Below are 982044 nucleotides of genomic sequence, written 5' to 3' on the forward strand. Positions count from 1 at the left end.
AGCGAACGCTTCGTGCTGCCTCTTGTTCCACCACGAGACAACCCCTTACGGCCAAATCAGGGCAGGAAGTCTCCACAGTACTGGGAGCGTCAATTGCGCTTTTGAGGTTCCCAGCATCACAGACCAACTAGACCGAATCAGTGCCTTGATCAAGTCTTCAGGACTACTGCAGACGTGTAGAGGTAGGGAAATTTGCCGGCCGGAATTGAGTAGACCCTGTGTTTTACACATACCGGTGAGGAGTGCCCTGAAAAACAATGTGGCCCAGGCTCCGCGTATTTTGAAAAGTGAGTGGGGGGAGAGTGCAAATGGCCTATTTTGCCCCCCAGTTCTCAGAGTGCCCCACCTCCAGTAGATACACCTGTGTTGCCTGCCAACGCTGGCTAGGGAATTATCTACTGTCCTTCGCTCCACCATATATACTGGGCAATCACATAATATTGTCACGTTGTGGTGACGTTGAAGAACACAGTACCAATACTGCGAAAGACAAAGCTAACTTTTATTGGGCGAACCTGTGCCCAGAAAAAAAGGCTACACTAATGGCACAACGACAGCGGCGAACATGGTCGGCGATCGTCGAAAATCTGATCAGCGGGTCAAGCGAGTCGGCTTTTATACTTCAATCGTCGAACGTTCCAGACTAATCACTGGGACCCGCGTGTCTTCCACAAAATTCTACACTATTCCCGTCGCGCATACATGCAATCAGATCACACAGGCAGCGGATGGCACTATCGATAACACTCCAGAAACTTCCTATACATGCAGGCGCGTCCCGCGTTGCGTGATAACAATTGTTAAGCGGTGAAATGTGGTCACCCAAGAAAGATAAACATGTACACGTGTCAATATGTATACTGCAGCAAGAATACGCGTTTCTGCATAAGTGGCCATCTGTCTTTTATGAAACAGCATTGCTCGTAGGCCTTTTTTGAGTGCACTTGCTTTTAAACTTTGGTAATCTTGTTTTCATCCCACAATAACAGCAAATTTGGCCGATGTAGGTATTTGTACCAATGAAAAATAAGTAACACCAATACCCTACTGTCTGCTTTCAGCCATATACGAGAGAGTTTTTTCGTGTTTTTTGCCGTAGAATGTATTTTGATCGGGCCACGGGAATATCTACCACTAGTTTTGATTGGCTAGCGTGTGCATCGTAGCTTTTCCGGAATAATTGGGCTAGTATTCGTTTTGTTCCTCAAGTGTCACAAAGAGAAATCACAGCCAGGCACTCCTCCCTTTTTATTTTAAAACGGGATAACATTGCAGCTTTAAAATGGACTTCGCTCGTTCTGTTCATTCTGAAATAATCAGATGCGCAGCTACAGCGTTGCCTAACACAGTCTTTTCTAAAGCTTTACGATGTGCGCACTGTTCAAGCTGGGTGTGTGCCTGGGTGACATGCGTCAAATGATGCTCTCGTTTCACGTGTACCAGCTGCCGGGTCGCTGGATTTGACGCTCGCGCCGAATTGAGCCGCCAGTCCAGCATGAAAAGCCGCAAAGGGAGAAAGCGGATCAGCGACAAAGAGCGGAAAAAAGTTGAACAACCTTCTGCGCAGCTGCGTCGTAAATTCCTTCTCATCCGTCGTGCCGGTACGAGTTCCCCACGGCGACGTGTTCCCCTTCAGTCTGCCCGGAGCAACGCGACTCGACGCAATGGTTCAGGTAACTCTTTGGTGGTGATGATTTGAAAAAAAAATGTGCTTCATTCAATGGAGGCGGATTTGTTGTAGCATATCCCGAGAGAGAGAGAGAGAGAAAATTTATTTATCATGAGTTTGGGCGACTTCCTCGCAGGGTGGAGCCCTTAGTTCAGGGCCCCATTGGCTCGCGCCACTCCGCGTGCCCGTCGGATCAGCCGTCGCTGCTCTTGCGGGTCTCAGCTGGTCAGCGCAGTCTCTCAGGAGAAAGGGGAAGGCGAAGGAATAGGGGAGTAGCCCGGAGGGTGTGGGCACTCCCAGGTGCAATGATATACTGTGGGCTTTGCTCCACAATAGGCACAGTATGAGGGATATTGTGTGGGGTGGAAGAGGTGAAAATAAAAGAGGCGGGGAAATGAGTTAGTTTGAAGCTGTCGCCACGCGACGGCATCTTCACGATTAAGGGAATTATGTGGTGGAGGGAAGTGTCTCCTGGTATCTCTGTAATATTGTAGAGTTTCAGTGTAGTTCAGTGGTTCTGTCGGTGCGTCGTCTGGGTTGGACAGCTCTTCCAATGGCGCCCGGTTAGCGAGCTCTCGGGCTACCGCATTAGCGCGTTCATTACCATGGAGAGAGGCGTGCCCAGGTGTCCAGACGATACGCACCCTGTGTAACGCTGTGGGGTGTAATGATGTAATTATGCGGTGTGTGTAGGGTGTCACCCTCCCTTGTGCCAAAGTCCTGCAGGCGGTCTGAGAATCAGTGACCACTGTGATAGGTCCATCCGGCGCCGGCATGGTTGAAGCGTGTACGATGGCTAGGGCAATAGCAGCCTCTTCCGCCGTGCCACTGTCCACAGTGTTGAGCGTGGCCGAAGCTCTCAGTATATCTGCACTATCTAGTACGACTACACATAGGGCACGTTTTTGTGGGTAGCGGGCCACGTCGGTGTACAGGACTGCAGTGTTTGATTTGTCATCGCCAAATAGGCGAGCTAGGGCTTGTACTCTTGCCTTTCGTCGACCTTTATAACGGTCAGAGTGCATATTCCGGGGAATTGGGGCCACACGAATTTTGTTGCGAACGCTAAGCGGAAGAAGTTTGCGGTTTTCCTGTTGTGGTTTTCTTGGCATTTGGTGTCCTAGCCGGGATAGAATGTGGCACCCTTGCATTGTTCGTTGCAGACGTTGCAATTGGCTGTTAAAATGGCCTTCAACTAGTTAGCGGATGGTGTTGTGTACCCCCAGGCGTAGCAGGAGCTGCGTAGACGCATGTTGGGTAGTCCCAGCGCTGCCTTTAGTGCCGTACGGAGGAGGGTGTCCATCTGGTGCATCTCAGTCTGAGTCAGATTGTGATAGGGGAGGTGGTAGGTTAATCGGCTAATTATGAGGGCTTGCACGATTCGGAGTACGTCTTTTTCTTTCAGTCCTTGTCGGCGGTTTGTAATGCGCTTTATCATGTGCGTTATTTGGGTAACTTGTTGGCGGAGCACGTGTAGGGTATGTGTGGCGTTCCCGTTGTGTTGTATGTGAAGTCCTACTACACGTAGTCTGTCTACCCTTGGAATAACGTTGCCATTGAGATGTAATGTGATAGCTGGTGGAATATCGGCCTTGTTCCGTTTTTTTAATACAAGCAGGAGCTCCGACTTCTCAGCTGCGCATGTGACTCCTCCTGCTGTCGCATACTCTTGAACTATATTTACGGCGTCCTGTAGTGCGTCTTGAATGGCGCCGTCTGACCCTGTGGCCACACAGATTGTAATATCATCGGCGTACAGGGCGTGCTGCACGTTCGGAAGTTTGTCGAGGAGCGGTGGTAGCTTTGCCATCACCACGTTGAACAGGGTGGGTGAGAGAACCGAACACTGGGAAATGGAACCCTGGAAATGGAACCCTGGAAACTCGGGAAATGTGGTGCATCTATCGCTCTGACATTGAGCATTGTTTAATGACTAAAGAAATAGTGATGCAACCTATTGGCTCATTTCGTTTTTAAGCTGGCTGTCGTGTCTTGATAATTCTGTCAATAATAAACATTGAGCCCCTAAGTCCTGAGGGTTTCCATAAACAACCCATTACCAAAGGCATTCCAAAAGCGAATCTTTCTTCGCTTCTTCCTTCGTCTTTCCCGCTGCTGGCGTTGGATGCTCTCTTGCTGGTAGTTCATAATGAAAGAAATGGCGTCGGTGTCGTCATGCCATTGTCAGCCCCCCTTACCGCTTGCTACAGTTTTGCATGGCATGGAGGTAACCCCCGTGGTGGCGGGTGATTGCCCGACATGAGCTCCAGCACCAACGTCTCGCCGTCCTCGTCCGTCGGAGGGTGACGAAATGTTTCTCGATTTGGCCGACTACTGACAGACTTGAACCGTGATGCTGGTGGAACGCGACGTGAAAAAAAGTTGTGTATTTATTTAGTCATTTCTTTATAGATATTGCCATCCCAAGAACGAATGTCAGCAGGATGGCATATTACAGCCAGAAGTAGTACAAGCTACTGGCAGGAAAAAAATATGCAGCAGATCCAACGAGTTGGTATCTATATACAGCGGAACTTAGTGTGAGTACATGAAGATTCGAAGTACGACTATACGCCACACACACACACACACACACACACACACACACACACACACACACACACACACACACACACACACACACACACACACACACACACACACACACACACACACACACACACACACACACACACACACACACACACACACACACACACACACACACACACACACACACACACACACACACACACACACACACACACACACACACACACACACACACACACACACACACACACACACACACACACACACACACACACACACACACACACACACACACACACACACACACACACACACACACACACACACACACACACACACACACACACACACACACACACACACACACACACACACACACACACACACACACACACACACACACACACACACACACACACACACACACACACACACACACACACACACACACACACACACACACACACACACACACACACACACACACACACACACACACACACACACACACACACACACACACACACACACACACACACACACACACACACACACACACACACACACACACACACACACACACACACACACACACACACACACACACACACACACACACACACACACACACACACACACACACACACACACACACACACACACACACACACACACACACACACACACACACACACACACACACACACACACACACACACACACACACACACGCACGCACGCACGCACGCACGCACGCACGCACGCACGCACGCACGCACGCACGCACGCACGCACGCACGCACGCACGCACGCACGCACGCACGCACGCACGCACGCACGCACGCACGCACGCACGCACGCACGCACGCACGCACGCACGCACGCACGCACGCACGCACGCACGCACGCACGCACGCACGCACAAACACGCACATATACAGCGCGCGTGCACCCAAAATATACCGAGCCTTTTGTAAAGCAGAGTTGCTTAGTATTAGCGAGTACAACGGACGCCTTGAACGCACCACCGTTTCAGAAGCAGCATGCCCATGCGCAAGTGGCGCAATTCGAATCCATGATATCTGGAAGAAGCATTTACTTCCTCATTACCGTGCAGCTGCAGACGCGAAGCCGAGCTTTACAGCTCTTGTTTATGCTTACCCCCGCACGTGTGTGCGAAGCGAATTCTCTTAAAGAGAAATGGAACAGATAAGTGCCGTAACTGTCTCTCACAGGAGGACACCTCAACTGCATTTCAAGGGGAAAGGGGTATGGGCAGAAAAAGACCGGAAGTAAAAAGCAGAGAGATACCGGAATAGTAAAAAAAAAGACATAATGTAGCTAGGCCGGCGCAGTCGCTGCTGCGGATGTGCGGATGGGTGGATGGGTGCACTTTGAAAGGGGGCGGTGGTTTGCGCCACAAAGCTCTTGGTATTATTTTGCTTGATGTCCTACCTGTATTTAAAAGAAAAACCCACAGAATTTGCAGCATAACATTTTCTGAACCACCATTGGGAACATTGTTTTTGCCGGCCTCCGTTGTATGTGATCTCCCTACTTTTCTTCCCCCTAACTTCCAATCGCCTCTCACTAATCCATATTACGGACATGTTTACACTGCCTCTGCAATCGTTTATCCCAAGGGCTTCAATGAGGCGGCCAGAAGCGCCTGAACCGACCAATGGAGAGATAACATCACCTTCTAATAAAATATGTTCCATCGTTTCGCTAGCTTTACCGGAGCAAGCACATGCTTCTTTGCCTTGCTATATCTCGCTTTATAAGTGCGTGTTCTAAGACATCCTGATCTCGCTTCAAGAAGCAAAGAGCTTCCCTTTGAATTCTGATAAAATGTTTCCACATTTTTTTCCTCTTAGGTAGTAACGGAAGCATTCATATCTTTTGTAATCTTGCTTACCTGATTCTTACTTTATTGCGATTAATTTATTTTGAAGCATTCGTATAGCTGTTGTGCTTCTTCAACAACTCTGTGCACCTCTTTTGTAAACCATGACTTGCTTTTGCTGTGGTTTTTCGTCATCACCCAAGAAGAAATAGAGAAAGAATTATGAATGTACCAACAAAGAAAACCGAAGGTACTGATTCACAGAAACGCTAAACAGGAACAAATAGAGAAAGAATTGCAAATGTACCAATAAAGAAAAGTGGAGGAACAGATTGGCAGAAACGCCAATCCAGGAATTCCAGGAGGAATTCCATCGTTTTGCTAGCTTTACCGCAGTAAGCACATGCTCCTTCTTCCTTGCCGCATCTCTTTATAAGTGCGTCTTCTAAGACATCCTCATCTCGCTTCGAAAAATCAAGAACTTCCCTTTGAATTATGATAAAGTGCTTCTTCCCAGATTTTTTTCTTTTAGGGAGTTAATCATAGCAGGTTTATTTTCCATTGCCACCACCCAGGAGTCTCAGCTTCCCTGACTTGGCGTTTGACGTTATTTGTTGCCATGCCACTTAGCCAACCGATGGCATACTTGCTGGTAAGCTTCCTAGTTCTTTTACTCCACTGTGATATAATGTTCTTCTTGTAGAAATATCTGAACAATCTCCCAGCCCATTTACTTTATTCCATATTATCTGAACACTCTTCCAGCCCATTTATTTTATTCCATATTCCTCCCTCAATCTTCATACTCAATTTTACTGCGAGCTTCCCTCACTTCCCATCTTTCCCAGACAATATCACCCGGCACAGCTTCATTTGTAGTCTTCCCGTGAGCACCCGATGCGAGATGTCCCAGTGACCTTTGGTTCCCATCGATTCCTGGTTGCACCCCTGATTTCCATATAGCCCGGAGCACCTCGTACCTATTGCATCCCCATACCGCTCTGTGTTTCATTATGCCCGCATTTCTCTTCCCCTTTAATGTTATTTTTTCAGGTGTTTCCATATATCTATTGCGTTCGTTTATCCATATACTCAAGTATTTATATTCTTTCACGCGAGGCATTTCCTGGCCACGTATTTACATCGCCTGATCACACTTTTCATTGAACACCATAAAGACAGATTTTTTCAAGGCTAAATTTCAATCCTAAATTCTTACCTTCGTCTACACAGATATTAGCCAGACGTTGCATATCTCTTCGACAGTGACCTCTGACATGTTGACACCGATGGGTCGGTCATGCACTGCAATTTAGCAGCTGCAGTATTTGTCCCAGCAATGTCGACAGTGATAAAATTCAGGATATCGCACTTGTCATCAACGATGGCTGTCCAACTTGCAGCTCTGCATGCAGCAATTCAATCGATTGATCAGGAAACACCAAAGAAATGTTCTCTTTTCTGTGATTACAACGCTGCTCTTTAGAGCTTGCTCTTTGCGTAACGCCGTGGACCCCACAAACGACTTGTCACGTGCATACGTTAAGTTTACCATTGGCCAGTTGAGAAAGGACGTGACATCGTGTTCCAACGGTTGCCATGTGATTGTGGTGTCCTTGAAAAGGAGCAAGCCGCCGCAGCCGCTCGATCTTCCCGTACGTGCCCGTACCCGTACCTGCCCGTACCCGATCTCCCCGTACCTGCCCTTACCTCATCCCCTTGTGCAAAGTAGCCAACCGGACACCTTGTTTTCCTTCCTTTCTTCCTTGCTTGTTATAGCAACACATTATCAGCCACATAAAACAAATCTGGGAGCTTCTGCTCTACCATTCTGCCCGCCTGTTTGTGTGAAAGATTAAACCCGACATTGGCTTCCGACAGGCCGCCATTGGAATCTGAACCTGGCAACGTTCAACGCTAGAACGTTATCTAGTGAGGCGAGTCTAGCAGTGCTATTGGAGGAATTAGATGGCAGTAAATGGGATATAATAGGGCTCAGTGAAGTTAGGAGGACAAATGAAGCGTATACAGTGCTAAAAAGCGGGCACGTCCTGTGCTACCGGGGCTTAGCGGAGAAACGAGAACTAGGAGTCGGATTCCTGATTAATAAGAATGTAGCTAGTAACATAGAGGAATTATATAGCATTACCGAGAGGGTGGCAGGTCTTGTTGTGAAACTTAATAAGAGGCACAAATTGAAGGTCGTACAGGTCTACGCCCCTACAGCCAGTCATGATGACCAGGAAGTCGAAAGCTTCTGTGAGGACGTGGAATCGGCAATGGGTAAAGTCAACACAAAATACATTATACAGACGAATGACTTCAATGCCAAGGTAGCCAAGAAGCAGGCTGGAGACAAGTCAATGGGGGAATATGGCATAGGCACTAGGAATTGCAGGGGAGAGTTATTAGTAGACTTTGCAGAACAGAATAATATGCGGATAATGAATGCCTTCTTCCGCCAGCGGGATAGCCGAAAGTGGACGTGGAGGAGCCGCGATGGCGAGACTAGAAATGAAATAGACTTTATACTCTGCGTTAACCCTGGCATTATACAAGATCTGGAAGTGCTCGGCAAAGTACGCTGCAGTGATTATAGGATGGTAAGGACTCGAATTAGGCTAGACTTGAGGAGGGAACGGAAGAAACTCGTACATAAGAAGGCGATCAATGAGTTAGCGGTAAGAGGGAAAATATAGGAATTCCGGATCAAGCTACCGAACAGGTATTCGGCTTTAACTCAGGAAGAGGACCTTAGTGTTGAAACAATGAACGACAATTTTATAGGTATCATTAAGGAGTGTGCAATAAAAATCGGTATTGACTCTGTTAGACAGGATACCAGTAAGCTATCGCAGGAGACGAAAGATCTCATCAAGAAACGCTAACTTATGAAAGCCTCTAGCCCTACAGCTAGAATAGAACTGGCAGAACTTTCGAAGTTAATCAACAAGCGTAAGACAGCTGACATAACGAAGTATAATATGGTTAGAGTTGAACGTAATCTCAGGAACGGAGGAAGCCTAAAAGCAGTGAAGAAGAAACTAGGAATTGGAAAAAATCCAGATGTGTGCGTTAAGAGACAAAGCCGGGAATATCATTACAAATATCCGTGAGATAGGTCAAGTGGTTGAGGAGTTCTATGGATATTTACACAGTACCAGTGGCACCCACGACGATAATGGAAGAGAGAATAGTCTAGAGGAATTTGAAATCCCACAAGTAACGGCGGAAGTAACGCCGGAAGAAGTAAAGAAAGCCTTGGGACCTATCAAAAGGGGGAGGCGGCTAAGGAGGATTTCATTTCATTTCATTTATTTGCTGTCAAGGCCCTACAGGCATTACAGAGAGGAGTGGCAATAGAAAAAGACAAAAAATAGCTAATGAGGCAGCACATGGTCACAGATAGCCGACTTGAACACATCATGGTCTGTGATAGTGTCGATGAATGCTGGAAGGTGATTCCAGTCTTGACTTGTTTTGGGGATGAAGGCTTCGAGGTATACATTGCTTTTACGTTGAGGCAACCCAACCTTCATTCGATGATCAATACGGGATGACAAATGGCTCGGTGGCGAAAAAAGTGTCATCTTTGGCTCATTATTAGTGTAGTATATTTTGTGGAACAGGCATAAGCGGGAAATTCGACGTCTAGTAGAAAGGAGAGGTAGTTCAAGTATTTGCTTCATGCGACAAACGCTGCTAAGGGATAGTAGTTAGAGAGGATAAAGCTAACTGAGCGGTTCTGACCCGATTCCATGGACTGTGTTAACGAGCTAGTGTATGGGTCCCATATCGATGAAGCGTACTCGAGTTTAGAACGCACGAGTGTTTTATATAGTAGAAGGTTCAGCGGAACGGGAGCGAGGCGGAAATTCCGCCTAAGAAAACCAAGGGAACTGTTAGCTTTGTTAATAAAATGGTGGATATGAGCCTGCCATGACAGATTATTAGTAATATGGACGCCTAGATACTTGTAGCTGTCGACGAACTGAAGAGGGCAACCGTTAAGATCATAGCCCTGAGAAATGGACTGGTTAATCTTTCGAGACACCCTCATTGCTTTATATTTGTTCATGTTTAGTTTCATAAGCCATGCATCACACCAAGAAGAAATTTTATTTAAGTCAGATTGAAGAACGGAGAAGTAAGACTCATTAGAATTTACGCGGTACAGAACGAAGTCGTCTGCAAAGAGCCTTATGTTAGAAGTAACAGAACCAGGCAGGTCATTAATATAAATTAGGAAAAGGAGAGGTCCTAGGACTGACCTCTGAGGAACACCGGATGTTACATTGCATGATTTAGAGTCATGAACATTAACAGAAACGTGCTGTATTCCATTCTGCAAGAAACATTCAATCCACTTAAGCAAGTTACAATCAAGATGGAGTGTGCTAAGTTTCAGTAATAGTAGTCGATGTGAGACGGTAGTGAAAGCTTTCGCGAAGTCAAGGAAGATGCAGTCAATAACTGAAGCTCGATCTAATGCGGAAGACAAATCATTAGTAACGGTTAATTGAGTCTCACAAGAATAATTTTTGCGAAAACCATGCTGCTGTGACGCAAAAAAATTATTAGACTCGAGAAAGCTAATCAGGTTGCAGTAGATTATGTGCTCTAATAATTCTCATCGAATAGAAGTTAAGGAGATCGGCCGGTAGTTTAAGGGGTTATGTGTATCACTGGATTTGTGGACTGGAATCACCTTCGCCGTCCTCCAGTCGACCGGAAGTGTTGAACTCTGTAAAGACTGCGTAAAAATATATGACAAGAAAGCAGATGAATACGCTACAGTACTCTTAAGGAATTTCTAATTTATGGTATCAACACCTGCCGATAAAGAAAGTTTAGCTTTCTTAATCAAATTGTATATGCCATCTAAATTGATCGAAATCGGCTCCATCTCAGGGTACGTAAAGGCACGTGCGGACGGTGAAGTATCTATTAGAGGGTCAGAAAAAGATTGCGCGAATGTGTTGTTAAAAACCGTTGAGCAAAGCTCACGGGGGACAGGAAAACCATCGTTAGTTTTCAGAACGATTTCTGTGGGTTTGCGTACGTTAATAATGTTCCAAAACTTCTTAGGATTAGTTGTGAGCAGATGAGGTAGTGTTTCAGAAAAAAAGTTATTCTTGGCTGAGCGAATGGCCATCTTATATTCAGATGCGATAGCTACGTAGGCAGCTGTTGCTTTGGTTTCCCCAGATAGCTTGAAGCGTCGAAAAAGGCGTTTTTTCTTGTTAAGAATTTCTTTTAAACTAAAGTTAAACCAAGGAGCCCGATTGCATGATGATAATAGGCGAGTCGGAACATATTTTTCAGTTAGCGTTTGAACCTTGTTCTTGAAAAGGAGCCAGTTTTCTGCAATAGTTCTTTCCCAGAACTGAAGAAAAAAGAAATCGGCAAAACATTGTAATTCATTATTGATCGAGGAAAAATCTGCTCGAATGTAGTCACTAAATTTTTTACGGTGTTTTAGATGCTGTGGCAAGCGTAAGGGGATTGCAAAATGAATCGCGCAATGATCGCTTCAACCAGGTATAATTGATAATGATGAAATTGAATTAGGGGATGTGGTGAAGACGAGGTCAATGATGTTGGCAGAAACTGCAGTGACACGGGTAGGCTCTTTAACAAACTGGGTGAGGCCAAATGTCGAACATATATCAAGAAAGGTTGAACATTGGGATGAGGATAAAGTCACTGATGCGAAGTCACCAGCCCAGTCAATGCCAGGGAAATTGACATCACCGAGCAAGAATATTGGTGCTGCTGGATATTTAACAACGATTTGGTTAAGACAGTCCAATAGCTCATTGCAAAATGTGGATGTACTATCGGGTGGCCGATAGCAAGCGGCAAATATCACGTCTTTGTTATTTATGTGAATAAAACCACACAAGAACTCAATTTGCGAAGGCACGTGTAGATCAAAAGAGGTGAAATAAGATGAAACAGCGATCAAGGTCCCAACGCCACATCGTCCCATTCTGTCATTTCTATAAATATTGTAAGCCTTACTGCACGCGAAAAGCTCCGAATTTTCAATTTTATCTGAACGCCAGGTCTCGACTAAAACAACAATATCTGCATTGCAGATGTCGATCAGCGCAGACAGAGCATCGCACTTATTCAGAATGGAGCGGATGTTAGTGAACAGCACAGAGTAATCGTTGACATGCTTATTCTGAGTATGCTTATTCTGAGTATATATGAGCAGGTTCTTGCTTAGTTTCAAGTGCAGTGACTTTCTGCTCTACGTATGCTAATCTGGCATTCATGCCTGTAATACGCTCCTCGAGTAATTCTTGGTTGGCTTTCACGTCATTAAGAGTTGAGATTAGCTCAGCGTGATGCGCATCCATTTTAGTAGCAAGAGAGTTGATGGCCTCGAGAACCAGGTTAGTGCTACAACTGGGATTAGGCCCAAGGTTACGCTCAATGTCTCCGGGCATCACAAGCAACTTCGTAACATGTACACAGTCGGCAAATAAACACCACAAAATGTCCGGGCATGGGACGAGCAGCAAAGTGCGATTGCTACAGCGCTTACAGTAAAGGGAAGTCGAGTTACCAACCTGGATGTAAAAGAAGAACGGTCTCAGCAAAGACTGCGCCATTGCTGCTATCCCATGCCCACTGACGAGGGTCGCCATCGTAGGCCTATTTATACGCGCACCACAGGGTGACGCATGCGTTGATGCCATTGGTTTGGTGAAAAGATCCGGTGCGATGATTCCACTGACGTTTCCGGCAGGCGCAGACGAAGAGAACAGCAAATCGCCGCATGATGCAAAGGCCGAGTTTTCAGCAAGGAAGGGCGTAGTATAGGCTCCATCGAAGGGGTTCCAGGCACGGACAGGAAACAGTCCGATTAGTGGAAGAATCTGGATGTAAAAGAAGAACGGTCTCAGCAAAGACTGCGCCATTGCTGCTATCCCATGCCCACTCAGGATTAGGTAACAGTAGATTTGCTGAAGGATGGTAAGCAGATTGTTCTAGAAAAACTGGCCACCCTGTATACGCAATGCCTCATCACCTCGAGCCTACTGGAATCTTGGAAGAACGCTAACATACTCCTAATCCATAAGAAAGGGGACGCCAAAGACTTGAAAAATTATAGAGCGATCAGCTTACTGTCCGTTGCCTACAAAGTATTTACTAAGGTAATCGCACATAAAATCAGGGATACCTTAGACTTCTGTCAACCAAAGAACCAGGCAGGATTCCGTAAAGGATACTCAACAATAGACCATATTCACACTATCAATCAGGTGATAGAGAAATGTGTGGAATATAACCAACCCTTATATATAGCTTTCATTGATTACGAGAAAGCGTTTTATTCAGTCGAAACGTCAGCAGTCATGGAGACATTACGGAATCAGGATGTAGACGAGCCGTATCTAAAAATGCTGAAAGATATTTAGAGGCTCCACAGCCGCCGTAGTCCTCCATAAAGAAAGCAACAAAATCTCAATAAAGAAAGGCGCCAGGCAGGGAGATGCGATCTCTCCAATGCTATTCACAGCGCGTTTACAGGAGGTATTCAGAGACCTGGATTGGGAAGAATTGGGGATAAGAGCTAATGGAGAATACCTTAGTAACTTGCGATTCGCTGATGATATTGCCTTGCTTAGTAACTCAGGGGACCAATTGCAATGCATGCTCACTGACATCGAGAGGCAAAGCCGAAGGGTGGGTCTAAAAATTAATCTGCAGAAAACTAAAGTAATGTTAAACAGTCTCGGAAGAGAACAGCAATTCGCAATAGGTAGCGAGGCACTGGAAGTGGTAAGGAAATACATCTACTTAGGGTAGGTAGTGACCGCAGATCCGGATCATGGGACTAATATAATCAGAAGAATAAGAATGGGCTGGGGTGTGTTTGGCAGGCATTATCAGATCGTGAACAGCGGGTTGCCATTCAGACAGCGAGTGCGATCGGCGATTTTTTTTTTTGTAATTTGTGAGCAAATCATGACGTCGATGTCTCGCTTTCCTGGTTGTAAGCAGTTCATGTTTCATGCGACTGTAGGACGCAAAAGGCTCTTGATTTACATTCAGCATGAGCTGACCCACATCCGCCGAGATCTCCCTTCACCCTTTGCCTATGAATACCTATGTGTGGCTGCTAATCTCAGGTGCCATAATTTTTCGGCAATCGGCGGCAATATTCCGCCAGCAGTAATACTTTAGACTCCTTATATACGGGGAATTTTGAATTGAGGTGCTGAATTTGACATCGTAGTCGGTAATTTCAATGCATGGGGTGGCTCTTTGGGGTGGCACCAGGGAAAATAACAGAAGTTGCCTGGTGGACTTTATTCACTACAACACTCTCACAATTCCATATGATGACTCACCAGCTTTTCTTCGGAGTGCGACGTATAGCTGTTGCCTTCCGTTATCTTTTGTTTTGAGGCAAATATCATCTGGTTCTTGGTGCACAGGTACAGAATCATGCGGAATCATACCACATCTCAACATACGGCCAACTGAGGTATTTTTTTGGTGTCCCTCACGCTCAAGTTTAGTGCAGGAATCGAAAAGCATTCGAGATGTTGGAAGGCTCCGGCACACAATTGCCTTAACCGACACATCTAGAGGATATTGTTACGTGTAGCTTATGTACGAGTCTATTTACAATATATTTACACGTAGACCAACGGTGGCAAAGATGGCGACGCTATCTCAATGGGGGCCACGTCGTCTTCTTTCTCCTCAGTGCAGCCACACTGTGGCGGCTGTCCCGTAGCAATATGTTGGGGAGCATTACCGGAAGCAGCGTGAAATAGTTCGAAAAATACCCTAAGCCTTCCATCGGTGCGTTGTACGAAGGTCTACGAGCAATGAAACACCATGTGGAATTGAAGTATCGAAGGATTGACTCTCCCTCCGACCGAGTCAATGCACTCAGTCGGATGCTTGCGCTCGTTTTTGTGCAAGCTTCACGGCGTGTGCAGAAACGAGTGCAATGACATTTAGAAAAGCTCGTTAGGCAGCCCTAGAGATCCTTCTCCAAGAACTGAGGCCCAAGAAAGTTCTTTGCTGGAAAGCCGTTCATGCTCTGCTTTCACAACAACAGCAGCGGTACCCGTTCCGTGTATTAGATGTATACACCGTAAGGACGTCGAAGTATCCGAAGACTTCTGCCTAAACTTCGCATCATGGGCGCCGCCGGCTACAGCGTGATTACACCGATATTTACCACCAACAGCAGATGATGACCTTCGCGTGCCATCCACCATTCATGAACATAATGCAACGATCTTTACATCCATGCGTGCAAGATTACGGGAACCTCATCGCGTCACTCCCTCGACTCGTACTCATCTCAGATCGAGAGCAAAACTAACGTCCGTTGCTTTGTGCAATTTATTCTGGGTGCCTGCAACTGTTCGCACACAGTAAAAAAGTTGTTGCATTGTGGCTTTGCTCAAACCTGGCAAGTCACCTTATGCTGTCCTGTCTTACAGCCCAGTCACACTAGCGAGCTGCGTAGATAAAGTCATGGAACGAACGATACTCTTCAGCCAGGAGTTGTTTTCAGAGATATAGAACGTGCTACGGGCGAAAAATGAGATGTTTTCGCAAGGGGCGCTTGTAAATAGATAGCATCTTTAAACTTTTTTCCGCCACATAACGTGAAATAACAATGGCACAGGGTAACAGCTGCTGCGTTTGTAGACATCAAAGGAACATTTGATAATGTCTGACTTAAAGCTATTCTCGATGTCGCGTGATAGCTACGGCATTGGAGGTCAGCTATGCTGTTGGGTAGCCACCTACCTGAAAGACTGGCCAATTTTTGAGCACTCCCGACGGAGATACAGCAGGCCGTTACGTGTCCCGCGGTGTACCACAAGAAAGTGTCCTTAGTCCAACACTATTCGATCTCGCCATTTTAGGCATCACTATTGAGTTACTGCACTTCGTTTCAATATCCATGTACGTCGACGACATGTGCATCTGGGAATCAGGTGTGACGCGCCAGGAGATAAAGGCTAGGCTTTAGCATGCAGTCACTTCCATATCTACGTTTTTGGTTGTCTAGTTGGTCTAGTTGGTTGTCTAGTTGTCTAGTTTAGGATATCTAGTTGTCCACAGAAAAGAGTGAACTCCTAGCATTCACGCGCAACCCGATTATTTGGCCTTCCTTTACAATCTATGCCAGCAAACCGGTTGTCGTCCACCACAAGTTCCTTGGCGTAACTATAGACCGAGATTTGTCCTTGACCAGGCGTATCAGAATACATTACAGCACAATCCCCGCAATGACATCTGCGTAACCAGGTGTTTGGTGAGTTGCGACGCCATGTACCCGCGCACATGGGGTTTGGACCCTCCTGCGCTTCACCGCGAGTAGCTTAGCTGTGTCCAGGAAAAAGCGGCTCCTGGTCGTTGAGGCAACGCTAGATGTTTGGACCTGCATGGCCCCTCAGTGGAGGCGTCACACCTATTTGGCCTCCGTTTCACGTAGAGGGCACTTACGGACTGAACCACTCGCGAAGAATCGGTAGTTGCCTTTTCCTATCCTCCTCTCCTATCTTCGCCTTTCTCCCTCACAGTTATTCTTTCTTGTCCTTTCTTTATTTCCTTTTACTTCTGGCTTCCGGGGCAGCAAGGGCTAACTTTGTGTGGGTAGCCAACCGTGGTTACGCCATATTTGGTAATAGTAGCTATGTACAGCAGGCGTGCGCAATTTCTTTGGGTGTCAAAGCGTCCCCTCGAGCCACGAGGCTTGGGGTTGGGCGGCTGGCATAGTTGGATGCCAAAATTGATTCATGGCTTTAAGCACTTCGCCACCACTGTCCGTTCACCCTCTTTCTAAAAGAGGGCGCACCGAATGAATTCTACATTTTTTTGTACAACATAAGGAATCCTTCCCGCGCAACCACGTTATACATATTCGACGCCAGAAAAGACAGTTAGACACCTTTCTCTTTTCATCGTTGCGAAAGGTCTCATCGACGCGTTGGGCCCTTGATAGAGTCACTAAAATTGCTAGCGGCGATCTGTTGCTTCTGGTACTCCACAAGCTCCAACATGAAAATACTTTATACCTCCTGGTTTTTGGTGATGTTCCAATCACAGTAACTCCACATCGCTCAATAAAGCCATCCAAAGATGTGATATCCGATGATGACCTCTTCAATATGAGCGAAGCGGAACTACTCAGTGGACGGAAGGAGCAGGATGTTGTAAAAGTGCAAAGAATAACGATCAAACGCGACCATTCCCACAAGACATGTCATTTTCATCTTCTTCTATGACTGTGCTGCCAGAATGTCTTGAAACAGTGCACACAAAGACACGAGTAAGACCATACATACCAGATCCACGCAAATGTTTCAAATGTCAAAGATTTGTCCACGGCTCGCACAGATGCCGAGGCGGGCTCACTTGTAATAAATGTGAAGAGAAAGAACATGCTTCCGACAACTGCACTGGCATGCTCCATTGTGCGACCTGCGACGGTGGTCATGCCGCATAATCCCGATCATGTCCTGCGTGGAAAAAGTGGAAGCTATCATTACACAGAAGGTCAAAGAGATAATCTCGTTCCAAGAAGCGCGGAAACATGTTCATTGATGCGGCGCCTAAGGGTGCTTGCTACCCGCACACCACACTCCGGCACCTGCCCGGCCGACAAAGAGCGTGGTCGCGGCAGTGGCGCCAGAAAGCAGCTAGCGCTGCTTTACAGTCCATCAAGGAGGCAAACACGCAGCTCCCAAGAGCGGGTGTCCAGCGTCTGGCGAAAGGGAATGGGTCTAGCCTGACGCAGCGCCGAATGACCACCTTGAGTATCGGGCCCACGGCATGAAAGGCAAACCCCGCATTACGGGGCCCCAAAAATACCTTGCATGTTAAGCCACGTCAACCTAAGCACACATCCTGATCGCCTTTCCTAGTATGGAGACACAGGTACGGCAGTGTAACATCTGGGGACTTCTTCACAATCTTCACGGTGTTAAACAACTCCGTAAATTCGGTCCAAAGGTGCTATGTCTCCAAAGGACACCTAAAGTCAACACAGACTAACTTTCTAAGACTATCTACCACTTACCGCGAAGACGGCGACAATGCTGTCGCCTCGTCGGATGGTATTGTCATAATAGTTATAAAAGGTATTGCTTGCCAGCAATTAAAACTGCGAACGTCCTAGATGCAGTTGCTAACCGAGCACTGCTGTTTGATAAGCTATAGTCACCGTCGTTATACATTCGTTCTAGTTATTAACTTTACAAAACCACCAAATTTCAGAGCTTCATCAATGAACTTTTTGATACATACATACTAGTTGATGTGAACGCTCATAGCCCTCTATAGGGTGATCTCGTTGCGATATGGGAGGGTGCCTAACAGAAAATTTTCAGTTTGCTTTAGGCGCATGTTCACTTAGTAAGAATGAACCAACGTATTATAGTGTTACATAATATACATACTCCTCGGTAGACCTCAGTAGGTGTCGAGTACGCCTATGCCGTGCCTAGTGTGGAGCGTCATTAGGAATCCTGACGAAAGAAAGCACTTCTCGATAGTTCTGAATCTAACAAAACGAAATGTTAACGCCTAGCATTTTCCCAGATGGAAAGCCGACCTCGCCAATTGGGAACTATGTGGAAAGATTACATACTAAAGCCGAGAATACATTACTGATATTAGTATGGACGATGCTGCGAAATTTTTAACGAGTTTTATTATTGACGCACGTACAAAGTTTATTAAACAAGCTAATGGAGTAGCTAATAAACGTCATTACGTAATAAACGTAATTACGTAATAAACGTAATCTTGTTAAATGGTCAACTGAGGTCACAATCCAACCGTGACCGGAGGGTGTCAACGGCAAGGGACCATACAAATCAATACCAACAAATTCAAAAGATGCGTTCGGGCAAGGGAGAGGTTGTAATAAACCGGCAGGAGGGGATGTTGAGCGTTTGCGGTGCTGACATGACGCACAAGAGGCAATGTATTTGGCCACCGTTGTGGATAGGCCAGGCCAGAAGCAGCGGGTCTTGATGCGGTCTTGTGGAAGACTAAGTGGCCAGCCTATACGTCGACGTGAAGTGCCTCTAATACTCGCAGGCGAAGGCAGCGAGGCAGAACTGGGAACCACCAGTGACCTGTTAGGTGGTAAACGTAGTGGTGTAGCACGCCATCTTGAAGGTGGAATTGTCGAAGTTGGCATCGCAAGCGGCTGTTGGGTGGTTCGGCGAACCCACTAAGGCGATCCATGAGAACTCGACAGGAGTCGGCCCACTGATGCGACCCGAAATCAGACCACGATGAAAGCGTAACTTGGTCCAGGGGCGTTATCGAGAGCTGGTGTGAGGCAGGCGTAGCATCGAAACGTCGTGGTGCAGAAGACGACGGCACGTTACCGAGACAGAACGACAGTGGGCAGCTAGACAATGCGTCTGCATCATGATGACTTTTCCAGGCTCGTACGTTATTGTAAAGTCATATTCCAGCAAGCGGAGTATCCAGCGTCCTAAGCGTCCTGACATGATTTTTATTGATGACAGCCAACACAGAGCGTGATGGTCGGTGACGATGGTGAAGTGGCGGCCGTAAAGATATGGGTGAAATTTATGAATCGACCAAACGATAGCAAGGCACTCTTGCTCTGTAATGGTGTAGTTCCGCTCAGCTGGAGAAAGTGTTCGGCTGGCATATGCTATAACTTGCTCTTTAAAGGCTGCCTTACGCTGCAGAAGTACTGCGCCAATACCTTGTGCGCTTGCGTCAGTATGGAGTATGGTGGGGGCACGATTATCGAAGTGGCGAAGCACTGGTCCGGAAGTAAGATGCCGCTTAAGAGCTTGAGAAGCCGACTCGCAATCGGTAGTCCATGTGAAAGAGGCATCGGTAACCAGTAGTTTGTATAGAGGAGCTGCTATTGCAGCGAAGTTGCGTATAAATCGAGGAAAATATGACGCCAAGCCGAGGAAACTGCTTAGATCTCTCTGTTGCTGGGGGCGAGGAAACTGAAGAACAGCACTAATCTTTTCGGGGTCTGGCTGGATGCCATCTTTTGAGACGACGTGGCCCAATACAGTTATGCTCTTGCTTGCGAATTTGCATTTTCTTGTATTTATCTGGAGACCAGCATTTGCAAGGCACTTGAGAACTTCGTCTAATCGATGAAGATGTTAGCTGAAGTCAGACAAAAAGATAATAATATCATCCAGATAACAAAGGCAGGTCTTACATTTTAGACCACCAAGTACGTTGTCTATCATGCGCTCAAATGTGGCAGGAGCGTTACAAAGGCCAAAAGGCACCACGTTCAATTCATAAAGTCCTTCTGGTGTAGCGAATGCGGTCTTTTCTTTGTCAGTCTCGTTCATCGAAATTTGCCAATATCCTGATCGAAGATCAATGCTGGAGAAATACTCCGCCCCTTGTATTGTGTCCAAAGCGTCGTCAATTCGAGGTATTGGATATACGTCCTTGCGTGTGATCTTATTGAGCGCTCGATAATCGACGCAAAAGCGAACGGAGTCATCTTTTTTCTTTAGCAGAACCACGGGAGAAGTCAATGGGCTATATGAAGGTCGTATTATCATCTTGCGCGCAAGCATGTCAGCAACCTGTTCAATTATTTTGCGTTCGGACTGCGATACACGATAGGGGCGTCGTCGTATTATAGCGGAACCATCTATTTCAGTGCGGTGTGTAACCGCAGAAGTTTGGCTCAACACAGGGGAACAGCTATCGAAGCAGGCTTTGTGTTTTGCCAAGACCACCATTAAGGCTTCGGTCTGCGCGGCTGTTAGGTCAGAACCACGAACGGCTGGAGGAGGGAAAGAAGAATCCAAACTTGAGGCTGGTGCTGGCGATGAGAAAGGTCAAAGCGTAGCTACATAGATAGGTTGAGTGTCAGTGAGGGTTGCCACAGTCATCCCTTTGGGCAGCATCACTGGATCTGGGGTCGTGTTGCAAGCATACAGAAGGGCGCGGCCACGTGAAAAACGGACGAGACCGGTGGCAATGAGAATTCCGCGAGAAGTACAGCGGGAAGAAGGGGCCACTAGCGCGTCTCCGTCGGCGATCTGACTGGATGTTACGGCTACAACGTCTTCGTGACCACGACGCACGTCTGCAGCGATGGCCAAGTTCACGCATGAAAGTGAAGACTCCGTAACAGGTGCAAGCGCTGTATCCGTGATATGGACAACTTGCTCTCTACATGAAATGACGGCTGAAGCAGAATGTAGGAAGTCCCAACCCAGTATAAGTTCATGGATACATGTTGGAAGGATGAGAAACTCAATATGTGGGCGTATGCCATCGATGAGAATACGAGCAGTACACTGTCCGTCGGGGTGAATGAATGCATTATTAGCACCGCGCAAAATAGGTCCAAGATGAGGCGTTTTCAAAAAAAAAACATGTGCTTGGCGCATTATAGTCTGCACGGCTGCTGCGCCATAAAAATCCCAAATCATCATCAAGGCGTTTTGACTTTCCGGAGTCGGGAACACAGATCACTACAAAGAACAGAAACGGCGGCACCGGTATCGATGAGAGCTGACGCGGGAACACCTTTGACAGTTACAGAAAGCATGTTAGCCGGGCGAACAGGAGGAATTTGTGGAGACCGATAAGAAGTAGTTTCCCCTCCAAGAACTGCAACAGTTAGTTTTGCGAGTGCTGGTCGACAAGATGGGAAGTGGGGCGAAGCGGTGATGTAGAGCGCCAGTAAGGCCATGGAGAACGACGTCTGGTTGAACGGGAAAGATTGGGAGCAGCTGGGGGAGACTAGTGCGTCTCCCCCAGCTGGTGGAGTTGAGGGAACGGTGTTGAGGGAACGGCGGTGTTGAGGGAACGAGTACGGTGCGGGATAGCAGGCGTCTGGTTGGCGAGTGCGGTCTCTCTCGTGCACAGCATAGCCTCGTCTTTCATCCTGCTGGCGACGGCGGCAGAAGCGAGATATATGGCCGCGTATACCGCAGTAAAAACCAACAGGACGAGGTGGACGCCACTGAGGGTAGGATGGCGGAGCAAGTGCTCTGGTTCCCATCGAAGCCAAATGGTCATAGGCACGCACGTCAGTAGGCACGGAGGTCACGGTAGGTGTGGGTAGCGAAGCAACATCCACGTAGGTAGGTGTGGGGCGCGCTACCGGAGCAAGATGCGTCGTGGGTGTAGTCATTGCTGTCAACTCTTGCTTTACGACCTCGCGCAAATCGAAGGTGGGGGTTGGGGCGCAGGCAGCAGCTGGACGCTTTAGGTCTTGTAGTTGAAGCTCTTCGCGGATGATGGTGCGGATAAGAGCACGTAGATCTGGAGAATGAGGAACCTGAGGATCGCTGCTGTCATGTGGAAGACGAATAGACTGCAGCTCGTCTAGGCGTTGACACATGGAAGTGATGTCTTGGGCAGAAGTCGGATTTTGCACGATTAAAGCGTTGAACGCGACAGACCCATTGTCTTTTAAGATGTGGCGAACGCGTTCGGCTTCCGTCATGCTAGGATTCGCACAGGGGCATAGAGCCAAGACATCCTCTATGTATGAGGTGTAAGACTCTTGTGGAAGTTGGAGACGCGTTTCCAGCTCCTGTTTGGTGACTTCTGCATGGCCAGACGAGGAAGCGAAGATTTGCCGCAGCTTGGACGTAAACGTGGACCAATCCGCGATGTCGGATTCGTGGTTGAAATACCACGTCTTGGCAACACCGGTCAAGTAGAATGCGACCTGCCTCAATTTGCGGGTGTCGTTCCACTTGTTGCAAGAACTCACGCGGTCGTAGTGGTCGATCCAATCGTCGACGTCATCACCGCGGAGTCCCGCAAAGACGGCGCTGAGGGCTCGTCACAGTCCAAGAGGGCGCCGCAGGCGGGGTCGTCTGTGTGGTAGGGTTAGAAGCACCGAAAGGGCCGGGGTTGGAAGTGTCCATTGTTGTAGGGGTAGCTGGGCGCAGGCGGCGACCGGAACGGAGCTCCAGGGAGGACGGGAACGGGAGATGACGTCGGGGTCTTGACGTACCTCCACCGCTTTGTAATACCGAGACCGATCAATTTGACCAGCGCTGTTTATTCCAAGAAAGGCAACGCCCCAGCTCATGCGCGAAGAAGTCAAAGAGGGAAGATGATGATGGCTATGCACAAATGAAAACGACGAAGTACGTCAATAGCGCTTACAATATATATATATATATATATATATATATATATATATATATATATATATATATATATATATATATATATATCACCGCACGAAAGGCAGGGAGAAAGAATGCACAAACAAATCAACACAGGAAGCTCAACTGACACAGGCGGCTATCGCGAGAAAAACATTTCTTTCTCCGATAAGGGGACTCAAGGGCTAACACAGTTCCCGTTCCTAAACTCCTGTTCGTCTAATCTTCTAATTCCTCTTCCTAATCTTGTTGGCAAGGACAGCTTAGCTTATGCGTTTTTTCTAAGAACAAGGCTTCTGACGAGCTTGACGCGGCCTTATCAGCCCTTTTCTGAAATAGCTGCTTGAAATAGTCGTGTCACAACGTGGCAACTTGAAAAAAGCAAATATCATGGCTCTTTCTCTGTCTCTCTATTCAGCATTTGGCCAACTAGATATAATGTAAGCTGTTTTGCGGGTGTTGTGTGATACTTATGGAATTTGCTGTAACATGAATTTTTGTTTCCAATGTAGCGTATTCTTATTATTTCCTTTAACTTGAAGTGTACTCACCGCCTCGCATAGAAAAAGAAACGGTGCTGACTTGTCAGCCGCGGAAGTTCGCACAGCGGCAGTGGTACAACTCTTCGTAAGCAAACCGTTGGCGCCCAGCGGAGCAGTGTGGAGTCGAGTGTCCCCCAGCCAGCGAGCTTATGATGATGACCCTATTCTCGCAAAAGTTGGTGCGCAAAGCTTAGCCACTGTGCCGTCACGTGGCATACAGCTATGTTCAATGCCACTAAGAGAAGATTTCCGAGTTTGACCCAGTGAACGAGGACACGGTGTTCGACCAAGCGACGAAATATAATAAGAGATACGGTGAAAAAAGAATCGACAGTTACTTACGTATCCTTACAGGATCTGAATTCGAAAGCATTTTGATTTCTCTAAATAATTGGCTACGTGCACGATACGGGATGTCACACAACCCTACCTTAATCCACCTTAATCTACCTTGCTCTAATTTGCACCAGCAGTAATCCACCTTTAGTATCACTTCAATCCAGCATAATACACCTTGCTCTAATTTGTACTAACTTTACTCAACTTTAATCCACCTTAAGCCGTTTCAATTCACCATGTTACACTTTTATCCATATTATTCCACTTTAATTTACATTCACTCATTTTCTTCCCCTCTAATTCACTTTTATCCACATTGAGTCTCGCGCCCATCGTCGACCATCGTTTCGGTAAAAATAATTTCGAACCATGCATACCCAACCACGCTTTTAGCATCAAAGTTGCTCATACCTTAAGCCACCTTACTCTAATTTGTTCTAACTTGAATTCTGTATTGCTACGGACGTCATACAAGGCGCTGATCACGCCACTGATGACGATGATTTTTATTACCATTCGTTTCGGGGAATGCCGGCTTTTCTGCCTCATGGAAGAAAAAGACCACAGTGCCAACACTGGCTCGCGTCGGGCTCCGTAGTTTCGTGAGGTTTTGATGGTGTTTTCAACAGAAAACGCCCCGAAACGCTTTCACCAGCTTCCTAACGTTATAAGGACCACATCGACACCACCCCCGTGAAAATCCGACCACCGAGGGCCTCGGGAGGATTCCTGAAAGTTTCGTCACCACGGGTGAGCCGCTAACCCTAACAGGCGGCGGCAGCCGCTCGCTTCGCCGACGGGCATTCCCGCGACGGCACTCGGCTTAACCATGGTGAACGAAGCGACTACGATCGTTGACCCCCTCCAAACAACTTCCGATGGACTCGCAGAAGAACGCATGGACCAGACTACCGAACCGGTGAGCCAAGAAACTCTGTACCATAACACCGTGAGAGAAGATCTCAACTGGCAATCAGTACGAACACAAAAGCAACGCAAGCAAGAAGCCTTGGAGAGGCGACGCGGTAGTGCGAAGCCTTAAGACCCCGCAACAACCACTAAGACATCAACAATGCGGAGAGTCGCTAGACCTCCACCGCTTCCAAAAAATGACTACAAAATAATAATTTGTCCAAATCAAGGGCTACCATTAAGAAACGTGCTCACTCATACACTTGCACGAGCGATCATCGACGCGTGCCGCAACGAGTTCACGGATGACAAATTCATTCTGAGAATCAACCCGGGATCCATAGTCATCCTATCGACCCAGTATGAAGAGGTCGCCGAAAAAGCAAGACACATCCACACCTTAACACTTAGCGGCAGAAGTCACGCAGTGCGCGCATACACCGCCCAAGGAGAAGGCACCCTCAGAGGAGTGGTACATGGAATACCGTTGCACACAACTACTGAAACTCTCATGGCTCACCTCAGAGTGAGAACACAAGGCGTGGAAATCCTTACAGCCAGGATGATCGGTGCCACTCAAAGTGCAGCGCTAACCTTTCTTGGTCCCCATCTACCACGATTTGTGCACTACTACGGAGGGGAGCTCCGTTGCTATCCATTTAGACCGACGCTCCAAGTCTGCAAGATCTGCAGGGAAAATGGTCACCGTACCGACGTGTGCCCGAACCCAGACAGACCCATCTGTAGAGTGTGCGGACTGCTTAATCCAACCGACGGATACAAATGCGAGATAAACTGCGCCTCGTGCGGGGAGGCCCACCCAACCGGTGACCACTCGTGCAAACAGCGACTCAACCCCGTTTGACCCCGACCCACAACATCGTCAGCACCGATGAAGTCGAAAGCCCCACGATGGTTCGCCTCGGAAGACGAAGAAGAGACCTACAGGGCGGACACTCGCGGCCGGCCGGTCAATACCGAGCAACGCCCCTACTCCCAATTCCGCTCCCGCTCCCGGTCAGCGAGCCGCGAGCATCAGGCACCACGGACACCCAAAAGGAACCCGTCGCCTCCGGCAAGGAAGCAGAAGCCTTCACACGAGTTAATCTGGGCGGATGTCGTCTCTCCCAAGCCACGAAGCACATCCATACCGATCACACAAAATCCAGAATACCAGAGAGTCACTGAGGAAAATAGACAGCAAAAACAGCGTCTAACCGACTAAGAGCACAAAACCGAAACTTTAATGAAAAGAGTGGCCATGCTTGAATCGGCACATGCTGCGACCTGTGAGCGATCGCCACATTCTCAATTACCACAGCGAAGCACTCTCACCGGACATCCGCCACTAGAATCACAACTACAACCCCCCCCCCCCACCCCCCCCCCCCAAACACCACAGCCAAAGCAGCCTCAGGCGCACTCACCGTCTGAGAGCAGCCTGGTAACCCAGGACCAAATGCAACAAGCACTGCAACAATCACAACAACAAATAATACAACAAATACAGCAACAATTTCAACAGTTTCTTGCAGAATTCCAAGAATTCAAGAAATACGTTAACGAATCCCTAACCAAGGAACCCAAGCGTAAACGAAAATGTAGTAAAATGCACTCTCAGACAGATGACGGTAGCATGCTAACTTCTGACACAGACAGCACAATACCTTCTAAGTCCCATCATGGCCCGTAAACCTCAAATGGAAAGCGAAAGCATCACGATCTGGTCTTGGAACTGCAGGTACATTAAAAGCAAGCATGCATCCCTCTCGCTATATGTGCAGGCGGCGCTAGTACCCCCGGATATTATCTGCCTGCAAGAGGCGGGAGAGCAACCGAAACCAATTATGGGGTATAAAATACAGTACGACCCCAACTACCGTAGGGTGGCCACGCTCGTCCGCAAAGATTTGGCAACAACCGTGACAGTGCTCCCCGGTGAGGAAATCCCACAGCTCATCACCACGATATGGCCTGTCAAGAAGGGGAGACCTAAACAAGTCGTATGCAACGTATACAGTCCCCCCGCGACAGAAAGGCTGACTTCGCGTCATTGTTCAGGCACCTACGGGGAATGCTGGAGCACCGCGATCGCCTAATTTTAACCGGAGATTTCAATGCAAAGCACAACACGTGGGGCTACTCGAAAGCAGACACCAAGGGCGCGAAGTTAGGAAACAGTGCCAGCGGGGACACGACTCCTGATCTCACCATCACCATCGATACCGTGGGAACAAGCTGGAGGGTCCTAGATGACTCGCTGGGTAGTGATCACTACATTATCGAAATCACCAGCGCCTCGGCCAAACTACGCCGACTTCTAGGGAAGGCCAAAATTACAAAATGGCCTAAGTTTAGGGAGAGGCAACAGCTCGATTTAGATACAAGTCTGCCCTACCCGGAACATCAAGGCCGCTTAACCACGATCAAGGAGTGGGCCCAACGCATCAAAGAACTATATGACGCCAACACCAAAGTGTACCAAACCGATACCGACACGCCAGCAATCGACAACCATCTCATACACTTATGGGAAGCATGCAGAGGCCTCACAAGAAGATGGCGCAAACAGAAGCTAAATCGCAAACTTAGATTTAGGATTTCAAACGTCACTAAACAGGCCAGCGATTATGCCCTGAAGGTTCACAGGGACAATTGGCGCACGTTCTGCGATTTGCTTGAAGGCACGCTAAGCACCAAAAAGACATGGAATATACTCCGCAGCATCATCGATCCTTCAAATACCAAAACAGAAACAAACACAACCCTACAAAAACTCGTTGGCGAATATCCAGGAACCGAGGATGAACTCATACAGGAACTCCAGCAAACGTACACGGGAATCCGGACCGGGCATCCGAAACCATACCCTCAATATCCGGGAGCTCCGAACGAGATACTTGATGCACCCATCACGTATGCGGAGGTATACGCGGCAGCACAGAGCTTAAGAAAAACACGGCACCGGGTCCCGACGGGATCACCAACGCCATCTTGAGAAACCTAAGCGATGAAACCCTGCGAGCCTTTACAAAGCAGCTGAACGAAGAAATATGGGCACCGGGCGGAACATTACCCGAGGAATGGACTACAGCTCACATAGTCCTTATACCCAAACCAGGAAAACCACGCAGGCTCGATCAATTACGACCGATCTCGCTTACGTCTTGCCTAGGCAAGCTTCTTGAACGAATTGTACTCACTCGAATAGAACAACACATGGAAGAACATGGACTACACCCCGATTGCATGTACGGATTTCGGAAAGGCATGTCAGCACAGGACGTCTTCCTCCTCCTCAAGGAAGAGGTCCTCAACCCACAACCGGGCAGCAACAACAACATGCTCCTAGCCCTCGACGTAGAAAAAGCATTTGATAATATAGAACACGAAACCATCCTAGATGGCCTCGCCGCCATAGAATGCGGAGAGCGAGTATACCATTATGTCGTGGCTTTTCTCAGGCACCACAAAGCTCGCATCGGCATAGCAGGCGTACAATCGGACATACATGATCTACCGCAGAAGGGTACTCTGCAAGGATCAATATTATCTCCTTTCCTCTTCAACATCGGACTTAGAAAACTTGCTTTACAACTGGAAAACATCCCAAAACTCGGATGTGCCTTCTATGCCGACGATATCACTCTATGGGCAACCAAGGGTTCATACGGCGACAGAGGAAACACGTTACTCACAGCTATCGGATACATCGAATCATACCTAACCACAGCAGGAATGAGGCGTGCCCCACACAAGTCGGAGTACCTTCAAGTCCGGCCTAAGCAAACTAAGGAACATCGAGCCCCGCCAATACATCTCGAGATTGCCGGGCAACCTATAAAGCGCGTCCCGACCGCACGCATACTAGGTATGCACATCCAGGAGAACAACGGCATAAAGCTAGCCTCAGAGAAATTAAATCGCGTTATAAGAAGCACCGCATCACTCATCGCCAGAGTAGCGCGCAGCAAAGATGGTTTCACAGAGGACGAAACCTTATGACTAGTACAAGCCCTCGTCATCAGCCGTGTCACGTGCGCGCTACCGTATCAAGTCAAGCGCAAAAGCGAGACAGAACGCATGCACACTCTTATAAGAACGGCGTACAAAACGGCCTTACAGCTACCGTCAAGCACAAGCAGAAAGAAATTACTAGCGCTAGGCGTATACAACACCTTTGAAGAGCTAGCAAGTGCCACGCTCATAGCGCAGAGGGAGCGCCTCAACAAGACTCAACAGGGAAGACACCTTCTTCAACGGCTAGAGTACCCGCTGACACCTCAGTACTGCAAAGAAGAAACACAACTCTTGCCTAACCACATTAGAGAGAACATTGTAGTAGACCCTATCCCCAAGAACATGCACCCCACCCACAATCAGGAGAGAAGAGCAGCGCGTGCCCGCATGTTGCACAAACGTTGTTTCAGAGACCCGGATACGTACTACACGGACGCTAGCCCGTATCCCTCGTCGCCATGTTGCGGGCTCAAATACACACTCGCCGTTGTCAATCAGGGGAACCTGGTAGCCTCAGCCTCCATCCGCGCCACATGCAGCGCAGCAGCAGAAGCAGCAGCAATCGCTCTCGCACTTCGCGATGCTGAGAACAAGGGAAGGTCCGCCCGTGTGCTTACTGACTCACAAGCGGCTTGTCGTTTATACCTGAATGGAACACTCCCTATACAAGCCATTCGAATCCTGGGTCGCACACTAGAATGGACCCACGGTATCGTCTGGTGCCCCGGGCACGAAGGCCTGCGGGGCAACGAAGAGGCGGACTGCGCAGCTCGAGGTCTCACTAGCCGAGCGGCAGACCACACCGTTCTTCAGCCCCCGACAGACCGACGAGCGACCCACGAGTTATGAACGACAGGTCAACAAATACTACAGGACCAACGGCTCGGAAGAACGCAATACGCTCCCCCACACAAAGCTCTCAATAAGCTCCAGGCAAGGGACTGGGGCCGCCTGCAAACTAACACATACCCACACTTGTCTCGTCTACACGCAATCTACCCAGACAGTTATGCGTCCCGAACGTGTCCCTGGTGTAGCAACCACACAGCGACACTCGCGCACATAACACACGAATGCACCGACCATCCGGGCGACGCAATTTCGCCACGAGTCACAACAAACACACTCACTACGTGGTCTCGGGAGGCGAAACTCTCTGAACCGGACCTGGGAAGCCAACTGGCGACCCTCGACCACGCCCGGCGAGCCGCGATCGCCAGTGGAGCCCTGTCAGAGGGAACCACCCAGGAATAAACCGCGCAACGGTTTCTGCAATAATAAAGTTCCTCCTCGTCCTCCTCCTCATGAGTCGTGTTATTATATCGCACTAATAATCTTGTGCTGTGAGCAAACTTAATATGACTTTCCTGCGCGGCAGCTGCCGGCCCGAATCCGCTCGGGCAAATTGTCGGATGGTGGTTTATTGATGTGCACAGACATTACATTCTCCTTCTGAACCTCGACATGATGAAGTTGGGTAATTTTGCGAAGCTGTGGCTTTGAACGATAATCATGGGGATCCCACACACTGTGGCAGTCGATGTGAGCGAAGCTTTCCCTACTGTTTGCTTTGAATAAAGATAATTAGCCATGATGCTGACTGCGATTATTCAGTTTCTTCAGCGTTTAGCCCATTACGAGTGCTGGGTTCATGTTAAACCTTACCTTGCGTGAACCCCTGTCGTTTGTTTGCGTAGTACACAGAACACACATCGAGACGTGTTTGCTTGAGGCTTTGTTGTGCGCCATTGTTCATAACCTCCGAGTAGGTTAGCATTGCATTGCCTCGCAAGGCACATCGCATCGTGCCAGAAGTGTTAAACTTTAATTTCGTTATGGGGCTGAACGAGCCGAAACCAGAATCGGATTATGAAGCACGCCGTAGTGGTGAACTCCAGATGAATTTTGACGAGACTTCAACTAGCACATCAATATAATCATACGATCGTTCTTGTATTTCGCCCCCGCCGAAGTGCCGCGCTCGAGGTCGAACGCGCGACGTCGAAGAGCGCCGTAGACGCCACGCGGCGGGCCGAGAAGTGTCGACGACGTGCGGCCGCTTCCGTAGCGTCGTCTACGCACTACGCTTCTTCAATGCAGCTTCGCGTCTTCCTTCAGTTGTCTGATGGACAAACTGGCGCGGTGTTTCTTTTTTCCAGAAACAGCCGGAACCGTACCTTGAAATTTATTAAATTTGTCGTAGCAGTAGTCCTGTCTGAAGTAGTAGCGTTCTTTTTCCTTTTTACATCGCCTTTTCAATTTCCCCCCTTCCCTTCATATATGCGAGCTACGAGTGAAGAGGGGCAATTAACTTTTTTCGCGAATGTGTGCCATAGTCACTGCGTCGGTTCTACACAATTATCTGCCTCCTCTCCTTACCGTCCCTCTACCATTCCATGTACATGGCTGTTGCACGTTAGTAGAAATGTAAGCGCTGGAATTTTTGCAATACTTTTGAGGGTGGTCACGGATGATCACAGAAGTCAAAGGGTCACGCCCAGGGAACTGCAGAGGCATTTTAGCAACGCGATCGGAAGGCCCGACCGGGCTTTTAGCGGCGTTTTTCCTCTCTGCCTGTCACGCATGCGCACGCCCTGAACCACCTCCCCCTGCGGCGTGCAAGACAGCAGCAGCAGCAGTGGAAAAATACAAGCGAGAGGCAAGGAAAGCTTCGCTATAAAGAAATGTTGTGACACTCGCTGACGTTTCTCAACATTGAAGCAGCTAAAACTCTAGAGCACGTACATGCTGCTATTGAAAACTTGCCTGCAGGCTTTGAAAAGTTTTTGAGGTATCGTGTGGCGAACAATTTCGGCATGAAATGACAGCAGCGTTGGCTTAAAGGGGCCTCAAAGAAGAATATTAAGATGACCTCGATCGTGAGATTATTTTTTCTAAGTCTCTCATCGTTTTCTCCTTACCAATATACTACTTTATTGAGCAGAAAATTTTCGCGGAAGGTCCCACTGCTGCTATTCAATTTGAACCACTCACACCGAAATTGACGAGTTGACGTTAACACCACGTGATCTCCTTGAATGGTGCTCTGCGAATCAGCCAGTGTTGATGTCACATAGGAGGTGCCATAGATAACAACAGATGGCACAACTCTGCCGTTTCGTATTCGTCATTTTCTCGCTTAAAAATTTTCTGCGCTCGCAAGGAATGAAGAATTCTTTATTGCAGAAACGTAATTTTTTAATCCTGCTCTACCTAATATTGGTCTTTAGTGTCCCTTTAAATGTGCTCCCCCCTAAATGATCCCTGTAAATATACCATTGGCATTTTCCCGCTAATATTTTTATATTAGTGCGCATAGAAGGCTGGCTGTACACACAAAAAATGTCCACCTTTTGAGTACGCCCCACGGATTATATTCTTTGCGCATATAAGTCAACTTCCATTCCAAGATAATCAGTGAATCAGTGAATCAAGACACCAGGCAGATGGCCCGCACTGCCCGGCTATAGAAGAAAACCGCCCGATGGAGGCAACAGGTATCGTGGCGCCATCTCTCAAGGCGACAAAAAAACCGGGGCCGCAGAACTCCTGGGCCACTGGCGTTCAAAAGTGCAAAGGCAGCATTGTCTCAGCGCAAAGATTTGAGAGTGAAGTGTATGGTGCACTGTATCTGCATTTTGAACGTCGCTATTAGAAGTGAGAAATAAAACTTCAGCTTCTATACAGCTTGAGTGATAGTGTGAAGAAACATTAGGAAGAACTCGGACGCAATATTTTTTGTAACTTGTTTGGGCAGTAACTAGCGTAAGTAATGCGGTACGTTAAAAAGGGTTGGGAGCCAGAGACCGCATTCTTAAGTCTTGACTGGTTGCCCGGATGATCTCATTTTGTTCTCGCAATTTGCCCGGATGTACTCGTTTGAGTGCCCAGATGACGGCTCTGGAGTTTGGCTCATGGTGATTGTGAGGTCGCCGACAACGGGACCTAAAATCATTTCATGCTTAAAAAGCAAATTTTGGGTGCACAGGAAAACTGTGGAGAATTTGCTGAGGACGTGGTTATTGAAGACCGAGTTGTGAAGTCAACCGTTGAGGACCTGCAGATTCCGGATGTCGACTTTGCCACTTTCCTGAGGGACACTTGGAAGAAAGAGCCAGACGCAGTCGCAATTGTAAGTTCGAAATAGTCGTCATTCTTCTGCATTATGAATGCTACGCTCTTGACGTGCTGCTATACCATAGATTTTATTCCTCTCTGTGAAGTGAGCCTCGCCCAACAAAGCTGCCTGACACAGTCGGTGACTGCACTTGGCTGCTCCTTCGTAGGCGCATACTAGTGCAGTTTAGTTGCGGCTTTCGTATGTATACTCGAGCGCCCATATTGATTGTCAATGTTGGCTGTAGTTATGAGCGAAGCTGCCTCTGTTGCTGTACATTGCTTAACGCTCATAACATTAGGCGGAAATCTGGCGATAGTAGCTGCGTGTATTATTAGTGCGACAGCCAAGCAATACAAAAATATTTTTTTTTCATAGCGGGAGTCATTTTTCTCGCTCTAAGTACTGTAAAACGCAATGCGGAAAAAGCGGCACATGGGATATGAAGCGAACACGAGGCGATACATGGTTGCGCTCCCATGTGTCACCTTGTGTTCACTTCATATTTAATGTTTCGTTTGGTCCCCATTGTGTCTTACAGTAATTAGTGCAAGAAAAATGAATACACACCATCGAACCCAATTCACAGCACCTTGTAGCGGAAGTCATGAGGCGAATTCCTCAGGGGACACTCCGTATATAAGCCTCAGTTACCCACTCATGCATAGCGCAATCCTGCTTTCTGGACATTCCAGAAGAAAAGATTAGTTTTAGTTCCTGCGGGGAATCTCACGGCCTAATGATCAACTACATATACTGACATGCCTGGTGGAAGTGTAGAAACTTATTCGTGCACTCGAAACTCCGTAATGATATCATCAGCAAACAGGAAAGAGCAGAAACGGCAAAAAAAAAGAAACAGCTGGAAGTTTATTCTGCCTTTCTTAGCGAGTCCCGCCGAAAGAGATCTATGGGTACAGGTTTCGCTTAACCCTGCACCGGAATGACTGAAACCTTGTTTCGATTTCCCACACCCGCCCTGGTTGCTCAGTGGCTATGGTGTTAGGCTGCTGAGCACGTGGTCGCGGGATCGAATCCCGGCCACGGCGGCCGCATTTCGATGGGGGCGAAATGTGAAAACACCCGTGTACTTAGATTTAGGTGCACCTTAAGGAACCCCGGGCGGTCGAAATTTCCGAAGTCCTCCACTGCGGCGTGCGTCATATAGTGGTTTTGGCACGTAAAATCCCATAATTTATTTTCCTTTCGATTTCCCACCTTCTCTGCACGAATAATAAAGGAAAGGTGCGGGATTAGGAAACATTTGTCGATCTTTCTCGCTATAAGAAAGCGCTTCCATGTCGTAGTAGAATGTATGTCACGACTCCCGTGCTGGCTAAGGGGTTACAGTGACAGATTTACCCCCAATAACGTTAGGCCTTGCTGTGCAAAGGCAGCGCTCTGCTGCCACGGTCGCTGTTGGACCTGGTGGAAGGTGGCGATTAGCACATTACTATAACGCAGCAACAAGCGTAAAAAAGCCTGTGGCTGCAAATGAAGTGTGTTCATTTTACTGTAAAGTGAATGGCGCCAATACAGCAACCCTGGCTCATGTGATGGGGCATAACTCGCCAGATTGCACAGATATTTCAATCTCATATGCGCACTGAACGCCTAGCCAGTGCCACTCCAGTAACATCTTGCCTTTTGTGCGCTTATCAAATTCATTTTCTTCTTCGATCACGGCGTGTTGTACTTGGCACTCATCATAAAAAATTGCCTGCTCGTTGTTTTCAACTCACATTCGCACAATTAGTTCATTCACGCAGTCAGTTGCCCTTTTAATGATAAGTACTATTTGGTTAATTCCAGGCCCACTGCAGTAGGTAGACAGGTTGGCAGGCTCGCATCGTTCGAGGCATCTTGAAAAACAATAACGAAGAAGGCCGGTCGTAGCCGGCTGTTCGCTGAAGGGAAGGAAAATCAGTCGGCGCGCCGCCGTCACTTCCGTCACAGTGGATTGCACGATTGTCTCGCGACGCTCGGCACAACCCGCAAGCTCGCAGCAAAGTGCTTCACATTTGTTCCATCTCCACAGTGCATGGGATCTGCACAATTGTTCTACTGTGGTATTTACTTCTGCCTCACTTATAAGTGAGAAAAACTGATTCAATTGAAGAGTGAATAACCGCGGGACCCCCGATTTCTATTCCGTTCTTCTTTTTCACTCTTCCGCGCAGATCGATGCGGCTTCGGGGAACCGGTACACTTGCGCCGAGCTCGAAGACATCTGCGAGCGCATCGCGGCCGGCTTCCAAGAGCTCGGCCTGCGGCGCGGCGACACCGTGGCATTCGTGTCGTCCAACAGTGTGGACCTGGTGGCAGCCTTCATCGCGGCTGCCTTCGCCGGCGCTGTCATCGTCTGCGTCAAAACCACCTACAATGAGAGTGAGCAGCACTTACAGGCATGCCCTAATCAGGACCGGCAGCATCCTTGAAAGAAAAAGCCTAGTCGTTGCATTCTGCCCTGTACGAGACATAACTTGGCGCATAGGCACCATAAGTTGGAAATACGATAAAGAAGGTGTTGGTTCTTTAATCGAGTAGAAAACGGCATATAATATGTTGCTATAAGGTGAAAACGTAAAAACATACAATATACCAGTTTTATAAGCGGAGCAGTTGATAGTTGACTGAAAACCTGGCAAATTGCTAATCAAGAAACTGGTCACTTCGAAATGAAGAGATTTTACCAGATAAGGTGACCCTGATTGCTGCTGAAACCTCCATCAGCTGGGTTATCAGTGTTGGTTCTTCCTTGGCGGGAACACGCCCTTGACCCCGTAATACTTCGCATGTGCTTACTGCGGCAATCAACAGTTTCGTCGTCAATGATACACAGCTGCATAAAATTCTCTCTGTTGTAAACAATTTGGCAGCTGGCAAGGTACAGCAGGGAGAGACGATTTGCCTGCAGTGAAGAACATGAATGCTTCCGGATATCTCTTGTGCAATGTATTCATCCGCTGTTTAAGTTCCGGTGTATATCAGTCAATAATAGAAATAGCTACAGTGACCGCTGCTGTGAAGAAAGGACTCAGGTCTTGCTACTGCCCAATTCGTGAAATCAGTGTGAATAATATAAAGAAAGATGCTGTAATATCTTATTTATTAATTTTTCAGAGAAATTCAGGTGCGATGTATGCATAAACATGCATTCCTACCAGTGAATCCTATAAACAGGGAAGATTTCGCCCTCAGTGTGATTTAAATACTGCCCTGCAAGTAATAAATTAGCCGCTGTGGTATTTCCTACAACAGTCAGCGGCGTTGGGCTAGTTGGCACTGCATGTCTTGCAAATGGCAAACAGGGTTTGTCGTCTGGACGCCTTGTTTCCCACTTCAAAGGTATGATAATTTCAAACCTAAAGAAATATAACTGTTGATATGGTAGACCACATTTTACTTAATACGCAAGTGTGGCTTCCACAACAATATATGGGATTTGGTCCGGGAATACGTTATGAATACTCAGCAAGTGGTCATACGAAACCACTTCAGTCTATGCAAATAGGTGTACTAGGAGGTCCCGCGTGTAGCAAACCTACGACTGGTACTGCTTATTGCTGAATTACTCGTACATAGAAAAAAAGGAAGGAGTAACAAATACTCAGTTAACCTTCGTTTTTTTATTGAGGTGAAAATAAACAGATAACGTTATTTATTTATGTATAATTCATTCAATTACATTCAAGGCCCTAGGGCATTAGAGAGAGGAGTGGGCCCAATGGTAATAAATCCTGTACAGTTACAGCAAGAACAAAATCAATACAATACAATTGTCAACCGTGATTGGTATGACGCACTAGTTATGTAGTTATTGACAAAGCAGGTTCGTAGCAGCCTTTCTAAAAGCAATAATATCTTTAGTGGCGACAACATTGTGTAGAAGGTGATTCCAACAGGCACATGCACTAGGAATAAATGGGTCATGGTAACATTTATTGTTTGAAAATAGAATACTGACTTAACGATGGTGACCAATGCATGTGAAACTTGTGGGGTCTTAGGGTCTCACAGGAGTACCGACCACCACGGATTCGAGCTTAGCGAGCCACAGGGCCGCGTCAGCCGTCAGCGCCGTTGCGTGTGAGCCAAGACCACAAGGGGCTACCGAGCGACGCACGCAAGAATACGTTATTGTCTCGAGTTAACAGATGCCGTTTATTGTATCCGATGACACCCGACACTGCACAAGCACCCGGTCCCGGTGCGGCGGAGATCCAAAGGGGTCCCGCACCAAGGGCGGAAAATATAATAAGGAGCGCCTGTAGCACGTCGCTGCGAGAGCAAAGGCTCAAGCTGGGTAAAGTGGAAAGTTGGGCTAGTTGGTGAGTGATCATCATACCTTGCTGGTGAAGCAGCGCACTGACACGGACACAGTGACGACAAACAGGAAAAGACGATAGATAGTTGATGAAAAGACGAAAAAAAAAGATAGTTGCGAGTGCAGCGAGTGTCGTCTTTTCCTGTTTGTCTTCACTGTGTCCGTGTCAGTGCGCTGCTTCACCAGCAAGGTATGATGCTCAAGCTGGGACACACCGGTAGGAAAAGTCCCGGCGGCTATGCTACCTGCTCTCACGATAACCAACGGGGTTACTCGCGAAAGCTCGGCCGATCTCCTTCGGCATTAAGGAGGTGCGGTGCCTTTGCCCGCATGGCCAAATGCACCGTGCGTGAGCTCAGTCCTAGTCAGAAAGGTGTCGGCGGACGAGAGGAAGCATGTACGTACCCGGTGCAGTCCCAAGGGAGAAGGGACACGCTAGCGCAGCAAGAGACGCCACCAGCGGCACCCTTCTGACGTCTTAGCCCTTAGTCCTCAGTAAGAGCGATTGGAAGATTGGTGGGTGAAAAGTAGGGAAACGACAAAAAAATAAATAAAAAAGAGACGTACAAAAGAAAAGTTGGCAATAGGAGGTCAGTAAATTTGGTTGTGGGAGTTCACAGTGTATTGTTTTCTTTTTTAACCTAGTTAGAACATTAGCCAGTATAATAGCAAGAGCTTGGTGGTGCAATCCACCACCCCGTTCCATAGGGGATGCTGGTAACATCCATACATCCAGCCCCGCCCTCAACGCGAACAATCGCGAGTGGAGCGCTACCGCTGACAACTGGTTCGGAGCGAGCAGGCAGTGAGGCGTAGCGACGGCAGAACAGGTGAATGCGCCCGCGTAATGGTGCGTCGCATTCCCCAAATCGCCACGAACTGTAGGATGTAGTTAGTAGCATATCCTTAGTAAATAATTTGTTATGATAAATCATACGAAATAAAATCTGAAGACACCTAAGCGATTATGAATCCAGATTACTAAAGCATTAATGTACAATTGAGCATCAATGAGCGGTCCTTTGAGTCATTTACTACTTGCGGTAAAGGGAGCGCGCTCAGACGCTTAGCCAACGCCTCCTAGCGAGATAGCAGAAGGCCGGTGCACTTGGATCCGTGACGTCATGGTATCTTAGCCGACTGCCATAAAATCTCATGGGGACGCTGCTGAGTTAGCCGCGGTGGTTTCGACGCCACCACTTTCGTCATGCCGGGCTTGGCAATGAAACTTTCTAAGTAGCGTGATGTCATAAAGCAATGTGCTCAGGCCTGGGGCGCTATAACGTAAAACTATTCCAAACTTTTCTATTCCAATTCTGCTATCAACCCTCCACGATTGGTCAAAAACTTTTTTCGACCACCCCCACTTCACCTGTCTGTCACACGACGTCACGAAAACCGCGATAGCTCCCCATCTGATATGATGTGTACACACTGATTATGCATGATTTGACAGAAAAAAGAAATACTGTTATTTCTAATTCGACCCCTTTTCGCCATTAGCCCTCGGCTATTGGTAAAAAGTTTTCGGGCTGCGCCCACTTCACCTGCCTGTCACGTGACGTCACAAAACCGCAAGAACTCTCCGCGGCAAAGTGACGTGTACCCGATAAAGATGCATTAATGTGCCGAACAAAACTGAATTTTCGTCGGAATAGCCACAGGCTGCCCCGTTCCGAAAGGAATAGAAGATGGCTGCCGCCGATCACTCAGACGCTGGCTACTCGCACCTGCCGGAGAGCATGGGCGTATTTGCGTGTAATAAAACTTCTTGCGTGGCCGTGTAACGTTTTCGAGCACTTTCAGCATGTTTACGACCTCATTCTGCCAACTCTTCTTTGCTAAAGGTCCGTTTTAGCGTCATTCTTGAGCTTCCGTTTCATGCCGCCGCGATTTTTGACCAGCCACCGCAAGCTAAGTAAGGGAAAGCCGACCAATCGTAGACGCCGGTACCACCCTCTTCATCCGGTTATCGACTTTCAGTGCAGTCGCTCGGCCCCATCGAATTCCTCTGCACTTGAGCGTTCTCCTCGCCTCTTGTCAGCCAATTAGATACGACAAGCCGCTCACTGTAGGCAATGTTATACGTTTTTCAAGCCAACAGAAGTGACCTCCTATGAACGAGGAGAGCGTTTGATTGGTCTGTTCAGACAACACTGTGGGTGACCGCCCGGTGATTGCGTTGGTGGTTACGTAAATTTGACGTTAGGAGATTGGAATAGAAACATATTGGAATAGTTTTACGTTATAGGGCCCCTGGTCCCTGCTCGGCGCTGGTTTATCCCAGTGGGCAAGACACTCGGCTGGTGAGCGTGGGGTCGTAGCTTCTAAACTCAGTGCCACCAATGTTTCAGCCTCAGAATTTATTCTGTCGTTTTACACATTAATTTCATCGAAGCGCTTGCCGAGGGGAAGGCAGGCGAGAGCGGAAAAGGATGGGACCACCGAGAGCGAGGCCGTCGCGGACACGCACTTCACGCAGCAACGGGCGCGTCGTTGTGGCCGCCCCACTCTGCGCAGTCGAGGCGCGTATGCGCGTCGCAGCCAACGGGAATATTTCACGTGCGCCGGCGTTTTCGCCCAAGAGGCCATTTGATGTTTTCGCATCAAAACGAAGGCGGAAAACTTTTCTACGATGAGAGAGGCGGTGCAAGAAAAAGGACCCATTGCTGTAACACCAGCACTGCAGTGATAGTCAGACAGATTGAAATGTGATGCATGGTTCTGTACCACCTCTAAGTCAGCTGTGAGCGATTCGAGGCCAGGATCCCCTATATCTGCTGCATATTCTTGTTTAGTTCGAACCAATGTTTTGTACAGCTGCAACTCTCAAGATACAAGGGGCTGGGAAATATTTCTGCGGAGGTAGCCTAACATACGACTGGCATGGTTAGTCATGTAATAAATGTGATTTTTGAGATATAAGTCAGGCGAAATGAGTACGCCAATTGGGGTTATTGTATGAGTATACAGTTTCCAAATCAATGTTGTTAATGTGATAGATTGGGTGAATAATATGTTCCCGACAAACACGCATTCGTTTGCATTTGCTAGTGTTTGATTTCATGTTTCATCACTGGCAGCACTAATAAACCCAGCGAATGTGACACTGCCGGATGACTGAGTCGAAGACACTGTTAATTTGTCTATAAATGACGCAGTCTTCAGCGAAAAGACTGATGGAAGACGTTATGTTCATGGTGTTGCACTTCAGAGGGCGATCCCACCGCTAGCAACCTGTTTGTTGCGTTTGTAGGCGATCCCACCGTTAGCAACCAGTTTCTTGCGTACTCCAGGGTAGCGTACCGTACTGCTGCCGAGAAGTAGCGGCGCCTGCCTTTCGAAGCTCGACCGACATTACTTATTGGGCAGCGTAGCGTTGTCGGCGGGCTGCAGGCATCCGGTAGACCATGGCGACAGAGCAAGGGCGAGACGATGATTTGCTAGTGCGAAACTTGCACTGTTTATTCAAAGGTAGTTGAAAGAAAATAAGAAGAGAATGAAGTATCAAGTATGAAATATGTCAGAAGTACATTTCGGAACCCCTTAAATAGGCTCTCTACAAGTGTGGGCGGGCTCTTGCTTCCGTCGAAGACACGTGACAGGCACAGAGAGAGGGCCCCTCCTCCTGCATTACCAAGCACGGGAAGGAGAAGTCGATCCTCTTTTCGACGAATCCTGGGAGAAGGAAGGCCCTTTGTGCGCAAGCTGACTGACGTTGCCCCTCGCAGGAGAAGTGAATCCTCTTTTCGACTAATCCTGGGAGAAGGTCGGGTGAATGACCTCTTCGGCGCCGTGGGGTCCGACCGAGTAGAGGGTAGGGGGATGACGTATCGCCCGAGTAGAGGGTAGGGGGATGACGTATCGCCCGGGTAGAGGGTAGGGGGATGACGTATCGCCCGATTAGAGGGTAGGGGGATGACGTATGGCCCTTGGCGTCCGACCATACCTAACAGTGGGCAAGTTATTATAGAAAATTCGGAAGAGCAGAGGACCTATTACGGAGCTCTGAGGTAACTGGAGAATTAGAGGAGTCCACGTTGTTAGCTACGATCTGGGAACGATTTGCAAGCATGAAAGAACTCTGCTATCCAGATTAAGACTGCAATTTAACAAAGAGAAATTCATGTGTTACGATATCAAAGCCTTTGAGAAATTTAAAGCTACGCACTCCATGAGGGTATCCTGGTCAACAATGTAGTGTAAGTCGTGAGTGATAACCAAAGGTTGCGTTTTATACGAAAATATTTTGTGGACTGCGTGTTAAACAGTGGTGCAAAATTACCTTCAAGAAACGTTGCAGTACCACAGGAAATTGTATGTTCCTCTATCGTGTATGGTATGGGTATGCTGTTTATTGATACGGGTCGGTAATAATTAGCGGAGTGCTTGTTCCGGGACTTGAAAAAGGTAATAAATTTTTCCATTTTCCGATCAGCAGAAATAGAGCCAGTTTCAAGCAGTTGTTGAAATGGTTTTGAATAGATAATGGAGCTGCATGCTTTAGTATTGACGAGGAACTTGGGATTATGTTGTCCACTTCTGCTTACGAGGATATTCTAAGTTTTCAGTTATTTTAACGTCAAGTAGGATAGTCGTGACTACCCATTCTGTAATCACCAGAGAATGCTCATGAAACCATAGCATTTGAGACGCTCGCACATTCATCACTGAGGTTAAATTTCCTAACCAGTGGTTTAAGAGTTATATCGCGAGTATGGCTGTTCCTTGCGATCTTCCAAAACTGTCTCGGGTTGTTACTAAACATGAGAGGACGTATGTTAGTTAGAAATGTGTCCTTTGCCGATTTTAGTGTTATTTATACTCCCCATCTTACTCCATGATAGATATCAAAGCGACACAGTGAATTCAGTTTCACCCGAAAGGCGAAGTTTCGATTGCGGTAGCAAATTAGTACACAGCTATAAAAAGTAACACATAGAAGGGACACGATACGAGAAGACGACACCACAAGCGCTTCGAACAAGCCACTTGAGCTGCTTGTTGAAAAGCCAGCTAGCCCGAGCTGCTGTTCTATACGAAGTATAGTGGACTAATTGGCCTTAAAAACTTGGAAACATTAGCTTAGTAATTGAATTAATAAGCATGGTATCAGCGCACACAAGCCAACATGAACCCATCACACCCGATGAGCGCGGACACCCGCTGCAAAATACTGGGCGCTGGCGTGAGTGAGCACGGCAGCAGCAGCTAGCGTCGTGAGCTTCGTGACGTGTATCGCTTCAACGCAAGAGCGGCGAGAACACAGCGCACGCAAAGGTACGAGACGTCGGCAGATCCCTGCCAAGATAAGGACGCGCAAAGTTTACACTCGTTGGCGGAGTCGACCAGCCCTACCCTTCCTCCCGCGCTGCCTCCTCACTTGCCTCCACATGCGGCGTGCAAGACAGAACCGCGTCAGTTCTCGAGTGAACATGCGGGACGAACGAATGGGGCGGCGCATGCTTTGCAGTGAGGCACGCGACGATGAAATATACGGTGGCGGCACTGCGATCGAAGTGGATTTCAAGGTCGCGCCGTTCGAAACTGCTGGCGATACTTCTCGCTCGTGCTACTTCGCGCGGTGGTATATGCCTTCAGACCATTCAACCGGTCAGTTGCATAGAACGTGTATTTATGCCTTAGGAACAGATGCCTTTCTTTCTCTTCTCCATTTTTTATACGACGCTCGGCGATTGCCCGTGCACTGCGGCCGCACTGTCGGTCACTGTACAGTTCCCTTTGGAGAAAGAATATTTGTTCTCCAAGCAGCGTGTATGTCTTGTGTGTATTTTTGCGCATATAGTTTTCCATCAGTAGGTCTTACGAAATGCAGACGGAAAAAAATGTATGCACGCTTCCTGCTTGCCGTTTCAAAGAAATAATTTTTATTCATTCTTTTATTTTTTATTGTTTGTTTCACGGATTCTCTCCATGCAGGGGGCAGAGGTAAAGGCAAAATGCCTGGCAGAGCCTCTGCACCCCTGCAGTTCAAGGCAGCATGACATATTATTCACATACATATTTGCCAAACATAACTTTTACACACAACGCACAGCAACGAAAAATTCAAATTTTCATAATATATGTCTCCAAAGCATTACGTTTGCTTCAACGTGATAGATTTCGAAAAAGCAGAAGATACATGAGCAAAAAGTATTATCTAACAATAAAATTGGCTTACATCAGAAGTCAACAAAGAAAAAAAACCATAGAATTCCTGGCCTGAAAATAAATAGCATATACAGTAAATAGATCAGTACATAGAAACATTTCATAAAAGAACGAAGGCTTAGACTGATGCACAATGCAAATGCAGAAACAATGGCAAGTATAATTTACAAGCGCTGAGAAAATCTAACATAACTGAGGCTACATGTGTCATAAGATAAAGTATATCTGCCCCATGCAACGTCCTGTACTAGAAATTACGGGATGCATTCTTATAGAAAAAAGGCTGCAGGGAAACATTCCATTCAAGTTTCCGTCTTCCTTGCGTAAAAAAATGCTGAGTATTTGGTAAGGGTTGTCTTATGGCATTGATACCTCGGGTGCCAAAAGCAGTTTTAGATAGCCATTATAAATTGTTGCGTAGTAGTCAGCGTAAAGAACACAGCAGCAATGCTGTGAACGACGAAACTAACGTTTATTGGGCGAACCTGTGCCCACAAAAACACGCTACACTTAAAGCACAACAATAGCGGCGATCGTCGAAATCCGATCAGCGGGTCAAGCGCGTCGGTTTTTATACATGAGCTATCGAATGTTCTAGAGTAATCACTGGTGCCCACGTGTCTTCTAAAGATATGCAGCTAGCAAGAGTTGTAGCCATCTACAAGAACGGCGACAGGAATATCTTTAGTTTCTATAGGCCTATATCGATCCTTCCGTATTTCTCAAAGGGACTGCAACATATAATTTGCTACCATCTGCATGGCTTTTTTTCTCGAGAACTCTGTAATTACTGACCGTCAGTATGGTTTCACTCGGAATAGTAGATGGAACACACACTACTTGATCAAAAAGGACATATAAGTTTTATTCCAAACCACTCACGTTACGCATATTTGTAGATTTCAGCAAGGCGTTCGACACGCTCAACCACAACAGTCTTTTCGCAAAACTATAAAACTATGGTGTACGGGGGCACGGCCATATTATATTTAAATCACACTTAAGCTCACGTTTCCAATATTTAGCAATTGTAAACTATTCGTCTGAAGTCTTGCAATCCAAAAGTGGTGTCCCGCAAGGTAGTTTATTGGGACCTCTGCTCTTTTATATTTATATCAATGACATTATTAATACCACTAAAGAGGCAAAATTCGTTATGTATTCAGGTTATACATCCCTGCTTTTTTCGTCCGATAACATTCTGAAAAGAACTGACACTGCCAATCGGGTTTTCCCATTATTGGCGAAATGGTCATCGTACAATTCACTAGAAATTAACGAAGGTAAAACAAAGGCAATGGTATTTCACCCGAAGAAGAAGTACATATCTAATCCACCGCATCTATCCACCGCATCTAGTCCTAAATGATAGTAATATTGATTAAGTTGATGAATTTGCTTCTCATGGTGTAGTCTTTACTACTACTATGACATGGGATGCTCACATAAATAAAACTTGTATTGCTCTTTGCAGATTTATCGGAAGTTTTTCTCACAACAGACGTAGTTTAACCGTCAAGAGTAAGCTTAGTTTGTACTGCGCTTTCTTTCACTCATACCTAAATTACTGCTTTCTTGTGTGAGGTAACAACACTTTTTCGAATGTTAAAAAATTATTTGTTCTGCAGAAAAAAATGCTCCGGATAATTTCTGATACCTCATATGGTGCCCCAACGCTTCCCCTGCGCCTAAAATATAAAATAATAAGTTGTTTTAATACAGGTTTGCCTGTTTTTATTAAAAAAAGATAGCAAAAAATGATCTTTTGCTCAATCACACAGTAAAACTCATCCCGCATATTATGCCGTATGAAACTAGAAAACGACATACATTACCTCCATGTAGAAATATTCATAGTTTCACAATGTTGATGTACATATTGCCTAAATGTTTAAACACTGAATTCTATGATAATTTATGCTATACGTCATTTTCCGCTATTCGAGACTCATTCGTGACTTAGCTCTTCTTGACCTTATATTCTAGAGCATCTGACTCTTCTTTTATCATTATAATTTTACACTGTTTCACGCTAGTCCGAATATTTTTCGTGCTATGTATTTAATAAGTAAGTATTCACTACGCGGTACATTCGCATTAGAAATTCCATATATTGTTGCGTAAAAATCTACGTAACTCTTGTACTCACAACGTCCGAGGTATTTCATTGCACTACAGGTATTGTACTTTAATATAGCTGAACTTTTTCCTTTTTTTTTTCTCCTGTCGCCACTGTCAATGTTGTTAAATGGTTTCCAGAGCTTTGTCAAGTGGTCGTACAAACTGCTTTTTCTCTATTACATCCAGTTTGTACTGCACACTCTACCGCAAAGTGAAATAAAGCTTTGATTGATTGATTGAATCACGTCGCACATACATGCACTCAGATTACACAAGGTTCGGTGACAACAGACAGCGGGTAGAACCATCTACAGTGAACTCTCACTTGAGTGAACTTCAAGGGACCGAAGGAAACAGTTCACTTAACTGAAAGTTCACTAAACTGAATATTTACTAGACCAACATAAGACATGGCATGCAGAGTCGAAAGTTTGAAGTGCAATTCATGGAGCAAAAAACCATAGTGTTAGAAATGTGTGAAATGGAATTTGTACACATCAACAAGTACAAGCTTCATAACAGTTATAATGCTGCCTTTCTCACTTAGAAAAGAAAACTATAATCTTCTTCTGCACTTGTACTTTTAAAGCACAAGAAGTAACAAAACTGTCCTAAGAGTCAATGTTGTTGTACACTTCTGGCACAGCTTGCTGTTGAGACACAGAGTCTCTCAACTTTCCAATGTACCCTACAACCTCAGCTAGATTTATAGGACTTGAAACTGGCCCAGCAGTTGTCTCTTTTTCGTCTCTTCTTCTTCTTCGCTTCTTCTTCGAAAGAAAGAGACGACGACCATGCCACGACCAGCTGGTCGGAAAAAAACACACACCACGTGGTTTGTGGTGTGACAGATTGCCGCTTTTGTCTGGCGGCGTTGTAAGCGCCAGCGATGTTACTTTGTTCATGGCCTCCGAGATTACATGCTTGCTCGTTTTGTGCGGGTGATCTCGGAGGCCATGCCTCATTTCCTTTCATTTTCCGCGCCACCAGTTTGCCCCAGGGGCGCTGTAGCTCCAGAGACGTTAAATTGCCACTGGAGCGGCGGTTTGATGAGGGCGGGCATCGGTTCTGATCGCAAAAATAAGCCTTGGTCCTCTGAGCGAGTTCGTTAAACTAAAATACTGACTGCTCCGAAATTCGTTTAAGCGAGACATTTTTGCGTAGAATCTATAAGAAAACTGCTGGGGATTTTTAAAAAGTTCGTTATTCTGAAATATTCGTAAATATTTCTGAAATATAGGTTTGTACAACTGTATACTTTACTTTCTTTACTGTTAAGTTTCTTTACTGTATAACAATAAAGAAACTTCCGACACATGCAGGCGCGTCCTGCGCTGGGCGATAACATTTGTTAGACTTTGAAAAGCGCTGAAATACCCGTTGAAATGCTCCCCCCCCCCCCCCCCCTCTCAGAAAGCATCGTCCCGATGCTACAAACACAACAAACAGGAGAGCGAAACATAAAAGCACAGTTATCAAAGAAAGAAAGTCCAAAGTAATGCAGTCAAAAAACAAAGATAATCCAAAGTTCATTAGCGCTGGTAGAACGGCTTAAGTCGCACAATGTGGACTATTTTAGTTCGTGAGTAGCGCCACTGTGATAGCGAAAAGCTGTCTGGTACGAATCATAGTCGAGTGCGCCAATGCGTCGGATGATCTTGTAGGGTCCAAAACAGCGTCCTAAAAGCTTCTCGATAAGTCTTCGGCGTATCGGTGTCGAACCCCAAGCACGGTGGCCGGGCCGGTACTCGACGTAGCGTCGTCGAAGGTTGTAGTTTCAGCTTTCGATCCTGGCTAGTTCTTGATGCGCAGGCGGGCGAGCTCTCGGGCTTCTTCGGCGCACTGGAGGTAGGTGGCGACGTCACGATTCTCTTCGTCGGAGTCGTCGGGTTCCTGCCGCAAACCAGCTTGAACGACGTGATCTGTGTTGTTTCTTGCTCCGCCATGTTGCAAGCGAACGTTACGTACGGCAGGACGGCATTCCAAGTCTTGTGTTCAACGTCGACTTCGAAGTACATTGCTAGTATATCGGCGAGGGTCTTATTGAGGCACTCCGTAAGACCATTCGTCTGCGGGTGGTAGGCAGTTTCCTCCAGTGGCTTGTCGAACTGTTTTGCAAAATGACTTGCGTGAGCTCCGCTGTAAACGCCGTTCCTCAGTCGGTGATGAGGACTTTTCGGGCGCCATGTCATAGCCGCATGTTCTCGACAAAGAATTTTGCCACTTCGGCTGCGCTGCCTTTCGGCAGAGGTTTAGTTTCAGCGAAACGGGTGAGGTAGTCCGACGCCACGACGATCCACTTATTTCCCGATGTTGACGTGAGAAAGGGTCCCAACGAATCCATCCCGATCTGCTGGAATGGTCGGCAAGGAGGCTCGATTGGCTGTAGTAACCCCACTGGCCTTGTGAGTGGTGTCTTGCGCCGCTGACAGTCTCGGCATGTCTTGAAGTAACGGGCGACGTCGGCGGTCGGACGCGGCCAGTAATACCTTTCCTGTATCCTCGATAGCATCCTGTAGAATACGACGTGCCCAGCGGTCGGATCGTCATGTAAGGCATGCAGTACTTGTGGACGCAGCTCTCAGGGAACAACAAGGTGGTAGTTGGCGCAGACTGGTCAGAAGTTGTTCTTCACGAGAATTTGTTTTGTAGCGAGAATGAAGGGAATTCTAGCTTAAATGCCCTAGGCACAACATCGGCGTTCCCTTACGGATACTCGACGAGGCTTTTTAGCTCCGGGTCTCCTCGTTGCTATTCGGCGAAGTCTTCCGCGCTTATTATTCCAAGGAAGGCGTCGTCGTCCTCGTCACCTTGCGGCGGTGGGTCAATGAGGGCGCATGATAGGCAATCAGCATCAGAGTACTTTCGTCCGGACTTGTATATGACAGTGATATCATATTCTTGCAATCTCAGGCTCCACCGGGCCAGGCATCCTGAAAGGCCCTTTATATTCGCTTCGCTAGCCAACAGAACGCGTGATGGTTCCTCACGACTTTGAATGGCCCCCCATGTAGGTAAGGGCGGAATTTTGCTGTGACACAAATGATGGCGAGGCATTCTTTTTCGTTCGTAGAATAATTGCCTTCCGCTTCTGACAGCGATCGGCTAGCGTAAGCTATCACCCGCTCGTGTCCGTTTTTCTGCTGGACTAAAACGCACTGAGGGCTGGGCTACTGGCATCAGTGTGGATTTCGGTGTCGGCGTCCTCGTCGAAGTGCGCAAGTACCGGCGGCGACGGCATCCGTCTTTTGAGTTCTTGAAATGCTTCGGCCTGCGGCGTTTCCCACTTGAACTCGACATCCCATTTAGTTAGACGTGTCAGCAGCTCAGCGATGCGTGTAAAGTCCTTGACAAAGCGCCTGTAGTAGGCACACATGCCAAGGAATCTACCCACTGCCTTTTTGCCGATGGGCTGCTGGAACTTTGCGATGGCAGCTGTCTTCTAATGGTCGGGGTGGACTCCAGATTTTCTGATGATGTGGCCCAGGAACAGAAGCTCATCGTAAGCGAAGCCGCACTTTTCCGGCTTCAGAGTGAGCCCTGATTACTTGATGGCACCTATACTGGTCGAATGTCACCTAAGGTGATCGCCGATGTTTCTGACGAAGACGATTACGTCATCCAAGTAAACTAGGCAGGTGCATCACTGTAATCCTGCTAATACCATGCCTATCACGCACTGGAACGTTGCAAGCGCCGAGCACAGTCCGAATGACATGACCTTGAACTTGTAGAGGCCGTCTGGCGTGATGAAGGTGGTCTTTTTGTGATCTGTCTCGTCGATTTTTATTTGCCAGTAGCCAGACTTGCGATCCATCGACGAGAAGTATTTGGCATTACAGAGCCGGTCTAATGCGTCGTATATCCGTGGGAGGGGGCATACGTCCTACTTAGTGATCTCGTTCAGTCGACGATAATCGACGCGGAAGCGTAAGGTTCCGTCCTTTTCTTCACCAAGTCTAAGGAGATGTCCACGGACCTTTCGGCGGCTGGAGAATGCCATCGCGCAGCATTTCGTCGACTTGTTTCCTAATAGCTTCACGTTCTCGCGTTGAAACTCGGTAAGGGCTCTGGCAGAGTGGCCGAGCGCACTCTTCGGTTTTTATGCGATACTTTGCTACTGGTGTTAGTCGAATCCTCGACGACGTCGAAAAGCAGTCTATCGTCGAGAAGACTTCTGAGCTGTTGCTGCTTACTCATAGGGAGATTTGGATGTGGTGAAGTTTTGGTCCATATAATGACACACACAACGAAACTAGTAGGATGACGCATTCATTTCCTCGCTGATTTTTGCAGTAATTGAGTGAACCAAGGCATGTACTTATGGGATGATACGAGCCTTACTGGTACGCACGCTTTTGTGAGGGACGCAACTTATTCTCTATATAACATTCCCTTCATGTTAACATACCGCTCAGAGAAGTTCTGCAAGATTTCACCCATTAATACACATAACTCGCGATGAATAGCGTCAAAGTCGGCAGCTCTATTATCTCGGATATGTTGAGGTTGATATTATGATGCTTATCTGGTATTTCACCGTGGAATGAAGGCCATGGGCACTCAGATACGGCAGATAGTAAAGAGAACTACATATATGAGGTGCCATAGTAAGCACAAGATTTAATACACTCGAAGTAGATGACGTTATCAGGGTTGATTGGGTAGCAATTTTTTCGAAGTTGAAATCATAACACAGGCTCAAAAAGTTTCTGCCCTCTGTAGAAAGCAAATTTAGGTGGGGAAAAGCAGCTGACCAAACAATACATGGGTAATTAAAATCACTAGAAAGTACTATAGGAACATTTTGATAACGTGCTGTCATTTAACTAATAGCGTCATGAAGGTTCTCAACATAATTATTGCTGTTTGACGGAGAACGATAAGAAACACTCAAGAACACTTTTCTAAACGATATATAAAGTTTGACGCATACCAGTTCTGAGCGACGAACAGTGCTAATGCAAGAAGAAACAAGGTTATCTGTAACAGCAATCAAAACACCACCACCTGTTTTTGAAGTCTGTCTGGTCGATAAACATTAAAATGCTGCACACAATTGAAATCTCATTGCTATCTCCTTTTGAATAAAGTCAGGTTTCAGTCAGCAATAGTACATTCGCATCACTCCCGTCAATCACGGCGTTCACATTGTCGCGTTTCGACAGCACATTTGTTAGGTTGGTAGGCAAAAATGAAAGCGATCTCTTTGGGCACCGCTCTCAGGCGCCCGTTCCTGCGTTGAGCGTCGGCGTGCCGTGGCGTCGTCGAAGCAGCCGTGCGAACGAGCAGAGCGAAGGACGAAAGAGCGAACGCGGCGCTCAGCGGGAATGAAAGACGGCGATAGCGAAGAGAGTGTGTGGAGGAAACTGGTGGAGTAGGGTACGGTGAAAGCATGATGCGAAAGTCTAGGAGGAGGGTATAGCGAAAGCGAGAGAAGAAAAGCCAAGTGCTGCGCTGCGGCGACAAAGGCTACGAGATGACGCTAGAGTAGCGCGCGTCGACTGTTCCCCGATGGCCTGCTGCAGTCACGTCCAACGATACTATATGTGAAAGCAAAGCGCTGGATTAGCGGAGGCCTGTTTGGGGCGGCTACTGGGAATCGTGCCCCCGCATCATCCACGCACTGCCTCTCGCGATCTCCCGATTAGCGTGGCAGTCGCGCTGCACTTCGCTCCATTTGCAATGTGCCGTATCAGATAGATTGTCCGCTCCAGACAAGACATCGCGAAATGATAACATGTATACAGCTGCGCTCCATTTTCGCGTTAGGGAGTATCTTTATCGGCGGTTAATTTTTTTGTTCCCGATTTTCATCCATCTCCCCTGTCGCACCGCCATTTGGCAACATGCCTGCGCAATAACGCTGAGGAGTTATCCCGGCGAACATCGACACCTGTAGGGGAAAGCTGCTCAGCAGAAGTACCATCATGTTCATAAACAGAGTTATGGGCGATAATGCAACCGTACGCTTTGTTATTAACTTAGAGGTTCTTGTACTTCAGTTTCCATGCTTTTTTGAGATTTTGCGAATTCCACCAGTTTCTTTCTATCATGCCGTATTCGTGGTGAAAGATCCTTGCCTACTGTAATGCCATTGCCGTTTAATTATCCACTGGAGTACAGAACTTGCTGTTTCATATTGAAGGAAGAAAATTTCACAAGAGGCCGGCAATCGTTAGCCATGTACAGACCTAACGAGGTGCCTTTGCAATCGATTGTTTGTAAATGCAAAAATCTAGAGCGTCAAAGGCTACATAAGTAGCTTCTCTTCGGCCTTATACCATGATATTCGTGGAAAACATGGGGTAGGCGGAAGATGGAAATTTAAGACGATGAGCAAAACGAGAAGAAGGTAAAAGGGAGCCAACGTTCCGACAAGTGGACTTGCCTTTCTCAAAGCGGCATATGCTATCCTCGGCACAGCGTGTGTAGGTAGGGTTCTTCTAAAGGGGAGAGGGGGTAAGATGGGTGGGCACGGAAGCGACCGAAGGTGTGTTAGCGGGGAATGTGTTGAATTTGATAATAAAGGGGCGCTATGCGCAAGGCCGGTGACACGGCCGGGTGTCAGCCGGAGTCTCAATGGCCTCGTGCAAAGCACCCCTCCATTATCTGCTTCGCTAGAAGTTGTGGTCTATTGTCTCTCTGAAAGAAATAATTAAAGTAGCGGCAAAAAACAGTGCTTGTAAAAAAGAATTACTGAACTGGCATAATTATATAAATAAAAGAAAAAAAAGGAACGAAGGGAGGAAAAAAAACACTAAGCAACCAAATGCAAATAACTAAGTGTTGTTGCCTATAGCTTGAAATTTAGCGTAGCGAATAGATTCTAAAGCTCCGTTTGAATTGTTTGGCTTTCATTTATACGGTCTCTTGCTTTTGATGCACTCCGCGCGGTCACAGTCAGACTGTCACTTCGGTCGACCATTTAACAAGGAATGCCGAGACTGCACCTCTTCAAACCGGTATACCGCTTCTGAGGTTGCCAACTTTTTCTTGCGCTCAATTGTCTTGCGCCACGGGGCTTCTCGCGTTCATCTGAGTGACCTTGGCAAGACGTTTATTTCTCGAATTCTCGCGGAAGTTCTTTTGCGGCAGCAAGGATGTTACACATCCGCCGCGAAGCTTTGTGAGTGGTGGCGCTGGCTAACACTTCCAAAGTTGTTTCTAGTAGCAACACATAAATCCCCGATAAAGAGGGCGCCGCGGTAGCTCAACTGGTAGAGCATCGCACACGTAATGCGAAGGACGCGGGATTATTCCCCACCTGCGGCAACTTGTTCTTTCATCCACTTTCAATTCGATCAATTTATAAATTCTTTATTTCAATTAGTCAGTACAAGTAATTTTACCTGTGTTGTCCTTGGCGTCTTTGTTTGTTGGCTTCTTATAATATTAACAAAAATGGGGCCCCTCGGTTAACCCCCTTTCTTCTGAATGTGCTACATATGTCACGACCGTTTATTCGCGCCCACCACCGGATAACTTGTAATGGATCCTTTGTTGTCCTTGATGAGTGGCACACACTTAGTGGCACACACCTGATCACGCCAGTTGGCTTGAAAGTGGCTCATTGAAGAGCCGCTCATAAGCACAGCCACACACGCAGTCACCCAAGTTAGCGTAACAGAGGTTAGATACATATAAACACAGCGCGAAGTGGAACACGTTCCCCAAAAATGCTAATCTCATGAAACATTGCAAGAAAGAAGAGACACCATTGCAAGCCACTTCGCCATCGCGTAGCTTGGACCCAGTTCGTGGCCTTGCCGAAGCTTGGTGCTGCCGCTTCATTTCTTTCCGCCACTCGAGAGATCTGAATGAACTCCGTTAACAAAACAAATAATTATTAGTACATTGTGGCTCCCCGCTTGATAGCCCTCTTCACTTTAAAATTTTCACTATTCGTTAAGATGTATATCACAGATCCGCAATACCCCGTAGCTATTCATTAACATAGGAGTGCGCGCCTGTGTACTGAACGTAACGATTTAGCATTACATACATAACTGGTGGCGCTTCCACGTAACACTATCTTGTAATGAGTAAATGATATGCGTGAATGTTGATGCGCATTTGATTATTATCGCACATAAGAACAACTTAACGAGGAAACTGGCAGCTCAAGGTCACTCATTCACATTCTGGTTTTCTTTCGGCGCAATATTCTCGCCTCGTGCTACTATTTTTCAAAGATTTCAATGTTTCAAACATTGTGAATACATGCACAGCATGTTTGTACTGCGTTGCACCGAGAAAGGTCTCGACGCAAGCACACCAAAACGTCGGGCAATGTACAGAGAATCGTGCAGTCTGGAGCCGATGTTGGGATACAGGTGTATACCGTTTAGTTTAGCTGAAAACATGTCAGGTTCATGTCAGGACAGCGAACCCAGTCGAAATGTTTTTTTCTTTCTGATTACCGCTGACGCAAAACAGTGTGCAAAATGAAATACGACTAGTGCTAAACATCCGCTGAACTATATGATGTGAACAGCCAGCAGATCATACCGGTGCGCTCAATTCGACACTGTTGAGCAGCTGTTTATGTTTCAGTGGGGCAGCGCAGTGCTTTCAAACAGCTGTCGCAGTAAAATTTATAGCTGTTTTTCTGACCGTTCTTATTTTGCGGCATTAAGGAAGTGCAGACATTCGGCGTTTGTGCCGCAGTGCGAGATAAGGTCAATACCCTTCTTTCATTTATGGTGGAAACCAAGGATATATTAAATTGGTGACCGTTCTGTTCTAGTTCTGCAAGCTTCTTGCGATAATAGTTGCTTGTAGAAGTGGATGGTTATGCATATCAAAGAATGTGTTGTTGCCAGGCTCTATGACGACCGCGATTTTGCTGCGGTTAGCGCCAGGGGCGCAGTCAGGGGGGGACTTATGAGACCAAGCCCCCCCACCCCGAAATTTTTTTGTGCTGTCATGCACCGGAGACAAAAACAATCCCCGGCTCCGGAAATCATTCTGGATTTTGTCTAGAATGTCTATTTCTTTCTTTCTTTCTTTCTTTATTCATTTATTTAAGACATTCCTTACAGAAATGCCTTGGGGGACGCGACAAAAGGCACTGAACGTGCCTGACTGGGCCTCGCCACCCTTGGCAGCAGCAGTCACACAAGAACAATAATAACAAAAGTATTCACTACAATACGCTCAATTTGGAACACGGTAGAACTTCAACATCAATAAGTGTTCCTCATCAATAACATAAATCAGTAACATAATAACATAAATACACATACACATCAATAACATAAATACACATATAATTAGATACATTGTACAGGTGTGTCGCAACTATCGTCCTAGTACAGAAAATATATCGGACTTTAACAATAAAAAGCCAAGACACAGAGTAAGAGGAAACCAACTGGGATCAGACCTGCAGGATTTTTAGTCTGTGTTAAGGAAAAAATTTTTGAGCATTTTTCTGAAAATGTGCACTGAGGTAGCTGTAACGAGCGCTTCAGCAATTCCAAAAGACATTTCAGCGCGAACATTGCGAACTCGGGCCGGATTTTGCTGCAACGCCCCTGCACCGGGAGTCACATGACGCAAGGAGCCCCATCAGAGCACAAAGTTTCAAGGACCTTTTGATGGCGCGCGAGCTCGTCGCAGCATTTCACGGAGGCCGCGGAATCTACGGAGCGCATTAATTTCAATTCAGCAACATTATGGGTATAATGTTCGCATAATCTTTTCATGCGAAATGTGAACAAATATTTTGAAAGTCGTGCTTTACATTTCGAACTCCGTAACATTGTGGGTTTAATGTTGTTATAAACATTTGGCGCGAAAGGTGCATTGACTTTGCTAAAGCCAAAGGTCGGACCACGAACTGAGACAAGCCAAATCAACACGCAATCAGGCAAGTTGACAAAGCACGCAGCGAGGCGGCGTGGCCCGATGAGACGAAGCGATGTGGCGGTTCATTCGTGTCGCTATATCACAGAAAACAATCTCGATATTTCTTGTTACCTGCGCCAAAGCAACCATGTCAAGGCACTAAAGCCAGTAGGTTACTACGTCCTCATTTATTTTTCTACTGTCCCCTTTATTCGCGAGAACACATTGAGCCTGTTCTATTCTCTTGTTTTCGCTACCCGCAGGCTGCCAGAGCCAGCCAGAGCGCAGGCGTTTTCCTCGTGTTGCCCACAACACCGCACGGCGCACCAAGGAGCGCGGTGGTTTTTCTCTGGCAGAGCGTATTTTCGCCTGGCTGAGTTTTGGACGCTTTTTCACTAGCAGACGAAAAAAAGAAACAGTGGTCGCTCGCTGCCATCGCTGTGGGGACTCAACGGATTACAATGCGTTCGTTTGAGCGCGACCTCCCCGGAAAGTCTTGTCTCGCCGGTGTAGGATACCGAGCAGTATGCGTATGCTTCTCTCGGGAGCAAGCGTCTCACGTTTTCTTCGATATTCCTTCGGTAGCTACATTGTAGGTGCCCGAAATAGGCATTCTATTGTGGCCAACATGGTTTCCTTAGCGTTTTTTTTTTAATTTGGGTGCCCCCGCCACAAACACACACACAAAAAAAGGCATTGCTGCGATGCAGCGAATTGTGAATTGTGAGCCATCGTGAAGGAATGCCGCCGTTTCGAGCAGGCGAAAATTCACCGTATATACAATAAGTTTACACTGCTTCCAAATACTACAGCGACCTCTTCCTGTACCGACCCCACCGACTAGGGGCGTAGCCAGGGGGGGGGGGCGCTTATGGGGCTTCAGCCCCCCCCCCCCCCCGAAATTTTTTCGTGCTGTCCATGCGCCGCTGGCCAAAGCCACCACCGGCGCCGGAAATCATTCTAGATTTTCTCTAGAACAACTCTTTCACGCTCGAAAAGCCATTTCACCGCGAAAGTTGCGAACTCGGGCTGATTTCACGGCAAAGCCCATGAACCGGGAGTCGCATAACGCAAGCAGCCCCATCCGAGCACAAAGTTTCAAGGTCGGTTTGATGGCGAACGGACTCGCCGCGGCATCTCGCGGAGGCCGCGGAATCTACACTCAATCATGGAATTTACGGAGTGCGTGGATGTCAATTCCGAAACTTTATGGGTATAACGTTCTCATAAACTTTTGATGTGAAAGGTGCATTGACATTTCCAAACGTGTGCTTTAGATTTTCAATTTCGAAACTTTGTAAGCTTAATGCCCCCATAAATATTTGACGCCAAAGGTGCAATGACTTTTCCAAAGTCGTACATCAGGCCATACAACGAGACAGGCCAAATCAACACACTATCAAACAAGTTGACAAATCCCGCAGGGAGGCCCGATGAGCCGAAGCGTTGTGCTGGTTCATTCGTGCCGTCATGTCGCATAAAAAATATCAACATTTTTTTCACCTGCTCCTAAGCATCCAGTGAAGGCACTAAAGCCAGCCAAGGTAATACGCTCTTATTTATTTTTTCTACTTTGACTTTTAATCACGAGGACACATTGAGCCTCCTCAATTTGTTTGTTCTCGCTCCCCTACCCGTGGGCTGCCATAGCCAGCCAGGGCGCATGCGTTTTGCTCGTGTTGCCCCGACCACCGCACGGCAAACTTCGGTGCGTGTTCGGTTTTCTCTGGCCGAGTGCATCTTCGCATGGAAGATCTTTGGATGCTTTCTAGCTAGCAGACGAGAAGAAGAAACAATGGTCGCTCGCCGCCATCACTGTGGGGAGTCGACGGATTGCACCGCGTTCGCTTGAGCGCATCCTCTCCAGAGAGTCATGTCTCGCCGGCGCATGGTTCTTGGTGGACCAAGCGTCTCGTGTTTTCTTCGATATTCCTTCAAATGCCACATTAGTTGCCCAAAGTAGGCATTCGATTGTGACGAACATACTGTGCGTTTTTTTTTATTACCGTGCCCCGCGCCCCAGTAAAGGGAAAAAAAAGGCGTTGTCGCGGTGCAGCGAATTGTCGCATGGTGAAAGTGCCATTTTGTTACTTCTTTTGCCGAGAGTAATGGCCTACGGGACGCTTCCGTTGCCGGATACCCTTATTATAGCATTGTGAAAGCAATTATATGGACACTCCAGGCGCATTCCTGCCGTCGCCGTTGCCCTCATGTTCTGTATAAATTAAGTCCTACGCCATACCATCGTGACCGTGCGCCGCATGCTGTATGTGCAAGTGAAAGCGTAGGGGGTGGTGGTGGCATGGGTGAGCCGATGATAGGGGCTCAGTCTTCTGTGAGCAAGAAATAAAAGCGGGGAGGAAGCGCGCCGCCTTCCTTCGTGCGCGATACATCAAGGGGCGTAAAGGGTGGGTGGGTGGTCGGCGACGGGCCTTAGGATTCTGTGATCTGCGAATCTATGATTGCGCAACATGTTTATTTGCCTTGTTTGACGCATTATATACAGTGACTTTTTCTTAGATATGTACATTTATTGGAGACTTATACCTATATTTAACTATCTTTTTGTGACATTTTGTGTATACGTGCAGTGAACTTGTTTCCAGTCACACTTATTTGTCCTTTATCAAGCTGCATCTTCGCATTTATAATACACGAGGGTGACTCAAATGAAAGTGAGCCAACCCACCCCACGCAATAATGGTTCGGTTCATTATCTGCAGGGCATGCGCGTAGCACACAAGCATCCCTCATTTACAAAAGTGACACGAAGTGACACGCAGATGTGAGGATTATTCTTCTTTGACGCTGTCATACACTGGGTTGAACATGGTTGCGTGACATAATGGATGCTCCAAAAGTTGAACAGCGTGGTGTCGTGAGGTTTTTGACAGCGGAAGGTGTTTTGCAAAATAAGTTCGTCGCCGTATGGCTGCCGTGTAGGCTAATCATTGCATTTCACGAGCTAATGGAGGTGTTTGAGGACACTGTTCAAAAAAGGACGTGAAAGTTCCAAAGACGATTCAAGACCGCGCCAAAGCCGCCATGCAATCACTCCGAACACAATTCCAAAGGTTGGTGAACTGATTAGGCAAGAACGCAAGATCAGCATCGGTGAACTGGCAGAGCGTGTGAACTTCAGTCACGGTTCGGTTCACACCATAATTAATGCACGTCTCTGTTATCGGCTCTGGTTTCCGTAGTGGTTGACCAAGATTTTGAACCACCGTCAGAAGACGGAGAGGTTCGGCGCTGCTTTGACTCATCTGATCCAGTATCACAATGAGGCTGACGACTTCTTGTCTCCGACCGGGAACGAACCATCCTGCCACTACTACGAGCTTGAAACACGGCGGCAAGGCTTACAGTGGAAGCATTCGAATTCACCACCCCAAAGAAAGCAAAGGCCGTCATTTCCGCCGGACAGGTGTTGAATTTTTTTTCGATCGCTGAAGGCCATAACTGATCGAATTTGCAAAACCTGGAGAGTCTCTCAATCGTTTCCGATATTGTGAAACACCGGATTGGATGCGTGTCGCAATCAAAAACAAACGACGTGGGAAATTTATGAATGGGCCATCTTGCTTGCCGATGTGGTTAACACGAAGCTGGAAAGCTCAAGTGGGAAACACTGGAACATCCTCCCACAGCCCAGACCTGTCACCTTTTGACTTACACATTTTGGGGTAATTGAGGAAACAACTCAAGGGAACCAGATTCGCGGCGGACGATGACGTGAAAGAATCAGTTACAGACTTTTTGAAACACCAACCCAAGCAGTTTTATGAGACGGGAATCACGCGACTCGTTAGTCAGTGGGACAAATGTCTAAATCCTCATGGAGACAGCTGTTAAATAAAGTACCTCGTTTGTCATATATTCGCACTTGCTCACTTTTATTTAACTCTCACCCTCGTATATATTGCGGAACTCCTCCTTTATATTTGTGCTCTGACTATAATTTCGGTGCAATTACTCACAATACACAACAGCTGGTAGCTGCTCCTGAGCAACCCATTGGAACAAAAGACAGCGTTATTGAGATTTTCCCCTGGCGGTTACATATGTACAAAAATGTAAACAAGGTTCTTGAATGACAAAGTTTCGTTAAAAGATTTGTCCTCAAGTTGTTAATTTCATCGCCTTTACATTTTTCATATGGGCGGCAGGCACTGCTTTGCTGGTTTCGGACTGATATATTTCTAAAGCTCGTGTGATATTTTCTTTACTTGCTATTCACAGCGTGTTTACAGGAGGTATTCAGAGACCTGGATCGGGAAGAATTGGGGATAAGAGTTAATGGAGAATATCTTAGTAACTTGCGATTCGCTTATGATATTGCCTTGCTTGGTAACTCCGAGGACCAATTGCAATGCATGCTCACTGACCGGGAGAGGCAAAGCGCAAGGGTGGGTCTAAAAATTAATCTGCAGAAAACTAAAGTAATGTTTAACAGTTTCGGAAGAGAACAGCAGTTTATGATAGGTAGCGAGGCACTGGAAGTGGTAAGGGAATACATGTACTTAGGGCAGGTTGTGACCACGGATCCGGATCATGAGATTGAAGTAATCAGAAAAGTAGGAATGGGCTGGGGTGCGTTTGACAGGCATTCTCACATCATGAACAGCAGGTTGCCATTATCCCTCAAGAGAAAAGTATATAATAGCTGTGTCTCACTAGTACGCACGTACGGGGCAGAAACGGGGAGACTTACGAAAAGAGTTCTACGTAAATTGAGGACGAGGCAACGAGCTATGGAAAGAAGAATGATGGCTGCAACGTTAAGGGATAAAAAAAGAGCAGATTGGGTGAGGGAACAAACGCGAGTTCGTGACGTCATAGTTGAAGTCAAGGAAAAGAAATGGGCATGGGCAGGACATGTAACGAGGAGGGAAGATAACCGATAATCATTAAGGGTTCCGGACTGGATTCCAAGGGAAGGGAAGCCTAGCAGGGGGTGGCAGAAAGTTAGGTGGGCAGATGAGATTAAGAAGTTCGCAGGGACAACATGGCCACCTTTAGTACATGACCGGGGTAGTTGGAGAAGTATGGGAGAGGCCTTTACCCTGCAGTACGCGTAACCAGGTAACCAGGGTGGTGATGATGATGATGATGATGATGATGTTGATACAAAAAACAGGGAAGCATGAATATCAGTTATTTTGGACAATATATTTGGGACATACGAGTATATTGTTTCATGAAAAAATGCATATCTTACTTGTCTTGACAGTGAGTAGCTTTCAAGAATTCGTTTGCAGCATCTTAGGGAATGGCAATGCAGTTAATATGCATGTATTTGATCCCTTGACAAATTCTGCAAGGAGGAAGCTGAGCTGAAACGAGAGAACCCCCCCCCCCCCCCCCATCGCCCCGCACGAAATTTCTGCCTACGCCACTGGTTAGCACTGGTCTCATGCATACATCACTGAAAAACGAAGGCAACGAGAAAAGCTGCAATCGGCAAGGCGACATAATTTGCGTAGATGTGGGGTCAGTGATGTTCCATCGTAGGCCGGAGCGAGGACAAATGGTCCAAAGAAATGATGCAGGCTATGACAATAATGACACGTGTACATGTTCATCTTTCTTATGTGACCACGTTTCACCACTTAACAAATGTTATCGCACAGCGCAGGACGCGCCTGCATGTATAGGAAGTTTCTTGAATGTTATCGATGCTTCTATCCGCTGTCTGTTGTTGCCGAACCTTGTGATATCTGATTTCATCGCGTGACGCGAATGGTGTACAACTTTGTGGAAGACACGCGGGTCGCAGCGATTAGTTTGGGACATTCGACGACTGCTGTATAAAAGCCGACGTCCTTGACCCACTGATCAGAATTATCGACGATCGCCGACTGCGTTCGCCGCTCTCGTGGTGCTTTAAGTGTAGTCTGTTTTGTGGGCACAGGTTCGCCCAATGGAAGCTAGTTTCATCTTTCACAGTATTGCTACTGTGTTTTTTCACGTCACAACCACGAGACATCTGGTGGAGGTCCTTTGCGTCCACGTACCGGACGCCCCCACAAAGCCGTGACCCAAGCCCGCACGCGGAAGACAAGACCAACGTCGCCAAGAACCAGCGAGGTAGCCGCAGGCTGCAAAGGCTGCCCCCGGAGCACGGACTTTTGCCTGAGACGACCAGGAAGATCGCCACCAAGCCCACGTCAATGGATGCCCCAGCGTCCTCCATCGTGCTGCAGCAGCCCAGCGAGCCTCCGACGTCCCGCGGTTCAACGTTCGAGGACCCGGAAAGCTGGCTTGAGACGTATGAGAGAGTCGCTACATTTAACAGCTGTAACAGTGACGACAAAATGCGACATGTCTTCTTCGCATTGGAAGACGCTGCCAGGACGTGGTTCGGGAACCGAGAAGCCACCTTAACGACCTGAGACCTGTTCCGACGCGGCTTCCCGCAGACGTTCGCAAGCGTCGTACGCGAAGAACGAGCCCAAGTGCTTTTAAAAACCCGGGTGCAGCTACCTAATGAGACAACCGCGATCTTCACAGAGGAAATGAGCCGTCTATTCCGCCACGCCGACCCTGAAATGCCCGAGGAGAGGAAAGTCCGCCTATTCATGCGTGGTGTGAAGGAGGAAATTTTTGCCGGAATGCTACGAAACCCACCGAAGACCATCGACGAGTTTCTTCGCGAGGCCACCAGCGTCGAGAAGACACTGGACATGCGAAACCGGCAATTCGACCACCACACGAACTCGACAAACTACGCTGGAGTTCAGTCTCTGGCTACCAAAGACCTCCGCGAGACTATCCGAGTGGTCGTGCGGGAGGAGCTACAGAAGCTGTTCCCATCATCACAGCCTCAAGTGGCTTCGGTTGCCGACACCATAAGTGAGCAGCTCCAACAACAACTCGGAGTAGCCCCTGAATCGCTGCAGCCTCAGACGCAAGCGATGACATACGCCGCTGTAGCCCACCGTCACGTTCCCCATCCGCGCCCACGGCAGGGCTCAGTGACGACACAGTTCCACCGTCCGCTTTGCTATCACTGCGGAGAAGCCGGGCACGTCTACCACCGATGCCCATACCGGGAGATGAGACTCCGAGGGTTTGCGACCTCGCGATATCGCCGACTACCTCGCCGCTACTCAGTGGAGCCCTCGACGACCAGGCCTCTACCTGTTCGGCGTCACCAGGCCGCTGCCTGTTGCTGCAGCGCCGACCATACACTGGCCCAGCCGGGGGCCGGTTAGCGAGCTCATATGCGGAAAACTAAAAGTAGGAACCGATGGAGGTGCGGTTGCTGTTTGTCGAACTGACGAAGATCCTCCGCCACCGACGAAGATGCCAAAGATACTACCTCGACGACATAACGACACGCCGCCGTCCCGACGAAGTGTGGAAGCAAAGAATACGACGACGAAAGACGACCTCACAACGTCACATACCAGCCACAGGTCAACGCGACGCAGCCGTGATCTGACGCCAAGACCGAACTGTAATGCAAGACAAAGAGCCACCGACCTCGACGTGCTTCCGGCTGGCCACGTAGTCACCGCCTTAGTCGACACAGGGGCTGATTACTCCGTCATGAGTGGACACATCGCCGCCCAGTTGAAGAAAGTTAAGACTACATGGGAAGGCCCTCAAGTTCGGACCGCTGGAGGACACCTCATAACGCTGACTGGAATCTTCACGGGAAGAATTACCGCTCATGACCGGACTTACCCTGTCACCTTCGTTATCCTTCAACAGTGTTCACGAGACGTCCTTCTCGGCATGGACTTCCTGAACCAACACGGCGCAATCGTAGACCTGAAGTCAATATACATAACGCTGTCGGAAGATCAAGCGATACCGCCGGAGAGACCTCGTAGTCACCATGCCTTGAGTGTGCTCGAAGATGAAGTGAGTATCCCGCTTCGCACCAGCATTGTTATTTCAGTCGGCACCGAAACACCTGCTGACGTAGAAGGCGTTATCGAAGGCGACCAACGCCTACTGCTCGACCGTGAAATTTGCGTCGCAAGAGGAATCGCTCGACGGCACGGAGGAAACACGAAATCGTTGCTGACAAACTTCAACCAGGAGTTCAAGCACATCAACAAGGACACGACGATCGCATACACCGAGGAAATTCTGGACACCAGCAATGCGTTGTCCTCTCGGATTCTGCCGCATCTACCCTTACGACCGTAGTTCCCGAGCCTGACTTCGACATAAATAGAAGTCTCCCCATTGTTAAGCAGCAACAGCTCAGAAGTCTTCTTTTACGATACAAAGATTGCTTTTCGACGTCATCAAGAATTCGACAAACACTGGTCGCAAAGCATCGGATAATAACCGAAGAGTGCGTTCGACCACTCCGCGAGAGCCCTTACCGAGTTTCGACGCAAGAACACGAAGCTATTAGGCAACAAGTCGACGAAATGCTGCGCGACGACATCATCCAGCCGTCGAAAAGCCTGTGGGCGTCTCCTGCAGTCTTGGTGAAGAAAAAGGACGGATCCCTACGTTTCTGCATCGGTTATCGTCGCCTGAACAAGATTCACGAAGAAGGACGTAAGTCCCCTCCCACGAATAGACGACGCGTTGGATCGGCTCTGCAACCCTAAATACCTCTCGTCGATGGACCTCAAGTCTGGCTATTGGCAAATAGAAGTCGACGAAAGAGATCGAGAAAAGACCCCCTTCATCACCCTAGACGGCCTCTACGAGTTCAAGGTTATGCCATTTGGACTGTGCTCGGCGCCTACAACGTTCGAGCGCGTGATGGGCACGGTTTTAGCAGTATTGAAGTGGGAGACCTGTCTCGTATACTTGGATGATGTCGTCATCATCGCCGGAAATTTCGACGATCACCTTAGGGGGCTTGCAACAGTACTAGAGGCCAGAAAAGTGCCTTTTCTGGCCTCTAGTACTGGCTTACCCTTACCCGTACTGGCTTACAGGGCACTTTTCTGGCTTACTCTGAAGCAAGAAAAGTGCCGCTTCGCTTACGACGAGCTTCTGTTTCTAGGCCACGTCATCAGGAAATCTGGAGTCCGCCCCGACCCGCAGAAGACAGCTGTCATCGCAAAGTTCCCACAGCGCATCGACAAGAAGGCAGTCTGTAGATTCCTTGACATGTGCGCCTACTACAGGCACTTTGTCAAGGAATTTTCAAGCATCGCGGAGCCGCTAACACATCTAATCAAATGTGATGTCGAGTTCAAGTGGGAAACGCCACAGGCTGACACATTTGAAGAACTCAAACGACGCATGCAGTCGCCGCCGGTAGTTGCACACTTCGATGAGGACGCCGATACCGAAATCCACACTGACGCCAGTAGCCTAGGCCTCGGTGCCGTCCTAGTCCAGAGGAAAGACGGACTTGAACGGGTGATATCTTATTCTAGCCGGTCGCTGTCAAAAGCAGAAGGCAATTATTCTACGACTGAAAAGGAATACCTCGCCATCATTTGGGCCACAGCAAAATTCCACCCTTATCTACATGGCAGGCCATTCAACGTGGTCAGCGACCATCACGATTAGTGTGGGCTAGCTAACTTGAAGGATCCTTCTGGACGGCTGGCGCGGTGGAGCCTCAGACTACAAGAATACGATATCACTGTAACCTACAAGTCCGGACGAAAACACTCAGACGCTGATTGCCTATCACGCGCCCCCATTGACCCGCCGCCGCAAGATAACGAGGATGACGACGCCTTCCTTGGCATAATGAGCGCGGAAGACTTCGCTGAACAGCAACAAGCAGACCTGGAGCTAAAAGGCCTTGTCGATTATTTGGAAGGGCACGCCGATGCTGTCCTTAGGGCATTTAGGCGCGGATTATCTTCATTCACGCTTCAAAACAACCTACGCGTGAAGAAGAACTTCTCACCAGTCCGCGCCAACTACCTTCTTGTTGTTCCGTCGGCGCTGCGTCCAGAAGTACTGCACGGCCTGCATGACAATGCGACCGTTGGGCACCTTGGTTTCTCCCGGACGCTATCGAGGATACAATAAACGTATTACTGGCCACGCCTAACCACCGATGTCACCCGTTACGTCAAGACATATCGACATTGTCTGCGACGCAAGACACCACCGACAAGGCGAGCGGGATAACTTCAGCCGGTCAAGCCTCCTTACCGACCTTTTCAGCAGATCGGGATGGACTTGTTGGGACTTGTGAAGACGGACTATTTCACCCGCTTGGCTGAAACTAAAGCTCTACCGAAAGGAAGCGTAGCCGAAGTGGCGAAATTTTTCGTCGAGAACATCCTGCTGCGACGTGGTGCTCCAGAAGTCCTCATCACCGACAGACCAACGGCTTTTACAGCAGAGCTCACCCAAGCCATTCTGCAATATAAGCCAGACAAGCCACAGGAGGAGAACTGCCTCACGGAGCGCCTGAACAAGACCCTCGCCGGCATGCTAGCAATGTAAATCGACATCGAGCACAAGACGTGGGATGCCGCCCTTCCTCACGTAACTTTCGCTTACAACACTGCGGTGCAAGAAACAACACAGATTACGCCGTTCAAGCTGGTTTACGGCAGGAACCCGACGACGACTCTCGATGCCATGGCGCCGCACGTGACCGACGAAGATAGTCTTGACGTCGCTACCTACCTCCAGCGCGCCGACGAAGCCCGACAGCTCGCCCGCCCACGGATCAAGAACCAGCAGAGGACCGACAGCCGACACTACAACCTCCGACGACGCTACGTCCAGTACCAGCCTGGCGACCGTGTTTGGGCTTGGATCCCAATACGTCGACGAGGGCTCAGAAACTATTGCGACGCTATTTGAGACCCTACAAGGTCACCCGAAGTGTTGGCGAACTGGACTATGAGGTCGTGCCAGACTGCATTTCGCAGTCACAGCGGTGCCGCGTACGATCTGAAGTGGTCCACGTAGTGCGTCTTAAACCCTTTTACGAACGCTGACGAACTTCCTTATTTTGCTTTTCTTTGCTACGGACATTTTTGTTTATTATTGTCGTTTGTTTGCAGCATCGGGTTGATGCTTTATAAGAGGGGGGTATTGACACGTGTACATGTTGATCTTTCTCGGGTGACCACGTTTCGCCGCTTAGCAAATGTCATCGCACAGCGCAGGACGCGCCTGCATGTATAGGAAGTTTCTGGAATGTTATCGATGCTTCTATCCGCTGCCTGCTGCCGAACCTTGTGATATCTGATTTCATAGCGTGACGGGAATGGTGTAGAACTTTGTGGAAGACACGCGGGTCACAGCGATCAGTCTGGAACATTCGACGACTGCTGTATAAAAGCCGACGCGCTTGACCCACTGATCAAAATTTTCGACGATCGCCGACTGTGTTCACCGCTCTGGTTGTGCTTTAAGTGGAGCCTGTTTTGTGGGCACAGGTTCGCCCAATAAAGCTAATTTTGTCTTTCACAGTATTGCTAGTGTTTTCTTTTACGTTACTACCACGTGACATTACCATAGGTAATCATTGCGTAGGCGTGACCCTTTCATCTGGCTATAAGAGAAATTCCGTTACGTAAAGAGTAGAAGCATAACTGATGCGCTCGTCCTTGTGTTGCTCTTGTTCTTCGTCCCTGTTTGTTTGCGAACAAAAGGTTTTTTTTTAAATAAAAAATAGTGCGCTCTTTCAGTGAGCATTCCCGCTTGTGCATATTAGCCCCTCGTGTTTTCAGAAATAAATTAGGCGTAAGTAACGTTTACAGGACATATCCGGCACCCCGTTTTCATGTCCGAGTCTGTCTGCGGCAAAAATAATTCGCGATGCGTAACCAAATTGTCTCAAAGCTTCACTCTGAGAAATTTAAACGAGCGAAGGAGCATTTACATTCCCTCTTCACCTTGGCTTACTCTTACTTCCTAGAGGAACCTCAGAGCAAACGAACGGCATTATGCATCATTAAGGTTCTCTGTACCTTTGTAGCGCATAAAGATATTTTTCTATCTTTATCATTTTATTTTCGTCATATAAACGCAAAATAAGTTGTCTCACTGAGGTCAATGCACTGCTCAGTCCTGGCCGCCCAAAGCAACAATATTTTAGTGGGCGGTCGAATAATATATTTGTATGTTTTAAATTCGAGTAAATAAATAAATTAGTTAATTGGACAACCTTAACAGAACACCCCAAGTTTCTAGCGCACACGCCTGCTTCGCCAGAACATGTTTGTGTGACTCCATCGCGAATATACCGACACGAGACAACGGTAACCTGGCTCAGCCTAGCCTTCACAAATTTATTTGCCTTCCGCCCCGGAAGGGTGCTGCTTGTCGCGACTGCTGTAGCGACAAAACCATGCCTGACAGAACGGAGCGCGGCTTCAGTACACGCCTCATTGACGACGCCTCTTACTATACGCTGTCTCAGTACATTGCTTCAATACTAATCACGTTAGCGTTGGCACTGGTTCCTCGATGGTTTCTGCAAGAATTATCGAAAAACTAATAGCTTTCACGCAAAATTTGCAGTCCTTCAACTGAGTTTGTCCGATGGAGCGTCATGCTCTTTAGAACGAAACATGCTGCGCCTGCGGGAATGTCGATAAATAGAGTCTTGTCACTTGCGGCATAGGTTGGTCCGCATAGATGAACGACACACAACGCCTAGGCTGCATGCATTTAAATGCAAGAAATTATCCGAAACTTTCCAACTAGAGCAGCTCAGACGAACAGATATACCGCACTGGCATGTTTCTGTCCTTTTGTACTGACCAACATTGCGCGGTTCACCGGCGTTCTCGCAGCACTGCCTAGGGAGCGCCACAGAGCTACCAAATACGGATGTCGCCAATTATACACCTTGTGATTTAGGGCAAGAAAGTGCTTCCGGTCTGTCACAAAGTGTGCTCCTACACGGCTTATGCGGCGTGTACTCCAGGTGTAGCGCCTAACGGTGGAGGGTTCAACCACGCCCAATTATGCTCAATATGGAAGTTTTCGGCAACGTTAAGAAGTCGATGAGTGCTTGCCACCTGGGAGTGCACTTAAACAATCACAATTAGGTTCTGATGCAATACGTCAACTCGATTACTCACTCTTCAAGGCTGATTTTGCACGAATTCATATATTATGCGTAACTGTCGTAAGCAAATCGGCAACTTTAATTACGCCCTTAAAAGCAAAACTGCAAGCTTAGTTACGCCCTTAAAAGTGGATGACGGTGTAAATCGGCCTCCATTTAACACCCGCAACGGCGTTACGGGTGTAAAAGTTATATACCGCTTTACACGCTCATTACTGTTTAACGCTATAAACCATTCTAATGTAGTTAGCAAATATACAGTAAAAAAAACGGTCTATTTTCACTCGTCAATATAGCCGTGGTATATGTAGCTGGGCAGATTTGAACTCACTCAAGTGGTTATATTGTAATTGCGAGCAGCAGAAGATGCATTGCCCCCTGAGTGCAAAAATGGACTGGGACTTGGGCATTTTTTGTCGCGCTTTAAGACTGTTCTGTCATGTTTTTATTGTGTGTTACCTGAGTTCAGTTAAACCGCGTCCTAGAAACATTTTTGGTAATTTTCTTGTTTATAAGAAATCAGAAATGGAGTCGGCAGTAATGTATTTACCACCCTATGCCTATGGCCGAACGCGAATGTTAAATCACCAAGCGATGAAACGACAAACAGGAAAACCTCCTGATACGCGAGGCCGGTTTCACTGTGCTCCATTCTATGCTTAGGTCCCACTAGACACGCCGTGGTTGCTCAGTGGTTGCTATGGTGTTAGGCTGCTGAGCGCGAGGTCGCGGGATCGAATCCCGGCCACAGCGACCGCATTTCGATGGGGGCGAAATGCGAAAACACCCATGTATTTAGATTTAGGCGCATGTTAAAGAACCCCGGGTAGTCGAAATTTCCGGAGTCCTCCCCTACGGCATGCCTCATAATTAGAAAGTGGTTTTGGAACGTAAAACCTCATAATTTAATTTTTTTAGGTACCACTGGGGTTATTGCAGCCACTCGAAGTGGTTCCATGTCTAACACGGAATTATCGGGGAGGAGCTTTAACAAAAGCGGCATTTCATACGATCTACTTCTGATAAACGAATTCGTTTAGCCGATCCGACGTATCCCGGGAAAACGGGTAATTGTGACCATACGTTCGACGAATCGTTAGACAATTATTGTTTTTTGTCCATTGACCTTACAGGAGAGATGGCAGGCCTACTGAAGTTGACAAAGCCCACGGTGGTATACTGCGACATGCAGAATGTGGCGAAAGTCACAGATGTCTCCAAGGATGTGCCGTCAGTGAAGGTATGGCATTTTCGTGCTTCTCGCGGTCGAGCAGAGACTGCAGGTGGCCTCTTCATTGAATCCTTGCAAAGAAAACGTGTAATACTTTGAGCGTTGAGGAAGAGACACATTGCTATTGAAAGCGTTTCTCATACGACGACTTCACATCAATTTGGGCTACCGAATCCACTAAATGCGATAGATATATTGAAAATCCTCGGAACCCGCAGCTGCGGCTCAGCGGCTATAGTGTGGCGTTGCTAAGCACGAGGTAGCGGAATCAAATACCGGCCGCGGCGGCCGCATTTCAATGGGGGCGAAATGCGAAAACGCCCGTGTCTCCTACAATGGGCGAACGTTGAACATTCGAATCCCCGTGGTCAAAATTAATCAGGAGTCTGCGATTACGACGTGCAACATTATCAAATTGTGGTTTTCACAAGTGAAACCCTATGATTAAAATATTAAGATGCTCGCATATGTCTCTGACGGATCTAAGAGTATTTCACTCTGAAGCATGTTTAAAGGGGCCCATAATGACGCCACAAGCTTGCTGAAAAAGCGCAGCCAGCGGATAGCATGCTACGCTGCTGTGAACATCTCAGACAAATTTTGCAGACGTGCGCAACTCGTGAATTGCGCAGGAGGAGTGCGATGTCGCCTTTCTCTGAAACGCTCTCCGTTCAACAGACGCCTGCTCCTCGGTCTTTTCTGGACTTATTGTTTCGTGATATAGTGGATTCCCATACGCGGCTGTTATTGGCCGATAGCTGACGTTAATCAAGAAGGCGCTTCCGACAATGCAGCTCGCCATACCATTCTTACAAACATAAGTCTCACGAACTGTGGTTGCAATACTTACAATTACAGACGCGCCTTTCGAAGTAACCTCATGGCCACAATAGGCATTGGCTCAATCAGAACTTCGACGTTACCTACCCGCAACAAAGGAACTCTTAGAACGACAGGAACCTGAGCTAGTTGGTAAGGATTCATTATGCAAAAAGGTGAGGCGTGCAGACAGGACACAAGAGAAGAGAAGTGGACAACGCCGACTATCAGCTGTCGGTTCTTTACATAAGGAAAAGATTAAGTGCCTTAACTGCTATCTCTCACGTAGACCGGCACATGTACTCGACTGACACGTGGTGATATCATTCCAGAGCTTGCGCAGCTGAGTTTTGTGTCTCCTTTCTTTTTTTCGCCTCAGTGCTCCCTTCAGTTGATAGTCGGCGTTCGTGTTGTCCACTTCTCTTGTGTCCTGTCTGCATGCCTCACCTTTTTGCATAAAGGAACCCCACAAGGTGCTGTTCTATCACCCACGCTTTTCAACATCGCTATGATGAAATTACCTGGAAAACTCAACGCAATACCGGGAATCAGGCATGCAATATACGCTGATGACATCACTACCTGGGCCACCACTGGTTCCAAAGGAGAGAAACAAGACGCCCTTCAACAAGCGACCGACGTCGTCCAGGAATATGCAAAACCGAGTGACCTCCGCTGCTTCCCCGAGAATTGTTATAACTATTAGTCGTTCGACAGAAATCACGAAGACAACTCAGCAAAATACTCCACATCAGACTCACCCTCGACGGCAAAGAAATACCCAGAGTAAACCCCGTCTGCATTCTCGGCCTTCACATACAGCAGGCCGGCGGAGGTGAATACACCATCCAACGTCTCAAGCAGACCACATTGCAAATCATGCGAATGGTCAGCCGCATCCCCACCAAACAATACGGTCTGAAAGAAGACGGCATTACACAGCTCGTCCAGGCCCTGACAATGAGCCGCATCGCCTACACTGTCCCGTACTTACCCCTCACTCCCAAGGAGATGGATCAACTAGACGTACTTCATCGGAAAGCATACAACCAAGCGCTCGGCCTACCACCGGGGACAGCGACACTCAGCCTTGGAGCCCTAGGAGTCTATAATACAATAAGAGAAATTATAGAGGCCCACCTCACGAGTCAACGAGAACGCCTAGCCCTCATACCAACAGGAAGAACTGACTTAGCGCGCCTAGGCTACCCCACACCCCACACACGGCAAAGGCCACGAACAAGCAATCCATCTGGCCCCCAACTACAGGGAGCACATCAAGGTGTCCCCTATCCCCAGAAGCATGCACCCGGAACATCATGCCTGTCATCGCCAAGCTCGCGCAATGACTCTACAGACAAAATATGGCAGTCTCCCCACTACACTATACACACATACCGCGCAGTACCCCCAAAAATGAAAGCATATCTAGCGCCAGCAAACAAGGACGTAAGGGAGACGACAACACATGTGTTGTCGTCTCCCTTACGTCCTTGTTTGCTGGCGCTAAATATGCTTTCAATTTACCAACACGCCCAACAAATGGCAACCCCCAAAAAGCAGCAATGATGGCCAGCGTTGTCGACCATACCCTTCAAGAGGTAGTCTCGATGACGGTCCGAACTGCCAGCGCCCTCTTAGTGGAGGAGACAGCCATGGCCTTGGCCATCACCTGTAGTCGGACCAACGAGTACGTCACAATTATTACTGACTCCTAGGCAGCTTGCCGTAGCTACGCGAGGGGCAGAATATCGTCAATCGCCCACCGACTCCTCAAACAAGCCTCCCAATTCCCAGACGTTAAAATAGTATGCACTCCAGGGACGCTATAACGTAAAACTATCCCATACTTTTCTATTCAAATTTTGCAATCAGCCTTCCACGATTGGTCTAAAACTTTTTGGACCACCCCCCTTTCACCTGTCTGTCACGCTGCGTCACGAAAACCACGATAGCTCCCCATCTGATGTAGCGTGTACACACGGATTATGCATGATTTGACCGAACAAAAGAAAAATAGTTATTTCTTATTCGACGCCTCTTCGCCATTAGCCCTCGGCCATTGGTCAAAAGCTTTCGGGCTGCGCCCACTTCTCCTGCCTCTCACGCGACGTCACAAAATCGCAAAAACTCACCGCGTCAAAGTGACGTGTAGGCGATAAAGATGCATTAATATGCCAAACAAAACTGAATTTTCTTCTGAATAGCGGCAGCCTGCCCCGTTCCGAAAGCTATAAAAGATGGCTGCCGCCGATCGCTCAGCCACTGGCTACTCGCACCTGTCGAAGAGCGTGGGTTTATTGCGTGTAATAAAACTTTCTACGTGGCCGTCTAACATTTTGGAGCACTTTCGGCCCGTGTATGACCTTGTTCTGCTAACTCTTCTTTGCTGAGGATCCGTTTTAGCGTCATTCTTATGGCTCCTTTGCATGCCGCCGCGATTGTCGACGAGCCACCGCAAGCTAAGTAAGGGAAAGCGGACCAATCACGGGTGCCGGCACCACCCCCTTCATCCGGTTATCGATTTTCAGTGCAGTGGCTCGCCCCTGTCGAATCCCTCTGCACTTGAGCGTGCTCCTCGCCTCTTGTGAGCCAATTAGATAAGACAAGCCGCTCAGTGTAGGCAAGGTTATTCGTTTTTCAACGAACAAAAGAGACCTATGAATGAGGAGAACGCTTGATTGGTCTGTTCAGAAAACCCGGCGGGTGACCGCCCGATGCTTGCGTCGGTGGTTACGCAATTTTGACGTCAGGAGATTGGAATAAAAACACATTGGAATAGTTTTACGGTATAGGCCCCCAGGACACGAGTACCTCCGTGGAAATCAGCGTGCGCACGCTGTAGCCCGAGCTCATGGGTTTCGGGCGCCACAAGGGAGGGATACGGCCGGATCTTTGGAGCGCGTACCTTTACAATACAACGCTATACTGCAACACCACAGATTGAACAGATGACAATACCCACCTCCGCACAAGACCCTCTTACGTAAAAGTGCCGTAACAAGGCGACAATTACAAACCAATACATACCCCCCATTTAAGCAGACTACGCGCAATACACCCTACACTATACTCATACAAATGTACCCTTTATAACGACATACCATATTGACCGGAAATAAAGACGGGGCAGCGGGAGAGAACACACAAAGAACACGGGTGGTTACTTCAGTTTGGCCTAGTTGGCCTAGAGACGTTGTTGTTTATGTGTTCTCTTCCGCTGTCCCCGTCTTTATTTGCGGCCAATATGATATGCAGTAAATACCATCTAGGCCAAACTGAAGTTCTTCCTTTGTAACGACTACGCCTCCCTATATCACACCGCATAGGCGTGCCCCAACGTGAAGGCAGCCCCGCAAATACCCAACCCACACCCGAGCGGTGGCAGGCCGTGCTGACTAGTTCGAACCTTTGTAACCAGCAGCAACTGGTGCAGTGGGCCCGGGAGAGAGCAAGAGCCGCAGTAGCCCTCGACTAAGGGCGCCTCCCGCACAAGATACATCTGCTTGTCCTTTCTTTTGAATAAACATTTTTCCTCCTCTTCCTCCTTAAACGCCTACAACGAGAGCCGGGGGGAAGCTCAGTGTGAACTTTTGCTTGTCGAGAACTGCCTCGTCCCCCTTGCGTCTTTATATAACCAACGCGACAAATGCAGCTGATACGATCTCATTTTTCACTCCTGCGTGTATACATGCAGGCACTGGTGGCAGCTGGTGAATACTGCGGTGCGGTCAACGTGGCTGCACTGAAAGGTAGACCCCGGAGCCACTTCAAGAGTCCGGCGCCCGCGAACCCGCATGACGTGTTCACCGTGTTCCAGTCGAGTGGCTCCACAGGGCTGCCCAAGGCGGGCCTTATCACACACCGCAATTTCATCGCGGAGCTTGTGACATTTAGGTGAGTCACAAGTACCATTAGGCGAACTTGCCATACCATGGGCAGACGTGCCTATAGTTTAGCCCATGTTTGAACCTTGTCTTGTGTAGTAGTGCAAAATCCTGTTTGAATGCTGCGTTGATTGGCTGATCGTCAGGTAAATGTCGTAGTTTCCGGTAGCTCGGGATAACACAGCGTACTGACACACAGATGCTGTTTATCTTGTTTCGGTGACCATTTTTTCGCCATCTAACCACAGCTATAATGTCATCGCTTGGCGCACAACATGCCTGCACGTACCCAAGATTTCCAGATTATTGTCGCCGTTTCGACAGCTAAGCAACCTTACCTACTCACACTGCCCACGCGAGGCGTATAATGGGCTGTACACAGTATAAAGTAAGCCAGCAACAGGCGGGATGGTTAGGCTGCTAAAAGTGAATTTTAAGCGTCAAAAACCGAAAGACAAGAATGAATTAAAGGCCTTGAACTTCCTAAATATACGCGCCATGCATTTTAGCGAAAACGCAAATATTTTGAAAGGAGACGTGCTCGGACTATATGAACAAGAAAAACGAAATGTTGAGCATTTGTGATGTTATAAAAGCGCCAGAAGTTTAACATGGCCGTCTGATGATATTGCTGGACAAGTGCCGGCTCAATGCAACCGACGCACTGCTCACATCCGTGTTGAATGGCCACTATTCCTTACCGAGACGTCACAATAGTGAAACTGAGGTGAAAACTTGAAAGATTTCGGAATGCTGATTGGAAGAAGTGCTATTTTGTGTCTACTTGATGCGAATAAATTACGACACAACGAAAGCAGACAAACACTAAACGCAAGGGAGACGTCGGGTTACTGAAAATTCAACGTATTGTTACACGAGGACTGTAAGGGTTAGATAAGACAAGCCTTAACTCTCAGAATTTTCTTACCCATAAAAATGATATTAGGCGGACCGAATAAGGCGTTGCAACACTGGCGCATACACTCTCACACATTTGAGGAGCATTTTTCAAAAGGTGCTTTGCAGCCGAGAATATGTTTGATGAAAAAGCATATTTTAAGGCCCACATCGAGCGAGTGCATCAAGGTAAAAAGAAATGCAGATGCACAGTTATGTTTCGACGCTGGGTGTTCAACACTGGGCTAACGTGGGATGCTGAAACACAGCATTGAACGTAGACTCGGATTTGAGTGTGCTTCTAGAAACGAGGACCCATACAGGCAGAAATCTTCTTGGAAAGCACGCGGCGCATTATCTAAGATTCACTGTGAAAATAGGGAAACATATGTGGACTCAAAGTTCTGCCTCTTACCTAGGTACACTTTGTGGCGCAAAATACATTTCTTCAAAAGGGACAGGAAGAAAGAACACAGTGAAGCGCCACTGGCGCTTCACGGTCTTTCTTTCTTCTGTCCCTTTTCAAGAAATGTGTTTTGTGCCGCAATGTGTACCTAGGAAATCTAAGCACCAACTTGCCCAAGAAGAAGTCCTTTTGGTTGTGCCTCTTCGCGCTGTGAAGGAGATTGTACGGCAAGAAGAAACCGTCGACGTCGACAGATGTTAGTACTGAAGCGTAGTAGCACTTGGGAAGATTCGATGGCGGAACCAACACCGGTATCCTTGATTTCTCCCTACAGAGAACTCCCAATGTTGCTTTGAGGCCAGGAATACTTCGTTTCTTTGTCCAAGACCAATTGACACTTCCCACCTACCTTGTCGGCTACTGGACCTTTAAGAGTGGCGGCGATTCGTTGCTGTGCATCTTGAATTAGCTCAGTGTTCGTAATTAGAGTTTCGCCAAACTTTCTAGTTTCTTTACAGTTTTTTTTGTGAGTAATGTCAAGTTAGTGCACAACTATGCGAGGTATCCCTGGAGGCTGTTCTCAGAGAAGGCAGCTGGAGCCTACCTGGCTGAAGCACTCTCTTTTCCTGAAAAGGCGTCAATCACTGCCTTCAGCACAGAAAAGCAGCAGTTTGAAACACGACAGCTTCTAGCCACCTTTCACAACGTGTGGTGATGGGCTCTGGCAGAGGGGTACCTCCGGCAACTTCCACTTGTACGAGCACCTGCCAGAGGGCACCTCCCAAGACACGACTTTGGCTGAAGCAAACTAAGCTAGTTAACATCCTTGAAGTGATTCCTCAGTTTTTTTGCAAACGCACTGAAATGGCTGTGCTACGCCTGTGACCTGCACCATCTGCAGGTAGAAGGTCTTCGACAGATGAGCAGCCTTGTGTTTGTACGCTGTGGCGTCTGTGTAGAGCAACGTAACCTTAGCGTGTTCGAATCCTATCAGGTTGAACTTAATTGAATTCCGCGGTTTTACATGTCAAAACCACGACTTGATTATGGGGAATGCCATAGTGGGGAAGTCCGGATTAAGTTTGGACATCAGGGGATCTTTACCTTGCCCCCAATGCACCGGATACGGGCATTTTTTTCGCATTTCGTTCCAGCGAAAAAACAGCCGCCGCGGCCAGGATTTGATCCCGCGACCTCGGGCTTAGCAGCGCAACACCATAGCTGCTGAGCCATCGCGATGGCGTCTTGTAGGGTCTGGTTTCAGAGTCTTTTGGCGACTGCTTAACAAAGTACGCCTTAGGTTCCCCACTTCTTTGCCCCAAAGGCGTTGCGCCTACTAGAAAAAGCCTTTCTCGTCTGCTGCAAGCTTCTGGGCTACAAAGTGAGCGACGAAGTACTCCACGTTTGTCGTCTCATCTAGGAAGCAGGAGTCGCCAAGCTCTTCTCTAATTCTTTCCAATGTTTGTTCATATAAAGGACGGAGGCAGCTATTCCGCAATGTAGTCTCAGATGGCACGCTGTGGATGAAATATTTACGTAGGAATTGTTCCAGCACAGGATTTTTGTTTCAACCGCATGGAGAGGCTGAACGCGGGCTCTCCGTTCGGCCATTCACGGCCTCTCCATCTACAGTGGTGTAGTTGGGTGAGTCACGTCTCTACTGCGGAATTTATTTATTATTTTATTTATGTATACAATACTGCAGGCGTGGCCCAAGCAGGAGCGGCATACAAATAATAATAAAAGATAATAACATCAACAGACGTAAATTACCAGCGCGCAGAATACCAATCCAGTCCATCAACTGCGAGTACAAAGCAGGGAAAGAACGCTTGATCATGTAATGAAGGTATTCTCAAAACAAATAAAGTGAAGACCATATGTAGAAATGAATCATAAATACAGTTTAAGCGAAGTAAAAGAAGAATAACGCAAAAATAAACTTGGGTAATCAATTCAAAAGAGAACAATGATGTCAATAACCCAGAGGGTCAAGGAAATCAATAGTGGTTAGTAGCAACTCAGGTAAATTGTTCCAATCCCTAATGGTGCGTGGGAAAAAACAATAAAGTTGTTAGTTCTGGCATTCATCATCATCATCATCAGCCTGGTTACGCCCACTGCAGGGCAAAGGCCTCTCCCATAATTCTTCAACTACCCCGGCCATATACTAATTGTGGCAATGTTGTCCCTGCAAACTTCTTAATCTCATCCGCCCACCTGACTTTCAGCCGCCCCCTGCTACGCTTCCTTTCCCTTGGAATGCAGTCCGTAACCCTTAATGACCATCGGTTATCTTCCCTCCTTATTACATGTCCTGCCCATGTCCATTTCCTTTCCTTGATTTCAACTAAGATGTCGTTAACTCGCGTTTGTTATCTCACCCAATCTGCTGTTTTCTTATCCCTTAACGTTACACCCATCATTCTTCTTTTCATAGCTCGTTGTGTCGTCCTCAATTTAAGTAGAACACTTTTTGTAAGCCTCCAGGTTTCTGCCCCGTAGGGGAGTACTGGTAAGACACAGCTATTATACAATTTCCTCTTGAGGGATAATGGCAACCTGCTGTTCATCATCTGAGAATGCCTGCCAAACACACCCCAGCCCATTCTTATTCTTCTGAGTATTTCAGTTTCATGATCCGGATCCACAGTCACTACCTGTCCTAAGCAGATGTATTCCCCTACCACTTCCAGTGCCTCGCTACCTATTCTAAATTGCTGTTCTATTGCGAGACTGTTAAACATTACTTTAGTTTTCTGCAGATAAATTTTTAGACCAACTCTCCTGCTTTGCCTCTCCAGGTCAGTGAGCATGCATTGCAAATGGTCCCCTGAGTTACTAAGGAGGGTAATACCATCAGTAAATCGCAAGTTACTAAGGTATTCTGCATTAATTTTTATCGCCAACTCTTCCCAATCCAGGTCTTTGAACACCTCCTGTTAACACACTGCGAATAGCATTGGAGAGATCGTATCTCCCTGCCTGACGCCTTTCTTTATTGGAATTTGGTTGCTTTCTTTATGAAGGACTACGGTGGCTGTGGAGCCGCTATTGATATCTTTCAGTATTTTTACATACGGCTCGTCTACACCCTGATTCCAGAATGCTTCCATGACTGCTGAGGTTTCGACAAAATCAAACGCTTTTTTGTAATCGGTCGACGCTATACATAAGGGTTGATTATATTCCGCACATTTCTCTGTCACCTGAGTTATAGTGTGAATATGGTCGATTGATGCCTAGCCTTTACGGAATCCTGCCTGGTCCTTTGGTTGACAGAAGTGTAAGGTGTTCACGATTCAATTTCCGACTACGTTAGTAAATACCTTGTAGGCAACAGGCAGTAAGCTGATAGGTCTGTAATTTTTCAAGTCTATGGCGTCCCCTTTCTTATGGATTAGGATTATGTTAGTGTTCTTCCAAGATTCCGGTACGCTCGAGGTCATGATGCATTGCGTATACAGAGTGGCCAGTTTTCCTAGAACCTGCCCACCATCCTTCAACATATCTGCTGTTACCCGATCCTCTCCAGCTGCCTTCCCCCCTTTGCATAGCTCCCAAATCTTTACTTACTTCTTCCGGGTTTACTTGTGGGATTTCAAATTCCTCTAGACTACTTTCTCTTCCATTATGGTCGTGGGTGCCACTGGTACTGTATAAATCTCTATAGAACTCCTCAGCCACTTGAACTATCTCATCCATATTAGTAATGATATTGCCGGCTTTGTCACTTAACGGATACATCCGATTCTTTCCTATTCCTAGTTTCTGTTTCACTGCTTTTAGGCTTTCTCCGTTTCTGAGAGCATATTCAATTCTATCCATATTATACTTCGATCCTTATGTCAGCTGTCTTACACTTGTTGATTAACTTGGAAAGTTCTGCCATTTCTATTGTAGCTGTAGGGTTAGAGGCTTTCATACTTTGGCGTTTTTTGTCCAGATCATTCGTTCTCTGTGATAGCTTACTGGTATCCTGTCTAACAGAGTTACCAGCGACTTCTATTGCACACTCCTTATTGATTTCTATAAAACTGTCGTACATTGCTTCAACACTAAATTCCTCATCCTGAGTTAAAGCCGAATACCGCTTCTGTAGCTTCATCCGGAAATACCCCTTTTTTACCTGCTGCCGCAAACTCATTGATTGGCGTCTTATGTACTAGTTTCTTTGGTTCCCTCCTCAAGTCTATTCTAATTCGAGTTCTTACCATCCTATGGTCACTGCAGTGCACCTTGTCGAGCACGTCCACATCTTGTATGATACCAGTGTTAGCGCATTGTATAAAGTCTATTTCATTTTTAGTATCGCCATTCGGGCTCCTCCACGTCCACTTTTGGCTATGCCGCTTGCGGAAGAAGGTATTCATTATCCGCGTATTATTCTGTTCTGCAAACTCTGCTAATAACTCTCTCCTCCTATTCCCAGAGCCTATGCCATATTCCCCCACTGACATCTGCAACCTGCTTCTCGCCTACCCTGGCATTGAAGTCGCCCATCAGTATAGTGTATTTTGTTTTGACTTTGCCCATAACTGATTCCACGTCTTCATAGAAACTTTCGAATTCCTGGTCATCATGACTGGATGTAGGGGCGTAGACCTGTACAACCTTCATTTTGTGCCTCTTAATAAGTTTCACAACAAGACCTGCCACCCACTCGTTAATGCTATAGAATTCTTGTATGTTACCAGCTATATCCTTCTTAATCAGGAATCGAACTCCTAGTTCTCGTCTCTCCGCTAAGTTTCGGTAGCACAGGACGTGCCCGCTTCTTATCACTGCACATGCTTCTTTTGTCCTAACTTCACTAAGCCCTATTATATCCAATTTACTGCCCTTTAATTCATCAAAGAGCACCGCTAGACTCACTTCACTAGATAACGTTCTAGCGTAAAACGTTGCCATGCTCAGATTCCAATGGCGGCTTCTTTGGACCCAGGTATTCTTTGTACGTTCTTCTGTGTCACAGGTCTGACTTCCGCCGTGGTCAGTTGCTTCGCAGCTGCTGGGGACTGAGGGCCGGCGTGTGATTGTTGTATTCATAGAGGAGGATGTGGTCATGTACTGCACCAGGGTGGTCAATCCTGCTCTTGTGAGGGAGTGCGTTACCGGTTCTGGTCAACGGGATCAGGCCGCACTGCAGGCATGTTTATGCAGTTTTATCAACACGCGGATTTTTCTTTATCCGGTGGAAAATTGGTCGGCACCGAGATTCGAACCATGGTCCTCTTGCACGCGAGGCGGATACTCTACCTCTACGCCCCCGCTGTACCGCTTCTGGCATTATATAGAGTTAAAGAGTCAGCGTGACTAAGCCATGTTCGGCGTGCCACCATTGGCGTTATAAAAAGCTCTGGTGTGAGGAAAAGGAGGTTATTTTTTAGAAAAATGAAATTTTAATCGCTGGGTTTTCGCAACATAACAGCGTCCTTTTTTTACGTGGCTGAGAAGCGCATAAGAAGCCGATCAATGAGTTAGCGGTAAGAGGGATAATAGAGGAATTACAGATCAAGCTACAGAACAGGTATTCGGCTTTAACTCAGGAAGAGGACCTTACTGTTGAAGCAATGAACGACAATCTTGTGGGCATCATTAAGGAGTGTGCAATAGAAGTCGGTGGTAACTCCGTTAGACAGCATACCAGTAAGCTATCGCAGGAGACGAAAGATCTGATCAAGAAACGCCAGTGTATGAAAGCCTCTAACCCTACAGCTAGAATAGAACTGGCAGAACTTTCCAAGTTAATGAACAATCGTAAGACAGCTGACATAAGGAAGTATAATATGGATAGAATGGAACATGCTCTCAGGAACGGAGGAAGCCTAAAAGCAATGACGAAGAAACTAGGAATTTTCAAGAATCAGATGTATGCGTTAAGAGAGAAAGCCGGCAATATCATTACTAATATGGGTGAGATAGTTCAAGTGGCTGAGGATATCTGTAGAGATCTATCCAGTACCAGTGGCACCCATGACAATAATGGAAGAGAGAATAATCTAGAGGAATTCGAAATCCCACAGGTAACGCCGGAAGTAAAGAAAGCCTTGGGAGCTATGCAAACGGGTAAGGCAGCTGGGAAGGATCAAATAACAGCAGATTCGTTGAAGGATGGTGGGCCTATTGTTCTAGAGAAACTGGCCACGCTGTATACGCAATGCCTCATGACCTCGAGCGTACCGTCATAATCCTAATCCATAATCCTAATCCATACATAACCTTATCCTAATCCATAAGAAAGGGCATGCCAGAGACTTGAAAAATTATAAACCGATCAGCTTACTGTCCATTGCCTACAAAGTATTTACTAACGTAATCGGAAATTCAATCAGGAACACCTTAGACTTCTAACCAAAGGACCAGGCAGGATTCCGCAAAGGCTAGGCAACCAATCCACCATAGTCACACTATAACTCAGGTGAGAGAGAAATGTGCGGAATATAACCAACCCTTATATATAGCTTTCATTGATTACGAGAAAGCGTTTGATTGTGTCAATGCCTCAGCAGTCATGGAGACATTACCGTATCAGGGTGTAGACAAGCCGTATGTAAAAATACTGGAAGATATCGATAGCGGCTCTACAGCCACCGTAGTCCTTCATAAAGAAAGCAACAAAACTACAACAAAGAAAGGCGTGAGGCAGGGAGATACCATCTTTCCTATGGTTATCACACCGTGTTAACAGGAGGTATTCAGAGACCTGGATTGGGAGGAATTGATGATAAGAGTTAACGGAGAATGCGTTAGTAACTTGCTACTCGCTGATGATATTCCCTTGCTTAGTAACTCAAGGGACAAATTACAATGCATGCTGACTGACCTGGAGAGGGAAAGCAGGAGGGTGGGTCTAAAAATTAACCTGCAGAAAACTAATGTTTAACAGTCTCGGAAGAGAACAGCAGTTTACGATAGGTAGCGAGGCACTGGAAGTGGTAAAATGAGTGAACATCTGTACGTAATGGTTTTCAACCCTCCGAATTCGAATATCATATCGAATTGAGCAAAAGAAAGCGCAAATATATTTTATTTCGACGAAAAGTGCAGCAGCGGACACGCCCAGCTCGCGCGTTTCGTTTCCGCCTGTGATTGGTCGGGCGCCTCTTGACGTCAACGCTAGTAACCGACCGCTGCCGCTACACATGAAGCGCGGTGCCAGGTAGTTTCGTGCTGTTTTTCTGAGACGGTAATGGAAAATTTAAAGAGACTGCGTTTTTCTGAGGGATTCGGCATTACTCCCCACATGTACGAGCCGATTGCGAAGAGCCGGCTTCTCGAAGAAGCAAACGATGCTGATGCGAGCAGTGCTTTCGACGCGAACGAAAATGAAGTCTTGGGATCTCCTCGTGTTGGAAATGCTCTTTGGTGAGTGTGTTTTTTGCAAAGCGATCTAGTGATCTCGTCGATCTTTCGCCGATCTAGTGAGCTCGTTTCCGGTCAAACCACTGTAGTGTTGTGTTCCTGCCTGCCTCCTCGTGGAACGTAAGTGGGGATGCGATCGTCGGCATTTGTGCGCTGTCTAAAGCTGCCGGCAATCTACAAAGTCGGTTTAAACGCGTGAAAAGCTTCCCGGTTCATGCAGTACGTGTAGTGACCTTCATCTGTGCGTCATCCGCACACTACTCGTAACCGAAGTCGTAAAGGCGGCGAATTCCGTCGGCTACGTGAGAAGGTCGGTTTCTCGCTGTGCGCGAGAGAAGGAGGGAGCGTAGCGTCCTGGCGTGCGCCGGCTTTCCAACACATGCAAACTCTACATTTGCACTGCGTTGTGGTAGCTGCATGCAGGCTGTTTACAACACACGTGCAAATAGAAAATTCTCGGCGCTTTGCGACGAAACCTGCGTCAAGGGCGGGAGATAAACATGCACCTTCCGTTCAGCGTGCTAACACGAAGGAGCTCGCAGTAAATCGAAATCCAGGTTTGGGCGAGTTCGTGTATTCATAAGGCCTTCCAACACCAGTTATCATCAGTCAGTCCGCACTAGTGCCGTCTTTGTTTTCGTTGCTCCGATCTTAGAAGAGCCGACTTGACTGGCAAACCCAACGCACGTTTTAATGATAAATTGTCGTGATAATCGTCGTCAAGGAAGTGGTTGTTGTTCTTGAGGGCTTGAAATTCTTTCGCTTCGCCGCAGCCTCCCACTTCGTTAATAGCTTCTTGTTTTTTGGGAAGTACTGGAAGACAACATCGTCGCGGCCGCTGGTGTTCGTGCAACCGTAGGCTGCACAGAAAGCCGGCATGATCGGCCCACCACTTCAGTTAATGCTGCGCACGTTGACTACCACTCTACATACACGCAGACGCACCAACAAAGGAATGCAGGGTCGATCGAAGCAGATCACGATGGCGCGCACGCAGAAACAAGCACGGTCAGGCACGGTCGTGGAGGCTGCGAAGGAACGAAACACTAGTGTTGACGTCACAACACCGCGGTTTTCCGTCTCCGCTCGCATCGCCAGCGTCAGCAGTAGCGCGCGGCATTCGATGGGGGGCGGAGCTACAACGCAATTTTAACCGACGATTACGTCGCTCCTAATTGAACCCCCCCCCCCCCCCCACCCTCCCAAATTTTACCTACATGGTTTATAAGGTTCCCGCATCCGCATGTGAGCGTCTTATTGAATTCGACAGACTCTTCAGCTTCCCTTTAAGGGAACGGACTGGATTCCAAGGGAAAGGAAGCGTAGCAAGGGGCGGCAGAAAGTTAGGTGGGAGGATGAGATTAAGAAGTTTGCAGGGACGACATGGGCACAATTAGTACATGATCGGGGTTGTTGGAGAAGTATGGGAGAGGCCTTTACCCTGCAGTGGGGGTAACCAGGCTGATGATAATGATGATGATGAGAAGCGCAGAGTAGACTGCTAGACGGGCATCTGAGCACTAAGGTAGACTGGATCGGCGCGGTGTGACTGAAACAGAGTGCGGAATCTCTCTAGGTATCCCTTGGGACACTCGGACGTATTCGGATACGCGGGGGCAGCGCCGCTTCCACCACTGGTGGTTGCCGGATATCCAACTGGAAAAAAATCACAAACAAAAGAGTACATACACAACGTCACTTATGAAGTCAGATGGTAGATGCATAGTGTGCGCAGCCGGGAGGAGGAGGCTAGCCGCAAAGTCCTCCTTTCCCACTTCGCATGCAAGTGGCCTGTGTTCGTGCTGAATTTGCCCAAAGTTGCCACGCGGCATTGGCCAAATCGCGGAGCAGAATTGGTCGATGTTTGTCGTGTTTACGAAGAGTTTTCTCCTGCTGCGTTTAGCTCAGAAGCTCCTATTCATCATTTTTTAACGCACTATAGGACAGCGCCCATACACGATACTGCAATTATGAATTATTATGAAAAATACTTATATAGCAAACCATCGTTAACTACCAATATTCTCAGGCAATATTTTCCACTTAGTCACTTCGGGAAAGAAGTCGCTTTGAAATTCCTAAATTGTGGTTATGTTTAGGGCTACAGTTCAGCTAGTCCACAGATATAGTGGGCTGTAATATAAAGAAAATAACTTCCTCGCACCATCAATCGTTTATTTTGTCAATGTGTTGTGAGGTGGATCAACTCAAGCTGGCCGATTTTCCGTCATCCAAAACGCAACACAATTAAATGTTGAACGTTTTCCTTTTATTTCACACATTCCATAGTGCAAAAAGACGCCTACACGCAGTGCGAAAGTGTCCATCTGTTCATTCACAACTGAAATTTGTACATAATGAGCGCTCATAGATTCCATAACGTCCAAAGCAATGCGAAAATTAGCCATCACAGGCTGGGCACCCGAAACTTGTCTATCACGCATCTTATGACGGCGAGACATATTGTGGTTTACACAAAGAAGGTAGAGTACAATATTACACGTATTTCATTAACGGTATTAGAAGAAAGGGCCCACAAAATTTTAAGCTGGCTAGATCAATTTGCATAAAGAGGAAGTAGATCATCATCATCATCATCATCATCATCGTCATTATTATTATTATTATTATTATTATTATTATTATTATTATTATTATTATTATTATTATTATTATTATTATTATTATTATTATTATTATTATTATTATTATTATTATTATTATTATTATTATCAACGTCATACTATTTTATGTCCACTTCAGGACGAAGGCCTCTCTCTGCGATCACCAATTACCCCTGTCTTGCGCCGAAGATTCCAACCAGCGCCCACGAATTCTAATTTCATCGCTTCAGGTAGTCTTCTGCCATCCTAGACTGCGTTTCCCTTCTCTTGATACCCCTTCTGTAACCCTAATGGTCAAACGGTTATCAATCCTGCCCAGTACGTGACCTGTCCAGCTACATTTCTTTCTCCTAATGTCCAATGGATATCCGATATCCATTTGCTCTTTGATCTAAATCGCTCTATTTCTGTCTCCTAAAGCTATGCCTAGCATTATTCGCTCCATCGCTCCTTGCACGGTCCTTTATTTGTTCTCAGGCTTCTTTGTCAATCTTAAAGTCGCTGCCCTATATGTCAGCGCCAGTAAAATGCACAGATTGTACACTTTCCTTTTCAATGATAATGCTAAGCTTCTAGTCAGGAGCTGACAATGCTTGCCGTTTCCGATCCGGCCCATTTTTATTCTTCTATGAATTTCATTCTCATGATCAAGGTTCCCTGTGATTAGTTGACCTAGATAAACGTACTCCTTCACATACTCTAGAGGCTGACTGGCGATCCTGAGCTCTTGTTCCCTTGCCCGGCTATTCATCATTATTTTTATCTCCTGCATATTAATTTTCAACCCCAATCTTACACTCTCTCTGTTAAGGCCCTCAATCATATTGTCACGTGGTCGTAACGTCAAAGAACACAGCAGCAATACTGTGAAAGGCAAAAACTAGCTTTTATTGGGCGAACCTGTGCCCACAAAACAGGCTATACTTAAAGCACAACGAGAGTGGCGAACACAGTCGGCGATCGTCGTAAATCTGATCAGCAGGTCAAGTGCGTCGGCTTTTATAGAGCAGTCGTCGAATGTTCCAGACTAATCGTTCAGACCCGCGTGCCTTCCACAAAGTTCTGTACCATTCGCGTTACGCGATGAAATCAGATAACACAAGGTTCGGCGACAACAGACAGCCGGGTAGAAGCATCGATAACTTTCCAGAAACGTCGGATACATGCAGGTGCGTCCCTCGCTATGCGATTACAGTTGTTAAGCGGCGAAACATGGTCGCCCGATAAAGATAAGTACACGTGTCAATATGTTGTAACTCGTCTGCAGTCTTGCTGAATAGAACTATGACATCGGCAAACCGAAGGTTGCTGATATATTCGCCGTCGGCCTTTACTCCTAAGCTTTCCAAGTTTCACAGCTTGAATATTTTTTACAAACATGCAGTGCATAGCATTGGAAAGATTGTTTCTCCTTGTCTGACTCCTTTCTTTATAGGCTTCTTCCTACTTTTCTTGTGTAGAATTAAGGTAGGTGTGGAATTTCCGTAGGTAATTTCCAAGGTATTTACGTAAGCTGTCGGTACTCCTTGATTGTGTAATGCTTATATGACTACTGGTACCTCTACTGAATCAAATGCTTTTCGTAATCTATGAAAGTCATATAGAGAGGAATATTGCAATGTGCGAATTCCTCGATTACCCGATTCATGAGATGGATGTGTTCCATTGTAGAGCCTCCCTTTCTGAAGCCAGCCTATTCCCTTGGTTGACTAAAGTCCATAGTTGCCTTTATTCTTTTGGAGATTATATTGGTGAATATTTTATATAATACTGGGAGTAAACTAATAGGCCTATAATTTTTCAATTCTTTAACGTCTCCATTGTTGTGGATTAGTATAATGCTTGCATTCTTCCAGTGTACTGGGACCCTTGCAGTCGATGGATACCTCGTATAAACAGCTGCCAGTTTTTTAGACATCATGACTCCTCCATCTTTGATTAAATCGACTGTTATTCCATCTTATCTTGCCACTATTTCTCGTTTCATGTCTTGTAAGGCGCTTCAAACCTCATCGCTTGTTGTAGGAGGGGTTTCTGTATCTAGTTCATTACTATTTGTAGTGGAGGTACCCTGACATCTCTGGGTAATGTACAGGTCAATATAGAATTCTTCCGCTACATTTACTATACCTTCGATATTGGTGGTGATATTACCCTCCTTATCTTTGAGTGCATACATCTTGGTTTGTCCACTGCCAAGTTTCCTTCTCAATGATTTCAGGCTGCGTCCGTTTTTTACGGCTTCTTCCGCATTTATCACATCATAGTTTCGTATATCACCTATTTTCGCCTTGCTGATCAGTTTTGACAGTTCCGTGCATTCTATCTTATCTCGTAATTTGGACACTTTAATTCTTTGTTGTTTCTTTATTAGGTGCTTTGTTACTTGGAAGAGCTCGCCTACTGGTTGCCTTGGTGCCTTGCCTCCCACGGAAATTTCGTATCCTGGGTTTTTTTGTGATGTCGAGTGCAGCAAAAACGATCACATGACAAAGCCGGCTTGGCATTGGTAGATGGCAATGTTTGTCAAAACTATTTTTGTTTTTTGTTCTTTTTTGTTCGTTTTTTTTGTCGCTACCCCCCTCCCCCCTGAGTATCTTCCTGTATTTATTCCACTGACAAGGGAATAAAATGATAGTTGCAAGTAGCGCTCTGTGGTGTGTGTCTCTTCTGTGTGTCTCGTCAAAATGTTGTGCAATCCAACCTCTAATATGCTCTGAAGCCAGCCTAGTTACACTTTCACTCATTACCTGTATGTCATCATCATCTCTGTGTTCTAAGGCTGCATATTTTTTTGCAAATGCTAGCCTGAATTTGTCTCCTTTCACCCTCACTGCCTCTAGGTTGACCTGTTTCTTCATGACCAATTTCACTCTTTCTCTCTTGAAATTAAGGTGAATCCTAGCCCTCACTAACCTATGATTTCTCCACTTTACCCTACCTATCACTATTCGATCCTGCAATATGTTGCGGTCGGCAGATAGTATGAAATCAATTTCATTTCTGGTTTCGATATTAGGGCTTTTCCAGGTCAACTTTCTGTTGCTACGCTTCCTGAAAAAGGTGTTCATTATTCGAAGATCTTTCCTTTCTGCGAATTCTACCAGCATATCTCCTCTGGCGCTCCTAGAATTAGAAATATTCCTAGGCACACCGAAGCTGAGCTCAAAGCAAGGTAATTTACCGTATGGTACCATCTACGCTACAAAATTCAGATAAAATAGGGAGCTTCAACCTTCTATAATACGATATCTTAGTAATCGTGCATGAAAACGCAACGAGAAATCACCCGCGTGAATCTTTTTGCCGCAATTGATCTTGAAATTTGATAAAATATTATGGCTGTGTCCTTTTTTCTTCAGCCCTGGATGTATGTGTCGACAAAGTAAAGAGTGCATAAATGTATAGCACAACAAACACGGCCCTCAAGCACTTCAGTACAAGTATTCCACCGACAGCAGATGGGCTACCGTCATAACGAATCGGTAAAAAAAATACTATGAGGTTTTACGTGCCAAAACCACTTTCTGATTATGAGGCACGCCATACTGGACTCCGGAAATTTCGACCATCTAGGGTTCTTTATCGTGCATCTAAATCTAAGTACATGGGTGTTTTCGCATTTCGCCCCCATCGAAATGCGGCCGCCGTGGCCGGGATTCATTCCCGTGACCTCGAACGAATCGGTAGAGCGACACTGCTCCTACGTCAGTTCACTCAGGCTTGCACAGAACTAGTTTGTTATGAATGAATACATGCTCAGAAAATAAAGTGACATTTTTGTGCTTACCTTGCTTACTAGCTGTCGTTAGGAAATTCGAAGAACTTCGCAGAACTGGAATTCCCAGTGTTAGAACACCACAGAGTGGCGCTGCACATGTGATGCTCAGATTTAGCCATCTTCGTCTAATGCTTGGCTAACCTGGTTTCCTGCGTCGTCCTTTCGTAGCACGCCTGATGAAGCTTGTCTGTCTTGTCTTTCCTATCCTCATACTTGGGGCGGCCACAAAAGCAGATGACCAAGCGCGATCCGACGTGTGATATGGCTGAGCGAGTGGCAAGGCTGAGCGGAGGTAAGCTCGACGGACGCACGAAGACAACCGCTTCCTGCGCTTCAACCGATCTAAATTTCACAAAAGAAAAAGGAATGAAAAAAATTAGGTAGGATATCCGGGAGCCGCTTGGTGAACGCATGTTCCTTAAAACTGAAACTAACACTCGCCTTCCTGGGTTTGGTTGAACCTGATAAAGTTCAGAACAATTGATGTTGCCAGAAAGCATTGGGAATCTTCAACTGCAGCTGAAAGCGAAACTGTTGGCTAAAGACGGTTTTGTACAGGCTGACGTTGAAAATAGGCATTAATAAGCCCTAAAAGGCAACTCATAATGACACCTGTACTTATTTATCCTTTTCTCGGGGACTATATTTCATCCGCTAACAACTTAGTGTTATCGCTCAGCACAAGAAGCGCCTGCATGACTGGAACATATTCGAATGTTGTCGTTGACTTTATCGGCTGTGTATGTTCTCGCCGAACCTTGTGTTAACAGACTGTATGCACAACAAGAACTGTGCAGCGCATTCTGGAATGCACTCGGATGCCAGCGATTAGGCTTGAACCTGCGCAGAGTAAAATGTGTGAAAGCCGACGCTGTTAAACGGCTTAAACCCACAGATCAGGTTTTTGACAATCACCGCCTGTGCTCGCCGCTGCCCTTGTGATTTGAGTTTGTCTTCTGGACACCAGTTCGCCCAATATAGAGTTAGTTTCAGGATTCGCAGTTGTTGTTACTTAGTTTCAACGTCTCTACAACGTGATAATTAGACGGAGACATTACTAAACCCTAATGCCAGACACAGGTATATATAGGCACCATAAATAGAGTACTAACCGCTTTCCTAACACTAAATTCATGCTCATAATATGAAAATGGTTGATTATGAAGCATGGAACACAATAGGCATTTGCCTAAGCTCCGGGCTCTAGTAAGTACGCTAGAGTGTAGGATGAGTCATTCCAAATAGCCTGCGTTATTGATGAGAACCACCACATTGACACAAAATGGTGTCAATGAAAATCCGCATTAAATTGCGACGTGAAGGTAGGGCAAATAAGAGCGCTCTTCCGCGGTTGTTCCTACAGATATGCGTTCGTAAATAAAGCAAAAAAAGACATTTAGGATGACCTGCTGCCAGCAAGGAATTAGAACAAAAGATTTCGGCATGTTTTGCAGTAAGCTAACTTGCTGAGACACCCGATCAGCCATGTCTTTACACCTGAATAATAGGATCCTGACTAGGTCGCTGGTAACCGCTGAAAGGTGAGGTGAAGTCTCGCGAAAGGAATTGAGCCTCGTAGGGTGAACTTGAATTTCCGAGAAGTCGTTATTTGTCATTGAAGGATGAAATGAAGCGAAGCCTTGTGCGGGTGTCTGCCAACCTGCCGATGCCACCAAACTTGACGCGGCTGTGCAGCACCGCTTCTCTGCAGCCTGCAACGACTCCTTGCATTGTTCGAAACGCATTGAGTCGACACACTCGTTGCGCTAGCTGTGGCGCTTCGCTCACAAGGACGAGATCACGTGTTCGATCTAAGCCATGGCGGTCGCGGATTCAGATGGGGCCGGAATGAATGAGTGTACCGCGGCTTTTGTGCCCGTGCATGAAGGCCCAGTGATAAAAATTATTCCAGAGTACCACACTACCACAAAATGAGATCTTGGGATTGGCCCGGAAAAGCCAAGAATGTAATTTTTTTTAAGCTGAGTCGACTGAACGGAAAGATCAATGGCGCACGGTGATCGGTGCCCCTTCCCTTCTCATAAAAGACATCCGGTTATTGTGACATTGGCGGCTTTAGTCACTCGCTGTGACTAATCGATTCTGTGTTTGACGTCATGAGGGTAAACTGTCCTGTGCTCTTCTTTGGACATCTCCGGTTCCTTCGCACGTCGTGACTCACGCAGAGTACTGAGTTTGACGTCGTCAGGGTAAACTCGGATGACGTCAAAATGAGTACCCTGCCTGAGTCTCGACGTGCGAAGGACCCGGAGAAGTCCATAGAAGAGCACGGGATTTCTTGTTTTTAAAATTTTTGTATTCCTCGTGGTGCGTAGCGCGGCCACGTTCAGCAAAGGTGATCGCCGAAGTATTCTGTATACAATGCATGCTACTCAAAATGTGTTCGAAATGTAAGAGGCAATCAGGAGCCTTTTCAAGCGTATCACCGGCCATGCCAAATAGTCTCATCATTCACGATGTGAACTAGGCCCTGTTCACGCAGCTACAAGAACGACGGACTGCATGTGGGCGACGTGTTTCTCGGCTACCTGCCGCTGATGCACGCGGGTCCCATATGGCTCCTCTTCACGATGTTGACGCAGCAGGTGCAGGTCGTCCTACTGGCCCCCGTCGACTTGGCAACGGTGCTGGCGTCTATTGCCAAGTACAAGGTAAGTCTTTAATTTCGGTAGCACAACATGGACAAACCTGCTACTGGCATTCATTAACTCATTATTGCACATTGAGTGACCTTGCAAAGTTTACCGAATTTCAATAAATCTTGCCATGTGTCCTCCCGCTCGCGTAATCACTGTTGACACATTGGAAGCGAGCCTTTGGGTTTGCTTTTTGGAGCACTATTTCTGAGTGCTATGGTTCTCGGAGCACTATTGCAATGTGATCAGTGCCCCAAGAACGCCCAGGGTCCATTCATACTTGTACATCCGTGAGAGAAAGTATACGGACCACAGGGTCATCGAAAAACTGAATTTCTTCGTCATTAATATTCATAAACTGAAATTGACGAATGTTCTGGAAATTTCGCAGTGGCAAGTTTGAAGTGCAGTTTTTAATTTCGAATTGCATTCACAGGCAGAGATGAAAATCAGCTTTGTCGCGCAATCCATCCTTTTGCTCACGGGTGTACACAACGTGTAACAAGTTTCCTTTCATTTATGTATTGTACTTTCAAGGCCGATGCATCAGAGACGCGTGTGCTTTAAAGAACGTAAATGAATTACATGTGACACACATTACATCAGTACAGCAATCAACAGAAACTCTAAAAGATACTTTAAATTTGGGAAGCATGTCCATAATGAAAGGTATTGGAATAAAATAGAATATACAAAGCAATAAAATTTCCAGCACAACACATTGCATGGAGAATGTTAACGCTAATGCGATTAGCATTGAAGCGATGTAGTGAAAGGTACCCTATTGCCACCTCGGAGACAGGCTGTGTACGAGGCAGCCGGGCACCACTCTCGCGCTTCTAACTCTGAACACGTGGCGTGCGTGGCATCAGTGCATATTTGTACAAAGTTATTTGAACATACCTGACACGGGTTTAATTCCGCTCACCAGGAGCGAAATTTTCTGCAATTGTTTTTTGTCAGTGAGGAGCGATACATATAACCAGTAATTCACATTGTCATCGAATAGTTTTATTGAAGAGCGGCACATACCGAACAGCATATACCAAGTGACCCTAGTTGGCGTCAAAAGAATATTCTTTGAAGAGCAGAACGGACCTAGTGGAACATGGGTAAGCATCGGGCTGTGACCCACGGAATCAAGTTGTCGTGAAAGGAAAACGATTAGATCTAGACATAGATGGATCGATGCATAGCTACACAGACAGACTGACAGACAGACAGACAGACAGACAGACAGACAGACAGACAGACAGACAGACAGACAGACAGACAGACAGACAGACAGACAGACAGACAGACAGACAGACAGACGGACGGACGGACGGACGGACGGACGGACGGACGGACGGACGGACGGACGGACGGACGGACGGACGGACGGACGGACGGACGGACGGACGGACGGACGGACGGACGGACGGACGGACGGACGGACGGACGGACGGACGGACGGACGGACGGACGGACGGACGGACGGACGGACGGACGGACAGACAGACAGACAGACAGACAGACAGACAGACAGACAGACAGACAGACAGACAGACAGACAGACAGACAGACAGACAGACAGACAGACAGACAGACAGACAGACAGACAGACAGACAGACAGACAGACAGACAGACAGACAGACAGACAGACAGACAGACAGACAGACAGACAGACAGACAGACAGACAGACAGACAGACAGACAGACAGACAGACAGACAGACAGACAGACAGACAGACAGACAGACAGACAGACAGACAGACAGACAGACAGACAGACAGACAGACAGACAGACAGACAGACAGACAGACAGACAGACAGACAGACAGACAGACAGACAGACAGACAGACAGACAGACAGACAGACAGACAGACAGACAGACAGACAGACAGACAGACAGACAGACAGACAGACAGACAGACAGACAGACAGACAGACAGACAGACAGACAGACAGACAGACAGACAGACAGACAGACAGACAGACAGACAGACAGACAGACAGACAGACAGACAGACAGACAGACAGACAGACAGACAGACAGACAGACAGACAGACAGACAGACAGACAGACAGACAGACAGACAGACAGACAGACAGACAGACAGACAGACAGACAGACAGACAGACAGACAGACAGACAGACAGACAGACAGACAGACAGACAGACAGACAGACAGACAGACAGACAGACAGACAGACAGACAGACAGACAGACAGACAGACAGACAGACAGACAGACAGACAGACAGACAGACAGACAGACAGACAGACAGACAGACAGACAGACAGACAGACAGACACACATATTAAGTTCGCCCGTATCTGTACGACTGTAATTTCGCCAACGTGACTGATCATCATGCCTTTTGTTAGTTACCATCGCTTAAGAACTGGTCGGGACGCCATGGCTGCTGATACGCCGATTGCAGGTGTATGACTTCACTGTCACATAGAAGAAAGAGCAGGAACACTAAGGCGAGGACACTTAGTCGCGCTGCCTGCTGTCAGGACCACCGGACACCTGTTCTGCCCCATCGCAGCGGTTTGCTGAAGTGAAGTATAATCTGGACGCGCCCCCTAGCACGCCAGTAGCCTCAATTTGTATTTCACCTTCGTGGTGATCTTTTCCAGAAAAAAAATTGTGCAAGTTGGTATGGGTTCATGGCGGAAACAGGGTCACTGAAGAGGGCCCAAGAAATGTGAAGGGACACCACACGGCGTTGATTGATAGTTTCCAGCCTTCTTTCTAAGGTCGCGGACTTCCATCGTGGTATCAACGGAAGTTTATTTTATGAATACTAACACTGGTTAAAGATTTCAGCGTAAAAAGAGCGAATATAATGTCGGCTTACATTCGTCTCTAGAACACACCGATCTGCCAATGGCATCACTAATCAGATTTAACAAATTCATTGTTTTACCTTATTTTCCTCGATTTAACCACTAAGTAATTGCCACCGTGTTCTCGGTTACTTTCGCTGAATTATTATGTGCACTACGTGCGACGGCTGAAACATCCCGAATAAAGACTGTATACAAAGTGAAATACCATTAATATACAATAAAAACAATAGTGGTCCCAACACTGAGCCTTGGGGAACTCCCGACGTAACTGGTGCATATTGTGAAGATATACCTGTTGAGAACAACAGCCTGTTTCCATATTGAGATATATTCAGCAATCCAATCTATTATTTTACCGTTCAAGTTACAAGCTTTTATTTTGGATAGTAGGAGACTGTGTGCTACAACATGAAATACTTTACGGAAATCTAAGAAAACGTAGTCCAGAACTTGTTGCATATCAATTGCCGAAACTATATCGTGAATAAACTATACCAGCTGTGTATTGCAATATAAACCACTCGTTAAACTATCTCGGCCGGGGCGTAGGAGATTAAGTTTGCTGAAATGAGCCATAACACCACTATATAGTAGATGCTCCATAATCTTACAGCCTATACGAGTTAAGGCGACGGGCCTGTAGTTCTGAACGGAGATTCGCACAACACTCTTATGTGTGGGCACGACTCGCGCTAACTCCCAATCATCCGGCAAGACTCGCGCTAACTTCCAATCATCAGGCATGTTAATTTTGTTGAGGAACTTCTGCAACAACCGGGAGGAAGCGGGCGTCTGCACAATTCCTTGCAATAGCGGCAGCAACGCCTTTTAGGCGGCGTGCTTTAGCCTGGTTCACATCTTTTAATAGTTCACGAAAAACATCGACAGAAAAGGTGACTTACGGCATGCGGTCTATTTCAACAAATAATGCAAAACAGACAGTGCGTGAGATAGACGGCGAAAACACAGGTGAAAGACAAAGGCTCAAAATTTTAACTTTAGGCGCATTAGCACGAATGATTAGTTCATAATTTTTCAAAGCAGGTATCAATCGGTTGTTTTTGCCATTACGCTTCCCATACCTCCAAAATTCTTTGGTATCCCTTACAACTCATTGTCCAAGGTTGAAAAAATACAAGTCCTATTGATGCCGTACTTTTGCCTAAATTCATTTTTATTGCTTTCTACTCTGGCGAATTAGACGCCTTTGATAAATTCGTCGCTGACTTCGAATTAGGGCACGTAACTCTGTGTTTAGTCAGGGTTTGTCTCGAGCTCTCTTGCTTTATATAACTCATGATGGCACAAAAGCTTGTCGTACTTGAAATATTTTCCGCTTATAAGTATTCCACAGTTGTTCGATATTTAGATTATCCGCGAGCGCAACAAAAGTTGCAAGGAACGACTCCAAAGCGGCGCTAATCGCCTCGAGGTTGACCCTGCCGTAGACATATATCTTTCGGCTAGGTGTTTTGCAACCTTCACATACAGAACTGATAAATCTGCTAGAACAACACTGTGGTCGCTCAAACCTGGCAGCACCCGTACATTGTATACAACACCAGGCACGTTATAGATTAAGAGATCGAGTACATGACCTGTTCTATCATTGCGCGATCGCTCCCGCATATTTTGATATAGTGTTCTGATCTACAATATCGAAAAAAGTTGAATATAGACATCTGCGAGCAGTATCCATTCGTTCCCCAGCTGACCAGCCAATATCTGGAAGGTTAAAGTCCCCTCCTAAAACAAGGCATTCATCCTTAATCGTTTTAAGAAAATTTTAAAAAATAATAAGCGGTTCTACAAAAGGACCAGGAGGCTTATAGAATGACCTAAGAACCATTTCCCATTAGGCAGCCTTAATTAAAAAAAATCAATTCAGTTTCACTAGCGGGAAACTCCATTTGGACGTTTGGCATACTATTATGGACAAGAATAAACAGCCCTCCGCTGCGTGTACAGTGGTGTCGTCGAAAGCAATCGTACATGCCAGGAAATATTTCACAGCATGAGGCAGTCGGGTCAAGCCATGATTCTGTTCCCAAAACAATGGTCGGTTAGATGGCACGAAGAAAAAAAGTGAAAATCATCAACTTTATTTTTACACTGTGGCAATTGGTCAACAAAATGCTGACCGGGCACATCATGCCATTAGCAGCATTTCGGCATTGCTGCCCTACAACGCCGGCTCACCGTCCCATTGAAAGCGTCTGCTCTCCAAGTGAGGCGTATCATATTTCAGGACTGGTTTCAAGCCCTTTTCGCTGTTCTGTTCGACCTAAGCCCATAATTTGTTTCGCTTATCACGGGCAGTACGGGAAAAGCCTTCAGATATAGTAACGCTCGATCCCTTGAGCTGGAATGCTTTTGCAAGTACGGCTTGGCGGGCTTTAAAGAATTGAAGTGGACAATGATGGGCCGATTTCTTCCTTCACAAAGTTTACCCAGCCTCTGTACACGTTGAATAGATAACGAAGGCAGTTCAAACTTCGCAGTGCACAGATGTAGCACAAGTTCTTCATAATGGGCTGCCGTTTCACTGAAATCAGAATCCACCAAGCCATAAAAAAGCTAATAATTGCGTCTCCCCCGATCTCCCAAGTCGTTCATATGTTTTAATGATGCTTGTCAAAGCTTCGTCATCTTGTGGTTACTGATCTTCAACGTTACCTAAGATAATTACAATCGTGTCCATTTTTCAAAGCTTAGTTTCTAAAGAAAGCAGCCGATCTTCTACGTCAGTAACATCTGCAGTGAGCTGTGATAGCTTAGAAAGTATTGTCACGAGTGGTGCTACACACTGGTGATTAGATAAGACGAGCTCACAGCAAGACAAACATTTATTGAGGCGAACTTGTGCCCAGCATAACCAAAAGCGACTAGCCCAATAGCAGCAACATGTGCGATCGAAGAAGAACGAGCATCACCTCTGTGCGGGCAGTATTTAAAGGCTGCGAAAGAACATGCGTAGACCTATCGCGAGAGGTAGCGAGAGTTGCCCTGGCTGATACGATGGGCCCATCCAGATGCGAAGCTGTCGCGGTAGGCTTGTGCGAGTGCACGCGCGCGTTCACACCCACCACTCGAACGCCACCGGCACAGATGCAAAGCCCGAAAGGCAAGTGGCACTGCTCCAAGAGAACATCGTCCCGATTTGGGAAATTAGTATTTAGGTAAATAAATAAACAGCACTAGAGTTCGAGGCGAAGACAAAGCTAGTAAAGAAAGAAAAAACTACACAAGAAGTTTTCTAACGTGCGTAATACGGCTTCATGCGCGCAATATGAACAATTTCAGGCCGTGTGCGGCGTGGCTGAGAGTTCGTCAAACCGTCAGGAATGACCTCATAGTTCAGTGAACCCATGCGGCGGACAATCGTGTATGGGCCGAAATAACGTCAAAGAAGCTACTCGCTGAGGACTCATCGGTTAACTGGTGCCCATACCAAAACTTGTAGTGCCGGGCATCAATTGCTTTCTTTCTTTCTTTCTTTCTTTCTTTCTTTCTTTCTTTCTTTCTTTCTTTCTTTCTTTCTTTCTTTCTTTCTTTCTTTCTTTCTTTCTTTCTTTCTTTCTTTCTTTCTTTCTTTCTTTCTTTCTTTCTTTCTTTCTTTCTTTCTTTCTTTCTTTCTTTCTTTCTTTCTTTCTTTCTCGGCGCCATGCGGAAACGTCGCCACGTCATGGTGTGGGTCACTTCATTCACATGTAGCAGCATGGCGTCGAGTGTCGTAGTAACTTGCCGGCCGTAAACACGAGGGAACGGTGTCAGCCCAGTTGTCTCCTGAATGGCCGTGTTATAGGCGACTGTGACTTAAGAGAGTACTTCGCGTTTTATGTTCAACGTCCATGTAATACCACATCATGACCGCCAGGGTTTTATTTAGCCGTTCTGTGAGACCATTACTTTGCGGATGGTATCCTGTAGTTCTGTGGTGAGTAGTTTGGGTGTACCGGGAAATGGTACTGCATCAGGTCACTACAGAATGCCTGTCAGTGATAATTGGCTCTGGCGCACCGTGACGCAGAACGATCTGAAAAATAAAAAATCTGGTTGCCTGCTCAGCGGTACCTCTTGACAGTGCGCACGTTTCTGCGCAGTGCGTCAAGTAATCCGTCGCAACAATAACCCATTTGTTCCCAGCGGTGGACGTCGGGGAAGGCCCAACAAAGTCCAATCCAACTTGCTCGAACGGTCTTGTTGAGGTTTCGATCGGTTGCAGCAAACCCGCAGGTTTTGCTGAGGGAGTCTTGCGGCATTGACACTCTAGGTACGTACGGACGTAGTGCTTTACTTCTACAATACGCGGCCAGTAATAACATTCTCGAATCAGCGCGAGCGTTCGTGCACAGCCGAGGTGTCCGGATGTTGCTTCTATCATGAGACGCCAGCAAAATGTCTGGACGTAACGACGATGCTACAACAAGAAGGCAGGCCTCCTTCCTAGGACCGAATTTCTTTTTGGCTAGAACATTTCTCAAGCCGAATGCGGACACACTGGGCTTGAAGATTTGTGGTACGCTGTCACTTTGTCTTTCAAAGTACGTAATGAGGCCACTTAGTTCATGGTTGGCCTGCTGTTGCGGGGCGAAATAGGAGGCGGTGACCATGCCCAGAAAAGTTAAGTCGTCGTCTGTATACGGTGGTGGTTGCTCGGGAGAGAGCCCGCGTCTGAATGCTTTCTTCCGTTCTTGTTAACTACGGAGATGTTGAACTCCTGTCGCCGCAAACTCCATCTTGCGAGGCGTGCGTCCGGACAGGTCCTTCAGGTTTGCTAGCTAGCATAAAGCATGGTGATCGGTAACGAGAGTAAATGATGTGCCGCATACATATGGGTGGAATTTTGATGTTGCCTATTGTCCACTGTCTGAATCTCCGAAAGAACATTCATGCTGAAGGCCTTACTCGCGTTATTAAGGTTCCTGTGTTCTACGGGGCTTCACGATAGACTTTAAGAATGCCGCCCCTTGCCGCTCTATAGTGTACGCGCCTCGTTTGCGCTCGTCGCTCTTTCTATCTCCTCCATCCACTCTTTTTATCCACCTTAAACCTTCCCCGTGCAGAGTAGCCAAGCGGAACTACATCTGGTTAACGCCCCTGCCTTTCTCTGTATTCTTTTCTCTCTCTGTTCATGTTGCCCACACTATTGCCAGACATTCCCTTTCTGTTGTGGAATAGTTTGACTCTGCCCTTCGATAAAGAATGACTGGCACAGGCGATGACCTGTTCTCGTCCGTTCTGTCTCAGAACAAGAATGGCGCCAATCCAAATACTGCTGACGTCGGTGTGTATTTCAATTTCTGCGTTATCGTCGAAGTGCGCCAAAATGGGTGAAGATTCGAGACGGCGCTGGAGCTGGAGCTCTCGAAACACTTCCCCTTGTGGAGCATACCATCCAAACAGGACGTACTCTTTTGTCAGGTGTATCAGCGACTCAGCAATCCGCGAGAAGTCTGACGAAACGTCTGTAGTAGGCGCAGAGTCTGAGAAACCTTCTGACGCTTTTCTTTTCATGGCGGCTGTCTTCTCCGGGTCTGGCAAGACACCTGCAGAGTTGGAACGTGGCGCAGGAATTTTAGCTGTTCGTAGGTGAAGCGACATTGTTCAGGCTTTAGCGTAAGTCTGGATGACTTGATAGCACGCAGCACCATTTCTAGCCTGTTAAGGTGTTCCTCGAAGGTAAAAGCGAATACTATCACATCATCGAGATATACCAGACAAGTCTGCCATTTCAAGCCAGTCAACACGGTGACCATTACCCTTTGGAAGGTTGCAGGGGCACTATACAGCCCAAATGACATGACCTTGATCTACTATAAGCCATCTGGTGTAATGAACGCAGTCTTTTCGCGATCCCTTTCGTCTACATCCACCTGCGAATTGCCGCTCTTTAGGTCCATGGACGAGAAGCATCTTGCATTGCAAAGGTGATCCAAGGCGTCGTCAATTCGAGGAAGCGGGTAGACGTCCTCTCTCGTAACCTTGTTGAGTCGGCGGTAATCGACATAAAATCTTGCAGTGTTGTCTCTTGTTTTCATGAGCGTGACGGTGGAAGCCCAGGGGCTTTGAGAGGGTTCGATGACGTCTTAGTGCAGCATTTCTTTTATCTCTTTCCTGACTGCTTCGCATTCTTTCATGGACACGCGGTACGGTGACTGGTGAATAAGCCGTGTATATTTATTTGTTATTATTCTATGCTTTGTAAGCGTCGTCTGGCGGATCTTGGACGATGTAGCGAAGCGATCCTAGTAGGCATGAAGCAGTTTCTGCAGCAGTTACTTGTCTCGCTTGCTGCAGAGCAGGCTTTATATCGAATGAAATGTCAGGAAGTCGAGGTGCGAGTTCGTTTTCGAGCGTGAGGATGTCGGGCCTATGTCGCCTATGTCGGGAATAGTCTCAAAGAGCGCCACCGCGGTGCCTTTAGCGAGATGACAATATTCCGAGCAGAAATTCGTTATCAGTATATTGGCTGTTCTTTCGACCAGGCGCACGATCTCTCTTGCTACAGACAAGACCGGCTCAAACAGCAAACTTGGGTTCGCTTCGACGAATCCCTCGGCTCAGCTGCCGTTGTTGGTACCCACTATGATCAGGGTACTCGCGCGGGGTGGCAACGTGATATGCTCCTTGAGAATCGCGAGTGAAGCAGATAATGCAGGACTTGGATCGTGCGTGATGGCGTTGTCTGGTGAAATACTTATGGTCTGTGCCTGTAATGACTGCACTGTTTGCCGAAAGGAAGTCCACGCCTAGGATGACGTCATGGGAGCACTGTTCTAGGACGATGAAAATGGCAGGGTACGTGTTCTCGCACCGCTACACGAGCTGTACATCTTCCACTTGGTGTTACTACGTGACCACCTGCTGTTCGTATCTGCGGGCCGTCCCAAGCAGTAAGAACTTTCCTTAGTTGAGTGGTGAACACTGCGCTCACTGCGGAGAAATCAGCAGTGGTGTCAACCAGAGCGAACACATCCCGGTTGTCTATGTTCACTGCTAGGTCTGTGGATTTTATTGTGGTACTGCACGTGTGTCGGGGTGTGGTGCTGCGGCTTTGCCGGTACTTGCTACTGACGCACCGCTTGGTGTCGTCGGTGGTATGAAAATTACATTGTCGCGTTGTTGAAAAATTTTTTTCGTAAGGCGCAGGCGAAGTTACACCACTGTAATGCTGCGGTGGGGGAGGGTTTTCAGAAGTGCGACGGGCTGAAACCGTGCCTCTACCGGTTGCCGTCCTCAGTTTCCCAAGCTATAGGGCTGGGGGACCTTCCCCGCACTGCTCTCGCGTAGCTAGGGCGGGGTGAAGTAAAACGGCGACATGAGGGTGACGGTAACCTGTAGCGGCTAGTTGAGGAAGTCTGTCTTAATAGGTTGTGTTCGATGTGAAGTGGCCTTTGGCCAAGTTGCAGGCGTGGAGCCCCGATATGGAACCCACGGATGCCGAGGTTCCTATAGAAGCAGCGACGGTATACATGGCAGGGCACGGCGCAGTGGAAGCATAACGGATGCTGGTTGGGAGTCCTCAAGACGTCAGTCTTTCTCGGGGCTGCCTGTTCGGCACTACGTGGGCGGTCATTTGGTCGTGAACGTTGCAATGCTGAGTACACCGATCTCGTCGGTCACACTTGGTTTTGCACAGCGGAGGCATACGACATAAGCTGAAGCGGTGGAGAAGTGTATTCGCGTGCTTGGTGCGGCTGAACTAGTTGCCCTGTTCTAAGTGCCTGCTGGGCTTCTTTTCGGATAGCATCGCTGAGCGCTGTGACTTGAAGACTGGAGCCAGGGAACATTTTACGAAGTTCCTTTTGTACTACAGCCTTGATTGTGTCTTGAAGGTTGCTCATGCTCATAGCGTCGAATTCCGTGGGAGACGTACCACGGACCAGAGCAGGGCCTCCGTATGTCTTCTTCGAACGTCGAGCGTTTTTTCCATGGCTGCAGCTTTAGTTAAGAGTTCAGCGACTGTTTTGGGTGGGCTCCACATAAGCCCAGCGGAAAGCTCTTGCTTCAGTCTCCTAATAAGAAAACCAAGCTTCTTTTCTTGCGGCATTTCTGGGTCTGGCCGGTCAAAAAGATTTTTCATTTCTTCCACGAAGACGGCCACGCTTTCGTGAGGCAGCTAGAGAGGTGTTTCAAGTTGTCTCTCGGCTCTTTCCTTGCGAAGGACGCTTGGAAATGTAACAAGGCTTCGCATGAAGTTTTCGCATGTCCTGAGCTGAGACTTTGGGCTGATGAACCACGTATGTGCAGACTCCTCCAGCGCGAAGTAAACGTGCTGCCGCTTCGCGTCGTCGTCCCACTTGTTGTAGCTCGCCACGCGCTCGAACTGTTCGAGCCAGTCCTCAGGATCATCGCAGGGGGTTCCACCGAATGTCGGTGGCTCCTTTGGCTGCTCCAACACGACGGCTGTAGGAGTGATGGGCTCGCTCATCTTGGCTGCCGTGGCCTTTCTTGAATGTCGTGTCTTCTCTGGTAGGGAGCCGTAGTCAGGGGAGAGCCCAAGATTCCGGCGGCTTCTTCGTTGGTCGTTTTCTTCTGGCTGATGCAGACCGGTGCGCCGAGTGCCTGAACGAGCGCTGGACATACCCAGCACCTCCAGCAGTTGTCACGCGTGCTGCTACACACCGGTAATTAGAGAAGACGTGCGCACAGCAAGGCAAACATATATTGAGGCAAACTCGTGCCGAACATAACCAAAAGCAACTAGCCCAATAGAAGCAACATATGCGAGCATGGACGGTGATTGACAAAGAACGAGCATCACCTATGTGCGGGCAGTATTTAAAGGCTGTGAAGGCGCGCGTGTAGAACTATCGCGAGAGATAGGGCGAATTGCCCTGCTCGATGCGATGGGCCCATCGTAGATACGAAGCTATCACAGTAGGTTTGTGCGAGTGCTCACACACGTTAACACTCATCATTCAAACTCGAGTGGCACGGGCACAAAGCCCGAAAGGCACGTGGCACTATTGAACTTTGGCCATTCAGCAGTTGGTGGACGTGGGTTACACCCAATATTCCCGCCACAAAGCAGAAAAATCAGTAGATAAAATGCTGGGCTACGAAAAAGTAAGAAACGCCTCTTGACGTGCATGGCATTTGACAACACAGAACCGCGTCGCCCACAAGAAAAAAGTAAGATAAAGCCGTTGCGGTGGAACCGGCACAATAGAGCGAGACGCTTTCAAGTGGTAAAAAAAAAACAGTGTCAGCAGTAGAAAACTTGTAAGGGTCACTGTCATCTCCGCCAGTTCCACGCCCCATCGTCACAGTGCTGCTCCAGTGATGCTGTAGCTGACACTTTAGAGCGTCGATGCCCAGTTGGCAATGTTGCCATTTTGGAATCGCAAAACGTTCACATTCGTCACCGGCTCGACACTGTTGTAGCTCGAAGGCTTCGAACAAATCAGTCGAAGACGAAGAACCGCTGTCGATCAATTCCAGGCATACCTCGTCAAACGAAATCCCATCAATAAGGACCACCATTGGAATCTTCGCCGATGACACTTAGGTGAGCTGCATAAAACTTGTAAGGGTCACCGCCATCTCGCCGGTTCCACGCCGTACATTGTGCGCTTTACGTACATTCTGCTCTAAGCTCCTCTCCTAAGACGTATGCTTACGGCCAAGAGTCGTTCCTAAACGCCTATTTTATTGCGATAGCAATTATATGGTCAATGAAGGCGCACTTCCGCCGTCGGCGTCGCCATGAGGTTTCGTATAAAGTCCAAGGGTGATAAAATCGTCGCCGTGCGCCGTATGCTGTATGAGGGAAAGCTTGCGAGGGTGAGCCGGCCAACGCGATTTAATTTCGCTTGCGCGAGCGAGGAACGCGGGCCAGAAGCATGCCCTCTCCTGTCACGCACGAGGCATGGGGGTCAGGCGAAGGAAGAGGGGTGTCATGCTCGGGCAGTTGCTAGGGTTCCTCCATGACTTCGTCGCCCACCGCTCCATACAGAGTGCAGAGAACTGCGGCGTTTTTTACTAGGGCGTTGGGCACGTGATTGGCGAATGCCGCAGTATACGCCTTTGGGGGACGCTGTGGGGACGCGTTGTCGGTTCTCGTGCATCTTGAAAGTGATCTGCGACGTAGCCAAAGTGCGCGTCCACGCGGGTCTCATCTTCAAAGCGACCCGCGATGTTTTCGTAGTGCCGGTAGCTTCGTATGCGCTGTGAGTTCGACGTTTGGTTCACATTTAAGCGAGAGATGCACGAAGGTCAATTCGCTTGTTGCTGCGGCGATTTCTCACGCCAGCATTCTGACAGCGAGCTTCCGCCTGCATCGAGCGAGATGTGTTCTTGTTTACCTGTGCGTGCGTGTCGCGGGCTAGTTGCTTTAATTCTATGATAGAATGTGTAAGCGTGACTGAACAAGGACGTGTAAAGAAGCAGACACACAAAGTCAGCACTGTCTCTGTGTGTCTGTTTCTTCCGACGTTTTTGTTCAGTCATGTTTACATATTCTATCATTGTTAATTTAGTTTGTAAGCGAATGTTTACAAGTTTTATACGGCCGCTCAAACTACTATCCTTACTTCGCAGGGCTATCCACCCATTTGCTGTCGCAATCATTGCTTCGCCTTTCAGGGGAAACTGCGACCCTTTTGTTGGAATAGCGGCCCCCCCCCCCCCCAATGCTAACAAGGATTGCCGTCAAAATTCACTACGACACGTACTCCTCTCTTTTATTTGTGCAAGTTCCCAGCTGGCACATAACGATGACGGCAAGGTATGCGTGTATGATAAGGAGCGATGTGCATAATTTGACTACCACATCCCGAAGGTAGTGCGAAGCTTCGCTGAACGCGTCTGTGGAAGAGAGTGCTTTTTGCGGATCTGCCATTGTGCCGTATCTTTAGGGCGACCAAATAAATCGTTCGTGCATGCGTCCAACGTAGGATTAGATTCATAGAAAAATAAAACTGGTCGGTAGTGAAGGTAACCGATTATGAACAGTTTTATATCGAAAATTTGTATGTTCTGAGCTAGTGAGGAAGTTACGGGAAAACCACGAATAGCGGGAGTGTGGTATTTCGGGTCAATTCAAACTGTCCACGAGCAGCAGCGCTCATCAATTTGTGTGTTCACCTAGGTGAGAAAAAAAAAAGATTGAGGACGCTTTAGATTCGCCTTTAAGAGCGGAACGCGATAGCAGTCGAAGGTCCCTGAGCACTACTAGCGCTTCCCGGCAATTGGAGCGCACGTAACCATAATGTCTACCGGGCAACGCTGGCAGCGAACGGTATGGACGAAGGCGGGCTTTCTGGTAGAAACGTGGCCTCTTGCGAGAATAAGCTGGAGGTGAGCGCCATCTGGAGGTATTGAAAGGAACCGGGCGCACCAGTTCATGCCCCCGAGATACTCAGGTGCCGGCGCACGCGAATAGCGGACGCTCTGACCGGTCTATGAAGGGTAGAAACGCGGGAAAATGGCTTTGAGTTCTCACGTAGCAGTCGTACTTTGCGGTCTTTATACGTATTTTATCTTGACAAAATAAATTTGTTCAGTAGCTCCCTATGACTCGGGGTGCATAGCACTATCCGCGAACCAATCGAAGGTCACCTTAACAGCCAATTGCAACATCTCCAACAAACAACCCAGGGGTACATCGTTCTATCCCGGCTTGGATATCAGACACAAGGAAAACCACAACTGGAAGACCGCACTCTTCTTGGGCTTAGCGCTCGCAACAAAGGTCACGCGGCCACAATTCAACGGAATATGCACCCTGACTGTCATAAAGGTGGAAGAAAAGCAAGAGCACAAGCCCTGCCTCTATTCTTTGGCGATGATACGTCAGACGCACTGGTCCTATGCACCGACGTGGCACGGTACCCACCGAGACGTGCCCTGTGTCTACTCGTACTAGATAGTAGAAGCATCCTTAGGGCTTCGGCCGCGCTCAACACTGTGGACAGTAGTACGGCGGAAGAGGCTGCTGTCGCCCTAGCCATCGTACACGCTTCAACCATGCCGGCACGGGACGCCCAGTGGTCCTCACAGTGGTCACTAGTTCACTGACTGCCTTCACAGACAAGGTGCTTGTCGTCTGGACAGCTGGACACACCTCTCTCCATGGTAATGAACGCGCTCGTGCGGTAGCTCGAGAGCTGGCTAACCGGATGCCCTTGAATGAGCTGTCCAACCCAGACGATGCACCGACAGAACCACTGAACTACACTGAAACACTACAACATAACAAAGATAGCAGGCAACACTTCCTCGAACCACATAATTCCCTTAACTGAGAAGAAGCCATCGCGTGGCGACAGCTTCAAACGAATTGATTTCCCTGTCTCTTTTATCTTCACCTCTCCCACCCCCCACAATATCCCTCATACTGTGCCAACTGTGAAGCAAAGCCCACACTCTTGTTGAATTCCAATGGCGGAGTCGGAGCAGCCGACGGACTCCGCGAGCGAGCACTCGACTCTGGCGTAGAGCAACGCCTCCAAATCCGCGAGTGGAACACAACCTGCGCCGCAGGAACAAGGCGGAAGCGGAACTTCTATCGCCGAGTTACCTAGGATGCCTTGCGTGTTGTCATTTCCTTCCGCTGTTTGCTCCCAGCACCGCCGCACCGGTCACTTGTCTGTCTCTTTAATGCCATTCACCTGTTGTTTTTTTAAAAGCGCGGAATGCATATCTCGCCAAGCGTGCAGCAGCTTTTGCTTCCTCGCGAGTCGTGACCGGTGGTGCCTCCCAGCAGACAAACGTGGTAAAGGAAATACGTCACGCAGAGTTCCGGTCCACTCCGCCGATTTTGGCGGAACATCTTTTTCTGTTCCACGGAGTGACTCCCGCTCTGAATCCACTCCGACTCTCTCATTGGAACACCTCACTCCCGCCCTCACTCTGTCATTGCAACAAACTTGCTCCGGAACAAGCAGAAAAACTTGCTCCGACTCCGCCATTGGAATTCAACATATATAATTGCACCTGTGAATGCTCACACCCCCCGGGTCACTCCCGTATTCCTTCACCTTCCTCCTGGGAGACTGCGCTGAGTAGCTTAGACCCGCAAGAGCAGCGATGGCTGATCCGTCGGGCACACTGAGTAGCGCGAGCCAATGGGGCCCCGAACTACGGACTCCACCCTAGAAGGAAGTTTTCACGCCTCATAAAAAATAAGTGCATACCCTCTCTCCCTAACCTAGGTGACCACCCTGACACTGTATCCCACGCACGGGCAGTACATCGTCCAGCGTGGCCTGCCGCTATCCCTCGACGTGGCCAGTGTTCGGTGGCTGTTCATTGCCGGCAGCTCAATACCCCCGCAGGTGCTGCGGCTGCTTGCACAGACATTCCGAGGATCCATTGTTATCCACGGTAAGCTGAGCGCATTCCTTCGCCGGGCGTTTACTTCCTTACAGTAAACAGTTTATTTTTTCCGCAGAAAAATTCGGGTGTCTGGTCCAAAAAAATGAGGGCAAAACAAAAATATTGCAAAATAACAAAGGAAACAGTTTCCCTGGGTCAAACAGTTAAAACAAGAATAATTATGTTCCGGCTAATCAGTCACTTGTTATTTGGTGGACGAGTTGCAGTAGGGGAACATTCGTTACTGTGTGGTCATGCGATGTTTGGTGTGCTTTTTTATGGGACGGATGAAGCAGTTGCACGTTGTTTGCTGGACTTAGTGGGGTCGTATCTATCTGAGCAAAAATCGCACCTATACTTGGGCGATAGGACGGCTCACAAGTTGTTTGCAGCCCCGTGGAAGCTGCCGGTCCCCTCTACAAATAATAACCCCGAACGCCCCTGAAGGTGTGTGGTCTGCTCAGTGTCTGCCCGTCACCCTGTGGATACGTTACTTGGTTGGTGGATGGGGGCAGCAAATGTTACCCGTTGTAACCAGAAGCTGGGTTTACATGAATATTACAGCGGCGCTTTGCTTCATTTATATACTTTCTCAGTAGTTCCATGCAGCCTCCATAGCCAGTATAAAGGGTGAACGCCCTTATAAATGTTCACCCATGCCACATCATCTGCTCGGCGTCTTTTTTGGTGCTTGCTCGTCACTGTTATCGCCTACCATACTACAGTGGAGTGGTAAATTAATGATGGAGTGAATAGTTAGACCCTTATAGCTTTCCGCGTTATCAATGCATCGCCAGTGCTAATGCTGTGGCGCCATCTGCTAACTAGAATTAAAGCTGCTATTACTGCTCAGTGACACCTCTCCAGTCCTAGCAACATAGAGACAAATCAAGCAGCTGATCTCAATAAATATTGCAGAATTAATTAATGGTTTTCCTTCAGGGTGATATGAGAATAAACGATGACAGATTTTACCACTCATTTCTTGCTGTCGCGGTGGCCAGTCACTAACAAGCGCGAATTTAGATGGAAGCACATGGTTGGCGGTGCCTTGCTGCCACGTATTCATAGTTAGGGCGGCTATTGCGGTTACCGGTCGTAACTGCCACAATGCACAGAGGTCGTAAAATGTGACTTAAGGCTGTAACGTATCAGGTGCCATGCGAAAACAAAACTTTTAATCCCTCCAGTTATCCCATAGCTACGCCTGTAACTATTCTGCTGCTCAAGGATATTGCATGTACACTTTCAGCAGAGGTGCAAACGACTTGTGAGATGGAGTATAGTTTGTTGAGCATATCGAGATACGTGAAGCTCACCAAAGTCGATAGCTGAGCGAGGCGGTACAGCGCTAATACTGAATAGTGAGGGGGACGCGGCGCACAAATACTGAACACAAGTGTCGTTTGAGGCGAAATGACGCCGCCGATACGGCGGCCACTCGCGTCAGTGCGGACTACTGTAGCAGCAGACGATATGAAGTGCGCCAAGATACGTGGGGATGTCACCAGAGAGATGAGCTTTGAGAAGACGATTGTTTGTTCGGGGCCTACGAAAAAGAAGCATCGGCTTTCAGAAGCGCAGTAAGAGCCCGGGCGACTTCCGCAGTGTTGTTCAGGATGGGGCGGAAGCACGAACAAAGATCAGAATGCCCCACACATCCTTGGCGCTCATCGGCGCGGGAAAACTCTGCACAGCACGAACCCTGTGTGTGTGCACACCGGATTCATTAATGGCCAAGGATAGTGATTTGGGTGAGACCGAAGTAAAATTTAAATCTTGAGCCCACGTACGCTTGTGCACGCGCATGCGCAGACGGTACGACAGGGTTCATGCCCATCTAGACGCGGCGTGATCTCGGTGAACAGCTCCTCTCTGTTATCGCGCACATGCGCTGCCCCGCGTTCACTCGCCTGGCTACGCAGGTACAGCACGCTACATTCAACTCTCAGCGAAGCAGATTTATATCATGCAAGGAAGTGCTTCCTCTGTCCTTTTTGTGCTGATCTAGCAGTTATAAAAATACAGCAGTTACGTTTATAGATGTCGAAGCATTTTGAAACACTTTTTTAGGCTTGTAGCGCAGCTCAGAAAGAGCAAGAAAGGAAGGAGGTAGGTAGCGCTCACTCTGTTTTCCGTTCCCTTTGATTACCCCTATCTCCTTCCTTTTTTGCTCTTTCTAAAACAGTCATGACATACCAACTCGCCGAAACTGCCACGTTTTCGAAACACTGTCGATCACAAAGTACAAAGTGCGAACGCGTCTAAAAATGAGCCCAGTGAGCGCGCGCTGTCGCGCGTCCTTGTGGATGCAAACCACCATACCTCACGAGGCGCGGTGGTCGGAAGGCGCGTAGAATTAAGTTTGACTCCGGCATTTGTTTGTTTGCAAGTGCTAGCCTAAATTTGACTGCTTTTAGCCTTATTGCCTGTAAGTTGACCTGTTTTTTCTTGAACAATTTTCTCTTTCCCTGTTCAAATTGGGGTGAATCCTAGCCTTACCAATCTACGGTGACTGCACTTTACCCTACCTCTCACTTCTACATCCTGCACTACGCTGGGACCGGCAGAAACTATATAACCAATTTCATTTCTTGTTCCACCATAAGGGCTTTTCCAGGTCCACTTTCTGCTGCTACGTTTCCTGAAAAAGGTGTTCGTTATTCTCAGCTCATTCCTTTCTGCAAATTCTAGTGTTTCTAGAATCGACACCCTAGTTGCGAATTGCCTGTTCACCCGCCTGCTTTTTCCCCACTTTTGCATTGAAGTCACCCTTACTACTGCATACCGAGTTTACACTTTTCTCATATGTAATTCAAGATCTTTATAAAACCGATTTACTTCCTCGTCTTCTGGACTGGATGTTGTAGCGTGGGCTTCTACTACATATAATGTATAACTTTATTAAGGTTGATTACGACTACTGCTACCCTCTGATTAATGTTGTAGAATTCATCAATGTTGCCCGCTATGTCGTTATGGATTAGGAATCCTACCCCTTGTTACTTCGTATCAGGGAAACCTCTATAGCAGAGGACATGGCTGCTATTAGCAATGTATAAGCCTCACCAGTTCTTTTATCTCGCCAAGGCCAATGATATCCCAAATTATGTCTGATAGTTCTTCAAAGAGTCCTGCTAAGCTAGCCTCACTCGCCAGAGTTCTGGCGTTAAAGGTTGACAGGTTCAGTTTCCATTGGTGGCTTGTCCGGGCGCAGAGATTCGTAGCACCCTCTGCTGCGTCACAGGTCTGATCACCGCCTTGGACAGGTGCTCCGCAGCTGCTGGGGACTGAGGGCCATAGGTTAATGGTAGATATCAGGGAGGTCGCGGCCGAATACTGCACCAGAGAGGCTAATTCCTGTTCTGGTGAAGGAGTGTCTTTGTTCAAGCTTAGTGGGCCTTCTTAATTTTGTTGTACCCTGATCAGTACAGCCCCACTCGCTCTCGGCATCTTTCGCCGGTGTCAGGCGTCACTCCAAGCCTGCAGATGTAGTGCATTTTTTAATAGTTTCGTTAATAGAAGGCAGTGCGCAGATTCGTTGGCCTGTGTGTTTATTATAGACGCTTTGTAAGAGACTATTTCTTTAATAGTATCCTACAAAGCACCTATAATAGACACACAGGCCAAGGAATCTGCGCACTGCCTTCTTGTCGACGGGCCGCGGGAACTTAGCGATGGCAGCTGTTTTCTGTAAGTCGGGACGGGACGGACTCCAGACTCGCTGATGACGTGGCCTAAGAACTGAAGTTCTTCGTAAGCTGAACGACATTTAACTGGCTTCAGGCTGAGTCCGGAAGACCTGATCGTGTTTGATACTATCTCAATCTGCCTGTGGTAATCGTCGAAATTCCTGGCGAAGACGGCGACGTCATCCAAGTAGATAAGACAGGTCTGCCACTTCAATCCTGGTAACACAGTGTCCATCCCACGCTGGAACATTGAAGGCGCCGAGCATAGTCCGAGTGGAACGACTTTAAACTCAGAGGTCGTCCGGCGTGATGAAGGCGGTCTTCTCGCGATCCATCTCGTCGACTTGCATTTGCCCGTAGCCAGTCTTAAGATCGAATTACGAGACGTATTTAGAGTTGTAGAGCCGATTAAATGCGTCTTCTATCCCTGAGAGGGGCTATACGTTGCTCTTTGTGACCGTGTTTAATGGACGATAATCGACGCAGAAACGTCACGTTCCGTTCTTTTTTACCAAGACTACAGGAGATGGCCATGGGATTCTTTACGGCAGGATCGATGATGCCGTCGCCCGGCATTTCGCGAACTAGTCGCTTTATAGCTTTACGTCCTCACGTCAAAACTGGCTAAGGGCTCTGACGGAGTGGTCGAGCGCACTCTTCGATTATTATGCGACGCTTTGGAACTGGCGTTTGTCGATAACTCGATGACGTCGAAAAGTAGTCTTCCTATCGTGGGAGGAGACCCTTGAGCGGTTGCTGCTTACTCATGGAGAGGCTTCGATTTATGTTGAAGTCTTGTACGGGAACCATGCACTTGAGGTACATGTGGCACAATCGAAGAGGGCAAACACATCCCCGATTTCCGCAATTTCGTCGATGGTCTGATCGTCGTGGCCTTATTGACGTGCTTGGACTCCTCGCTGAAGCTTATCAGCATCACTCAGCATCAGCAGCGCCGTGTTTGTCTCCTCCTCATTCTGGTCCCGTCGTTTATGCGCTGTTTGAATTTTTATTGTTACCATCACTTTCGCTTTCCCTCCGCGCAGTTAAGTGCTCCCTCTTGCCACGCCAAGTTCACGCTCAAGCAGTAGACGTTGGTGGCCCTAGATGACGCCTTCTACGTCTGCGGGCGTTTTGGTGCAGATGGCAATGACAATGCTGGAGTGAAGCGGGATGTTGATTTGGTCTTCGGGCACACTCAATGTATGATGATCGTGAGAGCTCTCGGGCGGTGTCGCGTGATCTTTGGACAACGTTATCGATGTCGACTTCAGGTCTATGGTAGCGCTATGTTGGTTCAAGAAGTCGCTGTCGAGATTGACGTCTCGTGAACACTGTTGGAGGATAACAAAGGTGACAGGGTAGGTCCTGTCATGAACGGTAATTTTTGCCGTGCAGATATCAGTCAGCCTTATTAGGTGTCCTCCAGCACTCCGAATTTGAGGGCCTTCCCATGCGGGCTTAAAATTTTCCAGCGGGGCGGTGATGGGTCTACTCACGATGGAGCAGTGGGCTCCTGTGTCCATTGAAGCGGTGACTGCGTGGTGGTCGAGAAGCACGTGGAGGTCAGGGGTTCTTTGCCTTGCCCCGCAGTTTGGTTTGAGGTTTGGGCCACGGCTGCACTGTGTTGACCTGTGGCTGGAGGGTGGCGTCGACAGGTCTTCTTATGTCGGCGCATTACTTGCCTCTAGGCTTCGTCTGGATGGCGGCGTCTCGTTTAATGTCGTCGACATAGCCTTTTAGAAGCCTTCGTCAGTGGCGGAGGATTTTTGTCTGTTCAATGAAAAGCAGCAGCACAAACATCGATTGCTGCTCTTAGATTTCTTGGTATGGGCTGAGTGACCGGTGCCGGGCTTTGCCCATGTATGGTCAGCACTGCTGCGATAGGTAGCGGCTTGGCAATGGTGAAGGGTATCACCGTCGAGGGCTCCACTGAGTGGCGGTGAGGTATTCGGCGATATCACGTGGCCGTTCACCTTAGTGTGGGCGTGGTGCATTGACGGCGAACCCTCGCAGTACCACGTCACGGTACGGGCAGTGGCGATAGACATGGCCGATTTCGCGGCAGTGATTGCAGAGCGGGAGGTGGTCGGGGGCGCGCCACATGTCTGTCTTCCTCGGGGCGTTGAGGTGGCCTACAGGTAGGTGTGGTGGCGGTGGGGGAACCTAGCGACTCGATTGGGGGATGTCCTGAGGCCCTGGAGGGGCCGTGGAGGGCCAAGGAGATGGCGGGCTGCAGCATCGCAGGCCACCCATTGCTGGATCTCCGGTCAGACTCTCAGCAATCGAATTCATTTGGGGCTGCGACGCTAGGAACATCTACTGTAGTTCTCGTACAACTGACCTTATAGTCTCATGTAGATAATTGTAGCAGAGTGCTTGGTCTGCGGTGTTTGGCGTCGAGCGGTGACTGGGCCTTGTACGCAATTCTAACGTCTTCTCAGTCGTCGGAGCCTACGTAAAGAGTTCTGCTGCTGTCTTGGGCGGGTTGGGCGTAAGTCCAGCGAAGAGTTCGTGATTGACCCCACACGCGATGAACCAAATTTTCTTCTCCTCAGGCATAGTTGGATTGGCGTGGCGGAACAGGTGCGTGATCTCCTCAGTGAAGGTCGCTTTGTTCTCGTTGGGCAGCTGCATGCTGGTTTCTAGTACAGTTTAGCTTGCTCATTGCGTAGGACGCTAGTGAAGGTCTGCAGGAAGCCCTTGCGCATCATGTCTCATGTCGTTAGGGGCGATTCCGAGTTCTCAAACAACGCATTAGCGGCGTTTTCCGAGGCCAAACACACGTGCCGCAGCTTGTCATCGGAGCTCCAATTGACTGCAGCAACCATTTCGTATGTTTGCAGCTAGTTTCCTGGTCTTCAAACTATGAGCAACGGAAGGTCGGTGCTTCGCTGGGCTGTTGCAGCGTATGGGGACGCTGATGCTACCATTCGTTTGCTGAGTTAGCCGCGATATTGTTGGTCGTCTAAGGCAGAAGGCCGTGCTCCGGGAACAGGTTTTGTAGCCTGCGGCTTGCTCCACAGTCCAGGGGGTAGTTGGTGCGGTCTTCGGGTTTCAGGCTTGAATAGCGGCTTTGCAGAGCTGTTCTGTACACGAACGCACTAGCATTTCTACCAGATGTCATGTAGTGACAGTGAAAAACACAGCAGCAAGTCTAAGAATGAGGAAGACTAAGAATGAAGTTTTCTGATTGGGCAAACATGTGCCCACAAAGGAGGCTACACCCAAAGCACAGCGATAGCGGCGAACGCAGTCGGCAATCGTGGAAATCTGATCCTTCTGGTCAAGCGCGTCGGCTTTTATACATGAGTCATTGAACGTTACAGAGTAATCGCTTGTTACTGCGGATATTCCAGAAAGTACCACAGAATTCGCGTCGCGCATGCAGTCAGATTACATGAGGCGCAGCGGCAACTGACAACGGATAGAGCCATCGATAACATTCGAGAAACTTCCGATCCATGCAGGCGTGTCCTGCGTTAAGCGTTAATGTTTAACGTTTGTTAGCAGGTGAAACGTGATTTCCCGAGAACGAAAAACAAGTACATGTGTCAGTATACTCTTTCGAGGTGAGCGGCGGCGAAAGTGAAGCTTTGGTTTGTGCCAAAAGGGAAGCCAAGTGTTGACCTTCAGAAATGACTCTGCGTGAGTCGACTATTACAGAAGTTGCAAGGAAATGATCTCTGGTGATGACGATTGTTGCTGATGTTGAGGTACAGGCGCCGACAAAAGTGGCATACTCCACGCACATTGCTACTGCAGCGGCGTCGCTCGGCATTTTGGCGAGCTGAAGCACTAAACATCGACACGAGTCAAGCGACATGCTTGCAGGTAATAAAGGGCACCCATTGGCTGTCTCGATCCCAGATGCTGCCTGTAGATGGCACTGCGATGCCGTTTGCCGTTGCTGCGGCTCCCGCTACATGGAGTATGCCACTTTGGTCGGCGCCTGTACATCGAGCTAAACCTAGATCCGCCCGTAGGGCTCGACTTAGTATGTTCTGAAGAAAGCGAATGTTACCCTTGGATGTGTTTTAAAGGACTGGCGGATTGTAACGCAGGAATGATCTATAGATGTACATTTTGGATGGCACAAGTGCACTCCAAATTTTCCGACGGAGGGATTTCCACATCCGAGAAATAGTAGAAAGCTTCTTCAAATAGACGCAGTGGGGGCCCTACAATAGGTTGGTGTCAATAACGACGCAAAGATAGCGGTGCGTTTTAACTTAGGATACAGCTTTCCGTTGATAGAGGCCGTATAGTACGACAAAAGCTTTCGCGTGAAAGCACCTATCGCGCTCTTTTCAGCAGATCTGCGCAAGACAAGGATACGTACGAATAAGGTATAAGTGGATAGTGGTACATAAAAGTCTCACTTTTTTTTACCTGCAGAAGAGGTTTGCTAACTGTCTGTTTGTTTGTGCATTTCTACTGTCTGTCCAGGAATGGACCATTACTGGAGTGGATATAAATACAACAAAAAAGATACAAAATATCGGTACGTGTAGATCAAAAAACAATACAATAACAGTTTCTGTAAAGCGTGACATGCGGTGGTCAAAGACAAAACACTCGCAGTACGCGCATAAGAAACAGAAGCAGTTGCTATGACGCATCCATGTCCGGGAAAATAACATTCTCCAAACCAGCAGTAAGAGCACTGACAGAACAACATGTGACAAGTGGATTGGGTAATTCATTCCATTCTTTGATCGCCCACGGAAAAAAACTTTACATGAATATATCATTCCGTGTAACTGGTGGCTGCATGTATAAACTGTGCTTGTGTCTGGAGCGTTGATCTGGCGAAATTACACAGAAATCAGCTAAATTAATTTTAACCTCGTTATGAATAATTAGGTATACAAATTTCAGTCGGTGAAACTTAGTCCTTAGTTCTAAAGTGGAGAGGTTTGCACGTCTTCATAGTTCAATAGGAGAGTGCACGCACTGATACTTATTAAATACGAATCTGGAGGCAAGTCGTTGAACACTGTTCAGTTTATGACGGTTAGTTACAGTGCACGGGTCCCATACAATCTTAGCGTATTCAATAATTGGCCTTACTAATCAAATATGCCAAGCTTTTCACTTCAGGAGTTGCGCTGTACAGTCTTCGCCTGAGACCCCATAAGGCATTATTTGCCCTTCTACACACCTGATTCATAAGCGTATTCCACCTCAATTCTTGAATAACTATTAGTCCTAGATATTTATATTCTGTTACTGTTTTTAGTTCGTGTGGACTGATGCTGTATTTGTACCGCAAAATCACCTTCTTTCTTGTTATGGTAATACTAACTGATTTTACTGGATTCAGTGGCATTTGCCATTCATTGCACCATTTCAACATTTTTAGTAAATGTTTGTTAAGATCTAACTGGTCACTTAAAAATTCGATCTTATTGTAAATAACGTAGTCGTCTGCAAACAACATTAGTGGAACAGTTATATCAGAAGGAAAATCATTATTAAATAATAAATAAGAGGACCCAATACATGGCCTTGGGGTACTCCAGACAAAACCGGTTTGGATATGGATTTAATTTTATTTATTTCGACATACTGCTCACGAGACTGAAGGTAAGATGTAAACCACTTAGTAATATTTGGATTTCTAAGTATTTCATTCATTGTTAGCAGGAGTTTAGGATGCGATACCTTATCAAACGCTTTGGCGAAGTCTAAAAAAGTTAGGTGGACCTGTCCTCGGCAATTTAGTGTTTGTGAAAGATCGTGAATGGTTTGAGCAAGCTGCGTTATTGCATACAACCTCTTGCGAAAAGCATGCTGTGCTGGCGATAAGAAATTGTAAGCTTCTAGGTAATTTGACAGATGTTTACAAACTATATGCTCAAGCGGTTTGGAGCAGGTGCTCGTAAGAAAAATAGGCCTGTAGTTTCCTACCTCAGATGTGCTCCCACTTTTGTGAACTGGAAATATTTTGGTTTGCTTCCAGGCTGTAGGAAATGTTCCCTGGATGAGCGAAGATTGAAATACTACGGCAAGATATTTGGCAACCCACGGATCATGCCTATATGGGAACTAATTCGGGATGCTATCAGGGCCGGGGGACTTCCTTAATGTTAATGCGCAGAAGAAGGTTGAGGACTCCTTTCTTGTTGATGAGAAGGTCAGATGCTGAAAGGGTGGTCAGAGGTGCCATAAAAGTACGGAAGTGTGTCATCGTCATTGGTGAACACGGAGGAAAAAAACGAATTGAAATTTTCTGTACGCTCTTGGGTAATAATTTCATTCTCATCTTTATATTGTTTTTTTAGAAGGGTTTATATATATCCAAAATCAACTAGGTGCTTTATGAAGGAAATTTTTCAGTGTTACAATAATGAATTTCTCCTTGGAACTCCTTCATAAAAAGGTTTAAGTCGAGGCTCATGTTATCAAGAAAAGTATTGTTTTGGGTGCTAGGATCTCGAGAACAAGCTTTTCGTTTCCTTTTTAACCTCCGTTTGACATGACTTATTTCCCTTGTTCTCCATGGGTTATTTCGTTTGCATTTTTTTACACCTATAGGGACAAGTCGCGTAATGCAATGCATCGTAACCTTGGAACCGAAGTCCCAGAGATCGTCAGTGCCACCATTAGATTCATAAACAGACAAAGTTATCAAACGACCTTTCAATGTAACCCAAGACACTATCATCGGCAGCTTGAAAGTTTAGATATTGGATGCGTGAATCCTGGTGCAAGGGGTACGATGACATGTTCAAGGACAGAACAACCATATTGTGGTCAGGTAACACTTAATCGACAAGACAGTCAATCACATGCACTGTCGAAGCATTTGAGAGTAATATAAGATCAAGTACAGATGAAGTTGTTGCGCACACCCTAGTATATAGGTTAACAGGCTGGGTTAAATTGTAGGAACATATTAAATCCAAATCATCTCAAAAAGTGTAACCTATATGTATCCGGCCACAGATGAATCCTAGTCAACAGCCGGGAGATTAACATCACCTAGTAACAGTATGCTGTCTTGCTCTTTCACGTACGTTTCCATGAATTCTCTTAGCAAAATGTGTTCTACTGGAGAATTCGAAGGGCTCTATGCCGCTCCGATGAATACAGTGCGATTGTTCGATTTTGTAGCAATCCATACCGCCTGAATATTTCCTGGTACTTCTAATGTGGAAAATATGATGTTTCCTTTCACCAGGAGGGCCACGCCTCCGCCTCTTCCACCTCGATCCCTCTTAAACAGCGAATATTCCGGTGGCGCGATTTCGCTTTCGAACAAGTAGTTTAATGATTGGGACATGTAGAGAGGTCGGCCGGAAAATGGAGCATCTGGCCTGCTACTCTACGTAAGGGAAGGGGAAGAGGGGAAGAAAAATGGTCACAGTGGCGGATGATAATGGGAGGAACGAGGTGAAGGACACGTTGCATAAGTGTCATCACAAGCGTGAGTCCAACTAGGTGCTTTATGAAGGAAATTTTTCAGTGTTACAATAATGAATTTCTTGCCATGAGGATGGCAGGAAGTTGCTCGTGTGGCGCATGATTCGTTGCGGCAGTTCTGCTGCGAACCCCATTGCTCCACCCAAGGAGGGGCCCCTCCACTAGGAGGGGCCCCTGGCGCAAACCAATGTTCTCTTCACAAATTAACTGACCACCTCGGTGTCCGTTCTCGGGGAAGCTCTTCAGGTCACTACTGCGGCCCACGTGCTTCAGAAAGTCGACGTAGCTAAGCCATGAGCAGGTCAGTTCCCTCCGTTTCTTACGATGGAATCGTGCAAGGTAGGTGTATAAACAATATATTTAAAATCAAGCTTATATGAAAGCGATTTTTAAGGACATATGTGCAGCGCAAAATGCCTGGCACTGTACCGTCCTTATGCGTAACGCTGTGCTGCATAAAACGTGTCCAGATTTCTGATCTCACAACTTTTTTGCAGGCTACGGTATGACAGAATCGTGCTGCGCTGTCACCCACACACGAAGGATGTGCCGTGACTTCAAGAGCTCGGGAATCCCTATGCCGTACGTGAACCTAAAGGTGAGTACCGGTGAAATAAATAGTGTCGCAAAGCTTTGCGCCAAGCTGGGAGAACGATTGGAGCCCTGCACAGGCACGGACAGACACAAAGCCCCGGCCATCCAAAGCGTCTTTCAGTGGGCCCAGCCCGTGCCAGGGCTTGAACCCGCGGGCTTAGGTCGGGATCAAACTTGAAGCCACGGACCCGGGGCCGGACTCGGGCTCGCTCAATAAAGGGCCGAAGTCACGCCTTCGAGCACGCGCGAACATTAGGCATTGCATGGTGCAAGGCATTCTCTGCCAACCTAAAGTGACACCGTGAAACAGCTGGCTCTTTGTATCCCTCAGCAAAGAAAATGAAAAATAGAGGAACTGATGAAATTCAAATTTCTTTTCTGCAAAAACTAGCGTTATTTTAGCGTAAGGAAAAATAAATTTAATAAATAAACCGTTATTCAAAGCATTACCCTGTTACCGCTTTTGCGATTGCACTATTACAACTCTCGATACTATTAAATTATTTTAGCTCTAACACAAGGTGTTTCTCTTTAAGTACTTGCGCGTGTATTTGATGATTTGATGCTGTGCGCTCACGAATTCGGCTGGTTATATATTTGCATGCTACATGAGTTCACAGGGCCAAATCGTACAACGAAGGTAAGTGCATGCGTACCAGCGGAAAAATAACAGCTCAGGCAATCGGCGAAATCACTGATGTTCCCTACACTCCTAAGCAAAATACCACCCTTTTGCCACACAAAATAATCGTCATCTGTCTTTTGCGCATTTCCTTTCTTTAACGCGGCGAGCCCGGTACTTTCCTGTAACGGACGCCATGCGCGTTATCAGCATGACATAGCATTCCGGACAGGAAAGTAGCGGGCGCGGTGTTTTCAAGAAAGGAAACGCAAGCAAGGCAGATGACGATTATTGTTGTGTGGCACATATACAAGCCAAAGGGTGTAAACTATTTTTAGAGTGTAAGCAAAACATTTTTTTTACATACAGGCCGGACCTGGTCATGCACACGTGGGCCTGGCTAAGCTTAGTAATGGACGTCCGGGCCGGGACTTAGAAACAGAGATCCGGGGCGAGGCCGGGATCGGCACCATGGGCCCAGGCCCGCCCTGGGCTTAGTTTCATGGGCTTCATAAAGCGGGCCCGGACAGGGTCCGGTTTCAAATACGAGGCCCATGCAGTGCTCTAAGAACTCTCACTTGGCTTGACAAATCCCTAATTCTCCCAAACCTGACATCTATTGGATGGCGAGGCGACTGATTGATCCATGGCACGCAACTAACAGTGTAGGCAAATAGGGGCGGAATTCGCTAAGCGGCGCTGTTCCTACGAAATTTCTTAGCCGAAAAGATATTGCTATCAGATAAGTGTCCAACTGAAGTGGCAGCGCATTTAACTTTTGGAGTCGTATGAAAGCGAGGAGGAAGCAAATATCGGACTAGATGACCAGAAATGAAAGAAGTGCGGTGAAATGATAGCATGATCGTCCATCTTGCATATGTAGTTGCGGATAAATTCTGATGGCAAATCGCTGTGCACCCCTATTCGGCATCGTCTTTTTCCCGGCGCCTGCTACAGTGACGACAAGTGCAGCCACACTGACCCGTTCACCGCGTCACCTTCACAAAATTGGAATGGAAGTGTTACGCATTTTCCTCACATTTCTACGACAGACAGACTGACGCATAATGACGTATTTGGCGCAGAAAGAGGTGCTCAGTCGGAGCAATTACTGGTCAGGTATACCAGGCTTACCCCACCTGTATATATGACCACCACTACCGTCGTAGTACAAAGTGACTAATTATTCAAAAAGTGAGAACCGTTTGCTTATATTGCATATTTACTCGTCAGAGTACAGTTTTATTTGTGCCGCACCATCTGTTCATTCTTCGTCATGGCAATCAAGCGATGGTTTCGGCCAAGTAGTCGCCTGGTTGACGGAGAATGTAGACAAGACCCGCGAAAATCGTGGCTGCAGCCTGTTGTGAAGTGCGAGCTGTAATTCTATGTTTGCGTGCAAAAGGATCGTCAGCTTCTTAGATTCATAGGGAGTTGCACCTAGTTTATGTACCTACAGTGAGTTAAGGAGAGGTAAAAAAAAATGGTGTCTTGACAACAGTAATGGCCGTACAAATGTGCACAATGAAGAGCGGAGTGGCAGGCCTAGCATCCGGGTCAATGAAAGTGTTCAAGAAATGGACCGAGAATCGCTATTAGATGAATGACTGACAATTAGTGGTCTGGCTGATCAATCGCCTCTTGTTGGACACACTACATTTTACACGATGGTAACTGAAAAGCTCTGATATTACAAAGTATGTGCAAGGTTGGTATCAAATATGCTTACCGACCAACTGAAGCAGCAACGAATGTCGAGTGGATGAGCATTTTTGAACCGCTAGCGATAAAACGGAGATGGCTTGTTTTCGCACATCGTTACAGGCGACGAGACTCGACTATCATACAGGACTGCAGAAACAAAACAAAAATCAATGCAATGGCACCACTCCTTTCACCAAAACGGAAAACTTTCAAGGAATCTCCTTACTGGAGTCGCGAAATGAAGGCTACCGTAATCTGGGAAGAAAAGGGTGTTCTTTTGGCTGGATTCGCGGAACGTTGTACCAAAGTTACAGCTGACGTATGCTGCAAAATGCTCACCAAAGTCAGACTTGCGATCAAAAATGGACGGTGCGGGAAGCTGTCGTTCGGAATTGACCTCCCTCATGACAGCGGGTGTTCTCGCACCACTGCTCGAACCAAGGAGAACATTCAAGATTTTGGTTGGGAACTTTTATATCACTACCCTACAGTCTGGACCTTGTAACAAGTGACTGTTTGTTCTTATGGCACTAAAAACAATGCTTAGGAGGATAACGGTTTGAAGACAACGAGAAACTCAAGACTGCCGTTGTCAACTAGTTCAATTCTCATGCGGCGAGCTTCTATGTAGAGGGACAAAACAAAGTGATGTAGCGGTACGAAAAGTACTTAAGCTGACAGTGATTATGTAGAAAAGTTTACGTAAAGGGATTAGACTCAGTACATAAACCAGCAGTCACAGAGGCATTATGTAATCAAGGAGTACAGACCGCTTACGTAAATATCTTGGAAAATATCTACAGAGATTCCACAGCTACCTTAACTCTACCCAAGAAAAGTAGGAAGACAGCTGTAAAGAAAGGGGTCAGACAAGGAGAGGCCATCGCTCCAGTGCTAACCACTGCGTGTTTGGAAAAAGTATTCAAGCTATTAAACTGGGAAGGCTTACGAGTAACGATTGACGGCGAATACGTCAGCAGCCTTCGGTTTGCCGATGACATTGTTTTATTCAGTAACACTGCAAAAGAGTTACAACAAATCATTGAGGACCTTAACATAGCGAGTGTAAGAGTGGGGTTGAAGATTAATATGCAGAACACAAAGATCAGGATGAATAACTGGGCAGGAGAACAAGAGTTCAGGATCGCCAGTAAACCTCTAGAGTCTGTGAAGGCGTACGTTTGCCTAGGTGAATTACTCACAAGGAACCGTGACCATGAGAAGGAAATTCACAGAAGAATAAAAATGGGTTAGATCGCATACGGCTGACCTTGTCAGCTCCTGACTGGAAGCTTACCATTATCATTGAAAAGAAGGGTGTACAATCAGTGCATTTTACCGGTGCTCACATACGGGGCAGAGACTTGGAGACTGACAAAGAAGCATGAGAACAAGTTAAGGACCGCGCAAAGAGCGATGGAAAGAAGAATGCTAGGCATAACGTTAAGAGACAGAAAGAGAGCGGTGTGGATAACATAGCAAACAGGAATAACCGATATGATAATCGACATTAAAGGAAAGAAATAGAGCTGGGCAGGTCGCGCAAAGCGCAGATTGGATAACCGTTGGACCATTAGGGTGACAGAATGTGTATCAAGAGAAAGGAAGTGCAGTAGAAGACGGCAGAAGACTAGGTAATGTGACGAAATGACGAAATTTGCTGGTGCTACTTGGTATCGGTTGACGCAGGACAGGGGTAATTGAAGATCGCAGGGAGAGGCCTTCGTCCATCAGCGGACATAAAATAGGCTGATGATGATGATAACGATGTAGAAAACTGAAGTAGATTTGTATTAAACTAAACCCGCCAATGAAAGCTTTTACCAAAGAATATATGGTTTTCTTAGTTTCATACGGCCCTTACTTTTTGAATAACCCTCGTATATCGATTCTAATTATGGAAACGAAAAAAAAAGCTTCTTAATATATAATTCGCATGGTATCAAGGCAGGACGCTCAGCAACCGAGCGTTCACCGGTATCGTATGTGACTGCGTTGCACACGGTTGCGGGTGCGGTTCTAACACCGCGGCGTACGTGCTCAATATCAGGCCGCTCTGCAAGCCATCTGAGGTGGTGCAGGTCGACGATGTCGTCGACCGCCAATGGACTCGCGTAGAATCACTGTCCAATGCACGGAGAGCTATGAGGGCAGCCTTCAAAAAGAAATGGAGACAGAAGCCGTGGCTGTCGACACTCGCAATTTATTATAGTAACCTTCACTACGTAACATCCACACGTGCAAGTTTCGCTGCCCATCACACTTTGAGATCGCATTAGCGTTCATCGCTTCTTTTTGGCTTCTCCTCAGCCGGTAAAACACGATGACGACTCGCATAGGTCAAGTATTTATTTTGCAGGTTCAGGCGGCCGCATTCTGACAGTGGCGAAATGCACAAAGCCATGTACACATCAATCTTGAGCCCGGTAATAGATCATAGGTTGGTGATGCGAAGGCCTGGAGCCCCTACCAAAGCTGTCGGTTATAGCCCAAGTCGCACGTATAGAACAGCTATCATCACCACGATGCTCAGAGCCAACGTTGCCATTAATTTGCCAGCCTCATAAGAACACATGCTCTAATCCATGTCAGAATATGGCTCAACACCGTACACGAAGCACCTAGCAGTTCAACGTTCTAGCTGGTGTCGGGACAAATTGGTTCAAGTCGTCGATCTTGCGATACTGATGCATTTTGTGCAGAGTAGTCAGTGCTCTGAGTAGTGACGGCTGAGCAAAGGGTGGGGGGGGAGGGGTGTATCCAAATGGTACCCAACGCCGTTCTGTAAACGTGCGGATGCGGCCTCGTAGTATGAAATGCGGCTCAAGAACAACAGCTCGTTAAAATACGGCACGAACTTGGGATGCCGTAAAACGTCATCAGCGTGCTTTTATGTTCACAATAGGACAAAGGCCTTTCCAAGCCATTCCTAATTGCCCCTGACCTGCCCTGGCTGATTCTAAAATTATGCGTGGAAAGTTCCTGATTTCATTACCCCTACACATTTTCTGCCATCCTCGACAGCATTTGCTTTCCCTTAGCACCGACTCTGTATTTATAATGGACTACCGACCCTATCAATTACGCGGCTTGCCAAACTCCTATTTTCCCTCTTAATTTTGACTACCCTCGTCTGCTGTGTGATCCACACCGCTCTTAACGACGCCGCTTCGGGGGCAACCCACAAACCTCCGATTATTCAGTACAATGCGTTGGCGGGCTAGTTGGTGTGAATCCATGAATACTTTGTTTAGCGCCAGACGACACACACAAGAAAGACGACAGGACAAGGCGCTACTCTCAACTGACATCATTTTATTGCGTCACTCCTGTATAGACCACTCAAACCAGAGGAACGTGCGCAGTGAGCACCATGCGGTGGAACCACCAACATCCGATCCAAAGAGCGCACTCATGCGACAGAATCCAAAAAACCAAATTCAGCGCTGTACAGGGTTAAGGAAGGCACACTAATGCACTGTGACTCCAATGACTTAATGAAAAATGCTTCTGATAACTCTCGGGCGGGGTGTCACGGCTCTTGTTCAAAACCGTGGTATCACGAAACATGGGTTTGCATTTGCATGTTTTACAATGCTGAGCCAAATGGGAACCTGTGCCTGTTGGCATGGATCGCTCATGTTCTCTAAGGCGCTCGTTAACACAGCGGCCTGACTGCCCTACATACACTTTGCCACATGACAAGGGAATCTTATAAACGACACCGACGCTGCATTCTACAAACTTCACGTGGTTCTTTTCACAATCAGGTTTTTTACTTGTTTTAGAAATACGGCTGCACAACATTGACAGTCTCTGAGGAGCGGAAAACACTACCGGAATGAGGTATTTAGTGGCGACATTCTTTAGATTGTGAGCCACTCTGTGGCAATACGGCACAACTGCAGGCCTCTTCTTTTGTGTGGTGCAGTTACTTTTGTGCCGCTTCCCTTTCAGTTTCTGAAGCAATACCTCCGAGACTGACGTCACCACCACACTTGGGTAACCAGCAGCCTGCAGCCTATTTAACTGTGCAATGAAACTCATGTTCGCAGAGTGATGACAAGATTTCATTAAGGAAGATTCTAAACGCATCAAAGCAATGGCGCGTTTCACAGTCTTTGAGTGCGCATACGCGTAAGGTAAAAGTTCCATACGTGCGCGTGGCGAGTACATCCAACAGGCGTGGCCTGTTTGTAAGGATAGCTGCAAATCTAAAAACTGGAGTTCACCGTCCCTAGATAGCTCATGTGTGAAAGTTAAACCTTTGCCATTGTCATTGAACAGTGTTAAAATATCAGCTACCGTCACGGAGCATTCGTTGTTAGTCTGTTTTATCACAACAAGAAAATCGTCAACATATCTAAAAATTTGAAACGAGTCATTGTTTAAGGCACTCTTAAGAGCACGGTCGACAAAAGATAAAAAAATATAACAAAGAGCAGGTGCCACACATCAACCAATACACACACCATTTTTCCGGATTGAAAGGTTATTTTCGAACGGGATAAAAGTTGCACTTGAATAAAATTCAAGAAGGGACATGAAACTTTCCGAAGATAGATTCTCTCAATAATGTGGCTCTCTCTCTTCCTCTTAGCATTAGGCTTAACATTTTTTGTTCCGTTCCTTGTTTCAGCGGTCCTTAACGTACTCTCAACCTTTATTGTTAACCTCGAAGTTTCGGCCCCATATGATATTACTTGATGAATAGAATGATATTTACAATTACTTCTTCAACGACTGCGGTAAGCTCCCGGTAACAATTTGGCCATGCCGGCCGTGTGCACTCCAACCCGTTTTCATTCGTCTGCACACTTCCGTCTCGTGATCGAGGTTTCCTGTTAGTAATAGACCCAGCACTCTGTCCTGTTTACTCGCTCGTCCTGTGTGGCGCTGTTCCTGTATTTATTCTAAAGGCCTTTAGATAATCTTACTACTGTGCATACTTTAGAGGCTGACTGCCGATCATGAATTCTTGTTGGTTTGACAGGTGATTCAATATTACCTTTGTATTGTGCATAATATTCTTGAACCTACACTTACACTTTCTGGGTTCTCAATTCTCAAGTCCTCAATAAAGTGTTGCAATGTGTCCCCAGCATTGCTGAACGAGACAACGACATCAGCAAGCAGAAGGTTGTTGCGATACTCGCTGTTCATCGTCGCCCTCAATATTTCGCAGCACTTGTTCCAAGCATGCAAATAATAGCATGAGACAGATTGTGTCTCTTTGCCTGACCGCTTTCTCTATAAATATTTTTCCACTTGTGAGTAATGAAAACATGTGAAGCCGGAAGGATCACTGAGTTGAAGCGAGTCTGAGGTGTTGAGGGTACGTGCGCCGTGGCTGGACGTAAATATGGAAGTTTCGCATAAATGAAATAATCGTTGAGTTGTCAGCCGTATGCTGCTAGCACGACAAGCTTAATGTGAAGTTCGCACCGTCCTTAAGTACAATGCCTGCCATATGCACTCACATCACTAAATATGCACAAATGTTGTAGCTTCGTCCAAACGCACTAGATTAAGTGATTAAACTGTGCGCCGCTGGCGGAGTGCACAAGGCAGCATAATTCGTACGATGTTAATGCTTAGTCTTGCCGACACGACGCGTTAGTATGTGACCGCGTTTATTGTCGTGCACGCTTCAAATGTTCGTTTCGCGGTACCAGGCCACAGCGACCGGCGGACCATCATGTTGACCTGACACTGCGCTGCAGGTGTGGAGCACCACAAGACGGTCGCCGCCTGAACGAAAACTCTTGCGCTCAATTCAGAAACGCCTGTGAACGACCTCTTAAGTAAGAGGAGGAAACTATAGAAAGAATATCGCTCGAAGTGATTCAAAGACGTGAGTGACATTTCGCCCAGGACGGAGGTTAGTCTTGGGTTTAGATTAATGAGCTTCGTCCAACTATAAGACGACAATGGCTGCTGTCTGTTGTCGCTTTTTTTGTCGTAATGTGTTTCCATGGCCTGTTGCCTTCTTTGTTCATACAAAACAAAAGTATAGTGGCGTGTTAATAAGCGTTATGCTGTGCACTTTTTCTTTACCAAAAAAGCAGTGTCTCCCGTGATACTCGTCACCGCGATTATATAAATATATATCTGCTTGTGTGTGTGTGTGTGCATGTGTGCGTACATGCCTTGTGAACTCGTGCCACAATTCTTCACTTCGTTCGAGAAGTGTATTCTACTCACTATTTTTATGTCATCGTATTGATGTCCCACTTCATATCATAGAAACGATTGTCATCCGTCGTACGCAAACGCTGATTCACATCTACGCCACAGAATAAGCGAAACCGTGGGCACAGGGGCTACGTCGCTTCAACTTGGCGCTGAATTGACATCATCAGCAATATAACAGAAGGCTGAGCTTAACAGCTCGGAAGACCAAGAGAATTGTGCAGCAGCCACAAGGTTTGATAATTAGAAATGTTTAGGCATTTTTTCGCAGTTTCATTTCCCGTGGAGGGTTAGTTAGTAAAGTAGCAGTGGCAGTCGGGAACACAGTAGCAAAACTGTAAAAGGCGGAACTAACTTTTTATGTGGCGAACCTGTGCCCAGAAAAACAGACTACACCCAATCAACAACGAATGTTACGCGCACAGTCGGCAATCGTCGAACCCTATCTGCTGTTCAAGCGCTTGAGCTTTTATAAATGAGCCATCGAAAGTTCCGGAGAAATCGCTGGTGTCCGTCTTTCTTCCAGAAAGTACTAGACAATTCGCGTCGCGAATACATGCCATCAGATTACAAAGGGTCCCGTGACAACAAACAGCGGATAGAAGCATCGATAACAGTCGAGAAACTTCCGATACAGACGCGCACGACCTGCGCTGAGCGATAACACTTGTTAGACGGTTAAACGCGGTCAACCGATGAAGATACAGAGGTACGCGTTTCGGCACCTCCTTGGAAAGCTTGTCCCACATGCTACAAACAAACACGAAAGCGAAAACGAAAGCACACATCATGAAGAAAAAAATAACAAAGTAACAAAGAAAGTAAGACCTTAAGTCCGTCAGCGGGCGTAGAACGACTTAAGACGCACTATGTGGATGATTTGAGGTCGTACGCGGTGCCGCTGTGATTGCGAAATGCCATCTGGCACGGCCTCATAAACCAGTCTGCCAATACGTCGGATGATCTTGTAGGTTGACGCTTGTAAACACTTGTGGTGGCAATTTATACCCGGAAGTTTCAAGGCTCAAAGAGAGAGGGATGATCTTGTAGGTTGACGCTTGTAAACACTTGTGGTGGCAATTTATACCCGGAAGTTTCAAGGCTCAAAGAGAGAGGGAATTGTTTGAGGCATTTTGTATAAAAAAAAGAAGGTTGCATTAGCACCACGTCGCTTAATCTATCTAGCAAAGAAGGGATATATATGCACAATAAGCATCCATGTCAGTAGATATGAAGAACGTATAAAGTTTTATAGCGTGGTTAGAAATGCGTCTTTAATTTTGCGCAGATCAGGTCTTTCAGTAGTGAAGTGAAACATGTTGATCTGCTTTGGTAAGAACTGCTGCTCGTGTGATCTCTACGCAGTATAGCTCAGTTGAAGTTCGGCGACTATCTTGTGAGCATTCTTTCTGTGTCCTGTCCTTGAAACGTACCGTTATAACCATGTCCCATCAAGCCAGCAACCAACTAGCCCACCTAAGTCTGGTAAAAGGCAGCGGATAGACCCATCGATAACATTTCAGAAACTATCGATACATGCGGGTGCATCCTGCACTGATCGATAATACTCGTTAGCAATATATATCCTGAAAGCGTAGGAAAAAATAATCCGCAGACCTATGAGCATGAGGAAGATCAAACTAGTAAAAAAAATACGATAGAACAGCTCGAAACATACCAATGACCGACATTACGGTAGTCAGGGACGGGCCCCACACTTCTATTTGCGAACAGGTAATAAAGTAGCGTGACGAGAATGAAAATTCAGGCTATTGCGCGCATACAGAAACACAGCCTGTCAGAGATTAGGCAGAAGTTCACCGCATAACATTAATGTTACTACGTTCCAAGGCAGCGCACGCTCAATACAATTATGAGCTCAAACAGCTGAACGCACTACGAGATGACGAATCAGAGCAGGTCACAAATATTTAAGCACGCGCCATCCTAGGCTCTAAGTTCTGGCCTCTGGCCAATCATGCGCAAGAGCGCGTTCCAACGCATACCCGCGCCAGCTCGGGCGGCGAAGATAGACATAATATTGTTCGTAAGATTGCTACGCCCCTACTGTAGAAATTTCTTTTTAATCCGTCAGCTTCGACGGCTGTTTAGGTTTTCTGAATCGACTTACGTTTACTATTACAAGTGCTGGAGTTCATATCTGTGCTACCCATACATCGACGCATTTTTTCGACTACAGGGTTCGTATTTGCAGCGACGGGCATCGCAAGCATGGTTATCTTATGAGCAGGTTTAGCTTTGTGAATGCGCTTTTTTGTAGGTTTTTTTAGGCCAAAATTTCTTCGTAAGTTCGTCTAATGAATTCCGCCTCAGTTTCCTTGTTATCACCTCAGTTTCCTGTTAACGATGGTTCTGCCTTTTATGAAAGTTTTCCGCAGGATTAAAGAGTCAAATTTCTAAAAATCGACCCCTGGCAGGGATCGCAAACCAGAGGATCGCAAACCCCTCCGAAATGGAGGTAGAGAAAGCAGAAGTGCGGGAATCTCCGAATACCAAGTCAAGAGAAGAAAAAAAAAAAACGTGATCGCAAGAGACGAGCCGAGGACGGCGACGCGTATGAATGGATCCAAGTTACGCACAAAAGAAAGGGCCGCGAGAACGCTACCGAAGAGGCAGACAAGCAAGGCACCCGCTTGGCTACGATTTTACGAGCACGCAACATGCCCTTGATACCTAGCGACGACATCAAGATAATCGTCAGGCCGAGAGACGGGCTAAACATCAGAAATACGCGCAGCGCCAGCTTCGAAGAGGCGATGCGCAATGAAGCAGGAGTGGGCAGCGACGAAATCGTCACGATCCGCCGCAACCATGCGCAACATATCCCTTTGATAAGCACACCGGAAGGCGAGAAGGCGACTAAATTCGCCAAAATCAAGGATTTAACAATCAACGGCTGGAACTACATGAGCAACGCGTACGTCTCGGCACCAGAACAGATGGCCAAGGCGATAGTCCGCGAAATTCCACTGAGCTACGCACAGGACCAGCTCGTGCATGCACTTGTGAACATGAGGAACCATTCCCTGGCGTGTGCCGAGAGACTGCGCAGCACGAACCACCGTGATACTACTGTGCGAGAGCAGCAGGGTTCCCGCATGGGTGCATTCAGCAGCGTCATGATGAGAGTATGCCTCTATCGGAAACAAGCAAAGAGTGGGGCAGGCTCGAGCACAGACCCGGTGTGTGCACGACAAGCCGTGCCCAGCGTGCAGTGCCAAAAAGCCGGCCAAAGAGCCGGCCAAAGAGCACGAACGCGTATCTAAATGGGACGTCTGCGTAGAAGGTCACCCAACAGCGCATCGGACTTGCAGCGGTAAATACAAGACGCCGTACATGGTCAAACTAAGAAGGCGGACAGCAAGGAGGAACTAGGAAGAACTGCAGGTAGGCGGCTCACAAGACCCCGACGCCGGGGAAAACAGCCACACAACCATCCCACGCACTCAGATCCAGATCAGGATCCAGGTCCATACTCAGGTCCAGGCCGGGGGGACGACCGGCCTAGAAGTCCAGGTCCAGGAGCACGGACATGACCGGGCGCAGGTCGAGATACAGTTCAAGGGGGAGAAAGCCGAAACGAAGGAAAATGAAGAACAGGTGACTCCAGCAATGGTGAGCTGGTCAGACGTTGTTGCGAATCGTGAAGGCCCGGCAATACCAGTAATGGTAGGGGCAAGTACGAACACATAGAGGTACACGTGAAGGAATACAGAACTGATAACCAAACAGGGGCTAGAAAAAGCAAGAAAACAGAATGGCGAATTAGCTGAAAATATGGACGTACTACAGAAAACAATTCATCAAATACTCACAAAAATGCAGAAACAATCGCCTTCCCCCTCTCTTCAGCGGCCTTCGCCTCCGCCTCTATCCCGTCCACCCAAGCCATGGAGGAGGCGGTGGAGATCTTAGTAGAGCTAGCACACCTACTGGGCATCAAGCGAGAGATTCCGGAGACAAAGACCAACGAACAGGTCGATTCAGTACAGGAGGCCAAGAGAATAAAAATAGTGACGTCCTCAATGACATGCTCAACAAGCTCTCGGACAAAATGGAGAAAATGTTCGAGAGGCAGCGAGGCAGAGAGGAAGGCGCAGGCCCTAAAGTACGACAGGCAGCTCGCAGAGCTGGAAAAGATGATTTCGCAAAGATGCCGGGCATCAAAAGGGAAGGCTCGTCATCTGGCAGTGTAACTGCCGCAGCCTCTCAAACAAAAAAGCAGTAATGACAAAACAAATTAAAACGGCCTCAAAGAGAAAGAAGCCTGTCGTAGTAATGGTGCAGGAAACATTCGACTAGGCCGAAATTGGCGGGAATGCAACCCACAAACAACACACAAAAGAGACGGGGAGGGACATGGTCACGAGCACATTAGTCAAGAAACGACCGGTCACGATCCTGCGTATTATGCTAGAAATCACGGACGTCAGCGACATCGTCATAGAAGTCGTGCCACGCAGCAAGAAGGAGCGCTGTACTTTCGTTCTGACCAAATACATTAGCCCGTCCACAAATGGCCTTAGATACAATTTCGAAGATTTAATTAACGAAACAATGACCATCGCGGGCGACAACAGGCTCGTCATCGGAGGTGATTTGAACGGTCCACACATGCTATGGGATATGGGCACTCGTCAAAGAAGGGAAAAGATCTTGTCGAGCTCATAGAAAACGCCGGCCTAACCCTTTTCAACGAGCTGGCCTCGCCCAGCAGAATCGGTGCGGGACTGCATAGGGACACCACACCGGACCTAATACTGTGTAGTAGCGGCAGGAGAATCACCGGGGAGAACACCTTCGAACACCTGGGGAGGGATGACAGGATCCTCAGTATCACCCTAGGTGAGGCCCGCGCTTCGAAGGGGAAAGAACAAGTTCAGGCTTGTAGATTGGGATGAAATCCGCAAAATCAGAGACGAAAAGAACAGGTACCCCTACGAAACGTAGAAGAATGGAGCGGGGAGGCGCTAGGAGATGCAAAAAAGGCCATGACGGAGATGTACCGGGGGGCTCGATGACAAGACGAAGATGACGCCGATGGTGGAGGTCACCCACCGCGGATGGACAGCAGGCTCGCGCACCTCGTACAAACAAAAAATAAATACACCCAGAAACGTCTGCAAGGGCAAAAACACAACAGAAATCTAAGGTACAAAATCGCGGAACTTAACGAAGACATCTGAACAGACTGCGCCCATTATGCTATCAGGACTGGGACGACGTATGCGACGCTATGGTCGGCAACATCAACATGGGTAAAACGTGGAAGTTCATCAACCACCTGGTCGACCCGTCCGACACAAAGACAGCGGCGAAAGCGGGAATGACCAAGATCAGACACATACATGCACAAAGGAACACAACCGTCAGATGGTTGATGAAATCACGAGGCTGTACCTCGAGAGACCTCCAGCCTATGACCACAGGAACTACTCGGGCTCTCCCAACGAGGACGTCAACAGAGACTTCCCGCAGCAAGAAATCAAGCCGAGTCTGCAGACCATCAAGACTAAGTCAGCTCCAGGCCCCGATAAAGTGATCAAGACTCTCCAGAACCTGGACGACCAGGCAACGAGCCGCTTGACAGACTACATCAACGAGGGCTGGTGGAACGAGGGGATACCCAATGAATGGAAGAGATCCGACATGATCCTCGTCGCCAAGCCGCGTAAATTGCTAGAAATACAAAACATGCGGCCGATCTCTCTCACTTCCTGTGACGTTAAAGTGATGGAGCTCGCCTGCCTGCGTAGAATTAATGGCTACCTGGAGTACAATGACACATACCGCAGTAAATCAATTGGATAAAGAAGAGGGCTCTCTACCAAGACGCCATAATACAACTCAAGGAGCAAGTCATAGACACCACGGGGCGAGGCTTGAGGACAATACACGGGCTCATTCTAAAGAAGGCCTTCGACAGGGTTTGACAGGATCCTCTACGGAATCGCGCAACTCGTCCAGGCCTTTATTATCAGCCACGACGTGTACGTGGCGGCATTGGTCTACTGGAAGAACGTTGAGAAAGACAAGATTGATGCGCTCATTAGAAAAGCATACAGAACAGCACTGACTCCTCTGCAGTCACAAGAACAGAAAGGCTTCTACAACTCCCGCAACGTAACACACTGGACGAAATAGCGGAAGCACAGATGCTAGCGTTACGGCACCCACCGCTATCAGTGTGGGATCGGCGAAGGACCGGAGGTGACTGCGGTCCAACCCGCGGGCAAGCGGAAAAAGCCCCGTCTTTATTTCCACAGCAGTTTAATGCTATCTTCGGCTGGTCGTTTCTGAGCACTCTGGAGCGCTCTCGCGAGCGGCGCAGTCTTCGGCTGGTTGAAAGAGGGTGCGCGCCCTGCGTTCGGCTGGTTCTTCTCGATTGCTCTCCTCTATCTTGGAGCGCTCTGAGGCGCTCCGAGCCCTGTTGTCGGAGCAGTCATCGAGATTGAAACGTCATCGCAGCGCCGCGTCGCTGCTGTTGGCGACGGCCCACCGTAACCTTGGCAACCTAGGCCACTGCATGCTGGCGTCTCGACGAACGTTCGTCCCACGAGCACGTCCGCCGGTTTTCCCGGCAGCGCCGGGAGCTTTGGATAGGCGAAAGATCGGACGTTGGCAGTAGTCACGTGGTTTCGCATCAGCAATTTGCTCCTCCGAGAGCGAGCCGCACGTTTGGCTTGCGCACCTGTCCTCTACCTCTGAGCTCGGGAAGCGACCGATCTACCTGACTCTGCTTCGGGGCATACAGGCGACCAGTCGAAGATACCAAAAGTAGAACCAGTGTGACGTAAGCGACACGTGGTTCCATACATGCGTCGGGCACAATGAATCGGCGCGTCATGCGGGAGCATGCTTTCAGCCGCAGAGAAATGCATTCCAGCATATCCCCCTTTTGCAAAATGAAAGTGATTTTCACGCGTCGCGTTTAGGACACCCGCATATGAACAAAATCAAGAACCCTCTGTTCCTTAAACCTTATTCATCAATCCCGTATTGAACTGGTCGCTTAACCACTCTATCCAACTTGGTCACGGTCACTGAAGCAGAAGGCACTAAAGTTGCCGTTATAGTCCCTGATCCTAAAGGTAACGAAGCTGTTCAGGTAGTGGGTGACTCCCTGTTCATAGAAACCAATTCGGATGAAACACTTTCATTTGGAAACTCGTAGCTGCCTTTTGCCTTCCTCTGTTCTGGCAAGCGGTTGAGCATTCGTCGGTTAAGCTTCAGCGTACTCCCTTGCTTGTTGGGTATTATGTAGGACCGCGGTGTAGCGGCTGTGGCTAGCACTGTTGCTCTGGTCTTCATGTCCGTTACCCAAACGGAATCACCAGCCCGGGTTCAATTCGCGTGTTTTGTGGCACCTGTTGTAGTACTGTGCTTGTAGCTTCTCGTTGGTATTGTCTTTGGCCGCAAGATAAGCAGCGGTGCCTACACTGGACCACGCAGTTGCAGTGCCATTGGATCTCTTGTCCTAAGACGCAGGCTAATGAGGATTTCAACCGGACTAGAGCCAAGAATGCCTGGGGTCGCCCTGTAGGCAAGCAGAGGCAGGTACAAGTCCTTAGATTTAAGGATCAGGCGCCTAATTGTTTGCACCATACGTACTATTTCCCCATTAGCCTGAGGGTACATAGGGCTAGTAGTGACGTGACCAAAGCCGTAATCGTGTACAAAGTTATCAAACTCTGTACAAGAAAACTGTGGCCCATTGTCTGTCACCACCGTCTCCGGGATGTCATGGCGTGCAAATATGATTTTTAGCCTTTCTATCAACACCAGTTTTTCTTGAGGGAAGGAGGGCTACTTCCGGATACCATGACAGGCAGTCGGCCACGACGAGATAATGACAGGTGTTAATAAAGCACAAGTCGACCCCAACTCATTCTCACGTCAAACTTGGCGTTGTAGTTGAAATCAATGGCTCCGAGTTCTGGGTGACAAAGCGCGCAGAAGTAAAACATTCTTTCACTTGCTGCGCAAGTTCGCTGAGGCCTGGCCGCCAGACCAATTCTTTTGCCAAAGCTGTAGTCCTCGAGATGCCCTGATGTCCATCATGTAGTTTCTTTAGTACTTCCTTCCTTAGGCACTAAGGTACCACCAATCTGGTACCCTTTAGCAGCATGTCATTGCATTCGGCAATTAGTGATCGTTCCTGCCAGTACGGAACTAAGTAGCAAGGAAGCTTTGGTTTTGTCGGCCAGCCTTGGCGACACAACTAAAGCAAGGCTTGACAGACGACGTCAGTCTTTTGCACATCGCGTATTCTGTTAACAAAACTGTCAACCATTTGAAGCCCTTGCACACATGTTTTGAGGAAAGACGACACTTCCGAGACGGTCAGTTCACCGGCTACTTTATGGGCTTTCGTCGGTGCTCTTGAGAGAGCGTCCGCCGTTATCATGCTTTTACGGGGAACGTACACAATATGAAAGTGATACTGGATCAGCCGCATTCTGAAGCGCTGAACCCTTGGCGGCAACACATCAATAGCCAGTTTACCAAGAAATGAAGTAAGAGGTTTGTGGCCTGTTTGAAGCATCCCCTCAATACCTCTTATGTATTCGTCGAATCTTTCGGCAGGTAATGTTAACGCTAGTGCCTCCTTTTCCACTTGCCCGTAGCACTGCTCAGTTATCATCAGTGACCTTGCAGAAACGCTATCGGCAGGTGCTCGCCATTGCGTTGTTTCTGGAAAAGGACGGCACCGAGACGATCTGACGAGGCGTCTGCCGAAAGAATCGTGGGAAGGCGTGGATCGTACATAGTCAAGCTCTTTGCTGAGAAGATAAGAAATTTCAAGCTTTCCAAAGCCGTGTTCAGATCAGGGCCCCAGGCCCAGTCGGTCTCGTTCTGCAAAAGCTGCCTAGCGGGGCAGTGTTTTGCGCCAAGTTCGGCAAAAAAGGGCCTAGGTGGTTGGCCTTGCCCAGAACACAGCGTAATTGCGATATATCAGCGGGTGCTTTCAGCTCTAATGGCTCTGAGTTTGGGCGGATCCGACTGTACGCCTTCCTCGCTGAGTAAGTGGCCCAGAAAGCTTACGCTTCGAACACCGAACACACAAAACGTTAGGCTGTGCCAGCTTAGCTAAGACGTTCGATAGTCTAGAGTCATGGAGCACTTTGCTGTCGCCAAATATGAGAATATCGTCCATAAAGTTAAGGACGCCAGGAAGACCTGTCAGGATTTCAGACATCCTTCTTTGAAAATACTCTGGAGCTGATGTAATCCCGAACGGCAACCTAGTGAACCTGTACCGTCCAAACGGTGTAATGAACGTGGTCAGCTCTCCTGAAGCCTTGCTGAGTCTCACCTGATGGAAGCCGGGATTGGCGTCCAATTCGGAAAACCATTTTGTACCAGCAAGAAAGCCCAGTGCTTGGGCGGCAGTAGGCAGTGTGCTATCTTTCTCTTAAGACAAACTTGTTCAATTGCATAAGGTCGACACTGATCCTTACATCTCTCGAGTGCTTTTGTACAGGCACAATGCCAGCACACCACTCTGTCGGCGCTTCGAATGACGAATGACGAATGACGCCCATTTGTTCCATCTTTTCGAGCTCTCGTTTTACAGGCTCGTGAAGCGGTATAGGAAACCTGCGTGGTGTGCTTATTGCAAATGGAACAGCATCTGGTTTAAGCCTCATTGTATACTCCGCGGGCATAGTGCCTAAGTTGTGGTTAACCTGAGGGCACAAGACTTCGTAGTTTGGTTCCTTTTGAGCCACAGAGTCAACCAGCTTCCAGCTTCGAGAGCCGGCAAACCCAGCAGTAAAATGGCGCAAAGGACTGACCACATGACACGCCTGGCGAGAAGTTTGTTCCCTCCAAATTATATCCACCTGAAACTTGCCCAGAACATTTAGGCAGTCAAGACCTCGTCGGCCTTTTCCAAACTCATGGGAAGTCCCGGAAGCGATGCTGGAATTACGGACACTTCTGCGCATGAGTCCACCTTTGCGAAAACAGACACGGAGTTAAGTAATACCTGAACGCAACGTGCCTTGGCGCTAGACGCCTTGACCGCGCCCCAAAAACCTTCCCAGTGTCCTTTTCTACAGACGACACTCGTACCTTTCACTGGTAGCCTGGAGAAGTCCCTATGAGGCACACATTGCCAAAGTGTGTCTTTAAGCCGCAGTTGAAGCACCGCTGCACCACAGTTGAAGCACCGCTGCACCGCAGTTGAAGCTGTGCAGCGGTGGCGTAGAGGTAGAACACCCGCCTCGCGTGAAAGAGGTCCGTGATTCAAATACTGGTGGCGCGCAATTTTCCACCGGATAAAAAAAAAAAAACCCGCGTGTTGATAAAATTGCATAAACAGGCCTGTAGTCTGGCCTGATCCCGGTTACCAGAACCGGTAACGCACTCCCTCACCAGAGCAGGATTGGCCACCCTGGTGCTGTACTTTGCCACAACCTCCTATATGAACACAACAGTCAAACCGCGGCCCTTAGTCCCCAGCAGCTGCGAAGCAACTGAACACGGTGGCGGTCAGATCTGCGATGCAGCAGAGGGTGCTAAGAATCCCTGGCTCCGGACAGGCCGCCATTGGAATATGAACCTGGCAACGTTTAACGCATGAACGTTATCTAGTGAGGCGAGTCTAGCAGTGCTATTGGAGGAATTAGAGGGCAGTAAGTGGGATATAATAGGGCTCAGTGAAGTTAGGAGGCCAAAAGAAGCATATACAACGCGAAAAAGCATGCACGTCCTGTGCTACCGGGGCTTAGCGGAGAGACGAAAACTAGTAGTTGGATTCCTGATTAATGAGAATATAGCTGGTAAGATACAGGAATTCTATAGCATTAACGAGAAGGTGACAGGTCTTGCTGTGAAACCTAATAAGAGGTACAAAATGAAGGTTGTACAGGTCTACGCCCCTACATCCAGTCTTGATGACCAGGAAGTCGGAAGCTTCTATGAAGACGTGGAATCGGCGATGGGTAGAGTGAAAATAAAATACACTATACTGATGGGCGACTTCGATGCCAGTGTAGGCAAGGCAGTGGGGGAATATGGCATAGGCACCAGGAATAGCAGGGGAGAATTATTAGTAGAGTTTGAGGAACAGAATAATATGCGGATAATGAATACCTCCTTCCGCAAGCATGATAACCAAAAATGGACGTGGGGAGCCCGAACGGTGAGACTAGAAATGAAATAGACTTCATACTCTGCACTAACCCTGGCATCATACAAGATGTGGACGTGCTCAGCAAGGTGCGCTGCAGTGGCCATAGGATAGTAAGAACTCGAATTAGTCTAGATCTAGACTTAGTCTAGAATTAGTCTAGAACAGGTATTCGGGTTTAACTCAGGAAAAGGACCTTAGTGTTGAAGCAATGAACGACAATCTTGTGGGGATCATTAAGGAGTGTGCAGTAGAAGTGAGTGGTAACTCCGTTAGGCAGGATACCAGTAAACTATCGCAGGAGACGAGGGATCTGATCAAGAAACGCCAATGTATGAAAGCATCTAACCCTACAGCTAGAATAAAACTGGCAGAACTTTACAAGTTAAACAACAAGCGTAAGACAGCTGACATAAAGTATAATATGGATGAAATTGAACATGCTCTCAGGAATGAAAGAAGCCTAAAAGCAGTGAGGAAGAAACTAGGAATTGGCAAGAATGAGATGTATGCGTTAAGAGACAAAGCCGGCAATATCTTTACTAATATAGATGAGTTAGTTCAAGTGGCTGAGGAGTTCTATGGAGATTTATACAGTACCCGTGGCACCGACGACGATAATGGAAGAGAGAATGGTCTAGAGGAATTCGAAATCACACATGTAACGCCGGAAGAAGTAAAGAAAGCCTTGGGAGCTGTGCAAAGGGGGAAGGCAGCTGGGGAGGATCAGGTAACAGCAGATTTGTTGAAGGATGGTGGGCAGATTGTTCTAGAGAAACTGGTCACCATGTATACGCTATGCCTGGAAGAACGCTAACATAATCCGGAAGAACGCTAACCGGATGAACGCTAACATAATCCTAACCCAGAAGAAAGGGGATGCCAAAGACTTGAAAAATTATAGACCGATCAGCTAACTGCCATTTGCCTACAAACTATTTACTAAGGTAATCGCAAATAGAATCAGGAACACCTTAGACTTCTGTCAAGCAAAGGACCAGGCAGGATTCCCTAAAGGCTACTCAACAATAGACCATATTCACACTATCAATCAGTTGATAGCGAAATGTGCGGAATATAGCCAACCCTTTTATATAGCTTTCATTGATTAGCAGAAAGCGTTTCATTCTGTCGAAACCCTAGCAGTCATGGTGGCATCACGGAATCCGGGTGTAGACGAGCCGTATGTAAAAATACTGAAAGATATCTATAGCGGCTCGACACCCACCGTAGTCCTCCAAAGAAAGCAAGAAAATCCCAATAAAGAAAGGCGTTAGGCAGGGTGATACGATCTCTCCAATGCTATCCACAGCGTGTTTACAGGAGGTATTCAGAGACCTGAATTGGGAGGAATTGGGGATTAATGTTAATGGAGAATACCTTAGTAACTTGCGATTCGCTGATGATATTGCCTTGCTTAGTAACTCAGGGGACACATTGCAATGCATGCTCACTGACCTTGAGAGGGAAAGCAGAAGAGTGGGTTTAAAATTAATCTGCAGACAACTAAAGTAATGTTTAACAGTCTCGGAAGAGAACAGCAATTTAGAATAGGTAGCGAGGCACTGGAAGTGGTAAGGGAATACATCTACTTAGGGCAGGTAGTGATGGCAGATCCGAATCATGAGATGGAAATAATCAGATTAAGAATGGGCTGGGGTGCGTTTGGCAGGCATTCTGAGATCATGAACAGCAGGTTGCCATTATCCCTAAAGAGAAGAGTGTATAATAGCTGTGTCTTACCAGTACTCACCTACGGGGCAGAAACCTGGAAGCTTACGAAAAGGGTTCTACTTAAATTGAGGACGACGCAACGAGCTATGGACAGAAGAATGATGGTTGTAACGTTAAGGGTTAAGAAAAGAGGAGATTGGGTGAGGGAACAAACGCGAGGTAATGACATCTTAGTTGAAATCAAGAAAAAGAAATGGGCATAGGCAGGACATGTAATGAGGAGGGAAGATAATCGATGGTCATTAAGGGTTACGGACTGAATTCCAAGGGAAGGGAAGCGTAGGAGGGGGCGGGAGAAAGTTAGGTGGGTGGATGAGATTAGGAAGTTTGCAGGGACGACATGGCCACAACATGGCCGGGGTTGTTGGAGAAGTATGGGAGAGGCCTTTGCCCTGCAGTGGGCGTAACGAGGATGATGATGATGATGAAGAAGCACCTCTGGTCCCTCGCTGGCCAGGCTGTTCTTGGGTGCGAGTTACCTCCGCTTAAGATGCACAGTCCCTCGAAACGAGCTGATGTCGGCCGGGTTTCCTTGCTGAGTCGCGGTTTCCTGCGATAGCCCACTGCGTCGATATTGACTTCCTCATATAGCTTGCACGGGGTGTATTCATGGACTTCGTTGCAGTTTCGAAGCTCTTCTTGCTGCTGCTGAACGGTCTCGTGTAGGCGGGCCCTCACCAGTGCTGTTGCGAGAGACAGCTTGGTATCCATTTGGAGCGACTCGGAAAGTTTTTCATCCCGCAGGCCCACGATGAACCAGTCCCTGATGAGGCGCTGCTTGAATTCTCTGCAACACTTCATTTGGGCCTAGTTGGTACATACTTCTGAACTAAACGTAACAGCGCAAACATTTAAGACGAGCCACACAAAGAGAAAGACACGACACACACTGGCGCTGACTAACAACTTCTTTTTTCCTTCCATCGTCGATGCATTTATATACCTAGGCCACATAATCGCGCAGGCGCACAGAATGCATTACTGACGTCAGCCATCTTATCATATACGCAAACGTATGAAATCAAATTCTGATTGGTGCAGCGACAACGATGTGTCACTGATGCAATTATTTCCTTGTCTTTTTATGTGATAGGCCTCTAAGGCAAGCCGCGCATGTTCATTCTTGCTTTTTCCAAGGATAATTGTCCGATCAAGTCGCGCCTCACAATTGTTGCAAGAGTTTATATGCGCAACCAGGTGCGCTCCTTTATCTACATTTTTGTTTACTTTTTGCGCATGTTCCCTGAGTCGCTCATTTACGCAACGCCCTGTCTGGCCAACGTATGTCTTACCACAAGAGAGTGGAATGCCATAAACCACGCCGACAGCGCACGACACGTATGAGGCATCATGCCGGATTTGGCATCCTCCTCTGTTCTCTCCGCAGGTGCGGGAACATAGCTTTGAAAGCTTGTTTGGCGCCGAAATTGCCAAAGGTACGCCATGCCTGCAAGCAACTTTCTTGAGTTGATGGGTCACCTTATGTATATAAGGGACCACCGCAGGCCTACGCGTTTCACGTTCGGCGGCCGGCCTTCTTGTGGTTTTATTTCTCTGGATCAGAGCTTCAACCACTGCAGTCAAGAGCGACATAGGGAACCCAGCTGCCAAAAGTCGGCTGATCTGATTGTCAAAACTTTCTTGCATCTTGTGTACACACGATCTCTTAAGTGCCAATTCTATACAAGACGACGCAATACCTCTTTTCACAATCTTCGAGTGCGCAGACCTGAAGGACAACAGTTCCTTTTTCGCACGGGGTTGATAGGCCCAACACACATGGCGTTCACAGAATTCAAGCTTCAGTTCCAAGAACTGCAATACACTGTTTTGTGGACTCTCGTGGGTAAACGTAAGACCTTGTCCATGTATCTTAAAATCTTCTAAAACATTATTGATCGTATCCTGGTAGGATGAGTCAAGCGATAAAAATACCAAAAAATCATCGACATATCTAAAAACTTTTAAAACTTTCCGCTCAATAAAAGCATGGTCTAAAGAAGCATGGTCTAAAGCCTTTCTAGTGCAGTGGGTCCCTCTTTTTGTGTGTCTTCATGTTCTTCAACTTCTAATGTCGTCAATGCATTGATCAGCCACATCATCACTGCGACTTGCCGTGCAAGACTTTACGGGTTCTCCCTACGCAAAGGACTTGTGCCGACAGATGTGAGTGCTTTGTTCAGTCCTGTGTCTCCATCATGGAGCCATGTCAAGAGACTGTGTAAACTTCTACGCTCGGAACTGTGGCGGCAAATCTGACTTTTCAAGGACTGGCTTTGGTCTGTTTGCCATGCTAATGACCCCGAGTGGATAGCTCTTAGGAATTACCGTTCTTATATTCGCCTTGCGGCTCAGCTCACGGAAGCAAGTTGGAGTTGCATGGTAAAGAGCTTGTGTAGATCTGGTGCAAAAATTACCCTAGATGAAACAAAAAGTGTTAAGGTGCTTGGTAACGCTGTTCTACCTGATGACGTTAACCGTTTGCTAGTGAAAGGCCCTAAGTTCTGTGTTCCTTCTAGTGTCCATGCTCATGAACTCATAGCTATTAATAGAAATGCTGCTTCCAAGGTGAATCAAGACGACCGCGATCGCTGCCTTCTTGAAGGTGTCGAGCGTTTGGAAAAGGTAGTACCTAAAGGACCTTCGCGCTGTTCCGATGTCTGCGTTCGACGAACGTTATCTTTCTTAAAAGATAACGAACTGAGCCTTTTGGAAGCAGATAAAGAAGGTGGGTTTGTTGTTGTTGAGAAGGGCATCTTTAACGAGAAAGCGTTGCTGGCTGTGCTAAAAAACTTTGCTCCTATTAAGAAAAGTGCAGTTAGGATAAAAACAAAGTTTGTTGACTTTTGTAAAAAACTGGAATTGATGCCGCTTGCAAAAAGCATAGAGAAAAGTAGAGGCAGGTGCCTTTCGGTATTTTTTAAGGCTAAGACCCACAAGGCAGATTCACCATTTAGGACCATTATTAGTGAATCTGGTTGTTGGCAGAAGAAGTTTCTAACAGTGAAAGACCCTTTCCGAACAAAGAATTTGAATGATGTGGTGCAGTTCTTGCTTGGGAATAAGGATGTAGGGTATGGTTTTTCTGTTGATGTTGAAGATTTATTTTATTCAGTTCCACAGCGTCAACTCCTGTCTTCGGTACATGAATGTATTCAGTATAGTGGTACGATCTCGTTCCAGAATCATGTCGGACTTTCAGTGGGAAATTTTTTAAGTCTTTTAGAATATTACCTTAGAGCTACTTTTATTGTTTTTAATGACCAACCGTATTTACAACGGAATGGTATTTGTATTGGATCATGTGTTGCTCCCGTCCTTGTGGATATTTTTTTGTCTAGTGTGGACCATTCTTTAGACCATGCTTTTATTGAGCGGAAAGTTTTAAAAGTTTTTAGATATGTCGATGATTTTTTGGTATTTTTATCGCTTGACTCATCCTACCAGGATACGATCAATAATGTTTTAGAAGATTTTAAGATACATGGACAAGGTCTTACGTTTACCCACGAGAGTCCACAAAACAGTGTATTGCAGTTCTTGGAACTGAAGCTTGAATTCTGTGAACGCCATGTGTGTTGGGCCTATCAACCCCGTGCGAAAAAGGAACTGTTGTCCTTCAGGTCTGCGCACTCGAAGATTGTGAAAAGAGGTATTGCGTCGTCTTGTATAGAATTGGCACTTAAGAGATCGTGTGTACACAAGATGCAAGAAAGTTTTGACAATCAGATCAGCCGACTTTTGGCAGCTGGGTTCCCTATGTCGCTCTTGACTGCAGTGGTTGAAGCTCTGATCCAGAGAAATAAAACCACAAGAAGGCCGGCCGCCGAACGTGAAACGCGTAGGCCTGCGGTGGTCCCTTATATACATAAGGTGACCCATCAACTCGAGAAAGTTGCTTGCAGGCATGGCGTACCTTTGGCAATTTCGGCGCCAAACAAGCTTTCAAAGCTATGTTCCCGCACCTGCGGAGAGAACAGAGGAGGATGCCAAATCCGGCATGATGCCTCATACGTGTCGTGCGCTGTCGGCGTGGTTTATGGCATTCCACTCTCTTGTGGTAAGACATACGTTGGCCAGACAGGGCGTTGCGTAAATGAGCGACTCAGGGAACATGCGCAAAAAGTAAACAAAAATGTAGATAAAGGAGCGCACCTGGTTGCGCATATAAACTCTTGCAACAATTGTGAGGCGCGACTTGATCGGACAATTATCCTTGGAAAAAGCAAGAATGAACATGCGCGGCTTGCGTTAGAGGCCTATCACATAAAAAGACAAGGAAATAATTGCATCAGTGACACATCGTTGTCCCTGCACCAATCAGAATTTGATTTCATACGTTTGAGTATATGATAAGATGGCTGACGTCAGTAATGGATTCTGTGCGCCTGCGCGATTATGTGGCCTAGGTATATAAATGCATCGACGATGGAAGGAAAAAAGAAGTTGTTAGTCAGCGCCAGTGTGTGTCGTGTCTTTCTCTTTGTGTGGCTCGTCTTAAATGTTTGCGCTGTTACGTTTAGTTCAGAAGTTGAATTCTCTGAATTCGCATTTTTCCGCCAAGACGTGTAGAGCAGTCATAAACTGGTCAGTTGACTCGCCAATCATCTGGTGCCGCTTGTGAAAGCAGGCGCTCTCGTAGACAACGTTGCTCGCCTTCATGAAGTAATCGTCGAACTTTTTCTTGACCAGCTAAAATTTCTTCGAATCTTCTGCAGAAAGATTCAAGGTGACAGAGATGTTCGTTGCTTGTCGACCCATGGTATAAAGCAGAGTGCGTGCTTTTGCTTCTTCCGAGCGCTAATTCAGGCCCGACGCATAGCGATAGTCGTCGAAGTGCAGTAGCCACGCCGGGCACTCCGAGGTAGTGTCGAAGGCCAGCGGTCGCGGCTGCTGAAGGCCCGGCGGCGATGCAGTGGCCATTGCAGCCTTGTTTTCTGACGGCGTCTCGATCCTTTTTTCCCAATCGTTTTTAAATGTGTTTAGATCGCGTCACTTCTGACACCATGTCGTAACGGCGCCTGCCGCTATCAATGCGTGATCGGCGAAAGACTGGAGACGACTGTAGTCCAACCTGGAGGCAAGCGGAAAACGCTCCGTCTTTATTTCCACAGCAGTTTAAGTAGAAGGAGCGTGACGTCAGCGACACGTCGTTCCATACATGCGTCAGGCACACTGAATCGGCGCGTCATGTGGGAGCGTGGTTTCAGCTGCACGGAAATACATTCCAGCGCAAATGACACTCCAGAACCAAGGCGGGCAGAGAAATCATGGATAAGATCGGCATCGGCAGTTTGGCAGTGGCAGTGGCGAGCGACGGACACGCGCTTCCACGGCTCACACGATTTCTGCACTTTTTTCAGGTCCGCTCCTGCTTTGGCCGTCTGGCTGTCATCCAGCTTTGTTCCTGGAATTTATTTGCCGTCTATGCGGTCTAAACAACTTGGTTAAAGCAGTTATATTTCTTCGACACCCAGGACACATCGGCCGTCGACAAGTTGATCCAACAACCATGCGCTGCTTTTACCATCTGCGATAACCGGCCACGCCCCTGCTCTTGGCAGTTTGGCAGTGGCAGTGGCGAGCAACGGACACACGCTTCCACGGCTTACACGATTTCTGCACTTCTTTCAGGTTGGTGCACTTTTTCGTGTTAATTTTGCCCTGTGGGTCTATTCTAGCGCCACTGCCGCTGCCAAACCTGTCGCAACGTGGGTGTTCTATATAGCTGTTTTTGATGACGGATACAGAGGAAGAAGTTTGCATCGCTTGCAACGAAACAATTGATCCTCCTGAAAGCTTGGTCAAATGCAGACTGTCAGTACCCATATCATGTGCAAGGCTGCTCCGGAGTTTCTGAGTCGGGTAAACCATTGAGTGCTCGTTCTCGTAAAGCGTTCCTCTGTCCTACATGCAAAACGGGGACTTCTCGTAGCGGAAAAATGCCCCCCACAGCCCAGGCTCCTGCTTTTGACATGGCCTCTGCTTTTCTAGAGCTGAATAAAAAACTAGACAGTCTAATGCCGCTGAAAGATAAGGTCGATAACATTGAACAGTCCGTTCAGACGATGTCTGACCATTTCGATGAAGTCATCAAGCGTCTTGATAATCATGAAAAAGAAATGACGCACCTGCGAAAAAGAGTGGCACGGGTCGAGAATGCGCGATGCGATGAACAACTCTCTCAGCTTAACACCGATTTGGACGAGTTGGAATTCCGAAGCAGGAAAAAGAACATAGAAACTCATGGTGTTGCTAAATCTGAGAATGAGAACCTCCTAGCGAAAGTGAACGAAGTGGCTAAGCAAATCAGTGTTGCAGAAATTAATGAGAGTGACATTGAGGCCTGCCACCGCCTTCCCGCAAAAGCGAACAAGATACCACCCATTATTGTGCGGTTTCAATGACAAGCACAAAGAGACCAATGGCTTCAAAACAGAGTCTTTGGCGGGGAATGGAAAAAACACCTACCTACGTGAGAACCTGACTCGAAGAACTAAATTGTTACTTCTGCAAACAAAAGATTGGGCCAACAAAAACAATTGCCGGTTTGTTTGGTGCTCAAATGGCAAGGTGCTTGTTCACCAAAAGGAAGGTGATTCTGCTCAAATAATTCGAGATGAGACTGACCTTGTGGACGTACCATCATAATCAGGTTCCATTTATGTCTACTGCACTTAATACCCCTACAATACGATGACACCAAATGCATATCCTCTCCCATGCGAAATCAGTAACAGTGTTAGCTTCGAATTGAAAAGCCCGTCAGTACTTAAATGCTTTCACCTTAACGCTAAGTCAGTTAGGAATACGGTAGATGAATTTTCTATTTTGTTAGACAGCTTAGGTTTCCCTTTTGATGTTATTATGATCTCTGAGACTTGGCTGACCGACAGTGACACCTTTGAATTGCCATCATTTTCAACTTTTTCCTTGAATCGAAAAACCTCCCGTGGAGGCGGTGTATGCATACTTGTTAATGACCATTTTAAGCGTGAAATTTTGAACGAATTCAGTTACCTGAAGGATGATGTTGAAATCCTTTCAGTTATATCAGGAAACATTGTAATGTCCGTGGTCTGCAGGCCGCCGTCTGGTAACATGGACTCATTTATTGAAACCATGGAATCTTATCTAAGCTTGGCAACGAGCAACAAGTACGACGTGATCATTGGTGGCGACTTCAACATAGATATGTTATGTACAACCGTGAGCAGCGTGAATTTTGATGTGTTACTTAGATGTTACTGTGCCACAAATATGATAACCACAGCAACCCGCATAACCCCTACTTCCCAAACTTGTAAAGATCTATTTTTAACAAATATTGATTCTCCACTCATTCACTCAGGACTTACATGCTGTGATATAAGCGATCATATGGGCATATATTTATTTTGCCAGAAGGAGGTCTCGAAACGCTACCTTGGTGTAAAAGCTATGAATCAATGTGTAACGGAAGGTTCTAGGTGTAGACTTTTCTGACATACATAGCGAAGCTAGGGCGGACAGCGCTTATGACTTATTCCTCGACGCCTTCACTCATATCTATAACAAGCATTTCGTTCCAAAATTAAAGAGGCTACCTAAAACAATAAGGAAACCGTGGATATCACGTGAACTCTACACGCGTAATAAAGAAAAGCACAAATTATATCAAATATTTATTGCTACAAAGGATACTCTTGTTCTTGAGCGCTTTAAGAAATGCAGAAATAAATTAAATTCTGACATACGACAGGCAAAGCTGAGACATTACGAAAACTACTTTGCAGCTGCATTAAATCGTCCTGATAAAATCTGGCGTAAAATCCGGTCACTCGACTCTGGCATCTCGCAGGTTACAACTCCAGATAAAATTACAAGCGATAGCATAGAATGCTCAGGTAATTCTCTTGCAGAAAAATTTAACAACTTTTTTACGGCCGCACCAAAGTCCTGAGCAGAATGAACTCACATAACTATTGATAGATGTCCCTCGTCTTTGTTTCTGGAGCCTGTCTCTACAAGTGAAATTTTGTCTACGTTCAGAGACCTAAAGAACAGTACATCGTGTGATGCGGAAAATATACAGATACGTCCAGTTAAGCACGTCGTTGATATTATTGCTGCGCCATTGGAGCACATATACAACTTATGCTTAGAAACGGCCACTTTTCCCCCGAGATTGCAGATTGCTAGAGTAGCAGTCATATATAAAAAAGGTAGCAAAAATGACTTTGGGAACTATAGACCAATCAGTATTCGGCCCGTCTTCTCAAAAGTGTTCGAGAAGCTCATTCCTAAGTGAGTTGAAAGTTTTTTAAATAAACACAGTATAATTTCTGACAACCAGTATGGCTTCAGAAAAAACCGATCGACGGAACTTGCTCTTTTACACCAGAAGGAATATATACTAAGGAACTTTGAACATAGAACCTCGTCTCGGGAATTTTATTAGATTATAGCAAAGCGTTTGACTGCATAAATCATAGCATCTTGTTTCAGAAGCTTGAATGTTATGGAATTAGAGGCGCAGCATTACTCTTAATTAAATCTTACCTATCGCACAGAAGACAGTATGTCAAGATAAACGAATATAAGTCAACTTTACGAACAGTTTCGTGCAGGGTACCCCAAGGGAGTATCTTAGAACCATTGCTTTTTAACGTGTACATGAATGATATCGTCAGTGTGGATACTAATGTTCGTTTCATAATCTACGCCGATGATACTAGTTTGTTTTTATCTGACGATAGCAGTAGTAAGCTAAGGACAAATGCAAATGTGCTCCTGGAAAAAATACATGTCTGGTCCGATAAAAATCTTTTGTCTGTTAATACTGCAAAGTCAAAGGCACTACTTTTTCGTCCCAAAAATAAAAATTCATTGATTTCGGTGTGTTATTTTATAACAGAGACCAGATTGAGCTAGTAAGGTCATTCAAATCACTTGGCGTAACATTCACCGAAAACATGCTGTGGGACGACCACAAAGACAATGCAAAATAGAAGTGAAGCGTGCAGACAGGACACAAGAGTAGAGAAGTGGACAACGCGAACGCCGACTATCAACTGAAGGGAGCACTGAGGCGAAAAATGAGACACAAAACTCATCTGCGCATGCTCAGGAATGGCAACACCACGTGTCAATCGGGTACACGTGCTGGTCTTCGTGAGAGATAACTGTTGAGGCACTTAATCTCTTCCTTATGTAAGGTAATCGAAGGCTGACTCACGCACGCACTTCCACCATTATAAATATGCCATGCCTCTACCATAAGACGCGTATCTTCATTCTTATGCCTGTACAGTATCGCGCATTCATCTAACTCTGGCTTGCAGTTACAATCTCCGCAATGTAGGGAAAGATTAGAAGGCGATCCACCGGTTAACGACCTTTTATGCTCCATTAGCCTCTGATTGATACACCGTCCCGTTTGCCCTACGTAGAACTGGCCACAGCTAAGGGGAATTTGATAAACCACACCCATACGACATTCAGTAAAACTGTTGTTCTTATTGTGCTTCACTGGACAAATATCTGTTCATTTCTTGCCTTTAACCCGCTCCTTTTTATTCTGTACGGCAGCGCATATCTTACCTAGCTTATTGGGAGCAGTGAAAGCAACATTAACATCATATCTACTAGCAACTTTTTTAAGCCTGTGCGACACTGAATGAATATACGGAATAGCCACTACTCTTTTTTGTGATTACTGCTCTCTGTAATTACGTCCGTCCCTCTCGAAACCGACTTCTTTAGGCGCTCAGCTACAGTGGCCACCGCTACGCTAGGATAACCTGCTTCTAATAGGCGCCGGACCTGCGCATTAAAACTGGCGCTCATTTTGTGCAAGCAAGATCTTGTGAGGGAGGACTTAAGGCACGACATGGCGATTCCGTTTTTTACTAATTTAGAATGCTTGGATTGAAAGTTTAGCAAAGTAAACAACTACAACGATAACACAACGAGACGGCCACTGCGTGTGCCGTCTCGTTGTGGTTATTGTGTTTCTCGGACGCATCGTTGCCCGCGTGCGCCGGGAACCACTTGATTCTAACATACCGATTCTGTCGTTCCAGGTCAGCCGACCACAGAACGCGCACAGCCTCACCACACACTTTGCCCTTTGCATAATTCCGCACTGCACTTCTGGAATCGCACAACACCGTCTGGCACCCGGGGTCAGCAATGGCCAGGGCAATGGCCACCTCCTCCGCCTGACACGCCTCGCGGACCCGTAAGCTCGCCGCTGCCATTGTCGCGCCGGACGACACCTCGATGACGGTAGCTGCGAACGCCGCGCAGACTCCCTGGTACTCTGCCGCATCCACGAACCTTGCGTGCTCGTCCTTGGCGTGAAAGTCGATGAGGACCTTGGCCCTGGCCGCTCTTCTCTTCTTGTTATACTCCGGGTTCATGTTTCTTGGGATGAGGTCCACCCGAACCCGAACCGAACCCTCGAAAAACGGGCCCTCAGGTTAGTTCATAACCTGCCAAGTAGACACTCAACAAAAAACTTATTTTTCAGGAACAAGGTCATTAACGCTTTCAGCCTCTATGCCTATAGCCTACTACGCACCTAGAAGCTAGAACAGAGAAGATGCACAAGTAATATATCTGACTTAGCCCCGAATGAAATATTTCATTGCAAATATCCACGCCGGCATAAACCTCACTGGGTATTACCAAAAGTAAGAACAAACTATGGGCGCCAAATGGTAGCATTTCAACTTCCATCCTTACTTAACAAATTAATTGATGAAAATATAGACTTAGGAAGTATTAGCTGCTCTAACCTTCGCAACTACTTTCTCATTAACGCGTCCCTTTGATTGCCCAACATTTAGACATCTGGGAACGTTTTCGTGTCTAATTGTGTTATAAGCGCATTTTTGGTTGCTGTTCTTTCGCTGTTTCGTAAGCGTTTTTGCTCTCAGTTGCTGTACTTGCATTTCTTTTCAATCGGTTTATACTTTTTCCCCCACGCAGGTGATTGTGTATTTTGCATACTTGCTTTTACACTAATGCTTTGTTTGACTTTTTATTTGCTGTCGTGACAGAGGTGCCGTCGCATGCCACTGCTCACCTGTTGTACGGGGGGTGGGAACATAGTCAAGCGTCAATCGCTTTTATTCCCATCCCCTCCATCAATGTAATGGTGATGGAAATAAATCATTATTATTATAAGCTGCAATGGAATGATTGGCCCCGAGAAGCAGATTCACCCGGGCGTGCGAGCCGCAGTAGACATGGAAAACATCCCGAAGGACATGCACTCCATGCACAGTGCGAAATGAAGAAAATACCGCATGAAGACGACCCTGAAAAACCATGGCGCGTAGGACGGCGCTCTTTTCATAGACACCGCCCGGTACACCCGAAACTAGGACGACAATGATGCTGTTGGCGGTGACGAGGACACCTCCCTCTTCGCAATGGCGGTCGTAAACATGAGGGCGGGCTCCGTAAGGACCAGATCGTCGAAGGTAGCAGAAGAAACAGAAGTTGCATCGGCTCTAATCAACCATCGGCAACAATACAAAACAATAATCAGCGACTCCAAGACAGCCATTAGAAACTTCACAAAGGGCTGGATCTCTACCGAGGCGGCCAAAATCCTGAACCGCAGAGCAGAAGATTTCAAGAACAGGAAAATGATACCAAAACACCTCAAATGGATCCCGGCACACATTGGGTGTTGCGTACTCCAGGGTAGCGTATCGTACTGCTGCCAAGGAGGAGCGGCGGCACGTATTGGGTGTTGCGCACTCCAGGGTAGCGTATCGTACTGCTGCCAAGCAGGAGCGGCGCCTGCCTACCGAAGCTCGACCGGCGTTACTTATTGGGCAGCGTGGCGTTGTCGGCAGGCTGCAGGCATCCGGTAGACCATGGCGACCAAGCAAGGGTGAGACGATTTCTAGTGCGAAACTTGCATGGTTTATTCAAAGGCAGATGAAAGAAAATAAGAAGAGCATGAAGGGTTCAAAAGTACATTTCGGAGCCCCTTAAATAGGCTCTGCACAATCATGGGCGGGATCCTGCTTCCCTCGACGTCACATGACCGGCACAGAAAGAGGGCCGCTCCTCCTCTGGTTATACCGAGCCTGCGGAAAGAAAGAGGTAGTCCCGCCTCCTGGAATTGTAGACGCCTGTCCGCCTCTTCTGCGCGTTGCGGGTTCATGGAAGTTCTCCTGTAGGTCCCATTCGAGAAAAGGGTATCTCTAAACTCGCACACCTACACACACATACACACACAAAAGAGGCCTGTACACTGCGGGGGCTTCCGGTAGACAGGCAGACACCCAAAACGGTCATGGCGAATTAGAAAGTTACGCTTCATTTCGACGAGGCCTGGTGGAAGAAGGTCGGGTGAGAGAAAGTTGTTTCTGCACGTGCTGCACGACGCCAACAATAGCAGGCGAAGTCGCGCCTCATTTTGACGAGGCAGGGTGAGATGGTTGGTTGAAATTCCTTTCAACACATGGTGCCAGGTGCAACCCTAACATGGGGAAGTAGCCACAGAAGACGCGAGCACCTCTCCCAACCTCAGCGAGAATTCTCACCGATCCGCGCGAGAACTAACCCACGACGGCTCAGACAGTGACGGTCCAACAGGCCACACCCCCAGCGGAATGGGGGAGGACTGCGGTGGAGGCGATGGAGAACACGGAGGAGGTGACGACAACGAAGTAGTGATGGAAGAGGGACAGACTGGTTGCGTACCACGACATGCTGCCACACTATACGAAACAAAAAGAAGCATACCCACAACGCCACTATCAACTCGACAGGTTTAAAGAAACAGATTGGAGAACGTTGCAAACCAGAACGTTCCGAAGCCCAGCACACTTAAACAGTGTAAATGCCAGACAATACGAAGAAGCAAGCTGCAAGCTCTGCAAGCACGAACACATAGACATGGCACACATCTTATGGAAGTGCATAGAGATCAAAGAAATATACATAAAGGACAATATAACACTGGAGCTTCTCGAGGAGTGATGGCTAAGCGCTGTGACTAGCTCGGATCTACACTACCAACTATGGGATATCCAGTGAGCCAGAGCAGCGGTGGAAAGGCTGCGCCTCACCGCCCATAATGCTCGGGTAGCCCATGCCCGGGCTGGCAACTCCGCAGGTTCTTTTCTGAAATTTTTTTTCGTCCGTCCGTATTTCGTTTGTCGGATAGAATTTTACAATCGGTTTGTGTACGTAGCGCACGATAAACAAAAATGAAGAGGGAGACACACCCAGCGAGTCACTCTCCTCTTTGTCCTTTTAGTAAAGCAATGAAGGGGGCTAGTTGGTGAACGTTCATGGTTCTATTGCGCTCAGTTTTACACAGACGATATTAAGTGAAGGACAGGACGTGGACGGACATAGCGCAAACTACCAACTGTTTAATACTGTTAAACAACGCGCTTATATACAAGGGGATATGGCGCGGGAGGTTACTACAAAGCACCACAGTCATTGGCACATCAAAAACAAAAACAGAGCGAGAAATATGGGAGGCACTTGTGATAGTCAAAGAAACAGAGATGTGCGTATGTCTGTCCACTCCGTCCATCGCGCTTATCGAAGCTGAGGTCGAGTTTGCCAAAGCGAACGGGTGCAAGTGAGCGATGTATGCCTGACCCGAACTATGATCATATGTCGTCACCTTGTCTTATCTTCTGATGTCTCTCCCCCCCCCCTCCCTCCGCGCCATATCTCCTTGTATATAAGCGCGTTGTTTAACGCTAATAAACAGTTGGTAGTTAGCGCTATGTCCGTCCACGTCCTGTCCTTCACTTAATATCGTTTGTGGAAAACTGAGCGCAATAGAAGCATGATCTTTGTCCTTGTTCGTTGTGCGTCCACATCTGAGCTGGAGGTCGCGAGCTCGATTCCGCCCCTGGTGCTCCCAGATATATACGCGGCCAAATGGGAAAATGCTCGTGCACTTATATTTAAGTGTACTTTGAAAAAACCTTGGTGGTGAAAATTTTTCCGGAGTCCTTCATATGGCGCTACGCAGATTCGGATCGGGGCTTTGGCATGTAAAGTCCCCAAAGTCATGGTTTCGTTTTTTTTCGTGCGCTACGTATATGAAGTCAATATGTTACCAACTGTCAACTATATTTCATAGTAGGAACTTATTATGATTGAATGAGAATGTAATGCGTGGTTTGTTTGTAGGCAATCGTGAGTACAGCAAAAAAACACACAAAATAGGTTCTGCACCCATCTTAAATTTTGTTACTGCATGTGACACAGGCGCTGATTGTGGGTATATTTCGGTGGTTTTTCAGCTTTCTTGTAAAAGTTATACACGACATGCTTCACGTTAAGAGTGACAAATGGCGCAACCATTCTGTTTCTTCAAATACTGCATTTTGACGTCGTCGATGGCAAGGCGTATACGCAATCATCATTAAGACATGCAGGTAGTACTCCCAAACGTGGAAATAAAGGGTCCCTCACGAGGCTCAATATGAAACGTTAATTATGCGCTGTAGCTTGTAACCTGCTCTTTTAGAAGCGCTTTAAAGTTTTAATTTTCAGATTGCATTATGAAAGGTAATACGAAAAACTAAAATGTCGCCTCGCCATCACTTCAAACATAGGGGTACTATGTGTGCCACCAAAGGTAGCAGTTGGAAGGTTGGATGGATGGATGTTATGAGCATCCCCTTTTGAAGAGGGTGGTGCATTGCGGCACCAAGCTCTTGCTATTATACTGCCTAATGCCCTTCCTAGGTTAAAAAAAAAGAAGAGGCATGCTACAAAGTTGAGTGAAGATGGGCCATCTTGTGCGGCAAAGCCACCTGTGGTTCGTGCAGTCAAAGCAGTCTTCCCGTCAATCTTATTTACCACTGACATTGCGGCCTTCGCCTATCGCAATACTTTCGGAAATTTAAATTTACGAACACGGAAAGCAATGCGTAATAGTGCCGGTCCTTTGTTAAAGACCATGTCAAACTACGTTGGTTGTCCTTTCTTTATTCTCCGATTTTGAGTGACATATGCACGGTTCGATTATTTGGGCACTTGTTAGACTAGTCCGTGAATTTGTTGTTAGATTATTGCTTAACAGTTCCGCTATCGTACTGATCACACACTTGGTTCAAGGTAGCCTTCAAGGAGATTCAAATAACGTTATTCTACTCGTTATTGAAAGAGATTTCCCAAAAACAGCCTATCGCGATCCAAAAGGCACAGTTGACAGCTCGGTCAGAAAACTAGAGCTAATTATCAGCGCTTCCTTTCATGATTGCTAGCCTCGGGCGACGAGAAATTGTAGTGCAATTTGGCATGTGTCATAATGTACTGTACCTGCACACATTGCTCCTAAGCGAAGTTTTCTGCTGCAAGGGTCGATGCTATGTGGTTAGTTTGTTTCGCAGCAAAGCGAAATCATGGCGTTTGACATGTAATGGAAAGCTGACGATTATTTTGAGCTTCTAGGGTTCTTGTAGAAGCCCCAAAGCTCCTCAGGAAAGTTCTTGTATTCCACCTCGATCGGAATGAAGGTTTTGCGCTGTGCAATAATTCAAACGCTCATGTTTGATTCCGTAAAGCAGACAGGTTATGCAAAACAATTCTTTTACTGCACCACAACAGCAGAATTCCACCACACTTCGACATCAGCAGTGGCCTTCATAGCCTAGTTTTAAAAACACTTCCAAATCTACTGAGCAAACTCAATTCACTCAATCAGGCATGCGAGTACTAGCAGAAGTTAACACATTTTCTGCGGCTTGCCGTGGTGTGCTCACTTTTTATTTCACGCAGCAGACAGGTGGCACTAAATGACTTTTATTACAGCACTGTGCGGCGATATGCAGCCCACCTGCAGTGGCACTCCTCGCAACGGGAAAAGCTGGCTGCGGCACACACGTGCGTTGAGTTTAGCAGCACTGCAACCAAGACCTGTTGGTAGGCTGCGAACGTCAACGAAAACACTCAATAACAATTTATTCACCTCATTAAAACTGCAACACAGAAAACGAACTATACCAAGTGGCCTGCAGTGCTCTTTGGTATAGAAACTAGGCAGAGGTAAACACAAAATAGGCGCAACAAAATGACTGGCAGTGTTGTGCGTCTTTTGCCGGCAGCTTTAATACAAACGGCTCTTCCCAGAAAGCAGGAATGAGCTATCGATTGTTCGGGAACTATTTACGTAGCATAGTCCTGCATTTGTCCGAGCTGGCTTGCCTCGGCCCGTCAGCAAAAGCCATGGCAGTGGGCGTCGGAGGCCACGGTTCCCGTGCGCCAGCCATGGCGGCGCTGCGAACGCCGCTCCGGTGATGTCAGCCGGGGCACTTGCCTGTGCCGTCTGCTCCAGAAAACATCTGGTTCCATACCATTGCTTGCCCTCATGTGTGGTCGCGTTGCACGGTACTCTGGAACAACTGACTGTATTATATATAGCATTACTTTCATAAGCACCATCATTAGGAGGGCAACAAACGTTACATATTCATTGTATCTGCCATACCATCACCCAATGCGGTAGGCTTCAGCGTTGCGCTGCTAAGCTCGAGGTTGCTGATTCCATCTCAGCTGCGGCGGCAAGATTTCAATGGAGGCGAAATACAACAAGGCTGATGTAGACTGCGGTGCATATTAAAAAACCCCAGGTGGTATAAATTATGCCGGACCCCTCCACTACGGCCTACCGTAGTGGAGCCTGAATATTGCGAAGTGGAATATTCATATAGTGCGTTTTTCACGTGCAATCAAAAAATTTCTATTTTTTTCAATGAGAGAAGTTTCATATTTTATCAAGTCACGGCACACACGGGCATGGACTCGTAACTCATTCCTAAGACAGCGCGCGAGCAAATTAGTCTATAACGCTCCGGAAATAAAGCAAGGTCGCAGGGCTCATTTACAAACTTTCGCATCCACTAAGCGGCACTGTAGGTGAATACAAGTTTTACATGTCGCTGATAACTGTAGTCACTTCGCGTTGCACAAATAAAACTTCTTTTACAAGGAAGGTGTTTCTATTTCACAAAAAAAGGGTCTCGAACAGTAGTTGCAACACTCTCTATCATGTTTCACGATCATTAAGCATACTTTACCATATTAACCAAAATTAAATGTCAACACCACTTTTAATGCAACAAATGTTATGTTTCTATAGGTTAGCAAAAAACTTTCTATTCAACGCACTTTCAAACCACGGGAAACCACTCGGAAAACGACTTTATCATTGTAAGAATGAAAATAACGTTTTAAAAAAGAACGCAGGAGAGCCTGCGAGAATTTATTGGGTCGTTGTATGTGTCTTTTATTTTTCTTCTGTATTTAGCGCTTCATCTACCTATTCGCTCGAATTTCAGGAAGCATTCGGTTCTGAATTTTCTTGTTTTATTTTAAATCCGTATGACGCACTTGCCAAACAATAGACATTGGAAACGGTGATCTAAGCAAAGGTTGTGGTGTGGCTTAGCTAGACGATAGCACTAAGTCTCATCGCTGGACCAACCTCGCCCACGAAATGTGCTCGCTAGTCATGGCAGGAGTCGAGAAAGGAAGGGCTACATTAGCCGACAGACATGCAGGGGCGACTTGTGTCATTTGGTGGAAGTAATCAAGTATAATTAAAAGGACCTTGCGAAGGTCAGCTCTGCAGCGAAACACTACGTAAGTTTGTTTTCCCTAGAAAATCTGTCCAACTTCCGATCAGACGTCTCAGGCCGTATTTTGCTGCAATTACGCTAAAGTAGTGCATGTATTACCACACTGAAGTGACCACCGAGGTTCCGCAGAATCACATCAAGCGTCTTCCGTGATACTCTTAACGAGCTGGTCAGCAACAAAATTGGAATGCCTGTGGCCAACGGAGCGGACGACCGAACACAAGCGCGCGCTGGACAGCCAAACACACCATTACAGCGCAGAAAAAGTAGCTGAAGGCCAAATGCCATCGTCGAAAAAGGGCCGACAAATCATTACGAGTGCGTCGTGACAACGGAACAGCATTGACCAACGCCGCACACACTCCTGTACACAATGATGACTAGCAGACGACGCCTGGAGCAAGCCACACTAAGCGCGGTGACAACAGTGACTCCACTCAATTTCGCAGGAAATATTGGACTGGAACACTCCGCGCATACCATTCTACAAACGTGCAGACTCACAATTCAAGAACTCGAGTGGAACAGGTCGGCCGTTGAAGGGGAAGGTGGCCGTTTACTTTAGGTCGCGAAGGTGGCTGCAAGAGCGGCCAGCTGGTTGATGAACTCAGCATCATCCCCTTCCTCTTTTCCCGCTTGGGACCACTAGCACGTTCACCGGTCTTCGTTTTCCTCACGCGTGACAGTATAATAAACTTCTTTCTCCATGTATATAAATATTGCTGCGGAACAGTATTTGCGATCACGAAGAGGCGAGCAGTGTGAAGACGACGACGACGATTAGAGACTAGCGCGGGCTGTTGCCTCTTTGCCAAGTGTGGCGTATTTTCTTATAAATATACATGTATATAGCTTTTCTTCTGCGTCTTCCTGCGTAAAATATCTGGTGGAGGTAGACGTTCCCTGTACCTCGTGACGGAGCTTCGCAGTGGACGGTACGTCGAGCCTTCCTTCATGGCTCCCGGTGACGACAACTCGACTCCGCCGGCTCCGACACCTGCTGTCACTTCAACGACCTATATCACTCTTTCCGCTCGCCGTGATGCTGCCGTATTCTCGGGCAAAGATGGGGAAGACGTCGATCACTGGATCAGCCTGTACGAACACGTCCGCCGCAATAACCGGTGGGACCCTACTATTATGCTCGCCAACGTAGTCTTTTACCTCGGTGGCACACCTCGAGTTTGGAATCGCACGCACGAAGATGAGCTCACCAGTTGGGATTTACTTAAGACACAGCTTGGGGACTTGTTCGGCAACCCCTACGGTCACCAACTTGCCGCGCAGAAGGCGCTTTCCGGCCGTGTGCAGACGTCAACAGAGCCCTATGTCGCGTACATTCAGGACGTTTTGGCTCTGTGCCGCAAAGTGGACGCACACATGACTGAGTCATACAAGGTTTCCCACATCCTCAAAGGCATTGCTGATGACGCCTTCAATTTGCTCGTTTGTAACAACGTGGCGATGGCGGATGCAGTTATAAAAGAGTGCCGCCACCTGGAACTCGCTAAAAGCCGACGTATTGACCATCAGTTTGCCCGTCTGCCAAACACCCCAGCGACATCTTCCTGTGCCGAAGCTCCTCGTCCCAACAACACTGCCGATGTTACCAGGATCGTCAGGCGTGAGATCGAGGCCACCTATCCGGATGCCTTCGACTCCAGCCTCACCAACGCATCTGCAGTCACGGTTTCCCGGATCCAGGCAGTTGTCCGCCAGGAGTTCGAAACGTGGGTCTTCACACCATCTGCTCGGCCCATCGCCCTGATACCCGCCCGGCTTCTTCGATTCCGCACCGTCCCGCATCTTCTTACCCACCACGTTTCCGCAACCCATCTGAATGGCGCACTGCTGACGATTAGCCCATTTGTTTTCACTGCCATCGAATCAGGCACATTTCTCGGCACTGTCGCAGTCGTTGGAGTTCCCTGACCACGGTCACGCCCGCCTTGACCTGCCTGTTCTGGATCCCGCTGAACCACACCCCATTGGCTTCAGTTCCGTCGACTTCGTTCGCTTGCCACCTTCGGCACTGACTTACGTTGACTTATTGTCATCCCCACCAGTCCCCGACGGTCACTATATCGCGGCTCCTATGCAAGACGTCCTCCTTACAAACGGGATCACAGTACCTCATACAGTTTTATCTATTACGGCGAATTGCGTCTGGCTGCCAGTGGTCAATTTTGGCTTTACGACACAAGTGCTGCCACGCGGGATGTCTCAGGCCCAGCTTTGCTCATTCACGGATCGCTCAGTAGCATCCATTGCAGTAGACGACAATTCAACCGATCCTCCTCTACAATCGCAGTCGGCAAGTTGTACCATCGCCGACTTACAGAAAATGACTTCGCCCGACTTGCCGTCCGAGCACGCTCGTGGGCTCTACCATGGTCTGTTTTCCTACAACGACATTTGTTACTTTAACGATCATCCTTTAGCCCAAACTACAGCAGTTAAACATCGCATTAATACCGGCGATGTCCCTCCTATTCATCGCCGTCCGTATCGAGTGTCACCGGCGGAGCGTCAAGTCATTCACGCAGAAGTTCGCAAAATGCTTGCCAAGAACATCATTGAACCGTCATGTAATCCATGGACGTCACCTGTTGTACTGGTCAAAAAGAAAAATGGCTCATGGCGCTTTTGCGTGGATTATCCGCCCCTTAACAGGGTTACCAAAAAGGACGTGTATCCCCTACCTCGGATTGATGACGCCCTTGACTGCCTCCATGGTGCTCACTATTTCTCCTTTATTGACCTTCGCTCCGGCTACTGGCAGATTGCCGTGGACGATCTCGAATGCGAGAAGACTGCTTTTGTAACACCCGACGGTCTTTATCAATTCAAAGTGATGCTGTTCGATCTATGTAAAGCCCCTGCCACTTTTGAAAGCACGATGGAATCCCTTCTTCACGGTTTCAAATGGTCCACGTGCCTGTGCTACTTGGATGACGTTATAGTATGCTCCCCAACCTTCGCTGCACACCTCGAGCGCATCTCAGCAGTTCTGAACGTTTTTCGTCGAGCCGGTCTGCAACTGAACGCATCGAAGTGGCAATTCGGCCGTCGCCAGATTACCGTCATAGGACATGTCGTTGACGCGAACGGAGTGCAGCCGGACCCAGGCAAGATCCATGCTGGTACGCACTTCCCTGTTCCGAAGTTTGTCAAGGATGCGCTCAGCTTCATTGGCCTTCGTTCGTACTTCCACCATTTCGTGAAAAATTTGGCCGCCATAGCACGACCACTAACCGAGCTTTTGAAGAAAGACGCCCCTTTCCAGTTGGGCGATAACGAGACCTCTGCATTCTTGTATCTAATCGACCTTCTCACAACGCCTCCCACTCTGGCCCATTTCAATCCTTCTGCGCCTACCGAAGTCCGTACTGACGCCAGCGGTCACGGAATTGGCGCAGTACTGGCAAAACGCTAGCGTGGCCACGACCGTGTTATCGCTTACGCCAGCAGGCTCCTCTCACCCTCGGAGCGCAACTATTCCATCACTGAGCGTGTCTGGCCCTAGTTTGGGCGGTTGCGAAATTCCGCCCATACTTATATGGCCGACCCTTTTCCGTTGTCACAGATTATCACGCGCTTTGCTGGTTATGCTCACTGAAAGATCCTACAGGACGACTTAGTCGCTGGGCCTTGCGCCTCCAAGAATATTCGTATAGTGTCACCCATAAGTCTGGCCGACTACACAAGGATGCTGACTACCCATCTCGCTACCCGGTAGACGAGCCTGATGACGCCGACAGTACTAGCGCCAACGGCATTTTCTCTGTGTCTGCCTTCGCTAACATCGCTGATGAGCAGTACCGAGGCCTATCGCTGCGAGCACTCATCGAGCGTCTGCGCTTTACACCTACCGACGCATCCGTTCGCCGATATGTCCTTCAGGGCGGCATTCTGTACCGACAGAACTGCCTCCCTGGCGGATGTGATCGTCTTCTTGTCGTGCGAAAACATCTACGGCAGACTGTGCTCTTTGAGATGCATGACGCACCCACTACAGGACATCTTGGGGTAACCCGCACGTACGACCGCGTCCGCCGCCGCTTCTATTGGCCTGTTCCCTGCAGGGGCGTTTGCGTAAGCAGGCGTTTGGTGAGTTGCGACACCACGTACCTGAGCACACGTGTTGGACCCTCCCGCGTGTAGCCGTGCGCGGCTTAGCCGTGTCTGGGGAAAGGGGGATCCTGGAGGTTGAGCCGATGCTGGGTGTTTGGACCTCTAAGGCCCCCCGGCGGAGGCAACGCACCTCTTCGGCCTCTGCTTCACATAGACGGCATCCCCGGACTGACCCACCCGGGGGAAATCGGTAGTGGCCTCTTCCTGTCTCTCTCTTCTCAGACCTTCGTCTTTCTCCTACTTTACACCTTTCCTGTCTCCTTCTTTCTGCTATTTACTTCCTTCTTCTTGGCGGCAAGGGTTAACCCTGTGTGGCTATCCAATCTTGGATACACCATATTTGGTAATAGTGGCGGCGTACGACTGGCGTCGTGCAGACTTGCATGCAAGCTCTGCCGCGTCCCCTCGTTGGGCTCCGTGGTGGGCGGTCGGTGCTGTTGCCGAATTTTTATGTATTTCATGGAAACTTCTTTCCCGAAACTTAAATCTCTGACGGAAGTTTTCGGTCCCGGATATAAAGCAACGAAAATGACTAGCGGTGATCTTCTCCTAGAGCTCCGCGATCAGAAACAATATGAAAAACTGTCCAAGCTTGTACCTTTTGGGGGTGTTCCAGTCACAGTGACCCCACACCGTACAATGAAAACTACCCGTGGTGTTGTATCGGATGCTGATCTGCTTGAATTGTCTGAAGCTGAACATCTAGAGGGCTGGAACGATCAGAACGTGATCAATGTTAAGAGAATTAAAATAAGACGTGACGGAAAAGAAATCAATACGATGCACCTAATACTTACATTTGGCTCAAGCAACCTACCCGACACTATCGAGACAGGATATGTGAAAATCCGAGTGAGACCGCACATCCCAAATCCCCTACGATGCTTTAAGTGCCAGCGATTCGGCGACAGCTCACAGAACTGCCGAGGCCGCCAGACCTGCGCGAAGTGCAGTGCCATGTCATGTCATGTCAAAACTCTCTCCACTGTGTGAACTGCGATGGGGAGCACGCCGCGTACTCGCGGTCCTGCCCATCCTGCAAAAAAGTAAGGAAATTGTGACAATTAAAGTTAAGGAAAATATATCGTTCAAAGAGGCACGCAGGTGGGTAGCATACCTGCCAAAGGAAAGCTTTGTCGGAGTGGCGCGTCAGGGGGCAGTGTCACAACGGCCTCCGGCGGCTGCCCGTCCCACACGCAGTGAGTCGGCAGTTACGCCATCTGCCCCCACGGTGGTTGCAGCTAGCTCTGCTCCGCCAACCGAGCAGAAGGGACCATCCACCCCGAAGGTGGGCGCAGCCGAGGCTGCCCCAACGTCCCCTGCCCCTTTTAGCGCCGGCAACAGCCGGCGCAGCCAAATCCCTCAGGGAGCCCCATCGACCTCCGGGCTGGTGGGCGCAGGGGTCTTGCCCTCCAAGGCGGGACCCTCTCTAGTAACCTCTCGCTCGCAAGAGCACGTGTCCGGAAACTCGCTAGAGGCAATGGACACTACACCTGTTCTGAAGGCGCACCAAACGCCTAAGGAGCGACGAGGCTCCCTCGAACGCTCCAGAAAGGGCGAGACCCCGGTTACAGGGCCTTGAAATTACTCTGTAATCTAATCTTTGAAATCTCTCTAATTATTACCTGTTTCCGTACACACAGCACCTATTTCTTTCCAATATGGATACACAGATAATTCAGGAGAACGTCAGAGGTCTCCTTAAAACCTTGACGCTGTTCAAGAACTAATCCACAAACACAATCCCAAAGTGCTGTGTTTAAAAGAAACAAACTTAAAATCCAAACACACAAACTTTCTCCGACTGTATATAACTTTTCGCAAAGATCGCGATGATGCTGTCGCATCATCGGGCGTTGTTGCCATTGCTATCCATAAGAGCATTGCATGTCAACTTTTATAGCTACAAACACCTCTCGAAGCAGTGGCGGTTCGAGCTGTACTCCTAAACAAACTCATCACCATTAGCTCTCTTTACATACCCCCACATTACAAGTTAACGAAGCATGAATTTCAATCCGTTATTGACCAATTGCCAGAACCTTACATTGTTCTTGGCGATTTCAATGCGCACAGCTCCCTGTGGGGCGACTCTCGTATAGATGCGCAAGTGCGTCTTGTGGAACAGTTCCTTTTCTCTTCTGCGTGCCTTCTGAATAAGAAGAAACCCACATATTACTGTCTTGCAAACAATACCTTTCCTTCAATTGATCTGAGCTTAGTTTCTCCGTCCATACTGCCTGAACTAGAGAGGGAAGCTACGAGCGGTCCTTACGGAAGCGACCACTTCCCCGTACTATTAAGAACACTTAAAGAAGATGAATATCCACCACAGGCTCCTAGGTGGAAGACAGAGACGGCAGACTCGGAGAAATTCCGAAACCTAACTAGTATATCATGGAATGACATGTCCTCGCTAGGAATCGATGCTGTCGTGGAATATTTTACAGCCTTCATAATAGACGCCGCAACTAAATGTGTATCACAAGTAAATGGTTTGGCATGCAAACGGCGTGTCCCGTGGTGGAACGACGATTGTAGGATCGCTCGTAAGAAACAAAACAAAGCGTGGGGGATGCTACGTGCCTCCCCCACTGCGGAGAATCTTATCAAATTAAAAAAAACTTAAATCCCAAGGCAGGCGAACCCGCCGACAAGCCAGAAGAGAGAGTTGGCAGAAGTCTTTATCTGGTATCAACTCCTATGCAGTTGAGGCGAAAGTCTGGAACAGGGTTATTAGGATAAAAGGGCGACAAACATATTCACTTCCTCTGGTGAACACACAAGGTGAAACACTGAAAGATCAGGCAGACACACTTGCAGAACACTTTGAGAGCGTGTCGAGTTCAAACCATTATTCGCAATCCTTTTTGAAATACAAACAAATAGAAGAATGTAAGCCAATAATACAAAAACCCAGACAGAATGAACCTTATAACCGGCCGTTCAGCATTGCAGAGTTGACAGCTGCTTTGACCACATGCAAAAGCTCTGCACCGGGACCTGATAGAGTCATGTACGAAATGGTCAGAAACTTACACACTGACACCAAACTTACACTACTCACGCTTTTAAACGCTATTTGGGCTACGGGATACCTCCCATGCACATGGAAGGAACTGATTGTGGTCCCTGTTCTTAAGCAGGGTAAAGACCGTTTCTTGGCGGCAAGTTGCCGTCCGATAGCTCTTACAAATTGTCTTTGTAAGCTTTTTGAAAAAATGGGTAACCGCAGACTTGCACATTTCTTTGAACTCAACAATATCCTCGATCCCTTTCAGTGTGGCTTCAGACAAGGGCGGTCCACAACCGATCACCTTGTGCGCATTGAGGGAAACATTCGCGACGCCTTTCTACATAAGCAATATTTCCCATCCGTATTCCTCGATATGGAAAAGGCGTACGACACTACGTGGCGCTATGGAATCTTGAGAGACTTGTCGGGAATTGGCATCCGTGGCATTATGCTTGTCCTAATAGAAAGCTATTTGTCCAGCCGTACATTCCGCGTGAAAGTTGGCAATGTATTGTCGCGACCTTTTATACAGGAATTTGGTGTACCTCAAGGGGGTGTACTTAGCTGCACGCTCTTCATCGTGAAAATGAACACCCTTCGTGCTTCATTACCGCCAGCCATTTTTTATTCTGTTTACGTAGACGACATACAGATAGGTTTCAAATCCTGCAACCTTACTGTATGTGAGACGCAAGTTCAACAGGGCTTGAACAAAGTGTCCAAATGGGCAGAAGGAAACGGATTTAAAGTTAACCCCAACAAAAGTTCTTGTGTGCTTTTCACAAGAAAGAGAGGGCTCATTGCAGAACCCAGTATCGAAATGTATGGTCAGCGAGTTCCTGTGAACAAAGAACACAAGTTCTTAGGCATCATACTTGATTCGAAATTGACGTTTATTTCACACATAAAGTACCTCAAGGTCAAATGCTTAAAAACAACGAACTTACTTAAAGTGTTATCCCACACAACATGGGGCAGCGACAGGAAATGTTTAATGAATCGTTACAAGACCCTCATCCGATCACGGTTGGAATATGGTGCCGTGATCTATCATTCTGTAGCCCCGAGCGCGCTAAAGATGCTAGATCCGGTCCACCATCTAGGAGTGCGACTGGCCACTGGAGCTTTCAGAACAAGTCCTATTGAAAGCTTATATGCAGAATCAAATGAGTGGTCACTCCTTCTGCAGAGAACTTACATCAGCCAAACATATTTTTTGAAAGTCCACTCCAATCCTCAGCATCCGTGTTTTAATACCATTAACGATACGACATATGCTACACTCTTTCATAATCGTCCCTCCGTAAGAAAGCCTTTCTCGCTGCGTGTGAGGGAGCTTAGTGACAAAAATGCGTGTCCCAATCCTCGAGCTTCGCCCAATGCATCCAGCCAAGCTGCTGCCTCCTTGGGAGTGGCAGCTGATACAATGCGATATATCCTTCATGCAAGTTACAAAACACGCTCCAGGGATTGAAATCCAAATGCATTTCCGGGAACTCCAGCACAAATACTCCTGCACGGAGTTTTACACAGACGCATCGAAGTCACACGACGGGGTGTCCTGTGCAGCCGTCGGTTCATCCTTCTCGGAAACCGATGTACTGCATCCGGAAACTAGTATCTTTACGGCTGAGGCTTACACACTGCTGACGGTCGCAAAGCATATAAATAAATCAAAACTCCAGAAATCAGTTATATATACGGACTCCCTTAGTGTTATGAATACTTTGATGTCTTTCTGTAGCCACAAAAATCCGGTAATTAATGAACTCTACTCCGTACTGTGTAAAGCATATATATCTAACCAAGATGTGATTATATGCTGGGTGCCTGGGAATAGGGGCATTGAGGGAAACGTACTAGCAGACCAGATGGCCACATCCATTTCATTGCATGCAGCTAGTACTACTGTTTCGGTGCCTGTCACAGACCTGAAGCCTTTCTTAAGAAGAAAACTGCGAAACCACTGGCAACGTATGTGGGACGCAGAAGTAAATAATAAACTGCACGTAATAAAGCCACAGTTAGGTTCTTGGCCCTCCGTAACAAAATCACGGCGAACAGATGTCCTATTCTGTCGCCTCGTTTGGTACGCATAACTTTCTACTCACTGGAAATGATCCTCCAACCTGTGCTAGATGCGGGGAGAGGCTGACCGTCCTCCACGTCCTCCTGGAGTGTCAGGCAGCCGAATCTGAAAGAAGGAAACATTTTTCCCTAGCATACCGGCAGCACATCCCCCTACATCCCGTAACGCTACTCGGCCCAGAACATTTATTTGACACCAACGCAGTCCTAAGTTTTCTGAAAGATGCTGTCTTGCATGTATTTAGACCCACATGTTCGTAGCGGGTCCTTTCTTCAGAGGATGCCGCTGCGATAGCTCTTTAGTATAGCACATGCCTCTAGGCCCTTGTGTTTCAAGGGCTCTGGCGAGGCAGCAGTGCTCCAAGTAATTTTATTATCTTATATATTTTATATTTTGCACCATTCTTCTACGATGGATTTTAATGTTCATAGCATTCGTCATTAGTCATCGCCCTAATTTTATAGCACAAAGATTTTACGCACTTTACAGCGGCTATATTTAGGCCACTTTACAGCCAAGTCACATCTTCGTCACAGAACTCATAATTCCACCGCGAAATCACTAATACTGTCTTGGCGCTCTTTGGCAATATCTGGCCCTTGCGCCACTAAACCACACACATTCATTCATTCTATTGGCCTGGTCTCGCTCGCTCCCTCCGACGCTATCATGCTGCGTGTAATCCCTGCCAGCGTCGGAAGACATCTCAGGTGCTACCTGCCGGTCATCTGCAGCTGATGGAACCGTGTGGAACCGTCCTTTCGTGTTGGATTAGACCTGCTCGGTCCCTTTCCCACGTGCTCCTCTGGGAACAAATGGGTAGCCGTCACAAATGATTACGCCACCCGATACACTATCACGTGGGCTCTCCCTACCAGTTGCGCCACTGACGTGGTGGACTTTCTCTTGCGTGACGTTATCTTGCTTCATGGCGCCCCGCGACAGCTGCTTACTGACCATGGTCGAAACTTCCTCTCGAAAGTTCTCGCCGACATTGTGCGTTTCTGCTCCATTCAACACAAGCTCACAACATCCTCATATACCTCACTCATCCTCATATATCACCTTATACCATCCTCAAACCAATGGCCTGACAGAGCCGTTAAACCGTACTCTTACCGATGCGCTGTCCAAGTACGTTTCGAAGGACCACCACGACTGGGACATTGCCTTTCCTTACGTCATATTTGCGTACTATTTTTCCCGGCATGACACCACCGGATTTTCTCCATTTTATCTTCTGTACAGTCGCGAACCTACCTTGCCCCTAAACACGGAATTTCCTTCTGCTGAGTATGCGCGCGACTCCATCACCCTCACCGACCAAATCACGCCAGCTTGCCCGTGCTCGACTGACGGCCTCACAAACCACTCAGCATTGTCAGTACAACGCCCGCCATCGTGACGTACAGTTTTCGCCTTCTGAGCTCGTGCTCCTGTGGTCGCCCTCTCGTCACGCTGGACTTTCAGAGAAGCTCCTTTCGCGATACACAGGGCCCTACCGCGTGCTGCGCCAGGTGACGCCTGTAACGTACGAAATTGCTCCTTTGGGTTCAGCCTCGTCCTCTCCTCTGGCATCTAGTGATGTCGTGCATGTCAGTAGGCTCAAGGCCTGCTACACTGCTTCCGAGTGCGGCCTTTAGTCGCTCCGGTACGGCACTTTTGCTGCTGGCAGTAGTGCTGCGGAACAGTATTTGCGATCACGAAGAGGCGAGCAGTGTGAAGACGACGACGATTATTAGATGCTAGCGCGGGCTGTTGCTTATTGGCCAAGTGCGGTGTATTTTCTTGTAAATATACTTGTATATAGCTTTTCGTGTGCGTCTTCCTACGTAACAATATATTGCATGTGTGGACGGTGTTAACAGTGAAACTTTAAAAAAGATGTTGAAGTGAAAAAGTATGGATGAGGTAGCCGCCGTTGGTAACTTTAATGCGCTTGTATTCGTATTGTCAGGATTGTCAGAAGTAAAGCGTAAGTATAAATTAAAAGCCGTACACGTCCGCACCAACCGTGATGTAGCGAGCTTGTAGCCACAATAAAATTTTAGGGACAGTTGAATTCGGCATCGCCAGAGGGACGGCTCCAGAAAAAAATCCAGAGAAGGCTCGGGCCCCAGAGCCCCCCCGCAATCGTCGCCTATGGTGCCTAGAATGTTACCAGAACTAGCCCATAACTCCTATACGTTCGCGTGTGCGTGTGTTTTTTCGTTTCCCTTCTTTTCTGTAATCTGTATCTCGTTTTCTATGTGTATGCATTTTTCTGTATGTTTGTGTCTCCTCTTACGCTTTTCCCCGTGCAATGTACGAGTATATCTGCGTTCCGGTTAACCTCCCTCATTTATCTCTCTCTACCCGGACTAGTACCCGAATGAACGGCTCAAACTGCGCTGCGGTGATGGCGATGGCGTTAATATCGGCCAGACGAGAAAGAGGGAGGGTTTCGCCCACAAAACTTAAGGCAGGCTTTGTTGCGAAATTTTTAGTTTCGCGTGACAGGGCTCCGCCAATGGCAGGGGAGCTTGGCGTGTAAAACAGGCGCACAACTCTGCCGCCAACAGGGAACCATGTACACTACCTCATAGACACGCTCTCCCTTTGGCTCTTCTAGTGCACGGAAGTGATGCCAGACAGTTTTAGTATAGCGTATAGCAGCAAACGCAAAGACTTAGTGTCTGTTATGCGTCTGCTATGCTATTATCGTCTGCTATGTGGTAACGTATAAATACGACCGCACCACTTGAAATGTGGTGTAGTTCAGCAAAATCAACAGAATTAGCAACCATGGCAATCCTCCTTCGCCTTCGTGACACCGGTTATGCATTGCAATAGGGCGCTCGCAAATCATTTCAAGTAGAGTGAAATGTACTCCATACTGAGAATGTGCCTGTGATTTCCCACAGTAGCAGCAGGCAACACTGGTAGACGAGAACTATGCCCAGTGACATTTGTAACCGCTATTCAATTTATTGTAATGGACCGCCTTCACATGTAGATCTATTATTCATCTGTAAGTGATATTATCTTTGCGGGCAGGAAAAGTTGAGGCCATGAACAATTATACCTGCTACTACTATGGAGATGTCCCGACCTAAATAAAATGATGCTGCCTGCCGCGATTTTATAGGTAAATATGTTTCCAAGCGTAAACATATTTGAGTGTGGTGTCTAGGTTTAATGTATTCATTGTCACTTCAACCGCACTTCAACTGCAGCCACTGAACTAGCGGCATGGCGGGCCGTACCCATTTACATTGTCGACCAGTAAGCTGAGTCTTGGGCCATCTTCACCGAATGAAGAGCGGTCCTGCAGTCCCTTAAGTCGCCACGCGTGCAGGAACAACTCATGATGGACATCAGACGCCTACGCAATAAAGCCTGCGAACGGCGACATACCTTTGTGCTGCAGTGGTTAGCAGCCCACGGCAGAATACAAGGCAACATCCAGGCTGGCCATGCTGCCAAAGCCGGACACGACACTTGTGCAGAAATGGTCCGGATACCATTCTCGGGAAAATATTACGTGACACTGATATCTGCACACGGTTGGCGTGTCAAGCGATGCCTCTGGACTGATGCGAGCTACCATTACGGACACCTGTACAAAAGAGATACATCGTGTGACTTTTACATGCCGCGAGGCCTCAATAGAGAAGACAAACAGTACTTTCACTGCATAAGACTCAACGTTGCCTACGCAAATTACTGCAGGTGTAAGATTCAGCTTGCGGACTCGCCAATATGCTCTGAATGTAACGTACCTAAAGACCTGCAACACGCTCTGTGTGACTGCTGGTGCTGCACGTCAGAGGCGGCACTGCACGTTCAACGGGACGCGAGCTTGGCACTACAGCACATTCTCGGCCCATGGAAACGCATCACCTGTGCGTTATGCGCCACGAGGGCACTGCTGACGTGCTTGCGGTCACGAGCCTTAAAGAAACTTCGTAAATATCGCTATAGTATATATATATATATATATATATATATATATATATATATATATATATATATATATATATATATATATATATATATATATATATATATATATATATGAGTGTGTGTCAAATTATCATCAGGCACCTGAAGTGCACGCGTGATCTGCGATCTGTGTAACGTTTACAGCAAAGCTGCTAAAGGCTTGACCAATAGGTAAATGCGGCGTTGATTAGTACATATATAAAATTGAGTGGAAGCGCCACTAGGCGATCGGAAAACCACAAAGGAATCCACTGATGCATATTTAGTTACAGCAAAAAATATGCGTCGCATGTTTTTGAGAAGGCCTTATTACTGATTCTTTAGTGACTGTCTATTTTTTATTCCGTCTCGAGGTGGTCGATGTTGAAACACGCAAAAAGCTTTCACCTGGCGAGAACGGCGAAATTCTTGTCAAGGGGCCCACCTGCTTCAAAGGGTACCTGGACATGGCTGAAGCTACAGCTGCTGTTTTCGACGAAGAAGGGTTCCTGAAGACAGGTAAGAAAATAATCTAGGACTCTTATGCGGAGTTGACAGACACAGACAGCTAGCCTGCATGCTTCACAGTTTTTACGCACTTTCGAGTGGCAGCGTACGCTGGCAAAATTTGTGCCGAATGCGTGTAGGAGGGTGCCCACAGTTGCAATAGAACGGACAAACATATGCATTTTATTTCGCGCATTACCACTAGAATGTTTCGGGTACCCTTCCGGGTAGTGACCTCACGTGTTAAAGGCTAATAGGGGAGCGAAAGGAAAGTTATTGGTGATTTAGCAGTAAAATCGAGAGAAATGCGATAGGGTTGATGCGCACCTGTTTGAGGTCCCAGAGCCAGCACCTTGACGAAAGTATGGTTCAGGCACTCACTGCACGCACGTCCTGCTTCTTCGATAAGGGAAGTGCACCTGACCGTGGTTGTCCGCAGAGCATGTTCAATATTTTTCAATGAAAGAGGGGGAAAAACAGAGTTCCTCAACTTTTGGCAAAAATGACCAACAATGAACTCAAGGAAGGCGTCCGGGAAATTAGTTGGGATCGCGCAGCCGCTTTAATGGGAATCCAGACATGGGCAACGATACAAGAGGGTGGAAATGCGATAGAAGATGATAATGGATTGAAAGTTTTAGATCTAATGGAGATACAGGAGCTTCGATTACCTACGTGAAGAAACAGTTACAAGTCGCGCAGTAAACCACTGCATTGACCAAACATTTCGCGAGAGCTGTAAATGGAGTATCAGTATTGAGATGACATGAGCGTAGGAGCTTTTCCTATGACGAGCATAGGAAAAGTGTCGTGTGATTCGACACGCCGAATCACACGACACTTTTCCTATGCTTTTGCTAAGACGAGGCAGTAAAATGTTAATCTAGAATAATTAGAAAAGATTCTTGCACTTCCTGGTGATGGTGTGATTACTGTTGCTTTGATATCGTCCACTCAATGACCCGGAACTCTAATATGCTTAGACAATAGAAGATACGGAAGCTGTTAGTGCGTAACTTGCGATTGTTGAAACGGATATGAAAGGGTGTTTCTGTCTGACTGATGTTTTGCGTAGGACCCGCTAAACACTCAGGTGGCTGGACGACGTTAGTACTGTCGCAAGTAAAATTGCAGTTGATTTAAGAAAAGAAAAAAATACGTGTTGTGCTTCTGGAAGTTTTCGACATGGTTATGTGTACACAAAATTTGCAAACCTGTTTATTGCAGAGATTGCGACGGGCAGGAGCAGAGGGTGTAGTGTTACACGAGGTTGCCATATCGTGCAGGTTTAGGGAGCGCCGATATACCGCTCTCGGCATTTCGGTGAAAATGTTTTTGAGGCAATTGGTCGGAATCATTATGTCGAAACCCTTCTTGAGGACGTAGGATACATTCGGAATAGACGCTGAATGAGTTGGGACGAAATTAGCATGCGAGTTGGGCGCGCGTAGCTTGCCGGCGCTGACGAGATCCTTACAGTCGAGGCAGTCGGCGCCGCCTGATTCAACGATTTTTGGATTTTTCTTTTTGTGCAGCTTCGAGGCGGATTTGCGCGCGAGCCGCACCAGCGCAGCCGCGTATGCATGCGGCGCATGGTGCGGTGAGCAGAGGTCACAGCGCTGGCAGCGCACGGTACGCTCGAGGGCGGACTATCGCGTTCGCAGTCGGGCTATCGGCACTGATACCGATGTGGGTTGAAGCTTCCGCGTTATGGCGAAACCACTTCTACTCTGTTCTGCGACGGCGTCTGTCGCATTGGTGCGGTGGTTCACGTTTGAAACACTGCGCATTCATCTTACCTGTGCCACATTTTTTTTCATTTATTGGTACCGCGTCAGGTTGCAGCAAGGTATATCGCCGTGTGCTAGGTTGTGTCCGAGGCGATGACGCACTTATTGTAGTAGGTGTGCTCGCAAGAACGCACGCTCACCCACTGTTGAGCGAATGAACGAGCGGTGTGTGTTCTGGCAACAATGGCGTTGCGCGCTGCAGCGTCACGGCGTTAACGATCTACTACCGTCTTCCTGCAGTTGGGTCGATTGTCGCGGAATACAACTGTGTAGGCTGACAAGTCACTCCTCTCTATGACTGAGCACGTTTGCATCTTCAAGTACGGCTTGTTGATTTACCAGCACTGTGATGGTTAGTTTTTTATACACCTGCCAAGTTAAACATTTATCCTACCATTCATCACAACTCATTATGACTTACATAAAAACGATATGTATGTGTGACAGTCACCTCATGCGGAAATGCTTATCAGATATGTTTTCAAGAGGAGAATGTTTGCACGAAAACAAATAATTCATACTGCTCACATTACCCTTCATTGCGGTTCAATTCACATAATGACGCCATTTCTTGTTCTTGCCAAAAACGTCTCCACATGGTTTTCATCATGGTTTAAACTTCATGATTTAAGAAAAAACTGAGGCTTACGATGGCACACAAGACAGCAATGACCATGCAAGAAGGCCTGGAGCGCTATAGCGTAAAGCTGTTCTAAACTTTTCTATTGCGATTCTGCAATGAGTCTTCCGCGATTGGCCAAATAATTTTAGGGCCACCCCCACTTGGCCAATTTGTCACGAGACGTCACAAAACCGCAAAAACTCATCGCGTCAAAGTTATGTGTAGGCGTTTAAGATGCAATAATATCCCGAACAAAACTGAGTTTTTTCTGAATAGCCGGAAACTTCACCGTTCAGAATGGAATAAAAGATGGCCGTCCACCAATCGCTCAGGCACTGGCTACTCGGAACCGTCGGAGAGCATGGATTTATTTGCGTATAAGAAAAATTTTTGCGTGGCAGATAAACGTTATCGAGGCCTTTCGACACGTGTGCCACATTGCTCTACCAACTCCTCTTTGCGGAGCATGCGTGTTAGCGGCATTCTAAACTTTCCGTTGCACGCCGCCATGATTTTCGACCAGCCACCGCAAGTTAAGTAAGGGGAAGCCGACCAATCGCAGATGTTGGCCCACCCACCATATTCATCCGGTTATCTATTCTTCACTGCGCTGGCTCAGCCCCATGAAAACCCTCTCCACTTGAGCGTGCTCCTAGCCTCTTGTCAGCCAATTAGATAATAAAAAGGCTGCTCAATGTAGGCAATGTTATTCGTTTTGAAAGCAAACAAAACTTACCTCCTATAAACGAGGAGAGCGTTCAATTAGGCAGTTCCCGCAACGCTGCAGGCCACCACCCGATGCTTGCGTCGGCTTTTGACATAAATTTGTTTGCAGAAAAGAGTTATAAAATATATTGGAATATTTTACATCATAGGGCCCCTGAGTAGTCACTCTGCTTCACCTTCACTACTTAGTCATTATCTCATTCAGCATTTAAACAATTACGGCCAATGGTGAAACTGCATACTGGGATGTTCCTTTTATAAGCAATGGTAGCCATCAAGGATGATTGCCTTGACACCCTTTGATGCTGTGAGAACGAACCATGCGTGTGCTCTGTTCATATTATTTTGCTTGATCAGAAAAAGACTTGCGCAGCATACAGCAAGCCCGTTAGCTATTGCAATATCTACCCAAGATGTGTGATTGAGTTGGGCATGGACTGAATGTCGTTCGTGCAGTGACAACCTAGCTAGCCACAAGAAAACAATGAAAAGTGAATAGGACAACGTAAATAGGTGCACAGTAATTATATCTCGTCTCAAAGCAAACCAAGAATATTCAGGGATAAAGCTTTGCAATTAGAGCAATGATCTCACGTGCAAAAGGGTTTATCGAGTAATTGTTTTTGTGTTTACGTTTGTTAATAACTAACTCCTAAAACAGGTAGACCAGGCCCATGAAATCAAGCCCATGAAATCAAACGCAGGCTCATATGGTGCAAGATACAAGCAAGACAGAACACTAAGACATACCTTCTGTAGCACCCATGCCAGCATGAAGCAGCTAGCTTGTAGGCAATGAATGTTTGTTCATTGTTTCTGGGAAACCGGCCGCAACCTCTAATGAAAGAACTGGATGTTTGCATTGTAGAAATTAGTTAATTATTGCCATGTACAGGGCAGCACAAGAAGGTAAGGAAGCATTTGTTTCCATTTTTTATTGTGCTAAAGAAAGGCGTGTTTCTTCGATGGAGCTCTGCAACGACTGCAAAACTGTCCTGTGGAAACCTGCGATGTGTACGTGTTCTAATATTGTACAATCTCTCAATAAGTAGGCAGACAAATGCGGATAACCCCACAAGCACTGCGAAGCGCAACGCAGAAATTTGCATTTAGGAAGCCACATGGACTCGGCATTTGTGCTAAACAAAAAATTGTTCAAAAAGAAATCGTATCGGATACTCATTCAATACAAATCCATATGTCACGAGTAATCTTTCATTCGTTCTCGTATTGCTTACAATTGCACAAGCCTTACTGCAGCATCTTCTGTGATGTAAAATATTCTTTGAAATCATAGCTACTTGTTGAATACATTGACGTGTATTTTTGGCCCCCGGCTCTACTGTATCCTTGCGCGCATGGCACAATAACATGGCTATGCACAACCACCTCTTTCCATTCCTCTTAGATGAAGGCGGTGTTTATTGTTTACGAAGATGTGCTTGAAAGCATAACTGTTTATTATTATTTAGGCCTCTGAAACGTGAATGTTAAATATCGTTGGTAAGACATTTCCTCGGCCGTAACCCGCCATGATATTTTAACCAAGCAATGATGGTAATATATGCTCAAGCCATGCCATTAGTACAAGTGATGGGCTGCTTCCTCTAAGAGTCTCACTGCCACTGTTCCCATTTCGCAAACACTCAGACATGTCCAAGTTCACTTCGCAGCCTGTGTTGCAACACAACAAATATACCACTTTAGTAAACAGCCCAGATATCGTTGTTTTAATCACTAGACATACAAACTAGTACGTGGCATGTAGTCATATGATATGCTGTTTGTAGGCTAGGGGAATTTGACAAATAATTTTTCTCCCCCTTACAACTTGAGCTGATGGGGTCTTATTTATATTAAGCAATAATCTCACTCAATACACTGCTGTGAATATGATAGCAGACTTGACAGTAGCACTGCACACGTACCCTCAGACCACATTGTAGATATGCATCGTTAGATACTACGGCAGGCCATTCGCTCATGGAGATACCATTTTGCTCGTTGGCGTTATCTATAGAGCCACCAGAAGCCCTGTTGAGTTTTTGTATGTGCTCGACGAGCATTTAAATAACATAAGGAATGCCAGAAGTAGAATTATTTTAAGAGGGGATTTTAATTTATCAGGTGTCGATTGGAATGTGACCATTACGGGGCCAGTGGAAAAGCCTAGCGCTGAAATAATGTTCGAGATTATGCTTAAGCATAACTTTGTTCAGGTAGTTCATGAGCCGACCAGGACACTGGGGCAAAATCAATCTTCGCTGGATTTGTTATTTTTGACTAACGAAACATTTAATTATAATGTCGACATTAAGGAAGGCGTACCAGATCATAAAACAGTAGTAGCAACTTTAACTATAGGAAAGACGCAATTGGAAAAAAATCCCTCTCTATATGTGTATAATTTTCATCGGGCTGACGACACGTCGGTTATCGACTACTTGGAACGGGCTCTTGATAATATGCCGGTTGATACTGACATAAATAGGGTTTGGAGATACTTTGTATCATTTGCTCGCGCCTGTTTAGAAAAATATGTGCCCTAGAAAATCAAGCGCATAAGAAAACCCAGACCATGGGTAACTTGAAACATTATTCATTTGAAGCGGCGACTAAAATCGTGCACGAAGTAGGATGCCGAGGCGATGTGCAGAAATAGCCAGTCTCAATATGCAAGTTAGAAAATAATTAAAAGACGCGAAGGCGGCATTTTTTTGCAACAACACTGGTGGATTACTTGAAAAACTCGCCTAAAAATTCTGGAATTACTTATCTGGTTCCACGTGCGACATTAATGAAATTAAGGTAGACGGAAATGTCAGCACTAAACCAACTTTCGTCGCAGAGGCTTTTAACAGCATGTTTAACTCCGTATTTTTACCTGGCAATAATAGGCCCCCCATAAATGCGAGTGATGGTTTGTTGCTGTGTGAAGATAGAAATGACGTTGTACTTTCTCGAGAAGGCATGCTGGCATTGTTGTTAAAACTGGATACCAAAAAATCTTGTGGCCCCGATGAGATACCCAATGAGTTTTTAAGGCTTTATTGTGAATGGATATCACATTTATTGTCTAGAATTTTTGCAATGTCATTTCGTATCGAAGGTGTGCCAGAATATGGGCTCCTTGCTGGCAATAAGTTATTGGAGGAAAACTATCGGCCAATTCCCGTTACAAGCTCCACGTGTAATATGTTAGAACACATAATATCGAAACGTCTGGTTGAATATATAGGAAATAACTTATTCTACAGAAACCAGCATGGCTTTCGCCAACGTCTGTCAAGTGACGAAGCTTTTTGAGGTGTCATGCTTTCGAGGTTGCAATTAACAACAACGAACAAATTGATGCTATAGCAATTTTTGAAGGCTTTTGACCGGGTGGTTCACACAAAACTTATTGAGAAATTGTATAAACTTGGAGCTAGTACACAAATTGTGAAACGGATCCATACGTACCTTACATATAGAAAGCAATATGTTTAAATATCAGGCGAAACATCATCCTCCTTACCTATTGTATCTGGTGCACCACAGGATTCGGTTTTAGGAACAATTTTGTTTCTATTACATGTAAATGACATTGCTAATGACTTGCATCCTAACATTGATCTGCGTCTATTTGCGGATGATTGCCTTATTTACTGTCGCGTTAACAATGTCCAGGATCAAGTGTTGTTGAACGAATGCGTGCAAAGAATTTGACTGGTGTGTTACGTGGAACATGAAAATTAATTTCGATAAATCAACTTACATCACTGTATCTAACAAGAAAGCCCCGTTGCTTTTTTCTTACAGAATGAATAATAGCCCACTTCAACATGTTAGTAAGCTTAAGTATCTCGGGGTCACAATCAAGCACAATTTGAGTTGGAACGCACACATTGAAAACATTTGTTGTTCTGCTCAACGCAAACTCGGTCTGTTAAGGCGAAAGTTGAAAAGACGCTGCACCCGAGGTAAAGCTCAAGGCGTACAAAAGAGTTGTACGGCCCACACATGAATACTCATGTATAGTCTGGGATCCGCACCAAGTGGGCTTGATAAATAAATTGGAAAAAATTCAAAGAATAGCCACACGGTTTATCTTTAATGCTTATCAAAGGATGCAGTCTGTAACTGCGTTATTATCTCGTGCTGGTTTGCCCGAACTCGCAACGTGCAGAGAAATAGCCAGGTTGAAATTCTTGTACCAAATGTATAACAATAAATTCAATTTGGACTCCAGACTATACTTGCTTCTCCCTGGACGAGTGTCCCCACGTACAGGCCGTCCTCAAGCTGTAATGCCCTATGTGCCGCGCGTTGATGCCTTCAAATTTTCCTTTATTGTAAAAAACTATAGTCGGTTGCAACAAACTTGACGCAGATGTATTTATTGAAATGCACACAACTGAATCATTTGAGCGTAAACTGTCATGTGCTTGCTCAATGCACTGTTTGTTTATTGCAAACTGGTGTTACGTGTTTGTGGGAAATTCTTTTTGCCCCACCCCTGTAACAGCCTACAAGGGCTAACAGTATTGGAAATAAATAAATAAATGAATAAATAAGTAAATAAATAAAACTTAACTTTGAAAGTCATCAAGAAATATCTGTTCAATTGTGAGGGTTTTCTGTTTGTGTTATAATTACAATTCACAAGATATATGGCAGACCCGAATACACAAGACAACACAATCAAGTCCTCTCTGAAAAGTTGCTTTTTGCCACTATTATATGCAGCAAAGCGAGACTTCATAAAGCGGAACTGGCTTGGATGCATCTTTGTGCATTGTATAAGGTGCAGAGATGGGCGAGTATATATTTTTTTCGATTATGAACGGAAACAGTATGTGTGGAATAGCCATGTGGCGACGTAAGTCTTTCCAGTAGTAATATTTATTTCCATATAATAAGGTACCATCATTTAACTAACTAGTGCACAAAGAGAGCTAACTATCAGGGACACAACATAAGTTTAGATGCAAGACCACTAATTGTTATAAAAACTACTTGAACAGTCTATCAAGAACTGCAAAGCCTGGTTGCAAACAAGCTTTCATAGAAAGAATGGCTGCTGTACGAATAGCTTTCCCAAACGCAGAGTAAGTGATTGCAAAGCAAAAATCAAAGTTGTGGAGGATGAAAGAAAAAAGCTGCGGAAGCACCTACGTGCCGTAGGCAAATGTAAAAGACCTCGTTGCAAAGAAAACAGCAAAGACTTGTAGCATAAATTATAAAACTGCGAGACGACCATACTGCCAATAACGCTAAATGACAGACAAGCAAGAATGACAGGATGTCATGTAGGTTTCCACCGCGACACCGAAAACAAGCCCTGCCTTACTCCTTTTGTTTCTGCCTTGCTTGGAAATTTTTGTGGTTCTTAACTTTTGATAATTTCTTATACTTTGTTAGCAGATGAATAACAGTAAACTGGCTTTGCCACTCGGTTATTGCTACACATTTCAATAGTATTCAGTATTCAGCAATACCGTATAGTTCATTTTTAATTAGGTATAGTTAGTGCATAGTATTCGGACCTTGGAATATTCTCACTCTCGATGAGGAGGCGTCTCGGTTGACCTGCGTAATCACTCGTTTAAGTTACCAATCATGTGCATACCTATACCCACGCCAAGCAAGCTTATTGCTAGTCCTTTAAGCAATTATAGAATTGAATAACATGCTACCTGCTCTGACTAGTAATAAGAATCTTAAGAGGTTCTTGGCAATAAGATTGAGTTTTTACTGTGTGTAACAAAGTATGCGAATATCTGAGCATAGCAATGACTGCAATTCCATGAATCCCGTAACTGGCCAGAACCGAGCCATCAGATGGAATGGGGCGCAATGTGCTTACGCGTTGTTCCTCAGTGTCACATGAGCTGTGCAGCTTATGTAATGAAGACATAAATATTTTGTTGTGCACATAACTAATCCATATTATTGTGGGCAACTGGATTTCTTTTATCCATACACATCGAGGTAGATGTACGCAGATTAGCAAACGTTGTTCAACTGAACAAATCAGCTGACATCTTCAGAATTTGAAAACATAAAATTTATCTGCTTATGGCATCAGTGTTTATGGCATGGAAGCATTTCATCCGGGCGTGTAACAAATTTATGTGAAAAGAAAATGTAAGGTACAGTCCGAAACAACGTGGTTAACATATAGTGAGTGGATACTCTGGCGGCAACCGGCAGTCACCACAAAGAAATTTTGGTAGGAATTCGTCCTCAATTGCTGATTTCGGTCATGTCGCTAGCACCGGTGTGCAGGAATTTCTGCCCAGAATATTATCACTGCCGCCGATACTGCGACCACCGCTCAAAGGTCCAAAGCACCATGGCACAGATCATACCAACAAACGCAAAGAGGCATAGACGTGTCTTTCTCATGTCCGACGGTGCAGCTGCAAATGACTGGGTTAACGAGTGGGATCTCGGGATGTGCAAAATAAAGATGACCAGGACAACAACTTGGATTATCTAGCATACTACACCTCCAAATGGTGTAGTATGCTAGATAGTATGTAGTATGCTAGATTTCTACCACCGCAACGACCACCCAAGCGACCTAGTGTGAACAAGGCCCGCGACCGGTCATTCTTTGGCACCCGCGTGACACCGGGGAATTCAATGGCACAAGCGGCGTGGACGTCGGTGAATGCAACAATAACTAGTGGGACACGAGGATAATGCTTGCGAATGTCATCTTCTATTTGCGGTACACGGCGCGACTGTGGTTCGAGACGCATGAGCAAGGTTTGACAAGTTGGGATGTCTGTTAGCAGGAATACGCGATCTGCTTGGGAAACCTCTCGGAAGACAACTAGCGGCCAAGAAAGATGTCACAATTCGCGCCGAGGCGTCCACAAAGCTGTACATCTCCTATATTCAGGACGTGTTGGCTCAGTGCCCCAGGGTCGACAAAGACATGCCTCAAGCGGACAAAGGTGGACCCGTGCTAAAAGGCGATACTGTGTAAGAATTGCTCTGCAGTGGAGTCGGTCATCACAGAATGTCGTCGTTTTTACCAGGCAAAATGTCAGCGTATCACTCACCGCTTCAACCGACTTTTCAATACGGCTGCCCCCTCCTCATGCGAAGGTTTACCCGTTCTACGTCCAACGCCCGCTCTAGAAGACGCCACCAGCATCATCTGTTGAGAACTCAAGTCCATGGCACCCGTTAGTCTTCATGACGGTGTGCAAGACAAACTGGCTGCTATTTCACTAATTCAGGCCGTGATTCGCTAAGAGTACGGGAATAGGGGCATTTAACCCTCCATTCAAAATGGCAATGCTGCTCCCGACCCGCTATCCCCAGTCATCACTGCTGCTACCCCGCAAACAACCTTCACGCCACGTTCTCGCAATCGAACCGATTGTGGCACACCTGATGACCAGCCCATTTGCTTCACATGCTCTAGAATTGGCGTCTCTGGTCCGCCATTGCCAAAGACGCTGGCCCATGTCATGCCCACCAAACCTTTGCAATCGCTGGCGCCCGGAACGTGCACCATAAGCTCCGTCATTCCATCGTGAGTCATCAAGTACAAAACGTCCTCTCAGCAGATCCGGACCAGCTGCTCCCCTTCACCCAGCACCGCCAGGCCCCTTCACTCTCACTCCAACTCTTCACTCTCAGTCTCCCTTTTACAGCTTCTCGGAAAACTTGCCAGTGCAACCCCAGGAGGTGACGCTGCATTTACGAGCCGGCCTGAAAATTCTCTGAGTGTCCCCAATTCACTATACAACCTTATTGCTGACGGTGTGGCAGTTAAGGCTCTTGTTGATACCGGCGCCTAAATATCTGTAAAGAGCTCGAACCTCCGCCGCCGCCCCCAGAAATTCCTGACGCCCGTGGTTTCACCTACCATCTGAATAGCCGATGGGAGTACACCTGTAGTGCTTGGAATGTGCACGGCACGCATCATCATTTCAGGTCACCACACATCAGCGCTTTTGGCTGTCCCAGGACAGTGCGCACATGACCTCATCCTTGGAATTGAGTTTCTGTCCGCACACGCAGCACTTATCGACTGCTCCGCGGGACTTTTCTACCGAACTCCCTTCATGCTCTGACAGCGTTGTTCCCGGCCTACCCCGGCTACGCTCCGTCAAGCTTTTTGGACTTCCACCGCAAGCTGCGATATGCGTACAGCGTTCACCTTTTCCACCCCTACCCAGTGTCGACTACGTTGCCTTCCCTATAGCTGAAATCGCCATGACACGAAACGTCGCGCTCACCCTATATGGTGGCGACATTTAGAAACAGTCGAGCCTCTTTTCCCATCTTGGAATTTGGCTTCTCGACGCGAGTTCTTTCTCGCGGCATATCACTCGCGAATCTGTCCACATTGGCCGACCACACGTTTTCTGCCCTGACCACAGAATCTCTGACAGTGACAGTGACAAGAACTTTATTAGAGTGTCCTGAGGAACTTGATTGGGGGGAACCGAAGGCTCCCCGATCAAGTTGGTGGCTCCGCCCACGACGGGACAGGGAGATGGTGACTCTCCGCGACGTCGCGGGCCCTCTGGACGGCCTGTAGTTGGCTTGGGAAATCCGAGCTCCTCAGCAAGGCGTCCCACTTGGACTTGTTATGAAAGTCGGAGCCCGCGTTGTACGGGCACAGCCAGAGCATGTGGTCGAAGGAGCAGCACGCGTGACCGCATTTGGAGCACGATTGAGGAACGTTTGGGTCTATCCAACTAAGCGCTCTCGGAGTGAGGTACGATCTCGTCTGTAAAAGCCTGAAAGTAACAGCCTGAGCCCTGTTCAGTTTCGGACTGGGGGGAGGGAATTTTCTCCTGCTGTGTCTGTAATGTGACGTAATTTCGTGAAAGGTTGTAAGTTTATCTTTGAAGGGGCAATCCTGCGGGAGAACCGGACCGCTAGCTCTGGCGCGGTTCGTGAATTCACGCGCCAGGCAGTTGGCCCGCTCGTTAGGGTTGCAACCCGCTCGGTTAGTTGCATCGTCCATGTGGGCCGGGAACCATGCTATGGTGATATGACCTGCAGTTTCTTCTCGCGTATTAATACGAAACCATCTGTTAACGATGTCGGCTGCGTGTTTACAAACTAGAGCGGACGAGAAAGCCCTTACCGCCGTGCGCGAGTCGGAGAAAATGGACGCCGGGCCTTTTGCGGCTTGAAGAGCCAAGGCTATCGCGGTTTCCTCCGCCTCGTTCGCGTGTTTGGCGTAGATTGATGCGGCGCTGATAAGTGTTCCGCGCGCGTCAACGACCGTGATTGCAAACTTGTCTTCGCTGCCATATTTGGCGGCGTCTACGAAGAATGCATCTGCCCCGTAAGGATCTATTCGTTGAAGGATGGCTCTAGCCCGCGCTCTTCTGCGACCTTCGTTATATATTGGGTGGATGTTCCTCGGCACGGGCTCAACCTTTATACCTTCACGGGCTAATTTAGACAGGGGGTGTCGGTTGAGCGGTGCCTGTATAGGGAGTTGACCAGCTTCGTCAAGAATTTTGATTCCCGGCTTATTTGACGAAAGCCTGGAGATCTGTGCAATAAACTGTGCTTCAATTAATTCATCTGTGGTATTGTGGATTCCGAGTTCAAGTAATTTTAATGTGCTAGCGGATTGTGGAATACCGAGTAATCTTTTGACGCCGGACCTGATGTGTGTCGAGTTTGTTCTTTTCAATTTTGCTCCACTTGAGGTACGGTGCCGTGTAAGTAATGTGACTGATGAAGAAAGCTTGGAAGACCCTGAGTAGGTTGTCCTCCTTGAGTCCCCCCCCCCCCCCCCCCCCTTTTGCTTGCGATTCTAGTTATGAGTCTTAGTATATTTTTCGCCTGCGCGCTCAGCTTGTTTAGAGCTTCTGCATTGCAGCCTTTGGCGTTGATTAGAAGTCCTAAAATTTTGATGGAGTTCACCCTCGGAATGGGGTGCCCTGCTCGTGTTGTAATTTCGACTGGCAGCGTTTCCAGAGGCTCGAGGTTCCCAACGCCCTGCCTCGACTGTCTGTAGAGGAGGAGTTCGGATTGGGTCGGTGACAGCTTGAGACCCGTACATGTAAGAAATTCTTCCGTTACATCTATGGCCGCCTGGAGAGATTGCTCTAGATCGGCCAAAGATCCCCCCGGGGACCAGATTGTGATATCGTCTGCATAGATTGCGTGGCCTATTTTTGGGAGTGCGGCCAGCCTTTCAGAGAGTTTATGCATGGCGATATTAAATAGTAGCGGGGATAGGACCGAGCCCTGAGGAGTTCCGCAGTTGCCCAGTTCGTACGGACCGCCCGAGATCGTGCCCAGTCGAAGGAACGCTTTCCTTTCCGATAGGAACGAGAGAGTGAAATTAAAGAATTTCCGCCCTAGGTTGAGATGGGAAATTTCGTTCAAGATGTGTTCATGAGCCACCTTGTCAAAGGCCTTAGCGAGGTCGAGTGCAATGGTACCTCGTACGTCCCGCGTCTCGTTATCGAATATAGATCTTTTCAGGAGGAGTATTGAGTCCTGTGTGGAGAGTCCCTTTCTAAAACATATTAGATTATGCCTAAATAGTTCGTGGTTTTCGACGTGTTCGACGATTCGATTGTGTGCTGCATGTTCTGCCACTTCGCAAATGCACGATGTTAGAGAGATGAGACGCAGGTTATTTATGTGCGGAGGTTTCCCCGGTTTGGGGATGAGCTACACTTTGGCGGTGCGCCATTCCGAAGGGACCTACCCCGAGCTCCACACCTCGTTTATCTCTGCCGTTAGGATTTCGATGGCCTTGTCGTCCAGGTTCCGGAGGAGCTTGTTGGTGACCCCGTCGGGACCCGGGCCGATCTTCCATTTAGGTTGAAAAGTACGTCTCTGATTTCTGGAACCGTAACAGGTTCGTCTAATTCTGGTCTGTCTAGCCCCATGTAAGCCGCTCTCGCGCTTATGCCTTGCGAGTCTCATTCCTTGACGGGTAGGTAAGTTCGCGCCAGGTCGTCGACAATTACATCGTTTGTGAGGCCCGAGGTGACCTGCTTATGTATGAGCCTATCGACGGCGAGATTTAGCGCATTCCGGGACTGTTTATCGTTTAGGAGGCTTTTAAGCAGATTTCACTTACTGCGTCTTCTCATGCGACCGTCCGTTTCGTTGCACGTTTCGTCCCACTGTTGCAGGGCCAGTTGCTTGGAATAGCACTCTATTTCCTTGTTTAGTGACGTTAGTTTTGCTCGTAGTCGGGGATTTAATTTCTGTATTTTCCACCTCTCTCCAATCTCTACCGGATTTTTCACCGCCATCATCGCAGTCAGGTTCGTCCTGCGAACACTTCACACGTGTGACACCAGGATACCTGACTCTGGCACAGAGCGCCGCCCTTCTCTGCGTGCTGTTTTCATATCTCTGGTGACCATCCACTGGGCCAAACCTCTGTGGTCACCTGTCGCATTCATACCGGCGATGGGAGTCCCATTTACCGAGGGCCTTGCCATGTGTCAGCTTCGTAGCGTTGTGTCATACAGCAGGAAGTGGCGAAAACTCTTGGCAAACGTATAATAGGGCCCTCGTGCAGTAGCTGGACAGTAGCTGGAGATTCCGTGTTTACTACCGCCCTCACAACCAGATTACCAAGAAGGATGTGTATCATATCCCGCGTATTTATGGCGCGCTCCATTGCTTGCATGGCGCCAGATATTCCTCGTCCATCAACCTGCGCTGTGGATATTGGCAAATCGCTCTAGATGAGCAAGACCGAGTGAAAACCACCTTCGTGACTCATGATGGCCTCTGTCAATTTAAATGTTCCTGTTCATGTTCGCAGCCATGGCGGAGGAGGCTTATAGGGCTTAAGCCCCCCACCCCCTCCCTCGGAAATTTTCTTCTGCTGTCATGCACCGCCGATGAAAACAACCCCGGTGCCGGAAATAATTCTGGGTTTTGTCTAGGATGGTCTTTCTCACGCTCGAAAAGACATTTCGGCGCGAACATTGCGAAGTCGGGCTTGATTTAGTGGCGGCGTCCATGCACCTGGGGTCACATAACGCAAGGAGTCCCACTCGAGCGCAGTTTGAGGGGCGTTTTGATGGCGAACGGGCTTTACGCGGCATATCGCTGAGGCCGCGGAATCTACAGAGCGCGTGGATTTCCATTTGAAAAGTTTATGAGCATAAAGCTCTCATAAACGTTTGATGCAAAAGGTGCATTGACATTTTCAAAGTCGTGCTTTAGATTTTCAACTCCGGAACATCGTGGGTTTAATGTTCTCATAAACAGTTGATGCCAAATGTGCACTGAGTTTTCTAAAGTCGTACATTGGACCATACAACGAGGCAGCCAAATCAACGCACTATCGGGCAAGTTGGTAAAGCTCGCAGTGAGGTCCGATGAGACGAAGCGTCATAGTGGTTCATTTGGGCCATCACGTCGCAGGAGTGATCGAATATCAACATTTTTTTTTACTTGCGCCCAAGGATCCATGACAAGACACTAAAGCAAGCAAAGGTAACGCCGTTCTTGTTTATGTTTCTACTTTCACTTTTATTCGCGAAAACACATTGAGCCTCTTCTATTTTGTTGTTTTCGCTACCCGCAGGCTGCCAGAGCTAGCCAGAGCTAATGGTTTTTTCTCGTGCTGCCCCGACCCACGAGCGGCGCACTTCGGTGCGCGTTCGTTTTTGTCTGGCCGAGTTCATTTTCGCTTGGCAGAAGTTTGAACGTTTTCTACCTAGGGGACGAGAAAAAGAAAAAAAGTTGTCGCTCACCGGCATCACTGCGAGAACTCGACGGATTACAAGGCGTTCCCTTGAGTGCAACCTCCCCGAAAGTCGTGTCTCGCCGGTGTAGGATACCAAACAGTATACGTATGCTTCTGTGTGGACCAATCGTCTCACGTTTTCTTGGTTATTACTTCGGCAGCTACATTATATGTGCCCAAAGTAGGCGTTCGATTGTGGCCGACATGTTTCAGTTGCGGGACACTCAGATTATATTATTGTGATCGCAAATATATGGACACTCCAGGCGCATTCCTACTGTCGCCGTCACTCTCGTGTAACGCATAAATTAAATACTGTGCGATACCATCGTGACCGTGGGGCGCATGCTGTATGTACAATTGAAAGCGTAGGGGTGTGGTGGTGGCATGGGTGAGCCGACGATGGTGGCTCAGTTTTCTGTGAGCAAAAAAACAAAAGCGGGGAGGAAGCGCGCCACCTTCCTTCGTGCGCCATATATCAGGGGGCGTAGAGGGCGGGTGGGTGGTTGGCGGCGGGCTTTAGGATTCTGCGATCTGTGAATCTATGGTTGCGCAACATGTTTATTTGCTTTGTTTGACGCATTATATACAGTGACTTTTTCTTAGATACGTACATTTATTGAAGACTTATACGTATACCTAAGTGTGTTGCTACGAGGTTTTGTGTACACGTGCAGTGATCTTTGGTTGCAGTGACACTTTTTTGCAATTTATCAAACTTTATCTTCGCATTTGTATACTTCATTGTATATTCACATTTCTAATGTATGAGCACGAGTCAAATGCAAGTGAGCCAACCAACCCTGCGCAATAATGTCTCTGTTCGTTATCTGTGAGGCGGGAGCATAGCAAACAGGCATCCCTCATTTACAAAAGTTACACGTACGTATGAGGATAAATGTTCTTTAGCGCTCTCATACAGTGGGTCGTACATGGTTGCGTGACATAACGGATGCTCCAAAAGTTGAAAAACGTCGTGGCGTGCGGTTTTCGACAGCTGAAGGTGTTTCCCAAAATAAATAAGTTAGTCGCCGTATGGCTGACGTGTGCGCTGAACATTGCGTTTAATTGGGCACTGTAAGCGTTGGAGGAAACTTTTCAAAGAAGGGCGTGAAACTTGCAAAGAGGATCCAAGACCGGGCCAAAGCCGCCATACAATCACTGCTAACACATTTGCAAAGGTTGATGAACTGTTTAGACTGGAACGGAGCATATATCGATGGACTGTAAGAGCCTCTGAACATCAGTCATGGTTTGGTTCACACCATAATTCATGAACAACTCGGATATCGGCTCTTGTGTGTGCAATGGATGCACAAGATTTTAAACCACCACCAGACGATGGAGAGGTTCGGCGCTGCCTTGACTCATCTGTTGCAGTATGACAATGAAGGTGAATTTCGCTAGAATAGCAGCTTGGGCTTGTTGGTTTTCCATCCTGCTAGTAACAGCGCAAAATGTAGACAAGGGACGAGACAAGAAGCAAAGACGTTATGACAGCGCTTGTGGTGTCTTCTTGTCTCGTCCCTTGTCTACATTTTGCGCTGCTACTAGCAGGAATGAAGGTGAGGCCTTGTTGTCTGCAATTGTGAGCGGGAACGAATCATGGTGCCACTACTAGGAGCTTGAAACATGGCGGCAAGGCTTACGGGGGAAGATTCGAATTCACCACGCTCAAAGAAAGCAAAGGCCGTTATTTGCGCCGGAAAGGTGCTTAATTTTTTCTTCTTCGGGGGCCAGAACGGATCGGATTAGCTAAAGCTGGAAAGACTATCAATTGTTTCCGATATTGTGCAACGCCGGATCGGCTGCGTGTCGCAATCAAAAACCTTCATTGGCTCTCTCTGAAAAAGAGCTGAAATTTTTGCGCATGGTTTAACATATCACTTACAAAAAAATGTTTCGCTCTGATTGTTTGTCTGTTAGCGTGGCTGTGACACATGTTGGCTGAGTGTTTAAGAATGACCTAGTTTTCGATAATAAACATTGTTGGTAGTTAACGCTGTGTGTGTCCCTGTGTGTCTTCTTTTGTCACGTCTTTTAATCGCGCTACCGTACACCCCCTGAAGACAAAAACAAACGACGTATAAAATTGACGAATGGGGCCATCTTGCTCCACGAGAATGCCAGTCCCTACGTCGTCGACGTGGTTAACACAAAACTTGCAAAGTTCAAGTGGGAAACGCTGCAACATCCGCCATACAGCCCAGACATGTCGCCTCGCAACTTTAACATTTTGGGTATTTGAAGAAACCGCTCAAGGGAACCAGATTCGCGTCGGACGATGACGTGAAGGAGTCATTTGCAGACTGTTTGAAGCAGCAACCCAAGGAGTTTTATGAGACGGAAATCACGCGACTCATTAGTCAGTGGGACAATTGTCTAAATGCTCATGGAGACTGCTGCTCAATAAAGTACCTCGTTTGTTATATATTTGTATTTGCTCAGTTTTATTTCACTCGCGCCGTCGTATATCTTGCAGAACTCCCGCTTTTCATACGTGCTCTGACTAATTTTCCAGCGCAGCATATTGAAACAAAGGACAGTGTTATTGAGATTTTCCCCTGGTGGTTTAGCAGCTGTGAATGTAGTCTTCAAGCTCAATTTCCAGCTTTAAAGTTACATGTCAACAAATTAGGTGTCAGCAATCAAAATCTCAGTGAGATAGGGTCCACAGTGTGAAACACGAGAAGTTGGGTCATTTATATAAAGCAGGAAGAGAAACGGACCAAGTATGGACCCCTGCGGAACTACCTCATCGATGAATTTAAATCTAGAAAGAAGGCTAGAAATAGCTTGACTGTAAATAAAGGGGCCCGGAACCACTTTTTATGGAAGTGGAGAAATGCATTTGCAGTTAAAATAGGCAATCTGAATACTTTGCCGGAAAAAGTACTTCGATGCGTTCAACAGAAGCGGAGTTATTTGCAATCAAATACGCCCTTCGCGGTGCTTCCGCTCCTTCTTCAATGCCTTGCATTGCGAAGGCTGCGGTGGAGCGGGGCGTGCCCACAAAGCTGCACCTATCGAAAGTCACAGTGGCGCACAGCTCAAATTTGATTTTGTACGTTGCCGTAGGCGTCACTACCGGCGATGTTGGCGCCTACAACGTGCCAAGCATACGCCAAACCCTCAGCGAGCAGCAGTGTGCTTATCCAGTGGACTCGTAGTGGTGTCTACGCTACGTAGTCGACAGCAGCTACACGCAGCTGTGGTGCGTAGCGTTTACTTTGTGCACGTGACTGCATGCTCGCGCTCATATGCTCGTCTGGCCGCGTTACGTATTGTCTGATCAAGCTACGTGTTGCGCTTGTCCTTTACCAGCTTGACCGACGGATAGTAGCGACATACAATTTGCGCACTTTCAAGCGCTATCAACAAGCCTGCCAAAGCGTCTAACCAGGAACGACCAGGAGTCAGCGGAAGCTGGCAAGCGTGTGCGTGATCTGACCTCGTGGGGTTCGAAGCTTCGTGAGTGTCCAAAGCGAGTGTAAATTATAAACGCACTGAAAGTTGGCCGATTCGGTAGCGGTTCGTTATGAAACTGCAACGTGCCCACAGATAACGAGACAGAAAAATGTAACAGACAAGCGCTGTGTGTTAACCTTGCCCTCTGTCACGTTTGCTCTGGGCGCTGAAGTTTCATCATGGATAGTCAGAATTAGCGAGAACCGACGTCTCCGACACCGATAGGCTGGAGGGTCAATGTTTAATTCGTGAGCGTGAACAGACGACCGTCGGCTTCTTCTGGAAGTACGTAGTTATTGCGAAATTCGAAAGTAGGGTTTCGCTTATTTCAGCCTGGTGATCAAAATGAAAACTTAGAGGGCTAAAAACACAAGGGTCGTAGGAAAAGAAATGCACACCCCACGCGCTGACTCACAACTGATGTTTAATGCACGTGTGGTTTGGCCAGGGTTAGGGTTAGGTTTATCGTGTGGTTGGGGTAGGGGGATGGAACAAAATGACCGTGTTTTCGAAGATGGGTTTGCTGCACCAGCCTATATGCCTTGGACAATGAAGTGCTAGACCCTATATGTCCAAGAAAAAAAGGATGTGTTTGTAGAGTAGCGCGCCCGAAAGCCAAATTGTGTCAAAAAATGATAATCAACTTGTGTAAGATAATGCGGTAGACGTTTTTCAAAGCATTTCTTTATGAAATTGCTAAAGACAGGAAATATTTTGATGGGGTGATAAGTAGAAATCAACCTTGCATTGCTCTTTTTATGCACGCAGATAATTTTTGCTATTCTTAAATTTTATGAACATACTTCATCTTTAAATGTAAGGTGAACTGGGTAAGAGAAAGGGTAAGATACAAAATTGGCAGCATACGTTAGTGGACTGGTTAGATTTTGTAATGACCCGCACCAGTTATTTTTAATTTTCCTGTAATATTCTATACTTCATTCGTACTTGCACGATAAAGAAAAGAATTATTCCGGCAGCCCCTTAGATGTAGTTAGGGAGGGGGCTGCCAGGATGGCTATTGTTATGAACTGGTAAGTAATTATAAAATTCATTTGCGCTATCAGCTCGATTTCGGTGAGCATTACAACTTTTCGAGTGCTCCTTTGTATGAGACACCCATGACTTGATTTTAAAAAAAGAACTGACGAGCTTCCATTGCTGTATTGTGTGACTTCTGGCTCCAGTGATTTTGTCATCGCAGTACTTTCGTTTAACAACCTTTATTAATTTATTTAGCATATCTTTATAAAAGGAATATTGAGGCTGCAATTTCAGGTTGGATGGACAAAGGTTTGTTTTTTATACATGTTGTCTGCCTTGTGCGTGCGTTTCAGTGAACCATTTGCCCATCAAGGGTGTGCGTCACGTTACACCTAACAATAGTGGTTGCATCTTCATCACATGCCTTATTGCTGATCAAAAAGTTTCATATGCTATCTCTGCCATTTATTTCTGATTTTATTAGTAACCAGTCGAAAGAACAAATTCAATTTATGAAGGGAAGTTTGTTAAATAGAGATTTTTGGAAAGAACGCTTAGGTGTTGGTGAGACAGAAATGACAAAAAATGGCATAGCGACCTTAACGTCGAATGGCATTACTCCACAGTCGTTGCATTATATGCATCTAGAGAAAATGCGATCTATGAGTGTCCCCTAAGCTACCTGTTATACACCTGGTCGGCAATGACTTCATAATTAAAACCTGCGTAGCAACTGGCTTACTGAACTTAATTACGGTGGTATTCACCTCAATAATCGATCTACCAAGCACCGAGCCGAACGTCTTCGTTACTGACGAATTCAGTGACTGCAACTGGAGGCTTGCGACGAGTTCTTCCGTCTCTCTCACTATGGACAAACTTCCTTCGTATGAACAAATGCGACATGCCCTCGACAAACATGGCAGCGCATGCGTATTGACCTCTGAGCATGGATATGCAGAACCTGCTCGGCGTTTTCTTTCCTTTCGGGGCTGCTGCATATGTCACGGAGCTGTCGTCGGAATTTTTTCCTGAAGGTTTTAAGTGAGGTCTCATGATTCTTGATCCACGCGCCAGCGTAGCATTTAAGGGCAAAATATACGTTGCGCAGTTGCCTAGAATCACCCCCTTCGTTCAGCGACGCTGCTTGATCGAAGTGCTCGAGCCAATCTTTTACATTCTCGAAGACATATCGTTATGAAAAGCATCGAGATTCATGTTGTGTGAACATCCTGAAACAAAAGCGAACCGGATCGCTTCGCTCTCTTGTTTCATGCCCGTGTGGCGGGCATTCTCTCCTGGCTGGAGAGAAGGCCGAATTCAGATGGTAGCCGTTGCAAGCGGCGATTGTGCCGAAATGACCGTTCTTCCGGAATCGTGATGTGACTGTACAAACCTGGATTTTTCCAGAGTGACGTTATCGCACGGACATTTTACCTCCCACCTCCATTGAGTTTGTCACTGCAGCAAGTGGGCAGAAAACAAGAGCCGGACAGGTAGCGGAACAGCTCCGACCTAGCCGAACGGCTTCTTGGTCTTTCTTTCTGTGCGCAACTTCACAGAAAATGCACTGAATGTACGCGTCCGTATGAATGTGTCAAAAAATAACTACACGTTGGACCCGATTCTCATGCTCGCCTATGTTGTCGAGTACGACGACGCACTTGGCGACACACCACGGTTATGTTACGATATGCATGAAGGCGATATTACTAACTGGGTCATCTTGAAGCAGAAAATCCATGTCCTCTTCAGCAATGCTCTGCTCGCGAGCCTGCTGCGAAAAAGGTACTTGCGACTTGTGCACACTTACTGACCCGTACGTTAATTGCATTTAGGACGCCTTGGTTTGTGTACGCAAGGTGGATGACTGGCTTGTGTTTTTTTACATAAGAATATAAAGAAAATGGCCTAGCAGGATTTGCGCAATCGGTAAATGCACACCACAGCAAACTTCATGTTTTAAGGGCTCCTCCTGTGTGGTGTGGTTTCGGAGGCTTGGTGAACAGTGAGGTACTTCCAAGAACATGCTGGTTTATATATGTCGCTCATCAAGTAACTTCTCAGCCCTCTCGTACCATGGCAAGCTATGTGCACCCATGTGCCGACATTACTCTGGGCCTCTGCTTCTCCTCTCGCATATCGTTTTTTTGAAGTGAATCTCCACAAATCTTTTGAAGCTTTTTGAAGCGCTCGAGGTGGGCTGTTTGCATGTTTCTGTTTATGCAAATGCCTAACAATTTTGCTGCTGACAACCAGCGCTGCAAAATAATCGTTATGCAGTTTCCCCCACACATATATAACAAAAGCAAAGCCTAGGAATCGCTGAGAAATCTTATCTAAATAAAAAAAAATAGCACTACTACTTCGATAGATAATGACGGGGGACCCATAAATTTGAATTTTGGTTTTATGCATATCATCATCATCATCGTCTTCATCATCATAATCATCGGCCTGGCTACGCCCACCACCACCATCATCATCATCAACCAGCCTGATTAGGCCCACTGCAGGGCAAAGGCCTTCCCATACTTCTCCAACCACCCCGGTGAGGTACAAATTGGGGCTATGCAAACTTCTTAATCTCATCCGGCACCCTAACTTTCTGCCGCCCCCTGCTATGCTTCCCTTCCCTTGGAATCCAGTCCGTAACCCCCAATGACCATCGGTTATGTTCCCTCCTCTTTACATGTCCTGCCCATTTCTTTTTTTTTATTTCAACTAAGATGTCATTAACACGCGTTTGTTCCCTCACCCAATAAGCCCTTTTCTTATCCCGTACGTTACACCCATCATTCTTCTTTCCATAGTTCATTGCGTCGTCCTCAATTTAAGTAGAACCCTTTTGGTAAGCCTCCAGGTTTCTGCCCCGTACGTGAGTACTGGTAAGACACAGTTGTTATACAATTTTATCTTGAGGGTAATGCCAACCTGCTGTTCATGATCTGAGAATGCCTGCAAAAAGCACCCCAGCTCATTTTCATTCTTCTGATTATTTCAGTCTCATGATCCGGATCCGCAGTCACTACCTGCCCGAAGTAGAAGTATTCCTTTACCACTTCCAGTGCCTCGCCACCCATCGTAAACTGCTCTTCTTTTCCGAGATTGTTAAACATTACTTTAGTTTTCTGCAGATTAATTTTTAGACCCGCCCTTCTGCGTTGCCTCTCCAGGTCAGTGAGCATGTATTGCAATTGGTCTCCTGAGTTACTAAGCAAGGCAATGTCATCAGCGAATCTCAAGTTAGTAAGGTATTCTCCATTAACTCTTGTCCCCAATTCTTCCCAATCCAGTTTCTCTGAATACCCCCTGTAAATACGCTGTGAATAGCATTGAAGAGATCGTATGTCCCTGCCTGACGCCTTTCATTATTGGGATTTTGTTGCTTTCTTTATCGAGGACTACGGTGGCTGTGGAGCCACTATAGATATCTTTCAGTATTTTTCCATACCGCTCGTCTACACCCTGATCCGTAATACCTCCATGACTGCTGAGGTTTCGACTGAATGTGAAGTTTTCTTCTAATCAATAAAAGCTATATATAAGGGTTGGATAGTGCGAATATGGTCTGTTGTTGAGTAGCCTTTACGAAATCCTGCCGGCATGGTGTTAGAATAGGTTAGGTGGGTGAACGGGCCGTCCCGCGGCGGAGAGCAAGTGGCGAGAGCGAGGAACGAATTTCCACCGGCCGCCGGGGCGGTTGGGGGCTGTAGGGGCGGTTGGGCTTTGGGTGGCTGAGAGCCCACGCGTTGCCGTAAGGAACGTGTCAGTTCTCGTCTTCTGGCGTGCGCGTCGTTTTCCTCTCGTGCACGTGCACGGTGCATTTCGCTAATATCCACGCTCCACCATTTCCTTCGTTTTTGGCGCATTCTGCGTTCGCGTGATGGCGAAGAAGTGTTTTGTGCCACGCTGCAATACGGGCTACAAATCCTGCAAGGAAAAGCTTTCGCTTTTTTCGGCGCCGAAAGACGACGAACGATTGCAGCAGTGGCGGTGGGCCATACCAAGAAAGGACCGAGCTCTACAAACAACCGATTACGTTTGCGAGAGACAGTTTAAGCCCAGTTTTGTGTCCAAGACCTGGACGGCAGAGTACAATGGGCATGTGCTGCAAAGCGTCCCGCAACGCGCGTTGTTGGCAAAGGACGCGGTGCCGACGAAATTCCCTGACTGCCCTGCCTACCTTTCGAAGACTTCAAGAAGCAGAAAACGACCCGCCGAAAGGCAACCGCTTGAAGCGAAAAAAAAATGAGGACCACCGAACCTTGCGTACAAGTGTCAGAAGAAGCTAGCATGCGCTCCTCTCCGGATACCGCTGAGGCGTGCAACGTGACAGTGGTTGAAGAAGAATCTGATCGCAGCTCAGCAACAGCGGCGATCTCAGCATTCGCAAGCTTGTTCGAAAACCCTCCACTCTCGTGCCTACCGTCTAAATGCTGGGGTTTTCACCGGCTCGAAATGGACGAAGTCAAAAGCATTGTCTTTCTTCAACTAAAACGCTCCAAGAGATCTGCCAGCCAGTTGCCGTCGTTTGCCACACGTACTGCATCAGCGGGCGACATGACCGCATCAGACATGAATGAAGCAACGTGCTCGTGGGGCGGCATCTGCCCTGCTGCTTCTCCGGTGGCTGTCAAGGTTATCGAAATTGATGACAAAATGAAGGTGAGAGTAGTGGTGATGGGCAAAGTTTTTTTCTTTGGAGGATTTCAAATGTACAATCTCTGTGAGATCTTTGGAGGACGTTAAAACTATTTGGGAGGATGTAGACAAAGTAAGGCTTTGTACTGCAGGACCTAGCGTCAAAGAGTATCCTGAGGCTGAGCCGCAAAGTGCGTTTCTTGATTCTGATAATAAATGGCGCCACAAGAAATGTCCACTAATCCTCAGTGCCGGTGAATCGGTTTGCCAGAAGTGCTTCAGCCTCTCAAACACATTCCGAATTCGCCAGAATAGGCTAATGGAGAAGCAACAGAAGTTGAATTCCAGTGGTGCTTGTTTCTCCGCGAAAAACTTGCAAAACCCTGAAAAACTTGCAGCGCTCAGGCGTGCTAACTATTTCCTCAAAAGATCCTGTTTACACAAGTAGTTCGTTGCGCACTAGTAGCATTTACTCGCAAACCGATGACGCCTTATGTCATCTCAATCAATGGGCGGACCAATTCCTATGTCCGAACCCACAGATTCCTCGGCGTAATTATTGACCGAGACCTCTGTTGGAGCCCGCACGTCGCCTACATGAAATGGCGCCTGACAACAACTTCCCAGTTGTTTAAATACATGACAGGAAAGACGTGGGGGATGTCAGTAGACACAATGCTTAAACTCTACAGAGCTCTCTTTCTCGGTTTTCTAAGATATAGCCTGCCTGTACTGAGCAACACCTGCAAGACAAATATTCGTGTTCTGCAGGCAGCACAAGCTCAAGCACTCAGAATCTGCCTTGGTTTGCCCAGATGCACGTCAACAGAGGCAACTCTTGCGATTGCTCGGGACCATCCAATGCGAACTCACATTACAGTGGAAGCACTGAGAACGCACATCAGACATTTTGCAAGTGCCCCCTATCACCCCCTTGCAGCACTACCTTCAGACAGGCACCAATCATCATTCGCTGAAACTATCATCAAGTACAACGACAAACTTCCCTCGGGCTTCACCGCTGCATCTGAACCATCGATACCCCCTTGGTGTCTTATCAGCCCCACAGTCAATCTCAGTGTACCAGGAATGGGGAAAAAAGTCTGAACTGTCTTCGCCTGTGCTGAAACAACTGTCTCTGCTTCTTCTGCACGAGAGGTACGCGGACAGGGAACACATTTATACTGATGGTTTCACAAACATCCAGTGCTCGTCCGGTGCTGTGGTTGTTCCAGCAAAAGCTATTACCATCAGATTTAGGACTGACCACCCAACAACATCGATATCTGCTGAACTAGCTGCTCTAAGCGCTGGACTTCGTTTCGTCAATCGGGAGCCACCTCGACAGTGGTGAATCTTCGGTGACTCAAAGGCAGCCCTACAATCTGTACTGTTGGCTCTGAGTCGCGGGCCATTCGAACAGCTCGTATTCGATATTGGATGTCTACTCCATACATCACAGGAGAAAGGGCACCACGTGACGTTTCAGTGGCTGCCAAGTCACTGCGGCGTCACTGGAAACGAAGACGCCGATAATGCCGCTCGGGCAGCTCTTGAAGACGCACAAGAGGCCATACCGCTTTCACGATCCGACGCAGCTAGCAGACTTCGAGAGCTTGCACAGGATATCACGCAATCTCTATGGTGCACACCAAACAGCCAGACCAACCAGAGCAACCGTCAATACCACCTGCCCTCTTTGACGCGTCTCTATATGCCAACTGGACTCCGCCGAAGAGAGGCGACTCTGCTTTATCGCTTATGGCTAGGGGTGGCTTTCACGAAATCCTACTCCTTCCGCATTGCAATGGCCGACAATGCTCTCTGCAATGCCGGTCTTTGGGAGGAGACGCTGGGACACATTCTGTGCGACTGTCCCGAATATAATGTTCAGCGACAGTCCCTGGCAACTGTTCTAGCACACCTTGACACTAGACCATTGTCCCTCGACACGATTTTCACATGCCGCCGACAGAAGACATCGCAGGTCAAGGCGACGGAGGGGCTACTTCGGTTTTTGAAACAGACGCGATTGGACAAGCGGCTGTGACAGTGATATCATGTACCATGCCAGATTGATGGACTACAATGGACGCTGTGTGTGTGCTGTGCTATGTGCTCTCTCTCTCCCTCTCCCCTTCCCCATTTTTCATCTCCCCCATCTCTCTCCCATGTGTAGGGTAGCAAACCGGTTAAGCTAGACTGGTTAACCTCCCTGCCTTTCGTTCTCCACTTTTTCCTTCCTTCCCTCAAAAGATCAAAGAATCGCCTTTGCAACCGGCTGAAGATGCTCACTGCCGAGCTTAAGCAAGCCCGTGAGCGCCTGGAGACAATTTCTGCAAAAGACATTGAAGCGAAGCTTTCCGAAGCTGAGATACCAGGAATACAGCTTACGGCAGTCAAAGAGTGCTTGGCAGCTGCCAAACTCGCAAATAAAAAGATCCGGCGCTACACAGAAGACTGGCTTTTGCTGTGTCTGTTGCTGCTCAATCGCAGCCCATCGGCGTATTCCTTCCTCCGAGAAAATGATGTTCTACCGCTTCCTTGTGTCACAACAGTTCGAAAGTATTTAGGTTTGGTGAGGGTGAAATGCGGATTTCACACACGATTTTTTGCGGCATTTAAGAAAAAAAATGGCCACCAAGGACAAGTTTCAGCGACACGGGATTTTAATGTTCGACGAAATGCAGGTAAGGAAAGAGATGAGAGTGCACTCAAAGTCAATGACTTATTGTGGATTCAGCGATTTTGGTGACAGTGCGACGACCAGCGATGACCTCGCCGACTATGGACTGGTGTTCACATTTCGAGCATTTGGGGATCATTACTCGCAGCCAATTGCTGTCTTTGCAAGCAAGGGTCCTACAAAAGGCACCAAACTAAAAGCGATTTTTCTCCTGGAGAAAGCTGGCGCGTTGGTCGATAGAATTGTGTGTGATGGAGCAGCTACTAATCGCTTAATGTGGAAAGAGTTCGGAGTGAGTGGGGCTCTTCGGCACACTAAACACTTCTTTACTCATCCTGTTGACAACAAGCGCAATGTTTTTGTTTTTTCCGATGCGCCTCACCTCCTGAAGTGTGTGCGTAACCGCTTACATCGACAAAAGATTTTGATTGTCAATGGTGAACGGGTGTACTGGGAGCACTATGACAGATTTTTTGTAGAAGACCCGAAGCAACCCGGCCTGGCGCGTGTCTGTCCTAAATTAACATTTTCCCATATTATTGTAACAAACACTGAAAAAATGCGTGTTAAGCTGGCGACCCAGTTGTTCAGCCGGAGTGTAGCAAAAGGGCTGGAGTTTTATTCGAGGAAAGGCACGCAAGGATTAGAAAGTGTGAAAGGTACGATGCAGTTTACCATGAAACTCAATGACCTCTTTGACGCCCTCAATCGAAACTGCGAGAAGAGAGAGAGAAAAAACTTTATTTTCATGTTCGGTGGTAACGTGGAAAGGCCCTCAGTCCAGAGCCTCGCTTGCGGCATTCTTCAGTGCAGCACTGATAAACGCCGCAAGGTACCGTTGGTCGTCGGCGCTGGCTGCTTCTGTCAGCCACCCGGCATGGGGTTTAGGGGAAAGATTTGTGGGGGCAGGGAGGGGAGGTTGGGGTGGTCCACAGGACCAGAGGATATGGGATGTGTTCGGGTGTTCGCCACAGTATCGGCACGGTGGGGGATCTTCCGGTAAGAGGCCTCGGAGGAGGTGCATTCGCGCTGGTGTAGGGAGTGTTTCAGTCTGGGCCTGACGAATCAGCACACACTGTTCACGGTTGAGCACTTTGCTGAGTTTGGGGAACTTGCGTCTTGCCTCTTGATATGGCCGCAGAAGCAGGGGAGCCCACCTTTTCGTCTGGGCTGGTCGCGGAATGACCAGGTATCCAGATGATTTCCAGAGGACCCTGAAGGTGCTCTTGAATAAATGTCGAAGTGTGGGCAGGGAGATCGTTGTGCAACGATTTCCTGCAAGCCGCCATGGAGTCGGTAAATATGATTCTTGGTTAGGCTGAGTTACTAAGGGGCATGTGTTTGATCGCAGTTGCGATGGCTGCCAGTTCCGCTAAGGTGGGATCAGTCTCTGGGAGTAACTCAGTATGTAGAGTTTGGAGGTTGTTATTCACGACTGCTATAGCGGAGCCCCGTGCACCAACGCTAGCATCAGCGTACGAGTATATGCCGTCAGGGTGTCTTGCCGTGTACCTCTTGAAGTAGGCCACTCACTGTCGTCGCCTCTCCTTGCCTCGCTCTGGATTCATGTAGCGTGGCAGTGGAGCTATGGTTAGAAGTTCGCGTTGTTTCGGGGGTAGTGGGCACGTGTTCAGAAGGGGCGCAGCTTCTGGATGATGGCCGATGCTGTGGAGGATGTGAGTACCTTGACACGTGCGCTGCAAACGCAGTTCTTGGCGACGACGATGAATGCTGACTAGTTCCGCCACCGTGTTATGGCAACCGATGTCAAGTAGGAGCTTAGTGCTCGCACTAAACGGGATGCCGATGGCCAGCTTTGTCGCCTTCCTGATGAGCGCATCAAGGTGATTGATATCTTGCTTGCGGAGATTGGTATAGGGCAGGTGATAGCGCAGGCGCGACATAATTAGTGCGTTTCTTAGTTGAAGCATATCCGCCTCTTTCACTCCATTTGCTCGGTTGGAGACCCTACGCATCATGTGCAGCACCTGTTCTCCTTGTCTGAGCAGGTGATGCACCGTCGCAGCGGGACCTCCATCTTTCTGGATATGGAGACCGAGTACCTTAATACATTTTGGTTGGGAAATCGGCACGCCTTCGTTTACAATTTGTATAGTGGGCGGTCTCCATCTTTCGTGATGGACCAGTAGCAACTCAATTTTTCCGGCGCACATCTAAGGCCAATAGTTTGAGCAGCCTCATGCACCCTGTTCATAGCCTGTTGGAGAGTTTCTTGGATATGCCCTGGCGAACCCGTGTTGATCCAGATGGTGATATCATCTGCGTAGATCGTATATTTGATGTCGGGGATGTCTCGTAGCGCTCTATGGACTACGCACATGGCAAGATTAAAGAGAGTGGGCGAGATCACGGAACCTTGCGGGATACCTCTCTGCGGATGGGGATACTGTTGTGAGGTGATGTCGCCTACTCGTAGCGTGTACGTGCGACTCCGTAAGAAGTCCCTAATATAGTTATAAAGCTTGGTTCCGCAGCCAGTAGCTTCGAGCTCTTGCAGCATAGCATCGTGGTTAACATAGTCAAAAGCTTTCTTGGGGTCTATGGCAAGAATAGCTTTAAGTTGAGCGCTGCTTGTTTCCTTCGTGATTTCTTCGTGTAGCTGCAGCAGAACGTCTTGAGTAGATAAGTGATGTCTGTATCCAATCAAATTATGGGGTAGGTGTTGTGATTGCTCAAGGTGAATTAGAAGTCTGTTAAGCACGATGCGCTCCATTAGCTTGCCGACGCATGATGTTAGCGATATTTGACGCAGATTCACTATGGCTTGGGGCTTGCCAGGCTTCGGAATGAAAATTATGCTGGCCGTCTTCCACTCTTCTGGAAAGCTGCCCGTGCCCCACACATTGTTAATTTCCTGAAGTAGGAATGCACGATCGGCTTCTGTAAGGTTGCGGAGCTGTGTTGTCGTAATTTGGTCTGGTCCTGGCGCTTTATTCGACTTTGCTTCTGCTAAGGCACGCTGTAGTTCCGCTAATGTGATTGGGCCGGTGAGACCCTCCTTTTCTGGCTCTGCGCTTTTGTAGTCGGCATACTGTGGTTGCGATGGATCCGCAATGTGTGTTGTTATAAGCTCGTTGAATAGGTCATCGGTATGCTCAAATGTTTCGAGCAGCTTTCGGAGCTTATGCGACGTTTCCGTCTTTGTCTGGGTTGGGTCAATGAGAGATCGGATGAGATTCCACGTGGAGCTCATATTCAATGTGCCATTGAGCTTGTTGCACGTATTGTACCACTGCTCACGAGTGAGATGTTCAGTGTAGTGGACGATCTGCTCGTTGAGCGTGTTCATGCGTGAGCGTAGTTTTCGATTGAGCTTATTTCTTTTGCATCTCTTAATGAGGGCATGTCGTGCCTCCCAGAGATCAAGAAGATGCCTGTCCGTGCTTGGTTGCTCCCACTTCTCTATTCTTTCCTTCGTGTGTGACTGGATTCGTTGCCTGACCATCTCTACCCAATCTTTCAAGTGCATGTTTTGGAAGTCTCCTACATGTGTCTTTCGGAACTCATTCCAATCCGTCAGACGATGCTTGCGCTGGTGTTTTGGGAATCCTTTGATTTGCAGAAACATCTGTATGACAGTGTGGTCACTGGTTAAAGTATCGTGCGTGTTAACCCATTGCGCTGACAGTCGTCCTTTAATGAAGGCGAGATCAGGCGTGGTATCTCTTTCTACGGAGTTTCCATGCCGCGTCGGGGAGTCGGTCTCGTTAAGGAGAGTTAGCTGGGCCTGTTGCATATGGTATAGTAGTGCGGATCCTTTGGCGGAGTTTTTTGTGTATCCTCATGAAGTGTGTGGTGCGTTGAAGTCGCCTGCTATTAGATGATCAAAATACTTCGTTGGCCGCAGATTCGCAACCTCCTTGAAGAAGTCTGCTTTCTGTTTTGGCGGGCTATAAACATTTGTGATGAATAAGTGGGGCTGTGCCTTGCTCTTGACAATTTTAGTTGGAAAGACGCGTGCAGTGAGGCTCTGTTCCGTGCTGTGGACAACATTTGCCGCTATATCTTTACGAATAAGAATGGCCAGCGCCGAATTATGGCTATACGCCGTATAGCCTGCAAGATGAGGTGTATGGTTAGTTTCCTGGAGTAGGAGAATGTCGGGTCGACGATCTTGAGCGGCATTGTACTGCGTGAGAAGGCCCCGTTTTCGAGCAATCCCTTTACAGTTCCGCTGCCACACCATCAGATTAGTCGCCATTGTTCTACTGATGATTTTGCGGAGCGTCCGCTGTAGGGTAAGGAGTTGGTCGCGTTACGCTGGTAGATCGACGTGCTCTGGGTCGTTCGCGCTCTTCCTGGCACGGTAATGCGGCCATCGCAGCCTGCACTTGTGTAGAGACCATCGCCTCTGCCTGGCTCCTGAGGAGCTCGTTGAACAGGGAGCGCATTTGGCTCATTATTTGTTGAGTGTATGTTTTTAGCGCCTCCTCAACTTGAGCAGCAACCTGTTGAGCTATCTTGGCCTCTAGACTGGCTTGCATTTCTTTCATTTCGTCCTTTAGTTGCTTAAAATCTGCTTCAAGGTGTTGTAGGGCTGTTGTGTGGTATCTTGCCTTTTTCATTGCCGTTTGCAATGACGCTGGTTCTGCTTCCTGTGCTAAGGGTTGCTCTATATCACCCAATGGTGTAACTTGAGGTGCGTGTGCCTCTGCTTGCATGTCCATGCCTTCGGTAGGCTCTAGTGATTGTGACGATTGTGTTGACATTTCATTAGGTCTGCGGGTTTGAAGTAGAGCGTTATTATAATCTTTAGGTTCTGTTTGAGCTCGTGTTTGAAGTTGAGATGCATAGGTCACGGGGGGAAAAGGGGAGGTGCCGGGTGTCTGCACGCCTCCCGTCTATTTTGCATAATGAAGGCATTACTGTAGGGAGCAAAGATCTACGAGTTTTAGCACCTACACTGTATTGGCTAAACAAGTGGGAGCAAGATGTATTATCTGAAAACATTTCCCGTAAAAATTTCCTAACCGAGCAGACCGCAGAGGGACTGCGCGTGTCAATTTTATCATCACTGGAACTCTCTCGGTATTTGCTCAAGTAGTGTGGGTTCAGGTATGTCTTGTCGGGAAGTTCAATCAGGACGTGCTTGAACGCTTCTTCGGAATTATCCGCCAAGCAGGTGGCCAAAATGAACACCCCTCTATGCCCACTTTCCTGCAATTGTATAACATGCTCTCAGTGTATAGTTTGCTCAAGCCGCCAAAGTTTGGCAATTGCGAAGTGCAAACCGCCGATAACACGCATGCACTAACACTGGCCGATATTAAGCTTGCGTTTAAGGTGGACAATGAAGAAAAGACACAACTTCAGCAACTAAAACAAAAACTGGATGGCTTAGTGGACACGGAAGCTGAGTGTGAAGTAGTTTTTGATCATGTATGTACAGAGCCAGATGTTATTGACTGTATAATTTATTACCTTGCTGGTTTTATGTGTCGAAAACTTAAGAGTACAACATGCTCAAAATGTAGAGAATGCCTTATTGGAGAAGCTGCTGCACAGTCTCTAAAAGAAAGTGCCCTAGTTTAGTGCAAAACTCGAGGTGGACTATTACACCCCAGGAGGACCATTTTCCACCTACTGCAAGCCGGCGGAGACTGAATTTCAGAAGCACACTTTTCACAAAAATGCCTATGAATTGACAGTAGAAAGCATGCTAGAAAGCTACCATTTTTCTTTTCCTTGTTTGGAACACAAAGAAGAAATGATGGCATGTCTTCTGCATCACTATATAGCAATGAGAATGCGGCAAGTCTGCAAGCAAAGAAAAGCTGATGAAAAAAAAAACACAGCTGCTGCGGAAGCTTGCTAAACTTGTTTACCACATGATTTTTTACTTGTGTGTATTTTTATGCCACGTACTTTTGTGTGAACTAAACAGAAGATAGCGCAATGTAGCCGTATCTGATGCGAAAAAGCGGCTACGGAAGCTCTCCCAAATTTTACGCAAGACCCGTAATAGCTGGCCTCTTTTGTTACTGCAGATATGTGTGTGAAATAAATGGTGATGCAGCATTGTGTTTTTTTTTTTTCAAAGCATGAAAGCAACATTCAGCGCCCGAAACCTACGCGAAAACTAGTGCACATAACAGCTGCAAACGAAAACACAAGACACTCGTTTCCAGAGCCAACTTCCAGAAGTCCTCTGTCCGCAGTTTTACAGACAGTGTCTTGCATAATTTGACGCAACATCGCTCACATTATAACTTAATATAAGGACAAAATATTAGGAAGACTGAGACGTATCACAGAATAGGTGCTGTTGCAACTCGCGCCAATTCTAACATTTAGTGCGAAAGAGTGAACAGCTCTTTAGTGGCCTGCGATTTTCACGACAAGCATTTCATATAAAGTACCACAAGCTGTTAGGTTTATTACGGCTAAGGCTGAATTGGCCACCATTTTATATTGCAAGGAGCCAGCAGTGCGCGCGTTCACCCTAGGCGATTGTTAATGGCCCCAAAGGCCCCGAAGGCCCCAAGTTTGGCGCGCCGCCTGCCGGAGGATGGGCACAATACGAGCGGCGGCGCCCCGCGCTGGCGAGGCTCGTTCGTACACCTAACCTATTCTAACACCATGCCTGCCGGATCCTTTGGTTGACGTAAGTCTAAGGTGTTCTTGATTGTATTTGCGATTACCTTGGTAAATACTTTGTAAGCAATGGACAGTAAGGATGTCGGTCTATATTTTTTCAAGTCTTTGGCGTCCCCTTTCCCATGAATTAGGATTATGGTGGCATTCTTCCAAGATTCCGCTACGCTCGCGGTCATGAGGCATTGGTACACAGGGTGGTCAGTTTTGCTAGAACAATCTACCTACCATTATTCAACGAACTTGCTGTTACCTGACCCTCCCCAGCTGTCTTCGCCCTTTGCATAGCTCCCAAGGCCTTCTTCACTTCTTCCGGCGTTACATGTGGGATGTCGAATTTCTTTACACTATTCTCTCTTCCATTCTCGTCGTGGTTTCCACTGGTACTGTATAACTCTCCATAGAACTCTTCACGCACTTGAACTATCTCATTGATATTAGTAATGGTATTGCCGGCTTTGTCTCTTAACGTATCCATCTGATTCTTCCCTATTCCTAGTTTCTTCTTCACTGTTCTTAGGCTTCCTCCATTCCTGAGAGCCTCTTCAATTCTATCCATATTATAGTTCCTTATGTCAGCTGTCTTACGCTTGTTGAATAACTTCGAAAGTTCTGCGAGCTCTCTTCTAGCTGTAGGGTTAGAGGCTTTCATACATTGGCGTTTCTTAATCAGATCTTTCAGCTCCTGCAATTGATTACTGGTATCCTGTCTAACGAAGCTACCACCGACTTCCATTGCACACTCCTTAATGATGCCCATAAGATTGTCGTTCATTGCTTCGGCACTAAGATCCTCTTCCTGAGTTAAAGCCGAATATCTGTTCTGTAGCTTGATCCAGAATTTCTCCATTTTCCCTTTTACGGCTAACTCACTGATCGGCTTCTTATGCACCAGTTTCTTCCGTTTTCTCCTGAGGTATAGGCTAATTCGAGTTCTTGCCATCCTATGGTCACTGCAGCGCGCCTTACCGAGCACGTCCACATCTTGTATGATGTCAGGGTTAGCGCAGAGTATGAAGTCTATTTCATTTCTAGTCTCGCCGTTCGGGCTCCTCCACGTCCACTTTCAGTTATCCCGCTTGCGGAAGAAGCTATTCATTATCTGCATAAAATTCTGTTCCGCAAATAACTCTCCCCTGCTATTCCTAGCGCCTATGCCATATTCCCCCACTGCCTTGTCTCCAGCCTGCTTCTTGCCTACCCTGAAATTGATGTCGGCCATCATTTTAATGTGTTTTGTTTTGACCTATTCCTCGTCTTCACTGAAGCTTTCGACTTCCTGGTTTTCATAACTGGATGTAGGGGCGTAGGCCTGTATGAGCTTCAATTTACACCTCTTATTAGGTTTTACAACAAGACCTGCCACCCTCTCGTTAATGCTATAGAGTTCCTGTATGTTACCGGCTGTATCCTCATTAATCAGGAATCTGACTCCTAGTTCTCGTCTCTCCTCTAAGCCCCGGTAGCACAGGACATGCACGCTTTTTAACGCGATAGCGTTAAGGAGCTCGTGTCGCAGAAAAGTCGGTGTCGGCGTTTGCGGCGTTGACCGTGAGCGATAAATCACGGCAGGCGCTTCATAAATAAAAAGCAACTTCCAAGATTGGCCCGGTGGGAATCGAACCAGGGTCTCCGCAGTGTGAGACGGAGACGCTACCACTCGGCCACGAGTTCGATGCTTCCAAGCGGTGCAAACGCGCCTCTAGTGAATGCGGTGTTGCCTTCGAAACGAGCCGTGGAAAGTTATACTGCGGTGTATATCGGTAATTATGAACATGTAACGTACAGAAGTCCCAATTACACGAGTTGCGAAGTGCGTTTCCGCTGCATTTCTTCTGCGCTTCCCGCACACGCAGAGCCATCTTGCGGCAAACACAGAAGACCCCCTCCTCTCAATGTACGGCGCTGCCCCGACAGGAGGCGCGCCGCGCGCGCATTGGGACCGCTGCCAGGCGCGTCGCGGGACTCCCTCTCCCCTGACGACGCTTCGCCGTGCTCCCGGTTTAGATTACTATCTATCTCTCTGCCCGTGCCGATCACGACGTTTGGCTGGCGCAGATCGTTTCCCCTCCGAGACACCGAGTTCTTTGGTTCGTTCCGTTCGCTCAGGCGCACGTTTCGTTGCCGCGCCGAACGCTGCGTTGCTCGACGCTCACCGCGTGATAGGTGGGCGCTAAGTCCGATGCGGGGCGCATCGTAAGTGATCGCTGTGCCGTAGCGCATTGTCTTATACCCCTTGGCGGGTCGACGGGAACGCTGTCGCGTCCCACTCTTGAAGGCGAAGCTTAAGCGTCCTCCAAATTTTTAGCACTGTATATGATTCTTTTGTGCGCTTAACCTCACTGAGCCCTATTATATCCTATTTACTGCCCGCTATTTCCTCGAACAGCACTGCTAGACTTGCCTCACTAGGTAACGTTCTAGCGTTAAACGTTGCCAGGTTAAGATTCAAATGGTGGCCTGTACAGACCCAGAGATTCTTAGCACCCCCTGCTACGTGACACGTCCGACCGCGGCCGTGGTCAGTGGCTTCGCAGCTGCTGCGGACTGAAGGCCGGGGTTTGATTTTTGTGTATTCATATAGGAGATTGTGGCCTAGTACTGCACCAGGCTGGCCAATCCTGCTCTGGTTAGGCAGTGCATTACCGGTACTGGTCAGCGGGATCAGGCCGCACTCCAGGCCTGTTTATGCAATTTTATCAACACGCGTATTTTTTTTAATCCGGTGGAAAATTGGCCGGTTTCGGGATTCGAGCCACGGTCCTTTTGCATGCGAGGCGTATGCTCTATTTCTACGCCACCGCAGGCACCTACGCATATGCTACCGTCTTTCAAATGTGGTAATTTCAGTTTTTATTATCAGTGTAAGACTGATATGGAGAACAGTTAAATCATAGCGTCACGTATAAATGAAGAAAGAAAAGTAATTGTTGTGTTAAGTGGGGTGATGGTGACGATTTAAACCATTATATTGATACGATTGGATAGGTAAGCAATCTTTTGTTTTTCAAAGGAAAGTGCACAAGGGTGTTCGTTGTTTGTGCCTGATTTATTTGACTCAGTTCTTTTTTTTTCTTTGGCTAGATTGGACTCGAGCCAATATACAGCAACTATCTTAACAAACTAGTTTTTTTAATGCTTCGCCATCGCAATTTTCGTCTTTCCCTAAGCGCTTTAACAAGATTAGTGTCTTTGAGCTATTTCGTCATAAATGGCAGTAGAATCTTTGCGAAGGTTTTAGTGGCGCAGCTTGGCAGTTGAACTATTGCTTTGTCAAAAATGACCGTTGTGCGACTACCGAAGTGTTAGCGTGCATAAAATAGCTTTGTGACGTTTTGACACCGACATTACCACCGCCTCTCAGAAAGGATCAACAGTAAACAGCAAACGGAAGCCGTTGTCGTACGTCGTGCAACATTTCCGCTATTCAGGTAATTCTCAAGCAGGGCTGCTTTGCATTTATTCGTCACCTAAGTTTATTCGACAAACTGCGCGAATCCAAGGCTTTGAAGACAAAAAAAAGTTTGAAGAGAAGCTGACAGTTTCAAACGACATTCCATGGCAACTTCTATAGAAAGCGGCATAGTCAGCAACGGCGAGCATTTTGGTACAAAACAAACATTAGGAATTCAATTATTCTTGGCCATATACCGCAATCGCGGCTCGCTTTCTTCACATCACCCCAGCTGCTTGCTACCGTTGCAGGAGACACGGGTTACTACACAGCGCGCGGCGAACTCTACGTGCTTGACCGAATCAAGGACTTGGTCAAGTGTATGGACCAACAGGTGGCACCCGCGGAGCTGGAAGAACTGCTTCAGGAGCACGAAGAGGTGGCACAGGCAGCCGTTGCTGGTGTTCCGCACCCGGAATATGGGGAGGCAGCCAGGGCATTCGTGGTTCTCAAGGCAATGCCCGCTACCACTGATAAGAGACACGAGATGAAGCTTGCCCTGATCGCCTACATCAAGAGTAAGTCTGATTATGAAAGGGGCAAGTCGCACGTAACACTTTACAACGGTAGATCACGCCACGAATCCTATTAAAAAGATAACTACGTAGGGGCCAACTGAGTTTACATGCCGACGTTTGCTGCTAAAGCACGGAATGATTATTGTTGCAATTACGGCTAATAGATCACGCATGCATAGAATTACCACGGTGCGCTTCGTCAACGATGAACTTTGCTAAATAGTGTACTGAGCGAGCTTCATAACGTGTGCGTAAGCAGCGTGGAGGAGCTCTCCGTTACGGCTCTTACGCGACAAAGCGCGTGGAGGCAGTAAAGCCGCGAATAGGTGGCGAAGGAAGAGGTGTGCTATGCGGAAGCATTCTACACAGCACGTTCTCGGTCTCTTGAGACGTGTAAGTTTTTGGTGACGGTGTGCCTAGAAAAAAAGGAGAGTGAGTCCAAATCAGATAGGCGGAACATATGAGCGCCTGATTTGTTGGTACTAGTTCCAACGCCAAGCTCTAGTGTGACGTCACAACAAAGCGCAGACGAGCATGCGCACTGCGCCCAGGTGGCATCAATTATGCTACTAATAGTTAGGGAGAGTCGAGACAGCTCAGTAGAGGCGTTGGCGTACGTCGCGCTGATTTGACATAGTGCGCACTCTGATCAAACCTATGATGGGATTTCACACCTTTTTGTGTGATGATCGAATGTCGTTAATCGCGAGGATGTCTCAGAAAGATAGTTCCGTAACTTGGCCCATCTTAAGGGCAGCATCGTATGGTGCTTAGGAATGAACCATAACAAGAATGCACACCAGGCCACACAGCAATGTAAATGATTACACTGTTTTGTGAGCTGTAAGTCTTGAGTTGTAAGTGAGCGTCTGTCCAGTACACTACATTCCTTCCAACCCGTACTTCCACTCAAATACACTACATGATTACAGTAAACATCACAAATCAAATAGAAACATAAAGAGAGACACCGCATTAGGCGATGTAAAAAGAGTTTACACTAACTTAAGTATCCTTGCTTGATTTGAATGCGAAAGCATTAGGGGCTGTCTACGTTATGAACTTAAATTAAAAGTGCACCTTAGTCCACCTAATGCAATTTTTGGCGTAGGCCATGGCATCCGTTCAACGCCGTGGCTATTCACCGTGAGATTTCGCAGTGCGAGCAGGTGCAGCACCGGGAACATGAAGTGGTCACGTGGCTTTTCTTGCCATTGGGTGCTAACGCCGGACGCTTGCCAGGTTTTCGTCTTCATGGGCATATAAGGCTTCCGCTGAAATTTCAAGCGCTATCGATAGGCTTGTCGCAAAACGGTAAGCTTCATATTTTTGATGGCGCGACCAAACGAGACTGCTCGCTCAACACCTTAACACACGAGTAGCGGCCGATTTCGCCCTTGTACTGTGTAGCGCTCTCACCGCTTTCTGCTGTTATATGTGGAAACGCCGGAAATAACCTAGGGACGCTTTTTTTGGCAGCAGGCACACCAAATACATCGAATACAATGAAATCCGGATACCAAACAGTGGCCGACGCTGACGACACTGCGGAGTGGGTGCGGCTGAAAGTAGCTAACAGCATAGCATTTAACTTACACCCCTTGTGTCTTTAGTGCAACTAGTACAATAGCATGTTCCCCCTAGTGCAGCTCTAAAGAAAAGCGAAAAAGCATTTGTTCATTATTTGTCACCACGTCGGCTTTGTACCAACTTGCCTTCCAAGAACAACGCTGGCTTCCAAGCAAAATTTGCTTGAAGAATGATTATTTAGCCTACCGCCACCATCATCTTTTGCGATAAATTACTGGTTTGTTATAGCAGCGTATTTTCAAGCCTTTTCTTCGCCAACAAAAATATATGCTAAATTTATTCTTCAGCAGCAATGAAGAACCTCGTCTGTTCTTTCAGCGCAAATATTGCTCAAAATTTGTTCCAGACAAGCAAAAATAAAAAAAAACTTGTTAGAACACAATGCAATATTGATTAATATCGCATTTCCATTTGTACTAAAAATTAAGAGTCCTCCCATTATGTGAAAATGAAAGACAAGCGAGACTCATAATAATGAAGAAATGTGCGAACATATTGACTCTCCCAATCTGTGGTCACCCCGGTGATATAGGAAAGCGCACATGTTTGCGTATCATCTGTGTTATTAAATGTGTCCGTCATGTAAGACAATGAATGGCTCATTCGCTTAAGCAATGGCTCATACCACCGTAAACGCGGCCCCCTATTACGACGACAGAATTGAAATTCTACGCTGTCATATTGGCTGGCCACGGGGCCAGTTGTGTAAGACGACGACGCTCGAACCCATAAAGTTTCTAAATAAGTACCCTAGAGGGAAATCTGGCGCTAGCGTCTAAGGGGGCTCTCATGAGCGTAGCCTCCACCTACATGGGAATGATGGGAAGTACAGGCTTCGGATTGATTTCGATCTTTAGACTAGTTGCGTCTGCTTGCGGCGCAGTAAACAAAGCTATACTCCAATATAATAGCGTAAAATCTAATTTTACTTCTGCAGTGTGTTATATAATGTACAACACGCTACATAAGCTTTGTATGACTGAGATAGAAGCACGGTTTACTATGGCTTATCACCAGGACACATCAGGGTATTCGTTCTTGTGCGATTGTGTTCCCGATTTAACGCCAGAGAAAAATTATTTATTTATTTTTGCAACAGCAATAACAACCGTGCATGTAATATATAAACATACTCGTCAAGTATTTATGGAAATAAAAATGTTGTATTGTTGGTAAGTCTTGCGCCCTTGAGCAGAATGCCAAAAGTGTCGTCTGCTACGACGCCTGCTCGCCGTAAACGCGAGACTTTTCTCGCATATGACAGGCACTGGCGAACTCTCTCGCTCTTTCGAAAGGCTGCGTCGGCTGTCACGATTGCTGAATGTCTTCAAGTACTTTTAAGCACATCTGCTGTAGTGCTAGCTAGGACGCTAGTGGCCTCCTACGAGTATGCTTCGTCATATTTAATATTGACGGACCGCTTCCGAAGCGTTACGGCGTGGCTTTGCACTTACCCATTTCGCGCCACTAGACTACAGCCAGGAAGCAGCAACCTTTCCTACCACAAGTAAGTTTGTGTTCTCAAAGTCCTAAAACACGCATTTCAATGAGCACATAAACGAGCAATGCACAATGAAGCGCTCGATAAAATTTGATTGTCAAGCCATTAGACGCACAAATGTCTTGTACCAGTAGTGCCTTTTTTTTCCTATTCTGAAGTTTCATAAAGCACGTAGCGCTACAGCGCCGACCTAACACATAACAAACCAAGGTCCAAACGCTCAAAACATGTTGTTTCCACGTTTACGATGCCGTAGCTTTCTCGTCATGGCTTCGACACCACACCACGACACAAACATCGTCCCAGCCACTGGCCCAGAGTGCTATCGCCACTTCGACCAACATAACAAAGGCAGATAGCTTTGCGCTGCACTGTCCCACTGCAGGTTATAGCAATAGCGCTTGGAGCGAAACCAAAACTGCCAAAAAGATACTTGTAGACTAGTTCGCCAGTCAACACATTGCCAATCCGAAGCCTGTACTTCCCTTCATTCCCATGATGGTTGGACGATCGCAGCGCCAGATTTCCCTCTAGGTATACTAATATGAAACTCTATGCTCGAATCATTGCTGATGATGATAGTTTCTTGCACAACGGAGCCAGCTGTGGAAGAAGACGACGATGACGAACGCGCTAGCAGTGGCAGCTCGCTTGCGTGGTTGGCGCCGAGAATTCTTTAACAGTAAATTTGGAAAAGTAAAAAAAAAACTTTTTCGAAAGCATCCGTTCTTACCTTTCGCCTGGGACCTCTTTCAGTTCCACGTGTGGCAAGGGCAGTTCAAAGGTGGGTTACATGTCCCCGAGCCGACAGGGGTACGTGTCATCGAGCCTGGACCTTTTGTGCACTGTCACCAGGATCGGGGCACGTGATGATTTGTTTTTGTCAGCATCCCGGGTGACAAATTCTTTTCCCAGATCCTAGCCCTAGACAGTTTCGCAGTAAAAAGAAATTTGACAGTTTAGTAGCACGAGTCTGTAAGCGTGCAGATGGAGCGTTTATTATTGCCACTTTTACAGTGAAGCTGATCCTCTCATTAGACGGCAGTTTTCGTGTCCGCGCCCGTGGTCGAAAATGTGGGCCAATCCATGGGCCCTATAACGTAAAGCTATTCCAATAGGTTTTTACTCCAATATCCTGACGTCAAATTTGCGTAACTGCCGACACCAAGCATCAGGCAGTCACCCGCAGGGTTGTTTCAACAGAGCAATCAAACGCTGTCCTCGTTCTTTGGAGGTCACTTTTGTTTGCTTGAAAAACGAATAACATTACCTACAGCGGCTTGCCTGACACGAGGCGAGGAGCACGCTTAATTGGAGGGGGATTCGATCGGGCCGAGCCACTGCACTGAAAATTGATAACCGGGTGAAGAGGGTGGTCCCGGCGTCTGTGATTGGTCCGCTTTCCATTACTTAGCTTACGGTGGATCGTCGGCAATCGCGGCGGCATGCAACGGAAGATCGAAAATGGCGCTAAAAGAGATCTTCAGCAAAGGGGAGTTGGCAGAACGAGGTCGTAAACGTGCCGAATGTGTTCTAAAACGTTACGTGGCCGCGGAAAAAGATTTATTACACGCAAATAAACCTTCGCTCTCCGCCAGGCGCGAGTAGGACGTGCCTGAGCAATCGGCGGCAGCCATCCTTTAAACCTTTCGGAACGAGGCAGCCTGCGGCTATTCAGAAGAAAATTCAGTTTTGCCCGGCATATTAATGCATCTTCAACGTGTACAAGTCACCTTGACGAGGTGAGTTTCCGCGGTTTTGTGACGTCGCGTGGCAAGAAGGTGAAGTGGGTTCAGCCCGAAAGCTTTTCACCAATAGGCGAAGGCTAATGGCGAAAAGGCATCGAATGCGAAATAACTTTTTAATTTTGTTCGGTGAAATCACGCATAATCAGTGTGTACACGTCATATCAGATAGGGAGCTATCGCGGTTTTCGTGACGTCGCGTGACAGACATGTGAAATGGGGGTGGTCCAAAAATGTTTTTCACCAATCGCGGAGGCCTGATTGCAGAATTGGAATAGGAAAGTATGGAATAGTACTACGTCGTAGCGACCCATGATGTAGTCAGGTACCGGGTCAACCCGCGGTGGAGGTGAAAGCAGGCTTCAAGCACGCAGCAAAGTGATGCGAAACGTGCATACATTCCTTGGAAGCGCGCATAGAACATACAGAACACCATTAGTTTCAATAAAGAACAAGTTCAAAAGAAGCATATGAACTACATAATTAATGACAAGGCGATTCTGATTACAATGTGAAGCACGTAGCTGTCCCCTCATACGTTTCCCGGTAAATATTACTGTTGCGCAAGCTGCCGCGGCGACGGCAGCTTGCGACGAGGGGTGTGACGTTACTAGCCTTTCGTATATAAGAGAACCAGCTTAGCAACTGATTTCATTGTTGTTGCAGCACCACTATAGTTGGGCAACGCATAGTCAGTACTCCATAGGAGGAGCTCAAAAAAGAAAAAAATTCGGCAGCATGTTGCACTCTTGTGACACGTGACCATGTGTTGCCACGTGTGCAGCAGGCACACGTGGCAGGCATTTTAGGTTATACGATTGGAGGTGTCAGACTTCTTGCAAGACATAACAAGCCGCAGTGTGAAGTAAGCGTATGGCGCGGTAGGACGACCACCTGAACGACACATGCAAGCACCTAATGCACTACTCAAAGATTCTATAGTTCTTTCTTTCCTTCTTTCTTTCCTTCTTTCTTTCTTTCTTAATTTCGTTCCTTTCTTTCGTTCTTTATTTCAACCGTTCTTTTGTTCTTTATTTCCTTAGTTTTCTCTTTCTTTCGTTTCTTCATTCATATTCAGCCATTGCATCGTTGCTTGTTTACGCGGATGTGAGCCATTCCTTATGATGATATTTTTGAATCACTGATTTTTTGCATAACTGGACTAGACGCCGATGTTTTCAGGTATAAGGCATTGCAACAAACCACTTGAAGCTTTCGCCTTAAAAAGAAACGACAATACGTCCAGCAGTGGCGTGTTCTCAAAATTACCAGTACTCCATTACTCTAAAGCAGTACTACAATTACTCTAAAGCAATAAAGCATTGAACGCCCCCTCTACAGTTGTAGTTGTGATTTTCAATGGCTTCGCTGCACAGTAACTTTCATAGCGCCAGCGGGTCAATTTTGCTGCAATAGCAATTTTATTGTAGCGTCGCATCATATGAGCGTGGCAGAGGAAGAAGCAGCGCGTGGTTTTGGATGATCGGCTGTTTCGAACCGTCCCATGTTTTCTCCATCCTTTTCACTGTAAGTATACCCATTCTACATCTGTAACATGTGGTGGAAGTGCTGGGTCCTACAAGTCCTACAAGACCTTCCCAGTCCCAGTCCTACAAGACCTTCGAAGAAGCAGACGCCTGGCTGGGCTAGCCTCAGAGCCAACAAGCACGGAAGACGCCATAGCAGGTCGTTCAACGAACACCATCGAAGAGCGCTTCGTTCAAGGCAGCCAGAGACCAAGGCAACCTAGCTACTGCATGTCGGAACCACGCATATTTTCAGGTAAAACAGGTGAAGACGTGGATGACAGGCTGAGACACTACGAAAGAGCAAGCGGGAATAACGGATGGGGTACATCAGCGCAGCTTGCTACCGTTGCAATGTTTTTTCTCACCGGTACCATTGTACTTTGCTTTCACAATCATGAGCACACGCTGACGACCTGAAGAAAATTTTTTTCCAGGAACTGAAAGCCCGCTTTGGCGACTCGAATTACAAAAAGAAGAAAGCGGTAGACGCGATTTCTCGCAGAGTCCAATTGGCTGGTGATGCGTGTAAAACGTATATTGAAGGAATATTGAAGCTATGCCGAATTCTAAATGCGAATATGCGACATAATGCTACATGCGGAAATGCGACAAAATAGGACATCTGCTAAGAGTTATCACTGAAGACGTCTACAATTTTTTAATAACGAAAGTAAACCTGAACACTCCTTCCGAATTAAGGCAGCAGCGTCACACGTTTGAAGCTCTGAAGACCCGAAGGATCTTACCAAAGTTAGGGCGCTTGAACGAGTCGCAAGTATAGACGTCGCCGCCTGCGATGAGATCGCCTCGATCATGCGTCGAGTGGTTAGAGATGAGCTAGCACGACTTAGGGAGTAGGCGCTGCTTATCTGTGCGCGTTTGACGAGTACATTTCGGACCACCGTCCCAGTTGCGAGAACTTCGCGTCGAGCGCCGACTGTCTTCTGAACAACCACACTTAAATAATACGAGCTTTCGGCCTCTGCCGGCGAATATGCGTCGCCGCCAGTCTCCAGCAGTCTATCGTGACACTACGGAGTACTACCCAGCCCCACGACGTGTTCCTGTGGAATACCCGATGCCACGACATGCTCCTGCTGAATGATACCCGGTGCCACGCGTACCTGCTCCATTCAGTTTCAACCGCGACCTGCTAGTCTGTAGTCCCCGAGGACATATTGCACGATTTTGTCGCCGCCGCCCGCAGCGAGCACCACGTTTTTCGGCGCACCCAGTTTGTGTGCATGAAGACGCGCCCGCACCATTTGGAGTTCATCCCGTGCGCGAACAGTGGCCATAGCAATCGCACGATGAGTCCCCTGTCTCCGAGCGCAGCCTTACACCGCCGCTGACCCGATTGCGCCATTCACCATCTCCGCACCAACGTTCTTAGACATACTTCAGTTTCACAGCTCCGCTCGGGAGATGGCCGAAGTGGTGGTCACGCGAACTAGCGGCGCTGCGATCGCGTCTTTCGTCACTTTTTGTTTCGTTTCTGATAGAAGTTGCGTCATTTCTGGTAGATTTCTGTTTTATATTTCGAGAAGTAGTTATTTCACAGTTCTTAATTTTGAGCCTCGTTGTGAAGTATTGTGATATCTTAGCTATGTATTGTAAGTGCGTTTCTGGTAAGGAACTTGAAACTTGACTTCTGCTTTCACTTCTGGTTTCATGTTTGTTGCGCTGCACCGTCAGTCGCTATCCTTCTCCGTTTTGTAGGTGTTGTGTGATGTGTCGCGATTTGCTCGCTTGAAAAGCTTCTTGAAGAAGCGTTTCCGCATCTCATGACAGCAAGAAGTTCCTTATGCCGTGCTGTTTTGCCCCCGGCTGCACGAGCGGCCTTAGACACGATGCCGCTGGTCACCATTTTTTCGCACCGCCGCAAGACGCTGGAGAGTTTAATTGCAAGTGTGGAAAGAATCCTGAGAGAAGCAGACAGCTTGAACATATGTGCGGGCGTGAAAGAAGGCCAGCGTGACTCGGCGACATCAGATAATATGCATCACAAGCAGTGCAATGTACTTACAAAGCAACTAGTCTGCGCGCGTTGTCTCCGTCTACAGAGGAAACTTCGACTGAGCATTAAGGCTCCGAGCGCAACGCTCAAGCGATATCAGAAACTACGCAATGTGAAGAAGAGGCTGCTTAGGGCGGCTGCTGCGCATCAAAAGCAAAAGATGAAAATTTTGGCTCTGAAGAAAAGGCTTTCTGAAATGCCCGATAACAGAATCGAGGAAGCGTTGGCCGAACTTCCGCCTTTGCAGCGACTTGCATTTATGACATCGTTTAAACAGTTGAAAGCAAAGTCTCCGTGTGGCGCGCGGTACAATGCGGACTGGCTTCTGAATTGTTTAATGCTGAGGATATAGCGAGCCCTCGAGCATATAAGCTTCTGTCTGACATGACGATGCTGCCCTTGCCCTCCCTGAGCCGTCTCACACAAATACTGAAAGGAATACCATGCTTCAATCCTCTCTGTATGGAAGCTATTGGAAAACAGCTGGGCAACAGAGCAGATGGGAAGAAATTCGGCACACTGATTTTGGATGAAATTAAGTTACGCCAGGCGTACGATTTCAACAAGTCAACCTTCAAACTTGATGGTTTTGTGGACTACGGCGGTATTTCAAATGAAGGAACTGACCAACTTGCAGATCATGCGCTCGTGCTGATGTTCGTACCACTTCTGGAGAGCTGGGTGCAACCGATTGCCACCTTTGCCACGAAAGGTGCTGCGCCTGGCAAGATTTTAGCAGAGCTGGTGTTGCAAGCAGTAATGCAATTGCATAAACATGGTGCTATGGTGATCGCCGTAGTCAGTGACGGGGCTGGGAACAATCGCTCGATGTGGCAGCAGATGGGAATCAGCGGCAGCGTAACCTCACCTTCTCACAAGATTCCACATCCATGCCTGCCTGAGAGCGCGTACCTTTATTTCCTGTGTGATGTGCCACATGCACTGAAGTGTGTACGCAACCATTTGCTCAAGCACAAATATGGACAGGTGAGCTAGCGTAGCTTATTTCATATATAACCTGTGCTGATTGGCGTCGATAACTCGCTGACAGAGCAGGTGCAAGCAGCCAGAAAGAGGGCAGAATTGCTTTGAGCAAAAGTAGCTCAAAATTACTTTTTTGTGCACAAAGTAAATAAAAAGTGTCACTGGGTTTGTTGTTTGTTTTGTTCGTCAAAAAGAAAATGGATTAAGCTTTGACATAAATATGTTCATAGTATTTAACTTCGTCCTTGTCACTGCTCACAGATCACTTCCAACTCATTTGCACGTCCCATAATATCCGCGGACAACTATAAAAAATACATGTGTCAATTAAATTTATTAGGCGAAGCGTTGACGGGGGTGGATATCAATTCACCACAGCGTTGTCTCAAGCGACTGCTGGGCGTGATGCGTTAATGTCCCTACGTCTGCACAGGCGCTCGCCGTCTTTAATGAATACACATCTTAAGAATAAGCAGCAAAAAACAAAGCCCCCGCTGAAGGGAGCACCGTGGCGCTTTTATAGGGAAAAAGTTGGTTGAAAAGCGGAATTGCAGTGCACGACCTCTCATTTGCGGTGTAGTTGCAGCTTCTAAAGACTAGCTAGACATGTCATTCAAAGGTCCTTGGCATAAAATATTGTTAGGGCAGCCAAAACACAGTCGTCAAAGAGCAAACGATACAGGCCAGTTGGGGAAAACGACCCACCGCAGAGATGACATCGCAGGAGTAGACGATGCGCGCTGCGTGAGAGATGTGTCACTGCAGCGCCGATAGTGCACAGACACCGTGAAGTCCCCGTTACTTACGCGCGGCAGGTTTGTCACAAAACTCAGACTGCGTATCTAAACTACATTTACCGACGGATAAGCGTTTACAGGCCTGTTGGTGCAAACGACGCGTCGCAGCAGGAGCAGACGACGCGCGGCGCATGACGAAAGACGCGACTGCAGCGCCGGTAGTTTCAGTGACACCCGTTTCGGCCACGTCGGCCAATGGGCTCGCATAGGGAGCTGCGAAACTGAAGTATGTCTAAGAACGTTGCTCCGCACTGCCTTCCTTCGCCTTCCTTACCGCAGCCAGGAAACTAGCTGGTGCGGCCCATGGAGGTGCGGTCGTGGGACGGTCAGACTCGACAATTCCTCCATCTGTTGTTATGCTGAAGAACAAGGTGTGTGCGTGCAAGCGTGTGTGCGTGTGTGTGTGTGTGTGTTTGGATGGTGTAAACACTACTGCTCTTGTCGATATGGGTGCCGCTATTTCTGTTATGAGCCTTCGCTTCAAAGGTCACCTACAAGAGAAAGTTGTGTCCACGTGGGATCGCGAAGAAACTTTTAGTGGAGTTGGAGGTGAAATGCTGTGCCCTGTTGGTGTTTTTTCGGTTTCGGTTACGATCGGAGGACAGATCTTTAGAGCCGAGTTCACTGTATTGGTCCGCGCAACCCATGATGTTTCTTGGGGCACATATTTTTTACGTGAATGCAGCGCTATACTTGACTGTGGGACTAGAGCGATTTTACTTCGGAGCACGTTGCCAGTCGCCATACTTAATAATTTGCACACCGATCAAGCCGACGTGTTTTCGATGTCTCAAGATGTGTTTCTGCCTGGTCAGATGGCCATGTTTGTTCCCGTGAGTTCTTCACATGTCCGGATGGGATCATGCAGCGCTCTTGCCGAGCCAGATCATAACGCGATTAAAAAGAACGTGTTGGCTCCTCGATCTATTGTTCGTACTCGTTCAAGCCACGGACGGGTGCACTTTCTTGTAGACAGTGAACGCTTCTACGGAGTCTGTAGCCCTGCCAGTCCCACCTAAATTGGCAACATTTGAGGAGCAAGCCACAGTTGATATACGAACACCTGCAGCGTCTTGAGACATCAGTCGACCATTGCCCAACTAGTCGGATGGCTTGCGACGTGTGATAAACAAGTCGCTGTCGTCATCCGAACAGGACACACTCCGACAAGTGCTCCCCTGCTACACCTCTGTATTTGATTTTACTCAACGCGACAGTTCTCAGATGTTGCCGGAATTCCGCATGCATCACCGCATCAACACAGCGCAAGCAACTCCAATAGGTCAGAAACGCTATCGCGTGTCTCCCATGGAAAGAAAAGTGATCGGCAAACAAATTCACGACATTTGCAGTCCTTGGGCAGCTTCTGTTACACCAATGAAAAAGAAAAACAACTCCTGGAGATATTGTGTTGAATACAACGGCCTAAATGCCGTCTCAAAGAAAGACGGGTGTCCCTTATGACGCATTGACGATGCTGCTGACTGCCTTCACTCCACCTCGTATTCATACTCGGTTGACCTGCGGTCCGGGTACTGACAGGTACCGATGCATCTGTCTGACCCAGAAAAGACCGCTTTTGTTACGACTGACGGATTTTTAAGTGTACTATTATGTCGTTTGGCTTATGTAATGCCCCAGCCAACATACAGCGATTTATGCACGCACTCCTCTGGGGTCTCAAAAGGAAAATTTGGATGTGCTATTTAGATGATGTGATCATTTTCGGCCGATCTTTCCACGAGCAAGACCTCTGGCTCAGTGTTGTTTTGGACTGCATCCAGCAAGCTGGCCTCATTTTAATCTGTAAGAAGTGTGACGTAATTATTCTGCCGAAACTCGCAAGCTGGAGGGAAGTAATTGTTTCGAGGAAGCCGAAAGGCTTTTTTTTTGTAGTCATTGCTACGATTGGGGGGATGTCTAACTTTTTCGTTATTAATCGAAGAAGTGTCATTTCGGTGGGCGTCATGCCCTTATGCAGGGATATCTTATCTACAAGGATGGTATATGGCCGGATCCCCAAAATATTTCCGCTGTTTGCAACTTTAAGCAGCCGAAGACAGTGAAAGACCTCAGATGTTTTCTGGGCTTTTGCTCTTGTTTTCGCAGATTTATTAAACACTTCGCCCAGCTTGCTTGTCGAGTGAGTGACCTACTTTGCAAGGACGTTTGGTCCGCTCAGCGCAGAACTGTTTTCCAGCAGCTGAAATGTTTGCTATCTTTTGGCCACTTCTCCGCCATTTTAATCCGGATGCGTTTGCCGAACTGCATATTGATGCAAGCGGTGTGGTCGTTGGTGCTGTGCTCGTTCAGTTTCATGACGGGCGCCAACACGTCGTTGTGTACGCGAGTCGTACTCTCACGAAAGCAGAGAGCAATTATACAGTCATGGAACTGGAATGCCAGGCTGTTGTTTTCGCCATCCACAAGTTCAGATCTTATCTGTATGGCCGCCATTTCAAGATTGTTACCGACCATCATTCTATCTGGTGGCTCGTTGGACTGCGTGATCGAGCCGGGCGGTTGTCTCGGTGGGCCCTGCGCCTTCAAGAAAAAGACTTTTCTGCTGCTTATTACATCGGTTACTTATCTCGGTTGCTTATCTCGTCTTCCCTCTCATGAGGAGGTTACTGATGATGATGAATTCAACGGCTACTTACCTACAATCTCATCGGACTTTTCTGTGTTTTCCATCTTCAAGAACGGAGAACAGCGTGGCCCTTCACTAAAGCCGACTATCAATGCGACTCACAGATCTGAACGGGCAACGCCAATTGTGATTTGTGACGGTCTGCTTTACCACAAAAATTATTGAAACAATGGTGCTCCACTGCTGCTTGTCGTTCCAATATGCTTGCGCCTTGCTGTATTTTGGGTCATGCACGGCGACCTTACATCCCGTCACCTTGGATTCGCTAGAAAGCTCTACCACCTCCGACAACGTTTCTATTGGCATAAATTGTGGAAGACAACCAAACAGTTCGATGCCAGCTGTGATGTCTACCAACGTCACAAACAACCGACTACAGCTCCTGCAAGAACTCTGCAACTGGCTAGACCACTGACTTCACCTTTTTGAGAAAACGGGTATAGATTTACTCGGTTCGTCCCCAAGTCTTCCACCGGCTGCCACTGGGTAATCGCGTGCGTGGATTATTTAACACGTTATACTAAAACAATGGCACTTGTCTCAGCTACAGCATCCGATGCTTCTAGGTTTATTTTACATTACATTATCTTCCGCCACGGAGGTCCTCGTGTGGTGAGAAGGGATCGCGACCGGCAGTTCACCGCTGACATCGTGGAAGAGTTGTCACGCTTTCGCGGAACTCGACATCGCTATTCCTCACCTTACCATCTGCAAACCAACGGTCTAACCGAGTGCACCAGTCACACTCTCGTCAACATGCTTCCAATGTATGTCTCAGCGGATCATAAGAACTGGGATACCATATTACCCTTCATCACGCTTGCCTTCAACACAGCCAAACATGAAGTCGCAGGATACGCACGTTTCTTTCTCCTCTACGCTCTCCACGCTCAAAGTTTACTCGACACCATACTTACTTTTTCACATAACGATGATGCTTCCGTCACAGAGATATTGTGTCGGGTCGATGAAGCACGTCGAATTGCCCGGCTCAAAACCCTATCATCGCATGTTCATCCTAAGGCTCCCTACGTCACAGAACATTTGCCCGTAAGACTCGCCATGGTGACTTCGTGTGGCTGTGCACACCGGTTCGGAAAAAGTTACTTTGCCAAAGGCTTCTTTCCAAATATTCGGGCCCCTTCGTCAGGTTTAAATACTTGAGTGAAGTGACATATGTCATTGCTAAAGTGACGGCTGATAACTACCGTTTACGAAAGATGCAAGTTGTATCTTTGCTACGCTGATGGCACGATTGAAACCATGCCATGAGCGCGCACTCTGACTTGCTCGGAGAGCTTCGTCTGCCTCGGAGGAACATGTAACGCCGCACCGGAGGACCTTCGAAGAGGAAGATGAAGCGGCGCGAGGTTTTCGGGTGATTGGCTGTTTCCGACCGTCCTATGTATTCAATACCCTCTCACTGCATATAAATCAATTCTACATACGTAACAATACGCACACTCCAGGCAGATTTTCGCCATCGCCGTCGCCCTCATGTTCCATATAAAGTCCAAGGGCGATAACACCGTTGCCCTGTGTCGTATTCTGTACGGGCGAGTGAGAGCACGTAAGGTAACACGACAATCGCAGCTTAATCTGGCACGCGCTATGAAGGAAAGCGGAGAGCAAAAGCGCCGTCTTCCGTCGCGTGAAAGGTCGTGGGGGGATTAGAGGGAGGTATAAGGGGCGGCGTGGTGCTCCGCCAGCAGCTAGCACGCGGCTACTGGGCCTAGCCGCGCATTTGCAGGGTCGTTCATGTTATTGCGCTCTGCTTGCAGACTGAGCGGGAACACTGAAGTGCTAAACTTACAGATACAGAAGCAGTGCGAGAATTCGGCAGCGCACAGAACGCGAGCGGGAAAGAACAAGCACATCCTACTATGCCAAAATTAATACGTGCTTCATTCAATGGCAGAACACATCGCACGGAACCAAGTCCTGGCATTGAATTTGGTGATCGCGGCTTTCCTCCGTTTTCACAACACATGCATTTGCAACCTAACTTCGAAAGTTAAGAGGAAGCTTCAGCTTAAGGGATCATATTGGTACGCGAACAAAGGATTAAGAGTGGGGACTAGTTGCAAAGTATATTTAAAAGGGTGTCTGCAGCGTTGGCCAGTTCAGCCGACAGCTCTAAGAGCCAGAGAGCGTTCGTCTTCTTCATCGGGATGCTCGCATGCATAGGCCACAAGAAATACGCAATATGCATGTATCATTTCCCGCGGCGGCAGAAGCACCATCCCGGGGCGTCTAAATATCGGTGATAGCAGGAGAGTAATATGGCTTGAAGCGTCTGACATGCACAACGTCAGGGGAATTAGGGGCAGATGAGGGCACTGGTGCTGTCTGGGGCGATTTCGTAGGTAACTGGAGTGACGGGCCGCAGCACTCGATATGGGCCTGTGTACCGAGACAACGAGTTTTTCTGACAGGCGAACGTAACGAGTCGGGGACCACAGAAGTACTAGAGATCCAGGCGAAAAGTCGACGTCTTTGTGTTGGCTATCGTGCAAGCGGCGTTGCTTGTCTTGGGAGGTCAGGAGGCAAGCGCGGGCAATTTTGCGTGCTTAGGCTGCCCCGCTGCAGGCGTCAAGTGCGTACTCGCTGGTCTCTGCTGAGGCGGATGGAAGGGATGCAAGGAATGCAGTGGCAATGTGTTCTCGGCCGAACAGCAGAAAGAATAGGGAATAACCGGCAGTGTCGTGACGCGAATAATTATATGCAGAAGTGACACAAGGTAGGGCAAGGTCCCTATCAGTATGGTCGGACGAGACGTACTTTGCGAGCATGTCTGTTAGAGTGCCATTCAGACGCTCAGTGAGACCATTACTCTGTGGATGGTAAGACGTATTCAGCTTGTGCTTGGTGGAGCAGGACTGCAGGATGTCGGCGCTGACTTGAGAAAGAAATGTGCGACCATGGTCTGTTAGCAGTTGGTGTGGAGCACCATGCTGCAGAATCACGTCGCGTAAAAGAAAATCGGTGACATCTGTGGCGCAGCCGGTTGGAAGCGCTCTGGTGATGGCGTAGCGCGTGGCATAATCTGTCGCTACAGTGACCCATTTATTGCCAGACGTCGATAGAAGGAAAGGGCCAAGTAACTCCAAGCCAACGCGGAAAAACGGCTACGAATGAAGGTCGAGCGGTTGAAGGCACCCAGCAGGGAGTGGGGATGGCGGTTTTCGGCACTGGCATTTTTAGCATGCCACAGCGTACTTCCGGAAGAAGCGGGCAAGGCCTGGCCAAAAGAAGCGTCGGCGGATCCGGTTGTTCGGCAGTTCGGCACGAATATGCGCAAGTAGAGGAAGTTCGAGGCAAAGCGTACCGGCAGAACAGTCGATCAAAGCTGAATGCTCCGTAAGAAAGTCGAGGCCGAGGATTAGGTCATGGGAAGAATTGGTCAGCACTGTAAAAAGAACAGGAACGTGGCGGTCGGCGATACTTATACGGGAAGTACACATTCCACTGACGTCAACAGTGCTGTCATCGGCCACGCGTACAGCTCGAGTAGTAGGAGGCGTGAGAAGCTTCCTCAGTGGACGACGGAGGTTACAGCTTATTATGGATACCTTTGCTCCAGTATCTATTACCGCCGTCAAAGGGACGCCGCTGACAGGAACAACAAGTAAGTTCTGGTTCGTTGGGAACGTCGATGGAGGATTTTGACATGATGAACATCATGCAGCACTAGCCCCAGGAGCTGCATGGTCTAGCTTTCCATGGTAGAGTGTATAAGCGCGACTGGACGCGGACGAAGAAAGAAACAGATACACAGACACAGCGCTTCACTTTCAACTATATATTTTATTTTCGCACGCATCGATAAATATATACCGTGCGAGCGGAAACAAACGTGACAGCAAAAAAAGAACATTGAGTGGTACATTTCGTTGAACCGGACACGTGTGCAAGGCAAGGGAAAAAAAGAGAAAAAATATCTACTACAATTGTCACGAAGACAAACCAAGGAATCGTATCTCCTTTTCCGAAAGTGATACCGAAGGCTTGCTTACGCACTTTTGCAGTAATTTTGCTATCTCGTATGCCTCTACAATCTCCCTCGTCATCCTGCTATGAGCCTTATACAGAACGGAAGTGCTCTCAAACATGGGCTTGCAGGAACAATCTCGGCAGTGAATGCCCAAGTGACCCGAGATTACCTTATTGACATTGTATTGATGCTCCCTTAATCTCTCGTTGATGCATCCGCCGGTTTGACCAATATACGTATTTCCGCATGAAAGTGGGATGGCATAGACAACGTTATGAGTACAGGTTACAAATTGTTGGCGATGTTGGGTACAACATGAGGGCCTTTTGTTATTTTCTGTGTTAACCTGTTTGCATAGCTTCTGTAGACGCTCAGCGGCAGAGAAAACTACGTCTACTCCCGATTTCGCCGCTATTCTTCTGAGATTATGAGAAATGCAATGAATGTATGGCACCACAGCAACTTTCTTTGCTCTAGCATTGGTACTACTTGCATTCGACGCGTTTTTGCACTTTTTGCTTAAGCCCTCCGCGACAGAAGTTAGCATGCGCATCGGGTAACCAGAATCTGCCAGGCGCTTAGCCTGCTCTTTGAGACTGGCTTCCATTTTGTGGTCACATGACTTCGTCAAGGAATTGTTGAAACACGATGTCACTACTGCGCGTTTTACAAGTTTTGAATGAGCAGAATGAAATGGTAGGACTGGCTTATTGCCTCTCGGCTGATAACTCCATTCTGCTCATTCAAAACTTGTAAAACGCGCAGTAGTGACATCGTGTTTCAACAATTCCTTGAAGAAGTCATGTGACCACAAAATGGAAGCCAGTCTCAAAGAGCAGGCTAAGCGCCTCGCAGATTCTGGTTACCCGATGCGCATGCTAACTTCTGTCGCGGAGGGTTTAAGCAAAAAGTGCAAAAACGCGTCGAATGCAAGTAGTACCAATGCTAGAGCAAAGAAAGTTGCTGTGGTGCCATACATTCATTGCATTTTTCATAATCTCAGAAGAATAGCGGCGAAATCGGGAGTAGACGTAGTTTTCTCTGCCCCTGAGCGTCTACAGAAGCTATGCAAACAGGTTAACACAGAAAATAACAAAAGGCCCTCATGTTCTACCCAACATCGCCAACAATTTGTAACCTGTACTCATAACGTTGTCTATGCCATCCCACTTTCATGCGGAAATACGTATATTGGTCAAACCGGCAGATGCATCAACGAGAGATTAAGGGAGCATCAATACAATGTCAATAAGGTAATCTCGGGTCACTTGGGCATTCACTGCCGAGATTGTTCCTGCAAGCCCATGTTTGAGAGCACTTCCGTTCTGTATAAGGCTCATAGCAGGATGACGAAGGAGATTGTAGAGGCATACGAGATAGCAAAATTACAGCAAAAGTGCGTAAGCAAGCCTTCGGTATCACTTTCGGAAAAGGAGATACGATTCCTTGGTTTGTCTTCGTGACAATTGTAGTAGATATTTTTTCTCTTTTTTTCCCTTGCCTTGCACACGTGTCCGGTTCAACGAAATGTACCACTCAATGTTCTTTTTTTGCTGTCACGTTTGTTTCCGCTCGCACGGTATATATTTATCGATGCGTGCGAAAATAAAATATATAGTTGAAAGTGAAGCGCTGTGTCTGTGTACCTGTTTCTTTCTTCGTCCGCGTCCAGTCGTGCTTATACACTCTACCATGGATTCTAACCAACTAGCCCGCCAGCGTGTTTTAACCTAGCTTTCCAGTCCGGCAGGGTGCATGATTGGTCGGCGACGAATAGCGGCGTGGCTGGGGCGACGGGCACCGACGGCGCTGAGGCGACGGCGAGCGAGCAGCACGACTGTCATCGACGGATACGTCAGAGGTAGGAGGCACACAGCGAGGCGAGTAACGGTGCGGGTCGGCATATGCGCGAGCCTGCCAGGATCGCGGGGATTGGCAAGTGTTACGTACGTCGTTGTCGGGGTCGCAGGAATAGAAGGAGACGAGGTGTCGTCCCCAGGAGCCATGGCGGAAAGCAGGATGGTGCGGCCGTTGCAGAGCTTCTTGGCGAGGACGGGGAACAGCACCCTCCACCAAAATGTTACGCGAACAAAGGATTAACACTGGAGACTATTTAAAAAATGTATTCACAAAGGATAACTGCAGCGCTGGCCAGTTCAGCTGACAGCTCGAGAGCGTCCGTCGTCTTTGTCGGCGTGCCCGCATGCATCGGCCACAAGAAACACGCAATATGCATGTATCAATACTATCTGGATGCCAACGAAAAAATTGGAGAAACGCACCAAATTCGACAAAGTATGATGTATTTAAAAGAACTAGTTAAAATGTACTGATGGTTGGAAGCGAAATTTTAATTTCGGTTGGAAGTTTTCTACCAAAAATTGTTGAGAATTGCGATATTTGAGAAAACGACTCGCGCAAGCTTATTATTCGGTATCTTAGCGATGAAAACCAATTTCACAATTCTGTACACTGCATCCAACAGGAAATATAAAGTGGACACATGTATTATATTAGGTAACCCTGTGAAAAATGTTATTAATTTGTGGACGGGACTTTTGCAAAACCCTTGAAAATATTGTACGGATCCGCGTGAACTGTAAATTGATGCACAAGATTTGTTCGCTTTAGGTGCTGAATGTATGCAATTCACAGAACTTTGGTATCTGCTTTTGGATGCAGTTAGGGGTTTGCAAACTTCACACGTACATTTTCTCACTTCAGCCTTTCCCATTTTCATCACATTTCTAAAACCATCACGACATAAATAAATGTTATGCTTTCTGCTGTCAGCAGAATTTAACTTTCTGTCTCATGTGCGACACATGCCATTCAAATGGGTCCAGCGGCCGCCTCATATAAGCATTTCTGCGTATTACGTGTATTTGAATAGGCGGAATCGGCGTTGGCCTCAAGCTAAACATTTCCCTTTGGTTCGCACATTCGAAGCAAGAACACAACGTGAACAAGGTAACCTCAGTTCTCATTAGTTGCGTGCTTAGCTCCGTCAAACAGCCCATTTACCGGACGTTCACATGCCATGCCTTTTCTTGCGGGGGTGACGAATCGCTAATGAAGCTTGTTTAAAGAGGCCCTGAACCACTCCTCGGGCTTGGTGAAATAACATAGTCCGCAGGTAGCATACACTGTTGTGAACATCTCAGCCAAGTTCTGCTGTCGTACCCGGTCCGTGGAGCTCACAAGCGGAGCGCAAAGTCACATTTCTCTCAAACGCTCTCGCTTAAAAAAAAAAAAAACCATGATCCTCGCTCTCTTCTGTGTGCTTTATTTGGTCATAAAGCACACTCCAATACGTGTCTGCTGTTGGTCGTTGCACTAGGCTACACCGCGGCCGCCGCGAGGTGCCGCCACCAGTCCAGTGGCTAAGCGCACTGCGGCTCTCTGAGGATTAGCGCGACATAGGCACCAAACCGGAAATTTGAACTGCGCGCCACGGTGACGCCTCCGCCGTAGCCTTCGCAGTGCAAGGCATTGGAGGAGGAAGGGCAGCACAGCTGAGGCCGTGTTGGACTGCCGATAACACCGCTTCTGTAGAACGCATTGAAGTACTTTTTACGGCAAAGTGGTTCTGACATAGCCTATCCTCATTTGAAATGTCTTTCTCAACTTCGATAAAAAGTGGTTCAGCGCCTCTTTAAAGGTATACGGACACAAAATCTGAACATTTTACGATAATACAGGAAATGAGCCCTCAGTGCGCGAGTACATCGAAAATAAGTAGTCACTTCGCTCATTTTTCAGCGGATGGCTTTATTTTTGATGTTTTTGTGAGCGCGCGCAACGCCACCCGGCCCAAGCGAGTTGGAAGGCGTGACGTCACGACACCCCCGTTGGATAGCCAGCCGGCCGGCCACGGTCATTGAAGGCGCGCCGCCGCCGCAATCGCGTGCATGGATTCGGGTTCTGGTGCCTCTACCAGCGTTGAGTACACGTCTGCAGACGAGGACCGTTCTAACTTAGCAAGAAATAAAACCGCTTACGGTTACGAGCTTTCCGCTTCATGCGGCGAAGAAGAGCAGGCGGCCTTGAATGTGCCGGTTAGACAGTCCGGGCCAGCAACATGGTAACATGGGCCAGCAACACAGCAGCAGTTCGTAAAGTTATGTTACTTAGGGTGTAAAATGCCTAGTTTCGTGACCCGCGTTGAGGCAGTAAGGGAGCTATTACGGCTGAATCGTAAGTAGCCTAGCTCGTCGCTTTGTGCTTACCTACTCTGTCGGCTTTCGATTGCTGCGCACGTCGTTTTCACGCGACGAGCCACGGCATGTGTAGAATTTTCCAGCCGTTTCATAGCCCTGTGTTTACGGCTACTTTCACATTCACGCCATTAGAAGCCATTTACTGGTTGAACTCGTTGAGGTGGGCGGCTGCGCTAGGGACCCGTCAACCAGATCACTTATCTACATCGATTCTGTGGCCATAGGACAATGGAAAGTCTTTGGCTGTGATATTTAATAGGGAAATGCTGCGCGAACAACCATGTCATGAAACCCGACGCATGATTATGCAGAGACCAATGAAAATCCGTAATTTTTTGCTTGAGGTTAAAAAGCAACGTGTGAAACGGCAGTGTAGATAAATGTGCTGCGCATTTTAGATTACTACACATGTATGCTGTTCTCTGGCGTTCATTCACTGGATGTGTTTTGTATATTTGATCAATTAAAAGAGCGCTCGTATGCTGTCGTTCAGTATTAGACGTAGCGAGAGTGTACACAACATGACTATTTTGTTTTGTGATAAACACATGCATCCGCAGGGAAACAATTTCTGTCACAAGCCGAGAATATCTGTTCTTGCACAGCCAATGAAAGGGTAATTTCCCTTCTTTCAACAGGCAGTCCTGCGGTCACCGCTGCGGCTACATGCATACAGAAAGAGAGAGGGTCTGTTGCCAGAACAACGAAAGTTGGCGAACACAGCTAACAGTAACGAATGCATCACTAAGCACCCGCTCTTTGAATTGTATTGCCTCAACAGGAGCCTTTTGAGCGGCATGCCAAGGTTTTTGAGCACAGCCGGGCTGGTCGCATAAGCGTCGTCGACGAAGTGGTCCGCGCAAATGAAGCCATTTTTAAGTCTCCATGCCGGGTGTGGTGGCTGACAGGCACGTATGCAAAGTTCACGCACCTTCTTGTCTCTGGGAAACGTGCGCGATGGCGTATCACGACCGATAATGCTGTTATAACAACCGTGGCCGCAGTAATGTCTGGGCATTTTCTTCCGCCACGATTAATGCTTCAATAACGATCGACGAACGTGCGAACACGCGTGTAAGATGCACCACCTGCATGGAGCGCTGACAGGGATAATGTTTCAGACAGATCACGTGCGAACATATCCGACGGCGATAAACAAACGCTGCAAGGGACCGACACTCCGTTAATTGAGATTTTGTTGCTTTCTTTATGGAGGACTACGGTGGCTGTGGAGCCGCTATAGATATTTTTCAGTATTTTTCCATACCGCTCGTCTACACCCTGATTCTGTAATGCCTCCATGACTGCTGAGGTTTTGACTTAATCAAACGCTGTCTCGTAATCAATGAAAGCTACATATAAGGGTTGGTTATATTAAACACATTTCTCTATCACCTGATTGATAGTGTGAATATGGTCTATTGTTAAGTAGACTTTACGGACTCCTGCCTCGTCCTTTGGTTGACGGAAGCCTAAGGTGTTCCTGATTCTATTTGCGGTTACCTTAGTAAATACTTTGTAGGCAACGGACAGTAAGCTGACCGGTCTTTATTTTTCAATTATTTGGCGTCCCCTTTCTTACGGATTAGGATTATGTTAGCGTTCTTCCAAGATTCCGGTGCGCTCGAGGTCATTAGGCATAGCGTATACATGGTGGCCAATTTTTCTAGAACAATCTGCCCACCATCCTTCAACGAATCTGCTGTTACCAGATCCTCCCCAGCTGCCTTCCCCTTTTGCATAGCTCCCAAAGCTTTCTTGACTTCTTCCGGCGTTACTCGTGGGATGTCAAATTCCTCTAGACTACTCTCTCTTCCGTTATCGTCATTGCTGCCACTGGTACTGTGTCAGTCTCTATAGAACTCCTCAGCCACTTTAACTATCTCGTCCATATTGGTGATTATATTGCCGGCTTTGTCTGTTAACGCGTACATCTGATTCTTGCCAATTCCTAGTTTCTTCTTCACCGCTTTTAGGCTTCCTCCGTTCCCGAGAGCATGTTCAATTCTACCCATATTATAGTTCCTCATGTCAGCTGTATTACGCTTGTTGATTAACTTTGAAAGTCCTGCCAGTTCTATTCTAGCTGTAGGGTTACATGCTTTCATACATTGGCGTTTCTTAATCAGATCTTTAGTCTCCTGCGATAGCTTACTGGTATCCTGTCTAACAGAATTGCCACCGACTTCTATTGCCCACTCCTTCATGATGCTCAAAAGATTGTCGTTCATTGCTTCAACACTAAGGTCCTCTTCCTGAGTTAAAGCCGAATACCTGTTCTGTAGCTTGATCCAGAATTCCTCTATGTTCCCTCTTACCGCTAGCTCATTGATCGGCTTTTTGAGTTCTTACCATCCTATGGCCACTGCAGCTCATCTTGCCGAGCACGTCCACATCTTGTATGATGGCAGGAATAGCGCAGGGTATGAGGTCTATTTCATTTCTAGTCTTGCCATTCGGGCTCCTCCACGTCCACTTTCGGCTATCGCGCTTGCGGAAGAAGGCATTCATTATTCGCATGCTATTATGTTCTGCGAAGTCTACTAAAACTCTCCCCTGCTATTCCTAGTGCCCATGCCATATTCCCCCACTGCCTTGTCGCCAGCCTGCTTCTTGCCTACCTTGGTATTGAAGTCGCCCATCTGTACAGTGCATTTTGTTTTGACCTTACCCATGGCTGATTCTACGTCTTCATAGAAGCTTTCGACTTCCTAGTGATTATGGCTGCATGTAAGGGCGTACACCGGTACGACCTTGAATTTGTACTTCTTATTAAGGTTCAGAACAAGACCTGCCACCCTAAGACAAAAATTGTCGTAGGTAGTACGGTGTTTTTTTTTGTCGCTAGCTCTGAACCCGAAAGGAAATTATATAGCGTGTCAGTGACCCTGATTTCCACACCCTATCAGAAAATGCCACCGGCTTCCTTGCTTCGCGGGCGCCTATGCTATGACAATTACGAGTTCTCTTCATTCTGATCAATAAAGATTTTGTTTATTTACTGGTATTGGCAAACGTGATCATCCGAGCTGCGGTACCCCCCCAAAAGTTGAAACGGAATAGGGCACGCTCGGTGTCGATTCTTGGCTTTACCATGCAAAAAAAGAAGGCCGCGATGAAGCCAGTGCCAGAGAAATCTTGCGCTACTGTTGGTCTGCACACGCAGTCGAGAGTGTAGAGACATCGACGTCGCTGGTGCACTACATCATATTTCTTTCTGTACTGCCATACTGGGCCGCCCGGAGTGCCAAAGTACTGCAGGCTCAATCACTCAAGAAGATTTTCTTTTTAGTGGTTTTTGTTAAGTTAATAATATGACTTTGGAACCTCCATTCCCGAATTACAATGTTTCCCATATAATTGCTAATTAAGCACTTATTTAGGATATCATTAATAATAATCTGCCATATTTTGCACGATACCTAGCTCCTAGTGGCCACAAGGACACATAACATAACATGATAGAATGTAGGGAGTATCGTCACAAAATTCACATTTTTGTAAAGTTCTATGTAGCTGAAATAGGACACTGTTTTTGTGACACGAAGTCACGCAACAACAGCAACAGGATGAGAGGGAGGGAAGAAGGTCCTATCGGTTTGAATACGTGTGGTTGTGCAAAACTTCAAGCCTATAATCACTCACTGAGGCCTGTCGATTTCATGAAACGTAGCAGTGCCCGCTTCGCTTTGTAAGCCTGCGACGCATGGGGCCATGGTCCGGGAAGCTTACTCTCTGAAAATGGTCTGCTACCTTAATCGGTTTAGCAACCTCTGAAGAACGTCGCGTCCGATCCCATAGACATTACAATGCCGTGACACGTGCTCGATTGTCTCTTCACATTAGCACGAATGACAAATCGATACCACACTGTCGGTCATTGCAATAACGATGAGTGGGCTTTCGTAAAAGGCACCCTTAACCAGAGGCGGCTCAGTAAAGTTGCATCAGGGCGGGAAACCTTCGATAGAATCTGCAAATTCAATGCAGCATCCAGTGGTGGAGACGGCAGTTGGAGAAAATCAAGGGGTTCCACAAAGTGTCAGTCTTTGTTTGACCATGTAAACGACCCCTCTCAGCGTCTGTCCATAATAAGGGCATAGTAAGTGTCAGGTTTTTTGTATGAACGTCACCATCAGCAAAGTCATTTCCGATGATGCCATGCACCGTGCCCCCGAAGCTATTGGAAGATGATGTCGCGTCCGTTTATGAGGGCTTTATGAAAACCTCTTTGGTCTCAAACACCTGTCGTTTAGGGTCTTCCGTCGTAAGGCTGACTGCAGACTCTGAAAGGCTGCCTTGGAGTCACAAAAAACGACCCACTTTCGAGGTTTGGCTCGTGCGATGTAATTACCAGGGGCACGTAGAGCGTCAAGTTCTGTTGCTGTAAGGTCGTCATATTGGACGCTTTGAAAGTAATTATGACTTCTAAGGCCCGGATGATAACAACGCCTGTGGCGCTGGGGGCTGAGACAGATCCACAGGTGTAAATGTGCGTTCTTTGTTCATACGCCTCGATAAGTACTGACAGTGTGAACTGACGTACAGTCACTGTTGATTGACGGGTCTTCTTCGTAATTCCCAGAATCGTGAGGCGTACTTGTGGCTGTAGTAGGCACCAGATGAGTAACAGTGGTCTTGTTTCTGTGTAAAGCCCGACGGAAGGTAGCCTTGATGCGTCGCAACAAGTCTATGATATCTGGCTTGAGGTCATTGCGCTGGCAAAGATGAAATACAGTGACTGGGTTCTGTGTGCTCTAAGGCTGTCAGTCGTTGTATAGGTTGGAACGAAGTAGTCTCTAGCCATCGTGATTGTTGCGTCAGTCGAGGCACATCGTTGTAGCCCAAGACGTGTCTGTAGAGCCTAGCCACGCAAGCCGCACACGCACATGCGCGCACACGCACACGCGCGCACACGCGCGCACACGCGCGCACACGCGCGCACACGCACACGCGCGCACACGCGCGCACACGCGCGCGCACACGCGCGCGCACACGCGCACACACGCGCGCACACACGCGCGCACACACGCGCGCACACGCGCGCACACACGCGCGCACACTCGCGCACGCACACACGCACTCGCGCACGCACACACGCACACACGCACTCGCGCACACACGCACACACGCACACGCGCACACACGCACACACGCACACACGCACACACGCACACACGCACACACACACACACACACACACACACACACACACACACCCGCGCGCGCGCGCGCGCACACACATACACAGAGGATATTTGTTCGCCAAAATTGGCAGGTTGTACGGTAAGAATCCCAGAAACAGTGGTCTGTACAGCTGCGGCATGAACCGTACCGACGTGTCACAGGTTTTTCCACACAGGGACCTCATTATATTGTTACCTCCGAGCGCGTAAAATGGACGCAGGGATCAAGAAGAGAAGGGAAGAGGGGAACGGAGACTGTGCAGCGGCTATTCCTGTTGTTCGTAGCCTGCCGTTCCTGCTCTCGCACGCCTAAATAAACCCGTTTTCCCCCGTGCTTTAGTCAAGCACTTGTACAATCAAGATTTGCCTGCGCTTCAGGTAGTTGGAGTGGGGGCTCCATGAAAGGTCCCTGTCAATAATCACACTTAAGAACAGGTGAGACTTCTGGTATTTGATATTCTGGTCATTGTAAGAAACAGGGCATGGTGCCATGGGTTTGCGCGTGAACACAATTACCGCGCGTTTTTCGATAGCACACTCAGGCTTTGCTTTGGAGATACGAACAAGTTCGGGTGGCTGCCCACCTAATTCTTGCGGGCACTTGAAGATGAGTCACCGCAGAAGTGCAAAGCCAGATATCATCAGCGCACATCGATATGTAAATTGTATTGGGTAATATTTCAGCACGGCCAACGATAGTTAGCTTAAAGAGAATGGCGCTCCATACCCCTCCCTGAGGGACGCCACCGTTACGACAACAAAATGACAAAAAGACGGTTAGCTATGACTAGGATATGACTGATAAATAGAGCACTGTATACATGCTGACGACACGCAAACCATATAGGCACGTAAGCGCAACGCACGAGCGCACCGCCCCCCCCCCCTCCTCCGTTATTGCACCACTGTTGACATCGCCTTTATATGCTATACATAATTTTCATTCGAGCATTTTGTATACATCTGATTAAGCTTTTTTCTTTTCCTTCAAACATATATATTTACCCTGTAACGTTACTTACGTCTCAAATTTCCGTCTTAACGCTACTTACGTCTTACGCTACTTAAATAGCTATTTTAAACCATTTTAGTCGGTGTCCAGATCTCTTTGTCTTAAGTATACCTACGTCTGTAACGGAGCTGGTCCTATAAATCTCTACCCTCCTTTTTTTGCGCCAGCAATGGGCTCATCATCATCATCAGCCTGGTTAGTCCCACTGCAGGGCAAAGGCCTCTCCCATACTTCTACAACTACCGCAGTCATGTACTAATTGTGGCCATGTTGTCCTTGCAAAATTCTTAATCTCATCCCCCCACCTAACTTTCTGCCACCCCCTGCTACGCTTCCCTTCCCTTTCCTTGGAATCGAGTCCGTAACCCTTAATAACCATCGGTTATCTTCCCTCCTCATTACATGTCCTTCCCATGCCCTTTTCTTTTTCTTGATTTCAACTAAGATGTCACTAACCCTGTATTGCATGGCCTCCCATATTTCGCACATATGGGTTACCATTTTTTTGCGTCTCTGAGGTGCCCATTTGAGGATGTGATACCGCCAGATTACTTGTCATAGTGGTGCGCACTTATTATGGGCAAATGCTGCCATTACTTGAGCGATACGCAAAACAGAGGTGAAGTAGATTTTGGGAAGCAACGTGAAACTCGAAGGGGGCAAACACGAGCAATTCGTACTTCTTTTCTCTGAAAATCTTCCCCGCAGAAACATAGAAAAATTATTTTGGCGTATTTTATGGCCTCGTCAATTCAAGCCCGTTATTAGTTTGCTCAATTTCATCCGCAACTACAGCGGAAAACCCGAGATCGGTGTGTGCCATATTCGGCACAGTGTGAAATTGGAAGACAAAAAATGATAACGTGCTGCCATCTGTTCAATAGCCCGAAGCTGCAGGTCACCCTATCACGAGATGGAATCTTGTAGCTCGGTATGGCGAAGCCGAATCGTTTACCACACTGTCGCCTGAAAAGAGAAAAGGAACAGAAGTGTAAAGGACGCAGTGCTTCAGAGGAACTCACACGCACGATAGATGATGCGGAGTTATTGTGTGTGTACGATAACCGCGCCGTGACATGTCTGTCAAGCTTTGTTGGGAAAGATCCAGTCCAAAAAACTAAGCGCTGGTTTACATCCGCCAAGGAGTTTCGCGATTGATTGCCCCAGCGTAGTAAAGATCTACAACGGACACATGGGCGAGTTCGACCTGCTGGACTCACTGCTTGGACTTTACCGCATACATATCAGGTCGCAGAAATGGCACTTTCAAATTCTTACGGATATGCTGGACTTATCGGTAGTAGCAGGATGGCTATTGTGCAGGAGGGTGCAGGAGCAGTTTGGGAAGAAACAAGTACTACCGCTGGCTCAATTCAAAACAGTAATTGCAGGATGCGTTACCTCGCATAACAAGTGCTTATCCAACAAGCGACCAGGAAGGCCTTCTAGTCAAGACATCAAATTCCAGGTTCAAGCCAAAAAAGCACGGGGACCAGCTACCGCAATGCCACCCAAAGACGTCTGATCTGACCAAGTCGGCCACTGGCCAGAATTTGATGAGACGAGACAAAGGTGTAAGCGGCCATCTTGCACAAAGAAGTCGTCGGTAAGATGCAGGAAGTGCAATGTTCAGCTGTGCCTGAACGCAGAAAACAACTGTTTCATTTCATTCCACTCATCCCGCTAAAAATACCACCGTTCATGAAGCTTTGTTTTTCGCCCATGGCAACAAGACCACTCGACCATCTTCATGGTGTGCCAAATTCGGCCCAAACGGTATCTCTAATAATAGAGTCGTTATAACTCTGAAACTGTATACGTGTTTGTTCATTCAATCAAAAATATAAGCTGAGAAAAAAATTTTTAGACGACTTTTTCATAATTCATGCAATAGAGGGTTAACTCGCGTTTGTTCCCTCACCAAATTTGCTCTTTTCTTATACCTGAACCTTACGCCCATCATTCTTCTTTCCATAGCTCGTTGCGCCGTCCTCAATTTAAGTAGAAAATATTTCGTAAGCCTCGAGGTTTCTGTCCCGTACGTGAGTACTGGTAAGACACCACAGTTATACACTTTTCTCTTGATGGACGATGGCTACCGGATGTTCATGATCTGAGAATGCCTGCCAAACGCACCCCAGCCCATTCTTATTCTTCTGATTATTTCAGTCTCATGATCCGGATCTGTGGTCACTACCTGCCCTAAGTAGATGTATTCCCCTTACCACTTCCAGTGCCTCGCTACCTATCGTAAACTGCTGTTCTCTTCCGAGACTGTTACGCATTACTTTAGTTTTCTGCAGATTAATTTTTAGACCCACACTTCTGCTTTGCCTCTCCAGGTCACTAAGCATGCATTGCGATTGGTCCCCTGAGTTAATAAGCAAGGCAATATGATCAGCGAATTGCAAGTTACTAAGGTATTCTCCATTAACTCTTATCCCCAATTCTTCCCAATCCAGGTCTCTGAAACCTCCTGTAAACACGATGTGAATAGCATTGGAGAGATCGTATCTCCCTGCCGGACGCCTTTCTTTATTGCGATTTTGTTGCTTTCTTTATGGAAGACTACGGTGGCTGTTGAGGCGCTATAGATATCTTTTTTCAGTATTTTTAAAGACGGCTCGTCTACACCCTGATTCCGTAATGCGTCCATGACTGCTCAGGTTTCAACTGAATCAAACACCTTCTCGTAATCAATGAAAGCTCTATGTAAGGGCTGGTTATATTCCGCACATTTATTTATCCCCTGATTGATAGTGTGAATGTGGTCTACTGTTGAGTAGCCTTTACGGATTCCTGCCTGGTCCTTTGGTTGACAGAAGTCTGAGGTGTTCCTGATTCTGTTGGCGATTACCTTAGTAAATACTTTGTAGACAACCGACAGTAAGCTGATCGGTCTAGAATGTTTCAAGTCTTCGGCGTCCCCTTTCTTATGGATTAGGATTATGTTAGCGTTTTTCCAAGATTCCGGTACGCTCGAGGTCTTGATGCATTGCGTATATAAGGTGCCCAGTTTTTCTAGAAAAATCTGCCTACTATCTTTAACAAATCTGCTGTTACCCGATTGTCCCCAGCTGCATTCCCCCTTTGCATAGCTCCCAAAGCTTTCCTTCTTTCTTCTTGTGTTACTCTTCGTGGCTATTCTCTCTACCACTATCGCCGCGGGTGTCATTGGTACTGTGTAAATATCTATAGAACTACTCAGCCACTTGAACTATCTCATCCATATTAGTAATAATATTGGCAGCTTTGTCTCTTAACGCATACATCTGATTCTTGCGTATTCCTAGTTTCTTCTTCACCGCTTTTAGGCTTCTTTCATTCCTGAGAGCATGTTCAATTTCATCCATATTATACTTTCTTATGTCAGCTGTCTTACGCTTGTTGTTTAACTTGGAAAGTTCTGCCAGTCCTATTCTAGCTGTAGGGTTAGAGGCTTTCATAGACTGGCATTTCTTGATCAGATCTTTCTTCTCCTGCGATAGCTTACTGGTATCCTGTCTAACGGAGTTACCACCGTCTTTTAGTACCCACTCCTTCATGAGGCTCAAAAGATTGTCGTTCATTGCTTCAACACTAAGGTCCTCTTCCTGAGTTAAAGCCGAATACCTGTTCTGTAGCTTGATCCAGAATTCCTCTATGTTCCCTCTTACCGCTAACTCATTGATCGGCTTCTTAGTACCAGTTTCTTCCGTTCTCTCCTCAAGTCTAGGCGAATTCGAGTTCTTACCATCCTATTGTCACTGCAGCGCATCTTTCCGAGCACGTCCACATCTTGTATGATGGCAGGAATAGCGCAGAGTATAAGGTCTATTTCATTTCTACTCTCGCCATTCGGGCTCCTCCACGTCCACTTTCGGCTATCCCGCTTGCGGAAGAAGGTATTCATTACCCGCATAATATTCTGTTCTGCAAACTCTACTAATACCTCTCCCCTGTTATTCCTAGAGCCTATGCCATATTCTCCCACTGCCTTGTCTCCAGCCTGCTTCTTGCTTACCCTGGCATTGAAGTCGCCCATCACTATAGTATATTTCGTTTTGACTTTACCCATCGCCGATTCCACGTCTTCATATAAGCTTTCGACTTCGTGGTCATCATGACTGGATTTAGGGGCGGAGACCTGTACGACGTTCAATTTGTACCTCGTATCAAGTTTCACAACAAGACCTGTCACTGTCTCCTTAATGCTACGGAATTGCTCTATGTTACTAGCTATATCCTTATTAATCAGGAATCTGACTTCTAGTTCTCGTCTCTCCGCTAAGCCCCGGTAGCACAGGACGTGCCCGCTTTTTAGCACTGTATATGATTATCTTGTGCTCCTAACTTCACTGAGAGCCTTACTATATCCCCTTTACTGCCCTCTAATTCCTCCAATAGCACTGCTAGACTTGCCCCACTACATAACGTTCTAGCGTTATACGTTGCCAGGTTCAGATTCCAATGGCGGCCGTTTTGGATCTAGCTATTCTTAGCGCTTTCTGCTGCGTCACAGGTCTGACCGCCGCCATGGTCAGTTGCTTCGCAGCCGCTGGGGACTGAGGGCCGGGGTTTGATGTATTCATATAGGAGGCTGTGGCCAAGCACTGCACCAGGGTGGCAATCCTTCTCTGGTGAGGGTGTGCGTAACCGGTTCTGGTCACCGGGATCAGGCTGCACTCCAGGCCTGTTTATGCAATTTAGTCAACACGCGGATTCTCTTTTCTTAGTCCGGTGGAAATGTGCGTGTTACCGGGATTCGAACCACGGTCGTCTAGCATGCGAGGCGGATATTCTACCTGTACGCTACCGTTGCACCTCTACTCCAATAGAAATACCTAAACCAATACTCTAAACGTCTTCTATTGCGATAGCAATTATATAGAGCCTGCATACGTACCTTTGCCGTGGCTGTCGCCCTGATTTTCCGTATACAGTCCAAGGACCATTAACCAGCCGTGGCTGCTTAGTGGATCTATGGTGTAGGGCGGGTAAGCATGAGGTCGCGGGTTTGAATTCCGGCCACGACGGCCGCATTTAGATGGGGGCGAAATGCAAAAACCTTCGTGTACTTAGATTTAGGCGCGCGTTGAAGAACCCCAAGTGGTCTGAATTTCAGCAATTCCTAACTACGGCGTGCTTCATAATCAGAAAGTCGTTTTGGCACGTAAAACCCCATAATAATTTTTTTTATGTTCAATAACACCGTCGGCGCGCGTCGTATGCTTTATGTCGTATGCTTTATGGCGCGCGCCAACGAAGAAAGCGGAGGGCAAATGCGCCATCTTTTGTTGCGCGAAAGGCCGTGGGGGATGGGTGGGAGGGAGGGATTGGGGGCGGCGTGGTTCTCCAGCAGCAACTGCGTATTTCGCGACTGGGCTTAAGGGAAAGTGACGATGGCGGCTAAATTTCGCGTGCCATAGGGAGGTATGCGGCTAGGAAGCGCGGGAGGCAGCGCCTTCGATTCCGCCAACAAGTGCGTACTTTGCACGCTCGCGCACGCCCTATCTTCAAAGGAGTTTGCAGGTGGCTATGCCTTTGTGGTGGGCTTTGTTGTCGGCGCTCTTGCGCTGAGGCGACAGACAGCCCGAAGGACAGTGCGCTCGCTGGGGCTGTCGTGCTTGCTTGCGCCAGCGTTTTGACAGCGAGTGCCCGCGCTCAATAAGTGTGATGTGTTCATCTTTGCTTGTGCGCTCTGACAGCATGCTTAATTCACTTAGTAAGGGAATGTTTCCGAGTTTATATGGGCGTTAAAACAACTATCCTTACTTTGTATAGCTGTCTACTAAGTTGCTGCCGCAATCGATGCTTCGACTCTCGGACGTAACTGCGACTTTTTTTTTTTTGCCATCTCGACCGCTGAGTGGTTGATGCTTCCGTCCGCTCTAAATCCAAGTGGTTCTGGAATGTGTGCGTTACCTACTGCTCTCACCGGGAGAATGCCTTCGCATCCGTTTAGGATGTGCTGAGCTGCCCCCGAACTTTTGCTGCAGCGCAAGCTTACTGGTTCACTCCTTTTTGTGGCACAATTTGAGCACCACAGAGAGCGGATGTCGAGCAAAAAAGCTGCTTTCTGCAGCTTGAGAAGTGCCCTGTGCGCGTAGTTGACGCGTTGATAAGACAGATATATTGTACGTAAAAAAAAATGGAGAACAGCTACTCCAACGATTGTTTTAGACAACGATTTTAAATTCACAACAACCGATTTGCTTGCATCAGGAAAAATAAACACGCAAAGTAAATACGATGTTAGCACTTATGTCACATAGACACTTCTACTGAAACATACTGGTATCATTAGGCCATTCATACATGCCTCATCTTGTTGCGAATATTTGCTCCGGTATGTTTTTATCCTTTGGCAACCAGCTCGAGCCTCAAATAGAAAGGCACTGCATTTTGGGTTATGCCACAATATTTTGCTTCTATTTCTTTCTTGCCATTCTTGTATATATCCATACTCTTATTTGTTTCCATTCTTTATATCCATTTTAACGTCTCTCTTTCTCTCACTTTCTTTTTGACTCCTATTTGTCTGTTTTAACTTTCAATTACACTGTTCTTGGTTGTCAACTTTCTTGACCTCTTTCCTTATTTTGTGTCCGTGCTCTTGAGCTTCAAACCCTTGATCACTTAAGGCACCCTATTATTTTATCCATGTTCCTGACTCTCTTTAAAAATTTACATTTGCTCCTCGCTTCTCTGACTTCAAAAGAAGCCCAACCTATGTTATTCTGTACGGTTTCATTTGTGGTCTTGCCGTGGGCTGCCATAGCTAACCGACCTACCAACGTTTGGTTAACTTCAAAGCCCGACAAGGTATCCTATTTTAAACGCCGAGTAAAAGTTGCCATCGTTAGCGATGGCACCATTGCTTATTTTCAGATTCCACGTACCTCCTGGCATTCATTGCATCCCCTAAGTGCGCTATGTTAATATCATTGCTGCAATCCACTTCTCCTTTATTTACAGGTTATATATATAATATATATGGGGTTTTACGTGCCAAAACCACTTTCTGATTATGACGCACGCCGTAGTGGGGGACTCCGGAAATTTTGACCACCTGGGGTTCTTTAACGTGCACCTAAATCTAAGTACACGGGTGTTTTCGCATTTCGCCCCCATCTAAATGCGGCCGCCGTGGCCGGGATTCGATCCCGCGACCTCGTGCTCAGCAGCCTAACACCATAGCCACTGAGCAACCACGGCGGGTTATTTACAGGTTAGCTTGGTGGGTGCTTGTGTAAGTCTTTCCTTGCTTTATATATGCGTCGCTATTTATGCTGTTTTGCAATGGGTATGAGTTGATGGATTGATACTATGTAGTCACTTGTCTCTTCATTGAAGGCCCTAATTTCTCGATTTCTGTCGGGAATTGTGCACTGTCGGCTATTTACGGTTCATACTGGCGTTGCCTCCGAGAACGGGCAGCGAAAAATCTCGGAAGCGATGATACAGGGAAGGAGAGGTCGATTGCGCCAGAAAGTTCATAATTGCGGCGCGACGTAGGTTTGGTGCTCGTTATGTCATCGAACAGTGTGCCCGTGATTACAACGACGCGATTCTTCGAATTGCGAGACAGACGCGTCTTTTCGCAGCGCTAACGTTTTAGTAAGGCTCATTTTCCCAGGACGCGAAGTCTGCGATGTCGAGGAGGCGGTGGTTTCAGGCTGTTTCAAAATGATCTAGAAATGCGCTCATTGCCTCACCCTACCAACGATGAGAAAGCACTGCTTTTCAGGTGGGAAAAAGACAAAACGCAGTTCCAAATTTTATTCCCGAAGAAGCAGAATATACGGCGATGCAAATGTTTTCGTCCACAGGCGGACAATTTTGTATGGCTTCTGTTCGTTATGACGTTTTGATAACAGCCGTGGGCGGCAATCTAAAATGCCAAGTTCGACTTTCACCAATCAATATGCTTCACCTCAATACAATCGTAGACTTATTACATGTTTTACACCCCATTACATCTTTGTATCGAGGTGAAGCATACTAAAGCACATCCCCCATTTTGACATTCGGGTCCTGAGCCGTGTGAAAGCATCGACGGTTGCATTGAAAAATGCAGTAGTTCGTCGTGCGCGCACGTGACCACTCGACAGAGTGATCATCAGCCCGCATTTTAGACTGCGGACTCATAATAATGCGTAAACAATTGTTAAACAACAATACGTACACCGGGATGGTTGCCTGCAAGACATCAGCGAATTGATGTCAACAGCCTGTGTGTGTTTGCTCGTTCCAAAATGTTCAAAGCGAATAACGTCCGTCAATCGCAGTTCTGGCTATCTAGAGCAAGTAAATCTACTTGCTAAATCGCGGTTTGTACGTTCTAGCGCCCCTCAGAAGACCTTAACATCTGAAATTAATTTCATCGAGTTTTGTGCACATTGCGACCGGTCTTCTGAACAAAACAAGCGCAACCGAATGTAAAGGAAACGTACAGTCGCGGACAGAATAAAATGGACCACGGGATCTCCGAAAACGTTCAATTTCCGTGCAGCCTGTAGCAGTAACCAGTAAAACTGCCCACGACGACGTTGTTAGCATATTCTAGTCGAGGTCCAAAATGCAAATACCAGATTGCGTTGCGAGGTTGCGGAGATATTCAGCTTTTTCTTAGATTTCATGGTCCATAATATTTTGTCGCCGGGTGTACAGCAGGCAGCCCCACGTTACACATGTTTTTTCACCAAAACAGGTTAAACGAAAATGCTGAGCCTGTGGCGTACCTTTTTCAACAGACCAGCTGGGTCCAGAGTTTGAGTCGTTTGTCCCGTATCCATACCGGCAAAAATTATTTGTACCTGGAACAATGCTGTAAACATTGTTGTCCCCATGATACAGCAGGTTCTGCCGTTTTAAACGTGGACCCATTGCAGTTAGCGTCGAGAGCCACGGTTTGCAATTCAATATAAGTTATCCGGAACAAAACAAAACGCAGAGCGTGGACAGATTCTGTGTAATGGTGCTGTTGCTACTGCTGCTAATTTCAACAAGTGCTCGCGGTGTCGCTTAAGGTGGCCTTGTCGAGTCTGCAGTTAGATCTGCAGGGTGCCGTATGTTACAGCATTCCTCGCACTCAAGTATACCGTAAGGAGCCTCACTGTCGTCTCACTTTCTCGCAGACCTAGTAGCTCCGCACAAGCAGCTGCATGGAGGTGTCCAGTTCATGGACGCCATCCCGCAGACGGAGACGGGAAAGCCGCACCGGCGCCAACTCAGGGATGCCTATGTCGCCACTCACAAGCAAGCGCCACAATGAACTTCGCGTGATTGTCAGATTTGACTGGAGGCCAATAAAAATGCTAAACCAGCTTATTTTTTAGTGAGTGGTCTAGTGCAAACCGCCATTGCTGACGGTAAGGTACATGGGCAGAACTCGGTGAACGAACGACCCTGTATATATCTCGTCTTATGTTCTCCGTGCTTTGTGTGTGTGTGTGTGTGCTGTGGTACTTCATAGTCTATTACGACGTCCTATACATAAGAAACGCGTCGTGTGTTCATGAGCAATCAGTGGTAAAACAGAAAACAATCCCAACGTAACATGTGCTCTTCAAGTTCTTATGTAAACTCTTCAGGACTGATACGGAAGGTGCAGTAGAATGCTGTTTATATATTTCAAGCAACTAACACACAAACAAGAAAGTCAAAATGGCACGTACACAAAATCACACACACCACACACATGAAGATCATTATTATTTGTTGGCATCCTCTTTGAAACAGGGCAATGACAATTGGTCACCTAGCCTGCTTGATTTATTGAAGTAGGCTATTAATTACGAGCAGAAAACTCGGCTAATCAAGAGGACTAAGATAGAATCATTCACGGCAAATGGACGTGGTTATTCCATATATGCACCAGGCTGCGCATAATCTCGAAAAGATTATCAGCAGGGCAGGCGTTAGGTAGTTGTTCACTGAAATAAGTTAAGTAGCCTGTACCACCAATTCAATTGGGTGACCGAGAACAAAAACAGTTTCAAAAGGCAGCACAGGCAGAGGTTTGGTGTGGACTGCTGTGAGTGTGTGGTTTATAAGATCACTCTTTCATGCAAGTGTTTCTATATCGGTCAAACGGGATGGTGCATCAATGACCGCATGCGCGAACACTCAAACAAGATTAAAAACCAATCTAGCGACAGTAAATTCTCACTACATTGCAATGAATGTGGCTGTGAGTTGTCTTTTAGAGATGTGACCTGTTTGTCAAAATACCGCGATGACCGCGCACCTCTTATTTCCGAAGCCTTCTACATTTATGTCAGCGGTGAAGCATGTGTAAACCTCCCCTCCATTTATCTTCTTCCGAATGAGATAGCCTTCCCATCTCATTGATTGCAGTTTATTGCTCCTGCGTATTCTGAATTTTCTTTTGCTTTTGTGCTTTGAGATAGCCGTAGAGTATATACATGATAACTGAAAGAATAAAAACACTTGGTCGTTAGCACGGTGTAGGGATTGGCTAGGTGTGCGAATGGTGGCCGCTAAACATAGAGCGGCAGTGTCTGTCCCAACACTGGTGCATGTTTTGGTCACTCTCCGGCAGATGGCGCGAGGATGTCTCGGTCTTACGTTGGCTATGTTGGTGCCGCTCGCTCCTATCTCAACACGGCTCAGCGTTTCTTTTTCTGATGTCAGGCGTACACACATAGAATAAAGAACCAACTTAGAGAATGGAAACTGTACCCTCCGAAGTGGTTCGAAAATAAGCAGCGGCAATGCATGGGACTTACTTAAAGGCGGAACCGCATGGCGCGATTTCAGGCCCGATTGACGCGCGCCCAGCATGATCCGCCACGAAATCGCGCCGCCGCGTGCTCCTGCTCGGAGTAGAAAAATTGGACGCTTAAGCTTCGCCTTCAAGAGTGGGACACGACAGCGTTCCCGTCGACCCGCCAAGGGGTATAAGACAATGCGCTACGGCACAGCGATCACTTACGATGCGCCCCGCATCGGACTTAGCGCCCACCTATCACGCGGTGAGCGTCGAGCAACGCAGCGTTCGGCGCGGCAACGAAACGTGCGCCTGAGCGAACGGAACGAACCAAAGAACTCGGTGTCTCGGAGGGGAAACGATCTACGCCAGCCAAACGTCGTGATCGGCACGGGCAGAGAGATAGATAGTAATCTAAAGAAAGGAACGGCGCTTGATTCTGCACCCGGGAGCACGGCGAAGCGTCGTCAGGGGAAAGGGAGTCGGGACCGCGACGCGCCTGGCAGCGGTCCCAATGCTAAAGCCCCTCAATTTTCCAAAAGTAGCGCCATTCTTAGATCTTTCCGCCACCCCGCTCACCCAGGCGCTTCCTCCTCCACTCCTCCTGTCGCCCCAGCCCCTCCGCTCCCCCATTGGCTAATCTGTGTCACGTGAAAACAGGCCCCACGCTTTTGTATATTTTTTCTTTCCGGCGCAGAGCAGGCGCCGCGCTTTTGTATATTTTTTCTTTCCAGCGCGCTGCGACCCCCATTCTTGGGCCTGCGCGACGAAAGTACGGCAGGCGGTTTGAAGGAGCGCGGTAGTTTTATACAATGTGTTAGGGCCGAGTGCTTAATTGCGATGCCGTGCTGCTGCGCCTACGGTTGCCACAACAGACCCAGTGACGGCAAAAAGCTTTTTGCTTTACTATCCGCCGGGCGCAACGCAAAACGAAGGAAAGTGTGGATTCACAAGATCGGGCGGGCTGACTTCGAGCATGTGGCAAAGAACGCGCGGCTTTGTGAAGTGCCACGGCTCCTCCAACCTCTTCTTTTGACGCTCGTGTCAAAACGGGCTCATGTCCAGTGCATTGGGGGCACGTTAAGGAACCCCAGCTGGAAAAAAAATTTATTCGGAGCCCCCATTATGGCGTGCCTTATGAGATTGTGTTGTTGGGATGTAAAACCCAAGAATCAACATTTTCTGTCTTGTGTGCCTTGACTGTTCCAGTTAACGCAACACTGCTTCCTTGTGAAAACTTACAACGAAAAAGAATACAGACGCACGTAGTATAGAGAGATAAAATTAGCACTTCAACAAAAGTGTTTCTGGTGCCAATGAGGGGAGGGGGATAATTATTTTCTCAACCTCTTTCCAGTTGTCCCATCAAGTTCCTTCTTTTTTTTTCTATCAAATTCTAACCATTTGCACTGTAATAAATAAATAACGATTTCATAAGCTGGTACGTTGTTCAAATTATCTATACCGCCTATGTGTGAAAACGTTGCTCATGGCCACCACAACCTGTGCATGAGCTACGTCCATCTGTAAAAGGCGCGGAACAGAAATGGCCCTGCTGCCAGGCATTGCTGACCGCAGACGGTCGGAATCTCTTACGCGCCGGCCGAACAAAAGCATCCTGCAGGTACGTAAATTAACCTACGAAACTACGTGCACATACTCTCACGCTGTCAAAACCTGAAACTCTGGTAATTACTCGCGTGTCTGAGCACACCACGTGCTTGTGTCGTGTTTCAGCAACACGAACTTTCAACGTGCGCGCGCTTTACGCCTTAAATACGCCTTGAATAATGGTGCTTTTCGCTATTTCTTGCGCAAATCCGACACGACATTCTTAAGGACAGTTACCGACTGACAAAGCAAGATCCAGATTGAAGAAGCTGCTCCGCAGGACTCGAACGAACTTTTCCTCAGATTTCCTCCCGTAGCGTGTTAGTCGTCGTCTGCTACGGCAGGCCCACGACCACCGGCGGCGCCACCGTCGAGGCCGCGCCGAGCGGAGGAGGAGGGAAGTGAATGGCGCTACTTTGGGAGATTGAGGGGCTTTACCCAATGCGCGCGCGACGCGCCTCCTGTCGGGGCAGCGCCGTACATTGAGAGGAGGGGGTCTTCTGTGTTTGCCGCAAGATGGCTCTGCGTGTGCGAAAAGCGCAGAAGAAATGCAGCGGAAACGCATTTCGCAACTCGTATAATTGCGACTTCTCTACGTTACATGTTCATAATTACCGTTATACACCGCAGTATAACTTTCCACGGCTCGTTTCGAAGGCAACACCGCATTCACTAGAGGCGCGTTTGTACCGCTTGGAAGCATCGAACTCGTGGCTGAGTGGTAGCGTCTCCGTCTCGCACTCCGGAGACCCTAGTTCGATTCCCACCGGGCCAATCTTGGAAGTTGCTTTTTATTTATGAACCGCCTGCCGTGATTTATCGCTCATGGTCAACGCCGCGGACGCCGACGACACCGGCTTTTCTGCGACACGAGCTCCTTAACGCTATCGCGTTAAAAAACGCGTCGCGTGGCGCGTCCACCGATCAGAGTTCAGGTAAGTCACGTGGCGTTTTGGTTCTTTTTTTTGCCACCAGATGGCCCTGCTCTATGCGCATCTCGACGGAACCTCCTTGGAGAGAGAGAGAAATAACTTTTATTTATATAGCCGGCAGATTCGTGGGGGGGCCAACCCCGCCTAGATGGCGGCCAGAAGCCCTTGAGCTCTAGCGGCATCCTCGGCCTGCTGGACAGCCAAAAGTTGGTCTTCGGGGGCCGAGGTGAGCAACACGGTCTCCCACTGCTTCCTATCCTGAATTTTTCGGCCCTGTCGTGGCGCCCGAGGGCAGGCCCAGATAATGTGATCCAGGTCCGCCCTTTCTTGACAAAGTTTACAATTGGCCGAATATTGGTCTGGGTAATAATGATTATAAGACACCGTTTTCGGATATGTATTTGTTTGAAGGAGACGCCATGCCACCGCCTGCTGCTTATTAAGTGATGGGTGTGCGGGAGGAAAACGCACCCTTCCCAATCTGTAAAGATTAGTAATATCCCTGTAGCCAACCATCCGGTCCCCTGTCAGCCCCAACCGCGGCGCCCCGGTAGCTCGGTTTGTGAGTCCTCGAGCCACGGTGTCGGCCGCCTCATTGCCGGGGAGAGAGGAGTACGCAGGCGCCCAGATGAAATGGACAACCCGCTCACCACGAAAGTTTGCCAGGATACGTTGTGATTCCGGCGAGATGCGTCCCTTCGCGAGGAATTTTTTTTTCTCGGCAGAACTGGCGCGCGCGTCAAGGAAAACATGTGCAACAGTGATTTCGTTCGCGCATCGTGTTGGTTCGCGCATCGTGTTGACCTATAATGAACAAAGCAACCTTCAATGAGGCCCTAATAACTAAAGTGGAGAATCGTCGCGTCTCATCGCTAATACTGGCAAGACAATTTGCTAATAATATTACCAGTGTATGGTGCTCGCTCTCTTCTCAACCAGGCAGGCCGCACCCACATGCACCTCCTGACCCGCATTTTTTCTTGCTTCAGTATCAGCATCCCCCTTTATAGCAGCAATCGCCTCTTCTGCTCGGTAGTAAGTGGCCGACACTCCTTTTTATATGTGAAGTTGTAAACAAGCAGCGGCTTCTCATCATGCGGAAGGTACACAGTCGCAGTTTCGCACACAATATTGCTGCTTTAAATTAAGCTAGATAAATACACTTCGGAAAGAAATGTCGCTGTCTAATTACACTCAGATTATTTTTACTGTAGTGTTCCATAGGTTTAAGGGCATATTATATATGCGGTAACAGAGACAAGGCATGTCGTTGAGAGTTGTGTTGTCTGGCAACCCGGAAAACGCGGCGCGAAAGCGCCGCTCCTTTTTTTCGTACGGGTGCTCGCGCGTCGGCGGCAACGCGGGCGTTTGCCGCCCGTCGCGTTTTTCGCTCGCGAAAAACGCGCCATATGATGACCTAGCTCAATCCGGAAGTGGAAGTGCCCTTTTTTGTTGTTTAAGAGCAAAATCCAATATGGCCGCTTTTTTCCGGTCGCGTACGCTGGTACACGCCGTGCTTGCCCTGGCGGCTATGCAGCATGCCTCAACGCCTTCGCTGCCACGTAGCTGGTGCGTTCTAATTGCCAAGAGCCTCTACTGACGCCCATACAAACAAGCCACAAGTGAGTGAACAGAACGTGCGACTTTATTGGCAGAAGACAAGCAGTGTACATTCTCGTGCAATAGCAGAAATAAAATTTGCATATCGAGATACGCTGGAATCATTGACGCGAGCTCGTAAACGGCTCGCCGTCGTCGTCGCACGTGGTGGTCAGGTTAACGAGCGACAACCAGCAGCGGAAACAGATTGGACAGAGTGTGCCACCTGTTTGCAGCGACAGTCACCGTTAAGAATGCCCAAATTGCATTGCGAAGCAATCGGGTGACACAGGCATCTGCTGCCGCAGCCTACACAGCGACATGGACTACCGCAGATTTTAGCCGTTCACTCCTTTCCAACGTGCACTTTTCTTTTATTTCGGGGGCCGCTAATGTGTGGCTCACACTTGGTGTCTCACATTGTCTCAATATGGACAAGTCGCTTTCGTGGGCATCGCCTTCATCAGCTACTTTTGCGGGCCTTTCCAACCATGTGGCTATCAACTTCGTACGCATCCGACTATGTAAGCACGTATGCTGGTCTCCGTTCATGCCTAATCACGGCCTAGAAAGGCCAGAGGCACAATTTGCCCATGGCTGCAGCAGGAAAGGGTGAACGGGGAGCACGGATCACGGTGTGTGTAATTTGGGAGTCTATGTCGCTGTGCAGACTGCAGGAGCAAATGCTTACTTCGAGAGACTGCTTCCCAGTGAAACCGATCAGGCCGCAATATTCGAAAAACATAACACTGCGACCGTAACCAAGTGACATAACAGCAAAATTAAACAGCAGTCAGTCACCGCATGAGGTTCAGACAATACATTATACATTGGCTACGAACCATATGGCAACACTGAGCATTCACATTCACGGGTCTCTTACGGTACATTAAGCCGCCTACCTACAGGCGTAGTGCCTGCCTTCGTCGCACGTGGTGGTCTAATAACGAGCGACAACCAGCAGCAGAAACAGATATGACAGAGTGTCGCACCCGTTTGCAGTGACAGTCGCTGTTAAAGATGAGCAACTTGCAGTGCGAAGCAATCGGGTGACGCAGGCATCTGTTTCCGCAGCCTACACAGCGACATGAACTACCCATCATATAAGCATTGACTCCTTTCCAACCTGCATGTTTCTTTTCTTTCGGAGGCCGCTAATGTGTGGCTCACACTTGGTGTACCACATTGTCTCAATATGGAAAAGTCGCTTTTGTGGGCATCATTTCAGTGAGCGGCAAAGCGCTTCGTTGTGTAACCCTGCTTTTCGCTCTTGGCAGGCCGATCAGGTGTGCTGGTGTGCTGATCGGTCTGCTGTTAACAGCAAGCATGTCCAACTGAGAGTTACGGTTGAAGCACTCAACACTAAAGTGGCGGAAGTACTTCAATTTAAGGACACAGTTGAAAAGGTGGCCGAAACTGTTACTGAAATTCAAAAGTCAATTGAGTTCCTTTCTAATAAATATGAATCTGTAAAGTCTAGCCTGGAAGCTAACCAAACAGAGTTAACTCAGCTACATGCCCGAGTGGAATCACTTTCTGAGACTGTTGACGCTCAAGCTGAGCTACGGGATAAATCAAGGTGCGCAGTTAATGATCTTGAACAGTATAGCAGGCGTTGCAGCTTTGAAATACATGGCCTCCGAACCAACCCTAATGAGAATTTGGTTTCTTTCATGGGTGATCTAGCTCAAAAACTTGATTTTTCGGAATTTGAAGCAAATACTATTGCTTCAATACATCGAATGCCGAACAGAGGCAGTTCGACTCCCCCTATCCTTGTGTAGGTGCATGACGTGGCGACTAAAGAAAAATGGCTTGCGCTACGGACAAAGCTTCGCAATTTGCCTACTGATGAGTCTCATCCTCGGTTGTATTTCAATGAAAATTTGATAAGGAAAAACAAGGAGCTTTTCCTATTGGCCAGCTCCAAGGGAAAAGAAAACTAGTACAAATTTGTGTGGACACGTAACGGCAGAGTTCTGGCGAAGAAATCGGAAGAAGTGAAGTCTGTCATCCGCATTGAGAAGTTGTCTGACCTAGATAAGATCTGCTAAGCATGAGCAATCTCGAATTCCTTACGTGTGCAACTTTTTCTGAAGCAACAAAATATTTCACAGGTGACGCGCAACTTGCATTTCGCGCAACGCACGGTAATATCCGTAGTATCTGAAAGCACTGGGATGAATTCATGGCCGTAACTTCACCTTTTCGTTCTACATTTGACGTCTTTGTACTGACGGAAATTAACATTTCAGCTGATATTTTTAACCAGTATGCAATACCGCTTTACTAAGCAATTTCATGCACACGACCTGCAAAAAGGGGGGGCGGCGTCGCAGTTTTTGTGAGAGACAGTTGGACTATTACAGAGCTAAGTTTTGGCTTCCAGCAAGCAGAAGTTGTAGCTTTGCGTATAAGCACGCGAGCTCTCTCTTTGATACTCTTTGCAGTATACCGACCCCCCTGCTTTAATGGAAGGCTCTTTTTGGCCGAACTTGACACCACCCTCTCAGCCCACTCGCATGAAGACTATATGTGTGTAATAGGCGATATTATCATAGATGCCTTTCGCCCTTCTATGGCTCTGGTCGCAGGTTACCTCGATCTGTTTTCAAAATGGGGACTGCAACCAACTATCCAGAAAGCAACGCGAGAAGAATTTCTGGCAGGGCAACTGCTCGTCTCTTGCATCAACCATATAAACATAAGAGCTCCGAAGTTTGCTCTACAATCTGCTATCGTCGAAGCAAAACTGTCAGACCATTACTTTGTTCTTCTTTAGCCCGGAAATCGAACCCTTCAACAGCGGATTGGGTCGAAAAAGAAATATCCATCTGTGATCCCAAAATCTTCTACAGACTGGCATCGGAATACGATTAGGAAGTGTTCTTGGAAAAAGTGTCCCCGATAGACATTTATGATAAACTTGCTGAACTAGTACAAGAGTTTAAGAAAGTGGCTACTCGTGTGGTTGAAATCAGGCAGCGCAATAAAGAAAACTTGTGGATGACCTCCAAAATACTATCAGCTATAAAAGAAAAGGATTTGCTCCGGGCCCAGTCGAAAAGGGCACCTGCTTCTATCCTGCTACGGTCAAAATTTAATAATAATAATATTTGGGGTTTTACGTGCCAAAACCACTTTCTGATTATGAGGCACGCCGTAGTGGAGGACTCCGGAAATTTTGACCACCTGTGGTTCTTTAACGTGCACCTAAATCTAAGCAAACGGGTGTTGTCGCAATTCGCCCCCATTGAAATGCGGCCGCCGTGGCCGGGATTCGATCCCGCGAACTCGTGCTCAGCAGCCAAACACCATAGCCACTGAGCAACCACGTCGGGTGGTCAAAATTTAAGGTAGCGAGAAGTTAAGTGAATGTAATGATTCGTCAGGCTAAACGAGTGCATTTCCGTAACAAGTTTAGGAAAGCAGGCTCAGATACTAGAAAAACATGGTCTTTGATTAATAATCTAAGAGGTGTCAGAAGTCGAGGCAATGATGGAAAAGATTTCGTGTCGTATTTTGGCACGGATGAAGAAAACATAGCTAATGAATTCAACAGGTTTTTCTCGCAAGTTTCGGGTAGTGCGCAACAGCATCCCTTATTTTGTACTCTTAAGAACAGCACAATCGAATCTACACACCTGCCTTTGCTAAGTTAGGTTCAGCTAAGTTCCATTATTTTTGTTCTCAAACGCAATAGATCTGTGGGAACAGACGATATTTCAGTTGATGATCTACGAACCTTGTTCGACATACTTAAAAGCGTGTTGCTGTCGCTGTTCAACTGCATTATCTCAAGTGGCATGATCCCGCCGAACATGAAAGCGGCAATTATTACCCCAATTCACAAAGGTGGTGCACATAATAGATATGAAAATTATCGTCCTATTTCAGTTTTGCCCTGTTTGACTCAAATATTAGAAGAACATCTGCTGTTTGCAATGACAAGTTTCTTAGACAAGCACAAAACCCTGTCACCGCGTCAGTATGGCTTTGTACAAGGTAAAGGGACGGGAATGCTTTTGGAGGACTTTTCTCACATGTTAAATCGTTCTATTGAATGTAATCAAGTGGTGTGTGCACTGTTTCTAAACTATCCAGGTTAGGCTTCCGCGGAGTGTTTGTTTTGCTTTTGAAAAATTTTTTGCAGCAGAGAACGCAATACGTCTCGATTGGGCGGGCAAAGAGTGCTTCTTTGCTAATAAAAGCTGGCGTTCCTCAAGGTTTCATAATTAGTCCCATGTTATTTAACGTCTACGTGAACGACCTCTCAAACGCTGTGCCTGTAGGCCTGTATCAGTACGCTGACGATACTGTCCTCGCATCCCAGTCACCGAACTACTCTGACTCCCTTTCTTCTCTTCAAGCTGCAGCAACTATTGCTATGGACTGGTTCTCACGCAACCTAATCAAAGTAAACAGCTCTAAGACTTAACTTATATGTTTTCACAGCCCGATGAAGAAAGTAGATTTGAACCAGCAGCTGCTCTTGCACGGATCTAATTGTTCTCAATGTCAATGTCCACCCCTGAGCTCTAAAAGTTCAGTGAAATACTTAGGATTATACTTTGACAGTGCTCTTTCTTGGAATGACCACTTATCCCACGTTTGTAAAAAGCTCCGAACCGTCTCCTGTGTGCTGTACAACATTAGATACTATATGCCACTTTCAATACGCGAAGCTATTGTAAACGCTCTCGGTTATAGCGTACTGCGTTACGGCATAACGATCTATGGTCGCTGTGCAGTTCGTTGGAAAAACAGGATCAATTTTCTCCTAAGATCTTTGTTAAAAAATATTGGCTATGATTTATGCCTGCGGACCAATTCTGATGTTTTAAGGCATTTTTGCTACCTGATTTCGCTCGCCTTTTGGTGCAAACTACTGTCCTGAAACATTTTTGGTTTATTGACTATAAGATTCCCTATGTTCCCACACGGTCTCTTCGACCGAAGGAAGCTTTTTGTATTCCCCGACGGTTTACAAGATACGGAAAGCGAGTAAGAGATTTTTACGTTCCCTTTTACTTCAATAGGTTCCCTCCAAGTGTTCGCCGGGCAAAAACTAAATATAAAATAAAAGAGATGCTGCGATACGCTACTTAGTGGGTGTACGACGTTGTACACACATGCTCCACCACTTGTCAAATGAACCTTGTGAATTCACTGGTTACTGCAGTATTTGTTGCACTGATCTGAGTATTGTCATGCTATTTTGTTTTCCTTCCTCGCTCTTTATTCTGATGTGTTTTTTATATGAAACTTGGGTTCCGTGTCTATTTTTATTTTTCCACTCTACTAATTTGATCTTCCGTAATTTTTAACGTGCGTTCATGCCTGTGTGTTTATCTGCGTGGTTCCGCTGCCTGTCGGGCTCTGCCAGTCAAGCCCAATGAGGCTTTGGCAGGCCGGATGTTTGTACATTTTTTCAATACTTGGCGCAATAAAGTATTATTATTATTATTATTTTCATTAGCCACATTGCGGGCCTTTCCACCCAACTTCATACACGTCCGACCATGTAAGCCCGTATGATGGTGGTCTCCATTCATGCCTAATCACGGCCTAGAAAGGCCAGAGGCACAATTTGCCCATGGCTGCAGCAAGAAAGGGTGAACGGGGAGCACGAATCACGGTGTGTGTAAATTGGGAGTCTATGTCGCTGTGCAGACTGCAGGAGCAAATGCTTACTTCGAGAGACTGCTTCCCAGTGCAACCAACGAGGCCGCAATATTCGAAAAACATAACACTGCGACCATAACCAAGTGACATAACAGCAAAATTAAACAGCGATCAGTCACCGCATAAGGTTCAGACAATACATTATAAATTGGCTACGAACCATCTTACAGGCATAATGCTTGCCTTTGTAGCATGTGGTAGTCTGGTAACGAGCGACAACCAGCGTAAACAGATTGGACAGAGCCTCGCACCTGTTTGAACCAACAGTTGCCGTTGAAGATGAGCAACTTCCATTGCGAAGCAATCAGGTGACGCAGGCATCTGCTGCCGCAACCAACACAGCAACATGGACTACCCGGCATTTTAGCGTCAACTCCTTTCCAAACTGCACATGCATTTTCTTTCGAGGGCAGCTCATGTGTGGCTCACACTTTGTGTCCCACTTTGTCTCATTGTGGACAAGTCGTTTTTGTGGGCATCACCTTCGGCAGCAATTCTTGTGGGCCCTTCCACCCATACGGCTATCAACTTCACACACTTCGAGCAATGTAAGCACATATGCTGGTCTCCGTTTTGAGCAAATAGTGGCCGAGGTGGGCCACAAGCACAATTTGCCCATGGCTGCAGCAGGCCAGAACGAACGGGGAGCACCTGTTACGCTGTGTGTATACTGGGAGTCTATGTCGCTTTGCGGACTGCAGGAGCAAATGCTTACCTCGAGATACTGCTTACCAATGCAACTGACCAGGCCCCCACATCCGAGAAACGTAGCACAGTTACCACAACCAATTGAGGCAGCAAGACCAGATTCTGCAATAAATCACTTCAGTGTAGCTTGCGCAAAGACCCAGGCTATCGAGGAAGAAGAGCAATCATCAACGAGACTAGGAATATGGAAAATGAGAAAGCTTGCATTCAAGAGACAAGCCACTCTGCTCTGCAAGCATTGAAGGCCAAAAACATAAAGAAAAGTAAAATGGTGCATAGGTTAATGCAAGACACATACCGATGCTGCATCAGCTATTTCAGGAGAGGAATTGTGCATGACAACATACACTAGGAGATACTGCTGCAGATGTGTTAGGCTACTAGACAGTGACTGCTATTAAGTATCAGCGAAGATTTGGTTTACCGTTATGTTTGCATGAGGATAAATGATCTCTGATAAAAATGGGCAATGAAAAAGCTTGCATTTATAGAAGAAAAATTACACTTGGCACAAATTGAATTGACATGGCTAGGAAGCTGTCTAAGGGCAAACTGACAGAACTCGTTCTTTTGGCCAGCGTCGTCCGTGCTTGGTCAAATGTTGCAGGTGCATCTAAAGACGAAGAATTGCTAGAAAGTCCTTTTTGAGATACCTGGATGACTCAGCCAAATGTTCGTGCTGGTGGAATGGTGGCTGAAGCTCTCTCCAGTCTTGACACAGTCCTCTGCAGACTTGATATCTCATCCATATTCTTCTTCATGCGCTTCTTTGTTCTTGGTGTAAAAGCGTTGCAAATTTGGCTCCAGCCCTTTCCTGTTGGCGCAGATAGGAACTCCTGTGATCACCAAGATGTGCTTGGCATAGACTCTGTTGGGGCAGAACGGTGACACATGAGATACAGCACAGATTAGCCAAACTCATGTGTGTTTTCTTTTATGTTCGAACCAATTATACTGAACCATAGATATGAAGAAACCTTCATATCTGCGGCATACAGCAAGCCAATACAGCATATAACAAAAATATTTATTTCGTAACCATGTATTGTTTACCTTGTAGTAGTAGCCAACGTCCACACAATGACCCTGTTGTAGCAGGCAGCAGCTTCTGTTTAGTGCGTGGAGTGTGTTGCTTTATACTGGTGCCGTCCTCATTGCTGCATGTCTGGAACAGAAATTTTGACTGAATCAGAAATTGAAAAAGCAAAATGTTCTAATATATAATGCAAACAGGAGTGACATATATATTGTAATGGTTTGCGACTACAGAACACATGCAAATGTACACTGTCTGTTCTAGGGTGCTTAAGCAGCGTGTTAAATAAATATTGCTATTGGCAATAAAATTGATGTCTGCCTAACTACAATGCATGTCAACAGCTTTAGTATTATTAAGATCACAAATAAGAACATTTGTGCGTTCATTTACGCACTAGAAGAGATCACACTGCTGGGTCCACAAGCAAATGCATGAAAGTCATGAAGCTATTAGAAATGACGCATTATTTTTCTGCCCGAACGTGATGCACCGCTTAACTACTGCAAAAATAAATGCCCTCAGGTAAACCAAACTGAACAGCAAGAACATTTGTAACCAAGAAGTACGAAATATGGGTGAATTATCATGCTTGCAACTGTTTAATACATTAAATTCTGTACTTTCACTTCATTTTACCAAAAGATTATTCGGTTTTGTGGATGAAAGAAGTTGCCGGCGCACTCGGAAAAAAAAAGTTTAGAATGTATATTGATAAGGCTACTCAGGCACTTACGACCACGGCTACAATAAGTTGAAAAATGAGACGCGCGTTCCGATATCGCTCTTTCTTTCCTGGTTGTGTGTGTAGAACGACAGCCTCGCAAGTAGGTTTATTTAGGAAACAGCAACTGAGATCCTAACTGCCCATATGTAATGCAGGATCTAGTTCATTAACTTGTGCCCACCTGGAAGGTAATGAGACAGATATTAGATAACGAATCAAGCAGCGATGTTAAACGACTCACCGTTATTGCCGTTGTCAGCCGCAGCAAAATCCAGCTCCCGTTTCGATGCAGACGCGTTCCGAATGACTCACGACCGAAACCCAACTTCCGGGCTTACATGATTGCTTGGAAACACGTAACTTCACCCCAAGTTAAATAACGCGAGACATCGAAGCGCAAGAAACTAGTTTTAGAAACAAAGAAGCAACCAGTCTGAGTGTACGAACGAATGAATCCGTGCCGCCGTGCACTCAAAAATACCGGTAAAAATTTTAAATCCAGGCCAGAGGTCACGTGAAAGATCGATGATGCTGAACGCTATTTGCGTTTATAATGACGAAGAAACAATAAACTTACTAACCAAGAGTACAATATCTAATTAGCAATGATAATTTTGCCCCGTTTTTTATGTAACAAAAATGCTTCGGTAATTGTAAGTGAAAGTTTGTAAGATAAAATTGCGATTTTTACGACGCCTCTACCAGGAAATGTTGGAACTAACGTAAGCATCCCGAAGTGATTCTACTACGCTGGTTTTGTTAGCAGCGGCGCGCGGTCGATTTTTCCGCCCTCTGTGGCAATTTGTTGAACTTGAGAGTGTGCTACCCCTGGTGCACATGTGAGTGTGATGGGCAGGAAATGTTTTGTGTCCCGCTGCAGAACGGGTTACAAAGGCTGTACAGAGAAATTGTCTCTGTTTTCTTCACCGAAGGACGTAGAACGCTTGAACATTTGGCGTTGAGCTATCCCAAGGAAGGATTGAGTCCTTCAGCCGAAAGATCACATCTGTGAACAGCACTTCGAGCATCATCTTGCGTCCAAGACCTGGACAGCGCACTACAATGGACACGTCTTGGTGATTGCTCCGCGAAAGGCATAACTGGTGAGCGATGGTGTTCCCACAAGGTTTCCCGACTGCCCAGTTTACCTATCGAAAACAGTGAAAACAAGGAAGCGCCCGGCGGAAAGACAACCGTGGTCGCAGTCGAAAAGACGATGCGCTGCACCAAAAGATTGTACCGAGCAAGAAGCCTCGTGTAGCAATGACAGTGGTGGCGTTAATGGAAGCTCTTTTCAAGCGTTGCCGAGTGCACGGAACACGACATGGATGCGTTGGAAGAGCAAACATGTGATAAAATGTCTCAATCTGCTGGTCCTAGCTCATGCCTGGAATCTGCATACGTTACGTTCGCAAGCTTGTTCGCCCATTTACCACGGTAATTTCTTCTGCCGAACCCATGGGGATACCACCTGCTCGGCTTTGGAGAAGTAAAAAGCGTCGTCTTCAAAATACCTGTAAGCCGTTTACTGTCAGATGCATGCCTATCGCCAGTGAGCCACGCATATTCCTCGATAAACACTAAATTTGTTGAATTTTATTAAGATATGCTCGCAAACATAACCGTGATGGATTCTAGAAGAGTTGACTGTTGGGCTAGTTTGTCGTCCATATTTGAAGTAGTAGCTTAGCGCGAATAAAACCACGGATACAAGGACGGCAGACAATGACAAGCGCTTGTCCTTGTCTGCCTTCCTTGTCTCCGTGGTTTTATTCGTGCTAAGCTACAACTTCAAATAACCGTGATGGGTCGGTCAGTTTCAATGGCAGATGTGCAGTATGAAGGTACTTTAACAACTATCGATGACGTTAAGGCTTTCGTAGAGCACATTAAAAGGACAAAGCTGCGCAATGGTGGACCGAGCACTCTGGAGTACCCGCACGGTGAAGCAAAATGCGCATATCTTGACAACAACCAGAGATGGCGGCACAAGAGGTGCTCTATTGTTCTTGACCCTAGTGGCTCAAGCTTATCAGTATGTCACAAATGTTCTGGCCTTTCAAACGCCCTGTGAATGCACCAGAAATTAACAAAAGAAATAATGCGCAGGCTTAGGCCTTCATGTACTCGACCGTTGACTTCATACCAGAGCGAGGATAAAGTTGCAGCACTGTGTCGGGCAAATTATGCTCTGAAAAGGTCGAAAAATCGTCTGCTCAACTGCTTTAAAGAGAAAATGTCGGTGGAGCTTGCAGAAGCTCGTATCCACGTCCAAAAAATGCCAAAAGAAGGACTGGGCGAAGAACTACGCACAATAGATCTCCCTAGTGCTCAGCTGACCGTGGTAAAGGAGTGCGTAGGAGCAGCAAGGTTGACGAACAAAAAAAGCAGACGGTACACAGAGGATTGACTTCTGATGTACTTGCTGTTGCACATACGCAGCCCATCTGCATACTCCTTCCTGCGAGGTGATGAGGTGCTCCCCCTTCCTTGCGTTACGACAGTGCGCAAGTGCCTGAGCATGATAAGAGTCAGGTGTAGCTTTGACAAGAGGTTTTTCACAGCCTTTAAGATGACCACTAAAGGCGATTTTCAACGCCATGGAATACTTCTTTTCGACGAAATGTGCGTCCGAAAGGAAATTCGAGTTCATTCGAAGACGATGACGTACAGTGGCTTCACTGATTATGCAGATTCTTCAGAGGCCCCCGACGACCTTGCTGACCACGGCCTTGTATTTGCCTTTCGGTCATTTGGCGACAAGTACTCTCAGCCGATAGCAGTCTTTGCAAGCAAGGGCCCCACAAAGGGAGCTGTACCCGCTCAGGTCGTCTTAAAAGCAATATTTTTGCTTGAAGACGCGGGAGCCCTAGTCGACGCGGTCGTCTGTGACGGCGCAAGTACGAACCGTGCGATGTGGAAGGAGTTTGGTGTCACTGGAGGATTGAAATGTACCCGGAACTACTAACTCCAACCCATTGATAAAAAACGCAATATATATGAGTTTTCTCATGCACCTCATCTTATGAAATGCGTTCGGAACCGTTTACTTTCACAGAAAGTGTTGTGCGTAAATGGTGAGTTCACTGGGCACATTTTGACAGGCCGTCTAAGGAGGATTCGAAACAGCATGAAAATTTGCGTGTTTGCCCCAAATTAACTCTGTCCCACATCAAACCTTCAATGACCGAAAAAATGCGGATGAAGCTGACCACTCAGTTGTTCAGCTTGAGTGTAGCAAAATGCTTGGAATTCTACTCGAAGAGAGGCACAAAATGGCTCGAAAGTGTCAACAGTAGAATTCACACTAAGGATTAATCATCCTTTTGATGCTCTCAACCGAAACCATCCAGAGAAAAGCATCACTGTTGGCCGCAGAAATTTGAGGGTCCTGGCCTCGTAGTTGTATTCGTTAAATAAATGGGATAAAGAAGTCGTATCAGGAAGAATCTCAAGAGCAAATTTTCTAACCGAGCACACCGCACAGGGCCTTCGTGTGACTATTTTGCTCGCACTGGAACTATCAAGATACTTGCTAAAGGAGGGTGGTCTCAAATAAGTTTTAACAGGTAAACTTAACCAAGACGTGTTGGAACGCTTCTTTGGGCTTATCCGACAGGCTGGTGGCCAAAATGATCACCCATCTATGCCCACATTTCTGCAGCTTTGCAACGTGTTATCAGTTTACAGTTTGATTAAACCCCCTCAATTAAGAAATTGTCAAGTTGAAAATTATTCTCGGCAAGGCGCACCTGTCATCATCATCATCATCATCAATATCATCATCAGCTTGGTTACGCCCACTGCAGGGCAAAGACCTCTCCCATATTTCTCCAACAACCCCGGTCATGTACTAATTGTGGCCATGTTGTCCCTGCAAACTTCTTAATCTCATCCGCCCACCTAACTTTCTGCCGCCCTCTGCTACGCCTCCCTTCCCTTGGAATCCATTCCGTAACTCTTAATGACCATCGGTTATCTTCCCTCCTCATTACGTGTCCTGCCCATGCCCATTTCTTTTTCTTGATTTCAACTAAGATATCATTAACTCGCTGTTGTTCCCTCACCCAATGGGCTCTTGTCTTATCCCTTAACGTTACACCCATCATTCTTCTTCCCATAGCTCGTTGCGTCGTCCTCAATTTAAGTAGAACCCTTTTCGTAAGACTCCAGGTTTCTGCCCCGTACGTGAGTATTGGTAAGATACAGCTGTTATATACTTTTCTCTTGAGTTATACTGGCAACCTGCTGTTCATGATCTGAGAATGCCTGTCAAATGCACCCCAGCACATTCTGATTTTTCTGATTATGTCAGTCTCATGATCCGGATCCACGGTCATTACCTGCCCTAAGTAGTTGTATTCCCTTACCACTTCCAGTGCCTCGCTACCTATCTTAAATTGCTGTTCTTTTGCGAGACTGCTAAACATTACTTTAGTTTTCTGCCGTATAATTTTTAAACCCACCCTTCTGCGTTACCACTCCAGGTCAGTGAGCATGCATTGCAATCGGTCCCCTGGTTTACTAAGCTAGGCAATATCATCAGCGAATCGCAAGTTACTAAGGTATTCTCCACTTACTTTTATCTCCAATTCTTCCAAGTCGAGGTCTCTGAATACATCCTGTAAACACACTGTGAATAGCATTGGAGGGATCGCATCTGCTGCCTGGCACATTTCTTTATTAGATTTTGTTGCTTTTGGGACGAACAAGATAGGCAGGCTGAAAAGCCCCGTTGCCATCGCGTGGCACGTACCCAGTTTGGTCGCTGGCTGCGCCCTACCTGCTGGTGCTGAGTTTGTCGCTGCTACTCTACGAGCCGAATAAACCCCCCGTTACAATTGGTGGAGCTGCTGGGTACAACCAGAATTCTGCAACTTCGTAATAGGACATTGCAGCTCGTCTTCATAATGCCAGAAGAAGGACCACCACAACCACAACCCGCTGCCCCGGTGACTGCCGTGGTCTGCCCCGGCCCGTTGCGGCAACGCGACCTCAATGAGTGCATGGCAACGGGACCGATCTTCAGTGCATGGTATCGAAGACCATGACGTAGAAGACTGGCTCATTGACTTCGACCGGGTGAGCATCCACAAGCACTGCGACGACACCAAAAAACTTAATTACGTGGCATTTTATTTGAGCGGTGTCGCCAGCGTGTGGCACCGCAATCACGAACGTGATCTGACGACGTGGACGGCCTTCAAGACTAACGTGACAGAGGTATTTGGGCGCCACGCGGTTCGCAAGCTTCGCGCCGAACAAAGTTTGCGTGGCCGTGCGCAACAGTGCGGGGAGACATTTACCAGCTACATAGAAGATGTTGTCGACCACTGCAACTGCGTTGACGTCGCAATGGCTGATGCCGAGAAGGTCCGCCATATCTTAAAAGGCATTGAAGACGACGCCTTCTAGATGCTGTTGGCAAAAAATCCCTCGATAGTCTCTGAACTCGTCAGTCTGTGTCAAAGCTTCGATGAACTGCGCAAACAACGCATGGCCACCCGCCAATCTACACCTCAGGCCACTTCAATGTCGAGCTTGGCTGCTGCCCCGGATAACACTTCGCTGCTGCTACAGATAAAGGTGTTCGTCCATGAAGAAGTCGCTCGTCAGCTTTCCTTGATTCCACCCCGCCAGCCGAGTACTCCGTTGGCGCCCGCTCTCCAATCTGTCATCAAGAAGCAGGTAGCCGACCACATTTCGCCTTCTCTTCAGCAAGCTCCAACGGCCGCTCCCCTGATGTACGCCGAAGTCGTGATGAGGCCTGCGCCACAGACCTACGGCCCCCTTCGCCCACCTTTGCGCCCCCCCGTATCCCCCCCCCCCCCCCCAGTCCATCCACTGGTGCACTATGCACGACCTCAAGACCATTGGCGCAGGGAAAACAACCATCCGATTTGTTTTTATTGTGGCCGTGCTGGACACGTGGCACGTCACTGTCGCCTGCTTACACCGAACGTCTCGAACAATGTGCGTCCGTATGCGCCACGTTTCCAACAACGCCGCAACTATTCGGACGCCTTTGAATCTTCTTCTGCCCTCGACACCGCATTCTCCGCCTCTCGCCGTTCACCTTCTCCTCGCCGCCGCTCACTTTCCCCCATGCCATGGCGGCGGAGCCCTTTGCGCCAGGAGAACTAAGTATCGCAATTCAGGAGGCGATAACTGCGGTGCCAGCGAAATGTATAAGGCCTCACACTTCCCCGAAAAACGTTGTTGAAGTCGCAGTAGAAGGAACATTGAGGCTAGCACTTGTCGACACCGGCGCTGCACTTTCAGCGATAGATGCCCGTATTTGCCGCAAGATAGGAAAAGTGACGACGCCGCTTTTTGGACTCTCTCTTTGAACTGCCAACGCGCAGCACGTCGAGCCATCCAGCGCCTGCACTGCTCGTGTCGTAATTCAGGAAGTTCTCTTTATCACAGAATTCATCGTGCTGCCATCATGTTCACATGACGTCATATTAGGTTGGGACTTTCCACACATCATGCGATCATTGAGTGCGCCTGCGCTGAAATCGAGCTGTTTCAGTTTTCGACCGATATTATCACTGACCGTAAGGACCATTGTCGCAAAATCGCTGTTTCAGAAGACACTGTTATACCTGCCTCGTCTTCCACTCTTGTCAGTATCTCTTCCGAATCTGTAGATGACGGCACAGTACTCTTCGCTGCGTCCGAACTCTTAGTTCGCCGCCGTTCACTACCACAGCCGTTCGCCGTCCTCGAGTTCAAAGCTGGCGCCTCTCTCATGTGCATCTCAAACCCATCGACTGAACCAATTAATTTACGCCGCCATGAAAGCCTTGGCAGAGCAGAGCCACTGACCTCATCTTCAATATTTGACACGATGGACGACTCCATTTATCTTCCTGCACTCGAGGCATCGCCTCCTCAGTCACTGCCGCGTTCTTTTACGCCAGCTATTGCCAGTTACCTTACGACGACACAGCGCGACGAACTTCTTCGCTTGCTACAAGGCTTCTCTTCGTCTTTTGAGTGCCAAGCAATATCCCTCGGCCGCACAACGACTGTTTCGCACACTATCGACACTGGGAGCCACGCACCAATTAGACAGCGTCCCTACGGAGTATCGGCAACTGAAAGACGCGTTATCAATGACCAGGTGAACGATATGCTCAGTCGCGGTGTCATCCAGCCTTCTAGTAGTCCTTGGGTATCAGCAGTCGTCCTAGTTAAAAAGAAAGACGGCACCATACGATTTTGCGTCGATTATCGAAGGCTTAACAAGATTACCCGAAAGGATGTATACCCGTTGCCACGTATTGGCAACGTACTTGACTGTTTGCAAGGAGCGGAGTTTTTTTCCTTCTTAGATCTCCGCTCTGGCTACTGGCAGGTGCCCATGGCTGACGCTGACTGTTCGAAAAGCGCTTTTGTAACACCAGACGGCTTGTATGAATTTACTGTAATGCCATTCGGTCTGTGCAATGCGCCCGCCACCTTCGAACGCATGATGGACGGCATCCTTCGCGGCCTGAAGTGGCATACTTTCCTCTGCTTTTTCGACGACGTTGTCGTCTTTTCTCCTGATTTTCCGAGCCATCTTCGGTGTTTACATCAAGTTTTGACCTGTCTCCGGAATGCTGGTCTCCAGCTTAACTTAAGAAAGGGCCGATTTGCAGCTCGAAAACTGACTATATTAGGCCGCGTTGTCTCCAAAGAAGGCATTCTTCCTGATCCTGCTAAACTTCGCGCCGTATCCGAATTTCCGAAGCTCACTAACTTGAAAGCACTACGCAGCTTCATTGGCCTATGCTCTTATTTTCGACGTTTTGTTCGCAATTTCGCTACTGTGACCGTACCACTAAGCCAACTTCTCTAAGGCGACAGTGAACTTTCTGCTTGGTTGGAAACCTCTGATGATGCCTCTACGACTCTTCGTCACCTACTCACATCTCCGCCAATCTTGAGCCATTTTGATCCAAGCGCACCTACAGAACTTCACACTGACGCCAGTGTTGTCGGCCTTGGTGCCGTGCTCGCACAACGCAAGAACACTAATGCCGAATACGTCCTCGCTTATGCTAGTCGTGCCCTCACGAAACCTGAGGCCAATTACTTAGTCACAGAAAAAGAGTGCCTGGCTATCGTATGGGCTCTTCAAAAATTTCGTCCATATCTCTACGGTCGACGTTGTGACGTGGTGACGGATCATCACGCTCTTTGCTGGTTGTCCAACCTAATGCACCCGTTGGGCCACCTCGCTCGGTGGGCCCTCCAAATGCAGGAATATGATATCCGTGTCGTCTATCGCTCTGGACGCAAACACGCTGACGCCGATGCTCTCTCGCGCTCCCCAGTTACTTCAGCCAGCAGCACTTCTACCGACAGACATGACATCTCACCACTTGACATCATGGACATGGCATCGGAGCAAAGAAAGGACCCATGGATCGTCATGATATTCGACTTTTTGTCAAATCCTCCGGGAACTTGAAATTGAAGTTTATTCAAAATAGGAAAGTACACAGGAAATGTTGTACAGGACATCTGGATCCCTAGCTCAAGGCTAGCTGGGATCCATGCTAGTTATTAATTCACATTCTTAACATCAATACGAAAAAGTATAAGTAAGTCATATATACATAAACATTCAATTAGAACACAAGGCAGGGTACGTCTATTAGCTACGAGAAACCGACAGAAAGGAATTTTTATTTAGTAAATTATACACTGCAAGTGAAAAAGGTAAACATGTGTACACAATCCAGATGAAAACTATGCAGATAATAGTAATGAGTAATAATGGGATTTCACTGATAGTGAAAAACATTTTGCTTGTTTTACTTCTGTTGGTAAGCTGTTCCATAGGAGTGCTCCAGTGTTGCTTAACTTTCGCCTTCCATATACATTATGCATTTTTGGCAAGAGAAAATTTCCCTTAAGTGCACTGCGTGTATTGCTTCTGGAATGTAAAAAATGTGATACACCCAAAGGACAGTTAGTGGTTATGCTGTTATGAGTATGCAATGTAGATTTAAGATTCAGTAATAAATTAAACGGCAGTATATTTAAACTTTGAAACAGCGGTATTGATTTAGCATTGTAGTCCGAAAAAGTCATAAATCGCAAGGCCCTTTTCTCAAGAAGTATGATAGGTTCAACGTATGAAACGTACGTATTACCCCAAAATGCAATACAGTAGGATAGATGGCTATGGAATATGCTAAAGTAAATTGTTCTCAGAGTGGCAGTGTCGAAGTTATAACGGCATTTATACAGCATAAAACAAGCCTTGCTCAACTTTTTACACAGCAATGCAATGCGAGGCTTCCAATGAAGATGCTCGTCTAGTGTGACACCCAAGTATAGGATTGAACTCACCCGCTCAAGGATATTATGGTTTAGAGAAAGCGAATGACAGTCTTTTAGTGGTGCTTTCCACGAAGAAGTAAAGAGAATATATTTAGTTTTCTTGATATTCAGAGTTAGCTTATTTGACGCGAACCACTGGTTAACAATCCGAAGTTCATTATTAGCCACTTGAAATGTTTTGTTCAAGGAGTCTAGCGCACAAAGTAGAACAGTGTCGTCTGCATACATCACAGCAGAGAAGTTTTCTAAGGTGTCAGGAAGATCGTTTACAAATAAAGAAAAAAATATTGGCCCTAGTACTGACCCTTGTGGGACCCCTGTAACAATGTCAGAAACGTCGGATTTGGTATCTGCAATGGAAACTAGTTGTTTTCTGTTATTGAGATAGCTGCGGAAAAATTGAAGAGTTAGACCTCGGAAACCATAGCATTCTAACTTATTTAGCAGTATGTCATGATCCACAGTGTCAAACGCTTTCCTAACATCTAGAAATATGCCTAGGACACTTTTGTTGTTGTTCAAGTTAGAATTTATGTAGTCAGACAGAGCTAGTACTGGTGTGCTTGTCGATCTTTTAGCTCGGAAACCGTTTTGGCAATAAGATAAAATGGATTCACGTTCAAAAAATGAAGTCATTCGTTGGGCGATAAGTCTTTCAAAGACGGTGTTTAAGCAACTTAAGACGGATATAGGACGGTAGTTTTCTAATAAGTTATGGTCCCCATTTTTGTAAATTGGAATTACCTTAGCGATCTTTAGTACATCTGGATATGTAGCAGTATAGAAAGGGAGATTGAATATTTTTTCTAATGGCATGCACAGTATATCAATACAATGCTTTAAGACCACTATGGACATGCCATCGTGATTAGTAGAATGTTTTAATGGCATGCCGTTAACTACAGACACTATCTCCTCCGCTGTAATGTCCACAAAACCAAATGAGTTTGTCGTCCTTTCTGGGTAAGTAATGGCTGAAAAAAGACGTACGTTATTAGATATTGCTTGGCTAATCATACAGAAGTACGAGTTAAACGACGAGACTAAGGATTTCATGGATATTCCTAAGATTTTCAAGTCTGGCATTGTATATTCTGTAACCGATGGCTTAATTACCGAGTTGATAATGCGCCTGTAGTCTTTGAATTACCAGAATTACGGACTACTAAATTTGTGTAATAATCTTTTTTACGAATACGTATAGCGCTAGTTACAAAATTTCGAGCTATACGAAATTTGTGTTCATAATATGTGTTACCCCTATGTGACTTTACTTTAGTGTGCCAAAAGTCTTTATCTTTAATAAATTTTAGCAGTCCTTTCGTCATCCAGGGACAGATAGGAGTGCTATAATATCTTTTTTCGAAGGTGATTGACGATTGCGCTAATGCATCACACAACGCTTTGCTGAAACTGTCAAATTGCTGATTTGAATTTTTCTGCGCATCTATAGTTAAAGAGCAAAGGCATTCACGTAATACTGGACAGTTAACTCGATGAGAAATATGAGAATGGCCCTGAGAATGAGTGGATCGATGAAAAAAGATGGCAGCAGCAGAGTGATCTGTTACAGCCGAATCATAAACATTACACCAGCTTGAATCGGTGTTACAGTTGCACAATATAAGATCGATCAGTGTGGATGTCAGTGAAGTTATACGTGTTGGGATTTTAATGACGTTATGGAACCCATATGATCTAACAAGATTAAAATAATCGCTGTCATGTTCCTTTATAGCATCAATATTGAAGTCTCCAAATATTATTATTCGTTTATTTAAATTGGTTAAATAAACTAATAAATGTTCAAAATGTTGCATAAAAGCTGATTTGTTCTTGTTAGGAGCACGATAAATTACCGCTGCAGCGAAGCATTGAGAATTCACAACAAGCATATCAAATTCATTCGCGTATGAGTAAGAGTACTCTTTAACGACTGAGCACGATAAAGAAGACCTCACAAATAGTGCAACGCCGCCACCCCTAGTTCCCGTACTTCGAGGAGTGGAGAAGAATGCATATCCGGGTATATGGTACAGTTCGTCTGAATGCAGCCATGTTTCGGAGGTAGCAACAACATCAAACGGGAAATTATGTAATGACAGAAGAGAGCACAGATTGTCAGTATTTCTGAGCAAGCTACGCACATTACAATGAATTAAAGTATAACAGGAGGAACTGTTCAGGAAGTCATTAGCAGACTGAACTATGGTAGCCATGTTAATGCAAAAAACTAACAAATAAGTGATAGGTCGTTATCATTACGAATATTGACAACACGTGCATTCTCAGCCTTTCGGGCGAGCATTTTTCAGTTTGCTACCCAGACAAATTTCCAGTTGTTTGTCTTTTTCTTGGTGATAGCTTTCCCTAATATTGTTTTCATTTCGGGGCAGAGGTGCTCGTTAATGTACACATTCACTGAGCCATCGTATCCAAAATCCTGAGGGCTTATCTTTTCCTTTTTGAAACCTTTAATTATGCGTTCACGAATGGAACGAGACATGCACTTAACTACAACATTTGGCCGATCCTTATCTTTACTCGGAACACGATGAATCACGTCAAAGTCTGTTTCACTAACAGAAATGACATGCTTTTGACAAACAGATGTCAACACTTCGACGAGGTTTGCGTTTCGTTTTAAGGGAAGTCCTTGATTTCCAAATTTTCTTGTCGTGTATATTGCTTCAGCTCAATTATTTCATAGCGGGTGCTTTCAAGCTTACTTCGTAGTTCATTATTTTCTTTTTTTAGCAACGCTTGTTCTTCCTTCATAGCATCAACTGCTGCCTTGAAACTTTCAAAGTCAGAGTTCAAGAAATGAAGGGATTCTCTTACCTGTTGCATCTCATCTCTCAGAGTAGATCCATGCGAGTCAACCTTGCCTGATAGATCAGTAAGCAACTTTGCCAATTCCTCAATTGTAGTCGGTGGCTTGTCCATCATTATCAAACGCAATTCGCACTGGACAGACAGTCAAAGAAACGCGCTAAAAGAGCAGTCACGGAGCGATCCAGGCACTTCTGGTGGGTTATTATGAAAAGATCCAAGTTGATTTACCTGCACGATTTGAAAAAACGATTAACGTTTGCCGATGCTTCCAGTTGCCTGGACCGCTCCGCACTGACGATTTTCGCACTTGTTACAGCTCCTTTTATAGCTGATGCGAGGGGGCGTCCATGATTTGACGATCAGAGCGCCATTCCATCACGCAGGCGCAGTCGGTAGCTACCATGGTGGCAATCTTGAAAATGTCGGCTGATATAGTTGAGCGGATGAAACAGCTGGTCATTTTTTGACTGTACAACCAGCAGCGAATTGGTCCCGGAATCTGCACGATTTGAAGAAAACGATTAACGTTTGCCGATGCTTCCAGTTGCCTGGACCGCTCCGTACTGACGATTTTCGCAGTTGTTACAGCTCCTTTTACAGCTGATGCGAGGGGGCGTCCATGATTTGACGATCAGAGCGCCATTCCATGACGCAGGCGCAGTCGGTAGCTACCATGGTGGCAATCTTGAAGATGTGGGCTGATATAGTTGATCGGATGAAACAGCTGGTCGTTTTTTGACTGTACAACCAGCAGCGAATTGGCCCCGGAATCTGCACGATTTGAAGGAAACGATTAACGTTTGCCGATGCTTCCAATTGCCTGGACCGCTCCGTACTGACGATTTTCGCAGTTGTTACAGCTCCTTTTATAGCTGATGCGAGGGGGCGTCCATGATTTGACGATCAGAGCGCCATTCCATGACGCAGGCGCAGTCGGTAGCTACCATGGCGGCAATCTTGAAGATGTGGGCTGATATAGTTGATCGGATGAAACAGCTCGTCGTTTTTTTTACTGCACAACCAGCAGCGAATTGGCCCCGGAATCTGCACGATTTGAAGAAAACGATTCACGTTTGCCGATGCTTCCAGTTGCCTAGACTGCTCCATACTGACCAAACTTCGGCACCTCGAGCGTTATGCCTACAGGCGCAGCACTTCACAATGCGGGACGAACTTCTATACCGCCGCAACTACCACAATGACGGCCGCAAATGGCTCATAGTGGTGCCTCGCCACCTACGACAAGGGTTCTGCTCCGCTTTTCATTCTGACCCGCAGTGTGGTCACGGTGGTATGTCAAAAATTTACACACGGCTTCGCCTACAATATTATTGGCGAGGGATGTACACCTTCGTCCACAAATACGTACGCTCCTGCATATCCTGCCAGCGACGCAAATGTGTCCCGCATCTCTCCACCGCACCTCTCCAACCCCTTCCCTGCGCAGCTCAGCCATTTGACCGTGTCGACATTGATATAACGGGCCTCTTCCACCTACTGGCGCTGGCAACCGATGGATTGCTGCTGCCATAGATCATTTGACACGGTATGCTGAAACCGCCGCCTTGCCTGCCGCATCAGCAAAAGACATCACCTCGTTCATTCTAAACAACTTCGTTCTCCGCCATGGCGCACCTCGTGAACTGTTGAGCGATCGGGGCCGCGTATTCCTCTCGGATGTCCTGCAGTCACTCCTATCTGAATGCCAAATTATTCACCGCCCTATTACTGCTTATCATCCACAGACCAATGGCCTAACAGAACGATTCAACAGAACTCTTGGTCACATGCTATCAGTGTATGTTGCATATGACCACTCCAAGTGGGGCCTTGTACTTCCGTTCGTCATTTACGCATATACCACTGCCTCTCAAGCCACTACCGGATTCTCACCATTCTTTCTGCTTTACGGCCGCCATCCCTCCAGCACTATTGATACGGTTCTCCCGTACCGGCCGGACCCTGCTGAATGCTCTCCTGTTTTTGCGGTTGCTCAGCACGCCGAGAAATGCCGACAACTGGCCCGTTCTTTCACGTCTGCTCAACAGTGCCGCCAAAAAGAACGCCATGACCTTAATCCTCCCCCTCACCCCTTCCCCGTCGACTCACTCGTGTGGCTTTGGGTCCCGCCTGTTGCTGCTCCTGGCCTTTCGTCCAAGCTCTTCCCGAAGTACCACGGGCCCTACTTCGTGGTTGCACAAATATCACCAGTGAACTACGTGGTCGAACCCGCATCGCCATCTTCCGATCTGCGTCGTCGGGGGCGAGAGACTGTGCACATTGACCGGCTGAAGCAGTATTACGATCCGCCCACGTCTTCCTAGGTCGCCAGGATGGCTACTCTTCAATTCCGGGGGTGATTGTGACGAAGAAGATAGGCAGGCTGAAAAGCCCCGTTGCCATCGCGTGGCACGTACCAAGTACGTTCGCTGGCTGTGCCCTGCCTGCTGGTGCTGAGTTTGTCGCTTTTGCTCTACGAGCCGAATAAACCCCCCTCTACACTTTCTTTATGGAGGACTACGGTGGCTGTGGAGACACTACAGATATATTTCAGTATCTTTACATGCGGCTCCTCTACACCCTGATTCCGTAATGCCCCCATGACTGCTAATGTTTCAACAGAATCAAACGCTTTCTCGTAATCAATGAAAGCTAAGTATAATGGTTGGTTATATTCCACACATTTCTCTATCACCTGATTGATACTGTGAATATGGTCTATTGTTGAGTAGCCTTTACGGAATCCTGCCTGGTCCTTTGGTTGACAGAAGTCTAAGGTGTTTCTGATTCTATTTGCGATTACCCTAGTAAATACTTTGTAGGCAACGGACAGTAAGCTGATCGGTCTATAATTTTTCAAGTCTTTGGCATCCCCTTTCTTATGGATTAGGATTTTGTTAGCGTTGTTCCAAGATTCCGGTATGCTCGAGGTCATGAGGCATTGCGTATACAGGGTGGCCAGTTTTTCTAGAATAAGCTGCCCACCATCCTTCAACAAATCTGCTGTTACCTGATCCTCCCCAGCTGCCTCCCCCCTTTGCGTAGCTCCCAAGGCTTTCTTTACTTCTTCCGGCGATACTTGTGGGATTTCAAGTTCCTCTAAACTATTCTCTCTTCCATTATGGTCGTGGGTGCCACTGGTACTGTATAAATCTTTATACAACTCCTCAGCCACTTCAACTCTATCATCCATATTAGTAATGATATTGCTCGCATTGTCTCTTAAAGGGACACTAAAGGTTAGTATGAAGTCAAGTTAAAGTGATAAAGCAATGCTCTAGAACGTCTAAGGCGTCAATATAATCACGAACAGAGCTTTAGTAACTGAGAAATGGAGGTAAATACATGACACGATTTGAGACCCCCCAGTGACATTCCGGGACTAGCCCGATGACGAAAGCACTCCTCATAATAATTTATGTCGCTAGTTCTCAACTACTCGTATTAAAAAGATCATTTCATTATGTTATAGTACGGAAGAAAATGCTACTAGTCTACTTCTATTTATTTCTATGAAAAAATAGCATTTTGACGTTACGCTTCAGTAGTATGAGTGGTCGAAAGGTTTCGTTTTCGCTCGTCTCTGTGCTCTCGACTGTGCGCCGCGCGCGCTTTGGAGTTTCATTTGTTTCGTTATCGAGTCGTGCTGCGCTGGTTCTGCTGGCTCGCGAAACTTGCATTTGGAACAAGCGGCGAGAATGCCACGTCCGTGTGATGTCGTGCAATGCGCGAACGGTCCGCGGAACTTGGCCAAGGGCAGTTGCAGCGGTGAATCCAACGTTCCTTATCACTGTGTGCCAACGAGTGAACCTCTGTGTTCGAAGTGGTTAAGTGCCGCACCTCTGCCACAGCGCGTTGGCAAAGAGCCGAAAAATCACATAGTCTGCTCGCTGCACTTTCGTCCAGAGGATTACGAGTTCAACGCCGGCTTACTGAAGTCGTGTGGAGTGCGTTTCAAAGCAATGCTTTCCCGTAGCGCTGTTCCATCGGTCTTGCCTGCATTCTCTGAAGCGCAAGAACAACTGCAGGTCGAAGACGGGGCGGTGAGTGCGGCATTGGTTTTCATGAAGGAAAAGCTACAAATGTGCGAATATGCACAGCCATGACGTACAGTTACCGTCGTAGTAGTACGCAACGACGCCGGCAGCGCGAGCCCGCAGCACCAGGTCACGTTCATCAGTGCTTAAATCGCTGAAGTCGAGCTCTGCATCGCGAGCCAATGTGTAGTCAGGGTCGTCCATTGCAACGAGCGTCAAAGTTGGCGTCATAAAATAAAGAGCCAGGTTATCGTCGCACGCTTTCCCGTCCGCTAGCCACCTTATTTGCGCTTTTCCGCTGCAGTCGGCTCTGTCTTGGCTCTGTTTCTCGCCGCGCGTTTGCGTTCTGCGAAGGAAAGCCGTGCTGTCTGCGGGTGCCTTTTTACTCACCGACGGTGCAACGTCACTATGAGACGATGACGTCACTACTCCTCGATCGGAGGGCGGGCGAGTTGAACTGCGCTAGGGGTACGCGGACGCTTCAAAACGCGTTTTCTCTTAAAGTAAGTCTCTTCTTCGCATGAAACAAGCGTTTCGAGGTTTCTGGGATCGTATTTCAACAGCTAACGTTGACTTAATATTAACCTTTAGTGTCCTTTTATGGCATACATCTGATTCTTGCCAGTTTCTAGTTTATTCTTGACTGCTTTTAGGCTTCCTTCGCTCCTGAGAGCACGTTGAATTCTACCCATATTATACTTCCTTATGTCAGCTGTCTAATGCCCAAAGATTTGAAACTTGCTTTTGACGACAGTGTCAAGTCAGAAGGACACTTTAAAGAATTCAAAGAGAAGCAAGCTGGCCTAGTTGCTGCTGAAGGGGAAGTTGACCATGCGTTCGACAACTTGCATGAAGCACCGGCAGCTGCAGATTGCGTAATTTATTATTTAGCTGGTTTTATATGCCGCATGTACTTGAAAAGCACAACGTGTGAAAAATCCCGTGAAGGATTATTGGAAGAAAGCGCACTTCTTCATCAGCCGGAAAGCAACCTTGTTCTGTGTAAAACAAGAGGAGGCCTTTTGCACCCAAAGCGAAGTCTTTTTCAGTTAATTCATGCAACGGAGATGGAATTCCACAAGCGTATGCGGCTCTCAAGAGTCCCTATGAATTAACATTGGACAACATGCTCGATAAGTACAAGTTTCAGTTATCCTGTGCCGACCATAAAGAAGAAGTTATGGCTGGCGTGCTACAGAGTTATGTGGCCATGTGATAGAGGTAGTTCTGCAAACAACAGAAATCTGAGGCAAAAATTGAATCGCAGGAGCTGTGAAAGCTGTCGAAGCTTCAGTAGGTGAAAACTCTACGTTTTATTTGGTGAATTAAACGAAACGGTCGGTGTCATGAACTTACGCGTGCGCGCGAAATGTGTGCCAGTGTCCAGTTTGTTTATGGAACATTAACTCTTGTACGAATAATTCAGTTTATGGCATGCTCTCTGTATATGTCACATAAATTCCAATCTGCACAAAACTTTACTGCTTTTGCGTCCCTGGTTTTTAGATGAGTGGTCCATATGACTGATTCACGCGGAGCAAATGCCGACAAACCAAGGCTAGTCCATCCTGTACACTAACATCACAACCACCTGTATCAGAACATTGAACTTAGGTTATTAAAAAATGCGGCCGTCGAATAGCCACATTGGATAGTTGTTTTGCAGTGCATTACAATTTAACTGCGAGTTTATATAGGTTACAGTACACGTAAAACTAGTTTACGCGCGGAGGTTTTGGTATGTCATCATGGGTTCGGTGGGTAGGTTAGGTATCGTAGCCACTAATATTTGACACAGTTCGCTGCAGCGTCAAGGAGCCTGATCAGTATTGCCGACTAAAGTTGGAAGCTGGACTCATCGTGCCATGCTCCTACACGTGCATGGATAAGCGCCTGCCCTACATAGCACTCGGAGCATGCTTAATCTGGCGAAACGTATGCTTCGTTCATCGCAAGCAAGTTTCCGTCTCAAGCTGGAATAACATCCGCATTTAGTTTAACGTACCAAGTGAATTCGAACGTTTCATTGACGCTTTCCCCATCCGTAATCACTCTAGCCCTACTTCTCTGGTTCAAACCCAAGGTCCTTGTGTCTGTGGCTCCATCAGCCGAGGGCGACGCAATACATGCACAACTTTTTCCTGCCTGGACGGCCTTCGTTCAGCCACACAGCCTATTCTTACACCGTGGTTGTTCGTCAGCGCTGTGGTCTGTGACCCTTTCTTCGTTCTGTTGGTTCATCATCATCATCATCAGCCTGGTTACGCCCACTGTAGGGCAAAGGCCTCTCCCATATTTCTCCAACAACCCCGGTCATGTACTAATTGTGGCCACGCCATCCCAGCAAACTTCTTAATCTCATCCGCCCACCTAACTTTCTGCCGCCCCCTGCTACGCTTCCCTTCCCTTGGGATCCAGTCCGTAACCCTTAAAGACCATCGGTTATCTTCCCTTCTCATTACATGTCCTGCCCATGCCCATTTCTTTTTCTTGATTTCAACTAAGTTGTCATTAACTCGCGTTTGTTCCGTGACCCAATCTGCTCATTTCTTATCCCTTAACGTTACACCTATCATTCTTCTTTCCATAGCTCGTTGCGTCGTCCTCAATTTGAATAGAACCCTTTTCGTAAGCCTCCAGGTTTCTGCCCCGTAGGTGAGTACAGGAAAGACACAGCTATTAAACACTTTTCTTTTGAGGGATAATGGCAACCTGCTGTTCATGATCTGAGATGCCTGCCAAACGCACCCAAGCCCATTCTTATTCTTCTGATTATTTCTGTCTCATGATCCAGATCCGCAGTCACTACCTGCCCTAAGTAGATGTATTCCCTTACGACTTCCAGTGCCTCGCTGCCTATTGTAAACTGCTGTTCTCTTCCGAGACTGGTAAACATTACTTTAGTTTTCTGCAGATTAATTTTTAGACCCACTCTTCTGCTTTGCCTCTCCAGGTCAGTGAGCATGCACTGCAGTTGGACCCCTGAGTTACTAAGCAAGGCAATATCATCAGCGAATCGCAAGTTACTAAGGTATTCTCCATTAACTTTTATCCCCATTTCTTCCCAATCCAGGTCTCTGAATGCCTCCTGTAAACACGCTGTGAATAGCATTGGAGAGATCGTATCTCCCTGCCTGACGCCTTTCTTTATTGGGATTTTGTTGCTTTCTTTATGGAGGACTACGGTGGCTGTGGAGCCGCTATAGATATTTTGCAGTATTTTTACATATGGCTCGTCTACACCCTGATTCCGTAATGCCGCCATGACTGCTGAGGTTTCGACAGAGTCAAATGCTTTCTCGTAATCAATGAAAGCTATATATAAGGGTTGGTTGTATGCCGCACATTTCTCTATCACCTGATTGATAGTGTGAATATGATCTATTGTTGAGTAGCCTTTACGGAATCCTGCCTGGTCCTTTGCTTGACAGAAGTCTAAGGTGTTCCTGATTCTATTTGCGATTACCTTAGCAAATAGTTTGTAGGCAACGGACAGTAAACTGATCAGTCTATAATTTTTCAAGTCTTTGGCGTCCCCTTTCTTTTGGATTAGGATTATGTTAGCGTTTTTCCAAGATTCCGGTACGCTCGACGTTATGAGGCATTGCGTATACAGGGTGACCAGTTTCTCTAGAAATATCTGCCCTCCATCCTTCAGTAAATCTGCTGCAACCTGATCCTCCCCAGCTGCCTTCCCCCTTTGCATACCTCCCAAGGCTTTTTTTACTTCTTCCGGAGTTACCTTTGGGACTTCGAATTCCTCTAGACTATTTTCTCTGTCATTATTGTCGTGGGTGGCACTGGTACTGTATAAATCTCTATAGAACTCCTCAGCCACTTGTACTATCTCATCCATATTAGTAATGATATTGCCGGCTTTGTCTCTTAACGCATACATCTGATCCTTGCCGATTCCTACTTTCTTCTTCACTGTTTTTAGGCTTCCTCCGTTCCTGAGAGCATGTTCAATTCTATCCATATTATACTTCCTTATGTCAGCTGTCTTACGCTTGTTTATTAACTTCGAAAGTTCTGCCAGTTCCATTATAGCTGTAGGGTTAGAGGCTTTCGTACATTGGCGTTTCTTGATGAGATCTTTCGTCTCCTGCGGTAGTTTACTGGTATCCTGCCTAACAGAGTTACCACCGACTTCCATTGCACACTCCTTAATGATCTCCACAAGATTGTCGTTCATTGCTTCAACACTAAGGTCCTCTTCCTGAGTTAAAGCCGAATACCTGTTCTGAAGCTTGATCAGGAATTCCTCTATTTTTCCTCTTACCGCTAACTCATTGATCGGCTTCTTATGTACCAGTTTCTTCCGTTCCCTTCTCAGGTCTAGGCTAATTCGAGTTCTTACCATCCTGTGGTCACTGCAGCGCACCTTGCCGAGCACGTCCACATCTTGTACGATGCCAGGGTTAGCGCAGAGTATGAAGTCTATTTCATTTCTAGTCTCGCCGTTCGGGCTCCTTCACGTCCACTTTCGGCTATCCCGCTTGCGGAAGAAGGTATTCATTATCCTCATATTATTCTGTTCCGCAAACTCTACTAATAACTCCCCCCCTGATATTCCCAGTGCCTATGCGATATTCCCCCACTGCCTTGTCTCCAGCCTGCTTTTTGCCTACCTTGGCATTAAAGTCACCCATTAGTATAGTGTATTTAGTTTTCACTCTACCCATCGCCTATTCCACGTCTTCATAGGAGCTTTTGACTTCCTGGTCATCATGACTGGATGTAGGGGCGTAGACCTGTACAATTTTCATTTTGTACCTCTTATTAAATTTCACAACAAGACCTGCCACCCTCTCGTTAATGCTATAGAATTCCTGTATGTTACCAGCTATATTCTTATTAATCAGGAATCCGACGCCTAGTTCCCTTCTCTCTGCAAAGCCCCGGTAGCACAGGACGTGCCCGCTTTTTAGCACTGTATATGCTTCTTTTGGTCTCCTAACTTCACTGAGCCCTATTATATCCCATTTACTGCCCGCTAATTCCTCCAATTGCAGGAATTGGAGGAATTAGCAGGATTACGCTCTATCTAAAGTTTCTTTTTGCGCTTCGTGTATTTTGTGCAGTACGTTCTGCGCAATGAACAAACTAGTCCATGGTATATTACATCTGCGGCACACCACTAGCACTGCGCGCTCTTTATTCTATAACTACACGAAGCCTCATGCTGCCATGATGTGCCGGACCCTTGCTGCGCAGTCCATTTGCAAGTGTTGGCTTACGCAGTATCTAAAGTTTCTTTTTGCGCTTCCTTTATTTTGTGCAGTACGTTCTGCGCAATGAACAATCTAGTCCATGGTATATTACTTCTGCGGCACACTTCTAGCACTGCGGGCTCTTTATTCTATGGCTAGACAAAGCTTTACGCAGCCAGGATGTGCCGCGACCTTGCTGCGAAGGCCATTTGCAAGTGTTCGCTTACGCTCTATCTAATGTTTCTTTTTGCGCTTCGTGTATTTCTTGCGGAACGTTCTGCGCAATGCACAAACTAGTCCATGTCATATTGTACGGCGAGCTCTTTATTCTATGGCTAGACGAAGCCTTACAAGCCATGATGTGCCAGAACCTTGCTGCGCAGTCCATTTGCAAGTGTTGGCTTACGTTCTATCTAAAGTTTCTTTTTGCTCTTCGTATATTTCGTGCAGTACGTTCTGCGCAATGAACAAACTAGTCCATGTCATATTGTACGGCGAGCTCTTTATTCTATGGCTAGACGAAGCCTTACGCAGCAAGGATGTGCTGGAACCTTGCTGCGCAGTCCATTTGCAAGTGTTGGCTTACGCAGTATCTAAAGTTTCTTTTTGCGCTTCGTGTATTACGTGCAGTACGTTCTGCGCAATGAACAATCTAGTCCATGTCATATTGCTTCTGCGGGACACTACTAGCACTGCCCGCCCTTTATTCTATGGTTAGACGAAGCCTCACGCAGCCATGATGTGCCGGAACCTTGCTGCGCAGTCCATTTGCAAGTGTTGGCTTAGGCTCAATGTAAAGCTTCTTTTTTCACTTCGTGTATTTCGTGCAGTACGTTCTGCGCAATCAACATACAAGTCCATGTCATATTACTTCTGCGGCACACTACTAGCACTGCGGGCTCTTTATTCTATGGCTAGACGAAGACTTACGCAGCCAGGATGTGCCGGAACCATGCTGCGCAGTCGATTTGGAAGTGGTGGTTTACGCACCATCTAAAGTTTATTTTTCCGCTTCGTGTATTTCGTGCAGGACGTTCTGTGCAATGAACAAACATGTCCATGTCATATTACTTCTGCGGCACACTGCTAGCACTGCGGGCTCTTTATTCTATGGCTAGACGAAGCCGTACGCAGCCACGATGTGACGGAACCTTGCTGCGCAGTCGATTTGCAAGTGGTGGTTTACGCACTATCTAAAGTTTCTTTTTGCGCTTCGTGTATTTCGTGCAGTACGTTCTGCGCAATGAACCAACTAGTCCATGTCATATTGTACTGCGGGCTCTTTATTCTATGGCTAGACGAAGCCTTACGCAGCCATGATGTGCCGGAACCTTGCTGCGCAGTGCATTTGCAAGGCTTACGCTGTATCTAAAATTTCTTTTTGCGCTTCGTGTATTTCGTGCGCTACGTTCTGTGCAATGAACAAACTAGTCCATGTCATAATACTTCTCTGGCACACTTTCTAGCACTGCGGGCTCTTTATTCTACGGCTAGACCAAGCCTCACGCAGCCATGATGTGCAGGAACCTTGCAGCGCTGTCCATTTGGAAGTGTTGGCTTACGTTCTATCTAAAGTTTATTTTTGCGCTTCGTGCACTGCGTGCAGTACGTCCTGTTCAATAAACAAACTAGTTCATGTCATAGTACTTCTCCGGCACACTACTAGCACTGCGGGCTCTTTATTCTATGGCCAGAGGAAGCCTCACGCAGCCATGATGTGCCGGAACCTTGCTGCGCAGTCCATTTGCAAGTGTTGGCTTACGCTCTGTCCAAAGTTTCATTTTGCGCTTCGTGTATTTCGTGCAGTACGTCCGGTACTATGAACTAGTCCATGTCATATTCCTTCTCCGGCACACTACTAGCACTGCGGGCTTTTTATTCTACGGCAAGAGGAAGCCTCACGCAGCCATGATGTGCCGGAACCTTGCTGCGCAGTCCATTTGCAAGTGTTGGCTTACGCTCTATCTAGAGTTTCATTTTGCGCTTCCTGTATTTCGTGCAGTACGTCTGGTACTATGAACAAACTAGTCCATGTCATATTACTTCTCCGGCACACTACTAGCACTGCGGGCTCCTTATTCGACGGCTAGAGGAAGCCTCACGCAGCCATGATGTGCCGGAACCTTGCTGCGCAGTCCATTTGGAAGTGTTGGCTTACGCTCTATCTAAACATTCTTTTTGCGCTTCGTGTTTTTCTCGCAGTACGTTCTGCGCAATGAACAAACTAGTCCATGTCATATTGCACTGCGGGCACTTTATTCTATGGCTAGACGAAGCCTTACGCAGCCATGATGTGCCGGAACCTTGCGGCGCAGTCTATGTGCAAGTGTTGGCTTACGCTCTATCTATAGTTTCATTTTGCGCTTCGTGTATTTCGTGCAGTACGTCCGGTACTATGAACAAACTAGTCCATGTCATATTACTTCTCCGGCACACTACTAGCACTGCGGGCTCATTATTCTAGGCTAGACGAATCCTCACGCAGCCATGATGTGCCGGAACCTTGCTGCGCAGTCCATTTGCAAGTGTTGGCTTACGCTCTATCTAAAGTTTCTTTTTGCGCTTGGTGTGTTTTGTGCGTTGCGTTCTGCGCAAATGAACAAACTAGTCCATGTCATATTGCACTGCGGGCTCTTTATTCTATGGCTAGACGAAGCCTTACGCAGCCATGATGTGCCGGAACCTTGCGGCGCACTCGATTTGCAAGTGTTGTTTTACGCTCTATCTGAAGTTTCTTTTTGCAATTCTTGTATTTCGTGCAGTACGTTCTGCACAATGAACAAACAAGTCCATGTCATATTACTTCTGCAGCACACTACTAGCACTGCGGGCTCTTTATTCTATGGCTAGACGAAGCCTTACGCAGCCATGATGTGCCGGAACCTTGCTGCGCAGTCTATGTGCAAGTGCTGGTTCACGCTCTATCTAAAGTTAATTTTTGCGCTTCGTGTATTTCGTGCAGTACGTTTTGCGCAATGTACAAACTACCCATGTCATATGGTACAGCGGGATCTTTATTCTATGGCTAGACGAAGCCTCACGCAGCCATGATGTGCCGGAACCTTGCTGCGCAGTCCATTTTCAAGTGTTGGCTTACGCTCTATCTAAAGTTTCTTTTTGCGCTTCGTGTATTTGGTGCAGTACGTTCTGCGCAATGAACAAACTAGTCCATGTCATATAACTTCTGTGGCACAGTACTAGCACTGCGGGCTCTTTATTCTATGGCTAGACGAAGCCTCACGCACCCATGATGTGCCGGAACCTTGCTGCGCAGTCTATGTGCAAGTGTTGGCTTACGCTCTATCTAAAGTTTCTTTTTGCGTGTCATGTATTTCGTAGAGTACGTTCTGCACAATGAACAAACTTGTCTATGTCATATTGCTTCTGCGGCACACTACTACCACTGCGGGCTCTTTATTCTATGGCTAGACGAAGCCTCACACAGCCATGATGTGCCGGAACCTTCCTGCGCAGTCCATTTCCAAGTATTGGCTTACGCTCTATCTAAAATTTCTTTTTGCGCTTCGTGTATTTCTCGCAGTACGTTCTGCGCAATGAACAAACTAGTCCATGTCATATTATTTCTGCGGCACACTACTAGCACTGCGGGCTCTTTATTCTATGGCTAGACGAAGCCTCACGCAGCCATGATGTCCAGGGACCTTGCCGCAAAGTCCATTTGCAAGTGTTGGCCTACGCACCATATTATCTATCCTTGCGCCCTTCGTGTTTTTCGTGGAGTACGTTGCTGACTTTTAACGGTCTGGTTCATCGCATATTCTGCAGCATAATGATACCATGCGGCCTCTTTCTTGTTGACTAGACGAAGCCTCAAGTAGCTGTGATGTGTACGAACCTTGCCGCAAAGTCCATTTGCAAGTGTTCCCATACGCCATATCTCGACGATGTTTGCGCCCATCATCTTTTTCGTGCAGTACATTGCGCTCTATTATACAACTAGTGTATCGTATATTACTTCTGCAGTATAATGACTTCTAGCACTGCGGGTTCTTTCTTGTATAGCTAAACGAAGCCTCAGGCAGCCATGATGTGCAGGAACCTTGCCTGACATGCCATTTGGAAGTGTTCGTTTACGCTCTATCTGAACTTTCTTTGCGCCATTCGTGTATTTCATGCAGTACGTCCTGCACTATTAACCAACTACTCCGTCGCATATTACTTCTGGAACATACTGCTAGCACCACGGGCTCTTTCTTGTACGGCTAGAAAAAGCTTCAAGTAGCCATGATGTGAAGGAACCCTGGCGCATAGTCCATTTGCAAGTGTTCGCATAGGCACTATGTTAACATTCTTTGAGGCTTTAGCGTGTTTTGCCCAGTACGTTGTTCAATATTATTACGGTATCATCGAGCGATGCTCAAACGACGATCCGCCGCGAGAACGACAATAAAGTTGGCCGGTGTGCTTGGCGCGAACGAGTGTCGGCCTTGCTGCGTGTCTCCAGTGTAAATAGCGTGTAAATAGCTTCTTCTGTCTGTGTCTTTCCACACGCAACATTCTTGCTTTGGTCAGCGATCCCCGTCCTCACTACGGAACTTCGAAGTAGTCGACACACCGAGCTTGTCACGATGCCTCCCGGCGACGCGCCCACCTCTGCAACGGCTTTGGCTTGTCCCACTGCTCCAATCGTCATGGTTGCCCCACATCGCGGCCCATGTGTGTTCTCTGGCCTGGATGGACAGGATGTTGACGACTGGATCAAGCTCTATGAAAGCGCCAGAGCTAATACCAGATAGGACCCTACGATTATGCTCGCCAATTTCATCTTTTATTTCGGCGGCACCCCACGCGTGCGGCACCAAATGCATGACGACGAGATAACCAATTGGGGAAGTTTCAAAGACAAGCTACGGGAACTGTTCGCGATCCCATTGGGCGCAAGGCTGCCGCGAGGAAGCCTCTTGCGTCTGGTGTTCAGTCTTCTACGGAGCCATACGTTTTCTACATCCTCGACGTCTTGGCTCTATGCCGCAAACCTGACGATACTACGTCCGAAGCAGATAAAGTGTCACATTTTCGAAAAGGCATCGCCGACGACCCTTTGCATTTTCTTGTATTCGGCGACGTCTGGACTATCGACGCCACCATCAAAGAATGCCGTCGCCTCGAACAAGCTAAGAGCCGCCGTATCACACACCACATCAGGCGGCTACCCAACACTGTTGCTATGTCGAAATGTAAGGGTCGACCACGTCAGACCACCGCCTGTGACGACGTGACCCGTATTGTTCGCCGCGAGCTCGAGGCCGCCTGTTCGCGAGCTTTATCCACGACGCCTCCCGATCCGCCAGCAACCACCATGGCGATGATTCAGGCCGTCGTCCAGCAGGAACTCCGTGTGTTCCACGTCTCAACCCAGCATTCCCCAGTTCTCTAGCGGCCCTCCTCGTCCTCGGCAGTCCTTTTTTCCGCCACATCTCGCCGCAACCCGTCTTCGTGTATTTCGTGCAGTACATCTCGCCGCAAACCGATCGATGTTGCGATCCCGTATATACATGGTGTGTCCCATCGCATCAAGAAAGCCGCAGGCCGGGCTGGTATAAAGGTCGTGTTCACTGCGCCTAACAAGTTGGGAAGGATATGCAAAAAAATAAACGATAGCCGGAGAACACCTGGACCGTGCAATAACCAACATGTCGCCAAGCCTGCAGATTGCACTACCAATGTAGTGTATTCCATTCCCACCTCTTGCGGCTCCACTTACATAGGGCAAACGGGACGCTGCATCAATGAACGTTTGCGTGAGCATGCGCACTATGTCAAGATTATTACTGGCAGTAAGCTGGCTATTCATTGTGCCAAGTGTGGCTGTTCTCCACTCCTTGACGACACACGTGTTTTGAAAAGGTACTGCAATCAGATGGCCAGAGAAATCTTTGAGGCATTTTCAATGTGTCAGTTAGGAGCCACCTGTGTTAGTTCCCCTTCCATAGCACTTTAGAATAAAGAACTTGAGTTCCTTAGAAGTTAAGCAGTTTGGCCTGTGTCCACCATGTTATGGTTTCTTTTATATTGTTTAATGTTATTGACGCATGCGCGGCAGTAGTTGACCGACGATGACTCGCCTTCCCCTTCCCTTGTTCTTTCACTCTCTTTATGCCTGTTCGAAATTGTTTAGATTCGCGCAGGCTCCAATAAAGGTGTTGTTGGCAGTCAGCGCTCGTCCTGTGTCCTCCCTTGTCCGGGTTTTTTTGGCGCTGTTTTAAATATGAATGATCCGTACCAACTAGCTCGCGCCCAAACCATTCTGAGCATACTAGCACTGCGGTCTCTTTATTCTATGGCTAGACGTAGCCTTACACAGCCATGATGTGCCAAAACCTTGCTGCCCAGTTTATTTGAAAGTGTTGGTTTACGCTCCATCTGAAGTTTCTTCATGCGCCCTTTGTGTATTTCGTGCAGTACGTTCTACCCTATGAACCAACAAGTCCGTCCCATAGTACTTATGCGGCATAGTGCTAGCACTGCGGGCTCTTTCCTGTATGGCTAGACGAAGCCTCAAGAACCCATGATGTGCAGGAAGCGTCCAGAAAAGTCCATTTGCATGTGTTGCTTTACGTTTTATCAGAAGTTTGTTTGCGCCCTTCGAGTATTTCGTGCAGCACGTTCTGCCCTATGAACCAACTAGCACGTCGCGCATTACTTCTGCGGTATACGGTTAGCACTGCGGGTTCGTTCCTGTATGCCTAGACGAAGCCTCAAGCAGCCATATTGTGCAAGAAAATGCCCGCATATTTCATTTAGAAGTGTTCGCATACGCAATATCTTAACTGTCTTTGAGCCATAACTGTATTTTGCGCAGTACGTTCAAAATTAACCGACTAGTCCATCTCATATTACTTCTGCGGCATACTACTAGCAGTGCGGGCTCTTTATCTATGGCTAGGCGTAGCCTTATGCATGCATGATGTACCGGAACCTTGTTCCACAGGCCATTTGCAAGCGTTGGTTTACGCTCTATTAAGGTTTCTTTTTGCGCTTCATGTATTTTGTGCAGTACGTTCTGCACAATGAACAAACTAGTCCGTCACATATTACTTCTGCAGCATACTGCTAACGCTGCGGGCTCGTTCCTGTATGGCTAGACAAAGCCTCAATCAGCCATGATGTGAGGTGACCTTGCCGCATAGTCCATTTGCAAGTGTTGGGATACGCACTATCATAACCTTCTTTGCGGATTAAGGGTATTTTGTCCAGTACGTTGTTCAATATTAACCAACGACTCCACCACGTAATACGTCCGCGGCTAATGCTAGCACTGCGGACTCTTTCCTGTATCGTTAGGCGAAGCCTCAATTAGCCATGATGTGCATCAACCTTGCAGCACAGTCAAATTGCAAGCGTTGATATACGCACTTTCTTAACTTTCTTTGAGCCATAAGGGTATTTTGAGCAGTACATTGTTCAATAATAACGAACTAGTTCATTGCATATTACTTCTGCGGCATACTACTAGCGTTGGGGGCTCTTTCTTTTATGGCTAGACCTAGCCTAACGCAGCTATGATGTGCATGAACCTTGCCGCAAAGTCCATTTGCGAATGTTGGCATACGCACTATCTTAGCTATTTTTGCGCCCTTCATGTTTTTCGTGGAGTACATTGCGCAATATTACCGGTCTGGTCCATCGCATATTCTGCATCATACTGCTACCCCTTCGGGCTCTTTCTTGTAGTGCTAGACGAAGCCTCAAGCAGCCAGGATGTGTAGGAACCTTGCCGCGAAGTCCATTTGCAAGTGTTGGCATACGCCATATCTTGACTATCTTTGCACCGTTCGACTTTTTTGTGCAGTACGTTGGGCAATATTACCCACTAGTCCATCGCATATTACTTCTGCAGCATTATTTCTAGCACTGCGGGCTCTTTCTTGTACGCCTAAACGAAGCCTCAAGCAGCCATGATGTGCAGAAACCTTGCCCTACAGCCCATTTCAATGTCTTGGTCTGCGCACAGTCTGAATAATCTTTGCGCCCTTCGTGCATATTGTGAAGTACGTTGTGCGCTATGAACCAACTAGTCCAGGCCCATATTACTTCTGCGACATACCTTACGGCACTGCGGCTTCTTTCTTGTATGGCAAATGCAGCCTCAAGCAGCAATGAGCTGCAGGAATCTTGCCTCACGGTCCTTTTGAAAGTGTTGGCATACCCACTATCTTAAATTTATTTGAACCCTGCGTGTATTTTGTGCAGTACGTTGCGCACTTTGAACCAAAAAGTTATTGGCATATTACTTCTGCAGCATGATGCGAGAACTGCGGGCTCTTGCTTTTATGGCTAGACGAAGCCTCAAGCAGTGATCACCTGTAGGAACCTTGCCGCACTGACCACTTGCAAGTGTTGGCAAACGCACTATCCTAAGTTTATTTGATTCCTTTGTGTATTTCGTGCAGTACGTCGTGCACTATGAACCAAATACTCCATCGCATATTACTTTTGCGGCATACCGTAGGCAGTTCGGGCTCTATTTTGTATGGCTAGACGAAGCCTAAAGCAGCGAAGATATGCAGGAACCTTGCCGCACACTCTCTTTGCAAGTGTTGGTTTACGTACTATCTTAACTTTCTTATCGCCCTTCGTGTATTTCGTGCAGTATGTCGCGCGGTATGAACCAAATAGTAAATCGCATATTACTTCTGCATGATAATAATAGAACTGCGGGCTCTTTCCTTTATGGCTAGGCGAATCCTCAAGCAGCCATGTCGCTGAATCTTCTTGCCACTGAATTCATTTGCAAGTTTGGGCATACGCACTATCTCAACTTCCTTTGCCCCCTTCGCGTATTTCGTGCAGACCGTTTGTCACTACGAGCCAACTAGTCCATCGCATATTCCCTGTATGGCCTAATGCTGGCACTACGAGCTGTTTCTTGTGTGGCCAGACGAAGTTTCAAGCAGCTAAGATGCGCAGGTAGTGTGCCGCGCCATCAATATTCAAGTGTTGGCATATCTTAAATTTCCTCGGAGCCTTCGTGTATTTCGTGCAGTACCTTGAGCACTATGAACCAACTAGTCCGTCGCATATTACTTCTGCGGCATAAGCCTAGCACTGCGGTCTCTTTTTGATAAGCTAGACGAAGCCTCAAGCAGCCATAATGTGCAGGAACTATGCCGCAGAGTCCATTTGCAGGTGTTGGTTTACTGTCTATCTTAAATTTCTTTGCACCCTTCGTGTATTTCGTGCAGTACGTTGTGTGCTAATAACTAACTAGTTCGTCGCATATTACTTCTTTGGCACAATGCTAACAATGCAGGCACTTTCTTGTATCACCAGACGAGTCTTTGCTCTGTGCAGTTTTTATTGCGTTGGTAACATCAGTCAGGAATCTCGGAACCAAGCGCACAGTTTCAGATAATTTTGTACCAATTCTTACGCCGACATGTTCGCTTCTAACTGACTTCTAACTGACTAACTAACCTCAAGAATACACGCTTGGTTCAAGTGCACCTCTAGAAGGCTTTGCTTGCGAAGTGCTCTCCTTTGACCATGACAGAGTATATTTCTATGTCCATTTACCAATCACTTCCGTTGGCAGTCACTGCGTAATCATGGCAATCGACAATATTAGACCTAATGCGGAAACTGCCTAGAGCCTATGCGCGTGTTGTTGCCCTGCTCTTGCTACGCCACATCATGCTTCTCTATGTAGCCCCAGGATTGACAGATGAGGTGAGGTTTCTCTCCGACGCTATCGAAACCCTCCTCAAGGCATATCTTGCACTTTAGCGAACGAGTACTGCATATCACTGTTCAGCACTTTAACTGCAGTGTCAGCATTGTATTAGCCTTGCACTTCCCATCTCACCGGATTAATCCTCTGTAACGTATGCTTATCACACCTACACGTGGTGCACGACGGAATTTCCCGATTTGTTGTTCTGTACGGTGGACTCTAGCTCTCCTGGAAAATCGAAACGTTCCTTCAATTTCGCCCTGACGCTATGGAATTTACTATACGCTTTCCCAATCTACTGCATACCTGGTAGAGTTGAAAAATAGCCCATACATTCACTCTTATAGACCAACAGCGATAAAAGTACCAGAAGTACACCGCCGCTGCTTCTATTCGCTATGCGATGACTCACCCATCTGGCTGCCCGTTCCCGCCGCTTGCCCTCTTCTTTAAGCGAAAGTTACCTCAATGCACCAGGTTCGGTGCCGTATTATCGAGCAGTCACTTTTTACCAACCTGTTGGAGACCTTCAAGTGATGTCCAGGCAAACGCCACCTAGGACACGAAATCGTACTTGTTCAGCGACTAAAGCCATATCGTGGCTCCTGGCTAAAAACAAGAGTACAGGATCGGTCGACATTCGATCCCGTCTGGCTCAGAGGGCTCATGTTCCTGTGGGTGGGGAGCACAACCCGGACGAAGGATGAAAGGAAGTACGCAACACTGCGCTCGTGTTGTGTACTTCCTTTCGTCCTTCGTCCGGGTTGCGCTGCCCACCCACAGGAACATGTTCAGTCACCAACTCGCCCAGCTTGCCGTCTTAATTCAGAGGGCTCCTTCCACCTGGGGAGGTAGGAGTGTCTTATAAGGATTTGCGGGTCTCACCCAGGCATACGCTGACGAGGTGACGATGTGTGCACGCGTTCCACGCTTTTATGACTACCACAGGTGGTGCTCTTCGTCGAGAACTGGAATGCAAGATTTTGTTCGTTGCCGGTCGTCGCCCTTCCGGATACTGGCGAAAGCTGCTTGGAGTGCAAAAGGAATACATTCTTTTCATTGAACAGCGGACGCCCAAACTGCGTCATGGGTGCACACCATGCGTAATTAACGCGTGACATTGACATAGCTGGATATCTTTATTATTTACAGTTTAATGCAGAATCCGTAAATCGGACACTAAGGGGATTAGCATCTATGAGGCTGGCTGTTGCCGGCGAAGCAGTAGTAGCATCTTAGTGGTTTATGGAGTCCCCATTTCATTCACGCAGTGGCGCCAGGGAGAGCATTATCTTACAAAAAACCGTATTGCCGTTAGTGTTGCCGCTCGGACAACTTGGCCGTTTCCAGCACCCAACTCGCCTGGTTCACCTGCACCTCAATTTTGAAACAGGCGAGTCGGAATTTATCCATATTGGCGGTACGTAATCAACGACGCCACTGAAAGCAGAAGACGGGACACGAATTTCAGCTGCCAGAAAGCGCTTGTCTCGTGTTTGTGCACTGTCGTTTACTGTGCGCTACTATCACTGATGACCTTCACCTCTGCTACACACCTGTCTGTGTCTAGACGACTAAAAAACCATGGTAGAGTGTATAAGCGTGACTGTACGAGGACGCAGAAGGAAACAGATACACAAACACAGCGCTTCACTCTGAACTATAGATTTTATTTTCGCACGCATCGATAAAGATATATTGTACGAGCCGAAACAAACGTAACACCATAAAAGAACATTCAGTGGTGAATTTCGATGAACCGTACACGTGTTCGAGGCATGGGGGAAACATCCACTGCAGTGGTCACAAAGATAAACCGAGGAATCGTATCTCCTGTTCAGATAGCGATACCGAAGGCTTGTTTACGCCCTTTTTCTTTAATTTTGCAATCTCAGGCCTCCGCAATCTCCCTCGTCGAAAATCGAAATTCACAATTGAATGTTCTTTTTGCTGTTACGTTTGTTTCCGCTCGTACGGTATATATCTATCGATGCGCGTGAAAATTATATCTATAGTTGAAAGTGAAGCGCTGTGTCTGTGTATCTGTTTCTTTCTACGTCCTGGTACAGTCGCGCTTATACACTCTACCATGGATTCTAACAAACTAGCCCGCCAACGTGTTTTAACAAACCATGCCGGCTCTTGCCAAGAATGGGCGACGCGAAGCCCGTTTCATTGCGTCTTGATAAAAGCGGCCTACTTTTCCTTCAGGATTTGCGTTCGGGGCATACAGGCAAGCATGCGGCCATACTCGTACACTGCGTATCTTGCACCGCTCCCTCCTCCTCTGTCTCGGGAGGTGCATGTGCAGTGTGGAATAGCACTCGAAACTGACAAGTAGCCGAATGGTAATACGGCATCCTAAAAGCACCCTATCAAGCACTGCTACCTAAAAGTACGATTTCACGCAAAAACGGGAGCTCTTTCACGTTCCACCCACCGCCATACTGATGTAGCCGAATGTTGGGGCCTGCTGCTCCGGTTTTCTGATGTTATTTGCACGGGAAATGCATATCGGACATACACACCAAACACGAACACTTGCAATACAGAGTGCAGCACCGTAACTAAGTCAGCACCAGCCGATTTTATTCACTTCAGTGCTCTTGCTTGACACATTTGTCACACAGGATCTTACAAACATACGTATCTGCCAAATATAAGTAACCTCATTTACTTCGCAATTCTATTCAAATAATTTACTCTCAGCAATGCTCTTGTTGCCGCACATTTTATATGCGGCTGGAAATTGAAATGCAATTCCCAATAGAACATTTCACGGTAGTTCTTTCACAGTGTAATGCTTGCTGAATAGTTCTTTGGGAAGTCTGAGAGTATATCGCAGACACAAGCTTAACATAGAGTTCATGTTTCCTTTCAAATATTTCCCAGTGTTTATTTGCGCTTAAAGAAACTATATCAAATTATTCCCACGATGCCGAAAAATCATAACAGGCAATATCAGGAAGAAAATAATATTTCAAACAACTTCACATGCGAGTGCTAAAAACTACAGAGGTACATATGACCTTAACGCTACGATTTGACATGAAGATTTATTGTTGTTAGGAGACTGCTGGAATGCACTCTTTTGAGAATGATACCTAAATCAACAGCAGCAGGATCTTCAATGAATGTTCACTTTTTGGTCTAGAAACAGTAGACATGTTACAATAAATAGGGATCCGATGGTTGTCACCAGCCTACCATGTGCAGATTTGTTAAACCGTATGTACAAATCCATGTCACAAAAGAGACTCAACAAACAGAATGAACATCAAAAGCTCATAAAACATGCGGCCCATTTCTGTCTTAGTGTTTAGAGTACAGTACTGAGTGAGTAATTACGGATAGCTAAAAAAACACATTTTTCAAACCTGCCTCACATACAGTGTAAGTGCTTCAATTTATGTCAGCTATCTTATGAAAGTGTTCGGCTATAACCGAACTAAACTTCCGCTAACATTGGGCTTTTGTTCCATGCTAATTATACTTTTCTGGGTTCATACCACGAAGAACTCAGCGCAAAAAAAGCTCTACATTCTTTCGTGCTTGGACGATTGCATACTTGCTGCCTGTGTAATTGCAAGGTTTCGTTACATAGCACTACTTAGGATATGACATGAGGTAGACTATATCGGAAAATAGAAGCAGCGATCAACGCCTGAGATATTGAGTTCACAAGCTTACACAACAGTCTGACACAAGGATGACTATGCCGCCTCAGTCGAAGCCCCCAAGGAACGCCGCCAGACATATTAGCACAAACGCTTTTCTTCGTGTATATATTGTAGAAGGCATACGAGAAGTCCAGAAAAAAGGGGGTACAAATTATGTGCAATTTGCAGGCTATTGATTGAGACATGTATGCTTAAATTATAGGGAATGACGTCTTGCCGAAAATATGACTGCTATGCTTAAGCAGTTTATGAAGTACTTTAAACCGGACTGCTAGCAATATACTGTGATAGCCGTTGCTTCCTTGTGCATTTCCGTGTACATAAGCAGGTCCGGGAGTTTTATTTATGTTGTATGATAGATTTCATCCCTTTAAGTAGCGCGTTGATAAGTGCTGAATAAACAGAAAATACTAGAATAATTGACATTATTTGAAATATTTACGAGGATGGGAAACGTTTGTATGACGCAGGAATATTGGGGTGGGGACTAACGATGCCACAGCAGCTTTTTACCTCAAACCGGCATACATTCAAGTACCATGGTTTTCAGGAAAGAGCGAGCATATCGATACGCTCTAATTTTGCACACGCAAATAGCCATACATATGCGTGATCTGGTTATGGACCAACACTATGGCTTGTATGCTTAGAGGAAATATCTCTGGTAGCCATGATAAGACTTGTAAGACAAGTCTGACTTCCTTCCCTTTTCTTTCATTATTTCTGGAAGGTCCTCCTGGAAGACGTGGATTTTAATATATGGGAGCATACGGGACAACATCAATGAGTTCATCAACGACTTTTTGCGGATGACTGCGTCGTTTACAGAACGATTAACTGTCATGATGATCACCCAATTTTACAAAATGACCTTCAGCTAGTTAATCAGTGGTGGCACCATTGGCAAATGACACTTAACACATCTAAGTGCTGCGTTATTTCCTTCACTCGTACAAAATCGTATACTAAGTTTCCTTACAAAATCTGCTCGCCGGAAGTTCCCCGTTACTGTACTTACAAATATCTTGGCGTTTATTTTTGTACTAACGTAGCCTGGAGCTTCCACATCGAGAAGATATGCGCTAAAGCTAACAGAACTTTAGGGTTTTTACGTCGTCATCTGTACCTCTCGCCAGCTACCATCCGTCAACAGGCCTACCAAACATTTGTACGCCCTCAACTTGAATATGCTTCATCGATCTGGTCTCCTCATCAACAATACCTAATAAATTGGAGTCCATCCAAAATCGTGATGCCCGCTTTATAACTTCTAACTAAGTCGTCAATATAGCATTACTAAAATTAAACGCGATGTTCCCACCACTCTATTGCTCAGCTATCCCTCTTTCATAAATTCTACTATAACTCATGGTCCAGCCGCTTGTCGCTTGAAACTCCTTCTCGCACATCTACTCGACTTCATAATCATCTCAGTTTTAGGCGCATTTTTGGCCGCAAACAGTCATTCAATACCCTGCATTACGCGCGCCATCGTACTATAATATATTCCTTCCAAATAATATTGTGTCGATAAATGATCCTGCCAAATCTAGTGAACATTTGGAATTTCACATGTTCACTTTGCATTGTATTCACCTTTGTATTGTTTCTGGACTTTGTTTTCCATTGTATTCCCTTGAATTTGTATGTATTTTTTCTAATGTTAAACAGTGTTCCTTTTTTTCCAATTTACAAACTTATTTGTTCCTCTTACTATGTAGTTCCCTTTTTGCGTTAAATATTTGTCATTTTTCTGTCACCCCCCCTACCCAATGCTCCTCCGAGCCTGTAGGGTAAACTGAATAAATAAATAAATGAATCATTGTATACTCGTAGGCTGGTGGCTTGCATATGCCGTTGTGCAGGCAAAACAATATTGTTCTCCTACTCTGCAAGCATTCATGTACTAACATGTTCTGTAACATGCAAATACTCGGGATACAAACCGCGGAATAAGCTGTTATTGGAACCACAATGAAAGATGAATTGAAAGAAGGTAAACGTAAACCAAATTAATAAGTTTGTATTTGATATAGCAAATGTTCTAACTCTTACGTGTATTTCAACATTCGTTCCTGAATACAATTATTCAGCCGAAGCCAGAACCAGTGCAAGAAGCCTAAGGGAGCATAACAGTGACTTAAAAAAAATTACGAGGTTTCACGTGCCAAAACCACGATCTGATTATGAGGCACGCCGTAGTGGGTAACTCCGGAAATTTCGACCATCTGGGGTTCATTAACGTGCACCCAATCCCAAGTACAGGTCTGTTTTCGCATTTCGCAAATGCGGCCGCCGTGGCCGGGATAACAGCGACGTGCTTGGGCTATTGATTATGCTCACTGGGCGTAAAGATGTTAAATATTGTTGTTTGTTGAATAGCTTCTCACTTTCCGTAGAACTAAATTCTGCAAGCGTCAATTTCAACTGTTGTGAAGACAGTGGTGGGGATCAAGATAGTTATCGGTGGTATTAAAATCATAAACAACGCATTATTTTTCAAACAGTCGTTATGTAAGTTAATCGTTTCATAATGATCCAGCAATGCTGCAAGTCCGCATATGCTTTCATATGCGGGATATCACAAACTTTACTAATAAACTACTTGCGACTCGAGGACTTGGCATCTTTAACATTGCATAACGCGATAGCAACAACGTGAAACCAATCCTCCATAAAGCACTGATTGCTGTGGAAGACACTGTTCGCGAAATATGGAAGACTTCTATTGGAAGACTTCAATTAATTGGCACAAATTCCTTTCAAAAACTTTCTAGTACGACACCTTTGCATTAAAGCTGGATTACTAAAATTGCAACCACATTCGCCTTGCAAAAGCCATATTTATAGCTGTGTTATTCTGCAGATGCTATATCGACTATATCGCTATTCTGAAAACAAATAATTACCCCTAAGCTCACTATGAAACATTAGTGTTTCGGTTGTCCCAAATACACATGTGTATCGGAAATATCTATTGGCATACTGGAAGACATACAGTTTGTACAAAAAATTCGGTTGTAGAAATAATTATTGTAAGGTTATTACAATTGTGTGTACAGGGTGTGCTAGCCCCAATAGGCGAAGCAATTGCTAAAGCTTGATAGATGAATGTGTTTGCGAAGCAGCCAATAAAATCACAGACAAAGGCATTAGACGCTGAAATTCTGACGAATGTGTTTCAGTATAGAAACATCAGTTCTCCGTGCGAACTTTCCTTCTGGGAGCCTGCTTCATAATTTATTTACTTCTAACTTTGAATATAAACATTCAGACAATACAAGAATTTATGCAGTAGGTAGTTGTTGCACTTTTAATTTCTACCTTATTAAGGTTCCAATATTCTAAAATATTATTCGTACTTGTCAGAATGTATGTTTCCGGGAGGACAGGCGTAAAAATAATTGCCTCAAGATTTCTTGGTTAGAAACTTTTTTTAGAATGCAATATAGGGTGACACACGAATAAGAACTGTTAGGGAAAAATACTGAAATGAAAAAAAAAATGAACAACTTTTCTCCTGTAATAAATACCTGAAGAACTGCAAACTGCACAATTGATACGTTGAATCGACATCCATGAATACAATTATACTAGACTTTTGCACACCTACAGTAAAGTGTACGATGCTAGATGTATTTATTCAGGGATCTGTTTAGTGCTCAGCGTAGTATCTTTAGATGTGTATTTAGATGCACCATCAGCAACTTGCGACTCTACGACTGAATTTTCATCTATAATTCAGGTTAAGGTCTTTCCTTGCTAGCTCGGTAATGTTTATTAAAATTATAGGATTGCAAAATGGTTAATATAAATTGTGGAAAAGGCTGCTTACCAATCAGTTGTGTGCCTATCGAGCGCTCGGCCACTTAAAAAAAAAATGTGGGTCATGCGCTGAGAACACTAGCACAGGAAGTTTTTTTCTTTTTTTTTCGTAATTCATTATGTACGAGTCCTGGCCTTCGGGAACAGTACACATTTCTCTATAATACGTCAAAAGTAGAAGCTTGCGATAAATAATGCAATAAGGATGCCTGAACAGGAAGTGCACATATGTCCTTGTTTGCTTTCTGGGTGCTGAAAAGAGGGAATATCAGTAAGGGTCAGCCTGCTTGCTGGAACTGGAATGAAATTACAGTGGCGTAAATTGGGGATTTCATGAATATAGCATGTTGAAGCCAGCTCCTAAGGCAGGTTCCAGTCGCATGAGCGATGAGGTTGCCTCAAATAACACAAACCGGGCCAACAGGGGACGAGCAAGGTTACTAAGATCAGACTTCAGCCGGCGCCTCAAGCTCCAGCTGGGTGCTTTCCTTGTGTCAGAGGCTGCCATGTGTTCCCCCGCGGTTGATCGATTCGAGCCTACCTAACCTGTTAGCCTTGCATTGTAGTGCATCTTGACGAGTGGCGCGTCAGGCTCTGCAAGTTACTGTGGCCTAGCAGTGCCGGAGGCAGCCAACAGGCATCTTGGACGACCTGCTGCTATTTCGGAGAGCATTGTTCGCCGAATTATACAGATTAAATTTACGCATGCCAGCGTTAATGCGCTCCTTATACAGTCGCAGGTTTGTTCAAATTTTCTTCAAAATTTCAAATGACAGTAAACTGCTTTAACGAACAGAGAAAATTACGTCAGCTCCAGTAATGAAATTTTGTTATTTTTCATGCTCGGAATACATGAATACAGCGCGTTCATGACTACAGGAAGCGAGGGTGACATATTGATTCTACTAGCCACACAGTGATGCGATGTTTCCTGTGAGAACATATACAGCATCCGAAAGTGCTTGTCATTACCACAGAAGGATAATGCGCATGTCGCCATTCAGTGAAAAAGTACCTAGGTCACACGCGGAAACACCAGGAAGTCAAATCTGAAGTGACTACAGCTAAGATGTATACATGAATTTATGCTTTCTACAACGCTACAGACGTTCGAGTACATGTAAGACTTTCGTGGTGTGAACGGGCTGTACAGTATACTCAATATCTGAGATGAATTGCGCGAAATGATTGTGCATCTAACACTCAGAAATACCAACAACCCAAAAGATTACATATTCAGATGTCAGTGTGTAACCTGGCGAGGTGAACATGGAACATTTTTCTTGGTTGCTGTGTTATAGAAGAGGCTGGCAAGGGACGACACATTTATGACCATGAAGCACAAACATATAATCATGGTCTAATAAGACTAAGTGGCGGCTACAACGGGCGAAATGACAACACTTCGATCTACGGAGTGCGCACAGCACTTAGATGCACCCACGGGCTCATCTTGATAGGCTTCATCTAAGAACAAAACACAGATACTTACACACGCATGCGTTAGCTGATGCATTACGCTTACCCGTAGAGCGGTTACGGTTGCGCAGGTCTTCTGGTCTCAGCAGTTATAAGAGACAACTGTTTTCATAGATAAATAAACATATATTTCGCGTGGCCATGGGTCTGACGAAGGCCAACCGCTCATTCACGAGCCTTTTTGTTTGGTACTTGCGTGAACAGAGAAGGGAATTCTTCTCCAGGTGTCCGTGAAGCGCCTCTTTAGGGGAGCCTAGCAGTGAAGTTCTTAAACGCTAAACTCTGTACACGAAAGGATATATGCTCAGCATCTGTGATGAAAAAATTTAAATCGTCAGCGTCTCCTGAGAGAAGAGCGGAAAGAGCCAGGTCGCAAAATGCCTGTACCGGCACCAACGTGTAACGTGCGCATTCTGCGAATGTTATCAAATTAATACCATTGTTGCGGGATCGATCTTCGAACTTTGTTCGTGGAAAAAGGGACCAATCTGTACTTACCGCACCTGATACATAATTGCAATGTGTGTTAGCTAAGGCGGTCACGAAAAATGCTGCGTTTAAGTAAAACAGTGACTACAGTCGAGCACTCTCCATGTTGATATAAACACCGAAATTAAGACGGTTACGAGCCATGATCAAATGTTTGAGCGTCTTAATGAGTACGGAGTACAAATGCAAAACGGCCACGTGCAGAGGCAGTGCTCTCCGCCGGCGCGCGTCAACGCCGCCGGTGTCGACAGCAAAGCGTTCGTCATGCTTGAAGGATGCCACCGGAATGTTCGTGCCGCGCTCAGACGTCGGTCGATGTGATGCTCCTCTCTCGGTGCTTGCGAGCTCGGATCTCGGTCGCGATGTCCACGTCCGGGCGGAACAGCTCCTTGCAGCGCTGTGGGAAAGCCCGCCTTCAGTGCCCAACCCACCGGAAATTACGTATTCGCGCGATACAAGGTGTTGGGTTAAGCACAAACAGCTGAAAAAGGTCACTTTTCTCTTTCTGCGGCATACCATTCATGCTGTAACTATCCACGAGCTATACAGCCGAAGCAATTACCTAATGAGAATACTCTCAGTTTTTGAATACAAATTTGCCACAAGCCATGTGATCACTATTAAGATGGTGCACTGGCTGGCTGCCTGTATACCGGGCGATTTTGTATCCGACAGCGGAGTAACGAAAAATGTCCCTTTGATACCATCGTAGAGCTCAATGAGAATTGCATTGACGTCGCTGCTAAACAGTATCTTCCTGTAACGTTTAAAACTGCCCCGGTAACGTTCTTATACACCTCGATTAACATCACTTCGCTGGCAACGAATAATTGCGTTGGGAAAATTTGTCTGGAATGCGTTCACGAACACAATACATGTTATTGTTTTGTTGCAATACGTTTTTATATCAAACAATCTGACGAGAGTGGTGAGCGCCTCGAGAACAGTGCAGAGAATAATAACCAATATCACGAGATATATCAATAAAAGCTGTGCGATCTTGGTCCTCGTAAGGATCGTGCGGAAAGGTGGGTACAAATTGGGGCATATATATCTACAGTGCAGCCATTGGGGCCCTTTTTGCGACTGGTGTGTTGTCATACCTACGTCAATTTCAGTCGCCAAAGGGGGCGAGAAATTCCCTCAAATCTGTATGCATAGATACTGAGACGTGGCAAACGAGGAATACCGACCGTGCGCAGGTCCCCTGGTGTGACGATGAACTTGTATACAGCGTATCCAGGGATGCAGAGCATGGTGGAGAGGGCAAGGATCCAGCCAACGAGTTGGCCCCACCAGGGGTACACGTAGTCGATGTACTTCAACGGCCGATACTGCACCAGGCTGAACACGAACACTCCCTGCATTTGCAATTCATTAAAATTTGGGCAGCTCCTTCACTCATTTCGAATAGATAATTTCGCACGGTAACAAAACTGACAGGTTAGCACAGCCGAAGAAAATGAGCATAAACACGTGAGGCGGGTCAACCTAAGGGCATAACCCATGGCGCACGGCATGGCGTTGCTCAGGACCAATGGCACCAAATACCAACCCAGCTGCTATCGTCACATACACAGTCTGTGCTGTTTCTTATATGCCTATATATAATACACTGGACTGCCTCCCAAACACATTCTCACGCCCGAGGACGCCGAAAAAAAATAAAGCAACATGCTAGAGCAGCACGCCTGCATTATAGGCCAGAAATGGTGGCTTAAGTTCAAGAGCAGCAGCTGAAAGGAAATTACAATGGCCGATAAAAGCGCAAAGCCTCAATGCGCCACGGAGAACTGTATTAGGAACGTATTTTCAACAAAAGTGGTACGTCTAAACGACAAACTTTACAGACAAAGTGACACACACGGAATTATCTCCAGGTAATACTGAGTATGTTTCTTAGTACTCGTTTCATCGTTTTTTTCGTACGTACTTTCGTGCTCCGTTCTGAAAAGGAATAGAGGATCGCTTCCTGCCTAATGCTCAGGCAGTGCCTACTCGACTTGCCTGAGAGCAGAGATTCATTTGCATCTAACAAAGCTTTTTTGCGTGTCAGTATAACGCTACAGAACCCTTTCGACACGTATGCAACATTGCTCTGCCAACTCTTCCTTGCTGAGGATCCGTTTTAGCGGAATTCTATTCCTTCCAGTGCACGCCGCCGCAATCTGTGACGAGCAAGTTAAGGGGAAGCGGAGCAATCGCAGACGCCGGTGCCACCCTCCTTATCCAATTATCTGCTTTCATTGCGTGGTGCGGCTCCATCTAAACCCTATACACATGAGTGGGCTCCTCACTTCTTGTTCGCCAATTGGATAAGAGAAACTGCTCAATGTAGGCAATGTTATTGGTTTTTAAAGCAAACAAAAGTGACCTCCTATAAAGGAGGAGAGCGTTTGAGTGGGCTGTTCAGACAACGCTGAGGGTGACCACCCTATGCTTGCGTCGGTGTACGCGTAAATCTTACATCAGGAGAGTGGAATAACAGCAGACTGAAATAAAATGATAGAGAGCGAGAACCCTTTAATGAAAGGCAGTGTTTTTATCCGGCGTATAAACATCGCTGGCAAGCTACTTTGCGTGAGGAAGGCAATGGGGAAGAGGAAGACAAAATGAGAGAGGTGGAAACAAAAAAAATAAGCAGGAAAAAATGGCTGCTGAGTTCTCTGACTCATGGGCAATGGCGTGCAATGGTAGAGTCCTTCAGTCTATGCAGCGTTCTACAAATGAGGTAGCGAACTTCGCCGTCTGAAAGGTGCACGAGGGTGACAGAGTAGAACTAAAGTTTGTTGGGTTGACCAATGTTTTTTTAGTATGTAAATAAAATGTTCATCGCACGCCTCTGTTGCGTGAGGCAGGCTAAAGGGCCTGAGCGACCGTCAAATGATAAAGGTCTCTGTGTAAGTGGATGCACGCAGCGTTCATAGAACGCTCGCTCGTAGGCATACGCTTGACACTCGCATGCTCCACGGTTTCAATTAGGCCACAGTTGTTGAAATGTGGACTTGTCTCAGTGACTGTTTCAGTGGTTCGAAGTATTTTTCTTCAGTTTCAGTTTATTATTCGTTCATAACAATTTGTTACAAGAAATGGTATACACACAAGGGTCCCAAAGTCAGAGACTGCACCGGGACCCTTGTATTAGAAGTTATATGAAAAAATAAGGAAGAAAACAGAGCAGAGAAACAAATTATGAAATAATCGATAAACCTTTGTTCTTGGTATGCCAAATTCCAGTTGACGACATGAATCATGAAAAGACGGCTTTTAATACACTATATGGGCTCTTTCAGTTTAAGGTGATGCCATTCAGGCTATGCAATGCTCCCGCCACATTCAAACGAATAATGGACGCCCTTCTTCACGGCTTAAAGTGTTCAATCTGCTTGTGCTACCTCGATGATGTCATTTTCTTTTCGCCGACTTTTCACACAAACCTCAAGCGACTCTCGACAATTCTTTCAGTGTTCCGCAAGGCAAGACGTCAGCTGAAAAAGAAGAAATGTCACTTCGGCCGCCGGCAACTGACTGTGCTCGGACACCTCGTCGACTCTTCCGGTGTTCGTTCTAATCCTGATAAAGTTCGCGCTGTCAAGGATTTTCCTGTACCCACTTGCGCAACCGACGTCCGAAGGTTTGTAGGCCTCTGATTCTACTTCCGCAGATTCTTGAGAAATGTTGCTGACATCGCGAGCCCTCTGATTGAGCTTCTTAAGAAAGGCGCAAATTTTGTCTGGGGTGCCGACGAAGCTAGTACATTCCCCTAGCTTACGACGTGACTACGTCACCACCGATTCTTGGTCACTTTCACTTGTCCGCCCCTACGGAGGTTCGCACCGACGCCAGCGGCCATGGTATCGGTGCTGTTTTGGCACAACGACGGCACGGTTGCGAAACGTGTGAGTGCGTACGCTAGCCGACTTCTGTCACCAGCCGAACGCAATTACTCGATCACCGAACATGAATGCCTGGGCAGTAGGTAAATTTCGCCCCTACCTCTATGGACGGCCTCTCATGGTTATCGCCGATCACCACGCACTATGCTGGCTTTCGGCTTTAAAAGATCCAGCTGGACGTCTCCGTCGGTGGGCTCTACGGCTCCAAGAGTACTTTTACACAGTGGTGTATAAGACAAGCCGACTTCATGATGACGCTGATTGCTTGTCACGTCCTTCAGGAGACCCACCAGGCAAGCCTGGGACCGACGATTCAACTCGTCTCACCACGATCTCACCTCACGCTTTCTGCGTTTGGTGAGATTGCCAATGAGTAACGACGCGACCCTTATCGGAGATACATCATTGTCAGCCTGACGGACCTGACAAGTTTGCCCTCTTCGCGTATGTTTCTGTTGCAAGATGGCATATTGTAGCGTTATAGCATGCACCCTGATGGCCCTGAACTGCTACTGGTCGTTCCGAAGCATATGCGTGAGACTGCTCGCAAAGTTGCATGATGTCCGAACTGCTGGCCGTCTGGGAGTCTCAAAGACATATGACCGTGTTTGGCGTCGTTTTTTTTTGGACCGGCAATCCCCGTTTCGTTTGCCGTTACGTAGCCTTTTGTAAACACATTGTTAGCACCCCAAAAAACCAGCATTCCCACCAGCTGGCCATCTTCAGTTCATTGCAATACCACCTGAGCCATTCTCTCGGGTTAGTCTTGATCTCCTTGGCCGTTTTCCTCTATCGCTTAGTGGAAACAAGTGGATAGAAGTTTCTATAGACCAGACCACCCGTTCCGCGATCACGCGGGCTCTCCCTCGCGGTTGTGCAACCGACGTCACTGACTTCCTCCTCGAGGTAGGGATACTTCACCACGGTGCTCCCCGACAACTCCCTAGCGACCGGGCCGCTACTTTTTTTGACAGGTTGTCCAGCACATCTTGCACAGCTCTGCTACGAAGCACAAGTTTACAGCGGTGTATCAACCCACGCCAACGGCCTCACAGAGCGACTCAATAGGACTATCACAGAAATGCTCCCTATGTACGTCTCTACCAACCACCGTGACTGGGATGGCGCTCTGCTGTTCGTCGCATTCGGTTACAATACACCCCACCATATTCTGCTGGTTTCTCTAAATTTCTTTCTATTGTATGCACGAGACCCCACACAGCCGTTTGACACGATCCTCGCAGCGGCTCTCTATATGTCAGAATATACCCGAGATGCCGTATCTAGAGCTACCGAGGCACGTGAGATTGCACGCCTGCATCTGACCACATCCCAAGAAACAACGGCGCATATATGATGCTCGTCACCGCGATTCCCACTATAACTCTGGTGACACCGTGCTTCTTTTGAAACCAGCACGGTGAGTTGGATTTTGTGAGAAGCTGAGTTCGCCCAACTCAGGCCCATACCGTGTCTTGCGGCAAGTCACAGACGTGACCTACGAGTTGCAACCTCTCGATACCTCCACACCGCGATCATGCTCTGATATAGTTCACGTCGCTCGACTGAAGCCATATCACTCAAAGCTACCAAGGGCCGGGACAATGCGTACGCTACCGAGGGTCATGCTACGAAGTGCTGTAGTAGCGAACGATGATGACTGCCGAGTGACTGCCGAAGACGACGATCGCCGATAGTCGTACACAGGTAGTCCATCTTGTATGCCTGTCTTCTACCCGTTGTACATGTATTCTATATATATTGTCAAGCGTCTTTCTCCCCGTAACAATATCTAGAGGCGAAGGCGAAAGTGATCACCGAGGAAAGGCCGGAGGCAGTGATTTCTGTGGCGGAATAATCGGAGAAAGGTGAAGGATTTGCACAGCTTGGCGTCAGCCTGATTTCCTGTGGGTTAGGTGGACGCGGTACTAGAAGTGCTTCTTCCCTTGCAAGACATGCCGAAGTTTGGCACGCATTGTTTCTTTGGAAGCGATGACATCCAGCGGTAGACATCCTGCTTCCACTACTGCTCCCGAGGTTGAAGAGCTCTCCGGGAGGCCCAGACAGATCCGCAGGAAGTTGTTCCGCGCGGCTTCCAGAGTCCTCTTGCTTGCTCGTGATAATCTCTGAAGCGCCGGTAGGCATTATGCCTTAAAATAGACTGTTTTTAAAGTAGTAACGATGAGTGGCAGTTTCAGCCCCATCGTGCTCCCGCCATGAATCGCACGTCGTTTTTTTTTTACCTCACGTGACCAAGAGAGATTTCTGCCTACCTCAATTTCAAGGAATAGCTGAGACCGTACATAAGGCAGTGCTCGTCCACCGAGTAAGAGGGGATATTTAGTCATTTTCGTTCTCGTAACAGCCACGGCTGTACTTTTTTCTGGCGAGTGGTGAAGTCCTCGGGGAGCCAAATACATGGAGAGGTTCAGTAACGCTTTTTGAAGTAGTTGTTTGGTGATATAAGGCGACCTTGATGCACCCCAGATGCAGATATTATCGGCATAGATTGTGATGTGTACTCCACGCGGCAGGTTCCTTGTTATGTGCATCAGGGTGAGATTGAATAGGAGTGGGCTGAGCACAGCACCCTGGGGTACGCCTTTGTCCACTGCGTAATACTGTGTAGGACCACTCGGACTACTCATAAATATTTTCCGCTCTGTTAAATAGCTTTCCATACAGATTGGAATAGATTTACGGTATAGGGCCCCTGGTATGCCAAAGGAAAACTTTTTGAGATAACTACGAACGATTCAGCCTAGCCACTTGACTTTATTATTAAAGTGCGAATAAGAAGACAATTTCTTTAAAAGAGCGTGTATTTTTCAGAAAGCTGACAACACCTTACATACTACTGTTTAAAAGCATACCGCTAATAGGAAGGGAAACTCACTGCTTTGACACTGACGCACGCTTCCAAATTAATCAATCTGCCTGTGCCGGTGTTGTGCACTAGAGCCAGTAAATGTGTTCAAGGCCTAACTACAGTTGGGGGTTTGGTTCCCCAACGGCCAAGCGGCATTCTTATTTGCATCCATAGAGCCTCGTGAATTGGCAGAATTGCCATAAAGTGTACTATATATCGAAATAAACACACATTCACGACACGGGGCATTAGCTTTCCGAATCAACACGAGCTGACGAGGAAAAAAGAAGCATTTGATTCACGTTATACATCGCCGTATTAAGTATGGTTTAAGGCGTGCTGGTATACTATATCCTCGCAGAAATTATAGTGAAGAGCAAGTAGCGGTGCCACTTACAAAGCAGACGCATGGTGTCAGGAAGACCCAGCAGAACTTCCACCACCTGCACGGTCGGTAGCCGATCATGTCTTCGAGGTTCTTGTAGTACCGCTCAGCACCTGCAAAATTGTTGATGGCATGGCAGAAGTCGTAAATATAAATCTAGCCATTCGTCTCAGAGCTGGGGCTCACTAAGCAGGCTAGTGTAAAAACAGTACGCAGGTATTTTTTTTCCCGCTGAACTTCGGGACACGTAGAATGTTAACAATTTCTTTCCATTAGCTGGGTTCAATTGTATATGCAGCGCACGAATCCTATCAAAATAATGAACTGGCAGAGAATGAATGAGCGCTCGCTATCGGATGTCCCAAACTACATCAAGAATTGAACTCAGCTTCTTCCCGCAGGTCCCTGTACGACGGCAGCTTAATGAGCCTTTCTGGCGTCGTGCACATCCCGGCAGCTCGCCCAAGCTTCCCTCTCTCGAAATAATGTCTCCTTACAGTGCATTGAACTTCCCTTTCGACACCGCTTTGTTTTATAAACGCCGCCACCATTTGGTGGCACAGGAGTAATAAAATTGAGTCATATACAAATATCCGCTCTTTGAAGTTCTGCATTAAAAAACGGAACTTGATGCAGTGGCCCAAAAAAGAACTAACATTTTATGACGTTTTGACTTCCCCTATGTAAGCCACGTTTAAAAAAAAAGAAGATGTCGCAGTTTCGCCCGAGAGCCGAATCATTATTTTCAATAGCAAATTAGTAGACAGCTATACAAAGTAATGATACTAGCTTTATCAGGCGCATAAACCCATAAACATTCGCTCACTAACTAACTTAACAAGCATGTTGTCAAAAGCCGACAGGAAAACATAAACACATCTCACTCGATGAGCGTGGACAGTCGGTGTCAAGATGCTGGCGTGAGGAAGAGCCGCAGAATCAGCGAGCGAATTGACCTTCATGCTGCCTCTCGCTGCAACGCGATTTAAACGGCCAGAACACCGCGCACACGATGTCCTGGGCCTTCGGCGCACCTATAAACTGCAGTGAATGAAGAACGCTTTCAAGACAGGGCCCGGGTGGCCGCGCTCAGCCATACCATACGCAGCCACCGCGAGAGTAGAACCGTCTCCCCTCCCCCCCATACCGATTGCCTTGCGCGCGGTGGAAGATAGCGCACTTCCTTCGCGTATTTCTCCCTGGAGCGCCCGAGATCAAACTCGAATCACCTTCTCAAGCTGTTCCTCGCACCTGCTGCATACGGTGAGCGGCCACGGTGTTATCGCACTTCGAATTTATACAGACTATGACGGGAGGCAGGGAAGGACCCTTGCAAATTGACCCTTGCAACGTTTAAGACCCCAACCCTGTTGAGTGAGGCTAGCTTAGCAGGAATCTTTCAGGAACTATGAGACATTGTTTGGGATATCATAGGCCATAGTGAGATTAGAACTGGTGAGGCTTATACATTGCTGAATACCGGACTTGTTCTCTGCTATACAGGTCATGTGATAGATAAGAAGCAATACAGGGTGCGATTTCTAATCCATCAGGACATAGCCGGCAACATTGACGAATTCTAGAGCAATAATGGGTGCGTAGCTATAGTCGTAATCACACTTAATAACGGGTATAAAATAAAGGTAGCACGAGCCTACGCTCCAGCATTCAGTCACGATGATGAGAAAGTAGACCAGTTTTTGAAGATGTTGAATTAGCGATGAGAAAAGTGCAAACTCAGTATACTGTAGTAATGGGCGACTTAAATACGAAGGTGTGGAAAAACAAGGCTGTTGAACAAGCAATGGCAAATACGGCATCGGTTCTAGGAACGCTACAGGAGAGATGCTGGTAGAATTTGAAGAAAGCAATAAGCTTAGAATAATGAACACATTTTTCAGGAAGCGTTGCAACAAAAAGTGGACCTGGACAAGCCCTAATGGTGAAACAGAAATGAAATTGGCCTTATGCTTTCTACTGATGCCAGCTTAGTGCAGAATGTTAATTCTCATTCTTAATGATATTTCTGCGGGTATTTCATCGCGCATGCGTTTATTTGCCGAACATTGTGTTTTATATCGGCAGATTAGGGACGCAAGTGATGGCGTTTCATTGCAGGACCATTCGGATCGTATTACAACGTGTTGCCAGAAGTGGCAAATGACGCCGAATCCAAAAAAGTGTGTGCACATGCGTGTTTCCAAAAAAAGAAACAAATTGAAACATCATACAGCCTGAATATGTATGTGATTACTACTGAACCGACATGCCAATATTTTGGTGTTGTTTTATCGGATGATTGCTCATGGAATGCCAATATTGATTATGTTGCTGGTAAAGCAGCAAGGGCTCTTAACTTTATCCAACGGAACCTAAGATGGGTACCCCAGAATTTAAAGAACACAGCTACCTCACCTGTATTAGGCCTATTTTAGAGTACGCATGCCCTGTATGGGACCCGATGCCGGCTAGGTCTATAGATAAAGTTGAAAAAAATTCAGGATAGAGCTGCACGCCTTTTTTAGGGCGGTGCAAGCGGACAGACAGCTGTACCACAACGAAAACGGAATTGGGTTGGGAATCGCTTTCTTTGCGCAGAAAAAAACTGCGGTTGAAGTTTTTTTTGTATTTTCTTGGTAACACTGGAATTGCTTGTAATAACTACTTTTATTTATTTATTTATTCAAAATACCTTACAGGCCCGAAGAATGGGCATTGGGTAAGGGGGGAAAAATTGACACAGTATAACGAACAAACAATTATACAAAATTAAACAATTATACAATGCTTTGTTAATAAAAACACAACGAAGAGTCAAATTTACACCAAGTTAATAATACTAAGATAAAAAGAAAAAAAAAGCATACAAGAAGCGACAGAGACAAGCTTTTTTTATTTTTTTAAGTAAGAAACGAATGTTTATGTCCTGACGGAATTTTTCTTTCTTAGCTTCAGTTACCAGGATATCGGGAAGGTCGTTCCACAAGCGGATGACACGTGGAAGCGCAGATGAGTTAAAAGCGTCTGTTTTGCCGTAGATGCGCGTGAAAGAAAGATGATTCTGCAATCTTCGTCAGGTGAATGGAGAAACTTGCAGAGCTATTGGTGATGGCCTCGGTCCGTGAACATACTTGTGAAACAGCAATAGAAGCGCTACATCACGACGAGTGGTCAAAGAATAAAGTGATAGATTGTTTGTAATTTGCGTTATACTTTAGTTCCAGTTGTAATTTTGTGAAATAAATCTAGCGGCTCTATTCTGAACTGATTCTAGCATAGTGGTTAAATAAATGCAATGAGGGGACCATACTGAAGAAGCAAATTCAAGTTTAGGGCGAACAAATGTAAGGTAGGCTAATTTGCGGATATTTGTCGGCGTCTTACGGAGGTTCCGGCGTAATTATCCCAAGTATCGGGAGGCATTTCCGCAGATATTGTTTATATGTGTAGTCCAGGAAAGGTTTGTTGTCAGGGTTACGCCTAGGTATTTGAAAGAAGTAACTACAGACACAGGATTGTTAATAATAGAGTATGGAAAGCTGGAAAGGAAATGTTTGCGAGTGAAAGACATTACTTTACATTTATTTGGATTAAGCGACATTAGCCAGGTCCTACACCAACTGCTAATAAGGTCAAGATCATTTTGAATTTTTACGCGGTCATCAGTACTAGCAATTTCTCGGTAAACTATACAATCGTCATCAAAGATCCGCACATGAGAAGAAATGTTATTCGGTAAGTCATTATTACATATAAGGAAAAGTAGTGGACCGAGGACACTACCCTGTGACACACCAGAAGACACGTAAAAGAGCGGGGAGGAAAAATTATTAACCGCGGTGAACTGCTGCCGATTGGTAAGAAAGTTCCGAATCCAAGATAGCGTTAGTGAATCTAAGGACAACGAAGACAGTTTAGAAATTAGTCGGCAGTGAGCTACGCAATCAAAGGCTTTCGAAAAATCTAAAAACATGCAGTCAGTTTGCAGGTTTTTGTCCAGATTAAAATGTAATTCAGTCGTGAACTCAAATAGTTGCGCGTCGCACGATAAACCCTTCCTAAATCCATGCTGGTTTGTGAAGAAAAAGTTATTATTATCTAAATGATTGTAAATATGGGAGGTGATTATATGCTCTAGCATCTTACAGCAGATGAAAGTAAGTGAAATGGGCCTGTAGTTTAGTAGTGAATTTCTATTGCCAGATTTAAAGATGGGAATGACCTTCGCGATTTTCCTGTCTTGGGTAAGCATTCCTGTCGATAGCGATTGTCGGTATATATGAGATAATATTTTACTCGAGACGGATATCGTGTTTTTTAGTATTTTTGAGTTTATATCGTCAATGCCTGGTGATGTGGACACTTTCAGATTATTTAAAATGGATGCGATGCCGTCGACAGTAATGTCGATGGGCTGTAAGAAATGGTAGTCAAGATCAGCTACCTCAGGCACGTTTGAGTCGTCTTCTATGGTGTATACTGATGAAAAGAATGAATTGAACGCGTTTGGACAGTCATAATCTGGAATGGGAATGTGGTCGTTATCATGCAAAATGATGTTGCCGTCCTGTCGCTCCCGACACACTGATTCCCAAAACTTTTTTGTGCTAGTTGTGAGCAGGGATGGCAAATCGTGCGAAAAGTACTTATCTCGGGCAGCGCGTACTCTGGAGCAGTAGCTTTTCAAGAAGTCGGTGTATTTTTTTCAAGATATTGGAGTGGACGCGCGTTTTGCGGACGCGTACAATTGTTTCTTTTTATTTCTCAGTTGGCTAAGTGACTTAGTGAACCACGGATTGCGTTTATCATTTGTTATTTTAATTAACGGAACATGTTGACTAACCAGTGTTATTAGCTTGTTTTTGAACAAATCCCAGTTATCTTGAACTGTTCGGTTACTGAAACAAGGAAGTAATACACTAACAAGAAATGTTTCACGTTCAGCGTTAATAACACTGTAATTTCCTCTGTTATGGTAACGAATTATCTTAGCTGTGGTATCAGAAAAACGGGACGGTACTTTAAGGTTTAATTGCATTCATTTATGGTCACTGAAACCATCTAAATATGTTATTTTTCTTGGAGTGGCTAAGGTGATGCAAATGCTTGCCGGATTTCTTGGCGGACAACTTCAGTGACGGAAGTAACAGTAAACTTCTTCGGTGTCACAGTTTGGTTCGCAGTCTCCTCGCGCACAACATCTTATAAGTCGGCGCAGCGAGGTCTCGTCTGTCACTGTCAGTACTGCGACTGCAGGCGCATTGTTAGTAAGGCGTTCGTATTGCCGGCAACGCTGCTGCAGAGCGCGCTCGATTGCTGTGGCTTACCTGATGAATTATTCCGCTGTTGTAGGCGGGTTGCGCTCGAGACGAGCGAATAAAGGTTCTTTGACGCCGCGCATGAGATGGCTCAGCTTCTTCGAACCAGGCATGTTGGGATCCGCGCGTCAAAACAAACGAGACATGTCCTCGGCAAACATCGAAACACTTTCGTTGGGCTTCTAAATGCGCAACTCGAGAAGGCGCTGTGCATTATATCGGCGACCAGTGCTTCCGAAGGTATGAAGTAGCCGACGGCAAATTTCGTCCCACATTGTCAAGTGTGCCTCGTGGTTTTGGAACCACATCCATGAGCGAAGTACACATTGGAAAGGCTCTGGTCTGGACACAATTGATAGACCTTAGCTACGCGTTCGTACTGGTCCAGCCAGTCTTCGGCGTCTTCGTACGCGTCACCGTGGAAGTTTGTGGGGACAAGAGCGTGTTGAACAGTAACATGTGCTGGACTTGCAAGCGCCATTTCCTGAGTCTGTGAGGTCGCTGACAAAGTTCCTTGCAAGTGACCATTCCGGCACAGACCTTGCAGGCGACGGCTTTCGCGGTGCACAGGTGTCTGGACGCGTGGATGATGTCTCGAAGGGCTGGATGCAGGGCTACTCACAGGCGTCGTTCCTATCATTAGGCGACGATGCTATACCCAGCACTTCCACTCACCAGTGTCACGGCTCATTTGAGACAAGAGCGGAGAGCGGTATTTAATCGAGACAAATATGATGATGAAGCGTCAATGAATGGCACAAACCCACTATGGGGGATTGGCCATGAATCGGGTGGTAATGTGATCGAATAAATAAAAGAAATCGGCTGATAAAGAAATAACACAAAAAAGGTAAATAAATATATAATCCAAGATGAAAAAAAAAACTGTGAATACATGAGTAAAAGTAGTGCTCAATACTATAGTAAGCTTTGTGTTCATAGGAATACTAAAAAAGAAAGAGAATGAATAAGCATACACTTAAACTTCAGTAAGGTAAATTTTGAATAATAATACTAGTAAGATTTAAACTGTGCATTTCTGCTTTTACTTCTGAATTTCCTAAACTGAAATAGAAGTAAATCAATTGCGGAAGCTAAGAACTATTAACAAGGTATTCTTTTTCTGCCATATAAGAAATTATAAATGGCTAGTGTGACAGGCGCATATCAGGCTTCTTCGCTAGCACCTCGATTGCACACACGAGGTCATCGTCTTGGTCGTCAGCGTGGTTGGGCACAGAGGTTATCGTGGCAATATATATATATATATATATATATATATATATATATATATATATATATATATTGTTACGTCCAAGCGCGTCAAAGGGACGCGGGGATCAAGAAGAGAGGGGAAGAGGAGAACGAAGACTGTGCAGCGGCCATTCCTGTTGTTCGTAGCCTGCCGTTCCTGCTCTCGCACGCTTAAATAAACCCCTTTTCCCCGTGCTTGTAACAAATTGGTGGACGGTGCGGGGTACACCTCGTAACCACGGAGCCTACGCTGCTACAACTTCGCCGAAGCCGTCGACTTGCCGGACTTCCGCCACCATCGCCTGACATGACTGAATACGCCTGCCAGATTCCCGAAGGTTCTGACGTGGCTTCAAGGCCAGCACCTGGCGTTCCGTGGCAATACTACCGGGTGCCACTCACTTTCGGAGGAAAAGCCGGAGAAGATGTCGACGAGTGGCTCACAAACTACCGAAGGGTGAGCCGATCTAACGGTTGGAACTCGACCGCACAGTTGTCAAATGTTGTGTTTTCTCTTACCGACACAGCACTCGTCTGGTATGAGAATCATGAAGACACGCTCACTTCGTGGGAGCTTTTCGTAGAGGAGCTCAGAGCGTGTTTTGGAGACTCCAGCGCAAAAAAGAAACGCGCCGAGCAGACGCTTTCGCAAAGAGCTCAGATTCCCGGCGAGACCTGTACGACTTATATCGAAGAAGTGCTGAAACTGTGCAAAATAGTGAACTCTCAAATGTCGGAAGAGGACAAAGTTGGACATTTGTTGAAAGGGATAGCCGAAGACGTCTACAATTTTTTGATCGGCAAAGAAAGCTTGGATTCCGTGTCTGACGTCATTCGCCACTGCAGGACCTTTGAGACGCTGAAGATGCGACGGATAATACCGAAGTTTGGTCGCCTGGCTAATGTCACGACGGTGGCAAGTGTAGACCCGAGTTCGTGTGTTGACCTTCCATCAACAATACGGCAGATTGTTCGCGAAGAGTTGCTCCATCGGGAAGAAATGTATCGTAGCACACCCGGCATCGCTGGTGCGTACTTACCACACGAGATGCGAAACACAGCCGTTTCGACCGCATGGCAACCCACGGTTCACTCAGCGACCGTCGAGTATAGGTCTACCCCCCAAACGAGAGGGACCCTAAGCTATCAAGATCATGACAACGACCAACGCCCTCGCCGCACGCATGCCTCCGGGCGGCAGATGCCTAGCCACGATGAATGGGACCCACCTGCTGGCTATGCAGTCGACAGCAACATGCGTGACTACGTGCAGGAACATCGAAATTTGCGGCATCTGCCAGTGTGTTTCCAATGCGGTGTCGTGGGCCACATAGCGAGATTTTGCAATCGTCGCCCTACAACGTGGAATCGTCGATCGGGGCCTTCAGCAAGGACCACACCTCCTACGAGGACAACTCAACAGCCATACACCACCTCTTGGTCAGCTGGCGTCCCTCCTGGCAACGATTACTGGCAGAGAAGCTTCCGGAGCCGCTCGCCGGCATCTGACAGGAGTTTGACGCCACCGCCAACTTCTCGTGCACCGCGTTTGCGTCAATCTCCATCGCCAGTGCGCCGCTCAGCCTCGCCTTCACAACCGGAAAACTAGCTAGCGCGGCCGATGGGGGTGAGGTCGCTCGACACGTGCTATCGACAGAAATGCCCCCTGCAGTTGCTATGATTAAGAACAAAGTGCATGTACTAGTTGATGGTGTTGCTACAATGGCTTTAGTGGATACCGGGGCAACTGTATCCGTAATGAGTCTCGGTTTTAAAGGTCGGTTGGGCCGCAAAGTTGTATTTCCGTGGGACCAGGCTGCAACGTTTTGTGGAGTGAGCGGCGAGTCGTTGCGCCCTGTTTGTGTGTGCACTGCTGAAGTGTCCCTGGCTGGTGGAGTTTTCACGACGGAGTTTGTAGTTATTCCTCGATCGACGCACGAAGTGATTTTGGGCATCGACTTTTTGCGGCAGTGTGGTGCGACCGTTGATTGTCGCACGGGGGAAGTTTGCGTCGATGGTCATGTTTCGTCCGGGCTCTTAGAGGAGACTTGCAGTCAAGGTGAACTTTGTGTGTGTGCAGATACTGTTGTGCCTGCGTCCAGTTCGGTGTGCGTGCCGGTTGTATGTCGCGGTGAAGTTCGAGACAGTTTCGATGCCTCCGTAGAGCCAATGCATCTAAATTGTGTGAAGAAGAACGTTTTTGTCCCTCATTGTGTGGTATCCATCGGCAACGGGCGTGCTGGCTTGTGGACGGCCAACTGCTCGGCAGAACCCGTCCTGCTTCCAGACGGCTTGAAACTCGCCTACTTTACAGAATACACGTCTTCGTCCGTAGCCGTACTAACAGACTCGCCGTGTGAACCTGCTGACCATCGCCAAGTCTCAGACAAAAAAAAAATTACCGACGATTACGTTACTTCCTAATGCGAAATTTGAGCGCAGCAAATAAGCTGTTTCACCTTTTCGATAGATTGAGGCAAAGAAATCGAGCAACACATGTATGCGCTATCACAGAATTTTTTTTTTATTTTTCACACGTATTCCTTTAACAAAGACTCCACTAACAGTTCTTGACAGTCATGAAGGAAGCTTTGTGGTCGGAGAAATAGACTGATATATGTTTGACTTGGTACACCAATGCTTGATTCTCAAAGACGAGATCTATACAAGTGCCTCGCGAGGTTGTCACAGCCGTGGGACGCGTTACGAGCGAGAGGAACGGGATGTTCTCCTGGCATAAGTGTTAGGAAATTGCTGTTTGTCTTTATGTCAACATTAAAGTCCCCCACTACTAACATCGGTGTGGATCGATGGACGGTTAATGCGAGTTGCAGGAAGTGCACGACGTCTTTCGTGAGTGCGGTAGCGGACTCACGAAAGCGGTATCAGTCGGTCGCTGCTAGCGCTGGGGGGATGAAAGGGGGGCGGAGCTGGTTATGAGGCCGACGATAACGCCGACGACGACGCGAAACCCAGGAACGGACGCCAAAGAGCCATTTGTGTAGCCAGCCCTCCTCCACAGTCTCTCCTCCTCCCTTCCATCATCCTCCCTCGCCCGGAGAGCCGACAGCGCGCATGCGCGGCGGCGGAGCAGATTCGTCGGCGAGCTACGACGCGAAACCCAGGAACGGACGCCAAAGAGCCATTTGTGTAGCCAGCCCTCCTCCACAGTCTCTCCTCCTCCCTTCCATCATCCTCCCTCGCCCGGAGAGCCGACAGCGCGCATGCGCGGCGGCGGAGCAGATTCGTCGGCGAGCTACGACGCGAAACCCAGGAACGGACGCCAAAGAGCCATTTGTGTAGCCAGCCCTCCTCCCTTCCATCATCCTCCCTCGCCCGGAGAGCCGACAGCGCGCATGCGCGGCGGCGGAGCAGATTCGTCGGCGAGCTACGACGCGAAACCCAGGAACGGACGCCAAAGAGCCATTTGTGTAGCCAGCCCTCCTCCCTTCCATCATCCTCCCTCGCCCGGAGAGCCGACAGCGCGCATGCGCGGCGGCGGAGCAGATTCGTCGGCGAGCTACGACGCGAAACCCAGGAACGGACGCCAAAGAGCCATTTGTGTAGCCAGCCCTCCTCCACAGTCTCTCCTCCTCCCTTCCATCATCCTCCCTCGCCCGGAGAGCCGACAGCGCGCATGCGCGGCGGCGGAGCAGCAGATTCGTCGGCGAGCTGGTTACGAGGCCGACGACAACGCCGACAACGCCGACGACGACGACGACGACGACGACGCGAAACCCAGGAACGGACGCCAAAGAGCTGCGCTCTAAAAGCTTCTGTCTATGATAAACAAGTCGCTCAGCACAAGGGAGCGCCATACCTTGGTGGATACGCTTTCTAAGCATCTGTCAGTTTTTGACTTTGCGCAGCCGGACAAAGCGTTCTCGATTCCCGAGTCACGAACGCGCCATACCATAGATACGGGATCTGCGCGCCCAATCAGGCAAAAGCCTTATCGCGTGTCGCCTAACGAGCGCAAGATAATCGGGGAACAAGTAAGTGACATGATGAAAAATGGGATAATACAAGAGTCCTCGAGTCCTTGGGCAGCTCCGGTCATACTCGTCAGAAAGAAAGACGGTAACTGGAGATTTTGCGTCGATTATCGAAGATTAAACGCCGTGACTAAAAAGGATGTCTACCCGCTGCCCCGGATTGATGATGCAATTGATTGCCTTCATTCGGCCTCTTATTTTTCTTCAGTGGACCTGCGCTCAGGATATTGGCAAATCCCGATACACCCGACAGACAGAGAGAAAACAGCCTTCATAACCCCGGATGGATTATTCGAATTCAATGTGATGCCATTTGGGTTGTGCAACGCTCCAGCAACCTTTGAAAGGTTCATGGACACCATTCTGCGTGGGTTAAAATGGAACATCTGTATGTGCTATCTTGACGACGTAGTTATATTCGGGCGCACATTCAATGAGCACAATACGCGCCTGAATATTGTCCTCGACTGCATCAAAAACGCCGGCCTGGTTTTGAACTCCAAGAAATGTAAATTTGGTGACCGTCAAACCCTTGTGCTGGGTCATCTTGTTGACAAAGACGGTATCCGGCCTGATCCCCTCAAGACGGCAGCTGTCGAAGCATTCAGTGCACCGCAGTCAGTGAAGCAACTTCGTAGTTTTCTGGGACTTTGTTCTTACTTTCGCCGATTTATTCCTGGTTTTGCTGACGTCGCTTATCCTCTGACAAATCTGCTACATAAAGACGCACGGTTTGAGTGGACACCCGAGTGCGATTCTGCATTTCGTCAGCTGAAGTTCCTGTTAACCTCCCGACCTATCCTTCGCCACTTCAATCCTACTGCGCCGACAGAAATCCACACAGATGCTAGTGGCTTTGGTCTGGGTGCCGTATTGGTCCAATGCTATGACGACCGTCAGCACGTGATTGCTTATGCAAGCCGCTCATTAAGCAAACCTGAACGGAATTACACGGTGACAGAGCAAGAATGCCTCGCTGTAATCTTTGCGGTTCAGCGATTTCGCTCGTACTTGTACGGACGCCCATTCCAAGTCGTCACAGACCACCATTCCCTGTGCTGGCTCGTGAACCTTCGTGACCCTTGTGGTCGCCTTGCGCGCTGGGCTTTGAGGTTGCAGGAATATAACTTCACTGTTGCCTACAAGAGTGGCCGAAAACATGCTGACGCAGACTGCCTTTCCCGTACGCCGCTTACTACGACGGACTGCGACGCAGACGATTTTGATCATCTCATCGCTTCTGTGACATCCGCTTTTCCAGAAATCGATGCGTTCAAAGCAGAACAACGGACAGACACCAAATTGGAGCCACTCCTCACTTCTGCCCGTTCAAGTGCAACAAGCAGCTACTGTCTACGTGACGGGCTCCTGTACAAAAGGAACTACTCAAGCACGGGTGCACGCTTCCTTTTAGTGGTGCCGGAGTGTCTCCGGCCAGCAATCCTTCAGGCTATGCACGATGACCCTACCTCCGGTCACTTAGGCACTGTGCGCACCCTTTATCGCATTCAAGAACGCTTTTACTGGCCCCGGATGCGACATTCGGTTGAGTTGTATGTCGCCAGCTGCATACAGTGCCAACGTCGGAAACGCCCAACCACTGCCCCATCTGGTCTCCTTCAACCTGTGCCGCCTCCCAGCTCACCCTTTCGGCAAGTTGGAATTGATCTGTTAGGACCTTTTCCAAAGTCATCTAAGGGGAACCGCTGGATAATTGTCTGCGCCGACTATTTCACGCGCTATTGCGAGACGGCGGCTATACCATCAGCCACCGCCACCGAAGTATCGCTCTTCTTACTTCACGCTATTGTTCTGCGACATGGACCGCCTGGTGTTATTATAAGCGACCGGGGACGTCAATTCACGGCAGATATAGTGGAAGAGCTTGTGCGTTTGTGTAACTCGCACCTCAGGCACTCGACGCCATATCATCCGCAAACGAACGGCCTCACTGAGCGCACTAATCGAACGATCACAAATATGCTTTCCATGTATGTTGCGTCCGATCACAAGAATTGGGATGAAGTTCTACCGTTTATTACTTACGCATACAACACCGCCAAGCACGAGACAACCGGCTACAGCCCCTTCTTCCTTCTATATGCTCGGCCACCCCGGTATACGCTCGACACTGTCCCCCCTTTTTACCACCACGACAATCCTACGGTCGCCGATACGCTGTGCCTCGCTGAAGAGGCTCGGAGACTTGCGCGTCTTCGGACTTTGGCATCACAAGAAAACTCCAAAGGCCGCTACGACGCACGACATCGGTCCGTTACATATAACCCTGGTGATCTCGTTTGGCTTTGGACACCCACAAGGAAGCGCGGTTTGTGTCAAAAGCTGCTGGCAAACTACGATGGACCGTATGTTGTCATCGACAAAGTCAGCGAAGTGAACTATACTCTCGCGCGCCTCACGAACACTGGTAGACGTTCTGCTAGGACACAAGTCGCGCATGTCGCACGGTTGAAATCATGCACGCCACGACAAGCTTGTTGACTCGCCCAGGGGGCTTTGTCTGCGAGGGGAGGTATATGTTACGTCCAAGCGCGTCAAAGGGACGCGGGGATCAAGAAGAGAGGGGAAGAGGAGAACGAAGACTGTGCAGCGGCCATTCCTGTTGTTCGTAGCCTGCCGTTCCTGCTCTCGCACGCTTAAATAAACCCCTTTTCCCCGTGCTTGTAACAATATATATATATATATATATATATATATATATATATATATATATATATATATATATATATATATATATATATATATTGTGACGAAGAAGATCGGCAGGCTGAAAAGCCCCGTTGCCATCGCGTGGCGCGTACCCAGTTCGTTCGCCGGCTGCGCCCTACCTCCTGGTGCTGAGTTTGTCGCTGCTGCTCTACGAGCCGAATAAACGCCCTTTACAATTGGTGGAGGTGCGGGGTACAACCAGAATTCTGGAACTTCGTAATCGGACACTGCAGCCCGTCTTCATAATGCCGGAAGAAGGACCACCACAACCACAACCCGCTGCCCCGATGACTACCGTGGTCTGCTCCGGCCCGTTGCGGCAACGCGACCCACCCATATTCAGTGGTACAGAAGACCATGATGTCGAAGACTGGCTCGCTGACTACGACCGGGTGAGCATCCACAACTACTGGGACGACACCAAAAAACTTAATTACGTGTCGTTTTACTTGAGCGGTGTCGCCAGCGTGTGGCACCGCAACCACGACGTGATGTGACGGCGTGGACGGCCTTCAAGACTAACTTGACAGAGGTATTCGGGCGCCCCGCAGTTTGCAAGATTCGCGCCGAGCAACGTTTGCGTGGCCGTGCGCAACAGTGCGGGGAGACATTTTCGAGCTATATAGAAGATGTTGTCGACCACTGCAACTGCGTTGACGTCGCAATGGCTGATGCCGAGAAGGTCCGCCATATCTTAAAAGGCATTGAAGACGACGCCTTCTAGATGCTGTTGGCAAAAAATCCCTCGATAGTCTCTGAACTCGTCAGTCTGTGTCAAAGCTTCGATGAACTGCGCAAACAACGCATGGCCACCCGCCAATCTACACCTCAGGCCACTTCAATGTCGAGCTTGGCTGCTGCCCCGGATAACACTTCGCTGCTGCTACAGATCAAGGAGTTCGTCCGTGAAGAGGTGGCTCGTCAGCTTTCCTTGATGCCATTTGCACACGGCCAGCCGAGTACTCCGTTGGCGCCCGCTCTCCAATCTATCATCAAGGAGCAGGTAGCCGACCACATTTCGCCTTCTCTTCAACAGGCTCCGACGGCCGCTCCCCTGACGTACACCGAAGTCGCGATGAGGCCTGCGCCACAGACCTACGGCCCCCTTCGCCCACCTTTGCGCCCACCCGTATCACCTCCAGTCCGTCCACTGGCGAACTATGCACGACCACAAGACCATTGGCGCACGGAAGACAACCGTCCAATTTGTTTTTATTGTGGCCGTGCTGGACACGTGGCACGTCACTGTCGCCTGCTTACACCGGACGTCCCGAACAATGTGCGTCCGTATGCACCACGTTTCCAACAACGCCGCAACTATTCGGACGCCTTTGAACCTCCTTCTGCCGTCGACACCGCATTCTCCGCCGCTGGCCGTTCACCTTCTCCTCGCTGCCGCCCGCTTTCCCCCATGCACCGGCGGCGGAGCCCTTTCCGCCAGGAAAACTAAATATCGGGTGGCACGTACCCAGTTCGTTCGCTGCTGCGCCCTACCTGCTGGTGCTGAGTTTGTCGCTGCTGCTCTACGAGCCGAATAAACCCCCTTTACAATATATATATATATATATATATATATATATATATATAGATAGATATGTGAACGAGAAGAGGGTTAACCGAGGGGCCCGATTTTTATTAGCCATATCATAATGAGCCGACCAACACTGACATGAACGAACAAACCCAGTCAAAAACACGAAGGACAAGAGGAGAGGTTCACACCACAATGACTGTCGTTCACACCAGTCGTAGTGGTGTGAACCTCTCCTGTTGTCCTTTGTGTTTTTGGCTGGTTTTTTTCGTTCAAGTATGTACCAACTGGCCCAGATTTCAACCCTTCTGCAACACTGACACCAAGGACAACATAAGGGGACTTACTTGTGCTTATTAAACGACATAAAGAAACGCTAAATTAATCGAAATTAAAGTGGATGCAAAAACAACTTGCCGCAGGTGGGAACCGAACCTACAACCTTTGCATTTCGCGTGCGATGCTCTAGCAATTGATTTTTTCATCCACTTTAATTACCAATAATTTATCGTTTCTGTATTTCGTGTATTAAGCACAAGTAATTTCCCCATTGTTGTCCTTGGAGTCAGTGTTGGTTGGCTTCTTATGACATGGCTATATATATATATATATATATATATATATATATATATATATATATATATATATATATATATATATATATATATATATATATATATGGGTCATTCCATCTCAAGTGTACTCGGTGTTTTATCGACCATCTGCGATTCTGCTGAAAAAAATCATACTGTTTTACCTCAAAGTGCGAAGTAATTATTCAAGCGATTTTTCTTGAAAAAAAAATTTCTAATGGCCTGAGGACGCTTTGAAGATTGCGCACACAAGTGAAACTGTGCCAGGTAGAAAAATTTCTACAAAGTTATTGCTTTGACCTGTTACTGCGAATATTTTTTGAAATAGTCGCCAGACGGTGCTCTTTCGTGACTATTGTCATTTATTACTTTTTGTTTTAATTTACATAATTTTTAGCCGTAAGGAAAAGTCGACAATTGCCCCTTTTTAAATATTTTTTATAAAAGAAAGTAACGTTTCCACGAGGAATATATTGACAATAGAGGCTTGGTATGTGTGTATACTAGATGATAAAAATATTCGTATAAGAAATAAAGCCTAAGCTTTTGCTTATTGTCATGGCAAATATGAAAAAAATTACGTTCTGACTCAATTTGTGGCTTCATTTTCGCAATGTAGCGTTCCAAGTAAAAATATGGCATAGTCGGCATCGGATAGTATGCTTTGCTGTCTATCTATGTACAAAGATTCAAAAGATTAAATTTTGTTATATGCGAGAAAAAAATTTTTGAACTGCACAATCACAAGGTTGCGCGGAGCATCTCTTTGCTTCGCCTTCACTGCATAGCACGTCGGCCGGTGTTTCAGTCTCGCTCATTTTAAGCGCTTCTTCTTTTTCTTTTTGAAGACGAGGTCTTTTTTGGCGACTTCAGGTTGATTTGCGGTTCGTGGGGACTGAGTTTCTGGCCATTGTCATCTTGTAAAATTATATAATTGCAGGCCTTCTAGTGCACGTAGGACAAGAAATAGGCGTCTGAGTTAAGCTTGGAACGAAAAAGATGCAGAAAGTTAGTGTGCTAATATATACGGAGAAGTTATAACGCGTAATTCTTAAAAAATACGGCGAAATAAATTCGATCAACATGCCACCAGTCACTAAAAATGCGCCAGAACAGGAACCAGTACTGTGGCTTTATAAGCCACCTGTGCCACGCAAAAAAAGCAAGAAACGCAATTCAACTTTACGGCCCCGTTTTTTCGTCCTCCTACGAATGTAAGGCTAGAATTTTTATGTGCATCCGGCAACACAATGGCGTTAAAATCACCCCTTGTCCTGGAGAGGAAATACATGAACTAGAGACATCGTGTAGTTTAAACGTGCCATGAATTATTACGCAAATCCATGTACCTGAATTCCCAGAAGCTGAAGACGCACCAAAACTGTCGTCCAGTCTGTCGACTTGATACATTTTCTTCACACCTCGATCATCGGAAAGAAACTGTAAACATGAACGCCGGTTTGCTTCTGTGACAGCTGTAGCTTTGCCTGGGATAAAGAGGAGCAGTAATAGACGACACACCTATCGTCTGCTCGTAATGCACGCTCCTCCCGTCGTCTTGACGTCGCTTTCCCAGCCTCGGTGGGTGGCATCGCGGGACGCGTTTACGATACGAATACGTGTTCCAACCAGACATTTAAGGCCGCTTCGCAGACATTCTAGGTATCAAGCCGGCCAGTGGCCTTTTTCGTTGTTTTAGGTTTAGCAGAACGCCACAAATCGCCTGTTCGTTGAATAAAGCCACAGTTCTGGTTCCTGTTCCGGCGCGTTTTTAGTGACTGGTGGCATGTTGATCGAATTTATTTCACCGTATTTTTTAAGAATTACGCGTTATAACTTCTCCGTATATATTAGCACACTAACTTTCTGCATCTTTTTCGTTCCAAGCTTAACTCAGACGCCTATTTCTTGTCCTATGTGCACTAGAAGGCCTGCAATTATATAATCTTACAAGATGACAATGGCCAGAAACTCAGTCCCCACGAACCGCAAATCAACCTGAAGTCGCCAAAAAAGACCTCGTCTTCAAAAAGAAAAAGAAGAAGCGCGTAAAATGAGCGAGACTGAAACACCGGCCGACGTGCTATGCAGTGAAGGCGAAGCAAAGAGATGCTCCGCGCAACCTTGTGATTGTGCAGTTCAAAAATTTTTTTCTCGCTTAAAACAAAATTTAATCTTTTGAATCTTTGTACATAGATAGACAGCAAAGCATACTATCCGATGCCGACTATGCCATATTTTTACTTGGAACGCTACATTGCGAAAATGAAGCCACAAATTGAGTCAGAACGTAATTTTTTTCATATTTACCATGACATTAAGCAAAAGCTTAGGCTTTATTTCTTATACGAATATTTTTATCATCTAGTATACACACATACCAAGCCCCTATTGTCAATATATTCCTCGTGGAAACGTTACTTTCTTTTATAAAAAATATTTAAAAAGGGGCAATTGTCGACTTTTCCTTACGGCTAAAAATTATGTAAATTAAAACAAAAAGTAATAAATGACAATAGTCACGAAAGAGCACCGTCTGGCGACTATTTCAAAAAATATTCGCAGTAACAGGTCAAAGCAATAACTTTGTAGAAATTTTTCTACCTGGCACAGTTTCACTTGTGTGCGCAATCTTCAAAGCGTCCTCAGGCCATTAGAAATTTTTTTTTCAAGAAAAATCGCTTGAATAATTACTTCGCACTTTGAGGTAAAACAGTATGATTTTTTTCAGCAGAATCGCAGATGGTCGATAAAACACCGAGTACACTTGAGATGGAATGACCCATATATATATATATATATATATATATATATATATATATATATATATATATATATATATATATATATATATATATATATATATATATATATATATATATATATATATATATATATATATATATCAGGGGGTTTTTGCGAACTGGTCTGGCCCCAGTCCCCCGAGAAAAATGAAAACTCCCCGCCTATGCAACATAGCACAGAGCAGGCACATGATAGAGTCACGCGAGCCCATCTGGCGCGTCAGACTGCTCACGTGCGAATATCCAACTCGTAATTATTTCGACAGGATGGCTACGACCATAGCCATTGAAATGTCCGCGTTTCTCAAGGATCTCCTAGTTCTCTGGGCTCCCTTTCTTCTTTCCGAAAAGGTTTTGTCGCGTTACACCGGACTTTACAAGGGTTTACGGTAACTTAATGAAGTAAACTACGAGATCGCGCCACTGAACAGTTGTTCACCATCTATCCGGTCATGTTGTGACGTCCTGCACGAATCTCAGTTGATCGACGAAGACGACGATCGCCGGGTTGCTGCGTGTGTTCGGCCATCTTGCACATCTCTCTAAGTGGTTTTTCACAAAATGTGCTTCTCTTTTTATCTACACGGCGGCCACATTTCGATGGGGGCGAAATGCGAAAACACCCGTGTACATAGATTTAGGTGCGCGTTAAGAACCCCGGGTGGTCGAAATTTCTGGAGTTCTCCACTACGGCGTGCCTTATAATCAGAAAGTGGTTTTGGCAGGTAAAACCCCATATTTTTTTTCTTTTCATCTATTTACATTGTCGGATGTGTCGCGTTATTGCTATTATGCCAGTTGTGCATCAACCAACATGTAAAGTGAGGAACGTTCTAGTCAACGCGAAAGATGAGTTGCCACGTAAAAATTTCCGAAATGCACTCTACGTGATAGCTTACGGTGACTGTGAATGAAAGCATATCGGCGACGAGTAAAACAGCACGAGCGCTACGTCCGCAGCTCGCCTCGTGTGCCCTTGCAGGCCACGATATTGACTGGGCACGTGTTTTAGCCGAGGCCTGCATGCTCAGTGGACATTCCCCAAGCTGCTTGCGTATACGCGTCGGTGCCTCTGCCATCGTTTGTTTTTATTGTAAACAAGGCTACCGCAGAGGAAGTGGAAACGTAATTAAATTTCAGCTCTTTTTATGGGCTGCAGCAATCCGCTTTTGTTTTCATTACATACTTTCGTGGTCCGACGGGTTTCCATCAAACATTAGATTTCGTTAAAATTTTAGTGGCTGTCAGCTAAGTCGTGCCCGTATTGCAGAAAGCTTCAGCAAAGAGCTTTTGGTCAGCACATACCATTGAACCCACATTTATAGTTTCATTTTGGCAAATGGTACGTTAAGGAGTGGAGGCTATAAGCGCAGAGGCTATAACAGCAAGGTCCTATTTGGAGTATAACTGAAACATACTTTCTAGCTAATTTATTTCTACTGACAGCCATGCTAAGTTGACATTATGTACATTTAATTCTAATTTGCTGATCCACGTAGATATAAGAGTAAAAGCTTCCGAGGCAGCTCGCATTAGTGATAAGTAAGCGATTTGTTGCTGCACACTCACCATATGACCAAGATATGGAGACCACTTCAAAGAAGATCAGGAATAGAAGTGCAAATCCACTGGCAGCGTAGTACTCAAACAACTGGAACACATACATGCCACCCTGCAAGAAAACAAGTAACGAATTACGTTAGGACTTCTCGACACATAAATTGCTTATGTTATGTGTCCTTGTCAATAAACTCGTATATAAAGACAATTCACGGTAAGCGGTCCGTTGCATTACTTTTTTTTCAGAAGCTTTGGCCCAAACAATGAAACGTTCCTTTCCTTCGAGCGCTTCCTAACCTTACGTGAGGCCTCCTTACAGCGAAGGACCGATGGAGGAAGCAAGCATACTCTGAAAGCTCCCTTCGCCCGTCCTCACGTAAGGAGCGGTTGCCGCATGCCTTGGTTCGAGATTATCGCTTAAAAGCTTTAAGCTAACACCATCATTCAATAAAGAAATGTTGTATCGTCGCACAATGCTTAAATTGAAGAGCTAATACAGAAATGCGTGGGCACTTTCTTCCAGTTTTGTTCACTAAACGCAAAAAAGTACCACATCACAGTGCAAAACTTGATGTGCTCCAGCAACGCTGGCACGCCGGCGTCGTGCAACGCCTAGCAACGCCTAGCAGCGCTATCATGCCACACGCGTAACTGAAACGAAGATGCTTGGCACGACGTACCGAGCTCGCGCTTCTCCGCAGGTGGGCGACAGCGCGCATGCGCAAGTAAGCGTCACGTAGCTAAGCAGTGAGGTGAAGCTTCCGTTCAGGACCAGGAGCGGCGTGAGGACGCATGAAGGTAGCTTCGGAGCTCCCTTACGCTGAGGAAGCATCAAGGAAGCCGTCACCGAGGGGCCCTCAGTAAGGAAGCTTTCAGAGTGACATAAAGTGGCCTCACCGCAATGAAGGCTTCCTTACTGGGGTAAAGAAAATTTCATTGTTTGGCCCTTAGACAAGTGGGCAAGTTCGTACGTTTGCATTTTCGAAAACTATGTAGTTAGAGGCGCGGCTTTAGGTACTAGCCAGATAGCGTTCTGGCCACTTCGGCTTCCTACAAGATCTTCTGATGCCACTACCTTCGGTTAGTGCAGAAATGAGACGCCATTATGAACAGAAAATGATGCCATTCATGGCTTACTTGAAGCTAATAAGCAAGCTTGCTTACCAGGACAGCGATCTACGGCAGCGTTTAAACACATACGGCATGCTTAGTCATACGTATACCAATATACATGTAGATATATAAAATTACGTGGTTTCCACGCACTGTGGCAATCAATGTAAGCTAAGCTTTCTGTACGGTTTGCTTCAATTCACGATAACTAGCGGTAATATTGGCGGGAAATGCTTAATTTGTTCAGCATTTAGTACAATATGAATGTGCTGAGTTGATGGTAAACGTTACCTTGCATGCACCACTGCTGTTTTTCTGAGCAGTACGCAGAACACATAGCAAGACTTGCTTGCTCAAAGCATTGATGTGCGCCATTGCCCATAACTTCCAAGAACGTTAGCATTATTATAGCCACACACGGCACATCGAATCGTGCCAGAAGTTTTAAACTTTAATTCAACTGTAGGTCTGTAAGCGCCAAAACTACAATCGGATTATCAGGCACGCCATAGTGGCCGACTGCGGATTTATTTAACCCCGTGCGGTTCGTTAACGAACCCTTAAATCTAAGAACACAAGCGTTCTTGTTATTCGCCCCCGTGTGAACACGGCTGCCACGGTGAAAAGCAAACCCGTGACCTCCAGCAGTGCCATAACCGCAAAGCTACCGCGGCGGGCACAGAAGCGTTGACTTGACGTGCGACCGCTTCCGGGGCTCCGCCTAGGCGCTACACTGCTTTAGTGTGGCTGTGCTTATGAAGGCCATGCGTCAACTGCCCGCTTGACAAAGTTGCATGGTAATTATTTTTTGTAAGTAGCAGGAACGCACCGTACCTTGAGTTTAAATTTATCAAATTTATCCGCAACCCCTGTAGTGTGTGGTAGTAGCATTTCCTCGCCTTCTCAAGTCGTCTTTTCGCTCTTTCACCCTCCCCCCATGTATGGGAACTACGAGACAAGAGTGGCACGGCTGTTCACTAGTTTCGTGGTTGCGTGGGTTCCATCCATTATCTGCCTCCTCTCTTTACCTCTTCTGTACCATGCTATCTATCTGCCCTCTGGGCTGTTAGTAGAAAGGTAAACGCTGCAGTTTCTGCAATGCTCTTGCGTGGGATGACAGCTGTCAAGATGATGTTGTCTCAACGCCCAAGGATCTCCAGAGGCGACGGTCGATGAAACGCACTGCAGAAGCTTCTCGCACCGCCTTTCGCCACGCTACTGGCGTACCTCTGAGCCACCTCCCGTCGTGGCCTGCAAGACGGTGGTCCTCGAAGGAAGAGGCAAAGAAAGCTCCGCCTTAAATAGCGGAACCCACAAACACCTGCCTCGATATCAGCACTAATTTGAGAGCATCGCGAACGCGCAACGCTTCCCGCCTAACATGATTCATTCGCTCGCTTGCCTGCATATGTGCGCGGCTTCTGCTGTCAACATGAAGAGCTTGCGCGTTGGACGTCCATAGTCCGGCCTTTGTGCCGTTCCAGGCAGCAGCCGACGATGTTGCGAAGTATATTGTCACGTGGTAGTGACGGCGAAGAAAGAAGCAGTACGGTGGAATACAAAACTAGCTTTTATTGGGCGAACCTGTGCCCACAAAACAGGCTACACTTATAGCACAACGAAAGCGGCGAACACAGTCGGCGATCGTCGAAAATCTGATCAGCGGTTCAAGCGCGTCGGCTTTTATACACAATCGTCGAATGTTTCAGACTAATCGTTGGGACCCGCGTGCCTTCCATAAAGTTCTACATCATTCGCGTCAGGCGAATAAATCAGATAACACAAGGTTCGGCAACAACAGACTGCGGATAGAAGCATCGATAACTTTCCAGAAACTTCGGATACATGCAAGCGCGTCCCGCGCTGCGCGATAAGATTTGTTAGGCGGTGAAACCTGGTCGCCCGATAAATATAAATACACGTGTCAATATGTACACATGGTAGCGGAGGTGCCTAAGAAGCCCGTACGTCTTACAATGGTAGCTGAATGGATGGATGCTATGAGCGTCCACTTTGTAACGGAGCGACGGGTTGCGCCACCAAGCTCTTGTTATTATATTTCCTAATGTCCTGCCTATGTAAAAAACAACAACGATGAAGCCCCATAATCAAAGTTTCTGAACCCCTGTTGTGAACTTTGCTTTTGTACGCCTCCATTACTTGTCGTTTCACTACTTTTCGGCCATTAATCTTTGTATCGCCTCTTATTAATATCTACTGCAGGCATGTTTACTTTCCGTCTTCTCTCGCTCGCTGGACCCAAGAGCTTCAAGGAGGCCGGTGGTGCCTAATTCGGCCACTGGGCAGATATCTTCATATTCTAATAAAATATGCTCCATTGCTTCTCTAGCTATACCGCGGCAAGGAGATGCTTCTTCTTTACTAGGTACATGTTCTAAGGCATCCTGATCTCGCTTCTAAAAGTAATTAGCTTTCTTTTGAGTTATTATAAATTGTTTCTTTCATGAATTCGTTTTTTTCCTCATAAGTAGTGCGCACTGCAGGTTTCTTTTCTATTACCACCACCCATGACATCATTTCAACCTCCGTGACTTCCCGCTTGACCTTCATTGTTGCTGTGTTGCCTACCCTACAGGCCGCATATTTGCTGGTAAGCTTCCTTGTTCCTTGCATTGTTTGGGATTCCGCACAGTCTTGACAGGCGAACCAACGTGTATGTGTAAATCAAAGAAGTAATACAAACAAACCTGAAGGCAGAGCTTCTCATAGGGCCCATGCATTGAAATTCGTAATAGAATTTGCACCACCATGAGAAGACGATGTTGGTACACATGATTGTAAGTCAGATGGGACAATAATATTTCATTGTATTTGACAAACATGCGTTTGCCGAGTCTGGGTCTCAACAAGAGTCAACAGCAAACGCAGACGGAGACGCGCGAACTCCAGTGTAGCCCGATTCAGTGGCCTCACCTAGTTAAGGCGTCTGCAAACTCACCCTCTCACGCACAGTAACTTTTATAAATAAAGCCTTCACATTTAAAAACATATACGCAATTAACTTTACAAGCAGTTTAAAAACACGTACTACGTGCAATTGCTCCTTGATTGCATTCTATTTTGAGCATTTCTAGCGTTAGATAAAATTTATTTTAGCCACTGTAGGGTTAATTCCGCTGGTCACGATGACCAGTTTCGACATGGCGGCGAATTCGTGGCTGCCACACAGCGTTTGCTCTAGAGGCCACTTTGTGGTGTAATTCTAGTATGTGCGTGGCGCGATCGCACGTGGGTGTGACGACAGAAGCAATACCTCAAAAGCATCACGGCAAGGTCATGATTCCGACTGCATTCGTTTGATACATATCTACACGACATGCTGATTGTTCAACTCTGTATAGGAGTAAAAAGGGTGTAAGCAAGGAATACATGCATGTTGACGTGATCTGCGTGTGTTATACAGTCGTACGCCCTTTGTCCTTGTCGTGTGGCGAATGTCGATACGACGTTGAGATTTGTACTTCGGCGGAGAAATGTTAAAACTCAATCAAGCTGGATTGATTATGAGCGCGGTACAAGGTCACAGAGTGGACAATTTTCGCACAGAGTCGCTTACACTCAGATTTCCCGTGCCGCCGGGGCACTGCAGGGAAATGCCTCGATTTCGCATTTCCGACAAGGGCATATTGTGGAGGCGGGAGCAATGCGCTACCAGGTTGGATGCACAAGCAGCGCACGGTAGCTTAATATACGTCCACTGGGACATAAAAATTGCCAATGGTCACATGCGCTGCTTTCGCCAGTGGTGTTTAGCACGCGTCCTACTCAAAACAAGTCACAAACAAAACTACACATTCATGACGTCAATAGTGACGTGTACAATAGAAGCAGGAGAGAGGTATGCTTGCACGCCACCCTTTTCCACGACGCGCAAGCGTGCTTCCTTCGTGCGTTCATGACAGACGTAGCCACCACGCCCATCAAGAATGCAGCAATACACCGTCCCTTGGGATTGTTTTCTTTTTGTCTTCCCGCTTTCGTATGCTTAATTTATTTTTGTTTTAATATAACTCTGGAAGGGCCCTCGTATAAACAGGAAAAGCACTCCGTAGCGCCTTCATCCGTGTAGGATCGTGCTCCTGTAGGTGGAGCAATTAAATATGTATGAGTTGTGAGCCAGTCTAAGGCACACACAATTCAGAGTTGAACGGTTTGATTTTTATTCATATTTTCTATTCTGAGACTACACGAAGCAATGTCCAAATGCTAAAATAAAGCAGCATTTTTATTCATAGCTCGAAGCGAACATAGGTCGCAGGCTGTCCCTATAACACCAAATTTTCTACATTTTCCTACTCTATAAGCAAAACAGCCATGTGATAAATTATGAAAACCGCTAAGTGCTCAAGTTCTTCTGAGGGGTCCTACAAGAATAGGCAGTAGAAAATTCGACAAGAGGGGGCTGTCTCGATCGATGGCACAGTATGGGCACATCAGATCTGAGCTAATAACTAAAGTTTGTGCGCAATTTTGTCGTCATCATCATCATCATCATCATCAGCCTGGTTACGCCCACTGCAGGGCAAAGGCCTCTCCCATACTTCTCGAACAACCCCGGTCATGTAATACTTGCGGCCATGTCGTCCCTGCAAACTTCTTAATCTCATCCGCTCACCTAACCTTCTGCCGCCACCTGCTACGCTTTCCCTCCCTTAGAATCCAGTCCGTAACCCTTAATAACCATCGGTTATCTTCCCTCCTCATTAGATGTCCTGCCCATGCCCATTTCTTGATTTCAACTAAGATGTGATTAACTCGCGTTTGTTCCCTCACCCAATCTGCTCTTCTTTTATCCCTTAACGTTACACCCATCATTCTTCTTTCCATACCTCTTGCGTCGTCCTCAATTTAAGTAGAACCCTTTTCGTGAGCCTCCAGGTTTCTGCACCGTAGGTGAGTACTGGTAAGACACAGCTATTATACACTTTTCTCGTGAGGGATAATGGCAACCTGCTGTTCATGATCTGAGAATGCCTGCCAAGCGCACCCCAGCTCATTCTCATTCTTCTGGTTATTTCCGTCTCATGACCCGGATTCGCCATCACTACCTGCCCTAAGTAGATGTATTCCCTTACCACTTCCAGTACCTCGCTACCTATTGTATATTGCTGTTCCCTTCCGAGACTGTTAAACATTACTTTAGTTTTCTGCAGATTAATTTTTAGACCTACTTTTCTGCTTTGCCTCTCCAGGTCAGTGAGCATGCATTGCCATTGGTCCCCTGAGTTACGAAGCAAGACAATATCATCAGCGAATCGCAAGTTACTGAGGTATTCTCCTTTAACATTTATCCTCAATTCTTCCCAATCCAGGTCTCTGAATACCTCCTGTAAGCACGCCGTGAATAGCATTGTAGAAATCGTATCTCCCTGTCTGACGCCTTTCTTTATTGGAATTTTGTTGCTTTCTTTATGGAGGACTACGGTGGCTGTGGAGCCGCTATAGATATCTTTCAGTATTTTTACATACGGCTCGTCTACACCCTGATTCCGTAACGCCTCCATGACAGCTCAGGTTTCAACAGAATCAAACGCTTTCTCGTAATGAATGAAAGCTATATATAAGGGTTGGTTATATTCCGTACATTTCTCTATCATCTGATTGATAGTGTGAATATGGTCTATTTTTGAGCAGCCTTTACGGAATCCTGCCTGGTCCTTTGCTTGACAGAAGTCTAAGGTGTTCCCAATTCTATTTGCGATTACCTTAGTAAATAGCTTGTAGGCAACTGACATTAAGCTTATCGGTCTATAATTTTTCAAGTCTTTGGCATCCCCTTTCTTATGGATTAGGATTATGCTAGCGTTCTTCCAAGATTCCGGTACGCTCGAGGTAATGAGGCATTGCGTATACAATGTGGCCAGTTTCTCTAGAACAATCTGCCCACCATCCTTCAACAAATCTGCTGTTACCTGATCCTCCCCAGCTGCCTTCCCCCTTTGCATAGCTCCGAAGGCTTGCTTTACTTCTTCCGGCGTTACCTGTGGGATTTCGAATTCCTCTAGAGCATTCTCTCTTCCATTATCGTCATGGGTGCCACTGGTACTGTATCAATCCCTATAGAACTCCTCAGCCACTTCAACTATCTCATCGATACATTGCCGGCTTTGTCTCTTAACGCATACATCTGATTCTGGCCAATTCCTAGTTTTTTCGTCACTGCTTTTAGGCTTCTTCCGTTCCTGAGAGCATGTTTAATTCTACCCATATTATACTTCCTTATGTGAGCTGTCTTACGCTTGTTGATTAACTTCGAAAGTTCTGCCTGTTCTATTTTGGCTGTAGGGTTAGAGGCTTTCATACATTGGCGTTTCATACATTTTGTCGTACCTGCTCTTAACCACCCCCCCCCCCAAAAAAAGTATGGATCGATCGTGCTTCTTTACCTTTATTATTATTGGTAACATGCGGGGACATGGAAATTGTGAACCCGGCTAATACAAGCTCAAGCCAGTCAACACGAGTATTTCGTAGGCGGCACAATGTCTAGTGACTGTCACGAGAAAGGAACCGACCTACTCTGCTCTGATGCACTGAGACTTGCGCAAATATTTAATGCAGATTGAACGCTGGTGTACTCGTGCAAAATGAGTACCTGTTGAGAAAATAGAGGGAGAAAGACAGGAATATAAGGAAGGCATGATTTTAACTATTCAAGAGTCTGGGTTGCTACCCTGCGCTGGGGGGAGGAAGAATGAGAAGAGAGAGAAGGTATATAGACGTGCACGGACAGTACTTGAGGTAAAGCCGCCAGCGCAAACCGGCCGTTCTCACAAAGCGAAAAAGTGCCTTCTCTGCCTTATGAGATGACCATCGCTGGGTACGGTATATTGTCAATTCACTCAGAGGACGGTCACCTAACTTCCTTAATGTGTTTGACAAAGATTCTCTTTGTGCTTGAAATTGAGGACGGTGGCACAATAAGTGGTAAATGCTCTCCTCGCATCTGCAAACATTACATGCAGCACTATCAGTCATTCCAATTAGCGCTCAGTAGGCATTCGTGAAGGCAACTCCAAGCCACAACTGACAGAGAAGAGACGCTTCGCGTCGGCGCAGTCCGGCCGGAGGTCCCAAGTTGCTGTGAAGGTCTGTGCAGTATTGTGCGACTTGTATGTGGGGGTATTCCACTCTGCTATGGAGATCGTGCGTGCTAGAATGCGGAGTTGTCTCGGAGCGTCGGTCCTTGGAGAGGCATGGGGACGCAGCGGCCTTCTTGGTTTGACGTCCGAGCTGCCTTGTCTGCGTCATCATTTCCTATGATACCGCAATGTCCTGGTATCTATTGAAAAGAGATATCATGGCCTTTTTTTTCTCAAGTGTTAGACAAGTTCCACGACTTCACACGTGAACTGATCGTGAATTCTATGTCGGCGAAACGACTGCACATCTTGCAAGGTCGGCCTTGAATGGCAGCAGACTGCCTATTTTGGAGGATTTTCAGCATTTATCACATGAAGCGCGCCACAGAGAGCCGCGTGCTCTGCGACAGTCGCACTGAATATTGTGTGGGGCTTTTCTACTGTGAGACATGTGAGGTGCTGGGTAGGGCTCCGAGCGAAGTGTCGTATGTGCACACGCATTGTTTCAATGGTAATGTGCGTACTAATAGTGTAATCTTGAGCGACTGCAATAACTTCAGTCGTTAACGCACTCCGCTGTAGACCAAGGCATATCTTGAGGGCTTGGGTTTGGATGCTTTGGATTATGTTCAGGTTAGTTCTGCAGGTGTTGGAGATGGCCAGTAGGCGGTACCGCAGGAATCCAATAAACATGACCCTGCACAGTTGCAGCATATATTGTGTTGGCACTCCCCAGATCTTTCCTGCTAAGAACTTAAACAAATGGCTGATTCCTGTCAGGCGTTTTTTCACATTATTCGCATGAGGGGTCCAGGAGAGATTTCTGTCAATGACCACCGCCAAAATCTGTAACTTGTGCTGTACGAGACCAGTGATCCGTCCACGCATATCACACATGGAGACATTGATTTCCTGGTAAACGCCACTACCCCACACTCTTAAAATGATATGTGAAGTCCTTGTTCTCGAAGGTATGATGATGTTAAAGTGACGGCCTTCTGAAGCCGCGCGCGAAGCTGCAGTCGCGTCACACCCGACCTCCAAATACTAATGTCGTCGGCATAGTTGGAGAGCTTAACGGTGCACAGAAGGATTTCGGTGAGTCCAATGACTGTTAGATTGACAAGCGTTGGGCTCAGCACTCCACCCTGAGGCCCCCCACGGTTACGTAATGCTGGGAGGTCGGGCTATCCTCGGTAAGTATGAAATAGGGTGTCTTATGCAGATAGCTACTATTCCAGAAATAGACCTTGCCGCCAAATCCTACTGCCTCTAACGCGCTGAAAATATATTCGTGCGTTACGTTATCGTACGCCCCTTTACCATCCAGAAGCAGGACAGCAGATAATCTTTTGCAGAACGTCTCGTGCTCCACGTACGTCACCAAGTCGATAACGTTGTATACGGCCACGCCTGAAGCTGGCCACTGCATCTGTACATATCTGGTAATGTTTGAGGTGCCATTGTAGCCGTGCTAGAACCATCATCTCCATTAGTTTTCCGATACAACTGGCAAGCGCAATTGTTCAATATGATGCAATGTCTACAGGCGACTTGCCAGGCTTCAGCAGTGCGATAAGGTGACTGGTCTTCCATTCCTTGGGAACCGTACCTGTCTGCCAGGAGCTGTCGAACAAGAGCAGTGGCACTTCCCGAGCCTCTTCGCCAAGATCACATAAGGCACGGTAGGTTATACCGTCGGGTCCTGGTGATGATGAACGCTTGCACAAGGCAAGTGCAGCTTTGAATTCATCCATGGTGAAAGGACTGTTCACGCGGGGGTCACGTGAAATCGGTGAGTGATCGAGCGTCGATATTCCAGTGGCTCTAGTTTCGCCAGTAATCCTCCTGCAGAAATTGTCGACGACGTTCATCTCTCGGCATTGTTGGTGAGAGGTCATTTTATTTATTTACAGTACACCCTGCAGCGCCGAAGCATTATAGCAGGGGAGTGGGTACAACATGAAGTGACTAGCACGAGAATATAATCACACAAAAGGGAGGGATGACAACGGAGCAACGCATCAAGTTAAATATAAGTACAAAAAAAGTACATCAAAAAAGTACATCAAGAAAGTACATCAAAAAAGTACATCAAAAAGGTACATCAAAAAAGTACATCAAAAAGTACATCAAAAAAGTACATCAAAAAAGTACATCAAAAAGTACAAGAAAAACAGTACAAGAAAAACAGTGCATTCATCCTGCAGTCATTAGTTTGGAAGACGTTTGCAATTACAAATCATTGATTAGTCTTAAAAATACATCCCGAGGAGCACTCACAACTTCAACTGGCAACTTATTCCATTCCGAAATACTGCGCGGAAAAAAAGAAAACTTCATATAGTTAGTTTTGCAGGAAATTTCACGTATTTTGAAACTGTGGTCTCTTCTGTTTGATATGTAGTGGGGTGCTTTAAGGTATTTTAGCTTGTCAATGCCTGTCGCGTCAGTGTATATTGCGTGCAGAAGTTTCAGTCGGTGCTTCTGACGTCTTATCTGTAAGGGCTCTAGTCCGACGTGTTTCTTTAATGCTGTTATGCTTGCGTGTCTGGAGTACTGCTTTGATATAAACCTGGCAGCGCGGTTTTGTATGCCTTCTAACTTATCAATCAGGTACCGCTGGTGGGGATCCCACAAGGCGGTGGCATATTCTAATTGCGGCCTTACCAGCGACTTATATGCTATGGTTTTAAGAATTTGAGGGGCAGTTCTAAGGGTTCGTATAAGTAGGCTGAGCATTTTCCCGGCTTTCCTGACGGTCATATCAATATGGCTGGAAAAGGACAGATCAGCAGTTAGATGAACACCTAAGTATTTAATTTCGTTAACCTTCCTGAGCATGGAATCTCCCAGTTTGTAAGTAGGTTCATTAGTGATTTTAGATTTAGTGAATGTTACCTGGTAACATTTATCAGTATTCAGGCTAAGTTCCCAGTTTTGACACCAGGAGGCTATGCTGTCGAGGTCCTGCTGGAGTACGTCTATATCATATTGATTGCGAATGGATCTGTAAACAACGCAGTCATCTGCGAAAAGTCTAATTTGTGAGGAAATGTATGAAGCGATGTCATTGATGTAAATTAAGAACAGCAGTGGCCCCAGCACCGAGCCTTGCGGCACTCCAGAAGTGACTTGGGCAAAACTAGAATTCTTGCCTCCTATAACTACGCATTGAATTCTTTCGTTCAGGTAATCTTCAATAACCTTCATGACTTTCGCATCCAAATTAAGAGTGCTCATTTTATGTATTAACAGATCATGTGATACGGAGTCAAAGGCTTTGCGGAAATCGAGAAATACTGCATCTGTACGTATTCTTCTTTCAGCGCTATCTGCAAGCTCATGAAATAGTTCTATCAGCTGAGTGGTACAGCTCACGCCTTTGCGAAAACCGTGCTGATTTGGAAAGAAAAAATTGTTTCCTTCCAAGTGCCTTATTATATTGCTGTAAAGAATGTGCTCAAAGATTTTGCAACATATGGAACAAAGTGAAATTGGCCTGTAGTTAGATACGGATGACTTGGAACCGCTTTTAAACACTGGAACTATATGGGCTTTTTTCCAATCTTTAGGGAGCACGCCACTTTCGAGGGTTATGCAGAATATTATTTTTAAGTATTGGGATATAATGAATGAACAGGCTTTGAGTATCCTCGGAGAGATTCCGTCTGGTCCAATTGCTTTGGCTTCATTAATAGAGTTGAGACAGTTCCTGATACCCTCCAATGTGATAGTAATTGGAGGCATTACGTTTGGCATACTGTATGTAGTGTTGGGAAAAGTATTTCGATGTTTCGTTTTTAGAAATACTGATTTAAAGTAGTTGTTAAAACAGTCTGCTTTAGCGTTGCTTTCAGATATCTGAATTCCATTGTGAAGAATACTTGGAATACCTGTACTCTCCTTCCGCGTCTTTCTTAGATAGTTCCAAAATGCTTTTGGATTTGTCCTGATAGAATCAGCTAGTCCGGAGAAGTACATATCCTTGGCCGTATCGATAGCCTCGATATATTCTATGTGTAACTCTTGTAGACGGCGCTCATGTTCCCTTGATGGGTTCTTCTTATATTTCTGATAAGCACGAGTCCTTTGTTTTATCTTCCTTTTAACCTCATAAGTCATCCAGGGTTTGTCTACTTTTACTTTGTCTGAGACGTACTTGAAAGGTACATGTTTTTCAATCAATGATGACAGCACGCTTTTAAAAGAATTCCACAGAACGTTCACACCTTCGGATGAGTGTTGTGAAAAAGTCTGAAATGCTGCTTCCAAACCAAGACTGATTTCATTGAAGTTTGCCCTACAGTAGTCATACACTTTGCGAGTTTCGTTGGTAGCAGGAATTATTTGTGGCAGAGTAAGCATTGCAGTTACAATTTTGTGATCGCTAATACCAGGTGAAACACACACATCATGAACAACGCTCGGATCATTGCAGAATAGTAGGTCAAGGATGTTATTTCCACGTGTACCGTTCATCACGTATTGATCAAACCCATATTTGCAAACCATATCAAAGAATGCTGAACAGGTTTCGTCTGTACGCATGCTCATATCCCAGTTTAAGTTTGGAAAATTGAAGTCACCTGCTAGCACAATTCGATTATCGGGAAGCGAGGCCAGTGTATCATCCAGTGATGTGATAACTTGTGGTCGTGCGCTGGGTGGACGATAAACTACGCCCAACGCTATCGTTCCTTTATCAGGAGTGCGGAGCCTGCACCAAACTGATTCATGATCGCTGGTTTCCACGTCTATTGCGGTACACTGCAAGAATTCCTTAGCTAAGATAAATACTCCGCCACCCCTAGAGTTCCTGTCTTTTCTAAAGACTTGATATGTTGAAGGAAACACTTCACTGTCTCTTATTGAGTCATCTAGCCATGATTCGGTAGCAAAAACGATATCTGAATTCGTCATCTGGAGTAGGGCATAAAACTCATCAACTTTGTTTTTAATGCTTTGGCAGTTTATTAAGAGAACAGAGCATTCCGAATTTTTGGGCTTCCTATTGCTTAGGACTGGTCATTCCTTATTTAGTTTTTTTACTGATTGGGTGCCTTCATCCCACACGAACGCCTCTCCATTTATAATTAGTTTATCGTATGCCAAGGACACTTTGTCTTTACCATTAAGTTTTCTTGGTTTACCAACAGCCCAGAGCTTCTGACGAATTTCTCTGACACGCCTAGAGTAGTCCCGTGAGATTACATAATCAGTCCCTTTTAATTTGTTGCCGTTGCTTAGGATCAGTTCGATATCCTTGTATGATGCAAAGTTTGCGATAATCGGCCGTTTACGCCCAAGAGTATGTTTGCCTATCCTATGGGCCCTCTGAATCATCCCTACGGTTACTTTTAACTTGAATTGGTGGCGCTGCTAAGCGGCTCCACGGAGACCACGAACTGTTCTCCCTATGTGAGAAAAAAGTTTTTGAGGATCCAAACACTAGCAGAATGATATCCACCTTTGCAATGCAAGTTTGTCCATGCGATCCTGAATTTTCTTTTTAGTTCTTCTGGCCAACCTCAAGCCATTTACAGACTTTGTACGCCGGTATCTTCCCTCTGCATGGCGATGAATTTCACGAAGCTTCTCCAGCTGAATAGCGTATTCGGTGCGTGTAGGCATTCTCGGAAGCGAATGCGTGGCAGCCTCTAGGGCACCCTTGATGATGTCCTCTAGGCTAGAGACAAGTCATCACGACAGCCGTCTTCGACAATTGATTCAATCACTTCAATTTAATGAGTTCAATCCTAAGATAAGTGCCCAAGTCGTAACTACCTCGCATTTCTATATCCGGAAACCACCTGACCTTTCTAGTGACGAGCGTGAAACAAATGTGAGGTCCATGCAGCTACAGTAGTCAGTTCCACGCAGCAATGTGGGTCTGCCATCATTCAGCAAGCACAATTATTGTTCGGAGGTAAATGACACTAATCTTCTGCCTCTCGAGTTTATCTTAGAACTTCGCCAACGTGGTGGGCAATAAAATCTCCAGTAATCACCAACGGCTGTGGAGTCGCTGTCGTGACTCGTCCTAACCGTTTGCAGCGCAGTCGACTTGAGGGCGATATAGGCTCCAACTGCTGTGTTAAGTGAGCTTGGCTTTCTTCACATCAGGCATACGTACTGGATTTCTTGGTCAGGTGGCACTGGGTGATAGATATACGTAAGATCCCGTCGTATGAAAATTGTGATCTTGCTACATTCTCCATGGGTGCGGACATGAAACAGTCATACTCGGACAGCCTGATGTTATCTGATAGGGGCTTGCAGATGACGATGATGGGGAACTTATTCATGAACACAAACTGTCGAAAGTCCGACATGCATGACTGAAAGCCTCTGGCGTTCCACTGAAATATCAACGTGTTCCGGACTTCGTCACGAAACGACGGCTTCTGGAGAGCCACGATTTCAGCTAACAGCTGCAAATACGGGACTCAAACTGTCCAGCACCTGTAGCGCGCTTTGCGCAGACAAATATTTCATACTGCTAAGTATAACGCGAATGGTATTTATGATCGACTGCAGAATGTTGATGACCTGGAGATTATCAGCCAGCTTCACCTCACCAGTTGCCGAAACTTGTGAAAAACTTAAGCGTGCGTGCCGTTATTGAGAAATATGAAAAACTTGGCGTAACTAGAAACTACGCGGTTCGAATATCACACAGCCACACATATGGTGCTTAGCCGTGTTCGTTTAATGCTCGGTTGCCTTGCTTTCTTGCGTTTCAGTTCCTTGATGCCTGCAGACTTCTCTCCATCTTCATACTTACAATGACCATTGAAGCAGGCCACTGAGTGCGTTATCCGACGAGCGTTATCAGAGAGGAAGCAGATAGGGTGAGCACGTGTGTGAGACGACAGCAGCACAGCATAGCATCGCACCCCTGCGCCCGCTCACCCTAGAGTGTGGGATGGCAAGGGCACCGTGCGGGTGGCCGTCAGCCTTTTGATGCGCCGTGCCCAACTAAAACGGTGGGCGACAAGTGAGCATAGGGAAATCAGTGTTCTTTCCGAGGTGAACTCAACCTTCCTTATTTCGAAAAACTAGTGATTGCCCAAAAATATGAAGAAGCAGAACTACTTAATCAATTATCGGTAATGCTTGTATTTATACTAGGCCCACAACAACTAAATTAGGCGTACCACAAGGATAGATCATAAGCAAGATGCGTGTTTTTCATTTATATTAGGTATCTAGTCTACTACTTCACATCTTCTATACTGTACGTTGATGACACATCAATTTTTAATTCCCATAAATGTCTACCAACGATGGTCAACGCGCTAAATGTGCATCTTCGTACCTTGCTGGGCTGGTGCAAAAGGAATATGTCTACAAATAATATCCCTAAAGCTGAATTTCTTTTATTTTCATCAGAAAAAAGTCGTCATTGTGCATTTCGCCCATTTTATTTGTGACAATTTAATACTAGCACGTGATGAACGAACAGAAATAGGCGTGCATGGACTGTAACCTAAAATTGGAACGTTATATGACCCGCATTGAAACGCCGTTATCATAAGGAGTATGCATTCTTACTAGGGCACCACCCTTCATTTTACAACCTGCACTTTCTTCAGTCTGCTTAGAATTCATCCACTCTCACAATATAGTGCATATTCTCATCGGGTGACACGTATACTGTTTATCAAAAACCACGGCAAACAGCCCAGAATCTGGCAGTGACAATCATATTGCTAAGGCCGCCTGCTGCCAATGCGAAACAATTACTACAAGTAAATAAAATTCTGATTGTAGCGACTCTGTTAAGTATAACTTGGCCTCTTTGCTTTTCAAGCTATAAGATAATAAAATCTGGCTGTCGTTAATTCCCAACTCATCTTTAACGAACACCAACTCAACAGGATTCGCGGCTAATGATACCTTCATGTCACTCGTTGCGGAACGGCGCACTCGGTTTGAAACATTTGTTTTTCAAGCAAATTTTATCAAAAGCTGTTTCAGTTGTGACCAAACAGATGGTATCGATGACCGCCAAACATCTGTTTTGTTTACTGTGAAAGCAATTTTTTTTTAGCTAGCACCTTTTTTACATCAATTTTGAAAAATAGGGAAATTTTAAAAACAATACATGAAGTATACAACTCTGTACCTCAGCAGCTACAAACGATATCGCCATTCTGTAAGCTGCGCCGAACATTTCATCGAATGCAGACAAAAATGATATATCATCGCCACCCTGAAATACATCACTAACTTATGAATATGGCATTCACAAATCATTCAAAAGCATTGCAACACATTCACATAAATCGTGAGTTTAGACGCGAAATTTGTCCCATTTAGACGCTCCAACAGATGTAGAGATGCGATATTAGTTTTTGATGCTAAGTAAAGGATTTGTAAAATTCGTAGTTCTATTTTTTCCCGCATTTACCAATATCAGTCAATTCCGGTCAACAACGACATGGCCTAAATCAAAATTATAATTGTTGCAATCGCTCTGATTTACAGTTCTCTCTTAAATGCAACGATTCTCATTCATATCGGTTGAGCGGATTTTCCGTGAACGCGTCTACGTGTTTTACATGAATTTGAGCAGCCGGCATCGGAGATAGGCGCGAGCTAAAGCTTACCCTTAATGCATCACATCGGTTCTATAGGAAACCCACGAAGCATAACGCTGACTATACGGAAGCCTGCTGCTGTGGTGGCGCACAGATAAAAGAAAAAACAATTAGGAAAAGAAAACCAAGGGAAGCTTGGCTGGAGCCGTTATCTCGGCTAGACATCTCATCCGCAATGCCGACGAGCTGTCTGGCCAGGTGTCTAGCAACATCGTCGATTGATTGCCGTTCGAACAAGTAGCTGGTGGTCTTCGAGATAAGGCTGATACACAAGTGCGCTCGTTTGCAAGTACCGAGGTGAAGCAACAGTACTACGGTTTGCTTCTTTTTATTGCATTTTCATTAGTTGTTCGACAAGGCATACATCATGGCACAACTTTCAATTCTTTATGTTCAATACGCCACGTGGTTGCGAAAAAATGAAACTGAACGTAGGTGCAAAATTCCTGGCTATGAGTCGCTGTGATACACTTCCAATGGCTCTACGACAACGCCGGTTAGGTCCTTCGCTAGTGTCAAATCCATACACGACCGCTTAAGCGTCGTCGTGGGCACTTTGGGCTCACGTTAACACTGCAGACCGAATTGTTGGAGCAAAAAGGACAGCAGCTACTTGCCATCGGACCGCCGCACGTTGGCGTTTAAATCTACCCACCGCGATGACGGGCGTGTAGTCGGTGGAAAAGAGCTGCCATTATGTGTCCCTCGCAACGTTTCCGATGTCGCATAGGCAAGAGCCCGATTGGAGGTAGACGAGCGCAACTTCGTCCCATCTACGGTCCTGACGGCAAACGCGTCGCGGTTAAGACGCAGGTGGACGTAGAACCATACCTTGACTCGAGCGACGATATGCATTAAACAGGGCGTCATCCAAAAGAGTGCATGACAAACGGACAAACACGCGGCTGTCTGTTTCCGTCCCGTAGAAGCCCATGTATTGGCAGCAGGCGGGACTTCCACAATATTTACAACTTCACTGTGAACTACGTAATTATGAAAAGTAAATCAAACTGGGAGTGCGCTCCCGGACAAAGGTACACCCTTTGGGGTGTATATCTACCACACAACGATAATCGTTATCTGCGTTGCTTGCGTTTCTTTCTTGAAAACGCCAGTCCCGCTACTTTCCTGTCGGGAATGCTATGGCACGGTGATAACGCGCTTGCCGTTCGTTACTGGAAAACACCGGGCTCGCAGCGTTAAAGAAAGGAAATGCGGACAAGACAGATGACGTTTATTCTTGTGTGGCAAGATACAAACCAAAGAGTGTAATTTTGTTTCAGAGTGTAACGTTAGAGTCATCTTAGCGGCTAATTCTCACACAATTTTTTTCTCGATTGTTTCGACAAAACAAGAGTTACAGCCGTTTTCTGTAACAATGCTCCCTCCGTAGACGGTCACGTATTAACAGCAGACGGCGGTTCAGTAACGTTTACAATTTCACTGCGAACTAATTATGGCAAGTAAATTAAACCCGGCGTAATGACAGAGTTGTCTTAGCGACCAATTTCCGCATGATATCTTTTTTCTAGATACTTGCAATAGACTGAGAGCTACAGAGCATTGGCGAGAAAGTTAGCTTTTAGAATTGGTGCATTGCACCTCGTGAATATGGAGCCACAAAAAGTGGCTTTCGCGAACGGTAACAAGCTGAGTAAGTAGCTAAGCCAGTTCTAGCTGTGTTATCGCCGTCTGCGCCTTCACAATCCCGTTTATCATTGTCGTTATAACTGAAAGCACGGCAGCCATCATTTACTCGTGCTCAAAGCTCTTTCTGTGAAAGGCTGCAAAACAAAGTTTGCGACAGCGCTTTACAAGCAATCAAATACCGAGAAAATTTCCACGCAAGATATGAAGTTGCTCGCTTGAAGCTGCGGTTGAGATTCGTACAGGCTACGCTGTACTATTTATATGCTTCGGTAGCAACGTCACCACTGCATTGAAAATCAATTTTGCTGAGCTTTAACGAGCAATTAAAACACGCTAATTGCTCTAAGAATGTTTATTTATAATTGAAAGTGATGTCCTTTTGTTATGTATTATGCATTATGTAAGGTACAGTTAAGAGTGTTCCTAATATGGCCATCGCAAAGCAAGACCGCTAGTGATCATACAGCAACATAGCGAGTTACATGCCCAAAGAAACGATGTCTGATAGAACACACCCAAATCCTCGATGAGTGATATATTGCAGTCCACTTATTCATTCGAGACGACTTCCGGACCCTGCTTGTACTTCCGACGCTTGTTGCGTGTCATTAACGGCATACCAAGTAATGATCTACCTTTCACAGAACTGCACATGCTCCGAGTGTTGCATGAAGAACTTTTACGTTTGTACTTCCCACCTTCATGTTATACCCTCCACTGAACGCCTTTAAGGGTACTGACAATAAATAAACAAATACTTACCGCTTTGTTTTATATTATTACGATATCATCGAGCGATGCTCAAGAGACGAGCCGCCGCGAGAACGACGAAGTGGGTCTGTGCCCTTGGCGCGAGCGAATGTCGGCCTGGCGCTCTGGCTCCGGTCCAGTGTAAATAGCCTGTAAATAGTCTCTTCCGTTTGTGTGTATCTACACGTAACAATATACTCAATCTCGAATGAATAAATGTGTAAATAAGCGCTGATATCGAATGACAAAATACCCGCGTATCGTTTCTTGCAGTTACACAAAGCCCATAAATAAAGGTGTCAAAGGAAAACTTGTGCGACACTTCTGGCGTTCACATGAGACTGTCTGCCTAATTCATTCCTCACACCACATTTTGCTGACGGAAATCGAATCCCGGTCACGGCGGCTGCATTTCTACGGGGGCTAAATGCGCGAACACCGCTGTACTTAAATTTTGGTTCACGTTAAAGAGCTCCATGTGGGCCAATTATTCCCGAGTCCCCCACAACGGTGTGCCTCGTAAGCAGATCGTGGTTCTGGCACGTTAGAACTCCATAATTTAATACATAATTTGCATTTTACTTGGCAAAAGATGTTAAGTTTCTCATTTACGACAGCTTGCTTGCGTCACATATAAAGTACTGCCAATTAGTGTGGGGTACGACTACCCTAGTCAATATAAGTAACCTCCATAGAATCCAGAAAAAGGCAACTCGTGCCATCATGCATTTCCCACACGACAGTCATGCTAAACCACATTTTTATCAACCAAATGTAGTTCTTTTACGGAAGCTATACAAGAACACATTTGTCGAACGCTATGAGGTAGCTGTTTCCAGAAATAACAACTTCTTAGTCAGCATTTCGTCTTTGAAAGGAAAACAGAAACAACGTGCCTTAACCGAAAATACGAACATCCTCCTACTCGAACCAACTACGAAAACGGATGCTACGATACTTCTTGCCATACCATTTAAGTTGCGTTTCTTAGCCTGTTTACTTTTGCTAGTGAGCTGCTTTCATCGTATGTATTGTAAGCAGATATATGTATGTGTTTATCAGCATTGCTGCATCGCATGCTTACGTTTGTCTAGTGTATTTTGTTTAATCTGAAGTTGCTATTTTCTAATGTACATCTTTTTTTTCTTGTATATTTATTTTTCTGTTATGGTGCTATGTAGCTCTGGCTAGCAATGCTTTAGCTTTGCGCTTATCTTTGCCATCCGTCTGTGCTAAGTTAACGGGGCTGTGGGCCTTGTCTAGCCGTTTTCTGGATTTTGGTTTTGGTTTGTTGGCTTGGTGCAGTTACGACTCGATCAAAAGGTGGAATAAATTGCAATATGCACGCGGGCGCTTCAATACAGAACACGCCCCAGTGCACTCTGAAACGGAAAAAAGCATGCCCCCTTCTCCGCAACCGGACACACACGCATAGCGCGCCGTTCGTTAATGCCACCACACACATGCGCACACTGTTCACACCGAACACTAGAAAGGAGATGACTGCTAGTAGTAGAAATCTCAGTCGCGCTATCGTGTCGCCCCACGTATAGGCAGATCACCGTCCGAGGAACTTCGATGCAGCGCTAAACCTTGCTATCGCACTACAGGTTTCGCCCTCCAGGCGAAACTGCCACTATGTAGTACTACTGTTAGCTGTTCCAGTGAAACATATTGTTACGTGAAGCTGAAGCCGAATACTATTTACAATTTATTTACAGGTAAGCTTACGGAGACCAAAATGGCGACGCTATATCAAGCCGGCACACACGTCGTCTTCGTCGTCCTCAGTGCAGCCACACTGTGGCGGCTGTTCCGTAGCATCACCCGCGGCTGTAGAAGCACCGTTCCGGTGCTTAATCTACAACATCCGTGGTGAAAGCTGTGTGGTATGGGTTTAGTCTTGCCACGTGAACGATGTCACTTGCTGCTGATGATTACGCTGAGAGATCGGCGGGGATGATTTCGTACGTGACATCGGTCACTTGTCGTACCACACGGTAAGGGCCAGTGTAGCGCGACAGCAGCTTTTCGGAAAGGCCCACACGTCGAACGCGTGACCAGAGAAGCACCAGAGAAGCCGGAGAAAAGTGCATGTCACGATGTTGGCAATCATAGAGGCATCTCTGATGCTCCTGGGAGGCCTCGAGACGGGTGCGGGAGAGCTTGCGCGCGGGGTCGGCGTGTGCGATCGTGTCGCGGGCGTATTCAGTGGCGGAACGTGTGGCCGAGGGCAGCAAAGTGTCCAAGGGCAACACAGGTTCTCGGCCATATAGGAGATAGAATGGTGAATAGCCGGCGGTGTCGTGACGCTATGAATTATACGCGAACGTCACATATGGTAAGTGAAGGTCCCAGTCATGGTGGTCGGTCGCAAGGTACTTCGAAAGCATGTCGGTGATGGTCCAGTTAAGGCGCTCCGTGAGGCCGTTGGTCTGTGGGTGGTAGGATGTGCTCAGCTTCTGCTTTGTCGAGCAGGAGCGGAGGATGTCCTCGACGACTGCCGACAGAAAGCTGCGGCCACGGTCAGTGAGTAATCGGCGCGCAGCACCGCGCACTAAAATGATGTCATAGGGCAGCAAGTCAGCAACATCAGCAGCGGAACTAGTCGGGAGGGCTCTGGTGATTGCGTACCGCGTAGCATAATCGGTAGCGACGGCGACCCATTTATTTCCGGAGCCCGAGAGAGGAAATGGTCCAAGAAGGTCTAGACCAACACGGAAAAAGGGTTCCGGTGGGATGTCGATCGGCTGGACACATCCAGCTAGAGGTGTGGAGGGCTTCTTCCGGCACTGACAGGGCACACAAGCGGCAACGTAGCGCCGCACGGAGCGGGTGGGGCCCGGCCGAAAAAATCGACGGCGTCCACGGTCGTACATGCGCGAGACGCCCAAGTGTCCAGCCAAGGGAGCATCGTGAAGTTGCAGGAGGACAGTCGAATGCAGGTGCGATGGAATGACGAGCAGAAGGTCAAGGCCGTGTGGATCAAAATTGCGGCGCTCTAATGCCCCCTCTTTAAGGAGAAATATCCGGAGAGAGGCGTCGCCAGGAGTTGACTCCAGACGGTCGATGAGGGCGCATATTGAAGGATCGCACGGTTGGTCCTTGCCGATTTGAAGCATCTGGGACACAGAGAAAACGCAAGCGATGGCGTCCGCATCAGCCGGTTCGTCGACGGGGTAGCGGGACCAACAATCGGCATCCTGGTGCAAGCGTCCCGTCTTATATAGCAAGGAGAAGATATATTCTTGAAGGCGTAATGCCCAGCGAGCGAGTCGTTCCGTGGGGTCCTTGAGCGAGGATAGCCAGCAGAGAGCGTGGTGATCAGTGATGACACTGAAGGGGCGTCCTTAAAAGTATGGACGAAATTTCGCAACAGCCCACACAAGAGCGAGGCATTAGCGGTCTGTGATTGAATAACTGCACTCAGCGGGTGATAGAAGTCGGCTGGCATAGGCTATAACGCGATCATGTCCATGCTGGCGCTGTGCTAACACTGCTCCTATGCCGTGACCACTGGCATCAGTTCCAACTTCCGTTGAGGTAGACGGGTCAAAGTGGGCCAAAATTGGAGGCGTGGCAAGGAGAGTAGTCAGCTGCGAGAATGATGCGGCATGGTCAGGACCCCAAGAAAAAGGGGCGTCTTTATTCAAGAGGCCGGTAAGTGGACGTGCGATGGTCGCAAAATCCTTCAGAAAGTGTCGGAAATAAGAGCAAAGCTCTAAGAAACTACGGACATCCTTGGTAGACTTCAGAACAGGAAAATTTGTAACGGCGCGAATTTTGTCCGGATCGGATCGCACGCCTCTGGCGTCTACGAGGTGTCCAAGGACGGCGATTTGGCGGCGAGCGAAATGACATTTTGACGAGTTCAACTGGAGACCGGCGCAGCGGAACACGTCAAGAGTCGCTGAAAGACGGTCTAGATGCGTGTAGAATGTGGGCCAATAAACGATGATGTCGTCCAGATAGCACAAACAGGTGGACCACTTGAACCTCTGAAGAAAAGAGTGCATCATTCGTTCGAAGGTGGCGGGCGCATTACAGAGACCGATAGGCATCACCTTGAACTGAAAAAGGCCGTCAGGGGTAACAAATGCAGTCTTCTCTCGGTCCATGTCGTCGACGGATATGTCCCAGTAGCCCGACCGTATGTCGATAGAAGAAAAATAGGTGGCACCATACAGGCAGTCTAGAGTGTCATCAATACGTGGCAAAGGGTACACCTCTTTTTTTGTGATTTTGTTCAGGTGGCGATAATCTACACAAAAGCGCCACGTTCCATGCTTCTTTTTGACAAGTACGACGGGAGATGCCCAGGGACTACAGGAAGGCTCGATAAGGTCCTTTGCAAGTATTTTTGTGACTTCCTGTTGGATAACAGCTCGTTCCGACGCAGAAACAAGGTATGGACGTCGGTGAATAGGGTTCGCATCGCCAGTATTTATGCGATGGGTCACGACGGACGTTTTACCTAAGGGCCTATTGTCAAAGTAAAAAATGTCGCGATAGCCTTCAAGAACGCGGCAAAGAGCTTCAGCTTGAGTTTAAGGTCAGAGGAGACCATCTTCTTAATGTCGACGTCAATACCGTGCGATGACGTCACGGTATGGGCTGAGCTGTAATGATCTTCCACTGTGAATGGCACGACCTCTTCCTGCAAAGCGCGAATTATAGCCAAGGAGATGCCCTGAGGCAGAACTTGCGCGGTTAGCGCGAAATTGACAAGCGGAAGGCAGGTGCGGTTGCCAGTAATTTTAAGCACAGTGTGCGGCACGGTAACACCATGTCTAAGCATAACGGCCGTAATTGGTGCGGCCACGTAATTGCCGTCAGGTACAGCTGGTGAGGACAAGTCGACGTGTGTCAGAGAGTGAGGTGGTAGGCGTATAAAATCCATGCAGCTCAGATGGCTTGGAGGCGGGTCCACAGGGTCGGCAAGAAGAGGCAAGTCAAGGCGAAGTGAGCCGGCCGAACAGTCAATGAGGGCAGAATGATGGGAAAGAAAATCCACACCGAGAATGAGTTCGTGAGGGAAATGCTGGATGACGGTGAAAAGAACGACGGTGTGTCTCTCAGCAATGGTGAGTCGGGCAGAACACATGCCAACAATAGCGACAGTCGCTCCGTCGGTGACTTGTACAACTCGGTTCGGGGCAGGCGTCAGAACTTTTTTGAGCCGGCGGCGAAGAGCAGCACTCATAATGGACACATGCGCCCCGGTGTCAATCAATGCGCACACAGGAACATTGTCGACGAGAACGTCCAAAAGATTCTAGTTCGTGGGTAAGGTGAAGCGAGGATTTCGCGCCTATGTCGTCAATGCAGCTTCACCTCCAGAAGCTGCACTGTGTAGCTTTCCGGTCGGGAGTGCGGCGAGTAGGTCGGAGAAGGAGCACGGCGTGACGGGTGCGAGCGAGATTGGCGGCGGGAGGGAGAAGGCGAGCGGGAGTAGCGGGGTCGTGTCAAAGGTGTCCCAGGGTCAGATGATGGAGAGGGCATAGAAGGGGCGAAGGAAAAGGATGCGCTAGAGGGGCGAGGGGGTAATCAGGATAATAACGCGTCGGAGAAGTCCAGCGGCTGCGACAGTGGCGAGCGACATGTGGAATGAGTCGGCAGTTAAAACAGATAGGCTTGTCGTCCACGCTTCGGCATTCGGAGGGGTTGCGCTGTCCATAAGCGGAGTAAGAAGAGTGCGGTGGGGACGTGCGCGGAGTCAAAGGTTCCGAGCGTACGGAACGAATGGATTGCACGCCGACGTTCTAGAACTCTTGACGGACGACGGCCTGGATCAAGGAGATTTTCACCGGCGAATGATCAGGTAACGGGAATGAAGGGGCCACCGGTTGCGCCGCTTCAACCTCACGACGAATGATGCGGGTCAAGTTGTCACATCGCGATGGCTGGTGGAAGAAGTCGTCACAGGATGACGTAGCAGATGTGTTGGGAAGTCGCGTGATGTGCTGGGATACCCGGTATCTTTTAGCATGCTGGAGACGGCGGCACTCCTTGAGGATGGTATCGATGCTGGTGACGTTCCTAAACACCAGTATATTGAAGGCGTCGTCAGCAATGCCTTTGAGGACGTGATTAACCTTATCCTCCTCAGTCATGTTCGGGTCAGCCTTGGCACAAAGGGCCAACACGTCGAGAATGTATGACACGTAGGACTCGGTCGACGTCTGTACACGTGTGGCAAGGGCTTTCTTGGCGTTGACTTGTCGACCAAACGGATTGCCAAAAAGGTCGCGTAGCTTGTCTTTGAAGAGATCCTAGCTCGAGATCTCCTCTTCGTGAGTCTGGAGCAACGCGAATGGAGCTCCGTCGAGGTAGAAAAGTACGTTGCCAAGCATAATAGTGGGATCCTACCTGTGACTGGTGCTGACACGTTCATATAAGTGGAGTCAGTCGTCAAGATCAGGACTGCCGACTGCGTTGAAAACACCAGGATATCGAGGGGGGGAAACGGCGACGTAGGTCGGGGCTGCAGGCGGAGACGCTTGCGCAGATGAAGTGCCGCTAGCAGGAGCCGAAGTTGCATTGTCATCGTTGCGACCGCTGCGAAGCTCCATGACGGATACGGGGAACGTCCACCTCCACCAAAACAATGTTACGTGAAGCTGAAGCCGAGTACTATTTACAATTTATGTACAGGTAAGCTCACGGAGGCCAAAATTGCGACGCTATATCGAGCCGGCACACACGTCGTCTTCGTCCTCCTCAGTGCAGCCACACTGTGGCGGCTGTTCCGTAGCAATATCGGACATGCATTTACGTATTTTCCATGGCCTTCATTTAATTTTCGTTGAAAGAAAATAAATCAATATGCCCTAGCAGGTGTCTAGCAGCGAATAGGTATCGAGAAGTTTCGCTTTAGCGAATTAAGCGGTAAGCAGTAGAGGTCATCTTTGTTCATAACAGCGGCCTTCTACTGCAACCATTTATAACTCCGCAGTTACCAGAAATGTTTTACTTTGTGCTGGTGATTGCACTAACCAAAGTACTACTGTTATGCCACAGCTCTAAAGCAAGCGACGCTTACTGCACTGTAAAAATCGCGAACATTGTCGTTTATTCGATAGCATCCCTATTCATTATTACATTCTAGACACGTCACCAAGGCATGCGTTTTAGGACGGACGGCGTTCGATAAAGACAGCGTGATGAGGCATGTACTGCACTGAAGGTCCGTGTGCCAACAGAGGTGCCGTAAAGCAAACCGACTGGTCATGCGTTTTCCAGCAGCGCATGCTGCGATACCCGCCGGTGAATGTATCACTTTTTTAGGAACGGATGTCCACTTTACCCTGCCACTGGGCATGGGGCCGCATAAGGCTCTTGCAGGCACGCGGCCATTCATGAGGATAGGAGCCATGAATGGGGCGGAAGCGAGCGTTGAAACAGACGCGTTTTAAAGTGTAAGCACTGTAGGGCTACTTCCCTCGAAAATATGTCCGTCTGTAATGCTTGACACGAGATAGATAGAGAGATAGAGAGCGTTTATGAAGAGAGAGAGGCTTGACATGATGCGCTCCATAAGTCGTAAAGGGTATTGTTTCCCTAGGGCAATGTAGGTAGAACCAATTTATTGCTACATTCTTCTTCCCAACTTCGACGTCTTCTCCGTTACCACGCTGGTGATGCGGGCCACCACGCACACGCAATCGGCTGCCTTGTTCCCCACGAAGTTAGTATCAATAACATTTCCAACTGAAGTATTTTCAAATTTTGAAGCGAATAGCCCCAAGGGCTCTGAGCAAAAAAGCCCGCGTGTGTAGCAGCCAAAACGGCGCCTAAATTTCCCACTGGCTGCGACGCCACGTCACGAGCAGAGCCGACCCGACGGAGCAGAGCGAGTCAGAGGGAACAGCTCCTGATTGCGTGGCGTCAGGGCCATCGCTGCGACGCCACGTCACCCTCGCTGTCAGAAGCCGGTGCGCGTTCCGCATCTCTCACTGGGCTTAGCTGCTGCGCGCGCCTGCCGGCCTTGTGGCCGCTGCTTCGTCCGCAGTGTTTCGTCGTGCATGACATCGGCGGCATGCACCGCAGGCTGCTGCAGCTTGCTGGCTCGGGGTGCACGTGCCGCTATGGAGTCTGAAGCAACTACATCGTCAGCGGCCGCCACCTCGGCAGCAGCGAAGCCTGGCCGTACACGCCAGTGCACCGCCGACTAAGTTAGGGATGAGAAGACGGCAGCAAAACAAGAGGCAGGCAGCGGACCTGCTGTATGGGAACGAATATGTAGCGACCGTCTGTCACTGTGATTTGTGCCCCGCTTCTGTAAAATTCAGTTAGCTCGCCTGGCCTCCAAGTGGGTATCATCGCACCTGCTGAGGTGGCTGCCCGACAGGGCTCCATCACCCCCCCTCGGCAAACATGTTTTAGTGTGGAATAAAGCCAGTCCAATTTTCGTTCTCAACCTGCCAAAACGTGCATTACATGCCTACGCTAAACTGAGCTCCCAACAAGTACATCATGGCCGCTGAAAAAATCTTCAGCTTGACTGTCCCCATAGACATTAGCGAACGCAATGCGTGAAAATAAAAGCACTTTGTTACTCAGCAATATCTTTCAAATCATTCCGGTCTACAGTGACCATGCTAATGTAGAAATTGTGAAAAATATAACCTCAAGACTCGATAAGATACCCCAAAGCAAAACAGGAAAACATCACTGGCAGCGCGAAAATTGAAGCACCACTCAGCGGCGTTCAATTGGCATTAATGCTTTCGCATTCACCACTCTTAAGTGCTTAGGTGTCCTCCGAATTTTTTGACTGGGTCCTTCGTAATATATTATTTTTAGCAGTCCCTGCTGTCTGGGTGTCTTGACGTCCTAGTAAGGTCCTGTAAAGGGCGTTCTGGAATCAATTATCTTTCGAACCAGAATCCACGATACTCCTTCAATCTCCGGCATCTTTAGGCTCTGCCTGAGGTGAAACTTTTTTTTCACTTTCACTTTACATTTTTGTCACTGCTGAGAAGTCTTGGGATGTTCCTTTAGATTGACTTGTTTCACTAGACAACATGCGTGGTCCGCTGGCAGCCATAAGCTAGTGCCAAGCGTCGCAAAATGTGGACTGCATCCCAGCCCCGATGTATGTGATTTGTTTTGATGCGCGACGGTTGCTTCAAGGTGAATGTCTAGCCTCCGTCGAATTCGGGGTATAAGCCTATGTATGTACATAATCAAATCCTTTATTTTCCTCTCTAAGGGAATTCGACTCCCCTTGGTTAGTTGAAGCACGCAGGGCAAATTTTTTTTTCTCAGCCAAAAGTCCCAGTTTCTCGCTTTTTAATGCTGGGCCATTGTGTGCGATGATGACTCTGACGTCTTGAAGTGTTCTCGTTCCAGCAATAGCATCGCGCGGTTCGCGTCCTCCTTCCCACCTTTGGCGGCGACAAAATGCCTGCACTCGTCCACGCCCACAACAAACGCTTCCATCCTCCTTAGTCACCCCCCCCTCCCCTTTATTTCTTTTTGATTGCAGCGAAATCCAGATAAAGAACCTCGAAAGGCGTATCGGAATACTTTGGCAAGACCATCCTGTTGCCTCTATGCTTGTACTTGGGTTTAACAAGCTGACACTGATGACAAAGCTTCACGTAATGTGTGATGTATTCTTTTATGTTTTCCCAAATGAATCGCTGGGCTACGTTGCGGTACGACTTCCGAAATCCGTCGTGTCTTCATGACCCTGGAATGGTGCGGTAAAGCTTCAGGACTGTCAGCCCTTTGGTTTTCGGACCGTATACTTTGCGTCTCTTCCACCCCCTCCGTGCGTGCTCAAAGCTGTAAACGCCTTACAATTCTGGTAGGCGTATCGTACGACACATGGAGTTGAGATGGGGCATCGACGTCCTCATGTTTCCGTCCTTGGCGATGTATGACGTCAAAGCGGAAAAATTCTATTTCGCTAACCCTTGGACCTATTATGCCCATCGGCTGCGACAGCTGTAATACGTGCGTCAACGTCTGGTTGTCTGTGAACAGCTTCAACTGATTGCCGTCCAGAGCGCTTCTGAGGTGTCGTAACGCCATCACCACTTCAAGTTGCGCAGAGACAACCAGGCGTTGACATACCTGTTAGAGCTATTGCAGCTGAAGAGCAGAATAGCTGAAGGCGTTAGCGAAGTACAACTAAGCGTTGATGTCATACATTGCCCGGAAAGAAACAGAATGCTTTTTTGCAGTGCAGTATTAGTTTATTTAGTGGATATTTTGCAAACAATTGATACTTTGCATTGTGATTAAGAATTGCGCTGAGAATATTTTTGATAGTTTCTGTTTTACGACTTGTGGTATTTGGTTTTATTAGCTTTATTACTTGTAAACTGCTACTTTGGCTGCTCCGCCCTTCTTTCGCCTTACCTTGCGGGCAAACGTATATGTTTTGCGCAAATAAATGCTTCTTCTCAGTGTCGGCTTATTAAAGCCAAGTGCAAGCCAAGAGACAACACGATCGTTTTGCCACAGTATACAGTTATCGCTTTCGAGGGTGTTTATCTTGATTTCGCTGAAATCAAGAAGGAGGGGGAGAGATTTAGTAAGACGCGAGCATTCCTTGCCACCGTGGACAAGTTAGCAGCAGACTGTAGCAATAAATTGGTCTACTTACAGTACCCCAGTGAAATCTGCACGATATCATGACTGGCTTGCTCATTGGGCCAAGAAACTTTGGACCCACGAGAAGCGAAACGTGCATGATATATATATATATATACAGTGAAGTAGACGCGCGTATGAAGCGGTTTATTGACGTTTCGGCCGGGGTCCGGCCTTCATCAGAAACCCGGCCCCGGACCCCGGCCGAAACGTCAATAAACCGCTTCATACGCGCGTCTACTTCACTGTGAATATTTACCCGGACCCAGAACTGCTTTTTTCTGATATATATATATATATATATATATATATATATATATATATATATATATATATATATATATATATATAGTATGCGCTCAGATACGTCCCAGACGTATGTGTGCGAGGTGAACGACTGGAAAGAATGCTTCCGCACCATCACATAAACCACAACAGGGAGTTCCGCAGTACCTTTTTATCATTTCGTTCGCACTGAATTAAGTCTCCGCGGAAATAAAAATGTTTGGAAAGTGGGTGTGAAACTATAAAATTTTACTTTATTTAAAATTAATTTATTTCTACTACACGTGCTGTGGTGAGTGTTGTTATCTTTGTTATCGGGGTACGGGTATTCGCTGTATTTTTCATGAAAGAGCTCAGTACGCTAGTGGTGTTTAAAGATATGTCGTGCACTACATACTTTATTTTTTGTTACACTGTTGAACCTGGCAGAACCCTTTGTTTTTTGACGAATTAACTGCTAACTTCCTGCACGTATCGCATCTCATCATATCCCCTTCTAATATTTTCATTCCGTATGAGTGTACGCAAACCTTTACCTCCTGCGTCTAGCGCACGGATATGTTTAGAAAATTATTCGGGCACGTCTTCATCTATTTTGGATCTGATGCACCCGACGCTCACTTCTGAATGTGATGACATCCGTTTCCGGCTCTATCTGGAATAGCCGGCTGGCGTAGCCACCCTTCTCGCTTATATTTAGCTAAAAAAGCGGCAATTTACAAGCAATTGCGTTTAATAATCTTGAATATACCGGCAAACTATATGAGCTGCGGAGATGGAAAATTTTAAAGCCGGGGCGATAACACATTTTAATTTATTAAATAAAGTTAATTTGTAAGTTTCACTGACTAACCCCTCCAGCACTACGATTTGGCGCTATAACGTAATGTATATTTTTAAGGGCTACAAAAGGTAAAAACACTCCCATGGTTCCGTAAGATTTCGCATGCTTGAATTGACCAGACAGTAAGGTCGTCATCACCATACCGCAGTGGCCTAAATAACTAACTAATGCTTAATGTTTTAGTGTTTCCTTTTCCCGAGAAAGCCACGGTTGTTGAAGGCTGAGAACGTATGGAAACCCAGCAATAATAGCGTCAATAATAAATTCACAACGGAATAGCAAAACGCTTTCGAAGGAAAGCAAGGAATGAAAAGGGGCCCTTTAGTACAAACAAGAAACAGATCAGGCCTTATCTATTTGCGAGCGAACGAACTGCGCGATTGGCTCCTCCCACCTGTGTCACGAAGCTGAGTCCGATGAGGTACGAGACAAAACAGACGATCGCGATGAAGATCTCCTTGTGAGGTCGGAGCAGTCGGGGCCACTCGTCCACAACGGCAGTGATGAAGCCTTCCAGTGTACAGAACTGCATGGAATAGACTCGTTAGAATGAATCACGGATATGTCGGGCACTTCTGAGAACAACAAAAAGATAAGTGTTAAGGCCATTGACCTCAGTGGCAAACTAGAGCCTGATGAAGCATCAGAACGCCTTCTTGTACGTAGAAGTTGTTTGTTCACACGCCATGAACTGCAACGCACACACCTACATCCAGAGGGAGTTCCGATGTAGCATGGTTAAGACAAGTCACATACTGCCCAAAATGCACTGATACGATCTTCACTGGTTGAGGTGGGTCTTCACCGCAAGAGTCAGAAAACGACGACGAAGCCGGGCATAGTGATGATGAAAAAAAGTAGAAAAGATTGTATTCACTTCATTCGTACATGGTAGTGACTCTTATCGGAGCCTCGATTGCTTCTCACTAACGCAGGGGCTAGGATGGCGTAAATAACTCCTTGCTATCTTGTGGTCATCGAAATTTTCTTGGGGAGCCTGTGGAAGTATTTGCTTTCGTAAGGTTCTGTCGTCGACGACCACCTGCCCTTCAGTTTGACTTCTCTTCGCCCATCCCTTTTTGTGAGCTCGGGGAATAAAAGGAGCGATGCTGTTTCGGAGAACAGGGCAATTGTGTCGAAATGGGCATGTCCGCTTGAACGCTTCTCACACTTGACAGGTCGATGTCCAGGCTTACCGGACAGCCTTTGCTGACACGAGACGAATCATCTTGTCATGGGAACGTACGCCTGAATGCCTCTCATGCTTGACAGGTTTATCATAACAGCGCGTTCGCCACCACAGGAGGTCTCCAAGGGGTTGCAGTATCCAAGCACCTCGAACAGACCGGTAGACCTCATACCTGTTCTTCGTTTCCACGATCGTTCCAAGGCCTGCCAAATGACGCCTTCTGGAAATAAACCACGCCAAGCCGAAGACACAACAAAACGAGAGCCTCCAACTAACCAAGTGTACACGTTCTTCACATAAAACACTATCAGAATCATGCCAGCAGCCCTCGTTCTAGACTCCTGAAAACTAACAAAGAAGAAAACCAGAATTCAGTGCGTACTTCAACCAGCCTAATGCCTAATGTTTTTGTGGGATTTTTTCCGAGAAAGGGCGGTTGTTGGGAGACTGAGAACGTATTGAAATGCAGTATAGTAGCGTTAGTCAAATTCTAAACGGGCAAAAAAACGCCTTCGAAGAAAAGCAAAGAATAAAAAGAGTCCTTTTCCAACAAACAAGTAACATATTGATGCGCCTAATTCGACAATTATTACCCCTTCATGCGTACTCGATTGGATCGCTCTCTGAAGGGCTTCGGGCATCGCCGAAGGTAACAAACGGCGCCTGGCATACGCTGCCCTCTATCCTCGGCTGCCTTTATGTGTGCACACGGCTTGCTTTTTCGTCCCTTAAAAGGAGGCCGTAAACGGCGGAATAATTGCCCATCTTCCTTTTTCCTCACTCTCGCGGCGCATTCTACGGCAGTGGCAGTCTGATTGGTCCTGTTCGTACACGCATATCTCTACCCAGCTAAACCTTTCAGCCGCACCCCTACTCGCAGAGACGCGTTATGATTTGTCGCTAGGATTTCTCACCCGCCACAACTAGTCCTTTGAAGTTCTGCGTGATACCCTATTTTCTTGTCTTACGGGCTGCGGTGTGGCGACTATCTATATTCTTCGCTGAGCCGAATACTTGGCTCATTTGATCTTGCGCTGTTCAGCCAATTTTCGCCATGCCAGTGGTCGCCCAATGTGCCCGTGAGGTTCCCGAGCGCCGGGTTCCTGCACAGCTGGACAGCCCTGGCATTCTCATCTCCTTTTGACGATTCCGGAAAGTCGCCCAAGTGTGGAGGTACGAGGGAGTTCTTCAGTGCCTCCTTGAATCTTTTGGCGCTGCTTCAAGAAACCTCGTCTACACAAGGAACGTCCTCCTGAATAGTCCTTGTTTATGCTTTCGTGACACAATTGTTTTGCTCTTCCGTCGCGATTCCTTCTTTAACAACCTTCAGCATGCCTAAAGAGCTTTCCGAATGTGGCAGCAGCAAAGTTTCTGATTCCTCTGGTAGCCCTTGCTGCGGTGTTCTCACTAACGCGGATGCCTCCGCGCTAGCGCCTTTTTCACTGATTTCACTAGCTATCTGCTGTGCTTCTGAGTGTCTATGTCACGAGGCATTTTTCGGGGGCTTCGTTGCCGTAACTTATCTCCTCCGCGATCTCTGGAGCCTTGAGACGCGTGAGAGCTTGAAACGTATGAGCGCCAGAATTCAGGCCATTTTTCTTCAACGGCATTTACGTGTGATTTAAAAATAATTAGGGATAGTGCTTGGACATATTTGGCGATACTGCTGCTTTAGTAAGCAATAGTCAGAACGGCCCTTCAATCTTCACGCTGGCTACGGGCAAGGAAACACTATTCTTCTCGACTACCTGCCCGATCCACGCATATTCCCCATTGAAATGCTCAGGTTTCACAAACGCAGGGCCGTCAATGTCCATTGTCGCAGCTGAGTCGCTTGCGGGTCTTGTGGTCGACGACGTCCTCTTAGGGAGCCTGTGAAAGTATTAGTGCATTCGTCAGGTTCTGCCGTCGAAGATATCAAGCCCTTCGGTTTGTCTTCTCTTCGTTCATCCCTTTGTGTCAGCTCGGGGAATAAAATGGGCTACGCTGTTTTAGAGAAGAGGGCAATTATAGGAGACATCACGCGCTTAACATTACACCATTTTTTGCACGCACTAATACTTTTAAGTATAGCTTTTTCCCTAAAACAATTGAAGCCTGGAATTCGCTACCAGGAACCACCTGTTCTCTCCCATTAAATGAATTCTTGTCTGTACTCCCTCAACACTGCGCCTAAACTTTCTTTGTTGCCTATTGTATTTCTTTCATGTATTGTATTATCCACTCCTGCTATAGCCCCAGCAGGGGCTGCAGTATGTGTAAATAAATAAATAAATAAATAAATAAATAAATATTGGCATGGGGACGCCCACTTGAGGGCTTCTCACACTCGACGGGTTGATGTCCAGGCTTACCATAACAGCCTATTCTGGGAGGAGGTAAGTCATTTTGTCATGGGTACGTACGTGTGAATTCCTCTAATACTTTACGGGTCGATCATACCAACACCTAGAAAGGTGAAAAGAAAAGCAGGACAATAGCAACTTTTACTGCTTGAAACACCAGCAAGCCAATACAATGGCTTATGTGAAGGCCTTCCTAAAGTCCCAATTGGAAGCGCGAAGCAATAATCTTGCCCCCATTGAAACACCAGAAGCGCACATTTTGCTTTAACTTACGTTGATGTAGACATGACAAGGGAAAACTCTTGACACGACCTCTACAATAACAACGAAAAGAAGCAACGATAAAGTAACAACAACAAAAACGACAATAAGTACGAAAACAATGGACAAAAATAAAAACAAAAGAAAGGCGGAGGTAACGATTACAAAACAAGCAGATACCAGAGACGAAAAGAGCAATAGACACATCAGGTGTGTGGCTCGACTTGCCTGACTGTCCAGTCCCAGCATGACAATCATGAGAAAGAAGAGCACCGCCCAGAGCGGAGATATGGGCAGCTGCAGAACCGCAGACGGGTACGCCAGGAACGCGAGGCCCGGACCTGCGCGCCGCAGTTCGCCGGTTACAGGTTGCTCACGGGGCTGGGTTTCACGGCGCCAAAAGGGATGCCGTACATTTCGCCACTCGTGCGCGCCAATAGTGTAAGTACCCAAATCATTTTTTTGTAGTTGGCGTAACTCGTATGCCAGCTAACAACGGATGGCACCATGCCATAGCCAGAGCATCCTACGATTCGTCGAAGTGATGCCAGCGACGAATAGGGTGATTCCAGAGACTTGGCGCGCGCAGAATCGTGGTTTGATCGAGCGCATAATTCGGTATCCGTGCTTGCGATGGTTATTTTTTTACGAAATTGTGTGAATGTTTTCCGTTACTTATTCTTTTTAATAAATCGGTTGTTTAACAACGTTTACTTTTTGTTTTACTTTCCAATTGTACAAAATTCGGAGCTTAGGGGTGCGATCTTGTACGCGTTCCAAACTCGAACGGAGGCGGTCCGTTCTTTCCGTCGCGAAATTGGCCGTTCGTTCCGTTGCGTTCGTCCGATAGCAGACAACACGGAATGATTGACAGCAGATATCACTTCACAATTTACGTCATGGCGTTCGTCACCGTTCAAGCTGACCAACCGTGTGCGGCTCGGTGGAACGGACCGCCTCCGTTCTGTTTTGGAACGCGTACAAGATCGCACCCTAGATTTTGCAATATGATTGGCGGTGCAATATAAACAGTAACGAAAGACGCAAGAACGCATCCAGAATAGTGAAAGTAACCTTACTGAGGTGAAATATGTACAACGGCGCTAACCCCCGTATGCAGAAATGCTACTTAAGTTGAAGCCCATGCTTGACTTGATCCGAGTGACGCCTATCGGGAACACGCCGTAGGAAACGCAGTGAGCGTCTTTGGGCACGTTAACGCCAGGCGTCATCTAAATCAAGTCAAGCATGTGCTTCGACTTAAGTTGCATTTCTGCATACGGGGGTAAGTCAACACAAGCACAATTACACAGTGCGCCATATAGCTTGCGGTAGATACAATAATATTTAACAAGGTTCATATCAGTGAGCGCAGGACGCTCCTTTCTACTAACCACTCAAAAAATGAAAAAAAGGAAAGCTAGCAGAATAAGCGCGCGCCAGAACAGTGCTGGCCTTTGGCAGCGCTTGAGCCCCCCAGAATGAATTGGAGTAAACAATGTTCCTCATAGTGTAGCTTAGATAGTTTCGAAAATCGTCGATGATTTGGCAGCAAGTCGCGCGTTACAAGGAGCACCAGGCTGAAAAGGTGCTCCGACCACGCAGTTCAGTATACAGGGGAGCTGACTTATCAGACAACAGTATTGGCTTCGCGAATCCGCATCGGGCTGGTTCATCACTTCTTGCACAGATTGTGACGCTCCTATGGGTACTGCGCCCCGGCGGCTTGATCGGGTACGTTTCTTTCGTTGCGGAATCGACGTCTCTGGCCGCGCCATTGAACTCCCGCCCGCATATGTCCTCTCTGCCGTCTGCTGGATCTCTCGCTAGGGACAGTCACTCTTTATGTCACTTGCCGTAGGGTAGTGTGTACAATGGTTTGTCGTCTACCTCAGCTCTACCGCAGGCGCTCACGCGTTGACGTTCGCTTGCCGCCCTCACTGGTCACAGCTGGTTACATTTGAATGCACACAAACTACTCACGTGAAACTACTCTCTACCCGTTCGCGTATTAATACCAAACAAAACATCGCGCATACTTAGGCACCTAGGTAATTTCTAGAACTTGAGCGTGCATGCTATGCCAAAAAGGTTATTTAAAAGAGAAGGATGAATGGCTAACGTCGCGGGAAACCTCAGCAAAACAAATAACAAACGGGTCTCCAACCAAACCATTATTAAATACCAAATCCTAAACTGCACTGTGTTTCATAGCTATATAACGATTTTCTCTTTACGGAAAGCATTCGGATTGTTCAATGAGTAGGACACGTAATCTGACGCAGTATGCTCTATGGCATGTCGTCGACTGAACGACAAGTGGTCGTCGAGTTACCGACCAGTCGGTGAATATCTGTAGTGGTATATACAGGGTCTTTCAGTGAACACTTTAAAATTTTTTTTTTTAAATTGTCTGTGGCAGATAGCACCATTCTAGCCCATGAACGGGTCTACTCGAAGAGGCAGATACTATTTGCACTAAGAAAAAAAAACTGAAGTGCGTGTTCGACTAATTAAAAGATTACCGCCCAAGTCCTCCGTAGAGATGGTTAACCAGCAAAGCTGAAACGTGCGGCACCGGTGTTTATCAGTGGGTCAATCCCGACGGTTCATTATACGACGGCTTGGGCAGACGGATCCTCGGTACGCAGTTGCTGCTTGCGCTCGGCTGCACGTGCCTGTCCTCACGCCGGGGCCGCAGTATCCGCACGGCGCAGACAGTCTCGTTCCCGGTTCTGCACGCGGCATTGCTGATCGAAATCTGCCTGCTCCTCAGAAGTACGTATCACGTGTGATCTACCCAGTTCGGTTGCGGAAAAAGACTGCTCCGCGCGCTCGGCGGTGACGGAGCGCAACGCCATCACTACTGGCAAAGACAATTAAGCCTTTCTCTATTTTTGTTTTCGCACATGCGCATGGGGTTGCGCTGGAGGAGTTTTCCTTGTACAGGCGATAGGTGGACAGACAGACGGAAGAATCTGCTAGCTATATAAAGTTTCGCTGTAAAAAAGATCCATTCCCTCAGTTTTTAACTAATTACCTTACGTCACATGTTGCAATTTACAAATTTTAGTGGGTGAGACCGCAAAGTATAACCACTTCGAAATAATTTTATGGGTGACACCACTTACGAGATATGCTGCGTCAAACTTGCGTTGAAAATGCACTGTGATTCTACTTGCTTTCCTAACAAAACGTCGTTTTTTGCATTAAGGCAGAAAAGTAACTGGAACGCCAATGGATTTCTCCGCAAAGTTCGGGAATTAATATTGTAACGAGACAGCAGTTCTTCTGATAGGCCGACCTGACGCGGCGGAGACCATAGAAGCACCAAAGAACCAGGTGGGAAGTACACATCTCGGTGTCACCGGTCGTACAAACGCCTTGGACTTTCTTGAGGTTTCAGAAGGCGATCACGGGCGAAGGCGATCACGATCACGATCTCCCCTGCGTGGGCGCTGTGGGCGATGGCGTCAAATGCTTATTCACTGGTCGGTGCCGCGTGAACAGGGACGGTTGTGTCTAGGGGCAGCGCTGGTTCTCGGCCGAATAGAAGAAAAAGTGGGGAATAACTGGCTCTGTTTACATGCCTAAATTCCTGTCTGAAGTTGGCCAGCATCAGTATCATTTTTCCTCTATACAGACCAGCGAACCCTCTTGCCACGCGAATTTCGCGATTGAGCAACAGACGTTGGTTACCCTCGATGACGCTTTTACGTCTGCGCGTGTTTCTGTGCCGGCGGAAATGAGAATGCTGGAGCGAGGCGGGATGCTCATTCGATCTTAGCACAATCAAGGCATGGTTACTACGTGAGCTATCCAGTGGCATCGCTTGACCATCGCATCACTTCAACTTCAGGTCGATGATTGCGCCCTGTCGGTTCAGGAAGTCCATGCCGAGAATGACGTCTCATGAATACTGCTGGATGATAACGAAGGTGGCAGGGTAAGTCCGGTCACGAACGGTAATTATTGCCATGCACATTCTAGCCGGCTTTATTAGGTGTCCTCCAGTGGTCCGAGTTTGAGAACCTTCTCATGCAGTCCTAATTTTTTCAACTGGGCGGCGATGTGTCCGTTCGTGACAAAATAGTTGGCTCCTCTGTCCACTAAGGTGGTGACTGCGTGGCCGTCGAGAAGCACGTCGAGGTTGGTGGTTCTTTGTATTGTGTCGCAGTTATGTCTGGGCGTCGGTTCACGGCTGCGTCGTGTTGACCTGAACCGGGAATGTCGCGCAGTCAAACCGTCGTTCGTTGGCGTATTCTTTGTTTCCAGACTTCGTCGGAATGGCGGCGTCTCGTTGGTACGCCATCGAAATAGCTCTTTCGGCATCTGCGTCGGCGGCGGAGGATCTTCGTCAGTTCGACGAAATGCAACCTCAGCTCCATCGATTGCTGCTTTCAGTTGTCCGGTTATGCGCTTGCAGACCGGCCCTGGGCCGGGCCAGTGTATGGACGGCGCTGCGGGGACAGGTAGTGGCCGGATGACGATGAACGGGACGGTCGTCGTGGCTTGCACTGATTCGCGGCTAGGCAGTCAGCGATATCGCACGGCCGTTCACCCTGCTGCGCGCGGGATGCGCTGACCGCAAAGACTCGCAGGGCTAAGTCACGGTATGGGCATCAGCGGTAGACGTGACTGGCTTTCCGCAGGGATCGCAGAGTTGGTGGTATTCTCGAACACACCCCACGTCTCTTTTTGGGTTGTTGCGACGGGCGAGGTGCCTGTGGCGGACAACGGAATTTCGCTGCTAGGGGGCTCTGATACGGGCACCGAGGGGGAAAGGTGTAATGGCTACAGGATTTACTTTTGGAAATGCGGTTGTTTGCTTGTAATCAGGGGTAAAATGAGGACTTGATGGGAACCAAAGGTCAGTGGGTCCCCTCGCATTGGGCGCTCAAGGGAAGACTACAAATGAAGTTGTGCAGGGTGATATGGGCTAGACTAGTTTTGAAGCGAGGGAAGCTCAGAGTAAAAGTGAGTATGAAGAATGACTGAGGAATATGGAAGAAAGTAAATTTACTGGGAGAGTATTTAGGTATCTGTACAGCAAAAACATTGATTCACAGTAGAAGAAAAGAACAAGGAAGCTTACCATCAAGTATGCAGCCTGCAGGGTGGGCAACACAGCAACAACGAACGTCAAGCCGAAAGTCAGAGAGGCTGAAATAATCTCATGGGTGGCGGTAATAGAAAAGAAACCTGCAATGCGCAACTACTTAAGAGGAAAAAAGGAAATTAGGAAAGAAACACTTTATGATAACTCAAACGGAAGCTCATTACTTTTCGAAGCGAGATCGGGATGCCTTAGAACACGCACCTATAAAGCGAGATATAGAAAGGAGGAAGAAGCATGTGCATGCTGCGGTAAGGCTAGGGAAACTATGGAGCATGTTTTACTAGAATGTGAAGACGTGTACCCAGCGGTCGATTTAGGCACCACTGGCCTCCTTGAAACACTTGGGTTCAGTGAGAGCAGTGGAAAAGTAAACATGTACGCAATGGAGATTAGTAAGGGATGATTGGAGGACTTTTGGAATAAAAGCAGGAAAACGACAAAAACGGTGACGTACAAAAGCACAGTGCGCAATAGGGAATAAGAAAATTTGGTAGCGGGAGTTCTTAGCGTTGCTTTTCTTTTTTAACTGTTTAACCTAGGTTGGACATAAGGCAGTATCATAGCAAGAGCTTGGTGGCGCAGCCCACCACCCCGTTCCAAAGGGGACGCTCATAATTCCATCCAACCATCCATGCATCCATCCGTCCGTCCGTCCGTCCGACCGTCCGTCCGTCCGTCCATCCATGCATCCATCCATCCATCCACCATTCATCCATCCATCCATCCATCCACCATTCATCCATCCATCCACGGACCCCCGAGGTTCCGACGAAGTTAACATCTTGCGCAGCTGTTCGCGCATAATGGCCCTGATGGTCTCTTGGAGGTCACCAAAGCCCAGTGCCTCGATTGCGCTTTGCGGCATGGGCACTTGCGGTTATATTGCCTAGTGCGAATTTCCAGAGTTTTCTCAATCGGCGTTTTCTCTGTAAAGAACTCAGCTACGGTCTTCGGTGGGTTGCGGATCAGTCCGGCGAACAATTGTTCCTTTACGCCGCGCATCAAAAGCGGACTTCTTTCTCTTCGGGCATTTCCCGGTCGGTGTGGCGGTAAAGACGGGTCATCTGTTCTCTGAAGATGGCGATGGTCTCATTGCGTAGTTGCCCTCATCTTTCTAGCAGAACTTCCGCCCTTTCTTTTTGGACAACGCTCGTAAAGGTTCTCAGGATGTTACTGCTGAACAAGTCCCACCTTGCAAGGGTTGACTCCCGGTTCTCAAACAAGGTCCGCGCGGCGCTTTCCAAGGAGAACTACACATGGCTTAGCTTATCCTTAGATGTCCAGTTGCTGAAGGTTGGGACCCTTTAGAAGGTTTCGAGCCAGGTTTCCGTATCCTCCGACGAAGCTCCACGGAAGGTGGTGGGCTCCCTGGATTATTGAAGCACGATGGGGGACGCTGGGGCAGCCATTGTGGTCACTTGAGCTTTCCACGATCTTCCTGGTCGCATCAGGCAGACGTCCAAGCTCAAGGGCCAGTTCTTGCAGTCTGCAGCTAGCTCGCTGGCCGTAGGCGATGTTGGTGTTGTATTCGGATTCCTGGTATTGTTCGCGGTACATAAACGCACTAGGACCTCCACCACATGTCATGTAGTAGTGACGGTGAAGAAGGTAGCAAAAGTGTGATTGACGAACTAGCGTTCTATTTGACGAATCTGTTCCCTCAAAAGCACGTTACACTCAAAGGACAGCGGCAGCGACGAGCACCGTCGGCGATCAACGAAAACCTAATCTTCCAGTCAAGCGCGTCGGCTTTTATACATGGGCCATCGAAGGTTCCAGATAATCGCTTGTCACTGCTTGTCTTCCAGAATATTTCACAAAATTCGCGTCGCATACACATTCAGATTACGCAAGCTTGGGTGACAACAGACAACGGGTAGAAACATTGATAACGTTCGAGAAACTTCGGATACATGCGGGCAAGTCCCGCGCTGAGTGATAACAATTGTTGAATAAAAGCGTTCACGTGAAAAAGTTAAACAAGTATACGTGTCAATATTGTAAAATTCCCGTCTGCCATGCCACGGTACTTTCACTTAATAAGTAAGTGCTTTATTTCCCATAAACAACATACATTTGAATATAAACAGGTCTTGAGGTAAAAAGCAGCGTCGGCAGCTTTATTCATATTGTCACGTAGTAGTGACGGTGAATAACACAGTAGCAATACTGTGAACAACAAAACTAACTTTTATTGAGCGAACCTGTGCCCACAAAACAGGCTACACTTATAGCACAACGATAGCGGCGAACACGCTCGGCGATCGTCGAAAATCTGATCAGCGGGTCAAGTGCGTCGGCTTTTATAGATCAGTCGTGGAATGTTCCAGATTAACCGATGGGACCCGCGTGCCTTCCACAAAATTCTACACTATTCGCGTCGCGCATACATGCAATCAGATTACACAAGTTGCGGTGAAAGACAGTGGAGGGAACCATCGATAACATTCCAGAAACTTCTTTCACATGCAGGCACGTCCTGCGCTGCACGATAACATTTGTTAGGCGGCCAAACGTGGTCGCCCGATAAAGATAAGTACACGCGTCAATATTCATAAAAGAATAAGAATAAATTACTCCACAGTCAAAAGGTGTAGTCATTGCCTATGTCCAACAGCAATAATAAAAATAATAATAATATTAGTAATACCTATAAATACATAGATGCGCCGATTGAGGTAAAACACACAACGGCTTCGCTGCTTGTCCTTGTTCACGGAGTGGAAGGGCTGATCAATTTTATTATTCCTTGTGTTTATTACGAGCTTTCTTTCCTCCTCACTCTCACACGACGCCGTATGTTAAATGCGCTGCTACTTCAATTCCACCCTTAGAGCAAGCGCGTCTTGGGTAAAAAATTGCGTATGAACAGCGCAGCTTAGTGAATTCCGCCCCTGTAGTCATCGAGAGTTGTCCGCGAGTGCCGTCTTGCAAGCCGTCACAACAACAAATACAGAAAGTGCGTCATCGCGTCGAGCGCAACTGGTTATAGATACTGTAAGAGTTACGGTCGGGCATTTCAAAAGGGGTAGTTGGCCCATGCCGCCGCCCGAATCATCCACGCTGACGTCATTTATGTATGGAGCAACGCGTTCTCATCTGGAACGAGGAGTACTGGGTTTGTTTACAATGTCTACATGAGGAGTGGAGAACGTTACGTCTGATCAGTCTAGCACGACTGAAATAAAGCACGCCGAGGAGCCGAAAAAGCCCCGTCTGGCCTCCATAGATCTCTAGGCCAGGGAAATCTGCCATCCCATCTTCGCCCAATCGGACCATCCGAAGACGTCAAAGGAGCCGAGTTGAGGGCGGGTTTTCACATAATCACTCCCGCACCTTTGTTCACTGAACACAAAGAAAGGAGGGGAACTTCGTAGATAGAGATTCTGACGCTTGACTCAAGCTGGCGCGCCTTGGTTCCTGAGATAATCCAGTAAGTTGGAGCGCCTGTAAAAAGACCGTGGCGGTTACTGGAGTCCGTAAGGAAATGCCGTAGAACACCCTTTTCCAGGAATTTCTTGCTCCCAGCGTCCATGACGGCCACAGTGAACTAACAAACCACGCTCGATTGGCCAAACGCGTCTCGCCTTGCTGTCGTTCTGTCCAAGGGGGACGCATTGTTAGCTTCACGAAGCGATTGGTCGCAGTGGTGCAGGAGAGGCTAGATGGTCACTACGCCCGCTGGCTGATCGCAACAATACGTAGCAATATATGGGAATTCCCACAGGAATTACTTTCGCTTATACTATCACTTTCGTGTGACGTAGTACGCGACACGTTGGATGATTGAAGAGGTTTGGCTAATGGTCCGAGAATACGTCCCAAGTTGGTAAATGATGCGATTGCAATACAGTTTGAAGAGGTAGCGCAGATAAGATGACTGTGCAGTGTTAGGATCATAGATTACTGCGCCCACGCCACACATGCGGCTGCAGAACAATGTGCGACAACTTTAGTGTCGCTTCGTTAAAACACGTTGGCGGGCTAGTTGGTTGAAATCCATGGTAGAGTGTATAATCGCGACTGAACAAGGACGTAGAAAGAAACAGATACACAGACATAGCGCTTCAGAAGCGCTGTGTATCTGTGTCTGTTTCTTTCTACGTCCTCGTTCAATCGCGCTTATACACTCTACTTAGCGTCGCGTTTTCACATTGAGTCGGAAATTTGAGCTGTCGTCGACCAAAACATACCAGTGTCGTCGGCTCTTGGCGATAGTTGCCATCCTTTGCTCCGCCGAACAGTGGCCAGCTGTCAACAGACCGCATGCGTGTGCCAGCCGTTCATGCGGATTCAGCGTGCACCAAATTCTGCGACACAATCCGTCTTGAAGCCGTCCGCACTGATCTGCACGAAGACGGACGTGGGCGGAACGGAGATGCGGATTGACGAAGCCATTCGGGAACAAAGCAGTAACCTTGGCGAGCGCTAGAGTCGGCTGTCCTGTACATCTTCTACCCAAGTGACACGGGCTGGACTTGGCAGCCTCTGCTAGGTGCTATGAAAGCTGCTCAGCAGCATCGTTCCCGGCAGCAAATAGAAAAGTCACCAGGCGGCGCGGTTGTGTAGCCAAGCTCTGCAAATTCATTTCCCATCACAAGCTTGCCGTTCATTGCCACGACAACCTCTGAAAGACGAAGCACCGAACGCCGCCCTCGAAATTCTATATAATTCCACGCAGGTAGTACACCACTGCTGTTGTTAGCAGAATCAAGTAATTCGATCTTGTTTGCTTTTCCAAGCCAATTTATTCGGCCTTTTCGCATGCGAAATCTTTATTCGTGTCGCGCACTCAATCGAGGCGCGTCTCGCATGCAAATGGGATCTATTATTCAAGGGGCCGTGGGGCTCGCAGAATCCACTGTATGCCACCGCTGGGCGTCGGATGGAGTGGCAGCATGACACATGTTCAGTGGGTTGAATGATGCGATAACACAGTATGCTAGAAATGAAAACGAAGAGGCAAAAAAATCGTCAAACAATAAAAAAAGTGCGAAGAAACTAGAGTGGCCAGCCACCTCAAAAGATCGAACAGAGGCAAATTTCCTTTCGCGTCGCACAACGACTGTGAAGTCCCTGAGGTGTCCAAACCCATGAAGTCGAGTCCAGATCTGGCGCTTGTACACAGGCGCTTTCGACCGCGATCTTGCACAATCCGGATTCTGTACATCATGTCATCATCAATCCGGATCCGTGACAAGGGAGGATCGGTGGTCGTCGTCACTGTACGTAGCGCCCATTGAGCTCAACCAACTGGATCTGGATTGCTGGGCCGTCCAACAGCTACCATTTCTCGATCGCGGTCACAAATTTTCACCCGTATCCTGCTTGATAGCGATTGAAAGTAATCGAGTCGCGCCGGTTTTAAAGAACGACCGAGAGCGAAAGCGATTAAAACTGCCGCTGTCATCACCTAGCAATGCAACTAGTAGAGTCAAGATTCGACACAGCATGGTACGCACTCTCTTGACAAACGGGCGTCTTAATTATACGCCTGTACTAAAGCGCTAAACTGCTTGCAACTTGTTAGTACAGAAATGTTACCGATTAAGCACGCGCTGTCGAACAAACCGAAAAATCACAATGTGCGTAGCGCGCGAAAAGCAACCGACGCTCAGTGCTTCACTTGAAGCACGCCGAAGTAAGGCTGCAGCGATATTCTCATCACCACGAACCAATTCTCAAGGCTAAGCTACAAAGTGAGGCACCAACACTGCCGAGAATAATAATAAGCACTAGGTACAACGGCAAACTTTCTCCTTCGGACTTACTTCATTCTGGGCACAGCGGTTATCCATGCCTTCATGCGTTCCTTTTTATGTTCTTTATCCGCGAAAGTTTACAACTTCACAGGCAGGTTCCAGCACCGGTAGTTCATAACAATGTTTTTTTTGCAGTTCACCACGCAACAGTACCGGGCTTCTGTGACACCTGAAGGCCAAGCCATCGCGAAACGACGATGACTCGAGGAGAAATTTTGCAACAATCGCGGGCATCGTGAGTGCCTCAGGGCGCCGGCGATCTGATACATGGTGACGCCGCCTCTGCTAGGGGAATTAGTGACGCTGGCATCTGATGGCAAACTTGTTGTTGGGGGCACTGTATAAAAGGTCATTTGAAGTTCAAAGGATATGTGTCAGTGCTACGTTCTCTCCAGATGGTCCCCGCTGAAGCATTGAACAGAAACGACAACGTATCCTAAGGACTAAAAGTGACAAGGGAGGAAAAAAAATCACCGACGATTAAGATAACCCCTAATGGGAAATTTGAGCAAAGGGCTATACGTGTTTTCATTTCTCGATATATTGACTGCTGCGGACAATCTGTCCAGTGCGGCACGTTGTACGCGGAGCGAAGTATGGCGCGACTGCCTCGCTAATCTGGAGATTGCTAGAGGCAGGGCGTGGGTGATGCGTGTGCGTGATTCACAGGAGGCGCCGCAGAGAGACCTCAAATGTGATTCGCGCTACTCTTGCGCAATCTCGTAGCCATCGTCGCCGCACTACTCTTCTCACGCTTTCGCCATACTCTGCTTCTCCGCTTTCCGCCTCATGATTCCGCTGCAGTGTCTTTCTCCGTTTTCCTCCTAGTGTATTTTATCCACCGCTGCTTCCCAGTTTGCTGTTTCATCCCTTGCTCGTTCGCTTGGTTACACCAACGCCGACGCTCGCCGCAGAAACTGGCACCTAAGATCTGCGCTCTAAAAAATTACGGAAGAACTCAGCTCACTATGGCTGTCGATGGCAATACCAACAAATTAGTGCAATCTAGCGACACACGGTACTCTTGTAGTGATTTCTTGGACATTCGTTACGTAGGCTATATGCTACGTATTTTGACATCGTCTCTATTTGTTAGAGCACTCGCTTGCCAAGGTCGGTCATCAGCACGAAGGCATGTCGACTACTGTATTACGCCGACGCAGTGGCGATGAAATGTAGAAGAACAAATGATGTCGATGGAAAGGCGATGGCGGTATAACGACAATGTCACTAAGATGTCAATCCTTAAATTATAACAATGGTGTAACTACAACAGCTTGAAAACGACATGAGGACAATGAGAGAACGAAGACCGTATGATGGTGGCGTAACGATGACAGCATGACGACAACCAGATGAAAAAGGCGGAATGATGGCGACGGTGCGATCCCGGTCGCATGGTGACCATGGAATCACACCGGATTCATGATAGCTCTATCTGACGACGTCGCCACGACAACGGCGGTACAATCATGATTTAATGATGTCAGCATGATTACGATGACTAACAAGGATATATGTGTCGATGGAACGAAAAATACCGTGCCACCACGACGGGTTGATGACAACGCACGACGACAACAAGATGTCAACCCTTAAATTATGAGAATAGTTTGACTACAACAGCTTGAAGGTGACATGAGGACAATCACGCCTGTGTGATGTCGATGGCCTAACGATGACGGTATAACGACAACTATATGAAGAAACTGGAATAAAGACAATGGTACAACCATGGCGGCATGATGATGGCGGTATGGAAACAGAGGTATAAGCATGATTGAACGATACATATTGCAAAGGGGTAAGCCCTGCATACACGCACACAAGTGAAGTGGACAACACGAACGCCGATTATCAAATTAAGGAGGCACTGAGGCAGCAAAAAGAAAGCAGACACAAAACTCCTCTTCGCGTGCCCTGGAATGGTAGCACCGCGTGTCCAACACTATTGCCTAATGAAGTTGCAAGTAGATATGGTGTTAATGTTGTTTTCACTGCTCCCAATAAGCTACGTAAGACATGCGCTGCCGTGCAGAGAAAAAAAGAGCAGGTGAAAGGCAAGAAAGGAACAGATATTTGCCCCGTGAAGCGCATCAAAAACAACAACTTTAATGAGTGTCGTATGCGTGTGGTATATAAAGCTCCCTTTACCTTTGGCCATATCTACGTAGAGCAAACAGGGCGGTGCATCAATTAGAGGCTAATCGAACATAAAAGGTCGTTAACGGCTGGATCGCTTTCTAACCTTTCCATACATTGCCAACACTGCCAACATGGTAACAGCACGCGTGAGTTAGATGAATGCGCGATATTGTACAGGCATAGAAATGCAGATCCGCGTCTTACGATCAAGGCCTGGCATGGGAATACTGGTGGAAATGAGTGCATGAGTCAGCCTTCGGTCACCTTACAAAAGGAAGAGATTAAATGCCTTAACATACGAGGTCGCGGGATCGAATCCCGGCCACGGCGGCCGCATTTCGATGGGGGCGAAATGCGAAAACACCCGTGTACTTAGATTTAGGTGCACGTTAAAGAACCCCAGGTGGTCGAAATTTCCGGAGTCCCCCACTACGGCGTGCCTCATAATCAGAAAGTGGTTTTGGCACGTAAAACCCCATAATTTAATTTTTAAATGCCTTAACAGTGCACGTAGACAGGCATATGTGCCAGATTGACATGTGGTCTTACCATCCCAGAGCATGCGCAGATGAGCTTTGTGTGGTCTTTCGTCTTTCGCCTCGGAGCTTCCTTCAGCTGACAGTCGGCGTTCGTGTTCACTTCCCTTGTGTCCGTGAATGCACGCGTTACCCCATCTATGCATTATGGATCCTTACCAACTAGCTCAGGTTTCTGTCGTTCTAAGATTGAATGATAGCAGTATGATTGCCATAGAATGACGAAGAAGGATATACGTTGATGGAACGACAAATACCATACAAGACAGTGACGGGTTGACAACAATGGGATGACGTTAGTGATGTGATGACTATAGTGAAACGACAAGATGACCGCCATGGCTCACGGCGACAGCATGACCAGAATATGACGTCGAAGAGACAATATGGGCAATGTGAGGACCGCAACAGCACGACAACGATGATATGATAATGAATGCATGGCCACTGTATGAAGACGGTGCAATGGTGACAATGGCGTGTTAATGGTGTATCGTGCGCCTCTGAGCAAGTCGACACACACAGTGGTTGGGCATCGACTGGCTGTATCTTTATTGTGGTTGCTTTTATATCTTCGTGTGAGAGGGTGCCGCATGCGCAGAAGTGGTTAGGGGAAAGAAGGATGCGCTGCTATCAGCTCGTCTGCTTCCGTGGTGGCCAAGTATGATACATCTCCTTTCCCTTGACGAAAAAAAAAAGACTATGACCACAAGGCAAGAAAAAAACAAACTAGGAGACTTGACGGAAATTCGCTTGGTATTGCAGCCGTTGAGGCTTGTTGCGCTGACCGGTCGACCTGCGGGGCTCTGCTTCCGATGTCTCCACTTCGGGGAAGACCTGTATGTTGGCTTGCGGATGACCAGTTAACCCGGGTGCACTTTGGCCTTGTTCTGGAGGCTCCTGTCTTTCGTTTTGTAAGCTACTATTTTCAGCGTTGCTGTGTCATCTTCGTCTACCCTGCGGTATTTTTCCCGCGTTTGCAGCAGGTGTCTGTTCCGCCTTAGAAGCCTTCCATCCTCTGTCTCCACGATGTGGGACCGGGGAGCCGCTTCTTGAAGCACTGTTGCCTTACGTGACCAGTTGTCATCCAGTATGCGTACCGTGTCTCCTTGCTGCAAAGGGTGCAGCGCTTTGCCCGTGGCCCGCTGCTGATGCTTGACTATTGGGCATCCTAGCTCAGTGCTGTATTCCGGAACGTTGATGCGCAGGCGCCGTCCCTGTAACAGTTGGGCAGGTGAATGGCCATCCTCTAGTACAGACACACGATAAGAAAAGAGTCCTAACCAAAAATTGTCGCAAGATTCAGTGGTCTTTTTCATACTGCGCTAAACCATCTGTACTCCCTTTTCAGCAAGTCCATTTGATCTCGGAAATCGCGGGCTTGATGTTATGTGCTCAAAATCATATCGCCTTCCGAGGTCTGCAAACTCTGTGGATGCAAATTGAGGCCCATGATCTGTAAGTACTTGCACAGGGATCCCGTGGCGCGCGAATATCGCGGATGTTTTTTGTACCACCTCATGGGCCGTCATTGTAGATAACTTTTCCACTTCAGGATAATTGGGGTGCGCATCGAACACTACTAGATGCTCTTCCCCGGCGAAATGGAATATGTCGATGCCTACTCTGTATTACGGCATACTAGGTGTCGGGCGCAAAATAAGGGGCTCGGACTGCTGCTTGTATGCATATTTTTGGCATGCGTTGCACGAACGAATCAATTAACGATTCAATGCCGCTGTGTAGTCCATTCCAAGAAATAAGAGCGCGTGCTCTTGCCTTGCACTTATTCATACCCAGATGACCTGCGTGTACCTTTGTTAGCGCTTCGCTCCTCATGGACTTGGGTATGACAATTATGCATCCTTTCAGTAGTATCCCGTCAATGACAGATAGATCAGCCGTAAACGGACGTAATTCCCCTTGAACCATTGTTCCACGCGACAGTTGATGCATTACAGCACTCAGATAGGGATCCGATAGTGTCTCTTCCTGAAGGCGACGTTTTGTCGATGGGGTTACCATGCACGAGACTAGACGAACTGCATGGACAGATGTCCTCCATTGCTTGCGGGTTTGGCGAAAGGGAGGGCGCACGGGAGAGCATGTCAGCCAGGAGCAGATCCATTCCAGGAACGAACTGCAAGTCATAATTGTATTTTAGAAGGCGAACAAAGAAACGCTGTAGCCGGGGTGGCATTTCTCCGATGTATTTTTTCGCGATCGCCAACAACGGTCGGTGGTCCGTCTCTATGAGGATCTTGCGGCCATAAGTAAACTGGTGAAATCTTTCGCAGGCGAACACTATGCCAAGCGTTTCTTTCTCGATTTGCAAGTATCGCGTTTGGCTATCAGTTAGCGTTCGCGAGGCGTACATCACTGGGCGCCATTCATTCTGGTGTTTTTGCAATAGCGACGCGCCAATTACGATGGCTGACGCGTCTGCCGAGATCTTTGTTTCTTTAGTTTCATCAGAAAACGCCAGGAGCAGCGGCGATGTTAATGCCTCGCAGACGTCTTGCCGCTCGCGCCGATGGGCGGTAGTCCACTCAAAAACCGTATCGTCCTTGACGAGGCTTCGCAGCAACGCCGTTTTATCGCTTAAGCTGGGTACATACTTTCGGAAATAGTTGACGAAACCCATCATTCTTCTCACGGCGCTTTTGTCTTCCGGCGCGGGCATGGCTCGGATGCCTTCAATCAACTCGGGGCGTGGGCGCACGCCACCTTCATTGATTATGTCACCTAGAAATGTTATCTCCTTCATACCAAACGCACATTTTTCAGGATTAAACGTGAGCCCTGCTTTTTCTGCCTTTTCTAGCGCGGCACGCAAACGTTGGTCATGCTGGGTGTTGTGCGCACCCCAAATGAGGACGTCGTCGACGTAAACGCGTACTCCTGGGATACTTTCAGAGATCTCAGTCAGTGTCTTTTGAAAGACCTCACTGTTAGACGAAATGCCGAACGGTAGCCTTAGGAACCAACAGCGCCCGAAGGGAGTCGCGAACGTGCAGACGCGTGATGTAGCTTCATCAAGGGGTATCTGATGATAACCAGAGTTGGCATCTAGTCGCGAAAAAAATCGAGCACCTGAAAGCTCACTTTCTATATCTTCGCGGGTAGGCATCAGGTAGTGCTCACGTAATATATTTTTGTTTACTTCTCTAGGGTCCATGCATACTCGGAGAGCGCCGTTCTTTTTTTTTACCACAACCAGAGGACTTACCCATTCGGTGGGTTCTTCTACCTTGACGATGATGGACGCCTTCTCCATGCGTGCCAGCTCGTCGCGCAATGGTTGCTTCAGTGCCAAAGGTACTTTCCGAGCAGGTTGTACGACTGGAACCACGTCTGGTCGCAGAACGATTTTGTGCGTTCTTTGTACCCAGCCCGTTCCATGAAAAAGATGTGCAAATTCTGTTTCTGACCCTGCTTTTCCACTTCGCCTGACTGAGTCGAAGTTTGCTGGGACAATGCCGAACTCGATGCATGTACTCAAGCCAATGATCGCTTGGCGTCCTTTCTTGACGATAAAGAAGGCAGTATCTCTCATGGTACCGTTCATCTCTAGTGCTTTAGTTGCGACACCGAGATGCTTGATCTCGGAGCCGTTGTAGGCAGTCAGCACTGCTGCGCTCTTGCGCAACGTGTTCACTTTCGAGATGCGCTGAAAAATGCTAAGCGGAATCAAGTTGGCTTGGGAACCAGTATCGACTTTAAATTTTATCTCGTGTCCAGAGACCTTACCCCGCACTGTCCAGTCTTTCCCTGGTTTTGTGCTTACGCCACAGATGCTGACGTCAAGGACATCAAAGCTGTCTTCACGATCTTCCTGAATACCGTGAACTTGCGGGTTCTTGCAGCAGGATGAAAAGTGGTTCTGCTTTTTACATGCGTAGCAAGTTTTTCCGTAGGCTCGACATCGCCATGGCGCGTGCGCTCGACCACAGTGCTTGCACCGGCCTTTTTGTTCTTTGCCGCGTTCATGTCGGCGAGTGGAGTCTACTTGCACGCGCTCGTTGACCCATGCAGCATTTTCTTGTGCTGCCGCTTCAGCTGCTTTGCATATGTTCTCGGCTTCTTGTAGAGTCAAGGTTTTGTCCCGCAACATTTTCTCTCGGACAGTCTTGTCATAAGTCTCGAATACAAACTGGTCCCTAATCAGAGACTCTTCAAGGGTCCCGAAAACAAAGTTTGGCTTGTGTCCTCAGGTCACGTACAAGCCGCTCGAATCGGTCTCCTTCAACTTGGACTCGCATACGGAACAAATGGCGTTCGTAAACCTCGTTTCCTTGCTCAATAAAGTATGCGTCAAACTTCCGCACTAGTGTCTCGTAGTCATCCTTGAGCTCACCTTCGGCGAATGTGAAGTTGTTATAGACCTCAAGCGCTTCGTCAGCCGCGGCGCTCAGGAGGATGGCCGCCTTGACTGCTTCTGTCTTGGGATGGTCTGTTGAGGTAGCCGTCAGGAATAGGTCCAGTCTTTGCTTGAAGAGTTCCCAGTTCCTTCTGACATTACTGGTCAACTGTAGTGGGCAGGGCAGTTTTAAGGCTTCCATGGCTTGCTTCCTGCCGCGCGGCTGTGGGCACTTCTGACACCATGTATCGTGCGCCTCTGAGCAAGTCGACACACACAGTGGTTGGGCATCGAAAAACTGGCTGTCTCATTATTGTGGTTGCTTTTATATCTTCGTGTGAGAGGGTGCCGCATGCGCAGAAGTGGTTAAGGGAAAGAAGGATGCGCTGCTATCAGCTCGTCTGCTTCCGTGGTGGCCAAGTAGGATACAAATGGTATCATCATCAGCCTGCTTACGCCCACTGCCGGGCAAACGCCTCTCCCATACTTCTCCAACAACCTTGGTCATGTACTAATTGTGGCCATGCCGTCCCTGCAAACTTCGTAATCTCATCTGCCCACCTAATTTTCTGCCGCCCCCTGCTACGCTTCGCATCCCTTCGAATCCAGTCCGTAACCCTTAATGACCATCGGTTATCTTCCCTCCTCATTACATGTCCTGCCAATGTCCATTTCTTTTTCTTGATTTCAACTTAGATGTCATTAAGTCGCGTTTGTTCCCTCACCCAATCTGCTCTTTTCTTATCCCTTAACGTTACACCTATCATTCTTCTTTCCATAGCTCGTTGCGTCGTCCTCAATATGAGTAAAACCCTTTCCGTAAGCCTCCAGGTTTCGGCCCCGTAGGTGAGTACTGGTAAGACACAGCTGTTATATACGTTTCTCTTGAGGGATAATGGCAACCTGCTGCTGATGATCTGAGAATGCCTGCCAAACGCACCCCAGCCCATTCTTATTCTTCTGATTATTTCCATCTCATGATCCGGATCCGCCGTCACTACCTGCCCTAAGTAGATGTATTCCCTTACGACTTCCATTGCCTCGCTGCCTAATGTAAATTGCTGCTCTCTTCTGAGACTGCTAAACATTACTTTAGTTTTCTGCAGAATAATTTTTAGACCCACTCTTCTGCTTTGCCTCTCCAGGTCAGTAAGCATGCATTGCAATTGCTCCCCTGAGTTACTAAGCAAGGCAGTATCATCAGCGAATCGCAAGTTACTAAGGTATACTCCATTAACTTTTATCTTCAATTCTTCCCAATCCAGGTTTCTGAATACCTCCTGTAAACAGGCTGTGAATAGCATTGGAGAGATCGTTTCTCCCTGCCTGACGCCTTTCTTTATTGGGATTTTGTTGCTTTTTTTATGGAGGACTACGGTGGCTGTAGTGGCGCTATAGATATCTGTCAGTATTTTTTACATACGGCTCGTCTACACCCTGATTCAGTGATGCCTCCATGACTGCTGAGGTTTCGACAGAATCAAACGCTTTCTCGTAATCAATGAAAGCTATATATAGGGGTTGGTTATATTCCGCACATTTCTCTATCACCTGATTGATAGTGTGAATATCTATTGTTGAGTAGCCTTTACGGAATCCTGCCTGGTCCTTTGCTTGACAGAAGTCTAAGGTGTTCCTGATTCTATTTGCGATTACCATAGTAAATAGTTTGTAGGCAACGGACAGTAAGCTGATCGGTCTATAATTTTTCAAGTACTTGGCGTCCCCTTTCTTATGGAATAGTATTCTATTAGCGTTCTTCCAAGATCCCGGTACGCTCGAGGTGATGAGGCATTGCGTATACAGGGTGGCCAGTTTCTCTAGAACAATCTGTCCACCATCCTTCAACAAATCTGCTGTTACCTGATCCTCCCCAGCTGCCTTCCCCCTTTGTATATCTCCAAAGGCTTTCTTTACTTCTTCCGGCGTTACCTGTGGGATTTCGAGTTCCTCTAGACTATTTTCTCTTCCATTATCGTCGTGGGTGCCACTTGTACTGTATAAATCTCCATAGAACTCCTCAGCCACTTGAACTATCTCATCCATATTAGTAATGATATTGCCGGCTTTGTCTCTTAACGCATGAATCTGATTCTTGCCAATTCCTAGTTTCTTCTTCACTGTTTTTAGGCTTCCTCCGTTCCTGAGAGCATGTTCAATTCTATCCATATTATACCTCCTTATGTTAGCTGTCTTACGCTTGTTGATTAACTTCGAAAGTTCTGCCAGTTCTATTCTAGCTGTAGGGTTAGAGGCTTTCTTACATTGGCGTTTCTTGTTCAGATCTTTCGTCTCCTGCTATAGTTTGCTGGTATCCTGCCTAACGGAGTTACCACCGACTTTCATTGCACACTCCCTAATGATGCCCACAACATTGTCGTTCATTGCTTCAACCCTAAGGTCCTCTTCCTGAGTTAAAGCCGAATACCTGTTCTGTAGCTTGATCTGAAATTCCTCGCTTCTTATGTACCAGTTTCTTCCGTTCCTTCCTGAGGTCTAGGCTAATTCGAGTTCTTACCATCCTGTGGTCACTGCAGCGCACCTTGCCGAGCACGTCCACATCTTGTATGATGCCAGGGTTTGCGCAGAGTATGAAGTCTATTTCATTTCTAGTGTCGCCATTCGGGGTCCTCCACGTCCACTTTCGGCTATCCCGCTTGCGGAAGAAGGTATTCATCATCCTCATATTATTCTGTTCCGCATACTCTACTAATAACTCTCCCCTGCTATTCCTAGTGCCAATGCCATATTCCCGCACTGCCTTGTCTCCAGCCTGCTTCTTACCTACCTTGGCATTAAAGTCGCCCATTACTATAGTGTATTTAGTCTTCACTCTACCCGTCGCCGATTCCACGTCTTCATAGAAGCTTTCGAATTCCTGATCATCATGACTGGATTTAGGGGCGTAGACCTGTACAATCTTCATTTTATACCTCCGATTAAGTTTCACAATCAAGACCTGCCACCCTCTCGTTAATGCTATAGAATTCCTGTATGTTACGAGCTTTGTTCTTATTAATAAGGGATCCGACTCCTAGTTCGCTTCTCTCCGCTAAGCCCCGGTAGCACAGGACGTGCCCGCTTTTTAGCACTGTATATGCTTCTTTCGGCCTCCTAACTTCACTAAGCCCTATTATATCCCATTTACTGCCCTCGAATTCCTCCAACAGCACTGCTAGACTCTCCTCACTAGACAACGTTCTAGCGTTAAACGTTGCCAGGTTCATATTCCAATTCCAATGGCGGCCTGTCCGGAGCCAGTGATTCTTAGCACCCTCTGCTGCGTCGCAGGTCCGACCGCCGCCGTGGTGAGTTGCTTCGCAGCTGCTGGGGACTCAGGGCGGGGGTTTGACTGTTGTGTTCATATGGGAGGTTGTGGCTAAGTACTGCACCAGGGTGGCCAATCCTGCCCTGGTGAGGGAGTGCGTTACCCGGTTCTGGTCAACGGGATCAGGCCACACTCCAGGCCTGTTTGTGCAATTTTATCAAAACGCGGAATTTTTCTTCTGCTTTTTTTTAGCCGGTGGAGTATTGCCGGCACCGGGATTCGACCCACGGACCTCGTGCACGCGAGTCGGGTGTTCTACCTCTACGCCACCATTGCACCCTTAATGATATAATTACGACTGATTCACGACACCGTGATTACGATTGAATGACGAATAAGCAATGCCGCCGATGTATCGACGAAGGTGGTATGGCGATGACGGAATGACGATAATTTAAATTATTCAGGTGATGACGATGGTGAAATGACAGCCTGATAACGATGGGATGACAACATTGGTATGACGACGAGATTGTTACGACGATAGCTCACGACGATATGACGAGAGTCGGAAGTCGAGGATACAAGGAGAACGACCGAGAGGGCATGACGAATGTGGTATAACAACAAATGCATGAAGACGACTGCATCACGGAGACGAAATAACGACGATGGCGTGGCAATGGTGGCCTAATTACGACCTAATGACGACACCATGATTACGATAAGATGACGAATAACCAAATGCGTCGATAGATCGATGAATGTTGTATGACTATAACGGGATGACGACACTATGATGTTATTGAGGTAACGACGATGGTACGATCACAATGGTATGACGACAACTGTGTGTCGGCGATGGCTGACGACGACTACATCTTTGACAACGAATGCACGACGATTGTAAGGCGACGACGCAATGACGAGGATGGCGTGATAACGCCATGAGGACAATGGCATGATGATTGTTGTATGATGACAATAGCGTAGCCATGAAAGTATCATGAGCCCTGTATGACGAAGATAGCATCAGGAGAGTCAGATGGCGAAGCTGGTGTTACTACGATAGCATGACCACGTCGGCATGGTGATGACGGCATGACAAGGGAGGCATATTCAGGTTTGAATGAGGACAATTATTGAGACATAATGACGAATAAAGCTGAACATCGATGGACCAACGAAGAGGGTATGACGACCACGGCATGATGACAATGGGATGACGCTACTAGACTGATCACAATCATGAAATGACAGTGTGAAGAGAATGGTGCGGTGACAACTCTGTGACGATGATAGCGTAATTTCGGCGGTTTGACGAGAGTTGGGCGATAAACCTGGAATGACTACGACGGAATGAATACGACAGCATCACGACCACTAACAGATATTTCTTGGCTAAAACAAACCAATTAGACAACTTGGGCCATTGGGTAAGAATAGAAAACACAACTGAAGTTTGTTCGCAAAGCTGAAATGACGAGGATTGAATGACCACGATGGCATCACAATGGGGGTTAGACAAGTAATGCACGATGACTGTGTGACGACGATGGTCTGACGACCGCTGCACGATGACAGTCTTATGACAAAGCTAGAACGAAGACGATGCCATGACCACGATGTCCTCACTATCTCGAGCGTTTGACCATTTCTATTAGACAACTTGGCACAGTGCGTGTGATGTATAAAGCGTGACGTCATGTGACTGCATGACCAGAATAAAATCACATAGCTGGAAAGACGAGAAAAGGACGACCACGATGACATGAAGAGCAGGAGCGCATACTTATTGACTAAACATGTAGGCTACTTGGGCCACTGAGCCGGCATAAGAGGCTGATAGAAAGCTGAAAGGTTGAAAAGGGCGGAAATGGTGACTCCAATAGGGCTGAAATGAAAAGCTATGGACTCGCTGAAAAAAAAAAAATACAGTGGCGCTTCATTTCGTGAACGCACGTGACGCGCCAGCAGAAGTGTTCTATAGCGTTCACGAAGCTATCGGCCCTCGGTGTGCCTAGACGCCTACACTCATTGCTCGTCGCCGGCCGCTTTCGAGATTTGGTTCGCGCAGACACGCCATACGCAGAAGCCACCGAAGTAGAACGCCCCCCTTTCTGTTACCCCTCCTCCCGGTGCCTTGCGTGCCACGGAAAGCAGTGAGCTTCCTTCCCTCTTTGCTTCCTTGTGTGCGCAAGACTGAGCCGCCATCGTCGGCTAACCATCACCCGCTTTCCCTCACACTTACAACACTTTTACGACGGTGTTATCACGAGACGAACCCAGTACGTCCATACCGCATACTGTACTGCACCACAACCCGTAGCAATTGACACAGGAGGTCGACTCTGCGCGCCTCCGCCTACCCTCCTCCTCCGCGTCGCTTCGCTCGGCGCGACTTAAGACTTTCTTCCAGGTGGCGTTGCTTTGCTGCGTGCTCTGCATGTGATAGGAGGTCAGAAGATTTGGTTATGGGATTTCATCGTGGGTCTTTCCGTCTTTTTTCTTCTTTAACCTGAGTAGGACATTAGGCAGTATATACCAAGAACTTGGTGGCGCAACCCCCCGCCCCGTTCTAAAGGGGACGCTCATAACGTCCATCCATCCTCAGCGCGCTCGTTCGTACTTTCCATGGCATGCGATTGTCTTCTTTACCTCTATGTGCCTTCCTCCTCCGGCGCTCGCTTCCCTCGGATTTTCAAACATGCTTTCGCCGAATCCACTAGCGGGCTATGTACGACTGCGCGTATAACCGAGGACACTTCGATACGTAGCAGCCGTAACGAAATCTCACATGGCGTCTATGATGCGCTGATGTTGCTGCTGGCGACAAGCTGTGCCAGCGCTGATGTGTCGACGCAATCATGAGTGAGATCGCGGATGTCATGAAAGTGTTACTACATACAAACTACTATTACACAGTTAACGTTCTTTTAACCGGTAAAAATGTAACATCCCTGTTGGCCAGAGACGCCGTGAAGTCAAGTATTTATTCGGACAGCAACATGAACATAACAGACAGCAACGATTCAGGGGCTTCGCCTTATGAAGAGAGCATGGGTGCAGCCGAGGCAAGCGATTGGCTAACGATACAATAGCACATGTGAACAATGATCGCGTGCATCAGATACGCGGCGCACAGTGACAAGAGAATACGCTTGATAAGCGTTGCACAGATACAACACTTCCCCTCCAACAAGATCAGAACCTGTCATACATCAGGCGACCCGGCTTCCGCTTAACACAAGCGCTGCGCCTGGGTAGCACAGGTGAACCGGCATCGTTCTGTTCTGACGTTGATGCACTTTGGGCTCCACGTGAGAGTGGGCCACCATCACTCCGATCCAACACTGGCCGGTTTGAGGCGGGTGCAAGGACACTTTCACTTTCAAGCAGTTCACTTGCATCTGGCAAAGGTACATCATTTTCTTTCACAACACTACCAGGCTTTACGCAAGAATGTCGCAAATGATCCGCGTGCACAAACCGCGTCTGTCCATCCACAACCACAAGGTATGTCATTGCCGAATTCACATCCACAATCTTGCCTAGACGCCATTTCACCTGTTCCCCACGTACTGAACGCACAAACACTCTATCCCCAACAGAAAATACTCTGGATGAACTCCTCCTCTTGTTTGCACTACGTACATTACTCTCAGATTTGGCATTTCTTCCATCCTGCAGATCTGGTTTCAATAATGACAACCTTGTGCGCAACTTCCTCCTCACAAAGAGTTCAGTTGGTGTTTGGCCGGTGAATGTATGAGGCGTTGTTCTATAAGCGAACAGAAAATTATCAATTCTGCGCTGCAGTGATCTGGAACTTTTATTCCTCTGGTCTTCCAGCAATTGCTTCAACAGCGACTGCTTTACTGTTTGAACAGCACGTTCGGCCGAACCGTTGCACTGAGGATGATATGGCGGAGTAAGCGTGTGCTTAACGCCGTTTGACAATAGGAAGTCCTCAAACTCTTTTGCACGAAACTGCGGCCCGTTATCAGTGACTACCTCTTTACGTAGGCCATGACTTGCGAACAACGAGCGCACTGTTTCGATCGTTCTTTGCACGGTCGTTGACGTCATGACTCTTATTTCCAACCATTTGGAGTAGGAATCTACAGCTAAAAGGAACATCTCTTTCTTTTTCAGCAAAGTTTAGATGTACCTTCTCCCAACTGTTTGTGCACCACTTCCAAGATGAAAGCGGCGCTAATGGCACCACAGATTTTGTGCTTTAACAAATTTCAGACTGCTTCACAGTTTGTTCCAAGCAGTTGTCTATCTTAGGCCACCAAATCATTGACCTTGCAAGAGCTTTCATCTTTGTAATGCCAATGTGTTGCTCATGCAACAAACACATAACTTCACTTTGAAGCGAATGTGGTATCACGACACTGTTGTTCCACACAACACAACCACAATCCACTGAAAGTTCAAATAGTCTCATGAAGAAAGGCTGATAATGAGCGTCCACAGCCCGCGGCCATCCGTGCCATACCATTTCACGAACAGCACTGAGCACTGGATCTTTCACAGTTTCACGCTCGATATCTTTCGCAGTTATGGGGAGTTTATTGACAGGTGAAAAATAAAAGATTTCTTCTGCCTCGTCACCGGCTTCCGCAAGTGGAAGGCGTGATAAACCATCTGCATTGGCTATCTTTGTTCCTGGTCTGTGCAATATACGAAAACTGTAGTTTGCAAGAAAAATTCCCCAGCGGTGCACACGAGCTGCAGCTACTGCATTTGTGTGGTGCTTTGCCTCAAATATGACTGTGAGTGACTGGTGATCAGTGATTACGCTGAAAGTACGCCCGTACAGATATTTATGAAATTTCTTCACTGCAAAAACAACTGCAAGCGCTTCTATTTCCACTTGCGCGTAGTTACGCTCAGCAGGCGTCATCGTCCGCGATGCAAACGCGATCGGTCGCTCTACGCCCTCAACCACGTGCGACAGCACTGCGCCTAAGCCGTAAGCAGAAGCGTCACATGTCAGCTGTATTTCCTTCGTTACACCATACAGTTCCAATACCATGTCTTCACTGATCAAATTTTTGCAGCGACTGAAACATGCGTCACACTGGCTCGACCATTTCCATGTGCTGCCCTTGCGCAACAGTTGGTGGAGAGGTTCTAGCACATGTGCTAGCTCAGGCAAAAATTTAGCGTAATAGTTTACTAGCCCCAAAAATGCCTTTAGCTGAGTCACAATACTTGGTTTTGGCGCTTCTCGAATCGCCTTTACTTTTTCCGCTGCTGGGTGTACGCCATGCTTGTCTAGCTCGTGCCCCAAGTAACAAACATTTCCTTGGAAAAATTTGCATTTCCCTGCGTTTACACGAATGCCATGCTTACTAAGCGCTTGTAGCACTTGCTGGGAACGGTGATAGCACTCTGTCAGGTTTTTACCTGCTATTAACACATCGTCCAGGTAACAGGCTGTCCCAGGGATGTTTTGTAAAACCTGGTCCATCACGGCCTGAAACAACGCCTCCTATAACTAGGAGGCGTTGCCTGAAACATTGCGGGTGCGCTAGCCACTCCGTACGGCAATCGCGGGAACCTGAAAGGTCCCATGTGCGTATTCACCGTGAGCAGTTGCTGTGCCTGCTCATCCAGCTCAAGCTGTAGGTAAGCCTTCGACAAATCTAGTAAGATGAACACGGTCCCTCCAACCAGTGACGCGAATATGTCCTCTGGCAGAGGCGGTGGATAGTGGTCAAGTTCAATACCCCGATTGACCTTGACTCTGTAATCCCCACATATCCTAATTTCTTTTCCTGTTTTCTTTGGCACGATAAGTAGCGGTGTAGCCCAATCACTGAGCCTGACTGTACACCACACCAGCTTTCTCAAGGTCACGCAATTCATTCTCCACTTGTTCGCGCAAGGCATATGGTACTGGTCTCGCCTTACAAAAAGTTGGATGCGCATTGGTTTTCATTCGTATACTACCAGTGAATTCTTTGATAGAACCATAGCCTGGCTCAAACACATCACCGAACAACTGTGTCAACTTTTCAGCTTCCGCTGCTACCATCTGCCTGCCCTCCTGAACGTTATCCACGTCGCATTGCAACTGCTGAACAGCATTTTGTAGGTAAACTTTTAGTGTAGTCATCCAATCGCGACCTAAAAGCGTCGGCATGCGGGCTTCATTTTCTTGCTTTGCAACTATCAGAGGCAGATCGTAGCTTCGGTTCTGATAAGACACGTTGACCTTTGCTACGCCTTTCACTTTGAGTGCAGTGCCATTATACACTCCTAGACGCACGTCGCCTTTGGAACATGGACAGTTTGGAAAATTTTCATCAAAGTCTCTTTCAGACATTATGGTCAGGGGGGGGACACTCCCCGGTTTCGGTGGCACAGGAAATTGGCGCCATCTCTGTAATGGGCGAACGCAAAAATCCGTTTCCCTTGCATGGCCTCGTAGATCGTCGCGCGCACGCGTGCTGATCTAGGTGGCCAAGCCCTTCCCCCCGCTCAAATCCTCTCCCCACGCCCTCTCTCGTAACCCCTCGCAACTCCCTCACCTTCGACAGTCTACGTGCCCGCGCCGCCGTGCCGTCCCCGCCGGCCCGGCTGCTGCTTAGTCTGCTACGTAACGCTTTATTTTTGTTATCTACTGCCATCGAGATGCGTGCGCTGCTGTGCGTTGACCGACGTGGCTAGTTTCGTCAGTTCTGTGGTCCTCGGTAGCTGTGTGCTTGTGCTCCGCGATGTTTCAACCGTTTCACGACTCGTACCACTCGTGCATCGTGCAGTGGCGCACAAGTACCTCAAAAACAAGTCCTGCAAGGTTGTTTCGGGTGCCTAAAGACAACAGGTGAGCGCTCAGAGCCAAGGACATCGGAAGTACACGAACACAGCCCTGTCCATTTGTGTGCTCCATCAGACTCTGGACGTCATTGCGCCTTGATTGTGCTACACTTGCCTCTTCACGGTACAGAAAGCTGACAAATAGATGTTCCTCCTCATTGTAACCTGGTATGTGACTTGTGTTTTTCTGTGCAAAGTCTCATTCTGCAACTTCAGTAACTTGCCCAGCTTTCCATGCCGCCCTCTGTGCTTTTTCTGTGTATCACGTTCTACAAACCTACTAACAGCTGAAAAATTACTGTTAGTCTACTATCTTAGTAACCCCCGATGAGAAAACCGCGCGAACAACCTTCATGTGTAGGCATAATACGCTTTCTTTCTTTTGGAAGCATGAGCATTGCAAGTGTCCTACATGCACATTTTTGCAGTTCGTGTTTATTATACAAAGGAGAGCCCAGTAGGTACGACTTAGTGCCTTAAGTGACGTAATTTTATTGCTAAGCATTGCATTCGGGTAGAAAGAAAAGTCGTGTTGGCTTCTTTTACCTGGTCTTTGATTGAGGAATAAGCCTTTCTGCGAATGTTTTCTATGTGCTACTGCAAAAGTCGACTACCTTCTGTTGCCCTTGCCACCGTTACTCAAGTTGTGGCCAAGTGCAAAATAATGTGATAATGTGTGTTTCAGTTTTTAGTACAATGTTATTTTTTTCTGCCATGTTCTTTTTCAATTTGTTCAGCAGTAATGAACATGTCACGCATTTCATATACTTTCGTGCAAATTTATAAGTAAGCTTTCTTTTGGTATGGCTCTCAATAAAACAATGTTAGCATTTTATTCCATCTTTCAGGTATTTTCCGTGTCATTGTTCTTGCCATTACCAGTGAGTTCTCTTTATATAGCTGTCATGACTATGTCATACTCGTCGTACAATATTTTGCAATATCTTAGTGCATATATCAGGAGCTCGTCTACATTTAGGTCTTGAGGACGTTATATAAAAATCTTGTTTTTTATGTGTGTACATGAAACGGCCGTCGCGTTTTCTAGCGCTTTCTTTTGTTATTTCACAATCTGTTAACTTTTGTCTTGAGTACTCTTGTGTTTATCATGCACCTTTCACTTTTTCTTTTCTGAGCGTGTATCACACCACGTTGTCAGAAAGATCTGTTTTCGGAAACGAAGTCAATAAAGCGAGACTAAACGTCTGTTGTGTTGGAAGTGGAATTTTTTTATGTCCCGCGTAGCGCGCGCATTGCTTGCGAGCTGGCGCGTGGCGCCCCGTAACAAGCGCGATATAAAAAAAAGCGCGCCGCTAACGGGTAAAAACAAAAAAAGTGAGCGGCACGCGCGGCATGGGGAAAAGGGGGAAAGGGAGTGGAGCGGGTTGGCATAATAAAAACAAAAAGAAAAGAAAAACATTTGGGAGAGGAGGTGCCGCTCGGCTGCTGTAGCTGTTGCCATTACAACGTAAACAATCATGTGCGCCGTCATTTTGCTTCTGCGTCGCCCATTGTTTAGGGCCGTAACTGAAGGGGACCTTGGCGCTAGCGTCGAAAGAGCGTCTGCTCGAAAACGGCCAATGGGAGCCATACGGAGTGTCCCCCCCCCCCCCCCCTCTGTTATGGTCACAGCTGCTCCCGTGTCTAGTTCCATCGGAATCTCCTTGCCGTTTACTTTTACTTTAAGCGCAATAGGAGGAGAGCTATGAACTTGGTTAGTCGTACTAACAGTCGACAAGTCTGGTGACTGCACGGTTTCCTCAACCTTGTGCACGACCTTAGTTTTGCACATTTTCGCTACATGCCCTGGCTTGGAGCATTTGAAGCAGGTACTTTTGAGAAAAGGACAACTCTCTGGCGCGTGCAGTCCGCCGCATCTATGACAGGCGCGAACAATGCCTTTCCCACGTTGCTTCCTTGGACCGTTTTGGGGGGCACGCTGCTCGCTGCTAGCGGTCTTCGTCGCGTGTCGCCTGCCTTGCGTGGTGGGCTCCCGATGCCAGCAGCATTTCTCGGGTGTCTTTCTGGGCCGTTTCCAAGGCGGTGGCAATTTTGCATACTCGCTCCCAGGTGACTTCGGCGTCTGACCATGCAAGAAGACGGCATCGAATCGAATCCATCCTGAGTCCAGCAATCAGTCGATCCCGGAGCGCTTCCTCCAAAAAGCTTTCAAACGAGCACGTTGCAGCCAGTCTTTTCAGCTCGACGATGAACTGTTTTAGGCTTTCGTCCGGTTCTTGCTTTCGCTGGTAAAAGTGATACCGTTTGGTAACCACTGACCGTTATGGAGCAAAGTGCTTTCGGAGAGCTTCTGTAGGTTCTTCGTACTTGACTTCCGTTGGTTTTTTCGGCAGCAGCAGGCTACGCAGAGTCACGTAAGCCATTTCACCCAGGATTGTTAAGAAGACTTGCAACTTCTTGCTTGAGTCTATTCCATTGGCCGCTGCATACAGGTCGAACCTTTGCAGGTAGACTTCGATATTGCCAGAGTCTGGACAGAACTCGGCCAAAGATCCCAGGGTGGTGGTCATTACTTATGTCCTCGCTTGCCGTGACGTCGTTGCCGTTTCCTCGGGCTTGGTCATTGCCTCTGCCCGAATGATCCCATTCTCGTCGCCATGTTGGCCATAGCCGCCGTGAAGTCAAGTATTTATTCGGACAGCAACATGAACATAACAGACAGCAACGATTCAGTGGATTCGCCTTATAAAGAGAGCATGGATGCAGCCGAGGCATGCGATTGGCTAACGATACAATAGCACATGTGAACAATGACCGCGTGCATCAGATACGCGGCGCACAATGACAAGAGAATACGCTTGATAAACTTTGCACAGATACAACAATCCCTTTTCATAAAAAATTTTCTTTCTTTGGTTGGACGCCCTGTAGTGTTAAGAGCATTTCCTTGAGATTTTAAAGGACAAACGTGAACTTCTTTGACTCGAACCCCCCTTCGACTATGCATCCTCTAATGCACCCATGTGACAGTGCGCATCCTCCCTTGAAGCAAGGGTTATTTGGTTCAAAGGACTTTGCATTTGCACGTGCTACTCGGGTATTAAGCAGGAGCAACATGGTACGAGTCGGCGTCCGATTCGACATGTGGCGCTGCATGCTCCGGCAAGCGGCATACGACGATTCGGGACACACGGTGCGTGCTTCCGAACGATCGAGCGGCGTCCAGATCCAGCCCCCTAGCTTGAACGCTCAAATGACTGCATATCCACGTCGAGAAACACAATATAAACAGCTGTACACAACACTGCTTCGCTTTACGCAAACACTGTCGATAAAATTATGTCCCTGCGAGTGACAACACTTCACGACGGCACGTTGTCCAGTCACGGCTCCGTAGACAGCCAGCGACAGGGCGTAGGCCTAGCTAGGCGGACCCTGTGGCCGACAGCGCTTGTAATACAGCCCGACCTCGTCGAAGAGCGCTTATTTTTGCCAAAACGATTAACACTGTGCCCTTAAATTGGCCGTAATTACATACAGTTGGTTTACTCGACGCAGTTATTGCGAAGAAGTGAGCAGCCTAAGTTATTGCAAGCGAAGCGAGCAGCCTCGCTCAGACAGTCGGTGTGTGCTGTCTGCCCGCAAAATGCCCTCGCATCGCAGCTGCCGACCTCGCCAGTAGGCTATTACTAGTGTAACGTGTGCTGCTTTGCAGTACAGGCACACGTTCGAGATAATTTTACAGAGCTGGTAAGTATTTCGTGTCCGAAACAAACTGCAGCTGGCAAGAAAAAAAGAAAGATGGCGAGAAACCTGCCCGCCAGCGCCTCCTCTGGAAGGGAACGTCAGAGAACGTCACATGCCAGCCGCGCTGTCGTTGGCTGCGGCCAAAGGACGATGCGGTTGTCGGACGCGTCGGACGACGAAAATCTGCCCAATTTGTCGCACGCCAGGCATCCGATCTGGCACTTCGGCATGGCAAAACCCCTCAATTCCGGCTGCTGTTCCGGCACGTCGGACGCCGGTTCGGACACGGAATCGCACCGTGTGCCTCCCGCTTTACTCCGTGGCTCCGACGTTTCTCCAAAAGGTGCCGTGGCGTTAATGTAAGCAGTATCTACATAACGTCATTTGCAGGGTGGTGACACGATGGAATCGCAAGCGAATGCTGACGGTGCTGTTCGCAAAGGCACGGTGACAACAGCGCTTATATTCATGCAAATACACTATCTAACTTGGTCATCCTACTTTTCGGGCCGGCGCTCCATTTCTGCAGGAAAAGGTCAATTTTTCGCTTGAGGAAACGATCACGCGAGGAAAATCACACGCAATCTTGAAAACGTTGTGTAGGATGCTAAGGCGCACTTTCTTGGAATCACAAGCAATATTGTGAGCGCAACACTTACCTGGCTTTCAACTTCATTACCTCCACATATCGTCACCCATTGTACATCTTTTGCATCTGTACATATCGTCAACAGCTGCACAACTTGTTCCTCGTGGTAGCAGCATGAGCTCGGCTGGAATAAAGCGTTTCCTTACAAGTATATACCAACTACTTCGAAAGGCGAAGCGTGCAAGGCAGAAGTTGTAAAGAGCCAGACGGAGCTCTTGTCGGTCATTCGCGGCTTTCACAATGAACGCAGGATGCAACGTACTTCGCGACGGCTGAAGAAAGGTCAGGCCAGCAGCAGCGACTGCGTATTCTTTCGTAAGTCTTGTGGTAGCCTGGATGACCAGCCATCGGATGATCGTAAAAGGCTTGGAGCACCTCACGTTGCAGAGAACGTGGTATGATCGGTACCCATTTGATGTAATCGACGTGATAAACGGAGTGATGTAAAGCCCCAATGTGCAGCTTGAATTGATTAAGTTGTCGACGTAGTCAGGCTTTCGGAGATGGCGAAGACCCTTCCATGCGTTGGAGAAACGTTAGGCAGTATGAGTCGACACGTTGGTGGGACACAAGGACAGATGGGGCTGTCGGGTCTTAGCCAATCGAGCGTTGCGATGAGCAAAGCCGGTGAAGAGGTCTCGGGACGTACGCTAATATGGAGAGGCGATGGTGAATCGTCATGATTCGGCAGAGGATAGCGCGATAGAGCATCGCCGTCTTGACGCTTCTTTCCAGCCCTGTAGGTGACATCGAAATCATACTCCAGTAAGCGAAGCAACTAACGACCAAGGCGACCCGATAAATTCTGTAGCGATGAAAGCCAGGACGGCACGTTATGGTCGGTAACGACTGTAGATGGCGGCCATGAATATATGGGCGAAATTTCGCACTGCCCAAACAACAACAAGGAAATTTCTGCTCGATTATGGTGCCCTGCTCGATTAAGGTGTAATTCTTCTCTGCAGTGGTTAGTGTATGACTAGCGTAAGCAATTACTCGTACGCGGAAGATGTCACGTTGCAGTAGAATTGCACCGATACCATGACTGTTAGCGTCAGTGTGAAGGATGGTGAGCACGTTTGAATAGAAAAGGCACAGTACTGGGTTCGACGTCAGGGCATGATTCAATCTTATGCATTCATGACACGCCCCAAAAAAGTTTGTTGATGAAACTGCTCAAAAAGAATGCGCACACCTGTGATCCTGTTCGTTCCTATGGCGGTGTACTGGAGGTTTGATTCAACTCATATGAGGCTGGAAGTCGGTGTTCTGACCACTACTGTATCTCGGCCTTCTAAAGGGAGCTATCTGGTGAGCCTGTTAACTGGTTTCAAACTGTTCATCCCCAGCTTAGCGGATTCACCGGGCGGCGCAGCACGTTTGGATTGCGCATTATATTTTCACCAATAATGTCTCTATAATGCCCCATGCCAAAGACTGTGTGAACAAGGCTTTGGCATGGGGTACGCGAAGTCTGAGATAAGTTACAAAAGCTTCATGGCAGCCCTTGCAATCAGGTCGTCAGGTCAGGTAAGGTCGAGCAGTAAGTACATTCGAAGGATATTTTTTGAACTATTTGGCAGCTGTGTGCGCACAAACAAAATAAATAATATAAGCAGTCACTAAGGCGATTATCGTGAGCTAGGAGGCGCTCTCTACTGGCCTCAGACTGTGCACGTGGCCTCATTTCTTCGCACTCTATTGTCATCCCTCACGGGCTGACCGGAAAATGTGACGTAATTCTGCGTAGGCTTCGAATGTGTGCGACACTATCACTTCACGACACGGAAAAGTGGGAGAAAAACAGTAGTACTAGTGAACTCATTATATCCACCAGTAGCTCCTCCCTTTGCGATCAAGGTGACGAGCCCGTGGACACATATAACTTAGTGTGTACTTGTCGCACTATTATGTATATGAGACGTACCCACGCAGCTCAAGTCAAAGTCAGGTTGCAACACGAAGGCGGAATAAAAGAGGGCTTAACGGTACCTCATATCACATGCTGCTCTCTTACATTTGCGAAGCCAGGTTAGGCCTCCTGCTCCGAAAGAAGAGCACGATGCTATTCTCACCCCATCACCTCGAAAACCTTGAGGTCATCCCCTCAATAAAGATGTTCTGAAGAGATCGTCTTCTTAGCCGACTTCAGAAAGATTTGGCGTGTGTGAGATATGGCTATGTTTTAACCACTTCAAGAAAAGAACGGTTAGGTGACTTGAATATGTTTTATGAGCATGGCAATGGTAGAACTTGGTCGAAGAAGCGAGTCTGAGTGCACATTTGCGCTGCCGCCATTGAGTGTACACGGCGGCTAAAGTGGCGCGCCGGCCTCAGTGATCTATACTCAGTGGTCGCCCTTCAGGCCTCATCGCAGCGCAGTATATCAGTGTGCGTGAAAGGAGGTTGTACTTCAGCGTAGCGCGGACGTGCGCTACACGTGGCCAAGTTCTACTATGCCGGCGAAAAGTACACGCTCATGTATTCTAGCGTCTGGCACAGTCTGCCTGAAGGGTAGCCTTGCTTGATCGACGTCATCGTGCTTTGTCGTGACCGGCGCGGGAATAGAACATGTCCTATCTCCCGCCGGAACCGCTAGACTAGAATACAGTGTGCTCTAGTTTGGCTTGCCGGCAATTCCGCCTATTGACATTCGTTTCTACACTTCTTCTGCAACCATTTCTCTCCCCACGCCTGCTTATACTAGTAGGGCGTTGTCTTCCGTCAATATGAAAACATACAATGCTTAGAGTGGTAGCGGCATCCGGCACCAGCTAAACACTGGCATACTGCAACTAGCAGGTCAGCGCTCACCGGAGGCTGCGACGTCGGCAATGTCCTTGCCCTGCGAGTGCGCCATGAAACCGATCACCGAGAAGATGACGAAGCCGGCGAACATAGATGTTCCGCTGTTGATGCAGGAGACGATCAGCGCGTCCCTGCGAAGAGAATAAGCATATATGCAGGAAAGCCCAGTGTATATGCAGCAGCATGCTATAAGCGTTTATCGCAATCGAAACGATGCCGGCAGGTGCTTCGGAGCACAAACGCTTCAACGCCAGGTGCGACACTGGCCATGTGCATGGTCGATGTTCGAGAGTACTTTTCACCTTCCTCGCTCTGACAGCGAGCTTCACTGACAGGGCTTCAACAAGCCTTTGATTGATCAGCATTTGTTGAAATGCTGGCGAACCATCTTCTGTAATTAGCTTTTTTGTTCATGCTGGGTTATTCAACACAGCGAATTACGGCGCAGCTCCACGCAATACCTAATAAGAGTTTTATACAATTGAAGGTAACAACAGCTTTTATATATAGTATTGAGTGAAACTTACTCTATTAAATGAGGCGTTCTTGAGCAATTAGTAAAGCAGCAGAGAAATCTGTCGAGCAGAAGAATTTTGGCGCTAGATTTACACTTTAGAAGATATCTACATCAGGCAAAAAGAAAAAAATAGCAATTCAGATACAAAAGTGAGACAAGCACTGTCACCCACTTTCAACTGCTTCAACGCTTCCCTCAAGTTTTCCTGCCCACTAAAAAGTGTGTAGATATAATAAAGTGCACAAAGTAACACAACGGCCAATACGTGACAAGCAGTTGGCGAGTGAACACGGACCTTAAGAGCAAGCCGGACGCCGGCATTCAAACGCAGACTTTACTCTGAGCTTTGTTCTTAGACGCACCAAGCTCATACAATGCGTCAAGAACAGCAACCCAAGAGACATTATTGGTGAAAATATAATGCGCAATCCAAATCGCCTCCCGCGAGAGCTGTATCTCTAAACACACAACAACAACAAAAAAAAAACACAGTTGCTAGCCCGAAAGAGGTATGTTTGCTTCGCTGACGCACGCGCTTTGCTTCTGCACCAGCTTCTCTAATTATGCAAGTGGTTGCAAGTGATTATGCAAGATTTGCCCTTGCGAGCACACCTGGAGCACTAGATTGCCTTCAGTAATCCAAATGTATAATTGTGACTGCTACTCGACTGTGGGACATCAGAGAATGGGAGGCCACCACTGTGTCGTCGACTTACTCTGGCTTGTTCGAACCAAGCTGAAGAAAAAAGTCTTTTAAGAGAGAACAGGATTTCTTGCAGGAAGTACACGAAGAAAGCGATCCTGGTGATTCAAAACATTTTGTGTTGTTTGTCGATCTTTTTTCATTCTTGGATAACTTCCTTGCCACAAAAAGACTTGTTCGATTACCTCTTTCAATGTATTGTGAAGATTCGCCGCAAATAACAATAAAACTTCACTTGGAAGTAAGCGCTATTCTTCGTCCTGGTTACTTCCTTGTCTATCCTTTTTATCATTCCTTCATTTTTTTATGCACTACATACAAAGAAAAAGATGCACAGAATGCTAATGCACCCATAGCTAATGGCTGGCAAGGGCATAAATAAAAACGTGAGTTAACGAAGAACAGGGATGTGTGCAAGTAGTGGTATTTATCCTGTGACGTACACCCTCGCGCTGTTCGCTTTCTGCCCCAAGCATCCTTTCTACTAAAAACGCACCTGCACAGTTCTTGTTGCATCATAGTGAATATTTATGACGATGCTGGCCCTTCGTGTGACACTGACTCGTGCGGTCCGGCTGAAAGTTGACGTCAACATAAGCCTCGCCTTGTGCTCAGTAAAAAGCGCAAGGTAACAGCCTATCTGCAATGACGTAATATTTAGGACAAACAATGTTTGAATAAAGGGAAAAGCTTGCGTTGTCAGAGCCGTTGAAGTGATGCACTTACTTGTAAACGTTGTTGTGATACTTGTTGTAGCTCCCTAGTGCTATAAGGGAACCCAGTCCTAATCCGTACGAAAAGAAGATCTGCGTGGCAGCATCAATCCAAACCTGCGGTAAATAAACGGTAAACAAAATGTGTAGCAACAACCGTTAAGGGACCATGCCTTAGCCGTCTGACTATATTTACTTTATCACTGTAATAGAGAGTGGAGGGCCAAGTATGGTCATGCACATTAAAAAAACTAAACTCTCAGCGAACATTTGAACTCGAAATTTCAATTTGAATGTGCTACTTCTGAACCCTTCCCACAGACAGCGACTGCCATTTTTTTGTATTTGTATTTACTGCTGGTCCGTCATGGCCCGTGCAGGAGTGGGAACATAAATGGGTTAGTAGTAGAAGGTACAGAAAATTGGTAATTATTTGTGGTGAAAATTAAATACGCTGAATTAGGTTCATGAAAGTGTCAATGTTATTGTAACACCCAATATCTTTAGGCAAACTGTTTTTGTGGCAGATAGCCGACAGAAAAAGGAAGTATTTTTGAGCGTTAACATGACATAATGGTTAGTGGATTGTTCTGAAATGCTTTAGTGTAATTGAGTGCTTTTAAGGGTCTCGCAGTTAATTAGAACGTAGTATGTTGAAATTGCCGTGGTATAATTCATATAAGAATGCTATTCGTGAAATTATTATTCTCTGCGGAAGTGGTTTAAGATTTGCGCTTGCCAGTATACCTGAAGCACTAGGTTGCCTTCAGTATTACGTGTGTATAAATGTGACTGCTACTCGACTGTGGGACATCAGAGAATGGGAGGTCACCACTATGTCGTCTGCTTTGAAACAATGCGAGAGCACGTCAAATGGTTTATGGTATGTTTCTATCTTTGTTTTTACCCTCCTTACCATCAACGCTTGTCACAGGGCAGTTCATGGTCTACTGGGTATTATGACTGCTGCGTTAAGTGAAGCACATTCGAAACTAACTGTTGAAGAAACTTTGGTCGTCAAGTATCTATTGGTATTTGCAGCATTTGAATTATCCTGTTTCACGCAATTTAGGGTCCTGAATAAGTGTCCCTCTTCAATAACAAAAACAGCCTTTAAAATCTATCCGGTGCTGCGTAGAATTGAACTGCCGTCATATATATTGAAATATTAGAGGTCTTTCCGGCAACATCGTTTTACGGGGACGTGCAACATTGGCGCCTATTCCCATCATGCGTTTCGTCGGTGTCAGTATTGCGCGTCCCTACATTGCTTCAATACTAATCGCATTACTGTCAACAATTATCGTGAGGTAGGTTCTGCCGGGGCTTCTTATATTCATATTTGTGGTAAATTATTATTTTGGCCACAGGTGAGAAAAAAGTTGCTATGCTAAAGTGTTTATGCTTTTAAGGCTCGATCACGCGTTGTGGTTGCCTGGTGCCGATCATGGTTGCCTGGTGCCACCAAATAGGCTTTGTCCCCAAAACTACTGCTACAAATTAACTAGTCTTACCAGAGAAGTGATGCAGTATCGCCTACGAAGTGTGAGCAATTTTATTTTCTTTGTACATTCGCAACACTACTATGCAGGCACTTATCACCTTTGGATACTGTTAGCTGCTGTGTAAATTACGTCGCAATGTGGCGGCAAGTCGCTGTTGGCATTGGCGTCTTGAGCGCTTTGGAGGTTGACTTGTAATGACAACCTCGTTTTCGGCGCTTCCTGTAGTGTGGGTAGGTCCCAAGCTTGAGGCTTATCGTCATCCTTGTCATGTCCTCTGTGTGCTCAATAGGATATTGACACGTGTACTCGCTAATCTTTCTTCAGTGACCGCCGTTCATCGGCTAACAAATGTTAAACGTTATCACTAGGCGTACGCTGCACCTGCATGTAACAACTTTCTGGAATGTTATTGATGGTGCCATCCGTTGTCCGGTGTCACTGAACTATGTGTAATCTGATTGTATGCGCGACGCAAGTTGTGCAGTAGTAGGTTCTGTACGAAAAGGGAACACCAAGGATTACGCTGGAAGCTTCGTCGACACATGTATGAAAACCAACGCGCTTGACTCGCAGTTTTGAATTTCACCCATCACCGACTGCGTTTGCCACTGTGCTTAGAGTGTAGCATGTTTTCTGGGCACAGAATTGACCAATAAAGACTTTTCTTGATTCACAGTTTTTGCTACTGTGTTTTTCAACGTCAGTGTAACGTGAAATCTGATTGAGTATCTTTGCGTTCATGTACTGGACGCCCTCGCAAACCATGAAAAAAGGCCGAACAGCGAAGACAACACCGTCGTCGTCCCGATACATCGAGCAAGCCTTAAGATTCGAAACCAGCCCCCGGAGTGCAGGCTTCTGCCCGAAAAGACCAAGAAGTGCACGGCCATGACAGCAGCCACGATGCCTACTCCAGTGCCACCCACACCTATCGTGTTGCAGCAGTCCAGGGAGCCAACGACCTTCCGAAGATCGTCATCGAAAACAGGAAAAGCTGACTGAAATCGTACGCAAGGTTCGTTATGTTCCACAACTGTAACTACGAGGTACGGCCCTGACTACGAGGACACACTTAGAAATGTCAACTTTCCCTGGAGGACGCCGCTCGGACGTGGTTTGAGAATCAAGAGTCAACACTGATGACATGGGACTTTTTTGGCAGCTCCTTCTTGAACACGTTATCCTGCTTCGTGCGAAAAGAAAGGGCCGAAGCTCTGTTAAAAACCCGAAAGCCGCTTGCCAACTAGAGCATCGCGATTTCCGCGGCGGAAATGACTCCTCTGTTCGGACAGGCCGACCGCCCTGATAGGTCAGAAGATAAAAAAAAACAAAAAAAACGCCCGCAAGGCTGGAGTCAACTGCGGAGCTTGTGATCACATAGGTTTTACGTGGCTTGCCTAAGTTGTTTGTTGGTTTTGCGAGGTTATGTTAAGTTTTGCTAAGTTCTTGGTAGGCTTGGCTAACACGTTCTTTGGTTTTGGTAGACTATGGCAGGTTTTGCTAAGTGGTTGTCTGGCTGGGCTTGACGCTGGAAGCTTTCGAGCAGTCGCAGGCCGGGATCGCTTTCTCGGCGACGACGAGCGTTCAGGCACCGAATCTCGCATTCCTTGGACTGACACTCGGGATGCTCGATTCGGCGTCGCCTCTTTCCAGCCGCAGCTTCGGCGCGGTTTTCCGGATCAGCTCGGCGGCGACGCATCGCTTCTTGATTGGCAGTACAGCGCTTTTCCTCGTAAGCCGCTTCTTCTTCGGGCATCCGGACTTTCTTCGGTCTTCCCATGGCAGCAGCACGTATTCACGGAGTAGAGGAGGCGAGAGGTGTGTTGCCGCGCTGGCTGTTGAGAGCTTTTACTCGCTTCTGACGTCACGATTCCGCCCTACGCACGTGAGGTGCGAGGAGGTTACGTAGCTAGGCTCTCTCGCAGGTGGTTGCTAGGCAAAGTGAGACAGCGCACAGCTCAGTTGTTTTCTGCTAACGCTCCAGGGCGGAACTAAAAGCTTAAACAGCTCCGCTGTTGAAAGTTCGCTCCCTGATGCGCGGTTGTGAAGCAGGAGCTTTTCGCCGTATTGATAAGCAACCCGCCAAAAACCGTTGCTGACTTCCGAAGCCCCAAATATTCAGAAAACGCTCGATATGCAGACAGGGCCACATAACCGCCCAATGCTGACTGCAAACAACACAGATGTTCAAGCACACGTCACCAACGAACTGCGTTAGGCCATCGCGGCCTGAGGTGGCCTGAATCCTCACATCAGAGAAGGAGTTAAGCAATCACTCAGGATTCCTGCGGTGCAGCCGGAATCACCGCAGCCCCACAAGAAACAATGGCCTGCGCCACCATCGCCCACCACCATCGTTCCGCAACGCTGCAAGTGCGACGTCCGCCACCTGCATGCCCGCCTGTCGCCCAGTGCAGCTTCCACACCACAGACGTACTGCGCGTTTTGGATCACGGAACGCTGTGCTATCACTGCGGGAAAGTCGGCCACATCTACTGTTGATACACTTACCGTAGACATACCATGGGATAGGATTACGAGGCTTCGCCGTCAACACGTCTATTCGGCAGCAAGCAGAGCGGCCTCACAATATCGCTGACTGCCTCGCCGCAAGGCTGTGGAGACCCCGATGACTGTCCCGTTCGCCGTCAGCAGGACCCTACCTGTCGCTTTAGCTCCACTAATACACTGGCCCAGCCCGGGGCCGGTCCATAAGCGCCTTATCCGGAAACTCAAAAGCAGCAACTGATAGAGATGCGGATGCTGATTGTAGAAAGGCCGAAGATCCTCCGCCACTGACGACGAGGCTGCAAGAACCACGTCGACGATGCCATGACGAAACGCTGCCAGTCAGACGACCAAGCAGACACCACACCAAGAAAGTCCGATGACGCGATGTCGCTGCTGCGGGACAACACGACGAAGCCGTGATCCGATTCCACTGCCTAACCGCGACGCAAAGTGAAGATCCATCAACCTCGACGTGCTTCTCAACGGCCACAAAGTCCCTGTTCGTGTGGACACAGGCACCGACTACTTCCTCATAAAAGTTTCATTCACATCCGAACTCCAGGAAGTCAAGACTACTGGGACGACCGTGAAGTTCGGCCAGCTGGAGGACACCTGATAACGCCGTGTGCAATTTGCACGGCAAGAATTACAGTTCATGACCGAGGCTAACCTGCGACGTTCGTTGTGCTCCAACAGTACCAGCGATACGTAATTCTCGTCATGGCATTCATGAGCCATCAGTGCGCAATTATCGACCTGAAGTCAAATTTGATAACACTATCGCAAGACGATTTGACATGTGATAGACCATGTGACCATGCTACTCAGACCTCTCTGAATCACCACGCCTTCATTGTGCTTATGAAGCCGGCGTACCGCCTGGCTCAAGTACCATCATTTCTGTCGGCACTAATAAACCGGGAAATGCAATAGGTGTCGTTGAGAGGGACCGACATCTACTGGTGGATAGCGAAATTCGCGTCGCTAGCTGAGTCGCTCGACTGTTTCGAGGAAATCCCGATGTAATGCTAACAAACTTCGGCGAGTAGTACGAACACCTCAGCAGGGTACGACGATCGCATACATTGATAAAATTGTGTAAAACAGTTATGCAGTTGTCCTCTCGGATTTTGTCGTATCAACCTCGACGGCCATTGTTCTCCAATCAGCTTTTGATATCAATCTGAGTCTGCCCCTGAGTAAGCACCTAGAGCTCAAAAGTCTTATTTATTTATTTATTACATACTGCCAGCCTGGATGTCTGGCTTTAGGCAGGAGTGGGGTACATAACAATACGACATGTAGGAATACAATGTACATTTGGTCGAGCAAGTACGGCACACGAAGAACCCACATAAGCCATACAAAGCGGAGTACAAACAATATGCCACGACAATGTGAAGTATCGTTAGCTATTGCGGAATGCACTCAAGAAAGAAGACACCGTCGAACACTCAATCACATTGGCAGGTAGGTTATTCCATGTACGAATTGTGCTCGGGCAAAATGAGGCTTTGAATGCATTTGTTCTGCACAAGAACTCGCTCACCTTCTTTGAATGGAAAGAACGGGTTTGTCGCTGGGTAATTGAATGAAAATATGCATTTTTATTTATTCCAAGTTGGTTATGGTAAATTAAGTAGAACATTTTTAGTTTGTCCTGGTGTCGTCTTACCTGTAGGGTCTCTAAATTGGCTGTTTGCAATAGGGCTGATGGGGCTTCTCCGACGATACGAATACTGCGCTTTCATGTTACCGTGGATTGGAGAAATACTGGTTGCTAAATCGCATAATAACCGTATATTGTGCTCTGCCCCTCCATCAGAACACATGTCGAGTTTCGACGCGAGAACGAGAAGCCATCAAGCAACAAGTGGATGAAATGCTATGCGACCAAATCATGCAGCCTTCCGAAAGTCCTTGGGCGTGACCTGCAGTCTTTGTGAATGACTAAACCCTGCGCATGTGCGTCGATCATCGTCGGCTGAACAAGATTACGGAGAAGGACGTACGCGTTCTGCCACGGTCAGGCGACGCATTGGCCCGGCTGTACAACGCTAAGTATTTCTCATCGACACATCTTAAACTCGTTACTGGCAAATAGAAATCGACGAGAAGGAGCGCGAGAATACCGTTTCATCCCGCCCGACGACCACTACGAGATTTAGGTCGTACCATTCGGTCTGTGCTCGGCACCTACTACTTTCGAGTGCGTGATGGACACGGCGTTAACAGGGTTAAAGTGGCAGACCTGCCTCGCCTACTTGCATGACATCATTGTATTGGCTGCGAATTTTGACGATTAACACAGACGGCTTAGGACAGTAGTAGAGGTCAGCAAGTTATCAAGACGCGCCCTCAAGATGGCAAAATGTCGCTTTGCGTATAATGAGCTCCTGTTCCTGGGCACGTCATCAGCAAATGTGGAGTCCGTCCTGATGCGCAGAACACGACTGCCATTGCTGACTTTTCACAACCCACCGACAAGAAGGGAGTGCGCAGATCCTTGACCTGCGGGCCTGTTACAGGCACGTTTTTAACGTCTTTAACGCATCGCCGAGCCATTGACATATATCACAAAAAAATTCACCGAAGATTACGATACTCCCTAATGCGAAGCTTGAGGCTTATGGTGCTTTGATTTCGTGATATATTGGCTGGTGCGCACTCATGTGGTCCGTTGGAAACGGAGTGAAGTGTGGCGCTACTGCGTCGCTCATCGGGAGATCGCGAGACCGAGGCAGCACGTGGGAGACGTGTGGGGCCGATTCACAGCATCCACCACAGACAGACCTCCGCTCTTGCAGCGCTTTGTTTCCATATATGGTAGCCCATATATGGTTTCCATATATAGGCTAGTTCGCTTAGTTACGAGGACATCGAGGGACAACACCGACGCTTGCTGCAGAAACGAGTACCTAACGGCTGTGTTCTAATAGGACGTCGAGTTCAATTGGGAAATGCCGTAAATTGAAGCATTCGAAGAGCTTAAACGACGCCTGCAGCCACCATCAGTACTCGGCTGCTTCGATGAAGACGGCGGCACCGAAATCCACACCGACGATAGCATACAAAGCCTCGACAACGTCCTAGTATACAGGAAAAACGGATTTGAAGGGGTCATTGCTTGCGCTTGACGCTCGCTGTCGGAAGCGGCAGGCAATTATTGTACGACGAAAAAAAAATACATTGGCATCATTTAGGCTACCATGAAACTCCTACCTCAGCTATGTAGCAGGCCCTTCAAAGTCGTAAGCGACCATCATGCCTTTATCAGCTGGCACACTTAATGAACCCTTCCGGACGACTCGCAACATGAAGTCTCAGACTCCACGAACTAGAAATGACCGTCGTCTACAAGCCCGGACGGTAGCACTCTGATGCCGACTCCCTATTGCGCGCCCCCATTGACCTGCCACCGCAAGACGTCGAGGATGAGGACGGATTCCTGGGAACAATAATCACGGAAGGCTGCGCTGAACAGCAACGAACAGAGCCGAAGCTAAAAAGCCTCGTAAAGCACTTGGGAGGCAACACTGACGGTCTCCCTAGGGCATTCAGGCGAGGATTGTCTTCGCTTTTTCTAAAAAATGGCATTGTGATAGAGAACCTCTAACTAGTCCACGCCAACTACATTCTTGTTGTGCCCTCAGCAATGCGTGCAGATGTGCTGCACGCCCTACATGACGATCCAACTGCAGAGCACCTCGAATACTCCCGTGCCGTATCCAGGGCACAAGTGAAGTGTCGTTGACCTCACCTGACCGCCGATGTTACCCACTACGTCAGGACGTACCGAGACTGGTAGCGACGGAGGACGCCAGAAACAAGGCCAGCTGAATTCCTGCAGTCAATCGAGCCAGCTTGCCGACCATTCCAGCATTTCGGAATGAACTTGTTGGGGCCATTTCCGACATTAACATCATGGCAATAAGTGGCTCGTCGTGGCCACCGACTACCTTACCCGCTATGTTATAAATAAAGCTCTACCCAAAGATACCGCGGCCTAAGTGCGGAAATTCTTCGTCGAGAACAGCCTGTTAGGAGATGGTGCCTCAAAAGTCCTGGTCATCAACAGAGGAACAGCATTTACGGGTTAGCTTACTCAAGTCATCCTGCAATGCAGCCCGACAAGTCACCGTAGGATAACCGCGCACCACCCACAGATGAATGGCCTTACAGAGCGCAATAATAAGACCCTCGCCGAAATGTTATTGCCGTACGTCGACGTCAAACACAAGGCCTGGGATGCGGCGAAACGGTACGTAAATGTCGCTTACAACACGGCGGTGCAAGAAGCAACGAAGATCACACCGTTGGAGCTGGTTTACGGAAGGAAACCGACGATGTCTCTCGACTCCATGGTGGGACACATTACCCACAAAGAAAATCTCGACATCGCCAGCTATCTGCAGTGTGCCGAAGAAGCACGGCAATTTGCCCGCCTGGACATTAGGATGCAGGATAGGACGGTGGGCCGGCATTGCAATCTTCGGCAGCGTTACGTGGAATAAAATACAAACCCGGCGACCGTGTCTGAGTTTGGACCGCGATACGCCGACGAGGACTTAGAATATTTTAGGACACTATTTCGCGCTTTACGAGATCATCCCACATATTGGCGCACTGGCCTATGAAGTCGTGACAGATGGCATTTCGCAATCTCAGCAGCGTCTCGCACGACCTGAAATGGTTCATGTGGTGCATCTTAAGCCTTTCTACGCTCGCTGACGAGCCTTGTGACTTCGTTTCTTTGTTGCTTTGCCATTTCTCTTCTTTATTGTGGGAGCTGTTGTTTGGGAGGATGCTCTTTAAGAGGAGGATATTGTCACGTGGTCGTGACGGCAAGAACACAGTAGCAATACAGTGAAAGGCAAAACTAGCTTTTATTGGGCGAACCTGTGCCCACAAAACAGGCTACACCTAAAGCAAAACGAGAGCGGCGAAGACAGTCGGCGATCGTCGTAAATCTAATCAGCGGGTCAAGCGCGTCGGCTTTTATAGAGCAGTCGTCGAACGTTCCAGACTAATCGTTCGGACCCGCATGCCTTCCTCAAAGTTCTACACCATTCGCGTTACGCGATGAAATCAGATAACACAAGGTTCGGGGACAACAGACAGCCGGGTAGAAGCATCGATAACTCTCCAGAAACGTCGGATACATGCAGGCGCTTCCCTCGCTGTGCGATTACAGTTGTTAAGCGGCGAAACGTGGTCGCCCGATAAAGATAAGTACACGTGTCAATATTGACACGCATACTTGTTTAAGTTTCTCCGGTGACCGCTTTTCAACGGCTAACAAGTGTTAAAGGTTATCGCTCGGTCGAGGACGCACCTGCATGTATCGGAAGTCTCTCGAATGTATCCATGATTCTATCTTTTGTCCTTTGTCACCGATCCTTATGTAATGTGATTGCATGGGCGACGCGAATGCTGTAGTACTTGCTGGAATACACGCAAGGACCAGCAATTACGCAATAAAGTTAGTCGAGTATTCTATAAAAGCCGATGCGCTTGATATGCAGATCGGATTTTCGATGATCGCCGACTGTGCTCGCCGCTGTCGTTGTGCTTCGACTGTAGCCTGTTTCCTGTAGACACGTTCGCTCAATAAATATCATGATTTAGAGATTTGCTACGGTGCTTTTCGACGTCACTACGACGTGACAATACAAACACAGAACAGCATTTTCAGCAATATCGCTTGCTAAAGGAAATATACTAGGAATTAGGTTGTATAAAAACTTAATGAAAGACATGTACTTGCTCATTTACGTCGAAAATCCTGTGCGCCAAATTCAAACAGGCACTCACTCAAAGCATTCGTGTAAGATGAACTTGCATTGTATAGCTGCTGCAGCCGTTTCATGGGGAAAGTTAGAGAATGATTGGGGTGAAACACATCAGAGCAGCCGCTGGTTTCCAGTAACGTAAGCAAAAGCTGTAGCAATGCTAGAAACATAATACAGTAAATCAGCCCAAGCGCATCTTGTCGCAAGAACTTCAGGTCACGCGAATCTCCTGTCACTCAAAGAAAGCATAAGTTAACAGGCTTCAGTACTCATAATATCGGCGTGGACGAATATATATGTCGTAGTAAGTGTGATCTAGTACATGCTGGATGCCTTCTCTTAGGTTAATTTCATGGGTATAAAAATATTTCCACACCTAGTCAAGTGTTCGACGAAAACTTGTCTGACGAGGAAACATATTTTGGCATCAATAATTCTACACTGCAGAAGCAAGTTCTAATCGTGGTCTGACGCGAGCGCAGAGCAATCTTTTGAGACACTCAAGATTCCTCAACATTTTTGCGAGTATAGATATTACACCTAAGTTCCTCAAGGCAAGAGTGACAATACTGGATACATGTACGCGAAAATCCATCCTCGAATGTACGTAAACCCGAAGGTTACGAACATCAAGCACGCGACAAATACTGTTACCCGAGAAATCGCAACGAAAGTTTGTGTGCACAATCCTTCTGGCAAAAGACATCGCAGTATCCTATTCACGTCGATTTTGAGCCACTTAGTAACACACCACTGCTAAGCAAGGAAATGTCCTCGTGTAACTTATGCCAGTCATTTACGCAAATTACTCTTCGAAACAATGTTAAATCAGCAGCAAACAATAGTGCTTGTGCAATAGTGCTTGTGCAATAGTGTAATTTCAGAACAGAGTGAATTATTAACAAACACGACAAACCAAGGAGCTCGTAAATTGGAGCGCTAAGGGGCTCCCAACAAAGCCAAAAATGGGCAGAAAGTTTGATTTATAAATTACCGAAATTCGCTATAGATGTACAGCTTTGGAACCACTTGCAGTAGAAATTTAGAAATCTTTTTTGTACAGTTTAAGGAGCATGAGTTAGTGACGCATTTTGTCAAAAGCTTACGTTAAATCAAATTAGACTGTGTCCACTTGACTGTGGTTAAACATGCCTGGTGTGGTGTAATCGCAAGAAGCGTTTAGGTTGGGTTCCAATAATCTGCCTTGCACAAACGTATCTCCATGTAAGGAAATCTTGGCCTTAAAGTATGCGTACAATCAATCATGCATTTCAATTTCAAGAACCCTGGAAAACCATGAAAGAGGAAAAACAGGCGAGAAGTTTTGCAAGTCACCTGGGCCGCCACCGAGGAATACAGTGACTTCAACTATTGTTTTCCATTCGGACGGAAAGACCTCACTTCATAAAAAAAACATTAAACACGTAGGTGAAAATAGGGAACGATAATTTCGGCGCTAACCTTATTATAAATTTGGAAATGCCAACACACCCCAACTGGTCATTTTGCCTTCACCTTTTTTACGCAACGGAAAACTTGAGTGTCAGTCACAACGAAAAAGATAAATAGTCTGAGCCATTTATAGGAGCTTATAGCGAAGAGGAGCCAAAGTGCGTGGCCAACAAGTTGCAGATATCTTTTGCATGAAAGTAGATCGTGCCAGCTATTTGAAAACAGCTGAAGTCACTTTATCTTTTCTTTCCATGTTTGCATGGCGCCGAAAACGGTGGGGGCAATTTTTAAAGTTCACTTCAACATATTTATGGTAACATATTTCACCGCGACGTAAAATATGTTTGACTACTAAATAGAAAAACATTGATAACAATTTATCGTTCGTTTCCTTATAAAATTTGTGGAGCTATTATTCGTGCGAAAATAATATTTGTGCAATGCGAAACGAGCAAAGGAATCTCTTCTTAATTCTACATCATTTTGCATACATTATTCCATATAACTTTGTATAGTTGATGTAAGCTGGCCCACAGGTTGGTTAATGTCATTCTTATGTAACATCTTAGACTAATTGTACTTTGAAATATTATTGTAGAGAGCAAGGTCTCCTCTGCGAAGGTACACAGATTTAGGGATTGCCTGATCGCGACTCTGAATAAAATACGGGTAAAAGGAAAGCGCGATAATCAGGATGAAAAATGGCAACTGACAGGAGAACATCAGATTCGTCACACAGGCAAAAAATGCAACGTTTGATAAAAACAGGTCTAAAACATTTCCAGCGCAATCAGGCGTCAGATTGTGCTGATAGAAATCATTGCAGTTTACAAAGCCGACAAAAAAGCCCAGTTTTAAGCGAACTACGGGGCATTAACTTCCAATTGTGCCTGTGAATCAGTCATTATTTTTCCTGAATAAAATTTCCATTATAATTTGTTCTGTATTTTTAAAAGTCTGTTTAGTCGTGTAGCGTTCGAAAGTGGCTTATAACTACGTAGGCGTTAGAGCTCGGATGAAAGTACTAACAGCCAGCGGAGTAGCTTGTGCCGTCAGATGCTGTTAATACCCGCCACACACATGCGTCGTACACTTTAAGGTCTCCACTTCCATGCTGTTAAAGCACCGCCACCAAACGTAACTGTATCGGCGCACTTTCTGTCCGCTCTGAACTAATCGGAGGACACTCGCACTGCTCGTTTAAGCGTGCCTTGGTTATGCAAATTATATCCTAACTAGAAACAAGTACATTTCGAAGAAAATGCACTTTAAGTTCCTAAATTTTTCATGTTGTATCATGCTGTCATAGCAGATGAATTTCTTGTATACTGCATATTGCAATTCTGACACGTTCTTCCGTGTCAGAACTTGTTGCTGAGCTAGTTGGTTCATGACATAAAGACAAAAGGCGCTAAGAAGACGAGGGCGAAGTGAAACACAAATGATAGGCGCCAGAGGCAGTATTTTTTGTTGAGAATATGTATCATAGGGAATAAGGCATCAGTGTCCTGCCTTATTCCCTATGATTGCCTTATTCCCTATGCCCTGTTGTAGTTCGCGGGCTATATCGCGAAAAATACGGTTTTGAGAGGCGAACGCAACCGCAGACGCCCGCTATGGCATCTGTGATCACCCCGCTGTAGCGTCGCCGTAGGCGTAGCGTTAATATACGGCCGCACCAAAGGTCAGGAGGGATTCGCAGTGGAGGCCCAGGGAGTCCCGGCCTCCCTTTCATTCTTTAGGAAGGGGCTTACCTTCCTTTGGCAGGTGAACTGTAGCACTGCGGCAACCATTCCACAAGCGCTGGCAGTTTTTTTATTACAAGTGGTGCCCTTTGCTGGGCAATCACAAACTCTCCTATCTTTCTAGTAATTTCCCAATCGCAATCAATCGGTTGATATATATATAAGAGCGTGCACGCGCTATGCTGGTCGCCACCCGGTGAACCCTTCCCCGAAGGCAGACACTGAGCCCTGGGCCGCAGCTCTCACATCCTCGGGTGTTGTCTACGTCCGGCGCCGCAAAGCCGGGACGTTGTCGTCGCGGTCGTTTCGTAGCTCGCTGGTGAAAGATGGGGAATTCCTCTGCTGTGTGAATACCGCCTCATGGAGAGAAATGAGGCGCGAATTTTTCGACACGACAAATGCAGTTTTGGGTTTTAATGCTGCCACACTAAAAATGGGTTCGTCAAAGGCAGGGGCGTTGAATGGAGAGCATTGAGAGCGCAACAGAGAGCGAACAAACATGTGGCATGACGGCCGAGTGCACTACGACGTCGGTAACCCTTCGGAGGAAACCGCAATGGCAGAGGCAAAGGGAAATCGAAACTGTCGGCTTTGACATCGTCTCCTAGGTTGCAAGCACTGACATTAGCGGCCGGTGTTCGGCCTAGAGCCACCAGTCAAAACTTGTGCCGTTCTACATAATCCGCCCGGAGAGAAGGAAAAGACAGCTGCTCAGGAAATTATGGGGCTTTATTTTGTAACAACTGCCAGTCCAAGTCCATGTTCCCCGTTTCACTATGAGCATTCTAGAAGCAACTGTCATTGCGCCCATACCGAGAGCGTGAGCACTGATGTCTAGATGAACAAAATATTGAGGTTTTCTCTTGCTGGACTGTAGCACTATTGAGTCTGGGGTATGTCCTTCAGAAAAAAACATAGTACAACATCTGCCATTATTTCGGAATGGTCTTGACAGGTTTGAGAAGAGAAAGCGTGTTCGAGTAAAGAACTGCGCGCAGGTAGCGGCTTGGTGTTTAAGAGAAAAGGCCGGAATTAGAAATACTGTTTTCAGCTTTTACATCTTTCTCCAGTTTGCCACTACGTTGAATTGTGTGCTATGTGGCGTGAACAGGGGCAAGCACACTGAAGAGCTGGGACCTCATAGCTGCTGTTTGCCGGTGTAAGGGAGCCGCAAAGACACTGCAGTATAGGGACTTGTTTTCCATTTGCCAAATTGAATCAGCACTGTTTTCATCCAGCGTCTTACGACGACGTCTATTACCCTTCCCAAGAATAGTTCCTAGTGAGCTTGATTCGAGTAAAAAGAAAGAACGCACCACCGAATCGGAAAGCCTGTTCATGTCCGGGAGGACGTAGAACTTGATGCCTTCAAAGGCGCCGGGTAACGTGAGCCCGCGCACCAGCAAGATGAAGAGAAGGAGGTAGGGGAACAGCGCCGTGAAGTAGACCACCTTGCCCGTCCACTTGACGCCTTTCCAGATGCAGAAGTAGCACAGCACCCAGGCTATGAGGAGAGTGATGGCCAGCGGCATGCGTAGGTCACCGGGCTCGTGCAGGCCTCCCGTGATCTGCAGCACATTGCCCCTGCACAGTAATTTAGTCATTTTACTCACTTCGGAATCAATACAGGAGAATATCGGTGAACTGCAATTGGTTAAGTACAATTGCCGCTTAATCGGAAGAGAAGCAGCTAAGCTTGTTGGCTTAGCGTTTGAATAGGAGAAAAAAAGCTTCCGTTAATTAGAACGAAAATTTTAGACTCCTTGTAAACAAAACAACTGTAGATGTGGTGACTCTTCGAGACGCAGAACTGGCAGTACAAGCATAGTTGGCAGCGTCAGAGCGAGTTACTTGTTCTGGTGGATCGCCGGCGCCTCCTAGAAACCGCAACTAGCGGAGCGTAGACAATTTGGGGCCGAAATTGCGGCACAAATCCAGTGAACCTGCTAAGTTGTCAAAGCTGTATTGCTGCTGATCGTGTGTGTGCCGTTTATCAAGACAGAAGAAGCCAACAGGCACAGAGGACAACATAGGGAAAATTACTTGTACTTACTAATTGAATTGCAGGAATGATAAATTAATGGAAATGAAAGTGGATGCAAAAACTGCTGGGCGATGTGTGGAAACGATCCCACGTCTTCACATTACGCATGCGATGTTCTTACCATGTGACCTATCGCAGCGCCGTTTTCCCATCCACATTCTGGAATACTTATGTTTTACTACTAGAACTGACCCTGGGAATGTTAGCCAGCGCCACCACTCACAAGCCTTGCCGACGGAAGTCCGCCGCAAAAAGACGAGGAGAAGCTCTTTCATGTTGTAGGCTACTAGCTGCCTGAGCGAACCACTCGGAGGTCGTGTTGGGGGCGCATTCAGTGGTCGATGGGAAGATCACTGGCCCGAGAGAAACAGCACTATAAAACACTCGTGCATGGCGACGGAAGGTGCCTCGTTTGTGAGGGAGCGAAAAGTTCAGCACATTTCCTGCGCTCGCCCCGGCGCGCGTGTAGCCCTTGAGGTTTTGGAGTACGACCACATGGCTTTGTCGCGGGGATGTCAGGAGCCTCAAGTGATATCCCACAAGCGAGCAGGTTAGCCCGTTATTCACCGACAGTAATTTGTGATCAAGCACCCAAGCGATCTCTCCCGGGCTTTGTAATTGTTCTGGTAGCTGTTTTACGATAGGTGCGCGGAGTTCGTTGTGAAGGAGTTTCCTGCACGCCAACGTACAGCCTGTGAAGAATATGGGGATGGTAGCGCACGTAGTGGGAATATGCTACATGGCGGAACATATAGCACGCAGCTCTGCCGTACTGATATCACGGGTTGGGACGAGTGCTGTGTGCAGAGTAAAAAGCGGTACTCAAACCCGGCCATTGCAAGGCCTCTGTGCCTTGTGCTTGCATTTGTGTACTATAGTAAATGGCCGTGTCGTATGCTCTGTTGCGCGTGCGTGTGCATTGCGCATGACCCTTATTTTCATTTCTTTATTTTCTGAAGCATAGCATGAACTTTTTAGCTGACTTGAACTGTACCCGTATGACCTGCATCTTGCCCCTACCAGATATTGTATCGGTCGATTCTGAAGCATAGCATGAACTTTTTAGCTGACTTGAACTGTACCCGTATGACCTGCATCTTGCCCCTACCAGATATTGTATCGGTCGAATCTACCAGATATTGTATCTGTATTAATTGTATGTCTATATATTTGCCAAAATTGAACAATAGCGTTCTGAACCACCTTGCCAGGATTGCTGGAATGTCATTGCAGCATGCCTAAAACTAAAACCTTGGTGAACGACTTTGAAGATTACTTTATGGCCGTTGCAGTACACACTTGGAGCTTCCACATCGACTGCGTTCCCAACGTTCTTCGTGGGCCTTTATACTTGTACACGAGAAGTAATTCGTCGCGGGCTCGCCAGGGAATGGTGTGGTAGCGCGTCTGCTTCCTTCATTATTTTCGCGACCAAGTTAGAGTAGGGCGCTTGAACTTTCAGCTGTTCTTGCACGAAATATAATTCTAAGTCATGATAGAGATGAGCGCACTACGCCCAAGTGAAAGGGAAAAAGCCATGAAGGTACCGACGACACAACGCCGTCTTTGATCTAAATTTTATTGTACACCCGGTGTCAAAATATGGCGGGGCAGCAGATCTGACAAAAAGTTGAATATCTCCGCAACCTCTCAACGCAGTCTGGTATTTGCATTTGGTGCCTCAGCTAGAATGTGCTAACAACATGCAGTTCGAGTGGTTACTGCTACAGGCTGCTCAGGAATAGCACGTTTTCAGAGATGCCGTTGTCCGTAAACTTTTGTCCTTGGATGTGCAACCATTTCCTTAAGTGCGGAAAAAACAGCAACACAATGCAAACAGCAACAACCGACCAATCTTTCAAACCGTTCAAACACCTGTTTCTTAGCGCGTGTGACACGGTCTAAAAGCTTTGTCAGTTTTTTGTTTTTCCTTAGAGTGCAGCCCTTAGGCACCTATTCCAGCGTGGATCGTGGGCCTCGGCGTGACCGACAGAACGAACGAGCTAAGGGGAGGATGAAAGACGCGCGATGAGGAAAGCGGAGGAGGGTGCAGCGAAAGGGTAAGGAAGAAAGCGGAGTGCGGCATGAGACGTGGTCCACTGCGGCGACCCGGTACGAGATGGCAGCATAGTATTGTGCAAGAAAGTTCATATCAACAAGGGAGTGAGGCAGGGGTGCCCTTTGTCCCCGCTGCTGTTTATGATGTACATGGTGAGGATGGAAAGGGCGCTAGAAGGAAGTAATATCGGTTTTATTGCATCATACAAAAAGTCGGGCACAGTAGTAGAGCAGCAGCTTCCAGGTTTATTTGATGCGGACGATATTGTGTTGCTAGCTAACAAGCAAAGTGATTTGCAACGTCTGGCTAATAGCTGTGGACAGGAAGGCAACAACTTAGGTTTGAAATTGAGCGTTACAAAATGAGGTGTTATGATATTCAATGAAAGCAGTGAACAGACAGTGGTGATACAGGGTCAGGAAATACCTCGGGTAAGAGAATATAAGTACGTTGGCTTATGGATAAACGAGGCCAACAGATATATGGAAAGACAGGAAAAAAACAATGGGATCCTTCATCAGTAACCAACAAAGAAAGACTAGAAAAAGTTCAGTCCATGGTGGCAAGATATGTACTAGATATAGCAATGTATGACAGGCAGTTTAGTGCAACTAAATCTAAGGCAATGCTAAACTGGCAATCTCTCCAGCACCGAAGAGCGTCGTTTCGACTGAAACTTTTACACAGCATATATCACTCTCATACTCGAATTCCGCGTGACATGTACATAAACCAGCCTCACTACACATCAGCACGCGAAGATCATGAACAGACGATAAAATAATACAAATGTAATAGATCGGCCTGTAGCAGCTCGTTTTCCCCAAGAACCATCAGTCAGTGGAACCGACTACCGATAGATATCCCGGGTACGTCTAGCAATCATCATGACCTTTAAACAATCCCAGCTGCAGATGACATTTACTTTTAGTGCCTCTTTTTTCACCTTGTCGCACTGTATCTTAACCACCGCATCGTTTCATTTTTTTTGCAACTTATTACTCGATTTTTTTTCTGTATGCGTTTTTATTATGTGTCTCTGTAATCATTGTGCTTGATGTACTCTTTTTTTTTCAAATGTGACATGTGACATCTGCAACGTGCCTGTGTCCAACATGGCTGCGTGCAACTTGGCTGTGTGCTTTTTTTTGTCGGCCTATAATAATGTGTTGTTGACTTACAAAACTTTATGCAACCTGCAATTTTTATGCTTGTTTGTCATCTGTACCCTCCACCCCCCTGTAATGCCTGACTGGGCGCTGTGGGTACTGAATAAATAAAATAAATAAATATATAAAGGTCCCAAATAAGGGCGTAACACTTTCTCGCTGAGTGTTCGTCAGAGCATCGGAGTCCAGAGCCAAACACGGTGACCGGGCTGGTACTGCACGTAGCGTCGTCAAATATTATAGGGCCGGGGGTCCACCCTCTATTAGCTCTTTATGTCTATGCGGGCGCGCTGTCGGGCTTTTTCGGTGCGGTAGATATAGACGGCGACGTCTAGATTCTTTTCGTCGTTGAGGTCAGGAGCATGGCGACGAGAGTCGTATTCGGATTCCGGCCGTAAGCCAACTGAACGGCATGATCTGCGTTATTTATTGCATTGCCGCATTATAAGTGAAGCTCACACAAGGTAGGATGGCATCCCACATCTTGTGCTCGACGTCGACGTACATTGCTAGCATGTCGGCCAGGGCCTTCTTCAGCTGCTCTGTAAGACGTTTCCTGTGCGGGTAGGAAGCAGTTGTCCTCCTGCGGCTTATCTGGCTGTATTGTAGAATGGCTTTGGTTAGCTCTGCTGTAAAAGCCGTTCCTATGTCAGTGATCATGACTTCTGGGGCACCATGTCACAGCAGGATGTTCTCGACGAAGAGTTTCGCCACTTCGGCTGCCCTACCTTTCGGCAGACCTTCCGTTTCAGTGAAGCAGGTAAGGTAGTTGTAGCAAGCATGTGGCGCCCCCTCCCGCGCCCCTCCCGGGCATAATCTTCCTTGGCCCGCCAGGCTCGGTGGCCTGCCAGGCTGAGTTAGGCAACATTGGTCACCGCGCCATTAAACACCGGCAAGCACAGCTGCTCGGCGGTCAGTCATGGTTCATCACCACCACGCTCCGGGGCGTCCGTCTAACGGAGGGTGCCTCGAGCCCTCACTTGTTCACGAACCCGGCTGGATCGTGAGACTGGCGACGAGTACATACGGATCGTCCCACGCCACCGCGATCGGTGGAACACCGCCCGGCCTTGCTGCCGCCATGCCGCTGTACGGAAGGCTCGAGCCGTTCAATTGAGATGGGTTCATCTGGCCAGTTTAGGAGGAAGAAGTCCACGTGTTCTTTCGGGCAAACGACAAACCCGAGGCCAAACATCGGGACATTTTCCCGGTCAGCTGCGGGACCCACCTCTTCAGCCTCTTGCTTGACCTCCTCAAGGCAGCCGCGCCGCACGTTAAGACGCCGGGTGAGCTGCTCGCCATGCAGCACTCGCATTTCAACCCAGCACCGTCCACGTAATGGAGCGTTCCCGCTTCAACAACCGGAGCCGCAGGGAAGGAGAGACCTTCGGGTAGTTCGTTGCTGTGCTTCGACGGTTAGCGAGTGCCTGCGTTTTCGGGGACTAGCTGGACTCGCTGCTCCGAGATCGTTTCGTCGGCGACATGAACAACGCCGCCATGCAGACGCTACTCCTGGAGCTTCCCGGCCCCTCGCTGGACGGCGCCGTGAAGGCAGCGCTGGCATTAGAAGCTGCCGCCAAGGACGCCGGCGATATTTCCCGTGCGACTGGCTTACCGTCTGCGGAAACGGTGTTCAACAAGTTGGCGATAAAAAGCAGTACCTGCGGTAGCTGTGGTGGTACCCACTTTCCCTCACAGTGCCAGTTCTCTCAAGCACAATGCTTCACGTGCGGCAAAACTGGGCACCTGGCACGGGTATGCCGAAGGGGGAGCACGAAAAGCAAGCAGCAGCCTGATTCAAGGCCAGGTACCACCCAAGCCCGCAGCCAGGGTAGCCGTCGCAAAGATACGCAGCGGAGGCATGCGGCAGCAGGCTCGAGCTCTTCCGCGGCCAAGCTCCACGTTGTGGCCGAGGACCCGCCGAATTTCGACATGTGGCACACAGGCTTTGTACCGTCGTCTGCGCCGCCGTACATGCTGACCGTCAAAATCTGCGGGCACCCAATTTCCGTGGAGCTGGACACAGGAGCCAGCATGTCAGTAATGACCGGGAAACTGTTCAAGCGTATTTTACCCGGCGTGTCCGTCGAGGCTTCGTGCGTGGTGCTGCACAGCTACTCCGGGCAGCTATCCCAGGTCCAAGGTCAGGCACAGGCCAGCGTTCGCTTTGGCGACAGGAAAGCAACACTTCCCCTCTACTTAACCAAGGGATCGTCGCCGACGCTACTGGGCCGAAACTGGATTCATGCAGTAGGCGTTCGTCTGCCAGAATACCAAGAAGCCCGTCTGCATGTGGTGAAAGACGTCCCCAGCCTCCTGAACGAGTTCAAGTCCCTATTCCAGCCAGGGGTGGGCACATTCGCCGGCAGGACGGCTGGTATCTATGTACCTGAGGGAGCCCGGCCACGTTTTTTCAAGCCTCGCACACTGCCGTTCACCCTGAAGGACGGGGTCACTCAGGAGCTGCAACGGTTACAGCGAGAGGGCATCCTGGTGCCCGTCAAGACGTCTGAATGGGCCGCTCCCATCGTACCAGTCCTCAAACGAGACGGCAGTGTCAGGATCTGCGGGAGATATTGAAGTTACCATCAACCCCGTCGCTACCGTCGAGAATTACCCGTTGCCCCGGATTGAAGATCCCTGGTCAGCATTGTCCGGTGGACAGAAGTTCGCTAAGCTTGACCTCAGGGATGCTTACCAGCAGCTAGTGCCCCAACATGCCTCCCGGAAATATGTCACAATATCAACAACTTTGGGGCTCTTTCAGTAGGCACATTTACCGCTTGGCGCGGCCATATTTCACAGGGAGATCTATAACCTGTTCAGGGGTATGAGGCACGTGGCGGTGTAAATGGATAACATCCTGGATACTGGAAGCGACAACGGGGATCACCTTCAGAACCTGCACAACGTCCTGGCACGACTGCAGGACCAGGACGCCGGTCTTAAGGTCAAGCTCAAAAAGTGCATTTTCCTGGCTCCCAGTGTTCAGTACTTGGGACATGTCATTTCCCAGGCTGGCCTAGCCTCGGCTCCCCGCAAGGTTGATGCTGCGCTCAAGGCGCCTAAGCCCCAGAGCAAGAAGGAGCTTCAGAGCTACCTCGACCTCATCAACTTCTATAGGAGTTTCCTGCCAAACCTGTCAGAACATCTACAGCGGCTTCATTTTCTGCTTCGAGATGGTCAGCAATGGGTCTGGATGAAGGAGCAGGACCAGGCCTTCAAGCGCAGCAAAGAGCTAATCCCCAAGGCTTCAGTGGTGGTGCATTTCGATCCTGCTAAGCCAGTTGTCCTTACCGTAGATGCGTCCCCGTACGGTGTGGGAGCGGTCCTGGCACACCATGACAAAGATGGCCAGGAACGCCCTGTTTCATTTGCTTCTCGTTGGGCTTCATGCTGCAGAGCAGCGTTACAACCAGCTGGACAAGGAAGGTTTGGCCCTCATGCTCGGTGTCGAATACTTCCACCAGTATCTGTGGGGCCGGAAGTTCGAGGCGGTCACGGACCAGAAGCAGCTGTTGGGACTGCTGGGGCCTGACAAGGCAGTTCCTGTGCAGGCATCACCTCGTGTGGTACGCTGGGCTTTGAGGCTGGCAGCTTACAGTTACCAGCTGGTTTATCGTCCGGGAAAGGACCTGGGACCTGCTGATTCCCTGAGCCGTCTGCCCCTGCCAAAGGTGCCCGATGCTGTTCCAGAACCTGCTAACGTGTTCATGCTTGAGAACGCGTACCCGGAGCTGCTCTCTAGATCTGAGGTATCACAAGGGACCAGCCAGGACGCAGTCCTGTCTCAGGTGGTTAAGGCGGTGTCTTCTAGGGAGGAATTGGTTCAGCAGGCCTGTAGCCACAAGGCCGCTGCGCTGAGCTTGCAGCAGGGCTGCCTATTGCGGGGTTCTAGGGTGGTGATCCCACAAAGTCTCCGCACCAGGGTCCTGCAGTTGCTGCACGCGGGTCATCCTGGCGTGAAAAAGACCAAGATGGTGTCCTGGTCCCATGTTTGGTGGCCTGGCCTGGACCAGGACATCGCTCACATGGTGCAGAGCTGCCAAATATGCCAGGAGCACCAGCGGGCTTCACGTCATGTGGAGAACACCCCGTGGCCGTTCCCACAGAGACCCTGGTCCCGCCTACATGTGGATTTTGGGAGACCTTTCAAGGGCCATTATTCCTGGCGGCGGTGGACGCCTTTTCGAAGTGGGTGGAGCTTCTACCTGTCACCAGTCCATTAGCAGGCTCGACCAGTGGAGCGCTGCGACAGGTGTTTGCCGCCCAGGGGTTGCCAGACGTCATCGTGTCCGACAATGGTCCTGCTTTCGCCAGCACAGAGTACCTGGCCTGGCTGACGAAGAACGGAATCCGCCGGATGATGGTTCCGCTCTACCACCTTGCTTCAAATGGTGCAGCTGAGGGGGTGGTGCAAACTATCAAGGACATGCTCATGAAGCGCCAGACTGGGGATTTGCGGACGCAAATTGCCCGGATACTGTTTTAGTGCCGGACCACGCCCCATGATGTCACTGACCGTGTCCTCTGTGAGCTCCTGCTGGGTCGGGTGGTCAAGACACCCTCGGACGTCTTGCATCCGGACTTCCGATTCACAGTGCTCATGACGCAGCTGAAGCAGAAGCTGGCTGCTGACCAGGGGTGCCATCCCAGGCCTTTGCTCGAGTCTGGAGCTCCAGTTTTCGCCAGGAACTTCCTTCCTGGCCCACCCTGGTCCCGCGGACAGGTAGTGTCCCCTGCCAGCGCCTCATCGCAGCTCGTCCGCATGCCAGACGGGGCCAGGTGGCACAGACACGCCAACCATAGACGTCGCCTCGGGACCTGGTCAGTACCCTCGACTGCCATTTCAGAGTTCCAGCCCGCAGGCGGACTAGCCGCAGCCCCAGTCGCTTCCAGTGGAGCACCGCCCACCACGACGATCCACTTATTTCTGCATGTCCGTAGTAAAGGGTCCCAACGAATCCATTCCTATTCGCTGAAAGGCTAGGCAAGGGAGCTAGATCGGCTGTAGTAATACCAGTGGCCTTGTCGGTGGTGTACTGCGTTGCTGGCAGTCACCCCATGTCTTTAGGTAACGGGCGACGGCCACTGTCAGGCGCGACTACCATTACTTGTATTCATGCTAGCATACGGGAAAATCCCAGATGACTGGCTGTCTGATCGTCGTACGGTGCGTACAGTGCCTCTAGACGGAGTGCTGCGGGCTTTGTCGGGATGGTAGCGTCTTGTTGATAGGTCGACGTGACAGGCGTTTCGGCGTCTTCATCAGCGGCAGAGCATCTTGGTCAGTTCGACAAAGTGCACGCGCACCTAATCCAGTCGCTGGTTTTAGTTTTGGGCTTGCAGACTGGCCCCTGGCTGTACCAATGTGTGGCCGGCGGTACGGGGAGAGGTAGCGGCCGGTCGGCGGCGAGCGGGTCTGTCGTAGGGGGCTCCACTAAGTGGCGGCAAGGCAGTCGGCGATGACATGTGCCCGCTCACATGGCGCGTTGACGGCGAACCCTCGTCGGCCCACCACGCTGTATGGACATCGTCGGTAGACGTGGCCTGCTTCTCAGCAGTGAAAGTACAGCGGACGGTGCTCGGGGCTGCACAAAACATCAGTCTTCCAGGAATGCTGCGCGGGGCGCTGGGTTGGCGGGCTGGCAGCGGCGGACGGAAAAGCGGCGTTACAGGGCCCTGGCTTGGGCGCGGGGGGAGAACGTGATGGCGGGATAGCGTGGCGTAGGCCATTGATTCTCGCTTAGGTTGCGGCGATTGACGGACTCCGAGTAACAGTTGGATCTCCTCGCGTTTGACTTTGGCAGCAGAAACAATACGAGGCTGCGATGAAGGGCACCTCTTGCGCAGTTCTTTGCGCACAACGTTCTGATAGTCAATCGATGTTCTTCGGAGACTATACTTGAATTTCGCTCTTCGACGAAAGCGCTTAGCGGTTGTATTGCATGGTAGGCATTTCCAGCGTCTTCTCTCCACTGAACACAAGGCGTTTTGTAGCCATCTTGGGCAAGCCAAAATGGACTAAAACATCTGCAAACACTCAAGATGGCTACAAAACGTATGTTTATGTACGTGTAGAGGATGTCCTGCAAAGACGTATATAAGACCTGTTGTTATACTGTTTAGAGTTTGCATCTTTCTATGATTGCTAGAAAACGCTTTCTAAAAACATCTAGAAGATACCTGTGCTGATTTTTAACCAGATAGAAGTATAAAATAGACATTTCGGCGCTTTCCTCTGATTTATAGGTTGTTGTTTAACATCGAAATTGTCCACACAACCTGCAGCTAAATAACCCGTACATACACTGACTTTACATTGGTCTGCCATTTTACTAAGATGAAAAGTGTTCATTACCGTTAGCCGCACACATGTCGCTGCGCTGCATTTTGAGTCGTAGCCACTATACGTATTTAAGTAAGTAGGAACATGAAGCAGATGTAAACAAGTAGCGCTAGCCTAAAGTGAGCAAGGTAAAAAACCTGAGGCCTTTAACCACGTTAATTAAAAAAAATCAGAAAACGTTAAAAATAAGTCCAAGGGTTTCACTTGTCAAAAGCACTATGTAATTATGAAGCAGACTGTAGGTGGAGACTACTGAGTAACTTTCACAACGTGGGGTTGTTAGCGTGCTCCCCAATCTAAGTAGATGAGCGCTGTCGCATTACGCTCCTGTAATACCACGGCGAGTAACAGAAGACGTGCGTCAGCAGTGCGCAGCTGCGCAAATTTAGTGTGAGCGCTAGTTTCACATCGACGCATAGGCGATTCCAATGATATATTTTGTCGCAGAAGATGGCGTGCAGTAACTCGGACTTCTACCTGGCCTCTTTTCCGCAGGCTGTCACATTCAGCGTTTTTCTCACGGCGCCGCGTTTCAACCTCTACACCAGCGCGTTTCTTTGCCAGTTTTGTGCTTCTACCTATATCTGCACATAGAGCTGCATCACAAATGCACTGTCAGATGTTCAATCAAGTAGTAAAATTATAATATGGCAAGGTGAATAATTCCTAATTTATTAGGTGTTTTACCGTCGTCTGCTCCGAAGTTGTGAGACTGAATCGTTCATTATTTCGTTTTTTAATGAAATACCTGTACATAAGCTCAAAAGCTACAGCTGAAATGCGTGCTCTAAATATTCAAGTGTGCTGTGGGGGGAGATCAGCATATTAGGCCTTTCATCTAGGCGTGTTCGTTAAAAACAGCACGGCGATTTTAAACGTGCATCACATGTTATAGGAACTTTTGTATAAATTTTGTTACTGTTAATGTTACTAGTGACGTGCTTGAAATTAGATTTTTCTAAATATTGCACATTTACTTGCAACATTTTTCACAATAAAAAGAAGCACGATGTTGGCAAATCCGTAACTACGCACCAAAAATAGGGAGAGAAAAAGAAAAGCAAAGGAATGACAGGGAGGTTAACCAGATGTAATGTACGCTTGGCCACCCAACGCGGACGGGGAAAGGGCAGCCTGATGGTAGACTGAGCGTAGACTGATGAGAGCAAAAAATACGAAAAGATAAGGTAAAAAAAGGGTGGCGCCTTTGTTTCTAATTTAGAACACTCGCAGGTCATGCTTTATCAATTTGCGGTTTCAATGAGTGAACCAACGCCCCTCTTGATCCTTGGAGTACGCGGCGTCGCTTCTTTGACTCGGAAAGCTGATGCTGCGTCACCGATGCCTCCTGCGCTTGACCGACAAAAAAAATAGGTATCACATCAAAGCGTCTTATTTCTGAGAGTTGTAACCGCGAAATCTCCAAAGTTGCATTGGCATGTCACGTTTACCCGACGGGCTCGAAACAGCGTGTTTCGTGTTTCTTATTGTTGGCATCATTACGGTTGCGGTCGTGTCTGTTTCGTGTTTCAAACGTATTGCTTGGCCAGAACATGGCACGATCGTCCAGCAAATGGAGCAGAAAGAGAACTTTCAAAGGTAATCGGTTCACTAGCAAGAAGGGCAGTGAGAAACCGGCACGACGAAGCGCATGCTTCACAAAACTTGGTGAGAGGATCAGTTGTGATTCCTTTGATGTAGACGGGGCAAGTACGACTGGCTACCGTCTAATCGACTTCGCTCTTCTCCGCAGTTTCTTGCAAGATGTTGCTGTGTGTAAAAAGTGCAACAAGGGTGCAATAATACTGGAAGAAGCTATTCACAGGGGAAGCGGTTTGGCATCCTCCATATATTTCACCTGCAGCTAGTGCGATGCTCTCAGTGTGCTTGAGACATCAAGGCGCATTGCTGGCAACGTCTTTGAAGTAAATCAAAGGTTCGTTTATGTCCTTCGCACCTGCGGCAAAGACTTGGCATCTGGTCGCATCATGTGTGCTGTGCTCAATCTACCGCCACCGCCAACAAAGTTTGCATCGTACAACGCGAGGCTTCTTTGTGCATCTATGACCGCTGTGAGTAATAGTAGGGCAAAAGCTGCCGAAGAACTGAAGAAAGAGGCCTTCGCCTCTGATGGAGAGCTGGAAACTGCGGTCACAGTGGATGGGACGTGGATGAAGCGGGGTTATTCTTCACTACATGGCGTCGTAGCAGCAATATCGGCCGACACTGGAAAAGTGCTTCACTTTGAAGTAGAGTCCAAGTTTTGCCACATGTGTGCCCGCAATCTTCACACAGATGACTACTTAAATGAATGTAAAGTTACCTACGATGGGCCATCTGGTGGAATGGAATCTGCTGGAGCAGTAAAAATCTTTGGGCGCTCTGTTGAAAAGCACCAACTAATGTACACAAGTTACATTAGTGATGGAGACAGTAAGGCGTACATTTCGGTAAGAGACTCGCAGCCATACGAGAAGGCCATAGAAAAACATGAATGTGTAGGACATGTCCAGAAGCGAATGGGCACAAGGCTCAGGAACATCAAGAAGAATGAGAAGGGGAAAAAGCTTGCCGATGGTCTACCACTTTCCGGGAAAGGGCGCCTCACAGAAAAGGACATTGACTCACTTCAGGTTTACTATGGCAAAGCTATTCGGGGAAATACAGACAGTCTTGATAATATGAGACGAGCGGCGTGGGCAATATACTTTCATAAGTTATCCCCAAATACCAAGCCCCACCACGAACTCTGCCCAAAGGGACCCTCTTCATGGTGTGGGTATAACCGCAGCCTTGTTGAGGGAAGCCTTGAGACCTACTCCCACAAAAGCTACCTTCCTGAGGCCGTGATGGACGTCATCAAGCCAGTGTTCAAGGCGTTGTCAGATCCAGGTCTTCTGAGCAAATGTCTTCACGGACGAACACAGAACACCAATGAGTCGCTGAACCAACTCATCTGGTGTCGTTGCGCTAAGACAACATTTGTCAGTGCTGACACCTTGAGGACAGCAGCTAACGATGCTGTAGCCTACTACAATGATGGTAACTCTGCAAGAAAAGCTGTTCTAGAGGCTCTTGGAATTGTTCCAGGTGTGTTTTGTGATGTTGCCCTCGACAGAATGGACAAAGAGCGCGTTGACAGGGCAGAATTGTATGACTCTGCCGAGAGCAAGGAAACACGACGGGTAAAAAGGAACTCTAAGAAGGGTTTTGGAGACACCTGCAAGACTGTCAGCCGTGAAATGTATTCTCCTGGGGCATTTCGAGCACGCATGAGAAGTATGCAAACATAAAGCTTCATTTTTCTCAAATTGTGTTTTTTGCAAGTTCCTCAAGTTCAATGTACATTTTCTCAGAAAGTATTCATCGGATTTCAGTGAAACTTTGCCCACATGTACATTAGCCAGTCTTAAATATTCAGAATTAAAAAAATTGCAGGTGATATGAATGATAACACTGGAAAAAAATTACACTTCAAGACACCCCCCCCCCTTGTGCCTGTCTGCATGCAGCGGTATTATTTTTTAGGGAACAAATTCCTAAAAGAATGTGGCATGTCTTTAGTTCAGATATAAACTATGGGTATGTAGAATAACACTGCCTAATATCACCACATTCCTTTGAGTGGTTACAGAGAAAAGGTACATTGAATAATTAAACATACCTGACATTTTGGGAATGGGCCAAATGACAGGTAAACAGTCTAAGCTCACAAGAAGTGTTCCACATTGTACGCAGGGGCATCTGTTTTGAGCGTACGAAATTTGATGTAAATATCTGCACTTGTTTCTAAAATAATACGTTACATGTAACATGTACCATTGCATGTTCATGTTCCGTGGAATGCGTTCGGCAGAGTTAGTGTTCGTAGAAATACAGGGACATTAGGAAGAGTTAATTACTCATCACAGCGGGTGGTGTATGCATACCGAAACTTTAGGACTTTAAGCCGTGTCACTCATTTGGAGACATAAATTTGCGTTGCTTGCGCTCCTTCTGGCCCGCTGTTCGCACATTTAGTATCACGTGTACGCGATGAGGCAAACTCATGTAGTCCAAATAATTTGGCATGTTTATTGTTATTCTATACCTCGGTGGCACGGTAGCACCGTTCAAAAACATTCCTGCCTCGAATGTGATTCCCTTTCGTCCTCGCGGTAATTGTCACTCTTGTTGTTACGGAAAGTGCTTTGTTTCAACTCGAGTTTTACCGGTTGCGCCTGACACACCTGCTTTAGTCAGACTATTTGCTGCGCATTCTGTCGAGCTACAGTCACACTTCCAATTGATTGAGTGCTGGTGCGCACTGCCAAGATACTCGTGGGTGACTGCTCATGGCTGCATTCAAGAGAGTGCAATGGGAGCAGGCCGCCTTGCGCATCGTTTTCTTTGGCACCACCTATTTTAACCACCGATTGTGGTTTGCCTACGATGATTCGCAGTGGCATTCCTACAGCATGTCATGAATGTTAATCTGCTTGATCTCGCGAGCTCAAGATAACGAAACTGTAGGTGAAGCCGCAATTATAGGTAATGAAAATCTGGGGTGTAAGCGTCAGCATCACGATATGATTATTATATACGCTGTGCGGGGACTTTTTGACCACCTGGGGCTCTCTAACGTGCACCCAATCCACGGCACACAGGCGTTTTTGCATTTCGCCCCCTTTGAAATGTGGTCGCCATGGCCAGGACTTGGTCCTGCGTCTTCTAGTTTTAAGCTCAGCTGCACGTTTGTTGCTCCGTAGAGCGGCGGCGCCTTGAATTCTGTTAACACCGAGCCGCCGCTAGAAATGCGTGTTCATAGTGCCTTGTCATCATGGGGGCGCTCGTACTGAATATATGGCGTGCTATTTTTTAATCATTACCAGAGCTTTTAAAGCTCACTTGTGATGTGCATCCCAATTCTGCTTCTTTAGCTCAATTATTCTGTGCGGACAGTATTTGAACAAGAAATCAAAATTATTATTTGATAATTAGGCTTTTCTAATTCACTTTTAATGAATTACATTATGGGAAATGTTGCAATATAAGAGCTGTAGGCGGTGACATAGAATGTCATATTCACTTTGAACGAGTTCTAAGGATGACACCAATTTAGATTTGAAATTTGACTGAAGCGCACATAAAATGGGGCACAAATAGGGAGGTAGACACGACAGCACTTGACTAACTGAATTTATTGATGGAGATAAAGACATTTATAAATATGATACGTATTCTCGCGCATGTGCAGCAAAGCAAGGTGAGACACTCATGACACCAGCGCCAAGACGTCAGACCCTTGGAAATTTTATCGTGATTGTTGTCTATATCTAGATACACATACTATGTATCGTGCCGCGTAATGCTTCTCTGATTGACGCAATCACTGCCGCTTTTCCTAATAAGGTATCCCTCAACTATTTCACGAATTGTTTGATTTTTTTTGTTTAAAAGCAATCTATGTGTCACCAAAGTGTGGCTTACCCTCACCGTTGCTGCAGTTTCTGTAGTGCATGGCAAGATGGGAATAACTTGTGGATTTCAGCGATGCGTTGTGTTGCCTAAGTTGATTGCTTACACAACTGCTGGATTGCCCCACAGATATTTTACTGCAAGGGAAGGAGATCAGGTAAACCACCCCCTTTCTGCATTTAACAAATTGTTCTGATGCTTAAGAGAACAATTGATTGGTTAGATTGTTTTGTGTATGCGCGGGAAGATACGCGCGAGATTATTTCTTGCAGTGAGTCAACGTTGTACCAACTTCCAATATTCATCAGATTCTGTGCGAATTATGTACATAATGGATAAAAGCCACTTTCGCCTCCCTCTCATTTGACGGTTACTTCTTTTTGCCCTTTAATTCCGCGCCTATGTTATTGCATACCGATAGGAGAACCTGCGTAGGGTAACTTGAATTCTGGAATTTTCCCATCTGGCCTTTTAAACTCTCACTCATAAAATACACACATAATTTTTGCAAAGCTGACGTAATACCCGCTTTGACTGTGCCCCTTTTAATTAACTTGAAATTCCCGGACGCGAAACTCAGAACAGGTTTCGCAGTCTTTGGTCGGCAGCACCAGCATACAGGGTATTTAGTGAGGACCAGTCGCAACTTTTGAAACTGTAATTCATTATTCTGAGGAACTTCCGTAGTGAAAGTGAGCCCCATGCTACCTTGTTCAAACAACTTTTAAACATTCACCACTTCACGAGAAGGATTCCTCTTCTGTGTGAAGATTAGAAAATCATCAACGTACCTGAAGATGTCATTTGCAATGCCGAAAAGTTGGCGTTCGAATTCTTTGTCAAACTCGCTCAAAAATATTTCGCTAAATATTGATGCAACTGGGGACCATATGCATACTCCCGACCGCTAGATGAATAAGTTCTTTTCCCGAGCTACGAACGTTGATCCTGCGCCGTCCTGTATACTTCTCTATTTGCATCACCGTCTTGCGTGCGTTTCAATGAAATTTCAAACATCAACGTCAACTAACTAGCTCAGCTCACTATCCTATTACCAATTTAGAGATATGCATTCCTAATGTTTGCGACGAAATGCATTGAATTAATTTTCTTCGATATATAGACAAATGCGCTTTCTTAAAGAAGGTAAGCGGCACAACAGTGCATTTTCAAGTTTGAGAGCACGTATCTCAAAACTGGTACTAGCTTCAAATTTGCTCTAAGTGTCTGTGCCTTGTGAAATCACTCGCTTCAGTTTGTGTATTGCAATATGTGCGCTGAAGTAATTAGTTCGAAATGTTATTATGGAACTCTTGTTAATTCGTCAATTATCCATTTTGATTTTCAGTGTAAGTACTGTCCACCTCGCCGGTTAATTCAGCAGAATAAGTAAATCAGTGCCATATGCCCGAGGCGGTGTACTTTGTCAAAAACATCCGGTATTTTTGTATATGATTACTGGCCTGCCATGTACCTGAGACGAACTTTTATACCCACGGTACCACGTGAAGGCCACCCGTAACGTTGCATTTGTCAATTAGGATCGCTTTCGTCTGAGCGGGGTTTTTTTTTTTTTAATGCGTGAGCACTAGGAGATTCTCTGGGAGTTGTCCAAGTATGCGTATTTTGTGGCACTTGCTCATCTCCACGCAGCTCATTGAGCATAATGTCATGATTAATGTTACGAAATTCCATCCGGTGAGTACAAGCGACAGCGCTGCGGCAACACGAACTGGTGCGGGCGGCACCGCAAGGAGCGTTGCTGACGTAAGCAAAGGAGTGCATATTGCGGGTGGGGGTGTTTGGTATATTATATATATATATATATAAATATATATATATAAATATATATATATATATATATACATATAAATATATATATATATATATATATATATATATATATATATATATATATATATATATATATATATATATATATATATATATATATATATATACACGACCTTCCGACTGTTATCGCCTTTAGGCGCCTGAAAATCACTGACAATCAACCAACCACGTCGAACGTTTATGCGCCGTTACCGAACGCGCTCGGCCGGCGGCAATGCCGCGCGGACCGTGCCTTGAAGGTGATCTGCGATGCCAACAAAGAGTGCCGACTGCAGATGCCTTTTCGCGCTGTGTTCGCGCCGCTGTCTTAGCGTTGAAAACAGACATGCGGGCCCGTATCTTGAAAGCAATATGTGAAAGGCGCTGATTGCGGGGTGTGCTGATCGCTCCGTGGTGCTCTGTTCTCACTGCTTCGTTGGCGTTGAAGTGAGAGGCAGCACAAAAGTGAATTCGCTCGCTGCTGCTGGCGCTATCTTGAAAACGTGTATCTTATGGGACGGACGGGCTGTTTTCTCGTTGGGTCAAGACAGAAATGCTTACGCACTTAATCGTCCCTTCGTCCGTCGAATATGACGAACGCTTTCATGAATGGGCCTTAGCAGCGAGCCACTTCACCTCCGTGCTGGCTCTCCCTTCAGCGCAAAGTAAGCGGCAAGAACGCATTGCTCACTGCTAAATCGCCGCACTGTATGTCGCCATTGCAGGTCCCTTTGAAGATTGGGCCCACGCGTTTGCTTCAACGCGAGACTGTCTCCGTCGCAGGCTGCTTTCGAGATGTGGCCCGCGTGACCGCGCCATACACTGGCGCCGCCGGAGTACGGTTGATAACGGTTTTCAATGGCTCGACGCGGTTGGATAACGCGCTAAAGAGCGATTACGGCTTAGAATGATGGGAACGTCATCATTGCGCCTGTTTCTGCCACCTGCAGTAGCTTTCTTGCGTCATCGATTCGCCTTGCCCTGCCGTTTGCAGCAGTTCGTGTAGCTGCATCGCTGTCGTTTATACTTTTTGGATCAAGTTTCATGATCATAATGACACGGGCTACGTGGAGATGACTAAGTAGCACAATGCTTACGAATACCTAGACAACTCCCAGAGGAGTTCCGCATGAAATCTTTAATCTGAAAGCATTATATGCCCCATTAGACGAAAATCTGGAAATTGTTGTCGGCGGCGTGACCCAACAATGCTACCAAAAATGGGCGACGGAGCGACGAGTAAAAGCAACGTCAAAAAATTCGGAGCCGTTCTACAATGTGAAGATGGAAGAGTAGCGAAGGTGTATTGCTCAAGAGAGAGAGAGAGAGAGAGAGATAGAGAGAAAAGGATCCATAGAAACGCAGGAAGGTTAACCAGAGGCAGTTCGGATTGCCTGCCCTGCACACGGGAAGGGTGAAGGGGAATAAAAAGAGAAAGAGCGGAATGGGGAGATAGAAAGGAATAGAAACAAGCACGACCAAACCACGTACACTACAGAGCGGTAGGGGGAGGCGTTCTTACAGTCCATCGTGAAGCCCCGTAGGCTGCAGGAACCTTAATAAGGCGAGTAGGTCCTTTAGCGTGGATGTTCTGTGGGAGTACTGACCTAAAGCTTTGAGTCCTGATTATGGATGATTGTCCAACTGGTCCAGTACTTAGCACAGCACTTGTCTCTTGGCACTATATCGCGCAAAGACACAGATAATATGTGCGAGGGTGTCATCGATGTTGCATGTGGTGCGCGTGCGGCGATTGGCCATTCGAACAAAGAAAGCATCCGAGTTCGTAAATGCAACGCCTAGCCACAGACGGTACAGCATGGTCTGTTGACGTCGTGGTAACCCAGGCGGTAGGTGCATCCTTATGTCCGGTAATAACGAACGCAAACGACACATGGTGAAAGCTTTCGAGTCCCACATAGGCAAAGTACATTCACGGGACATCAGTCGCAGCCTAGCCACAGCGTCTGTTCGCGAAAGCGGAATCAAGACACGTTGACGAATTTCATGTGCTGATCGGGCGGCTTCGTTGGCGTGGTCATTCCCGCTGATGCTGCAATGTCGTGGAAGCCATTGAAAGACTAGGTTGTGTCCCTGGTCATGGCTGCGATGATACATGTGTCGAATGTCTGAGGCCAGTTCTTCATTGGGTCCGTGGTGCATTGGGCTTTGTAGCTCTGTATGCGCTTTGTATTCCTTGGAGTCACTAAAGACTGTCCACTATTGGGGTGGTCCCTGATTAATGAAATAATGTGCAGCACGGAGTGCCGGAAGTTCAGCACCCGTTGATGTGGTCACACATGGAGGTTTTAATTTGATTTGATCAGATTTTGATGGGATGATGAATGTAGCAGCTGAGCTGTGAGTTTTACGGAACCATCTGTGTAGACATGTTGCTGGAATTTGTATACGCTGTGAATGTGTCCAAAGTTGCTTGTTTCAAAGCTTGCAACGGGGCTGCAGCTTTCTTTCTGATTCGTAGAATTGTCAATTGCACTTGCGGCCGGTGCAGATACCACAATGGATCTGATAATAGTGTACCAGGCGTAAATTATGATGGCAAGTAGGACTGACATCTTACAACACTTTTGGCAAAGGATGAATGTGGCCTCTTTTCTGGCGAGCAAGCAAGATGATGTGAGGGAATCCGAGTCAGGTATAGGATATGTGCTCACAGGGCATCTGTACATTTTTTTGCAGAACCTAGCCATAGACACCTTCGCTGTAATAATGCTCGAATTCACCTCAACTTTGTAGGCAGGTTTCTGTAAACAAAGTCAATTATTAGAATTTAAAAGCAAATTGCGAACGTTTAGGTCTGGGTGAGAATCGAACCAGGGCTTCCGCGGTGCGAGACGCTTCCCAGACGCCACGCTTGGCTCCAGGGTTATGGTTGACTAAAGCTGTGCCTATTGCCTGCGTCATTGCACACGTCACGTCACTGCATCCGTCGCTGCCTCCCGCGTGTCTCTTGATCTTCCGATATTATCGGTGCTGTGTCTAGCTCGGCGTATTCTCGACGCGAAATCATCACTGTATAAAATGAGGTGTGCCTAGTGCGTGTGTCATTGCACACGTCTCATCGCTGCCTCCCGCGCCTCACTTTTAACGGTGCTGTGTCTACCTCAACAGCATCTGTGAAACATGGTTGCCCACGAAAGCACGCCGCAGAAGACGAAGCAGGCGAACACAAAATAAAATGCCGTGCACGTTGTAAGCTTACAAGCCGTACAAATAACTGCCTAAACGAAAACATTTCCCCAAAGCGACTACAAAGCTTTCGCGTTCATGCACGCAGTCTTGTCCCTGCCGAACTACATTTTTGGGGTGGGAGGCTCCGATTACAGTTTTGAGAAATTTCCGTCATGCAAGCAGGTTTCAATACACTCAATTAGTACCCATTGTAAGGAAGAAGAAGTGCGCCGTGTTGAGCTCCGCAGTCGGATCGCCAGCGCTACTGAAGTGGGGCTCGGGCTAGACGCTGTTCCTGGTGTGACTGGCTAAGCCTACGCTGTTGTTGCGTCTTCTTGTCCGCGTCCTTCCTGTCGTCCACAGCCGTGTCGGACTTCTTTGCCATAATTGGTGGAGGTTTCCTGGGTCTCCTGCAATCCTGGAATTGCGCAGCCGGACTCTCCCTGCCATCATGACCACCGAAAGCGCCACGAGCTTACCACCACCTGCTCCCCATTCTACCGTATGCCCCGACACGTCCCACCAGCGGGAACCTCCTATCTTCAGCGGCACTAACGACCACGACCTTAATGACCGGCTCTCATCATACGAACGCGTCAGTCGGAACAACAAATGGGATGAAATCACGAAATTGACCACCGTCCCTTTCTACCTCACCGGAATTGCCCACTTGTGGTTTCGGAACGACTAAAGCCAAGTCCCAAGCTGGACGGTGTTCAAGACAAAGTTCAGCGAGGTCTTCGGCCGCCCTGCTGCTCAAAAGCTTCGTGCCGAACAGCGTCTGCAGTCGCGCTCTCAGCAGCCTGGTGAGAACTTTACCAGCTACATCGAAGATGTCATCGATCTCTGTAAACGCGTCGATGCATCCATGGCTGAGGGCAATAAAATCAAGCATATCATGAAGTGTATCGACGAGGACGCGTTTAAGGTGCTCATTTCAAAGAGCCCCTCTACTGTTGCCCAAGTTATTGAACTGTGCCAAAGATATGACGAGCTCCGCCGTCAACGCCTCCTCACGCGCCGTCCTGTTCTCCATCAGGAATCGTTGTCCGGCTTGAGCTCTCCTTTTCCAGATGCCACCCGCCTCTAGCAAATCAAGACTTTCGTCCGGGAAGAAGTTGCTCGCCAGCTCTCCCTCATCTCCAACCCACCGGAGTCACGTTCGCCCCTTAGTCCGACCCTACGACACGTTATAGAAGAAAAAGTGTCCGAGGTCCATCCTCTGGAACGGGCGCCACATCTCACCGCCCCATTGACTTATGCTGACGCCGTCGCACGACCACCGACCTTCCGGGCTCCGCCTCCGATGCCTAGCCCTGTTTTTACCCCCACGCCGCTACGACCTCCAGTCCATCGAGTAATTAATCCCTGGCGTACAGCGGATAATCGGCCCATCTGCTATTCGTGCGGTATTCCCGGTCCCGTTGCACGCCTGTGGCGCCGCCGCCCACTTCATCCACGTGACGACACACGCACAGCCGCGTACGACCATCTGTTGCCTTACGCTCCTGAACGCAATTTACCCCTTCCCCGCCCAAGCCTTCGTGAAGTTTCTGACCGCCGTTCTCCTTCTCCTCGTCGGCGCAGTTCCTGAGACAAGAACTGCGTAATCACTGCAACGCTTAAGCCCTCTTCTTTCGCTGCCTAAAATTATTGATGCCGCCGCTGAAGGTGTGTCTGTGCTTTCCCTCATTGGCACAGGTGCCACCATATCTGTCATTGCCTAAAAACTGTGCCGCTCAATACGAAAAGTCAAGACGCCTTTCTTCGGTCCTTTACTCCTTACGGCCACAGCACAGCACGTCCAGCCGGTGGCTGCGTGCACCGCCAGACTTGAAATTCAAGGAGTGCTCTACCCAGTCGAGTTCGTCGTTCTTCCCCACTGTTCCTACGATATTATTTTAGGTTGGGATTTTCTCTCCCGTCACCAAGCTGTCATTTATTGCTCCCGTGCAGAAGTCGCCTTCTCTTCACTTTGCAATGCCCTATCTGATGACGTTTCGCTTTCCTGCATGAAGTTGTCCCTCACTGACGACATCCAAATACATCCACACGCATCCGATCTGGCACCTGTATCCTGTTCCATTGCCTCCGACGCTACCGTACTCTCTACACCTTCGACTGCTTTCGTTCATCGCCACCTCTCACCACTCCCAACTGCGCTGCTTGGCCTTCAAGCTGGCGCGACTCACCTTCCTGTATACCATTAATTCCCATTCCCGATTACGTTGCTTCGCGGTGAATCTCTCGGCACTGTGGAGCCTTACGACATCATTACCGCGTTGCAACTTCCTATTGGATCGTCAGAGGTCAACACCCTCTACTGTAGTCCCGTGACTGCCACATCGCCTGAAGACGTTTTCAACCATGTCATCGACAATTCCGTAAACCCCAAGCAACGCCATGACCTTCTTCGTCTCCTCGAGAAATTTCGCCCTGCTTTTGACAGCCATACCACTTCTCTGGGCCGAACGACGACTGTATGTCACCGGATTGACACCGGTTCTCACTGTTACGACTTTGCACCGCTGCCACCACTATTACGACTTTGAGGTGGTCCCGTAGCGCTCATCACCCGGTTCGTGACAGAGTGTTGGTAGCGAAGACTCCGAGTCAGGCGTCGGTGAGAATAACGAAAGGGACTTTATACATTATATAGGGGTCATTATACAGGGCAAGATCGGATCGACACTGGGGCCAAGAGCTCACAGCAAACCCGACTGTTCCCGCATGGCGACGTCCGGCGAAATCGCGTGCCACATCTCACTCCACTCAAGAGCGGCACTCTGCTCCCGGTGGGTCGGCGGATCCGGTTTTCCAGGCGGCGGCGTCGCGGCTTATAATGCCCCGAGAAACCATTGCCACTCAAACGGCCCAATACAAAGCCAGCACTCGACGGTCGTCCGAGAGGTCAAACCAGCGACCACGCTGGCCACCCGCTTCCAAGTTGCCGTTCGCGGTGACCTCCAGGCAAAGTAATGTACGGCGCCGGGCTGTCTAGCACTTGGTTGCACGTTTGGACATGTTGCTCACCGATGCTTCTCCGCAGGACACCGCTGCCTGACGGCTCAGCATCTTGACTTGTCAAGGGAGAATTAGGGCGCTGTGCCTTTCGGCGCAGCCCCGGGTTTGTCCGAAGGGCGCTCGCAGGATAAATTCTGCCTCTTGTAGATTCGAAATCCGGGCTGGTGGTAATGGCATAACATCACTCACCGCTATGGCAACGACCATACCGCGTATCGTTGACCGAACGGCGCGTCATTGATGAGGAAGTAGGTGACATGCTAAAGCATGGTGTCATTGAACCATCCGACAGCCCATGGGCATCGCCAGTAGTTTTAGTTAGAAACAAAGATGGGTCGATCCGCTTTTGTGTGGATTACCGTCGCCTAAACAAAATAACCCGAAAGGATGTTTATCCATTGCCACGGATCGACGACGCCCTAGACTGCTTACAAGGTGCAGAGTTCTTTTCCTCCGTCGATCTGCGCTCTGGTAGCTGCCTATGGCTGTAGACGATAAGCCTAAAACTGCTTTCATCACACCAGATGGCCTATACGAATTTCGTGTGATATCATTCGGACTTTGCAACGCACCCGCAGCTTTTGAGTGGGTGATGGACACTATTCTCCGGGGCCTCAAATGGAACACGCGCTTGTGTTATTTGGATGATGTGGTAGTGTTTGCACCAGATTTTCCTACTCCCCTTTATCGCTTGGAGCAGGTTTTACGCTGTCTCAGTGACGCTGGCCTCCAACTAAACCTGAAACAATGTCACTTTGGCGCACGCAAGCTGACGATTCTCGGACATGTGTCGAAGGACGGCGTTCTCCCTGATGCCACTAAGCTCCGTGCTGTTACAGAATTCCCGAGGCCAACGTCACTAAAAGACTTGCGCAGTTTCAGTGGCCTGTGCTCGTACTTCCGCCGCTTTATTCAAAATTTCTCTTCGATTATGGCACCACTTACAGAGCTTCTTCGACGAGACCCCAATCTTTCCTCATGGTCCCCGGCTTGCCATGATGCCTTTGCGACGCTACGTCGCCTGCTCACAACACTACCGATACTACGCCATTTCGATCCAACTGCTCCCACGGAAATCCATACGGATGCTAGAGGTGTTGGTCTTGGCGCTGTGCTCGCCCAGCGAAAGCCCAGCTGCCAAGAATATGTTGTTGCTTACGCGAGCCGCACTCTGATGAAAGCTGAAGCCAACTATTCCGTCACGGAAAAAGAATGTCTCGCTATCATCTGGGCCATCACAATATTTCGCCCATACCTGTACGGCCGGTCCTTCGATGTCGTTACCGATCACCACGCACTTTGCTGGTTGTCGTCTCTCAAGGATCCCTGCGGCCGCCTAGCCCAGTGGGCACTGATGCTCCAAGAGTACGATATCCGGATGTCTACCGCTCCGGCAAGAAGCACGCCGATGCCGATGCTCTTTCGCGCTCGCCTGTCCACGCCGACAGTGTCAGTGTGTCCGTCCTAGACGACCCACTTCTCCCATTCGCTTCTGTCGACATGGCTTTGGAGCAGCGCAAGGACTCCTGGATTTCATCTTTGATAGATTACAGCTCTAATTCACCTACACGCCTACCATCCCGAGCGTTACGCCGACAAGCTTCGCACTTCGCCATCCGCGACGGAATTGTCTATCACCGTAAATACAGTTCCGATGGCCGCAAATGGCTGCTTGTAATACCTCGGCAGCTCCACGCTGATGTATGCGCCGCTTTCCACGCGGACCCTCAGTGCCCACCCGCTGGTCTCTTCAAGACCTACACCAGACTACGTCATAGGTTTTATTGGCGTGGTATGTGCACATTTGTGCAAAAGTAAATTCGCTCTTGCACAGAATGTCAACGCCGGAAGCCTGATCCTTGCCGCCCTTCTGGACCAATGCAACCTTTGTCGTGCCCTTCGCGACGCTTCGACCGGGTTGGGATAGACCTCTACGGGCCTCTGCCATACACAGCTGCTGGCAATCAGTGGGTCATTACACGGCACCCCCAGCACCTACAATACGGCACCCCAGTCAACGACGGGCTTTTCTCCCTTCTTTCTTCTATATTGCCGCGAACCATCATTTCCGATTGACACTATTCACCCTTACCGTCCCGACTTATCCGAGGGTACACCGGTTTCCGAAGCCGCCCGGTATGCTAAGAATTTTGGTAACTAGCCCGCTCCCTTACAACGCAAGAACAAGCGCTACAGAAATTTCTTCATGACGACGGCCGCCCCCACCACCAGTTTTCGCCTGACGCTCTTGTTTGGTTGTGGGTGCCTCCTACTTCGACGCAAAGTGCCTCCTCCAAATTTGTATCCCGATACCATGGACCTTACCGGGTTTTACGCCAAACTTCTCCGGTGAACTATGTTATCGAACCTCGGACCTTCGTCGCCGAGGCCACGAAATTGTGAACGTAGATCGGCTCAAGCCGTATCACGAGCTCTTCGTCCTCACCACGCCTTAGGCCTCCTGTGCGGCTCCGTCTTCAGCGAGGGGGGAAGTTGTGAGGAAGGAGAAGTGCGCCGTACCGAGCTCCGCAGCCGGATCGCCAGCGCTACTGAAGTGGGGCTCGGGCTAGACGCTGTTCCTGGTGTGACTGGCTAAGCCTACGCTGTTGCGTCTTCTTGTTCGCGTCCTTCGTGTCGTCCACAGCCGTGTCGGACTTCTTTGCAATACCATAAACGAATGACTTTGGCAATTAGCGACTTTCCTATAAAGTGCCAAGCACGCATGGATAGCAAAGAATTTTCATCCGCGTGCCAGTCTAATTTAAACCTTAAGATTGTGATAAATAATGCCAGAAACATCGCATATTTAATTCGATTGAGGGTTATTTGTGGAACATTAGTAGCAGGGTAACTGATTCACATCAATCGTGATAAGGAATCACGTTGTGCTTTAAAGGAATCATGAATCAACGGATTTTGTTGCGGGAATACCTTATAATACTGAAACAAAACTTGTACTATGACGCCAGAATGAAGTAGATGATGTACCGTTTCACAAACGCCAGATAGAAAGTGTGATACATGCCCGGTCATACAATGGACGGTCGTTTCCTTCGTCTGGGAACTTCGCAGAGGTGCACACATACGCCCATAGAGCACGGCTATTTGCACGACCTTCCCTCATATCCGTGTTGGCTTCGCTGGTTAAATAAATGTTGCCAGGCGCACTAGGCGTTTCCAAGCTGTTGTGGATTGCTGCTTCGTATCTTGTTTATTTTATCAGCGCTTCATGGGATCGCCGTTGAAGTGTGACCCGCTTATAGTGATTTCAAGCTCTTCAAAGCTCTTCGCTTGATGGGAACCGAAATTGCGATTTGAAGGCACTTACAATCGTTTAGCATAGCGCTATGCTTCGTTTTATACCATTGCCGCGACGGTCTCCGGCACAAGCTTGGCTGTTGCATGATCTGAATATTTATCTGAATATCTAAATAAATTGAGGTATGTCTGCGTACTCGCACGTAGCGTCAATCGTTGAGCAACACCAGAGACTTGTGGCGTTGCATCAGCAAGCTCAAGCATTGGTAAACAGTACGATGCGTGAGGGAGCCATTCTCCGTGATTCACATAACAATAGGAGATTATTATCACAATACTAATCATACGCAAGGGATGAAAACTAATTTCTCATATGCCTTTTGTCATAGACACGCGGGAAGGAAATTTACATGTGTCTGCATTGCATCAGGCAACGTATGTATGTCGACATGAGGTAACTTTTTTTTTCCAAAAGCGATGATGTGTTCCAATATATATGTTTTTTTTAGCTGCAACAATTTTAATACTTACCTGTGGCTGACAGCACAATTATAAACCTTGATCTAACCTATGCGAGTTCCGAGATAATTCGAGATTAATTTCATTTTCCAACGAAATGCATAGGCGTTTCAATTAGTTTTTGCTTCAACACATGAAATAACGTTTCCTTCAATATTAGGTTAAGCAACAGTGCATTGTTACCGCAAGCTTACAGCGTATATTTCAAAACCGGTGCCATCCTCAGAATTCATTCAAAGTAGATACGCCTTGCATAATCAATATCGACAATTCGTAGATTGAAATGTGCGCAGTAAAGTAATTAATAAGAAGGTAATTAGGGAAAATATGTCAATTATTCAATTGAACATTTTCGTTTTTCCCTTGTAAGAGTAATGGGCCGCCTCATAGAGCACTTTTGAACGAGGGTTAGAAATGTGCTATTTGCCACACACAATTTTAAAAAATTTGGTTCAAGTTAAGAAAAAAGAAACATAGTAATAGAACACACACGCAGTGGTGGGATTGCTGCTACAATTGCTCAAATCTGCTACATTCCATTAAAGCTGCTCCAGGATGAGCCGCGCTGCACAATCTCTGAGGCAACGGTGAAGATGACTTGCGGTTGACGCCAGGTAGCGGTCGCCACCGCCGAATGCGAAGAGTTCGTGACATCTGCCATTCATCAAGCTAAATGAGCTGAAGAACCAGTGAGCTAATCTAGTGCGTGCTCGCGCCTATAAGCGTTCCGCAGTTAAGCTCTGTGTGCCATTATAGCGGATTGTGCATAGGGCAGGATGAAGTCCTCTCAGGCCTAGTAGTGCGCATTAGACCACGAATATGCTTTGGACATCCCGATTAGTTCCGAACGTCCAAGCCTTGGTTAGGGCTTCGAGTGGAAAACATGAGGATATTATTTTCGTGACGTCCTATTTAGTACATCCTCCGGACATTCATACGATTGATCTTCTGGTGTCTAAACAAATCCCGAAACTTTAATCTCATGGTTGTCCGAAGGATGTTTTTCACGGGGTGTCCCATACCAGACATATGTGGGACCAACACACACGACCCAACGCATATAGTACGTGATCATATCGTGGAGTGTTAAGGTTCTTCCACGGCTGCCTTCAGCGCACGTTCTTCCGAACATGTCAGGCAGCAACATGAAGCTGCTGCACACCAGATCAAGCTTCCAATGCAGACGGTAATTGGAGAAGTTGCAATGAACAATCGAAACTGCACAAGGACATTCGGTAGGCAGAGCGCTGGAACAGCTGCGCATTACCACTTACCGCAAGACGTAACCGAATGAATGGTGTTATACGTTCCTACGCTCTCCGAACATGTCGAGAAAGCCGAGTACTGCTACCTCTGCAATGGCTGCAACCCTTGCCGTAGAAAAGACCAGTGGCTGCCTTTACATAGTCGAATCGCACCTGTCTGTTGCATGCACGCTTAGCGCTGCTTTCCGTATAGTTGGTCACATGACTTAACACCGCCGTTTTATTGACTCTCTTCACTCTTTTATGTAGGCCCGGAATTCTGTAAAGTTGGGCTGCCCCGGGCTCAGTCTGCGCGTTTTCATGTCATGTCCTTATAACTTCCCGCCTGAACTTTTGTCAGTTTCAGGTGAACATTTTCGTCGTGCGCTTTGGAACTCCATCGCCGCGGCGCCTGTACGCCTTACGCCTATCAAGAGATAAGTGACAGCTCATCAAGTCAGTGTTTTTCGTTTAGCAGCCCTGCAATCTTTTCGAGGAATCGTCGTCCTATCTGCGCGTAGTACCGGCGTTGTACATCCCCATGGTTTACGGCGACGGTAACAGCGATCGGCGATTGACCATCCGTTATGCTGTATTTGTCCCATCGTACTGATTTTCTGCAAACTTGCAAGCATATTCTGTCCTATATTGCTTCTGCGCAGCGCTGAGATTGGGACCTTTTCATGAGGCGCACAGTGACTGCGTACGTGTTTACATCGATGGTTCCGTCACACCTACAAGTTCAGCTGCCGCTGTGGTGATACCAGCAAGATCCGTCAAAATACAGCTAAAAGCGTCACATGTATCAACTACCACTGCTGAACTGGTAGCCCTGCTTGCGGCTCTTCATTTCATTCAGGAGGAACCAGCGCATGCATGGTAAACTTTCTGTGATTCCAAGGCAGCCCTTCAGAGTGTACCCTCAGAACTACATCATGGATCCTATGAGCAACTCGCCGCAGAGATCACAGAAGTCCACCATCGCATAGTTGACTAAGGACACGATACTTCAATGGTTGCCTGGTCACTGTGGCGTACACAATGATCGAGCGGACGCAGGTGCCCGACCTGCCCAATGGGGGCGTCAACTGCATCACCATTACTCTTTGGACAGCCGACGCAGCAAAAGAACTTTCCGGACTTGCACGTGACTTAACATTAGCTCACTGGAATTCATCAGAATTTATAAGTGCACGCCCTCATACCCTGGAACCTAATTTACAGCTCCGTGTTCCGCCCGACCTTCCAGGACGTAACTCCACCCTTCTTATCCGTCTATGGCTTGCAGTAGCATCTCCAAATACGTACTCTCTTCTTATCGGAATGGCCAACAGCCCACCTTGCGACTTCTGCAGCTGCAACGAAACAATGAAGTACCTTCATTGTGAGTGCGCTCGTTTCAACCCGCAAAGAGCATCCCTCTCAGCCACCGTAGACCAACTGGACAAGCGCCGAATAATGGAAAACAACATCTTTGGAAAGTGGCCTACGCGATCATCAGCGTGATCGGCTATGAAGGCGTTGCTGCGTTACTTAAAAGACACGGGACTTTGTGACAAATTATGACTGTACGCTGTGTGACGTAGGATTGGATGATGACACTACGTAAAACTAGGAACGCCTTCGCAGACTGCGTAACAATGCACACAGAAACGGTTCTGTATTGTGTGTATTTGTGTGTGCGTGGATTTAAAATTATTTTTCTCTCAGCTACCTCATCCATTTGGCCCTCTTCGGCACAAGGTGGCCAACCGGAGATGATCTCTGGTTAATCTCCCTGTCTTTACTTTGCCTTTCTCTTTCTCTCTCTCTGAGATCCACCAAAAAAAAAATTCTGAATGCGAAACCTTAGAACCATTGACTCCTCCCATGTAGCCCACACGATGGGTCCGCGAGAATAATGTCTTTCCTCAACAGTGGCGAATAAAAAAAAATATCAATAATAAGAACTATACCCGAAACGCACTGTCCGGAATAGCATGGTTTGAACTTCGTTTGCTTTTTGTTTGCGTAACCGCGTTCACGAGGGCAATCGTACAACTTCGTAAGGTTGGAATAGTTTTGTATCACGGTTGGGGCACTTGCTGGACATTATAGCTGGCCACGCTGCTGAATTTTAACAAGCCGGCCTTTAGGGCTGCTATATTATTCTTGCCGAAGAGTGTCATGCGCATTCCTTGGAATAATAAAACTTTTGCGCAAATTTCTAGACTTCTGCTTACTTACACGCGATCGGATGTTAGTATGGTGGTGATATCAAGTGATGTTTAATCCTCGGCTGTCTGTGATGAACGGAAGGTTTGCGCCTGCATAATTGCTCGTTCGCCCATGGTCGTCTTTTTAGCACATAACAGTGACATCTTTTCTCAGTTGACTGTTTTTTCTTTTTTTTTTTGACGTGCTCGCAGTGATATCCATGTTGCTTAAACGTCGGTGCTTGTGCTGTTGGCGTTTTACTTGCGTAACCACGATTGCCAAAGTAATCGTAAAACTGTATACGTTAGGAATAACAGAACTTTTTTGACGTTTCTATCACCATCTGATGATTTGCTCCCTGTGATGGCTGGTCGCACTGCCTAATTTAACAACGCGTGTATTTAACGCAGGTGTTGTTTTGGGCAAACAGTGTCGAATACGTTGTTGTAATAACGAAACGTTTGGGCGGCTTTTTACACTTTTGAATAGACCCGTGAATGGTAGTATGGTGTTAAGGTCAGCTTCACGTCTCAGTTCTGTAACGATCGAAACGTGGGTGCTGATTAGCCCGTTCGCACTTGGTCGCGTTTTTTAATGAAAATTCGTCAGTAGCATCCTCGTAGTGATGACCGTGTCGCCTAAGCTTCGTCCGCCAGGGCGTTTTTTGCGTAACAATAGCGATAAGAATCAGAAAAACTGCGTAAGGATGGATTAACTGAATTTCCTTCATTTAATTATTTCTCGACTGAGAATGTCCCGTAGGGCGTTAGAAAGAGGAGTGGGATTCTATACAATAAATGAAAATCGTGTTTTCGAAGCATGGTGGAACAGCTTGCCGCTGTCCTTGGAATGAAACAATAAACATGCAAGTTTGTACAAGAACTTGGGAATGCAGATGTAGGCATCTGTATCACGGTCGGAACACTTGCTGCAAGTGCTTATTATTTGCCCGGCCGCACAGCTCAACATTACCACGCTTTTCTTTACAGCTGATATATTCGAGCCAAACCATGCCATGCACAATTTTCGAGACAACAAAACTTTTGGGCGACTTGTTAGGCTGCTGCATATTTCCATGTGGTCGGATGCATGCTATTATGATGACAATAAGATCAAGCTTAGGCCTCAGCTGACAATGACAATATTGTCATTTGGGAGCTGCCCACGAGGGTCTAGTATCGTTTCAGCTCGCTCTTTGCGGATCACGCTCGTGAAGGTCTTCTAGAGGGCGCTGCAGAATCACCCTGTTGCGAGGGTGGACTCACGATTCTCAAACCACGTCCTGGCGGCGTCTTCCAAGCAGTAGTAAACCTGGCCCAGCTTTTCCTCCGAGCTACAGTTGAATGCACCGACCCTTTCCTCTGTTTGCAGCCAGTTCTCTGAGTCTTCATTGAATGAGCCACGGAAGATTGTGGCTACCTGGGCTCTTGCAGCACGATGGGGCAAGCTGGGGCTGTCTGTAAGGTTGTTGACTTGACCGAAATCTTTTTGATCGTCTGAGGCAGAAGTCCGCGCTCCGGGGGCTGGCTTTGTAGCCTGCGGCTTGCTCGATGGTCCGGGGTGAAGTTGTGACGGTCTTCATGCTGCAGGCTTGGATCGCGGCTTTACGAGGCGTCCGCTACATGAACGCACTAGCACTTCCACCAGATGTCATGTTGTGTTGATGGAGAACACAGTAGCCCCCCCTGCCCCCAAAGCTGTGAATCACAAAAAGTATCTTTTTATCGGGCTACCCTGTGCCATGAATACTGGCTACACTCAAAGGACAACGATAGTGGCGAGCGCAGTCGGCGATTGTAGGAAATCTGATCTGGCGGTCAAGCACGTCGCCTTTCACACATGGATCATCGAAGGTTCCGGAGTAATCGCTGCTGCTCGCGTGAGTTCTAGAAAGTACTACACAATGCGCGTGGCGCATACAGTCGGATTACACAAGTTTCGATGACAAGAAGCAACGGATAGAACCATGGAAAACGTTCCAGTAAGTTCCAATCATGCAGGCACGTCTAGCGCCTAGCGATAATTTGTTAGTAGATGAAAGAGTCCCGAGAGAAAGATAAATAGGTACACGGGTCAATGTCATGTTTCGCAAAGGTGAAGCCTGCTTTACACTATTTTCTTGGAAATAAATCGCATTACGACTTTCTAACGTGAAAATTTTGCTTGTTTAGGTTAGCATAAGGCTATCCATGTTCAACGCAGTGTCAGACCACCGGCAACTGCTCCTAAAGTGTCCTTTACCATAGTTATAAAAATTTTGGGTTATAAAGAGAAAGAAAACGCGGAGAAGCCTGCGAACATTTTATTTCGCCTTTGTGTATCTGTTAATGTGGTTTGTGCGGTTAATGTGGTTGCGCTCCAGCAACTTCTCAGGTCAAATTCCAGCAAACTTAAGCTTCTCAGTTTTCTTGCTTTAGTTCTAAATAGGTACGACACGCTTACATAGCAAAATATTATTAAAACGGTGGCCTAAGCAAAGGTCTCTTGTGTTTGTTGCGCATGTAGCACTACTCCTCATCGAAGGACGAACAAGCTGCAGACGTGGTGAGCGACTATGCTAAGTCATGCGGGCTCAGCTGCGCCCCCCAAAAGTCGGAGCTACTCCTGGTCTCACCGCGAAAGAAGCACAGATGCGACTCGCCCACTATCAACATACAGCTGGAGGGACACACCATCGTTCCGTCTCGGAGCGTAAACATATTGGGAATGGTTTTCCAGTCGGATCGCACCAATACAATATTAATTCAAAAGCTTAAGAATACAACAGCCCAAGTTACGCACATGATCCGGCGAATAACAATCAAGACAAGAGGCATGGGGGAAGCGGACACGCTTCGGCTTGTCCAAGCCTTCGTCGTGTCTCGAATAACTTACGCTATTCCGTACGCACTACTCAACGAGACGGAACTCAAGAAAATCAACACAATGATCAGAAAGGCATATAAGCAGGCGATGGGTCTGCCAATCAGTACGTTCACAGAACGCCTACTACGACTAGGTGTGCACAACACGGCCGAGGAGCTGATCGAGGCACATTTATCCAGTCAGCGAACAAGGCTAGCGATTACGGAAGCAGGGAGGTCCATTCTCTTACGCCTGGGGCTCTGTGCCCCTCTGAGCCATCCGCCGCCTCAGACTGTGAGCTTACCCCATGTCATCCGGAGAAACATCACCGTACGTCCTCTACCTCGCAATATGCACCCAGTGCACCACGTAGAGCGAAGGGAGGCCCGCGCCCTGGCCATACACAAGCGATACGGAACTTTACCCTCTACAGCCTACACTGACGCGGCTTCTTACTCCAGACGCGCAGCCACTACAGCCACCGTAGTCGTGAATACAGAACATCGGAGCAGCATTTCGCTCACACGAAACAATCCCCTCCAAGCCGAGGAAGCGGCCATAGCCCTCGCTCTCTCCCAAACAGAGGTTGAAGTCATAGTGATCGACTCCCAACAGGCGTGCCGCAACTTTGCGAGCAGCAGAATTCATGCCACTACACTCCGGATCATCAATCAAAAGCCGCCAACGAGATCAGTCATGATCATCTGGCGCCAGCTCATCAAGGCATTCCTGGCAACGAGGTCGCCAACCACGTGGCTCGAGATCTGACCCACCGAGCCGACGCCGAGGAATCTGAACCCGAGCGCATGCACCCTCTAGTCTCTTACCAAGACATCACACAACACTACAAGCTAACCCGCAGAACATATGCACCCCCACACAAGTCACTACCTAGAGAGCAGGAGCGATTCCTCCGAGCTCTACAGGTTAATACATTCCCCCACCCAACCAGAAATCACCTCATAGACCCCACAAAATTCTCTCCGCAATGCCACTTCTGCGCAGAGCCCGGGTCCCTCAGGCACATAGTAGGGGGTTGCAGAGCGGCACCATTAAATCATCCGAACCCTTACCTCACTAACGAGCTTTGGGAGAGAGCCTTGCCCAGCTCCGACCTCGAGGATCAGCAACGGCTGATTGCGAGGGCCCAGGACGCGGCCCGAGCTCAAGGCATTCTGGAATGAGGACGCCTCTCCCTAGCTGCATTTACCTAATAAAAATGTTTATTCTTTCTCTCTCTCCTCACCCGTACAACGTGCTCTCAACCAGTGGGAGCAAAGAAGGAAAGGGCTACGCAGAGCCGACTAACCTGCAGGGTCGATATGCGGCACGGCGGAAGTAATAAAGTTTAATTAAAATTATCTTGCGAAGGTCAGCATCACACTGTAAAAAGTTGTCTTAATCTACGGACCAATCCTACGTAAAAATACAGGCTCTACATCTGTTTGGCAAAAAAGGGAGGGAGCGTACTTGAAAAAACGAACACTACTTCGTTTTCCTTAAACAAAGTACAAAAGAACACTAGCGTGTCCGTAAAATCGAACGCATGTATGAAAAACGACGCTAAGCGTGCATGTGCGGCTAGAAACTATATACAGATTTACAGAGATTGCTGGTTCATCCGATTCACTCTGAATCGGCCGGCGAGTAACAAAAAAGAGTGTTTTCATTTGCCTGCATCCCTGCTTGCCTCATGTCTTCGCGCGTCCTGCTGCTTCATTGCTTTGATCCGGGTATGAACGAGTGCTCGTATCCATTGCGCGGTATGGTCGCTGCAGCTATATGTACTAGTGCCGATTTGTTCGGTGCTCTTTTCTACTTTTGAGCGGATGACCACGAATCTTTTGGTGTCGGAACCCGAGCCGCAGAGATTTTGACGAGATCGTCGTTTGATTCTTGTTTAGCTTGACTTCAGCTTCGTCATATCAGGTGCGTCGCTTGCGAAATGTACCCCAGTACGGCATTTGTCATTTCCTGTCAAATTGTGACGATGGGTACAGGGCGAGTCCTTTGCATTTTATGACGGACACCTCGGTAATAGAATCGATCACGACGGGCGCATCGGTCATAAATGAAGGCAGCTTACATCTTCCTGGTACTTTCATGTGAAGCAAGTGAATTGGCGCGCACAATGCTTTTGACAAACATTGATGCACACTTTGGGGATGAAACGGACTTTCACAGGTTGTGTCAACTGCTGAGGAAAGCTTAGTCATTCCGCACGCATGTGTCAAGACGACACAGAAGCACTGCAAATATTTTACAGCACTTGCAAGTGCCAGATGCTGACATTGAAATGGAAGCAAAAGCTGCTCGAACTGAATGACCTAGTCAGCCCACGAGTATAGTGCAAAGCCATGACGTAGAGCCCAGTAGTACGACCATTTTAATGAGAACTTTTGCTAATAATTTCGTACTCTTTCTTAAAGAACTCGACAACCAGCATTAGTTACCTGCTATAGTGTGCAAAACACTATCCAGGGTATGCAGAATCTTCGTAACCTGGATCATACTTTGACCTTCAAAAGGTTTGCTGCTGCAAATTTAGCAATTTATAATGGTGCCCTTCAAACTGCATCTCTAATCATTAAATTTTCCTATTTTCCGCACAAACATTATCCTGCAAACTTCTGTTTCGGGACACCCATAGAGCTGACCCTGGGTGTGAACGAGAGGAACGTAGGATCTCTTTGCTAGTCTGTTCTAATTGAAGACCTGATATTACTGTTGTTATGTCGTGCATCTGCTGATCAACCAAGTACGTCAGATCAGTGCTACCACGATTATATTTCCTGCCAGACTTTCAAACAGTCTGCACAAAGTGTCATAAGCATAATTTCGTATCAGGATGAGTCTGAAATTGTAGCTATTCGGCTAATAACAGGGTAGATCGAAGTTGCTTGCTGTGCATATGATCCTTGGGAATTTGCGAAAAAGCATGCATGTAGCGATGCTTTCTCGCCAGAAAGACAAACAATTCGGGCTCCATAACGTTTTGCCGCCAGTAACCAAAAGTTTAGTCACGCTCGAGCAGAAAGGTGTGCCAAATAATGGAGGGAACCACCATGTGTGGATGGAATTCATAGTCGGGGATAACCTTGAAAGTCACATGATTAGTGGCTTTAAATGAGTTGAATGCTGGGCTAGTTGGTATTTTGACATGAGAACTGTCTTGGAATCACACGCAACCGGACGGTACAGCAGAAAGTGATCGGAGTTCTCTGCGCGCATCGTCTTACTTTCTCTTGTGCTACTCCGCCGCGCTACATTTCAATATGAATAGCGGCTTTACCTAGAACTTCAACACATCTGCGTTATCTTGCTATTTCTGCTCTTTGACACGTTCAGAATTTGGAGAAACCACATCTGCTTGGGGAATGGCGGACCCCAGAGAAGTATATGCAATCACCTGAACCGCTTAAAAGCAGTAATGAAAAAAGTGACTGTGGGCGCTGTAAAAAACTTCCTGTTTCATGTGCTGAGGCACTTTCATGCGTGCCGGTTAGGTTTACATCGATATATTGGACATGACCTTTTTGAAGATGCAGTTCGACATAAGCCTCCATTATACATTGGGCATTTTGTCACCAATAAAGGTTGGTTTAGATGTGAATATCTGAACAAAAGGATTTCTACTTTCAAACACAAAACCTGCGATTTGCGAAAAAAGCCAGCCAAAGTGCCCTGCCAGAGCGGCAAGTTTAGGGGTAATGCAATTCAAAATTGGACGCTGTTCAGACTGCTTGCATATATAAAGGCATAAAAGTGGCAGATACAAGTGATACAATTTTGGAACAGGTGGTCGATTGGGAACACGTGGCTCAGGGAGTTAACTGATCTCCCGATGCCACCAAAAAAAAAAACTGCAGCTCAAGTTGCACATATGAAAGTTCTGACCGATCGCTATATATTTTCTCGAAGTGTCCTGTTTCTCAGTGGTAGCTTAGACCAAAGCATCATTACATGTTACATTAAAGCTTACCTATTGAGGAGTTTGGTCCAGCTTGCCCCATGTGGACTACAATATTTGAAAGCAAACATCTATATTTTAAGCAGTGCATGCGCAGTTCACAAAACATCAGAAATGTCACAAAGACATTCAGCGAACGACACCCACCTTTTAAATATTTTCTGGCTACCCGAGCTATATTCCGCACTTATACAGTGCTTATAGACATGAGCCAGGATGGGCAAAGATTCGGAGAGGTTAAGCTTCGTCAGATTCTTGAACACTAAGATGATTGGTTGTAAGCATTGAGTGACTAGGTTCTTGTGTCGGGAATAAGGATTGATACCGCGTTTAGCTTAATAACTGCCATTGTGAAAACATCTCTACAGAAATATTTATCTTAGTCAAGTGTGTCAGTTCAGCATGGCTGCCAGCTTTGCCAATCTACGTGTTGAAGTTCACCTCGCAAAGCAGAACTCCTATGCCCTTTTGAGCTGCTGGAGAGGAGAGCCTACCAGCACTGCCCTTTCAATGGTGCCACTGTTATCAGACTGAACTTTTCATTTCCTGAAAAGCTATGAGCACTATCAGGCTGGCTTTGCACACACAACTGTGCATAAATTCTATGTTGCCATACCTTATTCTGAAGTTTGTTAGAAAAGTTGAATGAAAAAGGGCATGTGCTAGCTGCGATAGGAAAAAAAGTTCTGTTTAATTATAAATGTTCCTTAGTGACTTTAGAAGAGTTGAATGCTGGTCTAGTTGGTATTTTGACCTGACAATCACCTTGGAATATAGAGCATCAGGACGGCGCAACAGAAAGTAAGTTTTCTGCGCTTGTGTTCGTCTTCCTTTCTGTTGTGCTACATTTCAAGATGATTAGTGGCTTCACCTATAGCTTCATAACATCCGAATTACCTTGCTATTTCGGCCCTTTGACACGTTCAGAATTTGGAGAAACCACATTTGGGGCGCTATAACGTAAAACTATTCCAAACTTTTCTATTCCAATTCTCCAGTCAGCCCACCGCAATCGGAAAATACATTTTTGGACCACCCCCACTTCACCTCACGCGACGTCGCGAAAACCGCGGTAGCTCCCCATCTGATATGACGTGTACACAGTGATTATGCATAATTAGACCAAACAAAACAAAAATGGTTATTTCTGATCCGACGCCTTTTCGCCATTAGCCCTCGGCTATTGGTCAAAAGTTTTCGGGCTGCACCCACTTCACTTGCCTCTCACGCGACATCACCAAACCGCAATGACTTTCTTTAAAACTGATGGTAGCGCTAAAAAGGAACGGACACACGAAGAAAAGACGACACGACGACGAAGAAACGCTACTGACAACTGGTTTATTTTTCGCAAGAATTCTATATTTAAAAGAATCACAACACATGCGCGCAACCGAACTACACCAGCCTTCTTTATCGCCATATCAAAAACAAAGTCATGCACGCGAAGCGAGATGATAAAACTCCCGAGCAGCAAGAGGTGAACACATGACCAATTGAAGAAAAGCCATACCGTTACGGTTTTTTAAACTTCCCCAGAAGTGTGCGCTCAGGCGAGTACAAATTAATTGAAGCATCGCTAATGCACAGACCCGCCTTTTCTTGTATGTGGACAGCTTCCAGCAAAACTCTAGCTTTTGCACTTGCACTTCTGCCCAGAACCTTTGCTTCTTTAAACCGTGGCACGCACTCGCAAACTATCACATGCGAAACTAAATTCGCAAGTTTGTCTTGTTTGTTATGTTTTGAGAGTGTTCCCTTAAGCGGTCATTCAGGCAACGCCCCGTCTGCCCGATATAGCACTTGCCGCAGGACAGGGGAATAAGGTAAACCACTCCTAGGGCACACCTGACGAAGACATCTTCATGCTGCTTTTTGCAACCGCGCTGACCTTCACCGCAGATGCGGGGGCACAGCCTCGCCAACTTGTTTGGCGCAGAAAAAACAAGTAGCACGTTGTGCCTGCTGGCCACCTTTTTGAGGTTGTGTGAAACCTTATGAATGTAAGGCATCACCTCAGGTTTGGTCTTCACGCGTTCAGGTGCGGCCTTCATTCGTCGGGGCCCAAATTTCTTGAGGAGGGTATCAGCATGAATGCAGCAGCATCAGCAAAGAATGCATCACCAACTAGCCCAGCGCCAAGTTTTATTGACGCAATGACTTAACGCGTCAAAGTGACGTCTATGCATTAAAGATGCATTAATATGCCGAAGAAAAGTGAATTTTCTTCTGAAACCCCGCAGGCTGCCCCGTTCCGAAAGGAGTAAAAGATGGCGGCCACCGATCGCTCCGGCACTGGCTACTCGCCCCTTCCAGAGCACATGGGTTTATTTGCGTGTAATAAAGCTTTTTGTGTGGCCGTGTAACGTTTTAGAGAACTTTCGGCACGTTTACGACCTCGTTCTGGCATCTCTTTTTTGCTGAGAATCCGTTTTAGCGCCATTAGTAAGCTTCCTTTGCATGCCACCGCGATTGTCGACGAGACACCGCTAGCTAAGTAAGATAAAGCGGACCAATGGCAGACGCCGGCACCACCCTCTTCATTCCGTTATCGATATTCACTGCAGTCGCTCAGCCCCATCGAATCCCTCTCTACTTGAGCATGGTCCTCGCCTCTTGTGAGCCAATTAGATAAGACAAGCCCGCTCAGTGCAGGCAATGTTATTTGTTTTTCAAGCAAACAAAAGTGTCTTCCTATGAACGAGGGGAGCATTTGATTCGTTTGTTCAGACAACGCTGTGGGTGACCGCCTGTTGCTTGCGTTGGTGGTTACGCAAAGTCGACGTCAAGAGATTGGAATAAAAACATATTGGAATAGTTTTACGTTATACGGCCCTTGCTTGCGGAACGGCAGACCCCAGAGAAATTTATGCAGCCACCTGAACGGCTTGAAACAGTAATGAACAGAGTGACTGTGGCATTGTAAACAATTTCCCGTTTCATGTGCTGAGGCACTTTCATGCGTGCCGGTCAAGCTTACCTCCATATGGGCACAGTGATGTGGGGCTCCCGTACTGCGGCACGGCGCACGCAAAGGTCGGTGCCTCGAAAGATGAAGCATGTAGGCTGCACGCTCTTCTTCTGACCCGCCATTAAAAGAAAAGCGTCTACATTGTAAGACTCTGGCTTCAATATACGTTACATTTTTCTGGTCGAGGAGCTGGGTGCTAAATGCATGCCACTCCCAGATCGAACACCGTCTACAAGCCCAGTACGAAGTCCGGTCGAGCTGACTCCTGTTCACGTACGGACAAGCCGTCGAGTTCAACGGCTGCCACCTGAGCACGAGTCTCTACCCAGTCGAGCCAGAAGTGTGAGTACATCGGTTCCGTCTTCTTCCTCAACCACACCGACCGATGTCTCTTCGGTGGGTGTGGAATCCCCACGTCCTTCCATGGGGACACCTTCGAGGATGTTGAGGACTGGCTCGACCACTTTGAGTGTGTCGCAGAATTCAACGGCTGTACTCCAGAGCGCAAGCTACGCAACACCTACTTTCCCCTCTAGGACTATGCACGGACGTGGTTTGAGAACTGTGAGGCGGCCCTATCGACTTGGGACGAATTCCGACGGCAGCTAATCAGCACATACACCACCCTCGATCGCATGGAGCGAGCTGAATCTGTAATTCAGGCGACAGTACAGAGGCCGAACCAAAGCGACACAACGTTTGCCGAGGACATGTACCGACTTTTCCGACGCGCGGATTCGACCACGCCGGAAGAAAAGAAGCCCAGGAACTTGATGCGCGGTGTCAAGCAAGAGCTGTTCGGTGGCCTAATTCGCAACCCACCAAAGACCGTTGCAGAGTTTCTCGCGGAAGCCATATAAATGGGAAAGGCACTGCAGCAGCGAACAAGGCAGCACAACCGCAGCGTGTCGACCCTATCGCGTCACCCTGTCGCTATACCTTAGGACAATACCGATGCCTTGCGGGAGCTCATTAGTATTGTTGTTCGAGTAGAGCTCTAAAAGCTTCAGGTGGCTCCGGCATCGGTACAGCGACTAGCTCTGGCTCAGGTCGTCCAGGAGGAAATAAGGCAGGCAGCCCAAGTCCCAGAGCGAAGCGAGACACTACAGAACAAGGTACGGCAGCCACAGCCTCGCATGTCTTATGCAGAAGCTGCGCGAAGTTCGTTGTCCCTGACTTTTTACCGTGTGGGCGACGTCCCGGATTTCACGGTGCGCGCGCCGTTGAACAAGCAACTGGCGACTACAGGCCTCGCCGCACGCGATTCATAGCTGAAACACGACCACCCTGCAAGAGCGATGTATAGCGCACTGCAGACTGGAGGCCCTTGTTGCATTGCGGTGAAGCCGATCACCTCTACAGGGCGTGTCCTTACCGCCGAGCTGGGCTCCGTGGATTTTCACTGAATGCGCCAAGCCCGCGAAATGGTGAACGCCCCCTGAAGATTGAGGCCTTCCTCGCGGACGCCCGGACCTCTTTTGCCCACAAGTTTGTGACCCCCGTTAACAGTCACTTGCCCGAAACAGGTCTTCTAGCCCCCTCTTAACGCCGAGCGCAACAAGGCATCGCTCACTCAGGCCTACCTCCCGGGAAAACTGAGTCCAGCGACCTGTGGAGGTGAGGTCGCTGACGTTGCGAACGCTGAAGATCCTTTACAGCGACGACCACGACATGACGTAATTGAAACGCATAGAAAGCAGCGTAGTTCGGTGCCAGTATCTTGCGACGTACCAGTTACCATAGATGACCACGAACTCACGGCGTTCATCGACACGGGTGCGGACACGTCTGTTATGAGCCAGAATCTCGTGCGTATACTGAACCAAGTTTCGACAAGATGGACGGGAACTCAGATTCTTACTGCAAGAGGGCAACTCATAACTCCAATGGGTCGGTGCACGGCACGAGTTAACATTCACGGCTATGCATACGTAGGCGAATTCATCATTCTTCCACAATGATCAAAGGGCCTTATATTCGGCATGGATTTCCTTCAGGCGAACGGTGCCATCATCGACCTGCAAGAGTCTAGAGTCAGCTTCGCTACTACGCAAGCCATAGCGAACAGTAATGACGACATCACGTTTCACGTAGCTGACAATCACGTCACGTTGTTTTCATTTCATTTCATTTCATTTATTTACCTTAAAGACCCCACTAGGGGGTATTACATAAGGGGTGGGTGTACATAAAAAATATAACACTCAAATTTGTGACAACAGGTACTCAGTCACATTGGTAGAAAAAGATGATGGACAGGTGAGAACGACGATATTGCGAGGAAGGCTGTTCCAGTCTTTGGCTGCACGAGGAAAAAAAGATGCTGAAAAATTAACAGTTCTTGTACGTGTACGGGAAACTTGCAGTTGGTGACCAGTTCGAGGAGATGCTGCTCTCGTCACCCAAGAGCCGCGTGTTTACCCTTGTTCGATGCGACATGGAGGACGACGCCTAAGAAATTGCTGAGGCAGACATCCCTCTGCTTCTTGAGCGCCAGATTTGCATAGCCAGAAGGCTTCTTTGGGTGCGAAACCAATGCGAAGTAGTTTTGCTAACAGATTTTAGCAGTGTGTATCGGCATGTACCACGAGGAAAAACAATCGTATTCCTTCGCGAAATCATTGACGTTACCGACATTGCCACATTGGAAATCCCCTCGTCTGAGCAGTCTGAACTACCCAGCCTAATAGAATGGATTCACGTTAACGTTGCTCTGCCAGACCATCAGAAAGACTATCTACTGAGTCTCATGAATAAATGTGTGGACTGTTTTTCAACGCCATCGAAAGTAGGCTCACGTCCATCACGAAGCACCGCATTATTACGGACGAGTTCGCACGTGCTGTTCGTCAGCATCCTTACAGAATATCTCCCGTGGAAACGGAAGTGATCAAGCATCAGGTGTAAGAGATGCTCCAAGACGACATGATCCAGTCATCCACAAACCCATGGGCCTCCCCTGCAGTGTTAGTCAGTAAGAACGACAACACACTACGCTTCTGAGTAGATTACAGAAAGTTGAACCGTTTCACCAAGCGCGATGTTTATCCCTTGCCCTGCATCGACGACACGTTGGATCGTCTACAACATGTGAAGCGTATTTGTTCGTTGGATCTTAAATCAGGGTATTGGCGAATCGAAGTTAATGAGCAGGATCGTGAAAAAGCGATTGTGACACCCGACGGGTTTTATGAGTTCAAAGATCTCCCCTTTGATCTCTGTTCCGTACCTGCCACCTTCCAGCGGATGATGGATACCGCGCTTGCTGAACTCAAATGGCATACCTGCCTCGTATACTTGGAAGACGTCGTCGTATTCTTGAGCACGTTTAACGAACATCTCGCATGACTCGAGAGTGTCTTCGCTGCAATCCGTACAGCCGGCCTTATCATCAAGCCTCACAAATGCTACTTCGGGTTCTAAAAGCTCAAATTTCTTGGCCATGCCGTTGGTCTTCAAGGCATCCGACCAGACCCCGACAAGTTAGCTGCCGTCGCCGAGATTTCCCCATCCACAGGTAAAAAGGCTGTCCAACGCTTTCTTGATTAGTGCACATATTATAGGTGCTGCATCGAGGGATTCACCAGAATTGCTGAGCCTCTGACACGGCTTACACGCGGCAATGTGCCTTTCGTTTGGGCGGACGAGCAGCAGCAGTAATTCAATGAATTGCAGAAGCGTTTGCAAGCAGCTCCAATACTTGCTCATTTCGACGAAGATGCTGACACTGAAATTCATACTGACACCAGCAATGCGGGTCTCGGCGCAGTTCTTGTGCAGTGGCAAGCTCGTGCGGAACGAACCATCGCTTATGCAAGCCGCAGTCTCACGAAGGCCGAGAAATACTACTCCACAACTGAAAAAGAATGCTGAGCGGTTGTGTGGGCAATTGGTAAATTACGATCCTCCTTGTACGGTAGACCCTTTAAGGCTGTCAGCGATCACCAAGCCCTGTGCTGGCTTGCCGATTTCAAGGATCCTTCAGGCAGGTTAGCCCGTTGGATCCTGCGCTTACAAGAGTACGACATTACAGTTGTCTACCGATCTGGAATGACGCACATCGACGCTGACTGTCTGTCACGCGTTCCACTTCCTACGACGTCATCGGACCCTGACCATGACTTGCCATTTGTGGGTGTTATCGACGCCATAAAGATGGCTGAGTACCAGTACGCTGACCCTGCGCTGCTGCCGCTGATCGAGAACCTTCAAGGGGTTGAAGGTGTTTTACCCCACTCGCTCGGGCGCGGCTTATCATCGTACTATTTGAACGGCAACGTCCTTTACAGGCAAAACTGCGGAAGCGGTCCAAATAAGTACCTCCTTGTCCTGCCGTTGGCGCTGCGCCACGACATTTTGCAAGCCTGCCATAATGAGTCATGCGCGAGACACCTGGGATTCGCTAAGACATTAGCGACGATATGGCAGAAGTATTACTGACCCCGGCTTCTTTCTTTTGTGCAACGGTACGGGAAGACCTGCTGCGATTGTGAGCGCCGCAAGAAACCACCAGTTAAACCGGCTGGCTTTCTCCACCCTGTGGACCCTCCTCAAGCACCGTTCCAACAAATAGCAATGGATCTACTTGGGCCAATCCCAGTGACCTCTTCGCGCAACAGATTGACAGTCGTCGCTAACGACTACTTAATTAACCCATTAAAGACCAGCGTGACCATATGGTCACGTTAGTCTGCACAGTGGATTTCTATTAATTGAGATTAAGAAAACGGCACCAAAAGCGCCTTTGACATGCCGATTTACAGATTAGAGTTCCCTTTATGGATACCAAGTGTCAGCAGCTGTCAGTCGTTTTGTGGGAGCCCCTCGCAAAGGCGGGAATAAGTGTAGCTCTGCGAGTACCGTCGCGATGCATCGCTACAAGGGTTAATTTTTTTTTGCTACTTGTTTGAGCAATAGTCGGATATCGTTACCTCCATATTGCTGTTTCAATATGTTACCTTCGATGAGCATTTGTGAAAGACTTATGTTTGATTTATCCAAGAACGTGTACGTTATCTTGTGCGTTGCCATATGGCCACGCTGGGCCTTTAGGCTACCTCACTTTTTATTTTTTTTAAACTGCATTCTCATCTCCTGCATGGCTGCTGGCGCGTTCCCGCAGTGGTTATTTGTTATTTTATTGTCTGAATAGGTAGATGTTGGAAGAAATAGCGAAGATACTCGAAGAGGAAGGTGACGACATGTCAGTGATTCATATCGACCCGCCAGAGGCTAGCACCTATTCCGATGAAGACGGCCGATAAAGACTCAGAGGGCTCATTGACAATCTAAGCCGGCGGCAGCTATGAGCCGGCGCTGAAACCGTTTTCTCTGACGGGCACCGCATTGGTGGATGCCAGTCGGACCACAACGTCCCCAGTGGGCAAAGCGACGGAACATCAGAGATTTCTTCTGCTCTAGTTGATGCGACCAATACTGCGAAATTATCCACGGCTTCTATGTGAACGAAGGGTGATCTCCAGAAAAGCCTTGGCATATTTTCCGATCAAAACTTTGTTGCTTACAGGGACTTTTCCCCTGTTGAGTTGTTCGAACTCTTTTTTGACGAAGCCGTCTTGGAACTGCTAGTCGTTCTAACAAGAAAGTATGTGTTATATTGAATATGCCTGATCCCTAGGTTACCAAAGAAGAATTAAGATAAGTTTTCTTGGAGTGCATGTTTTGTCCGGCTATGACCGCTTGCGAGATAAAAAGTGCTATCGGCACAGCGGCACAGATATGTGCAACACGATGGCCTACAATGCTATGCGAAGAAATAGCTTCGTACAGATAATGCGATTCCTGCACTGAGCGAAATGCAAGCCTAACACTTAGTGACAAGTTGGCAAAGTTGCGTCCATTGATGGCACAATTGAAAGCAAGGTTTCTGGAGCACTTTCAACCTGTGCGTCACCTGAGCTATGAAGAAAGTATGATTGAGTGTTATGGTCGTCATGGCTGTAAACAGTTCATACGCGGAAAGCCTATCCGCTTCGGGCATAAAGTATGGTGCCTAAATCCCAAGAACGGATACCTTGTAAACTTAAAAGTGTATCAAGGCAAGCCGGCGATCCCACAACATCGGAAAAATATGAAAAGGACTTCGGAAAAGCAGCGGCGCCACGTCTTCAAACGGTGGATGAACTCGAAGCAGAGATGCACGACCTTCCTTTCTTTTTCTATTTTGATAACTTATTCACAAGCATGCAGCTACTAAGGCCTTTTAAGGCACATGGACACGAAAGCACGGGCACCGTGAAGCAGAACCATGTTCCCAAAAAATGCCCTATCGTTCGACCAGAATTCGTCAAGTGCCAACCTCGCGGGTACGAAGAGCCCGTACTGAGCGACAATGGGATAATTGTTGTCCGCTGGATGGTAAACTCTGCAGTAACGATCGAAAGCGCCATTCACGGCGTATCGCCAATGTCATCTGCAGACAGGTACTCTCGTGTTCAGAAGCGAGTCAAGGTGGCCCGTCCAAACACTGTTGCTCATTACAAGATTTATGGGAGGTACGCACCAGATGGATGCAAATGTCGGCGCCTACAGGATTGCAATCCGTGGCAAAAAGTGGTGGTGGCCGATTTTCACTTGACTTTGTGATGTATCTATCCGCAACAGTTGGACGCTAATTCGTAGCACAGGGTTCAACGTCACACAGGTGGTATTCCGCAGGCAAATTGCACAAAGCTACCTGATGCGGTGGGACAATAAGCCTAGAGGACCTGGTCAACGCAGTATCCCAAAGACTGGTGATATCCTGACTGGTACACGGTATGACCAAGTGGCCCACTTTGTTGCACCAATACCTAATGACAAGAGGTGGAGGTGTGCATGAGATAACTGCAACAACTCGGTGCACACAAAACGCAAAAATACGACGTCGGCATGTGTATTCCATGATTTAAACCATATCACGATAAATGGGTGCTCGACTATTCGCTATGTATGTTTTTTGTGACGTTTCATGGCTTGAAATAAATGTTTTTCTCTTCACGTAAGTTGCTGCAGGGTATGGGTGTGACCGTATGGTCACGGGCTATATTTCAAAAACGAATTAGGCAAGAGTAATAATTTTTTGCAAGTGAATTATTAGTATTATAGTAGAACTACCCTCCGCTACCCTCCGGCATGGCGGAGGAAAGCGTCGGGGAACGGAGTTCCAGGATGGTAGAATGGAACATTACACCCGCACCTCCACCACTTATTAAGCAGATTTATTGGGGTTCGTAGCGACCGCCGGTCCTGGGATGCACCGAGCGGTTCCCGAGCTCGAGCCTCTGCTGCGCGCTTGATGCTGCCGATGCTGCTGACTCTGTGCGCACGTTCGTCATCTTCCTTACAGTATAAAGGTAAATTATTATATATGAGTTACTTCAAGATAGCAAGAAAAAAAAAAGAAACCAGTCCCTAATGGATTAACCCGGTACGTCGAAACCGAAGCTATTCCGCAACCAAACTCGTATGAAGTGGCCAAGTTCTTTGTACACTACATCGTCCTGCGACATGGTGCACCGTCTGTTCTCACCACCGACCACCGTACAGCCTTTACAGCCGAACTTACGCAGGACATTCTCCAGCTGACGCATAGCTCTTACCGCAAGGGCACAGCGTATCACCCTCAAACCAATGGGTTAACGGAACGTCTGAACAGAACGCTGCCTGATATGCTCTACATATATACGTAGAGCACGAGACGTGGGACGAGATTTTACTCAATGTGACCTTCGCATATAACACTGCTGTGCCGGAGACTACGTAGTTTACGCCGTTCGAACTTGTCTACGGGCGCCACGTCAACACTTGACGCCATGCAACCTCTGGCTGTTAATGGCCCGACCAGGGAACACGTGGAAGAGTTCGTACAGAGAGCTGAAGAAGCACGCCAGCTTGCTCGGCATCGTATTAGGAGCCAGCAGCATGTCACTTGTAGTCGCTGAAACAACTATTTCACGCGACTGAGACGGTCGCTTTTCGCATGGGGGGCAATTGACACAGGGATGTGGGGCTCCCTCACCGCGGCCCGGCGCACGCAAAGGTCGGCACAAGGTCGGCACCATGAAAGACAATGTAGCGTGTAGGCTGCACGCTCTTCTTATTAAATTAGATGTGTCTACCTTGTAAGACTCCGGTTTCAATTTACGCCACAATATATTGGACCAGGGGCATAGCCAGGGTGGGGGGGGGGGGTGCTTATGGGGCTTCAGCCCCACTACCCGAAATTTTTTCGAGTTGTGCATGCACCGCCGACCAGAGCAACCCCAGGCGCAGGAAGTCATTCTGGATTTTGTCTAGAACGTCTTTTTCACGCTCAAAAAGCCATTTCACCGCGAAAATTGCGAAGTCGGGTTGGATTTCGCGGCAACGCCCATGCACCGGGAGTCACATAACGCAAGCAGCCCCATCCGAGCACAAAGTTTCAATGGCCTTTTGATGACAAACGGTCTCCGTGGCCTCTCGCGGAGTCCGCGGAATCCACACTCTATCATGGGATCTACGGAGCGCGTGGATGTCAATTCCGAAACCTTCTGGGTATAAAGTTCTCATAAGCTTTTGATGTGAAAGGTGCATTAACATTTCCAAACGTGTGCTTTAGATTTTCAATAGCGGAACTTTGTAAGTTTAATGTTCGCATAAATATTTGACGCCAAAGGTGCATTAACTTTTCCAAAGTCGTACATCGGGACATACAATGAGACAAGCTACATCAACACACTATCAGACAAGTTGACAAAGGCCGCAGTGAGGCCCGATGGGACGAAGCATTGTGGTGGTTCATTAGTGCCATCATGTCACGTAAAAAAATATCAACATTTTTTTTTCACCTGCGCCAAAGCATGCAGTGAAGACACTAAAGCCAGCCAAGGTAACTACGTTCTTATTTATTTTTTTTTACTTTGGCTTTTAATCGGGAGGGCACATTGAGCCTCTCCAATTTTTTTTTCTTCTCGCTCCCCTACCTGGAGGCTGCTAGAGCCAGCCAGAGCGCATGCGTTTTTCTCGTGTTGCCCCGACCACCACGCAGCGCACTTCGGTACGCGTTCCGTTTTCTCTGGCCGAGTGCATTTTTGCCTGGCAGTGTTTCGGACGCTTTCTAGCTAAGACGAGAAAAAGAAACAATGGTCGCTCGCCGCCATCACTGTGGGGACTCGAAAGATTACACCGCGTTCGCTTGAGCACAACCTCTCCAGAAAGTGTTGTCTCGCCGGTGTAGGATGCCGAGCAGTACGTGCTTTGTTCTTGGTGAACCAAACATCTCGTGTTTCCTTCGAAATTCCTTTATTAGCCACATTAGTCGCCCAAAGTAGGCATTCGATTGTGACCAACATACTTCGCGTTTGTTTTTTCATTAGGGTTCCCCTGCCCCCAAAAAGGGGAAAAAAACAAACGTTGCGGCGCAGCGAATTGTCGTATGGTACAAGTTTTATTTTGTTACTTCTTTTGCGAAAAGTAATAGGCCATGGGACACTTCAGCTGCCGGATGCTCTTGTTATATTACTGCGATAGCATTTATATGGAGAATCTAGGCGCATTCCTACCGTCGCCGTCGCCCTCATGTTCCGCATAAAGTCCAAGGGCGGTAACATCGTGACGGCGCACCGCATGCTGTATGTGCGAGTGAAAGCGTGTGGGGGGTGGTGGAGAATGGGTGAGCCGACGATGGTGGCTCAGTATTGTGTGCGCAAGGCAGAAAAGTGAGGAGCAAGCGCGCCCCCTTCCGTCGCGCGCTATACATCTGGTGGAGTGGATGGAAGGGGGGCGGGATCTAGGATTCTGTGAATCTGTGATTGCGCAACAAGTTTATTTGCCTTGTTTGACGCATTATATACCGTGACTTTTTCTTAGATACATAGATTTATTAGAGACTTACTTATGTATATGTTTAAATATCTTGTTGGGAGGCTTTGTGTATATGCGCAGCGAACATTGTTTCCAGTGGCAGTTTTTGCCTTTTATCAAGCTGTATTTTCGCATTTGTATATTCCACTGTATCTTCGCATTTATAGTGTACGAGGGCGAGTCAAATGACAGTGAGCCTACCCACCCCACGCAATTATGGTTCTGTTCATTAACTGCAAGGCCTGCGCGTAGCACGCAGACATCTCTCATTTACAAAAGTGGCACGCAGGTGTGAGGATAAATGTTGTTTAATGCGCTCATGCACTGGGTTGAACATGGTTGCGTGACGTAATGGACACTCCAGAAGTTGAGCAGCGTGGTGCCGTGAGGTTTTTGACAGCTGAAGGTGTTTCCCAAAAAGAAGTTAGTCACCGTATGGCTGCCGTGTACACTGAACATTGCATTTCATTGGCCACTGCAGCGTTTGAACAAACGGTTCAAAGAAGGACGTGAAAGTTGCAAAGACGATCCCAGACCGGGCCAGAGCCATCGTGCAATCACCCCTAAGGAAATTGCAAAGGTTGATGAACTGACGACACAGGAACGGAGGATAAGCATCGATGAACTGGCAGAGCGTGTGAACATCAGTCACCGTCACCGTTCACGCCTTAATTCATGAACATCTCGGTTATCGGCTCTTGTGTGCGCAATGAATGCCCAAGATATTGAACCACCGCCAGAATACGGATAAGTTCGGTGCTGCCTTTACTAATCTGATCCGGTATCACAATAAGGGTGACGACTTCTTGTCTGCAATTGTGATCGGGGACGAGCCATGGTGCCACTACTAGGAGTCTGAAACACGACGGCAAAGCTTACAATGGAAAAATTCGAATTCACCACCCCCAAAGAAAACAAAGGCCATCATTTCCGCCGGAAAGGTGTTGTTGACTTTTATTTTTCGATCGTCAGGGGCCATTGCTGATAGAATTTGCTAAATCTTGAGAGACTATCAATTGTTTCCGATATTGTGAAACGACGGATCGGCTGCACGTCGCAATCAAGAGCAAACTACGGGAAAAATCGACGGATAGGGTCAACTTGTTCCACGATAATTCTCGTCCCCACGTCGCTGATGTGGTTAATATAAAACTGGCGGAATGCAAGTGGGAAACGCTACAATATCCGCCATACAGCTCAGATCTGTCGCCTTGTGGCTTCCACATATTGGGGCAACCGAAGAAACAGCTCAAAGGAACCAGATTCGTCTCGGACAATGACGTGAAAGTCAGTTGCAGACGTTTTGAAGCAGCAACTCAAAGATCTTTGTGAGGCAGGAATTACGCAACTCTTTAGTCAATGGGACAAATGTGTAAATGCTCATGGAGGCTACTTTTAAATAAAGTACCCTGTTTGTCATATATTCGCATTGGCTCACTTTCATTTGACTCACCCTCGTATATTCTGCAGAACTCCTGCTTTTTATACGTGCTCTCTGTTGCGACTATACTTTCGGTGCAATTACTCACGATACAGGACCGGTGGCAGGTGCTCCTGCTTAATACATTGGAACAAATGAGAGCATCATTGAGATTTTTCACTGGCCGTTGCATATGAAGAAGAATGTAAACAACGATCTTGAATGACAAAGTTTCATTAACATATTTGTGCTCAACTTGTTCATTTCATGGCCTTTACATTTTTCATATCAGCGGCATGCACTGCTTTGCTGGTATCTAACTGAAGTAGTTCTAAAGGTCGTGTGATATTTTCTTCACTTATTAAATAGACAAAAACATGGAAGCATTGACATCAGTTATGTTGGGCACAACTTTTGGCACATAGGAGTATAATATTTTATGAAAAAATACATATTTTACTTGTATTGACAGTGCGTAGCGTTCGAGAATTCGTTTGCAGCATCTTTTGCAATGACAATGCAGTTATTATTCATGTATTTGATCCCAAGGCAAATTGTTTAAGAGGAAGCTTTTGCTTGGGCCCAACTCCTACGCTGCCTATTCAGATACATATAAAACGCAGAAACGCTTTTCTGAGATAACTCCTGAGTCGCTCATAATGAAATTTGTTGCATTTGAGAGAGTAAGTTAAATTCTAGTGTCTATTGGAAGCGCAATTCAGCATCTGCTGCAGAATCTCCGAGTGCCGAAAGTGTTCCACGGGGATATCTTCGAGGATGTAGAAGACTGGTTAGTCTTGTTTGAGCGCGTTGCCGATATAAATGAATGGAGCGACGTGGCGTAGTTAAGGAACGTCTACTTCAGCTTGGAGGACGGTGCCCGCACTTAGTACGGGAACCGAGAAGGGCTCATCAAATCATGGCTCGAGTTCCATCGTGCCTTGCTGGAGACCTACACCAATGCTGATCGCGGCGAACGAGCCGAACGGGCGCTCCAATACCGCATTCATCTGCCGAACGAGAGCGTGACGTCGTACGTCAAGGGTATGACGCGCCTCTTCCGTCGGGTGGACCCTACTATGTCCGAGGAAAAGAAGCTGCGCCATCTAATGCGGAGAGTTAAGGAACAGCTATTTGCTGGCCTTCTTCGAAGTCCGCTGAAGACCATGGCTGAATTCTTTAACGGAATCCACCAGGATGGAATAGATGTTACACCAGCGCTGAGCTCTCTACGAAAGGCAATTGAACGCAACTTCACCTTCGGACCATCGCTCAGCTCCGTATGAGAGGCACGCTAACGCTTCTTCACTGACGGACACGATTGCCTTTGGAAACGTGGACGTTCTCCGAGACCTTATCCGCTCTGTGGTGCGTGACGAGCTTCAACGGCTCACCTGCCCGCCTCAGCCCACGCTAGGTTCCATTTCTGCCCTTGTGAGGAATGAAGTGCAGCAAGCGATCCAAGGTCCCGTTCCAAGCAGCAATGCGCCGCCTCTGGCAGCACACTATCAGAGGCCGTCGTATGCGGAAGTTTCGTGGCGAGTCCGTCCCCACTCCGACCGATTTCGACCCCGCCACGTCTTACGCCGCGTCATACGTCCCGTCGCTCCCATCAGTGCAACCGATCCAACGTATGGAAGATCGGCGCCCGCTCGAAAGGACATCTGACGTCTGGCGTACCCCCGACAGAAGGCCTCTGTGCTATCACTGTGGAGAAGCCGGTTACGTATACCGGGAATGCCCATACCGCCACCTCGGACTGCAAGGTTTTGCAGCGGATTCGCCATGGCCCAGATATGGCGAAAGGCCTAGGGTGATTGAAGAATACCTGAACCAGCAGAGTGTGCCACCGTTCCCGCGGCGGCAGTCGCGCTCGCCGTCCCCTACGCGTTCTTCCCCAGCTCCTAGAAGTCCTCCATTGGCAGCGCAGGCACGATCGCAAGCCCTCGCCGGGAAAACTAAGAACAGCGACCTTCGGGGGTGAGGCCGCTGATAATCGCCCTTCCGAAGACCTCCCATCGACGCGAGCACGGTCTATTCCGCACGATTCAACGACGACAGCAGCCGTACTCAGCGACAGACTCTCGCTAGACAAACCTGTTGTGCTCGACGGCCGCCACGTTAGTGCTTTATTGGACACGGGGGCCGACTACACAATCTTGTGCGGAAAACTAGCGACCGAACTTAAAAACGTTATCACACCTTGGTCTGGAATACAAATTCGTACTGCTGGCGGACATATTGTAACACCGTTGGGCCTGTGCACGGTCAGAGTACAAATTCGTGGGTCCACGTTTTCAGCCAGCTGCCTTATACCCCGCGATTGTTCTCGGGACCTCATCTTGGGCGTCGATTTTCTGCGAGAGTATGGTGCCATTAGAGACTTCCGGGAGCGCACAGTGACTCTTTCGACAGAAAGAGCAGCGAAGAGCAGCGAACAGCCGCGACAATTGCCGACGTAACGCGCTTCGGGTTTACGCCGACAGTGTAACTGTACCACCACGCGCAAGATTCAGATTCAGGTTCAGATTCAGATTTATTGGTTCCAAAAACATGAGTAATTACATGACGAATATACAGACGAGGGTCCCAAAGTCTAAGAACTGTAGTGGGGCCCTCGGTTAATAATAACAACATTGATGGTGATATCATTAGACAGCAAATTAGCGTATTATAAAACAGCATGTACAGATCAAATACATCATTAGACATGTCATTTACAATCAAACAGGCAAAGCACGTTATAAAATAAGGTCGGAAAAAAGCATGGGTGAAATGCATGAAATGACATTTGAGATAAAAGTCAAAGGTACACCGCCAGATCGTAGTTAAGTTATCGCAGGAAATGATGCTTAAGGTGATTTTTAAAAATTGCAAGAGAAGGGCAGGATTTTATGGTTGATGGTAATTCATTCCAAAGAGAAATTGCAGCGAAGGAAGATGTTTTTTTGCCGTAATTGGTATGAACCATGGGTAATAAGAAATTGTTGTTAGCCGCAAATCTGGTCATATTTTTATTCTGCAAAAGGTCAGTTGCAATGAACGGAAACGTAAGGTTATTATGAAGCAACCTGTGGAGTAAGACGAGTATGTTAAACTGGAACAAATGAATAATAGGCAAGATATTATACGCTCGAAGTAACAAAGAGGCATTAGACTGCATGGAGCTAGAAGTGATAATGCGTATTGACTGATTTTGGATATGTTGAATTGATGATAAGTGACAAGCGTACGTGTTGCCCCATGAAACAATGCCGTAATTAATGTGAATATGAATGAACGCATAATACAACGCTAGCAGAGCCTCACGAGAAAAAAAAGGGCGAGCTTTGATTAATGCACGTATACCAAACGCAGTCTTGTGCTTGAGATGTTGGAAGTGAGAGCGAAATGTAAGGTTAGGGTCAAGATGTATGCCAAGAAAAGTGACATCGGTGCTAACGGGAATTGAATGAATTCCAAGCTTTACTTCAGGAATAGAAGTTAAGGCCCTTTGAGCACTTTTGAATAACATAAATTTAGTTTTTAAAGGATTAAGAACTAAGTATTTGTTGCTACACCATTTTATAATGTTACTTAATGCAATATTTAATTTAGAAGTAAGAGTAGTAACAGATTTGTCAGATGAAGATATGGTTGTGTCATCTGCATATAAAATGCAATGAACGCAGTTGGTGGAGTTAAGAGAATCCGGAAGATCATTAATATATAAAAGGAAAAGCAAAGGGCCCAGAACTGATCCCTGTGGTACGCCTTGGTTAATACATTTTGTTACTGAGAAAGTATTTGCTGCATGTACTGTGTACGGCCGGTCAAGTAAATAATTTTTTAAGAATGTTAGCGCAGGACCGGTTATACCATAAGAGTCAAGTTTATTAAACTGGACTTGATGGTTAACCGTGTCATAAGCTTTACTGAAGTCTAAAAATACAGATCCGACTAAGTTTCCCGCATCAATACATTTTTTTATGTAGTCAGTTACAGATAGAACAGCTAGATTCGTGGAACTTCCTGGGCGGAAACCATATTGATTGTTCTTTAGCAATTTAAACTTTGTTAAGTAGTTATTAAGACGTTTAACAAATAATTTCTCAATCAGTTTACTAAGGCAGGACAGAATTGCAATTGGTCGGTAATTATTAACTGTGTGTTTGTCGCCTTTTTTAAAAACAGGAATAATCTTGGCATTTTTTAAAAATGAAGGAAATGCACCTTCTTTAAACATAAGGTTAATAATGTTACAGAGCGTGTCGCAAACTAAATGCGCAACCAGTTTTAAATGCCTGACACAAATATTGTCTAAGCCAGGGCCTGTATTTTTAAGGTTAGCAATCGTGGAGCGCACATCATTTGGTGTAGCTGGTAACAAGAAGAATGATTGTGTCGTACGGCTCAAAGTATTATGCAACTGCGCGTGTATGTTTTTATTAGTGTAGACAGAAGAAAAGTAGTCCGAAAAAGCATTAGCAATTTCGTTGGGGTCAGAAAGAGTGAGACCTTTGTAATTTATTTTGGTTATAGAGGCATTAATAGGCGATTTGTTAAGAAAAGTGTTCAATAACTGCCATTGCTTTTTGGGGTTATCTTTATTCTGATCAAATTTATTTTCGTAGTACTTTTTTTCGCCTGTATTAGTAAAACATTCAGTAATTTACAGTATCTACTATAGCGTCTAGCTAGTCTAGTATTAAAGGGCTGACGTTTAGTTTTCTTGTACATGTTTTCCTTCTTTCTTAAACTTTCTAGAAGACCGTCTGTCATCCATGGGTTGCGAGGATATTTGTACTTTTTCCCACATTTTACAGTGCGTGTGTTAGTCGAAACGGCCAATGAAAATAAAGTGCAGAATTTTTTTAGTGCTTCTTCGGGATCAGACAGAATTAATTGGCGACCAGTCAGTTTCACTGAGGGCTTCAATAAAGGTATCTGCACTAAATACGGAAGTAAAGTAGCTATTATCCTTCTCATGTATTTCCTTGTTAAATGTAAGAAAAACAGGAAAATGATCGGTTATGTCAGTATTAATAACCCCGGAGCAAGGTGATGGTGATATGTTAGATAACACGTGATCAATAAGTGTACTGCTCCCATGAGGGGCTACCCTAGTTGGGCAGTCAATGAGCGATTCAAAACCGAATCCAGCAAAACAATCTGTGTAAGTTGTGTACGAGGTAGCTTCAGTGTCAAGTAAGTTAATATTAATATCACCTACAATCACCACATCCTTATTTTCAAAAGCTAGCTTGGACAATACTGCATCAAGAGAAAGCAAGAAATCGTTAAGGGAAGATGACGGTGAGCGATAAATGCAACCAAGGATCAAGTTCTTGTTGGTATTAAGGAATGACCGGTCGACTTCTATCCACACTGACTCACAATGATTCACGTTAACTGCCAGATCAAATCTGCGAGCGTAGGTAACACCTTGTGAAACAAAAATGGCGGCGACATGACTGTTAGTTGGACAATGACAATACTCGGGTTGATAAGACGGAAAACCGCTCATGTTGCTGTCGGAATCAGAAAGCCAAGTCTCCGATATGCAGATAAAAGTGAAGACATGGTCAAGTGAGGCAATGAAGTTATTAATTCCATCTATGTTCTTACGAAGGCTACGAGCATTGAAGTGAATGAGTGATCGTTTATTTGCGGTAAGACAAGATTTTACGTCAACGGGGTAGAGCAAGGCCATGGAAAAAAATGGAAAACAAACTATTTACAGTGAAACACGTGAAGATTCGAAGGTCGGACTCAGTGAAAATGCGATAGACCCCGCTATCATCAGTTTTGCGGGCTTTTATCTGGCAGTTTTCTGTCCATAAGTATTTCCACTTATTTTCTTTTTTGAGTGCCAGCGCCTTCGAGAACATCTTCTTGTTATCAATGGTCAAGTGGTCATTTACATAGACAGGCGTGCTAGTGCCACCTGTGAAACCAATGTGGTCTGTGCGAAGCCTAGCTCTTCTTGCCTTCCTGATGAACTCGTTTTTCTTATCCCGTGAGCAGAAGCGAACAATGATGTTCTTCTCATTTGATTTAGAGGCAACACGGTGAGCCGTGTCGATATCAACGGGTACGAGAGGGTACTCGATAGCATCGGCAATTCGCTTCAGAATGACTCCGCAGTCTTCACCCTGCGATGTAGGGATTCCGTTAATTTCCACATTATTCATTCTCGAATATTGCTCTAAATCGGCCACTTTTCTTTCGAGCGCTTCGTTACGCGATAAGAGCGCCTTGTTTGAGGTTACGAGTTCTTCCTGTTTTAGTTTTATTGTGTCTAGTTCCTTGTTCATGAACTGAACACTTTCACAGAGGGAAGCGTGCTCACCTAGTCCTACATTCTGTAGCTTGATGTTAATTCGCGATACTAAATCATCGATCAGTGTATCCAACTTCTCGTTCAGCACTGCTTCAAGAGATGCAATTTTTTTCGCCAGTTCCGCTGTGGTAGGCATAGTGAAGCATATACACTACGAACAGTAAAACATGAACTTTTGGCCGCAGTTGCGGCAGAATTAATTTTTAGATAGTGTACAGAAGTAATAAACCAACCTGTTGGCAAGAAGAATGTTCTTAGAAGGAGGACATGCCGCCGCAACTGCTGCCGCCAAATTGAATCAGTGCCGTTGTGTGCGTCCTTATATGGTCCTCGTTGAAGTCACGTGCAGTCCGCGCAGACTCAGCAGGCAGTACAGGGCTCAGACGCTTGAAAGCACTCGCAGCGAGTGCAAGCGCACGTGGAAATGAAACCACGGTGGCCACAGACGACGCAGGATCCAAGGATGAGCAGGAACACAGGCCACTGATCAACCTTTTGGCAAGAAGAATTTTCTTAGAAGGAGGACATGCCGCCGCAACTGCTGCCGCCAAATTGAATCAGTGCCGTTGTGTGCGTCCTTATATGGTCATCGTTGAAGTCACGTGCAGTCCGCGCAGACTCAGCAGGCAGTACAGGGCTCAGACGCTTGAAAGCACTCGCAGCGAGTGCAAGCGCACGTGGAAATGAAACCACGGTGGCCACAGACGACGCAGGATCCAAGGATGAGCAGGAACACAGGCCACTGATCAACCTTTTGGCAAGAAGAATTTTCTTAGAAGGAGGACATGCCGCCGCAACTGCTGCCGCCAAATTGAATCAGTGCCGTTGTGTGCGTCCTTATATGGTCATCGTTGAAGTCACGTGCAGTCCGCGCAGACTCAGCAGGCAGTACAGGGCTCAGACGCTTGAAAGCACTCGCAGCGAGTGCAAGCGCACGTGGAAATGAAACCACGGTGACCACAGACGACGCAGGATCCAAGGATGAGCAGGAACACAGGCCACTGATCAACCTTTTGGCAAGAAGAATTTTCTTAGAAGGAGGACATGCCGCCGCAACTGCTGCCGCCAAATTGAATCAGTGCCGTTGTGTGCGTCCTTATATGGTCATCGTTGAAGTCACGTGCAGTCCGCGCAGACTCAGCAGGCAGTACAGGGCTCAGACGCTTGAAAGCACTCGCAGCGAGTGCAAGCGCACGTGGAAATGAAACCACGGTGGCCACAGACGACGCAGGATCCAAGGATGAGCAGGAACACAGGCCACTGATCAACCTGTTGGCAAGAAGAATTTTCTTAGAAGGAGGACATGCCGCCGCAACTGCTGCCGCCAAATTGGAGTAACCCCCCGGTGTCCTGGTAATGGCCGTATGCGACGATCTGCGTGACGGCGAAGCTGTTGCAGAGGGCAATTCCTCTCTTATGCTGACTCATGGTGTATGTACAGCCCGCAGTCACATTATGCTTCTAGGTGGACTTTCGGCGCTCCTAGTGACGAATTTCAGCCAGGAACATCGGCAATCTATTTCGTCGTACTACTATAACTTTCGCTGAGCGAATTGCCGACGTTGCTGAATGTTTTGCGTCTATGACGAAGGAGAACCGAGCTCAGACACTCTGCAATATCGAGATCAATTCAGGCCTTTCGGAGGAAAAGCAGAAAGTGCTGCGCGCGTTGCCCCTTCGGTTCAAGGAGTGCTTCGCATTTTCTTCTAAGGTACGCCAGACGCCTATCACGAGACACCGAATAATCACGTATGACGACTCTCATCCCATACGACAACTGCCTTATCGCGTATCGGCGAAAGAGCGCACCGTGATTATAGCACAAGTGAAAGAAATGCTCGAAGATGACGTCATACAACCATCCCAAAGCCTTTGGGCGTTGCCGGTGGTCCTCGTCAAAAAGAAAGACGAACGCGTTCTGCGTTGACTGTAGAAAGTTGAATAACGTCGCAAAAGAAGACGTTTATCTGCTTCCGCGGATCGATGATTCGTTAGATCGACTGCGGCGAACCAGGTACTTTTCATCCATAGATCTGCAGAGCGGATATTGGCAAAGCGAAGTTGACGAACGAGATCGCGAAAAAACTGCCTTAGTTACGCCGGATGGACTGTACGAATTTAAAGTACTTCCATTCGGCCTGTGTTCTGCACCGGCCACGTTCCAACGAATGATGGACACTGTTGAAAAAGTTATTCTCTCTCTCTCTGTTCTGACGGGCCTGAAGTGGCACAGCTCTTTAGCATTCTTAGATGACGTCGTCGTGTTTACGGCGACTTGCGAAGAACATCTGAAGCGTTTAGAGGCGGTACTTGACGCGCTTCGCTCCGCTAATTTCACACTTAAGCCAGAAAAGTGTCACTTCGGTTACGAAGAGCTGAAGTTTCTCGGTTATGTCGGGAACGCCAACGGCGTCCAGCCTGACCCAGACAAAGTATCTGCTGTTGCTGCTTTTCCGACTCCTCGTGACAAGAAAGCAGTACGCCGCTTTCTCGGTCTGTGTGCGCACTATCGTCACTTCACCGCTAATTTCTCGCGCATCACCGAACCACTCATACGCCTCACGCGAGAAGACACACCCTTCATTTGGACGGATGAGCAGGATGCAGCTTTCACCGAGTTACGGCAACGCGTGCCGGAATCACCCGTCCTCGCTCACTTTGACGAGGGTGCTGAGACCGAGGTGCCTACCGATGGAAGCAACATTGGTCTTGGCGCTGTACTCGTAGAACACCAGGAGGGCATCGAGCGAGTCATCGCTTACGCCAGTCGCACCCTTTCACGCGCCGAAATCAACTACTCCACCTCCCACCAAGAGTGTCTAGCGGTTGTGTGGGCCATAATGAAATGTCGGCCTTATCTCTACGGTCGCCCTTTCAAGGGGGTGAGAGACCACGATTCCCAGTGTTGGTTAGCCAACTTACGAGACCCGTCCGGGCGACTTGCTCGATGGAGTGTCCGTCTGCAGGAGTTCGATGTTGCCATCGTCTACAAATCGAGCCGCAAACTCGAAGATGCGGACGCGTTGTCGCGCGCTCCCGTGACAACCTGCGATAAGGACATGGACGAAGACGGTGCATTCCTTGGGGCCCTCACCGCATCTGACTTGATCATACGGCTGCGCGAGCTACGGGCTAAGATGCCGTGAGTGTCAACGCAGGAAATCGCCGTCTTTGAAGCCCGGGGGGTTACTCCAACTCATCGCACCACCTAGCGCGCCGTTTGATGAAATCGGCATGGATAATCTGGTACCCCTTCCCTTGTCAGCCAGCGGAAACAAGTGGATTATAGTCGCCACGGACTATGTAACACGCTATGCCGAGACGAAAGCTGCACAACGTGCCCCGGCCTACGAAGTTGCCCAGTTCTTTATCGATCACATAGTACTCAGACATGGTGCCCCATCCCATGTGATCACCAACAGAGGCACTGCCTTTACAGCCCAATTAATAGAGGACATATCTGAGCTGAGCTGTACGCAGCATCACGAGGTGACTGCCCATCATCCGCAGACCAACGGACTGACGGAAAGTCTAAGCAAAGCCATTCCTGACATGCTGTCTATGTATGTGGACGTCCAGGATAAAACATGAGATCAAGTCCTGCCGTACCTTACATTCGCGTACAACACCGCCATTCAGGAAACCACACAATTCACACTGTTCCGTCTTGTCTACGGGCGCGAGGTCCAGACCACGCTAGACGCTATGCTCCCGCATGACACCGACGCATCACTTACTTCCGACGCCGAGCAACTTACTCAACACGCATAGGAAGCTCGTCAACTCGCGCGCATACCCATCACGAAGCAGCAGAGTACAGACGCACGACGCTACAACTTTCGACATCGATAAGTTGAGTACCAGCCAGGTGGCCAAGTCTGGGTGTGGCCTCCATTCCGTCGCCAGGGGTTGCCAGAGAGTTGTCAGAGAAGCTCCTTAGTAGATACTTTGGACCCTACAAAGTGATACGCCGCGTTAGTGAACTATGAGGTCATTCCCGACGGTGCCGCGTCGCCTCGGCGTCGACACCACCACTCAGAGACAGTGCATGTTACTCGCCTCAAGCCGTATTTCATGCGTTAGGGCGGCGCCAATCCAATCTAATTCGACTTCCACACTTCTATCTAGCTTAGTAAGCATCGGGTCGATGCCTTTCTTTTGGCGGGGGAATAATGCCGCTAGGTGTCACGAGCCAGCGCTGAGAAAGAAGTTGGGACTGGAACGCGCGCTCGGCAAGAGGCGGGCGCTGAAGAAGTAGTAGAAGCTGAGGACGCCGGCTTGATGTATTGCACGCCATCTTGTACAACTGTCTGCCTCGCCGACGCCGGGTAGATCTTCCATTGTCATTTCGTGACAATATCATCCGCGAACAGATCCCGCGGTTTTTTAAAGCGTCATTTGCGTCACGCACCAACAGACATAAAACTTCTCACGTACAAATCACTCATCAGATCAAAACTAGAATATGCAGCGCCAATCTGGAGCCCACACCTGGTATATTTAAGAAACGAACAAGAATCTGAGCAAAATCATGCCACTAGGTTCATCCATTTTTCATATTCATACGACATAAGCATGTCATCTCTAAAACGTTGATCTTGCTAATCTTTCTGTGCGTCGTCGCATCGCCAGTCTTTGTTTCACAAATTATTTCACAGTTCCCTCAATCAAGCACCGTATATCATCCCACCGGCACGCGTATCTGCCCGTACGTCCGATCCTTACTCAATCGCACGTGCTCGCACCACTACTTTGCCGGCCTCAGTTTTTCTTCGCACAGCAGTGGACTGGAATGGCCTTCCCCCGTGACATTGCAGCCATCACGCGTTCGTCAACTTTTGCGGACAACTTAACTGTATTTTTTGTCATGAAGATCACTCTCTGTAACCTTTATTTGTAAGCCCACCCCTTATGTAATACCCCCTAACCGGAGACTTTAACCCTTTATATCCCACAGGTGTCTCACGAGCTGAACATTGCTGAAATCTATATTTTTAAAGAGTTCATGTGCATGGAAAGACACGTGAAAAAAGTTAAAACGATCCCTCGTCATTTTATAGGAAGATTGATTATGCCACAAACGTTGCAGCTAGGAGTGGGGGTAGAAATTCCCCGAAAATTTAGGATGCATGAAATTTCTCAAAACAGTTGATTTTTTGTGCATCAGCGCACAAATACACAGAACACTTTTTGCAAAAGAACCTTGTGCGCCTGGTGTATGAGCTTAACTTGCACATGGGGGCGTTCTTTTGCACCACTTTCATGGGCCAATGGCCAACGTTGTCGTGCCGCACAGAATGTTCAACATGATGGGCTTTCTTTGAAACAACTCCAGCTGCTGAGCCTGATGCCTTCAATGAACTAGTTGGTGACACAACACTAGCAGGCACAGGATCATCACCATCCCGGTTCTATCCGGGCATGCCCTCGAGTGAGCGCATCAATCCAAGTGCCACCCTGAACTTGAAGTCAACCTGCTGCATATCTGCCGAATTCGCTTCGCGGTAAAGCAGAAAAGCATTCACAACCGCAAGATCGATAAGTTGAAAGCATATCCTTTTGTACCACTTCTTTGTTTTCAAGTCATTTCTGTAAAATGACAGAAGCATATCTGCTTTGTCTACTCCACCCATGCTCTGGTTGTACACCCTGATCCACACAAGTCTTGGTCTGCCTGTCGTAGCTTCCTGCATGTATCAAATGGTTCAATGCTGTGGATGTTTGATGCAGCTGTCACTGTGCGGTTGTCATTCCAGGCACAGATGGCAATTCCTGTGCTCTTTTCTGAGCGGAAGCCGAGTCATCCTCTCTCTGCTTTTTTCAATTCTTTTTCAGTTTTCAGAGGGCAGTTCCCACATCTTGTTTTTCTGATGGTGGCAGTCGCTCCAAGTCCTCTCATTTTCATTTTACTTAAAAGCTTGATGGAAGCGAAGAAGTTGTCGAAAAATACTTCTGTTCCCGGAGGGCAATCATGAGTGAGTCGCAAAACGACCTTTCCACTTTCGCCTATGTCTTCCGGAGTGTTCGGGGGGTCTTCAATTAGGTTGTCACCATACATGTAAAGCCGATATACGTATCCAGACCGGCCTGCCAAGGCCCAAGATTTGTAGCCGCATTTTTTAGGCTTACTCTTCATATAAACTTTCAGAGAATGTCTGCCCTTGAAAGGAATAAGCATTTCATCTACAGCAACGCAAGTTTCAAGTTTGGCAGCTTGTGAAAATGTGTTATTTAGGCTCGTAAGCACATGTCGCACCTTATGGAGACAGTCATAGCCTTCTTCTCCTTTTTCTCGCGCTTCATCATTGTTCCCTGCATGAAATAGAGGCATGATTTCGTCGAACCTGTTTCTTGTCATGCAGTTGGCGATATCCGCGTGACGAGTGTTCGCTGACCAGTACATCCTTCTAAAAGGAAGGTCAACAGCAGACATGTAAAGGACAATGCCAATAAATGTGCGCATCTCGAGGACTGACACCGGAAGGATTCGCGTGCGATTTTCTTGGGTCCTGAATGTGTTCGTTTCGAAAGTGAGGAACCCAATGAGGTCAGAGTCAACGAGTTTCAGGAACATGCTCAAGGGGCTCTTCACTCTTTCTAAACCGTCCGCAGGCTTCAAAACACTTTCTTACTCTCCCCGATTGATATTGATGTCCTTTTTCACCCAGTGCCAAATTTTTGTTTGCTTCTTTTTTTTGGTTGATGTGACCTGCACTTCTTCACTGTCTGAAGAGCTTTCGCTGACATTCTGCACTGTTCTCTCCTGCGGCGTGTATTCTTCATCGCAATCCGACCCCTCCAAGTTTTCGTCCTCACTTCCACTAGGGTATTCGAAAAGAATTGCTTATATTTCTTTGTCAGTCAAGCGCTGCCTGCATATAAAAAAACGTTCTTCAAAATCAATACACCAACACAAGTCGCTGCTAGACAACGAGTATGAAGGTTCACTTGATGGAAATTAAATTCGGTGCCGCAAATACTCTGACATAAACGCTCAATGAAATCATACTCGTTCATGCATTTCTCTGGAAGGACGGACCCCAGCTTCCTGGCTGCCACAAATGTGTATGTAAGCTGAACGAAGTGAAATGCTCTCCAAGGAGCAGTCGTAGCAACATGAAACTGCGTAAGTATATTCGCTAGACTTTCGCAAAACTGCTGTCAGTGTTTTCAATAATAAAATATCAGAGTTCAGGTTACCACAACAGAAAAATAACGCACACTTACCGTCTTGGCCGGCTGCACGTGGAGTCCATGTTTTCGATGCTCAAAATGCTTTTGTGCGGTCCCCGTGGGGCCATCTACTGACAGTGAGTGCAAGCACCAGCTGCCACGTTCGTGGCAGCTAGGAACACGGGGTTCCTAGAGCATATTTTCTACCTCGAGGAGGAGGAGGAATGAACGTTTATTGTAAGAAACAGCGAGAAAGTGTCCTTTCTTCGCCCTAGGTGGGCGGCTCTCTCAGTCCAGAAAGCCGTTGGCTAATGCTGCAGCCCGGGCCCGGTCCACCAGACTTCGCTGATCTTCCAGGCTCTGTGCCTTTAACATTGCCTCCCACGTTTCTTCGATCGCTTGTAGCGGTTCTGAGGCATCATCTTCACTGTTTTTCTCGCGGTGCGGGCACACCAACACCATGTGTGGGAGCGTGTCTGGAACGTCACAATACCGGCATAGGTATGAGAATTTGGTGGGGTGCATTCGGTGCATGATAATTCCATGTACATACGTATTTATTTGTAGTGTGCGGATGGCGGTGGCATCTTCATTGCTTAATTTTGGATGAGGTGGAGGATATTGTCTTCTTTCCAGTCGGTAATGTTGCAATATTATGGCGTAGTTGATGGGAATGTCCTCCACCCTCGTCGCTTTCCGGAGACCGTGCGGCAGGAAATCCCCGCTGGTATGCTCTCGGGCAGCAGCATGTGCTGCTTCATTTCCTGCCAGGTGTTCGTGGCCTGGGGTCCATGCGACGTAGGTGTCGGGTAGTTCTTGGCGTCTTGTTATTTCTTTTAGAATCTTCACTGCTGCGGCAGAAATTCGGCCTTTTCGTAGGTTTCTACATGCCGTTTGCGAGTCGCTCAAGATGATTGCTGTATCTTTGCATGTGGCGATGCCGAGGACGATGGCCACTTCCTCCGCCGTTTCTGGATTTCTGGCCGGTATGGTGGCAGCAATTGGCTCCTTCCCTTGATTGTCGGTCACGGTAATTGCGTATGCTCTTCTACCTGGGTATTTTGCCGCATCTGTATATCTCGTGTTCGGGTTCTTTGAGTATTTCTTGCTCAGCGCTCTCACTCTTGCTTGTCTTCTGTCTTTGTGGTATGTTGCATGCATGTTGCGAGGTATTGGAGCGACTGAGATAGAGTCACGAAGAAGTGGCGGCAATCGGGCTTTCGCGTCTGAGTCTGCTATGAAGTTTTCGCTGTATGCGAGCTTGCGAAGTACTGCTCTGCCTGTTTGAGTCAGCTTAAGGCGTTCCAGCTGGCTGGCTCTGTGCGCTTCGCTCATTTCTTCCCAGGTGCTATGGAGGCCTCGAAAAAATTAAAATAACACTGCCACGTTTGTGGCACCTGGGATACAAAGGGTTAAGGTAATAAAGTGAAGTGAAGTGAACCCATTATTGACTTAAAACAGTAGCTTTGTCTATGGCAGAACTATTCAAACTTTCATATATCATTTAATTAATTATGACCATCTGCACTATATCGAATAAAAAATATATGGGCACCTGTCAGAATGTAGTAGCGAGCAGTGTTTCTCTTCAAAACAGCTGTTCCCCACATGCGGCTTCACTGTATCGAGATTCTGTTGTGTCATGGTGGAAAGAGAGCTACAGTAGTGTTGCCTATGTCGCAGTACTTGTGGATTAGTTTCCAGTTGAAGTGCCCACCTAAAATATCAATTGTTGGCCGCAAAGCTTTGTTTTAGTGCTGTCTTCAAGCAAAGTGAGCTTTGTGTTGTAGACTTGTTGTGTAAAAAAAAACTATTTTCAATTACTCTGTTAGGCCAAGTTCCGTTCCTTTGGTATGTGACTTGTTGTCTTTGAAACTTACTTGCGCAAGCAGGCAATATCGATATTAACTGCTGTGTATGTGATGTTAGATGTAGTGTACTCTTTTACTTGCCACCGGACTCAAAGCATGTACTTTCATTGTTGCAATACATTTGCATTCCTCTATACCTGGTGCTTTGTGATTTATAATGTGAGATAAAGTTCAGTGTTTGACGGAAGCCCGTCTGGTCGGGATGAAACATGGTTAAAAGGGTAAACAAAAACCCGGGGCACTTCGCCGACCAAATAAAGATTTAAAAGAAAAGAAGACGTTTCGACTCCCACACGGGAGCCTTGTTCACAGGTAAAATAAACAAAGGTGCTCGAGCAGCTCGCTTAAATAGTCTAGAACACGTGACGCAGGCAGCGCGCATACATTGACGGCAGATTGCCATCGCTCCTCTTCAGAGTGTGTGGCGTAGTCTGGATCATGAGGGACTCAAGATAAAGGCGTCGAGATAGCCCCTTTTCCCTGGCAAGGACACGTGCCTTCCCCCAGTCCATTGCGTGGCCGCTTGAAGTGGCATGCTCAGCCAAGGCACTGGATTTCAGATTTTCTTTTTTGACGCCATAATTGAGCTGCTTAAGACGCCTTTCAAAGTCACCAGTTTCGCCAATGTACACGTAGTCGCAATCCGCGCATGGGACGACGTACAAAACACCTGGGAATTTCTCTTTTGGTAATTTGTCCTTAACATTGACTAGTGATTGCCGTAGTTTCTGGTTTGGAATGTGTGCCACTTGAACACTGTATGAATGCAGAATACGGCTTTGAGCTTCACTCGTGGACGGGACATAGGGTATTCCGGCGCGCTTTTGACTAGAGGCAGCATGGGGTAACTGCGGACGTGCCATTTGTCGTTCGACAGCATTCAAGAAAGAACACGGGTAACCACAGGCTGATAGTTCCCGCTGTACCACGCTTACTTCGGATGCGTAGTCTTCTTGTCTCGTGGAGATTTTCTCCGCGCGTCGTAGAAGCGTCGAAACCACTGCTCCTTTGTGAGAAGCAGGTTGCAAGGAGCCGAAATGCAAGTAGCGTCCTGTGTGGGTTGGCTTTTTGTAAACTGCGAACTACAAAGTAGGCCCCTTTCTTTCAATCAGCATATCAAGGAACGGAAGCTTGCCGTCGACTTCCTCTTCTACCGTGAACTGGATCGCTGCTTCCATGCTGTTCAGGTGTGAAGTGAACGACTGAACGGCTTCTTTATGAATGATGCAAAAACAGTCGTCCACGTAGCGAAAGAATGCCTTCGGAGCAGAGCTGAACGAAGCGAGTGCTCGACTTTCAAGTGCTTCCATTGTCAAGTTAGCGGCGGTTACCGATATAGAAGCTCCCATAGCCGTTCCGTGGACCTGTTTGTAGAAGCACTTTTGGAACGTAAAGTACGTATTTGATAAACAGAACTGTAACAGCCAAGCCAGGTCTGGTGCATCAATGGGCGATTTCTCGGGTAGAGTGGCATCCGACTCCAGAGCGGTACTGCATACATCCACGGCCAGTTCCGTTGGCACACTAGTAAAAAGCGATTTCACGTCAAAAGAGACCAAGATGTCGTTTTTGTCCAGTATGATGTCACGGACTTTGTCCATCAAATCGTAGGAATTGCGTATGTGAGTGGCACGTTGTCCGAAGAGGGGCGAAATGACACGATGTAAAAATCCTGATAGCTTGTGCAGGGGTGAACGCGTGAAGTCCACAATTGGACGCATGAGAACGCCTGGCTTGTGAACCTTGGGGAGGCCATAAAGAGCAGGGGCCGAGCCATTATGACAAAGTAATGTAAAAAGACAAAGTGATGACAAAGTCAAAAGCGCGCCGGAATGCCCTATGTCCCGTCCACGAGTGAAGCTCTAAGCTGTATTCTGCGTTCATACAATGTTCAAGTGGCACACGTTCTAAACCAGAAACTACGGCAATCACTCGCCAATGTTAAGGACAAATTACCAAAAGAGAAATTCCTAGGTGTTGTGTACGTTGCCCCATGCGCGGATTGCGACTACGTGTGCATTGGCGAAACTGTTGACTTTGAAAGGCGTCTCAAACAGCAAAATTATGACGTCAAAAAAGAAAACATGAAATCCAGTGCCTTGGCTGAGCATGCCACTTCAAGCGGCCACGCAATCGACTGGGGGAAGGCACGTGCCCTTGCCAGGGGAAAAGGGGCTATCTCGACGCCTTTATCTTGAGTCCCTCATGATCCAGACTACGCCACACACTCTGAACAGGAGCGATGGCAATCAGCCGTCAGTGTATGCGCGCTGCCTGCGTCACGTGTTCTAGACTATTTAGGCGAGCTGCTCGAGCACCTTTGTTTATTTTACCTGTGAACAAGGCTCCCGTGTGGGAGCCGAAACGTCTTCTTTTCTTTTAAATCTTTATTTGGTCGTCGAAGTGCCCCGGGTTTTGTTTACCCTTTTAACCATATAATGTGATATAGAACATTTCCAGTTCTTTGTTGTCGCAGGTAAGATAACTATCATCACTGACCAGTGGAGTGAATGCAGCAAATGGTGTGCTACACAAAAGTATTTCTTGATGTTACCCAACAAGCTTCTCGAACTGCACTGCAAGGAAGGGTCTAGCATGCACATTATTACAGTCTGTAGCGGCGATGAAACGGTGCAAAAGGTGACCCATTCCAGCGCATTACCAGAGGTGCTTGCTTAGGCAAAAAAGGGAGCCTGCAATGCACCAAATGCGAAGGTAATGTGCTTTTTACTTCATCGTAATAGCTACTGTTGTGCAGCCACTTTTTCAATATCTGTACGTTAGGTGTTATACACTTTTGTAAGCATAAAATATCATTTGTTCTCTTTTAACATCTGATGTATAGCGCTTCCACTATCAAAATTAGTTTTATTCAGATAATGTTTCCCATGACAGCAGCCTGTACATCATCTGGCAATATATTTAGCTTTTAGCTCATGTTACTTATATTTCTAGCCAACTTGAATGGTCATTAAAATCTTTTTACATCAAGTACGATTATTACCTATTGCACTAGCACTTTCAGTTAGCTTTTCGTTTTTTCAACATTTGAAAGGTGGCTTTTGTAGTTAAAGGCTGTTTAACATAGACAACGACGTAGTATGTTGTCGTCATGCTATTGAAAACTGTGGCTTTAAGAAAATTATATAAAGGGGGCTAACGTAATGTTATATTGCCATGAAAATATGCTACTATTTGTGTCCTCTAGAGAAACCCGTTTAATATCATGTTGCTTCTTTTTGCAACATTAAAATTGTTTGCAAAGGTAAACTATTCTTCTGTCTGAAGACTGAAAAACCCCTTTGAAAGATCGGAGCAATGAATTAGAGGTATGGTTGTGCACAAGTGCAGCATTATGAGGTGCTTGCTGCTGACTGTTGGCAGTGTTTCTAAAGCTGTGGTATCAACAACTGTGGTAATGCTGTAGTCGCGGAGGGGAACTCACAAAGTGGCTCAGAAATGTAGAAGGAAAAGGACTCGTGTCCTAAAGCAAACAGCACAGTGTTCTATTCTGCTCCCCTCCAAAAAAGAATAAGTGTACACATGCACAGGCGCTCACGTAAGTGCAAAGCAATCAAAGAGAATGTCACACTTTAGAGGCGCATTTTTTGTTTCGTTCTTCATCATTATCTATGTTTAAGTGAAATGAAAAATTTTTCGCCCAACATAGCCAATCACAGCAGGCATGTGCATTGTGGTTTCAGTTTGCCGTTCCTCTTTAAAGGCATGCAGGTTTGCACTGTTTCAAAATTGAAAGCATGTCTTCTACAGTATAATGGCACTAGACTTTGCACTTGAACGTGCGGGTCTATAAAGCCACAGAGGGGTGCAAGGTGAGTGCCTTAGAAAAACGCAGGGTTTGGAACCGGAACACAAGATTAAGTGAATGCAAGTTAATTTCTGAGGAAAAAGAATTAAAAGGAATGGGAAATGGGAAGAGCTCATTTCGTTTCATTGCAACAAGTAGCAGCAACATGAAAGCAGAAAAAGAACCCCACAGGAACACGGCTAAATTTTAGCAACATTTTATTCACAGGATTCGTTTCCCTGAAAACTAAAAACCTTACTTCCTTCTTTCGCACATCATGTTATGAGAAAAAGAGCATACTTAGAAAGAATAAAAAGGAAAAAGCCGAAATGGATAACAGGAATAAGCTAAAAATAAGAACCTTATTACAGACAACATCGTGACACGCTACTTCCAAACTGATCGTGCAAAACTACGCGCATGCTGAACCTTTTCGAACACGGGTATTTCACTTCATGAGAGTATCAGAGATGTATGACTGCAGCATGCACTCCCTCCCTCGACTTGGCCTTGCATTGCAAGAGTTGTGGTTGCGCGCTGCTTTTTAATGATGCTGATGTGCTTTTGCAGCACGATATGTGTCAGCACGTAAGCTGGGAGACGTGTACCACAATTAGAAAGGAGGCAGTGAATGCATCGGCCAGAAATCTGTCACTCTTACGACGTGCAGCAACCGGGTTGGAATAGGGCTAAGCATGAGCGCATTGTTGCACTATTGATTTGTAAGTAGCATATCCCAATGATGTCTGCATTTAAGGCTTTATTTGTAGCTGATTCCTGTGATCTGGTAACTCTTTTTTCTTTGTCATTCTTTCTCAGTGTACTCTTCTGTTATGACATGGGAAACCTAGGAGTACAGTTTTCGTTAGCTTTCAAGGAAGCGATTCCTGTAAATAAAGTGCTCATCCTGTGTGTTTCTTCGTATTCGCCATTTGCTGTAGCGGTTGCAATAAAAATAAAGGCTTCATATGTATACATAGCTGTGAATGTGGGTACCAATAATGTCTGCCATGCAAGATATGAATTGTCAAGTTAGGAAATGGATATTTTTTGCGTATAATACATGCCCTGTACGAAGCTTGAGCATTTTCTTTGTCTAACATATCAATATAGCACTGAAGCTAACCTCCGCCAAAGATTTTTCTCGGCTGGTCATGTTTGAGGAACTGATCTCGTAAATGCTCCTGTAATGAAGGATCGTGCAGTGAAGTTTATGAAACTTTAACTTTTCAGCACTAACATGTATGAAAAGCTAAGCGCAAGACACCTAACAGCATCCATTCATTTTGATAAAAAAAATGTCCTCGAAATAAATTGTTAGCCCTAAGGGAGCAAGGAACAAGTGAAAGGCATCAGATGCAGCCAGCTATTCTCATGCTTTCTATGTGACCGCGTGACATTAGGTTCCCATCAGTAACAAGCCACTCATCTACCTGTAACAGTAGTTTGTGATCTACAGAAGCCTGGAGTAGTATGTGCTTCAATATGGCATCAGGCAGTCTATTACATTATAGGGATGTCGGAGAGTACTTGTACTGCTTGCAAGCAGATGTTAGAGAGCACTGTGAATAATGCCTTGTTTCACATCTTTTTGCTACAGGTTTTCTTGGAAGACAACACGGAATAAGATGGCCGCATCTTCAAAGACTTAGTGGAAGAGCTTCCACTAGAAGAAACGAGGTTCAATGTGGCTTATGTAATCACACGAGTTCCACTTGAGCTTTCTTTTCCAGGTTCTCTGCCTTTCATTTGGTACCGCAATTCTTTTTTAACTACGCAGTCTTTTTTAACTCGTGTACAAATCCAAAACATTGCAAGGAAGGAATAAGGGCTGAAAGTCGTTTCGCTGCCATGACTAAATGAAAAAACTGTTTATGCTAAGCAGTGTAATAAAACATTATTAGGAATACACACCGAAGTGCCTGCTAGGCTCACGTCTTCCATAAGTTTCATATCAAGTGCATTAAACGCCTTGAATACCCGACAGGAAACCAGTTTGGGTGTGTTTCCGAGATATTTAGAAAAATGAAATTCTACTTACTACAGTCGGTGCCTTTCTTAAGCTTTGTAGAAGTACAAACACGAGGCTGCACATTGAAGACCACGTGTTATATGTGTTATGTGTTATATTCGGCAAAAGCCACTGTGGTGTCATATCTGCTGTATAAACTGTAAAAAGCCCTACTTTCTTAAATTTAGTGGCGTCATGTTCATGAAAAGGCCACTTGCCCCACTTTTCTTCACATTGTCAGGTAATATCTCTTTAGTTTAATTTAAGTGAATTAGTTTGCACGTTTGACTTAGAATATTTGTCACTTCTACACGCGCCTACTTGCTAGGCGATCCAATGGAAAGTTTCCACGACTACAACACCAACTCCAAATTTTCATATGAAGTTGCTCGTCTACCACAAAGTGTTCAAACAGCTCTTGAAGGTCACAGATCTCGAGAGGAGAGAATCGGTGAGGTCTATAGTTGGCCAACGTGCGAAATTTTGTTCTAGGCTGAGACGGCAGCCAATTAATGTAGTAGCTTCAGCCATTGTACTAGAATTTCCCACTGTGCTGCAAGTAAGTGCAATAGGCGGCTATTTCCTTGGTAGACATTACGACTCTATTTTCAAAAAGCTGGAGAACGGAGTCGAAAAAATCTTCTGATGAAAGAGACCATCCTCACCATCTAAACAAAAATCCCACCAAAACAGCATGAAATGATGCTGTCGATGCGTTAATGGGCAACCGAGAAGACATTTTGAGCCACCACAGTACATTGCATTAAAGAAAAATCACAAAACGTGAGAGTAGCAAGAGTCTCAAGGATGTCAATGTGCCTGTGCCACTTTCATAAATGGCGGAACCATATTGTCACGTGGACTTGTTATCTTTTCCAGGTGAGTGCTTTTCACTCTCTAACAGATCTCATTGCTCAGCGCTTGACCCGCCGGCCTGTATCGGAAGTTTCGGGAATGATATCGATGGTTCCATGCGCTGTGTGTTGTCACCAAACCTTGCGTAATCTGATTGCATGTATGCGCGACGCGAATGGTGTAGGACTTTCCCGAAGACACGCGGGCACCAACGATTAATCTGGAACGTTCGATGGCTCATGTAAAAAAGCCCCACGCTTGACCGGCCGATCAAATTTTCGACGATCACCGACTATGGGCCACTCTCGATTGTAGGCTGTTTTTGAGTGCACGGGTTGGCCCAATAAAACTCGAGTTTCGTCACTCACAGTTGTGCTTTCTTCACTGTCACTACTACGCGACAATACCCTGAGCACAGAAGCTTTGTCAACAGTCATCCATTTACAGGAACAACACAGCTGAAAAAAGCGTGGGCTCCTCTTTCCGAAGGCCACTTTTCTACAAAGAATCAGATAAGCTTCTTCGCAAGGAGGTAAAGGCAAACATTAGCATTTATTGTGATCAGAAATGAATGTTGTACTTTAAAAGGGTATGCTAAGCAGTTATTCAAGGCTGCACTACATGCATGCGCATGTTGACTTAACCGTCTACAGTACGTTGAATTATTTATGGTAAACAGTCAACGTTTTCATATGTAATTGACTAAAAAACAAAAGAACGTCATAATCTAGCCTGTGTCTTGTCTAGCAAAATATACATAGAGATCATAACTTTGTAAATAATTTTAAGTTACTTCTTTCTTGAGCCTAATGCATCAGTTCAATGCGTAACATAAAGAAAAGTTAGTAAGCAGCTCTCAACTTATTGCACTATGAGTGACTGCAAGAAATATGTGACGTTGGTTGATTGTTTGTCAGCCTGAAAATGACACAGCATGAAATATGGCTTGTTTTATGCTTCGAAGTCTAAGAAGAACAAAAAAAGGGGCAAAAAGGGGTTGCGGAAGGAACAATGGCGCCATCCCTGCGTGCCTATTTCAAGGAAAACGAAACGCACTTTTGCCATGTTCTTGAGATAGGAAAAGTTCATGTGGACACATATTGCTTTAAAAATCGTCAAGTCATAGCGGTGGTGAGAAACGAAATCAATGGAAAAAATTATAATTTTCGGCAGTGATTTTTCTATTTTGGTCCATGTCAATACAACAATTTGAAGGGCACGCTTTCATCCGAACTCTCATCGCATTGTCTTTAATGTTGTTGTGAACCTTCCTTTGAAACAACTCATGTCATGATAAGGTACATGGATCAAAAAGTGTGTAAAATCATCGAGACTGTCCACATAACGAGAAATGAGGAATTTTGCATTCCCGTTCCGTGTATCAACTTTTATAATTGTGAAATAAGTATTCCTGAAAGATGTGATCAGTACCGGTATAGTGGGAGGATGGACGCCAAGACAGATATTTTGTAGTTATTCTTTCAAATTTGTAATAAACTGTGAGTTGATAGTTCAGCGCTTGGTCCTGTCTGTTTCGTTTCGCTTGGTCGTGTCCCCAACGCATTTTTGCTGCCGTTATAAGAAAAATTGGCTGAAGACTTAGCTTGGTTAAGCCTGGAAGATTGCGAAAGCAATACCCTTGGCTGCGCCTTGGCTCGGCTGATGGTGTGGACATGGTTGCCCTTTGTTAAACTTATGGCTGTACATCATCCGACATAGCGCAAGACAGCGCACCGACCACTGCGAGGAGCCGAGCTGTAGCCCCATTTATCCTCCTAGCGTGACGTCCCACCTGCGAGCGCCCTTTCTCGGTAGCGCCGCAGCAGCGGCGCGCAAGGCTTCGCCTCCACCATCGATGCCGCGAGCTGGGGCCCCGTCTCTCGGTCTGGCGTGACGTCACGCCAGCTAGCGCCCTCTCTCGGTAGCGCCGCAGCATCGGCGCGGAAGGCTTTGCCTCCACCATCGATGCCGCGAGCTCGGTCTGGCGTGACGTCATACGGTCACGTGACGCGCTGCTGTGTAAGGAGGCGCCACGACCAGCGAGGGGCCGAAAGTGCAAGCAGTATTGCTTTCGCAATATAATACTCATTTCGAGAAGGCTCTCCTTTCTATGCACGCGTCACAATACAGAGTAATCAGTGGTGCAGCCATAAACGCATATAAGAGTGTTCGCTTAGAGTACATAGTTGGACGGGACACGGCTGTCGGCCGGTAGATTTGACGGCAATGTCCGTGGAATGTCGGGTATACCAACCACGTCACACTTCAGAGTCTGCCAATAGAGGTTACTCCGTGAAAGCGGTCACTAGCAGAAAGCAATGCGCGTGGCAAATTTTGTTTTGTATTTTTGCTATTTTGCTAAGCTTTTAACTAGAGAGAGATCCTTTTTTCCGTCCTGTGTTCACACTTCTTTCGCTATTTCTATCACCGCTAACTTGGTCGTACAATGTTATGCTTCCAACTACGAGTTCTCATGCTCCTTCTGCACATCGATACACCTAGACTCCTCTTGAGCGTACGCTCTTTTCGTGTTCAAGGCGACGCTGTTAATTCTTTAGCAAATATTCGACGTGCTGTACCTGCGTTATCCAGAACGTTCCACGTACTTACTTTGTTATGCTTTGATTGAATGCGTGCTTCACATCCACAACCATTGCCATGGAAGGCGCTGGCTACACTCCCACAGTTAACCTTGTACATTTACGCAAATACTTGGGCAGTAGTATAGCCTATGCGATAGTTCAAAGGGAAAGCACTGTACGTGGAAGATGTAGGCTTGGCTCCAGCGCGCTGTCTTTTCGCTCGCCTTCCTCCTAAGCTGTTCCTGGCGCCGTCGCTTGTGTTTCTTTTTTATGTGATTGTGACTGACGCGCACACGTATGCTGTAAACGGCCCGCATCAAAACCTTATTCAGTAAACCAAGTGTCAGTGAACACCACGAAATGAAAATGTTGACCTCAAATATAACGAGATAGATCAGCAGCTACCTTTTTCTCCCTCTGCGCATTCATATGTACAAATGATACTTTGTTTCCACTGCGCCACGCACAGAACGTCTGTAGAAATTAACCTACCCCTGCTCTTCACTCGCCATGATGGCGAAAAAAATAATAGGAAAGTGATTTGGTTTCTTCCAATGTTATCGTATATATTCTTTTGAGATATTGTGCTGCCGCTATCCTTATCACTCGGTTGCGACGACCTCGTCACATCGTCCCCGATTGCACGAAGTGGATACTGCAGCAGGGTTTGCAAAAAAAAAAAAAGAAGACACAGCAGCTCTACTTAGCGGCTGTAGCACTCACTCCCAGTATTCTTTGACGGGGCTCCTGATGAACCTGGGATCGGGACAGGCGCCACCGGGCCGCTGCACCGAGCAGTTAAATGGCTCGTACTCGGAGCGGCAGTTTTGCGTGTTCCACCAGTTGTCGCACGAGCGCCAGGGGACGTCCGACGACAAGGCCGAGTAGATGTAGTACAGGGACCAGGCCAACACCACGATGTAGTACGAGTTCAGCCAGAAGGACATCACCGCCGCTGCGTAACCCACTCCTGCACGCAGCAAGAACTGGTCAAAACCGGTTTTTGCTCGGTGATTAGCCAGTATAGGCTGCATCTAATATAGGTCAAGCATGCATGCTTTCGGTTTGCTTCGCCACCGCGTTTAACGATGTGATAGGGATGACACGTTACTTTGTAACGAAGGCTCAGTAACGTAAACAAGTCTTAACGAGTCGGTCGCCTTATTGAGATACCTTGGCTGGACCATCTGAATATTAAGACATACTAGTGGAATAAATGTTTAAGACGCTGCTCTAAATGACAAACTATTGGTAAAAGCAGAATGCCTTTAGGCATTTAGTACGAGAGTTATGTGTAACCCTTCGGGGAAAGAATGCAGGAAATTAATGTCCTCTAATAGCACAGGCACGTTTATTTAGCTGAAGTTATGCGCGTAGCATGAATTGTCATACGTGTGAATAGCTTTGCCACAAGGCGCAGTTTTATGTCAAGTACATAAGATAAATTTAGAAACTTTGGGTGAAATATGAGCGGTATGTGGCGCAAGTATCGGGAGAGGTTTTGAAAACATTTCCCCCAATAATCACGACATTTACTAAATAGACAAACTGACGGCTTCACTTGGGGTGCCGCAATATACGCACTGAAAACAACTTAAAATGCCCTTTGTCATAATTGTGGTTTTGCTTAATTGCGTAGGGTATCTTACGCCAACAAAATTGTGTTGTCTTGTCAGATAACGTTGCAGCATTCCGCCATTTGACTCCTGAAACTTTAAATCTATATAGCCAAAAACCTGCTGGTGAGTTGCTAAGCAGTTGAATGCAGGAAGTCAAAGGTGAAGATTCAATAACGAAGAGTCAATTCATTTTCTGCCTTATGCCACATTCCACATTGTCAATGCTGTTCCCTGCAAGATATCGATTTCTGCCTGCTCCTCTAGTCATCATGCATATGGTAACAAGAGAAGCCTGCGCTCATGCCGTTCAATTTTACTTATTTTCTCTTATAACACTGAAAGTCCAGTGTTTCTGGTAAATGAGGGGTTTATCTGTTGTACGTCTGTTGTTGTCTATTTAACATGTGCGCAGTGCACGAACATAGGCTGCTCAATGTCTTATGTGACATGTGACACCATTTGCAGTGGCTTTCTTTTCTGCATTGAAATAATTGAATTAACAAAATAGGAAAACGCCAGTAGAAAAACCACTTGCACACTAGAAGACTAGACTTTAACTCCATTTTTTGTAAATTTCATCTCGTCGCATTTGTGGTTCTGTCAAGCAAGCAGCGTAAATTCCGCGTGCTCGTAAGATACACGCACGGCGCTCTGTAGTACCCGCATGCATAATTTACAGAAAAAGAAGCAATCAACCCACATACATTGAACCACACATAACCTGTCATCCAGCCCTTGCTATCACCGATCATAAACAATGTGCCTCGTTAAGTTAACCGAGGACACAAGGCGAATCTTCTACAACGCACCAAAATTCCGAAAAGAAAGAGTGCAATAATTGTTTGGACATTCGTAATTTAGAAAGAAACGTTAAATGTAGGCGACACATTGATGATTCCCATGTCTACTGCATATAAGTATTGTATAATGCGGATGTTTCTTTGGTGATTGGGACAGGTAGATAATTATGGCCACATGATACTTCCAAACACCTTGTTTGGAAATGCTTGGCAAAAGCTGGTTTCCAAACAAAGTTATTTCAGTGCAGAGGCATATTCACTACAGTGGTCCGCCTTTCTTCTGTCAAGTTTGATTTTGGCGGCAGGTGTAGTTATACCATGACTGCGTAGTACATTTTGCGTCACTCGTAACATTTAGTCTGATAGGCTGTAGAGCGCGGTAATGCGAAAGTTATTGCGTAGGTCCTAATTCACCTAAACACTTTCAATTTATGCTGCACGTACCCCATAACGGGCCGCTTGTTATCGCAAATTATAAATTTCCTTTATTGTAAATTTCCCTCGTTCCGATGGCACAAAGTTACATTTGCACGGAAGACAAAGTGATCTGAGCAAGCGTCGCTTCTTGCCTTGCTGCGATAGTGTTGTCATAGTGGAAGCTTAATTTTGCGTTTTGGACGCGAAGCCACACGAGGCGATCACAGACGGCACACCAGCGTGGAGCACGCCTCTTCTCACTGCGTCTCGCATGGATAAAGTGTAAAGCTTGCAACGTAGGTATGGTCCGGTTCCTGTTCCTCCAACAGCGAGCCAATGGACTCCGACAATGGCTACACCGTCGCGGATGGCAGGTGAACGAAGAGAAAATACCTCGAGACAACCAACGACGTGAGTGAGCAGGGCCCCAACGGACCGCCTACTCCGACTTACAGGATCGCTTTCGTGCCACTCGATGTGCCTACGAATGTAAATTCTGTACACAGAGAGATTCTTAACACTTAGCTTGGTAATGTGGCTCCGAAAGAAATTAACGAAATGCGTTTTAATACCAAGAAAAACGTAGTTACAGTGGAAGTAACGACGCAGGTCGCGCTAGAAGAATTGAAAAACGTGCGCATGCTAGGACGCATAGAAGTCCGGTCGTTCATAGTGCACTGTGGTCGCACCAGGGCAGGTGTTATTTCCGATGTCGTGATTTACATCAGTGCCGAAGAGCTACGAAGGCTTCTGTCTTCAACAGTGAAGGTCATCGATTTTCTCCGCTTCGGTCGATCGACGAGCGTCAAGCTTCTTTTCGAGGGAGAGACGCTACCTGATCATGTCAAGGTGGGCTACGTGAGGCACCTGGTGCCTCCTTATGCGCCCCGGCCACTGCAATGCCACAAGTGCCTTAAGCTAGGCCATGTCAGCGCTGTATGCACAGGCCATACGACATGCCTCCGCTGTGCTGGCAGCCATGACGTATCTTCGTGCACAGTAAAAGAAATGAAGTGCTCGAATTGCGACGGACCCCACGAGGCCAATTCCAAGGAGTGTCCTAAATAAAACGGAGAAAAAAGTACTGAACAAAATGAGCAAGACTAGTATGTCCCACAAGGAGGCGGCAGCGTCAGTGCAACAGCGGAGGAGACCAACGCGTCATCGGTGTGGGCAAGCTGTAGGTCCAAACGAGAGCTCCCTGACTACAATTCCGCAGGTCCAGGAGAAGGTAGTTGAATTGGTATCGATAAATCTATCTAAACCATTGCTTCAAGCCAGCTGCGAAAGCCCGAAATCGAATGTATGGCCACGCTTGCGGCAGCGCACACGGGTCTTAGACTGTCAGCGCGAGAAAGGACAGTGCAATCAGATGGCTCCATCGGACTTTGTTATCAAAACCATGCTGCGACAAATAATCGCCGCCCTACAGCTGCTACTGTCCGCTTTAAGTACGCCAGTGGCGCTAACAGCGTTTAAAATTATGAACGCTATACAGTCTCGTTGCTACATTGCAGTAACTTCTAACTCTGCTCACTAAGATGACTGCTGTGGTGCGAAGTGTGCACGTACACAATGCACAGATACAGTATAATGTGCAGCCCTCATCGTATATGGCGTACCACCACCCTCTTTCCTCTTCTCATCCCACTTCTGTTATTCCCCAAACACCTTCCCCATCGTGGAGTAGCAGGCTAGAGGCACTTCACTCAGGCCGACCTCTCCACCTTTCTGCCATTAAACATTATCTCTCTGTCTCTCCATTGGCACAAATAGCGTAAAATGGTCGTATACGCTGTCGGGATCTACAGAAAGGCTAATTTTTCAAAGGCTGTAATTGATCCTTACCCGTTTAAGTTCGCACATTAATTCGCAATAGCGTGCCCGCACCCCTTCTCCCGACCCGCATATTAGCTAAACCTGATTTTGGTGTTAGCTCTAACATTGTCAGGACAGCGAGCTAAAATCTTATATGACATTCCGGAACACTTCGAACACCTTAATGAAGCTACACACTTCAAAATTGGTTGATACACAACAGATAACGCGACGTTTGTTTTCGCAAAATATCGATTTTGAAAAACTAGCCATTGAGATTCAGAATCAATTTTATTCCTTCATTAGTGGTACGTAAATTATGTGCCCCGTGTAATTTACGCGAAAATCTTAAAAATATGCCCTTGGCCCCATAGCTGGCCAGAGCGAAACTATGCTTTGCCGTCGCTTGGAGCAAGTCCGCTTATTTCTTGCATTTTGACTAAATACATATGGCGATATTATTATATAATAAACTTAAGTATTATTTCTGTACCGAAATGTCAATGAGACAATCGTAGACACCTCTGGAAAATTTGCGATCCAGCTTTCTGGTGCCAATATGTGTTACTTAAAACTTTTTCACAAGCTTGAAAGAAATTCCGCGAACTACAAAAAAGCGCCACGCGACATGTCGAGTGGCATGTTTTCTGAGGACTCCTGTTAAAACCTGGTTAAATAGGAGATGCTGCTTAGTGCTGTGGTCAAAGTGCTGCCAAAGGTGTTCCCTAGTCTTCAACATATATATCTGCTTCCGAAGACAGGGCCTTATTAGGCGAATTTATAAGGATTTGACATATCTGGGATTCATTATGCAAAATAGAAGTGAGGCATGCAGACAGGACACAAGAGTAGAGAAGTGGACAACACGAACGCCGACTATCAACTGAAGGGGGCACTGAGGCGAAAAAAGAAAGAAGACACAAAACTTATCTGCGCATGCTCAGGGATGGTAACACCACGTGTCAATCGGGTACACGTGCCAGCCTACGTGAGAGATAACTGTTAAGGTACTTAATCTCTTCCTTATGTAAAGTAATCGAAGGCTAACTCACGCACTCACTTCCACCATTATAGATATGCCATGCCTCTACCATAAGACGCGTATCTTCATTCTTATGCCTGTACAATCTTATGCCTGTACTGGTCACAGCTAAGGCGAATTTTATAAACCACACCCACACGACTTTATTCTTTAACACAGTGACGCTGGTGTAACGTGAATTATCTGAAAATATAAATCGCGCATCACGGTTTTGCAAGGCTTCGATGTTACTTATGATATACGTTTGTTCGGGATCCCAGATGGCAGACGCGTATTCTAGTTTAGGACGGATTAATGTTGTGTATGCTAGTTTTTAACATGCATTGGGGCTTCTTTTAAGTTATGTTTAATAAGTCCGAGAGTACGATTTGAAGAGGCAAGGGTAAGGTTAATATGATTATTCCATGATAAGTTTGATTGAAGATTGATGCCAAGGTACTTGTAAGTAGTTGCGAGTTCCACAGGGTTGTTATCAAGGGAGTAGGTGGTTAGAATTCGTGGCCTATTGGTGAAAGACATGAGTTTAGTTTTGGAAATATTTAATGACATTAACCAATTAGAACACCATGCCCTTATTGCGTCCAGGTCAGTTTGTAGTAAGTGGCTATCGGTGTTACTTGTTACACACCGGTAAACTACACAATCGTCTGCAAATAGTCTGATTTTAGATGAAACGCAACTGGGTAAATCATTATTATAAATTAGAAAGAGTAAAGGACCAAGTACGCTGCCTTGTGGAACTCCAGACGTAACATCAGCATAACATGAGTTGGAATTGTTAACTGATGTAAACTGAATTCTAGATGAGAGAAAATCGGTGATCCATGCAATTATAGCAGGGTGAATGTTAAGCTGTGAAAGTTCAAGTACCAACCTATGGTGTGGAACACGGTCAAATGCCTTAGAAAAATCTAAAAATATTGCGTCAACTTGGAACCCGGCGTCTATTAGTGCGTGTATGTCGTTAATAAATCCGGCAAGTTGTGTGTCACATGAGTAGCCCTTGCGAAAACCGTGCTGATGCTTAAAAATAATGTTATGATCTTCAAGGAAGTTGATTACTTGACTGTTTATGATATGTTCGAGTAATTTACAAATAGTGCTGGTTAAGGAGATGGGACGATAATTAAGGGGAGAAGCACGATCACCTGATTTGAAAATGGGTATTATTTTAGCACTGCGCCAGTCATTAGGAATACCACCAGTTGATAGTGACTGGGAAAATAGAGCTGTTAACAGAGGACAAATACTATGCGATGTATTCTTTAAAATTTTATTGTTGAAACCTAGATGGTCGGCACTAGATGACATTTTAAGATTGGTTAGTAGAGATAAAATACCAGCCTCACTGATGTCTACCTCATGCATTGTGATTCCCACTAATGTCTTTAAAGTTGGCAATGAGTTAATGTTTTCATGAGTGAAAATTGTTACAAACATATCATTAAGAAGTTGAGCGCACTCTGAATCGGTGATGGGAACACCAAAAGAGTCAGTAAGAATGATGTCAGTGCGAATTGCAGGGTTCACCACACGCCAAAAGTGACGAGTATTAGTTTTTAGCATGGATGGTAAATCATGAGAAAAAAAGTTTTTTCGAGTGGATTTTAGTAATGCCTTATAAGCCTTTTCACATGCTTTGTGTTTATCATGAGCACTCGCTACACCAGTCAGCTTAGCCTGCCTGTAAAGTCTTTTCTTTTTGTTATTAAGCCGCCGAAGCTTGTTAGTAAACCATGAAGAACTGCTTTTGTAGGAAATGGATAACACCCGAATGTAGGTGTCAATGAGTGAACTGAGGGTGGCCTTAAACAGGACCCAGTTCTGTTCAATGGAACGGGAATGAAAATCATGCAGAAATTCACCTGAAAATGTGGTTAATTCATTGTTAATTGCGTCGAAATTGGCTTTACCGTAACACCTTATTTTCTTTTTGGTAATTATTCTTTTGCTCACGCAAAAGTTAATGCATCCAGTTATGACATCATGGTCAGCGATGCCTGCTTCCTGAGTTATGTCGGATAATATATCCGGATTATTAGTTAAAATTAAGTCTAGTATATCAGCAGAAGTTTCAGTGGATCGTGTTGGTTGACTAATAAGTTGGGTTAATGAAAAGTCAAGACAAGTGCTGAGAAAAGTATGTGCGGCCGCATCCGTGGCCGATACGGAGAGCGTCGACCAATCTATATTAGGAAAATTGAAATCGCCAAATATGATAATCACCGACCTCGGAAAATGCGCGCACACCTCACTCAACACTCGATGATACTCTTCGGAAAACGCGCCAGACATGTCGGGTGGACGATAAAAAACGCCAATTATCACACCAAATGCAGCACCCTTCAGGGAAATCCAAATACATTCCAGAAAAGAATCGATAATGATGGGTGCGGCGATAAATTCTTCCTTTATCGCGATGAGCACACCGCCCCCTCTACGCTGTTGCCTATCACATCGAAAAAATTTGAAAGTGGATTCACTCGTAAAGATGTTGTTATCGTGTATGGTGTTGTTAAGCCAGGTCTCGGTAAGTAACACTAAAGAAGCCTGGAATGAATCGATGAGCGATGAGAGTGCAATACCATTAGCGATAACACTTCTAGCGTTGGTGTATAAAAAGAGAAATTTGTTATCAGTGCTAGAGTGCAATTTTACGGGTGATCCAGTAGATGAAACTGAGCGTAATGAAACAAAGGAGGAGGAACATCATTGATCCCTGCGCCGAGAAACAAGAACAGCCTGGCCTTCATTGGTGTTCCACTCGTAAACTTCATTGTTTAAGTGCAGTTTGTTGAAAACCAGACGCACTCGATCTCCGTCTTTCATCATAGTTCTCGAGAACTGGAGAAGTTTCCGTCGCTTTTCGCGAACTGCTTCCGAGTAATCTCGCGAGATGCTGAAGTTAGTGTTCTTCAACTTATGGCCGCGGCTCAGAACCAATTCAACTTCCTTCTCATTGAAAAATTTGGCTATGATAGGCCGCTTCTTCTCAGACGAAAAGCGGCCCACACGATGTGCTCTCGAAATCGACGTCACAGTAAGCCCAAGTTTTTTCGGTATAGAAATTACTTACGAGTCGTTCTGACTCTTCCCAAGTTTCAGACCTCGCCGAATCTGTTAATCCATAAAAGAGAACGTTAGACCGCCTAGAGCGATTTTCGAGGTCGTCAATTTTTTCCTGTACGCCTACGAGACCGTTGTCACTACTCGTGATGGACTGTGCACATGGGGCCGCTGCAACTTTCTGCTCTAGGTCAAGGACACGCTTTGTCAGCTTTTCTAAATCATTCTTTAACTCAACGTGCATATGAAGCACCTTGTTCACAGATTCTTGCAGCGCAGAATTACTAGCTTCAACACGCAAGATAGAGCCAGCCACAAGGTCTAGCTTTTCCTCTTGAGCCTTGCTCATGGGTCCAGGGTTTAGCTCGACATCACCATCCAGAACAAGCAGGCACAACAGATACGATGCACAAGCGCGAACACTTTTCAAAACATGGGGTGGCCACGACACTGCTAAAAGACAGACATCATCGTCACGATAGGAATAAGCGTCATAGTAGCTAACCTGTACAAACATCAGCGGTGAGCGCAGGATCGCAGTGCCAGTGCCGTGGCCCAGGGCGGCGTTGGAATGCGCGCACTTTTGTACTGCCCGCTCAGCTGACTTAGTCCCACGTTGCCAGACGGAAAAATCTGCGGCGTCCAGAAGTGGCGGAGCATCCAGCAGAGGTGAAGTGGCGAAAAACGGTGTTGATAGACCGCAGTCCGTTGACGAAAGTGCGCCGAGCCAGGGGGAGCTTGTATCGGACTCAAATAGCCTCGTGCGAACAGGACCCAGTCGCGCATCTTCAGAGGCACATGCCGGCGTGATAGCGGTTTGTCGAAGAGTATGTACGCAGAGATTTATACAGTACCAGTGGCCCCCACGACGATAATGGAAGAGACAATAGTCTAGAGGAACTCGAAATCCCACAGGTAATGCCGGAAGAAGAAAAGAAAGTCTTGGGAGATATGCAAAGGGGGAAGGCAGCTGGGGAGGATCAGGTAACATCAGATTTGCTGAAGGATGGTGGGTATATTGTTCTAGAGAAACTGGCCGCCCTGTATACGCAATGCCTCATGACCCCGAGCCTACCGGAATCTTGCAAGAACGCTAACATAATCCTAATCCATAAGAAAGGGGACGCCAAAGACTTGAAAAATTATAGGCCGATCAGCTTACTGTCAGTTGCCTACAAACTATTTACTAATGTAGTCGCAAATAGAATCAGGAACCTCTTAGACTTCTGCCAAGCAAAGGACCAGGCAGGATTCCGCAAAGGCTACTCTACAATACACCATATTCACACTATCAATCAGGTGATAGAGGAATGTGCGGAATATAACAAACCCTTATACATTGCTTTCATTGACTGCGTAAAAGCGTTTGATTCAGTCGAAGCCTCAGCAGCCATGGAGGCATTACGAAATCAGGGTGTAGACGAGCCGTATGTAAAAATCCTGTAAGATATCTATAGCGGCTCCACAGCCACCGTAGTCCTCTATAAAGAAAGCAACAAAATCCCAATAAAGAAAGGCGTCAGGCAGGGAGATACGATCTCTCCCATGCTATTCACAGCGTGTTTACAGGAGGTATTCAGAGACCTGCGTTGGGAAGAAATGGGGATAAAAGTTAATTGAGAATACCTTAGTAACTTGCGATTCGCTGATGATATTGCCTTGCTTAGTAACTCAGGGGACCAACTGCAATGCATGCTCACTGACCTGGAGAGGCAAAGCAGAAGAGTGGGTCTAAAAATTAATCTGCAGAAAACTAAAGTAATGTTTAACAGTCCCGGAAGAGAACAGCTATTTACAATAGGTAGCGAGGCACTGGAAGTGGTAAGGAAATACGTCTACTTAGGGCAGGTAGTGGCGGCGGATCCGGATCATGAGACGGAAATAATCAGAAGACTAAGAATGGGCTGGGGTGCGTTTGGCAGGCATTCTCAAATCATGGACAGCAGGTTGCCATTATTCCTCAAGAGAAAAGTGTATAATAGCTGTGTCTTACGAGTACTCACGTACGGGACAGAAACCTGGAGGCTTACGAAAAGGGTTCTACTTAGATTGACGACGACGCATCGATCTATGGAAAGAAGAATGATAGGTGTAAGGTTCAGGGATAAGAAAAGAGCAGATTGGGTGAGGGAACAAACTCGAGTTAATGACATCTTAGTTGAAATCAAGAAATAGAAATGGGCATGGGCAAGACATGTAATGAGGAGGGAAGACAGCCGATCGTCATTAAGGGTTACGGACTGAATTCCAAGGGAAGGGAAGCGTAGCAGGGGGCGGCAGAAAGTTAGGTGGGTGGATGAGATCAAGAAGTTTGCAGGGACGACATGGCCACAATTAGTACATGACCGGGGTTGTTGGAGAAGTATGGGAGAGGCTTTTGCCTTGGAGTGCGCGTAACAACGCTGCTGATGATGATGATCATGATGTACACATCGTCACAGTGACTAGAGTTGATCCTGTGGTCGGTTTCGAACACCAGCACGATAGCCCGACACGCTATCGATTCGACATCTGACTACGCAGTGAGACAGGCAAAAGGGAAAGCGGTTAAGCACAAACATAATTATATCGATGCACAGATAGTCCCCGAAAATTACGTTAAGTGCCTGGATGCCAATGCATTAAGACACAGCCGATTATCTAAGCTGCTGACACAGAGCTTCCGCACAACATACGAATCTCATACCTTGTGGGAATCAAGTCAGGTGAGTCATTGCTTGGTTCTGACTTTTTGATTCTGCTTGGTTCTGAATATGAAGGACTCATCTATACCAGACAGTATGAAAGAACGAAAATAAGATACTCGCCAGCCCCCGCATCGCCTTTCTCCATTAGCAATCACAATGTGTCAATTGATATGTACACGTGTTCTGCGACGGTGGTTGCTGCTTATGACGCGGCGGCACCGTGGGACCTATCTTGAAAGCGATCTGCGATGAGGACAGAGTGCGCGGAGTACTGATAGCTTAGTGTGCGCTGTGTATTGGTCGCTTAGATGGCTTTGAAGCGATAGGCAGCACTAAGGTCAATTCGCTCGCTGCGGCTGCAGTGCTTCGTCACTCGAGCGTTTTGACGGCGAGTTCCCGCGGTCATCGACTTATGTGTGCCCAAGTTTGCTTGTGCGCGCTTGATACCATGCTTGTTAATTTAGTTAGTAAGCGAGCGCTTACAAGCTCATCATCATCATCATCAGCCTGGTTACGTCCACTGCAGGGCAAAGGCCTCTCCCATTCTTCTCCAACTACCCTGGTCATGTACTAATTTTGGCCATGTTGTCCCTGCAAATTTCTTAATTTCATCCGCCCACCTAACTTTCTGCCGCCCCCTGCTACGCTTCATTTCCCTTGGAGTCAAGTCCGTAACCCTTAATGACCATCGGTTATCTTCCCTCCTCATTACATGTCCTGCCCATCCCATTCCTTTTTCCTGATTTCAACTAAGATGTTACTAACTCGCGTTTGTTCCCTCACCCAATCTGCTCTTTTCTTATCCCTTAACGTTACACCCATCATTCTTCTTTCCATAGTTCGTTGCGTCGCCCTCGATTTATGTAGAACCCTTTTCGTAAGCCTCCAGGTTTCTGCCCTACACGTGAGTACCTGTAAGACACAGCTGTTATATACTTTTCTCTTGAGTACTGTAGGTAAGAATTAATGATGTGCCATTGAAATCTTCCGCGTAATTTGTTATTGATGGGTATTGTTAGTGATGGTTTAGCAAAATAACAAAAATCATCAAATGCACTGTGTACGCATCAAAATGGTTCAATAAAAGGCGGCGTAAACTCAATGGCCCTTTGGAAATGCTTCAAGTCAGCGTCACAGATATATATTGAAGAGCGGTGCACACCCAATGTCTCGTACCCAGCTCCCGATCGCAGGTTACACATGTTGACATGAAAAAGGTTCGTTGAAGAGTGGTATACATGCCACATACCTACTCGCCCATGTTGGTCGAGAGTTAGTTTAAAACGCTGTTCTCTCAACGCAGCACCCTGATGCCATATCGGGCCTAGTGTGCCAAGTTGCAGAAAAGCCGTTGGAGATATAGGTAGATATATATACAGCCTCCAGAAACTGTCTTAAGTACCTTCAGAATGATAACACATTAAAACGAATGTAGTTACCGTTAAAGAGGTGGGAATTCAGTCTCTGGGTGGGCGTCACGTCCCGTCATGGTGCCATGGTGTCAAGAGCCATCTAACTAAAGCTGTAACCTAAAAGCTAGAGCTTAGTACGATTCGACTTACTTTGCGTTGCTTAGAAAAAATGATTTCTTCATCCGTTCGGTCTGCATTAGTCAAATTTATGTCAAGTGTAGTCAAATATGAACATTTAAATATGAGCTTTCGCTTATTACTCATATGGCATTTTTACTGAGCTGGGGCGCTATGCAGGATGCGCCGAGTTTGGCGAAACTCGGGATCTTCACGAGTTCTGGCGACACCCCAAAATGAAAGCACGAATGGTACCGAGACACAGTTTATCTTTCGACAAGCCTCCAGTTTCATTGGTTTATCTAGATTCACTCTGGCTGGCTATCATTTCTTGCGCGTTGCCTTCTGGGCGGTCGACAAACTGGGGCTCACGTGATCATACCGTCGGTGCATGGTCGTGCCTTCTTTCACTTGTTTGTCGTTCCACCGAGTGCATTACATGCAGAAGCAAGTTGTAAAACAAATGCATTTAGTACAATATTATTAGTTACTTTAACGTGGTTTAGAAGCATTTTGAAGCTTACGAGATGTGCACTGAATGCGTCTTAGACTAATTTGTAATTTAGTACGCTTCGCATTATACCACGAGGGAGCGCTGTAGTGGCGTCATCACATCCATTCACCGGGCAAGCATGGCGGCTAAGCATCAGGGAGGCCCAGTGTAAACAAACCCGTACAACGAGCTTGCAGTGCGCGACGTAGTGATCAGGCTCGACGAAGGCCACTATTTCTTGGATAGTTCTGTTCCTCCGTGGGCAATCTTCCCGTGCACCCGGTAAGACTGCCAATAGCTTCGGCGATTTTACAGATCGCAACGCGCACCTACTGTTCACGGCGAAGTGCTGAAGAAACAACTTGTCCGGTGCTGCTTCTGCGAGTGCGCCGAGTTCCTCCACTCTGCGTGACTGCGAGCGTCACGAACATTACATTGTGTGGGCAAAAGGTAGACATCCTATATAGCTACGAAGCGACGAGGTGGTACCGACGATGGATCTCGCTACCAACACAGTGAAGGAGACTTCGACAAACTGCAGATAAGTATATTTCTACTGTTTCATATTTAGCATAATAAGAGTGCACGGATTAAGTCACTTTCGTAGTAACGAACTGAATGTCCAGCAGTTTAAAGAAGGCAGTGAGAACCAATGAGTGTTCGTGCTTTTACGTGCAAGTGGGCCCGCGAAAATATGGAATAGATGAAGGTAACCTCCACTAACTTGGTAAGGCAACAGAAATTCATGAGTGACATTAAGCTAGAAAATTTATGGAAGAGTATCTTTATCCAAGTGAAATATCAATAGCAAGTACTGATATAAAGCAGGAAACTTATACAAAAATTTCATGGGTTGAACAGCACATGGAAGGCATTACCGAATCGTGATCGCCACGTTACCGATATCCTTGAAAAAAGTCTAGAATCATTGCATTCCACCGGTTATGCAATATGGGACATAAACCTGGAGGTTAACAAAGAAACTTGAGATGTCAAGGACTGTGTAGAAAGCGAAGTAACAAAAATTGTTGCAGATAGCATTAAGGCAGGAAGACAGTGGCGTAGTAAACCGTGGCAACTGATATGCTAGTTGAGATTAAAAAAGAAAGGAATCGGCAGGCAGGCCATGCACGTATTCGATCACTTGTTGCCAATTCATATCAGGTGATTACATAAGCATTACAGAATGAATGTCAAGGAGAGAGAACTACAGCCAAGGATGGTAGAAAATTGCGTAATGGGACAAGAATATGATGTTTGTAGGCATAGGATGCAATCAGCTCGTATAAGACGGGATTGTAGGGTGAGGCATTTGTTTTGCAGCGAACAAAAATAGGTTTGTGGTGCTGACAGTAGAGACTCGTGAAGGTGCAGGGCCACCTCAGCTGCTGTCACACTAATCAACATGACAATTGGCTCTGAAAAAGAAAACCCCAGTTTTGAAAAATAAAGCAATGTTGTCCCAACGCATTGTTTTACTATGCATACTACACTAGAGGCTTCCACATTTAAGGGCACTTGGTACTAATAGTGCAACGAGCATTTTTCTTTGTAAATAATGGTTTGTACGTGGCTGATTCATTCCAATACACTTTTTTGCAGCAAAACATTCTGCTGCTGGAGCCACTCAACCGCCTGGTGGCAGTAGGCGAGCGCCAGGCACGTGCTCTTGAGAGTGTGGCAAAGGTCCAGAGGGCTGCTCCGCAACAGTAGTATCGGTGCCCTCACTGCTCTCCTGTCGAGCCCACAGAAGGCACCTTATAAAGGAGCTTTCAGTTTAATATTTTGTTTATTATTCAGGAACATGAATAAAATTATTGCAGTAAACATTGTGCTGTGCATATTAGGAGACTTATAACATGCACTTTGTGTCCCTTCAAAATAGGCAAAAACGTAAGACAACCTGTGCCACTCTTGGACCATGTAAATAAAAAATACACTAATGCAGCATACACGTCATCATGCTGTTTGTTCTTTCTATGTGCAAGAATACAGTGCGTGTTCATTAGCCACAAGATGAACGGTGTGTGTAATTCACAATGAAGAAAGGAAACAGCAGGAGCTTAATAATGCTATCACCTATAGACTGTGCATATGACTGCAACACTCCCCAATTCAAATGTGCCATGCATTTACAAATTACATGCATGTTCGATACCACATATTCTTTAACATTGTCTTATAATTGCATGTACCATATTTCACACATCTTAAGCCCTTGCATAGCACACTTCTGATGTATCCATTTCATAGGCCAAATAATTGTACACTTTGTCCTTTTGTGTTGTATGAAAAGCAGCATCCTTTACAGTCGGATAAAACTTCAGAAGACAGGAGAGGCCCCACCCAGATGACCAAAGCGCAGCAGCCGATTGCCTACACGTCTAAAGAAATAGTCCCTCTCCAACGAGCAATATTAGTCTGTCTGGCGGCACGATATCAGTCTCGAGTGCGTGCCCATTGGTGCAGGCTTGTGTTCACCTGCCTTAAAGTGCAGATTCCGCAGCCTCCTAAAGTTGTATCCGACTATAGAAACACGTAATGCCTTGCACCAGTTGCATAGGCTTCTGCAATTTGATAGCACACAATGATCAGGAGCAGAAATCTGTAAAGGCATCCAAGCAAAGCTGGCTGGCCACACTTCCATTATGAGGGGCTGAAATAGGTCTCGCCAAATATTCCCATGACGTCCTTGAAAAAGAGGTGGTGTTTGTCACTTCTTTAGAATCAAAAACAGATTACACTGAATGTTGTGTAGCACGTCAAAACAAACTGAGCTTGGTTATTTGCACAGCATGTAATGGGAGGTCGAGCTTCACATAGGAAACAAACTGCTCTGTCCAGTACAATTTTGAGGCCGGTATGGCACCTATTATGGCACCGGTATGGCACCTATTATGTCAACAGTATCTATATACAAATTACACTTTTCACAGGCCATTGATTTCACCATTATTTTTGTGTTATGGTTCTTTCAATCAGCGCTTGTATTACATGAGCAGGTGGATTTGAAAGCAAAGCTTTGTTTGCAAACCTTCCGACTTCCATAAGTGTGTGGCAAGGCACTGGCATGTTGTCGAATAGCTCACACTTCCTCGTTCCTGCACCAAAGAAGCCCAATGCTCTATTTTAAGTTGGATCGCACAACAATTCAACGGCACACAAAGGAGTGTAACACACACAGCAAAGCATTCTGCGGTGTGTATTTCTCTTTGTGCCCCGTCGAATTGTTGTGCAATTAAACTTCAAGCTTCTATACCAATAAACCGTCTTCAACCTCACCAATGCTCTAGTTATTAGGCCACAATGGTGCACATCTTTGAAATTTCCCAACACAAATTAGTTCTCCAAAAAATCACAAATGTTAAATTTTGCAGCACAGCTGTATGTATGAACGTGCCATATTCTTTACCACTAAACTCACAGGAATCAAAGAGGCAAGCATTAACGAGCCTTGCTGCCGCCGTTACCATTATCATCATGACACCAATGGAAAGACAGTGCCACGTTTCAGTAAAGGGAGTGCTGGAGGGAAAGGTGTGACAGCGAGGGCTTACAATAAAAATAACAGTTACGAGACATGTTCAATGCCAACATATGCTGCATGTCGCTCAGCCTACTTTGGCAATGCGGCAAGTGTTTACTCGTTTGGGCATATCACGTTTTGTGTAGTTATTGCTCTAAAGCTGTACAAATGGTCTATTTGCTCTGCAAGTTTTATTTTTATCATGGTAGGTTAAAGACCCACTTTTCATTGGCATCTGCACCACATTTCTCCCGATATGTAATAATGCCTTGGTGGTTCATGACATCTTCACGTACAGAGAGTTCTGCAGAGTATCGGATGTGCATTGTTCTAATGCTTAAGAATTAGAGCCCCATTATGAGACGAAAATATACAATTTATCCATCCAAAATAACGCCGCCCCCCCCCCCCAAAAAAAAAGAAGATGCACTGAACCTCTGGCACATGCATCGACAGTGAACAGAGCAAACAATCTGAAGTATTTTCTTCATGCAAGCCAACACACTAAGATTCTCAATGCATTTTCATTTCGCCACAAATGCATAGGCACAACCGGCTTGGCGCAACATCCACATCTCGCGCTGCAACAAATTGTGCAATGCCTCGCTGTTTCATAGTGCGGCCGATAGATTACGCATGACCAAAATTCAGCATTGTGCATACTTAGTAACTTCACCAATGAAGAACCCCAAGTTCTTTATGAGATTAGGATTCATAGGTTACTTCACACAATTAGTGATATCCATTTATCTATTTATACTTAACCCCTTTCCCAAGAAAGTGAGCCATTTGGAAAGCACCCTGACAGATAAATAGAACAATTGACAAAAAGTGATCAACCAGCGAAAAAGTATGTTAATCACAGTAACGCTGACATTGAAGGCGCCTTAATTCCTACGTACGTTCCTTCGACACACCCGACTACGTTCGTAATGTTCCCACGAAGTGGGAAGCATTCTTTTATATATGCCCGCTCCGCCGCAGTATTCTGGAAAGCTAGCCACCGCTTACGCACTGCCGCATCGATAAGCGCGTCAGACACATCTCTGACACAGTGGCTAACAGTAGTTTGATGGCGTCCGATGTAACGCTCGGCGCCGACGCTTCCCTGAAAACTCCCAGTCCCGTAGAAACGGAGGGCACAGATGACTTGCTCTAAGACGGTGAGCGAACGAAGCCCGCCACGCTGTCACCGCAGACGAGAGTCTTCGCCTCGCTCGTCACACAGCCAGCACACTGATGTCTTCGACAGGCGAAAATGACGCTGAAACTCCCCGCCGGTCATGCAGGTGAACGGGTCCGGACGGTCATACTGACGCTTGCTGCCGCTGGATGCAATGCCGCTGCCGCTGCTGCTGCCGCCGCCATGTTCCCGAGTTGAACTCGGAGGGGGTTTCGCGATGTACGAGTTTAGCACGAGTTCGCCTGTCAATCAAAACCAGAGGTCACGCCCCGCGCGAGGCATGTAACTATTGCGCGCGCACCCACTACAGTTGGGCCACGCCCAACTTATCTGCCGGCAACAGCGACGCGGTGTCGAGCTGAGAGGCATCAACAATCTTGACCGCCGACATAAAACACGCACAACGCACTGTCATCGGTGATGTACTGAGCACCACTATCGAAAACAAAGCGTTGACTGTCGCTGGCACACATCTTCTCGGGCTGAGATGGCCGCACAACACGGTTTCATTGCCTGCATTGCGGCGCGTAGCGCACAGTAAATAATTATCGGCACGTCACTGTAGGTGCTTGCAAGGCGTCGAGGGGGACGACGATGCTGAGGAGGGCTTATTGCAGCAGTCGTTTCAGATAGCTGCTCTGTCATCGGTGATGAAACGGAGCCACAACGTCGTAAACACGATCAGCGTCCGAGAATCGCTCGCTCTTCTGGGGCCAGTGCAATGACATTTCTTCATCACAAGCACTGCGCACTCAACAGTTCCAACACATCTCTCCGTTCGAAATCTGATTTCATAACTGCACACAAGAGTCCTCACCTCCCAAAATGCGAGTGCTGCGGTGTCGTTACGATATCCATCTGCGATCGCTGCTGGCTCCAGCAGAGGTAATCCGCAAGCACCTTCGACTGCACAACACACTCATATACTGCGTACGTGCGCTCAGAGGCGCCTTCACTGGGCAAGCGATGACAAGCGATGAATTCTGTCGCTGGGGAAGCACGCACGTTTCGCAATGTATCGCAAAGGCTTCGCGCACAAAGATAAACTGGTACATTTTCACTGAACTGCGACACTACGCACTCTAAAATAACATACCGCCATTTTACAGCGACAGCTGTTGTGTCGTTTTTAGTTGGTAAAGCGGGGGCCTTAATAGCCTAGTGAAGCGCCTGCGATGAACAGCCGTACCGCGGCGCTGCGTTTCTATTACCCTAATAGAGAAAGAGTGGCCATGACCCTCCATGGATCATGACCGACTTTATTGAGAATAGCACTGCAGCGCCCCTAGGCGACTTATCACCGTATGAACGCCCTCGTGTGTGCGACCCGTTTCAATGTACCGCTTCTAAGCTTTCGCCTCCCTGTCGCCACTCACGGCAAGATGTGCAAAATTTAATAATTTGCTCGATCTCCGTTTATCATCACAAATTTCTAGCATTGAAAACGAAAAACAGATACCTAAAGACATAAAACTTTGCGTTATTTTATTTGTCGCATTTTAACGTATTCGTTTGAGTGAAAGTGTAGGTGCAAGAATGCGCCGCATGTACCCCGTTCGCATTCGATGGAGGATAGATAGATAGCGCCCGAAAGATGAGGCACGCCCTTGACGCGCCCGGGAAAGGCGTGGCAAACGGCTCACGGCAAGTGTGCTGACAGACAGCGGGGCAGTCACGGTATCGCTAAGTTGCGATAATCCGTTGATAACAATACGCGGCGCTGGCGCGTTTCGTTGTGCAGCCTTCTGCGCTTGAAACGTGGAAGCAGCGTGCCGCGCAGGGTGCGCTCATGTTGTCATACGCGACTTTCTGTCTACATATTTTTTGCCTGCACCTTCGGCCCGTTGCGCGCTATCTCCGTTCACTGACTGCCGTCGAGCAAACTCGGGCAAAACTCGGGTGAACGAGAAACTCGGGGCATCCTGCATAGCACCCCTGGCTCACAATTCAACATTTTTTGCAGCCTCTTAATTGCTAAATATGCTTTCCAAGTCAGTTTTGCAACACACCGAACAAATGGCAATACCTTTAATTGCCTGTTGAAGAATTTGTGAGGTTGATGCAGCTTTGCTTATGCTTGCAAAAGAATACAGGAAACTGAAAACTTGTTTCAGAAATTGCAACTGCATGAAAGACCGCTTTTACAGAATTGTCCGTACTACGTATATGGCACTGTCCATGCCCAAGTGGAGTGTATATATGGAAGCACCATGAAGGCCGTGCTATAGGCATCCCAGGGTGTCTTTAAAGCTTTTCACATATAATGCAATGGGACGCCTGGAATTAGCACTGCCACACACGATGGCATCCTTGAACATAAGAGATATCTGCACATATAATTCTTGAAACACGCTTTCAATTATTTATTCTTTACCAAGCAGTTGCGTAAATCAGCTCCCACCTAGTTGGAACTGCAACATCCTGCGGTGCTCGCGCATTAAAATAGCAGATTGTCGATACAAACAAGATTTGATTAGCCCTCATTACTGCATTTTCTGGAGAGGGCCTGGGTGGCATGATCGACAGAAAATTAGCAGAAATATGTGAACATCGTGTGCATACTTTGTTAGTGCCTCATCTCCTTTCTTTCTATATCCTTTTCCCAATTCCAAGTAAGTGCTACGTGACCATACCGGTTAACATCAAGGTGACAGCCTGCAAGATTTGCGCCCTGCTCTGGCAACTTCTTTGCAGAGATTTTGCGCAAAAACATTCCAAGAACATTAAATCTTGCATGTCAGAGATAATAACGAGATTGTTAATGTATGAAGTACAAACAAACACAGAATAGACGAGAATGCGATCAATCTGGCAATGGAGCGCCCTTGATGCAAAAGGACAATGGGGAGCGGGAGTGATTTGGCCGAGCAGTGGTATAGATGAAGTCTGCCTCTGAAAAGAATGGCCTTGAAGGAGCTCAGAAAGAGGCCAGCAAATTGATAGCCACCTCCTCAGGGAGTGGGCCATCACCGAGCCGCGGTGACATTTGAGACCTAGAAGAGTAAGAAAAACGCACCAGAGGTTCGGACGACCAAAGGCTTACCAGGAGAGCAACAATGTCCTGTAAAAGTGCATCTGATGGCGCGATGCCAGCGACAGAGAACATCAAAACATCACAAAAAGGAAGTTGTCTGAAAAATGAGAGAAAGAAGTCTCGGCAAAAAAGGATCGCGAGTTCCCTTTTATCTTTTTCTTCGGCAATTTGAACAGCAGATTTATGACATGGCGCTGGAAGACTTTCTCTCTGCTAGTTCTGTGCAGCGCATAAAATGGTCATAGTGTGTGACTTCTGGATTAAGTAAGGACACCCATAGATACTCAGGCCGATTGTCATGGTGCTGAACGAATTAGTGATTTCCTCTTGGTTTGTTTATATAGCACAAGATATGAGTAAAAGAAAAAAAAATATGCAACACGGCTGTGTAAAATATTCACTAAATGTTCCCAGTAAGAAAAATTTCCACCGATACCGAAGGCGTTGCTTTGTTTCAAGCATCTTATTCTGTCGATACACTCGATAGTCAGACAGGACAAACAAAGTCTCGTTAACGACTTTAGCGTTTAATGTGCGCCGATGTCCAAGTACTTCGGAATTTAAAAAAATATAATTACTTGAATTGCTGCACTAAAGCCAGATATATAGCTAGGTTACCACTGGAAAGACTGGTTACATCGCCTTACGGACTGCACGAGCAAAGCAATTTCTTTGTCCTCAGGCAAGGTGTCAGGCAAATCGACTAAATACATCCAGTTATATTAATTGCATCCACACGAGATGTATTCAAATACTTACATTGGGAAGCATAGGGTACGACGTTTGACGGGAATAATCCTAAACATCAGCCTGCTTAGCAACGCTGAGGACGGTTTAAAGGAGTGATTTCACTGATATTCAAATTTCCTAGCTTTTAATGTTATAGAGATGTTCGGTGAGCAACGCCATGACGGCTCTGAAGCAATAACTCGGCCATATGAGCGCGGTGATGTCGTTGAAAAGGCCGTTCTATCCGGTAGCTGCGCGGTGAAAAAAACAACCAGAAAATGTGCCAGTATGGGAACGTGATCTGGCAACTTGACCAGGCCGTAAAAGAACTCCTAAACAAAGATAGGTTGGAAATGCGGCGGCGAAGGGCCACGTAAAGATCATTCAGCCTTGAGGGCCGTCATACTAACGTAATATGAGTAACAAGAATTAATTAAACTAACTTAATGGTTGTGAATGGATACGACAGCGTTTGTCAGACAGGCAATGGGGATTCTATATGGCGGAAGGTCTGATTAGCGTCTTGTAAGCCAACAGTTTTACGTGTAAGCGAGCTTGCCGCGAATTGAGTTTTACAAATCATAGAATTTTCTTCACGGATGATATTATGTTAAGAGCCTGCGCGCGCCATGTTAAGTCGTGTGACGGTGCCACGGCTAAGAATTTGAATGAATCAAAGTTTTCTACGGGGACGTTAATACTGTATAAGAAATGGGGAAAAGAGGAGGCCGGGTTTTGTAAGTCACACGCACATAAAAACAATATAATAGGCAATGATATCAAGAAAAAAGTGAAGTACTTCTTTTTGAGTTATATCTAGTAATTACAACCAAATGAAACTGAAAAAAAAAAAACAACTGGCCGTAGGTGGGATACGAATCCACGTCTTCGAATTGAGCGTTTGATGCGCTTACCAATTCAGCTACAGTGGCGTCATTGTTCTATAAACTTTCTTGGGTATTATACCTGTAATATATTGGGCCTTGGATTGCTAGCCAGCGCGACAACTCGGCCTCGGCAGTGGCTATAGAACATGCTTCCTGCCACAAGGCATAACGAGAAACTTGAAGGTATGACAAGCCAGCCCATACACCCTCGTATGCTAATTGAAGGTATCAAAGCTATCGGAGTACAGATCCGCGCTATGTATTGGACGACAAGAAGGGAAACGGGGGGGGGGGGGCGATTTTAGTAAGTCACAATCATATGAAGCAAACAAACAAGAGCAACAAGCAAAGCCGAGAGTAAAACACTTGTTTTTAATTGATATGAGACGATAATAAACGAAGATGAAAGTGGACGAAAACTGACGCAGTTTCTCCCGGAAGGCGAAGTTTCGAGTGCGACAGCAAAGCAGTTGGCAGCTATACAAAGTAAACTTGGTAGTTATATTGGTCGCATGACCTTGTCTTACCAGCATGAGCTGTGTCTTACCAGTACTCACGTATGGGGCAGAAACCTGGAGGCTTACGGAAAGGGTTCTACTTAAATTGAGGACGACGCAACGAGCTATGGAAAGAAGAATGATGGGTGTAACGTTAAGGGATAAGAAAAGAGCAGATTGGGTGAGGGAACAAACGCAAGTTAGTAACATCTTAGTTGAAATCAGGAAAAAGGAATGGGATGGGCAGGACATGTAATGAGGAGGGAAGATAACCGATGGTCATTAAGGGTTACGGACTTGACTCCAAGGGAAATGAAGCGTAGCAGGGGGCGGCAGAAAGTTAGGTGGGCGGATGAAATTAAGAAATTTGCAGGGACAACATGGCCAAAATTAGTACATGACCAGGGTAGTTGGAGAAGAATGGGAGAGGCCTTTGCCCTGCAGTGGACGTAACCAGGCTGATGATGATGATGATGAGCTTGTAAGCGCTCGCTTACTAACTAAATTAACAAGCATGGTATCAAGCGCGCACAAGCAAACTTGGGCACACATAAGTCGATGACCGCGGGAACTCGCCGTCAAAACGCTCGAGTGACGAAGCACTGCAGCCGCAGCGAGCGAATTGACCTTAGTGCTGCCTATCGCTTCAAAGCCATCTAAGCGACCAATACACAGCGCACACTAAGCTATCAGTACTCCGCGCACTCTGTCCTCATCGCAGATCGCTTTCAAGATAGGTCCCACGGTGCCGCCGCGTCATAAGCAGCAACCACCGTCGCAGAACACGTGTACATATCAATTGACACATTGTGATTGCTAATGGAGAAAGGCGATGCGGGGGCTGGCGAGTATCTTATTTTCGTTCTTTCATACTGTCTGGTATAGATGAGTCCTTCACATTAAGTGCCTACCTGCCTCTAATAAAACTGTTAGTTATAAGCCAGCACTCTAGTCTGTGCCATCTTGCATTCTGTACGCTTTCTATGTGCGGTACGATTGCTAGGAAGCGGTGCAGCATGTTTGAGCAGTGCCGTCGCAACGAAGACACCTCTTCTGTGCAATTACATGTATATATATGTTCGTAACTCTGAAACTTCCGGCCCACTAAATGTTAGAGCGCGGCTCGTAGGCGTCCATTCTTGCGGCAAGCTTCGGCGTAACCAAGCGAACTAGCACAGCGAAGGATGAGGGAGTGGATCCAGAGCGGATGCAGAGCGCAGCGGGGGATGAAAGACGCGAGGAGGAAAGCGGAGGAGAATGGTGCCATGGAACATCAGGCGGAAATCGGAGCAGGAGGGCGGGGCAAAAATGTGGGAAGAAAAGTGTAGCGTGGCGACAACGGTCAGAGTAGCGCGCCTATTGTGACAGGTCTGCCTGTGGCGGCTACTGCGAATCGCGCCAGCGCATCACCTCTCGCGAACTCCAAGTTAGCCAGGCAGTCCCGCCGCATTGCGCTCCATTTGTAACGTGCCGCAGGAGACGCTGTCCGCGCCAGTCAGCATATAGAGAAATAAAACCACGTACAGAGCTAGGCCCAAATTTCGTATTAGGGAGTATCGTAATCGTCGGTGCATTTTTATTCTGAGTCGGTTTAACATCACTGTACTTCTGTGCAGACAGCGTTATCCTCAGAAATGGGTGAAGGTGAAGCTGCTACATTGGTCTAGGGACTGGAGTGCACGAACGTCCTGCACTTTTACTTTTGCGGTGTAATTGTCTCGTACTTTTCACATTTCTTCCACGACTTGACTGGTCGTGGGTTTGTCAGCATGTACGTTTCTTTTAAATACACGTGCTCTCGTAATTATTCTGCAGGAGAACACCAGCCACTCGCTCGTAATGCCTTTCGTAGAACTGCGGTTGTTGGAACGTTAAATGTAAAAAATAAATAAATAAGAAGGAAGGGCAGTTAGAAACTGTCCATGGCCAGAATCTCGTCCATTTGATCATTGAATATTTAGGCACTCTTCTTGCCCTGCTTTCGTGCTGAGCCGCGCTGCTCGGAACAGCTAAGCGGTGCGAAGCTGAAAATGGATTCCAGGGGAAAGAGGAGAAGCGACGTTTTCATCTCGGCGATTCGAGAGACCTCATACGGAAAAAAGAGGCGCCTCCTCCGCCAGCACGGGATCACTCTTCCGGCGACAATATCGCACGAGGGACACAGCACCATCAGCCACTGAAAGGCCGGCGGACCCCACCTTCTTCTTCCTCGTTCACTTGCGCGCTCTCCGCGAACACTGCAATCTTGAGCGCGCGTTCCGCGCGTTGAAAGAGCGTTCGCTCTGCGAGTCGGTGGATCAAGTCTAAACACAGGAAGAGAAACTTTGGCAGCTACCTAGTGACGTGGAGGGCTCTGCAAACTCAATAAATGACAGTGTTCAAAAGGAATTCATCGCAAAGCGCTGCACGCACAATAACAAAGCACAAAACTATACACACATAAAGAAGTAATATTATGCAAGTAAAAATCGTAGGTTGGAACCAATGTGAAGAGAAGCTTTATTGAAGCGATTGATTACATTTTGTTTTTTTTTTCGAAACACAACACTCTTCACAATATTTGCCGAAATACACATACACAAATACGTGGATGGACACTATGAGACATGCATGATGTAATGCCACGATATCCAAGGCAATGTATATTGCTTATGGAAGGAAGAATGATGATTAAAGGTGAATGGGGGCACAAAGATGTACGATGGATATGTAAATATAATTTAGAATCACATACCTAATTTGTAAAAGTGGCGAAAACGCAGTGTGAAAGATTTGCAGTGAATGAACATATACTCTGTATTACATGCGCAGTAGTCAAAGATGCGGGTAGTCCGATGCAAAATTAAAGGAAATCGAAAACGTTTTTAAATATTTTAGATATTCCATTAAAACGTACGTTTGTTTGCAAGATACCTATGAGCCAGTGTCCCCGCTGGGCACCAGGAAAAGTTGATTAAACTGAAGTCAGAAATATCCAAAAGCAGTGGCGCTTTCCTGCCCCAGATTTGACGCCATCAATAAGAACGACGATGAAAGTCTAAAATTATGGCTGCGAATGCCTGCCATCGTCCATAAATGCTACCACATCAATAGTAATTAGCACAACTCCCTCCCTTATTTTTCAACTGTTCGGCGGGCACGTCGAAGCTCCTTGCAACCACCGCCCGAACTTTGTTCTAGCAGTGCTATTATTTGCTCTAGATTCAACTTGTCTCGACGCTCCGCATTTCTTAGAAACACTTGTGAAAACACCGCACTCACAATCGGCATTTGAAATAGGGGAGACCAATATTTCATGGCACTTTCCGCAAGTTGGGGAAAAGGGCATGCGCCGGTGACATCTGCGTAAGCAGAGGCCACATGCCAGAAATCTGTAAGCAGCTTGTCTTTTTCGACGGGCTAGAAACCATTTGTAAATACCGCATTTATTACTCTAACACAACAGGAGAGCATTTAAAGAAATGACGTGGTAGTAGAATGATATCGGATCTTTTTCTGAGCATATCATGGTTGAAACCTGTAAAGTGTCGACGAAGCAGCTTCAGTCGCAGCTGCGCTGTTTGAAGAGCTGGAATCAGCGCTCTCGTATGCTGCTTTGATTTTCACTAGGAAGGCTGATTACCTTGAATAAAGCTTCGACTGGGGCTAGTTGACATGGCATCACTCTGCTTGCTGCGCTATACTGTTACAGGAAGGATGAAAAAGAGAGAGACCCCCATATACGCTAGTTTTCAGCTGTTTAGCATTCGCTAGTGCACGTCAAGTATATGTTAGATCAAGCCATGCTTGTCATTGTTATATCAGATGTTCTTAGATTGGCTTCTTTGTTTCCTTTCATTTCGTGCTCTCTATTATCTACAGTCATCCTTAGCGTATATATTGGACATGCGCTAGCAAATAATAAACAGTTGAAGGTTTGCGCACATGTGTGTGTGTCGCTTTTTTGTCCGTACAGTACAGCGCAGCAAGCAGAACTGGTTGCGTTCTTAGCAAAGATGTCTCCTAGACCTGCTACTTCTGAGCGAAGAAGTTTGATGTCATATGACCAACGCAAGCGTCAACAAGCGCGGTGATGTGCTCTCCCTTAAAACAAATGGATTCAATATTTGTCGCAAGGTTTCTAAGTATAAATTTTCAAGCGCTCGAAAGAGTGACTGAAGATCAGTGGTATTGCTGTAAAATATTTTGTTCACGTGCTTTTACGGGCTCATTGGGCTGTTTTGTAAGGAAGCGATTGCTAACGCTGGGCAATACATAGCTGATGACAAGGTGGCGCTTCTAATTTGTGTTTCATTGTTGCGTGTTTCCACAGAAAGACAACCAGCCACTGATTGTTGATACCCTGTTGCAAGGCTCCCACTTTGCATGCAAGCCATGTGCCGAGAGTGCGATAGTAAAACAAGAGAAAACGGCAAAAATGCGGCCTTTTTGATTGAACAGAGGTGACAATACGTGAAAGCGCGAAGAACACTTTATTTTTAAAGAAATATATGTAGGCAACCTTGCAAGTTTTCATGTGCCCTTGAACAATTGACATAAACAAATGCGCCGGTACATGAATATAAGGCAGACTAAGAAAGCCAACCTCAAATTCTAAGCGCCACACACTCCCAACAGGGGGGCAATTTGGCTCAAAGTAGCCACCAACGGTAACACTGCTACGAGCGGACACCACAGCTGCACGTTTTTTTTTTTTGGTCTATATCGTTTCATTAAAAGAGCTGACCTACACTCGCAGAACCTTTAGTTTTGAAATTTGGTGGTATGTAAATTGGAGCAGGCGATGACAAATTCGCGGTTGTTCAAGTATGAAAGAAGACAATCACACACAAAAAAGAAGGAAATCAAAAAGTCCGTTAGGTATATTGGTCGAGTCGATTGCTAGGCTTGCATGCTTTTATGTAAATATATTCAACCCTAATTTATTGTGTTATTACTTCAAAAAAAGTGTGCGCTTTGCCTATACTTTCTCAAGTGATGATATTTCTTGTAAATTGTGTGCCGACGTATCGTCTTGTCGCTGCATTATTTAACACAGTACTGCATGAACTTTTCATACATTATAACAAAGCCAATTGTGTTAGGCGGCTGGCATAAATTTACTCACATTGATTTAGATCATATTAGTTTTCGTTTTCTTCCTTTTTGGCTTTTTCATTATCATCCTCAAGCGCCGGCCTGCGCGACTCAAGTAAGCTATATATATGCTATATAAACGAGAAGAAAGGGGGTTAAGCGGGGGCCCAATTTTTATTAGTCATATCATGAGAAGCCAACAAACACTGACACCAAGAGCAAGATAGGAAAATTACTAGTGCTTAATAAATGAAATAAAGGAACGATAACTTAACGGAAATGAAAGTGGATGAAAAAAAAACAACTTGCCACAAGTAAGGAACGATCGCACAACCTTCACATCCAGTTTCATTTTCATTAATGTTTCGTTTCTTTCTTTCATTTATTAGGCACAAGTAATTTCCCCTACTTCCATTGACTTCATTGGTAGCTTCCATCGATTAGGAGAAAGCGTTTCTTTCAGTCGAAACCTCAGCAGCCATGGAGGCATTACGGAATCAGGGTGCAGAGGAGCCGTATGTAAAAATACTGAGATATCGATAGCGGCTCCACAGCCACCGTAATCCTCCATAAAGAAAGCAACAAAATCCCAATAAAGAAACGCGTCATGCAGGGAGATACGATCTCTCCAATGCTATTCACAGCATGTTTACAGGAGGTATTCAGAGACCTGGATTGGGAAGAATTGGGGATAAAAGTTAATGGAGATTACGTTAGTAACTTGCGATTCGCTGATGAAATTGCCTTGCTTAGTAACTCAGTGGACCAATTGCAATGCATGCTCACTGACCTGGAGAGCCAAAGCACAAGAGTGGGTCTAAAAATTAATCTGCAGAAAACTAGAGTAATGTTTAACAGTCTCAGAAGACAACAGCAATTTACAACAGTAGTGAGGCAGTGGAAGTGGTAAGGGAATGCATATACTTAGGGCAGGTAGTGACCGCGGATAGTGATCATGAGACTGAAATAATCAGAAGAACAAGAATGGGCTGGGGAGCATTCGGCAGGCATTCTCAGATCATGAACAGCAGGTTGCCATTATCCCTCAAGAGAAAAGTGTATCACAGCTGTGTCTCAACAGTACTCACGTACGGTGCAGAAACCTGGAGGCTTACGAAAAGGGTTGTATTTAAATTGAGGTTGACGCAACGAGCTATGGAAAGAAGAATGATGGGTGTAACGCTAAGGATAAGAAAAGAGACAATTGGGTGAGGGAACAAATGCGAGTTATTGGCAACTTAGTTGAAATCAAGAAAAAGAAATGGCGGATCGGCAGGACATGTAATGAGGAGGGAAGATAACCGATGGTCATTAAGGGTTACGGACTGGATTCCAAGGGATGGGAAGCGTAGCAGGGAGCGGCAGAAAGTTAGGTGGGCGGATGAGATTAAGAAGTTTGCAGGGACAACATGGCCACAACGAGCACATGACCGGGGTAGTTGGAGAAGTATGGGAGAGGCCATTGTCTTGCAGTGGGCGTAATCAGGCTGATGATGATGAGGATGATGATAATGATGATGAATTTTGCCTATATAGTCCTAGGTGGCAGTGTTTGTTGGCTTCATATGATATATATATATATATATATATATATATATATATATATATATATATATATGCCCTTTTCGGAGAGAATCCGACGAAGGCCAGTCAACCGGCCAAAACACGTCAGTAAAGACATAGGTCCTAACCTTCTTCTTCCCTACCTTGAACAAATATATATATATATATATATATATATATATATATATATATATATATATATATATATATATATATATTCCTGTTTCACTAGTGGCGGAATCACTCAACATAGGTTATCGTAAAAGCCGTCTTTGCTCTGCTTTGCACAGCCGCTTTTGAAAACTGAATGAGCATTTGTCTATTTTGTCACGTTAAAGCAGGAGCCCGAGAAATCGGATGATAGGATTAGAAAACACTCAAAGTGCCTTGAATTATCGATTTGACATTTTTGCATTTACTGAGTCGTAGTCATTTACTGAGTCTTTTTCTTCGTGGAACTCTAAGCAAAGCAGTCTGCAGGTAAGACCATCGTGGAGGCGGTAGTTTTCTGTATACTTGATTGCCCGAAATGTTCTTGGAATTCTCGACTGCTTGAGGAAGTCTATTGAAATCAATTTCAGCTAGAAATTTCGTATATGTGGAAAACGTCTGTAGCTGGTAAGGAGTGTCCGTGTAGCGTGAGTTAGCCTATAAGAAAAATACTTGCTTTTAAAGTAATGCATGGCGAAGCATGATTATGTGTAAGCTAGCAAGGCTGATCATAATCCAAACATTTAAAGCCTGGATTGCTTTTTATTTATTTATTCTAGTACTTACTGTGTTACAGTTTGCATCATATATGTCTGCGAACATGACATAAGTATCGAGCAAAAATTTGCATTATTCAATTGTTTCGCACCGTCTTTTCTTAGGTGCTGTTGTATATGGCTACAATATTATGCGATGTTATTTCAATGTTGCTTGAATGCCACAAATACGCGTCATCTGAAAGCTCGAGAGACATTAGGCATTACATTACATTGCCAGGATGTTATATTGATGTTGTACTCATGTCGTGAATGTATGCATAACGTTGTCGCCCAGCGATGTCTGTTTGTCAAAAAAGAAGACATTAGCAGCACATAGACATTATGTACCGCCTTTAGGGCGCATTCAGGCAACGTTTCAGTAACATGTTGCCTTGCGTTATGAGTCAAGCGCCGTGAAATGTCGGCCTGTGATCGATACAGCTTATCGTGCTACTGCTCCTGATTATGATGAGTTCGTGGGAAATGTTCAAGATGTAAGCAAACAAGGTCTGCCTATTGTTCTTATTGGCAACTTCAATATGAACTTTTTACTGGTGAATCCTTAAACGGCAACGTTTAATAAATGTAATAGGATCAGTTGATTTTTTTTAACTCTATTCATTTGCCAACCAGAATAACGACATGCACCGAAAGTTTATTTTGATCTCTGTATCACAAATCACGATGTCGCAGATGTTTTCTCAGGAATTTTTACTCTAACATTAGAAATCTTAAACCATATTTCTTTTGATGCCTCGCTGCGAAAAAAAAAAACACGCTCAAGGTGTATCTCTGTTTCTCGCTTTTATGAGTAGGACATTAGATAGGCATTAGTTGTGGTTTCATTTTTATATTGGGCTGATGCACAAAGTGAAAATAAATTTTTTAATGTGGTAATTATACATACGGCAGGTTCAACATTATTTTACAGCATATTTCTCTTATACCAGGTAAAACGGCCCAGAATATCAATGAGTTCTGCAAGAGCATTCAAAGAAACATAAGTTATTCGATACTTTCATTTGTGTTAAGCAGCAAATCAATAATCAGGGAAATTTAAGAAGCCTTAAACAAGCTTAACACGAATGAAAGTTAACAAAGTTTTAAGAGCCTATTAGCAGCATCGTTCGGTTGCACTGTGGCTCACCCGGTGACACAAGATGTTAGTGAAAAACAATGAACACACAAGTGACTTACGGCGCTTCGTGTGCTGTGCTTACAAGTGCTCGCGAGTACTCACTGGTAGTGTGTGCTTTGTGTTTCACTTACATTATGCGTCACCATATCTGCCACAGTGCAAAAGTACGATTAACTCGGGTTTAAGAAAACTACTTCGTACTTCGAAACTACTTCGAAAACTACTTTAAGAACTACTTCAAAAGATTCCGTCGTATACGTTCCTTGATCAAAAGGAGGTGATTGTCGAACAGCAGTGTTTAAAAGAATGGAGCGGCAGGAATGGCAATGTTTAGCATGAAAGTGTGGGCTTCGGGGCTGTGCCACTACACAGACGGTTCATCCTGATCATGCAAGTTTTCGTCCGTGTTATCGCCTAGCTGCTCCTGTCTGTCCTACTGGCAGCCTCGCCTGCCACCCCGGGAAGCTGAATTTGCCTGCCTGCTACTGAACCTGCCTGCTACCAATGAAGGCGAACTTTGTGCTTGCCCCTCCCTGGCACTCATCCTTCAGAACGTCCGGCAGTGCCTCCACTCCCGCTGGGGCTCGTCGTGAAAAATCTAGCTTCCCAATCACCGTCGACAACATCACCTGCGCCGCCTATAAAGAAGCAACCACCTTTAAGCGTGCACTGTGGGCTTCGCAGCTGTGCCACTACACAAACCACTAACCATTTCATCCTGATTATGCAGGTTTTCGCCGGTATCATCACCCAGGTGCTCATGTCTGCCCTACTGGTAGCCTCACCTGCTACTCCGGGAAGCTACTTGCCAGCTACCAATGAAGCGGAACTTTGTGTTTGCCCCCTCTCTGTCGCCCGTGCTTCAGGACATCCGCCAGTGCCTCACCTCCCGCTGCGGATCATCATGAAAAATTCACCTGCCCTATCGCCGTCGGCAACATCCTCTGCGCCGCATTTGAAGAAGCAAGCACCTTTCAATGCACACTGTTGGCTTCGCGGCTGTGCCCCTACGCGGACCGCTAACCCGGTCATCCTGACCATGCAGGTTGGTAGCTCGTATTATACGCCTAGTAAAAAATCAAGTGAGTACTGTTTCGTGCAGGTGCCGAGTCCAGAGCGCAGCTATTTATTGTTACTGAATGTTTTAATCTAACGCGCGCCTTGCCAATGCTTCAGGGGACGTGGAGACAAACCCTGGGCCTGACAATGTTATTCTAGACGAGTCGAAGAAGTTATCTGCCAGCCAGTCGACACTAATATTTCAGCTGCAAGGTCTTAAAACCCAGCTAACGAACACAGACCAAATTATCACTTATCTTAGTGCGCGCATTGCTGATTTATAAAATCAAATTGTCAAATTGTCCAAATCTCCTAATCATCCGGACAGAAGTAGAAACCCCAAACACCGTTCAGATAACTCACGAAGTGCCTGACGTAAAAGAGCGTCTTGACGACCTCGAGAACCGCACCATCCGTAACAATATAATTTTGTACGGTCTTCTGGACATTAATTCCAAGGAAACATACGCTCAATCCGAACAAATAATAATTCACCACTGCAAAGAACGCCTTGGCTTTACAATCGAACCAAAGGATATAGAGCGTGCCACAGCCTGGGGTGGCACACTACTAAACGAAAATGACCCATAACTGTTTCATATAACTCTCATCCCTCATCTTTCATATAACTTTTATCCTTCAAACCTAACGAATCTATTCTTTCGAACAGCCCAAAACTAAAAGGTACTAACCTCAGCATTGGGGAATATTTCGCTTATCCCGTTCGAGCTGCTCTAAAGTAGCTCGTTAAGTTTGGTAGGAGCAAATCTGTACCATTATATTTACGTTTCAAGACATTGCACATTGGATCTCAGCAATACATCTTTGGCGACGCAGCGGGAATTGTCAAAGGGATATCGTAGTGATCAGTACGCCGTCGGCAAGCGCGCCAACAGCCTCGTAAAAACGCTGGATCAAAGCTTTCGTTTCCTGCTCTTTACACTAGCATATGAATGTCGACTGAAACGTGCCTTACTGACGACATTTAAGCTACAGGGGCCCTGGCCGACTAGCCCGACTTTAATATTTTTCGTCATGACCATAGAAACGCTTGCGTCTAACAAAGAGCTACATACTCTGTTATAAACATTGCTTCACAACTTGAATCACATAGTGTAATGAGCCGTGCACCACCCGAAACAGTAACACTTGGGGTATGCTACAGGCCCCCTCGTACTGATCCAGATTTCGCCTGTGAACTTAATGAAATATTATCTCAGCTTTCTAATAAACACCCCACTGCGAATACTCCTCTGTGAGGATTTTAACTTCCCTAACATTGGGTGCATGAATCAAACATCACCAATCACAGGAAATACTGAAGCAAGGGAATTTCTCAATGTCTGTCTGAACCTTAGTCAACTGGTAATTGAATGAACACGTATCACTAATGATTCTTCGAAAATGTTCGACCTAATACTTACAAATACCCATGAAAGCTTAAAATTTATTGCATACTTGGTGAAATCAGTGATCACAAAGTAATTCATACAACTTTTAATTTAATCCCTCAAACACTTCATATCATTTCATTTTATTACCTTAAAGACCCCATTCGGGGTATTACATAAGGGGTGGTTAACATGTGGACACAAGAAAAGGCAGGTGTTACATTGAAATACAAGTTTCAACAGTTTCTAGAAATTGTGAATGACATGTGATGGCAGCAACATTAAAGGTTAGGCCGTTCCAGTCCTTGGCAGCTCAAAGAAAAAATGATGATTGAAAAGTGACAGCTCGTGTTCGAGGACGATAAACTTGCAGTTGATGGCTGATGCACTGTGACATGCGTGAAGATGATGGCGTGACGTAAGGCGGGCGGACGTGGTGATCTGTAGAAAAAAATGTGATAAAGAGAGAGTGCGGCGATGCGACAACGAAAAGCAAGAGATGCCAAGCTAGATTGTGCCTTTAAGTGTGGAACGGTCATGTTATATGAATATGAAAAATGGATGAATCTAGTCCCACGATTCTGAACCGAGTGCATTGATGAAATATGTTTGATGAGGGTTGCAGATGGCGGCGGAATATTTCAGTTGTTAATCTGTGTTATTTGTGAAGTGTTAATCTGTGAATATTTCAGTTAATAATCTGTGCAAAATTGTGCATCTAGGTTCATTCATTCTTTATACTCATATGACATAATCATATCATCCCTCAAACGCAAAACTAGTCTTTCAAATCTTTTTGTGTGTCGAGGCATTGCCAGCCTCTGTCTGCTTCACAACTTTTTCCACAGCTCCCTCAATCACGCGCTTTACATCGTCCCATCGATGCGCATATCCCACCGCACTAGCCATCTGTATCAAATGGCAAGCTCACGTGCTCGCCCTACAACTTTCGTTGCCACATTTTTTCTTCGTGCAGCAGTGGACTGGAATGGCCTTCCCCGAGACATTGCAGGAATCGCGTGTCCATCAAGTTTTACAGCAAATGTCACAGCACACTGTTCCGCATAAAGAGTGGTTTGTAGCCTCTATTTGTTGGCACACCTCTTATGTAATACCCCCTTAAAAGGGTCTTTACGGCAATAAAGTGATGTGACGTGATTTAGTACCTAATAATATTGAAAAAGGTTGCACAAGGTAGTAATTAAATGAAATGAAAAAGTGAATAAAATGAGAGTGTATTGGAAAAAGGAAGACAAATAATATTTGCGATCTATGAAATCATCTCTTCAATTTCAGAAAAGGCTTCAGAAAAGCTCTCGCTCTGTTTGGGATTGTATTTTGCTGCAAAACGTTCCTGGATATCGGGCTAAGGGTACAATAATTTATTCTGCGGTAGGTTTGAGTATATAAGCGGTGTTTGTTCAAAGTTTAATAAAATAATGTGCGGCCCACCTCCAAGAGGCATTATCGGTACGTTTTTGATAATTTATATAAATTATGCTCTAAATATTCCACTCCCATCCTCAAGTTTTCTATCACGCCAATCATCCTATGTTGTTCTGGTACGTTGAAGATTTAGGTGGTTTCAATACAGCGGCAAATGAGTGGTTAAAAGAGTTGGCTAGTTGATTGTCTTTGAAATGTTTCTCTTAATGTATTATTTTATTGCGATCGCAATTACATGGACATTGTCAGCGTCGCCGAGAAGTTGCGCATAAAGCCGAAGTGCAAAACATCGTGGCCGCTCAGTTTATGCTGTATGTGCGAATGAAAGCGTACGACGGTGTGCCAACGATGGTGGCTCGATCTGGCGCGCGCAAGAGAGCAAAATGTGGAGGAAGTGCCCCGTCGGGCGCAAGATACCAAAGGGAGATAGGGGAGTGACTCCGGCGGACGCTGAGTACGGTGCAGCCGAGCTTGGCCGCGCGGTGTCCTTGCTGAAATTGATCTCCAATGGGGGAGAGTGCTCCGAGTGCTGATAGCTTCGTGCGGGCTGTGTTCACGCCACATAGTTCACGTGGAGTGGGAGCCATAACGACAGTCGATTCGCGCACAGCTGCTGCCGCACTACCTGACACCAGCACTTTCGCCATGGTCATCGAGGGAGATGTGTTCATGCTCGCTTGTGCGCGCCAGACACCAAGCTTGATAATTTAGTTATTATACTAATGTTTGCAATTTTATCAGGCCAAATACGCTACTATCCTTCACATAGCTGTCTAATAATTTGCCATCGCAGTCTATGTTTCGTCTTTCGGCCAAAACTGCACCATTTTAAGCCCCCTAACAAACCTGATGACACTGATATTTCTCTTTCTTTTTATACTTTTGTAATTCAACAGGTCCCTTTTTTAAATTTGGGGCTTCATTTTAGGAACGATAACCGAGTTGCGCTCGTCACGGAAATAAAGTTCCTTGTAATATTTGTAGGTCTAGCAGTATGTTTTTAAGAATTCGGTACTTCATTTCGACTTGATCGACTTCGAACGTAAGTTGTGATGTTCACTCATTCATTCTCATGTACACTACTTCTTACTAATATTGACCACATCAAGCAAATAAACAAGCGAAAAGCTAGGAAAGCTGTTTCTTACACAGCATGTCGGATGGGATGATCCCACAGCAACGTTCATTGAAAAAACTATGACTGAAAGGTAATAAGTTACATAAATAAAGCTGACTATATACATGTACGGTGCAATACACAAAAATTAATTTGTATCCGCCGACACGTACGTATTTGCGATAGAACGATAGTTGAGCGAGTGGCCCGAGTACCGTACTTTTGATGCAGCGCGACAGAACGAAGACATAGACGAGATACGCAGGACTAGCGCTGACTCTCAGCTGAAGGCTTCATTGAGAAAGGTCGTACACAGAGATTGCAACGCACATAAAATTCAAAGAAACACGTGTTCAGATACAGATACTAATGTTAACAAAGCATAAAACCTAAAGGAAACGGGAAATGCACAAAAATTGGCAGCAAACACAAAGCCACGAAGGCAATGCTAAAATAACAGCTTATGTAGGGTGAGCGCACGTGCTAGCAGAACTGCATATTCCTTGTCGAGCCACGAAACCGAAGCCTAGCTGACACACGTAACCCACATCATTTTAAATATAAAAAGCTTCAATTACTGCTCGAGATGTTTGGCCTCTATGTCTAGATAGGAGATCTGTATGTAGCATCGGTGTGTAGCCGCACATGTGCGACGGTAGATGCGATGCATTTGTTTCCATTGCTGTTGTATTTTATGTGTTTAGATTTGTTTGGATTCTGCGTATCTTGTCATCTCTTATATGTGATCTCCTTCAATAATGTCTTCAGCTAAGAGTCAGCGCTCGTTCTGTGTATCTCGCCTACGTCTTCGTTCTGTCGAGCTGCATCAAAAATATGTTAACATACTTATTCAACAGCAAACTGTAAAAACTGGGAAATAACCACCTTCAAGTATTCATTTTTAGGTTGGAGTACGAAACTAAGAAAATCAAGTACAATATACCTACTTTTTTATCAACATTAGCACACTCTAACTTGCGTCAAAAATGTTAAATTTTAGCTATTATCGTGTACAAAACGTCCCCTATTGTGTTGTCAAAACGTGCCCTGCTTGAATCATATCTTGAAGATAGCATGTCTGATGTAATGCTAACCGACACCTGGCTTCATGCAGATGTAGGCGACTTCAAGTTACTTCATACTTCTAATCAGTACGCCATTTGTCGCCATGATGGTTCACATAAGAAGGGGGGCGACGTGTTGGTGGCCATCAGTAAAACTATTCCTTCTTTTCTCGTTGACACTGACACTGCTCTTGAGGTAATTCGGGTGGCTTGTCAAGTTATTGATGGGCGTTTCTTATCGCCTACCTGCCGCTGACCGCTTGTTCGTGTCTGTTCTTCAGAAAACTATTACCAGGGCCCTTGAACAGTTTCCACAGATAAAACCTACCTATTTCGGGATTTTATTTTCCCTGATATTAATTGGTCTCGCTTGTCTTTACCAAGCATTTATTCAGGTGATTTTATTGAGCTGTGTTTAAAGTTCAATCTCATGCAGATTGTTTCTGAGCCTACCCGCGGTACTACTATATTAGACATTATTCTCGCAACAGAGCCACATAGCATAAGCCCTGTCATGCAGCTTGATGGCTTTAGTGACCTTAACCTACTGCAGTTCTCAATTTATGTTCCGCTGAAATTCGCTGGTGCTGAACGTAAGGTTATCAGAGATTATAGCAAAACAAATTACGAACAATCGAACAATGAACTTGATGTTTTCTTTCAGAAAACGTTTCTTCCATTATTCACAAATAATTCTGTTGAAGCGAATTGGAATTCATTTAGAAAAAAATATGCCACTTTTAGAAGACAAATATGTGCCACTAGTCACTATATCTAGTGACAAACGTAACCCATGGTTTAATAAATCACTTCGATCACTAAGAAATAAAGAGAAAAGGTTATACGCTTCTGCTAAACGGTTATCATGTCCCTCGTCATGGTCTAAATATGAGGATTGTTTAAAATCTTACTGCCTAGCAATATGTGAAGCCGAAAAGAGGAATTTTTGTAAAGATCTGTCCTCACTTCTACGCACTAACCTTAGAAAGGTTTGGCAAGCTATCTCTCCTGGTCGTGACAGTAATACAGTAACATAACGTGAGGCTGATGATGTTCCTGTCTCTGCATCTGAGTGTGCTTAAACTTTCAATTCGTTTTTTAGCTCTGGGTTCATCAACGAAGACTGCTCCTCTATTCCATGTGTCTCCGACTTTCATTATCGATTCACACCCCTTATAAATAATGATGTTGAAGGCATTTAAAAACTAATACACGATCTAAAGGTGTCTACATCATGTGGCATTGACAATATTAATTCTAATATTCTAAAGAGCACGTCAGCTATATTCAGTCACATTGTACTATATTTTTCAGCAGTCTTTATCAACAGGTCTCCTTCCTGCTGACTGGAAGGTAGCCAAAGTTATTCCTATATTCAAAGATGGAAATAGACACTCACCTGGTAACTACCACCCCATTTCACTAACATGCATTTGTTGCAAGCTTCTCGAGCACATCATTGCCTCCCTTTATCCCACCATCTTGAATCTGATAACTTTTTCCTTCAAAATCAACATGGTTTCCGTAAAGCGTTGTCTTGTGACACCCAACTATTGGAGTTTACGTCAGAGTTACATTATGGCATGAATACCAGCAAAATTATTGAATGCATCTTTCTCGACTATGCAAAAGCCTTTGACAGAGTTGCTAACTGGCGTCTAATAGCTAAATTAACTGCTCTTAGGAATGACTCATTAACATTATCTTGGCTTCGCAATTTCTTGTCTAATCGGCAACAGTTCGTATCTGTTGCAAAGAGGTTTATTGGACGAGTCCAACAAACGGGCGGTAGCTCGGAACAGTGAGCGCGGAGAGCAAGATGGTGGTCTTCGAACGCCGGTCTCGTGCCCTCTGTTCTTGATGATGATCGGTATGCCATTCTCCTCCTTTCTTCATTACAATTGCCCCCGTCGAGAAAGGTGGAGCCATCCTGGCGATCTAACAGGTGGGTACAATAGGGTCGAAGTACGGCTTGAGGCGGTTTACGTGAACAACATCACGTCCACGTCGACGACGGTCGCCTTGCAGCGTAAGAGGCTCAATGACATAGTTTACGGGGGAAGTACGCTCGACGATGCGGTAGGGACCATGATAATTTGGGAGCAGTTTGGACGACAAGCCAGGGGCGCAGGGTGGTACAAGCAGCCACACAAGTGCTCCAGGAGCGAATGTTGCGGCCGGAGAGTGATCATCATCGCGGGAGTTTTTCTGGCGTTGTTGGTCGGCTGTAGTAAAGCGCTTGGCTAGTTGTCGGCAATCTTCAGCGTAACGGGCCGCTGCTGACACGGGCGTGCACTCTGAGGTATCTGGTGCGTATGGCAGCAACGTGTCGATAGTGTGCGTTGGCTGGCGACCGTACAAAAGGAAGAAGGGGGAAAACCCGGTTGTGACTTGCGTAGCGGTGTTATCCGCGTATGTCGCAAATGGCAGAACCAGGTCCCAGTTTGATTGATCAGATGCAACATGTGTCGCAAGCATGTCGCCCAGAGTCCGATTAAACCGCTCAGTGAGACCGTTCGTCTGAGGGTGGTAGGCAGTACACGTCCGATGTACAATTTTGCACTGGTGGAGAAGTGCTTGAATTGCATCGGAGAGAAATACGCGGCCACGGTCACTGAGGAGTTCGCGAGGAGGACCATGCCGAAGCACAAAACGCCTCAGGATGAAAGAGGCGACGTCATGTGCTGTCGCCGTGGGAAGAGCAGCGGTTTCGGCGTATCGTGTAAGGTGGTCGACAGCAATGATAGCCCATCGGTTTCCGGCCGTGGTCAAAGGTAAAGGTCCATAAAGGTCAATTCCAACGCGGTCGAATGGGCGTTCTGGGCATGGAAGGGGCTGCAATGAACCTGCGGTAGGATGCGGTGGTTTTTTTCGTCGCTGACACTCGTGGCAGCCGCGAATGAACTTGCGGACAAAGCGAAACATTCCGCGCCAGTAGTACCTTTTGCGTAAGCGTTCATAGGTCTTGAAGACACCACCGTGAGCACACTGCGGGTCGGAGTGAAAGGAAGCGCAGATTGTAGAGCGAAGCGTTCGAGGGATAACTAGGAGCCACTTCCTACCATCTGGCGAGTAGTTGCGCCGGTACAAGAGGCCATCACGGATGCTGAAGTGCGAAGCTTGGCGTCGCAGAGTTCGAGTGGTCGAAAGAGTGGGTGCCCCGGATAAAATGTCAAGAAGCGAAGCGATCCAGGGATCGTGGCGCTGTGCAGAGGGGACGGTGGCGACGTCAAGAGCTGACAATGGAAGGTCTATAGTGGATATGGACGCAGTTTCGGTGGATAGTGGTGACCGCGACAGTGCATCAGCATCGGCATGCTTGCGTCCGGAACGATATATAACGCGGATGTCAAACTCTTGAAGTCGAAGAGCCCAGCGGGCAAGGCGACCTGACGGATCCTTCAACGAAGACAACCAACATAATGCATGATGGTCCGTAACTACATCAAACGTGCGGCCATATAAGTAAGGGCGGAACTTGACAAGCGCCCAGACTATTGCCAAGCATTCTTTCTCGGTGACGCTATTGTTTGATTCAGCCTTGGTGAGCGTTCTGCTGGCGTATTCGACGACATACTCTGCGAACCCAGGCTTTCGTTGCGCGAGAACAGCACCGAGGCCGACACCGCTGGCGTCTGTGTGCACCTCAGTTGCGGCCGTAGGATCGTAGTGGCGCAGTATAGGTGGTGACGTCAGGAGACGGCGAAGGGTGGAGAAGGCTTGGTCACACTCAGAAGACCATGACGAGATATTGGAGGCGCTGCTTAGTAGTTGGGTCAAAGGCGCAATTATAGAGGCGAAGTTGCGCACAAACCGACGAAAGTAGGAACATAACCCTATGAAGCTTCGTAACTGCTTTAGAGTCGTCGGTTTGGGGAAGTCAGTCACGGCACGTAATTTAGCTGGGTCCGGAAGCACACCATCCTTTGATACAACGTGACCAAGAATTGTAAGTTTTCGCGCAGCAAAACGGCACTTCTTGAGATTTAGTTGCAGCTGAGCGGTTTTCAGACACGTCAGGACATGGTTGAGGCGTTCTAGATGGGTTGCGAAATCTGGCGCAAAGACAACAATGTCGTCGAGATAGCAGAGACACATGTGCCACTTCAAACCCCGCAGAACCGAGTCCATCATGCGTTCGAAGGTGGCAGGCGCATTGCAGAGGCCGAATGGCATGACATTGAATTCATATAGACCGTCAGGCGTGACGAAGGCTGTCTTTGAACGGTCGGCCTCTGCTAAATGTACCTGCCAATACCCGGAACGCAAATCTAACGACGAAAAAAACTCGGCACCTTGTAGGCAATCAAGGGCATCGTCAATTCTGGGTAAAGGGTACACGTCTTTTCGAGTGACCTTGTTTAGGCGCCGGTAATCCACGCAGAAGCGAATCGATCCATCCTTTTTTTTAACGAGAACCACAGGGGATGCCCACGGGCTTTGTGAAGGGCGAATAACGTCGCGTTTAAGCATATCGTCAACCTGGTCGGTAATAACTTGACGTTCCGCGGTGGAGACGCGGTAAGGGCGTTGTCGCACTGGCGAGTTGGAGCCGGTGTCGATGTTGTGAACAATGGTAGAAGTTCGGCCAAGGGCACGTTGGGCAACATCGAAGGAGTCGCGGAACTTGTAGAGCAGCTGGAGAAGAGCAGTGCGTTCAAATGGGGACAGTCCGTCTGCGATGGACGAATCGAATAGGTCAGCAGCTGGAACATCAGAAGGGGTAAGAGCACTGATGACGTCGAGGTCGCGTCGAGCTGAATCTTGCTGCACGGAAAAAATTTGGCCGACATCAATGGGTTGCACGCATCCAAGGGATTCACCTTTAAGCAGTCTGATGGGATATGGAAGAGGATTTGTGAGGCAGAGAGCGCTTGTTCCATTCGAAATAGAGAGGGTCGAATAAGGCAAAAGAAGTGGCTTCCGATTTAGAAGAAGGCATGATGGTTCAAAGAATGCAGCTTCATCACATATGCTGTTGCAGAATACGGGGAGCAAACCAGCTGCTGTCGGCGGAATTTCTGTGTCTTCTGTGACAACTATTTTGTGTGCGGCTTGATGAGCGGGGTAGTAGGACTCGTCACACAAGGGGAAGAGCTCAAGTTCAGATCTGGCACAATCAATAACGGCGTGATTATACGATAGAAAGTCCCAGCCAAGTATAATGTCGTGCGAGCAAGAGGAAAGGACGATAAGCTCGACAATGTAGTGTTCTTTAGCTATAATAAGTCGAGCAGTGTAGGCAGCTATAGGCCGAACAGGGTCTCCATTCGCTGTACGTAAGGGCATCATCTCAAGAGGCGTGGTCACCTTCCGAAGCTTGCGGCAAAGTGTGGCGTCTATAACAGAAACGGCAGCACCGGTATCGACAAGAGCATATGCACGGATGCCTTCTACGAAAACTTCGACAATATTCGACGGCAAAGTTCGAGGACTTGAGCATTTCGACAGCGCAGTTCTTGCCTCACGAACTGCGGAGGCTAGTTTCCCTCATTTTCAGGGGCTGGTCGACGACGCATGGGCGACAAGGAGCGGCGACGGGGTGAAGGTGAGCGACGAGACGTGGGTTGCGGATAGTCACGTGAAGACGTGCTTGGTTGGGGACCCGGATCTTCATAACGAGAGCGGGGACGATCTATGTAGTTCGGTGAACGGGCGTCTGAATATCTTGGCGCGCGACGGCGGCAGATTCGGGCGATATGACCAGGGCCACCGCACGCAAAACAGATCGGCCGGTTGTCGCGCGTTCGCCAGGGATTTGCAGGGATGGGAGCAGACCATGTCACGGACGGCTGAATCGGGGCTGCAGCATACGACACACCATGGGGTGGTGAGGGCTGTTGAAGCTGCTGCCGCTTTACTACCTCAGCGTAACTAAGAGGCGCGGCGACAGGTTGCTGCTGAATGGGCACCGGCATGGCCTCGGAAATCTGCTCTTGAATGACGTGTCGAAGCACGGGAGCCAACGGGATTGGTCGCTGCAGTTGCTGCTGTTGTAGGAGCTCCTGACGCTGAGCAAACGGCAGGAGAGACAACTGACGGGCCACCTCCTCACGCACAAATTCTTTCATTTGTGCGATAAGGTATGGCTGGGCAGGCATGATGTCCAGTGCAGCGAGCGGTTGATTGTACGTCTGAGATGAACGTCGGGTGAGAGCCCGCTGCCTTCTCAACTCGTCGTAGCTGTGGCACAGAGTTACCACTTCAGACACTGTGCCAGGAGACTTCGCAAGAAGCATCTGAAAGACATCGTCGTCGACGCCCTTCATGATGTGCTGTATTTTGGCACTTTCGCTCATTGAGGCATCGGCGCGCCTGCAGAGATCGAGTACGTCCTCAATATAGGCGGTAAATGTTTCATTCGGTTCCTGTGCCCGTGTGCGCAGCCGTTGCTCGGCGCGTAACTTCCGCACGGCAGGGCGACCGAAAACGGCAGATATTGCCTCCTTGAAAGCAGACCAGTTTTCAAATTCCGATTCGTGGTTCGTATACCACAGCTTCGCCACGCCAGCCAAGTAAAAGTTCGCGGTACTCAACTTAGTAGCGTCATCCCACTTGTTGGGTCCACTAACTTTTTCGTAGGACGACAGCCAGTCCTCGACGTCCTGGTCTTCCGTACCCGAAAATACCGGGGGGTCTCGCTGGCGAACCGGGCCAGGGCAAACGGCGGCCGGGAGAGATGGCGGCGGTTGGGCTGCGTCAGCTTGCATGGTCGAGTGCAACGTACGGGATCGGAGTTCCAGGGTGTCGGCGATGAGCGTACCCCCCACCTCCACCAAATGTAAAGAGGTTTATTGGACGAGTCCAACAAACGGGCGGTAGCTCGGAACAGTGAGCGCGGAGAGCAAGATGGTGGTCTTCGAACGCCGGTCTCGTGCCCTCTGTTCTTGATGATGATCGGTATGCCATTCTCCTCCTTTCTTCATTACACTGTGAATAACTTTAACTCCTCCACATCTGTTGTAACGTCAGGTGTACCGAAGGGTAGAGTGTTAGGCCCTCTTCTTTTCCTAATCTATATCAATGATTTGCCCAGCAACATTTCCTCCTGCATACGGCTTCTTGCGGATGACTGCGTAATTTACAGAACGATTAACTCTCATGATCACCTAACTTTGCAAAATGACCTTCACCTAGTTACACAGTGGTGCGATCGTTTGCAAATGACACTTAACACATCTAAGTGCTGCGTTCTTTCCGTCACTCGTATAAAATCATATCTTAAGTTTCCTTACAAAATCTGCTCGTCGGAAGTTCCCCGTGACTCTACTTACAAATATCTTGGCGTTTATTTTTGTACTAACCTAGCCTGGAGCTTTCACATCGTGAAGATATGCGCTAAAGCTAACAAAACTTTAGGGTTTTTACGTCGTCATCTGCAACTCTCGCCATCTACCATCCGTCAACAGGCCTACCCAACTTTCGTACGCCCTCAACTTGAATTTACTTCATCGATCTCGTCTCCTCATCAACAATACCTAATATATAAATTGGAATCCATCCAAAGTCGTGCTGCCCGCCTTATTACTTCCAACTGCAGTCGCCTATCTAACATTGCCCAAATTAAACGCGATGTTCCCCTGCCGGACTTGGATTCCCGCCGCTCTATAGCTGAGCTATGCCTCTTTCATAAATACTACTATAACTCGTGGTGCAGCCGCTTGTCGCTTGAAACTCCTCGCGCATCTACTCGACTTCATAATCACCTCAGTTTCGGGTGTATTTTTGGCCTCACACAGTCATTCAATAACTCTGCATTACCGCGCGCCATTGCACTATGGAATAGCTTTCCAAATAATATTGTCTCAATAAAATAGCCTGCCAAATTTCGTGAGCATTTGGAACTTCACATGTTCGCTTCACTATGTTGTACGACTTTGTACTGTATTCGCCTTTGTATCGTTTTTGCACTTTATTTTTCATTGTATTCCCTTGAATTTGTATATATGTTTTCAATGTTTACCAGTGTTTCTTTTTTCCAATGTACAAAATTATCTGTTGCTCTTACTATGTAGTTCCCTTTTTTGCGTTAAATATTCGTCATTTTTCTGTAACCCCCCCTACTGAATGCTCCTCCGAGCCTGCAGGGTAAACTGAATAAATAAATAAATATTTAAATAACTAAATAAAAAGAATATTTAAATAATTATTTAAATAAATAAATAAATAACAAAGTAAACCGGAATAGGCTATGTTTTCCCTCAGGCATGATGTAGACTCTTTCTTTTTTGGCTATGTTGTTCAGCTTCACTCGTTCGTTGTACCAATTCCATACGCTATCTATTCTAAATTTATAAAACGTTCAATTTATTGCTTAACAGTGAATAAAGAGTGCTTTCCACCTTTTGCCTTACCGTCTCTTGACCTCTAGTATGGTAAAACAGTGAAAAGAAATTAAAGAAATGCAAATAAGGAAAAAAAAACTAATATTTACAATGTATAAAACTATCTGTCCAATTTTGTTTCACCAGCATTTGTTAAATCTTCTGTTGGGGCTTGGCGATTCATAATGGGCAGTAGACGTAGCATGTATGAAGATGACAGTCGACGTAGTAGACAGTAGACTGTAGACGTAGCATATATGACTGTATGAAGTTTGCTGTGCTGTCGTTCTGCTGCTTTGTACGGATGGGAGGTGGGGCTAGTCAAGCTGCATCAGCGCAGCTTTTTTCCCACTTTCCATGCCACAACTGTTCGCAGTTATGCGAACAACTGTTCTGTGTAAAACACACTGTACTGTTAGTGGTGAAAATAAACTTCAACTTCAACTTCAACATGTCGCAGAAGATTACAAAAGACGTGACAGGCACCAACAGCTCCAGATGCGATCGGTGAGTGTGCCTTTTGTGTATGCTCTTACTAAATCGAACGTGGAGTGAGCCCCACACCCCTAACCGCTGGTTCCCTATTGGTATTGATGATGGGTTCACGGTATTTGGCTTCAGATTTGGAGTTAGAGCTTTTGCATATCGAAAACAAAGTAAAACTGCACTAATTGTCAGATGAAAAGTGTGAGGCATATATAGTGATTTTGTAGTTCTTGAAGCACTAGTGGTAAAATAATACTGCCAAATAGTGCTACATCCTGCGAACATCTTTCGCATTTGAGAGAGTAGGTGACCACGAAATGCTGAGAGAGGACCTGTATTACCTTTGAAGATTGGGCATATCTTCCAAACTCCGAGGCCGCCAATGCTGAGGAACTGCCCGAGAGACGTCTCGAGGAAAAAGGTTGGAATGCCCGCCAGGAACAGTGTCAGCAGGTATGGAACCAGGAATGCTCCTGGGAAAAGTATAGACTTGCTGTTACACAAATGAGGTAAGTAGAAGGGCTTAGATTGGCAGCCAGCGTACGTAATAACTGCAACATATCTGGCTCATCAGCAAAACACGATGCGCTTGGAAAAAATCGGGGCAACCCTGGAGGTCCAAAATAAAAACACCTAAAACAATCTAGGTATTGCTCATAACTGCGTTATTACAGAGATAGCTAATTAAACCCTACCAAACACATCAATGTAAAACCAGTCAAGTACACCCATTCAATGCAGACATGAAGAACTGCAAAAATTAAATAACAGTGCTAATTATTCCGAGTTGCACGATATGCAACTGCTATCTTTCCTTGCACCTGGCTATATTTATTTGTTAATGTGATTTTTCTGAAAGCACAGATTTCCGTTTTGATTTTCCATTGCCAGGGATCTTAAAACCATGAACGGGTGACTGAAACAAAAATCGGCAATGAACAAATAGTGACACAGTCACATCCTTGTTGAAATTATTATTATATTTGGTCATCGTGTGGCTAACGCTGAAGTTTCATAGAACAGGCAGGTTGGCAAGTTGTTACTGCATAACTTGAGGCAGAGCGCAAAAAACAGGACGACAACAGAAGGGAACGAAGACACAGCGCGACTAACAAACGAATTTTTATTGCACGTGGTTACCATATATATATATATATATATATATATATATATATATATATATATATATATATATATACCATTGCACAACTGGAAGAAAAAAGCCGCAGTCGCGCCTAGATTTGTTTCCGGCAAAATTGTCCACCATAGGGCGCTATGCCGCGATTGGAACATGATTGCTTTGTTTTTTTGACAGCGACACAGATGGACAACTTACAAAGTTATCGTTTCTGAAAATTTTAAATGCCTCGATGATCTCTCTAGTCACATGATCTAGGTTTCTAGATAACAGTTGTGATTTGTCAGACAAGGGTTTATAGCCACAACGTGAACAGTGTGCGGCTATTCTTCACCAGATTATTACCATTCTTGGAATGTTCCCGTAAGCGATCATTGAGGCACCTTCCAGTCTGAAGATTGTATTCCTTCCCGCAGTCTAACAGAATTCGGTACGCCACTCCTTGCATGCATGAAACAAACGCTTTTCGGTTTTTCGGTGTTTTTTATTGCAGTTACGGCACCTCTTTGTACTATTGTTAACTCTCGCGAACAAACCAGACGATATCAAAGGGGCTGAAAAGGCAACGTCAATGCCAACACGATTCCTAATTTTTTTCATATGATGACAATGTTCTTCATATTATCACAAGCGAAATACAGGAACCCCGATCAAGCAACTAGGGAGATCATCGAGGCATTCGAAATGATCCGAAACGATAACTCTGTAAATTGCCCATCTGTGTCGCTGTAAAAAAAATCATGTTCCTATCGCGACAGGAGCCTATGGTGGGTAATTTTGCCGGAAAGAAATCTATGCGCGACAATGGCTTTTTTCTTCCAGTTGTGCGATGGTATATACGTGGTAACCAAGTGCAATAAATATTCAGTTGTTAGTAGCACTGTGCCACTCCCTAACACGTCATCTAGTTTGCCTTTCCCACCACCATAGCCATATCCCAGCGACTTAACAGAGCGTTTCCACGGGTGTCTAATGAAGTAAGTTAGCAAAAAGCGCATGAAGCTTACAAATTGCTTTATGATTTCCGTTACCCGCCAGAACGTTCACCATCGTTAGTAACTCTGCATGATATTCAGCAATTGAATTGACGCAGAAATAAAAACTGCCTCGTCTCTGCTTAAATACCTCCCAGAGAGGCTTCACAAACTTTGACTACTTGTAAATTACAGTTCTAACTGGAACAGGCACACTCATAAGCGATGAGTAGCCTGCTTCTTCGAGAAAGCAAGCGCATATAAAAGGCAATAAAACACACCACGCCGCAAGCATTGGAATCCAGTTTTGCTGTCGTGAATTGTGCTGCTGACCAATTCTTCGACGACGACTACTGGGCATTATGAAGTACCGCACGAAACTTGAGTAGCTACTGTTAGCTGTGGCCTGTCAAACAAGCCTACAGGGGAGGCGCCCCGAATTTTAGAGCGCTGCTCCAAAGCGCCCGTTCCTGCGGCGTGCGTCGTGGTCGTTGTCAGCGGCGTAACCGACCGAACGAGCACAGCGAAAGATAACAGCGAACGCGGAGCGCAGTGGGGGATGAAAGACGCGAGTAGGAGAGGAGGGCGCAGCGGAACCACGAGGCGGAAAGCGCAGGATGGCGAAAGCATGAGAAGTGCAGCGCGGCGACAATGGCCACGACATGGCGCCAGAGCAGCGCACGTCGTCTGTACGCTCTGTAGGCGGCGGCTGTTGTGAACCGCGCCCACGTGTGACCCACGCGTTACGCCTGCAAATTAGCGAGGCAGTCGCGCCGCGCCTCGCTCTCTTTGAAACGTGCCGCACGGCACAGATTGCCTGCGCCAGCCATTATATCGCGAAATGAAAATACGTATAGAGCTGCGCTCAGTTTTCGCTTCAGGGAGTATCGGTGATTTTTTTTTCTGATTTCCAACTTAAACGAGCTCCACCGATATACTAGCGTGGGAGCGCAAAAGAGTTCGGTCCCACCAGAACGTTTCTGCTGAGAAAGACTGATTGAAGCTCCCACTAACCGTCTCGCAGTCCACTTGAGGGGAAATTGGCTGATAGCAGCAGTGCACTGGTGGTACAAGGTCAGCTTAGATGCACTCCTCTAGAGAGACCTGCAGAACTCCTGGCGTATTGATTTGCTAGCGTGGCGAATCATTATTGACAACTCAAGTAAAGTTCACAGCAATTTGTTTAGGGCGTTTGCTATTTTTACACCTGCTAATTCTGTTGCAGTTCTGCAAGGCACTAAATCTATTACCAGGAAATGAGCTTTACCCTATAATGTTAAGTAACCGCTGTAGATTGGAAGTGAAAAATGACAATTCATTTCATACTGAATTATCAGGACTGTGCCGGCTAGAGCACGCCCGTACATTGAGAATGCGTGAGCTTTGGAAGGTGCCTAGAACACGTAGAAAGCACGGCACTCATATGTTAAAATACCAGACACCTGCACTGCTTAATAATTCAGAGTTCCAAATATAACACAATGCCACACCTAATCGTCTAATTTGCTTTGCAGTGAGGTTATATTTCTCGGAGCTTTTTGCTTTCGCAACAGAATGTGTAATCTCGTGCAGTATTCATGTACTCATTTGAACCTGTCTTGTGTTGGAGCGTATTTATTTTTCATTTTACTATTTCCTTTTACACAACGATTTGTTCTTATGCTTCTTTTACTCGTATTGAGGACAATAGCAGCTGAATTAATACCATACAAAAAATACACCTCACTTCTGTGCACTGCTCGGATTATTTATGTTGGCGTGCTGTATTTGTTATGTGACTTGTCTGTCAGTACTCGGGGGTGCAGACCTCGTCAAGCCTGATAGATGGCTTTTTGTCTGTACCCACCAAGTGTTTTTGATACTGAAATAAAAAGATTAATTGATTGATTGATTGATTGAGATTATTATACGACTTGCACGCGAAGATCACTAAGTTTTCAAAGCGAACCTTTCCTTGCCCCTTCCTTCGACCTTTCCATTGCTGCGGCTGCTGTCGCTACCTTGCACGTTGCGATGCGAGGAGTGGTTCAAGGCACGTATATGCATCGCAGGAGCGTGGCAAACAGTAGAGCCGATACGAGAAACTTTTCACCTTTCAAATGAGGGTCATCGCAATGTCCTCTGGCGTTTCCTAAGCGTCGCTTCGATGCCCTCCGGACGGCTGTAATTATCCTTTACCCCCCCCCCCCCAAAAAAAAAAAAACCCTGTAGAAACTAGGGGCGCTATAACGTAAAACTATTCCGAACTTTTCTATTCCAATTCTGCAATCAGCCCACCGCGATTGGTCCAAAACTGTTTTAAACCATCCCCACTTTACCTCTCTGCCACGTGACGTCAAGAAACCACGATAGCTCCCCATCTGATATGACGTGTACGCACTGATTACGCATGATCTGACCGAACAAAAGAGGAATAGTTATTTCTGCTTCGGCGCCTTTTGGCCATTAGCCCTCGGCTATTGGTCAAAAGTTTTCGGGCTGTACCCACTTCACCTGCCTGTCACGCGACGCGACAAAACCGCAAAAACTCACTGCGTCAAAGTGACGTGTACGCGTTAAAGCCGAACAAAACTGAATTTTCTTCTGAATAGCCACAGGTTGCCCCGTTCCGAAAGGAATAAAAGATGGCTGCCGCCGATCGTTCAGGCCCTGGCTACTCGCCACTGCCGGAGAGCGCGGGTTTGTTTTCGTACAATAAATCTTTTCGTGGAGCAGTGTAACGTTTTCGAGCACTTTCGGCGCGTTTACTACCTCGCTGTGCCAACTCTTCTTTGCTGAAAATCCGTTTTAGCAGCATTCTTAAGCTTCCGTTGCATGCCGCCGCGATTTTTGGTCAGCGGCCTTAAGCTAAGAAAGGGAAAGTGGACCAATCGCAGACGCCGGCACCACCCTCTTCACCCGGTTATGAATTATTACTGCAGTGGCTCGGCCCCATCGAATACCTCGCGAATTGAGCGTGCTCCTCGCCTCTTGTCAGCCAATTACATAAGGCGAGCCGCTGAGCGTAGGCAATGCTATTGATTTTTCAAGTAAACAAAAGTGGCATCCTATAAATGAGGAGAGCGTTTCATTGGTTTGTTCGGACAACCCTGTGGATGACCGCCCGATGCTTGGGTCGGCGGTTACGCAAATTTGACGTCAGAAGATTGGAATAAAAAACATATTGGAATAGCTTTACGTTATAGGGCCGTAGTGTACCTTTGTACTAACCTGAAACAGTCAAGAGGGGTGGCAGGCAGAATGGTAAAGCTGAGGTAGGGGAAGCAGGCCGGGAATGGGTAGGACTCACGCAGCCACGAAACGAGTGAACAGCAGCCTTGCAACTCTTCGTTCGGGAACGGAAGAAAGTGGTACATAAGAAGCCGATCAATGAGTTAGCGGTAAGAGGGAAAATAGAGGAATTCCGGATCAAGCTACAGAACAGGTATTCACCTTCACCTCCCGAAGAGGACCTAAGTGTTGAAGCAATGAACGACAATCACATGGGCATCGTTAAGGAGTGTGCAATAGAAGTCGCTGGTAACTTCGTTAGACAGGATACCGGTAAGCTATCGCAGGAGACGAAAGTTCTGATTAAAAACTCCAGTGTATGAAAGCCTCTAACCCTACAGCTTGAATAGAACTGGCAGAACCTTACAATTTAAGTTAATTAACAAGCGTAAGACAGCTGACATAAGGAAGTATAATATGGATAGAATTGAACATGCTCTCAGGAACGGAGGAAGACTAAAAGCAGTGAAGAAGAAACTAGGAGTAGGCAAGAATCAGTAGTATGTTTTAAGAGAGGAAGCAGGCAATATCATTACTAATATGGAGGAGATAGTGCAATTCACTGAGGAGTTCTGAAGAGATTTATAGAGTACCAGTGGCACCCACGACGATAATAGAAGAGAGAATAGTCTAAACAAATTCGACATCCCACAAGTAACGCCGGAAGAAGTAAGGAAAGCCTTGGGAACTATGCAAAGGGGGCAAACAGCAGGGGAGGATCAGGTTATAGCAGATTTGTTGAAGGATGGTGGGCAGATTGTTCTAGAAAAACTGGCCACAGTGTATACGCAATGCCTCATAACCTCGAGCATACTGGAATCTTGGAAGAAGGTCAACGTAATCCTAATCCATAGGAAATGGGACGCCAAAGACTTGAAAAATTATAGACCGACCGGCGTATTGTCCATTGTGTACAAAGTATTTACTAAGGTAATCGCACACCCGCCGTGGTTGCTCAGTGGCTATGGTGTTGGGCTGCTGAGCACGAGGTCGCGGGATCGAATCCCGGCCACGGCGGCCGCATTTCGATGGGGGCGAAATGCGAATACACCCGTGTGCTTAGATTTAGGTGCACGTTAAAGAACCCCAGGTGGTCAAAATTTCCGGAGTCCTCCACTACGGCGTGCCTCATAATCAGAAAGTGGTTTTGGCACGTAAAACCCCAAATATTATTATTAAGGTAATCGCAAATAGAATCAGGAACACCTTAGACTTCTGTCAACCAAAGGACCAGGCAGGATTTCGTAAAGGCTACTCAATAATAGACCATAGTCATACTATCAATCAGGTGATAGAAAAATGTGCGAAATATAGCCAACCCTTATATATAGCTTTCACTGACAACGAGAAAGCATTTGATTCAGTCGAAACCTCGGCTGTCATGCAGTCATTAAGAAATCAGGGTGTAGACGAGCCGTATGTAAAATTACTGAAGGATATCTATAGCGGCTCGACAGACACCGTAGTCCTCCATAAAGAAAGCAACAAAATCCCCATAAAGATGGACGTCAGGCAGGGAGATACGATCTCTCCAATGCTATTCATAGCGTGTATACCGGAGGTACTCAGAGACCTGGATTGGGAAGAATTGGGGATAAGATTTATTGGAGAATACCTCAGTAACTTGCGATTCGCTGATGTTATTACCTTGCTTATTAGCTCAGGGGACCAATTGCAGTGCATGCTCACTGAGCTGGAGAGGCAAAGCCGAAGGGTGGGCCTAAAAATTCATCTGCGGAAATCTAAAGTAATCTTTAACCGTCTCGGAAGAGAACCACAGTTTACAATAGGTAGCGAGGCACTGGAAGTGGTAAGGCAATACGTCTACGTAGGACAGGTAGTGAGCGCATATCCGGATCCTGAGACTGAAATAATCAGAAGAATAAGGATGGGCTGGTGTGCGTTTGGCAGGCATTCTCAGATCATGAACAGCAGGTCGCCATCATGCCTCCAGAGAAAAGTGTATTACAGGTGTGTTTTACCAGTACTCACGTTAGGCGCAGAAACCTGGAGGCTTACGAAAAGGGTTATACTTAAATTGAGGACGACGCAACGAGCTATGAAAACAATAATGATGGGTGTAACGTTAAGGGATAAGAAGAGAGCAGATTGGGTGAGGGAACAAACGCGAGTTATTGACATCTTAGTTGAAATGAAGAAAAAGAAATGGGAATGGGCAGGCCATGTGATGAGGAGGGAAGATAACCGATGGTTATTAAGGGTTATGGACTGGATTCCAAGGGAAGGCAAGGGTAGCAGGGGGCGACACAATGTTAGGTGGGCGGATAAAATTAAGAAGTTTGCAGGGACAACATGGCCACAATTAGTACATGACGGGGATAGTTGGAGAAGCACTTACTCTGCAGTCGGCGTAGCTAGGCTGATGATGATGATGATGGTGATGATGATGATGATGATGATGTGTGCTTATTGATTTTTTAGCTAAATGAGCCTACTTAAGACGGTCAGTGGATACGGTGTCTTCGTGCCCATTGGTCATCACTGTAAAGTGCTTAGGCGTAGGGTTGAGTACCCTAGAGGGGGCGTCGTATAGTGGTTATAGCAGAGCACGGAGTGCGCCACGGCGTATAACGACCTGTATGCAGCCGCTGAAGTGCGGACTGACAAACCTGTTCTGAGATGTGGACGAAAGACGTGGCGGAACAATTGTGTGCATCATTGCTCGGAATCAGCTTGCGTAGTTGGTGATTTCAAAGGCTACAAGTGACGAGAGTGTACTAAAAAACTCTCCTGGCACACGGGGTGTTGTGCCAAAAGCAAGTTCTGTCATAGAGCACTGCATGTCGCTCTTCAGAGCAGTCCGGAGGCCGAGCAAGACAAGAGGAAATCGTTCTGTCCATGACATGGTATTGCCTGAACACACTACGGTAGCTTTAACCTGACAATAAAAACGTTCGACCATTTCGTTAGACACCGGATGGTAGGCAATGTCCCAATATTTGTGTACCAAGGGCCGTATAACGTAAAACTATTTCAATATGTTTCTATTCCAATCCCCTGACGTCAAATTTGCGTAACCGCCGACGCAAGCATCGGGTGGTCACCCGCAGTGTTGTCTGAATATACAAATCAAATGCTCCCCTCGTTCATAGGAGGTCACTTTTGTTTGCTTGAAAAACGAATAACATTGTCTATACTGAGCGGCTTGTCTAATCTAATTGGCTCACAAGACGCGAGGATCATGCTCAAGTGGAGAGGGATTCGGTGGGGCCGAGGCACGGCACTGAATATCGATAACCGGATGAAGAGGGTGGTGCCGGCGTCCGCGATTAGTCCTCTTTCTCTTAGCTTGCGGTGGCTCGTCGACAACCGCGGCGGCATGCGACTGAAGCTTAAGAATGACGCTAAAACGGATCCTGAGCAAAGAATAGTTCGCAGAACGAGGTCGTAAACGTACCGAAAGCTCTCGAAAACGTAACACGGCCACGCAAAAAGTTTTATTACACAGAAATAAACCCATGCTCTCTGACAGAGGCGTGTAGCCAGCGCCGGAGCGATCGGTGGCAGCCATCTTTTATTCCTTTCGGAACGGGACAGCCTGCGGCTATTAAGAAGAAAATTCAGTTTTTTTTTCATATTATTGCAACTTTAACGCGCACGCGTCGCTTTGACGCTGTACGTTTTTGCGGTTTTGCCACGTCGCGTGAGAGGCAGGTGAAGTGGGTGCAGCCCGAGAACTTTTGACTAATAGCCAAGGGCTAATGGGAAATACGCATCGAATAAGGAATAACTTGTTTTGTTTTGTTCGGTCAAATTATGCATAATCAGTGTGTACACGTCATACCAGATTGGGAGCTATCGCGGTTTTCGTGACGTAGCGTGACAGGCAGGTGAAATGGGGGTGGTCCTAAAACTTTGGGGCCAATCGCGGTGGGCTGATTGCAGAATGGGAATAGAAATGTTTGGAATAGTTTTACGTTATAGCCCCCGAAGTGTTTTCGAGATGTTACGGAAAAGTGTGGACTCATACTGACGACCGCACTTAGTTGTTATAATAGAGGGTACGCCATACTGGCTGATTCATACTTCGACAACAGCCTGTGCCACTGTTTCTGCGGTAATTTTCGTAAGCGGAACAGCTTCAGGCGAACAAGTAAAACGGTCGACGTACGTTAATATGTATTAATGCTCTTGCACAGGAGGCAAAGGGCAAACTATATCCATGTGGATATGGCTGAAGCGGGCATCAGGACGTGGAAAACTTTCTTCTGGGCCGAGTATGTGTCAAAAAACATTAGTTTGTTGGCATTTAAATCAACCTCGCGTCCAGCTGCGAACACCAGCTTTTGTACGGGGCCAGATATATTTAGAGCTTACCAGGCGTTGCGACGCTTTCGTTTCCGGGTGTGATAGGGAGTGTAGGGCTTCAACAACGGTTCGGAAAAAAGCTGGTGGCACATATTGAAGATAGCGGTTGTTTGAAGTATTGCAGAGAATAGGAACGCCACTACCAGGCATTAAAACATCTTCAGGAACCAGTGAAGTACCAGTGGCGCGGAGTGTGCGCAGATCATTATCATCACGCTCTGCTGCGGCTAAGGGTGTGAAATCCCCCATGGTGTGAGATCTCCCTACGTCTGGGGACGGAGGTCGAGTCGACGTGCAGCCTAGATAGTGCATCGGCCACTGTGTTGTACTTGCAGTTGACATGACGAATGTTGCTGGTAAACTCAGATATGTACGTCAGGTGTCGAAGCTCAGGGCTCGAAGCTCGAAGCTATACGGGGTGCTGTGTGAATTGAGAACGTACGTTGGGGGCAGGTGATCTGTCCCTATGAAGAACTGACGACCTTCGAGGTAGTCGCGCGAGTGCTTGACGGAAAGGTATGTAGCCAGCAACTCGGGCCCAGAAGTGCTTTAGCGACGCTTTTGTGGTGTCATCATAGAGAAAAAAAGAGACAGGCTGTGATGTGCTAGCGACAAACTGTTGGAAGGCAGCACCAACATCTATATCCGAAGCTTCAACCATGACTAAAGTGAGACTGTTGTGTACTGGATGAACAAGGAGTATCGCCTTTGCGAGTTCCGCTTCCATGTTTTCGAAAGGTGTGGTTGCTGCTAATGTCCAAGAGAATGAACACTCGGTCTCATGTGGCCACCCAACAAATTGTACAGTGGCTGCAAGATGGTGTTGCTGCGTGGCAGGAACCTACGAATCTAAATGAACTACGAATATGAAACTACGAAATATGAATCTACGAATCTATAGGAATCTATATGAACGATCTTCCGAACTGCGTTATTTCCTCTTCCATAAAGCTTTTCGCGGATGACTGTGTTCTCTACCGTAAAATTACTAATCCTTCAGATTCCCAAGAGCTGCAGGACGACCTTAACCGCGTAATTGAGTGGTGTTCTAATTGGTGCATGCAACTAAATTCAAATAAATGCAAGGCCGTGCGTATATCTCGTAACACTGCCACGCACACCTACTTTATTAATGGTGCACCTGTGACGTCAGTTAGCTCTTACAAGTATCTGGGCCTTCACATATCAAATAACCTTTCTTGGCACTCGCATATTGACTATGTTACTAAAAACGCTAATAGCATGCTTGGTTACTTACGCCGTAATTTTAGCTCTGCCCCTTCTTCCCTGAAGCTAACCCTTTATAAAACTTTAGTTCGCTCCAAGTTGGAATATGCTTCAGCCATTTGGGATCCGACTCAGTCGTCATTAGTTTCTTCTCTTGAAAGTATTCAAAACCGCAGTGCACGCTTTATATTATCTAATTATTCTCGCTATGCAAGTATTTCTTCAATGAAACGAACTCTTAACTTACCTGATCTTTCGTCACGCCGCAACTATTCCCGTCTCTCCCTTTTTCACAAAGTTTTTCACTTGAACCCCCTTTTAAAAGAGACCCTTCTTACCCCTCCGTCATATATTTCTGCCCGCACTGAACACAGCCTTAAAATCGGGGTGCCATTGTGCCGTACTAACCGGTACAGTGACTCATTCATCCCCAGGACAAGCACGGACTGGAATCGCCTTCCCGCCTCAATCGCACTCATCACCGACCCTACTAACTTCAAAACCGCCGTTCAGAATGCCTTTTGTTAATATCTTTTGTAAATTTTTGTTAATACTTGTTTATTTTTTACTGCATTACTTCTTGTTTTGACTCCACTCCTTTCTGTAACGCCTTCGGGCCTTGAAAGTACGTGAAATAAATAAATAAATACGGTAATAATTTATGAGTCCTAAATACTCCCGAAATTTCCTCACTGTTGCCAGTCGTGGAAATTCGGAACTGGCACTGCCACGACTGGATAGTGGTCGGATACCGTGATGGTCGACACGATGGCCAAGTAAATCTAACTTTGAGACGCCGAGTTCGCTCTTCGTGGCGTTGGGAACGAGATCGTACTGCCGCAGTGGCTTGAAAACATGGCACAGGTGACTCTAGTGTTCGGATGTACTGAAGCTGAAGGCAATGAGATCATTTCAACCGAAGGAACAGGAGAGGCGGCGAAGTACTTCATCCACAAAACGCCGAAATGTTTTAGCTGCGTTGCGGAGTCCAAACGGCATGCGGAGGCACTCGAATATGCCACAAGGAGTGATGACAGCAGTCTCCTGTATGTCTGATGGCTGGACAAGGATCTGGTCAGACGCTTTTAGCAAATCAATTTTACTTAAGGTTCTACAGCCATAGAGTGCAGAAGTGAAATCTTGTATATGTGTAATCGGGTATCGATCTCCAATCACCACTTTTTTGGGGCGCCATGTGGAGTGCCGAGGTCCACATGCTGGATGAGGGCCGCACAAAATGAAGTTCGCGCATGTGCTCAAATTCCTTGCGAGCAATCCTGAGGCGGCGTCGTGCTGGCGACGAGATCGTGCGGAGACCAGTGGGCCTTTCGTGAGGATGTGGTCTGTTACATTATGTTCGACAGGTCTGTCAGTGAAGTGCGCAAGGAAAAGGTCAGGAAATTCCGCAACAACTGCTGACCAGGGCCACAGAATCCTGGAGTGCATGTGGAGAAGCCGCAGTGGTGTGGAGCATGTGACAAGATGCCTTGGACACTAGAGTGGGTTTCGGTGTTGATAAGGCGATCTTCTCTGATGTCAACGAGCAACTTGAGTTGCCACAAAAAGTCTGCGCCTGTGATGGGAACTCGTACGTCGGCTACAAGAAAACACCAGAAAAATTTCTCTTTCAGTTCAATGTCTAGAGTGACCGATTGTTGACCGTAAGTATTAAAGGTGGAGCCATTGATGGCAGTAACTTGCATCTGCTAACTTGCCATTGATAACTTGCCTCTTTGAATGAAGAGCGGTGCAGAGGATTCCAAGTGCGCGGTGCCGATGTAAGAGGCTGCAGTTGGAAAGCGTTCGAGGTCGCCATACAAAAATGACTGTTGATTAATCATTGATATATTGTAAGGCAATTGATGAAACAACGGACTTCAACAAATTTTCAAGAGCAATTGAGTTCACTCAACCTTTGCACAACAATATTACCGTTGAGTGTTCTCAATAAACAATTTAATGGGTAATTTGTGTTGATTTTTCTAGTTGTTCTTTTGTTGTGTAGCAGTTGAATCCAGCGTACAATAATTAGGACTCGCGTATGAAGACATTCCAAACATTTATTGCGATGCGTTTCAACGTCATTCCTGTCACTTTGCGGCAGGTAGGTTCTTCTTTCACCTTGCTTTCATTAAAAGAAAATAATGCGTGACCGATGGGGTGGAATCGAACGTCGGCCGTCGAGCCCGGTACTCTAACCAATAGGCCACGAGCGCGCGCACACTCCTCTCATTCGAAAGCCAGTAAGCTCTAAAACGCTTGGCGCGTGCGCCGCGTGCCACTTCCTCGTGCTGTCGCTACAGCTGGCGCTTTGCAGCGCCTATCTCCTGGACCGCCCCACTTTCAGAGCCGTTTTCGCTACGTAAAAACTGCAATGTTAGACTAGATTCATGATCGCCCGCGTTCAAAACGATTTATTTCTTCGCCAGTGTACAAATGCCATCGTCGTTTTAACATACACTAGATGACATAACCATTGGTACGATCCGAAATGAGCCCGTTTCGGGGAGCAGAAGAACGCGAAATTCAAGTGCAAGCACGATGACTACGCGCATGTGGAGTTCCCCGAAAGTAGACGCGGCGGCAGCACGGCCGGCGATAACACAGGCGCCGACACGCGACGACGCTACCTTCGAGCATCGGACGCGCTGTGGAAACCGTAGGATGCAAGCACGCACACGATGCAAACATACACGGGTGAGGTCTTCGAATTTCCTGCGACGTGCCCTCTGTCCGTAAAGCAAGTATAGTTTTTTTATCTAATGTCCATGGTACTAGAGATCAAAGAACGAACGCGCTTTGAGATCGCAGCGCACAGCCGCTATATAGCATTGACATCAAAGAGCTCCGGATTCAGCAACAGCCGCAACAGTATGGCAGCTAATCGCTCTATCTGCGGCTGCTCCCGTCTATCGCCTTGTAAGAAGCACGCGATTTATTTGAGCCTCGCCGAACTGTCGTCCTTTCATTTCCCAAGCCTGCAAGTCTCGTATGTTCAGTTGAGAACACCGAAGAGAAATGAAAGAAATACAGGTAACGGACTCTTATCATACCTTACTTGTCACCTTGTCATCTGCAAAGACGCATACAAACTATTTTAGACGTAATATATTTATGAAAATCGGAAAACTAGCAGTAATCTTTATTTCTAGGTGGCGCTAATAACGTCAAGGTAGCGTTTGGGTGTGTATGTGTGCGCGCAAGCGGTAGCAACCGAGCTTCGTTTTGCGCGCAATCTTGCAACAATACACACGGTTACCTCTAGTTCCGTAGTCGCATTTTTTGGTCGTAGTATTTAATGTTTACGCTACAAATCAGGTTGTTCTTAAAAAATGTATGAAGACTAGTTGATGAAAAATTATTGCTAAATAATGAGCGGTTTTTCAGTGCCGTTATCTTGTGTTTGAAAGGTTTTATAACTGAATACGATAGCGAAGATGTGAACGGCTTTCGGACTCAGTTATTCGGTTGCAGTTGTGCGGTGGTTCACGCGTCGTGCTTTTTGATGAAAGTATTTTTTTTATTTCGGACATCATGACGCACATTTTAGTGAAATGCTTTAACGACGATAAGTGGGACGTTTATCCGTTGAAGTGGTTGGCTCACCCAGCTACTAGTCTTCGACTGATGTGCGAGCTTGGCTGTTTTGATGTGTTGCGCGGCAGAGGTCATGGTGCCTGTTGGAGAGAAGGCACCCCGAAAAAGTCGCAGCCGCACTTCTGAAGAGGTAAGTAATCTCGTTTTTCTTGGGCACGTAGCCTTTCTTTTTCTATTTTGACATTGATGAGCGTGAGATGTTAAGCACGCCGTTCACTTTCTTCAAGCAAACCGCCTGCCCCGGAGCAAATGCGCGCGATACTAACTATCGCTGCCGCCGTCACTGCATTTGGAACAATGGTAGGCGAAGAGGCAGCGGTGCCCCATGTGCGTAAAATTGCATTGCTTCATTTGTTCCTGTCTAATAAGGTTTCCTTCATTAGTATGAGAGAACACAATTGGAACATCAGGATCGGCTTCTCTCCGAAGTGATAATTCTGTACAGTGGCCACGTCATCTTTCATGGGGGCTCATGTGGGCCGTATAAGCGCTTGTTTTCGCGTTCCGATACGTGCGAGGCGCGCTGCCTTTCAAGGTATTTAGGCAGGCACTACGAGCTTAGGAGAACAGCGACAAATAATTGTGCAGCAGGTGTGCAGCCGTGCTACGCTTGTACCACACTCGTACCAGAACGCAGTGTTGCACTTCACGCTTACGCATTTCGTAACTATGGCGGCCGCCGTGGCAATTTGGGGCTCGAGGTCATGGACAAGATCCCTGCAGCGGCCGCATTCCAAAGGAGCGGAATGCAAAAACGCTCGTGCATTGCATGCGCGTAAAAATTTCAAGGAAGTCAAAATTAATACGGAGTCCCCAACTACGGCGTACCTCTAATCAGATCGTTGGTTTGGCACGTGCAACATCAGAATTATTTTTTTTTCCGTTGTGACTCATTGAATACCATACGGTTAGTGTGCTCACCTTTAGTGCCGTAGCGGTTATGCGCGCCCCGATTTAGGTTGCGGCTAATGATACAGTGCACCGCGAAAGATATTTCGCCTCTTTGGGATTTGCAGAGAACGGCCAACCGATTAGTCGCAGCTTCCGCGCGGTGACTGTACACGGATACACAGAGCAAATGAACAGAGGTGTGGTGACGACGTCGGCAAAGAACACAGCCGCCGACGGGCTTGCCTTATCGCCTATCACCGCCAAAACTACCGCGGTAAGCATGTTTATCTACCGCGGCGGGTTGCCGTTGAAGGCGTACTGTACAATTTTAATAGGCGATAACCGAAACATGCCACCGTTCTCTGCTGCATCTTTGAGTTGGACCGATCCGAATGTGCGTTGCTTGCAGAAGCAAAAGGAGCGCCAATCGGCGCATTGTCGCCTCGAGCTAAGCGTCGCACTCGAGCACCATTTGCGCGGTGAAGAATTACGCGTGCATGAAGCTAGCTCACTGCGCGGACGCTACCGCGCAAAACGCGCAAGGGCGTGTACGCGACGTTCTGCACACAAATCGCGCGGGATGTTCGGAGCCACGCCGGAGCGGCTAGCTTCAAGGAAGCGGTACACGTTCTAACTCGTACAGGCACGCTCACGCTCGCATCGCTCTCGGCGTAACTTTAGGCCATTCCTTCAGCTGGACTTCTAACCAAAGATTCGATATCTGCTTGGTATCGGCTATGCACTGTCGCATGGTCTTTGGTTGTGCGTGAGAACCGGGAATATTTTCCCCCGCTGTGAAAGATCGCTGTGCGTGTTTTAGCTAACATTTACAGTAGCAACCCATTTCTTCCTTTTCTCGACGGCACTCGTAAAGAGTCGCAAACTTTTACTTGCCAGTATAGTGTGCACTTCTATTTCGTGCGTAGTTATGTGCAGTGTGTGGCCGATTCTTAATCCGCGTAATCTCATTTTCTGTCCACATTCTCTTCTCACAGGTTACGCATGCAGCAAATTCCCAGGTGCTATAGTGTTCTGCGCCAAAAGCACCTTGACGTCGTGCAAGAGACACCCGTTGAAATGTGGCTAATTCACTAGCAAGCTCGCATCTTTGTTGCCACTGTCCATCCAGTGGGATTTTCAAGTATTTCTTGTGCTGCTCTGTGGTGTACTAGCTGCCGCATGGCCGCTGTGAAGGCTTACTTTCGCTTTGCTTTGGCGTTTAGTAGTAAAGGCTTGGCTACCATTTGAGGGGAGGCATTTACTTTTGTTTGTGAGAATGTTTACCAGCCTAACCAAGTGATACGTGCGTACTCTAAACAGCAGCACGGAGAGAGGCGGCCGACGGACGACGAAATAGGTAGGTGCACACACGAGTGCAAGCTCTACTAAAAGTTTACTTTTGATGACAGAGGTATTAAACACACTGGTGAACTTGAAAAAGGTAAAAATCCGTGCATGCGTGGCAGAAACAGCCACGTGCGACAAGAAAAAAATATGAAAAAGCCATGTCATGCAGAATATACATGCGTGAAAAAAGAGGACTCTCTGACAAATCTTTCGAAAAGGCGAAAAATTTGTCGGATAAGTGATACTACCCAACGAGAAATGCTATTTTGAGAACTGCATCTTTTTCCCATTAAGGGCAACAGATAACTTGGTTATGCATTTGTTTCATTTGTGATCAATAAATACTGCTTCTGGAACTCCTCTGGTGTAGCGGTATAGAGCAGAAAGAACGATTGTTTCTTCACAAAGACCAGAACACAAGAGGACTTAAGGAAGCATTATTTATTGATCACGAAGAAATATTCATAAGCAAAATTTCTGTGACCCTTGGTGGGAAGGAGTTGCTGCAGTACTTCTCGTTAATATCACTTACAGGACAAACCTTTCAGTTTTCATGTTTTTGTTAGTTTTTGACGCACATCTTTATTCTACAGGACGTATTTCGGTCCTTTTTTGTTGTGCCGGGCCGTTTCTGCTGCGCATCCATGGCTTTTTCTTTGTGAAGTTGGCGATTGTGTTTAAAATCCTTGTCTTCACGAATAAACTTCTAGTTGAGTCAGCGTTGATGTGTGTTCCTACCTTAATTCATCCTTCTCGTCTCTGTTTGGGCGGTTGTCAAATATAAATGCACACCGAATTGGCGAAGTGTCCATAGCATTGATACATGCAGTTATTTGCGTTGTATATTTCAGGAAGAACGCTATAGGGCCTTATCTTCTCTTTGTTTTTAACACTGAGTACATTTTTCTCGTTCAACTTCTAGCCTAACTTTCAAGCCACTAAGAGTGATGGTGACTTCTTTTGTATGTATGATTTATAAATTTCATCCATTCAATGCATGACATAGCACATGCCTGATTGTAGGTTGCAAGCATTCGTAGTAAGATCTACTTTTCGGTTCTCATGACTCTTCTTTTTACTATACTGCATTATCCAGGCACATGAACCTTTTTTTGTGCTCTAAGTGCATGCGTTCTTTTTCTATATGTTGGAGCGAAAATTGTGAGCTTAAATATGCATGTATATCACTTTCCTTGCAGTTTTTTTCAACCCGGGTGTGTAGCTCCCTCCATCTTTCAGTTACTGCTCTGTCCCAATTTTTATGCAACCTTTATGTATTTCATGCAGCAAAATTCTGGTGCTATTTTAGTAACATTTTACCTGCGAAATTGAGGTAATTCGTGTTTCGTATATGCATTTATTTGCGTTTTTCACTGTCTCACCAATCTGGCTGTCGAGTCATTGGAACCTTTTCTCGTTCTTTATGACTATTTCTGGGGTATTTGATACTGAAAGTGCAGGTGACCATTTATTTCTCTGTTTGGAATAGTGTTAGCCGTGTGTTACTACCAATTTTCTGTGCCAAATAATTATTTTTTCTCTTATCGATCAAGGTATGAGTCTTGCCTTATCTCTTTATTGACTGAGGTACCACTTAGTTGCTGGGTATAGGGATAAAGGCCCCAAAACGTGCTCTAATTAGCTTTGTGAAAATCCAGCAAAGTTACCTGTAAATGAGCTCACTAAATTGAGGAAATGCCATCAACAAACTCTTCTGTACCCCAAATTAACATAACCAAATGGTGTACTGTTTGTTCTTGACTTGTGCCAGGGAGATAGGCTGCATTCATTAGACAAAAGTTTTGCAAGTTTATTTCTGAAGAAAGCAAACCTGGCTCGTGAGAAACGTGATTCAGGTGTTGACCATGCCCGACAACTTTCTAATGATGTCTCGTCAAATAATAGATGTTCTGATGTTATTTTATAAAATAATTGGGCAAGATGAAAATATATACGTCTCGAAAACAAAGTTCAGGCAAGTCTACTTTGGTACTTCATTAATTTTTAATCGCGGTGAAAGACGTGTGCTAAAGCTTGTATATATTAACGTGAAGTCATTTGTTTCAAGTGTGTTATTTTGCCTTTTCACAGTCATCCGTAGCTCTTCCTGTGATGCGTTAGTGTGCGAAACATTTTAATGTAACATATTCAGATGTCTTTTGTGCATTCACACGCAAGCAGCTTCAGGTGTTGATGTGTTCAAAGTTGGTTGTTACAAGGGTATGCTTATGCCCTGCCTTTTGAGTCGCTTTGCCTTCTAGTCATAAACTTAAGTTGAAAGTGAAGACCACAATGATCGTTTTGATTGAATTCAGATGTATAGGTTTTTTCAGATGTATTTACACTGCTAGAGTGCTGTAGGTACAAGCCTATGTCTCCAGGTTCGATGTAGTGGTGCCTTATGTACTGTAATAGTGTTTCACGTGCACGCATCTTTAGTGTAAATAAAGGTACTTCAAGTTGATCAGTCTCTCCTTTGATTTTGTGTGTTGGGGAAAGTTATGAGCAGGCACCGGGGTATGCAAGTGTGAACAGGAAAGCAATTTCAATATATGCATAAAAATCCACTATCCCATCATATATAGCCCATCATAGCCCATCATGTAGCCCATCATAGCCCATCATCATGATTGACATCAAAGTCAATCATATTTCAATGCCAACTTCGGAAATCTCAATGCCATCTCAACTGTGCCACAATGTGCTTTTCAGTGCTGTGGCAATAATAACTCAACAACAGGTCAATGGAACTACCACAACGTCAGTTCAACACCGAATCAATGGTAACTCAACAACCATTAAAAATGAACACAACGGGCCGTCTAAGCGCAAGTGACTTTCAATGGTAACTTAACAATTATTCAACATTGAGGTGCCCAATTGTGTTTCAATTAAATTTCAGTGGCCAATATTCAAAAGTCCCCAACACTCAACCCAACAATTCTCCAACAAACTCTCAATAATTCCTCAATAAAAAGCTCAACATTGACCAACAAAGTTTCAATGCCGTCTCAATAATTTTTTTGTACGGGTCAGCACTTGTCGGTTGTGGAGTGACGCATATAGTCGCACTACATAGCAATATATATTCTGACACTCGATCACACTGCCGAACACGTGGCGATCGGGGAACAAGCGGCACACCATGCGCGTCCAGCTTCCTCTGAATGTTCTTCCTTCGAGCCGACGCACAAAAAGTAGTAGACGCCGCTATCTTTTATGCCGTAATAATTACATGCTCCCTATTAAAATTAATCTGGTAATTTTGCATCTCGTTCATGTCGCCAACATTCATCGGGCGCTGCTGCACATACCTTCCTGAAAAACGCCTATGTCCTCCGAAAAAAAGTGTTACGCATAGTCTACAACTTATCCTGCTATCACGTGACTGCGCTGCTCTGCGGAATGGCTGATGTTCCAAACGTTTTTAATACTCCTTAAATACGGCAAGCTTTACGATGCAGACAGGGATTAAAATAAGTCGCAGTTTCGCCCGAAAAGTGAAGCATTGATTGTGCAAGCAAATTAGGAGAAACCTACACGAAGTGAGCATAGTATAAACTGTTATCGCTAGTATAAACTTGTAAACATTCCTTTACCAACTGAATTAACAAGCATGGTGTCAGTGCACACAGGCAATCATAAACACATCAAACTCTATGAGCGCAGACACTCGCTGTCAAAACGCTGACCTGTGCAAGCACGACAACAGCAGCGAGCAAAGTGATCTGCTTGCTGTCTAGCGCTTGAATGCCAACAGCGCGCACAGAAGTATGAGCCGTCTGCAGCATTCAATATTGGGCATGCACGACCGCGCGCTGCTGCCTTAAGCGCTGCGCTGTTGCTGGCGGAGTAGAAGCCCTCCCGCGCTGCCTTCCCGCTTCCCTCCATATCGCGCGCGAGACTAAGCCGTGATCTGCAGTTTTTCTTGCCCCGGTCGGGAAATTCAATGAATAAATGAATATAATGAACGGTTGATTTCTGTAGATACATACAGAAAACCGAAGCGAATCTACAGGCCATTCAGCCTCATGGGGTTTCGCCACGAGGTGACATAAGTGACATGAGTACACGGGAAACGGCAATTTAGCAAGCAGTGCTATTCAGTGCACCGTAACACAAATATAAGACGCAGCGAAAATATGTACACTTACACAGTAGAGAGAGAGAGGGGGGCTCTTTATTGGAAAAACAGAGAATTTTTCCGGCGCGTATATAACCGCTGGCATGCTGCTTTGTATAGGGATGGGGAATGGGATTAAAAGATTCCAGAAAAGAGTGCGAGAAAAAAAAGGATAAAAATAAATATGAAATGTCCGAGTGGACCTGATACTAATTTTTACAGGTGACATGGTGGGTAAATTTAGGCTTTTGTAAAGGAAGGATGCAATTTTTAAAGCTTTCGTATTTGACCAATTTCTGTCAGGTATTTGAGCAATAAATCCAAAACCCGTCGCTGTTTTGAAGGGCCGGGCATTGGACCTAAGATGCCCGGTAATGTTAACGGTTCGTGGCAAATCATGTCCATTTGGTGCTCAAAAAACTTGTCTCTCGTCGCGGTACGCGGAGCATTCTAGTAATATGTGCTCAATTGTCTCTAAGTTGCGACAGTTATCACAGTATGGGTTAGTGGTAAGTCTTATGCGGTACAGATAATTGTTCGTGTATAACACGTTCAGTCGAAGACGATGGTACAATGTCTCTAAGTGTCGAGGAAGTGGTCGTGGAATTTTCAGTCTCATTTCTGGGTCAGTGTAACGTAGGAAGTTATCTTGGTGAAGCGGCAGATTCAAGATGCGGTTGTTTTCTTGATAGGCATATTTTTTGCCATGGTTGAAGCGACGGCTTTTGTAAAATATGTTCTTCTGAACTTGCGGTATTGGAGTCCATTTCTGGCAGCTTCGTCCGCTCTTTCATTTCCCGAAATACCGGCATGGCCAGGTATCCATTGGAACTTTATGCAATGCCCAGCAATCTTAGCGCTGTGGTGAAGATAAGCAATGTCAAATGCTGCTGGTTGATTATTGCAACGCTTGTGCCTGTTCCACATACTTTGTAGGGCTGCTTTTGAGTCTGTGAAAATCACCCATGTCTTTGGCGGCTGCTGTCGAAGTACATACACAAGGGCCTCCTTAATGCCATACAGCTCCGTTGAAGTAGATGATGTCACTCGCTCAAGACGAAACGAGAATCGCTGCCCTTGAGAGGGAACAAAAAGTCCGCATGATGAACGATGTGGAGTTGTAGAGCCATCTGTGAAAATGTGCGTTGCGGCTGCGTATTCTTTGTACGTATATCCTAAAGCTATCTGATAAGTCGCTGCTTGAGGCATTTTCTTTTTTGCACTGATTCCAGGTATGTATGGCACGATTTCCAGTGGGGACAGTGTCCATGGTGAAATGTTTCGCGGCATAATTTGTGAGGCCTCAGCAGGTATCGAAATAGATATGCTTCCGACGGCCTGCCCAAAGCTAGATGCAGCACGGGTTCAGCAAATATCCTTTAAAAAGTGAGTCTTCGTATGAATGACGTGGCGGAGGTGTATCCGAAGTGTCTCCTGCGAACATAGCACTTCCAGAGGCAGGCAGCCAGCTTCTACTACAGTCCCTGAGCGGGACGACCCCTTCGGAAGGCCAAGACACACGCGAAGGCAGTTGTTTCGTGCTGCCTCGAGTTTTCTCTTGCTTGTGGGAGATATTTTTTGCAGGATCGGGAGGTAATATCGTAGTGTTCCGTCGACGTAGGCCTTATGGAGGAGCACCATTGATCGACAGTTGCTGCCCCACCGTGATCCGGCTAAAAATCGGAATATGTGCGACGCCGAGGATATCTTCTCACTAAATTTTTTCACTTGGGGCGACCATGTGAGGTTCCTATCGATCGTCCCTCCAAGAAACCTTTGCGTTTTGACGTATGGAAGGGCGCGACCACACAACACTAGTGGGTATTTTTCCATACACCCCCACGTGAAAGCCATGGCCGCGCTTTTGTCGGGGGACAATTTCAGACCCCTTGGATTTAGGTAGGCCGATATATTTGCTAGCGCTCTCTGGAGGCGTTGTTGGCTGGTACTGCAGGAACGCGCCGCACTCCAAATGCAGATGTCGTCCGCATACAGTGTGATTTTGACGCCAGGGGGCAGGTTTCTTTTCAGATGGCTGAGGACTAAATTAAATAATACCGGGCTTAACACAGCTCTATGTGGCACTCTCTTCTCGACGGCATAAAGCGCCGTGGGGCCATCCGGGGTACACATGAAAAGTTGGCGTCCTTGAAGATAGTCTGCAATCCATGCGTAGAGCCGTCCTCCAAGACCAAGGGTTTCCAAAGCGTCAAGTATTGCTTTATGATAAACCGAATCATATGCTGCCTTAATGTCTAAAAATATTGCAGTAGGTATGTTTCGAGAGACCAATTGCTCTTCAATGGATGAGGCCAAGGCGATGACATTATCAATTGCGGATCTATTTTGCCGGAAGCCATTCATTTCCTCCGGGTGAGCTTTTGCAGTTTCCAGGAACCAATTTAGTCGTTGGTAGATTATTTTTTCGAATAGCTTCCCTACGCAGCTAAGCAGAGATATGGGTCTGAAGGAGGCGTAATTTGTTGGCTGCTTCGACGGTTTCAATACAGGAATGACTTTCGCAAGCTTCCATTCCGTAGGAACCTCCCCAGTTATCCATGAGGCGTTGTAGTACTCCAGAAGGCGTAGGCGAGATGTGTGACATAGATTTGCGAGCGCTTCATAACTCACGCCATCATGGCCAGGTGATGATCGCTTGTTTACGTCGCTGATTGCTGCCGTGAGCTTTTCGATGTTGAATGGTAATTCTAAGTCAGGAAGGGTAGCTCGAGGTGGACTAGGCTGACGACTTGCAATTAGTCGCAAAGGTTGTGCCCCATTGAAAAGGAGCCTGCAGTACTGCTCTGCCACCTCTTTCAGGGATGCGCGCTCATGTAATGAGAGGGCGATAAAAGGATAAAGCTGTTGCGGCTCTTTGCGAATGCCTCTGACGACTCACCAGATTTTGCTCAGCGGTTGTCGTATGTCCAGTGTCCCACAAAAGTGCCTCCACCTTTGTCGGTCCAGTTTGGTGAGGTAACGTCGTATATGTCCTTGTGCCCGTCGACAAGTTCTGAGGTATTCGATATTCTTAGTACGTAGAGCCTTCCTTTCGGCACGCCTTTGAATGGCACATAACCTTTCAAATTCCTCGTCGTTTGTTGGTAGGTTACAATGCTTAGTGGCAGAGCGGGTACTTTGTTTTAGGCAATGAGCTATTGCCGGTATTATTTCTGTATTCGTAGTCGAGGCTGTGATTCCTTTGTCTACGGCTGCTGTGTAAGCTTCCCAGTCTACCGACTTCAGTTTCACTTTTCTGGACGACGTCCGAAAATGAAGGCCAGAGATTACGATCGGGTAGTGATCCCTACCTCGAGTCTCGAAATCTGTACACCATCCGAACACCGGAGCCACTTGACTTGATACGAATGTGACGTCAATGCAGCTAACAGTCATCCGATTTTTCAGGTATGTTATGCTGCCATCGTTCAAGGGCTCTATATTGTACTTTGCAAAAAGCTTCGCCAGCTTGGCACCCCGAGCACATGTATGTGAACTGCCCCAGATATTGTTATGTGCGTAGAAATCACCACAAATAATATGTGGAGACAGAGTGTTTGTCAACAAGTTTTCCAATCTGGTCACGTCTAAAGGTGATCCTGGTTCCAAGTAGACGCCGATCAGGGTAAACACTTTGGATGCAATCACTGTGGTTGCGCAAATGTATTCGTTCTTCTCATGTGGTGTGACGTCAATCGCAGAGGCAGGTATGTCGTTGCGAAATCCAACGAGCAGTCGGCTAATTACATTTTGTCGCCTTGAATGATGAAAATATTACCCCTATATTCTAAAGTGCTCGTCGACGCGAGACTCGGAAATGACTAAAAAAGGGAATCGGTGCACTCGCGTAAGATGCTTAAAGCCTGCTAACTTCGAGCGCAATCCGCGAGCGTTCCAATGGAATATAGTACATGTTCGGAAGTGTTTGTTGGTGGACACCGCTTGTGAGACGATTGTTGGCGAAGCCATCGTTGCTACTGCGAAGAATCACGGCTTTGCGCCGTGAAAGAAGACGACACTAGCGGTTCTGAAGCCAGGACGGCCTCTACTTCAGGGATGCTCTTAAACAATGGGCAGGCACGGAGAATAGCCTTGATTGCGGCGAACATTATGGGAATCAGCATACTTGATATCTCATTTGCAGAGCTACCATCTAACAACCTTTCTTGGTTCTTCCTGTTCTGCTGCGACCTTGAGGACACTTGTTGCTGTCGTGGGGTTGAGGTTATATCACTTGAGGGCTTTGATGCATTTGTTGCAGTTGAAGGCCTTTGCTTGTTTTCTTTCACGACTGAGGCGTAGGACTTTTTCAAAGCCGTGTCGCTGCGCTGCTCCGTGTCGTGTTGCTTTTGGTTTGTAGATGTATACATCACATCCGGATTCGGTGGTAGTTCTCGTCATTTCCGTACTTTTCCTTGGATTTGCTCCATCGTCCGTGCAAGAGTGGCTGATTTATTTTTAGGACACCCTCCGTATTACGCAGCATGCTCAGCTTCACATTTCGCACACCGAGGCTGGGAACGTGACGTACAGACCTTGTGGACCTGCACATATCTTGCAGCGGATGGGGCCTTTACAATATTTCGCTATATGTCCATGTCTTTGACATCTGAAACATTGAGTAGCAGACCTCATGTATTCGGTCACGGGATAACTGCAGAATCCAAGCGACACTCGGCTTGGTAATGGGGCGTCCTTAGAGAATTCTAGGATGACCGAGCGTCTTCGGGTTTCCGTTACTACGCCATCTTCGTTAGGGACGTAGAAAAAATGCCTTTTAGCAGATATGACTCCTTGTTCGCTCAAATACGCCTTGAGACTGTCATCTGAGTACTCAACAGGAACGTCCTGTATCCTCCCGTACGTAGGAGAGTAAGAGTATGGACCTCGAGCTTCTACAGGAATACCCGGTAGATCTGTCACTGTGAGGAGACGATTGGCTGCGGGAAGTGTAGACACTGTCACCATGAGGCTTCCATCCTTGTTGAGACGGTGGCTGAGTATCTTTTCTTGAGCTGTAGTCACGACCGCAGAAGCCAGAAGATTTGGGTTTACTTTCCATAAGCTGCTGTCAGGCTGAGTTGGCTTGAATATAACAGGAATACCTGCGGCTCTTTTCTTTTTGTAAGAGACAAGAGTGAAGGCTGTCTGATCCATCTCTTCGTTGTCTCCAGCAGATTCTCTTGTGTCGATGTCACCTTCACGTAGCCTTTTCCTTGCTTGCTCATCTTCTCCGTGGTCTACAGAAGCAACGTGCTGACCTGATTGCTGATTGCCTGCGACGGATGCCATCAGAGCATCACGAAGGGCGGCCGACGGCGGAGGCTCGCCTCGCTGCTTCGGTCCGGTGCGCTTCGGGAGCCGCTTGCAGTGCTTCTCTCGCAGGACGGTGACCCCCAGACTGGCGTTCGGTGAAAGAGAGGCACAAAGACTAAAAATGAGCTCTAAACTTGCTAAAAAAGACTTAAAATTACAGACGGGCGTTCGGAAGCGAGCCTATCGCTCGTCGTCTTCGTCTTCTGCTCCTACACAATAGAAAATTATATGATAATATATTGTTGCCAAAATTACACAATAGAAAATTGTATTGGCAACAACTTCTCTGCGTGCAACGTGTACATAGAGAAAGAAAACAAAAAAAAACTAATAAAAGAAATGAAAAGCCAGGCTTATAAACCAAGAGGTCTGAGCATTTGGAAGCATTGCATGTATGATTAGCGTGAGCATACACATAAGCCAGCAGACGCCAATAGTGACACATACAAGATAGCAGCGACTGCCTTTATTAGCTCATTCACAAAGAGTTCTTTGACGTCGTGTTTGAACTTTGTTAGTGAGAGCTAAAAATTTATCTTTTTTTCACCGACGAAATTTAGAAGCAGAGGCACGCAATACTTATTGAGTGCTCTACCATACCGTGTCCTTGTAACAGGTAGCTGAAGTCGCTTACGCAGTGAATACTTGGTCGTAGTGTCATGTGTTAGAGAAAAGTGAAGTTTGTTTTCGTGAACGTAAAGTAGTAGTTTAAAATTGTAAAGTTGTCTCGCTTTGAGTATACAGTCTTTTGTGAACAGACGACTGCTAAACATTTTCCTATGGTCGCCGTAATAGTTTTTTAAATGGGCGGAGCAATTTCTTTTTTTGTATAAATTGTAATTTGTAGAAGTTCTTTTCACTTGCACGCCACGCAAGCATGCTATAGGACAAGCACGAGTAAAAAAGATTGTGATATGTTTTTCGTCCGGAGCCAAAGCGGTACGAATGAACTTAAATTAAATGTGCACCCAAGAGGCTTGCTGAGTTGTGACGTTAGTCTCTCGACATGAGTGTTTCAGAACATAGCTTCTTCGAACCATACTCCAAGAAATTCTTGCGTTTCAACATACTGCAGCTCCTGGTTCGTAAAGATGACTGTAATGTCTCCTCTTCACGGCTTCCTGATAGGCTCAAATACTATGCACTTAGTCCCTGCTACACTAAGCGTGAGCTTATTTGCAGCAGTCATTTCTCCGATTATCGTAGGCAGTCAATTAACAAAACCTCAAGGTGCGTGAGTGACCTACCTGTAAAAAAACATCTATTAGTATCATCTGCGTAAATGATCAGCTCAGATGAGATTACGATGTTACAAAGATGATTGATATAGAATTAATCAAGAAGAGTGGCCCTAGGATTGAGCCCTGAGGTACCGCAATATTTTCAATGTTCATAAGAGAGACCTCATGGTACAGCTTAATATATTTTTTGTATTGTTGAGGTAAGTTATTATTAGTCCTGATGCCACTATACTTACACCATAATTCTACAACTTTGCAACTAGAATGCCATGTTTTGTCGAGTCAAAAGCACTTTTCAAGTCACTGAATATACCTGTAGTGTACGATCTGTCTTCCATGTTCTCAAGCATTTCTCCGTTGGTATGTAGTAGAGCCGACTCTTTTGACTTGCATTTCTCTAACCCATAGTGTGCTTCATTGATGGTGTGGTGCTGTTTGAAAAGGTGCTCACTTCTAGTATGTATGGCCCCTTTAAAATCTTTTCAAAGGACCTGAATTATCGTACTCCGTCGGTAGTTCGATAGCATATCCTAAGCAGCCCCTTTGTAGATTGGGCAAACGCGGGTTTGAGATTCGAAGATGCCAGTTTTCCACACACAGTTCAACATACATGAAAAGGCATGCGAGGTCAGTGGCGCCACGTACTTTAGAAGGCTGGATTTTAATTCATCAATGCCAGAAGACATCATTACCGACCTTACTAATTAGTTTTTCAACTTCATAAGCCGTTGCAGGGGTGAAAAACAGTGAGTATGGTAGACGCATTCACACCGTAACAGGCGGATCTGTTCCACCGCAGGTTCTGTTCATGTCGTCAACAGCGTTGACAAAACATTCATTCATCGTTGTTAGTGCTTCGGCATCTGTTTGATCGTCTGCAAAAACAGCGATACCAAAATGAGCTTTTCTTTTATTTTCAGTTAGAGTATTTTCTCACGACATATTTTCCTTGGGTTATTGTAAATTTTTTCGAACATGCGATCATAAGAGGAAATCTTACCTTGCTTGATGTCGGTGCTTAGCTTTTTACGGTAAGTTTTGAATTCCTTGAGAGGTGATGCATCCCGACATTTAACGAAAGCGTGCAACATTTTTTTTTCTTGTCATATAATACCTCGCTCATCCGTAGCTCGCATTTCTTTTATGCGAAGCATATTACGAGAGCTCAACCCAGCTCCTCAGGCGCGGCGGTGTCGCCATGAAATCACGTGACACCGTGACGTCACGACAGAGGAGAAGTGGCTTTGGCTCAACTCTTGCAAGACGGGCTGGGTGGGAATCGAACCAGGGTCTCCGGAGTGTGGGACGGAGACGCTACCACTGAGCCACGAGTACGATGCTTCAAAGCGGTACAAAAGCGCCTCTAGTGAATGCGGTGTTGCCTTAGAAACGAGCTGTTTCTAAGGCGTGCGTCTCTTGCTCAGGCGCACATTTCGTTGCCGCGCCGAACGCTGCTTTGCTCGACGCTCACCGCGTCCAATGCGGGGCGCGTAGTCGCTGCCCTGTAGCCCATTGTCTTACACCCCTTGGCGGGTCGACGGGAACGCTGTCGCGTTCCACTCTTGAAGGCGAAGCAGTAATGCATGAGTTGTTTCTTCGTCTAGCCGAACCAAATATAGCCAAGCAACAGCAGTTCACCAGGCTAAACAGTGGTTCAACAACTAAAATAAAGGCTAGTATGCTTCGCATCCTGGGCTTAACCTTAGCTAAGCCACAGCCATTTTTTTTTCCGTGAGGGCTTGTATGTTATAGGAGAAGCACGGTCATAAATGGCCTTCAGTAAGAAAAAGATTGTAAGCTCGGTTTGTATTGCTTTCTCAGCACAGTATATGCCAGTTTATCCACGCAACTTAAGCGCGAGAACGGTCTAACGCTAATTTGTTTATCTTGCGATAACTTTCGATGCCTTGATTTCTAATTTGTGTTCGAGAAATGAGAAGAGAGAAAAAATAGGCAGGTGATCGCTCACATAAAATGATAGCAGGGCCGAGTAATATTTTCCGTTTGGAACATTTGTGACCCTAATATGAAGTAGCGACGAGCTCTTCTCCGATATGCGACTAGTCTTGGTTATCGTGTTTGCGCATACCTAAGAATCTAAACTTCACTGGAGTTGTTTGGAACTGGGAGAATCACCCAATATGTTAATGTTGACGTGGCAAATTGCTAAGAACGGCAGGCACATGCAGTCTAACTTTTGTAAGAGAGTATCAATATGCTTAAAGAATCTTGCTTTTTACCAGTTGGTGGCCGATAAACCACCACAACAACGATTTTCTTAATCTTGACCACAGGGCACTCTATGCGCGGCTAAATGCCCGTAAGGTCACCTAATATTTCATGATTAAGTTTTTTTCTGACATATGGCGATGCCATCGCCGTGAATATAAGGACGTGCTAAAACGTATAACCCGCAAAGCTTGGTGGAACGTTCCTTGGAGTTAACCAGGTTTCAGAGGAAGTTAGCACTTGAAATTTTAGTGCCAAATATTTTTTTTCGATAGTCAAGATTTTACTTTTTATTTCTAATTCTTGGAGTGTTTCTTGGACGACGCTAAATGTATGCAGACTTTGGGTAACCAGTTTGTTGAAACCATTGATGTCATAGTACTGGCTGATTTTTCCATCCACTGTGAGATTAAAAGCACTACGAGTAGTGTATGGATTTGACTAATTATGTTGTAATTTTTGCGATATATGCGTGCTCGCCAATTTCGAACACCTCAGATATCTCCGTTTTCCGCGGAAGAATCTTCCACCAGTTGTCCACACGAACTTCGAGTTAGCGTTAGCAATTGCTGCAACGAGCAGCACAGCCTAGCATGTTTAATGAAGTTCTCATACACGTATATGGGCTGTGATGATCTCAAACCTGTGTGTTTCGCCGACGGCGTTTACTTTCTTTTTTTGGTTAAACAAAGCCTTCCCTTTGCCGCATCGGACGACACGAACAACGTTAGTCTTGTTCTGCAAATAGACATTATGTCACACGATGGCAAGATTTGCTTCCCAATAGCTCTGCCGAGTTCCTTTGCAATTTCATTGGGGGTGCATTTCACATTCCATCTATCCACGCCAGTATGCTGCTCGAGTTGGTCAACCTTTTGTTGCAGTTTCTTGTTTTCCGTTTCAAGCTGTTTGTTTGTTCACTGGCTTATTTGAGCTAGTAGTTGCACCAGAGCCCACCGCCGTCCCCTCCACGGCCTTTCGGGCGACTTCCTCGCGCGCGCCAGAGTGTGCTGCCATCGTCGGCTCCCTTCACATGCTTTCACTGGCATATACCACGTACGGCACTCTGCGACAGTGTTATCGCCCTTGGATTTTGAATGAAACATCACGGTGACGGCAACTGGCCAAAATGCGGCTGGAGTGTCTACATAACTGCTATCGCAATAAAACAATATTTCAACCCTGAGTGATGTAGAATTCACAGAATAAGCTTCCATATCTCTTCTGCACACTAAAAAAAGGTTTGAGAGAACATCTCACGCAAATTATGGTGCCCACATGCTAGAAAATACCTTTCTTTTATATGATATAGCGCAGAATGGTATTCATATTACTTCCTGAAGCACGTCTGCGTTCACGCGTATTATACAGGGTTATTTTTTTAGGTGCAAGAAATGTTTAAAATTACACAAATGGAAATCGCAGCAATGTTACGTTTACCATTCGAGTGTACGGATTGGCAGCCTAAAGATGCACAGCAATTTCCGCACTTCCGTGCGCAATTCCCAAAGTCACGGTAATTACCTTTATCATTATCAGCACTAAGTGGCTGCATTAAATGAGCACTTTGGGGCCCGTCCTCGACACTACCTATCCCTACGATAAAATTTCGAATAGCGGAATTGATGGGGGAGCTACGCGAACAATTAGTTCCCCTTGGCAGGCTTCTATGTCGTCGATGTCACCTCCCCCTCCCCGCATTCGTTCACGTCTGCGAGGTCACCGCCGGTCTGGCCCCGCGAGGAGCTTCGTTATCTCCTTGCTGTCTCTAGCTTTGGCCTAGCGCTTCAATGCCGGCTGGCATTGAACCACCAAGATCCATAGACCAAGATCCTGCGACATCTACGAAAACGCTCACTGCCGAAGTTACTGATATCCATCCTCAGTGAACCGCCGTCGTCTTCGCATGTTGCGCCTCAACACGTGACGCAACCATGCTACTCGCGCCATGTGACTTCATCCGTCGCCGTTCCATTTTGTTGCCCTTTGCAGTCATAACCCTCAGTTCTGGCCATGGTGTCATGCATGTGTGTGTGCAATGTGTCTTTTCTGCCAATTGCTATACATCGCGGGGAATCCCTCGGTCACGCTCAAACAGTGGACTCCTCAATGCTCGTCAGCGTCCCTCGCAGCGTTCGACAGGGCGACACCGAAATTGGAGTGCTTGCATCCGTCAATCTCTGGTGACCTTACAGCCACACAAGGCACGCAACTTGTCAGCCTGCTAAGCGACCTTATCACCGCTTTCGACTGCCATCAACATTCTTCCGCCGCATCACAATATTATTGCACAGCATCGACACCGTTTCGAATGCCCCACTCCGGCAGCGCCCTTACCGTATCTCAGCTCCTAAACGCTATGTCATCGACAAACACGTGAACGATACGCTTCGGCGTGGCGTGATTAAGCCGTCCCATAGCCCGTGAGCTTCGAACATCACCCTCGCATAGAAGAAACATGGTTCTGTTTGCTTCTGCATTGATTGAAGACGTCTTAACAAAATTACACGCGAAGTCTTATATCCCCTACCGGGCATAGAGGATGCTCTTGAATGCAATGTCCCTGTTCTTCTGTTTGGACTGGATTGGTGGTACGGACATTGGCAAGTCCACATGGCAGAGGCTGACCACTCAACAGGCTTCGCCACATGAGACGGATTATACGAATTTATTGCAATGCCATTCGGCCTATGTAATACGCCTTCTACATTCGAGCGTATTACGGTCAGTATCTCACGCGGTGGGGAGTGGCACTAACGACTCATCTCCAGCGACTGAGAGAGGTGTTAAGCTGTGTTACTAAAGCAGGCCAGCAGTTTAACAAAAAAAAAATGCTTCTTGGCTGCTCGTAAGCTTATTATCTTAAGTCACGTATTATACAACGCAGGCGTGCTTCCGGATCCGGAAAAACTTCGTGCACATCCGGAGCTCCCAAAGCCCATCACCCTAAATACACTACGCAGTTTCGTGGGCCTCTGCTCCTATTTTTGCCGCTTCATGAGAAACTTCGTAATGATAATCGTCTCTTTGAGTCAACTGCTGGGCAGAGACAACACCCTATGCGCCTGATCGGAAACATGCGATGAGGCGTTTACGAACCTACGGCGTATACTGACCTCTCCTCCTACTCTGCGGCATTTGACCCCATTGCACCAGTTGAAGTCCGTACAGATTCTAGTGTGGTCGGCCATGGGGCGGCCCTCGCCTCACCCGAACGTGGTCTTGAGGAATACGTCCTTGCTTATGCTAACCGCACGCTCACAAAGTCGAAGCTAAACTATTGTTATACAGAAAAGTAGAGTGTAGCCATACGCAGGGCATTTACGAAATATTGACACGTGTACTTGTATATCTCTATCGGGCGACCACGTTTCTCAACCTAAAAAATGTTATCGCACAGCGCAGGACGCGCCTGTATGTATCGGAAGCTTCTCGAAAGTTACCTATGGTTCTCCTCGCTGTCTGTTTTAACCGAACCTCGCGTTATCTTTCATCGCACGACGCGAATGATGTGGAACTTTGCGAAAGACACGTGGGTCCCAGCGATTAGTCTGGAACGTTCGAGGACTGATGTGTAAAAGCCGACGCGCTTGACCCCCTGAGAAGATTTTGACGATCGCCGACTGTGTTCGCCATTGTTGCCGTTTTGTGGTCATAGGTTCGCCCAATAAAAGTTAGCTTCGTCTTTCACAGTATTACTGTGTTCGTTGTACTGTACGTCACTACCACGTGACAATATTGAGCTTATTTATGCGGCCACACATTGAATGTAGTGTCAGACCACCACCCGCTGTGCTGGCTCTTCTCATTGAAAGACCCCTGAGGCCACCTCGCATGCTGGGCGCTCATTGCCAGACAGGCAATTCTGTCGAAATGTTTAGCTCATTTTGCAAGAGTGCGACATCAGGGTAGCGTACGTCCCTGGACGCAGGCTCACCGGTGCCGACATTCTCTTCTGCTCGCCAATTGTGTCTGACGTACACAGTTTTGTGCACTCAGTTTTGTCCTGCCAGAACTTGTCATCGATGACGTGTGCTCCGAGCAAACAAGCAACCCTGGATTTCACCACTTTTGGAGTTTCTAGCTGACCCTGCAACTGCTCCGGCTTCCGGGACTCTAAGAAGGCAGGTGCATCACTTTGTTGTTCATGATCAACTCCTATATCGCCGCAACTATCTCCCTGAGGGTCAGCAATGGCTCCTAGTAATACCGCGTCATATTTCGGCGAATTTGTGCACATCATTTCACACTGATGGCCAATGTGCACACGATGGCGTGTTAAAGACCTACATTTACCTTCTCACTCCGGTATTACTGGCCTGGCATGAACGAGTTTGTTCGCAAATACGTATACTGCTGGCTCGGCCGCCAGCGCCGAAAGTCGGTCCTTAATTCGGCTGCTGCACCTTAACAGCCACTTACTTGTTCATCTCGTCCTTTCGATCGGGTAGGAACCGAATGTTATGGTTCGCTTCCTTGCACCGATGCTGGCAAACGCTGGATTATCGTTGCAGTAAATCATCTCACACGCTATGCAGAAACTGCTGCACTCCCATCTGCAACTGCTAAAGACGTTGCATTATTCATGCTGTGCTATCTTGTTCTTTGTCACGGAGCCCCTCGGGAACTTCTCAGTGATAGAAGCGGCGCTTTTCTATCTGAAGTCGTGACGTCGTTTCTGAAGGAATGTCACATCAACGACAGGACCACTAGCCCATAACATCCGCAAACGAACGGGTTGGCGGAGCATTTAAACCGTACTTTTTGCAACATGCTCGCCATGTCCGACCATACAAACTGGGACGCTGTGCTTCCGTTCGACACGTTCGCCTATAATACTGCCGCGCAAGCCACCCCTGGTGCTTTCCCGTTTTCCTTACTGTACGGCGGCGAACCTTCCTGCATCGTCAATTCCATTCCACCCTAGCAGCCTAAATCACTAAAATCTGCTCCTACATCCAAAGCTGTGCAGCACGCTGAAGACTGCAGGCAACTCGCCCGTTGTCTTACCACTACAGATCAGACACACCAGAAACCGTTGTCGTGGTGACTCTTACGCCTCAAGCTTCCCTTCCGATTCTTTGGTTTGGCTGTGGGTCCCACCTTTAGACCCGGGCTTTTTCTATAAGTTGCTTCCTGAGAAATCATAAACCTTACCGTACGCTTGCCCAAACTCCTGCCGTGGACTATGTTGTAGAGCTTGTGCCGCCGTCTTCTAGTCACCGCCGCCGCAGAACTATCGGCACATATCGGCTCAAGCCCTTCTACGATCCCCCGATGATAGCAACTGCCGAGATCTTCTTTTCAGGGGCGCACATTTTCCGAACAAGAACCACCGGTTCGCTAAGCGTATTTCGAGCATATTATATACAACGAGGAAATAACTCGCTGGCCTTCCAATCTGCGACAAGGATGACCACCGAAGCTGTGTACGTGGGCCCCTTAATGGTGAACTGACCCTCCGCCACGGGTCGGTCCGGCATTGCACTATCTTCGGGATCGGCGCATGTATGGGGAGTGCTTAACGCCTGCTTCACCTCCGCCGCAGGTCAGCCCTGTATTTCACTGTCTTCCGGATGGGTGCTCGTATAGGGTGTGAAAGCCTGCTTCACCTCCGCCGCTAGTCGGCCCTGTATTTCACTGTCTTTGAGATCGGCGCACGTATGGGGAGTGCTTAACGCCTGCTTCACCTCCGCCACGGGTCGGCCCCGGGATTGCACTATATTTGGGATTGGCGCACGTATGGGGAGTGCTTAAGGCCTGCTTGACCTCCGCCGCAGGTCGGCCCATTGCACTATCTTCGGGATTTTGTGTCTACGCAGGGACACGATCCTGGGGGAACTCGCCCTTAACAGCTTTGCTGTAAAATCGGGGTGCGGAAACTCCCTATATCTCGCATGGGACATTCGGTCCCATGCCATGCCAGTGGTGGAAGCGCAGCTTCCACCACTGATGGTAGCCGGATATACAACTGAAAATATTTCACAAACAAAAGAATGCCTCCATAACATCACTGATGAGATCAGAGGGTAGGGGGAGAGGGCGCGCAGTGGAGGGAAGGAGGCTTGCCGCGAAGCTCTCCTTTCCCACTTTGCACGCAAGCGGGTTGTGTTGGTGCTCTCTTTCAGGTCCGCTGGCCGCTCGGTGACATTTGCCAAATCGCGGAGCAGAACCCGCTGAAGTCTGCCGCGTTTAGCTTGGAAGCTCGTATTCATATTTAAAGCATAGGGACAGCGCTCGTACAAACTAGTGCCAAACAATTGGATTGGAAAGTATTTATATACCAAACCGTCGTTAACTACCAATATTCGCAGCTAATATATTACATTTCGTCATTTCCTGAAAGTACTCCCTTTGCGATTCCTAACGTGTGCTTAAGTTTACGGCTACAGTTCTGTTAGTCCACAGATATAGAGGGGGGTAGTGCAAGGAAAATACCTTCCTGGCACCTTCAATCATTAAATTTGCTCTTGTGGTGCGAAGCAAAGCTGGCTGATTTTTCAGTCAGCCCAAACACAACAAAATTAAAAGTTGAACCTTTTGCTTTTAATTCCCACATTCCGTAGAGCAAGAAGACTGGCCTCCACGCAGTGCGAAAGTGTCAATTTGTTCATTCAGAACCGAAATTCGTACGTATTGAGCAAACGTAGATTACATAACATCCAAACCAATGCGAAAATTAAACACCACAGACTGAGTACCCTGATCTTGAATATCATGTATGTTATGACGGCGACACATTTTGTGACTTACAGAAAGAAGGCATAGTACAATAGAAGTATTTCATTGACAGTATGAGAAGCAAGGACCCACAGAACTTTAAACTGGCGACATGCATTGCATGAACAGGAAGTAGCCTATGATTTCTCTCATTATTTGAACTACATGCCGAATGAGGGAGCATGTTTGTACGGCGCTTACAAGCGCACATAATCTGCCTGCCATCGAACTTTGGATCTTATTCATAATGTATGTCAGAAAAGCACGGCGAGCACTAGGACAACTAGTTTGACACGACAGAAACGCCAGGAACCAACCATTCATAAATAAAATCTTAACAGGACTCGTCATCGCAAGGGGGATTAGCAGTTCTTATTTAATCTGCCTGAAATAATCGATACTTTTATTACTGGTATTATTAAGCACATTTTCCGGCAAAACAAACGATGTTGCGCGTCGTCTATAATACAGGTACTTAAGAACGTTCATACACTGAAGCTGAGCCTCAACCAAGGTAATTGAGCAACAAAAACAAACACCCATTCAAGCCCTTCACTACACGCACTTCACCGACAGCAGATGGGCTACCGTCATAACGAATGGATCGAGCGACACTGCTCCTAGTCAGTCCACAGAATTGGTTTACCCTTGCAAAATGAATACCTGCTCAAGAAGTAAAGTGAAATACTTGTGCTTACTAAAAACCTGAAAAACGTCGCAGAAATAGAATTCCCGGTGTTAGAACACCACAGAGCCATGCACCACATGTGAAGCCATGATTTAACCATCTTCGTCTAATGCTTGGTTGACCTGGTTTCTTGCGTCTTCCGTATGTTGCATGCCTGATCAAGCTGCTCTGCCTTATCTTTACCATCTTCATACTTGCGACGACAACCGAAGCAGATTGCAAAGCGCGATTCGACTTGTGGCATCGCTGAGCAAGTGGCAAGGGTGAGCGGAGGTAAGCTCGGCAGACGCACGAAAGCAACCACGCTTCGCCCGATGTAAAGTTCAGACAAAGGGAAATAAAAAAGAAATTTGGATGTGCGGCGACTGCTCGGAGCTCGCATGTTCCTAGAAACCTAAACTAGCACTCGCCTTCCGGAGGCTGGTAAAAATGTTCCTTAGTGAGAAGCATCATCAGCCTGCTTTATGTCCACTGCAGGACGAAGGCCTCTCTCTACGATCTGCAATTACCCTTGCCCTGCCCCAACCGATTCGAACTAGCACCCCGCATTTCCTATTTTCATCGCTACACCTTGTCTTCTGCCGTCCTCAGCTGTGTTTCCCTTCTCTTGGTACCCTTTCCGTAACCGTAATGGCACTTCGGCTATCTAGGCGGTGCATTACATGACCTGCGCGGCTCCATTTTTTTTTTCTCCTCATGTCAATTAGAATATTTGCTAGACCCGTTTGCTCTCTGATCCAAACCGCTCTCTTTCTGTCTCCTAACGTTATGTCTAGCAGACTTCGTTCCATCGCTCTTTGCACGGTGCTTAACATGTTCTCAAGTTTCTTTGTCATTCTCCATCAGCCAGGCGCATCACCAGCGCTTTACGCATGAGGCCGGTTCTAACTGCTCACAGGCTTCTGATTGCCGCACCGTGTTCGATTTCTCGCTTGCTTATTCTGTGAATAGACACCTTGACAATTCATTTATTTATTTGTTGACTGCAGCAAGACCCGAAGAGGACAAAAAGACGAGGACGGCCTACGTTGCGGTCAACGGTCGCACAGCGAAACCTCGTGCATGCATTTCGTGTTTTTTTTTTTCCAATGAACTTTCCAAGAGGGTATCCGGATCCTACGCGAGTGAAACGACGCAAGCGTCATGGCGTGATGGTGCGCGTGGGTGCGTGACGAAACTTCAAACTCTTAACCACTGTCGCCGCAAGATTCAAATTGTAGTTCTCGCTGCGTATTAAATCACTGAAAAGTGAGACACTACATTTCCATCATTCAACAAACCACCCTTGCTCCTTGAGAAAGTAGCCGTAGAAAACTAAAGCCTAGAATGAAATGTTCAGCCAGCATAAAGTTTAATCTACACGAGAAACATTTAGGTGGGCCACCTGCTGCTCCTATTCCGCGGTTACGGTGTTCTTGAGCCAACATATATGTTTTCTTGAAGCGTGAAAAATTTACCAGAGCTCCGAACCAACGTGAGATTGACCCGCAATATGCATGTAAATTTGGCCCATACTTGTATTCGCAGTTCGAAGTCTTCTGCGGCAGTAAGCCTCATACACCTAGATATTAGCATATGTAACACTATGCCTTTGATGCACGTGGTGTTGGACAGATCGTGACGCCGCTATCACGCCTGCGAAAGCAGGTGGCTGGTCCTTGCCTAATGTGTACAGTACACTTTCACTCTAAATGTACAATAACGAGGTCCACAATTTGGCATTTATGGCTAAGAAAGTAAAAACTAGGCAATATTTAGAAAACCGGAAAACCCTTTTGTTCACTTCTTGTAGTCAATTGCTCGTACACTCTTGACGCTGATGATTTTTGCATAAACACAAAAAATATGCACTTTTGTTCAGTCTCTTGACGGTCACTTTATTTCAGATATTCAAAGAATCCCCTCTAAAATTCTAAAATTTAATAATAGTAGATCCCGCTTCTCGTTCACATGTAATAAAACAGTGCGCCAGTAATAAGTTACATTTGCCAAGGCGAAATATTATGCAACGCATTTCGTTTATTAAATACTGTGTAATACAACAAGTGTTCACTAATCGTAAACGAACAGAAGCCAATAAGATAAGTCAATAGTGAATTTTTCAGAGACAAGGATGATCTAACATATGGCGAAATCCTAGTCGACGCTACCGATGCCCGAGTTCCAGGGCGTTCGTTGTATTCGTTCTACGCAGTTTAACGCAACCATTGCTGTCGCTCGTGCCTTGTCATCATGCGCACTCACCACCGTGCGGCCCAGCACCATGGAACCTGCGTCTTTAAGCCCAAATAAACTTTACTGGAGCAGTCACTTCGGCGTTGCGCTGCAGAGCTCGAGTGTGCGAGATGAAATCCCGTCCGGGGCAGCCACCGCATTCAATAGGCGAAATGCGAAAAAAAAAGAAGCCTCTACAGTGGGTGCAGGATAGAGATTCACAGGTAGCCAAAATTATTCCAGTGTCCCCCATGACGGTGTGCTTAATAATCAGAGCCTGGCTTTGGCACGTAAAATTTCAGTGTTTAATTTTGTTATTAAATCATCCAGCAGAACAGCGTAGAAATTCGAGAAGGACTAAATCCCGTATTCACAAACGAACCTCGACTCGACCCTCCATTCGAAATGCTCCTTGAGGGCTGTTTTTCATTTCACAAATCCCCGTCAACTCGAAACCCGCCTTGAGTGAAGGAAATCTCGAGCGTTTCACTCGAGAATCTCAAGGAAGCCCCGCAGCTATCCTGAATTGCTCCCAGAAGGAAGTTAGTGCGTAAACATGGCTACTTTGTGATTCGCCGCTTCCCTCGTCGGCTTTTTCCGATGGACGCCAGTTGCATCCATGGCTTTTCTTTACGTAACGATGCTGCGCATTTTCAAGGGTTTTGTTTTCGGGACCGGTGCAATCATAGGGAGTACTTGAGCAACGAAATTATTCGACTGCTGCGCCGAGACAGATCGGCCGCCCTGGAGACTTCGAGATAGTGCAGCGACTGCCATCTTACTCCGTGCATAAGCCAATTGATGACCTGCATACAAACATTCTTCGTGCGTTTGCTCCAGAACTTCTATCGGCGTCAGTTCATTCACGTGTTTTTCACGGCTGATAGTACAAAGCCACATCAGTTCCAGCACGGCACGATGCATAACTGCTACAGACTTCGAATCTATGAAAAGAAAACAACTACGAAGATTCCTGCCATCTGTGAGCTCGATTGCTGGATGGGGAGCTGGCTGTGCGAGCGCTGGCAGTCATCCCGGGACGTCCGCGCGGTTTATACTCGCGTAGATCGTTACTGACCACGTTAATCTCAGGAAGGCGAAGCATAGGCTAGTAATGCGGGCTTCTCTGTAAACGAGCAGGTACGTTCACTTTCATTTTTTGTAATTTTATTTAATTTCATGCTGCTGCTTGCGCTATCGCACTAGGGACACTTAGTGCTGACCGCAATGTCAGCACTAAGGACACTTTCCCTTCCGCCTCCAGCGTCAACGCTCCCAAAGCCAGGAGCTGTTATTCAGCTCTTTGGCCCTTCGGAACCGGTGTACCAATTCTGTCACACCGGAGAACCACGTGCTAAATAGTTTGACCTTCTTTGCCACACGTCAGGCATAGCACATCAGTCGCATAACTGTTTATGTCCCGATTAGGCGCATAGAATACGAAGCGCACCAGCCCTTACCTCCAAAAGCAGCCTACTCCCCAGGGTATTCTCATAGGATTGCAGCATGGCAGTTCTATTTTTATGGCGCCGGTAAACAGTTAGCGTCGGCGTTGCGACCACAGCGCGTAACCATATGCAGCGCACTCGTTCCTGTGCCTGTTGTGCCCAAGCTGCCACTGTGTCTGCGCTGATCGGGCAGCGAAAGAGGCCTTGAATGCGGCACATGCGGCTTACCCAATGTGTGTTCACACACGTACGCCGACAAGCAATCGAACACACGCGACGCCCATCGATCTTGATACATACAGAGGACGCGGCCGCAGCGTCCTCTGTATGTATCAAGATCGATGGGCGTCACGTGTGTTCGATTGCTTGTCGGCGTACGTGTGTGAACAAACATTGGGTAAGCCGCATGTGCCGCATATACATACAGAGGACGCGGCCGCAGCGTGCGATTTTACTAGTTGCCTCCCGTGCTTCAAAGCTCGACCAGGCTAGGTCACGCTGTATAGCCTCGTTAAACACTACTCCATGACAACCAAGAGCTATCCAGACAACTTCTTACTGGCGCCGCTCTAGCCATGCTCTTGTAGGCGCTCAAAGACAAACCACGTTATTCGGAAACGTCAACGCTGGGACATGCACCAGCTTCATACCATCATATATGCCAGTTGCATGCCCATATACGTCAAAGACGGATAACTCAATGAGCCCCACGTTCTTTCTGGTGAAGGATGTTGTCTTGTTGGCCATATAGATCCGGTAGACTTGACACCTGCACTCCCAGGTACTCCGAACACACTGACAAGTTGTCGTCTCCCACCCTTCACGCTGGTTCGCCATTCGTGCCTGCGAGATGCACAAGTAGTGGGTAGTTGAAACGGAGCCGAAAGCGAGCGCTCTACACGTGGAAGATGTTCGTGAAGGTTCTGCAGTCACTCTTCTATTAACAAAAGGTCGTCAGCAAAAGCGAGACCTGGTATTAGGCACTTATATACCCCCGCTCTACTGTACTTCAGCTGACACCCGATACCACAAATTAGAAGTTTTCGCTTCAAACTTGCCACGTGCAGAAATTGCAGCAACGGGGATAGAGGAAACCCTTGTCGCAGTCTCCTTGTAACCTTGACAGGTTCAGATTGCACACTACCAAATCAGGGGATGGCGTTGCTCCCTTCAACAAGGTGCTGCATTGTAGATAGCCGCCAAACCAAAATAATAATTGGCGTTATAATATCCTAGTGCATAGCATGTGGGACATTATCATAGGCCTTTTCCACGCCCGAAAAAGCAGCACAGGAGGGAGCGCTGTTCAGCCTTAGCAATCGCCACACAATAAGCAAGAACCAGCAACTTGTCCTCCAGCCGTTGGTTTGAACGGAAATCGTTCTGCGTGACATGAGTAGGCGTTACGACTCTGCCCGCCTGATGATTCGCTCCTTTAGGACTCCTGTAAAAAAGCCTGTACAGCACACTTGTAACTGCGGGTAGGCGGAACTCTTCAATGAGTTTAGCTTGGATTCCTTTCTTCGGAATAAAGACTACGCGGCCGAGGCACCAGACCCTTGGGATGGACGCACCCTCAATGATCCCGATAAATAGGCCAGCAAGCTGCTTTTTTGCCTGGCCACGAAAGCATTTTAACGCGCTGGCTTGTGAGCCGACAGGCCCAGAGGTTGGGCGGGCACCACCAAGTGCACGATCAATTGCACCTTTGGTGACCATTGAACGCAAAGCCAGACCTTCATCCTGCGCCTCTCCTCACCCAGCCTGGCACTAAGGCACGTAGCATAGGTCTTCACGAACCAATACATTCCTTCCCTCTCTCTGCTAGCGCGTACAGGGAGTTTAGGCGCATCATAAGGTGTTTTCCGAGTTCCATAATCGGGTCGCCTTTGGTCGCGTCTCTGAGCCGAACAACGCAACTGCCAATTCAATCCAAGGGCTGAACGTGTCTCTAGAACTTCTGAGATGCAGATTTAGCCTCACCTTTTACAGAGTAACACCGGGCCTGTGCTTCCATACTACCCGAGTTGCTCAACTCAAGTAGAAGGTGATTGTGATCGCTAATAACGCTGCATAAGCCGTTCTCTTCTATGTTTATCGGCCGAAGTACTGTATTAAAGCGTGCTGACATCAGGGCATCAGTTCAGTTCAGTTCAGTCTATTACCTTGAAAGTCCCCCGTAGGGGCACTACATAAGGGGTGGGTTTTTATAAGATAGCGAAGCATCGTCAGAAATAAATACTTAACGAAATGGTCGGTTACAAGTTCAGTGAACGAAGATTGACAAGTGGTATTAGCGATGTTGATGGGAAGGCTGTTCGAGTCTGTGGCGATACGGAAGAAAGAAGAGGCTGCGAAGGTCCGTGCACGTGGGCGTGCCGCTTGAAGTGGATGGCTGGTGCGATGAGATATGCGTGCTGCTGCTGTGATGCAAGGCTCTTGATTAAGGGAAGAAAAGAAGAACTTGTGGTAATGGGAAAGACTAGAAAGGCGACATGAAAGTATTGACAAGCCGGATTCTGATTTCAGAGATGAAACACTAACATCGTATGAGTATGAGGTATGAATGCATCTAACAGCACGATTTTGAACTGATTCTAATGCGTCGGTGAGATATACTTGATGCGGGTTCCAGATGGATGACGCGTATTCTAGTTCCGGTCTGACAAGTGACTTATATGCTCGTAATTTTACATCTGATGGGACCTGCCATAGATTCCGTTTTAGAAAATCTAAGTTTTTGTTAGGTGCGGAAATAGTGCTAGTGACATGTGCACGCCAAGACAAATCGTGAGATAGGATTACACCTAGATATTTATTTATCTTCCAACTTAAAATGGCACAAACACGTCGACATCATTTGTTCCAGGGCTCTAAAACGACTTTGATATTTAAAAAGAACACTAAAACCAGCAACGAAGGAATGCAAACTAGCAGCTTACAGATCCCTCGTGAAGCCCACTCTAGAATATGCATCTGTCTTCTAGTCACCCCACTGCGTATCTGATGTATCAAAGCTTGAGGCTGTGCAGAATAAAGCTGTTAGATTTATTTATAATCAATCCGATCGCAATTTCTACCCTTCTCTGCATGTTGGCCTGCTATCGCTAGAGCCGTTGGCCACATAGGCGCACGTGTGAAACTATTATAATGTTGCACAAAATTGTACATGTTTCCGTAATTGTCGGGGTACCTGTGACATTTGTTGGCTCCTCGGCACGTGTAACGCGAAGAGCCAATCCCTTGAATATTCTTCCCTTTCGAGCTCACTTAGATAGCTTCAAATTTTCTTTCTTGCCATTTATTATTGAATTGTTGAACACGCTACATACTAATCTCCGAGAATTTCCACTTGAGCGTTTTGTAGACGAAGGTCGTTTACATGTGACATGTTGATTGTATGTTATCTTGATGTACTTACCCACTCCTGCTATGTCTCAGTTTTGAGACAGCAGTATTTGTAAATAAATAGGATTGTACTGATATTAATGGTGTGTGAATAATTGCATATAGGAAGAAGGAAGGGTTGCGACGGCGGGTGAAGGACACGAATTGACATTTGTTGGCGTTAAGGGTCATCAGCGAATTGCTGCACCATTCTAAAACACTGTAAAGTTCATTTTGGAGAGCAGTGTGGTCAGAGTATATATTGATAGAGTGGTAGATTACGCAGTCGTCTGCAAACATGCGTATACTACAGGAGGCACGCTGAGCTAAATCGTCAATATATACAAAAAATAACAGGGGACCAAGAACAGATCCTTGCGGCGCGCAAGAGGTTACTGAGATGGGAGTTGATAGGTTACCGTTGACTAAAACTATTTGTGTACGATTAGACAAAACTTCCTTGATCCAGATTAGAACGTTAGGGTCCAAGTGCAGCAGTTGAAGTTTTAGTAGCAAAAGTCGGTGGGATACTTTATCAAATGTCTTTGCAAAATCTAGAAAGATTGCATCAGTTTGTATATTGATGTCAAGGTTGGTATGCAAGTCATGAACGAAAATAGCTAATTGGGTTTCGCAGGAGAAACCTTTCCGAAAACCATGTTGTGAAGGGTGAAAAAAACTATTAGTGTCCAAGAAGGCAATGATTTGAAAGTAGATGACATGTTCCATGATTTTTCACGGGAAGCTTGTTAGTGAGATGGGTCGATAATTTAATGGAGGATTCCTGTTACCTGTTTGTAGACTGGAATGACTCTTTCTACTTTCCAATCACCCGGAATGTTTCCTGAAGAGAGTGACTGTGAGAACAGTAAGGACAAGTATGATGCAGCCATGTGTCTTGTGTTTCTTAGAAGTTTAGAGTTAATTTCATCAATGCCAAATGAAGATGATAGCTTAGTCTTCTGGTTATGGATGAAATTCCGGCAGCACAAAATGTTAATTATGGCGTGTGTCTTTCAATATTGTACAAAGGTAAAGAAATGTTTGTTTCAATTTCTTTCGTAACTACTGTTGCGAATACAGAATTAAAAGTGTCAGCGCATTCAGTATCGGTAATCGTCTGATATGAGTCATTGGCGAGCGTAATAGTGCGAACTAGATGAGAATTTATTACTTGCCAAAATTGTCTTGGGTTGGGGCGTGGCATATTTGGGAGTGTGGTGCCATAAAAGGAACGCTTTGCGCTGTGAACAGCAATCGGATATTCATTTTCAGCTTCGTAGTAGATTTCCCATCGATGCGAGTTCCCGTTATTTTCAGCCGCTCGGTAATGACGTTTTTTTTATTTTCTAGTTTATATAAGGCGTTAGTAAACCATGGTTTTTGATTGCTGGGGCGAATGTGAAGTTTAGGATTATATTTGCTAGCTAAATCTGTTAACTTATCCTTAAACATCGACCAGTTATAAAATATTGGCTGATTGCGATACGCGGCTTCAAACGTGGGGAAGAAAGTCTCAAGTTCGCGGTTAATTGCGTCATAATCACCCTTTTCGTAAAGCCTTATAGTTTTCTTATGTGTCTCATTTGGTGTTACAGGAAAAGAGAAAGTAGCATGAATGACATTATGGCCCCTAATTCCTTGAAGGTGTGTAATTTATGAGAGGGTACTGGGATTATTAGTCAGGATAAGGTCCATAATGGTTGCAGATTCCGGTGTGGCGCGCGTTGGCTCTGAAAATAATTGTGTCAGATTAAAGTTCAAACAAATGTCGATAAAATTCCTTGTCTCTGGGGGACCTACTATTGCAGAATATGGTAAGTTGTTCCAGCCTATGTTTGGGAAATTAAAGTCGCCGAAATGTAGGATGGAGGCGTCAGGGTAGGTGGTCGTAAGTTGTAATAAATTGTTATTGAGCTCCCCACATCGATAAATGCGGAGCTTCCACGGGTACAATACGTGACCAGACCCTCGCAGTGCCGTTCCAGATTGGCAATGCCCAGTTTCAACAACTCAGCAAATTGTCAAACGAGTTGACCATACTCCTCTGTAAACCCCCGAAGCTCATTTATGTGCCTGTACCCCACTATGATGAGCTCTCAGCCACCAACCTTCGTGCATCCCTGCGAATTCCCTTCTCCGGTTCAGTATTCTCAGCGCGTTCCTTGCTGTCGACCGCCATATAAAAAACAAATACAAAAATACAAAAAATATACGACGCATGTTTCGGAAAATTAACAGCGCGATAAAGACGAGGACGAAAGGAAAGAAGAACACGACACCGGCGCTGAGTCATAAATGAAAATTTCTTTTGAGGGAAACCACATTTATGTACGCCGGCCAACACCGGCCAACATGTCAACAATTAAGCGACTGTACATGCTGTGCGACTGTTTTCGACAAGTCACCAGGATGGCTTCTAATGCGCATGCACCTTCGCTTAGCTGTTGACTTGTTGGCCGGTGTAAGTAAATGTGATTTCTCTCAAAAGAAATCGTCGGTTGTGAGTCAGCGCCAGTGTCGTGTTCTTTTCCTTCATCAGCGTCTGTTTTGCGCTGTTAATTTTCCAAACATGAATCACCACCAACTCGCCCAAGTTCCTCTTCTAGTATAACACGCCACTTTTTGTCCGACACGGTGTAATTATACCTGTACGGACAAGCTAGAACTCAATTTTTGTCCACAGGGGAAGCTTACACCAAGAAAAAAAGGTTTGCTTACCTGTATTGAATAAGCAGTTGCCGATATTGTGAATATTTATTTGTACGGGAGAAACGGGCGGCTTTTGTATTTATTGTTTGCTTGACACCTGCCTCAGCTTTACTGCAATTCTAGCAGAGATTACATGTCTTATATAACGTTGTGTAATTGACACTCGAATTGAGCAAATAAGGCGCTGTAAATTTCATCACTCCAGACCATATGAACAATTTCACGTGAAAGCCCATTGCCGTCGCGTATAGCCTCTGGAAAAAAAAAACTAAACCACTAAAAGGAAATATATAAATATTTAGATTGTCGTCTTTTCCTTTCGAGATGTATGATGGCTGAAGAATATGCGGTATACTTATATGTGAAATTTCCTACCGAGCTGCGGCGATCCATCGCTACCGTTGCTCCCGCTGATGAGGCTTTGCGGGGAATGATTAGAACTCTATCGCCGGCACGTTTTGGCTGGTAAATTTGAGCCCCCCGCAGGGCAACAACTTTCCTTGGACATTTCTTGAAGCTTTGGTCACCCGAGACATGCGAAGGGAATTGCTTATTTCGCTCTGAAAGCGTGAGTCCGACAGAGAGGTGCGGTCAACGACGCCGAGAGCCACGGCGCGCCCGTTCCCACGCGCACTTCGTGAGGCCGCCGCCAGTGTAGCGTCCGTTGGCGCGCACTACGCGTACCAACCAACAAAGTCCTAAAGCGTGCTCAGCCTGTGGACGTCGATGTGTTGTCGACGGGCCAGCACGGCAGGGACGAGCGTGCCATGGGCGCAAACAGCCGGGTAGGCCTGGCGCCGTCGGCGCACCGCACGGACACCGCGCACCCAGTCGGGTGTGTGCTGCCCCACGAGGAAATGCCGCAAGAAAGGTGGCTGCTTGTGAAAGTGTAGTCAAGTTATTTTGCAATGTCGCAAAATTTAACTCTTCTTGCCAACCAAACGGACTTCCGTCGAAGATGTTTTCACTCTTATCACATAGCACTAGCGCTATTGGCACGCTGAAATGTAAATTTATGTCACCCACAGTATGTTTCTGAAAAATTACCAAACTTTGGTTATCATGTTCCATTTTTCGGGCCATTCCTGCTACGGCAGTGAACGTGAAAAATATTTCTCATAAATCTTCAGAAGGTTTCTCGTAAACAATGCAACTGCTATGCAACTATTATGCACTAAAAAGACTATGCAACTACTTCAAGTATTCATTTTGTCAGATCATTCCTAAAACTCAAAAATTGCAGAAATAGCGAAAATTTGAATATATTAATGACGCCTTGCAAAATATATTCATCGCTGATATTTATAAAAAAAATTCGTGGAATACCCGCCAAGGACTGCTAAACCTATTAGGGAAGTGCTTGTCTCATTATTGTATTTAATTGATAAAATTAAGCCTATATTGAGGCTCGTGTATGGTCATCCCAACGAGATATGTGGTTCTAATAGTAAAATAATAATCACACTCATATTAAATTCTGAATCCATGCATCTGCGGGCACAGTAAAGGAGAGTAACTCAGGCTGTTTCTTTGTCTCTTTTTAGTTATGAAAAGAGCCTGATTTTTCAGGGCTCTTGCATCTGTATCGGTGCAAGTAGGCGAACACGCAAGAGTACGTAGAGCATGTTTTCTGGGAGTACTCGAGGGAACCTTCTTCTGTTAACTTTCTGAGCAAAACAAACAACTGGACAGGTTTCCTGTTATAAAGGCATCTCACCATTAGAACACGGAATAGGATTTCGTAAAGTAGTCTAACAAAAGTGCCTCACATATCGACCACATCTAACGAATTAAAAAGCACCTGCATTGACGCGTTAGACTTTGTGAATCGCTTACGCATTCCCCGCATGCCTTGAAACCCAACCACTCACGCACGACTCGGAGGACGAGGGGATTCCGGTACACCGCTGCTCAGGGAAAGCAGCGCGTATGCTTCACGCGTGCCCCGAGCAACGTGTGCGTGTTTTTCCTTGGGTGCCATATTCCGACTCCCAGGCCATGTGCTAGTGAGGCCTACCTGCGGGTGGCTCAAGCTTTGCCTTCCAATCGCCACCACTATTCGACCATTGCCCGCGATGACCGATCCCAGCAGGTGGCAGAGCCACCAGCTAGGGCACTTTCCGAGTTACCTTTCGCAATACCTTTCGCCACGCATAAGTTGCTTCGTCTTTGTAATCCACAGTGCTGCAGCTGAAAAAAAAGCCAACGTTCCGAGAAGCGAAATCAAACTTGCCTGGAGAATCGCACATGCAACACCTTGCTCAGCTATGCAACACCTTACTCAACCACAGGCACAGACTGTATAGTGAGCCGTCAGATAAAGGACGCACTGAGTAGGTGGCTTGCCTCGGATAATGTGCGGGCACGAGTTGGCAAGTTCGCTGGGCCAATGGTGTCATCTGCCTACTTGGCAGGGCAAATGGCTAAAAGCAGCGCAAGCTTTGTGTTGCCCTACACTCATCTCGCATACTGAAAAGATTTCGCGCGAAAAAACAACACACACAAGAAAGACGACGACACCACGGGTGCTTGATGCCGTGGTGCCACCCGTGGTGTCGTCGTCTTTTTTTTGTGCGTTGTTTCCTGGTGCAAAATAATTTCAGTACGCAAGATCACCAACTAGCCAAGCGATAAACTCTTCTAAACATACACTCATCTCGTCACCTGTTCCGCTCTGCCTGCAGCCACAATGAGTCTGTTGTATCAAGCGAGAGAGACACTCGTGAGGCATTGGTGGGGCAATAAAAAGCGGGATGCACTTAGCGTGCACGCTGCCTATGTCCAGGAAACGTGGACCTCTCTGAATGGTTAGCGCCTTCAGAGCGTCCTCATTGGGTCTAAATATTAAATTTCGAATAAGATAATTTATGCGAGTGAGCGAGTGTCCCTCCCGTCGTGTCTGCTTCTCTAAAGGCCAGGATAATATCAAAATACCTTGATGTCGGTCTTGTTGCCTGATTATTGAGGAAGCCATTTCAGCGCGAAGCATAATAAAAACAGAAGGCAGGAAGTCATGGATGGTGTCCAGTCTCGAGTTTCTTGGTCTTTTTTCTTGTGCTCGTTTTATTTGCGCTGCGATGACTTTCCACATGAAAAAACGCCAGGGTACTGCTGTCGTCTGCAATGCCATCAGATCGGCATGCGTTTAGTTAGCAGTGCATGCCTTGATGTAGCGCGGAAAATGCTCCTCTGCCGCTTGTTCCGCTCGGTGAGCACCGCATCCGCTGCACGCTCACGTCACCGCGCATCTGTTTAAAAGGCGGAGAACAACACCGCCTTGTCCTCCTATAACGGGGTCATTAGAAAGAAGCGCTAATTGCGGTCATCTATCCAAGCGAAATTAATTAGGAAGAGCCTTTCTACTGGGTCACGCGCAGATGGCACTTAATAACACTAATTATCAAAGGCGGCGCCGCGTGCGACCAGCGCTCTCCTTCGTGCGCGACCCCGAGCGATTTGTTTCGGCCGACGGCAGCCGCACCTCTCGACGCAGCACGCCACTCGTCGAGCGCCCGCGCGTCAATGCGAAAGCATCGCACGATACGCCACCGCGCCAAATGCCGTCGGAAAATGCTAGGATTGACGTCACAGGGAGGCTCCTGCGAACAAAGTAGATAATGCCTTTGAAAAGAAAACTTATTATAGTTCGGTCTAAGTGGGAATCGAACCCCAGTCTTCTGGGTGCAACACGAGCACGCTTGCCCGGCGACAGGGCGGATTCGCGGTTATAGTCCGTGCCTTATTGCTTCTTGGGCACCGTAAAACCTCAGACGCCGTAGCCCGTGTTACCCTGAAAGAAGGCTTCCCAATGCCGAACTCGCAGAGAAAGCGGCAGATATATTTTTTCCCCAGTGAAATAGTCCCATAAACAGAACCTATGCGAGGGACTAAGACGGGCACGATGATCTAAACCAGCCCTTCACGGCCAGCAAGCTCGAAGACTCACTACGCAGAATGAACACCAGTGGCGCGCAAGGGGTTAATACAATCATGGCAGCGCACATCCAAAACCTCACCGAAGGATGCAAAATTACTCTTCTGGCGGAGTTCAACCGTATATGGAAAGAAGAAACTCCCCATAAGAATGACGCCACTCGATTGTCAAGCCTATTCCGAAAGCAAACAAGCCACCGAACTGCCTGGGAAACATAACACCAGTTTTTCTCACGTCATGTCTGTGCAACCTTTTGGAGAACATGGTGAACGCAAGGTTAATATGGTGCTTGGAGGTAAATTGTCTTTTGCCTCACACTAAGTACGGATGTCGACCTGGTCTTTCTACTCAGGATATTATGCTCCGCCTAAAAGAGGACGTGCTCGATATCTCGTCCTCATGTCCACGCCTAGTTGTTGGGGCGGACATCAGGAAAGATTTCGATAGCCTTCCCCACGCCTCTATCATGCAGGCGATAGAAAAAAATGGGCATCGAAGGTAACATGCACAACTTCATTGCTGCGTTTCTGCACGGCAGCACGTTTCAAGTTCTCTTAGGCAGCGACCTCAGCTCCTGTCATCATAACGGGGTTGGAATCCCGCAGGGAGCCGTAATCTCTTCAACATTATTTAGCATCGTCTTAGCAGCTCCTCCTACAAAACTAGAGACAAACACAAAATTTGAGCCCGCTATTTACGCAGATGATGTGACGCTGTGGACTACGCGAGGTTCCCTAGGAGAACAACAGGAGGGCCTGCAGATGGCGTTGGATACCATCGAGAGCTTCACGAGGGAGACAGGGCTTACGCTAGCACCGACGAATACCAAGTTTGTCGTTATCCATGGTGAGAAAAGGTCAAAGTCGAAGGACGAGGAGAAAGCCAGCGTCCATCTCTCGATCAGGCAGACACCAATTCTCAGGAAGCGGGTCATCCGCATACTCGGAATGTTTTTTAGACGAGCGGTGTATATCCATAACGTGGTACAACGAAACAGTAAAGGTCACCAAGCAGGCTACTCAAGCGTACAATGCGCGTTAAAATAAAAATGACACATTTTGTAGGCTTTCATGCATCGTGTATGGCGCCCCTTTTGATCCCATTACTCTAACACGGCTACATACTCTGGAACGCCTCAAAAACGAGGCAAGCAGAGTAGTGACAGGATTGCCAAAGTACACGCCACTCCCTGTGCTCAAGAGCTGCAGCGCGTTGGGTCACATCGCTGATCTTATTTCAACGCACGAGCACACTCATGTGACATGCCTCAAGTCCACAAACGCAGGAAGGGCCACATTGGTTAAAATTGGGCATGACATCTCTAATCTTCCGGCGATTCCACGGATTTCTCCCCCTTGGGAGCACGTACCAATTGCGGATTCCAAGCCACTGCCGAAGAACATGGGACAAGATCAATTGGCTAGAAGACAGGCCGACGCCAAACGCCATAGGAAATATACGCACCAACTACGTGAGGGGGGCAGCGACAACTCTAACAGGTGCCATATAGTCTGTGTGGATGCTTCTATCGGAGGACCAGAGGAGGAGCCAATGTTCACTACGGCGTGGACAAATATGGAAGCAACCGGACAGGGCAGTAAACTCCACCTCACAAGACATGTCGTTCACAGCTCTACGGCGAAACTGTATGCCATCCTAGATTTTGCCAAGCATGCTGAACACACTGCCAACAAATTTTCAAGAGATGCTAAGCACCACTACAGAGTGTCAAAATGCCTTCAGAGCATGCCAGGAGACTCGTACAATCACTGCTGTGGTCCAACAACTCCGCCTCCACGTGCGTCGTCTGTGTGACCAAGGTCATGAGTTTCACTTGCACTAGATCCCGGGGCACACGGGTAAACCTGGAAATGAATGGGCCCATCGACTAGCGGGCGCCGTGCTACAACCCGCGCTGTCGAAACCACCCGAATAATTACGGAACAAAGTGCCTGAAGACATGGAAATACACATTGAGTGGTACGATCCCATGGAAGCAATAGCGAAAGCCAAGCGCCACCGGCGCAGCTCTCTCTTCACTACGTCCAATCCCATAGACATTCCTTCCCTCCCAGGCTGCTAGACGTCGGTAGCAGGTTCTGCTGCGGCAGGTAAAGACTGGCACCCTCCTTACTTCCTTCCTCGTCGTGCAGCGTTTTCGCAGAAAAGAAGACCCTCGTGGCCTGGAATGTTCACGTGCGGGTACCTGCAGCCCCTGAACACCAGGGCAGGGCTGCCCTTAATCTGGGTTTGCCCGCTATATTCTGGCCCCCGGCCAAGGGCCCTTGCTTCGCTCCCAACGGAATGGCGACCAACCTCCCTACTGACCTGGGCGCTACCGAGACACTGCAGTGCTGCGACCGCCAACAAGCTCTTGCGGTCTACGAATTCCTGGAGGATCCTGTGGCTCTAGCCACTGGGATCAGGCTTCTTCATCTCGAGCGTACCAGCGAAAGGATCAGACCCGATGACGTAGATAATTAAGACCCCTACTGTTTCCCGTACCTTCTCACTCCCGCCCCTTCCCAAGCCAATTCACCGCAGCATTTTAAGGGCAAAAAGATGTCAGTAAAGACGTGTAAACAACACCGAGATGCTTGGCGCGTTTTGATTGGGCCTTGCCGGGTAGTGGTTAGAACGCAGCTGAGAACGTGCGCGGACAGGAACGCAGAGAAAGAATTGAGGGGCCACTCTGCGAAGGCGGACGGCCAGCGGAACTATGGCACAGGGTTAGGCACGAACACATGTATCTGATGATGGTAGCGACGACAGATGTGCGTTTACTGTGGCTTCCACTTACTGGTTAAGTTACAACCTTACACAGATCCTTGAGCAAAATTAAATCTATACATCACCATTGTTGAGTAGTTCAGTCACTTGGATTGGTGTGCCACCTGAAACCAAACTCTGCTAGCGCAAACTGAGGGAACCATTTCTTGTATGGTTTTGAAATGTCCACACCGACGTCTTCAACGAAGATCACAGGGGTAATAGCACCACGGTTAACCAATGGAATTTGCATGGTCACGAACTTCTCAATATTACACTTCGGTTTGTCTGCAGATATATATAGACATTGAATATCACAATTCCGTCCTTTGTTTGTACAGTAGAGATATCCCCACAGTCGGTGGCATGGTGCAGCCAAAGCTTTATGTTTGTATGCATACATTTTGTCCTTTGCCTATATGGCAACGCCTCCTGCGTTTTAGTTCGTGTGTTTTGCAAAAACGATTACAGTATGCGCATCGACTTGAAATAATGCATCTTGCTTCATTTGTTTCAAAAACTACATTATTGGCTTTTATGGGCCGAAACCACTTTCTGATTATGAGGCATGCCGTAGTGGAGGACCACGGGAGTTTTGACCACCAGGGGTTCTTTAACCTGAACCTAAATCTAAATGCTCAACAATAGCTGTAGGCAACAATAAAGGCTACTCAACAATAGACCACGTTCCCACTATCAATCGGGTGATAGAGAAATGTGCGGAATATAACCAACCCTTCCTTATATATAGGTTTCATTGATTACGAGAAAGCGTTTAATTCAGTCGAAACTTCAGCAGTCCTGGAGGCATTGCGCAGTCAAAGTGTAGACGAGCCGTATGTAAAAATACTGTAAGATATCTATAGCGGCTCCACAGTCACCGTAGTCCTCCATAAAGAAAGTAACAAAATCCCAATAAAGAAAGGCGTCAGGCAGGGAGATATGATCTCTCAAATGCTATTCACAGCGTGTTGACAGGAGGTATTCAGACACCTGAATTGGGAAGAATTGGGTATAACAGTTAATGGAGAGTACCTTAGTAACTTGCGATTTGCTGATGATATTGCCTTGCTCAGTACCTCAGGGGACCAACTGCAATGCATGCTGACTGAGCTGGAGAGGCAAAGCCGAAGGGTGGGTCTAAAAATTAATCTGCAGAAAAGTAAAGTAATGTTTAACAGTCTTGGAAGAGAACAGCAGTTTACGGTAGCTAGCGAGGCACTGGAAGTGGTAAGGGAATACATCTACTTAGGGCAGGTAGTGACGGCGGATCCGGATCATGAGATGGAAATAGTCAGATTAAGAATTGGCTGGGGTGCATTTGGCAGGCATTCTCAGATCATGAACAGCAGGTTGCCATTATCCCTCAAGAGAAAAGTGTATAATAGCTGTGTTTTACCAGTACTCACGTACGGGGCAGAAACCTGGAGGCTTACGAAAAGGATTCTACCTAAATTTAGAAAGACGCAACGAGCTATGGAAAGAAGAATGATAGGTGTAACGTTAAGGGATAAGAGCATATTGGGTGAGGGAACATACGCGGGTTAATGATATCTTAGTAGAAATCAAGAACAAGAAATGAGCATCGGCAGGACATGTAATGAGGACGGAAGATAACCGATGGTCATTAAGGATGACGGACGGGATTCCAAGGGAAGGGAAGCGTAGCCGGGGGCGGCAGAAAGTTAGATGGGTGGATCAGGTAAGGAAGTTTGCAGGGACAACATGGACACAATTAGTACATGACCGGGGTAGTTGGAGAAGTATGGGAGAGGCCTTTGCCCTGCAGTGGGCGTAACCAAGCTGATGATGATGATGAAATCTAAATACACGGGTGTTTTCGCATTTCGCCTCCACCGAAATGCGGCCGCCGTGGCCGGGATTCGATCCCGCGATGTATTTGTTTGATTTGTTTGTTATTATTATTATTATTATTATTATTATTATTATTATTATTATTATTATTATTATTATTATTATTATTATTATTATTATTAAAGCGGAGTGCTTAAAGCCTGCTTCACCGCCCACGCTGACCATTTTTTATTGTTGACGCACGGACACAAGCAATACACGGAACGCTTGTCGTGTACAGCTTCGCTGTAACGCATTTCAGCAAAGGAACAATTCCTACACGGAAACCCTTTGAGGTGTTTACGCGCTTGCGATCGAATGAGCATCTGTCAGGGAAGCGCAGTGAACCGATTTTCTTCCCGTGCTATGCACGGTGTTTTTCACCACCATGGTCTCCCGAGCAAGATCATCGATCGCGCGTTCGGCATAATATCCGCTGCTCGTCCATACACTGTGTTAACGCCATTTCCAAGTCCTTGCAGTCAACGCAACGCGACGCTAGGAACTCACCCTTCGGCTCTGCCTTGATTCCAGTCGTTCAACGAACTTTACTATCACGCCAGTTCTTCGCTGCATGCGCGAACCCCAAGTACGCTGGCTTCCAACGATAATGACGTGCAGCATTGTTGAGTGAAACAAGAACTTATGGCATGTAAAGGGTGTCCGGTCGTTTTCGTAAAGCAGGAACTATTTGAAGTAACTAGCATGAACATGAAACATGAGCATCGCACTCGATGATCCCGGGCAATCGCTGTCTCGGCCTGAGCAAGCGCAGCACCAGCAGAGAGCGAAGGAACCTCCGTGCTGTCTATCCCTTCAACGCAGCCTGAGCGGCGAGAACACAGTACGCACAAAGGTATGAGCCATATCTTGCAGATCGCTCGCAAGATGTGGCACTCGCGACTGCGCGTGGCCGACTAAAATACGCAGTAGCTGGCAGAGTAAAAGCTGAACTCCCACCTCCCTCCCGCGCTGCCTCCCCGCTTTCCTCTCTCTCGCACGCCAGATAGAGCCGCGATAGTCAATTCCCCTTGCGCACTTTTGCGAATTACGCAATTGTTGCCGTAGCCAACGCTGCCTTCCCTCCATCCCTCCTTCCATTTCTCCACGGCCTGTCGCGCGACGGAAGACAGCGCGCTTAATCTCCGCTTTCCATTGTTGCGGGCGCCAGATGGAACCGTGACCGCGAGCTCTCCTCGCGTATTTTGTCTCGCCCATGCAGCATACGGCGCTTGGCGACGGTCGTATCGAATCTGCAAGTTATACGGAACATCACAGCTATGGTGACGCCGACGGCAATAATGCGCCTGGATAGTCCATATATTTGAGTAAAAAAAGTAGCAGATAGTTCTGTACGCGTAAATGAGCGGTGAAGTATAGTCCCAATAACTAGCTACCTTACCTGAATTTTCCAGGAATAGTCATTTTGACAATCATTACAAGAATAACACAAAGTTTAATTGCACCGCTGCAGCGCGCGCAGAACAGGCTTAGCGCAAGCCGAGAGCTAACAAAAAGGACCCGTAGATATACCGGAGCAGAAACTGCGTTTTGCGTTCCTTTCACGTATAGTAAGAATGTTCAGTGCATTTCGTGCAGATGTGTGGCATTGGAGGGCAAGATATTATCAGTTCATTGTGTTGAGCATGTTTCGCTGCCAAACAATTTGCTCAAATCGCTCACAGCGAAGAGTCCTTGTGTTCATTTCAATGCGCGCAGCCGACCGCCTATCCAAATTCACGCGGCGATGCTGTCGCCACCTACAGTCCGATCTCGCCGACGATAGCACTAGCACCGGAGCTACACTTTTTCACGAGGCGCATTTTCTTGGGGATGCAAAAAATCTTGGAGTTCTAATCGAATGAAAAGCTGCTTTAGTGGCTTCATTTGAACATTTGAGAGAGTACGCGCAATTGCTTGGGGTACTTGGTTTATGTTCGAAGCGCAAGTCACGTCGAGAAGAGTCGGCGAAGGTTTCGGCTTCGAAGCAGTACGCCTACGGAAAATGCCGTCCAGACAGTTATGCAAGGGCGCAAACAGCAGCGGGCATTGCCTCGAAGATATGCTGCTCATTGGTAATTTCTGGACCATGAAGTCGACTGCAGTATTTCAGGGCCCTGACCACGGCCACTGTCCGCACAACTTCGCAGCTGCGTCCCGTTAGCATGGCGGTTTCAGCTGAATATCTTGTGTCCGTGCTGAGTAATGTGCCAACCTACTAGGCTCAGCACTGAAAAAAATGTGACAGCCTCGGATGGCAGCCCAGATGGTACAAGTGCGGGCACTGCTAAGGCAGGCATGGGTTCGCTCGCGTTAGCGCTGCGTGCCATCAACAAGGCTGTGGCCGTCGAAGCGGGCCTCACTGTAGCTGGGAACCGTGACAGGCTAGCTAAGCAGAACGCGACGAAGGTGGTAGACAAGGATATTTCATTGCGGGCTGCGGTATTCGCGTGCCGGTAGAGCGTTCAGTGAGGGATTGCTTTTAGCAACTGTTTAGTTGATGGCCGTGCTTGTTGGTTTGTGCAGAAAGAGCACACTGTAGCATTCCGATAAAAAACGTGCGAATCAAACTCGCTGACCACCCTCTATGAAGCGACCTCGCCCAATAATCATAGTGAGGAGAGCTGTGGCTGCACCTGCGCCGCCATCGAGTGTATCACACTAAGCGGTTCCCGCAGGAGTGTTTTGCTATTCGTTACCACGTAGGCATAAGAAGGCGTCCAATTCTGCTTTCTTGTCCTTTAAAGCAACTTTTCTTTCATTTTTCTTTTTGCGGGGGTTGCAGTGGCACTCGTGTAGAATGTATGGCTGCGCCAGAAACTGCTGCACGTAGGAAAAAAACAAACAACACACCTGCCTGAAATACCGAAATTGCCGAGATAGTAGTGAGTAATACGTAATATCCTTGGAGAAGCTCAGAGAGACCTCGCCTCTGTGTGGTAAAAAAGAAAACGTTATTGCAGAAGGCATTTCGCACGGTGAATGCCACCGTCAATGCGTTTAGCACTGAAGCGGCACACTGTATTGATTCCGCAGAGGCGTGTCACTCATTACGCATGCGGGCAGCCGAGCTCCTTTGCACCGCCCTCTGCACAGGCTATGCCACCTAGTGGCGCCACCGTCCACCCGTGGCGCGTTTATGAAGGTCTGTTCGGGCGACTGTGTGTGAATGCGTTCGATTACGCTCAGCACTGTAGAAATTTTAAATGATTCTTTCTTTTCAAAGAACGGCACAAACCTCATGGCACTTACCAAGGCATCCATATTGGCGCCAAGAGAGGTTCCGTGAAGAGCGGACAACGCCCAGTGGAACGTTACTAGTGAACCAAGTTGACCCGACGGCTGGTTGAAACCGGGTTTCTTCAACGCAACAGAAGACCATGGACTACCCAAGTTGGCGATAGAATACTAAGAGAGTCAAACATGCAGGCAGAAAGGTAGCCACGGCAAAACGCGTGCACTATTCTAAGAGTGGTAAAAAAAAAACATTCGCAACTGCTATTACAGGAAAGGGAACTCATGGATCCTCTCGAGTGAATCTAGCTGTGCAGGGCTCTATGAAAAATTATCAGGTATGAGATGTCACTAGCCTGATTCATGTTATGGGAACGGGTGAGGCTGCTACAATGCCACGTGCACTTTGACATAGGTTTTGCATATGAGAAAGAGCATGGCATGGGATTTATTTTTATTGCATAAAGACATAGCACGTAACATTGCATCAATCCTACAGCATTAATGAGTAGGTAGCGGTCGTGGTAGTAAAAGCAAACAAGGTGTATTGATAGAAGGTAGTGCAAGCGCACGCTCCTATGTCTACACATGATGATGAAGAAATGCATGTTTTATGAGGATGTTCAGTTATCAGAGAACAATGTGCAGACTCAGTATATTGTAGTGATAGACAACGTCAATGCGAAAGTATGGAAGACGTAAGCTCGGGCACAAATTTGGCGACTGCGGCAACGACTCTAGTTGTATGGAGGATATGCTGGTAGCACTCAGGGAAAGGAGTACCGTGTGAATAATTCGAACTGTCTTTTGGAAACCCAATAACAAGAAGTGGACCTGGAAATGTCCAAACGGGGAAACAAGAAATACAATGGACTTGATGCTCTGTGCAGGCTCCAGCGCAGTGGAGTATGTAAATTGTTGGGTATGGTAAGAGACTGTGGTCAGATGACCGTTACGTTTAGAATTATCTCAATGCTAAGGGGAAAAAAAGAAGCACTGCGACAGAACACATCTTACCACTACTGTCCACCGTCAATCGTGAACATTCAGTCAATATAGCGACACAAAGTATAGCTACCACAGGGACGACTTTTAACGCGATAGCGTTAAGGAGCTCGTGTCGCAGAAAAGCCGGTGTCATCGGCGTCGGTGTCGGCGTTTTGCGGCGTTGACCGTGAGCGATAAATCACGGCAGGCACTCCATAAATAAAAGGCAACTTCCAAGATGGGCTGGGTGGGAATCGAACCAGGGTCTCCGGAGTGTGAGACGGAGACGCTACCACTCAGCCACGATTTCGATGCTTCCAAAAGGTACAAACGCGCCTCTAGTGAATGTGGTGTTGCCTTCGAAACGAGCCGTGGAAAGTTATACTGTGGTGTATATCGGTAATTATGAACATGTAACTTACAGAAGTCGCAATTACACGAGTAGCAAAGTGCGTTTCGCTGCATTTCTTCTGCGCTTTCCGCACACGGAGAGCCATCTTGCGGCAAACACAGAAGACCCCCTCCTCTCCATGTACGCCGCTGCCCCGACAGATGGCGCGCCACGCGCGCATTGGAGCTGTCGCGGCTCGGACTCTCTCCCCTGACAACGCTTCGCCTTGCTCCCTCTGTAGAATCAAGCGTCCTTCCTTTCTTTAGATCACTATCTCTCTATCTCTCTGCCCGTGCCGATCACGGCGTTTGGCTGGCGTGCATCATTTCCCCCTCCGGGATACCGAGTTCTTTGGTTCGCTCCGCTTGCTCAGGCGCACGTTTCGTTGCTGCGCCGAACGCCGCGTTGCTCGACCATATGGCTCGACGCTCACCGCGTCTGATGCGGGGCGCCTCGTAAGTGATGGCTGCCCTGTAGCCCATTGTCTTACACCCATTGGCGGGTCGACGGGAACGCTATCGCGTTCCACTCTTGAAGGCGAAGCTTAAGCGTCCTCCAATTTTTAAATCAGGCGTGTGCCGAGTCCTTTTTCGCGCTTCCGTCAGGATGCTCGGTGCCATGTGGCACGGCGAAGCGCGACCTGCGAAAAGCACGCTGCGCCGCTGCCTGCGAACGCGTCTTTGTGAACGCACGGCGACCAATCCGCGCCTGGCCTCGCCTGCGCCGGTGTGTGCGAACGCCGAAGGTTGTTCCCTCGCTTTCCGTGGCACATTTGAAAGGGGACGCCAATAAATCGCCACCATTATCGTGTTCTCAGAGAAAGAGGAGTCCCGCTGCAGTACACGCCTTAGCACGTTTGCAGAGAAGCAATTCGTTATGCAGGGTGTCCGGAGTAACTTGAGCCAAACACAAAAGATGTGCAAATGACCCGTAGTTGGACAGAACTGAGGTAATGCTGTTTGCCATCCCTTGGAGATATTAGCCTTCATTATGCGTAATTGGATAATTATTCTTCCTTACTCAACGTATCATATATTAAATTTGGATGAATAGTGTCAATACGAAAATTGTGGAGCAACTTGAAAAAATTCACGATAAAGCTTTCTGGTGCTTGATATGTGCTACATAAAAGTGTTCTTCCGAGCATGAAACAAGTCCGCGAATGCACGCAGAATTGCGGCGCGACTGGCCGTTCGAGGCACTTTCCGTGTATTCGCGGGTTTCTTTCACGCTCGCCACACTTTTATGTAGCACGTATCGAGCAACAGAACGCTGTATCAGGAGTTTTTTCATGTTGCTGTTCAGTTTCTTTAACGACACTTTTCTTCGAAATATAATACTTCAAAGGTGAATAATTAATTAAGGTAAATTATCTGGCTAGGCGGAATGAAAACACTAAGCGGAGTAGCTGCAAGCGACGAACAACAGCAGCACCTTGATTCTGACCAGCTACGCGGCATTTGCATATTTTTAATGTTTGGCTGAAGCGGCTTGGGACACCTTGTATTGATTCAATGCTAGATGCATCACCGTCGGCGCTCACTGCGAGGTGGGTTCTACCAGTGTTCTTCTACTTTGTTTCCACTCGCTTTTTTCTTATTTATAAATGTATCTTAATTCACTGCACAAATTATATAGCTGATACAGATTGCAGGAGGCAATAAATACTACAAGCATTTTACGCAATGTGTGTACGCAGGTCAATGCTTTCCGGCAATCGAACGATATATTCATGGAGGCCAATAAAATTGTAAGTGCTTCTAATAAGCTTAGACCTATATTTACAGTTCCATTCAAACAGGTTATTTAGAAAATAAGTATCAACAGCCGCAATGAACTTTAAACAATATTTCGAGCAGGATTGGGTAATGCTTTTTTATGTTTTCCATAGCACGGATAGAAAAGAAGTTGTCCCACAGTTTTATCAGCGATAAATTGGGAAATGTGCCTCCAGTATCAGAAGAAACATCTAATCTTAGCGTTTTCATGAAAAAGAAGATTTTGGTTAACGTAAACGTACACCTTTCATGCTGCATGGATTACGGGCATGGCTAGAGTTTGCCGCGACATCAGTTGCATAATCTACATTGTTAAAGCTACATAAATGCAAGAGCCATCAGTGTACCACTTACTTTGCATAGGGAAAAGGAGTCATGATTTCACAAAGTGGCGTTCTGTGAATTGCTAAACTGAGTCCGTGTCACGGTTTTATAGGATCCTCCCGAAAACCCAAATTTCGAGCCCACTTAGAGTTTGCATTGAATAAAGAAAGGCCCTTACGCGTATTGCGGAGATGTTGAGTTCTGGTTCCAAATATGAAGCCTATATCATTATATTCGTGACTCATGCATTACACGTTATATTTTATAATATATCATGTATTTTTTTTATTTATTTATGACAGGCGTCCTAGTTCCTGCCGAGCAACGGACCGATACGCAGGCATGCGCGGGCCCATTCTTCGAACGCAATCTTTCGGTCAAATGGATGCCGGCGTATAAGACGACTTTTTATGTTGGCATCACTTACTAAATATTGCTTGACAATATTTAGTGGCTTCCAGTTTTCGCCTAATATCCACCCCTTAAATACTTCTAATCTGCAGAAAACTAAAGTAATGTTTAGCAGTCTCGGAAGAGAACAGCAGTTTACGATAAGTATCAAGGCACTAGAAGTGGCAAGGGAATACATCTACTGAGGGCAGATAGTGACCGCGGATACGGAACATGAGACTGAAATAATCGGAAGAATAAGAATGGGCTGGGGTGCGTTTGGCAGGCATTCTCAGATCACGAACAGCAGGTTGCCATTATTCCTCAATAGAAAAGTGTATAACAGCTGCGTCTTACCAGTACTCACCTGCGGGGCAGAATGCTCGAGGCTTATGAAAAGGGTTCTACTTAAATTGAGGATGGCGTAACGAGCTATGGAAAGACGAATGATGGGTGTAACGTTAAGGCATAAGAAGAGGGCAGATTGTGTGAGGGGACAAACGCGAGTTGATGACATGTTAGTTGAAATCAGGGAAAAGAAATGATCATGGGTAGGGCATGTAATGAGAAGGGAAGATAAGCGATGGTCATTAAGGGTTACGGACTGGATTGCAAGAGAAGAGAAGCGTAGCAGGGGGCGGCAGAAAGTTAGGTGGCCGGATGAGATTAAGAAATTTGCAGGGTCAACATAGCCACAATCAGCACATAACCGGGGTAGTTGTAAATATATGGGAGAGGCATTCGCACTGCAGTGGGCGTAGCGAGGTTCACGATGATGATGAAATACTTCTCGTGTCCCTTCCCTCTCCCCCATTCATCTAACGGAAAGGAAGGACGAAGAAAAGGAAACACACCTGGACCCAGCTTCTGTTGAAATCACGGGAAAGGCGGCGATTGCGCGCCACGGAGTTCGATCGCGGCGCGCAGCTAATGACTCGTGCAACTTTCTTTTACTTTGTTGATGTTTTCAGTGAGAGACGATGCTCTGCTGCATTGTCGCCGCGTTATTGTTAGCTGCATGGTACTTAAGTGCAGGCCCGGTGAACGCGGTCAGCCCATAGCTTGCGGAGGCGGCTTTAGACGATGCCGCGCAAGAGATAGCAAGCGTTCCCGAAAGTTAACAGCCTGCTCCGCTGTTCACCTTGCAAATATTAACACAAGGCCCACACTTGGTGATGCGATCACCGCCAAAGAAGACGAATAAAAACAATTGTACAAGTTAATTCCCGAACGTGTCTCCTAGGGTGAAGGCAACACTGCCCTTGAAAAGCCACCAAACAGAGGGCTGTCCAAGTGTACGCTACACTGCAGGTTCATGTGAGCGCAAGAACTTTTCGGTCCTCTTACATTCGCACCCTTCCTCCAGGCCTCTTCATCGGAATTTCCTGTACCGCGAATTGCAACGCTTAGTCTCATAAAAGACCGAAGACCGCAAAAGATGACACGGACAAGACGGAACACCCATCCATGTCTTTTGCACTCCTCCAATTATAATTTATGCAGCCTAGCAAACAACACAGCAACAAGTCTTTTAAGCTCTCAGATTGATCAATGCCACTTAGGTGATTTCGTGACCTTATTAAAGCCGTATACTTGTCATTTATATATTATACGTTCACAGATGTCTGAATGCAGCAATCTTTCTTGTACAAGTCCACGAAAGCTGCGAGCCTTTGAGCACTTAAGGTAACTTAATCGCCATATTCTCTCTTAATCTCTCTCTTCTATCTTCCTCTTCCTTCCCTTGACCACCTTGTTATCCGTCTTCATCTTTGACTGCTTCCGTTCCTGACCAGGGAATTTAATATTTCTCAATGTTAAAGAAAACTTTATACCTAAGCAACTGACCCTTAGCGTACCTTGTTGGTTCGCTCCCTTTTAATTATTTTATTTGCATACATGATGGTACCATGTCATGTACTATTATGTAGACATTTTTTAAAAGTTGTGCGTGTAGATTTTTGTTGCGGCATTATGCTTTGCGAATTCTCTATTTTACTCACTTCTGCACTATGCAATACAAGTCAATAAAGAAGTATTTTTTATTCAGATAACAAAGACCACGACTTTAAAGATTTTAATTTTTATGCTTATTTATTCGGTTATCTTTGCCCCCTTTGGCAGCCATTTGTTTAGCACTACGTCTAGTATGCAATTCTGTTATTCGCACTCGTACCAGTTTCCTGAATGCTTTTCGGTAGCTCGACGTTAAATTGCCTTTGCGGCTTGGTCCACATACCCGCAGTTTATTTTGAGGACTATCATTCCTTTACATAAGTTGCCCTGAGTTTGCCGCGGTAATAACATGAATGATGCTCCTATAGTGAAATTTTAAGCTATGCGGATTGTGATTTTCTAGATGACCGTGTCTACCTTGCAAGTGCTGATTATTTCTTGTTATTGTTGAAAGCGCTTTCATATTTAAAGAGTTTTAGACTATTTTCACTGTGTGATTGAAGATACTCGCGTAGTCTTGGAGGTATTTGGTGGCAGTAGTGGCAGCGGTTGTAAGCACGCACTAGCGAGCCTTTGTTATTCTCTGAACAGGTGGGTTTCGGTTTTCATTGTTTCTCAACGGTTGCATATCACAACTGCTGCCATTAGTTGATTTTTCGTCTCTGTGCTCTGTGTGCATCATTCCTTGAAATTATGAACTCGTGAAGCGTCGTAATACGATTGAAAGTGTTCTGTAGGGAAAACTGGCTACTGCGGCCAAACATGTTCTTGCGAGCGGTAAATCGAATATATCCGCTGTACTTGAAACGATTTTTGGTGCCTTTAAGAAATACTTTGATGAATTACACGGGAGGCTGGACTACTTAAATGAACCTATTGAGAAATTGAAGTCTACCAAGAAAAAACAGAAAATTCCAAACTCAGGAACAAAGAACGCAGCCTTGGAAAAGAAAGTAAGTGAACTAGAGTAATGCTCACGCATAAATAATGTTGAACTAACGGATGTACAGCGTACTAGAGGAGAAGACTGTGCGGCAATACTTCAGGCTGCTGGAAGTAAAACTGAGTGCCCAGCACCTAGGAACGACATCGACATTGCCCATCGAGTGCCATCTGCCTCAAGCACGAAAAACTTAATCGTAAGGTCCATATCGAGGGCATTGAAAGCAGAATTCGTAAGTTCGGCCTATAAGGCGCATCTTCAGTATAGCAATATAGGATTTCAATCAACAGAATCAAATCAGATTTACGTCAATGGCCATCTGAAACAGGAGAACAAAAACATGTTTTTGAAAGCAATGTGTCTGAAGGAAGTAAATCACTGGCAGTTACTATGCATATCACAAGAAGCCAACAAATAATGACACCGAGGACAGCATGGGAGAAATTACTTGTGCCTAATAAATGAAATAAAGAAAGGATAAATTAGTGGAAATTAAAGTGGAGGACTAAACAACTTGCCGCCCGCGGGGAACGATTCCACGACCTTCGCATTTCGCCTCCAATGTGCTACCAATTCAAATACCGCGGCGCCCTTTCCTCATCAACTTTCTTGGGTATTTGTTTCCTTGTAGAACCCTGGGAGTGTTAGCCAGCGCCGCCAATCACAGACCTCGGCGGTGGGTGCTGAACATCCTTTCTCCCGCAGGCGTCACAAGCTCGTTATCTTTTTTGGGTGATGACAAGCGGTCAAAAAAAACCCACACATGCTAGCTGAAGGCATCCATGTTGCCGGATTCGAGACCCCCGTTATGTAATAAACGAGAAGGAAGGCGGTTAACCGAGGGGCGCATTTGTATTAGTCATATCATCAGAAGCCAACAAACACTGACACCAAAGACAACATAGGGGTAATTACTTGTGCGTAATAAATAAAAATAAAGAAACGAAAAATTAATGGAAATGAAAGTGGATGATAAACCAACCCGCATAAGGTGGGGAACGATCCCACTACCTTCGCATTTCGCGTGCGATGCTCTACCAATTGAGCTACCGCGGCTTCGCTTCCCCATCCACTTTTGTGCGTATTCATGTTTACTAGCAGAACCCTGGGAGTGTTAGCCTGCGCCACTACTCACAGACCTTGGTGGCGGATGTGGAGCATCCTTTCTGCCGCAGGCGTCACGAGAACGCGATCTTTTGGGATGCACGCAACTGGCAAATAAAGCACATATGCTACCTGAAGACATCAATGTTGCCGGATTCGATACCCTCGTTATGTAATAAAGGAGACGGAAGGAGGTTAACCGAGGGGCGCGTTTTTCTTAGTCATATCATCAGAAGCCATCAAACACTGACACCAAAGACAACATAGGGGTAATTACTTGTGCGTAATATGTGAAATAAAGAAACGATAAATTATTCGAAATGAAAGCCCACTTGAAAAACACAACAGCAAATTTGAGTCTGTCGCATTTCGGGACGTATTTTCTGTCGTTCTGTTGTCTGTAGTGTGACGTCCTGTAGTCAAAAGTTTTGTCATTCTTTGTGAATATATATTGAAACATTGACATATACCTCTTTACGGCTATGTAAATTTGTTAGTACAATAAAAAACTTAAACCTCCCCGCCTGGTAATTCGAACTTGGGACCTGAGGGTCCGGAGCCCAGCACCTTACCAAAGCGCCACGCCGAAATTTGTTTTCTTTATTGCATGAAATTATGCGTAGTGTCAATCCGAAATTGTTACACTATGTCAGTAAGTGTACATTTTCGCTATATCGCTAGTAAGAATCTGCCTGCGTTGATGTTTACATTTGGATTTTAAGAGCCAAGATGCGCTTTCACTCCACCATGTCAACTGCCGCATCTCTAGAAGAGCAAAAGTGTTACCATAGTCAGGCACATCATGTAGTGCTAGCATATCGATTTTTCTATACGACATCCATATGAAATAGACAACGGTGACTCGTTGTCTATTTCGTATGAATGAGTGTTCATTCTGACAGCATACTCGCTTCTCATGGCAGCATTGTGTAAGAATAATGAGACCCGAGCAAGACAGCTTTTCAGGCAACTTTGTGGAACAACCCAAAAGTTTTTTTCGCGTCGCAAATGCTTACGCAATATCGCTGGGAAATTAATTAATGTGTCAGTGGAACGGCACATGTAAGTCCACAGGCCTGTGTGCCACATCTTTCCAAATTAAACAAAACAGATACGCAGCCATTCACGCAGATGGTATGATTTTGATCAGTGGCCTATTTTGAGGAGGCCGGCAGGGCATTGCTGGTGCCTCGTCGTCACGGCGCAGTTATAACAATTGGCCACGTCGACTTTAATACCGGTGTCGGTGCTATCAGCACTGCCGGTTTCAGAGAAGGACGATTGAATACAGCGCAAGAGAAAACAACAGCGTACACCACCGATGCGAAACTGACAAACAATTTGAAGTCCCGACCGAGAGTTCCTGTTGCGACGTCAGAATCGCTGTTGCGATTGAAAGTTGTTGTTGCGACTTCATAAACTCTTGTTGTCGCGAAAGAACGTTTCTGTTGCGACTTCAGAACTCTTGGTCTTAGCGAGAGAATGTTTCTATTGCGACATCATAATTTTCGTCGTAACGTCAGAAATGTCTGTCGCAACTACAGACACGGCAGGAACGTCTGTCGCACAACAGAAATTTCTGTAGTTGCAACAGAAATTTCTGTAGTGGCGACCGGACTTCCTGTTGTCTTTTTTAAACTGGGAGGGCATGAAAAAAGTTCCTGGAAGTGGGGAACAATCCCACGACCTTCGCATTTCGCGTGCGATGCTCTACCAATTGAGCTACCGCGGCTTCACTTCCCCATCCACTTTTGTGCGTATTCATGTTTACTAGCAGAACCCTGGGAGTGTTAGACAGCGCCACTACTCACCGACCTTGGTGGCGGACGTGGAGCATCCTTTCTGCCACAGGCGTCACGAGAACGCCATCTTTTGGGATGCACGCAACTGGCCAATAAAGCACATATGCTACCTGAAGACAACAATGTTGCCGGATTCGATACCCTCGTTATGTAATAATGGAGACGGAAGGAGGTTAACCGAGGGGCGCGTTTTTGGTGGCGGATGAGGAGCATCCGCCACCAATACAGCGGATAGAGACAGCGGATAGAAGCATCGATAGCTTTCCAGAAACTTCGGATACATGCAGGCGCGTCCCGCACTGTGCGATGACATTTGTTAGGCGGCGAAACGCGGTCACCCGATAAAGATAAGTACACGTGTCAATATATGGGTTGGTTATATTCCACACATTTCTCTATCATCTGATTGATAGTGAGAATATGGTCTGTTGTTGAGTAGCGTTTACGGAATCCTGCCTCGTCCTTTCGTTGACAGAAGTCTAAGCCTTTCCTGATTCTATTTGTGATTACCGTAGCAAATACTTTGTAGGCAACGGACAGTAAGCTGACCAGGCTATAAATTTTGAAGTCTTTGGCATCCCCTTTCCTATGAATTAGGAATATGTCAGCGTTCTTCCAAGATTCCGGTAGGCTCGAGGTCATGAGGCATTACGTATACAGGGTGGCCAGTTTTTCTTAAACAATCTGCCCACCAACCATTTAACAAATCTGATGTTACCTGATCCTCCCCAGCTGCCTTCCCCTTTTGCATATCTCGCAAAGCTTTCTTTAATTGTTCTAACGTTACTTGTGGGATTTCAGATTCATCTAGACTATTCTCTCTTCCATTATCGTCATGGGTGCCACTGCTACTGTATATATCTCTATAGAACTCTTACGCCACTTGAACTATCTCATCCTTGGTAGTAATATTGCCGGCTTTGTCTCTTAACGCATACATCTGATTCTTGCCAATTCCTAGTTTCTTCTTCACTGCTTTTAGGCTTCCTCCGTTCCTGAGAGCATGTTCAACTCTATCCATATTATACTTCCTTATGTCAGTTGTCTTACACTTGTTAATTAACTGCGAAAGTTCTGCCGGTTCGATTCTAGCTTTAGGGTCAGAGGTTTTCATACATTGGCTTTTCTGGATGAGATATTTCGCCTCCTGTGATAGCTTACTGGTGTGCTGTCTAGCAGAGTTACTACCGACGCCTATTCCGCACCCCTTAATGATGCCCATAAGATTGTCCTTCGTTGCTTCAACACCAAGGCCCTCTTCCGGAGTTAAAGGCGAATACCTGTTCTGTAGCTTGATACGGAATTCCCGTATTTTCCCTCTTACCGCGAACACATTGATCCGCTTTTTATGTACTAGTTTCTTCTGTTCCCTCCTCAAGTATAGGTGAATTCGAGTCCTTACCATCCTATGGTCACTGAAGCGCACCTTGCTGAGCACGTACACATCTTGTATGATGCCACCGTTAGCGCAGAGTATAAAGTCTATTTCATTTTTAATTTCGCCATTCGGGCTCCTCCACGCCCACTTTCGGCTATCCCGCTTGCGGAAGAAGGCATTCGTTATACGCATATTATTCTGTTATGCAAACTCTACTAATAACTCTCCCCTGCTATTCCTAGAGCCTACGCCATATTCCCCCTGACTTGTCTCCAATTTGCTGGCCCTGGCATTGAAGTCACCCATCAATATAGCGTATTTTGTTTTGGCTTTGCCTATCACCGATTCAACGTCATCGTAGAAGCTTTCGACTTCCTGGTCATCATGACTGGATGTAGGGGCGTAGACCTCTGCGACCTTCAACTTGTACCTCTTATTATGTTTCACGACAAGACCTGCCACCGTCTCGCTATTGCTATAGAATTCCTCTATGTTACTAGCCATATGCTTATTAATCAGGAATCGGAATCCTAGTTCTCGTCTCTCCTCTAAGCCCCAGTAGCACAGGACCTGCCCGCTTTTTAGCACTGTATATGCTTCTTTTGGCCTCCTAACTTCACTGAGCCCTAATATATCCGATTTACTACCTTCTATTTCCTCCAATAGCACTGCAAGACTCGCTTCTCTAGATAACGTTATAACGTTAAACGTTGCCAGGTTGAGATTCCAATGGCGGCCTGTCTGGATCCAGGGATTCTTAGCACCATCTGCTGCGTCACAGGTCTGACCGCCACCGTGGTCTGCAGGTTCGTAGCTGCTGGGGACTGAGGGCCGGGGTTTGATTGTTGTATTCATATAGGAGGTTGTAGCCAAGTACTGCAGCAGGGTGGCCAATCCTGCTCTGGTGAGGGAGTGCGTTAGCGGTTCTGGTCGCCGGCATCAGGCAACAATCCACACCTATTTATGCAGTTTTATCAACACGCGGATTCTTTTAATCCATTGGAAAATTTCGTGGCCCCAGGATTTGAACCACGGTCCTCTTGCACGCGAGGCGGATGCTCTACCTCTACGCCACCCCTGCAACCATTTTTGATCTTTTTGTGATGTTTGTGCGCTGTTTTTGGGTGCACGCAACTGATCAATAGCCATACATGTTACCTGAAAGCATCAACATAGGGCAAATGTTGCCGGATTTGAGACCGTCGTTACGTAATAAACGAGAAGAGAGGGGTCTAGCCGAGGGGCCTGTTTTTGTTAGTCATACTACGAGAACCTAACAAACACCGACACCAAGGACAACATAGGGGAAATTACTTGTGCGTATTGAATGAAAAAGAGAAACGATAAATTAACGGAAATGAAAATGGGTGAAAAAACAAGTTGCCGCAGTTGGGGAACGATCCCACAACCTTCGCATTTCCCATCTCTTGGCATCCATTCTCTAACCCTAATGGTCCAATGGTTGTCTCACCTGCGCATTACATTACCTGCCCAGATCCATCTTTTTTTTTGCTAATGTTAAATAAATATCAGCTGTACCCGATTGCTCTCTGATCGAAACCACTCTCTGTCTGTCTTTTACCGCTATGCCTTTCATTCTACATTCCATCGCTCTTTGTGCGGTCCTTGACTTGATCTCAAGCTTCCTATTCAGTCTCTGATTCTTCGCCCAATATGTCAGCCCGGTACAATGCACTGATTGCACACCTTTCTTTTCAATGATAATGGCAAGCTTCCTGCCAGAAGCTGACAATGTCTGCCGTATGCTATCCTACCCATTTTTATTCCGAAGTTCTATGAATTTCCTTCTCATAATCTGGGTTTCGTGTTACTAATTTACCTAGGTAAACGTATTCCTTCACAAACTCTAGAGGCTGACTGACGATCCTGAATTCCGCTTCTCTTGCCCGGCTATTCATCATTATCTTTGTCTTCTGCATAATAATCTTCAAACCCACTCATACGCTCTCTCTGTTAAGGTCATCTATCATTTGTTGCAATTCGTTTACAGTGTTGCTGAATAGAAGAATATCATCGCCAAATTTAAGGTTGCTGGGATATTCGCCGTCGATCCTTACTCCTAAGCCTTCCCAGTATAACAGCTTGAACACTTCTTCCAAGCACGCCTCGAATAGCATTGGAGAGATTATGTCTCCTTATTTGACCCCTTTCTTGTACGTACCTTCCCTAACCTTCCCTAAAAAAAGAAATGAAGGAACCTTCCCTAGGTTCCATCATTTCTTGTGGAGAATTAGGGTGGCTGTGGAATCTTTGCTGATATTTTCCAAGGTATTTATGTGAGCAGTTTGTATTCCTTGAAGTCATAATGCCTCTAAGACTGCTGGTATCTCTAGAGAATCACATGCCTTATCGCAATCTATGAACGCCGTAGAGAAGAGTTCATTCTACTCTGCCAATTTCACGATAACCTGATTAATGGCATGTATGTGATCCATTGTAGAGTATCCCTTCCTGAAGCCAGCCTGTTCTCTTGGTTGTCTAAAGCCCAGTATTGCCCTTATTCTATCCGAGAATATTTTTGCGTATATTATATATAATACTGGGAGTAAGGTCATCAGCGTATAGTTTTTCAAATCTTTAACGTCTGCTTTTCGTGGACTAGCATAACGTTTGCATTCTTCCAGTCTTCTAGGACCCTTCCAGTCTATAGACATTTCCTATAGAGAGCTGTCAATTTTCCAAGTATTATGCCTCCTCCATCTTTGAAAAAATCTACTGTTATTTCATCTTCTGCCCATTTTTCTTGTTTCATGTTTTGCAAGGCCCTTCTGACCTCATCGCTAGTTATAGGAGGAGTCTCTACAACCTATTCATTACTGCTTCGAGTGGAGGTATCGTGGCTCCTCTGCGTACTGTACAGGTCAGTATGGAATTCTTCAGCTGCTTTTACTATACCTTCGTAACTGCTGGTGATATCACCCTGCTTATCTTTCAGTGCATACATCTTTGTTTGTCCAAGGCCAAGTTTGCTTCTCATTGATGTCAGGCTGCGTACATTTTTTACGGCTTCTTCAGTCTTTCTCACATTATAGTTTCGAATATAACTTATTTTCGCCTTGTTGATCAGTTTGACAGTTCCGCGCATTCTATCTTATTACTTCAGTTGGACGCTTTCATTTTTTGTCGTTTCTTTATTAAGTCCTTTGTTACTTAGGAAAGCTTGCCTACTGGTTGCCTTGGTGCCTTGCCTCCCACTTCAATTGCTGCCTCTGAAACCAGTGTAGTTACGGTTTCATTTATCACGCCTATATCACCTTCATTTGTCTGCTCTAAGGCTGCATACTTGTTGGCAAGTACCAGCCTGAATTTGTCTGCTTATACCCATACTGCCTCTAGGTTGACAGGATTCTTCTTGACAAATTTTACTCTTTCTCTCTTTAAATTGCGGTGAATCGTAGCACTCACTAATATATTGTGACTGTACTTTACCCTACCTATCGCTTTTACATCCTGCGTATCCTGGGATCGGCAGAAAGTATGAAGTCAATTTCATTTCTTGTTTCACCATGAGGGCTTTTGCAGGTCCACTTTCGGTTGCTACGCTTCCAGAAAAAGGTATTCATTATTCGAAGCTTATTTCTTTCAGCGAATTCTATGAACATCTCTCCTCTAGCACTTCTAGAATCGACGCCGTAGTTGGCAACTGCTTGTTCCCCAGCCTGCTTTCCCCCCCTTTTGCATTGAAGTTGCCCATTGCTACAGTATACTAAGTTTCCACGTTTCTCTTCGCTAATTCAACATCTTCATAAAACTGAGCTACTTCATCACCATCGAGACTGGATGTTGCAGCGTAGGCTCGGACTATCCTTAATCTATACCTCTCTTTAATTTTGATTGAAATTACCGGCGATTCTGGCGTTCCTCGGCACGTGGTAACCCTTGGATTCCTTTTGCGAAGCTACCGTCGTGCCTTTATCATCATATTTGCCACACTCTGTTATTGTGTAAACTATCCAGGTTAGGCTTCCGTGGAGTGTTTCTTTCGCTTTTGAAAAATTTTTTGCAGCAGAGAACGCAGTACGTCTCGATTGGGCGGGCAAAGAGTGCTTCTTTGCTAATAAAAGCTGGCGTTCCTCAAGGTTTCATAATTAGTCCCATGTTATTTAACGTCTACGTGAACGACCTCTCAAACGCTGTGCCTGTAGGCCTGTATCAGTACGCTGACGATACTGTTCTCGCATCCCAGTCACCGAACTACTCTGGCTCCCTTTCTTCTCTTCAAGCTGCAGCAACTATTGCTATGGACTGGTTCTCACGCAACCTAATCAAAGTAAACAGCTCTAAGACTCAACTTATATGTTTTCACAGCCCGATGAAGAAAGTAGATTTTAACCAGCAGCTGCTCTTGCAAGGATCTATTTGTGCTCAATGTCAATGTCCACCCCTGAGCTATAAAACTACAGTGAAATACCTAGGATTATACTTTGACAGTGCCCTTTCTTGGGATGACCACTTATCCCACGTTTGTAAAAAGCTCCGAACCGTCTCCTGTGTGCTGTACAACATTAGATAATATATGCCACTTTGAAGACGCAAAGCTATTGTAAGCGCTCTCGGTTATAGCATACTGCATTATGGCATAACGATCTATGGTCACTGTGCAGTTCGTTGGAAGAACAGGATCAATTCTCTCCTATGATCTTTCTTAAAAAATATTGGCTATGATTTAGGCCTGCGCCCCAATTCCGATGTTTTTAAGGTATTTTCGCTACCTGATTTTGATCGCCTTTTGAAGGAAACTACTGTCATGAAACATTTTTGGTTTAGTGACTATAAGATTCCCTATGTTCCCACACGGTCTCTTTGACCGAAGCAAGCTTTTTGTATTCCCCGACGGCTCACAAGATATGGAAAGCGAGTAAGAGATCTTTACGTTCCCTTTTACTTCAATAGGTTGCCTCCAAGTGTTCGCCGTGCAAAAACTAAACATAAAATAAAAAAGATGCTGCGATACGCTACTTAGTGGGTGTACGACGTTGTACACGCATGCTCCACCACTTGTCAAATGAATCCTGTGAATTCGCTGGTTACTCCAGTATTTGTTGCACTGATCTGAATATTGTCATGCTATTTTATTTTCCTTCCTCGCTCTTTATTCTGATGTGTTTTTTATATTTAACTTGGGTTCCGTGTCTATTTTTATGCGGAGCATATTACGAGAGATCAACCCAGCTCCTCAGGCGCGGCGGTGTCGCCTTCAGTACCACGTGACACCGTGACGTCACGACAGCGGAGAAACGGCGCTCCAACTCGCGCCGTCGCTCGCGGCGTCGCCCCCCGCATCGGACGCGGTGAGCGTCGAGCAACGCAGCGTTCGGCGCGACAACGAAATGTGCGCCTGAGCAAACGCCGCACGCCTGAGCCGACGCCGACGACACTGGCTTTTCTGCGACACGAGCTACTTAACGCTGTCGCGTTAAAATAAAGGCTTGTATGCTTCGCATCCTGGGCTTAACCTTAGCTAAGCCACAGCCATTTTTTTATTTTGCCACTCTACTAATTTGATGTTCCGTAACTTTTAATGTGCGTTCATGCCTGTGTGTTTATCTGCGTGGTTCCGCTGCCTGTCGGGCTCTGCCACTCAAGCCCAATGAGGCTTTGGCAGGTCGGATGTTTGCACATTTTTTCAATACATGGCGCAATAAAGTATTATTATTATTGTTATTATTATTATTATTATTATTATTATTATTATTATTATTATTATTATTATTATTATTATTATTATTATTATTATATTACGTCAGAGGTCAACCCTATGGCGGAAACGCCACGTCAACCCTTGACGCGGCGTACATCATGCCCCGCTTTGGCTGGGCATTCCCTTCGCCTACGACACCAGTCAGCCGGACGTACTTAAGAGCGACGCTTTCACCGGTCCACTTCAGTGGGCTGGGCGGAGCCGCAGCCAAGTAGCCGCTTCAAAATCCGTTGATGTTTGTTCTGCAGGTCGGTAAATACCCGTCGTTGGACGCTAAGCGATCCAGTAATATGTGTCTGCTGCTCTTCCCAGGCACACTGGTGATTCTTTGTGATTTTTTTAGTGTATATAAGTTGTTAAATTGCTTATGTTAGCTGGAGATGTGGAACAGAACACTGGTCCTGAAAAGGAGATTCTAGATGCCGTCGCCACCTTGTCGGCTAAAGGTGACGCACGCCACACCAAAGTAATAGGGATGCCATCAGAGGTCCGAGCTAATCAGCAAAAACTTGAGGAAAAAGTTTCCAACCTAGCCAGTAGGCTCGCAGCAGTTGAATCCCTGGTGGAATCATATAAAGCAAATCAGAATGATGTTGATCTACGGAGAGTACTCGATGAAGCTGTGCGAGACCACAGTGCAGCAAAAACTTCTCGGTTGGACGAGCTGAAAGACCGCTCTCGCCATGACAACCTTCTACGGGATTCCTGACGTCCCAGCTGAGAACTGGTCCGAATCTGAAGCTAAAATTCTAAAGTGGCTTACCAGTTTACTACAGATAACTTTAATAGACGAAGCCATTTCCCGCGCCCACAGGCTGGGTTCCTAGGCAATAAGTAAACACCGGCCCCTAATCGTAAAATTGTCGTCCTCAAAGCATAATCAAAAAGTTTTCACTTAGCCAAAAAAAACTCAAAGGTTCTGGCATTTCTGTTAGCGAAGATTTCTGCCGCGCCACATGCTTGTCGCATAAAAAAAAACTGATTGAATGCGGAAAGGCTAGCGGGCAGAAATGTGTGCTACGCCTTAACCATCTACAAATCGACAAAAAAAACTTACGTTTACTGTCCGGTAACTGATCGATTCTGCGAAATCCACACAGACGAGCTTCGTTCAACAAATTCTCTCCCATATGCATCTTCCGATGGTCCTAGCAATTCACAAACAAAGCGGAGTCATGGTCCGGTGGCAAAAAATATTTCTCTTTGGTATTTAAATATTCGCAGCCTATGCAACAAGCGGGATGCTTTATCTTCTGTCGTCGACACGTGCGGTGCCGATATTCTGATCTTGACAGACACATGGCTTTCAATCAAAATTGAAGGCCGTGAAATTTCGAGATGCGAGGGTGTTTACCGTTTCTATCGACATGACCGTGATGTGCAGTGTGGTGACTGTGTACTTATCGGCGTTCGTCATTGGATTACCACTGGTGCAGTTGAGCTTGCATCACCATTTGAGCTAGTGTGCCCGCGCGTAGGCTTCGAACGAAAAATTCTATCATTCGCGTCGTTTACAGGCCCCCTTTCTCACCTAACACATTTTGTTCGGACCTTCACGATGCCTTAAATAGTCTAATTTTACGGTTTTCTTCCTCGCCACTAATACTCCTCGGGGACTTTAACTTTCCTGGCAATGACTGGCATACTGATCTCCGTTCGACCCAAGAGTGCTGTTCTGAATATTCTGAATTCATCAGCCTTTGCCTCGATTTTAACCTACACCAGCTTGTTTTGAAGCCTACTAGACGATCTGCACACTCGGCTAATATCGTAGATTTACTCCTCACTACATCCCCGGAATTCGTTTTGCCTCTAACTTACCTACCGAATATTAGCGACCATTGTATAACCTAGTGTAATTTACAGTTACCCATCCCATCTGTTACCTCGTCGAAACTTATACGTGATTACAGAAATGCTGATTTTAGCGCAATTATTAACGAACTAGAAACTTTCATCACTGACTTCATTCCAAGTTTTCATTGTAGACCGGTTGAAGAAAACTGGTCAATATTCAAAGAAAAAGCCAACTTATTAATTAACCGGTACATCCCGCAAAAACATATTTACTCGAATTCTCGCGCCCCTTGGTTCAACTCGCGTCTTAAACGTTTACTGAACAAAAAGAAAAGGCTTTTCCGACGAGCAAAATTAGCTGGCAATCATGAGCGGTGGAACGCTTACACAATAGCACTGGGCGACTGCAAGAATGCTGTAGCAGAGTCTAAAACAACATTTTATGAGCACATGTTGCCTTCTTTCTTGAAAGACAACCCACAGAAATTTTGGAGTGTGGTCAACGATAAAAAATGTAGTGCCATTGAACTGTGTGATCTTAACAACGAACCTGTCGACCGCAGTGTCTGTTATGAAGTGTTGAATGACGCATTCATCTCTGCATTTTCGGGTTCTGTTCTGTGCGCAAGAACTGTTTTTTCTGATGTGCTATATTTTCCAATGCTTCCTGTTACTATTGACCTTGATGGGGTTGTAAAGTTGATACAGACCTCAAAAGTTTCTGCATGCAGTGGTGTGAATGGTATCAACACGAAATTTCTTAAGGGAACTATTACTTATGAATCTATAATTCTGAGCGAAATCTTTGCTCTCGGTCCCTTCAAACCACCATCCTTCGGAACGATTGGAAGGCACGGATGGTGATTCCCGTAAATAAGTCTGGCAGTCGGTACTCCCCACTTAATTACATACCTGTGTCCCTAACCAGTGTTCCCTGCAATTTATGGAGCAGATAATTTACTCACACCTGGTTTCATTTCTCGAGTCAAACTTATTTTTCACCCCCTACCAACACCGATTTATCAGACACTATTCCTGCGAAGCACAGCTTTTGTCATTCACTAATGATTTATTCCAGGCGATGGATGCTAGCGTTACTATTGACTGCATTTTTTTAGACTTCGCCAACGCCTTCGATACTGTTTCACGCGCATTACTTTTAACTAAATTATGTAACCTCAACATTGATCCAAAGGTGCTTGCTTGGATCAAGTGTTTTTTGTCTAACCGTTCCCAATTTGTTTATGTTAACGAATGCTTCTCTTTCACTGATCGAGTAACCTCCGGTGTACCGCAAGGGTCAGTTCTAGGACTAATATTATTTTTAATTTATAATAATGACCTCCCTGACTGAATTAAATCTTCAATTAAGTTATTCGCCGATGACTGTATTCTCTATTGTGTCATTTCCAACTCTGGCGACTGCGATACTCTTCAATCAGACATTGACGTAGTAACCTTGTGGTGTTCTAGATCCCAAGCGAAGCTCAATTCTAATAAATGTAAGGCGATGCGTGTGTCCCGTGCTGTCAGAAATACCACCCTTCCTACGTGCAATAATAACAACATACCTGTAGAAAATGTTTCATCATACAAATATTTTGCCATCTACATTACGCACAATATTACATGGAACATTCATATGAATTACATTTACGGTAACGCTATTGCATGCTTGGGTTTTTAAGGCGTAATTTCTCATCGGCAACTGCAGCTATCAACTTGCTTCTGTACAAATCCTTAGTGAGGCCTAAACTTGAATATGCAAGCTCCATTTTCGACCATTCTACTTTAAACTAAAGAATACCATCGAATCCATTCAAAACCAAGCTGCTCGTTTTATTCTTTCGAATTTCTTTCGTCATGCAAGTGCCTCGTCAATGAAACTAACCCTTGACTTGCCTAACCTAGAGTTACGTCGTAAATACTTTCGCCTATGCCTTTTTCACAAGATTTATTACACTAACAAAACACTTAAGGCTGAACTAATCTCCCCACCATCATACATATCGTCACGCACGGATCATCGTTTTAAGGTTGAAGTCCCAACTTGTCGCACCAACGTTTATTTTGATTCCTTTTTGCCAAGAATGACGAATGACTGGAACCACCTCCCTGCCTCCATCACTGCCATTTCTGACGCCACAAACTTCAAGAATATTGTTAACGAATTTGTTTGTAATAATCACCACTCCTCTCTGTAATGCCCCCGGGCCTTGAGAGTATGACAATAAATAAATGAATAAATACTGCTACCCTCTCATTATTGCTGTAGAATTCGTCGATGTTCTCGGCTATATCCTTATGGATTAGGAATCCTACTCCACATTGTTTCTTATCTGGGAGCCCTCTATAGCAGAAGACATAGCCGTCAGTCCGCACTGTATAAGCCTCATTAGTTCTAATCTCGCTAAGGCCGGGCTGGATGGAAAACTACAACGTCGAAGAGCGTCCCGCATTTGAATACGCGGCAGAAGAAAAGAAACTAAAAAAAAAACAAGCCAATCCAATCAGAAGAAACCACGGAGCTGTAAGGAGCCAATGAGCAAACGACGAATCGGCCAGAGCGGTAGAAAAGCGAGGCGCGCTGGCAGGAGATGCGGGGCGAGTTCGGGGAAGCGACGCCAGGAGAAAGTCGGCCACCAGGCTGGGAGTTGAAGACAGGCCGTCGGGTTCCATACTCGAGCTACCAGGACTCCACCCGAGTGGAACCTCTTGCCAACCGGTTCCCGCGCGTAGCCACTCCACCCGATCGTGAACTGCTGCCCGAGGCCGGCGAGAAGTCGGGCTACGGGCCCGAGTTCTACGCCCAGCTGCCTGGCCAGAACGCCGCCATCTGCTCGTGCCGCCAAGCCGCCTGCCTGTCCTCTCCAAGACAGGGCTGCCGCGTTCTGGTCGCCCTGTCAACGATCCAACACCCCGACCTTTCGTGAGACTGACACCACATCTCTCATCATCCTGTCTCCGCTTCTCCACGTCGACACTACTATCAGCATCAGCATCAGCATCAGCCTGGTTACGCCCACTGCAGAGCAAAGGCCTCTCCCCTACTTCTCCAACAACCCCGGTCATGTACTAATTGTGGCCGGAGACTACTACGCGCCCTCACAATCGTGGTCAGCGCATGCTCGCGTACTGTTAATTCCATCTTAGCCCTAAGCGCGTTTCTTGCAGTGATGTCTCTTTGAGTGTTTATTTTATGGTTTTTTATCCTCGTTCTACTTTTAATAAAAGTTCGTGTGTGTTTTTTGACACAAACGGCTTTGTACTCAATTCTACTGCGTCACACAGGGTCAGTTTTCATTGGCGGCCTGTCCGGACCCAGAAATTCTTAGCACTCTCTGCTGCGTTACAAGTCTGACTGCCGCCTTTGTCAGGTGCTCCGCAGCTGCTGGGGACTGCGGGCCAATGGTTTAGTTGTTGGAGTCCTTTGGTCGGGGGTGGCCGTATACTGCACCAGGGAGGCCTATTCCTGTTCTGGTGAGGGAGTGTCCTTGTTGAAGCTTAGCGGGTCTTCCTAATTTGGTTGTACCTGGATTAGTAAAGCTAGACTCGCTCTCAGGATCTTTTGCCGGTGTCAGGCGTCACTCCGAGCCTGAAGATGTAGTGCATTGGAGGAGGTGAAATTCACGCTGACTGCGATCAGATTAAAAACAAAAGAGAGAGAAAAAATAAAAATAGGATTCGAACTTTCGAATAAGGCAGCCGAGCATTCGACATAACTCAGTCAGGTAATCCCGCTAGTGGCGATGCTGTCTTCTCGTCGACAAGAAGAACGCGGAGGGCCGTGCACGCCTAGAAAGGTTTTTATTTGTCCCCTGTAGATGTATCGGAGGAGACTCTCCTAACGGGGTGGAACTGAGACTGAATAACCACACAAGACTGAGGCGACAAATGAGGGAGGGATGCCTTGGCAGAGACTTTCGTTCAAAGGGCCAATCCTCAGAGTGGGAAGGTGGGCCGCTGAAATTGGTGCTTGGCCGTGCGTAAGAAAGGCGTCCTTGGGAGGAGGCCTTTTCCTATGGTTGGAAGGCGCCTATACGTAGCCTCTTTTAAGCTACAGCGCATGCGACTGCTATCAGTTAGACATTGTTTGTGCACTTCGAGCGGAGAATCTGTTGAAGTCTCCTTTTCCGCCGCACTGGCAATACTTGTAATTTAGCAGCAGAACTGACAGTTTGGCGAGTTTGCACGAATTCATAGTGAAATATTTAGCGCACAATCGACAAGGGCAGAGTGAAGCGCTCGTGTTTGCCCCTTCACTGTGTTATTACGTTACGTTACTCACTACCTTATTTTTTTCCCTTATGATATGCATGCAATTATGAAGTTCCTGATCATATCCTTTTCTTCCTATTGCACAACAACATTTTTTTCTTTGCAATACAGCAATACTGCAATAATATTAGCGTGCAAGATGCGCTCGCTTTCGTAGCAAAAGCGGCATCTGAGTCGGTACATATCGGCAGCGCGCTTCCGAGGTTATTGCAACCCACTCAGTAAATGTTACATGCCTAAAAATTTCTTTCATTTATCCGGCGTAGATGTGGTTTGCTGATCGCGACGGGTAACAGGATATAGAACGTTTTCTAAGCAGTTCTGGTCTCGTAGTTGCGCAATCACACATGCGCAGGCGGCCGTGAATTTGGCTGGACAAAACCTATACAGCCGACTGCGACTCGCGTTACATCACTGCCATAATTTGATGATCATCATCCCATTGTTATCATGCCGTCGTTCTTATAAGCTTCTGCCGTAGCATTGATATCGTTCCTTCGTCATTTCATCGTCACTGCTTCGGCGCCATACAGTCGTCGTCACGCTTCAGTTCCGTGGGAGACCTTGGCAAGCAAGTTTCATAGCAAAGTGGGATCCTATCTGATTATGTGGCATGTAACCGAAGCAAGAAATGTCTCAGAATTATCACTCGCGTGTTAAAAAAACGTGACCGCAGGAATATGGTCTGCTGATACGTCGCTCGATTGCGATTCGCGTTACTATCGTCAGTAATCGTGAGCGGAGTTCCGCCGTAATCTTTTTGCCACAAGGTTAACGTAAAGCAAGATCATACGTGCTGTGTTACTCGCTTCTGGCACATGAAGGTCTTCCGTACGACGTGCCGCAGCGACAGACTTCCCTCAACGAGCATGGGAACACCATAGTGTTCAACGCTCCGCAGGCGTTTCCTTGCACTGGTGACTAACTAAACTTGTCGCCATGCCGTCCGCCAGACCGCCCGTGTCGCTCACTGATAGCATCGCGACGCAATACCCCATGCAATAGGATAGCTTTCTCGCTCCGTGCAGCAGAGCAGGAATGCATATGTGAAGGCGAATAATGCTTATATCTCCGCACCAAAAAGTCCTCGTAATACGTTCCTTCGAAACACTTTGCCAACTATGCTCAGTAATGATTCGAAAAAGTTTCCGCGAACCATTAGCCCCTACCGTAAGTGAAATGATATTACTTGACACTTCTATGGAAACAATTCATGTTACCGACTGCACAGTAGTGTCAAACGATGTATTTTTTCATAATTTTGTAACAACATCGCATACATTTCCCAACGTGATGTGTGTTGATTTTCTAACTATTGATCCGATCAATATTCAGCATCGTGGCATGAAAAAAAAAAAGAACTAGCGAATGAGTGAAGCCTTTCTTAAGCCGGGACATAAATCTCCATCAACGTTACAATGTTTAAAAGTACCAAAATATATTCTCGTATTATGCTGATCAGAGAGCAAATGGGGATAGCCGATTATCTAATTGACATTAGGAGAAAGAAATGGAGCTGGGCAGGTCATGTACTGCGTATGTCAAATAACCGGTGGACTATTAGTGTTACAGAGTGGGTGCCAAGAGAAGGTAAGCACAGTCGAGGATGGCAGAAGAGTAGGCGGGGTGATGAAATTAAGAAATTTGGACGCGCTAGCTTTAATCGGTTGGTGCAGGAGAGGGGCAGTTGGAGATCGCAGGGAGAGGCCTTCGTCCTGCAGTGGACATAAAATAGGCTAATGATGATGATGGTGATTATTCTGTCTAAGTTATTCCAACAGTCAATTGATGAATCCACACTGCCATCCGGCTGGAAAGCCAGTAAGTTGGTTCTAGTTGGTACTCGCTTATTACAGCACGAAAGTACCAACACATACAAACAAGCAGGATGTAACACTAGCGCTTCTTCATCCCTGTTGGTTGCTTCGCGCTGTAAGTAAAGTTTCAGTTATACCGACTCGCCCCGCTTGTTACCGTACTCCAGTGCGTAAATCAAGGAGCAAAAAGTCACCCTTAAACTACCAGCGTGATTTCCTTAACTAGTATTCTGTGTAAAATCCTCAAACACGTCTACTACACAAACCTCGTTCATTTCTTTGGCGCTAGCTAAATATTTTCGAAATCTCAACTTTCTATTTGAAGATTCCATTCTTGTAAACATAGCTGGCTTTCTTCACACATAGAAGTACATCAAATTCTTAATTTTTGTTCTCTAGCTTACTACATTTTCCTTGATTTTGCAAACACTTTTGAAAAAGTTTGCCATAATTTATTTCTTTTTAATTTAGGCGAAAGGAACACAGATAACAAACCACTGGCTTGAATCGAATATTTCTATCCGAACGCTTAGAATTCGTGTCTGCTAATACATTTATTTCTCCGTTCATCCCGTTCATTCTGATGGGAAGCCAAGGTTCGGTATTGGGTCCTCTTATTTTGCACTCATATTATTGATTTGCCCCAATACGTGTCATGTAACATTCACTTATTGGCCGACGATTGTGTAGTATTGTGAAAAAAGTTAAAGACCAAGATTATGTTACTGTATATCTAACTAGTGTTCAGCCGGGCTTATCGAACCACCACTTGTCCCGCTTCCTACTTGCTCGAGAACTCCTTTATCGAATGTGTAACGTCTTATTGCTACGTAGTTGTTTACATATCTTCCTGTCTTACTTGGTCTCTTTATATTAGCAAATTAGCAGAGGTAACCGTTCATTAGGACACCTCCGGTTCAACTTTTCATTTGTTCCTCTTTAAAACTCCTCTTTTAGGACACTTAGTATGAAGTGAACCCGAATATGCCACTTTTATTTGGGACCCCAGAATGGATGTAATAATTTCCTCCCTCGAATAAGTGCAAAATAAGTCTGTTCGCTTTATTCTCCGAAGCTGCAGTCGTACTGCCAGCATCACTTTTATGATTGAGTTTACAGCTTGCGTCACTCGCTGTTGCTGTAAATTTTGTCTGTTTCACAAAGTATGCTACAGTCGCACCCGAGACCTTCTTCGTCCTCCATCGTACATTTTACGGCGTTTCTACTGTGCACCAAAGGTGGGAATAATGTCGTGCTTAACGCAAACATGTTGTCACTCATCTATATACCACGCATGTCACAGGACTGCAACCCCCTTCCCGGATCAATCACGTCGGTTATTAATTATTCCTAGTTTTGCAAGGCACAAATGCATTATTGCGTAACTAACGTAGTATGTATTCATGTTGTTTTCAGTTAATTTGTTAATCGTGCGTTTTTAAATATGTTCCCAGTCCCTCTGTAACGCCTCTTGCGCTGAGGGCAATACAGATAAATAAGGGAGCTATAGCAAATCTGTGCACGGAATCGGCTCGCATTAAGTTGTGTTACCCTGCAATGCCGGCCTCTGTACTAATACTATACTATACTGATTACTAAATCAGTTACTCTACACGATTCTCCTGCCGAATACAGCGGTCGCGGAGACATACATCTTCAGCCAGAAAAAACGGGCCGATGCGTCGCGATGTGAGATCTGCACGCCGAGTCCCACCACACGGCGCGGCATTCCCCCGTCGTACACTCCGCGTGTGGCAAGCCCGCTGGCCGTGCTTAGGCGACGAAGGAAAACACTCGAGAAGGAATACGCCGGCGTATTTGCAGAAAGCGCCGAACGGTGTCTACGTTCACCTGTGGCGAAGAGGCCGAACAGGACGATGAGCGGACCCGGCATCCACGAATACCTTTTGAGAATAATGGCGGACCTTTTGCGCATGCATGTGTGACGAGATAGAACATGAACGCGTCTGCGTGACAGCTGCTCCGTGGTTGACATCACCCTACGAAATACGACGTTGCTTGCAGCAGAACTAAAAGGTGGGCGATTTGGCACTTGTTCACACATGGGGCCACCCACAAAACGCACGGACACACTTAGGACGAGACGACACAAGCACGAACGGGTGTTTTTATTCACTAGCTGGCGCCTGTTTGCAGTATTCATGCTAAACATTGTTTGTCATGATGCTTGTTTGTCATAATCAACTACCAGGCGGCGCTTGTAAGTTTTGTATAAGTAATGTTGCTTCAATAAAAACAACAGTGAACAGTTTGCGCTCGCATCTCTGCTCCGTGTGTTTGGTGCGCAATCCAAAGCCGGATGTTTTTTGTGACAGCAGTTGTTCTTTCTGCTGAGATAATTTTTTTGGATGGCCAATACTGACCACAAAGTTGATAATAGACTGCTTTTAGGTAGGGGCCCACCTGCCTAAAGTCAGAGTTCATCCCGTCAGCTTTCCTGTACCTTGGTGTGAACGCTAGGGATGTTACTTTAACGGCGTATTGCTTCCAAGATGTGCTTCCACGATGCCTGCGCGTGTTTTTGACACAAAAGTGACTTTTCTTGAGATCTCTCACACAATTATTCTTCGTGGTAACTACATAGCTAAACATAGCTATTTGCAAGAAAGAACGTGCATATCTAGCCAGCGTAAACCTATAGCCATCTGTATTACGTCTGAACATGTGCAGATTGCCGGCCCTTTCTTCAATGGAAATACGCAAAAAACAAACGCTATTCAAGTATCCTCGCTGCAACAGACATAACCACAATAGCTCCTTATTCGTTTATAGCCAAACTTATTTATTTGTTTGTATAGGTATTTACAGATGCTTTAATCCCAAGAATTGATATTTAACATGGAGGAATAATACAATGACGAGCACTAAATACAAATTGGCAGGAAAAAAAAAACATAGCTGGCTGGATTTGTACAGGCAAATCAGGATCAAATAATGACGCCAGAAATAGAAGTGGGATTAGCAGAGGTATAATTATAACGTACAAGGGCTACACCATAGTTGTATAAAATGTAACGCAAGCAAACAAGTCATGCTGATTGGAAATAAACTGACCTTGTTCCAGTTCCTACGGGTCCTTGAAATTCTTATTGCAGTTGCACCTTCGAGAGGGTGTTACAGCTAAGTGGTGGCATTATGTTGTGACGCAATATGAAGAACTTAATAATAAATTACCAATATTTACCTTATGAAATATTTTCTGAAATATTTCGTAAAAAATGCGAGAATAGAAACTCAGTTTGTTTTACTTAGAGACGTCAAAATTGCTCTTAATATAAGAGCGCTGATAGCTGTTCGCCTAAAATTATGATAGATGAAACGAGCTTCCTTTCTTGCATGCGTTTTTTTTTTGTTGCAAAGTTATCGTTGGTTTACGGTAGCTAAGTCCAAAGGATGGCAGCAAGAACTGTGAACTTATAGGCAAGCAAGCGAACAAAGGAGTGAGAGGCCTATGTGCTTTTTTGAGGGAAAAAAATCGTTTTGTATTTTCGCTGCGCGTGGCATTGATACGATCTCGACCAGGCGAGGTGGGTCTTCACCAAGAGTATCAGGAGACGCCGACGAAGGCGGGCGTCATGGTGATTAAAAAAATAGAAAAAAATGTATTCACTTCATTGGTACATGGATGTGACTATCCGATTCTCGAGCGGCTCTGCCTAGCACGGGGGCGAGGACGGCCTTAAATAACCCCTCATGGTCTTGTGGTAGTTTATGTCTGCTTGGGAAACTTCTGTAACTCGTGGAACTGTCATTGCCTTTATCAGGTTGTGAAGTCAACGACCCCTTCCTCTTCTTGTCTTCTCCTTTGGTTCCTCGCCTTTGTGCCTGCTCCGGGCATAGACGGGTGACCCTTTTGAGGGTCGCTACAGAATATCATAGCATCATCTCGACATAGGCAAGCCCGCTGGAATGTTTCCCATACTTGAGAGGGCGATCATAACCGCGTATTCAACGTGCTCACTCCAACGATGGTTGTTAGTGATCCTGAGCCTCGGATACTTGAACGCGGTATTTTGCAGACAGAATTAATTTTTCAGGAGAACTGGAAATTTTATGCGCACTTCTTATGAATAAAATTTTTTCAAGGTTAATAGGAATCTGCCGAGCGTCAAACCAATCGAATATTATTGAAAGGCGTTGCGAAGAGAATCTTGGTCATCACAGTTTCTCACTTCGGAATAAATAACCCAATCCTCTGCATTTATCCAGATGTAAGACTGCGTTTGTTGTTACTCACGACCGTATGAACCTAACAGATAATTAAGTCATGAGAAGCCCAAACAGAACTCTAGTCTTCATTGAAGTGCACAAATGATAAGCTTAGCGCAAATGAACATGGAGGGAAGAATAATTACCGCTGCTAGGAGCGGCACTGACAAACTCCCGTGACGCATGGATAGCCAATCATGCTGCGGCGGTGGCTGTTCCCATGTCCGCAATAACGGGTATTTATGGTACATGCAGAGTGTCCGGCACTAGCCAATAGCCAGCCATGCTCGTAGCCATGGCAGCGAAATTTTATTGTGATGACGTGCACAATGTCATTGATAAACGTCATAAGTGAATTGGCATTTTCTGCCGTTTTACTGTAAATTACTTTCTCTGTTTTTTTCGCCCGTTCGATAACGCCCATTAGACTACCGTACTGTCACGCGAGGTGGCTTCCGAAGGTGCTATGCTCAATGGTGGCAATCTGTCGCGTTTTCCCGCATCCAAATGTTTTCTTTGCTTTGTGTTCACGCTTTAGAAATGCGCCCTTCTTTGACGGGTATAATACATTTCAATGCCACATACTAGCAAATACATGTGTGACTATGCTTTTACTTGCGTGACTATATGATTTTACTGTTTCCATGGTGCTCAGCGACCGAACCTTCAGCAGCTACCTTGGTTCGTTAAGAAATCAATTAGTAGTAGTGTTTCAACTATTTGCGTCCTTAAAAACAGCACGACCTAATTCTCGTACAAAATAAATTTACTATGCTGCTTTTGTAATGAATCTTAGGTTTCGGGGAAGGAGCACTAATCATCTCAATCTTTGCATGACTGTTTTGACTGAATCGAAAGCGTTTTTTAATGATTCGGCACACAGCGTAAATAAAAGAACGGTCAGCTTTATCACTAAAAAACAATGTGTGCTTTTCCACTTGCTGTGCTACTGCAGTGCCCCATATACCATGTGTCACATCGAATACTGTCAATTTTTTGTTGTTCGCTGTGGCCGATAGCGCATTCTAGTTAATGGGCTGGTCTAATCGAAGAGGCGCACATTACACAAAAGTGTTTTGTTTGTTTCATATTTGAGCAATTAACAAAGAATCGTTAATTAGGTTTTTAACTATTTACCTTATGGCACGTACTATTGCAGTTTCCCATGTCTAGCTGTCAGCCCTGACAGCGCCATAGCTTCGCCGACGAGGTCTGACAATATCTGCAGAAAAACGTGCACTAGAGGAAGTCACACAAAAATAGAAGTCACCGTGTGCATCGCGGGCCAGTCAACTGCGTATAAGAAAACTCACAGGTTCTCAGGCATTATTGTGTATCGTGACCTCCGCTGGAGTGCCCATGTCTCCTACATAACGCGAAAACTAATTTGTGTTGAGAATATGTTTAAATTCATAGCTGGAAAATTATGGGGACCATCTGAGCGCTTCATGTTACAGCTATATACGGCACGTTTTGAGACATTTCTTCGATACAGCCTTTCAGTCTTGTCCAACACATGCAAAACTAATGCGGTTACACTAAAGAGCGTACGAACACAAGCACTTCGGACATGCTTTGGCGTTCCTAGTTGTTCTTCGACAGTTGCAAAGATTGTAATCGCACTGGAACATCCGATCACCACTCATATCGTCTTTGAGACACTAAGAGGGTGCATTCGACATACTTCACGGCTACCATCACACCGCTATGCCGGTTTGCTAGTACGAAGGCCACAGGTTATATTCTGTGGTATTGTGACGAGACACCATGACTCAGTACCATCTGGCTCAAATACTCCAAAACGCCTAACATGGGCATTGTGGTTTTTCCGGCAAATTCACGCATGCCTTTCAGTTACAGGGATTGCTAAGAACGCAGACTTGTCACCGCTAGCCCTGAAGCAGTTGTATCTTCTTCTACTCGAGTCTTACGTTGACCGCATACACATTTACACGGACGGCTCCACCAACTCCAACAGCTCTACCTGAGCAGTGGCTGTTCCATCGGACGCCCTTCATTTGAAATTTAATTACTATCACAGCAGGCTTCGACAGCAGCAGAACTTGCGGTTTTTCAATGTGCACTCAATCGCGTGATGCTGCAGCTGCCAAATCGTTGGGCCATTTTCTGTGATTCTACAGCAGCCCTACAAACGCTGCGGTTTGCATGACGTCATGGGTTACACGAGCACCCAGTGCAAGAAATTACACATGTTCATCACCACGCGCTCGAGAAAGCACACGACATTATACTGCAATGGTTGCCGAGTCACTGCGGAATTATCGGCAACGACAGCGCAGATGAAGATCCTCGTTCGGCTCATCAAAAACATCAGCGGATGCCTATACTTTTCTCAAGAACGGATGCTGTGCGGCAACTTTAGTCACATGCTCGCCACACCACACTTATGCGATGGAATTCATCGGGTACCACCAACTCGTGCTCACACTCTCTCGACCCAGCTTGCGACTTCGCCTGCCACATGAACTCTGAGGCCCCGCAACAACCTTACTGTGCCGTGTGTGGTTAGGCGTTGCATTTACAAATTTCTATTTATTTCTCATAGAAATGACCAACAGTGCGGTCGGGAATTCGTGCAGGTGCCACGAGACTCTAGAGCACCTTCTGTGTCATTGACTATCACTTGACGCTCAACGACATACTGTAGAAGCGAAACTCAACCTATTAGATAATGGAGTGCTCTTGCAGGAAAAGATCCTGAAACCATGGCCCACGCATTCTTGCATGCCAAAGGGCAGAAAAGGCATTCTGCACTTCTCGAAAGCTGCTGGAGTGTACGAGCGCTTGTGACAGTGGACATTCCTCTGCGACTGACTCTCTGAATGTCTGAGTCTTTATTTCTCTTCTTTCTCATTCTTATCTATTCTGCCCCTTTCTCCTTTCCCAAATATAGGGTAGCCAACCGGGCACGTCCTTACTTATCCTCCTCCCTGTCCTTTTTCGTCTCTCTCTCTCTCTCTAGTCGGGGAGTTCGCAAGGCAGATCCATTTGAAACAAATTCTCAAGATGACAGCCGTTTCGATGTATTAATTCCCGAACATTCCGGAGAAATACATTAAGTCCAAGCGATTTTCTGTGCTTCAATGCATAAAACGATGTTTTCCTAAAAAAGTAAGCGGAACGAGAGCGCCATTTTACCGGAAGTTTGACGGCGTGTATCTGGTATATTCTGTCATCCACACTGCTTTTTTCAGGTGGATATGCCTTCCAACCTAGCCAACTAGAATTTGCAAACTGCAATGTGTGTCATAATGCAATCAATTCAAAGCCTAACTACAGCATTTTTGTTAATTAATCGATAGTGTATATAAATTTTTGGTGCAGAAATATCAGCTTCTACTAGTATAACCGCGCATGGACTAGAATTGTGCTATAAATATGGTGTTCAAGTAATCTTTTCAGCAAAGAACTCCTTAAACAAGATTTGCAATCTTGTCAATAGACCTAAACAGGCGTCCAAAGCTACATGCCGCGTCAAACACTCGGAGCAGCTTGTGGCATGCTCGGCGAAAGCGGTCAACGTCATTCCACTTTCGTGCGGCAAAATTTACTTTGGGCAGACGGGACGCTGCCTTAACATCCGCCTTGGGGAGCACCAAGGTGCGATTAGGAATGAAACAAGTTCGAACCTGGCCGCGCATTGTAGAGTTTGCTCATGCAAACCCATGTTTGACCAAACGGACATATTGTATAAATATATGCGCCAAATGAACCGCGAGATTGTAGAGGCCTACTTCATGCAGGAGAACTCAGGCGCATGCGTCAGCCAGACTTCTATCACTCTACATGATAAAGAAACTGATTTTTAAAGGGCAAGATAGGCTAACACCCTTGTAAACGTCACTTTATACGTGTTTACATTTTCTGTATATTATAGTCCGCAGATTGAAATAATAAACCAGATGTTAGTCTGCGCTGGTGTTGTGTACTTCCTCTCGTCCTTCGTCGGGGTTGCGCTGGCCACCCATAGGAACATGCCATAGGCAATCATTAAAAAAAAAATGTTTGAGAGCGTTCAATCAAACACCCTGCGTCTCTTTGCGCTTGTTCCTTTTCTGTCCTGCTGGCGGCCGCCTCAAGCAGATGTGATGCCGTTAGTTTCGGTTTCCGGATAATGTGTCTGGCAGGAAAAAGTCTACTCAATTGAACATGCTCCCAGTTGTAGAGGCTCTACTGCCTCCAGAAGAAATTATGTCTCAATATCGCGCAATTAAAATGTCTATCAAATTTGGCGTTGCCAGCCATTTTTGTGTGCATGGAAAAGCGTGCGGGCGCATAAGCTTTGTAGACAAGACAGCTGTATGTTTAACACACTGAAGCAAATTCATACTGTGCAAGATTCATGACTAATATACAAACCGCACTCAGTGTGCACGGTTGTAGAATAAACATCAGTGAAATATTGGTTTCAGAACGGCTGTTCATGCGCAGATAAGGTACATAAACACGCAAGAAAGTACGCCCCATGCGTCTCTCTCCATTTCATACAAACATCCTCATCGACATCAGCCTGGTTACGCCCCCTGCAGGGCAAAGGCTTTTCCCATACTTCTCCAACAACCCCGGTCATGTACTAATTGGTCCTGTACTAATGTACATTGGCGCTCAGAACCATATTCAACTGTTGCTTTTACTGAGAAAATATACACGTCTATAGCACTTCTGAAATGAAGGACTCCACGTTACAGTATATCCAGTATGATGCTCCAATCTATAAATGCGTATTTCTTGCCAACAGCAGCTTTTGCAATGACGTTTTTCGGGAACCCATGTGACGTGAGTCGCTATGTCTGCTCATCACGCTACAAAAGCCTACAGAAAAAAAAGCGCGTAGGCTTCCGTCTGGCTGTCATTTCGCCTTGAAAGAACTACATTGAACAAGGTACCGAAACATAATAACTTAGAAGAATAATCGTAGCGATAATATAAGTCCATCTGGGCAGCCTGCGATCATCGCTCAACTAGACAAAGGCTTCGCTTATCGCCACGAGCGAGTGCGAACTTTTTCTCTGGTCTTTCTTTCTCAGTGCGAACGCGAGTTACTTTGTGCAAGATGTAGGTGGAGAAGATTGTGACTCTGCGCGGAGGCGGCGGCAGACAAGCGTGCGAACAGGCCACCGCCACGAGTCGCGCGTTCTCTAGGCAAGCGGCCGCACGCCCATATCCTCGTTCCTCATTCGGGCCAATCAGGGCGCCGGGAAGCGGATGTGCTGCACCGCTGGCCCAAATGCCACCCGGCAGTCTCGGATCGCAGCAAATTGTTCGGAAGCTTGCGGGAACTTTGAGAATGGCCGCGGCAAGGAAGCGCCCTCACCACATCGCAGTTATACCGCCAGTTTCTCAGCGGGAAGCTCTGCAACACAGCATCGGCATCGTGAGGCCGAATAAGGGCCAGCGCATCCATCAGATTCGCGTACACGGTTTACTCTGCGGGCCTCGAGAAGGTGGACGTACGAGACGTAGGAAAAGAGAAAGATGAGGAGCACCCGCTAGAATGAGCATCCTTACCCTATCGTAAGCTTCTATTATGTCCACGTAGGGGGAAAGCCTCCACATGTGATCCGACTTCTCACGCTGTCTTAACTCAATGAGCTGCATCCCACGACTCAAAAACTCTTTATTCCGCACTCCTGTTTCTTTTCTTGCTTTTACTGTCTTCGAATTCGTATCTCTTGCATCAACAACCATTCTTTATTCAGAGCTAAAGCTTGGGCTAGTTGATTCTGTATTAAGTGCGTTATAAGAATTCCCAGTGAAATACACACTAAGAAAGGAAGCAAGTGGACAAAAAGACGCTGATATTTCTCTCCACTTGCTTACTTTCTTGGTGTTCTTCTTCGGTCGCAATTCTTATGAAGCACATAACACCGATTCTGCTCCTCTGATAGACCTCTCTGCTCTTCGCATTAGGTGACCTGTACATTTCTACCACTTTCCCTTCATCTATTACTTCTGCACCCTTTCTTTGTCTCTTAAGGTTACATCTAGGATTTTTTGCTTCAGTGGAGGTTGCAAGGCAAATGCCTTTCTCAAAAACTTGGCAAACTTCAAAGGGTCGGAACCATAGGGTAATGTATGGAATAGCATTGCTTGCAAAATTATTTCTTAAATAATATTCTTAGGTTCTCAGTAATGACCTACATAGTTGCCTGGTACATCAAACGGACTAATTACAATTCTGTAACAAGTTTTATTCCAAAAGCAATATATGCCCCATTACGCGAAAATATGTCGTATTCGGCGTCACCCAAAGATGGTAGCAAGAATGGTCGACGGTTCAAAAAGTAAAAACACATTAGGAAATTTATTTAGTTATTCATTTATTTACGATACCCTCAGGGCCAAATGGCATTAAAAAAGGGAGTGGTTACTGAGCAGTATTGTAAAGTAAATAAACAAGTGCAGCCAGTTCTGTTACTACAATGATTCTCCTCATTATGCAATGTTTGCTAATGTTTCGCAGAAGAGTTTCTTATCGATGATGGCTACGATACTTGAGGGAAGATGGTTCCTTTCCTGCGATGTACGTGGGATGAAAGACTGAAAGGAAGACTTCATGTGACATGAATTAATTCCTACCTTACTGCGAAGATCGACGCGGTTTGAAATGTACTGAGGCCGCACGATGAAATCGTCGTGAAGCGTGGTGTGATAAAAAATTTTATGAAATAGCGAAAGACGACCAATTTCGCGGTGGTTAACGAGTGGAATAAGTGCTGGGTTAGTTTTCATTAGGGTATATTCGCAACACGGTTATAGTCAGAAAGAATGAAACAGGTAGACTTATTTTGTACTAGTTCAAGTGACGTAACGAGATTAAAGTGACTGGGATCCCATATTGCAGATCCATGTTTCGAGCGTATTAGGGTCTTGTAAAGCTGTAGCTTTAAAGTAGTCGGTGCTTTGAAAGAGTTGCGCCGTAAGTACCCGGCACGCGATTACCATTGTTAATGGCGCAATATCAGTGGTCTAAATTAAGTTATTCGTAATGTGTATACCAAGATATTTATATGACACGACGAAACTTAAGGGAACGTTGTTCAGATGGTAGGAACTAGGAGTACAATTAGATATCGATGTGCGCATTATTTTGCATCTGGTGATATTTAAATCCATTATTAGCCGCTTCTCCCCCTGTCATCTGTATTATCCAGATCAGCTTGGAGTGTTATAGTATCATCAGTGCTTTTAATTTCCTAGAATATGACTGAATAAACTGCGAACAGATGTATGTTAGAAGGTATTTTAGCAGCCAGATAATTAATATAGATAAGAAATACTAGTTCTCCAAGCACGAACACTTGTGGTACACCCGATTGAACTTAAATCAGCGGAGAGTTACGACCGTTCGCAGTAACAAATTGTAAGCGGTTAGTAAGAAAATGCTCTATCCATTTTAGAAGGTTAGGGTCTATATTTATTAAGCTTAGTTTAAGAAGTAGTAGCTTATGGCATAATTTATCATATGCTTTACTAATCCAAGAAGACACAGTCAGCGCCCGATGAGCAATCCAGGACGCGGTGCAGTTCATGAGTGAATGATACTACTTGTGTTTCGCAGGAATATGATTGTCGACAAGCATGGTCGAGTTGCTTGAATTGACGTCAGATACCACATGTTTTCATCGTTCATGACGTTCCGCGGTCTACAGACGGCATAATACTTTCGTATTCCCAACGTAAGCAGTCTTATGTGTGTCAGTCATTTTTTTTCTGCTCGCCTGACTTTAGTCTATTTGCCCGTGACTGGCGCACTGCCCGTATTGCACGCTTTCGGAAGGACGTCTATCTCTATTATTTACCAGGAATACGTGTTGCAGGATAACTTTTTAAAACATGAAATATTCGTTTCTATATAATTTGCAAGGAATATAATTGTAGCTGTCACGTCTCTTTCACAGAGACCAGTCATGTTTTCCGTAGATCACGGTTGTCTGATAAAGCTAGCCTTTTTGATATTTTGATGTGCCTTCTATTGGTGTCATCGCACATAAGTGCGACACTTGAGACATAAATGGGAGACGCGTTGGCAAAGCTCAGAGTTCATTGGTTATTTGCAACCTTAGCAGTTAGTGCGCATTCAAGTGATCCGCAGCATTAAAAGGGTGTGTTACACACCGCATAGTGCATGTTTAGCGTGCTGCCATCGAATCATTAGAAGCGCTACGGACATCGATTTTCCCAAAAAAAAAGAAAAATAAAGCGCGAGGTGGGAGCAGCCCAATGCTTTGATGAATCTGTATATGAAGTGAAATGCATGCGGAGCAAGTACAGGGTTTGTAAGAAATTTTCCTTAAGGAAGTGCCCGAAAGCGTTATAGGCAGGCAGAGCTTCAAATTGGCGAGTCATATGCTCGCGATGCTTGAAAATATGTATTTTAATTAGAGGCAAGTGAAACTGTTCTTGAAACTGCTAGAAAACAGCCTGGCTGGAAACTGGGCTGCTATTCTGTAAGGTTGCGCAAGTCTGCCGTCTCTTTTTTTAGAGCGCCGCTCTTAGGCGCCCGTTCCTGCAGCGAGCGTCCGCGTTGCCCCTCGTGGCTGAGCGAACGAGCGCAGGGAAGCACGAAAGGGCGAACGGGCAGTGCGGATGGAAGGAAGTGGTAGTGAAGAAAGCACGAGGTGGGCCGGGTATGGCGAAAGCGTGAGCAGAAAAGCGCTGTGTCGCTCAAGACGGGCATTGTGGCGACGATGGCTACGAGGTCGCGCCAGGGTAGCTCTCGTCGTCTGTATGGAAACAAAGTGCTGCATGAGCTGAGGGCTGTCCGCGGCGGCTGCTGTGAATTGCGGCCACGCTTCACCCACCGACTGCCTCTCGCGATAGTTGGCTTGGCTGTGGCCACACTAAGAAATTTTGATACATTAGCAGACATACTGCTTTTTATGATTATAGGTTGTATAAGCACCGCATCGATTCCGGAGACATTAAAAACGGCGATTGTTAAGCCACTGTAGAAAGCAGGAAAATAATATGAAGTTGACAACTATAGACCCTATCTCTGCTTTGCCTATGCTCTCTCAAATGCCGGAAAAGTTTCTGTTTGATTGTATGACTTCCTTCTTACAGAAAGTTTCAATCCTAACACCAAGACAGTTTGGACTTGTTGCTGAGCGAGGTACTATTACACTGTTAGAACAGTTCACCGATGAATTATATTCTGCTCTAGATAAGAACCTGTATAGTTGTGCTCTGTTTTGGATTTAGCAAAAGCGTTCGAAACTGTAAATCACGATATCTTATTGGAAAAGTTGTTTCGTTCGGGTTTCAGGGGACCCTTTTTTGAAATTATTTGCAATTATTTACGTGATAGATCACAGGTGGTCATGGGCAGTAAATGAATTTTTAGCGCTAGAAAATATATTACAGCTGGGGTTCCACAGGTATCCGTGTTGTCCCATCTCTTATTCAATTTATTTATGAACGACTTTCCTACGATAATTACAAAAGCCACTGTGTATTAATATGCAGATGACACAGTGCTACTCACTCGTCTAATGCGTTATGAGGAAGCTATTAGGGCCCCACAAAATGCAGTTCATAAGGCTATTCAGTGGTTTGAAGAAAACTCTGTACATATCAATGCTAAGAAAAGCAAAATCATGTGCTTTCGTAGTCCATTAAAAACTCAAAAAATAAACTTGCCAATATTTCTACATAATGAACATTGTATTTCATGTAAATGTACTACTATAGAATATGTGGAGACATTCAAATACCTGGGTATAACGTTCAACAGCGGCATGTCTTAGCAGCATCACATGGCGTTTTTATGTGGCAACCTACGGAGTGTTGCATATTGACTTTTCAACATAAAGGGTTTAGTACCTCTACCAGTCAAGAAAATCATAGTGCATGCACTCGCATAGACTGTGCTGAGGTATGGTATAACGATCTTCGCCTTTTCTACAGAGCGTTGGAAAAAACGGATTCGTAAACTACTAAAATATATATTTAAAAATGTGGCTTATGGTACTACACAGAATGACAATAATATTTTTCAAGAATTAGGATTTTGCCCATTGGAGGATTTATTTACCAGAAGTGTTTTTATGCGGCATAATTGGAGCGATGAATTCAAAGAGGCATACGACGCACCTCGATTGTTAAGAAATAAAAAACGTTTTACGGTACCTTGTTGCACTACTAAGTATTGTGAAGCCAAAAGAAGTGTATACATCCCAAAAATGTTTAACGATTTGGCCGATGAATTCTTTTTGGCAGCTTCGAAAAAACAGTAGAAGAAATTATTCATGAAATGTTGAAATTTATTCCTGAGTTTTACTTTGGTTGTTTATGTGTTTCTCTTTATTTACTATGTCATTGTCTGTTAACGGGTAATACTACCTTCTGAAAGTTGAAAAAAAGTGTTATTATATAAATGTCTACCTTTTCACTTGGTATGTAAATATGTAACCACATCACTGTACCGAGTCTGCCAGGCCTAGTCGCGCAAATCCTCGTTGACTTAGACGGACCCGTTTCTTTGTTCTGCTTTAGGATGTGTGTCAATAATAATAATAATAATAATAATAATAATAATAATAATAATAATAATAATAATAATAATAATAATAATAATAATAATTATTATTATTATTATTATTATTATTATTACACGAGGGTCCCACGCTTGCTCTGCTCGTGCCTTTTTTTTCGGAGAACAGATGTTCTATCGCTGTGAAAAGTATGAAAAACGGGTGCATGCGAAGTGTGCGACCTGGACAGACGACTAACTGGAGCTTTTGAAGTCCGGATCGCACTCCTTTTCCTGCAATTTGTGTGACTTAGCAAAGCAGGGTGTTAAGCGTCTTCGACAACGACCCGACGGCATGCTCCCTGCAGCTTTCCCTTTACCAAACCGTTTCCACCTCTTGTGCCCAACTGGGTGACCATAACGGAGACATGGCCGGTCTGCGTCGCCTCCTTCTCGACGCACTAGAGGGAATATCGTTCCCGAGCGGCAAAGTTTCTAAGTTGCCAGAGGTGAATAAACGCCTTCGTAAGGACCGCAACTCTGTCCTGGAACAACAGAGCCAAGTCTTCGCATCCATTCGAGCAAAGGCTCGTTGCCTGTGCAACGAGCCGTTACGACGTACAACTGACACGCCTGAGCAGTCGTTCGTGGACTCCGGAAGGTCTTCTTCTTGTTCTACCCCTACCTCAACGCGACATGATCTACCTGTGCTACTACGCACTGCAGAACAACGAGCGGCCATTTCCCCACGTTATTTTACATCTACAACTGCAAATTCCCCTGGGGCTAAATGAAAAGAAGAAGAGTCTCGCCTCAGTTGGAGCCCTAAAGAATTCGACAATGTATGTAGCTCAACAGCCGCAACCATCCAAGTTTGTAGGTTCTGCACTGAAACAATCTCTTCGGGCCTAACAAAGCACTTGAAGGCCTTCAATATTGTCAAGTGGTAGTGACCGTGACAAACACAGTAGCAAAACTGTAAATGGCGAAACTAAACGTTTATTGGGAGAACTTGCGCCCACAAAAGCAAGTTACACTTAAAGCACAACGATAGCGGCCAACACAGTCGGCGACCGTCGGAAATGTGATCAGTGGGTAAAGACCGTCGGCTTTCATACATCAGTCGTCGAATGTTTCAGAGTAATCGCTGGGACCCGCGTATCTTCCACAAAGTTCTACATTGTTGGCGTCACGCATACATGCATACGTCCACTCAGCTCTGCTGAAATGGTCCGCAAATGGGTTCGATGGCTGTAGTAGCCCCGCTGGCTTTGTTAGTGGTGTCTTGCGTCGCTGACAGTCTCGGAGAGTTTTGGCGTAACGGGCAACATCGGCGGTCAGACGCGGCCAGTAATACCTTTCCTGAATCATTGATAGCGTCCGGGAGAATCCGAGTAAACAAGAAAGAGATCGATGGGGGCACGTCACAGGCAGTTAGCGTCCGAGTGTTTTCATCCGGACTTGTAGGTTACCGCGACGTGATATTCTTGCAGTCTGAGGCTGCACCGCGCCAGCCGTCCTGAAGGGTCCTTTAATTTAGCTAGCCAACACAACGGGTGACTGTCGCTGACCATTTTGAATACCCTGCCATATAGGTAAGGACGGAATTTTGCTGTAGCCCAAATGATGGCGAGGCATTCCTTTTCAGTCGTAGAATAATTGCCTTCCGTTTTTGACAGCGACCGGCTAGCATAAGATATCACCCGTTCAAGTCCGTCTTTCCACTGCACTAGGAGGCACCGAGGCCTAGGCTACTGGCGACAGTGTGGATTTCAGTATCGGCATCCTTGTCAAAGTACGCAAGTACCGGCAGCGACTGCGTGCGTCGTTTGAGGTCTTGAAATGCGTCGGCCTACGGCGTTTCCCACTTGAGCTCAACATCACATTTGGTTAGAGGTGTTAGCGGCTACGCGATGCCTGTAAAGTCCTTAACAAAGCCACTGTAGTAGGCACACATGCCAAGGAATCTACGCACTGACTTGCCGATGGGCTGCGGGAGCTTTCCGATGGCAGCTGTCTTCTGCAGATCGGGGTGTGCTCCATATTTGCTGATGATGTCGCCTAGGAACAAAAGCTCATCGTAAGCGAAGCGGCACTTTTCCGACTTCACAGTGAGCCCTGATAACATGATGGCCTCTAGTACTGTCGCAAGCCGCCTAAAGTGATCGTCAAAATTTCCGGCGAGAACAACGACGTCATCGAAGTAAACAACTTACGTCTGCCACTTCAGTACTGCTAACACCGTGTCCATGACGCGCTGAAACGTTGCAGGCGCCGAGCACAGTCCGAATGGCATGATCTTGAAATAATAAAGGCTGTCTGGCGTGATGAATGCGGTCATTTTGCGATTTCTCTCGGCGACTGCTATTTCCCAGTAGCCAGACTAGAGGTCCATCGACGAGGAGTATTTACGGTTGCAGAGCCGATCCAATGCGTCGTCTATCCATGAAGGGAGTATACGTCATTCTTTGTTATCTTGTTCAGTCGACGATCATCGACGGAGAAACGTACGATTCCGTCCTTTTTCTTCACCAGGACTACAGGAGATGCCCACGGGCTTTTCGACGGTCGATGATGTCGCTGCGCAGCATTTCGTCGACTTGATGCCTAATAGCTTCACGTTCTAGCGTAGAAACTCACTAAGCGCTCTCACGGAGTGGTCGAGCGCACTCTTTGGTTATTTTGCGATGCTTTGCGACTGTTTGTCGAATCCTCGATGACGCCGAAAAGCAGTCTTTGTATTGTCGGAGAAGACTTCTGAGTTGTTTATGCTTACTCATGCGGAGACTTGGATTTATGTCGAAGTCTCGTTCGGGAACTATGGTCGTCTGGGTAGATGCGGCAGAATCCTAGAGGACAAAGACATTGGTTTCCACAATTCCCTCGATGTACGCGATTGCGTGCCCTTGCTGATGTGCTTGACCTCCTGGCTGAAGTTTTTTAGTATCACTGCCGCTTTCCCTCCGTGGAGTAGAGCGATCCCTCGTGAGACGAAAATTTCACGGTCCAGCAAGTGGATGTTGGTCGCCCTCGATGACGTCAGCGGCTGTTTCGGTGCCGACGGAAATATAATGCTGGGGCGCGGCACGATGCTCCCTTGACCTTCGAGCACACTCAAGGCGTGGTGACTACGAGAGCTTCCGACAGCGTTATTGATATCGAATTCAGGTAGATGATTGCGCGGTGTTGGTTCAGGAAGTCCGTACCAAGAATCACATCTCGTGAACACTGTAGGAGGATAACGAAGGTGACATGGTAAGTCGTGTCATGAACTGTAATTCTTTCCATACAGATTGCAGTCGGCGTAATGAGATGTCCTCCTGTGGTCCGAATTTGAGGGCCTTCCCAGGCAGTTTTAAATTTCTTCATCAGAGCGCCGATGTGTCCACTCATTATGGAGTAATGGGCCCCTGTGTCCACTAAGGCGATGACAGCTTGGCCGTCGAGAAGCACGTCCAGGTCAGTGGTTCTTTGTCTTGCCTTACAGTTAGGTTTTGGCATCGGATCATGGCTGCGTTGTGTTGACCTGTGGCTGGAATGTGGTGTCATTAGGTCGTCCTTCGCGGGCGTATTCTTTGCTTCCAGACTTCGTCGGGACGGCGGCGTTTCATTGTTATGTCCTAGAGATGGTCTCTTCGGCATCTTCGTCGGTGGCGGAGGATCTTCGTCAGTTCGACAAACAACAACCGCACCTCCATCGGTTGCTGCTTTTATTTTTCGCGATATGGGCTCGCAGACCATGCGCAGGCTGGGCTACTGTATGGTCTGCGCTGCGGCAACAGGTAGCGGCCTGGTGACGGCGAAACGAACGGTCATCGAGGGCTCCACTGAGTAGCGGCGAGGTAGTCGGCGATATCGCGAGGTAGTTCGCCAATCTGTGGTCGCGACGCGTTAACGGCGAACCTTCGCAGTCCCATCTCCCGGTATGGGCATCGGCGGTAGATGTGACCCGCTTCTCCGCAGTGGTAACAGAGCGGGCGGTGGTCAGGGGCGCGCCGGACGTCGGTCTTTCTTGGGTAGCTTTGGTTGAGGACGAGTGGGCGAGCTGGCGGCGGCGGAACTCCGTCGTTACAGCGCTTTGGCACGGGCTCTCGAAGTGTTCCTTTGACGGCGGGCGACGGCGGCGTAGGTCATCGCTTCACGCTGGGCCTTTGGCGATTTCGGCTGACCTTCGGGAAGTTCCAGTGACCACTAGATTTCTTCTCTCACGACGTCCGCGATCGACGCAACCTGAGGCTGGGATCTTGGGAACATCCTCTGAAGTTCCTCTCGCACGACCGCTCTAATGGTCTCGCCTAGGTCATTGGTGCCCAAGGATTGAACTTCGACGTAGTTTGCTGGGCTTGCGCGGCGGTTGAATTGCCGGTTCCGTATTTTCAGAGTTTTCTCGATGCTTGTCGCCTCGTGAAAAAACTCTTCGACGGTTTTCCGTGGATATCCTATCATTACGGCGAAAGGTCCTTGCTTGACGCCGGTCATGAGTAGGCGAAGCTTTTTCTGCTCGGACATTTCGTGGTCGGTGTGGCGGAACAGGCGCGTCATTTCCTCGGCGAAGATCGCTGCGTTTTCGTAGCGCTCCCAGGCTTCTAGCATAGCTCAATATATAGATTATTATGCATAAAACGAAGATAATCATCGATAGCCTCGCAAGGGAACAATATTTTGGTATCGCCAGTCAGCATCTAGAGTTTGCGAAGGAATAAACTTAGCTAGGTCAATTACTCACAGGGGGCCTTGATCATGAGAAGGAAATTTAAAAAAGAATAAAAAAGGGTTGGAACGCATACCGGAGACGGTATCAGGTCTCGACTGGAAGCTTAGCTTTAGCAGTAAAAAAAATGTGCTCAGTCAGTGCCTTCTATCGGTGCTATAATATATGGGTTGTAAACTGGGATACTGACAAAGAAGCTCTAAAAGAATTTAGGAACCGCACGAAAAGCGATGGAACAAAGAATGGCAGGCGTAACGTTAAGAGATAGGATGATTGCGGTGTGGATCAGAGAGCAAACGTGGATAGCCGATATTAGAATTGACATTATAAGAACAAAATGGAGCAGGACATGTCATGTAGTACGTAGGTTAGATAGCCGGTGGAGCACTAGAGTTACAGAATGGGTGTCAAGAGAAAGAAAACGCAGTCAAAGTCGGCAGAACGCTAGGTGGGGTGATGAAATTATGAAGTTCGCAGACCCAAGTTGGAACCGGTTGGCGCAGGACAGGGTAATTGGAAGCAGCAGGGCGGGGCCTTTGTCCTGCAGTGGAAATAAAATAGGCCACTGCTGCTGCTGCTGATGATGATCTCTTCTCTGTACCACGTATAAGATTTCTGAGTTTGTTCTTCACAACATATTGTAATTTATAGTGAAGAACACACTGTTTCCGAATCAGCATGGTTTTCTCGCCGGCTGCTCCACTGCAACAAATCTCGCAAGCTTCACGACACAGATCTCTGCACCTGTACTTCAAAGAGAGCAAGTTGACATTTATTGTGACCTGAGCAAAGCTTTTAGTGCAGTCAGCCACTCACGGCTTCTGAAAAGCTTACGTGCTTTGGTGTTGACTCGTCAATTGTGAATGCCTTGCGCAGCTATTTTCCTGTTACATCATGGTATGCTAACCTCAATGGCCAAACGTCTTCGTGTTGCGTGGCAGCTACCGGTGTCTCTCAAGTATCAGTATCAGGACCATTCCTTTCCTTACACTTTTTCTTATTGACGTCGTTTCTTCTTGACTTCAACATGCCGATGACATCAAGATTTTATTAAAATTTATAATGTTGATGACTATCACATTCTGCAGGCTGACCTGTTTTCCGTTTCTTATTGGCGGAGAGATAATAGTCCCACCGTGAATGCTGCTAACACCGAAGTCATAACCTTCACACGCATAACAGGAAGCAATTACTACAACTTATCAAAGTCAGAGTTTCTAGAGTCCCTTGCTCTCAGACCAATACTCTTAATCCAACGCGGATGCTGTACGATTTCTCAACATTTTCTAAGTGAAGTTTCCTGTTAAATGCGAGTTACGCACATTAAGTGGCTCAACCCTCATTTTCGTAGCCATATGTATATGCTTTCCTACCACTAGGCGGCTTCTCTGTACATTTAGGTTAACAAACAAGCAAATCCTATTCCAATCTGGCAAGAAAAAAAAAACTGCGTTGCCTGTGTTGCATATGTACAGTACTGAAACAAAATGAGACAGAGTCCAAATGTGCATATATTTCGAAACCAGGATGCCTAAATTGACGACTACAAAACCAAGAGCTTTTTAATGAAGCCGCATGAAGCAATGAAAATGGCATGTTTCATGTGAAAATGTGATTTCACATGAGCGTTAGCCTTGCGTACTACCAATTTCTGTTTAATAAAGAAAGCTAAATGGCCGCGCATTATGGTATTCCTGAAAACCAATAGGTCAGCGTATTTCAATTTACATTCACGCCAACTTTATTGGCTCGAATTCTATCACTGTAAACCTCCATGATTACATGAGATTCAAAAGTCAGATGAAATGGCTGATGGTGTCGACGGGAGTGTTCACCTATGCCTTCGCTGTAGTACACAGCGAGATTTTTTTTACAATGCCGTTTTTTTATAAAAATAGAATATAAACGCAGCGAACTGACACTGGGCTGAGCCGGAACATTTCTGGCCTGGGCCAGCTACTCGCCAGGTCACCGGGCGGGCCAACGCATGGTAATGCGTTGAGGCGTTGAGGTCGGGCCGGGCCCGCGCCTCTAAAACCGGCTCTAAAACCGGCTAAAACAAGTTGCTAGCCAACGCATGTCTTTGTCCACACTCTTGTCGTTGACTGATTTCCACATTGTGAACTTAAAATGCATGTCGGTTGCCTGCCATGCCGCAGTGTTGAGCAGAATCGCTATAATGTAAAGGTATTCCAAATGTTTCTGTTGCATTTCTGCAATCAGTCCTCCCCGATTCGTCAACAATTTTACGAGCCACACCCGCTCCGTCTGTGTGTTATGCGATGTCGCGAAAACCCCTCTGCTATCACGTGTACACACTGTTTATCGTAATAGTTCCGCGGAAACCGAAAAAGTGGAGAGAAGGAATTATTAAGGGTAAATCAGACATCCCCTCGTTCATAACAAATGCTACAAAGGAAACCCAAACAAGTTCCCCGAAAGCAAAGCCTCGCAGTTGAAGAAAAATTCGTCGTGGTCGGGGTTTCCTGTGTAGCATTTGCTACAAACGGGTGGATGTCTGAGTTTTCCTTTATTAATTACACACTGTTTGTGCATGATCAGACAAAACAAAAGAAAACTAATTATTTCCTGTTCTACGCATTCTTCGCAATTAGCTCGCTGCTAATGGCCAAAAGAATTCGGGTTGCGCCTATTTCGCCTGTCAGTCACGCAACCTCGCATAACGGCAAAAGCTCACTACGTCCAAATGACGCATACGCCTTAAAGTGCATTATCTCATTGAGCTTTCTTTAAATAGAAAAAGACTACCCTGTTGAGAAAGGAATACAAGATGTCTGTCTACCCACCATTCGGACACTGGCTACTCGGAGCTGCCATGAACCATGAATTTATTTGTCTATATTAAACATTTTAGCGTGACAACATAACGTTGCTAAGCCCTTTCGACACGTTTACAACATGACTTTGTCAACTCTTTTTCGCTGAGGGTCTGTTTTAGGCAGCATTTTTATACTACCATTGCATGACGCCACCATTTTCGACAAGCCACCGTAGGTTAAGTAAGGGGAAGTGGACCAATCGCAGACGGTGGCACCACCCTCCTCACCCGATTATCACTGCGCTAGCTCGGCCCCACCAAAGCCCTCTTCATTTAAGCGTGCTGCTTGCCTCTTGTCAGCTAGACAATGCTATTGCGTTTGAAAGAAAACAAAGAGGACCACACATGAACAAGGAGAGGGTTTCATTGGGCTGTTTAAACAACTCAGAGGATCGCCGCCCGACGCTTGCATCAGCTTTTGCGTCAATTTCACAACTGGAGATTGCAATAAACACCGATAGGAATAGTATTACATTATAGCGACCGAGGTGTTACCTGACATAAGCTGCTTAGCAGGACAACAGTGTGAATGGAAGGAGCAGTTTAAGGATAACGCACCGTACATTGAAGTGTACCTCGGCGAGGAGCGCTCATGAAGTGGTTTAGCGCCAGCGAAATACGTGTCGGACGGTAGCAGCAACAGCAGCGGCTGCCTAGTGACCGCGGAGAATCAGGTAGTGCGGCACAAAGAGCCGGCGCCAGCAGCGATATTCCTACAAAGCCAGGTACGCTAAATGTTCCTCAGAATCAGCGTTGAGGCACTTATAGAGGCTTCGGGAATGGTAAATAGCTAGGCTATAGTGTTGACAATTTTCGACAAATATTACAGTAAACAAGGATCACGAAAAGCGGTCATGAAAGATGTTAAATTTCAACAAATACGTCATCAAAATCCTCACGAGGTGATGTTACACATGCATGCGCAGCTCTGCACAAGTTATTCGACCTGTTTAAAACAGCAGGATTTTATACAGCTCTCATGGCGTAAGAAAATGAAGGCTCTGGCGGGATAGTTTTCACTGGAAAGTATTCACTAGAAAGATTGTTCATGCACAAATCAGCCATTTCTGAGGTCTCCTCTGTAAACTTATAGAACTGTTAAAACTGTGTGAACTCCAAAGTTCTCAGTTTTGGAACTGCTACTAGCAGTGAGCGTAGCCGTCATCATGCGGTAGCCATACAGTACCGGCCGCTACGTGTGTTCGTGACACGGCGCCTTTTTTCCAGCGAGATCATGCCTCGCAAACATCCACGCGGCTCTTAGAGCCACTCCTAAAATTATTGCCAGCATACTATTTGTACCCATCGTGGTTGCTCAGTCGCTACGGTGTTGGGCTGCTGAGCACGAGGTCGCGGGATCGAATCCCGGCCACGGCGGCTACAATTCTATAGGGGCGAAATGCGAAAACACCCATGTACTTAGATTTAGGTGCACGTTAAAGAACGGCAGTGGAACCGGGTGCAGCGGTGGCGTAGAGGTAGAACACCCGCCTCGCGTGCAAGAGGTCCGTGGTTCGAATCCCGGTGCCGGCAATTTTCCACTGGATTAAAAAAAAAAATCCGCGTGTTGATAAAATTGCACAAACAGGCCTGGAGTGTGGCCTCATCCCGGTGACCAGAACCGGTAACGCACTCCCTCACCAGAGTAGGATTGGCCACCCTGGTGCAGTACTTGGCCAACACCTCCTATATGAACACAACAATCAAACCCCGGCCCTCAGTCCCCAGCAGCTGCGAAGCAGCTGACCACGGCGGCGGTCAGACCTGCAACGCAGCAGAGGGTGCTAAGAATCACTGTCTCCGGACAGGCCGCCAATGGAACATGAACCTGGTAACGTTTGACGCTAGAACGTTATCTAGTGAGGCGAGTCTAGCAGTGCTATTGGAGGAAATAGAAGGTAGTAAATCGGATATATTAGGGCTCAGTGAAGTTAGGAGGCCAAAACAAGCATATACAGGGCTAAAAAGCAGGCACGTCCCGTGTTACAGGGGCTTAGTGGAGAGAAGAGAACTAGGAGTCGGATTCCTGATTAATAAGAACATAGCTGGTAACATACAGGAATTCTATAGCATTAACGAGAGGGTGGCAGGTCTTGTTGTGAAAGTTAATAAGAGGTACAAAATGAAGATTGTACAAGTCTAAGCCCATACATCCAGTCATGATGACCAGGAAGTCGAAAGCTTCTATGAAGACGTGGAATCGGCGATGGGTAGAGTGAAAACTAAGTACACTATACTAATGGGCGACTTTCATGCCAAGGTAGGCAAGAAGCAGGCTGGAGACAAAGCAGTGGGGGAATATGGCATAGGCACTAGGAATAGCAGGGAAGAGTTATTAGTAGAGTTTGCGGAACAGAATAATATGAGGATAATGAATACCTTCTTCCGCAAGCGGGATAGCCGAAAGTGGAAGTGGAGGAGGCCGAACGGTGAGATTAGAAATGAAACAGACTTCATACTCTGCGCTAACCCCGGCATCATACAAGATGTGGACGTGCTCGGCAAAGTGCGCTGCAGTGACCAGAGGATGGTAAGAACTCGAATTAGCCTAGACCTGAGGAGGGAACGGAAGAAACTAGTGCATAAGAAGCCGATCAATGAGTTAGCGGTAAGAGGGAAAATAGAAGAATTCGAGATCAAGCTACAGAACAGGTATTCAGCTTTAACCCAGGAAGAGGACCTTAGTGTTGAAACAATGAACGACAATCTTGTGGGCATCATTAAGGAGTGTGCAATGGTAGTCGGTGGTAACTCCATTAGGCTGGATACCAGCAAACTATCGCAGCAGACGAAAGATCTGATCAAGAAACGCCAATGTATGAAAGCCTCTAACCCTACAGCTAGAATAGAACTGGCAGAACTTTCGAAGTTAACCAACAAGCGTAAGACAGCTGACATAAGGAAGTATAATATGGATAGAATTGAACATGCTCTCAGGAACGGAGGAAGCCTAAAAACAGTAAAGAAGAAACTAGGAATTGGCAAGAATCTGATGTATGCGCTAAGAGACCAAGCCGGCAATATCATTACTAATATGGATGAGATAGTTCAAGTGGCTGAGGATTTCTATAGAGATTTATACAGTACCAGTAGCACCCACGACGATAATCGAAGGGAAAATAGTCTAGAGGAATTCGAAATCCCAAAGGTAACGCCGGAAGAAGTAAAGAAAGCCTTGGGAGATATGCAAAGGGGGAAGGCAGCTAGGGAGGATCAGGTAACAGCAGATTTGTTGAAGGATGGTGGACAGATTGTTCTAGAGAAACTGGCCACCCTGTACACGCAATGCCTCATGACCTCGAGCGTACCGGAATCTTGGAAGAACGCTAACATAATCCTAATTCATAAGAAAGGAGACGCCAAAGACTTGAAAAATTATTGACCGATCAGCTTACTGTTCGTTGCCTACAAACTATTTACTAAGGTAATCGTAAATAAAATCAGGAACACCTTAGACTTCTATCAAGCAAAGGACCAGGCAGGATTCCGTAAAGGCTACTCAACAATAGATCATATTCACACTATCAATCAGGTAATAGAGAAATGTGTGGAATATAGCCAACCCTTATATATAGCTTTCATTGATTACGAGAAAGCGTTTGATTCTGTCGAAACCTCAGCAGTCATGGAGGCATTACGGAATCAGGGTGTAGACGAGCCGTATGTAAAAATACTGAAAGATATCTATAGCGGCTCCACAGCCACCGTAGTCCTCCATAAAGCAAGCAACAAAATCCCAATAAAGAAAGGCGTCAGGCAGGGAGATACGATCTCTCCAATGTTATTCACAGCATGTTTACAGGAGGTGTTCAGAGACCTGGATTGGGAAGAATTGGGGATAAAAGTTAATGGAGAGTACCTTAGTAACTTGCGATTCGCTGATGATATTGCCTTGCTTAGTAACTCAGGGGACCAATTGCAATGCATGCTGACTGACCTAGAGAGGCAAAGCAGAAGAGTGGGTCTAAAAATGAATCTGCAGAAAACTAAAGTAATGTTTAACAGTCTCGGAAGAGAACAGCAATTTACAATAGGCAGTGAGGCACTAGAAGTCGTAAGGGAATACACCTACTTGGGGCAGGTAGTGACGGCGGATCCGGATCATGAGACGGAAATAATCAGGAGAATAAGAATGGGCTAGGTTGCATTTGGCAGGCATTCTCAGATCATGAACAGCAGGTTGCCATTATCCCTCAAGAGAAAAGTATATAATAGCTGTGTCTTACCAGTACTCACCTACGGGGCAGAAACCTGGAGGCTTACGAAAAGAGTTCTACTCAAATTGAGCACGACGCAACGAGCTATGGAAAGAAGAATGATAGGTGTAACGTTAAGGGATAAGAAAAGGGCAGATTGGGTCAGGGAACAAACGCGAGTTAATGACATCTTAGTTGAAATCAAGAAAAAGAAATGGGCATGGGCAGGACATGTAATGAGGAGGGAAGATAACCGATGACCATTAAGGGTTACGGACTGGATCCCAAGGGAAGGGAAGCGTAGCAGGGGGCGGCAGAAAGTTAGGTGGGCGGATAAGATTAAGAAATTTGCAGGGACAGCGTGGCCACAATTAGTACATGACCGGGGTTGTTGGAGAAATATGGGAGAGGCCTTTGCCCTGCAGTGGGCGTAACCAGGCTGATGATGATGATGAAAGAACCGCAGGTGGTCGAAATTTCCTAAGTCCCCCACTACGGCGTGCCTCATAATCAGAAAGTGGTTTTGGCACGCAAAATCCCATAATTTATTTAATTTTTTTAAGACTATTTTGTATCTATTTATAGATGTTTATATTGCAAAAATACCATGACATTATCGTTTTTTTAGTGGTTTGGAGGGGATCACATAGAATAGATCAGATACATCAAGATATAGCTTAACTCTGAAGGATGGTAAACAAGAGGAAACTGTGCAATATGCGACATAATAACGTCAGACAAATTGAGGAAGCAGTAAAATATGGTCGCAACATAAAATCAGCGAGAAGAAAACTTGGCATAGCACAAGGCAAGATGTACGCAGTGAAAGATAAGCCACCTAATGTCATCAGCACTTTTGATGACCTAGTAAAAGCAACAGAAGACTTCTCTTCTAGCATGCTTCAGTTCTTAGATCAGCTACTCAACCTAATTGGAAATAGTAATGAAAAGGGTACAGATGCTTTTGATATAATTAGCGATAAAATTAGAAGCATCTTGGAAGACATGTCCTGGGAAAAAGCAGCAGGAAAGGATGAAGCAACAGTCAACTTAGGCACGGATGGAGGAGATATAATGCTTGAAAAGCTTGCAGCCCTTTGTAAGCAATGTCTCGGGACTTCAATTGAATGAAAGAATATTTGATGTTTAATGGGGCTGGCGCACAACCTTAAGTGTACCAAAGAGGCGGAAGAATGCCCACTTTATAGTATACCACAGGAAGAGAGACATTGCATCTCGGCCTCCTCCTTATAGAAATTGTCGAGGCATCAAATACAATAAACATTAATAACAACTCCGTTGCCATTACCAAAGGTGCTGCAAAGGAATTTTTGAATGCTACGCACTGTCAAGACAAGTACAAGAGTTATTTTTTCATAAAAGAATATACTCGTGTGTATCAAACATTGTGCCCTAAATAACTGTTATTGATGCTTCCATGTTTTCTCCATATTTAATAAGCAAACCAAATATATCATGAACTTTAGAACTATATCAGTTTGAAACCAGCAAAGCATTGCATGCCACTGAGATGAAAAGTGTAAAGGCCACAAAATCAACAAGTTGAGTGCAAATATTTTACTAAATCTTGGTTAGCCTCCCCACCTTTCTCTCATATGCATCTCTCTCTCTCTCTCTCTCTCTCTCTCTCCATGATTCAAGAACTTTGTTTATATCTTTGTTCATATGCAACGACCAGGGAAAATCAATGACGCTGTCCTTTGTTAGAAATTATTGCGCAGGGCAGCTGTCCCCGGTCATGCATTGTGAGTAATTGCCCCGAAATAATATTCCAACAGAGAGCACGAATAAAAAGCAGGAGTTCTGCAAAATATACGAAGGCGAGTCAAATGAAAGTGAGCCAATGCGAATATATGACGAACTGGGTACTTGACTTAAAAGTAGTCAAGAGCATTCAGACATTTGTCCCACTGACTAACGAGTCGCGTGATTCCCGTCTCATAAAACTCCTTCGGTTGCTGCTTCAAAAACTCTCTAACTGACTCTTTCACGTCATACTCCGACGGGAATATGATTCCCTTGAGCTGTTTTTTCAAATGCTCCAAAATTTTGAAGTCGCAAGGGAACAGGTGTTGGCTGTGTGGCGGATGTTGCAGCGATTGCCACTTGAACTTTGCCAGTTTTGTAATAAACACATCAGCGACGTTGGGACGGGCATTCTCGTGGAGCAAGATGACCTCATTCCTCAGTTTTCCACGTCGTTTGTTCTTGATTGCGACACGCAGATGATCCGACGTTTCACAATTTCGGAAACGATCGATAGTCTCTCAAGGTTGAGGAAATTCGGTCAGTAATGGCCCCTGACGATCGAAAAATAGTCACCCAAACCTTTCCGGCAGAAATAATGGCCTTTGCTTTTCTTCGGGGTGGTGAATTCAGATGTTTCCCCTCTAACCTTTGCCGTTGTGTTTCAGGTTCGTAGTAATGGCACCATGATTCGTCCCCGGTCACAATTGCAGACAAAACGTCCTCACCCTCCTTGTGATACCGGCTTAGATGAGTCAAGGCAGCGCCGAACCTCCGAAATCTTCGGCATCCATTGCGCACACAAGAGCCGATAACCGAGATGCTCATGAATTATGGTGTGACCGGCAGCCTGACTGATGTTCACACGCCCTGCCTATTCATCGATGCTTGTCCTCCGTTCTTGTCTACCAGCATTTGCAACTGTGTAAGGGGTGATTGCACGGTGGCTTTCGCCCGGTCTTGGATCGTCTTTGCAACTTCACGTCCTACTTTGAACCGTTTGCTCCAACGCTTCACAGTGGCCAATGAAATGCATTGTTCAACGTGCACGGCACCCATACGGTGACTAATTTCTTTCTGGGAAATATCTTCATCTGTCAAAAACCTCCCGACAACACGCTGTTCAACTTCTGCAGTGACCATTATGTCACACAACCATATTCAACCCAATATATTAGAGCATTAAAGAGCCTTGATCCTCACACCTGCGTGCCACTTTTGTAAATAAGAGATGCCTCTGTGCCTTGTGCATGCCTCGCAGATAATGGACAGAACAATTATTGCGCAGAATGGGTGGTTGACTTTCATTTGACTCGCCTTCGTACATTAGAAATGCGAAGATACAGCTTGATAAAGGGCAAAAAGGGGTCACTGGAAACAAAGTTCACTGCACATATGCACAAAACCTCGCAACAAGATATGTAAATATACGTATAAGTCTCCGATCATTCTACCTATGTAAGAACATACGTAGAATACGGAATACGTAGAATGCGTAACATATATATATATATATATATATATATATATATATATATATATATATATATATATATATATATATATATATGATGCCTCAAACACGAGAAACAAACATGTTGCTCAACCACCGATTCTCAGAACACAGCCCCCCCCCCTCTTACCTCCGCTTCCCCGATGTATCGTGCGCGACGGAAGGCGGCGCGCTTCCTTCCCGCTTTTCTCCCTCGCGCACACAGGGCTCAGCCACCATCGCTGGCTCATCCATGCCTCCCCCCCCCCCCCTTACACTTTCACTCGCACATACAGCATGCGGCGCGGTAACGATGTTACCGCCCTGGACTTTACACGGAACATGGGGGCGACGGCAGGAAAGTGCCTGGAATGTCCACATAACTGTTATTGGTAATAACATAATAAGCTACCTAGCTGTTCTTTTTCGTCATCGTCCTTTCCACGGCGACAGCTCACAGTCTTCAAGCCAGCGACGCGCTAAATCTGCACCATTATTGCGTCATGCGTCGCTTCTGTGACCAAGCAAGCTTTCAGCGGCACACATTCGCTGGTATATTGATAGTAAAACTGTCAACTGCTTGCCTTCGAATAAACAGCGCTAATCGAAGCTTTAGCTAGGGTGCTCCTGTCTAAATCCATCTAAAAGAAGAATTCGCTTGCCTGGGCAACCACAGCACCAAATTAGGCGAGGTTTGTTGCATTTAAAAGAAATATTTAAAATCTAGTTACTGTTGGCTTCGAATTATTGATTCAAGTAGCCAATGCTTTATGAGAAACTGGCGAAAATTGAAAATTTTCAGAAAACGAAAAGAAACTATAAAGTTTGCAACGCTGTCTCTCAGCGAAGAAACATTATGTAACACATATGTGAACTGCATCTAATAGCACATCTAAAGCAGAAAAAACTGATACGGTACACATGAATGTAAAAGATAGTAATATGTAAATAAAGCTTTTGGCAACCCTCGTACACAACGTAAGAAATTCACGGAAGATATCCAATGACATGAAATTTGTCCGCTTTCAATGATCTAGTGTATGCCGTTTACAGAACCGCTATATCTCTTCTTGATGCAGAGCTAATGGTTGATAAATTTTGTGCTTTTATTCTTTTTCAAACTTCCAATTTTTTTTAAATCGTTCTAACAAAATTGAGTCCCTAAACCGAAATTCCGCTTGCAACAGTCACTAGAATTTAACTTTCTTTCTCAAATGCAACAAATTTCACTAAAATCGGTCAAGGGTTATCTCTGAAAAAGGGTTTTGAGTTTTACATGCATCTGAATAGGCCGCGTCGAATTGGGCCCGAGCCAAGCTTCCTCTTAATAGAAAACGAAAGCGGACTGGCCACCAGGAACACGCTTACGGAGCCAGATTCTTGACATCACAAAAGGCTCCGTGCGATCAGGTTGCTTTTACAGACTTCCTTTTTCTACGTCAGTTACGCCTTCCGAGACCGTTCATTTGGAAAATATTTGTTCATATAGCTTTTACAGATAGCTGATAATCTAGATAATCTAGATAGCTAGATAATCTCCAGGACGGGCTCCAAAGTATTCATGTTCTTTAGCCATTTAAGATCAATACTTGTAAATATATTTAACGTAGCTTCATTAATCACGCACAAAACGTCTCAACTTAGCCGTATCTAGAGGTTAAAATATGAACACTCGAATGATAAAATTATCTCATCAAGACTTATATTGGTTAGTATTTTTATTTGCTGCAGTTAAAAACAGCTGTCATAATGATAGCGCAGTAGTCTTCCTATGAAGCAAGTGTGAAGGCATGGACAGCTTTTCTTGGCGCAAATTAGGTTCATGAAATTAAATGCGCGTGCCCAGCCATGTACTTCTGCCTTTGAAATGAATTCTTCTACATTATACGAGAACGCGCTCTTTCACACGGGCTACGCCGACTATCGACGCTTTAGCCGAAAACTCGTCAACTGCACCAGCCTCGACTATCCGATCTGGTTCCACTCGACAAACACTTCGTTCCAAGACCAAGTTCAAATCCGTGAGTAAATTTTTCGTCATCCCAAGCGACTTTGAAAATTCGAAGCGGCGGAAGCCCAGTTATGCCTCGATAGGCTTAGCGCGTGAGCGACTGCCTCACCACTTAATAACCGGGTCACTTCTGCCGAGCGTAGGAGATGGCTACATCAGAAGACATGGACCTCCAAATACCCCCCTCCCCCCATCCAGTTAACAACGCGGACGAAAACGGGGACACTAGTACAATTTCCGGAGCGGGGACTAGGAAAAGCCAAGAGATCGCCGCCCACAACCAGGCGACGAACGGCTGGCAGTTAGTTCTGTCGCGGCGACAGTAAGAGGCTGTCAAGCACAACGACAGGGAAACAGCTTCCAACAACAAGAATAACATAAACGGACAGCCATCAGCAGGCGGCGCGAAAGGAGACGGGCAAATCGGTCGTCGCAACATGCACCCGAGCAAGGGGAAGCCTCTGCCACCATCATCGAAGAACGACATAAAGATAATACTGAAGCCCCACGAGGGACCAATGCTCACGGAATATCTGAGAACAAAAATACAACAAGAGATTATTCGTGCTACCTGGACGATAATCACAGGAAACGGACCGAACCAGCGAAAACTCACCGGAGAGGATTTCATAATGTAAATCCGAGTAGGAACCAATATCATTATCGTCTCCACACCTTCACTGGAACAGGCGGACGTCATTCGTCGAATCACGTGCATGGAGCTGCGAGGCAAGCAACACCCCTTCAACGTGCACGTAGCGTATCCAGATTATAGCTACAAAGGGGTGGCGCACGGATTCTCAGCACACACCGAATCAGCAGGTCTCCAGCAACACCTGCAAGTCAGGACCCAAGGAGTCACCATCGAAAGGGCCCGAATCCTGAGAAACAAAAATACCGCTCTCCCCACCTTCTCGGGAGGCACACGCCCCAAATGCGTGTACTACATGGGAGCAGAGATGCGGTGTATGGAGTACAGGCCAACAATCCAAATGTGCCTGAGTGCATGCAAGAGGGACACCACTCGGACGTTTGTCCGAACCCCAAGAACATATGCGTTGGCTGCGTACTTGAAAATCACCCCCCCCCCCCCCCCCAAGGACACGAATGTGAAGTGAACTGCGCCTTGTGCAGGGCGGCGCAGTGCACTCTGTCTGATTTATGACGTTACGGCATGTTTGCCGCTAGCGTGGATGTTCCTTAAGAGTAAGGTTCACGATTACTATGCAAAAGACAAAGATAGCATTCAATCACCTGACAGAGCAACAAGCATTCATGATCGCCAGTCAACTTTTAGAGTGCAGGAGCACGCTTATCTAAGTCAATTATTCATATAGAAAACTGATCATGAGAAGTAAACTTACACAAGAAAAATTGGTTGGAGTTCATAAGGCAGGCAGTACCAAATCCTGATTGGTAGCTTACCACTTTCGTTGAAAAGGAAAGTTATAATCATTGCATTCCACCGACACTAACGCAAGGGTTGAAAGACTTTGCCGTTAACAAAGAAGCTCTAAAAAAAGTTATGGACCACGATAACGCGGTGGAACGAGAAATGTTAGGCGTTCTCTTGTGAGACAGGAAGAAATGATCTGGAGCAGAGAGAAAACGACGATAGCCGATATTCTAGTTGACATACCGTGAAAAATTATGGAGCAAGCCAGGACGCGTAATGCGTCGAGCAGATGACTGGTGGACCATTAGAGATAGAGAATGGGTGCTAAGAGTTGGGAAGCGCAGTCGCGGGCGGCAGAAAATTAGTTGGGGGGACTAAACGAGGAAATTTGGAGGCGCAAGTTAGAATGACATAGCCGAAGACATAGGTAACTGATGATTGCTAGGAGAGGCCATCGTCCCGCAGTGTACATATAAATATCATGATGATGATGACGATGACGTTGTAGTTGAAGCATTTGTAGGCAGGCAACCTACGTAATTGCGAGCACACAATAAATATATACTGTGCATACACTTCAAGTGGACAGCTCATAATCAAAGCAGTGGTAAAAAGGATCTCTAATTCCTTCTCGGTAGTGCACTAAAATAAAAAAAAATGTTCATTAGCCGCCAAATTATGAGCCAGCTAACAAGCTGCTAGTGTCTACACTACCGTTTCAATTAAGCAAGGCTAACACAGACACCAGAGCAGTCGATGACTACAGGAAGAATTCGTGAATATCTTGGTAATATCTAGATTCCGCAAGGTGGACAGTCGGGCTAGTTTGTGTTCTAGTGTTCTTGAAGATCTGTGTAACATGTGTGGATTGCACAGCTACCTCAATTATTTGACAGAAAAGCGCAAGATTCCGGTCAGGCTAGGGGTCACGCAAGGAGGCACATTCTTTCCAATGATAGTCACTGCCTGCACCAAAAAAATATCCAAGCTAGCCTTGAAATGATTAAGAGTGGTGATCGAGGCAGAGGCGTGTCATGAAGCTGAAGTTTAATAAAGGGAAAATGAGACATCCATCCAATCGTAGCAATCACTACAACGGAAACCCATACGGGTTACATGAAAGAAAAGCCTGACAGGAGGAGAAAAATTTTTCCTAGTCTGTGACTCGAACTAGGGACCCAGGATTGTGCAACCTCCTAACCTACAGTTGGTAGATTTTGTTATCCTGTTCAGCAATGATGAAGATAACTTTAAAAATTATCGAGGACCTTAAGCGACGAAGCTTGAAAGGAGGCTTGAAGATTTATATACAGAAGACAAAAGTAATCTTCGACGGCCCGTCAAGAGAACGCTGTTTTGTGATTGGCAGTTATCCTCCAGAATGTGCACAAGAATACGTATATCTACGCTAATTACTCACGGGGGACCCTGATCACTAGAGAAAAGTTTCCCGGAAAATAAAATGGGATGTAGCCAGTATGGTAGGCGTCGCCAAGTCATAAGCGATAGCTTAGCAGTATTCTTGAAAAGTGTACAATCACAGCATTCTGCAGGTAATAAGGTGTGAAACAATAACTTTGAGTTTAACAAGAAACTTGAGAAGTTGAATAACTCCTAGTGATCGAAATAAAAATAACTGGCCTGACGCAGAAAGAGATGAAAACAGCGGTGTTGACTACAGATAAAGAAATGAAGTAAGTGATGACATCTTGTGCGTAGAATGGGATCAGTTAGCGGGCGACACGGTTAAGATCACTGGGGAAGGTCTTAGTCCTGCAGTGGACATACATAGTTTGATGATGAAGATCAACGTGACCTAGTTGATTACGTGAGTAATCAGCCGTTTCGATATCTTTCTATGACAGTCTCCCATACGAATGTCGCTCGCGTACATAAACAAACAATGGGTCCCTCTGCGCGATCACGGTTCTGCCGTCAACATTCCAGCGTTTCCGTTTCTGTCGAAAGTGTTCTGGAGGCGCAGGGACGGTGTTCGGAACAAACATGTGGGGGACTGCGCGGGCAAGAGCTCCTTGCTAATAAAGATTAGTGTGCGAGGGTCCTTTCACGTTCTGGTTGTGCTTTTCGTCTGAACCAGCGAGTAACAGGCGGCACTGCAGGCGTTCCCACTCTCCACATTTGCTCAACGCCTGCATCTCGGCTCAACGGCGACAGGAAGAAAGCGCTCGACAGAGGAAGCAGGCAGGCCAAAAGAGCAGAGGATTAGCTGCTTCATTTCCTCTTTCGCAATGTAACGAGAAGGAGACGCGGGAGCGCCCTTAGAGCAAGCTTTTACTGCCCATGTCTTTTTCATTATTACCATTTTCCATAGCGTAAAAACCAAGAACTGCAATGATTTGAATCTAGTTGTCAGATTCACGGCCCCAATGAAACCTTTTTTTGAGGCATCAAAGAAAGCAAACCACTCTACTAGTGATATTGGCTTCATGGGGCCAAACAACGAATCTACGTCAACGAACAATTGACACCTCAAAGCAAACGCTTTCCTGGTGCCGCAATCGGAAGGAAAACATCCTGCGAGTATGTGCGCATAACGAAGGGCAGCATACTGGAACGTAAAACGGAGACTTCCGACATCCTTCGGATGAGGCCGATTTGTTAAGAATGACGCAATGTGACGTCACTACTCGTGACACATGACTTGTTTCTTTTCTCACCTCTGGATTATCGATCTGGTAACACACCTCTTTTCCCACCTTCGCAGTTTAATAAATACGGTGGCTTAGATGGACATAACCTATTCATAATAATACATTTTAATATACAGTCTGCTGTAAAGAAGGGTGATCTATTTACTCATTTCCTGGCACGTTTAACAATCTCGTTCGATATCATCTGTTTAACCGAAAAATAGCATCGCCACGATACCGATGTCCTGTGCACACCGGGGTATATTTCTTTTTCTGTGAACCGCACAACGAAACGTGGGGGAGGCATTGCCCTACTGGTGACAAACAAGTATGTTCGGGAACTATTATCTGATCACTGCTTTTGCAGCAGTGATAACGAAACGCTCAACGCAAAGCAAACCTGCCAAGCATTTTCTGTTCTTTTCACCCTCCACAGGGAAACTTAGCCACATTTTTTATTACTTTGAATGGGAAGTATTCTTTACAATCCATAAAAGTTTTTCTTTATTCCTTATTCATCAATTACCCCGCAACGCCCAAAGGCGTTACAGCAGGGGGGTTACAATATGGAATGAAATATATCTTCATTCAAACAATACACTTGCTTTTCAGTCGGCCTATTCCACTGTTTAATTGTTCAAACAAAAAGTGAATTGGCACACATGTTCGTCTTGGCAGGGTACTCGAGGATTTCGCAACTATGATCAGTTTGTTTTGAAATGTAATGAGGTTTGTGTAGCTAAATTTCCTTATTAATTCCAGTTTTATTATAGTAAACCAAATATAGAAATTTTAATCTCAGTGTATTTCGGCGGGCAGAAAGAGATTCCCATCCTAGCTCAGCCTTCATTGCAGTGCAGCTCTCCCTCCTTCCGTACCGCCCCAAGACGAACCTGGCAGCACAGTTTTGTCTTTTATTTAGGGCGGCAACGAAGGTTACCTCGTGGGGGTCCCCCACAACACAGCCGTATACTAAGAGTGGTCGAACACAAGTTGTACATGCCATACGTTTTAAATTCGCATGTGAACATCGCAGGTTTCTCTGAAAGAAATTCAAAGCTTTACGAGCTTTGGTTATGATGCTCTCTACTTCAGGTTTCCACGAACATTCAGACGAGAGTAGCACACCTAAATACTTATACGTACTGCTTTGCTTCAATAGTACATTGTTCAGATGATAGCGTGACTGAATTGGTTTCTTCTTTTTAGTAAATGAGAGGTGTACACACTTTGTTATGTTCAAAATCATTTACCATTTAGTACACCGATCATGAATATGTGATAAGTCGTTCTGAAGTTCAATTGTATCATTTTGATGGGTAATTCTTTTCTACACAACACAGTCATCCGCAAACAACGGTATAGAAGATGAAATTCCGTCAGAAATATTGTTGCAGGTATAAAACTATTTACGCAGTGTATTTACAGGGAGAATATAGGCAGCAGCCGAGGATCCCGAGAGGCTGCTGCCACTTCGTCGTCTTCAACGTCGACGACCTTGCCTTCCTTTGCCACCCTAACACGACCCCCGGCAGAAAAAGCACCGTCCCGGTGCTTCAGACAGGGCCGTCGGTGAGGGCATAGTACATGTACATGTACAGGACATGTACGACGTCAGGTGACGTGGAACCGGGTGGCATGACGGAGGTCTCGGGGATTATCTCGTGACATTGGTTACTTGACGTAGGACACGGTAAGAAGCATTCTATCAACGAAAGAGTTTCTCGGAGAGCCCCACTCGGTGGCAAGGGGACCAAAGTCTAAGAAGCTCATTTCAGCTCCGGGCCTGCTCGTTGCTATTTATTGAAGGCTTCCGTGCATGATAAGCAGTCGGCGTCGGAATATTTTCGTCCGGACTTGTAGATTACCATAACGTCATATTCTTGCAGTCTGAGGCTCCACTGCGCCAGTCGTCCTGAAGGGTCCTTTAGGTAAGCTAGCCAACACAACGCGTGGTGGTCGCTGAAGACTGAACGGCCTGCCATATATGTCAAGGCGGAATTTTGCTGTAGCCCAAATGATGGCGAGCCATTCCTTTACAGTCGTAGAATAATTGCCTTCCGCGTTTGACAATGACCAGCTAGAGTAAGCTATCACGTGTTCATGTCCATCTTTTCTCTAGACTAGCAGGCACCGAGGCCTAGGCTACTGGCGTCAGTGTAGATTTCGGTATCGGCGTCCTCATCGAAGTGCGCAAGTACGGGCGGTGACTGCATGCGTCTTTTGAGTTCTTGAAATGCGTCGCCCTGCGGCGTTTCCCACTTGAACTCGACGTCACATTTAGTTAGGTGGGTTAGCGGCTCAGTGATGCGGGAAAAGTCCTTGACAAAGTGCCTGTAGTAGGCGCACATGCCAAGGAATCTACGCACTGACTTCTTGTCGGTGGGCTGCGGGAACTTTGCGATGGCAGCTGTCTTCTGCGGGTCGGAACGTTTTTCAGATTTGCTGATGACGTGGCCTAGAAACAGAAGCTCATCGTAAGCGAAGCAGCACCTTTTCGGCTTCAGAGTGAGCGCTGATGACTTGATGGCTTCTAATACTCTCACAAGGTGCCTAAGGTGATCGTCTAAATTTCCGGCGAAGACAGTGACGTCATCCGAGTAAACAAGACACGTCTGCCACTTCAATCCTGCTAGCACTGTGTCCATGACGCGCTGAAACGTTGCAGGCGCCGAGCACAGTCCGATTGACATGACCTTGAACTCGTACAGGTGTCTGGCATGATGAAGGCGGCCTTTTCGTGATCTCTCTCGTCGACTTCTATTTGCCAGTCGCTAGACTTAAGGTCCGTCGACGAGAAGTATTTAGCGTTGCAGAGCCGATCCAATGCGTCGTCTATCCGTGGAAGGGGGTGCACATCCTTCTTCATGATCTTGTTCAATCGACGATAATCGACGCAGAACGTAGGCTTCCGTCCTGTTTCTTCACTAAGACAAGAGGAGATGACCACGGGTTTTTCGACGGCTCGATGATGTCGTCGCGCAGCATTTCGTCGACTTGTTGCCTAATAGCTTCACGTTCTCGCGTCGAAACTCGGTAAGGGCTCTGGCGGAGTGGTCGAGCGCACTATTCGGTTATTATGCGATGCTTTGCAACTGGTGTTTGTCGAATCTTCGATGACGCCGAAAAGCAGTCTTTGTATCGTCGGAGAAGGCTTCTGATCTGTTGCTGCTTACTCATAGGAAGACTTGGATTTACGTCAAAGTCAGGTTCCGGGACTATGCTCGTCGGGGTAGATGCGGTAGAATCCGAGAGGACAAAGGCATAGCTGGTTTCCCCAATTTTCTCAATGTACGCGATTGTGTTGCCCTTGTTGATGTGCTTCAACTCTTGGCTGAAGTTTGTCAGCAACACTTTCGTGTTTCCTCCGTGCAGTCGAGCAATCCTTCTTGCGATGCAAATTTCACCGTCGAGCAGTAGACGTTGGTTGACTTCGATGACGCCTTCTATGCCAGCGGGCGTTTCGGTGCCGACCGAAATAACAGTGCTGGATCGAGGCGGGATGCTCACTTCATCTTTGAGCACACTTAAGGCGTGGTGACTACGAGGGCTCTCCGGTGGTATCGCTTGACCTTCCGACAGCATTATCAATATTGAATTCAGGTCTACCATTGCGCCGTGTTGGTTCAGGAAGTCCATGCCAGAAATGACGTCTCGTGAACACTGTTGGAGGATAACGAAGGTGACAGGGTAAGTCCGGTCATGAATGGTAACTCTTGCCGTGAAGATTCCAGTCAGCGTAATGAGGTGTCCTTCAGCGATTCGAATTTGGGGGCCTTATTCCCATGCAGTTTTAACTTTCTTCAACTGGGCGCTGATTTGTCCACTCATTACGGAGTAATCGGCCCCTGTGTCCGCTAAGGCGGTAACTGCGTGGCCGTCGAGAAGCACGTCGAGGTCGGTGGTTCTTTGTCTGGCGTTGCAGTTTGGTCTTGGCATGAGATCACGGCTGCGTCGTGTTGAACTGAAGCTGGAACGTGGCGTCGTAAAGTCATCTTTCCTGGTTATAGTCTTTGCTTCCTGGCTTCGTCGGGACGGCGGCATGTCGTTATTATCTCGATGAGGTGGTCTCTTCGTCGTCTTCGACGGCGGCGGACGATCTTCGTCAGTTTGACGAACAGCAACCGCACCTCCATTGGTTGCTACATTTAGTTCTCCGGATATGGGCTCACTGACCGGCCTAGGGCTGGGCGAATGTATGGTCAGCGCTGCGGCGACGGGTAGCGGCCTGGTGATGGCGAACGGCACGGTCGTCGAGAGCTCCACTGTGTAGTGGCTATGTAGTCGGTGATATCGCGAGGGCGTTCACCTTGCTGCGGGCGCGGAGCGTTGACGGCGAACCCTCGCAGTCCCATCTCCCGGTATGGACGTGGTCGGTAGGCGTGACCCGCTTCTCCGCAGTGATAGCAGAATGGGCGGTGGACAGCTGCGCGCCAAACGTCTGTCTTTCTCGGGTAGCTGCGCTGGGCGACGGGTGGGCACACTGGCAGCGGACACCGAATTGCGGCGTTACATGGCTCTGGCGCGGTCGTGGAGAGGGACCTTGACGGCGGGCGACGGCGGCGTAGGACATCGCTTCCGGTTGGGGCTGTGATGATTGTGGTTGCACCTCGGGAACTCCGAGCAATCTCTGGACTTCTTCTTTGATGATTTAGGCCATTGAGGCCACTTGAGGTTGCCATGAAGGGAATATCTTCTGAAGCTCCTCTCGTACGACTGCCCTGATAGTCTCGCGCAGGCCGTCGGTGGCAAGTGATTGAACTCCGCCGTAGTTTGTTGACTTGGTTCGGCGGTCGAATTGCCGGTTCCGCGTTTTCAGTGTCTTCTCGCTGGTCGTCGCCTCACGAAGAAACGTTTGTTAGGCGGTGAAACGCGTCGCCCGATAAAGGCAAACAACTACACGTGTCAATAGGAATTAGGAATGGTGTCCCTGCAGGGTACGATTTTGGGGCCTCTCCTGTTCAATAAGTACATAAATGATATCCCCTAGATCAATACCCATGCAAAATACATAATATGTGCAGACGACACCAGCCTGTTCTTCTCTTCTAATGTTATACAATGCTTAGCAGAAACCGCAAACCGTGCGCTCTCATCACTTGCCGCATGGTGATCAGTAATTTCCCTGAAAATAAAGAAAGAAAACAACTAAACCAAGAGAAAACAAGTACTTTGCCGCTCCTGTTTATACCACAGTGGCACCATTATCGAGTACATGGACACCTTCAAATCACTGGGGGTAACGTTCTGGCGTACGATGCATGGGACGCCTTGCTAATAATGTTTCTCCAACACTTTCTAGAATCATAAGAATTACTTCACGTAACAGGCCCACCAAAATTAAGAATACTTTGTAATATGGGCTATTTGATTCCTAAATAAACTATATTCGCTTTGTCTTGGGCAACACAATGATGTCGCAAAAGCACTCTGTACTCTGATATGACAACAGAGGACAGAGTACTGTTGTATTACCAAAGTGTAGGAAAAGCTACGGATTTCGCATGTTGAGCTATATCGTACAAGATTCCTGCATACCTCATTCCATGACCAACTAAACAATATGTATTTGTCTGCCGTCCAGAAGAGCGTCATTCAGCAATGAATGCTACCGTGTGTCCAGTGTTTGTTAACTTACACTGTACCGCTCTGTGTTATAATTTCAGAATTACTTGCATTACCTATTGTTGGCACCTACGAGACATACGTCTTCTCTGTCAATCTTGCTCTTTGTGAGTGCATATAAACTTTTCATTTTTCTTGCCCTGTGCCTGCTGCTGACTTGGGTGGTAAACGGGCGGTGAGGCCCTTCAAGCGGTGCATAATTACGCTGATCTTTTCGCACCATCCCCAGCTTGTTTGTATGTACAAAGCAAAATAAAGGCTTGACTTGAAAACTGGATCGTTTATTACCATAACGCTGTCACCTAGGCCCAATCGGGGGTAGATCTGTAAGGCCCGCGATAACTTTTCGCGTAGCTCGCAATACATGATTTTAGAAGGGGGGAGCAAATGAACACTTATGCAGACTAAGGATTCAGGACGAGCTTCAAGCTATATGATCTACACTAGTCACAGCCTACATGTTCTGTCGCATGCTTAACAACCAGAAGCCAATAAGAAGCCACTGTGCCCATCAGTGAACAACGAATGCCAACATAAACTCAAGTGTTGCATACAATTCTCGCGAGATAGCTTGCCAGTATTAGATCTTATTCAGGGAACGAGTCGACATCTTTATGAAACGATTCATGCCGCCTCTATGGGTAAATGAAAGTACGAACAATTTCCACAAAAAGAAGAAAAGGAAGGGAAATTTTCAAGGTGGTCGTAGTCCCCATGGGGAACTGACAAATGCGTTGTATGTGGAAGCGTAGAATGTAACAGTGCCTAATCAGCGATGCACCTACACCATCTACCACGCCAAAGCTACTCCAGCTCTGGTCCTGTAACCATTGGCGTAACGACACGCGTTATACTTCGAAGCACCTATAAGAGAAGACCGGTGCACCAGAGCGCCAGCGCGACGCTCACAATGTTTTAATGAAATTCGCTCTTCGCAGCAGGAGGCTACTCATTGCCTGCTCATTAAAACTTATCTAAGTGACAGCAGTTGGATACTGCTGCCGCTCTTCTAATTATGCACGGAACGTACTTCATCGTATTGCCTCGGTTAAGGAGCTGTTGGTCTGTGTGGATGCTGAACCAAACTTGGCCTCGACTCGCAAAATCTTCAGATGAAGTAAAAAGGCAGTCGTGGCGGAGACAGAGTCACAAAAGACGGGAACCAAGCCGGCGGAGAAAGGACAGATAATGACGTCAGAGGCGACGACCATTCTAGGAGAACGGTTGGGGAGATCGACGGTAGTTTCTTTGAACGAAGACAAAGCCAGATGCGCACGAGCGCAGTCGACAACAGCATGATGCCCGGAAATAAAGACCCGACCTAGAATAATTTCATGTGAAGCAAGCATACAACGACTAATTCAGCAAAATATAGTGCATCCTTAATCATAACACGAGCCCATGCTACCATAGGCTTGACTTCCTGCGAGCTTACCATGCGTAGTGAAAGGTCGCGAACAAGAATCGTCACTTTCTCGAGTTTGCGTCAGAGATTTTCCCTGATGACGGAAACGGCAGCCCCTGTATTGACAAGAGCGGTTGTTGCGACGCTTTTGACAAATACTGTGATTCCGTTAGGAGATATGAGGTCTGAAACAAATCGACGATGGCGCAGTTCGAGCCTCGAGAACTGCGGCTGTCAGTTTTGCTCACGACTAGAGAGAGAGAGAGAGAGAGAGAAGGGAAGACGGAAAGGCAGGGAGGTTAACCAGACTGAGTCCAGTTTGCTACTCTACACGTGGGGATGCTACCCTACACACGTGGGGATGCTACCCTACACGTGGAAACCAGGTGCTCAAGAATCAACTTATCACCCCACCTTCCTACACTTCGTCCCGTTCAGACCACAGATATAAAGTTGCCGTCCCATCCTCCCGAACGAACAAGTATCATGATTCTTTTTTACCCCGCACAAGTGTCGACTGGAACCACCTTCCTGCTTCCATCGTTCAGATCACAGATGCAACTTCATTCAAAACAGCAGTCTACCACGCTATCGCTTAACGTTGCCTACATACCATTGTCTGCATATTACATTGCTTTGTATGTACCACTCCTTTCTGTAGTGCCTTAGGGCCTTGAAAGTATTATAATAAATAAATAAAGAAAGAAAGAAAGAAAGAGGGAGAAAGAGAACTTAGGTGTAGGATGTCTATAGTCAGGCACTCAAGTCTGTTGCCCTCAGGTATCGAAAAAGCACTCGAACTGCTTTCTGGGCCAATGAACTGTGAGGCCAGGCTCCCAAGATCTTCGGTTCCGTAAATGCCCTGTCATCCAGTCTTTTGAAGGCACACTGGAGAGTCTCACGTTGATCATCGAAGCGAGAACAGTGGCAAAGAAGGGGACTGATGGTCTCTTCACATTTGCACTTAGTGCACATTGGTGAATACGCCATTCCAATACGATAGCTGTAGGAGTTGGTGAATGCTACTCCTACCCACAGCCTACACAGCAGTGTTGCGTCACGTCGTGGAAGGTTCGCTGGTAGTGTAAGTTTCAGTGATGGGTCGAGGCTGTGTAAACGACACTTAGAGTTCTGTGGTGTATGCCAGCAACCTAATGTGACTGTACGAGCGAGACTGCGAAGCTCTCTTGGAGCGTCGACTCTGGATGAAGGTATAAGGAGTGTCGGTGAGCCAGCCTCGGCACGTCCGGCAGCGCCATCGGCGACATGATAACCAACTATGCCACAATGTCCTGGCACCCACTGAAATATGATATCATGTCCTCTTTCAGATGCGTAATGGCAGGTTTCATTGATTTGTGACACCAGTTGTTCATAATTGCCACGTCGTAAACTTCGCAAGCTCTGGAGGGCTGCTTTCGAGTCACAAAATATTGCCCATTTGTTGGGCGGTTCTTTTTCAATGTATTCGACAGCAGCGCGAAGAGCGGCCAGTTCCGAACCTGTAGATGTCATTACGTGTGAAGTCTTAAACTTGATGACGACCGATTGAGATGGTAGAACAACGGCGCCCGTAGAATTTTACGAGCCGGAACCATCCGTGTAAACATAAATTCGGTTAGCATATGAACAATGCAGAAGTTCCAATGTGACCTGCTTGAGAGCCGCGGTGGTCGGGCTAGCTTTTTTCACTATTCCTGGAAAAGCAAGGTACACAGGAGGCTTCTTAAAGTGCCACATAGGGGATGGCGTTCTTGTTGCGGGTGAGTGCTTCAAAGACAAAGAGTGCCGGTTAACCGCAATAGATCTGGAGAACGTTGCCTTGGGTCTTTTTCTCAGGCAAGCGAGCGAGATATAGCGAAAATGCGCCCGGAGTGCGTCGATATCTATATAGGTCCTTATTGGGTGGTCTCTCGCGGTGGCAATTGTTGCCACGGTTGAGGCATTTCGAGGTAGCCCCAGACATGTTCGAAGGGCTTGGCCTTGAATGCTCTGTAGGACATGGATGCTGGTTTTGTTAGCATTGGACAGCACTGGTGTGCTGTAACGCAAGTATCCTAGGAATAGCGTCCTGTATAGTTGAAGCATAGATGCCACGGATGTGCCCCACGTTTTACCGGCAAGAAACCTTAGTATATGGGAGATAGAAGTAAGCCTCTTCTTCAAGTATGTGATGTGGGGGCTCCATGAAAGGTCTCTGTCTATAATAACGCCTAGGAATCGGTGAGTTTTTGCGTAGGGAATTGGTTGGTGGTCAATAGAAATGGGGTACCAGGTCATGGGCTTGTGGGTAAAGGCGACTAAGGAGCACTTCTCGGTCAAAATGCTGAGGCCTTGCGCACGCAGGTACGGTGATGTTAAGGTCGCTGTTTTTGGAGCCGTGCACGCACCTGGAGACGTGTAACTGCCGAGGCCTATATGCATATGTCGTCAGCATATATGGAAAGGTTTACTGTATCTGGTAGAACGTCGGCAAGACTATTGATTGCAAGATTGAAGAAAGTGGGGCTAAGAACCCCACCCTGAGGGACGCCACGGTAAGCGTAATAATCAGCAGTTCTGCCATCTGCATTGTGCACAAAGAAGGATCTTTTGAATAGATAGCTCCGAATCCACCGAAACATGCGTCCACCAATTTCATTATTTTCCAGGGCATCAAGGATGGCTTCATGCGTTACATTATCATAGGCGCTTTTCACGTCGAGGAATAGTGCAACGGATATACGCTTGTGGTGCTTTTCTTGTTGTACAGACGTGAGTAGGTCGATGACGTTGTCAATAGAGGAACGGCCACTTCTAAAACCAGCCATGGCATCGTGGTATACGTTGTGGCGCTCAAGATACCATTCTAGGCGGGTGAGAATCATTCTTTCCATGACCTTCCCAACACAGCTGGACAGCGCAATGGGTCGGTAGGACGCTAGGTCAAGTGGCGACTTTCCAGGCTTCAGGAGTGGTATCAAGCAGCTGGACTTCCATTGCTCAGGAACGATGCCATCATTCCAAGACTGGTTATGACATTCCAGAAGTCTGCTTCGGCCATCTTCACCTAGGTGGCATAAAGCAGCATAGGTGATGCCGCCTGGTACTGGCGACGATGAGCGCCTGCATGAGGCCAGAGCAGCGTCCAATTCCTCAAGTGAGAAGGGCACATTAAATTCTGGGAAGAGTGTCGCAGGAACCTCACCCAGAATTTCGCTATTGATGGTGACCACACTGCATGCAATCTTCACACAGAAGTCTTCGGCTATATCGACTTGTGAACGGCCTTGATGGAGGGCTAGGGCTGAGAATGGGTGTCGTTGCTGTGGAGACGAGCCAAGGCCACGCACCGTCCTCCATATGACAGACAGTGGCTTGCGGGGGTCAAGTGATTCGCAGAACGTCTTCCACCGTTGTTCCTCCAGCCTGTCCATACAATGTTGGATTTTCTTCTGTATACGTCGAGCGACTCTAAGGTCATGAATTGACTTCGTGCGCCTGTATCGCCTCTCGGCTCTTCTGCGAATAATTCGAAGTCGCTCAAGTTCCATGTCAAAATCCGTACGTTTTTTAGCGGATGTAAATGTGTACTTAGACGATTCCAGTACACTTGTAATAAGGTTCTAAAGGGCGCCGGTAAATCCTTCTTTGCATGCCTCTTCCACCTTTGTCTTATACGTTGACCACCTTATATATGCTTGTCGGGAAGTACAAGAGGAGCTTCCAAATCCAGTGATACTTAAGTAGGTGGGAATATGGTCACTACCATGAGTCTCGATGTCAGAGAACCATCGAACATTTTGACCAAGTTGCCGTGACACCAAGGTCAAGTCTAAGCAACTGCTATAGTTGGAACCACGCAAGTGCGTCGGACTGCCATCGTTCATAATGCTAAGTTCATGGTCGGAAGCAAATTCCACAAGTTTCCGGCTCCTGGAATCTATTCTGGAGCTTCCCCAAGCCACGTGATGAGCGTTAAAGTATCCCGTGATAATCCAGGGTACAGCAGTCGCCGTCAGGATGTCTCGCAATCGGTCGCCGTCGAACCGACTATATGGGGATATGTAGGCGCCGATAAGGGTGAAGGCCACTTTATTCTTTGTAATGCGCAGACACACGTATTGGTTTCCATCATGAGGCTGCACCGAGTGGGGAATGTAAGTCAGTTCTGTACGGATGTAAACAATTAGTTTGCTGGATTGCCCGCACGTCGACGCCATAAAGGCTTCGTATCCAGAGAGTCTTAGCGCTTTTGACACGTTCGGTTCACATATTACCACTATAGGAAATCGGTTCGTGAAAACTTATTGGCGGAAACATGAAACCCGTGATTTAAGTCCTTTGGCATTCCACTGGAAAATCGTCGCGCTACGCACTTCATCACGGAGTGAAGGCAGTGGAAGAGCCACTGTGCTTATGCAAGAATTGCAAGCACTGGGCTCAGGGCATCCAACACTTGCACTGCGCTGCGTGCTGTTGGCGTATTCGAGTTGCCCACAAGCGTGCGAATCGCATTTATCAAAGACTTGAGCATTGTTACAATTCGGCGGTCATGCTCTGTCAGCTCATCTGGGTGAGCGGTGAGCATTATGGTGGCTTTCCTTGTTGGGGTTTTTCCACAGGGCTTATCGTTGGCAGTAGTGGCCATTCCTCATCCGCGGCATTCTTTTCAGATGCTCCATTATCTATACACGGTTTGGAAACATTCTGCACTGAGGTTGGAGCAGATTCAACAGCAAGAGGCTGTGCGGCACGCGTTTTCTTTGTGCGGAGAGCAGAATTCCTTGATGAGCGTCTGCGACGAGAACGACGTCGCCTGACGTCAGCAGCTGCTTCACGATGAGTCAACCGGTCCCTCACCATTTTCTTCAAGATGGAGAGTTCTCACTTAAATCTAGGACATTCCTTTGATGAGGCATCGTGGGGCCCTTGACAGTTCGGACACTTATAAGTTTTTGCCTGCCAGTTGCCTGCAGAGTGTTGTGCTGCACAGCGGGAACATATAGCAGACTTTCCACAGACGGCACTCACGTGGCCGAATTTCTGATAGTTTCTGCACTGAAGCGGCTTGGGAACAAAGGGCCGGACAGCATGTCGAAAATGACCTACCTTCACATGCGATGGAAGGCAGTCACCTTTAAAGACAATTTTCACGCATCTCGAAGTTCCGAGATGGGTCACATGTAGTATGTGGGTCCCATGATTGGCAGGCTTTATCAAAAGTGGTAAATCCTCGCCTGAGATGGCCGCATCAATGTCATATATGACGCCTGTAGTAGTCTCTTTTCCTATCGGGATGATGGTAGGGACGTTCATGCCACCGAGAACAGTGACAGCTCGCAGAGAATCTAACGCCGACGCTTAGGCGATATCTACCACAACAATATTCTTCCGAAGGTTGACTCGTACGTCCTCAATGCCATTTGGCAACAGTCTCTCGAGTTCAACCGATGCAACTTGTCTGTTGAGGAACCTCATATTGTCGGACGGTAGCACAGGTAAGAAAAGGATGGTGTACTTCGGCGAACTCTGCGGAGTCCTCATAGTAGATGTGTCCACAGAGGCCCTAAGCATCCGCCGCTTTGCTTTCTGACCCAGAACAGTCACATAGTCGTCGTCAGAGCTGTCGTCGCTCTCGGTCGAGTCTATCCGGGTAGTCTCGCTGTCGCTCGAGAGGCTGTTCCGCTTCCTTGAGGCTGCCGACGCGGGCACCGCTACATCATGTGGGGTTGCGGGTGGCTCCACTTCCATTCCCGACGGGCAGGGAACAGTGTTCCCCGGAAGAAAGCGAGAATTACCACAAAATACTGGTGACGGAGAACAAACACTCGGCAAAAGGATCACACCTCGTCTTCTTCCTCACGACCAGAGTTAAAACTGCGACGCTTGGGTGAAAGGGAACGGCGACTAGGAGAAGGAGAGCAACGTGAGTAGAAGGAAGGGCGACGAGATAAGGAGTCCTAGGTACCAGGTATAGGACCGTGCTAACTTTGTTTGCCAGGGAAGGTCGCTGAGGTTCGGCGCGTAACAATGAAACTGAAGTCCACGGCGGCGACAGAAACGTGCAACATGCCCCTGTATACCGCATGCGAAACCGATTGGGCGGTTACACGGAGAATGCCAGGGTTTCATGGAAGGTGCGGAAGGCGACAACGGTACGTCAACCGGGCTTACCGGACACAGCGCCGAGTAGGTATTGGTTGCGCAGGAGATCGGTTTACAGTGGCAGCGGAAGTCAGAGGTGCACTCACAGGCGGCGGTAGAGAGGGAGGTGGGAGCGCCCCAGCAACTTGCGTCAGGATCCCACGAAGGAACGACGGGTCAAGTGTGGAAGCAGGTTCAGTAACACACGTCACAATGTGTCGCTAAATAAGCACTTCTTCCCGAATTTATTGATGAATCCACGGCAGCAAACTGGAATAATCAGCACCAACGCATCCGAGCTCCAAGGCTGACAGGTCCAGGGATTGCAAACTCGAACGACGGATGGAAAGGCGCTGTTTGCGCAGCTCGTTCAAGCTTTGCCGAAGCTCAATTACTTGAGCAACCGGCGTAGGGTTCTTGGTCACGAGCATATGGAAGGCATCGTGGTCTAGGTCTTTCATACTGTGCGTTATCTTATCGCATTCGGTCATGGAGGCATTCACGCGCTTACAGAGGTCGAAGACATCGTCGATATAGCTCGGTAAGCTCTCGACGTTTTGTTGAGTTCGGCCACACAAATGGTGTTCAGCGCGAAATCAGCGCACAGCGGAACTTCCGAAGAACGAAATGAGCGTATCTGTGAAAGCTGACCAGGTTGTGAAATCGGCTTTGCAGTTTCTGAACAGATTGGCCACATCGGTCGGATAAAAGATGACGTTGATCAGCACGGTGCGGTTATCTAACTGGTTATGCTTGCTAATGCGTTCATACTCTGCAAGTCAGTCCTCCACGTCGTAATCGTCGGTGCCACTGAAGATGGCAGGGTAGCGCTGACGTACTACATAAGAACACATGACAGCCGTAATGACTGGAGCAGCTTGCGTGGGGAAGGCATGGTCCGTCATTGTGGAGGCAGAAGGTAATGTACGGTTTGGGAGTACCAGGGCCATGAAGTACCCAGCACTCCCACCATATGCCATGGAATATTCTAGCTCCGCGCCCAACAGAAGACCAGTAAAACGGGGCTGTCGCAGCAGGGTGCCGGTAATCTCCAGTACACGTTAGAGTTGGCTGAGTAATGGGTTTGCCGCTTCAGCAGAAGCTGAGGCCGACGATGATGCACTCCCAGTGAAGGTGGCGGACGGGACCTTTCTGTTTCCATTAAATTAAACATTAGCTTTTGTCACATATATAGTAACCTGACTGGTAGAAGTGCGGGGTAAACTGTTCCATGCACTGTGACCAAGAGGAAGGTTACAACTTAGATCACCACGCCTTCGACGCTTACCTTCGGCGCAGCCGGCGACAACTAGGACTTCCACCAGAAATAGATCCTCTCTCAGTAAAGTATACCACCATCACAGCCATTTCAACGAGTAGCCAGACTAGAGAGACCGCCACTCCGCCTGCTTCATGGATTTTCAACACACCGCAAACAGTGAGGTCATTTCGCAGTGACGCGTTCGAGGCTGCTGAGGACACTGCAATCGAGTTGCCAGCGTCAATGAATGGGACGAGCACCGAAAGCTCCCGTATGTCTACTTCACCCTCGAGGTTTCGGCGCGTATCTGGTACGTAAACCATGAAGCTAGTTTAGCAACCTGGCAAGAATTTTGTACCCAGCTGCGCAATACGTACGGAAGTTCGGGCCGGAAGGAAGAAGCAGAACGTGCTCTCAATTCCAGGAATCAAACAACAAATGAGGGTGTCACCATGTTCGTCGAGAACATGTCGCGGCTTTTCCGGTGCGCTGATCCCGTAATGGCAGAAGAAAATCAAGTATGCTTGTTGATGCGGGGCGTGAAAGAGCAGTCATTCGCAGGTCTAGTGCGCAACCCACCAAGTACCATAGCCGAATGGCTCAACAATGCAACAACGATGGAGCGTAGGATACGGCAGCGGTCGTCGCAGTACGAGCGCCAAGCACCTTCACATGTCCTCTCGTGGTCCATGGCCACCCCTGATTTGACCCCCCTACGGGAGCTCGTGTGCATTATTGTACGCGAGGAGCTGCAAGAAATTCATTCAAGGGCTCCTCCATCACACGTGCCTGTTTACGCTATGTGGCTCACGAAGAGGTCAGGAAGCTGGTACAGCCGCTGGCCGCACCACCAGTCACAGCCCGTCTCCTGAAGAACGGCGAATTCTTAAGGTCTCACATGCCGGCAGTCGGCTAAACACAGGGCACAGCGCTTCTCGAGCCCTCAGTGCTTTTCGAGCACTCTGTCTTCCGCAAGCCCAAGCCTGAACACGCGGAAATCCAGTGTTTGGAGCACTCCAGACAATCGGCCACTCTGCTACTATTGTGATGAAGCAGGTCACCTATACTGCGAGTGTGCACGCCACCAGATGGGCCATCCTGGGTTTCGCCCAGACGCCCGTCGACCCCGCGATTGTGAGCGTCACCGAGCTATTGCCGAGTACTAGGAGAGCCAGCAGCCCCCTACTCTTCCGCGGCGCCAGTGCCACTTTTCATCTCCTCGACGCTGCCCGCAACCTGGCCAACACTTGCTGTTAACTCATGGCGTTGGGGGTGGATCCATTAGGTCCCCAAGCCCACGCCGGGGAAACTAGAAGCAACGACCTCCGGTCATTTATCGTGTTGCGCGAGTGCTCGCAGAAAATCATCCTGGCGATGGATTTTCTTCGCGAGCGCGGTGCTTTTATCGATCTTCGGGGCTGATTATACGTTTTCCGACAACTATGCCCAGGTACTCCAAGTTAGTAACACGTGCAAGACAGTACTGCGTGTTGTTGACACTGTGACACTCCCGCCGCCAAGTAGGATGTTCGTAACCGTTGAAAGCGACTGCGACCATAATAGTAGCGGCATCGCTGAAGCGAGCCTGTCGGTGCTCTTGGCTCGGCAAGTCTGTGTCGCCCATGGCGTTATTCAACTGCACCGCCGAATGACTGAGCTTTTCAGAATGACAGATGAAAACCCAGCTGTCTCCTGACGGGACGAATATTAGGCAAACGTCAAGAAGAGTAACGTGCTGCCCTCATCACTGTGGTTGACAGAAACGTACACAGAAAACATTTATGTCAACGTGCGATTGAGCTGCTTCGTCAGTACGTATGTCTGCTGGTAGTGTGCGATGGAAAGCTTGTGCTCGGTGGAACAGCCAGCGAAGTAGGTCTTCAACTATTCGGGACAAGAAGCTGCGGCCGCGATGAGGGACGAGCTGCCGGAGTGCGCCGCGGTGGATAATGACGCCATCTAAAAGAAAATCTGACACCGCAGTTGCACACCTTATGCGCCATGCTCGCGTGATGGCGTACCGGGTCGCGTAATCAGTTGCGACAACGGTCCACTTATGGGGAACCAGCGCTGAAGCTTCGCGTGCCGACAGCAGCGCCGTAACACACAGCCTAGCGAGCGGTAGACACAGTTTCCAGTAGCACACGCAGTGATTTCGTGTCAGCAAATTCGCCGACTGTCTTGAGTCACACTTTTCACGGCTCCTCAAACGGCAGGGAACCGACGTGCTAGGACGTAGCAGCGCATGCGCTCTGCGCAGCGCGCATGGCCATGGACAGAACTTGGCTGGCCGTATCGGGCTAGACAAACATTGATACAGGCGCACGTTTCTTATCGTTCAATATGTCGTGCCATCTTCGTAGCCTCCCTATCGGACGGTTTCAGCATATTTTAGTAACGCATGAAAAATGTCGTAGCGCCTCCTGGGCAGCGCTGGTTCCCCATTGCCAGATTTCGACTTCGGGAAAGGGCCAAGAAGATCGAGAACAACCTGAACGAATGGTTCTGAGGGCATATTGAAGCGGTGAAGGCGTCCAGCGGGCAGCACAGCAGGTTTTTTGCGGCACAGACAGGACGCACAGGCGGGAACGTAGCGGTGCACACAGCGACACAGGCTGGACAGTAGAAGCGGCGCCGCATGCGGTCTTAAGTGGACCTACAGTAGGGACATGATGCAAGTGGGTGTCATGCCCGTAGATGGCGTGATACAGCGAGTTAAAATTCTGGTCTTCAGAGCGCAAGCTGCAACGGGAGGGAACGTCGTCGGGGAGAACGAACATGCGCAGTGTGGGCTGCGAATGTCTATAATTGAGACGAACGATGAAAACACGTAAGTAGGCATCAAACCGTTGTTCAGTGCGGATGCGCAGATCAGAAATGGCGATGACGCAAGAGTTGGCATCATGCACATTAAATTCAGGGCAGTGGACAGGATCATGGGAGAGGCATTCGGTGTCCTTGTGCAATCGGCGTGACTTGTATAAAAGTGCAAGCGAATAACCTTGAAGTCACAGCGCCCATCTACCCAATCTTCCAGAGGGGTCTTTAAGTGAGGCAAGCCAGGTCAACACGCAGCGATCCGTAACCATGGAAAATGTGCGGCCGTACAAATAGGAGTGGAGCTTGGCGACTGCCCAAACTAACGCCAGGCACTCCCGTTTGCTAATTGAAAAATTCCTGTCGGTTTGTGACAGGAGGCGGCTGGCGTATGCAGTTACGCGCTCTGCGTTACCCTGCCATTGAACAAGTGCATCCCCAATTCCATAGCCCTTGGCATCTGTACGAAGTTAGTGGCAGCAGATGGATCATAATAAGGCAGCAATGAGGTAGGCGTGAGCAATTCAACGAGGGCGGAGAAGGCTTTGGGTTGAGCAAGGCCCCATGTGAAGCCAACGTCCTTCTTAAACGGACCTTGAAACCGTTCGGACGAATTTCGTAGACACGTAGCGTACAGCTAAAGTAAATCATCTGCACCACAACTTGTGTGAAAAGGCGAAGAAAGTTACTGTCTCCGTAACAGTATGGTCCAATTTAGTGCCCAGCGCTGTGAGGCACACTCGCTGCAAGTGGCGTGCAACAGGAAGAAAAGGTGGTGCGACGAATAAAGGATTCCTTTTATCATGACCGCTTCACCATTTTTGCCCACTCCACCGTGACACAGGCCGGGAATGCACACCATGGCAGGCAACACCCACGTGACTCATTGGGGTTAATGCGTAGCTCAAGAACCTCTTGATCCCCTTTCAGAAGACATCAGTAGAAGGCTCTCTAGATAAGCAGAGAAATTCTCCCACTTGCTCGCTGACCACATCCCACTTTAGACTCGTCATTCATTCACCAATATGAGAACGGTGACGTGTATTCTTTGTGATTAAAACATTTCCAATGACCGCGAACCGTGGATATACGAGCTGGAATTAAAAGCGCTAAAATTTGGTCAATTATTCAAGGCTCCACCTCTCACATAACTTCATGCAGTTCTACAGTGTAAACTAACGTACATCAGTCCATAGTTAGATGACGTAAACGCAACATCCACAATGAACTGCGAAACTGTGGCGGCGGCGAGCTTCGCCTAATTTTTATGGCACAGTGGGGTAAAAGTTGTCACCAAGTTTCTGCGACCTCAGCTTCCTTCATGATTTATGAAAATCACATTGTATGTCGCAACGCTAAAGGAGATAGCGGAAACAGTTGCTGAACCTACCAAAATGCCATGGAAAATTCATTTTCGTATGACAATTCTTATTGTCATAGGGGGTGCGCCGTTGTCGTTTTTCGGTAAGATTTAGCGATGCCGACGAAGTTACGACGGAAACAATCCCAGAGTTTCTCTTCTTGCACAGTTCTACGATTCTAGGAAGACGCTGTCGATTCAAGGAATGGGAGAAGATATATTTCCCTAATGACGGCCAGTTACCCAAATCATGTGGAAGCGATGCGCATTGTATACGTTTATAATTCACATGCCTTTACCGCGATTTTGTGGTTACGCATAGCTTCATTGAAGGCAAATATTTTGCTTCACTTACGTGCGAGTGCTCATTTTCTCTGCCTGTTGCTATCACATTTGCTTTTCCTTGACCTTCCGACGGGCGACACTCTCAATCATTTGGGCTGCGCCCACCAGAAATCTAGGACACCTCCGCTTTCAACTCTGAGAAGGGAGACCGCAACCTACCGCACCGGGCGCGCATTTTTAGAACCGACTCTTCATGCTCTGGTTTCGCGAATGATTCCGCGGTGGCGACACAAAAACGCCGCGGCGTTTTGGTCCTCTGCGCTCGGAGATAGCCCACGAGAAAAAAAAATAAGGTGTGATTTTTCTTTCTGGTTTTCGACCTTTGAATTCTTTAAAAAAAAGGGATAACAAGGAGGGATAACATTACGTCCAGTCGCAATTTTTAGATTGAGATTCGTCGAGACAGAATAACGCAGAATAATAATGTGACGTAAGGAAGGGCCATGTCCCAGTCGCGGTGGTCCTTGGAAACGTACTTTGACAGCATATCGGTAAGAGTACGATTTAACCGCTCTGTCAGGCCATTGGTTTGAGGATGGTATGAGGTAGTCAGCTTGTGTTGAGTGGAGCAGGAACGTACAATGTCGGCGATAACTTTCGAGAGGAAGTTACGACCACGGTCAGTGAGCAGCTGTCGCGGGGCGCCATGAAGTAAGATAATGTCACGCAAGAGAAAGTCCGCGACGTCAGTGGCGCAACTGGTAGGGATAGCCCGCGTGATAGCGTATCGGGTGGCGTAATCAGTTGCGACGGCTACCCATTTGTTCGCAGAGGATGACGTGGGAAAGGTACCGAGGAGGTCTAATCCAACACGAAAGAACGGTTCCACAGGGACAGTGATCGGCTGGAGATGACCGGCAGGTAGCACCTGAGGTGTTTTCCGACGCTGGCAGGTATCGCAGGCAGCAACATACTGTCGGACGGAGCGAGCGAGACCAGGCCAATAGAAGCGGCGGCGGACGCGGTCGTACGTGCGGGTTACGCCAAGATGTCCTGCAGTAGGTGCGTCATGCATCTCAAAGAGCACAGTCTGTCGTAGATGTTTTGGCACGACAAGAAGAAGATCAGATCCGTCAGGAAGGAAGTTCCTTCGGTACAGAATGCCGCCCTGGAGGACATATCGGCGAACGGATGCGTCGGTAGGTGTAGAGCGCAGACGCTCGATGAGTACTCGCAGCGATAGGTCTCGGTACTGCTCATCGGCGATGTTAGCGAAGGCAGACACAGAGAAAATGGCGTCGGCGGTACTACTGTCGGCGTCGTCAGGCTCGTCTACCGGGTAGCGAGACAGGCAGTCAGCGTCCTTGTGTAGTCGGCCAGATTTGTAGGTGACAGAGAACGAATATTCTTGGAGGCGTAAGGCCCAGCGACCAAGTCTTCCTGAAGGGTCTTTCAATGAGCATAACCAACAAAGCGCGTGATGGTCTGTGATAACGGAAAAGGGTCGGCCATATAAGTATGGGCGGAACTTCGCAACCGCCCAAACTAGGGCCAGACACTCACGCTCAGTGATGGAATAGTTGCGCTCCGCGGGTGAGAGGAGCCTGCTGGCGTAAGCGATAACACGGTCGTTGCCGCGCTGGCGTTGTGCCAGTACTGCGTCAATTCCGTGACCGCTGGCATCAGTACGAACTTCGGTAGGCGCAGAAGGATCGAAATGGGCCAGAACGGGAGGCGTTGTGAGAACGTCGATTAGATGCGAGAATGCAGAGGCCTCGTTATCGCCCCACTGGAAAGGAGCGTCTTTTTTCAAAAGCTCGGTTAGTGGTCGTGCGATGGCCGCGAAATTTTTCACGAAACGGCGGAAGTAGGAACAAAGGCCGATGAAGCTGCGCACATCCTTGACACACTTCGGAACAGGAAAGTGCGTAACAGCATGGATCTTGCCTGGGTCCGGTTGCACTCCGTTCGCGTCAACGAGATGCCCAAGGACGGTAATCTGGCGACGGCCGAATTGGCACTTCGATGCGTTCAGTTGCAGACCGGCGCGACGAAAGACGTCCAGGACTGCCGAGAGCCGCTCGAGGTGCGTAGCGAACGTTGGGGAGAATACTATGACGTCGTCCAAGTAGCACAGGCATATGGACCATTTGAAACCGTGAAGAAGGGAGTCCATCATGCGTTCAAAAGTGGCAGGAGCGTTACATAGACCAAACGGCATCACTTTGAATTGATAAAGACCGTCCGGAGTTACAAAAGCAGTCTTCTCGCGGTCGAGCTCGTCCACAGCAATCTGCCAGTAGCCGGAGCGGAGGTCAATAGAAGAGAAGTAGCGAGCACCATGGAGGCACTGAAGGGCGTCATCGATCCGAGGTAGGGGATACACGTCCTTTTTGGTAACCCTGTTAAGGTGCCGATAATCCACGCAAAAGCGCCATGAGCCATCCTTCTTTTTTACCAGTACAACCGGTGACGCCCATGGACTACATGACGGTTCTATGATGTTATTGGCAAGCATTTTGCGAACTTCAGCGTGAATAACGTGACGCTCAACCGGTGACACTCGATACGGGCGGCGATGAATAGGAGGGGCATCGCCGGTATTAATGCGATGTTTAACAGTTGTAGTTGGGGCCAAAGGACGATCGTGAAAGTCAAAAATATCGTTGTAGGAAAACAGAACGCGGTAGAGCTCACGAGCGTGCTCGGACGGCATGTCGGGCGCAATCATTTTCTGTAAGTCGGCGATGGTGCAAGTTGTCGACTGAGATGGTAGAGGAGGATCGGCTGAATGGCTGTCTACCTTAATAGATGCTATTGAGTGATCTTCGAATGAGCAAAGCTGGGCCAGAGACATCCCGCGTGGCAGCACTTGTGTCGTCAAGCCAAAATTGACCACGGGCAGGCAGACGCAATTAGCCGTAATAGATAAAACGGTATGAGGTACCGTGATCCCGTGTGTAAGGAGGACGTCTTGTATAGGAGCCGCGATATTAGCCCCGAGAACGAACACGAGCGGCGCTCGCAGCGCCGCTCGCCTGACGTCAGGGCACGGACTCGCGCCTGTCGTCTGCTACAGTTCGTGCGTTGTATGGGCGCTTTCTGCGGTGTTTTCGTTTGTTCGCCCTCGTTCTCTCTGCTTGTATACTCATGGTGGTCGTCTCAAATATATTTTTATGACGTCTTCCTTTGCGAAAATTTATTCAAAGAGCTAATTTCTTAGACAACAATGCAGCTCTCGAAGGCAACGCTACAGTGCCAGCCGAAGCGACGCAGACCAGCCCATTACGGGTTTTTCATACGCGGATAGACAATCGCAAAAGCATAGCCTATAGAAATCCAGTTATGATACCATACTTGCCGCGGTGCAACAAGTCTGTCACAAAGCTGGCTATATATGACTTCTACAGCAGTTACGTTGATTTTATTCCGCTAAAACAGGTTTGCTCACGACGAGTAGTCCATGGTATAATATCGAATTTTTGCATTTCCTCACAGAAACGCTCGGCAGTAGCACGGTGACTTAACTAATACTGGAGCTTAGATTCTACGCGCCTCACTTGCTTCTTTAACTGCTTGTCAACATTAGGCGGTTCTTCACGTGTTTATTTTTTTTAAGCGGCGGAAATTTGAAGTAAAGTTAATGAAGGCTTACAGCTATTTACAGAGTACAAATAGGAATGTACCAATATATATTCCCTTTTCCGTGCTACACGTTCAACTCACCTCTTTAGAGCGCGTTTGTTAATGAATAATAATGCATGTTATGTTCCTCTTTTTTTGTCTATGTTACCAAGTGTATATCATTTATTTATTTCAATGCCGCAGTGTGTTTTGCATTGTTATCGTGGAAATATTTCACTGTGCTTTCATATATTGTATAACTGCAATGTTTTATGGCCACTATATAAATGTAATTTATATGGCGCTTGATGTGTTACGCCATGCAGCCATATTGTACGTAAGAGGGTGAGATTACCTCAAGCCTCGTCTGTGCGGCTTTTTCCCCTCAACCACCTCCATTTACCACTCCTCTGTACATGTGTGTGTGTAAATGGAAATTAATAAATCAAATCAAATCAAACTCGCTTGAGAAATTTACTGGTGCTTGTTGCTTGAGGAATATACATGACGAATCTGTTTGGCAAACTGACACAGGCTGCTCGGCCCAATTTTTTTTGTGAAGTATGCCTGCTGGACCGCATAGCTGCAGCCAGAAATCAGTCGAAGCGTCAATGACTAGTAGTATGGGACATATTGAAGATATCGAAATTCCCCCGGTGGAGGGTCAGAAATCAAGTGAAAGTATATGCAAGGCTTGTGGTGCTTTCTTTATGAATGTTTGCGATTGGATTGGAGCAAACTTAAATTAGCCTGCAAGGTTCTCTTTTATGTACCGACGAAGCGAATAGTTATCCGTTTGTATAATTAAATAACGCTGGATCGAGACATGGTGAGACAAAAGGTGCTTGAATTTTCCTTTTGTAGGCAATCTAAGCTGCGTAGTAGTAGCTCGAGAATACTTTAGCCATTCCAGTTGGCGCTGTAAAAAAATGCTTTATGGTTTTAATTCGAAGTTGAAGTGAACTGATGGGTTTCGCGAACATAGCGTGCCTCGCCATACGGACAGTCGATTGCTACCGTTACGTGATCAGGGGTGTGCTATATTGTCGATAAAGGCTACTGAGGGCCACTATGAAACATTTCATCACTTTCAATTGAGTGGCTGTCGATCTAAACAACGAAACTTTTCTCTCAGGTGATTGCTACTATGGTGTTTGTGAATTAACTATGTAAATACTCTACATGACACGCCGTCGTGTTAGCAGCCATGAGCAATTCGTTTTTTGGAGGCCTGTTTCAGAGGGGGATGAAAGTAGCAGCAAACATTTTCATAAGAAATGCGCGCCTAACTATTTTTTTTACGCATTAATGAATGGCCATATTTGAATAGAACAACACACCAGAGTAATAGGAATCATGATGACGGCTTCGCTGGGCAGTGTCTTTCTAACATCGGATAACATGTTGACGCCAATTACCAAATTTTTCTCCCACGTAAAATGCAATACCTCTCATAGCTAAATACTAAAGGAATGTTAAGTGTTTAGCGAAGCATCATACACAACTTCGCGCGTTGAATTTGCAGATATTCTTTTTTTAGTCAAAATTTACCGATAGACACGGCGCATATGTGCACTGCAAAAACTCGTAGACCCCTTTAACGCTACTTAGCTTGCGATATCCAAGTCGCAAAGTTTCTCGACTCACACGCTTTTGAAGAAGAAACTGTGGTCAACGTATGGCAGCTGAAAGAAGCCGACCTATTCTTCAATACGTACGGCTCGAGCCACCTATACCCCAAGCATACACGAAGGGAACGAGCGCGCGCGGCAGCCGAGCGAGCCGGAGCGAGCGGCGTCCTGGCCGTGACGTCACTCGCGAGAGGGCGCCATTCCTCTTTCTCGGGGCTAATAGTGACCGTCGGGCACTGGTGGGGATGACACTAGGTCAACGTAAGTCAGTGCCGTAGGTGGCAAGCGAACAAAGTCGACGGAACTGAGGCGACTGGGGTGTGGTTCAGCGGGATCCAGAACAGGCAGGTCAAGGCGGAGAGTACTGGCGGAAGAATCAATTAGAGCAGAATGTGCGGAGAGGAAGTCTAAGCCGAGGATGATGTCATGGGGACAGTGGGCGATGACCGTGAATAGCACGACTGTTGAGCGATCGGCGAAGGAGACGCGGGCGGCACACATACCAATTACGGGGGCTGTTCCGCCATCGGCGACACGGACAACAAGCGTCGTGGCGGGCGTGATTATTTTTTTCAGGCGGGTACGAAAGTCCGCGCTCATTACCGACAAATGCGCCCCAGTGTCTATAAGAGCAGATACAGGAACACCGTCGACTTGCACGTCAAGAAGGTTCAGATGAGTGGGCAACGTCAGTGGAGGATTTGGCGGCGTAGGGAGCAATGCAGCGTCACCTCGAGGCGCTGCATCATTCAGTTTTCCGGCTGAGAGCGGCGTCCGAAGGGAGTCGGCGAAAAGGAGCGACGGGGCTGGGGAGAGCGAGATTGTCGTCCTTGGGGCGAAGGTGAACGAGAATAGGGGCGGTTCGGCGCAGGAGAGTCAGTGGCGGCATTATCGGAGCGTGCGGCATAAGGACGAGAAGGGCCACCCGAGGGGCGAGAATAGGCAGTATAAGCAGACCGGGTCGGGGAAGTCCAGCGACTGCGACAGTGCCGAGAAATGTGCCCGATGCGACGGCAGTGAAAACAAATGGGCTTGTCGTCAGCAGTGCGCCATTCAGGTGGGTTGCGGAAACGTGGTGGGTAAGACGATGGGGGACGGGGCGGAATCGAAGAAGCCGGATGGGTATCAGGGTGATGAGCCGAGCAGATGGTGTGAAGGCCTATGTTTTCTAACTCCTGGCGGACAACTGCCTGGATCAGGGAAACCGTGACTGCTGGTGCGTTGGTGGGGCTGGAGTCGAAGGCAGCCGGATAGGCGGCCTCAATCTCACGCCGAACGATCTTTGTAATATCGCCGGTGTTGTTGGGACGAGGAGCGTCGGCACAGGAAGAAGTCGCTGGGGTGTTGGGCAAACGGGCAAACTGCTGATCGATACGTCTGCTTTTAGCGAGTTCCAGGCGGCGGCACTCTTTGATAACAGCATCCACCGTCGCGACGTTGTTGAACACGAGCAAGTTGAAGGCGTCATCGGCAATGCCTTTGAGGATGTGGGATACTTTGTCTGACTCAGGCATGTGTGCATCAACTTTGCGGCACAGAGCCAGGACGTCCTGAATGTACGTGACATAGGGCTCTGTTGACGTCTGCACGCGGCCGGAAAGCGCCTTCTGCGCGGCAAGTTTGTGACCGTAGGGGTTGCCGAACAAGTCTCGGAGCTTTTGCTTGAACGAATCCCAACTGGTGAGCTCCTCTTCGTGCGTCCGAAACCAAACTCGAGGTGTGCCACCGAGGTAAAAGACTACGTTGGCGAGCATGATAGTAGGGTCCCACCGGTTATTGCGGCTGACGTGTTCGTACAGGCTGATCCAGTCGTCGACGTCGTCCCCATCTTTGCTCGAGAATACGCCAGGATCACGAGGAGCAGGGAGAGAGATGTAGGTCGTCGAAGTGGCAGGAGGTGTCGGAGGCGGCTGAGTCGAATTGTCATCGCCGGGAGCCATGAAGCTAGGCTCGACGTACCGTCCACTGCGAAGCTCCGTGACGAGGTACAGGGAACGTCCACCTCCACCAGATATGTTACGTAAGAAGACGCAAATGAAAAGCTATATACAAGTATATTTACAACGTAATACGCCGCACTTGGCCAAGAGGCAACAGCCCGCGCTAGCCTCCAATCGTTGTCGTCGTCTCCGTACTGCTCGCCTCTTCGTCATCGGTAATACTATTCCGTAGCAATATTATCGACGTATCGTATCACTTGTCATTCAGCATGTCAAACGCGGTGCGGCCGGTGCCGTATCGTGTTGGCGTCTCCGGTGTAAATAAAACGGGCGACCACCGATGCCTGAGCTAAAAGGTGGCTGTCAGGGTAAAAGATGTCGAGGTAAATTCCCGAGACTTCGCAGGTCAGCAGCTTGTGCCAGAAGAAGACCAGGTGCAATGATCGTGCTAAGTTCATCTGTGAGAGGCTGTGAATCGAAGGCTCCCTTAGACGGCAAAGAATTTCGGCAGCAAGAGCCGATATCTCGCAATCATTCACAGGCGAGATGTGGCCCAGATACATGCCTCTGGGAAAAATTTGATTCGAGCAGGTGAACGTAAGGAGAGGGAGTGTAGCCTCATTGCTTGTCAGAGGGCGAACGGTATGTAGAAAGGCCAAATTTCCTTGAAGCAGTATGTCAGCGGTGGGTCATAGTACACAGAAACCGCCAGGAACAGATTGGAACGAGAGTGCAGTGACATACGTAGAGGCTTGAGGCGACAGGCGGATATCTTCAAGCGAGCATAACCATTGTTGTGTGACTGGTAGAGTATAGTAAGCGTGGGGCAGTTGAAGCTGAATGACACTAGATGCCCAATCAAGGAGGCCCGAATGGGACGATAAAAAGTCTAAGCCATGCTTAACGTCGTAGGGGCATTGTTCCGAAACGGCAAACTAAACAGTCGTTAGGCGCCCCGCGATGACAATACGATCGGTGCACATGCCAAGCACGGTGCACTCTTAAACAAATGTACACCCTTGAGGGTGTATATTTGTCAGACAAAAATTATTGTCATCAGTCTTGCTTGCGTTTCCTTTCTTCAAAACGCTGCGCTCGCAGTTTTTCTCTCAAGAATGATCTGTCATGCTGATAAGTTAGTTAATTCGGGTTTAATGGCGCAAAAGCGACTAAGGCCATGCTGCGCCAGTCACAGAACAGTATAAGATCCCTTGTTACTGCAGCATTAGCTGTGTTATCTTAGAGTCGATGTTGATGACCGGTTTCATCTAAAAACTCGAACAATTTAGTGAATGGCACTAGTGGATCGTCCCCCAATATTTAGACACGGTGCAAAGGTATATGTGAGTGATACAAATTTTTGAAATGTTTCCGCCTCTGCGTTTCAGTATGTGGACATGATATAATGATGTTGGTTACTGTAAGCGGTTCATGACATTTCTCACATGTTGGTGCGTTTTCGTTTCGAAGTAAAAAAATTGTGTGTTAGATGAGTTTGTCCAATTCGAAGTCAACATAACATTACCTCATAGAACCGTTCTTGGTGAATGCATGATTTCCACTCGCGAAGCAGGGGTTTAGTCATTTAAAACATGTTATTTATGTACGAGTTCCATTCTTGTTGCCATTTTGATGCTAGGGCCTTACGAACCGCTCGGATACTGTATTTATATGGAAGTGTTATGTGTGTTATGCTTTTGTGCGCTGCCATGGACGCGCTTCTATCTGCTGCCTCATTCCCTGGTATCCCAACATGGCTTGGAACCCAGAAGAATCGTGTCGTTCCTTCGTATTTCTTGTTAAGCACTATGTTTAAGATACAACCAAGCAGGGGTTCAGACGCGTAGTTTAAGTGTAGGGCTCTTAGAGCACTTAACGAGTCAGTATAAATAATAGCATTCTTGTGCTTGTCGGAAGTAATTTTCTTAACTGCCATCCATATGGCATAAACTTCGGCGGTAAACACTGAAGAAAAATTATTTATGCGACTGCTATTTTTCCAATTTTTAGTCACGATCCCGACACCTACGTGTTCTTGTGTTTTAGAGCCGTCAGTGTAAAATTCAGTGTAATTTTTGTATTTTTTTAATAGCTCGGAACTCTTGTACTATGTGTTCTTGTGGAATGTCTTTTTTCTTCACATGTGTTAACGTCCAGTCACATAGTTGTGTAAGATTGCACCACGGGGGCAATCTTGGTGGCCTTTCGGCAACCTGCAGGGCTTGAGGAGGGATATCATAAGTCTGACAGTATTTTTCGTGTCTTAAGATGAGTGGCCGAATCATGTTTGGTTTATTTGTGTAGTGTATTCGTGATTGGCGCTGTGTTACGATGTTGTAGCATATATGTTGTGGTGATGACCGAATTGTTAATATATAGCAAAGTGTAAGTTGTGCTCTGCGGTGCTGTAATGAAGGCTCATTACAACGTATAAACTTTGTACAGGCGATATCCTGTAGGCACCACTTGCCATTCGTAGGCCGAGATTATGAACTGGATCAAGCCGCTTAATGTGGGACTGCCTAGCTGCACCATAAACTACACGGCCCTAGTCGAGGATGCTACGTACAAGGGAGCGGTATATACGTAGTAGACATGTTCGGTCAGATCCCCAGTGCTTATGTGATAAAATCTTAAGGATATTTCGCGCTTTGTCTGCTTTAATATGAGTTGCGTAATGTGGGCCAGGAAGTTCAGTTTAGTGTAAAACGTAACGTCTAGAAATTTCTAGTGTTCTTTGACCGGTGGCGTTGTACCATGCAATGTGAGACCTGGAGTACAGTGTAACCCTCGCTTCTGCGAAAAAAGAACTGTAACAGTTTTCTGCGTTGAGAACCGGAAGTCATTTTTGTCAGCCCATTGCGTAAGATTTTTTATCGTTATTTGTAGTTATCGTTCGCAGGTGGGTAAGTTCGAGGCGCGGCAAGCCATTTGCAAATCGTCCACATATATTGAATGCTTCACAGATGATGGGATGATCTTATTTACAGAGTTCATTTTGGCTATGAAGAGCGTCGTGCTCAGAATGCAGCCTTGTGGAGCGCAATTTTCTTGTGTGAATGTGCGCGAGAGTATTGTGCCGAGACGTAATTGAAATGTTTGATTTGACATGAAATCGCATAGACAATTTAGCATTCTTCCATGAATTCCCATGTCAGCCAGGTCTCTCAAAATTCCGTATCGCCATGTGGTATCATACGCCTTTTTAAAGGGACCCTGAAACGCTTTTGACAATTTTCTACAAACGTACTGAGTCGTTAGAGTAGGTCCTTATGGTCATTAATTGACACATCTAAGTGCTCTGCGTAAAGCGTGTAATTTATTATAAGGTTTTAAAAATGCACATCGCTGCCGATCTTAGCGCACTGCTCGGCGGAATTTTAAGCCGCCCCTACCCATATGACCGAAATAACCCATATGACGTCAGTGGGGTGAGCTATCCGATTGGCTGACCAGGGCGCGTGATCGATAATTCTTCCAACTTTATGGTAGACAAATGATCTTCGTAATAGTTGGAATGTTAGTTAATTTGTTTTTATAAAAAGAAAGTAACATAAAGAGAATGCACAAGAACAATTTTTCAGTACACTTAGGCACTTCCGGCACAAAGCAAGTGTCGTCTGCTTGTGTTACAACGTACTCCATTTTGACGAGAGCTCCGCGGTCAGAGTTGGTCTCAGTCATTTCGCGAACACTATGATTCGACCTTGTTGCCTTGTGGACTGCAAAGGTAGCGACTGGCAATATGTCAAGCTGCGACATCGTGTCCCTCTGCAAGGCAGCGTACGAGCGAACTGGCTGCTGCGCATCGGACTGCTGCTATCTGATCGGCGCCAGGATTTGCGCGTTTGTGGCCGTCACTTTGCACCGGAAGATTACTAACGCAATAGCGTTTCGTGAGTCCCGTATTAGGGCAAACGTAAGCGCAAGGGGACAAGGTCTGGCCGCTTGAGTGCCGTAACGGGATGAGGCGAGATTAGCAGAAGGGCAAATGTGAATGGTCTGCACGGTGCAGGCACCTGGTGGCATGGAGCTCAACCATACGCAGTAGCAGCAACGAAGCGTATTCTTCTTTGCTGCTGGTGCGTATTTTTCGCAGGAGTGTAATCACCAACACGTTGTTTTTATAAATGTTTAAAATGTTTTACACTTGGTTACAGCAATATTAGTGCTTTGTTTGGCTGGTTAAGCGCTGCGCCAACAAGTGTCTGGACCGTGCAGACCGATCATGCCGCTGACGTACGTCTACGCCAAAGTTCCTTCATCCGCTTGAGTTTATGCCTCCAGTCATTTGCCGAAATGACCAGCTTTCCTGTGGTTAACGGAATGCTCGCAACGCACGCTGCTTCGATAGCTCTCGCTTGGGGTCGACAGCCAAGCGGCTAGCGGAGAGGTTTCGCGCGGGCGGGGGCGGGCTCCAAACAACCGGAAGTGGACGATGTGACGTCGCATCGTGACGCAGGACCAGTAAAGGCAGACCTTAGCCCCGCTCGCTCGGCGAACGAGTTGAGGAGGAAAAGTATGGCTGGGGAGGAGGGTAACTTCTAATCGCTTGCAGCTCCAGTAATACGTAACGCTTCACTTAAATTGTGGTGCGAATGTTCTACTTAAGCTGTACCCTACGCGTCTACAAAATTTGTCCGAACCGTTTCAGGGGCCCTTTAAATCAAAGAAAACGGCGAGGCAGTATTGCTTGTGAAGGAACGCGTCACATATTTCATGCTCTAGTCGCACGAGATGGTGAGTGGTGGAGCAGCCCTTTTTGTATCCGCACTGGTGTTTGTCTATTAGGTTTCTTGTTTCAAGGATGAATGTGAATCTTATGTTTATAATGCTTTCATAGGATTTGGCTAGACAACTTGTTAGTACAATGGGTGTATAGTTGCTAGGGGATGTTGCGAGTTTACCAGATTTTACAAAAGGCACTACTACAGCTTTTTTTTTCCAATCTGTGGGCATTATCCCAGACTCCCATATCTTATTGAAAAATTTAAGAAGTGCCCCTACCTATGCTAAGGATAGGTGTGCCAGCATTGTGTAGTGCACACGGTAGAGACCTGTTGCCGTTTTTTTTACCGACAGAGAAAACTCTGTTCAATTCATGTATTGTAAGAGGGTTATTGTACATTTCAGCTTAAGCACCAGTGGTAGGCAGTCTCTCTTTCTCAGCCGATTCATTATATTTTAAAAATGAATTTGAATAGTTTGCTGAGCTGGATATACTATACAAGTGTTCACCTAATAAGTTGGCCTGATCCTGTAGTGTTGTTTATGTGCCTGGACATGTAAGTAATGGTATTGTGTATGATGAGTACTCTCCTCTAAATTTCCTCACCTGGCCCCACATTCGTTTTGATGTGACTGTACTATTGATTGAAGTTATGTATTTTATGCGAAGCATATTACGAGAGCTCAACCCAGCTCCTCAGGCGCGGCGGTGTCGCCTTGAATACCACGTGACACCGTGACGTCACGACAGAGGAGAAGTGGCTTTGGCTCAACTCTTGCAAGATGGGCTGGGTGGGAATCGAACCAGGGTCTCCGGAGTGTGAGACGGAGACGCTACCACTGAGCCACGAGTACGATGCTTCAAAGCGGTACAAAAGCGCCTCTAGTGAATGCGGTGTTGCCTTAGAAACGAGCTGTTTCTAAGGCTCAGGCGTGCGTCGCTTGCTCAGGCGCACATTTCGTTGCCGCGCCGAACGCTGCGTTGCTCGACGCTCACCGCGTCCAATGCGGGGCAGAGTAACGCATGAGTTGTTTCTTCGTCTAGCCGAACCAAATATAGCGAAGCAACAGCAGTTCACCAGGCTAAACAGTGGTTCAACAACTAAAATAAAGGCTAGTATGCTTCGCATCCTGGGCTTAACCTTACCTAAGCCACAGCCATTTTTTGCCATGATAATTTCTCCGCATTTCTTCGAATAAATCATGCTTTGGCCTTCGCCTGTTTCAAATTTAGAAGATTGTTATAAGTGGGGTACCTCCGTAGGATTCCCCAGACCTTATTTTGTTCTTTTTTGGCTTCAGTACAATCGTCTGTCCACCAAGAATTTAGCTTATTGTGCACAATACCGGATGACTGGGGTATTGTCTTTTCTGCCGCTGATATAATAACTTCAGTGATTTTTTTATTAAGTTGATCAACACTAAGCTCTGGTGAAAAGACGTTTTCCAGTTTCGTGTTCTCCATAAAAACCTGCCAGTCAGCGAGCTGTAATTTCCATCGGCGTGGTATTGTTACTAAAGTTTGTGGTGATGGTAGGAGTTTGATGACTGTGGGTAAGTGGTCGCTACCCTATGACATGTCGAGAACTTCCCTTTTGAAATCAGTAAAAAGAGAGGGCGAACAAAAAGCTAAATCTAAACAACTAAATGTGGGGGAAGTGGGTGAGAAATAAGATGACGCACCTGAGTTTAAAAGAAAGACATTGTTTGACAGAATGAAATTTTCAACGAGTTGCCCTCTTTGGTCAGTTTTGACACTGCCCCAAAGAGTACAATGCGCGTTAAGATCTCCTACCATGACAAATGGCTCCGGTAACGGATCTGTTAGATATCCTAAGTCTTTAATAGTAAAATGTGTGTGGGGTGGAATATATAGTGAGCAAATGGTGATGGGCTTGCAGGATAGAATGGTGACAGCTACGGCCTCTAAAGATGTATTTAATTGGACTTTTCAGGTAGGAGTGCCGCCCTGCACGACTATAGCCACTCCACCTGGCAACCGGTTGGAACGTTCACGGTCCTTTCGGACAATGGTGAAGCCTCTAAGGAATTGACTGTGTTTAGGGCCTAAGTTTGTTTCCTGTAGGCAAAATGCGATTGGCGAAAAGTTATTTGTTATGTCTTTAATGTCACCTAAATTGCGAATCAGTCCTCTACAATTCCAATGCACGATAAAAGCCATCGTGGCAGAATTGAGAATGTTAATTTACATATATGTACTAAGTAACTGTAGGTGACATTTGTTAGTGGGAATGTACTATTGGAAGAACGGTAACCGTTCAGGCTACCGGTCCCTTTGTTCGTGTACTTATTGTGAGCTTGTCTTTCTTAGTGCGCTCCAGAGAGCGCTGATGTTTTGGCGTCGATGACGCCGGAGTTTTGGTGTCAACATCCGTAGCCTTCTCCGAGGCGCTGGATGATCGAGAACCAGGCGCTGAGACGCGCGTCTCAGGCCTAGGAGTTCGATTTAGCCTGGGGCCCTGTGGAACCGGGGTCTGTAGGCCCGTCTGTGATGATGATGATGGAGAAGCACTGGTTGCTGCCACCAAGGGGACTGTTGGAGTTACTACTGGGCCAATGACTGCGGTCCTTGTAGACTCCTGAGACCAATGCGGTGCTGTCCCCTGCCGCACCGCACTGGCATAGGTTGTTTGAGGTAAGTGTGCTAGTTTCTTTCTTGCTTCCTTAAAGGAAATCTTCTCTTTCACTGTAAGTGCAATTATCTCTTTCTCTTTCTTCCAGCAAAGGCAAGATCGTGAATATGCTGGATGATCTCCTTTGCAGTTTGTACAGCGTGGAGCAGCATTGCAGTTCTCCGACTGATGGTCATTGGCACTGCACTTTGCACATGTCGATTTACCTCTGCATGATTGCGATGCATGTCCGAATCTCTGGCACTTGAAACACCGCCTCGGGTTTGGGATATACGGTCTTACTTTGATCTTGCCTGCATCAAGTGTAGTAGGTACAATACTGGTACCAAAGGTAAGTATAACGTGTTTGGTCGGGATTTGTTCGTCATTTCTTCGGAGAGTTATTCTTTGAACTTTGATTACATTTTGTTCTTGGAAACCTTTCAGGAGTTCTTCATCGCTTAGGTTTAAGAAATCTTCTGATATTACACCCCTGCTTGTGTTGAGAGAACGGTGTGCTGAGCTTGTAACTTTGATGTTGCCGACACTGGCGAGATCAGCGAGCTTTTCGACTTGGTCTTTGGTTTTGAGTTCAAGGGGGAGGTCCGCACTTGACATCTTTAAAGCTTTGTATTGTTCTGCAATTTTTTCTACTAGGCATTTTACTATTAGGAATGGAGATAGTTTTCTCATTGGCAGAGAACCTTGGGAATATTTCTACGTTGGTTTTTAAAGTGAAATAAAAAATTGCTTCGGTACGCCCTCTTTTGTTTGGACGATCTGCAAGGGGGGGGATGCATTTGTAATGTCATCCTTAGAATATTCAGCAGCGATGGTAGCCACCCACCACCGAGCCCAACAAGGGGACGCTACGAGGTTAGGAACATACCTGTAGACGTCAGCTATACAACGCCGCTATAACCTAATATTTTGTACCCAATGCTGGGTAGATACACACGGTTAACCCTTGCTGCCTGGAACATGAGAAGTAAACTGAAGTGAGTAGAAAACAGGAAAGAACCAAAGTGAGAGAGAAAGAAGAGTGGAGAGGGGGACAGGAAGAGTCAACTACCGATTTCCCCCGGGCGGGTCAGTCCGGGGGTGCCGTCTACGTGAAGCAGAGGCCAAAGAAGTGTGTTGTCTCCGCCGGGGGGCCTTAAAGGTCCAAACACCCAGCATCGGCTCAACCTCCAGGATCCCCCTTTCGCTAGACACGGCTAGGCCGCGCACGGCTACACGCGGGAGGGGCCAACCCTCGTGTGCTCGGGTACGTGGCGTCGCAACACACCAAACGCCTGCTGACGCAGACGCTCCGACGGGGCTGTCATGGTAATAACGCGCAGCCGTTCGTGACTTGGAAGTACCCGACCCGCAGCGTTAACGAAAGGAAACACGTACAAGACAGATGACGACAATTGTTGTGTGGCAAGGTGCGACCCAAAGTGTGTAATTTCGTTTAGGAGTGTAGGCGCTCCTCCATCGGCGACGCGGAGGGCGCGTGGTGCATCGGGTGTGAGAATTTTGTTCAGGCGTTTCGGTCGTTGGGCACACATCACGGATATGTGCGCGCCAGTGTCACTGAATGCTGGAACACTCGCCGTCGACTAAAACGTCGATCAAGTTCTGTTCGGTCGGCAAAGTGCTCAGACGGTTTTGCGGTTGAGTCGTCAACGCAGCGTCACCTCCGGGAGCTACTTAGCTTATTTTTCCGTAGAGGGGTGCCGGCCAGCATCAGCGACGGTGGCCGACGGTTCTGCGGCGATAGGCACGATGGTTGACGAGCTGGAGGCGAACGGGAATGGTGAGGTCGGAACGACGACGAGGGACTGTTCCAAGGAGCACGAGCGTCATTGTTTGATTGTTGTGACGACGCTCGCTCTGTCCGGGGTGATAATAAGTGGGGAATGGTGGTCACAGAGGGGAGGAGATAGTATGGTTGTTACAATGTCGAGAAACATGACTGATGCGCCGGTATGCAAAACAGATGGCCCGATCATCCGCGGTTCGCCACTTGGCTGGATTTCAGTAACGTGCAGGACACCGCGGAACAGTCGATGGACCTGGAGCATGAGACAGTTGTGAAGCGACAGCGATGTATACAGAATTAACTCCAAAATTAGTGAGTTCTTCGCGGAATACTTCCTGCACAAATGGTGCTGTAGGCAAGTTCTTCGGCTCACTGCGAGGAAGGAAAGGACTGCATGAGCCATAGCCTAACTTTCTCGCCGCACTATACGCGTCAGGTCGTCTGATGGTGGTCGCTACACTCCTAGACTGTCGTCACAAGAGGATGTCCAAGCTGTGTTCGGCAGACGTGCGAACGGCGTTGCAATCCGGCGACTCTTGGCCTGTTCAAAGCATTCACACTGTTTTATGATGTCCTGTACTGTTTCACAACTGTTGCACATGAGCAGGTTGAAAGCATCGTCAGCGATCCCCTTCAGTACATGCCCAGCCTTGCCTGACTCAGCCATATCGCTGTCGGCCTTACGGTACAGAGCCAGCACGTCATGATTGTAAGATACGTATGATGCTGTGTATGTTTGGTCGCGGATCGCTAGTTCTTTTTAGCGGTGCTTTCCCGCCAGGCTCGACAGCCGAACAAGTCCCTAACCTTCTGTTTGCACGTGTCTCAGTCATTAAGCTCTTCTTCGTGGTTGTGATATCACACCTTCGTCGTGCCGTGTAGGCAGAAGACCAAGTTAGGGAACGTAATCGTCGGACTCCATTTGTTGCGGGCAATTATACACTCATGCATGGCGATCCAGTCTTCCACTTCGAGGCGGTCGGTATCGCCGAACTTTACTGGATCCTGCGGGTAAGCCAGCATGACCGTCGGGGTCGTAGGCGTTGATGTGGGCAGCCCCATGTCGGGTCCTGCTTCGCTCTTCAAGTTGTTCACTCCGAAGTGAGGACCCCTGCGGATTTCCGTTATTGCTCCTCGTGGGCACACTGCACCTTTCACCGATTTGTTACATTCCAGAAGTCACATTTAACGATGTATTTAGAATATTTACAAGAGAGATAATGATACATAAACAAGATGGCTGTTGAGACCAATTCCACCAACACACGTCAAATTGTCTTCTGACTGGCGCCACTCTTGGTTGCGCCATAACAATATGTAGCGCTAGGCTATTAGTCGAAGGACATATATGCGCAAAGATTTGGGTTAGGTAGAAAAAGATGACCCTAATGATAATCTTTGACGATTATGATTTCCAGAGGAAACTTTAGCTTGATAGCTCCTGCTTAGCGACATAGGAACCGGATCGGAATCGGATCGGAAAACAGTTATTGGGCTCTAGAAAAGAGATCTTCGCGGCTTCAGACGGCCTCTTCTATCTTCTGATGGATTCTACTGTCTGCAATCACAGGGTTCGTGCCCTAGTCCAAGGCTCCACTGAGTATGGCCAACCCGCGAGCTAGCTCTACAAGGCGCTTTTGGCCGTTCCATCTTAAGCTGCAAAGCATGCTCTACCACTGTTCCGCACTCGGGTTTTTAATTTTATAGGTAGTTGGGGACTCAATACTTTGACAGTCCCATGATATGTGGTATAGATGTGGTTTCTCTCCGCACCATGGGCACTTAGCCTCATACTGTTTAGGGAAAATTTTATTGCGAAGGTTTAGATTCGGGAAAGTACCCGTCTGCAGTTATCGCCATGCAACAGCATCCTCTCTGCTTAGATCCTTATCTGGGGGTGGGTACTTCAGTCTGACCCCTTTATAATAATTTAGGATATCTGAGTAGCCCATGGGTACTGATTCGGATTCCTCAAGGCTGGATGTGTCGGACGCCCGGTTGGTATGCCCTCGAGCTTTCCTATCCGCCTCTTGGTTCCCTTTTATGCCAGTGTGCCCTGGTACCGAGATCATGGTATGCTGAACTTTGTTTTCCGGGTCGCGTGAGCAGAGTATGCGGCGTTCTCTGCGCCCAATTCTGCCGTTTGTATAATTACGGCATGCTGCTTGAGAGGGACCTGCCAGATCGACAGCCCTCCAGTGCTGCCAGAGCCACAGCTGCCTCTTCGGCCTCGACTACCGTGCAGTCCTTTAGTGATGCGCGGGTGATCTCCTTGAGGTCCGAATTAACCACCAACGCCACTGCTCTGCTGTTTTGTCTCCCGTCTTGGAGGAACATTGCCGCGTCCGTATACCTTGTGTTGTCCCTGTTCGCCAAGGTTCTCTGTACGTACTCCACGCTTGCTTCTCTACGCGCCTTGTGCAGGTTCCGGTCCATATTCTTGGGTATCGGTGCGACTCGCAGTGTACTGCGATACTTGTCCGGAATGGCCTCCGTGCGTTCGATCTCTTGGATCATGTTGCCGCCGCCGTATCTTCGCAGGAGCACCCTTCCCGTGGGGGTGTGCATCAACCTACATGCCTGAGAGCATAGTAGTGCTTCTCATAGTTCACTGAAGGTATTGTGCAGTCCCAGGGCCATTAGTTTTTCGGTCGATGTGCACTGCGGCAGGTGAAGCGCAGTTTTGTACGCCTTTCGCAGTATGGCGTACGCTTGTTCTTCTTCTTACTTGAAGCATTTGTGGTAGGGTAGGCTATACACCACTCTGCTAACCACGAGGCTCCTGACTAGCCTGAGTGTGTCGCTCTCCTTCATACCGTTCCTCTTGCTAGATACTCTGTTGATCATACGGGCTACCTGCATGGTGGCAGTCTTCACCAGTGTCAGAGTATGACATAGGAAGAGTAAAATCGATTTACAGGGAATACATTATGGGACTAGAAAAGCTAAAAAGACACTGTAGGCTTTTTCTGGTTGTTTAGCGCAGATGGAATGACTATGCAAAGGGCAAGATGCCACACAAAGTGTTTTGTCCTGTGGTGCTTCTTCTTGTGGTCCTTCCATCTGCGCTATCTGGAGCCCGAAGACGATAAACCAACACGCCCAAATAGCCACTACTTTGCAGCTGTACTCTTGTGTCCCTGGTCTTCGGAGGCAGTGAAGATGGCATAGATCACTGACGACCCTATTGCAATACCCAGTGCCACTGGGACACAGTGCGCCGGATTATGGGCCCAGTGCAGCGCGCTCGATGCTGGGTAGGCGCGGCGTACTGGGAGTCACTGGGAACTCGTGCGAAAAACAGCTCTAGGGCGTTAAATAAGCGGTGTCTGGACCCCGTATATATTTTTTGAATACAGAAAGCAACAAAGAGCGTTTTAGTGCAATAAAAAAAAGAAAGAAAAACGTAAAAATAAACCTGATCCGACCAGGATTCGATCGCCCGATCTGCAGATCCCAAGCCCGGCACTTTACCGCTACGGCACGCCACTTTTATTGCATGGAAATATTGGTAGTGTTAAACCAATGCAGTTACATCACATATGAACATACATGAGAAACAAATTCACACACAGTATGCAGTCTAATGCCACGCCAGCATACAGAAATGGGTGGATACTTTGCCATGTCAAAGCCAAGAAGCAGTTTGTTTCGCAGCGCTACGTCTCGTGCAGACATGGTTGATGCGCTATCGCCCTACAACTGAAAATCGTGCCTGTAACAGAAAGAAAAAGTTGCTGTCCGTATTCAGCAGTGTGCTTTGAAGTGCCACAACATCGATTTTCACTTGCGATTGCTATTTTAACTTCGAAAGAAAGTCCTAAATGAACCGCCGACCCGGCACGGGGTATGGGCTGTTACTGCCGATTTTGATGGCCGTTTCTTGTTCTTCAAGCAAAGGATATGCAGCGTTTCCTTAGTTCAGTGATGTCTTTCAGTCAACACGCCTGTTTAGTCATATATCTTCGTGAGACAAGCGCAGGCTAGTGCTGGGAGCCTTCGGGAATAGCACATATACCTGTGTTTATTACGCATCACATTAGCGGTCAACGCTTCTTCTGCTGACACTCTAGACATGAAAAAATTGTTTATTTAAGAACACTGATGCGAAAGCTGAAATATAGAGTGATTTATCCTTGTTGGATTTCTTGATTTCTGAGCCTAGTCGCGCTGATAGCGTGAGGACGGACTCGGCGGATACGCTAGGCCTAAGCTTCGGTGGGGACCGATCTCGGCGCGGGTAGCTGGCGAAAGCTAAAATGTTTGTATTTAGGCCTCAGAACTTTTTTAGTACAATAGAGAAAGTGGAAGCGCACGAATCGCCTCAACTTTGTTATCGGTGCGATAATGTCAGTCAGCGATGGGCTTCGAACTCGGGGTTCGTTCTGAACGAGTTCTGCATTTCATGTCCACTCCACAACACTGCGACAACGGCAACTCCCAGTGATATTTTACGTGCGAACTACTAAAAAACACGGAGTCCTCTGCGCTTACGTGGTTTCGTTCAAGAATTTAGCTATCCGCCCAGTCAAAAGAAAAAATGAAAAAAAAAAAACGAAAGTGATATTCAGTTTCAAATGTCCGTGAATAAACAGGGCAGCTCACGCTCACGTTCCAAGCTGCGACACGAAATAGGGTTTTATAACCCCAAGATATAGCGTTATTTAGGACAAGAGACTAGTATCAAGCGATGAAATTGTCATCATCATCATCATCAGCCTGGTTATGCCCACTGCAGGGCAAAGGCCTCTCCCATACTTCTCCAGCAACCCCGGTCATGTACTAATTGTGTCCATGTCATGCCTGCAAACTTCTTAATCTCATCCGCCCACCTAACTTCCTGCCGCCCCCTGCTACGCTTCCCTTCCCTTGGGATTGACTCCGTAACCCTTAATGACCATCGGTTATCTTCCCTCCTCATTACATGTCCAGCCCATGCCCATTTCTTTTTCTTGATTTCAACTAAGATGTCATTAACTCGCGTTTGTTTCCTCACCCAATCTGCTCTTTTCTTATCCCTTAACGTTACACCTATCATTTTTCTTTCCATAGCTCATTGCGTCGTCCTCAATTTGAGTAGAACCCTTTTCGTAAGCCTCCAGGTTTCTGCCCCGTAGGTGAGTACTGGTAACACACAGCTATCATATACTTTTCTCTTGAGAGATAATGGCAACCTGCTGTTCATAATCTGAGAATGCCTGCCAAATGCACCCCAGCCCATTCTTATTCTTCTGATTATTTCCGTCTCATGATCCGGATCCGCCGTCACTACCTGCCCTAAGTAGATGTATTCCCTTACGACTTCTAGTGCCTCGCTGCCTATTGTAAATTGCTGTTTTCTTCCGAGACTGTCAGGCATTACTTTAGTTTTCTGCAGATTAATTTTTAGACCCACTCTTCTGCTTTGCCTCTCCAGGTCAGTGAGCATGCATTGCAATTGGTCCGCTGAGTTACTAAGCAAGGCAATATCATCAGCGAATCGCAAGTTACTAAGGTATTCTCCATTAACTTTTATCCCCAATTCTTCCCAATCCAAGTCTCTGAATACCTCCTGTAAACACGCTGTGAATAGCATTGGAGATATCGTATCTCCCTGCCTGACGCCTTTCTTTATGTGGATTTTGTTGCTTGCTTTATGGACGATTACGGTGGCTGTGGAGCCGCTATAGATATCTTTCAGTATTTTTACATACGGCTCGTCTACACCCTGATTCCGTAATGCCTCCATGACTGCTGAGGTTTCGACAGAATCAAACGCTTTCTCGTAAACAATGAAAGCTATATATAAGGGTTGGTTATATTCCGCACATTTCTCTATCACCTGATTGATAGTGTGAATATGATCTATTGTTGAGTAGCCTTTACGGAATCCTGCCTGGTCCTTTGCCTCACTGAAGTCTAAGGCGCTCCTGATTTTATTTGCGATTACCTTAGTAAATAGTTTGTACGCAACGGACAGTAAGCTGATCGGTCTAAATTTTTTCAAGTCTTTGGCGTCCCCTTTCTTATGGATTAGGATTATGTTAGCGTTCTTCCAAGATTCCGGTACGCTGGAGGTCATGAGGCATTGCGTATACAGGGTGGCCAGTTTCTCTAGAACAATCTGTCCACCATCCTTCAACAAATCTGCTGTTACCTGATCCTCCCCAGCTGCCTTCCCCCTTTGCATATCTCCCAAGGCTTTCTTTACTTCTTCCGGCGTTACCTGTGGGATTTGGAATTCCTCTAGACTATTTTCTCTTCCATTATCATCGTGGGTGCCACTGGTACTGTTTAAATCTCTATAGAACTCCTCAGCCACTTGAACTATCTCATCCATATTAGTAATGATATTGCCGGCTTTGTCTCTTAACGCATACATCTGATTCTTGCCAATTCCCAGTTTCTTCTTCACTGTTTTTAGGCTTCCTCCGTTCCTGAGAGCATGTTCAATTCTAAATTGTGTACAGCATTTAATATTCAGAAGCGGTCGTCCTTGCGTGCTCAAACCAGCGCGGAACAAACACAACAAGCGCAGTTTCCTGTGCGAACTAGCGAACTGCAGCGAGAACCAGCGCCTGTACAGCACAAACAAGTGCGGCCCAGCGTCATGGCAGTAGAACCAGTGTCTCTTCCAGTGTGACCCGGCTCTTATCCAGCGTTCTCACTGGTGTCTCAGTGAGTTCCAGCGAGTGCCAGCGTACCCAGTGCGACGCAGCGGCAAAAAGCGCGCTGGTTTCACGCTGGAAGACGCTGGTTTGTGCAATAGGGAAAGCTTATATTTTGAAATAGAAAGTGCGTGCGTTGTTAGGGACTATTTGCAGGCAAATTGTGAAGCGTATATGTTGTTGGGGAGTTTAATATTATCGGCTCAATCTCCGTCTGTGGTCCGTTTGGAGGCCTTTTAGAAGCCACAATAAAGTTTTCTTGCTTCCCTGCAAGAGCCAAGTACGTTAGAAATCTTATTTTTATGAAAATAACGGCCACTTTATGAGAGAACCGTACCGCTTGTTTGAAGCCCATACGTTATTAATAGTACCTTTTTAATAAATACTCATTTCTCGACTTCTGACAACTGTCATGTGTTGTAGGAGGTATGTAGTTGATTTTGCCAGTTTCCTTGCTGAATTGTGCGAGCTGTGCTGTTTATATTTCCCCGGAGTAGAAAGCAAGTTGTGACTGACATACCTTAAATTTGCGCAGGTTCTTTACAGTGCTTTTCGACAGAAAATTGTGTATATATATATATATATATATATATATATATATATATATATATATATATATATATGTGTGTGTGTGTGTGTGTGTGTGTGTGTGTGTGTGTGCGTGTGTGTGTGTGTGTGTGTGTGACCGAGAAGAAAGGGGGTTAACCAAGGGGCCAGATTTTTATTAATCATAAGAAGCCAACAAACAAAGACACCAAGGACAACATAGGAGAAATTAGTTGTACTTTTTACTAATTGAGAGTACACAGATTTTAAATTATTCCAGTTAAAAATAGACGAAAAAAACAACTTGCCGCAGGGGGGGACGATCCGACGTCTTCGCATTACGCGTGCGATGCTCTAACCAATTGAGCTACCGCGGCGCCGTTTCCCCATCCACTTTCCTGTTTATTTATGTGTTGCTACTAGAACTCCCATGCCTAGTTAAAAAATTAAATTATGGGGTTTTACGGGTCGAAACCACTTTCTGATTATGAGGCACGCCGTAGTGGAGGACTCCGGAAATTTCGACCACCTGGGGTTCTTTAACGTGCACCTAAATCTAAGTAACACGGGTGTTTTCGCATTTCGCCCCCATCGAAATGCGGCCGCCGTGGCCGGATTCAATCCGGCGACCTCGTGCTCAGCAGCCTAACACCATAGCCACTGAGCAACCACGGCGGGTGATGCCTAGTTGTATTCCCCGTTCTATTGCTCGGCCATTATTGCGTACTTTACAAGAGTGGCTCGTATCAAGAAACGGCGGATGTTCCTCACGTATGACATGGCATCTTCGAGAGGAGACATAATGTTGCCGTTTGGGATGGTGAAAACGGTGTGGCTGCAAAAATCATTCTAGCTGCGAGGATCACGCACAGAAGTGGAATTCTCAAACATAAAAGTCCATGCTTGTGGGACTACCACGGCGTTTGAGTGGCCAGTTCGTGAGGTAGAACTGCCATGAGAGGTGAGGGGATTGTTTCGAGGTAAACATAGAAATAGCGTATGGCCAAGCTGAAACCTAGCGATTGTACGACTGGAAGCCAAGGATGGCATAGAGGCTTGGATGTCATTGCTTTGACCCTGCAATGATAGGCGTGTTTGGTACAATAACCCATTCGCTTCAGTTTTTGATTCTTTCTAGCGTTTTGTCATCCCTTTATTCAAAATGGCAAAAACAGCCCTAGCGTGCTGACGTTTAAGAGGGAGAGAGGTTGTATCGTCAAAGAAGAAGCGGCAGGAGAAAGGCAATGATGTGTATGTCAAAGTACATGGTTAGGAAAATTTCCTTTGTGCTGACCGATTGAGAACACGAGGTATGCACACCTAAACACTTAAAAGTATCATCAGGCGTATATTGCAACCGTTAATGGTCTAAATTAGGGAACCAAAGCCACGACAGCGGCCAGACTACGCAGCCTCACGTTACCCATATTCCGTGTCGTAGGCGAAACATGGCATCAATCTTGTATTTTGTAGTTAATTTTCTAAAGCATTCTTAAAGCGATTTCTCGCTCTAGGAGCAGCAAAGCGATCACGTAGGCGTAGATGACACGTAAGCGCTACCACATTTTCGGGACCACAGATATCGTAAGGCGACTGATTGCGAAAAAGAGTAGCGGAAGTGGGAACGCGTTAGAAAAAAAAACACATTTTCATTGCCTGACCTGGCGTACAAAACATACTTCAAGATGCTTTTATTATGGTGTAAACGTTATTACTAAAAAATAGAAATAATACAAGAACAAATGCCTTAGTTCACTATAAAATACGTAAAACAGTAAGCAACAACTTTTCGAATTTCATGTGAACAAATTCAACCTTAAATACGTGAAAATGGGCTTTAGAGGGTGAGAAAAACGTTGCGTTGTACCAAGGGGAGGGGAGAAAAGTATATAATAGCTGTGTCTTACCAGTGCTCACCTACGGGGCAGAAACCTGGAGGCTTACGAAAACGGTTCTACTCAAATTGAGGACGACGCAACGAGCTATGGAAAAAAGAATGATAGGTGTAACGTTAAGGGATAAGAAAAGAGCAGATTGGGTGAGGGAATAAACGCCAGTTAATGACATCTTAGTTGAAATCAAGAAGAAGAAATGGGCATGGGCAGGAGATGTAATGAGGAGGGAAGATAACCGATGGTCATTAAGGGTTACGGACTGGATCCCAAGGGAAGGGAAGCGCAGCAGGGGGCGTCAGAAAGTTAGGTGGGCGGATGAGATTAAGAAGTTTGCAGGGGCAGCATGGCCACAATTAGTACATGACTGGGGTTGTTGGAGAAATATGGGAGAGGCCTTCGCCCTGCAGTGGGCGTAACCAGGCTGATGATGATGATGAAGGGGAGGGGGGGGGAGCACAGCACGCGATTGAGACATCTCTTTCCAGCAGCGAAACACCATCTCTGCATTGCGAGTCCCGGCGCAAGGCTAACCACACAAATTTCTGCGTCCCAACGAAGCGTTCGCACACACTTATGTTGCTTCACCAGTCACGTTGCAATGGGCGCAGGCCGTTCGGATAGCTCCGCTAGCGTATTTTGACTTCCGCCCACGAGGAAATCAGAGGTTTGGCGAGCACTCAATCGAGTGCGGCGAAGCTGACCGTGCGAATCGGGAGTAGTCCGTGTGGTGACACGGCATGCGAGCGTGACGCGTATGCGTGTCGGAAGGAACAGTCGACGAGTGGGGCTCCAGGTGACGAAAGGGAAAGTCCCCCTTTTATTGTGCTGGCCGATAATATACATTCTGGGGACGTCACGTGTCACAAGTAGCTTGGCACTCGCAGTGGTCGTCCAGCTATCCGTCGTGACGTTACACGCCACACACAGGCAGGCGATAACAGCAGATCCCTCTTTTTCAAGCGCAGGAACATTCGCACATACATGGTAGAGAATATGTTATACCAGAAAAAAATAAAACAGCGAACCACTCAAAGTCAAGTCGTATGGATTTCTTCATCACACAAGAACATTCGAAAATACAAGATAGAGAACATATTTCGTACTAGAAAAACACTCAACATTGAACACCAAAGCACTACTCATCAAAGCCCAGTCGGATGGGTTTCTTCACCAGTCTACCAAACCGTGTTACAGTGGGAGCGGGGTCACCATTGGCCACAGCGCTAGTTGGAGGCCCCGCTGAATCTGTTGCAGTAGCGCCATCTGGGCTATGAGCCAATTGTGCCGCGCTCGGCTGCTCCGCGGTTTTCTGGAAATTCGTAAGTTTCCATGTGCGCCCTTTCTTTTGGGAGACGGTTAAGCATTCTCCTGTTTCAGCGGAGGCAAACGCCGTCGCCTGTTCGCACTACATATGACCGCGGTTTCGGTGCTCGTGCGAGGACTGTCGAGGACCATCGGGCCTTGGATTGCATTTCTGTCACCCAGACCAAGTCACCTGCTTCTATCTCGGGAAGCCGTCTGGCCCGATGGCGTCGGTTGCAGTAGCGGCATTGCCGCCGTCTCACCGTCTGGTCTCTGGCCACGACTTTCGGACTGCTTTTTCCCGGATTTCGATGGCGTGGTAGCATTGGGACTCTTGTCCTCAGTCGCCTACCGATAAGTATTTCCGCAGGACTGGCCCCAAGAATGCCGGGCGTCGCCCGGTAAGCCAACAATGCCAGATAAGGGTCTTTAGACTTTAGAAGGAGGTGCTTAACCGTCTGAACCATTCGCTCTACTTCCCCGTTGCCCTGCGGGTGCCTCGGACTCACGGTGACATGGCGAAACCCGTAGGACATAGCAAACTGTTCAAACTCAGTTGCCACGAACTGAGGACCGTTGTCGGTCACCACGCACTCAGGGATTCCATGCCTAGAAAAAATACTTTTCAGTCTATCAATGACCGTTCCCGACTTTGTGGAAGGAAGAATGGCTACCTCAGGGTAACGTGACAAATAATCCACGGCGACAAGATATGCCTGGTTGTTGATTACGCACAGATCTACTCCCACTCTCTCCCAAGGAAGCGATGGTGTTGCGGTTGCGATCATGGCCTCGGCTAGTTGCTGAGCATGTCGTGCGCAAACAGTGCACTGATTCACGAACTGTGTCAGATCGGTGCTCAATCCTGGCCACCAGACAGAACCTTTAGCAATATTAGGACAACGCACGATACCCTGGTGCCCATCATGTAGTCTACACAGCACTTCCGTTCTTAGAGACTGTGGGATTACAAGCCTTGTTCCTTTCAACAAGAGACCATCAATTATGCTGAGGCATGCTCTATCTTGCCAGTAAGGCATGAGGAAACAAGGAACATTCGGTTTGCTTGGCCAATTGGTTTTACACAGTCTGCGCAGGTGCTTGCAAACGGGATCATTAATTTGACATTCTCTCACTCTGGATAAAAAATTGTCCCCCGCTTCCAAGCCAAGCAAACACGCCTTAGAGTACGCTGTGATATCTGACACACTCAAGCCTTTTTCAGAATCGCTGCCTGCTACAGGCGATCGCGAGAGGGCATCGGCTGTGACTAGCGATTTGCCGGGAACGTACTGGACCATGAAAAGATAGCGCATAAGGCGTAGCCGGAAGCGTTGAATTCGACGGGGCATATCATCAATGGCCATCTAGCCCAGTAAAGACACTAGAGTCTTGTGATCAGTTTCAAAGGTAACGTTTAGGCCACGGATGTACTCGTCAAATCTTTCGGCTGCCCACGTGAGCACTAGCGCTTCTTTTTCTATCTGGGAGTATCGCCGTGCTGTGTTCGTGAGAGAACGAGGCGCGAAAGCTACTGGTTTACGGTGACCGTTTTTCTGCGTTTGAAAAAGAACAGCTCCCAGTCCGAAAGCGGATGCGTCCGCTGAAAGGATGGTAGGAAGCATTGCATCGTACATGGCCATAAACTGCGCAGAACAAAAGAGCTCTTTTAGCTCGTTCAGCGCTTTTGCTTGGTCACACCCCCAGACCCATTCGCTATCTTTGTGCAAAAGAGCACGCATCGGAGCGGTGGTTTGCGCCAGGTGAGGCAAAAGGCGACCTAGGTGATTGGCCATGCCGAGCAAGCTTCTCAGTTAGGTGACATTTTTTGGTGCGTTTAGATTCTTAATAGCGCTGACCTTCGCTGGATCAGGCTCAATTCCGTTCTCATTCAGAATATGGCGCAGAAATCTCGATTTATTAACGCCACACAGGCACTTTTTTTGTTCAGAGTCACGTTTGCGCTAGCTAGGCGTGACATAACATCAGCTAAACGTTCGTCATGCTGGGCTTTCGTGTTACCAAACACTAAAATGTCATCCGTGACGTTGACAACACCTGGCAGGCCACATAGGGCTTCTGACATCCTTTTCTGGAAATACTCCGGAGCGGACGTAATTCCGAACGGTAGTCGGGTAAAACAGTGCCTCCCGAATGGAGTCAAGAACGTAGTTAGTTCTTCAGAGTCCCTACTTAGTCGGACTTGATGGGACCCCGAGAAGGCGTCAAGCTTCGAAAACCATTTCGCACCCACCAGAGAGCCTAATGCCTGTTCGACCGTAGGTAGCCTGAAGCGTTCACGAACGACGCACCTATTTAACTTTGTGAGGTCGACGCATACTCTCAGTTCCCTCGACAGTTTAGTTACCAGGAATATTCCTGCGCACCAATCCGTGGGGCTGTCTACCTTTCTAATTATTCCCATGCGCACGAGTCTCTCGATTTCGTGCTTTAGCCTTTCCATGAGCGGAATCGGCACTCGCCGCGGAGCGGTTGTGGCATGTGGAATTGCGCCCGGTCGTAGCCTGAATGTGTATTCCCCTGGAATAGTGCCTAGACTACGACTCATGCGCGGAAAAAGTGTCTCATACCGTTGCTTGTCTGAAGTCAGACGACTTGTAATAGACAGGGTAGGGCCTCTTCCAAAAACAAAATCGGGCTACAGGTATTTCTTTACCATGCTGTGTCCGGCTACCAAGTTTCCAGAAGCAATCCCTTTGAAAGAGCTCAGCTCCACCGAAGTAGTAGACGCGCTTTTGACAGTGTTTGCACGAGTTGGGTTTCCAGCCGAAATTCAGGCAGATCAAGGTTCACGAGCGCACTGACTTCCACATTCTTGCAAAAGTGCGGGTTAAAGTTAATACACACTTTTGTCTATCACTCTCAGTCAAACAGCGTAGAGAGGTGGCATTCGGTGCTTATGCGAGTTTCGCGTGTGCTCTGTTACGAGCATAAGGAGGACTCGGAGCACTGTCTGCCGGCAACTTTGCTTTGCGAACGGTTCCACATGAAGCGACAGTGTTCTCACCAGCAGAACTAGTGTATGGGAGGACACTCCGTTCGCCACTGAGAATGTTAAGAGAGATGTGGGAGGAAAGAGGGGAGAGTCCAACAGTGGTTGAATACGTGCTAAATTTACTGGAACGGCTAAGCGCAACCCAAGAACTAGTCGGAAAGAATATGGGAATAGCTCAAAAGAACGCCAAATTCTATTACGACAAGAATGCAACGCTTCGTACGTTTAACGCCGGAGACCAGGTAATGATCCTCAAACCTTCAAGAAAGAACAAGCTTGAAGTTCAGTGGGACGGGCCCGTTAAAGTGCTGCACAAACTTTGAAATACTAACTATGCTCTGAAAATGCCCGGTCGCAGGAAGGAGGTGAGGATATATCACTGCAATTCGATGAAGCCGTATATAGAGCGGAGCGGAGTCGCTAACTATACCATCAAAGACCAGGATCGCGCTAGTATTAAGTTTAAATAGTGTAGGGCGACCTCCAACTCTGAAATCGGCCTAGAAGAAGTAGTAAAACACTCGGTAAGCTCGCACGCTCTAAGACCCGAGCAGCTAGATGAGCTAAAAGAGGTGTTAGGGGAAGATCTCGACAGATTCAGCGATCGGCCGGGTAGAACCGAACTTATAACGCATGAAATAAAGTTGACATCGACCGAACCAGTAAGATCAAAGCCCCACAGGGTGTCTCCGAGACAGAGAGAGATTATGGAGGCAGAGATACAGTGCATGCTAGATTTGGGAGTTATTGAGCCCGCTGAGAGTGACTACACGTCACCGCTAATACTGGTACAAACCCCTAACAAGGACCCTCGTCCGTGTGTTGACTACAGGAAGTTAAATCCCATCATTAGGGATCAGCTGTACCCGATACCCAACATTGAGGAACGAATTGAAAGAGTTAGCGCTGCTAAATACATTTCAACTATTGATCTCATGCGGGGGTACTGGCAGGTTCCCCTTTCAGAAAGTTCCAGCCGCTATGCCGCATTCATCTCGCCTGTAGACACTTCTCGCCCTCTCACACTGAGCTTCGGGCTGAAGAACGCGCCGCTTAGCTTCTCTAAGTTAATGGATATTGTCCTAAAAGACTTGCAGGAGTTCGCCTTGCCCTATCTTGATGATGTAGCAATTTTGTCGGACAGCTGGGAACAACACGTATGCAAGACCCAGGCTTAATTTTCGTTTCGGAGACGCGTCTCACACAGACATGGTAGATGCGCAATCACCCGGCAGCTAAAGCTTGCGCCTGTATCACAGAAGAAGTTGTTCGTATTCAATATTATGCTTCGAAGGGCCACAACGCTGCTTTTCTTTTGCGATTGGTACTTTAACTTGGAAAAAAGTCCTTAATGGACCGCCGACCCATGAGGCTATGCAGCCCGCCGATTTTTATAGCCGTTTCTCGTTCTGCGCGCAGAGTATATTGAACATTTTCTTAGTTCAACGATGCATTTCAATTGACAAGTCTGTGTGTTCACATATCATTGTCAGAGAAGCCTAGGCTAGTGGTGGCAGCCTTCGGCGACAGCACATATACGTATGTTTATAACACGTCACATCGACCCTTATCGCTCCTTGTGGTGACTCTGTAGAGATGAAAAAAATTTTTAAGAACATCAATGCGAAAGCTGAAACATGGAGTGATTTATCCTTGTTAGACTTGTCGATTCCTGAGCCCACAGGCGCGATAGCGTGCAGACGGACTCAGCGGGTACGCAGGCCTAAGCGTCGGTGGAAGGGAACGATCTTGGCGCGGATGCGGGGCGACCACTAACGTGTTTGTGTTTGAGCCTCAGAGCCTTTTATCTAGTTAGCGCTTGAATCGCCTCAGCTTTCTTATCGCTGCGATAATATCAATCAGCGGCAGGCTTTGTGAGAATGCGTTCGAAGAAATATAAATGAATTCTGCGTTTCGTGCGGACCCCACAACATTCCCACTACAGCGACAACTCACAGTCGTCGTTTGTGTGCACCTACTAAAAAAGGAGGCGTCATCTACCTTTGTGTGATTTCGACAAGACTGGACAAGAAGTCAAAAGGGAAAAGCAAAAAAAGGAAAGTGATTTACAGTGTCAAATACCTATGAATAAACAGGACTTGAACAATGACACGTGCGTAATCACGCACCTTTATTCCAAGCTGCGGCACGACATAGACTTTTATGACCCGAAGATAGAGCGTTACTTATGACAAGATATTAGTATGTAGCAATGAATATTCAAGGGCGCCAATACTCAATCCTTGCTTACTGGAACCAGCGTGCATCGCCAAATTTCATGTTCATCCGCCCCAAATTTCTTGTTGGCACAACCCCAAATTTAACTCGGCCCACTGCCAGCTTTCAGGTTGGCCTACCCACAAACTTAAGTTGACCCTACCCGGAATTCCCAGTTAGCCCACCCCGTTTCAGTCAGCGAACACCCAAAATTAAGCTGGCCTCCTCCATTATTTAGATTGGGCCACCCTGAAATTCCAGGTTGGCCCACCCCATAATTTAAGTTGGCCCACCTCACATTTCAAGTTTTCCCACTCACAATTTTAAGTTGGCCCATGTCTAAATTTCAGTTTGCGCACCTCCAAATTTCAAGCTTAGCCAATCCCAAATTTCAAGTTGACCCACCCCCAATTTCAGTTGGCCCACCTCTACTATAGGCTTCTACATGCATTTTCTAAGGAGACCAATATAACTCTATGGACATTCCGTTTTTATTTTATTTTTTTCTTTAAATTCTTCTTTATCCCTTAAAAGCTACCAAACAGCTACATTTACACTGATCACGATTAAATGTCTTTGCAAATTAGGCGTTTTTGTGCAGATACAAGGCATTATACGCTTTTCGCGTGACAGGGCTGGGGAACTCGGCAAAACATGTTTACGCATTAAAAATTGTATTTGCGAGGTATCACTTCACGTGGAGGACCTAGAAGCAAAACTGTTATCTTTGGTTTTCGGACGACCACTGGCAATATTCAAATAGAGGGTATAATCAACTGCTTATAGCGGCAGCCTTTCCGCAGTGCCATTCGTCAGGTTTACAACTTAGGTAATGCATGACTAAATAAGAGCGGCACCTGGACACATGCAGTCACGGGAACTGAGCTCGATTATTTAGAGTTAGGTGGTTATCTCTTATGCATGGCGACTGCACTCGCGTACAACTTTCTGTGGCAATGAAGGGAAAGCTACGGAGGCAGAGCGCTTCTGAAAAGGGTCCCATGTTTTTGTGCAGGTTAGTTTAAGCCTGGGAAGAGAAAACAGAAAGCCTTATTAACAACAGGTAAATAAGATAAAACACACCCTTGAATGTAAAAGTTTACTTATTTTGGGGCTTTCGCCTTCCTCATCAGGGCAAACGCGACACTGTCGCACGTGAAGGTGCGTCGATTCAGCATCTGTTCCGAGCAACCAATCAACCGCCGCTGGTCGACTACTGGGCGCGGTAGCACATGTGCAGCAGACACGCGCCCGTAGCTTTGCCACAGAAAGTTGACCGCGAGTAGAATGACAGCGATTGATAATTGTTACTTTTAATCTGGAAATAAGGTTGCTGCGACAAACTGTATGAAAGACTTTGTGTAATCGACAAGTATTGCGTGCATTTGATCATGATTGTGCAATAGAAGCGATGCCACACGAACAGTAAATTATTGCGAAATATCCTTAGGCAAAAGCAACGCTGCTGCCACATCATTATTTTCTTACTTAAATACTCAGTGAGGTTAATTAACCTTTTCTCTTATTGGTGCTGGCAATAAATATTACCACGCAGCGATCAATCAATCAACTACTCTGATGAGGTACCCGACATTTCTACTGTCTTTTCTGAAACAGCAGCTTATCTTCCTTCATAGGCCTCTTCGGTGTACGACAACTGCCTGTCGGTACTTCAAGATATTGTTCAAGTTCACACCCGCCCTGGCTTCTCTTCGTGCACAGCATCCTAGAACATCTCTAGGTCACCCGGAGGTCAACGGGCAGGGAACAACTGCACAAGAGACAACATCCTGTCTACTTGTGTAAACTGCTCTCCAACTAAAAGGATCCACTTTGTCCCCAATGCCGTCTTCGTAAACGCGGCGAAGCAGGAAACTATAAAGACGAATGCTCTCTCGCTGCTCCATGGACGCGCCCCAGTGTTGCTCTGGGAAACTCATCTCGATTTGTCAAACGAGGGCATCACCGATCTTGTGGTGAGCATCCCTCCCCGGATGGTCAAAAGTTGGTAGAAGCATCTGCACATGCACATTTCTCAATCAAGAATCTCGCACAAATAAAAGTACACTTTCAGTGCTTGCTGGGTGCACACTTTGCCTCGTTGTTCACGCTGCGAAACCTCTTTTGCACCTAAAAGCCTTACCGGGCATCAAATAAGAATGGCGACGCGACGTCTTCAATGTTTAGCACCTTAACAGCGTTTGCTGCATACGTTTAGTAAACCTTGTCTAGTGGTGGCAATCACGCATGCCGTTTTGTGCCTGAATGCACGTCTCCTTGTACGTGCTCCCATTTGTCTTCTTCCGTCGTCGTCTAATCACAGAATAAGACATGCTACCCTTGAAATGGTGTATGAAGAGTAGTTTTATACCCTGTAGCAAGAGAACATCCTGGCTCTCCTTTAAACGCGGAAAGAAACAGCCACGGAAAACACAGCGGGTAACGCACAGTTTAGTTTGACGTTTTCAATTACTGTATAAAATATAGTTTAGAAATATATATGCACCTAATATAATCAAAGACATTACACTCACATAAAGCGAACAGTAACCGAGGCAAGAAAAGCATAGGGGAAATGTACTTTTGCTCATTACTTCACCTGCAGAAGTATAGTAGAAAATTGAAGCGAAATGAGCCTCGGCATTAATGGCGAGTGCCAGTCATGGCGGCGGCCGTGAGTAGCACTGGCAGCAGGGCTAATCTTGCCGACTGAAACACTAGGAAACGATGGCTAGGTCGACATTTGAATAAACTCAATTTCAATAGCTATTATCCGCTATGCATTGTTTGTTTTCTTCATATGCTTGTAACCAACAGCAGTAGAGGCCGTCGGTTCCCTTTATTATTCTCACGAATTAAATTGGGAGGCCTTTATTGGAGCTGATTAGGGAGAACCAAACAGTTTACAAGAAATACTGCATGATTCTTCTGGTTCAAGAGAGCTGCTTCTTGGCCTAGTTCCTGTTTTCTCAGAGATCGCTGCATGCTAAGGGGAAACACAGCGTAAGTCTCGCCACACACAGCACGACGCCTTCTCCCCCCGCACGTTCCAAGGCCCGCTAGTGTGAACCACACTTCGGTGAGGCAAGAGTGCTCGGCAGTAGATGATCAGCCCGTCGTGACTTAATGAAAGCGTGCACATAAACATAACCAAGAAAAAAACACTAGCTGTATCAGGGAAAACGCGGGGAATGCGGTAGATTCAAATGCAACACCATAAGCAAAACGACAATACGAGAGCAGGAGCCATCGTTTCGACGAGTGCCTTTCGAAAAAGACAAATCCGCTTGTCGAAACGTCGGATCCCACTGTATCAGTGAAAGCTTCGGACAGGAATGCGCACGGCGTGCGCATTCCCGTCCGAAGCTCTTACCGATACAGTGAGCGAAGACAACAGACGCACGGCAGTAACAGCCTTGCAAAGCTACACCTATTAACTCTACGTTAGAATAAAAAAATGACCCCCAGCTGAGCCTCCTTACGCGATTTGATCGCCAAAGGATAATTACTTCTCTAATTAATTCGTTACCTCCATGAAATGTGACGTCATAGGTTGTCAGGTGTCATTCACAACTCTACCTTAATCCACCTTGCTCTCAGCAACCTTAATACACATTATTCTACCTTGCTCTAACTTGTTCCACCCTTTACCCATCTTCATTCATTTATTCTACCTTGATCTAATTTCTATCAACCTTAATTCATCTTACTCCACTTAAATACATGTTAATCGACCTGGCTATAACTTGTGCTAACTTTACCTTGTTTATTTATTCACAATACATAACAGGGCCCAAAATGGCATTCAGCAAGGGGGACAAAAGCAGCATAAATAGTCTAGCAACAAGTACCAAATAATGACGCGAGATGTAAGACAAGAAAAGACAAAAATAGTACAGAGCAAATAATAACACAAAAATATAACACATATACACTCGCGCAGGGAACATGGTATCATACCACGAGTGCTATGAATGCGTGATATGAGGCCAATACATATTCTAAGAAAAAACAGTGGTCATACAAGAAATGTCATTGACGTAAGATGCACTAGATAACAAGGCATACCGCAATAGAAATAGCAACGAGAATGGAAATGGGAACCAACTGAAGAGACCCATGCCACGACGTCACTTCTTAGAAAAATGTTTCCGCAGCTGATCTTGGAATGATTGGTGGTCAAATATGGATGCGATAGAGTCGGGAAGATGATTCCGAAGAGCAATGGCACGTGGAAGCACCGATTAATTGAAAGCTTGGATCCTTTTGTGCAAGCGCTTTGTGGTAATTTGATTATGTAGTCGACGTAAAATGCATGAAGGTGCTTCCAAAGGTAATGAAGATGGCCTGGTACTGTAATGATATTTATAAAATAGCCATAAAAAACATTGCAACGACGAAAATCTAATGGTTCGAGAGGGATATCAAGTTTGATCTGCGTTATGCTGGAATGGTGACGGTCGTTGTGTGTAATGGAACGAGCAGCTCTGTTTTGTACAGTATTTGTACGTATAGTTTTGATATGGGGACCAGATAGCTGTTTCAAATTCAAGTTGCGGTCGCACAATTGCTAGGTCAGCCAATTTTCTTACAATGGTTGGGGAGTTTCGCAAGTTGCAGCGCAGATACCCAAGTGATCTGTAATTCTTGGCAGCAATGTTCTGATTGTGAGTGGTCCATGAAAGATTTTGCGTGAGGTGAACTTCTAAATAACTGTATGAGTGTGCCCGAGATACTATTGTACTATCAATGAGATACGAGAAGGTAGAATTTGTCCGCTTGCGACTGAAAGAGATTCCTTCGTATTTAGTCGCGTTAAGCGTCATTTGTCATTTAGCACACCACTTTGATATGTGGCTTAGGTCACATTGGAGACCGAGGTGATCATCCATTGAATTATTTGAGCGGTAAATGATGCAGTCGTCAGCAAAAAGTCGTAAGGGGGAAGATATATCAGCGGGCAAGTCATTACTGTATATTAAAATCAATAAAGGGCTAGGAGCACAGCCTTGACTCACTCCAGATGATACGTCGCCGAGTGGACAGGTGAAATTGTTAACCGTACGGAACTGCTGGCGGAAAGAAAGAAAATTACGAAGCCATGATAGGGTTAGAGAATCAATGCAAAGAGCAGGTAATTTTTAGAACAAACGGGAATGTGCAACGCAGTCGAAAGCTTTAGCGAAATCTCAAAAGTCACTTTTTAGGTTAGCGCCCATGTTGTAATGCAAGTCACCCGTAAATTCTGGCATTTGCGCGTCGCAAGAAAAACCTCTCCTGAACCCGTGAAGCTTAGGAATAAATAAAGAATTACATTCCAGATGACCTTATATGTCAGATGCGATAATGTGCTCGAGTTATTTCCAGCAAATGCATGTTAGTGGATTGAGCCGGTAATTGTCTAGTGAATTTCTGTTTCTGTTTTTAAACACGGGGATAATCTGTGCGATTATCTGGTCTGCCGGGAGTAAGGCAGATGATAATGATTCCTGGAAGATGAGGCATAAAATTTCAATAGAGATCACTGCAATGTTCTTAAAATTTTAGAGTTAATGTTATCAACACCAGCGCTTGTTGACACCTTGATGTTTGCTATAAGATAAGCGATTCCTTCAACGGAGATAGTAATAGGAGCTATGTACTGACATTCATGATCAGGAGCAATGGGTATGTCGGAATAATCTTCTTCCCTTGTGAATACGGACGCAAAATATATATTAAACACATGGGGAGATTCGCTGTCCGAAAGTGGTGTGTGACCATCACTCACAATGTTTGGTAGTATTGTCAGGAGACATAACACTTAAAAACTTTTTGGGATTAGATTTAAGGATACACGGTAAGCCATGTGAAAAGTACATATATTTGGAAGCGCGAAGGGCGGAACAATAAGAACTGAGGCATTCACTGTATTTACTCCAGGCTGCTCGCATGCACGCCAGCTTCCCATTACACAAAGGCTAAGCTAGCGTGGACACGAGCTTAGCCTTTCTGTACAAACGCTTTTTTTTTGTTGTTGCGATGGCGACGGAGAAGTCTGGTTAACCATCGGTTAATTTTACTGGTAAAAATAGATACTAAACGAAAATATTTGTACACTAGATAATGTATAATATGCATAAAAAGCACCCAGTTCTGTTCGACAGACCTGTCCGAAAATGAGGGCAAGAACATTTTGTCACATATAAGAGGGAAGATAAAATAAAATGGTAGACGAAGAAAGGTTTCAAGAACACGACGAGGATGGCGTCAAGAATGACATGGATTATCCGAAGACGAAAGAAGATCAAGAAGAAGTTTTCAGTGAGGTGACAAGAGATAATTGGTGGAGAAGTATCCTGTGAGATGGAAAGCGATGATTGGTGGAGAAGAGAAGGATTACGTGGACTAACAAGAAGGCTATAAAAGGGCGAGGAAGGGCGAGACACAGGGGGAAAGAAGAAAGCAGCGGAGACTCGGCGGGTGAGGGACGGTTCGACCGGAAGAGAGCGACGCCGGCTATTGCTCCGGCGTGCTCGTGTTCTACGGCTTTGCACTGCAGACTTCCTGCCGTTCCTGAGCCCGTTGCGGGGAGTCCATGGAGGACGCCATCACCTGCTACGGCCAGGGGTGTGTCTACCGCTGTTGCCACCCTTCCGGGTGGTGTCCCAACGCCAACATCATCGGCCACACCTCCACGGGCGCTTGGACCGGGAGCGTGTACGACGCAACCAACGACGCCTCCAGTGACACCAACCCTCGAACGTCGAACGCCACTCCGGCGCCGGCTACGGGACCGACACCACGTCACATCCACACCGAACCAGACGTGGGCACGAACGCCAACCACTCTCAATAGAACGCTTGTGGCAGTGTTACCAGTTTGTGTGTACTGATAGTTTTTGTATCTTGTGTGTTAGTTTTGTTAGGTTTGTGTGCTGCTGTTCGAGTCGCGTGGGTTGTATTAAATGTGCATCTGTGTGGGTGCGCCTGTCGCCTAGTCCATTCTTTCGGCCAGAGTGTTCTCAGGAGGAGATCCGTGAGATAGACAAGTGGCGAGCCTGCCACGATTGATTTCCTTGTTTTTTTTTTATTTGTCTCGGATCTTTCCGATCTTTCGTCGGCCGAAAGTGTGGATTTGACAAAAACGCTAGAACTTGCGCTCAAGCTAGGGCTAAGCAAGGAAGAGGCGATGCGTCTCTAGGACGAGAAGAAAGAAGAGGCCAAAAGGCAGAGAGAGGAAAGGGCGCAAGCACGCGCAGATGCTCGCGAAGTATCTCGTGAGGCAGAAGAGCTCGCGAGCCAGAAGAACAGGAGAAAAGAAGGATAGAACGAGATAAGGAGTTCATTTTGTGGAAACAGGCGCATATCGCAGGAGGCTATGAGGGGATCACGGACGATGATCAGCGTTGGTTAGCTGCTACCGAATATCCTAGACCAGCCAGAGTTTGTCCAAGAAAGTTGATGGCTCATTTTGATGACAGAAGAAATGATGCAGACGCGTATCTGCAACGATTCGAGCGGATAGCTCTGGGGCAAGACCAATCTGCATTCGTTGTCGACTCTCGGACAGAGCTTGTCACACCACCTGAAGTTCCAGAGCTGAAAGAAAAGCAAACGCCGCTGAGAAATGAGGTGTTGAATGGAACACCCGGTGACAACACCTCAGAAAAGAGGTGTTGAATGCACACACACGGTGGGGCACGCCACCGCACCGAGCATGGTCATGATGCCAACTTTGTATGCGCAGGCGCTGCTGCTATCGTCAATCACCTCGGCTGCCTTTCTTGGTGGAACCTGCCCTTCATCTTTTACTCACAACTGGAATGTCGTCGCCTGCCAACTTCCCCTGCCTTCAGACCAAGTAACCATTTCAGCCTCAAGCCCGCCACTTCTAACCCAAACCGTGCTTTCCGCCTGGCCACAGCGAGCAACTTCCGGCGTGGTAGACTCGCTACTTCTACTTACGCAGCCTCCGTCTTGGGACCACTTGGGGCACGCCACCGCACCGAGCATGGTCATGATGCCGACATTGTATGCGCTGGTTAGTTACCTACCTTGTGCAAGATGTATTCGTTCTAGCGACCGAATGTTTACTGCGGTGTCGTGCTCCTCTGACACATTTGATGCCACTCGGAAAGTTTTGTGCCACTTGCTATGTTCATTATGTGTGAATGCTCACCTCACTTTCCTTTTACTAGGCCTTTCTGGGGACATTGAGCTTAACCCCGGTCCTGTTAATGACATCCCCACTCCGGTATCCCTTGAATCCATTGCTTGCGCCCTATTCCGTTTAGAAACCTCTCAGAACACCGTTCTGTCTGAGCTCGCTATAATTCGTGCTACACAAGCCACCATTGAAAACCAGGCCGGCCGTCTATCCACCCGTGTCGACGCCCTTGAGGAAATTGTAGACGTTGATAAATCAAATCGCTCGATACCTGCATCTAGTAAGAATACTGAAATAATTAAACTCAGTTCCCAAATAAACGACCTCGTACAGAAATGCGATGACTCTGAAAACCGCCTTCGCCGGGACAACCTACTTTTTTTCGGTGTTGAGGATGCGCATGATGAAACTTGGGAGCAATCAGAGTCTCGCGTTATTTCACTGTGTGCAGATAAACTTCTAATTTCCATAACCAAAAATGACATAGAACGCGCACACAGGCTTGGCCGTTTCCAGGCCGGTAAACACCGACCAATTATAGTAAAACTTGCGCGGTACAAAGATAAGTTTAGCATTCTGTCTGCCGGGCCAAAGCTTAAAGGTACGGCAATTTCTATCCGGGAAGATTTTTCATCGCGTGTACGGCTTGCAAGGAAAAGGTTGTACGCCTATGCGAAACAAAACAACGCCTTCACTTTCAAGATACGCTTCGAAAAACTTCAGATGAATGATAGACAGTTTTTATATGATGTGCAATCAGACTCAGTTTTACAAGTTAAATCCTAGCCATCACTTCAGGCTTGCCCAGCACTCTCCTTTCCCTCCCAGCGGCTACTAAACCCTCTTGAAACATCACGCAATCACATACTTTCTGTTATACTGGCTAATGTTCGCAGTTACATATCAAAAAAAGATACCATTGAAGCCCTTCTCGAGGATAATAACACAGACATGGCCATTTTCACTGAGTCTTGGTTAACCCCTGACATAGATAGCACTGAGCTATTACATGCAGATTCCCCCTACACTGTTTACAGACGCGATAGGAGGGAACGAAGGGGTGGTGGCGTTCTTGTCTTCACGAAAAGCAGCATTCCTTGTTACCAGCTCCCTAACAGTTGTACTCGCGAAATTATTTGTGTGCACATATCCATGCCTACATGCACGTGCATTCTCATATCATGTTATCGCCCACCCAATTGTGACCCTTGCTTTATCGACGAACTTAACACTGTCATTTTAGATGCGTCCTCTCAATTACCGCGTGCTAACTATATTATTTGTGGTGATTTTAACTTTCCGGATATAAACTGGGACACTCTAACAGCATCATCCCGCCAGTCAAAAGATTTCCTTGATTTAGCCTTAAACTTCAACCTTACACAAACACTAAATTTACCTACACGTGACTCAAACACCCTTGACCTGGTTCTCACTTCCCAACCAGAATACATTCAGTCTATAGAATGTGTCAATGGGCTGAGTGATCACAGTATTGTCCTTTTCAATTTGGAAATCCCAGTTCCAGTCAAACAGCGTTCAATAAAACTAATTCGGGACTACAAAAAAGCTGACTTTTCCATAATTAACAGTGAACTGAATATTTTTTTTGAATACCTCAAAGAAACTGCCTTCAGAAAGTCTGTTGATACAAGCTGGCTGTTGTACAAGCATAAGCTACTCAGCTTAATCAATAAGCACGTACCCCTTGTGTGTATTCGTGATGTCATGGGAAAGCCTTGGTACACTAACCAACTAAAAAAACTAGCACAGAAGAAAAAGCGCCTTTTCAGAGTGGCAAAAAAATGTGGATCCGCCCCTAAATGGAAGAAGTATTTCACCTGCCTGCGCAAGTACAACAGCCTTCTGAAGCTTTCTAAGAAAAAAAATTATCACCAGGATCTTCGCAATATCATCCGTGTAAACCCGAAAAAATTTTGGAAAATACTCGCATCAAGTAGAAATCAGTCGCATAACATTACCATAACTAATCCTAATGGATCCCATGTTCCAGTTGAAAAGCGTTCTGACGTTTTCAATTCATACTTCGCTTCCGTCTTCACTTGTGAATCTTCCACCAACATTCCTGTTTTACCAAGATTTTGCGGCACTGAAGTGCCTCCCATTGATGTAACTGCTGAAGGAATCGCAAGCTTAATCAATAAACTTAACATATCTAGCTCCCCCCGGACCTGACAACATACCGGTGAAGATACTAAAGGGCACTAACGTCATTTCTAGCCAGATATTACAAATCATTTTTACCCAGTCTATAAGCGAGGGTACTATTCCCAAAGACTGCAAACTAAGCAAAGTAACCCCCGTTTTTAAATCTGGTAAGCGCTCCGACCCATCCAACTATCGCCCGATCTCACTTACATGTATTGCCTGTAAACTTTTAGAACACGTCATTCATTCCCAAATAGCTTCCCACCTCGACAGAAATTCTTTTGTCTTTAGCAAACAACATGGCTTTCGTCCAGGCTTATCATGCGAAACAGAACTTTTTGAATTCACCACAGATCTCCACCTAAACTTAGATTCTTCATTTCAGACTGACGTTATTTACTTAGATTTTTCAAAGGCTTTCGATCGCATCCCTTATCAGCGACTAGTGTCAAACTTTCATGCCTTCACCTCGACCCACTAATCCTATCATGGATCATTTGCTTCCTGACAGATCGCCTCCAGTTCACCTGTGTTGGCGGTCGCTGTTCAGATACTACCAAAGTAATATCCGGTGTACCACAGGGATCCGTCCTCGGCCCACTCCTTTTTCTAATATACATTAACGACCTCCCAACAGACATATCATCCACAATACGTCTATTCGCCGATGACTGTGTTATTTACCGTCGTGTCACTACTAACACCGACCAATCCATTCTGCAAAATGACCTAAATTCGATTGACAAGTGGTGCTCACGGTGGATGATGGAACTAAACGTCTCCAAATGCAAGTTAATGCATGTATCACGTAAACGCTCTACATCCAAATTTCTATACTCTTTGGGCTCTGTGAATTTATCCGAGGTCGACAGTTACCGCTACCTTGGCGTTATCATCACTAACAAACTAAATTGGTCGAACCACATCCAACAAATAACAGCCGATGCTTCAAGATCCCTTAACTATATTAAAAGATCCCTATCCTTGTCTCCTCCGTCGATTCGTAAACTAGCATATGAAATTTTCATCCATACCAAATTAGAATACGCGTCTTCAATTTGGAATTCACATCAAAAGTACTTGACTGACACTTTAGAAGCCACTCAAAATTGTGCCTCCCGCTTTATCTTATCGAATTATGACAACACTATCAGCGTTACTAACTTAAAGTTATCCATTGGTCTACCCCTTTTAGCATCAAGACGCATAATTTCGCAACTCTGCCTATTCCATAAATTGTACTATAACTTTCCTGACCTTCGTTCCTTACATTTATTTCCACCCATTCGCTCATCCCATCGTTTATTCAATTCTTTATGTATCCAACGCCTTCATGGTTCTACAAACGCTTTTAACAAATCCTTCCTTCCCTCTGCAATAGAACAATGGAACTCGCTCCCGGAACCCATTGTTGTAGAGCGAAACCCTTCGAAATTTCGAGAGTTACTAACCACCCATATTTGCAGCTAATTATGCAAAAACCTGTTCTTTTTAGTGCCTCTTCAGTTGTTGCCTTTTTTTGCTTTGTACATGACTATTCTTTCGATGCTTGTATTATTGTTTTGCCTCCCCCTTATGTAATACCCCACATGGGGCCCTTAAGGGAATAATAAATGATGATAAATAAATGATGATGATGAAATGCAGCAATGCCGGTGGTGGTTGAGTAAATAGGGGACCGCCCTCTATTGGCGCTTAGAGACAGCGGAGCCAACACAGCTTTGGCTAGGAGAAGCCTGGTGAAGGACGAGGAGCTGACAGGGGAAACGTCGACCCTCACTCTCGCAGATAGCACAGTACGGTACTTTCCTGAATCCAGAATTCTAGTGTCCGCACCGTATTATGCTGGACAGGTAGTGGCAAAATGCGTAGATCAACCCATCTACGACCTCATCTTGGGAAACATTACGGGTGCAAGAAGTATCGATGACCCCGATCCCGAGTGGAGGATGCCAGGCGTTGAAGAACACCCAAAGGAGGAAAGGCCCACGACAGCTCAGGCGAGTGATGGGGATGGGGCAGTCAGTGTCTCGTCGGCAGTGGAGACAAGAGCTCAAGCGACAGGCAGAGCAACGCAGCGTTTGGAAAGAAAGAAATATGGTAAAGAGAAGTCCAAAGACAAGAAGCGCACGTGCAAAGAGAAGTCCAAAGATGAGAAGCGCACGAGCAAAGACAAGTCCAAAGATAAGAAGAGCAAGAGTAAAAACAAGAAAAGCAAAGGCAAGGATAGTAAAGAGAAGAAGAAGGGTTTCTGTCCCTGGCTAAGCAGCAAGAGCACCAAAGAGAAAGGGGGAGGCAAGCCCAAGTCCAAGCAGGCCAAGAAAGGCTCCTTCAGGAAGGCAGCTCGAGATCCAGAAGCAATGAGAAGGCTGGCAAGGCTAAGTCCAGCAAGGAGAAGGCGGACAAAGGCAGTAAGGAGAAGTCGAGCAAGGAAAAGAGCTCCAAGGAGAAGCATAGCAAAAAAAAAAACGGTAGCAAGGAGAAACACAGCAATGATAAGCAAAGAAAAGCAACAAAGCAAGGAAAAACACCACAACAAGGACAAGTACGAAAGCAAAGAAAAGCATAGCAAGGACAAGCGGAGCAAAGAGTCCAGCAAGTCCAATTTGGCCTTATAGGAATGCTCATCACAGGTGGAATGTATTAATAACGTTGGAGCGGACTTCATGAGTAGAGCCAACTGAACAGCTCTAGGTATCTCTGGGAGGTATCTTGTTGTTGCTGCTGTACTATGTAACTCAGGGATGTATCGTGTTGTTGGTGTTGTTGTGGTTGTTACGTGATTATACAAAGGAGTGTGTTGTGGACATTAACATGTTTATTATGGACACCATGTGGACAATTGCATTGTTCTGAAAACGCAGTTTAGTTGCGGACATTAACATGTTTAGAACCCCGTATGGACAACGGCAGTGATGTGTTAGTGGTGTGCGTTCGGTGTGTGCTGGTCATCTGCGTTGTGCTTTGTGGTGTGCTGCGGCCAGAATCACCACAGAAGATAGTCGGCTGGCTGGATCGCTTGAAGAGGGGGACAACTTGAGCAGTTTTTCAGGAAAAAACTCTTGAGAGACGGGGCCCTTGTCACATATAAGATGGAAGATAAAATAAAATGGTAGACGAAAAAAGGTTTCAGGAACACGACGAGGATGGCGTCAAGAATGACATGGATTATTCGAAGACGAAAGAAGATAAAGAAGAAGTTCTCAGTGAGTTGACAAGAGATGATTGGTAGAGAAGTATCCCGTGAGATGGAAAGCGATGATTGGTGGAGAAGAGAAGAAGACGAAGAGAAGGATTACGTGGACTAACAAGAAGGCTATAAAATGGCGAGGAAGGGCGAGACACAGGGGGAAAGAAGAAAGCAGCGGAGACTCGGCGGGTGAGGGACGGTTCGACCGGAAGAGAGCGACGCCGGCTACTGCTCCGGCGTGCTCGTGTTCTACGGCTTTGCACTGCAGACTTCCTGCCGTTCCTGAGCCCGTTCCGGGGAGTCCACGGAGGACGCCACCACCTGCTACGGCCAGGGGTGTCTCTACCGCTGTTGCCACCCTTCCGGGTGGTGCCCCAACGCCAACATCATCGGCCACACGTCCACGGGCGCTTGGACCAGGAGCGTGTACGACGCAACCAACGACGCCTCCAGTGACACCAACCCTCGAACGTCGAACGCCACTCCGACGCCGGCTACGGGACCCACACCACGCCACATCCGCACCGAACCAGACGTGAGCATGAACGCCAACCACTCTCAATAGAACGCTAGTGGCAGTGTTACCAGTTCGTGTGTACTGATAGTTTTTGTATCTTGTGTGTTAGATTTGTTAGGTTTGTGTGCTGCTGTTCGTGTCGCGTGGGTTGTATTAAATGTGCATCTGTGTGGGTACGCCTGTCGCCTAGTCCATTCTTTCGGCCAGAGTGTTCTCCGGAGGAGATCCGTGACACATTTGACTGTAGAATTCGTTTAGTGCAATATACATAACCATGTAATTGGCTCTATTGTAATCGCGAATTTTCCTGGATGTAATGCCTTGGTGGGGTAGAGGAACATTAGGTTGTAAGTCACAACCACGTTAGGTTGTAAGACACAAAGCAGTACTTTCACCAATAGTGTTGCACGAGCAGCCCAGATTATTTCAAGGGTTGAGGTCTGTATGGACATGAAATGGATGTAATGCTTTTTAATGGCGATTGGAACACCGACACCTCTGTTAGAGGAACGATCACGCCGGCATATGTAATAGTTATCTTTACTGGGAAGTAGTTCATCGTCCACTGTATCTGGGTGTAGCCAAGTTTCCGTTAGTGCAACTATATCCCTGTTAGTATCGCCTACTAAAGAACACATACCGTCAACCTTGGGCAGCAGGATTCGGTTGTTATTAAATGATAATGATAGATGTTGAGTCGTGTCAGATGACCTGGAAATCGCCTGTGTCCTCTTGCTCTTTTTTAGTTATCTTGTGCAGAGGACAACGGAGTCAGTTGTACTACCATAGACATAGATTTTCTTTTCAATATAAAGCTTATCTACGACCAATTTAACTACTTATTCTGTAGCTAGGCGAACTTCAGCAGTGCTTGTCTTGCTTGCCTGGTTCGAAAAGAAAAAATCTTCTCGAATGGATGAGTTTGAGCCTTCCAGCTTATGCACTGAAGGAATAAATTAGCTGCTTATATTTTTAAAATAGGTTAGTTTAGCGACGATAAGCCTGTGCTTATTGGCGGGGAACTTTCGTAGTCAATGTATACGCGTTCAAACTGGGAGCCTGTTAGCGTAATTCCTCACTTTTCACAGAATAAGGAAATTATGTTTTTCTCGGAATCACCCAGTTTTTAATCTCGTTGTCCGCAATACCAAAGAAGAGCAAGTTCGACTAACGAAGCTTCTTCTCGGCATCATTACACCTCTCCATAATTTTAGCCAACTTTTGAGTGATGTCACGCAAACTGAGGTCAAGAGCGCTGGTATCGGGTTGGGCAAACGATTCTATCTTGTCCTCCAAAGCTGTAACTCTGTCGGCAAGCTGCTTTATGGGTTCGTCTGCAGCATCCTGTTTTTCATTACCGCCCTTCAGCTCATTGAGTATTGCCGCTTGACCAAACTCGAGCCTGCGCAGTGCTTTTAACACTGAGGAAAGTAATTCCCCTTGAGTTGTCTGCTCACCGGATGACCAGGGCTTGACAGAACGTCCCCGGAAAGTAGAATCGGCAATGAAAGGACAGAAGCATAACATCACGTCAATGGCGCGAGAAAGCGCTTCACTTTGGCACAGAACTCGACTCTGCACGACACCGGACATTCACCGTAATTAACTTTATTCCACCTGATTACATTATAAATCACGTTCATTCAGTTCACCTTTATTCACTGCACTCCACCTTAAATCACCTAACTCCAACTTGTTCCAATTTGAAATATGTATTACTAGTGACGTCATACAAGACGGTGATGACGTCACTGATGATGATCTTTGTGTACAACACTTTGCGGACAGCACCGGCTTTTCTGCCTCATGGGACATGTGATTGTAGCGGCAGCAGCATCGGCGTCGCACGAGAGATGATGTAGACGCTCGCGTCTACACGAGGCACGAGCGGCTGGCACGCTCCGGCACGGGCTAGCGTTCCGAACGAGATCATTAAAAGAATGCTACGCTAAGAGATGGAGTGTTGGTTCTTCCTCTCCTGTGAGAGCGCGAGACTTTACCGGTCTACGTGGTCGTTCGTCGCCACATTTTGGTGACCCGGACGTGATACTGCTATACGCTCCTGTGGTAGAGACGACCATGGACCAGACCGACGCTACGAGAGCTCAAGGCCAGAACCCTTCCGAGGAACGCGGTGAGCCCTCCTGTTCCACCATCGCTGTCCACCTCCCACAGTACTGGGACCAGCATCCTTCGGCATGGTTTCTTCAGGCCCAAGCGCAATTTCAAGTCGCTGGTATCCGCTCTCAAGCCTCGAAGTTCCCTTACGCCATCGCAGCGCTCTCACCCGCCGCCATTGACGAGGTAGCAGATTTGTTGAACTCCCCATTGTCTGCCGCCGCCTATGACGATCTGAAGGCAGCGCAGCTACTGCGCACATCAGCTTCACAGCGTTCTCGCATCCAGCAGCTTCTGTCCGCTGAAGAACTCGGCGACCGACGCCCTAGTCAAATTCTTCGCCGAATGATCCAGCTGCTCGGAAACAACACGAGATCCATCGACGGCACGCTGTTACGCAAATCGTTTTTGTAACGACTCCCGGCTAACGTGCAGATGGTCCTGGTGACAGCCTCTACTATGGACCTTACCGGACTTGCCGCTTTGGCCGAGAAAGTCATGGAAGTAGCCACCCGAACCATCGTAGCCACGTCAGCGTCTCCGGGTGACAATACAACCGCTCTGCAAACTCTTCCCTGCTCTTCCGCAGTGCAGTCTCCGCTCGACTCCTTGAGTGAGCGCCTGGAACGCGTCATCTGAGGAGCGGAACATCGCCGCACGTCTCCTCGCCCACGCACCCGTAGTTCCAGCAGGTCAAGACACGAGGGCACCCACAATGAAACCTCAACTACAACGCCTGGCGTTTGCTACTACCACCGCCGTTTTGGAAACGACGCTCGTGACTGTCGGCGTCCCTGCGCTTGGCAGGGAAACAGGCCGGTCGACCTCTAACGGCGACGAGTGGTCCGGCCTAGCACACAAGTCGCCTTTTCTACGTGACGGGCAGAGTTACGAGACAACGATTCTTAGTCGACACAGGTGCTGACGACAGCATTCTCCCCGCCCAACACTCCGACCGAAAAGAGACACCTGTCTCGTTTTTGCAAGCCGTCAACGGCACCCGGATTCCAGTTTTCTCGTCACGCTCCGTCATGCTAAACCTTGGCCTTCGGCGAGCGTGGATTTTCCTGGTTGCAGACGTCCGTCGTGCAGTCGTTGGAGCAGAGTTCTTGCATAACTACGGACTCCTTGTGGACATCCAACGACGCCGTCTCATCGACTCTGTGACCCAGCTATCCGTTCCTGGCGTCCCATCATCAGGCACATCGCCCATAGCGCCTATTTCTGCCATGTTGGACGAACCTTTGGCCGCGCTCCTACGCGAGTTTCCCACTTTGACGTGCCTGCCGGACTGGACGCAACCGGTGCAACATGACGTGTGCCATCACATCGTCACCTCCGGCCCACCGGTCTATTTCCGACCCCGGCGTTTGTCCCCGGAGAAACTCAAGATCGCTCGCGCGGAGTTTGAACACATTCTGCAACTTGGCATCATCCGCCCTTCCTCCAGTAACTGGGCATCACCACTGCACATGGTGCCTAAAAAGACGGGAGACTGGCGCCCATGTGGCGATTACCGGGCACTAAAGAACGTCACAGTTCCTGATCGCTACCCTCTAGCGAACATTCAGGACTTCACGGTAGCGTTGCACGGTGCGAAGATCTTTTCTAAGATTGATCTCGTTCGCGCCCACCATCAACTACCGGTCGCTGAAGAAGACGTTCCCAAGACCGCCATCACCACACCCTTCAGTCTTTTCGAATTTCTCCGCATGCCTTTCGGTTTACGGAACGCGGGCCAATCCTTTCAGCGTTTCATTGATTCCGTCATCCGAGGTTTGCCTTTCGTTTTTGCATACATTGACGACCTTCTTGTCGCAAGCTCTACGGCACAAGAACATCTTCACCACTTGCGGTTGTTGTTTTCACGCCTTGCCACTAAAGGAATTGTCATCAACGCCGCCAAGAGTGAATTCGGTACCCGCCGTGGTTGCTCAGTGGCTATGGTGTTGGGCTGCTGAGCACGACGTCGCGGGATCGAATCCCGGCCACGGCGGCCGCATTTCGATGGGGGCGAAATGCGAAAACACCCGTGTGCTTATATTTAGGTGCACGTTAAAGAACCCCAGGTGGTCAAAATTTCCGGAGTCCTCCACTACGGCGTGCCTCATAATTAGAAAGTGGTTTTGGCACGTAAAACCGATGAGAAAATGCCGATGAGAAGTCGATGCATGGCGGACGCTGTCACAAGGCCAAATGTGGCGGTGCCTATGGTTATGCTGCTGTAAACAAACCGCCTACACTGACACCGTCGGCCTGTCAACGAGGTAGTTGACACTGCTGTATTGAAGAAGCGTGTTGCTGCTTTAAAAAAGGACCGGCAAGCACAGCATCTTGACAATCCAGTAATGTGTTAGCATAACACTACGCACAGATAGACTCGGCTGCAGTTACAATTCATTCAAAGCAGCGCCGGCGTGTGGACTGTCGATGAGAACAGCAATATTCCAGTGTTGATATCGTACCGCGTTTCTGGTTCTCGCTTTTTCTCTGTACATTGTACGCACCTAAGCATGGCTGATTTCAAATCTTTATAGTCAAAACCTAACTATAAATCATTTTGCTTCATAGAACGTCTAAAGCTTTAGGTTCAGAAGAAACTTTAGCTCGGACCCAACTACGACGCGGCCTATTCAGGTACACATAAAACGCAAAAACGCTTTTCTTAGATACCCTCTGGACCGATTTTAGTAAAATTTGATGCATTTGAGAGAGAATGGTAAATTAAAGTGGCTGTTAGAAGCGAATTTTCGATTTAGGACCTGAATTTCCTCAAACAGATTTTTAAAAATTCGGAAGTGAAAAAAAAAATACAACATCGAAGTTTACAAATGAATAGCTCTCCATCAAGAACACGTATCGCGAATCTGTAAGCGGCGTCCATCATATCATCCAAAGCGGACAAATTAAGCATGACAATATATATATTACATAATTTTTTACGTTGTGTACAAGGGGTCTGCCAAAGCTGTATTTCCATATTACTAAATTTCTTTGGATTCATCAATGAGCCAACGTTTCGACAAGTGGACTTGTCTTGTTCAAGATCTGAAGTGAAGGCGCTAAAACGACGGTGGACAAAGCGCTTTTAGCGCCTTCACTTCAGATCACGCTTAAGCAACACGCCTAACTATCCATCCTAATGTCTTCTTCAAGGACACATATGCTTCCCTCGCCTTGTTCTCGTTTTCCTCATCGTCTTGAATTTCCATCTCCCGCCTTCCCCTTAGATTCATCTGTAACGCATATTTTTGTCCGCATTAGATGTATTATTAGATGCAATTTACAGAATTGTAAACTTGATAGTTTAGTTCTTTTCTCAAAATTTGCGATATTTGCCAATTCTTACCTCAGTCAAAAATTAGAAACCAACAGTGACTAGATTAAAAATTTTTCTTTTAAATCCAGCAAGGCTTGTCAAGTTTGGTGGAGTGATTGTCGAGGAAAGCGAATTCTCGTTTTACACGTATTTAGATAACAGCGCCTGGGCTAAAGCTTCCTCTTAAGTCCCCCAGTACCAGGCGCACCAACTCAGTGGCTATGCTAGGCCTAACCTAGGCTGAACGCGATTGACATCGGCTCTGTGTCGGCTGACCCGACATGACCAACGTTCCCCCCCTCTGCGTTAGGGAGTGGTTTCTTTCCGTATTCCTCTATGTTGGCTGACCCGACGTGACCTACGTTAACCCCCTGTACGTGTTGCAGCGGTTTCCGTTTTCTCTTTGCTAGGTGACCCGTCGTGATCTACGTTCACCCCCTCTACGCCAGGGAGTAGTTCCGTATTCCTCTGTCTTGGCTGACGCGACCTGACCTACGCTCACCGCCCCTATGACAGGGAGTGGTTTCTCTCCATATTTCTTTGGGTGGGTTGACCCGACGTGTCTTGACAGGGCCCTCTACCGGGCAGCAAGATATAATGAGGTTGCCCGTATTGCGGAGGGTATAAGAAGGCCGGGGAGACGGAACGTCAAAACAGAACTTCTCTGCCTTTGCGTGCAGGAGCACGCACGCCGAAAGTTTCTGTACTTCTTTGTCTTGGAGCGTACCGCTCACCCGTCACGATGTATTAAACTTGTGTTATTTTTTATTCACATCACCTCATCTTCCCTCCCAAAGCCTCCCCGATGGTAAACCTGGTTCACGCTCCAGCGGACACTGTTCAAGGTCGTCGAAACCCCCTTCCTGCAACAATTGGTGGCAGCCTTAACAATACACTTAACCTTAACGGCTCGCTGTAGTCAGGTGCATCGGCGTCGTCGTCGGCATAAGCAATCACTATCGTGCTTATCGATGAATACGGTGACTGTTTGAATCGGCATTCTGGTATCGCCGTCCAATGCTGGATCCGTCCGAGAGTTGCACGGGCCCTGCGGCCATCTTTGATTGGTGGACGCCGGTGAGCGCCTTCTGACGCTCACGCAAATATCGGACGCGGTGTCAGGCTACGCTTTTCTCGCGTAAGAGCGCGCCAAGGCGTACCGATGCGGCATATGGCAGCTCTAACTGCCAAGAGAGGAGGTCATAAATGTCTACAGTAACGAAATGATTTTTACCACCACCGACGCGTGCTTAATTCAAATATGAGAGAGACCAACTCAAAAGAAAGCATTGGTCGCGCGTTTTGCCGTCGGACAAGTACGCAACTGAAAGCCAATCTTTCATTGTCTTGCCGCCGGTTATCATTCCAATTGTATAAGTGGCCATACCATACTACTGACTATATGTCGGGTGCTGGCTGCTGTACTGCGCTATCACCGTCACTGCTACAGTGGAGACCAGTACCGGATAAGCGAAGCGGCTCGGGGCGGAAGATGGTACAAGCGCACACATCAGTTCCAACCCGAACTTTGGTTACTGCAGTGCAATGGCATTTCTTCATCACAAGCACTGCGCACTCAACAGTTCCAACACCTCTCTCCGTTCAAAATCTGATTTCATAACTGCACACAAGAGCTTTCACCTGCCGAAATGCGAGTGCTGCGGTGTCGTTACGATATCCATCTGCGATCGCTGCTGGCTCCAGCAGAGGTAATCCGCAAGCACCTTCGACTGCACAACACACATGCGCTCAGAGGCGCCTTCACTGGGCACGCGATGACAAGCGATGAATTGCGTCGCTGGGGAAGCACACCCTTTCCGCACTGTATTGCAGAGGCTTCGCGCACAAAGATAAACTGGTACATTTTCACTGAACTGCGTCACTACGCACTCTAAAATAACATACCGCCATTTTGCAGCGACAGCTGTTGTGTCGTTTTTAGTTGATAAAGCGGGGGCCTTATTAGCCTAGTGAAGCGCCTGCGATGAACCGCCGTATTGCGGCGCTGAGTTTCTATTCCCCTAGTAGAGAAAGAGTGGCCGTGACCCTCCATGGATCATGACCGACTTTATTGAGAATAGCACTGCAGCGCCCCTAGGCGACTTATCACCGTATGAACGCCCTCGTGCGTGCGACCCGCTTCAATGTACCACTTCTAAGCTTTCGGCTCACTGTCGCCACTCGCGGCAAGAAGTGCAATATTTAATAATTTGCTCGATCTCCGTTTGTCATCACAAATTTCTAGCGTTGAAAACGAAAAACAGATGCCCAAAGAAATAAAAATGTTCGTTATTTTATTTGTTGTATTTTAACGTATTCGTTTGAGTGAAAGTGTAGGTGAAACAATGCGCCGCAAGTACCCTGTTCGCATTCGATGGAGGATAGAAAGACAGCTCCCGAAAGATGAGGCACGCCCTTGACGCGCCCGGAAAAGGCGTGGCAAGCGGCTCACGGCAAGTGGGCAGACAGACAGCGGGACAGTCACGGTATCGCTAAGTTGCGATAATCCGTTGATAACAATAGGCGGCGCTGGCGCGTTTCGTTGTGCAGCCTTCTGCGCTTGAAACGTGGAAGCAGCGTGCCGCGCAGGGTGCGCTCATGTTGTCATACGCGGCTTTTTGTCTAAATATTTTTTTGCCTGCACCTTCGGCGCGTTCCGCGCTATCTGCGTTCGCTGACTGCCGTCGAGCAAACTCGGGTAAAACTTGGGTGAACGAGAAACTCGGCGCATCCTGCATAGCACCCTAAGCAAGGATTTTTCACTTGCTAGAAAAACTACGCTAAGAGAACTCATAGCATTCGGTAAAATCGGTACAGGGAGCATAGTGTAAATTAGGTCCTTATACAGTTTTTTCCTAGTAATATTGGCGAGATACTGCACAGAAAACCGCACATGCAACATTCTGTACGCAAGCAGGACTTCTCGCCGGTAACCTTTAACGGAACCATGCATTGCTTCACACGAGCATACAACAAATCCTGGAAGGTGACGACATAAAAGCACTTGCATGACTGTGCGAAGGAACACATCATTCTGGTCGTGAAGGTACATAAAGCGTGACACAACTTGTCGCACAAATAAATGTGCCAACCCAAGGCCCCCTTTCTTTACTGGCAAGAACAAGTTTGTGCGGCCAGACCTTTCCCAAGTCGATGCCCATATGAAAACGGCGAAGATACGGTGAATTTTTTGGATGTTGATCAGCGAAGCACACAGCACATTCATGACATACCATATCTTGGACGTAAGAAATAGGTTACAGACCGCGGCGCGCGAGAACATTGACAGCTGTCGCCCCTGCCACGCGTTAGTCGTTTCCTTTGCTCTCGCCACTTGTTCATTCCAGTACGGCTCCGGGTCGCGATAAGAGTCGAGAGGCACGCCTAGGTAGGTTGTTGCAGTGGTTGACCACCGAAGTCGAGCGAAGAAGTCTGGCGTTTCTTCCCATTCATCATGCCAAAACCCATAACTCTTTTCCCAGTTTTTTTGTGCCCCGGTGCACTTGCAGAAGGATTCAACTACCGCCACAGCCTCACAAGCGCAGCCTCCTAATGTCTGAGGTTGCTCTCCTTGAAAAACGCATTTTGACGTGGGTTTGAGTTCGCTCCAAATTGGAGAAATTAGGCGAAACTTTTTCGCCATTGTAGAGCGGTACATTCCCTGATGCACACAGCAAGTTGAGCAAGTTGGCGTCTAGTACATTTAATGAAGCGAGGCACAAACCCACTGGCACATACCCAGTGACCCAAGTTGACATCAAGGAGGTTCATTGAAAACCAGCACAGACTGAGTGGCACATAACCAGTACTCTAAGTTGGCATCATAGGTATTCTTCAAGCAGCGGTGCCTACCCAGTGCCGTATCCACAGTGACCCATATCGGCCCATATATAGACATTCCATGTTTATCTGGCTAGGCATTAAAAAAAAATATGATGTTACTTCGCCACAGCAGTCAATTGAGAAGAAAGCTTTATCGCATCAGCTGATTCGCGCAAGCAAAGGTTTGAGTGCTCCGCTGTTGGATCGGCAACAACGATGGCTACATTAAGCACTAATTACATAAATTTACCGGATGCATCTCAGCGCCGAGTCCTCATCCGCATGCGCATTTTTTGAAAACACATAGGCGGCTTAGTCGCGCATGCGCCGGCAGTATGCGCACACAACTCGTATTACAAGGCAGCTTCCCTCCCACATAATTCTTGGCAATGAATGGATAATATTTACCTTGCGTATCGTTCTCTTGGTGCAGTGGCGTTGGAAGGGGCTTGGCGGTGGTATTGCGAAGGAAAAATGGTTGGTACATATGCTGGATGGTGCATGCTGTTGCTCATTTTGTTTCCGCCGAAATGCCGACTGCAGATTCTGCTCTTTGGTACTGTCTGCCATGGCTGACCGTCTTCACTATCGAATAAGCCAAGCACACACGAGAAATTCGATTTAGAAACCAGACCGACACCGCGTGACAGGGCGACAAGACGGGAACTTACTCCGCTCTCCTGACTGCTTAGATCCAACGCCATCTCCGTTCTTGTTCGTAGGGTTTAGATGGAAAGACGCAGAAGGATACATCCTCCCTCATCCCGACGTAGTTGTGGCATTTGTATACACAACAGTATCGTCAGCATCCTTTCGTTTTCCTTCGACTTTCAGGGTACGCAGCGCCTCTACCAGTAGCAATTTCCGTCCGCGGGAGCGGCTGCATTGTGCACGTTCTGACCGCCAGGGCCGCGCTGCAGGCGTCGTGAAAACTGCAGCGCTGGTTCCCCATACACCCTTCTCCCAGGCGCCACCGCGACGCATGGCCATTACATGCCACAAGACCCGACACGTTACCTACAGGAATTAAAAGACTGTACCTAAATTAGGTGCACGGTAAAGAACACAGCTGTTGAAAAATCAAGAGTGCCACGCTAGAGCATCCCTATCTTGCAGTTTTACGTTAAACCCTATTTCTTCTTAAAATTTATTAATTCGGCTATACGCACATGTAGACACTCCAGCCGAGATATTCTAGCAAAGGTCTTTGTTGTAAACGCTTATCAACTTGTAGCATTTTGTGTTAAAAATAAACAAGCATCGAAGAAAGGTGCGCCCCTCGTTACAATGGCGTTTTACTAACTCCACTTTACTGTAGCTTCTGTCCTTGCTTCAGACTTCTTGACTGAATTCACGCCTACAATGTGCTGGCACGCCTACATAGGTGAACTTTGTTCTGTCCAGGTTTGTCGGCGCTTTGTCCCAAAATAGAGGCATTCTGCTTGTTAACGCGAAATTGAATTCTTATTACGCTTTCATTCAATCGTACCTGCACTATCCCAGCCAAGTTTGGGCAACCACAGCAAATAATAACATTCACAACATTATTCAGTTAACGCCGCTTTTTGCGAAATTCTTGCGGATCGCTTCTTGGGCGGATTTTTCGTATTCAGGAGCTTTCATCACGACAAACACGCCTGTTCAGTCCGAGAGGAGCAGTTTTAGATTTTCTTTCTTTAGGTAGCTAGTCACTCTGCTTGTTCCTGCTGGCTTGGGTTTTTCTACTAGGCTCTCTTTCGACACTCCCGTCGAAACTTCTTGGATGCAGGTTACTTTTTCTGGCTCAGGGATTCTTTCCGCGACTGAGCGTACCATGGCCAGGAACTGTACTGCCATTACTGGAGGTTCAATTGCGTATTTTGGTCCCTTATTTAGGGTCTGTTGCACACAATAGGGGATCTTTCTAGCGGATAGGTTGACAGCACCGCTTCCTTGAGGCTTACGCTTCTCTCTTCTAGGGAGGCTCTTGAATGAGCCTTGCCACAAGCTTTTGGCATGCAACTCTGCCAAGTTGTAGAAATGTAAATGTAAAGTTTGGAGCGATCATTCGGCTTCACATGGTGCGCCTGGTGGATTGGATTGGATCCAACAGGCGGCTGCGGCATGGCACGTTTGATCCAATTCACAGTTTATTTCGAGAAAATGGCGCTTCCGTTTGGAACTTAGGTTGCTGCCATCCGTGGTTGCTGCGCTGGCGTTTCTAGAGGAAGGAGGAGAGTGGTTGGCAGTGCGAAACGCGTTTGATGTAATGGCAGAAAGTGAATTCCGGCGTCGTTTTTGTTTCTCGAAACAAATAATTCGTTGGTTGTACACAGAAATCGACCCCGTCATCGGTGCCAGCGAGCCACTGGAATGTTGTCGCTGCCTCTTGAAAAGTGCGCCACTCTTCCCGTCGTTTTTTTTGTTTTTTTGCTCGCTGTGCGGGACACCACCTAGGGACGACACAAAGGAACTAATAGTTATAAATTGCAGTAGTCACACGTACTATTTGAAAACATTTTTGGGCTTGAGAAGAAAAACTACGTTTTTTTAGATAAAGATTTCATTCATTTGGAAGACGAGCAACATTTCGTTTTGTAGTATGCCGTCTACAAGCCGGCGATAAACGACGGAAGTAAACTTCCGAGGAGGTCACCGCTTCCTGATTGGCTGCTCTCTCCGCTCCCTACCACAAATTTTGCATACTGCAACTTTGTGACGTTGCAGCAACTGAACAGAACGCGTATCGAACAACATATCTCCGATCGCGTCCTTGGAGGGCGCTTAAGCTTCGCCTTTAAAGTAGAACGCGATAGTATTGAAAGATCTCTGTTACTCACGCTTCCCGGCAACTGGAGCGCATGTAACCCTATTGTTTACCTGGAAACGCTCGCCGCGATCGGTATGCACGAAGGCGAGCTTTGCGGTGAAACCACGGCCTCCTGCGAGGGCAGCGATGCGGCGGAGGCGAGCGCCAGCTGGAGTTAATACAGGGAACCGGGCGCGCCGTTCCGTGGGCCCCGAGACGCCCATCGCGCCGGTGCGCGCAAAATGGCGGACGTCGCGGCCGGTCTGTGAACGCCGATACCGGTTTATGTGTGTGAAACGTTTCTCAGACGTGAGAGTTTTCGCGCAGCAGAATTATGGTTTCTCGTATAGTGAAACTGCAATCCGGGAGCTACCATATCTGTTATTTGTGTGCTAGTCTTAGCTTACAATTTCTGTATGTATTTTAGCGTAAGAAATTCAATGAGTTCAGTCAATTTCTGGCGTCATATGGAAGGCCTGGGTACACCTGGTTCGAGAAATCAATTTGTCACAGCGACGTTTGATGCATGAAAGGAAGAAATTCAACTTTATTCGAGGTCCTGCACGCCATGAAAGCTTTGAGCTTCCATGGAGTGGACGTCTCCCACGACGGAACCGGGAGGTTGAGTTTCCTGGCGGTGTCGTGGACCTGCTGCACAGCCCAGGGTTGGGGATCGAGTTCTTCGCTTCGGATTGCTCAAGACGCTCCATTTTCTGCGCCACGGGCTCCTTAACTCTAGCGTACGTAGGAAAAGGGGTACTTATTAAAGAATAGTAAAGCAAGAAGAAATAAACAAAGTCTAAAGTAACATAATACAAGAAAGAGAAAGTAAGCTATGCAAAGTCCCAAAGTTCGTTATCGCTGGTGGAAAGGTCTCAGCTGTACAACATGGTCTATTGCAGCTCATGAGCGGCGCCGCTAGCATGCCGTCTAGCTCGACCTCATAGTTGAGTGCGCCAACGCGCCGAACGATCTTGTAGGGTCTGAAATGGGCGTCTTGCGCTAGAGTTTGAGGTATAGTAGCAGCGCCTGGTGGCGGCGCGCGAAACGTTATCTGGGTAGTACCGGCTTGGGTAGTATTGAGCCCTGGCTGTGGCGAAGCACGTTTTTTGCCCGAGTTTTGCGTCCATTCGCACTTTTTTTCTGCCCTCTTGCGAGTGCGAAAAGGCTCGTCACTTCTCATGGACCACGCTGACCACGCTGCGAGCTAGCCGCAGCCTATAGTTTAACGAAAATGGCCTCTAAGTGAGAGGTAATGCTGGAAGCAGAACGAATCAGTGACGCCGATCCGGATAGGCCTAGCTCAGCCTCGAAAAAGCGTCACCGTCGTTACTTCAGCGTCGTGGGCTGCCATGAACAAGAAGGCCTGAATCCCAACATCAGACTCGACCGTTTTCCTTCAAGGTCTTACGAAGCGCAGCGTCGGGCGCGCTGGATAACTGCAGTTCGTCGCGCTTGGAAAGCGAAACTTCGCGCCATGCTGACTGCTTCGCCTGTTTTGAAGCTTGCTTGATTATCTGCGTTCTAAAATTCGGTCTTTTGCACCTACAGTCCCGACGGCAGATCGACATAGCAGCAGACATGGCTGGTGATTCACGATTCGAGACCCGGTCACAGCGACAATTAACAATTCGACTGGTGCGAGGTGGTGAAACGACATGTGTGTGCAAATGACCACAAATGGTCGGGCTGATTCGGTGACAATTCACTACCCCACTACGAGCAGCATAGGTTAGATAGTTAAATGTGCTCATCCTTGACCTCAAGCCAGCACGTTTGAGGCAGCGCAGCAAGGTAATATTTACTGCAGCACATCGGTGTTCGAGCGCTGTCATTTTGCAGCGCGAGCTCGCAGATACGTTACTGCGAGCTCATATGCATTGCATCAGCTATTTATCAGTTTCCAAAGGGACAGATGGCCACTACTACAGTGCAGGCATAACTACTTGTCTAGCGGCGTGCAGTCAACAAAGAATGCAGGAGGCTCACCGTTTCGCGGCATGTCGAAAGACCGCTGCCGTCGCGGCACGTACCATCGTGCGCTCGAGCAGTTCCGTACACATGTCTGCTTATCGCTGCTGTGAATTCATTTATAATAAGCATTTCCTCGCGTATGTGCGCCTGAATGTAGCAGCGTGCAAACTTTACCTGAAGTTCAACTTCGTACGCCACCTGCTTTACTTGCGATTGACACTGCACTAAAACTTCACCGCTTATTTCTCGAGCGGCGTGCACGTATTCGGCGTTGCCTAATTTATTGCCTTTACGCAGCGTGCCACTCCTGAAAAAATCTTCGGCGCCCGATACTCCCTCCAAGCCGTTGTACAACAAAATCGAAAGTGGCAGGTCCATATTGGAAACGTGCTTTCTGAAGCAGACGACCGAGCTTGGTACTACCCAGTTCAGGGCAGAGGGCGCTTTAGCAACATCTTCGCAGCGCCCCCTGGGCAATGCAAGAGCCCCATAGCGGCGTAATAGTTCCTCACTGAGTCCTCGTTGGCATACCGTGGCTAAAGCCCTTTGATAATTTGAAAGTAGCCACACTATCCTCCCCGCAGCGCTTTTCTTCGCGATTCTCCTCACCTTTTCTCCTCGGCTCCGACGAACGGGCCGAAGCATTCTATGGAGGCGGCTAATTTTGGGCCAGTTTCACGGCCCAGTGGTGCTGAAAATTTTGAGAAATGCTGATAACCGCATCGATCATGCTGAAGGAAACGCTTATGAGGGGGTAGTTTTTTTCTAAAGCCGTATGAACAGGGCATACTGATGTAAAAAGAGCTTTGAGTTCGATACTGCAGACAACTTTTCTGCCACAGCATGGGATGCTTTACTTTGTGCGTCTGAACTAGTATTGCTTGTGGGACATCCCTCTGAGTGTGACTTATTAAGAGAAAGTCTTAGATATCTGTTTCAAGGCCCCGTTTTGAGATATAGAAAATATTGCGTGACCCAAGAAGGGCACAAGCAAACCAAAGCATGTCCAGCCGTGTATAAGGGATTATTCTGATTAGCAAAGTTAATTAATTATGGATTAGTGATTGTATTAGGATGAATTAAGCTGTATTAAGGAAGAATAAGGTGTGTTAAGGAGAATTAAAGTTGATTAAGGTCGATGAAGGTGGATTAGGCCGGATTAAGGAGGAATAAAATCGATGAAGGAGGATGAAGGAGGACTAGGGCGAAATACGTTGCAGTGCTAAACATTATTGCCTGCAGATTATTTCTTGCATTACTGCATCGTGTCCACAATCATCGTTGATTGCTCAATGCTCCGCATGAAAGCGCATTGATGCAATGATTTCGGCTCGTCTTGATTCAATGGAACAGTTTTCCGCCTACAACCGAACTGCAGAAAGGTGGCTAAAAAACATTCGCTATTAAAGCGAACATTCACGGCCTCCACCTAGATGTCGACATCAACAGCAAGCGTGCGCGATCATGTGAACACCCCCTGCACATTGCCTGTATCCGCGAGAAAACCAAATGCACTTCCACGCCCACTCATGCGTGCGTGGAAGTGCAGTTCAAAGCAAATTCCCAAAATCCAAGGTAAACATAGGTATCGCCTAAGAGACGCGAATGCGAAAGCCTTGTAAAGCCTACTGTAAATCACGTTGATTAACCTTCATCCACCCGATTCCACCTTAATACAACACATATGGTTCTTATTACTCTATTAACCCTCATTCACCCTAATCCATCCTAATCGACCTTAATCATCTTTCATCCACCCTTAATTCTCTTTCATACGCATTAGTCATCGTTCTTGCACCTTAGTCCTCCTTTATATACCGTAATCCACCTTACTCCCTTTAATCCACCGTAATTTTCCCTAATATTCCTTCATAACCGTAATCCTCCTTGATACACCTTATTCCTTGTTGATACACCTTAATACACCTCAATCAACCCTAATCCAGCTTAGTTCAATAACCAATGACTCATTATTTACTTGGCTAATCATTATTATCTCATGCATGGCTGCACAACCTTTGGGTCGTTTCTGATCTTCCTGGGTCGCGTGATATTTTCTGTTCTCAAGGCGACCTTGAAACAGATATCTATCGCCTTTCGCCTTAAAACAAAAAAAAAACGCGATGTAGACTAGCTAGGGCTCATCACCTGCAATACCAGGAGTATCATCATCATCAGCCGGCTACGCCCACTGCAAGGCAAACGCCTCTCCCATATTTCTCTAACTACCACGGTTATGTGTTAATTGAGGCCATGTTGTCCCTGCAAACTGCTTAATCTCATCCGTCCGCCTATCTGCCTCCCCCTGCTACACTTCCCTTCTCTTGGGATCCAGTCCGTAACTTTTAATGACCATCGAATATCTTCCGTCGTCATTACATGCTCTGACCATGCCCCATTTCTTCTTCTTGATTTCAACTGAGATGTCATTAAGTCGCGTTTGTTCCCTCACACAATCTGCTCTCTTCTCAACCCTTCACGTTACACCCACCATTCATTCTTCTTTCCATGGCTCGTTGCGTCGTCCTCAATTTAAGTAGAACCCTCTTCGTAAGCCTCCAGGTTTCTGCCCCGTAGATGTGTACTGGTAAGACATAGCTGCTATACACTTTTCTGTTGAGGGATAATTGAAACCTGCTGTTCATGATGTGAGAATGTCTGCCAAGCTCACCCCAGCCCATTCGCATTCTTCTGATTATTTCCGTCAGATGATCCGGATTCGCGGTCACTACCTGCCCTAAGTAGATGTGTTCCCTTACCATTTCCAGTGCCTCGCGACCTATCGTAACTGCTGTTCTCTTCCGAGGCAGTTAAACGTTACCTTAGTTTTCTGCAGTTTAATTTTTGACCCACCCTTCTGCTTTGCCTCTCCAGGTCAGTGAGCATGCATTGCAATTGGTCCCCTGAGTTACTAAGCAAGGCAATATCATCAGCGAATCTCAAGTTACTAAGGTATTCGCCATTCACTCTTTTCCCCAATCATCCCCAATCCAGGTCTCTGAATACCTCCAGTAAACACGCTGTGAATACCATTGGAGAGATCGTATCTCTCTGCCTGGCGCCCTTTTTTATTGGGGTTTTCTTGCTTTCTTTATGCAGGATTACGCTGGATGCGGAGCCACTATGGATATTTTTCTGTATTTTTACATGTGACTCGTCTACACCACAATTCCGTAATGCTTGCATGACTGCTGAGGTTTCGACTGAATCAAACGCTTTCTCGTAATCAATGAAAGCTATATATAAGGGTTGGTTATATTCCGCTTATTTCTATATTACCTGATTTATTGTGTGAATATGCTATATCGTTGAGTCGCCTTTAGGAAATCCTGCCTGCTGCTTTGGTTGACAGAAGTCTAAGGCATTCGTGATTTTCTTTGCGATTACCCTAGCAAATACTTTTTAGGTAACGGACACTAAGCTGATCGGTCTATAATTTTTCAAGTCTTTGGCCTCCTCTTTCTTATAAATTAGGACTATGTTAGCGTTCTTCCAAGATTCCGGTGCGCTAGAAGTCATGAGGCATTGCGCATAAGGGGTGGCCAGTATTGCTAGAACAATCTTCCCACTATCCTTCAACAAATCCGCTGTTACCTGATCCTCTCCAGCTGCCTTCCCACTTTGCATAGCTCCTAAGGCTTTCTTTACTTTTTCCGGCGTTACTTGTGGGATGTCAAATTCCTCTTGACTATTCTCTCTTCTATTATCGTCGTGCGTGCCACGGGTATTGTATAAAATTCTATAAAGCTCCTCGGCCACTTGAACTATCTCATCCATGTTAATAATGATATTGCCGGTTTTGTCTCTTAACACGTACACCTGATTCTTGCCTATTCCTAGTTTCTTCTTCACTGCTTTTAGGCTTCCTCCGTTCTTGAGAGCATGTGCAACTCTATCCATATTATACTTCCTTATATCAGCTGTCTTACGCTTGTTAATTAAAGGGACCCTGAAACGCTTTTGACGATTTTCTACAAACGTACTGAGTCATTAGAGTAGGTCCTTCTGATCATTAATTGACACGTCCAAGTGCACTGCGTAAAGCGTGTAATTTATTATAAGGTTTTAAAAATCCACACCGCTGACGATCGCAGCGCACTGCTCGGCGGAATTTCAAGCCGCCCCTACTCATATGACCGAAATAACCCATATGACGTCAGTGGGGCGAGCTGTCTGATTGGCTGACCAGGGCGCGTGATCGATAATTTTTCTAACATTATGGTAAACATATGGTTTGGCAGGCATTCTCAGATCATGAACAGCAGGTTGCCATTATCCCTCAAGAGAAAAGTGTATAATAGCTGTGTCTTACCAGTGCTCACCTACGGGGCAGAAACCTGGAGGCTTACGAAAAGGGTTCTACTTAAATTGAGGACGACGCAACGAGCTATGGAAAGAAGAATGATAGGTGTAACGTAAAGGGATAAGACAAGAGCAGATTGGGTGAGGGAACAAACGCGAGTTAATGACATCTTAGTTGAAATCAAGAAGAAGAAATGGGCATGGGCAGGACATGTAATGAGGAGGGAAGATAACCGATGGTCATTAAGGGTTACGGAGTGGATCCCAAGGGAAGGGAAGCGTAGCAGGGGGCGGCAGAAAGTTAGGTGGGCGGATGAGATTAAGAAGTTTGCAGGGACGGCATGGCCACAATTAGTACATGACCGGGGTTGTTGGAGAAATATGGGAGAGGCCTTTGCCCTGCAGTGGGCGTAACCAGGCTGATGATGAATGATGGTAAACAAATGATCTTCGTAATAGTTGGAATGTCAGTTAATTTGTTTTTATAAAAAGAATGTAGCATAAAGAGAATGCACAAGAACAATTTTTCAGTACACTTAAGCACTTCCGGCACACAGCAAGTGTCGTCTGCTTGTGTTACAACGTACTCCATTTTGACGAGAGCTCCGTGGTCAGAGTTGGTGTCAGTCTTTTCGCGAGCACTATGATTCGACTTTGTTGCCTTGTGGGCTGCAAAGGTAGCGACTGGCAATATGTCAAGCTGCGACATCGTGTCCCTCTGCAAGGGAGCGTACGAGCGAACTGGCTGCTGCGCAGGATTTGCGCGTTTGTGGCCGTCACTTTACACCGGAAGATTACTAAAGGAATACCGTTTCGCGAGTCCCGTATTGGGGCAAACGTAAGCGCAAGGGGACAGGATCTGGGCGCTTGACTGTGCCGTAACGGGATGAGCCGAAATGAGCAGAAGGGCAAATGTGAATGGTCTGCACGGTGCAGCCACCTGGTGGCATAGAGCTCAACCATACACAGTAGCAGCAATGAAGCGTTTCCTTCTTTGCTGCTGGTGCGTACTTTTCGCAGGAGTGTAATCATCAACACGTTGTTTTTATAAATGTTTAAAATGTTTTACACTTCGTTAGAGCAATATTAGCGCTTTGTTTGACTGGTTAAGCGCTGCGCCAACAAGTGTCTGGACCATGCAGACCGATCAGGCCGCTCACGTACGTCTACGCCAAAGTTCCGTCATCTGCTTGAGTTTATGCCTCCAGTCATTTGCCGAAAGGACCAGCTTGCCTGTGGTTAACGGAATACCAGACACGTTCGGCGCTACGAGAGAATGCTCGCAAAGCACGGTGCTTCGATAGCTCTCGCTTGGGGTCGACAGCCAAGCAGCTAGCGGAGAGGTTTCGCGCGGGCGGGGGCGGGCCCCAAAACACCCGGAAGTGGACGATGTGACGTCGCATTGTGACGCACGACCAGTGAAGGCGGAGCTTAGCCCCGCTCACTCGGCGGACGAGTTGAGGAGGAAAAGCATGGCTGGGGAGGAGGGTAACTTATAATCGCTTGTAGCTCCATTAATACGTAACGCTTCACTTAAATTGTGGTGCGAATGTTCTGCTTAAGCTGTACCCTACGCGTCTACAAAATTTGCCCGAACCGTTTCAGGGGCCCTTTAACTTCGAAAGTTCTGCCAGTTCTATTCTCGCTGTAGGGTTAGAGGCTTTCATACATTGGCGTTTCTTGATAAGATATTTCGTCTCCTGCGATAGTTTACTGATATCCTGCCTAACGGAGTTACCACCGACTTCCATTGCACACTCCTTAATGATGCCCACAAGATTGTCGTTCATTGCTTCAACACCAAGGTCCTCTTCCTGAGTTAAAGCCGACTACCTGTTCTGTAGCTTCATCTGGAATTCCTCTATTTTCCCTCTTACCGCTAACTCATTGATGGGCTTCTTATGCGCCAGTTTCGTCCATTCCCTTCTCAGGTCTAGGCTAATTCGAGTTCTTACCATCCTATGGTCACTGCAATGCACCTTGCTGAGCACGTCCACATCTTGTATGATGCAAGGGTTAGCGCAGAGTATGGAGACTGTTTCATTTCTAGTTTCACCGTTCGGGCTCCTTCACGTCCACTTTCGGCTATCCCGCTTGCGGAAGAAGGTATTCATTATCCCCATATTATTCTGTACCGCAAACTCTACTAATAACTCTCCCTTGCTATTCCTAGTGCCTATGCCATATTCCCTCACTGTCTTGTCTCCAGTCTGCTTCTTGCCTACCTTGACATTGAAGTCGCCCAACAGTATAGTATATTTTGTTTTCACTCTACCCATCGCCGATTCCATGTCTTCATAAAAGCTTTCGACTTCCTGGTCATCATGACTGGATGTAGGGGCGTAGACCTGTACAACCTTCATTTTGTACATCTTATTAAGTTTCGCAACAAGAACTGCCACTCTCTAGTTAATGCTCTAGCACTGCTAGGCTTGCCTCACTATATAGCGGCGAGCCCAGCAGTGCTATTGGAGGAATTAGCGGGCATCATACGGTTATACTTGCCACTATTTTTTTTCGGCGCCTGCATTTATTGTATGACTGACGCACACATCGACGTAAGGTGAAAATAATAGCTGCTCTACAAGCCGCTATTTCTACTTTCAGTAAAACAGGCAGCGTATCCTAATAACGGAAAGTGCGATCGACAGACTGTATCATCACTCAGAATTCTTCACAGCGTAAAACAACCTATAGTGCTTCATTTGCGACTGAATAACAACAGTGGGCGACGTGCGAAGTGACGGAGTCTCAGAAGAATATTAAGCATGCATACTGAGGACAACCCAATTTGTCTGCAACGCACAAATTGCCGCTGCAGGAATGCTGGTGAGCAGGCCGGAAGAATAAAAAAAAAATGCAGCGTAAGGGGATGTTTTGATACGAGCAATAAGAAAGACGCCTCACCTCACAAACAACATTGTTCTTTCTCGGAACAAAGTTCTTTCGACGAATGTTATGCAGCGACTGCTTCCTGCGCAAGCCGTCACGCTTTTCTTGTGGTATCATAAAAAGTGCATAACCACATTCAGGCTTCTTGCTGCAGCTATATAAGCAACAGCAGAGCGTATAGCGATAGCTCAGAGAGCCAGAAACAGCGTACAACGCTTGCTACGCCGAGATAAAGCGACGAGCCAGCCGAGCCGAGGAGAAAGATGGCGCGGAAGAAAAAGAAAAACACAAGGAAAAACCAAGATCCACGCGTTCCCAAGGGCAATGACAGGGATACCAATCGTCATGCAGAAAAACGGGCGCAAGACCGTTTCCCGCGAAAGGGAGGGGGGGGGGGTGACGAGCAAAGGGTGAGGAGGAGGCGAGTAGGTCGCGCGGCGATGGCAGAGTTCAAAGAGTGGCGGTACTTTCAGATTATCGAGGGATATTATTCGGGGCCCAAACACCGTCGCCGGGCTGGTATTGTACGTAGCGTTGCCGAAGGATGTAGTGTCGACTGTCTGTTTTTTGCAGATTTTTGATGTACAGGCAGGCGAGCTGTCGGGCTTCTTCGGCGCGCTGGAGATGGGCGGCGCCGTCTGTATTCTCTTCGTCAGTGACGTGCGGTAGCATGACGTCGAGAGTCATCGTCGTCGCGTTCCTTCTGTAGACCAGCTTGAACGGCGTGATCTGTGTTGTTTCTTGCATCGCCATGTTGTAAGCGAAGGTTACGTATGACGTACATTGCTAGAATGTCGGCGAGGGTCTTGTTCAGCCAGTCCCTAAGACCATTCGTCTGAGCGTCCTCCTGTGTATTGTCTTGCTGTATTGCAGAGTGGCTTGGATGAGCTCCGCTGTAAAGGCCGCTCCACTGTCGGTAATGAGGACTTCAGGGTCACTATGTCGCAGCAGGATGTTCTCGACTAAAGAATTTCGCCACTTCTGCTGCACTATTTTTCGGCAGAGCTTTCGTTTCAAGGAAGCGGGTGAGGTAGCCTGGCGCCACGACGGTACCCTTTTTTCCAGATATTGAGATTGAAAAGGGTCCCAATAAATTCACGTAGACCTGCTGAAATGGTCGGCAAGGTGGCTCGATCAGCTGTAGTAAAACCGCTGGCCTCGTGGGCGGTGCCTTGCGTCGTTGGCAGTCACGGCGAGTCTTGATGTAACGGGCGATGTCGGTGGTCAGGCGCGGCCCGTAATACTTCCCTTCCATTCTCGCAAGTTTAGGGGAAAATCCGAGGTGCCCGGTTGTCTGATTGTCGTGCAAGGCGTGTAGTACTTCTGACCGGAGCACTGCAGGCACAACAACGAAGTACTTGGCACGGGCTGGGGAAAAGTGCTTCTTGAATAGGAAGTCATTTCGCAAGAAGAAGGAAGACAATCCGTGCCTAAATATCCTCGTGACAAAGTCGGTCTTGCCTTCCAAGAGCTCCGCAAGGCTTCTTAGCTCTGCCTCCGCTCGCTGCGGCTAACAAATTCGTCTGTGCTTATCGTTGCTAAAAATGTGTCGTCACCCTTGTCATCTTGCGGTAGCGGGTCAAGGGGGCGCGTGATAGGCAATCGGCATCATAGTGTGTTCGTCCGGACTTGTAGGTTACAGTGATGTCATACTGTTACAATCTGAGACTCTACCGAACCAGGCGTCTTGTAGGGTCCTTTAAAGCCGCTAGCCAACACAAGGCGTGATAGACGCTTACGACTTTGACCGGTCTGCCATATAGGTAAGCGCGGAATTTAGCTGCAGCCCATATGATCGCAAGGCATTCCTTTTCGGTTGTGAAAAAATTGCTTTCCGGGTTTGACAGCGACCGGCTAGCGTAAACTGTTACCAGTTCAAGTCCAGCCTTCCTCTGGACTAGGACGGCACCGAGGCCTGGACTACTAGCGTCAGTGTGAATTTCCGTGTCGGCGTCTTCGTCGAAGTGCGCAAGTGGCGGTGGCGACTGCATGCGTCGTTTGAGTTCTTGAAATGCGTCGCCCTGCGGCCTTTCCTAATTGAACTCGACATCACATTTAGTTTGATGTGTCCACGGTGCAGCGATGCGTGAAAAGTCCTTGACAAAGCGCTTCTAGTAGGCACACATGCAAAAGAATCTAAGCACTGCCTTCTTTTTGACTGGATGCTGCAACTTCGCGATTGTAGCCATCTTCTGCAGGACGGGGCGTACTCCCGGCTTGCTGATAACGCGTCTCCGGAACAGCAGCTCTTCGTGCGCAAAGTGACACTTTTCCAGTTTCGAGGTAAGTCCGAAAACCTGATTTTCTTTAGTACCGTTTCAAGGCGTCTCAAGTGCTCGTGTAAACTTGCAGAGAAAAAGACTCATCCAAGTACACGAGGTAGGTCTGCTACTTCAACGCTGCTAATACCGTGTCCATCACGCGCTCGAAAGTTGCAGGCGCCGAGCACATTACGAATGGCATAACTTTGAACCCAGCGAGGCCGTCTGGCGTGACAAAGGCAGTCTTTTCGCGATAGCGATCGCCTACTTCTATTTGCCAGTAGGCAGTCTTAATATGCATCGACAAGAAGTATTTAGCGTGGCAGAGCCGATACAATGCGTGGTCTATCTGTGGAAGAGGGTATAAGTCTTTCTTCATAATCTTGTTCAATCCACGATAATGCACACAAAAACGTGGGGTTACGTCCTTAGAGCGACAGAAAGCTGAGCTAGTTGGTAAGGATTCATTATGCAAAATAGAAGTGAGGCGTGCAGACAGGAGACAAGAGTAGAGAAGTAGACGTGAGGCGCGCAGACAGGACACAAGAGAAGAGAAGGAGACACCACGAAAGGCATTCGTGTTGTCTACTTCTCTACTCTTGTGTCCTGTCTGCACGCCTAACTTCGATTTTGCATAATGGTTCCGTCCTTTCTTTAGCAAGGCTACATGAGATGCCCACGGGCTTTGCGGCGGCTGGACGATGTTGTCGCGCAGCATTTCGTCGATTTGTTGCCCTATCCCTTCACGTTCTCGCTTCGAAACTCGGTATGGACTCTGGCGGAGTGGTCGAGCACACTCATCGGTTATGATGCAATGCTTTGCAACTGGTATTTGTCGAATCCTCGATGACGACGAAAAGCAGTCTTTGTGTCGTCGGAGAAGACTTCTGAGCTCTTGCTGCTTACTCATGGAGAGACTTGGATTTGTGTTGAAGTCTGATTCGGAAACTATGGTCATCGAGGTAGGGGCGCAGAATCCGAGAGGAGACATGCATTTCTGGTTTCTAGAATTTTTCTGATGTATGCAATCATCGTTCCCTTGTTGACATGCTTGAGTGGGTCGCTGGACTGCGTAGAGGATCATGAAAGTTGCCTCTTGCGACGCAAATTTCACGATGGAACAGTAGACGTTGATCCCCCTCGATGACGCCTCGTACGTCTGCGGATGTTGCGGTGCCGACGGAAATAACAATGCGGGAGCGGGGCAGGATGCTCTCTTCATCTTCGAGCACACTCAAGCCGTGGTGACTACGAAAGCTCTCAGGCGGTATCGCTTGATCTTCCGACAGCGTTATCGTTTCCGACTTCTGGTCGGTGATTGTGCCAAGTTGGTTCAGGAAGTCCATACCGAGAATGACGTCTCGTGAACACTGTTGGAGGATTACAAATGTGGCAGGGTAAGTCCGGTCATGAACGGTAATTCTTGCGAAGCACATTCGAGTCGGCGTTATCAGGTGTCCTCCAGCGGTAGGAATTTGGGGACCCTCCCATTCAGTCATAACCATCCTCACCTGGGCGACGATGGGTCCATTCATGATTGAGTAGTCGGCTCCTGTGTCAACTAAGGCGGTGACTGCGTAGCCATCGAGATGCACGTCGAGATCCATGGTTCTTCGTCTTGCGTTGCAATTACGTCTTGGCGTGGGATCATGGGTGCGTAGTGTTTAATTGAAGCTGGAACGCCGCGTCAGTCAGGTAGCCTTTCATCGGCGTATACTTGACTTTCAGGCTTCGCCGGGGTGGCGTCATCTCTGATATGTGATCGAAAAAGTCACATGTATATATATATACGGGTCATTCCATCTCAAGTGTACTCGGTGTTTTATCGACCATCTGCGATTCTGCTGAAAAAAATCATACTGTTTTACCTCAAAGTGCGAAGTAATTATTCAAGCGATTTTTCTTGAAAAAAAAATTTCTAATGCCCTGAGGACGCTTCGAAGATTGCGCACACAAGTGAAACTGTGCCAGGTAGAAAAATTTCTACAAAGTTATTGCTTTGACCTGTTACTGCGAATATTTTTTGAAATAGTCGCCAGATGGTGCTCTTTCGTGACTATTGTCGTTTATTACTTTTTGTTTTAATTTACATAATTTTTAGCCGTAAGGAAAAGTCGACAATGGCCCCTTTTTAAATATTTTTTATGAAAGAAAGTAACGTTTCCACGAGGAATATATTGACAATAGGGGCTTGGTATGTGTGTATACTAGATGATAAAAATATTCGTATAAGAAATAAAGCCTAAGCTTTTGCTTAATGTCATGGTAAATATGAAAAAAATTACGTTCTGACTCAATTTCTGGCTTCATTTTCGCAATGTAGCGTTCCAAGTAAAAATATGGCATAGTCGGCATCGGATAGTATGCTTTGCTGTCTATCGATGTACAAAGATTCAAAAGATTAAATTTTGTTTTAAGCGAGAAAAAAATTTTTGAACTGCACAATCACAAGGTTGCGCGGAGCATCTCTTTGCTTCGCCTTCACTGCATAGCACGTCGGCCGGTGTTTCAGTCTCGCTCATTTTACGCGCTTCTTCTTTTTCTTTTTGAAGACGAGGTCTTTTTTGGCGACTTCAGGTTGATTTGCGGTTCGTGGGGACTGAGTTTCTGGCCATTGTCATCTTGTAAGATTATATAATTGCAGGCCTTCTAGTGCACGTAGGACAAGAAATAGGCGTCTGAGTTAAGCTTGGAACGAAAAAGATGCAGAAAGTTAGTGTGCTAATATATACGGAGAAGTTATAACGCGTAATTCTTAAAAAATACGGTGAAATTAGTTCGATCAACATGCCACCAGTCACTAAAAACGCGCCAGAACAGGAACCAGAACTGTGGCTTTATTCAACGAACAGGCGATTTGTGGCGTTCTGCTAAACCGAAAACAGCGAAAAAGGCCACTGGCCGGCTTGATACCTAGAATGTCTGCGAAGCGGCCTTAAATGTCTGGTTGGAACACGTATTCGTATCGTAAACGCGTCCCGCGATGCCACCCACCGAGGCTGGGAAAGCGACGTCAAGACGACGGGAGGAGCGTGCATTACGAGCAGACGATAGGTGTGTCGTCTGTTACCGCTCCACTTTATCCCAGGCAAAGCTACAGCTGTCACAGAAGCAAACCGGCGTTCATGTTTACAGTTTCTTTCCGATGGTCGAGGTGTGAAGAAAATGTATCAAGTCGACAGACTGGATGACAGTTTTGGTGCGTCTTCAGCTTCTGGGAATTCAGGTACATGGATTTGCGTAATAATTCATGGCACGTTTAAAGTACACGATGTCTCTAGTTCATGCATTTCCTCTCCAGGACAAGGGGTAATTTTAACGCCATTGCGTTGCCGGATGCACATAAAAATTCTAGCCTTACATTCGTAGGAGGACGAAAAAAGGGGGCCGTAAAGTTGAATTACGTTTCTTGCTCTTTTTGCGTGCCACAGGTGGCTTATAAAGCCACAGTTCTGGTTCCTGTTCTGGCGCGTTTTTAGTGACTGGTGGCATGTTGATCGAACTTATTTCACCGTATTTTTTAAGAATTACGCGTTATAACTTCTCCTTATATATTAGCACACTAACTTTCTGCATCTTTTGCGTTCCAAGCTTAACTCAGACGCCTCTTTGTTGTCCTACGTGCACTAGAAGGCCTGCAATTATATAATCTTACAAGATGACAATGGCCAGAAACTCAGTCCCCACGAACCGCAAATCAACCTGAAGTCGCGAAAAAAGACCTCGTCTTCAAAAAGAAAAGGAAGAAGCGCGTAAAATGAGCGAGACTGAAACACCGGCCGACGTGCTATGCAGTGAAGGCGAAGCAAAGAGATGCTCCGCGCAACCTTGTGATTGTGCAGTTCAAAAATTTTTTTCTTGCTTAAAACAAAATTTAATCTTTTGAATCTTTGTACATAGATAGACAGCAAAGCATACTATCCGATGCCGACTATGCCATATTTTTACTTGGAACGCTACATTGCGAAAATGAAGCCACAAATTGAGTCAGAACGTAATTTTTTTCATATTTACCATGACATTAAGCAAAAGCTTAGGCTTTATTTCTTATACGAATATTTTTATCATCTAGTATACACCCATACCAAGCCCCTATTGTCAATATATTCCTCGTGGAAACGTTACTTTCTTTTATAAAAAATATTTAAAAAGGGGTAATTGTCGACTTTTCCTTACGGCTAAAAATTATGTAAATTAAAACAAAAAGTAAGAAACGACAATAGTCACGAAAGAGCACGGTCTGGCGACTATTTCAAAAAATATTCGCAGTAACAGGTCAAAGCAATAACTTTGTAGAAATTTTTCTACCTGGCACAGTTTCACTTGTGTGCGCAATCTTCAAAGCGTCCTCAGGGCATTAGAAATGTTTTTTTTTTTCAAGAAAAATCGCTTGAATAATTACTTCGCACTTTGAGGTAAAACAGGATGAGTTTTTTCAGCAGAATCGCAGATGGTCGATAAAACACCGAGTACACTTGAGATGGAATGACCCATATATATATATATATATATATATATATATATATATATATATATATATATATATATATATACTTTGGTGAACAGCAACCGCAGCTCCTATGGTGGCTGCTTTTAATGTTGCGGATATGGGCTGGCAGAGAGTATCCGGGCTGGGCTAGTGTATGGTCGGCGACGCGGTGTCAGCTAGCGGCCTGGTGGCGGTGAACGGGATGGTGGTCGAGTACTGCTCTCAGTGGCGGCGAGGTAGTCAGCGAAGTCACGTGGGCGCTAACCTTGCTGTGGGCGCGGTGCGTTAACGGCGAACTGTCGCAGTCGCTTCTCGCGGTAAGGACATCGGCGATAGATGTGGCCGGCTTTTCCGCAATGATATCGAAGCGCACGGTGATCGGTGGCGCGCCAAACGTCAGTCTTCCTTGGAATGCTCCGCGGCGCGATGGGTTGGTGTGCTGGCGGCGGCGGTGGTGGAGAACGGAACTGTGGCGTTACCGTGCACTGGCGCGGAGGGGGAGAGGGACGGCGGGCTACGGCCGCGTGCGTCATTGCTTCCCGCTGAGGCTGCGCCGATTGAGGGACTCCGAATGACTGTTGGAGCTCCTCGTGTATGACGCAGGCAATCGAAGCCCCTTCAGGATGCGATGAAGAGAATAGCTCCTGCAGCTCCTCCCACACACCACTCTGATAGTCTCACGCATGTCGTCGGTGGCCAGTGGCTGAACTCCGGCGTAGTTTGTTGAGTTAGTGCGGCTGTTCTATAGACGTTTCCGCATTTCCAGTGTCTTATCGGTGCTGGTGGCCTCGCGAAGAAACTCGTTGGCGGTCTTAGGTCGGCTTCGTACCATTACAGCGAAAGGTTCCTCCTTCATACCAAGCATGAGTAGGCGGACTTTCTTCTTCTCGGACATTTCCGGGTCTGCGTGGCGGCATAGACGGCTCATCTCCTCCTTGAAGATCGCGATGATCTCACTGGGTAGCTGCACTCGGGTTTCTAGTAGAGCTTGAGGTCGTTCTTTGAGTACGACTCTTGTGAATGTCTGCGGGAAGCCGCTTCAGAAAATGTCCAACGCCGTTAAGGCGGCTTCTCTATTTTCGAACCACGTGCTGGAGGCGTCTTTCAATGCAAAAAAAAAAACATGTCGCAGCTTGTTCAGTCATAGGTATCTGTTCATTCATCGGCCTCCAGGCAGGTTTCTGAGTCTTCAGACGATGATCCATGGAAGCTTAATGGTTGCCGACATTGTTTCAGCAGAATGCGGAACGGTGGGGAAGGCAATTGGAGTTGCTGACTTGGGCTTGATCCCTCTGGTTTTCTCGGGAAGAGGTCCGTATTTATTTTGTAGACCTTGCTGCCTACTGCTAGTTCGCTGACCTATGGCGGCGTTGGTGTTGTCTTACGTCTTCGGGCTTCGATTGTGGCTTTACGGAGGCGTTCGGAACATGAACGCACTAGCACCTCCACCAGATTTCATGTAGCAGTGAAGGAGAACAAAGCAGCAAAACTGGGAATGACGAAACTAGCATTTTGTTGGGCGAATTTGTGCCCTAAAAAAGTTACACTCAAAGAACGGCGAGAACGGCGAACAGTCGGCGATTGGCGAAAATTCGATATGCCGGCAAAGCATCGAGTAACATAGTCAACGACAAGAGTGGACACTCGAGCCGCTTCGCGGCCGAGCTATGGAGCTTCACTGATTCCGCTATAGGTGGCAGAGGACATCAAGGAAAATGTGGCTGCGCCTGCGGCTAGCAGCTTGACAGGCGGCACGACCCAATACGTCCGACGCGTAGTCACGCCTCGTCGCCGGGCTCGCGGCGTTATTATTCTGTAAAAAGCGCCCGAGGACCATTGTTTGCTTTTTCTGCCAGCGAGTGGCACTACTGTATCGTCGCCATTTGATGGTAACGCTACAGGATGTTCTTTTGCACGTTGTTAAAGATTTGTTCTCGTCGCAGTGAGTTATGTCACTGTTAGCGCCATGAACAAGTGATAGTCGGCGTTCGTTTTGTTCCCTTCTGTTCTCTTGTGTCCTGTCTGCACACCTCACCTTTTCTTGCATAATGAACGAGTGACGGCGGCCTTGAAGCCGTAAGCAGCTGCTGCCATTTTCCACGCTAAATTTCGTTTCGCATTCTTTTTTCTTTATCATGCGCAGCAATGAGTGGTGATGCTAACGATAACAGCGACGCGGCAACGCCCGAGCTGTGAGCCACCTTTGATACAATGACCAAGTGAGAAAATAAGAATTGGCAGTGGCTTAGCTCGGCTATGCCAGGATATACGTAGCGAAAACTAAAGCATAGCATGGTTGGCCTTGGTTAGCATTGATTGCTACGCCAGGTTACTCTGGTTGCCTAGTGATGTCGCGGCGTTTACCCAGTCGTTCAGCGCGCTATTCGTCTGTTTCCTGGGCGATTCGTTTCCTCTTAATCTCGTTCCGATGTCGATTCCAGTTCTCCTCCTGCTTATCAGAATTGTCGCCTTCCATACTGCCGCCTGAATTGCCGCGCACGCGAGCTCTCTTTTTGAATCCTCTGACATGTTATGAGGCATGCGACGTAGCTGGTGAAGTGAGCGGAGGCGAGCGCAACGACGAGGAACGTGGTTTGACATCATACCAAACGGTGGCGGCGGAGAGGTGCGGCACTGCGCAGCGGCGGAACGCCTGTGTCTCGGTGGTGCTAGCGTCACATGCGCAGTAGTGCCTAGGCAGCGAGTGAGAGAGAAAAACATTCGCAGCGAGGCGCGCCTGTGACGCCATGTGCCTCCTCGGAGCACCGCCATGGCCAAATCGCAACTTCGCGGTCAGGAAAGCTCTCGCTTTAAAATGGTTCGTTAAGAAATGTGGCCTACGAACACATCCCGTTCGGTGCAGAGAGCTTAATGCTATGCGCAGCGGCTGCTGAGAAAGTATGGTGCTTCACTTTTACAAAAGAAATGTAGCTATTTCTAAAGCGGTACACGTGCAATAGTTGCGCTATGGCAATAATGCACGCTCTCACAACATCTGTAGCAGGCAATGTGGGCTCGAGCGTTGTTAGCTGTTTTGCATTGGGCTGCAGACACGTGCTTTCGTGTTTTAATTCCGTGTGGAGTCCTTACCGTAGGAAGGTTCATGTTTCTTAGCATTTATAACAATGCTTTCTTGACAATAGATCGGAAAAATATGCATTACACGAAGGAACGCAGCATCTCCATTCTAAAGCATTGAATTCTCCAGTATTGTTTATACGAACCAACGTAGCGTCTATATTCAACAGCTTTGAAGCCACCAGTATTGCTTACCTTCTGCGTGTCATTCTGCGTGTTAAAGGGATCTCCACTATTTCCTCAAGATACTCTCCAGCCAAAGAACATCATGCACATCCAAGGGCAAATTTTCAAGAATCAGAAGACGATTGGAAGGCTTCGAAGACAGCACGTGAAGACCCCCAACACAAAGTGCTCGACTGAGATGCCCATATCTTGCAGCGGTGTATTGAAGGACGCACTGGCTTAAATATTCGAGATAAGGCTGTCGGTGCACACTCAATTATTTGTGTAGCCTTGTTATTTTGGCACGCAACCATCCACACAATTTTGCTACCTTACGTCATCCTCCTTACAAGAAAACGCGTCATATTTTTTCCTCGTAAAACCTTTTTCTAAATCAGTTTTCTTTTCTATATCTGCACAGTTGCAACACGTCTTGTATGCGTTTTGCTTATGTAATGTTATTGCCATCACGTCATTAATTTCCGGCTTTTCTCCATCACTATCATTTCGCAGTTTCTTCCCATTTTCATGTCTGCCACATTTCTCCCAATCTTGATTAAATAAATAGCTGTCTGCTATTTTCGTGTTCTTGACTGTGCAGCGAGTTAATTTATAATGAAGGAACAGGACACATTTATTTACGATAGTCATTCGGTGTTAGTTACTCGAAGTACAATATCACAAACGGGAAAGTTCAACTTCCTCATCATTTGGCATGATTATTGGGCAAAGTTACGGCTTGGAACAGAAAATATGAATTTAAATAGTACTAACATAAAGTGAAACACCTTTGCGCACTCGTCGACGCAACATATCCAGAGCGGCACAAACACCTGCATGAAATCACTCGATTTATGCAACGCTATGGGTCCCAAAAAATAATAAAAGAAACGAAACTGAAATTATGGCCTCCAAGCTTCGGCCCCGTGAGGCGACCACCTTGAAGGCTGGTGCGTTTAGCCGACTCCGCTAAGTGCACTGAGTCAAAGTCGGCCGCAGGCGCCTACGGGAGTGCCCACTCTTAACATTTACTATATTACTCTACGGGTCAAGCTAGTCGGCTTTTATACACGAGCCATCGAACGTTCCAGAGTAGTCGCGTGTGCCCGCGTGTCTTCGAGAAAGTTCTACACCATTCGCGTCACGCATACATGAAATCAAATTACACAAGGTTGAGTGACAGCATTCGAGAAACTTCCGGTACATGCAGGTGCGTACTGCGCTGTGCGACATTTGTTAGGAAGTGAAAAGCGGTCACGAGGTAAAGGTAAAGAAGACGATGTGTCAATATCTTCGCATGTCGGGCTGCATGTCGGTATAAAAACACTCCTGATCGAAATGATCCATTTTTGCACCGTACTTTGAAGCTTTTGCCGCGATATACATCATAAGAAATCCGCACATAAAACACTTTTATCCAACCTCGATATAGAAAAAACTACCTATTGCAAATGCTAAAATATATACTTCAAGGCTGCTTGAACGAGGTCTATTAGCATATACAACCTGTATCATTTCTTACGCTTAGAAAGCTTTATAAAGATTAAAACCCTGTCTTAATTGCTTTTTCGTTGTTATCGTTTTGGGATTTATATCACGTCGGTTAGGCCAGAAATAACTATATATTATGCTCCTTGCTTCTGTTTTTGTTGTGGTTATTGATTAAAGTTTATTGTTGTCAGCACGGTCAAGTTTCAAGGATGGCGAGACCGGCCAAGCAAACGTGAAGACTGCTTTTTTTCTCGTCAATCCTAGTGGTTGTATATGCCCTGTACAACAAGCTAAAACAAATCGTCCATTCATTCTTTCTTTGCACCACAACCACATAATAAAATTTCTAAACATCGTGTCAAGGCCAAACTGTACGTACGCTTGCCGGCATGCGATAGCTTGCGTCCGCCCAGCTTGCCTTTGCCGCACTTCGCGTGGAGTGGCGGCCTAGAAGACGCGCGCCAGCTTGTGCCCTCTTGGCTCAGTATTTCGGCCTTGGTAGGTATCCTCTCCTATTTTTATAAGAGCGCCAGAATGCCTATCTTTGTCTGGAGACGATGTCTCGTCTTTCGTCGCGTCCAATCTCTTCCGCACCATCTGCGCATGCGTAGGAGCGCGAGCTTTCGCGCGCCCTCAAGCGTCTGTATGACTGAGACAAAGGTTTTGCTTTGAGGAAAAATTTTTCGATTATTTTTTTATCGACAGTTCAAGGAAATATCATGGCTATATGACCACAAATACAGTAAACACTCACTCGCGCTTGTAAACAATAATTTTCTGATTTCCATTAACATAGAGCCCCATTCACTAAAACTCACTGAAATTAACATTCATGTATTAGAACTGAGTGCACTGTAGAAAGCAAAATGGCTAACGAGTGGTTTACACTTCTTACTTAAAGTGCGCCTCACCACGTCTGGCCATCTTGAGCTGACAAGCGCAGAGAATACAATGCAGGATAACAATCGTGTCTGCAAAGTATTACACCGCTACGCACCGCGGAATGATCTGAAATTTCTGTGAACCGGATTGCACTGCGCACCCGCAGAAATATGAAATTTCAAAACCGAGTGGCATTTTCCCTTCTCATCGCGGCTGCCACGCTCCAAGCCGGAGGGTCACGTACACGTGCTAGTGCGCCAACGTACACATGTTCGCACTGTGACGTTACGCATGGTGACTCATGGCATCGAGAATTATTCAAGCAAACATCTGTTATTTGTGTAATGTGTTGCTTAACTGGACAAATTAAAGCTTCGAAAAATAACAAAGCACGCAAACCGAATGTCTGCATGTTTTTTAAAAAAGTTCGTACAGCAGCAAGAGAGATGTACTTCCATTTCGTCTGCGTGTTGCCACATGGTGCAGTCGCGCGCGCAGACACCGAAACTATGTCATTTTCTACCGTGTGCCATCGCGGGATCATGCTGTGCGATCCTCGTGTGTCTGCCTAAGTAATCGTGTAGCACAGACTAATACGGCTAGACAGGTGTGCTTGTGCACAGCGAGCAAAATCGTGTGCTGCGCGAAAGGGGGCAATCACAACGGCTCGGACACCGTCAGCGCAGGTGCGCCGCGCTGCAAAAAAAGCGACGAGAAGAAAAAAAGTCAAGGCAGGCCGTTACGCGATCCTCGAAGTCCGGTATGGGAGAATGCAGGGAAGGCATTTCGCTTGTGGAGGCTAGACTGGGCATGTGGAGAGAGCGTCAATGTAAGCGGTGAAGCTCGCCTGCTCAAATCACGGGTATGGCGACAATGCATTATTTCTATCTCGGCTATTAATCAGTCGATTTGAAAAATGTTTGCAGCACGACGCTTCCTAGAGGACACCTAACAACGCGTAAAACCACATTCAGCTACGGGGCCTGCTGAAGGGCCCTGCACGCGCTGTTTTTGCTATGACATATTTCCAACTCACCAAGTTGACAATTTCTGTTTCAAGGAAGGATTTTGTGAAAATATCAAAGTGCAAAATAGTGGTGTTAAGACAGGGGCGGAAAATGAAGTTGTTTCCATCCATACGGGGCCTGCTGAAGGGCCCTGCTCGCGCTGTTTTTGCTATGACATATTTCCAACTCACCAAGTTGACAATTTCTGTTTCAAGGAAGGATTTTGTGAAAATATCAAGGTGCAAAATAGTGGTGTTAAGGCAGGGACGGAAAATGAAGTTGTTTGCATCCATACGGGGCCTGCTGAAGGGCCCTGCTCGCGATGTTTTTGCTATGACATATTTCAGATCTCAGTAAGGTGCCTGGTGGTGATCTCGTGCTGGCGATGCCCTCTCGGTGAGCGCATATTTCCCCCCTCATCTTTTAAGAGGTTCAATACTTACAAGCATTTGTCTCGCAAACCATATTTATTTCAAGCGAATTTTCCATGTCTCAATAATTTGTCTCGTCGTATTCGAGTGCTGATTGCCGTGTTATAGTTTGTTAACGAAGTTTTCCCCTCAAGTCTAAATATTTTAAGGCAGTTTGTCATGTGCGTATCATGGCCACGCACGCTTATATCGCCTTCCGTTTCTCTACCACGGTTGGTATCTCAAGGACTGCTGCTGACGAGGGCAAAATACCTTCGTGTATTTACAATAACCCTAATAGGACTACTTTCGAAAGAACAAAAAAAGGAAAGGAAACGGCCCAGAAGGCTATACTACGAGAGCTATGACTGATAATTTTCTATATATATATGTATTCATCTCATCTATGGGACCGCATGCGCGCGTTGTTGCTTTGTCTCTGCGTGTATTAGTGAAGAGAGCCAGTTTAAGGGCGGAGAAGAGTGAAGGAAAGGAAAGCAAAATTGCAGCGCCGTGGTTTTAAAGCGCACCCATGGTAGAGAAACGGAAGGCGATATAAGCGCGCGTGGCTATGATACGCACAAGGCAAACTGCCATAAAATATTTAGACTTGAAGGAAAGCCTCGTTAACAAACGATAGCACAGCAATCAGCACTCGAATACGACAAGAGAAATTATATATAGCTTTCATTGATTACGAGAAAGCGTTTGATTCAGTCGAAACCTCAGCAGTCATGGAGGCATCACGGAATTAGGGTGTAGATGAGCCATATGTAAAAATACTGGAAGATATCTATAGCGGCTCGACAGCCACCGTAGTCCTCCACAAAGAAAGCAACAAAATCCCAATAAAGAAAGGCGTCAGACAGGGAGATACGATCTCTCCAATGCTATTCATCGCAGGTTTACAGGAGGTATTCAGAGACCTGGAGTGGGAAGAATGGGGGATAAAAGTTGATGGAGAATACCTTAGCAACTTGCGATTCGCTGATGATATTGCCTTGCTTAGTAACTCAGGAGACCAATTGCAATGCATGCTCACTGACCTGGAGAGGCGAAGCAGAAGGGTGGGTCTGAAAATTAATCTGCAGAAAACTAAGGTAATGTTTAACAGTCTCGGAAGAGAACAGCAGTTTACGATAGGTAGCGAGGCACTGGAAGTGGTAAGGGAATACAGCTACTTAGGGCAGGTAGTGACCACGGATCCGGATCATGAGATTGAAATAACCAGAAGAATAAGAATGGGCTGGGGTGCGTTTGGCAGCCATTCTCAAATCTTGAACAGCAGGTTGCCACTATCCCTCAAAAGGAAAGTGTATAACAGCTGTGTGTTACTAGTACTCACATATGGGGCAGAAACCTGGAGGCTTACGAAAAGGGTTCTGCTGAAATTGAGGACGACGCAACGAGCTATGGAAAGGAGAATGATCGGTGTAGCGTTAAGGGATAAGAAAAGAGCAGATTGGGTGAGGCAACAAACGCGGGTAAATGACATCTTAGTTGAAATCAAGAAAAAGAAATGGGCATGGGCCGGACATGTAATGAGGAGGGAAGATAACCGATGGTCATTAAGGGTTACGGACTGGATTCCAAGGGAAGGGAAGCGTAGCAGGGGGCGGCAGAAAGTTAGGTGGGCGGATGACATTAAGACGTTTGGAGGGACAACATGGCCACAATTAGTACATGACCGGGGTAGTTGGAGAAGTATGGGAGAGGCCTTTGCCCTGCAGTGGGCGTAACTAGGCTGATGATGATGATGATGTTTTCCAACTCACCATGTTGGCAATTTCTGTTTTAAGGAAGGATTTTATGAAAATATCAAGAGTCAAAATGATGGTGTTAAGACAGGGCCGGAAAATAAAGGTGTTTCCATCCATACCGGGCATGCTGAAGCGCCCTACTCGCTCTGTTTTTGCTGTGACATATTTCCAACTCTCCAAGTTCACAATTTCTGTTTCAAGGAAGGATTTTGTGAAAATATCAAGGTGCAAAATAGTGGTGTTAAGACAGGGACACGATCTGGATGAAATCTAGTGAACTGCCCAGCATGACTGCACAGCCGATTTAGCATGAAGGTATATCTCACAATTTGTAGAAGGAGAAGAAAGGCGTAAAGGCTATGTCAACTGAAAGAGGAACTTGCTCCTGTTGACGTACGACACGCTGTTAAAGTTATATTATAGGTCATGCTGCGCACACACACGCACACACACACACACACACACATACACACAGATATATATATATATATATATATATATATGTATATATATATATATATATATATATATATATGTTCTGCTGACATACCTCATTATTATGATTGTTACGTTTCGCCTCCGACGTGCGGTATAGCCGTCGCGGATGCAACGGACGCCGGCGCTTCATTCAAAGCGGCAGATATTTTGGCCAGTTCAGCGCTCCCGCAACACCTCCCGACAAGCGCGTCCAGGCGTGTTTGAATGGCACGTGTCTTCGTGGGTGCGTATGTGTGTGTGCATGTTGGTGCCCACGCTTCTCAAAGCGCGGCAACCGGGGAGAGGAGCTCCCCACTGTGAAGCGAGGAGGTCTGACCGGCGCCGGCCTGGCGGATACGTCACTTCTTGTCACAACGTGTCCGGGCGCCACCGTCACGTGCGCCTGATCCGAGCCGTTCCTTCTTGCGCTCGACTCCGAGAGTAAAAGCAGCTACCCCCGGACGCCAAGAGGGAGGCTTCGAGTTCTTCCGTCGAGTAACATGGTCTCCTGTTTCTCCACTTTGGTCCACCTGACCGGCCTCTCTTTTGTGATGCTAGAATAAACAAGTTGTTGTGTTAGCAGTCGACTCAACCTTTGCCAGAACCTTCGGATGCTTCCAGCTGTGCCCGAGGCCGCCAGGCCAACGCTACCCTTGGGGCTTGTGACCCATTTGCAACAACTGGTTGCCAGTGGTGAGATCGCGACAACGAAGGGCAGCAGCTAAAATATGCGGTCGACTGTATGCTGAGCAGCATAACGACCATCGGGGAGCAGTGCAACGAGCCCTGTGTGATGACTGGTTACCTGCAGCGGAACGACTGCGCTGAATTCTTGGCTGCGAGGTTTGGTGAGTGCGGGACTTTCTTCTTCTGAGTTTTGCCAGGCTTTTGTTAGTGTCAGAAACAGGGCTGGTAATTGTGGTTGTCGTTGCTGCCGGGTTAGTTTGCGGCAAGACAATAGTAGGCAGTAGAGAAAGCAGCATTCAGAGCAGCCATGGATTAGAAGTCGTTGCGCAAACCGAAATAGCTGGAGCTTGCAAGAGAGTTGGGTCTAGATGTCTCAGACAAACTCAGAAATCCAGAACTGCTAAGGGCTATTCTTGAGTTAGAAGCTGAGGATGACGAGCTGTCGGAATGCCTTGAGACCATTGAGGAGAGGGAGCGCGAACGTAAAGAGCAAGAACAGAAAGAGAAGGAGGAGCGCGACCGCAACACGCTTTGGAAATGAAGCGTCTCGAGGTAGAGATGGAACGCGCTCGTATTGGAAGTCAGGCACACGGTGCAGGAGAACGAGTATCGTTCAAAATGACTGACCTGATGCAGCCGTTTAAGATTGGAGAGGATATTGGTTTGTTCCTGGTTAACTTTGAGCGAACGTGCGAGAAGCAGGGGTTCTCTCAGGAAACGTGGCAACAGCGCTTGCTCACTTTGTTACCCGGCGAGGCGACCGACGTAGTCGCTCGCTTGAAGAGAGAGGAGGCAGAGGATTTCCACCAAGTGAAATCGAGTCTGCTAAAAAAGTACAGGCTGTCAGCGGAGGCGTTCCGTCGGAAGTTTCGGGAAAACGAGAAAGGCAGAAGTGAGTCATATACAGGGTTTGCCTACAGGCTTATGTCAAACATGCAGGAGTGGCTCAAAGAAGAGAAAGCGTTTGGTGACCACGAGAAAGTTATGCAGTGTTTCGGGCTGGAACAGTTTTATAGTTGGTTACCTGAGAACGTGCGGTACTGGGTCTTGGATAGGCCAGACGTTAGTACGGTGGCTAAAGCCGGCGAGCTAGCCGAGGAGTTTGTGACGCGTCGGGCTCGCTGAGCTAAGGACGGGCAAAAGCGTGAATTTGGCTCCAAGTTTGAGAGACCGAAGTTCACACCCATGAGAGCAAGGGGGACATACGTAGTGCGGATGAGAGTGAAAGCCGTCCGACCGAACGTAAGGAGACGGCGGCAGCCAAAGCCGGACGCAGAAAGCGGTTCTAGACGAGGCAAGCGCGCATGTGTTGTACGAGCCAGAAACCGGGTCACTTTTCGGCGCAGTGTCCAGAAACAAAAACAAAAGTCGTGTTTTTGTCATTATGCAGCACTGACGAGAACATGAAGCTTCTCGAGCCTTACATGCGAGACCTCCTCGTGAACGGGAAAGAGTGCCGAGTGCTTCGTGATTCCGCAGCTACAATGGATATAGTTCACCCCTCTTACGTAGAAGCCGATATGTTCACGGGCGAGTGCGCGTGGATCATGCAAGACGTGGAAGCTCATAGCGTGTGTCTGCCCGTAGCAAAAGTGCTCATTGAAGGACCTTTCGGAGCACTTGAGACGGAGGCCGCAGTGTCATCTATGCTGCCCCCCCCCCCCAGTACCCGTACCTATTTTCGAACAGGTCCGATCACCTCCTGCGCGAGAAGGGGCTTTTGTTTTGTGAGGCTAGCGTTCAGGCCTTAACCAGATCGAAGGTTCGGGAGCTCGCTGCAAAGGCGGTAGTTGCGGAGCCTACGTTGTCAAACAATGAGAAAGGGTCGGAGGCGCAGCAAGCTGATATTCAGAGCACGTCCGAACTGAATAAAATTGAGCCTGTAGCGTTGAAGGCACCAGATACTGAAGAGGAAATGCCCGACACGGGAAAGTTAGAAGAGCTATCTGCAGATTTGCTGATCGCTGCGACGTCAGATGGACTCAATAGGTTGCTAAAAGTAAGCCGGTCGGCTTTGATAGTCGAGCAAAAAAAGGATGGCAGCCTAGAAAACATGCGCTGCAATGTCAAGAAAGGTATCGCCAAAAAAATGCCCGTTTTGTGGAAAGAAGTGGGGTTCTGTACCGGAAGTATCTAGACCGCAGGGGAGTGGAGTTCGATCAGCTGATCGTGCCTCAGTGCTACCGTCAGTATCTCTTGCGCTTGTCGCATGGAGGTTCGTGGTCCGGACACCTAGGAGATAAGAAGACTAAGGACCGTCTCTTGCAAGAGTACTATTGGCCAGGGTGTTTTCGTGACGCAGAACACTTTGTGAGGACATGTGACACCTGTCAGCGGGTGGGCAAACCAGGGGATAAATCGAGGGCGCCGTTGAAGTTGGCACCTATCATTATGGAGCCTTTTAGACGGCTCGTTACTGATACAGTGGGACCTGTGCCGGTAACAACCACGGGGTACAGACACATTTTGACTGTGATCTACCCAGCGACAAAGTTCCCTGAAGCAGTGCCGCTTAAAGATCTCAGCTCAGTTGAGATAGTCAATGCACTACTGTACATATTTGCGCGAGTTGGTTTTCCTGCGGAAATCCAGTCAGATCAGGGCACAATGTTTACTAGCGCTTTGACGACAGCCTTTCTCGAAAAGTGCGGGGTAAAGCTGTTGCACAGCTCAGTGTACCACCCACAGTCGAATTCCGTTGAGAAGCTCCACTCCGTCATGAAGCGCGTGTTGAGAGCATTGTGTTTTGAACAACACACTGACTGGGAGCTGTGTCTGCCTGGGGTAATGTTTGCATTAAGGACCGCGCCGCATGCGGCTACGGGGTTTTCGCCAGCTGAGATGATGTACGGTCGCTCACTGCGGTCTCCGCTTCGCATGCTTCGAGACGGATCACTGCCCTCTCCAGTGGCTGCAGACCATCTCTTCCAAAAATGGCCGCCTCCTGCGCTGGAGCCTCGCTTTGCAACAATATTGCTTTGAGGTGCGTTACAAAAAGGGGAGTCTCAACGGTAATGCCGATGGCTTAAGTCAAGTTTCTTCCTGAGGCAGGAATTTTAACATCCTGCTTTTGTTTAGTGTTTCAAAGTCATGGCGTGCTTTCTAGTGCAATTTTGCAATTTGTGGACCCGTTCTCAGTACTGCTAGACTACTGTAAGGAACTAGGCAGTAGTATAAAAGGGGAAAGAGCCTGGCATGACTTCATGAGGGTTGTGTCGTGCTTGCTGACTGAGCGGGTGTGTTTCGGCGTAGTTCTAACGCTTGCTGGGAACGAGAACGAGAAGTCGCTTTGCACTGTCCTTTGTGAACCTGAACGTGAGAACGAGGCCTTTCTCGCTGCGCTGCGCTCAAGAAACGCCGAGGGACGACCGACTTCGGTTATTTATTTATTCATTTATTTATTCATTTCCTCAAAGGTCTCTGTTGAGACATTACATGAGGGAGTGGGGAGTTAGTGACAAAGCGATACTACAAATTACAAAGCGATATTTCCGATGAGTCGCTTGAATGCAAGTGGGTCGGAGCATCATCGAGTGATATCCCTCCGGACAGCGGATGCAGTCCCGTGACCATCGGGATCTCCTTCTCCGGTGGGGCGGTCTGTTACGTTTCGCCTCCGACGTGCGGTATAGGCGGCACGGATGCAACGGACGCCGGGCCTTCGTTCAAATCGGCGGACATTTTGGCCAGTTCAGCGCTGCCGCAACGCCTCCCGCCAAGCGCGTCCAGGCATGTTTCAATGCCACGTGTCTTCGTGTGTGCGTGTGTGTGTGTGTGTGTGCATGTTGGTGCCCACGCTTGTCAAAGCGCGGTAGCCGGAGAGAGGAGCTGCCCAACTGTGAAGCGAGGAGGTATGACCGGCGCCGGCCCGGCGGATACGTCACTTCTTGTCACAACATGTCCGGGCACCACCGTCACGTGCGCCTCGTCCGAGCCGTTCCTCCTTGCCCTCGACTCCGAGAGTATAAAAGCAGCTGCCCCCAGACGCCAAGAGGGAGGCTTCGATTTCTTCCGTCGAGTAACGTGGTCTCCCGTTTCTCCACTTCGGTCGACCTGACCAGCCGCTCTTTTGCGATGCTAGAATAAACAAGTTGTTTTGTTAGCAGTCGACTCATCCTTTGCCAGGACCTTCGAATGCTTCCAGCTGTGCCCCAGGCCGCCAGGCCAATGCTACCCTTGGGTCTTGTGACCCAGATGCAACATGATGAAATAGAATTGCAGTACATTACAATGCATGAACTTAAATCTCCGAAAGAAAATTTCGATTCTTACCACGATTATTGTGAAGCGAGCATTTTTACTTGTAAGAACTGTAAGAACTCTAGCACACATTTTTTACCATTTGTACCATTTGAATTTACAAGTAATAAAACCTGTTCTATCTCGATAATATCTAATATTCGATCTATTCACGCGACCAAGCCTTGGGCATAGTTTGTCCGGGTGAATGATGATTACAGTTAATCGGATTGTGGAGTATTATATTCCAAAACTACAACCTGACTATGAGACACGCCCGTAACGGCGAAATTTGAAATAATCGTGAACATCTAATGTTATTTGACGAACACCCAAATACAAGTACCTGAGCATTGTTACCTTTCGCTTCAATTGAACCAGCCAAATGGTGCTATGCTTTGTGGCTTGGGCAATAGACAGTGTACGTGGGTGTTTTACCTAGATCAAGCTTATTGCTTCTCAAATGTAAAAGTAACCCATATTGGCTCATTCGGAGCAGTTTGTGTTCGCGCATATTAGAGCTATTTAACAGAAACTGATGCATTGTGCATTAAGAGCGAATGGGGAACAGAAATACACAACGCCGAATGTGTGCCCCACATTATTTCACGTATACATTCCTAAGATAATTCCTTAATTTATCCTGTAATGTCTGATGTTTGTTTGATGTTTATTTAGGTGTCAAACATTATCTTTTAAACGTTTCCCTATATTAGTTCGCTTGTTTCCTTAATGCATTAGTACTTCTTACAACTGTGGCTCTTCGCTACATTTCACTTAACCATATTTGCTTTTAATTTAGTACAAAATGTAATTCTGTACAGCGTATTAAAATGTTTTCAGTTCACTTCTTTTCTAGCATTAGTACATGCTAACGAACGAATCTCTTTCCTACATGTGCATTATCTGATATGTTTCCTTCCTTCTAATTTGTACAAGACGTAATTCTGCATACTGTTATATCATGCTTTAGTTCTTTTGCTGTCGTGTGTAATTATTTGTTGACAACTTCACAGCTTCGCTGTACTTGCTTAGCCCTAATTTGTTTTTTTATTAAGAACTGGAGGCACCCTTGCACTCTTTAGCTTTGGAACCTCCTTGTCTATATATTGTTGCTGTACTTTTCTTTTCGGGAGTGAATCAATAACATTCCTTTCAAGCACGTTAACATTTTCGCATGTTTCAGAGGTGTAAATATTGTTTATAATGATAGACAATTATTGTCGCCAAGCTGTGATACAGAAAGCGGGTCCTGAAACAGAAAGCGGGTCTATTTGATTAACAATAATTAAGAAAGCTTCGGAAAAAGACACGCGGTTAATCATGCGTTCATTCGAGGTTCGATTTTCTGACAAGCGCAAATTTTTCTTCAACCGCAAAGTTTTTTTTTCTGTGAAACCAGTGCGACTTTGATAAGGTTTGAATTCCAAGAAAAACTCTTGCTCTTTCTCGTAAAACTTGCTTTTAGTTCAATTGAACTTATTTTCTTTTACGTAAGCGCGAGCAGCAGCAACTAAAAGCTTAACGAGATCACTGCCCCCTTGACATGATGGATACGAACCGTTTAATAAGTTATTTGCAGACTATTGCGCGTAAATTTGCCTTTTTCCTTACTATGTTTCTGTGGATGGCTTAGTCTACATTTTGGGTTTACTGCCTTTATACTTGAAATTTTCATATTTCAGCTCATTTTTGCTTTTACCAACTTTCTACGCGCGCCGAATTCGTATTTGTCGATTTTGATGTTTGCTTGCCCTCTTTAGCTGTCTTTTTCTTGGTACCTTTACATTTGCCCATTTCCGTGCTTTTCTTTCATGATCTTTTTCTTCCGAACGTTATCGATTTTTGTACTTACTGCAGTAGCTTGTTTTCTGGAAATATGCTAGCGTGTGTACACACCAAACTCTCATATAACGCCAGCTTATTTGCGTATTCGACGAATTGCGAACAGAAAAAAATGTTTTCCTGCAATGCAAGTAAAAACATGCTCTCTCCCATGTTCTCGTAGTGGCAAGTAATTCTGTTCTATGCCTGCTAATTTGCTCAGTGCAACCCTTATTCATTTCACGTCCACGGTTGTGCTTCCCTTCCCCCCGCGATCGAATAAGCACGCGCAAAACAGAAATGAATGCAGATTGCTCAGAGGCCCTACAGAGAACTTCACTTCAGTATGATACATTTCTCGGTTTCATTGTCTATTCACTTCGTATGGCTTCTTTGTTTGCATATTTTTCACACTACGTGGGTGTAAGCTTTCGGTAAGTGACCCCGTGTGGTGTTCAAAACAATTATGCAAAGAAAGCAACCAATATAACTTACGCCAGAACATACCTAGGAGTTTTTTCCTTCTACACTGTACAATGATATTGACTGATACATCGCTGATGCAATGATTTGCTTCCGAAAGAGAAAACTCCCCTGGTAATGTCAGCTCAAGATTATTCGTTCTCCTCATCGGGATGTAGCTCAGTTGAAATTGTTGCGGAGAGCTAAAAGACATACAGTTACAGTTACTGTGCCCCTTCTTTTTTGTTGTTCATAAATTATACCACCTTTATGACTTTTCCTGGCCAGCGTGAGGCTGAGATGACAATATTTCACGCGCAAATACAAAATGAAACAACAATCTCACTAATCTTGCCAAATGGCTCATTCTCATTTATTGGATCCATCAATTCAATAAATGAAAGCAGTATACATATGCAAGCAGCATAAAATCAGTGAAAATATACTCGCAGAGGACAAGCCAAGACGTATAAACTGGAAGGTAAGCAGGGTAATATCATCAGACATTTCGAAGATAAAGTAAAAGCAGCGGAAGAATTCCGTACTGATTTGTACAGTACCCAGAGCAGCCACGCTACCCTTATTCTAAGTAGTAATTAGCAGTATACAGAGGCTTCTTCTATAACTAGCTCATAAAGTTAGAAGGACCTTGCAAGACATGAAAAGGGGAAAAGCGGAATGAGAAGATGAAATAACAGTCTATTTAATCAAACATGAAGTGTATATCACATCTGCAAAGCTTCTGGCCCTTTATACTAAGAATCTCATGATTTTAGGGTTCGCGAAAACTCGAAGACTACTAACATCATACTAATGCATGATAAGTGAGACGTTAAAGATTTGAAAGTTTGTAGGCCCATCGGCATACTTTCTGTATTGTATTTTATTGGGACGACTGGCGCTTTGGAGCCTTCGGCTACAAGAGTTTGACATGACTGTCACGTACAAGTCGGGGAAACGCCATACGGATGCTGACTGCCTGTCTCGATCACCGATAGAGTCGTCTGCTCCACCCGAAGACTCGGCATTTCTTTGTTCTGGACACACCCGCCATCGCTGAATAACAACGGGACAATCCATAGTTGCTTCAACTCATCAATTCCTTAGAGGGCAGATCTGCGAAACGGTCTAGAGTTTTCGCAAGAGGCCTGTTGTCCTGTTGTTTGCGGGCCAAAGTCCTCTACAAAAGAAACTTTTCTTCGACTAGGTCCCCCTATCTGCTCATCATTCCTGCAGCTCTTCGTGCGGAAGTACTTCAAGCCTGTCACAACGAGTTGACTTCTGGTCACTTAGGCTACACGAGAACGTTGGCCAGAGTGCAGCAGAGGTAGTACTGGCCGAGACTTAACACCACCGTCAAACATCGCGTCCGCACTTGCCTCGACTGCCAGAGGCGCAAGTCGCCTCCGTCGAAACCAGCTGGCCTCCTGCAACCCGTCCAGGTTCCTCGAAGACCATTTGACCAAATGGGAATGGATATATTGGGTCCGCTTCCTACTTCTACAGCAGGGAATCGCTTTGTTATCGTAGCAACCGACTATCTCACATGTTACACTGAAACAAAGGCAATCTACAGAAGCACAGCGGCCGAGGTGGCAAGCTTTTTCATTGAGCACATTGTGTTGCGACACGGCACACCAACCGTCGTAATAACAGACCCAGGAACCGCATTCACGGCTGCGCTTTTAGATCACGTGTTGCTGCTAAGTGGAACGGCGCATCGCAAATCAACCGCCTACCATCTACAAACCAACGGATTAGCAGAACGCCTTAACAAGACAATTGAAGACATGCTCTCCATCTACGTGAATGTTGAACATAAAAATTCGGACGACATCCTACCGTATATCACCTTTGCATATAACACGGCGAAACAAGAGACGACGCTCATGACTCCGTTCACCTTTCTTCATGGGCGGGATGTACAAACGATGTTGGATGCGATGCTTCCACACGACTTTGACGACACTGATACGGACGCCGCTGTGTTTACGCAACGCGCGAAAGAGGCTCGGCAACTCGCGTGCTTGCGGATCTGCCAGCAGCAAGACTACGACGCAGGGCGCTATGATCTTCACCGTCGAATAGTAATCTATGACGTCGGCGACAGAGTGTGGGTTTGGACACTCATACGGAAACTAGGCCTCTCCGAGAAGCTGTTAAGGGAATATTTCGCACCATATCGAGTATTGCGCCGACTCAGGGGCGTCACGTACGAGGTCATCCCCGATAGTCCCAATTGTACGCGGCGCCGCACGCCCCGTCCTGAACTTGTGCACGTTGTCCGCATGAAGCAGTATGTGAGCGAGTAACTATGCGAGAGACCCTTACTTCCGCAAGTGACACTTCTGGTCTAACATCGGGACGATGCTCTCTTAGGGAGGAACCAATGATGCGTCTATTCTTCTATGCAGACGGCAACGAAGATAGGGACATTAACGGATTTCATCTAGTGGGTCAGTGAGATTCGGCGAGGACGAAGAAGACGTGTCTCTGGCCTGTTTTGTATTTGAACAAGTTGTCTTCCCGTTCTTGAACGTCTCCCTGCCTGCTGTCCGCGTTGTACTGCGACAATATTCGCTAAGATAATTTTCAATAAAGTAAGAGCAACACTTGATGTCACTCAACCAAGAGAACAGGCTGCGTTCAAGAACGGATACTCTGCAATGAATCACATCCATGTCATTATTCAGGTAATCCATGAATCTGCCGGGTACAATCATCATCTCTATATACCTTTCATACATTATGAAAAGGCATTTGATTCAGTAGAGATACCAGCAGTCATAGAGGCATCACGTAATGAAGCAGTTCAGGAGGCATACGTGAATATCTTAGAAATGTTTACAAAGATTCGACAGCTACCTTCATTCTCGACGTAAAAAGTAGTAAGATAAATATAAAGAAAGGGCTCAGGCAAGGAGACACAATCTGACCTATGCTATTCACTGCATGCTTGGAAGAAGTATTCAAGCTATTAAACTGGGTAGTGAGGATCAATGGCGAATATCTCAGCAACCTTCGCTTTGCAGGTGACATTGTCCTGTCTTCCTGTCTTTCCATATGGAGAAGACAAAGATAATGCTCAATAGTCTGCAAGGGGACAAAGTTCAAGATCGTCACTCAGGCTCTAGAGTCTGTGATCAAGTCCGTTTTGCTAGGTCAATTACTTTCAGGAAAGCCTGATCATGAGAAAAAAAAGTAAAAATGAGTTAGAGTGCATACGGAAGTTATTGCCGGACTCTTACTGGAAGCTTACCATTGTCATTGAAAAGGAAGGTGTACAACCAGTGCATTTTACCGGTGCAGACATATAGGGCAGAACCTTGGAGACTGACAAAGAAGCTCGAGAACAAGTTAAGGACCGCGCAAAGAGCGATGGAACGAAGAATGATGGGCGTAACGTTAAAAGACAGGAAGAGAGCGGTATGGATCAAAGAGCAAACGGAGATAGCCGACATTATAATTGAAATTAAGAGAAAAAAATGGAGCGCGACAGGCTATGTAATGCGTAAAATAGATAACCGTGGACCAGTAGGGTTAAAGAATGGGTGTCAAGAGAAGGGAAGCGCAGTCAAGGAGGACAGTAAGCTATGTGAGCTGAAGAAATGAGAAAATTCGCAGGCGCAACTTGTAAGCAGTTGGTGCAGGACAAGGGTAACTGGAGATTGCAAGAAAAGCGCTTCACCCCCTTGTGGACATAACATAGGATGATGATGATGAACCCAAGCTGTTGGTGTTAATTCAAGTGAAGTTAAATTAAGACGACTGAAAGATCATAGGCATCGCGATGTGATCCACGTAGAGATAAGTGCCCCTTAAATTTGTTTCTTCATTGAACCGGTGTGGCCATGTCTCCATAAGGAAAGTGCCTTTAATTTTGAGTCTCGGAATTCGCGTACGGATGATTTTGGACTTTTTCATTAGCCCAGTATGGAGTGTTTTCTCCAGGTCCTAGCTACAACGAAGCGCTGCGCTTTATACAGGATCCATACGCTGAGTAACCAAAATCTTGTGCGCAAGATATACATACGTTATCACACTGCCCTTGGGCACACCTCAAGCGTATTGGCTAACCTCCCTGCCTTTCGCGATCGCTTTGCTGCTCGAGCGAGTTTAGTGTCGCTGTTGTCTTAACATGAACGAGGGACGATTACCAACGAAATTTTTTCGAAGCAATTCTTAGTGCAGGCCCTCAAATTACCTGGCCAGGTCGTTCTGTTTACAGGATCTAGGCAATGGTAATAAACGTTCACATGAAAGCACGTAAGTTTGAACAGTTATTATTTATTAATTAACCAATTATTCTGCATTCAATTGCATTTTTGAGTGATGTAGTCAAATCTAATCGGTTAGTTTTTTTTTTTTGTGTAACGTGCACAGGTCTGTGTGGTGAAGATGCATGCGGTAGTTTTGAACAAAATCCGTGTCAAGTTGCTTCGCTACTTAGCCATCGTACAGTTTATTGAGAGATCCTGCGACACAACTCCTATGCATTCTGTCTGAATGAGGTGTGAGTAATTTAAGCAACAGACACCGATAATAGAATGTTTTGCGATGTCAATAGCACTTGCCACTGACTGCTCAACCTCGGCAAAATGTTGTACATATGCGTCCTTGTGTGCACGTACATATTACTCAATGTGACCAGATAGCTTTTCCAGATAAAGCTCGCATACGCAGCGCGGCTTGTCGCAAGAAGGCCACTATTTTTTGGCAAGGCCGCCACAACATTACAAATGTAAGACTTCTATACATCTTCAAAGCAAAGCTAAGATATAGAGAAAAGAGAAGCAATAAGATACTACAATATGAAGGGACGCGGTGCATTAGTAAGCTTCCGGAGTGTTGCTAGTGCAGTTAGTCTCACTTGAGTCATCACACTCAAGAAGAGGATATTAAAATAGCCGCTACTGAATATAGTGAAGGTAACACGTGTTTGAACGTTTGCATGCGCATCTAACGATTAAGGAAAAGAACCCAATACAGTTCTGGGTTCACGCAGTGCACGCTTGTACACTGCAGGGCGTAATAAAGCGACTATCTCATTCGGAAGAAAGTAACAATACCACTCCAATGGTTCCCTTGTTTGAAGCGATTGGAGTATCGGCCCACCTATGTTATCACGAGTATCGGGGAATCATGAGGGCCTACTCATATCAAGTTAATATGACAGAGTGAAAGCAATCGTCGAAAAAAACGCGCTTTTATTACGTCGCGTAGTGCAATGACTGAATAGTGCCTTTTCTAATTACGAGCGAATGATCTCCTTCCCCCATGTTTTCCATGCATGCATCCCTTGCACTGACAAGGTTCGCTGCACCTATAACTCAGTTTAAAGTAAGCGCCTATGTATCCATCTGTGTCCTGCAGACAGGAAGGCCAGCACACTTATCGCCTGAGCTGATTGCAGACACCGTCGTAGCTGAGCACGGGTAACATTAGACGTGGTGGCTGGTCTCTTTCCCTGCCAGCTCCTTGCCTTCTGAGTAGCGTCAAAAACGCATTGCATCACGCCTAGCTGTGAGCGCCAATGAACTACTATGGCGAAGGACAGGAGGCGGCGATTTGTTCATGTGAGCACGAGCAGTTTCGAGAAACTTCGAGCAGCAGAGCTCGAAGTTTCAACTCGTTCTCGAAATGTGTGGGAAAAACTCCTTGAGACAGTTTAGCAAAACTGACAGGCACGAACGCCAAGACGCTACGATGAACCGACAGTCCTGCGTTACTGATGGAGTGCTAGCTTTCGGCATGTAGGAATACAATAATTTCATGGCCAACGTGTGCACAGTGGCAGTTCTCTAAATTTCCAACTCTTCTGCACTGCCGCTAACTGGACCCACAAAACGGTGATCGCCTGTGTAGCTACCACATACAACCAATCAGACAAGAATGAAAACTTTATAGGTCCTTGACTTATCTAAATCATATGATGTTGCAATATTCGATCATTTAGAGCGGTGTTAAGCTGTCACCCACTCTATTTCTGTAAATACTACATGAATAAACGATACTTGACGGAAGTTTAAAGCTGTTGCACTAAATTCCATAGTAATACTCATTCCCAAGCGCTCCTAGAAAATTAACAGGAAACACTCGTGGATTACACAAAAAAATTAATTATAAAAAGTATTTTTAGAAACGAATGAGGGCTAAAAGATTATTCTCTGCAACAGCACCTCGTAGGTTTAGTTCCGTTTCACAGGAGCTCAAAATCAAGATTATTTAAGGGAAACACTGTTGCATAAATTAAACACTAATCAATTCATTAAAAATGTTACAGTTCAGGGCCGAAAACTAGCACTCCAATTCCCACAAGTAAAAATGCGACTATAACAAATGTCTCTGTAATGGCTTACTTCGTCAATGAATATTTTCAATCAGTTTTCACTTGGGCCGATGGCTCCAAACCCTAAACACGACTTTTTAGTAAGCAATGTCTATATGTGCTAGCCATAACACAAGACGTCATTCTGAATCTGCCATTTAACTAAATGAAAAAAAAAAAGCTGTGGAAACCCTGATCAAATTGCTAACGGTTGTTCAAAGCGCTATGCTGGGTGGTGCTCGTTTTTCTCTTGTGGTTATTTCATCTAATTTCTTGAATCCGGTGATGTTCGGAAGCACTGGAACAAAGCTAATACCAATTCACCAACAATGCCCCGAAAATGATGTTCGTAATTACCAACCAATCTGTTTAACAAGTATATGTTGCAAAGCACTGAAGCACACTTTAGCTATCGACCCACTAAAATTTGTGGAACAAAACGCCAATTTAAGTAACAATGTGCACTGTTTTTCGCGAGCACACTCTGAAATTCACCAACAATGCCCCAAAAATGATGTTCGTAATTACCAACCAATCTCTTTAACAAGTATATGTTGCAAAGCACTGAAGCACACTTTAACTATCGACCCACTAAAATTTGTGGAACAAAACGCCAATTTAAGCAACAATGTGCACTGTTTTTCGCAAGCACACTCTGCACTTACACCTCTCGTTGAGGTTGCAGATTAAATGGTGAGTGTATTGATGGAAATAGTCAAATAGATATCATTGCTATGATTTTTGGAAATTATTTAATAGAATGTCTGACAGAAAGTTGCTTATTTCTTGTCTCTTCTAAGTAACACTGAAGTATTAAAATTATTAGAGGCATATTTGTCCCAAAGGGAATCATATGGTTCATAATGTTCTGTTTGCATGGCCTATAAATCAGGTCAGTCGGTTGTGCCGATTAGAGAATCGACTCAACCAACGAACCTAGAGAGATCTAGATTAGAGAAACGGGCGCATGTTTTCCCCCCTAGGCAGCGATGAAACATTACGTAGAGATAACACCGTTGTGTGTATGCTGCGATATGCCGCCCCAATGACCAAAGACAACTCAGTGACGAATAAAAAGAGCTGGTGCATCGTGTGGCAAATGTAAATGAATGCATCAAAAACTGCTTTCATGCATATGAGGCGTAAAAATATTCATTATTCTTCGCTGCAACATGAGCGGCGCAGATTTATCTAAAGCGAATCAATTTAAATACATAGGCAATCATCTTCCAGGTGATTTGAGCTGATCAGTGCATCTTTACAACCTTTGCAATAAGGGCACACGTAAACTTTGGTCATTGCAACGAATACTTCACGATGCTACCACGGAAGTGAAAACAGTGGCTTAGAAAATGACTGTACTTTCTATAATGACTTATGCAAGGTATTATTGGGAGTCGTACGCTCAATAAAACGCACTAAAATGTGAGGACGTACAGAGCAACGCCTTGAGGTTTATACTTAACTTGTTTTGATATTTTCCTAATAGGTTTATTTTCTTTTTTCAGGTGTTCTGCTGCCATTATAACGTAGATTTAGAAAAACATCGGCGTCAAAACTAATAAACAAAAACATTGAAAACGTCCTCATCAGCTTTGCGCTTTTTAGTCTGTCATCGCTATGGGCAGTCTGATGGCATGAATTGTGCCCGACGAATGGTCTCATTGGTGTGTTTTGCAGGAATCGGCCGCAAGTGGCACAACGGCTCCCTTCCCTGTTTGAATGGGTGCTGCAAGCGCGGAGATGTGTTTCCATTACGCGACACTTGCCAAGAAAGTTGTGTGAGCTGCGGTTGCAAGTTGGGTCTTTCGTCGACCGTTTATCGCGGCCAGCCCGTGGTCGTCCTTACACAGCGCATGATATAATAGATTCTCCCGTTTTTCCAACGAGTCAAAGTGGCTCCAGCCAGAGGATTTTATGTGTGCTATACGATTTCTGCAGAGTTATATTAGCAATATTGAAAAATCCGGGACTAAAACGTTAAAAAGTTTAAAATTATGACGAGAAGAGAAGAATTGAAAATACCGCTTCTACTTCTATATATTTCACAGTGACTCCTTACACTGAATATTCAAGAGGAATAACAACCTCAGCCCGCTTATTCTTATTTTATAGTTTAGAATAAAAAAGCACAACTACAAAGCAGCCGTACGCACATGAAGCCTGGCGCACAGGAAAAGCGCAGCACTTACCGCCTCCGTTCTTGTAGCATAAGTAGGGAAACCTCCAGACGTTTCCCAGGCCTATTGCGTAGCCAACGCAAGACATAAGAAAGTCGAGTTTGCCGGTCCACTGTCCCCTCTCGGGCATGTGTGGTGCTTGCACATCTTCAACCGGACCTTCGTCGTCACTGCCGCTTTTCAGGTTGTTGAGCTCGCAGGGATGTTGCTTTTTATCCGACATGGCCCTGTCTGACACACAGGTGACGCACACTTCCGGATCAATCTCTCGTCTTCCTTGATCACTTCCCCCGGAAGCAGATTAAAGCGCGCACGCACATGCAAACCCACACAACCGCACCACCTCCACGCAACAAGAGACGGCTTCTCGCAACAAGTTTCGCGCTGCCGTCTGCTGCTAGCCAACACGAAGCAGACGACCGCCGGCAGCGCGCGCTTCCGCGATTGGCTTGATTAAGGCCACGTGATGACAGGTCATGTGGGGAGGCAGCCCGCGCATGCGTGGCACACCTTAGGGTGGTCGAGTCACGTGAGCACCTCCTCGTCATTCCTTGGCGCACTCGCGCAGCCTCTGGGTTTTTTTAACCTTGGTGCCAGTTTCAGTCGACGCTTTTCTCTTTTTCTGCGGCGTTCATTTGTAGGGCGCTGCGTCGCCGGTTCCCTTTCTTCGCTTCGTTCGCGACATCCGGAGGATTGCGCTGGCATGGCACTCGCGGCAGTGAAGTAGCAGCTGACGCCGGCGCGTGGCAAGTTTTCTTGAGCGCCTGCTCGCCCATCCGTGAGCACAGCGCGCTTGGTCAGGTACTCTGGGCAGAAATGCTTGGGCAACAGGCCGTGCTTCACCTGTTTCTATCGCAGGCCATAAGCGATCAGAATGGAAAGGGACGCGTGCAGACTTGGCCCGTCATAGACGCCCACAGACAGCTTGTAGGTGTGGTCCTCGTTTAATGCTAGCCATTTGGGGTACGCAGTTTGTCAACACCGACTGGCTGTATTTCGTCTTATTATTGTATTGACTTGGACGCTGGCAAAGCGCCGTTATTTACCGATTGATTTATTTGCTCTAAGGGGCCAAAGGCAGTACCCAGTGGTGTAATGTATGAACACATGTAAATATTGAAACAATCCAGTTTGAGAGAGAAAGAAAATCATGTTCTAGCGTCGACATACATAAAATATTAAAAATATAACAAGTAACAGCGGACATTGAAGCACTAGCTGTGATGAACATTCTTAATGCAATGAAAAGAACGAGGCAGGCGCTCCGATCGCCTGATTTTCCTTTCCACTTATCTCCGTACCCTCATCCGCTGCATCTCAGTTTGACACTCAGCGGCTATACTGCGTATGTGAGAAGGAAAACAGGGTTGTGAACCTGCAAGCTCTTCGTAGGGCGCATGTTGTATGTGCGAGTGAAAGCGTGCGTGGGTGAGCCAGCGATGGCGTGTCAATGGGCTTCTTCGATTTTCGGAGTTCTGGCAGCCCGCTGGGAGCCAGACGGCAGCCAGCTAGTTCCGGTTCTGACAGGAAGTCACGTGGGCTGGGATCCCCAAGACAACCCGAACCTGCCCGAAGTTTGCAAAATCGAACGCCGGTACAGCTGGCCAAATGTAAACATGCTACCAGCATGGCAGCGCCCGTCGAGGCCGACGCGCGCTCGGCGTAGTCGGCCCATTTGTGCGTTGCCAGCTTGAAAATATATAGTTGTATTCAGGAACACGATCACTTTCGCGCGATTTCGCGCGACTCGGCCAACCTCGCCTTGCGCAGCGCAACCGATGGCCTCCGACGAGGCGCATGACAAGACGCGAAATCGTGATTGTATACTCGAAAGCGATAGCTGGAGGATCCCTGCTCGCAGCGATCACGTCGACCACAGGCGACAATGATGAGTTGGCGTTGTGTCATCACAAGAGATGAAAAAGCAGGTTAACGGGTACGTCTCATACGCATAAAATTTCGCGCCGACCTGTTTGGGCTTCGATTTCAGAAAGTTTGTTGTGGCTGATGGTGCTTCTCATTTCAGGAGCTGGGGACGCGGCTGGCGCGTGAAAATGCACGTCGCCTGTGACCAACGAAACGTTTCACACGAAAAACAACATTGGTCGCAATCATGAGAGCAATAAGCCAATGTACGTGCGTCTAAATGTACCGAGTGCAATCTGTGTATTCTTAGATCAACGGCCTGCAGTTCGAACACATGTCGGTTTCGAGCTGCCACCCAAGCATACGACGGAGAGACGGAGCGCACACGGGCTAGCTGCAAAGCCTTAGCTAACTGCAGAGAAAGGAGATACATCCGCATGCATACGCGAGATATGTGAAAAGGAACGCCATCAGTGAAAGGCGAACCCAAAATGTACCGCAATGTGTGAATGAGCGCCTACAGCTTGCGTGGAACACGATGCAGATAACATGCACGCATGAGAGCGCGGCGTGCTGATCACCGCCGCGAAGAAGCAATCAGGGGACACACACACACACACAAGCTTCAAACGGTTCACCACGGCTCGTATCACACCGCTTCGCGATGCGGAACGGAGCGTTAGCACCTAAAACGATAACGCTAGAAGTAAGGAAATCTGAAGATGACCGTAGAGAGTTGGCTGAGCGAGGTAAGTTTAAGTCCTCAAGCGCCCGTGTAGCAATCCGTGAAGTCCCCGTAAAGATGGCGGCGAGCGCCCATCGCCTCTTTTAATCGTCTGCTAGCCAGAGAACTTCCAGAGAGCAGCCAGACCAAAATCGTCCTGGCAGGTTCTGGCAGCCCGCGGGTAGCCAGAACCGTCCAGCGCGAGCAAAACGAACGCCCGGCGGAAGTGCGTAGTGCGGTGGGCGGAGCAACCCGAGAAAAACGAAGACGCTCTGGCTGGCTCTGGCAACCCGCGGGTAGCCAGAAGTGGAAAATCGAAGAAGCCCAATGTAGCGCAAGAAATGGAGGAAAGCCGAGAGGAAGCGCGCCATCTTTCGTCCATCTCGAGGCACCGTGGGGAGGGGGGAGGGGGAATGCATCCTACTCCGGGTGGACTCGGCAGCAGCGCGCGCCCGCCCGGGCTGCTCTATATTGAAATTTAGCAGCGACGAGAACAGAGTTCACCATGCTCTGTGTTTTCGCGGCTTAGTTCATGTTGATGTGAGAGACAGCGCGAAGGTCAATTCTCTTGCTGCTGCTGCCCCACTTCCTCACCCCATCGTTTCTACAGCGAGTTTCCGCCGTCATCGAGTGAGATGTTTTCATGTTTGCTTGTGGGAGCTTGACACCATACTTGTTAATTTAGTTGGCAAGCCTGTGTGTACAAGCTTATACGGCTGATAAAACTGCTATCCTTAATTCGTTTAGCTGCCCACTAATTTGTTATCGTAATTGATCATTTGCCTTTCCGGCGAAACTGCCACTTTCTTTCTTTTACAATCGAAGTTGGGTCCGAAAGGCGGCAAGCGTTCCATCTAAGTGCGGAGTGATAGTGTATGATTCCTTAAATTTCACGCAAAGCTCTGCAGCCACATTGCATCAACGATGTGATAATGCAGGGTAGGTCAATGACAGCAGAGAAATTGGTGTGTCTGTCCTTGTTGAGAATGTGATGGCTTTTTGACGAATGCGGGCCTTTTGACGAATCCTGCGGCAGACTGTCCGTCGTACTCGGGTACGCCCGTCTTAAACAGGAGAGGGCTGGCTGTTCATGTTGAGGACAGCTTTTAGCAATGGGACCTGCTGATACACAACTTAAGACGGCGTCGTCCCAAGAAATTTCTGGAGAGCTGTGTTCATAGCCAAACGAGCGCACTGAATATTCTTCGTCGAATGGCATCGCACTGAATGAGACAGACGAACATTAAAACACAGAGAAGCATGGGCGCGGAATTACAACTCGAATCTCTAAAGCTGTGCGAGAGCCTATATGATTCATAAACCACGTAAGCGACGCTGGAAAGGAAGTGAGGGGTTGTGACGAGGCGTATGAAACCGGCATGTTCAGTAACAACAGACAATGCGATAAGCGAAGGAAGCACGAAATTATTGACACTACCTTGAGTTTTGTAATTCAGGTGCGCAAAAAGCACCTCGCCTTCTCGGAAAAAAGCCACCGAAAGGCTACTCACACACGTTTCCAGCGTTCAAAGAATTTACGGCACTTGTAAATTCTCTCGAGCCACCTTGGCTCTTTCCTTGCATACCACCTTCGCTTATTTCGAATTTGTGTGAGCAGGCGCCATCTCTAGAATTGAACGCCAGATGACAAGAATACTTTTTTTTTCATATAATGTTACATAAACTTATAACAATATAATATAAATAATGCTACAATGGACATGGCAACATTGTGTCCAGGCATCTTCCTGTTTGACCTATATATACTTCGTGGCAGGTGAATGGACCACTGTACACAAGATGCTCCGTACATTCGACATAAGCTTTTCTGTGTTTCACAGCACACCGGCCTTTACGAGGCTTGCGCGTCTTAACATGCCAGCAGCCTCCGTGTGTATGTGTCGTTAATGTTCGCCTCCGTCTCAAGACTTTCCGTATCAAGACTTTTCAATCAACTAGCCCTGTAATTCCTCCTCAGCGGATCAAGGATGCATGCACCAGTCAGCTTCTCGTGGCCTAATGCTCCCTGTAAAAGCTGCCATCATGCACTGAAGTGTCGCTTCTGTTCTCATCGTGATGGCATTCACCTACGGGTATTACGCTTACGCATAACAAAACAGACTATAAAAAGGAAACATTGGAATCCACCTGAAGCGTAAAGCTACAAAGGAAACCAATGCACGTTCCTCAGGAAGAAAGTTTCCTAACTGAAGACAAATATGTCCTGCTCCAAGATTCAAGCTCAGGGCCAACGCCTTTCCAGGGCAGTCGCTCTACCATCCGAGCTAACCAGGAGGCTAGCCGGTCGCAGAGTGAGGGCAAATTAATCGATAAGTCCAAGCACTGGGACACTGAAAATGACTAATCAGTTCGGCGGAATCAAGTGAGCTGGAGGAAAGTACATAAAAGGAAAAATTCAACATCCATCCGAATTGTAGAACGAAGCTGCAAAGGAAAACCATGCAGGTTTCTCAGAAGGAAAGCCTCGCAGCTGAAGAAAAGCATGTCCTGCTCCATGATTCAAACAAGGGATCTACGCTTTAACGGGGCGGCTGCTAAACCATCCGAGCTAACCAGGAGGCTAGTCGGTCGAAGAGCCAGTGAAAATTAACCGTGAACATAAGGCACTGGGATATTGAAAATGGCAAATCCGCTCTGGGGAATCAAGCAAAGTGAACAAAAGAAAATAAAAAGAAAAATTGACATCCACCCGAAAGGGAGAACGAAGCTATAAAGGACCCCCCCCCCCCCCCCTGGTTCCTCAGGAAGAAAGCTTCGTAGCTGAAGAAATATATGTCCTGCTCCATGATTCAAACACGGGACGAACGCCTTTCCGGGACGGTCCCTCTACCATGCGAGCTAACCAGGAGGCTAGGCGATCGCAGAGCGAGGGCAAAATATTTTACAACTCGGCACTCGGACACTGAAAATGGCAAATCAGTTCTGTGGAAGCAAGCAAGCTGGAGAAAAGTACACAAAATGAAAAATTTGACATTCACCCGAATCGCAGAACGAAGATACAAAGGAAACCTTGTGCAGGTTTCTCAGGAAGAAAGTTTCGCAGCTGAAGAAATATATGTGCTGCACCAGTATTCATACACGGTACCAACGCCTTTCTGGAGTGGTCTCTCTACACTCCGAGCTATGGAGGAGACTAGCCGGTCGCAGAGTGACGGCAAGTTATTCGACAACTCAAAGAACTGGCACACTGTAAATGGTAAATCAGTTCTGCGGAAGCCCGCAAGGTGGAGGAACGTACATTAAAGGGAAAAGCGACATCCACCCTAACTATAGAACAAAGCTAAAAAGGAAACACATGCAGCTTTCTCAGGAAGAAAGCTTCGCAGATGAAGAAAATTTCGCCTGCTCTAGTGTTCAAACGGGATACCAACGCTTTTCCGGGGTGGTCGCATTACAATCTGAGCTAAGAAGTGTACTGGGCGTAGCTGTCGTGATGGACGATATATCGGTCGGAGGAAAGACAAGGCAAGAGCATGACACGATCCTCACCGCCTGGCTTGAACGCTGTAGGGAATGTAATCTAAAGCTCAATAAAAAGAAGTGCCAATTCTTGCGGGCCAGTGTATGTTGCATGGGCCACCTCTTCACCGCCGAAGGACTACCACTGGACGCAGACAGAGCTCAAGACATCATACGAGTGCCACCGCCGAAGAACCGTAAGGAGCTTCAAAAGTTCCTTGGAATGATAAACATTGTTTCTCGGTTCATACCAAACCTGTCAGTCCCATCTGTACCTATTCGGGAGCTACATAAGAAGGACGTCGCTTGGACATGGACAGAAGTGCAGGAAAACAGTTTCCAGAAGTTACGAGCTAGTCTTGCCACAGCACCAGTCCTAGCATACCTTGACCAGTCCACACCAGTGAAACTGTCCACCGACGCGAGCAGCCAGTATGGTGTCGGAGCACTCAATTTTCAAGATGACCACCCCATTGCCCATTCGTCCCTCTCCTTAAATGCCACACAACAGCAGTATGCACAAATTGAAAGGGAAACCCTAGGCATAGTTCATGGCTGCATGAAATTCAAGGACTACATACTCGGACAACCACTACTCATGGTAGAATCTGACCACCGACCACTGGAATCGATTTTTAAGAAACAGCTCTGCGATTACCCTCTTCGCATTCAACGCATGAGGCATGACGAATGAGGCAAGAGTGAGGCCACTCTTCAAAGATTCCCTATCAGTGTGATATACAAACCGGGATAGGTACTGTCTTTGGCAGACGCACTTTCGCGCGTTCCTTGGAAAACTGAGCTTCTCGATGAAACAGAGCAATTTCAAGTCAGTGTTGTTTCTTTGTTGCCTGTTATCCGTTATCAACATCCGTTATCCGAACGGATGTTGATAAGGACACCCTCATGACAGAAGTGTGCCGTTACGCAAGTACAGAATGTCACAAAAGCAAGCAGCAGCTGCCGGATGCCTTAAAGCCATACTGGAGCTACCGTGAAGCGCTACACGTCGACGATGGGCTGCTTCTCAGAAGCAACATGCTCGTAATTTCTCCATCAATAGGGAAGGAAGTTCTCGGCCTGTTCCACGTTGCACATTGTGGCGAAGACAAGATGAAGGCGAGGGCAAGAGAGGTAATGTACTGGCCAAACATGAACACCATGATTTCTGATGTAGCGAAGTCATGCGCTGTTTGCGACAAGTACAATAAAAGGAATGCAAGGCTGACCATGCTGAGCCACGAACTACCAAGTTCTCCATGGCAGGTTGTCGGTGTCGATCTTTTTCACCACGAAGGAAATGATTACCGCATACTGGTAGATTCTTACTCACTTTTGTTCGATGTTCGCAAGCTTAATCGGACGACCGGTGCTGCTGTAATCAACGCAAGTGCAGAAATCTTCGCAACACATGGCATTCCCGCGAAAACGTGCAGTGAAAACGGCCCTCATTTCAATAGTGCAACTTTCCAAGCATTCACAAGTCAATGCAACATCAGCCCCACCGCTTCTAGCCCGTACCACGCACGCACCAACGGCTTGGCAGAGCGTGCCGTTGAGGAAGATAAACATCTGTTAAACAAACGCCCGTTTTCCGTTCTTGAATTCTACAGTGCGTTGTTGGAATGAAGGAATACTCCAAGGGACGAACAGTTGCAGTCGCCAGCACAAAGGCTCATGGGACGTCAAACCAGAAGCCAATTCCCGGTTCTCAAGTGCCACCTGGAGCCCAGATGATACCCAAGGAAGCAGTTCTTCAGGGACTACAAGAAATACTACATAAACAGCGTTCCTACTACAACAGAATGACACGGGTTTTGCCAGACCTTCATAGCTGAAACAGATTCTCCGTATACGACAAACACAACAGAACGTGGGCCCCTGCCATGGTAGTTTGTCATGCAAGGCCGCCGCCATCCTACGTAGAGGCCACAGACAGTGGAGGGCAGTTACGCCGTAACAAGAAAGCATCTCAGGGCCACAGATGCTGCTCAGCCTGCTAAAACAAACGCAGAAACCCCAAGACAGGCTGAGCAAGTACCCCAGCAGACGCAATTCAAGCCTCACTTTGAAGAAGTCAACGGGTACGCCAAGAGTCGCAACGCCATCCACTACCAGAACGTATTAGCAAACCAATCCTTGTTTGCAAATGAAAATGTCTATGAATGTTCCTTCTCTTTCTTTTTTCTTTTTCCCAAATAAGGGAAGATGTACTGGAACGCAATATCATGCCTGCAAGTCAACCAGTGCGCATCTGCAACACGACCACTGCTCATCGCAATGCTTCTTATATACTCGGCTGCGTTTCTGACGCCGACGACACCGGCTTTTCTGCGACACGAGCCCCTTAACGCTGTCGCGTTAAAAAGCGGGCAGGTCTTCTGCTACCGGGGCTTAGCGGAGAGATGAGAACTAGCAGTCGGATTCGTGATTAATAAGAATATAGTTCGTAACATACAGGAACTCTATAGCATTAACGAGAGGGTGGCAGGACTTGTGAAACTTAATAAGAGGGTTGTACAGATCTGCGCCCCTACATCCTGTCATGATGACAAGGAAGCCGAAAGCTTCCATGAAGACGTGGAATCGGCAATGGGTAAAGTGAGAACAAAATACACTATACGGCGAGACTAGGAATGAAATAGATCTTATACTCTGCGGTAACCCTGGCATCATACAAGATGTGGACGTGCTCAGCAAAGTGCGCTGAACTCGAATTAGCCTAGACCTAAGGAGGGAACGGAAGAAACTGGTACATAAGAAGCCGATCAATGAGTTACCGGTAAGAGGTAAAATAGAGGAATTCCAGATCAAGCTACAGAACAGGTACTCGGCTTTAACTCGGGAAGAGGACCTTAGTGTTGAAGCAATGAGCGACAATCGTGTGGGCATCTTGTGGGACAATCAGCAATCATGGAAGCATTACGGTGTCAGGGTGTAGACAAGCCGTATGTAAAAATACTGAAAGATATCTATAGCGGCTCTACAGCCAACATAGTCCTCCGTAAAGAAAGCAACAAAATCCCAATAAAGAAAGGCGTCAGGCAGGGAGATACAACCTCTCCAATGCTATTCACGGTGTGCTTACAGGAAGTATTCAGAGACCTGGATTGGGAAGAAATGGGGATAAAAGTTAATGGAGAATACCTTAGCAACTTGCGATTCGCTGATGATATTGCCTTGCTTAGTAACTCAGGGGACCAATTGCAATGCATGCTCACTGACCTTGACAGGCAAAGCAGAAGGGTGGGTCAAAAATTAAACTGCAGAAACCTAAGGTAACGTTTAACTGCCTCGGAAGAGAACAGCAGTTGCGATAGGTCGCGAGGCACTGAAAGTGGTAAGGGAACACATCTACTTAGGGCAGGTAGTTACCGCGAATCCGGATCATCAGACGGAAATAATCAGAAGAATACGAATGGGCTGGGGTGCGCTTGGCAGACATTCTCACATCATGAACAGCACGTTTCAATTATCCCTCAACAGAAAAGTGTGTAACAGCTGTGTCTTATCAGTACTCACCTACGGGGCAGAAACCTGGAGGCTTACGAAAAGTGTCCTACTCAGATTGAGGACGACGCAACGAGCTATGGAAAGAAGAATGATAGGTGTAACGTTAAGCGATAAGAAAAGAGCAGATTGGGTGAGGGAACAAAAGCGAGTTAATGACATCTTAGTTGAAATCAAGAAAAAGAAGTGGGCATGGGCAGGACATGTAATGAGGAGGGAAGATAACCGATGGTCATTAAGGGTTACGGACTGGATTCCAAGGGAAGGGAAGCGTAGCAGGGGGCGGCAGAAAGTTAGGTGGGCGGATGAGATTAAGAAGTTTGCAGGGACGGCATGGCCACAATAAGTGCATGACCGGGGTTGTTTGAGAAATATGGGAGAGGCCTTTGCCCTGCAGTGGGCGTAACCAGGCTGATGATTATGATGATGGTGATGATGGGCGTAACAAGGCTGCTGCTGATGATGATGACAGGTCCAATCTCTGGCTGAAGGTATTCCACTTTTCTGCAAGTGCCTCGAAGAGCACTAGGGGATGATGGGGCGGAAGTCCTTCCAAGGCGCTGGCTCAGCCCAAGCGGCAGTGGGCGTGATAAAAAACTTCTGACATAATGTGCCGTTCAAGACACCATGCCGATGCAGACAAACTTCCCAGCCTCAGGTGAAGAGTAAAAATGGCTTTTTATACGCCTGCGCATTAATATCAGCATCCCGGATGTCATGTTTACCAGCATGGTTGCCCAACTTGAGGACCCTAGTTGCCAGGCCCAATACAGTGGTGAGGAAAATTCACGATGTAGGCTGGTAAATGTGACGTCACACTCTCCTCACCCTGTAGAAAGGTCACTGGTGCCTGCAAGCAGTGGTGTTAGGGGTGCAATGATGGTAGCGACATATAGCACAAAATGGTGACAATATGAGCGCGCGCCAATGATGCTACGCAGCGCCCTAAGTGTTGTTGGCTTATGAAAGTTGGTCACGTTTTGGAGCTTAGTTGGTTCGGAAATACGTCTTCTTTGTAAAGGAAATGGCGTAGAGCATGGTATCAACATGGCCTAATATAGTTTATTGTCTTGCATAGACCAAACACTTTTTTTCAGTTAAGCTGTAGGCCAGCCTGCGTAAAGCAAGTCAAAACTTGTTGCTAGCGCTGAAGCTTAATAATGGAACTTAATAACACAGGCATATTTGCCATGTTGGGTCACGCAAATTAATGTCCATCATCTGTGTAAATCTGGTCCGCGCATTATTCATACAAACCGCTGAGTCCAACAAATGTGGTCTTATAGCGATCAGCGTCGGCCACGGGCACCTCGCAGTATCTATAGCGAAGATGTCACGAAGAAAAAAGTTTGGCTCCTCATAGACATTCAAGTGGACGGTCAAGACATCCTTTCGCGTGATCGTATTCAAATGCTAATAATTGCCGCAAGAGAACACCCTTCTTTCATTTTAACATGAGCGATTGGGGAGGCCCATAGACTGCTTGATGGCTACATAACGCCTCCAGTGAGCATGTCAGTCACCTGCTAATCAATAACCCGCCTCTCGCTGACTCGAAACCAGTAAGGGCGCTGCCGGAGAGGAGCCAGGGAGCCAGTGTCAATGTTAAAGGAGACAGCTGCCGCTCTACCCAAGCAAGTAATTGGCAATCAAAGGAAGAGCTGATTTGAAGAAGATGGGCAAGTTTGCCGCTCTGCGTTGGAGTAAGGTTACGGTGGATTGACGGAGTAAAGGGTTGCCGTGTGGAACTCGAAAGCACAGGATCCGCAGCAGAAATGTAAGCGTCCGTGGATCCACAATAAATTCAGCAACATAAAGCTCCTCTGCAATGATGAATCGGGCTGTGAAGATCCCTAATGGCTCAATGTGTTGCGTGATAACTGTGCCTAGCGAAATACCCGAAACCGGCTTCATCAGTTCCCGCAGTCTGCGGCAGAGCATTACCGAAATGACGACTCCTGGGTCTACAAGGGCTGATGTCTCTTCTCCTTCCACAATCATAGTATTCACTTCATGGGGCAAAATCACCCGCCTTGAATATTTTACAGGACACGTAGTCCTCGCCTCTCTAACTGCGGTGATCCGTTTTCCTGGGGACGAGTGGTAGGCCGACGCCTCATGGGCAAAATGCAGCGGCGGCGAGGGGAAGGCGGTCGACGTCTGTCGAATGCGGGTTCGTCCGACGGGCTCATTAGATCGTACGGCGGATCCGGTGAAGAACTTCGTTCAAGTTCTCTTGGCGGGCAGTTGAAAGTTGGTTTCCAGGAGCGAGCAGGAGGTGACATCGGACGCCTGCGGAAAGGTGTGACATGGACAGCAATTCGCAGGAGCAACAAATCGACCAGTTGGCTGGTGTGCGCCATATGTTTTTCACGCGGAGATAATATCCGCGTTGGTTCAATAAACGTGGCATGGGTTGGTGTTGTGGGCATTGTGGCAGCCTGCGCATAGCTGAGTGGTGCAGCAACAGGAGTGTTGTGAAAGCCAGGGGTAATGCCCTCAGCAACTTCACACCGGATGACGTGCTGCACTGTGGCCGTCAGTGAAGAGGGGGGCGTCTCTTGCGTCAGAGGCATAAATGAAAGTTGGCGGGGCACCTCTTCGAGAACTGTTTAATCCGCACCATCAGTGAAGAGTCAACTGTGGCAACGCGAAGCCTGAGAAAGCCTACCAGTGATTTGTGCGTGGGGAACAGCTGCTTGCTCAACTGATCATAGCTCTGACAGAGGGTCGCTACTTTCGACACACGACTGCGGTCCTTTGCCAACAGCTGCTGAACGACGTCGTCGTCAAACCTCTTTAAGATATTCGTGATCTTGTCGCTTTTCGCAACAGTCGCATCGACACGCTCGTATAGATCCATGACATCCTTGATATAACTAGTGAATGTCTTACCGCTTTGTTGCACTGGTTCGCTGAAAGGTTCCTCGGCGCCAAGCTTGTAGACCACAGAACACCAAAACACGTCTGTGAAATTAGTCTTGAACGCCACTCAAGCCGATAGGTCGGGTTTTCGGTGGAGGTACTACAAGTTCGCTGCGTCGGTCAGATAGAATATGGCAGTGTTCTGTTTCGTCGGTTCATGCCACTTGTTGTAGTTGCTCGCCTTTTCGTAAGAGGCAAGCCAGTGCTCCACTTCATGGCATCCAATCCCACTGAAAATGGCAGGATCGCCCTGACGCAAGGCACCCGAGCAGGGATCGTGGCCGTCGCACACGCTGTCGGATGACGGTAATGGATGGCAGAGTCCTGCTTCGGAGCTCCAGGTTTCAATATGTACCGAGGACCTTCATGAAATGAGACGAGGTTTATTGGATTCGTAAAGCAACAGTCGGAAACACAGCAACAGCAACGATAGCACAGCTACGTTGGCTAGGTCCCAGTTTGACTCTCCAGTGCCATTCTTCTTCATTAAAATTGATAAGGTTTAGAAAGAACTTCCCACTGTCATTCTTTTTTCTTACATGTGGAACAACTTCAACAAATACGAAAGACTAGGCAGACGATTGTGTAGTGCATATAAGTCCTTCTGAGCGTATATATCTTTGGAAGTATATCACAGGCACACCACATGATAACAGCGAAACAAGAAAGAGCTGCGAAACTACACATGAAACTATATCTTCAAAACCACATTAGAACGCATAACACTGGTACTAGTTGAGTGTGTTCAGTGGTGCTCCTCGGACCATTTAAGTAAACACACTTTGTACCTCTTCCTTGTCAACGTGTTAACGCTAATGTTTTTTTGTATTGTTTAATTGAAAATTGTTGCATGATGTGCTTTTTATTTTAAAACCATGTCCCTTTTTGTCTTGTTTTATAATGTGTTTCAACAGGCTTTTCTGGGTTACGGAGCGTAGGAAAAAGATATTTTTGAGACGTTGAATAAATTTGCTGCAAAAATGTAAATTTCGCAATTGCTCTGTTTGGAACACATAAAAATATTTCACTAGGTTGCATATATCAGCGTCTTCTTGGCTACTAGGTGCGAATACAAACACGACACAAGGAAGGAGACGGAAATAGCGCTCTGTCCCGTCTCCTTCCTTGTTGTCGTGTTTGAGTTCGCACCTAGTACCCAAGATGAATTGTGACCAACTCGCCCAACAAGACGTCCTTTTAATCAGCGTCATACATACGGCGTCTGAAATGTGACAGATCGCCTTTGCTTTCTTTTGTTTTTGTAGTGTCAGCAGTTGCGACTTGTTTTTTGCGTGGTGTCTTCCCCTAGAGCGCTGCACTTTTACGAGCAAAAAAAGGCATAAATTTTCATTGCACAGAGTTCGTGGGGAGTTTTCGTGGCGTGCTCACCCCAAAAGAAAAAAAAAACGGCAGCTGGAAGGGTTTGCATTTCAGTAACCGCCAAACAGAATGAGGTTTTTCTCGTATATTGGAATTATAATCCGATGTTATCATGCCTGTAAGTTGTGGATAAGCCATATCCTACGAATTTTCTGACGCAGCTTATGTTGAGAAATTCCATTAGTTCAAAAATGACTTTGCGCCAGGTGGACGGCCCAACAAGAAACGGCAGCTGGAAGCATTTGTGTTAGAGCATCGGCATAACGAAATTATGTTTTCTCATATACTCGAATTAGAACCTGGTGCTATCATTTGTGCAAGTAATGTGGAAGTCATACTTTATGAATAATCTGGTGCATTTTACATTGCGAAATTCATTTACTCCATTAATGCTCTTGTGCTAGACGGAGGGTCTACAAGATAGAATATGTATGGATGGATGGATGAATGTTATGAGCGTCCTCTTTGGAACGGGGCGGGGGGTTGCGCCACCAAGCTCTTGCTGTTATACTGCCTAATGTCCGACGTAGATTAGCCAATAAAAGAAAAAAAAACAGTATGAGCTCCGACAACCAAATTTGCTGATCCCCTACTGCAAACTGTGCTTTTGCACGTATTCATTTTTTTGTCGTTTTCCTACTTTTCTTCCACCAATCCTCCAATCGCCCCTTACAAATCCCTATTTGCGGACATGTTTACTTTTCCACCGCTCTCGCTGAACCTAAGGGCTTCAAGGAGGCCAGTGGTACCTAACCCCCGTATTCACAAACGCACCTCGACTTGACCCTCCACTCGAAATGCTCCTTGAGGGCGGTTTTCCATTTCACAAATCGCCCTCCATTTGAAACGCGCCTTGAGTGAAGGAAAGCTCGAGCGCTTTACTCGAGAATCTCAAGGTAGCCTCGCAGCTACCTTGAATCGCTCCTCGAGTGAAGTTAGTGCGTGAACATGGCTGCCTTGCGATCTGTCGCTCGCCTAGTCAGCATTTTTCGATGGACGCCAGTTGCCTCCGTAGCTTTTCTTGGGTTAACCGTGCTGCGCATTTTCAAGGGCTTCGTTTTAGGGACCATTGCAGTCCTCTGGAGCGCTTCGGCACCGGAATTATTCCACTGCAGCGCCGAGACAGATCGGCCATCCTGTCAAGAAGACTGCGAGCTAGTGCAGCGATTGTGGTCTCCCACCGTGCATGAGCCAGTTGATGACCTGCACACTGGCATTCTTCGTGCCAGTGCTCCGAACCTACTATCGGCGTCAGTGCATTCACGTGTTTCTTGCGGCTCATCGTAAAAAGCCGCATCAGTTCAAGCACGGCGCGATACATAGCTGCTGCGGACTTCGAACTTGCAAAAAGAAAACAGCTACGAAGATTCCTGTCACCAGTGGGTGTGTTGCCTGTGCGCGTGTGTCGCTTAAGCGAGCGCCGGCCGTCGCCCCGTCGGCGCTGTTTGTACTCGGGCAGATCGTCACTGCCTACGCTAATCCAAGGACGGCGAAACACGCCGCAGCAAAGCGAGCATCTTTGTAAACGAGCAGGTGCGTTCACTTTAATTCTTGCAATTTTCTTCAATTTGATGCAACTAGTTGCGCTAAGGAAAAAAGGAAATGGACTGTAATTTCGCGCGGACCATGTGCAGTTGGTGCAATTGAAAGTCATAAGCAATAATTACGTAATCCTTGCTTCAAACCATTCAGTTTAATTAGCTTGTCATCCATATGAAGATCCCAGCTCAACGAGGAAGTCACCAACCATGAAATGGCATTCAGAATTATACCTGCACGTATACACAGGTTAATGGAATGTTTTGTTCGAGTAAAAGAGACAGAATAACAATACAACAGAGTAGAGTTTTGTGCATCACATTATTTTTTATTCCGATAAATAAAGGTGTAGCAGTGTAGAGACAGTACCTAATACAGACAGTGCTAGCAAGTGGTAGCAGATATATCTCGCACACCTTTATTGCGAACATCCCAGCTCTCTACAGGGCTCATTATGCAAGTGCTAGATCGCTGTTGCCGGTCTTGCTGAGCAAGCGGTAGACCAGCTGAAAAATGTTTCTTTGCAAATAAAAATAAATAAAAACAGTATGAGCTAATTAATGTAAAAAAAATCGCGCTCTACAACACAACCTTTTTAAACTAATGTATTATTACGAAATGTAAACTAAAGAAAACGAATTCAGTACCTAAGCTAGTTTCATGGACCTTCTTTAACATCGTTGTATGTTTATTACCAACCCCTTCTTTTTGCAGGAACCAGGTTGCCAACACACGCACGAAGAGCAACTGCCTTTCCAACTGTGCAGTTTGTGCTGCGCTTGCATTGGTGTGCAAGTGGAGGAGAGGTCCAGTTAATGTCCTGCTGCACTATAATAGCCGTCCAAATATTCTGCTAAAGACATCTATCATTTTTCTCATATCTTACCAGCTCAAACGTCACCACTAAAAGCACTTTGACTGCATGTATTTGCCTTCATAGACAGGTTGTAGCTGAAGACATTGTATTTTTCATCCAGGTGGCCTTTCTTCAGTCATACTTATTAAGTCAGAATGTACCCCTTAATAATTTCTGGTCAATTCAAGTGCCAATTTTTTCTAAAACAATAAATTAACATTATTCTCGCCTTTTTGTACTTTGATAGTATGCAATACAGCGTGAACTCTGATCCTACAAACAGAAGCAGTAATGAAGGAGATGAAAGGGGGTTGACCAAGGGGTGCGATTTTTAATAATCATATCATGAGAAGCCAACAAGCAAAGTCACCAAAGACAACATAAGGAAAATTAATTAATGGCAAAAAATTAATGGCATGGAAATTAATGGCAATGAAAGTTGATGAAAAAACAACTTTCCGCAGGTAGGAAATTATGTAGTTCCAGTAGTAGTAGTAGTTAGTTCTAGTAGTAAAATATAAATACACAAGAACGTGGATGGGAAAACGGTGCCGCAGTAGCTCCATTGGTTAGAGCATCGCGCGCCTATGGCAAGTTTTCTCAACCACTTTCATTGCCATTAATTTGTCATTTCTTTAATTCAATTAGTAAGTAGAAGTAATTTCTCCTCTGTTGTCTTTGGTGTCTTCGCTTGTTTGTTTCCAAGGATATAACAGAAGGAGTAGTACTGCTGACAAATACATTCTAGAATAAAACACCATCTCTCTTCAAGAGAGTAGTCTGTCGGGTGTAGCCACCCGACGGCATGCAGTGGTAAATTCTTGTAGAATATATGCTGTTTCTACCCTGCTTCTAGGTTCAGCTTAAGATAATTATGACGGCCCGAACAATGAGTTTCTTCCATTGGATGCGGATGACAGTTGGCTTCAATGGGGCTTGCAGAACTTCAGCAATTGACCGAGGTACAACACCCAGGGTAGCAGCGTGTCTTGTGGGATCCCCAAATAGGCCAAATGGTGATGCAGACTGTCACAATGACAATGCTGAAAAATACATTATAGAGCGCATTACTACCGTTATTTCAGAAAAGCTGAGATCAACCATCAAAACTAAGGCATATGTTTCATCTACACTTGCTCATGCTAAAGTAGCTTCAGCATGCCACAAAATACTGAAGTGCTGGCTACAAATACTACGAAAATGTTGCTTCAAAAATTGTGCGCAGCAAAAAGATCCTGTCGCAGCTGCAAAGCACCACGGGCAACTGATGACCTCGCCCATCATATTCATGCGATTTAAAACAAAAATTCTATGACAGCTAAAAGTGAATAAAAAATTAATTTGATTTTATTGACATGGCTGTTTCATGTTTGTGGCTCTAAATAACAGGGTGTCCATTTCGCCATTTTGTGAATGTGGGGACACGTAACATGAATATTTTTACACAGTTTATGAAAATAAGCACAGACTAATTACCGGGTAGGCTAGTCAAGTACTTCTTCAGCACCTAGCTTCTTTCAGGGAAGCGAGCTGGTGCAATTCCAACAGGCAGGCACCATATCTATCGATGCTTTCAGGTCTGCCAGAAGCCTTACTGTGCAGCACAGGCGTTGATTTTTTCATCAGCTGGTCCTTCCAAGGCCCACATCCTGCGCCAGAATGCCAAAACGTTTATGTAGACAGGGCGCTCGCGCGCTAAGTAAATTCAGTATACCTAAGCAACGGAAATGAAAAAACGTAGCACAACTAAAAATATGTCGGCATTGCGTGAACTTGAAAGCCCAGCTACTGGAACGTGCATCAGCTGCTACCACATAGCACACTGAAAGAGTTAGGACGAAAAAACAAATGGCGGTGATGAAGTATTGACAAGTGAATTTTCGGAAGATTAGAACATTGCGTAGCGTATATGTGAAGTGAGGAAGCACTGGAAATGCAGGCACCAGTGCTGGTTCGTTGACCATATGTGCTACAAGTTGAGCAAGCCGACTGACCACCACGGCTTCTAAAACAATGTACAGGACTCAAAAGAGGCTTGTTTTTTTTTTCTACCTGCCGGACCTACGCACTCAACCATAGACGCATTCTGCCACATGTATACTATAACTGCTTCTCCTCTACCGAAAGATTTCATACGCGATACTGGAGTGATCGTTGGATGCAGGCGCCGATCCGTACCTTCTACATTATCGCTTAAAAAAGCGAAACCAACAACAGATTGTCGTGCTGAATCTTGCACAAGTTCCCATTAGCAAAAAATAATAATATATGTTTTGGACAAGCTTATGCTGCCTCGAATATGTTTCAGGTACTAATTAATGCCCGCAGCATGAGCAACTGGAGTCAATCATGCTTGTGTACATCGGGAACGGCTTATCGACAGCGCAGCGGCAACCTCAAGAAAACCGCATTGACATACTGTGCTTCCACGAAAGAATGGCTCACTCACCCATATTTTCTGTCCTGTTGTTGCTTTCAGCAAACTCACAGCACCACTCGGTCTTGAAGGTAAACAAAGCTGCCCATCGGCCGTTCCATCTGTGGCCTCAGAAGTCATTCAGGCTCGGCCACCATACGCACAAGGACAGAATCACCCATCATAACCGCGATTATCAACCGCAACGTCAGTCACCAATGAAACACTAGGAAAAAAAGAGCAGCGGACAAATGCCGGCGCAAATTATCTTGGTTCTCAGCCATGCGCCATGCTCTCAGCCACGGAGGAAGGAAACTAAGGAGAGGCCCTACCCCCTCCGCGCGCTAGGAGAAAAGTGTGGCGGAAATGACGTATAGGTTCTCATTTTTGTTGCTGCTTTTTAATTTTTTTGCTGCATGGTCACGCCTTTTGGGCCACAATGGCGGCGTTGTTCTGATTTTTTGAGCGCTCACACATGTTGCTCTGGTAGGTTTCGTGCCGTGGCAAAGGCGCTGTGTGGGCGGGTTTGCGTTAGTCACCGTGTCTTGTTGCGCTGTGTTACCTGCACCGTGCTCTGCCGGATGTTGCGCGAGCGCGCGCGCTCCGCGCGCGACACCACGCGCAGCGCGGCGTGGTTTCGCGAAAGACGTAAACAAGAGAGGAGGGTGGCACAAAAGGCGGAGCATCGCCATGAGCAACGCCAACTTCCGGCTTCACTTTTGCTTCACAAAGAGTGACGTCAGGGCCTCTCCTTAGTTTCCTTCCTCCGTGCTCTCAGCTGTTGGGATGCGATTGTTGCCAGACCTCAAACACAGCTCCCGCTTGTTCTATCAGTAGAACGCTCACAGTGGCAGCGTTGCCGAGCTAAAGTTGTACATTGCGCCGTGTAGTTGTTTGATTAGGAAGACGAATGAACTGAAACACATATTTGTTTTAAATAATGGGACTTTTAATGAGCACAATGAAGAATAGTCTTGATATCAGACGCTTTTCTCGGTCGATACACTTCACTTGAGTCGAGGGCGCATTTTCAAGGCATTCCTTGGCGGAGGAAAGGTGAAGTAGTGTTCATGAAACGCAACGGAGCCTTGAGTGAAGGAAGCCCCGTCGCCTCGACTTGGCTGAGTCGAGGAGGAGCTTCAAGTGAAGGCGTGTTTAAGAATACGGGGGTATATCGACCGCTTCGCAGATGTCTTGACATTATAATAAAAAAGAAAACATGCTCCGTAGTTTTCTTAGCTCTACCGCAGCAAGCACATGCTTCTTCTTCCTTCTTATATTTCGCTTTATATGGCGTTCTTTGTTGCTGTGTTGCCCACCCTTGAGCCGCATACTTGCTGGCAAGCTTCCTAGTTTTTTTCCACCACTGTGAATCAATGTTCTGGCACTGCTAACGCTAACGCCATCAAGCTACCACGGCTACTCAGACTTCAAACGAAATTTGTAAAAGGGCTTTGTCAGTTTCCACACAACAGATTTAGATTTTCTTGAACATTCGAATAATAATCCGAAGCCATTCTGTCTGCAGCTTGCGTGTAAGTCCAACACTATGCATTTTCTGACGCAATTTATTTTCAAAGAATAATTTAGCTCAACAAGGCACTTGCGCTTGGCTGACGACCTAGAAGAATGAGCATATGTGCTGCACTTCCGCACACGTACGGTGACTCCTAACCTACGTTACTTGCGGTGGTGGTGCTTATGTAATGCCGTCCAGCTGCCGCACCAGATTCGCTGTACATCCACTTTAACAGGATGGAATGGAGGCGGATTATTGTTTCCTGAAGAATCATAGGTAGTACGCCACGTGCCTTCGCAAGTTTAAATCAATCAATCAATCTTTATTTCTTCGTAAACAAATACAAGCGCATGTGCACTTATTGAGAAGGAGCTGCCATAGCGCACGCCTGACAGCGGATCTCCTGCTAACAATTAAGTGGAGTTAGGTACAGATAATGGCAATAAAACAGCATTACGTGATTAGTTGTAACAATGAGAGCAAAGCAAATATGCATGAGTAGTATATGCCATAACAATATAAACACGATGAGTGATCAAAAAGTGCCTCGTTATCAGATCGTGGTTTTGGCACGTAGAACCCCATAATTTATTTATGGTAATGATCCAAAGAAAATGAAATAAGAGATAAAGAAAACAGGGACAAAATATAGCATTACAGATCAATTACACAATGTTTAAGAGTAAATAATTAACGAAAAGGAGCTATTCTTAAAGGATCCTAAAGGTAACAATTGCTTAATGATTAATGGTAGGCCACACCAAAATGGAACGACAGCAAAAGTAACAGTATATGTGCCATAGTTACTGGCTGCCAATTGTCACGTTGTAGTGATAGTGAAAAATTTTTGCTCGAGGCAAACGGGCAGTCTCCAACCGTAGGGCGCCATGGGAGGCGCTCAGCCACGACCTCGCCGATCAACTGCGGGCCATCCGGCTCGCCGAGGAAGCCGCTCGTGCCCAAGGGCTCGAGGCCCTCACCTTGGCTGGGGTGTTTGTGGCCCCACCACGCTGAAATCATCGGGCATATTCAATAAAGTTTCACTCACCCACTCCAGACGAACCTAGTGAGGGTTAGAGCTGAACAAATGTGATTTTTGCAACACATCAGCTTCTATGGGGCCGTTTATTTGCGGCGACAACTTGGAGTGGCGCCCTCTCATGAGTGACGCCATCGCCAGCACGCCCCTCGCTCCTGCTCGCTGGGTTGCCGCGCGCGACCCTTCCGTTCCAGTGGCGTAGCCAGAAATTTCGTTCGGGGGGGGGGGGGGAGGGGCTAACGTTGCAGCTCGTGCTGCTCCGTACAACTTGTCGCGGGATCAACTGCATGAGTTATACCTGCATGGCGAATGCCCAAAATGCTGTACACGGATTCTTAAACGGAACGCGCTGTTGCATGCACTGCATTTGCATGCATTTTGCACTGTTGCATGCAAGAAATATGCATTTTTTCTTAAAAGGATAGACTCGCATGTCGCAAAAGTTGTGTCCGAAATAACTGATATCAATGCTTGCATGTTTTGTTGTGTCTTTAATATGTAAAGAAAATATCACTCGAACTTTCCAACTATATCAGTTCGAAACCAGTAAAGCAGTGCATGCCGTTACTATGAAAAATGTAAAGGCCATGAAATGGACAAGTTGAGGAAAAACATTCTAATTAAGCTTTGTCATTCAAGATGCTTGTTTACATTTTTGTACAAATGGAATGGCCAGGGAAGACCTCAATGACGTTGTCCTTTGTTCCAATGCCTTGCGCAGGAGCAGCTTTCACCGGTCGTGTTAGCCATTTATCCCACTGACTAACGTGTCGCGCGATTCCCGTCTCATAAAATTTCTAGGGTAGCTGCTTCAAAATGTCTGTAATCGACACTTACGCGTCATTGTCTGACATGAATCTAGTTTCCTTGAGCTGTTTTTTCAATTGCCTAGAATGTGGATGTCGCGAGGTCACAGGTCTGGGCTGTATAGCGGACGTTGCAGTGTTTCCCACTTGAACATTGCCAGTTTTATGTTAACCACATCAACGACATGGGGACGGGCATTGTAGCGGAGAAAGGTAACCCAATTCACCAATTTCCTATGTCCTTTGCTCTTGATTGCATCACGCAGCCGATCCGGCATTTCACAACATGGGAAACAGTCGATAGCCTCTCCAGGTTTAGCAAATTCAATCATAATGGCCCCTGATGGTCGAAATAAAAAGTCAACAACACCTTTCCGGCGGGAATGGCCGCCTTTGCTTTCTTTAGGGCGGTGAATTCAGACGTTTCAAGTGCACGCCTTGCCGTTGTGTTTCAAGCTCATAGTAGTGGCGCCATGATTCGTCCGCGGTCACAACTGCAGACAAGTTGTCACCCTAATTGTGATACCGCATCAGATGAGTCAAGGTAGCGCCGAACCTTCTCGCCTTGTGGCGGTGGTTCAAAATATTGGGCATCCATTGCAGACACAAGAGCCGATAACCGATACTTTCATGAATTATGGTGTTAACCGAACCTTGACTGATGTTCACATGCTCTGCCAATTCATCGATGCTTATTCTCTGTTCTTGTTTAATCAGCTCATCAACCTTTGCAATCGTGTTGGGGGTCATTGCGCGGTGGCTTTGGCCCGGTGTTGGATCGTCTTCGCAACTCTAACATCCTTCCTGGAGCCGTTTGCTACAATGCTTCACAGTGGCCAATGAAATGCAATCTTCAACGTACACGGCAGCGATTCGGCGAATAATTTCTTTTTGGGAAACGCCTTGAGCTATCACGGACCTCACGACACCATGCTGTTAAACTTTTGGAGCGTCCATTATGTGCGGCAGCCATGTTCAACCCAGCGTATGGGAGCATTAAAGAACATTTATCCTCATACCTGCGTGTCACTTTTGTAAATGAAGAATGCGCGTTGTGGGTTGGCTCACTTTCATTTCACTCCCCCTCGTACATTCAAAATGTCAATACAGAATGATATACACAAATGCCAAGATACAGCTTGATAAACGGCAAGAAAGTGTCACTAGAAAAAAAATTCACTGCACGCATAAACAAATCCTCGGAACAAGATATGACAGGCCGGGCAGCCTGCGTTAGTTCACCGCCCCAGTAAATGCTCAAGTGAGTTGAACGTGCAGCACGGAAAAAGGAATATATATTGGTACATTCCTTTTTGCCTTCAGCAAACAGCTATCAGCCTCACTTAGCTTTACTTTAAATTATGGCCTCCAAACATAAACACGTGAAGAACTGCCTAATTCACTTAAGGAAGCCAGTAGTGCTGGTAAAATCTAAACTGCAGTGTTAGTTAATTGCTCTTGTTACTGCTGAGCGTTTCTGTGATATTCGATATTCGTGTGTATTCGGTATTATACCATGGACTACTCGTCGTGAGGAAACCTGTTTTATTAATTTCCATTCATTCATTTTATTTCGGCATTACGGTACATTATAGCATGTACAAAAATGCTGGGGGCACAGACTAAAAGCCAGAAGCTTGACGGGGTCTGTACCGGATGGTTGCACTTTCACAGGGGCAACAGGAAATGTTCGTATGCGACAAGGTTACAATGCCAAAACTATACGTTTGAAAAAAAAAAACTAAAGGTGTTGAAATTAACATTGAAATGGAAATACATTACTTTTATGCACATCAAAATTTTTGAAAACTTGGAGAAACTTACCAGCACAAAGTCAAACCTTAACAGCAGCAGCATTACGGAACACAATGCTGGTTGTTTAAAAGAGTAGGCAATGTATAAGCGATCATTTGTTGGCCATAGTACGGGTCCGTGGCGTAAACAAAAGCTGATTTCGCGCGTGTCATAAATATGCATTCTTTCAGTCAAATCAGCAAATTCTTTCAAGCACACATTGTTTGTTCTAATGCCTTGTTTGCAGCGTGTCATTAGTAAAGAATCGCACAAGTCGACAACAGGTATTACGTTTAGGTTTTTACAGATGGACCTTGTGTGCGCGTTATACGGAGCCTCGACAATCAAACGGACAGCCTTTTTCTGTAATCTAGAAATCCTCAGAATGTTGCAAATTGTGGTGGTTCCCCCGACAAGGTAGCAATAGCAGTTTCGGAAGGAAAAGTGAATTATACAATACCAGTTTTGCTTTCTCAGGGAAAATGAAATGTGTGCGCGATAATATACCAACGGTGCGACAAAGGCTGGAACAACCAGAATCAGACTGCGAATCCCAGGACATGTTTTCATGAAAGAGTACGCCAAGATATTTCAAAGCAGGAACCACCTCAATTTTTGATGTACCTAGAGAAAGCGCTAAATCCAAGTTTACTTGTTTTTAGCTCTAAATAGAATCGCTTTTGTTTTTGACGTAATTATAGTTAGCGAGTTCTTAAAACTCCAAGTGTGCAGTTTCGCGAGTACGCGGTATTTGCTCTGGACTGAATTTCCAAAAAATCTGATCCTAAAAAAATAATCTAGCGTCGCCAGCATAAACTACAAATTGGGTATTTCCATCCATTCTTACTGCGTCATTAATACATACATTAAAAAGTAGAGGCGCTAGGATGCATCCCTGTGGTACTCCGCTGTTTAGGGATCGAAAGCTTGATTTATAGTTATTAGGTTATAACTGCTGCTGGCGATCACTGAAATAGCGATGCCTAAGTGTGTAAAATGCCCCATGGAATCCGTAATGATCTAGTTTCTTTAAAAGTGTGGCATGATTAATCCGATCAGAGGCTTTCGAATGGTCGATAAATATTCCAAGTATGTAAAGTTGACGCTCGAAACCATGTAATATGATTTCTTTTTGACGAAGTAACGCGGATTCCGTGGAACATTTTTTACTAAAACTACATTGAAACGGCATTATGATGTTATGGCGACTCAAAAAACTATTCATTCTTATGTGAATCAACTTTTCAATAGCTTTGGAAAAAATGGGCATTATGGAAATAGGCCTGTAGCTTGATAGCTTACTTTTGACACCGCGTTTGAAAATAGCGGTGACTATAGCAACTTCTAGCTGTCTCGGGAAATCGCCAGAAGAAAAGATTAGATTGATCACATGTGTTAGGGCTCGGGCAACGATGTGAAGCACGTACATGACTGGTCGAACTTGTAGACCATCACGGTCGGCTCAGTAGCTATTTCTGAGCGACGAGAACACTGCTACAACTTCTGGCTGGGTGACGGGAAACAAATACGCAGTCACGTGTTCTAGAAGACATAGATTCCATGCAGGACGTATTATGAACACTGCTTGCGACAGAGGCAAAAAAATTTTAAAAAGGTCAGCTAGCTTACAGCCAGTGAAAGTATCCTTATCTAATTTGATCTCAGTGGGACCAGTGTTTTCTTTAGAATAACTTTTCAAGAATTTAGCCTTTTCCAGACAAGTTCCGGTTTTCTAGATACTTCGTGATTAAAGAAGTTATAAAATTATCGTTCTTTTTTTGTGCGCAAATGGCTATTTGTTTTATTCCGATGTTTCTTAAACGCTTGTAAATCGGGGGCGCTTTTAGTCCTAAGGAACTTTAGCTTTCAAGCATTCCGAAGTAAGCCACTGCTTTCTCGCCTTATGAGGACGGGTCTTTTTGGTGTAAGGAAAACTTACGGTGAAGGCCGTTTTAATGTTCTCTATTAGTGGTTCATACGCGCAAGTAGCCTTGCCACTGCCGTAGATGGAGCGCCATTCTGTAGTTAGTAAAACTGAACGAAAACGCTACGTTTACGTTAAGGTATGTGACAGAACTTTCATCTTTGTTTTTTGAGTTAGTTTTCTTGTATTAGTTTTGTATTATGTATATGGGCAAATGTAAGTTGTATTATTATTTTAAGTTTTGTATTATGTATATGGGCAAATGATCACTAATATGTAATCTGAGAACTCCTGAGTCAATTGTTTTATTTTGACAGTTTGTTATAACAGCATCAATACATGTTGACATACTTATTTGTATACGTTCCGGTTGTTTTATCACATTTACCAACGCATTTACTTCGAGCATTTCCGTATGTTTTGCTTGTGGCACTGAGTTGCTCGAGAAATCAATGTTAAGATCACCTCCCAAAATTAGTTTGTAATTATTGTCCTTAATCCAAACAAGAAATTCGTCTAAAAAAGATAAAAATGAAGGTAGTGTCCCCTCAGGTGGGCGATACATACCCGATAAAATACTATATTTGCACTTTACCGTAAGAATTTCATAATCATCTGTATTTCGAGAATAATTCGAGAGAGTTCGCTTTCAAATCTGTCTTGAACCATTAACGTAAGACTAGCCCCTTCTTTACCGCGACGACTAAGAAAGTAAGACTTATAACCAGGTAGTTTGAGTACCTCTAGATCATTTGTATATCAAGTTTCAGTCATCATAACTACGTCAAAAGAAATTTTAAAACATTCTATGGAAGTTGTGATGACGTCTTCTTTGTTCCGGGCCGACTGGGCATTAATATGAAGAGCTGAAATATGGCTGCTAACAGAGACAGGTATATTTAGACACCTGGAAACATAAAATTCGGATCCATCATTCAAGAGTGGAATTTAAAAAAATATGTACGAGGGAAAGCTGATGATGAACACCAGCCTGCTGTAGATATTCACCGATCTTCACTAAGTCAGCGACACATGTTATTTGGAGCGTATTCCAAGACTTAGTCCTTCTTGCGAATATGCTACCATCTGTGGTCCGCAGAAACCGCCATTCTTTTTCTTCTTTTTCACAATGGTCATGGTAAGCAACTTTTTGAGCTGTGGACAAAGATGACCGTTTATGTGCAGCGGTGGCGTAGAGGTAGAACACCCGCCTCGCGTGCAAGAGGTCCGTGGTTTGAATCCCGGTGACGTGCAATTTTCCACCGGATTAAAAAAGAAATCCGCGTGATGATAAAATCGCATAAACAGGCCTGGAGTGTGGCCTGATCCCGGTGACCAGAACCGGTTACACACTCCCTCACCAGAGCAGGATGGGCCACCCTGATGTAGTACTTGGCCACAACCTCCCATATGAACACAACAATCAAACCCCGACCCTCAGTCCCCAGCAGCTGCGAAGCCACTGACCACGGCGGTGGTCAGACCTGCGACGCAGCAGAGGGTGCTATGAATTCCTGGCTCAGAACAGGCCACCATTGGAATATGCACCTGGCAACGTTTAACGCTAGAACATCATCTAGTGAGGCGAGTCTAGCAGTGCTATTGGAGGAATTAGAGGGCAGTAAATGGGATATAATAAGGCTCAGTGAAGTTGGGAGGCCAAAAGAAGCATTGTATTGTATTGTATTGTATTGGGCTTTATGGCGCATAAGCAACTTAGGCTATCATGCGCCAAACACATGGCATAACTTATTTCAAAAATTGGGTATCCTCAGTGAGGTCCTTGTCCGGACAAGGCCTCTGAGGAACCCAACAAACCAAATGAAGACCTCAGCCTTCTTCTCAGAACTGAGAAAATGGGTGAGGTGCCTCATAAGATGCGTGAAAAAACCGGGTAATAATTTTTAGAATGAGTAGTTCTGTGATACATTATATTTCGTTTAGAATCGCTGCGTCTTTCAAAAAACTAAAGACAGATGAAGTTTCTACTACTGGGTTATCTCCTAAAAGCAGACTGGGATGGAAGGGAATGCGTTCATTGTAAAATGCAGTAAAATGTTTTTTCCTTAGCCGTTCGAGTTCTGTGCACGAGAATAAAATGTGATTTACAGTGAGTTCATCTCCACATTTCTCACATAAGGGTTTGTCTTGTTTTGTCAGTAGAAAGTTATGTGTTAGGTGTATGTGTCCGATGCGCAGGTGGCATAAAATTATTTCTATAAAACGTTCCTGATGCCTGCATGATCTCCATTCTCCTAGAATAGGTTTTACTAAATGTAGTTTGTTATTATCTTCGTTATTCCATGTACTCTGCCATTTTTATTTAAGCTTGTTTTTTACTAACTTCATGCAATCTGCATAGGGTATACTTACAGTACTGACATCCTTATGGCAGGCTTGAGCGGCGCACGCGTCAGCTCTCTCGTTGCCTCTAATTCCTTGATGGCTTGGTACCCTTATGAAAATGACTGTTGAAATGTTGTTGGCATATTGTTGACGAACTGTTGACTCAACAGCCTTTCAACAATACCTCAACAATTATTGAAACCATAGAGCAATAATTCAACAGTAAAGTTGTTGGGCAGTTCACAACAAAAAGGTCGTTGACTAAATTTTGTTGGTATAGTGTTGAATAGTATTGAGTATTATTGAGCCACTGTTGAGTAGTTTTCAACACTAAAGTCGTTGACTAAATTCTCTTGATATGTTGTTGAATAGTATTGAGTATTATTGAGCCATTGTTGAGTAGTTTCCAACAATAAAGTCGTTGACTAAATTCTGTTGATATATTGTTGAATAGTATTGAATATTATGAGCCAATGTTGAGTAGTTTTCAACAATAAAGTCGTTGACTAAATTCTCTTGACATATTGTTGAAAAAGTATTGAGTATTGAACCATTGTTGACTAGTTTCCAACAATAAAGTCGTTGACTAAATGCTGTTAACGTATTGTTGAATAACACTGAGTCACGAGCAATGTTGAGTTTCGAAGTACATGTGAAAAACACACGCACATATGTATGTGTGTGTCTTTTGCACATATATGTTGCTTTACTGATCACTTGATCACCATTGCATATATACAGGGTGTTGTTTCACGTTACTTGAACCATAGACGTATATACATGTGTTTCAGCCAACTTTACTCAGAGATAAAAAATATGCCGATGCACCATAAGACGATGCGACCAAATGCATGTTGCTCACTCTTGCACGTGTCACGCTATTCTTGTGTTTTTCCTAAGTACTTATTTAGTGAAGAAAATTAGCCATTCTGAATGAACAAAGTTAGGCGAAAAATTCCAATTAAAAAGTTCTAGAGCACTTTGCAAAACGTCCGATTAGGCAATTTCTAACTTTCTATCTATTAAGTGTTAGTGTTTTTCAGCTTACTACGGATGCCCGAGAAATACAAAAAATATCACTTGACATACCCGCTTGCGCGCTGTGCTTGCAGCGCTCCCAAACGAGCATACCATCGAGCAGGGTGTGTTGCCGCTTAAAAGGCGACAGGGCAGTGACGAAGGCGTTGGCTGTGGTATTGACGCCAGCGACGTGCTTCCCTCGCTGCGGTTCATGATGGCGATAAGCAGACGGGTGTTCACACCGGTTAAATGGTATGTTTTCGTTTGTGCGCAGAAGGCTTAGGAGCCGTGCAATCACGACTCGCAGGCGGGCATGTCACGTGGTGCTTTTTGTATTTCGCGAGCATCCGCAGTAAGCTGGAAAACACTAATACTTAACAGATAAAAAGACAGAAACTGTTTATTCCGACGTGTTGCCAACTGCTCCGCAACTTTCTAATTGGAATTTCTTCGCAACTTCCTTGCTTCAGAAGTTGGTTAATTATCCTTGACTAATTAGCCAATTAGGCAATATATAGAAATAGCGCGACACGCTACATACCAAAGGGAGCAACATGCATTTAGTCGCGTCGTCATAGAGGGCATAGAGTTTACACTCGGCCTAAAGTTAGCAGAAACACCCTGCATATATATATATATATATATATATATATATATATATATATATATAGTTTGAGAAGACAAACGTCGCTACAAGCAGTGATAAACAACTGATGATTGGACGCATCCTGCATTTCTATCGGCGTCCATTATAAGGGGCCAGTGCCCTGGCTGAGTGTTAGGAAACGGCATTGCATGCCTCCATGTTAAATATGGTCAAGGTGGCGGGGAACGTTAACAAAATTCAAGTCTGGGGTTTGACGGGCCAAACCACGCTTTGATTATGAGCCGCACCGTAGTAAGAAACTCCATATTTATTTTGACCATCTGGGGTCCTTTAACCTGCACCAAATTTGGTGCAGGTTAAACGCACAGTACGCGGGCGTTTTTGCATTTCAGCCCCATCGAAATGCAGCCGCCGCCGCCGGCATTAGATTCCAAGCACTCGGGTTAGTAGCGCAACACCTCAGCCGCTATGCCACCACGGCGGGTGCGGCGGAGAAAGGAGTGAACATCGTTTTTACAGAGTAATTTAGCTTAGATGTTACCCGTTAGCGCGCTACAGAACGAAACGAAAAGCTTGGCGGATATGTACAACATGGTGCTCATATTTCACATGGAGGCCAAATTCTTTTCTGTGACCTAGACGGGGTGCTGGCGAATGTGTTGGGAATCTGCTCGGCCACCAAGCACAACCGGCGCTGCTATACGTTCTCGGTGACAACTCGCACAGCGCAGAAGCACACGCACAAATGTTTAAAGAATGGGACGACAGACCGCCTGCAGTTTGCCATGACGTCGAAATAAGAAGCACAAACAGCGACGTTTCTGTACTTTTCTGGTCAATAGTTCAGTTCGCATGGTTGCGGCACGCATTACTTTTTTTTTTAAATACAAACGACGAAAACTGTGCGCGCAAACATTAGCACGGCGTTTGCGACGTTTGAATTTGGCGCCTTTTCCCGCGCATGCCATTAGCTCCGGCCGGTGAACTGCGTTACTGCGCCAAAGAAAGTAGTTCATCAAAGAAGTGAAGCAAAAAACTTTTATACACTTCCAAAGCGCTACAATATTTCTGTAATAACATGACATCACAGAATTTGTTATCAAATGGTACAATTTATGATAATATAAGCGTGTATTTGTATGAGTGTACATGTATGATTGCGCGTTTGCGCTGTTGAGGCTTGTAGCATTCCGGCGTGATCGTGCATGCCGGTGGTGTGAAAACTTCCTGCGTTTTCTGCGTTCTTTGTGTGCTTCGCTGTGACATCTTTGGAATGTTCCTGCGTGTTGCTCGCTTTTTATGGGCTTGTTGCCTCGAAGATCGCCATGATCGCCTCCGACTCAGCGACATCAAAGGTGAGTTAGTGTTTCGAATTCCCCTCGCGGACGAACAAGGGGAATTTCAGCGCCTGTGCGTGTTTTCCGTGCGCCTCTTTTCTAGTTTTCATTCCTAGCACTATCCTTCAGTTGCCAGAATTGGTTGTACAGCACTAGATTCGTGGTATATAACATGGAGCTTTGTCCTGGTTTAACTTTACACTCCGCTTGTGGTGACGTAAGGCAGCTATATGGTGCCAGCTAAACAGGGCATGTTGTACACCATGATTTCTGATACGGTATTCGAGCACCGATTGCGTTAGCCTTATTAATGAGCGCAAAACAATGCGACGTGAAACCATCCGATCTGTACTGTAATCGGAAGATATTTCGTTTGCGCCACGCTAGTACAAGACGTGGGAGCGAGCTTGTAGCGGCGTGGGGCGGTGGGATCGGCGAAAGTGTATTCTGTTGCGCTGAATTCCCTTCAGGAACGAGTGACTAGGCTGCTATCTGACACGCCGTGCGGCCGATGTTCGCGCGATCGGAAAACACAGAGGAGGCTGTCGCGCAATAATAATAAAGAATTTGAAGGGTGTACATGTGATTCTATGCGATACGTGAGATACAATAGAGGGGGATGCCACAGAGTGCTGCGAAATCATCGAGTTATACGCCTTGCTAACCGCGTGTGTTTTGTTTTCCACCAGTTCGCGCGCATTCAGCTTTCTTTTTTCATCTTCGTTCGACGCCATCGAGTGCTTCGCCCCAAACGGCTTCGCGTAGGCGCTCTTAGCATTCACGGAAAGGCAGATTTCATGGCACTCCAGGTCCTACAACATTCAAAATAACGTATTTTCGTGAAATTGCAGCTTTTCGCACTTCAGTAAGTGATTGATTTAACAAAATTTTAAAATCAGTAGAGGAACGAGATGCCTGGCATATCTGCTTTGTCGTCCCACTGGGTTTCGAGGCGGCATGTATACGTTATCGGCAACATAAACATCAATAATTAGCATTGTTTCTTGTGACCATAGAAGTAGCTAGTTATGTCGAAAAGCTATTTTTGCTTTGAATCCGAGCACTAAATAGTGAACAGATTGAAAGGGGAGCGCATAGTTGTGAACTAAATGACAACGCTTTGCCACAAGCTTGGAATAATGCATTGTCGAAAGAGCAGTTCTGTGAAATTCTTTCTTTGAGAGTAAGCAAAACTTCAGTAGCATCAGGTAGACGGGGAGTAAAAGAATGCAACACTGTGGTTTTATATGAAGGAGCATCCTTTAATATGTGGCCGTAACAGTTCAGTAGATGCATGGAAATAATTTTTAAAATAATAGAGGAATGTGAAATAAATTATTTGACAAGCTCACACTGCCATTGGCAAGAGCGGTCACACTTTAGTGTATTCAATGACTAGTCATTTGTATCCGTCTATTTATGTCAGCCTAATGGTCCATGTAGCTCTTTTGATTGTTGATTTTGCTGCATTGTGGCTTCACATTTTAATACTGACATCTTTTTTCAGATTCAAAATGAGCTGAGAGACACCCAAGCTGGAATGCTAAAGGTGAATTCTTTGGCCATCCATTCTGTAACGTCACCATGATCAAATACAGTGATGCGTTGAAAATAAAATGTATTGCAGGAAGCAGAAAAAACAACATTGCTGATGCAACTGCAAGGCATTTGCTCCAGTGATCAATTGGTGCAGAGTGCCTTCATTAGGAGACATGGTGCCTTTAAGCACTCAGCTGAAAGACTGCAACTGCACCGGGACTGGGAGTGAATTTCAGTGTCACTTGGGAACATATTAAAGATAGAATGTGCCTTCTTCAGGGTATATGCCTGATATGGGAGGGGTGTTCAGAAACAGTGTGGACATTAGTGGTCTACGTGAGTGCACATCTTCCTAGTTTTACCTATGTCATGCAGCAGTGCACTGCTAGAGGTATCAAACCAGAGTAGCAGCACCCTTTGAGAAAGTTGGCTGAAGAACGAGCAGTGATCAAAGCTTTCTGCAATTCAAGGGCCAAATTCCAGAAAGATTGATGCCGAGCTGGACGGTGTGAAGTGCCGGTCACCACATACTGTAGCCAGCATGGCATGAATCTCCTTGGAATTATGCCTCGTTAGGATACAGAAATTGCATCACTGCTCATAAAAAAAAAATTGGAAATTGGGAGGTTGAGGGGAAGTGGCAGGGCTCCCCTCTGGAGTAGCCAGTGCATGCCCATTGCTATACTGATAATCCTACCTCAAAGGGACACTAAAGTGAAAAATTATTTCTTCTGCATCAGTAAATTACCGTTCTACAACACCAAAAACACCTCTCTTACAACGCTACGACGTATGGTCAGCCAGAAAAAGCGCAAGAACGAAATACGGGTTGCGACGCCTACTTGAGTTCCCGCACCTGGGGGCTGTGACGTCTTGGATTTTGATGGCGTCTTCTAGGGCCTACTAATTGTATATAGCGGTACAGATTGACTACAATGTGTTCTAAAGGAACCAAATTTTAAGCATGGCAAGTTTCGGGAACCTTTATTCAGCCAACGTGGCCCAAATGCGAAAACATACTTTGGAATCCCTAACGTTACGCTGACGTACCGGTGCTGGGGTTTCGGCGTGAAATTCAAATACTAATACTTGGACCTTCTTTTTCTCAACTAATAATCAAACTATTTTTTTGAAATGACTGCCTGCAGGGTTCTCAAATAATGCTTCATTAGTCTAAACTGATTTATTGTTTCGCTTTAGTGTCCCTTTAATGAGAACCAGTGATGCATGTTAACCTATTACGCAGCTAAGTGCATTCCTTGTTTTGTATTAAGGGGACACTAATGACACCTTAAATGAATTTAACATAAAGCATCGTTTTAAATATCTACTTCTGTAAATTTCTTGGTAATTGCTTGATTATTAGAGAAAATAAAGCTCGACATTCAATTTTCTGAGTATCGCCCCAAAATCTTCGTGCTGACATCTCATTGTCACATCGTGGATTTCAAGTATTTTTACAAACTTGGGTTGTATTGTTTCAGTAAAAGTTCCTGACGGTTCTTATTTTAAGTTTTTGGAACACAATGAAGAACATCTTTATTTGTAAAAAAAAATTGCTGCACCTGAACAGACATCAAAATCCATGACGTCACAGCAAGCGGGTGTGGTAACTTCAAGGCAGCACTGCCACCAATCTTTCCTCTTGCTGCTTTTACAATTTACTCACCCTCTTGTCATGGTACGAGTGAATCTCTTGAATTGTAGGAAGGTCATTTACAGATACATCTAAAATAATTTTTCTCTTTAGTACTTTCTTGCCATAGTTGCTTAGGGGTGTTGGCACAGCGCCACTAAGCACAAGGTCACATGATCAAACAACCGCATTGTGATGGAGGTGAAATACAAAACTGCCCATGTACCTTGCAGCCTGATTTGGTAAAAATTAATCCAGAGTTCCCCACTATGGCGTGCTTAAAGCCTGTTTCACATGCAAGCGAAAATGCTTGCAAATCCTGCCGCCGCGCCGCAGAAATCAGTTTCAAGCGGCGGTGGGAGCGGAAAGGTTCGGGCAAGTAGGAATTTCATCGCAGCGGCAGAGCGGCAGCACTGCTTCCGAACGGCCCACCTCGACACGTGACCAGCGGAGGATTAGTGTTGGAAAGCCTGCGCATAGGACGATGTTTATTTACTTGGTACACGTGGTACAGGCAACATGCCAAGAGAGCTTTTCAACGAATTGTTAAATTGCTAAGCGCAGGATATGTATTTATAAAATAAAAATTTGAGAGGCAGGGACAAAGCTATGTTTATGTTGGTAGTCGCAAACTACCGAAACTGGCTGAAAGTCCAGTGTTTTATGCCAGCAACATTGCTATTCGCAGCAGCGGAAAATGCGCGGCGGCAATGCATATGAAACGAAACTTTGCGATAAGCTTTGCAGCGCCGCGTCGCTGTTCGCTCCATTCGCTGAATCGCTTGCATGTGAAACAAGCTTAAACATCAGATTGTTGTTTTGGCACTTAAAACGCCAAAATTTAATTAATTTAATTTTACTTTGGTGCTCCTTTAAGCGGTAGAATTCATGATCTCTGCAAAAACTCATGCTAAAAGTATTTTCCGTAAAGATTAAATAAACAGTAGATATAAGTGTCTATTTATATTTTGAATTCTGTGATACGTGATGACTATTAGTGGTACAACGAGACAGAATTGTAATACAATGTGTGACGGCACGATGATGCACATCGAGGAAATGACCGAGTCTCCCTAGAGGTCCTTGACATGGACATCAACTGACTGTCCACAAACTTCTGAGTTCACTCCGTGATCTTGTGCAGCCTGTGCTTTGCGAGTAGATTAATTTAATTGAGGTTTAATTTAATTAATTTAATTTACTGTCCTTGCGGCTTATGTACATTTCATACAGTGGAGTGGAATGTCGCATTACTTCTGGAGCACAGCAAGCGAACGTGATGTGTAGTGGTAATCTTAGTAATGATCGACAATCATGTCCCACTTCGAGCTCCTAATGCTGCTTGCCAACACAAGCAGCAAGCAGCAGCATCTGCTCAAGATAGCGTGAAAGAGATTCATTGAAAAGTGGCATATGCCCAGGGTCGCATACCCAGTCACCCAAGCTGTTCCAACGGTTGGTATTGAACTCTTCCCTCAACATAGCAGCCCAATCTCCCCATTAGACCATGGCTACATATTCACACAAATGGATGGGACAATCGAGACAAACACCTGAAAATATGAAGTATCCCAAGAATGGTAATCACAATAAATAGTACTAGATGTGCATTAGCGCAAGCTCTTGGGCCAGTTGGTGCATGATGAACTTGAAAAAGGGGGGTACCAGCAAAACAAAGGACGCGCACACATGGAAAAGGCGTTAGACAGGGAAGAACGCTGGTCTGTCCCAATGTCCGTCCATGTCTAATGCCGTTTCCTTGTGTGCGTGTCATTTGTGTTTCGCTGGTGCTCCCCTTTTTCAAGCACTAGATGTTTGGATACTTTGGTTTATTTTTCTTGTTTGTGCTGGATTGTTTTTCTGAAACATGGGGCATCTAGACAGCATCAGAAGCTTGTAAGAAGTCAAGTTTAGCATTTTAGATTTGCAACAGGTACTTTTGTAATTGATTTGCAGTAGGGCTGTTGTGTGAATGTACTTGAAAGGCTTAAAACTGTTTTGCTAACATTTACTTAAACATGCAGGTTCACATACGCTGTAAGAGTGCACATTGAGAAGGTTATCCTGGCCCAGCTTACCATGGCCTGCCATGGTAGACCAGGAAAGTTTGCAAGGGCCTTGCTTCACCATGTGTTCACAGAGGAGGAGCTCATGGGCCATTTGGGCTTTGGAAATAACACCAAGGGGCAACAGAGGCTCTTGACCCCATCAGGGTCAGTGCTGTTATAGGCAAGTACCATATACCCTTTCCGGTTGCATTTTTACATTCACATTTCTTTTCTAAATTTATGAACTTGCCATTGGCGTAACAAACGACTTTCATGTAGCCTGTGTGTGCAGTTGTGTGCTACAATAGCCTACCATTTGGAATGACTGTTCATATGATCTTGAGTGCCTAATGCCGCCATACTCAAATGCTTCCAAATTTAAAAGCTGCCTTCACTGCCGAAAGTTTTTAGCATCTCCACCAAGTAAAATGAGCTGCACCAAGCAAAATGAGCTGCAAAGCTCACACGTCACTCCATCTTATCGTAAAATGGCTGTCATGTTCACGAACGTTCGCAGCTACTTACCAAAGAAGGAAGCTGTGGAAGCGCTTCTTGATGATAATTGCTCGGATATTGCGGTCTTTACCGAGTCGTGGCTTACCGCAGATATCCAGGACAGTGAGCTGCTCGAGACTAGTAGAACGTTTAGTGTCTACAGACTTGACAGAGCTGGCCGAAGAGGAGGTGGTGTCCTGATTCTCGTTAAATCAACGGTAGTCTCACACTTGGTACCCGTCCAATGCAGCCTTGAACTACTATGTATTAACCTGTCCCTTAAATTTGGTAACACCTTGCTTATCGCCTGCTACCGTCCGCCAGATTTAGATTGCTCTTTTGTTGATGAGCTGTATTCTGTCCTTTTCCACCTCCAAACCCGCTTTCCGCGTGCGAACTTGGTACTATGCGGAGACTTAAATTATCCGGATATAGACTGGGAACTGTTATCAGCATCTTCTCGTCAGTCGAAGCAATTTATTGACTTAATTCTCACCTTTAATCTGTTCCAGTCTGTTAGAATCCCAACCCGTGGTACCAACATCCTTGATCTAGTATTTGTCTCAAAACCTGAGTTATGTCAGTCTCTCTCGTGTGCTAGGAGTGGCCTTAGTGACCACAAACTACTATTTTTCGATTTGGCTATTCCCATTCCCACTCGTAAGCCATCTTTAAAATATATTCGCGACTACAACAAAGCCGACTATGCGCAAATTAACCTTGAACTAGAGGCGTTTCTTTCTCACTTTAGTAAAAGTGCTCACAACCGAACCGTTAACAGTAACTGGTTACTTTACAAGCAAAAAATACTTTCGCTCATGGAAACATATGTCCCGCTGATCTGTATTCGCGGAGATGCTGATAAGCACTGGTTTTCTAACGGCCTTCGACGGTTGTTAAGGAAAAAAAAACGACTTTTTCGGGCTGCCAAAAATTCTGCCTCTGCTTCAAAATGGGACAAGTACTTTGAATGCCTCCGGGGTTATACAAATCTTTTGAGGCATTCCAAAAAGAAATTTTTCCATAAAGACTTGCAAAACATTATTCGGAATAACCCTAAAAAGTTCTGGAACATCCTGTTGCCAAACCGAAACTCGCCTCAAAATATAATCTTGCACGACCAAGATGGCTCGCACGTCGCCGCAGAAGACTGCGCAGATGTCATGAACACTTACTTTTCTTCAGTTTTTACACGAGAACCAGTGCTAAACGTACCCAGCTATCCCAGTCATAATTTCAGCCAGATGCCTCCAATTTCCATTTCAGTCGAAGGCATAGCTAAACTCATTGATAACTTGAAGCCATCAAGCGCTCCCGGGCCGGATGACATAACTACCAAGATACTAAAAGGTACAAGAGATATTTCATGCCAGATATTACAAATAATTTTCAGTCAATCACTTTCAAGTTCAGCAATTCCAAATGACTGGACAATAAGTAAGGTTGTCCCGGTTTTCAAGGCTGGTGACCGCTCTGATCCATCAAACTATCGACCAATTTCATTAACATGTATTGCTTGTAAAATGCTCGAACACATCGTATACTCACAAGTCTCCTCTCACCTGGACAGGAACTCCTTCTTTTTTACCAAACAACATGGATTCCGCTCTGGATTTTCGTGCGATACCCAGCTTTTCGAGTTTACTACCGACCTTCACCTGAACTTAGATTCATCTTTTCAAACTGATGTCATCTACCTGGATTTCTCTAAGGCCTTTGACCGGGTTCCACATCAACGTCTTATTGCTAAACTCTCCTCTCTCTCTCTAGATCCCTTAATATTGTCATGGATTTCTTGCTTCCTCTCAGACCGCACCCAGTTTACTGTTATCGGCAACCACCGCTCCAAAACCTCCAAAGTCATTTCAGGCGTACCGCAAGGCTCTGTCCTTGGACCACTCTTATTTTTAGTCTTTATCAACGACCTTCCTACAAATATCTCCTCCACAATTCGCCTTTTCGCTGACGATTGCGTTCTTTATCGTCGCATAACTACCACCTCTGACCAGAGACTCCTCCAGAAAGACCTTGATATAATAGAAACTTGGTGCACTACCTGGCTGATGAATCTAAACATATCCAAATGCAAGAGCATGCAAGTATCTCGAAAGCTTTCCACCTTTAACTTTTCATACTCGTTAAACTCCACTGCCATATCACGTGTTGAATCGTACCGATACTTAGGTGTTGTTATCACTGACAAACTCAACTGGTTTGAACACATCACGAAATTAGTGGCAGAGACATCCAAAACACTTGGTTTCATTAAGCGTGCCCTTTCTTTATCCCCCAGTTATATCAGAAAACTCGCCTATGAGGCGTACGTTAGGCCGAAACTTGAATATGCCAGCTCAATATGGAGTCCTCACCAACAATATCTAATCGAATCACTCGAAAGCATTCAGAATCGGGCTGCTCGTTTCATCGTTTCCGAATATAATAGACGGGTTAGCATTAGTGCCATTAAATCATCCATTAATCTTGAATCGTTAGCTCATCGAAGGAAAATTTCACGGCTATGCCTGTTTCAAAATCTATACTATAATCGCCCTGACCTGAGAACCACCCTTTTAGTGCCACCCATACGGACATCACGACGTCTTTTCAATTCTATGAGTGTACAACGCATAACTGGTTCGACAAACACATTTAATAAGTCTTTCTTACCATTGGCGATTGAAGAATGGAACTCGATTCCAGAACCATTAGTAAATGAACGTGACAACTCAAAATTCAGGCAGCTCATATCGGCTCACTTTGCCAAATAATCTCATAATCGGTAAACATTTCCTGCTTTTCTCATATATCCAACGCGTACTTCACTTTGTGGTTCTTCCTTAAGATGGGACATAACATATATGTCACATTTTCTGCTTTGACTTGTGTGTATATATATGTATATGGAATTGCATTTTTGTATTGAATTGAATATTGTATTGAATTGAATTTTATATTGAATTGTATTGCAACCTTTTTATTCAATTGCAAACATATGCGGAGCTCAACTGCTTGCGTGTTCTTTGCGTCTTTACCTTCAACCACGGTTCCATAACAATGTATAACGTTACTTTGCCTGTCTGTCTTTTTATTTCGCTTTATAATTATATGACCACGTGAATACTTCTCTTGTTAACCCCCCCCCCTTATGTAATGCCCAATAGGGCCCTTAAGGGATAATAAATGATGATGATGATGATTTGTGCATTAGCAGTGCTACTTGGCTGTCATTGCAAGGAATAGTTGTCTGTGAAGCACGCTCCAAATCTGTTGGCATGGAGGACATGGTTAAGTAGCCTGAAAGTGTTAATACACGAATTGCGGAGAAGCTATGCTCAAGTGTGGTTATTGCTCAGCTCGAGCAGGAGCACGTTCACCAAATTGCAGAGATCAAAACAAAACAGCTCTCCATGTTCTGAGATGTGAAACAGTAGTTTCACCAATTTTAACAGACCACATCAAATCAAAGTTGCTCCTATCTTGAAGCAGGTCCATGTGATCCGAGACAGCAACCTTTCAGCGGAGGGAACCTGAGTGTTGTGGCAATTTTCTTTTGGTAGTTTCAATCAAAGAAACAACAGGGACAGAGTTGCCAGCTTCACAGTCAACAGTACTATGTTTAGTGGATGCTTACTTATTCTAAGCACCTAACCTATGACTCGTATTTATTAACATGCACTGTATCACTTTGTATTCTAAGATAAGAAAAAAATATTTAAGTGGCTTTTCCTCATATACTTCAATAAATGGAGAATAGGCTCTTGGGGCCTAATGTATAAAGCTTCTTACAGACCATCGGACATGTCCACTACTCCCATTCTGAAATTGTTAGAATTGTTTCCTGCTTCCTTACTTCACCTACCTGTTAACATGGTTATGAACCATTGCCAAGTAGATTATGGGCTTAAATTTATCAAAAAGATGAATGGGCTTTTCGGTCGCTCTTGTTTAGCCCGTTGAGGATCACATTTTGGGGAAGAAATATGCCTCTAATTTAGGAGTTATATATCTTTTGTAGTGTGCACATACTCAAAACTTTCGACTTGAATAGTGTCCTATTCAATTTAGTCTTTAATGGTCACTATTTGTAAATGTGAGTATTATTCTAATATTTCGAAACACCAATAAAACATGAGATTTGAGCCAAAGTACGGTAAATTTTCGCCTCCAATAACATAGTATAGACGTAAAACGTAAGAACTTGTAAGAATAGCAGACCAGGCTACGTTACTAAAGTAGCTGTACTTTAGAGGCTGTACAGCAATCATTCATGCTTACTGAAGAGTCCTGTGCATGTGAAGAAACTTTTTGCTGCTCCATTTGTGCCTTTAATAAACAGCTCTTCATAACATCACAATGACAGAAACTTGCTAACTTTAAGAATACTAGTATGTGAACCTCATCTTACATTAATTGTGATATCAGCTGTTCATTATTCAGAAGCTATCCAATATTTGATTTGCTTCTGGCATTATTCGGTTCAGTCTCAAAAATCACTTTTCGCGCATCCTTAATATTGTTATTGCAGATTTAAGTTCTTCAGGGCGACTTTCCGAGAAAATAAACTGGTAAATAATTTTTTAAAATAACAATAAAGTGGCAATACCATTTCAGTATTTGCAGTTTTACATGTTTTATTTTTTTATGCAGGATAAAGCAGCATAATTTTTTCTGTAATGAAACTTACGGAAACTTGTGGCAGCACTCCCAAATTAGTGCAATGACAGGCACCAAGGAGCTAAGTGAAAAATCAGTTTGGGAGAAACCCAAGGAGCGACAGCACTATAAGAATATTTTCTAGAAGTCTCAGAAGGTTGCAGCACCTCCAGTGGGAGGCTAGGCAACACTTTGTTCTGAAAAGGCAAATTTTTTCAGAACGTTCCATCACAGCGACAGATGTATGGCAGTGAACCCTAAAAGGGTTAAAGAAGTCAGTCCTATGGCATATGGCTCTTAAAAGACAGCATTTCTTTGTATCTGTCACATTCTGCATGTGTCATGCTAAGCAGTTTGGCGCACAACTACACGGAATCCTCATTATAACAGTAATTCAGTCGTTGAGGAAGAAAACATACTTCGCTGTAAGCAGTGTCTTCTTTAATGTGGAAAGTCCTAAGTCATTGTAAGGCGAGAAGTACGTTCCGATTGCATGTGAACTCAGGAAACCTAACATCAAATGAAGCTACACTCAATTATAGTGACATGACACTATTGTATTTGGAGCATGGAAAAGCACAGTGAAGTGCTGCACATTTTAATTATGAAACTTACAAGAAATAATTTTAGTTGTCAGTTCAGGTTTATTTATGAACGACATGAATTTTTTTCACCATTTTGTTTATCAGCAAGCAAAGTTCACATCTTTGACATTGAAGATATTTATAAAGTTATATTGCAACAGTGTTTTGTTCCTCTTTGCCCTTTCCTGCATTTGACACTTAGTGGAGTCCTGTGCCACACTAAATAAATTTAAATGGTCATGCTGTAAAGCTGTACCCATGGAAAATTGGAATAAAGCAACACAAATACATAAATCAATTTCATTGTAACAAGGGCATATTGCATGCCATTCTTTTGCATGTGGAAGTTGCTTTTTAAAACTTGTTCTGGCTTGTTTTTGCAGGCTTCACGTGTCGCAAATTTCCTGGTACCAACATGCCCTATGTAAAGAACTCTGGCCTCGCTTCTCACATGGGACCCTGCCCCTGAAGCAACTGCCCCTGCCCCTTCACCTCTGAAGAGCCCAAGTTGGACAGCTCAAACCAAAACACAAGTGTTGTGCTTTTGTAACTCTCGACATTTTTGTTTTATGTTAGTCTCCTGAAGGGCCCAATTTGGATTTCTCAAATGAGCATACAAATGTTGTGCATTCCTATGCCTTGACATTTTTATGTTAATTTTATTTATGTTAATTATGCTATTCTCCTGAGTAGCCCACATTGGATTGCTCAATCCAGAATACAAGTGCTGTGCTTTGTTATAGTTCACTACATTTTTATGTTAGTTTTTGATATGGTTCCAGAAAGGATAGTGTTTCCTTATTAATATATTTTTTAAGTAGCTTAAGTCATTTCATGCCAAACCACCCAACAATTTTCTCAAGAACTGTTCCATTATGGCAAACCATTTCAAGTTTGCTTGATTTCGAGTAGGTACGAGAAAATTTTTGAGAAAATTTGCTTTCATACATACTCTTAAGTAATTCCAGGGCAACCAACCAGTGTTTTTTTGGCCATCACAGATATAGTTGAAGCTCCGAACTCTTGCTCCCCATTTATTTTCCTTCAGAAAAATTTTTTTGAATTTTGGCAGAAATTTATTCTTGCCCAGCTAAGCTAGAAGCCACTGATACACGTTTCTTCTGAAAGGGAAATTGTATGATCCAGATATTCAGGTGGTGTTCATGTCAAGAGACTGAAGTGGTGTGACTGCCAAAATTTGCAAAGTTTGAATTTTCTTCTAACGTAGAGAAATACAGAAGGCACAAAATGAATATAAAATCAGACTGGTTGACTTGGGATAGCAGCAAAATATTTCAAGCCTTGGAGGTTCAGTTGATAAGCTAAAAAAACTGTAACGTTGAAATTTTTTGCAAGCTTCGTGTTGAAGGTAAAAAAATTAGCTTTGGTGGTTGGCACAAAAGTATGTCACCCATCATTACACAGCCGTACATGTCTGCTATGCATGTGACATGAAACGAAAAGTGATTATTCTTTAAGTGCGATAAGGTAATTTTTATAATGTCCCTTTGTGGATCACACATACAGCATAAATATATGAAGCCGTCATCTAGCAAGGAAAGGTTGTTAATATATTAGCCACAAGAACTACTCAACAAACTGACTTGCCTTTTTTATCATTACGAAGGCAGGTGACGTCAAGCGCTGCTGCTGCAGTCTCAGCTCGTATTTTTTTAACATGAACGCAAAAAGTGGTCGCCAATGGTGTCTGACCACATCAGACTGAACATGGCACATATGACTTTCATAGATGAGCATGTTCCAGCTCTGAAACAGTGGTAGCAAACAACACCACAAGAATTTGTTCATACTCATGTAGGTTTTCAGTCTTAATTATGAAGGTGTTTTCTACTTGCATCATCATTGGGCTTCAGTGCCTGCTCCCTCTATGTTGCATTGCAATGCGACATGCCCTTTAGGATGCTTTGTATGAACAATATCAGTGCTCTTTATAGATGTACTGTCTACATAATAGCTGATATTTCTTTTTCTAAACTGCATGAAACATATCTTTTAGCACTGCAGGATTCCCTCACATATTTATTACGTACGAGGTCTGTTAGAAAAGTATTCGACCTTTTTTTGCGAACACCTGATGAATATGAAACAAGCGCGTTTTCATCAGCCGCCCTTGAACCTTTGTGCGCATGCATGAATTTTTTCCCACCTGCCAATAGCGTGAATTGCTGGGACGCAGCGTTTGAATGAGGTAGTACAGTGCTCTCGTCCGTTTTTTATCGCAAGGAAAATGGCAGAGCGACTGGAGCAGTGCTACTGCATCAAATTTTGACAGAAACTGGGCGACGGCCAAGTGGAAACCATCTGGAAGATTCAGAGTGCTTTCGGTGACTGTGCTATGAGCAGCACACAGATTATGGAGTGGTACAACCAGTTTAAAGACTGCCACACATCGGTGGAGAGCGAGCCACGCTCCAGTCGGCCATCAACATGCCGAAATGACCAGGTCATTGCCGAAGTGAACCCCATGGTGATGCGGGACCGTCGTGTAACTATCCAAGAAATTGCGGAAGAGGTGGGCATCAGCACATTTTATCCACATTCCATTATCACCGAAGATTTGGCCATGAGGAGAGTTGCGCCAAAATTCGTTCACAAGCTGCTCATGGTGGAGCAAAAGCAACTTCGTGTTGAAGTCTCGCAGACATGCTGGATTCCACAAACAGTGACCCCAACTTCATGAACACCATAATCACTTGTGACAAGTCTTGGGTGTATGTTTACGACCTGGAAACCAAATCCCAGTCGTTACAGTGGAAGCATTTCACGTCGCCAACCAAAGACCGCTAAGTGTGCAGCAACGTCAAAATGTTGCTGACTGCTTTCTTTGACTCCCGCAGTGTGGTACACCACGGATACACACCACAGGGTCAAACAATCACTAAAGACTACTACAGGGATGTCCTCCATGGCCTATGTGATGCTGTATGGAGCAAGATACCGAAGTTGTCAATAGGAAATTGGCACATCCTTCAAGACAATGTTTTTCTCGCACTTGATTCAGACTTTTTTGGCGAAAAACCAGACTCCTGTAGTTCGACAGGCTCCTTGCTCTCCTGATATCGCGGCCTGCAACTTCTGGCCGTTTCCCAAAATCAAGGGGCCATTGAAACAAGCATGATTTCAGACAAGAGAAGACATTATGGCTGCAACGACAGCTGAGCTAAAGTCCATTTGGAAAGAAGCCTTCTCGGAATGCTTCTAACAACGGCAGCACCGCTGGGAGAAGTGGCTGGATTCCCAAGGAGACTACTTTGAGGGTGATTAGGTTTCCAACACTTCAGTTATTCCAGTTTTTTTTTTCTTCAGCCAAAGGTCGGATACTCTTCTAACAGACCTCGTATTGATATTTTATGTGCAATGGCTGTATGGTTTACCTGGCCCAGACCAAACACAAACCTCGTTGCATTAGAGCATGTGTCCCTTAGCAATAAAATGCAGACCCTAACACCGCTTATCTGTCATCTGTGCATACGAAGCCAGCTTTGTCGTCTGCATTCCCGGCCAGCAAGCTGTGCGCACATCAGAGAAAAGTCTGTGCTGACAAAATTTCAAAAAGGAATTTCTCGCTTTTAAAAATGCCTTTTTTAACTTCACACATGCATAGCAGACATGTAGAGCTATCCAATAATGTATCACATTTTTTCGCCAACTACGAAGGCTGTTTTTTCCTTGAACATGAAGCTTCTTGCAAAAGATTAGCATTTTTTTTACAGGCGATCAGCTGAACCTTCAGAGCTTCATATATTTTTCTGCTATACTATGTCACTTGGGCTACCATTCTGTATTTAATTTCTGTCCTGTGAATTTTTTCTTACGAAAAAAAACTAACGGATTGCAATTTGACTCATTTTTGCCGGTGCCAAAAGCAATTGAAGTATGCAAATATTTGAAAAATTGGCTATTTTGGCAGTTGCATCACTTCACCGTATTTCCACGCACACCATTTGAAGGCCTCGATCAATACAATGTGCATTTGAAAAAAAAGTATTTGAAGCATTTGAAAAAAAATGAAAAGCTAGTGGACATTTGATGCCTCTAGCTCAGCTGAACAGGAAAACTAAACTGTCGCCTAAAATGCTACAAAATATCTGGCAGAAATAAATAAAAGTGGGTAACAAGCTTTGAACTCTAGTAAACATATGGCAATGTTTCAGATTTATGTGCGGTGTGAAAAAAAATGCTTGTCGATTCGGCATGGAATTGCATACCTGCAAGTGCATCTGTGCCATTTCCAGAGTTCAGTAAGAACGGCATTTTACATAACTTTGTAAAAATGGTTTATTGCTATCTAAAATACATGAGTAAAATTAATAGGTATAAGTCGGCTTAAATTTAATATGCAACAAAACATCTCCAGTAATGGCAATGATGTGCCTTTCATGTTTGCATAAAACCATATCTTCTGAATTCTTTCGTTATTTTTTGTGGCAGCGAATAAAATTGAAATGGAACTCGCACAAGGAGTAACTTTGCTGTATTCCAGCACATCACTAATAGCTGTCTTTGTTTCATATGAAAATCTGAAGCAGTTAATATGAATAAGTCGCTTGATATGGAATTACCTGCGCAGCAACGTTATCATGGCAGAAAACACAACTGGATCATGCAACAGCAATGCGGCATAATAAACTGCTCCCATAGGCATCACTTATTGTGATTGCCATGTTTCAAAAGTATGTAGGGTTTACTGAAATTGGCACACACCATTCAACCAACAAATAAGGATTGTACAGTGATCCTTTTTCAGTTTTACAGATATTTAAGTTGTCTGCCAGGTAGCATAACTCTTGTTCTTGAGCTGGATTATTCAGAGGTGGACATTACTAGCACAAGAAATGGAAACATTAAACTGATTGTCATAAATTTATTAATTCACTTATAACATCACAGCAAATATTTCAGTTTGCAAATTGTACCCAGTGAGTTTGCAAGACATTCACTTGAAATTTATTTCCAGGATGACACCAGTTTCGATATTTTTCCATAAATGTGAGAGAAATACATGGGCATTCCGGTTACTTTTGTGCTTCGATGCATAGCAGTGCATTTCTACAGCCAGTTTGATGGCATGTGTCTCGTTACTAGTGTCATTCTGGAAATTCATTCTAAGTGCATACACCTTGTAAAATTACCGGCTACAATTCGTAAAAACTTTATTAGGAACTGAGTTTTTGTTAATCAGCTGACTATGGTGTCTTGTTTCTCATGCAAGTAATGTTTGGCACTCTGTATCTAGAATTATGTTAGCTGCAACAGTCAGTCTTCAATAAGTTCCATGAAACTTAAAGATAACCACCCTGCATATCAGGTCTCAGTTGAGTGCTGTGGGCACAAGCAAATTGTGCCATGGTTATAGTACCACTGGCTACCTAATAGAGAAAGCAAGTACCTTTTTTGAGTGTTCTTATTTACAGTCATGTCAGTCTGCTTGTACATTTATTTATTTAGGCATTTATTTTTTAAATTTTATTTCTTTTGGGAAATGTGTTTTACTTGAGAGCCACACTGACTACATCTTCAGTATTCAATTTTGTTATGGTGTCAAGCTGCAGGAAGTTTGTACTGTGCGATAGTTTTTAAGAAGTTTCTGATCTCAAACTACAAATGGTTGTACATTTACACAGATGTTTGGTTACAAATAAACAGTTCACCTAGAAAAATGGTTTTTGTCTGCATCAGTTCAGCACTCTTGATTTTTCGGAGGACCATTCACTCTGACAATTGAAAAAAGTGGCATAACAGTACTGCTAGCAGTTTTACAATATGGTTTATTACAGGCAATCTAGGAGCATGCTTTTGAGCCCAGGGTGACAGAGGTCTGTGGTACAAAATGCCTGTATTTAAATTTTATCCTTATCCTCTCACAGCAGACATGCCACCGTGACATCAAAGGTAATTATATGCAACATAGCTCAGCAGTATTTTAAGGCAAGTGCAGGTTTAAACTGCTAAATACCCAGTGGGGCATAAAGGGCTTTCAACGTAATTTGTGTTGATGTTCAACAGATCTGCAACAATGCTTCCATGGGCTTTCAATATTGACGAACTACACATTTCAACAATACCTCCATGGGCTTTCAATTTTTCGGCTCAACACATCTGCAACAATGCTTCAATGGGCTGTCAACATTGACAAACAACACATTTCAACGATACCTCAATGGGCTTTCAATTTTGAGGCTCAACACATTTGCAACAATGCTTCAATGGGCTGTCAACATTGACAAACAACACATTTCAACAATACCTCAATGGGCTTTCAATTTTGAGCTTCAACAATGCTTCAATGGGCTTTCAACATTGACAAACTACACATTTCAACAATACCTCAATGGGCTTTCAACATTGACAAACAACACATCTTCAACACTGCTTCAATGGGCTTTCAAGAGTGAAATACACCATAGTTTCAACGATATGCCAACGATCTTTCAAATTGAGAGGCCACAATGATGTTTCGACAAAATGTCGCGGGCCAATTATCAACACTTGTCAACAATTTCCTCAATGATGTTTCAACAATTCGCCAATGATCTTTCAAGGTCATTTGTTGACGTTGACCAATGATATTTCAATAACCTTTCAACAATTGTTTTTGTAAGGGTATCCAACAAAGCTTAATTTCGTGTCCTTGTGTTTGAGCGGTTATTACGTTATGGATTATATTTCCTATTAAAGGTTCCCTTACGTTTCGGGCTTTCAGTGCTGTGATTGCACTTAGCGAGTTCGTGTAGATAATGCTGTTTTGAATGTTCATCTCGACTATTTTTGATACAGCCACCGAAATGGCATGACATTCAGCTGAGAAAATTGACGCGCACTGAGGCAACCTGACTACCTTTTCCCATTTATCTTGCACTACAGCACTTGCGACGTAAAATGATGTTTTAGAACCGTCAGTATAAAATGCTGTGTGTTCTTTGTACTTTTTGTCTAGCGCCAAAAATTCTTGTATTATAAGTTCACGTGGAGTTTGCTTTTTATAAAATTGTGTCAGTGTGTAGTCACCTACACTGGGAAAGGTGTGCCAAGGTGGTAGTGGTTCGGGTCTCTGGGCAACATCAGGCAGTCTGTCTAGAATACCTAAATCCTGGCAAATTTCTTCAAATCTGAGAATAAGGGGTCTCGTCGCATTCGTTTGTTGTTAAAAAGCTGCTCAGACGGGCACTTCGTAACTATGGTGTAGCAGAGATGTTTTGGTAGTGAACGGGTTTTTAGGACATATGTACATATGAGCATGGCTCTTCTATCTGCGAGGGCCGGTTCGTTACATTCGACATATAGACTGCTTATGGGTGATGTCCTGTATGCCCCACTTGCAAGACGCAGACCTGAGTTATGAACTGGATCTAATTGCTTCAGGTAGGACGGTCGAGCTGAGTTGTATACTATGCACCCGTAATCCAGGCAAGAGCGAACTATACTGCGGTAGATGTGTAAAAGGCAGGTACTATCAGCCCGCCAGCGTTTATGTGAAAGCACTTTTAATATGTTTAATGATTGGGACGTTTTCTTCTTCAGGTTCTTTATGTGCGGCAAGAAGGTCACTTTTCTGTCAAAAGTTATGCCCAGAAATTTGTGTTCACTTTTTACCGGCAATTCCGCTTCGTTCAGGTATAGTCTAAGATCTGTCTGTAGGCCACGTTTGAGCGAAAAAGGATGGCCACTGTTTTCTGTGGGGAGAACTGGAAACCATGTCGGTCAGCCCACGTTGAAAGTTTATTTATTGTTAACTGCACTTGTCTTTCGCATGTTGCTATGTTTAAGGATGTGCAAGCTATCTGAATATCGTCGACATAGATTGAATACATAATTGACCTTGGAATTAATTTACTGATTGAATTCATTTTAACAACAAAGAGGGTCGTGCTTAAAATACTCCATTGGGGAACTCCATTTTCTTGAATGAAAATTCTCGACAGGGTTGAACCGAGGCGTACATGGAATGAACGGTTTGACAGGAAGTTTTTTAGGCAGTTCAGCATCCTGCCACGAATGCCAAGTTCAGCCAAATCGTGAAGAATTCCGTACCTCCAGGTTGTGTCATAAGCTTTCTCTAAATCGAAAAAGACAGCGAGACATTGTTGTTTGTGTATAAAGGCTTCATGGGCAGTATTTTCAAGACGAACCAGGTGGTCTGTTGTGGAGCATGCCTTTTTGAATCCGCACTGATGGACATCGAGAAGCTCACGGACTTCTAGCATGAAGGTTAACCTCATATTCAGGATACTTTCAAAGGATTTTGCGAGGCAGCTGGTGAGCACTATGGGCCTGTAACTACTAGGAGAGGTTGGTGGTTTTTCGGGCTTTAAAAATGGAACGATGGTGGCCTTCTTCCAGGCTTCGGGTAGCTTACCCGATACCCACAACTTATTAAAAAAAATTAAGAGTGCCTCTACAGCAGGTTCAGAGAGGTGGGACAGCATTTGATAGTGTATTCTGTCAGGGCCGGGTGCAGTCTGTTTACCAGCGGACAAGACTGTGTTGATTTCTTGAAGTGTGATTAATTTATTATATGGTTCATTTGTATATCCACTTGTAGGGAGTCTTTGTTTCTCGGCTGTGTTTTTGTACGTAAGAAATCATTCTGTGTAGTTTGATGAGCTGGTAACTGCTGCAAAATATTCACCTAAAATGTCAGCCTGTTCTTCGATGTTCGTCTGTTTACCAGGGGCTGTTAGAAGGGGAAGTGTGAAAGGGGAGTATTTACCGTCTAGCTTTCGTACCTTCTCGCACATTTCTTTTGATGTGGTTGAGCTATTTATGGAAGTCACGTCATTTTGCCGCAAAGTCTTTTCGCTTCAACGACGGATATATCGGGCTTGTGCTCTTGCCTTTTTAAAGTCCATGAGATTTTTCTGCGTGGGGTACCTTCGAAAGTTTCCCCATGCTTTGTTCTGTTTCTTTTTTGCTAATCTACATTCTTTTGTATACCAGGTTTTGTGGTTTTGTTTCATCACTCCAGAAGATTGAGGTATGGCCAGGAGCGCGGTAGAAATAATGTAGTTTGTGACAATTTCATTAAGTTCATCTATACCTAAATTATGTAGATCTATTTTTTCTAAGCTGGCATTTTCTTGAAACAGCGCCCAGTCGGCCAAATGGAGCTTCCAACGTTGTGGTTTTCTAGGAATGACTTGCGGAGATGATGTTAGGTTGATAAGAACAGGTAAATCATCGCTACCATACGGGTTGTCCAAGATATCCCCTTTAAAAGCATTAAAAGCAGAAGGTGACGTAAGAGACAAATCTGTGGAGCTCCATTTTCCGGAGCTTGGAGAGCAGTATGTGTGTTTGCCCCTGTTGAGCAGGCATACATTATTACAGAGAATAAAATCTTCTAAAATACGGCCTCTAGTGTCCGTTTTTTCGCTTCCCCACAAATTGGAGTGAGCATTAAAATCGCCGACTAACAGATATGGCTCTGGTAATTGTTTTAAAAGGTCCTCTAAGTCATGGAGCGTTACTGTCAGGTGTGGTTGGATATATGCGGAGCATACTGTAATTGTTTTAAAGTGCACTACAGATACTGCAACGGCTTCAAATGTAGTCTGAAGCTTGACTTCACGAGTAGCCACACTACTTTGAACAACTATGGCAGTACCTCCAGAGAGCCTATTTGCTTGCTCTCGGTCGCGACGAAAGACTTTATATTTACTTAAAATATTTTTATGTTTCGATCCCAAGTTTGTCTCCTGGAGACACAAAACAATCGGGGAATATACAGAAAGAATATCTTTTATGTCACCGTAGTTTTTTAATATACCTCGACAGTTCCAGTGAATTAGGAACGCCATATCTAATAACTTTGACGGATGTATTTCAAAAGCTATGCTCCCGGTTTTGTGGGGCCCGTTATTGGAGTTTTTCCTCCCTTTTTGTAATCAAGGGAGTTGCGCCGTCGCTGCTGCGGAGGCGGGCTACTGCTTATATCCATCGCCTCCAGCGAGGTGATGGGTTTCCGCGGTGAGCCCGCGGGGGTACGGATTTGTGGCTTCTCCTGATGGGGGCAAGCCCTGCGGCCTACCGGCTCAGGGGCCAGTGAGCCTTTCTTGTGTGGTAGTATGGCAGCCTTGGCTGCACCTGTCATAGTTGTGGATGGCCCTGCCTAGGCAGCGGCCTGAAGTTGTAGTGGTGTCGCCATTCCCACTAACTTTATTGCGCCACAGGCCGCCGTCAGGTGCACCTCCGGGATGTCAATGGTGCCGACACCGGAGTGCCGTTCGGGTGGGGGACGGGGCAGGGACACATCGACAATTGTGTACTGTGTGCCCACTGTCACCAGACGCCGCTCGGCCCCCCGGCGCACGGCGTCAACATATGACCTGGATGTCTCTTGAGTGAACTTTTTCCTTGCCCCAGGGTAAGATACGTTTCCTCGTACTTTTAGATTGATTATTTGTTTTTCTTTTTTGAATATTCAAAGGTTCGTGAGTACGCTGCATGTGGACCGTTGCAATTTGCACACTTTGTTTCACTTGCTTGGCAGTTGTCAGTATTGTGTTCGGTTTCGGCGCATTTGGCACAGGTCTCCTTGCCTCTACATGTGTTGCTGCCATGTCCATACCTTTGGCATTTGAAACATCTCCTAGGGTTAGGGATGTTTGGGCGCACTGGGCACCTGATGAATGCAACCCGGACAGACTCGGGCAAGCAAGTGCCGCCGAATGTTAGTACGATGTGAGGTGTTGTTTTTTCTTCGCCGTTGCGCCTTATATTTATGCGGCGAAGGGACGTTACTCCTTGGTCTCGCAAATTCTCGAGGAGCTCATTTTCGTTCTCTGTCGTTAGCAGCCGCTCAGAAATTACTCCCTGAACACTGTTCAGGCTTCTGTGAGGGGTTACAGTAATGGTAAGGTCAGCAAGCTTCTTTTGTGCGAGTAGCGCATCACTTTGCTTTTTGGATTTGACTTCTACAAGCAGATCTCTTGAGGATAGTATTTTTTGCTTCATATTCTTCGCCTATGTTGGCTACTAGCCATTTCTGTATTACAAACACTGATAGAGTGGCCACGGGTGCGTTTTGCTCAACAGCGTGAACTACCAGGAACTGTGGAAACTTTTTAGCACATTTCTGAGTCGCAACTTTGATTGCTTCGGTGCGGTACCGTTTCCGTTTCCGGTCGTTTTTTTAGAAGGGGGAAATTGAGAATCCATGCGGCATGTATGGATTAAGGGTTCCTATTGTGTCACCTGTGTTTCACCCTTATAGACACAAGAAGGTCCCGGGGTCCCCCACCTGTAAACAGACGGGGAGCCCGTCGGCCGGGGCTTGACCATGGCTCCGACCGCCACCGTTCATGGTTTCTACCCTTCACCTTACAACCTGTCGCCACGGTGCGGATTGCAGCTTCGATATGGGGGCTAAGGGTCCGTGGTGGCGCCAAGCACACTCACCTTGAGTCTCAAGGTGCCCTTGCGGGGTCAAAAGAAGCATATACAGTGCTAAAAAGCGGGCGCGTCCTGTGCTACCAAGGCTTAGCGAAGAGACGATAACTAGGAGTCGGATTCCTGATTAATAACAATATAGCTGGTAACATACAGGAATTCTGTAGCATTAACGAGAGGGTGGCAGGTCTTGTTGTGAACCTAATAAGAGGTACAAAATGAAGGTTGTACAGGTCTACGCCCCTACATCCAGTCATGATGACCAGGAAGTCGAAAGCTTCTATGAAGACATGAAATCGGCGATGGCTAGAGTGAAAACAAAATACACTATACTGATGGGCGACTTCAATGTCAAGGTAGGCAAGAAGCATACTGGAGACAAGACAGGGAGGGAATATGGCATAGGCACTAGGAATAGCAAGGGAGAGTTATTAGTACAGTTTGCGGTACAGAATAATATGCGGATAATGAATACCTTCTTCCGCAAGCGGGATAGCCGAAAGTGGACGTGAAGGAGCCCGAACGGTGAAACTAGAAATGAAACAGACTCCATACTCTGCGCTTACCCTTGCATCATACAAGATGTGGACGTGCTCAGCAAGGTGCATTGCAGTGACCATAGGATGGTAAGAACTCGAATTAGCCTAGACCTGAGGAGCATAAGAAGAACTGATGCATAAGAAGCCGATCAATGAGTTAGCGGTAAGAGGGAAAATAGAGGAATTCTAGATCAAGCTACAGAACATGTATTCGGCTTTAACTCAGGAAGAGGACCTTAGTGTTGAAGCTATGAACGACAATCTTGTGGGCATCATTGAGGAGTGTGCAATAGAATTCGGTGGTAACTCCATTAGATAGGATACCAGTAAGCTATCGCAGGAGACGAAAGATCTGATCAAGAAACGCCAATATATGAAACCCTTGAACCCTACAGCTAGAATCAAACTGGCAGAACTTTCGAAGTTAATTAACAAGCCTAAGACAGCTGACATAAGGACGTATAATTTGGATAGTGTTGAACATGCTCTCAGGAACGGAGGAAGCCCAAAAGCAGTGAAGAAGAAACTAGGAATTGGCAAGAATCAGATGTATGCGTTAAGAGACAAAGCCGGCAATATTATTTCTAGTATGGATGAGATGGTTCAAGTGGCTGAGGAGTTGTATAGAGATTTATACAGTACCAGTGGCACCCACGACGATAATGGTAGAGAGAATAGTCTAGAGGAATTCGAAATCCCACAGGTAACGCCGGAAGAAGTAAAGAAAGCCTTAGTAGCTATGCAGCTGGGGAGGATCAGGTAACAGCAGATCTGTTGATGGATGGTGGGCAGATTATTCTAGAGAAACTGGCCACCCTGTATACGCAATGCCTCATGACCTCGAGCGTACAGGTATCTTGGAAGAACGCTAACACATTGCTAATCCATAAGAAAGGGGACGCTAAAGGCTTGAAAAATTGTAGACCGATCAGCTTACTGTCAGTTGCCTATAAACTATTTACTAAGGTAATCGCAAATAGAATCAGGAACATCTTAGACTTCTGTCAAGCAAAGGACCAGGCAGGATTCCGTAGAGATTACTCAACAATAGACCATATTCACACTATCAATCAGGTGATAGAGAAAATGCGGAATACAACCAACCCTTATATATAGCTTTCATTAATAACGAGAAAGCGTTTGATTCTGTCGAAGCCTCAGCAGTCATGGAGGCATTACGGAATCAGGGTGCAGTCGAGCCATATATAAAAATACTGAAAAATATCTATAGCGGCTCCACAGCCACCGTAGTCATCCATAAAGAAAGCAACAAAATCCCAAGAAAGAAAGGCGTCAGGCAGAGAGATACGATCTCTCCAATGCTATTCACAGCGTGTTTACAGGAGGTATTCAGAGACCTGGATTGGGAAGAGTTGGGGATAAAAATAATGCAGAATACCTTAGTAACTTGCGATTCACTGATGATATTGCCCTGCTTAGTAACTCAGGGGACCATTTGCAATGCATGCTCACTGACCTGGAGAGGCAAAGCAGAAGAGTGGGTTTAAAAATTAATCTGCAGAAAACTAAAGTAATGTTTAACAGTCTCGGAAGAGAACAGCAATTTACAATATGCAGCAAGGCACTGGAAGTGGTAAGGGAATACATCTACTTAAGGCAGGCAGTCACGGCGGATCCGGATCATGAGACGGAAATAATCAGAAGAATAAGAGTCGGCTGAGGTGCCTTTGGCAGGCATTCTGAGATCATGAACAGCAGGTTACCATTATCCCTGCAGAGAAAAGTGTATAATAGCTGTGTCTTACCAGTACTCACTTTCGGGGCAGAAACCTGGAGGCTTACGAAAAGGGTTTTACCTAAATTGAGGACGACGCAACGAGTTATGGAAAGAAGAGTGATGGGTGTAACGTTAAGGGATAAGAAAAGAGCAGATTGGGTGAGGGAACAACCGCGAGGTCATGATATCTTAGTTGAAATCAAGATAAAGAAATGGGCATGGACACAGGACATGTAATGAGGAGGAAAGCGTAGCAGGGGACGGCAAAAAGTTAGGTGGGCGGATGAGATTAAAGAGTTTGCAGGGACGACATGGCCACAATTAGTACATGACCGGGGTTGTTAGAGACGTATGGGAGAGGCCTTTGCCCTGCAGTGGGCGTAACCAGGCTGATGAGGAGGAAGATGATGATATGTGGGAGATTTTCTAGTACAGCCGACGTCAGCCACGTAAGAACGCAGCTTTCGGGCCTTGCCAAGAACAGAGTCGCGTCTTGACCTGTTTTTGAATTGAACAATGTTTTCATTTCTAGCAAGCGGTGCATTCTTTAGTTCAATGTTGTTGTTACGGGAATACTGTTCGCGCAGGATCTTTCTCTTGTCAGTGTTTTTTAGTTCCAAATAATCGTTCATGAGTGCCTAATTTCGAGTTCTAAGTTCCCGATTTTCTTCTCGCAATTTTTGACAGTGGTCAGTCATGTCTTCAAACTTTTTGTTGAAAAACTCGAGGCTTTCTTCATCTCGCGATGTTGATTTCTCAGCTAGCTTTTAAGAGCCGAACACGTGTACTGAAATTCTTTCCGCAAATCCTGGACAAGCGTCTCTGTATCTTCAGACTTATTTCTAGACGAGATAGCTCGCAAAAGAAGAAAATAAACACAGAAAATCACTGTGGCAGCAACGACAGCAGGGGCAAGTCGCGGACGTCAGAATGGACAAATAAACATGTGACTAACCTGTAACATTTGAAGAATGTATTTCAGCGGACATGCGTCAGATGGTGCCGCCATGCCAAAGTGCGCAGGAAAATATTCTTCAGGACTCGCTATAGCCACTGGACCAGGGGGCGCTCCGTAAAGTGCGCTGATAGCGGAACTATGGCAGGGAAATCCGTTGGGTGATATGGACTCACAGCATCGGCAATCAGTGTGTAATATTTCCAAAACGCGTTTCAGCGGACATGTGTCAGATGCTGCCGCTACTGCCAAAGTGCCGCGGAATAAAATCAAGGTTACTGGTGTAGAAGCCCTATATAGCCAGCATTTGTGACATACTTTTTGCACCGCGGCAGGTATGGTATCGTAAGTGGATTATTATATGGTCTGGTATTGTGGTTGTCGATCCACGCATGAAAAAACCACAATGGGCTGGTTCGCGCTCCTTCAGCTGGCAGTCTAGCGTTGCCTTTAAGAACGGTATTGTCGTCTAAGAAATAAGCTTTTTCAATAAATTTTAGCGAACGAAGACGTCGTAAAAGTAGACGTTACACTAAATGTTAGCATTGAAGTGGCTACGTTGGAAGGCATTGTAGTAGAAGTTTGTTATGGTGTATTCGAACGGCGGTCCGCGGACCACCATGGACCGGGCCGTGCACCGGCCACCTGAGGTCGACCATGCTTGGCTTTGCCCGTGGCAGCATCCACACGGCGGGCCTGAAGAGCAGACGACAACACGGCCCGATCAGGGTACTCTCGACCCCGCAGCGCCGCGAAATCTTTGCAATGCACTCTACCGAGATCAACGTGACGGATGCTGCGATGGACATCTCTTTGCACTTGTTCATCCACAGAACTGTTTTGGACACCATAAGAAGAAATCCCAGCTGCTGTCCCACAAAGTAGGAAATTTTCGGGTGAGGCAAAAAAAATTATGTGTGGCCTATTCCGACCACGATGCCATGGTTGCAGAAACATGTGAAAATCCAGCTTGTCGCCCGCGCTGCGGCTCGTGCGTATGGTGGCGCTGCCGATTTGGCTGTCGTAAACGACCATCACTGTACTGTTGCCAGGCCTGGTGGCTGCAAATGCTCTAAAAAGCCCGAGGGCCACTGCCATAAAAAATGCATTCGCATCTCTCGCCTGTGCCGGCCGGCAACCTAGCGTAGCCTCACAGGCCGGAAGAAAACGTGACGTGTCACCGTATCCGCGGTCCAAAACAGGTCCGTGGTCCGTCGTCTGGATACTCCTCTATACGGATGGTTATTTGGCTATGACTAGATACAATATGTGGTATGACTGTGGAGGGACGCACATAATCGTCATCAGTCTATTTGTTTATGCCCACTGCCGCCAGTAAGCCTATCCCAGTTATTCCCACTTTACCATGCCTTGCACTAGCTGATTCCGCCTCCAATTTCCTAATTACTTCACCGCAGCTAATTTTCTGCCATCTTAAGCTGCACTTCGCTACCCTTGGCCTGTTTCTTTAACAAGAATGGTAGAGCGCTTATCTGCTCTACGCATTAGATGGCCTTCCCAGCTCCATTTCCTCTCTTGATGTCAACTAGATAATAAGATATTCCCGTTTTCTCTTTCATCCACGTTACTCCTAAAATAAGTCGCTCCCTCGCTGTTTGCGTGGTCCTTAACTTGTTATCAAGCTTCATGGCTAACTTCGAAGTTTAATCACCGTGTGTTAGCACAGGTAAAATGGAATGGTTGTGCACCTAAATTTTCAACTACAGTGATAAGTTCCCACTACTGATTTGGTAATAACTGCCGTATGCACTCCAACCCATTTTGATTCCTTCCTAAATTTTCTCCTCATGATTAGGGTTTTGTTTGAGTAATTGACCTAGCCAAATGAACTCTCGCGCAGGCTCTAGAGGCTGACCGGCAATCACAAATTTTTCTTCGCATGCCAGGCTATCAAACATGATCTTCATCATCGGTGTAATGATCATCATTCCTACTATAGCACTTTCTCCCTTAAAGTGGTAGGCCAAACAAAATGTTTTCCTTTAATACAGGAGCCACGATTCAAATTACCTTTTTTTCTGAATGAGCACCTCTTATTTAGCTTATTCAACTAATTTAGGTGCAGAAAATAGCTCATTTTATTTTTTGGCTAGTAATTGTTCTCCTAAATTGGGGTAAAAGCGCTTGTCGCGCTAGGAGTGATAAATAAGTAATGACTTGCTGAATTAAGTAAAGCTTTTGTTTGCGCTTGAGTAAAATTACAATTGCTTATGTTTACGAATTGAGTAAAGCTTCTTTTCCGAGAAGTTACTTCTCTACAACTGCTTGCCTTTGCTTCGAGTTGTTGGCAACTTTGACTGTGCCCTGCAAACTTCTAGCCACTTAGCTAGCTGAGATGGCAGAGTGATTGCCCCGGAAAGGCGGTGGGTATCACGTTCAAGTCCCGGACCATTAAAAATTGTTCTTCAACTGCGAGGCTTTCTTTTTTTGGCAGCAGTGGCTACGGCCGGAAACTACGAACTTCAGGAAAAACATTCTGGTTGCATTTGCAGTCCTCGTCCTCTACACCGGCAAGCCACGCACGGTCACTTCGGCCCACGTGCCGTCTCTGCGTCCTCTCCATCTTATTCTTCATCAATCTTAGTGCATCACCGGGGAAGCAGCTGCGTGAACCAGCTGAGTCGATGCCTCCTCTGCGAATCTTCCTGATCGTCACGTCACACTCTTGTTGGTATAAGGAGGGCGACAGAATTGACATGGCATCACTTGGCAGCAGTGGTCACGGCCGCAAACTACGAACTTCAGAAAAACATTCAGCTTGCCTTTGTTGTGCTCGTCCTCTGCACCTGCAGGCCATGCACTGTCACTTCGGCCCACGTGCTGTGTCTGCGTCCTCTGCATCTTATTCGTCCTCAATATTTGTGCATCACCGGGGAAGCTGGCTGCGTGGAACAGCTGAGTCGATAGCCTCCTCTGCGCACTTTTCTGATCGTGACGTCACGCACTTGTTGGTATAAGAAGGACGGCAGAATCGACATAGCATGATTTGGCAGTAGTGGTCACAGCCGGAAACTACGAACTTCTGGAAAAAAACATTCTGGTTGCTTTTGTAGTGCTCGTCCTCTACACCTGCAATCCACGCACGGTCACTTCAGCCCACGTGCTGTGTCTGCGTCCTCTGCATCGTATTCGTCATCAATCCTAGTGCATCACCGGGGTTAAGGTGGCTGCGTGGACCAGCTGAGTCGATAGCGTCTTCTGCGAGCCTTCCTGATCGTGACGTCACGTTCTTGTTGGTATAATAATGAATGCAGAATAAATTTGACATCATTTGGCAGCAGTGGTCACGCCCGGAAACTACGAACTTCAGCGAAAACATTGTGGTTGCTTTTGTAGTGCTCGTCCTCTACACCTGAAAGCCACGCACGATCACTTCGACCCACGTGCTGTGTCTGCGTCCTCTGCATCGTATTGGTCATCAATGCTAATGCATCACCGGGGTTAAGGTGGCTGCGTGAACCAGCTGAGTCGATAACCTCCTCGGCGCACGGGGGGAAGAGGAAGAAGAAGCATCGAAGAACATGTAATAAGATCGGCTCCCGCTTTCAACATCGGTTTTGACCCGTTAATCAGAATGTACCCTTAGCTGGATTACATCAATTGACGCTTCGCGACCAGAGGATCATGGCGACACCACCCGCTCGCAGTAACAGCTGTCTGGCTCGCTGTTATCTGAACCCGCCAGCGATACCGCCGCCCGGCCTGCTGCCGGCGGCCATCGCTGCTCGTCCAAGTTTCGTGCTTTGATGGCCTTACCGGAGCAGCCCGAGCTCCCTAATGATGTACCACTGCCCGATGACATGGACCCACAAGCTCCGGACAACCAGGCTGACTCGTCTGCACCGCTGACTTTAACGAAGAACTCGGCCGCCGCTGTTATACCTTCAAGGGTGCTGCTGCTGCAGGACACCAACCCCTTCGCCCCACTCATGGACCTAGGGGAACAGCATGGCATTGAAGGCAAGTCTGCGAATACTATTTACCAAGCTCGCGTCATTTCCACCGCACCGCATGGAGAAAAACGTGCAATGACGGCTATGACGGCCTAATCGGCTATGACGGCTACGCCCCGCCTGTAAAAGTCGCTGAGCCCACAAAGACAGCATTGTACGTGCGACGGGGAACAACACACGTGCAATTAGACACGCAACCGTGGTGCAGCGCTACTCTAAGCGTCGTCGGATGCCGGTTAGAAGTCTCATCACAGCGTACAATGCTCATATTTTGCGTCTACGTGGTTCCCGAGAACACAAGGAATAAGGCAACTAGGGCACTCGTTGATCTCACCTTCATCTCCCACTTTAAGAAGATGTATCCGTAAGACACCATATTGTTGTGCGGGGAATTTAACGCTCAGCACATCGCCTGGGGATACAACAAATGCAGCCCGCGCGGTCAGCGCATCATGCAAGATACCTCGGAGTACGGGCTGACACTCCTCAACATGCCTCAAATACACACGAGGCTGGGACAGACAGTTCACCAAGCAGACACATCACCAGATCTTACCTGGAGTACTCGTCCGCAGCTTTTTCGTTGGGAGGTGCTGGACGATTGCATGGGGAGCGACCACTTTCCGATCCTCATACGCTTTCGCACAGGCCACGCCAATCCGAAAATGATGTCACACGCCAGTACACGGCTAAGCCACATAACACACTGGGACAAATACCGCGAGTTACTGCAGCAGCAGTCTCCAGCCAAGAACATTGGCCATCTGGTATCACAGCTGTGCGTAGCGCGAAGCGAAGAGCCACCAAACACCTACGGGTTCCCTCTGACCACCCAGAGCCTGATAGTCATCTGCTCACCTTATGGAATAGAAGGCACCGGATACTCGCTCAGTACAGGCGGTCTTGTCGCACTGCTTACCAAAAAGCACGGTTGCGCAAAATACAGCGTTTGATCGAAGAATATACGACTACGCTCAGGTCAGACCGCTGGATGGGAATTTGCGAATTCATCAATGGACAGACTCATACGTCCAAGGTTTGGGCCATCCTGCGCTCTCTTCTCGGCCAGCGCAAGACCAACAACGGCGTGGCTCGTGTGGCCCTCCGCGAAGGCATCAGCGCTCAGGAACTTGCCGAACAGGCCGCTGAACTGTTTTTCCCGCAGACGTCTCACCCCACAGAACCACATACCAGAAGGATGTACATTCTGAATATAATGAACCACTTAACAGCCCCTTCACCTTGATCGAGCTGGAGCACGCCTTGCAGCGTGCTAACGTACGTAGTGCTCCAGGGGTCGATGAGGTGGGCGTGGCTCATCTACGCAATCTGCCCCTTGAGTACAAGCACGCTCTTCTCGAAGAATTTAATCGAGTCTGGGATACCGGGATACTGCCCTCCACTTGGATGTTTTCGGTGGTCAAGCCCATTCCGAAGCCTGGTAAACCACCACATACCTTACCCAGCCTCCGTCCGATCTCTTTGACCTCGTGTGTCTGTAAAGTAATGGAGATCATGGTCAACACACGCTTAATGTGGTACCTTGAAGATCGCGACCTTTTAGCTCCTACACTGTATGGATTTCGCCGTGGGCTATCAACACAGGATGTGTTAGCACGCCTAAAACAGGACGTCCTCGACTCTAATTCGGTGCACCCACGAGCCGTTGTCGCAGTGGATATACGCAAGGCATTTGATTCCGGCCCACATACCACTATCGTGATCAAAGCACGTGCGCTTGGCATCAGAGGGAAGATGAACAACTTCATAGCGGGTTTCCTTGAAGGGCGACGCTCCCAAGTCGAAGTTGGTCACGACGCCAGTGCCATACTAACCAATCACGTAGGCGTCCCCCAGGGCTCGGTTATTTCACCGACGCTGTTTAATATAGCTATGCATCAGCTACCTCAGCGCCTTGCCGACGTATCGGGCCTGAAACACGCGGTGTACGCCGATGACGTCACCGTGTAAACGCATCAAGGGTGCATCGGGGAGCAGGAGGACGTCTTACAACGAGCTCTCGACATTATTCACGCCTATGCCACGGAAACGGGTTTACACACTGCCCTAGACAAAACAGAGCGTGTCGTCATTTATGGTGGCAGGTCTATCTTTGGAAAGCAGGAAGAAAAGCAGTCTTTTAAACTGTATATCGGTGACCAACCCATCACACGGAAATCTACTATCCGAATACTCGATATGCACCTAGACGAGAACTGCACAGCGAACACTTGGTTCCAATGCATTACGAAGACCAGCAAACAAATCCTGCACGCTTTACGCAGAATCTCTACCCGCACCCGTGGTGTAAACGAACGTGAAATGCGGCAGTTCGCACAAGCTTTTCTTGTCTCCCGTATCATGTACGGGCTGCCGCATCATCCAGTCAACCGCACACAGATGCATGCGCTCGACCGGTTACTTAAAGAAGCCAAACGCATTGTAACTAGACTCCCAAAGTACACAAGCCTCGAAGCGCTTAAAAGTTGTAGCAAACTCAACAACCTGTTCGAGCTCGTAGACATGCACATCTATACACAAGAGAAGAGACTTCGCACCACAAAAGCAGGGCGACACACACTCATGCTCCTCGGGTATGACGTCCACAAAATGCCCATTTTACTCAACAACACGCCGCCGTGGGAAATCACGGCTCTCACCGATGGCAGGCCACTTCCTCTCAATATGGACCCTACTCAGCGAATGCGGCGCCTTGCATATGCCAAGAGGCATGCTAAGGCTACGAGTTCACTCTCCTTGACTGAACGCACCGTATACACGGACGCTGCACTGCCTGCAGACGACGTTAGTAACACCTGTTATGCGACTGCGTGGTACGACCAGAACAATGAAAATCAGTCGCCGCCATCATATATCAGCAGAAGCAATGTCCAGCACCCGCGCTGAGCTAATGGCCATCCTAGATTATTTGGAGTGGGCCCTCGCAACTTCGTCTCAAACTGACCCTGTTCACCATCATGTGCACACAGATTCTCAGGCTGCCCATCGGGCATGTGCTAATATTATTTACACAGGTCCCGTACTGCAGAAGATCCGGCACCAGGCACGCCTGTTCCGCGAATGCGGTCACGAGGTTACTATTCACTGGGTCCCTGCGCACTGCGGTATCCCTGGAAACGAGAAGGCTCATAGACTGGCGCGCTCATCTCTCTACCGCGCTAGCCAGAGCCTCCAATAATCCTTATCCTCTCCTATCTACCACACCTGAGGTAGCAGACCCAATGGCGGTCAAGCATGCGACCAAACAACGACGTGCCGCCTACCTCGCAGCGGTGGGCAATCCACTCTCTATACCGTCGCTTCCACCGAAGCTATTCACACGGCGAGAGTCAGTCTTGCTTCGGAGAATCGAGACAAGTACCCTCCTTACTCCTCACTTGTTGAACCATGGTGGCACACCACCACCCGTAAGTGGCTTCTGTTCCATGTGCACATGTCGTGCTGATCTCAACTACCTTTGTTGGGAGTTCCCCCTCTACATCCCACCAAGGCTTCGTGCCCTGCCACCATACAGCGGGGACCCTGGCCTTCTTCTCTCGGGACTTGGGCTTGCCCGGATACCATGTCTCCGGACCATGCCATCGAGCTCTGGCGAGCACTGCTGCTGTTCCTTCAGGACCCTGCAGCAGCACCCGTCGGCGATCGGCTAAGCGACAGCAACAAGCGTCATGCCGCCCCCACTTAGCTGCATCCAGGACGTTCATTAATAAAACGGAGGCAGGCTTACCCTTCCCCTTTTCCCATAACGCCCCACCTCTTTCCACCGCAGCGTCTTCGCCGCATTTTTATGTGGAATGAACGTGGTTTCATTAATTCATTCCTCGGCGCACCTTCCTGATCGTGACGTTAGTTAGTTAGTTAAATGGGGTTTAATGGCGCAAAAGCGGCTGAGGCTATGCTGCGCCAAACACGAGGTGTTTTAAAATCCACGTTATGAAGGAAAAGGTTTTGTTAATCTATATTTTATGTAAAAAACCAGTGTCATTTAGAAATTTTCGAACGTCACATAATGGTACTAGTGGGTCATCACCTAAAATTAGAGCAGGGTGTAAAGGTATGTGTAGTTGATATAATTTGTGCAAAAGTGTTCGTCTGTGTGTTTCAGTCTCCATACATGTGAGTAATATGTGCATAACTGTTAGTGGCTATTGACATTTCTCGCATGTTGGTGTGTCTTCTTTCGTAAGTAAGTAATTGTGTGTGAGGTGTGTGTGCCCGATCGTGACGTCACGCTCTCGTTCGGACAAGAAGGATGGCACAAACGACATGGCTCCTTTGGCAGTAGTGGACACGGTCGGAAACTACAAACTTCAGGAAAAAACATACTGGTTGTTTTTGTAGTGCTCGTCCTCAACACGTCCAAGTCACGCATGGTCACTTCGGCCCAGGTGCAATGTCTGCGTCCTCTACATCGCATTCGTCATCAATCTTAGTGCATCACCGGGGCAAGCTGGCTGCGTGGACCAGCTGAGTCGATAGCCTCCTCTGCGCACCTTCCTGATCGTGACGTCAGGCTCTCGTTGGTATAGGAACGACGGCACCATGGACGTGGCTCATTTGGCAGCAGTGGTCACGGCAGGAAACTACAAACTTCAGGAAAAACATTCTGCTTGCGTTCGTAGTGCTCGTCCTCTACACCTGCAAGCCACGCACGGTCACTTCGGCCCACGTGATGTGTCTGTGTCCTCTGCATCGTATTCGTCATCAACCTTACTGCATCAGCGGGGTTAAGCTGGCTGCGTAGACCAGCCGAGTCGATAGCCTCCTCAGCGCACCTTGCTCATCGTGACGTGACGCTCTTGCTGCTATAAGAAGGATGGCAGAATCAGCTTGGCATCATTTGGCAGCAGTGGTTATGGCCGGAAACAACGAACTTCAGGAAAAACATTCTGGTTGCTTTTGTAGTGCTCGTCCTCTACACCTGCAAGCCACGCACGGTCACTTCGGCCCACTTGCTATGTCTGTGTCCTCTGCACGGTATTCGTCATCAACCTTACTGCATCATCGGGGTTAAGCTGGCTGCGTGGACCAGCCGAGTCGATAGCCTCCTCAGTGCACCTTGCTGATGGTGACGTGACGTGACGCTCTTGTTTGTATAAGAAGGATGGTGGAATCAACTTGGCATCATTTGGCAGCAGTGGTCACGGCCGGAAACTATGAACTTGAGGAAAAACATTCTGGTTGCTTTTGTAGTGCTCGTCCTCTACACCTGCAGGCCAGGCATGGTCACTTCGGCCCACGTTTTGGGGCTGCGTCCTCTGCATCGTATTCGTCATCAATCTTTGTGCATCATCGGGGCAACTGGCTGCGTGTACCAGCTGAGTCGATAGCCGCCTCTGCGCACTTTCCTGATCGTGACGTCACGCTCTTGTTGTTATAAGAAGGATGGCAGAATCGACATGGCATAATTTGTCAGCAGTAGTCACGGCCGGAAACTAGGAACATCAGGAAGAACATTCTGGATGATCTTGTAGTGCTCGTCCTCTACACCTGCAAGCCACGCACGATCACTTCGGCCCATGTGCTGTGTCTGCGTCCTCTGCCTCGTATTCGTCATCAATCTTAGTGAATCACCAGAGCAAGCTGGTTGCGTGGACCAGCTGAGTCTATAGCCTCCTCTGCGCACCTTCCTAATCGTGACGTCACACTCTTGTTGGTATTAGAATGAAGGCAGAATAAGTTGGCAATATTTGGCAGCAGTGGTCACGGCCGGAAACTGCGAACATCAGCAAAAACATTCTGGTTGCTTTCGTAGTGCTCGTCCTCTACAGCTGCAAGCCACGCACTGTAACTTCGGTCCACGTGCTGCGTCCGCATCCTCTGCATCGTATTCGTCATCAATCTTAGTGCATCACCGGGGCAAGCTGGCTGCGTGGACCAGCTGAGTCGATAGCCTCCTCTGCGATACTTCTTGATCGTGACGTCAGGCTCTTTTTGGTATACGAAGGATGGCACAATCGACATGGCTCATTTGGCAGCAGTGGTCACTGTCAGAAACTACGAACTTCAGGAAAAAACATTCTGCTTGCTTTTGTAGTGCTCGTCCTGTCCACCTGCAGGCCAAGCACGGTCACTTCAGCCCACGTGCTGTGTCCTGGTCCTCTGCATCATATTCGTCATCAATCTTGGTGTATCAGCGGGGCAAGCTGGTTGCATGGACCAGCTGAGTCGATAGCTTCCTCTGCCCACCTTCCTCATCGTGACGTCACACTCTCGTTGGGATAAGAAGGATGGCACAATCGACATGGCTCATATGGCAGCAGAGGTCACGGTTAGAAACTACGAACTTCAGCAAAAACATTTTGGTTGCTTTTGTAGTGCCCGTCCTCTCCACCTGCAGGCCACGCACGGTCACTTCGGCCCACGTGCTGCGTCTGCGTCCACTGTATCGTATTCGTCATCAATCTTATTGCATCACCGGGGTTAATGTGGCTGCGTGGACTAGCTGAGTCGATAGCCTCTTCAGCGCACCTTCCTGATCGTTACGTCACGCTCTCTTTTGGTATAAGAAGGACGGCAGAATAACTTGGCATTATTTGGCAGCAGTGGTCACGGCGGCAAACTACGAACTTCAGCAAAAACATTCTGTTTGCTTTTGTAGTTCTTGTGCTCCAGACCTCCAAGCCACGCACGGTCACTTCGGCTCACGTGCTGCGTCTGCGTCCTCTGCATCCTAGTGGTCATCAATCTTAGTGCATCACCGTGGCAAGCTAGTCTCTTGGACCAGCTGAGTCAATAGCCTCCTCTGCCCACCTTCCTGATCGTGACGTCACGCTCTTGTTGGTATAGAAATGAACGCAGACTCAACTTGGTATCATTTGTCAGCAGTGGTCACGGCCGGACACTACGAACTTCAGCAATACCATTCTGGTTGCTTTTGTAGTGCTCGTCCTCTACACCTGCAGGCCACGCACGGTCACTTCGGCCCACGTGCTGTGTCTGCGTCCTCTGCATCGTATTCGTCATCAATCTTATTGCATCACCGGGGCAAGCTGTTTGCACGGACCAGCTGAGTCGATAGCCCCCTCTGTGCACCTTCTTGATCGTTACCTCACGCTCTTGTTGGTATAAGAATGAAGGCAGAATAACTTGGCATCATTTGGCAGCAGTGGTCACGGACGGAAACTACGCACTTCAGCAAAAACATTCTGGTTGCTTGCGTAGTTCTTGTGCTCCACACCTGCAAGCCACGCACGGTCACTTCGGTCCACGTGCTGCGTCTGCGTCCTCTGCATCGTATTCTTCATCAATCTTAGTGCATCACCGGGGTTAAGCTGGCTGCGTTTACCAGCTGAGTCGATAGCCTCCTCAGCGCACCTTCCTGATCGTGACGTCACGCTCTTGTTGGGATAAGAAGTGCGGCAGAATCAACTGGGCATCATTTGGCAGCAATGGTCACGGCAGGAAACTACGAACTTGAGGAAAAACATTCTGGTTGTTTTTCAAGTGCTCGTCCTCTGAACCTGCAAGCCACGCACGGTCACTTCGGCCCACCTGCTGTGTCTGCGTCCTCTGCATCGTATTCGTCATGAATCTTAGTGTATCACCGGGGCAAGCTGGTTGCATGGAACAGCTGAGTCGATAGCCTCCTCTGCGCAACTTCCTGATCGTTACCTCACGCTCTTGTTGGTATAAGAAGGACGGTAGAATGGACATGGCATAATTTGGTAGCAGTGGTCACGGCCGGAAACTACGAACTTCACGAAAAACATTCTGGTTGCTTTTGTAGTGCTCGTCCTCTACACCTGCAGACCACGCACGGTCACTTCGGCCCACGTGCTGTGTCCTAGTCCTCTGCATCGTATTCGTCATCAATCTTGGTGTATCACCGGGGCAAGCTGGTTGCATGCACCAGCTGAGTCGATAGCCCCCTCTGCGCACCTTCCTGATCGCTACCTCACGCTCTTGTTGGTATAAGAATGAAGGCAGAATAAGTTGGCTATATTTGGCAGCAATGGTCACGGCCGGTAACTGCGAAAATCAGCAAAAACATTCTGGTTGCTTTTGTAGTGCTTGTCCTCCACGCCTGATTGCCACGCACGGTCACTTCGGCCGACGAGCTGTGTCTGCATCCTCTACTTCGCATTCATCATCAATTTTAGTGCATCACCAGGGCAAGCTGGCTGCGTGGACCAGCTGGGTCGATAACCTCCTCTGTGCACCTTCCTGATCGTGACGTCACGCTCTCGTTGGGATAAGAAGCACGGCACATTGGACATGGCTCATTTGGCAGCAGTGGACATGGTTAGAAACTACGTACTTCAGGAAAAAGACATTCTGGTTGTTTTTGTAGTGCTCGTCCTCAACACCTCCAAGTCACGCATGGGCTCTTCGGCCCACGTAATGTGTCTGCGTCCTCTACATCGCATTCGTCATCAATCTTAGTGCATCACCGGGGCAAGCTTGCTGCGTGGAACAGCTGAGTCGACAGCCTCCTCTGCGCACGTTCGTGTTCGTGACGTCAGGCTCTCGTTGGTATACGAAGTACGGCAGAATCAACTTGGCATCATTTGGCAGCAATGGTCACGGCCGGAAACTACGAAGTTCAGGAAAAACATCCTGCTTGCGTTTGTAGTGCTCGTGCTCTACACCTGCAAGCCACGCATGGTCACTTCGGCCCACGTGCTGTGTCTGTGTTCTCTGCATCGTATTCGTCATCAATCTTAGTACATAACAGGGGCAAGCTGGTTGCCTGGACCAGCTGAGTCGATAGCCTCCTCTGCTCACCTTCCTGATCGTGACGTCACGCTCTTGTTGGTATAAGAAAGACGGCAGAATCGACATGGCATAATTTGGCAGACGCGGTCACGGCCGGAAACTAGGAACTTCAGGAAGAACGTTCTGGTTGCTCTTGTAGTGCTTGTCCTCTACACCTGCAAGCCACGCACGGTCACTTCGACCCACCTGCTGTGTCTGCGTCCTCTGCATCGTATTCGTCATCAACCTTAGTGCATCAGTGAGGCAAGCTGGCTGCGTGGACCAGCCGTGTCGATAACCTCCTCAGCGCACCTTGCTGATCGTGACGTCACACTCTTGCTGGTATAAGAAGGACGGCAGAATCGACTTGGCATCATTTGTCAGCAAGGGTCACGGCCGAATAATACGAACTTCAGGAAAAACATTCTGGTTGCTTTTTTAGTGCTCGTCCTCTACACCTGCAAGCCACGCATGGTCACTTCGGTGCACGTGCGGTGTCTGTATCCTCTGCATCGTAATCGTCATCAATCCTAATGCATCACAGGGGTTAAGGTGGCTGCTTGGCCGTCCGAGTCAATAGCCTCCTCTGCGCACCTTCCTAATTGTGACTTCACGCTCTTGTTGGTATAAGAACGGCAGAATCAACTTGGCATCATTTGGCAGCAGTGGTCACGGCCGGAAACTACGAACGTCAGCAAAAACATTGTGGTTGCTTTTGTAGTGCTCGTCCTCCACGCCTGCAAGCCACGCACGGTCACTTCGGCCCACGTACGGTGCCGCGTCCTCTGCATCGTATTCGTCATGAACCTTAGTGCCTCAGCAGGGTTAAGCTGGCTGCGTGGACCAGCCGTGTCGATAGCCTCCTCTGCGCACCTTGCTGATCGTGACGTGACGCTCTCGTTGGTATAAGAAGGACGGCAGAATCAACTTGGCATCATTGGGCAGCAGTGGTCACGGCCGGAAACTATGAACTTGAAGAAAAACATTGCGGTTGCTTTTGTAGTGCTCGTCCTCTACACCTGCAAGCTACGCACGGTCACTTCGGCCCACGTGCTGTGTCTGCGGCCTCTGCATGGTATTCGTCATCAACCTTACTGCATCAGCGGGGTTAAGCTGGCTGCGTGGACCAGCCGAGTCGATAGTCTCCTCTGCGCACCCTTCTGATCGTGACGTCACGCTCTTGTTGGTATAAGAAAGGCGGCTGAACCAACTTGGCATCTTTTGGCAGCAATGGTCACGGCCGGAAACTGCGAAGTCACGGCCGGAAACTGCGAACTTGAGGAAATACATTCTGCTTGCTTTTCAAGTGCTCGTCCTCTACACCTGCAAGCCACGCACGGTAACTTCGGTCCACATGCGGTGTCTACATCCTCTGCATCGTATTCGTCATCAATCTTAGTGCATCACCGGGGCAAGCTGGCGGCGTGGACCAGCTGAGTCGATAGCCTCCTCTGCGCACCTTCCCGATCGTGACACCTCGTTTTGGGACGAGACAGCTGCTGCAAAGGCTGCAAAAGTTGTTGTTTTTGTGTTGTTACTATACCCGACTTCTGCGATCCCACAGCTCCTGCAAACACTGCAACAGTTGTCTTTTTTGTGTAGGTACAGGGTCTTTGAATGTTGTGCCGAGACAGCTGCTGTAAAGACTACAAGAGTTGTTCATGTGTAGTTACGATACCTGACTTCGAGGATGTCAGAGATGCTGCAAACACTTCAACAGCTGCCACATTTGTGTAGTTACAGGGTTCGTGAGTGTCATGACGAGACAGCTCCTGTAAACGCTGCAACAGCTGCAACTTTTGCGTAGTTATAATGTCCGTGAGTGTTATGACGAGGTAGCTCCTGCAAACACTGACACAGCTGCCATTTTTGTGTAGTTACAGGGTCCATGAGCGTTGGGACGAGACAGCTGCTGCAAAACTGCAAAAGTTGTTGCTTTTGTGTTGTTACGAAACCCAAATTCTGCGATGCCGCAGCTCCGGCAAACGCTGCAGCAGCTGCCATTTTTTGTGCAGAGACAGTGTCCGTGATTGTGATGACGAGACAGCTGCTGCAAGGACTGCAAAAGTTGCAATTGTGTTGTTACGAAACCCGACATTTGCGATGCCAGAGCTCCTGCAAACACTGCAACGGCTGCCATTCTCGTGTAGTTACAGGGTCCGTGAATGCTCTAATGAGGCAGCTTCTGCAAAGACTGCAAAAGATGTCGCGTTTGTGTTGTTACGATACCTCACTTCTGCGATGCCACAGTTCCTGCAAAAACTGCAACAGCTGCCACTTTGGTGTAGTTACAGGGTCCGTGAGTGTTGTGCAGAACCAACTGCTGCAAAGACTGCAAAAGTTGTTGCTTTTATGTTGTTACGATATCAGACTTCTGCGTGCCATAGCTCCTGCAAACACTGCAACGGCTGCAACTTTCGTGTAGTTACAGGGTCCGTGAGTGTTGTGAAGAACCAACTGCTGCAAAGTCTGCAAAAGTTGTGGCTTTTGTATTTTTTCGATACCTGACTTCTGCGATGCCACAGCTCGTGCAAACACTGCAGCAGCTGCCATTTTCGTGTAGTTACAGTGTCCTTGAGTGTTATCACGAGACCGCTGCTGCAAAGACTGAAACAGCTGCCACTTTTGTGTAGTTACAGGGTCCATGAGTATAGTGACGAGGCAGCTGCTGCAAAGCTGCAAAAGTTGTTGCTTTTGTGTTGTTACGATACCTGACTGTTGCGATGCCTCAGCTTCTTCAAACTCTCCAACAGCTGCCATTCTTGTGTAGTTACAGGGTCAGTGAGTGTTATGACCAGGCAGCTGCAGCAAAGACTGCAAAAGTTGTTGCTTTTGTGTTGTTATGATACCTGACTTCTACGATGCCGAAGCTCCTGCAAACACTGCAGCCGCTGCCACTTCTGTGTAGTTGCAGCTTCCGTGAGTATTCTGGCGAGACAGCTGCTGCAAAGAATGCAAAAATTGTTGCTTTTGTGTAGTTATGATACCCAACTTCTGCGATGCCACAGCTCCGGCAAACACCGCAGCAGCTGCCATATTTGTGTAGAGAACGGTTGCGTGAGTGTTACGACTGGACAGCTGTTGCAAAGATTGCGAAATTGGTTGCTTTTGTGTTGTTACGATACCCGACTTCTGCGATGCCACAGCTGCTGCAAACTTTCCAACAGCTGCTATTCTTGTGTACTTACAAGGTCCGTGAGTGTTATGACGAGGCAACTTCTGCACAGACTGCAAATGTTGTTGATTTTGTGTTTTTACGATACCTCACTTCCGCGATGCCACAGTTGCTGCAAACACTGCAACAGCTGCCACTTTTGTGTAGTTACAGGGACCGTGAGTGCGTGAAAAGACAGCTGCTGCAAAGACTGCAATAGATGTTGCTTTTGAGTTTTTACGCTATCTGACTTCTGCGATGCCACAGCTCCTGCAAACACTGCAACGGCTGCCACTTTTGTGTAGTTACAGGGTCCGTGAGTGTTGTGAAGACGCAACTGCTGCAAAGAGTGCAAAAGTTGTGGCTTTTGTGTTGTTTCGATATCTGACTTCTGCGGTGTCACAGCTCGTGCAAACACTGCAGCAGCTGCCATTTTTGTGTAGTTACAGTGTCCGTGAGTGTTATCGAGAGACAGCAGCTGCGAATACTGCAAAAGTTGTTGCGTTTGTGTTGTTTCGATACCCGACTTCTGTGATGCCACAGCTCCTGCAAACACAGCAGCACCTGCCATTTTTGTGTAGTTACCGTGTCCGTGAGTGTTATGACGAGACACCTGCTGCAAAGATTGCAAAATTGGTTGCTTTTGTGTTGTTACGGTACCCGACTTCTGCGATGCCACAGGTCCTGCAACTTTTCCAACAGCTGCCATTCTTGTGTAGTTACAGGGTCTGTGAGTGCGTGACGAGACAGCTGCTGCAAAGACTACAAGAGTCGTTCAGGTGTAGTTATGATACCTGACTTCAACGATGCCACAGCTGCTGCAAACACTGCAACAGCTGCCACATTTATGTAGTTACAGGGTTCGTGAGTGTTAGCACGAGATAGCTCTTGCAAACGCTGCAGCAGCTGCAACTTTTGCGTAGTTATAAGGTCCGTGAGTGTTATGACGAGGTAGCTCCTGCAAACACTGACACAGCTGCCATTTTTTGTAGTTGCAGGGTCCGTGAGCGTTGGGACGAGACAGCTGCTGCAAAACTGCAAAAGCTGTTGATTTTCTGTTGTTACAATACCTCACTTCTGCGATGCCAAAGTTCCTGCAAAGACTGCAACAGCTGCCACTTTTGTGTAGTTACAGGGTCCGTGAGCGTTGTGAAGAAACAGCAGTTGCAAAGACTGCAAAAGTTGTGGCTTTTGTGTTGTTTCGATACCCGACTTCTGTGATGCCAAAGCTCCTGCAAACACTGCAGCACCTGCCATTTTTGTGTAGTTACAGGGTCCATGAGTGTTATGACGAGGCAGCTTCTGCAAAGACTGCAAAAGTTGTCGCTTTTGTGTTGTTACGATACCTCACTTCTCCGATGCCACAGTTCCTGCAAACACTGCAATAGCTGCCACTTTTGTGTAGTTACGGGGTGCGTGAGTGCATGACGAGACAGCTGCTGCAAAGACTGCAAAAGTTGTTGCATATGTGTTGTTACGATATCCGACTTCTGCGATGCCACAGCTCCTGCAAACACTGCAACGGCTGCCACTTTTGTGTAGTTACAGGGTCCGTGAGTGTTGTGAAGACACCGCTGCTGCACAGACTGCAAATGTTGTGGCTTTTGTGTTGTTTAGATACCTGACTTCTGCGATGCCACAGCTCGTGCACACACTGCAGCAGCTGCAATTTTTATGTAGTTACAGTGTCCGTGAGTGTTATCACGAGACCGCTGCTGCAAAGACTGCAACAGCTGCCACTTATGTGTAGTTACAGGGTCCGTGAGTGTTATGACGAGGCAGCTCCTGCAAACACTGAAACAGCTGACACTTTTGTGTAGTTACAGGGTCCATGAGTATTGTGACGAGGCAGCTGCTGCAAAACTGCAAAAGCTGTTGCTTTTGTGTTGTTACGATACCTGACTTTTGCGATGCCTCAGCTCCTGCAAACTCTCCAACAGCTGCCATTCTTGTGTTGTTACATGGTCCGTGAGTGTCGTGAAAACACAGCTGCTGCCAAGACTGCAAAAGTTGTGGCATTTGTGTTGTTTCGATACCTGACTTCTTTGATCCCACAGCTCCTGAAATAACTGCAACAGCTGCCACTTTTGTGTAGTTACAGGGTTCGTGATTGTTATGACGGGACAGCTGCTGCAGAGACTGCAAACGTTGTTGCTTTTATGTTGTTAAGATACTCGACTTCTGCGATGCCACAGCTCCGGCAAACACTGCAACAGCTGCCACTTTTGTGTAGCTACAGGGTCCGTGAGTGTTGTGACGAGACAGCAGCTGCAAGACTGCAAAAGTTGTTGCTTTTGTGGTATTAAGCCGCCTGACTTCTGCGATGCCACAGTTCCTGCAAACACTGCAACAGCTGCCACTTTTGTGTAGTTACAGTGACCGTGAGTGTTGTGACGAGACAGCTCCTGCAAAGGCTTCAAATTGTTGCTTTTCTCTTGTTACGATACCTGTCTTCTGCGATGCCACAGCTCCTGCAAACACTGCAACAGCTGCCATTTTTGTGTAGTTACAGTGTCCGTGAGTGTTATGACGAGACAGTTGCTGCAAAGACTGCAAAAGTTGTTGCTTTTTTGTTGTTACGATACCCGACTTCTGGGATGCCACAGGTCCTGCAAACGCTGCAACGGCTGCCACTTTTGTGTAGTTACAGGGTCCGTGAGTGCCTTGAAGACACAGCTGCTGCAAAGACTGCAAAAGTTGTGGCTTTTGTGTTGTTTCGATACCTGACTTCTGCGATGCCACAGCTCGTGCAAACACTGCAGCAGCTGCCATTTGTGTGTAGTTACAGTGTCCGTGAGTGTTATCGAGAGACAGCTGCTGCAAATACTCCAAACGTTGTTGCGTTTGTGTTGTTTTGATACCCGACTTCTGCGATGCTACAGCTCCTGCAGACACTGCAGCGGCTGCCACTTTTTTGTAGTTACAGGGTCCGTGAGTGTTATGACGAGACAGCTCCTGCAAACACTGCAGCGGCTGCCACTTTTGTGTAGTTACAGTGTCCGTGAGTGTTATGACAAGATAGCTCCTGCAAACACTGCAACAGCTGCCACTTTTGTGTAGTTACAGGGTCCGTGAATGTTGTGACGAGACAGCTGCTGTAAAAGTGCAAAAGTTGTTGCTTTTGAGTTAAGATACCTGACTTTTGCGATGCCACAGCTCCTGCAAACACTGCAACAGCTGCCACTTTTGTGTAGGTCAAGGTTCCGTGAGTGTTGTGACGAGACAGCTGCTGCAAAGACGGCAAAACTTGTTGCTTTTGTGTAGTTACGATACCTGATTTCTGTGATGCCGCAGCTCATGCAAACACTGCAACAGCTGCCACTTTTGTGTAGTTACAGGGTCCGTGAGTGTTGTGACGAGACAGCTGCTGCAAAGACGGCAAAACTTGCTGCTTTTGTGTAGTTACGATACCTGATTTCTGTGATGCCGCAGCTCATGCAAACACTGCAACAGCTGCCAGATTTTTTTAGTTACAGGGTCCGTGAGTGTTGTGACAGGACAGCTTCTGCAAAGACTGCAAGAGTAGTGGTTTATGTGTAGTGACGATACCTGACTTCTGTGATGGGCCAACTGTCGCAAGGACAGTAGAAGTGCCGACACTTTTGTGTATTTGCATGACGCTGAACTCATGGCTCTGCCATTTCTGATGCAAAAGATGCAGTGGCTGCATTTTGTGGCCATTACACAAAAACGGGTGGGAGGGGCAAGATTTTCTCCGTCCCACCACTCTCGCCTCCTCGTGGTTTTCCTGGGAAACGCTGGGACTTTGGCATTGTCTTAACCCCAGTAGGCCAAAGGGACTGGAAAAGAATATTTAAATAGACAACAGAGCTAAAGCCTTTTTGTTGTTGGTATGCCACATGGAGCAGGCAAGTACAATTTTCACATACATAAAATTTTATAATGCAATAACAATGCCTTGTGAAACACACACTGTTCTAAGGAAGAAAATCAAAGTAAGAAGTTTTATATATGAGGAGCTGCTTTAGGTATACTGGCATAGCAAATTTGTCTAACAAGTTACCACACAAACTTCTTGGAGTCCGATTTACGGACACAGAGCTAAGGCAGCCCAGCTGCTAGAGCATCACAGCAAATTCAATCAAATTACTGCGGCTACCAAATGTCATTAGAAATGTCTGATTTTGGTAATACCGACTTTCATCCTCTTTACCTCACCAATGCAAAGCTAATATATTGTGTTATTTTTAGGTACTACCGAAGCTGCAAACAGTGCTAGGCTACTCGCAGCGACAAGAACTATCCATACCACGACATAACGTGACTGCTTAGGAACAGTACATCATTAAACAACACGGTAAACGAGAGCACCGAATGACAGAATCGAATCATGCAGCAATTCCCTTTTTTTATCAGCAGTGATGCAGCACGAAATCATGTGCAGTTCCTCTGAGTCACAAATCTAGAACAGGCCCAACCAGATTGACTGCAATCCATTTCAAGCTGGCAATGCTTTTCGAATATACCTACCTGCACTAGCTAGGTTCAATCAAAACAGTAGATTTTCCTTTCTCGTGTTGCAATATTCGCCTCTGGACATTCCGCCCTTGTAATTAACACAGCTAGTCGCCCGAAGAATTCACTTGTCTTGTTCAGGGTGTTCCCATGAGAAAAGTTGACAGGGCCAGCGCCTCAAAACAATAAGCGCCTCGGCACACTACACAAGAACCGTACTGTGCAAACTTCGAAGGCTATGCAGAGCACAATAACATCGTGACGTCTTTGTCCCACGATTGCTCACAATGTTTGTGTTTTGTGGGTCACCGAGTGCTTCATTTCTCGCAACAAATGTATGGGTGCAGCGCTATAAAGCCAGTACTCTGACATTTTTCTAAAAAACAAAATCATTACAAAATAACCGCTTCAGCTGTTTATGTGCGCTGTCCCTGCGGGCCGCAGCCGAGGCAACGAGTCCACGGCAAAGAGGCAATCTCCACTTCGACAAAACGACTCGCACACAATCGCTTGCACAGTACATTACAGTCACGTTAGCATATTCGTAACAACGGAATGATACACACCTTAAACCACTGCACCACGAAGTCATCAGTCGCGGAAGCCGATACACGCCAGGCAGCGACAAAGGTACGGCACTGAGAACGATAAGCGAAAACAAAACTCACCTGCGAAATCCAATCCGTAGAATCATTTACAAGCCAGTAACACTTCATTTCGGCTTAGTTCGTACACAATTCTAAACTTAACGTTAAAGTGCAAACACCTAAGACGATCCACAAAAAGAAAGACACGACACACACTGGCGCTGACTCACAACTTCTTCTTTTCTTTCGTCCTCGATGCATTTATATACCTAGACCACACAACCTGTCTTTCTTTTTTTGGATCGCCTTAGGTGTTTGCGCTGTAACGTTAAGTTTAGCATTAACAAGCCGCCAAACGCGCATCCGAATCCACAATATACAAGCATTCTCATGCATACCACAATGCAGCAGCACCAGATTTCCCTCTAAGTGTCATAGTGAGAAACTCTATGGCATACGAAGGCTCGATGGATGGATGGATGTTATGAGCGTCCCCTTTGGTCGGCTGCGCCACCAAGCTCTTGCTGGTATACTGCCTAATGTCCTACCTAAGTTAAACAATAAAAAATAAAAAAGTAAACACTATAAACTCCCACACCCAAATTTTCTGATCCCCTATTGCTAACGGTGCTTTCGTACGTCACCATTTTTTGTCGTTTCCCTACTTTTCGTCCACCAATCATCCAATCGGCTGTTACTAGCGCTCAAGCCCTGCAGCGCCATGCTGGCAGTGTGGTAAACTACAGTCCGGCTCGTTCACGATTGGGTGGAGCAATTCTGCTCCGTAGATGTTCTCTCCCTCGCGCTATACCATAATGCAGCGCCTTGGTTCCATGAGCTCCCACGGGTGGCGCTGCATGTAGCGATGACCACGAGCTCCGAATGTCCTATTTCAATCCGAAAGTACTGTACTTTATTGGAATTCACATTGCCGCACGCAACCTCCGGCGCAGGCTCATCAACTCCTCCCAAGACGTGCATAGATAACACCTCAAAAGTACATTCGCGAAAACAGCCTAGGCATGCGCAACTTCTCCTCCCAGGACCTGTGCATCAATGTCCATTTTGTTATAATCATCCTTTACCATTTTACGTACCTATCGGTTAGGTAAAATATGGTTACTAAAAAAAAAAAAACTGACATTGATGCCTGGGTGCTGGGAGGAGTAGAAGTTGCGCATGAAACAGTAGTTTTTTTTTTATTTGGCTAAGAGTCCCCTGCAAGTGATTTACCTAGAAAAACGTATTCCTGCACAAGTTATAGAGGCTGAGTGCCGGAAATGAAATCTCGTTCTCTCGCGACGCTATTGCATAATACATTTGTCTTCCGCTTAATAGCCTTCAACCAGACTCTTGCACGTTCTCGGCTAGAGCCCTTAATCTTTTGTTAGAAATAGTACCTAGCATTCGTTAACATGACAATGTCATCTCCAAACGGTAGGTTCTTGCTGTATTTGCCGTTATTCCTTACTCCTAACCTCTCCCTGTCTAGCTGCTTGACTACTTTTTAAGCATACAGTGATAGCATTGCAGATTTTGTGTCATCGATCAAGCGAAGCATTTTGCAGATATCTGGCGATTTGAATTCAGCGCATTACTATCTGGCGTTCCGAATCGGCATTCATGGGAAACTTCCTTCGGAACCACTGTTCGGAGTCAGTGTGCTGCTGCCAGAGCAAGCAGGCAGAGCGCGTTTATAGTGTAGTAAAGAAAATGCGGAACCAGCAAACGTTAATCTATAATGTACACCTTGATCATTTACACCCATAATGTAAAGGTGTAAATTAAGGAACATGGTTTGTCAAATGGTGTTTTCTAACGGAACAGATTTTTCTTGAAAAGGGAGCGTTTCAAAGATATTTATGAGGGTATTAAGCAAAAACAACACTTTTAGAGCTGTACGGGCGTGAAAATTTCACGATGACGATGGGTAAAGCAAGTGTGATTAGTTTATTTATACTTCGTAACTTCATCCTGGTCCGTGACTTGGTCCTGGACCTTCTGCAATTTTTTTCTACTACGAGGCTTTTCTTTCGAGGAACGTGCATGGGTTTCCTTTCTAGCAATTGCTCCGAATGGGTGAATGTCTCATTTTCTCTTAATTAATTGTCCTCTACCATGCAGAGAATAGTGGTCCGGGAATGTCGACTCACCCCTTTTTCTCACAAATAAAACAAGTTCACCTCAAATATTCTTTGCATACCTCATCCTTTTTGGGGAACTTTCACTTTAGCCTTGCGCATAAATCTCCCCTCATTCGCTTACACGGTGGTTCTCTCTTAAAACGTTTTGTGCGCAAACAAACAGGGATGAAGAATAGGGGCAACAGAAGGACGAGCGCTCGTCCTTGTGTTGCCCCTTTTCTTCGTCCCTGCTTGTTTGCGCACAAAAGTTTTAAGATGAATCTGTTCCAACTAGGCCGACTCGCAGTTAGGCGGTTCCTCGACCTATGTTCTGCAGTGGGTACCTGCCATAGTGTAGGTAGCAAGCAAGCATGGCGGCTTCGTCGGCGCATGAAGGCGGCGTCACTGAAACGGCGCAGTCCCAAGTCGTCGAGCGCCTCGTCAAGCTGCTCGACCAAGTGGAGAAGCGGGTCGAGCTTCTACGAGAGCATGCCGCGTCTATTGAGCAGGAGCGGCGAGGGCTCGTCGACACCCTTAGCTCGGTGGCCAGCAGCCAGGAGCTCGCCTCACTCACGCCGGGTACGCCCTTTCTTTGCAGGCTATTTGCGTACGTATTAGCAAGATTTATTGCGATGGTAGATTGTACAAACAGCCATGGCACGTTTTAGCCTTCGTCACTGACGTACGATTGCGGTATTGATGGAGCATGCGCAGCCTGCGACCAGAGATGCATGCAATGAAAGATCCAAGCGCGACCTGTTTTAAATAGACAAGTGAGCGTGGCGCTGGAACGCGCCCATTCTTGCGTTCCAACTTGGCCGCGTCCTACTCGGCCAAGCATCGCGCCCTGCTGAACCGCTCTTGCTGGACAAACGTGCCAGCATTCTGCGTTCCACCGTTATTACAAGCGTAGTGCGCGCGTTCGCGTTTCTGGTCGCGCATAGAACTTCCTGTATGCGCGTCGCGCATACCACAAATTGGTGCATACAATAGTTTGAGCACAACGGGCCGTAAATTAAAAGCTAAAACTCCCAAGCCTCATTTAAAGACATTATCCACGCCATCCCGTCACTCCACCGGTGTACGTCCAGAGAGAAGGTTTCCTCCCTCCCGTGATCTCGAAATCAGTACTGCCGCAACATTTGCTAAATGTTTTGATTGAGGGGAAATCTGATGGAGGAGACTTTTGGCTGATACATAAATACCTACAACGCAAGAAGGTAAAGAACGCCGTTCTGAGGAATAGTGGAAGTAGCGCTCAGTATATGCTAAGCTGGCTCTAAAGCAAAAAAGAAGAAACAGTGTTTGTACTGTCTGCACCTACCCTTTGTGTCGCGCTTCTTCGCACTGGTAACGTAAATAAAGAATCTTGTAATCGACTACCTTGCTAAACCGAAATAATCACATACAAGGTCACCCGCTAATAACATTGTAATTCACTTGCTTTTAAAATCCTGCCTATTCTGCTTTTGACTACCCTGTATGTTTGTTTAGCAAGTTGTACGGCCTCCATACTGATTCTTTGCGAGTAGTTTCTTCACTTCATGTCCTAATTATGTTCCTTCATGGTGTATCCAAGCTTCTGATGAATAATTTACCTTCTGAGTGTATTCATCATCATCATCAGCCTGGCTACACCAATGCAGTGCAGAGGTCTCTCCCATACTTCTCCAACTACCCCGGTCATGTGCTAATTGTGGCCATGTTGTCCTTGCAAACTTCTTAATCTCATCTGCCCACCTAACTTTATGTCGCCCCCTGCTAGGCTTCCCTTCTCTTGGAATCCAGTCCGTAACCTTTAATGAGCACCGGTTATCTTCCCCCCTCATTACATGTACTGCGCATGCCCATTTCTTTTTCTCGATTTCAACTAAGATGACATTACCTCCCATTTTTCCCCTCCCCAATCTTCTCTATTCTTATCCCTTAACGTTACACCCATCATTGTTCATTCCATAGCTAATTGCGTCGTCCTCAACTTCAGTAGAACCCTTTTCTTAAGCCTCCACGTTTCTGCGCCGTAGGTGAGTGCTGTTAAGACACAGCTGTGATACACTTTTCTCTTGAGGGATAATGGCAACCTGCTGTTCATGATCTGAGAATGTCTGTCAAACGCACCCCAGCCCATTCTTATTCTTCTGATTATTTCCGTCTCATGATCCGGATCTGCCTATACTACCTGCACTAAGCAGATGTATTCTCTCACCACTTCCAGTGCCTCACTACCTATTGTAAATTGCTGTTCTCTTCCGAGACTGTTAAACATCACTTTAGTTTTCTGCAGATTAATTTTTATACCCACTCTTCTGCTTCGCCTCTCCAGGTCAGTGAACATGCATTGCAATTGGTCCCCTGAGTTACTAAGCAAGGCAATATCATAAGCGAATCGCAAGTTACTACGGTATTCTCCATAAACTCTTATCCCCAATTCTTCCCAATCCAGCTATATGAATACATCCTGTACACACGCTGTGAGTAGCATGGAGAGATCGTATCTCCCTGCCTGACGACCTTCTTTATTGGTATTTCGTTGCTTTCTTTATTTGAGGACTGCGGTGGCTGTGGTGCCGCTGTAGATATCTTTCAGTATTTTTACATACGGATCATCTACACCATGATTCCGTAATGACTGCATGACTGCTGAGGTTCCGACTGAATCAAACGCTTTCTCGTAATCATTGAAAGCTATATATAAGGGTTGGTTATATTCCGCACATTTCTCTATCGCCTGATTGATAGCGTGAATATGGTCTATTGTTTAGTGTCTTTTACGAAATCCTGCCTGGTCTTTTGATTGCCAGAAGTCTAAGGTGTTCCTGACTCTATTTGCGATTACCTTAGTAAATACTTTTTAGGCAATGGACAGTAAGCTGATCGATCTATGATTCTTCAATTCTTCAATTCTCCAATTCTCCAATTCTTCAAGTCACCGGGAAGCTATTAGGATGAGGCCAACTGAATTGCGTATTTGCAGATTTTCTTCGCTATGGTATTGATTTAACTGACCCTCCACGAACGGTCCTAGCTATCAGAACTAGTTATACTGACCATGCTTGCAACAAGCCACGCAGCTATGCCCGAATGTTATCATCACTGGCACACGCGTATGGAACGACGACGGCATCCGCCCCCGCTGCCAGAACGGAGTGTGCTGGCTACTTAAGGGCAGTAGGCGCCGAGGTTTTTCGTAGGCACCGGGAACCTATTAGGATGAAGCCAACTGAATTATGTGTCTTGTATTAGCAAATATTTCTGCGCTATTCCATTGATTTCGCGGACACTCCACGAACGGCCCTGGCCATCAGAACTACTGACCGTCGTCGCTTGCAAAATACCACGCAGCACTGCTCGAATGTTATCATCTATGGACTGGCGCATGCGTATGCAACGACGATGGCCTCCGCCCCCGCTGCGAGAACGGTGAGTGCTGGCTCCTTAAGGGGAGTCGTCGCCGAGGTGTGTCGTGGTCACCTGGAAGCTATCAGGTTGAAACCAACTGAACTGCGTGCTCTTTGTTGGAAGATTTTGCTGTGCTATGCCAATGATTTCGCGGACACTCCACGAACAGCCCTGGCCATCAGAATAACTGACCATCCGCGCATGCAACATGCCACGCAGCAATGCTCGAATGTTTTCATCGATGCACTGGCGTGTGCGTAAAGAATGACGACGGCCTCCGCCGTCGCTCTGAAAATGGAGTGTGCTGGCTACTTGAGGGCAGCCGGCGCCGAGGTTTTTCGTGGTCACTGGGAATCAATTAGGATGAAGCCAACTGAATTGCGTATTCGCAGATTTTGCTTTGTTATGCCATTGATTTACCATTGCTATGCCTTGATTGAAAAAAAAAATGGCTGTGGCTTAGGTAAGGTTAAGCCCAGGATGCGAAGCATACTAGCCTTTATTTTAGTTGTTGAACCACTGTTTAGCTTGGTGAACTGCTGTTGCTTGGCTATATTTGGTTCGGCTAGACGAAGAAACAACTCATGCGTTACTCTGCTTCGCCTTGGACGCCCCGCATTGGACGCGGTGAGCGTCGAGCAACGCAGCGTTCGGCGCGGCAACGAAATGTGTGCCTGAGCAAGCGACGCACGCCTGAGCCTCAGAAACAGCTCGTTTCTAAGGCAACACCGCATTCACTAGAGGCGCTTTTGTACCGCTTTGAAGCATCGTACTCGTGGCTCAGTGGTAGCGTCTCCGTCTCACACTCCGGAGACCCTGGTTCGATTCCCACCCAGCCCATCTTGCAAGAGTTGAGCCAAAGCCACTTCTCCTCTGTCGTGACGTCACGGTATCACGTGGTTTCAAGGCGACACCGCCGCGCCTGAGGAGCTGGGTTGAGCTCTCGTAATATGCTTCGCATAAAAAATCCGCGTGTTGATAAAATTGCACAAACAGGCCTGGAGTGTGGCCTGATCCCGGTGACCAGAACCGGTAACGCACTCCCTCACCAGAGCAGGATTGGCCACCCTGGTGCAGTACTTGGCCACAACCTCCTATATGAACACAACAATCAAACCCCGGCCCTCAGTCTCCAGCAGCTGCGCAGCAACTAACCACGGCCGCGGTCAGACCTGCGACGCAGTAGAGGGTGCTAAGAATCACTGGCTCCGGACAGGCCGCCATTGGAATGAGAACCTGGCAACGTTTAACGCTAGAACGTTATCTAGTGAAGCGAGTCTCGCAGTGCTATTGGAAAAATTACAGGGTAGTAAATGGGATATAATTGGGCTCAGTGAAGTTAGGAGGCCAAAAGAAGCATATACGGTGCTAAAAAGCGGGCACGTCCTGTGCTACCGGGGCTTAGCGGAGAGAAGAGAACTAGGAGTGGGATTCCTGATTTATAATAGATATGGTTACATACAGAAATTCTATAGCATTAACGAGAGGGTCGCAGGTCTTGTTGTGAAACTTAATAAGAGGTACAAAATGAAGATTGTACAGGTCTACGCCCCTACATCCAGTCATGATGACCAGGAAGTCGAAAGCTTCTATGAAGACGTGGAATCGGCGATGGGTAGAGTGAAAACCAAATACACTATACTAATCGCCGACTTTAATGCCAAGGTAGGCAAGAAGCAGGCTGGAGACAAAACAGTGGGGGAATATGGCATAGGCACTAGGAATAGCAGGGGAGAGTTATTAGTAGAGTTTGCGGAACAGAATAATATGAGGCTAATGAATACCTTCTTCCGCAAGCGGGATAGCCGAAAGTGGACGTGGAGGAGCCCGAACGGCGAGACTAGAAATTAAATTTTCATTTTCATTTTATTTTCATTTTATTGAACCCTCAAGGCCAAAGGCATTAAAGAGGGGAGTGGTTACAAAACAGAAGTACATAAATAAATACAATGCATATTACAGAACAAGTATTATGATCTTCCTGTTATAGAATGTTAGCTAGTGCAGAACGAAAATGCTGGTTATCAGTTATGTCGACTATATCTGCGGGAAGGCGGTTCCATTCGCGTGATGTGCGAGGCAAGAAAGACTGAAATGCAGTTTTAGTGTTACATGTTGCAATGCCAACTTTGTGACGATGGTCAATGCGATTTGACACGTATCTGGGGAATGAAATGAGGGAATCGCGTAGCGTGGGGTGGTGGTATAGTTTATGAAAAAGGCTCAAACGAATTGTCTGCCGGCGGGATGCTAGAGAAGGTAAAGAAAGATTAGCTTTCATGCTTGTTACACTTGCGGTACGGTTAAAGTTGGACAGGATAAAACGAGCAGCGTTATTTTGAACCAGCTCAAGTAAAGTTATCAGTTTTTCATGGTGCGGATCCCATATCGCGGCGGCATATTCCAAATTAGAACGTATTAGTGTTTTATAAAGCAGTAATTTCAAAGAAGATGGAGTTTTGGAAAAGTTACGGCGCACGTAGCCCAACATGCGGTTAGCTTTGTTAGTAATGTATTCAATATGGCGCGTCCAGTTAAGGTCAGTAGAAATATGAACACCCAGGTATTTATATGAAGTAACCGCTTCTAACGCAACGTTATTTAGGTAGTATACAGGCGGAGAGTTGGCACTTCTTGATATTCGCATAATTTTGCACTTATTAGTATTAAGTTCCATAAGCCATTCATTACTCCAACGAGAAATGTTAGAGAGGTCACGCTGAAGAATGTTAGCATCGTCGGGGGATTTTATTTCGCGGAAAACAACACAGTCATCAGCAAACAAAAGAATGTTAGATGATACAATGGAAGGGAGATCATTGATGTAAATAAGAAATAAAAGGGGTCCAAGCACTGACCCTTGTGGCACGCCCGAGTAAACTTCGCTGAAAGTGGAGTTAAAATTATTAGCGTAAACGAACTGCGATCGGTTAAGAAGAAAGTATTCAATCCATTTCAGAACATTGTAGTCGATATTCAGTTGGGTTAGCTTTAAAAATAATAAGCGGTGACATACCTTGTCGAATGCTTTCGAGTAATCTAGGAAAATGCAGTCAGCTTCTGATGCGCGATCTAAAATATGGTGAAGTTTGTTAGTGAAACTGGCAAGTTGTGTTTCGCAAGAAAATGACTTACGGAAACCATGCTGTGCGGGTGTAAAAAATGAATTAGACTCGAGAAAGTTCACAAGGTTAGTGAAGATTACATGTTCTAATAGCTTGCAACAAGTACTAGTGAGCGAGATGGGGCGATAATTTATAGGGGATGTTCTACTTCCTGACTTGAATAATGGAACCACCTTCCCGACTTTCCATTGTGTTGGCAGAGTGGAACTATCGAGAGTCTGCTGAAATAACTTTGTTAGTATTAGGGAACTGTAGACAATTGTATTTTTTAAAAATTTAGCATGTATGCTGTCAAAACCGGGCGATGAATGAAATTTAAGGGCATCAATAAGTTTAGCAACACCAGATGAATCGATGAAAATTTGAGGCATAGTTGGGAAATTATACCGGAGTGGAACGGGATGTTTGGTGTTTGATGTGCGCGAGAAGTTGAGAACAAAGGTTTCGTTAAGTTCTGATGCGCATAAATGAGCCGGAATAGGGTCACCCGACGCGTAAGTTAAGTTAATAGATTCTTCGGTATGCGGGTTGATGACGCGCCAAAATTTTTTAATGTTGGTAGATAGCATCGATGGTAAAGTGTTAGAGAGGAAGTTATCTTTTGCTTGCTTAAGCGCAGTTATATACGCATCAGCGGCAGTCTTGTATGCGTCCCAGTGTGCGTTACATTGTGATAGCCTGGCTGTACGATAACGGCGCTTTTTTCTGTTAGATAGGCGTCTTATATGGGCGGTATACCATGGGGCTTGAGGATTAGAAGTGATGGTGCGTCTTGGAACATATTTTTGAGTTAGTTCGTGAACTTTGGCCGTGAACATATCCCAGTTAGTTTGCACAGAGCGTTCGTTAAAGTTTCTGAAGAAGGTTTGAGTGAAAACTGATAATTCATTGTTAATGGCATCGAAGTCTGCTCTAATATAATCTAGTATGGTCTTTTTCTTTCTTGCAGGTTTAGGACAGGCAGTGTTAATGTTGAAAATGAGCAAAGAGTGATCACTTATGTTAGGTAAATAGGTGATGGCTAAAGCGAAGTCGGCTCGATTGGTTAGGATCAAATCTAAAGTGTTGGCTGTGTTGACAGAGATTCTGGTAGCATTAGTGACTAATTGGGTAAGTGAAAAAACAGAGCATAAATCAAGAAAATCGCTGGCATCGGATGAAAATGGAGATAGGGTGGGAGGCTGGGTAACCCAAGAAATACTCGGAAAGTTAAAATCACCTAGTAAAAACAAGGAAGCCGATGGAAATGTGGTGTGTATTATGTTAAGTTCGTCATGAAGGTTGTTAATAAACGAGCACGGAGAAGGAGGAGGACGATAGCATACGCCGAATATTATTTTCTGATGGTCAAGAGTAACTGATGCCCAGACAGTTTCCAAGACGCTATTAGTGTAGATGCATGATGACGGTAAGTCCTTCGAAATAGCAAGGAGTACGCCGCCTCCCCGTTGATTAGTTCGGTCATTGCGATATACTGCGAAGCGGTGTGCGTTGTGAAAGAGTTCATTATCGTGAATTTTAGATGATAGCCAAGTTTCAGTAAGTGCGATGATATGCGCAGAACAGGTGTCGATTGCCGATGAAAGAGAAAGAGAAGTTTTCTTATTCAAGATACTTCTGATGTTAGTATACAGAATCGTAACATCAGATGGCGACGATGAATGACCACTGCCCCTCTCGCGCCCCTAGGACGCCCCATGTGACGAAGCGCTTGATCCTTGGGGCGCGTGTTCGGATGGCTGCTCGATTTCATCGATTGTGTCGTTAGAAGGATTGTACATGAAGCATTTGCCGCGTATGTATAACTTATTGTAGCGAAGGCGAAATTTGGGTGATCCCGGATGGCCAATTCCAAATTCCGTAAGTTTCCGTCTCGCAGTTCGAGTGGCGGGTGAAAAATCTTCGCTTATTGAAATTTTTTGTTCCTTGAAATCATTGCGATGTGATAGGATTAGTTCTTTTATTTTGTAGTTGGTAAACTTCGCAATGATGGGTCTGCATTTATTAGGGGAAAATATCCCTAAACGATGAACACGCTCAAATGGGTCAAATAGACCTCATACTCTGCGCTAACCCTGGCATCATACAAGATGTTCACGTGCTCGGCAAGGTGCGCTGCAGTGACCACAGGATGTTAAGAACTCGAATTAGCCTAGACCTGAGAAGGGAACGGAAGAAACTGGTACATAAGAAGTCGATCAATGAGTTAGCGGTAAGAGGGAAAATAGAGGAATTCCAGATCAAGCTACAGAACAGGTACTCGGCTTTAACTCAGGAAGAGGACCTTAGTGTTGAAGCAATCAACGACAATCTTGTGGGCATCATTAAGGAGTGTGCAATGGAAGTCGGTGGCAACTCCGTTAGGCAGGATACCAGTAAACTATCACAGGAGACGAAATATCTGATCAAGAAATGCCAATGTCTGAAAGCCTCTAACCCTACAGCTAGAATGGAACTGGCAGAACTTTCGAAGTTAATCAACAAGCGTAAGACAGCTGACATCAGAAAGTATAATATGGATAGAATTGAACATGCTCTGAGGAACGGAGGAAGCCTAAAAACAGTGAAGAAGAAACTAGGAATTGGCAAGAATCAGATGTATGCGTTAAGAGACAAAGCCGGCAATATCATAACTAATATGGATGAGATAGTTCACGTGGCTGAGGAGTTCTATAGAGATTTATACAGTACCAGTGGCACCCACGACGATAATGGAAGAGAAAGTAGTCTAGAGGAATTCGAAATCCCAAAGGTAACGCCGGAAGAAGTAAAGCAAGACTTAGGAGATATGCAAAGGGGGAAGGCAGCTGGGGAGGATCAGGTAACAGCAGATTTGTTGAAGGATGGTGGGCAGATGGTTCTAGAGAAATTGGCCACCCTGTATACGCAATGCCCCATGACCTCGACCGTACCGGAATCTTGGAAGAACGCTAACATAATCCTAATCTATAAGAAAGGGGACGCCAAAGACTTGAAAAATTATAGACCGATCAGCTTACTGTCCGTTGCTTACAAACTATTTACTAAGGTAATCGCAAATAGAATCAGGAATACCTTAGACTTCTGTCAAGCAAATCACCAGGCAGGATTCCGTAAAGGCTACTCAACAATAGATCATATTCACACTATCAATCAGGTGATAGCGAAATGTGCGGAATATAACCAACCCTTATATATAGTTTTCATTGATTACGAGAAAGCGTTTGATTCTGTCGAAACCTCAGCAGTCATGGAAGCATTACGGAATCAGGGTGTAGACGAGCCGTATGTAAAAATAATGAAAGATATCTATAGCGGCTCCACAGCCACCGTAGTCCTCCATAAAGAAAGCAACAAAATCCCAATAAAGAAAGCCGTCAGACAGGGAGATACGATCTCACCAATGCTATTCACAGCGTGTTTACAGGAGGTATTCACAGACCTGGATTGGGAAGAATTGGGGATAAAAGTTAATGGAGAATACCTTAGTAACTTGCGATTCGCTGATGATATTGCCTTGGTTAGTAACTCAGGGGACCAATTGCAATGCATGCTCACTGACCTGGAGAGGCAAAGCAGAAGAGTGGGTTTAAAAATTAATCTGCAGAAAACTAAAGTAATGTTTAACAGTCTCGGAAGAGAACAGCAATTTACAATATGCAGCGAGGCACTGGAAGTAGTAAGGGAATACATCTACTTAGGGCGAGTAGTGACGGCAGATCCGGATCATGAGACAGAAATAATCAGAAGAATAAGAATGGGCTGGGGTGCGTTTGGCAGGCATTCTCAGATCATGAACAGCAGGTTGCCATTATCCCTCAAGAGGAACGTGCATAATAGCTGCGTCTTACCAGTACTTACCTACGGAGCAGAAACCTGGAGGCTTACGAAAAGGGTTCTACTCAAATTGAGGATGACGCAACGAGCTATGGAAATAAGAATGATAGGTGTAACGTTAAGAGCAGATTGGGTGAGGGAACAAACGCGAGTTAATGATATCTTAGTTGAAATTAAGAAAAAGAAATGGGCATGGGCAGGACATGTAATGAGGAGGGAGGATAACCGATGGTCATTAAGGGTTACGGACTGGATCCCAAGGGAAGGGAAGCGTAGCAGGGGGCGGCAGAGAGTTAGGTGGGCGGATGAGATTAAGAAGTTTGCAGGGACGGCATGGCCACAATTAGTACATGACCGGGGTTGTTGGAGAAGTATGGGAAAGGCCTTTGCCCTGCAGTGGGCGTAACCAGGCTGATGATGATGATGATGATGATGATGATGATGATGATGATGATGCCATTAATTTAACAGCGCTCTACGAACGGCCCTGGCCATCAGAACTACAGACCATTGTCGCATGCAACATGCCACGCAGCTATGTCGAATTTTATCAACGATGCCCTAGCGCATGCCTATCGAAAGACGACGGCCGCCTACCCGCTTCGGGAACCGAGTGTGCTGGCAACTTAAGGGCAGTGGGTGCCGACGTTTTTCGTGGGCACCGGGAATCTGTTAGGATGAAGCCAACTGAATGGCGTGTCCTGTATTAGCAGATTTTGCTGCGCTATGGCATTGATTTCACGCAGTTCCACGATCGGTCCTGCTCATCAGAACTTCTGAACATCGTCGCTTGCAACATGCCACGCAGCTATGCCGAATGTCATCATCTATGGACTGGCGCATGCGTATGGAACAACGACTGCCGCCACCCCCGCTGTGAAAACGGAGTGTGCTGGCTACTTATGGGCAGTCGGCGTCGTAGTATTTCCTGGTCATCCGCAAGCTATTAGGATGAAGCCAACTGAACTGCGTGTGCTGCATTCGCTGATTTTGCTGTGCTATGCCATTGACATCCCGGATTGCACGAACGATCCTGGCCATCAGAACTACAGACCATCATTGCTTGCAGCATGCCACGGAGCTATCCTGGGGTGTTATCATCTATGCACTGGCGCAGTCGTATGCGACGAGGACGGCCTCCGCACCCCCCCCCCTTTTGAAAACGGACTGTGCTGGCTACTTAATTGCAGTCGGCGCCGAAATATTCTGTGGGCACCAGGAAGCTTTTAGCATGAAGCCAACTGAATCGCGCGTCCTGTTTTAGCAGATTTTGCTGTGCTATGCCATTTATTTCGTGGACGCTCAACGAATGGTCCTACGCATCATAACTACTGACCATCGTCGCTCTCAACATGTCACGCAGGACTGCTCGAATGTTATCAACTATGCACTGGCGCATACGTATGGAATGACCACGGCCTCCACCCCCTCTTCAAAAACGGGGTGTGCTTGCTACTTGTCTCTGTGTTAGGTATATTCTGTGGTTCATACGCGTACTGTTTATTTTGTTGTCTACAGACCACCGCGAGGCAATCTCCAAGACTTTTTCCTCTTTTTAGACAAATTATTAAAATACCTTGTTGAATTAAAGTATAAATTGATTTGTGGTGGCGATTTCAATATAAACATGGTGGTTGACTGCAATATCACACGTGATATTGAATTGCTTTTAAAAACATAGGGGTGTTTCAATGTTATCAATACTCCTTCCAGAATTAGTTGCGATACGTCCACATTCCTTGACTTGTTTATTACTAACTACGGATCAAACAGTGTTTAATGTGGCACTATTTCATATAGCTTGAGTGATCACATCTCAGAATTCCTCACTGGGAAACGGAAAGATAAAAGATCACCAGAACGAGTTTTCTTCTCGCAAATGAAAACTGAAGAACGGCTAGTGTGTTTTCGCGATGACTTACGTCACGTAGTGTGGGACAGTGTTGTTGATGCTACAAGTGTTGATCGCGCTTACGGTGCTTGGAACGTTCATCTCTTATTATTTTAAACATTTTCCTTCCGTTCCTAAAGTATCCACTCAATCAAGGATACGTAAACCCTGGGTAACAATTCAATTATTTAAAAAGGTAAAAGAAAAAGGCTAGGTTCTTCACTAAATTCATCACATCTCGGGATCCTGATGATTTGAGAGTGTTTAAATCATTTCGAAATAGCTTAACTAAGGAATTACGTGCTGTAAAAACTACATTTTATAAGCAATCCTTCTCATCCTGCAGCCATGACTGCAATAACATATGGCATTGGCTTAATTCTTTGCTGAATAGAGTGCCCGATTCGTCGACAGGGTGGTGTATAATTTCTCATGGAGCGGACATACCTGACAAGAAGTTGGCCGACTGTTTTAATAATTATTTCACTAATTTACCTGAACGCAATGAGAATTGAATTGCCTGCCGTTTCATAAGAACGAACTGTGTGCATTCAATTCTTTCGCCTCCCACAAACATTTCAGAAGTATTTTACTGTTATTCGCACTATAGAATAGCAACCACTGCGATGCTGATAACAATAAAATCAAGCCTTTGAAGATTGTAATAGGTATAATCACTCCAGTACTAGCCCCTATTTTTAATATCTGCGTTTCTACCGGTCTGTACCCGTATAAAATGCAGATGGCGAAGCAGTTGCATTTTTCAAGAAAGGTGACAAAGCTGCCTTACCTAATTATAGACATGTCTATTCTCCCTATGTTTTTGAAGTGCTTGGAAAAAAAATAAGTTTTTGTAGAATATCAGACTTTCTGGACAAGCACAACTTGATAACTAAACATCAGTACGCTTTCCGGAAAGATATGTCAGCACAGCTAGCTTTGCTTGAACCGAAAGAAATAATTCTAAATAATTTAGAGCAACGTTTACTAACATTGGGAGTATTTGTCGATTTTTCAAAAGCCTTCGATTGTTTAAATCATAATCTCTTGCTTAGTACGTTAAACCACTGCGGTACTCGCGGCAATGCACTTGACTTGACTAGGTCGTGTCTTGGTCATAGAAAGTTGTCTGTATAAGTTAATCGCTTTAAATCTGAAATTCTGTCGGGCAATGTAGGTGTACCCCAGGGCAGTACTTTAGGGCCCCTCCTCTTTAATATCTTTATTAACGGTTTAGTAAATATTTATGTTGATACGCGTTACGTAATCTATGCTGATGACACTACGTTATTCTTTTCATCTAACCGCCCTGCCGAGTTCATTATAAGAGCTATTGCAGTGTTCAATGAACTATACACATGGTAATTTATCAATGGTTTGACTACTAATTCGCAAAAAACTAAGGCCGTGTTATTTCGCGCTAAGAACACGCAAATTACTCTAGAGCAAGATTTCGTAATGAACAATTCTAAAATTGAACATGTACACTCGGTGAAATTGCTAGGTGTATTTTTTATCATACTATGACTTGGCAGAGCCATATTGATTTTCTTACTAGTAAGCTTTCACAAATCAGTGGAATATTTTATTCCTTGAACTATCTTCCTCGTTCGATTAAGTGCTGGTTGTATAATTCACTTTTTCTCAGCAGCTTAAATTGTTGTTTTGTCTGGGCTACCACTACCGACACAAATACCAACAGGCTGTACATACTGCGATAGAAGGCTCTTCGCGCTATTTGTAATAAACTATACGGTTTCCCTTCAGCTTATTTATTTGATAAACTTAACACACCGAAAGTAAAGGCCCTCTAAAAGTATCGTTTAGTGCTTGCGTATAAAAATTATCAGAAAAAGAACATAAACTACATTACGTTTACGGCTAACTTCAAGCTACACGAAACTGCATACAGCACAAGAAAGTCACAGTATTGACACGTACCAAAATCGCGCACAAACTATGGATTCAAGTGCTGTGCTCCAGGCTACCTCAGTTATTGAACGATCTTATTGTTAATAAAATTTTTATTGCAACTTGTTCGCCTCCTCGTATTCTTGACGTTTTCTCTCACATGTGAGTTGTAAAATGCCTGTATGCTTTGACGTGCATTGAGATTTGCTGTTTTTTCCTTGCTTGCTCACATTTTGCTTTTGTTATATTTTTTCTTTCTTCCTCGCCTTATTTTGCGATGCGTATGCATGATATGTTGTAGGGCTTCAATATGTAAGTACTTGGGAAAACTGTTTTTCCGCTCTTTTGCTACTTTCTTTTTTTAATAAAGATATTTGGGGCTGCCCAAGCTGCTACGAGCAGCCGTTTTCCTAACTTTACCCCCGCAAAGCTGTATTTAGTTTTTGTGGAAATAAAGCATACATACATACATACATACATACATACATACATACATACATACATACATACATACATACATACATACATACATGCATGCATACATACATACATACATACATACATACATACATACATACATACATACATACATACATACATACATACATACATACATACATACATACATACATACATACATACATACATACATACATACATACATACATACATTTATTTATTTATTTATTTCAACATACTGTCAACCCTTTGACAGAGTTATTACAGGAGTGGGGTACAGAAAGAAAAAGTAATAATAATAATTGTCAGGGTAGGTATGCTAAACAAGCAGAAAATTGAATGAGAAATATACATACAACAGTAAGTATGAATACGAGTATTGACAAGCATGCTAATAGAAAAAAAACAACTAATCATATAGATAGTACAAATAAATGACATCAGGTTGATGAGTACGTATTAAGCGAGTTATGTAACATCTCAAGGAAATCAATTCTTTGCTGTTCGATTATAAGTCGGTCAATGGTATTCCATTCCCCAATGGATCTAGGGAGAAAGGAGTAGTAGAATGTATTGTTGTTGCACGCATATTATTGTAGTGTGAGATCATGTGTGCGACGTAGTTGCCTTGTTTGTTTACTTTCAACGTATGTTGTGTGGTCTATCTTAAAATAGTTGTGCAGTAGCATATATAAGAACTTCTGGCGGTGGATTTTAGCACCACTTTGGAGTGAGGGCAAACCTGCACTGCGTAGCAATTCTGTCGGGGAATCAAGGCGTCGATAGCGGTTAAAAATAAATCTAATCGCTTTGCGCTGCACATTTTCAAGCATGCCGATACCGCTACTTGTCAAAGGGAACCAGATTATATTGGCGTATTCTAGAATTGGTCGGACAAGTGTTGTTTACGCTAAAAGCTTAGTGTCACGGTCAGCGTGCCGCAGCGTCCGCTTAAGGAAAAACAATTTTTTTCATTGCTTTCGCGGTTATAGCTTCCGTGTGAGCTGCCCAGCTGAGATCACAGGTTGTGATTACACCAAGATATTTGTACTGGGTTACATTTCGGAGTGCGACATTATTAAAACCATAAGGGAATGCTAGGCTTGTTTTCTTTATTGTTATTGTCATTGCGACTGTTTTGTCTGTATTAATCACCATTTGCCAGTTAGAGCACCAACTTACTACTTCATTCACGGCAATGTTGAGCTCATTTTGGTCACTGTAGTTTTTGGCCTTATTATACAGTACGCAGTCGTCTGCAAATAGCCTAATATTTGCGTTAATGTTGATTGCCAGGTCATTTATAAACAACAAAAATAATATTGGTGTCAAGAGAGATCCCGGGGCACACCGGATGTGCCACTTAATGTGTCAGAAACGTGCTCATTGCATTGCACAAATTGTTGACGGCCGGACAAATAGTTTGACATCCATCGAGTCATTGGCCCAACCCCAAGTTTGCAGACCAGCTGGATAACTAGCTTTTCATGGGAAACCCGATCAAACGCCTTTGAGAAATCCATAAAAATTATGTCAATTTGGGAGTGTTCGGTTATGCCTTGGGCCAAGTCGTGCATTATCTCGATGAGTTGAGTAACGGTCGATATGCCTGTCCGGAATCCGTGCTGGTTGGGGTGTAGCAGATCATTGTCTTCGACAAACTATGTGATGAATTTGAGGATAATATGCTCGAGTATTTTACAGCTGGTACACGTCAGGGAAATGGGCCTGTAGTTTGATGGCATTGTCTTGTCGGTGGATTTATGCACTGGGATTATTATTGCTACTTTCCATTCAGAATGAATCTGTGAATCCTGGATAGATTTTGTGAATATTAAGCGTAGATACTTACTAACTGGTTCTGCATACTGTTTGAGATAAGCGTTCGGTATCCCGTCTGGGCCACAGCTCTTTTTGTCATCAAGGTTTAATAGCAGACGCAGTATACCACTGTCGGTTATTTCTGCGGCTTCTAATAATTTATTTTTGGTAGATGGGATAATCTGGGAATATTTCAATAGTCCATTATCGATTGTAAAAATCGACTGGAAGTAGCGATTGAATTGATCCGCCTTATCGTTTGCTTCTGTTGAAGGAGAAGCCTTGCTATCGCTATGTTTACCAGTTACGTAACACCAAAATTTTGCTGGTGACGTTTTCATGAACTTGGATAGAGTGGTACCATAGTAGAGCATTTCGGAAACGCGTATCTTGCTTTTCAATGTTTTAGACAGCGCGGAAATCTGAGTGGTGATATTCGCGTTGGAACCAGACCTCCTACCTTTCCTCAGCCTACTAATTTTACGTTTAATATGAATTATTCCGCGGGTGATCCATGGATTATATTTTCTGGTAAGTTTGCACTCTAGTGGGACGAAATTTTCAATGCAATGCACGACGTGTGCTTTGAAATGCAACCATACATGAACTATCGACGAGTTTTTATCCGAGCAAAGATCTGAAAAGTCAAGAAATTCGTGAGTGAGATATGTGATTATTGCATCGTTGTCTGCTCTGTTGAAGGCAAGAACGTGCTTTATAGGGCCGTGGTATCGTACAAGACCAGGTAGAGGCAGTGTGCATAGGACTAATTTATGATCGGATATGCCATCTAAGGTTTCGGTGGATGTCTGGTCGTTCAAGAAATGGTCACTAACTAGAACAACGTCTAGAATAGAACTGGAATTGCCCTGGATACGTGTGGGGACGCGTACCAGTTGCTTGAGGTTAATGTTGAACAATATATCCAATATGGTGTCATTCGCAGCCCCTCGCACTTTTTTTGACGACCATTCCAGTTCAGGCAAGTTAAAATTCCCAGCCATGATTATTTTGCCGTTCGTCATGTAATCATGCAAATTGTCACGTGGTGGTGACGTTGAATAACACAGTAGCAATACTGTGAACGAGAAAACTAACTTTTATTGGGCGAACCTGTGCCCACAAAACAGGCTACACTTATAGCACAACGATAGCGGCGAACACGCTCGGCGATTGTCGAAAATCTGATCAGCGGGTCAAGCGCGTCGGCTTTTATAGAACAGTCGTCGAATGTTCCAGACTAATCGTTCGGACCCGCGTGCCTTCCCCAAAGTTCTACACCATTCGCGTTACGCGATGAAATCAGACAACACAAGGTTCGGCGACAACAGACAGCCGGGTAGAAGCATCGATAACTTTCCAGAAACGTCGGATACATGCAGGCGCGTCCCTCGCTGTGCGATTACATTTGTTACGCGGCGAAACGCGGTCGCCCGATCTAGATAAGTACACGTGTCAATACGCCCCTCTTAAAAAGCATCGACCCGATGCTGCAAAGAAACGAAGGTAATAAACAAAAGCACTCGTAACAAAGAAAAGAACAAAAATGGCGAAGTTTGTCAGCGTCCATAAAAGGGTTTAAGGCGCACCACGTGGACCACTTCAGATCGTGCGCGGCGCCGCTGTGAATGCGAAATGCCGTCTGGCACGACCTCATAGTCCAGGGCGCCAATACGTCGGATGACCTTGTAGGGTCCGAAATAGCGCCGGAGTAGTTTCTCACTGAGTCCTCGTCGGCGTATCGGGGTCCAGACCCAAACACGGTCGCCAGGTTGGTACTCGACGAAGCGTCGTCGGAGGTTGTAGTGTCGGCTGTTGGTCCTCTGCTGGCTCTTGATTGGCAGGCGGGCGAGCTGTCGGGCTTCTTCGGCGCGATGGAGATAGCTAGCGACGTCAACATTCTCTTCGTCACTTACGTGCGGCAGCATGGCGTCAAGCGTCGTCGTCGGGTTCCTGCCGTAAACCAGCTTAAATGGTGTGATCTGTATTGTTTCTTGCACCGCCGTGTTTTACGCAAAGGTTACGTACGGCAGGGCCGCGTCCCACGTCTTGTGTTCGACGTCGACGTACATTGCTAGCATGTCGGCGAGGGTCTTGTTAAGGCGCTCCGTGAGACCATTCGTCTGCGGATGGTAGGCAGTTGTCCTCCTGTGGCTTGTCTGGCTGTACTGCAGCATGGCTTGGGTGAGCTCTGCTGTAAAAGCCGTTCCTCTGTCTGTGATGAGGACTTCTGGGGCACCATGTCGCAGCAGGATCTTCTCGACGAAAAATTTCGCCACTTCGGCTGCGCTGCCTTTTGGTAGAGCTCTGTTTCAGCAAAACGGGTGAGATAGTCCGTCGCCACGACTATCCACTTATTCCCGGATGTTGATATCGGAAACGGCCCCAACAAATCCATCCCAATCTGCTGGAATAGTCGGCGAGGAGGTTCGATCGGCTGTAGTAATCCTGCTGGCTTTGTCGGTGGTGTCTTGCGTCGTTGGCAGTCTCGGCATTTCTTGACGTAACGGGCGACGTCGGCGGTCAGACGCGGCCAGTAATACCTTTCCTGTATTCTCGACAGGGTCCGGGAGAATCCGAGGTGCCCAGCGGTTGGATCGTCGTGTAGGGCGTGCAGTATTTCTGGACGCAGCGCTGACGGTACAACAAGAAGGTAGCTGGCGCGGACTGGCGAGAAGTTCTTCTTCACGAGCAGGTTGTTTTGTAGCGTGAACGAAGACAACGCGCGCTTAAATGCCCTAGGGACAACGTCGGTGTTCCCTTCCAAATACTCGACGAGACCTTTTAGCTCCGGGTCGGTTCGTTGCTGTTTAGTGAAGTCTTCCGCGCTTATTATCCGAAGGAAGGCGTCGTCGTCCTCGTCGTCTTGCGGCGGGGGATCGATGGGGGCGCGCGATAAGCAGTCGGCGTCGGAGTGTTTTCTTCCGGACTTGTATATTACCGTGACGTCGTATTCTTGTAGTCTGAGGCTCCACCGCGCCAGCCGTCCTGAGGGGTCCTTTAAGTTAGCTAGCCAACACAATGCGTGATGGCCACTGACGACTTTGAATGGCCTGCCATAGAGGTAAGGGAGGAATTTAGCTGTAGCCCAAATGATGGCGAGGCATTCCTTTTCAGTCGTAGAATAGTTGCTTTCCGCTTTTGACAGCGACCGGCTAGCATACGATATCACCCTTTCAAGTCCTTCTTTCCTCTGGACTAGGACGGCACCGAGGCCTAGGCTACTGGCGTCAGTGTGGATTTCTGTATCGGCGTCCTCGTCGAAGTGTGCAAGTACCGGCGGCGGCTGCATGCGTCGTTTGAGTTCTTGAAACGCCTTGGCCAGCGGCGTTTCCCACTTGAACGCGACATCACATTTGGTTAGATGTGTTAGCGGCTCCGCGATGCGTGAAAAGTCCTTGACAAAGCGCCTATAGTAGGCACACATGCCAAGGAATCTGCGCACTGCCTTCTTGTCGGTGGGCTGCGGGAACTTTGCGATGGCAGCTGTCTTCTGTGGGTCGGGGCGTACTCCTGATTTGCTGATCACGTGGCCTAGGAACAAAAGCTCATCGTAAGCGAAACGGCACTTTTCCGGCTTCAGAGTGAGCCCTGATGACTTGATGGCTTCTAACACTGCCGCAAGCCGCCTAAGGTGATCGTCGAAATTTCCGGCGAAGACAATGACGTCATCCAGGTAAACAAGGCACGTCTGCCACTTCAGTCCGGCTAACACCGTGTCCATGACGCGCTGAAACGTCGCAGGCGCCGAGCACAGTCCGAATGGCATGACCTTGAACTCGTACAGGCCGTCTGGCGTGATGAAGGCAGTCTTTTCGCGATCTCTCTCGTCGACTTCTATTTGCCAGTAGCCAGACTTGAGGTCCATCGACGAGAAGCATTTAGCGTTGCACAGCCGATCCAATGCGTCGTCTATCCTTGGAAGGGGGTACACATCCTTCTTCGTGATCAGTTCAGTCGACGATAACCGACGCAGAAGCGTAGGGTTCCGTCCTTTTAGAGCGCAGCTCTTTGGCGTCCGTTCCTGGGTTTCGCGTCGTCGTCGGCCTCGTAACCAGCTCCGCCCCCCTTTCATCCCCCCAGCGCTAGCAGCGACCGACTGATACCGCTGGATGCCGCTGACGCCGCTAGAGATTCAAGATAACGTGACTGCATAGAACACCGTCGCCGCCATGCAGAAATAGGAGGAAAGGGTTCTTGTGCGGCGGATAGGGGTTGACTCACTATCGGCGTCAGCGGCATCAGTCAGTCGCTGCTATCTCTTCCCTTCTCCCTTTATCGTGCTGTCCGCTTGTTGCGCGCGCTTCTGCCCCCATCGTTTGCCGCTGGGTGTACACGCCGCCCCCCTCCCCCTGCGAGTCTCGGGTTGTGGGAGAATGCGGGAGAACATCCCGTTCCTCTCACTCGTAACGCGTCCCACGGCTGTGACAACCTCGCGAGGCACTTGTATAGATCTCGTCTTTGAGAATCAAGCATTGGTGTACCAAGTCGAACATATATCAGCCTATTTCTCCGACCACAAAGCTTCCTTCATGACTGTCAAGAACTGTTAGTGGAGTCTTTGTTAAAGGAATACGTGTGAAAAATGAAAAAAAAATTCTGTGATAGCGCATACATGTGTTGCTCGATTTCTTTGCCTCAATCTATCGAAAAGGTGAAACAGCTTATTTGCTGCGCTCAAATTTCGCATTAGGAAGTAACGTAATCGTCGGTAATTTTTTCTTTACCAGGACTACAGGAGAGGCCCACGGGCTTTTCGACGGCTGGATGATGTCGTCGCGCAGCATTTCGTCGACTTGTTGCCTAATAGCTTCACGTTCTCGCGTCGAAACTAGGTAAGGGCTCTGGCGGAGTGGTCGAGCGCTCTCTTCGGTTATTATGCGATGCATTGCAACTGGTGTTTGTCGAATCCTCGATGACGTCGAAAAGCAGTCTTTGTATCGTCGGAGAAGACTTCTGATCTGTTGCTGCTTACTCATAGGAAGACTTGGATTCACGTTGAAGTCTGGTCCGGGGATAATGCTCATTGGGGTAGATACGGCTGAATCCGAGAGGACAAAGGCATTGCTGGTTTCCACAATTTCCTCGATGTATGCGATTGTCGTACCCTTGTTCATGTGCTTGAACTCCTGGCTGAAGTTGGTTAGCATAACTTCCACTTGCCCTGCGAGAAGTCGAGCGATCCATCCTCTTGCGACGCAAATTTCACGGTCGAGCAGTAGATGTTGGTCGCCCTCGATGACGCCTTCTACATCAGCGGGTGTTTCAGTGCCGACGGAAATAATAATGCTGGAACGCGGCGGGATGCTCACTTGATCTTCGAGCACACTCAAGGCGTGGTGACTACGACAGGTCTCCGGCGGTATCGCTTGATCTTGTGACAGCGTTATCGATTTCGACTTCAGGTCGATGACTACGCCATGCTGATTCAAGAAGTCCATGCCGAGAATGACGTCTCGTGAACACTGTTGGAGGACAACGAAGGTGGCAGGGTAAGTCCGGTCATGCACGGTAATTCTTGCCATGCAGATCCCTGTCGGCATAATCAGGTGTCCTCCAGCGGTCCGAATTTGAGGGCCTTGCCATGCAGTCTTAACTTTCCTCAACTGGGCGGCGATGGGTTCACTCATGACGGAGTAATCGGTTCCTGTGTCAACTAAGGCGGTGACTGCGTGGCCGTCGAGAAGCACGTCGAGGTCGGTGGTTCTTTGTCTTGCGTTGCAGTTAGGTCGTGGCGTCGGATCACGGCTGCGTCGTGTTGAACTGAAGTTGGTACGTCGCGTCGTAAAGTCGGCCTTCGTCGGTGTAGTCTTGCCTTCCTGACTTCGATCCCACACCTTCTTTCTTATTTCTCGAATACTACGAGAAAAATCTTCACTGATATAGAAACCTGAGCCCTTGAGCTTCGTGCAGTGCTTGAGTATTGAAACTTTGTCTCTGCAGTCGAGTAGTTTAAGGATTACGGGTTTTGGCCTAGAGGTATCAGTTTGCTTCTTTTTGCCTAGGTGGCGAATTCTTTCGATTCCCTTGGTTTTTATCTGTAGTATACCGTCTAAAATCTTCTTTTCTACCAATTCAAGAAGCATGTCTGTTGATTCCGTTTGTTGTTCTTCAACACCGTATATGACAAGGTTGGACCGACGGCTCCGGTTTTCCAGATCCTCGACTTTCTTTTCCATAGCCATTAGGTTTTTTTCTAAGGTAGATATTCGCTTATTGTTCTCTGAGATCTGTTTTCCAATGCCAGCTATCTTTTCAAGTTTCTTGTCAATTGCATTAGGTCTAGTGTTTGTTATAGATTTTTCTTTCTTAATTTCTTGAATATCTCCTGCAATTAGATTTAGCTGTTCTGCTACGCCATATAGTGTAGGGCCTGGGTTCAACTCAACATCTCCGCCCAGCAGTAACAACATGCGCAAGAAAACAAACAATTTGCAAAAGTATTCGCGAAGCGACCGTGGGCACGGCAGCAGAATTAGGCAGACATCGTTACTACGAAATGACTTGTCATAGCGTCTGCTCACCCCTAGAATAAACAGGAACGGATATGAAGGCTGCATCTTTGCGATGCTGCCGTGCCCACTGCCAGCTGTGCCATTTGCGTCCTGCTTTATAGGGTCGCTCCATGGTGTCGTCATCGGTGATCCAAGCTTATCTGTCGATGTGACACCAGCACCATCATGGAAGGGCCGCTAGCATTCGTCGACTAAGACTGGGTGCATCAGCGAATACTTGTCGCCGATAGAAGCAGCTCGAGACGATGGTTGTAGCTCGTAGCACGCCGGTGTAGGGCCCGTAGGGAACAGCAGGAAGCCTATCTGTAGAATAAACAGGAACGGATTTGAAGGCTGCATCTTTGCGATGCTGCCGTGCCCATACATACATACATACATACATACATACATACATACATACATACATACATACATACATACATACATACATACATACATACATACATACATACATACATACATACATACGTACGTACATACATACATACATACGTACGTACATACATACATACATACATACATACATACATACATACATACATACATACATACATACATACATACATACATACATACATACATACATACATACATACATACATACATACATACATACATACATACATACATACATACATACATACATACATACATACATAAGGGCAGTGGGCGCCGAGGTTTTTCGTGGGCACCGGGATTCTATTACGGTGAAGACAAATGAATTGCGTGACCTGTATTAACAGATTTTGCTGTGCTATGCCACTGACTTCACGGATGTTCCACGAACGGTCCTGGCTTACAGAACCATACTGACCACCGTCGCATACAACAAGCCACGCAGCTATGCCCGAATGTAATCTTTTATGCAGTGACGCATGCGCATGCAACAACGACGGCCTCCGCCCCCGCTGTGAAAGCGGAGTGTGTTGGCTACCTAAACGCAGTGGGCGCCGAGGTATTTCGTGGGCACCGGCAATCTATTAGGATGAAGCCAACTGAATTGCGTATTCACAAATTTTGCTTTGCTATGCCATTGATTTAACGGACGCCCCACGAGCGCTCCTGGCCATCAGAACTACAGACTATCGTCATTTGCAACATGCCACGCAGGTATGTCGAGTTTTATCAACCATGCCCGGGCGCATGCGTTAGGAACGACGACGGCCTCCTACCCGCTGCGAGAACGGATTGTGCTGGCAACTTAAGGGCAGTGGGTGCCGAGGATTTTCGTGGGCACCGGGAATCTGTTAGGATGAAGCCAACTGAATTGCGTGTCCTGTATTAGCAGATTTTGCTGCGCTATGGCATTGATTTCACGGACGCTCCACGAACCATCGTGGAAATCATTAATGACCATCGTCGCTTTCAAGATGCCAGACAGCTTTTCTGAGATGTTATCATCTATGGACTGGCGCTTGCGTACGGAACCATGACTGCCTCCACCTCTGCTGTGAAAACGTAGTGTGCTGGTGACTTAAGGGCAGCCAGCACCCAGGAATTTCGTGGGCATGGCGAAGCTATTATAGTGAAACCAACTGAATGGCGTATCCTGTGTTTGCAAATTTTACGGTACTATGCTATTGACTTCACGGATGTTTCACGAATGGTCCTGGCCATAAGAATACTGGCCATCGTCACTAGCAAGATGCCACGCCACTATGCTGAGATGTTATCATATATGAACTGGCACTTGTTAACGGATCGACGACTGCCTCCGCCCCCGCTGTGAGAAGGGAGGGTGATGGCGACTTAACGGCTGTCGGCGCCGAGGTAATTCGTGGACACAGCGAAGCTTTTAGGATGAAGCCAACTGAACTGCGTGTTTTGTATTTGCATATTTTGCTGTGGTTTGCAAATGACTTCACGGATGCTCCACGAACGGTCCTGGACAACAGAACTACTCGCCATCGTCGCTTGCAACAAGCCACGCAGCTATGCTCGGATGTTATCATCTATGCACTGGCGGATGCATATAGATCGGCGACGGCCTCCGCCCCAGCTGCGAAAATGTAGTGTGCTGGCTACTTAAGGGCAGTCGGCGCCGAGTTATTTCGTGGGCTCCGGGAATCTGTTAGGTTGAAGCCAACTGAATTGCGTATTCGCAGATTTTGTTTTGCTATGCCATTGATTTAACGGAGCTCCACGATTGGTCCTGGTCACCAGAACTTCTGAACATCGTCGCTTGCAACATACCACGCACCTATGCCGAATGTCATCATCTTTGGACTGGCGCATGCGTATGGAACGACTGCCTCCGCCCCCGCTGTGAAAGCGGAGTGTGCTGGCTGCTTAAGGGCAGTCGGCGTCGTAGTATTTCCTGGTCATCCGCAAGCTATTAGGATGAAGCCAACTGAACTGCATGTGCTGCATTTGCTGATTTTGCTGTGCTATGCCATTGATATCTCGGATCGCACGAACGATCCTGGCCATCAGAACTACAGGCCATCATCGCTTGCAGCATGCCACGGAGCTATCCTGGGGTGTTATCATCTATGGACTGGCGCATGCGTATGCAACGAGGACGGCCTCCGGCCCCCCTGTGAAAACGGACTGTGCTGGCTATTTAAGGGCAGTCGGCGCCGAAGTATTTAGTGGTAACCGGGAAGCTTTTATCATGAAGCCAACTGAATCGCGCGTCCTGTTTTAGCAGATTTTGCTGTGCTGTGCCATTTATTTCGCGGACGCTCAACGAATGGTCCTAGGCATCATAACTACTGACCATCGTCGCTCTCAACATGCCACGCAGGAATGCTCGAATGTTGCCATCTATGGACTCGCGCATGCGTATGGAACGACGACGGTCTCCGCCACCGCTGTGAGAATGGAGTGTGCTGGCGACCTAAAGGCAGCCGGCGCCGAGCTATTTAGTAGGCATGGCGAAGCTATTAGGATGAAGCCAACTGAACTGCGTGTCTTGTATTAGCAGATTTTGCTGTGCTTTGCTATTGATTCCACAGACGCTCCAAGAAAGGCCCTCGCCTTCAGATGTACTGACCATCGTCGCTTGCAACATGCCACGCAGCTATCCTCGGATGTTATCATCTATGGACTGGCGCCTGTGTATGGAGTGACGACGGCCTCCGCCCCCGCTGTGAGGACGCAGTAGGCTGGCTGCCTCATGGCAGTCGGCCCGAAGTTTTTTCGTGGGCACGGCGAGTCTATTAGGATGCTAGCAACTGAACTGCGTGTCCTGTATTTGCAGCTTGGTAAGTTCGGCAAGTACTTCAACATTGACAATAGGTTTATTGCTGTTCTACCGTGCATCATAGCTGGTGTTGATATTGCCATGACATGCTGCCGATGTTGCTGTTGCTTAGTGGGGATATAGAGCAAAACCCGAGACCTAATGTGGAGGATATGCTGCAAAAACCTTTTGACGGGCAAAAAGAAAAGAGAGAAGACATATTGGGAATTAACGCCGATCAATCTTTGTTTTCTAGCCAACAAGACAAGCTAAACCGAGGTATGCTTGAAGTAGAGAGCACATTGAAAATAGTAACGATGTATGAGAAAGATTGAACAACCTTGGAGGATATGGCTATCGCCATGGAAGCGCAACATAAGAAAATGGCTGATTTAGAAGACTGCAGCTGTAGAAACAATCTTATAGTGTTTCGGATGCCGGGAAGTGAAAATGAGACTGCTGATCAGATTTAAAAGAAAGTGTGGACTTATCATTTCCGAGAGTGACCTAATTTCCGAGAGCGACCTAATGGTAAAAAACCCACGACGGAAAGTATACATAGGTTGGGTAGAAAGCTGAAATAAAAATTACGCCTAATTATCATGACGGTTTTTGACTACATAAAAAAGGCTGCGGTGTTCCACAACTCCAGAAACGAAAAAAGGACTGGTATTTTTGGCTCCGATGGTAATTCTATAAAGACACTACGAAAGCGGGAATATCTATGGGAAAGCGCGAATGCAGGAAAGGAAAGGGGCCTAAAGGTTCAAATAATGTATGGCAAGATTTTTATGGACAACGAGTTGTATGCCGCGAATGATGCGCAGTCTTGTAGAATAAAAAGAAGCGAGAAAAGCACAACAGCACGTGAGTCTCAATGACACTATAGAAATGAAACTCGAGATTTCACCCTTATAAATAATATTGCTCGCAGCCTACTGAACAAAACCACTGAATTTGAGCACGTTCTCTTTCTTTATAATCCCAATATTGTCATTTTGACTGAAACCTGGTTGCCCTCAGACATATGCAACAGCAAAATAAGGCCACCCTCGTATCAAATTATTGGGGAAGATCATGAAACTCATGGTGGTGGCATAGCGATGGTTAATAAAAAACATATTGAGCTTGTGATGATACGCGAATGTCCCCATAACGACTTTTTTGGTGTATATGAACGCTGTGCGGCTTTCCTTGCGTAATTAGTGCTGTTTATAGACCTCTTTATGCCACTGTTGCCTTTCTAAAATCGATTCACGACTTTTTGATTCAATGTATCCGAAAACACGCATCTAATTATGGCAGATGATTTACCCTGCCAGATATTCGCTGGGATGTTTGACAGATTGGCTCGGCAGACTTCAAACACTGCGATGCTTTATTTTACATGGTATTTAGCAGATACCTTACGCAGGTTGTTAATGAAGCAACTAGAATTGGACTAACTGCTCACTAAGTACTTGAACTTGTATTTATAGATAGCAGGGTTACTGATTAGGCCATTTCGGTTCATTACGGACTATCAGACCACAAAAGTCTCCTACTGTGCTTAAAAAAAGTGTTGCCAGTCGAGCGTCACAGAGAAACACTACACGTAACAAATTTTGCTACTGTAGATGATGTCGGCATCCTACATTACCTAGGTGGCATTGGAGACGTTTGATGGAGCAGATGAGGTGAATACATTGTGGTATAAGTATTATCAATTACCGTGTGCATAACTATGTTCCAATGAAGATAAAATATGTGAAAAGTCGAAATCCTAGGGTGAACCGAGAAATCCTTCAAGGAAATCGAAGATTAAAACGTAGAAGGAAATAAAAACCAAAGATCATAAGGAGATTCGATATCTCTCGATAATACTAAAGTAAAATTATCTACTGCGAAAGAAGTTTACTATACCCACATCACGGGTTATGAAAGATTCGCCACAGCGTTTGTGGTGTCACTTTGCTCCATCACGTGAGGATGTAAGGCATGTTACTGAATGTATAATTAGACTACACAAATTGCTGATAGATTTAACAAATTTTTCCGTTCCCTGTTTGACCCTTCCCTACCATTTCCTGCAGAAATAAGAGAGAAAATGAGGAATGCTGGCTAAGACATGCCTGACATTATCTTATCTGTAGAAGGTATAGTTTCACTTGTTTTAGGCCTACACATGAAAAAGTTTTCTGGCCTGGATGGCTTCCCTAATGAGCTCTTGAGACAATATGCTGAATGGATCGCGGTGTATTCGCTGATAATTTTCCGTCCGTCTCTTGAACAGCACAATTTGCCAAATGATTGGTTTATGGCGCGAGTCGTGCCACTTCATAAAACTGGGGACAAACATAAAGTTCAAAATTATAGTCCATTTAAATTACATGTACTTGATCAAAGATGTTCGAGCTTATTCTATCAAAAAGCTTGTTTAACTATATCGAAAGCTAGAACATATTTATTTCTACCCACCTTGGAGTTAGCAGCATATTTTCCACTATCACTCAGCTTGCACAGAGAGTACACAATTTTCCTCAGGTAACTAATAAAACAAATCAGGGGGACGGAATTTGCCTAGATTTATCAAAAGCTTTCTGTTTTGTATGCTGCCATTTAGTGAAGGTGGGGACCCCTGTGACTGCACGTAGTCGGCGATCGGGCAATGCGTGCTTTTCTTCTTCTTGAGATATAATACGTTTGAGAGATTATTGAACGTGTGCGTATGTAACTCCTCGCCTGGCCGTCTCGCTATTCCTTCCTGGCTGCAACATGGTGCCAAAAGAAGAGGTTCTACAAGCGGATATGGGCTCCTAGTGCTCTCCCGTGTGAAGGACGATGCCAGCAACTAAACGCCGGTGAGCTGCTCCCTATACGCACATCTCGGTACTTAAGCAGCGCCACCCCTTAACCTTCGAGGCCATGGCGTCATTCGCAATCCAACCACCGGACGCCTTGAAATTTTCGTCAGCGAACGAGTGGCTGAAGTGGAAACAAAGATTTGAACGTTTCCGAACGTCCTTAACGTTGTGCGTTAAGCCCGAGAAGCATAAAGCTAACCGAGGAAATCTACGCCACTTTTGCTCTCTCCGAAGAGAACTCCAAGAAATTCGACGCAGTCCTGGAGCAGTTCGACAAATACTTTATCCCGCGATGCAACTCAACCTTTGAACGAGCCAAATTCAACACCAGAGTGCAACAAGACGGTGAGTCAGTCGAAAATGTCGTTACTGCGCGTCACACACTTTAGAAAGACTGCGTGTTCGGCGCTACTCGAGAAGAGTTCGCGCGCTACCGCCTCGTAGTTGGGATAAAAAATAAGCAGCTATCCTCCAGGTTACAGCTCGACGCAGACCTGACTCTTCAGAAGGCTCTTGAGTCCGCCCGCCAGATCGAGAGCGTCCATCAGCAACAAGTCGAGCAACGCCAGGAAGCGCCATGTGTCAACAAAGTTGCTTCCGCTTCCCCATTCTTTTCAGGTACTTCGAAACAGGACAAAAGCGGCAGCTATTCACCTGGGGCAAGCAAGCAATCTTCATCCTCCGGTAAAAATACCATGCAGCAAAAATGCCGGTGCTGCGGTCAAGGGCGTCACCCTCGTACTCTGTGCCCAGCACGCTGGGAAGTTTTCAGGGATTGCCGGAAAAAGGGTCATTATGGCTCAGTATGCATGTCGCAGCGCCTCGATTCTGTCGAAACGCAACAACTCACTTTTGAAGCAGGATTCCTCGGAGTAATCAAGACCTCAGATGCTGGAACGTGGGAGGCAACAGTCTTGGCTCAATGTCAACCAATAGATTTTAAAATTGACACTCGCGTGGACGAAACAGTCCTCCCGAAACGAGTATTCCAGACGCTCAAGGACAGACCTTTTCTGTCAGCTCCTCCTCGCCAGCTACGTGGTCCAGACGGAATGCTTCTTCCAGCCACAAGAGTGGCACAACTCGAGCTCATCTATCGCGACCGTACGGCTACTTAGGATGTAAATGTCTTAGATGAGGTCCGCACTCCATTGCTGGGCAAGCAAGCGATCAAAGAACTCTGGACGTTGACATTTGTAAACACAATAGCTGAGAATGCTAATTCGAAAGAAGAATTTCCAGCGTTATTCTGGGGACTCAGCAAGCTGCATGAGAAACACCGAATTCCGCTGCAAGCAGGAGCGAAACGTTTCGCGCTCAGCTCTCCTAGGTGCATCCCAATTCCTTTTTACGAAACGACAAAGTTGGAAGTACAAAGAATGCAGAAACTCGGCGTCATAACAAGGTCGCATCCTTTTTGAGGAAGTCCATGAGGTGTCGAGCAATGTCCCGATAGTTGAGAACAAAGTGACGAATGTAAGAGCAGCGCCGAAGAAAGCTGCGTAATTCATGCGTCGATCACGGAACCGGGAACTCGCTGACGGCACGGATTTTTCAGTCTGGTTGGGCACCAGTAGCATTACTAGGTGTCTAAGTAATTTGATCTGGGCGCGACGAAAGGAGTATTTAGAGGAATTGAGCTGGAGGCCAGCCCAGCAAAATATGTCTAGAATGGCCGACAGACGAGGGCGGTGGCTTTCAAAGTTGGGCGGGAAAAGAATGACATCATCCAGATAACAAAGACAGGTCGACCACTCAACACCGCGTAGAAGAGTACCCATCATGCATTCAAAGTTGCAGGTGCGCTACACAACCAAAAGGCACCGCCTTAAATTGGTAGAGGCCGTCGGGTGTCATGAAAGCGGTCTTTTTGCGGTCGTCGTCAACGACGGAAATTTGCCAGTATCCCGAGTGGACATTGAGCGATGAGGAATCTCTGGCACTAAGGAGGCAATCGAGCACATCATTAATTCGACGAAGAGGGTACACATCCTTCTTTGTCAACCGATTGCTTACAACGAAAGCGCCTAATAAAACAACGGACGAAGGAAGGCGACATGGCACAACATCCCGTGTCCCATGTCACCTTCCTTCACCCGTTGTTTTATTTAGCGCCTTCGTTGTAATCATGTCTAAACAACTTGCCCGCCAGCACGTGCTCAGTAAACGACTGAGATTGCGATAATAGGCGCAAAACTACCAGCTGTTCTCCTTGTAGTTAACAAGCACCAGAGGTGATGCGCAAGGGATAAAGAAATGCTCCATCACATCTTTGTCAAACATTTTCTCTACCTCATTTTGGATCACTTGGCGCTCAGAGTGAGAGACTCAGTAAGGGTGCTTGTGATGGGGGCTGGCGTCTCTAGTGTCGATGCGGTGGGCCACGACTTGTGTAGGGCCTAGTGAACTATTCTCAACATCTAAAACGTCAAGGTTAGAAAATAGGTCAGCACGGAGTGCTTCACTTTGGGAAGCTAAGAAGTCGCGGGATATTATTGCTTTGGCGTCTCCTTATCCTGCGATCTTTCCTGGCGCGTACATGTCACCAATGTCATATCCTCAGCGAACAGATCTCTCGGTTCTTTAATGCGTCCTTTGTGTCGCGCCCCACAGGGCATAAAACTTCTCGCGTATAAATCTCTAATAAGATCTGAACCAGAATATGAGGCGCCTATCTGGAGTTCGCACCAGGTATACTTAATCAACAAATTAGAATTCACGCAAACTCGTGCCACTAGGTTGATTCATTCCATATACTCATGTGACATAAGCATATGATCTCTCAAACAAGGAAGTGGTCTTCCCAATCTTTCTTTGTGTCGCCGAGTCGCCAGCCTCTGTTTGCTTCACAAGTGTTTTCACAGCTTCCTCAATCGCACGCTTTATATCATACCACCGACGCGCACATCCCACCGCACTAGCCATCTATCTCAAATTGCATGCTCACGTGCTCGCACTACCACCATCGCTGCCTCAATTTTTCCTTAGTACAGCAGATGACTGTAATGGCCTTCTCGAGACATTACAGCCATCAAGTGTCCATCTACGTTTGCAGAAAACGTCACAGCAGACCGTTCCACATAAATACTTATTTGTAACCTTCATCTGCTTTAGCCCACCCCTTATGTAACACCCCCTAAACGGGGACCTTTAAGGTAATAAAGTGATGTGATTTATGCTGTTGTGTATTGTATGCGTGATTCCAAAGCATGTAGGCATGTTGCGGGGTACGGGCCAATGCTTCTAGCCCCGCACTGCTGCCGCGATGGGCTCACTTTTCGGCTCATGTACGCGGAGAAGAAAAAAGACGATCAACCAGAGGCTAACGGCTTCGCTGTATAACATTAAAGTAAAGGACGGCAAATCAATATTTTTATTTATTTAGCCGCACTGTTAACCCTCACTTGAGGGTTGTTACAGGGAGGGTCAGTAATTGAACTGTACATAGAACAGACGTTGAAGATTATTTGTAGGAGAACATTTGTAACACATAGAACATTTGTAAAAAAGAACAGTTATATGCAAGGAATAAAAATAAGCTATACAGTTTGAGCGAAATACTTATCAAGACCAACCTCAAAATCACTCACTTTTGTTTTTGTACCACATCATTCGGTAATTCATTCCACAGTATAATAGCCCCAGGAAGAAAAAAAGCGGAATAAGTCTGTTCGAGCTGTGATTGGTTGCACGAATGTTCTGCATGTTGTTCGTGGGAACCTTTTGTGAAAGAGCGTTAGATAACCATCCTTGTTTATTTTCACCTTGGCGTGTAGTATTTGAAAAAAAAAACAGTTTCAGTCACTGCTTCTGCCTTCTTGATTCCAGGGGTTCCAAGTTACATATCTTTAACATTTCAGTTACTGAGTCACGGCGTCGATATTTGGAGCAGATAAAGGGAACTGACATTCGCTGAATTCGTTCTAGTTTATGTTTCCAAACTTTTTGATGGGGGCTCCACACAACACCAGCGTATTCTAGACTCAGACGGATATACGTCTTGTATGCAATCAACTTGACTTTTTTCGTCGCCGTGCGCAATTTCTTTATCAGGAAGCACAACTACGGATATGTTGGTTGGCAAATGTTTTCAACATGGGGACGCCAGCTCAATTTATCTGTTATGGTTTTACCCAAATATTTGAAACTACATACTTTTAGCAATATATTATCAGCAATATTACATGTGAACGAGATCACTTCCTTTCCTCTTGTTGTGTACGTGTGAGTGGTTCTTTAAAATTAAGTACCATGCCCCATTTTTGACACCACGAGTTTAAGTTTTGAAGGCACTGGTTTATTTTAAATTGATCTTTCCATAATATTACCGGACGATAAATTAGCCAATCATCTACGAAAAGCTTAATATATCATCAACATATCATATATATATATATGATATATATTGATATATGATATATATATATATATATATATATATATATATATATATATATATATATATATATATACATACATATATATATGATATATCATATATAGCATATATCATCAAAGCTGATATATCATCAACGTATAGTAGAAAAACTAGTGGCCCTAGTTGGGAACCCTGCGGCACGCCCGAATACCCCTCACAATTTCCAGACAGTATCTGCCACTCTGACTGCTTGTTGGCGATAATTTAAATACACTCCTATCCAATCGAGACCATCCGCACTAAGACCGACCGACATTGCGAAGCTTGAAAAGCTGTTTACGGCGTGAACCTTTGTCAAAAGCCTTCGCAAAATGTATGCATATAACACCGACTTGCACACAGGCATCTATAGCAACACGGAAATTATGAATGGTTTCGATCAACTGCGTTACAGTTGAAAGGCTACTGCGGAAGCCGTGCTGAAACGGACATAATAAGTCATTTTGTTCCAAAAATTGTCAAATTTTTTTGCCACTATATGCTCAAATATTTTACAACACACCGACGTGAGAGACACAGTCCTATTAATGCTCAGCATTGTTCTATTGCCGCCTTTAAAAATTGGGGCGACAATTGCTCTACGCTAATCTTGAGGTAGCGAGTGGCATTTTAAAAACTTCTGAAATATAATTATTAGATAATACGACAACCACTAAGCGAATCGTCGCAGAAATTCATTCGGTATACCGTCAGGCCCACGTTACTTTCTCGTGTCCAAGAGAAGCAGCTGATCAAACATGCCTTCTCGGGTAATAATAATATTGCTACGGGATAGTATTTCCAATTACGAAGAGCCGAGCAGTAAGAAGACGAGGACGACAATTTGAAGCTAGCGCGTGCTGTTGCCTCTTGGCCAAGCGCAGCGTATTTTCTTGTAAATATACTTGTACATAGCTTTTCGTCGTACAAAGTTGTACAAAGCGCCGCCCGTATCGAGTATCACTAGCTTAGCGTCAAGTTATTCCCACCGAAGTTCGCAAAATGCTTGCGAACCCTCATGTAGTTCATGGGCGTCACCTGTTCTGCTGGTAAAAAAGAAGGATGGCTCATGGCGCTTTTGCGTGGATTATCGGCACCTTAACAAGGTTACCAAAAAGGACGTGTATCCCACACCTCGGATTGATGGCGCCCTTGACTGCCTCCGCAGTGCTCGCTATTTCTGCTCTATTGACCTTCGCTCCGGCTATTGGCAGACTGCCGTGGACGATCTCGACCGCGAGAAGACTGCCTTTGTAACACCCGATGGTCTTTATCAATTCAAAGTGATGCCGTTAGGTGTGGGTAACGCTCCTGCCAATTTTGAACGCATGATAGACTCCCTTCTTCACGGTTTCAAATGGTACATGTGCCTGAGCTACTTGGACGACGCTATAGTATTATCCCCAACGTTCGCTACGCACATCGAGCGCCTCTCAGCCGTCCTGGATGTTTTTCGTCGAGCCGGTCTGCAACTCAACGCATCGAAGTGTCAATTCGGCCATCGCCAGATTACCGTCCTTGGACATCTCGTTGACGCGAACGGAGTGCAAACGGACCCAGGCAAGCTCCATGCTGTTGCGCAGTTCCCTGTTCCGAGGTATGTCAAGCATGTGCGCAGCTTCATCGGTCTTTGTTCGTACTTCCGCCGTTTCGTGAGAAATTTCGCCGCCATAGCACGACCACTAACCGATCTTTTGAAAAAAGACGCCCCTTACCAGTGGGTTGATAACGAGGCCTCTGCATTCTCACATCTAATCGACATTCTTACAACGCCTCCCGTTCTGGCCCATTTCGATCCTTCTGCGCCTACCGAAGTCCATACTGATGCCAGCGGTCATGGAATTGGCGCAGTACTGGCACAACGCCAGCGTGGCCACGACCGTGTTATCGCTTACGCCAGCAGGCTCCTCTCGCCCGCGGAGCGCAACTATTTCATCACTGAGCGTGAGTGTCTGGCCCTAGTTTGGGCGGTTGCGAAGTTCCGCCCATACTTATATGGCCGACCCTTTTCCGTTGTCACAGGCCATCACGCGCTTGGCTGGTTATGCTCATTGAAAGACCCTACAGGAAGACTTGGTTGCCGGGCCTTACGCCTTCAAGAATATTCGTTCTCTGTCACCTACAAATCTGGCCGACTACACAAGGGCGCTGACTGCCTGTCTCGCTACCCGGTAGACGAGCCTGACGACGCCGACAGTAGTACCACCGACGGCATTTTCTCTGTGTCTGCCTTCGCTAACATCGCCGATGAGCAGTACCGAGACCTATCGCTGCGAGTACTCATCGAGCGTCTGCGCTCTACACCTACCGACGCATCCGTTCGCCGGTATGTCCTCCAGGGCGGCATTCTGTACCGAAGGAACTTTCTCCCTGATGGCCCTGATCTTCTTTTTGTCGTGCCAACACATCTACGACCGACTGTGCTCATTGAGATGCATGACGCACCCACTGCAGGACATCTTGGGGTAACCCGCACGTACGACTGCGTCCGCCGCCGCTTCTATTGGCCTGGTCTCGCTCGCTCCGTCCGATGCTATGTTGCTGCCTGTGATCCCTGCCAGCGTCGCAAAACACCTCAGGTGCTACCTTCCGGTTATTTACAGCCGATCACCGTCCCTGTGGAACCATTCTTTCGTGTTGGATTAGACGTCCTCGGTCCCTTTCCCACGTCATCCTCTGGGAACAAATGGGTAGCCGTCGCAACTGATTACGCCACCCGATACGCTATCACGCGAGCTCTCCCTACCAGTTGCGCCACTGACGTCGCGGACTTTCTCTTGCGTGACATTATCTTAGTGCATGGCGCCCCGCGACAGCTGCTTACTGACCGTGGTCGTAACTTCCTCTCGAAAGTTATCGCCGACATTGTGCGTTCCTGCTCTATTCAACACACGCGTACTACCTTATACCGTCCTCAAACCAATGGCCTGACAGAGCGGTTAAACCGTACGCCTACCGACATGGTGTCCAAGTATGCTTCGAAGGACCACCACGACTGGGACGTTGCCCTTCCTTACGTCACATTTGCTAATAATTCGTCCCGGCACGACACCGCTGGATTTTCTCCATGTGATCTGCTCTACGGTCGCGAACCGACCTTGCCCCTTGACACGGTACTGCCTCCTGCTGCGATCTCTACAACCGAGTATGCGCGCGACGCCATCGCCCTCGCCGACCATGCAGGCCAGCTTCCAAGGCAGATTAGCGCTCGTCCTGTCGTCTTCTCTGTCTTTGTCCCTGCTATTTTGCGCTAGTCTTTTAAATAATGATCACGAGGGTGGTCACGCGACGGGTAGGCACCGACGCATTATTAAGCAGAGTGAATTAGGCATCTATAAATGTGTAGAGCACACAGGTACCACGCGCACTGGAAATGGCGTAACCTGATGTGGCGTGGGGTGCGTTAAAATTTCTGGCAACCACGATGAGGCAACAGAGCATGTTTCTGTCGTAGGTGCGCCAGCCAGCCGAGACACAACCGAGCCGCATGACCGCTGTAGGGGTGGGCGTTGTACGAAACGATCATAATGTACGTGCGTTTGAGACGAAGGAATACGGCCACGACTTGCTATAAGGTACACCACCGTGAAAGATCAACACGGGTCTGACGAAGAGTGGATCTTACATAAGCTGCTGCCTTTCCGGGAGCCACATCAGGCGTACTACCACTACGGTCCAACATTGAAGGTGATCAGTATGCGACAAATCCTGAAATGAGTGGCAGGCCGATTGATTCTTGAAGCAGTAGACTCCAAAGCCGCAGCTTCCCATACATGAGACGCAGGCGCAGCTCTCCGACCTTCCCAATGATTGTTTTAGGCTTGTAGCGCAGCTTGGAAGAGCAAAAAAGGAATAAGGTAGGGGTAATCAAAGGGAACGGGAAACAGAGTGAGCGCATGAGTGAGTCATGACATACCAACTCGCCCAAACTGCTACGCTTTTGACCTTCCCAATGATGCCGCGGCAATTTCACTGTGCAATGCCTTCTGGCACACTTGAAGACGTAGCAGTCATCACAGGCTAGAATTGGTGAGATGGTGGAGTTGTTGCGCAATGAAGCGCAAGATTTCGTGGGGTGAGAGATGTTTTGACATACATGGCGGGTTATCCATATAATATCGACGGCAAGAGTCCCAGAAAAGTGGAAGAAAGCAAACATTACATTAAACCACAAAAATGGAGACGTTAAATAATTGAAAAATTATAGGCCCATTAGCTTACTTCCAGTATAATATATTTACCGAAATCTTCTCCAACAGTATAAGGGCAACGCTGGACTTGAGTCAACTAAGGGAACAGGTTGGCTTCAGGAAGCGACACTCTGCAATGGATCATATCCATGTAATTAATCAGATTATCGAGGAATCCGCACAGTGCAATAAACTTCTCTATGTGGCTTTCATAGATTACTAAAAAGCATTTGATTCTGTAGAGATACGAGCAGTCATACAGACATTGCGTAATCAAGGAGTACAGACCACTTACGTAAATACCCTGGAAAATATCTACAGAGATTTCGCAGCCACCTTAATTCTACACAAGAAAAGTAGGAAGGTACCTTTAAAGAAATGGGTCAGACAAGGAGACACAATCTCTCCAATCCTATTCACTGCATGCTTGGTAGAAGTACTCAAACTATTAAACTGGGATGGTTTAGGAGTAAGGATCGATGGCGAATACCTCAGCAACCTTCGGTTGGCCGATTACGTTCTATTCAGCAACACTGTGGACGAGTTACAACACTTGATTGAGGACCTTAACAGGGAGAGTGTGAGTTGGTTTGACGATTAATATGCAGAAGACAAAGATAATGGTAAATAACCGGGCAAGGAAACAAGAATTCAAGATCGCAAGTCCGCCTCTAGAGTCTGTGAAGCAGTACGTTTACCTAGGTCGACTAATCACAGGGAACGCTGACCATGAGACGGAAATTCACAGAAGAATAAAATGTGTTGGATCGCATACAGCAGGCATCGTGAGCTCCTGACTGGGAGCTTAGCGTTATCACTGAAAAGCAAGGTGTACGATCAGTACATCTTACCGCTGCTGATATACGGGGCAGAGACTTGGAGACTGACAAAGAAGCGTTAGAAGAAGTTAAGGACCACGCAAAGCCCGATGGGACGAAGAATGCCAGGCATAACTTTAAGGAGAAATAGAGCGGTTTGGATCAAAGAGCAAACGGGTATAGAAGATATTCTAATAGATATCAAGAGAAAAAAATGGAGCTGGGCAGGTCATGTAATGCGCAGATCAGATAACCATTGGATCATTAGGGTGACATAATCGGTACCAAGAGAATGGAAGGGCAGTAGAGGACGGCAGAAGACAAGGTGGTGCGACAAAATTAGAAAATATGCGGGTGCTAGTTGAAATCGGTTGGCGCAGGACTAGCCTAATTGGAGATCACAGGGTGTAGGGATTCCCTTTATTTCCACATTATTCATTCTCGAATATTGCTCCAAATCAGCCACTTTTCTTTCGAGTGCTTCGTTACGTGACAAGAGCGCCTTGTTTGAGGTTACGAGTTCTTCCTGTTTTAGTTTTATCGTGTCGAGTTCCTTGTTCATGAACTCAACACTTTCACAGAGGGAAGCACGCTCACCTAGTCCTACATTCTGTAATTTGGTGTTAATTCCTAGCACTAAATCATTGATCAGTGTATCCAACTTCTCGTTCAGCACTGCTTCAAGAGATGCAATTTTTTTCGCCAGTTCCGCTGTGGTAGGCATAGTGAAGTACTTACGCTACGAACAGTGAAACAAGAAGTTTGGGCAGCGGTTGCGGCGGAATTATTCTTTAAGTAGTGTACTGAAGCAATAAACCAACCTGTTGACAGGAAGACTTTTCTTAGAAGGAGGACATGCCACCGCAACTGCTGCCGCCAAATTGAGTCATTGCCGTTGTGTGCGCCCTTACATGGTCCTCGTTGAAGTCCCGTGCAGTCCGCGCAGACGCAGCAGGCAGTACACGGCTCAGACGCTTGAAAGCACTCGCAGTGAGTGCAAGCGCACGTGGAAATGAAACCACGGTGGCCACAGACGACGCAAGAACCAAGGACGAGTAGGAACACAGGACACTAATCAACCTGTTGGCAAGAAGTATTTTCTTAGAAGGAGGACATGCCACCGCAACTGCTACCGCCAAATTGAGTCAGTGCCGTTGTGTGCGTCCTTACATGGTCCTCGTTGAAGTCACGTGCAGTCCGCGCAGACGCAGCAGGCAGTACACGGCTCAGACGCTTGAAAGCACTCGCAGTGAGTGCAAGCGCACGTGGAAATGAAACCACGGTGGCCACAGACGACGCAAGAACCAAGGACGAGTAGGAACACAGGACACTAATCAACCTGTTGGCAAGAAGTATTTTCTTAGAAGGAGGACATGCCACCGCAACTGCTGCCGCCAAATTGAGTCAGTGCCGTTGTGTGCGTCCTTACATGGTCCTCGTTGAAGTCACGTGCAGTCCGCGCAGACGCAGCAGGCAGTACACGGCTCCGACGCTTGAAAGCACTCGCAGTGACTGCAAGCGCACGTGGAAATGAAACCACGGTGGCCACAGACGACGCAAGAACCAAGGACGAGTAGGAACACAGGACACTAATCAACCTGTTGGCAAGAAGTATTTTCTTAGAAGGAGGACATGCCACCGCAACTGCTGCCGCCAAATTGAGTCAGTGCCGTTGTGTGCGTCCTTACATGGTCCTCGTTGAAGTCACGTGCAGTCCGCGCAGACGCAGCAGGCAGTACACGGCTCCGACGCTTGAAAGCACTCGCAGTGAGTGCAAGCGCACGTGGAAATGAAACCACGGTGGCCACAGACGACGCAAGAACCAAGGACGAGTAGGAACACAGGACACTAATCAACCTGATGGCAAGAAGTATTTTCTTAGAAGGAGGACATGCCACCGCAACTGCTGCCGCCAAATTGAGTCAGTGCCGTTGTGTGCGTCCTTACATGGTCCTCGTTGAAGTCACGTGCAGTCCGCGCAGACGCAGCAGGCAGTACAGGGCTCAGACGCTTGAAAGCACTCCCAGTGAGTGCAAGCGCACGTGGAAATGAAACCACGGTGGCCACAGACGACGCAAGAACCAAGGACGAGTAAGCACACAGGACACTAATCAACCTGTTGGCAAGAAGTATTTTCTTAGAAGGAGGACATGCCACCGCAACTGCTGCCGCCAAATTGAGTCAGTGCCGTTGTGTGCGTCCTTACATGGTCCTCGTTGAAGTCACGTGCAGTCCGCGCAGACGCAGCAGGCAGTACACGGCTCCGACGCTTGAAAGCACTCGCAGTGAGTGCAAGCGCACGTGGAAATGAAACCACGGTGGCCACAGACGACGCAAGAACCGAGGACGAGTAGGAACACAGGACACTAATCAACCTGTTGGCAAGAAGTATTTTCTGAGAAGGAGGACATGCCGCCTCTACTGCTGCCGCCAAATTGAGTCAGTGCCATTTTGTGCGTCCTTATATGGTCCTCGTTGAAGTCACGTGCAGTCCGCGCAGACGCAGGAGGCAGTACAGGGCTCAGACGCTTGAAAGCACTCGCAGTGAGTGCAAGCGCACGTGGAAATGAAACCACGGTGGCCACAGACGACGCAAGAACCAAGGACGAGTAGGAACACAGGACACTAATCAACCTGATGGCAAGAAGTATTTTCTGAGAAGGAGGACATGCCGCCTCTACTGCTGCCGCCAAATTGAGTCAGTGCCATTTTGTGCGTCCTGATATGGTCCTCGTTGAAGTCACGTGCAGTCCGCGCAGACGCAGGAGGCAGTACAGGGCTCAGACGCTTGAAAGCACTCGCAGTGAGTGCAAGCGCACGTGGAAATGAAACCACGGTGGCCACAGACGACGCAAGAACCGAGGACGAGTAGGAACACAGGACACTAATCAACCTGTTGGCAAGAAGTATTTTCTGAGAAGGAGGACATGCCGCCTCTACTGCTGCCGCCAAATTGAGTCAGTGCCATTTTGTGCGTCCTTATATGGTCCTCGTTGAAGTCACGTGCAGTCCGCGCAGACGCAGGAGGCAGTACAGGGCTCAGACGCTTGAAAGCACTCGCAGTGAGTGCAAGCGCACGTGGAAATGAAACCACGGTGGCCACAGACGACGCAAGAACCAAGGACGAGTAGGAACACAGGACACTAATCAACCTGATGGCAAGAAGTATTTTCTGAGAAGGAGGACATGCCGCCTCTACTGCTGCCGCCAAATTGAGTCAGTGCCATTTTGTGCGTCCTTATATGGTCCTCGTTGAAGTCACGTGCAGTCCGCGCAGACGCAGGAGGCAGTACAGGGCTCAGACGCTTGAAAGCACTCGCAGTGAGTGCAAGCGCACGTGGAAATGAAACCACGGTGGCCACAGACGACGCAAGAACCGAGGACGAGTAGGAACACAGGACACTAATCAACCTGTTGGCAAGAAGTATTTTCTGAGAAGGAGGACATGCCGCCTCTACTGCTGCCGCCAAATTGAGTCAGTGCCATTTTGTGCGTCCTTATATGGTCCTCGTTGAAGTCACGTGCAGTCCGCGCAGACGCAGGAGGCAGTACAGGGCTCAGACGCTTGAAAGCACTCGCAGTGAGTGCAAGCGCACGTGGAAATGAAACCACGGTGGCCACAGACGACGCAAGAACCAAGGACGAGTAGGAACACAGGACACTAATCAACCTGTTGGCAAGAAGTATTTTCTGAGAAGGAGGACATGCCGCCTCTACTGCTGCCGCCAAATTGAGTCAGTGCCATTTTGTGCGTCCTTACATGGTCCTCGTTGAAGTCACGTGCAGTCCGCGCAGACGCAGCAGGCAGTACACGGCTCAGACGCTTGAAAGCACTCGCAGTGAGTGCAAGCGCACGTGGAAATGAAACCACGGTGGCCACAGACGACGCAAGAACCGAGGACGAGTAGGAACACAGGACACTAATCAACCTGTTGGCAAGAAGTATTTTCTGAGAAGGAGGACATGCCGCCTCTACTGCTGCCGCCAAATTGAGTCAGTGCCATTTTGTGCGTCCTTATATGGTCCTCGTTGAAGTCACGTGCAGTCCGCGCAGACGCAGGAGGCAGTACAGGGCTCAGACGCTTGAAAGCACTCGCAGTGAGTGCAAGCGCACGTGGAAATGAAACCACGGTGGCCACAGACGACGCAAGAACCAAGGACGAGTAGGAACACAGGACACTAATCAACCTGTTGGCAAGAAGTATTTTCTGAGAAGGAGGACATGCCGCCTCTACTGCTGCCGCCAAATTGAGTCAGTGCCATTTTGTGCGTCCTTACATGGTCCTCGTTGAAGTCACGTGCAGTCCGCGCAGACGCAGCAGGCAGTACACGGCTCAGACGCTTGAAAGCACTCGCAGTGAGTGCAAGCGCACGTGGAAATGAAACCACGGTGGCCACAGACGACGCAAGAACCAAGGACGAGTAGGAACACAGGACACTAATCAACCTGATGGCAAGAAGTATTTTCTTAGAAGGAGGACATGCCACCGCAACTGCTGCCGCCAAATTGAGTCAGTGCCGTTGTGTGCGTCCTTACATGGTCCTCGTTGAAGTCACGTGTAGTCCGCGCAGACGCAGCAGGCAGTACAGGGCTCAGACGCTTGAAAGCACTCCCAGTGAGTGCAAGCGCACGTGGAAATGAAACCACGGTGGCCACAGACGACGCAAGAACCAAGGACGAGTAAGCACACAGGACACTAATCAACCTGTTGGCAAGAAGTATTTTCTTAGAAGGAGGACATGCCACCGCAACTGCTGCCGCCAAATTGAGTCAGTGCCGTTGTGTGCGTCCTTACATGGTCCTCGTTGAAGTCACGTGCAGTCCGCGCAGACGCAGCAGGCAGTACAGGGCTCAGACGCTTGAAAGCACTCGCAGTGAGTGCAAGCGCACGTGGAAATGAAACCACGGTGGCCACAGACGACGCAAGAACCGAGGACGAGTAGGAACACAGGACACTAATCAACCTGTTGGCAAGAAGTATTTTCTTAGAAGGAGGACATGCCACCACAACTGCTGCCGCCAAATTGAGTCAGTGCCGTTGTGTGCGTCCTTACATGGTCCTCGTTGAAGTCACGTGCAGTCCGCGCAGACGCAGCAGGCAGTACAGGGCTCAGACGCTTGAAAGCACTCGCAGTGAGTGCAAGCGCACGTGGAAATGAAACCACGGTGGCCACAGACGATGCAAGAACCGAGGACGAGTAGGAACACAGGACACTAATCAACCTGTTGGCAAGAAGTATTTTCTGAGAAGGAGGACATGCCGCCTCTACTGCTGCCGCCAAATTGAGTCAGTGCCATTTTGTGCGTCCTTATATGGTCCTCGTTGAAGTCACGTGCAGTCCGCGCAGACGCAGGAGGCAGTACATGGCTCACACGCTTGAAAGTACTCGCAGTGAGTGCAAGCGCACGTGGAAATGAAACCACGGTGGCTACAGACGACGCAAGAACCGAGGACGAGTAGGAACACAGGACACTAATCAACCTGTTGGCAAGAAGTATTTTCTGAGAAGGAGGACATGCCGCCTCTACTGCTGCCGCCAAATTGAGTCAGTGCCATTTTGTGCGTCCTTATATGGTCCTCGTTGAAGTCACGTGCAGTCCGCGCAGACGCAGGAGGCAGTACATGGCTCACACGCTTGAAAGTACTCGCAGTGAGTGCAAGCGCACGTGGAAATGAAACCACGGTGGCTACAGACGACGCAAGAACCGAGGACGAGTAGGAACACAGGACACTAATCAACCTGTTGGCAAGAAGTATTTTCTGAGAAGGAGGACATGCCGCCTCTACTGCTGCCGCCAAATTGAGTCAGTGCCATTTTGTGCGTCCTTATATGGTCCTCGTTGAAGTCACGTGCAGTCCGCGCAGACGCAGGAGGCAGTACAGGGCTCAGACGCTTGAAAGCACTCGCAGTGAGTGCAAGCGCACGTGGAAATGAAACCACGGTGGCCACAGACGACGCAAGAACCAAGGACGAGTAGGAACACAGGACACTAATCAACCTGTTGGCAAGAAGTATTTTCTGAGAAGGAGGACATGCCGCCTCTACTGCTGCCGCCAAATTGAGTCAGTGCCATTTTGTGCGTCCTTACATGGTCCTCGTTGAAGTCACGTGCAGTCCGCGCAGACGCAGCAGGCAGTACACGGCTCAGACGCTTGAAAGCACTCGCAGTGAGTGCAAGCGCACGTGGAAATGAAACCACGGTGGCCACAGACGACGCAAGAACCGAGGACGAGTAGGAACACAGGACACTAATCAACCTGTTGGCAAGAAGTATTTTCTGAGAAGGAGGACATGCCGCCTCTACTGCTGCCGCCAAATTGAGTCAGTGCCATTTTGTGCGTCCTTATATGGTCCTCGTTGAAGTCACGTGCAGTCCGCGCAGACGCAGGAGGCAGTACAGGGCTCAGACGCTTGAAAGCACTCGCAGTGAGTGCAAGCGCACGTGGAAATGAAACCACGGTGGCCACAGACGACGCAAGAACCAAGGACGAGTAGGAACACAGGACACTAATCAACCTGTTGGCAAGAAGTATTTTCTGAGAAGGAGGACATGCCGCCTCTACTGCTGCCGCCAAATTGAGTCAGTGCCATTTTGTGCGTCCTTACATGGTCCTCGTTGAAGTCACGTGCAGTCCGCGCAGACGCAGCAGGCAGTACACGGCTCAGACGCTTGAAAGCACTCGCAGTGAGTGCAAGCGCACGTGGAAATGAAACCACGGTGGCCACAGACGACGCAAGAACCAAGGACGAGTAGGAACACAGGACACTAATCAACCTGATGGCAAGAAGTATTTTCTTAGAAGGAGGACATGCCACCGCAACTGCTGCCGCCAAATTGAGTCAGTGCCGTTGTGTGCGTCCTTACATGGTCCTCGTTGAAGTCACGTGTAGTCCGCGCAGACGCAGCAGGCAGTACAGGGCTCAGACGCTTGAAAGCACTCCCAGTGAGTGCAAGCGCACGTGGAAATGAAACCACGGTGGCCACAGACGACGCAAGAACCAAGGACGAGTAAGCACACAGGACACTAATCAACCTGTTGGCAAGAAGTATTTTCTTAGAAGGAGGACATGCCACCGCAACTGCTGCCGCCAAATTGAGTCAGTGCCGTTGTGTGCGTCCTTACATGGTCCTCGTTGAAGTCACGTGCAGTCCGCGCAGACGCAGCAGGCAGTACAGGGCTCAGACGCTTGAAAGCACTCGCAGTGAGTGCAAGCGCACGTGGAAATGAAACCACGGTGGCCACAGACGACGCAAGAACCGAGGACGAGTAGGAACACAGGACACTAATCAACCTGTTGGCAAGAAGTATTTTCTTAGAAGGAGGACATGCCACCACAACTGCTGCCGCCAAATTGAGTCAGTGCCGTTGTGTGCGTCCTTACATGGTCCTCGTTGAAGTCACGTGCAGTCCGCGCAGACGCAGCAGGCAGTACAGGGCTCAGACGCTTGAAAGCACTCGCAGTGAGTGCAAGCGCACGTGGAAATGAAACCACGGTGGCCACAGACGATGCAAGAACCGAGGACGAGTAGGAACACAGGACACTAATCAACCTGTTGGCAAGAAGTATTTTCTGAGAAGGAGGACATGCCGCCTCTACTGCTGCCGCCAAATTGAGTCAGTGCCATTTTGTGCGTCCTTATATGGTCCTCGTTGAAGTCACGTGCAGTCCGCGCAGACGCAGGAGGCAGTACATGGCTCACACGCTTGAAAGTACTCGCAGTGAGTGCAAGCGCACGTGGAAATGAAACCACGGTGGCTACAGACGACGCAAGAACCGAGGACGAGTAGGAACACAGGACACTAATCAACCTGTTGGCAAGAAGTATTTTCTGAGAAGGAGGACATGCCGCCTCTACTGCTGCCGCCAAATTGAGTCAGTGCCATTTTGTGCGTCCTTAAATGGTCCTCGTTGAAGTCACGTGCAGTCCGCGCAGACGCAGGAGGCAGTACATGGCTCACACGCTTGAAAGTACTCGCAGTGAGTGCAAGCGCACGTGGAAATGAAACCATGGTGGCCACAGATGACGCAAGAAGAAGGACGAGCAGGAACACAGGACAGTGATCAACCTGTTGGCAAGATGAATTCCCCGCAGGGGCGTCTGCGTAAGCAGGCGTTTGGTGTGTTGCGCCACCATGTACCCGAGCACACGAGGGTTGGAACCTCCCGCGTGTAGCCGTGCGCGGCTTAGCCGTGTCTGTGGAAAGGGGGATCTTGGGGGTTGAGCCGATGCTGGGTGTTTGGACCTTTAAGGCCCCCCGGCGGAGGCAACACACCCCTTTGGCCGCTGCTTCACATAGACGGCACCTCCAGACTGACCCACCTGGAGGACATCGGCAGTCGCCTTTTCCTGTCTCTCCCTCCTCAAATCTTCGTCTTTATTTCTCACTTTTTGACCTTTCCTGTCTCCTTCTCTCTTCTTTTTACTTCCTTTCTCCTGGCGGCAAGGGTTAACCCTGTGTGGATATCCAACCTTGGGTACACCATATTCGGTTATAGTGACGGCGTACGACTGGCGTCGTGCAGACTTGTATGCAAGCTCTGCCGCGTCCCCTCGTTGGGCTCCGTGGTGGGCGGTCGGCGCTGTTGCCGAATATATAGAATTTTTCATGGAAACTTCTTTCCCCTCCCTTGCTGATCGCCCTCTGAAACGAGGGCGCACCGAAGATGTCTTCAAGTTTTTCAAACGTCAAACCCAGAATTTTCCCCGCTTTCACGTTATTCATTCTGAAAAGCTAAACAAAGTAGTCCGAAACATTTCACCATTCCTTGTTTCAAAATCCCTGACTGATGCTTTTGGTCCAGGTTACAAGGTGTCGAGGATGGCAAGCGGCGACCTCCTCTTGGAGCTCCGCGATGTAAAACAATACGAGAAACTACCGCAACTAGTGTCATTTGGCGAGACCCCCATAACAGTAACCCCACACCGTACAATGAACACCACCCGTGGTGTTGTGTCAGATGATGATTTACTTGAGCTGACTGAAGCGGAACTCCTGGAGGGCTTCAGCGAACAAAATGTGATCAACGTCAGAAGAATAAAGATGAGGCGGGATGGTAAAGAGATTCAGACGAGGCACCTAATAATTACTTTTGGATCAAGTATCTTGCCCGAGTCAATCGAGGCCGGGTACATCAAGCTCCGTGTTAGGCCTTGCGTGCCCAATCCACTCCGATGTTTCAAATGTCAGCGCTTCGGCCACAGCTCGCAGAGCTGCCGCGGCCGCCAAACTTGTGCTAAATGCAGTGCCACAGAACACACCACTGAAACTTGTGAGAACGCTCTCCACTGTGTAAACTGTGATGGGGAGCACGCCGCGTACTCGCGGTCGTGCCCATCCTGGAAGGAGGAAAAAAAAATTGTAACCATAAAAGTAAAAGATAATATATCGTTCAAAGAGGCACGAAGGCGGGTAGCATACCTGCCAAAGAAAAGCTTTGCCGAAGTGGCGCGTCAGGGGGCAGCGTCACAACGGCCTCCGGTGGCTGTCCGACCCACAAGCACTGAGTCGGCAGTCACGCCATCTGCCCCCACGGCGGTTGCAGCTAGCGCTGCTCCGTCTACCCAGCAGACGGGGCCACCGACCCCGAAGGTGAGCGCAGCGGAGGCTGCCCCACTGTCCCCGGCCCCTTCCAGCGCTGGCAACAGCCGGCGCAGCCAAATTCCTCAGGGAGCCCCATCGACCTCCGCGCTGGTGGGCGCTGGGGTCTTGCCCTCCAAGGCGGGACTCTCTGAAAACTTCTCGCTCGCAAGAGCACGTGTCCGGCGCCTCACAAGAGGCAATGGACACAACGCCTATCCTCAAGGCGCACCTAGCGCCTAAGGAGCGGCGAGGCTCCCTAGAACGCTCCAGAAAGGGTAAAACTCCCGTTACTGTGCCTCGAAAGGGCTCTGTAATTTAATCATTGTAATTTCCATAATCACTACTTCTGTTTCTGTACACACAGCACCTACTGACCTCCAATATGGACACACAAATAATTCAATGGAACGTCAGAGGTCTTCTCAGAAACCTTGATGATGTGCAGGAACTTATACAAACACCAATCCAAAAGTGTTGTGTTTACAGGAAACACATTTAAAAAACAAACACACAAACTTTCTTCGACAGTATCTAACTTTTCGCAAAGATCGCGATGATGCCGTCGCATCATCGGGCGGTGTTGTCATAGTCACTCATAGAAGTATCTTGCCAACCTTTACAGCTACAAACGCCCCTTGAAGCAGTAGTGGTTCGAGCTGTCCTACTAAACAAACTCATCACTATTTGCTCGCTTTACATACCCCCGCATTACCAACTAAACAAACATGAATTTCAGTCCTTGATAGATCAATTGCCAGAGCCCTATGTTGTTCTTGGCGATCTCAATGCGCACAGCAGCCTGTGGGGAGACTCTCATATCGATGCGCGAGGCCGTCTCGTTGAACAGTTCCTTTTTTCGTCCGGTGCGTGCATACTAAATAAGAAAGAACTCACATATTACTCTCTTGCAAACAGAACCTTTTCTTCAATAGATCTTAGTATAGTTTCCGCGTCTATGCTACTCGAACTCGAATGGGAAGTTACCAACAATCTTTACGGAAGCGACCACTTCCCCATACTGCTAAAAACACATAAAGGAAAAGAATGTCTACCACAAGCTCCTAGGTGGAAGATCGATACAGCCGACCGGGAGAAGTTCCGAAACTTAACTAGTATCTCATGGAATGACATGTCTTGTTTAGGAATTGATGCTGCTGTGCAGTATCTCACAGCCTTCATTATAGATATTGCATCTAAATGCATATCAGAAATAAATGGCTTGGCATACAAACGGCGTGTCCCGTGGTGGAACGACGATTGTAGGATCGCTCGTAAAAAACAGAACAAAGCGTGGGGGTTGCTACGAGCGTCTCCCACTGCGGAGAATCTTATTAACTTTAAGAAAATAAAGTCCCAGGGCAGGAGAACCCACCGACAGGCTAGAAGAGAAAGTTGGGAGAAGTTTTTATCGAGTATAAATTCCTACACAGATGAGGCCAAAGTCTGGAACAAGGTTATTAGGATAAGAGGGCGACAAACACATTCACTACCTCTGGTAAACACACAAGGCGATACACTAAAAGACCAGGCAGACTCACTTGGGGAGCACTTTGAGCGAGTGTCGAGCTCAACGCACTATTCCCAATCCTTTCTTAAACATAAAGAAATAGTAGAGCGTAAGCCAATCATACGAAAGTCTAGGCAGAATGAACCGTATAATCGGCCTTTCGGTATTGCCGAGTTGAGAGCTGCCTTGAACACATGTAAAAGCACTGCACCGGGACCAGACAGAGTCATATATGACACGATCAGACACCTACATACTGACGCACAAGTTACACTTCTTACACTATACAATACTATTTGGGCTTCGCGATACCTCCCATCCACATGGAAAGAAGCGATTGTGGTTCCTGTTCTAAAGCAGGGAAAAGACCCTTCCTTGGCGGCAAGTTACCGTCCGATAGCTCTAACTAATTGTCTGTGTAAGCTTTTTGAAAAAATGATTAATCGCAGACTTATACATTTCCTTGAGCTCAACAATATACTCCATCCTTATCAGTGTGGATTCCGAGAAGGGCGGTCCACAACCGATCATCTTGTGCGCATGGAAGGAAATATCCGTGATGCCTATATACATAAACAGTTTTTCTATCGATATTCCTTGATATGGACAAGGCATATGACACGGCATGGCGTTACGGGATCTTGCGAGACCTGTCGGAAATTGGCATCCGTGGAAATATGCTGAACACAATTGAAAGCTATTTGTCAAATCGTACCTTCCGGGTAAAAGTCGGCAATGAACTCTCACGTCCCTTTACGCAGGAAACTGGTGTACCCTAGGGAGGCGTGCTCAGCTGCACTCTCTTTATCGTCAAGATGAACACGCTACGTGCTTCACTACCACCTGCCATTTTTTACTCCGTATACGTAGACGATATACAAATAGGCTTCAAATCCTGCAACTTCACAGTATGCGAAAGACGGGTACAGCAGGGCTTGAACAAGGTTTCCAAGTGGGCAGACGAAAACGGATTTAAGGTCAACCCCCACAAAAGTTCTTGTGTTCTCTTCACAAGAAAGAGAGGCCTGGTCCCGGATCCTTGTGTAGAACTGGGCGGACACCAAATTCCTGTCAGCAAAGAACACAAATTCCTTGGTGTTATTCTTGACTCTAGGCTCAATTTCATTCCTCACATAAAACATCTTAAAAAAAATGTCTAAAAACAATGAACCTACTTAAAATCCTATCCCACACATCATGGGCTAGCGACAGGAAGTGCCTGTTGAATCTTTACAGGAGCCTAGTTCGGTCACGAATAGACAATGGAGCCGCAGTATATCACTCTGCCGCCCCGAGCGCGCTAAAGATGTCAGACCCCGTACACCATCTGGGAATCCGTCTGGCCACTGGCGCATTTAGAACAAGCCCTGTTGAAAGTTTGTATGTTGAGTCCGATGAGTGGTCACTCCATTTTCGGAGAACTTACATCAGCTTCAACTATTTTCTGAAAGTGCGCTTAATAAGGAACATCCGTGTTTCACAACCGTTAACGACTTGACATGTGAAACACTTTTTCATAACAGACCCTCTATGAGACTTCCTTTCTCACTGCGTGCAAGGGAACTTAGCAGGGAAATGGATGTCCCAGTTCTCGAACAACGCCTAATGCCTCCAGCTAAGCTAGTACCGCCCTGGGAGTGGCAGCTGATAGAGTGTGACACATCCCTTGTACAGGTCACTAAACATGCGCCAGAGACACATATCAAAATGCACTTCTTGGAGCTCCAGTACAAGTACTCGTGTACAGAGTTTTATACAGACGCTTCTAAGTCGCATGCCGGGGTGTCATACGCAGCCACTGGTTCATCCTTCTCGGAATCCAGTGTACTGCACCCTGAAACAAGCATATTTACGGCTGAGGCCCATGCACTATTGTCGGCTGTGAAACATATCAGAAAATCAAATATTCAAAAAACAATATTATTTACAGACTCCTTAAGCGTCGTAAAAGCCTTGAAGTCGCAATGTAAACACAGAAACCCCGTAATTACTGAGCTCTATTCCGTCCTCTGTAGACGGTATATGTCTAACCAGCATGTCATTATATGCTGGGTGCCTGGACATAGGGGCATCGAGGGTAACGTTCTAGCAGACCAGATGGCCACATCAATTTCATTGCATACAATCAGTCCTACTGCTTCGGTGCCTGTCACGGACCTGAAGCCTTTTTTAAGACGGAAACTGCGAAACCACTGGCAACGTAAGTGGGACGCAGAAGTAAATAACAAACTGCACGCGATAAAGCCACAATTAGGTTTCTGGCCTCCTGTAACAAAATCCCGCAGGACAGATGTCCTATTCTGCCGTCTTAGAATAGGACACACTTTTGGAACACATAACTTCTTACTCACGGGAAATGAGCCTCCAACCTGTGGTAGGTGCGGGGAGAGGCTGACCGTCCTCCACGTCCTACTGGAGTGTCGGGAAGCCGAACCCGAAAGAAAAAAACATTTTCTCTTAGCGTACAGGCACCACATCCCCCTTCATCCTGCTATGTTACTTGGTCCAGAACCACTCTTTGACACCAACGCCGTCTTAGGTTTCTTGAAAGATGTGTTGCATGGTATTAGCCCCATACGTTCGTAGCGCTTCCTCTCTCCAGAGGATGCCACTGCGATAATTATTTTAAATAGCACATGCCTTGCACATGCACATGCCAGAGCCCTTGCGGTTCAAGGGCTCTGGCGAGGCTGTAGTGCTGTAAGAAATTTAACGTCTCGCATATTTTAAACAATGCATCGTTCTTTTACGATGGATTTTAATCTTCACAGTCTTCGCCATTAATCATCGCCATAATTTTATAGCACGTAGATTTTACGCACTTTACAGCAACTATTTTTTTTAGGCCACTTTACAGCCAAGTCACATCTTCCATAATACATCGTTAACACTACCATTTGTCATGGCGCTCTTTGGCCAAATCTGGCCCTTGCGCCACAAAACACCACACATCATCATCATCAAGATGAATTTTGCATGTTAATTCTTAGAAAGGTAATATCAGTTACCGAAACAAGCATTACATGAAGACAAACGTAATCAAAAGCATGAAGGGAATACCTACAGAAGAATAGCTTTTTATTTGCAATGGCGGCCTTTTCTTTGTTTTCCAGTCGGCGACTCACGTCTTTCGCATAAAAATTCACGCGGGTCACAATGATGAAATACAGTACCTGGCATGTAAAAGTGGCCATAGGCTCTACACATCGAACTCGAGCAAGGTTCAGCAATTCCTGCTTGTCTAGCACGTTCCAAAAGATATCTCCCAGAACGAGACTTTTTAGGAATATAAAAACTGCTCTGTTTGCTGCATTTCTACACTGTAGCATGTTTTTGGTGGGATGCTTTAGGCACCCTTCCTTGAAACTATTGTGCACCGTAAGGTAAGATTCAGTGCCAACAAATGGCACTGGAGCGCTGACATGTTTTGTACAGGAAGGAAAAGTTGTGCTCTTGGACTCTCCGGCGGTATCGCTTGATCTTCCGACAGCGTTATTGACTTCGACTTCAGGTCGGTGATTGCGCCGTGTTGGTTCAGGAAGTCCACGCCGAGAATGACGTCTCGTAAACACTGTTGCAGGATAACGAAGGTGGCACGGTAAGTCCGGTCACGAATGGTAATTCTTGCCGTGCAGGTTCCAGTCGGCGTTATGAGGTGTCCTGCAGTGGTCCGAATGTGAGGGCCTTCTCATGTAGTCTCAACTTTCTTCAACTGGGCGGCAAAGTGTCCACTCATGACGGAGTAATCATCCGCTGTGTCCACTAAGGCGGTAACTGCGTGGCCGTCGAGAAGCACGTCGAGGTCGGTGGTTCTTTGTCTAGCGTTGCAGTTAGGTCTTGGCGTTGGATCACGGTTGCTTCGTATTGAACTGAAGTTGGAACTTCGTGTCGTCAAGTCGTCTTTCGTCGGTGTAGTCTTGGCTTCCTGACTTTGTCGGGACGGCGGCGTGTCGTCATGTCGTCGAGGTAGTTTCTTCGGCGTCTTCGTCGGCGGTGGAGGATCTTCGTCAGCTCAACGAACAGCAACCACACCTCCATCGGTTCTTGCTTTTAGTTTTCTGGATATGGGCTCGCTCACCGGCCCCGGGCTGGGCCAGTGTATGGTCGGCGCTGTGGCGACACGTAGCGGCCTCGTGACGGTGAACGGGACGGTCGTCGAGGGCTCCACTGAGTGGCGACGAGGTAGTCGGCTATATCGCAAGGTCTATATATCTCCCGGTATGGGCATCGGCGGTAGATGTGCCCGGTTTCTCCGCTCTGATAGCAAAGTGGACGGCGGTCGGGGGCGCGCCAAACGTCAGTCTTCCTTGGAATGCCGCGTGAGCTGACCGGTTGGTGTGCTGGCGGCGCGGGTGGTGGAGGACGACGGAACTGTGCCGTCACTGGGCCCTGCCATGGGCGCGGAGGGGGAACGTGACGGTGGGCTACAGCGGCATATGTCATCGCTTGTGGCTGAGGCTGCGGTGATTCAGGAGCTTCTCTGAGTTGTTGTACCAGATCCTCATGTACGGCGCCGGCAATCGAATCCACTTGTGGCTTTGATGACGGGAACAGCTTCTGTAGCTCCTCCCGCACGATCGCTTGGATACTCTCGCGCTGGTCATCGGTAGCCAGTGACTGAACTTCGGCGTAGATTGTCAAGCTCGTGCGGTGGTTGAATTGCCGTTTCCGCATTTGCAGTGTCTTGTCGATGCTAGTGCCCTCGCGAAAAAACTCGTCGACAGTCTTCGGTGGGCTTCTTACCATTCCGGCAAAAAGTTCCTGTTTTACACCATGCACGCATCAATAGGCGGACTTTCTTCTCCTGGGACATATCCGGGTCGGCATGGCGGAACAGACGGCTCATTTCTGCTGTAACGATGGCAACGTTCTCGTTAGGTAGCTGCACTCGGGCGTCCAGCATAGCTTCGGCCACTTCCTTGCGCACGACGCTCGTAAAGCTGCGCAGGAAGCCGCTACGGAAGAGGTCCCATGTTGTCATGGTCGACTCCCTATTCTCAACCCACGTTCTGACGGCGCCTTTTAATGCGAGCCCCTGTTGTTGAAAGTCGCGATTCGTTCGTAGGTCTCCAGCCAGGATTCCGGGTCTTCAGTAGCTGCTCCATGAACAGTCGGTGGGCCCGAGGTTGTTGCAGGATAACGGGTGCCGCTGAGGCAGCCATAGGGGTTGTCTTGGCCACGATCTTCATTGTCGTCTCAGGTAGAAGTCCGAGCTCTCGGAGCAGTCCTTGCAGTCGGTGGCTAGCACGCTGGACTTGGGCAATGTTGATATTGTCCTCGGGCTTCAGGCTTGACTTCGAGGGCCATTTGGGACATGAACGCACAAGCACCTCCGCCAGATCTCACGTGGTGGTGACGTTAAAGAACACAGTTGCAATACGGTGAAAAACAAAACTAGCTTTTACTGGGAGAAACTGTGCCCGCAAAACATGCTACACTTAAAGCACAACGAGAGCGTTTCAGCGCTACTGGCTCTAAACGGTAATGGGTCGAGCGCTCCTGCTCAGCAACGGCTCTCGTGCTTGAAAGCTGTGACTGCCCTGCCCGTCGACGTTGCGCTGCTTCCGAGCTCTATAACACCTTTAGAATATATATATATATATATATATATATATATATATATATATATATATGTATATATAAACCATTTCCACACTCGTAGTGGTTCGTGGCTGTCTGGGTGCCTTTAATTTCTGTCGTCCAGGTTGGGCGGAAGTGGTCCATTGGCCGATTGTCTTGCAATGCAACAAGCGACGGCAATTTGCAAGAATAGTCATCAAATGAGCGCTTTTGTCGCATTAAACTCTCACTTCACGAGGCCCCTACGCGTGTACGAGGGTGAGAGATGCTCTCCTTTTGTAAAGGTATTCTCTCCGTGCAGGTCGCAAACCACGGGATTCATTTTTGTGGGTCCTTCTTCGTAGGTAGCGACAAAAGCCGCGTGCGAAGTCATCGCTCGCCACCTTTCGTGATGTAGCTCCCGTTTTTATGGGCAGGGGTCAGTGTGGGTACTGCAATCGAGTGTTCCGTGCACAGTGAATTACTGTGCAGATAGAAAGCCGAGAAATTGGCTTCATAATTAGTGCGCCAGGCCACTTATCCTGCATGCTTACGAAATGTGCGGCATGGTGCTTCTAGTGCAATGTTGCTACACTTTTAGTGATATGTGTGTGGCTGCTAATTGAAGTGACCACGTACTCCTAAGAAGATCAACCGAGCAAAGAACGTTTATTACGGGCATCGCGTGCAATGTATAGCACACAACAGGAAAGAGGAGAAGGGACAAATAGAGAGTGAGGGAAGAAAGTGATTACAGCAGGTGCGCCCAGCTTCATAGGCACGTGCGGTGTCATGACGATACAATACTAATAATGCGCGCCGTAAACACCATTAGTATCACCTATTTTTAAGCCTCTCCTTTGGACTCTAGGTTCACAGTGTGCTAAAAAAATAAAACCTTGCAGAGCTCCGCGAAGAAGTGAGCCTGACGGTCGAGCGGCTGCAGACGCGCGTCAAGTCGGTCGACGTGTCGGTGACCACACCACGCAGCGAGGAGCAGGAGACTGCGCTCGGGCAAATTGAGCAGTACGTCACCAGCCTTGTGCTTCGCATGACCTCTGACCCCAAAGGTGCCAGGTAAGGAGGTGGCATGCGAGGGTTTCACTTCTGCCACATTTGGCGAAAAGATACTGCTCCCCACCACCATTACGACCCTACTCGTGTGAGGCATATTAACTCGCGAGTATTCACTTGAGAATATGGTGGACGGTTTGTTATAGCCCAATTCATGAACGGGCAGCAAGATACAAGCAGAGCGCATAGATCCGAGCGTGTAAAACGAAAGCGCGCAGCAATTCGCTATAATCGAGGGTTCGACGAAAGTTAGTCTAGTAATGTAATATCATTATGAAGTTGTGACCAAGAAAACATATAAAAAGAACATTTCGGAGCATCTACGTGTTATTTTGTTGCCCTGTATAATCGCGGTTTCACACCGAGAAGCTTTATGTCGCCTGACTAGCCGCGCGATAGTTGCTCGCAAAACGAGCGCGTTCACACCGAACTCACATTCCACACGAACAAACGCTTGTTGCCTGCCGCCAACACTCACGAGATGCGCCGGAACTCAGGAGGTCACTCCTCACTGGTTTGTTCGGAGTTTACGGCTAGTGCAGTTTTGTTTTGTATGAGCCGGTAAAAAAAAAATTAACACTACACTCAAACCAAACGTAAACTATATAACACTTGGGTAAATGCGGTAACGAGCTTCCATAGAAATGAATTTCAACAATGTATGGGGTGACTCGGGGCCACTTTAGAATCGCTTACACTTGTGCAGTAGCTACAACCGTGGCGTGCAAGCCAACAGCACTACATCAGCGGTGCACGCAGCTGCACATGCTACAGCGCGTGCACGACCGCACTCAACGTAGTGCAGGGGATGCATTACGCCAGTCGCGCTGCCCAGCAGTATGGCAATATACCTAGGTATACACAGCACTGGGTTGGCGTAGCGTCGCAGCGATACCCTCTCGGCTCACACTACACCGGGCGCGCAGATGTTTCGTCAGGCCTGCTCGGCTCTGTCGAGGCACACTCGTGACGTGGAGTCGCCGTCTAAGAGATTGTAGGCTGCTTCAGGCGCCCGGCGCCGGCTTTTTCGCTCAATAAGCGATTTGACGCTTTTGTATTAAAAAGCGATGATGACTTAAAGCAATTCCTGCAGAGCAGGTTCAAATGGGAGTGGCAGACCCAACATATCTCCTTCAGGCACGGCGCACACGTTTGTGGGTGCGACTTATTTTTGCCATTACTGTGAAGTGGTTGCAAAATATAGACAACAAACATTAAGCTTTCAGTAGATTGAACATTTTGCACTGCTAAAGTGCACCCATTTTATTTCTGACCAAAATTTATCGGTTCAGACGATTGCTGTGGTTAATGCATAAGGCACTACCGTGTTTGAAGGGACATTCGAAGTGGAAAGTTTCGGTAGAAATTTCGAAAGGTGTTTTACCTTTTGTTGTAATGCTTGTGCCGAATTATTAATCTCTGTATGCAATTCGAGGGGGTGACAAAATATTTTTAGTGAACAATTGTTGCATGACTGACTGTACAGTAAAGGAACATTTAATTATTATGTAAATATGGTGGGTCTCTATAAACACTGTGTTTTATTTCTTAGCACACATTGTTTTTTTTTTTTGCTGCTTGTTACAATATATGAATGTCGATCTGCTTGCTTTCTTTACTCTGTTATATTTTTTGTTTTTTTATAACTAGAGACAATTTAGATTGTTCAATGATTATCTTTTGTCTGCTTACGGCTGCTTGCTGAACTGTATCTCGGAGCAAAAGCCTCTGTCAGGCTGTATAGCCTTTTGCTTTTGCTTCGATTTCTGTTGATGTACAGAGAAAGAAATCAATAAATAAACCTCAAACCTCAAAATGCACAGAACCTTTCTAACCTCAGCTTGACTTGCTTCCTGTAGAGTCTGCAGCACCTTGGCGTAAAATTATGTAAATTTCACACATTTATCGACAGTCTAGCATAATTAGTGACTGAAGGGTTATGGAGCAGGACACTTTCATTAATTAATTTTGTTCTTCAATTATAATAGTATGTGCTAGAATAGCTGAGTTCATTTTCTCAGTTAATACATTTTGTCGTATCAAAATCTTCAGGAAATTTTCATTTCCAAAAACGTCAAAACCTGCTTTATAGTACTTTCTGGGCCGAAATATTGTCACGAAGGAAATGAACCTTTTATATCTAAATATGTCTGTAACATTGAAGTCAATTGAGGCTAAGTTCAAATTTCAGTTGTCATGATATTTCATATATGTAACCATTTTTTGTGTTATATATGTTTAAAATATGTGTTATGTATGTTTAAAATGTTTTATATATTTATATCAAACACAAAAAATTAACACATATATCAGGTATCATGAGAACGAATGAATTGAACTTACGAGCAATAAAAACAGCGCTAAACGACGGGACGAGTGAAGGGACACAGACAACGGCCCTGACTAACAACCAAAGTGTGTTTATTCCGTCAGTCAGCATATATATGCTCCGCCGCTATCTGAAACCACGGAATCTACAGGATAGGGCATGCGCAGGGGGAATGCAATTAATGTGATAAGAAGGCAATCTCCTTTGGAAGGAGAGAAATGGACGGCAGGCTTACACATGCACACGGGCAAAAGATAGTCAGTTGTCACTACATTGCAATGAATGCGGTTGCAAGCCACCCTTCGAAGGTGTAACCTATCTGTCAAAATATCGTGATGACCGCGCACGCCTTATATCCGAAGCCTTCCACATTCACGTTAGTGGTGATGCATGTGTAAGCCTCCCGTCCATTTCTCTCCTTCCAAAGGAGATCGCCTTCTTATCACATTAATCGCATTCCCCCTGCGCATGCCCTATCCTGTAGATATTTTCCGTGGTTTCAGATAGCGGCGGAGCATATATATGCTGACTGACGGAATAAACACACTTTGGTTGTTAGTCAGCGCCGTTGTCTGCGTCCCTTCACTCGTCCCGTCGTTTAGCGCTGTTTTTATTGCTCGTAATCATGAACCAACCAGCCCAAATGCGTACTCTTTTGCAGAATTGAACTTGACCTCAAAGTGACGACAGCTTTACAGAAAAGCAACGCAAAACGCGCTGCTGGCATCATCCTGTACTGTCACCCCCTAGAAGGTATCTTACAAGAACAGTCAGTTTGCCTTCATTACTTTAGACTGATACTTTTACTAAGGTGACATGCCTAATTGGTCCATATGGCAGCCGTACGTTCTCTTGTATTTGATCTCTATTATAGAAATTTAAAATCTGTGCCTAAAACACGATACATATTTTTTATAAATAGGCGTGCAGCGATTCAAAAGTTTATTTAACCCGCGTCTACCCTTAACGTTACAACGGGCTGTAATAACAACTTTGCTGCTCTCCAACACGAGTAGAGGAGAAAAGGATGCCACGTTCATTCATGATGAAAGCCGCATGCGGCTCGTATCAACCCTGCAAATACACACGCCCACTTAACCCACATCTATTGGAATGCCCATAACTTCCGTTTCCTAATCAGTAGGCTTGTTCTGCAGGCTTCTCTTCAAGCAAACCACGGTATTAACTTGCAAAAGACCAGCAAAAATACTTCCAAGCTATGACGTAACTGGCCATGCCAGCGCTATTTGCACAATAGCGGACCGGATGTGTACAACCCTGAGCAGCTGCCTCCGTTTTCTCGTATTCCTGCCATTTTATTGACTCGCAACAAGCGACACTTTCGTCCGGCGAGGAAAAACAGGTTCAGGCCGACCGGTGCAACCATGGCTCTCTTCTTTTGGGCGTCGTATATTTTTCAGTCGCCGATGTGGCATAAGGATGGGGCATAGGGCAGGCAATAGTCATTTGTTATTTTACGCCAAGATACGACGTAGTGAGCGGGAGCAGATAGCACGCACGTAGAACGGGAGAACCTAGCACCGTTAGAGTCGGTCATCGTTTGGACAATCACTCACTCAATCGATCGATCGATCGATCGATCAATCAATCAATCAATCAATCAATCAATCAATCAATCAATCAATCAATCAATCAATCAATCAATCAATGTTTATTTCGCACATAAATACAATGTTCTGGGTATGTCCACGAGGCGTGGTAAAAGGAAACACGCACGTTTCCTTAGCCTCGGGAGTACACATCAGAGCGCATTTTCACAAAATCAGATACAGTGTGCAGTCATATCATACCAAATAAGTAGAACAAAACAGAGGTCTTATAATGTATAGGGAACACAAGCGAATGTACACTTGACATAGATTATAATGAACTGAACAATACAGATAGAGCAACAAGTCATACAATATACTGCAATATGGTGTATCACTACATAGATATGAATATATGGGAAGAAATTATACTCACATGTCAAGATATTGCTACGGAGATATTGCGAGTATATAACAACTATATTTGCAATATATATATATATATATATATATATATATATATATATATATATATATATATATATATATATATATATATATATATATATGTATATATATAGGATGAGTCAGAATCGCAAAGAGGGCTTACCACCAACAACACGCAGCAGCCAGCATCTCCTCTACTTCTTCCTCTATCTTCTCTCATGCTCCATTAACAGGACCCCCGGGTGGCGAAGCGCCATCTCGGCGCATGGCAGGCGAAGAATTGCTAATGAAGCATGGCTTCAGCTGCGAAACGTGCACGACGTCGACTGGCGTCTGACTTGAGGATGCATCAAAATGTAGCGGCGAAATCTCGTAATTGACGTCGTTAATATGGTATAGGACTTCATAACGCCCTGTGTAGCCAGACAGAAGCTTCTGGGAGATGCCAACCCGACGATATGGTGACCAGAGGAGCATCCAAGCACCTGGTGCGAACTTCAAATCTCGATGGCAGCGGTTGTAACGCTTTTACTGTATATGCTGGGAGACTAATAAACGAGATTGGACGGCTTGACGTGCCAAATGAGCGCGATCGATGACTTCACGAGCGTACTCGGTTGCAGCGCGAGGCACAGAGGGGAGGATGGTGTCAAACGGCAGTGTGGGGTCATGACCACACAAGAGATAAAAGGGTGACTATGCTGCGGTGTCATGTCGAAACAAGTTATACGCGAACATCCCGTAAGCAAGCGTGGCGTCCCTGTTGCGGTAGTCGTTGGAGACGTACATCGACAGCATCTCTGTTATTGTTCGGTTGAGACTTTCCGTATAAGCGTTCGTTTATGGGTGGTGGGCGGTGGACGACTTCGGCTCAGTGGCACAAAAGTGGAGGAGGTCGTCGACAACCTGTGAAAAGAACGAGAGGCCGCGGTCTGTAAGTCACTGTCGAGGTGCACCGTTACCTCTTGCCGGAGAATGACGTCGGGAAGGAGAAAATCGGTGTCATCAGTTGCGAAACTAATTGGCAGCACCTTGTTATCAAGTAGCACGTCGCGTAATCGGTAGCTACGGCGATCCACTTGCTCCCTTTATTCCTTGTCGGAAAAGGGCGAAGCAGGTCAAGGCCTACGTGAAAGAACAATCCAGAGGGAACTTAGTGGGATGGAGTGGTTTGACAGGTGCCAGGGGAAGTTTTGGCCGGCGCCGACACAATTCGCAGGTTGGGACATGACGCACAGAGCGGTAGCGGTAGAGACCCGGCAAGAAAAACCGGCGTCTTACGCGGTCGTATGTGCGCAAAACACCAAGGCATTCCGCCGTCGGTGCATAATGAAGTTGTTCAAGAAGGACGGGTCGCAGATGACGAGGGAGGACAAGCAGCAACTGAGGGCCGTCAGGGTTGATATTGCGGCGGTAGAGGATGCCGTCATGCAGCAGGAACATGCGGCACATGCGTCGGTGCTGCCAGATTACACTCCGGCGATAATGGACTGTAAGGATGCGTCGCGCTTTTGTTCAACGTGCATGTCGGTCATGTCAAACAAAGCCATCACGCAGGTCACCGGATCATGCGCAACGGGATCGGGAGGATCCACGGGGTGACGCGAGAGGCAGTCAGCGATCTTGTGGAGGCGTCCAGTCTATTCATCATCATCATCATCATCATCATCATCATCATCATCAGCCTGGTTACGCCCACTGCAGGGCAAATGCCTCTGCCATATTTCTCCAACTCCCCAGTCATGTACTAATTGTGGCTATGTTGTCCCTGCAAACTTCTTAATCTCATCCGCCCACCTAATTTTTTGCCGCCCCCTGCTACGCTTCCCTTCCCTCGGAATCCAATCCCTAACCCTTAATGAACATTGGTTATCTGCCCTCCTCATTGCATGTCCTGCCCATGCCCATTTATTTTTCTTGATTTTAACTAAGATGTCATTAACTCGCGTTTGTTCCCTCACCCAATCTGCTCTTTTCTTATCTCTTAACGTTACACCCATCATTCTTTCCATAGCTCGTTGCGTCGTCCTCAATATGAGTGGAACCCTTTTCATGAGCCTTCAGGTTTGTGCCCCATACGTTAATACTGCTAAAACACACCTGTTATATACATTTCTCTTGAGGGATAATGGCAACCTGCTGTTCATGATGTGCGAATGCCTGCCAAACGCACCCCAGCCCATTCCTATTTTTCTGATTATTTCAGTCTTACGATATGGATCCGCGGTCACTACCTGCCCTAAGTAGATGTATTACCTTACCAATTACAGTGCAGCGGTACCTATCGTAAGCTGCTGTTCTCTTCCGAGACTAATAAACGTTACTTTAGTTTTCTGCAGAATAATTTTTACACCCACCCTTCTGCTTTGCATCTCCTGATCAGTGAGCATGCATTGTAATTGGTCCGCTGAGTTATTAAGCAAGGCAATGTCTTCAGTGAATCGCAAGTTACTAAGGTATTCTCCATTAACTCTTATCCCCAATTCTTCCCAATCCAGGTCTCTGAATACCTCCTGTAAACACGCTGTGAATAGCATTGGAGAGATCGTATCTCCCTACCTGACGCCTTTCTTATTGATATTTTGTTGGTTTCTTTATGGAGGACAACGGTGGCTTGGAGCCGCTATAGATATCTTTCAATATCTTTAGATACGGCTCGTATACACCTTGACTACAAATGAAGCTGTGGTGGATCACGTGCGCTGCACAAGTTTTGAAGTGAGGGAAGCTCACAGTAAAATTAATTACGACGAACGACTGAGGAAGATGGAAGAAAGTAAATGAGGTGGGAGTGTGTTGAAGTATTGTGTCGAAAAACATTGATTCACAGTGGAGGAAAAGAACTAGGAAACTTACCAGCAACTACGCGACCTGTAGGGTGAGCGACACAGTAACAGAGAACGTCAAGCGGAAAGTCAGGTAGGCTGAAATGTTCGCATGGGCGATGGCAATGAAAAAGAAACGTGCCATGAGTAACTACTGAAGAGGAAAAAACGAAATCAGGAAGGAAACAATTTATGATAACTAGAAGGGAAGCTCATTACTTTTCGAAGCGAGATCGTGATGCCTTAGAACACGCAACTATAAAGCGAGATATAAGAAGAAAGAAGCATTTGCTTGCTGCGGTAAAGCTAGAGAAACTATGGAGCATATTTTATTAGAATGTGAAGACGCCTGCCCAGCGGTCGATTTAGCCACCACTGGCCTCCTTGAAGCCCTCGGGTTCAGCGAGAGCAGTGGAAAAGTAAACGTGTCCGCAATTGAGAATTGGGGGTCAGAAAATTTGGTTATGGGAATTCATCGTGTGCTTTTTTCTCCTTCCTTTTACCTAGATAAAACATCGGGCAGTATAGCAGCAAGCGCTTGGTGGCATAACCCACTGCCCTGTTCCATAGGGGACGCTTATAACATCCATCTATCCATATAGTTATAACATCCATCTGTCCATATAGTAAATTACCGTGTCCTAAAACGAAAATTCTTCACAGATGTCTGCCAATCAGAGCACTTGAAATATCGAAACCAACCTAATTGCAGAAGCGAATTTCTCACGGCGTTTGAACACAATACAAATCAATGAAAATTTCACCCTTAAGAGTGTTTTGTCGTCTCTATAGCTTACTTTCTTACACCTATAGAAAAGTGTGTTTAATGGAATCATTGTGATATAGGTTCTTTTCTTTATTGTTGCACATGGTTCCTTTTTCGCCGGAGCCTGCGATAACTCAATTGTGAACAAAACGGTTTTTTTTTCAGAACGCACATGACTCTTTTGTGCAACACACGAAAATAGACACACATAAATTTCCCATGCAATCAAAAATTCACAACCAGAAACCAAATGCACTAAGGGCTATAACCATAGCAGCAGCACAAGAGATAGCGAAGATTATGAGTGTGGGTGCACAAGCCACAGTTCGACGGGGAGGGCCGAAGAGAAGGCGGCGAAAGAAGTGGCGCTGGTCTCGCCACACTGCCGTTGTGGTTGACCGATGACCCAACGACCAGAGCCCGAGAGCTCGGCGTTAGAGGCGGCTTGGTGGTATGGGCCGAGGGAGGCGGCGTCTCGGCAAGGCAGCTGGGTGCAAAGTGGGGCCCATAGCCCGAATGCTCGCAGTCTGCCTGCGTGCGCCGAATTTCGCCGGCCTCCTGTAGACTAACTCGCCGGCCGTCTTCCGGAAGGGCACCGACACGTGGGAATCGGATAGCACGAGGCACGGCTGATGACCTGGAGGCTGGGGTCCAGAACCAGGTGGCCTGTCTTCAGCTCCCGGTCTGCTGCCGATCTTCACCCTTGCGTAGCTTCCTCGAACTCTCCCCATGTTCCACCAGTGCGTCTAATTTTTTTGCCATTCTGGCTGATTAGTCTTTTCCTGATTAGCACCTGGGAACTCCGTGCACTTTTCTGATTGGGTCGTCTTACTTTTTGTTTTATCTTCTTGCGCCACGCATTCACGTCTTGATGCTCCTCGACCTCATCGTCTTCCATACAGCACTCAATTTGCCTCCGCACAAGCAATCTCTCGTCCTCTTCTTTTTCTTCTGACACCATACCACTATTTTGTGCCCTTCGCGCATCGCAAAAGTGCCTTTCTGAAAATTTCTTTCTGGTAGAAAATGTTCGCAGGCGTGCTTCCTTGCTGGTAGAACTCATCTCGAGGTCACTACTCATGCCCCGGTCCGCTGGGTTTTCTGAAGACATGTGTGCCTCTTCATACAAAGTGCTTTTGCTGGCACAGGTGTTCACGCGTGCCACGATTTCACTGAGAGTTGACTGTTCCCTGCTGCTTAAGCTATTTCTGTCTTCACTGTGATCCATTCTGGGATCGACTATTTCCTTTTCGCCGCCCAACTCCCTGTCACTCTCTCGCTGAACGTTTAACCGTAATGAAAGACTGCGATGGCGTTCGAGGCACTCACTAGACAGTGATTCGGAAACGTTATATCTGGAGCGCACGTAAAATGCTTGCTTGATAGAGTTTGCGTATGACTCAAGCTTGCGAATCTGTTTCAGTGCACGTGCCTTTTCCCCCTCTGTGACCTTGGGGCGCAGTTAAATTTTTCTCGCCTTCGCCTCCTATTGCTTCACTTCTCTCTCTACGTCTGCTCTAAGCTTCAACGACTTGCAGTCGTCACAGCAGGTTTCTCTCCCAATTCGCGTTGCCGCTTTAGAGGCTGGATTATACCCTCTCGTTCCGCAGCCTTTCCTCCCGGGCTTGCGCCTCCTCTTCATCGCACATCGCCTCAACTGAGTTCTAGGACGCTGCGCCACGGGGAAACAATCTGCAACAATTACAGGAGAACCTGCATCACAAACTGGAGCCCGTGACAGGACAAAGCCGTTTGTTCATTTTGCGTGGCTACCCTAAGAGGCTGAAACCATGATTAGCATGCGAGAGTTATAGGCTTTAGCTGAACGCATGGGGCTTGGAGCTTCTTCAGTTATACGAAGTCAAGACAGTAGTTTTAGCGGCCGCATAACCTTGAAAGGATTTGCTCGCTAATTGCATTAACAAACATGGGGTCAGCGTGCACTTGAAAACATGAACAAATCTTGCTGGATGACCGCATACACTCGTTGTCAAGACGAAAGCGTGAGTAAGCGCGGCAGCAGCAGCGAGCAAATTGATTCACGCTGTCTATCGCTTCAACGCAAACAGTGGCGAAAAATCAGCAAGCACAAAGGTACGAGCCGTCAGCAGATCGCTTTCAAGATACGGCGAGCACGATCATGCGCCGCCGCTCAAAGTACGCTGTTGCTGGCGGAGTAAAAGCCCACCCTTTACAAACTCCCTCACGCGCTGTCCTCTCACTTGCCTCCGTGTCGCGCGTGAGCTTGAGCCTCGATCATCCGTTCCTCTTGCGCCCCATCGCCAAAAACGCGGTTGCTACAAGAGCCCAATGCGCTCTCCCTCCCTGCAAGCCCCCACCCCCTCCCCGCCTTTAGCGTGCTTCATCTGCGGGTTCTTCCCTCGTGCACGCCAGATTGAGTCACGATCGTCGGCATCTCGCACGCTTTCACTCGTATATACAGCATACGGAGCGCGGCGACGTCTATATCGCCTGTGGGCTTTCTACCAAACATCACGTCAGCGGCGACGGCAAAAGCGCGTCAGGATAGGATCGTCCGTATAACTGCTATCGCAATAAAAGTATGCGGATCTCACGCACAGTGAGAATCGATGTAAGCGAAGCTTTCTTGCTCCTTGCGTTCATTGACGGAATTTGGCAGTGATGTCGATGGCATGCGACAGTCGGGACGTCAGGTTAAATGTTACTTTGCGTGCACCACTTCTGTTTGGCCACGTACTACAAGACACGGAGAGGCGAGTAATTCATTCACTCATTCCGTTCAGAAGAGAGCCCTAATGAGCAGTGGTTCATGACGACGCATTTTGTTTCTTCCGTATCTTGTTAGGGGAATTGCCATGGAAACAGAGAGGTACGGTTATTTACCCGTTTGCTGACTTCGTCTGTACGGGATTGAGTTGTACCCATACCCTGCCTCCTCCCTTTCTGCTCCATTCTTCCTACCTTCTCCATGGACTGCCGTTGCTGTGCACATGAGAACTAAGGCAAGCGTGGCAGCTTTTCAGATGGCGGAACGTCACGCCTTGTTACGGCGTCCAGAGGGCATTGTGGCGCACCACGGAGCACGTCAGTGGACATTGTGGCCACGCTCTACCAAAAGGTCGTTGACGTAGCCTATCTCGTCTCCCGCACTTCCGCCGTGTGCTCTCAACGCCCCCCCCCCCCCCGCCCCTCCTCCCGAACGCGACGTGCAAGGCAGCAGCAGCACCAGCAGCGGAAAGGTCCTGGTAATAGAAGCTTGGCTTTAAAGAAATGCACTTGCGTCTCAATCACACTGCTAACTCGGGTTAGCTCGGGTTAGTGTGATTGAGAGGCTTATACACACGGCTAACTATATTGGATTTCTGTCTTGGTCGACTCAATCGTCGGCATGCCGACGCATGAGCTGCATTTTCTGAGTATGGCCACGGCTTTTATGATGACACGTACTACGTCTCTGTCAGTCTCTGTGCCGGGCTTACTTGCCTCATTAAATACGTCTCATTAAACCGGCCGAGCACGCCGGCTCGCGCTGCTTCGCAAGAATTTGGTGGTGTCTGAAGGTTTAGGTGCTCTGGTGGAGTGCTAGGGAAAAACAGCCTATGGCCAGGTTCAAACTTGGGCTCAAAGTGGGCACAAGCGGCAAAAGCCTCAGAAAATACGCTTGCTAGACAGAATAAGCGTGCGCAAAACATGGCCTGATTGGTCTGAGACCAAGTTTCTCGCCGCAGTGAAAGCAGAAATTCGTTCCGTTCCGCTGCACAGCATGTAATTATCCCACCGTAAATTAAGGATGGTGAGTGAAGTACTGCTGTCGCAGTACTGCCATCGCGTAGTGTTTTACGTGCCATAATCACAATTTGATTATGAGGCACGCAGTAGTGCGGGACTTCAAATAATTTTGTGACCAACTGCGTTTCATTAACGTGCCCCTAATGCACAGTACATGGAAGCTTTTCTATTTCACCCTTATAAAATGCGGCCGTGGAGGTTTAAGTTTAATGACGCTTCCCCGGGCTTACTAGTACAATGCCACAGCCCCTAAATCATCATTGCTGGTGCATCGACGTAGTTAATACCTGCCCCGTGCTGTGCGATAAAGCTCACAGCGTCTACAAGGACAGATTCCAATGTAGCGAGGTTTGAATGAAGATGGCCGATGAGCTGGAAATAAGCATATTGTGCAGCTTCAAAGCATTAGCGTGTCCTTACTTCTCACGCTCATGCGCAGTCAACCAGTAGACGCAAATCCACGACCACCGCATCTGGGACTCCTACTTCTTCTGTGCTCCTGGTGCTTCTCCACAAAACAAGAAATTGATGGAAGAAAAACTATTCCTTCTTGGTCTGCTGGGCACATAGTTAAAACTCGGAGCTGAAGAAAGGTACAGACGAGAGGCCGAATGACACGCAAACACTCTATTGGATTGGTAATGTACAAATGAATGAGCGCAATGATTGAAAGCAGCGGCACAACAAATGTGCGCACCTCCGTCATGCACAAGGAATTTACCTCGGCAGTTTTTCTCTCTTGCCGCTTCCTATGTGTGAAAGCGTAGCTTTCCTTTTCTGCCAGTGCTTCCTGCCCCTTTGACGGCTGTAAGAGAGAGCGCTTGCTGTGCTGTGGATGTACGGCATGGTTAAAACCTATGTCCTCTACGTAATTACTCCAATAAACAACCCTACCTTAAATGTCCGCTGCTATGAATATATTCCTTGAAAGTTATCGTTTCATTAATAAATAAAACAAACTCCCTTCTGCAACTGTTTCGCTATTCGGTTGCACTGAAAATCATCGCGGTTTAGTTGCGACATGAAAAGCTGATAGCAGGTGAAAAAACCCACTGCTTCGACCACACTACTAACCAGGTCATTGAGGAACGCCTTTAGCCATCATTGAGACCAAAATGTACACCGCAACCACAGAACTGTCAGCCCTTATCATTCCTGCTCGCTAACATTCGAAGTGTTGTTCCCAAGCGTGATGCACTGTGCAGTCTAATAGGCTCATCTTCTTGCGATGTCTTACTACTAACAGAAACATAGCTTAAGACATCAATCAATGATACCGAAATTCTCCCTTACTTTTCGCATTTTGACATTTTTCGGAAAGATAGACCCGATAACTCACGCGGTGGCGGTGTATTAATCGCCACTAAGCGTAACCTACATTGTTCACTTGTAAACCTCTCTTCACAACTGGAAATAATTTGGATTCGATGCATTGTTACACACCCGCACATTCTGATTGGTATTTGCTATCGGTCCCCTAGTACCGACAGTTCTTTCACGCTTTCACTTTATGAAGCCTTAAATACGTTAACAAAAACATATCCTAACAGTCCTGTCCTTCTGTGTGGCGATTTTAATTTTCCCACTATTTTCCCGATCCTGCCTCTACATTATCTAAAACCAACCCCGGTAGTGACTTCTTAAACACGTGTATGACATTCGGCTTAACGCAGCTTGTCACTGACTCAACACGCGTCACTGCCCACTCGTCCAACGTTTTAGATCTTGTATTAACAACTGACCCTGATAACTTTACCCCTGTCACCTTATTGCGCGGTTTGAGCGACCACCTGACAGTACATGTTTCGTTTCATTGCAACGTACTAAAGAAACTAAAAAATCGGAAAAGCTTACACTCTATGATAAAGGGGACTATGTCAGCATGAACAGAGAATTATCTGAGTACTTCGATACGTTCGCCGCTAACTTTCAACTAAATTCTCTCGAGTCGAACTGGCTGCTTTTCAAATCGGAGATGCATCGCCTTATACGTCTTTACATCACCACCATTACAATAACAGAAAGAACAACATCACCATGGTTTAATGTATCCCTCAAACGACTAAACAATAAGAAAAAACGGTTGTTTCGACAAGCCAAACTATCTAATTCTTCTTGCACATGGCAGAAGTATTACGCAGTCGAGAAAGAATATGACAAGTTAACCTCTCAAACGAAACACAAGTTCCTTTCTACCACTTTACCAGCTATGCTACAAACTAACCCGAAGCGATTTTGGAAAACTATTATTCCTAATCAGCGGAATGAGATATCACTTATCAATAGCTCCGGACTTCCGATCCTTGAGACTGAGGCTGCGGATCTTCTTAACAGAACATTTAGTTCAGTTTTTACTAATGAATTACTTGATGGCTTGCCCGATCCACCATACTTCGCATATCCGCTCATGCAAAATATCACATTCGATCCCATCGGCATTGTCAAAGTAATTGAATCATTGAAGAACTCGTCATCTACAACAGTAGACGGTATCATTGCCAAAGTTCTAAAAGATACTAAACATGTGTGTAGCCTGTTTTTATCACTCATATTCCAGGAATCGCTTAACAGCGCTTCAATTCCACATGACTGGCAGGTGGGCAAGGTCATCCCAGTCTTCAAGAAAGGAAGCCGATCATCACCGAGTAACTATCGCCCTATTTCCATAACGAGCGTGTCTTGTAAAATAAAGGAACACATTTTATACTCGCATATTGCTAACTTCCTAACATCCGTCAATTTTTTTCAGCCAAGTGAACACGGTTTCCGCAAAAATTACTCCCGTGACACTCAACTTGCTCTTTTCATGCGCGACTTACATTTAAACCTAGATCGTAACATCCCGACTGACACAATATTTTTAGATTTCGAAAAAGCATTCGATAAGGTTCCTCATGGTCGTCTCTTAATAAAGTTATCGGGTCTTAACATTCATCCTTGTGTTCTAAGCTGGATTCTAGGGTTTTTAACTAACCGTGAGCAATTCGTATACGCTAACTCACACTCTTCATCCTTAACACCTGTGCTTTCAGGCGTACCTTAAGGTACCGTACTTGGTCCCCTCCTTTTCTTAATATACATCAATAACCTACCTTGTAATATTTCTTCTCATATCCGACTTTTCGCTGATGATTGTGTGGTTTACCGAGCAGTTACTGACCCCAGCGACCATTTGGCGTTACAAAATGAGCTATCACGCATACAAAACTGGTCTACCACTTGGCTCATGTCATTAAATGTAGCTAAAACCGTGTTATAGTCTATTCATCGTCGTCGTAACTACGTTATCCCTAATTATAGCAGCAATAACACGCAGATTGCACCAACGGATTCATTCAAATATATTGGTGTGTACATCTCGCGTGACTTAACTTGGACCTGTCAGGTTAACCACATAATAAACTCTGCTAATCGTACTCTAGGACGCGTAACCTCTTGCTCGCTGCTCCCTCTATTAAACAACTTGCTTTTCTAACCTTTGTGCGGCCTAAGCTTGAGTATGCCGAAGCTATTTTTGACCCCCACCACAATAACCTTATTAAAGCCTTCGAGTCGATTCAGAACCGCGCGACACGATTTATCCTGTCAACTTATTCATACAATACAAGCATCTCGGCACTAAAAGCCCAAATAAACCTACCCTCTCTAGCCTCACGCCGTAGAATAGCCCGTCTTAATCTTTTTCATACATTATTTCATTCCTTGCCTTTTGACAACCCGTACATAAAAAGAGCACATCGCATTGCCCGCACCAGTCACTCTAATACTGTATATCCCCCACAAGCCCATACCGTTACTTTTCAGCAATCATTTTTTCGGCGCACAACACAAGACTGGAATGGCCTGCCCGCTGAAGTTGCCACTATCATCGACCCACTCGCATTCAAGCGACTCATCGGAAATATCCCTTTATAATTTGTAGTATCTCTTTGTCACTAACTCCCCACTCCCTCATGTAATGTCTAAACAGAGACCTTTGAGGAAATGAATAAATAAAGAAATAAATAAATCACTGATGGTTTCTCCAGAATCTTTGTTTTTCGCTTGTTGCGCATACGCAGGGCCCAATGCAAGGCGTACCTGAGTGCCTGCTCGACTGATGCGGCCGGGCCGGTCGACCAGAAGTTTCAGGCAGCCATCTTGGGATGCACAGCCGACGATCAGAAGAAGACACGCCGTCGCCTTGAGGCTATCCTGGCGGCCCTGCCGCGTCGGTGCTGATGTCGTACGCCACTCGGTGTAACAATTCGCTTTCGGCACAGTGCACACTTGTGCATTTGCTACAAAGGACAGCTTCATATCCAAGAACGCCTCCAAAGCCGCGTGAAGCGCAAGTGCACCTGGCTGTTTGAATATGGTACACTAGACACGACTGAAATGATAAGATGCAGAAATTTTCTCGCAGTTCTCGCAGCACTGCAACTTTTGTTTCGTAGAATGCGCACACTGATGGTTATGTTGCGCAGTGGGACTGGAAGACCGATTATGAACGCAATCTACTGATTCTGTGTCATCATAACCGTAGGCAAAATTAAGGACAAGTACGGACTGGGCACCTTGGTTAAATATTCCTGGGTGGTATATTATAATTTGTGAACGTTATATTGTAGTACATACACAATACAATTTCTTAGTAAACATTCCAAGACTGTTTCAAGGTGCTTGATTGTACGGCAACATATTCCACAGATTATGTGCTGCTCGTTCCCAGTTGAATACAGTAATTTTCTTCTATTAGCTTAGTTACATACTGGGCTAGATCTAAGGTACATATAGCATTTCAATTATATTGTGCTATAGCTCACTGTGTTCATGAAAATGACTCCTTGTTTTTTTTTTTGAATTTGATCCAATGGTGCAAGATATACCAAAGAAAACTCAGTGCCCTTCCCAACTGTGAAGAAGGATGACCAGCGACGCTGTGCATGTGGGGCCGCTAATGGTTGAACCACTCCGCCGCCGCGGGTCAGCCCAGTATTGCGCTATCTTCGGTATCGGCCGCGCAGCCGTTAAAAGCTCGTCGAAGACCCAGGAACATTCAATTTGGCAGCAGCGGCTTGCGGCAACGTGTATACCAGCCTGACACTTGAATTTTTTACCATAGAGACCAGTGTGTTTCTACCACGTTTTTGTTGTATCTTTCACACCTTCTCTTGCTGTTGCTGCTTCTAGTACTGTTGTTGCTTTAATGCCTGCTTTTTCTTAAGCTATGAATTACTGCCTGTCTATATCTACTTGTAGGGTTGTACCTAATCTTGCTACTTTGAATTTCGCAGTACTTGTATAGCATGACAAAGGAAATGCATAAGTTGTTTGAGGATCTCAAGCAAACAATGACGCAGGAATTTCGTGATTTTCGAGAAAGCCTTGAGAGGCATTTAAGAAGGGACATCAGGGAAATAAAGGTTAGCCTGAGCTGCATAAACGAATGTTAAACAGGAAACCAAGCTTTAAAATGAAGTGCTAGGATGTTGGAGGGTAAGCATGATGCTATGTGTGCGGAGCTGAAGCAACATGAGAATACACTTATGCACAGTGAAGAGCACTCGAGATGCAATAATGTAGAAGTCAAGGTTGTGCCACGTGCTTCGAATGAAAACGCCAAAGAAATCACCAGAAAACTGGGACAAGCAGTAGGCATGCCCCTTGAGGACTCTGACATTGAAATTAGCCACCATGTTAAAACATCAGCCACTACTACTTCTCCTAACATTGTCACTCAATTTGCCCGAAAATCATTACGAAACTGCTTCCTAGATAGGACTTGGAAACAAAAGCTATCTTCCGACGCCTTGGGATTCTCACCAAAAGTGTCCGTTTATGTAAACGAGAATTTGTGCTCTGCCATGAAGCCGCTGTTCGGTGCCGCGAATGAAAAGAGGAAAGATTGTAAATGGCAGTATGCGTGGACAAGAAACGGCAAGATATTTGTTCGCAAACCGGCTGGAGCGCTTGCTGTTCTACTAAATAGCCTGGATGATTTAAGGAACATCGTGTAGGAAAGCTCAGTGGTTTTCTGTTTTGCTTTTCTGTTTTTGTGTTCAGTTATTGGTTTTCTATGAGATGGTGTTAACATACTGATGAATGCAAAGAGACCAGCACTATCATTTTTTCACCAAAGCGTTCGTTCATTAGCCTCCTCATTCTATGGGTACCCAAAGGGTACCTTTTTATTTAATTTGACAACAATTTGCAAAAAGGAATACTCGCTTTGAGACTTGTATTAGCGTTTGCTTACATTGTATTTTCCGCTTTGTGCAAGAGATGGCGCTCTAAGTCTTGCCGCGGCTGCCGAACCTCCAGTCAAACATGGCTTCCTCCAGCCCGCGCGCGCGTTTTCATCCCCGCGGTAAGTAAACTTTTCTTACGCTGCCTTGCGGCCCTCCTCCTAAACTTTGTAGCTGTGATAACAATGAAGACACAATATAGACCTTGCTGGTACATGTTTAGTACGAGTATTGAACGTAGTATTGATATTAGGTGTGCGTGAAGTTTCAGGTACATAATTGGGTACTTGGCGATTCAGTTGTTCAGTGGTGATTTACAGGAAAGTACCTCACGGACGAAGAAATCCAGGCTCTTTTGGAGCAGAGTAATGCGGATTTGTCAGGCTGTGATGAACGAGAGAGTGCATCGACAACTCCGCACAAAGTTTGGACGAATCCAGCCGAGAATGCAACTCGACGATAGTGACGATCAACCGAACCAGCCTTCAACTGCAGACTGCATGTGGAAAACTCAAACGTAAGTGTATTTATTTTCAAATATTTACGTTTTCAAATCTTTAAAATTTCGGCGCAGAGAGTGATGAACAGTCTACACCTCCCAAGAGAGCCAAGGTGATTCCTCTGCCTTCAGACAAGGTGCGCTACGACAGGACTGGACACTTTCCAGAACATGAAAAGCTGAAGTCCCTGATGAAGTGTCGGAACCCGCAGCCAAAGAGAAGTCGCCAGTAAAATGCCGATAAATGTAACGTGTTTCTTTGCCTGCAAAGTAGGAACTGTTTCCTGGAGTTCCATACGGCCTAAGTCCCAGAGTATTCACTTTGGTACGAACAAACAAACTACCTTTCGTTCAGATTGTTCACATCCAACATTTTTGATCAGTTGTTTTGCTGTATTTTGCGTGCAATAAACAAGCTTTATCAAAATTGTTCAAGAATTGATGTCTCAGGACGGATGAGGTTAGTAAATGAAACAGATGCAATGGAAATGCTCCTGGAAAGCATAAATCTGCCGTTTACTGCTCTAATGCTTACGGAAAAGTGGTACACTAACATGCCACAAGTGTTTTGTCCACCCGGCTATCAAAGTTTTTATCGAAATTGGGAAGAAAAATGCGGAAGTTGTTTTGCTATATTTGTTGAGGAGGGCATCACATGTGAAATCGTGGACGATTTCTGCGCTATCAGTTCTGATATCGAAGTACTTACACTCCGAAACCGCGACAATCTTTTTTGTTTCATCTACCGGCCACCCTCCGGTAATTTTAATCGCTTTTTGAGGTTCACCGGAGAGCTTTTCAGCTATATTGCGGAGCAAAATTTAAACCTTTTTCTAGGAGGTGACTAATGTAGACGTGTTTACGCACGCGCACTATAAGCAACAATTTCAGGACCTGATAATCGCGAACTGTTTAAGCAATGTAATTGCAGCGCCAACACGTGTTACTCAGGGAAGTCCCACACTGTTAGATATTTTCATCACAAACACTTACTTTGATCATGTAATAGAGAATATTATTTATACAGATATCAGCGACCATTTAGGTATTGTTATGTTAACCAACAGTACCTTCCGTTTAGTAAAAAAAAGCACACCAATTTGCTATGTTCAAGACATAACGGCACGTTCTCTGGAAGATTTTGCAGCTCCATCAATTCGAAGCAGTGGGAAAATATTTTAAATTCAAACAATAGCGAAAATGCATATTCAGCTTTCATCATTACATTTAAAAAAGTATACCATGGACATTTTCGACTAAGAAAGCTAGAAGAAGCTTCGAAAGCTCGTAAACCTTGGGTTACCTATGAATTATAAACATGATTAAGCATAAGAATTCGCTGTACGCCCATTTTGTTAAACATAAAAATCCAGCTAGTCTGGAAGAATATAGGTCGTACCGAAATAAACGTACAAGTAAACGGAGACCAGCTAAAAACTTATATCTACAAAATTATTTTCAAAACCGGCGCCTACGCGATCCGATGTGACATGGAGAAATTTAAGCTTTCTGCTAGGCCCGGGTAAACCTCACATTATTCCCGATAACCTTCTACATCAAGGCGAACGGCTGTCTGGCGCAGCACTAGCCGATGCTTTTAACTATTTATTTACCCAGCAAGTTAACCCCTGTAGTGATTTACAGAGTAGTCATTATGGTGCCTTGCCCATTAAATATATGAGTACGAAATCATTTTTCTTCACTCCTACGAATTATGCTGAGTTTTTTTTTCTTTTATAAGCTCTTTTAAAAATAGTAAATCGCAGGACACGGATGGTATTCAAATGGACCTATAAAGCGTGTCCTTGATATCATTTGTGCTGTTCTTACTCGCATGTAAAACTTGATTCCATCGTCTGGCCAATTTCTGAAAGCCGTGAGAATTGCTGGAGTGCAGCCTGTGTCTAAGAAAAGGTGACAAAAATTTGCTAGGCGATCGTCGTCCAATTTCGATCCTACCAGTATTTTCTAAACGCATTGAAAACATAATTCACGCTAAAATAGCATCATATTTTGACAAAAATTATTGGTTGGGCGATTTCCAAAATGACTTTAGGAAGCATTGCTCCACCGAAACAGTCTATTAAATCATAAAGAAATCATTCTGCAAGAGTTCAAGAATAAAATATTACTGATGGCAATGTATATAAATTTTTCCAAAGCATTCGATCTTGTAAACCATAAAATTTTACTAGCTAAGCTGCTAGCTCATGGCATCCGTGGTATCGCCTTGGAGCTCATTGAATCTTACTTATCGCATCGAGCACAATATGTAGAGTTGGAAAGGGAAAGGTCCAGTCTTCGGGCTGTAAGAGTTGGAGTGCCGCAGGGAAACATCCTTGGACCACTCCTGTTCATAATGTTTGTCAAGGCTATGCCACGAAGTTTCAAAACGGGCAAAATTTATTTTTATGCTAATGATACAGCAATGTTTATCACTGCTACGTCAGAAAGTGAACTAGAGCTTCAGGGCAACCTAGCGTTAACAGAATTTAAAGATTGGACTGATGCAAACTGTTTCCGAATAAATGTCAGCAAAACAAAAGTTGTCTATATGCAAAAAGTCAAAAAGTTACAAAGTACAATAAACATGAAAATAGATACGGATCAATTAGAGATAGTTAACACGTTCTCTGTCTTAGGTGCAACATTTGCTAAAGACTTAAGTTGGAATGATCACGTGGAACATGTTAGTAAATAGCTTTCTTCAGTTGTAGGTAAATAGGTCGATTGAAATCCTTGCTTCCTTTAAAATCAAAATTTTACTTTACAATACTTTAGTATTGTCAGTTCTGCAATATTGTAACCTCGTTTTGGGCGCTATAGCAAGATAAGCCTTACGAAATTGCATTTGCTCCAGAAAAGAGCAGTATTCTCTTTATGCAACTATTGTTTAATTTTGAGCTACAGGTCATACTTGAAGTCTATTAAATCTATTGTGTTTTCTTTGGCCAATTTAAAAGCTAACCGTAGCATCCTTGATATTAGGCATAAAGAGGAATGGCACGTACGCACACTTCGGACTAATTACGATGAACAGTCATTAACATTTACCGTACCCATTCTACTTAATCAACTCTCACTGGAAGACTTTGATCATTTATGCAACTCCAGTAATGAATTAGGACTATTTTGTCAAACATACCAAATAGACTAGAATGTCACAATATATTTGTTCACATATTAGAGTCATGAGTGCGTGTTGGCACATCTGTCCATGCGTGTATATCGATCTATGTGCATTGCTTGTGCATATTCACATGTGCACTTGTCTTGATCGGGTGACACGTTTCACCGCCTAACAAATGTTATCGCACAGCGCAGAACGCACCTGCATGTATCTGAAGTTTCTGGAATGTTCTCGATGCCCCCATCCGCTGTCTGTGACCGAACCTTGTGTAATCTCATTGCATGTGGTGGCGACGCGAATAATGTAGAACTTCGTGGGAGACACACGGGTCTCAGGGATTAGTTTGGAACATTCGGCGATTGATGTATAAAAGCCGACGCGCTTGACCCGTTGATCAGATTTTCGATGATCGCCGACAGCGTTCGCCGCTATCGTTGTGCTATAATTGTAGCCTGTTGTGTGGGCACAGGTTCGCCCAATAAAAGTTAGTTTTGTCGTTCACAGTATTGCTACTGTGTTCTTCAACGTCACCACCACGTGACAATATTGACACGTGTACTTATCTTTATCGGGCAACCACTTTTAGCCGCCTAACAAATGTAATCGCACAGCGTGGGACGCGCCTGCATGTATCCGAAATTTCTGGAAAGTTATCGATGCTTCTATCCGCTGTCTGACGTCGCCGAACCTTGTATTATCCGATTTCATCGCGTGACGCGAATGGTGTAGAACTTTGTGGAAGGCACGCGGGTCCGATCGATTAGACTGGAACATTCGACGAGTGCTGAGATCAGATTTTCGACGACCGCCGACTGTGTTCGCCGCTATCGTTGTGCTTTAAGTGTAGCCTGTTTTGTGGGCACAGGTTCGCCCAATAAAAGCTAGTTTTGTCTTTCACAGTACTGCTACTGTGTTCTTTCTTCACCGTCACTACCACGTGACAATATGGTATATATCTACATGTGTGTATATATGCATGAGTGCGAAATTGTATGTGTTTATAAGTATGTATGTATTTTGTGTAATTTTATACCAGGTTTTTCTTTTTGTTGAAAGTGCATTTGTGTCCAATATTACTTTGTTGCAAGTGTTGCATTTTTCGTGATGTTTCTGCAGTGCTCTGCTGTCAAACGTATAAGGGGGCGGGATCCTCGTCAAGCTGTACACCAGATTTTAGTCTGTTTCCTCTTTCTGAATATGAAAAGAAATAAAACACCATTCATTCAACAAGCTCGCCTGTGTTTCAAGGTAGTTGCGCTGCGCCTTTGATTAAGTCATCGAACAGCATCTATCACAAAAGTGGAGAAGAACGTAAGCAGACATACACACTGCTGACATGCATCAACTAGAATGCCTGCAGTTCAAGGTGGTTGCGCTGTGCCTTAGATATCTTCACTGAATTAACACGTCCACAATTGAAACGAACAATACAAGGAGACATACACAGTGCTGACATGCATCAACTAGCCCGCCTGTAGTTCAAGATGATCGCGCTCTGCCTTTCATATAGTCATCAAATAGCAGCGTTTACTAAACAAAGCAACAACATAAGAAGAAATGCACAGCGTTGACCTGCATAAACTAGCTCTCCTCTAGTTCTAGATGGTAACACTGTGCCTATGCGATCGTCATCAAATAGCGGCGTGTACTAAACTAGGAAATACCATGGACAGACATGCACAGCACTGACATGCATCAACTAGCCTGCCTGTACTTTAAGGTCAGTGCGCTCTGCCTTCGATGCAGTGATCAAAAAGAAACGTGCACAAAACAAGGTAAGAATAAAAGGAGATGTGCACAGCGCCGACATACATCAATTAGCTAGCCTATAGTTCAAGGTATTGCGGTGAGCCTTAGCAATAGTCATCAAGTACCACCATGTACACAACAAACGGAGAACATAAGCACACATGCACAGCACTGACATGTAAGAACTCGCCAGCCTGTAGTTCAAGGTTGTTGCGCTGCCCTATTCATATTGTCATCAAAAAGCAGCGTGTATAAAACATGCTGAGAACATAAGGAGCCATGCAAAGCGCAGGCATGTGTCAACTAGCCCACCTGTAGTTCAAGGACGTTGCGTTGTGGCTTTGATATAGTTCTCAAATAGCAGCTATTCGGAATGTCGAGATAAACACAAGGAGACATACACACTGCTGACATGCCTCAACTAACCTGCGCGTAAATTATGGTGGTTGCACTGTGCTTTTGATATTGTCATCAAAAAGCAGCATATACAAAACAAGTGCATTTGTCGGTTCCGCATTTCCAGTGTATTTTCGATGCTGGTGGCTTCGCGAAGTAGCTCGTCGACGGTCTTCGGTGGGCTCCGTACCATTCCATCGAAAAGTTCCTCCTTTAAACCACGCATCAGTAGGCGGACTTTCTTCTCCTCGGACGTTTCCGGGTCGGCGTGGCGGAGTAGGCGGCTCATTTCTTCTGTAAAAATCGCGGTGGTCTCATTAGGCAGCTGCACTCGTTTTCCTATTAGTGCTTGGGCTCATTCTCGGCGTACGACGCTTGTGAATGTCTGCAGGAAGCCGCTTCGGAACAGGTTCCATGTCGTTAAGGCGGCTGCTCGGTTCTCGAACCATGTTCTGGCGGCGTCTTGCAATGCAAATAGACATACCGAAGTTTGTCGTCGCTGTTCCAGGTGTTAAAAGGAGCGACCCGCTCGTATGTTTCAAGCCAGGTTTCCAGGTTGTCGAATGTGTAACCACCGAACGTCGGAGGCTCCCTGGGCTGCTGCAACACGATTGGCGACGCTGGGGCTGCCATTGGGGTGGACTTGGTGGCCAACTTCCTAGTCGTCTCAGGCAAAAGTCCGTGCTCCGGGGGCAGTCCTTGCAGCCTGCGGCTACCTCGCTGGTTCTTGGCGGCGTTAGTGTTGTCTTCAAAGTGCGAGCTTGGGTCACGCCTTTGTGGTAGCGTCCGGCACGTGAAGGCAAAGCACCTCCACCAGATGTCACGTGGTGGTGACGTTGATGAACACAGTAGCAATACTGTGAAAGACAAAACTAACTTTTATTGTGCGAACCTGTGCCCCCAAAAACAGGCTACACTTAAGGAACGGCAACAGCGGCGAACACAGTCTATCACAGCGCATCTCCAGCGCACGCAAGGAGCCCAACAGCTCGCGCGCCTACGGATCAAAAACCAGCAGTGTACCGACAGCCGACAACCTACGACGCTTGGTCGAGTGCAAACCCGGCGAGTATGTTTGGGTTTGGACCAGGATACGCCGAAGAGGACTGAGTGAGAAACTATTGCGGCGCTATTTCGGACCCTACAAGGTCATTTGACGTATTGGAGCACTTGACTCTGAGGTCGGGCCAGACGGCATTTCTCATTCACAGCAGTGCCGCGCACGATCTGACGAGGTCCACGTGGTGCCTCTTAAACCGTTTGACGGACGCTGACGAAGTTCCTTATTTTGTTGTTCTGTTTGCTACTGGTGTTTTTCTTTATTACTATCGTTAGTAGCATCGGGTCGATGCTCTTTAAGAGGCGGTACTGACGCGTGTACTTGTTTGTCTTTATCGGGTCACACATTTCACCACTTAACAAATGTTATCGCACAGCGCAGGACGCGCCTGCATGTATCAGAAGTTTCTGAAATGTTATCGATGCTTCCATCCGCTGCCTGTAACCGAACCTTGAGTAATCCTGATTGCCTGTGTCGCGACGCGAATAATGTAGAACATCGTGGAAGGCACGCGGGTCCCAGCGATTACTCTGGAACATTCGACGACTGATGTATAAAAGCCTACGCGCTGGACCCGCTTATCCGATTTTCGACGATGGCTGACTGTATTCGCCGCTATCGTTGCGCCGTAAGTGTAGCCTTTTATTGTGGGCACAGGTTCGCCCACTAAAAGTTAGTTTTGTATTTCACAGTAAGATTACTGTGTTCTGCAACGTCACCCCCACGTGACAATATCGTCATTATTATTAGCAGCCTCTACAAAACAATTGCAGAATATAAGGAGACATGCACAGCGCTGACCTCCATGAACTAGAGTGCCATTATTTCAAAGTGTTTCTTCGTGCCTTAGATATATTCATCACATAGCAGGGTGCACACAATAAGGGCAGAACAAAATGAGACATCCACAGCGTTGACATGCATCAATTAGCCCGCTTGTCGTTCATGGTAGTTGTGCTGTGCCATTGACATCCTCATCAAATAGCAGCGTCTACAAAACTAGCGAATAACATCAGGAGAGATGCACAGCGCTGACATGCATCAACTAGCCCGCCTGTTCTTGAAGGTGATTGCACTGTGCCTTTGAGATAGTCCTCAAATAGCAGCCTGCACCCAACAAGGGCAGAATATCAGGAGACATGCACAGTGCTGACATGCATCAACTAGCCTGCCTGTAGTTCAAGGTCATTGCGCTGGGCCTTTCATCATCATCATCATCAGCCTGGTTACACCCACTGCAGGGCAAAGGCCTCTCCCATACTTCTCCAACTACACCGGTCATGTACTAATTGTGGCCATGTCGTCCCTGCAAACTTCCTAATCTCATCCGCCCACCTAACTTTCTGCCACCCCCTGCTACGCTTCCCTTCCCTTGGGATCCAGTCCGTAACCCTTAATGACTATCGGTTATCTTCCCTCCTCATTACATGTCCTGCCCATGCCCATTTCTTTTTCTTGATTTCAACTAAGATGTCATTAACTCGCGTCTGTTCCCTCACCCAATCTGCTCTTTTCTTATCCCTTAACGTTACACCTATCATTCTACTTTCCATAGCTCGTTGCGTCGTCCTCAATTTGATTAGAACCCTTTTCGTAAGCCTCCAGGTTTCTGCCCCGTAGGTGAGTACTGGTAAGACACAGCTATTAAATACTTTTCTCTTGAGGGATAATGGCAACCTGCTGTTCATGATCTGATATTGCGTGCCAAACGCACTCCAGCCCATTCTTATTCTTCTGATAATTTACGCCTCATGATCCGGATCCGCCGTCACTACCTGCCCTAAGTAGATGTCTTCCCTTACGACTTCCAGACCCTCGCTGCCTGTTGTAAATTGCTGCTCTCTTCCGAGACTGTTAACAATTACTTTAGTTTTCTGCAGATAAATTTTTAGACCCACTCTTCTGCTTTGCCTCTCCAGGTCAGTGAGCATGCATAGCAGTTGGTCCCCTGAGTTACTAAGCAAGGCGATATCATCAGCAAATCGCAAGTTACTAAGGTGTTCTCCATTAACTTTTATGCCCAATTCTTCCCAATCCAGGTCTCTGAATACCTCCAGTAAACACGCTGTGAATAGCATTGGAGAGATCGTATCTCCCTGCCTGACGCCTTTCTTTATTGGGATTTTGTTGCTTGCTTTATGGAGGATTACGGTGGCTGTGGAGCCGCTATAGATATATTTCAGCATTTTTACATACGACTCGTCTACACCCTGATTCCGTAATGCCTCCATGACTGCTGAGGTTTCGACAGAATCAAACGCTTTCTCGTAATCAATGAAAGCTATATATAAGGGTTCGTTATATTCCGCACATTTCTCTATCACCTGATTGATAGTGTGAATATAATCTATTGTTGAGTAGCCTTTACGGAATCCTGCCTGGTCCTTTGCTTGACAGAAGTCTAAGCTGTCCCTGATTCTATTTGCGATTACCTTAGTAAATAGTTTGTAGGCAACGGACAGTAAGCTGATCGGTCTATAATTTTTCAAGTCTTTGGTGTCCCCTTTCTTATGGATTAGGATTATGTTAGCGTTCTTCCAAGATTCCGGTACGCTCGAGGTCATGAGGCATTGCGTATACAGGGTGGCCAGTTTCTGTAGAACAATCTGTCCACCATCCTTCAATAAATCTGCTGTTACCTGATCCTCCCCAGCTGCCTTTCCGCTTTGCATATCTCCCAAGGCTTTCTTTACTTCTTCTGGCGTTACCTTAGGGATTTCGAATTCCTCTAGACTATTTTCTCTTCCATTATCGTCGTGGGTGACAGTGGTACTGTATAAATCTCTATAGAACTCCTCAGCCACTTGAACTATCTCATCCATATTAGTAATGATATTGCAGGCCTTGTCTCCTAATCGATACATCTGATTCTTGCCAATTCCTAGTTTCTTCTTCAGTGTTTTTAGGCTTCCTCCGTTCCTGAGAGCATTTTCAATTCTATCCATTTTATACTTCCTTATGTCAGCTGTCTTACGCTTGTTGATTACCTTGGAAAGTTCTGCCAGTTCTATTCTAGCTGTAGCGTTAGAGGCTTTCATACATTGGCGTTTCTTGATCAGATCTTTCGTCTCCTGCGATAGTTTGCTGCTATCCTGCCTAACGGAGTTACCACCGACTTCCATTGCACACTCCTTAATGATGCCCACAAGACTGTCGTTCATTGCTTCAACACTAAGGTCCCCTTCCGTAGTTAAAGCCGAATCCTTTGAGAATCATCAAATAGCAGCATGGACAAAGCTAGGGAAGAACATGAGGAGACTGACACAGCGCTGACATGCACTAACTCTCTCACCTATAGTTCAAGGTCACTGCGCTGTTCCTTTGATAGAGTCATCGGAAAGCCGCCTCTACAATCGAAGCGAATACTTAAAGGAGACGTGCACAGCACTTACATACATCAACTAGTCCGTCTGTTGTTCAAGGTCGGTGCGCTGTGTCTTTCACAAAATCATCGAACAGAAGTGTGAACAAAATATGGTAAGAATAAAAGAAGACATGCACAGCGCCTACACGCATCATTTAGCCCGCCAGTAGTTCAAGGTCAGTGGGTTGTGTCTTGTATATAGTCATCAAATACCTGCATGTACAACCCAAGCGAAAAACATAAGGAGGCATGCACAGCGCTCACATCCATGAACTAGCCCGCCTGTAGTGCTGTGCATGTATGTCCATGGTATTTCCTAGTTTACTACACGCCGCTATTTGATGACGATTTCAAAGGCACAGTGTTACCATCTAGAACTAGAGGAGAGCTAGTTTATGCAGGTCGACGCTGTGCATGTCTTCTTATGTTGTTGCTTTGTTTAGTAAACGCTGCTATTTGATGACTATATGAAAGGCAGAGCGCGATCATCTTGAACTACAGGCGGGCTAGTTGTTGAATGTCAGCACTGTGTATGTCTCCTTGTATTGTTCGTTTCAATTATGGACGCGGTTATTCAGTGAATATATCAAAGGCACAGCGCAACCATCTTGAACTGCAGTCAGGCTAGTTGATGCCTATAAGCAGTTTGTATGTCTCCTTATGTTCTTCTCCACTTTTGTGATAGATGCTGTTCGATGACTATATCAAAGGCACAGCGCAACTACCTTGAAACACAGGCGAGCTAGTTGAATGAATGGTGTTTTATTTCTTTTCATATTCAGAAAGAGGAAACAGACTAAAAGCTGGTGTACAGCTTGACGAGGATCCCGCCCCCTTATACGTTTCACAGCAGAGCACTGCAGAAACACCACGAAAAATGCAACACTTGAAACAAAGTAATGTTGGAAACAAATGCACTTTGAACAAAAACAAAAAGCTGGTATAAAATTACACAAAATATATACATACTTATACACACAATTTCGCACTCATGCATATATATACACATGTAGATATATACCGTATTGCCACGTGGTGGTGACGTTGAAGAACACAGTAGCAATACTGTGAACGACAAAACTAAGTTTTATTGGACGAACCTGTACCCACATAACAGGCTACAGTTATAGCACAACGATAGCGGCGAACGCGGTCGGCGATCATCGAAAATCTGATCAACGGGTCAAGCGCGTCGGCTTTTATACATCAATCGCCGAATGTTCCAGACTAATCGTTGGGAACCACGTGCCTTCCACAAAGTTGTACACCATTTGCCTCAGGCGATGAAATCAGATAACACAAGGTTCGGCGACAACAGACAGCGGATAGAAGAATCGATAACTTTCCAGAAACTTCAGATGCATGTAGGCGCGTCCCGCGCTGCGCGATATTTGTTAGGCGGCGAAATGTGGCTGCCCGATAAAGACACGTAGACGTTTCAATACCCCCCTCTTAAAGAAGCATGGACCCGTTGCTGCAAACAAACGAAAGTAATGCAGAAAAGCACTCGTAGCAAAGAAAACAACAAAACAAGGAAGTTCGTCAGCCTCCGTAGAAGGATTTAAGGCGCACCACGTGGACCGCATCAGATCGTGCGCGGCGCCGCTGTGAATGCGAAATGTCGTCTGGCACGACCTCAAAGTCCAGTGCACCAATACGTCGGATGACTTTGTAGTGTCTGAAATAGCGTCGCAGTACTTTCTCACTGAGTCTTCGTCAGCGTATCAGGGTCCATATGACGGTCCATATCGCGGTCGCCGGGCTGGTACTCGACGAAGCGTTCTCGGAGGTAGTAGTGTCGGCTGTCGGTCCTCTGCTGGTTCTTGATCCGAAGGCGGGCGAGCTGTCGGGCTTCTTCGGCGCGCTGTAGATAGGTAGCGACGTCAAGATTCTCCTCGTCAGTGACGTGCGGCAGCACGGCGTCGATCGTCGTCGTCGGGTTCCTGCCGTAAACCATTTTGAATGGCGTGATCTGTGTTCTTTCTTGCACCGCCCTGTTGTAAGCGAATGTCACGTACGGCCGGACCGCATCCCATGTCTTGTGCTCGATGTCGACGTACATTGCTAGCATGTCGGCGAGGGTCTTGTTCAGGCGCTCCGTTAGACCATTCGTCTGCAGATGGTAGGCAGTTGTTCTCCTGTGACTTGTCTGGCTATATTGCAGAGTGGCTTGCGTGAGCTCTGCTGTAAAAGCCGTTCCTGTGTCGGTGATGAGGACTCCTTGAGCACCATGTCGCAGCAGGATGTTCTCGACGAAAAATTTCGCCACTTCGGCTGCGCTGCCTTTCGGCAGAGCTTTAGTTTCAGCGAAGCGGGTTAGATAGTCCGTCGCCACGACGATCCACTTATTTCCGCATGTTGACGTCAGAAACGGCCCCAACAATTCCATCCCAATCTGCTGGAATGGTCGACAAGGTCGACAAGGTATGATCAGCTGTAGTAATCCTGCTGGCCTTGTCGGTGGTGTCTTGCGTCACTGACAGTCTCGGCATGTCTTGACGTAATGGGCGACGTTGGCGGTCAGACACTGCCAGTAATACCTTTCCTGTATCCTCGACAGCGTCCGCGAGAATCCGAAGTGCCCAGCGGTTGGATCGTCGTTTAGGGCGTGCAGTACTTCTGGAAGCAGCGCTGATGGTACAACAAGAAGGTAGCTGGCATGGACTGGCGAGAAGTACTTCTTCAGGTTGTTTTGTAGCGAGAACGAAGACAACCCTCGCCTAAATGCTCTTCCAAATACTCGACGAGGCCTTATAACTCAGGGTCTGCGCTCTGCTGTTCAGTGAAATATTCCGCGTTAATTATCCCAAGGAAGGCGTCGTCGTCCTCGTCATCTTGCGGCGGGGGATTGATGGGGGCCCGTGATAAGCAGTCGGGGTCAGAGTGTTTTCTTCCGCACTTGTATATTACGGTGACTTCATATTCTTGCAGTCTGAGGCGTCACCGCGCCAGCCTTCCTGAAGGGTCCTTTAAGTTAGCTAGCCAACACAACGCGTGATGGTCGCTGACGACGTATGGCCTGCCATAGAGGTAAGGGCGGAATTTAGCTGTAGCCCAAATGATGGCGAGGCATTCCTTTTCAGTCGTAGATTAATTGCCTTCCGCTTTTGACAGCGACCGGCTAGCATAAGCTATAACCCGTTCAAGTCAGTCTTTGCTCTGGACTAGGACGACTCCGAGGACTATGCCACTGGCGTTGCTGTGGATTTCAGTATCGGCGTCCTCGTTGAAGTGTGCAAGTACCGGCGGCGACTGCATGCGTCGTTTGAGTTCTTGAAATGCGTTTTGCCTGCGGCGTCTTCCACTTGAACTCGACATCACATTTCGTTAGATGTGTTAGCGGCTCCACGATGCGTGAAAAGCCCTTGACAAACCGCCTATAGTAGGCACACATGCCAAGGAATCTGCGCAGTGCCTTCTTCTCGATTGGCTGCGGGAACTTTGCGATTGCAGCTGTCTTCTGCGGGTCGGGGCGTACTCCATATTTTCCGATGACGTTGCCTAGGAATAGAAGCTCATCATAAGCGAAGCGACACTTTTCTGGCTTCAGAGTGAGCCCTCATGACTTGATGGCCTCTAATACTGTCGCAAGCCGCTTAAGATAATCGTCGAAATTTCCGGCGAAGACGAGGACGTCATTCTGCCACTTCAATCCTGCTAAAACCGTGTCCATCACGCGCTGGAACGTTGCAGGCACCGAGCACAGTCCAAATGGCATAACCTTGAATTCATAGAAGCCGTCTGGCGTGATCCCTTTCGTCGAGTTCTATTTGCCAGTAGCCACACTTGAGGTCCATCGATGAGAAGTATTTAGCGTTGCAGAGCCGATCCAATGTGTCGTCTGTCCGTGGGAGGGGGTATGCTTCTTTATTCGTGATTTTGTTCAGTCGGCGATACTTGACGCAGAAATGTGGGGTTCTGTTCTTTTTCTTCACTAAAACAACTGGAGACGCCCACGGGCTTTTCGACGGCGGGATGATGTCGTTGCGGAAAATTTCATCGACTTGTTGCCTAATAGCGTCACGTTCTCGCGTCGAAACTCGGTAAGGGCTCTGCTGTAAGGGTCGAGCGCACTCTTCGATTATTATGCGATGCTTTGCGACTGGCGTTTGTCGAAAAGCAGTCTTTGTATTGTCGAAGGAGACTTCTGAGCTGTTGCTGCTTCATCACGGGGAGACTTTAAGTCGAAGTCTGGCTCGGGAACTACGGTCGTCGGGGTATATGCGACAGAATCCGAGAGGACAAACGCATTTCTGGTTTCCAGAATTTCTTCGATGTATGCGATGGTCGTGCCCTTGTTGATGTGCTTGAACTCCTGGCTGAAGTTTCTCAGCAACACTTTCCTGTTGACTCCGTTCAGTCGAGCGATCCCTCTTGCGACGCAAATTTCACGGTTGAGCAGAAGACGTAGGTCGCCTTCGATGACGCCTTCTACGTCAGCGGGCGTTTCGGTGCCGACCAAAATAACAATGCTGGAGCGAGGCGGGATGATCACTTGATCTTCGAACACATTCAAGGCGTGGCGACTACTAGGGTTCTCCGGCGGTATCCCTTGATCTTCCGACAGCGTTATTGACTTCGACTTCAAGTCGATGATTGCTCCGTGTTGGTTCAGGAAGTCCACGCCGAGAATAACGTCTCGTAAACATTGTTGCAGGATAACGAAGGTGGCAGGGTAAGTGCGGTTATGATAAGTAATATTCATGCCGTGCAGATTCCAGTGGGCGTGACGAGGTGTCCTCCAGCGCTCCGAATTAACGGGCCTTCCCATACAGTCTTAACTTTCTTCAATTGGGCTGCGATGGGTCCACTCATGACGGAGTAATGGGCCCCTGCATCGATTAAGGCGGTGACTGCGTGGCCGTCGAATAGCACGTCGAGGTCGGTGGTTCTTTGTGCTGCGCTGCAGTGAGGTCTTGGCGTTTGATCACGGCTGTGTCGCGTTGACCTGTAGCTGGTATGAGACGTCGTCAGCTCGTCTTTCGTCGTCGTATTCTTTGCTTCCGCACTTCGTCGGGACGGCGGCGTGTCATTATGTCGTCGAGGTAGTTTCTTCGGAGTCTTCGTCGCCGGTGGAGGATCTTCGTCAGTTCGACGAACAGCAACCGCACCTCCATCGGTTGCTGCTTTTAGTTTTCCGGATAGGGGCTCGTAGGGCCCCGGGATGGGCCAGTGTATGGAAGGCGCTGCGGCGGCAGGTAGTGACCTGGTGACGGTCAACGGGACTGTCGTAGAGAGTTGCAGTTTGTAGCGGCTGGGTAGTCGGTGATGTCACGTGGACGCTCCCCAAGCTGTGGACTCGGCGCGTTGACAGTGAACCCTCTCAGTCCCAAGTCTAGGTATGGGCATCGGCGGTACACATGGCCGGCTTCTCCGCAGTGATAGCAGAGCGGGTGGTGGTCGGGGTTCGCCTGATGTCCGTCTTCCTCGCGTAGGTGCGTTGGGCGACGGGTGGGCGTGCTGGTGGTGGGAGACGACGGAATTGTGGCGTTACATGACCCTGGCGCGGTCGCGGAGGGGTGCTTTGACAGCGTGCGACGGTGGCGTAGGCCATCGGCTCCAGCAGGGGCTGCGGTGATACTGGTTGCACCTCAGGAACTCCAAGCGATTGGTGCACCTCTTGTTTCACGATGTCGACAATCGAGGTCACTTGAGGCTGTGATGAAGGCAAGACCTTGCGCAGTTCTTCGCGCACAATGGCCCTGATGGTCTCGCGCAGATCATTCGTGGCCAGTGATTGAATTCCTGCGCAGTGGGTAGAGCTTGTGCGGCGGTTGAATTGCCGGTTCCGCATTTCGAGTGTCTTCTCGATGCTTATGGCCTCGCGAAGGAACTCTTCTACGGTCTTCGGTGGGCTTCGTATCATTGCGCCGAAAAGTTCTTCCTTCACACGACGCATAAGAAGGTGGACTTTCTTCTCCTCGAGCATCTCTTGGTCGGCCTGGCGGAGCAGACGGTTCATTTCTTACGTGAAGATGGCAACGTTCTCGTTAGGTAGCTGCACTCGAGCGTCCAGCATGGCTTCGGCCCTTTCCTTGCGCACGGCGCTCGTAAAGGTGCGGTAGGAAGCCGCTACGGAATGTTGGCAACGTCGACTCCTGGTTCTCAAACCATGTTCTGGTGGCATCTTCTAAGGCAAAGTGTACATGCCGCAGCTTGTCGTTGGAGTCCCATTTGTTAAAAGTCGCGATTCGTTCGTAGGTCTCCAGCCAGGATTCTGGGTCTTCAGTCGCTGCTCCATGGAAGGTCGGTGGGTGCCGAGGTTGTTGTAGGATAACGGGAGAGGCTGGGGCAGCCATTGGGGTGGTTTTGACCACGATCTTCTTTGCCGACTCAGGTAGAAGTCCGTGCTCTGGGGGCAGTCCTTGCAGTCTGCGGCTAGCACGCTGGCCTTGGGCGATGTTGGTTCTGTCCTCGGGCTTCGGGCTTGGATCGCCGCTTTGCGGGGGCGTTCGGTACATGAACGCACTAGCACCTCTACCAGATATCACGTAGTGGTGACGTTGAAGAACACAGTGGCAATACTGTGAACGTCAAAACTAACCTTTATTGGCCGAACCTGTGCCCACAAAACAGGCTACAGTTATAGTACAACGATAGCGGCGAACACGGTCGGCGATCGTTGAAAATCTGATCAGCGGATCAAGCGCGTCGGCTTTTATACAGCAGTCGTCGAGTGTTCCAGACTCATCGTTGGGACTCGCGTGCCTTCCACAAAGTTCTACACCATTTGCGTCAGGCAATGAAATCAGATAAAACAAGGTTTGGCGACAACAGACTGCGGATAGAAGCATCGATAACTTTCCAGAAACTTCGGGTACATGTAGGCGCGTCCCATGCTGTGCGATATTTGTTAGGTGGCGAAACGTGGTCGCCCGATAAAGACAAGTACACGTGTCAATATGACTCAAATAAGCCACCTATTATTCAAGGTATTGCATTGCGCCTTCAATACCGTCATCAAATAGGAGTGCGTAATAAACAGGGAAATAACATAGAGAGACATTCACAGCGCTTACATGCATCAACTAACCCACTTGTAGTTCAAGGTCATAGCCCTGTGCCTTTAATATAGTCATCAAATAGCCGCCTGTACAATCGAAGCGAATAATAAAAGGTGACATGCACAGCGCTTACATGGATCAAGTAGTCCACCTGTAGTTCAAAGTCGTCGCGCTGTGTCTTTGATATAGTGTATCAAACACGAGCATGTAAAAAACAAAGTAGGAATAAAAGGAGACATGCACCGGGCCGACATGCATCAACTAGCAGGCCTGTAGTTCAAGGTGGGTGTGCTGTGTCTTCTATACTGTCATCAAAAAACAGCGTATACGAACCACGCGAAGAACATAAGGAACTAGCCCGTCAACTAACCCATCTGTAGTTCGAGGTCATCGTGCTGTGCCTTTGCTATAGGCATCAAACAGCCACGTCTAGATAGCTAGGGAAGAGGATAAGCAGACATCCACCTCGCTGACATGCATCAACCAGCCCGCCTGTACCTCAAGGTGGTTGTGCTATGCCTGCGATATAGTCATCACACAGCAGTGTGTACACAATATGGACCGAATGAAAGGAGACATCCACAGCGCTGGCATGCACCATTTAGCCCGCCTGTCGTTCGTGGTCGTTGTGCTGTACCGTTGATGTCATCATCAAATAGCAGCGTCTACAAAACTAGCGGAAAACATGAGGAGACGTCAAGCGCTGAGATGCATCAACTGGCCTGCCTGTACTTGTAGGCAGTCGCACTGTGCCTTTGATATCGTCATCAAATCGCAGAATCTAAAAACAAGGGCTGAAAATAAGGAGACAAGGTGCCTTTGGTATAGCCATTAAATTGCAGCGTCTACAAAACAATGGAAAAAAAGAAGGAGATATGCGCAACACTGCATGCATCAAGTAGCCCACCTGTAGTTAAAGGTCATTTCGTTGTGCCTTTTATAGAGTTATCTAATAGCAGCGTGTACAAAAATGGTAGAATATAAGCAGTTATGCACAGTGTTGGAATGCATCAAATACCCGCCTGTAGTTCAAAGACGTTGCGCTGTGCCTTTGATATTTTCGACAAGCAGATGTGTGTACAAGACAAGGTAAGAATAAAAGGAGACATGCACAGGGTCGACATGCGTCAACTAGCCCGCCTTTAGTTCAAGGAGTGTGTTGTGCCTTCGATATAGTCATCAAATATCAGCGTGTCCAATACCCGTGAATGTGATGCTACCGTACATTATTGTTTCTTTATTCACCACTAAAGCCACGCTTCGTACTAACTTCCTTATCAGAATATCAGCGCTCAAACAACGCGCACCAGCAGCCAACTCTCGACAATTAGAAAAGTGGTGTGTTCCCAAAACTCGAATGAATTACGGTCAACGAATGTAACATTACGCAATATCTTACCCGCTGAACGCTAATATATCCTCAATTGATGGCCCACCAATAAATAAACGTGCTTTCATGGAATACTTTTTAAACTGAATTGGTTAATCGGCAGCTGATTTATATCATGTGTACATTCGGCGTTGTGCGTTGTTTTGTGGGGGTTAGTTTGGAATGATTTTGCACGCATTGTCTAATTTCACTTTCTTTTTCTCTCTCTCGCTCTCCCTTTTTGTAGCAGTTGACTCTTCATAAAATATTTAATTTAAGGTATACATGTGTGCGCTTGAGTGGTGTGTATCTGTGCCATGTGTGTGTGTCTATGTGAATCTATAGGTGTGTGTATATATGTATGTATATGTATATGCAAGTGCGTAAATATGGGCGTATGGGCACCACTTCTACGTTTGTTTGCACGTGTACCTATGAATACAACATGTCTGTGCACAAGCTAGTTTTGTGTGGCTGTATGTACTTGCAATTCTATCCCTCGTTCTCCACAGCTTGGTGCGAACAGTTTCTTTCTTTCTTTCTTTGTTTCTCGTGTAGCTTTTACTTCTCGTACGGGTTTGCGACATACACTGCGGCCTTGCCGCTGGTGCCGAGCCTGTAGGGGCGCAGGCCTCGTCAAGCTGCTCAATGAGCACCTTTTTGTCTAGGGACCATTTTTTCTGGAGGAAAATACAAGCTGTTTTTGATTCTGATTGGTATTCTGAGACATGCACAGCGCTCACACAAAGCAACTAACCCCTCTTTATTTCAAATCAATTAGATACCCATGCACACCAAAGCACTCGCTTCATAGCAAGCATCGCAACTCGACGTCACGGCATGAAAGAAAACAACCTTATACACCTGGTAATCGCCTACGCCCAGAGTGGGATCACCTGTGTCGCCCCGCACCTCAGCCTCAATGCAACCGACAAGCTCAAACTCAATACCATGATCAAGAGGACCTATAAAGAAGCCCTGCAGCTTCCCATCTCCACCTCTAACGAGAAACTGGACGCCCTCGGCATTCACAACACCATATACGAGCTTACTGAAGCGCAGCGTTTTAGCCAATACGAACGACTCGCCAATTCCACCACGGGCAGGCACAGTCTAGGCACCCTAGGCATAACGTGCACCACCCAATTCGGACCAAAAGTGCCCATCTTTCCAAACATTCGCCCTCAGCTAGTTATCCCCCATACCTCGCAATATGCACCCTCAACACAATCTGGAGCAACGTGCTGAAAAAGCTAAACAACTACAATAGCGCTACGATCAAGCAGTTGACGTAGCCTACGTGGACACAGCGGAATGCCCCAACCAAAACGCCATGGCGGTAGTCGCAGTCGCAGGTTCGTAGTACTGCCTCGCTGCGGCTGCATCAATACTCACCACGCAACCCGAAGAAGAAGAAAAAACGGCCATTGCTTTGGCCTACGCGGCTACCAATGCACACTGCATGATCAGCGATTCAAAAACGGCCATTCAAAACTACAGAAGAGGACTGATAGCGCCCCAAGCGCAGAAGGTACTCTCTGACAGTCCTCCCTAAAGGCAACGCCGCGTCCAGATCACCTGGCCCACTGGTCACTCACGTCTGGATGAAAACGAAGCCGCCCACGATGCCGCCCGATCTCTCGAACACCGAGCGCATCATCCTTTTCCTGAGTCTTCTGATCCCGACCAGCCCTCTGCTCAGGATCGCGGTCGCGCGCGGGACCGAATGATCACGTTCAAAGAAATTCTCCTCCACTACCGCAGTGAGCGGTTACGCTGCCCCCCCCCCCCCTAGCACACAAAACATTGCAGAATTATCAATCCACCACTTGGCGGCTCCTTAAGACGCGAACTTTCCCGGACCCCGTGCTTTTCAGCCGCATTTACCCCGATCCATACTCCCCACTCTGCGAAGCGTGCAAGGCCCGTGCTGACCTCGATCATATCTGGCAGTGCCCCAAAGCCTCACCCACCAACACCTACCGCACTAACACACGCATCATAATAACTACGGCCGAGCAGTGGGAGATATTGCTGATCAGCTTGGACGCAGAGGAGCAGCTCTGCGCCGTCCGGATGACCGAAGGCGCCGCCAGAAAGCAAGGACTGGCCGCCGTCTGAGGAATGGGGGGACTAGGGGTTAGGCTCCCGACCCCCGCCACCCGTGAACCCCATGAAGGACATGATAAAGGTATATCTCTCAATATCGTTGCGCTGTGCTATTGACATACTCATCAAAAATAGCCGCGTGCACAAAGGTAGGGAATACCAACGTTACTACACTAGCTTCAGTTTTAAAACTCGGCGCCGTTGCGCGGAACCGCCACCCGCCCGCGCCTTCGTGGCGCTGCAGTCGCGCCCGGCTTCACTTCCTCACTAGCCGGCTACGCGGGCGGGCCGGACTAAGCACGCGGTGCAGCGTTGGTGTATTCTGTGGTTCGTTGTTGACGGCGAATTTCAGCAAGCATGTCATCCTTGGAACTGTAGTCTTCGCCGAGTTTCTTAAGAATATCAGCTGACGATGCCGACGTGCTGCGTACCTGGCTGCATAGGCCGCTATCGGAACGATGTCAACAGTGTGGCGCACCACTTTTTCTGTGCTCCCAGCAATGCGATGCTTCGCTAGGCGTGAAAAAGAGCGATTCCTCGTGCCGACCGCGAACAGTTGTTGTTGTAGCCTGTGATGCGTGTGGCTCCTATCCACGATGTGGCATTGGCCAAGAAATGGGTGGATTATTCAAAATTATTATGGAACATAAATTTCCTAATAGCTATTGAAATAGCATTGAATAGCGTATAATTACCTGTTAAATAAAATCAGGAAGGTCATATTGAATGAGTAATAATTAATTTAATAGTAAAAACAAAAAGCAAGGAATTTAGCAGGGCATTCGTTTAGATTCCGTAAGGAATGTTCCGACAGCGAAGCATGCATCCCTGAGGCTGAATCCCAAAGTGGACGCTCCGAACGAAAGAAGACCGGGAACACTCTGCGAAATCAACGGCACGCGCTCGTGCCACTGCTCCCGCGGTCGTCGTCGTCTTCCACAGCTGGCTGCATGGCAGTTCATCTTTCCAGCGTAGAATTTCACTTCACTTCTGCCGTCGTAATGGGGAGGCCGCGTTTACGGGGGTATGAGCCATTGCTTAAGGGAGTCTGAGCCACTCATGGTCTTACGTAACGGGAAGATTTAATTTTGAAGAAATTTAATTTCAAAGAATCACAAGCGGCAAATCGCAGGCGATGGCTGCTAACCACGCCGCCGAGAAAACTCGAGACATCGAACGCAAGCGACAACTGCGGTCTGCGCGCATACCATCAGTGACGTCGTTCTCTCTGGCAGCCGATTGTGTGTGCAACCTCATAGCTGAGAAATACTTTAATGAACCCTCGGGATTAACCCAGTGCTAAACACAGGGGCCGCACGTTTCAGCTTCGCTGATTAAGCATCTTGAAGGAATGAAAAATCCGGCTTCCTTTTGTGTGTGTGTGTGTGTGGCTTGTGTGTACAAAGACCGACCTCATTTTTCTTTTTGTAGCGCTTCTTTGGCGTGGTGACAAGCTTCGGTGGGAATGAAGATCATCCTAAAATCACGCACTTTGGCCAGATATTCAGGCTCCTGAGCCTAAACTGCGCGAAACGTTAAGACGACAGGAAGAAGCACACGACATTTAGAGACGCAGCTTCTGCGCTTCGCTGTATGCGTTTCTTCCTTTCGTGCAGTTTACCCTTCTTTCAGTATTAACGAACTGGTGCGATAAATCTTATTGCTGTAGGTGGATATCGCTTTCTCGTGGTATCACTAATTCGGACAAGGGGAACGCCAGCGAGCGTGAAACACGCACCAACGGCGGCCCGTCCGCACGAGCTCAAGGCTGTGACGAGGCGTCTGCAGTGGAGCCCGATGGAACAGCGTTGCCCTCTGGCGGCTGTCACAAAAGTGGCGACAGCGGCTGTATGCGCGCGGGCGGGGAGTTTTACAACTGAAGCTAGTCTAGTAACGTTGGGGAATACTATAGGGAGACATGCACAGGATACAGACGTGTACAAAACAAGGGCTGAATATAAGGAGATATGCAGAGCGCTGACCTGTTTCAACTAGCCTGCATTTATTTCAAGGTGTCGCATTGTGCCTTCGATATAGTCACCACATAGCAGCGTGTACAAAAAGCGGCTGAACAAAAGGAGACATCCACAGCGCTGACATGCAACATTTAGCCCGCCTGTACTTCCAGATTGTTGCGCTGTGCCTTTATTGTAGTAATTAAATTGCAGAGTGTTCTAAACAAGGGCAGAACATAAGGAGACCTCTACAATGCTGACATGTATAAACTAGCCCACTTGTACTTCGAAGTCGTTGCATTACACCTTCGATATAGTCATCAAATAGCAGCATGTACAAAAAGAGGGAAGAACATAACAAGACATGCACAGTACTGACGTGCATCGACTAGCCCGCGCGTTTTCAAGGTCGTTGCGCAATGTCTTTGATAAATATAATCATCAAATCACAACGTGTACAAACCAAGCGAAAAACTTAAGACATGCATAGCGCTGACAAGCATCAACTAGCCCGCCTGCAGTTCAAGTTCGTTGCGCTGTACCTGTGACAAGGCATCAAATAGCATCAAATAGAAGCGTGCACAAAACTAGGGAAGAAAATAACGAGAAACGCACAGTATTGACATACATCAACTAGCCCGCCTATAGTAAAACAACGTTGGGCTGTGACTTTGATGTATTCATCAAATAGATGCGTGTACAACACAAGGTAAGAATAAAAGGAGACGCACAGCGCTAACATGCATCAACTAGCTCGCCTTTGTTCAAGGGATTGCGTTGTGCCTAGGATATAGTCATTAAATAACATCGTATACAAAACAAGGAAAGAACATAAGGAAACATGCACACCACTGACATACATCAACTAGCCCGACTGCAGTTAAAAGTCTTTGTAGCAGTGCCTTTGATATATATTGTCGTCAAATCGCAACGTGTACAAACCAAGCGAAGAACATAACAAAACATGCACAGCGCTGACATGCATCAACTAGCCCGCCTGTACTTTCAGGTGTTTGCACTGTGCCTTTGATATCATCATCAAATAGCAGCCTGTAGAAAACAGGGGCAAAATAGAAAGAGGCATGCACAGCGCTGACCTGCATCAATTTGCCGGTCTTTAGTTCAAAAGTCTTTGCACTGTGCCTTCGATACAGTCATTAAATAGCAGTGTCTACAAAACAATGGAAGAACCTAAAGAGACGTGCACAGCGCTTACATGCAGCAACTAAGTATGGACAGCTGGGCTAGTTGGTTGTGCTTAGCAATATGAAACGTCGTTCCAGCGCACAATTGAACACGAACGACAAAAGAAAGACAACACGAATGCCGGACTTCAACTGAATTTTATTCGTGGAAAACATGGCTTTATGTACAGAAGGGGAGGGGGGGGGGCTGCTAGTGCGCAGGACCACCAAAAATGTTTCCTTGGTCCTGGCAACAGTCATCAGAGGTGTCGATACCAAAGGAAGAAAGGAATAAAAGCAAAAAAAGTGGAAAAGAGGTGAAAACGTTCTTTTTCTCTTCTCTTCCCCTCTTTTTCACATCACTCAGTACAATCTTGCTCATCTCCCGCCCTACCTAGCTGATTCGACACACATGTTTGCTCTGAGATAATCAGGTTCTTTTTCCCGAGTACCACAGAAGGAGCAATGGTACAGTAATTGTTTTTATTCAAGATACAAAAGGCTTCAAAAATTTCCGGGTTTTTCTGGTTGCTAAATGTGCGCAGCACACGTGTTCGTTCGAAAAATGCCTTGCATGCTGGCTTGTGCGAGCAACGACAAATCTGGTCGGCTAAATCACCAACGCCACTTAGTGAAGTAGCATTCCTGCGATGCTCTAGCAGCCGTTCATTCAGACAGCGCCCGATTTGGACAATACAGCATTTCCCACAGGCGAGCGGAATACTATAGACAACACCAACGTCACATTAAACGAGGGCTTTGGTGTGCTTTATTTTGCTGGCTGGCTTCTTCTGGGATTGGTTTATTAGGCGACACATTCGTCCCAGCTTTTCCGGTGCTGAAAACACACCTACCCCGCACCTGGTGCCAATAGGGCTCTACGACAGGGTGCTGTAGCGGGCGTGCGTCATTTCTTTTTTTCTGGAGGAGGCTGGGTTCCACGGAGAAATCGTGGCCTCGGTAGTAGAGAGCCAGATTTAATTGGTAAAGGGTGGTGGAAGGGGCAGGCTGAAGAAAGACGCCCGCTCGCTACAGCGCCCTGTCGTAGTTCCCTATTGGCACCAGGTTTCTCACGACCTCAAGTAGGCTGGCGACAGGTGCGGGATGCGTGTTGTGGTGGCGGTAAGAACTTTATTGAGATTCTACTCAGTTATGATCTGGCAGGCCGGAGTCCTAGGGTTGCCCCTCCCGAGGAGCGACCCTTTCGGCCCAGGCAACGAGGGCTTTTTGTAGTTTTTCATCTGGCGTTCTGAGCAGCTCCTGTTTTCAGCACCGGAAAAGCTGGGAAGAATGTGTCGCCTAGTAAACCAATGCCAGAAGAAACCAGCCTGCAAAATAAAGCACACCAAAGCCCTCATTGAACATGACCGCTGGTGTTGTGTATAGTATTCCCCTCGCCTGTGGGAAATGCCATATTGGCCAAACCGGGCGGTGTCTGAATGAACGCCTGCTAGAGCATCGCAGGAATGATACTTCACTAAGTGGCGCTGGCCATTTAGACTACCACGTTCGCCGTTGCTCGCACAAGCCAGCATGCAAGGCGTTTTTCGAACGAACACGTGTATTGCGCAAATTTAGCAATCAGAAAAACGGGGAAATTTTTAAAGCCTTTTGTATCTCCAATGAAAACGATTACTGTGTAAGTGCTCCTTCTGTTGTACTCTGGAAAAAAGAACTTGATTATCTCAGAGCAAACGTGTGTTTCGAATCAGCTAGGTAGTGCGGGAGATGAGCAAGATTGTACTGAGTGACGTGAAGAGGGGAAGAAAAAACAAAAAGATATGTTCTTTCACCATTTTTGATTTTTTTCTTTTATTCCTTTCTTCTTATGGTTTCGACACTTCTGATGACCGTTGCCTGGACCAAGGAAATATTTTTGGATGGTCCTGCGCACTAGCAGCCCCCCCCCCCTCACCCTGCGTACATAACGCCCTATTTTCTATGAATAAAATTCTGTTGAATTCCAGCGTTCCTATTGTCTTTCTCTTCTCGTCCGTGTTCAATTGTGCGCTGGAACGATGTTTCATAATGCAGCAACTAGCCCGCCTGCACTTCAAGGTCGTTGCAGTGTGCCACTGATATAGTCATCAACTAGCTGCATGTAAAAAACAAGGGAAGAACATAAGCAGGCGTGCACAGCGCTGACATGCAACAAATTGCCCACCCTGTAGTTCAAGGTCTATGCGCTGTGCCTTTACTATAGTCATCAAATTGCAGCGTGTTCAAAAGAAGAGAGGAAAACAGGAGACGTGCACAACACTGACCTGCATCAGTTAGCCCCCCTGCAGTTCAAGTTCGTTGCGTTGTGTCTTTCATATTGTCATCAAATATCTGCCTTTATAAAACATGGGAAGAACATAAGGAGACACTTATAGAGCTCACATGCATGGACTAGCCGCCTGTAGTTCGAGGTCGTTGCGCTGTGCCTTTGTTATCATCAAATAGCAGCGGGTACAAAACCAGATCAGAACATAAGGAGACATGCACTGCGCTGACATGCTTCAACTAGCCCGGCTGTAGCTCAAGGTCGTTGTGCTCTGCCTTTTATACAGTCATCGAATAGCAGTGTCTCTAAAACAGTTGAACAGCATAAGCAGAGATGCGCTGCTCTCATGTACGCGAACCAGCCCTCCTGTACTTCGAGGTCGTTGCGCTATGCCTTCTATTAGTCATCACATAGGAACGTGGAAAAAACAACGTAAGAAGCATAAAAGAACCTACACTGCGTTGACATAACTGCGATGACATACACAAACCAACCCGCCTTTCGTTTGCAGTCCTTGTGTTGTGCCTCCATATAGTCGTCAATTACCAGCATGTAAAGAACAAGGACCGAACGCAAAGAGACATGCATACGCTCACATACGTCAATAAGCCAGCCTGTAGTTAACGGTCGTTGCGCTGTGCCTTTGATTGAGTCGCGAAACACCAGCGTGTAAAGAAATTTGGAGGATGGTTAAGCTTTGCCTTGATGAGTTAAACGCGATAGCGTTCAAGAACCCCTAACGGCTTTCCATGCTTCCCGCTAACTGCAGCTTGTGTAACCGTAACGTTTGAAGGGAATATGGCTGCGAACGCTATGCACGAAAGCAAGCTCTCACGCGGGGACGCGGCCTCTTACGTGGGGTGTATGACCTGTTAATCTTTGCCGTTTTAAAACTTCAGTCAGAGGAGAGCTAACATAGAAGATATGCGCTGTCTGGGTTTTCTTTCTTTTATTACATTTGTTTGGGGGCTGCCTCTCTCAACATTTCCAGGAAACACTTTGCAAAGAATAAAAGACGAGGTACGAGCAACATTGTTGGTAGAAGAATGGTTGGGTTCGCGTGGCTCGGAAATTGGTTCGAAATTGTTTTGCCGCAGCGACGTCTGACACCGGACGCGGGCGCCGACACCGTATATACTGCGACACGGGGCCCTTGACGCTTTCGCATTAACAAAAGGCACGAACTCAAATAGACACCAACAGTGGTGACATACACAAATCAGCCCGCTTGTAATGCAGGTTCGTTGCGATGTGCCTTCGATAGACTCATCTGCCACCAGCTGATGATGTAAAAAATGGCTGTGGCTTAGCTAAGGTTAAGCCCAGGATGCGAAGCATACTAGCCTTTATTTTAGTTGTTGAACCACTGTTTAGCCTGGTGAACTGCTGTTGCTTGGCTATATTTGGTTCGGCTAGACGAAGAAACAACTCATGCGTTACTCTGCTTCGCCTTCAAGATAGGAACGCGACAGCGTTCCCGTCGACCCGCCAAGGGGTGTAAGACAATGGGATACGGCGCAGCGACTACGCGCCCCGCATTGGACGCGGTGAGCGTCGAGCAACGCAGCGTTCGGCGCGGCAACGAAATGTGCGCCTGAGCAAGAGACGCACGCCTCAGAAACAGCTCGTTTCTAAGGCAACACCGCATTCACTAGAGGCGCTTTTGTACCGCTTTGAAGCATCGTACTCGTTCGTGGCTCAGTGGTAGCGTCTCCGTCTCACACTCCGGAGACCCTGATTCGATTCCCACCCAGCCCATCTTGCAAGAGTTGAGCCAAAGCCACCTAGAAAATCAGTCTCTGTAGCACGCCGCAACCTTCGCTTCTCATTCCAACGTGCAGCTCTGTCTCCAGGAGGCATCTCACCTCGTGAGTGTCTAGCAGAGGCAAGCGCAGCTGCTTATATACCGCCGCGACGCCGCGAGCGACGGCGCGAGTTGGAGCCCCGTTTCTCCTCTGTCGTGACGTCACGGTGTCACGTGGTATTGAAGGCGACACCGCCGCGCCTGAGGAGCTGGGTTGAGCTCTCGTAATATGCTTCGCATAAAAACAAAGGAAGAACGTAAAGAGACACGCTTAGAGCGCACATGCATCAACTAGCCCGCCTGTATTCAGGGCTGATTTGTCGTGCCGTCGAAACAGTCGTCGATTACAATGATGTAAGAAACAAACGATGAACGCAAAGAGACACACACAGCGCCGACATTCTCTAGTCAGCTGACCCTTTGGAGACACGCAGAGCACTCACATACACGAACTAGCCCATGTTTAGTTCAGGACCGTGGTGTTTTGCCTTCGATAACGTCTTCTATTACGAGCATTTAGACACGTGTACTTGTTTATCTTTACCGGGTGACAACGTTTCACCGAACTACGCTAAGGATGTGATCTCAAATACAGAACTCCTCGAACACACAGAGGAGGAAATCAAAGCCTTGATCAATCAGGGTGTTCTAGCTGCAAGAAGAATAGAATTCACATGACAATGGACAATGGACAATGACATTCCGACCAAATACACTGTGCTGAACTTCAACTCTATAACGCTTCCAAGTGCCGATAAGGCCGCTTTCCTCTACCTTAGACTAATATCTTATTTGGCGAATCCCCGCCGGTGCTTTCAGTGTCAAATGTGGGCACGGATGTTGCGGAAGAGCAACTTGTGCTGCGGTCAACCAGACCATGATGATGATGAAACATGCACAAACGAGTTGTGTTGTGCGAACTGGGCGGGCCAGCATGTGACCTTTTCCGGATCTTGTCCTGAGTGGAAAAAAGAAAAAGAAGTGATTGCAGTGCATGTACGGCAGAACATATACATTGAAGTCACAAAGAGAGTCGCGTTTGCCAATAGAGGTACTTACGCACAGGCTGCGCATAGAGGGCGTGAGCCGCCAGTGGTGTCAGTTGCACTCAGGTCGAGCTGCTCGACAAGATGTCAGTGCTCCGGCCCTCACACAGAGAAAAAAAAAACATATGCACGTTGCACCCCTCTCCCAAGAGGCCCAGAGGCTTTTGATGGGGCTGGTGGCAGTCAGCACGTGGTAGAGGCCATGACGGTCTCAACTTCAGGTGCCGAAGGACCGCTTTCTTTCCAAGAAAACGCACCTTCACCATCCATCAGCAGTGATGAACGCCGAAAAGGCGATAATATGATGGAAGTGTGTATGAAAGACCCTACATCTGGCAGGCAAACAAAGAATTTGGTTATTCCCGTTGGAAAACAGAAAGGGGGTAGTCTTGCTGTCACTGCCCCTCCGAAGGAGACGTCACTTGGAAGGCGTTTTCGCAAACTTTTTGCTCATTGGCATATGTCATCTTTGTGACTTTCTACATAGAATTTTTTCGTGAAGTACTTAATAATCCGCATCATCAAATATGGCTACTATGGGCAGTCAAACTGCAGTACTTTAAAAACTAATATTGATGACATTTACTATTTCATCAAGGGTGCTGAGGCTTATGTTATGCGTTTGCACGAAACTCATTTGAAAGGTTGCCATAAACAACCTCTGCGTTGATATAGCGTCTTTCGCAAAGGCAGGAAATAGTCTTCAGTAGCATCAGGGGGAGTTGCTATAGTTGTTGCTCAAAGAGTTCCAGTACGCAAAGTGAAGCTTAGGATTAATTTAGAAGCTGTGACGGTAAAGGCTCAGGTAGAAAAAGTAATCATAATATGCTCCCTGGGCTTGCCTCCAGTTAAGAATATCACAAGGGACGAGCTCGAAAATCTTGTAAAAGAACTTCCAGAACATTTCCTTTTATTGGGTGATTTTAATGCTCATGACAACATATGGGGCAATAGCCACACCGACGCGAGGGGGAAAATGGTAGAAGTCTTAGACAACAGCAATGTGTACCTTTTTAACAATGTAAAGCCAACATATTTTGTTGTGAAAACAAAATCTACGTCAAGCATTGACCTCTCGTGTTGCACGCAGTCACTTGCTTCGTTTTTTTTCTTGGGATGTTAGGGAAAGCCCACGTGTCGCGTCCACTGCCGTATAGTTCTCAAGCCGGCTGACGAGCCTCCAACAATGCCCGTACGAAGATAGAGATAGAAGCCGCATAAAGCAGACTGGTCTTTTGGAAAGCTCTGAAATAGTTATTGTCGATATCATCGCAGTCGATATTGTCACGCGGTAGTGACGTATAAAGAACACAGTAGCAATACTGTGAGAGACGAAACATTTATTGGGTGAACGTGTGCCCTCAAAAGCCGGCTACACTCAAAGAACGATAAATTCGAACACACTCGGCGATCGGCGAAAATCTGATCAGCGAGTCAAGCATGTCAGCTTTTATAGATCAGTCGTCGAATGTTCCAGAGTAATCGCCGAGGCCCGCGCGCCTTCCACGAAGTTCTACACCACTCACGTCGCGCATGCATGCAATCAGGGCCCGTATTCTGAAACGTTCGCCTTCCGCGAAACTAACGCCCTGGCCACTCCTCCTCCAACGGCGCGCGCTGATTGGCGATATTGTCAAAACCCGAAAATTAACAGCGCCATCTAGTATTTCCGGCCTACGTCATTATTACGTCATGGTGTCGATGGGTGCTCTCGACATATATTGAATAAGTGAACATGTCTTTTGTTGTCTGTTGGCGTGCGGTTGTTAGTGGAGTGTAGTAGAGATAAGATAGGTGGTGGTTTATAGATAGTCTTCTTGTTGGCGTCTTACACGCGTTGTTTCGCGGCTATATTTGTTGATTCAAAGAAAATGAAACATTTCACACTTCCTTATTCAAATTATTTTACTAAAGAGGTCGTAGCCAAACGTAGTCAGTACGCAGAACCCGTACTGCGGCCACTACACTCGAAAACAACAAACCCGAGCCGCTCTGCACTAGCCGTGCGCGATTTCTCATGCGATGTGAAGCGTTCAAGTACGTGCGCTGGTAGTGCACGCTGATGTCACGGGTAAGCCGTCGCTTGGTTTATTGAATATGACTTTTGCGACGGCGAAACTTTCGCGGAAGGCGAACGCTTCAGAATACGGCCCCAGATCACACAAGGTTAGGCGACAACAGACAGTGGATAGAAGCATCGATAACTTTTAGAAACTTCTGATACATGTACACGCGTTCTGCGCTGAGCGAAAACATTTCTTAGAAGGTAAAAGCGTTGACCCGTAAAAGATAAACAAGTTTACGTGTCAATTCCCCCCTCTCAAAAGACATCGTCCCGATGCTGCAAACATAACGGGAGGTGAAAAAAAGGACACTTGTTAAACAAATTAACAAAACAACAAAGAAACAAAGTCTAAGGTGACAAAGTCCCAAAAAAAGTCACAAGTTCAGCTATGCGACGTCACCAAAGTTCATTAGCGCTGGTGGAACGGCTTGAGTCGCACAACATGAACTACTTCAGGTCGTGAGCGGCGCCGCTGTGATAGCGAAATGCCGTCTGGCACGACCTCATAGTCGAGTGCGCCAATGCATCGAATGATCTTGTATGGTCCGAAATAACGGCGTAAAAGCTTCTCGCTCAGTCCTCGTCGGTGTATAGTGGTCCAAACCCAAACGCGGTCACCGGGCTGGTACTCGACGTAGCGTCGTCGACGGTTGTAGTGTCGGCTGTCGGAACTCTCCTGGTTCCTGATTCTTAGGCGGCCGAGCTGTCGTGCATCTACGGCGTGCTGGAGATAGGCGGCGACTAAAAGATTCTCCTTGTCACAAACTTGCAGCAGCATGGCGTAAGCCAGCTGGAACGGCGTGATCTGTGTTGTTTCGTGCACCGCCGTGTTGTAAGCGAAGATTATGTACGGCAGGAGGGCATGCCAGGTCTCGTGTTCGACGTCGACGTACATTGCTAGCATGTCGGCGAGGGTCGTGTTCAGGTGCTCCGTGAGGCCATTCATCTGCGGGTGGTAGGCAGTTGTCCTCCTGTGGCTTGTCTAGCCATATTTGCAGAATGGCTTGGGTGAGCTCGGCTGTAAAGGCCGTTCCTCTGTTGGTGATGAGGACTTCTAGGCCACCATGTCGTAGCAGGATGTTCCCGACGAAAAATTTCGCCACTTCGACTGCGCTGCCTTTCGGTAGAGCTTAAGTTTCAGCGAAGCGGGTGAGATAGTCCGTCGCCACGACGATCTACTTATTTCCGGATGTTGACGTCGGAAACGGCTCCCAACAAATCCATCCCGATCTGTTGAAATGGTCGACAAGAAGGTTTGATCGGCTGTACTAATCCTGCTGGATTTGTTGGTGGTGTCTTGCGTCGCTGACAGTCCCGGCATGTCTTGACATGAGGCGTGACGTCGGTGGTCAGACGCGGCCTGTGATGCCCTCCCTGTATCCTCCACAGCGTTTCGGAGAATCCGAGGTGCCCAGCGGTTGGATCGTCATGTAGGGCGTACTTCTGGATGCAGCGCAGACGGAAAAACCAGAAGGTACTGTGAACGAAGACAACTCGCGCTTAAATGCCGTAGGGACAACGTCGGTGTTCCCTTCCAAATATTCGACGATCCCTTTTAGCTCCGGGTCAGCTGTTTAGTGAAGGCCTCCGCGCTTATTATTTTGAGGAAGGCGTTGTCGTCCTCATCGTGTTGCGGCGGGAGATCGATAGGGGCGCGTGGTAGGCAGTTGGCGTCAGAGCGTTTTCGTCCGGACTTGTAGATAACCGTGACGTCATATTCTTGCAGTCTGAGGCTCCACCACGCCAGCCGTCCTGAAGGGTCCTTTAAGTTGGCTAGCCAACACAACACATGATGGTCGCTGACCACTTCGAATGGCCAGCAATATAGGTAAAGGAAGGATTTTGCTGTAGCCCAAATGACGATGATGCATACCTTTTCAGTCGTAGAATAATTGCCTACCGCTTTTGACATCGACCGGCTGGCATAAGATATCACCCGTTCAAGTCCATCTTTCCTCTGGGCTAGGACGGCACCGAGGCCTAGGCTACTGGCGTCAGCGTGGATTTCGGTATCGGTGCCTTCGTCGAAGTGTGCATGTACCGGCGGCGACTGCTTATGATGTTTGAGTTCTTAAAATGCGTCGGCCTGTCGCGTTTCCCATTGGAACTCGACATCACATTTGGTTACATGTGTGAGTGGCTATGCGATGCGGCAAAAGTCCTTGATAAAGCGCCAATACTAGGCGCGCATGCCAAGGAATCTACGCACTGCCTTCTTGTCGGTGCTCTGCGGGAACATTGCGATGGCAGCGGTCTTCTGCGGGTCAAGGCGTAATCCAGATTTGCTGATGACGTGGCCTAGAAACAGAAGCTCATCGTAAGCGAAGCGTCACTTTTCCAGCTTCAGAGTGAGTCCTGATGACTTGATGGCATCTAATGCTGTCGCAAGCCGCAGATCGTCAAAATTTCCGGTGATGACAATGACGTCATCCAAGTGAACAAACACGTCTGCCGTTTCAATCCTGCTAACTCTGTGTCCATGACGCACTGAAATGTTGCAGGAGCCGAGCATAGTCCGAATGGCATGACCTTGAACTCCTAGAGGCCGTCTAGCGCGATGAAGGCGGCCTTTTCGCGATCTCTCTCGTTGGCTTATATTTGCCTGTAGCCAGACTTGAGGACAATCCACGAAAAGTATTTAGTGTTGCAGATCCGATCCAATGCGTCGTCTATCCGCGGAAGGGGGTATACGTCTTCCTTCGTGATCTTGTTTAGTCAACGATAATCGACGCAGAAACGTAGGGTTCCGCCCTTTTTCTTCACCAGGACTACAGGAAATGCCCACGGACTTTTCGACTGCTGGATGATGTCGCCGCGCAGCATTTCGTCGACTTGTTGCCTAATAGCTTCACGTTCTCGCGTCGAAACTAGGTAAGGGCTCTGGCGGAGTGGTCGAGTGCACTCTTCGATTATAATGCGACGTTTTGCAACTGGTGCTTGTCGAATCCTCGATGACGTCGAAAATCAGTCTTTGTATCGTCGGAGAAGACTTCCGAGCTGTTGCTGCTTACTCATGGTGAGACCTGAATTTACGTCGAAGTCTGGTTCGGTAACTATGGTGGTCGGAGTAGATGCGGCCGAATCCGAGAGGACAAACGCATTGCTTGTTTCCAGAAGTTCCTCGACGTACACGATCATCGTGCCCTTGTTGATGTGCTTGAACGCCTGGCAGAAGTTTGTCAGCAACTCTTTCGTTTTTCCGCCGTGCAGTCGAGCGATCCCTCTTGCAACGCCAATTTCTCGGTCCAGCAATAGGCGTTGGTCCCCCTCGACGACGCCTTCCACGTCGGCAGGTGTTTTGGTGCCGACAGAAATGGCAATGCTGGAGCGAGGCGGATGCTGCCTTGAATTTCGAGCACACTCAAGGCATGGTGCCTACGAGAGCTCTCCGGTGATATCGCTTGATCTTCCCAAAGGTTATCGACTTCGACTTGAGGTCCATGACTGCGCCTTGTTAGTTTAGGAAGTCCATGTCTAGAATGACGTCGCGTGAACACTGCTGCAGGATAACAAAGGTGCAGGGTAAGTCCGGTCATGAGCGGTAATTCTTGCCGTGCAGGTTCCAGTTGGCGTGATGAGGTGTCCTCCGGCGGTCCGAATTTGAGCGCCTTCCCATGCAGCCTTAACTTTCTTCAACTGGGCGGCGATGGGTTCGTTCATGACGGAGTAATCGGCTCCTGTATCTACTAAGGCAGTGACTGCATGGCCGTCCAGAAGCACGTCGAGGTCGGTGGTTTTTTGTCTTGCGTTACAGTTAGGTCTTGGCTTAGATCCCAGCTGCTACGAGTTGACCTGTGGTTGGTACGGGGCGTCTTCGGGTTGCCTTTCGTCGGCGTATTCTTTGCTTCCTGACTTCGTCGGGACGGTGGCATGTCGTTGTTATGTCGTCGAGGTAGTCTCTTCGGCGTCATCGTCGGCGGCAGATGACCTTCATTAGTTCAACGAACAGCAACCGCACCTCCATCGGTTGCTGCTTTTAGTTTTCCGGATATGGGCTCGCAGAGCGGCCCCGGGGCTTGGCCGGTGTATCGTAGGCGCTGCGGCGATAGGTAGCGGCCTGGTTACGGCGAACGGGGTGGTTATTTAGGGCTCCACTGAGTGGCGGCGAGGTAGTCGGCGATATCGTGAGGTCGTTCGCCAAGCTGTGGTCTCGGCGCGTTAACGGTGAACCCTCGAAGTCCCATGTCCCGGTATGAACATCGACGGTAGATGCGACCCGCTTCTCCGCAGTGGTAGCACAGCGGACGGTGGTGGGGGGCGCGCCAAACGTCAATCTTCCTTTATATGCTAACTGGAGTGACGGGTTGGCATGATGGCAGCGGGGGTGGTGGCGGACGATGGAGCTGTGTCGTCACTGGGCCCTGCCGTGGGCGCGGAGGGGGAACGTAACAGCGGGCTACAGCGGCGTATGTCATCGCTTGCGGCTGAGGCTGCGGCGATTCAGGGGTTAATCCGAGCTGTTGTTGGAGCTCCTCACGGATGGCGTCGGCAATTGAAGCCACTTGACGCTGTGATGAACACAACAGCTTCTATAGCTCCTCCGACACGACCGCTCGGATAGTCTCGCGCAGCATGTCGATGGCAAGTGACTGAACTCCGGCATAGTGTGTCGAGTTCGTGTGGCGGTTGAATTGCCGGTTACGCATTTGCAGTGTCTTCTCGATGCTGGTGGCCTCGCGAAGAAACTCGTCGAGGGTCTTCGGTGGGCTCCGTACTATTCCGGCGAAACGTTCCTCCTTTACACCACGGATCAGTAGGAGGACTTTCTTCTCCTCGGACATTTACGGGTCGGCATGGCAGAATAGGCGGATTATTTCTGCTGTAAAAGTCGCGGTGGTCTGATTAGGCAGCTGCACTTGGGTTTCTAGTAATGCTTCGGCTCGTTCTCGGCGTAGGATGTTTGTGAATGTCTGCAGGAAGCCGCATCAGAACAGGTGCCACGTCGTTAAGGCGGCTTCTCGGTTCTCGAACCACCTCCTGGCGCCATCTTCCAATGCGAAAAATACATGTCGAAATTTGTCGTCGCTGTTCCAGCTGTTAAATACGACCCTCTCATACCCCTCAAGGCAGGTTTCCAGGTGCTCGAATGTTAAACCGCGGAACGTCTGAGGCTATCTGGGCTGCTGCAGCATGATGGGGGACGCTTGGGCAGCCATTGGCGTCGACTAGGCGACGATCTTCCTGGTCGTCTCAAGAAAAAGTCCATGCTCCGGGGAGAGTCCTTGCAGCCTGCGGCTACCTCGCTAGATCTTAGCGACGTTAGTGTGGTCTTCCGCGTTCGGGCTTGGGTCACGGCTTTGTGGGAGCGTCTGGTGCATGAACGCGAAGCACCTCCACCAGATGTCACGTGGTAGTGACGTACAAAGAACACAGTAGCAATACTGTGGAAGCTGAAAGATTTATTGGGTGAACCTGTGTCCTCAAAAGCAGGCTACACTTAAAGAACGATATCGGCGAACACACTAGGCGATCGGAGAAAATATGATCAGCGCGTCAAGCGCATCGGCTTTTATAGATCAGTCGTCGAATGTTCCAGAGTAATCGCTGAGACCCGCGCGCCTTCCACAAAGTTCTATGCCATTCGCGTCGCGCGTGCACGCAATCAGATTACACAAGGTTCGGCGACAACATACAGCGGAGAGGCATTGATAACGTGCTAAAAACTTCCGATACATGTAGACGCGTCCTGCGGTGAGCGATAACATTTCTTAGAAGGTAAAAGCGCTCACCCGTAAAATATAAACGAGTTCACATGTTAATACTGACGACTTATGTAATGAAATAACGATACAAATTTTAGATGCAGCCGAAAACTCCATACCACTTTCACAAGTGAAGCTTCCACGAAGACCGAAAGCGTGGTGGAACGACGCATCTGATAAAGCTCGTAGGAAACAAAACTGCATGGTCTAGACTGAACAGGTACCCAACTTTCGAAAGTTAACTGGTATTTAAACAAAAGCGCAGTGACGTTAGGTGGGAAAGACGGATAGCAAGAAGAACATCATTGGCGAAATATCTGAGCTCCATAAACAGGGGCACAAGAAGTAAATTAGTCTTGGAAAAAGTGAGGAAGAATGACGGTGCTCATACAAAATACACGGTCCACATATGTGACGAGGAAACGGATAATAACGGCAAGCAAATATACTTGGCGAGCACTTTGCTGAAATTTCGCTTGGCGCTCACTACAATACTGAGTTTCTTATGACAAACTCCACTGCAGAAAAGAAAAATGTTCGGATATTGACTGAGCAGTAATGAGCCATATAACTGTCCTCTTACATACACAGAACTCTTCGATGCGATCAATTTAGGGAAAAACCATTCAGCAGGCCCGGACAACATACGCTGAGAAATGCTGCGACACCTACACGCGAACACATACGACACGATGCTACACCTCTTAAAGAGGTTGTGGATGGAAGGCTACTTTCCGAAAGCAGGGAAAAAGGCGATAGTTATACAACTTCTAAAACCTGTAAAGGTACGCTCTCACCCGAACAGTTATCGTCCCATTGCTTTAAACAGCAGTTTAGTAAATACATTTGAAAGAATAGCTAACAAACGGCTTGTACACCTTGTGGAAAGTAACGAGTGACTTGATCAGTACTAGTGTTGCTTTACAGCCGATCGCAGTCATCATCATCATCATCATCAACAACAACAACAACCTGGTTACGCCCACTGCAGGGCAAAGGCCTCTCCTTTATTGCTCCAGCTACCCCGGTAAAGTACTAATTGTAGCCATGTCGTCCCTGCAAACTTCTTAATCTCATCCGCCCACCTAACTTTCTGCCGCTCCCTACTACGCTTCCGTTCCCTTGGAATCCAATCCGTAACCCTTAATGACCATCGGTTATCTTCCCTCCTCATTACATGTTTTGCCCATGCCCATGTCTTTTTCTTGATTTCGACTAAGATGTCATTAACTCGCATTTGTTCTCTCACCCAATCTGCTCTGTTCTTATCCCTTAACGTTACACCCATCATTCTTCTTTCCATAGCTCATTGCTTCGTCCTCAATTTAAGTAGAGCCCTTTTCGTAAGCCTCCAGGTTTCTGCCCCGTACGTGAGTGCTGGTAACACACAGCTGTTATACGCTTTTCTCTTGAGGAATAATGGCAACCTGCTGTTCGTAATCTGAGAATGTCTGCCAAACGCACCCCAGCCCATTCGTAATATTCTGATTATTTTAGTCTCATGATCCGGATCCGCGGTCACTACCACCCCGAAGTAGATGTATTCGCATACCACTTCCAGTGCTTCGCTACCTATCGTAAGCTGCTGTTCTCTACCGACACTGTTAACCATCAATTTAGTTTTCTGCAGATTAATTTTAGACCCACCCTTCTGCTTTGCCTCTCCAGATCAGTAAGCATGCATTGCAATTGGTCCCCTGAGTTACTAAGCGAGGCAATATCATCAGCGAATCGCAAGTTACAAAGGTAGTCTCCATTAACTCTTATCCTCCATTCTTCCCACTCCAGGTCCCTGAATACCTCCTGTAAACATGCGGTGAATAGCATTGGAGAGATCGTATCTCCCTGTCTGACGCCTTTCTTTATTTTGATTTTTTTGCTTTCTTTGTGGAGGACTACGGTGGCTGTCGAGCCGCTATAGATATCTTCCAGTATTTTTACATAGGGCTCATCTACACCCTGATTCCGTAATGCCTCCATGACTGCTGAGGTTTCGACAGAATCAAACGCTTTCTCGTAATAAATGAAAACTATATATAAGGGTTCGTTATATTCCGCACGTTTCTCTATCACCTGATTGATAGTGTGAATATGGTCTATTGTTGAGTAGCCTTTACGGAATCCTGCCTTGTCTTTTGGTTGACGGAAGTCTAAGGTGTTCCTCATTCTATTTGCGATTACCTTAATAAATACTTTGTAGGCAACGGACAGTAAGCTGATCGGTCTATAATTTTTCAAGTCTTTGGCGTCCCCTTTCTTATGGATTAGGATTATGCTAGCGTTCTTCGAAGATTCCAGTACGCTCGAGATCATGAGGCATTGCGTATACAGGGTAGCCAGTTTTTCTAGAATAATCTGCCCATCATCCTTCATCAAATCTGCTGTAACCTGATCCTTGCCAGCTGCCTACCCCCTTTGCATAGCTCCCAAGGCTTTCTTTACTTCTTCCGGCGATACTTGTGGGATTTCAAATTCCTCTATGAGGTTGTGGCCAAATAGTGCACCAGAATTTCCAATCCTGCTCTGATGAGGGAGCGCGTTACCGGTTCTGGTCACCGGGATCAGGCCGCACTACAGGCCTGTTTATGCAATGTTTATCCGCACGCAGATTTTTTTTTATTCAAGTGGAAAATTGCGTGGCACCGGGATTCGAACCCCGGTCCTCTTGCACGAGAGGCGGATGCTCTACCTCTACGCCACCACTGCACTCTGAAAGCATGGAAGAAGGCGATAGTTATACGACTTCTAAAACCTGGAATCGCATTTTAATCGACCAATTAGCCAGGTTATAAACGAGAATCCGTGAATCTTTCGTCTAAAGAGCACATTGCATCTCCGCTTTCTTTGACTTAGAAAAAGCGCATGACACGACGGGGGGACATGGCGTGGTAATGGATTTCCACAGACACGGAATATAGGGGCACATGCTTGGTATAATGAAAAGCTATCCGGGGCACAAAATTTTTCAGGTGGTTTTTGGGGCAACTTTCTCGTAATTGTTTTATACAGAAAAATTCAGTGCCGCGAGGTGGAGTGTAAGTGTTACGCTATTTTTAGAGAAGCTCAACTCGATAAGTACAGTTATTCTGTCTTCCAAATAGATTCTTTATACGTCGATGACATTCAACTTAGTTGCTCCTCTGGTAACATGGTTACTTGCGAGCGCGAACTGCAGTTGGGCGTAAACTCTATAGTGTGATGGGCAAGTGCAAATGGCTTGAAATTTTTCGCAGAAAAAACACTATGCGTACCTCTCAGTCAATATCGAAGGCTCACACCGGACCCAACATTGCATAATAAAGGCTTGCAAATCACAGAAAAGAATAAACACAAATTTCTTCTTGTAATGTTTCACAAGAAGCTCAACTTCAAAGCGCACATCGCGTATGACAAACAAAAATCTCTCAAATTCTTCAGTCTAATAAAGTTCATATCCTAGCGATAATGGCGTTCAACTAGAAGATGCCTGCTTCGCATATAGAATGCAGTCGTCTGGTCACAAACGGACTACGGATGTTTTGTGTATGGCTCCGCTCGAAAGTCAGCATTAGAGGTTGTTGACCCGCTGCATCATCTTGGACTACGTCTGTGTTTCGGCGTGCACCGTATATCTCCCATACAAAGTTTGTACGCAGAACCCAACCAGTTGTCTTTGAAACACAGACGACTAGTTCTTGGAAAAATGTACATAATGAGGTCACCGTCCTGTTCAACGCGTCCTTCTAGACTACTATCTACAGTGCCGCGCTTTGAAACACATTTAGAAATAAACATGCAGCCATTCCTTCCTTCTTTATCAGGTACCGAAAACTAATTGCGGACCTTTGTTACCAGCTAAAAGACAATTCTTGAAAGGTGAACCTTTTTTGCTCCTTGGGAGAAGAAGCATTTCCAATGCAACTTTAGATTAACCGAAAAGAGAAAACCATCTTAACCAAGAGACCCCTTAGTAAGTCAATATTTTGAAATAGAATCAGAATATAATTTATGCATGAAATATTTTGCAGATGGATCAAGAAGCAACGATAATGTAAGCGCTGCAGTCACATCAAACCAATCTGAAAAACAAATGAGACTACTGTGTTTACTGCAGAACTCTATGCGATCTAGTTAGCCCTTAAAGATACCTGAAAAGAGAAAATGATCAATCTGTCATGTTCAATGACTCCTTGAGCTCTCTTCATGCTCTCACGTCTAGGGTACCATCTAGAAAGAATCTGTTTAAGAACGTACAAAATAAATAAACCAAATGAGGTAAGAGCCCATTAAACGTAGCTTTCTGCTAGATTTCCAGTCATGTAGGAATCTGCGATAATGAAAGAGCAGATTTTATGACAACCGGTAGCAAAGAGTAGGAGCTACATGATGTTGGCCTATCTCGGCAATATTATAAAGCCACATTAAAAATAGCAGTTGTAAAACACTGGCAGAAACTGTGGAATCAGCAAGAACATAACAAGCTTCATTACATAAAAACTGTTTTACGAGAATGGCGCAGTTGTCGCCACTGACAAAGACTACGAGGTAATCTTATGTCGCTTAAGAATTGGTCAGACAAGGCTGACCTATTGTTACCTAATAAATAATAAATCACAACCAATATGCCAACACTACGGTGAATTTTTAAACGTGCTATACACTTTGATATAATTTCCCGGCTTAGAAAAATGGAGGCAAATATATTTCAAATTGTTTTTTACGAGAAATGAATCGTTTTTTATCCCATGCTCTTACTGAGCGAAGAACCATTCGTGCCATATGAAGACACATTTGCCTATTTAAAAGCCGCGGTAACTCTGCAAGATCGGTAGCACATTGCATGTGCTAATATGTTTACTTGGCCATCAACACTATTTTATCACATTTGAACAAACAAGCTAATTCAAAAAAAAAACATGTGCTTGGCGCAGTATAGCCTGCACGGCTGCTGCGCCATAAACATCGCAACTCATCATCAACAAAAGATGAAGGGACGAAACTATGCCGCGGCTTATATGCACCAGTTGGCCCGCCTGTAGTTCAGGACCCTTGTGCTGTGCCTTCGATAGCGTCTTCAATTACCAGCATGCAAAAAAACAAACGACAAACGTAATTAGATGCACAGTGCTCACACATCAACTAGTCCAAGTGTAATTTACGATCCTTGCGCTGTTCCGAGTACTAACGCGTAGAAAACATAAAGACTAACGTAAAGAGACACATACAGCTCTGACATACACAAACCAGCCCGCTTGTCGGTTGAGGTTGTTGCGCTGTGCCCTCGATAAGATCAAGTAGCAGCGTGTGAAAAACAAGGGACGAACATAGAGAAACATGCACAGCGCTGAGAAACGTCAACTAGCCCACCTGTTGTTCAGTAGTCGTTGCCGTCGACAGAGTGGTCAAATACCAGCATGTAAAACACAAGGGACGAGCGCTCATATATGTCAAGGAGCCCGCCTGAAGTTGAAGGTCGTTGCACTGTGCTTCGGCAGAGTCTTCACATACCACAGTGTAAAAACGGAAGAACATAAGGAGACACGCACAGGGTAAGGATAGATGGCTAGTTGGGCTAGTTGATGTATATGGCTAGTTGGGCTAGTTGACGTATAGAGATCAACTAACCCGCCTGAAATTTACGGTAATTGCGCTGTACTTTCGGTACAGTCGTCAATTAGGAGCATGTAAAAACAAGGAATGAACGTAAAGAGACATATACAGCGCTGAAATACACCAACCAGCCCGCTAATTGTTCGTGGTGATTGCGCTTTCCATGGAGTCATCAAAGAGCAGCCTGTGAAAACTTTCCGCACGACATTGCTCATCGCAGAATGCAAGTATGCTCATCCTGGCCTCATGTTATTACGTACGCTTGCGGGCTGTCCCATGCGTGCATTGCGTGCGAAGCGAGCAAAGTAACCCATCACACTATGACGCTGCACCAACGGTTTCTGCCTCCTGAGCAGCGCTTAGACTGGGTGCGTATAAACATATCTACGCTGCTACCTCTCCCGCGCGGTTATCCCTATGTTGCGAGTATAATGGAACGTTTCACACGCTGGCTCGTGGCAGTTCCCATTGCTCACATGATTGTAGAGACAGTGGCAGGCGCCCTCGTCTCTGTCTGGGTTTCACATTTTGGCTGCACAGCCATTTAAACAGGACAGCATGGATGGCAGCTTGAATCTGTGTTTTTTTGTGTCCTTTCCTTAACTTTATAAGTACTTTTCAAGTTTCGCAACTCCTCTTCTCGATCCGGGCAAGACTTGTTCCGAGAGACTGTGAGGGCGCTGTCGTCGAGCTTTTCGGCCAGGCGCTGCTCTGCTGAAATGAGCACGCAGGGTTTGCGCTGCTTCTTGTGCTGGTAGCCAATTTTATTTGTCAGTGTGCGTGCCTTGTCACTCTCGCCTTCCGCGTGGCCGGCGGCCGAGGCCTTTTACGCCCGGTCCTAGTTCAGCGCTCAAGGATGCGCGATTCCCCGCGACGTGCGGGTCACCGAGTGTTGATATTGCGCGCGCACTTTCTTTTTAAGGTCCACTTTTTTTTCGTCTGCTGACATATACCTTACTACTGGTGCCCTATAATACGACATATTACAGAACTTCACGACAACACGCCGAGGTATATCGTCTCTGTTTCCATCAGCAGCTACATGATAACTCTTTCTTAATAATGGTATTTACTTGTCCCCACCGTCAGATCTTCGTTGTTCTTTTAGAATGCGCAAGGAGTCATTTCCTGCGCGGAGAAAGGTTTGGGGAAAGTCATGCAAGGGACAGTTTCAGGATGCAGACATAATCAAGTAACATGTTACACGCCACATGAGTAAAAACCATTCCCTTCTCGAGACGGCAAAAGGCCGCTAAATCATCATATTGTTGACAAAGTTTCAGCGGCTGTTTGGCGTCTCGGGAAGGGAATGGTTTTACTCTCAAGGCACATTCCTGCAATTCATTGCAATTTTTAGATCTTAACATTACCTTGCCGACGGGTAACAGCTCCGGGCTTTATTCGCCTCGGACAACAAAGGGAATACTGCCACATGAGTCCGCACATTCCCAGATAGTTAAGCGAGCCATTTATAAACATTGCCTTCAATCCTCTCTTGTACGGTCGTGCCCTCACGCCGTGCAGGCATGCTTTAAGGATCAGTTGGTTCGACCGTCTTGCTCTGAGTTTCCCCGCGCGCTGGTTGCTGCCGTAATGAGCGCGCGGTTTTGATGCTTTGTATGTTGCGCATTCGCCTGCGTGTATTGTTTTCGACTCCTATTGTTTCCGAACTTGTTTTCGACTCCTGCATACGTCTTTCCGCCGACAGATTGCTACAGCGAAGGCAAAACTTCGACACCAAGCATATCTTCAATATGGCCAGAAATGCTTCCGCGACCTACAGGCCGCTCAACGTACGTCAGCCAAGCAACATCTATTCGAACACCTGGACCTCGTGTCATGGGCATATGTTTTTTCCTAGGTAAGAAGGCATACAGGTTGCTATAACGCCGGCTTATCACCGACGCTTTCCGGTTCTGTGCTGTTCCTCGAAGATTGTTGCCAGTGCGCAGCATGGACGTTTGGAGACACTACATTCATCGCCTCAAGCCAGCCTACCCGGAGACACCAATCACCCACGTGCATCTCCAGAGCACATATTTCTCAATTCTCCACCTTGCGTTGAATTATCAAAAGCTTCCGCATCGCGTCCACTTCAAGCTTGCGGTTTATAAAAGGTAAATAAATGTGGTAGCGCAGATTCAATGGAATTCCATACGTTCAAAACCTGGCGTGTCATGGGCGTTTCGTGAGGCTTAGCGCCATCTGTGTGACGAGGAAACAGTTCCGGCGGAACAAAAAATAAAATGACGTTTATCCTTTTAAAAAGTGATGGACCGTCATTTTAATTTGAAGGCAATGAAACCTATTTTCGTGGCCTATCATTAGAGCACTATTTTCACGTCTACCGCAATACAACGCGAGCTCCTGGCTCACACAGCGACGCAGCGAAGGTTCAGCCGTGTCGCAATCGCACCCATGCTTGGCGCGTTGTTTCTCTGCGAGCCGCTTTCGGTGTGCAATGCTTGCCTCATCGCCGGACGCCTAGCCTACCGGCCAATGATGCCGTACGAAGGCTGCTAAGTGAAAAAAAATTCGGCAGGGACACTTTATTCTGCTCACGGTTGGAAATGAGAAAGCAGTATACCATCTGTAGGTTTCGGAACGTGATGAACGCGCTCTTTTTGTACACTAATGACGTGGCGCCACCTCCTACTTAATGACTGCAGCATCACGTGCCCACTGGTGTAAGTACTCGGCCGCACCTTCAGTCACCAGTGTGCACATTTTAGTGTACGACGTCGCACACTAAAGTTTGAACACGAATGCATCGCGTCCACATTTTAGTGTAGGACGGGATGTGAGCAATGACGCACGCACTAGGCCAGCCAGAACCGCGGAGCTGCTGCGGCTGCGGGGAAGCGCGGCTCGTATCACACACCGCAGGCCTGGATTCCCACCCAGACAGAAATGGGGTAAATTTTCCTTTGAAAGTCATTAATTTACGTTGTTTCCAGAAACCTCCATGAGAAATTTGACGTACTTTTAAGTTTTTTTTTTTCACCTGTTTTTACTCTTTGCGCCGTCGGCCACTTCTGGTGCAATCTTGCGGCCACGCCGACGGATTTTCGCGCAATTGGCCCTATATTACCCGCCGTGGTTGCTCAGTGGCTATGGTGTTGGGCTGCTGAGCACGAGGTCGCGGGATTGAATCCCGGTCACGGCGGCCGCATTTCAATGGGGGCGAAATGCGAAAACACCCGTGTACTTATATTTAGGTGCACGGTAAAGAACCCCAGGTGGTCGAAATTTCCGGAGTCCTCCAATACGGCGTGCCTCATAATCAGAAAGTGATTTTGGCACGTAAAACCCCATAATAAAAAAATTGGCACTATACTGCTTTCGTATTAATAATCTGGCGATCGTAACTTATTACTATCACTGTACGCGTTACCTGCGATGCATGAAACACGCCTCGGAAACCACAACGCCACAAGAACCAAGACGTACACCCGTGAGCATAAGTATACGGACCACGGGAGCGCGTGCCAAACTGCATCGACGCGCCGTCTACCGACGCGGGGCCTGCTGCCGAGAGGGCCGCTAGAGCAGCGGTGCGCACGCGCGCCCCATCATATCTGCTGGCCTGACATGTAGCTTTGCCTGACGCCGCTGTGGTGCTCGTAGACTACACGTCCACTGGGCGTCGTTTTCGCTGCTCCGTCGCATCTGGGCCATTGTTTTACGCAGCGGCTGCGGCTAGGCTGGTACGCGCGTCCGCCGCGCTTCGCTTTCACTCTTTCTTTGGGGGAATTATCGCACGCCGTACTACCTTCTCTGACGCCTTTAGATGACTCGCACAAAGTGGCCTTCTGCGGCTTTGTGTTATATCTCGAACTGTTCCAATGCTTGCTGCCGCAGGTAGAAGCAAGGTTTTGCAATCGGTGTCCGCCGTCGCGTTAAGAAGTAGAACAGAGCTGCAGGGGCTACTATGCTGCGCAAGCAGCAGGATGCTAAAAGGAGAAATTAGCGGCACTAGTGGCCTTTATTCCTTCAAACCCTTCAACAAAGCTTGAACAAGAAATGCACGCGAGGGTGCCACTACAGACTGCAGCGACAGCGCTGGCACATGCGCGAGAATATAAAATCAGGGGCAACTGTGCGGTGCACGCTGCCGTGAAGTTCCAATTACGGTGGCCTCCTTGCGAATCGGGTCGGGGTGACCGGCCTGAATCACTTGTCGGGGTGACCATCGACAAACTGCGGTCTTGAGGGCACTTAGGAAGAGATAACGTGTTGCTTTTATTTTCGTAGATTATGATTTTCACTACTGTATGCATGATATCACTACGCTTTCAATTTTCCATGGGCGGCGATGACGCCTCGAAGGTGCCGTGGTATCCGCTCGTAACGTGATGCCATGAGGAGATCCCGACCAGTGATTCAGGCCGGTCACCCCGACCTGATTCGCAAGGAGGCCACCGTAATTGGAACTTCACGGCAGCGTGCACCGCACAGCTGCACCTGATTTTATATTCTCGCGCATGTGCCAGCGCTGTCGCTGCAGTCTGTAGTGGCACCCTCGCGTGCATTTCTTGTTCAAGCTTTGTTGAAGGGTTTGAAGGAATAAAGGCACTACGGTGCCGCTAATTTCTCCTTTTAGCATCCTGCTGCTTGCGCAGCATAGTAGCCCCTGCAGCTCTGTTCTACTTCTTAACGCGACGGCGGACACCGATTGCAAAACCTTGCTTCTACCTGCGGCAGCAAGCATTGGAACAGTTCGAGATATACCACACAGCCGCAGAAGGCCACTTTGTGCGAGTCATCTAAAGGCGTCGGAGAAGGCAGTGCGGCGTGCGATAATTCCCCCAAAGAAAGAGTGAAAGCGGACGCGCGTGCCAGCCAAGCCGCAGCCGCTGCGTAAAACAATGGCCCAGATGCGACGGAGCAGCGAAAACGACGCCCAGTGGACGTGTAGTTTACGAGCACCACAGCGGCGTCAGGCAAAGCTACATGTCAGGCCAGCAGATATGATGGGGCGCGCGTGCGCACCGCTGCTCTAGCGGCCCTCTCGGCAGCAGGCGCCGCGTCGGTAGACGGTGCGTCGATGCAGTTCGGCACGCGCTCCCGTGGTCCGTATACTTAAGCTCACGGGTGTACGTTGCCGACGAAAACAACACAACATTTGAAAGGGGCGTATAGCAGCATGTTAACTTTATGAGCGTGCCTCTCAGGGTACTTGAAGCACTGCATTTCATTGCAGCGGGCAAAGGCGTGAACACCCTTTTTTCAGCGGGCGCTAAAAATAACGCGCAATAGCTTCCAATTTTTCAGCGAAAGAATTCTTTTGTGTCCTGGCCAGATAAATACAAATACAATTAGGAATTTCATTTCGTTGAATATGTCTAAGTTGGGCTTTCACTTTATTGAAACAAACTGTTCTTTATTTACAATCGCTGTTCCTCCTCACCTAACCGCGCTTCGCTCGCTGCTCCCATAACCGCCCTTGCTGGTGTCGGTGACAATCGCTTCGGGACGGATTTTAGCCCAAAGCTTCGCGAGCCGTTTGGATGGGCCTTGGTTTAGCCTGGCCGCCATGTAGCACCCGCATCTGCTGGACGTCAGCTGGCACTCGCAGCAAGCCATGAACGCAAAAAATAAAGCTATGCTATGCGCGATTGCTCAGTTACGAGGTTTGCGGCATGTGTGTCGATCCTGGCGCTCTGCACTCAGCATACTGAAGCGAGGGCTGAGGTAGCGCTACAGGTCAATGAAAACTGATATGATCAGTTAGTGACGTGGAATAGAGGCCTGGCGCCGCGCGCATGAGCCAAGCTTCCGTGCAATTTTGAAAGAGTGTCATGACGGGCCTAAACATTTCAGAATTACATTTTGGGAGACGCTTGTTGTTTCCTTATTACTGGACTCTAAAATGTGCGCCTTCTGACTACGAGTGCTACGATTCTGACTTAGTGTTTTTAATAGCTTGTTTTACCTTTTCTGGTTCTTCGGTTAAAAAAATTAAATAATGGGGTTTTACGTGCCAAAACCACTTTCTGATTATGAGGCACGCCGTAGTGGGGGACTCCGGAAATTTCGACCACCTGGGGTTCTTTAACGTGCACCTAAATCTAAGCACACGGGTGTTTTCGCATTTCGTCCCCATCAAAATGCGGCCGCCGTGGCCAGGATTCGATCCCGCGACCTCGTCCTCAGCAGCCTAACACCATAGCCACTGAGCAACCACGGCGGGTCGGTTGGTTCTTCGGTTGGCTTGTGCGAAATCGCTGGGATAAGACGCGTATGTAATACTTGACTGCTTCTGAATAAACCGCGGCTCAAACTCTGCAAGCGTCACCTTCACTTCTTTATTTTGTCCCTGTGTTTCTTGCGCTGTTTTTCTGTTAATTTATCTCATGAAATCAAATTTTGGAATGGAAAACGTTTCTGAAAGCTTCGTTTTTGTAACTGCAAATTACTTCCGGGATTCAGCCTGCTCTAGGATATGATCGTCGGCAACCTCAATTTGAAATTTGTTGTGGCAGTGACTGATCGCGGCGAAATAGTGATCAATAAAACTGATTACATTCGCCGCAAGACACAGAACACTTTGTTAGACAACCTATTGCTTTTTATTTTGAATTTGCGGTTGCGAACCCGGTAAAAGAACGCATGTTGCGTCATATGATGACGTTTCAGTTGGTTCTATTCGTGCCAGTAGCTAAGCTAGTAAACTACACATAAGCAACAGCTGAACAATGTAGTTATTGTTACATTTTATTCCGCACAACAGCCACACGGTTGTTTCACAAAGATACAGCACTCTGATATCTTTAGATATAATTGTACACATTCTTACAGGTATTAGGACAAACTTTCGCATTCTCATTGCCTGTCTATAAAAGCCGCTGGCGGCTTTACACGCAGCATTCGTGTACAGGAACTTTCACCTCCAAATTACCGTAGAACATGTGGCACATAAATTGACAAATTTGGGAAGGCCGTTTTAAATCCTTCTCATTAGGGACGCTCTGAATGGGCTGAGCATCGTGATGCAGAACCGGCTGAGTTTCACTGTGTGCAATCTCTGTAAATAGTAGAAGGACATCACGCCTTAGGAACACAAACTCCAGCTTCAATTGCAAATAAAAAGGTGCTTAGTGCCTGTTACCATTAGCCTTGCATAAAAACACATCAAAACAGCCAGTCACGATAGCACAGAAACGCTGCCCGGATATGAAAGCATTACTCAAGAAGTATAGCGGTTGCGATGAGCTAGTAGAGTCGATATCATTCGAGTGCATGGGACGTGAAGAAATTTACTTCAATGTACGGGGCCGATAACGGGAATCAAACATAAGCCGACGTGGCGCTCAGTCGAGCCTAGTGCTAAACATATCCAAGTCAACACAATTCATAAGCACAATATGGGCTGTTTATGCCGAGCCGTCTCCTTAGGCCCATACAGACGCCTGGGTTATGCAATTATTTAGGAAACTTGATAAGGTAACCCCTAATTGTACACCAGAATTTCTAACCTACAGCTCTTAGTAAGAAAAGTTGCCAGAAAATGGTGACCTTTGATAAAAACAGACCACGCGGATCGCCTTTAATCACGTGATTGAGAATATTGGAATAAATTTATGACTGAAGAGGAAGAAAATGAAACAGGTAGCATAGAATGACGGCGGGGTCAGTCAAAAATGTGGAACAGATTGGCCCAGACCTCTTTTATGCACTTCTCTGGCGTGCAGACTTTCTACAGCTTTATCATATATTGCACGGTTCACACTGTTCACGGTGTAGCTGAGCCCTTTCTGCCCGAATCGTTTCGAGACATTTCATCGGCAAATCAGAGCCACCAAAAAGGGACTTCAATCGGCCTGTGATGCACTTCCATAACCATAAGACGTATGACTTACTAACCTACTGAGTAAGCCATTCCTCCACATCTTCATCCTTTTTTCTCGTGTGTGGCTCTTAGCTGTCGTGCTGCCATGCATGGATGTCTGTCCGCCATCCAATACCTCTGATGGCCAATCCAACAAGGCGTGTGCATTGGCCAAGTCCGAGTATGGGTGGTTGCGTCGTTGCTTCTCGTGCATTGCAGCATCATCAAACTGGTACGAGCGCAAAAGAGCGCTGCTTTTATAGGGACAAGATGCTCAGGAGTCCACAGGGCAAGGCCTCTAGCAGTTCGTCATCCTGTTCTCCAACTTTTTTTCAAATTATTCGTCTTCATTTATAAATTATTCTCAACTACATTATGAAAACAGCTGGGTCATGGCAAATAGCTGCTGTGGTCGGAACTTTTTGAGACTTCAGCTCCGCGTCAGTTGAGAGGAAGAGGAAGCCTCGTTTGCCATTTATTGCTAAGTAACGATAACTGCAGCGCAGCAATCAAGACAATTCACACTCGAGTTGGAGCCACAGCGGTTAGACTTCACAAATGCATTTCTTAGAGAGAGATATGAAAATGAGAGAAAGGCAGATTACTTAAGTAGCACATACCTCAAGCAGGTTACCTGCGTTAGCAGATGCGGCGCACGTAGGCGGCTGAATGCATACTATGATCGAGCTTCCGCAGCGAAGGTCACTCTTTATTTCTTTACGTACACTCGCAATCTTTGTGATCATGAACGCGGGAAAGCGTGCTAATCGATGTATGCAGAGGACTTTGGCGGACGGCTGCCGCACTCTCGCAGGATGCAAGTTTAGCGGACGCACTCATCAATTGCGCTCCCACCTCCTCTGCTACTGTCACTAGTGCCCAGCAATTAGAAATTACGGAACGTGTGGTCACAAGCCCATCGACGGACGGCCTCTCAGCAAACTAGCAGGCTATGGGAAAGCGCAATCAGGGAGGGAGTGCATGCGACTGTACTAGAAGGATGGGCCAGCCACACCTCATTGTTCTCAAGAAATAAAGAGCGCTCCCGAGTTCGCAGACAGTGTTACTTGTAAGCCCTCTGCGCCTGGTTGCGTAAGCTGTTGTAAGGCTCTCAATAAAAAAGTACCGAATACGCAGCACACAATTGGAATGACCCCACTTTTCCAAATACCTCAAGGTATTGTTTTTAAGTAAAATACAACAGGCTGCTATGAAGACATTGAGCGGAGATGGGTCTGAGCGAGTCAATGCAGCAACCTGCTTTTAACTAAAGGTTTGTCAACGTACAGGCACATGAAAGATGCAAACAACCCTTTCGTGCTCCACGCTTCATGAACTTATATCCAAGTCAGCTTTGTTCGTTCACTCGCGAACCAGTATCAGATGTGCCAATTTCACAAATATATCTGGAAAGCTAGCGAATATAACAGCATTCAACTAGAGAATATACTTATGTGCGTGATTTTCAGCAGTGGCCAATTTATAACCTTACCGGGAAATAGACGCCAACTTCGCCTACGCCAAAACGCATTATGCAATCTATCTGCCTTCATTTTCAAGCTTCGCTGACATAACTCAAAAGAAAGAAACCATGGTAGAACCAACATTTTCTCACGGCGAGCAACCGCACGTTTCACGGCGAGCAACCGCTGCACATTTCTCCCGCCACCCATAATACAATTTTCTTTAGATGGCGGCAGTGGACGCAGGCCTCGTAAGCATGGGTAATTGGGCGCTACGCTCTGCCCCATGGCGCAGACTGTTGCGACTTATTTCATTTTCGTAGGATTAGTCAGCGATTCTGTTAGTGCTTCAATTGTTATTGACTACAGCGCAGTAACCTAACTACATTGTGCTAATGCCTCATTTAGAAAAAATATCAAATCTTTCTTAAATAATATTTTGGCCTGCAGGGTTACAGTTAGCTATTGCGCAGGTGAACTTAAAGCAACTTGCCTTTAACCTGCTGGAGAAGTTCAGCACATGCGTTGATGTCATTCTATCGAAGTGCTTTCTTTTTTCCCCAAATTGGTATAACATCTGGAGTCTCCTCAACACGTAGGTGCACCACCTAAGGGATAACTTCAAAGAAAAGGAATACAGGCGTCTTACCGTTATTTTCTTTTAAAAAATTTGGTGATATGATTAATTTTGCTGCTATGACAAGCTATTACCTACGATTCGTATGTAATACAATTGAGAATAATAAAATTTACCCATGTTCACTGTGCTGTCATATGCACTCTCTCTACCATTCCTGTTCATGGTCTCACTTCTATCATGCAGTGCACAAAGCATATACATTGGGAAGCAGCTTTGGAAAATCACCTAATTTTTAACAAAATTTATATATGCATGTTTGCAAGACTGCACAGTGAGAGCAGCTCGCACAATGAACACGGACCACAGTGCAGGTTTGTTTCTGCTTACCCTATTTTGTCGCTACTCGCGAATATTTCTACTACGTAAGCACGATACAACGTGGCTGGGTACGATTGCTAACGGTAAATTGACGAGCGGCATAATACAACCGTTGCACACCAGATGAGTGAGTCCGCTCACAGTCACAAGTTCATTTGCTGTGCAGCACTGTCTCACGGAGCTGGTACTGGAGTTGCACAAAGTCGGCTGTTGCCCTTGTATAACGCACGAGATTTTTCTTCAGAGTTACTCTCAGTTTGCCATAGTTTTTATTATTGGCAAAAACATCGGGATGCTGAACGAG

At 46.8% G+C, this 982044-nt stretch overlaps 3 protein-coding genes, 3 long non-coding RNA genes and 3 pseudogenes across 10 annotated transcripts; 5 read left to right on the forward strand and 4 right to left on the reverse strand.

The window, feature by feature from the left end:
• Window positions 1-1660: 1660 nt before the first annotated feature.
• LOC135902274 (uncharacterized) lies at window positions 1661-247650 on the forward strand. Its single transcript, XM_065432256.2, has 11 exons — window positions 1661-1673; window positions 33032-33175; window positions 35341-35548; window positions 69750-69856; window positions 74364-74563; window positions 92130-92298; window positions 108287-108458; window positions 120067-120167; window positions 172771-172915; window positions 210847-211113; window positions 247458-247650. Exons 1-11 carry the CDS (start codon window positions 1665-1667, stop codon window positions 247592-247594), a joined length of 1659 nt encoding a protein of 552 aa, XP_065288328.1. The 5' UTR covers window positions 1661-1664; the 3' UTR covers window positions 247595-247650.
• Window positions 247651-300788: 53138 nt separating this feature from the next.
• Gat (GABA transporter) lies at window positions 300789-853217 on the reverse strand. Of its 3 annotated transcripts, none has more exons than XM_070541350.1 (12): window positions 853125-853217; window positions 538850-538981; window positions 492492-492738; window positions 415071-415338; window positions 400763-400866; window positions 398823-398947; window positions 363859-363971; window positions 360230-360361; window positions 328889-328991; window positions 309107-309207; window positions 303138-303305; window positions 300789-302341 (listed from the first exon to the last, which is right to left on the reverse strand). In XM_070541350.1, the coding sequence occupies exons 3-12, from the start codon at window positions 492713-492715 to the stop codon at window positions 302246-302248; spliced, it is 1434 nt and encodes a 477-aa protein (XP_070397451.1). In that variant the 5' UTR covers window positions 492716-492738; window positions 538850-538981; window positions 853125-853217; the 3' UTR covers window positions 300789-302245. The 3 variants fall into 3 exon arrangements, with proteins under 3 accessions (XP_070397451.1, XP_065288276.1, XP_065288278.1); XM_065432204.1 differs by lacking the exon at window positions 853125-853217 and adding an exon at window positions 775463-775838; XM_065432206.1 differs by lacking the exons at window positions 538850-538981; window positions 853125-853217 and adding an exon at window positions 501036-501090.
• Window positions 393443-394312, reverse strand: LOC135902235 (uncharacterized; annotated as a pseudogene).
• LOC139061444 (uncharacterized) lies at window positions 424174-428668 on the forward strand (annotated as a pseudogene).
• Window positions 478589-480724, reverse strand: LOC135902228 (uncharacterized; annotated as a pseudogene).
• LOC135902275 (uncharacterized) lies at window positions 792560-794439 on the reverse strand. The gene is made up of 3 exons (XR_010564468.2): window positions 794180-794439; window positions 793207-793379; window positions 792560-792773 (listed from the first exon to the last, which is right to left on the reverse strand). It is a non-coding gene; the product is annotated as an uncharacterized lncRNA (long non-coding RNA).
• LOC135902236 (uncharacterized) lies at window positions 806419-823174 on the forward strand. Its single transcript, XR_010564454.2, has 4 exons — window positions 806419-806556; window positions 808046-808087; window positions 811738-811942; window positions 817877-823174. It is a non-coding gene; the product is annotated as an uncharacterized lncRNA (long non-coding RNA).
• A 2301-nt stretch (window positions 853218-855518) lies between the features above and the next one.
• Window positions 855519-927622, forward strand: LOC135902237 (BAG family molecular chaperone regulator 2). 3 transcript variants are annotated; one of them, XM_065432208.1, is made up of 4 exons: window positions 855519-855745; window positions 911114-911285; window positions 925528-925615; window positions 927032-927622. In XM_065432208.1, exons 1-4 carry the CDS (start codon window positions 855538-855540, stop codon window positions 927068-927070), a joined length of 507 nt encoding a protein of 168 aa, XP_065288280.1. In that variant the 5' UTR covers window positions 855519-855537; the 3' UTR covers window positions 927071-927622. The 3 variants fall into 3 exon arrangements, with proteins under 3 accessions (XP_065288280.1, XP_065288279.1, XP_065288281.1); XM_065432207.1 differs by lacking the exon at window positions 925528-925615; XM_065432209.1 differs by lacking the exons at window positions 925528-925615; window positions 927032-927622 and adding an exon at window positions 926775-926914.
• A 1553-nt stretch (window positions 927623-929175) lies between these two features.
• Window positions 929176-929957, forward strand: LOC135902238 (uncharacterized). The gene is made up of 3 exons (XR_010564455.1): window positions 929176-929319; window positions 929518-929714; window positions 929772-929957. It is a non-coding gene; the product is annotated as an uncharacterized lncRNA (long non-coding RNA).
• The last annotated feature ends 52087 nt before the right edge of the window (window positions 929958-982044 follow it).

Source organism: Dermacentor albipictus, chromosome 6 (genome assembly GCF_038994185.2).
Source record: "Dermacentor albipictus isolate Rhodes 1998 colony chromosome 6, USDA_Dalb.pri_finalv2, whole genome shotgun sequence".
Lineage (NCBI taxonomy): Eukaryota > Metazoa > Arthropoda > Arachnida > Ixodida > Ixodidae > Dermacentor > Dermacentor albipictus.

Coding starts and splice junctions, on each gene's coding strand:
- LOC135902274 (XM_065432256.2), top strand. Junction 172,916..210,846: donor AGAAGGGTTCCTGAAGACAG/GTAAGAAAATAA, acceptor CTACCGTTGCAG/GAGACACGGGTTACTACACA. Junction 211,114..247,457: donor CCTGATCGCCTACATCAAGA/GTAAGTCTGATT, acceptor ACTTTCTCGCAG/ACCTAGTAGCTCCGCACAAG.
- Gat (XM_065432204.1), bottom strand. CDS start 775,673: ATGTCGGATAAAAAGCAACATCCCTGCGAGCTCAACAACCTGAAAAGC. Junction 415,339..492,491: donor CCCGTCAAAGAATACTGGGA/GTGAGTGCTACA, acceptor ATTACTGTGCAG/GGGCAATGTGCTGCAGATCA. Junction 302,342..303,137: donor CACCAGGGGACCTGCGCACG/GTCGGTATTCCT, acceptor GCTTTCCCACAG/CGCTGCAAGGAGCTGTTCCG.
- LOC135902237 (XM_065432207.1), top strand. CDS start 855,538: ATGGCGGCTTCGTCGGCGCATGAAGGCGGCGTCACTGAAACGGCGCAG. Junction 855,746..911,113: donor GCTCGCCTCACTCACGCCGG/GTACGCCCTTTC, acceptor AAAACCTTGCAG/AGCTCCGCGAAGAAGTGAGC. Junction 911,286..927,031: donor TCTGACCCCAAAGGTGCCAG/GTAAGGAGGTGG, acceptor GCGCATACGCAG/GGCCCAATGCAAGGCGTACC.